At 36.5% G+C, this 1,153,433-nt stretch overlaps 2 protein-coding genes, 2 non-coding genes and 4 pseudogenes across 5 annotated transcripts; 5 read left to right on the top strand and 3 right to left on the bottom strand.

Moving 5' to 3' along the window:
* Positions 1–6,718: 6,718 nt before the first annotated feature.
* LOC127675899 (small Cajal body-specific RNA 6) lies at positions 6,719–6,953 on the bottom strand. Its single transcript, XR_007975580.1, has one exon. It is a non-coding gene; the product is annotated as a small Cajal body-specific RNA 6 (non-coding RNA).
* A 29,143-nt stretch (positions 6,954–36,096) lies between these two features.
* On the top strand, positions 36,097–36,664 carry LOC127674550 (thymidine kinase, cytosolic-like; annotated as a pseudogene).
* Positions 36,665–51,655: 14,991 nt separating this feature from the next.
* LOC127674549 (synaptosomal-associated protein 23-like) lies at positions 51,656–52,334 on the top strand (annotated as a pseudogene).
* Positions 52,335–167,253: 114,919 nt separating this feature from the next.
* Positions 167,254–167,377, top strand: LOC127675949 (uncharacterized; annotated as a pseudogene).
* Positions 167,378–240,884: 73,507 nt separating this feature from the next.
* Positions 240,885–752,905, bottom strand: Dach2 (dachshund family transcription factor 2). The gene is made up of 12 exons (XM_052170278.1): positions 752,400–752,905; positions 598,300–598,338; positions 488,620–488,732; positions 401,499–401,630; positions 348,165–348,323; positions 336,155–336,327; positions 308,941–309,076; positions 306,442–306,525; positions 248,405–248,553; positions 248,132–248,279; positions 245,609–245,755; positions 240,885–240,988 (listed from the first exon to the last, which is right to left on the bottom strand). Exons 1-12 carry the CDS (start codon positions 752,903–752,905, stop codon positions 240,885–240,887), a joined length of 1,890 nt encoding a protein of 629 aa, XP_052026238.1.
* Positions 717,083–717,208, top strand: LOC127675965 (U6atac minor spliceosomal RNA). Its single transcript, XR_007975626.1, has one exon. It is a non-coding gene; the product is annotated as a U6atac minor spliceosomal RNA (small nuclear RNA).
* A 107,359-nt stretch (positions 752,906–860,264) lies between the features above and the next one.
* On the top strand, positions 860,265–1,000,894 carry Chm (CHM Rab escort protein). Of its 2 annotated transcripts, XM_052170923.1 has the most exons (15): positions 860,265–860,323; positions 883,462–883,528; positions 904,387–904,459; positions 905,676–905,809; positions 916,457–916,826; positions 919,105–919,221; positions 919,720–919,840; positions 921,416–921,641; positions 954,226–954,303; positions 962,177–962,281; positions 964,802–964,865; positions 969,050–969,146; positions 980,941–981,039; positions 992,510–992,670; positions 997,849–1,000,894. In XM_052170923.1, exons 1-15 carry the CDS (start codon positions 860,275–860,277, stop codon positions 998,038–998,040), a joined length of 1,953 nt encoding a protein of 650 aa, XP_052026883.1. In that variant the 5' UTR covers positions 860,265–860,274; the 3' UTR covers positions 998,041–1,000,894. The 2 variants fall into 2 exon arrangements, 1 of the variants encoding a protein (XP_052026883.1); XR_007975428.1 differs by lacking the exons at positions 992,510–992,670; positions 997,849–1,000,894 and adding an exon at positions 969,652–969,788 and having other exon boundaries at positions 980,941–981,020.
* A 54,440-nt stretch (positions 1,000,895–1,055,334) lies between these two features.
* Positions 1,055,335–1,055,729, bottom strand: LOC127674345 (ubiquitin-like protein FUBI; annotated as a pseudogene).
* Between the last annotated feature and the right edge of the window lie 97,704 nt (positions 1,055,730–1,153,433).

The following is a 1,153,433-nucleotide window of genomic DNA, read 5'->3' as shown; positions in this document are numbered from 1 at the left end:
AAGCATGAAATATGGGGGTGTAGTGTCAAATGTTCTTCTAATTGGAGGCTTTCATTAAAGGGGATGGAATTAAACTCATTTCTAAGTTTGATTTCTTAGTGAAGAAGCAAACTGCTTTGACAAACTCCTTAAATCATTGCTGTCTCATCACAGACCAGAAGTGACAGAGCAAGTTCATCATAGAACAAACTCTTCAACAAATCCAAGTTGTCTCAAAAGAAGAGGAAACAATGTCAATCACCACAATTTAAGTTTCTTTCAGAAAAAGATACCAATTTGTTTTATTACTTAAGTATGCTAGATAACACGTTTTCTTTTACTTTTTTTGTGCTGTTTGTCATTTATCCTCCACGCAACATCTGTGGTCAACAAATAATTATTCATTAGTCATAACTTTTCCACATTTTATTCAAGTGACAACATATATTACTGAAGTCTTCAATAGCTGGTTTATTTTGTTCAGTATAATAATACTTAAAGAAAAATTGTACAGATTTTCTCAGAATTCATTCATTTGAAAATCACAGGATTAAATTATATAGGTGAAATGAAATAACTGAATGCAGAATTACCTTATTTAAAACTAGTTTACAGCTTCATACATGAGCAGCACTTCCAAAACAAATTTATACTCTCCAATTGTACTTGTGTGTGTGTGTATATATATATATATATATATATATATATATATATATATATATATATATATATATATATAATTTTTTTGGTTCATGGACCAGTAGAGTCTATTTATTTAATTTTTTATTCAATATAATTTTTTTCATTTTTTTCAAGTCCTGATATTTTGACTTTTGTTTTTTATTCGATATAATTTATTTACATTTCAAATGATTTCCCTTTTCTAGCCCCCCCACTCCCCGAAAGTCCCGTAAGCCCCCTTCTATCCCCCTGTCCTCCCACCCACCCCTTCCCACTTCCCCGTTCTGGTTTTGATGAATACTGCTTCACTGAGTCTTTCCAGAACAAGGGGCCACTCCTCCTTTCTTCTTGTACCTCATTTGATGTGTGGATTATGTTTTGGGTATTCCAGTTTTCTAGGTTAATATCCACTTATTAGTGAGTGCATACCATGATTCACCTTTTGAGTCTGGGTTACCTCACTTAGTATGATGTTCTCTAGCTCCATCCATTTGCCTAAGAATTTCATGAATTCATTGTTTCTAATGGCTGAATAGTACTCCATTGTGTAGATATACCACAATTTTTGCATCCACTCTTCTGTTGATGGATACCTGGGTTCTTTCCAGCATATGGCGATTATAAATAGGGCTGCTATGAACATAGTAGAACATGTATCCTTATTACATGCTGGGGAATCCTCTGAGTATATGCCCAGAAGTGGTATAGCAGGATCTTCTGGAAGTGAGGTGCCCAGGTTTCAGAGGAACCGCCAGACTGATTTCCAGAGTGGTTGTACCAATTTGCAACCCCACCAGCAGTGGAAGAGTGTTCCTCTTTCTCCACACCCTCTCCAACACCTGCTGTCTCCTGAATTTTTAATCTTAGCCATTCTGACTGGTGTAAGATGAAATCTCAGGGTTGTTTTGATTTGCATTTCCCTAATGACTAATGAAGTTGAGCATTTTTTAAGATGCTTCTCCGCCATCCGAAGTTCTTCAGGTGAGATTTCTTTGGTTAACTCTGTACTCCATTTTTTAATAGGGTTGTTTGGTTTTCTGGAGTCTAACTTCTTGAGTTCTTTATATATATTGGATATTAGCCCTCTATCTGATGTAGGATTGGTGAAGATCTTTTCCCAATTTGTTGGTTGCCGATTTGTCCTCTTGATGGTGTCCTTTGCCTTACAGAAACTTTGTAGTTTTATGAGGTCCCATTTGTCAATTCTTGATCTTAGAGCATATGCTATTGGTGTTCTGTTCAGAAACTTTCTCCCTGTACTTATGTCCTCAAGGGTCTTCCCCAGTTTCTTTTCTATTAGCTTCAGAGTGTCTAGCTTTATGTGGAAGTCCTTGACCCATTTGGATTTGAACTTAGTACAAGGAGACAAGGATGGATCAATTCGCATTCTTCTGCATGCTGACCTCCAGTTGAACCAGCACCATTTGTTGAAAAGGCTATCTTTTTTCCATTGGATGTTTTCAGCCTCTTTGTCGAGGACCAAGTGGCCATAGGTGTGTGGGTTCATTTCTGGATCTTCAATCCTGTTCCATTGATCCTCCTGCCTGTCACTGTACCAGTACCATGCCGTTTTTAACACTAGTGCTCTGTAGTATTGCTTGAGGTCAGGGATACTGATTCCCCCAGACTTTCTTTTGTTACTGAGAATAGTTTTAGCTATCCTGGGTTTTTTGTTATTCTGGATGAATTTGATAATTGCTCTTTCTAACTCTGTGAAGAATTGAGTTGGGATTTTGATGGGTATTGCATTGAATCTGTATATTGCTTTTGGCAAAATGGCCATTTTAACTATATTGATTCTACCGTTCCATGAGCATGGGAGGTTTTGCCATTTTTTGAGGTCTTCTTCCATTTTCTTCTTCAGAGTCTTGAAGTTCTTGTCATACAGATCTTTCACATGTTTGGTAAGAGTCACCCCAAGATACTTTATACTGTTTGTGGCTATTGTGAAGGGGATCATTTCCCTAATTTCTTTCTCAGCCTGCTTATCCTTTGAGTATAGGAAGGCCACTGATTTGCTTGAGTTGATTTTATAACCTGCCACTTTGCTGAAGTTGTTTATCAGCTGTAGGAGCTCTCTAGTGGAGGTTTTTGGGTCACTTAGGTAGACTATCATGTCGTCTGCAAATAATGATAGTTTGACTTCTTCCTTTCCAATTTGTATCCCTTTGACCTCCTTTTGTTGTCAAATTGCCCGAGCTAGTACCTCAAGTACAATATTGAAAAGATAAGGAGAAAGGGGTCAGCCTTGTCTGGTCCCTGATTTCAGTGGGATTGCTTCAAGTTTCTCTCCAGTTAGTTTGATGCTGGCTACCGGTTTGCTGTATATTGCTTTTACTATGTTTAGGTATGGGCCTTGAATTCCTGTTCTCTCCAAGTCTTTAAGCATGAAAGGATGCTGAATTTTGTCAAATGCTTTTTCAGCATCCAATGAAATGACCATGTGGTGTTTTTCCTTGAGTTTTTTTTTATGTAGTGGATTGCATTGATGGATTTCTGTATATTGAACCAACCCTACATCCCTGGGATGAAGCCTATTTGATCGTGGTGGATGATCGTTGTGATGTGTTCCTGGATTCGGTTGGCAAGAATTTTATTGAGTATTTTTGCATTGATGTTCATAAGGGAAATTGGTCTGAAGTTCTCTTTCTTTGTTGGATCTTTGTGTGGTTTTGGTATCAGCGTAATTGTGGCTTCGTAGAAGGAATAGGGTAGTGTTCCTTCTGTTTCTATTTTGTGGAATAGTTTGAAGAGTATTGGTGTTAACTCTTCTTTGAAGGTCTGATAGAATTCTGCACTGAAACCATCTGGTCCTGTGCTTTTCGTGGTTGGAAGACTTTCTATGATTCCTTCTATTTCTTTAGGCATTATGGGACTGTTTAGATGGTGTAGTTGGTCCTGATTTAATTTTGGTATTTGGTATCTGTCAAGGAAATCGTCCATTTCCTCCAGATTCTCCAGTTGTATTGAGTACAGGCTCTTGTAGTAGGATCTGATGATTTTTTGGATTTCCTCAGTTTCTGTTGTTATATCTCCCTTTTCATTTCTAAGTTTGTTAATTTGGATACTTTCTCTGTGCCCTTTGGTCAGTCTGGCTAAGGGTTTATCTATTTTGTTGATTTTCTCAAAGAAACAGCTCCTGGTTTTGTTGATTCTTTGTATGGTTCTTTTTGTTTCTACTTGATTGATTTCAACCCTGAGTTTGATGATTTCCTGCCTTCTACTCCTCCTGGGTGAAATAGCTTCTTTTTGTTCCAGGGCTTTCAGGTGTGTCATTAAGCTGGTAAAGTATGCTCTCTCCATTTTCTTTTTGGAGGCACTCAGGGCTATGAGTTTTCCTCTTAGCACTGCTTTCATTGTGTCCCATAGATTTGGGTATGTTGTGTCTTCATTTTCATTGTGTTCTAAAAAGTCTTTAGTTTCTTTTACTTATTTCTTCCTTGACCAAGGTATCATTGAGTAGAATATTGTTCAGTTTCCAGGTGTATGTGGGTTTTCTGTTCTTTTTGTTGCTATTGAAGACCACTTTTACTCCATAGTGATCTAATAGGAGGCATGGGATTAGTACGATCTTCTTATATTTGTTGAGGTCTGTCTTGTGACCAATTATATGGTCGATTTTGGAGAAGGTACCATGAGGTGCTGAGAAAAAGGTATATTCTTTTGCTTTAGGATAGAATGTTCTATATATATCTGTTACATCTAATTGGTCCAAAGCTTCAATTAGTTTCATTGTGTCCCTGTTTAGTTTCTGTTTTCCTGATCGGTCCATTGAGGAAAGTGCAGTGTTGAAGTCACCCACAATTATTGTGTTAGGTGCAATGTGTGCTTTGAGTTTTAATAAAGTTTTTTTTTACGAAAGAGAGTGCCCTTGCATTTGGAGCATAGATGTTCAGGGTTGAGAGCTCTTCTTGTTGTATTTTTCCTTTGACCAGCAAGAAGTGTCCCTCAGAGTCTCTTTTGATGACTTTGGGTTGAAAGTCAATTTTATCTGATATTAAAATGGCTACGCCAGCTTGTTTCCTGAGACCATTTGCTTGTAAAATTGTCTTCCAGCCTTTTACTCTAAGGTAGTGTTTGTCTTTGACCCTGAGGTGTGTTTCCTGTAAGCAGCAAAATGTAGGGTCCTGTATACGTATCCAGTCAGTTAGTCTGTGTCTTTTTATTGGGGCATTAAGTCCATTGATGTTAAAAGATATTAAGGAATAGTGATAGTTACTTCCTGTCATTTTTGACGTTATTTTTTAAATTTGAATGCTTAACTTCTTTTGGGTTTCATAAAAGGTTACTATCTTGCTTTTTCCAGGGTGAAGTTTCCCTCCTTGTATTGGTGTTGTCCTCCTATTATCCTTTGTAGGGCTGGGTTTGTGGATAGATATTGGGTAAACTTAGTTTTGGCAAGAAATAGCTTAGTTTCTCCATCTATGGTGACTGAGAGTTTTGCTGGATATAGTAGTTTTGGCTGGCATTTGTGTTCTCTTAGAGTCTGCATGAGATCTTCCCGGGACCTTCTAGCCTTCATAGTCTCAGGTGAAATGTCTGCTGGGATTCTGATAGGTCTTCCTTTACCTGTTACTTGGCCTTTTTCTCTTACTGCCTTTAATATTCTTTCTTTGTTTAGTACATTTGTTGTTTTGATTATTATGTGACGGGAAGTATTTCTGTTCTGGTCCAGTCTGTTTGGAGTTCTGTAGGCTTCTTGTATATTCATGGGCATTTCTCTCTTTACGTTAGGGAAGTTTTCTTCCATAATTTTATTGAAGATATTTGCTGGCCCTTTAAGTTGTAAATCTTCACTCTCATCTATGCCTATAATCCTTAGGTTTGGACTTCTCATTGTGTCCTGGATTTCCTGGATATTTTGGGTTACAAGCTTTTTGCTTTTTGCATTTTCTATAACTGTTAAGTCCATGGTTTCTATGGAATCTTCAGCATCTGAGATTCTTTCTTCTATCTCTTGTATTCTGTTGTTGATATTTGCATCTCTGTCCCCTGATTTCTTCCCAAGGCTTTCTATCTCCAAAGTTGTCTCCCTTTGAGTTTTCTTAGTTGTTTCTACTTCTGATTTTAGATCCTGGATGGTTTTGCTTAGCTCCTTCACTTGCTTGTTTGTGCTTTCCTGTAATTCTTTAAGAGATTTTTGTGTTTCCTCTTTCATGACCTCAGCCTGTTGACCAAAGTTCTCCTGTATTTCTTTAAGTGTTTTTTGTGTTTCCTCATTATTGGCTTTTGTATTCTCCTGGATTTCTTTCAATGGTTTTTGTGTTTCCCTTGCAAGGGCTTCTAACTTTTCATCCATTTTCTCCTGAGTTTCTTTACGTATGTCCTTCATGTGTTCCTGTACCAGCATCATGACCAGTGATTTTAAATCCAAATCTTGTTTTACTGGTGTGATGGGGTATCCGGGGCATGCTGTTAAAGGAGAATTGGGTTCAGATGTTGCCATATTGCCTTGATTTCTGTTAGTGAAGTTCCTGTGTTTGCCTTTTGCCATCTAGTTCTCACTGGTGTTAGTTGGTGTTGTCAATGCTGGACGCACCAGTGCAAGCTGCCCCTTCCCAGGTGGCCTCTGGTGCACAGCTTACCTCCTGCACTGCCTGGAGACAGGGTGCTGTTGCCCAGGCTGTTCAGATCCAGAAGCAGACACCCGAAGGCTCCCGCTGGGGCCCGCTGGATTCATGGAGCACACCGACTTCTCCCAGCTGGCTGCCCCGAAGCCCCTCTTGCCTCTTGCAGGACCTGGAGATGTGGTGTTGCAGCCCAGGTTAATCTGGATCCGGAAGCAGAGAGAGCTGAGGGCTTCCGCCAGAGGCCTCAGGACTGGGACCCAAGCTCTGGGCCACAGGAGCAAGCCGTGCTGAGAGCTCCCAGACTTCCTCTGGGTGCACACTGGGTCTCCTGCACTTCCTGGAGACCGAGCGCTGTGGCCCTGGCAGTTCAGATCCCAAAGCAGGCACCCGAAGGCTCCCGCTGGGACCTGCTGGATTCACTGGAGCACACCGACTTCTCCCCGCTGGCCGCCCGGAAGCCCCTCTTATATATAATTTTTTAAATAAGAGGTCTCAGCTTAAAATGTCAGATCATAGCCAAGGATGCCAGTGCTGCCAACAAACAGATCCCTTGTGACTGAGCTGTCAGATGCCAACCAGTGTCTTATCTGGGCTTGTCAGGGAAGACAGAATGGAGTCATCACTCCATGTCAGCTGCTGCTTTTGCCCATGATAGATAGCACTACTAGAACATGAGAAAATATATTTTTCAATACAGTATGTTTGATTTTATTTTTCTCAACCAACTACTTAAAGCTGTGCCCTGCCTCCTCTCCCATCAGAATCCATATTCTTTCTGTCTCTGTTTAGAAAACTAATGGGGATCTGAACAATAGGGAGAAAGGAAAAAGGAAAAAACCCTGAATATTTCAAAACAAAGGAAAGAAGAGGAGGTGGAGGAGGAGGAGCCAAAGAAAAGGCAAAATAAACGTGGGTGCAGAGACACATACATTTTCATACAGAAGAAACCCATTAAAACACAGAACAGAAAGCAGTGATATACACAAAAAGTATCTGTAAGTTTTAAAAAGTAGGCATGCCTCTGCTCCACAGTTTATCTCCATATTTCCTCTCTTGAGAATTTTGTTCCACCTTCTAAGAATGAACTAAGTATCCACACTTTGGTCTCCGTTTTTCTTGAGCTTCATGTGTTCTGTGATTTGTATCTTGTGTATTCTGAGCTTTTGAGCTAATATCCACTTATAAGTGAGTCCATTCCATTTGTGTTCTTTTGTAACTGGGTTACATCACTCAGGATGATATTTTCTAGGTCCATCCATTTTCCTAAGAATTTCATGAAGTCATTGTTTTTAATAGCTGAGTAGTACTCCTTTGTGTAAATATACCACATTTTCAGTATCAATTCCTGTGTTGATGAATACCTGGGTTCTTTCAAGCTTCTGACTGTTATAAGGCTGCTATTACCATGGTGGAGCATATGTTCTTATTATATGTTGTAGAATCTTTTGGGTACATGTCCAGGAGTGGTATAGCTGGGTTCTCGGGTAGTACTATGACCACTTTTCTGAGGAACAGCCAAACTGATTTCCAAACTGGTTTTACCAGCTTGCAATTCCACCAGCAGTGGAGGAGTGTTCCTCTTTCTCAATATCTTCTACCTCATCTGGTTTCCCTTGAGTTTTTTATTTTAGCCTTTCTGACTGGTGTGAGGTACAATCTCAGGGGTGTTTTGATTTGTATTTCCCTGATGATTAAAAATGTTGAACATTTCTTTAGGTGTTTCTCAGCCATCCAGTATTCCTCGGTTGAGAATTCTTTGTTTAGCTCTGTACCCCCATTTTTTTAATAGAGTTATTTCTTTCTCTGGAGTCTAACTTCTTGATTTCTTTGTGTGCATTGGATGTTAGCCCTCTTTTGGATATAGGGTTGGTAAAGATCTTTTCCCAAAGGGTTGGTTGCAGTTTTGTCTTATTGACAGTGCCCTTTGTTTTACAGAAGCTTCTCAATTTTATGAGGTCCCATTTGTTGATTCTTGAATTTAAAGCTTAAGCCATTGGTGTTCTTTTCTGGAAAATTTACCCTGTGCCCATGTGTTGTTCTTCACTTTCTCTTCTATTAGATTCACTGTATCTGGTTTTATATAAAGGTCCTTGATCCACTTGAACTTGAGCTTTGTACAAGAAGATGAGAATGCATTGATTTGCATTCTACATGCAGACTGCCGGTTGAACCAGCGCCATTTGTTGTAAATGCTGTCTTTTCCACTAGATTGTTTTAGCTTCATTGTCAAAGATCGAGTGATTATAGGTGTTTGGGATAATTTCTGGATTTTCCATTTTATTCCATTGTTCTAACTGCCTGTCTCTATACCAATATCATTCAGTTTTTATCACTATTACTCTGTAGCACAGCTTAAGGATAGGAATGTTGTTCCCCCAGAAATTCTTTTATTGTTGTGAATAGTTTCTGAGAAAACATTTGCCAAAATTCAATACCCCTTCATGGTAAAATCTTGGAAACCTCAGGAATTCAAGGCCCATACCTAAACACAGTAAAAGCAGTATAGAGAAAACTAGTAGCCAACATTATTGTTATAATTAAAGTTTTTGACTAAATTGGGTTCTTACCATCTAACAAGATTGTAAATCAATACAGATCTTTCTTAGTTTGAGTCCAAGATGTCAGACATGGTCAGATGAAGAGACCAAAAGAAACAAGGTGCCTTGAAGCATTAAATAAATGGGATTTTTTTTTATTTACTAATAAACTTCTTAAAATCCATGAGCCATTAGTTGGCCTACAGGGAAAGAATGGTAATGAATTGATCTAAACATATTTCAGTATTGAGAATTGGAAAAAATATGAGTCAAAAACAAGTCTCAGTGAAACATTAAGAAGAGTGATCCTATAAAACTTCTTAACATTTACCAGTTTTCCAAATTTGGCCAGATTTCATGATAGCGTTCTTCATAATTATTTGAGTATGTGTTCAACTCCTAATAACTTTGATACACATTTAATCTTTTTTAATTATTTAGCTCACAGACCATAATTTAATTATTTGAACATGTTTTATTTCTAGAATTTTTGTTGGCTTTCTCAGTTAGTCCATTTATATCAAAATAGTCTCAAGCTGTTACTATATTTTAACATGTAGAACACAAGGCAAAACTGGTTTATTTGTTGTTTATTTCACCAATTGGTGACAAATAGAATTTAAAGTGGTTCAACAACAGTAGAAAAAAAACTCTTTTCCGAGAATGCTAGAAACAAAGCAAAGATTTTCCTCTAGATTCACATGGGACAAATAATTAATTTTCACTTTTCTTTCTCCAAATGAAATTTCAGTTGTGAACAAAGCATGAAAAGCATTTTCACATGTTATTTTATGCATTTAATTTCTATGTTTACAAAACATTTTCTTTTACCTAAATATTCCAATCTCATATTGATTATTTATAGTTTGTTTATTTTGTGGTACTCAAGTATCTGTTGCTCTATTAATCTGCAAAGTTATTAAATCTTTTGCTGCTTTGTTCAATTTCTTTCATTGGTTTGGTTTATACTTTTCATTCAAGAGTTGGTTAGGTTTGTTCCTGGTTATTTTATTTGCTAAGGGTATGATGAATATGATTGTTTTCCACATTTAGTTCTCAGCAGGTTTGTTATTGGCATTCATAAAAGCTACTTATATTCATTTTAAATTATATATCCTCATAGTTTGATAAAATATTAATTAGATTTACAGTATTTCTAGTGACGTCTTTAGGATATGTTTCAATATAGGTGCATACCATCTGCAAATTTCTCTTTTATATTTCTCTCTTCTACTTGCACCCCATTGTTTCTGTCCAGGTCTTATTGACCTGGCTAAAATTTTAACAAATATTTTTACAGTCCTGCATTATTCTTGATTTTTGAAAATTTGGTTTTTCTCATTTACTGTAATGTATACGATGTTGTCATTTGCATATATTTTTATAATTAGGTGTGTTGAATATCTTTATTTTCCTATGAATGGATGTTTAATACTGTCAAAATGTTTTCTACATCTATTAAGATGCTTATGTGAATTTCTGTTCTTGATTCTGTTTCTGTGATGGATTAGATGCATTAGTTAGAATATATTGATCTATTTTTGAATCCTTTAATGGAATCAATTTCAAAATCAAGTTTGATCATTTGAATGTGCTGTCAAAACTGGTTAATGTTTACTTTATTTTCTCTGTCTTTATGAAGGAAATTAGTACATTGCTTTCTTACATTGTTGTTTGAACCTCTCTTAGTACTGTTATGAAGTTCATAGTTTCCTCATATAATGGAACTTGCTAGCACTCTTTATGTTCTATCTTATGGAAAAAAATAGGATACTGACATTAATACTGCTCTAAATTTCTTATAGAATTCAGCAGTGAAAATAAACTTGTATTTGGGCTTCCTGGGTGGTTATTTCTGTTTTATTCTATTTTTCATTTTAGATTCAGTTATATTTGGTTTGCTATACTGGTTCAATGTGGTGATGACATGTGTTTCTAGAATCATCTACATTACTTCCAGATTTCTCAAATTCTTGCAATATAATTTTCTAAAATATTCCACAATGAAATGTTGGAATATATTAATATTTGTAGTAGTATTTTATTTTTACCTCTAATCTTTATTTTTTCAATTTTTTATTAGATATTTTCTTTATTTTCATTTCAAACGTTATCTCCTTTCCTCTTTTCTCTTCCCAAAACCCTGTAAACCATCTTCCTTTCCCCTGCTCAACAACCCACCCATTTCCTTTTCCTGGCATTCTCATATACTGGGGCAACGATCCTTTTCATGACCAAGGGCCTCTCCTCCCTTTGATATCCAACAAGGCCATCCTCTGTTACATATGCACCTGGAGCCATGGTTCCTTCCATATGTACTCTTTGGTTGGTGCTTTAGTCTTTGGAAGCTCTGGGGGTACTGGTTGGTACATGTTATTGTTCTTCCTATGGAGTTGCAAGCTCCTTCATCTCCTTCAGTCCTTTCTCTGGCTCCTTCCTTGGGCATCTTGTGTTCAGTCCAATGGTTGATTGAGAGCATCTACCTCTGTATTTGTCAGGTACTGACATAACTTCTCAGGAGACTGCTAAATCCGGCTCCTGTCAGCAAAAACTTGTTGGCATCTGCAATAGTGTCTAGGTTTGTTGTCTATGTATGGAATGGATCCCCAGGTTGGGCAGTCTCTGGATGGCCTTTCATTTACTCTCCATTACACACTTGATCTCTGTATCTCCTCCTATGTATATTTTGTTCCCCCTTCTAAGAAGGACCAAATTATCCATACTTTGTTCTTCCTTCTTCTTGAGATTCATTTGGTCTGTAAATTGTATCTTATGTATTCTGAACTTCTGGGCTAATATCCACTTATCAGTGAGTGCATACCATATGTGTTCTTTTGTGATTGGGTTACCTCATTCAGGATGATATTTTCTAGTTCCATCCATTTGCTTCAGAATTTCATGAATTCATTGTTTTTAGTGGCTGAATAATATTCCATTGTGTATATATACCACATTTTCTTTATCCATTTCTCTGGTGAGGGACATCTGGGTTCTTTCCAGCTTCTGGCTATTATAAATAAGGCTGCTATGAACATGGTGTAGCATGTGTCCTTATTACATGTTGGAGTATCTTCTGGGTATATGCACAGGAGTAGTATAACTGGGTCCTCAAATAGTACTATGTCCAATTTTCTGAGGAACTGCCAAATGTATTTCCAGAGTAGTTTGTTATACCAGTTTTCAATCCCACCACCAGTGGAGGAGTGTTCGTCTTTCTCCACATCCTCACCAGCACCTGCTGTAACATTTTTTTTTTTTTTTTTTGGTTAGTGTAGCTAGGTGTATACATAACTGTTTTATTTTTATTCTTTATTTTACTTTTGAAGTTATTGTATAGAAGTTATTGAAAATTTTTTTTCATTTTTTCTTTCCTCCTTTCAAATCCTCCTATGTACCCCTCTTTGCTCTCTTTCAAATTAATGGATTCTATTTTCATTGTCATTATATCCATATACATTTATACAAAATCTGTTCGGTCTATACATTTGGTATTGGGTAAATCAACTGGTATACTCTTCCTGGAAGAAAGATGATTTCTCCTACTCTCTGAATTCCCTAGTTGCCTCTAGTTCTTTGTTTAGGCTTGTGAAGTCCTGATTCATTCCCTGTTTTCTTTAGCATAGCTTTAGCTTTAGCATGACATTCAGTTGGGCACCATAGCAACAGGCCTGGAGACATTGCAGAATACAAGATGGAGATGGAGTGTCTACAGTGGTAGCAGGGCCAGAGCCAAAAGTCATTTTCATTGGAACCTGGGACCCACGCCTTCAGGCCCTATTCTTGCTGTCTTCTGACTTTAGGCAGTGTGGCCTCATGAATAACAAAAAGCTGACCAAACTGTAGTGGCATATAGAGTATACAAGGAATGGGAAGGCCAAAGCTGTTGGAAAAGCTTGCAGGAACATGAGGCTTGGATTGCCAGAACCAACTTAAAGTGAATAACCTGACTAAATATCCTGCCTTAGTGAGTAGAAAAAATAAATCTGAGATCTAACCAGGAAAAGAATGCTCAGCAACAAAGGTAAACAAAAGCTTTGTTAAGTCTTGACAGAAATTTGAAAGAAATATATATCACCACCAGTATGCAGAGACACATTTGGAATTAGAATGTAGGTCACCAGGAACTGGAGAATTTATGCAGAAAGCAGAGCTGCACACAGTATTTCCTCAAAAAAGGAAGAAAATACCTACTTGATACGTTTGAACTACTAATGCCAGCTCCTGTGCCTACGTCTCATTCTCCAATGCCTTGAGATTATGCTCCATACAAATAACCAAGAGCATTGGGTAAAACCATATTAATCCAAGGACAAGGAAACCCTGAATGGTGTTTATCATGCCTTCCAACTCATTTTATTCCAAATTTGTTATTTTCATTTTTATGGTAATTATTTTCATTCAGATATAAATTGTCACATTTCTGTATCTGTTCCATACAGTTTTATCTAGCATGTCTCAGACTTCTAACCCATATACTTTTCTAACCATTCTTTATTTCCTCTTCTCCTTTTCACATTCTTTCTCTTCTTGTCTTTTAAACTGTTGTTTGTTTTACTTTATTCAATGTTATACTTGCTTACTTCTTCATTATTATGACTCTTAGTACTTAAATACTTTTACACAATTAGTATCATAGAACACATTTGCATCTTATTATAAGCATAATTTTCTTCTACTGAACATTAACACAAAGACGCTATCAAATCATTTTATTTACTTCTGCTGTTAGTTACCTTATACACAGTAGAGAAGTACATAAATGTAAGTGATGAAATCTCAACAGGTCTGACATAAAATAAAAGAAAAGAAAAGAATCAACACAAGGAAAAATAAAAACCACAGGTTACATTTCTGCTAATAAATATACAAAATAAAAGAAACACAAAGTATGTTAAAACAATGCACTTTGACACATCTAAACTTCACAACTTCTAAATACCAGAAAACAAAGATAATGGTACAGTGAAATGGCAGAAATGTAGAGTACTGCTTTCAAAAAGTATTAAAAACCATACAGAGGACTCATGAACAGATCAAAGAAATAAGGAATCAAATTTAGGAGCTAGATTACAATCTGACCAAAGGAGATGAAATATTTAACAATTTGGAAGACAAACTCAAATCCTAGAGTAAAACTTGAGCAAAGAATATGAGAGCCCAAAAAAGAACAAAATAGATCCTTAGAAATATAAGAATAGTACAAATAAAAGTCACACTAGAATACATAATCAATAGACTAGAAAAGGCAGGAAAAAGCAATAACAGAAATGGAAGACAAGAAGATAACAATGCATTTAGATATATGCGAAGAAAAAATTGAACATGGTCAAAATATGCAATTGATATACATTCAAGTATTCAAAACTCAGAATCTATAGTGTGAAGAAGGAACTGAGATAAATTGCAAATGCATGGACAATGTATTCAATGAAAGAATAACAGAAAATTAGATCCAGAAAAATAAATTGATACACAAATTTACATGGAATTGAAAATCCCAGTTAGATATGAAAAGAGAATTGCCCGGTTAATAGAGCAAGAGTAAGGTTTGAAAAATATGAGACAAGGATACAATATTAAAATAAGCCATACAGGGAAAATTTTAGCTGACCTACAAAGGCAATCACATTTCACTAACATTAGTTTTCTATTTAACCCCCAAATCTAAGAAAGCATATAATAATTTATGTCAAGCCTGAAGGTAATCAACTACTAACAAAAACTGTTCAAAAAGGCAATCTAGCCTGTAAAATTCATGGAGAAATATGACATTTTAGGACAACCCCTGGGTAAGGCAATTAATGATAATCAAGCTAAAATTGTAGAACATACTAAAAGGGATATTCTATGCAGAGGAATTAAAAAATAAACTAATTTATAATAAGTATTACAGTAAATAACAAAATTCATGAGAGAAATAGAAGAGAAAAATCTAAAAAATAATCCAAAATATACAGAAAACTAAAAAAAACAAACCATTAATGTTAACAATAGACAAAGAACTTCCAACCAGCTAAAACAACAAAAATAACTTTAAGTATGCACATTCATAACATCTTAAATGCAAAAAGCTTCATTTCATCAGATAATAGACACAAAAACAAAGATCCAGACTGTAGCAATAGCTCTGGTAAAGAGCACTCGTTGCTCTTGCAGGGGACCAAAATTCAATTTCCAGCAACCACATGATAATTCAAAAACATTTTTTCTCCAGTTCTAGGGGAATCTAAAAAACCTCTACTGGCTTCTGCAGGCACCTGGCATTCAGGGAGTGTACATACATACAGTGCAGGCAAAACATTCATTAAAATAAAATAACATAAAATGAATACCAAAGATGCATATCATAAGCAAAGAACCTCACAAAATGAGGATCAAGAGATGGAAGATGAGCTATATATCAAGGAAACTGGAACACGGGGTGGGATCATGATTCTGATTGTGGCAAAGTAGACATCAAGCCAAAATAGTAAAATGGGAAAAGGAACAACACTATGTATTGACAGTAGGAAAAATTCTTCAGTACTATAAGCCTAATATAATTATATATGAATCATTTTTGATGCTCTCAATGTCAAAAATGAAAAGGCATGAAAGTTCAGGTGGGTCCTGACACTAACAGTAGGTGCCTTAAAAACCCTACATCTTTTATGAAATTTTCTATACAAAAACTTCAATAAAGAAGTGTCAGGCCAAACTCACATCATAGATCAATGGGAATTAACAGTTTTCTAAAAAGAAATATTCCATTGAATAGATACATTGTTTTTGCCCTCAGCAGATCATGGAACTGCTTCTGAAATTGATAGTATATATGTCACAAACACAGTCTTAAGAAGCACAATGTAATTAAAATAATTCAGTTTATCTTATCGGATTACAGTGGAAACAAACTGATAATCCAGAGACTTGAAAACAAAAGACTAAAACATTCAAATATAAAAAATATACTTTTATTATTTTTTAAAATTAAATACCAGACACTCGCGGCGGCGGCGGAGGCAGTGCAGCAGTAGCTGGTCCAGCTGAAGGGCCATCAGCAGTGGAGCCAGGGCAACACAGGGACCAGTTAGGCCCTGCGCCCACGACCACTGAACTTCGCTGACCAGCCGGGCGGCAAGCAGCTGCAGCTGTGCTGCGCCTTTCCTGCACGGAGGCCACTTCAGAACTCGGCCTCCCACCAGTCAGGAGAGGTGCATCCATCTTGGTTCCAGACTCCGGGGATCGGACAGACTGAGGTACACAAACATAATCCGAGGCCAACACCGCGGTGGTCTGAGCCCGACGGGCGTTGGCCTGCACCCAGGCCCTGGGCTGGCCGGGGGGCCATCGGGGTGCCCACCCAGCCAGGGGTTTTTTTTTGCCCAGGCCTGCGCGCGCCTCCGCCATTTTGCCTGCAGAACGACAGAGAGCTCTGGCGGGCAAACCTGTAACAGGCATAGCCTGAGGCTAACAAAGCGGGGGTCTAGGCCCCAAAAGGCACAGGACTGACCCCAAGGACTGGGCGGCTTGGTGGGCCATCTGTGAGTCAACCCGCCCAGGGGATTGTTAGCACAGCAGACTCTCCCGGCGCTTTCAGGGAGCGCGGGCAGGCACGCCCACCATCCTAGTCACCTGGCAGACCCAATTAATAGTCATAGCCCTAGGGGAACTTTGCTCGGACCTTGGCCTCCCAGGCTTTTGCCTGGACTCAGGGACTGGGCGGCCAGACTAACCTTGTGTGCGACAGCCCGGTTGGTGGAACGGCTGCCCAGCAGAGTGAGCGGAACACAGGGGAGGTCACAGCAGCATACACCATCAGCACTCCCTGGGGGGTGCACACGGGCTCCATCTGGTCCACAGACACAATCTGGGGCAAGGCCTCAGGCGGAAGCCCTCAGCTCTACTCCCTCCGCTTCCGGATCCAGATCAGCCTGGGCGGGAGCACCACATCTCCAAGTCCTGCAAGTGGCTAGCTGGGCTTCCGGGAGGCCAGCTGGGAGAAGTCAGTGTGCTCCAGTGAATCCAGCGGGCCCCAGCCGGAGCCTTCAGGTGCCTGCTTTGGGATCTGAACAGCCTGGGCAGCAGCACACTGTCTACAGGCAGTGCAGGGTGTAAGCTGTGCACCAGAGGCCAACTGGGAAGGGTCAGCTTGCACTGGTGAGTCCAGCACTGACAAGACAAACTAACACCAGTGAGACCTAGATGGCAAAAGGCAAACGCAGGAACGTCACTAACAGAAATCAAGGCAATATGGCAACATCTGAACCCAATAATCCTCTACCAACATGTCCTGGATACCCCATCACACCAGTAAAACAAGATTTGGATTTAAAATCACTGGTCATGATGCTGGTACAGGAACACATGAAGGACATACTTAAAGAAATTCAGGAGAAAATGGATCAAAAGTTAGAAGCCCTTGCAAGGGAAACACAAAAATCATTGAAAGAAATCCAGGAGAATACAAAAGCCAACAAGGAGGAAATGCAAAAAACACTTAAAGAAATACAGGAGAACTTTGGTCAACAGGCTGAGGTCATGAAAGACGAAACACAAAAATCTCTTAAAGAAATACAGGAGAACTTTGGTCAACACGCTGAGGTCATGAAAAAGAAAACACAAAAATCTCTTAAAGAATTACAGGAAAACACAAACATGCAAGTGAAGGAGCTAAGCAAAACCATCCAGGATCTAAAATCAGAAGTAGAAACAACTAAGAAAACTCAAAGGGAGACAACTTTGGAGATAGAAAGCCTTGGGAAGAAATCGGGGGACAGAGATGCAAATATCAACAACAGAATACAAGAGATAGAAGAAAGAATCTCAGATGCTGAAGATTCCATAGATACCATGGACTCAACAGTTAAAGAAAATGCAAAATGCAAAAAGCTTATAACCCAAAATATCCAGGAAATCCAGGACACAATGAGAAGACCAAACCTAAGGATTATAGGCATAGATGAGAGTGAAGATTTACAACTTAAAGGGCCAGCAAATATCTTCAATAAAATTATGGAAGAAAACTTCCCTAACCTAAAGAGAGAGATGCCCATGAATATACAAGAAGCGTACAGAATTCCAAACAAACTGGACCAGAACAGAAATACTTCCCGTCACATAATAATCAAAACACCAAATGTTCTAAACAAAGAAAGAATACTAAAGGCAGTAAGAGAAAAAGGCCAAGTAACATATAAAGGAAGACCTATCAGAATCACAGCAGACTTTTCACCTGAGACTATGAAGGCTAGAAGGTCCTGGGCAGATCTCATGCAGACTCTAAGAGAACACAAATGCCAACCAAAACTACTATATCCAGCAAAACTCTCAATCACCATAGATGGAGAAACTAAGATATTTCATGACAAAACCAAGTTTACCCAATATCTATCCACAAACCCAGCCCTACAAAGGATAATAGGAGGATAACACCAATACAAGGAGGGAAACTTCATCCTGGAAAAAGCAAGATAGTAACCTTTCATCAAACCCAAAAGAAGTTAAGCATTCAAATTTAAAAAATAACGTCAAAAATGATAGGAAGTAACAATCTCTATTCCTTAATATCTCTTAACATCAATGGACTTAATGTCCCAATAAAAAGACACAGACTGACTGGATACGTAAACAGGACCCTACATTTTGCTGCTTACAGGAAACACACCTCAGGGTCAAAGACAAACACTACCTTAGTGTTTGAGTAAAAGGCTGGAAGACAATTTTACAAGCAAATGGTCTCACGAAACAAGCTGCAGTAGCCATTTTAATATCAGATAAAATTGACTTTCAACCCAAAGTCATCAAAAGGGACCCTGAGGGACACTTCTTGTTGGTCAAAGGAAAAATACAAAAAGAAGAACTGTCAATCCTGAACATCTATGCCCCAAATGCAAGGGCACCCTCTTTCGTAAAAGAAACTTTATTAAAAGTAAAAGCACACATTGCACCTAACACAATAATTGTGGGTGACTTCAACACTGCACTTTCCTCAATGGACCGATCAGGAAAACAAAAACTAAACAGGGACACAATGAAACTAATTGAAGCTTTGGAGCAATTAGATTTAACAGATATATATAGAACATTCTATCCTAAAACAAAAGAATATACCTTTTTCTCAGCACCTCATGGTACCTTCTCCAAAATCGACCATATAATTGGTCACAAGACAGACCTAAACAAATATAAGAAGATAGAACTAATCCCATGCCTCCTATCTGATCACCATGGAGTAAAAGTGGTCTTCAATAGCAACAGAAACAACAGAAAACCCACATACACATGGAAACTGAACAATACTCTACTCAATGATACATTGGTCAAGGAAGAAATAAAGAAAGAAATTAAAGACTTTTTAGAACATAATGAAAATGAAAACACAACATACCCAAATCTATGGGACACAATGAAAGCAGTGCTAAGAGGAAAACTCATAGCCCTGAGTGCCTCCAAAAAGAAAATGGAGAGAGCATACATTACCAGCTTAATGACACACCTGAAAGCCCTAGAACAAAAAGAAGCTATTTCGCCCAGGAGGAGTAGAAGGCAGGAAATCATCAAACTCAGGGTTGAAATCAATCAAGTAGAAACAAAGAGAACCATACAAAAAATCAACAAAACCAGGAGCTGGTTCTTTGAGAAAATCAACAAGATAGATAAACCCTTAGCCAGACTGATCAAAGGGCACAGAGAAAGTATCCAAATTAACAAACTTAGAAATGAAAAGGGAGATATAACAACGGAAACTGAGGAAATCCAAAAAATCATCAGATCCTACTACAAGAGCCTGTACTCAACACAACTGGAGAATCTGGAGGAAATGGACAATTTCCTTGACAGATACCAAATACCAAAATTAAATCAGGACCAACTAGACCATCTAAACAGTCCCATAATGCCTAAAGAAATAGAAGGAGTCACAGAAAGTCTTCCAACCAAAAAAAGCGCAGGACCAGATGGCTTCAGTGCAGAATTCTACCAGACCTTCAAAGAAGAGTTAACACCAATACTCTTCAAACTATTCCACAAAATAGAAACAGAAGGAACACTACCCAATTCCTTCTACGAAGCCACAATTACGCTGATGCCAAAGCCACACAAAGATCCAACAAAGAAAGAGAACTTCAGACCAATTTCCCTTATGAACATCGATGCAAAAATACTCAATAAAATTCTTGCCAACCGAATCCAAGAACACATCAAAACGATCATCCACCATGATCAAGTAGGCTTTATCCCGGGAATGCAGGGTTGGTTCAATATACGGAAATCCATCAATACAATCCACTACATAAACAAACTCAAAGAACAAAACCACATGGTCATTTCATTGGATGCTGAAAAAGCATTTGACAAAATTCAGCATTCCTTCATGCTTAAAGTCTTGGAGAGAACAGGAATTCAAGGCCCATACCTAAACATAGTAAAAGCAATATACAGCAAACCGGTAGCCAGCATCAAACTAAATGGAGAGAAACTTTAAGCAATCCCACTGAAATCAGGGACCAGACAAGGCTGCCCCCTTTCTCCTTATCTTTTCAATATTGTACTTGAGGTACTAGCTCGGGAAATTCGACAACATAAGGAGGTCAAAGGGATACAAATTGGAAAGGAAGAAGTCAAACTATCATTATTTGCAGACAACATGATCGTCTACCTAAGTGACCCAAAGAACTCCACTAGAGAGCTCCTACAGCTGATAAACAACTTCAGCAAAGTGGCAGGTTATAAAATCAACTCCAGCAAATCAGTGGCCTTCCTATATTCAAACGATAAGGAGGCTGAGAAAGAAATTAGGGAAATGACCCCCTTCACAATAGCCACAAACAGTATAAAATATCTTGGGGTGACTCTTACCAAACATGTGAAAGATCTGTATGACAAGAACTTCAAGACTCTGAAGAAGGAAATGGAAGAAGACCTCAAAAAATGGGAAAACCTCCCATGCTCATGGATCGGTAGAATCAATATAGTTAAAATGGCCATTTTGACTAAAGCACTATACAGATTCAATGCAATACCCATCAAAATCCCAACTCAATTCTTCACAGAGTTAGAAAGAGCAATTATCAAATTCATCTGGAACAACAAAAAACCCAGGATAGCTAAATCTATTCTCAGCAACAAAAGAAAATCTGGGGGAATCAGTATCCCTGACCTCAAGCAATACTACAGAGCAATAGTGTTAAAAACTGCATGGTATCGGTACAGTGACAGGCAGGAGGATCAATGGAACAGGATTGAAGATCCAGAAATGAACCCACACACCTATGGCCACTTGATCCTCGACAAAGAGGCTGAAAACATCCAATGGAAAAAAGATAGCCTTTTCAACAAATGGTGCTGGTTCAACTGGAGGTCAGCATGCAGAAGAATGCGAATTGATCCATCCTTGTCTCCTTGTACTAAGCTCAAATCCAAATGGATCAAGGACCTCCACATAAAGCCAGACACTCTGAAGCTAATAGAAAAGAAACTGGGGAAGACCCTTGAGGACATCGGTACAGGGAGAAAGTTTCTGAACAGAACACCAATAGCATATGCTCTAAGAGCAAGAATTGACAAATGGGACCTCATAAAATTACAAAGTTTCTGTAAGGCAAAGGACACCATCAAGAGGACAAATCGGCAACCAACAAATTGGGAAAAGATCTTCACCAATCCTACATCAGATAGAGGGATAATATCCAATATATAAAAAGAACTCAAGAAGTTAGACTCCAGAAAACCAAACAACCCTATGAAAAAATGGGGTACAGAGTTAAACAAAGAATTCTCACCTGAAGAACTTCGGATGGCGGAGAAGCATCTTAAAAAATGCTCAACTTCATTAGTCATTAGGGAAATGCAAATCAAAACAACCCTAAGATTTCATCTTACACCAGTCAGAATGGCTAAGATTAAAAATTCAGGAGACAGCAGGTGTTGGAGAGGGTGTGGAGAAAGAGGAACACTCCTCTACTGCTGGTGGGGTTGCAAATTGGTACAACCACTCTGGAAAGCAGTCTGGCGGTTCCTCCGAAAACTGGGCACCTCACTTCCAGAAGATCCTGCTATACCACTCCTGGGCATATACCCAGAAGACCCCCCACCATGTAATAAGGATACATGTTCTACTATGTTCATAGCAGCCCTATTTATAATTGCCAGATGCTGGAAAGAACCCAGGTATCCCTCAACAGAAGAGTGGATGCAAAAAATGTGGTATATCTACACAATGGAGTACTATTCAGCCATTAGGAACAATGAATTCATGAAATTCTTAGGCAAATGGATGGAGCTAGAGAATATCATACTAAGTGAGGTAACCCAGACTCAAAAGGTGAATCATGGTATGCACTCACTAATAAGTGGATATTAACCTAGAAAACTGGAATACCCAAAACATAATCCACACATCAAATGAGGTACAAGAAGAAAGGAGGAGTGGCCCCAGGTTCTGGAAAGACTCAGTGAAACAGTACTCAGCAAAACCAGAACGGGGAAGTGGGAAGGGGTGGGTGGGAGGACAGGGGAAGAGAAGGGGGCTTACGGGACTTTCGGGGAGTGGGGGGGCTAGAAAAGGGGAAGTCATTTGAAATGTAAATAAATTATATCGAATAAAAAAAAATTAAATACCTAAGTACTGCATTTACTTAATTTCCATTCCTTTTCTCCTCCCTCCAGCTGCAACCATGTCTCTCCCAAATCCTCTAAAACTCATAACCTCTTTAAGTCTGGCAGTTGTGGCCAAAACTTTAAGCCCAGCAATCAGTAGGCGGAGTCAGGAGGATCTCTGTGAATTTGAGACTAGCTTGGTCTACAGAGAAAATTCCAGGACAGTCAGAGCTACATAAAGAAATCCTCACTCCAAAAACTAGCATAAAGGTGATGATGACAGTAATAATAATAATAATAATAGTAGTAGTAGTAGTAGTAGTAGTAATAGTAGTAGTAGTAATAATCTTAAAAAATGCTCACCATCGTTAGTCATTAGGGAAATGAAAATCAAAAAAACCTTGAGATTTCCTCTTACACCAGTCAGAATGGCTTAGTTTAAAAACTCAGGAGACAGCAGGTGTTGGCAAGGATGTGGAGAAAGAGGAACACTCCTCCACTGCTGGTGGGGTTGCAAATTGGTACAACCACTCTGGAAAGCAGTCTGGCGGTTCCTCAGAAAACTGGGTACCTCACTTCCAGAAGATCCTGCTATACCACTCCTGGGCATATACCCAGAAGACTCCCCACCATGTAATAAGGATACATGCTCTACTATGTTCATAGCAGCCCTATTTATAATATCCAGGAGCTGGAAAGAACCCAGGTATCCCTCAACAGAAGAGTGGATGCAAAAAATGTGGTATATCTACACAATGGAGTACTATTCAGCCATTAGAAACAATGAATTCATGAAATTCTTAGGCAAATGGATGGAGCTAGAGAACATCATACTAAGTGAGGTAACCCAGACTCAAAAGGTGAATCATGGTATGCACTCACTAATAAGTGGATATTAACCTAGAAAACTGGAATACCCAAAACATAATCCACACATCAAATGAGGTACAAGAAGAAAGGAGGAGTGGCCTCTGGTTCTGGAAAGACTCAGTGAAGCAGTATTCGGCAAAACCAGAACAGGGAAAGGGGAAGGGTTGGGTGGGAGGACAGGGGAAGAGAAGGGGGCTTACGGGACTTTTGGGGAGTGGGGAGAAAAGAGGAAATCATTTGAAATATAAATAAAAAATATATCGAATAAAAAAATTCTCAAAAACAAAATCTCAAAAAAAAAAAACCAAAAAACAAACAAACAAAAAACTAAATAATAATAATGATAATAATAGTAGTAGTAGTAGTAGTAGTAGTAGTAGTAGTAGTAGTGTAGTGGTAGTGGTAGTAGTAGTAGTAGTAGTAGTAGTAGTAGTAGTAGTATTTCATGTATGCATTGTCATTTTTGTATATACCTATGAGCATACAACTACAGTCTTGTGAATCCAGTTAGTGTTGCTTCTGTGTATATTTGTTTATCACTGTCAACATGGGATTGGGCAATCTATCCAGGTTTGATCCCAGGAGAACATTCATTCTCCTACTTTAGTAGCAGTTGATTACCTGTAGTTCTTGACTATTTCAGATTTCCTCTACCCATATTGATGTGTCAACTGCTTTTGGCATTGTGCAAGTCTTATTTAGGCAATCTACTTTTGAGATTTTATTTTTCATTTTCTCATATTTACTTAGTTTTTATTAATTGAAAATAGATTTCATTCAATCAGGACATATTGTAAGTGGAGAGCTTTTTGGATGGATTGGCATCCACATTTCTCTTATCAAGAGTCTAGAACATAGGGATGAAGGCTCCATGCCTGTACTAGCTTTACCACTCTAAGTTCAATGAGTTGTGTGGATGTTATTGTTGGCAATGGGGCCCTCTGCCAGTTTTACTATGTTTCCACAGCACATCCCAAATGTCTCCAAATTCCAGCTGCTTCTCTTTCCATTTTCTTTCTCCATCCTTTCCCTGCCTGAACCTTCCTGCTCCTGCCCTACCCACTCTCATTCCGTCCACAAAATTTATTCCATTTTTCCTTCCAAGGGAGGACCATGAACACCCTCTAGAGTCTTTGTCTTTACCTAACTTCTCAGGGACTGTGGATTGTAGCTTGATTATCATTTACTTAACTGCTAATATCCTCTCATAAGTGAATATTATATTTTTCTTTTACATATAGGTTACCTCACTCAGGATGACTTTTTTTCTAGTTCCATTCATTTAGATACAAGTTTCATAAAGTCATTTAAAAAAAAAAAAAAAAACAGGTGAGTAATGCTCCATTGTGTAAATGTACCACATTTTCTTCTTACATTTTTCAGTTGAGGGACATCTAGATTGTTTCCAGTTTCTGTCTATTAGGAACAAAACTATAATAAAATAGTGGAAGAGGAGCCATAGGAATGGCCAAGCAATGTTTGGTGTAACTTGCAGCCCAATGCACTATAACTTAACACTGCTGCATTAAAAAGAAAAATATCAATGAATTGATATCTACACTCACACGTCAGTGCCTTGTCCAGTTGTCATCAGAGAAGTTTCTTCCAACAGCAGATGGGTGCAGATGCAGAGACCCACAATGAGACGTTATGTAAAGAGAGAGTTTAAATTTCAATATGCCATCTGGTCCCTCCCCTCAGAGATCAAGAAACCCCACAGAAGAGAAGGGAAGATTATAGGACTCAGAGGAGACAGATGAAATCAGGAGAACATGGTTCACTGAAACAACAAGGGACCTGCATATATGTTCTTTTTTTAAATATTTTTTATTCAATATATTTTTTATTTACATTTCAAATGATTTCCCCTTTTCTGGCCCCCACTCCCCGAAAGTCCCATCAGCCCCCTTCCCTCCCCCTGTTTTCTCACCCAACCCTTCCCACTTCCCTGTTCTGGTTTTGCCCTATACTGCTAAACTGAGTCTTTCCAGAACAAGGGGCCACTCCTCCGTTCTTCTTGTACCTCATTTGATGTGTGGATTATGTTTTGGGTATTCCAGTTTTCCAGGCTAATATCCACTTATTAGTGAGTGCATACTATGATTGATCACTTGAGACTGGGTTGCCTCACTTAGTATGATGTTCTCCAGCTCCATCCATTTGCCTAAGAATTTTATGAATTCATTGTTTCTAATGGCTGAATAGTACCCCATTGTGTATATATACCACATTTTTTTGCATCCATTCTTCCATTGAGAGATACCCGGGTCCTTTCCAGCTTCTGGCTATTATAAATAGGGCTGCTATGAACATAGTGGAGCATGTATCCTCATTACCTGCTGGGGAATCCTCAGGGTATATGCCCAGGAGAGGTATAGCAGAATCCTCCCGAAGTGATGTGCCCAGTTCTCTGAGGAACCACCAGACTGATTTCCAGAGTGGTTGTACCAATTTGCAACCCCACCAGAAGTGGAGGAGTGTTCTTTCTCAACAACAAAAGAAATTCTGGGGGAATCAGTATCCAGGACCTCAAGCAATACTACAGAGCAATAGTGTTAAAAAACTGCATGGTATTGGTACAGTGACAGGCAGGTGGATCAATAGAATAGAATTGAAGATCCAGAAATGAACCCACACACCTATGGTCACTTGATCCTCGACAAAGAAGCTGAAAACATCCGGTGGAAAAAAGATAGCCTTTTCAACAAATGGTGCTGATTCAACTGGAGGTCAGCATGCAGAAGAATGCGAATTGATCCATCCTAATATCCTTGTACTAAGCTCAACTCCAAATGGATCAAGGACCTCCACATAAAGCCAGACACTCTGAAGCTAATAGAAAAGAAACTGGGGAAGAACCTTGAGGACATCAGTACAGTGAGAAAGTTCCTGAATAGAACACCAATAGTGTATGCTCTAAGATCAAGAATAGACAAATGGGACCTCATAAAATTAAAAAGTTTCTGTAAGGCAAAGGACACCATCAAAAGGACAAATCGGCAACCAACAAATTGGGAATAGATCTTCACCAACCCTACATCTGACAGAGGGCTAATATCCAATATATAAAAAGAACTCAAGAAGTTAGACTCCAGAAAACCAAATAACCCTATTAAAAAATGGAGTACAGAGTTAAACAAAGAATTTTCACCTGAAGAAATTTGGATGGCTGAAAAGCATCTTAAAAAAATGCTCAACTTCATTAGTCATTAGGGAAATGCAAATCAAAACAACCCTGAGATTTCACCTTACACGAGTCAGAATGGCTAAGATTAAAAGCTCAGGAGACAGCAGGTGTTGGCAAGGATCTGCATATATGTTCTTTGCATATATGTTATGACTGTTACCTTGGTGTTTTATGGGAATCCTAACAGTGAAAGCAGCTGTTCCTCTGATTCTTTTGCCTGATCTTGGAACTCTTTTCCTTCTCTGATGTTTCCTTGTCCAAGCTTGATATGAATGAAAGCTTTGAGGTTGTTTTAGTGTATCTTGTTTTGTCATGTATTGCTGTTGCCTCTTGAAAGCTTACTTTTTTCTAAAGAGGAAATGGAGGAGGAGTAGATCTGGGAATGATGGAAGGTAGGAGCCAGGTTGAAAGGAGTGGAGGGAGGGGAAACTCTGGTCAGGATATATTGTATGAAAAAGAACCCATTTTCAATAAAAATTAAAAAGGAAGAAAACAGTATTATGTGTATTATATGCATCACAAGATACAATTTTATTTTATTTTATTTTATTTTCCAGACAGGGTTTCTCCGTGTAGCCCTGGCTGTCCTGGAACTCACTTTGTAGACCGTGCTGACCTTGAAGTCAGAAATCCACCTGCCTCTGCCTCCCAAGTGCTGGGATTAAAGGCGTGCACCACCACAACCGAGCACAATTTTATAATATGTATATATATTTCAGGATGACTAAATCAAGTTAACACATTTTCTATCATCTGTGGCATTAACATTTAAAATTAATTTTTTTATTAATTTTGATCACCAGAGTTGAAATGCAATTTTGGAATATGTGGTATACTATAATTTATTTTAGTTAATGTATGAAATGTTTTGGTAAAGTGCATTTCTCCTGATTGACACTTAGGATTGCTGTGACAACATATACCCATTCTTTATCCATCTCAATAATCAATCCAGTCGTTCTAGGTTTTATTATTATTTTTAATTATATTTCATATATAAATGAGATTTTCAGTGTTTGCTGCTCTGTTCCTGACATATTACACAAAAAACACAGTCCAGCATATTGACCAATATACTCTCACTGTTTCTGTTAGATCACAGAACTTGTAGATTAGAATTCACTAAACATTTTCCATTATTTGACAGATAATTGATATCACTTTATTTATGGTTAGGCTGTCACAGCAGTCTGAAAGAACCATGGAAATTTGAAAATGATTGATCATCTTCCAGAATGTATTATATGTAAATATAAACAAGGTGATGTTTACCTTATAGACTATAATTTTTTGGGAAGAAATGCATGAAAGAATAGGTAGGTCATCATATCAGTAATGTATTAAAGTTTGTCAAACTTTAACTTTAGAATGACTATTTTCATTATTGCATTCTATTATATCCATGGTTTCCTTTTAATTATTTTGAATTTATTTTTTTTTTTACTTATTTATTTTATATCCTGTTCACTGGCCCCCTCCTGGTCACCCCCTCCAACAGTTCTTACCCTATCTCCCCACCGCTTCTCCTCCACACTGGTGAGTGGCCCCTGAGTATCCCCTGTACCTTGGCACTTTAAGTCTGTGCTAAGCTAGGTGCTTCCTCTCCCACTGAGGTCCCATAAGGCAGGCCAGCTAGAAGAACATATCCTACAAACACACAACAGCTTTTGTGATAGCCCCCTCTTCAACTATTCCGGACCCACATGAAGACCAAGCTGCACATATGCTACATAGGTGCAGAGATGCCTAGGTCCAGCCCATGTATGTTGTTTGGGTGATGGTTCAGACTCTGAGAGGCCCAAGGGTCCAGGTGAGTTGACTCTGGTTTTTCTGTGAAGTTCTTATTCCCTTTTGGGGCCAGAAATCATTACTCAGATTCTTCCATAAGAGTCCCCAAGCTTCATCCACTGTTTGGCTGTGGGTGTCTGCATGTGTTTGAGTCAGCTGCTGGGTAGAACCTCTCAGAGGGTAGCATGCTCCTGTCTGCCAGCTTAAAAGCTGATCATTGAATAGTGTTTGAGACTGGTGCTTGCCCATGGGATGGGGGTTCCTATCTCTATTGCTCCACTGAAGTTCCTGCATGGCTACAGGAGGTAGCATATTTAGGTCTCATATTCCCAATGCTGTGAGTCACCACTAATATCATTTCCATTGCTTCTTGGGTGCCTCCTTTATCCCAGTCGCCATCTAGTCCTGGAGATATCTTCCACTTCCTCACCCCCATTAGTTGCAGATTTACATTCATTTTCAAGGCCATCTACCATCTCTCCTGTCCTTTCCCACACCTGTTCCTCATTCCTCTAACCATTCCCCTCCATCCCAGTTTCCTCCCTCCATCTGCCTCTTACGACTATTTTATTTCACTTTAAGTGAGGTTCAAGCTTCCTCACATGGGCCTTCTTGTTTAGCTTCTTTGGGTCCGTGAAATGTAGCATGGTAGCTGTATTGTATGACTAATATCCATGTATAAGTGAGTATATACCATACATGTCCTTTTGTAAATGGGTTACTTCATTTAGGGTGATATTTTCAAGTTCCATCCATTTCGCTTCCAAAATTCATAATGTCTTTGTTTTTAATAGCTGAATAGTATTCCATTGTCTAGATATACTACATTTTCTTTATTTATTCTTCAGTTGAGGGGCATCTAGGTTTTTTCCAGTTTCTATTAGTAAAGATACTATGAACATGGCTGAGCAAGTGCATTTGTCAGATGTTGGGGCATTATTAGGGTATATGCTCAGGATTAATATAGCTGGGTCTGGAAGTAAAATTACTCCCAGTTTTCTATGAAACCACCAAATTGATTTCCAAAGTGGTTATACAAGTTTGCGCTCCCACCAGCAATGAAAAGTGTTCCCGTTGTTCAACCTCCTCCCCAGCAAGTGGTATCTCTTGAGTTTTTCATCTTTCTATTCTGATGGGTGTAAGATGGAACATCAGAGTTGTTTTGATTTGCATTTCCCTAATGACTACGGATTTTGAACATTTCTTTTATATATATGCCCATGAGTGGTATAGCAGTTTCCTCTGGAAGCATCATGCCCAGTTTTCTGAGGAACCGACAGAGTGATTTCCAGAGTGGTTGTACCAGCTTGAAATCCAACCAGCAGTGGAGGAGTGTTCATCTTTCTCCACACCCTCACCAGCACCTGCTGTCTCCTGAGGTTTTTTTTTTTAGTATTTTTATTTTCTATATTCTTTGTTTACATTCCAAATGAATGTAAACAATTCCCTTTCCCAGATCCCCATCCCCATATATGCCATAAACCTTCTTCTCTCCACCCATTCTCCAATCATCTCCCTCCTTTTTCTCTGTCCTTATATTCCCCTCCAACTCTAGATCAATCCTTTCCAGGATCAGGACCCTCTCCATACTTGTTCATGGGAGTCATTTGTTATGTGACTTGTGCCTTCAGTATTGAGAGCTTCTGGGCTAGTTAATATCCACTTATCAGAGATTGCATTCCATGTGTATTCTTTTGTGATTGGGTTACCTCACTTAGGATGATATTTTCCAGATCAAATCATTTGCCTAAAAACTTTGTGATTTCATTGTTTCTAATTGCTAAGTAGTATTCCATTGTGTAAATATACTACATTTTCTGTATCCATTCCTCCTTTGAGGGACATCTGGGTTCTTTCCAGCTTCTGGCTATTATAAATAAGGCTGCTATGAACATAATGGAGCATGTGTCTTTATTGCATGCCTGGGAATCCTTTGGGTATATGCCCAAGAGAGATATAGCAGGGTCCTCCGGAAGTTTCATGACCAGTTTTCTGAGGAACCACCAGACTGATTTCCAAAGTGGTTGTACCGTCTTACAGCCCCCCCCCCCCCAGCAGTGGAGGAGTGTTCCTCTTTCTCCACATCCTCCCCAATACCTGCTGTCTCCTGAGTTTTTGACCTTAGCCATTCTGACTGGTGTGAGGTGAAATCTCAGGGTTGTTTTGATTTGCATTTCACTAATGACTAATGATGTTGAGCATTTCTTAAGGTGCTTCTTAGCCATCTGAATTTATTCAGGTGAAAATTTGTTTAGATCTGTACCCCATTTTTTAATAGGGTTATTTGGTTCCCTGGGGTTTAACTTCTTGAGTTCTTTGTATATATTGGATATTAGCCCTCTATCAGATGTAGGATTGGTGAATATCCTTTCCCAATTTGTAGGTTGCTGTTTTGTCCTTTTAACAGTGTCCTTTGCCTTACAAAAACTTTGTAATTTTATGAGGTCCCATTTGTCAATTCTTGATCTTAGAGCATACACTATTGGTGTTCTGTTCAGGAACTTTTCCCCTGTGCCCATGTCCTCAAGGGTTTTCCCCAGTTCCTTTTCTATTAGTTTCACTGTGTCTGGTTTTACGTGGAGGTCTTTGATCTACTTGGAGTGGAGTTTAGTACATGGAGATAAGAATGGATCGATTCACATTCTTCTGCATGCTGACTTCCAATTGAACCAGCACCATTTGTTGAAAAGGCTATCTTTTTCCACTGGATGCTTTCAGCTCCTTTGTTGAAGATCAAGTGACCATAGGTGTGTGGATTCATTTCTGGATCTTCAATTCTATTCCATTGGTCCACTTGTCTGTCACAGTGCCAATACCATGCAGTTTTTAACACTATTGCTCTGAAGTATTGCTTGAAGTCAGGAATACTGAGTCCCCCAGAATTTCTTTGGTTGTTGAGAATAGTTTTAGCTATACTGGGTTTTTTGTTATTCCAGATGAATATGAGAATTGCTTTCTCTAAGTCTGTGAAGAACTGAGTTGGGATTTTGATGGGGATTGCGTTGAATCTGTAGATTGCTTTTGACAAGATGGCCATTTTAACTAAATTAATCCTGCCAATCCACGAGCCTGGCAGATTTTTCCATTTTCTGAGGTCTTCTTCGATTTCCTTCTTCAGAGAGCTAAACTTCTTGTCATATAGATCTTTTACTTGTTTGGTATCACACCAAGATACTTTATAGGTTTTGTGGCTATTGTGAAGAGTGTCTTTTCCCTAACTTCTTTCATATATATATATATATATATATATATATATATATTTACATTTCCAATGGTTTCCACTTTTCTTGCCCCCCACTCCTAGAAAGTCCCATAAGCCCCCTTTTCTCTGCTTATCCTTTGAGTATAGGAAGGCAACTGATTTGCTTGAGTTGATTTTATAACCAACCATGTTGCTGAAGTTGTTTATCAGCTGTAGGAGTTCTCTGGTGGAGGTTTTGGGGTCACTTAAGTAGATATAGAGAATATTTTATCCGAAAGCAAAAGAATATAACTTTTTCTCAATACCTCATGGTACCTTCTCCAAAAGCAACCATATAATTGGTCACAAGACAGACCTCAACAAATATAAGAAGATCGAACTAATCCCATGCCTCCTATCAGATCACTATGGAGTAAAAGTGGTCTTCAATAGCAACAATAACAACAGAAACCCCACATACACATGGAAACTGAACAATATTCTACTCAATGATACCTTGGTCAAGGAAGAAATAAAGAAAGAAATTAAAGACTTTTTAGAATTTAATGAAAATGAAGACACAACATACCCAAATCTATGGGACACAATGAAAACAGTGCTAAGAGGAAAACTCATAGCCCTGAGTGCCTCCAAAAAGAAAATGGAGAGAGCATACACTAACAGCTTAATGACACACCTGAACAAATCCTGGAACAAAAAGAAGCTATTTCACCCAGGAGGGGTAGAAGGCAGGAAATCATCAAACTCAGGGCCGAAATCAATCAAGTAGAAACAAAGAGAACCATACAAAGAATCAACAAAACCAGGAGCTGGTTCTTTGAGAAAATCAACAAGATAGATAAACCCTTAGCCAGACTAACCAAAGGGCACAGAGACAGTATACAGATTAACAAACATAGAAATGAAAAGGGAGCTATAACAGCAGAAACTGGGGAAATTCAAAAAATCATTAGATCCTACTACAAAAGCCTATACTCAACACAACTGGAGAATCTGGAAATGGACCGTTTCCTAGACAGATATCAGACACCAAAACTAAATCAGGATCAAATAGATCATCTAAACAGTCCCATAACACCTGAAAAAATAAAAAGGGTCATAGAAAATCTCCCAACCAAAAAAAGCACGGGACCAGATGGCTTCAGTGCAGAAATCTATCAGACCTTCATAGAAGACCTAACACCAATACTCTTCAAACTATTCCACAAAATAGAAACAGAAGGAACTCTACCCAACTCGTTCTATGAAGCCACAATTACATTGATACCAAAACCACACAATGATCCAACAAAGAAAGAGAACTTCAGGCCAATTTCGCTTATGAATATTGATGCAAAAATACTTAATAAAATTCTTGCCAACCGAATCCAAGAGAACACATCAAAATGATCATCCACCATGATCAAGTAGGCTTCATCCCAGGGATGCAGGGATGGTTCAATATAAGGAAATCCATCAATGCAATCCACTACATAAACAAACTCAAAGAAAAAAAAATATGATCATCTCATTAGATGCAGAAAAAGCATTTGACAAAATCCAGCATCCTTTCATGCTAAAAGTCTTGGAAAGAACAGGAATTCAAGGTCCATACCTAAGCATTGTTAAAGCAATATACAGCAAACCAGTAGCCAACATCAAACTAAATGGAGAGAAACTTGAAGCAATCCCACTAAAATCAGGGACTAGATAAGGCTGTCCTCTCTCTCCATATCTTTTCAATATAGTACTTGAAGTTCCAACTAGGGCAATTAAACAACATAAGGAGGTCAAGGGGTTACAAATTGGAAAGGAAGAAGTCAAATTATCACTATTTGTAGATGACATGATAGTCTACTTAAGTGACCCAAACACCTCCACCAGTGAACTCCTACAGCTGATAAACACCTTTAGCAAAGTGGCTAGTTGTAAAATCAACTCAAGCAAATCAGTTGCCTTCCTAATCTCAAAGGATAAGCAGGCTGAACATTTTAAGTGCTTCTTGTCCATTTGAGATTCCTCTGTGGAGAGTTCTCTGTTTGGTTCTGTGCCTCATATTTTAATTGGGTTATTTGGGCTGTTGTTGTTCTTGAGTTCTATGTAAATTTTGGATAGTATCACTCTGTCAGATGTAAGTTTGGTAAAGATGTTTTTCCAATCTATAAGCTGCCATTTTGTCCTGTTGCCAATGTCCTTTGCCTTATAGAAGCTTTGCAGTTTTGTGAGGTCCTGTTTATCAATTTTTGGTCATTGGTGTTCTGTTCAGAAAATTATCATGGTTAGTTTTAAACTTCTCTTTATAAAAATATAACTTTATATTATTTTACTTCTACTTAATTTTAATGAAAATGAATTTAATGTATATCTTAGGTGTTTACTGCTGTGACAAACTTCATGACCAAGGCAACTTTTATAAGGACAACATTTAATTGGGGCTTGCTTACAGGCTCAGAGTTTCAGTCCACTATCATCAAGGTGGGAGCATGGCAGCTTCCAGACAGACAATGTGCAGGAGAAGATGAGAGTTCTACATCTTCATCTGAAGGCTGCTAGCAGAATACTGACTTCCCAGCAGCTAGGACAAGGGTATTAAAGCTCATGCGCACAGTGACACATTTACTCAAACAAGGCTACACTTCCTAATAGTGCCACTCCATGTGCCAAACATACAAAAAAAATCACTATGTGCTAAAAACTGTAATATGAAAAAAAAATGTGTATGTCAAAATTCAAATATACTGTATGAATTCATTCAAAAGAGGTAAAATCTATGCTGCAAACATCGATACTATATTAACAGGCTAATTTACATTGTGAGTTCTTCCAAGACAAGTACATAGCATATGCATGCATATATATGTATGGAACACCTTCTACAAAATGTCATAATTATAATAATGTTCTGTTTAGTAGTATGTAAAAATGTAGGAACAAGAAAGATAAAATAAAACATGCCTTAACGTTATAATGAACTTAGAAAGAATAATGTGTAAGTAAAAAAATGAAAACAGAGTAAAAGGAGAAATTAGCTATAACGGCATACAAGTCTACTATGCTATTATGTTAAGTCTACATATCTCTATTATGTTAAGGAAAAATCTACTCCCAAATTACGCTATACAAGTAAATCATTTTGTCTTGGAGAAATAACAGAAATCTATAAAGGAAGAAGGATATGGTTGATCATTAATCCATGCACAAAAGGAACAGGAAAATGGAGATGATAGTTCAAATTTATTGTATTTTTCTTTAATTTAAAATTATTTATTTGGATGGTTTATTATACAGCCAGACATGTTAGCACATACCTATCAAAACAGAACTTATAAAGTTAAGATACAAGTATTAGGAGTTCCAAGCCAGCCAGATCATTGTTCATTGAAGGAGGAATTAGTTACTATTTCATCATCAAAGGAGGAATGGGTCAAACAGGTAAAAGGGTAAAATCATATGTTGCATTCTGTAGCTGCCTGCAGCTACTGTGAACCAGGTTTCTGGAACAGAAGCTGAGAAATGGATGGGGGAAACAGCGAAAAGAAATGGAGCCAGGATGATAGTTTACTAATAGAGACCCCAACTTTAATGGTGACCAGACCATTTAAGAGTTTGGGTAAGCCTCTCCTCCCAGACTCTGGGCTGAGTTCCAGGGATGTCATCTGGAGGTTCTTGGCTCCATTGCTCAGGCAGCTGGGTAGGTCACCTGCTTAATTCACGAATTCTTAGACCTGGAGGAACAATGAACTTCACCTTCACTCTGAGCGCTCCACCCTAGGTAGAGCAGGATCCTGAATAGCACAGGAATCCCTGCTCAACAAAGCCTGGGAGAGGAAGTTCACCTTGATCAGTGCGGAGTTCCTCCCAAGTGGCATGACACCCCAATATGGCTCTGTACAATCATGTCACATTTTTTGCTAGCGAAAACATAAGTGAACTAAACATGTACACATGATACAGAAGCAAACGTTTCTTAATCATCTTTTTTTACTGAGTGAATTGGGAAGATCCTTCTCTAAGATAAACAAGGTTGTTAATAACATAACTGATCAAAAGTGCCAAATTAGATTTTAAATCTTTTTTCAAATGAGCACATCATCTTTTTTTTTTTTTTTCTATTTCAAGTCAAGTTTTAGACTGAGTACACGGGTATCTTTACGCCTGAGTAGAACTACTGGATAAATTTTAGTCAATTTTAGAAATTCATAGTGCTGCATCTTTCACTAATTATGTTAATGTTTCTCTGGTATAACACCTCAAGGTTAAAATAAAAATAAATGATGAAGAGCTTTGCAAATATGTTTTACACAATTTAAAACAATTTATTACTAGATAATTTTCTAAACTAAAATGTGTGGCCTAATATATGTTACAGATAGAAGAAAGAGAACACATGCTTAGACCACCAATGTCTATTTTAATATGCAAGAATGTGATAAAGGATTGTATGCGTCACACTAGTCACCCATATTTTGAAACCTGTAGGATCAATAGTAAAGGCAAAATATTTGGAAATTCTCTTGTTTGCTTTCTTGCTCGTTGGAACAATAAATGAGTACATAAAGTTTAAATTCAATTTAGCAATAGTTACAATTCAGAGAACAAGCTTATTAAGAGGAAAAACATCTAGTATAAATGAAAGATAGAGGACACGTAAATGTCCCAGGAGGCAGATAACTTAGCCAACTCTCCCCATCCACAGTCTCCAGTGCTAAGGCTTGTACAGCAGCCATGAGCTGCATCAGTCTGCCCACCATGCTACCCAGCTCTCCCAACAAGAGCTGGGAGCAGATCCAGGTGATTCTTGGGCCCAAGTTCTCAGGGAAAAGTACTGAGCTGATGAGAAGAATTCAGTGCTTCCATATGCCAGGTACAAGTGCCTGGTCATCAAATATGCCAATATATTGCACAATATAGTGCCATGCACTATAACAGATTCTCCATACATGATCTGAACACTGCCGGCCTGCACACTCCTAGATGTTACACAGGAAGCCTTCAGTGTGGCTCTCATTAGCATCAATGAGGGGCAGTTTTTCCCTGACATTGTGGATTTCTGTGAAATGATGGCCAACGTGGGCAAGACAGTGATTGTGGCAACACTAGATAAAACCTTCCATGGAAGACTTTCTGCAGAATCTTCAACCTGGTGCCCCTGGCTGAGAGTGTAGTGAAGCTCACAGCCTTGTTCATGGAGTGCTTCTGAGAAGCTGCCTACACCATGAGGCCTGGAGAAAAAGGTAGAGGTGATTGGCTGAGCAGACAAGTATCATTCCCTGTGCCTCCAAAGATTCTATAAGGCAAAGGACACTGTCAATAGGACAAAAAACGCCAATCAACAGACTGGGAAAAGAATTTTACCAATCCTACATCTGCTAGAAGACTAATATCCAATATATACAAAGAACTCAAGAACTTAGACTCCAGAGAACCAAATAACGCTTTTAAAAAATGGGGTACAGAGCTAGCCAAAGAATTCTAAACTGAGGAATACCAAATGACTGAGAAACACTTCAAGAAATATTCAACATCCCTAGTCATCAGGGAAATGCAAATCAAAACAACCCTGAGATTTCACCTCACACTGGTCAGAATAGCTAAGATGAAAAACTCAGGTGACAGCAGATACTAGAGAGGACATGAAGAAAGAACAAAACTTGTCCATTGCTGATGGGATTGCAAGGTGGTAAAAACACCCTGAAAATCAGTTTGGCCATTACTCAGAAAATTAGACATAGCACTACTTGACAACCCAGCTATACCACTTCTGGGCATGTACCCAAAAGATGCTCCAACATGTAATAAGAACACATGCTCCACTATGTTCATAACAGCCTTATTTATAATAGTCAGAAGCTGGAAAGAACTCAGATGTCCTTCAACAGAGGAATGAATACAGAAAATGTGGTATATTGACATAATGGAGTACTGCTTAGCTACTAAAAAAAATTATTTCATGAAATTTATAGGCAAAAGGATGGAGCTATAAAATATTATCCTGAGGTAACCCAATCACAAAATAACACACATGGTATGCGTGTATTGTTAAGTGGATATTAGCCCAGAAGCTAAGAATACCCAAGATAAATTTTGTAGAACACATGAAGGTTAAGAATGAACACCAAAATGTGGATACATTTGAGTCTTTTTTTTTAAATTTTTTTATTCGATATATTTTTTATTTACATTTCAAATGATTTCCCCTTTTCTAGCCCCCCACTCCCCAAAAGTCCCACGAGCCCCCTTCTCTCCCCCTGTCCTCCCACCCACCCCTTCCCACTTCCCCGTTCTGGTTTTGCCGAATACTGCTTCACTGAGTCTTTCCAGATCAGGGGGCCACTCTTCCTTTCTTCTTGTACCTCATTTGATGTGTGGATTATGTTTTGGGTATTCCAGGTTTCTAGGTTAATATCCACTTATTAGTGAGTGCATACCATGATTCACCTTTTGAGTCAGGGTTACCTCACTTAGTATGATGTTCTCTAGCTCCATCCATTTGCCTAAGAATTTCATGAATTCATTGTTTCTAATGGCTGAATAGTACTCCATTGTGTAGATATACCACATTTTTTGCATCCACTCTTCTGTTGAGGGATACCTGGGTTCTTTCCAGCATCTGGCAATTATAAATAGGGCTGCTATGAACATAGTAGAGCATGTATCCTTATTACATGGTGGGGAATCCTCTGGGTATATGCCCAGGAGTGGTATAGCAGGATCTTCTGGAAGTGAGGTGCCCAGTTTTCAGAGGAACCACCAGACTGATTTCCAGAGTGATTGTACCAATTTGCAAGCCCACCAGCACTGGAAGAGTGTACCTCTTTCTCCACACCCTCTCCAACACCTGCTGTCTCCTGAATTTTTAATCATAGCCTTTCTGACTGGTGTAAGGTGAAATCTCAGGGTTGTTTTGATTTGCATTTCCCTAATGACTAATGAAGTTGAGCATTTTTTAAGATGCTTCTCTGCCATCCAAAGTTCTTCAGGTGAGAATTCTTTGTTTAACTCTGTACCTCATTTTTTAATAGGGTTGTTTGGTTTTCAGGAGTCTAACTTCTTGAGTTCTTTATATATATTGGATATTAGCCCTCTATCTTATGTAGGCTTGGTGAAGATGCTTTCCCAATTTGTTGGTTGCCAATTTGTCCTCTTGATGGTGTCCTTTGCCTTACAGAAACGTTGTAATTTTATGAGGTCCCATTTGTCAATTCTTGCTCTTAGAGCATACACTATTGGTGTTCTGTTCAGAAACTTTCTCCCTGTACCGATGTCCTCAAGGGTTTTCCCCAGTTTCTTTTCTATTAGATTCAGAGTGTCTGGCTTTATGTGGAGGTCCTTGATCCATTTGGATTTGAGCTTAGTACAAGGAGACAAGGATGGATCAATTCGCATTCTTCTGCATGCTGATCTCCAGTTGAACCAGCACCATTTGTTGAAAAGGCTATCATTTTTTCCATTGGATGTTTTCAGCCACTTTGTCGAGGATCAAGTGGCCATAGGTGTGTGGGTTCATTTCTGGATCTTCAATCCTGTTCCATTGATCCTCCTGCCTGTCACTGTACCAATACCATGAAGTTTTTAACACTATTGCTCTGTAGTATTGCTTGAGGTCAGGGATACTGATTCCCCCAGACTTTCTTTTGTTGCAGAGAATAGTTTTAGCTATCCTGGGTTTTTTGTTATTCCAGATGAATTTGATAATTGCTCTTTCTAACTCTGTGAAGAATTGAGTTGGGATTTTGATGGGTATTGCATTGAATCTGTATAGTGCTTTAGGCAAAATGGCCATTTTAACTATATTGATTCTACTGATCCATGAGCATGGGAGAATTTCCCATTTTTTGAGGTCTTCTTCCATTTCCTTCTTTAGAGTCTTGAAGTTCTTGTCATACAGATCTTTCACATGTCTGGTAAGAGTCACCCCAAGATACTTTATACTGTTTGTGGCTATTGTGAAGGGGGTCATTTCCCTAATTTCTTTCTCAGCCTGCTTATCCTTTGAGTATAGGAAGGCCACTGATTTGCTTGAGTTGATTTTATAACCTGCCACTTTGCTGAAGTTGTTTATCAGCTGTAGGAGTTCTCTAGTGGAGTTTTTTGGGTCACTTAGGTAGACTATCATGTCATCTGCAAATAATGATAGTTTGACTTCTTCCTTTCCAATTTTTATCCCTTTGACCTCCTTATGTTGTCTAATTGCCCGAGCTAGTACCTCAAGTACAATATTGAAAAGATAAGGAGAAATTGGGCAGCCCTGTCTAGTCCCTGATTTTAGTGGAATTGCTTCAAGTTTCTCTCCATTTAGTTTGATGCTGGCTACCGGTTTGCTGTATATTGCTTTTACTATGTTAAGGTATGGGCCTTGAATTCCTGTTCTTTCCAAGACTTTAAGCATGAAAGGATGCTGAATTTTATCAAATGCTTTTTCAGCATCCAATGAAATGACCATGTGGTATTTTTCCTTGAGTTTGTTTATGTAGTGGATTGCATTGATGGATTTCTGTATATTGAACCAACCCTGCATCCCTGGGTTGAAGCCTATTTGATCATGATGGATGATCGTTGTGATGTGTTCTTGGATTTGGTTGGCAAGAATTTTATTGAGTATTTTTGCATCAATGTTCATAAGGGAAATTGGTCTGAAGTTCTCTTTCTTTGTTGGATCTTTGTGTGGCTTTGGTATCAGCGTAATTGTTGCTTCATAGAAGGAATTGGGTAGATTTCCTTCTGTTTCTACTTTGTGGAATAGTTTGAAGAGTAGTGGTGTTAACTCTTCTTTGAAGGTCTGCTGGAATTCTGCACTGAAACCATCTGGTCCTGTGCTTTTTTTGGTTGGAATACTTTCTACGAATCCTTCTATTTCTTTAGGCATTATGGGACTGTTTAGATGATCTATTTGGTCCTGATTTAATTTTGGTATTTGGTATCTGTCAAAGAAATTGTCCATTTCCTCCAGATTCTCCAGTTGTGTTGAGTACAGGCTTTTGTAGTAGGATCTAATGATTTTTTGGGTTTCCTCAGTTTCCGTTGTTATATCTCCCTTTTCATTTCTAAGTTTGTTAATTTGGATACTTTCTCTGTGCCCTTTAACTATCTTGATTTTCTCAAAGAACCATCTCCTGGTTTTGTTGATTCTTTGTATGGTTCTCTTTGTTTCTACTTGATTGATTTCAACCCTGAGTTTGATGATTTCCTGCCTTCTACTCCTCCTGGGTGAAATAGCTTCTTTTTGTTCTAGGGCTTTCAGGGGTGTCATTAAGCTAGTAATGTATGCTCTCTCCATTTTCTTTTTGGAGGCACTCAGGGCTATGAGTTTTCCTCTTAGCACTGCTTTCATTGTGTCCCATAGTTTTGGGTATGTTGTGTCTTCATTTTCATTGTGTTCTAAAAAGTCTTTAATTTCTTTCTTTATTTCTTCCTTGACCAAGGTATCATTGAGTAGAATATTGTTCAGTTTCCATGTCTATGTGGGTTTTCTGTTGTTTTTGTTGCTATTGAAGACCACTTTTACTCCATAGTGATCTGATAGGGGGCATGGGATTATTTCCATCTTCTTATATTTGTTGAGGTCTGTCTTGTGACCAATTATATGGTCGATTTTGGAGAAGGTACCATGAGGTGCTGAGAAAAAGGTATAATCTTTTGCTTTAGGATAGAAGGTTCTATATATATCTGTTAAATCTAATTGGTCCAAGGCTTCAATTAGTTTCATTGTGTCCTTGTTTAGTTTCTGTTTTCCTGATCGGTCCATTGAGGAAAGTGCAGTGTTGAAGTCACCCACAATTATTTTGTTAGGTGCAATGTGTGCTTTGAGCTTTAATAAAGTTTCTTTTATGAAAGAGGGTGCCCTTGCATTTGGAGCATAGATGTTCAGGATTGAGAGTTCTTCTTGTTGTATTTTTCCTTTGACCAGCAGGAAGTGTCCCTCAGAGTTTCTTTTGATGACTTTGGGTTGAAAGTCAATTTTATCTGATATTAAAATGGTTACTCCAGCTTGTTTCCTGAGACCATTTACTTGTAAAATTGTCTTCCAGCCTTTTACTCTAAGGTAGTGTTTGTCTTTGACCCTGAGGTGTGTTTCCTGTAAGCAGCAAAATGTAAGGTCCTGTTTACTTATCCAGTCAGTTAGTCTATGTCTTTTTATTGGGGCATTGAGTCCATTGATGTTAAGAGATATTAAGGAATAGTGATTGTTACTTACTGTCATTTTTGACGTTATTTTTTAAATTTGATTGGTTAACTTCTTTTGGGTTTGATGAAAGGTTACTATCTTGCTTTTTCCAGGGTGAAGTTTCCCTCCTTGTATTGGTGTTTTCCTCGTATTATCCTTTGTAGGACTGGGTTTGTGGATAGATATTGGATAAACTTGGTTTTGTCAGGGAATATCTTAGTTTCTCCATCTACATTGATTGAGAGTTTTGCTGGATATAGTAGTTTTGGCTAGCATTTGTGTTGTCTTAGAGTCTGCATGATATCTGCCCAGGATCTTCTAGCCTTCATAGTCTCAGGTGAAAAGTCTGCTGTGATTCTGATAGGTCTTCCTTTACATGTTACTTGGCCTTTTTCTCTTACTGCCTTAATATTCTTTCTTTGTTTAGTACATTTGGTGTTTTGATTATTTTGTGACAGGAAGTATTTCTGTTCTGGTCCAGTCTGTTTGGAGTTCTGTAGGCTTCTTGTATACTCATGGGAGTCTCTCTCTTTAGGTTAGGGAAGTTTTCTTCCATAATTTTGTTGAAGATATTTGCTGGCCCTTTAAGTTGTAAATCTTCACTCTCATTTATGCCTATAATCCTTAGGTTTGATCTTCTCATTGTGTCCTGGATTTCCTGGATATTTTGGGTTACAAGCTTTTTGCATTTTGCATTTTCTTTAACTGTTGAGTCCATGGTTTCTATGGAATCTTCAGCATCTGAGATTCTTTCTTCTATCTCTTGTATTCTGTTGTTGATATTTGTATCTCTGTCCCCTGATTTCTTCCCAAGGCTTTCTATCTCCAAAGTTGTCTCCCTTTGAGTTTTCTTAGGTGTTTCTACTTCTGATTTTAGATCCTGGATGGTATTGCTTAGCTCCTTCACTTGCTTGTTTGTGCTTTCCTGTAATTCTTTAAGAGATTTTTGTGTTTCCTCTTTCATGATGTCAGCCTGTTGACCAAAGTTCTCCTGTATTTCTTTAAGTGTTTTTTGCATTTCCTCATTATTGGCTTTTGTATTCTCCTGGATTTCTTTCAATTATTTTTGTGTTTCCTTTGCAAGGGCTTCTAACTTTTGATCCATTTTCTCCTGAATTTCTTTAAGTTTGTCCTTCATGTGTTCCTGTACCAGCATCATGACCAGTGATTTTAAATTCAAATCTTGTTTTACTGTTGTGATGGGGTATCCAGGACATGCTTGTAAAGGAGAATTTGGTTCAGATGTTGCCATATTGCCTTTATTTCTGCTAGTGACATTCCTGCATTTGTCTTTTGCCATCTAGTTCTCGCTGGTGTTAGTTGGTCTTGTCAATGCTGGACTCATCAGTGCAAGCTGCCCCTTACCAGGTGGCCTCTGGTGCACAGTTTACCTCCTGCACTGCCTGGAGACAGGGTGCTGTTGCCCAGGCTGTTCAGATCCCGAAGCAGGCACCTGAAGGCTCCTGCTGGGGTCCGCTGGATTCACAGGAGCACACTGACTTCTCCCCGCTGGCCGCCCGGAAGCCCCTCTTGCCTCTTGCAGGACTTGGAGATGTGGTGTTGCTGCCCAGACTGATCTGGATCCGGAAGCCCATTTGAGTCTTCATACAAAAGAACTTCAGTTTTTTTTTTTTTTACAAGAGGGAACAAAATAGCCATGGGAGGAGATACATAGACAAAGTGTTGAACCGAGACTGAAGGAAAGGCCATCCAAAGACTGCCCCACCTGGGGATCCATCCCATATACAGTCACCAAACCCAGACACTATTGTGGATGCAAACAGGTGCTTGCTGACAGGAGCCTGATATAGCTGTCTCCTGAGAGGCTCTGCCAGTGTCTGACAAATACAGAGCGGGATGTTCTCAGCCAATCATTCAACTGAGCACAGGGCCCCCATGGGAGGAGCTAGAGAAAGGACCAAAGAGCTGAAGGGCTTTGCAGCCCCATAGAAGGAACAACAATATGAACCACCCAGTACCCCCAGGACTCCCAGAGGCTAAACCACCAGCCAAAGTGAGTACACATGGAGGGACCCATGGCTCCAGCCAAATATGTAGCAGAGGATGGCCTTGTGGGACATCAATAAGAGGAGAGGCCCTTGGTCTTATCAAGGCTCATTGCTTTACTGTAGGGGAAATGCCAGGACAGGGAAGCAGGAGTGGGTGGGTTAGTGAGTAGGGGGAGGGGGGTGACATAGGGGTTTTTTGGAGGGGAAATGAGGAAAGGGGATAACATTTGAAATGTAAGTAAAGAAAATATCTAATAAAAAGAAGAAGTCTTCAGGTTAGACTCCTGAACCAAACAATAAAGAGAACTGCCTAGTGCTGTAGCAGCCCAGAGAGGCCTCCGCTATCAGGAAACTCTTTGCCCCTCAGCAAGTCCTACAGTACAACTCTTCCAATAGAGGGAACCTGAGGCCTGCCAGCTCCTACCCATGCTTGGACTCTCAGAAATCAAGGGGAGTCTCAGGACCTGTCATTCCTAACAAATATCATGCCGAGGAGGGGTGCATCCTCTTGTTAAAGCCCTTTTTAGTTCTCTTTTTGGTTGTTGAGATGCCTCAGTGAAGACTGGAGCCCAGAACTTGCTTCTTCCTTCTTGGTGGCTTTCACTGCTGGGTTTCAGTCTCAGAGCCCCACCCTTCCCAAGGCTCCAACTCTCTCACATACCACCCCATTTGTGCCTAAATATGATATACACTGCCACTATGTCTTCCAGAATTAGCCGTTGACATGACTATAATCCTTCTCTGCTTAGAACCTCAGCTCTCAGTGAGCCAAGAGAGTATGTTTCTTGTGCTCAGTTGTGCAAAATCAAAAATATTAAAGTTTGCTACTTAATAAGAGAAAAAAGAAAGGTACAGAAAATGTTGAGTATAGCTTTAAATATTTCTCAAAATATGTTTTTATTCATGAAAGAAACAAGAGCTTAAGCATCCCCTGCTGTCTTGTTGTTTGACATCCACTATTGCCCATCTGCCTATTGATTGGTAGGAAACTCCAAATGGGAATTTTCTCTCATTAATCATGTCATATCATAGGGATTAGGACAAAAAAAATCCTTTTATGCTTCACAGTAGACATCCAGTGCCCAGTAAGACAAGTGAACAAATGTAATATGGATAGAGTATCTTCACACTAATTAAAGGTCATCTGCTATAAAATTGTGCACAGAATTGTTTAAATTAGACTACAATCATTAGTTATATAATGAATCACATGAGAAATCTCTAGCTTTTCTATTTCCCATTGTTTTCTTATTACTGTGACAATTAAAACTTCAAGTGAAAAGATATAATCCACACGTGCTTTTAATGCCACATCATTGCATTTAACTTAAAGAATAAATGTTGTTCATTCAAAATGAAAAACAAATTAAAATTTGTACTGACATCATATTTTCCTGTTCGATGTTTTTATGCTTTAAATTGTATTTTAAAACATATTATTCATTTAAGTAGATGAAAACCACACTGAAGTTACGATGATATATTTGTATATTGATCAGTGACACTTAGCATCTTTTTGTATGAATTTTCAATAATCTATATAACTCACTCCAAATTCAAATCTTTGGAAGAGAGCTTCTCAAAAGGCCATTAATCATTTTAGCCACCAGAGGCCATCAGAAATGTGAAAAGAGTTCATAGTTGATAGTTTCATAACTGCTTCACACATTTCTTTTTCCAATACCCTCAATGTCCTATTCAATCAAAACTTCGCCACTAACAACTAAACTTTTGCCCCTCCATGCACAGCAAACATTTTCTATGGGGAATTAAAGAGAAATTATTATGTACAAAATATTGTAACTATAGTTAAAGTCTTCCTGATTAATACTCTCAAAGCATTAATGTATCAAAAATGTTACATGAGTTTTATTATATGCAATATTAAGTTGTATAACGTGCCAATCTGAAATTGTGCATGGAGAAAATAATTGCTGACATGAAAAATTAATTAGTGCCAATAAAGCTCAAATGACCTGACAAAAAACTAGAATATCTGCAAAAAGCAAATGTCAACATAATCAATTGTTTACTATTCCCCACACATTAGTGCCTAACCACCACCCCCACACACCTAAGCACACAGACATGTGCACAAACACAGACACAAATCACATATGCACAAGCACAATCTGATATGCATAATTTAAAGAAAAAGCCATGGATTACTGCCTCGCTCTTATATACCTTGTGCTCAAATATGTACAAGGAATATCATTCCAATAATTAAACAACTTTATATTGAACAGGACATGTTACAGTGATCTCTAATGAGTTAATGTTGATTGAATAAAAAAAAAATCACTCTGAATAGGTCTGGACTAACCAGGTGAATCCATAAAAGACAGAAGGAACAGCAGATGTTTTTGCTAGGCTTTGAAGAACAATGTCATATTTGAGAAAGTCATATGGAAAGGCACAATAGGTACCCCCTAAGTGTTAAGATCATCACAAAGGCCTTAATACTGCTATAAACCAGAGCTCCTTGTAGTTGGATCTAAGATCTTGGTGAAACCAGTTTCTTCTAAAAACTCAGTGACTACTAGTCAGATCAAATAAAGTGTACTTAGAAAATTCATTCATCGACCTACGATTCACAGAAGATAATAATGTACTATGGTAAACAGCTAAAATTTTACTAATTAGTTATATCATAATTAAAAATTAAAATACATGTATACTCATGTGTATACTCTCATATCAGGAAGGACATCTTATATAATTACACATGATCTCATATGACTATGATCTCAACCTTTGGGAGGCTGATTCAGAAAAGTCACTACAACTTCATGAGCTATCAGGGAAATAGTCTATTCAAAGAATATAATGTCATATAAGCAAGAGACTAAATGGAAAGTCAGATTTTTGAAGTTTACATAACATCATAATCTATAAAATTAGAGTTTATAACTACCAGAGGATGGGTTGGTAACAGAAGTTGTGTGACTGTGAAAAGAGAAATATTTGATTAATGAAGGTTCTCTTGTTATGTTTCTTGAAGGCTTATCCAATGTTTCATCTTGCCCAGAAGAGTGGTAACAGTCTCTGGAAGGTATATGAAACTCCAGTTTTCCATCTGTGATCTGTTAATCTTCCCAATTTGATGAGATTTGCTGGGAGGAAATATATGCTAAGTGGGTTCCTCTTGGGTTATTATAATTAGGTAGGTAAATATAACTCAGAGAAACACCCCTGTATCACCATTTCCAAAACAATTTTAGTTCATATGAATCAATGTTTAGGAATTTGCTTCCTAGTCTCCTTAAAAATTGAGTTTCCAATACCCTCTGAGCTTCAATGACTTATCTGGTAGCTGCACAGGACAAAGAGAATGCTTACTTACTTAAACCAGTTCATTATATAATAAAACAAATGATGACCTATCATCTTTCTTTTCATAGATTTTGCCTTAAGTAAAAATTTCCGAACTAGATATACACTAAAATTAATGGAGTCTTTTGAAACTATTCAAAAAAAAAAGTCTAGAGCCAACTGTTTTGAACATCAAAATAGAAAGCCATATACCAATATTCCTGATGAAATTAACTGAAAAACCCTCAATAAATTATAGGCAAAAAATTAACAACTCATTTGAAGTATCATTAACTATGTTCAGCTGAGATATGTTAAAGAATAAAATGTGGTGTAATATATGATACACATTCTATAATCAAATATATAATAAACCACATAAACAGAATAAGGGATAAACTGACCAAATTAGGTAAAGACAAAAAATTCAGAATAATAAGGACTATATATTGAAAGCACCTTGCTAATACCCTAATGAAAAATAAAAGTTAAAATATTTTATCTAAATTCTGGAACAAGGAAACTGTGTCCTTTCACACTGCTACAGTTCATCACAGTAATAATAGCCTCAGTCAGGACAATTGAAAGAGATGAAAGGAATAAAAATATGAAGAAAAATAATAGTATTCTGGTTTATTGAAAAAATAATTGTATATAAAAATAAAAAAGCTAGAATGAAGTCTAATAAAAAAATCTTCATAAAACCATTGAATTACCCTACACAGAGGCAAAATGATCTTCCTAAACAACAAGTTATCAAACAAAAGGTCCACAGGTATAAAATACCTCCCTTCAAGTTGCTGGTCAAAGGACTCTGAAAGTATCCAAAGACAATACAGGCTATCTCACTGAAGACACAACACACATGGGTCAAAGATATGGACAAATCAAGGTGATTCTGACTTACAGTTGTCTCCCATCTAGATATCTCCAGAAGGTATTATGGAGGATTTTATGGGAGAAAAGTCATTAAATTTCTTACTGCATATAAATCCTGTAGGATATGATATTGATGGGCCTGGCAAGAAAGGTCGAATGAGGCAGCAGAATCATGAATGTTAGAAGGTAACTAGCAATTGTCTGATTGATGTTAAGTCCTCTTGCACAAGAAGGAATGCATAGTTGGCACTATAAACCCTGTGCATGAACAAAGGTTGAGGTAATTGGGGAGGCCAGTTGTTTCAGGGATGAAGCTATTACTATTATTTTGCAAAGGGTTTATAGTCAAATGACCTCTAAATTAATAATGCTATACTCACATTATTAGTGCAGCTCCAAAATAAGAAAATCTTCTGATCACAAGTCAGATACTTATATTTTAGGACTATAACAATAAAAATATATGTGGACCAGGCACACTACAAATACACAGGTGCTAAACTTAGCTAGGGTTTCATCTTATAGTGACTCTCTTAATACAGGCCTCTAATTTTGAGGAAAACATAGTAAATGGAATTTACCAATAATTCATTGCTAGCCCAGAATACACATAGGATTCACTTTATTTATTATTTGTAGTAGCCTGAAACTGGAAAATGGAAACAACCTTAACTGGATGGATGAAGAAAATCTGACATATTTACATAATGCAATACTATTCAGCTATTAAAAACAAAGACTTCATGAATTTTGCAGGCAAATGGATAGACCTTGAAAATATCATTTTGAGTGAGGTAACCCAAACCCAAAAGGACATGCATGGTATGTACTCACTTATAAGTGGATATTAGGCTTAAAGTACAGAATAACCATGCTACAATCCACAGACACAAAACAGCTATGTAACAGGGTGGGTCCAAGGTAGGATGCTTGAATCTCACTCTATAAACCATATAAAATAGACATCAGAGGTAGATAGAGGAAGGGAACTAGGTGGGAGAAGATTTGGGGGTGGGGAGGGGAACAGAAGTAGGGATAAGGTGTGGGAAGGGTTAGCGGGAGGGAGATGGAAGAGAAAACAGAAATCATTGGGGTTTTATCTCTGGGATAGTCTATAGAACAAGGGAGGCTCCTGTGAGTTTATAGTTGTGACCCTAGCTAAGTCTCCTAGCAGCTGGAGACATGGAAACTGCACTGGCTACATCTGATATCAAGGAAGGAGGGTGATTTCCAGTGGAGTTAGGGCAACACCAACCCACCCACAAGAATTTCAACCCCAAATTTTCCTACCCATAAGATGTACAGGGATAAAAATGGAGCACTGATTGAGACACACCCCTAGGGAAAGAAATAACCCCTGACACTATTAATGATATTTTGCCATGTTTGCAGACAGAAATCTAGCATAATTGTCTTCTGAGAGCACCTAGAAGCTAATAGAAAAAGATGCAGAAACCCACAGCTAAACATTAAGCAGAGCTTGGGGAGACTTGTGGAAGAGTTGAGGGAAGGAGTGTAAAAGCTGAAGGGGTAAAAGAAATCTCTAGAAGACCTGCAGAGTCAACTAACCTGGGCCCATGGACCCTCACAGACACTAAACTACGAACCAAAGAGCATGCATAGGCTGGACAGAGATGCTTATATATTTATAGCAGATGTGAATCTTGTTCTTGTGGATTCCATAACAGGACTGTCTCTGTCTCTATTGCCTGCCTGTCTGTGGATCCCCTTCCACTAGCTGGGCTGCCTGATTAGGCTTCAATTTGAAATGATGCACTTAGTCATGCTGTGACTTCATATCCCAGGGCTGGTTGGCAGAAGGGGTAATGGGGGATTTATGTGAGGGTGGGACTGGAAGGAGAGGAAGGAGGTGGGCTGAAATTTGGATGTCAAATGAATAAATAAATAAAAATAAATTATTATTTTTAATTTACCCAGTTAATAATTAATTTACTCATAAATATCAGCCACAAAAAAAAAAATAAAAACTTGTAAATATCACTGTGTAAAATGTTTGGCAAGGTACTCAGAATAAAGTGTGTTGATTCTTTAGGCGTTTAGGTGTTGATTCTATAATTATATATTAGTTGGCAAGATAATATAAGTGGTATCAAATTTAATTATTAAATTTATCATACTTAAAAGGAATATAAAATATGTATTTCTCCTTTTAACTGTCATATTTATGTTTAATATTGTTCTGTATAAAGTTCTGGTTTTGTCTAAAACACTTTCATGCTAATGAGCAAAATTAAACCAATTTTAAAATGTTCTGCTATGATTGAACAGGTGAGGTGAGGCTTTCTTATAGTGATGATACCGTGGCAGATGAGAGGGACAAACATATTCTTGGAAGAAGGCCAGGTTCTTAATGGAATTTGACCATGCAAAACTTGTGAAAATCCCAATAGAACACCAAATGCCACATTATAATATCCTTGAAGAAATGTCTAGCTTCCTACTTTCAGGACAGTATTGCCTTCTAATCTTCCTAATCTGATTCACAGTGGAAAAAAGATGTTTGTGTTGGATCACTCCACACAGCATTCTAATGTGGAGTGAAACTTGCATAACTCTAAGGATGAGTGCCTTTTCTGTCACTGAAGCAGCCATCCAACTTGTGCATGAATAACAAGAAATGTTTTTTTTTTTTTTAAGAAATGGATAAAACCTAATTTCACTATTAGTGGATAAATATAAAAAATTTGAAGTAACAAATAAGTGGTATGAATAAGATCTAGGAGCATCAAAAGAAGAATAAGATCAATCAATGGGAAATGTGACTTAAAGAACATGGAAAGGGCAAGGATGCAGAGTGTGTGCTAAAGGTATTAATGGAGAAGATCTAGATAAATAGTGGGTGAGGATTTCTATAATATATTTCAAAGTCATATCATCTCTGAGGCTGTTTTGGTCATCTATCCCCATCTTCCATCAGCCATCCTCCCATCTTCAGTTTTATCTTTACCAAATATATCCCCATTCCTTAATAATGTTCTGCAGAATTTAGACTCCATCTCTATATGAATCTTGTATTTATTCAGGAGCCAAACATTTGCTTACTTTTAACTTACTCATTTCTGTTTGATTCTATGCTTTTCAAGAGACAATAGGATTTTTGATTCTGTTTCCCCTTTACAGGTCTCCCCTTCGTAAAGTCCCTATCCCATTCCCAACTCCCACTGCTTCTATGATGGTGCTCACCCACTCACCCACTCCTATCTTCCATCCCTGGCATTCCCCTACTCTAGGGGCATCAAACCCCCTCAGGACCAAGGATGCCTCCTCCCCCTGAGGTCCAACAAGGCTACTCTCTGCCTCATATGCAGCTGGAACTATGAATCCTTCTATGTGTACTCTTTGAGTACCTAAGAGATCCAGGGAGTCTGGCCTGTCCACACCCCCTCAGCTCCTTTAGTCCCTTCTCCAACTCCTCCATCCAGACCTCCGTGTTCAATCCAATAATTGGCTGTGAGCATCCACCTCTGTATTTGTCAGGCTCTGGCAGAGCTTCTCAGGAGACAGCCATATCAGGCTTCTATCAACAAACACTTCCCAGCATCCACAATATTGTCCAGGTTTGGTGGCCATATATCTCCCTTTAACTTTCCAAACATGGAAATTTTTCCATAGTTCTTTCCTAAAATTGAAACTAATTCTGCTACCTACTGAGAAATTTTTGTATATACATTGGCTTAATTAAGGATGTGACTCTTGGTAGAGGCCCTCAGGGTGCATGTATGCTCATGGGCACCCTGTCAGGTCTAAGAGCTGCGGGAAGGGCGGGGGGAGGGGGGGGGCTGAAAAGGAGTGGCCAGAGAAGCCTGGTGAGGCTTCTAGAAAGTAACTGAGGAAGCTGGTCAGCAGGACAGAGTATCCATATTTTCGTTTCTGTTTCCAGTAGTTTTGATTCATCATGGATAATCTGTCAACAGAAGAAATTCAGCTTTGGGCTCACGAAGTTACTTTTGAAACTCTGGAAAGCTTGCAGAGAATCCTGGATTTAGTCATTGAGTCTCAGGATGCTGGAATCAAGACCATCACTATGTTGGATGAGCAAGGGGAGCAACTAAACCTCATAGAAGAAGGCATGGACCAAATAAATAATGACATGAGAAAGGCAGAGAAAACTTTAACAGAACTCAACAAGTGTTGAGGCCTCTGCTTCTGCCCTTGTAATAGGACAAAGAACTTTGAGTCTGGAAATAACTATAAGGCAACATGGGGAGATGGTGGTGACAACTCACCTAGCAATGTAGTATTTAAACAACCAGCAGATAACAAATGGTCAGCCTTAGCAAACTACAGGAGCAGCCAGCAGTGGATACATTAAACATATAACTAATGATACCAGAAAAGATGAGATGGAAGAGAACCTGACTCAAGTGGGAAGCATCCTAGGCAACCTAAAGAACATGGCTCTGGATATGGGCAGTGAGATTAATGTTCAAAAGCAGCAAATACAGAAGATCACATAAAAGTCTGACACCAACAAGAATCTTACTGACATTGCCAATACAAGAGCAAAGAAACTCATTGATAGCGAAAGCCTTGCTGTACTTTACCTGTTAACTCAGTTCTCTTGCTCCTGCTGAGTCATTTCTTTCTTTTCTTGAAAAAAAATTATTTATTTATTATATGTAAGTACACTGTAGCTGTCTTCAGACTCCCCAGAAGAGGGTATCAGATCTCACTACAGATGGTTGTGAGACACCATGTGGTTGCTGGGATTTGAACTCAGAAACTTTGAAAGAACAGTCAGTGCTCTTAACCACTGAACCATCTCTCCAGCCCAAGTCATTTTGTAAGAGCCCCCAAAACCAAGGGTGCCCCAGCACTCCACGACCCAGAAGGCGGCACCCAAATCACTTGCGAGAAACGGTCTCGATGCAATAACATGAGAATTTCTTTATTCCAGAATTCTGGGTTCCACAGCCTATACACCGTGCAGGACTACAGGACTGTGGACCACAAGTACCGAATTGCGACAGCTTTTATAAGTTAATGACAAAGCCCACGACTCACAAACCAATCATTTCTTAGCATGGAGAGCCCACGAAATGCAAGCCAATTGATTTGTACCACTCCATAGTTTTTAGGCCAATCAGTTTAAATTATCAAAGCCCGCACTCAGTGGACCAATTAATTTCCTATTTTCTTGAATGTCTATAGCTGCGTGAATTCCTGCATAGGGGTAATGGTGTAAGCAGTTTACAGAAGCAAGATAAGCTTAAACCATTTCCAGTTACCTTGTGACCCCAGGATCGAATCACCTATTCAAGGCCTTTCTGCTAGGTCTAAATAAAGGGCAGGCTCTGGAATGTGACCTTTTACCTAGTTTCTAACAAAGCGAGATAGCATTTTAAACTTCTGATTTTTGGGGTCATTAGAGTTAGGCTGTATTATTTTCTATCCTTTCAATCCCCACTTCTTCTCTTGTTAACAGTTCTAATCTTAGACCTATAGAGCTAAATCTCTGACTCTATATATTCTAGATTGTCCTGCCCTAAATCTCTGATATTGTTGGCATAGCATAAGGATCTGCACAGCACTTATTCGTTCCCTAATAAAAACTCTTAACTGGTTAATCACAGAGGTTCCAATTGTAAGCAAAAGGAGTAAAATTACAAGGGGGTCTCATCAAAGCAGAAAGCAGGGTGGTCAAGAGTACAAGATAAGGGTCTTTCCATTAAGTCTCAAGGTATTCTGTGCAGTGGTGTCTAACGCAGACGAAACCTCCAACTTGGAAACGACTTGCAAGTCTCTTTCTCCTGAGTAGGGCTTCCACGCTTGCTGCCTCACCCACTCGAGAGCCTTGAGCCTAGAGAAAAAAGGCCTGAAGAGCACAAAGGGTAGGAGAGCTATCTAATCATTAAACACCAGTTTCTGTGGTCAATTTGGTGAGGGTTTCTTTCATCAGGGTTCCAGCAACAGTTCCTGAAGCCTTCTTATACAGATCCAGTCACCTATCTGGAAGCAGTGAGGAGTCTCTAGCTTGCCTGGAGCATTTAAGGTAAATCTCATATTGTGGGACACCTCCTGGGAGGGCCCAGTGGACACTAAAGGAGTTGGGGTATCAAAGAGGATCTTTAGGGGGGGTCAGGTTAAAATGGTAGGGCTCTTCAGAAACAAGGGGAGAGGCACCACCCAGCCTGAGCCATTCTCCAAGGTCAATTTAGTTAAGGTTTTGTTTATTCTCTCTACCTGCCTTGAGCCCTGGGGACAGTACATCCAATAATGTTTCCAATTAGTCCCCAATATCTCTGTCAATTTCTTACTTACCTTAGAAACAAATACACAACCATTATCTATCCAATGACCTTGGGCACTCTGAAACAGAAAATTTCTTCTAAACTTGGCAGTTGTTTCCTGCTTCAACCCATCTAGAGAAAAGTATCTATAAATGCTGGAAGATATTTTATAACCATATTCTCCTGCCTTAGCTTTATAAAATATCTTAATATATTCTAGGCTGTTCTCTTCTAGGTCTTTTGCCCCGTTTACTCTTTACTGCATAAGCATTTACTTGTTGGCATATCTTACACTGTTCTATTATCTCTATAGCCTAAAACCTGAGTCATAAATATATACATTTGGTCTCTTAACTGCCAGGACAAAGTTTTTTTTTTTTTTTAATCCCCTAAATGAGTCATTCTGTGTATTTGGCCTAGTGAGTCTTTGGCTTACTTTCTGGGGAGTATAGTTCTCCCTTCTTGTGTGCACCTTCTCTTGGTAATAGTTGGTAGGATGGCCAGCAATCTCAGTCCTTTTTTAAGTGAGGCTGTTTCTTAATTTTGTCCCATTTCCCAATGGGTGTCTCAGACAGACCCATAATTAGTATAGGCTCCTGCATATCCATTCCTGGAGTCACTTGCTCTGCCTGGCTATTGCCCATTGAGTCCTTTCCCTTTACACATCCTGGGCAGTGAATACTCACAGTGGCTGACTTCATTAGGACATCTAAGTGGTCCAAGATTTCCTGTTGGTTTCTTCTGATGTGAGCAGTCCTCTTGGCATATATCCCTGTGGATATGGGCTGTGGCAAAGGCATCCCTGTTATCCGTGTGGATGTTGATTTTCTTGCTGGTTCCAAGTTCCAAGGTCTTGGTGAAGGCAACGAGCTCCACTTTCTGCATTGACATGCCAGGGCTTAAAGATTCTTCTACCGAGATGACATTTGTGTCGTCCACCATAGCAGCACCTCCTTATCTCTGTCCATCATGGAGAAAACTGCTCCCGTCTGTAGCAACTTTCAGCAGGGGTCAGTCTCTCTTTTTGGGCCAGTTAGCTTCAGCCTGTTGGGCAGGAAGAATATCTGCCCCCCTCCCCATTTTGGAGAATATGTCTTACTACAACAGAGAATAGGAACAGTCTGGGGTGACCCTAAATGAATGGGCTACCCATCCCATCCCTGGGTCCGCTGTCCTTCTGTGATACAGAGCACGTCTGCTCATCACGGTCCTCTGGTTCTCACAAACCCGAGAGGACAGCTGTCCACCGAAAATGCAAGTTTCCTCAGATACAGAAAACAGACCAGTACAGACATTCAGGACACAGACACCAGCTGGCACACACACATTCCAGAGGGGATCTCCTTTACCTCCGAGTTGGCTCTTGCGTGTGAAGGAAAGTCGCACTTCCCGGACAATGCACCAAAAAATGTAAGACCCCCCCCCAAAAAAAACCGAGGATGCCCCTGCACCCCATGCCCCAGAAGGTGACACCCAAATCACTTGCAAGAAACAGTCTCGATGCAATAACATGAGGATTTCTTTATTCCAGAATTCTGGGTTACACAGCTGTACACCACGCAGGGCTAGAGGACTGTGGACCACAAGTGCCGAATGAATTGCGACAGCTTTTGTAAGTTAATGACAAAGCCGGCGACTCACAAACCAATCATTTCTTAGCATGGAGAGCCCGAGAAATGCAAGCCAATCGTGACAGCTTTTATAAGTTTACGACAAAGCCTGTGACTCACAAACCAATCATTTCTTAGCATGGAGAGCCCGCAAAATGCGAGCGAATTGATTTGTACCACTCCATAGTTTTTAGGCCAATCAGTTTAAATTATCAGAGCCCGCACTCAGTGGACCAATTAGTTTCCTATTTTCATGAATGTCTATAGCTGTGTGAACTCCTGCACAAAGGTAATAGCATAAGCAGTTTATAGAAGCAAGATAAGCTTAGCCCATTTCCAGTTACCTTGTGGGGCCAGGATCACCTATTCAAGGCCTTTCTGCTAGGTCTAAATAAAGGGCAGGCTCTGGAATGTGACCTTTTACCTAGTTTCTAACAAAGCGAGATAGCATTTTAAACTTCTGACTTCTTGGGGTCATTAGTGTTAGGCTGTATTATTTTCTGTCATTTCAATTTCTAATTCAGAGTTTGAAAGACAGTGAGAGAATGATCTGAGGAGGAATGCCTCCCTACTTTCTTACTTTCTGTCTTTTTGGGGTAGGTTCTTGCTCAGTCTTCCTTACAGTCTTTCTCTGTTCACTCTCTTAGGCTTCTTTCCATATGTCACACAGTCTCTTCATCTCTTCATTTAGCTTCTTTTTGCATTCAAGATTTAGAAGCATTGTCCAAGAGCCATGAAGGAGGCAGCTGTATAAGTAGCTTTTGTCATTATTGGTTTATTGGTTTTTTTTTGTTTTTTTTTTTGTTTTTTTTTTTTGGTATTGGTTTTGTGGTAAAGAACGAGAGGAAGGAACAAGAAATGAGCTTCATTTCTGAATCCGGAGTGATGTGTATATAAGTAGATTCTTGTATTCCATTTCATATTGCACATGCAGGAATACTATGTAAATGAGTGCCTTTTGTTCTCATACAGTGAGTCATAACAAGGTCCTGAAAGGATGAAAATTAGAGCCTGAAAATCCCCAGTGCCTAACTCTCAAATGACCCCAAGAAGTCAGAAGTCTAAAATGCTATCTCGCTCCAAAGAAGCTCTAACTCCAGCCTTCTAAGGAGCCCCAAATACCTCAAATTCCAGAGTCCACTCTTTGTTAGAAAGGTAGCATTCCAGAGCCTGCCCTTTGTTAGGAGCTAGGCAAAAGGAACTTGAGTACTGATCCTTGCCCCAGTAAGATAAGGGGAATGAGCTAATTAGTTGCTTATCTTGCTTCTGTAAACTGCTCACACCGTCAACCCTACCCAGGAGCTCACGCAGCTATAGACCTCTTAGAAAATAGGAAACTGATTGGTCCATAGAGCATGGGCGGATAATTTAAACTGATTGGCCTAAAAACTATTGAGTGGTACAAATCGATTGGCTCACACTCTATGACCTCTTGATGCTAAGGAATGATTGGGTGTGATACATGGGGCTTTGTTGTAAACCCATTTCAGCTGTCCTGATTCTGTACTGGGTGTTCCACAGTCCTCTACCCCTGTGTGGTGCATGACTGTGAACCTCAGAGGCTCTGGAATAAAAATCTTCTTGCTGTTGTATCAAGACCATTTCTCACGAGTGATTTGGGTATTGCCTTCTGAGGCATGGGGCACTGGAGCACCCTCTTTGTTCAGGTCTTACAGTCCCACTGTAGGCCTGTTAGCTTCATGGAGTTGTCAGTGGCCTTGAAAATATATATATTTTCATATATATGTGTGTGAGATAGGTGACTTCCTCACTAAAGCAGGGCTTCAAATTTTTTGGCAAATGTTTACAGTATATTATGTGAATTCAGATTTACCTCCATACTAAGAATTATGTTTAGATATGAAAAAAAATTTGTTTTGATCTCAGGTAGAAAAATTGATTGCTTTGAGTTTTGTGTAGTTTTAGACATTTAAAAAGTTGAAATTTTTTACTAAAAGTTGTTTGGAAAATTACTGATGACCACACTGCCATTCTCTCTGCCTTACATACAGGATCAAGTTTGTGTAGATCCTGAAGTGTTAGGAAAGCTGAACTAGTATTTTGTAGAGAGCTGTATTGGGGTTCTATGCCACCTGGCTGGACTTGACATTGACCAAGGTGAAGTTCCTCTTCCAACCTTCAGGCAGGAATTCCTGTGCTAACCATAATCCCCTCCACCTTGGGTGGAGCACTCAGACCAAGTGAAGCTCATTGCTCTCCAAGGATATCTGCTTCCTGAGTGACCCTAGCCTATACCTGACACCAGTCTCTTTTGGAGCAAGCAAACTAGTTCTACAGATCTGTTTCCAGCTTTGGGGGGAAGGGTCTTGCCCCACCTATATATATTTGGAGACCTCCATTAAACTTTGAGTCTTGAGCAGGAAATCTTGTTTTGGTTCCATGTTTCTCTTGCCACCCTTATCCCATCACCAGCTTACCTTCCAGGTCACCTGGTATCCAGTTTGAATGTAGCCGCAGGCGGCTACAGTATTTGTCACCTTTGTTTAAAAATTAGCATCTGTACACTTTAGAGCTACCAAAATAGATTGGTTTGATCAATAACCATTGCTTTATTCTTACAATTAAATTTTGTAATTAAGGTATTGTTCTTTCAAATAGGTAATTTCAAATAGGTTCTTTCAATAGGTTCTTTCAATAGGTTCAATAATTTCAATAGATTCAATAATTTCAAATAGGTTCTTTCAATAGGTTCTTTCAAATAGGACTTAATTGTGGGGACAATCATTTTATCAGCTTTTGTTTACATTAAATAAAGCAAATGTCCATATATCAAACACTGCAATAGAAAGCTGCATTAGCTCATTTTTTGATTTTTACCAGAAGTGTTTACAGGAGTTTCTATGGTTTGTTATGAGTCCATTCTAGACATTACTTGTCTTGTAAGACCCCCCAAAACCGAGGGTGCCCCAGCACCCCACACCTCGGAAGGTGACACCCAAACCACTTGCAAGAAAAGGTCTCCATGCAATAGCATGAGGATTTCTTTATTCCAGAATTCTGGGTTCCACAGTCATACACTGTGCAGGGTTAGAGGACTGAGGACCCCATGCAACTGAAGTCAGGGGTATTTAAAGGGGAAAAATCACAAGCAAGGATTGGAGGACACAATTCACAAGGCAAGGGGTGGAGGTCAAAATATGCTTGGAATGGGGAAGTACAGAATGAGGAAGTAAGGAAGGTTAGAGATTTTCTGGAGCAAACATCCTTGGGACTTTGTATAGTTAAACATTGGAACTAGAACAGGATGGGCTATCTTTCTCAAGCTGAAAGCAGAAAAACAAGTTACTTGGTGCTTGGCTAGTTGTTTAGAAGTCTAAAAACATTGAGTTGGGGGTCTCTCAGTCTTAGCCATTTGAACTTACACTACTGAGTATTCCTAAGCAAGAATTGTAAGCCACTTATTGAAGAAGATAAACCTAGCATAGCAACATTCAAAGGGTGAAGAGGACAGTATTTAAACCAGAAGAAGTGCTCCATGTCAGAGTGAACAGTTGGAAAGATACTAGATATATGAACTATGGCTAAGTAAAAAACATTGGCTCATGCTATACCTAAAAGTGCTTTCCTTAAAAACATTTAAAAACAACATGCTGATTTATCTAAAAGAACGGGTACCAAAAGGTGTTATCCAAGGTATGTTTGGTTAGAATATGCACTAAAGCAACCCTTTGCTCTTGTTAGCTGGTATGAATGTATGACTATTTCTTTACCTTTGTTTCCATACCTGTAAATGGGAATTAATAAATCCTATTTTATAAATTAATTCACAGACCAGTAATACACAGAAATTTCTTAGAATATGCCAGGCTTAGAGGCTACACACTGGCAATCCCAATGTTTGGGAATGTGAGGCACAATGAACCTACCCAGTGAGTTGTGGGCCAGATTAAACTAAATTGTGTCAAAAACAAGCCCCCTCCTCCCAAAAAATTAACCAACAAGACTCTTAGAACAGTTCCTATTATATGTAACCACCATAAATGATAGCTCTTTTCTCTAGAATGGAGGGAGCTCTTTTTTGTCAAAGATCTGTGAATTTGATGAAAGACAACATAGGTTCCTCCTTCCCCAGAGAAGAAAGCAAAGAAGCAGATACCACATACCTTTGCCTGCTGAGCCATCATGCTCACTGTGTCCATTATTTTTGAGATATGGTAACAAGTAAACACAATCTAGAGTCACCTGGGTTCTATTTTTGTTCTATTTTCTATTACAGTGACTACAGATAAGAGCCAGTATCTTGTACCAAACTTTTTTTCCCCCCAAGACAGGGTTTCTCTATGTAGCCTTGGCTGTCCTGGGACTCACATTGTAGACCAGGCTGGCCTCAAACTCACATAGATCAGTCTATTTCTGCCTCTCAAGTGCTGGGATTAAAGGTATGTGCCACCACCACCACCTGGAAAGTTTTTGTTTATTTTAAACTGGGCCTTTACCATGTAAAGCTGGGTGGGTGGCCTCAAACCCAGAGATCTGCTTTCCTCGGTCGATTCTCCACAGATACTGAAATTTCAGGTGCCAGTACACCCAACTTCAAACTTTTAAATTTTTTAAACACTGGAAAGCTCAAATTTCATCCTAGTCTTAACTTATACAGCTGTACCTATTGCATGCCCTCTTCAATTTTTACTTCTTCAGTCTTCACTTCTCAATATTTCCTTATCACATATGGATTATGTCTCTTCTATTAATTTAAATATCTACACACTATATATCCTATAATGAATATTTAAAATTAAGTTTTTAGGATTGGCGATGTAGAACTGCTCAATTTATGAGGTGCTTGTCTAGTATTCAAGAATCCCTAGGTTCAGTTCTGTACTACAATGCAAGCCAGGTGTGGTGGCATGCCCCTCCAAACTCAGCATTAGGTAGTAGAATGCAGGAGGATCAGGAGCTCAGGATCATCTTCAGGTTCAAGTTCAGGACAACCTGGGATATGTGAAAAGCCATTCAAAAAACCCCCAAACAGTCAATAATATGGCTTAGCGGGTAAGGGTACTTGCTGCCAAGCCTAAAAACCCAAGTTTGAACTCTGGGACCTATATGGCAGAAGAAAGTCAACCCCTAAAAGTTTCCTTCTGATTTCCAGGAGATTTTTTTTTACTGTGCTGCAGTATGTGCAAGCTTGTGTACACATTCACATAAAAATGTAATGAAAATAAAAAGCAAAAGCTATTTGAAAAAAAAAAAACAGATGTGACATCTTGAACAGGAAGAGGAATATGTATTAAGTAAAAGTCCAGCCAGGCATAATTGCTTTGAAAGTGTAGTCAAAGTCAACTAAGAGGCATCATTTTCCCCTAAACATTGTTTTACACTGTTTTTCACCCTCAGTCTATGTTGACTTTTCTTCTAAGCAAGTATCTAAAACCTGTTCAGCAAACACTCTGACATCTTTTTCTACATTCTCTTAACTGAGCAAGATGAACTTACAACCCTTATATGTCAAAGAATTCACAGTTTGTCATAATTCCAGCATGTTACTTTCACACAATACTTCTTTAAAAGTGTTGAGGTTCAGAATATCAAACTACAAAAATTTATGGAGAATTTTATTTTTTAGTAGTTCTAGTCAATTTGGTGTTTTGATAAAATTCCCCACAAAAATAAATCAATTAGTATATGATCTAAAATATCTCAGAGCTAAATGTGGTGGCATAAGCCTTTGAATTTGAACTCACGGCTGCAAAATGTCCACAAATTTGAAGCCAGTCTGAGCTCAAAGTAAGGTAAGTTATAGTCATCTTAGAGTACATAATGAGGTCTTGTTTTAGAAGAAAAAGGAATAAAAATATATCTCAGAGGAGAGTAGAGTAAGGAAATTGATTCTGTATCTTCTATTCATGTGCTATATGTGAAGAAACTATTATTGTTTAAGAGTGTCAGAGAGACCATGCTACCCAGTATTTGTCTTAAGCATTTTTCTTTACTTTCTTTCATTTTCTTCATAATTAAAAAAAACTAATGTGTACTGACAACATATAATTGGGAGCATTCTCTCTCTCTCTTTCTCTCTCTCTCTCTCTCTCTCTCTCTCTCTCTGTATATATATATATAATTTAGCCACTATGCACTAAAACAGGCTTTTCTTTATCTACTTGTACCATCCTCTACAACTTTGGGTAATTATACTTCTGCAGATGCAAGTTTGTCTTAATTATCTCCTGTAAAATTGGACACAGCCAATATTTGTCTTGGTAGTAAAACAAATATTTTTCTATAATAATGAATAAGAAGTTATAATCTAAGCAACTTATTTCAATGAAAATCCTATACATTGTTCTCTGATCATCATATGCATTTCTTTGTTACATGTGTACATGCACACAACTAAAATTAGTTAATTAATAAGTAAAATTAATCTAATGTATGTTTTAATTTTACATGAAGATAAATTGTACAAGTCCACTCATGAAAAGCATATGGGTTTACTTCTGCCTAAGGGTATCTAGACAGGGTTACACACCAGGCTAGGCGAGAAGAAATGAAGCTCTTTCAGCCAGGTATGTTAGGCTGAACCTTGATAGGCTAGTAAATGCAGGGGAGAAATAGCTTTCTCTGAGATGTTTTTTAATGAAACAGCTTTCCTTTACTGAAGAGTAATAAGAGCTATATAAATCTTTCAAAGTCATTATACCTTCTTGCCTGGTGCTGAGGTGCTGGGAATGCTTCATTTGCTTAAAGAAGAATTGCAGGTGCTTGCTGGACATGTCCATATAGAGAAAAAGGGAAGTTAAACCTGTAATTTGGTCACCAGGCTATGTGACTACCTCAAGGGTGTTATGTGAGCTGGGACATGCAGGCTCAGAGCAAGGAGGAAACCAGTCCTACTTAGTCCAGTCTCAGCAGGAGATTTTGGAGCCCTGACACTTCTTCTCACTTTACTCTTGCTCTAGACTGGCTGCACTAGTCTCAAGGCTTTCTAGCCCCATCCAACATCACATTAAGATTCCCTGGTCTTGGAAGGAGGCAATGAATATACAGCATTAGCTTATCCAGATTATATTAGAAATACACATTTTAATCTAAAATTTTATATGATTTAATAAATATAAATTAATTTTGCTTGCTAGAATGAATTAAGTAGAGTTTACAAGGTTCAAGTCTGTGGTAATAAGTGATGGTTTTCTTTTCTTGTGGTTTACCATGAGAAACTGATACATTGATATGAAAGCTAAGGTAGTATTACTGTCATCCTGATTTCTGCCTCTTCTCAGAATTCTAACAAATATCTTCATTTTTCATTCTTTTATATAAGTACTACTGTCTATCTAGTTGAGCTATTCTGAGACTCTTTCTTGACTTTGAAACATAAGAGTTAATGTTCTTTATTTTCTTCATGTTATAAATAAGGAAAATGGCACACATTTGCCCATTTGTGTTTCTTTATTTTATGTAATGGTCAGTCTTAAAATATAGTTCCAGAGACTTCATTTAACTAAGTGTATTTCACATTTGTTCACTAGAACAATGTGCTCTGCAATATTCTCAGAACATGGTTTCTTAATACTTTGTCTCCTTTATTTAATGAAGGCTGTTGATAATGAATCAGTGGTCGTTGCAAAGAATGGAAGAGCCAGAGATGGTAGAAGACTACAAAGAAACTGATGTTTTGGATATAGCATGATGACTGCATATATTTTTATTCACAGTGATTGTCTTAGTCAGGGTTTCTATTCCTGCACAAACATCATGACCAAAAAGCAAGTTGGGGAGGAAAGGGTTTATTCAGCATATACTTCCACATTGCAGTTCATCACTAAAGGAAGTCAGGACTGGAACTCAAGCAGGCCAGGAAGCAGGAGCTAATGCAGAGGCCATGGAGGGATGTTTCTTACTGGCTTGCTTCCCCTGGCTTGCTCAGCCTGCTCTCTTATAGAACCCAGGAGCACCAGACCAGAAATGGCACCACACAAAATGGGCCCGTCTGTAGCTGCCAACAGCTACTGTGAACTGGGTTCCTGGAACAGAAGCTGAGGGATAGATGGGGAAGCAGCGAAAAGAAAGAAAGGAGAGCCAGGACTACAGTTTGCTGATCAAGGCCAAAGTTTAATGAAGGTCAGACCATATAACAGCTGGGGCGAGCCCCTCCTCCCAGACTCTAGGGTGAGTTCCAGAGAAGTGGTCTAGCTGTTTGTTGCCTCCACTGTCCACAGGTGGCCTGCTGGGATCAGGAAACTGCAAGTCTGGCAGATTTGTGGATACTCCAGGTGGTGGCTCCCAGGTGAAAGCAGGAAGCTGTATTATTCTGTTAAGAACAAAGGTCCAGGGACTTCATGGGCTAAGAACTAATGATTAAAGCAGAGATTCAAAAGCCCAGCTCAAACGCTGGGGTAGGGAACACCCTTCTACCATCACTAATTTAAGTGCATTTCTCTGTGATAACGCCAGCTTGTATCAAGTCGACACACAAAACCAGCCAGTACAGTGAATGGGACAACATGCATGCAAAATGAAGCCAGACTGAATCATAACATGCAGAGAGATGTTGAATACACAACTCTAACCCTGGCAATGGGCATTGATAATTGCTAGCTGTTAGGATACCCTATTAAGTTACTCATGCTCTGGTGGAAGATCATACATCCAACATCTAGGGACTTAACATTTCTCTTAAATGTTGTTTAAAAAAGAAAAAGAAAAAGAAACCCTTAGGTATATAGGGAAGAGAGGTAGATGTTGGAGGAGCTGGGAACATTTATTTGCTTAAAATATGTTATACAAACTCTCAAAACTAAAAAATAAAAAGAAATAAAGAAAAGAAAAGAAAAGAAAAGAAAAGAAAAGAAAAGGACATCCATTTCTTTTTTGACAAGATACAATAGAAGGTAAAAGCCCCCCATATTGAGGCTGGCCTAGGCAAACCAAAGGGATAAGAGTCCCAAGAGCAGGCAAGAGTCAAAGTCATACCTGTTCCTGTTGAGGTATTCTATCTCTGGTTTTGGCAATCTAGGCATTTTATGGCACAAGTCTCAAGGCAAAGCAGACATTGGTTATCCACCACCAAAAGGTCTGTGCCACCTTTGCCCTATCATCTTTTGCAAGCAGGACCAATTGTAAGCTGGGGATTTTGTGGATGTTTGCTATCCAGGTTACTCTTTTGGTAGACAGTAGAGTACCTTTTTATACCAAAGAGGCTAGAAAGTTGGGATAAAGGCTCCATGTAGGAACCAGCTCAACCTCTCTATATTCAGTGAGCTCTGTGGATATTGTCCTTAGCAATGGGATATCACTGTCGGTTTTCAGAGAGCAACTTTCTGTCATCAGGCCAGAATCTTTGGGGATCTCTACCAGACCACATCAGCAAACAACTTAACATAATGCAACTAGGCCTACTACTGGAAGACTAGTCTGGCTAGAAAAGATGGACATTTTAGAATCCATATCCTTCATTAGTAGGCATCCTCAATAGAGTCAAACTCAAGGATTCTAGGAATTATCTATGGTAGTAGGTTTCCATCTGCCCAAATACCTTTAGATTCTAGTCATCTCTCTCAGCACTCTCTCGCTCTTTCCTTCCCCTGATATTCTCTCCCCCTTCCATCTCTAGTGACCCCAATCCACCTGCAAAATCTATTCCATTTCCTCTACCAGGGAGATCCTTATATGTTCTGTAGTGTTCTTCCATTCTCTTTATATAACCAGTTTGGGTTTGTGGATTGTAGCTTGATTATTATTTTACTATTGGATAATATCCATGTATAAGTAAATACCATATTTGTCCTTTTTTATTGAATATCTTCTTCATTTACATTACCAATGGTAAAACCTTTCCCGATTATTTTCCCTCTCCCCAAATACCCCCAACCCCTCCTCCCACCCCTTGCCTCCATGTATATGCCCCTCCACCTGACACACTCCCACCTTCCCCCCTCTGTTTCCCTTTGTTGGGGCCTCTATTGAGCCTTTACCTGACCAAGGACCACTCCTCCCAGTGATGCCCAACAGGGCCTTCCTCTGCCACATTTTTGGCTGGAACCCTTGGTTGATAGTTCAGTCCCTAGGAGTCCTGGGGCATCTGGGTGGCCAAAATCATTGTTCTTCCCACGGGATTGTAAACCCCTTCAGCTCCTCTGGACCACCCACCAGATCCTCCACTGGGGACCACATGCCCAGTCCAATTGCTAGCATATGCCTCTGTATTTGTAGGGCTCTGGCAGGGCCCCTCCAGAGACAACCATGGCAAGCTCCTTTTGATATACACTTCTTTTCATCCATAGTAGTGTCAGGGTTTGGGGACTGTTTATAGGATGAATACCCAGGTAGGGCAGTTCTCAGTTATCTCACTCAGGATGTTTTTGTCTAGTTCCATCCATTCACTAGTACATTTCATGATATCATTTTTTAACAGCTGAGTAATACTCCATCCTGTAAATATGTCACATTTTATTTATTCATTATTGGTTGAGGGATGTCTAGTACTGGTTTCCAGTTTCTGGCTACCATGAATAAACCTGATAAGCATAGTTGAGCAAGTGTCCTTGTGATAGGATGAAATGTCTTTGAGTATATACCTAGGAATGATCTGGCTGGGTCTTGAGGTAGATCAATTTTCAATTATCTGAGAAATTCCCATATTAATTTCCAAAGTGATTGTATAACTTTGTACCCCCAGTAACAATGAAGGAGTGTTTTCCTTGGCCCACATCCTCATCAACATGAGCTGTCATTTGTGTTACTGATCTTGTCATTCTGACTGGTATAAGAAAGAATCTCACCAGGCCATGGTGGCTCATGCCAGTAATCCCAGCACTCTGGGGGGCAGAAGCAGATGGAATTCTGAGTTCAAGGCCACCCTGGTCTACAGAGAGAGTTCCAGGACAGCCAGGGCTACTCAGAGAAACCCTGTCTCAAAAAAACAAACCAAAAACTAAATAAATAAATAAACAAAAACAAAAAAGAAAGAATCTCAGAATAGTTTTGACTTGAATTCCCCTAATGGATAAGGATGTTGAACATTTTTATATGTGTCTTACATAGTGAATTTTAATGACAGTAATATTGCAGTATATGAAAATACCACATTTTGTTTTTATATTTGCTACTTGATAGACATTTGTATCGTTTCTCTTTCATCTCAAATGTGCTTTTGCATTTCTTTTACTGCCAACATTTTTATTTAATTTATATTTTTCCTTTTTATTAGATATTTTCATGTATATTTCAAATATTATCCCCTCTACTGGTTTTCCCTCCAGATTCCCCTATCCCATTACCCCTTACCCTGATACTATGACAGTGTTTCCCACCCACCCACCCACCCACTCCCACTCCTGGTTCCCTGTCCTGGCATTCCCCTACAATGAGATATCAAGTCTTTACAGGACCAAGGTTATCTCCTCACATAGATGTCTGACAAGGCCATCCTCTGCTACATTTACAGCTGGAGCCATGGGTCCTTCCATGTGTACACTTTGGTTGGTAGATTAGTCGCTGGGAGCTCTCATGTGGGGGATTGGTTGGTTGATATTGTTGTTCTTCCTATGCGGTTGCAAACCCCTGTAGTCCTATCAGTTCTTTCTCTAACTCTTCCATTGGCGACCTTGTGCTCAGTCCAATGGTTGGCTGTGAGCATCCACCTCTGTATTTGTCAGGCTCTGACAGACCCTCTCAGGAGACAGATATATCAGGCTCCTGTCAGCAAGCACTTGTTGACATCCACAAGAGTGTCTAAGTTTGTTGACTGTATATGGGATGGATCCTCAAGTGGGGCAGTCTCTGGATGGCCTTTCCTTTAGTCTCTGCTCCACAGTATTTCTTCCTGTGCATATTTTATTTCCCCTTCTAAGAAAGAAAAAAGTATCCATACTTTGGTCTTCCTTCTTCTTGAACTTCATGTGGTCTGTGAATTGTATCTTGTATACTCAGAGTTTTTAGTCTAATATCTACTTATTAGTGAGTATATATCATGTGTGTTTTTTTGTGATTGGGTTACCTCATTCATGATGATATTTTCTAGTTCCTTCCATTTGCCTAAGAATTTCATGAATTCAATGTTTGAATGAATTAATTGTGTAAATGTACCACATTTTCTGAATCCATTCTTCCTTTGCAGGATATCTGGGCTCTTTCTAGCTCTGGCTATTATAAATAAGGCTGATATAAACATAGTGAAGTCTAACTTCTTAAGGTTTTTTTTTTTTTTTTTTTTTTTGTATCTATTGGATATGAGACCTCTATTGGATGTAGGTTTGGTAAAAATCTTTTCCCAATCTGTCGGTTGTCATTTTATCTTATGCAGTGTCCTTTGCCTTACAGAAGCTTTGCAATTTTATGAGCCATTTGTCAATTCTTGACGTTAGAGTGTATTTTGTTATTCCAAATCAACTTGCAAATTGCTCTTTCTCACTATTTGAAGAACTGAGTGAGAATTTTGATGAGGATTGCATTGAATCTATAGATTACTTTCAGCGAGATGGCCATTTTTACTATATTAATCCTGCTAATCCAAGAGCATAGGAGATCTTTCCATCTTCTGAGATCTTCTTCAATTTCTTTCTTCAGAGGCTGAAGTCTTATCATACAGATCTTTTGCTTGCTTGATTAGAGTCACACCAAGTTATTTTATATTATTTGTGACTATTGTGAAGGGAGTCCTTTCCCTAATTTCTTTCTCAGCCTGTTTATGCTTTGAGTAGAGAAAGGTTACAGATTTGAGTTAATTTTATATCCAGCCACTTTGCTAAAGTTGTTTATCAGGATTAGGAGTTCTATGGTGGAATTTTTGGGGTCACTTAAGGATACTATTATATCATTTGCAAACAGTGATATTTTGACATCTTATTTATCAATTTATATCCATTTGACCTCCTTTTGTTGTCTAATTGCCTTAGCAACAAGTTCAAGTACTATACTGAATAGATAGGAAGAGAGAATGGGCAGCCTTGTCTAGTCCCTGATTTTAGTGGGATTGCTTCAAGTTTCTTTCCATTTAGTTTGATGTTAGCTACTGGTTTATTGCATATTGCATTTACTATGTTTAGGTAAGGGCCTTGAATTCCTGGTATGGGACTTCTATTCCTGTTCTTTCCAAGACTTTTATAATGAAGAGGTATTGAATTTTGTCAAATGCTTTTATAGCATCTGATGAGATAATCATGTGGTTTTTATCTTTGAATTTGTTTATGTAGAGGATTACATTGACAGATTTCCATATATTGAACCATCCCTGCATCCCTGGGATGAAGCCTACTTGATCATGGTGAATAATCCTTTGATGTGTTCCTGGATTCAGCTTGCAAGAATTTTATTGAATATTTTGCATCGATATTCGTACGGGAAATTGGTCTGAAATATCTTTCTTTGTAGAGTCTGTGTGGTTTAGGTATGAATATAATTGTATCTTCATGGAATGAATTGGGTAGTGTTCCTTCTGTTTCTATTTTGTGGAATAGTTCGAAGACTATTGGTACTAGGTCTTCCTTGAATGTCTGATAGAATTCTGCAGTAATCCCATATGGTCTTGGAAGTTTTTGTTTGGGAGTCTTTTGACTGCTTCTATTTTTTTAGGGCTTATGGGGCAATTTATAATGTTAATCTGATTCTGATTTAATATTGGTATCTGGTATCTGTCTAGAAAATTCTCCATTACATCTAGATTATCCAGTTCTGTTGAGTATAGGCTTTTGTAGTAGGTTCTATTGATTTGTTTAAATTTTCTCACTTTTTGTTGTTATATCACCCTTTTCCTATATAGTTTTGTTAATTTGGATACTCTCTCTGTACATCCTGGTCAGTCTGGCTAAGGGTTTATCTATCTTGTTGATTTTCTCCAAGAACTAGCTCCTAGTTTTGTTGATTCATTTGTATAGTTCTTTTTGTTTCTATTTGATTGATTTCAGCCCTGAGTTTAATTACTTCCTGCCTTCTACTCTTCTTGGGGGTATTTGTTTATTTTCTTTTTGTTCTAGAGCCTTTAGATGTGCTGTTAAGCTGCTAGTGTATGTACTTTGCATTTTCTTTTTGGAGGCACTCAGGGCTATGTGTTTTCCTCTTAGCACTGCTTTCGTTGTGTCCCCTGAGTTTGGGTATGTTGTGTCTTCATTTTCATTAAATTCTAAAAAGTCTTTAATTCCTTTCTTTATTAATTCCTTGACCAAGTTATTGAATAGAGCTTTGTTCAGTTTCCATGTCTATGTGGGCTTTCTGTTGCTTTTGTTGTGATTGAAGACTAGCCTTAGTCCCTGGTTATCTGATAGGATGCATTGGAAAATTTCAATTTTCTTGTATCTGTTTAAGCCTGTTTTCCAATCAATTACATGGTCAGTTTTGAAGAAGATACCATGATGTGCTGAGAAGAAGGTATAATCTTTTGTTTTAGAATGAAATGTTCTATAGTTTTCTGTTAAATCCATTTGGTTCATAACTTGTTAGTTTCACTTTTTCTACTTAGTTTCTATTTCCATGATCTTTCCATTGATGAGAGTCAGGTGTTGGTGTTGAAGTCTCCCACTATTATTATATGAGGTACAATTTGTGCTTTGAGTAGTTTCTTTTATGAATGTGGGTGCCCTTGCATTTGGAACATAGATGTTTGCAATTGAGAGTTCATCTTGGTAGATTTTTTTTCCTTTGCTGAAGTGTCCTTCCTTATCTTATTTGATACGTTTTGGTTGAACATCAATTTTATTTGATATTAAAATGACTACTCCAGCTTGTTTCTTGGGACCATTTGCTTGGAAAATTGTTTTCCAGCCTTTTATTCTAAGGTCTTTTTGTTTTTGTCACTGAGGTGCATTTCTTGTATGTAGCAAAATGCTGGGCCCTGTTTAAGTATGCAATCCATTAGTCTATGTCTTTTTATTGGGGAATTGAGTCCATTGAAGTTAAGAGATATTAAGGAATAGTGATTGTTGCTTCTTGTTATTTTTGTTATTAGAGGTGGAATTGTGTTTGTGTGGCTATCTTATTTTAGGTTTGTTTTGTTTTATCTAGGGTGTGGTTTTCCTCCTTATTTGGGAATTTTCTATCTATTATCCTTTGTAGGGCTGGATCTGTGGAAATCTATTTTGTAAATTTGTTTTGTCATGGAATATCTTGCTTTTTCCATCTATGTTAATTGAGAGCTTTACTTGTTATGGTATTTTGGGCTGGCATTTGAGTTCTCTTAGGGTCTGTATGACACCTGCCCAGGATCTTCTGGCTTTCATAGTCTCTGGTTAGAAATTTGGTGTAATTCTGATAGGTCTGCCTTTATATGTTACTTGGTCTTTTTTCCTTACTGAATTTAATATTTTTCTTTGTTTTATTCATCTGGTGTTTTGATTATTGTGAGAGTAGGAATTTCTTTTCTGGTCTAATCTATTTGGAGTTCTGAAGGCTTCTTGTATGTTCATAGACATCTTTCTTTAGGTTATGGAAGTTTTCTTCTAAAATTTTGTTGAAGTTATTTATTGGATCTTAATTTGGGAATTTCTGCTCTCTTCTATACCTACTATCCTGAGATTTGGCCTTCATGTTTTGTCCAGGATTTCCTGGATGTTTTGGGTTAGGATTTTTTTGCGTTTTGCATTTCCTTTGGCTGTTGTGTCAGTGTTTTCTATGGTATCTTCTGCACCTGAGATTCTCTCTTTTATCTCTTGTATTCTGTTGGTGATACTTGTGTCTATTACTCCTGATTTCTTTCCTATGTTTTCTATCTCCAGGGTTGTCTCCCTTTGTAATTACTTTATTGTTTCTATTTACATTTTTACTTACTTTTTTCTCTTTTTTTTCTTTTTTATTATGTATATTATTTATTTACATTTCAAATCCCCTTCCTGGATCCCCCCCTACCAGTAAGTCCCATAAGCCCTCTTCCCTCTCCCTGTTCCCCAATCAATCCCCTCCCACTTCCCTGTCCTTGTATTCACCTACACTATTGTACTGAGCCTTTCCAGTACCAGGGCCCTCTCCTTCCTTCTTTTTGGATATCATTTGATATGTGAATTGTTTCTTGGGTATACCGAGCTTCTGGACTAATATCCATTTATCAGTGAGTGCACAACATATGTGTTCTTTTGTGATTGGGTTACCTCACTCATGATGATATTTTCCAGATCCACCCATTTGCCTAAGAATTTCATGAATTCGTTGTTTTTAATAGCTGAGTAGTATTCCACAGCGAAAATAAACCAAATTTTCTGTGTCCATTCCTCCGTTGAGGGACATCTGGGTTCTTTCCAGCTTCAAGCTATTACAAATAGGGCTGCTATGAACATAGTGGAGCATGTATACATACTACATGCTGGGAAATCCTCTGGGTATATGCCCAGGAGTGGTATAACCCTTACATTTGACAGAGGGCTAATATCCAAGATATACAAAGAACTCAAGAAGTTAGACCCCAGAGAGCCAAATAACCCTACTAAAATATGGGGTACCGAGCTAAACAAAGAATTTTCACCCGAGGAATATGGAATGGCTAAGAAGCACCTAAAGAAATGTTCAACATCCTTAGCCATCAGGGAAATGCAAATCAAAACAACCCTGAAATTTCACCTCATACCAGTCAGAATAGCTAAGATCAAAAACTCAGGAGACAACAGGTGCTGGAGAGGATATGGAGAAAGCGGAACACTCCTCCACTGCTGGTGGGATTGCAAGCTGGTACAACCACTTTGGAAATCAGTCTGACAGTTCCTCAGAAAACTGGGCATGAGTCTATTTACATATTTAGATCCTGGATGGTTTTGGTCTACTCCTTCACCATCTTGTTTGTGTTTTCCTGTAGTTCTTTAAGGGATTTTTGTGTTTTCTCATTAAGGGCTTCTGTTTACCTCTGTTCTCATATATTTCTTTAAAGGAGTTATTTATGTCCTTAAAGTCTTCTATCATCATCATGAGATGTGATTTCAAATCTGAACCTTGTGTTTCCCGTGTGTTGGGGTATCTAGGACGTGCTGGGGTTGGAGAACTGCATTTTGATGATGCCAATGGTCTTGGTTTCTGATCCTATGTTCTTGCCCTTGCCTCTCACTATCTGGTTATCTCTGGCGTTAGCTGGTCTTCCTGTCCCTGAATGTGGCTTTTTACTCTTGTAAGCCTGTGTGTCAGCACTCTTGGGAGACCAGTTCTTTCCTGGCAGGACCAGGGTTTGGAGAGCTGTATCACAGTGTCAGCTCTGGGGCACAGATGGAAACTGGAAATATTCTGACCTGGGCCGTTCCTTGGGGCCCTGTGTCCTGATGGCTCTGGGCGGGTCCCTTTAAAGCCAGGAATTTGAGCAGAAGTGGTGGTCTCACCTCTGCTCTCAGGTATGTCACCAGCTCCCTTCCAGTGGAACCTGGATATGGATAGCTGTGGCACAGGGTCATCTGTGGGAAGAGATGGAAACCAGAAGGATCCAGTCCCAGGTTGCAGTCTGCTTCTTGGTTCCTGTGTCCTGATGGCTCTTGAAGGGTCCGTTTTATGCCAGGTATTTGAGCAGAAATGGTGGTCTTACCTGTGCTCTCAGGTGTGTCAAAAATCCTGGGAGACCTGATCTCTCTCACAGTGGTATCTGGGTACAGAGCTCTGTGCCCAAGCAAACTCTAATATTTAGAGAATTAAAGCTATATATTAAAAGAGGGTAGTAAAGTTATTTAAATAAAATATGTATAATATAGCAAACAGCACCTGTTTGTTGACTAATGTCTCAGTCACTGTTTTATTGCTGTTAAAGGACACTATGACCTTAACAGCACTTATAAAGGAAAGAATTTAATTAGTTTCAAGGGTTTAGTATACTGTCATCTGCTGGGGAACATAGCATGCTTGCAGACAGGTAAACTGAGAGTTCTTCATCTGAATCTGCAGGAAAAAAGTGACAGACACTAGAACTTGCATGGCATGTTGAAACATAAAGACCCATCTCCAGTGACACACTTCTTCCAAGAAGGCCACACCTACTCCAACAAGAACACCCCCCCCCCAATCATTTCAAATAGTGTTTTACCCTAAGTACTCAAATACATGAACCTAGGGGGCATTCTTATTCAAACCACCATAGATAATTTAAAGAATTTTTAGCATTTCTGCTTAGTGCACTTCTTTGAAATAACTGAAGATATTATGAAGCCCTTATATACTTGCCCAGTGGACTTTTGCAATATTCCTGAACATAAGGTTAATAATAATTGTTAACACAGAAAAAGCCACACAATATATTTTTAAAAATATAAATATCCTCTTATGTGTAATACTGTAATTAGTTTATGGAAATATAATAGCTTTAATGAGCTTTCTGGATCTCATATTTGAAAAATGTAATGTAACAATATAAATTTCATTGTTAATTCTTAAAAGTCATAGATAACTTTGACTTAATTGAAAACTATGAAGCAGCCGGGCGGTGGTGGCACACGCCTGTAATCCCAGCACTCTGGGAGGCAGAGGCAGGCAGATTTCTGAGTTCGAGGCCAGCCTGGTCTACAAGGTGAGTTCCAGGACAGCCAGGGCTACACAGAGAAACCCTGTCTCAAAAAAAAAAAAAAAATCCAAAAAAAAAAAAATCACAGTTATAATTCTGAGGAAATATTTAATGGTTAAAACTTGCTGTGTTCTATCTGTACAGGTCTTAACTCCAATTGGCCAGCTCTTACGGCTATATTTTCATGATGCTTTCTCCAAGTCATCTTATCCTCTCTCCCACTTCTCTTTCTCCTCCAGGGAACCAAAAAACCTCTACTTCTGTCTTTTCTGTTGACCTAAAGGCTGTAGGTGTATATATATATATATATATATATATATATATATAATTTTATTTTCTATATTCTTTGTTTACAATCCAAAAGCTTTCCCCTTTCCCAGTTCCCCCCTCCCCATATGTCCTATAAGTCCTCTTCTCTCCATCCATTCTCCTATCTTTCCCCCTCCCTTTTCTCTGTCCTGGTACTCCCCTACAATGCTAGATCAAGCCTTTCCAGGATTAGGGCCCTCTTCTTCCTTCTTCATGGGAATAATTTGATATGCTAATTGTATCTTCAGTATTCAGAACTTCAGGGCTAATTAATATCCACTTGTCAATGATTGCATTCCATGTGTATTCTTTTGTGATTGTGTTACCTCACTTAGGATGATATTTTTCAGTTCCATCAATTTGCCTAAAAAATTCATGAATTCATTTTTTTAAATTGCTGAATAGTACTCCATTGTGTATATATACCACATTTTCTGTATCCATTCCTCCATTGAGGGATAACTGGGTTCTTTCCAGCTTCTGGCTATTATAAATAAGGCTGCTATGAACATAGTGGAGCATGTATCGTTATTGCATGCCGGGGAATTCTTTGGATATATGCCCAGGAGAGATATAGCAGAGTCTTCCGGAAGTGTCATGCCTAGTTTTCTTAGGAACCGTCAGACTGATTTCCATAGTGGTTGTACCATCTTACAATCCCACCAGCAGTAAAGGAGTGTTCTTCTTTCTCCACATCCTCGCCAACAACTGCTGTCTCCTGAGTTTTTAACCTTAGCCATTCTGACTGGTGTGAGATGAAATCTCAGGGTTGTTTTGATTTGCATTTCCCTAATGGCTAATGATGTTGAGTATTTCTTAAGGTGCTTCTCGGCCATCTGAATTTCTTCAGGTGAAAAATCGGTAGCCAATATCAAACTAAGTGGAAAGAAACTTGAAGCAATCCCACTAAAATCAGGGACTAGACAAGGCTGCCCTCTCTCTCCATATCTTTTCAATATAGTACTTGAAGTTCTAGCTAGAGCAATTAGACAACATAAGGAGGTCAAAGGGATACAAATTGAAAAGGAAGAAGTCAAATTATCACTATTTGCAGATGACATGATAGTATACTTAAGTGACCCAAGAAACTCCACCAGAGAACTCCTACAGCTGATAAACAACTTCAGCAAAGTGGCTGGTTATAAAATCAACTCAAGCAAATCAGTAGCCATTATATACTCAAAGGATAAGCAGGATGAGAAAGAAGTTAGGGAAATGATATCCTTCACAATTGCCACAAACAATATGAAGTATCTTGGTGTGACTCTAACCAAACAAGTGAAAGATCTATATGACAAGAACTTCAGGTCACTGAAGAAGGAAATTGAAGAAGACCTCAAAAAATGGAAAAATCTTCCATGTCTTGTGGATTGGCAGAATTAATATAGAAAAATTATATTGCCAAAAGCAATATACAGATTCAATGCAATCCTCATCAAAATCCCAACTCAGTTCTTCACAGAGTTAAAAAAAGCAATTCTCAAATTTATCTGGAATAACAAAAAACCCAGGATAGCTAAAACTATTCTCCACAGTAAAAGAACTTCTTGGGGAATTAGTATCCCAGACCTCAAGCAATACTACAGAGCAATAGTGTTAAGAACTGCATGGTATTGGCACAGGGACAGGCAAGTGGATCAATGGAATAGAATTGAAGATCCAGAAATGAATCCACACACCTATGGTAACTTGATATTCGACAAAGGAGCTGAAAACATCCAGTGGAAAAAAGATATCCTTTTCAACAAATGGTGCAGGTTCAATTGGAGGTCAGCATGCAGAAGAATGTGAATTGATCCCTTCTTGTCTCCTTGTACTAAGTTCAACTCCAAGTGGATCAAGGACCTCCACATAAAACCAGTCACCCTGAAAATAATAGAAAAGAAACTGGGGAAAAACCTTGAGGACATAGGCACAGGGGAAAAGTTCCTGAACAGAAAACCAATAGCTTATGGTCTAAGATCAAGAATTGACAAATGGTATCTCATAAAATTACAAAGTTTCTGTAAGGCAAAGGACACTGTTAAAAGGACAAAATGGCAACCATCAAATTGGGAAAGGATATTCACCAACCCTACATCTGATAGAGGGCTAATATCCAATATATACAAAGAACTCAAGAAGTTAGACCTCAGGGAACCAAATAACCCTGTTAAAAATGGGGTACAGACCTAAACAAAGGCTGTAGGCATTTTTATTTACCAATCAGGGAAAACTTTGGAGGCAAGCTTATATAACATTGTATTGATTCACTTGTATCTATGGGCAATCAGAGCTTGGGGGGCAGTACTTAGAATTACAAATACACAGCCTCCTTCTTTCTCTCTTGCCTCTCTTACACTTGCCTCTCTCTCTTGCCTTTTTCCCACTTGGTCTCTTCTCTCTGCCCCTTCCCTTTCCCCCTCTCTCCAGATGATCATGGCTGGCCACTACTTCTATACTCTCTACTTCTCTCTGCCTTTCTCTGCCCCTACTACCCTCTTAACACCCTTCCCATGCCCTAAACAAACTCTATTCTATGCTATACCATTGTGCAGCTGTTCCCTCAGGGGGAAGAGATGTCTCGCCATGGGCCTGCTGAGAACCTCCCCCCTTTCTCCACACCTCAACATACCACCATAGTACATGTCTTTTACCACTTCATCTTTTTATAATCACAACACACTGTGTGGATTTTTCTAAGAAGTAATGAGCAACAACCATGAACCCCAAACAAGATACCAAAATAAACCAAAAAAACAACGCCATCCACATCAAGCTTCAAGAACTAGTGATTTTATTGGGGTGGCTTATAGGAGAATAGATTAGGGGTGACCTACAGTCTATGGGTGGCTCAAAGACAGCTAAAAGATCAGTGAGCCAACTCTAGCATGAATGCTGACTTGTGAAGGCTGCATTCTTGAGAAAACTGCAGGCAACTCCAAAAATAGATACTTATTTCTCTCTTTGTTTTTGTTCTGTTCTGTTTTTGGTTTTTGTTTTTTTGATTTTGTTTTTTATTTTTTATTCGATATATTCTTTATTTATATTTCGAATGATTTCCCCTATCCTGGGTCCCCCCTCCTCGAAAGTCCCATAAGTCCTCTTCCCTCCTCCTGTTCCCCAATCAACCCCTTCCCACTTCCCTGTCCTGGTATTCCCCTATGCTGCTTCACTGAGCCTTTAATAGCCAGAAGCTGGAAAGAACCCAGATGTCCCTCAACGGAGAGAGAGATATGGAAAATGTGGTATATTTACACTATAGAATACTACTCAGCTATTAAAAACAATGAATTCATGAAATTATTAGGTAAATGGGTGGAACTGGAAAATATCATGAGTGAGGTAACCCAATCACAAAAGAACACACATGATATGCACTCACTGATAAGTGGATATTAGTCCAGAAGCTCGGGATACTCAAGAAAAAATTCACATATCAAATGATGCCTAAGAAGAAGGAAGGAGAGGCCCCTGGTCCTGGAAAGATCCTTCTTTCTCAATTAATTTTTATCTCATTTTATAGCCAAAAAATGGGTCCTTGAGAATCTTGTGACTTAATGAGCACCCTGGATCTTACAGGTTTTATTAGATTCCTATTATCTATGACCTCCTTCCAGGGAGGAATATTTTTATTTAGAGGAAAGAGTTAAACTATATTTTTGAACATTATTGGGATGTGTATCACATTTTGTACAATCTCACTTTGTTCTTCTCTATGTCTAATTATTCTAAGGTTTTAAATATCAACTGAGATTTGGTTTTACAAAATGTAAAACTTGACAATTTCTACACTTCTAGTGAATATGATTATAACACCACAGAAAAGTATAAATAAACAAGATATTGCCATATTGATATTAACTTCTCAAACAAATAGGTAATGATATTTGTTACATGAAGTTTAGGGTATACTGAGCATCACTGACTAAGCCACTGACTATGGCATAGAAACACCCTCGTTGTTACAAACAAGATGTTGTGATAGGAATTATTAGTATATATTTCTATTGTAAACTTTATTCAGATTCTATTAGTAATTTGATGATCAAGTTATATGGAATGATCCACAGGTAATAGTAGTACTTAAGCTATATGTTAATTTAATCTTCTAAATAGTTTGCAGGCTGAGCAATTGAAGCCTATTGCCTAAAATTTTAGCTAATTTATTGTTAGCATTATCTGTATTAAAATTTTTAAAAGATCATGTGTGTGTGAATGGGTGCTGTGTGTATGTGTGCCATGCACTGCATAAGAGCAGGTGCCCACCCATGCTAGAAGAATATGTGTGATTCTCTGGAGCTGAAGTTTTATGGTTCAGAGATGCCTTCTTACAATCAAACTCAGGTCCTCTAGTAGAGCAACAAATGCTCTTCATTTCTAGGCTATGTCTTCACTACCCAGAACACAAAATTTTAATTCATATGCAGTAAATTCAGTATATCTACACACTCCGGAATGACCAATAGGATTAATTTCTAAATTGTGTATATGTCATACAGATTTTGTAAGACAATTAGTATTATAAACATAACAGCTGCTATTTTCTTAAATATGTTGATTTTGTCCAAAATATTAAGCCATTAAATCGCATTTTTGCATTATGTACAGGAATATATGTGAGAAAGTTTGAAATGGCCTTATTATAATTTCAAGTTATCATATATGAATGAAAAACAAACTATAACTTTAATTTCAAAGACTAAAACAGTTTGCATTATATCCATGCTAAAATTATACTAAAACAAATTGTTTTGCTTATATTAATTATTTTCTCTGACTTTCAATCATACATAGACATAATTAAATTATGCATATTTGTACTGTTTTTGCTCTTGTGGCATACATGTAAACTTGTGTATGGATGTGCATGAACATAGATAATTATGTGCATTTAAGTGTATGTGTGGAAGAATTATCTCAGGAATTCACTGGATCACAGGTGTTCTATAGCATAATTTGCAGCTTCTTATGTAACAATGCAGCTACTGTAAACAGAGAACAGGCTGACTAATAAACCACAAATATGTGTTAAGCAAGCAAATTCTACAGATGTCAGACTTTATAGTTTCTCAGATCTAGCACTCCATGTATACATGCACGAGTTATTTATGTGTGTGATTAAAAAGTGCATTTTTCCTGGCAGAAAATGAATTCTTAAATGTTCACACCAGCATTTTCATAATTTGGGTATGAAGAAAAAGATGTATTGGAATGTTCATTACAACTATTTCAGTTTTTAAAAGAATTTTATAGAAATAAATAACAAAAGTATTTGGCTATGAACATGATATATAAATAAATTAGCTATTATTAGCTAGCTTAAAAGATCCCATACTAAATGTGTTATTTAAAATCTTTTTTTAACATGAAAATCCACAATGATATAACAAATGCAGCTCATTGGGTGTTTTTAAAATTAATTCAACTGACCTTTAGAAGTTTGGATGAGTCTTAGAAATTGTCCCTTTTTTCTTAGATTTTTTTTCATCTTTGTAGAATATAGTTTTTTAATGTGTTCCTTTATAGTACTCTGAATTTCTTTTGTGCTTATTATAATGTTTCCCTGTTTATATTGAAATAACCAAAATTAATCTGTTTAACCCACCTTCCCAAGGAGCAGATAACCTCCTGGAATGCAGGTAGTTATACTTTTTAGAATAAAATTAATGCTTCGTGTGAAAGTATAGTGGCCTATATGTTTATCTTTACAAACCAATACAACAGGTGGGTTTTTTTTTTTTTTTGTCACTTATTTTGGAAATTCCATGGAGTAGTTCTCACCAAAGTTCATCTCTTTGTTAATTTTTAATATTTATTTATTTTTCATTCGTTTATTTATTTACTTACTTTATATTCCAATTGCTGGCCCCCTCTCCTAGTCCCCCCTCCAACAGTCCCTCCCTTCATCCCCCATACCCCTTCTCTGAGATAGTAGAGGGCACTAAGTTATCCCCCTACCCTGGCACATTAAGTCTCTGCAGGGCTAGGCACACCCTCTCCCTCAGAGGCCAGACAAGACAGCTCATCTGGAAGAACATATTCTATAGACAGGCAACAGCTTTAGGGATACCTCCTGCTCCACGACTCCAGTTGTTTGGGACCTACCTTAAAGCTGAACTGAACATCTCCTACATAAAGTATTTAATATTGAATAAAAAATGCTTCAAATTTGGCCCAAGATGGTGGTAGTGTTTTTTCTCTGGCATACCTCAGGGTGCCAGGAAGCATTCCTGAACCTCGAAAGACCTCCAAGGAACCGGTTGTGATGTAATCATATTAGAATCTTTTTATTATAAACTCAAGTTTGTGCTCTTCTCTAACCCAACCCTGACATAGCAGTATGGAAAGGCTGAGCATCCTGAAACCCCCAGTAGGACAAGGTTTTTTAGGGAATGGGAGTAATTGAGGGGGTTTCTAAAGCCTCACAAATATCTAATTGAATGGCTATTGTTAGGTGATAGGTGCGTGCTCTGAAGCAAGACTGTATACATATACAAGCCTTCTGAAAGTACATCTGAAATAATCAGATTAATCTTTGATTAACTGTTGCTAGGAAGTAGCTAGGGAGTAACTCTAGCCAAGGACAATGACAAATTACTCTACAAAGCTAGCATCACTTTAATGTGAAAAATCAGATAAAAACACAGAGACACAGAGAGAGAGAGAGAGAGAGAGAGAGAGAGAGAGAGAGAGAGAGAGAGAGAGAGGAGGAAGGGAGGAAGGAAGGAAAGAAGAGAGAGATAAAGAAAAAGAAAGAAAAAACTGCACTAATATTCATGATGAAGATAGATTCAAAATCTTCAATAAAATATTTTTTAATATTTTTATTTTCTATATTCTTTGTTTACATTCCAAATGATTTCCCCTTTCCCGGATTCCCCCCTTCCCATATGTCCCATAAACCTTCTTCTCTCCATCCATTCTCCAATCACTTCCCTCCTTTTTCTCTGTCCTTATATTCTCCTCCAAAGCTAGATCAATCCTTTCCAGGATCAGGACATTCTCCATACTTCTTCCAGGGAGTCATTTGTTATGCTATTTTTGCCTTGGGTATTCAGAGCTTCTGGGCTAATTAATATCCACTTATCAGAGATTGCATTCCATGTGTATTCTTTTGTGATTGGGTTACCACACTTAGGATGATATTTTCCAGATCAAACCATTTGCCTAAAAATTTTGTGAATTCATTGTTTCTAATTGCTGAGTAGTATTCCATTGTGTAAATATACCATATTTTCTGTATCCATTCCTCTTTTGAGGGGCATCTGGGTTCTTTCCAGCTTCTGGTTATTATAAATAAGGCTGCTATGAACATAATGGAGCATGTGTCTTTATTGCATGCTGGGGAATCCTTTGCATTTCCCTAATGACTAATGATGTTGAGCACTTCTTAAGGTGCCTCTCAGCCATCCGAATTTCTTCAGGTGAAAATTCTTTGTTTAGATCTGTACCCCATTTTTAATAAGGTTATTTGGTTCCCTGGAGTCTAACTTCTTGAGTTCTTTGTATATATTGGATATTAGCCCTCTATCAGATATAGGGTTGGTGAATATCCTTTCCCAATATGATGGTTGCTGTTTTGTCCTTTTAACAGGATCCTTTTATAAATTTTGTATGAACATTTGTCAAAATGATCATCTACCACAGTCCAGTTGGATTTACTTGACAGATGTAAGGATGGTTCAAATATGTTGCAGAGCCGGGCATGACCTTTGTAGGGGCAGAGTGACATGGTTCCTGCCTCTGGGATTAGGCCCTAGTGTGAGCCTCCATGGGTGTTGGACACTGCTGTGGACATAATGCTTTTTTGTATAGTAATGTATATATTTTAAGGACCCACTAACAGTAGAGGACCCTTTCCTTCCAAGAATTATCCTCCCTGTTAATTTGAATGACTCCATGATAATTAGAAACAGCTTGAGTCCAGGAGTCAAAGGTGTGACTATGTCTCAGGAAAGTGGTAAACACTGTGACCTTCAAGATAGCTTAAGGCTGTGGGAAAGAATTCTAAATACAAGAGTTCTAAAATATATACTTACTCAAATATGCAAAAAATAAAAGAATGTAATATAAATTATGAGGGACTTCACAAATCTAAAGGAAGAGAGGTAGCTACACTATGAGCCAGCTTGTCAGAAACAAAGACAGGCAGATACAAATGTAGAGAACCATGAATTCATGGTCAGGCTGGGATCAAGTGAGTTCAGGCCCAGGTGTGATGGTAGTGGAAATGGTAATTTCAGGGCACAGTCTCACCCAATTAATTTATCTGTGCTTAACAAAGGCAGACACATCTCCGAAAGCTTTTGCAATGTTCAAATATATATATGCTTGCTGTCTCCTAAGAATCAAGAAGCTGGGGTCATGGGATGCTGATTCACAATGTAATCAAAATGAAAACCTGTAATAAATGACTGGATTGATATGTAAAATAAAAGACTGGACCTGTGTTCTACAGAAGATGAGCTATCCAGAGAATTTGTTAGAATAAAAAGAGAACTGCTCAAAGATCTGACACACAAGCAAGGAAACATGGACAGAAAGATCTCCTACAATATCAAGTATGCCAAGCCCTGTGTAGCCCTGGTGAGGACTGAGTGACATAGTTCCTAGTGATAGGACAAGGACCCTATGTTAGCCTCTAGGAGTATGGATGGCTGCTGTGCGTATAATGCTTGTTTGCATAATAATGTTCATATTTCACATTGACTCCATGATAAACAGGCAGTAGGATCCCAGGTTTGGCTTATGTCTTAGCAAAATGGGAAACACTGAAACCTTCAGGACAGCCCTTAAGGATATGGGAAAGAGCTCTTATTGCATGAGTTTGAAAATATATAATTTCTCAAATATGCAAAAATAAGGCTGAAGTATGAATTATATGAGAGGCTTCATTAATATAAAGCAACAAATGTAGATGCTCTGTGAGCCAACTTCTTAAGAAATTATTAAGGAAGAAGATAAAGAGATTTAGGGAGTGGTGATTGAAGGCAATCCTATCCAGCTAAATTTTGTTTATTTGTTTCATTGTTTGTTTATTTGTGCTTACAAAGGCAGATAGATTTCTGAGTTCAGAAACAGCCTAGGACAGAGCAAGGTTAGGCCCCAGCATAGTGGAAATGGTAATTTCGGGACAGGGTCCCACCCAGTTATCTTAGCATCTGTACTTAACAAAGGCAAACAGATCTCTGAATTCTTTTGCAATGTTATCCTTGTTGTCTCCTAACAATAAAAGGACTTGTGTCACTGGATGCTTGTTCATAAGATAATTAAAAGGAAACCTGGAGTAAATGACTGGATTGATATGTAAAACAAAAGACTAGACCTGTGTTTTGTAATAGATGAGCTATCCAGAGAACTTTTTGGGTTAAAAGAATACACATGGAATGCAATCTCTGATAAGTGGATATTAATTAGTCCAGAAGCCCTGAATACCCAAGGCACAAATTGCATAACAAATGACTCCCATGAAGAAGTATGGAGAGGGTCCTGATCCTGGAAAGCATCGATCTAGCATTGGAAGGGAATATAAGGACAGAGAAAAAGGAGGGAGGTGATTGGAGAAGGGATGGAGAGAAGAAGGTTTATGGGACATATGGGGAGTGGGGATCCTGGAATGGGGAAATCATTTGGAATGTAAACAAAGAATATAGAAAAGAAAAATATTAAAAAAAGAAAAAAAAAGAGAGACCTGCTTGGAGAATAGACACACACTCCAACACACACACACACACACACACAAACACACACAAGCAAGCAGGACATGGACAGAGAGATCTCTTAGAATAGTGAGCAAGCAAAATATATACAGAGAAATCTCCAGAGAGAAAGCAGAACATAGAGAGGTAGACTAGAAAAGCAGATCATTGGTCGTCAGCTTGGATCCATGATTTGACTTTGACTTTGAGTAGTTCTTTCCCTGCTCCCAGGAACCCCTTCTCTCAGAACCCCTTTCCAATCCAAGGCTGGTACTTGGCAACATATAAGAGTAAAAATTCTAATAAAGCAGATGAATGGGCTTAAAGATAAAATTTACATGTTATCTCAATAAATGCAGAGAAGGCCATTAACAAAACCCAGCATACTTTCACAACAATATTCCCAGAGACCATAGGACTGCAGGAAATATGTCTCAATGTAATAATGGATATATATCCATATACATATGAATAAAACACTCTCAATATTCTAAATGAGAAGAGACCTCATTAAAATCAGGAATGAGACAGTTTTCCACTATCCCTACCCATTTTAATATAGTGCTTGAAGCACAATCTAGCTCAGTAAAATAACTGAAGAGAATTAGAGATGCAAACAAGAAAAGAAGAAATCAAATGATCACAATTTGCAGATAACATGGTACTAAATACAAGAATACCAAAAATTTCCACCAAAAGTCAGCCAGAAATAAGTGTTTCAGCAAAGTGTAGGATACAAAAATCTATAAACATCTATAATCTTTTTATATATCACTACACTTGTATTCACAGATGTCTCAAAAAATTAGAATAAACACAAAGGAAGCCAAATGCCTCTACAATAAAAAAATTAAATATCTGATGAAAGAGATTGAAGATGATCTTAGAAAATCCAAAAATTGTAGATTGGTTGGATTGCTATTGTGAAAGTAACTATTCTACCAAAAGCAATTCATAGGTTTAATACAATCTCAATAAAAATTCCTAAGATATTATTTACAAACCTAGAAAAGAATCCTAAAATTCATACAGAACCACAAAATACCACAGAAATCCCAAATAACTCTGAGCAAATAGCACAAATATGAGGGAATTACAATCACAGATTTTAAGTTATATTACAGTACTGGTACAAAACAGATATGCTGACCAATGTAACAAAATAGAAGAACCAAATATAAATATATACATGTAACTACAGAGTTCTCATTTTTGACAAAAGAGCATCTTCAATGCATGGTATATGTCATAACACAGGAACAAATACTGCTCACATTTATCACAATGGAAATTGATCAACCAAAATGAATGAGAGATCTCAGTGTAAATCCTGAAAATGTTAGAAAAATAAACTGTAAATGTAAATGTCACTTTTATTTCCTCCGGATGAAGGGATGCGATGAAAACTATGCCCAAGCTTTACAAATACATGGCTTGGGATGAGCCCAGAGCATTTCTACTATCTCTAGGCCCAGGCTAGAAAGCTTCTAGCCTCCTTACATTGCAATGTTCTGTAAGTCCATACCTTGAAGGCTTCAACTTCCAGTCTTTGTCTGCTAACTTAGGCCTAGGATGTTTTAGCCCCTGAGACTTACTGCTGAATAAACTTATCTTTCTATCTCCTTAAGAAATCTGGATGCATGTATCAACTCAGCTGTTCAGACCCAAACTTCTCTCCAAGCTAACTGATTCAAATTGTCTTATGGTGGCTTCTGCCTGAATATTTAGGCCTGAAACTAACTCTGGAGATTTGTTCTAATCTTCTTGCTCATTCATATTCTCTGGCTTCAACTGCATCTGCTGTTCTGCACTGAATTTCATGAACTCACAAACAACTCCACAGTGTACTCATTGCACTGACTCCCACCTGACTGACTCTCCCTGGGCTGCACTAAAACAGCTTCTCTTTCCTATGTTGTTCTCATGAAAGTTGGATGTATCCTATCTCTGACTCATTGTGTCATATCTTTCTCTGATTTGTCACTTCATCTTCCTCTTAATTACACATCACTTTCCAACATGGCTGCTTCCTTCTAAACACTAAACTTTTCTATATTGTTTAGGATTAAAGATTTGAAGTAAGGTTGTATATAATCTAGCCAGATCACACAGTCTTTGGATATGACCTCTTGCCAGAGCACCCATGTTGCTAAATTAAAATTCCTGTATATCTTCTCCTTTTCTCATTAAGTTAAAAATCATAAACAATTTTATAACAGAAACAATTATCAATCACAAAATCTTAACAGTCTGAAGGACCTTATGAAGATATGGTGATATGATAAGCCTTCATAACTATAGTCCTATCCCTCAGGAAATGTCCATTTTCCAGTCCACCAGTGTGATGGATTACCTGTCCTTTTTCATCCTGTTTGTTGAACTGTCCCAATGCATGGAGTTAAGATTTCTGAATCATCTCTGTTGTTGTTTTTTCTGCATCTTTTCCTTCCTTACATCATACCTTTCATGTGCAAGATTCTCTTATTCAAACAAAATCTTTATTTTGTGGAACCCATAGTCTTTCATCACCTGGGAAAATACAGACAAAACGCCTTCCAGCACAACCCACTCCCTGATTTCACAAATGATATTACACCATCTTTCAAGTATACAGGTTGATCTAATTCAGCAGTTTTTTTCAACAATCCAGTGCCTTTCAACTAATCTTATTCCCCCTTTTAAAAATTAATTAATTAATTAATTAATTAATTTTATTATACACTCCATGTTTTACACCCCCATCTACACACTCAGACTGTTCCATATTCCAAAACTCCTCCCCACTGCCCTATCTCCATGTGGATGTCTCCACCCCCTCCTCATCTAACCTCTAAACTCCCTGGGGCCTCTAGTATCTTGAGGGTTAGGTGCATAATCTTCTACTTAACACAGACCCAGTAGTCCTCTATTGTATGTATGTTGGGGGTCTCATATCAGCTGGTATATGCTGCCTATTTGGTGGTCCAGTGTTTGAGAGGTCTCAGGGGTCCATATTAATTGAGACAGCTGGGCCTCCTCCAGGGTTGCCCTTCTCCTCAGTTTATTTCAGCCTTCCCTTTCCCTTGTGCCTCTAACTCTATGCCTCAGCAGCCTGGCCTGGGCATGCGTTGGCAAGGAATGGCTGACCTGCTTTATCTTGTAGAGATTTACTGGCCCATAGCTCCTGAAATATCTCCTCCCAGATCACTAGGTTCCCAGAAGATCATGTGTGGATCCCAAACACTGGAACAAGAAACTATGAAGTTGAAGTTACCTTGGATATCCCGAGATGTTAGACTTGTCAGAGCTGTGGGATACCTGCCAAGGAAAGCTGTTAACAGAGAATAGAATCAGAAAAAAAAATTGTGTTGTAGTCAGCAAAGATGAAAGGAGATAGATATCTGAAGAGAGCTTTGACATCAGACATGGAGATTTTGAGTTTGGAATTTGCCCAGCTGTTTTTTGGTCTTGTTTTAGTCCAGTATTTCCTCCCTATGATCTTTTGGAATGGTAATGTATATCCTGTCTATTAGAGGTATTTATCTGTTTTTTTAAATTTTTATTTTATAGAGGGTTACAGTTAAGTGATTAGATGAATGTCAGAAGAGATTTTGAACTTTGAACTTTTAACATTGTTGAGACTATTATAGACTATGGGACTTTTGAAGTTGAACTCAATATACTTTGTGTTATAATGCTAAGTATGCTTCCCCCCACTATAGATGTATATGTTTAAACAAGCCTATGTGGGTAGGAAGTGAAATATGATGGGTTTGAATATGCTTGGCCCAGGTTGTGGCACTATTAGGTGTTCTGGCCTTGTTGAAGTGGGTGAAGTCTTATTGGATGAAGTGTGTCACTATGGGGGTGTTTCCCTTCAGAACAAGATGTAGAATTCTCAGAACCGTCTCTAGTGCCATACCTGCATAGATGCTGTCATGCTTCCTGTTTAGATGATAAAAGAGTGAACATCTAAATCCATAAGTCAGTCCTAATTAAATATTGTCTTTAAAAGAGTTACCTTGGTCATGGTGTCTCTTTACAGCAAGAAAACCCCAAGACATATAAAATTTGGCCTTTCATTATATTAAGAATTTTAGGCTTATTAAAATTTTCCATAATTGTAGGTTCTTCTTACCACCTATCAACCATTGTAATTGATAACCAACTTATAGTTGTTTTATTATTGCTAAATCTTTCTCGTATTATTGCTAAATCTTTCTCGACTTAGGGGATAATTCTGTTTTGGGTATCCCAGGAATTTAACATCTGTCTCACATAGGGTGAGTGCATTCCACAGATTATTATTGATTCTTTAAAATGTTTTAGTTCTGTATTTTAACAGAATTCCAAGCTAGTCGTTCAGTTTTTAAATTTTCATCATTTTCTTGCATTTGGTCCTGAGTAACTGAGAAAGCAAGTAGGGATTATTACCTTTTCTCAATTTCAGTAACAGGTCATTCTGTAGGTTCAATGTTTTGTCTGTCTTGATACCCAATTTCATTAGATACCATAGGTTCACTATTAGGCACTTCCTGCTCTCTTACATCCTCTGTTTCTTGGCTTTCAAGCCTTTCTAATATCATAGATTTTGTTTTTGTTTCTGTACAGCTATTTTTCAATCTTTTCAAAAAGAAATATATAAAAATTGACATTGAAAGTAGGGAGGGGCTTATGCAGGTGGTTGGCATTTCAGTGAATAGTGCATTGCCTTTTTAAGTAACATTTCTTTACCCTCATACCTGATTTTTACACTCAAGTGATCTGAAACATATTTTCTTATTTTTAATGCAGGAATAGACTGTTTATATAATTAAAAGTGCCTTTTGGGTGACTTACTCTGATTCTACCTCAGAGACTCTTGCAGCATTCTTGCTCTAAGCTCAAGTCGCCCACTGCTTCAGAGGCTCCCAAGTCTCTCTGGGCAACTGGCCAAACTCAAATAATTTGATGATTCCTCTGGAGACAATACCAGGCAAATGTTACCTAGAGTATTTACATAAATGAGGAAAGAAAAGTGGGGGAAGGGAGAAAGACCTCTAAGAAGATGACAATATGAAACAAGTTTTATGAAAAGAAAAATAGAAATACAAGGGGGATTTTATCTGGAGTAAAGGCAACTGAAAAGGAGGATAGATTACGGATTATGAGAACTAAGGATGGCTCAAAAGGCATGGGGGAACATATGTTATTTTATTTTAATTAAAAGATAAATACAATATATTTAAATGTGTATATTTACATATATAAACATTTTACATTAAGTCATGTTCTTTGGGGTAATAATTTTCTCCACAAGAGCCATAGTCTTACCGAAAATTACAATGCCAGGCATGGAAAACAAAACACAGTTAGCCACCTTTAACCTCAGTTACCTCTCAAAACGTAAAGGTAAGAAAAAGCTATTTGCTAAAGATACCAGATACTTCTGACACAGGACTTGGAGGAATGGAGCTAGAACTAACCTGATGACTTTCCTTGTACTAACTCTCATAGTATCTGAAGGTTTTATTCAAACATCCAAGACAACAAAACAGCTACATGTCCTTAACTATGCATTAAGCCTTCAAACCACAACAGTAGCCATCATAACAAGATATCAATGGTGTGATGGCAGCATTTATATTTAGGAGTTACATGTAATGATGGCATTGGTCTTGAGATCTACTCAATAGGATTAAATTTATACATGGCCCTATAAATTCTCACTGTAAATTCTAAGTATCTACTCTTATATCCATAAATATGTGTAGTTCCTCACCCTTTTCAAAGAATCTTCTTTTTTAGTATTTGAGACCATCACAGAAATTTAGAACTGATCAGAGAACAACTAACCATGGGTACCAAACTAATGATGAGGGTGCCCATCCTTGACTAATGCAGCTAAAATATATACACTAAACTTAAGATTAAAGGATTATAGTTCAAGTGGTGACAGAAAGACTGTAAGGACTAGAGTAGCAGAATATTCACTATGAGGCAGTTTCTTCTACTTATGACCCATAGTTTCATCAATAAAATCATATGATCAGTTAATAAATAACTTCACAATGACAACACCAGTTGACAACCCAAAGTCATCTAATCAAGAGCTTAACAATAACACTACTAGTTGACATCCCAATGTGGATAGGAGAAATCTCATAAGGCTTCATTTCTAGATGAATAGCTCTCTCTCTCTCTCTCTCTCTCTCTCTCTCTCTCTCTCTCTCTCTCTCTCTCCCCTTTTCTCTTCCTTTGCTCCCTTACTTCCCGATTTTCTCTCTATGTATAGGAGTTTGAGGGATTGCTACTACAACCATCACCAAATTAACAGAAATTAAGCAACCATTGGTCATTACTACCTTTCAATATCAATGAACTTAATTCTCCCCCAATAAAAAGACACAGGCTAACAGAGTGGACACAAAAAGGGGATCCATCCTTATACTTCATACAGGAAATATATCTCAACGGCAAAGATAGCCATTATAATATTTAAAAAACAGACTTTCACCCACAAATAATTAATAATGAGAAAGTATACTTTATACTCATCAAAGGAAAAACCTAGCAAGATGACATCTCAAGTCAGAATATCTATGCCCCAAATGCAAGGGCATTCACTTTTGTAAAAGAAACATGACTAAAGCTTATATCACATGTCAAACTCCACTTACTGGGAGAATTTTACATCCTACTTTTATAATGACTAGGCCATCCAGACAGAAACTAAACAGAGAAATAATGGAACTAACAGTTGTTATGCCTCAAATGGACCAAACAGACATCTGCTTGCTCACAGTACCTCAAAGAATGTTGTCAAAAATTGACCACATACTCTGCATTCTTTTAGATGACCAGGACTCAGTTTACATGCAGGTCCTTCAACAACTAGAGATAGGGCTGTCCCTAACGCTGTTGCCTGTCTGTGAAATCCATTGCCCAACTAGGAGGCCTTGTGTGGCCTTAGTGGGAGAAGTTTTACCTAATGTAGTAGAAACTTGATATGCCAGTGTAGGGGCCCACCCTACAGAGGAGATAGGAGGGGTTGGTAGAATGGACATTGTGATAGGAGATGGGAAAGGGGGCAGTGTTCGGGATTTAAAATGAATGAATAAATAAATTAATGGGGGGAAGGTGGATTTCAACAATTTGAATGACAGGGAGTCAACAGACCCATGGGAACTAAACAACTCTTTGCTGAAAGACTACTGGATCAACACAGAAGTGAAGAAATAAATTAAAGTCTTCTTAGAATTCAATGAAAGTGAATGCACAACATACCCAAATTTACAGGACACAATGAAAACAGTGCTAAAAAGAAAGTTCATAACACTAAGCGGCTTTATAAAGAAATTGGACAGATCTCAAAATAGCAACTCATAAGCACTCATAAATGTTTTAGAGCAAAAAGAAGCAAACACACCAAAGATGAGTAGATGACAGAAAATAATCAAACTTTGGGCTCAATTCATTAAAATAGAAAAAAAAAGACAAATAATCAATGAAACAAAGAGTTGGTTCGTTGAGAAAATCAACAAGATACACAGACCTTAATCCAAACTAATTAAAAGACAAGGAATATACAAATTAACAAAATCAGAAAGGAAGGGGTCATAAAAACAGACACCAAGTAACAACCAAAGAACCATTATGTCATACTTCAAAAATCTGTGCGTTATAAAATTGGGACATCTAAAAGAAATGGTTCCTTTTCTTGATAGATACAACTTACCAAAGTTAAATCCCATCCAGATAAACAATTTAACTAGTCCTATAACCACTCTGAAAATACAAGCAGTCATTAAAATTCTTCCAACCAAAAACCCCCCATAGTCAGACAATCTTATTGCAGATTTTGTCCTATTTTCTCCAAGGATTTAATATCAATACTCCACAAATTACTGCACAAAATAGAAACAGAAGAAACACTGTTCAATTAATTTTATGAAACCACAGTGACCATGATGTCAAAACCACACAGAGATTCAACAAAGAAAGAGAAATTCGGGGCAATTTCCCTTACAAACATTGATGCAAAAATACTCAATAAAATATTTGCCAACCTAATTCAGGAACATATCAAAAAACACCACCCACAATAATTAACTAGGCTTTATCCCAAAATTCAGGGATGTTTCAACATTCAAAAGTTGGTCAATGTAATCCATGATATAAATAAACTGGAAGAAAAAGCATGCATGATCATTAGATACTGAAAAAGTGCTTGATAAAATCATTTCATGATAAAAGTCTTGGAGATATCAAGGATACAAGGCACATACCTAAATACAATATAACAATCTAATAGCCAACATCAAATAAAGTGGAAAGAAACATAAGATAATTTCACTAAAATCAGGGAAAAGACAAGTCTGTTTATTCTCTCCCTATTTCATCAACATAGTACTTGAATTTCTAGATAAAGTGATAAGACAACTGAAGCATATCAAAAGGATACAAATTGGAAAGAAAGAATTCAAAGTTTCCACATGACATAAGAATAAAGGTAAGTGACCCTAGAGATTCCACCAGGCAATTGCTACAGATGATAAACACCTTGAGTAAAGCGGCTGGATACATTAACAAGCAAACATACAAAAAAATCAGTTTAGTAGCCTTGGTACACACAAACAACAATCAGGCTGAGAAAGAGGGAAACAACACCCTTTACAATAGCCACAAACAATATAAACTATCTTGATATAACTCTAACCAAGCAAACAAAATTCCTGTATGACAAGAACTTCAAATTTTTGAACAAATAAATCAGAGAAGATATCAGAAGATGGAAAGATCTCCCATGTTCATGGATTAACAGTAAAAATGGCCATATTACCAAAAGCAATCTAAAGATTCAATGCAATCCACATCTAAATTCCAACTCAATTCTTTACAGACCTTAAAAGGAAAACTCGCAAATTTATATGGAAAAAAAAAAAAAAAAACAAGAAAGCATAAACAAAGCTGTACAATAAAAGACCATCTACAGGTATCACCATCCCCTATTTCAAGTTATAACACAGAGCCATAATAATAAAAACCTCATGGTATTGGCATAAAAACAGACAGACAGAACAATGGAAACAAAGACAGAAATAAATCCACACACCTATGAATACTGATTTTAAACAAAAAATCCAGAATTATACAATGAAAAAAGAAAGCATCTTCAACAAATGGTGTTGGTCTAACTGGACATCTGCATGTAGAAGATTGCAAATAGCTGCTTATTAATTTAATCAACTTTCTCAAAACTCAAGTTCACATTGATGAGAGACCTTGCATAAAATGAGATACACTAAATCTGATAGAAGAGAAAGTGGGAATTAGACTTGAACACATTGGCACAAATAATTCAACAATTAAAAAATGGGACTCCATGAACCTAAAAAGTGTCTGTAAGTCAAAGTACACTGTCAATAAAACAAAATAGCAGCCTATAGAATGAGAAAATATTTTCACTTAACTCCTCATCTGACAGATAATTTCCATAATATATAATGAACTCAATCAACTGGACCTCAACAAACCAAATAATCCAATTAAAAATTGGAGTATAGATCTAAACAGAGACTTCTCAACAGATAAATCTTACATGGTAGAAGAGCACTTAGACAAATGTTCATCATCCTTAGTCATCAGGGAAATGAAAAAATGACTTTGAGATTCCATCTTATACCTTTAAGCATGGCTAAGATCAAAAACTCTAGTGACAGCTCATGCTAGGGAGGATGTGTAGTAAGGGAGACATTCCTCCATTACTGGTATGAGTGCTAACTTGTCCAGCTACTTTGGAAATCAATATGGTGGTTTCACAGAAAATTGGAAATCAATCTAAGACCTAGTTATATCTCTCCCGGGGAACATATCAAAAGAATACTTCATCCTCCCACAAAGACACTTGTTCAACTATGTTTATGGCAGCTTTATTTTTATTTTTATGTTTTTTTTAATAGCCAGAAGCAGGAAACAATCTAGATGTTCCTCAACTGAGCAATGAATAAACAGAATGTGGCACATTTACAACATGGTGTAATATTCAGCTGTTTTAAAAAATCATGGAATTTGTGAGCAAATGCAAAGAACTAGAAAAAAATCATCCTGGGTGAGATGACTCAGACAGAAAAATAAACATGGTTTGTATTCACTTATAAATAGATATTACATACAACATAAAGGATAATCATGCCACAATCCACAGACCTAGAGAAGCTAAGTAACAACAGGGATTCAAGTTGAGACACATGAATCTCCCTGGGAAGGGGAAATGGAATAGATATTGAGACTGGACTGATGGTGGGTGGAGATGGGAATATAAGGGATCAGGTAAGGGGAGCATGGGGGAGAGAGAGAGAACTGAAATTGAGCAGTATTTCAGGGGCACAGTAGAAATCTATTACAATGGAAACTCTCAGGAATCTATAAGTATCACCATAGCTAAGATTTTTAGTAAGAAACCTAGTGTGGAACCTAATGTGACATCTGTTACCAGACAAGACTTCCAGTGGAGGGACTGGGAAACCAATCCAGCCATAAAATCTTTGACCTACAATTTTTCCTGCCTGGAAGATGTACTTGGATTAAAGTAGCACAGAAATTATGGGAGTGGCCAACCAATGATTGGTCCATCTTGATATCCATGTCATGAAAGAATGCCTACTCTTGAAAGTACCTGATGGGCCAGGATTCAGAGGCTGGATAGCTCAGAAACCAAAGATAGAACTAAATGCAACCAGTAAAAACATCAGTAGAATGGTTCATAATGATCCTCTTCTTAGACCTGAGACTAGCATGATCATCATCAGAGGGATCACATCTTGAACCATAAGGAGGAAACAAACTGGGAGTGGTTCATAGCTTTGAAACCTCCAAGACTGCCCCTAGTGATATACTTCTTCTAACAAAGTCATACCTCCTAAGCCTACCCAAACTGAGACTTCAACTGAGGACTAAGCAGTTAAAGATAGGAGCCCATGGGGAACATTCCCATTCAAATGACCACAAATATGATATAGATTATAATGTTTTGCCTTAAAATATAGCAGCTTCTGAAGAAACAATTTATCATAAAATATGTGGCCTTGTTCCTGCTCATAATATAACAAAACCTCTCAGAAATATAAACAAACAAACACATAAATAAATAACCAGAGTGGGATAGAGTATTCAGATGTCAGAACCACATGAAAGAGCTGAAGGGCTTTTTTTGTTGTTGCTTAAAAAAATATGTATATTCTTTATTTACATTTCAAATGTTGTACGATTTTCTGGTTCCCCTCTACCCCGAAAATCCCATAGGCCATCTCCCCTTCGCCAATCAACCCTCACCTGCTTCCCTGTCCTAGTATTCCTCTACACTACAACATCAAGTCTTTTCAGGACCAAGGGCCTCTCCTCCCTTGGGTGTCTAACAAGACTGTCCTCCGCTACCTATGCGTCTGGAGCCATGGGCAACTCCATGTATACTCTTTGGTTCATGGTTTTGTCCCTGGGAGCTCAGGGAGTACTGGGTGACTCATATTGTTGTTCCTCCTGTGGTGCTGCAAACCCCTTCAGGTCCTTGGTTCCTTTCTCTGTCTCATCCATTGGGAACCCTGTGCTCAGTTCAATGGCTGGATGAGAGTGTCCCCCTCTGTATTTGTCATGCACTAGGAGAGTCTCCCAGATGACAGCTATATCCGGCTCTGGTCAGCCAACACTTGTGGGCACCCACAATAGTGCCTGTGTTTTGTAACTGTATATGGGAAGCATCCCTAGGTGGCATAGTCACTGGATGGTCTTTCCCTCAGACTCTGCTCAACCTTTTATCTTTGTATCTCCTTCTGTGGGTATTGTTTTCCTTCCTACAAAGGACACAAGGATCCATACTTTGTTCTTCCTCCTTCTGGGGCATCATTTGATATCTAAATTGTGTCTTGGGTATTCCAAGCTTCTAGGATAATATCCATTTCTCAGTGTGTGCATACCATGAGTGTTCTTTTGTGATTGGGTTACCTGACTCAGGATGATATTCTCCAGTTCCATCCATTTGTCTAAGAATTTCATGAATTCATTGTTTTTCATTGCTGAGTAGTATTTCATTGTGTATATATACCACATTTTCTGTATCCATTCCTCCATCGATGGACATCTGGGTTCATTCCAGCTTCTGGCTATTATAAATAGGGTTGCTATGAACATAGTGGAGCATGTGTCTTTATTACATGCTGGGGAATCCTCTGGGTATATGCCCAGGAGTGATATAGCACGGTCCTCTGGTAGTATTATGCCCTGGGTTTTTCAATCAGCTAGGAAGAATAACAATATCAACCAACTGGATCCCCTAAAACTCCCAGGGACTAAACCACCAACCAAAGAGTACACATGGTCAGGGACCCATAGCTCCAGCTGTATATGTAGTAGAGGATTGCTTTATCAATGGAAGGGGAGCCCCTTGGTCCTATGGAGGCAGGTTGAGGAGCACCCTCATAGAGGCATAGGAGAGGGGGAGGGGATGGGGAGCTTGTGGAGGAGCTGGGAAGAGGAAAACATTTGAAATGTAAATAATTTAAATAACCAATAAAATAAAGAAAGAATAGTATTGGAAAACATCAGTAAATATTTTTTTAAAAAAGACCACATGATGCAGTGTTTGTTTTTCAACATTCACATTGCAATTCACAACAGTCCAGAACATTACTTACAGAGGATCCAATACCCTCTTCTGAATTCTGTAGATTCCAAGCACAAATATGGTCATATGCATACAAGCAGATAAAATGCTTGAACCAATAGATTACAAATAAATGGATCTAAGAAACAATAAAAAGAAAACTTACATCAAATAGCTTCCTTTTGCATGATTATAATTTTTCGTATGAGGCATAGGATTGATGAATTATTATATTATATTTTCTTTTGTATTTCACCTGAATTACTGAAAAGTTTCTAAATTGTATTTACTTAATATGCAGCTATAATAGTCCTTTAATGCCTGGGTAAGAAAGTTACATATATATCTTCAGAAGATAGTATAAAATTTTGTGGAAACTTGTGAATGTTTTTTGGCTAAATTTTAAGTATTATTGGGATTTTACCAGGCAAACAAACTTGTTAATTATTTTTATTCTCCTCCATACTCCTTTTCAGCTTATTAGTTACTACTCCTTTCTTTGATTTTTGTGATAAAAGTTAACATAAATAATTCATTTGTTAATATTCTTTTCTGTCTTTTATTCACCTTTTGGAAGATTTTAATTTTCATTATATTGAAGCCTTAAAAAAAGCATTATTACATAGGTATATTAATGATGCAACATATGTAATATGCCATTATTTATTTCTCTTGTGGCATAGGTTTCTTATTTTTAATTTATTTATAATAGGTATTTTCTATTTACATTTTGGCATGAGTCTTCCAATTATTACTTAAATATGCATTCTTCATTAATCTATATAATAGTGTTTATTCAATTACAGTCACATCTTACTTATGTAATCACCTTACATTTAGCCTTAATTTATTATTTTAATTTATACATTTATTAGATACACTTAGATTATCATGATTTCTATTTGTATTTAATTTAAATATTTGCAAAATATATTTCAACATTTTTATTTTTAATTCATATAGTCCGTGCTGGTATATTAATACATTGATTATTGTATCACAGTTTTCATCACTGCAACACAATATTCCTCATATTTTGAGTGAAACAACTCTTTATGACTTAACAGCCTACCTGGGAGCAAGGAAATACTTCTCATTGAAGTTAATCACTCAAAACATTGCCACAGAAATATAGGACTTTGTTAAACTTCTTCATTAGAGAAACGACTGTCTATAACAAATCAGAATGCTAACATTTTGAGAGAAAGACAGATTTAAAGATCCTTTACCACTTTCTCTTTTTATATGTTTTATAATGCAACTATGCATAGCTGTTGCTAATGATTGGTGTTCATGGGAGCTCAGAATTGTGTATATGTATCAATATTTCACATAGGTCAAAACCAGAACAGGGAAGTGGGAAGGGGTGGGTGGGAGTACAGGGGAAGGAAAGGGGGCTTATGGGACTTTCAGGGAGTGGGGGGCCAGAAAAGGGGAAATCATTTGAAATGTAAATAAAAAATATATCAAATAAAAAAATAAAATAAAACAAAATTTGCTTAGAAAATTTACTTGAGTTTTATAAAATCTAGAGAACATCTGATAACTTCAAATAATTCTATCACTCACTCATGGTTAAACATCACATAACAGATTGGATGCATTTTAAATTCATGATCATATCCTTCATATAGCCTTTTAATAAAGCAAACAAATTCATCTCATGTTCATGTCTACATTAAGCATTTATTCTCACTAAGATAGCTAGCTATTTAAAAACTTGTTATTTTGAAACATTAGCATTTTTACTAGTTTCCTGAGAGAATTTTTTATTGCTATTACAATTATTTTTGCCAAATCCGATTCAGAACCTTATATCCAAACAGGTATCCTATAACTTCATATTTTCTATGCCATCTTCTTCAATAATACAATGAACTAATAAAGATTCAATGAATAGAATTATGTAGGTTAAAGAAATTGAGCATTTAATATGCTCAAGTTGCTTCCACATAAAATATGCAGATAATTTTTGCACATATTAAACATCATTGCCAGTGTAATGATAATTTCATTTGCTTGAGAAAATATATAACCTAAAACAAAACCTTACTTTATTTCTCTTTCACAATAATACACCCTTCCTTCTTCATGATGTCTTTACCATTTGCTTACAAAGAGAAATATACTTTAAGTTTCCTTTAAAAATACTTTCCTGTCAATACATTTTCTTCATCAGTGTTGACTTTTCTCCTCTTTATAACTATCTAAAAAACGTATTTAAAATATAGTACCAACATTATTTTGAGAATTAAATTTAGGTCCTGACCCGTCCAGCAGGTCCAGTTATTCAGGGTTCAGAAGGAGTGCTACCTGAGGGTCAAAGGGGGGAGAGAGAAAGGAGACCAGGCAAGGGGGGTTCAATTGTCGAGGTCTTGTTTAATTTTCCGGGGTACACGGGTTTTAAGCTTTCAGAGAAAGAGCTCGCTTAGAGGCAAGAACAAAGGAGGGAGGGTCATTCTTGGCAGTTTCAGCAGGAAAAGATAAGGGCCATCAGGTGGAGACATCTGATGTTTGCACAGTCTGGAACATCCCGGGGTTATCTCAGAACTTCCCTTCAACTGGCAGTTCATGGGGAGAGGCTCTTCTTTGTTTTACTTGGGACCTTTGCCCTGTCAGCCCTCCGGGCTATTAGTGAGGGTCCATTATGGCTTCCCACAAGGTCCTATATTTTGTTTTATATTACCATTTTATATCATCTCTTGAAAAATATCTAGTCACTCTCCCACCTAATATTGGACCATTATGTATATATGCCCCTTGATTCTGGAAATTTCCATGTGACTTTCTGTAACCCGTCCCGCGGGTCAGTTATTCCAGGGTTCCGAAGGGGTGCTACCTGCGGGTCAAAAGGGGGGGGAGAGAGACGGAGGCCAAGCACCAAGAATGAAAAGCCACTCTGAGTTGTGTCAAAGCCTCGTTTAATGTTCTGGGGTACACAGGTTATAAGGCTTTCAGGAGGGGCGTACCCCAAGGTAGGGACAAAGGAAGGAAGGGCAATTAGCAGTTTCAGCAGGAGGAGATAAGGGTCCTCCGGTGGAGACTACAGGTGTTTGCACAGGCCGGAGCCTGCCGCAGTTATCTCAGGACTTCCTTCCACCGCAATTACCGGAGTCAGCGGGAGATGGTGCAGGCAGGATCATTCTGCAGTTATCTTCTAGACAATGGCTAAACCAATGCCCACGGGAGAGGCTCCAGTTAATTGTTCTTGTATTTTAGCAGCCACCACCTTAGGGCCATGAGTAAGCAATAGTCCGAATAGCTCAGGATGGCTTCCCACAACTCCTCCTTTTTTCTTTCTTAAGTTGGGGGGTGGCTATGGAAAGAGGGTCGGTGGAGAGCCTGTCTTAGGCTATGTGGTTTTGCCCCCACGTCCAGCACCGCAGTAACTAGGCCCTTTTAGATCCTAGTAGGGCAGGGCCTCTGTCTTAGGATATGTAAGTTGCATCCATTCCTGGCATCACATCCCACTCCAATGGCTTAATCAGGCCCTTGGTGGGTGTGACGGGCATCCAGGTAGCGGACTCACAATAATCCCGTCATGGAGTCACCCTGCAGCCAATAGGCGGTGTGCATCTGGCTCGTGGCACCACAATATTTCCCGTCATTGGCTACTCCACAGCTTATGGCCCTCAGCCACTATTAGGAGCCAGAGGTCACCCTCACTGGCATTGACGTTTCTACTGCTTAGGAACCAAGAAAGCTCTGTGCCTGCAGCAAGGGTAGAAAACTGAAGGCCGATGGTTGCTACCTCCACGTCTGTCAAGGCAGAATCAATCTGTGATTTAACAAAACTGGTTAATCTGTTAAGGGCCCAGGGGCCAAATGACAAGAGAAACAAAAGACCCAGGAGGGGCCCCAAAAGGCTGGAGAGCAAGGTGGAAAGTCAGGGTGAAATCTCAGCATCAGCATATTCTGGCAGCTAGCATGTTCCTTCAGCATCCTGTAGAAAAAACACAAACATACCTCTTCTCTACACTTAGAGTTCCCTGGCATTAAAATTTTTAAATTTTTGTGGTATATAGAGATATGATTCTCCCCTCTTTTATTATAAAAATATTGTAAAGTTCTATGGGCTTGTTCTATAATATCTTGTCTTTGCGAATTATGAGGAATCTCAGTAATATGACCAATATCAAATTGTTAATAAGACATCTCAAATGACTGATTATAATAATCAGTTATAATATTTGTCTTAATCTGATTTGGAACATTTAGTATTAAAAATAACATATGTAATGACTAATTTTATATTTTGTTTCTTATGTTAAAATAGTTATAACTAGAAAGCTTGAAAAGCTGTCAATAGTCATATCTATATTTTTGATTAATTTTTTGAATTGTATTTGTACAAACAATTGTAAAAGTTAAGAATTAGTATCATTAAAAGGAAACAACTTTAAGCAATTGCAAGCCATGAGCTATATATGTATATTATTAATATAAAAATCAAATTTGATTTTTAACATTTTAAAACAAAATTGTATCTTTTAGATAACAATTATTAATTTTGTCAAAAAGGCTTGTCATGTAATAGATTAACAATTAATAATAATCAATTTGATTGTTGTTTAAAATAAGGAACAAACATTTTATCATGCTCTTAAAACATTCTTTTTAAAATATTTTTTTTATTTTATTTTGTAACATTTTATTATTATATCAAATCTTTATTGGAGGATGTCAAAATCGTATTTGGAGAGATTTTACATTAATGTTCTCTTTGTTAAGGAATGGAAGTGAGCATATATCATAAACTGTTGACAAATACTTATGGTAGCTTTCTCCAAGTTATGTCTCTCAGTATTTGTTTTGCATCTATCTTGAGAACATCAGAGACTTAAATGACAAACTTAAAGCAGTGTCTTAGGCAAAATATTTATCTTAACATCTTTTGAAAATCATTTTCTTAAAAAATTTAAAAGCCCAATGTTAAGAGCAAACCATTTCTTGAGGAATAACCTTCTAATGAAAATCTTAAATCTATAATAATTTTGTATGTAGTAGGCAGGCCAAAATTTTAGATCTAAGTTTGAACTTCATTTTGAACCACATCTGTATGGATCTGTTAAAAATGTTCTTTTGGCCAGAAACTCTCTAAGTGAGGCCTGCAAGACAAAACTGCATCTCTCAAGCCTCTGCAGCTTTGAGCAGCTTTGAGGCAGCTCTGAGCTTTGTATTAACTCAAATGTAAAACTCCTGATTTGAGTTTGTTATCTCTAAGGCCAGACCTACACCCACCAGGTCCTGTAAAGAGTAACCTGTAATCAGACCCTATTGTATAGAGGTCAAATAACAAAAGGAACCTGTAATATCAAAGCATAACTACAATTTGTTGAAAGCAAAACCCAGTTTTAAACAATCTTTTCTCCTTAAAATTAATGGCAAATATATTTTTATATTGTAAAGTTTGTGCATCATCTTGTGTTTGAATGTATGACTTTGTAACTTATTGAAGAGACATTATTTTAAATCGTATTTCTTATAAATCCAATCTCCAGGCCAATATTCACACAAAATACCATGTCAATTTAAAAGCATCTTAGAGGCCTGTATTTCCTGGGTTGCGTCATGTCACGTGTAGCTAGTTAAGATGGCTCTGAATCACCAGTTTTAAACTAACCTTTTCTTAAAAACACTATACCTTTTAAATTATAACCAATTAATTTATAACTCTATAGCCAAGATATGTAAAACATTTATACCTTTAAGACTAATTAGAAATAAAAATGAAGTGATCATATAAATCTCATAAATTTAAACCAAATATATTTTTTTTTTCTAGCTGTAACTTCAGGGGAATAAAGCACTTTGAACACAATCATCATCATGATAGAAATTTTTCTAGGAGAATTAACCATTTCCACTTGTCCGGCACCTGGCCCTTTAAGAAGCAGCTTTTTTCCCCAGCTGTCTTTGACTCCTACCTTAGAAGGTGAGGCACCTCAAATTAGCCTCCTCTGTGTAAACCACAATTGGCAGGACTGCCAGCAAGATAACGCCTTTTTACCATTTTTTTTTTCACATAAAACATAAAAACAACCAATCATTCAGCCAAACAAAACAATAGACAACATGAATTGACACACATATAGACAAGTTTTGGTGCACCAAAGACGTACAATAGACAGCGAGGGAACTTGATGTCCCCAAAAGATCCAAATATCTTAACCTGAACTAAGGAGATCTCCAGTAGGTTTCAGAGAGAAAACAGGACGTCTCCCATTTTCTTCTCCTTTCCAGGAGAGTTTTGAAATAGCTTCTAACCATTATTTTCTTTCTTTCTTTTTTTTTTTTTTTTTTTTGATACCGTGTCCTACACATGGAAAAACTGCTTTTCTGCAACCTGCTTTTTCTCTTGTTTAAGATTTAACAAGGGGGAAGGAGGATTCCTAGTCGAACACACACACCTGTGGAGAGGGGAGGAAAGCCCAGGAATTTCTCTGCAGTCCAGGTCTTACCTGCTGCCCATGAGCAGTTTTTCTCTGGCCGCCTCAGCAGCAGTTTCTGACTTCTACCTGCATGGGTCTCCCCTGTCCATCTTTGCCTAGTCCCTGTCCAGGGAGATAGCCCTGGGAGAGCATTTGTTGAGCAATAACCTCATTGGGACCACACATAAGGACTTTCATTTGAGAGTGAATGTCTCTTCCCCAGAGGTTAACAGGCAGACCAGGGACCATGAAAGGCTGAGTAGAGCCAGTATTTCCTTCTGTCCTCCCAAGTCAGCAACTTTGAGCTCTGGAGAGTATTTTTTGATTGTCCAATCCCCTGCAGATGGGTCAGAGAGGCTTGCAAAAACCAAGCAAGGGGCCAAGCACATTGCGAGATCACAGTAGAATCAGCACCTGAGTCTAAGATGCCCTCAAAGCTTTTACCATTTATTTTAAGGCTGAGTATAGGACGATCTCTAGTGATTGCCTGGACCCAGTTAAGGTCTGAGGGATCTGGCTGAGAGGACCCGCGCTGCATGCCTATCGCAGGGTATAGGGTGATGGGCCACTTGGAGGGGCTTGTTTTGGCTCTGGCTTTTTCTAGGCATTTGACTTTGAAATAAATCTTGAAGTTAGAGTGACCATTTGTCCCGTAGCTCCTTTAAGAGGACTGCTTGCTCTCTGCAGCTTTTCTCCTCCAAGTTGGCTTTCTCCCCAGGGGTTCTCTAAACTTAATGACATATCAGCAAGGGATGGGTCCCTCAGGGGCGGAGGATAAAGAGAAGTTACAGGAGCGGATGGCGGGGACTCAGACCTGTCTATAACGACCAAGGAAGGTTTTGGAGAGTTCTTTTTAGGGGAAAGCGAGGTCACAGAAGCTGCCCGAGACAAAGGGCGGAGGCAATATTCAGCAGGGTCCTCCTTCGCACTCTGAATGAGCCTCCAGTAACTAAAGAATGTATCAGACATTGGTTCACCTGTACCTGTTTTTAAAATCTTATTAATTTCTTTACCAACCTTATCTCAAGTTAACGGGTGAATGTCAGGTCCACTTAAAATTAACCAAGGACATTTCTCATGACAAAACAAAAGTACTTAATTAAATCTTTTTTCTTAACTCTTACTCCTCTCTCCCTGAATGATTGCTTGATTTCTCCTATGAATCAAGCCTCTTTAGCCTCTTTTTTTTTTTCCCCAATGACAATCGGACGACAATGTTTGGCCACTCACCTGCCCCTCCAGCGATGCACGAGCGATGCGGTCTGTGGGGTCCTTGATTCCTTTTCCCGGGATTTCTCCTCCATCGTCCGGTAGTTGACCGTACTTCGGGTCCCTGGTTCGGGCGCCACTGTAACCCGTCCCGCGGGTCAGTTATTCCAGGGTTCCGAAGGGGTGCTACCTGCGGGTCAAAAGGGGGGGGAGAGAGACGGAGGCCAAGCACCAAGAATGAAAAGCCACTCTGAGTTGTGTCAAAGCCTCGTTTAATGTTCTGGGGTACACAGGTTATAAGGCTTTCAGGAGGGGCGTACCCCAAGGTAGGGACAAAGGAAGGAAGGGCAATTAGCAGTTTCAGCAGGAGGAGATAAGGGTCCTCCGGTGGAGACTACAGGTGTTTGCACAGGCCGGAGCCTGCCGCAGTTATCTCAGGACTTCCTTCCACCGCAATTACCGGAGTCAGCGGGAGATGGTGCAGGCAGGATCATTCTGCAGTTATCTTCTAGACAATGGCTAAACCAATGCCCACGGGAGAGGCTCCAGTTAATTGTTCTTGTATTTTAGCAGCCACCACCTTAGGGCCATGAGTAAGCAATAGTCCGAATAGCTCAGGATGGCTTCCCACAACTTTCTTATCTTAATAAGTTGCCATTTGAAATAAGAACCAGATTAAAACATTATTATAGTTGCCCTTGCTGTCTTGACTTTATGCTAAAGAAAATTCCATGAATTGCATAGGTCTCTTGAGCAAGAGATGAAAGGTAGCAGACCTGAAACCAGTACTGACCATGGAGTTATGACGAGAAAAAATACTACATATTCATTGGTACATGGTTTTAATCTCAGAACACAGGAAACATAGTGTTGAGATTTGAATGATAATGGATCCATAGAGCTATATATTTGAATACCTGGTTAACAGTTGTTGGAACTATTTGGAAAAGATTAAGAGCTGTGGCCTCATTAAAGGAGGTATGTCACTAGAGATGGGATTTGAGATTTTAAAAGCCCATGCCACTCCCAGTTAGTTCTCTGCCTCATGTTCAAAGATTAAGATTTAAACTTTCAGATACTGCTCCAGATTCATGGCTGCCTACCTCATACTATGTTACTAACAATAAAGGTCATTGATTCTAATATGTCAAAACTATAAGCCCCTCTAAAATTCTTTCTTATGTGAGTTGTCTTAGTTATGGTGTCTTATCACATAAGTAGACAAATAATGAAGACTTTTTTTTTGTATTAGATATTTTCTTTATTTACATTTCAGATGTTATCCTCTTTCCAAATTTACCATACGAAAACCCCCTGCCCCATCCCCCATCTCCCTGCTCACTAACCCACCCACTCCTGCTTTCTTGTCCTGGCCTTCCCCTACACTGGAGCATCATGCCTTCACAGGATTAAGGGCCTCTCCTCCATTTGATGTCCAACAAGGCCATCCTTTGCCACATATGCAACTGGAGCCATGGGTCCCTCTATGTGTACTCTTTGGTTGATAGTTTAATCCCTGGAAGATCTCGGGGTACTGGCTGGTTCATATTTTTGTTTCTGCTATGGGGCTGCAAACCCCTTCATCTCCTTGGGTCATTTCTCTAGCTCCTCCATTGGGGATACTGTGCTCAGTCCAATGGTTGGATGAAAGCATCCACCTCAGTATTTGTCAGGCACTGGCAGAGCCTCTCAAGAGAAAGCTGTATCAGGCTCCTGTCAGCAAATACTTGTTGACCACAATAGTGGCTAGATATGTATATGCAATGGATCCCCAGGTGGGGCAGTCTCTACTGAATGGTCTTTCATTCAGTCTCTGTTTCACACTTTGTCCCCATATTTCCTCCTGTGAGTATTTTTTTCACCCTTCTAAGAAGGAACAAAGAATCCATACTTTGTTCTTTCTTCTTCTTGAGCTTCATGTGGTCTGTGAATTGTACTTTGGGTATTCTGGGCTTCTGGACTAATATCCACTTATCACTGAGCACATACCATGGGTGTTCTTTTGTGATTAGGTTACCCTACTCAGGATATTTTCTCGTTCCATCCATTTGCCTAAGAATTTCATGAATTCATTGCTTTTAATAGCTGAATAGTACTCCATTGTGTAAAGGTACCATATTTTTTTTATATCCATTCCTCTGCTGAGGGACATCTGGGTTCTTACAGCTTCTGGCTATTATAAATAAGGCTGTTATAAACATAGTAGAACATGTGCCCTTATTACATGTTGGAGCATCTTGTGGGTATATGCCCAGGAGTGGTATAGCTGGGCCCTCAGGTAGTATTATGTCTAATTTTCTGAGTAATCCCCAGACTAATTTTAAGAGTGGTTATATCAGCCTGAAATTATTGTAATCATAAAAAGATAAATAAATAAGGATATGTTCTATGGGGTGTGGTGAGGTATGGGGGAAGGAGGTTCCTCAGTGGCATGACTTTTCCCCCGAGAAACCAGCCAAACAATGGTATGGCATAGAATAGAGTTTATTTGGGGCATGGGGAGAGGAGTTAAGAGAGTAGTAGAGGCCAAGAAAGGCAGAAAGAAGGACAGAGTAGAGAAGCAGTGGCCAGCCATGACCACAAGGAGAGAGATGGGGAAGAGAATTCAGAAGGGAAGAGCCCAAGAGGGCAAAAAGGAGAGAGTTAGAGAGTAAGAGAATAAGAGAGAACAAGAGATGGAGGAGGGTACAAGCATCCCCTTTAATAGTAGGTCAGGCCTACCTGACTATTGCCAGGTAACTATGGGGAAGAACATATTTGACTGTTGCCAGGTAACTGTAGGGTAGAGCTCAGACAGAATGCTAAGGTGGAATCTCAGAATTCTTTTGATTTGCATTTCCCTGATGACTAAGGATGTTAGACTTTTCTTTAGGTGCTTCTCAGCCATTCGGTATTCCTCAGTTGAGGATTCTTACTTTAGCTCTGTAGCCCATTTTTAATAGGGTTATTTGGAAAGAAGACAGCCCCATAAACATAAGTCCACCTCTAACAATCACTTCTCTTTAATATCTCTTAATGTCAATGGACTCAATTCCCCAATAAAAGGACATAGACTAACAGACAGGATTTGTAAATTTTGCTGTATATAGGAAATGCATCTCAGTGTCAAAGGCAGATACTACCTCAGAGGAAAAGACTGAAAAACAATTTTCCAAGCAAGTGGTCCCGAGAAACAAGCTGGAGTAGCCATTCTAATATCAAATAAAATCAACTACCAACCAAAAGTTATCAAAAAAGTCTCAGAAGGTTATTTCAAATTCATCAAAGGAAAAAAATTACCAAGAAGAAATCTGAATTCAGAACATCTATGCCCCAAATACAAGGGCACACACATTCATAAAAGAAACTTTACTAAAGCCCAAAGCACAAATTGCACCTCACACAATAATAGTGAGAATCTTCAACACCCCACTTTCATCAATGGACAGATCATGGAAACACAAACTATACAGAGGCACAGTGAAACTAACAGAACTTATGAACCAAATGGATTTAACAGATATCTATAGAACATTTTATCCTAAAATGAAATAATATACCTTCCCCTTACCACCTCATTGTACATTCTCCAAACTGACCATATGATTTGTCACAAAACAGGCCTCAATAGACTGAAGAAAATTGATACAGTCCCATGCATCCTCTCAGATTGCCATGGACTAAAGCTGCTCTTCAATAATAACAAAAACAATAGAAAGCCCACATACACATGGAAACTGAGTAACACTTTACTCAATGACAACTTGGTCAAGGAAGAAATAAAGAAAGAAATTGAAGACATTTTAGAATTTAATGAAAATGAAGGCACATCATACCAAAAACTCATAGAAAACAATGATAGCATTGATAAGAGGAAAACTCATAGCTCTAAGTCCCTATAAAGAACTTGGAGTGAGCATACAGTAGCAGCTTGACAGCAAACCTGAAAGCTCTAGAACAAAAAGAAGCAAATAGACCCAAGAATAGTAGGCAGCAGGAAGTAATCAAACCAGAGCTGAAATCAACCAAGTAGAAAGAAAAAATACTATACAAAGAAGCAACAAAGCCAGGAAATGGTTCCTTGAGAAAATCAAAAAGATAGATAAACCCTTAACCAGACTAACCAGAGGGCACAGAGCCAATATAAAAATTAACAAAAGCAGAAATGAAAAGCGAGACATAACAACAGAAATAGAGGAAATCTAAAAAAAAAAAAAAAAAAAACCGATATTCAACAAAACTGGAAAATATGGATGAAATGGACAATTTTCTAAACAGATACAAGGTACCAAAGTTAAATCAGGATCAGATAAACTATCTAAATAATCCCTAACACCTAAAGAAACAAAAGCAGGAATTAATTGCCACGGTGGCCCAGTGAAAGTCTATAAAAATGATATTTTACAGACAGAGGCGAAAGAAAAAATGTCTCCTGGGAATAATGGACCTCCCTGTATATTTAGAAGCAGATAAATCTCATTTGGTAATTTCTTAAACTCTCCTTATAGCTGAGACATGGCCTAACCAAGCTAATATAGATATGTTAGAATCCATCTTATAACAAAAAATTCTGCTTTGCTTCAACCATTTACTTTATTATGGTAGAAAAGGCATTCCAGAAATTCCAGAGACAGGTTCTAAGTCAACTACCTTTCAGGGCAGTTGGTTTTCCAAACAATAGCCCAGACTAAGGATATTTACATCTGAAAAATCTTAGGAGGCCCCTGCCAGAAAGATGAGTATTAGGCAAGGTAGAAAGAATTTACATTTGAGTTGGTCCCTAGCTACCTCCCCCCACAAGTTAATCTAGTTCTGCCTGTTGACTCTTGATTTTGCTTGCAGACAGGCTATCTCAGGCCCACCTGAATAGCAAGGGAAGCTTCATGAGGAATTGGCCTTTTGTGTTACAGGCCTCACGCAGGGAGCCTGTAAGGAAAACAACTTTTCTTAGCTTATCCAGGTGTGATTCAGGGATTCAATATACAGTTTATAATTATACTCAGAAAGACTAAAGAGAGAGAGTCAGAGAGAAAGAGAGACAGAGAGGCAGACAGAGAGACAGTAGTAGATACTTTTGATTTACAGAGAGGCAATAGATTTTCTCTGTCTGAGAGAGAGACACTCCGAGGACGAATGAGTTAGTTAATTTATCAAGCTGCAGCCAGTTAGCTTTACCAGGCTGGAGGCTAGAGACTGCTACCAGAGCTAACCATTAGAGCTGATCACCCAGGGCCCACAATGGCTCCAAGCATGACACAGAGAAGAATGCAACCAGCAGACTAGGCAAAAAGACTCTTAAAGGATAGCACGAGCAAGACAGCTTCTCAATTTCTACAATGTCACCATTTTCGCTAGGAGGCTAGGCACGAGAACCATCCTTCAGCTCCCGAGCCAGCGCGACATCGTGAGCAAGATAAAGAAGCAGTTTAGCCGCATGGGCCCTGGACTTTGGGTAAACACCCTGTATTTCCCCCAGAAAGCCTAGCTAGCCTTTTACAGATGTATATGATGCTTAATTTGAGATTTTAACTTGACTGGACTTTGAAAGATACTCGAGAAATATATTTAGACTTTAAACCACCTCTGTGGTCATGTCAGTTTGTCATGTTTCCTCCGGACCTGTGTCTTCTTGGACCAAGGAACCCTGGTTACCCCCACGGCAGACCCCCATGCAGTCGGTAACAATTAATAGTCTCCCAATTAAAAAAAGCACAGGACCAGATGGGTTTAGGGCAGAGTTCTATCAGACCTTCAATGAAGACCTAATATGAATACTCTCCAATCTATTCCACAAAATAGAAACAGAAGGAACACTACACAATTTGTTCCATGAAGCCACAATTATGCTCATACTGAAAGGATAGAAAATAATACAGCCTAATTCTAATGACCCCAAGAAATCAGTAGTTTAAAATGCTATCTCGCTTTGTTAGAAACTAGGTAAAAGGTCACGTTCCAGAGCCTGCCCTTTATTTAGACCTAGCAGAAAAGCCTTGAATAGGTGATCCTGGCCCCACAAGGTAACTGGAAATGGGCTAAGCTTATCTTGCTTCTGTAAACTGCTTACGCTATTACCTCTGTGCAAGAGTTCACACAGCTATAGACATTCAAGTTCTTTGTTATTATTACTGATCTGAGATGTGTTTAAGTCTATGAGTTTAGGGCTAAATAGAAATATAAGGCTCTGAGTTTATTGCTAGGGTGTTTTCTAGGTTTTAATCAGAAATAGCTGAAGATAGTTTAATAGACAACAGTTCACATTGCTTTACATAGTTTGTTTTCAAAAATGTCAAAAATCCATGGTATATGATGTTTATATCTTAAAAGCTATGTAAAGCTTTCTATATGTTTTCAGTTAATATTGGTCACTCTTAGATTTCTGATGGTATTGAAGACTCATAGACATCCCAAGCTGTTTAATCTTGAGAAAGCTGATATAAATTTAAATGATTTTCAGGTGACATGAAATTTAAAGCCAGGACATAAGTCAGTTCTTACAATGTTAATTCTTAAGTTGTATTGCCATATTCTTAAGCCATATTAGAGAGTCATGCCTCATGGTAGGAACTTGACTTTGGTCAGGGACAATCCCTGGTTTCGGGCAGGAATCTGACCTTAGGGCATAATAGGGAAGTAGGTTACAGCAGAAATTTTTATCCTAGGGTGGAGAAGCTCAGTGAAGGTTGAGCTCATTGTTCTTCCTGGTCTACAAATTCCTGAATTAAGCAGGTGACCCACCCAGCGGTAGAGTCAAAAACTACCAGACGACTTCACTGGAACTCAGCCTAGGGTCTGGGGGGAAGGGTGTGCCTAAACTGTTAAAAGTTCTGACTGACATTAAAGTTCCAGCAATCCAGTTCGTAGTAGTGGCAGGCAGCTATGGAATGCAACATTAAGTGTTAATTCTGACAGTCTTTTAAGATAATACAGATGAAAAGGGTTCTGTTTAATTGACAGGGATGATAAAGTAGGTGTTATGTCTATGTTATAGTTTATAATTTGCAAAATGGTAATAATTATGCTCAATTGATATTTAGAGAGTACCTGAGACCACCTATCCTGATACCATGGTAGCTCTCTCACTAAGGGTATATTTCCCAAGAGACTAATTAATCTCTTTGAGACTGTTTTATTTGTAATACAGGAAGCCAAAAAGATTACCATCAGACAAAAGGTAAGAGGCATCTGACAGACCAACACCAGACTCCGTTGGCAGGTCTCAAGGGCATAGCAGCCCACGAATTTGACCAAGGTATACAAGGTTAAGCAGGTACCAGATGAGTCATCTGCAGCTTTTCTAGACCAGCTCATAGAGGCATTCTGCCAATATACATGCTATAAATCCAAGGGCTTGAAATATAAAGCTACTATGACAATGGCTCTTATAGACAGGGCTAGTGGAGATATCAGGAAAGAGCTTCAGAGGCTAGAGGGATTTGGTGCAGGTTGCTGAGAAGGTCTGTAGAAGGATTTAGTAGTGTAGGTTATTGAGAAAGTCTGTAGAGAGATTTAGTAGTTTGCTGAGACAGGGAGACAGAGGAGGAGAAAAAATGGAGAAAAAGAAAGTGACAGAGAAGGAAGGAAGTGACAGAGAATTCTAGATATAATAGTTAGAAAAAGTAGAAAAGGGAGACAGAAAAGGACCAATGTGCTTATTATAAAGAAAGAGGCCACTGGGCCAGAGTGTGCCCTAAGAAATAGAAGCCGGGAGCAGGAATTCCCAGGTCTTGGGAAAAGTGCCCCCAAATGGCAAACCCAGGTGTTAGCCCTGGATGAAGACAGCGACTAGGGGAGATGGGTTTTCTGACCACCTCCCCCAACCAAGGATAACTGTGGGAGTAAAAGAGAAACCCACTCAGTTCTTGGACACAGGGGCTCAACACTCGCTCTTCCAAGCCAATGGCGCTGTTTCCAAGAAAAGATCTTAGATCTAAAAAGCCCCTGGCACCAAACTGGCACGGACTACCCGAAGAACAGCAGACCTAAGGATGGGATGGGTAGCCCATTTAGGGTCACCCCAGGCTGTTCCTACTCTCTGTTGGAGAAAGACATAACGCTCCAAAATGGGGAGGGGGCAGATATGCTTCCTGCCCAACAGACTGCAGCTTACTGGTCCAAAAAGAGAGGCTGACCTCTGCTGAAAGTTGCTACAGACCGGAGCAGTTTTCTCCATGATGGAAGCAGGAGCTGCTATGGTGGACAGCACAAATGTCATCTGGGTAGAAGAATCTTTACCCCCTGGCATGTCAACGCAGAAAGTGGAGCTTGTTGCCTTCACCAAGACCTTGGAACTTGGAACCAGCAAGAAAATCAACATCCACAGGGATAATAGGTATGCCTTTGCCATAGCCCATGTCCACAGGGATATATGCCAAGAGGACTGCTCACATCAGAGGAAACCAACAGGAAATCTTGGACCTCTCAGATGTCCTAATGAAGTCAGCCACTGTGAGTATTCACTGCCCAGGATGTGCAAAGGGAAAAGACTCAATGGGCAATAGCCAGGCAAAGCAAGTGGCTCCAGGAATGGATATGCAGGAGCCTATACTGATTATGGGTCTGTAAGATTGGGAAATGGGACAAAATTAAGGAACAGCCTCACTTAAAAAGGACTGAGATTGCTAGCCACCCTACCAACTATTACCGAGAGGGTGCACACAAGAAGGGAGAACTATACTCCTCAGAAATTAAGCCAAAGACTCACTAGGCCAAATGCACAAATGGACTCATTTAGGGGATTAAAAATTGTCCTGGCAGTCAAGGGACCAAACCTATATATTTATGACTCAGGTTTTATGCTAGAAAGATAATAAAACAGTGTAAGATATGCCAGCAAGTAAATGCTTATGCAGTAAAGAGTAAACAGGGCAAAAGACCTAGAAGAGAACAGCCTAAAATATATTAAGAGATTTTATAAAAAGACAGGAGAATATGGTATAGATACTTTGCTCTAGATGGGTTAAAGCAGGAAACAGCTGCCAAGGTTAGAAAAAAATTTCAGAGTGCCCAAGGTAATTGGATCAGATAATGGTTCTGTTTTTGTTTCTAAGGTAAGTCAGAAATTGACAGAGATATTGGGGACTAATTGGAAACATTATTGGATGTACTGTCCCCAGGGCTCAAGGCAGGTAGAGAGAATAAACAAAACCCTATGAGAGACCTTAACTAAATTGGCCTTGGAGACTGGTTCAGGCTGAGTGGTGCCTCTCCCCTTGTTTCTGAAGAGCCCCTACCATTTTAACCTGACCCCTCTAGATATCTTCTTTGATACCCCAACTCCTTTGGTGTCCACGGGGCCCTCCCAGGAGGTGTCCCACAATATGAGATTTGCCTTAAAAGCTCCAGGCATGCCAGAGACTCCTCACTGCTTCCAGATAGGTGACTGGATCTGTATAAAAAGGCTTCAGGAACTGTTGCTGGTACTCTGATGAAAACAAAAAAAACCCCTCACCATATTAACCACAGAGACTGGTATTAATGATTAGATAGCTGTCCTACCCTTTTTGCTTCAGGCTTTTGTTCTCTAGGCTCAAGGCCCTGGAGTGGGTGAGACAACAAGTGTGGAAGCAGCTCCAGGAGGCCTACTCAAGAGAAAGAGACTTACAAGTTCCACATCGCTTCCAATTTGGAGATTAGGTCTACGTTAGACGCCACTGTGCAGAAAATCTTGAGTCTCGGTGGAAAAGCCCGTATCTTGTACTCTTGACCATCCTGCTTTCTGTTTTGATGAGACCCTTTGTAATTTTACTACTTTTGCTTAAAATTGGAACCTGTGTGACTAACCGGTTAATATCTTTTATTAGAGAAATGTATAAGTGCTGTGCAGATTCTTATGCTATGCCAACTATCAGAGATTAGGGCAAGACAATCCAGAATATATAGTCAGAGATTTAGTTCTATAGTTCTAAGATTAGAACTTACCAAGAAAAGAACTGGGGAATGAAAGGATAGAAAATAATACAGCCTAATCCTAATGACCCCAAGAAATCAGTAGTTTAAAATGCTATCTCGCTTTGTTAGAAACTAGGTAAAAGGTCACATTCCAGAGCCCGTCCTTTGTTTAGACCTAGCAGAAAGGCCTTGAATAGGTAACTGAAAATGGGCTAAGCTTATCTTGCTTCTATAAACTTACGCCATTACCCCTAAGCAGGAGTTCACGCAGCTGTAGACATTATAGGAAACTAATTGGTTCACTGAGCGCGAGCTCTGATAATTTAAACTGATTGGCCTACAAACTATGGAGTGGTACAAATCAATTGGCTCACATTTCGCGGGCTCTTCATGCTAAGAAATGTTTGGTTTGTGATTCGCGGGCTCTGTCATAAACTTATAATAGCTGTCTCAATTCAGCACTCGTGGTCCATAGTCCTCTGACCCTGCGTGGTGCATGGCGGCTATGGAACCCAGAATTCTGGAAATAAAGAAATCCTCATGCTATTGCATCGAGACTGTTTCTCGCGAGTGATTTGGGTGTCGCCTTCCAGGTGGGGTGCTGGGGCACCCTCGGTTTTTGGGGTCTTACAATACCTAAACCACACAAAGATCCAACAAAGAAAGAGAAACTCAGACCAATTTCCCTTATGAATATCAATACAAAATTTCTCAATAAATGTCTTGCAAACTAAATCCAGGAATATATCAAAATTATCATCCATCATGATCAAATAGGGTTCATCCTAGGGATTCAGGGATGGTTCAATACACAGAAATCTATCAATGTAATTCACTATATAAATAAACTCAAAGGAAAAAAACACATGATCATTTGATTAGATGCATAGAAAGCATTTGACAAAATCCAACACCTCTTGATAATAAAAGTCTTAGAAAGAGCAGGAATTCAATGCCAATACCTAGAGTAAAAGCAATATACAGCCAACAAGTAAGGAATATCAAACTAAATGGAGAGAAACTTTAGGCAATCCCTCTAAAATCAGGGACAAGACAAGGCTGTCCATTCTCTCCATACCTACTCAATATAGTACTTGAAGTCCTAGCCAGAAAAATTAGACAACAAAAGGAGTTCAAAGGGATACAAATTGGAAAGGAAGAAGTCAAAATACCACTATTTGCAGAGGATATGATACTATACTTAAGTGACCTCAAAATTTCCACCAGAGAATCCTGATAAACATCTTCAGCAAAGTATATTGATATAAAATTAACTCAAACATCCTCACCAAAACCTGCTGTCTCCTGAGTTTTTAACCTTAGCCATTCTGACTGGATTGAGGTGAAATCTCAGGGTTGTTTTGATTTGCATTTCTCTAATGACTATTGATGTTGAACATTTCTTAAGGTGCTTCTCAGCCACCCAAAGTTCTTCAGGTGAAAATTCTTTGTTTAGCTCTGTACCCCATTTTTAATAGGGTTATTTGGTTTTCTGGGGTCTAACTTCTTGAGTTCTTTGTGTATATTGGATATTAGCCCTCTATCTGATGTAGGGTTGGTGAAGATATTTTCCCAATTTGTTGGTTGCCAATTTGTCTTTTTGGTGGTGCCCTTTGTCTTACAGAAGCTTTGTAATTTTATGAGGTCCCATTTGTCAATTCTTGATCTTAGAGCATAAGCTATTGGTGTTCTGTTCAGGAATTTCTCCCTGTACCGATGTCCTCAAGGGTCTTCCCCAGTTTCTTTTCTATTAGTTTCAGTGTGTCTGGCTTTAAGTGGAGTCCTTGATCCACTTGGAGTTGAGCTTTGTACAAGAAGGTAAGAATGGATCAATTCACATTCTTTTGCATGCTGACCTCCAATTGAACCAGCACCATTTGTTGAAAAGGCTATCTTTTTTCCACTGGATGTTTTTAGCTCCTTTGTCAAAGATCAAGTGACCATAGGTGTGTGGATTCATTTCTGGATCTTCAATCCTATTCCATTGATGTGCCTGCCTGTCACTGTACCAATACCATGCAGTTTTTAACACTAATGCTCTGTAGTACTGCTTGAAGCCCAGGATACTGATTCCCCCAATATTTCTTTTGTTGTTGAGAATAGTTTTAGCTATCCTGTTATTTTTTTTTGTTTTTTTTTTTGTTTTGTTTTGTTTTTTTATTCCAGATGAATTTGAGAATTGCTCTTTCTAACTCTATGAAGAGGAACACTCCTCCACTGCTGGTGGGGTTGCAAATTGGTACTACTACTGTGGAAATCAGTCTGGCGGTTCCTCAGAAAACTGGGCACGTCATTTCTGGAGGACCCGGCTATAACACTCCTAGATATATACCCAGAGGATTCCCCAGCATGTAATAAGGATACATGCTCCACTATTTTTATAGCAGCCCTAATTTTAGTAGCCAGAAGCTGGAAAGAACACAGATGTCCCTCAACAGAGAAATGGATAAAAAAACAAAAAAATGTGGGAGAACTCGGCCTCCCGCCAGTCAGGAGAGGCTCACCTCCATCTTGGTTTCGGACTCCAGAGAGATCGGACAGACTGAGGTACACAAACATAACCCGAGGCCAACATTGCGGGGGTCTGAGCCCGACGAGCATTGGCCTGCACCCAGGCCCTGGGCTGTTCGGGGGGCCATCAGGGTGCCAACCCAGCCAGGAGGTTTTTTCGCCCTGGCCAGCGTGCGCCGCCATTTTGCCAAAAGGACCCAGAGAGCTCGGGAGGGCAGAGACAGCTAACAAGCATAGCCTGAGGCTAACAAAGCGGGGGTCTAGGCCCCAACAGGCCCTGGACTGACACCAAGAACTGGGCGGCTTGGTGAGCCATCTGTGTGTCAACGCGCCCATAGAAAAGAAAAGAAACTGGGGAAGACCCTTGAGGACATCGGTACAGGGAGAAAGTTTATGAACAGAACACCAATAGCATATGCTCTAAGATCAAGAATTGACAAATGGGACCTCAAAAAATTACAAAGTTTTTGTAAGGCAAAGGACACCATCAAGAAGACAAATCGGCAACCAACAAATTGGGAAAAGATCTTCACCAATCCTACATCAGATAGAGGGCTAATATCCAATATATATAAAGAACTCAAGAAGTTAGACTCCAGAAAACCAAACAACCCTATTAAAAAATGGGGTACAGACTTAAACAAAGAATTCTCACCTGAAGAACTTCGGATGGTGGAGAAGCATCTTAAAAAATGCTCAACTTCATTAGTCATTAGGGAAATGCAAATCAAAACAACCCTGAGATTTCATCTTACACCAGTCAGAATGGCTAAGATTAAAAATTCAGGAGACAGCAGGTGTTGGCGAGGATGTGGAGAAAGAGGAACTCTCCTCCACTGCTGGTGGGGTTGCAAATTGGTACAACCACTCTGGAAATCAGTCTGGCGGTTCCTCTGAAAACTGGGCACCTCACTTCCAGAAGATCCTGCTATACCACTCCTGGGCATATACCCAGAGGATTCCCCACCATGTAATAAGGATACATGCTCTACTATGTTCATAGCAGCCCTATTTATAATTGCCAGATGCTGGAAAGAACCCAGGTATCCCTCAACAGAAGAATGGATGCAAAAAATGTGGTATATCTACACAATGGAGTATATTCAGCCATTAGAAACAATGAATTCATGAAATTCTTAGGCAAATGGATGGAGCTAGAGAACATCATACTAAGTGAGGTAACCCAGACTCAAAAGGTGAATCATGGTATGCACTCACTAATAAGTGGATATTAACCTAGAAAACTGGAATACCCAAAACATAATCCACACATCAAATGAGGTACAAGAAGAAAGGAGGAGTGGCCCCTTGTTCTGGAAAGACTCAGTGAAGCAGTATTCAGCAAAACCAGAACGGGGAAGCAGGAAGGGGTGGGTGGGAAGACAGGGGAAGAGAAAGGGGCTTATGGGACTTTCGGGGGGTGGGGAGCTAGAAAAGGAGAAATCATTTGAAATGTAAATAAAAAATTATATCGAATAAAAAAAATACCATAATATTCCAAAAAAAAAAATGTGGTATATATACACAATGGAGTACTATTCAGCCATTAGAAACTATGAATTCATGAAATTCTTAGACAAATAGATGGAGCTGGAGAACATCATACTAAGTGAGGTAACCCAGTCTCAGAAGATCAATCATGGTATGCATTCACTGATATGCGGCTATTAGCCTAGAAACTTGGAATACCCAAGACATAATCCACATATCAACTGATGTCCAAGAAGAACGGAGGAGTGTCCCCTGGTTCTGGAAAGGCTCAATGCAGCAGTATAGGGTAATACCAGAACAGGGAAGTGGCAAGGGGTAGATGGGGGAACAGGGGGAGGGAAGAGAGCTTATTGGGAGTGGGGAGCCAGGAAAGGGAAATCATTTGAAATGTAAGTAAAAAATATATGGAATAATAAAAAAAATTAACTCAAGCAAATCAATGGCCATCCTCTTCACAAAGGATAATCAGGATAAGAAAGAAATTAGGGAAACAACACCCTTCACAATAGTCACAATAATATAAAATACCTTTGTGTGACTTTAAGTAAACAAGTGAAAGATCTGTATGACAAGAACTTCAAATCGCTGAAGAAAGAAATTGAAGATCTCTGAAGCTGGAAAGATCTCCCATGCTCATGCATTGACAAGATTAATAGAGTAAAAATGGCTCTCTTGCCAAAAGCAATCTACAGATTCAGTACAATCCCCATCAGAATTCCAATTCAATTCTTTATAGCATTAGAAGGATCAATTTGCAAATTTATCTAGAATAATAAAAAATCCAGCATAGTGAAAACTATTCTCAACAATAAAAGAACTTCTGTGGGAATAACCATCCCTGATCTCAAGTTGTACTACAGAGCCCTTGTCATAAAAACTGCATGGTATTGGTACAGTGACAAGCTGTTAGATCAATGGAATAGTAATGAAGACCCAGAAATGAACCCACACATCTATGATCACCTGATCTTTGAAAAACTAGCTGATGCCATCCAGGGTTAAAAAAATAGCATTTTCAGCAAATGGTTCTGGTTCAACTGGAGGTGAGCATGTAGAAGAATGCAAATCAATCCATTCTTATCTCCTTGTACAAAGCTCATATCCAAGTGGATCATGGACCTCTACATAATTCAGATAAATTCAAACCAATAGAAAAGAAAGTGGGGAAGATCTTTGAGCACATGAACACAGAGGAAAATTTCCTGAACAGAACACCAATGGCTTTTGCTCTGAGATCAAGAATTGACAAATGGGACCTCATAAAATTGTAAAGCTTCTCTCTGTAAGGCAAAGGACACTGTCAATAGGACAAAATGCAGCCAACAGATTGGGAAAATGTCTTTATCAATCCTACATCTGATAGTGGGCTAATACCCAGTATATACAAAGAACTCAAGAAGGTAGACGCCAGAAGACATCTTTATAGTTAAGCACTACCTTAGAGTGAAGACAGACAAAATACTTCAATTCAGTGGTACCAGGAGCCAAGAAGACTTCCTATCCTTATATATAAGAAAATATATATAAAACTATACATAATCAAAAGAAATTAAGGATACCTGCAATTAAGGAAGGCAAAATTAACCAAGACAATATTACTATCATTCATACACATACACACACACACACACACACACACACGCGCACACACCTATATTCTCTATGGTACCAAATTTCATAAAAAGTATACCACTAAAATTAAAGATGCAAATTAACATTAACCCATTAAAATTAGCTAAGTTCAATACCTTACTTTGTATAGTAGATCATCTAGATAAAAAGAGGCAGAAAATACCCAAAATAAATATGTATAAAACAGACAAGAAATATTTACAGAATGTTGTACTCAAGCATCAAATATATATATATATATATATATATATATATATATATATATATATATATATATATATATATTCATCAGCCTATAGACACTTCTCTGAATTAAATCACATTATGTGTCATAATCAAATATTAATCAATCCAGAAATATTGAAATAACTATCCTATCTGATCATAATGCAAGACAACTTAAAATTGACAGCAAGCAAATCTCTAGTAAGTGCAGGTACTTGTGAGTTAAGTACCTCATTTTTGAATTATTAATTTGTCAAATCAGAACTCAAGGATTCATGTTGGGTGTTACTAGAAAATCCCATTCCTATTGGCTAGCTTCTATGGTACCATAAAATACTATGTACCCTGCCAACAGATAGAAGCAATTAAATTGTCCTACACAGTTACAATATCTATGACCCATGAAAATTATCAGCATGTTAAGATAATTGTAAAAATGCATGAAGTAACAGTCATGCTTCTGGTACTCAACAGCTATCTAATTAGATTTAAAACCCACCCAAGAGGAGATAAAGAATACCTGGTATTTGAAATCTAGCCAGTTTCCCAAAGATGATGAAATCTAGTTTCCCAGAGCTTAGAAAAAAAAATCTACTACTGCTATTTTTTGCTAGACTCAAATAATGCCATATTACATTCAAAAGCTTATCTTTATACTTATAAATATGTATAGCTACAACCTCTTGTCAAACAAGCCTGTCTTTAGAGAAAATAGAGAATACCTCAGATAGTCACAATTAAACACAATCCAGATATCAACAGATTTTGTATAGTCTATCCTCAATGGATAGATGTACAGCAGAGCTCCTTTAGCTATGGCTCAGGGAATTCTGACAGAAGAGAGACTAGAAAGTTTGTAAGAGGAAGAATATCAGGAAGTGCGTCTTGAACTGGTTTCCTATAGAATGGTTGTATAAACAAGATGGACCTATAATAATATCAATGTGCATGGTAATACTGATAGGAGAAAATTTCTCAGGATCACACTTCTGGACAAAGAATTATAGGCAACTAAAGCCTGTGAAAAGAAGAAATATCTTTTTGCAGGAATGATTACCTTATTGGTTGATCAATAGAGTCAAGTCATAAAAATGACACCACATATCTATAGCATTTATGAAGATATATGTAAATATCCTTGCTACCACACCAAAAACTAGCATATAGCATGTATAGAAAAACTATTATTTGTGATCCACAGAGGATTATATTTGGAATATAAGGTCCAGTTCAACAAAAAGTAATTGTAAACATAATTTTGAAAAATGAAATTGAGATTAAGAACTAGATGATCACCCCCAGGAAAATCATTTGACAAAAGTCTAACATATCTTTTAAAACAATCTCAGTGAGCTTATTTAACCTGATAAAGAAAATATATTTTACAAAATAGAGATAATCTAGAAATCCTTTCACTTTTGGTTATAGTATTAGGACTAATAAAATATAATTCTTTTTACCACTTATATTAAATATTATTTAAAAATGAGATGAGACAATTGTAAAAGTTTTCTTTTATGAGCTTAATTCAAATGTCTTATATATGAATCTTCTTTTACAATATAGGCAGACTAGTAGATATTTCTGTGTTTTTATTTAAACTCCCAATGCTCACATTCTAAACATGTTTCCTTTTGTTTAAACTTGCCACGGAAATTGGAAATTGCTTTGGAGGCTCTTGGGCCAATCCCTTTCCCTAAACAGATTCCCAGCTGCTTTCAATAAATTCTGGTGGGAGAAAAGAGCTTTGTTGAAAAATCTACCTTCTTTCATCTTTCAACTTGAGGTTACATTATGATAATTGCTAATAGGCAAATAATTACTGTATTTTTGTTTCTCTTATGGTAAAAATCCCTTCAAGAAATTCTGCTGCATCAGTTATTATCAGCCCCCCTTGGTATGGGGCTAATTAACTACCTGTCATGAGGTTAATAACAATTTCAAGGAAGGCTTGTTAATTTATTTTAAGAAGTGAGCAGAGTGCATTCCCTTTCCATTTAAGCTGAATGACTGATTTCAGTAAATAACTGAAGATAGCTTTAATGTGCTTCTTTTTGTAACCTAGGATTTTTCTATGCCTTTTGGACCATAAATCCAATGCTGAAAGTTTTCAATTGAATCAACCTACCAAAATAATCCTTCAGTACAATATCAGTTGAGTACCACACATTGTTCATTGATTCATGGTGGACTTCATGAAAAAATGACAGTATTCTTGTTTAAAAATAAACTTTTTTAAAATATTCAGTTGGAATAGGATGAATATCTATAGATGTATTTGCTCAAAGTACTGTATAAAGACTTGATCCATAGTAAGTTGGAACTCCTAGACAACTATTTTATTTGTCTACATAATTCATAAGAGATTGACTTATAAGAACTATGTAGTGAATATTGTTATTAAAATTCATCCAAGTGGCTGTGGTTTCTTTCAAGAGAATAAAGACTTAATTCCCATGCTTAAATAAGGTTTATATAGAACTGAATCATGCCTTACATTTTTGTATACCTAATGATTTCATTTTCCATAGTTTTTTCTTTCACAACTTTCTAAATTAGCCAGAAATTATATATAAGAATTGATAAAACATTTAAGTATTTTCTAAGTTGTAGACATTATTCTAATATTTCATTATTACTTGCATACCCCTAATAATGTATTACTTGTTAGCATATATTGTTTCATATATTATCCCTTAGATAAAGACATATAGGGTTGCTATAAGCTGTTCATCAATGTTCACATGCAGAATTAAAAATATATATGTATATATTAAACAAGTTTTAAATCACTGTAGTAAAGTTTCAATCAGAACAGTAAAATCAAGAAAAGTCAAAACAGCCTGATATAGTGAGAAGTTTTCGTTTGAGTTGAACTGGTGTTTTGTTAAAGCAATTCATTAAGTTATCTGTCAAAATTAAATGAAGTGAAACTAGATTCTAAGAGAGACTGTGTTTAAAAATACTGTCAACAGAAACTATGATAGGCAAGACATTAGATAACTCTGTATTTTTTGACAATGTCAGCTCTTGGAGTACTTCATTGCCATTATGGGAAATTGAAGGAAAGTGGGAAACAATAATTAAATTATAAAGAATTTCTGAAGTTCTAGAGACATAATCAGATAATTTTGATTTAAGGAACTGAAGAAATTTTAGATTATATATTAAGCAATATATAAAATAATATACATCAGATTATATGTAAGAAAATATTAGATATATAAAGTGGTATTTATTTACTTTATAGTAAAATAACATGCATTATTAAGTATTACATACTGAGAATGACTAATTTCTAATTAGTACAATAAGGTGAAAGCATCTATAGTCTACTGGTGGTAGAATTGTAAGCCAAAAGGAAAGGACTTGAAAGACTTGCTCAAAAGAGTGTTTTATACAAAAGCTTAATAGAAGACTCTTTATAAGACCTGAGAATGTAACATTCATGCATATAAAAATAATTTATTGGTGAATATAATACAAAATAGTTTCAACTATACTCATTTGTGGCAAAAGTTATATAACAACATTTTGTGGTTCAATAAATAAAATCATTTTGGAAATATTATAAAGCATCATTATAAGAGAATTGAATATTTTATTTATGAAATTTGTAATATTTCAGAGCAAGAACTGTATTTGAATGATGATTTACCAAGTCAAGTAAGATTTTTTATTTACTATTGAGGTTTAAGCCAGACTTGGTAGATTATCTATTTAATCATTTTTTGTTCATTTTCATATACATACATTTCTTCCAATGATTTACATAAATACCATATTGTCCTAGATTTTATAGAGCTTAAAATATTGAGACTTAAAGGTCAAATACAAGAATCAAATTTTCAATGGTCTCACAAAACTGACATTTCTTTTTTTTTTTTTTTTTTTTTTTTTTTCCGCAAGACAGGGATTGTCTGTGTGGCCCTAGCTAACTTGGAACTCACTCTGTATGTAGACCAGCCTGGCCTCGAACTCAGAAATCTGCCTGCCTCTACCTCCCAAGTTCTGGGATTACAGGCATGCACCACCACTGCCTGGCAAAACTGAAATTTCTTTTCTTTTTCTTTTTTTAATATTTTTATTTTCTAAATTCTTTGTTTACATTCCAAATGATTTCCCCTTTCCAAGATTCCCCCTCCCTATATGTCCCATAAACCTTCTTCTCTCCATCCATTCTCCAATAACCTCCCTCCTTTTTCTCTGTCCTTATATTCCTCTCCAATCCTAGATCAATAATTTCCAGTATCAGGACCCTCTCCATACTTCTTCATGGGAGTCATTTGTTATGCGATTTGTGCCTTGGGTATTCAGGGCGTCTGGGCTAATTAATATCCACTTATCAGAGATTGCATTCCATGTGTATTCTTTTGTGATTGGGTTACCTCACTTAGGATGATATTTTCCAGATCAAACCATTTGTCTAAAAATTTTGTGAATTCATTGTTTCTAATTGCTGAGTAGTATTCCATTGTGTAAATATACCACATTTTCTGTATCCATTCTCCTTTGTGGGACATTTGGGTTCTTGCCAGCTTCTGGCTACTATAAATAAGGCTGCTATGAACATAATGGAGCATGTGTCTTTATTGCATGCCGGGGAATCTGTTGGCTATATGCCCAGGAGAGGTATAGCAGGGTCCTCTGGAAGTGTCACGTCCAGTTTTCTGAGGAACCACCAGACTGATTTCCAAAGTGGTTGTATCATCTTACAGCCTCACCAGCAGTGGAGGAGTGTTTCTCTTTCTCCACATCCTCGCCAACACCTGCTGTCTCCTGAGTTTTTGACCTTAGCCATTCTGACTGGTATCAGGTGAAATCTCAGGGTTGTTTTGATCTGCATTTCCCTAATGACTAATGATGTTGAGTACTTCTTCTTTTTTTTTTTAAATTCGATATATTTTTTATTTACATTTCAAATGATTTCCCCTTTTCTAGCACCCCACTCCCCAAAAGTCCCATAAAAACACTTCTCTCCCCCTGTCCTCCCACCCACCCCTTCCCAATTCCCCATTCTGGTTTTGCTAAATACTGCTTCACTGAGTCTTTCCAGAACCAGGGGACACTCCTCCTTTCTTCTTGTACCTCATTTGATGTGTGGATTATGTTTTGGGTATTCCAGTTTTCTAGGTTAATATCCACTTATTAGTGAGTGCATACCATGATTCACCTTTTGAGTCTGGGTTACCTCACGTAGTATGATGTTCTCCAGCTCCATCCATTTGCCTAAGAATTTCATGAATTCATTGTTTCTAATGGCTGAATAGTACTCCATTGTGTAGATATACCACATTTTTTGCATCCACTTTTCTGTTGAGCGATACCTGGGTTCTTTCCAACTTCTGGCAATTATAAATAGGGCTGCGATGAACATAGTAAAGCATGTATCCTTATTAAATGGTGGGGAATCCTCTGGGTATATGTCCAGGAGTGATATAGCAGGATCTTCTGGAAGTGAAGTGCCCAGTTTTCGGACGAACCGCCAGACTGATTTCCAGAGTGGTTGTACCATCTTGCAACCCCACCAGCAGTGGAGGAGTGTTCCTCTTTCTCCACATCCTCTCCAACACCTGCTGTCTCCTGAATTTTTATTCTTAGCCATTCTGACTGGTGTAAGGTGAAATCTCGGGGTTGTTTTGATTTGCATTTCCCTAATGACTAATGAAGTTGAGCATTTTTTAAGATGCTTCTCTGCCATCAGATGTTCTTCAGGTGAGAATTCTTTGTTTAACTCTGTACCCCCATTTTTAATAGGGTTGTTTGGTTTTCTGGAGTCTAACTTCTTGAGTTCTTTATATATATTGGATATTATCCCTCTATCTGATGTAGGATTGGTGAAGATCTTTTCCCAATTTGTTGGTTGCCGATTTGTCCTTTTGAAGGTGTCCTTTGCCATGCAGAAACTTTGTAATTTTATGAGGTCCCATTTGTCAATTTTTCATCATAGAGCATAAGCTATTGGTGTTCTGTTCATAAACTTTCTCCCTGTACCGATGTCCTCAAGGGTCTTCCTCAGTTTATTTTCTATTCGCTTCAGAGTGTCTGGCTTTATGTGGAGGTCCCTTGATCCATTTGGATTTGAGCTTAGTACAAGGAGACAAGGATGGCTCAATTCGCATTTTTCTGCATGCTGACCTCCAGTTGAACCAGCACCATTTGTTGAAAAGGCTATCTTTTTCCATTGGAGGTTTTCAGCCCCTTTGTCCAGGATCAAGTGGCCATAGGTGTGTGGGTTCATTTCTGGATCTTCAATCCTGTTCCATTGATCTGCCTGCCTGTCACTGTACCAATACCATGCAGTTTTTAACACTATTGCTCTGTAGTATTGCTTGAGGTCAAGGATACTGATTCCCCCAGACTTTCTTTTGTTGTTGAAAATAGTTTTAGCTATCCTGGGTTTTTTGTTATTCAAGATGAATTTGATAATTGCTCTTTCTAACTCTGTGAAGAATTGAGTTGGGATTTTGATGGGTATTGCATTGAATCTGTATATTGCTTTTGGCAAAATGGCCATTTTAACTATATTGATCCTGCCGATCCATGAGCATGGGAGGTTTTCCCATTTTTTGAGGTCTTCTTCCATTTCCTTCTTCAGAGTCTTGAAGTTCTTGTCATCAAGATCTTTCACATGTTTGGTAAGAGTCACCCCAAGATACTTTATACTGTTTGTGGCTATTGTGAAGGGGGTCATTTCCCTAATTTCTTTCTCAGCCTGCTTATCCTATGAGTATAGGAAGGCCACTGATTTGCTTGAGTTGATTTTATAACCTGCCACTTTGCTGAAGTTGTTTATCAGCTGTAGGAGTTCTCTAGTGGAGTTTTTTGGGTCACTTAGATAGACTATCATGTCATCTACAAATAATGATAGTTTGACTTCTTCCCTTCCAATTTGTATCCCTTTGACCTCCTTATGTTGTCGAATTGCCTGAGCTAGTACCTCAAGTACAATATTGAAAAGATAAGGAGAAAGTGGGCAGCCCTGTCTAGTCCCTGACTTTAGTGGGATTGCTTCAAGTTTCTCTCCATTTAGTTTGATGCTGGCTACCGGTTTGCTGTATATTGCTTTTACTGTGTTTCGGTATGGGCCTTGACTTCCTGTTCTTTCCAAGATTTTAAGCATGAAAGTATGCTGAATTTTGTTAAATGCTTTTTCAGCATCCAATAAAATGACCATGTGGTTTTTTTCTTTGAGTTTGTTTATGTAGTGGATTGCATTGATGGATTTCCGTATATTGATCCAACCCTGCATTCCTGGGATAAAGCCTACTTGATCATGGTGGATGATTGTTTTGACGTGTTCTTGGATTCCGTTGGCAAGAATTTTATTGAGTATCTTTGCATCGATGTTCATAAGGGAAATTGGCCTGAAGTGTTCTTTCTTTGTTGGATCTTTGTGTGGTTTTGTTATCAGCGTAATTGTGGCTCGTAGAAGGAATTGGGTAGTGTTCCTTCTGTTTCTATTTTGTGGAATAGTTTGAAGAGTATTGGTGTTAACTCTTCTTTGAAGGTCTGATAGAATTCTGCACAGAAACCATCTGGTCCTGTGCTTTTTTTGGTTGGAAGACTTTCTATGACTCCTTCTATTTCATTAGGCATTATGGGACTGTTTAGATGATCTATTTGGTCCTGATTTAATTTTGGTATTTGGTATCTGTCAAGGAAATTGTCCATTTCCTCCAGAATTTCCAGCTATGTTGAGTATAGGCTCTTATAGTAGCATCTGATGATTTTTTGGATTTCCTCATTTTCTGTTGTTATATCCCCCTTTTCATTTTTAAGTTTGTTAATTTGGATACTTTCTCTGTGCCCTTTGGTCAGTCTGGCTAAGGGTTTATCTATCTTGTTGATTTTCTCAAAGAACCAGCTCCTGGATTCATTGATTCTTTGTATGGTTCTCTTTGTTTCCAATTGATTGATTTCAGCCCCGAGCTTGATAATTTCCTGTCTTCTACTCCTTCTCTGTGAATTGGCTTATTTTTGTTCTAGGACTTTCAGGTGTGTCATTAAGCTGCTAGTGTATGCTCTCTCCATTTTCTTTTTGGAGGCACTCAGGGCTATGAGTTTTCCTCTTAGCACTGCTTTCATTGTGCCCAAAGATTTGGGTATATTGTGCTTTCATTTTCATTAAATTCTAAAAAGTCTCTGATTTCTTTCCTTATTTCTTCTTTGGCCAAGGTGCCTTTGAGTAGAGTATTGTTCAGCCTCCATGTGTATGTGGGCTTTCTGTTGTTTTTGTTGCGATTGAAAACCACTCTTATACCATAGTGATCTGTTAAGAGGCATGGGATTAGTTCAATCTTCTTATATATGTTGAGGTCTGTCTTGTGACCAATTATATGGTCGATTTTGGAGAAGGAACCATGAGGTGCTGAGAAAAAGGTATATTCTTTTGCTTAAGGGTGAAATGTTCTATAAATATCAGTCAAATCCAATTGGTCCAAAGCTTCAATTTTTTTTAATGTGTCCATGTTTAGTTTCTGTTTTCTAGATCGGTCCATTGAGGAGAGTGGAGTGTTGAAGTCCCCCACAATTATTGTGTTAGGTGCAATGTGTGCTTTGAGCTTTAGTAAAGTTTCTTTTAATAATGAGGGTGCCCTTGCATTTGGCGCATAGATGTTCAGAATTGAAAGTTCTTCTTGGTGGATTTTTCCTTTGACCAGCAAGAAGTGTCCTTCTGTGTCTTGTTTGATGACTTTAAGTTGAAAGTCAATTTTATCTGATATTAGAATGGCTACTCCAGCTTGTTTCCTGAGATCATTGGCTTGTAATGTTGTCTTCCAGCCTTTTACTCTAAGGTAGTTTTTATCTTTGACACTGAGGTGTGTCTCCTGTATGCAACAAATTGTAGGGTCCTGTTTCCTTATCCAGTCTGTTAGTCTATGTCTTTTTATTGGGGAATTGAGACCATTGATGTTAAGAGATATTAAGCAATAGTGATTATTACTTCCTCTCATTTTTGATGTTCTTTTTATATTTGAGTGGTTATCTTCTTTTGGGTTTGATGAAGGAAGGTAACTATCTTGCCTTTTCCAGGATGTAGTTTCCCTCCTTGTATTGGAGTTTTCCTCCTATTATTCTTTGCAGAGCTGGGTTTGTGGAAAGATATTGTGTAAATTTGGTTTTGTCATGGAATATCTTGGTTTCTCCATCTATGGTGAATGAGAGTTTTGCTGGGTATAGTAGTCTTGGCTGATATTTGTGTTCTCTTAGAGTCTGCATGAGATCTGCCCAGGATCTTCTAGCTTTCATGTTCTCTGGTGAGAAGTCTGGTGTGATTCTGATAGGTCTTCCTTTATATGTTACTTGGACTTTTTCTCTTACTGCCTTCAATATTTTTTCTTTGTTTAGTGCATTTGGGGTTTTGATTATTATGTGACGGGAGGTATTTCTGCTAATGTCCAGTCTGTTTGGAGTTCTGTAGGCTTCTTGTATATTCATAGGCACCTCTCTTTTTAAGTTAGGAAAGATTTCTTCCATAATTTTGTTGAAGATATTTGCTGGCCCTTTCTCTTGTAAATCTTCACTCTCATCTATACCTATAATCCTTAGCTTTGGTCTTCTCATTGTATCCTGGATTTCCTGGATGTTCTGGGATACAAGCTTTTTGCATTTTGCATTTTCTTTGACAGTTGAGTCAATGGTTTCTATGGTATCTTCAGCATCTGAGATTCTTTCTTTCATCTCTTGTATTATGTTGTTTATATTTGCATCTTTGGCCCCTGATTTCTTCTCAAGGTTTTCTATCTCCAAAGTTGTCTCCCTTTGTGATTTCGTAGTTGTTTCTACTTCTGTTTTTAGGTCCAGGATGGTTTTGCTCAGTTCCATCATTTGTTTGTTTGTGTTTTCCTGTAATTCTTTAAGAGATTTTTGTGTTTCCTCTTTCATGACTTCTGCCTGTTGACTCAAGTTCTCCTGCATTTCTTTAAGTTTTTTTTTTTTTTTGCCTTTCTTCTTTATTGGCTTCTATCTCTTGGGCCTTATTCTCCTGCATTTCTTTAAGAGATTTTTGTGTTTCCATTATACGGGTTTCTAGCTTATTCATGTTCCCCTGTATTTCTTTAAGAGATTCATTCATGTCCTTTTTGTGTTCTTCTAGCAGCATCATGAACAGTGATTTTAAATCCAAATCTTGTTTCTCTGGTGTGTTGGCATAACCAGGACTTGCTGATGTTGGAGAGTTTGGTTCAGATGCTGCCATATTGCCTATATTTCTGTTAGTAGCGTTCCTGCGTTTGCCCTTTGCCATCTTATTCTCTGGAGCTAGTTGGTCTTGTCACTGGCTGGTGTTTCACGCTCCTGAGGGGCTCTAGGGCTTTTTCTGCAACACTGGATGGCAGGGTTTCCCCTGTTGCAGATTGCTGATGTGCTGTCCTCCTCTTGGGTGCTTTTGCAGCCCTAGTGTGTTTTGCCCCAGATTGTGTCTGTGAACCAGATGGTGCCCAGGTTTGCTCCTTCAGGGACCGCAGAGAGTGTATGCTGCGGGGACCTTTTCTGCATGCTGATCACTCTGCTGGCTAGCAGAACTCCCAACCGGGTTGGTGCACACAAGGCTAGCCTGCTCGTCTAGGCAACACACTGGCAGGCCAATGTCTGAGCAAAGTTCCCCTCAGCTGTGAGTGTTAATTGGGTCTGTCAGGTGGCTAGGATGGTGGTGTGTGCAAGCTCCCGAGAGTGCTGGGAGAGTCTGCTAGGCTAACAACCTCCTGGCCGGGTCTGCACACAGATGGCCCACAGAGCAGCCCAGAGCCTGGGGGCAGTCCAGGGCCTGACCGTCTGAGACCCCTGCTATGTCTGCCTCGGGCTATACCTGTTAGCTGGTTTGGTTTTGCCTTCTAGGACTCTCTGGCTTCCCATAGGCAAAATGGCTGGGGGTGGGGGTGGGGGCGCCTGTGCCTGCTGGCCAGGGCAAACAACTTCCTGGCCGGGTTTGCACACCAGTGCCCCCCCCCCCACCAGCTCAGTGCATGGGTGCAGGCCAATGCCCTCCGGGCTTAGACCCCCGCGACGTTGGTCTCGGGTTGTATTTGCGTACCTCAGTGTGTCTGATTTCTCTGGCTTCCGAGAACCAATATGGAGGCCTTGTAACTGACTGGCGGGAGGCAGAGTTCTGATGTGGCTTCTGTGTGGTAAAAGGATCCATAAATCCTCCGCTGCTTACAGCCCGGCTGGCCAGCGATGGCCAGCGGTCGTGGCCACAGGGTCTGCCTGGACCCTGTCAGTTTGGTTCTACTGCTGATGGCCCTTCCTCTGGACCAGCTGCTGCTGCTGTTGCTGCTGCCGCCTCTGCTGCTGCTGTTGCTGCTGCGGCCGCCACTCCCGACTCACCTCGCAATTTTCCGAGCACTTCTTAAGGTACTTCTCGACCATCCGAATTTCTTCAGGTGAAAATTCTTTGTTTAGATTTGCACAACATTTTTTAATAGGGTTATTTGGTTCCCTGGGGTCTAACTTCTTGAGTTCTTTGTATATATTGGATATTAGCCCTCTATCAGATGTAGGGTTGGTGAAGATCCTTTCCCAATTTGATGGTTGCCGTTTTGTCCTTTTAACAGTGTTCTTTGCGTTACAGAAACTTTGTAATTTTATGAGGTCCCATTTGTCAATTCTTGATCTTAGAGCAAAAGCTATTGGTGTTCTATTCAGGAATTTTTCCCCTGTGCCCATGTCCCCAAGGCTCTTCCCCAGTTTCTTTTCTATTAGTTTCAGTGTGTCTGGTTTTACATGGAGGTCCTTGATCCACTTGGAGTGAAGTCTAGTACATGGAGATAAGAATGGATCAATTCGCATTCTTCTGCATGCTGACCTCCAATTGAACCAGCACCATTTGTTGAAAAGGCTATCTTTTTTACACTGGGTATTTTCAGCTCCTTTTTCGACGATCAAGTGACCATAGGTGTGTGGATTCATTTCTGGATCATCAATTCTATTCCATTGGTCCACTTGTCTGTTACTGTGACAATATCATGCAGTTTTTAACACTATTTCTCTGTAGTATTGCTTGAAGTCAGGGATACTGATTCTCCCAGAATTTCTTTTGTTGTTGAGAATAGTTTTAGCTATGCTGTGTTTTTGTTATTCCAGATGAATTTGAGAATTGCTTTTTCTAACTCTGTGAAGAACTGAGTTGGGACTTTGATGGGGAATGTGTTGAATCTGTAGATCGCTTTTGGCAAAATGGCCATTTTAACTATATTAATCCTGCCGATCCACGAGCATGGCAGATTTTTCCATTTTCTGAGGTCTTCTTTGATTTCTGTCTTCAGAGACCTGAAGTTCTTGTCATATAGATCTTTCACTTGTTTGGTTAGAGTCACACCAAGATATTTTATATTGTTTGTGGGTATTGTGAAGGGTGTCGTTTCCCTAACTTCGTTCTCAGCCTGCTTATCCTTTGAGTATAGGAAGGCAACTGATTTGCTTGAGTTGATTTTATAACCAGCCACTTTGCTGAAATTGTTTATCAGCTGTAGGAGTTCTCTGGTGGAGGTTTTAGGGTCACTTAAGTAGACTATCATGTCATCTGCAAATAGTAATAATTTGACTTCTTCCTTTCCAATCTGTATCCCCTTGAACTCCTTATGTTATCTAATTGCTCTAGCTAGAAATTCAAGTACTATATTGAAAAGATATGGAGAGCGAGGACAGTCTTGTCTAGTCCCTGATTTTAGTGGGATTGCTTCAAGTTTCTCTCCATTTAGTTTGATGCTGGCTACTGGTTTGCTGTATATTGCTTTAATGATGTTTAGGTATGGGCCTTGAATTCCTGTTCTTTCCAAGACTTTTAGCATGAAAGGATGCTGAATTTTTCATATGCTTTTTCTGCCTCTAATGAGATGATCATATGGTTTTTTTTCTTTGAGTTTGTTTATGTAGTGGATAGCATTGATGGATTTCCTTATATTGAACCATCCCTGCATCCCTGGGATGAAACCTACTTCATCATGGTGAATGATCGTTTTGATGTGTTCTTGGATTTGGTTGGCAAGAATTTTATTAAGTATTTTTGCATCAATATTCATAAGATAAATTGGCCTGAAGTTCTCTTTCTTTGTTGGATCTGTGTGTGATTTTGGTATCAGCGTAGTTGTGGCTTCATAGAACGAGGTGGGTAGAGTTCCTTCTGTTTCTATTTTGTGGAATAGTTTGAAGAGTATTGGTGTTAGGTCTTCTATGAAGGTCTGATAGAATTCTGCACAGAAGCCATCTGGTCCCATGCTTTTTTTGGTTGCGAGACTTTCTGTGACCATTTTTATTTCTTCAGGTGTTATGGGACTGTTTAGTTGATCTATTTGATCCTGATTTAGTTTTGGTGTCTGATATCTGTCTAGGAAACTGTCCATATCTTCCAGATTCTCCAGTTGTGTTGAGTATACGCTTTTGTAATAGGATCTAATGATATTTTGAATTTCCTCAGTTTCTGTTGTTATATCTCCCTTTTCATTTCTAAGTTTGTTAATCTGGACACTGTCTCTGTGCCCTTTGGTTAGTCTGGCTAGGGGTTTATCTATCTTGTTGATTTTCTCAAAGAACCTGGTTTTGTTGATTCTTTGTATGGTTCTCTTGGTTTCTACTTGATTGATTTCAGCCCTGAGTTTGATGATTTCCTGCCTTCTACTCCTAGTTGGTGGAATAGCTTCTTTTTGTTCCAGGGCTTTCAGGTGTGTTATTAAGCTGTTAGTGTATGGTCTCTCCATTTTTTTTTTTGAGGCACTCAGGGCTATGAGTCTTCCTCTTAGCACTGCTTTCATTGTGTCCCAAAGATTTTGGTATGTTATGCCTTCATTTTCATTAAATTCATTGTTTCTAATGGCTGAATAGTACCCCATTGTGTAGATATACCACATTTTTTGCATCCACTCTTCTGTTAAGGGATACCTGGGTTCTTTCCAGCATCTGGCAATTATACATAGGGCTGCTATGAACATAGGAGAGCATGTATCCTTATTACATGGTGGGGAATCCTCTGGGTATATGCCCAGGAGTGGTATAGCAGGATCTTCTGGAAGTGAGGTGCCCATTTTTCGGAGGAACCTCCAGACTGATTTCCAGAGTGGTTGTACCAATATGCAACCCCACCAGCAGTGGAGGAGTGTTCCTCTTTCTCCACACCCTCTCCAACACCTGCTGTCTCCTGAATTTTTAATCTTAGCCATTCTGACTGGTGTAAGGTGAAATCTCAGGGTTGTTTTGATTTGCATTTCCCTAATGACTAATGAAGTTGAGCATTTTTTAAGATGCTTCTCTGCCATCCGAAGTTCTTCAGGTGAGAATTCTTTGTTTAACTCTGTACCCCATTTTTTAATAGGTTTGTTCGGTTTTCTGGAGTCTAACTTCTTGAGTTCTTTATATATATTGGATATTAGCCCTCTATCTGATGTAGGATTGGTGAAGATCTTTTCCCAATTTGTTGGTTGCCAATTTGTCTTCTTGATGGTGTCCTTAGCCTTACAGAAACTTTGTAATTTTATGAGGTCGCATTTGTCAATTCTTGCTCTTAGAGCATACGCTATTGGTGATCTGTTCAGAAACTTTCTCCCTGTACCAATGTCCTCAATGGTCTTCCCCAGTTTCTTTTCTATTAGCTTCAGAGTGTCTGGCTTTATGTGGAGGTCCTTGATCCATTTGGATTTGAGCTTAGTACAAGGAGACAAGGATGGATCAATTCGCATTCTTCTGCATGCTGACCTCCAGTTGAACCAGCACCATTTGTTGAAAAGGCTATTTTTTTTTCCATTGGATGTTTTCAGCCTCTTTGTCGAGGATCAAGTGGCCATGGGTGTGTGGGTTCATTTCTGGATCTTCAATCCTGTTCCATTGATCTGCCTGCCTGTCACTGTACCAATACCATGCAGTCTTTAACACTATTGCTCTGTAGTATTGCTTGAGGTCAGGGATACTGATTCCCCCAGAATGTCTTTTGTTGCTGAGATAATAGCTAAAAATAGATAGCTAAACTATTTTTTGCTATCCTGGGTTTTTTGTTATTCCAGATAAATTTGTTAATTGCTCTTTCTAACTCTGTGAAGAATTGAGTTGGGATTTTGGTGGGTATTGCATTGAATCTGTATATTGCTTTTGGCAAAATGGCCATTTTAACTATATTGATTCTGCCGAACCAGGAGCATGGGAGGTTTTCCCGTTTTTTGAGGTCTTCTTCCATTTCCTTCTTCAGAGTCTTGAAGTTCTTGTCATAAAGATCTTTCACATGTTTGGTAAGAGTCATCCCAAGATACTTTATACTGTTTGTGGCTATTGAAAAAGGGGGTCATTTGCTAATTTCTTTATCAGCCTTCTTATCCTTTGAGTATAGGAAGGCCACTGATTTGCTTGTGTTGATTTTATAGCCTGCCACTTTGCTGAAGTTGTTTATCAGCTGTAGGATTTCTCTAGTGGAGTTTTTTGGGTCACTTAGGTAGACTATCATATCATCTGCAAATAATGATAGTTTGACTTCTTCCCTTCCAATTTGTATCCCTTTGACCTCCTTATGTTGTCGAATTGCCCGACCTAGTACCTCAAGTACAATATTGAAAAGATAAGGAGAGAGGGGGCAGCCCTGTCTAGTCCCTGATTTTAGTGGGATTGCTTCAAGTTTCTCTCCATTGAGTTTGATGCTGGCTACCGGTTTGCTGTATATTGCTTTTACTATGTTTAGGTACGGGCCTTGACTTCCTGTTCTTTCCAAGACTTTAAGCATGAAAGGATGCTGAATTTTGTCAAATGCTTTTTCAGCATCCAATGAAATGACCATGTGGTTTTTTTCTTTGAGTTTGTTTATGTAGTGGATTGCATTGATGGATTTCCGTATATTAAACCAACCCTGCATTCCTGGGATAAAGCCTACTTGATCATGGTGGATGATCGTTTTGATGTGTTCTTGGATTCGGTTGGCAAGAATTTTATTAAATATTTTTGCATAGATGTTTATAAGGGAAATTGGTCTGAAGTTCTCTTTCTTTGTTGGATCTTTGTGTGGTTTTGGTATCAGTGTAATTGTGGCTTCATAGAAGGAATTGGGTAGTGTTCCTTCTGTTTCTATTTTGTGGAATAGTTTGAAGAGTATTGGTGTTAACTCTTCTTTGAAGGTCTGATAGAATTCTAAACTGAAACCATCTGGTCCTGTGCTTTTTTTGGTTGGAAGACTTTCTATGACTCCTTCTATTTCTTTAGGCGTTATGGGACTGTTTAGATGATCTATTTGGTCCTGATTTAATTTTGGAATTGGGTATCTGTCAAGGAAATTGTCCATTTCCTCCAGATTCTCCAGTTGTGTTGAGTACAGGCTCTTGTAGTAGGATCTGATGACTTTTTGGATTTCCTCAGTTTCTGTTGTTATATCTCCCTTTTCATTTCTAATTTTGTTAATTTGGATACTTTCTCTGTGCCCTTTGTTCAGTCTGGCTAAGGGTTTATCCATCTTGTTGATTTTCTCAAAGAACCAGCTCCTGGATTTGTTAATTATTTGTACGGTTCGCTTTGTTTCCAATTGATTGATTTCAGCCCTGTGTTTGATGATTTCCTGCCTTCTACTCCTCCTGGGTGAATTGGCTTCTTTTTGTTCCAGGGCTTTCAGGTGTGTCGTTAAGCTGCTAGTGTATGCTTTCTCCATTTTCTTTTTGGAGGCACTCAGGGCTATGAGTTTACCTCTTAACACTGCTTTCATTGTGTCCCAAAGATTTGGGTATGTTGTGCATTGATTTTCATTAAATTCTAAAAAGTCTCTGATTTCTTTCTTTATTTCTTCTTTGGTCAAGGTGTCATTGAGTAGAGTATTATTCAGCCTCCGTGTGTATGTGGGCTTTCTGTTGTTTTTGTTGCTATTGAAAATCACTCTTACACCATAGTGATCTGATAGGAGGCATGGGATTAGTTCGATCATCTTATATTTGTTGCGGTCTGCCTTGTGTCCAATTATATGGTCGATTTTGGAGAAGGTACCATGAGGTGCTGAGAAAAAGGTATATTCTTTTGCTTTAGGGTGAAATGTTCTATAAATATCAGTCAAATCCAATTGGTCCAAAGCTTCAAATAGTTTTACTGTGTCCCTGTTTAGTTTCTGTTTTCCCGATCGGTCCATTGAGGAAAGTGGAGTGTTGAAATCCCCCACAATTATTGTGTTAGGTGCAATGTGTGCTTTGAGCTTTAGTAAAGTTTCTTTTACGAATGAGGGTGCCATTGCATTTGGCGCATAGATGTTCAGAATTGAAAGTTCTTCTTGGTGGATTTTTTCCTTTGACCAGCAAGAAGTGTCCTTCTGTGTCTCTTTTGATGACTTTAGGTTGAAAGTCAATTTTATCTGATATTAGAATGGCTACTCCTGCTCGTTTCCTGTGACCATTGGCTTGTAAGATTGTCTTCCAGCCTTTTACTCTAAGGTAGTTTTTATCTTTAACACTGAGGTGTGTCTCCTGTATACAGCAAATTGTAGGGTCCTGTTTCCTTATCCAGTCTGTTAGTCTATGTCTTTTTATTGGGGAATTGAGAACATTGATGTTAAGAGATATTATTGAATAGTGATTATTACTTCCTGTCATTTTTGATGTTCTTTTTATATTTGAGTGGTTATCTTCTTTTGGGTTTGATGAAGGAAGGTAACTATCTTGCTTTTTCCAGGGTGTAGTTTCCCTCCTTGTATTGGAGTTTTCCTCCTATTATTCTTTGCAGAGCTGGGTTTGTGGAAAGATATTGTGTAAATTTGGTTTTGTCATGGAATATCTTGGTTTCTCCATCTATGGTGAATGAGAGTTTTGCTGGGTATAGTAGTCTTGGCTGATATTTGTGTTCTCTTAGAGTCTGCATGAGATCTGCCCAGGATCTTCTAGCTTTCATATTCTCTGGTGAGAAGTCTGGTGTGATTCTGATAGGTCTTCCTTTATATGTTACTTGGCCTTTCTCTCTTACTGCCTTTAATATTCTTTCTTTGTTTAGTGCATTTGGGGTTTTGATTATTATGTGACGGGAGTTATTTCTGCTCAGGTCCAGTCTGTTTGGAGTTCTGTAGGCTTCTTGTATATTCATAGGGATCTCTCTCTTTATGTTAGGAAAGTTTTCTTCCATAATTTTGTTGAAGATATTTGCTGTCCCTTTAAGTTGTAAATCTTCACTCTCATCTATACCTATAATCCTTAGCTTTGGTCTTCTCATTGTATCCTGGTTTTCCTGGATGTTCTGGGATACAAGCTTTTTGCATTTTGCATTTTCTTTGACAGTTGAGTCAATGGTTTCTATGGTATCTTCAGCATCTGAGATTCTTTCTTCCATCTCTTGTATTCTGTTGTTTATATTTGCATCTATGGCCCCTGATTTCTTCTCAAGGTTTTCTATCTCCAAAGTTGTCTCCCTTTGTGATTTCTTAGTTGTTTCTACTTCTGTTTTTAGGTCCAGGATGGTTTTGCTCAGTTCCATCATTTGTTTGTTTGTGTTTTCCTGTAATTCTTTAAGAGATATTTGTGTTTCCTCTTTCATGACTTCTGCCTGTTGACTCAAGTTCTCCTGCATTTCTTTAAGTGTTTTTTTTTTTTTTTTTTTTTTTTTTTTTTTTTTTTTTTTTTGCCTTTCTTCTTTATTGGCTTCTATCTCTTGGGCCTTATTCTCCTGCATTTCTTTAAGTGTTTTTTGTGTTTCCATTATACGGGTTTCTAGCTTATTCATGTTCCCCTGTATTTCTTTAAGAGAATCATTCATATCCTTTTTGTGTTCTTCTAGCAGCATCATGAACAGTGATTTTAAATCCAAATCTTGTTTCTCTGGTGTGTTGGCATAACCAGGACTTGCTGATGTTGGAGAGTTTGGTTCAGATGCTGCCATATTGCCTATATTTCTGTTAGTAGCGTTCCTGCGTTTGCCCTTTGCCATCTTGTTCTCTGGAGCTAATTGGTCTTGTCACTGGCTCGTGTTTCAGCCTCCTGAGGGGCTCTGGGGCTATTTCTGCAACACTGGATGGCAGGGTTTCCCCTGTTGCAGATTGCTAATGTGCTTTCCTCCTCTTGGGTGCCCTTGCAGACCTAGTGTTCTTTGCCCCAGATTGTGTCTGTGAGCCAGAAGGTGCCGTTTGCTCCTTCAGGGAGTGCTGAGGCTGTATCACGCTTTTCTGCGTGCTGATCTCTCTGCTGTGCAGTGGAACTCCCAACTGGGTTGGTGCACACAAGGCTAGCCTAGCTGCTCAGGCCCTGAGTCTAGACAAAAGCCTGGCAGGCCAATGTCCGAGCAAAGTTCCCCTCAGCTGTGAGTGTTAATTGGGTCTGTCAGGTGGCTAGGATGGTGGTGTGTGCAAGCTCCCGAGAGTGCTGGGAGAGTCTGCTGGGCTAACAACCTCCTGGCCGGGTCAGCACACAGATGGCCCACCGAGCGGCCCAGGGCCTGGGGGCAGTCCAGGGCCTGACTGTCTGAGACCCCTGCTATGTCTGCCTCAGGCTATGCCTGTTAGCTGGTTTGGTTTTGTCTGCTGGGTCTCTCTGGCTTCCTGTAGGCAAAATGGTGGTGGCGCACGCTGGCCCAGGCAAACAACCTCCTGGCTGGGTCGGCACACAGATGGCCCACCGAGCAGCCCAGGACCTGGGGGCAGTCCAGGGCCTGACCGTCTGAGACCCCTGCTATGTCCGCCTCGGGCTATGCCTGTTAGCTGGTTTGGTTTTGCCTGCTAGGTCTCTCTGGCTTCCCTTAGGCAAAATGGCTGTGGGGCGCATGCTGGCCCGGAGGGAGGGGGGACCTCCTGGCCGGGTTTGCACCCCGGTGGCCCTCCGATCAGCCCAGGGCCTGGGTGCAGGCCAATGCCCGTTGGGCTTAGACCCCCGCGATGTTGGTCTCGGGTTATATTTGCGTACCTCAGTCTGATTTCTCTGGCGACCGAGAACCAATATGGAGGCCTCGTATCTGACTGGTGGGAGGTAGAGTTCTGATGTGGACCAGTGATTTTTAATCCAAATCTTGTTTCACTGGTGTGATGGGGTATCCAGGACATGCTGTTAAAGGAAAATTGGGTTCAGATGTTGCCATACTGCGGCCCAGGCTGTTCAGATCCCAAAGCCGACACCTGAAGGCTCCTGCTGGGGCCTGCTGGATTCACCAGAGCACACTGACTTCTCCCAGCCAGCCTCCCGGGTGCCACTCTTGCCTCTTGCAGAACCTGGTGATGTGGTGTTGCCGCCCAGGCTGTTCTGGATCCCGAAGTGGAGATCTGAAGGCTCCTGCCAGAGGCCTCAGGACTGGAACCTAAGCTCCATGCCGCCGGAGCAAGCTGTGCACTCCCAGTCTGCTCCTGAAATTTCTTAAAATCAAGGTTTATATATTGAGAGTGAATGAAATGACATATTGGTAAAGGTCCCTGCTCTGATCCATTTCTGTTGAATTAAAGATTTTGCATGGTTTGCTAAAAGAAAAATGTAGAATATGAAATGAAAAGAAAATTGAGTGGAAATGATGTAGTTCCTGCAGAGTATCGTTCGGTTTTTCTATATGTGGCCCATGCTTTTTTGGATACAGATTAGTCATGTATGCCTTTCTACTGGTAAAATACTGTGTTATCTCTTTTTAAACTATAAGAAAATTATCTGAAATTAATCTTCAAACAATTGTGCTAACAAATGATGGTGGAGCTGAAATAAAAACAACATTTCTTAGAGATTTTATTACCATTTGAAAACATCCATCACATTAAATTTAGGACTTCTGGTGTGCATGGTTCATGAGTCTTCTGATCTGAACATTTATTTTTCATGTAAAAATAGTGTTGTAATTGGTGTTGACTATTAGTGTTCTGTAGGGACAAGTGGCTATTGGAGATTTACAAATCATTTTATAATATAAGGTATAGATATATACTACTCAATATTTATTTATTTATTGGTTCTGGTTTTTCGAGACAAGATTTCTCTGTGTGGTCCTGGCTGTCCTGGAACTCACTCTGTAGACCAGGCTGGCCTTGAACTCAGAAATCTGCCTGCCTCTGCCTCCCAAGTGCTGGGATTACAGGCGTGTGCCACCACCACCTGGCACTACTCAATATTTAAAATTGAATATATAAGCTAAAAATTAAAGTCATAAGATTATATCAGAAGGCATAGAGAAGGCATTTTATAAAATACTATACCCATAAGTATACCACGTCCAGTAATCAGACAGGACCTCCAGTGGTGGGATAGGGACAACAACCCATCTAAAAACTTTTGACCCAAAATTTGTTCTGTTTAAAAGAAATGCAGGGACACAGAACTGAGGAATAGCCTAACAACAGGCCCATTTTGAGACCCATTCCATTGGCAGACAACAATCCCTGGCACAATTACTGATGCAATGTTGTTCTTGCAATCAGAAGCCTCACATACATGTCCTCTGAGAGGTCCTACCCAGCAGCTGACTGAAACAGATAATAGATACCCACAGGTAATCATTGGACAGAGTTCTGGGATCCCTGTGAAGAGTTGGGGGAAGGACTGAATGAACTGAAGGAGATGGCAACCCCATAGGAAGACTAACAGTGTCAACTAACTGGGAATCCTGGGAGCTTTCAGAGATTAAGCCACCAACCAAAGAGCATACAGCACCCCCCCCCCCACATATGTAACAGAGGGCTGTCTTGTCTGCCCTTAGTGGGAGAGGATGTGCCTAATCCTGAAGAGACTTGATGCTCTGGAGTGAGAGTATATTGGGGGATGCTCTCTCACAGGTGAAGGGGAGGAGGGATGGCAGGAGGAACTCTGAGGAGGGGGGGGGACCTGAAGGAGGCATTTGTAATGTAAATAAATAAAAAATTAAATTATTATTCTTTAACCTTTTTTTACATTCCAGTCTTTATCCTCCCTCCCAGTCAGCCATCCTAGCCCCATTCCTCTTCACACTGTCTCCAAGAGGATACCCACCACCACTCCACCAAACTTCACCATTCCCTGGGGGCTCAAATCTCTATAAATAAATAAATTCTCTATAAATTTCTATGGTTAACAAAAATACAGAAGACCCCATTGACATGGATTTGAGGAAGAAAGAACAGTTTACAGAGTCCTAGCCTTTGTCTCTAAATTAATGTCTATTGATAGTCTAAAGATGGCAAATCCATTCTTAATTGTGTGACCAATATTAAGTCTACCAAGCTCCAATGTACAGATACCTCCAAACTGATGCTCACATAGAATCCCTATTTGATCTTAGTAGATCCCCAAGCAAAATGCATAGAAATGAATATGAGAGTGAGATTTGCAAGAAGAATGGAGAATGAACAACGGAAGTAGAGAAGTAGGGTATGAGAGTGCTTAGTAGGCATAGTACAAATGTGCACAATTTTTCTAAAAATTAAATAACACTAATTAAATACATGAATAAAATCAAAAGAAAATCTTAATAACCAAAGCATTCCTGAGCAAATGGAGCAATAGTTTGTAATTTTACTTGAAAATGTATGTTACACTGCTACAGAAAGGAAAACACCATGATACTGATATAAAAAGAGGCAAATACAAAAATAAGGAGAATTTTTATATTTAAGATATATAGAGATAATACATAGATATAATATAGAGAGACATAATACATTATATATTATCATATATATCTATATGATAATATATAGAGATAAATACAGCTAACTCACTGACAAAAAATATCACAAAGAATAATGAATAATTGACAGGACATTTAGTAAATAATGCAAGGAAATATATATTCTATTACATTGTAATATTGCAGCTAATATAATATGATATATATATATAAATATATATGTGTGTGTGTATATTTGAGAATTTCATATAATCTATTTTGAGATTTCCCCATAAATCATCTCTTCCCACATCCACTTCTTGTCCCTTCGTATCAAATCTTTTCTTTTCACCACTGTTTAAATACTTCAATACCATTGGTGTTGTCCAAATACTTTTGAATGTGTGATCTTTGGTTGGAACACACTTGACTTCCCACAGGCTATAATCTTAAAGGAAACAGTCTCTTTTTCTCTTTGACAATAGGTCCAAAGTCAGAGATGAGATTGTGTGTCTATTTTTATCCATTGTGTATTTGACATGACTTGTACTTGCACAGGATTTGTAAGAACTCTCTTGCAACATTGAGTGAGTTTATGTGCACAGCTGCTTTGGTGTGTTGAGGAGATAATGTTTAATTGTACTCATCTACTGCCTTGCTTTTACACTCTTTCCTCACCATATTTCACAATGATCCATCAGTCTTGAGGGGGAAGCTATGGTGTACATGTCTCCTTAGTGCTGAAAATTCTGCCATCTTTTATTCTCTTGGCCAGTCTGGTTCAATGTGTTAATCACCACTTACTGCACATAGAAGCTTCTAATATGGTAACTGAGGGGTTCATTGATCTGTGGATATTTTGAGAAGTCATTAGAAGTTAGTTTAATGCTATGTCCACTTAACAGTGTAATGATAAGTTCTCCTCTAGGGCAAAACTCATTTATTTTTATTTTGTGTATATTACTTTGACTGCATGTATGTCTGTGTAAAGGTGTTGGACACCCTGAAACAGGAGTTGTAGACAGTTGCAAGCTGCCATGTGGGCATTGGGAATTGAACCTGGGTCCCCTGGAAGAATAGCCATTGCTCTTAACTGTTGAGCCATCTCTCCAGCGACTCCCATGAAGAAGTATGGAGAAGGTCCTGATCCTGGAAAGGATTGATCTAGCATTGGAGGGGAATATAAAGACAGAGAAAAAAAGGAGGGAGGTCATTGGAGAATGGATGGAGAGAAGAAGGTTTATGGGACATATGGGGAGGGGGGATCCTGGAAAGGGGAAATCATTTGGAATGTAAACAACGAATATAGAAAATAAAAATATTTATATAAAAAATGTTGTCCTCTAGGATCTATGACCTGCCTAGTCATAGGTTACAGTCCAATAATTATGCAGGTATTGGTTTTGTCTTTGGTACAGAACTTAAATGCAATTAGAAAGTGGTCAGTTATCCACATTATGTTCAGGTCAATATTACTCGAGTCGGCTAGTTTTGGCAGAGCAATCAGTGCTGAATCATTGTATAATTAATGATTACTTTTCTCTTATGGTATCTTGCATATCCAGCATTATGAAATCTACCCAGTAACAATGAGCCTTCCAGACTTCTAAAAGGTTAATATTTTTCCATGTTCTGTGACTCGAAAATAGGATCTTATCATCAAGTTCTGGAGGGTAACCAAGAGCAAAGATGATGACCTGTGATATTTGGGGAACTATGGGATATCACTTTGGGTATATACATGAGAATGGTATAGCTAGATTCTATGGCAAACATACTTTAAGTTCTTCTGTTGTTCTTCTTTCATTTTTTTGAATGGTAATATAATTATGTCATTGTCTCCTTCCCATTCCTCCTTCCAAATTCTCCCATATATTATCTCTCTTTGCTTTCTTTGACAGTCATGGACTCTTATTTCAATAACTGTTGCTGTATGTATACATATGGTATGTATACAAATAATATAAATATTACCTAAATATGACATTCTCAGTCATATAATGTTACTTGTATGTATGTTTTCAGAGATGAGCATTTGGTATTGGATAATCAATTGGCAAATTCTTCCTTGGAGAAGAGAATTTCTCCCACTCTGAGAATTCCTTAGTTTCCATCCAACTTGACATGTCTATTGTCATTGTTCAGTTTATGTGAAGGCCATCATATGTGATAACATTTAAGGAATTTTCACACTGATTTCCATAGTGATTGTCCAAATTTGTATTGTAGCATTGAGTAAGTTTCCCCCTTCACTCACTTTTACATCAATGTTTCTAGGCATTTGGGGTTTTTTCCTTAAACATTCTGATTAGGGTGATATGAAACAGTAAAAGGAAATTGATTTGCATTTCCATGGTGGTTATATTCATTGAGTATGTTTAAAGATTTATTTAGCCATTTGTATTCCATCTTTTGAGTTCTGTGGATGACATGTTTCTGCTCTCAAGAAGGAAATCTTTTGCTACATCCTCATATGGGAAAAACAGAAAAAGAAAGTGGGTTACTCTAGCCTATAAATTCAAGGTCTCTTTTCTGTAAGCCCAAATCTCATGATTTAGTTATTTTTCAAAGGACCCTTCTCTTAATAATGTCAAAATCATCCAAGTGAAAAGGAAACTCACAGAGTATGACAGAAAGTTTACTAGACTTACATCTGATGGAGTATTAATAACCAGAATATACAAAGAACTAAAAAATAAAAGAATCAAGAAAATAAATGATGCTATTAATAACTAGTCAACAGATCAAACAATTCTCAAATGAAGAAATAAAAATAGCTTAGAACCATCTTAAAATTGTCCAACATCCTTATCAATTAGGATTATATAAATTAAAACTACTTCAAGATTTCATCTTATTCCAGTCATAATGACTAATGTCAAGAAAACATTTGAGGGACTAGAGAGATTGCTTAGTGATTGGAATTGGACCAAAGCAATCAATTGTTTGCAACTAGCAACCAATGTTCAATTCCAATACCTATATAAGAAGAAACATATTTGTTTATTTTACTATATGGAGTGGTAATGCTCATCAACAGTTCTATCAACTGAGGATCAAGTATTCAAACATCTGAGCCCATGTGGGACATTTTGATTCAAATAACCACAACAAGGAAGCTAAACTCATGAAATTCCAACAAAATGATAACTTAAATAAGACTGACAAAACAATAATATCCAGTTTCCATGACAATATTGATAAGGAAAATCTCACAGAACTTTCCCACTAGATAAAGAACTATGGGCAATTAATGGCTTATGAGAGAAGGAGAATTAGTCATCTTGGAGTTAAAAAGAATAAGCAAAAATAGATAATAAATTAGAAAAAAATGACATCAAACCAGAGCTGAAAATTATTTCTGGAGGAAAATAAATCATGATGTTGTAATAATAATTTATGGAACTAGTAAATTATGTAACTTGTGAAAACTGTTGTTAAGTATAAATTTTATTTTAAAATTGTTCATGTTCTAATATAATATCAATAATGATAATAAATGTAAATTTTGCTTATAAGTTATCTTACTATGAAAATATTTGTCTTCACACATAAAAAGCACACATGAAGAAGAATGATTTCATGATTTGGGTTCTAAAATTAACAACCTGTTTCTTTTTCAAATGTTGCATTCTGGATACATATGCAAGATATGACTGAAAATCCAAAGTTTTCTCCTAAAGGTTAGCAGCATTATGAGCTCAAAATATGATGAGTCTATTTCTAAATGTTTTACAGTGTAATATGGTTGAAGTTAAGGCAGTAATTCCAGAGATTCTTCCCTTGAGCCACATAGTTCTTTCATATGTAATTATTCTCTGAGTGCATTAAATAATGCTTTTTCCCACAGCTATATACACATCTATAAATCATTAATGAGGCAGTTAACTGAAACAAAAATATAAAAGATTTGCATTACCCAGCAGAACCAAGCTTTAATTGTCCTTTAGTTATTTACAATTAATTTTTCCTTTTGGAATAATAATTTTAGGTGGTTGAAAGCATGTGTGTGTGTGTGTGTGTGTGCACACACACATTTTTTGAAAATAACAGGATTCTAAGAGATAGTAATAAAATATAACAAAATATAAAAATAAAACAAAAACTATCACATCAAGAAGGTGGAGAATACAAACCAACAGAAGGAAAAGTGCCCAAGAGGAGGCACAAGAATCACAGACCCACTCTCCAGAATCCCATAAAAACATTAAATTGGAATCCAAAAAGATATATGGAAAGGACCTGGCACAAACTCATGTAGACCCTCTGCATGCTGCTTCAGTTTCTTGTGAATTTCTATGAGATCTGCAAATGTTGATTTGGAGGTCCTTATTGTTTTGATGTTCTACATTCTCTCTGGCTCTAAACTATTTCTGCCTCCTATTCCAAGGGGTTCCCTGACCTCTGAGAAGATATCCAATTTAGGGCTGTGTGTTCCAAGGTCTTTGCACAATGTCTGTCTGTGGGTTTCTATACATGTTCCCATCTGCTGCAGGAGGAAATTCTCTGATGAATGAAGAAGTCAGTGAGTATAGCAGAATGTCATTAGGAATCATTTTATCATTTTGGTTTTACTGACCAATATTACATGTTTTTTCCTTTAACCCTTTTTTACAATCTAGAATTCATCTCCCTCCTGGTCTGCACACCCCCAACCACTGCCCATCTCATACCTCCTCGCACTGCCCCAGTCTCCAAGAGGATGTCCCCACCTACTACCCCCACTTCGAAAGACCTCCTCACTCCCTGGGGCCTCAAGTTTCACAAGGGTTAGGTTGATCTTCTATTACTGACTCAAGACCAGGTTGTCCTCTGCTGTATATGTGGTGGGTGTCTCATATCAGCTGGTTTATGCTGCCTGGTCCAAGTTAGTTGAGACTGTTTATCTTCCTACAGGGTAGCCCTTCTTATCAACTTCTTTCAGCTTTTCCCTGACTCAACCACAGGGTTCAGAAGCTTCTGTCCATTGGTTGGATGCAAATATCTGCATTTGACTCTTTCAGGGGCTAATGGGCCTTTCAGAGTGTAGCCAGGCTAGGCTCCTGTCTGCAAGCACACCATAGCATCAGTAACTGTGTCAAGCCCTGGGATTTCCCCTTGAGGTGGATCCCAATTTGGGCCTGTTACTGGACCTCCTTTCTCTCATGTACTTCTTCATTTTTGACTAGACAATTCCTTCAGAAAGGAACAATTCTGGGTCAGAGCTTTATACTGTGGGATGGCAATCCCATCTCTCCACTTGATATCCTGTCCCTCCACAAGAGGTGAACACTAAAAGTTCCCCCTCCCCACTGTAGAGCACTTCATCCAAGGTCCCTCCCTTTTAGTTCTGAGAGTCTCACCTCCCAGATCTCTGGAACATTCTAGAGGATCCCCCCACCTCCTACCTCCTGAGGTCGCCTCTTTCCATTGTTTCTGCTAGGCCTCAGGGTTTTCCGTCTTGTTTCTTGCCCCCAATACCTATTCATGTTTCCTCTTTCCCCTCCTTGTCTCCTCTTCCACTCAGGTCCCTCCCTCCCTCTGCCCCCTTGATTGTTTTCTTCTGCCTCTCAAGTCAGTTTGAGGCATCCTCACTTAGGCCCTTCAGGTTGTTAACATTGTTTTCTGTGGATTGTGTCCTGGGTATTCTGTACATGTTTGGCCTCTAATAAGTGAATATATACCATGCATGTACTTTTATGTCTGAGTTATCTTACTCAGGGTATTTTCTAGTTTCCTTCATTTGCCTGAAAATGTCATGATATTCTTATTCTTAATAGTTGAGTAGTATTCCATTGTTTAAATGAACCATGTTTTCTGTATCCTTTCTTCCATTGTGGGACATCTGGCTTATTTCCAGCTTCTGTCTATCATAAATAAGGCCACTATGAACATACTGGAACATTTGGCATGGTGTGACATCTGAGCCAATCAAGATTCCTCTGTTATGAATTCTCTGTTTAACTCTATACACAACTTTTTAATTGGATTGTTTGGTTTTTTGGTGGTTAGCTTCTTGAGTTCTTTATATATTTTGGATATTAGCACTCTGTTGCATGTGCAGTTAGTGAAGTTTATTTTTCCCAATCTGCAGGTTTCCAGTTTGTGCTATTGACAGTGTCCTTTGCCTTACAGAATCTTTGCAGTTTCATGAGGTCCCATTTATCAATTCTTGCTCTTAGAGCCTGAGCTATTAGAGTTCTGTTTAGGAAATTTCCCCCCTATGACAATGAGTTTTATTCTAGGTCTCTGGCCTATCTAGTCTCAGATTATTGCTTATCCATGCTGTGTCAGGAATAGGTTCTATCTCATGGAGTGTGCCTTAAGTCAAATCAGTTATTGGTTCATTACTCTCATTAACTTTGTGCCACAATTGCCCTAGCATACTTAGAGGCAAGATGCCATCATTGATCAAATGTGGCTGGCTTGGATATTAAATTTCTCTTTTGGCAGTTTGTAGAGTACAAAAGACATTAGAATGCAGAGGTGAAGGATGTATTTGTGTACCAGTTCAACTTTTCAATGTTCAGTGTGTTGCATAGGTATTGTCTTCAGCAATGGGGTTTTGTTGTCAGATTGTGGAGAACAACCTAAAATCTTGGAACAGGATGACTTGTTTGATGATTCCTGTGGGACTCCTTTAGCCAAGAACTCAATTAGATGTAGCCTAATCCCAGCATTGGAATCTTGGTTTGGTTACAAGAGATGACAGATGAAACTACTATTATTTGGCAGTTTCATTTAGATCATTTTCTGTAGCAGTTAATGTTAGAAATAGTACCACACCACCATGCCTCTGCACCAAGTCCCAGCATGTTCTGATCAGGGCAGTTCTCACTGTTACCTCTGCTGAGCCAAACTCTTACAGCTAGCTCTCACAGCATCCCAGGCATGTTTCCTCTCTGCCATATGCTCTGTAAATGGTGAGAATCCCACACTCCCACCTTGTACTGAGTAAAGTATGACTCTTAGTATTAAATAATTAACCAATTATACTTATGTATTTGAAACTCCCAATTACAAGATGCCAATTTACAATGATAAAAGTCTTATCCCAATATTTCTAACCTCTCAAAAACACCAGAAATACATGTGAAGCCATCTGGATACGTGCATCTCTCTCTCTCTCTCTGCCCTGCTCGTGTGGTCCTCCCAGCCTCTCTCTTCCCCCAGCTCCTCCTCCTCTCTCCACTCCAATCACTAGCCTCTCACTGCCTCGATGTGAATGAATAGGAAATATCTTGCAACATTTCACCCTTTCTGTTTAATTTTTTAAAAAAAACTTTCTAAATATAAATTGAGTATAAAATAGACCTAACACCCAGTCCATCATCTCTGTCAAACAAACAGAACTTCTGACTTCTACCCTCTATTCTGTCTTAAAAGTCTATAATAACAGCTGGCTCATGTATTGGCTATAAATTGTATGTTTTCTGAAACCATCTGTTTAAATCTATATCAGTTTTCTCAATGTTAAACAGCATGGGCTGGTTATGAGACTAACAGTCTTCAAGCCCTCCGGAAATACAAAGATGACCAATAATAACTGAAAAGATTTAGGAATCCTAACATATCTTCCAACACTTAGCTAAATGATAGAGACCAGTGAAAACTTGAACAGTCCTTCTCCCAAAACATTGGAGCATCAGTCTTCAGCCCCCAGGGCCAGGGTCATCTGAGAGACTTAGAGAAAGAGGAATTATTAAGGACTAGCCATTCTGTCTCAGCAGAAATCAAGCTGTCCTAACCTATAAAAGTGTCCTTTTTTTTGGACAGAGTTTGTCTGTAGATGAAGAGAGGCAACTTTTTCCTCATGGCTGTTTCGCCACAACAGAAGTAGTACTATTGATGCTCAGTTTCTTCTTTGAGCCCAAGAAAAGGAAGCTGTCAGGAGCAGACTAGTCTCACCAACAACTATATACGTATCATTAAATTCCTCACTCTGTGGATTTCTGATGTTTTTGAAAACCAACTATCTATGTAAAGTAATGTGGACTGTTGTCCATTAACTATATTCAGCTGTTTCTGATTAAAATTTTAATGTACCCTAATAATATACTCAGAGCCTATTTTTCTATTTGACCTAAATATTTGGCTTAAACATCTCAGAACTGTTATAATAACAGCAAAGAAGGACTGGGTCTAAGCCCTGTATTTAGTATCAATAGAAGAAATTTATACCAATGAAAACTTTGATTATTAATTTTGAATCAAAATGAATTCTGTACCAAATAAGAACTTATGACTTGAATTTAGTAACAATTAAAAGAATTTTTACCAAATTAAATTATGTCTGAACTGCCAATTCTATTTCCTCCCTGTTACAAATATGACCATTTATATATTCCCTAGGAAGACAACTTAATAATAATAACCCTCTCCAGCCCCAAATCCTAGGGAACTGGGTTGATAACTCTTTATAACTTCTTTAAGCTGAATATGGCCATTGAGATATTGTGAAGGAGGAGGGTGGGGTAGAGTAGGAAAATTGGTCTCTAATATTTGTATCTTTACTGGATCTAGCTCTAGTCCAGGACCTCAGATGTTCAAGCAGATCAGTTCAGCATGTTTGATGAGGAAATTCAACCTGGCTGTATTTTCTGTAATATATAAATCGCAAAACAAAATTTTAATATCATAGAGATAGATTTTTTGTTTGATATGCTGGAATTTAGTCCTCTGCAAGTCTCCCCCTATCATTTCTGATCCAAATAGCTCTGGAAGATGTCCAGAGCCTAATCAGACTTTCTAAAAACATAAACAAAACCTTCTCCCCAAATCAGCATATCCTTGAGCCAGTAACCAGAAAATCCTTTATTTTGAACTCTCTCCCAAAGGAATAATATAACCACAAAACTCAACATCACACCCATTATGGAAATCAAAACAATCTAAAACAAATAAAATAAGCTAAGATGAGCCTGTATGAGCCTCTACTTAGGCATTTACTATACTGCCAAGCAGGAAAATACAACCAAAATTCCAAGTGTGGGCCATGTTAAAAGGAATATGAGCTTCTTCTGGCTAATGTTCAACATCCTTAGTTGTGACCTCCCCCTGCCCACTGTTCTCAAGAATAGAAAGGAGGAATTGTGACTTCCCCCTGCCCACTTGTCTCAAGAAAAGCAGCCAGCAACCTGACCACCCACCTCCTGAAAAACAAGAAGAACCGGTTTCCAGCCTACAGGGGAGGAGCTTGGTCTGCCTTTGTTTCCTGGTAGAGAGGCATTATGATTAAAGATGGAGGATTGCAGCCTGTACCTTACCCATCTTTCCTTCCAGAGAACCCATGATTAAGATGTGTGAGCTGGCCTCAACATATGGCGCCAACGTGGCATAACTGGAAACAGAGAGGCAAAATGAGGTATGTTTGTCTCAATTTAGGAGCTCCGAGGAAAAAGAAAATGAAAAAGTTTATGTATCGGGCACGGTAAGCAACAGGGTATTAATTTAGCGCTAATAATGTCATTTATTTCTAAAGAATGCTGCTGCAGAAGTGTGTAAAGATACAGGCTAGACTGACTCAGTATGTAGGCCCTACACTGAGATCAGCTAGGATATAGAGACAACATGGAACGGGAAATTGATTTAGGCAGGCATTTGACTGCACCAGGCAAGAGAAATAGAGCATAAAATAATATAAAACAAAATAAAATAAAAACAGTAAAAAAACAAAAAACAAAAAAAACTATTTCTAGAAACATAAAAGAAAAAAGGAAAATGGATTTGGTTACATTGCAGGCACGCTTTAATTTCTATGTTTTTTGTCCCGGTGCACCGATTGCATGTCTACATGTACGTTTATCTTTCTATGTTTTGTGTGAATGAGTGTTTGTTTCATGTTAAAAATAAAAATTGATTAAAATTCCATCTGCTGGGGACTTGAGCCAGCAGGCCACAGGCTAATTCAAAGCTGCGTGCAGCAGCGGCCAATGGTGGCGTGCATGCCTTTAATCCCAGCACTTGGGAGGCAGAGCTCAGTGTGACTTGGCCTTAGTGGGTGGCCCTGGTCATGTGTACTGTGGCCAGGTTTTCAGAGTGTCCTAGTGGCGGAGCAAGCATGCTGCCAGCATCGCAGGCCTGCCGCGGAGGGGAGCGCTCAGGCCGGGACTTTTTCTACGGGACTACCGGAGAGAGGTGTCTTCCCTCCACTTTGTCCCTGCTCGCCGCTGTGCTGTTTTCCAAGTGGCTAGAGGCGGAGAATAAACGCCGCAAAAGGCAGCTGCAACAGCAGAACTTATAGCAGCGTGCTGTCTAGAGCCCGCTCGTCCTGGGCCTAGACGTGCTACTTCTGGACCGCCTGGCACAGGGTTGTGCTGGTCTGCTGGCAGGGGCGTTGTCTCCAGCGCTTCAGCATTTCTCTGCTTGTTGGTCCCCTGGCCCCGGTTTCTAAGCTGGGTGCTAAGTGCTGCTTTAAAAAAAAAATGGCCCCCTTCTCTTCCCCTGTCCTCCCTCCCACCCCTTCCCAGTTCCCCGTTCTGGTTTTGCCAAATACTGTTTCACTGAGTCTTTCCAGGCTAGAAAAGGGGAAATCATTTGAAATGTAAATAAATTATATCGAATAAAAAAAAAAAATTCCCAACTACAAAAAAAAAAAAAAATGGGGATCCGACTACTTAATTAAAACAAAGCATGAGTTTCTGGCCTAGAAAATATTGTGATAGATTCATACAGATACAATTCAAAATACAATTCAAATACAGCCTTGCCTTATGTGAGGAGTGTTTTGTCTTTGCTTCAATAAAAGAAGCTGAGGTCTTACATTTTTAATATATTTTATTTATAGAAATCTCTTTATTTTACAAAAATATTTGTTTATAAAAATGTTTTGTTTATAGAAAAACAGGCCCTTGTTTTGGGTTTTTTTTAAATTTTTAAATAAATAATTTTCAAAGGCTATTAAAGTAAGTTAATTGGCTAAGACATCTCTTTAAGTTTGCCACAGGAGAACTATTCATGTGTTGTTAAAATGTTATAGAGATACTTTAAAAAAATGTTTTAAGTGCCTAATAAAACGTTTATTCCTTGCTTCAAGCAGCAATCAAATTAATTATTATTTATGGTTAATCTATTACATGGCAAGCCTTTTTAGGCAAAATTAATTATTGTTATCCAAAAAATAAGTTGTTGCAATTTACTTTATATTTCTATATGTACATCCCATAAATTATACATCAACTATGGAACTAAAGTTTATATAACGTCTCTTCCTTTAAGTTTTCCCTGCTTCAGCACTTGGGTGCTATAGCAACTATTTTTAAGATGTTAAAAATCAATCTTTTTTTTATTGATATATTTTTATATACATTTCAAATGATTTCCCCTTTTCTGGGTACCCACTCCCCACAAGTCCCATAAGCCCTCTTCCGTCCCCCTGTTCTTCCATCCACCCCTTCCTACTTCCCTGTTCTGGAATTCCCCTATTCTCTTGCACTGAGTCTTTCCAGAACCAGGGTCCACTCCTCCATTCTTTTTGGATATCATTTAATTTGTGCATTATGTCCTGGGTATTCAAAGTTTCTAGGCTAATATCCACTTATCAGTGAGTGCATACCATGATTGATCTTTTGAGACTGGGTTACCTCACTTAGTATGATGTTCTCCAGCTCCATCCATTTGTCTAAGAATTTCATGAATTCATTGTTTCTAATGGCTGAATAGTACTCCATTGTGTATATGTACCACATTTTTTGTATTCATTCCTCTGTTGAAGGACACCTGGGTTCTTTCCAGCTTCTAGCTACTATAAATAAGGTTGCTATGAACATAGTGGAGCAAGTGTCCTTATTGCATGCTGAAGAATCCTCTGGGTATATGCCCAGGAGTGGTATAACAGGGTCCTCAGGAAGTGACATGCCCAGTTTTCTGAGGAACTGCCAGACTGATTTACAAAGTGGTGGCACCATCTTGCAATCCCACCAGCTGTGGAGGAGTGTTCCTCTTTCTCCACATCCTCGCCAACACCTGCTGTCTCCTGAGTTTTTGACCTTAGCCATTCTGACTGGTGTGAGGTGAAATCTCAGGGTTGTTTTGATTTGCATTTCCCTAATGATTAATGATGTTGATTGAACATTTCTTAAGGGGTTTCTCAGCTCTCCGAAATTCTTCATGTGAAAATTCTTTGTTTAGCTCCGTATCCCGCTTTTTAATGGGGTTATTTGTTTCTCTGGGTTCTACTTTCTTGAGTTCTTTGTATATATTAGATATTAGCCCTCTGTCGGATTTAGGGTTGGTGAAGATCCTTTCCCAGTCTGTTGGTTGACATTTTGTCCTTTGATATTGTCCTTTGTCTTACAGAAACTTTGTAGTTTTATGAGGTCCCATTTGTCAATTCTTGATCTTAGAGCATAAGCTATTGGTGTTCTATTCAGGAACTTTTCCCCCGTGCCCATGTCCTCCAGAGTCTTCCCCAGTTTCTTTTTGATTAGTTTCAGAGTGTCAGGTTTTATGTGGATGTCCTTGATCCATTTGGAGTAGAGCTTGGTAAAAGGAGATAAGAATGGATCAATGCGCATTCTTCTGCATGCTGACCTCCAATTGAACCAGCACCATTTGTTGAAAAGACTATCTTTTTTCCACTGGATGCTTTCAGCTCCTTTGTCGAAGACCAAGTGTCCATAGGTGTGTTGGATCATTTCTGGGTCTTCAATCCTATTCCATTGATCCGCTTGCCTGATGTTGTACCAATACCATGCAGTTTTTATCACTATTGCTCAGTAGTAGAGTTTAAAGTCTGGGATACTGAATCCCCCTGAAGTTCTTTTACTGTTGAGAATAGTTTTATCTATCCTGGGTTTTTTGTTATTCCAGATGAATTTGAGAATTGCTCTTTCTAGCTCTATGAAGAACTGGGTTGGGATTTTTTATGGGGATAGCATTGAATCTGTAGATTGCCTTTGGCAAGGTGACCATTTTAACGATATTAATCCTGCCAATCCACGAGCATGGAAGATTTTTCCATGTTCTGAGATCTTCTTCGATTTCCTTCTTAAGAGATCTGAAGTTCTTGTCATATAGGTCTTTCACATGTTTGGTTAGAGTGACCCCAAGATACTTTATGCTCTTTGTAGCTATTGTGAAGGGGGTCATTTCTCTAATTTCTTTCTCAGTCTGCTTAACCTTTGAATATATAACGGCTACTGATTTGCTTGCGTTGATTTTGTAGCCAGCCACTTTGCTGAAGTTGTTTATCAGCTGTAGGAGTTCTCTAGTAGAGTTTTTGGGGTAACTTAAGTATACGATCATATCATCTGCAAATAGTGATAGTTTGACTTCTTCCTTTCCAATTTGTATCCCTTTGACTTCCTTATGTTGTCTAATTGCTCTAGCTAGGACTTCAAGAACTATATTGAAAAGATATGGAGAGAGGGGGCAGCCTTGTCTAGTCCCTGATTTTAGTGGGATTGCTTCAAGTTTCTCTCCATTTAGTTTGATGTTGGCTACCGGTTTGCTGTATATTGCTTTTACTATGTTTAGATATGGGCCTTGGATTCCTGTCCTTTCCAAGACTTTTAGCATGAAAGGATGCTGAATTTTGTCAAATGCTTTTTCAGCATCTAATGAAAAGATCATGTGGTTTTTTTCTTTGAGTTTGTTTATGTAGTGGATAGTATGGATGGATTTCCTTATATTGAACCATCCCTGCATCCCTGGGATGAAGCCTACTTGATCATGGTGGATGATCGTTTTTAAGTGTTCTTGGATTTGGTGGGCAAGAATTTTATTAAGTATTTTTGCATCGATATTCATAAGGGAAATTGGCCTGAAATTCTCTTTCTTAGTTGGATCTTTGTGTGGTTTTGGTATCAGCATAATAGTGGCTTCGAAGAAGGAGTTGGGTAGTGTTCCTTCTGTTTCTATTTGGTGGAAAAGTTTGAAATGTATTGGTGTTAAGTTTTCTTTGAAGGTCTGATAGAATTCTTCACTGAAGCCATCTGGTCCTGTGCTTTTTTTTGTCGGAAGGCTATCTATGAACCCTTCTATTTCTTTAGGGGTTATGGGTCTCTAAAGATGGTCTATTTGATCCTGGTTTAATTTTGGTAATTGGTATCTGTCTAAGAAAATGTCCATTTCCTCCAGATTCTCCAGTTGTGTTGAGTACAGGTTTTTGTAGTAGGATCTGATGATGTTTTGAATTTCCTCGGTTTTTGTAGTAATATCTCCGTTTTCATTTCTAATTTTGTTAATTAGGATACTTTCTCTGTGCCTTTTGGTTAGGCTGGCTAAGGGTTTATCTATCTTGTTGATTTTTTCAAAGAACCAGCTTTTGGACTTGTTGATTCTTTGTATGGTTCTCTTGGTTTCTACTTGATTGATTTCAGCCCTGAGTTTGATGATTTTCTGTCTTCTTCTCCTCCTGGGTTGTGGAAAGCCGCGTGTATTCGCCATTACAAGATGGCGCCGGCTTCCACTGTGCCAGCTTCGCTTTCTTAGTAAACAAGCTATCTGCGCTTGTGCAAGAGTATTTTCGCGCCAAATCTCTGCCCGTCCCGGGGCACTCGAATGAGGTCATGAGTAAACAGCCAATCAGGTGTGTACACGTCACACCAAGGGGTATATAAACCGAGTCCATGCTGGGCGGGGCATCTCCCTCCACAAAAAGCGTCAATAAAGCTTGGCTGCAGAAGGATCCTGAGTGTGCCGCGTCGTTCTTGCTGGCGAGACGAAAGTGCGGGACACTGGGTGAATTAGCTTCTTCTTGTTCCAGGGCTTTCAGTTGTTCCATTAATCTTCTAGTGTATGCTCTCTCGAATTTCTTTTTGGAGGCATTCAAAGCTATGAGTTTTCTTCTTAGCACTGCTTTCATTGTGTCCCATAGATTTGTGTATGTTGTGCCTTCATTTTCATTAAATTCTAAGAAATCTTTGATTTCTTTCTTTATTTCATCCTTGACCAAGGTATCATTGAGTAGAGTATTGTTCAGTTTCCATGTGTATGTGGGCTTTCTGTTGTTTTTACTGTTATAAAGACCACTTTTACTCCATAGTGATCTGATAGGCATGGGATTATTTCAATCTTCTTATATTTGTTGAGGTCTGTCTTGTGACCAACTATATGATCTATTTTGGAGAAGGTACCATGAGGTGCTGAGAAAAAGGTATATTTTTTTTGCATTGGGATGAAAAGTTCTATATATATCTGTTAAATCCAATTGGTTCAAAGCTTCAAATAGTTTCATTGTCTCCCTGTTTATTTTCTGTTTTCCTGATCGGTCCATTGGTGAGCGTGGAGTGTTGAAGTCACCCACAATTATTGTGTTAGGTGCAATGTGTACTTTGAGCTTTAGTAAAGTTTCCTTTATGAATGAGGGTGCCCTTGTATTTGGGGCATATATGTTCAGGATTGAGAGTTCTTCTTGTTGGATTTTTCCTTTGACCAGCAAGTAGTAACCTTCCATGTCTCTTTTGATAACATTAGGTTGGAAGTCAATTTTATCTGAAATTAGAATGACAACTCCGGCTTGTTTCCTGGGACCATTTGCTTGTAGAATTGTCTTCCAGCCTTTTACTTTAAGGTAGTTTTTGTCTTTGACACTGAGGTGTGTTTCCTGTATGCAGCAAAATGTAGGGTCCTGTTTATGTAACCAGTCTGTTAGTCTATGTTTTTTTATTGGGGAATTGAGTCCATTGATGTTAAGAGATATCAAGGAGTAGTGGTTATTGCTTCTTATCATTTTTGATTTTAATTTTACACTTTTGTGATTATCTTTTTTGTGTTTGATGAAAGAAGCTTAATATCCTGCTCTTTCCAGGGTATAGTTTCCCTGGTTGTAATGGTGTTTTCCCCCTATTGTCCTTTGTAGGGCTGGGTTTGTAGAAAGATATTGTGTAAATTTGGTTTTGTCATGGAATATCTTGGTTTCTCTATCTATAGTAATTGAGAGTTTCACTGGGTATAGTAGTCTCGGCTGGCATTTGTGTTCTCTTAGAGTCTGCATGAGCTCTGCCCAGGATCTTCTAGCTTTCATGGTCTCTGGTGAGAAATCTGATGTAATTCTGATAGGTCTTCCTTTATATGTTACTTGCCCTTTTTCTCTTACTGCCCTAAGTCTTCTTTCTTTTTTTAGTACATTTGGGGTTTTGATTATTATGTGACGGGAGGTATTTCTGTTCTGGTCCAGTCTGTTTGGAGTTCTGTAGGCTTCTTGTATATTCATGGGCATCTCTCTCTTTAGGTTAGGGAAGTTTTCTTCCATAATTTTGTTGAAGATATTTGCTGGCCCTTTAAGTTGTAAATCTTCACTCTCATCAATGCCTATAATCCTTAGATTTGGCTTTCTCATTGTGTCCTGGATTTCCTGGATATTTTGGGTTACAAGCTTTTTGCATTTTGGATTTTCTTTAACTCTTGACTCCATGGTTTCTATGGTATCTTCTGCATCTGAGATTCTTTCTTCTATCTCTTGTATTCTGTTGTTGATATTTGTGTCTATGGTCCCTGATTTCTTCCCAAGGTTTTCTATCTCCAAAGTTGTCTCCCTTTGTGATTTCTTAGTTGTTTCTACTTCTGTTTTTAGATCCTGGAAGTTTTTGCTCAGTTCTGTCATTTGCTTGTTTGTGTTTTCCTCTAATTCTTTAAGAGATTTTTGTGTTTCCTCTTTCATGACTTCTGCCTGTTGATCAAGGTTCTCCTGTATTTCTTTAAGTGTTTTTTGCATTTCCTCATTATTGGCTTTTGTATTCTCCTGAATTTCTTTCAATGAATTTTGTGTTTCCCTTGTAAGGGCTTCTAATTTTTGATATATTTTCTCCTGAATTTCTTCAAGTATGTCCTTCATGTGTTCCTGTACCAGCATCATGACCAGTGATTTTAAATCCAAATCTTGTTTTTCTGGTGTGTTGGGGTATCCAGGACTTGCTATTGTTAGAGAATTGGGTTCAGATGCTGCCATAATGCCTTGGTTTCTGTTAGTAACGTTCCTACGTTTGCCTTTAGCCATCTGGTTCTCCCAGGTGTTAGATGGTCTTATTGTCACTGGCTGGTGCTTCAAAGTACTGTGGATCTTTAAGGTTATCTCTGCAACACTGGATGACTGGGTTTCTTCTGGCACAGATTACTGATATGGTCACTTCTTGTTTTGTGCCTTTGGAGACCTTCTCTATTTTGCCTCAAGCAATGTTATACTTAGGTTGTCAAGGTTAACCAGGTGTTCTCTGTCTGCTCTATTATGGAGCAAAGATGTTGTGGTGGGGGTCACTCCCTCTGTTCATTCTCACATAGGACACAGGTCCTGCGCTGGACTGGCTTGCAGATGAACCGCCTATGTGCTTAGTTCCTGAGTGCAGGCAGACCCCTGGTGGTTTGCACCACCAGAAATCTAAAGCTCAGGGTGGTACAGTACCTAGTGATCCTTTTCTGTCCAGGCAGGCAGCAAATATGGTCGCGGGGCTTCTCACCTTCTGCAGCTCCCTGGGCAGGACATGGGCCCCGAGCCAGGCGGGCGGGTAGACAAACCCGCCTATGTGCTCAGTTCCTGAGTACAGGCAGACCCTTGGCGGTTTGCACCACCAGAAATCTAAAGCTCAGGGTGGTACAGTACCTAGTGATCCTTTTCAGTCCCCAGCAGGCAGCAAATATGGCCACGGGGCTTCTCTCCTTCCAAGCTCCCTGGGCAGGACACCGGCCCCAAGCCCGGTGGGCTGGCAGACAAAACCCGCCTATGTGCTTAGTTCCTGAGTGCAGGCAGTCCCCTGGTGGTTTGCACCACCAGAAATCTAAAGCTCAGGGTAGTACAGTACCTAGTGATCCTTTTCAGTCCCTGGCAGGCAGCAAATATGGTCATGGTGCTTCTCCCCTTCTGCAGCTCCCTGGGCAGACAAGAGCCCCGAGCCAGGCGGGCTGGTAGACAAACCCGCCTATGTGCTCAGTTCCTGAGTGCAGGCAGACCCCTGGCAATTTGCACCACCAGAAATCTAAAGCTCAGGGTGGTACAGTACCTAGTGATCCTTTTCCGAACATAAACAATTTTAATCAAAAATCAATCTTTTAATAATAGCAAATATATATAAAGCTCATGGTTTACAATTGCTTAAAATTGTTCTATTTTTAATACTGCTAATTCTTAATTTTTACAATTGTTAATACAAATATAATTCAAATTTCAAAGGATATGTTCTCTAAATTACTATCCTTTAGATATTTATATGCTAACCCAAGGGCTGGAAAGGTGGCTTAGCGGGTAAGAGCACCGACTGCTCTTCCAAAGGTCATGAGTTCTAATTCCAGCAACCACATGGTGGCTAACAACCATCTGTAATGAGATCAGATGCCCTCTTCTGGTGTGTCTGAAGACAACTACAATATACTTATTTATAATTTAATCTTTTAAAAGGTGCCTGGACAGGACCTCTTGGGTCAGGGCACATAAAGTTTGTATCCCAAAGAGGGTATATAGAAACATTCAGATGTATAAGCACATTTATTATTTATATCATCTAAAAGGTAATGGCTTAAAAAATAATTTTATATTTTTATGTACATCAAATTATAAACATTTGTTCTTAATGTCCAAAATTTCTACTTCTACCACATAATGGTGTTGATTCTAGAGGACTTAATTAACTTTTACAGATAATTGATACTCATATTTCTAATTTAAAAAATCAAATAGTTACATAGTTATTGCATATGTTATGGTATATGCTTGGTGTTTCAACTTAGATTGGAACAAACAATAAAACTGGCCATTTAATAAATAAAGGCTATTCATTTGAGAAATCTTTGACAATTTGATTCTTTATTATCTTCAAAATGAGGTAATATAAAACATTTTTTATAAAACAAAACAATATCTTCTTAAAAAGAAAAACAGAGGGGAAATGGTATCCCCGTGCATTTCATTTGAATTATGCATATATATTTTTAAGAAAATTTTAAAATTTGGATGCCAAGGAAATCTTGCTAAATGTATATGGCTTCCTATCACTAGGCATGCTGGTGCCTAAATGAGATAGAAGAATTCACTTATTGGCATTGCTGTTGTCCTCAAGATAGATTAATAATGTTTCTTAGATATGCATGACGTGGTACTTCCTAGTATGATCTTTATAGCCTCTGCATAAAAATACTCTTGATTTTCATAGATGGCTCTTTTGAAGGAAGAGCTAGATATCTTATTTATAATCAACAGGTGGTTATAGAAACACCTGGGCTCAGCTCAGTTCGAGCTGACAATGATATTAAATGTTTTTCAACCTATAAATAATACTTTTAATCCTTTTACAATTAGCTTGTATGTTGCAAAATTTGTCCTTTATTGGAAACCTATGGCATGTTTAATTTTAATACGCCATCAGGATCCTTGTTTTCACTATTGTAAAACAATGCCTTAACGCCTTTCCTTATCTCCAGCTCCCCATTTAGGGGTGTATCTATGTGGCCTTATGCCCTATCATTTTTGACAAATGGATGTAACTCACTATGCAAAAATTGGAAAAAAGATTTCTTTTCACTTCTCTACATTCAAGAGAAGCCTCTAAATGTAATCGATCATTGTTTACAAGCCTTTAATACCACGGGATTACCCCAGGTTATTAAGACAGACAATGGACCAGCCTACTCTGGTAAGAACTTTATCTCGTTTTGTAAAGAATTTGGTATTAAAACATAAAACTGGAATTCCGTATAACCCAATGGGTCAAGGAATTGTTGAGCTTGCTCATCGCACCCTTAAAGACTGGCTTTTTAAAATAAAGAAGGGAAACTATACACCCCCCCCCCCCAGGTCACCCAAAGCACACCTTGCTTTTGTTTTATTCATTTTAAATTTCCTGCAGACTGATGCTAATGATCAATCTGCAGCAGACAGGCACTGGCACCCTACAAATTCTAATTCCTATGCCATGGTTAAATGGCGCAACCCTCTAACTAATACATGGAATAGCCCAGATCCTGTTTTAATCTGGGGCAGAGGGTCGGTTTGTATCTTTTCCTTCAAAAAGAAGATGGAGCCCGATGGCTGCCAGAAAGATTGATATTGTAGGTAAATAGAGACCCTAAATCAGCTGGTAAGTATGACCAATTCAATAATGTTCTTAAGCCTACTTCTCCCATATTGGGAAGGTAGGCTGCTTTTCCTCTAGCCATTAATTTGCAAACCAGGTTTTATTCCTGATTAAATACCAAATTAAATTCCAAATTAAATACCATGGGCCCTCCAGAGAAGCAGTCCAAGCAGTTTTTCCTTTTAATCTCTTATTTTGTGTTTCAAGCAGATATCTTTCAGATACAACACTCGAAAGTGGGCTGCTACAGCAATGACTTCCAGGACTTGAAGATGGGCGGCTATGAAAGCCAGCCAACTCATATTCACAGGGCGTTGACTTTACCAGTGGATCTCCACAAATGGAGCTGCATAGAACTCAAATCTATGCATGTTTGTTAATTAAAACAAACATGGGCACCAGTTATGAGGTGTGAGGCGAGGCACTGCAAGGGAAAAAGGAAATGTCCTGCTTCTGAGTTTCCCTGAAAGTAAGCCTGACTGCATAGGGGTCGATGTTGAGAGACTGTCCTTTAAAATAATAAGGCAGTCTATTTCCCCTCCCCTGAAAAGGACGTCAATTAATATTTAAGGGGGTCCAGGCCTCTGCTTTCCCTCACTGGTCAATGCCCATCGTCTTTTGATGAATATAGTTATCCACTGGTTTTCCTTAAAATAAAAAAAAGGAGGAATTGTGACCTCCCCCTGCCCACTGCTCTCAAGAATAGAAGGGAGGAATTGTGACTTCCCCCTGCCCACTGCTCTCAAGAATAGCAGCCAGCAACCTGACCACCCACCTCCTGAAGAACAAGAAGAACCGGTTTCCAGCCTACAGGGGAGGGGCTTGGTCTGCCTTTGTTTCCCAGGAGAGAGGCATTATGATGAAAGATGGAGACTTGAACCAAAAGCCATGTGTTTTGTGTCTCTCTATTTAATTTCTCTTGCAGCCTGTTTCTTACCCATCTTTCCTTCCAGAGAACCCACGATTAAGATGTGTGAGCTGGACTCAACACTTAGTCATCAGGGAAATGCAAATCAAAACAATCCTAAGATTCCACCTCACAACTGTTAGAATAGCTAAGATGAAAAACTTAGGCAACTCAGATACTGATGAGGATGTGGAGAAAGATGAAAGCTCCTCCATTGTTAGTGGGATTGCAAGGTAGTACAACCACTCTGGAAATCAGTCTGTCAGTTCCTCAGAAAGTTAGACATGATACTACCAGAGGATGTAGCTATGCCACTCCTGGGCATATACCCAGAAGATTTTCTAGCGTATAACAAGGACACATGCTCCACTATGTTCATCGCACCCATATTTACAATAACCAGAAGTTGGAAAGAACCCAGATGTCCTTCAACAGAGGTATGTATACAGAAAATGTGGTATATATACACAATGGAGTACTACTGAGCTATTAAAAACAATGACTTCATGAAATTCAGGCAAATAGATGGAACTTGTAAATAAAATCCTTAGTGAGGTAACTCAGTCACAAAAGAATAAACATAGTTTGTACTCACTGATAAGTAGATATTAGCCCAAAAGTTCAGAATACCCAAGATTCAATTCACAGAACATACGAAGTCCACGAAGAAGGAAGACCAAAATGTGGATGCTTCGATGCTTCTTAGAGGGTGAACAAAATACTCACAGGAGGAAATATGGAGACAAAGTGTAGAGCAGAGACTGAAGAAAAGGTCATCCAGAGACTGCCCCACCTGGGGATCCATACCATATACCGGCACCAAACCTGGATGCTATTGTGGATGCTGAGAAACGCTTGCTGATGGAAGCCTGTAAGGCTGTCTCCTGAGATGCTCTAGCAGAGCCTGGCAAAGACAGAGGCAGAAGCTCACAGGTAACTGTTGGGCTGAGCTTGGCGGTCTTCTATGGAGGAGTTGGAGAAGTGAATGAAGGAGCTGAGGGGCTTTGCAGCCCCATGGGGGGGGAGCAACAGTGTCAACAGGCCAGACCCCCCCCCCAGACCTCCCAGGGAATGCAACACCAACCAAAGAATACACATGGAGGGACCCATGGCTATGGCCACATATGTGGCAGAGGATGGCCTTGTTGGACATCAGTGGGAGGAGAAGCTCTTGGGCCTGAGGGTGTTCAATGTCCCAGTGTAGGGGAATGCCAGTGTGGGAAGACTGGAGTGGGTAGGTACCACCCACATAGAAGCAGGGGCAAGGGGGATGGAATAGAGTGTTTCTGAAGGGGAGTCCTGGAAAGGGGAAAATATTTGTAAAATGTAAATAAAGAAAATATCCAATCAAAAAAAGAAAAAAATTCATTTGAATGATATATAAATAATTTTACAAAGGCATTTCAAATGTCTGCATTTTGTTATTGTTTCTGTTGTTGTTGATGATGATGATGGTGATGATGATGATTTTATAGATATGGATGGCTCACAGAACATAGGATTATTTTGAACTCACTATGTAGCAGATGACATCAGTAAACTGATCACATAGTACTGGAATTCCAAGTATGCTTCACCATGCCTGGATTCTCATATATCATTTTAATATAAATTCTTGGAAAAACATTAAAGTAATTTTCAGAATGAATACAATATTATGCTCATGGTTTTCACATGAGGATAAATTTTAGTAGCTCTCCACTATTATGCATAGAATGTACTAATCATCAGTTTTCAAACCCTAGCAGCCCATAAATTTCTGTTAGGAAATTAGAGAGCAAGTTGAGCTTCACTTATTTAAGAATGATTATTTGCTTAATTTCCTTGAAACTTGAGTGAAATATGGAAATATTTAAAGATTAACTGGAAGCCTTGTTATACAAATAATTTTCTAAGGGGAATTGAGTAGAAGGAAGTGGTGCTTTGTTTCCATTTTTTCTTACTCAACTACCTTCATGAATGCCCAGTCAAACAATGTTTATGTAGTTTCCCTTAGTACAATTTGTAATTCAGTTAATAGAATAATAATATTTAAAATAATACCAATTATCAGTGCCAGGGAAATATTTTAAAATATCATTAGGGGAGTGTAACGATGGCACAGAAATTAAGAACACTTGTTTCTCTTGCAGAGGATCTGGTTTCCATTCCTAACTACAACTGATTGTCACTTTAGTTTTAGGAGATGCAACATCTTCCTCTTGTCTCCAGTAATGCATGAAGCAAGCATATATACATGTGGGTACGCATAAACATAAATTAAATAACTCTTTAAAACATCATTCTACTTGCTGAAGAAAAACATTAACAGAACATATAACAGAACAAATAACAATAACTTTGTTATTGTTACTCAAAAATCTTCTTATTCTGTACTATTTACAGCAACTCAGTAGTGACCATGACTTTATTATCTTATAGTTTGATAACTCATAAGATATTTTCAATGAGAATAAAATTTAAAATTGTTTAGTTTCTTTGTAGATTACGTCTTCATTTCTTATTGATTTCCTGTTGATTTAAAAAAAATTTTTTTTACTTATTCAGCTTATATACTGTTCAATGCCCCCTTTCCTGGTCACCCCCTCCCATGATCCCCCATCCTGTTCTTCTCTGAGTGTGTGTGACCCCCAGCATCCCCCAACTCTGTCACTTAAAGTCTTTGGGAGGCTAAGCACTTCCTCTCCCAGTGAGGTCAGACAAGGCAGCTCAGCTAGAACATATCCCATGGACAGGAAACAGTTATTTTGGGGGATAACCCCTGCTTCAGTTGCTCGGGAACCACATGAAAATCAAATTGCACATCTGCTACAAATGTATGGAGAGGCCTAGGTCCAGCCTGTGAATCTTTAGTTGGTGGTTCATACTTGAGAATCCCAAGGGACTATGTTAGTTGACTCTGCTGGTCATTCTGTGGAGTTCCTATCCCCTTTGGGACCTGAAATCCTTCCTCCTATTAATCTGTAAGAGTCCTCAATAATAAGTACACTGTAGCTCTCTTCAGCCACACTATAAAAGGACATCAGATCTCATTACAGGTGTTTGTGAACCACCATATATTTGCTAGAAATTGAATTGCATTTGACCATCTTTATTATTTTTCTACTACTTTTACTGTTTTTTTTATTTTTAGAATAGTTTAATATTCAAAGCAAATTTGAACAGAAAGGACAGATGCTGTGTAATTCTTGTTCTTACATACCATCACCTCTCTCATGGCATGAGATTAAATAAATATAAAATGACATCAATCAAATGACTAAAATATCATAGAGTATCAACAAAATAGTTTCATTATCTTACAATTCTTTGTGGTTCTGTTTATTTACCCTTCATTTTCTCTTGAACCTGAATAGCCACTGACCTTTTTGCTATTTTTCCAATTTTACTTTTTCTAGAAAGCATATGGTTAAACTCATAGATTCTCCAGCTGTATTCTTTCACTCAGTAATACAGATGTTAAGTTTATTTCATATGTTTCTGTAGCTTGAAAGTTCAGTTCCACAAAATTCCATTTCCTATATTTACTACAAATAAGTTTTTGCCTCAGGCTATACTGCAGAGAGAATACAAGCTAAGAAAAAAAATTCTCTATTTGTATTAATAACTGTGAAATACAAACTTCTTTTTACTTTAATTTTTATATGAAATACAAAGTTAAAAAAAAGTGACTGCCTCTTAATGTTAATCAGCATAAAAACTAAATTATGCTCTTTAAGGATGGAGTACATATCAAATAATTTTAAATCCAAGAAGAAAAAAATATCGATCTTTTGTCCTTGGAAATTGCCAGGTAAAGATTCTTTATTAACAAAACAAACAAATAATAAAGCCTGCTAGGCACTATTCCAAATTGTAAGGATTTCACTCCTCACCAAAGGCTTCTATCTTAATGAAATTTAAGTGTTCTGGAAGTATTCCAAGTGTGTCAGCTTTGTCGATTCAGTAGGTGCCAAAGAAGGGAGAGGTTATGTCTAGCTTAGTGTCCTGATTTATGACAATCTAAATGATTAGTAGCCTATCATTTCCTGGAAATAAAATCCAAGTCTAGAATGGACTACCTGTCCAATGCTGCATATGCTAGAACAGCTCCCAGGACCAGGAACAAGAAAGAGACTGAACCATGGGACTGAAGGTCTTGGGCAGAAGTGAGCCTTAACATGGAGCCATTTGAGTGGGACCAGTGAGAAATAAGAGTGGAAGTCAACTAGATATGCTCTAGCTTGGACAAGGAGATAACTTGAGACAACTATCAGTTGGGGTCAGGGGTAGACCATACAGAGATGACCCCTGCCTGATGCCATAATGCATGAATAAGGCATAGTATTCCTGAGACCACTCCTGAGATGACATCCAAAACTTGAAGGCCCAGAGGGCCTGTAAGAGGAGCAATTAAGTGATGGAGAAATGAAAGAGAAAGAGATAGGATGTGGGTAAAATGAAAAGAGGCAGAACTGGACACTCAAGAACAGTGAGGAACAACCTGATGTGAGTAGTTGGTGATACTACCTGTGAACATGGTGGGGTCCTGGCTGATGTTGCTACAGGGGACCACATCTGGATCTGTGGCCCTGAATCACCTGGGATTTGTTGCCATCAAAGGTCAGGTTGATATCCTTAGTCTAGGCTACAACTGTAAGACTATGAAGAGACTTAACTTACTGGAGAGATGCCCCTGAGTGAACACAATGTGGACATGGGAATTGATGCAAAAAACAAGAGGAATTTTTATTTAATTTTCAACATGCTAGGGTCACCCTGCACATGGAAAGAGAATTACATCCCCCACCCTACCCTGCCACCCTACCCCCTACCCCTACCCTACTCCCCCACTCCCACCCCCCATCACCCACCGCCCACACCCCACACCCCACACCTCACACCCCATAGCCCACAACCCACCAGGCTGCTCATGCCTTTATACAGTTCTCAGGACAGCCTCCATTAGGCACAATATGATTGGCAGAGCAGTGTTACATTTAAACTAATTGGTTGATAGCAGATGAGGTAGGTGGTCAAGGACTCTGGGCCTTTCCTAGCTGCGGGGATCACCCTGTGGTCTGAGGAATGTAATTTAGCCTCCCTCTTCTGGGAGGGGGAACACTTGCCCTTCTTGGAGGGGCCAGTGTTCTATGACCTTTTCAAAGTTTCTGAGTTAACCGTTTCACTACTCAGGGACCTGTTGATGTGTGAGAGCTGTGCAGAACTGGCCCCGCCCCTCACCTGGGCATTGTAAAAGAGCTAGCCCTGGAGGCAGGAGAGCAGGAGACCTGCCCCAATTCTTAGCTAGCTGCAGTACTCTGTAGAGTGGACCTGCACATCAAAGGCGAATTATAGCCTGTTCTCTGTCCTCTGCCCAGATTATAAGCCCGGGAAATCTGGCCTTATCACTTGTTTCATATACAGTGGAGTAGACAAGGGAGAGGTGACCTCCTCCCCATAGGCCCTCTCCACCTGTGTCAATCAGGATAACTGGCTCTGTGGTCATGGGAGCAGGAGAGATATCCCTGTCCTTCTCTAGCTGCAGCACTCAGCGAAGTGGGTCCTGCACTTCACCAGGACAACATAGTAGAGCTAGCCGTGAATATAATTGTGGGTGACACAGCCCCTAAAGCAAGAGTGTGGGAAAGCCAGCCCTGCCTCTTGTCTGCTATGTGGAGGCATCTGGGAAGGTGAAATTCACTCACTTTTGCCCTCAACACCAGTAGCTGGCAAACACGCTGTAACTCTCAGGCCCTGGGCAACACAGTAGAGCTGTCCCTGATGGTAGGGGTGCAAGTGAGCTAGCACTAAGGATATGAATGAACATGGCAGAAATGGCTCCAGCATTTGTCAGCCATGTAGTGATATGGGAGAGAAAGAGAAGCTCTCACCATTTGCCACAAATGTCAGGCAGTAGAGCTGACTCCAAAGTCTTCAGATCAAGAGAGCAGATCATGTCATTCACCACTTCCAAAATTTGTGAGAGCAGGCCATATCTCTCATCTTGACAACAGGATGGGCTGGCCCTGGAAGGGGGGTTTGCTAATGAGCTAGCCTTGAAGACGTGAGAGTAGGAATGCTGGTAAACTGCCCCTGGTTCAGATATCTCTCTCAAGCCCAGAACCATGTCTTTGAATTGGTCCATCCCAACATTTACCACATCTATGAACTGATATAGTGCATGAAAGGAGCCAGTCCTATACATGCAAAAGTACAGGATCACCAAGACACAGCAACAACAGTCTTGGTGAGGTTCCAGTATCAACAGAATGGCAGAAGCCAGAGGCTTCTTGCCAGACAAAGGTGTTGTTATGAACATTTTGCAAGCAGAGAAGTATATACAAAAAGGTATACCATGGGACAGACTATGGATAGTATACTATGGGACACTGCAGTGTCCACAATGAGATCTTTTTTTTTTCTGTTGTAGGGAATATTGCAAGGGTATAGGGTGGTTATGAGAGGAGGGGGAGATGAGTAGGATTGAGGTACATGATGGGAAATTAATGAACATTCAACAAAATGTTCAAAAAAGAAAAAAATAGAAATTTAAATGTTTACATGATTAATAGAAAATACAAGAAAAAGATAGATGATTTGATAGTTTGAATGGGATTAGTCCCACCATAGGCTCTCTCTCTATATTGTTGGTACCCATTTGGTGGAGCTGTTAAAAAAAATTAAGAGGTATGACCTTATTGGAGATGTGTCACTGCATGTCAACTTCGAGGTTCCAAAAGCCTAGTATCTCTCTTTGTGTGTAGCATGCAGACCAGATGTCATCTGCAACTGTGCCAGTGCCATTCCTGCCTGACTATCACCATGTTTCCCACCATGATTATTGACTCACTCTCTGAAACTGTAAGAAAACCCCTAATTGAATATATTTGCTTTACAAGCTTCCTTGATCATGGTGTTCTGTCATAGCAATAGAATAGTAACTAAAAAATAGTAGACATATATAAATTTCATTATCCTAAATAGAGCAACATGACAAACTTGACAGGGAAAATAACAGGAGTCCTCAAGCCTGTTTGTAGAACTACAGGCAACTGAGCAAAGCTGGGAGTGGGAGAAATACGGATTAGTTGTCCAATGTCAAACAATCAGCCCTGAAATAATATATGTAAGTAACATTATATTGACTCAACAAGTCTTCACACAGCCTTCAACAAGTGTGTGTGTGTTTATGTCTATCTGTATATGTATATATATGCACTAACAATCAATGAAGAAAGAAACTATAAATTTAAAGGAGAGTGTGGAGGGTTACATATAAAGGTTTGGAGGAAGGAAAAGGAAGTATGACAATAAATTACAAATAAACAAGACAAAACAGAAGAATGTTCAGGAATGGGTGGAGAGAAGAGGGCTTATGAGATCGATGGGAAAGGGGAACCAGGAAAGGGGAAAGCATTCGGAAAATAAACAAAGAATATAGAAAATTAAATAAATAAAAATAAAAATAAAAAATAAAAAAATGTAACAGATTTGGAGTAGGTGAGGTGGTTTACCAGGTAATCCTGGAAATCTGAGTCCACTCCTCAGTATCCATAATGGATGAAAAGAGAGCTGACTCCTATAAGATATCCTTTGACCATCATTTATGTGCCATTGCACGAGTACTCTCCCTGACATGAGGAGGAAAAAAATAAAACAAAACAATAATTTTTAAGTAATCAAAGTGAAAATGACAAAGAATGTCAAACAATTTACCAGAAAACAAAATGTCAAATAGGTACACAAACACATTGTACAAAATGATAAAAGAATACAGTATGAACAGTTTCATGCATAAATTTAATAGTACCAAATGACAGTATAATCCAGACCCAAAGGGGCATGCATGGTATGTACTCACTGATAAGTGGATATTAGCCATAAAGTACAGGATACCCATGATACACACAATGGACACACAGAAGTTAAAAAGAAGGAAGGCCCAAGCAAGGATGCTTGAATTTCACTTAGAAGAGGTAATAACAGGGTCGTAGGAAGTAGAGGGAGGAAGAAAACTGGGTAGGAGATGGGATGCTTATATGAATGGGGGAGCATCAGTATCAGGTCTGGGGAGATACAGGAGACAGGGACAGAGGGACAGGAGAATTAATAGAAATCTGCAGCCTCCAGGGTGGAGGGTGGCGGAGGAAATCTCTATGAAGCTCCAGAGAGGGGGCTTCCAGGAGAGGGAGGTATCCAGGAGCCAATGTGGGTGACTTTAATTGAGAAGCCTAGCAGTGGGAATATGAAACCAGAAGAGAGCACCTCATTTAGCCAGGCAGGACCCTCAGTAGAGAGATAAGGACTCCAACCCACCAACAAAACGTTCAACACAAAATGTGTCATGCCTAAAAAAATACAGGGACAACAATGAAGCAGAGACTGAAGGAATGACTATCCAATAACTGGCCCATCTTGAGGCCCATCCCAGGAAACACCAAGCCCTGACACTAATAATGATGCTCTCTTATGCTTGTAGACAGGAGTATGCTGTCCTGAGATACTCTATCGAGCAGCTGACTCACACAGATACAGACATACAGCCAAACAGTAGATGGAGCTTGAGGACTCTTATGGAAGAAGAGGAGGAAGAATTGCAGGTCCTGAAAGCAATAGGAACTCTACAAGAAGACCAACAGAGTCAATTAACCTGGACCCTTGGCTACTCTCAGAAACAGAGCCACCAACCAAAGCACATACAAACATAAGACTGCCTTTCCTGGCAGCACTGGGAGAGGACGTACCTAACCCTACAGTCTTGATGAGACAGGGTAAGTGGATATGCAAGGTAAGGGGATGCATAAAGGAGGATGTGGGAAGGACTTTAGGAGGGGGAATAGAAGGGGGTACAGAGTTTGGGATATAAAAAAATAGCTATATCATATGACCTGACAAAAAGAACGGATAATTAAAGTCATATTGAGTAAAGAAATCTATTCTTAAAGGTGATTTACAATATTACTTAAAAGTTTCTTGAACTATTCACAGTGTTAGTCATCTATTAGATATAGAAGATGATGTGTATGTAATATGTGCTCATGACTTATTGTAAAGCATTGACGTCTATTTTTATAGGTATGAAAATTTTTCAAGAAATGGTGAGACATAGCACAAGGGAAATGCAGGGAAATTGACAAGTGTTATATTAGTCCATAGCTCAAGACTGAGAACAAAAATGGGCAAGTAGAATAGTTACTAACTGATGTCTCCATTGGCTCAAGACTCAGGAAGAGTTAATATCCCACTTTGGAGATAATTTTCTTTTTTCTTTCTTTTTTTTTTTTTTTTGGTTTTTTGGATTTGGCTTTTTCGAGACAGGGTTTCTCTGTATAGCCCTGGATGTCCTGGAACTCACTCTGTAGACCAGGCTGGCCTCAAACTCAGAAATCCGCCTGCCTCTGCCTCCCAGAATGCTGGGATTACAGGCGTGCGCCACCACTGCCCGGCTGGTTGGAGACAATCTAATATGGAAGTTCTTATTCAGAATAAAGGAAGTTGTTTTCTATTGATGTCTTCATTTTATTTATTTTTATTTAATCTTTTATTTACTTATTTATTTATTTACTTATTTACACTCCAGCTTTTATTGCCCTCCTGATCCACCCTCTGACTACTGTTCCACATCTCATACCTCCTCCCCTGTGCCATCCTGTTTAGAGGATGTCCATTCCACCATACCTCTTAATTCCCTGGGGCCTCCAGCCTCTTGAGGGTTAGGTACATCTTCTCTGACTGAATCCAGACTCAGTAGTCTTCTGTTGTATATGTGTTGGGGCCTTATATCAGCTGGTGTATGTTGCCTGATTGGAAGTTCAGTGTTTGAGAGATCTTTGGGGTCCAGGTTAATTCAGACTCCTGGTCATCCTACAGGGTCACCCTCCTCCTCAGTTAAATGGCCAGAATAGATGGAATAAAGTTGATTCTATCTCCCAAAGATGCCCTGAATGTTCAAAGATAATCTCATCAAAACCAAACAAAGTCTCATTGTTGAGACCTACATAACTAACTCAACATAGAAAAGTGGATCTGGAGCCTTCCATGGATCCATTACCCTTATGTTCTAGTGTCTTTGCTACAGGAATGTATTATGCAGGCTACCAAAAAGAAAGAAAGAAAGAAACAGTATTTGGCAAAACCAGAACGGGGAACTGGGAAGGGGTGGGAGGGAGGACAGGGGAAGAGAAGGGGGCTTACGGGACTTTCGGGGAGTGGGGGGGGGGCTAGAAAAGGGGAAATCATTTGAAATGTAAATAAATTATATCAAATAAAAAAAAAGAAAGAAAGAAAGAAAGAAAGAAGAAAGAAAGAAAGAAAGAAAGAAAGAAAGAAAGAAAGAAAGAAAGAAAGAAAGAAAGAAAGAAAGAAAGAAAGAAAGAAAGAAAGAAAGAAAGAAAGAAAGAAAGAAATGTAAAGACCAACCAGGCCACAAACCCTTTAATCTACAATAAATTCTGCCTACAATTTATACTGATGTAATAGTGTTATAAACCTGGTTAGAATAACAAACAATTATCTCAGTTAACAGAAGGCCCACTCCATGACTTGGAGCACATACCTGATACAGCTTGAGTGACTAAGAATCTGAGGTTTGATAGCCCAGGGACCTGGGGTAAAACCAAATAATACTAGATTAAAAACAGCAGTGATAACATGACTACTAATGACATTCCCATATATTCATGTATCAGAACCTTGTACATCCATCATTAGAGAACCTTCCTCTTGCATCAGATGGGAACAAATGCAGAGATTTACAGACAGGCATTGAATAGAGAGTGAGTGACTTTGGAACACCCAGCCCTAAATGGCATATCTCCATTAAATCCCTCTCCTCAGAGTTCAGGGAACATCATAGAAGAGTAGACAAAAAAGTTTAAGAGCCAGATGGGATGCAGGACACCAAAACAAGATCCTCAAATACAACATATGCAAATTTTATAGAAATTCATAAACACTAAACATTGAAGCAGCCTGCACATAGTCTGCAAGGTTCTGTACCACATCATCTCTGGATATATCATGGCTTCAAATTTAATTTTTATAGGTTTCCCAAGCATGGGGTGTCTGGTTCTTGTGCTTTCTCTTGGACTTTTTGTTCTGTATGCTTGTTTTGTCCAATTCTGATGAGTTAATTTTTATTGTCTTATATTTTATTTTACCACATTTTGCTATTCTCTCTCAGACTCTTGTTATTTTCTAGTAAGAAACAGGCCTGGATCTATATGGAAGGAGAGGTAAGAGGAAACTGGGAGAGGGATAAAGGAAGAGGAAACAGCGTCAGGAGAAAAAAAATCTATTTTCAATAAAAGGAAACAAAAACAAACAAACCAAAACCACAAATCACTCTCAAAGTATAAATCTTAAATAATATTTGAACAAATATCTGTTATGATCAGTCCAGATGTCTTAAAACTGAGCTTAACTTACTTATCTACATTTGTCCACTTGGCATCCAAAGTCCTCTTAGTAACTCATGTATGTACTCCAAATAAGACAATATATGTATGTCTACTCTATTATATCAGAACGTTGTCAATAGAAAGACAGATTTAGTTTTCCATTGTGTATACTATATAATATAATGGAACACAATTTTTATGTTTTGCCTAATCTATGTAACTTCCTGCTCTGATTGACAGATCACAATGACATCTTCGTTCTCCTGGTATTAATTTCAATTCAGAACCATCGTTTGGTCATTACTGAAAATTCTAATGATCTGCTTTTCCTCAATCTATAATCACATAAAAAGCAATGTGTAATCCTTTAGACAGTCTGAGAAAAGGTTAACTGTTGGCATTGTAGCAGTGTCTATCTGCTAGTGGACTCATCTTTTTCCTTCAATAGATTCTGAGTCTCTAAAGTGGCCTAAGTCTATAAACTTGAAAAACTGTGGTATTCTATTTCTACCCAAATCATAACCTTTGGTCATTTGATTTTTGCCACTCATACTGTAAGTGTCAAGTAAGAAATTAACTGTCACATCTGTTTCTGTGTTAAGGATACCATATTCACCTAGTCATTACTATACTTGGCTCCTTTTATTCTATGCTGATGGCCATTTGGACTTTACTGTCCATTACAGTATGTTGCTTCTACATTTGTCATCATGTGACTGCTACTTCCTTAATATATAATTATTCATTATATTTATGCTTTTTAATTCAGCAGTAACATAGCCCACTTTAACCATGTAAATTACACAGCAACCATAGAAAATCAATTTCTGAAACCCCAGTCCAAGATCAAAGAAACTATTTTTAAGATCAACTTCCTTGCAGCTGCAACAGCACTTGCTTACAGCCCCAGCTACTCAGGAAGTTAGACAGTGGAAGGGCTTGTACTTTCACTTCCTCTAGAACCATTCTCAGTACCAAAATTTATATTTGTGTTAATCATGATTTTCCAAACACTCAGAATAGGAAATTAATATATTTGTGAGTACCTATGTGGAACTATACAAGACCTAGATCTTCTGAGCACGTTATCCAGCTAACAGTTCCAGAAAGAATTTCCTCTGTAGTCTTCATTCTAAAAGATATTAAGATGCAGCTTCTTCTACAAAGACCTCAATGATTTTTCTTAAAGACACCATCTAAATGAATGAAGTCCACAAACAAAATGAAGGATGATCTACTATATCTAAAGTCTACCGAGTTAAATGTTTAGTTGCATGTAAAAAAAATATCTTCATAATAATAACTAAGCAGGAGCTTAAATAAAACATGAATAATATCATGTTTTACATGTAGTTAAATTCCCATGTAAAATTACCACAAATTCTGAAAAACAAATGTACAACATAGAATATTTTTAAGTGAAAAAAGTCATCACTGTCTATAAATTCCTTTAAATCCAAAATTTTCTTTACTCACCTTTTTATAATTTCATAGTTCTCTTTAATCATTACTATAAAGGATCAGTTTCTTTTTTCATATGCATGTCTTTAACATGGGAGGAGCAAACATGTCATAATTATATGTGGAGATCAAAGGTAAGTTCCACAACTTAAAATATTTTAGGATTCAGTTTTTAAACCTAGATCAGAGTGATAATTCTCAATGGAGATAAAGATGGTCATTGAACAACCCTAGCAATTATAAAGTTTTTCTTCCAACTTCTTTCACACATAAGTGTGCACACACATGCACACACACACACATCACTAGATAGAAAATTACACATTATGAAATTGTTTAGTATTGTAAGGATCATAAGGATCATTGTACTTTAAATATGTTACAGACTCTTTGTGTGTGCAATAAAGCTTATAACCTCTCTCTCTCTCTCTCTCTCTCTCTCCCCCTCTCTCTCTCACTCTGTGTGTGTGTGTGTGTGTGTTTGTGTGTGTGTGTGTGTGTGTGTGTTTTAGGCAAGTGTTTGACACTGATATATTTGTCAGTTGCTCATTATCTTAATTTTGAGGCAGGGTCACTCAATTGATCTTAACAATTCAATTAATCATGACAGACAGTGAGCTCTAAGAATCTGTTTTTCTCTGTGACCCACATCCCCAGAGGTTTACTTGACAATCTTTTCACAAGGAAGCTAAGGACTCATATTCATACTTGCCAACTCACACACTTCCATAGCCCCACAGAATTGCTCAATAATGAAAGTATGCATTTTTTAAAACTATCAAAATGGACACAATAAGTTAAGAAAGAAGAGAGCGAACAAAACTAGCCATTTGTGTTGTGTCTTTTTCTGCATAAATACAAACAAATGTCTCCTCAGTCCAGCTAAGGAAGCAATGACAGAAGAAAGTAACAACTCCACCCAAACTGCCCTGGTGAATCAGTGAGTTTATTGGAATTTCTTTTTATGAATATGAGAAAGGTGTTGCTTATAGGTGCATGGGTAACTCAAATTGGACATGTCACCAAAAAATCCATCCCAGCCTGGATGCTGAATCAAAAAACATCAACTAAAAATTACCTATGATTTGGAAAGTCCATCACCTCTCCCTAGAAGACCATAATGTTTTATATAAACCTCAGTAAGGACAGTTTGAAGCTAATAAATTTTAGGAGGTTCCTGTTGTTTATGTTCTGTTTCTCAGGAGCCATTCTCAAGAATGGTCTATCTCAATTCAAAGGAACTTCCTGCAGGACAGCTTTCTTCAACAATTAAAGATTAAATTAAAATATTAAAAATGAACTGTCAGGTCCCAGGCTCCATCCAGCTAAAATCTATCTGCCAACTCTCCAGCAGGGCCAGAGCTCCCAAGTTCCCTTTGCTGTCACGCCAGCCCCACCAATGACCAATGCGGTCAGCTGCCACAGCACCCGACAACCTGGTAGCTTGAAGCTTATAATTAATCAATCAGATTTATGTATCAATAAATTCTCAATTCACAATATGCCAATACAATAATTTTAGAACCAATTGATAATGATAAAAGCTTACCACCTGGATTAGAATTGTCCCAATTATTGTATCCTTTATGATATGATAACTACCTGTGGATATTTAAAGTCATGCTGGTTCAAGATTTTCTTCCTGTCCATACGCCTCCATCCTGGCTTCTTTCCTCCATGTTCTGCCTCTCTCTGTCACTGTAACTCCTAGCTTTGCTTCCCTTTTCCCTGTCCAATCACAGGCCTCCTGCTGCACTAATATAAATGGACACGGAAAATCCTGTGACATTTAGTCATATTTAGTACAATTAAGGTTTATCCTTTGTTTTGTGTTTTTCTGGAATTGTCCATATTTGTGTCTCACCTGGAAAAAAAACCAAGTTTTTTGCTTCTCTCTGTGTTTTAGCTCAGGATGCCTTCTTCAAGTCTGTATCTGAAATATCTAGTAATATTTTCTTTAAATTATTAATTTTTAGTAATAATTTAAGGCTCAATATACATATACACTACCTTTATGAAGCATTACCATTCTTCTGTCAGGGGCAATATCCCATTCTCTATAACTTTGGATATTTTCTTTTTAACTTTTTAACTATGTTTACTAAAACTTCAAGACAAAAGGAAATTTCTTTGTTATCATGGCATGGGGTAAATTATACATTGTAATTAAATGATTTAGAATTGAAAATTATGATACTTTTTACAAATATAGTCTAATATAAATTATTTTCTGGGAAACTAAATGAAGAGACCAAAAATTCCTACCTTTAAGGAATTTATATAAAAGTTACTAGTTAGATATACCTACCAGAACATATGAAAGTGCGTATGTATCACAAATCATTCATGTTCTATTGAGGTAAGTTTGGACAAGCTAGGCAAACAAAACTTATTGACATTTGCTAATCAACTATAAAAGGCAACTTACATAATAAAATGGACATAATTAGGAAGTAAAGGATACATTTTCTTATCAGTTTACTCTGAATTCCAGTTAGTCAACTGCTTATCTGGTAGGTTTCAGAAACACTACAAGCAAGCTTCATATATTCTATGTTTTAGCTCAGGCTAAATCTGGTATGAATAATGATTGAAACAGATTTTTTACCTTGGATTTAATATATTTTAATTCAGATACCCTAAACATAAAACATTATGGCATCATAATATATTTTAAAAAATTAAATTTGAAAAGCACATTTTCTGAGTAACATTATTTTGTAGTTTCCTTTCATGTATAAATTAGACATACACTTGAAAAATCTCAAGAAACTTATTTTAAAATGAATATTTTGATCCTTATATGCAATTCTTTGATAATGCTTTCAAGGATTATTTCTAGTATTACTTCTTATAAAATACATCAGACATAATTTGTTGATTGTCAAATGCCATGAGATTTCTAAAAATATAAAATTGTCTTCTGGACATTTGCCAACTAATATGTACCAAGTAACTGCATTTCTTGTCTACAGGATTGTTAGATATGGTTTATTTAGATTATTTTTATTTTTTCAAGTATATGACAGTGAAATTATCTTGATTCATTAGCATTTCCAAAATAGGTGAAAAATTTAGATTGTTGCAGTTGGAATTTTTATTATTATATGTCATCAGTACATACAAAGTATTTTGGGAGTAACTACCTAGCCAAAAATGTCTTAGAAAGTGTCATGACACCATAATATACAGAAAATAAAATTATAAGTGTAATACAATATTGCTAACATTCCTTCCCTAGGGGACACATGCAATGTCTGCCTTGTCTAATAATGTCCCAATGGCAAATCAAGGCACAATTCTGCCAAAATTTTCTCTATTAAATCAATGAGTTTATTGTGCTTCCTTACAGAGTATAGGAAAGAAGTTACTTAGAGGGGTGTGGGTGCTCCTTTCCAAAAGGCTACACCTGAAAAGCTTAACCTAGCAGAAATAAGGAGTTTTTCCATAGTCACATAAATAAAGTCCCTACTCTTCTGCCAACTATATTCTGTAGCACATTCCTATGGTTATGGGCAGTTGAGGCAGAATTGCATATAACAGGTAGTGGGGGACAGCTGAGATCTTTTACAATGTAGCAGATTAATGTCTCAAGAGTTCAGCTGCTTTGTTCAGAAGACAGCCATGACACTCATTTCCACTTCTCATTCTTAGATTATTCCTGCCCTTCTTTTTCAAAGTTTTTCCCTAGTCTCAGAGAAGGTAATATAGAAAAATGGCTACTTTTCTGCCATTTCAGTGAGGGAGCACATCAACATGATGCTTTATTCGTTCCTCCATTTCTAGAATGTGGCAGTTATTATGTTTTGATGATGTCTCTTTGACTTCACAAACACAAAAGGGGAGAAAACAGGAAACAGAAAATTATCCTCAGGACCCTGACTGAAGTAACATTAAACACAAATTCTTAGGAGCCTTGGTTGGTGAATCACATTCTTCTGCCAAACAACTGCTGTAGATTCCCCAATGGAGTCTATAATTTTTCCTGTTGCTAAGGGGTTGTCATGGCCAACAATTCCAGGGAGGCCTCTCCCACCCCTAGAATGGGCCTTAAATAAAATTGAAAAGCTGTTCATCTATCCTTGAGTTGAGCCTTTAGTGCATAAGCATGGATGTCTTGGTTAGCATGTCTATAGTGTAGCATCCTGGGGACATCACTGAACTGGACTTTTAGCAATAGTTCTGCAGCAGTCTGTGAACCACCTTCAGATACTATGAATATCAGTCAATATGGTATGAATGGGGGTATATTTTCTTCCTCATATATGTTCATAGCACAGAGTCTTCACTGTCTCGTTCTTCACATGTAACTAATATTAGTAGCAACAGAGAATGCAGAGGCTCCCACAACAATAAAGGCCGATGTTCATAGTACCCATTAAACCATCCCAGCCCTGGCATTGGGGTTCTCATTTAGCAACCATATAACTTAATGGAGGCCTTTCTTCTACCCATGTAGTGTTGATTTAACAACACTTTCTTTCTCTCAATTAACCCTGCTACAGTAAGGTTGTAGGGAAAATGTAAGTGCCTTTATATGTGAGTGTCCTCAACCTAGCCTTACAAACAGTACTCTTGATTTTTTTATTTTTTTTATTTTTTTATTCGATATATTCTTTATTTCCATTTCAAACCATTTCTGCTTTCCTTGATCCTCCCCTTCCTCCAAGTCCCATAAGCCCACTTCCACCCTCCTGTTCCCCCATCCACCCCTTCCCACTTCTCTATTCTGGTATTCCCCTACACTGCTGCACTGAGTTTTTCCAGGACCAGGGGCCACTGGTCCTTCTCCTTGTACATCATTTGATATGTAGATTGTGTTTTGGATATTCCATGCTTCTAGGCTAATATCTGTTTATCAGTGAGTACATAACATGAGTGTTCTTTTGAGACTGGGTTACCTCACTTAGGATGATGTTCTCCAGCTCCATCCATTTGTCTAAGAATTTCATGAATTCATTGTTTCTAATGGCTGAATAGAACTCCATTGTGTATATATACCACATTTTCTGTATCCATTCCTCCGTTGAGGGACATCTGGGTTCTTTCTAGCTTCTGGCTATTATAAATAGGGCTGATATGAACATAGTGGAACATGTTTCCTTGTTGCATGCTGGGGAATCCTCTGGGTATATACCCAGATGTGGTACAGCAGGGTCCTCTAGAAATGTCATGCCTAGTTTTCTGAGGAACCACCAGAATGAATTCCAGAGTGGTTGTACCAGCTTGCAATCCCACCAGCAATGGAGGAATGTTTCTCTTTCTCCACATCCTCACCAATACCTGCTGTCTCCTGAGTTTTTAACCTTAGTCATTCTGACTGGTGTGAGGTGAAATCTCAGGGTTGTTTTGATTTGCATTTTCCTAATGACTAATGATGTTGAAAATTTCTTAAGGTGCTTCTCAGCCATCCAAAGTTCAAATGAATGCCTCTGTCACTATATGTTGTATATAGGCACCCACACATAACACTGAAATGTCAGTCTACCTGCCAGTGATATACTTCTTCCAACAAAGACACACCTACTTGGACAAGGCCACACTCCCAATAATACCACTCCCTATGAGGGTATGGGGCCAATTTTTGTTCAAACCATCACAGTATCCAACTTGCAATTCTACTAATTGGATAAACCCAATGGCATTATATAGCAAGGTGCATGAATAGCATACTTTCCTGGAATGCAAGCAACTTTGGCTATTTTCCATCCATGCTCGTCCCTAGGTTATATATGAATCTGGTAATCTGCTTCTAGGGTCACCTGGGGGTAGGTGGGCCTCACCTTGGTAAGGCCATCACGTTCCTGATTCCTTAAAGAACTCATGGGGGGCAGACTAACACATGAAAAAAACACTTATGAACCAGCACCATTTGTTGAAGAGGCTATCTTTTTCCACTGGATGGTTTTATCTCCTTTGTCGAAGATCGAGTGACCATAGGTGTGGGGGTTCATTTCTGGGTCTTCAATTCTATTCCATTGATCTACCTGCCTGTCACTGTACCAAAACCATGCAGTTTTTAACACTATTGCTCTATAGTACTGCTTGAGGTCTGGGATACTGATTCCCCCAGAAGTCCTTTTACTGTTGAGAATAGTTTTAGTTATCCTGAGTTTTTTGTTATTCCTGATGAATTTGAGAATTGTTCTTTGTAACTCTATAAAGAACTGAGTTGGGATTATGATGGTGATTGCATTGAATCTGTATATTGCTTTTATCAAGATGGCCATTTTTACTATATCATTCCTATCAATCCTAGAGCATGGAATATTTTTCCATCATCTGAGGTCTTCTTCGATTTCATTCTTCAAAGACCTGAAGTTCCTGTCATATAGATCTTTCACTTGTTTGGTTAGAGTCACACCAAGATACTTTATATTGTTTGTGGCTATTGTGAAGGGTATCATTTTGCCCTGGCCCATGGGGGTATATGACAGGGGATCCTAGAAGAGAAGGGCAGAGAAACAGAGACAGGAGACACAAAGAATGAGGTCAAGACAAATTAACTGCTCAAGACCTAGTAATCTGTATTTTCCCAGGGAACTTATACAGGCTGGGGGAGAAGTGAGCAAGTGGGATTCTTCACGTAGTCTGGGCATTCAGCCAAGGTGAATCTCTGGCAGCTGCAAGATGTTTTCTTCTTCTGGGAGGGCACAGTGACCATTCGATTTCTCCAAGGTCTGTAGCTGAGGAGAAGTCAAAACCCAAGCCTATCTTTAATAAACTCTAAACAAAAAGTAAAGTCAGTTTGGCTCCTGGCATCTCCTCCCTATTTATTTAGTTTTTGTGAGGCCAGCAAGAAATCAGACATCTATAGGTCTCGTTGATGCATGAGTGAGCATTAACCAAAAAAGGAGAGAAGCAGTGACCCAACCACCTCTCATGGGGAACAGAGGATTGTTCTTCCCACATCTTAGGTGGCTCTTGGTGTCTTTTGGAGAGGAGGGGCAGAGCCTATCTTGGTGGGAGGTCCACACATAATATAAAGTAGTCCTAGGACCAACACCAACCCCTATGCAGATAGAGTGTGCGTCACAGGAGACTCAGAAGCGGACAATTGGGTCCTCCCCCTGCGATGCCTTGCTCTACATCCCTTGCAGGTACCCACACTGAGTTTATGCCATGCTGAACCAGTGTGCATAGTTCTGAGTTGCTATGCATCCCCTGTGGGGGCGATATCATCCCATGCCTCAGCCAGGCCTATGTCAGCCAAATCAAGTTGATGATAAAGTACTTGTATGGTTTTGAATGCCACAGAGTAAATATGCTGTCTAATGAATCCTGTCAATTGATTTAAAATAAAGGGTCCTAAAATAGCTATCAAAAGCACAAAAAGCAAGGGCCCAACAAGGGACATCAGGAGGGAAAACATGGAGGATTCCCACCAATCAGTGGCAGCTCTACAAAATTTCTGTCTCTGTAGATCCTCACTCAGCTTATGGAGTTTATGCAGCTGTAATTCTATCAGGCCAGATTCATTAACATAATAGCAACATTCCTCCTTAAGAAAAAGGCAGGTTCCACCCTTCTCAGCTGTGAGAAGGTCCAAGGCACTGCGATTCTGCAAAGTAACTTGGTCTAGTGAGGTTATCTGCCTTTGCAGGGAAGTCAGAGATTCAGCAGAAACCTCTATAGCTAATTGAAATTGTTCAGCTAACTTATTGGTGACTATAATCGAATGTCCCAATGATTCACCTGCCAATCCAGCGGCCACCGCAAAGGTAGTCAAGGAAAGGCTGACTACAAAGAGCAAAAATAATGCACGTTTCTCTCTTCTGAAATGTTCAGAAGACATAAAATTTTCTGCAGGGGTACGAAAAGTTAGTTGAGGAATCAAGGTAACAGGGAGGCACAACATAGAGGGATCTATATTTATTGAAAAGTATTTAGTGAGGGTGCCATTGCACCAAATAAAATATCCTCTTGGGGCAAAAATATCAGAAGATGGAGTCTGAGAAATAGTGCACCTTCCTTTTCCAGAGTCTGAATAACAAAAAGGAATTTTGGAAAATGGCCAATAGAGTTCAAACTTAGGGATAGGAGAGGTCTTTATTGATTTTACTATTGTAAAATTTAATGCAAAAAAAGAGGGGACAGCTACTAAGGGAGAACGGCTCAACATAGCACACAAAAAATATGAGAGGTTTCCCCATCCTGAAACATTGGCCAACATCATCCTTTCCCTCAAGAGGGAAATCCAAGAAAATGGATGAGTAGCAGGAGAGACAGAAAGCTGGTTATTAAGCTCTCGTTCTGTATTTAAAATATGAGAATATACAGCAGGTTGTACTTGAACAAGAGAGCTCCAAATATAAATCTTGCTACTGGAAGACTTTCTTTCCTGCTCATATGCATGGCTCCTTTTACAGGAGAAGTCCAGCGGCTATCCTAAGGGTCCCAGACAACCAAAGTATATCGTATGGATGACTTAAAGAACTTACCTCGATTATAACGGTACTGGCTGATAAAAGTTTCTTTTTTTCAAAGGAATGGGCAAATGTACGTTGCAGCAACCCCAGGGAAATCCTACATTCTCTTTTATCCAGTTGGTAGAACATGACAAATCGGACTGGTCATAAAGAAAACAAAGGGCAGGCCAGGCTCTACCTGCCCTACACTTGAAATCTGTAAAATTTAAATATATGGCCTTTTGACACCCTGGAGGGGGGCAATCAGCAGTAGCCAATATCTCCCCTTTTATCTGTCCACAATGTTTCCAATTTTCAGCTAAATAAAATCCCCATGCAAAGGGGGATGTTGAGTCTGCAGATGTCTGTAGCATCAGCATTAATAGGAGGCATCCAAAGTTAGCGAGGACTGCAGATGTTTTCAATGATCAGAATCTCTCGTTAACCACTCTAGCAGCTAGCATGCTCCTTTGGCATCCTGTAGAAAAAAACATAAACATGCCCTCTTCCCCACACTCAGAGTGTTTCTTGGCCCTGAACTTTTAAAATTTTTGTGGTGTACGGAGATATGATTCTCTTCTCTTTTATTTATAAGAATATTGTTTTAAAGTTCTATAGGCCTGTTCCACAATATCTTGTCCTTGAGGATCATAAGGAATCTTAGTAATATAACTAATATTAAATTGTTAACAAAACATCTCAAATGACTGACTGTAATAGTCAGTTGTATTTATCTTAATCTTATTTGAAACATCTAGTATAGAAAAACACATAGGCAATGACTAATTTTAGTTTTAGTTGCTTCTCCTGTTATCACAACTATAATTAGAAGGCTTGAAAAGCTGTTAATAGTCATACGTATATTTTTAATTTTTAAATCAGAAATATGAGTTACATCTATTTGTCTTGATAAAGTACAAATCCTCAAGGATTAGCACTATTATGTGGTACATGAAGAACTTGAGGACTCTGAGGACAAGTCTTTATAATCTGATTTGTATTTTTTCTAGAAATATCACATTATTGTCTTAAGCTATTATTATTTTGATGATATAAAGAATGAGACCCGGCACAGCTTGCTCCGGAGGGATGGAGCTTAGGTTCCAGTCCTGAGGCCTCTTGTGGGAGCCCTCAGATCGCTGCTTCGGGATCCAGAACAGCCTGGGCTGCAAAGCCACATCTCCAGGTCCTGCAAGAGGCAAGAGGGGCATCCAGAGGCCGGCTGGGAGGAGTCAGTGTGCTCTGGTGAGTCCAGCAGGTCCCGGTGGCAGGAGCCTTCAGGTGTCTGCTTCTGGATCGGAACAGCCTGGGCCACAGCACTCGGTCTCCAAGAAGTGCAGGAGACCTGGTGTGCACCTGGAAGCAGACTGGGAGCACACAGTTTGCTCCGGTAGCATGGAGCTTAGGTTCCAATCCTGAGGCCTCTGGTGGGAGCCTTCAGGTATCTGCTTCTGGATCTGAACAGCCTGGGCCAAAGCACTTAGTCTCCAGGAAGTGCAGGAGACCTGGTGTGCACCCGGAAGCAGACTGGGAGCTCACAGCTTGCTCCAACAGCATGGAGCTTAGGTTCCAGTCTGGAGGCCTCTGGTGGGAGACCTCAGATTGCCGCTTCGGGATCCAGAACAGCCTGGGCTGCAAAGCCATATCTCCAGGTCCTGCAAGAGGCAAGAGGGGCATATGGAGGCTGGCTGGGAGGAGTCAGTGTGCTCTGGTGAGTCCAGCAGGCCCCGGCATGAGCCTTCAGGTGTCTGCTTCTGGATCTGAACAGCCTGGGCCACAGCACCCTGTCTCCAGGCAGTGTAGGAGGTCAGCTGTGCACCAGAGGCCAGCTGGGAAGAGGCAGCTTGCACTGGTAAGGCCAGCATTGACAAGACCAACTAACACCAGCAAGAACTAGGTGGCAAAAGGCAAACGCAGGAACTTCACTAACAGAAATCAAGGCAATATGGCAACATCTGAACCCAATTATCCTTTACCAGCATGTCCTGAATACCTCATCATACCAGTAAAACAAGATTCAGATTTAAAATCACTGGTCATGATGCTGGTACAGGAACACATGAAGGACATACTTAAAGAAATTCAGGAGAAAATGGATCAAAAGTTAGAAGCCCTTACAAGGGAAACACAAAAATCATTGAAAGAAATCCAGGAGAATACAAAAGCCAATAAGGAGGAAACACAAAAATCACTTAAAGAAATACAGGAGAACTTTGGTCAACAGGCTGAGGTAATGAAAGAGGAAACACAAAAAGCTCTTAAAGAATTACATGAAAGCACAAACAGTCAAGTGAAGGAGCTAAGCAAAACCATCCAGGATCTAAAATCAGAAGTATAAACTACTAAGAAAACTCAAAGGGAGACAACTTTGGAGATAGAAAACCTTGGGAAGAAATCAGGAGACATAGATGCAAATATCAACAACAGAATACAAGGGATAGAAAAAAGAATCTCAGATGCTGAATATACCATAGAAACCATGGACTCAACAGTTAAAGAAAATGCAAAATGCAAAAAGCTTGTAACCCAAAATATCCAGGAAATCCAGGACACAATGAGAAGACTAAACCTAAGGATTATAGGCATAGATGAGAGTGAAGATTTACAACTTAAAGGGCCAGCAAATATCTTCAATAAAATTATGGAAGAAAACTTCCCTAACCTAAAGAGAGAGATGCCCATGAATATACAAGAAGCCTACAAAACTCCAAACAGACTGGACCAGAACAGAAATACCTCCTGTCACATAATAATCAAAACACCAAATGTACTAAACAAAGAAAGAATATTAAAGGCAGTAAGAGAAAAAGGCCAAGTAACATATAAAGGAAGACCTATCAGAATCCCAGCAGACATTTCACCTGAGACTATGAAAGCTAGAAGATCCTGGGCAGATCTCATGCAGACTCTAAGAGAACATAATTGCCAGCCCAGACTACTATACCCAGCAAAACTCTCAATCACCATAGATGGAGAAACCAAGATACTCCATGACAAAACCAAGTTTACCCAATATCTATCCACAAACCCAGCCCTACAAAGGATAATAGGAGGAAAATACCAATACAAGGAGGGAATCTTCACCCTGGAAAAAGCAAGATAGTAAACTTCTCTCATCAAACCCAAAAGAAGTTAACCAATCAAATTTAAAAAATAACGTCAAAAATGACAGGAAGTTACAATCACTATTCCTTAATATCTCTTAACATCAATGGACTCAATGCCCCAATAAAAAGACATAGACTAACCAACTGGATATGTAAACAGGAACCTCCATTTTGCTGCATACAGGAAACACACCTCAGGGTCAAAGACAAACACTACCTTAAAGTAAAAGGCTGGAAGACAATTTTACAAGCAAATGGTCTCAGGAAACAAGCTGGAGTAGCATTCTAATATCAGATAAAATTGACTTTCAAACCAAAGTCATTAAAAGAGACTCTGAGGGACACTTTTTACTGGTCAAAGGAAAAATACAACAAGAAGAACTCTCAATCCTGAACATCTATGCTCCAAATGCCAGGGCACCCTCATTCATAAAAGAAACTTTATTAAAGCTCAAAGCACACATTGCACCTAACACAATTATTGTGGATGACTTCAACACTGCACTTTCCTTAATGGACCAATCAGGAAAACAGAAACTGAACAGGGACACAATGAAACTAATTGAAGCTTTGGACCAATTAGATTTAAGATATATATATATATATATATATATATATATATATATATATATATATATATATATATATATATATATAACATTCTATCCTAAAGCAAAAGAATATACCTTTTTCTCAGCACCTCATGGTACCTTCTCCAAAATCGACCATATAATTGATCACAAGACAGACCTCAACAAATATAAGAAGATCGAACTAATCCCATGCCTCCTATCAGATCACTATGGAGTAAAAGTGGTCTTCAATAGCAACAAAAACAACAGAAAACCCACATACACAAGGAAACTGAACAATATTCTACTAAATGATACCTTGGTCAAGGAAGAAATAAAGAAAGAAATTAAAGACTTTTTAGAACTTAATGAAAATGAAGACACAACATACCCAAATCTATGGGACACAATGAAAGCAGTACTAAGAGGAAAACTAATAGCCCTGAATGCCTCCAAAAAGAAAATGGAGAGAGCATACACTGACAGCTTAATGACACACCTGAAAGCCCTGGAACAAAAAGAAGCTATTTCACCCAGGAGGAGTTGAAGGCAGGAAATCATCAAACTCAGGGCTGAAATCAATCAAGTAGAAACAAAGAGAACCATACAAAGAATCAACAAAACCAGGAGCTGGTTCTTTGAGAAAATCAAGATAGATAAACCCTTAGCCAGACTAACCAAAGGGCACAGAGACAGTATCCAGATTAACAAACTTAGAAATGAAAAGGGAGATATAACAACAGAAACTGAGGAAATTCAAAAAATCATTAGATCCTACTACAAAAGCCTATACTCAACATAACTGGAGAACCTGGAGGGAATGGACAGTTTCCTAGACAGATATCAGACACCAAAACTAAATCAGGATCAAATAGATCAACTAAACAGTCCCATAACACCTGAAGAAATAAAAAGGGTCACAGAAAGTCTCCCAAACAAAAAAAGCACGGGACCAGATGGCTTCAGTGCACAATTCTATCAGACCTTCATAGAAGACCTAACACCAATACTCTTCAAACTATTCGACAAAATAGGAACAGAAGGAACTCTACCCACCTCGTTCTATGAAGCCACAACTACACTGATAACAAAACCATACAAAGATCCAACAAAGAAAGAGAACTTCAGGCCAATTTCTCTTATGAATATTGATGCAAAAATACTTGATAAAATTCTTGCCAACCAAATCCAAGAACCCATCAAAACGATCACCCACCATGATCAAGTAGGCTTCATCCCAGGGATGCAGGGATGGTTCAATATAAGAAAATCCATCAATGCTATCCACTACATAAAGAAAATTAAAAAAAAACATATGATCATCTCATTAGATGCAGAAAAAGCATTTGACAAAATCCAGCATCCTTTCATGCTAAAAGTCTTGGAAAGAACAGGAATTCAAGGCCCATACCTAAACATTGTTGAAGCAATATACAGCAAACCGGTAGCCAACATCAAACTAAATGGAGAGAAACTTGAAGCAATCCCACTAAAATCAGGGACTAGACAAGGCTGTCCTCTCTCTCCATATCTTTTCAATATAGTACTTGAAGTTCTAGCTAGAGCAATTCGACAACATAAGGAGGTCAAGGGGATACAAATTGGAAAGGAAGAAGTGAAATTATCTCTATTTGCAGATGACATGATAGTCTACTTAAGTGACCCTAAAACCTCCACCAGAGAACTCCTACAGCTGATAAACAACTTCAGCAAAGTGGCTGGTTATAAAATCAACTCAGGCAAATCAGTTGCCTTCATATACTCAAAGGATAAGCAGGCTGAGAAAGAAGTTAGGGAAATGACACCCTTCACAAAAGCCACAAACAACATAAAGTATCTTGGTGTGACTCTAACCAAACAAGTGAAAGATCTATATGACAAGAACTTCAGGTCTCTGAAGAAGGAAATCGAAGAAGACCTCAGAAAATGGAAAAATCTGGCATGCTCGTGGATCGGCAGGATTAATGTAGTTAAAATGGCCATCTTGCCAAAAGCAATCTACAGATACAATGCAATCCCCATCAAAATCCCAACTCAGTTCTTCACAGAGTTAGAAAAAGCAATTCTCAAATTCATCTGGAATAGCAAAAACCCAGGATAGCTAAAACTATTCTCAACAACAAAAAAATTCTGGGAGAATCAATATCCCTGACTTCAAGCAATACTACAGAGCAATAGTGTCAAAAACTGCATGGTATTGGTACAGTGACAGACAGGTGGACCAATGGAATAGAATTGAAGATCCAGAAATGAACCCACACACCTAAGGTCACTTAATCTTCCACAAAGGAGCCAAAAACATCCAGTGGAAAAAAGATAGCCTTTTCAACAAATGGTGCTGGTTCAATTGGAGGTCAGCATGCAGAAGAATGCGAATTGATCCATTCTTATCTCCATGTACTAAACTTCACTCCAAGTGGATCAAGGACCTCCATGTAAAACCAGACACACTGAAGCTAATAGAAAAGTAACTGGGGAAGACCCTAGAGGACATTGGCACGGGGGAAAAATTCCTGAACAGATCACCAATAACTTATGCTCTTAGATCAAAAATTGACAAATGGGACCTCATAAAATTACAAAGTTTCTGTAAGGCAAAGGACACTGTTAAAAGGACAAAACGTTAACCGTCAAATTGGGAAGGGATCTTCACCAACCCTACATCTGAGAGAGGGCTAATATCTAATATATACAAAGAACTCAAGAAGTTAGACCCCAGGGAAACAAATAAACGTATTAAAAAATGGGGTACAGATCTAAACAAAGAATTTTCACCTGAAGAAATTCGGATGGCTGAGAGGCACCTTAAGAGTGCTCAACATCATTAGTCATTAGGGAAATGCAAATCAAAACAACTCTGAGATTTCACCTTACACCAGTCAGAATGGCTAAGGTCAAAAACTCAGGAGAGAGCAGGTGTTGGCGAGGATGTGGACAAAGAGGAACACTCCTCCACTGCTGGTGGGGCTGTAATCTGGTACAAGCAGTTTGGAAATCAGTCTGGCGGTTCCTCAGAAAACTGGACATGACACTTCCAGAGGACCCTGCTATACCTCTCCTGGGCATATACCCAAAGATTCCCTGGCATGCAATAAAGACACATCCTCAATTATGTTCATAGCAGCCTTATTTAAAATAACCAGAAGCTGGACAGAACCCAGATGCCCCTCAAAGGAGGAATGGATACAGAAAATGTGGTATATTTACACAATGGAATACTACTTAGCAATTAGAAACTATGAATTCACAAATTTTTTTCTTTCTTTTTTTTATTTTATTTTTTTAAATTTTTTTTATTCGATATATTTTTTATTTACATTGCAAATGATTTCTCCTTTTCTAGCTCCCCACTCCCCGAAAGTCCCGTAAGCCCCCTTCTCTTCCCCTGTCCTCCCACCCACCCCTTCCCACTTCCCCGTTCTGGTTTTGCCGAATACTGTTTCACTGAGTCTTTCCAGAACCAGGGGCCACTCCTCCTTTCTTCTTGTACCTCATTTGATGTGTGGATTATGTTTTGGGTATTCCAGTTTTCTAGGTTAATATCCACTTATTAGTGAGTGCATACCATGATTCACCTTTTGAGTCTGGGTTACCTCACTTAGTATGATATTCTCTAGCTCCATCCATTTGCCTAAGAATTTCATGAATTCATTGTTTCTAATGGCTGAATAGTACTCCATTGTGTAGATATACCACATTTTTTGCATCCACTCTTCTGTTGATGGATACCTGGGTTCTTTCCAGCATCTGGCAATTATAAATAGGGCTGCTATGAACATAGTAGAGCATGTATCCTTATTACATGGTGGGGAATCCTCTGGGTATATGCCCAGGAGTGGTATAGCAGGATCTTCTGGATGTGAGGTGCCCATTTTTCTGAGGAACCGCCAGACTGATTTCCAGAGTGGTTGTACCAATTTGCAACCCCACCAGCAGTGGAGGAGTGTTCCTCTTTCTCCACACCCTCTCCAACACCTGCTGTCTCCTGGAATTCACAAAATTTTTAGGCAAATGGTTTGATCTGGAAAATATCATCCTAAGTGAGGTAACCCAGTCACAAAAGAATACACATGGAATGCAATCTCTGATAAGTGGATATTAATTAGCCCAGAAGCCCTGAATACCCAAGGCACAAATCGCATAACAAATGACTCCCATGAAGAAGTATGGACAAGGTCCTGATTCTGGACAGGATTGATCTAGCATTGGAGGGGAGTATAAAGACAGAGAAAAAAAGGAGGGAGGTCATTGGAGAATGGATGGAGAGAAGAAGTTTTATGGGACATATGGGGAGGGGGGATCCGGGAAAGGGGAAATCATTTGGAATGTAAACAAAGAATATAGAAAATAAAAATATTAAAAAAAAGAGAGAGAGAGAGAAAAAGAATGAGACCTTTGTGTAAAGTCTATAATCTGCCTGATATGTAAATCTGTTGTGGCATTGTCCTCATTAAGAAAATTTGCTTAAAAAGTTTGCTATGCAATAGACCAAATATTCTTGAATAACCAATGTAATTGCTGTTTGGACTAAGGAATAAATATAGTTCTTTTATAAAATATTTTTATGACTCTATCATATAAATTTGTGTTAACATAGCAACAGATTTATAATAGGATGTTCAAACTTTACTTGAAGGTGAAGAAATAAGAATTTACATTAATGGCCCCTTTTGTCCAAGGTCGACTGTGAAACAGCCAACAATTGACTTTTTTGCACTGTTATTTATCCCTCATCAGTTAATTGTCCAGCGGATAAGGATTTGCATTCCCCTTGAGACTACCAAACAGAGGTTACATTCTCCTGTGGCAAGCTTGAGGTGAGGTCTTAACAAATTAACATTTTCTCAAAGCTCTTGAAAATCCTTTAAATTAAATAAACTATCTTTTTTTTTTATTTGAATTTTCTGTGCCACAGTTTGTTTAGGATAACTGATCCACTTGTCTGATATCTTTTTTTAATCACAAATATGGATGAGTTAAAATCCTGAGCTTGTGATTGAATTATAATCTGAAACTAATGGAACATTGGCAGTTTAACTATATTTTAAAATCTCTTTTGTAATATTAGAACATGCCCATGATTTTGAAGAACAAAACCCAGTTTTAAATAATCTATTCATTTTAAAATTAATATCAAGAGCATTACTTTCACATACAAGTTTTGACTGCCAGTTCTTACTATGAATGCATGACAGTGTAACTTCTAATGCATCAGTAAAGCAACGTTGTCTTAAATTCTATCTTTTATAAGTCTAGTTTCTAGGATAAGAATTACATAAATATTGTCTCAATTTAGAAGTATCTTTAGAGACGTGTTTTTCTGGGTTGGCTCATGTCACCTGTTCTTTAGAATGACTCCAACCTTGAGTTACCAATTTTAAGCTAACTTTCTGTTACCAGTGTTATAAATTTTTAAACATACCCAATAACTTATAAGTCAATACTCTATAACTGCGACATGCAGATCATATTTATATCTTAAAAACCAGTCAGGAACAAAAGTGAAGTTGTTATGAACATATACTTATATAAACCAGACAAAAGTTTCTTACATTTTTTAACTGTAATTTCAAGAGAAAAGCACTTTGTCATTTGTTGAACCCAATAAACACAATCATAGAATTTTTTTTTTATTTAGGTAAAAACAGCCATCAGCTCTGTTACCTAAGATGTTGAAAAGTTGTTGGCCCCTTTAAAAATGGCTTGTGTAGATATCCACCCCTGAGCAGAGCTTCTCCAGCTGCACTGGACTCACAGCCATAGTGCAGGGTAACTTGTCAATTCTCTTGTGCAAATTGAGACTGCCTTTTAAACAAGTTAAACTAAATCAAACCATGGACAGACAGCAGATAAAGTTTTAACCATTTTTTTCAACATGAAACACGCAATAATCAATCATTCAAACAACAAAAGCAAACACAAATTGGCATATATAGAGACAGACATGGTACACCAAGGATAGACAATAGACAGAGAGGGAAGAAAACTTTATGTCCCAAAAAGATCCAGATATCATTAACGAGAACTAAGGGTGTCTCCAGTAGGATCCAGGGAGGAACCAGGACGTCTTCTGCTTTCTCCTAGTCCCCAGGAGACACCTGAAATAGCTTATAAACATTTTCCTTCTTTTGATACAACATTACAGACATGGAACAACTGTTTTTCTGAAACCTACTCTCTCTCTCTCTCTCTCTCTCTCTCTCTCTCTCTCTCTCTCTCTCTCTCTCTCTCTTATTCAAGATCTAACTCTTTATCTCCTTCTTCTTCTGGGAATTCTGCCAGAGAAGGGAGAGGAAGCACAGTGGCAGCCACTGATAATTGCTCTCCAGTGCCCTGCATTTCTAACCTCTCCATTTTCTTCTCAACATGTATGAGTTTTTCATTTATATACCTACCATTTCTATTTCTTGTCAGTCATGCACAGTATAAATATATTTGAGCTAAGAATTTTTCTAGCAACTTTTTAATTTTATTTTTGTCATTTATTATAAATTTTTTCATCTTTTTATTTTATTTTCTATAAAAATAAAACATTTGTGAAGATCTTGTTTTTTAACCCTTATTCTTTGTGTCTTGAGGTCATTGAGATCATTAAGAAAAGCTTCACGTTTATCTAATACCTGTCCCATAATATGTCGCCTGGATTACCCCAGATCTCCCACAGATGGGTGTTTCTGTGGAGACCAACTATCCTAGATCTCCCACAAATAATCAGCTCAGTGGTGACCAATTTATCCCAGATCTCCCACAGTCAACCGTTTCTGTAGTGACCAAATATCCTAGATCTCCCACAGACAAGCATTTCTCTGGTGACCAAATATCCTAGATCTCCCACAATCAAGAGTTTCTGTAGTGACCAAATATCCTAGATCTCCCACAGACAAGAGTTTCTGTGGTGACCAAATATCCTAGATCTACCACAGACAAGCATTACTCTGGTGACCAAATATCCTAGATCTCCCACAGACATGCATTTCTGTGGTGACCAAATATCCTAGATCTCCCACAGACAAGAGTTTCTGTGGTTACCAAATATCCTAGATCTCCCACAGATGAGCACTTACAATGGTTCCAGATGATGAGCAGCCGCTCCTTTAAGACGACTTTCTCTGTGATTCTTACTCAGGAAGGAGCCCCACATCGGGTGCCAGTTGCCTCAGCCCACGGGGGTTTTCAACAGGGGACCCTAGAAGAGAAGGGCAGAGAAACAGACAGGGGATGTGAAGAACGAGGTCAAGACAAATTAACTGCTCAAGACCTAGTAAACTGTATTTTCCCAGGGAACTTATACAGGCAGGGGAAGAAGTGAGCAAGTGGGATTCTTCAAGTAGTCAGGGCATTCAGCCAAGGTGAATCTCTGGCAGCTGCAAGATGTTTTCTTCTTCTGGGAGGGCACAATGACCATTCGATTTCTCCAAGGTCTGTAGCTGAGGAGAAGTCAAAACCCAAGCCTATCTTTAATAAACTCTAAACAAAAAGTAAAATCAGTTTGGCTCCTGGCATCATTTCTCTAATTTCTTTCTCAGCCTGCTTATCCGTTCCATATAGGAAGGCTACTGATTTGCTCGAGTTGATTTTATAACCAGCCACTTTGCTGAAGTTGTTTATCAGTAGTTCCTCAGAAAACTGGGCATGACACTTCTGGAGGACCCTGTTATACCACTCCTGGCCATATACCCAGAGGATTCCCTAGCATGCAATAAGGACAGATGCTCCACTATGTTCATAGCAGCCTTATTTATATAATAGCCAAAATCTGGAAAGAACCCAGATGTCTCTCAGTGGAGGAATGCATACAGAAAATGTGGTATATTTACACATTGGAATACTACTCAGCAATTAAAAACAATGAATTCATGACATTCATAGTCAGAGGATTCCCCAGCATGCAATAAGGACACATGCTCCACTATGTTCATAGCAGCCTTATTTATAATATCCAGAAGCTGGAAAGAACCTAGATGTCCCTCAATGGAGGAAAGGATACAGAAAATGTGGTATATTTACACAATGGAATACTACTCAGCAATTAAAAACAATGAATTCATGAAATTCTTAGGCAAATGGTTGGAACTGGAAAATATCATCCTAAATGAGGTAACCCAATCACAAAAGAACACACATGGAATGTAGCCACTGGTAGGTGGATATTAGCCCAGAAGCTCTGAATACCCAAGACACAACTCACATATCAAATCATTCCCAAGAAGAAGGAAGGAGAGGGCCCTGGTCCTGAAAAGGTTTGATGCAGCTTTGTAGGGGATTACTAGGACAGGGAAGTGGGAGGGGATTAATTGGGGAATGTGCAGAGGGAAGAGGGCTTATGGGACTTATGGGGAGGGGGAAACCGGGAAAAGGGAAATCATTTGGAATGTAAACAAAGAATATAGAAAAAACTAAAATGATTCTGTTATATAAAAAAGTGTTATGAGGCTGGAATTGGATAATAGACAATAAAACTAAAGTGTGTGTTTCTAAAAAAAGAAAAAGAAAAAAAAAACACTTATGGCTCCTGTTGTAGTTTTCTGTATATATTTTTCTATTTCTGTTGTCCCCACAGTGGTCTTTCCACTACTTGCATTTTCCCCTGTTACACTGTGCCATCCACATGGTGAAACATTTGAGTACCACAAAATTGTCAACACAGTTGGTCATGGGTTACTGGTCTTATGTTATTACTAGCCATACAGCTCATAGTTAAGCCCACTGACTACTTTCTTAGACACATAGTGTCTGTGTTCACTTATGTCTCTATCACTACTCATTCCTGTTTGAAGTCCTTTCTGGCATTTTTCATGTACAGGATATCAGCAAGGATTAGGAGTATTCCTTCTAGAGCTTGATAGGAGGGTCAGTAATAGGTGGCTTGAAACAATACCGGCTCAGAACTATTCGCATGGCATTATTAGTAGGGGTTTTTGATACCACCTCTTGCTGCTGTAAAAACACATATTACCTTTGTAGTGTATTTTTTCGAGAAGCGACAGAGGTCTTGGATCCATCTCTTTATGGAATATGACGTTTACATGATAATTGAAGCAGGGCCAATAATGGACTTGTCCTGTTGCAGTGCCATATATAATCAACAATTGCTATTCCAAGGCTGTATTCTGAGCTTCTTCACCTTTCTATGCCCAAGACAAAAAATATTTGTGTGTTTTTTTTCCTGATCACTGTTGTCAGGTGCCACAAACAGACCTCTCAGCTACTAGTGATTTCTAGTAGGAAGGGACTTTGCTGGAGAGATGGCTCAGTGGGTAAGAGCACTGACTGCTCTTCCAAAGGTCCTGAGTTCAAATCCCAACAACCACATGGTAGCTTACAACCATCCATAATGAAATCTAATGCCCTCATTTGGTGTGTCTGAAGACAGCTTCAGTTAACTTTTCTCCAAATGTAATCATCAGGTTGTGCCATAATAGTGCATGTGACATCAGAATATTCTCTTGTAGAGGCAAGATACACATTACATTCCTGTTTCTCTCTCTCCCTCTCCCTTCCCCCTCTTTGTAATTACTCACACACAGAATTAGTTCATTCCGAGTAACCTATTTGTGTTTCCCAATACCTATCCATTACCCCCCATTGGCCTAATGGCTTTTGCGGTGACTATCAGGTATCAATATAAAAACTAAGAACCAAGTATTCTGCATAGTAGTAAGGAAGTAACATGTAAATCTATTTTCCCCTTGTATGGCCTTCACCTGTGGGCAACCTTGGCTACTCTATCAAAGGAACTGGTGAGGCCTTACTCCCCAGCAGATCTGGGTAGTATAAATCGCCTATTCCTATTGTTCCTCTTATTCTGGTGGTTATTTGCAGGCTTAGGCTTAAGGATTCCCACAGGCTAATGAATGTTCCATTAGTTTTGTTCCTAGAGACTTGTGAGCAGCCAAAGTCCACCCATATCTACATGTTTGGTTGGTAGGCAAAGGCATTTTTATTTGACCCCCTTCCCCATCATTCACTCTTGGCTTAGCACACTACTCACACATCTTATATGCTAGTACAGATTGGTCAAAGTCTTTCCTAATTCATTTGGGTCTTGTCATGCCATGAGGCTCTGCCTCCAATGTTCCATACAAATTTTGTGGTCCTTACTAAATCAGTTTCTTTCTTAGTACTCCTGTTATCACAATCCTGTCTGGGCCTGAGAACTAAGCACCAAATAGTGATTCCCACATCCACAATCCCCCAAGGATAGACTGCCCTTATCCTATTATTTTCTGTTCCTTAATATTTAGAGATACCTCAGCTGAACATAGCAAGGTTTACATGAGCCAACCATTAGTGACTGAGTCATTTTGTTCTGCCTTATATTATGAAGTCTTTGTCTCAAAGAGGGATGATTGCATTGCTTATTTTTTTCTGCTTCTACATCAGGAGGCTTATTGAGGCTTATTCCATTGGCTGCTATGTCTCATAATCCCCCAAGCCAGGAGCAATCGACTCTCAAGCTCCAACAGTGCTGATTTTCAACATTCTCTAGTTGCCGTGGTTTCCTACACTAACTCATAGTTACAAATTTGGATATTCTCTTACTACCATGCTTTTCTGAACTAGAATAGTATTGAGAGCTCCACCAGCATGCTGGATCATAGGTTTTCTTTTTACTAAGGTTGGACAAGAAAGACATATGCATTCACTTTTAGGTTATATGCTTCTTCTGACTCTCCACAGAAGGTTCAAAATTTGGGAGCCCTGAGAAGGGCTCTGTATTACTGGTATAATCTGGGACCTCTTCTGTTGACCCCAACCTTTAAGAAAAACATGGCAGGCCAACATGTCTATTCTATTGTTGTATACAGTTTACCTGGCAAGTCAGAGGCAAATGCTAAAACTTGTATCCAAATATCCCTTTCCCACTTAAGTTCTTTTATTATACCCACAATTTCCCACTGTAGCCGCCTGCGACCACATGTGAACCGGATACCTGGAAGAGAATTCTGGGGATAAACAGGAAGGGGACGAAAGAGAATTGAGTCAAGATGACAGTTGCCGATAGAGACTGACTTTACTATTATTTAGCCAAAATATAGTCTTTAGAAAACAACCCTGCCCCCACCCCCACATCAAGGAGCAGGCCGAGAACTCCTTGGCTCCACTTCTCAGTGGGTCGCCTGCTTCAATTCTAGCGGGTCTCTGCTGGTCTCCAGGTGAGACTGCCCTGAGGCAGCCTTGGTCGTCAAGGTGAAAGCACCGTATTGTTCCCAAGGAACAAGGGCCAGAGATAACACCAGCGGAAAGGTGGGGGCTGCCAGCCAGATCAATGATGTGGGAGAAGGGACAATTTCCCCTTAATTATTAATTTTTATCAACTCAGTGGATATAAATATATTAGTCCAATGGACGACGGGCTTTTGACCAGTGAGGGAAAACAGAGGTCCGACCCCCTTAAACATTAAACGACATCTTTTTCAGGGGAGGGGAAATAGACTGCCATAATAATTTAAGGACAGTCTCTCAATGTCAACCCCTATGCAGCCGGACGTGCTTTTCAGGGAAATTCGGAAGCAGGATTTTTTCCTTTTCCCTTGCAGTGCCTTGCCTCGCACCTCAAACTGATGCCCATGTTTGCTTTATTAACAAACATGCATAGTTCCGAATACTATGCAGCCTCATTTTTGAGGATCCACTGGTATAGTAAATGCTCTGTGAATATGAGCTGGCTGGCTGGCCTTTATAACCACCCATCCTCATCCTGGCGGCCATTGCAGTAGAGGCTGATCTTCTGAGTGTTGAATCTGAGAAATACCTGTTTGAAGCACAAAAGGAGATTAAGAGAAAAAACCTGTTTGGTCAGTATCAGAAGGCCCAAGGCGTTCAATTTGATTGCAAATTTGTGGTTCAAGCAAGAGGCCTGGCTTGCAAATTAACTGTAAGAACACAAAGGAACCTTTCTTCCCAAGTAAGTGAGAAGCGGCTTAGGGAATGCCTTTGTGAATTAATTATACTTACCAGCAGGTTTACAGTGTGTTTACCTGTCTTATCAATCTCTCTGGCAGCCAACTTGCTCTATCTTCTCCTTGAGAAAAAATACAAACTGACCCTCTCCCCCAAATTAAAACAGGGTCTGGACCATTCCATGTATTAGTTAAAGGGTCCCGCCACTTAACCATGGCGTAGGAATTGGAAGTAACTGGGTGCCAATGTCGGTCTGCTGTAGACTGACCTTTAGCATCAGTTTGCAGAAAATTCAAAACAAATAAGACAAAGGCAAGATGTGCTTTTGGTGATCTTGGAGGGTATAATTCTCCATTTTTGTTTTAAAAAGCCAGTTTTTAAGTGTGCGATGAGCACGCTCGACGATTCCTTGACCCATTGGGTTATAAGGAATTCCAGTTTTATGTTTAATACCAAATTATTTACAAAATGAGATAAAGTTCTTACCAGAATAGGCTGGTCCATTGTCTGTCTTAATGACCTTGGGTAATCCCATGGTATTAAAGACTTGTAAACAATGATCGATTACATTTTTGGAGGCTTCTCCCGAATGTAGGGAGGCAAAAAGGAATCCTGAACAGGTATCAATGCAAACATGTATATATTTTAATTTTCCAAATTTTGCATAGTGAGTTACATCCATTTGCTAAATTTGATTAGGTATAAGGCCTCGTGGGTTAACCCCTAAGTGAGGCACTGATGCTAAAGTAAGACAATTAGGGCATTGTTTTACAATCATTCTTGCTTGCTCCTTTGTGATCTTATGATGGAGTCTTAATGTATGGCTAGAAAGATGAAATTTATCATGATCACGTCTAGACATTTCTACAGGTTCTAAAACTAAAGCCTCTCCTATAAGAGCTCTATTAATGCACTCATTACCCTGAGCCAAAGGTCCAGGAAGACCTGAGTGAGCTCGTATATGGCCAATATAAAAGGGATTTTTTTCTAGCAAGAATGATACTTTGCAATTGTGAAAACAAGGATCCAGCTGGCGTATTAAAATTAAATGTGCCACAGGTTTTTAATAAGGGGAAAGATTCGGCAACATACAAACTGTCTATAAAAAGATTAAAGGTACTATCTACAGATTGAAAGACACTTAATACCGTTGTCAGCTCTGATAACTGAGCAGAAAGCCCAGGGGTCTCTATAACCACCTGTTGATTATTAATAAGATATCCAGCTCTTCCTTTGGAAGAGCCATCTGTGAAAATTAAAAGAACATTATGCAACGGCTGTAAAGATGTCATTTTAGGAAATACAACCTCATGCATATTTAAAAACTTTATCAATTTGTCTTGAGGATAATGGTTATCTATAGTGCCTTCAAAGCCTATTTGAGCAAGCAACCAATCTGTGCTATGCTGTTTTAACCAAGCATCTTGATCTACATTATAAGGCTGAATAATAACATCTGGTTCTCTGCCAAAATAAGTTAGCACCTGCTTTCTTCTAAGCACAATTATTTGGGCTACTGCCTCATAATATGGCAAGATATTATGCCTTGAAGACACCCTCAAATGAATCCACATCAGAGGAGCCTTTTGTCATAATAAACCTGTAGGCGAATGAGTCATATTCAAAATTAGCAGATGCAAAGGTAAAGAGTAATCTATATAGGTAACAAATTGATTTTCAATAGCTTTCTCCACTAGTTGTAAAGCCAAAAGTCCTTCTGGAGTTAATAATCTAGGGGATGTAGGATCAGCATTCCCCTTTAGAATATCAAATAAAGGTCGTAATTCTCTTGTAGTAAGCTTTAAATATGGCCGAAGCCAGTTAATGTCACCCAATAACTTCTGAAAATCATTTAAAGTTTTTTTAAATTGTCCCTGTGAATAATTATCTTCTGGGAAAAACTAGCTTGATCTGTAAGATTGAAACCCAGATAATTATACGGATCTTGGATTTGTACTTTTTCTGGAGCTATTTGAAATCCTTTAGCGGCTAAAGCTTGCTGTAAATCTTTAAAATATAAAAACAAAGTCTGAGGATTTTTTCCTGTAACCAGATTCATCTGTGATAAAGGTCTCTCCCCCACATTTAGGACAGATTTCTGGGGACCAAACTGATTGCCCTCTTATAGCATCCCTGTTATTAGGGCAATCACTTTTAAAATGACCCAGACTACCACATTTAAAACACTTTTTATTTCTTCGCCTCTGCGGAAGTATTCCCTGGATGGTGGTTCCCTGCAACGCTGCGGCCATTGCTAGACCCTGATTATAAGAGGGGCCAATTTCAGAACAGAGACGAATATAACCAGCCAAGTCTGTCTTCCCCCTGTGAGGTCTGATGGCCTCAAGGCAGGCTGCATTAGCATTTTCATAGGCCAGCTGAGTAACCAACAGATTTTCTGCCTGAGAATTTCCAAAAATTCTATTAGCTGTTTATAACAATCTATCCACAACATCCCGAAAAAGCTCATCAGGAGCCTGTTTGACACCTGTTAAGTTTCCACTAAGATCTCCCTTTGATGGTAAAAGATTCCAAGCACCTCGGGCAGCCATCGCAATCTGCGCATACACTGCGATGGGAAACCCAATCTGATTAGTATTTCCTTCATATACACCTTCTCCCAGTAACATATCAGCATTCTATTCTGGATGGCCTTCCTGAGTATTTACGGTGGCAGTTCTTTGCTAGCCTCATGCCATTCAGAACTCCAAAGCAAGAAATCTCCTCCTGATAAAGTAGCCTTACACAAAGTTCTCCAATCCTGTGGAGTTAAATTTGACTCTATCACAGTATCCAATAAAGCTTGTGTAAAAGGGGCTGTAGGGCCATATTGAGCTACAACTGCCTTTAATTCTTTTATCACTTTGAATTCCAATGTCTGATATTGTCTAATCCTATTCTCCTGGTCCACGATCTCAAGGACAGGAAAAGCTAAGAGTTCTGACGTATCCTGCCCTTCTCCACGAGCCTGGCTTATCGCTCTTTCTAGTGGTGATTGGCGCATCTCAGGATCATTGTTCTCTCTAGTATTTGATACCCTTTTTAGCTCTTGTAATCCATTAGTCAATTTCTGCAATTTAATTTCAAACTCCAACTTTTGTAACTGTATATCTCTCTGGATCTCATCTCCTGCCATCAAAGTCATAGGCGGAGCAGATGGCACGATAGGGGCCCATTCTTCACCATGAAATTCAGCTGTTCTCTTTTTGGGATGAGCTGTCTTTTTTATACTTAGCTCATCAGCACTATCTCTGTGTTTTTGTAACTTAGGGTGGGGAGTCAAACCCTTTCTCTTTCGCCTAAAGCAGCCCTAGGATGCTGTGGGGCGCAAGTTTCCGCGCGAACTTTCCTATCCCATTTTTCCCTATCTATCTATCCCAAGCAGCTACTATGTCGGGTCAACACAATTCTGCTTGCCTAACCATATCCATCTGCACCCACAACAATAGTTTCAAAGGATAAAATTTTACACTAGCGCTAGCATTTAACTCCTATAGTTGTTTGTCGTGCAGATACCATCTCCTTTCCACTTTTTCTGCGAAGCTTCGCCACATAGGGTCACCTCAGGAAATTCTCCCGTATCAGGTCTGTCTGTGTTCAAGGCTCCATTATGTAGCCGCCCGCGACCACATGTGAACCGGATACCTGGAAGAGAATTCTGGGGATAAACAGGATGGGGACGAAAGAGAATTGAGTCAAGACGACAGTTGCCGATAGAGACTGACTTTACTATTATTTAGCCAAAATATATAGTCTTTAGAAAACAACTCTGCCTCCCCCCCCCCCCCCCCCCCCCCGACATCAAGGAGCAGGCCGAGAACTCCTTGGCTCCACTTCTCAGTGGGTCGCCTGCTTCAAGTCTAGCAGGACTCTGCTGGTCTCCAGGTGAGACTGCCCTGAGGCAGCCTTGGTCGTCAAGGTGAAAGTGCCATATTGTTCCCAAGGAACAAGGGGCGGAGATAACACCAGCAGAAAGGTGGGGGCTACAAGCCAGATCAATGCTGTGGGGGAAGGGACATCCCACTGTGCTCTTTCATCATTCTCAGAGACTTCTTGTGACACAGCAGCAACCAGAATGCCTCTGAAGTTGCTTGCCAACACCTAAATCCCTGCTGTGTTACCCACTCTGTCTATAATATCTTATGGAGGCTGTTAGCAGTTCTGAAAGCATATACATATTACTAAACCAGATCTTATACATCAAGCATGACTCACCATAATACCTGGGAATTCTCCAATAGTTTCTGCCTCAAAGACTACACCTTAGTTACTTGCCACACTACTTTCTGCACGGCCCATGCCCTGACCACTGCCCCCACAAGCCCTGAAAGAACAAACCACCAGGTCAAATTTCTTCTTCAAGTATCACCCTACCTCAACCAACTTCTCTGCTTCTGCTTATCTCCTTCCCCACATCACGCATACCAAAGTTCTTCCCCAACTGGTCCTCAGTTTTATGAAATCCTCCCAAATATGCCAAGTCCTGCTAAAATTCCATCACATGACTAGGCATGTACCATGTTTGCCCCTTTAGCCAAGATACTAATGACAAATTGAAACATGATTCTGCTAATGATCACGCTGTGAAACCATTGGCTCCCTTATAAGGAATAATTTCCAGGGGTATAGCTATGCCTCCTTGAACAGGATACACCTATAAAAGTTACCCAGGAAAAATGAAGGCTTCTCTCTAGCCACATAGATTAGAACATTGCTCCCTTGGTCTTCCCCTGGACAAATTATTCTATCTCCTCCCCAAGGCAAATGCAGCTAAGGCACAGTTATAAACAAGAGGTCACAGAGCAGCTCAATGCTCAGCCTAGGGTCTTCTGACTCTCTACCCCTCCATGACAATGTACAAATAGTTAACAAACCAAGCTAAAGGATCATTTACTAGGATGTGCAGATGAATGTCCCAAGATACATGTTTGGCTAGTAGGAAACAAAGAGAAAATAAGTAAATAGATATTTAATTATCTCATTATTCAAACATGTTGACATAAAACATAACTGTAACAACATGACTCTTTTATATGTTTTAAGTCATGCATCTCTTTTTTTATTTTTTTATTCGATATATTTTTTTATTTACATTTCAAATGATTTTGCCTGTTCTGGCCCCCACTCCCTGAAAGTCCCATAGACCCTCTTCCCTTCCCCTGTTCTCCCATCCACCCCTTCCCACTTCCCTGTTCTGGTTTTGCCCTGTACTGCTACACTGAGTCTTTCCAGAACCAGGCCACTCCTCCGATCTTCTTGTACCTCATTTGATGTGTGGATTATGTTTTGGGTATTCCAGTTTTCCAGGCTAATATCCACTTATTAGTGGTGCATACCATGATTAATCTTTTGAGACTGGGTTATCTCACTTAGTATGATGTTCTCCAGCTCCATCCATTTGTCTAAGAATTTCATGAATTCATTGTTTCAAATGGCTGACTAGTACTCCATTGTGTATATATACCACATCTTTTGCATCCATTATTTCATTGAGGGATACCTGGGTTCTTTCCAGGTTCTGGCTATTATAAATAGGGCTGTTATGAAAATAGTGGGGCATGTATCCTTATTACCTGCTGGGAAATCCTCTGGGTATATGCCCAGGAGTGGTATAGCAGGATCCTCTGGAAGTAAATTGCCCAGTTTTCTGAGGAACCACCAGACTGATTTCCAGAGTGATTGTACCAATTTGCAACTCCACCAGCAGTGGAGAAGTGTTCCTCTTTCTCCGCATCCTCACCAACCCCTGCTGTCTCCTGAATTTTAAATCTTACCCATTCTGATTGGTGTAAGGTGAAATCGCAGGGTTGTTTTGATTTGCAGTTCTCTAATGACTAATGAAGTTGAGCATTTTTTAAGGTGCTTCTCAGCCATCCGAAGTTCTTCAGGTGAAAATTCTTTGTTTAGCTCTGTACCCCATTTTTTAATAGGGTTATTTGGCTTTCTGGGGTCTAACTTCTTGAGTTCATTGTATATATTGGATATTAGCTCTCTATCTGATGTAGGGTTGGTGAAGATCTTTTCCCAATTTGTTGGTTGCCGATTTGTCCTTTTGATGGTGTCCTTTGCCTTATGGAAACTGTAATTTTATGAGGTCCCATTTGTCTATTCTTGATCTTAGAGTGTACGCTACTGGTATTCTGTTCAGGAAATTTGCACCTGTACTGATGTCCTCAAGGGTCTTCCCCAGTTTCTTTTCTATTAGCTTCAGAGTGTCTGGCCTTACGTGGAGGTCCTTGATCCGTTTGGAGTTGAGCTTAGCACAAGGAGACAAGGATGGATCAATTCGCATTCTTCTGCATGCTGACCTCCAGTTGAACCAGCACCATTTGTTGAAAAGGCTATCTTTTTTCCATTGGATGTTTTCAGCCTCTTTGTCAAGGACCAAGTGGCCATAGGTGTGTGGGTTCATTTCTGGATCTTCAATCCTATTCCATTCGTCTCCCTGCCTGTCACTGTACGAATACCATGCAGTTTTTAACACTATTGCTCTGTAGTATTGCTTGAGGTCAGGGATACTGATTCCCCCAGAATTTCTTTTGTTGTTGAGAATAATTTTAGCTATCCTGAGTTTCTTGTTATTCCAGACAAATTTGAGAATTGCTTTCTAACTATGAAGAACTGAGTTGGGATTTTGATGGGTTTTACATTGAATCTGTATATTGCTTTTGGCAAAATGGCCATTTTAACTATATTACTCCTGCCAATCCATGAACATGGGAGATTTTTCCATTTTCTGAGTTCTTCTTCAGTTTCCTTCTTCAGAGTCTTGAAGTTCTTGTCATACAGATCTTTCACTTCTTTGGTCAGAATCACAGCAAGGTACTTTATACTGTTTGCGGCTATTGTAAAGGGTGTAATTTCCCTAATTTCTTTCTCAGCCTCCTTATCCTTTGAGTATAGGAAAGCTACTGATTTGCTTGAGTTGATTTTATAACCAACCACTTTGCTGAAGTAGTTTATCAGCTGTAGGAGTTTTTTTTGGGTCACTTAGGTAGACTATCATATCATCTGCAAATAGTGATAGTTTGACTTCTTCCTTTCCAATTTGTATCCCTTTGACCTCTTTATGTTGTCTAATTGCCTGAGCTAGTACCTCAAGTTCAATATTGAAAAGATAAGGAGAGAGGAGGCATCCTTGTCTAGTCCCTGATTTTAGTGGGATTGCTTCAAGTTTCTCTATATTTAGTTTGATGTTGGCTACCGGTTCACTGTATATTGCTTTTACTATGTTTAGATATGGGCCTTGAATTCCTGTTCTTTCCAAGACTTTAAGCATGAAAGGATGCTGAATTTTGTCAAATGCTTTTTCAGCATCCAATGAAATGACCATGTGTTTTGTTTTCTTTGAGTTTGTTTATGGCATGGATTGAATTGATTCCGTATATTGAACCATCCCTGCATCCCTGGGATAAAGCCTACTTGATCATGGTGGATGATTGTTTTTATGTGTTCTTGGATTCGGGTGGCAAGAATTTTATTGAGTATTTTTGCATCGATGTTCATAAGGGAAATTGGTCTGAAGTTCTCTTTCGTTGTTGTATCTTTGTGTGGTTTTGGTATCAGCATAATTGTGGCTTCATAGAAGGAGTTCGTTAGTGGTCCTTCTGTTTCTAATTTGTGGAATAGTTTGAAGAGTATTGGTGTTAGGTCTTCTTTGAAGGTAAGGTAGAATTCTGCACTGAAACCATCTGTTCCCATGCTGGTTTTGGTTGGAAGACTTTCTATGACCTTTTCTATTTCTTTAGGGGTTATGGAATGGTTTAGATGATCTATTTGGTCCTGATTTAATTTTGGTATTTGGTATCTGTCTAGGAAATTGTCCATTTCCTCCAGATTCTCCAGTTGTGTTGAGTATAGGCTTTTGTAGTAGGATCTGATGATTTTTTGAGTTTCCCCAGTTTCTGTTGCTATATCCCCCTTTTCATTTCTAATTTTGTTAATTTGCATACTGTCTCTGTGCCCTTTGGTCAGTCTGGGTAAGGGTTTATCTATCTTGTTTATTTTTTCAAAGAACCAGCTTCTGGATTCGTTGATTCTTTGTATGGTTGTCTTTGTTTCCACTTGATTGATTTCAGTCCTGAGTTTGATGATTTCCTGTCTTCTACTCCTCCAGGGTGAATTAGCTTCTTTTTTTTTCCCAGAGCTTTCACGTGTGCCATTAAGCAGCTAGTGTATACTCTCTCCCATTTCTTTTTGGAGGCACTCAGGGCTATGAGTTTTCCTCTTAGCACTGCCTTCATTGTGTCCCAAAGATTTGGGTATGTTGTGCCTTCATTTTCGTCAAATTCTAAAAAGTGTCTGATTCCTTCCTTTATTTCTTCTTTGGCCAAGGTGTCATTGAGTATTGTTCAGCCTCCATGTTTATGTGGGCTTTTTGCTGTTTTTCTTGCTATTGAAAACTGCTCTTACTCCATAGTGATCTGATATGAGACATGGGATTATTTACATCTTCTTATATTTGTTGACGTCTGTCTTGTGACCATGTATATGGTCAAATTTGGAGAAGGTACCATGAGGTGCTGAGAAAAAGGTATATTCTTTTGCTTTACGGTGAAATGTTCTATAAATATCAGTCAAATACAATTGGTCCAAAGTTTCTATTAGTTTTACTGTGTCCCTGTTAAGTTTCTGTTTTCCTGATTGGTCCATTGAGGAGAGTGGAGTGTTGAAGTCCCCCACAATTATTGTGTTAGGTGCATTGTGTGATTTTAGCTGATATAGCTGTCTCCTGAGAGGCTATGCCAGAGTCTGACCAGTACAGATATGGAAGCTTGCAGGCAACCATCAGATTGAGCTCAAACATTGGACTGAGTACAGGGTCCACAATGGAAAAGTTAGAGAAAGAACTGAAAAATCTGAAGGGGTTTGCAACCCCATAGGAAGCACAACAATATCAACCATCCAAACTCCTGCCCCCAGAGCTCCCAGGAACTAAACCATCAACTAAAGAGTACACATGAAGGGATCTATGGCTCCAGCCACATATGTAGCAGAGGATGCCTGACATCAATGGGAGAAGAGGCCCTTGTTCCTGTGATGGCTCAATGCCCCAGTGGAAATAAATGCTAGGGCAATGACACAAGAGTGATTGGGTAGATTGGGGAGCACCCTCATAGAAACAGAGTATACTGGCTGGTTTTGCATGTCAGTTTGACACAGGCTAGTGTTATTACAAAGAAATGAGCTTCAGTTGGGAACATGCCTCCATGAGATCCAGCTGTGGAACATTTTCTAGGTTGGTGATTAAGTTGGGAGGGCCCATTGTGGGTGGTACCATCCCTGGGCTGGTTGGTAGTCTTGGGTTCTATAAGAGAGTCAACTGAGCAGCCCAGGGGAAGCAAGCCAGTAAGAAACATCCCTCCATGGTCTCTGCATCAGCTCCTTCTTCCTGACCTGCTTGAGTTGCAGTCCTGACCTCCTTTGGTGACGAACAGCAATGTGGAAGTGTAAGCTCAATAAAACCTTTCCTCCCCAGTTTGCTTCGTGGTCATGATATTTTGCACGGGAATAGAAACCCTGACTGAGACACAGATGGGAAACCAGGAGAAGGGATAATATTTGAAATGTAAATAAATAAAATAAACTCTGTCTCTAAAAACAATTAATTAATTAATTAATTAATTAACCAATAAAAATAAGATTAAAAAAGAAGAAATTCTGTGAGATCAATTATGGTACTTTTTGCAGAAATAATGGAGTCATATTGTAGTCTGAATGTTTCTTTTAATGAGGTTGAAAATCTAGTTACTTCCATGGTAGAAGTTGTATATGTGTTCAACTTGACACTAATTACCTAACAGGTAATTTTAGAGACTGAAGAAAGTCTCTCTCCTGTTGCTGGCATATTTTATACTCAGGTCTTACCTAGGCTGACCTTTTTTTAATCCTTTACCTCACTCCCATTCATGATATCATGACATCCTTGTTCATAATTCCATTGGATGAAAGAAAGAACGGCTAAAGAAATAGGTCACCTGCCACCAATTAATAGAATGAGTTAATTCTAGTTTTGTACATTATTCTTCTCATATGTTTAGTTTTCTGGCAAAAACATCCACTGGTGTTAATTTTCATAGAACAATGTGATGGTTTTAATAGCCATTGCCCCTATATATTCATGTATTTGAATTCTTGGTCTATAGGGAATGGTACTATTAGGAGGTGTAGACTTTTGGAGTAGGTGTGGCCTTGGTGGAGGAAGTGTGTCACTGTGGGGTAGGCTGAAGCTCCAACCAGGATGGATTTCTAGTTTCCCCCTGGTTGCTTTCAAGTCAAGAACTCTTCGCTCTTCCAGCACCATGTTTGCCTGGATGCTTCCATGGTTCCTGCCATAACAATAATGAACTACATTTCTGAAACAGTAAGCAAACTCCAATAAAGTATTGTCCATTTTAAGCATTGCCTTGGTCACAGGGTCTCATCACAGAAATTGAAACCCTAATGAAGACAAATAGAATTATTTTTATAATGGTTTTTTATTGTTTGCTAAGCTGACCAATACCCTTAGGGGTTGAGGTAACAATGCACAGAGTCAACTGCACAGACTCAGGAGTCAGGCAAGTTGCAAAAGCAGACTCATTTATTGCAGAAACTGGGCAAACATTTATACCCCCTCTTACCATCTCATTGACTCTCAAATAGCCAAGATGGTGGGGTTACCTCTTTGCATAGGCTTGCTCCATTGCCTGATCCAACATCAACAGTCTTTAGCCATGCCAGCAGTTTCTAGGTTGCCTCTGGGAGCAAGTGTTTGCAGTGCATGCACCAACATTGTGGCTAGACCTTCTTGGGTAAGTTCCTCCTATAACTTTTTACACAGAGCGGCTTATCATAAACCTTTTCCTCAAATTTCTTTTCTGCCAATATTCCCATCTCATGCTATCTATGCTCTCAATGATCTGACGAAATTACTGGCTATATGCCATAAATTGATGTATAATTCTATATATGATCACTTTATTTCTATTCAAAGTACAAAACTAAGTACAATTACAAGTTATGCTCATTGGCAAATTTTTTCTGTTTTTATGGAGGTCTGAGAAAACTACTATACTGCCAAGTGGTATTAGAAGTATATGCTATGTTTCTTTATTTTTATTTTATTGAGGGATACAGTTAAGTGAGTGCACAAATCACAGAAGAGACTTTGGGATTTGGAATTTTCAACATTTTTGAGACTCTGATATACTTTTGAAGTAGGACTAAATGTATTTTGCATTATGCTCTGGAATGGTATGGCCTCCATAGGCTCATGTGTTTGAACAAGGCTATGCAGGACAGGAAATGGAATGCAGTGGTTTGAAGAAGCTTTCCCAATGGGTACTGGCACTACTAGGAGGTGGCATTATTACAGGACATGCAGCCTTGTTAGAAGAAGTGTGTCACTGTGGAGGTAGGCTTTGAGGTCCCTATACTCAAGTTCTACTCAGTGTAGAAAGAGAGCATTTCATGGCCTGGTTGACTCCATTCCATTTTTGTTGCTTTTCTTCTTGATCATCCATAGTACTGGCATCTCCAATATGCTGGGGTCTTCTGTTGCAACTAGGCTTCACCAATAGCCTCTCATATAGTAACTACCAAGTGACTTCCAACGCAATATGGACTTTCAATTTAGCTTCTGCTTTTCTCACAGAGATCAAGGGTGAGCCTTTATTGGTAATGACACTGCCTACTTAGTACACAGATGTTGATGATTTGAGCTAGATCTGAACTGACAGACTCCATGGTACCAGAAAATTATATGCAAGCTGTTGCAGGAGAGAAGCAATTAAACAGTACTATCCAGCAGCAATGTCTATGAAGCACAACAATATCCAGCATGGCAAGATACCAGTATAAGTGTAATAAGTGGCATTCACATGTCAGTTGTAAACAACTGATGTATAATTGGACATTAGGCCCATTTAAGAAGATGGAAAGAATGCCTACTACTAGAAATGTAGAAGCTTCCTAAAGACAGTGGTGCCATGAACATTAGAAGTCAGTCTAATTATATTCCTTTGCTAGACCAGCATAATTTATTACTATATTCTAAATCTCATCATCACACTCACAGAATCACACTATTTATGGCAAAGAAAAACACAGTGGAGACAATGCAGAAATCAACAGATCATGGGTTGCCCAGTCCAAGTAGATAGTTCTGTATTAAATCTCCATCTATGACTCAGGGAACATTGCAGGAGAGGAAGACAGAAATGTTGTAACAGTCAGAATACTAGGAATTGTGTACTTGTGTGAGAGAGAAGGGTATAAAAAGAGTTTATTCTAGGAATAGCTTCATAAACAAATTGGAACAATATTAATAACATAAGTAGTTTACATTTCTTGGGTCCCATACTAGATAATGGATTACATGCAAATAATGACTTCCAGAAAAAGGAAAGTAAGCCTATTCCAGGGGAGAGGTCACAGGGATAAACTGTCTGATACAAAATGGTCAGCCCTAAAACCATATACACAGAAACATCAAACACATTCTCATAATAATATATTTATTATTGTATTATTTATAATATTTGTGTGCATTATTATTTGTATTATTTGTGTGTGTACACAGTCTCTTACTCATAATCTCTGAATAATGCCCAACTGTGGGCCTCTGTGCTTTTTCTCACCTGTTGCTAAAGGAATCTTCTTTGATGATGGCTGTGCAAGGTACTGATCTATGAGTATACCTGAATGACATGAGAAGCCATTTTCTTTTTATTATTTTTGTTTAAGAACAGTAGTTTTAAGCGTACTCTAGGTCCCTGGGCTATATATTTTCTAGTTCTTGGTCACTGCAGTGGCAAGTATGGGTTCAATTGTGTAGAGCAGGCATTAAGTCAAATTAGACATTGGATGGGTACTCCTACAAACTATGCACTGCTATTGTTATAACATATCTTACAGGCAGGATATCATCATTCTTTTGAGAAAGAAGTCCTAAAGTGCAATTGGGTTTTTGCAAAAGCTGAATAGTTGACCAGTGGCCAGCTACTCATGAAGTAATGTTACCCATGCTTAAGGAACTGTGTATTAATCTAATTCCTGAAATCATGTTGTTGGAATATATTACAATACCTTACCACCTCATCATCAAATGGAATCCCTGTGTGTGCATGTGCTTGTGTGTGTGTGTGTGTTTGTGTGTGTGTGAGTGTGTGAGTGTGTGTATGTGTGTGTGTGTGTGTGTAATTCACCTGCAGATTGGTTCATAAATATGATAATACTTAGACATGCTAAAATACACACATAAATTACATGAAGAAACTTCACATTTGCATTCCCCCATGATAATTAATTCTAATTGTCAACTTGGAAAAACATGGAATCACCTGAGGAAGGAATCTCAATGAGGTATTGTATAGATTAGGTTGGTCTGTGGGCATGTTTATGGAGTATTTTAGTAGGGTTAATTGTGCTGTAATATCTCACGCTTAATGTAGTCAACACTATTTCAGGGCCTGGGGTCTTGAACTGAACAAACATCAGATCACCTAGTCACACTGTGTGGTAATTTCTGCTTCCTGACTATGGATACAATGTAGCTAACCTTGTATCAGTTCATGCTTCTGTGGCTTCCCTATAAGCATGGACTATAACCTGAGACTGTGAACCCTTTCTCCCATAAATTACTGTTGTTGTAATATTTTATCACAGTGGCATAAAAAGAAACAGACAATTTCTTTTCTCTAACTATGGGAAACAAGAAGAGGTCAAAGAGATACAAATTGGAAAGGAAGAAGTCAAAGTACCACTATTTGCAGATGATATGATAGTATATTTAAGTGACCCCAAAAAGCTAAACAAAGAATTCTCAACTGAGGAATACTGGATGGTTGAGAAACTCCTAAAGAAATGTTCAACATCCTTAATAGTCATAAAAATTCAAATCAAAACAACCCTAAGATTCCACCTCACACCAGTCAGAATGGCCAAGATGAAAAACTCAGGGGACAGCATATGCTGGAGAGGATGTGGAGAAAGAGGAACACTCTCCCATTGCTGGTGGGATTGCAAGAGGGTAAAACCACTCTGGAAATCAGTTTGGCAGGTCCTCAGAAAATTGAACATAGCACTACCTGAAGACCCAGCTATAAAACTCCTGGGCATATACCCAAAAGATGCTCCAACATGTAATAAGGACACATGCTGCACTATTTTCATAGCAGCCTTATTTATAATAGCCAGAAGTTGGAAAGAACCCAGATGTCCTTCAACAGAGGAAAGGATACAGAAAATGTGGAGCATTTACACAAGGGAGTACTACTCACCTATTTAAAATAATGGATTTATGAAATTCTTAGGCAGATGGATAGAGTTAGAAAATATCATCCTGAGTGAGGTAACCCAATCACAAAAGAACACACTTGCCAATAAGTGGATATTACCCCCAAAAGCTTGCAATACCCAAGATAGAACTAACTCAGAGACCACATGAAGCTCAAGAAGAAGGAAGACCAAATTATGTATACATTGATCCTTACTGGAAGGTGGATCAAAATATACATGGCTCATAGCCACGCAATAGACTGAGCATAGGGTTCCCAATGAAATATCTAGCAAAAGAACCCAAGGTGAAGATGTTTTCAGCCCCGCAGAAGGAACAATAATATCTCCCAAGCAGTATTACCGGAGTTCCCAGGAACTAAACCACCCCAAGAGTACACATGGAGGGACCCATTGCTCCAGCATGCTTTCTCCATGTAGCAGAAGATGGCCATTTCAGACATCAATGAGGGGAGAGGTCCTGTGAGTGCTGGATGCCCCAGAGTAGGGGAATGCCAGTCAGGAAAGTGGGGAGAGGGGTTGATGAGCAGGGGCAGTGGGATGGGATACGGGGTTTTTAGAGGGGTAATGAGGAAAAGGGATACTATTTGACATGTAAATAAAACAAAAATCTAATAAAATAATAATAAATTAAAAAAGAAATGGACAATATACATATAATACTTATTACAGGTTTTTGAAATGTGAAGCAGATTTTAGGAAAAAAATAAAGGGAAGGGAAGATAAAAGTTGTGAAATGCAAATAAGATTTAAAACATTTGGGTCTCAAATTTTTTTGTGAATGTTTGTTTTCATGAGTGACTATCATTTTTTATTTTCAAACTACAGTATCTCTAAAGGAGCAAATATGGAGGGTCTCAATGTAGAGATGCTCTTGTGAGTCCATCAAGAGATCCTAATTGGCTTTAAAAATATTCTCTGTTCTGACTTCTTCTGGTTCCCTGCCTAGGATTAATAATTTCAACAACACTTAACTTTACTTCTCCTTCACATCCTTTCCTCTCTCGCAGTTATACAACTAAAATCACTGATGTAGATGTACTTTTGGGTTCTTTTAAGTAGGTCCTCTGGAAGGTACTAAGACTGCCACATCCTATGGACCCATTCAGCTATGAGAAGCCAAAACAATCACGTAGCAATTTGTTTTGAGGTTCACAATGTTACTCTTTATTAGGTACACTGTTGTCTTTAAGTTACATTTTCATTTCTTAATGTTTTATAACATCTTAGTGAGGTAGACTAGTTTTGTAACTTGCACCTTAGAGGAATTTTGCCACTGATAATGAATTTGATTTCATTATATTTAGCCATGCTGCAAATTGTAGGATCTTTTCATCTCTCTCTCTCTCTCTCTCTCTCTCTCTCTCTCTCTCTCTCTCTCTCTCTGTCTCTCTCTCTCTCTCTCTCTCTCTCTCTCTCTCTCTCTCTCTCTCTCTCTCGCATACTCATTTCATTAATTATACCTCAACTGGGGATCAAACTTTGCTTTCCTTTTGGTTTTGCAAAAGCTTTCACAAATAATTTCTGAGTGGCTACCTAGTGTGACCAAATCCAGATAATCCCTTAGCATGTCACAGCAAAAGTGGGTATTGCAGTTGTTTATCCCATGCTTCCCTTTGGCGATAAATATGAAACCACACATAGAAATATTGTATGTGATGATTTATTGCCTCTATTATATATTAACACAGTGTCCTATAACTGTTTGGAACAGTGGCTGCCTATGACTCAGTTGTCTGCTATTGGCTGCCCTTCCCCTAACTGGAATTCTTTGTTGGGCCTCAGTGAGAGAGGAGGTGCTTAGTACTGCTGGGATTTCCTAGGGTGGGGTGGTACCCAAGAGGAGAAAGGGTAGGGTAGTGGGAGAAGGGATTTGTAAGGGCAGGCCTGGGATGAGAGGAGGGAGGAGAAACGAACTGCATTTTTAAGGGTCATAAGGGTCACCTCTTTACTGTAAGGAATAATGAACAATGGAAGCAAATTTTAGGTAGGTAGGTAATCATCCCACAAAAGATTGCTATTTATTTATTTATTTATTTATTTATTTATTTATTTATTTATTTGGCTGAAGGCCACAAGTATCTTTGGGTCTCTTGGCAGCATCTTTACCAGAGGTCAGAGATATCAGAAGTATATGAATGCTCTCATTCCTTATCCACTTCATAAATTATTTGCAGGTTTTCTCTTACATGCGATAATGTTAGAGTAGGAGTAAAGGCTCAGAAGTAGAAATGCCTGGGCGGAGACCTAACACTGATTTTGCATCACTTCAAACATCTGGCCTAGGGATTGCCCTAAAAAGGTAGACTCATCTGAATCCATGCTGAACACTTAGGCAGAATAGTCCTTTATTTTTTTTTTTATTTTAAACTATTCATTTACTATTTTAATACTATATAACATTCCTGACTGATTCATCTTTTTTTTATTCGATATAATTTTTATTTACATTTCAAATGATTTCCCCTTTTCTAGCCCCCCACTCCCCGAAAGTCCCATAAGCCCCTTTCTCTTCCCCTGTCCTCCCACCCACCCCTTCCCACTTCCCCGTTCTGGTTTTGCCGAATACTGCATCACTGAGTCTTTCCAGAACAAGGGGCCACTCCTCCTTTCTTCTTGTACCTCATTTGATGTGTGGGTTATGTTTTGGGTATTCCAGTTTTCTAGGTTAATATCCACTTATTAGTGAGTGCATACCATGATTCACCTTTTGAGTGTGGGTTACCTCACTTAGTATGATGTTCTCTAGGTCCATCCATTTGCCTAAGAATTTCATGAATTCATTGTTTCTAATGGCTGAATAGTACTCCATTGTGTAGATATACCACATTTTTTGCATCCACTCTTCTGTTGAGGGATACCTGGGTTCTTTCCAGCATCTGGCAATTATAAATAGGGCTGCTATGAACATTGTAGAGCATGTATCCTTATTACATGGTGGGGAATCCTCTGGGTATATGCCCAGGAGTGGTATAGCAGGATCTTCTGGAAGTGAGGTGCCCAGTTTTCGGAGGAACCGCCAGACTGATTTCCAGAGTGGTTGTACCAATTTGCAACCCCACCAGCAGTGGAGGAGTGTTCCTCTTTCTCCACACCCTCTCCAACACCTGCTGTCTCCTGACTTTTTAATCTTAGCCATTCTTTAATAAGATAATGTACTTTTTCTTCCCACACTCCCTGTCTCCAGTAGTTCAAGGGACTATAGACATACAGCTTCATCTACCTTCCAAATAATATTCACAAAAGAGTATCTTGTCCTTTATTCTTTTTCTTGTTTTTCTAAACATGTTTCTCCTAATATTTGGTGCTTCATCAATATACTGGGATCCATTATACTTTTCTTAAATCTCCCATCTCTGCCATGTCTATCTTTTTACATCTGACATTTTTTAACCTCTTCCTTCAATTCTCCTTTTGCTCTTAGCTCCTCAGATTGCCAGCTTGTCTACCATAGGTGCTTTCATTTAAATGCTAATAAAAATGTTCTTGTACTTCAAAGAAAAGGTAAGATCTCACAGTGGAGACAGGATGGCTTAGAATACACTATGTAAACCTGGCTGGCCTCCCATTCTTGGCATTCTTATCTCGCCCTGGAATTCTTGGATTATAGTTGTATGTCATTATACCAAGCTTAACTTTTTATTTTAATCTTTTCATTTTAGCAATATTATCTCTCTTACAGTTTAGTCATAAGTTACTAAGGCATTTTTTAAATACCAGCATTGTGAGACTTGATATATTGTTGCCCAGAGGCTCTGACTGTTATAGAAAAATAATGAAGACAGCCTGAACTGGTATTCTAAACCCACTGAAAAGGTGATTATACTGTGGCAGAGCATCAAATGTCATTTCATCAACACTTTCTTTTACTGCAAGGATAGAGCAATGATCCTAATGACTTGGAGTTCAAAATGATTGTTTATATAGTCTATTTTACTGTGGAACTGTGAAGAACCAGCTTCAACAAAAGAACAAACAAAACCTTTCACAGAGCACCTGATTATTTGCTATTTATAAATAATGTTCTAAGTCAGAAATGCTGTATAAAACAAAATAAGAATACCTAGAAACCTTTTTATAGGGAATTGCCTGTCTTCAGTTTTTGTTCATTTAAATAGTGAGATGGGGCATGTGATAGGAAAGTGCAAAGGAGACTACTGTAAGAGAGACAGTATAAGCAGGAGTAGGGAAGGGCAAAGAGGGGGATATGCTGAGTATGGGCAGCAGTTTGGAGAGGAATAGTTAACCAAAACAAAGTTTACACCAAAAATCTCATGTCATCTCAACAAATGAAGAGATAAATGGCAGAAATTAATGAGTAAATAATCAACATTGAGGAATTCTGATGCTGTACAAGTGAGTGTATTAAGGAGTTAATCTTACAGCTTAGAATATGGCATGCCCTGTCTACAATTTATTCCAAAATTGAAATCTATCATTTTGGTATTGGCTACAATGTATTGGTAAATTTTGAGGTGTTCATTGACAGAAACTAATGTCTTTTTCATGAGAGTATATTATCATAAGAAATATTGGTGTGTGAAGTCGTCCTGAGCTATTCAGATTTAGTGCTTACTCATGGCCCTAAGGTGGTGGCTGCTAAAATATGAGAATAATTAACTAGAGCCTTCCCCATGAGCTGTCGGTGCAAGAAGAGTGCGAGTTCCTGCCCTAACCACGGAATGTTCCTGCTGGAGTTAACTCCGGGTGTCCTCACCAGATGACCACCTCGCTTCCTGCTTCAATCCCTAGGGGTGTCTCCACCCTTCTCTCCTTTGTTCTTGTGTGAAGGTGAATTCCTTCTCTGTAAGCCTTAAAACCCACTTATCTCCCCCACATTAAATGAAGCCTTGACACAACCCAGACTGACTTATCTTTCTTAGGGTGCTTGGCCTCCTTCCTTCTCCCCCGCCCCCCCCCCCCCTTTTTGACCCTCAGGTAGTGCCTCTTTGAGACCATGGAATAACCGGACCTGCTGGACAGATCACATTGGATTAGTTAAAATGAAACTAAGTTGATATAAAGCAATTCCAATTGCTGTTCGATAATTTTTTTCTATTGGATTTGGTAAAATGACATGCTTAGCAGAAGTTTCACAACTGCACTATGTTTATGGATCTCCCAGAATTCAGAACTGGGATACAATTTCATTTTAATAGTACCTGGTCTCAGAAACTTTTTCCACAGGTTTTCTGTTATAGCAACAAAAATCTGATTTAGGCAGAGATCTGCTTGATGGGAGGTAGAGGCAGAGAGGGACCTGGGAGGGAGAGGGAAAAAGGGGGAGCAGGATCAGATATAGGAGGAGACAGGGAAGAAGTACTCAGAAAATTGAACAGAGGTGATAGTAGCAGGGAATGGGGAGCTCGGGATAGCCACTAGACAGTACCAGATGCAAGGGAAGCAAGAGGTTCCCAGGATCCGATGGAGATGACTTTAGCTGAAATATCCAACAAAAGGCAAAAAGAACCTATAGAGACAATATCCAGTGGATAGGCATGATCCCCAGTTGAAGGATTGGATTACCCACCCATCTCTTCAGAGACATGCAAGGAGCAAATCTCAAATTCATCTGGAAAGGCAAAAAAAAAAAAAAAAAAAAAAAAGACAAGCCAAAACAATACTTAACAATAAAAGAATGGCTGGGTGAATCACCCTCCCTGACCTCAAGCTTTACTACAGAGCAATAATGATAAAAACTGTATGGTATTGGTACAGAGATAGACATGTTGATCAATGGAATAGAATTGAAATCCCAGAAATAAAACCACATACTTACACACACTTGATCTTTGACAAAGATGCCAAAAATATACAATGGCAAAAAGAAAGCATCTTCAATAAAAGGTGCTGGTCTACCTGGCTGTCTGAATGTAGAAAAATGAAAATAGACCCATATTTGCCACCTTGTACAAAGCTCATATCCAAGTGGATCAAGGACCTCAACATAAAACACTGAATCTAATAGAGAAAGTGGGAAAAAGCCTTGAACTCATTGGCACGGGGAGAAATTTCCTAAACAGAATGGATCATGCTCCAATGGATCATGCTCTAAGATCAAGAATTGATAAATGGGACCTCATGAAATTGGAAAGCTTCTATAAGGCTAAGGACATAGTCAATGAGACAAATCATCCACCTATAGATTGGGAAACATCTTCAGTAACCCCACATCTGTTAGAGGGCTAATATCCAAAATAAAGAACTCAAGAAGCTAACCACCAAAAAAAAAACCAAACAATCCAATCAAAAAATGGGGTAGAGAAGTTAAAACGAGATCTCACAACTGAGGAATTACAAATGGCTGAAAACAAAGAAATGTTCAAAGTCCTAAGTGATCAGAGAAATGCAAATTGAAATGACCCTGAGATTCTACCTTATACAAATCAGAATGGCTAAGATGCAAAACTCAGGTGACAACACATGTTGGAGAAGATGTGGAGAAAGGGGAACACTCCTTCATTGCTGGTGGGATTGAAAACTAGTACAACCACTCTGGAAATCAATCCCGATGTTCCTCGGAAAATTTGAAATAGATCTACCCGAAGATGCAGAAATACCACTCTTGGGAAAATACCCAGAAGATGCCCTACCATGCCACAGGGGCACATGTTCCACTATGTTCATAGCAGTCTTGTTTGTGATAGACAAAAGCTGGAAATAACCCAGTTGTTCCATGACAGAAGAATGGATACAGAAAATGTGGTTCATTTACATAATGGAATACTACTCAGCTATTAATAATGAGGACATCCTGAATTTTGCAGGCAAATGGAAGGAACTAGAGAATATCCTGAATGAGGTAACGCAGATTCTAAAGGACATGTATAGTATATACTCACTAAAAAGTGGACATTAGCCCCACCCCAAACAAAAAAGTACAGAATACAAAGATCTAGCCCACAGAACTTAAGAAGGTCAACAGGATGAAGGGCCAAAGTGAGGATGCCTCAGTCCAACTTGGGAGGGAGAAGAAAGCAACCACAAGTAGAGAGGGAGTGAGGCAGGGAGCTGGGAGGGAAAGTAGATGAATGGGAGGGGAACATGATCTGGTATTGAGTAAGGGAAAAGGACTGAAGCTCTGAGGGCCAGCAGAAAGAATGGAAACAGGCAACCTTGGGAAATAGGTTAGGGGGACCCTCGAGAATGCACCAGAGATGTGGAAGGTGAGAAACTCTCAAGACTCAAAGGGAGGGACCTTAGATGAATTCCTTGACAGTAGGGATAGAGAACTTTTAGTGCCCACCTCCAGGAGGAAGACAGGACATCAAATGAGGGAGGGGGACATCCCATAGGCACAACTCTGACCCATGATAGTTGAAAGAACTGTTTGGATGGAAAGAGAGAGGAGCCTGAAGAAAAGAAGATCCAGTGACAGGCCCAAAGAAGAATCCAGCTCGAGGGCATGTTCCAAGGCCTGACACTATTACTGAGGCTATGGAGCACTCACAAAAAGGGACCTAGCATGACCACACTCCATAAGCTAAAGAGTCAGATGTAGATATTTGCACCCAACCAATGGACAGAAGCTGCTGACCCTTGTGATTGAATTAGGTAAGGCTGAAAGAAGCTGAGGAGGAGGTCGACCCTGTAGGAGGACCAGCAGTCTCAATTAATCTGGACCCCCAAGATCTCTCAAACACTGGACCACCAAATAGGCAGCATACACCAGCTGATATGAGGTCCCCAACTCATATACAACAGAGGAATGCCAGGTTGGTGTTCAGTCAGAGATGATGCACATAACCCTCAAGAAAATGGTGGCTCCAGGGAGTTTAGTGATCAGGTGGAGTTGATGGTGGAGGATGGAGACATCCTCATGGAGACAAGGGGGTATAGAGGAGGTATGGGATGTGAAATACTCAGAGGGTGGACCTGGAGGAAAATTACATCTGGAGTGTAAATAGATAGATAGATAGATAGATAGATAGATAGATAGATAGATAGATAGATAGATAGATTAATACCTTCTAACCCAGAATTTTTCCTGTTTAAAGGAAATGCATGGACAAAGAGTTGGGCAGAGACTGAAGGAAAAACCATCCACAGACTGCCCCACCTATGGATCTATCTCATCTGCAAGCACCAAACCTGATTTTATATCAGCGGGCACTATTGCTGATGCCACGAAATAATTACAGACAGGAACCTGATATAGCTGTCCCCTGAGAGGCTCTGCCAGAGTCTGACCAATACAGATGTGAATGCTTATAGCCAACCATCAGACTGAGCATGGGGACCAAATGGAGGAGTTAGGGAAAGGACTGAAGGAGCTGAAGGGGGTTGCAACCAGACGCCCAAGAGCTCCCACGGACCAATCCACCAACCAAAGGGTACACATAGAGGGAACCAGTCGGTCTAGTTGCATTAGTAGGATGTTAGGGTGGTAAGACAAGAGTGGATGGAGGGGTGGAGGAACACCCTTATAGACACATTTGGAGGGGGGATGGGATAAGAGGGTCTAGGAAGGGAAACCAGAAAGGGGGACATTTGAAATGTAAGTAAACAAAAGAACAAATAAAAAATAATAAAAAGAAAAGAATATTTGAAGTCAATAAGTAAACACAAATAACATAAAAATAGGTGGGGAAGGATAGATATCATTTTAAACAGTCACAAAGATAAAAATGGAGTTTTAGATTAGAAACAGAAAAAGGAATGTGAACAAATTGCTAGTGCATAGGAATAACTACAAAGATCTTCAGTGAGACAATACCAGTCTGGCTAACAGAAATTTATTGGAACTGAACTAAATTTAAGTTTAATATTTTTATATTTGTGAACCAAATATTTTATATATATGTACATACACATATTTTATTTATATATACATACACATATATTTTCAGATAGTTTCTCATAGGAAGTGTGTCTAGAAGAAACTTTTGGAAATAGATATACACAGAAGATTTTCTAGTTCTTCATTAATGAAAAGTTTTGATTACAATCCTCCATCATGGAAGCAGAGCCAGTAAGCACACACACTCTGGAAGAGTTAATCTAGTATAAGTCACTAAAACAATTGAAAACAAGAATATTGGTTATTCTAAACATGTGAAATGGAATGCAATTTCTATTCATATGTTTTGAACAGAACAACACTAAAGAAAGTTATGTAAGCATCATCGTAGTTTCTAGATTTTGATTTGAAATGTTTCTGCTTTGTACTTCAATGATTGTATTTGGGAATATGGAAATAAAAACTCATAGGAATAACTGACAAATTCAAAATGCTTTTATTTATACTGAAATTTAGCAAGTACATTTTAAACAAAGTGTACTTTAACTTAACATGTGGTAGAACAGAGAAAACATACATATAAGTTTCTAGTCTCTAAGATACTACTATATTTTTTTTGAAGGACAAAAAGCCAAGCAGAAATGAGCATATAAAAGCATCAAATATGATCAATATACTTAAGTCATCAGTGTTTAGCTCATGTTCTTAAATTGGTGAATCTAATACAAGGACAAAGATTACATGATTGCTTTTTAAATATACACATATTCCTTTTTTCTGAATGTAACACAGAAAATATGATTTAGTCAAAGAGCTCTGCTGATAAACACAACTGAAATAACTCCACGATGGATATTTTCAGAGATATACTGGAATCACAAGCATCTTCTTTAATGTAAAGCCAGCGAGGACCTTTCAGGCTGAACACAACTGCTGTGCCATTGCTAAACAGTAATAGTTACCTCCTTTAAAAAAAAGAAAACATGTTAGTTCTTCTGTGGAACATAGCTGAAGCACAGGTAAGAAAGGACTAATGTCAGTCTTCAGGAACCTAAGATGTTTTGATGTAACAGGATTGATTCAATATCAGTTTTAATTTAACATGTCTATAGGTAAATGTGTCAAATTTCAAAGTTCTTTCAAGTAAATTTAATGCTACAGCTCCCCTTCTTTAAACAGCATCGAAGACATGGAAACTGATAAAGACTCTTTTCATAAACTATTTTATAATGTCTATAAAGATCTATGTTTTTATTTTTGTACATAATATTACACTTGAAGTTCCTGTGCTTTACCAAAACCAGAAGGAAAGATATTACCTGGTTTGGCTCTAAAATAATGACAACTTTGTACATTTAGAATTTTCATTACCCAGGTTAACCCTAAGACTCTGCACACCATATGAAGGCTAGTTTTAAATATCATTTGAATTTTAAGTGCTAAAAACAATATTTATTTAAACTTTTGTAATATAAACTCCATATCATCTGCTAGTTAGATACCAATTGATCAATATAGTTAAAGTTTATTATTGAAAATGAAAAAGAAATTATATTCTGCCTCTTTGGGCTTAAAATTGCTCTTTTCTATTATAATGTTTTATGACTTGCATGTTTTGTTAGCTAAATAACAAAAATTACCCTTTGGTTACAGAACAGGAAGAAGAAAAGAATGTGTTCATAAATCAGCACAAATCTATTACTTGTGCACAAGAAACACCTAAAATTACAGCTTTGTAAATCAAATTTGCCCTCTTTTTGTATAAGGAATCATGTATTATCATTCTTGACTGCTATTCCTTGTATAAAATATTAATGTATATTGAAAAGGCTTTTGAGTTATTAGGAGGAAAGTATGTAAAATATCTATAATACATTTTTTGGAGAATATTGCATATTAAAAATTAATGGAAGTTCATGGCAATTAATTCAAAACCAAAAATGAAGGAGATATAAAGTAACAGAAGAAAAACTTGTATTCTGTGTTAATCAGAAAAGCTAGAGTAGGGCTTCATTAAAGGTAAACAAACATTTGTCCAAGAAAGCCATGAAGCTAACTTGAATGTTTCAGAAACTAGATCATAAAAATCTTTTTGTTTTTAATAGTTTGGTAATCTTTAACCCTAAAAAACTGTTTAGATTAATCTTTTGGACATGCAGTCTGAGCTCTGTAATGAGGTCCTAGACTCTACATAGTTCAAGTTTCTGTGATGATATCGACCAACTAGGTACTCAGTTTTACAATCCACCCCATTCTCTGTACACACTGTCTCCAAATCAATTAAAAGCTCTTCAACATCAAATGTCATCCACTCTTACTAGGATTTAAATTTATACAATAATAATAAAGCTTGAGTCATGCAGGACAAAATGTGAACATTACAAATTTGAAAGCAAGGGTAAAACAGTGTCACCTAAAAAGTCATATAAACACTGCAATGAATGGAAAACACAATCACTGTCTTTTGTAAAAATGCAGTTTTTGAAAAAAATCTTTCACTTTATTTTGTTTAATTCTTATCTTTCTTACAAGTGACAAACATTTCTGGCCACAACTTTCATTAAATGCGCCCACTTACAAAGCTTATTAGGAATAGTTTGCAGAACAACTTGCAAAGCAAAAGACATACTAGGCCACCAAGAAGACAACATTATGATATAAATCAATTGTTTCACTCAAAATACAATAAGTCGAGATGCCATTAGTAAAGCTTCACCAAATTTTAAAGATAGTAGTAACCAAACAGCATGGCATGTTCTATAATAGTGAAACATCTTCTGTTACTGCTCTGAGTATTCCAATATAGATTATAAGGAAGGAACAAGTAATGACCTAGTAATCAATGCTGTTCCTTGGAACAATCTCAAAATTTGCCATGTTTCAATTTCAAAATGCATTTCAGCTATAATATCAGTGATTTATCATTTAGTAGTAGCTGTCAAAGTAAACTCCTAGATAAAACAAAAACATCTGGAACCATAAACAGAAGAGAGCTGTAGCTGAATTTTAATCCAAATCTGCCATGCTCACATCATTAGGAATAGGAAACAGCTAATTAGTAGTTGACTCCATGGTTTTAAGTGAGTTTATACTTGAACATCAAACAGACATGATCTCATATGTATTCTGTACGTAAACAGATTATAGATTAGGAAAAACAATGAAAAGCTCCTCTCCAGCAAAATGTTAGGCTCTTTGAAACTCATAAGGAGGTACATACTTTGATACTTGTGGAGAGCTGGCAGTTACTTTACTGCTTCAATATTTATCCAAAGAGAAAAATGGGGAATTATGTATCTACATATATGACAGTATTTTAAGTGAAAATATAGGTTGGTGCGATACTTCCCTTAATGCAGAAATGCCTAGCTTGGGATGGCATAGAAGGTTCATGTGGTCTTCGCCATTAGTACACCCCCTGATGACAGGTTGAACCCATCAAGAGCTACAACTGGCTGTTTCAGATGCAGTAAGCATGATACTGGCCTTCTGTATTATACATCTAAAGTTTGTAAAAAAGGAACAACTACCATCAGGTGCCATTAAAAAGGCCAAACAAGTGGGAAAATGCCAGAAAAACAGGTGGGTTCTTACTTTTCAATTAAAATAGTGAAAAAAGACACTATGTTTAAATGACCTGATTTGAAAATTCTATTAAATTTTCTCTATCATTCAGTACATGTTCTTTTTCTACATAATGAAAAGGTGACTATACATGTTGTACCTTTTGCCATAAATCATTGTTAGTTAGTTCATATATTTGATATTGCCAATTTTATTTCATTGTTCATCAATTATTTCTAAGTTCATATTGTTTTGATGCCATCAGGTGAAACATTATAGATTGCATACAAGTAGATCATGTTTGCGTCATAGAAAGTACCAAAAGGAAAATTCTTTATAACTTAGAAAAAAATTTCAGGATGTGAAATAAGTATCATAATCATATAAATTAATGTATTATTTTTAAAATTATTTAAGTTTTGTGGCACTCCAAAGGAAATTACATATATGACCACAAAGAATTAATTATTAAAATAATAAATAAAATATCAGTTGGTATTTTCCATGAGTAGAACTTTTGTCACAACAGAATTTAATACTAGGGCAGATACTGCACAATGAATAAGATTTCGCTGGTGCAATGTGAATGCTTGAGAGGTGTCATTAAATGATTTTGATCACTCAAATACTGATGTATTAGATTCTTAGGAGGTGTAAAAAATGGTCATAATTAATATCAACAGTTTGTGGCCAGGTCTTTAATAAGTAAACTGTTAAAAAACATTCTTAAAACATTTCCTGAGCAATTCAGGCCAAATGAACCATTTATATATCTCTTGAAATGTGTTACCTGATTATTTTTAGACGAGAGGATGAATAGTATAAATGTTCACAATGAAAATGAACTATAATATCTTTCTTTCTTTTTTCTTGTATCTGTTGGTTTTATTCATACAATTATGTTTTTTTTTCCTGTTGGTACCATTATAAAGAAGCAAAGTTTGTGATCAAAAAGGAGAAAAAAAATGAAGAAAGCATATTTATTGGGCTGGGATCAATTTTTATCATTGTCTTCTTTATAGATAAGGAATGTGCTAGTAGGAAGGGAGTAGATAATTTGCCCTATCTCATCAGTTAAAAGGAAAATGTAGGTGTGGCATGATTTAAGTATTAAAGTTCTCTATGATTTTTTTTTTTTAAGAGAACAAATCAGGCACACTTTCTTCTACAAAGTGAGCTCACAGGCCATGACAAAATTTGTACCAATAAATTGCCTACTAGTAAAGGTAATGTTAAATAACATATTGGAGAATTAGAAAGATATTCCATAATAGGCACAGCTCAAAGTAGGTTTTTCTACATTTTATTTTCTTACATACATTCTAGAAATATCATTTAATCCATCTTCAAAATTGTGCCACCTACTTACCCACTACAAACCTGTTGTGTGGATAAATGTGATAAGATTTGTGAAGCGCTAGGAGCTTGTTGGAAGAAACTATAAAATACCATGTTCAGTCATCATAATTGCCCCATAAAATCTTGCAGACCATTCTCTAGTACATTTTTCCTATGTGTTCAAGGTTCTAGTCAACAATTATGAACAAATAGTAATTGAGCGTTCCATATTTTAAAAGAATCTGAGCATGAATTCTAAAGAATCACAACACTAAGTAAGCAGGTAACTGCTACAGCACCCTATCCGTGTCTATGATCACTTGGAGTTCCGGCATCAGTGTTCAGGCTGCACAGAAAAACAATAAGACCTGGTCAAAATGTCATTCCAACAAAGAGAATTCAAATTTTACTAAAAATCCAATTTATATAGTATTCTCTATGATAGACATAAAATAGTCAGCATTTTGATAAATATTTGTATAATTTACATTTTTATTAGCTTTTTTTATTGGAAACTTTCTTTAAAAGTAAAATTTATCAAAATGAGAAAAACATTAGATGTTCAGTAATTTTTTAAACTTAACTTTAGTCTCTATGCATGGTCTTAAGAATATGAAAGTGGTCTAAATGATAGTCCTCAACTACAATGTGCTTATGAGCCCTTTAAGTATGCTCTACTGCTTTACAATCTGAAGTGATGTGCATGGCTAGCTGAATAAACAAAGCATTTAGGATGTTTTCTGTTTTCAGTTCCTGTTGAAAATATCAGTAAAGTTCCATACCATTTTCTATTGTGGCAAAAATCTCTGGTAAAAGTTGCACTATTAATTCTAGATGATATTTCCTTCCCTTGAAGGACATTTATTTAAAAACTGCTCATGCACATTATCAAAGAGGTATCTATAATGTCTTCAAAATTTTAATTTATGTGTTAAGCAAAATGCTGTTATGATTTTTCCCCCACTGTTCTATTGTTTCCTTTTAAGTGATAACTTACCACTAGCTCACATATATAAACAAAAAAGAGTCATTAACCACCAATCAGCTTCATCACAGGAAACCTAGGTTGCCACATCTATTTTCTGTAGTGGCTACATTATTTTGTAACATATTTTTTGAAATTAGTTCACCTAGTAAGTCCAGTGTGTTTTTAAGTTGCTGTATTATTCATATATTTATGAATTTCAAGTAAGCACTATATTATTTGAAATCAGAATTACCACAGATGGTTCATGGTTCCCTAACCTACAGAAAAGAAAGATTAAATAATATGGGATAAAATAAACATAATTTTGTCTTGGAATCATTAAACTCAAATTAAATGTAAAATGAATTGCCTGAACTTTATTTCAACTGTAGAAAAAACCTTGATATCTGTTATTATCACTAAACAACAGTAATGAAGGTAGCTTTGTGTTATAATTAGGTAATACCTTTGTATAAATATGGCCCTACTTATTTGAAAGTAGGGAAAGTATACTACTGCAAGATGATTCAAATAATAAAATGTTATAGGATATGATTGATTTAGTGCCTGTTGAGAAAATGCATATGACATCATCTTTTCAGATATTGCACAGTGCTTGTTAGAATGTTAATTAAAAAACAAAAATTTTAAAAATAATAACCACTTCACATCTTGATTTGTAAAAGTGAGATTTATGTTTGAATCAAACCTAGCACAAGTTACAGGTCACTTTTTTTTTTTTTGTCTTTTGCTATTCTTTACTTTTTCTTTTTTTGGAAATGGTAAGGGAACAGAATTTAAGCAACTCTTGCTCACTTTTGAAAACACTAATTTATTTGTTGAGATTATAATGTAAATATATCATTTCTCCCTTCCTTTTCCTGCCTCTAAACTCTTTCCTATAGCTACCGCTCCTTGGGCTTCTTCAAGTTCATGGCCTCTTTTTCATTGTTGTTGTTATATATAAAAATGTATATGTATATACATATATTCCTGAACACATAAATACTATCTTCCCAGCCTGCTTGTGGTTATTTATATCTCTACTTTTAGTTGTCCTTCTAATTTTGTGAATTAATAATATACTACAGACATTCCCAATTTAAAAAACTATAGTCCTTCTACGATTTATTTTACAAACAGGCTATGAAAAGCTTTCTGCCCACAAGGGCAATGCTCAGGGATATGGGTACTATAACTGGCTGAATGGCATCCTCAAGATGGCACAGGTATTTTTTTGTGTTTTCTGTTTAAAAACAAAATGGTGAGCTGTGGTGATCTGAAAGAGAATGGCTCCCATGGGCTCAATATTTCTGAAATTTGATTCCCTATTGGTGGATATCTTAGAAAGATCAGGTGTGAGCTGGTTAGCGGTGTGTCATGGGAGGGGCGGGAATTTTGAGGTTTCCTGTACCCTCCCTCCTACTCTTGCTTGTTCTTTCACCCCACTGTTACAGACTCTACACCTCTGAAACTGTAACCCTAATTAAACACTCTCACATATAAAAAAAAAAAAAAAAAAGAAAAGTAAAGTGTTGGCATGAGGCTTTAAATGATACTTATATGGCAAATGTTTCAGTTCTACTGAAAACTACCTATGTAAGCCCAAATGCTTGCTTCATGTATATTTAATAGAATATAGCAATAATGACAACTTTATATTGTCATGCATGTCAGAGTTTGGATCAGAAAGTAAGATGGAGGGAGGTGGGAAACTTCTAATAATTAGTATTGGGCTGGCAAGGTATTAAGTAATTCTGTTTTACGTCCTACACAAGACATCTCTTTTAAAATACCAATAAAACGTATGTACTTAGGAGAGAGTGGCATTTTGTTAATCATATCAAGATTTTGAAAGCTCTTCAGTTCTGCTCTCCAACAGGAAAAGGGAAGGTGAACAAGTAAAAGCCAGTTTGTGTGAACTAGATCAGGAGCCTCATGAAACATGCATGTCACTTGCAGGATGTCATATTCTTTTACAATTTTCCTGTAGAGAGCAAGTTTGAAATTGGATGTTTATTTTTCCTAGGATGCTAACCTAAATAATCTAAAGGTATAAGTATATTTAACTTTTTACCAATAGGTAAATTATAAAACATTTCATATATGTTGTATTTTTTTATATAATATTTTATAACAATTAGACTTACCTGCTTTTATATAGAAGACATGAAAACATTTTAATATATTGAAAAGTATGGTTAATTTTGCTATTACTTTTGTTTACTAAAATGATAAGAAAACTTTAAAATAATTGTAAATGAATGGAATCAAAATATGGAAAAGAATGAAAAATTGAAGTAATGGGAAAAGATTAATGTCTACAAAAGGTTTGTAGAAAGATTCCTAATGGAAAATTAGAATGCAGTTAATAGGAGATGGTAAGAGTTGATTATTAGCTCTATTTGAGGTTTTTCACTCATTAAATTCAAAGCTGTTAAGATCGACATCCAATTTAAATATTGTAATAATTTAAGAAAATAAAAACACTTAAATATTTTTTTAAAAAATAGAGATATAAAGAATAAATGTTTTTCCAGAAATTTATGCTTTCTGAAAAGTTGAGAAACTGGAGAAAATATTGCCTTGATAATCATTTACATTGCTGACAAATATCATAGAATTATATAAGGTTGAATGTCAATGCCAATTTTCAAATACTGAAAATGTAAAATACAGGCTTAGTGGACCAAGGAGAATGTGTACCAAATTCTAAACTAGTTTTCTTTAATATCGGTTTCCATTCCAAAATAGATTGTTATGTGACTATTAAAAATGAGAAAAAGCTTACTAGATCAAATAGATACAAATTTTATATTAAAACCATACAGTAAGGAAATCTGAGTCCATGATTACATAACTAATGCTCTGTTGGTAGTGTGAAGTGATTTTGATAATAGAACAATTCTACCACTATTTTTGCCACACTTCACATCCTTAAGCAGAAAAAGATATCATATTGGTCTCTTTCTGCAGGTAGTATATTAGCATTAAAAACATAACTTGCATGTGTTGAGTAAATTATTGTTAGGCTTTTTAGATAATGTAAACTACAAACTAAAGAAAACCCACTATATATTTCTCTGGACAGTTTAATATTGGGGTTCTATTAAATTCTCTGTCTAGCTAACTAATCATTACAAGCATTGATCAATAGTGATATAAAGAGGGAAACTCACAGGGCTAGCGTTTGTTTCCATTGTCTATAGCAAGCAAACTAAGTTCTCTTGGGTTAGCACCATACTTTCAAACTGAGCTAATTACACATTTTAAAACAAAGAAATAAGGATAGGATTGTTAGGGCAAATTGTTGTCAGAAACTGACACAAAATATCACATTGCTGTGCATATATTATGAATTAACTTTTTTTTTACACTATTCATAATTTAAAGTATAAAGTTATTCAATAATAATAAAAATGTCACAGAACTACTGTATATTTAAGTGGCATTTATAAAATAATTTTAATATTTGAAATCAGTAAGAAAATGGTAGTGTGATTAGAACTTGTTATGAAAACATTTATTTATTATTTATTTATTTTTATTACTATTATTTATTATTTAGTGCTGTAAGAATGAAAATGAACATTAAAATCTTTTTATCAAAGGCTATTGTTAATAACTTGTCCAGTTGGTAGAGTGAATACTAGTTTTAAAAAATAGGGATTGAAGACATTAAGTGGTTAAGAACACTTCCCATTTTTTGGAGAACTGAAGTACAGTTCCCAGAACTAAATTTTAGTGGTTTACAGCTGTGGGTAACTCAGGCTCCAAGAGATCTAAACGTTTCTATTCTTTGCAGTCATCTACACTCGTATACATACCCACACAGAAATACACATATACCCACAATTACAAAATAAATAAATAAATAAATCTTTAAAAAATATATTGCATTCATAAAAATGGCTCTTAACATAGTAGCCACTAGAGAGACGCTAATCAAATCTCCCTCCCTGGTAGTGAAAGAAGAAACTGCTTGTGTAGACTCTAAATGCTGAGGAGAATGGGTCTCAGTTTTCAATTCTCATTATATTTCTATCACTATAATTTCATCTGTTATGTAAATAAAATGTAGTTGGAACTATAAGTATGGGAGTCTCAGATCAGTGCAAGAAATGGAATGGTATCATCATTATAAGCACTGACATATTTGGGTCAGGACAAATGATTTTTGTTAGCACAACAATGATAATGGTGGAAGCTACTTATGACAATTAAGCCACAAATAATCAAGCAATTCACATCTTCCTAAGGAAGTATCTACAAATATGATCTGGATCATAGTGTAATAGGTATTTCACAGCAGAGAGTCATGATATAATCTGGAGGGCATGACTGAGCAACATAAAAATCCAGAGGGTTGAAAAATAAGATATAGTCTTCCTGAGGGTAACAACATCAACAAAAGAAAAATGCTTGACATCTAATCAAACTTACAGAAAAAATAAAATACCATTCCTATTTGGCAATGTACCTACTTTATAGGGCCTTTCTCTATCTGTGATGGCAGGTGCAGTAATATTTCAGTAATAATATGCCATCATAGTGGTTTGAAAAAGAAGGGAGCCCATAGGCTTGAATGCTTAATCACCAGGGAGTGCCATTACTTGAGAAAGATATGTACCAAATTCTAAACTAGTTTTCTTTAATATCGGTTTCCTTTCCAAAATAGATTGCTATGTGACTATTAAAAATGAGAAAAAGCTTACTAGATCAAATAGATACAAATTTTATATTAAAACCATACAGTAAGGAAATCTGAGTCCATGATTACATAACTAATGCTCTGTTGGTAGTGTGTGTTGTATACTCTTGGCGTAGGTGTGGTCTTTTTGGAGTAACTGTGTCACTGAAGCTGGATTTGAAGTTTCAAAAAGTCCAGTACCCCCAGAGCTCCCAGAGACTAAACCGCCAACCAAAGAGTACACATGTAGGGACCCATGGCTCCAGTTGCATATATAGCAGAGGATGGCCTTGTTGGACATCAAAGGGAGGAGAGGCCTTTGGTTCTGTGAAGGCTCGATGCCCCAGTGTAGGGGAATGCCAGGCAAGAAGGGAGAAGAGAGGGTTGGTAAATAGGGGGAGGAGGGATGGGCTAGTGTGTTTTTGGAGAGGTAATGAGGAGGAAAGGGGATAACATTTGAAATGTAAATAAAGCAAATATCTAATAAAAAATCTGCACTAGTCCATATCTCTCTCTGTCTCTGTCTCTGTCTTCCTTTCTCACTTTCTCTGTCTCTCTGTCTACCTCCCTACCTTCCTCTCTCTTCATCTGTCTTCCTCTCTCCCTTCTGCTCCTCCTCCTTCTTTCTTCTTCTTCTTCTTCTTCTTCTTCTTCTTCTTCTTCTTCTTCTTCTTCTTCTTCTTCTTCTTCTTCTTCTTCTTCCTCTTCCTCTTCCTCTTCCTCTTCCTCTTCCTCTTCCTCTTCCTCTTCCTCTTCCTCTTCCTCTTCCTCTTCCTCTTCCTCTTCCTCTTCCTCTTCCTCTTCTTCTTCTTCTTCTTCTTCTTCTTCTTCTTCTTCTTCTTCTTCTTCTTCTTCTTCCTCTTCCTCTTCCTCCTCCTCCTCCTCCTCCTCCTCCTCCTCCTCCTCCTCCTCCTCCTCCTCGTCTTCCTCCTCCTCCTTCTTCTCTGTCTCTCTCTCTCTCTGTGTCTCTGTCTCTCTGTCTGTTTTTCTCTGTCTCTGTCTCTCTCTCTCTCTCTCTCTCTCTCTCTCTCTCTCTCTCTCTCTCTCTCCTCTACCCCTGCCTCTCTCTCCTTGCTTGACAATCAGGATGCACCTCTCAGCTACTTCTCCAGCACCTGCCTACCTGCAGACATATATTTCCAGCCATTGAGCATTATGATAATGGCTTTTTTATAAGAGTTGTCTTGCTCATGGTGTCTGTTCATAGGATTGGAACACTGACTGAGATAATAGTGCAGTACTCTAGTATCAAAGAAAACATTTGAGAGGATGTCCATAGGCTGACTCACATTTCACTAACCTCTTTATTCCCTGAGGTGTTAAGCATCTTTATAAAATGATATACATTCACTGTTCAAGAAGAGCATTAGTGAAACTGTGCATACTTTCAAACACAGTAGAAGCATCCCATGAAGGGAATCAATGATTAATTGAGTTAGGTCAAGAAGCAGTCAGTGGAATCTCTAAAGAGCCTGAGAACACACTGTCCCAGGCTTTAAAGTAAAGACCTTTAGTAGAGAAATTCTACTGATTTAAAAAAAAGATCATATATGCATAATGAGAAATGATATGAAATATATCATTTCTTATAATATTATAGTCACACTAGCAATTTTCTTACCATTGTATTAAACTGTGCAAGCACAGTTCTATAATGTGGGTAATTATTCTAGCAATTATCAGATTGATTGTTAACTATTTGGAGGATCTTTGATTCGAGTTAGTACGTGAAGCGAAAACAAAATATATCAAATTTTAGGAAAATGAAATACTGTTTCTGTTGATTTGGGGATTGGACAAATATATATATAATGTATATTTAGAAAAATACATATTTATATACAGTTCATATTGAATATTATGTATTGTATAATGTACATGTACTAAATATATTGTGTACAAAGTATTTTTAATATATAAAGGTTAAAAATTGTATCTTTCGCTTTTTGTCAAATGACATTTTGTTTTCAGTTTTTTCATTGATATATTAAGTTATAGTATTTCACAGAAATCATAAATTTTATATGTTACAGTGATCATTCTCCAGTCCAAAGAAACTTTTAGGTTTCATGTTTTAGAACTGAAACTATTTAGAAAAAGTAAATAATCTAGTAAGCTTATTTTTCTACATTTTTTAACTTTGGTAAATACGCTAAATTTAATCTCTACTGATAGTGTTGGTCAAAAATGAAGGGAAATTATTAGAAATTGCTTTGCTTTTAAAGAAAGAGATCAGAAAAAAGTCAGGGTTCAATTGCTGAATAGTAACCAAAAATATTGAGGAATAAGTAAATATAAAATTATTCATTAACATATTTCACTTGTAACAAGCAAACAAAAACAAAGCCCTAGTTCTTAGTGTTCTTTTGTTGTCTTCTTTTCCTTATATGCAAACCAACAGAGTGTCTTGCACAGACACAGTTGGTCATGATGCCCTTGTAGTTTATGAATTCATTTTTATTGTTTTATTTTATGACTAGATAGTTCATATACACTGCTGGACTTTAAACTTTAGGAGCTACAAATCCCATGTTTGTTTTTATTATTATTATTAAAATTATAGTGATGTCATTTTTTTTAAATTTAAGAAATTTGTACTATCAACTCTACAACACTCTTAACAACAAAATATAGTCATACAAAAGTTAACTAAGGTATAAACATGCAAAAGAAGAACTCTCCCTGCGATCATAAAATGATGTTATTTTCTGTTCAGCAGTTCATGTTACTGCTGTTCATGCTAATTAATTAAAGGAGATGTTGCAGTAATGTGCAAACAGGGAATCTGAGAAACTGAGAGGGCTTTTAGGTCTCCAAGTGAAGTTAAGTCAATCTGGGCATGGGCAATCAAATATAATGAAATCACTTGTCAGTGCTAAGCTTGCAAAAACTGTGAAGTTTGACTGGGGAGTAAAAGGATTATAATTAGATTTCCAATAGGATAATAACTAAATGGCAGAATGCAGTAAAGAGAAAATATTACTTTGTTAGCTAATGGTACTGCTGTTCAGTTTTAGTTTTTATCAGCTCACTTGTAGTTGTACTAATTTAATTTGCTTTTATCAGCAAAAAGGCATCACACATATGCCACTTAAAGGTCATTTGCAAAAATCATTGATCTGAAGGTACACTTAATGACACCTGGTATGTTTATTTTATGTGAAGCAGAGATTGGCTGATAAGATGGTTGATGGTCCTGCAGGTCCCCAGCTGAGTTAGAGGAATTTGAATTGGATCACATTTGTTCATGTGTTCCTTTGAAAAATTCTGCTCCCGAGGCTGTGGACATAATCACCATAGTGAGTACATTGTTGACCACCTTTAGGTGGAGACATAATCATAGACTGCTGAAATATGAAATTATTTTAATTAAAAGTGTCTATGTGTATTATCTTTTTTGTCAAACAACATTCAAAGTACATTAGAAAGAAAACAAATCAATGAGCCTTCTAAAACATATCATAATCGAGAGTAGATTGTATTAAATTTTTGTGGGCATATGATAAAACTGATTATGACTGTTTTGCTTCTAAGAGCAGCAGTACAACATTTTACCAAGTACCCTTTATATCTTTTTAAGATGATGTCACAGTGGAACTAATTGAATTTCAGAGAAAGAGCACTAGGTTAATGATAGATTTCTATCCAGCAGAGCTATCAACAATAGGAAGAGAAAAGACATCAATGAAGCCTGAACTGTATCCTGTGATGCAGATGAGTTTTGGCAATGGCATTGTATTGGCATGCATGAATTGATTCTCACAAAGAAAGAAAGGGAGAAATCTTTCAACCTACAAAAGTGAGCAAGGTAGGGAGTTGATAAATATGTAAACAGTTCAAGGTAAATAAAAAAGAAACTATAGAGTATCAAAACAACTGTTAGCAAGAATAGAAAAATAATAGTTATGCTTGTATTTCACATTTTCAGGCATTATGTGATTTCTAATGAATATGAATGAAGATAAAATTAATCTTTCAATTATGAATATTTAAAATGATATGCTACTATTAAATGTTTAGGTAATTATTAGACTCATCTTATTTGTGGACCATACTTAGAATTAGTTCTGGTCATATTTTCGGATATCTATTCCTCTGACAAAACAAATTATTTTTGCTGACAAAAGTCTTTTGTTTTTGAAGGAAGCTAGCATCTTATTATGTAGTTCTGGATGCCCTGGATCTCAAAATATAGAGTAGGCTGATGTGAAGATCACGAATACCCACCTGCCTTTATCTCCTGCATGGTAGATTTAAAGATGTATGGCACTACACATGCTCTAAAAAATTCTTTTTGATTTGTGATTCTATTATTGTTTTAACATAAGACATTCACTTTAGTTTTCCAAAATGTAATGGTAAGAGCTTTGTTACATATAGTGCTTAAATGTTGAACAAAAAGAGAAAAATGTCTACTTTCCACTGTTTTTCACATTTATTATGAATGTCATGGGATGCAGTAGTTTAAAGGTTTATATTCAAGCCAGAAACTGGAAACAACCTAAATGTTCCTCATTGAAGAGTATATAAAGAAAATGTGGTTCATCTACACAATAGAATACTATTTAGATATTAAAAACAAGGACATCATGAAATCTATAGATAAAATGGATGGAACTAGAAAATATCATCCTGAGTGAGATAATCCAGACCCGGAAAGACACACGTGGTACATAGGAACCTATCAGTGCACATTAGCCATAAAGTACAATATAACCATGCTACAATTCACAGACCCAAAGTAACTAAATAATAAGTACTGCCCAAGGGAAGATCAGAGAATCTCACTCAGAAGGGGAAAGAAAATAGTTATTGGAGATGAATGGAGGGAGGAACTGCATAGGAGAGTGGGGGTAAGGAGGGGTAAGAGGATGTGGATCAGATGTGGAGAGATAGGGCCAGGGAAGGGCTAAGGGTAAGAACAAAAATTGGTGGGGGGTCATCTCTGGGACTAACTGGATGCTTGGTATGGGGATGCTCCCGGAAGTATATGCGGGTAACTCTAACTGGGACTCATACTAGTGGGGGATATGGAGATTGAAGTGACATTTCCTGTAGTCAGGTGGGACTTCCAGTAGTGGGAGGAGGACATCAACCCACCCACAAAACCAACCCCAAATTTGTCCTGACTTCAAGATGTGCAGTCATAAAGATGGAGCAGACATTGAAATCACAATCAAGTTTACAGTGAGTCTTGTGGAAGAGTAGGGGATGGAATTTAGAAAGCCAGAAAGGTTAAGAGCCTCACAAGAAGACCCACAGAGTCAACTAACCTAGGCCCATAGGGTCTCTAAGAGACACCGAACCACCAACCAGTGAGCATTCAGGGGATAGAGCTAGCTGTCTCCCCACATTTTTTCAGATGTACATGTGGGGTTTTCATGTGGGTCCCATTGCCACAGTTGGGACTGGGGAATGGAGGATTGTCTCTGATTCTGGAATGTCTGGTGGGGCTTCAGTTGGAGAGGATGTGCTTAGTCCTGCTGTGACTAGATGTCCCATGGCTGGGTGATACCCAAGTGGGGATTCCCCTTTCTCTGAAGAAGAGGAGGTAATAGGGGGTGGATTTGTAAGGGTGGGCCTTGGAGGAGAGAAGAGAGAGAGGGCTTCGATCTGGAAATAGAGTGAATAAATAAATAAATGAATAAAATTCTACATTCAATGAGAAATTATTAAATTACTGTATTTTATCATGTATGTACAATGTTGACCATATATACTAGGCAAACAACTTTATTTTTATTTTGGAAATAGTCAATACTTATAATTTTGCATCTGATTCAGTAATTTTTAAAGAACTTAGTAAGAATAGTTAGGGAAAACCAAAATTATGCTTCTCTAGACATAAATTAATATACAAAAGTTATTAAGTTAATATGGGATGAATATTAACACTCAAGTAGTATTAACACTACTTTTATACTCAAAATACATATATATATATATACATATATATATATATACATACATATATAATGTGTTACATGAAAATAAAATAAATTTATGACAACACAACATTCATTTACTTTGGAGTTGAGAAAAATGTTATTTCTATCAATTAAAGGCATCATATAAATAAAGTATAATGACTTGTATGAGGATAGGGGAATAAGTTGTAATATAGGTAAAAATCTACTGGTATTGTATTTAGATTCTCCTTTCAGTTCCAACACTAATTTTATACCATATTCAAATTAGGGGCACAACCAAACCTTGGGCTTCTTAATGATTGTGTCTGTATTTGTGTGTAACTGATAGAGAAGTGAGAAAATAAACACTTCAGGCTATTATTCATTCATATAACAGGAACCTTGCTTACCGGGCTCACTAATAGTGGAACTTTATGAATTTAACTGTAGTAAACGGACTGCCTAAACAGTCAATCCTATTTTAATTCACTTTGCATATAATATTATATGTATATTATTTACTTATATATTATATATAATTTATAGAATAAAGAAATAAAATCTACAGTAGTATTGCATGGCAAACTTTCCACTGATTAAATGTTATTCTTACTTTTCAAGGCTTGTGTAGTCTGATACAACTCTATACTGATACTTTTCATCCATTTTAATGTGCTGAATTTTCTACAATATTGCGGATGATATACCTATTTATGTAAATCATGCAAGTTGGAAATTCCAAGTCATCCTCTTATTTCTATGTTTATAAGATTTCTAATATCACTATAAAATTGGAAGATTAATAAGTATGTCTAGAAGATCTTTAAAATACCCAAAGGTTATTATTATTGTATTTTTGCCCTTCACAAACACTAAAAATGTGAAATCTGTAAGTCACATGCACAGTATGCTTTTGAAAGATTTCTTACATATTTCTCCACTTTTAGAAAGTGAATAATATATAAAGATATATTCTTTTAGTAGTTAACCAGGAAATAAACTTTGCTCATATTGTATGTATGAAATAGTTAAGTAATTATATTGTTGGGAGTTTTCAAAGTCATATCATACATTATATATGTTTTTCTCTAGTAAAGATCACTATAGATTGCTTCTTAGGTCAGAGAATGAAAAGTTGACTTTTTCTAAGGGAATAATATCTGGCAATGTAGACCTTTTTTTCCCATGCTCTATCCTGCCTCCATGGATCACACATTACATGCTTATAGGAAGGAGAGTGTTGTTTGTAGTACCTTGCATAGCAGCACTGTCATGAGGCGTTCCACTGTTTTCTATTTCAATATCTGGAATTCCAGAATCTGAAAGAATTGACATTGAAAATTAAGGTACAAATCTGTGTTTCCTGATTCAATCTAAAGAAAAATTGCCAATATGTTGGTATTACACATAAGACAAGATTCTGAGCAGAATTTTATTTTTCTGGCCTGCAAACATCTCTTGCTCCCTAAATTATTTCTTTTATACTTTCTTGATATTATAATAATTAAATCAGTGACCCAAGCTCTCTGCTATTATGTCTCTTGAAATCCTAGAAATTCAGTCTCTTTTCCTTAATTGTGTGTATATTGTGTGAGTTAGTGTGTTATGTGTGTATGTGTGTATATTACACTTATATACATCACATACACATTCCTAAACACATAAATACTTTTAATTTTGTGAAAATTCCCTCTTTATTTCTTTCCTTTTCTTTTGGAATTTCTATTCTTAATGTAAGGAAGTTCATTTACTATGAGTGAATTATACAGTAAAGAAAATATTTCCAGGTACATGGTACATACATTTTTTTCATCATTTGATAACCTAACAATATATTCCAGGTTAAAATAACTATATAAAATAAGAAAACAAAACCTCTACAACTGAGCAGTCAACATGTTCTGATGTCAAAACCACAAAATATGATGGGAACAATTAGGAAAACTAAAGTTACTCATCATTGTAATATATTTTCCCCTCATAACAGATGATAGCAAATGATGCTGATTTATGCTAAGTGGAAGTAAAAGCACTATGCACATGGTGATTTGTTGTTTTATATGAGTGGAGGAACTAATATGTTATGCTTGTGCTCAGATAATTTATACAAGTGAGTGATTATGTTGGAAACAGGTTGTATTGGGAGGGGCTACTTGAAAATTCACTTCACATTGTGTCTGAATCAACTGAAACAATCTTAGGTTGTTACAAGCTTAAAATAAAACTAGAAAACTTTCGAATTCTTATTTCAAATAGAGGGCTAATATCCAATATATACAAAAAACTCAAGAAGGTAGACTCCAGAGAATCAAATAACCTTATAAAAATGGGATACAGTGCTAAACAGATAAATCAAAACTGAGGATACACAAATAGCTGAGAAGCACCTAAAGAAATGTTCAACATCACCAATAGCGTATGCTCTAAGAGCAAGAATTGACAAATGGGACCTCATAAAGTTACAGAGTTTCTGTAAGGCAAAGGACACCATCAAGAGGACAGATCGGCAACCAACAAATTGGGAAAAGATCTTCACCAATCCGACATCAGATAGAGGGCTAATATCCAATATATATAAAGAACTCAAGAAGTTAGACTCCAGAAAACCGAACAACCCTATTAAAAATGGGGTACAGAGTTAAACAAAGAATTCTCACCTGAAGAACTTCGGATGGCGGAGAAGCATCTTAAAAAATGCTCAACTTCATTAGTCATTAGGGAAATGCAAATCAAAACAACCCTAAGATTTCATCTTACACCAGTCAGAATGGCTAAGATTAAAAATTCAGGAGACAGCAGGTGTTGGAGAGGGTGTGGAGAAAGAGGAACACTCCTCCACTGCTGGTGGGGTTGCAAATTGGTACAACCACTCTGGAAAGCAGTCTGGCGGTTCCTCCGAAAACTGGGCACCTCACTTCCAGAAGATCCTGCTATACCACTCCTGGGCATATACCCAGAGGATTCCCCACCATGTAATAAGGATACATGCTCTACTATGTTCATAGCAGCCCTATTTATAATTGCCAGATGCTGGAAAGAACCCAGGTATCCCTCAACAGAAGAGTGGATACAAAAAATGTGGTATATCTACACAATGGAGTACTATTCAGCCATTAGAAACAATGAATTCATGAAATTCTTAGGCAAATGGATGGAGCTAGAGAACATCATACTAAGTGAGGTAACCCAGACTCAAAAGGTGAATCATGGTATGCACTCACTAATAAGTGGTTATTAACCTAGAAAACTGGAATACCCAAAACATAATCCACACATCAAATGAGATACAAGAAGAAAGCAGGAGTGGTCCCTGGTTCTGGAAAGACTCAGTGAAACAGTATTTGGCAAAACCAGAACGGGGAACTGGGAAGGGGTGGGAGGGAGGACAGGGGAAGAGAAGGGGGCTTACGGGACATTCGGGGAGTGGGGGGGGGCTAGAAAAGGGGAAATCATTTGAAATGTAAATAAATTATATCAAATAAAAAAAAAAGACAAAAAAAAAAAAAAAAGAAATGTTCAACATCCTTAGTTATCAGGGAATTGCAAATCAAAACAGCCCTGAGTTTCTACCTTCACACCATTCAGAATGGCTAAGATCAAAAACTCAGGTGACAGCAGGTGCTAGCAAGGACGTAGAGAAAAAGGAACATTCCTCCATTGCTGGTGGGGTTGCAAACTGGTACAACCACCCTGGAAATCAGACTGGTGGTTCTTCAGAAAACTGGACATAGTACTACCTGGGGACCCAGCTATACTACTCCTGAGCATATACCCAAAGATGCTCCAACATGTAATAAGGACACATGCTCCACTATGTTCATAGCAGCCTTATTTATAATAGCCAGAAGCTGAAAAGAACCAAGATGTCCTTCAACAGAGGAATGGATACAGAAAATGTGGCACATTTACACAATGGAGTACTACTCAGCTATTAAAAGCAACGAAGTCATGAAAATTTTAGGCAAATGGATGGAACAAGAAAATTTCATCCTGAGTGAGGTAACCCAATCAGAAAAGAACAATAATACATGGATCTTAGCCCAGAAGCTGGGAATACCCAAGATACAATTCACAGACCACATGAAGCTCAAGAACAAGGAAGACCAAAGTATGGAAACTTTGGTTCTTCTTAGAAGGGGGTTCAAAATACCAACGGGAGGAGATTCAGAGACAAAGTATGGAGCAGAGACTGAAGGAAAGGCCATTTAGCAATTGCCCAACCTGAAGATCCATCCCAGATACAGTTACCAAACCCAGACACTATTGTGGATGTCAACAAGTGATTGCTGATAGGAGCCTGATATAGCTGTCTCCTGAAAGTCTCTGCCAGTGCCTGACAAATACAGAGGTGGGTGCTCACAGCCAACCATTGGACTGAGCACAGGATCTCCAATGGAGGAGCTAGAGAAAGAACCTAAGGAGCTAAAGGGATTTGCAGCTCCATAGGAGGAATAACAATATCAACCAGCCAGGACCGCCAGAGCTCCCAGGGACTAAACCACCAACCAAAGAGTACACATGGAGGAACCCATGGCTCCAGCTGCATAGGTATGAGAAGATGGCCTTGTGGGAGCATCAATGAAAGGAGCATCCCAAGTGTCGGCTATATCCGGCTCCAGTCAGCAAATACTTGTGAGCATCAATGATAGTGTCTGGGTTTTGTAACTGTATATGGGATGGATCACTAGGTGGGGTAGTCTCTGGATGGTCCTTCCCTCAGACTTTGCTCCACACTTTGTCAAATACAGAAGGGGACACTCTCAGCCAACCATTGAACTGAGCACAGGGTCCCCAATGGGGGAGCTAGAGAAAGGATCCAAGGAGCTGAAGGGTTTGCAGTGCCATAGGAGGAACAACAATATGAATCAACCAGTACCCTCGGAGCTCCCAGGGACTAAAACCACCAACCAGAGAGTGCACACGGAGTTACCCATGGCTCCAGACACATGGGCAGCAGAGGATGGCCTTGTTGGACATCAAAGGGAGGAGAGGCCCTTTGTCCTGGAAAGGCTCGATGCTGTAGTGTAGGGGAATACCAGCATAGGGAAGCAGGAGAGGGTTGATTAGGGAACTGGGGGAGGGGAGATGGGTTATTAGGCTTTCTGGGGAGGGGGTGAGCCAGGAAAGGGGACAACATTTGAAATGTAAACAAAGAATATATCTAATAAAAAAAAGAAAGGAGTAGCTCATGGTTCTGTGAAGGCTTGATGCCCCAGAGTAGGGGCATGCCAGGACAGGGAAGTGGGATTGGGTGGGTTGGTGAGCAGGGGGAGGGCAATGGGATAGGGGGTTTTCAGAGGGGAAAGGAGGAAATGTAAATAAAGAAAATATCTAATAAAAAAAGATGGGGGCCGGGCGGTGGTGGCACACACCTGTAATCCCAGCACTCTGGGAGGCAGAGGAAGGCGGATGTCTGAGTTCGAGGCCAGCCTGGTCTACAGAGTGAGTTCCAGGTCAGCCAGGGCTATATAGAGAAACTGTGTCTCAAAAAAACCAAATCCAAAAAAAAAAAAATAAATAAATAAAATAAACCAAAACCAAAAAAAAAAAAAAAAAAAAAAAAAAAAGATGGGGGAACAAAATACTCAGGGGAAGTAGGGGGGGTGGGAGGGATTTTGGCGGAAGAGAGGAGGGGAGGGAGAAAAGGGGGGCAGGATTATGTATGCTACAAGACAGAGATAATATACAGAGGAGTGAACATATTAATTTAAAAACGAATTTATTTAGAGTAACTTTTCAAACCTGTTTTTGTTTGTTTCATGACTTAAAATACTTGACCGAAAATTGAATTATATTCTTTGACCAAACCTCTGTTTTTCTCTCTCCTTCTCTCTCTCTCTCTCTCTCTCTCTCTCTCTCTCTCTCTCTCTCTCTCTCTCTCTCTCTTCAGGTTTTCTTTTGTACTTCACAAATGAAAGTCCTAATTGATTAGACATTACCTTTCAACATTCTCAGACCACTGTCACCAGATGTAGCTTGTTTAAGTGCCTGCTCCACTTGCTCTCGGCGCTTTGATTCAAATTCCAAGGCTTCCTGAAGTTTTCTCTTAGCTTTTTTCTCCTTTTTCAGACGCTTTTGCATTGTGCCTAAGACATGGAGAAGTTGTTTGCAAAATGTAAGCTTAATACATTAATACTGCTGATTTAATGAGTCATGTAGCAGAAAACCATAAATGTTTCATTTTATGTATGATTAGCTTTCTTTGGTCTCAGCTCTCATCCATTTTGTGTTTCGTTGACTGTGGTTAAACAACTTTTTTTTTTTTTTTTTGCTTTCATGTTTCTAAAATGTATGTTCTCTAATACAAATACATTTAATCTCAACAAATGATTCCAAAATCTATAGGAACATCTTCCAAAACAAATTTTATGTTATGGTATAATACTTAGAATTAATATGTTAGTGATTTTTACTGAACTGGAGGCATCCTTTGGTTTTTGGTGAAGTGTGCAGATTCTGGATTTTCTCTCTGATGTGCACACTGCTTTCATACTTCAACCTGACTACTTACTTTAGGCGTTGTGACTCCTCCATAAGAAGGGGAATGAGGGACTAGAAACTGAAATTATCATTACGTATTTTGCTGCTCTTTAGTGTTTTGTGGTAAATATAAAGATGTGAGAATTATTTAAAAAAGTGAATTTGAAAGTTTTGTGAGGTGTTCAAGAGAATTATTTCAGTTTATGTACTATGTTGTGTACACTTGAATTTACACTGTTAGAAATAATTTCACTTTAAACAATTCGGAGTTTCTCTAATTTCTCATAGAGTTTTCTAATGATAACATAATCTGTATTAATACTTTTTGTAATGAGAGCCAGATATCCAATTGGAATCTTTTCCTTGCTCCGAGTCTCACATCAGTCTTAATCAGAGGATCAGGGACTTGCTGTGAGATGTGTCTCACTGTAATATAAGAAGCTGCATCCTTGTCAGAGCAACATGACTGCCTAAAATGACCTGAATGAAGACAATATGAGTGGATATGCTGACGTGAATGTCAAGGGGAGCCTCCAAGGCTTTAAATAATTATGAAACTAAAGAAATCTGAAAGTGGAAAGATAGTCTTCCCTATGAAAGAGCAAATAAATTTGATGTTCAGTGCCTTAAGAAAGCATACCAACAAGTAACATGATATGGGCTGGAAGGCTATATTTAGGAATATATATGTATACACTTATATTTATATGCATATGATAACAATTAGGGAAGTAAGAACCCATGTATTAGAAGAAAAGTCAGGAGGGTTATATCTGAGGTGTGATTTGTATATGCACATCCCAGTGAGTTGCACTATTAGAAGGTGTGGCCTTGTTGGAGGAAGTGTGTCACTGTGTGGTTGGGCTTGGAGATCTTCCTCCTAGATGCCTGAGGATGCCCAGTCTGTTCCTGGCTTCCTTTGGATAAAGATGTAGAAGCCTCCGCTCCTCCTACACCATCCCTGCCTCGATGCTGCCATACTTCTGCCTTGATGACTATAACCTGAACATCTGAACATGTAAATCAGCCCCAATTAAATGTTGTCATTTATAAAACTTGCATTGTTCACAGTAGTAAAACCTTAACTAAGACAGGAGGCTTTAAAGAGATGTAATTATATTCTCAATAAGGAAGTTGAAATAATTACCACCTCATTAACATGAACTATGAAACAAATGAAACCACATTTTCCCTTGGTTAGTTTCTGATATTTTCCATTGTTTACAAGGGCAAATCCAAGCTCATTATTTACAAAAAGTTTTCCTCATAATTTACTTCTACTAACATCTTTTTGTATAATCTTTCACCATACAATTTGATATATTCAAAGCCACTCAAAAATAAAACTGTATACCCTCACCTGTGTATGAAGCTTTTGTTGTTGTTGTGCATTGACTATTGCACAATACTTAAAAATGAATGCTTGCATGCCCTTTTCACTTTTGACTATTGATTATTTAAGGCTCATACTCAGGTATCAACTTCAGAGGATATGCTTTTAACACTGTACAACTTTGATAAGCTAAATTAATCACTTTCATGAAAATCACATATGATTACTCACTTTGTTTCAAAATTTTCTGGTTGTGTTAGGCTTATACAGTGTAAATCCCTCAAGGAGAGAACCTAAGTTTTATTTACTTTATAATTCCAGAATACAGCTCTCGGCCTTTGGAAAAGTAAATATTTTTTTTTTAATGTAAGACCAAGAAACAATTTCCATACCCATACACATTCTGCTGGAATATAAAATGACAATAAAAATGTATGTTTTCAAATACATTACTGCCTCAAAGTACAAATTTTATTCATTATCTCTTAGGGAAAATCTTTCTTCCTACTATGTGACTTAGTTATTATTATTTGTTTATAGTTTGTTATTCACTTTTAGCAGTTATATGCGATCCCTGGAAGTGTTTCTGGTAGCAAGAAAATGATTTGCAAAATAATATTCTCAATTTAATTGAACTTGTTCAACTTACTTCTGCTTTGAAGTTCAACTGCAAGTTGTCTCTCCAGGTTTTCTCTAATTTCTCTTTCTCTGAAGAGCTCTATTCGCAGTTCCTTCTTTTCTTGTTGAATCTGCTTCTCCTGGATGCGAGCATTATCCAAAGCCACTTTCAGTAGACCCTGTCAAAGTACAGCAAATGGCACCCAGTTCATCTTATCTGTTTTAAATTCTCAAATAGGAAATAATTCAGGTAGGTGCTAATGTTTTGTATTACATTTATTTTGTTTATAGAAATATTGTTGACCTGAATGTTGGTCAACAGAGTCTCCACAGAAGACAGACTATCAGCAAAAATGAATGGTCCAGGGAATCCAGGGGGCAATGCATGTCCAGGAGCCAACTGGATCTTGTCCAAGGGTGACTTCATCATTGGGATTTGAGTTGGTACTTCTTCTGTAAGGATAAAATTAATGTCAGAAGCTTCGCAAATTAACAACACAAATGTTTTACCAAGTCATTTGTAACAGACATACATAACATTTTTCTTCTTAAAACTAAGTCATGTGTACTCAAATGAGGTAATATCCATAAACTAGAGAATTCAAGATTGCTACCAAGAGATGTATATATTAGCATCTAGTCTTTCATATGTTTTTGTCTGTGTATGAATCTTATTACCTACTCATTGTCATTATTTTAATGCCTTCATTGATGTTTAATTTACATAAAATAAATTAATATATAAAATATAACATTAATTTTAAATAATTTACATAGTTTTTTAATCATAACAACAAATGCATTTCATAACACCTAAATTTCTCCACATATTCTTCATAAATGTTTGCAAATAGTTATCAATCTCAAATATCAAAATACATGCGAGGCTATTATTTCCTTTCCATTGCTTGGTAAGACTTCTTCAAGTGAATATACTAACTTTTATTTAGACATTATCTACTTGCTCAAAATTTGGGCATTTTAAATTTTAATTCCAATTTTGAAGATTATTTAGTGTGTGTATATATGTATTGTCTCAAATAATCTGTGATGAGACTTGCATAAATTATGTAATAGTTTATTATATATTCTGGAATGAGAGCACTTTATATATCAATGTGGTATATTTACACAATGGAATACTACTCAGCAGTTAGAAACAATGAATTCACAAAATTTTTAGGCAAATGGTTTGATCTGGAAAATATCATCCTAAGTGAGGTAACCCAATCACAAAAGAATACACATGGAATGCAATCTCTGATAAGTGGATATTAATTAGCCCAGAAGCCCTGAATACCCAAGGCACAAATCGCATAACAAATGACTCCCATGAAGAAGTATGGAGAAGGTCCTGATCCTGGAAAGGATTGATCTAGCATTGGAAGGGAATATAAGGACAGAGAAAAAGGAGGGAGGTGATTGGAGAATGGATGGAGAGAAGAAGGTTTATGGGACATATGGGGAGGGGGGATCTGGGAAAGAGGAAATCATTTGGAATGTAAACAAAGAATATAGAAAATAAAAATATTTAAAAAAATTTTCCTAGGGGCATAATCTTGTGATGCAAGCAAATTCAACTACTAATATTTCAGTAGTCATACATTGATGACTCATTACAGTTCAGTTAATTTGTGCACTGTAGTTGCTGAATTTCAGTAATTTAATAACAAAACTTAAAAATATATATTTAACTCTCATCTCTTGGAGTGCAGCTCTTTTCTGAAGAAGAAACTGAGGGGGAGAGGACCTGGGAGATGGGGAAGTGGGAAAGAGCTGAGATGAATGGAGGAAGGGGAAAATGTGGTCAGGATATAGAAGAAGAATCTATTTTCTATGTATATAAAATCAATTGTAACTAAACATATTAAAATTCAAAATTGTTTCTTAAGGTTATAAAAATATAACATGAAAATAAAAAACAAAATTTTAAATTACTTTAATTCTAATAAAAAAAGAAGTCTTAAATGTTTCAATAACCAAAATTGTTATTAATACTATTTTGACAGAAAGTTATAAATATTATTTCCCCAAATAGTATCTTAAAAAACCACTAAAAGGATCATTTTGATTAAAGTTACCTGTTATATATTTTCCTTTTCTTTTTAAATTATTTATTTATTATTTTATGTATATGAGCACACTCTAGCTGTTCTCAGACACACTAGAAGAGGCCATCGGATCCCATTACAGATGGTTGTGAGCCACCATGTGGTTGCTGGGAATTGAACTCAGGACCTCTGGAAGAGCAGTCAGTGCTCTTAGCCACTGAGCCATCTCTCCCACTGCACATATTCTACAGAACATTTTGGTTGTGTTCCCATAGCATTTAATTATTTCATCATGAATATTTAAAATTAACATAATCTCTTACATATTTTTTATACAGGTTTGGCTATGTTACTCAGGATAATCTCTGATACTTCTAATCTCTGATACTCTGAATTTTCCTACTTCTGTCTCATGAGTACTGAAGACTGTGTGACTGTAAACTGCTTGCTGAATCTCAATCTCCCCCCTCCCCTCTACCTGCCTTACTTCTTTCCTTCTCCCCGTCTCTCCCTTCTTAGTCTTTTCCATCCTCTGAATGTAGGCTTGAAACTTGTAAACAATTATTCAGTTAGTCAGAAAATTATGAATTATGCACGTTTTATTCATAAACAATTTTCCATTTTAAATAATGTCTAATAAAAATAAAATGCCTAAACCCTGAAACCTGTTTCAACAGACATTACTAATGATTTTAAATAAACTTCACAACTAGGTAAGAAATGCTTTTCATTGTTTGTTAACTATGTATTTGTCTTCCCCATGGGGCACAATGAAATGAAAAACTTCACAAGAATTGTTCAATATGTACAGCAATTAGAGAAGTGCTATATCTTTACATTGAGGATTACAAATAAAAGTACAAATTTATTTATGTCACATTCATTTTGTTCAGAATCAATTGCTACAAGAAATACATTGACTTCTTGCTGATTGAGACAACATAATATTCCCTGAATAAATATTTTTGTTAGTGATAAAATTTACAATTAATGGATTTCTTATCATGCATCACTCAGTACAAACAAATAACCTCACAAGTGAGTATCTGAGAGGCATTCTTTCTGAAAAGGAAAGCTATATATTCAGCATGCATAAAACAAAATTATAAGTATATTAAAATCACTAGAAGCCTATTTGAAGATGAAAGAAATACCATTAAATTGACTGAAAGGAAAATTGCTATTGATTATGAAGACAGGTTGTGTGGCCTATAGTTTGTAATGTTACTGTACAGTAGATTGAAGTTTCAAAATAGTATTACTCTTCTTTAAAGAGATAGACACAGCTGAATTAGGTGCTGCTTGCTGCAGTGAAGATCAAATGCAAAAGGAATCATATTTCATCAGACCTAGTCAACTCCAGGAAAATAAATAGAAATATAAGAGGTATGCAGGCAATGATTCATTTTGATAATCTGGCCCAAGAGAGACACATAGAGACAGCACACAGATCTAAGCTTCTACCAAAAGACAAATAGGACACAGAGGGTGGGAACTGGGATGACAGTGTAGCAGAGGTCACATCGATTTTCAGCAGCAGTTTTCACACAGATGAGATAACCCTGGACTCTATTTGGACCATTGTTCATATCCTACCTGTCCCATGAGCAATAAATTTTCTAGTCCTAGAAAAAGGGCAGTAAAGAAGAAGGATTCTACTTATGGCTTCTTATGATTAAGTTTCTGGGCTAACCAAACATGCTTTTCAGATCAAGGTCACAATGCATGTTAAGGTCTGTAATAGCCCAAATCTAGTAGAAGTATATTATGTTTTAGTATATGTGAGTGAAAACTGACAAACTATTATTTGTGATTTTTTTAAATTCAATTATATTCTAAAAGAATGATTAAGAAATACATTGCACGTTAGTTTCAGTAATATAATAATTCTTAATGTCTGAATGGCATTTACATTTTGTTCAGAGTTTGAATAAATACACACTTGTATAGAAATTTACTAGGTAAGCTTCAGTCATCGTAATTGGCAATGCAATTAAAAGCAGATAAGTGCTAAAAACATAGAATGGCACTTAAGATCATCTCTCTGTAAGTCCTAGAAAGGGTTGGAATTGAGTATTTTCATTTAAAAAGACTGTCTTCAAAATGTATAGTTTAAAAAGAAAAAACCCTTTATCAGCACACATAACAAAGTGGTAAAAACTGAAAGCATAAAGATAGGACAACAGTTTCTAGTCAAGGACATGGGCAAACTCTCCATTTATTCAAGCAAAGTGGAGACTGCTTTTATTGAGCCTGTTTGTTAAACCTGCAATACTTTGAAATAGCACTTGGGAATCACCTTAGAGAACAAGCTCTTCATTTTAATTTCTTCTTTAGAGCCCAGATGAATAGATGTAAAAGTTGACAAGAAAGTTATTTGTAGAATAAAAAGGAATATATGGTAAATGCTCTGAATGGAAACGTCCCTTTGAAAATTAAAGTCAAGGCTGCTACAGCTGTTTTATATGATGGCAATGTTTAGTCTGTCTTTCATGGAGTTAAGCCTTTCCTCTGGGATTTGAGAATTGTGACACAGGAATAGAAACTGAACACAGCTGACTCACTGAGCACTGGAAAAATGAAGATACCTACCAGGTCATCAGTTTTATTCCTTAACAAATAAATTATACTCCATTATTTGATTTGAGAGCTTTTCCCTAAATACAGCTGGCCCTCGGGACTCTCCTTTGTCGATATCATTAGTGTTGCAATCAGCACAAGCAAGACACCTGCTTCCCTTTTCTAAACTGAAGAAGAATAACAACAATCAAATGACCAAGTGCTGTGTAATGATGGGACCTGCATGAATATAAAGAGGCATTCATATTCTCTGCTGAACAATGACTCAAGTGTTGCCATTATTGAATGGGAGAAAATTGATCTCCAAATTGTTACATTTCTTTATGTATAGCAAAGAAAATATTTCAAACAAGTGAAAACAGGAAATCAGAGGCAAAGGAACGAAGGGACAGCAGTCTATGAATCAGAGAGGTAATAACTGTACAAACCAAGTATGTATAAACCTGGTGTGTTTTAGGTCCTTGGATTAGAAAATTGGCCTTCCAAACAAGGAATTAGAAATAATCTCTTTTGCAGATAAAGCAATATGCCAAGAGCAGATATTATGCCTAATGTAAGTATCAGAAAAAAAAGAATTATGATAGTCAGTCCTTGCCATTAAAGAGCTAACTTATTATTTTGGAATGCAAAGAATGTATGTTGCAGAGTGAAAATTGAGTATGAACTGGGCAATGACTGTCATGAAGAGGGGAGAGGGAGAGGAGAGATTGGTAACGTGAGGCAAGCATGAGGAAAACCATGTCTGTTCTAACTGAAAAGAGTTCATGCTTTCTGTCCTTAGAATTATGCTTCACAGTAGATTAGATGTGGAAACATGAAAATATTCTTTGTGCATATTGGTATTGTAAAAGATTTGGCTAAATGGTGAAAATACAGCTTTTTTAAAATCTTCCTCATCCTTTTCCTTATCAGGGTTGTGAGATGCTCTGCAAGGTTTCTTATAAAATAAGATTTTCATATAATATAATTTAAAAATAGATATGTCTGAAAATGAACTGTGGAAGACCCTTTTACTAAAGCCATGATTCGTTTTTATCCAAAACTCAAATTTCAGAGGGTGAACCATTTTCCTTCTTCATTTATTAAATAATTTAGAACAGGACTATTCATAGCCTTTAAAATACAATTCATCCTACATTGATTGTTACAATTGTACAAAATTTAAAATATCTTAATATGTACTCTGAATATGTATGGTAATTACGTGTCAGGTAAAATTTTTAAAAATGTAATTCTAAATATTAACATATGTTACATGCTGAGATAGGAAAAATACATATTGAAGAAACAAAGATTGAGTAAATAATGTAATCTAGAGTTTCAAAATATATGGACTTGAACCTCACCTTTATCATGTAAAAGATTCTGGGAAATCTTTGTGTGTCCCTGTCACCTCAACTGTAATGTTAGGAGGTAATACTGGTTTCCTATTATAATTGTTCTACAGGCTAATGAAATCCTGCTTATAAGTTTTTTTTTGACAAATGCTTGATTCTAAATAAATGAAATGTGAATTCTTTGAAAAAGGAGAAATAACCATTAAATATTTCCAAAAGTAGTAGAGGAGAATAAACTTTTGTAGATTATGATATGAGACTGCCCTCATGAATGGTTGCACATGCATAGTTCAGTGGTCCTGAACCCACTGTATTTTGTATCCCAGAAATTTGGCAACAATTGCTTGGAGATAAGAGAGTAGCAAGTACTGGAGCCTAGTCTTGTCATCTAGTCATAGAGTGCAAGGATACTGAGAAGTGACTCATAAAGCATTGTGGACAACACTTTCATATCCACACACACACCATCCCAAGCAAAGTGTTATTTAAGTGGGGAAATGAATACAATTCAATGTAATAAAATGTCAGAATGGCAGCCATTTCTTTACATGAAAATTAAAAATAAGAATTATGTGGCCAAATATCAATACTTGTTGAGAATCAATCTTCTAGAATTGTACAGGGAAAATTCAATGAATGAGAGTTATGTACATCTTCTTTGCTTCCTCAAATATCAACTAAAGTTTAATAATCTTAATGGAAAAAAAATTGGGTTGGAGATATGGCTCAGTGGTTAACAGCACTAACTGCTCTTCTGAAGGTCCTGAGTTCAATTCCCAGCAACCACATGGTGGCTCACAACCTTCAGTAAAGAGATCTGACGTCCTCTTCTGGAGTGTCTTAAGTACACTGTACTTACATATAATAAATACATAAATAATGTCAAATAGAAGATGTACCGCTAAGTAGGTTTTGGGATGATTATGCACTTAATTTATGGTAGTAGCCTTCATTATTTGATCAACATTATCTTTCATGTTAAAGGTATTGTTGACACTCTACTCAGCATTGCAAAATGTTCCCTTATTACCATCCCCTTAATGTATTTTTTTCTAGTGCTGTTTTTTGATACTTGTCATAGTGTGGATTTATGTGATTTTTATTTTCTCTCACCAAAATGTAGTGTCTATGAGATCAGAGCTCCTGTAACTTTTATTTATTATTATTTTTAATTTTTATTGTTATTTTATAGTATTATGACTATTGCTTCCCTTAGTATGTAGAATCATGACTATACTGCTTCCTTGTAGAGTCTAAATGTGCACTGGTTATCTTAAAGCTACCATCAGTTCAGATCCACTCAAAAAACATTTGCTTATAAGCATAAAGTTTCAACATTTATAGAACTTATACAACATATTTCTCTCTTTGAATACCAAGCAGAATATGAAGTAAAATATTTTCTGGCCCACAAATGTACTTTACCACTGTTGCTTAGATGATGTGTTATTATTTCATAAGCAAGGAAAATCTGAAAAATGTGTTTTCAAATGCCTATAGATTTTATAAAGCCTAGGGGAAAAACATGTTATAGAACATAAAGAAGTTTCAAATAAAAGCTGGGAATTGAACTGCAGTTTCAGGAAAGACACACATATTAATATACTCAAGAAAAGAGCAAGTTAAAGATATTTAAGTTTCTTTTCCAGAAAAACCAGACTCTTTGCCATGTGAAAAATATTGCAAAGAGGAAGCTATTTCATGACTGAAGAGGTAAAACTATAATGACCTAAACCATAAGCTGGAAAAACTGAGGCAGAGTTAGACTGAAGATAAGTAAGGTACAAATAGTCATTTAAAAAATAACATATCTAGGCTAGATGATGAGCAGGTTAAGCACTCTATCAATGAATTGACCTTACCAGTTATATAGTTGTGCCATACTTGCTTATGTGTAAAATGGCCTAGGGCTACAATCTAGACTTGCTTTTATCCTTAATGGGAGTTTAGTCTGCCTATAGACACTGTAAAGCAGTTTTTTTTAATTACTTATTTATTTTAATTTATTTACATTTCAACTGTTATCCCTTACCTAGTTCCCAGCATCCTGGGAAACTCCTATGCCATCTCCCCTCCCCCTGCTTCTATGCACCCACCCACCCACTCCTGCCTCCCTGGCCTGACATTCCCCTACACTGGAGCATGAAGTCTTCACAGGACCAGGGGCCTCTCCTCTCATTGATGTCTGAAAAGGCCATCCTCTGCTGCATATGTAGCCGGAGCCAGGTACCAGAGTTGTTTAGTTATTTCCTCAATTAGGGAACAATGCGTAGTTCTTAAAGAAACACAAATACACATACACAAATTTAAAAGTAACAAAAATAAATTTAAAAAGTGATTTATATTTTCCCATACACGATTGTCTTTTCAACTATTTGTATTTTAGGTTTGAATACATAATTTAAATGATCATTAACTTTGAGAAGGAATTGTTAATGCTTCAAGAAATTGTGCAAAATTAAAAAGACACACATTAGTACACACTGAGAGAATTTATGTTAACTGTACAATAAATATAAAATGGACTCATTTGTAACACAGATTTATAAAAGTGAACAGTAAAATAGTGGTACACAAATAAAGGAAATGTTTTCTTTATGAAAAAAATGATGATTCAGTAACTGAAATAAGAGTTCTATAGATTTATTGTTAGATGTTATTTACTCTTATCTATGAGGGAAAAAAGAGACTGTTTTAGTGAGTGAGTTTAAAAACCAAAGGGGATTCAAACACAGGAAGACACTGGTACAAGTAAATCTTGGGAGAAACAATGTAGTCAACGAACAAGTTATCATTTGTTGCCTCCTATAAATGCATAGGATAAAGGAAAAGCAAATGCATTTTTATTTTTTATAAATGTTTACCTGTAGTTTTGCAATTACCTATCAGTATAAACACATAATATTTTTATTTTACCATAGTATCAATGATTAAAATGGACCTTTTCTCTTTGTGTTCCTATTTGCAGAACAAGAAGCACTATTTCCGAGTATATATGGAAGATTTTAATGAAAACTCTCAGGATGGGTGGGCACTTCCTATCGCAATTAGGATATAGTAATCCCTCAGCAATGATAGAATTTGAAGCTGTGCTAACTTCCTTGACAGAAGATGTTCAAGAAGACTTGTAATGGATAGGCACCGATTACAGGATTTGCCTATGAAGTCTCAATGTCTAGTAAATTGAGTGCCGATCTTCATTAACATAACAACTCATTGAAGTTTTAGATCATTGTGTTTCATTAACCTCATTAGACAAAATCATATAATTTTAAAATAATATCTTTTAGATGACCATATAAGTAGATGTATGATGTCAGAGTCATAGTATTTGAGCTACATTTTTTATTATACTTTATTTAGATTGTGTTTTGCTGCTCAAGGAGAATTCCAAGTTTGAGATAAGATTATTTCCATTAATAATGTTGGAAAATATACCTTAATTTTTTCTTGGTATATGTGGACATATTAATGTTGAAATTCCTTTACTTGCTATTTGTTACAAATATTTATGCATCCATATGGAACAACAGATGCTGAAGCAAAGATACTGAAGACATATTTTATTTTCACTAACAACCTTTTACTTCAGTTTTTTCTTCCTCATCTTCAATGAGAAGGGTACTATTTTGAAAGAAAACTCTTAAATGTTCAGTGAATATAAAAAGTAGAATTATTATCGAGTCCTGTCTATGCAGAGAGAATAGAATTCATGGTTCATTAGTCTATAAGCATAAGCATATTTATTTCTAATATATTTTAAAGCATACTCAATATATTTCAAAATCTGAAATAAAGGTAAAACTGGACATAGTAGTACACACCTATAATTCCTTCACATGGGAAGATGCTGGTAGTACCTAGGAAGACCATGAATTTTTGTTTGGGGCATATCTGCAGTCAATTGACAATTTGTGTCAGAAAAAAATGGGTCACTGGGGAAATAGAATAGATGTCACAGTCACAGGTGAATAGGAAGGAGGTGGTGTCTGGTTAGGGCTGGGTGAGTATAGAACAGAAGAAAGACAACTTAAATGGGGAGGGTGCATCTCTCGGATGAGTTAGAAAACTTGTGCACCAGAAACTCCCAGGAATCTATGGGGTAACACTAGTTAGGACTTCTAGAAATGGAGGACACTGAGCAGGAAGTGGCCATTTCTTGTAATCAGACCAGGCTTCCAATGGATACCAACTGAGCCACAAAAACTTCAACCCACAACTTTTCCTGTTTGCAAGATATAATGGGGGTAAATGTAGCACAGATATTATGGGAGTGTCAAATAAATTACTGGTCCAGCTTGAGATCGATGTCATGAGAAGGAGACTGGAGACATCCTAAACTCTGACTGGAGTGTCAGAACACAGAGCCTGGGTTACCCAAAGATCTAGAATAGAAAATTATTTGTAATGATATTCTGTTATACCCAAAGGTTGGTGCCAAGTCTAATTGTCATCAGAGAAGCTTCACCCAGCAACCGGTGGAAACAAATGCAGATCCTCAGAGCCAAACATTAGGCAGTTCTCGGTAACCCTTCTGAAGACAGTAAGGAAGGATTGTAGGAGCCAGAGATGTCAAGAACACCACAAGAAAACCCACAGAATCAGCCAACTGGACTGATAGGGACCCAATGGAACTGAACCAATACTCAGACCACCTGTATGGGTCTGACCTAGGACCTCTCCATATATGTTACACTTCTGTATCTTGATCTTCTTGTTGAATTCCTAACAGTGGGAGCAGGGGCTGTCTGCCTCTGACTGTTTTAGGAACACTTTCTTTCTCCTGAGTTGCCTTGTGTGGTTGATATCCATGGAAAGCCGCCTGCCCTTTTCTGAATAGAAATGGAAGAGGTGTGGATTGGGAGTGGGAGTGGGTAGGAGGGACTGAAAGAAGAGACGGTAGGGGAAATTGTAGTCAGGATATATATATATATATATATATATATATATATATATATATATATATATAGAGAGAGAGAGAGAGAGAGAGAGAGATGAGAGAGATGTGTGTAATATGTGTGTGTGAGAGAGTGAATTAAAAGTAAAAATTTGGAAAACTGTATAATCAGTTCACAAATTTGAAGTTGTCACATTTTTGAAAATGTCGTTTTCAGTGACATTTTGTAGTGCAATGAATACATATATATGTATTCCCACAGCCAAAAATATGTTTCTTTTAGAAATTCATGCAAAGTCCTGAACATCATACTAAGTGAGGTAACCCTGACTCAAAAGGTGAATCATGGTATGCACTCACTAATAAGTGGATATTAACCTAGAAAACTGGAATACCCAAAACATAATCCACACATCAAATGAGGTACAAGAAGAAAGGAGGAGTGGCCCCTGGTTCTGGAAAGACTCAGTGAAGCAGTATTCGGCAAAACCAGAACGGGGAAGTGGGAAGGGGTGGGTGGGAGGACAGGGGAAGAGAGGGGGGCTTATGGGACTTTCGGGGAGTGGGGGGCTAGAAAAGGGGAAATCATTTGAAATGTAAATAAGTTATATCGAATAAAAAAAATTAAAAAAAGAAGAAATTCATGCAAAGTCCTATAAAATTCAATGATTAATATTATATCCAGTAGCATAATATTGTCCATTTCTATGTGTCTTTAAATTGGAGGAAAGGAAAATAAACTGAAAATATAGAACTAATAGCTAATACACTTCAACAGTAATATCCTGAGCAGGCTTGAACAAATCACCCAAAACTATTATACTAGATTCCAATGTTTCCACAGGATTTAATCTTTCATTTTATGTGGATAACAGGATTTATCACTCACAATTTAGCACTTTTAGTTATTTTCAGCTAAGAATCATTATGTTATCTATTCCTCCTCATCCTGCAGTAGGGTTATACTTGCTTTGGGTAACCTAAAGGGGATGTCTTCTTCACCCAAGTAGCTATATCTATTTGATTCCCTTAGAGATTGTCACATCCCTACAAATCATGTTTGACTATGAGGGATGATGAGTGCTTATGGCCTTTGTGTTTTGTAACCTCCTATACATTATTCAAGTCCTGTTTGATATTTTTTCATGTAAATGTCTAAATAAATTTTTACATAGCTTTGAAATGATTGCTGTTCTTGGTTCTTCACAATAGATTTCATTTTACTTTCATTCAAAATACCAGTATTAATAGGTTGGCTAAATGAGTCCTAATAATCCTATCATTTTGAAGCACATACGGTATCACAGATTTAGGGAGAATTTGTAAACAACTCATATATAACTGATTTGGTGACAGTATATTTCAAGAAAAAATGTTGGCAAATTAAAGGCCATAAAACATTTTATTCATGCATAAATACTTGGGTATGTTGTTAACTGTATTACTTACATATTCCCATGAGATACTTCCTTTTCTGGTCATCTATGTATTTCTAATAACCTACTCTTTCCTATAAAGTATATTGATAAAAGTCTATTATTGATATCTTACTGCTGCTGAAAGCTTTCCATAATTTGTAGTAAGTACAAATGATTATTTCATGTCTCAATTATTCATTTACTTTCATAAAAAGAAACATGATTTAAGGAAAAATTACTATTATTTCTTCATATGCTTTGACTAACAAATGTTCAATCTTATATCAGTCAAGTGAAAAGTTGTATATACAACAGTGAATAGTGCTTGCATAAATGAAAACTATCCATGATAAATAAGAAATAGGAATAATTCCTTGGATCCATTCTGAAAAAAAGGATGGTATTTAAACTGTATTGCATCTGTAGTAATGATATCCCCTTTGCTATTTTGTGCATCTGTATACCCTGTTCAGATGGAGTAGGGTTTTTTTTTTTTTGCCAGTATTGTTTGTATCCAAGACCATCTAGTGTATGTAAATAATGCATCTAGGGAGTCATAAAACTGCTCTGGAAAAATCAGTTTCAGGATAAAATGTTTTGCCATAAATATCTTACAAGCCTTCTAAAGGCAATAGTTGCATGTAGTAACAATTCAAGCACTTTTAGGTGTGAGAACTACTGTTATATACTAAAGTTCATTTATAAAATTTCTTGAACTTTTGAAGACAATTTAAAACTTTCTACCCCAAATTTGCCCTGTACACAAGAAATTCAGAGACAGGGAATGGAGCAGCGACTGAGAAAATGGCTAACCAATAACCTAACCAACTTGAAACTCATCCCATGGACAAACACAAATCCCTGAATCTATTAATGAAACGCTGTTATACTTACAAATGGGAGTCTAACATGGCTGTCTTCTGAAAGGCCCCATGCAACAGCTGACTCAGAGTGATGCAGACAATGGATGGAGATTGGGGACTTTTATGGAAGAATAGGAGTAAGGGATGCAGCCCTGAAGGGAATAGGAATTCCACAGGAAGACCGAAAGAGTCAACTAATCTGGACCCTTAGGGTTTTCAAAGACTAAACCACCAACCAAAGAATATACACAGGCTGTACCTAGGCCTCACCACACATATGTAGCAGATATGCAGCTTAGTATTAATGTGGGTCCCAAAAAACTGGAGTGGGAGCTCTCCCCAAATCTGTTGTCTAGTTGTGGAATATGTTCTACCGCGGCAGCCTTCTCTGGCCTTAGTGAGAGAGGATGTGCCTAACCCTGCAGAGACTTGATGTACCAGGGTAGGGGGATACACAGGGATACCCCCACCCACTCAGATCAGAAGGGAAGGGAGGATGGGGTAAGGATTGTGGGAGGGGTGAACTAGAGGGTGGCAGTGAGCAGATGTAAAGTTAATAAGTGAAAATAAATAAGCAAATAAATAATACATTTAGCTAACACTGCACCCCCCTTGCTTTCTGTTCCCATTCTTTAAAAATGTCCCTGAAACAGGCTGTCTCCCTGAGCACTCAAAAAAATAAAACTTTCATTAAAAAAAGAAAATTTCTATAAAATGTAAGTGAAATAAAATCTATATATCATGAATATGTTAATGAACATTTTTGGAGAACAAGTTTGATGTAATCCAGGCTGTCCTCAGACTCACTATGAAACCAAACATCACCTAGAATTTCTGATCTTTCTTTCATATCCTGAAGGCTGAAATTACAAGGAATGTACTAACAAACTCAGCTTATATGTTGACCAAGATAGAACTCATGGCATATTGCACGCTAGGCAAGCTCTCTTCTAATTGAGGTATAGCCCCAGCCCTTAACAATGAATAATCTTGCAGTTACAGAGCCTTAAATTGATGTATAAATAAGAGGTATTGTGATAGTGTTTTATATAAATTGTATAGTTGCACAATAATATGCATTTACCTCTCTCACCATTTAAGAAAGTAGAAAATGATAATTTTCAAATATCTTAATTATTCCAAAAGGTAATTTTTGTACTCATAATAGTAAACAGTTTTATTTACTAGATAGTGTCCAGAAAATTTAATAACATTTTTCAATTGTCTTACTAAATAATACAGTTACAATAATTAATGTAACATTTTTAACAAGAGGCTGGAGAGAAGGTTCAGTGGTTAAGAGCACCAGAGGTCCTGATTTCAAATTCTAGCAACCACATGGTGGCTCACAACCATCTGTAATGAGATCAGATGCCCTCTTCTGGTGTATCTGAAGACAGCTACAGTGTACTCACATACATAAAATAATAAAATAAAATCTTAAAAAAAATCTTCTAGGGCTGGAGATATCGTTCAGCCATTTGTTCAGCCCTTTAAAACTTAGGGTACAGACTTTTGCTCCAATAACTGTCCAAAGAACAACCTGCCAGGAGCACACAGGGCACAGGAACAGCAAAGCATCTGGGAACAAATCCTTTGCATCTCAATCTGCACCCAAGAGCTAAGGCTGTCCCATAGCCCTCCACACCCAAATCCAGCCCAGGAGAGAGCTGGTCTCCCTAGGAGCACTGATATACCTAGGATAAGAGGCTCACAAGCCCACAGGAGGGAAAAGCTCCAGTCAGAGACAGCAAGAACAACTAACATTAAAGGTAACCAGATGGCGAGAGGCAAGCACAAGAACATAAGCAGCAGAATCCAGGTCTACTTGGCATCATTAAACACTCAGTTCTCCACCACATCAAGTCCTGTATATTCCAATACACCAGAAAAGCAAGATTCAGATTTAAAATAACATCTCATGATGATGATGGAGGACTTTAAGAAGGACATAAATAACTCCCTTAAAGAAATACACGAGAACACAGGTAAACAGGTAGAAGCCCTTAAAGAAGAAACACAAAAATCCCTTAAATAACTATAGGAAAACACAACCAAACAAGTGAAGGAACTGAACAAAACCATCCATCCGGGATCTAAAAAATGAAAATAGAAATAATTAAAAAAATGACAAAAGAAGACAACCCTAGAGATAGAAAACTAGAAAAGAGATCAGGAGTCATGAATCTAAAAATCACCAACGGAATACAAGAGATAAGAGGAGAGAATCTCAGGTGCAGAAGATTCGATAAAAAACATTGACAGAAGAGTAAAAAAAAAAAAAAAATACAATATGCAAAAAGCTCCTAACCCAAAAAACAAAGGAAATCCAGGACATATTGAGAAAACCAAACCTAAGGATAATAGGTATAGAAGAGAATGAAGATTCCCAACTTAAAAGGCCAGTAAATATCTTGAACAAAATTATAGAAAACTTCACTAACCTAAAGAGATGCCCATGAACAAACAAGAAGCCTACAGAACTCCAAATAGACTAGACCAGAAAATTCCTCCCATCACATACTTTTATTTTATTTTATTTTATTTTATTTTTTATTAGATATAGTCTTTATTTAAATTCCAAATGAGTTCCCATTTTCTGGTCCAACCCCCCCACCGAAAGTCCCATAAGCCCTCTTCCCTCCCCCATCCCCAATCAACCCCCTCCTACTTCCATGCCATACACTGCTGCATCAAGCCTTACCAAATGCACACAAAAAGAAAGAATATTAAAATCAGTAAGGGAAAAGGGTCAGGTAACATACAAAGACAGACTTACAACAGACTTCTCACCAGAGACTATAAAAGCCAGTAGATCCTGGGTAGATCTCATACAGACCCAAAGAGAACACAAATGCCAGCCCAGACTACTATACCCAGCAAAATTCTCAATTACCATAGATGAAGAAACCAAGATATTCCATGACAAAACCAAATTTACACAGTATATTTCTACAAATCCAGCCCTACAAAGCTTAATATATGGAAAACTCTAATGCAAGAAGGGAAATTACACCCTAGAAAAGGAAGAAATGGTTTTTTTCTCAACAAACACAATAGAAGATAGCCACACAAACTTAATTCCACCTCTAAAAACAAAAATACCAGGGAGTAACCATCACTTTTCCTTAATATCTCTTAACATCTATAAATGCAGTTTCCCAATAAAAAGACAAACTAAAAGACTGGATACAAAAGCAGGACCCAGCATTTTCCTCCATACAGGGAATGAACCTCAATGACAAAAACAGACACTACCTCAGAGTAAAAGGCTCAAAAATAAATTACAAGCAAATGGGCTGCATTAGCAATTTTAATATTGAATAAAACTGACATTCAACCAAAAGTTATTCAAAAAAGATAAGGAAGGACACTCCATACTCATCAAAGCAGAAATCTACCAAGAAGAACTCAGGGGGCAGAAATTAAAGTCAAAACAACCCTGAGATTCCACCTCATACCAGTCAGAATGGTTGATATCAAAAACTCAGGGGACAGCATATAGTGGAGAAGACATGGAGAAAGAGGAACACTCCGCTATTGGTGCAATTGCAAGCTGGTACAATCACTGTGGAAATCAATCTGGCAGTATCTCAGAAATTTGAACATTGTGCTTCCTGAGGATCCAGCTATACTACCCCTGAGCATACACCCAAAAATGTTCCAACATACAACAAGGATACATGCTCCACTATGTTCTTAGCAGCCTTATTTATAATAGTCAGAAGCTGGAATTAATGCAGCTGTCCTTCAACAGAGGAATGGATATAGAAAATGTGATATATTTACACAATGGAGTACTACTCAGCTATCAAAAATGATGTCATGGAATTTTTTTTGATATATTTTTATTTACATTTCAAATGATTTCCCCTTTTCTAGCCCCCCCACTCCCCAAAGTCCCGAAAGCCCCCTTCTCTCCCCCTGTCCTCCCACCCACCCCTTCCCACTTCCCCGTTCTGGTTTTGCCGAATACTGCTTCACTGAGTCTTTCCAGAACAAGGGGCCACTCCTCCTTTCTTCTTGTACCTCATTTGATGTGTGGATTATGTTTTGGGTATTCCAGTTTTCTAGGTTAATATCCACTTATTAGTGAGTACATACCATGATTCGTCTTTTGAGTCTGGGTTACCTCACTTAGTATGATGCTCTCTAGCTCCATCCATTTGCCTAAGAATTTCATGAATTCATTGTTTCTAATGGCTGAATAGTACTCCATTGTGTAGATATACCACATTTTTTGCATCCACTCTTCTGTTGAGGGATACCTGGGTTCTTTCCAGCATCTGGCAATTATAAATAGGGCTGCTATGAACATAGTAGAGCATGTATCCTTATTACATGGTGAGGAATCCTCTGGGTATATGCCCAGGAGTGGTATAGCAGGATCTTCTGGAAGTGAGGTGCCCAGTTTTCAGAGGAACCGCCAGACTGATTTCCAGAGTGGTTGTACCAATTTGCAACCCCACCAGCAGTGGAAGAGTGTTCCTCTTTCTCCACACCCTCTCGTCATGGAATTCTTAAGCAAATGGATAGAATTAGATAATATCCTGAGTGAGGTAACCCAGTCACAAGATAACACACATGGTATGCACTCACTGATAAGTAGATATTAGTCCCAAAGCTCCATATACACATGATACAATTCCCAGACTACATGAAGCTCAAGAAGAAGGATGACCTAATTGTCCATGTAGTTGTACAGTTTATTTTTAATGACAAAATGTTGTGTGTGTGTTTCCATAGGTTAAAGTATAAAATTCTCAAGCCAGTTCATATTTTTTACCAAGGCTTAGAGTAAATATGGAACTTTGCCTTTGAAATAAATCAAAGAATGTATAAAACACAGAAGTATTGGTTAAGAACTAACAAATTCAAGTATTTAGGTTTTGCTTCTACCTTTCCATCTTTGTCAATTTTCTTATTATTTACAAAAAATATGATAGCTACTTCTGCTACCTTATGAAAAATATACTTTGAATTTTTCAGCACTGTATATTAGTTGGAATAAAAAAAATCTTACCTGTCTCCATAAACAAGCAATACATTAACACACGACTGGATTGTATGCTACAAAATTTTATATTAGTTCAATGTTGTTATTATAGAAACATCTTGAGCTTCACACCAATTCACATAGACGAAAGATGAAAATAAAGTTTCATATACATGAAATACATTCTTCACCATTTTATAATAGAGTAATTTTAGCATTTAATTGAAAATAATTAAATGTCAAGAATATGTTTTTAAAATTGTGTATAGCAGGGTTGAGAAGGTATCAGAGTCAGTAAAATATCTGCTGCTCAATTATTGATGACCAGGGTTCAAATCCTCATTACACATGTAAATGCCATGCAAAGCAAAACAGGTCTGTAAATCCAGTTCTTGGAAGGTAGGGAAAGGAGAATCCTCGAGCCTTGATGGCCAACCAGCCAAGCTACAAGGATGATTTCAGAATTCTGTGAAGTGCCTTGCCTCAAAAAAGTGTAGAGTGTTTGAAAAATTATATCCAGTGTCAAAAATTAGCTTCTACACCATTTACATATACGTACACATGTACTGACACGCACATGTTCACACACTCATATAAACACACACACATACATAACACACATATACTATATTTCAAATAAGCTCCATCTATTTATGTTATTTGGGTAAAATAGTTATAAAATTCTCAAAATATAAATAAAACAACTAAAAAAGAATTATTAGTACCAAATATAGCATTCTGAGCCTCAGTGGTTTTCAAAAGGTTGTTATACCTTAAAAATTATGCAAATAAAATACCAGAGTCAATCATCTCTTAAAAATCTAACCTGTATCTAAATGTCTAAAACTGAAATCTTAATGGTCACATGAATATATGTCAAAGACAAGTGTAACTCTCCACTTTCATAAGAGAGATGAATAACAGTCAAAAATCTCATGGGATTCATTATCCTTTTTCATAACTAAAACCACAGAGAGTGTCAAAAATTTTATCATGTGAAGTAGCAGTAAGAAATTTGTTGTTTGAATTCATGAAATTCTAAGGCAAATGGATGGAGCTAGAGAATATCATACTCAGTGAGGTAACCCAGACTCAAAAGGTGAATCATGGTATGCACTCACTAATAAGTGGATATTAACCTAGAAAACTGGAATACCCAAAACATAATCCACACATCAAATGAGGTACAAGAAGAAAGGAGGAGTGGCCCCTGGTTCTGGAAAGACTCAGTGAAACAGTATTCAGCAAAACCAGAATGGGGAAGTGGGAAGGGGTGGGTGGGAGGACAGGGGAAGAGAAGGGGGCTTACGGGACTTTCGGGGAGTGGGGGGGCTAGAAAAGGGGAAATCATTTGAAATGTAAATAAATTATATCGAATAAAAAATTTAAAAAAAAAGGAAAAAAAAGAAATTTGTTGTTTCATGAATTATTAATCATAGTTACATTTATTTATATTTATAGTAAAAAGAAGCCCCCAATGCAACCTTATAGGTGACTTCTTAGTAATATGAATATAAATGCTTATCTTAATAGTCATTAAGATATTTTTTTTAATTACTGTTTTTTTCTCTCTCAGATCTTAATTCTAACATGAGTATATGGGGACTTTCCATCAATTACAGAGCAAAGGAATTTACTAAAATTTGAAATATGAGAATCATCAACAACAGAATAAAATTTGCCATGGTTAAGTGTCACATTTATAATGTTTTACATGTCATTGTAGCTGAAAATTTAAGATATACCACATGCAAAAGGAAATTTAATTATATTGACTTGGTTATCAAATATTATTGTATATATCAGAGATATAGGTTGGATCAATAGCACTAACAACAAAACCCCACATGCTTAGTATGTATCTCATTGTATCATATTCAGGTTGCATATATTTTGTTATATAAACATTACAATTTTTCTAGCCTGGACAGAGTGAACTGAATCTTTTAGTTTTCACACAAAACTTTTAGAATACAAAATTACATTTTCTAGTTAAGCCCCTGAAGACAGGTTTATTTCCTAGTACTAGAGTTTGGTGGCATCTTTAGATTTATTTTTCAACGCCTTTTTGAAGGCAACAATGAAAGAAAATTAGTTTTAGAAGAAAATATTGTTTACCTCATTAGTCTTAAATTTATTCAGAACTCCTGTTCATTAGATTAAAAACACCCACTCTAAAATCCCAATGTCATATTAGGAAGTGGCATATGAAATACTAAGTTATAGCATTACTTTAAACCTTTAGTATACAGTACAGTGAATATTCGAGAACTCACCATTTCCTATTTATTTCATTAGAGAATCAGTAATAATTTTCATTATATCAATTTGGACATGGTGTCCAAATCATCCTCATCCATCACTTAAAGTAATTAGTTTGGCTGCCTCCTTATTATGATGATAACCGTGACACTAGCTCTGACTGCTCATGGCTTTGTTCTTACAGGTAGCAGATGCATCAGCTGTGATATAATCATTACCAAGCATTCAAGGCTGAATGGGCAGCACCTTGATCTTTAGGTCATCCGTGCATGTGCATCCCCATTCTCTTACAATTCTAGGATGTCTGATACTGATATCCATGCTCTAGTTTCAGGGGAAAATAATTATGTCCAATATGCATATTGTTTCATTTCAATACTGTCATATTTTTAAAATGTTTGTCTGCCATGTTTCCAGTTTCATTCATGTCTTCCACTTGTCCTCGGGGCATATGTGGTAGAGAAAATGTTAGGAGGTAGACATAGTCTTGATTTGGTATTATGGAAGAAAAGAACAAAGTTTAAATTTATTTTCTTTTTAGATTCATTTGTATTTATTCTGAGAGACACTCCATATTCCTTTTTGTGTTTTCTTTGTTGTGTCAATGTGTTCTATGGTATCTTCTGCACCTGACATTCTATGTGTACTCTTTTGTCTCTTGTATTCTGTGGATGATGTTTGCATCTATGACTCCTGATCTCTTTCCTAGGTTTTCTAGCTCCAGGATTATCTCACTTTGTGATTTCTTCATTGTTTCTAGTTTCATTTTTAGATCCTGGTGGTTTGTTCATTTCCTTCACCTCTTTGACACTCACTATTTCTATAATGATTTGTATCTCTGATATGATTACTAAATTCTGACATAAAAATCATTGTCATACAGGAGAGTTCATTATATTGGCTCTTTTCTCATAAATTTTGAGCTCATTCTCTAAATAATAATTTAAAGAAGTATATATGAAATAAATATTATATATAAATGTTTTATACAGAGAAATTTAGTACATTATTAGTATTCAAAACTCTATTGTCACCATTCTATTTTCCCCATTGTTTTTAATAACGTTTTTGAAATGTTTATATATTAAAAACATCTTTTTATTGAACATAAGTTTCCATTTACTGTGTCATTCTCCTTGCTATCTATGTAGCAAAACATCTTGAAACAGATGTCTATAGTTGCTTAAATTAACTATTACTCAGCAAAACTGTTGGCCCTGTCTTTCAAACAACAACAACAATAAGAACAAAAACTCTTATAAAGGTTGCTAAAGATAAATGAAATGTTAATCCCAATGTCACTAGACTCTCAGCATCTTCAGCATAAAATACTTCCTTCCTTTGATTCTAGGGCATCCCATTTTCTTAGCTTTCTCCTTTATTACTTAACCCTTCTGTATTTTCTTTACAACTTTCTCCTCAGTTTCCAGTTTTATTTTTAAACACATAAGACTCCACTTATGTGGACTCAATAGGGACTCCACTTCATCTTCAATGTTTTGACTCTTTTGTCATTCCAAATCTTCAAGTAACATAAATTATTGATCTTTTCTCACATTTGTATGTCAAGTCAATACATTTCTAGTAATTCCCAGAAAGTTTATCTAATGGTTTCCTCAGTATTTGAATTGAGAATCTAGAGCTTACCTCAAATTATACATGGCCATCACTTTCACCTGAACTTTCAGTATGTACACACTTATAATATTCATTTAAAAATTAAAATGCTTGCATGTTATTCTACTATGATTATAACTGGTACTTAATTTGTATCATTATTCATTAACAGTCATTTTCTTTATTTAAAAAGCTATACATTTAATGGTAAAACATATATTGTACTTTTCTACGTTACACAGTCAGTCATTTTGCATGGTATATATAATGAATATTTGATGCTACATATAATAAACAGTGACTTGAATCCATGTGATTTATATTTATTCTTCTCTTGAGTTTTGAATGCATTTCTATATTCTTCTGAAGGATCTTAAAATATTGTCCATTTACATGCATAGTAAAATAGGCATTATTGTCATTAAAGTTACTACAGAGCAGACTGGCTACTCAAAGGAATGTGGCAAGTGATGACAGCAGAAAGTAGCATTGACAAGCTATTTCTTACAGAAATGAAAATTGTAGATGTTATTATATGCAACTCATTTAGACTCCGCCATCTTTGCACCTGTGACTGAGAAGCAGTCTAGTAAATAGGGTTCACCAGAGTAGAGGATAACTTGGGATACACCCCACCAGGACTCTGCCTGCATCCAGGAGCTCCACAGTGCCATGGCCAGCCAGTTTAGTACCTACCCTGCTGGGGTACCCTGCAGGGAGGCGGTTGAAGGGAGTCCCGAGGTCAGAGGTGAGACACCACCAACTTTGCGCCTGTGACTGTGTAGCAGACTGGTAAGCAGGGATCACCAGAGTAGAGGATCACTTGGGACACACCCCGCCAGGACTCCACATGCACCCAAGAGCTCAGCAGCACTACAACAATTTGTGCCAGGGGAAAGCAGGTCATCTAGTGTTGCTGAGATAGGCCTGCAGACACATAGGGGCAAGCACCAGCCAGTGACAGCAGGACCAACTAACAACAGAGATAACCAGATGGCAAAAGGCAAATGTGGGAACATTGCTAACAGAAATCAAGGCAATATGGCACCATCCAAACCCAATTCTCCCACAGCAACAAGTCCTGGATACCCCAACACCCCAGGAAAGCAAGATTTGGATTTAAAATCACAGGTTATGAGGCTGATGGAAGGCTTCATGGAGGACTTCAAGAAGGACATAAATAACTCCCTAAAGGAAATACAGGAGAACACAAGTAAACAGGGAGAAGCCCTTGAAGAACTAAGGGAAAACAACAAAGCAGGTGAAGGAATTAAACAAAGCTATCCAGGATCTAAAAACATAAGTAGAAACAACTGAGAAATCACAAAGGGCAACACTTTGAGACATAGAAAACCTAAAAAAGAAGTTAGGAGTCATGGATCTAAGCATCAACAACAGAATACAAGAGATAGAAGAGAGAATCTCAGATGCAGAAGATACCATAGAAAGCACTGATACAACAGTCAAAGAAAATGAAAAATGGAAAAAGCTTCTGACCCAAAACATCCAGGAAATCCAGGACAAAATGATAAGACCAAACCAAAGGATTATAGGTAGAGAAGAGAGTTAAGATTTCCAACTTATAGGGCCAGTAAATGTCTTCAACAAAACTATAGAAGAAAACTTCCTTAATCTAAAGAAAGAGATGCCTATGAACATAGAAGAAGCCTATAGAACTCCAAATAGATTTGACAAGAAAAGAAATTCCTCCAATCACATAACAATTAAACACCAAATGTACTAAACAAAGAAAGAATATTAAAGGCAGTAAGGGAAAAAGATCAAGTAACATATAAAGGCAGACCTATCAGAATTACATCAGACTTCTCACCAGAGACTATGAAAGCCAGAAGAGCCTGGAGAGATGTCATGCGCACCCTAAGGGAACACAAATGCCAACCTAGACTGCAATACCCAGCAAATCTCTCAATTACCATAGATGGAGAAACCAAGGTATTTCATGACAAAAACAAATTTACACAGTATCTTTCTACAAATCCATCCCTTCAAAGGTCAATGAATGAAAAACACTAACAAAAGGAGGGAAACTACACACTAGAAAAAGCAAGAAATTAATCTTTCAACAAACCCAAAAGAAGATAAACACAAAAACATAAAAATTACATAAAATAGCAGGAAGCATCAATCACTATTCCTTAATATCTCTTAACATCAATGAACTCAATTCCCCAATTAAAAATAAAAAACATCAACTAACAGACTGGATTCATAAACAAATCCCAAAATTATGCTGCATAGAGGAAACATATCTCAGTATTAAAGACAAACACTACCTCAGAGTAAATGGCTGGAAAACAGTTTTCCAAGCAAATGGTCCCAGGAAAAAGATGGAGTAGCCATTCTAGTATCTAACAAAATAGACTTTCAAACAAAAGTCATCAAAAAAACACAGGACACTTTATACTCATCAAAGGAAAAATCTACCAGGAAGAAATCTCAATTCTGAACATCTATGCTCTAAATACAAGGGCACCCTCATTCTTAAAGGAAACTTTATTAAAGCTTAAAGCACATATCGCACCCTGCACAATAACTGTGGGTGACTTCAACACCCCACTCTCCTCAATGAACAGATCAGGAAAACACAAACTAAACAGAGACACAGTGAAACTAACAGAAGTTTTGGGCCAAATGGATTTAATAGATATCTATAGAACATTTCATCCTAACTCAAAAGAATATACCTTCTTCTCAGGACCTCATGGTACCTTTCCACAATTTGACCATATAATTAGTCACAAAACAGAACTCAACAGATATAAGAAGACCTACCTAATATAAGAAGACCATGCCTCCTATCAGATCACTATGGTATAATGGTGGTCTTCAATAGCAACAAAAACAATAGAAAGCCCACATACACATGGAAACTGAACAATGCTCTCTTGGTCAAGGAAGAAATAAGGAAAGAAATGAAAACCTTTTTAGAATTTACTGAAAATGAAAGCATTACATACCCAAATTTATGGGACACAATGAAAGCAGTGGAAAACTCATAGCTCTGAGTGCCTCCAAAAAGAAGCTGGAGAGAGCATATACTAGCAGCTTAACAGCACACCTGAAAGCTTTAGAACAAAAAGAAGCTAATACACCCAAGAGGACTAGAAGGCAGGAAATCATTAAACTCAGGGCTGAAACCAACCAAGTTGAAACAAAAAGAATAATACAAAGAACCAACAAAACCAGGAGCTGGTTCCTTGAGAAAATCAACAAGACAGATAAACCTTTAGCCAGACTAACCAGAGGGTGCAGAGACAGTACACAAATTAACCAAATCAGAAATGAAAAGGGAGAAATAACAACAGAAACTGAGGGAATTCTAAAAACTTAACATATCCTCCTGCAAAAGCCTGTACTCAACACAACTGGAAAATCTGGATAAAATGGACAATTTTCCTAGACAAATAGATACCAAAGTTTAATCAAGATCAGATAGACCATCTAAGTGGTTCCACAACCCCTAAAGAAATAGAAGTAATCATTTACCATCTCCCAAGCAAAAACAGCACAGGGCCAGTTGGTTTTAGTGTAGATTTACATCAGACCTTCAAAGAGAACCTAACACCAATAGTCTTCAAACTATTCCACAAAAAACAAACAGACGGAACCCTAATTCATTCTATGAAGCCAAAATTTCGCTGATACCAAAACCAAAGATCAACAAGGAAAGAGTACTTTGGACCAATTTCCCCTATGAATATCACTGCAAAAATACTTAATAAAATTCTTGCCAACCAAATCCAAAAACACATCAAAACAATCATTCACCATGATCAAGAAGGCTTCATCCCAGGGAGGCAGGGATGGTTCAACATACAGAAATCCATCAATGTAATCCACTACACAAACAAACTCAAAGAAAATACCACATGGTCATTTCACTAGATGCTGAAAATGCATTTGATAAAATTCAGCATCCTTTCATGTTAAAGGTCTTGGAAAGAACAGGAATTCAAGGTCCATATTTAAACAGAGTAAAAGGCATATACAGCAAACCAGTAGCCAACATCAAACTAAATGGAGAGAAACTTGAAGCAATCCCACTAAAATCAGGGACTAGACAAGGCTGTCCTCTCTCTCCATATTTATTCAATATAGTACTTGAAGATCTAGCTAGAGCAATTAGACAATAAAAAGAGGTTAAATGGATACAAATTGGAAAGGAAGAAGTCAAACTATCACTATTTGCAGATGATGTGATAGTATAATTAAGTGACCCAAAAAACTCCACCAGAGAACTCCTACAGCTAAGAAACAACTTCTGCAAAGTAGCTGGTTATAAAATCAACTCAAGCAAATCAGTAGCCTTCCTATACTCAAAGGATAAACAGGCTGAGAAAGTAATTAAGGAAATGGCACCTTTCACAATAGCCACAAACAATATAAAGTATCTTGGTGTGACTCTAACCAAACAAGTGAAAGATCTGTATGACAAGAACTTCAGTTCTCTGAAGAAGGAAATTGAAGAAGACCTCAGAAAATGGAAAAATCTCCCATGCTTGTGGATTGGCAGGATTAATATAGTAAAAATGGCCATCTTGCCAAAAGCAATATACAGATTTGATGTAATCCCCATCTAAATCCCAACTCAAATCTTCATAGAGTTAGAAAGAGCAATTCTCAAATTCATCTAGAATAACAAAAAACCCAGGATAACTAAAACTATTTTCCACCATAAAAGAACTTCTGGGGGAATCAGTATCCCAGACCTCAAGCAATACCACAGAGCAATTGTGTTAAAAACTGCATGGTATGGTACACTGACAGGCAGGTAGATCAATGGAATAGAATTAAATGAACACGCACACCTATGGCCACTTGATCATTGACAAAGGTGCTACAACCACACAGTGGAAAACAGTCTTTCCAACAAATGATGGTTCAACTGGAGGTCAGCATGCAGAAGAATGTAAATTGATCCATTCATATCTCCTTGTACTAAGCTCAACTCCAAGTGGATCAAGGACCTCCACATAAAACCAGACACACTGAAACTAATAGAAAAGAAACTGGGGAAGACCCTTGAGGACATGGGCACAGGGGAAACGTTCCTGAACAGAACAGCAATAGCTTATGCTCTAAGATCAAGAATTGACAAATGGGACCTCATAAAATTACAAAGTTTCTGTAAGGCAAAGGACACTGTTTAAAGGACAAAATGGCAACCAACAAATTGGGAAAAGATCTTCACCAACCTTATATCTGACAGAGGGATAATAACCAAGATATACAAAGAACTCAAGAAGTTAGACTCCAGAGAGCCAAATAATCCATTAAAATTTGGGGTACAGAGCTAAACAAAGAATTTTTCACCTGAGGAATATCGAATAGCTGAGAAGCACCTAAAGAAGGTTTACCATCTGTAGTCATTAGGAAAATGCAAATCAAAACAACCCTGAGTTTTCACCTCACACCACTCAGAATGGCTAAGATAAAGAACTCAAGAGAAAACAAGTGCTGGCAAGGATGTGGAGAAAGAGGAACACTCCTCCACTGCTGGTAGGGTTGCAAGCTGGTACAACCACTCTGGAAATCAGTCTGGCGGTTCCTCAGAAATCTGGGCATAATTCTCCTGGAGGATCTGGCTCTATCACTCCTGGGCATATACCCAGAGGATTCCCCAGCATGCAATAAGGACACATGCTCCATTATGTTCATAACAGCCCTATTTATAATAGCCAGAAGCTGGAAAGAACCCACATGTCCCTCGATGAATGGATGCAGAAAATGTGGTATATTTAAACTATGGAATACTACTCAGCTACTAAAAACAATGAATTCATGAAATTCCTAGGCAAGTGGGTGGAACTGAAGAATGTCATCCTGAGTGAGGTGACCCAATCACAAAAGAAGACATATGATGTGTACTCACTATTAGCCCAGAAGCTTGGACAACCCAGGATATAATTCTTATATCAAATGATGCCCAAGAAGAAGGAATGAGAGGCCCCTGGTCCTAGAAAGGCTCAGTGCAACTATGTAGGGGAGTACCAGGACAGGGAAGTGTAAAGAGGTTGACTGGGGAACAGGGGGATAGAAGAGGGCTTATAGGACTTTCCGGGAGGGGGATCTAGGAAAGGGGAAGTGATTTGAAATGTAAATAATGAATATTATCTTATTAAATAAGTAGCTCATTTAAATATCCCATTTCTGTTTAGGGACAAGACCCCCAAATCTTCCAAGTTTCTTTTTAAGTTACACATAAGATACAAACACTAATATAAAAAGAAATATAATACATATCTATGTTTTCATTTTTCCATATATTATCTATGTGTTTTAATGAAGTATATATATATATATATGTAAAAGTGATTATTTCAGTTATTTCTGCAAACTTACTATAATGATTATTACCTAGACCACTAACAACATGCTTTTCTACAATTTTTAAAAGGTGAAGTGACTGCTATAAAGTCATTCTTAAGATCTTTTACCAAATCTCCTCTCATATACTTGTTCCTGGTAAAGTAGTCATGCCACCATCTCAGTCATCTTAAGTTATGTGCTGTATTACATACTTACTAAATGGCTTCATCTTACCAAATTCATAGATTGAAGTGTTAGTCACCAATTGATATTCTAATGTGGGTTTCCTAGGAAGTAAATAGGATAAGATGGGATCACCTCTCTAGAGCCCACAAAATAGCACTTTACCCTCTTTCTATCTCCCAGCCTCTGTCCATCTCTCTGTATCTGTCCCTCCTCCACCACTCCTTTGTTATAGTATTGAAAGAGAGTTACTCAAATATCTAGGTTCCAGAACATAAGGTGAATTTAGGAAGTTTTATTTTTATTGTTTTTAATGCGTATGGGAACTTGGCCTACAAGTATATTTGTGAACCACTTGGATGGTTGATACTCATGGTAGCATCGGATATTCCAGAACTGACATCACAGATGGTTGTGACCTGGAATGTGAGAAGAGCAGCCAGTGCTCTTAACTGGTTAACTCTAACACAATCTTGAGAAAAATAATTGATACAGAATTAACTTCTCAAGATGAATTTAAAATATAACATAGTTAATATATACAAAAAAAGTAGAGCGATACTTGTCCTGAGGTAAGATCTTACTACATTATGATTGCTACAAATAATTTTGAAAATATTTGGGATGGAATACTATATAAGTGATAAAATATAATCACAAATCTAACATTTATCAAGTAGCAATGCAAATTAATGTAGACTTAATTTCTAGTTTTCTTTTGTGATCTATAGCAACATGAATAGTATGCAACATTGCTTTTTCATTTATTAATATCATATAGTATACATCAGAATTTCCTTTTAGTTAACCAAAAGATACTTATTTTTTCAGTGATTAATGCTAGTCTATAAAGCATTTGAACACTACACAATCCATTTCAGATACACCAAAACATCCATTGCATATATCAGTCATTATCATACACTTTTTTACAACTTTGTGATTCTCTTTTCTTGAGGCTTTATTGTTCATAAATGAATTATATGTTTCCCAAAAGAAGAGCCAATTTACATTTTAATAGTATCTACAAAATTGCCTTGCAACACAGTAGACTTGCTATGATTACTCATTCATTTTATTTTACTTCATTAACTTTTAATAATAAAAAATAATATGAATTTTATAAGAGACTCACATAAAAAGAAAAAGACAACTGTCTTGGTGAGTTTACATTTATCATAGACAAACATGCTAATAGTTAATGTGTGCCTATCAATATAAAAATACACATACTTCAATGTAGCTGCTTCTCTCAATGAAATTGTATGAATAGAATGCCTCCCACCTAACATTTATGCTCAAAATATATTTTGTAGCTTGTTAGCAGGAAGCACCATATAACAGATTCAAGCCACTGTGTTCAGAAATTCCATTGATTGCTTTTATTACTGGAATAACAATTCCCCCAAATATAATAACAAGTAATATGATCATTGCCCTTGGCAGCACCATTAAACTGGGCACTGAGCTACTTCAAATTGCTGTGGATGTTAAACATTAGTTCAGACTTAAGCAGGCTGATTTTAACAGCCAAATGTGCACTGCAGTCTATCTGAGCATTAAAAGCACCTTTCAAAGTTAATTTTACAGAAATGTTAATGACCAGAACAAACTATTGAAGGCAAAAAGAAATTATTTCAACAGATGAAAGGAAACAATAAATGAGGCTCACGTTTTTAAAGCAGGACTGTAACATATCTCTTTTGAAGGAAATATTCTGAAAATACAACACCATGAAGACATTTAAGCTGTTGTGTATATCGGAATTATATTCATTCTTAAACAGAGGCTCTTAGGGAGGAAATTAACAGCTTTACGAACTTGAGTTTTAAGTAAAGCTTCACGGTCCTACTTGCTTTCAAAATGGAACTTACTTAGTTTCCAAGTGCCTAGTGTAGTTAGCCACTTTCTAAAATGATGAAAAATAGGAACAATGAAAAGAGAAGTGTGTTTGAGAAGAAAGGAAACAGCCAATTACAATTTCTTTCAGGTCTACAGTGTGTTAACATGTGATGACATACATGACATAAAGATGCTATTTGTGAATTGTAGGTACAATTATTTTTATTGTTGATTTCCAACATGAACCAATTGATGCCTCAGATACTGCACCGAAGTATAAATTAGATAGATAATTTAATACTTAAAATTACAGTTTTAGAATTACTCTTATTATTGTACTTTTGATATTAAAAAATCAAGTAGCAAGCTAAAAAAATAAAGGTACTAAATCATCAAATAAAGAACATCTGAAATAGGAAGATGACATGTTCCTAGCCAGCCTGGACTTTGAGAGGTCATTTTGAAAACAGTCCTTCACCAACTAAAACAAACAAACAAACAAAACATAATGAAATCATGATATCGAAAATATTTGAAATGGTAAATAATTTTATGCTAATGAAATGTTGCAAATCAGTTTGGAAGTCACCCAAGCCTAAAGGAAATGTATTATATATACAAATGAAAAAAGTCAGCATTTCATCCTATTAAAAGGTTTTCCCTCCAGTTTGTAAATTTACTTTTATAATTCTATAAAGAATGAAAAACAATGGAAAATTTGCTAACTACTAGAAGTTTCTGTTTCCAGGGGATGTGTATCACTAAATAAATTCAAAATTCTCTTTTAAACACCATAAATAACTGAATAATAGGTTTCTGGCAAAAATTTTAGCTTTCTCAGATATTAATTTAATGGGAAGAATATTGCCACCAAGTGTGTTGAAAAAGAGCCATGATATATTATTAAGGAATTAACAATTGTCATGTTTTATGATATTATATACATATATGATGATAAATTAATATTTTACATTGTGCTTTGGTGGCATCAATGTGTTTATAGTGCTAAATTTAGAGAAAACAATAATAAACTAGGTAAACTTAGCAAAAAATACAAATTTCTAATTTTTTGTTAAAAAATAACTGAAATGGCTTAAAGCAAATGCTGTTTATGCTAATTAAGTCTTCAAGCATCCCTATTTGTTATAGTATGGCGACTGATGTTCATAGGGCAGAGTCATAACAGCAATAGTTAATCAGTTATGGACTCAGTTTTGTGCAAACACTTTTTATTCAGTATGTCATTTAGCTTCCATTGCAAAAGTAGAAGATAGGTATTATGCATCAAACCTGGCTCCCACATTTATTTTCTGATTGAGAAAACATGCTTGATAATATATATGTGTATATATAATATATATGTATATATATATATATGTGTGTGTGTGTGTATATGTATATATATTGTATAGGATATGTACACATACATATACATGCACATATCCTATAAACAAATAATATAAAATATATACAGATATATTAAATATTTTTAAATAAATATATATTGAAATAAAGTTCCATTTAGCCAAAACATCTTTGACCTCTTTATCTTTCTTCTTCCAGATATAAAAATATGCTATAGAGGTTACAAACACTTTCCAAAACCATACTATTAAACTCAGAATAAATCTAATTCAATTTGACTTGAGATTTTGAGTTGCTGACAATTGTCTCTTACCTCGTGGACCATCAAACTAATAAGTAAACATTTTTAGTAATGTTCTGATGGATAATAATCTAATTTTATGATTTTAATGCAGGAAGGATTTTCAGTGAAGTTTTCTAATATAAACACTTCTAAATTATGAGCATAAAGGCATGCATGGATTTCAACAAACCAGGAAGAAAAAAAGAAACTTTATGTTTAGCTGAATTTATCAGTGTATATATTTATTTTAAAATGATAAGAAAAATCGCATTGTTCCACAAAAGCAATGTCATGAGAAAACTTTAGCTTTCGTTTTTTGTAGACACAGCATTTTCAATATCAAGGTGTCAGTCTTCATTCACTCTTTGACAAGCTTGTCAATCAAATAGCAATCTAGTTTTGTTAGACTTTAAACAAAGATCAAAGTGATGATACTGCTGAGTTAACATTATTGTCCCACTTAGACACTTTCATATTTCAACATCAGTATTAACTTCAAAACTTTTTCAAAGCAAACAAAATGTCTGTGCTCACAGAAACTGTAATATCTAGATCTACTTTGAGCATTTTCAAAATTCTCATTTAAATTTATATTTCAATGTAATAATGGGTTAAAATAATTTTTAATGTTGGTCATTAAATATTTTATATATTTTGTTTAACAATTACAGGCAGTGCAGATAAATGTGGGATATTATTAGTGTCATTTTTACTTTTAGAGCCATGGCTAATAAAATTTATAAATAATATTCTTTAGTCAAGACATTCAGCAAATAAAATCAGTGGAAATATAATGTTCAGAGCCATTGTCAAGCTAACTTATAAGCAAAACAATGTCTAAATCATGGGTTCTCTTTAATCACAAACTGCATGTGCCATTTCTTTGATGCTCATATAAAAAGGTTGTGAATTTTTGTTCTGACTGTCCAAACTGTGACCTCCCAAATATAATAAACCCCAAATCTACAAGAAACATGTATAACATATTGAAAGTGAGTAAAGGCTGATGGTATACTACAGGTTTTGTGGGTGTATTATGTACTGGGTACTTTTGAAAAAAGTTTCTCTACATAGTAGCTAGTTTTATGTGGATACAATAGCTGGAGTGATATTATACTGGGGTAATTACATCAACGAAAGATGGGGATATAGCTTCAAGAAACTTGTTACATTTTTACTGTTGGTAGAATATCAAAACATTTAGGAACTTAAAAGGTAATATTAGATTGTTTCCCTACCCCCAGTACACTCAAAATACAGAATATGTTATCTTCCCCTGGAAATAAAGTATATAAGTCTTTTTCAGAGTTTGTTCTTCTCACCTGGTCAACTTTTAGTAGAAACTCACAGTTGAGGCACACACTGTGGATAGCTCTGAATGATGTTATTAATGGACTTATAGTGTATTATTTAAATTTTGAGAATATCATTTGTGCATACTATTGAGCACTGTGCATTCAAGAAGAAGAAATTTCAGAAGTATATTCTATCCTTTCAATTTACATTAAGGAAACAAAGGAAATCCAGGTAAATTGTCTACAAATACCATTAGTCCAAATCAGCGAAGAGCCATGGATGCTTCTTCAAAGGATGTTCAGAAACTCATGGGCTGGAATCGAATACAGTTTACCATCTTGAATTTGCAGCCCTTCTCCAAGTGCCACAGTTCCTTAGCAAAGAATAGCTAACTACAATATTTTTGCTGTGAAAATATAACTGCTTATAGGAACATTTAGATACATCTGTGCCTGAGTGAAAATACAGAAAATAAAAGTGGTCCACATTTAGTCATTGAACATATGTGTTTGAGGGCTTTAAAATGCCTGATAACTTCATGTGGCATTTTCCATATAAAATGAGGGCAGACTAAAGGGTCATTGCAATTATAAATTTCAGCTATCTGAAAAGCATAGGAATCTCACAGAGCTTCTGGTATCATTTTGCATGTCAAAGTCAATAAAAGTATCCTGTCATTAAAATAATAAATATGACCTTTCAGGTGAAATAATTTTGCCTCCATAAATTCTGATACCCCAACAATATGAGACTGCCTATGTCTTTGATTCCCAAATGATTATTAGATTTAAAAACATGCTTCTAGAATTAAAACTATGATAAAGCAATAGTACAACATTACAATTTATTTCGAAAAGGAGTAAAAAAGCTTCTTTCTAAAAGTAGTTGGAAATATTCAAAACAATGATGTGATTTCCAGATTTGCAGGTTATCACCAAGCACATTTTAATAATTAAACTTTTGCATCATCAACATACAATAGTTTCTATATATGAAGCTTGTAGCTTCACAAAGAATACATAGGTAAAAAGTTTTGCAAACTTGACTTAAGTAACTATGAAATTATGCTGCGCAAAAGCTGGCTCTCTTGACTGCTTTGTAGTTCAATTTGGAGTTCTTTAAAGCAGCTATTACTTCTTATTGAAACATTAAATGTGTTTAAAAAATCATATTTATGTTTTACTAGAAACCACCAACTCTCTTACTTAAGAGTACTATTCAACAAGCTAATGTATAGAAACATTTTATTAAAGAAAGCCAATTCTTAATTATCTACATAAATACGCCAAAGGGCAAAGCCAATGTAAGTGTAATCTAAAGCAGTGAACTACTTTGTGAAATATACTAGGTGATTTTAAGATAATCTTTGTCATTTCATTTTTTAAACTATAACATACCTTCAAATCTCCATATTTCAGCAAATATAGACTTATCTTTACCCTTTCTTTATCTAATCCCATAAATGGCCAATAGATTGATAACACAAAAACACTGCTTTAGATACATTTCTCTTAAGATCTATAATGCAGGGTGTTTCATCTAAGGTCCCTCCTTTTAAATCTTGAGAGTCTCTCACCCCCCAGGTCTCTGGTACATTCTAAAGGGTTCCCCCCACATCCTACCTCCTGAGGTTGCCTGTTTTCATTCTTTCTGCTGACCCTCAGGAGTTCAGTCCTTTTCCCCCACCCAATACCCAATCATGTTCCCCCCCCCCTGTGTCTCATTTCGCACCCAGGTCCCTCTTTCTCTCCCTCCCTCCCTCCCTCCCTCCCTCTCTCCCTCCCTCCCTCCCTCCCTCCCTTCATCCCTCCCCCTCCCTCCCCACTCCTGAGATTGCTTTTTCCCCCTCCCAATTGGGATCAAGACATCCTCACTTGGATTCTTCAGCTTGTTAACCTTTTTGAGTTCTGTTTATTGTATCCTGGGTATTCCTATTTATTGTATCCTGGTTAAATAAATAAATAAATAAATGGAAAGATAATTAGAGTTAGAGAACCAGGATGTCTGCTGTGAGAGTGTGCCTCCTAGAAATGACATGGAAGCTCCATCAATGATGCCTCAACAGTAATGTTATCTATAATGGACCAGGACAATGACACCACCAACAGACATGCTATCCTGGAATGACCCAATCTCCTGGCGTCCTACCCTAAAAGAATTTTAGGCAACTAATGACTTCTGAGAGAGAAAAAATTACTCTCTCCCAGGGATGAGTCCAGTAGTTGGTGATTCAATACAAAATAATTAAATGAGAAGTCATATACACACAACTACACTAAATAGATTAAACAGGATATATACATATAATAATCAACAATAAATACATTATTCTTTATATATATGCATCAATAATAAAGAAAAAGAGGCCATATATCTGAGAGGAAATGTGGGAATGGAATGGAAAGAGTTGGAGGGAGGGAAAATGGGAGAAGTGGAGAGAAAAAGGAAGGGGCAATGTGATATAATCACATTTTAATTTCAAAATTCATAGACCCATCGTCAATTTTTAAAGAGCAGCTGACATCAGTGCATTACAGTATAATTCAGTTCACAGTACCTAGAGGAGACAACCATAAAAGTCTATACTCTATTTGCATAAATAGATTATTTTAAAATCTTTATTTTTGTGTGTTTGTGCAGGTGCCTTACATGCATATATGCCTTGCACCATGTGCATGCTTGGTGACAGTGGAGGGTGGTAGAGAGCATCAGATTCTCTACAACTGGAGATAGATGTTGTAAGAAGCAATGTGGTTGAGATTGATTCTGGGAATCAATCTCAGGTCTTCCTGAAAATAAGCTCAGTAGTCTATCTCTGAGCCATCTCTACAGTCCTAACATATAGATTCTTTAAAGCACCTTCTCTCCAATATTTCTATCAAGTACCCATTTCTCTTGTCCCCAGAAGTTCATCTTTCACTTCCATGGCATATGTATTCCACTATCCTTTCTCTCTTTCTTAAAATTCCCCTTTTCTTCTCATATCACCCTATTTTTATGAGCTATTTTCAAATTCACACCCAGCTATCTAAAATTAAAGGACTGGTCTAGGAGGATCAACATGAATCACATGTGTAAAAATTCCATAATAATAACTGTTAACTTGTATCCTAATTAAAAACAAAGAAATACTAGTCTTGGAAAGAAACACAAACACAGAAATTTATTTCAGAGAAAATGGGAGACATTTCGAATCACATAATATTATTGTGTCCATTATGTTAGGAGGAATACCAGAAAAGTCTTCATGTATGTGGATTTTGAAAAACTGATAAATTATCAATAAATGAACAGGGACATGGTTTTCTAATTTAATAATTGTCAGGAAAAAATAAATTGTATAAAACATGTTTAGTGTACATTAAGCAGTTTATATCATGATTTGGATAGAAAAGAAAGATTAATCAGGAGGTACAATTTATAGCCATATAGTAAAGTTGCTACTTTGTCAGAATTTTCTTGAGCCAGTTTACAAGGGTTGACTCTTAGTATATCCCCATGTGTGTGTTTAGTAGCAGTTTGCAATTGGCCATGGTAGGAGGAAATAGATGAAAAGAAAAAGCAAACAAATGCTACACATAGCTTTGTGTTGTTGTTTTTATTCCAAGTGGAGGGGATAATCACTTAGTAAATGTTTCAAGCACACCACTGTCCTTAAAAAGTGTTATGCTGGATAAAAATTTCAATATATTAAAAAAAATACAGCTCATGAAAAAATGAGCCAATGAGGAACTTTTACTAGACAAATTATTTGATTGGGGATAAATCCAGCTAGAGCTAAGAAAAAATGATAGAGTATAAGTAGGATTTGCAAGAGAAAAGGTATTTAAGTACAGAAGAGCTTTGAGGAAATAAATTTCAGTATAAGTAGTTATGGGGGAAATGAAGAAATCAATCCATAAATTAAAATTAAAAAGTAACTATAAAGTAGGATAAAAGTAAAAGGATCCAAGGTTTGTTGTAGTTTTGTTCTGTTTTTGTGATGAAACATGAACAAAGCAGCTTGAGGAGAAGATGTCTTATTTGGCTGACACGCATAGTTTACAATTCATCATGGATAGCAGTCAGGGCTGGAAATGAAGCAGAAACAATGGAGAAATGCTGCTTGCTCAGTCTCTGGCAAACACTTACTTGGCTTTCTTATACATGCCCAGGGCAGTTGCCTAGTGATGGTACCAAATATTGAGGGTTTGGCCATCCTACCTCAATTATCAATCAAGGCAATGCTGCAGAAACTAGACTCATTAAAGCAGTTCTTTAATTGATGTTCCTTCTTTCAAGGTGACTGAGTTGTGTCAAGTTGAAATTAAGAATTAACAGGGACAATTAAATTTACAGAATAAAGTGCTAGTGATAACACATTAGTTTTCAGGAACCAATAAGGTAACTTAGGAAATTATGAACAAATGCTGTGGTATGATCATCTAACTTGCTCGGTTTTGATTGCTGTTTTTGCTGTTTTTATTTTTTAGTACTGGAGTTTGAGCCTAGGGTAACTCACTTGCTAGGTAAGTGTTTTGCCACTCAGCTATATCCCCAGCCTCCCTTTTACATGATGTTTAGGTCTATCTGCTTTAGCATCCACAATAGCTGAGATTGGAGGTCTGTGTAGCCAGATCCAGTTAGCTTACATTTCTTTTTATATAGCTAGTACACATGTAACTATGTATGTATGTATACTGCAAAGCAAAAAGGCTAATATGAAGCAAGTAAACTTTATAGAATAGGTTGTTCTAAAATGTGATTAATTTCATTTTAAATAGCAAATTTTCTTATAAACTATAATAAAAATACTTTAATGTTTTGGTGACATAAAACTATATGACATGCAATAGATTTGGTTCCCACTCTATATTGTTAGGAAGCTTGCAAAATATTTACTATCATTTGAAAATATTATTCTGATTTTATATATTAAAATAAGTTTTTATTTTCTCCCTAGATCTTCCTTATAATCGTTTAAACATAATAATATTTAATTCAAAACATGAAATGCTTTTCATGAAGAGAAGTGCACTCTGTCAAACAGTTCATTTTATTCTTTTTTATTTTTGAGATAGCTTATTGCCATATAGCCCAGACTGGATTTAAAAATAAATTACTATCTTTCCATCTTTGCTTTCTTTACACTGGGATTATACTGTGTGTTACTATGTTTCATTTGTTTATTTTTTATATGTGTAATTTTCTTTTATGGGGAAGACATATGAATATGAAGACATAAAGATCAGAATTACTGAATATTTATACTATGTATCCAAAAATTCATACATATGAAATCTTCCTGGAAATATATTTTTAAATGTTAAATTTTTGAAAGCCATGTTTAAAGTTGTTCATATCTTCAGGAAGCATTCATTTATTAGGCTACTGAGTGCTTTTCATGAAGAGAAGTGCACTCTGTCAAACAGAATATTGATACTTAAATCCTATATAGACTAAAGTAGCAAAAGAAGAAAACAAATTGATAGTGCTTCCATAGCAGCATGCAGTGTACAAATTTGAGCAAAGTGCATGCTAGAGATTACAGAAGTAGGACCTATAACTAGCACTTTAGCCTCTCTTCAGGAAATGTATTTTATTTTGGCCTCTCTCTCTGTATTGATCCACTTTGTGGTGATTTTAAGAAACATTCAACTGAATAGAAGTCTAATAGTCTGTTTTCACAGAGGTACACCATTTGCTATGTTTTTTACAAAATCTATCCACAGCAAGAGTTCCAAATTCATAGCACAGTCAAACTACTGATAAGAAAGTATAGCATTTATATTTTATATAGGCCAATCAAGTTACATTAAAGGAAATTGTTACGCTTATTTTCAATCTACCATCTGAATGCAGCATGCACTTACTGGGAACAAGACTACTCACTAAGTGCCATAGTAGTTTTGCACAATAATTTTTACCTCACAACATAATAAGTTATCTTTTCTACTCAAAAATAAACAAAAAGCATTTTCTGAAGTTTAACAGTGTCTCATGTCTCCTCTTATTTCTTCCCATAAACATCAAACATGCTGTTTCCACTTGCAAATAATACCATAATTTATAAGAGAAACCAAAATTCTAGAAAATTTCAACCATTTTCTCTGTAAGTTTAACTTTTTTCATTAATTTTTTATTTATTCATATATCTCACTTTCAGATATGTTGGAAATTATTGACTCATTCTCATTTATGATTTTTCTCAATTCTTATTGATCTTGCCCCGTCGATTCTAAATATTCCATAGCTTAGATAAATGTTTCAAATTTAAAATCTAATATATTATATCTTTGTATTTCTGCCTAATTGGGGATTTTATGTTTACATCGATCTTTAATTCCCAAAGCTTATGTTGGTTTACTTCTTGGAATTGTACTTAAGAGACCAGGCTGACAATTTTGGTAACGCTTCCCCCACCCTTTTTTTCTCTTCATTTTATATATCCATTTAGTTCATTTAGTTGTTATTGTTGCTGCTGGTGGTGATTTGATTGGTTGAGACGAACTCACACATAAACTACAATGGTATGAAATCCATATGTAACCAAGGATAACCTCAATCTCCCAATCTTCCTGCCCCCACCTTCTTAGTTTTACCTTCTTTGTTCTGGAATGAAGGCATTTGCCATCCTGCTAATCTATACCTTATAAGATATTCAGAAATTCCAATTCTCTAAGCAATCTGTGGAATATATACCATAGTTCTGTATGTAAGGTAGATGAATGACTAAATATGCAGTTGTTTTCTTGACTATCTTGTGGTAGTTTAAGTCCACTCAAGTTCAAAGATTCTTTTCCCTTATAAGATGGGATCATATTAGGCAAAACATAATTTACCTGTGTTCATGATCATACCAAGATTCTAACATGATCATGCTTTTCTTTGAAAAATAATAATAACCGAGAATGTTGAGAAAGAGGAACACTCCTTCACTGCTGGTGGGGTTGCAAGCTGGTACAACCTCTCTGGAAATCAGTCTGGCATTTCCTCAGAAAACTGGAGGACCCTGCTATACCTCTCCTGGGCATATATCCAGAGGATTCACCAGCATGTAATAAGAACACATGCTCCACTGTGTTCATAGCAGCCTTATTTATAATAGCCAGAAGCTGAAAAGAACCCAGATGTCCCTCAGTGGAGGAATGGATACAGAAAATGTGGTATATTTACACAATGGAATAATACTCAGCAATCAAAAACAATGAATTTATAAAATTTATAGGCAAATGTTTGGAACTGGAAAATATCATCCTAAGTGAGATAAATCATTCACAAAAGAACACACATGGAATGCAATCTCTGATAAGTGGGTATTAGCCTAGAAACTTGGAATATCCAAAACACAATTCACTTATCAAATCATTTCCAAAAAGAAGGAAGGAGAGGGCCCTGGTCCTGGGAAGGCTTGATGCAGCATTGTAGGGGATTACCAGGACAGAGAAGTGGGAGGGGGTTGATTGTGGAATGGGTAGAGGAAAGAGGGCTTATGGGACTTATGGGGAGGGGGGTACCAGGAAAGGGGAAATCATTTGGAATGTAAACAAAGAGTATAGAAAATTTTAAAAAAAGAAAAAAAGGAAAATTATACTCCCTTACAATCATGGTCCTATCCTATGTTTCCTAGTTGGCTGACACTATGTCATGTGCTACCACATAATCTGCCAGACACTGTAAACTCTTCTGGTTTTCTCAAATTTTCTTCTGTTATGGCCTGAAATATCCTGTAACTTTGAGCTAAAAAAAAGCCTCACTAAAGCTGTTTCTGTCAGGTATTTTGGTAATGGTGAAAAAAAGGTTATTGATACAGAAACAAAGTAGGATTATCAGAACCCCTGTACACTGCTGATAATAATGTAAAATTATGGAACCACTCTGAGGAATGAGTATTAGTGTTTCTCAATAGAGGAACCATACAATCTAGTACATCTACTTGTAGGCATAGGTTCAAAAGAATCAGAGTTGACACTTATATACCAGTGATCATAGCTATATTATCCAAAATGGCCAAGACAAGGAAACTTTTGAAATGTCTACCAAAGGAAAATATATTAAAAAAGTATAATGCACAACCATATAAATTCCTTTTTTAATTATTAATAATTTTTATTCATTATATTCTTTATTTACATTTCAAATGATTTCCCATTTTCTGGTTCCCCACTCCCCGAAAGTCCCATAAGCCCTCTTCCCTCCCCCTGTTCCCCCATCTACTCCTTCCTACTTCGCTGTTCTGGTATTCTCCCCATATAAATTTCTATCAATTTTAAATAAATAAAATACTCAATAACATTCTATGATATATATGAACCTGGAAGATATAACATTTGAGCAAAGTAAGCTAGACACAGAGGGAAAAGATTATATGCTTCTTTCTCCATATGTATTTAAGGTATTTCTGAAACATATAGTATCAAAGAAAGTAGCTGAATTCAGAGAACAGTTGTATGAGAAATGTGGAGTTGCACCTTCTTGAGTATAAAATTTTAGTTACATAAAAACTAAAAGTTCTAGAAAGCTGCTATATACAATTGTACAGTAGTAAATTGTACAACACAAATAGTTGTAATATTCTCAAAGGTTGTTAGAAGAATATATCTCATTATTTTCTAATGAAATGAATGTATTTCATTATTTCTTATATAAAATATAAGAATGGAGTTTACTTAAAAAATTATCAATAAATCCAGCACAATAATAAATTAAATAGCCAAAACCATAGAAACATCTCCATTGAAGCAAAAATAAAAAAAGAAAAGAAACTGATGAAATCTAACATACTTGTATTACATGAATATAACACAAAGTAGATGAATAAAGAAAACTGCCAACCTAAGAGATAGAATCTATGAAAAACTTTCTGCATAATTGCATAATTAAGGAGGGAATAATTAAAGGTTTCCTTCAGAACATTAAGAATAAAACAAAGTTGGTAATCTCACCACTTCTCTTCATCTAGTGAATTCTCATTCACAGAGGGCAATTAAAAAACAGATATCAATAGACAGATAATCGTGTCTATATTAGTATATAAAATCACACACATACACACACACACACACACACACACACACATATATATATATATATATATATATAAAGTGAGAAAATCACATCAGGTAATCTATTTATGACTGTCAGAGATATAATGTTCAAAAAAGATGAACAAAACAAGATATGTTTGGAAAAAATGTATTTCTACACAGTAACAGTGAACAATCTGAAATTTAAATAAATAAAGCAATCCATTTACAATTGGCTTAAAATCAGTAAAGAATTGAGAATCAACTATAGTTATGTATAAAATATGTACCGAAATCCAGAAAATAGTATTAAGAGGATCTAAGGAGATTCTAAAGAGACATCTTGTGTTCATGAAGCATAATATGCAATGTTAAAATGGCAAAAGCTCACCAAAACTATTTTCATTAACAAAGTCAGCCTTATTGAAATTCTAATGGGCCTTTCAACATAACTTGGTGTTGAAATTGATTCTAGAATTCTCATAGACCTGTATAAGATCCAAAATTATCAAAAACAATCCTGGTTTAAAAATGGACTCACATTTTCCAATTGCGAATCTCTCTATAAAGATACAATGTTCAAAACATGGTAAAACTAGCATGAAAATAGATATAGACCTTAGGATAAAATTCAGTCAAGAAATCAACCCTTACTTTGATGGTGAAGTGATTTTTTTGATAATGGTGCCAACTCAATCCAGTGAAGAAAAGTGTTCACCAAATGGTGCTGGGGCAATTGGATATCTGTATGCAAAAGAATGAAATCAGTAGACTAGCCATCAGCAAATACAATAATCAAAAAGGATCTTAAATCTAAGTGTAAGCCTTAATGTTGTAACACTTAGAGAAAAGGGAGTGAAATATATTTTGGAATGGTTTTTCACAGAAGTAGTGATCTCTAACAGCTTATTTTTTATTTTTTTTCATTAAAGAATATTTTGAAAAAAATAATGTTAGGTGAGATATTTTAAAATTACTTCTGAAGAGCCTTATAACTGGAAATAGTATGTAAATAAATTCAACATCTAAAAATTGAAATAAAACCATTCAAATTTAAAATTAAAAAACTTAAGTAAATATCTCTCTAAAGATGTGTGGGAATACAGAAATACAAGGCATTATACTCCAACCTTGATCAGGGAATCCAAGTCAAAATTCCAAAAACATAAGCTCAAATACACCCATCTGTTATTACTAAAATTGCAAATAATAGGCAATGTAAGAGTGTCAAGAATGGTAAAATTTTAGAATCTGCACAGATTTCTAATAAAAGTGTCAAAAAACTCCAATGTGGTAGTACTTCAGGTAATTATCTTGCTGAGTTTCCATAAGAACCATAAATTCCATTCCCAGTCGTATGTGTACGATATGTTAAAGTATAATTCAACACAAAAGTTCCACACAAATACTAAAAACAACATTACATATAATAACTAATAAGAATGGATAGAGAAGGAAATATTGTACAGCCATGTAATAGATTATCTTTCAGCCAGTGCAAGTTTCAAAACAGCATAGCATTTATACAGTGGCATCAACAGCAGTGTTGGCTGCTGTTAATGAAATGTATGCTGAGAATTTAGAGTAAAAGGCATATTGCAATGATTAATAAATAATTTAAACTTGGCTAGAAAAGACAATTAATAAATACATAATTCAGGCAAAGGGAGGTACAGTTGACAAAGAAATTAGCATTATTGAAAAAAATAAGTTAAATATTACCAGGGAATAGTAAATGTACTTCGATGGTATCTCTTTAAGTGGGACAGCATCATCTATCAAAAGGTCAAATGTTTAAAATTGTGAAATTTTTGAGAATAGAGCCTGCACAGGACAATAAGAAACAGCATCCCCACAAATGTTTTCCTATGTTTACAAAGATAGGAAATAAGAAAATACTATAGCCATGTACTAAGTGAATGCACCTATTAAAGTATCCCATGGTAGATCTTGGCATTGTGTACATAATATTTGGCTTGGAGACATGCAGAATCTAAAATATATACTTATGAAAAATGTCTACTGATCTATTGAAGGAAAAGTTGAGGTGTCAGCCAATGTGTGGTTGTTCCACCTGTTAAGGCAGGCTTGACATGCTAGAACAAAAGCAATCTGTCAAAAATCTGCAGAGAGTATGTTAACCCATATAAGTGGTATGCCAGAAAAGCTGCAGTCAGCATGTAGGCATTGCTATTCCAAAGTTTTTAGTGCTCACATAATTCTATCACATGCTTGGGATACAGATGTGGAGCTATAGGTTTTAGTCATTGCATTGTTGAGTTTGCTCCGTTCTTTCTTTTTAAATTTTGGGTTTTTTTAAATCTTGTATTTATTTACTTTAAACTCCAGATTTTATTCCCCTCCCCAGTACACCCTCACACTGTTCCACATACCATACCTCTTCCCTGCTCCACTGTCTCCACAAGGATTTCCCCACCCTACCAGATCTCTAAACTCCCTGGGGCCTCCAGTCTCCTGAGGGATAGGTGCATCTTCTCTGACTAAACATAGACCCTGCAGTCAAATGCTGTATATTTGTTGGGGGGCCTCATATCAGCTGGTGTATGCTGCCTGGTTGGTGGTCCAGTGTCTGAGAGATCTTGGGAGTCTTCAGCTTCTTCCAGCTTCCCCTTAATTCAACCATAGGGGTCATCAGCTTCTGTCCATTGGTTGGGTGCAGATATTTGCATCTCACTCTTTCATTGAGTCTTTCAGAGGACAGTCATGCTAGGTCCCTTTTTGTGAGTGCTCCAAAACCTCAGTAATAGTGTCAGGTCTTGGAGCCTCCCCTTGAGCTGGATCCTACTTTGAGCCTATGGCTGTACCTTGTTTTCCTCAGGCTCTTATCCATTTCTATCCCTGCAGTTCTTTCAAACAGGAACAATTATGGGTGAGAGATTTGTCTGTGGGATGGCAACTTCAACTGATGCCCTGTCTTTCTTCTGGAGGTGGGCTCTACAAGTTCCCTCTCCTCACTATAGGGCATTTTATCTAAGGTTCCTCCCTTTGAGTCCTGAGATTCTCTCTCTTCCCAGGTCTCTGGTACATTCTGGAGGCTTCCCCCAACTTTCTACCTCCTGAGATTGCCTGCTTCCATTATCTCAGCTGGCCCTCAGGTCTTCAGTCCTTTTTACCCCACTCAATACCAGATCATGTTTTCTTCAACCCCCATCCCCTTTCCCTCTCAGGTCCCTCCCTCCCTGCTTGTGGTTGTGTTTTTTTTTTTCTCCTGCCCAAGTAGGACTGTGGAATCCTCACTTGGGCCCTTCGGATTGTTGACCTTTTTAAATATTTTATTGGTTATTTTAATTATTTACATTTCGAATGTTCTTCCTCTTCCTGGTTTCCCCTCTGAAAAGCTCCATCCCTGCTCAGTCCTGCCTGCTTCTATGAAGTAGTGTTTACCCTTTTTCCTTTGTATCTTTGATTTGTGGCATGATTTTCATTGAATAAAATAAGACTTTGATTGTAGACTGTACAATAAAGCTGAAACAGTTCAGCCTTTTAGAGATGGACTGAATGTATTTTGGCTAAGATAGTAATGTTAGCACCTGAGAGAAAGAACTAAAATATAGTGGTTTAGATCTTAAGTGATGTCTCAAAGCTGATGTGTTAAATACTTGCTCCCTAGCTGATAGCACCATTGAGAAATAATAGAAATCTTTAAGAGGTGATTTCTGATAGAAAGAAGTCAAGATTCCCAGAGGTTTGCTTTTGGAGAGAACATAGGATCTTCAGGCTTTCTTCTATTTGGGCTTCCTGCACTCACATGCTCTTTGTATTAATGTTTTGCATATATATAGACACAGTAACACCATAAACAAGTGACCATGAACTGAAAATTCTTTAACAACAAGCTAAATTAAGTTAATAATTTATGTTTATTGAAGATAGTCTTGTTACATAAAATGGAATTTAATTTATTTAAAATAAATACTAGCTAATACAAAAATACAAGATTGGTGTTTATCTACTTTTCTGCCATAAGTAAGTAAAATAAATATTACTACGAAAACAAATCAATTAGAAAGAAAAATAAGAATAAAGATAGAAATCAATGATATTTTACTCAGGGAAATATTAAATCCAAATAAAGTTACTTCTTCGAAAATAATCAATAAAATTTAAAAGTTCTTTATTAATCAAAAACGAAAAGAAAAACTCAAACAATATCATCCTCTAAACTGGAACACCATTAAAGGTTCTTCATCTACAAGAGCAAGAGGAGAACACTGGAAACCCTGACAAACACATCAGCTCAAGGAGCTTGATATAAGTAGAGTAATTCTTTCAAAGTTGCATGCTATTAAAAATTTTAAAGTATTAAAATTAATCATAATACTTCTATAGTTAGTAAAACATAAACTTAAGCTTTGGAAAATGTCCCTCAATAAAATGTCTATACATGTACTGACATTTGAGTGTCACTTATATACCTTTATGCATACTTGCCATGCCAAAAGTTGTAATTCATAGGTATTGCAGATTGATACAACTATTTAGGACAATTTGCATAGTATTTTTCATAGCTATGAAAGCTAGAACACAGGAGTCTTTCAATCATATCCAGCTCCAGCTATTTGAGTCCTTTGTTCTAAGTGTGTACCCTATTCAGCAAGAGGAGTCAGTGCTCAACCTATAAAAGGCAGTAATGTCTACATCTATATTATCCATTGTTTTGGGAATCATTTTTGATTACCCAAAACAACTCTTTGAATGGAGGTTTATCATGACTGCTACCAAGGGTTTTGATAGTCTATGATTCTTTTCAGGGTGCCTTGATAGCCCAAGTAGCTTAACTTATATTAATACACACATGTACACACAAACACACTCACACACACTTATATGTAGTATGTACAAGTTAGTTAGGTAAATATAAAATGACATAAACTCTTTATAAAATAAAATAACATAACTCTTTATAGATTTATCAAACAACCTTGCTATTATTTGTTCCCCATCCTTCTTACTTCTTTTGTATGGACCTCTCTCTCTCCTTCCTGCTATCCTGATTTCTGCTTCATGTCACTTGTATTCTGCTATTCCCATCCCAAGCCCCCAGCTTTGTCCAACCACTAGGCAAGAAATTAAATGCAACAAATAACTTCTTTAAGGAGAATTGGCCTCGCCTAGGAATGAGAGCCCTTATAAATTGTCCAACGCAGAGTGATCAGACCTGAAGCCATATCTATTCAACATAAAATGGACCCAGCAGGTTATATGTATACATTTGTACATACATAGCTATACACACACACACACACACACACACACACACACACACACATATACACACAATACAATCAAAGAAAAAGAAAAAGAATCTATGAACCTGGGAGTAGGCGAATATGTAAGGGACTTGACAGAGAGAATCTGGGAGGATCTTGATGGATAAAAGGAAAGAAGAAAATAGTATAAATCTATTTCAATTAAAACATATCATCAAAACTTAACTATAAGAAAACCATAGCTGAAAGATATCAAATAGATAATTCCAAAAATTAACAGTTATTAATTAATTATATGCTTTATAGTTTCAATTTGCATTTTTGAACTGCATCTCTTTGTAGTAAATACAAAATTTATGACATATAATATAATACTGCAAACCAACAACCCTACCTCTCATAACTACAAAATTCCAAATGAAATATTAGTAAACCATATATTAAAGAACATAAATAATTTTGTAAACTGTGCTACCACATTCTGTATTTCTCTTTTAAGTTCCATTCATTCACATGTAAAATTCATACTTTCATTTTTTTCTTTAAGTGTAATAGAAGTTGCCTGTGTAGACCTACCACATTTTCATTATCGATTCATCACTTGATGGCTACCACAGCTGATTCTATTTCTAGATATTGTGAATAGATTACCAATACACATGAATCTCTGAGTATTTCAGTAGTTATATAAAGTTCTTTGGTATACTAGGTATGGAAAATCGGTAGTGGTAGTTCCATTTCTAGCTTCAAAAGTATTTGCGTATATCTGATTGCATATGAGGATCATAGATTCAAATATTTAATTTTGTGTGCTCACTCTAGGGTCACTATAATGTCCAGATATATAGAAAGTGGTCATTTAGTAGCTGACTGTCTCAAGGAAGTGGGATATAGTTGAATATTGGTAAGATGAAATTAGAGGAAATAATATAAGCTGAAATTTTTGAGTAGGGAGGGAGTGGGTGAATAGGGAAGATGAAGGGGTTGTAGAAGTTTTCTAAAATAAAAGCAGTACATAAAAGACATAGGGAAACCTGCCACCTTATAATCAAAGTTCAATGGCAATATATGTTTAAAATGAGTAAGATGATACCCTGTGTGCTTGGAAAAATCTCCTCCTATAAATTATGGGTAATTTATATAAAATTTTAATTCTGGATACACATGACTTTATAAGTTGCTAATCAGAAAGTCCCAAGAGGCTCTCTAAACATTAGGTGCTAAAAATCATTCCTCATGGTTGCTAAAAAAAAAGAAAATGTAAAGTTTATGTTGCTTTGGACACTTCATATTTTGCTTGCACGATGTTAAGAAATCAAGCTGGTACCTAGCTGGGATGAAAGCTTCTTGCTGCTAGCTAATTTTATAGAGCTTGAAACTGCTACTCAGATTGCTGGTGAGAAAAGATATCAACAACCTTGCCTTGCCAGGAACGTTATAAACTACAGTACCAATCAGCCACAGAAGCATGCCCATTTATATGCAATAGGGAGATAGCTTTTATGAGAATAGTTATTTGTTCTGTGATTGGATTTAAGACTCATTCCAGAGGTGGGACTCTATATCTAGTACTGTAAATCTGCTCAAAAGAGCATGGTCAGGAGATCCTAGGTCCCAAGTAAGAACTTAATTCTGTTGGTTATGTAAATTGACATAGCATTGAGCTGTTCCCTAAATATATACATTTGCCCATGGGTGAACACCACACTGTATTTTAATGAGAGAACCCTTTCTATCCAGTTAAATACAGTGAATAAAGCAAAATCCTATGCAGTACATTATGAGCATTATGAGCATAAAATAAAGTAGAAACATACAAATCATAAGTCACTAAACATTCTCTCCTTGGTCGATATACCTAATAAGGAAATCTCAGTAAAATAGCAGTTTATAATCTCAATATATTAGCTTAACAGTTTTATATTATAGTAAAGAGTAAAACCCAAGTTTGATGATTGAAAATAAAATAGCATGTTTAACTGTTCAAAACTAATATGAGTGCCAAAACATATTTTTGCTGAATGAAAAAAATCAGTGAAATATTTAATAAAAATGTGTTCATTAATTGTTACATAATATAATATAATATTATATTGATATTATCCCTAAATTTATCCATAGGTAGGATATAATTCTTAACATGCCAGTGAGAAATTTTGTGGCTATGCTATGTTAAAAATACATGAAGGCTTAGTACAAGGAGACAAGGATGGATCAATTCGCATTCTTCTGCATGCTGACCTCCAGTTGAACCAGCACCATTTGTTGAAAAGGCTATCTTTTTTCCATTGGATGTTTTCAGCCTCTTTGTCAAGGATAAAGTGGCCATAGGTGTGTGGGTTCATTTCTGGATCTTCAATCCTGTTCCATTGATCCTCCTGCCTGTCACTGTACCAATACCATGCAGTTTTTAACACTATTGCTCTGTAGTATTGCTTGAGGTCAGGGATACTGATTCCCCCAGATTTTCTTTTGTTGCTGAGAATAGTTTTAGCTATCCTGGGTTTTTTGTTGTTCCAGATGAATTTGATAATTGCTCTTTCTAACTCTGTGAAGAATTGAGTTGGGATTTTGATGGGTATTGCATTGAACCTGTATAGTGCTTTAGGCAAAATGGCCATTTTAACTATACTGATTCTACCGATCCATGAGCATGGGAGGTTTTCCCATTTTTTGAGGTCTTCTTCCATTTCCTTCTTCAGAGTCTTGAAGTTCTTGTCATACAGATCTTTCACATGTTTGGTAAGAGTCACCCCAAGATACTTTATATTGTTTGAGGCTATTGTGAAGGGGGTCATTTCCCTAATTTCTTTCTCAGCCTGCTTATCCTTTGAGTATAGGAAGGCCACTGATTTGCTTGAGTTGATTTTATAACCTGCCACTTTGCTGAAGTTGTTTATCAGCTGTAGGAGCTCTCTAGTGGAGTTCTTTGGGTCACTTAGGTAGACGATCATGTCGTCTGCAAATAATGATAGTTTGACTTCTTCCTTTCCAATTTGTATCCCTTTGACCTCCTTATGTTGTCTAATTGCCCGAGCTAGTACCTCAAGTACAATATTGAAAAGATAAGGAGAAAGGGGGCAGCCTTGTCTGGTCCCTGATTTCAGTGGGATTGCTTCACGTTTCTCTCCATTTAGTTTAATGCTGGCTACCGGTTTGCTGTATATTGCTTTTACTATGTTTAGGTATGGGCCTTGAATTCCTGTTCTCTCCAAGACTTTAAGCATGAAGGGATGCTGAATTTTGTCAAATGATTTTTCAGCATCCAATGAAATGACCATGTGGTTTTGTTCTTTGAGTTTGTTTATGTAGTGGATTGTATTGATGGATTTCCGTATATTGAACCAACCCTGCATTCCCGGGATAAAGCCTACTTGATCATGGTGGATGATCGTTTTGATGTGTTCTTGGATTCGGTTGGCAAGAATTTTATTGAGTATTTTTGCATCGATGTGGACCTCCACATAAAGCCAGACACTCTGAAGCTAATAGAAAAGAAACTGGGGAAGACCCTTGAGGACATCGGTACAGGGAGAAAGTTTCTGAACAGAACACCAATAGCGTATGCTCTAAGAGCAAGAATTGACAAATGGGACCTCTTAAAATTACAAAGTTTCTGTAAGGCAAAGGACACCATCAAGAGGACAAATCGGCAATCAACAAATTGGGAAAAGATCTTCACCAATCCTACATCAGATAGAGGGCTAATATCCAATATATATAAAGAACTCAAGAAGTTAGACTCCAGAAAAAAAAACAACCCTATTAAAAAATGGGGTACAGAGTTAAACAAAGAATTCTTACCTGAAGAACTTCGGATGGCGGAGAAGCATCTTAAAAAAATGCTCAACTTCATTAGTCATTAGGGAAATGCAAATCAAAACAACCCTAAGATTTCATCTTACACCAGTCAGAATGGCTAAGATTAAAAATTCAGGAGACAGCAGGTGTTGGAGAGGGTGTGGAGAAAGAGGAACACTCCTCTACTGCTGGTGGGGTTGCAAATTGGTACAACCACTCTGGAAATCAGTCTGGCGGGTCCTCCGAAAACTGGGCACCTCACTTCCAGAAGATCCTGCTATACCACTCCTGGGCATATACCCAGAAGACTCCCCACCATGTAATAAGGATACATGTTCTACTATGTTCATAGCAGCCCTATTTATAATTGCCAGATGCTGGAAAGAACCCAGGTATCCCTCAACAGAAGAGTGGATGCAAAAAATGTGGTATATCTACACAATGGAGTACTATTCAGCCATTAGAAACAACGAATTCATGAAATTCTTAGGCAAATGGATGGAGCTAGAGAATATCATACTCAGTGAGGTAACCCAGACTCAAAAGGTGAATCATGGTATGCACTCACTAATAAGTGGATATTAACCTAGAAAACTGGAATACCCAAAACATAATCCACACATCAAATGAGGTACAAGAAGAAAGGAGGAGTGGCCCCTGGTTCTGGAAAGACTCAGTGAAACAGTATTCAGCAAAACCAGAACGGGGAAGTGGGAAGGGGTGGATGGGAGGACAGGGGAAGAGAAGGGGGCTTACGGGACTTTCGGGGAGTGCGGGGGCTAGAAAAGGGGAAATCATTTGAAATGTAAATAAATTATATCGAATAAAAAAAATTAAAAAAAAAGATATTGGCCCAATGCAAAAAAAAAAAAAAATACATGAAGGCATTTCTCCCTTGTCTCCATATCTCTGAAAAACAACTATGGTAGAAGCCCCTTAATCTACTGGACATGTTGCCAGTACCCAGAGCCCCAGAATAGTTCTGGCCCACTGCCTGTCAACACACCTTGGAGCTGGGTCAGCTGTGCGCAACAGTAAACTCTCCCCTCATCTTCACATCCCAGACCACAATTCTGTCATAAGCCCCTTGCATTAACAGAAGATACTCAGGTACCCAGAACTCCGGGCCCTCAACTCCAGCAGAAGACAATATGCATCACTGGAGGCTAAACCAGGATTCAGAACCCCAGAGGCCATGCTGGTACTCAGAACCCCAGAAGCCTTCTGTTCTACTAGAGGCCACAGAGGTACCTGGAACTACAGAGGCAACACAAATACTCAGAACCCTAGAGGTCATGCCAGTTTTCAGAACCCAAGAACTCTAGAATGCCAAAGGTAAAATCAGCACCTAAAGCTCCAAAGGTCATTTAGGCCTGCAAAATCCCAGCAGATACACTCTATTTAACCAGAGGAATCATCAGTAACCAAAACCAAGGACCACTCAGGCCAGAAGTTTGGAGAAGAAACAGAAGCAAATGTTAAAAAAAGAAAGAAAAAGAAAAAAATATCCATCCATTGCTAAACTAAGAAATCAGGATGTTAAACCATAATTAGCCCAAACCCAGATGACAAATGGCCAGCATAAAAACATAATTAACAAAACCCAGGTCATTATGGCACAACCAGAGCCCAGTTATCCTACTTCAGCCCTGGATAATCAAGAAGACAACCTTAAAACCAATTTTGTGAAAATGTTAGAGATATTCAAGAAGGAGGTGAATAAATACCTTAAAGAAATCCAGAAAATCACAAATAAACAATAGAAGTAAACGAATAAAAACCTTAAAGAAAGCCAAGAAGAAACAAACCAACAAACAGGGGAAAGAAATGAATAAAACTGTTCAAGATCTAAAAATTGAAAATGTCAAATGAATAAAAAAACAAAAATATTCAGGATAGTTACAATCACCCTTCATATCAAGTTGTACTACAGAGCAAGAGTAATCAAAACTGCATAGTATTGGTATAGCAACAGTCAGGTCAATCAATGGATACAACTGAAGACATATTTCCACACACTTATGGACACCTGATTTTTGGTAAAAAATAAAAAAGTCAAAATTATACAATGGGGAAAAAAGTAACTTCAACAACTGTGCTGGTCTAACTGGCAGTCTACATGTAAAAGAATACAAATAGAAAGATGTCTATTTCCCTATACAAAATTCAAGTCCAAGTGGATAAAACACCTCAAGATAAAACCATATACCCTAAACCGGACAGAAGAGAAAATGGTAACTAGCCTAGAACTCATTTGTACAGGAGATAACTTCCTGAATAGAACATCAATGACTCAGGCACTAAGATCAACAATCAATAAATGGAACCTCTTGAAAATGAAAAGCTTCTATAACGAAAATGACACTTTCAATAGAAAAAAATGTCAGCCTACTGAATGAGAAAATATTTTCACCAATACTACATTTGACATAAGGCTAATTTCTAAAATATAGAAAAAACTCAAGAAACTAGACATCAATAAAACAAATAATCCAATTAAAAATTGAGGTTGAGCTCTAAACAGAGAATTCTCAACAATGTAATATCAAGGAACACATAAAGAAATGTTGAACACCCTTAGCCATAAGGGAAAGGCAAATCAAAATGACTCTGAGATTGCAACTTATGCCAGCCAAAATGGGTAAGATCAAAATCACAAGCGACAGCTCATGTTGTAGAAGATATGTAGTGAGGAGGACACACCTCCATGTTTTAAAGAATGCAAACTTGTACAGCTATTTTGAAAATCAGTATTTTTCAGAAAACTGGGAATCAACCTACCTCAATAACCAGCTATACCAGTCCTGGCCAAGTACTCAAAGAATGGTCCATCCACTACAAGGACACTTGTTCACCTATGTTTATAATATTCAGAAACTGGAAATAACCTAGATATCCTTCCATTGAACACTGGATAAACAGAATATGGTATATTTACAAAATGTAATATTATTCAGCTGCTAAAAAAAGAAGGAAAGAAAGAAAGAAGAAAGAGAATTATGAAATTTGCATGCAAGTACATACACCTAGGGAAAAAAAAAACTGATGTAACTCAGTGATGTAACTCAGACCAAAAAAGACAAATATGGGTTTTACCCACTTATAAGTCAAGATTAGCTGTAAATTTAATCATGCTACAATCCATACACCCTGAGAGGCTAAGTAACAAGGAAGGTTCCAGGAGCGTGGTGCATGCAGCTCCCTGGGAAGGAGAAATAAACAGTTTGGGTGAACAGGGACATGTGAGAATGGGAATAGAATGGAACAGATAGGATAAAGGAGAGCAAGAGAGTACGGAAGAGAAAACTGAATTGAATCGCAATTTGGGGGCAAGGTAGAAACCTAGTTCTTTGAATTGCCCAGACATCTATTATGGTGATTCCTAGTAATGGGGCATATGAAGCCTGAATAGACCATTCCCTGTAACCTTATATCACTTCCAGTGGAACGATTGGAACACCAACCCAGGAATGAAACCTTCAACCTACTATTTGTCCGGCATACAAAAAGTGATGGGGTAAAGGTAGCGCAGAAATTGTGGCAGTGGCCAATCAATGATTGGTCCAGTCTTAGACCCATTCCATGAGAGGGAGCTCAACCCTGAAACTGCCTGGAGGGACAGCTACCAGAGTCTGTAGTTCCCAGAGACCTAGGATGGAACCAAACATACCTCCACAAAAAAATAAGCCAATTAAATGATTCCTCATGAAACTCTGCTATACATGTAGACAGGAGCCGGGGCACAATAACCATCAGAGACGCTTATCTAGAAAGTGATAGAAACAGATGCATAGACCCACAGCCAAACAACTAAATTGAGCCCGACGAATCCTGTTGAAGAGTGGAGGAAAGATTGTAGGAACAAGATGGGTCGAGGACACCACAAGAAAAACCATAGAATCAAGTAATCTGGGCTAATAAGGGCTCACAAAGATTGAACAAATAATCAGAGAGCCTCCCTGGGTCTGACCTTATCCTGTCATATATTTTATGGTTGGGTGGTGTGGTGTTCTTGTGTCATGACTCGCAGTTTAAATGGGGATATCTGACTCTTTTGCTTGATTTTGGGACCCCTTTTTCTCCTACAGGGTTTCATTTTCCAGCCCTACTTAATATGAGGGGAGATGCCTAATCTTACAGCAACATGCCATGCCATGTTTGATTGATATCCATGGGAGACCTAATCTTTTCTGAAAGTAGATTGAGGAGTAGATTGGGGGTGAGAGGATATTGGGAGGAGAAACTAGGAGGAGAGGAGAGGAGGGATGGAAAACTGCAGTTGGAATGGAATGTATGATAACAAATAAAAAATAAAATGTATAAATATTACAATGCCCAAAATATTCACAAGAACAATTCTCCCATTAATTTAAAGCTTTCATCTTAAGCTAGGCACTCTTCCATTCCCATTACCAAGAAGAATCTATATGTTTTTTTGACAATCATTTACTGAAAGCAGCCAAATGTTAGAAGCAACCATATACAACAAATATCCACCATAATTGCTGCAAGCAACATGTGGATATAGCTTATTAACATCTGCTTTCAGTACTAAGGACTTTTTGGTCAGTAAAATGAGTTTTTCCCTTGTAAATCTCTGGCACAATGATCTCTGTAAAGTATTGCTTGCCCCTTTTTCATATCATGTATTTTGGACTGCTCATTCATTTTCCCATTATTTCTACATACGACTAGCCTTGTTATTGGTGTGTTATGAGAATGCTGCTCTACTGCATAGAACCTCAGTTTTCTTTTTGCTTTATATTTAGTAATTTAAATAACCTGAAGAATTTTTATGATGTCAGCACCAAAATGTATCTTCATGAACAATGAACTCTAAACATTATATTGTACAATATAAATTGACAAAATAGAAGTGAATACTACTGCATATTACCAGTTTTTCCAACAGTGTAAGAATATATCAGAGAATTAATGATGTGAAGAAAAATTACTTGAAATTATTTTTAGATTAAAAATCCTCCTGGTTTTCTTTAATGGGGGGGGGGGTCTTAGAAGTGAAAAGACAATGAAGTCACCACCAAAGGGATCATATGACACAATGTTACAATACACAATTGACTTAGTTAATTCATTTGGCAAAGTCTATAGAAAGATAAAATCAAACACCCAACTTCAATGACTAGTCAGTTTAGTTAGAACATTTAATTCAAATAAAAACTGTCATTTGGTGAGTCATTATGGATACAGTCTAAAAGACTTCAGTGTGAATATATCCTAGTACACATGTACTTTACAAGTTCACATATTAAAGTTCAATGCAAAGTTCAAAACTTACTTAAGACATGTATCATAGTTTTGCAAAGACAAGCAAACATTAGGCTATATGAAACATAGCAGCATTTCTCCATTTTCAGAATTTTGTTAATAATGGCAATGTTGGCATTTTATAGTTTGCAAAGATATAAATCATCTTTAAAATTATGATGATATTATTCAAAGCAGATGTGAAAGCATATGTTTGCTCCAGTTGTGTAAACTGCTTATTTGTCATACTTAATAAATATTGAGGCTTACACTGAAACATTGCCTTTCAATAGTTGAAGTCTAGTTGAAAAAATACATTTTTGCCTTACTATCACAAAAAGAATAGGTAGAAGTTGAAATGAACTCATTTTTCTTCAAGAAACCTTTCCATTATAATTTAAGATAGAGTTTAACATGTTTGCTACTATCTATCAATATCTTCCTCAGTATATGGTAAAACTATTTGAGTGAAATGAGTTACTGCACCATTCCTAAGTAATAAACATATACAATCAATTCTGTTTTATCAAGATAAGTTAATGTGCCTATATGCTCATATTCTAGTAATGTTCAAAGAGATCTGATTTTGGTTTTAAAAAAGTTGCCTCAGGAACAAATTGTTGGATTAGGAATGAAGTTTTATTTTTAACTGGAATTTCATTCCCTGCCTAAATGTTAAGCACTCTCTAATATACAGAACCAGATTTGTTTCATTCTGACAACTATTCTGTAATCAATCATTTGCATGGTACAGTCCCAGAGGGTATGATCTATCAGTATCTGGCTAAGAAAATTCTAAACATGTGGCAAGGAAACCAACCATGGATCACTGAAATTAAAATCATACATTTTTCCAAATTACAGCTAAAATGCTCATCTAGGTAATAATGAAGCAAGTTGAGCCTCCAGAAGTAAGAGACAATTCTCCATTAACATTTCAGCATACTGAAACTTGTGTTCTGAATAATGTGAACATTTTATAGAGCTATAAATTGTATCCTTGTATAAAGTAAAAGCAGATCTTTAGTGAATGTGTGCATGTGTGTGTGTGTTTGTACTACTGTACAACACAGTGTAGCAGCAATAATGCACAGCTTATAACAAATTATTCTTGTTATTTTATGTCTTAGCTTTCAGTTCAGGGAAGAATCACTTGAAATTCCTTTACTCTCTATTTTCTACAAAGATATATGCTTCAGCAAACAATAAGTTTGAGGACATTTTTATCTGTACCTCAATGGATTTCTTGGTAAGATATAATTTGAAGTGCCCAAATTAACATATGTCTTTAAAATGTTTGAAATACATAAAAGGCAGCCTTTTGCCATCATAACAACTCAGCTTTTATGAATGTAAATTTTAAAGAGTGAGGCATATAATTATTTTTAAAAATTTTTATATATAATACACACACACACACACACACACACACATATATATATATATATATATATATAATACAAAAATCTTGAGAAGGCATACTGAAAATATATAAAGTGAACCTTTAACCACAAGCATTAACAAATTTAAGGTTATTTTCAAATCTACAACATCAAACAAAAATACGTACAAACTATTTTCACAATCAAAGAATTTATGCCAAGCTAGCATTAATATCCTCTGACATGGATAAACACCAATAAGATATACAAGACTGCAGTACTGAGCTAGTGTCTAATTTTCATACACATATCAAATATGCCAAAATCATTTTACCTTTATTATCCCTCTGGAATTTTTTTATACTTTGTCCATTATCTTGGTCAACAATAAGTTCTTCTCTATTGTTGGGCATCATAACTAAAAATGAAAAAGGGAACTGGGTATAGTTTCATGCAAAATACCCAAGAAAATGCATAAAAGTACATGAATGGCTAACATATTCCAACAACTAATAAACTTCTGTTATATAAGAAAGATTTGCTATGATAGCCAAAATCATGAAAATCACTAAGATGACAAGTCATACAAATTTTAAAGTATCATTCACCCTTATTACTAGCAATGTTTTAATGTTATTTGAATCCTTCCTTAAAATGTATTTCTTCCTTTAAATGATTATACAAATTAGTTTTTAACTATATAAATAAAAACTCAAAATATTTCAAAAAAGAATTTATCATTTAATCATTCATAAGGTTAAAAATTTTGCCTTTAACTTACTGTGGAAACATTCCTAAATACATACAAAATCCAGAGTAGAATATAATTTTCTGGCATTTACTATGAGTCTTTGCAAAACATTTACACTTACAGAAAAAATACACTAATTTACAATTTATGATTTCATTATCTGAAGTTATATTTCATTGAAACATTACAGCTCTCTAGATAAAATACTGTAATTTTACAGCTAAAATCTATTACACCTTTCTGTTCAATTTGAGATAAAATTTCTAGCAAGGTTGGGCAGTTGTGAAATGTGCATATAGTGAAAATCACTCTGGAATTGCATATGCCCTATTTGTCAATAATTTTCTAAGATATTCCATTTTGTATGAAATATTTTGTTTTATGTTGAAATATATTACCCATTCTCTTATGCCATAATATTTGGCAAGTATATTTCCCTATACATTCAACTTTCATCCAGCACTCAATAATCAATTATCTCTCCTCCTTAGATAGATTATATAGAAATAAATAGCTTCCAGGTTTTATTTCAATAACCCAAATACAAAAATTATCCAAACAAAATAATACATGCTTTGTTTAGTTTTTTGATTCATTAAATTTATTTAGTATAGCTTCTTGCCTTGTTCAGATTTTCTTCAACCATTTGTACTCAGGTTTGTAAAAACTAAGTAGTCCCTGTCCATCAACTAGAGGAAAGGTTAAATATTTCTTTCTCGGAATTAAAACTTGGTCACTGAAGAACAAAATCCTCAAGCTGTTGTTTACCATGTCTTTAACATGTGCATTAGGAACTCCCAAGGAGATATTGAAAAGCAAAGCTCAAATATATTCTAGATCAAGTGAATTAAATTCACAGTGGATTTAAAAAAAAACTTCACAGGTTATTATAATGTATGGCTTTGATTAAGAATCACTGAGCTATGTACAAAACTGGGAACATAGACAATATATAATGCTGATAAAGATAGATGTGGATAAACGTCCATGAAGAAGAAATTATCTCTATCTTTCCATAGCACAAATTTAGAACAGAATACAGATCCTAAGCCCCAGAATTCCTCACCTCATTCAACATCCAATTATTTTGGAACCTAAAATAAGCACTACTATGAGCTGTGAAAATCTAAAGCACACAAACCATGTCTGGAGATATATTGCTGGCCAAAAGGAAGAAAGCTTTTTTCTAAAAGAAAATATATACATAGGATACTGGATTGTGTAAACATAGAAGAGTTATGAACATTTTACCAAGTAAAATAATTCATAATTATTTTATATGGAGAATTTATTTTGCTGAGTATTCCTGACAATTTCTGTATAGATGAGTAAGATCATAGAGTATGAAATGTTAAGCAAAGTAAAAAAAAAAAAAAACTGCAAAATACATTTATTGTCTCAAATTTTCTTAGCACTTTGACATTCCAAAATGTTTTTATCACACAGATAGTCAAGGTTTCATCTCACAATATTTCAATACAACAGGAATGAAAGTAGATGTTTCCATATTATAGACAATGAAATTAATAATGATTAAACTGTTTACCTAAACTTTTAAAGACAGCTATAGTAAAAAATAATATGGGCAAATTCAGGTGTCATCTAGGCCCTATTACAATTTATAAGAGGTAAAACTTATGAGACAAAAATGTAGAGAAATGCATTTTCCAACATTGTGGCATAGTGTATGTTGTTTGGCTTTTTAATTATCATTAAATGACTAATTCTCTAAAGTTTATGCTATATCAAATAACCCAGAGATGTGCATGTTATACCTATATAATTTAATAGTAAATGGTACCTACCAATACATTAATCTAAGATATATAGTATACCAATAAGTATCACATGGTATCAGTCCCAAGAGATTAAGAAATAAATTTAAAAAAGGCTTTGGTGGGTATGAAAAGTCTAACACTTCCTATGGTTTCCTGTATTGCTTCACAAACCATGATTACTTCAAAATGCATTTATATTTAAAAAGTACAAGTTCTTCCAGGGTCTTCTTCCTGTCTTAGTTGAGTAATGTGGAATTGCCTAAAAGCTTAGTTTCCAATTATTTCCTTCAGGGCAATCACTCACCCATTCTCTCTGAATGGTGATCCATTTGTGAGGGAGAGCTGGACACACTGCTACTTGGGTGGGAGGAGGTCTGGCTCCCAGGGCGATGACTCTCTTCCAGAGAGGGAGCAGGAGAAGGACTCTCTGGGATCCGTTCCTGACACAAAATGAAACAGAAAATGTTTCGCATGTGTGCTGAAATTTTCATGAAGGTTTTAGCATTGGAAGGATTCACCTTGCACTTATCCTGAAGGTATACACAGATAACTATGTGAACTTGAATACTTAAAAATATCTTTGGAGAAATAAGTGGCATGCCATTACAATTCAATAATAGAAGGTTGCATATGGGTAAAATGAAGTTTAAGTTTACTTTCTTAAAACTGCATAAATTGGAGCATAGAGAGATACCTTAGTTGTTCAAGTGCTGTGTAAATGCATAAGACCTGAGTTCAGGTTCAAAGGCTCCTCATAAAAGTAGTGATTGTGTCATCATGCAACTATAACTTCAGCACTGAGAGGGGCAGCTACAAGAGCATCTCCATACATCAACAGCCACCAGCTAGACTGGCTAAAACACTGAGCTCTAGGTTCAATGAAAGATTCTGAATAAAAGGTGGAGAGTAGTAGTTGAGAAAGTCATGCAATGTTAATAATTGCTCTTGAAATGGGTACATTTGTGGAGAAAGACCAAAAGAGAGACAAAGACAGAGAGATAGAAATCATAAATGATTATAAATATAGGTGTGGAGTAATGGTTATTGATATCGCAAATGTCTAGAGGGATAAAAATCAATGCAGAGTCTGAAGAGCAATATTACAATGTATTTAAGGAGGATTTACAAATGCAGATCCATAAGAGGAATGTAAAACATGTCAAATGTTATATTTCTTAGATGGGTAGTGTTTTTGAATGCAAAAATATTTGAAAACAATAAGCTGTAAAGTATCAGAATTCATAACAAACATATGCTGATTTCTACCAACAAAATATTTTGAAAAAATCATAGACTGCAATACTGCATTATACAACCTGACAATATAGTTTACCATAGTCATTTTTTAGTATTGCATTGCTGTTTTATATTTTAAATAATGAATCTTAATAAAGATCAAATATTTTATGTTTTCAAAGTATCTGACATGACTTTTAGCATTCATCTTTATACAGTTTCATTTTTTATTTATTTATATTTATTTATAGCCCAAATGCTGCTTCCCCTCTCTGTATCTCCCTTGCAGAACCACTTGCCCCATCTCCCATCCCCTTCTCCTCTGAGAGGGTAGGCTCACTCTGGGTATCCTCTGTGACCCTGGCATATCATTTCTCTGCCACATTAGGTGCATCCTTTCCCACAGAGGCCAGACAAGGCAGCCATAGAGACTCAGTTTGATGTCTGCTATATATATTCTGGGGCCTCATTCTTTGGTTGGTAAGTCAGTCTCTGTGAGTTCCCAGGAGTCCAGATTAATTGACTCTGTTGGTCGACCTGTGAGGTTTCTATCCCCTTCAGGAACTTCAATCCTTCCCCCAACTCTTCCACAAGAGTTCTGGACCTATGTCCAATATTTGGCTGTGGGTATCTGCATCTGTTTCAGTCTGCTGCTGAGTAGAGCCTCTCAGAGGACAGTTAGGCTAGGCTCCTGTCTGCAAGCATAACAGGGTATCTTTAATAATGTCTGGGATTGATGCTTGCCCATGGGATGTGTTTCAAGTTGTCCAGTTATTCACTGTCCATTCATTCAGTCTCTGCTCCTTCTATATCCATGCATTTCTTTTATATGGGACAAATTTTTAGAATGGAAGTTTTGTGGGTGGATTAGAGTCCTCATCTCTCCACAGAGGCTCCTGCCTGGCTACAGGAGGTAGCATCCTTTTGAAAAAGAAGTCAAAACCATACAATGGTAAAACAAAAGCATCTTCAACAAATGGGGCTGGTCTAACTGAATGTCTACCTGTAAAGGTATATGAATATATCCATATTTATCACCCTGCACAAAACTCAAGTCCAAGTGGATCAAGGACATCAACACAAAACTGGTTGCACTAGAAACAATGAATTCATGAAATTCTTAGACAAATGGATGGGGCTAGAGAACATCATACTAAGTGAGGTAACCCAGACTCAAAAGGTGAATCATGGTATGCACTCACTAATAAGTGGATATTAACCTAGAAAACTGGAATACCCAAAACATAATCCACACATCAAATGAGGTACAAGAAGAAAGGAGGAGTGGCCCCTGGTTCTGGAAAGACTCAGTGAAACAGTATTCGGCAAAACCAGAACGGGGAAGTGGGAAGGGGTGGGTGGGAGGACAGGGGAAGAGAAGGGGGCTTACGGGACTTTCGGGGAATGGGGGGCTAGAAAAGGGGAAATCATTTGAAATGTAAATAAATTATATCGAATTAAAAAAAAGAAAAAAAAGAAGAGAAAGGGGGAAATAGCTTTGAATGCATTCGTACATGAGACAATTTTCTGAACAGAACACAAGTGGCTTAGGTTATAAGATCAACAATTGCTAAATGTGACCTCATGAAACTGAAAAGCTTCTGTAAGGCAAAGGACACTGTCAACAGGTCAAAATTGCAGCCTACACATTGGAAAAGGTCTTAACTACATCCAACAGAGGGCTAATATCTAAAATATATAAAGAACTCAAGAAGTCAGACTCCAACACAACAAATATCCCAATTAAAAAATGGAGCACAGAACTAAAAAGAAACTCTCAACAGAGTAATATCAAATGGTGAAGAAGCGCTTAAAGAAATGTTCAAAGTCCTCAGTCATCTGGAAAATGCAAATCAAAATAACCCTGAGATTTTTCCTTACACAAATCAGAATGGCTAAGATCAAAAACTCAGGTGACAGCAAACCCTGGAAAGGATGTGGAGAAAAAGGAACACTCTTCCATTGCTGGTGGGATTGCAAACTGGTACAACCACTCTGGAAATCAGTCTGGAGGTTTCTCAGAAAATTGGAAATAGTTCTAACTAAAGACCAAATCATATCACTGCTGTGCACATACCCCAAAGATGCTCCACCATAGGACATGTTCCTTTATGTTCATAACAACCTTAGAAACTGGAAACAACCCAGATGTCTCTCAACAGAGGAATGGATACAGAAAAATGTGATTCATTTACACAATGGAATACTATTCAGTTATTAAAAACAAAGACATTATGAAATTTGCAGGCAAATGGATGGAACTACAAAATACCATCCTGAATGAAGTAACCCATACTCAAAAGGACATATATGGTATGTATTCACTGATAAGTAGATATTAGCCATAAAGGATATCCATGATACACCCCACAGACTTAAAAAAGTTAAACAAGAAGGAAGGTCCAAGTGAGCATAATTGAAACACACTTAGAAGGGGCAACAAAATAGTCATAGGAGTCAGAAGGAGAGAGGGAATTGTGTGCAAGGGGAAAGGACTGGAATTTAAGGTCAGGATCAGATGTGGTGAGATACTGAAGAGAGGTTCAGAGGGCTAGGAGTATGAATGAAAGTCTATAGCTGAAGGGGGTGGTTGATGGGGGAAATCTCTAGGAAGTCCCAGAGATCTGGGACAGGAGCAGCTCTGAGGAGTCAATGATGGTGACCTTAGCTGAGATGCCTAGCAGTGGAGACATAGAAATGTGAAGAGGCCACTTCTTGTAGCCAGGTATAAAATCTATTAAAGACTGAAGATATTCAATATCATTTTGAATTTTATACTTAACAACTAATCTGAATAAATGTAAAAGCTAATTTTTAGTGTTAATACACTTATAGAAGAAATATGTTTCACCAATATAAATCCAGGGATAGTGAATGTTCTATAAAATATTTACTTTATCCATAATAAATTCTTTCCACTAAATGCTGCATCTAATTTTCTGAAATTATATCAACAATCCAATCCTCACAATGTTAAGAATTAATTTATCAAGTTTGTGCTTGTATATTTTCATATTAATTTTGCATGATGACCTCAAAATTTGTAAATCACCTAAAGAAAAGGTTTAATTTAAAATAATGAAATGATAATTAAAAGTTATTACTTCATTTGTGGAAGTTAATATTCTGCTATATCTGTCATTTAAGCAGGCAGAATGTTGCCACTTTCCTGCCAAAGATGTCTATCATATCTCAATTGGCAGAAAACTGAATACATATTACACATTAAATTACATAGCCAAAGGGACTGCCCAGGTGTGACTGAAATATTACGTTAGGCTTATCATATTATTTTCAGTGAGCCCTATTTTATCACAAGGTTTTCTAAAAATTTTAAAGATCAAAAAAGAGTGCAATATTGTTCGAATTGAGGTAAAATGGGCCATGAATCAAGAAGCAAAATGATGTGTAGAAGCTGAAAAAGACAAAGAAACATATTCACTTTTGGACCTAGAAAAAGAAACATGGGCTTGCTAGCACCTGGATTTTGGCCATGTTAATATTCTTTTATTTTTGACCTACAAAAATATAACATGACTCATTTGGAATGTAAACAAAGAATATAGAAAATAATAATAAAAAATATAACATGACAAATTTGCCCTGTTTGAAGCCACTAAATTTATGATAATTGGTTATAACAACATTGGGAACATGTGATGGTTAGTTTTATGTCAACTTGATACAAACTGAGAAACAATTGTGGAATTACACATATTAAATTGGCTTGTCAGCACATCTGTGGGGCATTTTCTCGATTAATGGTTAAAAAGAAATGTCGCCACTCCCAAGTTGCTTTTAGTTATTGTGTTTCCCATAGGGGAAATATGCAAAGCAGGACAAATTCTAATAGAGTTACATGGCACCATGTTCATTTGAAAGTTACATTTTAAATTATAACAGCATTTAGGTAACACTAAATAATTTTACTGAACTGAGTAGTAGACACAGTATATCAGTTATACTTTTTATACTAAAATAGGTTATTGCAAATAGAAAGTACATTTTAATTCTTCACTATTACTTCCAAGTCTTAAAACAATATGATTCTAAGGTGTGTAATATACAACAAAATTTATAGTTTTATCAGTGCACATAAGACACAATCTAAAGAAATGTATAAAGCAAAGCAGATAGAAAAAATTTCAAAACAGCATCATTTTTGTAGTTCGGAGGGATGTATGAGAAAATTCAGAAAGACCTATATAGAGGCTTTAAATCACAAACCCTTTCAAGTCTGGAAGTTTATAAGTAAAAAATCCAACCTGGTTGGTCATCTTTCATATATATATATATATATATATATATATATATATATATATATATATATATATATATATATATTCCACACAGTAAGTTTGCATGAATACACCAATGCACACAAACATATATCTCAAAAATAAGTCCATACATGAAGATAGAGTGATCAATTAGGAGCACAGGCTGCTCCTTCAGAGGTTATAAACTCAATTACCAGCATTCAAATTGTGGTTCACCACTATAACTTCAGGTCGAGGGAGTAATATATACCTTCTTTTGGCCTCCACATAAATAAAAAATATTTAATAATAGCAATGATTCCAAATATGAGACCATTTCTGGTATTATTTTAATATAATGTCAATAGGCTTAGAGCAGAATATATACATAAAATGCAAAAGAATTCCATAATTGTCTTTGAACTCTAATACTGAAAATTTAGTAAAATAATATTATATTAATTATATCTGTCAATGGAATTATAAGTGAATGGATAAAAAGAAAATACAGTAGTGTCTGGGAAAATGATAACTGAAAGAGCAACATCATTGTGTAGTTATATGAGGAATCACACACATACAGGCATACACAGACACAAACCTCTTATATCCTACTATAATATAAGTAGATGGTTTTCGTGATTGATATTGTTGATTTGGGGAAAACAGGGCAACTGACATTGATATTAACATTTTCCACTACCTTGTAAAAAATTAGGACTCAAAATGAATAAAGGAAGATTTGAGTAACAGCCACACAAATAATATAAATAGTGAGAAAATATATAGTACTATAGAAAGCAATGTACCCAACAAATTTAAAAATTAGCATTTGATAAAAATAACTTTCACTTGAATAATTCATCTTCCCAATTCTTGTTTGCTTTATTATTTGAATTATATGAAACAGTTAACAAATTTGGAAAACCTGATTTAAGGGATGAAAACAATAGAAATTACTAAAAAATCCAATGATCTACTACCTCTATACCCTTACTGAATCTCCCTCCAATTGCCCCATTCTAGTTTCCTGGCATCTATTTACCCAAATATTATACATAGAAAGTACTGAAATGAAATCTTAGGGTTGTTTTGATTTGCATTTCTCTAATGACTAATGAAGTTGAGCATTTTTTAAGATGCTTCTCCGCCATCCGATGTTCTTCAGGTGAGAATTCTTTGTTTAACTCTGTACCCCCATTTTTTAATAGGGTTGTTCAGATTTCTGGAGTCTAACTTCTTGAGTTCTTTATATATATTGGATATTAGCCCTCTATCTGATGTAGGATTGGTGAAGATCTTTTCCCAATTTGTTGGTTGCCGATTTGTCCTCTTGATGGTGTCCTTTGCCTTACAGAAACTTTGTAATTTTATGAGGTCCCATTTGTCAATTCTTGCTCTTAAAGCATACACTACTGGTTTTCTGTTCAGAAACTTTCTCCCTGTACCGATGTCCTCAAGGGTCTTCCCCAGTTTCTTTTCTAGTAGCTTCAGAGTGTCTGGCTTACACCAGTCAGAATGGCTAAGATTAAAAATTCAGGAGACAGCAAGTGTTGGAGAGGGTGTGGAGAAAGAGGAACACTCCTCCACTTCTGGTGGGGTTGCAAATTGGTACAACCACTCTGGAAAGCAGTTTGGCGGTTCCTCCGAAAACTGGGCACCTCACTTCCAGAAGATCCTGCTATACCACTCCTGGGCATATACCCAGAAGACTCCCCACCATGTAATAAGGATACATGCTCTACTATGTTCATAGCAGCCCTATTTATAATTGCCAGATGCTGGAAAGAACCCAGGTATCCCTCAACAGAAGAGTGGATGCAAAAAATGTGGTATATCTACACAATGGAGTACTATTCAGCCATTAGAAACAATGAATTCATGAAATTCTTAGGCAAATGGATGGAGCTAGAGAATATCATACTAAGTGAGGTAACCCAGACTCAAAAGGTGAATCATGGTATGCACTCACTAATAAGTGGATATTAACCTAGAAAACTGAATTACCCAAAACATAATCCACACATCAAATGAGGTACAAGAAGAAAGGAGGAGTGGCCCCTGGTTCTGGAAAGACTCAGTGAAACAGTATTCGGCAAAACCAGAACGGGGAAGCGGGAAGGGGTGGGTGGGAGGACAGGGGAAGAGAAGGGGGCTTACGGGACTTTCGGGGAGTGGGGGGACTAGAAAAGGGGAAATCATTTGAAATGTAAATAAATTATATCAAATAAAAATAAATATTAAAAAAAAAGAAAGTACTGAAATTAGGATCCACATGTGGATCCTTAGCTGCTCTGCTGCTTGTAGGAACTGAAACATTGCTGGGGGTGGGGGTGGGGGTGGGGCTTGTTCTATTGCATTATCACTAGCTTCCTTTATTCCAACTCCTTCACTCCCTAATCTTGGCTGTCCTGGATCTTGCTCCATAGACTGACTTTGAACTTAGAGATCTGTATGCCTGTCTACTAAGCACTGGGATTAAAGGTGTGATCCCTGGGATTAAAGGTATGATCTACCAAGCCTGGATTTAAGTTTTGTTCACCTAGAATTTGTTCTGTTCTAGGATGGCCTTGAACTCAGAGATCTGCTTATCTTTGCCTCCTGAGATTAAAGGCTTATACCACCATGCCTGGACCCAAATTTAGCTCAGTGGAGTCTTGCCCCCAAGGTCACCACTCCATTAATTCAATTTAATATCCTTGAATTCACCTCCATTCACTTCCTTGAATACCTTTAATACTCAGACTACATATTTTGTATTTTTTTTCTTTTTCAGCTTGCTATGTTTGTTCAAAATGTCCTTCATCAGACTTAACCAGAGAACAAAGTCTCTGTGGGGCTTTTTTGAGACTTCCTTTGTCAATGCAATCAATATAAATCTCTTTATTTTAGCCTTAGGCAACCTTTTCAGACAATGGCAAAAAGCAGTCATGTTCTTTACTAAAACATCACGAAAAAGTCTCTCGACCATGTATTAAAGTTCTTCTCCACTGAAACCTCTTGGGCCATCAGGCCTACACAATTCAAATGACCCTCAGCACCACTGTCTTCCAAATTCCTACTAGGCTGCTTCATTCAGCAACATTTAAAGCATTCCACTGCTTTCCAAATCCACATTCTTCCAAACAAAAGCATGGTCAGGCCTGTCACAGCAATAACCCAGTCCCTGGTACCAACTTCTGTATTAGTTAGGGTTTTACTGCTGTGAAGAGACACGATGAACAATGCAAGTTTTATAAATGACAACATTTACTTGGGGCTGGCTTACAGGTTCAGAGGTTCAGTCCATTGTCATTAAGGCAGAAGCATGGCAGCATCCAGGCAGGCATGGTGCAGGAGGAGCTGAGGGTTCTACCTCTTTATCCAAAGAAATCCAGGAAAAGACTCAGCATCCTCAGGCATCTAGGAGGGAAATGTCTAAGCCCAACCCTACAGTGACACACTTCCTCCTTCTAATAGTGTCACTCCCTGAGCATATACAAACTATCACAGGTATTCTAAAGGTTGTAGGGGTTCTTTTGTTTTATTTTGTTTGGTTTTCTTGTTTTGTTTTGTTCTGCTTTTTATTTTTGTATTTCAAATCAGTTTAGAGAAATTCAATGGTATATATAAATTTAAGGTTAGGAGTGTTTTAAAAAAAATGCCTTTATGGAACTAGAGGGTTAACCCTCCACCCCCCCCCCCAAATAATGATAGTTCTATGAACAATTTCTTCTTTATAAGTAAACAGGACTATTTTTCAGCCCTGTAATCAGTATGCATCTATTTAGATACTTAACTGCAATGTGCTCTGGTTCATTAGGTGGCTACTGTTGTGTCTCAGTCTACTTAAAATTTCACAGCAAGTTAATCTGTTTTATTACAAATGAGAATGTAAGTGGTAGTGTCCTCACAATTTTCCAAATGCAGGGTTAACAGTATTTGCAACAAATCAATAAGGGAATTTAAAAAGAAAATTGTAAATATAAAACCCCAATCATTTTTACTCATTGATGACTTCATTTTATGTGTCATTTATGACTTTTACTACCCTGTTCCTCTTCATGTGTTTCATTCACACCCCATCAAAAACATCTGTAGCTCCTGCAAAGCATTTCCTAGTTGTCCAGGTTCAAAACAGCAAAGAAGAATATATGGAATCATCATATTAGCACATAATCAAATTCTTTAATTTTCTAAAATTAGTAAATTTATCTTTAACCATACCTGCATTTCTAACATGTACTTATACTCATTTTTTTTGTTTTTTTGTTTTTTTTTTTTTTTTTTTTTTTGAGATAGAGTTTCTCTGTGTAGCCCTGGCTGTCCTGTAACTCACTCTACAGACCAGGCTGGCCTCGAACTTAGAAATCCACCTGCCTCTGCCTCCCAGGTACTGCGATTACAGGCGTGTGCCACCACCACCCGGCTCACACTCTTATGATTAAAAATAAAAAGTTGGAAACCAATTTGGTGGTTTCTCAGAAAACTGGCAATAGTCCTACCTCAGGACTCAGCTATATCACTCCTGGGCATATACCCAAAAGATGCTCCAATATCCTACAAAGTGCGTTCACAGCAGCTTTATTCATAATAGCCCAGAACTGGGAACAACCTAGATGTACCCCAACTGAGGAATGAATAAAGAAAATTTGGTACATTTACACAATGGAATTCTATTCAGCTCTTTAAAAACAAAGACTACATTAATTTTGCAGGCAAATAGATTATCATCTTGAGTGAGTTAACCCATTCCCAAAGGACCTGCACTTATAAGTGGATATAATCCATAAAATGAAGGATATCCATGCTACACTCCACAGACCCAAAGAAGCTAAAAAAGAAGAAAGGCACAAGGGAAGATGCTTGGATATCCCTTAGAAGAGGGAATAAAATAGTCATAAAATGGCAGATGGAGGAAGGACTGGGAGGGAGGTCGTATGGGGAGAGGAATTTGGGTGTCTGGGATCAGGTGTGGGGAAGGACAGCAGAAATAGCTAGATGGCCATGAAAATGAATGGAAATCTGCAACTGAGAGGAATGAGGAGGTGGAGTCATCTCCAGGACTCTACAGAGACCTGGGATAAGAGAGGTCCCCAAGAATCAATGTGGGTGAATTTAGCTGTGATTCATAAGACTGGGGATATTGTACCCAAGGAGGCCACTTCCTGTAGCCAGGTAGAAACCCCAGTGGAGTGAAAGAAACACCAACCTATTCCAACCCCCACCCCCAATTTGTCCTGTCTGCAAGAAATGCAGGCACTAGGGGATTGGAATAGAGACTGAGGGAATGGCCAACCAATAACCCACTCAACTTGATACCATTCACGTGGGCAAGCACAATACTCTTTTTTGTTTGCAGACAGGAGTCTGGCAGCTGTCTTCTGAAAGGATCTACTAGCATCTGACTCAGACAGATGCAAACACCCACAGTTAAATAGTGGTTAGGGCTTTGGGACTCTTATGGAAAAACAGGAGGATGGATTTCATGCCCCGAATGGGGCAGAACTACACAGGAAGATCAACATAGTCAACTAACCTGGACCCTTTGGACTCTTAGAATCTGAACCACCAACAAAAGAACATGCAAGGGCTGGGTCTATCCTACCCCACATATATGTAGCAGCTTGGTCTTCATGTGGGGCTGGAACAACTGGAGTTGGGGCTATCCCAAAAGCCTTTGCCTGAAGGTGGGATATTTTGTAGATGGACTGCCTTATCTGGCCTCAGTACAAATGAAAGTGCCTAGCCTCACAGGGACTTGAAGTGCCAGGCTGGGATACCCAGGGGGCTCAAAGGAGGAGGAGAGAAGGGGACAGAGTAAGAATTGCAGGGAGGATTGACTGGGTGAGGGGCAGTGAAGGTAAGCAAACTGAATAAGTTAAAAAAGAAAGAAAAAAGAACACATCATTATGAAAAATAGCATACCATCTCCTTTTATTTAGCGGTGTATCACAAATGTTCAAACGAAAAATATATCATATTAAACATTTTGAAATTATATTGATTCCTTAGACCAGGAAGGAGAACTACTTAGAAGATTCAGTTTTAAAAGTTTAAATTAAATAGGGCTACTATGAACATAGTGGAGCATATATCCTTATTACATGCTGGGGAATCTTTTGGGTATATTCCCAGGAGTGGTATAGCAGGATCTTCTGGAAGTGACATGCCCAGTTTTCTGAGGAACCACCAGACTGATTTCTAGAGTGGTTGTACCAGTTTGCAACCCTACCAGCAATGGAGGAGTGTTCCTCTTTCTCCACATCCTTGCCAATACCTGCTGTCTCCTGAATTTTTTTTAACTTTTTTTATTAGATATTTTATTTACATTTAAAATGTTATCCCCTTTCCTTGTTCCTCTTCATAAACCCCCTATCCCATCCCTTCTCCCCCTGCTCACTAACCCACCCACGCCAGCTTCCATGTCCTAGCATTTCCCTATACAAGAGCAATGAGTCTTCACAGGTCCAAGAGCCTCTCCTCTCATTGATGTCTGACAAGGTCATCCTCTGCTACACATGTGGCTGGAGCCATGGGCCCTTCCATGTGTACTCTTTGGTTGGTGATTAAGTCCCTGGGAGCTCTGGAGGTATTGGTTGGTTCATATTGGTACTGTGTTCCTCCTGTGGGGCTGCAAATCCCTTCAGCTCCTTGGATCCTTTCTCTAGATCCACCATTGGGGACCCTGTGCTCAGTTCAATGGTTGGCTGAGAGCATTCATCTCTGTATTTGTCTGGCACTGACAGGGCCTCTCAAGAGAAAGATATATCAGGCTCCTGTCAGCAAGCACACAATATTGGTATCCACAATAGTATCTGGGTTTTGTGACTGTATATGGGATGGATACCCAAGTGGGGCAGTCTCTGGATGGCCTTTCCTTCAATCTCTACTCCTTACTTTATCTCTGTATTTCCATACAAGGGTTCTTTCAAGAGTATTTTATGTCTATATGTACATTTTTTTTGTCTTTTTTTTTATTCGATATATTTTTTAGTTACATTTCAAATGATTTCCCCTTTTCTAGTCCCCCACTCCACGAAAGTCCCATAAGCCCCCTTTTCTCCCCCTGTCCTCCCGCCCACCCCTTCCCACTTCCCCGTTCTGGTTTTGCCCTATACTTCTTCACTTAGTCTTTCTAGAACAAGGGGCCACTCCTCCTTTCTTCTTGTACCTCATTTGATGTATGGATTATGTTTGGGGTATTCCAGTTTTCTAGGTTAATATCCACTTATTAGTGAGTGCATACCATGAGTCACCTTTTGAGTCTGGGTTACCTCACTTAGTATGATGTTTTCTAGCTCCATCCATTTGCCTAAGAATTTCATGAATTCATTGTTTCTAATGGCTGAATAGTACTCCATTGTGTAGATATACCACATTTTTTGCATCCACTCTTCTGTTGAGGGACACCTGGGTTCTTTCCAGCATCTGGCAATTATAAATAGGGCTGCTATGAACATAGTAGAGCATGTATCCTTATTACATGGTGGGGAATCCTCTGGGTATATGCCCAGGAGTCACCTTTTGAGTCTGGGTTACCTCACTTAGTATGATGTTTTCTAGCTCCATCCATTTGCCTAAGAATTTCATGAATTCATTGTTTCTAATGGCTGAATAGTACTCCATTGTGTAGATATACCACATTTTTTGCATCCACTCTTCTGTTGAGGGACACCTGGGTTCTTTCCAGCATCTGGCAATTATAAATAGGGCTGCTATGAACATAGTAGAGCATGTATCCTTATTACATGGTGGGGAATCCTCTGGGTATATGCCCAGGAGTCACCTTTTGAGTCTGGGTTACCTCACTTAGTATGATGTTTTCTAGCTCCATCCATTTGCCTAAGAATTTCATGAATTCATTGTTTCTAATGGCTGAATAGTACTCCATTGTGTAGATATACCACATTTTTTGCATCCACTCTTCTGTTGAGGGACACCTGGGTTCTTTCCAGCATCTGGCAATTATAAATAGGGCTGCTATGAACATAGTAGAGCATGTATTCTTATTACATGGTGGGGAATCCTCTGGGTATATGCCCAGGAGTCACCTTTTGAGTCTGGGTTACCTCACTTAGTATGATGTTTTCTAGCTCCATCCATTTGCCTAAGAATTTCATGAATTCATTGTTTCTAATGGCTGAATAGTACTCCATTGTGTAGATATACCACATTTTTTGCATCCACTCTTCTGTTGAGGGATACCTGGGTTCTTTCCAGCATCTGGCAATTATAAATAGGGCTGCTATGAACATAGTAGAGCATGTATCCTTATTACATGGTGGGGAATCCTCTGGGTATATGCCCAGGAGTGGTATAGCAGGATCTTCTGGAAGTGAGGTGCCCAGTTTTCGGAGGAACCGCCAGACTGATTTCCAGAGTGGTTGTACCAATTTGCAACCCCACCAGCAGTGGAGGAGTGTTCCTCTTTCTCCACATCCTCTCCAACACCTGCTGTCTCCTGAATTTTTAATCTTAGCCATTCTGACTGGTGTAAGGTGAAATCTCAGGGTTGTTTTGATTTGCATTTCCCTAATGACTAATGAAGTTGAGCATTTTTTAAGATGCTTCTCCGCCATCCAAAGTTCTTCAGGTGAGAATTCCCTGTTTAACTCTGTACCGCATTTTAAATAGGGTTATTTGGTTTTCGGGGGTCTAACTTCTTGAGTTCTTTGTATATATTGGATATTAGCCCTCTATCTGATGTAGGGTTGGTGAAGATCTTTTCCCAATTTGTTGGTTGCCAATTTGTCCTTTTGTTGGTGTCCTTTGCCTTACAGAAACTTTGTAATTTTATGAGGTCCCATTTGTCAATTCTTGAGCTTAGAGCATATGCTATTGGTGATCTGTTCAGAAACTTCTCTCCTGTACCGATGTCCTCAAGGGTCTTCCCCAGTTTCTTTTCTGTTAGCTTCAGAGTGTTTGGCTTTATGTGGAGGTCCTTGATCCATTTGGAGTTGAGCTTAGTACAAGGATACAAGGATGGATCAATTCGCATTCTTCTGCATGCTGACCTCCAGTTGAACCAGCACCATTTGTTGAAAAGGCTATCTTTTTTTTCCATTGGATGTTTTCAGCCCCTTTGTCAAGGATCAAGTGGCCATAGGTGTGTGCGTTCATTTCTGGATCTTCAATCCTGTTCCATTGATACGCCAGCCTGTCACTGTACCAATACCATGCAGTTTTTAACACTATTGCTCTGTAGTATTGCTTGAGGTCAGGGATACTGATTCCCCCAGAATTTCTTTTGTTGTTGAGAATAGTTTTAGCTATCCTGGGTTTTTTGTTATTCAGATGAATTTGAGAATTCCTCTTTCTAACTCTATGAAGAATTGAGTTGGGATTTTGATGGGTATTGAGTTGAATCTGTATATTGATTTTGGCAAAATGGCCATTTTAACTATATTAATCCTGCTGATCCATGAGCATGGTAGGTTTTTCCATTTTTTGAGGTCTTCTTCCATTTCCTTCTTCAGACTCTTAAAGTTCTTGTCATATAGATCTATCAGCCCTATTTATAATAGCCAGAAGCTGGAAAGAACCTAGGTATCCCTCAACAGAAGAATGGATGCAAAAAATGTGGTATATATATACAATGGAGTACTATTCAGCCATTAGAAACAATGAATTCATGACATTCTTAGGCAAATGGATGGAGCTGGAGAACATCATACTAAGTGAGGTAACCTAGTCTCAAAAGATCAATCATGGTATGCACTCACTAATAAGTGGATATTAACCTAGAAAACTGGAATACCCAAAACCTAATCCACACATCAAATGAGGTACAAGAAGAACGGTGGAGTGGCCCCTTGTTCTGGAGAGACTCAGTGTAGCAGTATAGGGCAAAACCAGAACAGGGAGGTGGGAAAGGCTGGGTGAGAGAACAGGGGGAGGGAAGGGAGCTTATGGGACTTTCGGGGAGTGGGGAGCCAGAAAAGGGGAAATCATTTGAAATATAAATAAAAAATATATCGAATAAAAAAAAAGAAAAAACAATCTTCTCTGACCTACAGCCTCCTCCCCCCCCCCCAAACTACTATAGCCTATTTTGGGCAAGCATTTACATAGCATAAACCTTGTGCTGGCTAACAGGTTACAACACTGAGGTTCTCAGGAAGAGATGTCATTTCCACAAGAAATTTCCAGCGCCTCCGCTTCTCTCCAATCTGGAAGGACACATGGAATCTACTCTCTGATTTTGATTTAGAGTGAGAGCTTCAGGAATGACTTTAAATCTCTCCTATCACTATTTTACTAGCTTCTCTTGTTTTGTTTAAGTGGATGAATTCCTTGGTTAAAAAATTGAGAGAGGAAATCATAAAGACAAGAGAGTCTGCTTTGTTAAGGGGGAAAAATACACACAGTTTTTCCCAACTCATTCGCTTGAAAAACAATATAATGATCATAGATTGTGTCAAGACACAATCCCACACTGTACAGAAGATGTAGTTATTTCCAGCATTAATGTACTTCTTTAAAATACTTTATTTAATATTCTTGCATGCATATTTTATTAAATCCACACACCCTACTCCCTTTTCTCCAATTTCTCCCCTACATTTCTTAAGAAAATGAGGTAGAATGTACATTGAATATGTTGTTCTGATAAATACTCTATATTTGCTTTCTGTAGAAAGCTAAGGATAGTAAGGGATGTTGGCTGACTAGAACTTAGCAGGAAAATTCAATAAAGTTTCATTGTGATATTTCACAAATGTGCACAATGTAATTTGATCATATTCATCCTGTTATTTTGTATAATTCATATAGTGCTAATAAAAGCTATTTCACTATAAAAAAAGAAGTTTAAATTAGTAAAAGTTTGTAATCTTTACTTTATTACCATTAAATTAATCATTTTATGGAGTACTTAGGTAGTACTAATGTGTTTGAATTAGAGACCTCTCTCATTTGGTTATATGCAAATCCACATGTTATTCATTGGAAAAGACATCATAATATGGCACATTAGAAATAATGCCAGATTCGGGGTATAGCTGGAACATACAATCATGAAAAATGTAAAATGTTATGTACAGTCTAAATGTGTAACCTGTGTGATGTTTAGATAAAGGGCCCTCTCACCTCTCTGGTATGATCAACTTATCCTGGAAGAGGATGACAGAGTAAGGGAATCAGCTACAATATCTGTTTATAGCATTTAAATGGACTCAAGTGGCAGAATGCATATTCAGTGGAAAATGCACAGCGTCTAAATTATGTTGTGGGCTTGGAACTTTGCCATCCACCCAAACAAACAAAGACAAACATTCCACCATTTGGGTCCAGTGTATTTCCCTCTCATGCTGTAAAAGATAATAATAGCTTTGTTATACTATAGAACACTTAGAGTAAGATTTAAGTAGTGATTTTCAGTAAATTCAAATAATCAGCAAAAACCCTGTGTTGACTAATTTTAGTGCCAGATGTTCACATGCTAATGCCACTGCCTTGTGACCATTTCCTATCAATTCATTAATTGCCAGCTGCTCAGCCAAACAAGAAACATAGCTAAGCGGATGATATTGGTAAACAGCCAGATAACTGTTTCCTACTTAAATTCCTTAGATTTATCAGAGACAACTATGGCCCAAAGGCATTTTAAAGCTTCTGAAAAATACAGAAAATAATATATAACACATCAGAATCTCAGCATGAAATATACCTATGTATCAGTCCTGGATTTTTCCTTTCAGAATCTTGCCACATATAATGATATGTAATACTTGCCAGTCTAATGATCATAATGCTATTTCCAATTCATGTTATGTTTATATTACTTATTAGCTACAAATGCTAATAGCTGAGCTGACACTAAAAGGATCTGAGCCAGAACTAAGATTTACTATGCGCTTGGCATAGCAACATTGCCAAAGTAAGTTTTGATAAAATAACAAGAACAGGTAAAGCAAACATGTATTCTAAAATATTATCTTTTTGGCTTTTGAAGTTAAAGCTTGTATTTCTGGTTGTTTACATTAAAAACTATTCCCCAATTTAATAAACATTAAATTCTTAACCTTTACACAAATATTTTTATTTCCTAATGACTCATATTATGGATAAATGGAAGGCCAGTGTTTGCTATATGGCATGTAAATGCTTAACCTCCAAGGTAAAGTCTAAATTGTCCAAATGAAAACATTCATTAATTAATTAAGGTAAGTTAGAATTCACATAAATGCTTTCGTTCCTTTTTTGTTGGACATGTCATACTTTTATATAATGGATTTTAGTATTTTTAACCCATATTCTCCTTTCTTATGACTCTTCCTCCCACTGAAAACCCTTCTATCTTTCCTATTTTCATATAGTGTGTGTGTGTGTGTGTGTGTGTGTGTGTGTGTGTGTGTCCCATAAAGTTGAATTAAGCTTTTGTCTAGCCATGGACAAGGTGATTATTTATGGGAACAATATCAACTTTTCAGTGATTATGTCACTGGAGAAATTGCCAGTAGTCTTTCAGGGGAGGGTGGAGATCAACTTTCATATTGGTATGCTTGTGTTTTTATGCTTATGTGTATCTTTGGATGTGTGGGCATATGTGCAGGTGCCTACAGAGAGCAGATACCATAGATATCTCTGAAATTGGAGTGACAGCCAGTGTAGTTGGCCTGGAGAGGTGGCTCAACACTTAATAGCAGCATATACTTTTGCTTTTAGAGGACTCAAGTTTGGATACTAGCTTCTAGGTCAGAATAAATATACAGCCTATAACTTCAATTTCTGAGGTATCTATAACCTCTCCTCTCTGTAGGCACCTGCACATAGACAAACACAGCCACAAATACACATAGGCACACACACACAAAATCAATTAAAAATGAAATCTTAAATATTGTGTACCCTTGTCTAGTTACCACCTAAATAAAACCCACTTCTTTTTGGAATCAAAGCACAAGCAACCACCAAAGCAAGAGAGAGAGAGACCCATTTATGAAAACCAGCCTAGAGTGAGCAACCTGTAGCCATATACTAATAAGTGATCTCTCATAAGAACAAATTTAAAGGAAAGTTCTGCCACAGTCTAGTTATAAATCATATTGGTCATGGCTATTATATGGATCCTGGTTTATAAAACATAATAAATTAACATTATCTAATATATACTAAGCTTCATATAGCAAGCATTGATTCAAGTGTGTTTACATATTTTATGTCATATAGCACTATATTAATGCTCAGAAGCGGGAACAATTATCATACTCATTTTATTGGGAGATGAGGCAAACTAATTCACAAGGAGATTAACTTATTTGTTTCAAGTAACATGGTGACAATGGATGATGGCAGGGTTCCCATCTACAGAAATAGTGTCATACGATTTTCTTAGAAACCTATTCACACTTGAGTCTTATTTAGCTGGTAAAGTATAATGACTAAACTCACAAATGGCAATAAAATATGCAAATCATTTTTAATCTCCTATATCATATTTTTGACAAGTCTTTCCCATGGATTAAAACAGTCTGTCCTGGAGTATTGAGGCTTGGAAGACTCAGAAAGGAAACAAACTTCCTGAAGTTCCTAAAGCAAGATTCGAAAGAGAAGTGGAGCAGCTTGAGCTTTATGAAGAAAGATGAACTAGAGACTTGAGGGTGGAAAGGAGAAACATGCTGTGAGTGGCCATCCCTGCCACCTGGGGCCATGGTGAAGTCCTATCCCAAGGTGCCACTGAGGCCCAGGTCTGAGCAGATGGCTATGCAGCAGCAATGGTCAATGATGATGTCAATGGCTCTTTACCATTATAAAGCATGGGATGTCCCTGGTTGTGGCTGCTTCCAGGGACGACATAGTTATCTAGTGATTGTGCATAACTGGCCTTGCCCCTCTACCCCAACACACACACCTTGCTCCTTAAGACTTGCAACAGTTGTGAGAGTTAGCCTGGGGGTCATGAAAGGAGGATAACTGACGATTCCCTGCTCTAGCTGCAGCACTCAGGAGAGTGGGCCCAACACCCTGCCCAGGCAACACAATAGTGCTGGCCTTGGGCAAGGGATAGTTGGTTAGCCATTCCTGAGGTCACAGCAAGGGCTGAGAGCAGGAACACTGACCCGGACTTCTATCAATTGTAGCCTTCGGTGGTCTAGCTGTAACAGTACTGAAGAGTGCATCCTGGTGGTACAGATGAGGCTGAGCTCTGATGATCCAGAGCTCTGAATTGGGTCTATGTCATAATGCAAATCATCGGAACTTGTGAAAGGATCATTCCCACAGTTCCAAAGCTGCAGGAGCTCCATGACATGGGAAAACAACAGAATAGCCTGCAGAAGTCCCAATGAGGATCCAATATTGATGGCGCCACAGAAGCCAAAGAAGTCAAACCAAGCAAAGGACTCCTTGAAATGATCATTTGAAAGTGAAGATATGTGAACAAAGGAGCACACTCTGACATACTAAAGCTTCTACACTGAGAAATTGTCTATGCTTTGTTTTTGTTGTTGTTTGTTTGCTTATGAGTTTTATTTGAGGAGGGTATTGTAAGAGTGAAGGGCTGATTGAAGGGATGGGGTGATGAGCAGGACTGGGGTGCATTATGTGAAACTCAAAAAGAATCAATAAAAAGTTTAAAAAGAAGGAACTTAATAAACAGGATTCTAGGGACTGCTAGGTGATTAGTGCTGTTCTGGAAACCAATGGTGGGGGCGTGATCATTATTTGGTAGGAGAGCACTCGGCAAATCTGTGTGACATGTAATTTGGCTTCATAGTGTGCTAGGCAATCTGAAAAAAAAAGCAAAAAAGAAATCTAAACATCAAGGATTTTTTTCTGGATCTCTTGAAAGTAAATATGTCATGACTTTTGTTGAGCTGGAATTTGGAAAAGATTACAGAAAGAAAAATTCAGTGATATTAAACTTCAATAAGAATTTATATCTACATAGCAGTTCATAAATGGGGTGAATGATAGAACAGTGGAAAATGTAAAAGATTAATCTTGTCCCACATAAGTTATATACATTCAGAAAAAAAATGTTCATTTCTTTTGTTGAGAAAGTTATACTGGAATTGTTCATTCAGCATATAAAACTCTTAGAAATTGTATATACAGGAAAGGTTCCATTTTGAGCCACTGCAGAATACCACACTGTCAGACCCAAGATTTCTACAGACTGACAGCCACAGCAGGCAAGAGAATTAGCTCATTGTCTTTAGGCCCTGTGCCAAGGCAAGCAGCTTGAGTAGTCCCCACTGAGCCCATCATGATTGGACATAGGCATATGAAAGAGGCCCCAGGTAGCACCCCAGGATAAAGAAACTGGATTGTTCATAAAAAATGATAACAGATTATAGAGAGCTTAATATGATAAGACCTGCCATTCACACTACTATACCTAATATTGTTTTTAATGAACTTTTCATACAAGTCATAGAATCTTTTTATGCTTTATTAGACCAAAATCTATGTGTTTATTTAGTATCTCCTTAGTTGCTGACCACTGGTATCCACTAGAATGTGCTTGGACTGGATGGTGGTTACCCTTGTTAAGGCTTGCCCATACTTCCTATGAAAAGTAAAATGTTGAGTGTGTAAGAGAACTGAAGAATTTAAAGTAATGTATTCTGTAAGGGTGGGAAATCACACTTCCAGAATCTACACAGTTGTTAGATTAAATGAGGGATGAATTTTTAAGAATAACTCTATTTTGTTCAATGGATATACTATCAGATTCTTCTCTGAACATTTATCTTTGCATTCATTAATTGGTATAGCTCTTTCTCCTCACCAGAGAAACTTCCTGGAGTAGAGGGAAGTTAATGACTCACAACTGGTCAAATTGCAGAAAATTTGTGTCTTTGGAGTGCTCAGCCAAAATGGGATTTATATTGTATAAACAGTATCCCCCAAAACTCAGGAATCATCATGGAAGTAGGGGCAGAAAGATGTAAAGAATCAGGTTGGAGAAGGTTGCTGAATAACATTGTCTTCTGGATATGACAGGGCTGTTGCCTTATGGGAACAAAGCAGCTGTATTTGTCTTCAAAAGATAGAGCCTATCAAAATGCAATCATTTTGTGGGTAGGAATATCTCTTGAAGCCCTAATGCCTAGATATTGGGAACTATGGCTGCTGAGGGAAAGAGAGTCAATGTCCTTTAGTGATGTGGTTGCTAGGTTGCTCATGCTCTAGTAGATGATCCTATTCATGAAAATATACAAAGAATAAGATTCTACAGATTTATTTTTAACAAAAAGGGGCATGTAATTGGAAGAGGACATGGTTGAGGTAGTCTTGAAGGAGTATAGAGGACGGACATGACAAACACAAACTATGAATGAAATTCTAAAACACTTAAAAGACAAATTAAAACAAACCTATTGGCTAAGAGTTGAGGCTATTATCACTGTTGTTGGACTCATAACAACATTAAGATGTAAATGTCTACTGCTCATATTCTTTGAATGGAGGACATGGATATATCAACCTTCCTTACTGCTGGCTACCTTACAAAGTACAAGGATATTTCTCCCATGATATCGTTGTAGAATTATTGTGAATAGTGCTAATGGAAACTCTATATGTATGATATGCTGTTAAAATGTTAGACAACACTGCTGTAGGACATTCATAAATTTAGCCAAAACCTTTCCAGTTGGACTCATAGTGCCCTAACGGGGCGCAACTCTAATCTAGTAAGGTGGAGCAAAGGCTGTGAGTAGGGTAGTCATAGATCCCAGTGCAGAAGCAACTATTATTAAATGCAGGTTATATGTCTGTCAAATTTTATTCTAGACATTTGTGTTTATGTCCAAAAACTACAGTTGCTGTCAGCTTCAGTCAGTTATGAGGAACAATTACATTCTTCAGTGAGTTACAGTCATTGCAGTCATTTCTAGTTATACTCCTCAGAAAAAATGACTGTTGCAATCGCATGATAGCCTGATGGGAGAAAATAATCAGACATCTACATAATCCATCTAAGGCTCATCAAACACCACAAAAGAAAGGGAAGGAAGGATTTAAGCTCCAGACGAAGGAGAAGGGTGTTATGTGATTATTTCCCCCAAATTGAAATATCCCACCTAGAGCGAGGATAGGGGCTTATAAAAAAATTCAGGAGGTAAAACCTATAATCCCCAGGAAGTTTCTAAAACCTATAAGCTTGATAAGTCCTCTTCCTAAGGTTCCATAAGTAATGAATTGCAAGGAAAGGAAGGCCATCTAGTCAACTGAGCTGCCAACAAGGAATGCAGGAACCACCAGGAATGAAGCATTTATTATACTTCAACTATGCTGAGTTATGTAAGTAACCTGACCAGTACTCTTGTAAGCAACTCCAATAAATGTTCTGGTTCATTAACTTAGACTTGTGAGGAAAAACTTCTTTGCTAGGACACAGGGGCCCTATATGTATTGAGTAGACATTTGTTCACAGGATCTCAAGATGTATAACAAAACAAGGAAAAATGTGCTGGCTTGTACACATTAAAATTTTTCTAAATCATTAATTTAGTGTTTATATTCAAATTGAAAATAACAAAAATAATAGTAATACATAGCAATGACTATCTTTACTTAACAACCACAAGGCTAATTGAGATACACAGGTTGATATGTACTTTCTTTAAACCATATATTTCTTGACTTATTTGGTGTGTGTTTGTGTGTGTGTGTGTATGCGTCTGTGAGAGAGACAGACAAACAGACACAGAGACTGAGAGACACAGAGACACAGAGACATAGCATGTACAGAGTTTAGAAAATTGGTTCTCTTTACAACATGCAGATCCTGGGCACTGATCTTAGGTTAAGAGACTTGGCAGAAAATATTCTCTCACTGGAAAAATCTCATTAGGCCTCTCGTGTTGATTTTTATATAAACTTACTGTTTATTTTTGAAAGATAACCGATGGTTTTGGACTTTTAAACTACACAGTGAAATGCAGTTCAAGCCAATAAAAGTTACTGCAATGACAGAAATCTTACCTGTTTTTATTGCCTAATATATTAGCCACACATAACATGTTGTTGATGAATAATTGGAATGTGACTAACTACAACTGAAGAATCATGGAATTCATCTTGCTTAATTGATTAAATTTCAAATAATAACATGTAGCAATCACTGACTATTGGAAGCATCTGAGTTACAGTAGGATTATTCTATATAACTAAAATAGATTTAAAGATAAGTAATTCATCTATCACCAAACAATGGATGGAGTTTATAGACTCTTGTGAAAGAATAGGAGGAAGGATTACAGGCCCCGAAGGGGACAGAAACTCAACATAAAAAACAATAGTCAATTAACCTGTATGGACCCTTGGGGATTTTAAAGACTGAACCATCAACCAAAGAACACACTTGGGCTGTACCTAAGTCTCCATGCACGCATGTAGCAGATATACAGCTTAGTCTTCATGTGAGTCCCTGGCAACTAGAGCAGGGTTTTCCTAAAAGCTGTTGCCTGTCTATAGGATATGTTATTTTAGCTTGGCTGGCTTGTCTGGACTCAGTGGGAGAGGAAGTGCCTAGCTTTTCAGAGACTTAAAATAGTACCAAGGTAGGGAGAAAACCTGGAGGCCCCTACCAGCTCAGAAGAGAAGGGGAGGGTTAATGGGTAAATAATTGTTTAAGAAGGTGACAGGGAGGGGACAGTGATCAGGATGTAACATGAATATTAATAATAATAATAATAATAATAATAATAAATCCATGAAACTGAAGAAATCGATCAAAAATACTAAATGTATTCTTAATATATGTAAGGCCTCAAAAATCTATAATTTTCCCTTTGGGGGGAAACAACATTTTAACACTGTGGTGGAAATATTTTTATGATTTGAAGAAAATGGTTCAAATATAATTCTGTCCAGCTATTTTTAATCTTGGGGTCATTGTGTGTTAAAGAACTAGGTATAAATTAAATTGATAATCAAACTGCCTATAACTATTTTGATGATTTTCCAAAGTTTTAGTTTGTTATGTTTTCCTGATACATTGATAGCAAATGGATAAGTAAATTGATAACAAATGAATAAGGTTGGAAAATTTGCTTTTGTTTAGCTTAATGAACATTCAGAAATTTGACATAGAGGTGTTTACTAAAGCTTTCACATTATTTGGAAGGCTTTACTACAAATGTGTTCGGTTGAAACCTACTCCTCCAGGGTTAGTGTGAAATTCATAGCTTACTTCCTGATTTATTTTACTGGACAAACAGACATACTCATTTTAAGAAATTTCCCAGTCAGAATGGCTAAGATTAAAAATTCAGGAGACAGCAGGTGTTGGAGAGGGTGTGGAGAAAGAGGAACACTCCTCCACTGCTGGTGGGGTTGCAAATTGATACAACCACTCTGGAAATCAGTCTGGCGGTTCCTCCGAAAACTGGGCACCTCACTTCCAGAAGATCCTGCTATACCACTCCTGGGCATATACCCAGAGGATGCCCCACCATGTAATAAGGATACATGCTCTACTATGTTCATAGCAGCCCTATTTATAATAGCCAGAAGCTGGAAAGAACCCAGGTATCCCTCAACAGAAGAGTGGATGCAAAAAATGTGGTATATCTACACAATGGAGTACTATTCAGCCATTAGAAACAATGAATTCATGAAATTCTTAGGCCAATGGATGGAGCTGGCGAACATCATACTAAATGAGGTAACCCAGACTCAAAAGGTGAATCATGGTATGCACTCACTAATAAGTGGATATTAACCTAGAAAACTGGAATACCCAAAACATAATCCACACATCAAATGAAGTACAAGAAGAAAGGAGGAGTGGCCCCTGGTTCTGGAACGACTCAGTGAAGCAGTGTTCGGCAAAACCAGAACGGGGAAGTGGGAAAGGGTGGGTGGGAGGACAGGGGAAGAGAAGGAGGCTTACGGGACTTTCGGGGAGTGGGGGGACTAGAAAAGGGGAAATGATTTGAAATGTAAATAAAAATATATCGAATAAAAAAAATTAAAAAAAAAAAGAAATTTCCAAATTGGAGACAGAGAAAAATTTCTAGTGAAACTGTAAGCATAAAGTTGACAATGAACTTTGAGTATTGTACTTTGTGAAATATTTTATGAATTTTAATACAATTAAGCATATTGCATTTTTGTGACTTGTCCTACTCCATTATATTGTATATCAAATTTTTATATTTATCTGTGTTTTAAATTGATTCGGTGGAAGTAGGGGAAGAAGAATTACAGTAGTCAGAGGAGTCAAGGGCGTGATAAGAACAGAAGCCACAGAAGAAGCTAATCAGGGCTTATAGTGGCTCACAGAGGTTAGGGTCCGGAGCCTGTGTGGGTTTGTATTAGGTCCTCTGCACATATCTTATGGTTATATAGCTTGGTGTTTTGGTGGGACTCCTAACAGTGGGAGCAGAAGCTGTCTCTGAATATTTTGCCTGCTTTGGGAAATTTTTTTCTCCTACTGGGTTGCCTTGTCCAGCCTTAATATGATGGGATGTGCTTAATCTTACTGCAACTTGTTATGCCATCTTTGGTTGATCATGCTTGGAGGGATGCCCTTTTCTGAAGGAAAACTGAGAAGCATATCTGGAAGAGAAGAGAGGCAATGAGGGGAGAGGGTTTAGAAGGAGAGGCGGTAGGGAATCTATGGTCAGGGCATAATATATTAGAGAAGGATAGATTTAAAAGGTAGATTCTATTAGTCACTAAACAGGAGGTGTGTATGAAATAAGCCGCTGAGATATTTCCTAATATAATGTAGATTTGTCATAGTGAAGTGACACTTTACAATTAGAAAATTTATTTCTGTAAAAAAATACTAAAATTTGTGATTATATGACTTTGAATAAATAATGGGTTTAATTCAGATGTTCTGTAAAACAATGAGCAATATTTATTTAAATATATTCAGTTTAGCTAGCAAAAATTATTATATGAATGTAAATAAAGAAATGTGACCTTGAACTCAGAGATCCACTTGCCTCTACCTTCCAAACGCTGGGATTAAAGGCACAGACCATCACCACTAAGCTCACAAAGTTAGTACGAACCTGATGTGGGTGCTGGGCCTTCAACCCAGGTCCTCTGCACATCTGCAAGAATTACAAGTGCTCTAAACCATGGAGCTTAGTCCATGGAGCCTATTCCATGGAGCGAATTTCATGTTTTAAGCCATATTTTTGGACAATTTGTTCACAAAAGTGACTATAATTCTTAGTTACATCAGTGTGAAAATATTCAAAGGAGTAGGATATTTTTATAAGAACACTGAAATATATGAGACTGTATTGAAAAAAAAAGATCACTTTTCCAGATGCATTCCATCAACTGTAATGCATTTCCTGATATCAGAAAATGTTTTCTAGTTTGGAAGGCCAGAATGCTTGGGCATTATGCACTATGGATCTGGCTATGTCTACCCTGTCAATCGTAGGGTTACAGAACTGCAAGACAATGGCTAGTTTTTTATGGAGTGTTGGCAATCTAACCAGGCCTTCATGGCTGGGTGATAGTGTTTCAATGACTGACCCATTTTCCTAGCTATGCTCTACAGGTTTTAACCATTTTTTTTTCATATTATCTCTAGTTAGTCTAGTAGAATAGAAAATTAGTGTGATTTTCATTTTAAAATTGAAGAAATACATTCAAGAGAGGAATATATCATATTTCAGGCCATTTAATCAATTGGTGGCAAAGTAAAACTGGGACCAAAGCCTGTCTGAATATAAACACAGCACAGTAAAGAATACCTTACAATTTTCACTTAAATTTCAAAAGAATGCACAATGTTTCATCACCTCATTGCACAAATGGGAATGTGTTTTACATTGTAGTCCTCCCTGTGATTAGTTTGGCTGCATATCCTATATACAGTATACTTAATTTCAAAACACAAGATTTGAGTAAAAGAGAGATCTGTGTCAGTAGAAAGACAACAAACCTGAGCAATAACAAAACCTAGCAGGCCTAGTCAGAAACAAGACTCAAAAACACTGCATAATAATAGAGTCTATGATCTATGTGTTATTACTGAAGATTTAGTGGTACTGCTGATATTTATCAAAATTTATATGCAATTAATATCCTCATCTTCTTCAAAATAGTGATTCCTACCTTTATAACAGAGGCACCAGCTCTGGAGAGTGGACTGTGAATCTGAGCTGCAGCAGCCATGTTGGCAATAGTATTGAGATGATTCATCTGATTCATTGCCATGGCAACTGATGCAGGAGGTAAGCTGACTGGAAGTAGGGGATGAGGCATCATCATAAATGGGAGATCCAGACCTAAAAGAGACAGTGCACATTAAACTATTTACATAATGGCATTATGAAGATTTTCTGAAGCATCCTTGTTCATTATTTTAGCATTTTAAAATTATTTTATTGTACAATAGCAACATTTTGGGCCAACAATACTATCAATAGAATCTTTTGATATTCAGATATTTCTGGTATGTCACTTTCCTTAATGGATTTAAATAGTTAAGTTAGGCAGAATACAAATTGCCTAAGTTTCAAATTATTAAAGAAAATATGTCAATAAAGGGAATGCTCATAACTCCAATTTTATATCTTTGTTAATAAAGAATAAGTATCATGTTAAAGTACTAAACTGCTTTCCATTATAATAGCAAATGTCAATGTTGTGTATATTACCAGGAATTCAATACTATTTTTGCAAGTTAAAATGATTTTCAAGTGTTTTGATATCTTAAGGAATAACTGAACTCTTGTGCATTCTTCTTGTGACAGTCACAGAAATGTCATTAGGTAAAATGTCACAAACTAAAATAATTGCTTACTTACTACTTACTAAGTTGTCAGAATTTAGAAGTATCTTTGAAGAGATATGAGATAAGGTTAGACTAACCATGTGAACATTAGCATTTTAAAGTGTATTTTGAATTTTTCTTCTACTGTATTTTGGACATTTTGGGCAGTGCTAAAAATGTTTTTTTAACCTATGTTCTAAAACAGCATTATGTACTTTTTACAATTTACAAAGGGCTATGGAAATATTATGGACATCACTCATATTGATCCTACCTACAAGAACAAAAAGTAGTCAATTTTCCTCTCTGACATACTTTCAGAGTGTTTTACAACTGTTTTCAGTGTATACTGATATCCAATTTATCAAACCATCAATAGAAATAACACTATCACTCAGCCATATGATATAGATAACACTCTCTGTGAACTTATATGTTTGACATAAAAATTTAAAATGAAATCCAACTTGGTGGCTGAAAGGAAGAAGTAGTTTTATTTGAGGTGTGCCTTCTGAACTCAATTATGATGGTCAATTTAAAGCTGTTGAAAAGCACAATGAGAACACAAAATAATAAAACGCAATTTCAGATTGTAGGGTTTTGCAATATTTAAGTGACCATTGCAGTATAAAAAACTTCCTAAGTAATAAATACACCTGTCCCTAACGTTTGTGTGGGGGACAGCTATGAAATACTGTCATGAGAGTTGCCCAAGTATTAAAAGAAGCATAGACATTTAAATAAAGAAAGCAATGAAAGGCAATGTTTGGTACTCTTTATGGCTATGTGTTGAATAAGATGAATTAAAGGTCACTATCCATATTATAACATTTAACATTTAAGCACATTTAGAAACAATTTATGACATCAATGTACTAGCTATCAAAGGTTTCTCTTGGTATTATTAAGTTATCACCAGCAAAGGCTAGCAACATTGACTTCAAATGGAATTTAGGGTTTTTTTTCTCAAAGGAATATCAAAAGTAAGTCTTAATTTCAATTGACAAGTTTTTCTAATACATTTGTATATAAGCTACAACAATCCATTGGAAGTTATTGTTTATGAAATTCCTTTTAAACATTCAATTATAAATTGATATATAAACATATTTGCATAATTATGAGTACAAAGTGAAATTGTAATGATTCATTGAATGTGGCCAACAAACACAGATGTATGTATTCATCTCAAGTATTTATAATTCTGAAGAGCATTGTTCTAAATGAAATAAACTAAACACACAGAGGTTACATGATCTATCATATATGTAGAAACTTCCAAAGTAGAAATTTCTTGTCTGTCATATCAAATTATTTGCATTTTCATCCATTTATATAACTTACTAATCATGTTTTTCATATGATGGAATAATAAGTAACATAAGATTATTATTAAGATTTATCTTTATCCTAAAAATATCTGCCTATTACTCCATATAATAAGCACTGATAAACTTAAATGGTTGTCTTCCCAAATTCAAAATAATTTTAAACCTTGATTCTTATTTTATTCATAATACTTTAGTCAAAAATTAAACTTTTTATAAAAAGTTACTATCAATGTCTTGTTTTGCTCTCAAAATCTTTAATAGGATTTAGTTCAATTTCTATTTCCCTTAATTGTATAATGATATTTTTTCATTTTCAGATGATATTCAATATCACCTAGACACCATCTGGCCACATCAAGAAATATGCTTACTTAAAATCCAATTGACATGCAAACTAAATGTAAACTACAAACAGAATTTAACAGTCCATTAGTAGTTTTAAAATACAATTCACCAAATACTTCAAATAACCATGAAGGACTTAAAGAGTCACACTTTTAGATCCTGACCTGCAATACCTAATTGTCAATCGGCTAAAATTCCTCAGACTCTAAGCTAATATTTACATTGGAGGCCAGTTTAAAAGTGACCCTGACATCAGTTACATATGCAAAGCATATGCAAATAAATTACTTAAATCAACCTTTTGCTAAAGCTGGAAACATTAAATTAAAACCCATCAACAGTATAAAACATGATAGCAATGTGGTTTATTTAATTCACATGCCAGATATGTATGTAGACTTTTAATAACATGGTGATAAATGTAAACCTGAGTTTTAAAAATTGTCATCAGAATTCGTATTTTCATTCTTGCTAACCACAAGGACCTAACACAAGCTATTATCAGCATCTTTTCTGCTGTACCTTAGCATTCTAGCAACTAATGCATGCACCATCTTTTCCTAACCATGAAGGGTACAAACTTCAGTTAAACTCCAATTGTCCATCTAAATCTAACATCAATTTGTCTAAAGTCATGTTTGTTGATCTCTATAGAATCTTTTCATTTCCATAGTGATATCAGACAGCATTCCCTGCAATAACAATTTCCAATGTTTTTGGCTGCTCTTCTTAAGCCATTTCAGTTACTCCTTCACTCCAATTTGTAAACTATCAGTGATTAATTTCTATACTAGAATGACACACACCTTCCTTGAGTTTGGTAATTGAATTTCTAATTCTTCAGTCTAGCTCTACAGTACTATTTGGATTTTTCTATAGTTGTAACTCATCATAGCATCGCCTCACATGGATGATTTTCTTGGGAACTGCATCTCTAACCCAGCATAACACAATACAACACAACAATTTTTAAAAGATAAAATCTAATTTTATTAAATAATTTTTTTGCTTCTCCCAGTGGTGAACCCTCCTATTGGTTGTCCAATGTAGAGTGGTCATCCATGAAGCCATATGTATGCTAATAACAAAAACAGACTAAGCAGGTTGTATTTATGTTCTCATACATACACATACACACACACAAATACACAGGGGATAGTGATACAATTCTATCTCAATTTAAAACATTAAAGACTATTTGTACTTTTAGGTTTGTAGAATAGAAAAGCCAAAAAATGCTATACAGTATCCCCAATCTCCCTGCACAGCTAAACTTTTTATTAGTATACAAAATTATTGTAGTATATTGTTCTTAATGGGAGTGGGTGGGTTGGTGAGCAGGGGGAGGCAGGGATGGGATAGGGTGTTCTTGGAGAGGAAAACCAGGAAAGGGGATAACATTTGAAATGTGAATAAAGAAAATAATAAAAAACAAGTATATCATTACTTATAAATTATTATTTATCAAATTACTTAGGTTATACTAGAAATCAAATTTTGAATTATAACTCCTTAAGTATTAAAAATGCATAATATCTTGGATCTAAGACTTTAGTATCATACAGAGTGATTTCAGTACATCAAAACACACTGTGTTTTTCTCTTGAGCTTTCTATTCTACTTAACCTCTGGCAACTACTAAACTTTATTTTGTCTTTATAGATTTGCTTTTTTTCTTAATGTCATATAGTCAGATTCATGCATTATTTAGCCTGTTAAGATGCATTATTTTGTACTTATTAATGTGCATATAACACTTATTCAAGTCTATATAAGGAATGACAGGATATATACATATATATATACATATATATATGCATACATACTTTTTATTGTGAAGTTATTGATTTATGAATACAAATTATATATTTAATTCTTATAATGTATTATATATACCATTGAGATTATTCACTACTTCTTGTTATATAATTGCTAAAGTGTGTATTTCAAGAAGTTTTATCTACAATATAAAAATATATGATAGCTCAGAGTATTTTCCTATTACCTAATATACATGAGATCAGTACACTTTTCTGATATTAGAAAAACATATCCCCCCTCTTCTTTTTTAACCTGCTAAGATGTTTATGATCTCATTAAAGGACCAGCTTTCACTTCTATTATTCATTTAAACTGAAGTTCTGTTTTTAATTTCATCAATTGGTACAAAATTATTTATTGATTCTTTTGAAGTTACTTTGGATTCATTTGAATTATCTTTTTGTAGAAGAAAATTCAGGCACAACCTGGTGGTCAGTCTATGTGGCACAGTGTGTTTTTAAATAAGATGACATACCATGCTTCTAAATATTCCCAGAACCCAGAAAAATGAAGTCTGAAGTATAGTGAGTAGCCAGGAGCATACCTGCTGATGTATCTGCACCCTAATGTCTCCATTAATGTGCTTTTCTTTTTTGCAAAGAGACCTTGGTGGTAAGAGCACTAACTGTGTAATCTGAGTAAATGTGCTAACCAATCTGAGTCAATAGGCTTCCACTACAATAAGTAGCTGTTCACGTGCCAGAGTAGACACTGTTTCCTGAACAAGGCATTTTATAAGATTCTATTTCTTTAAAGTTTTTACTATAGATTTTATGGTCCATAATGTGTTTGTCTTGGTGATGTCCCATGTGAATTTAAGAATATATATTATTATGCTATTAGATAAAGTAATTTAAAATGTCTATTAAATTTGGTTTTTTAATTGTGCTGCTCAGTTCAATTATGCCCATCTTCTAGATGTGTCAATTACTTCTAGGTAGGTGATAAAGGATTCAAGAGTAGATTCATTCATTTTCTGTAAATTATATCAGCTTTTCCTCACATAATTTAACACTGTTATCTGGTGCAAGCACTTGAAGTTATGTTATGCCATTTTAAATGAAATTGATAATTTAGTTTTGGTTTCTCTGAAGTTGGCTTTTGGAAATTATATAGTTACCCCAGCTTATTTTAAATGAGTTTCCCTTAGGAGGCATATATTTGTTTCTTCTTTTATCAACATTTTTTATTATTTTTGATTTTATAATGTTGTTTGTGGCTTCTGTTAGTTTTGTTGCATTTTGCTGAGTCAGGAGAGAATTTCAAAGAGAACAAGTTCACCTTCAAGTAAAAGCAAAACAAAAACAAAACAAAACAAAAAAAAAACAAAAAACCCCCTCATTTTTGATGCTATTAGGATACACACACCAGTTGCTATCATTTAATTGGCCAACTGAGATCATTTCCTCGAAAAGTGGTTAATAAAACTAATTTAAGTAGCTTCTGCATTTATTTTTATTTGATGTTTACATGTTTTCTTAATCTTTTTTGCTATCTTCCCACTTTTAATGCCTTCATAGGTTTTAATGTAACAATTTATAACAATTTCACTTCTTACTTTCCCTAGTCTCTCATCTCCCTGTTATGTCACTTATAGATAAGTTTATTGTTTGGTTTGACCGATTTTAAATTTAATGATTTTTTTTTGAGAACTACATATATGAGTTCTGTATTTATAACATTTCCACTCCTCTCTTAACCTTCCAACTCCTCCCATATCCCTCAATTCCCTCTCAAATCCAGGAACTCTATTGCTTTAATTACACACGCACACGCGTGTGCGTGCACACACACACACATATACACACACACAGACACACAGACACACACAGACACACACACACACACACCTCGATGGGTCTATTCTTTACTGTTGCTCACATTGCTCATATGTGTATGAATTTATGGCTAATAGCTTGGGTTTTCATGTAGATTTAGAATTCTTCTGTATGTAGTTAGAAATATTACTTCTTAAATATATGGATAATACAAGTGCCATATAAAAAGAGTATTTTCTTTTTTTATTAATTACTTTATTTACATTCCAAATGGTGCTCCCCTTTCTTGTCCCTCATCCACTAGTTCTTCACTCCATGCTCCCTCCCCTTTGCTTCGGAAAGGATGCTCCCCCATCCACCCACTCTCTCATCTCACCCTGATAGCATTTGCATCCCTCTTTTCTGGGGAAACAAGTTTCTACAGGATTAAGTGTATCCTTTCTAACTGAGGCCTGACAAGGAAGTTGTCTCCTCCATATGTAGCAGGGTGGGGGGCCACAGAACAGCCCATGTATGCTCTTTCTTAGTCCCTGGAAGCTCGGAAGATTCCTAGTTAGTTGATACTGTTGTTCTTCCTATGGGATTGCAAACTCATTCAGCTCCTTCTGTCCCTCTGTCTTTCCTCTAACTCTTCCAAAGGGGTCCCCTGACCTCAGTCCAATGGTTGGCTATAAGTATCTTCATCTGTGTCAGTCAGATGCTAGTACAGCCTCTCAGAGGACAGCCATGCCTGGCTCCTGTCTGCAAGCACAACATGCCATCAGTAATTGTGGTAGGGTTTGGTGCATGCTCTTGGAATGGATCCCAAGTTGGGTTGGTCACTGCAGGTCCTTTATTTCAGTCTCCTCCATTTTTGCCCCTTCATTTCCTTTAGACAGGAATAATTTTCATCAATAATTTTGAAGAGGATTTTCAATTCTTCTCTCCTAGTGGAATTTATTTCACTTATCTACAAGGAATAATCACTCAGTTGGCTACTTTATGAACAGATTATTATGGTAAATTAAGAACAAGAAAAAATTTACATTTTTTTATTGATTTCAGAATTTTCAAGCTGTATCATTTTTTTTTCTTACTGAATTACTGTCGACACCATATTTTCTACATCAGGTCTGTGGCAATAGTGCCACATTCTTTCTTGCATTTTCTCTGCCTTGTTTATTTTTGCCATTTGAATGATAGGCATGCTTGTAGCATGCTATGATATTTAACATATTAGTGTACTTTTGACATGTTTCTTTCTATTTCAATAATTTTAGAAAAAATCCATCGCTTGTTTGAACCTGATCAGTGAATGAAGCTGCATGAGAAGATTTCTGAGTGCTTGGAAGAAAAGTCCAAGTAACCCGTTTGTAACCCATTTCTCCACAACATAGTTTGTTCTTGGAATGTGCTTTTGTGCTGCTTCCAGGTAAAATGAACAGACATGGGCTTACTTAAGATTACTCGTTATCTAACCTATTATTATTCAGAATGATGTTTCTAAGCACAAATTGTCATCTTGAATGTATACAGCCTAAACTCATGTTCTCTGGCATTTTTGAATATATACAACTTGAACCCAAGTGAACTTTGCTCATTCACTTGGCAAAATCTTATCTAACTCTTAGAATATAAATTGCCCTAAATAAAGTTGGTTATTATATAAGAATTTGCTCTGTTTCATTTTAAGGCCTCACTCTTCCAGGTTCACACAGCCAACTAGAGCAACAACAATCACTGATAATTCAAATAGTTTACCATTTGTATTTTTGTTTACTTTTCCTTGTATATTATCATTTCTAGAACACAACATCTCAGGTAAATAAGCTATGATTTTTCTTTTTCAGTTGGATTTTTAATAGTAAAATAAAAATAATTTTATAAGAGAACAAAAACTAACAATAATAATAATAATGAAAGCAAATGGAAAAGAGTCTAAGAAAATGTACAAGAAACAAATTGAGATGCAGAGACCCACTCTTTTGTATACTCTAGGATCCCCCTAGAAACAATAAATTTTAAGGCATAATGAATTCACAAAGGACAATCTTTTTGCTTCCTCTTCCACAGTGTTCCCTGAGCCCTGAAGGGGGAAGGATTGATGGAGATATTAGCTGAGTATTCTAAGTTTTCTCATTATCGTTGCCTGTGAGTCTGTGTTTGTTCCCATCTGCTACATGAGGAGGCTTCTCTGATGATGGATGATCAGCTGATACATGAGTATAGCAGAATGTCAGTAGGAGTCATTTCATTGCTGTAATTTTTTTGTTGTCATTATTTAGACAAGTGGTACTTGGTTTTACCCTAGGTGCAGGCTATCTAGTCTCATGTTCAAGGTTCTATGAGTAGTGTTAAGTATGGGCTCTATCTCATGGAGTGGGCCTTAAGTCAAATTAGTGGTAAGTTGGTGCTTAGTTCCTCCCACAAATTGTATAATACCATTGCCCTAACATATCTGCAGATCACCATTATAAATCAAAGGGTTTATGGCTGCATTGATGGTTACACATCTTCTTTAGTGACTTGTAGAATACCTCCTATATCAAAGATGTAAGCACAGAGGGGTGAAGGCTCTCTGTAGACACCAGCTCAACTTCTTCAAGTTCAATGAGTTGTTTATTTTCTTCAGTAATAGGGCTTTTCCTTTAACTGACAAAGAACAATCTGTGGTCTTGTAAACATCCTTGATTGTTTGGAGATTCTCATGGAAACCTTTCACCAACAACTCAATTAAATATATCGCAATTCTGATTTCCTCTTGTCACCAAATGATGCTTGCAAAACCAGAGACCCTTGTGGCTGATGTTGATTTCTTTAAGTATCCTACAGACATTGATCTTTTTTCTTTGGAGAAGTTTCTGCTTAGGTTTGTACACCAGTTTCAATTTTCTTCGTTGTTTTTATTTGAGTTCTTTGAGTTCTTTCTTTATTTTGGATACTAGATCTCTATCAGACTTGGAGTTTGTAATAAATAATATCTCCTTCTGTAGGCTGCCACCTTGTCTGAATGATAATGTCATTTGTCAATTTCATGAGGACCCATTTATTAGTTGTTAATCACAGTGCCTTGCTAATGTTGTTCTGTTAAGAAAGTGTTCTTTAGTGCCAGTGAGTTTGGAATTATCCTATACTTTTTCTTCTGTTAGATGTAGACTAACTGGTTTTGTGTTTATTAGTTTGTTCAGGATGATAAGTATGGACCTATTTAGATTCTTCGATATGTGGCCATCTAACTTGAGCAGTGCTTATGTTTTGTTTATCAGAAATCAGGTGTCCAAAGGTATGTGGACTAATGTAGGGGACTTTATTTTGATTGCATTGATAAAAGTGTCTGGTTCTGTGCCACTTCCTTGTTGGTTTTATTATTATAGCTCTGTAGTACAATTTGAGGTCAATAATGTTCCAAAATTATTTTTATTATTTATTATTTAGGAATATAGGGGTCATCCTTATATTTATTTATAATATTATATATTATTTAGGAATACAGGTGCATTTACATAGAAAGCTAAATATTATTATCTTAAGATCTACAAATAATTCTGTTAATATTTTGATTGGGCTTACATCTAATGTAAAGATTGCTTTTGCTAGCAGGGCCACTTTTTATGTTAATCTTACCAATTCATGAACATTGGAAATCTTTCCATCTTCTGAGATCTTCTTCAATTCATTCTTCAAAGACTAGACATTCTTATCAAACAGGTTACCACAAGATATTTCATATTATTTGAGGTTATTTTGAAGGTTATTGTTTCCATTATTTCTTGTTCAGTTCATTTGTCATTTGTATAAAGCGAGGCTGTTTTATTTTTTAAAGAAATTAATCATTTGGAGTCATTTAAGTATATTTCATATCGTATACAAATAATGATCCTTCGACTTCTTCCTTTCTAATTCATATCTCCTTAATCTCCTTTAGTTGTCCTATTGCTCTAGGTGAGATTTCAAGTACTATATTGAATAGATAGGGAGAAAGTGGATAGCCTTTTCTTGTTCCTAACTTAACTGAAATTTCTTTGATGTTTCTCTCCATTAAAGGTAATATTGTCTCTGAGCTTGCTATTACTGCTTTTATTATCTCCTTGTATCCTTCATCTCTCCAGGACATTTTTCATGATGGGGTGGTAGATATTGTCAAAGGCTTTTTATGCAAACAATTAGATAATCATGTGGTTTTTGTCTTTCAGTTTGCTTTTATGATTGATTACATTTATTTGCCTCTGGGATGAAGCCTTCATGACCATAATGGATAATCTTTTATATGCATTCTTGGGTTTGATTTGTAAGTATTTATTGGGAATTTTGTATTTTTGTTCATAAGAAAAATGGGCTATGTTTCTTTCTTTGATAGGTATTTATGTTCTTTGAGTATCATGGTCATCAGGGCATCATAAAACAAATTGGGCAATATTCTTTCTGTCTTTTTTGTGAAATTATTTGGAAAGTATTGACATATATTCTTCTTTCATTTGGGAAATTTCTATTGACTAATTTCAGATTCACAAATTACACATTATCCAATAAAAATTATTCATCATAATATAAAAGGGACCTTTTTCTTTTCTAATGTATCTATTGACTCTTTTTGAGTTTTTAATCTCTGTTTACATCATCTGTGTTATTATATATTATACCACATTTCCATTACTTCAGCATTCATCAGGAATTTTATATAGTTAGTAGTTAATTCTAAAATAGCTGCTATATTTGTATCAGTGTTGGTATTTCCTGTGTCTCTTTAGATTTAATCTTATTTTCTGTGTATGTATGTGCAGATGTGCTTATACATGTATATTTCAGACCAGAAGTAAAAGTATATTGCCTTATTCAATATCTCTTCACCTCAGTTTTTGAAGCATGTTTTTTTTTTTTTTTTTTTTTTTTTTTTTTTTTTTTTTTTTTTTTTTTTTTTTTTACTGAACCTAGAGCTCACTGATTTTGTTAGAATGTCTTCAGAAGAGTTTCAGGCATCCAAGTTCCTCTGGCTGCATCCCATATAATGCTCAGATTATAGACTCAATCTTGTGCTCAAGTTTGTCATGTCATCTAGGGATGTAGACATATATTCTCAAGAACTCACAAGATATTGTGTCAATCCTGGGGCTGTATTTGAATCATCTTTTCACGAACTATGTTTTCTGGTGGCTGGTTGAATGCCCCATATGATTTATCAGGTGCATAATGACTGAAAAGACTATGTCTTTAGGTAAATGTTTTAGGTTGAACAAGATTTGAGTTAGATTAAATTAAGTATGTGATAGCTGGTGTTCAATTTTCCTCTTGTTTCCTTCAGTGTTCTTGTTTTTGAACCCCAGATTTTGTTTTTTCTCTTGGAATTCCAAAATGTATGGTGCCTGAAGCTTTGGGTTCTTCCATCTACAACAAACTTCTATTATACAAAGTACTTATTCTGGTGATGTATATTATGAGGGATAACTGTTTCAGAATTCTTCTGTTGTTTCAACCCCAGGGCTCAATGGGGGAATAAAACTCTTAGAAAAGGAGTAATGAACTTCTTTTCTGCCAACTCTTGTTTATAAGAAACGTAATATTTTATCTAAGTAAATTAATGAAAGCTCTATTTTGCAGCAGAAGGCTTTAAGAGTATTTTAACTCCTTATAGAGAAAACTGTTCATATCTATATTCATATCCAAAGCAATATTAATTATTATAATTTACATAACAATTATTCTATCGAATTAATTATTAATGTATTTACCTTTGATAACTTGTAACACTTATAATAACATAAAATTGTTCTATTTCCATTGCTACCTTATAAGTGTAGAAATGGAGACTTATACCCTCTTGATGACTGGAATTTGAAATCCAAGTCGATATGATCTTGTAAATATTCTGTTTAGGCAACTCACGCATACTAACATACTTTTATTCTGTTGTGTTGCCTTCCCAGTTACCTATATGATATAAATTCTATATTTCCAAAGAAGTCACTATTTCTTCCCATGATATTGAACTCTTTATTCCATGTTAAGAGAAATAGAACAAATTTTACCATTCCAAGATAAGTAGAATGTCTTGCCTTTTATTTTTAACAAATCCAATTTTGTTAGCATAGTATACGTACGATTGCTTAGCAAGTGATTCTGTTGGAGTGGATTAAGGGTAGGAGTACCACCAAGGCCTGCCTGGCCAGCAAGTGCTGCATGAGCAATTCCATGTTGAGGTCCAGGAGCAGCAAGTGGAGATTGTATCTTATCTTTATCCCAGGAGGATTCACTTCCACCTAAAAAAATCGAAATGAAAAGTTTTCAGTTAACAGCTTTTCCATGAAAAATTTTAAAATCTTCATTGTAGAACTGTAATAAATAGTACCTCTTTTATTGATCTGCAAACCCACAATCTTAATTTCAGACCCATGAGTGCCCACAAACACTGTTTGTTTAGGAGCTACCCTTCTTGGGTAAGTCATATCTTCCTTTTCTCTTACTTTCTGTCCAACTCTCTGCAATTTGAAAAATCCACAAGCCTTGTTGCAGACCTGTAGCCCGCATAATCCCTGTCATGTAAGCTACCTTAGCTTCTTCCCTTTAAAAGGCCTTTGCATTCTCTAACACATGGTGTATGCATACTCACAAGCCTAGATCCTGGCCTTGAAAGATCTTCATTTGTGATATCCCTATGCTTAACTTAGCATACCCATCAACTTAATCTAACCTACCTCAAGAGACACATTTCTTGCCCCTGGTCCCATCTAAGGAATGGCACATTATTATATCATACATACAACCAAAGAAACAAGTTCACATGCCTAGGTCAAATCAGAACAATAAAAACAGTGACCACAACAACATAACCACCAGCAATAAAAACAAAAAATGGCAACAACAAAATCTTGACCAAAACAGCATGTCTCCCACAAAACTTACTAATATTCTGCAAGTGTTCTCTAGTAGAAACTACCTAAGTTAATGCCAGAACACATAGTATTTATAAAATAATCATAAACTTAATAAAAGAATTCAGGAATTTTAAGAAGACATAAAGAAACATTTCATTTAACTTTATTAGCATAGCAATAAATGCTATAGTAGTGTTCAAGAAAATATAAATCCACCTGAATGAAAAAATAAAGATAAATTGGAATTTAAAAACTGAATTCCAAAAAGATATCAAAATATCAAAGATAAAACAAGCTGAAGTGAAGATGGTTTTGAAAACTTCGTATTCCAGTTAGAAACTTCCGGAGAAAGCTTTACAAGTAGAATGAATAAAGCAGAAAGTAGGATGAGAGAGCCCAAACATAAAATAGACAATATATATGAAATAAGCAAAGATAAAAATTAAAAAAAGTGAAAAGAGGAGGGTAGATTACTTGAGTGAGGAAACCCAGACCTAGAAAGAGAAAGGTTGAATGTTCTCTCTCATCTGAGGCTCCTATCTTCACATCTTCAGATGTGAGTTAATAAGGGAAAACAGCAAAAAAACAAGACAGTAAAAGGAGCCGTGCTGAGCTGTGGCATGGGTGGGAAACAGAGAGGGGAAGAGTATGGAATAGGTTATCTGACTGGGGAAATGTTCGAGGAAGTAGATAAACACAGGAGGATAGAGGATGGTAAAAATTAGGACATCTGAAAAATTCATAAGCAATCACATGATTAAATATATACCTAAAATAAACTACAATACATCTAAGTATGTGTACAAATAAACATATGTAGTTTAAATAAAAAAATCTTAAGCTGAAAATTTTCGTTTCAAAAACAAATCACCATGTATTAAAAATCCAATATGAGTCATGAAAAGCCCTATTTCAAGCTGTTGGTCTTTGTCTAAGAGATTCCCAAAACATTGCAGGCTAGTGTTATTGCTTTTGCTTGTCTCCTAGCAGTGGAAGGTTAATCCCTATTGTGAAGATTCCATGATCTTCTGATACAAGGAATAGGGCTACTTCAGCTGCTGGACTTTAGGTTAGCTTTTGTAAAACCATAAATCATTATTCAAGGTTACAACATATGGAAGAAGCAGAAGTCCTACCCAAGCTTTGATGTCTATGAACCATAACAGTGATCATAGGATTCAATATCCCTAAAGGTTCTGTAGTGGAATGCATACTTGGGTAATAACCAATAGTTCTCTATTTGAACTTAAGACCTCTAGAGGTGAGCATTGGTTACATTGCTTTGTACTCCCCATTCATGGTGCATTTCCAGCCATCCATCCAGGAACTGTTGGGTCCACGAATGAAAGACACACACACACACACACACACACACACACACACACAATTAGATTATTTTTGAAATAGCTAAAGGCTAGGAAGTTCTAATCCTCTGCCTTGCTACCCCAGGTCCAATGACTACTTACTCAAATTATTTCATGGCTACTTGTCTCTCTCCTACAGCACTAAATCTGATCTGTCTCCTACCACATCCTGGTGATCCTCCTATTCCTCCTCCCCTCTGTCCTAGCCCTTGCAAATCTCAAGGTCCCTCCCATTCGGCCTTTGCCCAGCTACTGATGTTGGCTCTTTATTGAACAATCAAAAACCTAGGAGACAAGGACCTTCAGTATTTGGACACAGATTCCTGATTAAATCAAAGCATTTGAACCAATCCCCAACAAAGAACCACTCAACAAGAGGAAATTCTGAACTGGTACTAAAAATCTAGCCAATTCCCCAAAGCTTGTGAAATTATAGATTGTGGAGGACAACCTACAACTACTTCTTTATTAAATCAGCATAATTGATAAATACATTCAAACTATTTATCCTTATACCCACAGAATTTTAGTTCTCACCCTTTATCAATGAGGAGTGGCCCCTGGTTCTGGAAAGACTCAGTGAAACAATATTTAGCAAAACCAGAACGGGGAAGTGGGAAGGGGTGGATGGGAGGACAGGGGAAGAGAAGGGGGCTTACGAGACTTTCGGGGAGTGGGGGGGCTAGAAAAGGGGAAATCATTTGAAATGTAAATAAATTATATCGAATAAAAAAAAAGAAGAAAAAAAAATAAAACTTTTCTTTGCAACAGATGGAGAACATTTATAGAACACAACCAATGAAAATACAGTTGGGGAGCCAGGTCCCAACAGAAGCATCTACAGCATAATTCTTATACTTAGGGTTCAGTCAACACTGTCAAACAAGGAGAAGAAATATTGTAAGAACCAAAGTATTATAGAGTTTCTTTGGGATTATGTTTCCTAGTAATATCAGAAGCAATATCCATAAAGTATCAACAGCATGACTGACTGCCTAAACATGAGCTGAACAAGGACAGCAGGCAGGCTAAAGGGGATGGAGGAAAGCCTGTTCCGCAATGACCTTGTTCCTGTAAAGCCTATGGGCAGCTATAGAATGCAAAGATTGGGAAAAATAGTCTCACTCAGGAATGAGTAAATGTTCAACCTTGAAACTGTATATACAAGTAACATTATATAGAGTGAGCTAGTGTATTTATGCACTTAGTAATATATATGGTTATACATATATGCATATATGTATAGATATACAGATACAAACAGATACATACACATAACAAATAAAGAATAATTGAAACAGCAAGGAGGGATATGTGGGAGAGTTTAGAAGAAGGAAAAGAAGGAAAGGGAAAAATAATGAAATTTTATTATAATCAGAAAAAAATAGAAGTAATATTTTTTTAAATCACAAGATAGTAACATGCAAGCAATGTGAGATGACACTTATCTTGATTAGGGTTTCTATTGCTAGCAAGTTGGGGAGGAAAGAGTTTATTTGGCTTATAAGTCCATGTTACTGTTTTTCACTGAAGGAAATCAGGGCAGGAATCCAAACAGGGCAGGAACCCGGAGGCAGGAGCTGATGTAGGGGCCATGGAGGAATACTTTTTAACTTACTTTCTTGTCCTGCTTTCTTATAGAACCTAGGACCACCAGCCCAGGGATGAACCAATGCCCAAGGGAATGGGTCTTCACCCATCTATCACTAATTAAGAAAATGCTTAGCAGGGCATGGTGGCACATGCCTGTAATCCCAGCACTTGGGAGGCAGAGGCTGGCAGATTTCTGAGTTCAAGGCCAGCCTGGTCTACAGAGTGAGTTCTAGGACAGCCAGGACTACACAGAGAAACACTGTCTCGAAAAAACAACAACAACAAAAAATGCTTCACAGCAAGATCTTATGGAGACATTTTCTCATCTGATATTACCTCCTTTTAGATAAATCTTGTTTTTGTGCCATTTCTACTGATATATGGCTAGCCAGCACACCACCAAATGACCAAATCTTGAAATGGTAACACAGAAGAGGGAGAATAATCCAATGGCACCAACTAGATTTTTAACAAGAAAACTTTCCCAAACTAAGAAAAGACCATGCAGATTTAAAATGCACACAGAAACTCAAATGGACAAGATGAAAAAAAAATGTGTGAGATACCATAGTTGTAACAATAAATATGTAGAACAAATAAAATATTGAAAGTGTCAAGAGAACAGACAGAAATCATATACTAAGCTAAACCATCAACCTTATTTCTCAGTGGAAACTCTGTAAGTCAGAAGAGCCTGGAAGGCAGCTTTGCTCACCACTATATCACCAATGTCACACCAAGAGGATCAAGGACCTCAACATAAAACCAGATACACTGAATCTAATAGAAGAGAAGGTAGGAAAGAGCCTTGAACTCATTGGCACAGAGGGAAATTTCCTAAACAGAACTCCAATGACTCACACTCTAAGATGATAACTGAGACCTCATGAAACTGGAAAGTAAGGCAAAAGACATAGCCAATAAGACAAGTCAGCAACCTACAGAAAGGGAAAAATCATTAAAAATGTTTAGCATTTGCATTTAGTTTTATGACAAAACTGGATGAAGCTTTAATTTTTCTAACAACTTTCATGTTTATTAACTATCATGATAATCATAGTTTAGATTGTAGCTCTTTCTACCCTCTCTGATTATAGATACAAACTTTCCTCTCCTGTACAGATACAATGTCTATGAAGTAGGTGACTGGGGAATACTGGGTAATCTCTGTATGTGGGTTATCTGTTAACAGTTTGGACACAATGACATCTGAACAAAACCTCTTTTCATTTTTAAATAAACATAAATTAGCTTGAGACTCAGTCAAGAGTGCTTGGTGGTCTTAAACTCTGAGTTAGCCATGTCTCTTTGTCAAAATGTAACAATGTCTACTTTCCTTAAAATATTTTAAATTGTATTAATATGATCTATGTTCTGTCATAATATAGCTATTGATTCACCTATTTACCCCTTTAATATTTAGGCCTACCTATTCATTTAAATATAATAGTTTTTTGGAGAGTCCCTAGCTAGATAGCACAGACAGGATTCCATAAGCAACAAAATATTATTTCCTCAGCTATGATCTTGTCATGTTTGTTTTTTCTAGCTACCTCTTTACAGATGCCCATCTTCATCCTTTATGTTGATGAATTCATGTTTCTTTATTAGCTCACCCATGATGCTGATGTGTGCACTAAATTTTTATTTACAGGCTCCAGTCAGAAGGGATAAATTTTATGACTAACCGATGGTCTTCTTTTAACTTAGCATAGCCTCCACTTTAAAGGGTCTATTTACAAATAAACTCATTTGAGAGTTATGATTTTAATCTTTATTAAAATTAAAATGATGATAAACCATAAATGACAAAATTATTAACACATTAATGTTTCACTTGATTGGCTAGTTTAATCATTATCTTACCAGGAGACACCTACTCTAAACATGAATTTTGATAAGCTGATATTTAGCAGAAATTCACATCTTTAGAGTCAGTCTAAATGATAAAGTGATGAACTCTGGAGACATAATTTTTAGAGTGGACTTACAAATTTTTGTTGGATTAGTTGGAACCTTAAGTTTACAAATTTTAAATGTTCATTAAAAATTGTTTTAAAATGTTAGAGCTCCCAGGAGGTCATTTACATTGCTGCTTTCTCTTAGGAAATATAAATGAACAGAAGGATGCATTTAAAGCATAGAGCCTTTTTTACTAGGTGAGTAGCATTTTAGAAATGCAAAGAGTACTTATTTATACCTATTCATATTAAATTTGTCCATCACATTTCTATGCATGAATAAAATGTAGATCCATCTAATTCAATCACACATTGGACATTCTTCCTACCCCATCATTCCCAACACATAGTAACCCCATTTAAAGCTTTCAAGTTGACATTTACATTTTATTTAATCTTTCAGGGGAGGAGGTCATCCCACAACCAATTCTTGAAGTCAGAAAATAAAGTAGAAGAGATCAGTTCTCTCCTTCAAGCATATGGTCCTAGGTATTGAATTCAAATTTGGCAGCAAGTTGCTTTATCTGCTGAGCAATCTCACTGGTCCAAAGTACAAAGATATACAGACATAGCTTAAAATAACAAAAGCAACTATACATAAAGTCCACAGTCAATATCATCCTAAACAGAAAGTCAAATCAGTTGACTAAACTCACACAAATAACTAGAATGCCCACTTTCATCATTCTGATTCAACACAGTGTTTGAAGTCTTAGCTAGAAAAATATAGTAAGTGAAAGTGATAGAGGATAAAAATAATGAAAAAGTCAAAGTATCACTGTTTAAAAATGGTATTATTCTTGAGTTATTTGAATATATTGGATATTAGCCCTCTGTCGGATATAGACAAATAAAGAATATATTGAATAAAAAAAACTAAAAAACAACTTTAAGATATTAAGGAACAAAATTGATGATGAGATCAGAATATGGAAAGGGACTTCATGTTTCCAGAATGGTTGAGTTAATGTTGTGAAATTGATCATACTATCAAGAGCAATCTACAGAGTCAACACAATCTCCTTCAACATCTCAACAAAATTCTTGACAAAATTTGGAAACTCTTAAATTTCATATGGATACACACACACACACACACACACAAAACCTAACAAACCAGAAAGCAAAAGTCTTAAACAGTAAGGATTCCTGGCAGGGCTGCCATTTCTGAGTTTAAGTTATGCTATAGGGTGACACTAATAATATCAACATAGTACTAGTATAAAACAGACACTTTCATCAATAGGATAAAAATGAGGAATTGGTTAAAAGAACACTTACTCACAGTCATGTATATTTTGACAAAGGTCAAAGTTACATACTAGAGAAAGGGCATTCTCTTCAACCAACAGTCCTGGTGAAAGTGGATGACAACATGCAAAAAAATAAAACTAGACCCTTACAGCTCATCCTGTACAAAAGTCAGCTCCAAATACATCAAGGACCATACCCTAAGACAATATAACTTGAAGTCGACAAGGGAAAGTAGGGAATACAGCTGAACCAATGGCACAGGAAAGGATTTTCTGAATAAGATGTTAGTAGCCTAGTCATTAAGACCAACAATTGAAAAATAAGGCTCTCTAATTTTATGCAAGGTCCAATCAAAAAGAGGAACTCCAGGACTGGTAGTAGCAATGCAGCCAACTATCCACAGCTAGTGAGGTCATGGACCTTGGATAAGAATCTACAATAGTCACTTTATTAAGCTAGGATTATATTATATTCAAAATATATTTCCCCATGCACACCGATCAGTTAGTCCTCTTCCCAATTCAAAAACAAACAAACAAACAAGAAAACAAAACTATTTTTTGTGAAACAGATGAGGCAATTACAGAAAACAACTGAACAAAACACAGATTTTATGCTTCTTCAACAGAGCCCACCAAAACTAAGTCTTCATGATCATTGCAAAAGAGGCAGTAGAAAGATTGTAACTGCTAGAAAAACAGGAAGGTTGATGAAAAATTGTTTCCTCGAAACATCAGAAACAGCCAGGCGGTAGTGGCACACGCCTTTAATCCCAGCACTCTGGGAGGCAGAGGCAGGCAGATTTCTGAGTTCGAGGCCAGCCTGGTCTACAGAGTGAGTTCCAGGACTGCCAGGGCTACACAGAGAAACCCTGTCTCGAAAAAAACAAATCCAAAAACCAAAACAAACAAACAACAAAACCAACAACAAAAAATGAAACATCAGAAACTACTCACGAATGTGCATAAATATGGCTAAACAAGCCTAAACATGACTTAACCAAGGTCAACAACAATAGACTTGTTAACACAGAGAAAAGCTCCTGAGGCCTCAGCCCTAGAGAAATAACCATAGGAAACAATGCTGAGGATGAAATAGTCTGTCCCAAAGAAGAGCATAAAAATTTGTTCTCCATTACCAAATGGTCAGTACTGAAATCAAGTAACATTATACAGTTTGAATAGGTTGTATTTATACATGTATTTAGGAATGTGTATATATATGGTTATATATATATATATATATATATATATATATATATATATATATATATATATATATATATATATATATATATATATATATATAACTAATAAATAAATAGAGAAAAAGAGGCCTTGAATTTGAAAGAGAGCAAGGAGGTATATAGGAGAATTTTCAGGGAGGAAGGGGAAAGGAGAAATTATGTAATTTCATTATGGTCTCAATTTAAAAAAAAATAAAAAAAAAAACAAGATTACCCAAAGGTAGATTGTTTTTACTGAAAGCACACTGATTAAATATAGCAGAAAATTAAAAATAAAATGAAAGGAAAAGAAAGCATGCAAAATTATTTTTATTTAATAAAATTAAACAAACAAACAAACAAAAAAAACCAGGACTTTGATCCTTCCAAAGCCCCACTGTTACAGCACACCATCATTCATGTGAAGAGGAGGCCCATTGAATAGGAACATGTCTTTTTCAGTCACATATAAAATAAATTAAAAAAAAAAAACCTAAACGTCAAGAAAGCAAACTACTCAAATTTTAAAATGGACAACAAACTAAAGATATCAAAATATGGAAAAAACAAACTGCTGAGCAATACATCTTAAAATGTTAAATATCCTTAGAAATTGGGAAAATGCAAACATAAAAACAAGTTTAAAGGCAGTTGCCCTGTAATGTGGTGAGTATTTCAGGCCAAATTCCCTTATGAATATCGATGCAAAAATACTAAATAAAATTCTTGCCCACCGAATCCAAGGACACATCAAAATGATCATCCACCATGATCAAGTAGGCTTCATCCCAGGGATGCACAGATGGTTCAATATAAGGAAATCCATAAATGCTATCCACTACATAAACAAACTCAAAGAAAAGAACCACATGATCATTTCATTAGATGCTGAAAAAGCATTTGACAAAATTCAGCATCCTTTCATGCTAAAAGTCTTGGAAAGGACAAGAATCCAAGGCCCATATCTAAACATAGTAAAAGCAATATACAGCAAACCGGTAGCCAACATCAAACTAAATGGAGAGAAACTTGAAGCAATCCCACTAAAATCAGGGAATAGACAAGGCTGCCCCCTCTCTCCATATCTTTTCAATATAGTTCTTGAAGTCCTAGCTAGAGCAATTAGACAACATAAGGAAGTCAAAGGGATACAAATTGGAAAGGAAGAAGTCAAACTATCACTATTTGCAGATGATATGATAATATACTTAAGTGACCCCAAAAACTCTACTAGAGAACTCCTACAACTGATAAACAACTTCAGCAAAGTGGCTGGCTACAAAATCAACGCAAGCAAATAAGTAGCTTTTATATATTCAAAGGATAAGCAGACTGAGAAAGAAATTAGGGAAATGACCTCCTTCACAATAGCTACAAACAGCACAAAGTATCTTGGAGTGACTCTAACCAAAACAAGTGAAAGACCTATATGACAAGAACTTCAGGTCTCTGAAGAAGGAAATCGAAGAAGATCTCAGACAATGGAAAAATCTTCCATGCTCGTGGATTGGCAGGATTAATATAGTTAAAATGGCCATCTTGCCAAAGGCAATCTACAGATTCAATGCTATCCCCATAAAAATCCCAACCCAGTTCTTCATAGAACTGGAAAAAGCAATTCTCAAATTCATCTGGAATAGCAAAAAAACCCAGGATAGCTAAAACTATTCTCAACAGTAAAGAACTTCAGGGGGATTCAGTATCCCAGACATTAAACTCTACTACAGCAATAGTGATAAATACTGCATGGTATTGGTACAATATCAGGCATGCGGATCAATGGAATAGGATTGAAGACCCAGAAATGAACCAACACACCTATGGTCACTTGGTCTTCGACAAAGGAGCTGAAAGCATCCAGTGGAAAAAAGATAGTCTTTTCAACAAATGATGCTGGTTCAATTGGGGGTCAGCATGCAGAAGAATGCGCATCAATCCATTCTTATCTCCTTGTACCAAGCTCAACTCCAAATGTATCAAGGACCTCCACATAAAACCTGACACACTGAAACTAATCGAAAAGAAACTGGGGAAGACCCTGGAGGACATGGGCACAGGGGAAAAGTTCCTGAATAGAACACCAATAGCTTATGCTCTAAGATCAAGAATTGACAAATGGGACCTCATAAAACTACAAAGTTTCTGTAAGGCAAAGGACACTGTCAAAAGGACAAAATGTCAACCAACAGACTGGGAAAGGATCTTCACCAACCCTAAATCTGACAGAGAGCTAATATCTAATATATACAAAGAACTCAAAAAAGTAGAACCCAGAGAAATAACCCCATTAAAAAGTGGGATATGGAGCTAAACAAAGAATTTTCACATGAAGAATTTTGGAGAGCTGAGAAACACCTTAAGAAATGTTCAACATCATTAATCATTAGGGAAATGCAAATCCAAACAACCCTGAGATTTCACCTCACAGCAGTCAGAATGGCTAAGGTCAAAAACTCAGGAGACAGCAGGTGTTGGCGAGGATGTGGAGAAAGAGGAACACTCCTCCACTGCTGGTGGGATTGCAAGATAGTGCAACCACTTTGGAAATCAATCTAGCGGTTCCTCAGAAAACTGGGCATGTCACTTCCTGAGGACCCTGTTATACCACTCCTGGGCATATATCCAGAGGATTCCCCAGCATGCAATAAGGACACATGCTCCACTATGTTCACAGCATCCCTATTTGTAGTAGCCAGAAGCTGGAAAGAATCTAGGTGTCCTTCAATGGAGGAATGGATACAAAAAAATTGGTATATTTACACAATGGAGTACTATTCAGCCATTAGAAACAATGAATTCATGAAATTCTTAGACAAATGGATGGAGATGGAGAACATCATACTAAGTGAGGTAATCCAGTCTCAAAAGATCAATCATGGTATGCATTCACTGATAAGTGGATATTAGTTTAGAAACTTTGAATACCCAGGACATAATCCACAAATTAAATGATGTCCAAAAAGAATGGAGGAGTGGCCCCTGGTTCTGGAAAGACTCAGTGCAAGTGTATAGGGGAATTCCAGAACAGGGAAGTGGGAAGGGGTAGATGGAAGAACAGGGGGACGGAAGAGGGCTTATGGGACTTGCGGGGAGTGGGGACCCAGAAAAGGGGAAATCATTTGAAATGTATATAAAAATATATCAATAAAAAATAAAAATATAAAACAAATTTAAAAAAAGAAAAGGCTGAAATCTCAGCTCTGCCTGCACCACACCTGCCAGGATGCTGCCATGCTCCCACCTTGATGACAATGGACTGAACCTCTGAACCTGTAAGTCAGCCCCAATTAAATGTTGTCCTTATAAGAGTTGCCTTGGTCATGGTGTCTGTTCACAGCAGTAAAACTCTAAGACAGATGATTTGATTTTATGTTGATATAGCTTTTTCCAGATTCTAAAATAAAGGCTTCAATAAAGGAAAAAAAAAAAAAAAAAAAAGGTAAGGTGTGGAGGTGGCCATCTACCTGGGAGGAGTTGAGGGACTTGTATGCAATCAAAAGATATTATTAGAATTGTCAAATATTAACTATATAAAAATCTCTCCCCCCATTTTTTAAAATCTGAAATGAAGTCTTTAAGATTCAAAACCTATTTGATAAGGAAGTTTGTTCCTTGAACAAATAGGAAATCATTGCTTAAAAGTATATATACTATTAAAAATATCATTCAGCCCAGGATTACTACAAAATATGATACTTGACTCAGGCATCCTTCTATGAATTATGCTCATACACTTTACTAAATAAGTCTAAATCCCCAAATCCCAATGCATTTGTTTCTAAATTAAAATACTGCAAGATGTAAATATTCCCTGTGTACCATATGAGGCACCATGGCTAAAATCTTAATATTCAATTACCGAGTTTCAAAGATATTAGATATGTAGTTTACAAAAACATGGAGGCACAGTGACATTCTATATAACCTGCAGAATGTGGTGAAAGGGTTGGAAAGACAATTGCCATTTTGCATAATGTGATGAATATACATAAAATTAATTCTGTACAACCAATTTAAAAAAAAAAAACAGGTTTTGATTGCTATTCCTGGAAAGACTTGATACCATAGTGTAGAGGAATGCCAGGACAGGGAAGCAGGGTGGGTTGATTGGGGAAGGGGAGATGGCTCATGGGAATTCCAGGGGAGGGGGTAACCACGAAAAGGGACAACATTTGAAGTGTAAATAAAGAATATACCTAATAAAAAAAGAAACTGCAAATGACAAATATATCTTAATGCTCTTTTTTGAACCTAACATATTTTAATTACTTTATTTACACATGTCATCTTAAGTGTTTACTACAGCAGAATTAGTTTTTAAGTGCCTTGAAATCTATATAAACTATACGCTGGGGCTAATAGAGAATTTTTCTATAATGCACCATACTTTTTAAAAACATTTACAGCAAATTCTGAGTAATAATTATTGCCCAGATGGTAACTTTTCTTGAGGTTCCTACTTACAGACTAGTCTTTGAATAGAGTTAGGGTGACATTACTTGACTATCACTTGTTAATAAGGTAAAATCTATAAGACAAAGAAACACATAAAGTTAGATAAAATGTGCGGTATGAGTATATTTTCATCAGTTATAACAGCATAATGAAAAGTAGTTAGAAGAACAGTAACAGGCCTGAAGCCTGTTAATATGTGTTGGGCTATTCGTTTAGTATCTATGGGCTTTAGAAAGGGTATGAAATCCTCTGAACCTTATCTTATACATATAAAGACAGTTTACCTATCCTGCTATTATTGGAACAATTAAATAAGATAAAGCATATAAAATATGTAATGCAACAACTAGAGTGGATAAGAGCCAAATACTTTAAAACATAAAAGACAGGTCAAATTGGTTTCATTATTAATCGTAATACGATATCAACACGATTAGCAAAGGATTGAGGCTACAAGAGATACCAAGAATTAAATAAATAATTCACATAAGGCATTTTTTATTTTATTTTACACTTTTACTTGAATGGCCATATATGTATGTTAGCATATTGATCTTAAAGAAAATTATATAATCAAATATGTGAAAGCACTGAAAATTAAGAACATTATCTATGACTTTACAGGGATACTGCCCACAATTTATCAGTTTATTCAGAAGATATAATTACAGCCAAGCATTGCCAAAGATTCAAAACATGGCCATTAAGTCAGCAATTCCCAATCTGTCAGTCACTCAGTTATACTTTAAAAAGTATTCTTCTCATAGTGGATTTAAGAGTGCCTACTGATAATTATATAGTTAAATGGTGTAGAAGGTGTAAATATGTTCTTTAAAAGGGTTTTCAAAAAAAATGCTACCAACTACAACAAAATGTTTCAGAAAATGTATTGTTTTTTTTAAAGAATTTAAGTAATAAAGGATAAACTCTTGATATGTTTGAGGACAATTCATATTTATGCATTGACAGAAATTAGCTAAATTTTGATTTCTAAGAGAGAATAACTACTTTCAATTAAAGCAAGTTTGGAACAAAAGATAAAAAACTATTATTTTCCAGTATTGACCATGGATTCAATTCATACATATTTCCTTCAGTCAAGCATATTTTGTAAAAAAAAAAGTGTCAATTTTTAAAATTATTATAGAAAGTTAGGAAAGAACATTCTAGGGTGTAACTTAGGTATGATTATAGAAGATGGATAATGATATAAGACAAAGTTACCCAGGCATATCCCATGAAGAACATGAGCCTGGACTTCCGGGTGCTAAAAGAACAGAAAAATCTCAAGTGTATCTTCCTTTTCCTTCCTTGTCACTGAGCAGAATCATATAATGTGAAAGAATGCAATTTATTCCACACTAAGTACATATATACAACCCTCAAAGTAGAGTTCGCTCTACTTCAGAAATGGCAAAATATAAAGCTACTAGCTCATTCAAAAATTTCATTTGATAGTAAAATACACTAAGTTGTCTTCCTTATTATTTTGTGTGTCTTTTTAAGTGTTGTTCTTTTATTCAACATATTGTACTTATACAAACACAGCTGTAGACCATATGCCTCTGGAAATAACATTAAATAATATTATACTTAAGGTATTTCTGAAAAAAGTCATCAAATGTTTTAACCAACTAAAATATATTTTATTGTTGATATCTTACAAAACGATACAGAATGATTAATTTTTCTTCCTGTTTCCTTAAGAAAAAACTTAGTATTTTAAAATATTTTCAAAGTATATTTTTTCACTCTTGTTTTCCTTTTGCTATTTTGTTTGTTTTCTAATTTTGAAAAACTTACAATTTGGCATAAAAATAAAAGTATTGCATAATCTGGCATGCGATTAGAGAGAAAAATAATAATATTAGGTCTCTGACCAAAAAACTTGTGTACCTAGCTTTAAATGGAAATAGCCTACTTAATATCATAAAATACAATGGCCTGAAAGATTGCATGCTACAGTGATCACTGAGAATATACCAAATAGAATGTATTAATTTTTACATAGATATGAATAGCTGTAGCTTTGCATATTTTCTTTAAATTATGGGCTACACTTTTACCTTGATTAACAGCTTGCTTCCTCATACCAATGCCCAGTTATGAATTCCAAATGTTTTGTCACATTTCTTGTGAGCAGTGCCATCTGCCAGAGGTGGCATTTCATGGCTGTTTACCCTGACTCCCTCCAAGAATTCATCTGCCACTATCTAATGCTGTCTGAATAAAGGGGATTAAGACTCTGATGCAACAGAGACTATTGATAATTTGGTATAATTGGGAAGAAATGAAGATAAATGAGGTTGAGGATGGAGAGGCAATTAGTTGAGCTGCCTGTACAGCTGTGTTCTCGGCCTAGCTCCCCTGGCCTTTTCTTCAGTGAGATATGTGTAAATTAACCATAATGACAAATACACACTTCCCAAAGCTCTAGTACTTTGTAAAAGTTGAGAATTCACTTTTCATTTCTGATAAGTGACGCACTTGTTTGGTAAAGTGATTCTTTCCCTCATCCTTTCCTAATGGTGCTTATGGCACAGGGTTGCAGCACCTGCTCAATTTCAGGAATAATTCTACCCTTAGCCCTCAACCCGTAGCCCATTGCTGCATTTTCCGTTAACGGCAGGCTACCGTTTGCATGCTGAGGAGCCAAAATCTATTTTTAACCTTAATTGTGGCTCAGTGTCCATGAAAGATGGGCAATGTTTTCATTTTTACAGGATTAGAAGAAAAAGAATCCCACTCAATAAAAAGACCCATTTCTTTTAACTCTGAAACACACACAAATCCTTTATATAGTTTACAATTAATATATAGGGTCACATTTATAAGAAAACTCTTGCTTATCTTTCAAGATTGGCAAAGTCAGTATTATAAAGAAAAATGTACAAAGTCATACTAAGCTCACCATTATTATCATGTTTCCTTAAGGAAAATAGCAGACAAGAAATGTTTATTCTCTACTATGTTTACCTAGCGACTAACTTAAGGCTAAGATTGCTTTTCTAACCTAACATGATTAATCATATTAAGACTTAAAATATTTTTAGGTTCAGTATCTCCAATTGGAAGCTTTTTCTCTAACCATTTGCAAGGTGTTCAGATAAGTGTTGTGTGTGTGTCCTTTACTAAATGCTTGTGAGTAAAGGTAAGTTTTTAAATGCATTTAGAGTATTTAACTGATCTGTTGAGTGAAGAATGTTTTTGGTCTCACCCTGAACATTGGTATGACAAGAAGACAAATGATTTTTTCCAAGTTTTTTTTACTCACATAATTAAGCAAACTAAAAGTAAAGTTCAAAACAAACAGTAAGTTAATTACAAATGCTTTTCAACTTAGGTAAACATGCCCACTACAATGGCTTTATGATTATGCTTTTATTTCTAGAAAATTACCAAATTAAAATTTTAATAGTATTTTATCTGAACTGTGCAGTATAGTAGTAATGAGACATGTGTTATTATCTAAATTTCAACTGAATGAAATTACAAATTCACTTTTCCAATTATACTAGTAACATTGAAATTGCCATATAGACATATGTGGCCAGTGACTACTCTTTTTGAATGTCGTGAAGAAATATTCCTATCATATTAGAATTTTCTGTTAGACAACAAAAATGTATATTGTACAGTTCCTTTTTCTTTTTTCTTTTTAGTACAAATAGATTCCATTTATATTTATTTATTAATCATTTTATTTGTTTACATTTCAAATATTAGTCCCTTCCCAGTCTCCCTTCCATAAATCTTTATTTTACAGTTTATTTTTCTATTCATAGAAATTAATACATTTAAACTGCAAGGAAACTATGAAACTAAGAATATATAGATCAAAGATTGCATCCTCCATCAGCAAATAATTTAACGTTACTTTCATTTTCTCAATGGGAAAGCAATGAATTTTACTTTTAAAAACTCCAGTTGACAAATAACTTCAAAAATATGCATATCATTCACCTGAATCCCTGTCATTTTATGCATGATTACTCTTTTTTTTTTTTTTTTAAAACAAACTTTTTTTTTATTCGATATAATTTATTTACATTTCAAATGATTTCCCCTTTTCTAGCCCCCCCACTCCCCAAAAGTCCCGCAAGCCCCCTTCTCCTCCCCTGTCCTCCCACCCACCCCTTCCCACTTCCCCGTTCTGGTTTTGCTGAATACTGTTTCACTGAGTCTTTCCAGAACCAGGGGCCACTCCTCCTTTCTTCTTGTACCTCATTTGATGTGTGGATTATGTTTTGGGTATTCCAGTTTTCTAGGTTAATATCCACTTATTAGTGAGTGCATACCATGATTCACCTTTTGAGTCTGGGTTACCTCACTTAGTATGATATTCTCTAGCTCCATCCATTTGCCTAAGAATTTCATGAATTCATTGTTTCTAATGGCTGAATAGTACTCCATTGTGTAGATATACCACATTTTTTGCATCCACTCTTCTGTTGAGGGATACCTGGGTTCTTTCCAGCATCTGGCAATTACAAATAGGGCTGCTATGAACATAGTAGAACATGTATCCTTATTACATGGTGGGGAGTCTTCTGGGTATATGCCCAGGAGTGGTATAGCAGGATCTTCTGGAAGTAAGGTGCCCAGTTTTCGGAGGAACCGCCAGACTGATTTCCAGAGTGGTTGTACCAATTTGCAACCCCACCAGCAGTGGAGGAGTGTTCCTCTTTCTCCACACCCTCTCCAGCACCTGCTGTCTCCTGAATTTTTAATCTTAGCCATTCTGACTGGTGTAAGATGAAATCTTAGGGTTGTTTTGATTTGCATTTCCCTAATGACTAATGAAGTTGAGCATTTTTTAAGATGCTTCTCCGCCATCCGAAGTTCTTCAGGTGAGAATTCTTTGTTTAACTCTGTACCCCATTTTTTAATAGGGTTGTTTGGTTTTCTGGAGTCTAACTTCTTGAGTTCTTTATATATATTGGATATTAGCCCTCTATCTGATGTAGGATTGGTGAAGATCTTTTCCCAATTTGTTGGTTGCCGATTTGTCCTCTTGATGGTGTCCTTTGCCTTACAGAAACTTTGTAATTTTATGAGGTCCCATTTGTCAATTCTTGCTCTTAGAGCATACGCTATTGGTGTTCTGTTCAGAAACTTTCTCCCTGTACCGATGTCCTCAAGGGTCTTCCCCAGTTTTTTTTCTATTAGCTTCAGAGTGTCTGGCTTTATGTGGAGGTCCTTGATCCATTTGGATTTGAGCTTAGTACAAGGAGACAAGGATGGATCAATTCGCATTCTTCTGCATGCTGACCTCCAGTTGAACCAGCACCATTTGTTGAAAAGGCTATCTTTTTTCCATTGGATGTTTTCAGCCTCTTTGTCGAGGATCAAGTGGCCATAGGTGTGTGGGTTCATTTCTGGATCTTCAATCCTGTTCCATTGATCCTCCTTTCTGTCACTGTACCAATACCATGCAGTTTTTAACACTATTGCTCTGTAGTATTGCTTGAGGTCAGGGATACTGATTCCCCCAGATTTCCTTTTGTTGCTGAGAATAGTTTTAGCTATCCTGGGTTTTTTGTTGTTCCAGATGAATTTGATAATTGCTCTTTCTAGCTCTGTGAAGAATTGAGTTGGGATTTTGATGGGTATTGCATTGAATCTGTATAGTGCTTTAGGCAAAATGGCCATTTTAACTATATTGATTCTGCCGATCCATGAGCATGGGAGGTTTTCCCATTTTTTGAGGTCTTCTTCCATTTCCTTCTTCAGAGTCTTGAAGTTCTTGTCATACAGATCTTTCACATGTTTGGTAAGAGTCACCCCAAGATACTTTATACTGTTTGTGGCTATTGTGAAGGGGGTCATTTCCCTAATTTCTTTCTCAGCCTGCTTATCCTTTGAGTATAGGAAGGCCACTGATTTGCTTGAGTTGACTTTATAACCTGCCACTTTGCTGAAGTTGTTTATCAGCTGTAGGAGCTCTCTAGTGGAGTTCTTTGGGTCACTTAGGTAGACGATCATGTCGTCTGCAAATAATGATAGTTTGACTTCTTCCTTTCCAATTTGTATCCCTTTGACCTCCTTATGTTGTCGAATTGCCCGAGCTAGTACCTCAAGTACAATATTGAAAAGATAAGGAGAAAGGGGGCAGCCTTGTCTGGTCCCTGATTTCAGTGGGATTGCTTCAAGTTTCTCTCCATTTAGTTTGATGCTGGCTACCGGTTTGCTGTATATTGCTTTTACTATGTTTAGGTATGGGCCTTGAATTCCTGTTCTCTCCAAGACTTTAAGCATGAAGGGATGCTGAATTTTGTCAAATGCTTTTTCAGCATCCAATGAAATGACCATGTGGTTTTGTTCTTTGAGTTTGTTTATGTAGTGGATTGTATTGATGGATTTCCGTATATTGAACCAACCCTGCATTCCTGGGATAAAGCCTACTTGATCATGGTGGATGATCGTTTTGATGTGTTCTTGGATTCGGTTGGCAAGAATTTTATTGAGTATTTTTGCATCGATGTTCATAAGGGAAATTGGTCTGAAGTTCTCTTTCTTTGTTGGATCTTTGTGTGGCTTTGGTATCAGCGTAATTGTGGCTTCGTAGAAGGAATTGGGTAGTGTTCCTTCTGTTTCTATTTTGTGGAATAGTTTGAAGAGTATTGGTGTTAACTCTTCTTTGAAGGTCTGGTAGAATTCTGCACTGAAGCCATCTGGTCCTGTGCTTTTTTTGGTTGGAAGACTTTCTATGACTCCTTCTATTTCTTTAGGCATTATGGGACTGTTTAGATGGTCTAGTTGGTCCTGGTTTAATTTTGGTATTTGGTATCTGTCAAGGAAATTGTCCATGATTACTCTTAAATAAACCAGTACCCAATGTATTGGGTATTGCAATAGCAAGCAATTACAAATATGCCCTGGATTATTGATTATATAAGGGCATAGCATGACTTTCAAACCAAAACAATAACACACTACATTTTTAGGTATTGTTTTTTAATTTAATAGTAATGAAAATATTTCATACACAGATACAAATACTCATGTATACAATACTCTAATTATTACATTAATTCAATAGCTTATCATGCTATTTTATTAAATGAAACATCTGTACAGAAAATAATTTTCATTGATATGATATGATAATATGAATAAATTTATGTTTTCATGTTTGCTCTTTTTCAATGAAATCTTGGCTTAGGATTTCTGCAACAATTGAGAGACTAATATATATTACACACAGGTTTGATAATTCTCTATTTTAAAGTTATTATACAAATATAAATGCTTGATATATATTTTTAAAGTTTTTAATAATATTTCTAAGTCAAAACTATATCTCTTTTATATTTTGACATGTCAATATTATAATTATGCAGCAGTATCACTCCAAGAATCCAGAATCAAGAGATATTGGTAATTTGCCAACCTCTCAAATGATGATTAACTTCTTCATTCTGTCTCTTGTGAGCTTCAGTTTCTTTTCATGTGTCATTATGGAATTTAGCAAGATGAACTAAATGATGACTTCTACTTCTGGCATTCAATGATTCTGCACATTTGTGAAACTATACATAGTTTCTTAAAACAAGCAATGTAAACTGCTAAATGAGATGATAAATGCAAAACTGTACAGGCTGTTTACCTCTGACAAAGAGGCAGACAGATGGGAAAGGGAATAAAATGTAAGTAAACACAAGCGTTGAACAATATTTTTGTTTTTAATTGTGTGCTGAGTTACTAATATTTATACTATGCTCTACAGTATGCATATGTTACATAATGTTTTCTTTCAACTATTTTGAAGGTACTTTGAGGGAATACACATGGTAGCCTTTGGCTATCTCATTTAGGTCTGTAAATGAGATCGTTTCATGTTTGTTTAAGTATTATAGCAAAATGTAAGACAAAACATCTTGTAAGCAAAGACTAATTGAAGAAAATAATTATGTGTCCAGATGCATATTCCTGGGAGCACAAAAATTAACTTGAAATAACTGGCATTCCCTTTTAAAGTACCAATTCTGATTTTATAATTTCTCAAAAATATGAAACAAAATCCAGAGGGTTAACTGATTTCAGTTAGTGCAATAAATCATTTATATGCCAGAAAATATAAAGACAGATACCCAGGAAATTTTTATTCAAAATGATGTTACTTAAATGCAATGAATTCAATAGTTTAATGGGCCACAACTTATATTTAAGTATGATTCTTTTCTTTTGGCCATTCAACAGTAAAGAATCAAAAGCAACTGTATATACATAATGTTAAAACCAAATTCAAGATTTTTAAACTTGACTGTGGAGCCTAAACATATTTATTTGCTGGAAGAATATTTAAGCATACACTGTATCCCAAAGCCTAATCATTGTATCCGTCTTAGAACCAGTGGCAAGTCAATTCAAATAAACTGTGACTTTCAAAAGTTTTAAATATGAGACTACACGGCTATGTGGAATACAGACATTTCTTTTCAGAGAAGCTCTAATTTAAAATAATAAAATTTAGTTTAAAATTGACTTCTGGTACATTTTAACAAATGATATCAATTTTAAATATTTGAAAAATAAAATATACAGAAATGCTATGGGTTTTAGAATTGCTTGACAGCTCTAGTGAGTTATGTAGGGAAAGAAATCATGCACAGGCACTGGCTTTATAATACTTTAGTGTTCAGTTGCGTGACTAAGATGACTTCACTTGTATTAATTGGCATTGTTTTGTGGTATGCTATATAGATTGCAATGGGAGACGATAATGTGGGATATATAAACTCTTAACAGAAATAGAATATCTCCTATGCATAAAAATGATTGATGAATACAGTAGTACTAAAAAATATCTGCCCCCTTTGGTTTAGTTTAGTTCATTTAATACTCATGCAGAAGTTAAAAAATACAGAGTTCTCTTACTACTGCAAATACAATTAACTTGTTTCACCAAGACAAACAATTCAAATTAAAACTAATGTACATAAAGTATTTAGATTGTAAAATATCTCATTAAAAAACCTTGTCCCAGTATTAATCTCACCAACAGTTCTATCTGTACCACATTGGTCCACAGCACTGACACTGATCTAATGTGACTTTGATAGCTATGTCAGCTTTACCTTATTCCTTCATGTATAAATAACTGAAATTATTTATTAACTGAAATTAATAAATTATTAAGTTACACATGTTACTTATAGCACCATAGTATATTTCACATGAAAGGAAAATTTCTATTGCCATTTTAAAGCTAAAACCCCCTGAAAATCACACAGGTGAAAGTCAAAGTCATACTGACAGCTCTTTGAGGAGAAATTATCTCTGAAACATTTTCCTGTTCATAAATGAAAAAGATAGGGAAGTTTAGCCTTTCCTGGACGGACATAGAACCTAAAGGAAAACATGAACAATGAATCTGGATTAGATTCTTTGTGGTCCTCAGTTTTCCTCTAGGCATGAAATATTTAACATTTAAAATGTCATAATGAATACTCACATTAACTATTTAACTTAAAAATTACAGTATATATAATTCTGTTTACAAATACACATACATCTCTTTAAAGAATTTTTCTCATATGGGCTGGTAGGGCTTTCCTAAAGAACCAAAGACCGCCTAACAAAAACAGCAACACCAGGTGTAGAAACCCTCTTTTGGGCGTTTTGTTGGTTGGGAATGCCCAAAAAACTCCCAAAACATACAGCCTATTGCTATTGCATTTGTGTGTCCTCTGTGTTTGGTGATAAGCCCTTAATGTTGAAGCCACTATGCACTGTAGACATAGGGATCCAGGTGCTCCTAACCTGGAAATAACCCAAATGCCTCCTCTCTGGGTACTAGCTTTCACAGACCCCAAGGCACATTGAGCTTCCAAAGCAGGGAGGCCATTAACAGTTCTGTCCAACTATGATGCCTATGAACTACCAGCAATGCACACTAACCCTCTTGAGATATTAGTGGCACGCATAGCTCAGTAGTAACTGAAGGCTCTCTAATTACACATAAGACCCCTCAACAAGAGGATAATCGTGCCCACTAATGGAAACCTAGTTTTAGTGCCAGTGAATTCAGGGAGCTTGGAGGAGAACATCCAACTTCTACTTTACTAAATCTACATAATCCCTAACAACAATCTATTTGTTCTTATACCCACAACTTAGTGTAGTTTTCACCTCTAGTCAAGGTAACTTAACTTTATAGCATATGGAAACCACTACGTAAAAATCACAACCAATTAAAATGTACAGTTTGGAGTCCAGTTTAATAGATAAATTGATAAAATACTTCAGTATCCAAGACTGCAAAAGAGTACAGAATGATTTTAATAGGCACAAGTTTAGCGAGTTTGGTGGGTGATTATGTCTCTCAGCAGCATCACAAGCTACATTTAAAAGTCTCACCAAGATGACCAACTAAACATGAGCTAAACATGGTCAATACTAATATCTATGCCAAATGATTTTGAAAATTCCAAGTAGACCTCAACTCCAAACAGGAAATTGCAGACAACCAAAGAATGCTGAGTGTTGGAAATATAATCTTCCCTAAAGATGGTCATCAAATACCAAATGGTCAGTCCAGAGATCATACATAAAAATGCATCATACACACATACAGACTGAGCAACACACACACATGCACACACACACATGCACACACATGCACACACACACACACACACACATGCACACATACACACACACACACACACACACACACACACACACACACACATATATATATGGCCAGGAAATTTAAAAACTGCGAATACAAGTATAAGAATATGAGGCTTTGTTTTTGCTTTGTTGCATTTACATTTATATCAAGGAGCTATGTGTTACATATTTTTGGGTAATATGAGCAATATAATGATAATGACATATAAAATGATTATTTTTAATGATATTTTAATACCTAAGTTGAAACACAATTCACATTCTTTTTTGGTACTAGAATAGCTTTAGTTCTGATTCATTTCTAACTTATATTACATTATTACTAGTCTATTGTAATTTATGATTTTCATGTACTGAGTTCTATTAATACATACGACTTTCTGGGTGCTTAACCAAGTGGATAGAGAAATATTTATGTCTGCAGTTGTTCATTTCACTTTACCAATTTTGTTGAATATTATAATCAAATGTTTCTTAATTTTATTTTAACTTCTTTTATATTCAGTGTTTTGACTATTGACATATTTGAAACAACAAACAACTTCATTCAGCCATTACTCGACTTTTGTTCTTTGAATTTCTTGATTTGGAATTTATTCCAATTCCTTCTGGCTTTGTACTTATTGACAATGTACCAAATATTACTTTCCAGCCTTGTCCCTGACACTTTCTATGAAAACCATCGGTGGTATAGGAAAGTATTTTACCCTTTAGTGATGTTAGTTGTTTGACATATACTCAAATAATGTATGAAACCATAAGCTTTCTGTGAGTATACAACTTTCTCTATACCACTAGTCTCTTTTTGGACACAGTTTACCATGCAAGTTTAAAGTGTTCACATTTGTAAGGACTATGTCTGACTTTAGAGTAGAATCATACTAATGCACTGACTATTTCCTTTTATTTATAAAGTCAAACTATCAGAGATTTAATTCATTAAATCTCTTTATCACTACATATAATCACCTGTAAATGATATTTAGAAAATAACATATTTTGAACTTTATAAACATATTCAATTTTGTCTTTTAATCTTTGTAAATTGAAAAGGCACAGCAAACATTGTAGTATGTTATGTAATATAATAAATGAAATGCTTCTCAGTATGATACATACAACATCACATATAATACAAATAGCATTCAACAAAATTTTGATGATAGGTATTCTATGCCAGTGCTAAAATTATCTGTTGACATTGATCTATATCATTTACATATTTACTATGATAATTTGATGAAAAACACTCCTCTAGACTAATAATTCTAAGCAAAAAATTTAAAAAATCTCATGATTTCTTAAATTATGTTTTCCTAGCATCATAATGAATCAGCACTTACCTCAGTTCATTCTGTTAGCCCTTACTGCTAAGAAACTGCACATAAAGATTAAAGATATTGAATAGAAAAAAATAAAAGAAATTCTAATGAAATTCTCCACAACAAGCATTTTGATGTTTGAAATACAATGTAACAGGGAAGAAAAATTACATCTGTGATGTTTTAATTTTATGAAACAAAAAGTTTTAAATTTTCCTTTATCACTGATAAGATTTTTGATTTTTTTCAAGGAAAAAGTAGAGAAATTATGGTAGCCTCATTTTTCATGAAGGAGGAAGGGAGGTGAGAGGGAGGAACTGGGAGGAGAGGAGGGAGGGGAGGTTGCTCCTTGGAATGGTAAGTAAATATGTAATTTAATTAATAAAAATTCAATGCAAAAATATAAATGTTAGTTATCACTTCAAATGAAAGAACCCACCAGGCAGTGGTGGTGCACGCCTTTAATCCCAGCACTTGGGAGGCAGAGGCAGGTGGATTTCTGAGTTCGAGGCCAGCCTGGTCTACAGAATGAGTTCCAGGACAGCCAGGGCTACACAGAGAAACCCTGTCTCAAAAAACCAAGAAAACAAATAAGCAAAAACCAAACAAATAAAAAAAAACCAATTCACAATCATCAAATTGAGATCTACCATATGGCTTTGTAAAGTGAACAGTTGCATGAATCCACAAGTGACAACATTTCTATTCCAATTTTGGCATGTTCCAACCACTTAAAATGTCAGCAAAATCCATTAACTTACTTATTGATAGAACCATGTATTCTATATTTAATTTCTTCTCAATGAGTTTTAAGTTATAATGTAAATATGTGGGCTTTGTAGTAAATTGTCATGCACTTGACTACATACTCAGTGTCTTCTACAACTTCATCAATTAAATTTTTCTGCTATTTTTTCTACTACCCAAAGTAGCACTTGCTCTACTTACTATACAGGATCTTAATTAAAGGAAATAAGCATATGTAAAACTGCTTGGAAATCAAAGAAATAAACAAATGTGAAACACCAAGGAAATGAGCAACAAATTATTTTTCTCTTTGGTCAAGGTTTCTATCTATTAAGTCCAGCCAAGCCTGTTGCTTAGAAGATGAAATACTTTCTTAGGCAAATTGATGGAACTAGAAAATATCATCCTGTGTGAGGTAACACAATCACAAAAGAACACACATGGTATGCACTCACTGATAGGTGGCTATTAGCTCAAAAGCTCAGAATACCCAAGATACAACTTACAGACCACATGAAGCTCAAGAAGAAGGAAGAGCAAAGTGTGGGTGCTTTGGTCCTTCTTAGAAGGGGCACAAAATACTCACAGGAGTAAATATGGAGACAAAGTGTGAAGCAGAGACTGAAAGAAAGGTCATCCAGAGACTGCCCCACATGGGGATTCATCCTATAGTACAGTCAACTCTATTGTGGATGCCAAGAAATGCTTACTGAAAGGAAGTTGATATAGCTGTCTCCTGAGAGGCTCTGCCAGAGCCTTATACATACAGAGGTGGATGCTCACAGCCACCCATTGGACGGAGCATGGGGTCCCCCAATGGAGGAGTTAGAGAAAGGACTGAAGGAGCTAAAGGGGTGTGAAACCTCATAGAACTAACAAATATCAACCAACCAGATCTTCACCCACCCACCCCAGAGCTCCCAGAGACTAAGCCACCAACCAAGGAGTACTAAAAGCTCCAGCTGTATATGTAGCAGAGGATTTCCTTGCCAGGCATCAATGGAAGAAGAGGTCTTTTGACCTATGAAGGCTTGATAGATGCCCCAGTGTAGGCAAATCAAGAGCAGGGGTGAGAGTGAGGAGGGTGGACGAATAAGCTCGTAGAAACAGGGAGACAGAGGATGGGATAGAGGATTTCTGGGAGGGGGGAAACAAGAAAAGGATTTACATTTAAAATGTAAATAAAGAAAACATCCAATAAAAAAAGAAAAGGAAATACTGCATTAAATCCCAAATACCAAGCTGGAACGTATATCCCCACATGCTGATCTTCCAGAATATCCAGGTTCAATTCCCAGCATCTATATGGATTCTCATAATGTCCAGTTCCAGGAGATGTGATGACATCTTCTAGCTTCCATGGGTACTAGATATATACATGGTGCATATTCATATACTCAGGTACAACACCCACACACATTAAATTAAAATGTGCATTAACTTAAAATGAAATGCTATTAAGTACATATTATCATAATCTTCACACAGGGACTGTCCAAACATGAAAACATCAGTCCTACTGTTGAAGGTAGCAACACATGTGTTTGAAACAGAGAGTAAAACTTATCCATGAGATAATGATAATATTGAGAGTTCTCTAAACTCCACTTTTTGTGGCCCCTAGAGTTCATCACTCTCCAGTTCGCCAGAATAATGTGTGAAGTATTGTTTATCGATAATGAAGAACATGAAACATGATACTGAACAGCTGCTGCCCTTGTCCACTCTTTGAACTTTTTGAACAGAAACTATTTCTTTAAAAGGCAATATTAATTGTGTATCCATACTAATATCTTTTAATGATATGATCTCTGTCACTTAATTAAACTTCTCAACCTAGTCTTTGCAATAATATCCAAAGATCATTATCAAAATAAAGAAACAATATTAAAATCTTTGTTTCCTAAGATTAAAAAACAAGGTTCATGCTCTTTCTTTTACCACTGCAATATATTGGAAGCAATGCTAAAATATTTGGATTAGTAGTTCTTTTTATTAGATCCTAGTTTCCCTTTTTAAAAAAAATCAATTTCTTTGTTCTTTACACACATCTCCTGTCAATAAAATGAAAAATGATATAGATTTAGGAAGATAGTGGTCTCAGTGTAGCATCTCTCATATTATTATTCCAGTATCATCTGTTACAAAGTAAGACCAATTCCCACATCTAATTACAAACAGGATTTCAGAGTCATTAAACAAAATACATTTCCATTAGTGCTGCTGTAAGAAGATGGGGGGAGGGGATGAAGATTAGTTCATGCTGCCCCTATGTCTTTTAAGCTTTGAAGATTTAGGCCTCTGTACTCAGAGACTATAAATTTTCAAAAGATCAACAAAGTGATACACATGTAATATATGCTTCATTCTAGGTGGTTCAGAGTGTGTTACATTTGCTTTGTCATTTTTTATGTCACACATAGTTCTTGTATAAATATAACTGGAAACTTCAAAGTACCTCTCTATTACTTGGTTGTGCTATACAAAAATATGTTCTTTTAATTAAATTTGGCACAACAAAGCTTACATGCAAAAATAGATCACTTGCAAATAGGTAATTCTGATTCAGTAAGACAATGCTAGGTTTTTGCCATTAAAATATAGTGCTAGTTTTAGAATGCAAGGAAGATTGTAAACTAAATAAATAAATTTGCTCATGTAGTATTTATAGTGGTTGAAGTAAAATTAAGATATCCTTCAATGAATGTGTACAATTAATTTAACATTAGTGCATTTGGACAACACTATACCTTGAAGCACCACTGAATTGCTGAATTACAGAGGTCGTTTCCTTTTGTTGTTTATTTCATATTTATTATTTGTATTTTTCTTATTGAAAGTCAGACTCATGTAATCAAAATGTTTTGCAATTTTTAGTCATTCTACTCTATTCCATATAACATAAAAACAAAAGCACATATAAACTGAAGAAAAATGAATGAAATTCATTCTCATTCCATAACCAAACCAATTAAGTATTAAACTCAATTAAGTTTTTACTATTTCATAAATACTAATATGCTCAATACATTAATGTATCCTGTAGAATGTAGTTTAAAACCAGTACCCATTTCTTTAATGTTTATTCTTAGGAAGCATCACATATCAATTCAGTGTTTCCACTGGAATACCCAAAACATAATCCACACATCAAATGAGGTACAAGAAGAATGGAGGAGTGGCCCCTTGTTCTGGAAAGACCCAGTGAAGAAGCAGTACAGGGCAAAACCAGAACAGGGAAGTGGGAAGGGGTGGGTGGGAGAACAGGGGAAGGGAAGGGGGCTTATGGGACTTTCGGGGAGTGGGGGGCCAGAAAATGGGAAATCATTTGAAATGTAAATAAAAATATATCGAGTAAAAAACAAAAACAAAAACAAAAACAAAAAAAATTCAGTGTTTCCTATTACATGTCGATTTTCAGTATAATCAACTTCTGGAAGAAAATGAATAATTGACAATAAAATCATATCAGCATTGTTACTTCTTAAACTTTAAGAAGTATATTTAAAAAGAATACTTCCTAATAGCTTGTTTCTAAGTATATGGTACAAAAGTAATTCTTTCAACATGGAATTACTTAAGGTACAATACAATATGTAGCCTCACATATATGTATTTGTGAGGTAGTTCTTCATCTCCTACCATCTAGATTCTGTTTTCAGTTTCAACAATTTCCTGATTTACTTGAAAGCACTCCCTTGATATATCTTATCAAAATGTCCAGGAACTTCTTGTTTCTTTATGAAGGCAGTATTTCCATCCATCTAATCAGTTGTCTAAAGCGAGTTATCTATAAGCAGCACACATACTACAGATAGTGAGATGAAGAATACATGATGCCATCTAAAAGAAGAGCTAATCAGGAACACATTACCTAGAAAAAAAGAGAAATATTTCCCTGCCTATATTGTAAAGATTGTTATGGAAATAAAAATGCCTTTGAACTCAAATACCTGTGAGTTCTCTTCCCTACCCAACCCCCCTTATCTGTGTGTCTATTTCTCTCACTCCCTCCTTCCGTCCCTCCCTCCATTCCTCCCCTTCGGAAACATTAAGAATTTTACTGAAGCATATGAAATTAAATACTTAATAATTTATCAGTATTCTTAAATGACATGAGAAGTCTAATAAGGAACATTTGCCATGAAAAAATGAAAGAAACTTGGTAGAAATTCAGAAAACATCATCAAAAGACATTGGATTTGACAAAAGTGAGACTTCAGAATACAGGTCATTTTACATGTAAGGTAAAAATGTAATTTGGGGGAGGTTATTATCAGTTTTTTATTTATTGTGGGTTTTGAAACATATATAGCAAGTAGAAATAGTATAAACTGATGTTACCCCCAGGTAAGTGTTACATGGGATATACAATATACAAGAATTTAACAAAGTGTCCAGGCAGTAGTGGCACACGCCTGTAATCCCAGCACTCTGGGATGCAGAGGCAGGTGGATTTCTGAGCTCGAGGCCAGCCTGGTCTACAGAGTGAGTTCGAGGACAGCCAGGGCTATACAGAGAAACCCCGTCTCAGAAAAAAAAAAAAAAAAAAAAAAAAATCCCAGAACTTAACAAAGGAACCATCAACGCTTTACATGTCAAACTATTTGTCTATTTCTCCAGAGAAAGACAAGGGGCCTACAAATCATAGATGGAATTTATTCTGTAATTTTCTTTTTTTCATTATTTACAATGAGAATCACACAAGAATGTTAAGTTTTCCTTCAAAGCCAGTATTAATTGTATCCAACTCTTCCGCAATTCAACTTCTGCACACCATTCTATGATAGTGATGACATCCCAAATATGATTTTCTGTTTCTATTCTAATTGCTATTGATTTCCCCTGATTGCATGAATATATGACATTTTGTTTATAAGCTATAACATAAATTAAAATGCAGCAAAAGACTTCAGCTAAGTTCTCTGGCAAGTCATATAAATTTAGTGATATTGAAAGTTTGGGGACGCAACAGAGCATAAGATGTTAGTCTCAGTAGTTTACGAAAACCTGCCACATTGAAGCTTAATTTTTTTCTTAATTGCTAACATGATTTAAAATGTTCACATATTTACTCTTATGTATATCTTATATTAGTAATGAAAAACCTTCTATAACAATATACTAAAAGCAATAATACAAAATGCTTGTTGAAGGCTAAGAACAAACTTTGTAGATAGAATTTTAAAAAATAATACAAACTCTAATAACTCCAAAAACTTTCTGAAACATGTATAGCACCATAAAAATGAAAAATAATTCTTTCTCATCTTGTTATCTTTACTCTAAAACTAAAATAACAGATTATTTTTTTTTATTTTCCGTTGTAGGATAAATGATCTATTGCTTTTGAGATTTTATACACTTGAAATTCAAGATGCTGACCATGTAATACCTAAATGTTCATCGTGAGTATAGAATCTGAAAGGTCACGATATGGATTTTTGCCTACAATTTTTCTTTCAACCTGAACAGCATCCTCCTGCTTCTGTTAACTTGGAAGTCATTCAACTGACAAACTCCCCAGTTTCCTAAATAATACATGGATTTTTCTTTTAACATGATAGTCCAAATATTATAAATTCTGCTCCAGTGTTGTTCATGATGGTAATTTTCCTTGACAGTATTACATTAAACCAATGAATTTTTCCCTCCTAATGGCTCCTTAATTATTCATCTGAGTAATATATGTGTGATTTTAAAAACAGATTCTCAAACATGTTTATAAGAAAACTCTATGGTAGCATAGTCAGAAAAATATTGATTCCAGAACAATACAGCTGTACAAAACAAAATATACAAAACAACCACTTTCCTATATGGCCTTGATTCTTTAGTTTCCTTTAATACATTATTCTAACTTACTCTTTAGAAAATGTCTATACTTAAAGCATTTGAATTTGATTAAGAAATAAGACTATAATATTTCAAAGTATTTTATATTCCTACTGAGGAAACAAAAATACTTTCATTAAAGTATGCAAGTTTACTTTAGAATCTGCATAAGGAAATAAGTGATTTTATCTATTTGCTCAGTCTTTTATGGGAGCAGATTTTCTGGCTGTGGTAATGTCCTGATAATCCACTGATTATTTTTTGGCACAGGGAAGAAATCTAGGAGCTAGATAGGGCAGCTATTTTTATAATGAAGTATTTATTTTTCATTGATGCTGTTTAATGCAAACTTTGAGGATCTGGAAAAACAAACAAATTTTCACTCAGTAAAAATGATTTAGATGCAGTTTAGTCTTAAGGAATTTTGGGGGATTTCTTTATTTCTGAAAGCTATGTAAAATAAACATTAGGATATTATGATGATCTTGGAGAGAAGACACTTTCAACTGTTTGTGACTGAACTAGAAAAGTTCAACAATTATGAAAATGCATTAGAAAGGGGGAACTGGACTGAATGAGCATGTAGCCTGTGTGGTGACAATCTCACATTTTTCTTAGAAATGTAAGTGCATTATCTTTTATAAAATTTAATAAAAATATCTTTTTTGTTCCCTTTCTCAGAAAAACGGAAGCACCATTCTTTGGTTTTCCTTCTTCTTGAGCTTCATGTGTTCTGTGAATAGCATTTTGTTTCTTCTGAGCTTTTGGGCTAATACTCACTTATCAGTGAGTGCATACCATGTGTGTTCTTTTGTGATTGGGTTACCTCACTCAGGATGACACTTTCTAGTTCCATCCATTTGCCTGAGAATTTCATGAATTCCTTGTTTTTCATAGCTGAGTAGTACTCCATTTTGTAAATGTGCCACATTTTCTGTATCCATTCCTCTGTTGAAGAACATCTGTTTTTTTCCCAGCGTCTTGCTATTATGAATAAGGCTGCTATGAACATAGTGGAGCATGTGTCCTTGTTATATGTTGGAGCATCTTTTGGGTATATGCCCAGGAGCTGTGTCTTATCAAATCCTTAAGCATTTTAAAACCCCAAACTTTAATGCACTAGCGAAATACATGTTTCCTACAAGTACCAATATTTTGTTTTTGTACATAATTTTTCAGACAGAGAACCAGTGGCCTTAGTAGTAACTTCTATAATGATTATCCAATGATATTCCCAGAACACTGCATAATTTTTTAACTACTATACTACGGCTATTTACCCTCTGTAGCTTATATCTTTTTTTTATTGATTGATATATTTTTTTATTTACATTTCAAATGATTTCCCCTTTTCTGGGTCCCCACTCCCTCAAGTCCCATAAGCCCTCTTCCCTCCCCCTGTTCCTCCATCTACCCCTTCCCGCTTCCCTGTTCTAGAATTCCCCTATACTGTTGCACTGTGTCTTTCCAGAACCAGGGGCCACTCCTCCATTCTATTTGGACAACATTTAATTTGTGGATTATGTCTTGGGTATTCAAAGTTTCTAGGCTAATATCCACTTATCAGTGAGTGCATACCATGATTGATCTTTTGAAACTGTGGTACCTCACTTAGTATGATGTTCTCCAGCTTCATCCATTTGTCTAAGAATTTCATGAATTCATTGTTTCTAATGGCTGAATAGTACTCCATTGTGTAAATATACCACATTTTTTCTATCCATTCCTCTGTTGAAGGGCACGTGGGTTCTTTACAGCTTCTGGCTACTACAAATAGGGCTGCTAAGAACATAGTGGAGCATGTGTCCTTATTGCATGCTGAAGAATCCTCTGGATATATGCCCAGGAGTGCTATAACAGGGTCCTCGGAAGTGTCATGCCCAGTTTTCTGAGGAACCGCCAGACTGATTTCCACAGTGATTGCACCATCTTGTAATCCGCCAGCAGTGGAGGAATGTTCCTCTTTTTCCATCCTCGCCAACAAATGCTGTCTCCTGAGTTTTTGACCTTAGCCATTCTGACTGGTGTGAGGTGAAATCTCAGGGTTTTTTGATTTGCATTTCCCTAATGATTAATGATGTTGAACATTCCTTACGGTGTTTCTCAGCTCTCCGAAGTTCTTCATGTGAAAATTCTTTGTTTAGCTCCATACCCCACTTTTGAATGGGGTTATTTGGTTCTCTGGGTTCTACCTTCTTGAGTTCTTTGTATATATTAGATATTTGCCCTCTGTCGGATTTAGGGTAGGTGAAGATCCTTTCCCAATCTGTTGGTTGACGTTTTGTCCTCTTTACAGTGACCTTTGCCTTACAGAAACTTTGGAGTTTTATGAGGTCCCATTTGTCAATTCTTGATCTTAGAGCATAAGCTATTGGTGTTCTATTCAGGAACTTTTCCCCTGTGCCCATGTCCTCCAGGGTCTTCCCCAGTTTCTTTTCGATTAGTTTCAGTGTGTCACGTTTTATGTGGAGGTCCTTGATCCATTTGGAGTTGAGCTTAGTACAAGAAGATAAGAATGGATCGATTCGCATTCTTCTGCATGCTGACCTTGAGGACATCGGTACAGGGGGAAAGTTCCTGAACAGAACACCAATAGCTTATGCTCTAAGATCAAGAATTGACAAATGGGACCTCATAAAATTACAAAGTTTCTGTAAAGCAAAGGACACCATCAAAAGGACAAATTGGCAACCAACAAATTGGGAAAAGATCTTCACCAACCCTACATCAGATAGAGGGCTAACATCCAGTATATACAAAGAACTCAAGAAGTTAGACCCCCGAAAACCAAATAACCCTATTAAAAATGGGGTACAGAGTTAAACAAAGAATTTTCACCTGAAGAACTTCGGATGGCGGAGAAACATCTTAAAAAATGCTCAACTTCACTAGTCATCAGGGAAATGCAAATCAAAACAACCCTGAGATTTCACCTTACACCAGTCAGAATGGTTAAGATTAAAAACTCAGGAGACAGCAGATGTTGGTGAGGATGTGGAGAAAGAGGAACACTCCTCCACTGCTGGTGGGATTGCAAATTAGTACAACCACTCTGGAAATCAGTCTGGCAGTCTCTCAGAAAACTGGGCATGTCACTTCCTAAAGATCCTGCTATACCACTCCTGGGCATATACCCAGAGGATTCCCCAGCATGTAATAAGGATATTTATTCCACCATGTTCATAGGAGCCCTATTTATAATAGCCAGAAGCTGGAAAGAACACAGATATACCTCAACAGAAGAATGGATGCAAAAAATGTGGTATATCTACACACTGGAGTACTATTCAGCCATTAGAAACAATGATTTCATGAAATTCTTAGGCAAATGGATGGAGCTGGAGAACATCATACTAAGTGAGGTAACCCAGTTTCAAAATATCAATCATGGTATGCACTCACTAATAAGTGAATATTAGCTTGGAAAACTGGAATATGCAAAACATAATCCACACTTCAAATGAGGTACAAGAAGAATGAAGGAGTGGCCCCTAGTTCTGGAAAGACCCAGTGTAGCAGTATAAGACAAAACCAGAACAGGGAAGTGGCTAGGGATGAGTGGGAGAACAGAGGGAGGGAAGGGGGCTTATGTGACTTTCGGGGAGTGGGGAAACAGAAAAGGGGAATAAAATTTAAAAGTAAAAAAAAAAAAAAGAATGAATCGATTTGATCATTTCATTAGATGTTGAAGAAGCATTTGACAAAATTCAGCATCCTTTCATGCTAAAAGTCTTGGAAAGGACAGGAATTCAAGGCCCATATCTAAACATAGTAAAAGCAATATACAGCAAACCGGTAGCCAGCATCAACCTAAATGGAGAGAAACTTGAAGCAATCCCACTAAAATCAGGGACTAGACAAGGCTACCCCCTCTCTCCATATCTTTTCAATATAGTTCTTGAAGTCCTAGCTAGAGCAATTAGACAATGTAAGGAAGTCAAAGGGATACAAATTGGAAAGGAAGAAGTCAAACTATCACTATTTGCAGATGATATGATAATATAGTTAAGTGACCCCAAAAACTCTACTAGAGAACTCCTACAGCTGATAAACAACTTCAGTAAAGTGGCTGGCTACAAAATCAAAGGAAGCAAATCAGTAGCCTTTATATATTCAAAGGATAAGCAGACTGAGAAAGAAATTAGGGAAATGATCCCCTTCACAATAGCTACAAACAACATAAAGTATCTTGGGGTGACTCTAACCAAAAAAGTGAAAGACCTATATGACAAGAACTTCAGATCTCTGAAGAAGGAAATCGAAGATCTCAGAAAATGGAAAAATCTTCTATGCTCTTGGATTGGCAGGATTAATATAGTTAAAATGGCTATCTTGCCAAAGGCAATCTACAGATTCAATGCTATCCCCATAAAAATCCCAACCCAGTTCTTCATAGAGCTAGAAAGAGCAATTCTCAAATTCATCTGGAATAACAAAAAACCCAGGATAGCTAAAGCTATTCTCAACAGTAAAAGAACTTCAGGGGGATTCAGTATCCCACTTTAAACTTTACTACAGAGCAATAGTGATAAAAACTGCATGGTATTTGTACAATATCAGACATGCGGATCAATGGAATAGGATTGAAGACCCAGAAATCAACCAACACACCTGTGGTCACTTGATTTTCGACAAAGGAGCTGAAAGCATCCAGTGGAAAAAAAGATAGTCTTTTCAACAAATGGTGATGGTTCAATTGTAGTTTTTATCTTAATTCATAATTCCTTACTAATACAGCTGAATCAGAATTCAACAATGGTGTAATAAATTAAAACACAGAATGAGTGATAATAAATAGAATTGGAATAACTATTCTTTTACTATTATATGGCATATTGTACAGACCAAATGTATAGTATAAACATGTAAATAATATAAATATGTGTGTAAATATTTCATAAAAATTAATTTAAAGTGTTTCTAATGTAATTAGGAAGAAATAAGAGTCAGCCAAGAAATAATTCTTTTGGTAAGCCAAGAAATAATTATACTAACATGATATGGTAACTTTCGAAAACCTTCCTAAATTAATGGTTCATTCAATGAGAAATTTTCCTGTAATTCAAAAATCCTAGTGTGAGATTCATAATATATCTTCAGAAGAACACTCAATATAAGTTCTAACTCTAACCTATAAGATGTAAATTTGATTGAGCTGATATAATCTTTCTACTTTTCTGTTTTTCCCTCTAAACAATTTAAATCCTGTCCCCCACCCCCGCCGTCGTTATTTGTAACCAGTTAAGGGTTAGAAAGCAAAACTAACTTTATGATAGTTTCATTTAAATTATTGAGTTTGATGATAATACTTTCATGAATAACACATCTATGTGTTATTTTGTCAGTCTTTATGGGTATACTTCAAGCTTTATAAATCAGAGGTCATGTCTCCTCCTCCTACATCAACTCAGTGATCATATTTCAGTTCTTAAGTTTTCTTTAAAATCACAACCATTGTGTGTCTTAATATTACTAAGGTCACTGGAGATGTTTTTGGCAAGGTCAGTTTTCACTTATAAAAGGCAACTATAATATAAACTAAATTGCAAAATTTGAACACCCAAGTTCATAGAATGTGGACTACCTAGGAAATGCATGGTGAATCTAAATCCTTGAAATCAATCTATGAATATATAATCCACAAAAATCAATTTGCAAATATTAAAATAGTGTACCACTTCAGAGATACTACATGGTATTTCTCAGTGCAAATAGAAAGTTAATGGGTAGCCTAGGGATACCTTGGTAAAATTCATAAAACTCTCTAAATGCCAGAACCTTTCACACACACACACACACACACACACATATGTTGGGGTACAAGTATTTATTAAACTTCAGTCTGAATACTAGGATTATTGTATATATAGACCACATACTTTTCTAAATTTTTACTTATTTAATTTTTTACTTATTTTCTTTATATCCCACTCACTGCCCCCCTGGCCACCCCTTCCCACAATCCTTTTTTCCATCCCCCTTCTCCTTCTCCTCTGAGTCCTTGGGAGTCTCCATGGGTATCACTCCACACTTGCATGCCAATATAGATCACATTCTTAAATGCAACACTGACGATACTCAAATAAGATATGTGCTAATAGAGTTAGAATTTTTAAAATGTAACTGTTTTCATATGTCAAACTTACATGTCTACCATAAAGAAAAAGCCACTAAGTGTGGGATAATGATGCTCACACATCTGCCCAACAGCCTTTTCTAAAAGCAATAGGAATGATAATGACATATAGATTTATCATAGGCTTGGTATAATTTAATTGATATGTGTATTAGGAAATAAATCCTCAAAAACCATTATAGTATAGAGCCTAGATACTTAAACTGTGGATTATAGTTTAATATAGAGTCAAATAAGTAAGTGCAGTGGTTACAAAAGTTTTGCTAACAGTAGAGTTTTGTGAATATACACCTACCAATAAAGTAATTCAAATAAAATGTGTATTTCACATAAGTCATTTGTGGCAGCACTAACTTATGCTATATCACCTTACATAAATGAAGCCTCTTTTACTGCAGAACATATGAATAACTCTCCTGTGTATGCTATCATCCCTATCAGTGCTAAAGAACATTGTTTAAAATATATCAGCTAATATGATTTCAGTATATATAATATACAGTTTCATTACAGTGTTTAACTACATATATAGATATATAGAAGCAAAACTAGTTATTGACTACTCTTGATTTGTAATTATCAAAATAATATGATTTTAAATTGTATTGCATGAGAATGATTTAAAATTTTTTATTTGACTTTTCCACTAGGATTTCTTTAAGCAGCATCATGATTATTTAGTTTTATATTTAACAATTGGAGAGGTCACCAGACTCTAATGGATAGTTTCAAAGGCATAGTCTTACAGATTGTCCTGATTCCATGAGTAGTTTGGTTAGTAACTAAACTGAACAAAAAGAACATGAAGAACATGGAAAAGAGATTTCTAGGAAAGAGGAAATGTTAATAGGTTTGGAAGGGTGATGAAAGTACAGAGATATAAGACTAATCAGAATGCATTACATACTTCTAAGAAATTGACAACCCCAGATGGGCAAAACTAATCAATCTTTGTGGGTTATAAAGCTGAAAACAAACAAGGGAGGAAAATGGAAGATACATTGACATGGGGGGGGGGTTGGAGTTAGATAGAGGAATTGGGTATGAATATAACCAAAATACAATACATATATAACATATATAATAGAAGCTCTGAATACCCAAGACACCATTAACATACCAAATGATTCCCAAGAGAAAGGAAGGAGAGGGCCCTGGTCCTAGAAATTATTGATGCAGTAATGTCGGGGATTACCAGGACAGAGAAGTGGGAGGTGGTTGTTTGGGTAAAGGGCAGGGGGAAGAGGGCTTATGGGACTTATGGGGAGGGGGGAACTAGGAAAGGAGAAATCATTTTGAATGTAAACAAAGAATGTAGAAAAAAGAATGATATTCACCTAATAATAATAAAAATGAATTTAAAGAAAACTAATAAAACATTCTGAAATGTATGAATTTCTCAAAACAACACTTAAATTGAAATATTACAAAAATAAATATAATTTTCTTTATATACTAAAAAGGGGGGGTACCAATGGGAAAAGCATTGGAAGTTCTACTCTATGATAGCCCTTGACATTTGAAATTTGTAATAAAATCAGTATTAACTTTTAGTCTAGTGACAATTCAAGAATGTTTTTGAATTGAAAAAACTACATGGTGCTTACTAAAAACTCTATTTATGAAGATAATCTGCAGTTAACACTAATAAAATAACTCAATAGCAATGATGCTCTCATGAGTGTTAGATACAGAATTAAAGTTCTGTACTACTTGCTCCAGGTTTGGTAACTATTACTTAAACTTGAAATTATCATATTTAGACTCCATTTTAGAAAGACAAATAGCATGTTTTCCCTTATTTGTATTTCCTACATGGATTATATATATATATATATATATATATATATATATATATATGCATTAACATATATTCTCTTTCTCTCTCAGTCTTCTCTGTCTATCTGTCTGTCTGTCTGTCTCTTTGTCTATCTCTCTGTCTCTCTCTGTCTCTCTCTGTCTCTCTCTCTCTCATCATGAAAGTAATAGTAAAATTGCTTATAGGGAGTGAAAAGAACCAATAGGTGAAAGGGAAAAATGGAAAGCACAGAGGGATTTGGAGAACACTTTTAAAGTAAAATTTATACTTGTATTAAAATGTTTATTGGAAATTCAGTTCCATGTACAAGGAATATGCACCATTTTAAAAAGAATTATTATATCTGGTATTTATCATAGTTTAAAAATCTAGTGTTTCAGATAGCACAGACATCCTCGCAAACACTACAAACTCAATTGCCAAATGCCCTGAGGAGAATATTATACTAGGCAAAACTCAACCTGGCTTACTAAAGATCAAGTCCTGTCTGGCCAATCTAATCTTGCTTCTGTGACAGAATGACAGTTTGAGAAATAGAAGATCAACATTAGATGCAATTTATGTTGACTCTAGCAAGGTTTTCTGACTAGTCTAAACAATTGGCTCATCAATAAACTGAAAATCCAGGCAGGTCAAATACCTGTAGAAAGTTCAAAAATAGAAATGTGCATTCAAAGGTGATCTCAATGGATCAATGTCTATTTGGGCATATGATTTAAAAAAGACTCTCTTGGCTATCCATAGCAGGCTACACAGGCTACATGTTTCTGTCAGTGTCCCAAACATTGACAGATGTACATTTAAATACAGGAACACAAATATACAACTTGTGAGAATGAGGTCAGAATCTGGTAGCAGCACTAAACATAATATCTTGTACTGAATTAATAATATGGACTAAGGACATCAAATGCAGGATCGTGTTTGGTTACTATGTACAACAAGAGACCTGACCAAGGACCACAGATGTTAAAAATAAAAAAAAATAATTGATATGTATACCTAATATTATAACTATTAAATGCTAAATTGTAACTAATCCAAATGAAAGAGGCAGTTATTGAAAATCACAGAAAAAAATTTTAGAGTTACTTACTTGCATAGTGTTAAATTTCAGGGACACTTAATATATATATAAAAATCTAAGAAGTCAGAGCAGATGCAACAATAACTTTCTCTCCCCTTATAAGAAGAGTTTTGTATTTTGTAATAATATGCAGTTGATTACAAAGAAAAGTAAACAATTGTACAGAAATGATGGGGAAAACATGTAAAGAAAAATTACATTAATTTAAAATAAGCATTCTGATAAAAATGTGATGCTTAGAATTAATTCCCATAAAAATGATCCTTAGCGGAACCTACACAGAAAAGAAGCTCCCAATTCCCTATTGACGTATTAAAAATAGGCACAATTTTATACTGATATAGGGATGTGCCAATAGCATGTTATGCTCTGCATTCCATGATTTCAATACTCTAGGTAGTTGACAAAGTTTATAATACATGCCATGATTCCATCTATCAAGCAGTTCTAAAGTCCAAGAACAAACAAGATAAATGTAGTTTTTACCCTTCATTTTAAAAAAAAAGCTTCTTTTTTACAACAAATAAAAGTTGTAACAGAGATTGATCACTGGTCAAAATGAAGAAAACAGCTAGGATCAAGTTGATACATAAACAATTGAAATAACTGTAACATAATCCCTACACCTTTGGTTTTGGGAACTTGAAGGAGTGAGGGGCAGTAAAATGGAAAGCTAGACCAACAGGCCTACAGGTACAGAATGTCTTCTAAAAATGATAAGAAAGTTATATTTATAAAATATAAATAGTATGGTTGACAAAAAGAACTTTTTAATAACATCAGTTAATGTGCCAAAGTGGATGCTGAAAACATTACAAAGTCATACCACGCCTATATAGAGAGCTATAGGCAATCAACTACTGCTCAAAGAGGTAAAATCAATTGTTTAAGGAACCAGATTTCTGATAGGTTATGCCACCAGTGTTTGGCCTAAACACACACACACACACACACACACACACACACACAGGTGTGCACTTGGGCAAAACTGTGAATGGACAAATTAGGATGTCTATATGTAACAAGACTAAAAGAAAAAAATGGTTATGAAATTGAGGAGTGCAGGAGAAACAGAAGGAGAAGGAGATGGGAGTGGGAGAAGTGATATAAACATATTATTTCTAAAATATTCAAAAGTTTACAAATGTTAAATTAAAAACAAGAATAAATGCTATCCTCGCCAGTAGCAAGAGGTGCTAACCTACATTAGTTTTAAGGTACTATCAGTTTAAAAGAAATTTGTGTACAAAAAAAGAATATAATTCCCGTGAGAGAGCCCTTCCAGAAATAGTGGGGTTTTTGTTTGGTTGGTTGTTTTATTTGTTTTGGGTTTTCTTGTTTTGTTTTTGCTATCACAATCAGTTCAAAGCAACCAGGCTTCTCTTGAATCTCTAGAAACATCATGCCATATCTAATTGAATTGTTTGGAAAGTATGAAGAAAAAAACACAATCATGGGATTTTTCTAATTGGACATTGCAAGTTAATCCGTTCTACATGCTTCAACTTTCCCACTAATACCTTTATTTTCTATAAAGCAAAACATTCAACATCTGCTCTACAGAAGCTAACCCATTACAGAATTCAAAACAAGTAGGATAAAGATTTACATAGTTATGATCTTAGATTCTTTAGAGAAAATCACAGTACATAGAACTTCCTGCAAAAAAGCAACAGAGTTTAAAAATAACAATGTATTTCTACTAGTAAATAGACATATATCAAAGACATTTTATAGTCATTTAGAAAGACCTATTGCTGTGTAGCTACACTTGTTACTTGATAGCTGCAATTATAATCACTCAGGCATCTATTTCCCACAAGCTCTCCACAGCAGCAACCTTTAGTGATTAATTACAAAGCTCCAGGAGCAATAATACACAGACTAATTTCCTAAAACAATAAAAAACAGAATTTCTCATTTGGAGCCAATGAAACAAAAACAGATTGTTATTTATGCTGAAATCTTGATGCAGAGTCATGGTGCTGCCATTACAGAACCTATTAAATAGCATGAACCAGAGAAGCTATGAGCTTATCTTTACAGAAGAAAGTGATATTCTTTCCAGACAATTCTTCCACCATTTACAGTTGCTTTACCTCTCAAAGCCTATTTTTTTCATTAATTTTAATTTTGTCCCTCTTGCCTCTAGTTTTACAGAATGTTTCAAAAGTGTTGACTAACATTAAATAAAAATTTCTCTAATGAAGAATGTCTTTTTCCCACTGTTATTCAAACCTGTCAACTAAATACAGATTGTATATTTTAGATCAATGGTCTCTTTATTTTATGAGTCAAAAGATTTAGAAATTTCTTCATGTTGTGGAGTATGAACTCTGATGCTGCCTAGATGGTTTGTGTGAAGAGAAAAATTCAGAGTCGTTAACCTCAATTTCTTTAGGAAAATAGTAAATTTTCCATATGCTGTTCTGTGTCTGAGTATAGAGAAGATGACATTTCAAACCATATTTTGTTAAAATTATTACAATAAAATATAATCCTAAGTTCCACAATTAAAGGACAAGAGTCATTGCAAAGTGGAAGCTACAAAATTACAAGTATCAACAAAAGATGCTGGTCAATATGGATCACTGTATGTAGATGAATGCAACTATATCCATACTCACCATTCTGCACAATACTCAACTGTAAGTGGATCAAAATATTCAAAATAATACCAGATACACTGACCCCAATATTGGAGAAAGTGAGCAATAGCCTTGAACTCATTACCATAGTTAAGTCTTGCTGAACAGAAACACCTTTAGCACAGGCAATAAGATCAATAATTAATAAATGGGACCTCATGAAACTGAAATTTTCAGTAAGTCAAAGGACATCATTTGAACAAAGTAGCAGGCTATTGATTGGGAAAAATTGTTAATTACACATCTGATAGAGGACCATTATCTAAAATATATAAGGAACTCAAAAAGTGGATATAAATAAAACAACAAAGCAAGTTTAAAAATGATGTGAGGCCATTTGCATCAGGGAGCCAGACAGCTCCACAACCTTCTGTGCACAGCCCTCCAGGAGAGAGAGATCTCCCAGCAGTTCTTTGACTTCTGAGTGCAGAGGTGAGATCTCCACCTTCTCTCTAATATCTCTCTGGAGGGGAACAGATAGGAGTGCACAGGGAAGTAGAGCAGCTGGGACAGGAACCTTCTGATCACCATTAGTACCAGGGAGCCAGGTGGTTCCACAGCCTTCTGTGCACAGAACTTGCCAGAAGAGAGTGATCTCCCAGGAGTAAGGACACAGGCTTACAAGCCCTCAGGAGGGACAAGCTCCAGCCAGAGACAAGACCAACTAACAACAGAGATAACCAGATGGTGAAAGGCAAGCACAAGAATCCTACCAAAACAAACAAACAAACAAACAAACAAACAAACAAACAAAAAACCAGTTCTCTCACCACAGCAAGTCCTGGATACCCCAGCACACTGGAAAAGCAAGAGTTGGAGTTAAAATTGTTTCTCATGATGCTGATTGAGGGCTTCAAGAAGGACTTAAATAACTCCATTAAATAAATACAGAAGAACATGTGTCAACAGGTAAAAGCTCTTTAAGAGGGAACACAAAAAATCCCTTAAAGTAATACAGGAAAACAAGCAAACAAGTGAAGGAAATGAACAAAACCATCCAGGATCTAAAAATGGATATAAAAACAATAAGGAAATCACAAAGGGAATCAACTCTGGAGATAGAAAACCTAAGAAAAAAAATGAGTAATCTTTGTGTTTCTTTACTATGAAAAATTTCTTTTTTTGTTGTTAAAAATTTCTTTTATTGTTAAATATCAGAGATTATCAATCTTAAGTCAATGTAAAAAAGTACTCTAATCTAAATAAGTGAATTAAATAATTAGCATATTTAAAGAGAATTTTCATGTATGAAATGCTTGTTATTAGCTAGGTGCTTCAAGTCATTAGAATTCCATATAACAAACCACAAAATGACTATTAGCTTATAACTTAATGTTCATTTTCATGTCACCATTTAAATGAAAATTCAGTGTGTATCCTTTACTGATAATTCATAACCCAGTTAATTGAATATTATTACTATATTAAGTACAATTTGTTTGCATGATATTATCCAGTATCTACCATGTAAATAAAGTCTTAATTATTCTCTAAGACCAAGCTTTCCTTTGGATTAAACATGCAATTTCTCACTTCTATTTAAACCGTGAAAATTCAGGAAGATCATGTCTATAACTAGTAATTAGGCCATAAATTTTGCTGACTCTGATCTCCCTTGTCAAGATCCTGTACTTCTTTATTTCCCTGGAAGGCACTAAAATAAACTAAAGCTGAAAAATGGGAAATGTGGCCCAGTCTTTGATCTCTTTTTAAATCCTGAGATAGGAAACCTAAGGACATTAAAGACATACTAGTCTCTCCGATTAAGAAAAACATGTCCCATAAAATTCTTAAAATGCGATTACATTTTTAATGTAAACTTTTAAAATAGTAGTTTATTATTTTGTAGTTTACCAAGATTTCAATTATGCAGGTTATTAAAAACTCAGAAACTTAAATAGACTAATACGAGTATGTAGATTCAAGTTTGCTTCCCTTCACTAGACAGGGTGCCAATGATTTCACTCTACATCAAAATGAGGAAATTGTGTTGTTAATGTTGCATGGTCCTTAACAGAAACTACTGTATTCTGTTTCTATAGTACCCCATATAGCAAGAAATACTGGAGGAAGTCTTTTTTATAGCAGTAATTTACCTCTTAAGAAGAAGAATATATATAGAAAATAACAGTAGTAATTATTTACCACCAGAATTTGGGGTACTGGTATGTAATTCAAAATAGTTTGTGATATCATGCAATATATATAACATGGGATATTGAATAAATTATACCTTCATAAAAACATTAAATTTTAAAAGACTTTTGTTTTCTTACACTGGTCACATTTTTAGCATATCAACATGATTTAACAACAACAACAACAACAATAATAATAATGTTGCCATACATCTCAGTTCCCCATTGAAGAGTTCTTCCCCTATTCCCGCTCCCCTTCACCTCTGAGAGGGTAACTTCCCCTTGGGCATCCTGCCTTTCTGGGTCATCAAATCTCTAGAGGATTAGGCACATCCTTTCCCACTGAGGCCAAACAAGGCAGTCCTCTGCTAAATGTGTGACAGGGGCCTTGGAACAGCCCATGGGTGCTCATTGTTTGGTCTCTGGGAGCTCCCAGGGATCCAGGACAATTGACATTGTTGGTCAGGGTTGCCATCTCCTTCAGCTCCTTCATTTCTTCCCCTAACTCTTTCATAGGGGTCCCTGACCTTAGTCCAGTGTTTGGCTGTGAGTATCTGCCTCTGTCTCAGTCAGCTGCTGGCAGAGCTTCTCAGAGGAGAGCCATACCAGGCTCCTGTCTGACCTTGGTTTAATTCTAGGCACATTTAAGACACTCTAAGGCTAAACTTCAGCTTGAGTTGATAGGCATTTAGACATAGAAGCTGGTAGTACTCTTCTTGTATACTCATTTTAGTACTACTTTAGCTCAGTGATTAAATCAAGACAAAATCTTTTTTATAATACAGCATTGGTGACTAGACAGAGGCCAAAAAGATCAACCCTTTAGACAGCGTCAAATATGAGATCAATATTTAAGGCTAGAATTCAATAGCTTTGTGACTTTGACAAAGTATACTACTCTGTGCCTGTTTCTTTTATTTGCAAATCAACAAATATTAGAATAACTCTTTCACTGTATTTTGGTGGGAATTATAGAAGCCAGCAGTCCAGATATTATAAATCCATAAAACATGCATTTTCAACTTATTTCCTGTTAAATTGCACCAAAGTTATACAGAACAAAAATACCACTGGCTCAAAGAAGATATGTCTGTAATTCACCAGGAACATAGCAAGTATACATGGAGAGATCCACAGTGTATTACCATCAGTCATTTTACATTTTGATTTGATTAAATACTTTTCTTCCTTAATTCAGTTTTCCATTTCCCTCCAAAATAAAGTCATAGCATTATTCCATGTCTGGGAGCCTAGATGTAAGGAATAAGCTGAGCATTCTGCTTGTTGCATTGCTTGAGCTTAATTATAGAGTTAGCTTGGAAACTTGGAGAGTCTGCAACCATTGTCTGTTGCTTTGATTGCTATTTTTCTCTTAAATCAAATCTTAATCATTAATTTATTCATCTATTTATATACATATGCTAAGAGTTGTGATCACATACTCCAGAAATGTAAGAACACTATTGAATGATAAAGGTCACGTTACAATTATCATAGAAGAAAAGAAAAGAAAACAATCAGTATGAAGTGAGAAAACATATTACTATAAGCATGTTTCTTTCTCTATCCTGTCTTCCCTTCTTTATAAGCTGTCTTTTGTACTGCTTTTCAACTTAGACACGGCAATAATGGTTTGTATCCAGCAGACCCACCATTTACCTAAACAAGTGTTTCTACAACTGAGAAGATTGGACCAGTCATCCTGGAACATGGACTATGCTTTTCATTTTGAGAATGATGAAGGGGGGCTTACGGGACTTTCGGGGAGTGGGGGGCTAGAAAAGGGGAAATCATTTGAAATGTAAATAAATTATATCGAATAAAAAAAAGAAACATGTCTTTCATCTGGAATAGTACACTGTTTTTCAGATAGGGAGTGCAATAGCTAATATTATAAAATTAGAATGAAATGGGTGCAAACCACCAGGGGTCTGCCTGCACTCAGGAACTGAGCACCTAGGCAGCTTTTGTCTGCCAGCCCGCAAGGCTTGGGAAGCTGTGAAAGGAGAGAAGACCCGCAGCCATATTTGCTGTCTGCAGGGACACAAAAGGATCTCTAGGTACTATAAGACCCAGAGCCTTAGATTTCTGGTGGTGCAAACCGCCAGGGGTCTGCCTGCACTCAGGAACTGAGCACATAGGCAGCTTTTGTCTGCCTGCCCACCTGGCTCAGGGCCCGTGTCCCACCCAGGAAGCTGTGGAAGGAGAGAGGCACTGCGGCCAAACTCTCTGTAGGGACACAAAAGGATCACTAGGTACTGTAACACCCTGAGCTTTAGATTTCTGGTGGTGCAAAACACCAGGGGTCTGCCTGTACTCAGGAACTGAGCACATAGGCGGTTCATCTGCAGGCCAGTCCATCGCAGGACCTGTGTCCTATGTGAGAATCAACAGAGGGAGTGACCCCCACCACAACTTCTTCCCTCCATAATAGAGCAGACAGAGAACACCTGGTTGACCTTGACAACCTAAGTATAGCATTGCTTGAGGCAAGACAGAGAAGGACTCCAAAGGCTCAAAAGAGGAAGCCAGCATATCAGTAATCTGTGCCAGAAGAAATCCAGTCATCCAGTGTTGCAGAAATAACCTTAAAGATCCACAGTAGGTTGAAGCTCCAGCCAGTGACAATAAGACTATCTAACTCCTGGGAGAACCAGATGGCTAAAGGCAAATGTAGGAACATTACTAACAGAAACTAAGGCATTATGGCAGCATCTGAACCCAATTCTCCAACCTTAGCAAGTCCTGGATACCCCAACACACCAGAAAAACAAGATTTGGATTTAAAATCACTGGTCATGATATTAGTACAGGAACACATGAAAGACATACTTAAAGAAATTCAGGAGAAAATGGATCAAAAATTAGAAGCCCTAACAAGGAAAACACAAAAATCATTGAAAGAAATTCAGGAGAATACAAAAGCCAATAAGGAGGAAACACAAAAATCACTTAAAGAAATACAAGAGAACCTTGATCAACAGGCAGAAGTCATGAAAGAGGAAACACAAAAATCGCTTAAAGAATTAGAGGAAAACACAAACAAGAAAATGACAGAACTGAGCAAAAATTTTCAGGATCTAAGAACAGAAGTAGAAACAACTAAGAAAGCAAAAAGGGAGACAACTTTGGAGATAGAAAACCTTGGGAAGAAATCAGGGACCATAGATGCAAATATCAACAACAGAATAAAAGAGATAGAAGAAAGAATCTCAGATGCCGAAGATACCATAGAAACCATGGAATCAACAGTTAAAGAAAATGCAAAATGCAAAAAGCTTGTAACCCAAAATATCCAGGAAATCCAGGACACAATGAGAAAGCCAAATCTAAGGATCATAGGTATTGATGAGAGTGAAGATTTACAACTTAAAGGGCCAGCAAATATCTTCAACACAATTATGGAAGAAAACTTCCCTAACCTAAAGAGAGAGATGCCCATGAATATACAAGAAGCCTACAGAACTCCAAACAGACTGGACCAGAACAGAAATACCTCCCGTCACATAATAATCAAAACCCCAAATGTACTAAACAAAGAAAGAATACTTAGGGCAGTAAGAGAAAAAGGGCAAGTAACATATAAAGGAAGACCTATCAGAATTACACCAGATTTCTCAGCAGAGACCATGAGAGCTAGAAGATCCTGGGCGGAGCTCATGCAGACTCTAAGAGAACACAAATGCCAGCCGAGACTACTATACCCAGAGAAACTCTCAATTACTATAGATGGAGAAACCAATATATTCCACGACAAAACCAAATTTATACAATATCTTTCTACAAACCCAGCCCTACAAAGGTTAATAGGGGGAAAGCACCAGTACAACGAGGGAAACTATACCCTGGCAAGAGCAGGATATTAAGCTTCTTTCATCAAACCCAAAGAGGATAACCACACACATATAAAATTAAAATCAAAAATGTTAGGAAGCAATAACCACTACTCATTGATATCTCTTAACATCAATGGACTCAATTCCCCAATAAAAAGACATAGACTAACAGACTGGTTACGTAAACAGGACCCTACATTTTGCTGCTTACAGGAAACACACCTCAATGTCAAAGACAAAAACTACCATAGAGTAAAAGGCTGGAAGACAATTCTACAAGCAAATGGTCCCAGGAAACAAGCCAGAGTTGCCATTCTAATATCAGATAAAATTGACTTTCAACCTAATGTCATCAAAAGAGACATGGAAGGTCACTACTTGCTGGTCAAAGGAAAAATCCAACAAGAAGAACTCTCAATCCTCAACATCTATGCCCCAAATACAAGGGTGCCCTCATTCATAAAAGAAACTTTACTAAAGCTCAAAGTACACATTGCACCTAACACAATAATTGTGGGTGACTTCAACACTCCACTTTCACCAATGGACCGATCAGGAAAACAGAAACTAAACAGGGAGACAATGAAACTAATTGAAGCTTTGAACCAATTGGAGTTAACAGATATATATAGAACTTTTTATCCCAAAGCAAAAGAATATACCTTTTCCTCAGCACCTCATGGTACCTTCTCCAAAATAGATCATATAGTTGGTCACAAGACAGACCTCAACAAATATAAGAAGATTGAAATAATCCCATGCCTCCTATCAGATCACTATGGAGTAAAAGTGGTCTTTAGTAACAGTAAAAACAACAGAAAGCCCACATACACATGGAAACTGAATAATACTCTACTCAATGATACCTTGGTCAAGGAAGAAATAAAGAAAGAAATCAAAGATTTCTTAGAATTTAATGAAAATGAAGGCACAACATACACAAATCTATGGGACACATTTAAAGCAGTGCTAAGAGGAAAACTCATAGCTTTGAGTGCCTTCAAAAAGAAATTCGAGAGAGCTTACACTAGAAGATTAATGGAACAACTGAAAACCCTGGAACAAGAAGAAGCTAATTCACCCAGGAGGAGGAGAAGACAGGATATCATCAAACTCAGGGCTGAAATCAATCAAGGAGAAACCAAGAGAACCATACAAAGAATCAACAAGACCAAAAGCTGGTTCTTTGAAAAAATCAACAAGATAGAAAAACCCTTAGCCAGACTAACCAAAGGGCACAGAGAAAGTACCCAAATTAACAAAATTAGAAACAAAAACGGAGATATCACAACAGAAACCGAGGAAATTCAAAAAATCATCAGATTCTACTACAAAAACCTGTACTCAACACAACTGGAGAATCTGGAGGAAATGGACATTTTCTTAGACAGATACCAATTACCAAAATTAAACCAGGATCAAATAGACCATCTAAACAGACCCATAACCCCTAAAGAAATAGAAGGGGTCATAGATAGGCTTGAACCAAAAAAAGCACAGGACCTGATGATTTCAGTGCAGAATTCTAATAGACCTTCAAAGAAGACTTAACACCAATACTCTTCAAACTCTTCCACCAAATAGAAACAGAATGAACACTACCCAACTCCTTCTTCGAAGCCCCTATTACCCTGATACCAAAACCACACAAAGACCCAACTAAGAAAGAGAATTTCAGACCAATTTCCCTTATGAATATCGATGCAAAAATACTAAATAAAATTCTTGCCCACCGAATCCAAGAACACATCAAAACGATCATCCACCATGATCAAGTAGGCTTCATCCCAGGGATGCAGGGATGGTTGAATATAAGGAAATCCATAAATGCTATCCACTACATAAACAAACTCAAAGAAAAAAACACATGATCATTTCATTAGATGCTGAAAAAGCATTTGACAAAATTCAGCATCCTTTCATGCTAAAAGTCTTGGAAAGGACAGGAATCCAAGGCCCATATCTAAACATAGTAAAAGCAATATAAAGCAAACCGGTAGCCAACATCAAACTAAATGGAGAGAAACTTGAAGCAATCCCACTAAAATCAGGGACTAGACAAGGCTGCCCACTCTCTCCATATCTTTTCAATATAGTTCTTGAAGTCCTAGCTAGAGCAATTAGACAACAGAAGGAAGTCAAAGGGATACCAATTGGAAAGGAAGAAGTCAAATTATAACTATTTGCAGATGATATGATCGTATACTTAAGTGACCCTAAAAACTCTACTAGAGAACTCCTACAGCTGATAAACAACTTCAGCAAAGTGGCTGGCTACAAAATCAACGCAAGCAAATCAGTAGCCTTTATATATTCAAAGGATAAGCAGACTGAGAAAGAAATTAGGAAAATGACCCCCTTCACAATAGCTACAAACAACATAAAGTATCTTGGGGTGACTCTAACCAAAAAAGTGAAAGACCTATATGACAAGAACTTCAGATCTCTGAAGAAGGAAATCGAAGAAGATCTCAGAAAATGGAAAAAACTTCCATGCTCGTGGATTGGCAGGATTAATATAGTTAAAATGGCCATCTTGCCAAAGGCAATCTACAGATTCAATGCTATTCCCATAAAAATCGCAACCCAGTTCTTCATAGAGCTAGAAAGAGCAATTCTCAAATTCATCTGGAATAACAAAAAACCCAGGATAGCTAAAACTATTCTCAACAGTAAAAGAACTTCAGGGGGATTCAATATCCCAGACTTTAAACTCTACTACAGAGCAATAGTGATAAAAACTGCATGGTATTGGTACAATATCAGGCAAGCGGATCAATGGAATAGGATTGAAGACCCAGAAATGAACCAACACACTTATGGTCACTTGGTCTTCGACAAAGGAGCTGAAAGCATCCAGTGGAAAAACGATAGTCTTTTCAACAAATGGTGCTGGTTCAATTGGAGGTCAGCACGCAGAAGAATGCGCATCGATCCATTCTTATCTCCTTGTACCAAGCTCAATTCCAAATGGATCAAGGACCTCCACATAAAACCTGACACGCTGAAACTAATAGAAAAGCAACTGGGGAAGACCCTGGAGGACATGGGCACAGGGGAAAAGTTCCTGAATAGAACACCAATAGCTTATGCTCTAAGATCAAGAATTGACAAATGGGACCTCATAAAACTACAAAGTTTCTGTAAGGCAAAGGACACTGTCAAAAGGACAAAATGTCAACCAACAGACTGAGAAAGGATCTTCACCAACCCTAAATCCGACAGAGGGCTAATATCTAATATACACAAAGAACTCAAGAAAGTAGAACCCAGAGATCCAAATAACCCTATTAAAAAGTGGGGTACGGAGCTAAACAAAGAATTTTCACATAAAGAACTTCGGAGAGCTGAGAAACACCTTAAGAAATGTTCAACATCATTAATCATTAGGGAAATGCAAATCCAAACAACCCTGAGAGTTCACCTCACTCCAGTCAGAATGGCTAAGGTCAAAAACTCCGGAGACAGCAGGCGAGGATGTGAAGAGGAATACTCCTCCACTGCTGGTGGGATTGCAAGATGGTGCAACCACTTTGGAAATCAGTCTGGCGGTTCCTCAGAAACTGGGCATGTCACTTCCTGAGGACCCTGTTATACCACTACTGGGCATATATCCAGAGGATTCTTCAGCATGCAATTAGGACACATGCTCCACTATGTTCATAGCAGCCCTATTTGTAATAGCCAGAAGCTGGAAAGAACCTAGATGTCCTTCAACGGAGGAATGGATACAAAAAATGTGGTATATTTACACAATGGAGTACTATTCAGCCATTAGAAACAATGAATTCATGAAATTCTTAGACAAATGGATGGAGCTGGAGAACATCATACTAAGTGAGGTAACCCAGTCTCAAAAGATCAATCATGGTATGCACTCACTGATAAGTGGATATTAGCCTAGAAACTTTGAATACCCAGGACATAATCCACAAATTAAATGATGTCCAAAAAGAATGGAGGAGTAGGCCCTGGTTCTGGAAAGACTCAGTGCAAGAGTATAGGGGAATTCCAGGACAGGGAAGTGGGAAGTGGTAGATGGAAGAATAGGGGGACGGAAGAGGGCTTATGGGACTTGCGGGGAGTGGGGACCCAGAAAAGGGGAAATCATTTGCAATGTAAATAAAAAAAATAAATAAAAATATATAAAAAGAAAAAAAGAATGAAATTACACAACAAAGCAATAGAAAGGTGGCAGACATGGTGACTAAGAAGAAAGGTATGAATTTATGATCAATATGTGCTATATAGAGAAACTTCCTGACATGCACACACACACACACACACACACACACACACACACACCAGAGATTTCTAAATGTATATGAAATGGGAATTTGAGGTTATACCTGCAATAGTTTTTTTTTAAGGTGAGTATACCAGCTTTTAAAAAGCTAAAAGCTCCTTCTAGAATAACTATTCTCTGCTCCTTTTTTCTCCTCTCTTCCATTATATAATAAAACAGCAAATGTCACCTTTTGGCAACTGCTGCAGACACTCACCTGCGGTAGAGTTGAGGTCATCTGGCTCTGACTCAGCCCCATTTTGGCTTCCATTCCCCTGAAGAGTGTTCATTGCCATGAGCTTCATCTTCTGGAGCTTCACTGCCTCAGCCATCGCTGCCGCTGTTATACCTACACCAGAATCAATTTACAAACAGGAGTCACTTTTCAGTGACAGAAAAATCTGTGCACTTATTTAAAATGCTGGGTGGACATGCCAAAAGTAAACTGTAAGTCAGCGTTAAAGTAATTAATATTTGAAAAATATATTTTCAGCTCATAATAACTTATAACAGATATCATGAAAATCTCTTTTTAAAAGATTAGACTATGGGTCCTCAATTAAAAGGACAAAGAAACAAGTGAAAAGGTTAAACATCTCAGTTGTTCACTTTACTCATTATTTAAGTAAATGAAGTATTAACAGCAAAAACTTAAAATCTGTGTATGTATAAGCAGAAATCTACAGCTGCCAGGGGTGCGAGGGAAGTGAGAATCTCTAGGAAGTTCAAGAGACCTGGGATAGTGGAGGTTCGCAGGAGTTAATGTGAGTGACTTTAGCCAAGATGCCTAACATTGGGGTCATGGAATCTGAAGAGGTCACCCTTGTAGCCAAGTAGGACCTGAAGTGGAGTGATAAGGACATCAATGCACCCACAAAACTTTTGACCCAAAATTTGTCCGGTCTAAAAGAAATGCAGTGATGAAGCAGAGACTGAAGGAAAGGTCAACTGATTACTGGCCTCACCTGGAAATCCATCCCAATCCAACCCATTACATTATTAATTATATTCTGTCATGCTTGCGGACAGGTAGCATATCTGTTCTCTGACAGGCTCTATGCAGCAGCAGACTGAGACAGATACAGATACTCACAGCCAAATATTGGACAGAATGTCGGGATACCAATGGAGTCGTTGAGAGAAAGATTAAAGGCCCCCAAAAGGAAGGGAACTACATAGGAATACCAAAAGAGTCAACTAACAGGGACACCTAAGAACTCTCAGAGACTGAGGCACCAACCAAAAACATACATGGTCTTCGAAAGAGGCTCCAACACATATGTAGCAGATGTGCAGCTCAGTCTCCATGGCTGCTTACTCTGGTCTCAGTGTAAGAGGATGTACCTAATCTGGCAGAGATTTGATATGCCAAGATGAATGCATATTCAGTGTGGGGCCCACCCTCTCAGAGGAGAAGGGGATGGGGGAAGGGATAGAGAGAGAGAAATAAATAAATTTTAAAAGGAACTATAGGAGGGGCAGCACTAGAAAGATAGAGAGAGCATTTTGCAAGATGCAAGCAATATGAAGGTAGAATTGGAAAAATGGTGGTTGAGGTTTTAGTTGAGGATGGTACCATAAAGAAGGAGGGGGTGGAAGAGAGAAAAATTCTAAGGATGATTGAAAAAGTTGTAAAGAATCATATGCCTAAGAATTTCATGAATTCATTGTTTCTAATGGCTGAATAGTACTCCATTGTGTAGATATACCACATTTTTTGCATCCACTCTTCTGTTGAGGGATACCTGGGTTCTTTCCAGCATCTAGGCAAATGGATGGAGCTAGAGAACATCATACTAAGTGAGGTAACCCAGACTCAAAAGGTGAATCATGGTATGCACTCACTAATAAGTGGATACTAACCTAGAAACCTGGAATACCCAAAACATAATCTACACATCAAATGAGGTACAAGAAGAAAGGAAGAGTGGCCCCTTGTTCTGGAAAGACTCAGTGAAGCAGTATTCAGCAAAACCAGAACGGGGAAGTGGGAAGGGGTGGGTGGGAGGACAGGGGGAGAGAAGGGGGCTTATGGGACTTTCAGGGAGTGGGGGGGCTAGGAAAGGGGAAATCATTTGAAATGTAAATAAAAAAATACATCGAATAAAAAATAAAAAAAAGAATCATATGATTTTTATGTAATATTACACATGTTATATATGAGATACACACACACACATACACACACACACATACACACACAGTTTATGTCACTAAAAAAACCCCTGCTGCTAGGCACGACAAAATTCACTTTAATTTGTTTATTAGGGGATTACAAGGGATTCCAAAATCAATACAAGCTATTCTTATTGCCTTTGGTTGATCCTAGTGTTTGAAGTTCCTATTGTCGAAATTACTATGCATTTTAGACCTAGAACTCAGACAGTTTGACCTGTATCTGTCCTGAAAGCCTTCTCCTTGAGTATTAGCTTTGATAATACCAACAATACCAGAAGACACTAACTATACTGTTGCCAAGAGATCATGCCCATTTGTGAAGCCTATGAATGCCAATAATGATCTGCTTGACAAGATATTCCTACAAACATAATATTATTAGTTATACCTGTTCAGTAAGCAATATAAATTAGACTTAAAGCCTACTCAACAGGATGAAAATCATACCTGGTAATGGAATCTACTAAAGTTTCTAGGGATTCTAATATCTTGGATCTTAGAGAAGATCTTTCTACCATTTTAGTAAACCATCATATTATGCAGAAGAGAGATCTTTACAGAAGTTCACAGCTGGTCAATATGAAGAGAAGAACTGATCTCAGGCCTAGTACCCAGATTCACTGGATATATCTATAGTGTATCATCCAAATCTAATGCTCAAGGAGATAGTGGAAAATGATGTATAATTATAAAAGACATGAGACCAGAAAATCAGATGCAACTTCGTATCCTACAAATAACAAGGAAGCTACTACAAACCTGTGATATCTCAAGAATATGGCTGTTATAATGAGACCTGTCATTTGCAATGACAAATGTTATCATGGAAGGGGTAAATTTCTCAAATTCCAACCTCTAAACTGCCAAGAGAAGGTGGTTTAGTCATCTGCAGGGATGAGAATCCTCAACTGAATTCCATGCCAAGTGGTAAACATTGAAATCATATGCACACTAGTAACAGTGAAGGAGTCAATTTGCTCCATTTCTAAATTGATACATTTATACATATATGCAATAATAACCATTTCTACAAAAAGCAGTGGATTTGAAAGGAAGGAAGTATAAGTTACATGGAAGGGGTTAAAGGGAGAAAATGGAAGGTACAAAATAATGTAATTACATCTAATTTAAATATAAAATATATTAAATACAAAATAATGAAATGTTTATATTTAAGTGACTGAAATAGAAATAGAAAGACATACCCGTGTTATCAAGGAAACATACATATATTACACTTACTTATATTTGAATATTTACTTCTATAACCTTTATTCTTATGTGCCTATTTCATTATCAGACAAATGTTTAGTCACTATAATTTTTAACAAGTATAACATTTTAGATTCATTGCTGAAAATTGCATGTAATCCCGTTAGCTCCTTCTGATTCCTCCCAAATCTTCCCTCCAAAATTTTCCTTCTAACTTTATTTCATAATCATCTAAATGTAATCAGTGCTACCTATCTCTCAATAGTCCTTAGTTGTGTGTAGCTCTTTATCTACAGACAGATACTCATGAGATTTTCCCCTTCCATGTTACATGTATGTTCCAAGATAACCTGTCTATTGGTGTTGTTATTTCTGAGGTCTTGTTAAGGCAGCCATATTAGTGAGGTATCATGTGTGTATTATGAATAGGTATAGGAGCATCAACTGAAGTATGGTCTGCCTACCAGAGGGCATACCTCTGAAAACTGACTCTTACAAATGGCACCCATTAATTATCAAAAAGTCCTCAGCTAGGAGTGCAAGCACTTGAGTCTCTCCCATTTCTATGATAAAATTCTAACTGACTTGATTTTTTGCAGTTCTTCTGTAGGCAACCACAGCTGCAGTGAGTCCAGAAATGCAACAGTCATATCTACAAAATACTGTTTTACCCAACTACTGCTTAACTTCTGCCTCATACAAACTTTGAGTCTCTTCTAGTAAAAAGTTCAATGCCAGAAATGTTATATGTCCCATTAAGCTGCTCACCTGGAAGACTTAAAAACCCCTAAAAACACTCATTGTGTTCAGAGTTTTTGTTCACTGAACAAAAGGTGAGAGTAAGACCCTATGGATGAAAGCCCTACATATTTGAGACATAGGAAATTAAATCAAGCTATTTCTGATCTAGAAGTTTCATCCATTTTGGCAAGCTTCCATAGTGCCAGAAGTTTGATGAGCGAAATGGTAATCAACACTTCTAGCCAGCTGTGAACCCTGGGAGCTGCAATATCAAAGAGTCTAGCAAGAATATAGCTACGAACACAAAGGAGACATAACTGTTATGACGGTAAAAAAATGATGTCTGAATAAAGTTATGACACTCCCCTAAAGAGGAAAATCCTATCTGGTGATGTAAATCTAACAAAAAGCCCTGATATGGAAGCTCAAAGATCTTAGGGAGAGGACTGAGTACTATTACTTTGCTAAACAGATATAGTATAATTCAGGTGTTTCTAAGTATGCATCACTAGAACCAAAGATTAATGTAGCTTTAATTCCTTATCCAAAAAACCTCTTTATGAAGTAGATGATAATGAATGTAGAGACTTACTAATTGTCAAAATATACAGAATAAGTTTCTATGGGATGCTCAGTCATAATTGGGACATCTGCATAAAACACTCTGTCTCCATATAGCAGAATAAACAGAAAGAGTGTAGTTACTCTAACTACTGACTATATGATAGTATGTGGCACATAACAGTCTATACCCATATCCTTTGTAATTATATTTTTAAAATATTTAATTTGCTGTCTACTTCCTTTCAAGTTTCATTAAAGTATTACTCACATATAAAAAGTTATACTCATATAGTGTGAAACTTGATGTCTTTGTAGGTAAAAACACATAAATTAAATCATTACTAAAATCTGTATCATAAATCTTTATTAATATTCCTGCCCTGTAATTTTTTGGGCAGAGGCTATGATAAGAGTAATCAAAATAAGAGCTACACTTCCAGTGTGGGAATGCTTGGTTCTAAACAAGATGTGTCCATTTCCACTCCTGTTATTCTGTCAGACAGGAACAATTATAGGTCACAGTTGTGACTGTGGGATTCGCCCCCCCCCACTCTCTCATTTGACACCCTGTCTTCCTGCTGGAGTTGGACTCTACAAATTCCCTCTCTCTACTGTCAGGCATTTCATCTAAGATCTCTCCCTTTGAGTCCTGAGATTTTCTCATCTCCCAGGTCTCTGGTGCATTCTGGAAGATGCCCCCAACCTCCTACCTCCTGAGGTTGCCTACAATCACGCTGGAAATCAATCTGGAAGGCCCTCGAAAGTTGGTAATAGAATTACATGAAGACCAGCAATATCACTCTTAGGAATCTAACCAAAAGATGGTCCATCATGCCACAGGGGAACATGTTCCACTATGTTCATAGCAGCCTCATTTGTGATAGTTGTGAAGCTGGAAATAACCCGATATCCCACGACAGAAGAATGGATACAGAAAATGTGGTTCATTTACACAATGGAATAATACTCAGCTATTAAGAATGAGGACATCTGGAGTATTGCAGGCAAATGGATGGAACTAGAAAATATCATCCTGCGTGAAGTAACTGAGATCCAAAAATACAGAATACACAGGATACAGTCCACAGAACTCAAAAAGGTTAACGAGCTAAAGGGTGAACGTGAGGACTACTCAGTCCAAATTGGAGTGAGAAGAAAGCAATCATAAGTGGGGAGGGAGGGAGGAACCTAGGAGGAAAAGTGGATGAGGGTGGGGAGGGGGAGGGGGTAAAGTACTGAAGCCCTGCATACAAGACACTCTTAAGGGCAGCTATGCCCTCAGCAGTAGACAGGCAATGCAGAATGTACACAATGGTATCTTTTGGAAGTTTCTTTTTCTCAGAGTGAACATTTTTAGTCTAAATTAGAGTGAAATGTTCAGTCTGAACATCATTATCTTACTGCTCTTCTGTATATTATGTTTTCTGATTTTTGTGTTTTGATGGAATTTATTTCTGTTCATTTGTGTATCCCTCTGTATTTCTCGTGAATTTTCTTTAAGTTTTTAAATTTTTTGTTTGCTTTTTTATCTGCTGATTGTTTCCTAAAGAGAGAGAGAGAGAGAGTGAGAGAGCAAGAGAGAGAGAATGAGAGAGAAAGAGGGAAAGAGAGAGAGAGAATGAGAGAGAGAGAGGGAAAGAGAAAGAGAGAGAGAGAGCGAGAGAGAGAATTAACAGGGTTGAATCATTGTGGAGGATCAGGCAGGAGAAGCACAAGGAGAAACAGTGATCTGTATACAGCATACATTGTATAAAAATATTTCAACAAAATCTTAAATATGCAAACCATTGAACATGCAAACAATGTTATACCCTTTAACTAGTGGGTCCCTGATCCTACATGCAAATTCACTTTGCATCTACAACTCTGAATATATTATATTCATTATGTAACACACTCCATGTACTATTCTAAGTCTAGTTTATTTCCCTTAGATTAACAACCTTGATATTTACCTATATGGCACAAATAATAATAAATAACAAAATCTTTTTTGAAGTTGAGAAATATTCCACTGTATATACTATTAGGAATGAATAATTTTTTCTTTCTGTACTGGCTGGTTTTATGTGTCAACTTGACACAGGCTGGAGTTATCACAGAGAAAGGAGCTTCAGTTGCGGAAGTGCCTCCATGAGATCCAGTTGTGGGGCTTTTTTCTCAATTAGTGATCAAGTGGGGAGGGCCCCTTGTGGGTGGTACCACCTTTGGGCTGGTGTTCTTGTGTTCTATTAGAGAGTAGATTGAGCAAGCCAGTAAGAAACATCTCTCCATGGCCTCTGCATCAGCTCCTGCTTCCTGACCTGCTTGAGTTCCAGTCCTGACTTCCTTTAGAGATGAACAGCAATGCAGAACTGTAAGCTGAATAAACTCTTTCCTCCCCAACTTGCTTCTTGATCATGATGTTTGTGCAGGAATAGAAACCCTGACTAAGACACTTTCCAAAATGATTTTTTATATTTAATTTTTATTAGATATTTATTTGCATTTCAAATGTTATCACCTTTCCTGGTTTCCCCTCAAAGAAACTCCTATCCCTTTCCTCTACCCCCTGCTCACCCACACACCCATTCCTGCTTCCCTTTCCTGGCATTCCCCTACACTGGGACATCAGGCCTTCTCAAAACCAAGGGCCTCTTCTCTCATTGATGTCCTACAAGGCCATCCTCTGCTACATATGCGGCTGGAGACATGGGTCCCTCCATGTGTACTCTTTGGTTGGTGGTAACCTACCAAGCAATAAAAAATTTCTTTATGTACATATCTGTTTATAGAAATGTAAGTTGTATTTTGAATATCATAAGTAGTGAAATTGAAAGGAAAATGAAATAATGATTTGTAATCCTGATTCTGATTTTCCTACATATATCAACTAGTATATATTTATGTTGTTCATGACATTGTTCTTAGTGTTAATGAGCTTTAAATCTTCTGTACCTATGTTGGAATATTAACTTTTTTCTAGGATACATGGTTTGAAAATATTTTTCCATTTTATCAGTTGTTTTTGTTTTTTATATATTTTCTTTCTTTATATGTCAAATGTTATCCCCTTTCCTTGTTTCCCCTACAAACACCCCCATCCTATCCCCTCATCCCCTGCTCACTAACCCACCCACTCCTGCTTCCACGTCCTGGCATCCTCTACACCTGGGAATAGAGTCTTTACAAGACCTAGGGCCTCTCCTCTCATTGATGTCCCACAAGGCCATCTTCTGCCACATATGTAGCTGGAGCCATGGGTCCCTCCATGTGTACTCTTTGGTTGGTGGCTTAGTTCCAGGGAGCTCTGGGGGTATAGGTTGGTTTATATCATTGTTCCTCCTATGGGGCTGCAAACCCCTTCAGCTTTTTGCATCCTTTCTATATTAAATTAAATGGAGATAACCTTAAAGTAATCCTACTAAAATCAGGAACTAGACAGGGTTGTCCACTTTCTCCCTACCTGTTCAATATACTGCTCCAAAACATAGCCAGAGAAATCAGAAAACAAAAGGAGGTCAAAGGGATACAAATTGGAAAGGAAGAAGTCAAAATATCACTATTTGCAGATGATAAGATAGTATACTTTAGTGATCTCAAAAGTTCCACCAGAGAACTCCTAAATCTGATAAACAACTTCAGCAAAGTACTTGGATATAGAATTAACTCAAACAAATCAGTGGTCTTCCTCTACTCAAAGGACAGACAGGCTGAGAAAGAAATTAGGGAAACAACACCTTTCATAATAGTCACAAATAGCAAGATATCTCAGTATAACTCTAAGAAAGTGAAAGTTCTGTATAATAAGAACTTCAAATCTCTGAAGAAAGAAATCAAAAAGATCTCCCATGCTCATGGATTGGTAGGATTAATATAGTAAAAATGGCCATCTTGCTGAAAGCTGTCTATAGATTCAATGTAATCCTCATCAAAATTCCAACTCAATTCTTCATAGAGTTAGAAAGAGCAATTTGCAAATTCATCTGGAATAACAAAAACTGGGATAATGAAAACTATTCACAATAAAAGAACTTCTGGCACAATCACCATCCCTGACCTCAAGCTGTACTACAGAGCAATCTTGATTAAACACACACACACACACACCTGCATGGTATTGATACAGTGACAGGTGGGTAGCTCAATGGAATAGAATTGAAGACCTAGAAATGAACCCACACACCTATGGTCACTTGATCTTTGACAAAGGAGCTAAAACCATTCAGTGGAAAAAAGACAGCATTTTCAACAAATGGTGCTGGTTCAACTGGCGGTTAGCATGTGGAAGAATGCAAATTGATCCATTCTTATACTCTTGTTCAATGCTCAAGGACAAGTGTATCAAGGACCTCCACATAAAACCAGATACACTGAAACTCATAGAAAAGAAACTGGGGAAAAGCCTTGAGCATGTGGGCACAGGGGAAAATTTCCTGAACAGAACACCAATAGCTTATGCTGTAAGATCAAGAATTGACAAATGGGACCTCATAAAATTGTAAAGCTTCTATAAGGCAAAAGATACCATCAAAAGGACAAAACAGCAACCAACAGATTAGGAAAAGATCTTTGCCAACCCTACATCGAACAGAGGGCTAATATCCAATATATACAAAGAACTCAAGAAGTTAGACTCCAGAGAACCAAATAACCCTATTAAAAATGGGGTACAGAGCTAAACAAAGAATTCTCAACTGAGGAATATTGAATGGCTGAGGAGCAACTAAGGAAATGTTCAACATCCTTAGTTATCAGGGAAATGCAAATCAACACAACCCTGAGATTCCAACTCACACCAGTCAGAATGACTAAAATCAAAAACTCAGGTGACAGCAGATGCTGGTGAGGATGTGTCAAAGGAGGAACACAGTTTTATTGCTGTTGTTGTTGTTTTGTTTAGACTATTTTCCTTGCTGTTCAGAAGCTTTTCACTATGATGTAGTCACACGTGTCCATTTTGTGTCATCTTCAAGGAATCACTTCCATGCCAATTGTCAAAAGATTTTTTTCTCTATAATTTGTTCGTGAAGTTTTGTGGTTTCACATCATATGTTTTCAGTTTTTAATTCATTTGCACAACAGCAGAGTCTCCCATTTCTGCTTGTGGATAACTGTTTTTGTTCAAATGCATGTTTATGAGAGAGTCATCATTGCCCTTTTGTATATTTCCCACACATTTCATTTAACCAAAGTTCCACATAATATTCTGAATTCTACATTGCTGTTAAGCGTATGTGATATTATATTAGGATTAAAGTGTCTAGGAATAGTCTTCTCAGGAATAAGTTTAATAAATCCTTAAATTATCATTCCAATTTTATAAATGGAGACTGTATTACGTTTGGAGTCTGCCACTAAGTATTAACATTTTCCTGTCTCTTGAATTTTCATTTAAATGGCCCAACAACTAATCCTATGTTCTTGATTTTTGTTTAAATTCAAACAACTCTACAGTGGATTTTTGTCATTTCAGTCATTGAGCAGATTATGGGGGTAATTGTATCATATATTTTTTCTGTGCTTTAAGTTATTAATGTGCATAAAGGAACAAAAATAATTATAAAAAACTAAACATATGCATACAAATGTGTATGTGTATATGTATGTGTATATGAATATATATTGCAACAGAAATAGATAGATAGATAGATAGATAGATAGTTAAATTTATCTACTTAACAGTAATTATTAAAGTAAGAGTCCAGGAAATTCAGAGTGTAGGTACAAGAAACAAGTTTGAGTAGGGAGAGGAAAGCAAGAAAATGATAGAAATATAGTACTCATGTATGAAATTGTTAAAAATAGTCAAATTAAGTACAAGCAAGCAACAAAATACAATGGCCAATAATGACAGTGGAAAGAAGACATTCGTAAAAAATTATAGGTCAACATTACAGTGACCCTTCTGATCATCATGCAGTAATGAACACAATATTAAAGATAATGCAGATATTTTTCAACGATGAGGGAAACCTTGACAAACTTCATGTTCCCTCAATATCAGATAGATTTTAGATTTAGACATGAAATGGTATAAGCACTAGATATCACTCACACACATACACAAACAAATTTTATTGCAGATTTAGTTGAGTTGAAGATAGATACTAAGAGTGGATACAATCAGTCCATATTCATATCTAACTTACCCTTTAAAATGGGAAGATCTACAATAAGACAGTGAATTTTAATATCAGAATGGAGCCAGAGAGGGAAAAGACAATTAACCATTGGCAAAGCATTGTATATTGCAACCAAAACACAGCTTAGAGGTCTGGCTGCAATTTTGAACAAATTACTGTAGCTTTACATGCCTAACAAAATTCTCAGTTGCTAAGCAACTATGTATTTAATTTGTACAGATTTGTCTAAACAAAGTAATAGGTATTAATCAATCTGAAAGTATAAAAATCTTTTCAAATACTATTTCATCTGCTCCTAAACAATTATAAATAAGAAAGGAGTAACATATCAAGCCTATTTTTACCAACATTTAAAGCTGTGTTATATTGAATACCTATTCTACGGTACAAAATGTATTATCCCATTTTTTCCAAAAGAGGGGAGATTTGGAAAGCTGGAAAAGGTATCTAAAGGCCAAACTTGCCCATACTACATACATAAGAGAAAACTGTGTATGGCATTAAGGAAACAATTATTTGTTTAAATGGTTTCCACTTTTTAACTCTGTATGCACTTTTTTTTTTTAACTCTATAACCTCAAAATTATCATTGATCAAATGAGGAAAGTGAGGCACAGATTTGTGGAATGTTAATGAGTAACTATTATTTCAGTTTGGATTTACATCCTGGTATGCTATATATTAAGAGTGGATGCAATCAGTCCATGTCAGTATTTAATTTGTCCTTTAAAAAGAAAAGCTTGGAAGATTTATAATAGGACAGTGAATTTTAATTTCACAATGGAGCCTGAGAGGGAAATGACAAGGCATGCATCTCATTGCTTCCTTTACTTTTGTGGGTCTTCTGACACAAGGTTTCATACTATACTGTAGGCTAAATTCCCTATGGACTCACAGCAATCCTGCCTCAGCCTCTCAAGTCCCACGCACAACACAACTGCTAGCTGCTATTTCTGTTTTCTTTGTTTCTTACTGCAGATTTTGGCATACACATTTCAGAGAGCAAGAAGTTTAGGATATCATTTAACAATTCTTATTTTAGATATAACATTAATATAAAATGTATATTATATTAATATTAACAATCAGAGGAAAATTCTGTGAAATTTCATTGTCTACACCCCATCCATCTTGCTAAATACACATCAATCTATTTCATTTTTGGAAGATCAGTTCTACTTTTGCTAATATAAACATTAGCTTTCGAAACAAATTAAAATAAAATACATTTTTATTTAGAAAGCAAATATGGGAGGGATACAGGCTATTTCCTGATAGAAACAAAATGAATGGGAAATTACCATCACTTTCAAAATCTGACTATTGTCTACAACTAAACTTCAGTATTAACCATGTAGCATCTAAAGATATTTCAATTATAAATAGGGCTGCTATGAACATAGTGGAACATGTATCCTTATTGCATGCTGGGGAATCTTCTGGGTATATGCCCAGGAGTGGTATAGCAGGATCTTCTGGAAGTGAGGTACCCAGTTTTCTGAGGAACCGCCAGACTGATTTCCAGAGTGGTTGTACCAATTTGCAACCCCACCAGCAGTGGAGGAGTGTTCCTCTTTCTCCACACCCTCTCCAACACCTGCTGTCACCTGAATTTTTAATCTTAGCCATTCTGACTGGTGTGAGGTGAAATCTCAGGGTTGTTTTGATTTGCACTTCCCTAATGACTAATGATGTTGAGCATTTTTTAAGATGCTTCTCCGCCATCCGAAGTTCTTCAGGTGAGAATTCTTTGTTTAACTCTGTACCCCATTTTTTAATAGGGTTGTTCGGTTTTCTGGAGTCTAACTTCTTGAGTTCTTTATATATATTGGATATTAGCCCTCTATCTGATGTAGAGTTGGTGAAGATCTTTTCCCAATTTGTTGGTTGCCGATCCCTCAACAGAAGAATGGATGCAAAAAATGTGGTATATATACACAATGGAGTACTATTCAGCCATTAGAAATGATGAATTCATAAAATTCTTAGGCAAATGGATGGAGCTGGAGAACATCATACTAAGTGAGGTAACCCAGACTCAAAAGATGAATCATGGTATGCACTCACTAATAAGTGGTTATTAACCTAGAAAACTGGAATACCCAAAACATAATCCACACATCAAATGAGGTACAAGAAGAAAGGAGGAGTGGCCCCTGGTTCTGGAAAGACTCAGTGAAGCAGTATAGGGCAAAATCAGAACAGGGAAGTGGGAAGGGTTGGGTGGGAGAACAGAGGGAGGGAAGGGGACTGATGGGACTTTCGGGGAGTGGGGGTCTAGAAAAGGGGGAATCATTTGAAATGTAAATAAAAATATATCGAATAAAAAATTGTGACACATTTAAAAAAAGATATTTCAAATGTGCTTTGTGTTTGTCAACGTGTATCAAACTGCTACTAGTAAAATATGAAAAATCAGTGATGCACCACATTTAGAAAGGCAATTGGCCTCCTTCCCCCTGTTTCTTTTAGGAGCCAGTATTTCCTGGGACATACCATATAAGTACCATAGAATCAAACATGTAGTCTGTTCTTCACTCCTCATGAAGCTTGTTCTCAAAACTATTGAATGTCAGAAAAACCAACTCCCTTGATATTTTACTATTTTCATTAAACACAATAACCCTTGTATTCTAAATATTTATATTCTAACTAAAAGAGAAAAAGAGATTTTGGAGAATGTAATTATGTGGCATACACACATATATTACATAAAGCATAAATATGGATTTGTCAACTATATCCACATTAAATAATATAGTGATGCACAGGAAGATTTCTGAAACAGCCACATAATTAAATGGACATCAATTCTATGGCAAAGTAAACAGATACCATAAAAATATTAACCTGGTTTTTGTGTCATTCATGGATACAAGAGAGATTTTTAAAGCCTATTTTATTTTGACACATAAATTACAATCTATGAGGATCTTTGAAACTCATTTAGTTACTTTAACAGCCAAATATAGCAAACTAATAATGCTACTCTTGTATAAAAACTTTACACTAAGTTTCTGTGACCAGAAAAAAAAATGCTTTGATTTTTGTTATGATGACCAAGAAGTCTGTATCATATTAGCATTTCTTTTCTTTCCTTTTCCAATAATCAATTTATGTATTCAATTTACAGTTCAATGGGAAGCCCCCTCTCTTTCCAGACCCCCAACCATGGCCCTTCTCCATACCACCCCTTCCCATCACCCACTAAAAGGGGAAGGTTCCCTCACCCCTGAGTTCCAAACCACCCTGACACCTAGCCTTAACTAGAGTTACTACTATTACCAGAGCAGTATTATTTCTAAAATACATAGGGTTCAGAGCACTGAGTCATTGCCTCTAAAAAATATGAAACCACAGTGATTTTTTTTACTCAAATTTTTGGAGACTATTCTCATCAACCAGGGCAACAATATTGTGTGTTTAAACTATAGGCACCCAATAAATCCTTGTGCCCTAGTATAATGACTAGGGGCAAAAAATACTGACCTGTTCCTTTGTTGCCCCAAAATATCTAATGACATGAATTTCTTCTTGAGAATAATAGAAAAATAGGTCTAAAATTATGATTAAGCCAAAGAATAGATCAAGGAACCATAAAGTCACACTCACACATGCACATGATTTATAATGTGGCACATTCTTTGACTCCCCACAATTAAGTCTTATTAACAATACATTCAGAAAGAGATACAAACCAGCTTTTCTTCTTGCAAGCAATAGCTTCAGGTGGCTAAGATAAAACAGTAATTCAAACGATCAAGTAAAAGAAAGGCCATAAAGAAATATATCTTTTTTTTTAATCCCATTTCCCAGTCAGAATTCTAAACATTTTGGTAATAATTTATTTCATCTCAAAACTTCTACAGCAGGAAATAAACAAATAACACATAGCTTGGATATAGATGAGGATGAAATGGCTTAATACAATATAAGAAATACTATGCCATTTTGATGTTGAGATAAGGAATTCAGTCTTTTGTGGATTGCTAATTTATATAACTATTTCACATCAATACATTTAAATATATAACCTATATATTAGTGGAAGAAATTAAAATTAATTCAACTTTGTTTTGTTAGTTTCTTTTATTTCATTTGATTTGTGCCTTTTACCATTTTGTGTTGGGTCTTTAATGTTGTTTAAAGGATATGCTTCAAGGAACATTATAGTAACATTTTCAAACAGTTGGCATAAATAATTGGCTGTCTGAAGTCAAATGTACAATTTCAAAGTGAGTTATAGCTTCTTTCCTTCTGTAGAAGATGCCAATAATAAAAAATATATAGCTGTGTCAAATTATGCTTCTTAACCAATTGAGATTTTAATGCATAATCATACTTTACATTTTAAAACAATTGTTAAATGTCATAGATAATGTGAATATATTTTCTAAAATACTTTTTCCATTCTGTCTGCTTTACAGCAATTGATTCCAATATATAGGAACTTTAACAAGGGTACATAAAACAGCAAAGTTACATACAAGATACATTGTGATTTTTCATTTCTGTTGCTTTGGCTATCAATAACTACACTGCAATATTATCTTTCCATGGCTGATTGTAAGTACCTTTACTTCACGGTCATCTATTACAAGTATAAAATAGAACACATTGACTATATAAGAGCCATTTTATTCTAAAAGATCTACATTATTTCTCAAGTAGACTACTGGGAAAAACTTTCTGAATTATCTTTTAGCATCCAATTTTACTTTGGTATAGGTTATGTACTTTAATTAATGTCATTCTCACAATGGAATGTTTTAACATTCCTCAAAGCTATCTAGCACATACTTGCATTGTATACAATGAGTTTGCAAATTAAAATAAGGTAATGATAACCTCACGAAATCTTACTGTGCCCATTTTAATGCAGAATTCCTATTCATTTCTGTCACATAATCAGTATTCTAGATAGAATAAACCCTTTTGGCCACGTGAGCTAGGACTCATCTGTGAATTTGTAGCTTTTATCTCTGAGATGTAATTTTAACCTAACCAATCTTTAAAGTATCACTTTAGATCATAACTTGAAATTTTGCTTTAATCTAATAATCTGAAGCAATGTTTTATTCTTTCAATTTTTCTAGATTGCTCTAAACAGGCATAAGATTATCTATTACTTTTATGACTTTTATTATGATTGCATGTCTGCTTTACCTCACAGAAAACAAAGGTTGTAACAACTATTATTGAATACTTGATAATTGTTGTTCTTTTATTTTTCCTTTGAGAAGGATATAGAGTACCTTTTCAGGGGTATAGCACTGTTGGAATAACAATAATTTACTATTGTATAAAAGAAAATACTCCAAAAGATAAAAATGTTCTCAGTATTCAGCATGTAGACATACAGTGGATAAAATGTACTTACATATGCACATATGCAATTTATTTTTAAATTCAATTAATTATTATTCATTGTCATCTTTCTAGTTTTCTTAATCAAGCATGACAATTGTTTTGTGCCCTAATTATTCAATGGCACAAGGAATAAATTGTATAATCTTTCTAAAATGTATTAAAAGTGTTTTTAAGCAAAATTTTCAGCATTTTAATATACAAGCTTAAAGAACTATTTGCCCCTCACAAACCACAGAATGGATCTAAGTGGTGGGAAGAAAATTACATTACAAATGAGCAGCTACATGTTATCAAATTACAAGGCATTTTCTTCAAAGACCTAAAGAGCAAGCAGAATGGCCAGTTAACATGTTTCCACTGACCTGTGGGAATTTGTTCCCCAGTTAATAGCATCTGAAGAATGCTTCCTTTGATTCTTGTCTCTGACACAAAAATGATTGTCCCATTTAACCAGTCTTCTAGCACATATATCAGAGAATCCTATTTACTCACACACTACTGGAACATTAAAACACAATAGAATGATTGTCTCTAGAAGAAAAATTTAAAGATAGACTTTTTAAAAACCCCGAAAGGGGTTGAGATCAAAAGCTAACTTTAATAGATGTTTGACTAAGGTCATATTCCTAGGAAATGGAACACTGAAGATGAAAGAAAAGAAATAGGTTTGGCTTTTGATCTCAGCCAAATCCATTTGGCATTGTTTAGCTTTTATATAATACTTCAGTTTTAGGTGATATCGTGACTGAAATGAATTGGCTTTCTTCTTGAAACTTTAATAGCTATATATTACTTTGGCAGTTAGCAATTTAGTAAAACAGTTTTTACCCTCTGATCTGAGAGTGCAATGTTAGTAATAAACAGGATTTTTAAAATTGTATTCCAACATTTCAATATGATTCTATTATACAAATATAAAATAAAACATAAAAATTAATTCACAGAAACCCAAGACTGCAGTCACTGATATTTACAATTACAAAGGCCTCAATCTGTCATTTCTTGATCTTAGAGCACAAGCCACTGGTATTCTGTTCAGTAACATTTCCCCTGGGCCCATGCATTCAAGGCTCTTCCCCACTTTCTCTTCTATTAGTTTCAGTGTGTCGGGTTTTATGTGGAGGTCCTTGATTCACTTGGACTTGAACTTTGCACAATGAGATAAAAATAGATCAATTTGCATTCTTCTACACACTAATCTCCAGTTTAACCAGCACTATTTGTTGAAAATGCTTTCTTTTTTCCACTGGATGGTTTTAGATCCTTTGTCAAAGATCAAGTGAACATAGGTGTGTGGGTTCATTTCTGGGTCTTCAATTCTTTTTCATTGATCTTCCTGCCTGTCATACTTATACAGTTCAGTTTTTTATCATGATTGCTCTGTAATACTGACTGAGGTGAAGGAAGGAGATTCCACCAGAAGTTCTTTTACCTTTGAGAATAGTTTTCAATATCCTGGTTTTTCTTATTCCAGATGAATTTGCAAATTGCTCTTTTTAACTATATGAAGAATTGAGTTGGAATTTTGATGGGATTGCATAGAATCTATTGATTGCTTTCAGCAAGAAGGCCATTTTTACTACATTAATCTTGTCAATCCATGAGCATGGGAGATCTTTCCATATTCTGAGATCTTTGATTTCTTTCTTCAGAGACTTGAAGTTTTTGTCATACAGATCTTTCATTTACTTGGTTAGTGTCACATCGAGATATTTTATATTATTTGTGACTATTGTAAAGGGTGTTGTATCCCTAATTTTTTTCTCAGCCTGTTTTATATAGGAAGGCTACTGATTTGTTTGAGTTAATTTTTTACCCAGCCACTTTGATGAAGTTATTTATCAGGTTTAGAAGTTCTCTGGTTGAATTTTTGGCATCACGTGAGTATATTATCATGCCATCTGCCAACAGTGATATCTTGACTTCTTTCTTTCCAATTTGTATCCCTTTGACCTCCTTTTGTTGTCTAATTGCTCTGGATAAGACTTTTTGTACTATATTGAATAGGTACAGAGAGACTGGGCAGCCTTGTCTAGTCCCTGATTTTAGTGGGATTTCTTCAAGTTTCTCTCCATTTAGTTTGATGATAGCTACTGGTTTGCTGTATATTGCTTTTACTATGTTTAGGTATGGGCCTTGAATTCCTGATCTTTCCAAGGCTTTTATCATGAAGGAGTAATGGATTTTGTCAAATGCTTTCTCATCATCTAAAGAAATCATAAAATTGCAAAGCTTCTGTAAGGCAAAGAACACTGTCAATAGGACAAAATAGCAACCAACAGATTGTTAAAATGTCTTTACCAATCCTAAATCCAATAGAGGGATAAAATCCAATATATACAAAGAACTCAAGAAGTTAGACTCCAGAGAACCAAACTTACAAGTGGGTAAATACCTTCGTAATGGGTATTACAAATGGGGTACAGAGCCAAACAAAGAATTCTCAACTGAGGAATACAGAATGGCTGAGAAGTACCTAAAGAAATGTTCAAAATCCTTAGATATCAGGAAAATGCAAATCAAAATAACCCTAAGATTCTACCTCATACCAGTCAGAAAGGCTAAGATAAAAAATTCAGGTGACAGAAGATGCAGGTTGTGGAGAAAGAGGAACATTTCTCCATTGCTGGTGGGATTGCAAGCTGGTACAACCACTCTGGAAAACAGTCTGGCAGTTAGTCAGAAAATTGGACTTTAGCACTACCTGAAGATCCAGCTATACCACTCCTGGGCATATACCCAGAAGATCCTCCTATGTGTAATAAGGACACATGCTACACTGCATTCATAGCAGCCTTATTTATAATAGCCAGAAGCTGGAAAGAACCTAGATATCCCTCAACAGAGGAATGGATACAGAAAATGTGTTACATTTATACAATGGAGTACTACTAAGCTGTTAAAAGCAATGAATTCATAAAATTCTTAGGCAAATGGATGGAACCAGAAAATATCATCGTGAGTGAGGTGACCCAATCACAAAAGAACACATATGGCATACACTCAATGCTAAGTCGATATTAGCCTATTGGCTTAGGATACCAAAGATACAATATATAGACCACATGAAGCTCAAGAAGAAGGAAAACCAAATTGTGGGTAGTTCACCTCTTCTTAGAAGGAGGAACAAAATACCCATGGGGGCAGATAAAGAGACATAGTGTAGAGCAGAGGCTGAAGAAAAGACCATCCAGAGACTGTCCCACCTGGGGATCAATCCCATATTTAGTTACCAAACCCAGACACTATTTGGATGCCAACAAGTACATGCTGACAGGAGCCTGATATAGCTGTCTACTGAGAATCTCTGCCATTACCTGAAAAATACGGAAGTAAATGCTCTCAGCCAAACATTGGTCTGAGCAGAAGGTCCCCAATGGAGGAGCTAGAGAAAGGACTGAAGGAGTTGAAGGAGCTAAGGATCTTGCTGTCCCATAGATGTAACAACAATATAAATGAAACAGTACCCCCAGAGCTCCCTGGGAATAAACCACCAACTAAAGTGTACACATGGAGGGACCAATGGCTCCAGATGCATATGCAGCAGAGGATGGCATGGTTGGACATCAAAGAGAGGAGAGGCCCTTGATCCCAAAAAGGCTAGATGCCCCAGCATAAAGGAATGCCAAGACAAGAAAGCAGGAGTGGGTGGTTTGGGGAGCAGGGTGGTGGGATGGGATGGGATAGGAGTTTTTCGGAGGGGAACTGAGGAAAGGGGATAACATTTGAAATGTAAATAAGAAAAATATCGAATTAAAATAAAGCAAAGTCTTCAATCTAATAGCCATCATTTGGATGTACATTTTCTGTGAGTGAGAAAGATTTCATGGTTATGTTGCATTATTTAGTGAATATTTCTAAACAAAATCATCACCACAAAGTTCAATTTTTTGAAAATATGGAGTTTTCAAATTAATGTATTATCAAAAGTATTCAAAAGGAAATAGGAAAGGTCAAAAGGAATATTATCTTAAATATCACAATTTTATTAAAAGATATATCAACGGTTACTATGTCTCACTGACCTCTATATAATGGGTTGTCAATAAAAATGATTAAGACCTCTCTGGATTGAAAAGTGACAGCTATCCAGAACTGGCAATCAACACAAATCTACTTGTCTTTGAAAGCAAGAGATTAGAAAATCCTCTTTCTCCTCTTTCCCTTACTTTCTGTCCTTGTCAAAAGATTATTTAGTGACATTTACCGCACTTTCATGGTTCCTGCTTTCCAGTCCCCAATTCTAATTCCCAGTAAAGACTTTCTCAATCATAAGCAGAAGGCACGGTAGAGAAAATAAGAGAACTGTGTTAACTCTTCTCTGGAATAAATCAAAATTTAAATGTCCTGAGGATAGAAGGCTCAGATTAGAATAGTATTGAGACCCAAAGGATTTACAATATATTTGGCATTCTAGTTTCAAGGAGAAAACAGACCAATATTTCAGGAGACTGTCTAGGGTGCTTTTTTCTCCTTCAAGATAAAAATCTTTCTGAGGGGAAACAAAATATAGAAAGACTAAAGATTTTCTGAAAAGTTTTTCCCCAGAGTGGGAAAAGGCGGCTTATACCAAAAAAAAAAAAAAAAAAAAAAAAAAAAGAAAGAAAGAAAGAAAGAAAGAATGAGAAAAACAAAAGAAAAGAAATGAAGAAGAACCTCCAGTTGAACCAGCACCATTTGTTGAAAAGGCTATCTTTTTTCCATTGGATGGTTTCAGCCTCTTCGTCGAGGATCAAGTGGCCATAGGTGTGTGGGTTCATTTCTGGATCTTCAATCCTGTTCCATAGATCCTCCTTCCTGTCACTGTACCAATACCATGCAGTTTTTAACACTATTGCTCTGTAGTATTGCTTGAGGTCAGGGATACTGATTCCCCCAGAATTTCTTTTGTTGCTGAGAATAGTTTTAGCTATTCTGGGTTTTTTGTTATTGAGATGAATTTGATAATTGCTTTCTAACTCTGTGAAGAATTGAGTTGGGATTTTGATGGGTATTGCATTGAATCTGTATATTGCTTTTGGCAAAATGGCCATTTTAACTACATTGATTCTACCGATCCATGAGCATGGGAGGTTTTCCCATTTTTTGAGGTCTTCTTCCATTCCCTTCTTCAGAGTCTTGAAGTTCCAATCCTGGGCATATACCCAGAGGATTCCCCACCATGTACTAAGGATACATGCTCTACTATGTTCATAGCAGCCCTATTTATAATTGCCAGATGCTGGAAAGAACCCAGGTATCCCTCAACAGAAGAGTGGATGCAAAAAATGTGGTATATATACACAATGGAGTACTATTCAGCCATTAGAAACAATGAATTCATGAAATTCTTAGGCAAATGGATGGAGCTAGAGAACATCATACTAAGTGAGGTAACCCAGACTCAAAAGGTGAATCATGGTATGCACTCACTAATAAGTGGATATTAACCTAGAAAACTGGAATACCCAAAACAGAATCCACACATCCAATGAGGTACAAGAAGAAAGGAAGAGTGGCCCCCTGTTCTGGAAAGACTCAGTGAAGCAGTATTCAGCAAAACCAGAATGGGGAAGTGGGAAGGGGTGGGTGGGAGGACAGGGGGAGAGAAGGGGGCTTGCGGGACTTTCGGGGAGTGGAGGGCTAGAAAAGGGGAAATCATTTGAAATGTAAATAAAAAATATATCGAATAAAAAATAAAATAAAATAAAATAAAATAAAGAAACGAAGAAGGAAAGAGTTGAAAAAGTATTTTCAGTATTAGAGAAATACTCCATTCCAATTCTGTAAGTATCAGAACTAAATGGAACTGAGTCTCAGTAATTGTTTGATTTAAAAGAAGATGCCCTTGCCCAGAGTCCCAGCCTAATTGTCATCTGAGAGGCTCCATACATCAGCCAATGGAAACAGATGTAGAGAGCCACAATTAAATATCAGCTGAAACTCAGGGAATCTTGTAGAAGAGTTTGGTAAAGGATTGAAAGATAGCAAGAACTTAGGGACTCCACAGGAAGACCAACAGAGTCAACTAACCTTGACACTTTGGGTTGCCCAGAGATTGAACCACCACTCTAAGCAGTGTTATATAGCCCAGACTGGCCTCCAACTGCATATGTTAGTGATGATGTTCTTGAACTGTTGATCTTCCACCCTCCACATCCAAGTGCTGGGCTTACATGGTGAACAGATTCTGAAGATGTATCCTAGAAACCTCTGAAAAGAACACCACACCAAGGAATACAAGCTCCAGGAGCATTTGTACAATGGCCACTAAGATCCAGTAAGAAGTCCTGTGGCCTAGGCAACAACCAACAGACTAAAACCAGGAAGTGTGAGCTGACCCTGTCTTTGGGATCCTGAAGAGACGCTGTGAGAACAAGAGAGTGAGCCAGCAGGACCAAAGGCTTCTTCATAAATATGGCCCTAAATCAAAACACTGAATGTCTGGGCTTGTAGCTGGAAAAGGAGCCAGACAAAAACACTTGATTTGTAAAGAACTAAAGGTCTCAGACCGCTTTCAAATAAATCCCTCTAATCCATAAAATAAAAATTAAGAAAAGAAAAGGAAAGGAAAGGAAAGGAAAGGAAAGGAAAGAATGGAAAAGGAAAAGGGAAAGGGAAAGGGAAAGGGAAAGGGAAAGGGAAAGGGAAAGGAAAGGAAAACAAAAAAGGAAAGGAAAGGAAAAGGAAAGGAAAGGAAAACAAAAAAGGAAAAGAAAGGAAAGGAAAGGAAAGGAAAGGAAAGGAAAGGAAAGGAAAGGAAAGGAAAGGAAAGGAAAGGAAAGGAAAGGAAAGGAAAGGAAAGGAAAGGAAAGGAAAGGAAAGATGCCATTCTATTTTGTTTTTTGTCCATGGGCCACTTAAAGACAAACAGCTTTTCCACTGCAAGTATACCATATAGATTAAGTTCTAATGAACTGGAATTATTCTACCTTTACGATGAAATACTCTATGTAGCCTAAATAGAGTAGTCAGTTAAAGACAGAGGAATCAGCATACTTTGGGTTTGTCAGGTTTCCAATAGATGTTTGGATTAAAAAACTACCATACCCTAATTCCCAGTACCCAAGAGATAGACGCATGCCAATCTCAAAGCAGGCCTAGTTTGCATAATGAGTTCAAGGAAAGCCATGGGTATACAGAGAAACCCTATCTTGAAAAAAGTAAAAAATAAATAAATAAATAAATAAATAAATAAATAAATAAATAAATAAACAAAACCAACAAACTAAACTGTAGTTCAGGAGCTACATAGATAAAACCAGAGTAAATTTTCTTTGGTTTTACTTATTTCTTAACTTTAAGACAGATTTTTTTTTATTAAAACACAGTTACTTAAATGTACATACTGGATTAATGTTTATTTGTTTTATATGTCAACCCCTACAGCCTTAATAAAAGATAAAGTTTGTTCTTGTTTATGTATTACAACTGAATTCTAATTTCTTTGAAATAGTCTTATATTTTCAAATTTCAACACATGAATACACGAGTAAAACTTGTAAGCTGTAGGGGGAGTTTCCCTGATTCTTTTCATAATTATTTTCCTTAATTCTTGATTAGTTAATAAAGAGGGTAGAAGCTAATCACTGGGTGAAGATATGGAGGTGAGATTTTCTGGGCAGGACAGGAAAAGGAGAAAGGATCAATGTGTGACCAGGAAGGTAGTGGAAAAGTAGAAGACATGTAGATTTCTCAGGGCACTGATAATTTTGTGGCCTAAACAGCTTGTAGAGACCAGGGAAGATGAGGTAGGGTTGTCTTTTCCCAGTCTTTAAGTTATCTGCTCAGTTCTAAAATATAAAGGTTTCCCTAATGACTAATGATGCGGAGCACTTCTTAAGGTGCCTCTCAGCCATCAGAATTTCTTCAGGTGAAAATTCTTTGTTTAGATCTATACCCCATTTTTAATAGGGTTATTTGGTTCCCTGGGGTCTAACTTCTTGAGTTCTTTGTATATATTGGATATTAGCCCTCTATCAGATGTAGGGTTGGTGAGTATCTTTTCCCAATTTGATGGTTGCCATTTTATCCTTTTAACAGTGTCCTTTGCCTTAGAGAAACTTTGTAATTTTATGAGGTCCCATTTGTCAATTCTTGATCTTAGAGCATAAGCTATTGGTGATCTGTTCAGGAACTTTTCCCCCATGCTCATGTCCTCAAGGGTCTTCCCCAGTTTCTTTTCTATTAGTTTCAGTGTGTCTGGTTTTACAAGGAGGCCCTTGATCCACTTGGAGTGAAGTTTAGTACATGGAGATAAGAATGGATCAATTCACATTCTTCTGCATGCTGACCTCCAGTTGAACCAGCACCATTTGTTGAAAAGGCTATCTTTTTTCCACTGAATGTTTTTGGCTCCTCTGTCAAAGATCAAGTGACCATAGGTGTGTGGGTTCATTTCTGGATCTTCAATTCTATTCCATTGGTCCACCTGTCTGCCACTGTGCCAAGACCATGCAGTTTTTAACACTATTGCTCTGTAGTATTGCTTGAAGTCAATAAAGGTGTCTTGTGATTTCTGTTTGTAGCATTAAAATGATCTGGTCAGCAGAGCTGAGTCAGACTGGAGCAGACACTGGAAGAACTGGATGCAGGGTGGTTGGCTGGCAAGAGAGCAGCAACCTTGGAGTTCCAGAGAGGTAAAGCCAACATTTGTGGGAGAGGCATGTGTCTAGGGGGAACAGGCGAGTGACTGCTGTTCCCAGAGTCTAGCTGGACAAAGTGTGGGTTTTATAAAATGATACACTACACAATGCAATCTTGGTTTTATATTAGTGGATGAATATGACCAAATACATTATATTTATGTATGAGATTATCTTCTAATGTTTAGCACTACAAAAATACTTTTGCTTATTAAATTGTGAGACAAATCTACAATTTAATTCACTAATTACTCAAAATTGTATAGTATATTTGCAGTGACTCATTAAAATATATTTACCTCAAAAATTATATATGATATCTTCTTTAATGTGCAGTCAGTTCCCCACTAGAAGTAGCAAAAATTCATCATATGTCACAGATTTTAAAAACTTAGTACAAAGAAATATTAGCTACATGTCTCTTTGATATCAGTAAGTGGAGGAGCATCCAGAATTTAATACAATGATTTTGCATTGCAAACAACAGTATTGGCACATGAGTCAGTTGCAGAATATACTAGCCTCAATTTAAAAATGCTGTTTGAAGCTGGGTGGTGGTGGCACATGCCTTTAATCCCAGCACTTGGGAGGCAGAGGAAAGCAGATTTCTGACTTCAAGGCCAGCATGGTCTACAGAGTGAATTCCATGACAGCCAGAGCTATATAGAGAAACCATGTCTCAAAAAATGCTGTTTGAAAAGTTCATATATCTGCCACCTGTCCTCTCTTCTGGGGTAGACTCTTACAGGGTCTGCCACAGTGAAGACAGCACTTCCTTATACATCCTAGAGAATCTGATGCGCTCAGGGCAGTTGGTAAAAACCCCTCCCACCTCTGGAGTCCCAGAGCTGCTGCTGGGGGCCCAGTGGGACTTTCTACCCAGCAGCCTCCCAAACCCCTGCCCTCCCAAATACAATTCCACTTCTGTTCCTTCCCCCATTTCTGCAACAAGTCCCTCTGTAGGAGTGCAGGGAAGCCTGAGAGCACAGGTAAGACCACGCCTGATGCTCAAAGGAATCCATGCAGAAGCCTCAGCAGGGAGCCTTCTGGTTTCTGATCCAGTTGGGGACCATCTTTTGCTACAGTGCACAATATCCATGTGGCACAGGGAGAGAGCTAGCTTCCCAGGGCTGTGGAGAGGCCTGAGAGCACAGAGCTGACCATGGGCAACAGAGCTATATACACAAATACCACCATATTTATTCAATATAGTACTTGAAGTTCTAGCTAGAGCAATTAGACAACAAAGGGATGTCAAAGGGATACAGATTAGAAAGGAAGAAGTCAAATTATCACTATTTGCAGATGATGTGATAGGATACTTAAGTGACCCAAAAAACTCCACCAGAGAACTACCATAGCTGATGAACAACTTCAGCAAAGTGGCTGGATATAAAATTAACTCAAGCAAATCAGTAGCCTTCCTATACTCAAAGAAAAAACAGGCTGAGAAAGAAATTAGGGAAATGACACCCTTCACAATAGTCACAAACAATATAAAGTATCTTGATGTGACTCTATCCAAACAAGCGAAAGATCTGTATGGCAAGAACTTCAAGTCTCTGATGAAAGAAATCATAGAAGACTTCAGAAGATGGAAAGATCTCCCATGTTCATGGATTGGCAGGATTACTATAACAAATATGGCCATCTTGTCAAAAACAATCTACAGATTCAATGCAATCCCCATCAAAATTCCAACTCAATTCTTCATAGGGTTAGAAAGAGCCATTTGAAAATTCATCTGAATAACAAAAAAACTCAGGATAGCAAAAACTATTCTCCACAGTAAAAGAACTTCTTGGGGAATCAGTATCCCAGACCTTAAGCAGTAGACAATATATACCTAGAGAATTCTCCAGTATGTAATAAGGATACATGCTCCACTATGTTCATAGCAGCCTTATTAATAATAGCCAGAAGCTGGAAGGAACCCAGATGTCTCTCAACAGAGGACAGGATAAAGAAAATATAGTACATTTACACAATGGAACATTACACACCTATTAAAACCATTGAATTCATGAAATTCTTAGACAAGTGGATAGAACTGGAAAATATAATGCTGAAGTAACCCAATCACAAAAGAACACACATGGTATGCACAAACTGGTAAGTGGATATTAGCTCAGAAGCTTGGACTACATTTCACAGATCAAATGATGTCCAAAAAGGTGGAAGAAAAAAGTATGGATACTCTGGTCCTTCACAGACATGGTAACAAAATACCCACAAAAGAAATACAGAGACAAAGTGGGGAGCAGAGTCTGAGGGAAAGACCATCCTAAGACCAACCCACCTAGGGAACTATCACATATACAGTTATAAAACCCAGACACTATTATCGATGCCCACAAGTTCTTGCTGACTGGAGCCTGATTTAGCTGTCACCTGGGAGGCCCTGCTAGTGCATGACAAATACAGAGGGGGAAACTCTCAGCCAGCCATTGAACTGAGCACAGGGTTCTCAATGGGGGAGCTAGAGAAAGGACCCAAGGAGCTGAATGGATTTGCAGCCCCATAGGAGGAACAACAATATGAGTCACCCTGTACTCCCAGAGCTCCCAGGGACAAAACCATCAACTAAAGAGTACACGTGATGTTACCCATGGCTTCAGATGCATAGGCAGCAGAGGATAGTCTTGATAGACTCCAAAGGGAGGAAAGGCCCTTGGTCCTGGAAAGGCTTGATGCAGCAGTGTAGAAGAATACCAGGACAGGGAAGTGGGAGAGGGTTTATTGGAGAACAGGGGGAGAGGAGATGGCTTATGGGATTTTTTTTTTTTTTTTTGCGAGGAACCAGGAAAGGGAACAACATTTGAAATGTAAATAAGGAATATAACTAATAAAAAACAAAGAAAAAATAAAAGGAAGGAGGATAGATTACCTTGATGTTTTAAGTAAAAATGTTTTTAACTTGCATTGACAAGTCAAGTCTTTAACTAAAGTAATAGCTTAAATACATATTATGTATAAAGTATAAATTTTCTTTTTTTTATTCGATATAATTTTTTATTTACATTTCAAATGATTTTCCCATGTGGTTACAACATGGATACTTAAAATGTGACACATGAGCGTTCATACAGTTTTCATTGGCATTTTGTGAAAACAAACTTGTGTCAATGCTTGTAGAATCAAATTTTTATTCTAAAGAATTTTAGACATATAGATGGATATGTGTTCTCTGTAATATCAGTGTGCTTATAGAGATCAGTGTAAAGGGTGAAATGGCAGCAATATTTTCTCTAAAATACTGCATATATTGTTGGATCAGTCAGCTTCTGATTAGTGTAACAAAATATCTTAAGAGACTTAACTTATCAAAAGAAAGGTTTATCTATCTTGTTGATTTTCTCAAAGAACCAGCTCCTGGTTTTGTTGATTTTTTGTATGGTTCTCTTTGTTTCTACTTGATTGATTCTTTGGCCATGGTTGGGGGGTCCCAATCTATGATGACTATTCACATTGCTTGGTCATCTGTTAAAGTAACCAATCAAGGCAGGAGCACATGGTGTAGCAAAAGCACTTAAATTATCGACCAGGGAGTCAAAAAGAAATGTCCATGTTCTTCAAATCTCTTTAGAAATTAAATCCCCATTGTCATAATAGCACCACATTTTCAAGGTTCTGATACCTTTCATTACTGCAAAATTTTGGGACCAATTTTTTAACCCATGGACTGTGTTGTTCATGCAATATTAAATTTACAAAGATGATCTTATGTAAGTTTTTATTTTTCTAGTTTGTAAACTAATTGATACTTTAGAGCATATAGTTCTGCTATGAGGCTAAATACAGATCACAAATGAAACTTTTACATATACTGAATAATGAAATATACAATAGAGAGTAGTAGTAGTAGTAAGAGGAGGAGGAAGAGGAGGAGAAATAATAGTAGTAGCAGTAATAGTAATATTTGAGTTATGATTTTTCAATTTTTATAAAGATACCATGGTAATATAGACATGTTAATATGGTTTTATTTTTTCTTTTCCATCTATTTTATACAAAAAAACTTTATCTGTCACAACTCTAGTTCTTTCACATATTAAAAGAAATATCCAATAACAGGGTGAGAAATAAGAAAAGAAGGTAGAGTGATCATATAAGATTTTCTCCAACTAATTTTGTTTCAGAACAAGTTGAAATTTTATTCATTGCATTACATAAGAAATATAAAATCATGGTTGGTTCCTTAATGAAACTCCAGTTCACATTCTCTAAACAATACAGTTCATTTTTCTTCAAGTGCACAGACTTATGATTTGCTTTATGATATTATTAAGAATGTACTAATAGAAGTGGGTGACAACAGGCAAAAATAGAGAATTCGTTGTGATATATTTCATAGACTATTTTATTAGTCTTACAGATAGACCTTTGTCTGTAAGAAGAGTACAATATTGTAAGGAACAGAAAAAATAAAAAACACTTTGAGATTGTTGACCAAAGCTTAAGTCAGAACTTGGATAAACAACATGAAGGTTATTTCTCATATATGGTATTTCCACCTTTTGGGGCTCCAAGTAGTCTTAGTCTTGTGTACTTCATAAGATTATCCTCTTAATTACAGTTCACTATAAAGATGGTAGAAAAGATGTTGCACAAAAATCAAGACAATGTCAATAAGCAATGTTTTAATCTGCTCTCCTGTGAAGCAGGAGAGTCATCTGTATTGAGTTACTATAAGGTGTACCCAAGATAACAGCCATAACTATTAAAGCATTATGCACAAGGGTATTTTCTCTCATCATGATTTTAAAATCATATCAAAATCATGTTCCTATGTTCTATTTTTACAATGACATTTTCAAAATTTTAAGTCAAGGTTGCAAATGAATTCTATTTTTCATAAAATGCTTATTTGTTTAAGACAAAGGTGAAGGGTCTCATGATTTTCAGTCACACTGTCTTGAAGAGGGCCTAAGTACTGTTCCCAGTAACTATATCCAGTGGCTTACAATTCCATTTCAGAGAAGCCAATGTCCTTTTCTGACCTTTGTTCAAGACACATGCCCATATTCATATAGAGATCATCACACATACATAAAATTGAAAATAAGCTTTTTGTAAAAATATTTCCAAAACACTATCAAGTTTGAGTTTTAACAATGAACTTTAACATAATTATATCTTAATAGTGACTGATAAGCACTTAACTATTTGAGTCAGTTTGAAATAAACACTGAAAAAATAAAAAAAATATTTTCTCATGTATCTGGCTTCTCATTTGACTAAATACAGAGATTTAATTTTTTAAATAATTGTTACTCCTGTTCTGGATTTTTTCTGTTAGTAAAGTGATAAACTATATCATACAATTAGTTCATCTTTTATATTTCTACATATGCATAGTGATTTGTCAGTAATAGTAGTAATTTATACCAAAAACGTATTCTGAAATTTTACTTCATGAACTGAGAGTTAGGTAGAATAAGTTCAATAAAGTCTTGGGAACTAGAACAAAGTATGAAAATGGAAGGATTTTCTCCATCTGCTGCAACAGGCCAGAAGACTGATTTATGCCACAGGTCCTGAATTATTGGTACGGATGCATATATATTATATTTTATATGAGGTATCAAGGGATCTCACCATCTGGTGAGAAGCCATCAATGTTAGTACTTTATTCTTAGTAAAACACAGAACTGAAATGACTCACTGATTAAAATATTTTATGAAAATATATGAAGTTCTGCCAAGGTGGTCAAAATAGAAAATTTGATATATTATTTCTAATACTCTCCAGCTAAAAAGTCAGCCACTGGATAATTGATAGTATACTCTATTGAGATATCATTGTCATTGCTGACCACAAACAATATGCTATATTGTCAAGTAAATTTACTGAAAGAAGATACTTATCTAAGTAGACTGATATAATAAAGCAATCAAAAATATATAAACAATGAAACAGAAAGGTAGAAGACACAGTAGTCAGCACAGAAGAATGACAGGAGATATACAGACAAAAAGGAAAAAAAAGTGCTGTCCAGCACTAAGGAAAATTACATGTTTAGAAATACTAGAAAGTCTTTCATCAAAAATAAAAACATGACTTTGTACCACACAGAAAGCATAGATTATTTAACACAAAATAGAGAACCCCTGAACAGAAAATTGGACTTATCATTTTAAATGACAAATTAGTTTAAAACATGGTGTAATAATTGAAAAGTTTACAAAATAAAATGCTTTATATAACAAGTCACATTCCACTCTATATTCATAGTAAAATGCATTTAACCTCTGATATACAAATATCAATATATAACTACAGATAAAACATGATGACAAATTTAGAATGCATTTAGACATGAAATTTTCTTCCCTGACATAAGGCTGAATGTCTATATTTCTCAAATTTTAAAATCTGAGGCAGTTTGCATGAGAATGTCTCTCACAATCTCATGTATTTGAATACCTAAAGCTCAGTTGTTGGCATTATTTGAGGAGAATTATAAGGTATAGCCTTCCTAGAGTAAATAATGTTACTGGTGGCTGGCTTCAGACATTTAAATACTCACACCATTTCCACTACTTTTCTTTCTTTCTCTGCTTCCTCCTTGCAATTAAAGATGTGCGATCTCAATCTTCTGCTCCAGCCACAATGCATGTCTGATGCCTCAACCCTTTTATTATGTACTATACCACCCTGGAATCATTACCCGTCATAATTTGTCATCTACAAATTGCCTTGATTGAGCCTTTTTAAATCACAGCAACAGAAAATTACTAATGCAAAAGTTAGTACCATACATTGGGTTATTGTTGAGAAGATCCTTAGTACTTTTATGAGACTAGCATCTTACTATGGAACTTCTGAATAATAATAATAATAATAATAATAATAATCAATTGAAAACTGTTAATAGAGCTTAATGAGCCTTCTTAGTCGAATTGTGCTGTGATAAAGACTTTCAGAGTTCTGGAAGAGTCTATACATGCTACAGGAAGAGGAAAATATCATTAATTTTACCCAGCAGTAAACACTCTGAACTATAATAACAATGCTTTTACCTATTTCATCTGTTTGTGAACACACGAAAAACATAAGGTTCTTATTTTTAATTAAAGCATAAGAATATATAGTTACATTGTATATCTTGCGTTTTCACTATCTGCGTATTTTTGTTTTTTAATCTGAAGGGTGGATTTTTGTTTTGTTTTGTTTTGTTTTTTGAATCTGAAGAACTTAACCTTCAGTTATCTCATTGATTGAAAGCATGGTTTAGGTCAGATTCCATGAGGACCATGAATAAACAGTATAAAGGATAAAGAATTTAGTTGAAAAGCATCTAAATTATTATTAGAAACTATGAATGCTCAAATTCATGGGAGGAACATCCTCAAAAAACTGAAACAAAATGTCAACATTTTCATATCTAGAGATGTGTGTGTGTGTATATATATATATATATATGTATATATATATATATATATATATCTTGGTTATTAGTCTACTGCTGGAAAGAGATACCATGACTAAAACAACTAGAAGAATAAATTTTTTAATAGGGAGCTTGCTTATAACTTCAGAAGTGTATTCCTCCCAAATCATGGCAGGAACTGTTGCTACAGTCAGCTGTGGCACAGGATTAGTAGTTGAGAGCTCACATCTGATTCCTAAGTTGCAGGCAGAGAGAGATCAAGTCTGGGCCTGGCATGGGATTTTGAAATCACAAAAACCACTCGTAGTTAGACAGTTCTTCCAATAATGCCACACCTTCTTAATCTTTCCTAAACATTTTGCTAACTTGAAATCAAATATTCAAATATCTAAAGACTAAGAGAGTTACTCTCATTCAACCTAAAACACTCTACTCCCTGACCTGAAAGACTTCATAGCATAAAAAAATGTGTATTCTGTACAATTTCAAGTCTTTCCCACTTTCAACAGTTTCATACTTCAAAGTCTATTCTGAGACTCGTTAATCTCTTATCTAAAACCCTTTACAAAATAAAAATTAAAATTACATACTTCTAACATACAATGACACAGAATATGTGTTATCATCCCAAAATGAAAAGGAGCATAAAAAAGACATATTGGATCAAAGAAAGACAATAATCCAGAAGGGCAAACTGCAAATTCTGATTTCGAAAGCTCCTCAGATCCCTCATTCCTTTCTGCTTTGTTGCCTGCAACACATTTTTTCTTCTGGGCTTGTTCCACACCCTATATGCTGCAGCTTCTTCAACAAATTTTTGTCTCCAATACAAGTCTGGCTTTACTATCATGGCTTCATGAAGTGGCCTTTCCAGGACTCCTCTGCCACATACCTGGTCTGTCATCAGCTGCTTTCCTTAACCACAAGATTGTACAGCCCCTTTGCATCTGTTGAACTTTCAACTCAGTTGAATAAACTTGACTCATTAATGGTTTACTTTTCGCAAGTTTTGTTTTTATAAGTTTAGCCTCCTGGAGTCTTTCCATGAAGACACTGCCTCTCTTATTCTGTTTCTCCTTAAACCTTCCCTTAAATGTCTCCTCTCTTTGACCACAGGACTTGGTTTCAACATTATATTTTATGGTTCTCTCTTCCTTTTTAACTCTGCATTTTGCATTTTTATACACTTATTCTTTTTCATTGCAGATTTGTATAAGAGTGATCACTAATAACCACATGACACTGTTAATACTAGGTTGTATGAAATCCCTTATGCCAATGCCATTAATCTAAAAGATTTTTTTCTCTGTATCACTTTCATTTTTTTAATTTGTTATTTTCTATATTCTTTGTTTATATTCCAAATGATTTTCCGTTTCCAGGTTCCCACTTTACCCAAAATCCCATAAGCCCTCTTCCCACCACCCATTCTCCGATCAACCCCCTCTTACTTCTCTGTCCTGGTACTCCTCTACAATGCTGGATAAAGCCTTTCCAGGACCAAGGACCTCTCCTTCCTTTGTTTTGGGAGTCATTTGATATTTCAATTGTGTCTTGGGTACTCAGAGCTTCTGAGCTAATATTCACTTATCAGTGACTGCATTCCATGAGTGTTCTTTTGTGGTTGGGTTACCTCACTTGTACTAAGCTCATCTCCAAGTGGATCAAGGACATCTACATAAAACCAGACACGCTGAGACTAATAGAAAAGAAACTTGGGAAAACCCTTGAGGACATGGGCACAGGGGAAAAGTTCCTGAACAGAACACCAATAGCTTATGCTCTAAGATCAAGAATTGACAAATGGGACCTCATAAAATTACAAAGTTTCTGTAAGGCAAAGGACACTGTCAAGCAGACAAAATGGCAACCAAGAGATTGGGAAAGGATCTACATCCGACAGAGGGCTAATATCCAATATATACAAAGAACTCAAGACGTTAGGCTACAGAGAGCCAAATAACCCTATTAAAAAACATGATATAGAGCTAAACAAAGAATTTTCACCTGAAGAACTTCGAATGCCTGAGAAGCACCTTAAAAAATGTTCAGCATCACTAGTCATTAGGGAAATGCAAATCAAAACAACCCTGAGATTTCACCTCACACCAGTCAGCATGGCTAAGATCAAAAACTCAGGAGACAGCAGGTGTGGCAAGGATGTGGAGAAAGAGGAACACTCCTTCACTGCTGGTGGGAATGCAAACTGGTAAAACCACTCTGGAAATCAGTCTGGTGGTTCCTCAGAAAACTGGACTTAACACTTCCAGAGGACCCTGCTATACCACTCCTGGGCTTATACCCAGAGGATTCCCAGGCATGCAATATGAACACATGCTCCACTATATTCATAGCAGCCTTATTAATAATATCCAGAAGCTGGAAAGAACCCAGATGTCCCTCAATGGAGGAATGGATACAGAAAATGTGGTATATTTACACAATGAAATACTACTCAACAATTAAAAGCAATTAATTCATGAAATTCTTAGACAAATGGTTGGATCTGGAAAATCTAAAATATTTTAAGTGAGCTTCCAGCAAATTTTTGGACAAGGTCCAAAAGCAACCACATACTCTTTGATAAAACATCATAAGAATGGTCTTCTCTTCTGAAAACTCATCAGCTTGGCCTACATAGTCCATATTGCCCTTAGCACTACTACCTTCCATGTTCCTAACAATATGCCCCATGAAATCACCCAACTATCATTAGTCAAGGCTTAAAGTCTTCAGAATAGCCAGGACTATCACAGCAATATGCTGGTATATTATACCAACTTCTATATCAATTACTGTCCTACTGCAGTGAAGAAACATGGAAACAAAGACATCTTATAGAATAAAGAATTTAATAGAGGGCTTGCTTACATAGCTTTATGAAATGACCTTTCCAGACTTGCTTACAGACACATGGGGTTAGTCTATGAACACCAATGGCAGGGAGCATGGAGACAAACACATATGACACTAGGGCAGATTCAGAGACTGATCCACAAATTGTACACAAAGAGAAGGGCACTGGTGCATGAATTCATGAAATTCTTAGGCAAATGGATGGAGCTGGAGAACATCATACTAAGTGAGGTAACCATGACTCAAAAGATCAATCATGGTATGCACTCACTAATAAGTGGATATTAACCTAGAAAACTGGAATACCCAAAACATAATCCACACATAAAATGAGGTTCAAGAAGAGCGGAGGAGTGGCCCCTGGTTCTGAAAGACTCAGTATAGCAGTATAGGGCAAAACCTGAACAGGGAAGTGGGAAGGGGTGGGTGGGAGAATAGGGGGAGGGAAGGGGGCTTATGTGACTTTTGGGGAGTGGGGGACCAGAAAAGGGGAAACAAAAATATATCGAATAAAAAAAAAAAAAAAAAAAAGAGCACTGACTGCTCTTCCAGAGGTCATGAGTTCAAATCCCAGCAACCACATGGTGGCTCACAACCATCTGTAATGAGTTCAGATGCCTTCTTCTGGTGTGTCTGAAGACAACTACAATGTACTTACATAAAATAAATAAATAAATTGTTAAAAATAAAAAAAAATTAAAAAAAAAGATTTTTGAAACTTCAAAGGTCACCTTAAGTGAAACCCTTTCTCCTACTATTCCTTCCTGAACAGTACACCATTTGGGAACCAAACACTCAAATACATGAACCTATGGAGGCAATTCTCTTTCAAACTACCAGTGCGTGTGCATGTGCATGTGTGCGTGCATGTGTGTGTGTGTGTGTGTGTGTGTATGTGTTTTCAAAAACAAAAGAAGCATAAAGATTTTCTTCATACAAGTTAAAACTATGAAAACTAAGCTTTAACATTACAGGAAATATATGTGATTTTAAATGAAGATAAAAAAATCAGATAGCTGTTTATATATGGTAAATAATTTTTAAAATAGAAATAACTAAATTAAAGTATATTAATTTCATACTGTCAATATATCAAGTTGTAACAAATTTAGCACATTAAATGAACTCAGATTCCTTATCTTATGGTTTCTTTTGTTTCAATATTTATCAAAGGATTAAGTGGACTAGAATAAAGGTATGAGAAGTGCCTTACTGATAGACATGGAGGAGCCTATACTTTTGAGATCATTTAACTTAATATTTCAGTAAAATTTCATGTAAACACAAGACTTTTGCCTTTATATTGCAATATTACTTAGAGACAGAAATGAAACTTGCAAACATTACGCTAATTTAAAAAATCCAAAAAAACAAAAACATTGCATTATACCATCCTATGATATACCAGGATACAAAAATATCCAGAATTCAGAGAAAGAAAACAAATTAATGAAAGTAAGGAACTGAAATTATGATTTAAAAAGAAATGATTTTACAATGGACTAGAGGTTTCATTTTGTTTTATAAAAAATGACTGAAATTACATGCTGATGACAATTGTACAACATTATACTTTAATTTATTGATCCTCTATTGTGCATTTAAAACTGAACAAAATGGTCAGTTGTATTTAGGTATACTTTATGACAATAAAAACAGAAAGAAACTAGGGTCAAGTAAACTTCTTGAGCAAGTCTGAGGACAGAATTTTGGATGCAAAAATCCCATTTCAGACACGGATAAGCTGGTGTAACCAAGCACAGTGTCAGCCCTTGGGAAAGAGATATAAAATTCAGACCTTCAATCCACATGTACACATGGAGATGTGCATACATACATGTGAATATAAGACACACATACACACCACAAGAGAATATAAATACATACATACCTACACACACACACACACACACCCTAAAAGACATTTATGGGGAAAATGAATACTCGAACTACCTACCTGATGAGACTAGAAAGTAGAAAGACATAAGATCTAGAGTCAAATATTAGAAATGATAAATTCTGAGCTAAAATAGACTAAATAGAAAAAAATTAGAAATCAAAATAAATCAAAAAATGATTTATGAGCAACCAACACAATTAGCAATGTTTTGGCTAGAATGACAAAATTAAAAAAAGAAAATTAAGATTTACATTAAATCACAATAAAAGAGGAAGTGGCCTCATCAAACCTTGCAGAAAAGGTTAATAAGTGATATTATGATCAATTTTATGACAAAAGTTAAATAGCATATATGAAAATGGACAAACTACTAGAATGACAAAAAGTATCAAATTGGATTAAAAATAAGTTAAAATGTATATAGATTTATTGAAGTCTAATGAAAAACATTGACTTCTTACATGAAAATGTGTAAGAGCATAAATTTCTCTAAAGAAATTTATAGAACTATTTTTATTTTTTAATTCTTCCCTTCATTATTTTGTAATGAAAACATGGTGGTTTGAAAGAAAATGGCCTCCATAAGCTCATAGGGAGTGACACTAGTAGAAGGTGTCGCCTTGTTGAAGTAGGTAGAGCCTTATTGGACAAAGTGTGTCTCAGTCTTCCTCCTGTTGTGTGTGGATAAAGATGTAGAACTCTCAGCTACTTATCTAGCATTGTGTCTGACTTCATGCTGCTATGGTTCTTGGCATTATGACAATGTACTGAACCTCTGAAATGGTAAGACATCCCCAATTAAATATTTCTCATTATGAGTATTGCTGTGGCCATGGTGTCTCTTCACAGAATTAGAAACCCTAAAAGAGAATAATTACATCATTTTTTCCTTCCATATTTCTTCTTCAAAGCATTCCCTTTACCTTGTTCTTTTTCAAATTCATGTCCTCTTTTTTATTCATTATTATTAGACACATGTATGTATACAAACACACATACCTCAATACATAAATTGATCCTGCTCAGTCTATATAATGTTGCTTGTATGCATGTCTGTGGGTAAAACTATTTCACGTAATCTCCATTTCCTCAGTTGCCTGTAGTTCTGTTGGGTAGGGTTGAAGCTTCTGGGCCTTTCCTTCTTCTTTGTTAGCATATCTATTGTTGTCATCTTTCCTCCCCTTAAAATTAAGCAGTCATGCTGGTAAGACTATATGTATAGCTTCTGAGATTCCCAGGATACACAATCTCACAGCAAAATCCAGGATCCTCTGGCTCCTACAATTTTTCCTCCCCCTCTTGGGCACTGAACCATGAACCTTAAGTATAGGAGTCAGTTTATAGTTGCATCCAGCCTGGGCTCCTCAACTCTGCATTTTCATGCTATGGTTACATGCCCTTCAATACTTTCTCCCAAAAAAGAAGGAATAATTTTTAACTCATTCTATGATGTTATTATCCTTTTATCAAAACCATAAATATGGTAAGAAAGTCACAGAATATCATATTTTAAAAATCTGAATACAAAATTCCAAACAAAATAGCAACAAGTAGGAAACAGAATTTTTTTTACATCAACTCAAAAAAATCAACACATAAATAATTATAATATTTCTATAATCTTCAAAAGAATAATCGAAAATGAATGTAGGAGAACAATCCATTTCTAGTACCATGAAAACCAAATTATTTAGGAATAAGTTTAGCAAACTGAGAGATAAACCTAGTATGATGACAGAGTCATGAAAATAATGAAAATTCAATGTCTTACTCTTTCCTCTCTTCCTCTTCTAGCTCCTGCTCTGTTCCCTTGGCCCTTCCCCCCTCCTTTCCCAGACCCTTCACCCCTCTCTCCATGTGCTCATGGCCAGCCTCTATCAATTTACTCTCTCTCTGTCTTTCTCTGCCTCTGCTACCCTCTTGACTCCCCTCCCAATGCCCTGAAAAAATACTATTTAAAAAAAAAGAAAAAGACAAAAACAAAATTAAAACAGTTCAATATAAGAAATGAACCAAGGATCTAAATAAGCTTCACTCAAATGAAGATAAATGGTCAGCAAGTAAATACAAACATTTTTATATTATTAAATGTTAAGGAAATGCAAATCAAAACCATAATGAAAGATTGCTTAATAATTGCAAATTCATCATTCCCTTTTCAAAAACAAGGAAAAGCTTAGCAAGCTTAAAAATTAAGATTTTACTTAGATTTATCAGAGAATTAAAGTAACATGGTGAGTTCCCAAAGTCAACGCTGGAAATAGAAGTAGCTTGAAAATATAGAATCATAACTTAGTGATGTAGAAGCCTAAAAACAGAACCAAGCACTAAAAGATACTATCAACTTAGAAAATTTATAAATGACAGGTGGCCGAATGTTCAGAATGTTACCTTGAAAGTTACATTTTTTATGAGAAAAACATTTTTTGTTAAAGTCCCAGACTTTTAGAGGTTTTGCTTCTAGGAAAGCTAAGAAGGTCACATAATGAAAATAAGATACACTTCCTTCCTGGTGATGGTTCAGGGAAAAAGAATCTGCTGATTGGAAATATATAACAAAAACTATTACGGAAAACTACTAAGCAAAACAACAGCTATGTATTAATTGTTTTCTATTGCTGTGATACAGCATCATTGTACAAAATCAACTTAAAGAGAAAAGATTTTATTTCATCTTACATGTTGAGGTTACAGTCTAACACTGACATGAGGACAGGAACTCCAGAGAGAAACCTGGGACAGGAACTGAAACAGAACTCATGGAATAATGGCTGCCTACTGGCTCGCTCTCCACAGCTTATTCAGTTTGCTTTCTTACACTGCCCAGTACCAACTGCCCAGTCACTAGATAGAGGCCCTCCTGTATCATACATTAGTCAGGGAAATACCCCACAGACATGTCCACAGGACATCAGAGAAACAAAAGTTCAATAGTGTTTCTCTCTTTCCATGTGGCTTTGTGTTGGCAAAACTAATCACCACAATTCACACCTGGTCAACTTGACATACAAATACATAGCAATTGAACTTAACATTTCCTTTCATGATTGTCTCTAAGATGTCATTTTAATAGGAGCGTCACAATATAAATCATATTCCCACTTTAAAAAATCTCAGTCTTCACATGTTCAACAGTTTAAAAGTTCTCTGTAGGTTACTGCAAAAGCAAAAACAAGTTAAATATTGTCTCTACTCTAAAGAAAGAACCAAGGCACAAACACAGTCAAAGAAATTCAAATCTCAAGTCCAGAAGTGAAAATAAATCAGCCTGATGTCCAGCAATCACAATGTTTTGACCTCTAAAATGTTTGCACTGCTCTGCTTCTCAAGCTCTGCCCTCCACAGTACACACACAGCTTGTCTCCTGTAAGGAACCCAGCTTTGATTCATATGTGCTACTGTCCTTGGCAGATATCCCATGGTCCTGGCTTCTACAATATGCTGTGGCTACATTACCACTAGTGACCCCTGGCCTGTCTTAAGAGACCCCAACCTATCACATGGTACTACCGTCCAAATTTCTCCATGAGCCCTTTGAATTTATACTTGCTTCGGAATTCCTAAGATACAATTCACAGACCAAACAGATCTCAAGAAGAAGGAAGACCAAAGTATGAATTCTTTGGTCCTTCTTAGAAAGGGGAACAAAATACCCATAGGCAGAGATACAGAGACAAATTGTGGAGCAGATACTGAAGGAAAGGCTATCCAGAGACTGTCCCACCTGGGGATCGATCCAATACATAGTAGCTAAACTGGGACGCTATAGTGGATACCAAGAAGTCATTGATGACAGGAGCCTGATATAGCTTGTCTCCTGAGAGAATCTGTCAGCGCCTGACAAATACAGAGGTGGATGCTCTCAGCCAACCATTGAACTGAACATACGATCCCCATTGGAGGAGCTAGAGAAGGAACCAAAGGAACATAGGAGGAAGGACAATATGAACCATCCAGGACCTCCATAGCTCCCACGGTCTAAACCAGCAACCAAAGACTACAGAGGCATATGTAGCAGAGGATGGCCTTGCCTGACATTAATGAGAGGAGAGGCCCTTGGTCCTGTGAAGGCTTGATGCCCCAGTGTAAGGGTCAGGGAGGCAGGAGTTGGTGGGTTGGTGAGCAGGGGGAAGGGGGATAAGATAGGGGGTTTTCAGAGGGGAAACCAGGACAGGAGATAACATTTGAGATGTAAACAAAGAGAATATATAATAAAAAATTAAAAAAAAATAAATTTAAGAAAACAAAAAGAAAGATAAAAAGAAAGAATACCCCTTCACCAACAGCTTCCCCTGGCCTATCACAATGCCAGGCCTCAACTGTTTTCCATGACCCCTTTGATCCTGAGGTTTCCATTGTTTTCAAAGGAGATGTGACCCACAACTACCTTTAGATACTAAATTGAGATGTAGTGCCTCTCAAGACCACAAATTCTATATCTTATCCCAGAGGGAATATCACCTAGATTTCACCTCAATAATACTTAAATCATCTTAATCACAGCTAATTTCTCTGACCCAGTTTACCAGCATCAACTGTCACAGTAAAAAAAGTTTCATTTTAGAGGTGCCATTCTCTTGAGAATGACAGGTGATTCTTTAGTCCCAGCTCAACAGAAACCACCGATTCTTAGTTCAAAATATCATATGAATGGCCCTGATAGTCTTAAGTGCTTCCCTCTTTAATTTCAGAAGCCAGGTATCCTATTGTCTTCATGTGTGTTAACCTTCTTGTTAAGCTCCCACAGAGCATTCCATTAAGACCATTTGAGGAATCAATAAATTTCAAAGCCCCAAGTTCCAAACATGTCTACAATTCTCCCAAAGCAGCATTGTCAAGTCTGCTATAGTGATAGCCTAGTTTGCTTTCTCTTATTGTGATATACCACTCTAGGGCATAAACACAAATAATTCTATATCCTAATACAGAAATTATTGCTCATGCCTTTTCATTACTATTCTATTCATGATACCAAGAAATTAGAAACAGCCTAGATTCCATCAACTGATGAATAGATTAAGAAAAAATGGTATATTTACACAATGGAATATTATTTAGTTGTTAGGAAAAATTAAATTCACAGAAAAATTGATGAAACTAGAAATAAATCACCCCAAATGAAGCAACCTAGATGCAAAGAGACAAATACCATATGTCTATTCTTATGTGTGGATGTTAGCTTTCATCTATCTGCATGCTACAACCCACTTGAACAGAAAAGTTAGGTTCTTAGTAAGGGATTAGAGAAGGGGGTGTCCCAATGAAGAGGAAATAGAATATCTCATAATAGAGAACTAGGAGAGAAGACTAGAATGTGGGGATTAAATAGGGGGTGATGGAAAAGAATGGGGAAAGTGACAACTAACACTAAGGGGCATTTAAACCATATACAACCTACCTCAAATAAGGCAAAGGACACTGTCAAAAGGACAAAACATCAACCAACAGATTGGGAAAGGATATTCACCAATCCTAAATCTGACAAAGGGATACTATCTAATATACAAAGAACTCAAAAAGGTAGAACCCAGAGAACCAAATAACCCCATTAAAAAGTGGGGTATGGAGCTAAACAAAGAATTTTCACATGAAGAACTTCGAAGGGCTGAAAAACACCTTAAGAAATGTTCAACATCATTAATCATTAGGGAAATGAAAATCAAAACAACCCTGAGATTTCACCTCACACCAGTCAGAATGGCTAAGGTAAAAAAACTCAGGAGACAGCAGGTGTTGGTGAGTATGTGGAGAAAGAGGAACACTCCTCCACTGCTGGTGGGATTGCAAGATGGTGCATCCACTTTGGAAATAAGTCTGGCGGTTCCTCAGAAAACTGGGCATGACACTAGTTTTGTACCATACATCTCAGAGCTGGCCTCATGCTAAGGAATATTTTTCCTAAACAAAAAAATTCAACAGTATTTTTGTAGACTTTTAGTCTCATTTAGCTTTGTTTGGGCATTTTTAATTGATCTTCTGCTTGTTTATTCTGCTTTCTATTTTTGTGGGGTTTTGTTTGTTTGTAGTAATTTTTGCTTAAATTTGACTTTCCTTTGTTTTTGAGAGAGAGATTGGAGACAGAAAGAGTGAGAAAAAAGTTGAAAAGTGAAAGAAACATAAAGCTGGGTAGGTAGAGAGATGTGGAATCATGATCAAAACATTATATAACATTTCTTAAAGTAGACTCAAAATATGATATATTGAAGATATACAGTGCTCTTGTTCACGTAGATGTATGCATATACCATGTATGCACCAGGTGATTTTACACAACAATAAAGAGTGATTTTTTGGCTATCCATCTTCTAGAATGGAAACAGTAATCTATATCCATGGAAATTTTTACTCTCAATGTCATACAACCTATTTTTATGGCTAGCTGAAACTACTAGCTACTCCATAGTCAAATACAGTGAAGTTTCAATTTCATAATACAATGCATTTACTTTATATGTGTTTTTATGAAGAGTTGTATATTCCTCTTGTATTGTAATGTGAAAATTTTATTATTTTAATCGCTGCTCACTTCTTTCTATATATAATTTATATATTCTTTTATTAACTAAATTTTTCCATGATGAACAATTATGTTATTAAGAATTTCCAGGAAATTTCTGAAAAGACTAAGAGCACCACAGAAATTTTATTTGAAAATTAGAGAATTCTTCAAGGTTAAATCTTCTTTATTATGCCTCTTCTGTTAAATGGTGCACACAATCTAACTAAAACTCTGGACTAATAACTTGCCAACTGTTATTGAAATCATAGTCATTGTTTGGAGGTTTTCTAAGCTCTCAAATTGCAGCTGAACATAATTAACAATTTGTTCCAATTCATGGTAACTCAAAAGCAAGCCAGATCAATTTTTTGGTCATTAAAATTTGTAAAGAAAAATTGCTCTCAAGTGTCAAATCTATGATAGAAAGTGTTTAAAGTTGGCATTTATCTTTATAGGTTATATTTTTAAACTCTCTAAAATGATGTTTATATGGAAACAATTCTTTACACTAAAGTATTCAACATGGGACATCAGCAAACCAATGACCCGCATTTCAATAAAAGCACCCCTTCCTTCCATTAAAATTTTGCTTACCTGAATTGCATGCTGATACACTAATAAATGTGAAGTATTAATCATAAAATATTAGTAGGCAAATATGAATGTGCTTCTATTTTCCCTATCAAAGACATTGTAGAGGAAAATGTCAGTCTTTCCCGCCTCTTGACTTCCTCCACTAATCAGCACAATATATTCCTTAGCATTTCAAAGTAGATTGTTTTCTTTTTTCAAAATTTCTAGAAACTAATACACTTCTAAACATATATTTGATACTTTCATTTAGAAACAGTAAAATTATCAGATTCTAACTGAGCAGAAGAAGACAGGAGGAAGGAAATCATGATTTTGAATGTTTGGTTAAAACTTTTTCCTTGAAACATTTTTGTATTTTTGTGCCCGTGACAAAAAAAAAAAAAAATGAGCAGTATTTCTTAGCATATGCACGAAATTTTCCTTGTTGGGTTCCCCCTAATAACTGACTTTCACAAAGTTAACTATAAGAAAATTGTAGAGGAATTTTAATTCAGCAAGGAATCACAGCTAAAGAATTTCTAGGTCTGTGCGATCCAGATACTAAGCAGACAGAACTCTTAGTTCATGGCCAGTCTGTTACAGAGAAAGTTTCAGGTTAAGAAAAACTTAGGTCTTCAGCCCCTTGGTCAAGGATCAAGTGGCCATAGGTGTGTGGGTTCATTTCTGGATCTTCAATCCTGTTCCATTGATCTGCCTGCCTGTCACTGTACCAATACTATGCAGTTTTTAACACTATTGCTCTGTAGTATTGCTTGAGGTCAGGGATACTGATTCCCCCAGAATTTCTTTTGTTGCTGAGAATAGTTTTAGCTATCCTGGGTTTTTTTTTTTTATTCCAGATGAATTTGTTAATTGTTCTTTCTAACTCTGTGAAGAATTGAGTTGGGATTTTGATGGGTATAGCATTGAATCTGTATATTGCTTTTGGCAAAATGGCCATTTTAACTATATTGATTCTGCCGATCCATGAGCATGGGAGGTTTTCCCATTTTTTGAGGTCTTCTTCCATTTCCTTCTTCAGAGTCTTGAAGTTCTTTTCATAAAGATCTTTCACATGTTTGGTAAGAGTCACCCCAAGATACTTTATACTGTTTGTGGCTATTGTGAAGGGGGTCATTTCCCTAATTTCTTTCTCAGCCTGCTTATCCTTTGAGTAAAGGAAGGCCACTGATTTGCTTGAGTTGATTTTATAACCTGCCACTTTGCTGAAGTTGTTTATCAGCTGTAGGAGTTTTCTAGTGGAGTTTTTTGGGTCACTTAGGTAGACTATCATGTCATCTGGAAATAATGATAGTTTGACTTCTTCCTTTCCAATTTGTATCCCGTTGACCTCCTTATGTTGTCGAATTGCCCGAGCTAGTACCTCAAGTACAATATTGAAAAGATAAGGAGAGAGGAGGCAGCCCTGTCTAGTCCCTGATTTTAGTGGGATTGCTTCAAGTTTCTCTCCATTAAGTTTGATGCTGGCTACCGGTTTGCTGTATATTGCTTTTACTATGTTTAAGTATGGGCCTTGAATTCCTGTTCTTTCCAAGACTTTAAGCATGAAAGGATGCTGAATTTTGTCAAATGCTTTTTCAGCATCCAATGAAATGACTATGTGGTTTTTTTCTTTGAGTTTGTTTATGTAGTGGGTTGCATTGATGGATTTCCGTATATTGAACCAACCCTGCATTCCCGGGATAAAGCCTACTTGATCATGGTGGATGATTATTTTGATGTGTTCTTGGATTCGGTTGGCAATAATTTTATTGAGTATTTTTGCATCGATGTTCATAAGGGAGATTAGTCTGAAGTTCTCTTTCTTTTGGAAAAAAGATAGCCTTTTCAACAAATGGTACTGGTTCAACTGGAGGTCAGAATGCAGAAGATTGAGAATTGATCCATCCTTGTCTCCTTGTACTGAGCTCAAATCCAAATGGATCAAGGACCTCCACATAAAGCCAGACACTCTGAAGCTAGTAGAAAAGAAACTGGGGAAGACCCTTGTGGACATCGGTACAGGGAGAAAGTTTCTGAACAGAACACCAATAGCATATGCTCTAAGATCAAAAATTGACAAATGGGACCTCATAAAATTACAAAGTTTCTGTACGGCAAAGGACACCATCAAAAGGGCAAATTGGCAACCAACAAATTGGGAAAAGATCTTCACCAATCCTACATCAGATAGAGGGCTAATATCCAATATATATAGAGAACTCAAGAAGTTAGACTTCAGAAAACCAAACAACCCTATTAAAAATGGGGTACAGAGTTAAACAAAGAATTCTCACCTGAAGAACTTCAGATGGCAGAGAAGCATCTTAAAAAATGCTCAACTTCATTAGTCATTAGGGAAATGCAAATCAAAACAACCCTGAGATTTCACCTTACACCAGTCAGAATGGCTAAGATTAAAAATTCAGGAGACAGCAGGTGTTGGAGAGGATGTGGAGAAAGAGGAACACTCCTTCACTGCTGGTGGGGTTGCAAATTGGTACAACCACTCTGGAAATCAGTCTGGCGGTTCCTCCGAAAACTGGGCACCTCACTTCCAGAAATCCTGCTATACCACTCCTGGGCATATACCCAGAGGATTCCCCATCATGTAATAAGGATACATGCTCTACTATGTTCATAGCAGCCCTATTTATAATTGCCAGATGCTGGAAAGAACCCAGGTATCCCTCAACCGAAGAGTGGATGCAAAAAAATGTGGTATATCTACACAATGGAGTACTATTCAGCCATTAGAAATAATGAATTCATGAAATTCTTAGGCAAATGGATGGAGGTAGAGAACATCATACTAAGTGAGGTAACCCAGACTCAAAAGGTGAATCATGGTATGCATTCACTAATAAATGGATATTAACCTAGAAAACTGGAATACCCAAAACATAATCCACATATCAAATGAGGTACAAGAAGAAAGGAGGAGTGGCCCCTTGTTCTGGAAAGACTCAGTGAAGCAGTATTCGGCAAAACCAGAACGGGGAAGTGGGAAGGGGTGGGTGGGAGGACAGGGGGAGAGAAGGGGGCTTACGGGACTTTCAGGGAGTGGGGGGCTAGAAAAGGGGAAATCATTTGAAATGTAAATAAAAAATATATCGAAGAAAATAAAAAGAAAAAAAAAGAGAAAAGCTTAGGTCCAGACATGGTCGTACATGCCTTTAATCACACAACTCAGAAGACTGAGGCATACGAATTTCTGAGTTCTAGTCAGTAAGTTCTATTAAGTGAGTGAGTTGAGGCAGTGCAATGGAGTAGAACTGCAGCATTTCGGATCATGGAGTTCAGAGGTAGTGTTTACAGAGACAGTTTTACAACGATAGGTTGCAGAGAGAACAAACTATACAAGGTAAAGAGAGAATGAGCCAAAACTGAGAAGGAGCCAGAAGATTAGACAGAACATATTGTCAAAGTTAGTAAGAGGCCAAGAAGAACAATTCAATAAGAAGTTAAGTCAGATTGAATCAGTCAGTATGGAGAGGAGTTTGAGCCAGAAAAACTGAGTTTTTCTGAGTTTGAGCCAGGCAGCTAGAGTTCAGAAAGAACAAGAAAGTGTTGGCTTATTCAAAAGTAATCCTCCAAAGATGTCAATAACATCGGGTTAATAAAAATGACTTTTACAGAAAGGAAGGTATTATTTTTTTGTCTCAGCTTTGAAAATGAGTAATAGTAGTAGACAACTATTGGATTTAGTTTGTCCCTGTCCTGTCAGGCTGAACATGCACTGTTTATTATATAAGTACTTAAGTGTTTTCAACATTATGTTTGAGAACTGAATCTAACTCTACTTATCTTGTATTATAAAAGCATATTAAAATACATTTCTTAACCTAACAATAAAATTAATTTAATTAAACACAAATTTATTTTTATATCTAAAACATGTGCAATTTTAAAAATGTACAATGTAAATGAATATTTAATGCCCACAAAGGAAAAATAAATATTTTTTACATAAATGAAAATAAGAGAGGGTACAAATTAGAAGCAAATTTAAAGTAGGTGGAAGAAATTGCTCAGTGAATATCGATGCTTATTGCTCCTTCACAGGTTCTGGGTTCAATGCACAGAATCCACTTAATTGCTCGCAACCATCTATAACTCCAATTCTAGGGGAATAATGCCTTCTTCTAACCTGCATGAGTTTTATGAACATTCAAAACATATGAGCTGAAGGAAAATTACGATGACTAAGTTAGCCAGAACTAGGCTGACTCCATAACAGGCTACAAAATGGCATTTTGGGTGACTAGGTATAAGTTTCTGTTTCCTAGAATTGGAAGTGTCCAAACAGTCAATTCTGAATAAACTAACCCTCAGGGGTATCTAATCAGGAAGTTGCACCACCACCTAGTCTGAGATAACACCATGGGCAGCCAACCAGGAGCTGTGGAAGCCACCCTACCACTTAGCTTGAACCAAGTGTGGTTAATCAGCAAAATTTCTCCAAATCTCTCAAAGCCTTAACCAATCTCAAAGGCACCTAGATACCCCTGGAGACAGATCAAACCAATCAAGTGAAAGAAAATTAAAAGTCATCCACTCCTACCCTAACAGGCTTTAAATTGATGCTGCAAACTCTAAGCCTCTGTCTTCCACCCCCATGTATGGCTGACCCCTGCATGCAGGTTCTCTACAGAGTCTACACTCTTTGCTGCTGTGTACTGTTTGAGTCTGGGGTACCATTCTTCAGAAATCAGACTTTTGCAAAATAATAATTTTCATTTTCTCATGCTCATTTTTACTTCTATTTTAAAAATGTTTTACATTTATTCTTTAAAAATCATTTCAAGTATAAAATGAATTTAAGTTTATTTAATTCGTTTTTTGAGATTAACCTTAAATCACTTCCTCCTTCCATTTTCTTCCTCACCATCTCTTTCAAAGCCCATAGCATTTTTCTCATTAACTATTGTTTTATACCATGTTTGCTTTTAAGCTCATCTACTTCTTACTAATTCTCTGCAATTTTCTCCCAGAGTCACCAACCACTTTTCTTCCGACTTCATGTCCTATTTTATACTATTTCAATATACCCTCCTTTGTGGCCTGTTGGGGCCATCAAATGTGTTCTTTGATGATAAGGAGAAGAAATCATTACTGATATTTCCATCATGAAGAGCTTGCTGTTTAAGCATTGAATGACTAAATTTAGAACTAACAAAAGTATTTGAAACATGAATGGAGGACTATGCTGTAATATCAATAGAGTATATGAATAAAGTTGGACAGGAAGCAGTTTAAATACTATCACAAAATCCTCACAAACTAAGCACAAAATAATTGATATAATGTTTTCTTTCTTTTCTTAACATAATGGTTGTTTTTTTTTAAATTACTGTTATAAAGCAAAAGAAGTTAAATGCAGAGTACTTGTCATACATCTACATATATTCTTTACATTAAAAATATATCTTCATATACATACACATTGTCAATTTTGAAAATTTCCAATATGATACCTTTATTCTTCATACCCAATGCTGTGTTTGGTTTTGTATAGACAGGCATTAAGCAATATTGTTTATTTGTATAATCTGCTACTTTTAGGATATGTGAATACAGTTAGGTCCTGAATGGCAGTATCATGGATTGAAAGCAAGTAATGAATTAAATTTTGGAATTTTTAGAACATCTAACCAGCAAATAATCCCATGAACTTGTACAATTACATTTAGTAATGTTTTCAATATATCAGGGAACTCTACAGGGTTGATAAAATGACAGATATTTCAGTTTATGATATGAATAGTAAAAATGAAACAGATCCAATATTATTCTAACAACACATTTCCATCTCTTTTTTATGCAGAGAAATTATCATTATGGGCCTTGAATTGAAAATATCTTGTTTCCACTCACACTTTTGTGTCTCTTGTGTTCTTTTTAATCTGACTCTATTTTTACAGTGTTTTCTTTCTCATTGTTTCCTTCTGACCCTCATTTTTAATGAATGTTAAATGTTAAGTGTTTGACACTAAAAATACAGAATGAAACCCAAGATTCCTGACCCTAATAACTTTAATTCTAGTAACATAGAAAAAAAATATGACCCCAAATCAGAAAGGGCACTTTTACATACTGCTCAGGGAAGACAAAGAAAGATTGTTTAATATGGTTATCAGAGTGTGGGCATAGAGAGATGGCTGAGAAAAGATACTCCCTGAAATAACTAAGGCATACAATGAAAAGAGAAGTTTTGTGAGATTAGAACTAAAAAAAACTGAATTAACTAGATAAGGCTCAGGGATAAGCATTCCAAATGAGCAAACAATGAGTGTGTAAACAATAGGAGCTTGAAGCAGTATGTCAGGTTGAAGACAATGACAAGCTGAAGAGGAAAGTGTGTGAAGATAGGATGTGACCACATCAATTTTCATATACTCCTCTACTAGGAGGCTTAGCTAGAGTCACCCCCCCAAAAAAAAAGTCATGGGTACTCCCAGTATTCTAGGACACTGGTATATCCGAGATGTACCCTTTCAGGCTGTTGATTTTTTCTAGGTCAGAGCCCTTTTCCATAAACCTCAATCTCCCCTCAACTTGTTCTCCTGCCCATCCCTTCTTCCACAAAGGTCTCTGCCTTAATCTACCTCCAATATCTATTTTATTTCCCCTTCTGTGTAAGAGTCAATCATCCTCCCTTGGGTCCTCTTTGTGACTTGGTTTCATTGCATCTGTGGATGGTAGTATGGTTATTTTCTAGTTTATGACTAATATACACTTAAAAGTAAGTGCATACAAATAGTACTGCACTTCAAGCCATGCTTTGGAGTACATGACAAAAAGGACCATTGAATCTGTACAAACTAGGTTCTAATTACATCCATAATTTTTGGTCTTTACCTCTTCATCTGAAAAATAATGATAATATAGGGTTTCATCAAAATATTGTATTTTAGTGATGAAACTAGAAACAAGAAATTCAATGCAAAATGATTTTCAAACATACAGTTATTTTATGAATTGGTGACAAAGTGCACAGTTATATATGAGAACATTTCATAAAGAATATCAAAACTCAACAGGAAACAAAGATAAGCAATGAAATAGTCTTTAACAGAAGAATGAGTCATTTTACTTTAGTTTACAGTTCATAAGAAAGATTTGGGTGGCTTATTATAGCTAGAACATGGAAGGATTTATGTGTTTATTATGCTAAGGAGCTTAAACTTCATACTTCAGATTGTATGTAATAAATAAAAGTTTATATCCATGCAGGTTGTGTATCTGACTACATTTGTGGTCAATTATAGCAAGGAAGGGAGAAAAAAGACATGGTTTTGTGCAATATTCTAAATAGGAAGAGATGATAGCTGATGGATATAACATCTATCTTACCTCTGCTTCCCCATATGAAGCCCATGGAAAGTTTACTTGTCACCTGTCACACCTGTTTTCTAGAATGAGGTAGAGCAATTAAGTGCAGTTTAAATCTAAACTGCATCCCCTGCTTGGGTGGCAATATGCATGGTTTCTGCTGTTAGAAGATTTGTTATTATATCTTTAAGTGTGGGCATTTAACAGACAGCCTCATATTATTAAGATACTGCTGACTTTTATTGTCAATGTGGCCACAGGACAAAGCTAATAATTACTAGCACCAGAAGCAGCTTGTGGTTTTATATTACATTGAGGTAAATTACACTGGAATTAGAGTGGATTACTTTTATCAAATGGGGAATAAGCTGTTAATTAACTCCCCGCTGTAGCAATCTTTTTCTGAGCTTGCAACTGTTATTAGGTCTAGATTAAACTGTTGAATTAATTTCCCACTTACTTACTATTTCAAGAGTTTTTAATTTACCTGGCAGCAGTTTTAATGGGAAATTGTATTAGTGGGCATAAATTGTTTTTGGGAAGGGTAAACAGTTTGTGATAATGTTTATTAAGTCGTTTTGTTTGAGCAAAAATATAATTGGAGTTTTAATTAGTGCATGGTTGTTGAAGTATTAGGTTTGAGATTACATTATGGCTTTCTGAAAAAACAATCATTCAGGTAATCTCAGCATTTATAACTGATAGCAAATAGAAAACTATGTCAATACAACATTGGCTTGGATACTGTGCCACATTTAAGGAAAGAAAGCAGGAAACCACATAAGTTTTCATCAATTTTCTTAGGTTGGCTGGGTATTTCTAAATATCCATGTCTGCCATAACAGGTATGTATTGGCATAATACATAAAGACTATTTGACACAGTTAATTGTAAAGTGGCAAAAATTCATTTTACTTAATAAAAATATGTAAATGGGAAAATTTTATTTCATAATATATTTTGAGGCTTCATGTGAGTTATACTATCAATAGTAGTTTGTCTTATGATACCAATAATAAATATATAACATACTTAAAGAATATTTAACAGAGGTGAGCTCTAGATCGAAGAGGACAGCAAAGAAACCCATTTGAAGTCTCAACAAAATACAGTACTTATACAAGGACTTAGAAAAAAAATTATACAAAACAAGGAACAGAGTATACAACGACATCAAACATATATGCTGAAATGCGTATATATTCATAAATATGCATAAAGTATCTCTTTATATACAGATAAACCTACTTGAGTCATCCACTATGAATATAGTGTATGGTATATATTACATAACTAAATAGGCAGCTTCACATATGAAGTATAAGACATTTTTGTTAGTGAACATCAACAAGATTCACATGGTTATCTTACTGTCGTGCTATAATGAAAAAGGTTTTACTCTACCCACATTTCCTAATGTTTTTTTTGAAAACTATAAATTACTCATAATAATGGCATAACATAGACATACAAGGAACACTAAAGGGCATATAAGGACACACTGTGTTGGACAACTGCACACACAATTACTAAAATGATTTTGTGAATTTTAAGAAATGAGCATAGGAAGAGTTGGAGGGAAGAGTGATAGGGGTAGAAATTATGTAAATATAGTTCTCACTTATAAAATTCTTCAAAAATCCTTATATTAAAAATAAATCACAGCAGAAATCATCCTGAATCCTTTCTAACATAGCAACTGTTTCTTTCAAAGAAATATGTAATTACACTCGCATAGTTCAACTTGAGGTGAAGGATAAGACAAAAAGAAGAATATAAATTCAGAAAATTAAGGGAAGTGTCACTTGAAAATTCAACCAACCTGGCAGGGAGCACTACAATAAATATGATTACATGGTTATTTTTATGTGAGGAAAAGTAATAAAATAATATCTTCTTCCCAAATATTAAAGCATGAGGAAAATTAAGGAAGTACATATTAGTGGGATGGCTTACATTCAGAACATAAATCCATTTGCATTGCATCTTTAAAAGATATTTTCAAACCATACTCACATATTGTAATGGCTAATATTAGGCATTGGCATGGCTATATTCAGGGCCACTCAGATAAATGGGAAAACATTTCTTCTGGGTTGATTTACAAAGATCTCTACAGAGGTGATTAGCATGAGGATTAGTAAAGAGGGTCCACCCTTACCCATAGTGATGGTCATTATCAAACTTGATGAAGGCCCAGATAGAGCAAAATGTCAGAGCACAGCAGAATGTGCTTCTGTTCAAGTTAGAACATATATTTTCTGCGTTAAAATACCCAAGCTCACTGTACCAATACCATGCAGTTGTTTTTTGTTTGTTTGGTTTTGGGTTTTTGGTTTTGCTTTTTGGTTTTTTTGAGACAGGGTTTCTCTGTGTAGCCTTGGCTGTCCTGGAACTCACTCTGTAGACCAGGGTGGCCTCAAACTCAAAAATCCACCTGCCTCTGCCTCCCAAGTTCTGGGATTACAGGCGTGCAACACCACTGCCCGGCTCTACCATGCAATTTTTAATACTATTGCTCGAAGTATAGCTTGAGGTCTGGGATACTGATTCCCCCAGAAGTTCTATTACTGTTGAGAATAGTTTTAGCTATCCTGTTTTTTTTTTGTTGTTGTTATTCCACATGAATTTGAGAATTGCTTTTTATAACTCTCTGAAGAACTGAGTTGGGATTTTGATAGGGATTGCGTTGAATCTGTAGATTGCTTTTGGCAAGATGGCCTTTTTAAATATATTAATCCTGCCAATCCATGAACATGAAAGATTTTTCCATTTTCTGAGGTCTTCGATTTCCTACTTCAGAGACCTGAAGTTCATCTCATACAGATCTTTTATTTGTTTGGTTAGAATCACACCAATATATTTTATATTGTCTGTGGCTATTGTGAAGGGTGTCATTTCTCTAACTTCTTTCTCAGCCTGCTTATCCTTTGAGTATAGGAAGGCTACTGATTTGCTTGAGTTGATTTTATAACCAGCCACTGAAGTTGTTTATCAGCTGTAGGAGTTCTCTGGTGGAGTTTTTTGGGTCACTTATGTATACTATCAAATCATCTGCAAATAGTGATAGTTTGACGTCTTCCTTTCCAATTTGTATCCCTTTGACCTCCTTATGTTGTCTAATTGCTCTAACTAGAACTTCAAGTACTACATTGAAAAGATATGGAGAGAGCAGCCTTGTCTAGTCCCTGATTTTATTGGTATTGTTACAGTAACAGGCAAGTGGACCAATGGAATAGGATTGAAGACCCAGAAATGAACCCACACACCGATGGTCACTTGATCTTCAACAAAGGAGCCAAAAACATCCAGTGGAAAAAAAGATAGCCTTTTCAACAAGTGGGGCTGGTCCAACTGGAGGTCAGCATGCAGAAGAATGCGAATTGATCCTTTCTTATCTCCATGTACTAAACTCCACTCCAAGTGGATCAAGGACCTCCACGTAAAACCAGACACACTGAAACTAATATAAAATAAACTGGGGAAGACACTTGAGGACATGGGCACAGGGGAAGAGTTCCTGGACAGAACACTAATAGCTTATGCTCTAAGATCAAGAATTGACAAATGGGACCTCATATAACTACAAAGTTTCTGTAAGGCAAAGGATACCCTCAAAAGGACAAAACGGCAACCAACAAACTGGGAAAGGATCTTCACCCACTCTTCATCAGAAAGAGGGCTAATATCCAATATATACAAAGAACTCAAGAAGTTTGACCCCAGGGAACTAAATAACCCTCCTTGTACTAAGCTCAAATCCAAACGGATCAAGGACCTCCACATAAAGCCAGACACTCTGAAGCTAATAGAAAAAAAACTGGGGAAGACCCTTGAGGACATCGGTACAGGGAGAAAGTTTCTGAACAGAACACCAATAGCGTATGCTCTAAGATCAAAAATTGACAAATGGGACCTCATAAAATTACAAAGTTTCTGTAAGGCAAAGGACACCATCAAGAGGACAAATCGGCAACCAACAAATTGGGAAAAGATCTTCACCAATCCTACATCAGATAGAGGGCTAATATCCAATATATATAAAGAACTCAAGAAGTTAGACTCCAGAAAACCGAACAACCCTATTAAAAAATGGGGTACAGAGTTAAACAAAAAATTCTCACCTGAAGAACTTCGGATGGCGGAGAAGCATCTTAAAAAATGCTCAACTTCATTAGTCATTAGGGAAATGCAAATCAAAACAACCCTGAGATTTCATCTTAAACCAGTCAGAATGGCTAAGATTAAAAATTCAGGAGACAGCAGGTGTTGGAGAGGGTGTGGAGAAAGAGGAACACTCCTCCACTGCTGGTGGGGTTGCAAATTAGTACAACCACTCTGGAAATCAGTCTGGCGGTTCCTCCGAAAACTGGGCACCTTACTTCCAGAAGATCCTGCTATACCACTCCTGGGCATATACCCAGAGGACTCCCCACCATGTAATAAGGATACATGCTCTACTATGTTCATAGCAGCCCTATTTATAATTGCCAGATGCTGGAAAGAGCCCAGGTATCCCTCAACAGAAGAGTGGATGCAAAAAATGTGGTATATCTACACAATGGAGTACTATTCAGCCATTAGAAACAATGAATTCATGAAATTCTTAGGCAAATGGATGGAGCTAGAGAACATCATACTAAGTGAGGTAACCCAGACTCAAAAGGTGAATCATGGTATGCACTCACTAATAAGTGGATATTAACCTAGAAAACTGGAATACCCAAAACATAATCCTCACATCAAATGAGATACAAGAAGAAAGGAGGAGTGGCCCCTGGTTCTGGAAAGACTCAGTGAAGCAGTATTCGACAAAACCAGAACGGGGAAGTGGGAAGGGGTGGGTGGGAGGACAGGGGAAAAGAAGGGGGCTTACGGGACTTTCGGGAAGTGGGGGGCTAGAAAAGGGGAAATCATTTGAAATGTAAATAAATTATATCGAATAAAAAAAATTAAAAAAAAATGGGGTACAGAGCTAAACAAGGAATTTTTCACCTGAAGAAATTCGGATGGCCGAAGCACCTTAAGAAATGTTCAACATCATTAGTCATTAAGGAAATGCAAACCAAAACAACCCTGAGATTTCACCTCACACCAGTCAGAATGTCTAAGGTCAAAAACTCAGGAGACAGCAGGGTGCTGGCAAGGATGTGGAGAAAGAGGAACACTCCTCCACTGCTAGTGGGATTGCAAGATGGTACAACCACTTTGGAAATCAGTCTGGAGGTTCCTCAGAAAACTGGACATGACACTTCCAGAGGACCCTGCTATACCTCTCCTGGGCATATACCCAAAGGATTCCCCGGCATGCAATAAAGACACATGCTCCATTATGTTCATAGCAGCCTTTTTTATAATAGCCAGAAGCTGGAGAGAACCCAGATGTCCCTCAAAGGAGGAATGGATACAGAAAATGTGGTACATTTACACAATGGAATACTACTCAGTAATTAAAAACAATGAATTCATGAAATTTTAGGCAAATGATTCGAACTGGAAAATATCATCCTAAGTGAGGTAACCCAAACACAAAAGAATACACATGGAATGCAATCACTGATAAATGGATATTAATTAGCCCATAAGTTCTGAATACTCAAGACACAATTAGCATATCAAATGACTCCCATGAAGAAGGAAGGAGAGGGCCCTGATCCTGGCAAGGCTTGATCCAGCATTGTAGGCGAGTACCAGGACAGAGAAATGGGAGGGGAGTGATTGGGGAATGGGTGGAGAGAAGAGGGCTTATGGGACATATGGGGAGGGGGGAACTGGGAAAGGGGAAAACATTTAGAATGTAAACAAAGAATACAGAAAATTTAAAAAAAAGATACCCAAGCTCTTTTAGGCTGTTCAGGCTTCTGAGTATTTTGGATTTGGCTTTGACCATATTCTGAGTTAAACTACATTTGAGTTCCTGGAAATGAAACTAAGTTAGCTCACTGGCACTCTGTTTTCCTTTTTCTTCAGTCCACAGACAGTATTGTGTGTAGTTTCTTGATCACTATACTTCTTTGAGACAGGTCTCAGAATACATTCTCTATAATTTTTACCTATAAAAATTCTTAATTACCCTGATGCTCTAAAAAAAATGAACAAATAGAAATCTATCATCTAATCTATTCTCCCAGTAACCTTTAGACATTGATTGTCATTCTCGGGTGATGAGTAAAACTTGTACAATAAAATTAATCAACTCACTCCAGTTTATTAAGAAAGATCGAATTGGCAGTTTTTTTCACTAGAAGTGTTAGTTCTCTGAACCACAGTTCACTACATCATAAAGACCTGACAGGGTTAAGTAACACATCAGGCATACAGCACCTAGCACACCATTCTTGTCCTATAGTAAGTACATGTTAAACAGTTTATATTATACAATATGAGTATGTTATCATAATTTAAATATTAAAAACAGCCTATTTTAACTCCAGAATAGGTGACAATATTCTTACAAGGCCATAAATGAGAGTTAGCTTTCCCTTCATTATATTTCCCTATTGAGAGAGTTCCTTGTATGTAAAAGTAAGTAGCGCTATTGTAGGCTTCTATCACCTTGTCCTCCACTACTGGCTATGGCTTTCTGTTGAACACTGAAGCCACATGGTACTTGCAAAACCCGTAATTTCTAGAACTATGAAAATTCTATTATTCAAACAAGTAAAGTCATGCTAAACTTAGAAATAAAATGCCATTAAACTGGTAAATACCTCACTGTGTTTTTTATTCATTATCTCGTAAGGTATTTTAGGAGACTGAGACAAAATAGCTACTACACAAATCATGGTTGCTATATTGCCTGGGAAATCACTCTAGTCAAAACTAATTTAGATATCACAGATAGTGGCATTAAAGTGTATGTTAAATTAGTAAACACAGGAGTTTAAAAACAGAAAATAAATGATGCTTCACACGACATCAGCATTATTTTTCCTTGCATTGCACTAAAATCAGTAGGGATTGACATGTTAGCCACCATCTCTAGCACTGAAAAGTTTAAAATGCACTTTTTAAAATGCATATAAAAACAAAAACATTCAAGTTTATTCCATTAATTTTAGTTCCTAATTTAGGAACTAAATAAGTTGAATAGTAAGATTTTTACTATTCAAGCAAAGGAAATGAAGATGAGTGTTTAAATATGCAATGTGCTGACACCCAGCACAATTTTACAGCTTTTTTAAAATACTCAAGTAATTTTAAAAATAATAGGCTTGAAATAGTAAAAAAGAAAAACCCTAAGTTTTGCTAAATTGCACTTTTATTACTTAAATTCAATTACCATTTTCCACTCAATGATACAAATTATGCTTTATGTTTTATTACAGTAAATGATAGGGTGATAGACATAAGGAAGACAGTTTCTTACAATGGGGGCTGCTTGGCCAGCTGATAGCATTTGATGTTCCCTAGTAACTTTCTGTTGTAAATATTGAGAATATTAATTCCTGAGAACACATGTGAGCATTGAAACTTATTTCTTACATAAGGAAAGATATAAAATTTCTATAAAATTCATTACCTTTACATTTAATATATACAAAACCTCAAAACCATAAATAATAAAGTGTTTCAGCATGCATGTGATTTGGGATAGTATTGCTTTTAGAAGTATGCCTCAGTGCACAAAAGATATATGCTTCTAGTATATGGATTTATTTCATGTTATTAACCACTTGAGCTCAAAACAGTGGATAAATAATATTTTTGAGATAATTAAACAGAATTCATAGATCAAAAAATAAATCTCTGATGCCCACAAAGTCAGTTCTCTCATTTTACATATGTTCCAATCCCATAATGTAGCATACATCACTATCAAAGTAGTAACTGACAGAAAAACAAATAAATTCAAATCAAGATAAGAATAGCACCAAGTGTAATATTTTACATTATCAAAGTACATATAATTCACATTTCAACATACTATATACAACAACTTAAGAAAAAAAGGGCAAGCATGACTGAGATGTATTTATTAGAGATGTGAAAAGGGCTTACCAGAAAATCAGAAATGACAATCAATTAAATAAAAAATTCATATTTTATGATATCATGATGGCATCACAGAGTAAAAAAAAAATATTGTCAACCTCAAAAAGTTATAATAGATACTAACTTAATAGCTTTCTTTGGTGCACCTCTATCCTAAGTTGCAATTTCTAAACACTTCTAACTGAATTAATAAAATACATGTTACTACATGCTATATAACACTTCTGTAATAACTTGTATTAGCACACTCTTTTTGACACATTGTTTCTATTTTCATTACATTCATATGCAACAACTTTCTAATGAATTGAATTAAGCATGTAAAACTAAGAATAAGACAAAAAGCATATTTCTAATAAGAGAGAAACTATAACTAATATAATGCAGTTTTTATGAAATACTGTTGCTTTTGTTGTTTGCAAAATGATGACTACAGTGGTAGTGCTGGTGTTTGTGCTGATGATGATGGTGATGATTTCATCTATAAACAGCCTATGAAGGAGACCATTATTGTGCTATACTTCATAGCAATTCAATTGTACTAAGTTCTCACTAATATCTCCATCATCTCTACTTACTACATAATACAGTAGCATTAATGCTTTTCTAAAGTAGCCTAAATAGAAAATAAAACCCCACACATATATTTAGAGACTATTGTTGGCTGGAGATGTAGTTCATTGACAGAATGCCCTATCAGCTTAAACAATGTTCTGTACTCAATTAACAGCACAATAAATGGGGTTTTTGAAAAATCACAATGTCCAAACATGCCCTGCAGAGTCACTAGGGTATCTTTATCAAAGTACTAATATGTATATATGCATGAATCATTTTACTTGATAAAAATGTTTAAAGTTAGTAACTGATATTTAGGGGAAAATATTTCCACCAGGAAAACTTAAGTGATACGGAAATAAGAATAAGTTGTTTAACACATTTGGCCTTATATTAGGCTGTATCAAATCAAAAATATCCAATTCATTTGACCTCTTGATATACCTATTTATATATTAAAATTTCCTACGTACATTTACTCACTAAATGTCTCTACATAGTAAAGTTTCTAACCTACTTACACATACTAAATACCTAAACACACTTCTTTATCTATTATTATGTACATTTTTATGTTGAGTTATGTTCTCAAACTGTAACAGCTGCTTGGACCTTGATTATAAACTACATTGTGTGATAACTGACATAGTTATTTGGTTAGTTAATAAAATGTACATTATTGAAAAAATAAACCTTATTTCTTTGGGGACATTGTTATTTTTCTTTAGACTGAATTCTGTCACTCTACTACCATGTACAAGCTGTAAGTGACTCTTATAAACAATGAACAGGTGAAAATTAATAGATTACATTAGATTCACATTAGTTATAGAATTTTTTGTCTAAGAAATCTTGATGTAAATTCACGAAACACTTTCTCGATCAAATTATAGTACATTTTATTCTATATGCAGCTATACTCAAGCATACTGTGCATTTTCTTAGAATGAATTGCATTGTTACTTACAATTTTTTAAATACCCCAAATTTCTGATTAAAGCAATTCAAAATGTTTTGCATTTCAATCCTTCTTTTTAAAAAGGCACATCTCTAGCTCCCTCATTAGTTGTAATACCTAGGGTGCTTTGAAATAATGTCACTGCCTTATACAGTGGAAAGAAACATATCATTAAATATGTTATAATGTTTTATATTGTGGTGATACAGGGAAAGGAAGGAAAGAGTACATGAAGTACTAGTTTATAACTACCAAAGGAAGGGGTGAATACCAGAGGTTGGTATGATGCTTTAAATTTTTAGATGCAATATAGCACTACAGTTTCTTCCAAATAAGTATGGCTGAAATGAAGAAGATGGCTATATAGTATGCATCTCTTTATTTTTAAGTCAGAAAAGTATTGGGTTGAAAGATCTGGGATATCGAATTATGTGAAAAGTCATGTTTACATGTGTTAAACACAAAAGTACAGTCATACATCAATTTGGAGCCATTAAGATTAGGGGGCTTCAGATTGGAAAAAAATTAGGTGGCAAGATGGCCATTAGAAAGCTGCGACTGACAGGGATGGGAGCAGCGTATCTCCAGAACAAGACCTGGAATAAGGGAAGTAACCCAAGAATTGATTATTGGGCATATGGGACCTGAAGAAGCCACTTCCTATAGCCATACAGGAATCCCAGTGGAGTGATAGGGATATCAACCCACCCACAAAATTTTTAACCCAAAATTTATCCTCTCTATAAGAGATGCAGACACTGAGAATGGAGCAGAGAGTGACAAAATGGCCAACCAACAACTGACTCAACTGCGATCCATCCCATGGACAAGCACCAATCCCTAACACTATTAATGGTACTTTGTTCTGCTTGCAGATAAGAGCATATTGCCCTCTGAGAGGCTTCGTACAGCAGCTGACTGAAACAGGTGCAGATGCCTACAGTCAAATAGTGGATGGAGCTTGGGGACTCTTATGGAAAAATAGGAGGAAGTATTGCATACTTGAAAGAGATAGGAACTCCACAGTAAGACCAACATAGTCAAATAACCTGGACCCTTGGAGCTCTCAGAGACTGAACCACCAACCAAAGAGCATTCACAAGATCAACCCTAGGCCTCCCTGCTCATATGTAGCAAATGTGCAGCTTGCACTTCATGTAGTTCCCAGAAAACTGGAGCGTGGGCTCTCCCAAAACATGTTGCCTGTCTGTGGGATATGTTCCAGCTGGACTTCCTTGTCTGATCTCAGTGTGGGAGGAAGCTTCTAGCTTCTCAGAGACTTGAAGTGCCAGGATGGGGAGATATCCAGTGTGCCCCACCCACTCAGAGGAAAAGTGGAGGGGAAAATGGGGGAAGGATTGTGGGAGGAAGTGACTAGGAGGGGTCCAGTGAGTAGAATGTAAAGTGAATAAGTGAAAATTTAATTAATTAATTGATTAATCAATTAATTAAAAAGAGTAGGTGTTTTGGCAAATAAGGTGATGGTATACTATAATTTCTGAAACAAGACATACTGAAGGATATATACTGGAAGAATAAAACAAGACCTTCGCTATATACAATAAGCACAGGCAAAGAAGTTCATAGGAAAAAGTGTCACCTAAATCTCAAAACATAAAGATACTTCTAAAATTAAACTGTGCTCCGGAAGCAGTTGGAACCGGTCATGCTAGTTGAAAGACTCAAGGTTTCACAACAAAGAGAAAACACATTTTCTACTGAACACTTATTTGAGTCATTCTGAAGTGATATAAAATTAGTAAAGATTTTATTTAACCAATCATAAAAATATTTTAAAATAAAAGGAAATGTCAACAAAAAGCACAAGTAACTTAGGCGTTGAAACAATATAATTGCTTTGTTGCAGAAAAATGTATTTACAGCTACTTTTGTATAAGGTTTGGTATCTCTTAACATCCATCTATAATGTAATTTAAAAGAAGGAAGCAAAGTTGTTACACGCAACTTATAGATGAATACTTCCTCCCCCCACACCAGTTAAATAGAAATGTTATAAATCCGTATAGAGATATCATTCTTATGGATAATTTTTGTCAAAGCAATTCATTATTTATACCTAGTTTCCAAAGTTAGTCACAGAATGACAGTCAATACCAGAGAGCAAAAAGCTGTGACTATATAATTCTGGATCAGCAATATTCTGTATGAGCTAGATACACTGTAACATTTCAATGATGTCTTAAATTCTAATGGTTTCAAGCTGCTCAAAACTCCTGAAGCAATCAAAAATAATCTGTCATGGGACTAGGGCTATGAACATCATGTCATAGCCACTCTGCTATTAGATTTATTGGAGGGTAAAGCATGTCATTTATGCCTCAACTCACAAGAGAAAAAAGCAATCCCTATGAAGTTAATCTAATAATAGACTGGAAAGCAATGATTACCGTTTCATGTACACTAGCTATTTGTAGCAGTGGTTGGCCTAATTCTGCTGGCCGCGCTTGTCAGAGCTTTGGGACTAACAAGTCTTTAGCTGAAAATCTATTGAGAAACATCAAGAAATCATTTAATGAGGAACAAATCTTTCATTTATTGCTACTGAGGGGACACTGAAACCACATTTCTCCCCTTTTCCCTTTCCTTTTTTTTTTTTTTTTTTTTTTTTGAGAGCTTGCTGTATGTCATATTGCACATGTAAAATGTATCTTTAGGCACTGAGTTTAGCAATTGCATAATAACTATACCATTTTATATATTATGCTCAGTAGTTTCTACCACAGTGTTCTAAGTTTTAGTGCATTGTTTGCAGAACCTAAGCATTCGATCAGGACATCCATCATTGACAATTTGTACAAAATTGAATTCCCCTTGCAACTCTGAAAAATTAACAGCATACAGCTATAATCACAGACTAACTTTTATTCATGAAAATGTCTGGAAAGAATAATTTTTACCTCCTGTAAGGTCAACAATATTCATCAGTACAACCTCATATACGTTCATCATAATGTTGAACAACATGAAGAAGAAAAAATAAATGATTGTTCCTGTACTTGTCATTTAATAGAATTTTAAATGCTAAGTTAAACTGCAAAAAAGATCAATTATTGTAGACAATAATTATTTGTGCCTCCCAGGGTACAATTTTGGAGGAAGATGGTACAATATATATATATTCCTCATGGATAATTGTGGAGGAGGGGGTAGAAAGAGTGTAAGAACCAGATAATATATGGCTATATAGGGCTGCTATGTACAAACTAGCAATATGTACTATAATAAATATGGGATGTTTCCTAAATTGATTTCAAATTTTATAATTTTTCAGTACTACATCAAGATGTTTATGCAATTAAACATATTTTATATATGTATAATAATTAAACATTAAAAATATGTTTTCAAATGGATAAGGATTTGGGGATACCGTAGAAGAAACAGAAAGATTGTAAGAGGCTGAGGATCATGCTATCTGCTGATACTGCTACCTTGGACCCATGAAATCATTACATATAGACAAATATAAATGGTTGACACAGTCACAACACCAATTCATATGTCAGTGTGGTTGGGAGAAACTCACATAGTACTTATTGCCCAGAGACAATGAGCTACAGGCCATTAATGGCTACTAAGAGAGGGAGATCAAGGTGGTCTAACTCTAACCCTAACCCTAACCCTAACCCTAACCCTAACCCTAACCCTAACCCTAACCCTAACCCTAACCCTAACCCTAACTGATGGTAACCCTGTCTTAAGTAAACAACCCTAGAAACATTATATATATATATATATATATATATATATATATATATATATATATGTGTGTGTGTGTGTGTGTGTGTGTGTGTGTGTGTGTGTGTGTGTGTGTGTGTATGTATGTATGTATATGCATATGTATGCATATATGTGTTCAACATTAAATAGACCGAGTTGCTTATATATAAAAAACACAAAACCAGATCCCTACGCACCCCCACCCCCCAACACAGATTATCAATTAATAATTATTTTAAAAAGACTAGGTCTTGAATTTGAGGGAAAGTTGGTAGGTATAGAAAGAGGTAGAGGGAGCAGGAGGGACATAAATTATGTAAATACAGAGTTCATATATGAAAGAGCTCTAAAAAAATAATGATGAAATATTTAAGCACTAGTAGATAAAAAGGTTGACTATCTGAAACTATCCAAACACATTCACTATTTCACATATCCTAAGTAGATTAGTTCAAAGAACCATTATGTGAAAGACAATAAAACAAAACGATTTCACACTAAGTGAAGGCTTGACTTACAGGAAGTGGCATTTCTGATGGCCCAAGGCATTGAATAAGTTTTGCTACTCCATAATTTTACTGATTCACTTGAGTGGCAAGAAGAGGACATTTTCTGCCTGACTTCAGTGTAATCAAGTGACCTGCTCAGCAATTACTGTGGCCAAGTTAATTGCACTCTACTTAACACTAAGTGTGTGCAGGGAGGACAAGATCAGCATCGTGCATGTATGTGCAGAAGTACTGAGCATTGGTGATAGCAGGAATCAGCACTTCCCAATACATCTTTGTTCTTTCCTTACCAGGTAAGATGTAATCTCTGAAAATTTGCATCTCTTATTTAAAGGTACTTCCCAGTCTAATATATGGTAATGGTACACTCTCTTCTTTTACTAACAGATTTCAACATATATGGAAAAAATACTAAAACTACACTAACTGTGTATTTTAAAAGAAACTATCCTTAAAAATGGTACCATTTATAAAAGGCTTCATTTTCTGTGTGTGTATATGGGGGGAATCCACATACTACAGTATTGTAAGGATCTTTTAAACTTGACTGAAATGTCATTCAAACACATAGAGATCAAACCAATACAACAACAAATGGCAAGGCTGAAGCAAAGTAACAAAGCAAATAATAATTGCATACAAATCCACATTTTAATGCACAAAAGGACTTTTGAAATTTCTATATAATGTAAATATTTATTAGTTTCTTATAAATAAAATTGCAAATTCTAAATATATGAGCATTGTATATATTTAGTAATTTTATTGCATCTATATAAAGCATATGTTGTATATACACATATGCTATGTAAACATGTATCAAATATGCTACATAGATATATATTATTTATCTCCAATGTGGAACTTATACTTCACATAAGGGAGATATGACAATTATTAATTGGGCAACAGAAAAAATAATTGGGTTGGAACATATGGGAAATTATCATTCTAACTTCTTAAGTAAAACAAGCACATATATTCTGTGGTTCTAGGCACAAAATTTTCTGCACACTTCGTGTACAATGGTTCTAAGTAAACACTTTTAGAAGGTGACAGTCACACAGCAATGATAAATCCAAGCAGAATTAATCATTAAAGAAAGTAGAAAGTGACATTTTCTTCCATTGATTTATAAAGTGCAATGAGTAGACAGCAGACAATAGAAGTCCGGAAACATGGCCCAATGATTCGTTATTTGTAAAGTAGGCAGTAGGGAGACCTGAGCTACAAGAGGAACTGCTCATCAGACTAAACATTGAATATTAGCAGACTTAGGATGAACTGCCTAGTTTGACTTAAAAGTATAGTTACTCAAACTACATATAAAGTATTACCAAATTAATTTAGGTTTTTATAGAAAATGATCTAATGCAAATAGCTAAAGATAGCAAACACTATTACATTCTATACCATTTATAACAGCCCATTTTAAAATATTTTATGCATTCACTGACAAATCCATGTACATATGCAATGTACGTTTTAATATTTTCAGCCCATTTTATTCAAATTTTACAAAATGATTCACCCATTTTACACACACAAATGTTGAAAACATAATTAGGCAAAAATATGCTAGTAAAGTACTAAGTTTACTTTGCTCAATTTAATAAGATGAAGTAGAAATAATCTTTCAATATATGGCCTATAAATGATTATATTTATATTCTTTGCTTTCACAATTCACTTTTAATCAACTTTTCTTTATTATACAGAAACTATTATACAATACGTGCATCTCTTTTTTCATAATGACTGTCTTATTTCTAATTTAAACCATAGATAGAGGACAAACAGAAACATTATGCATAAACTTTCTTAGAATAGACTGAGAGTGGGGAGAAAATCCATTTACCAAAAAGAAGACTCAAAGTCACTTTAAAACCATAGCCTTTAGTCACACTGTAATGATAAATGATGATCATATTAAACTCTAGAGTATCTGTGTTATTTAGTGAAGGTGATTGAATCACCAAGATAAATCTAATACGTTATCCATGCTTCAGGAACATTCAATTCTTTTTTGCTATCTTACCTGTGTGATGAAGAAGCTAACTAGTAAAAAAATAGATAAGGTAAATAAGACAGAAGAGTAACAGAATGTCCTAAAATTGGTTTTTATTTAAGTGTATGTGCTTGAACGAATTTATGTGTTCTGTGTATGCACAGGTACACACAAAAGCAAGAAAGGGTTATTGGTTCCCATAAAACAGGAATTACAAGCAGTTGTGAGCCACCCAATGTGGGTATATTACATACTTGTGCACCACCCAGTGAAGGCATATTATGTACAGTTCTGATACACTCACTGTGGGCATGGGGAACTAAAGTCAGGTCACAAATAAGTGCTTCAAGTGCTCTTAATTATGTTTCTAGTCCCAAAATTTTGTAATGATATAATAGTGTAATAATTAGCTGATAATGAAGAGTTCCTATAAAATATACTCATAAAATTTTCAGATATTGATTTTCTCAAAAAGTTCTTTGTAAATCATTTTTGGGATAATAGTTCAAGTTCTGTTGTTAGAATTCAATTGTAAAGTGATAAGCAAGGTTTATGAAAATAAATTATTAGAAAAAACAATATCATATCCATAGATCCATAATTTGATTTGTTTTATAAACTCAGAAATATAAATGTACTTCATATGGATTTTCTTGGGCATATAGTATGCTTTTGTTAATATTATCTGTGTTAGTTACCAATTTGGGGCTGTTATAAAATATTCAATGAAAAACAGCATAAAAGAAGAATTTACATACAAATTTTAGAATTTATTTCACTATGGTTGGGAAAGCATGGTGGCAGAGCCTGAGACAAACCTGTTGCCTTTGCAGCCAGGAAGAAAGAAGATACTAATGCTTGCACTCAGACACATTTGTCCTTGTTTTTCTTTGTATTCAGTATATGATCCCCAAACATGGATGACACCTCTCTGAAAGATTCTTCCTCCTCAGATAAACATCTCAAGAAACAAGACAAAAGACAGGCAAAACTAGTCATCTCCTAGGTGATCTAAACCCAATTAGGTTACCAATGAAGACTAACCATCAAGTTTCATCCCTGTTAACTTCACTCAAACACATCACATTTAAAATCATTATATATGACACTTTGGCTTCATTTGAAGGCTCATGAACTACTCATAAATACAAAATGTATTCAGCATTTCTCCAAGAGTCTATAGCAGATCCAACACTATGCAGTAGCCCAAGTCTCTTCTGGAAAATATCCTCTGGAAAAATCACAAAATATAATGACAAAGAATAAGTGTTCCTGCTTTAAAAGAGTGAAATGGGGACATCAAGGAAATAGTGGAGGAAAGCAAGACCAAAATCTTAAGACACTACCGACCTAGTTATCCATCCCATTTACAGTTTCAAAACCCAGTTACTATGCCGGATATAGCTGTCACCTGGAAGGCTCTGCTAGTGCATGACAAATACAGAGGGGGGCACTCTCAGCCAGCCATTGAACTGAGCACAGGGTCCCCAATGGGGGAAGCTAGAGAAAGGACTCAAGGAGCTGAAGGGGTTTGAAGCACCATAGGAGGAACAACAATATGAGTCCCCCAGCACAACCAGAGCTCCCAGGGACAAAAATATCAACCAGAGAGTGCACATGGAGGGACCCATGGCTCCAGATGCATAGGCAACAGGACATCAAAGGGAGGAGAAGCCCTTGGCCCTAGAAAAACACTATGCTGCAGTGTGGGGGAATGTTGGGACAGGGAAGTGGGAGAGGGTTGATTGGGGAACAGGGGGAAGGGAGATGGTTTATGGGATTTTGTGTGGGGTAGACCAGGAAAGGGGACAACATTTGAAATATAAATGAAGAATATACCTAATAAAAATATTAAGAAAAATAAATAAATAAAAGTAAAAAAAACTATTAAAGTAAAATCAATCATTGCTATATCCAATTTATGAAACTAATGTGCACAAATGTGAGTCCAAAGAAAACTTTTTATCTCTAAAAAGAAAGTGTTCACAGTTAACTAATTTCTAATTCCTTTTTATATTACCTTACTTGATTGCATACTATTTTATACTCATTTATGTTTAATAGTAACATGTTCAGTACATTTTATTTTATTTTATTTATTTATTTATTGCATTTTTTTAATTTTATATATTCTTTGTTTACACTGCAAATGGTTTTCCGTTTCCCAGCTCCCCCCTCCCCATAGGTCCCATAAGCCCTCTTCCCTCCACCTGTTCCCCAATCAACCCCCTCATACTTCTCTGTCCTGGTAATCTCCTATAATGCTGGATCAAGCCTTTCCAGGACTAAGGCCCTCTCCTTCCTTCTTGGGAAACATTCCTTCCATTTGGGATTTGATATGTGAATTCCGTCTTGGGTATTCAGAGCTTCTGAGCTAATATCCACTTATCAGTGACTGCATTCCATGAGTGTTCTTTTGTGAAGGGGTTACCTCACGTAGGATGATATTTTCCAGTTCCAACCATTTGCCTACAAATTTCATGAATTCATTGTTTTTAATTGCTGAGTAATATTCCATTGTGTAAATATACATTTTCTGTATCCATTCCTCCATTGAGGGACATCTGGGTTCATTCCAGCTTCTGGCTATTATAAATAGGGCTGCTATGAACATAGTGGAACATGTGTCCTTATTACATGCTGGAGAATCCTCTGAGTATATGCCCAGGAGTGGTATAGCAGGGTCCTCTGGCAGTATCATGCCCAGTTTTCTGAGGAACCGCCAGACTGATTTCCAGAGTGGTTGTACCAACTTGCATTCACACCAGAAGTGGAAGAGTGTTCCTCTTTTTCTACATCCTTGCCAGCACTTGCTGTCTCCTGAGTTTTTAATCTTAGCCATTCTGACTGGTAGGAGGTGTGAGGTGAAATCTCATGGTTGTTTTGATTTGCATTTCCCTAATGACTAATGATGTTAAACATTTCTTAAGGTGCTTCTCAGTCATTCGAAGTTCTTCAGGTGAAAATTCGTTGTTTAGCTCTGTACCCCATTTTTAATAGGGTTATTTGGCTCTCTGGAATGTTTGTTTTGAGCTTTAGTAAAGTTTCTTTTACGAATTAGAGTGCTCTTGCATTTCGAGGATAGATTTTCAGCATTGAGAGTTCTTCTCAGTGTATTTTACCCTTGACCAGTAAGACGTGTCCTTCCGTGTCTCTTTTGATGACTTTAGGTTGAAAGTCAATTTATCTGATATTAGAATGGTTACTCTGTCTTGTTTCCTAAGACCATTTGCTTGTAAAATTGTTTTCCAGCCTTTTTCTCTGAAGTAGTGTTTGTCTTTGACACTGAGGTGTGTTTCCTGTATAAAGCAAAATGTAGGGTCCTGTTTATGTATCCAGTCTGTTAGTCTATGTCTTTTTATTGGGGGAATTGAGTCCATTGATGTTAAGAGATATTAAGGAATGGTGATTATTGCTTCCTGTTATTTTTGATGATATTTTTATATTTGAGTGGTTATCTTCTTTTGGGTTTGATGAAAGAAGGTTACTATCTTGCTTTTTCAAGGGTGTAGTTTCTTTCCTTGTATTGGTGTTTCTCACCTATTATCCTTTGTGGGGCTGGGTTTGTGGAAAGATGTTGTGTAAATTTGGTTTTTATCATAGAATATCTTGTTTTCTCCATCTATGGTAACTGAGAGTTTTGCTGGGTATAGTAGTCTTGGCTGGCATTTGCTTTCTGTTAGAGTCTGTGTTAGATCAGCCCAGGATCTTCTAGCTTTCATGGTCTCTGGTGAGAAATCTGGTGTAATTCTGATAGGTCTTCCTTTATATGTTACTTGGCCTTTTTCTCTTACTGCCCTAAGTATTCTTTCTTTGTTTAGTACATTTGGGGTTTTGATTATTATGTGACGGGAGGTATTTCTGTTCTGGTCCAGTCTGTTTGGAGTTCTGTAGGCTTCTTGTATATTCATGGGCATCTCTCTCTTTAGGTTAGGGAAGTTTTCTTCAATAATTTTGTTGAAGATATTTGCTGGCCCTTTAAGTTGTAAATCTTCACTCTCATCAATGCCTATAATCCTTAGATTTGGCTTTCTCATTGTGTCCTGGATTTCCTGGATGTTTTGGGTTACAAACTTTTTGCATTTTGCATTTTCTTTGACTGTTGAATCCATGGTTTCTATGGTATCTTCGGCATCTGAGATTCTTTCTTCTATCTCTTGTATTCTGTTGTTGGTATGTGCATCTATGGCCCGTGATTTCTTCCCAAGGTTTTCTATCTCCAAAGTTGTCTCGCTTGGTGATTTCTTAGTTGTTTCTACTTCTTTTTTTAGATCCTTGATGGCTTTTCTCAGTTTCTTCACTTGTTCATTTGTGTTCTCCTGTATTTCTTTAAGAGATTTTTGTGTTTCCTCTTTCATGACTTCTGCCTGTTGACTCAATTTATCCTGCATTTTTTAAGTGATTTTTGTGTTTCCTCTTTATTGGCTTCTATCTGTTGACCCATATTCTCCTGAATTTCTTTAAGTAATTTTTTTTGTTTCCATTGTAAGGGCTTCTAACTTAGTCATGTTCCCTTGTATTTCTTTAAGAGATTTATTTATGTCCTTTTTGTGTTCCTCTAACAGCATCATGTCCAGTGATTTTAAATACAAATCTTGATTTTATGGTGTGTTGGGGTATCCAGGACTTGCTGTTGTTGGAGAATTTGGGTTCAGATACTGCTATATTGCCTTGATTTCTGTTAGTAATGTTCTTGTATTTGCCTTTTGCCATCTGGTTATCTCTGGCCTTAGTTGGTCCTGCGGTCACTGGCTGGTGCTTGGACCTCCTGTGGGCCTGTAAGGCAATTTCCCCACCCCTGGATGACGAGGTTCCCCCTGGCACAGATTGCTGTAGTGCTTCCCTACTCTTGGGTGCCACTGGAGCCCTAGTGTGCCTTGTCCCAAGCAATACTATATTCAGGTCGTCTCTATGTACCTGGTGCTGCCTGTCTGGTCTGCCCTGTAGTGAAGATGGTGGATGCACTGAGGACCTCCTCCAAGCACTGATCACTCTGCAGAGCAAACTGCCCAGGACAGGGCTTGCTGCAGGATTTCAAATGCTCTGCTGTTGCTGGTTCTCTAATACCCAGCTTCTACAGAATAACCTGTTCATATCTGTTCTGGAGAAAGTATCAGGAAGTAGGATCTTCCCCATGTAAGATGTGGCACAGGTCTACCACACCCAATGGAAAGAGGCAGTGGTGATTAACCTGTTCCTGCCAGTTCTCTAGAGAGTATCAGGAAGTGGGATCTTCCCTGTGTCAGATGTGGCACAGGTCTCTGGCTGAGCTGGCTGCTTGGTCACAGGAGCCAAGATGGTGGTGACCTCAGATTCCCTGCAGGTCAGATGCTCCCCTGCAGAACAAGCACCCAGACAGCTGCAGAGATGCCCAGCTCCTGTGTGCAGAAGGAATCCAGGTAGGCTGTGTCCCAAGGGATCTCTCACTCTGGTGTTCCCTGCGCACCTGGCCGAGCTGGCTGCTTAGCCACAGGAGCCAAGATGGTGGGGACCTCAGACTGCAGGGCTCCCGTTAACTGTGGGATTCCCTGCAGGTCAGATGTTCCCCCACAGGATACATGCCCAGACAGCTGTTGAGCTGCCCAGCTCCTTCATGCAGAATGAATCCAGACAGGCTGTGTCCTAAGCAATCCTTCACTCTGGTGTTCTCTGCAAACCTTGCTGAGCTGGCTGCTTTGACACAGGAGCCAAGATGGTGGCGACCTGACCTTAGCCTTTAGGGCTCCCTCTAACCACCGGACTCCCTGCAGGTCGAGCTGGGCCAGTACATTTTAAAGAAATTGTGCTGTGTTAGAAATGGGACATAACACTAGGAGAAATTCACACTTGGACCACAATGATCATATTAAAGAGGGCAGGAGAAAAGCAACTATCACTTTAGTATAGATGTAGAGAAACAACATTATAGAAAGCAAAGCTGGGTGATACAGAACACATATTCTAAAACTGTCATTTACCATGCATTTTCCTCTAATTTCAAAATTCAAAATAATAGAAAAAAAACATTTAAACTTTAGCAAACACTAATTGTAAAGCAAGACAGAAAATTTGCTTCGTACAACAATGTTTCTGATTTATAGGTTTAACCAAACACTGTAATCATTATATTAGCACCCAGAGTTTTGCAACACACAGCTTTTTCACAGGTAAGCATTTGGTCATGAATATTTCAGTCCCTTAGCTCATAAGGACAAAAAATGAGAAATGATATTCATTATTAGATGGAAACTTTGTTTAGCCTTAGCATCCTTGGATGCCAACCAGGCATCCCATCAGCATTCTTAAACATATGGACTATTATTTTTCTAACACAGTTGTTTCTGTTAATTTATTGCATTTTTATGTAGTGAAGACCCACATGCTTTCAAAGACTGCCATAGAAGCAAAAAATTATAGCTATCATTAGACTAAAAACTACAACATAGAGGAAATATTTGTCTAATCTGGAGTTCATAATTTTAAGACAAATTGAATCAACTCTATGCTGAAAATACATATAAATAACTCTTGCTGTGTTCCAACTGACAGTCAGCTATCAATCCAGGAATTTACTTTTCTGATCAGCAACCAAAAAAATTTGGATATTTACTAAAAGATATGAGTTTCTTAAATGTGCCCATATGAAGGATCACAGCACATGTCTTCATTATTCATAACTGATATTAGACAATGTTCTACATATATAAATGTTGATAAAAAGATGGATCAGGGTGTGATAATGCCTCTAATGTGGGTTATATGAAAAATTCTATTGGATATAATAGTTGTATTAAATTTCATCAAGCTCCTTAATATTTAATGTCTTATCTTTGTAATCTTCCTGGTATTTTATATCTGGTAGTTTGCCTATTATAGACTGGTCACTATACAGATTTTCAGACTCTTCATTATTTTCTTCAAAAATACATAAAGGGCAATGAGAAAGTATTTAAAAACTAATTTAAACAAGGTAGAAAAATAATCAATACCAGGAAAAGTTAATTCAAGTGAATTCTCCATAATTCTCATGAAAATAAATGAAGTAATAGAGCATTGATATGGGTCAGCAGGAAAGGGTAGACATCAAGCATAAATATGTGAGGATGATCCCTGGATAAGACATGATGGAAGGAGGGAGATATGTCCTCTGACATCATGGCACATGCAAGCCCTCCAATGCACATATACATACACAAACATATGAAAAGAAATGTAACTCTAATGAAATTATTCTGCACTCGGATGTAGATAGTCAAAGATCTATTCTATTTGGTTTATTGTAATTAACAATATAATTCATTGAAAACATTTTTACCTAGAGAGAAATAAACTACCTTATAAATATGATTTGAAATTTATTCACAATTTGAATAAATTATGTGTTTTCGAAACTTTTGAAATAAAATAAAAACAGACATTATGAAAAGACTAAACTATCACAAATCATGTATATCATGAATCTACTACTTTAAGGCTTCACAAGTATATAATAATAGGAATAATAAAGGCTGTCTTTTCTAAGCCATACAACATACTATTTAAAGAATACAACTGAATGCTCACTGAAAACCACAAATCTAGGAAAACTGACTTTTGCCATCTTCATTTCACATATGAGCAATGTTAGGAAGAAAATGGAAAGTTAATATGTTCATAACCATGTACTTAGTTGTACAATCATTTTTCTCTCTCATATATAAAGGTACTCACTCAATTGTCAATATAGAAACCTTTTAACATGCTGCTATTAAAAGAACATTTACTTTGAAATCAGAAAAGTCACATATTTATTTTGATTCTATTTCACTACACATTTTTGATAAGACCTTTACAGTTAACTTTTATGTCTCTAGTTTTTCTGCATCCAAACATTAGCTACATTGTTTAGTCTAACTTTACAAATTTCATGTGGTAATATTCACCAGTGTTCATAAAGCTGTATATATTTAAGAGCATAACTATCACCACAAATAGACCAAGTGTCTCAAGTTACATAATGAAAATGAAATGTTCACCCTTCTAAAAAGTACTGAAGCATCCACATTTTAGTCATCCTTCTTAGGATTCATATGGTCTGTGAATTGAATCTTGTGCATTCTGAACTTTTTGATTAATATCCACTTATCAGTGAGTACATACTGTGTTTGTTTCTTTGTGACTGAGTCACCTCACTAAGGATGATATTAAGTTCCATCCATTTGCCTATAAATTTCATGAAGTCATTTTTACTAGATGAGTAGTATTCCATTGTGTAAATGTACCATATTTTCTGTATCCATTTCTCTGTTGAGGGACATCTGAGTTCTTTCCAGCTTCTGGCTATTACAAATAAGGATGCTATGAACATAGTGGAGCATGTGTCCTTATTACATGTTGGAAAATCCTCTGGGTATATGTTTCAGTGCTTTTTAGAAGGGTAAATGAAATACTCACAGGAGGAAATATGGAGACAGTGTGGAGCAGAGACTGAAGGAAATGTCACCCAGAGATTGTCCCACCAGGGGATCCGTCCTATATACAGCCACAAAACCTGGATGATATTGTGGATGCCTGAAAGTGAGGAAAGCCTGATACGGCTGTCTCCTGAGAGTCTCTGTCGGAGCCTGACAAATACAGAGGTGAAAGCTAGCAACAACTATTTGACTGAGCTTAGGGGACAACAGTGGAGGAGTTGTAGAAGGGACTGAAGGAGCTGAGGGGATTTGCAGCCCCATGGAGGGAGTAACAGGCCACATATGTGGCAGAGGATGGCCTTGTTGGACATCAGTGGGAGGAGAGGCCCTCAGGCCTGAGGGTGTTCAATGCCCCAGTGTAGAGGAATTCTAGGGAGGGAAGACAGGAGTGGAGGGGAGGACCCTCATAGAGGCAGGGGGATGGGATAGGAGATTTCTGAAGGGGAGACCTGGAAAGGGGGAAAACCTTTGAAATGTAAATAAATAAAATAGCCAATAAAAAAAAGAAGAAGAAAGAAAAGAAAATGAATAAGTTGGTTCCCTTAAAGTGTAGTTCTAAAATCTATTGTCATACAAATGGCTCTGGTTAATCTTAACCACAATACAAAAGACATGAAATGTTGGAAAGGGACTTATAGAGCAGAGGAAACATTGACAGAGAGTAAGAACAAGATAAATGAGAGTAACACAAGAAATTTTGTACAGGTATGGAACTGTCAACAATTTGAAATATGGCTATTTAAATATACTTGAAAGTTAAGTAATTTACTTAAAAGTGTATTAAAGAAGATATTTGTTACAAAATGGCAAAGCAGTTTAATGAACTATTTGCTTGTTCAAAGGCCCTGGTGGAAGGCAGAATGTAAAAGTGAAGTTCTGAGATACTGACAGTAGAAATATTTAAATGGCAAAGCAGTCAAGGCACTTGTAGGATTTATTTTCTCACATATGTTGAATTGTGAGAAGAGAAAAGTATAGATGAAATGTACCATTGCCTTTGAATGTTCTATCTTGCTTTGGGTCTTTTCTCCCATTGCCATGCTCCATGTTGAACTAGAAATGTTCCACATACTTTCCACCATGATATTCTGCCTCAGCATTCATTGCCTCACATTTAATGATACCAAAGAATCATGGACAGAAGTTTCTGAAACCATGAGTCAAAATATATTCTTTCTTCACATTGCTTGTTCTCTCATATTTTTTTTCAAAAGAACAAAAACTAAATACTTAGTCTTTTTCAAATAATCATATACATTTTCAAATTTCCATATAATTCAAAATGTTATTAAAAACTGCTATTTCTCGTGGTATTGGCAATTGTCTTAATCGGGGTTTTTATTCCTGCAGAAACATCATGACCAAAAGCAGGTTGGGGAGGAAAGGGTTTATTCAGCTTACATTTCCAAATTGCAGTTCATCACTAAAGGAAGTCAGGACTGGAATTCAAGCAGGTCAGGAAGCAGGAGCTGATGCAGAGGCCATGGAGGGATGTTCCTTACTGGCTTGCTTCCCTTGGCTTGCTCAGCCTGCTCTCTTATAGAACCTAAGAATACCAGCCCAGGGATGGTACCACCCACAAGTCAGGAAAGAAAGGGGTTGAAGGTTTTCATAGATTGCTGTGCTGGCTGGTTTTGTGTATCAACTTGACACAGACTGGAGTTATCACAGACAAAGGAGCTTCAGTTGGGAAGTGCCTTCATGAGATCCAGCTGTGGGGCATTTTTTCAATTAGTGATCAAGTGGGAGGACCCCTTGTGGGTGGTGCGGGGTATGGAATGTGGCTCCATGGGAGATGCCTTGCTAAGAATGCTATAGGCCCCGAGTTTAATCTGCAGTAACACAGAAACTAAGTAAACATGGCTGAACAAGGCGGTGCATTCTTGTCATTTAAGCCCTTGTTTGGCTGAGGTTTAAGATGTGCTTTGTGCTTAGGGCTAGCTAGGGCTACATGGTGAGTTCTACTATTCTTTTACTTCATATTATAATGCAAAAGATAAAATTTACTAATCTAGATTAATGAAATAAACACTCATTAGGCATAATCAAATATAAATTGACAGAATACTCAATTAAGAATATTCTCAGAAAAGGGGAAATCATTTGAAATGGAAATAAAAAAATATATATAGAATGAAATAAAATACATAAATTTAAAAAATCCAAAAAAATAAAAAAACAAGCAAATAAAATAAAATAAAGTCGATAAAAAAATAAAAAAGGAGCTTAAAGATAATCATATATTTACTACAAAGCAAATGTTAACTAATGTTATGTTGCTACTAGCTTTGTATTGTGAAGATTTGGTCTCTTTGTTCTATGAAATATATTCTATACTATGAAAAAAAAGAATATTATCAGAAAAAAGGAAGGATGCATTAATAGCACTTGTATGTATGAATGTGTGCTTGTTCATGTGTATAAACTTCTGTGTACACACACATGTAGAATCCAAGCCACTGTTCAATGTTAGATGCCTTGCTCAATCACTTTTGACCCTATTGTTTGAGACATGCTCTCTCCCTTAAGGTGAACCACACCTAGCTAGAAAATCAAAGGCTCTTCCTCTCTCTACTGTACCAGTGCTGAAATTCAAGGAATATATCACCATGCCTGGCTTTTTCTTGAACCTGTATTTAGGGATTGACCTGAGATACTCGTGCTTGAATGGGAAGCAATCTACCATCTCAGTCATAAAATTCTTAATAACAGAATTTAAGCATCATTTTGAATATTTTATAAAATATCAATTTTTATACAATAAGTATTTAGACATAACTCTCAAGAATTTCCCCATACTAGATATAAATGTAAATGAGTTCAAATATTATTCAAAATATATACTTTATGCAAAAAGGCATATCAAATATTTTATCATTACCATGACAATAACCACCACCTGTACCTCTTCCTTTGTATAAATAATAAAGACAGGGTATACTGCATTTTCTGATTTTTTTAGGTGGGATTTTCTATGTATCAAAGATGCTTTTTTGTTAATCATTTTTTCTAATTTTCAAACTATAGCCATAAATGTTAGATATTGTTACCTTTTGCTCTTTTAATATGAAATGATACAATGTATTTTGTTCTGCAAGATTCATTGCATGACTAACAGTGTATTGTGTATAACTCCTATGTAGAATATTATTTAACAAACCCAGTGGCATGTTTTATTATAATGAGTTATTTCAGTGCAGTCATTCTTTATGACCAATAAATCAAAGCAATAACAAGGAAGCTTGTTTTGTCTCAGATGTTTCATACAATAACAACTTTTGCTATCATTCTAAACATCTTACTTATTGAATGGAAAAAAGAAAACCAGCATTAAATAACAGATACCGAAAAAATAACAGAAAAAGTAGAATTGTGTATTGCATTTCATATAAGTTGTGTATGGAAGGAGGGAAGTAGTTAAAATTGGTACTCTGAGATTAAAACATCTTTATATATTCCCATAGACTTGGAACATGACTATGATTTTTTATGTGATCTTTCACTTAGCAGGTAGCTACAGGATCATCCTGATGTAAACCATACATAGTGGGATGTCCAGAACAATGACAGTGTGTAGGCATCAATGACCTTTTTAGTACAGGGAGAAGCAATGGTGTTATAGTATGGCTATGGGAAAACTGTATTTTAGTAATGTTTGTATTTTTCATTAATTGAATGATATTAATCCATTAACCATCTATATTGAGGTAATTCTCCCAAGATACTGTCACATACAACAATTTATAATTTAATTTTCTCTATGTAAAAAAATAGATTTCAGATATTCAGATAACTTTTTAATATCTTGTAAAAAATATATATCTATGCACAGTAGTATTAGTCATCAACTAATTTACAGAAGTTATTAAACACTGTGAATCAATTCAATAATCATCAAAATTCAAATTGACTGTGTTCTAATATAATGAACACATGATCACAAGCAATTAATTAGCTATATTTTTCCAGGATATTAGATCTCTTGTATTGAAGTGCAGAAGAAGAAAGAAGAATAAGAAGGAGGAGGAGAAGGAGGAGGAGGAGGAGAAGGAGGAGGAGGAGGAGGAGGAAGAGGAGGAGGAGGAGGAGGAGGAGGAGGAGAAGAAGAAGAAGAAGAAGAAGAAGAAGAAGAAGAAGAAGAAGAAGAAGAAGAAGAAGAAGAAGAAGAAGAAGAAGAAGAAGAAGAAGAAGAGGAGGAAGAAGAAGAAGTTGTTGTTGTTGAAGAAGTTGTTTCAGTATGACCCTGAGGTTTTTTTTTTTTAATTTATTGATATATTTATTTACATTTCAAATGATTTCCCCTTTTCTGGACCCCCACTCCCCGAAAGTCCCATCAGTCCCCTTCCCTCCCCCTGTTTTCCCACCCAACCCTTCCCACTTCCCTGTTCTGATTTTGCTCTATACTGCTTTACTGAGTCTTTTCAGAACAAGGGGCATAATTGAACTTTTTGAGGTCAAGGATTTTTTAAGAGATCATTCAAGGTATTTGAAAAAGCATCAACTTTATAAAAGAACGGATCTAGACTTTAGTTATTCTGTGTCTTAGAATTTCAGTGATTTAGAGCATGTTATTGAACTTCATAAAAATTCATTTTCTTTATTAATTACAAATAATGATAATGTTAACCACAGAAAAAGGGTGGACATATTGGTAGACTACCTTCTAATCATGTACAAAGTCCTAGACTAGATCTTCAACAACATAGTAATAATAATCAATAATGCTAATATCCTAATATGTCAACGAGTATTAAACAAGAATTTAAAATACTTCTTTTGAAAGATAAAATGTATCTATTTGTTTGTGTTTAAATGGAACATAAAGGTGTGAGGATGTTTATAAAGTACTACACGGATTATTGTTGTATGTTAGCATATAATCATCATAATCTTGTCATAATAATCACCACCTACAATATCACAATCTAAGATGTGCTTAATTTCCATGCTCCTGTTCACTGTACATAAAAAAATGTATGGTTTATATCCTATGAGCCATCCAAGAATAGGCAAAAATATTTCCAAAAGCTTAAAATATCTTATTTTAGGTTAAAATGTTATGCTACCCATTTAAAAAAAAAATCCACCGAACCATTAACAAACAGATAAAATGAAAATTAAGAAACAAAACAGCAAACAGCATATCCCTTACTATCAAGCAAGGATATTTAAGCCAGTCATTGAGTAGAAAAACTAGAAACCCATCCTATTGTCAACATACTACAATAAATTAAAATTCACAATTAAACACAAAACCTGATACCCTGAGTCTACTAAAGACAAAAACAGGGAGTACTTTTGAATTCACTGGTGCAGTAAAGGACTGAACAGGACCCTGAGCACACAGTCACTAAATCAAGAATTGACAAATGGGAATCTGTGAAACTGAAATACATCCATACATTCAAGGACACTCTCATTCTAGTGAAGAGATAGACTGTCGAATATGAAAAAAAAAAAAACAACTGCCAACTATATATCTGACAGAAGGTTAGTCTCTACAATAAAAAGGATTCAACAAAACAATGTCATTAAAAATTGGGCATAGGATTAGAAACAGAGTTCATACAAATGATTGATAAACATTTTTAATGGGTTCAACATCCTTAGTCATCAGGAAAATGCAAATAAAAACTATATTGAAATCTTACTTCAATCAAAATAACCAAAACACACACACACACACACACACACACACACACATAAACAAACACAACATATGTTGGCCTACATGTTGGAAATAAGGAACACTCACTGTTGCTGGGTTTCCAAACTGGAACAGCAACTATGGAAATTGATGTTGGCTGTTCCTCAAAAGGCAGAAAACAGACCTACCATAAGTATCAGCTATATTACCTTTGGATATCTTCCCAAAATACTCTACACAATAATTTAATTAATTTCTTTTCTACAAAGAAAGTAGATTATTTAAGGTTGTTTCTTCACTCTTCACAATATCCACAGAACAGAAATAACCTAATTGTCTGCAAACTAATGAATGTAAAATAAAGACATAGTACATTTATACTATGGAATATTCTTTAGCTATTAAGAGAAAATGAAATTATAAAATTTGGAAACAATTATCCTTAGTGAGGTAACCCAAACCACAGAAGACAAACATTTCATGTTTCTCCTAATTTCTGGAAGATGTATTTTAAACTTTTGGAATACTATAATGAAGGCAATGTCCCCAACTAGATATCATATAGTAGGAAATACAAAACTTCCTACCAGGAATGGTTTAGTTGGTTTTCAGCTTTTGGACAGTAGTATCTCAGAAAATATTACAAATGTTACAGGCTATCAAAAATATGATGAGCTATCCTCTAGAATTTGATGATAATACACTAATACTTAAGATTCCACATACTTGAAATCCTTAAGATTCCACATACTTAAGATTCCACATACTTGAGAGAAATCTGTGTATACTCAACTGGAAGCTTCATCCTTATTAGTTAGATTTCATAGTTCTGGAATGTCCTAGATATATTACAAGAAATGAAAAATGATCATCAGTCTGAATTCCAAATGCTGAAAGCTACACTAATGGACTCTCTCTGCTAGACATATTAGCAAACCAGTGGCACAAAAGTTATGGAAACAGCCATCTATATTTTATTGTATTTAATGCCAATCTACATTCTGGCACCCATACCTGATACTTTCAATGTGGCCAAGAATGGGAAAAGCTTCTATTTTTCTGTTAAACAAACATAGCATTAAAATGATTCTTAATTAACTTCTGTTACATTCATATATCAGTGCATCATTCAGTCCTTATAACAGATGCACATTTTGTATGAGAGACAACAATTAAAGAAGAGATCCACAACTAGTAATGGTACAAAGAAGGATACTTCAGAGTATTCAACTCTGAACCAGATATAACACACTCCTCTCCTCAAAGCTCAAGGATCTAAGAGAAAGAAGAAACAGGAAAATGTGTAGTCTTATAGAATCAGAAGTAGCTGATAACTTCAAGACTATTTTCCTGACAAAACAAGGCATACAGATATATGAATTTACAGTGATTGAGACAGTATACATAAGACCTGCACAAGCTTTAGCAAGAAAAAATCCACAGAATGGAGAATGGAATGTATGCAGAGATTCCCACTCCTAGCTACAAAGTTACTAGCAATTGATTGCTGATAGGAGAAGGAATGTCTCTGTGTCTGATAATTGAAATGATGGGATACTTATTATACTAAGCACATTCCAGGGCATTTCTTATGCCCAGGTTAATATAAATGGACTTGATGAATTTGGAAAAAAGTGGAGGTGACATAGTTTGCTAGGTCAGATGGTGGGAGTCCATCTATATAGATTAATGTATGAAATTACTGCAACCAAAATATATTGTATAAAATTGTCAAAGAATTAATACAATTACTATTTAAAAATTGATAATTGGAAGTATTCCACTTGCCAGGCCAATAGTTATTCCCAAACAGAGAACATGCAAACAAAGAAAATGCATTTAGATAAAGGAAAATCTTTAGTGTTTATGTAACATTTATAATTTATAATATCATTTATTGAAAAATCCAATATAAAAATATACTTTTTTCAAACATATAGTTTTAATAATCAGTCATCACATCACAATCATGAGTTTTGTTTGTCTAGACTGTATTTACACTTTTAGTATGCAGAATACTATGAGATATATCTTTATAACTGATTCTTAGATTCTAAACTTAATTACTGCAAAATTACAACGCCTCATTAAAAGTGAGCAATATTCATCCCAATGATGTAATCAGGCTAAGTAGAGAATGAAAACGACACCATGCAATCAAAACCAGTCATACTTCTTCTGCCTTGAGTGGAGTATACAAATGGCTGGTCCTTTGTGTAATTAATTTCATCTGGATTTGGGTGGCAGGTGATATTCCAAAAATATTTTGTCACAATATAGCAAGATGGAAAACACACAAGCAAACTTTGACCACCATTTCAGGAGTGAAAACTACAAGAATGTCATCAGAATTACTTTATTATTTCCTTGCAATCTACCAGTTTAAAGCTCTCTCAGGCCTGTTTCCACATCTGCGGAGAAGAAAGTAGTCATCTTCCAGGAAATTGAAAGTTACATAGATCAATAGATGCAAAAGAAAGAAGAGATTGGTTTTCTTTTTTGCTCTTGTATATCACAAATCATGTTTACAAAACGAGTTATTTGTATGAATACTCTGTCTGGGGACTAAGAAATTAATTATATAAGAGGAAGATGGAGACACATGCAGAGACCCAGAGCCAAGCATTAGGGAGAGCTCAGGGAGTCTTGTGGAAGAGTAGGGGATAGAAGGAAGCAAGTCACAGGGATCAAGGTCACCACAAGAAGATGCAGAGTCAACTAACCTGGGTCCATGGGGACTCACAGAGATTAGGCCACTAAGTAAAGAGCTTGTAGGAGCTGGACCTAGGCCCCTTACCTATTTGTAACAAATGTGCAGCTTGGTCTTCACTTGGTTTCCCCCAAACAAGTGGAGCAGGGGCTGTCTCAGACTCTGTTCATTGAGATTGGATAACAGGTATTGTATAATGTACAGAGCCATATTGGGGTGTCATGCCACTTGGTAGGAACTCCGCACTGATCAAGGTGAACGTCCTCTCCCAGCCTTTGTTGAGCAGGGATTCCTGTGCTATTCAGGATCCTGCTCCACCTAGGGTGGAGTGCTCAGAGTGAAGGTGAAGTTCTTTGTTCCTCCAGGTCTATGAATTCCTGAATTAAGCAGGTGACCCACCCAGCTGCCTGAGCAGTGGAGCCAAGAACCACCAGATGACTTCTCAGAATTCAGCCCTGAGTCTGGCGGGAGGGGCTTGCCCAAACTGTTAAATGGTCTGACCTCCATTAAAGTTGGGGCCTCAATCAGTAAATTATTGTCCTGGCCCTCATTCTTTTCGCCATTTCCTCGATCCATCCCTCAGTTTCTGTTCCAGGAACCCAGTTCACAGTAGCTACAGAATGCAACAGTATAAAATTGGTCAGTGGGAGAGAAGGTGCCTAGTCCTGCTAAGACTAGATGTCCCAGGGTTGAGTAGTACACAAGGAGGGTTCCCTGTTCTCTGAGGAAAAAGTCAGAGCTACAGGGAGGGATTTGTAAGGGGGAACTGGGAAGAGGGGAGGGAGGGGGCTGTGATCAGAATGTAAAGAATAAGAGAAAAATATTTACAGTGTGATAACATGAGTTCAATTCCACGAATCTAAAGTATAGTCTAACATCAATCGAAGATGACTAGGGAATATATCTAGGAGGAATTTGAGAAAATTACAATTCCCAAAATGAATTTTACTATTATATTATCTTATACTATTTTAGTAAAGAAGAAATTGTTCTATAAGCATATGTTCAATTAAATAAAAGCATATATACTTCTGTATTTCTACTTATCTATCTATATATATAGTGATACTATAGCTGTACTTTTATGTGTGTGTGTGTGTGTGTGTGTGTGTGTGTAAAATAGTTAATAAAAGAAGAGATGGTGATTTTGAAAAAAGCAATATAGATACACACACACACACACACAGATGTAACAAAAACTCACAAAAAGAACAAAAAGAGATGGCATTAATTTGAAAGGGAGCAAGGAGAGTTTGGAAGGAAGAAAATAAAAGGCAAAATGATGTGATTATATTTTATAAAAATAAAATTAAATAAAGTAAAAATGAACATAAAAATAAAAATCGCCTGAATATTTTCAATCATATATATGATATTAAGGCAAGAGAGAATTGGCAAACATGAAATTTACTGATATTTGTTCCTGTCTGAAAGAACTGCAAGGATGGAAACGGAGGGGAGCACCTGAGGAAAAGAAGTTCCAGTGACAGGCCCAAAGTGGGATCCTCCTCAAGGGAGGCCCCAAGGCCTGACACTATTACTGAGGCTATGGAGCACTCACAAAAAGGGACCTAGCATGACTACCTTCTGGAAGACCCAACAAGCAGCTGAAAAGTCAGAAGCAGATATTTGCACCCAAACAATGGACAGAAGCTGCTGACCCCTGTGGCTGAATTAGGGAAAAGCTGGAAGAAGCTGAGGAGAAGCCATAGTAGACCATCATACCCAACTAACCTAAACCCCCAAGATCTCTCAGACACTGGACCACCAACCAAGCAGCATATACAGAAGAGGACTGCTGGGTATGTGTTAATTCAGAGATGATGCACCTAACTCTCAAGCGACTAGAGGCCCCAGAGTGTTTAGAGGTCTGGTGAGGTGTGGGAACATCCTTGTGGAGACCGGGGGGGGGGGGGGGGGGGGGGGGGAGGTGAGGAGGAGGTATGGGATGTGGAACAGTTCAGAGGAATGGACCAGGAGGGCAATAAAATCTTGAATGTATAAATAGAAATAAAGAAAGAAAGAAAGAAAGAAAGAAAGAAAGAAAGAAAGAAAGAAAGAAAGAAAGAAAGAAAGAAAGAAAGAAAGAAAGAAAGAAAGAAAGAAAGAAAATTATAAGATAAAAAAAAAATCAGTTACATGTTTTCAACATTAAATCTCGGCTTTGTCTCTTTAATTTCATTGCTTTTTCCCTGTCACAATAAGCATGTTCTCATCCCTAGAGTGCCTGCAGTATCATTATCCTTTCATTCTCTATATGTGTGACACCAAGCCCATGAAATACAGATAGATCTAAAGAGTCAATCTTTCTGATCATTACCAAATTTACCAAATTCATTTATTTGCTTGCATCTTTGTGTTTTATGACACCATGTGTCTGTTTGCTTTATGGTCTCTGTCATCTCCAATATGACTATTATATCTTTTGTCCTTAATTCTAGGACAACCAAGATGTCTTCTCATATATTTGTTCCTTTTCTAAGGAATTAAAACCCAAACAAGATAAGTACTTTATAAATTTGTGTTATTGATAGGTAATAGATAGTGACTTTTCATTAATTTTTCCTTGATATAATTATTTTAAAGATTTTAGATTCTACTAGAGAATTATTAAGATAATATTTCAAGTGTTTTGTATACCCATGAGCACTTTTAGAGTATTGAAAGAGTTCTATGATAATTTATGAAATGATTATTATTACTAACTTACATCACAGTTCCAAAAAAAAATATTATTCAGGACAATTATCACCCACAAGTTTACTTACTAATATATTGCTGTTCATCAGAGGAGGCATATTTTCTTTCCAGGTTCTTTTTTTTTTTCTTTTTCTTTTAAATTTTCTATATACTTTTGTTACATTCCGAATGCTTTCCCCTTTCCTGGTTTCCCCCCTCCCCATTGGTCTCATAAGTCCTCTTCCCTCTGCCCATTTCCCAATCACCCCCTCCCATTTCCCTGTCCTGGTACTCCCCTACAATGCTGGATACACTCTTTCAGAACCAGGGCTCTCTCTTTCCAGGTTCTTAATCTAGTACAATAACTGACAATATACAGAGATGCTCACAACGGAAAAAAACAAGTATTGGTGAGGTGCATGAGGTAAGCACCTCACAAGAAGCTTTCCAAAGAAGCTTATTTGTTCGTTCCACATCTTTGCTCTCAGCCCTCAATACACACATTGAAAGAGATTTCTCATAAAGATATGACATTTAGAAAATCATATCCATTTAATTTAAGTCATTGCAGTTCAAATAAAATTGTGTTTGCATGAATACTCCAAAAATATTCAATAATGTAACCTCTAGTAGAGCTTGAAAAGCTTTGATGGAAAAGACACTTACATCAATATTAGTTTGTTTCAAACACTTGGCAGTAAGAAGAGACAAGACTAATGGATCGCATTACCTGTTGGAGTGATCAGTCCTGGTGATAAGAGGCCTGGGACTGCATGGGACAGAAGTCTGGCATTATCTTGCAACACTCCCAAAGAACGCTTAGGGGGCCTCCCAGGCCTTGAACTGTTGGAAAACAAAGATAAAACTCAAATACTATTACTAGATACATTTGCTTTCTGAACCTTATGTAATTGTTAAGAATAAATAAAACATTACGCTAGAGACTATGCACTGTCATGGGCAAATAAGGAAAACCAACAGTTTACAATAAATTTTACAACATAATCATGGCTAATATTAATGCTGCCAAGAATCAATTTCCAATTTAGCTTTCATTTGTAAGCAAGTACTTTGCAATACAAACCGCCTGTTGTGAAGAATCCCTAAACGACATCCTGTCCTTAAAACCATGTGATCCCTGGAATTGATATATACTATTAAGGTCTGAGGCAGTGAGTCACGGAATTCAGAGTATACAAAATTGGACAGTTGTAAGCTCTACTTACCATAGCAGAGGAGATGAGTACATAGCTGTCAGTTATGGAATAAAACATAGTGTTCATTAGCACTTCTGCCACTGCTGGAAGCCCTTGAGGAACAACTGAAACTAATTCCTAGCATATTGATTTTGATCTGACTCTTTTGGAGTGACAACATAAAGAAAATTTGCTATGTAGACTGCCTTTTTCTCAGATCAAATATTTCTTTACCCAGTTTTATTACTCCATTGAGAATTTTGTATATGTCTCATATTCACCCTTCCTCCATCTCTCTCCACCTCCATATCCACCCAACTTTCTGTCCTCTTTGGTTTGAAACCATCAAGTCCAACTGGTACTGCCCATATATTCTAGTTGAAAACTGCTGCATTCATACATTCTTAGCTCTAGTACTAAGTTCAGAAATAATATTTTCAGAAACTGTCACTTATAGGTGGGCAGTAGAAAGCCTGCTCTGACTTCATAGAGTCCTGAGTTTAGTCATGAGTTCAAAGGGATGGGGAATAAGTAAATGTCAGTTTCAGTAATAAAATAAAAATGTGTATATCTGTTTTCACCATTTCATGTCCTTAAATAGTATTCTAAAATCATCATTTGGAAGTTGACACAATTTGCAGACATATGAACAATAAAATATCAGAATAAAGATATTCTCAAGTTAGTACATAGTTTATTTTATTACATTTATTTTTTAGTTCTGTGGCAGTAGTCCATGTCACATCATGTTTAAGGATGTTAGAGGAGAACTAGTGGGAGGCACTTCTCTCCATGTATAATGTGGGTCCTGGAGACTGAACTCAGGCCCTTAGGTTTAGCAACAAGTACCTTTATCCATTGACCAATCTGGCAGGCCTGATACTTCACATATTACATTAATCTTGTATAAGATGCAGTCATTTCCTTTTAATAGAAATGCATTTTATAAAAATAATGAAAGGACTTTTGATCAATACAAAAACTGCACGATACTAGGTTAAATACACTGAGTATTAAAAAATTGTATGTGGTTTATTCAGATACGCAATATTTCTAAAACAGTGGCTTCTTGTTCACAAAGAGATAGAAGTTGAACTATATCCTATCAACTTTGCAGTAGTGATGAGCTCCATCATATAAAAAAACTGCAGTTCAATAAGGACAAGGCCTAGAAACTTTTTCCACAGCGGTACTATTACCAAGCTCATTTCTCACAAATTGCGCTAGTGTTATTTTCTTCCACTATATGCCAATATCGTGTATCAATCTAGCAAGAATTTTTTATGATTATTTCATTTACTTTCTATTCAATACTGGGTCATAATTTATTTTATTTAATTCAGTGTAGTTGCCCTGTTTACCTTGGCCCCATATTATGTCTTCTTAGATTTTTTAAGGGTACAGAAAGGGAAACATACTTTTTTCTTTTTACTTCAAATATGCTTTAGGAACCCAAGATCAGTGAAAAAATATTTATCACTTAAAGAAGATAAATTATTTTGTTAAATAATAGTCACTATATCTAAACATTCTAAATGTTTTATTGTGTCTTGTGTTTGTCAGATCTCAATCCTCCTACTCACGCTCACACACTTACTGTCTGTACTTTCCTCCTGCTTCAGTGCTTTGTCCCTGCATCACTTCTCACACCAGCAGCTAAAGTATGCTCCCTGATACCCCTTCAAATTGCATGTGAGAAACCATATCACAGCCAATTGTTAACAGAAGTCTTTAAAAGTTATCTAGCTTAATTAGTTTTCAGTGGGTGTGTTTTGCGTGTGTGTGTGTGTGCATGTGTGTGTGCATGTGCATTGTGTGTGCATGTGTGTGTATTTGTGTGTATGTTTGTATGGAGGTTTGTGTATATGTCTGTCTGTCTCTCTCTTTCTCACTCTCACTCTGCATTTGTGTGTGTGTGTGTGTGTGTGTGTGTGTGTGTGTGTGTGTGTATTCTCCCTATTCGAAACTGTACTCTTCAAACAAATTGAGAGATAATAGAAAGACCTTGGTTTAAAGTTTCCATTTTGACTTCTAAAATTGGATGGATATATATATATATACAGGAGAATCCATGGCTTATGTCATATTTAACACACATGGATATAAACTTCAGGGGATCAATTTCTCCATTCCTTTATGCTTTTATTTTCTAGTTTATCCATTTAGCATAAAGTTGGGAGCCACTCAAACTAGAACATGATCTCCATGAACACATATGCATGGCTACTGGTGTATGTCACCAAATCGTTACGAATTCTTGTGGTTTGTAGCTTGCAGGAAGCCCAGTAAACAGTTAACTAAACCTATTTGTTGACAGATGGGAAATATTTATTTCACTGTTTCTGCAGTTTCCAAATATTCTTAGAATGTCATTTTCTACTTAATAAAATGAACAGAGAGCTATGTTGATCCTGTACTCTACTGCAATTATATAAGCATGAGCCTTTGATTTATGCAAATCTGACTATATATAATGTCAAAAAAGTATATGATACATGTTATTTTATTATGCTTTTAGAGAAACAAGAAGTTTAAAGACCTGATTAATAGCTAACTGCACCTGCAATCACATGTATATGTAACCTTATCACTTGTCCAGTCATCCAGTGAATAAATATGTACTAGGTATCCATTGCCTATGGTAGTGCTATACATAGGTTAAAATGTAAGCTGAATAAAGGTTATTTTGTTAAGATTTTTTATTAGTATAATGAGAAAACACAGAACAAGTTCTGTCTTTGAAAAATGTGTATTCTAATGACAGAAATATATGCTTTCACTATAATTAAATTTTTATTGACTCTTTAATGAGTATGGTGATGTGATTTCTCTTTATAAACATATTTAAAAGTATCTGAAAAGAATTCCAATGCAGATATCATCAACATTAATATATTCTCAAGAATTAAGCTCCAGAATAAAGTTATTGAAATTAATATAGCATTAGTAAAATCCCATTAAATATGCAATCGAATTAATATTACTTATAATTTCAGACTGAATTACAATATATAGTAACACTTTAGTACTACTAAATTTCCTATGTTTCCTTTACAAGCTAATCCTGAGAAAATGATGAAAGACTATGTAGAATTCTATGAAAGCTGAGAAAGATCACACATCTTGATAGATGATCCTGTGATGCTTCTAATCTTAAAAAGCTTTATTATCATCAGGCAGATATTTACATATTAATCAAGACAAATAAACATGTGCTGATTTAACTAGAAAACTGTTATTTGGATGACAATTTAATCAGCATAGGTTGAAAGGTCCATCATTGCAACATCCTGTTTCCACTAAAATATTGATTGCATTACTGATCTCAGTAATGCTTTATGTTACAGGGCACAAATAACCATGTAATTACTCTTTAATTGAATGATAATTGCTTCTTGGCAATTATTTGTTTCACTTTAATTACAAGGTTATTTGTACTGTGTAAAATGAAACACCCCCCTCCTTTAAAGTTCCTACACAAATGGCTCTGCTTGTATGTCAACCATATATACTATATTAAAAAAAAAATTTGCTAAGAAACATGTCAGACAACCCCACAAAATAGCAATGATATTCCTACATTATTTAGCTAAACTATTAAGAGATTTTGTTTTACAGAATTACTGCCACTTATAACATCTAAAGATTATATATATTTAAATTATTTCAGTGTTCTGTTTTTATCTGGATCTATCTTTTTAAGTAATTTATCTAATACAGCATTCTTCTTCATTTTATAAACCTGTTTAGCAGAACTTAATGTGTGAGATTTTTTTTTAAAAATCACATAAATAATAATGACACTTCATACATTTATGATTGAACTAGAGTCAAAATCAACTTATAAACTTTGTAAAGCTGGCAGCTCTTCACTTAAGTCTTCTAGGAGCAACATATGACATTCTGTGCCATGTGTGTCTCCAATTGTAATGGACATTGAAGCTTATTATTTCCCTACTGAGACTATGAAACTTCCCTGTTAAATATTTTTATTTAAAAAAAAAACTATCCATTTATGAATCAAAGAGTAAAGTGAAAGTAAGTGGTTTCTTTGTTTGAAATTTAAAAAAAAAGCAAAACACTATAAATACCTGGTGCCTTAAACCAAACCTTTATATTATTTAATATGAATTTTATACGCAGTAGTTAATTTCATGGTAAATAAGGTCAGACCATCTTTGCCAGTCAACTTTTTGTACTATTCCTCAAAGAAACAGACTACATTCTGTAATGCACTTAAAAAACAGCCAAAGATTTACTTACTGACAGTTAAGGGTATATTTACTAGCAGCATGTGAGAACACTTCAACTGAATCCTTTAAAAGGGAACTGTCCATAATAATGCAAGACTCAGTCTTCACTTTTTAGAATTATTGATTTTTAAAATCCTTTAACATAGTTTCATGAATGTATAATGTTTTATCTTACAGTAAATGTTCAAAATAAAAACTGACAACATCTCTGAAGGTTCAGTTGACCTGCCTATGAAAGCACTCTTAATGATTACCTATGTGCATGTTTAACTAAGTCAGAATATTCCTTGCTGGAACACTAAGAATTTTTATTGCATGATGGGTTAATATTTGGGGTTGACATTTATTACAATGTATCAAAGATCCCAATGGTAGTTAAACTCTATCTGACCTTTCTGTGTTTATGAAGAAAAACAAATTCTGTATAGCAACCTGAATTCATCCTTTGTCACTGACAGCAAACTAATCTGTTTTCTAATCATTCCACTAAATTGTATTCCAGTCTATGCCAATGGCTGCAGCAACCTATTCAGAAACTGAGAAAAAAGTAATCCATGAAAAATGAGCATTTAACATTTACCATAAATGAAATGGCTCAAGTCCATAACTAGAAAGTGATCACTATGGTAACTCTTATAAAATGGTGTTTATGTGAAACTGGACATCAAGCAGTTCTTGATTTGTAGTAGCTTAAGTATCTCTGAGAGCTATTAATACAAGGAGGAGTTACTATTCATTCATTATATTTGTGATAATTTTTAAGCATACCCAAAATGTAAGTGTGAACTTGTGAAAGGGAGGATGTATTTTAGTACAGGAGATTTTGGAAAAAATACTTTTAGCACAAAGATACTGAAAAGATAAAGTATAAGCTCCAGTTTGAAGGGCCAGTGCATATAATATCAAGACTCTTGTGGGAAAATTCATGTTTATACATTCATATTATAAGTAATGAATTGATTTGCTTACAATTACTATTTACTATTGAGATGTTTCATCCCCTTGCTAATGTTAAATATTTGCTTTTAGCCTATCTGAAGAAATCAGATGTCATTAAAACCTCAAAGGTTGGCTAATTACTTCATATAAGGTATAATACCTGTGAAATTATTTTATACTTCATTTACCAGACTTACTCTGTTTAAATGAAATGTATTATAGGCCTAGTGTTACTATCTTTGAAGGACTTTGTTGTTTTACATACATTTACTTAATTATAGTAAAGTTTTAGTATAAAAAAAAGCTATATAGAGAAAATGCAGTTTTCTGACATGAATTATTTAGAGACACTTCTGATTCTGCTTGAATAGCTCCTATTAACATCAATAGACTCAATGTTCTTAGCAAACCTCAGAATGCTTCAAATTAAGAAATGAATTCCCCCACTGTATATCAAATCAGTTTCAGGTAGCTTTGGAAAAATAAAGGCATCACTAACTATGTAACTGTAGAAAACATCTAGTAAGAGTTGAAGATTTACATTTGATGCACACCACACTACCATTTTTAAATCATCATATTCATCTCCAAACCCCACTCTCCAGGATTGTCTTGTTGTCTTTCCTTGCCAGTCTCCAGTATTTCTATTTCACTGTTACATGTGTATCGATACTTTAACTTCTCTTTTCAGTTATCTCCGACACTCTAGGTCAAGTCTCCATTAAGCTCTAACTACATGTGACAAGTTGACTCATTCATTGTTTTTTAATACAATCTACTTACAGTGTTATAAGGATTGTGATGAAATATTTCTTTCATCATGTTTTTGCCTGCTCTACAAGAGATAATTTTTTAGTTACTACATATAAAATAAAGTATAAATATCAGTTCTGCCATTACAAGTATGTGGCACCATGCCAGCTGGACTACTGGATTTACTCTGTTAATTATAGTATTTGATAGAAGAACTCTTTCACTATGAAAAATGTCACAGTATTTTAGTTGCTGAGGCCAAGGTTTTAAAACTCTGCTGCCTTGGGAAGGGTTCACATAATATACTGTGCTGACTGCTATTTTGAGTTTTGTTTAGTTTCATGTTTCCTCTGACTGCTAGCCCATACCAACATATAGACAATATTTAATGGTTATGCGATAGGATACTTTAAAATAAGCATTAAGGAGTCTATTAAAACTAATGAAAAAGTCTTCCATACTGAGCATTTAATATAAAGTCTCTTCAGCAATTGCTAGTCTCCATATAATCCCCTAATAATATAGATATTTAAACTTCAAATATGAAATTTAATCAAAGAAAGCATCCAGTATAGTGTTAATGTCCAACCTAAGGTGATCTTAGGAAGGTAACTTACTTGCTTAGGAAAATGAAAACAATTAAGTTCCTTATATTGATGCCCATAGATAGGAATTCAATTATATTGTTACACTCAAATATAAGTGTATCACTCAATACTCATCCAAAAAGTTTCTTGCAGTAGATAGCAATTGACATGGAGGCCTACAAATGAACAATGTGTTAGCAAGAGACTTTGGAACACTCAGTCCTAAATGAGATGGCTTTACACAACCACTCCTCACAAGGCTCAGAGATCTATACTGAATAGGTAGAAAGACTTTAAGAGTGATTGTAGATGAATGACTACAAGATCCAGTGTCTTCCAGATATAAGACCATGCACAAATTAACCCAAAGAGACTGAGGAAGCATGCACAGGACTTAAAATTTCAAGCCAGACAGACAAAACCCATACTAAAAGGAAGAAGTGAAACGGGCTTGCCATCAATACATGTTTTGTGCTTATGTATACATATTTTTACGGATCATTAACAAAGGCTAATTTCAAATCTGGAAATGATTATGTACTATATTTCAACAAGGAAGTTCTTCAAGTTATGTGTTGAAATAGAAGTAAAATGGAATTATGTTATCTGAATCCATTGCTCAACACTATGATTTTACCCTCTAAAACATGTCAATTTTACTTCATTAAAGATGCCCAGTGCATAAAATTATAAGTAACTCTCTTGACCCATCTCATAGAACAGTACCACCTGTATACAAAGACAAAGACTATCTTCAGAATCCTAGAGATCATAAAAGAGGTTTTATTATCTCAGTGGTATCTATAGCCTAGGATTATCATTTTGAAAGTATTTAGGTGATAGACCTACAAATTATGTCTCAGATATCCAAACCAGAAATAGCCTTTTTCTCCAGTAATAGCTTGACAATAGCCACATTTTACCTTGACCCCAGAAAACATATCATTTACCTAGAAATCACAGAATAGCCTTATATACTGATATCTTAGTACTCAAGTACTTCTTACTGACATGGGTTAAGCAGGTTACTCACAAGTTACCCAAAAACTCAGCTAAAGCGTGTCTCAGCTATGGTCTGGGAACTAGTGTCAGACAAATAAAGACACTATCTCGGGAAGATCCTTAACATCACTTTATTTTTGTTCTGCCTATATTTCCTGGAGCAGGACAATATATCTTCCTACTAGAATCTTGGATGGATGTACTTTCATAAAATACCCTGTAGAGCCTTGACCTCAATCATATTGTAGCTCTTGAAACATTTCTCAAAATAAACTACTATGTTCCACAGCTGCAATGGGAAACTATAATCTAGTCAACCAGAAAACCACTGTGGCTTTGCTTATTTATAACCACAGAGACTGACCTGAGGATGTCAGCCTCAGTAGTGGTTGCAAAACAAGCTTGTTTTTCAGTTTCTGCCCATCATGGTCATGATATATAAGTAATAGAACCAACCCAGAGAAACATCCAATGATTCAGTATGAGAACTCCCTGTCATGTAGGCAACCACAACCACAAACATGGCAAATATTTAGGCTACTATCAGAGAACTCTGAAACAGAGCCTCACCAGAACATAAGACATTCACACAAATATAACAGGATAATATCAGAAACAGAAGACATTATAGTTTGGACCTTAATTGTCTCTTCAAAGAGACTATGATAATGCATTTATTTCCAGCCACTGGCACTATTCAGAAGTTATGAAACAGAGGAGGCAGAATCCTCATGGAAGAGTTATGCCATTGTTAGTTGATCCGGAACAATAGAGTATGTTGTTCACTTATACCTCTCCGTCCCCACCCCACTCTTTTCCTTCTCTACTTTCTGAATCTCATGGGGTGAACACCTCTGCCATGATGCCTTGCCAAACAAACTACAGTGATCTGAGAAGTCACAAACTATGAAACAAATTTTATCTTTTCAAATCTAAGATATTTTTCTCAAATACTTTAATTTTTCTTGGGTGGCCATCCTTTAATAGCCTGCTCTCCACTAATAAGGTTAGGAACTTGAGATCCTCTTCAATTCTTTGGAGGATTTTGACTGGATTCATCTTATGCTGGTAAGCATCACTGCTTTAAGTTGTTTCTTGGAACAGCCATGCTATGTAGGTTCCTTATGGTCAGTAGATGGCTATATATTCATGGTCACATGGGCAGTTCTGCTACACACAGGGAGTTATTAGCAATAAAAGTAAAAGATATGTTGGGTGAGGGAAAAGGACTGGAGCCCTGAGGGCCTGCAGAATGATAGGAAACAGGCAACCTCAGGAGGTAGGAGATTGGGGGACCGTCCAGAAAGTATCAGAGACCTGGGAGGGGAGAGACTGTCAGGACTCAAAGGGCAGGACCTTGGATGAAATGCTCAACAGTGTGGAGAGAGAACTTACAGAGCATTTACAGAACTTACAGAACTTACAGAACTCCAGCAGAAAGACAGAGCATTAAGTGAGTGAGGGGTTGTCATCCCACAGTCAAAACTCTGACCCATATTTATTTCTCTCTGAAAGAACTACAGGGATGGAAATGGAGAGGAGCCTGAGGAAAAGAAGGAACAGCAACAAACCCGAAGTGGGATCCAGCTCAAGGGAAGGTCCCAAGGCCTGACACTATTAGTGAGGCTATGGAGTGCTGACAAAAAGGAACCTATCATGACTGCACTCTGGAAGACCCAACAAGGAGCTGAAAAAGTCAGATACAGATATTTGCGCCCACAATGGACTGCAGCTGACCCCTGTGGTCGAATTGGGGAAAGGGTAGAAGAAGCTGAGGTGGAGGGTGACCCTGTAGGAGGGCCAGCACTCTCAATTAGCCTGAATACTAGAGATCTAACAAACACTGGACCACCAACCAGGTACAATATACCAGCTGATATGAGGCCCCCAACACATATAAAGCAGAAGACTTCAGGGTCTGGTTTCAGTCAGAGATGATGCACCTAACCCTCCAGAGACTAGAGGCCCCAGGAAGTTTAGAGATCTGGTTGGATGGGGGTTGAAAAATGGGAAAATCCTTATAGAGACAGGGGGTCTAGAGGAGGTATGGGATGTGGAACAGTCAGAGGGTGGGCAGGGAGGGGGGAATAAAATCTGGAGTATAAAAAAAAATAAATAAACAAATAAAAGCCAAAAATTCCTTTGCCAAATCTAAATTTCTAAAATTTTGATGATTTTAATGCTTGTAATTATGATGGTACAATATTTAAAGTAAACTTATGTATACGTGTGAATTAGGTAAAAAGTAGGCAGTTTTTGGTTTAGTGTTTGTTTTTCAATATTTTGCTGTTTGTTCTGTCTCCATTTGTTGACAACTTTGTCTAGAGAAGGGGATGCTAATAGAGAAGTGGGTATGATCAAAGTAAATTAATCTATAGAAATTACATAACAAAACAATTTTGTATAATTATTATTTTACCATAAACCCTAAAATGACTATTCCTACATATGTTTGCCTCGCCATCTTTGTTAACATCAAGGACATAGATATGTCATAATCAAAGTTTTTGTTCAGTTCCCCTAACCCTAACTCTAACCCTAACCCTATCCCAAACCCCTAACCCCAAACTCTAACCCTAAGCCTAACCCTAACCCTAACCCTAACCCCAAGCCTAACCCTTCCATTGATCCTCTCTGGTGCTTTTCAAGCAGCTCATTGTTAACTATGATACTAATAATAGACAATTAATTTCTCTTTTGTAGTAGATCCCACTGCTTTACCCTCAAAATTCAAATGCTACAGTCCCAAATCTCCAAACCTCTGTATGTGCACTTGGTTAGAGATGGTGTCTTTACAATGGTGATCGAATCACTAGTGTGGACCCTATGTCAATATGGATGACATCCTTGTAAAAGGAGAAAGACCTGCAACTAATCTTTCCTTACAGCCCTGCAAAGTAATCTAACTATGGTCCCACCCAACATTCAGTTTTCGACTTCTCTGGAGCTGACACAATAAATTCTTATTTCTTAAGCTAAAAATAAAAAGTAAAAGATATGTAGATGTGAGGAAAATGAGGTAGGAGACATTAAGGGAAGTTGGAGAAGGAAGTGTGTGTGTGTGTGTGTACACATATATGTGTGTGTTAAATTTATCAAACATTCAAAAAATAAAACATATTAGTTGAAAATAATTTTAAGATGTTCAAAGTATCTATTGTGATCAAGAAAATCTATCATAATGTCAATGAATTAAAGAAAACAAGTCTTAAGCCCCCCCAAAATGGTGAGAGTTTCACATTATTTTACTTTAAAGTGTGTTGTGAATCTACAGAAGTCAAAGTATTATGGGTATTTTCATAAATACAGACAATTTTACCAATGCATTACAAAAAGAAAGACAAGAAATACATGAACATATTTACACTAACTATATATATATATAGATATAGAAAAATCCCCAAAACACTTATCAGTATTAAAAATTTGTTACTCAGAGAGTTGAATAAATTTTTTTAAAACTATGCATCATATAAATATAATATGATTTATATGGAATTCAAATAATTCAACAACAAGACAACTGTAATAGAAATATGGTTCTGTGCACAAAATTCTTAATGTAAATTTATAAATTGGCTACTAAGTATATGAAAAAATTCTTACAGATCTTGAATCATCAGAGAAAAAAACAGTTTCTATGAGATATTATTTCACTGCAGTTGGCATTATCAAAGAGAAGGGATAATGAGGTGTAGCAAGTGTGTTGAGTAAAAGGCAAAAAGTGTGAAAAAGTAAGCTTATATAACTATAATTAAAAATGCATGAAGTTCCTAAAGTATATTAGAAAAGTATAATATGGATGGTGAAATGACTCCTCCACCTCAGGAAAGATCTTTATGCTAACACTTTCGATCTTCAGTCTCAATTCTAATGTGATTAATTCTTCTCACCATCATAATAGTGAGTAGTTTGTCATACCATATATAGATAGATATAGATATAGATATAGATATAGATATAGATATAGATATAGATATAGATATAGATATAGATATAGATATAGATATAGATATAGATATAGATATAGATATCAGTAGAGTACAGCTATTTATACAGAGGATAAATTTATTGTTGATGGTTTATCTTTGTATTTAAGTATTGCTTATTGTGTAAATACTGTGTGGCTTTACCCAAATTATTGCCTAGAAGAAAGGAAACCTCACCAGGAATGGAGAGAATGGAGAAATGGAGGAAGAGGCTGAGGTAAGGAAGAGGGAGGGAGGGAGGGAGGGAGGGAGGGAGGGAGGGAGGGAGGGAGGATAAGAAAAATATTGAAATTGCCCTTAAAAATGCTTAGTTCTGTTCTAGTTGAAGCACTTTTGTGAATTCCCTTTTGGAGTTTTCTTTTAAAGATTTATTTTATTTTATGTGTATGGGTGTATTGCCTGCATACATCACTGTGTATCACATACATGCAGTTCCCACAGAGGCCAGAAGAAGGTATCATAGGCCCTATTACTCCAGTTACAGGTGTTTATGAGCTGCCTTGTGGCTGCTGGAGATCAAAGCCTGGATCTTCTGGAAGAGCAGCCAGCTCTCTTAACTGAATAGCCTTCTCCCATTTTGGCATTTTAGATGTACAATAAAAGCCAGATTTACTGACTGTTAAGTACTGTCCCCTAACTAACTTAAAAGAGCAGAATAAACAGGTGGCAATGTTGTTAATCAGTACAACAGAAGAGAAGCACACTGAATATTTTTACAATCTAAATTTAGGAAAGGAACATTTATTTTTAATTGACAAGATGCAAAAATTTAAGGATGTTTTCTTTCAGTTTCCTAGTTAGATACTAGGATTCTACACATGCATTTGATTAGGAAAGAATTAAATAAGTACAGCTTGTAAAGAATGGAAAGTAAGGCCTGTTGATGAGCAAGGAAATTCTCAATTTACATTAAGATACATGAAAATTATTTATTTCAAAATCTTCCGAAGTAACAGTCAGAAAGAAAGGGCTTGCTTTTTTGGTAAATTCTTGCTGGCAAGCTACTGTTCCCTTTATCTTCCTGTCTTCTAGAAAGTTATTGGTTGAATTTAACCTAAACTACTCATTTACCCTTTGTATATAACATATTATGAGGTGCTTTTCAATGATTATTCACTGCTAAAGAGTACAAACTCTCTGACAGCTTCCTTTAAATTCTTGTGGTTAAATGAGCATTTCACAAAATCCCTCTTCACATCTGCACACATTATAATTTACACATTAAATACAATAGAGTTTCACCTTAGGCCCACTGCCAAGAACAATCATTTTAAATCTTTTTATCTTTTCACTAAAAGATAATTATAAATGTTAAAATGGCAGGAACGTTACTGTTGTGAGAAAGCGTTCAAAATAGCCTTCTGTAGATAAAGTCAGAATTATTAAAAAAAATAAAACTATGGGCAAGTTTTTTTTTTTGTGAGATGCAACATGTCAAGTAGAAAGGATGATGTAGTCAGCTAAATATGTCATAGATCTATTTAATTGTCCCAAGAACAACCAGACTGCCCTTTGTGCTAATTGGACAGGAAAGCTAACAAACACTTATCATTAGTGATTATTGGTAAAAAGCCAAAAATGAATTATATATGCAAAAGGTTGCTTACTAATTTTACTTCTCATAGTTGATGCTATCTAATAACTTAGTAAGTATATTTTCTCAAAAGATAAGTATGCTCATTTAATTTGTCTTTTGTTGCAACCTGAATGTGTATAGTCTAATCTTAGAGCCTCTTCCTCTACACTACAGGTGCTTCCCTTTCACTAATTAAACATTAACATTGTGCAATTGTTGGTGCACTAAAATTGGTGGTTAATTACCTCTGACTAAAAGTACCAAAGAAAGTCTAAGTAAGTTGTGTTCCAGATAAATTGCAATGAATACAAGGTGTTTCCGTCCTCTATACTCTAAAAATTATGTTGGAAGACTCTAGTTTATTTTCCAAAATTTTGCATAAATCAGCATTGTTTTGTACAGTTTTATTCCTTGAAGGAGTATAGGATGTGGGTAAAAAACATTCATTTAGGAGATATGCTGTATTACTTAGGATGTAAGATCAATGTCCAAGTCACGGGGAATTTTGTCTCAAGCTAGCTAAATGTATAGATATGAAGGTCCTTCTATTCTGTTTTGATTATTTCCCTATTGACTAATGTGTATATATATATATATATATATATATATATGTGTGTGTGTGTGTGTGTATGTATATATATATATATATATATATATATATATATATTCCTTTGAATAAACAAATATAATTCTTTTTTTCCAAATTCTTTTTTTTTTATTTCATTCGATATATTTTTTTATTTACATTTCAAATGATTTCCCCTTTTCTGGTCCCCCACTCCCCGAAAGTCACATCATCCCCCTTCCCTCCCCCTATTCTTCCACCCACCCCTTCCCACTTTCCTGTTCTGGTTTTGCCTTATACTGCTACACTGAGTCTTTCAAGAACAAATATAATTCAAAGTAGCAGTTTAGTGCTTGAAGAAAATAGTTATGTACACAGAAATACACAAATATATTCATTTACTTTTGAGAATTACAAGCGTGTATACAATGAAATAGGACTTTTCTATACCTTATTGATCCCCTATAAATTCCTCCCTATCCTCCCACATGAATATCCCATCTTCTTAACTTCTTTTTGTTTTGATAACTTACCAAGTCCAATAAATGCTCCCTATCACTAAGAGGCTGTCCCCTGGAGCATAGGAAAAACTACAGTTGCCTTCATCTTCCAAAAATCCAAAAAAGTCATTCTTCTTTCCCTAGTAACTATCCACTATCAAAAGGTCCTCTGTAAGAATTAGAACTGTACATCATCTACCTCCTCTAAGCTTGGACTTTGTCTAACTTTATTTTGTGGAGATAATCATGGCTGCCATAATTTCATGTATGCATTATTCTTGTCCTGATCAGAAAAAATAATATATGGTAATTGCAATTTTTTTAGTATATGGTAGATAAATTTTAAGTCCATTATTGCCAGATATATCAACTTTATTAGATTTCAGATTCCTAATCCACAATCTAGAAGTACAGATATCTAAATTGTAAAGGAATAAATATTCAAATGAACATGCACACAAGTATTGTATAATCACGAAGGTGAAAGTGAGAATTAAAGAGGTAAACATAATTACCTAGCATGATATCTGTAATATTGGTGATTAATATTACAATAATTGTTAATAGCATTATAATTACAGAGCAGTTAAACTGAAAGTCTTCATTGTTTTAGGTTTTTTTCTTGCATGTTGGTATGATGCACCATGGGCTTCACATTCTATTGCAATGTCTTATCAATGCAGTTTGGGTAAAACTCCTTAGAAAGCCTAACCCTAACTAAGAATTAGGAACAGTAAGTGAAAGTAGAGGAGAGGAATATTACTTATGTTTGAATTGCCATTTATATTTGCTTTTATTTTTGTCATCCTTAAATTCATGTCAGTCATTCCAGGATTCTTTATTCTTTAGTATGGAATACTGAGACAAGGAAGACTTCAGATGAGTTTTAGAGGTAATTGTACTGTAGTAAGAAAAGTTTGGTTTCATATACAACTGCTAGGAAATATAGATTGCTGGAAATTCTTAACCCAATTTTAGAAAGCTCTTTGTTTCATTTATGTTTTTCACTTCATTTTTAAACAAAGCACAAATAAGAGAATGTGCCACTAATGAAACTAAAAATATGAGTTGATTTTTATCTAGAATAAAAAACAACTTGAATGAACATTAAGCACATTATGAAAGCTTACTCTATTATACCACTTCCATGATATCAAAATAACCAAAGAAATAATTACCAAGTAGAATAGTGATTTCCAAGGCCTATGGATAAGAGGAAATGGAAAGTTATTTAATAGGAAATAGTTTCAGCTATACAAATTAACTAAGCTCTCTGGATATATATGGTTAGCATAATACCTATTTAAAATTCCATGAGAAGGGGTGGGGTATTGCAATCCCATCGTAAACATGAGTATCTACATTTGAGCTATCGCCACATAAACATCTAGTTGTGTTCCTGTAGCATGAAAAGCCAGTGGTGTGTCTTTAACTCCAATATTGGTAAACAGAGACAGATAGAACATGGGAACTTTAGATTTGCCAACCTAGCCAAAATGGCACATTTCAGGTTCAAGGAAAGTCCCTGCCTTAAGAAACAAAATAGTATAGAGAAGACATCTGACAGACTCCTTGGCTACAAGGACAGAGATGTATATATAGTCAGGCATCAGACATAAAACACATAGACCACATAAACACAAATAAAGATTCATGACATTAAGTGTTCTTACCACAATGAGAAGTTAAAGTATAGAGAGTATAAGGGTGCAATGACTCATTCAGTCTAAAATCCCAATATGCAGGAGTTTGATCCAAAAGGACTGCAGTGAGTTTTAGACTGCTCTGTACTACATAGTAATTTTATGTTCCCAAACAAAATCCAATAACAACTATTTGTGTATATTTTGACTATACATCATTGTGTATATGTGGGTATGTCTGTACATGTGTATGCAAGTGTATAAGGCAAGGAGGACATTTTGATGTTAAATGTCATGTACTCATTATATAAGTATTTATATGCAAAGAAAATACAAAATACATTTAGTACAACTACATTTTATTCATTAATACAATAAAAATGTTTTGAAAAGTAAAATTACCATTTAAAATATCGTATACAATCAAGAATAAGACTTAGTTCTGTTGCTTACAGTGTTCTTCAAATTGCACCATGGAGACTCATTTTTGTTTTCTGTTTCTTTAACATTGAAAGTATCCTTCCACGACTTATAAAGGCAACACTTTTAAAAACTATTTTTGCTGTTTTCACGGCCAAATACATTCAAAAAATATTTCTACAAGGTGATAGGTGGGAAAGACAGAGACTTCTGTGTAAAAATAAAGGGTTGGAAACATTTTTAAAATGCTATGAAAACATTTGGCTGCTTTAAGAACCTAAAAGAAAACATTTATTTTGGCCACAGTGATTAAACATTTGTTTCCTTTGGAAATGCTTGCTGAAAAAAATAATGGTTAATTTCTTTTTTATACATAAGCAAATATTTTGTTGAATCAAATATATTTAATTTTATTTCAATATTGATTAAGGTCACTATTACTAATATTGTTGTGAATGGGGGATGATATATAAAAGTATTGGGGGTCTGTTGCATCTGAAAACTCCCTTAAATAAGTAGATTTAGCTTCCCAAGATAGGAAATATGTTATACCTAAACACAACTAAGAACTCACCTACTGTATTGAGAAATTTTTATAGAATGGCTTTGATTGTGCAATTAAATCCTCTATATTAAAAGGCATTATATACAGCAAGTAGCCAGGCGAGATACAGGATTTCTTGTTATAAAGTATAGTTTAATTTTAATGTGCAATTAATTGAAAGAATTCTAATTACTGGGCACATGATATAAAGAAACTCCCTTTGCTTTACCTAGGAGCTTATTTCAGATAATTAGGTAAATTTTCATGTCCTTGGCTAGTGGTCTACTAAATCCAGTCACAGAAAATGACACTGATGAATCCACATGTGCATCTATTGAAAGGAGTTGCCTATTTGCAGAAGAGAACTATAATACTCTTCAAAAGTTTTGAAGCTTAGAGATTTGAAGTTTACAACATATCACCACTCAGTAATCTAACTAGAACATAGCTTGATGAAATCTAGATAATTGAGGAAGAGTAAGATATCTGTTTGGACTGACACTACTCAAAAAGAACAAACTTGAATAGCGTCTGTTTCTACTACCCATAGATGCATTTCTTGCAACTGTTATCCAGATCCTATCAGACGACCTGACTATCATGTTTCTATTTTTGAGTGCTACCTACTAAATTTATTCCAGGTTACAAGAGCAATGACTGTATACAGTTCTAAAATCTCTAATTGCCTGCAGTGAAAAGAACAGTAGCAGAAATTATCCTCATGGCTTCATTCAATTTCATGAAACTGCATGAAATTATCCTGTACTTGCTTTAGTTTTGCAGTGACACATAACATATTTTCCTTATAATTACTTAAAAAGTGTCCCAAAAGGCAAATAAGAGATAACTATAATTAATATTTCTTTTAAAATTGAAGAAAAGGACAAAAGCAACCTTGTTTGCATTTTGCAACATGCAAAGTATAATCTGTTCATTAATTAAATTGTATAGACATGAAGCATATTTTAAAATGAATAAAAACACAAGTGGATGCTTTCAGTACTAAACCCTGGAAGACGAGGTTAGTGTTCACTCTAAAGTACACTGTGACTTCCTGGCTTTTTCTTTTTCTTTTTTTTTTTTCAGAAGATATTATTGGTGGCTTTATTGAAATAGCTAGCATCATCAAGAAGAGGGGAATTAGATCCTGGCTTTTTCTTAAATAAAAATTAGTGACAGTAAATAGTGTTATTGTCCAAGGAGGTTATCTTTCAGTAATTTTCTAGTCTGTTTCCTTTAAGGCTTCATGGTAAGTAAAAATTTAAAATAATTTTAACAGGCTTAGAGAGTCTTGCAAATTCCGTCAACAAAAGCAGCTTTGTTCTGTCAACAACAATGTACTTTTCAAAATTCAAAGTACAAGCAAGGTGCATTTGAAATTTAGAAGATAATAGAAGAAAGTCTATTTATTTTAGGAAATTCAAAGCATGAGAGGAAAATTAGTTTAGGTTAAAATATAACTGGTAAAGTAATATAATCAAAAATATATATCTATTGATTTATTTCCTTGAGCTTGACAGATAGAAATTGTCTAAATTTGTAGGATACAACAAATATTTTTACTTTTTTTAATATTGTAGAATGTTTCAAACAAGCTAATTGATACCTCACCTCAAAAATTAAGAAACTTTTAGACACATAACCCATTCATAACTATATTAACCCCGATCTTCAAAGCATCTTGAACATTATATTTATTATTCCGTTTAATGCAGTACTATCATTTTCTAATCATGATTCTCAATTTACTTTTCCATAAAGTATATCAGTTATAAACTCCATCAACGGAAATTTGAAAAATATTTTTAAAGCACTTCTGTTGTTTAGAACAAAAAAAATAAATATGAATTAGAAAAATAAATTTTAAAAATTAAATTATTTTAAGTTTTATTTCATTTATAATTACTTATTCCATGGAGAAAGGTTTTTTTGTTTCTTTTGCCTTTAAGAATAATGCAATTTTCTGGGATACATACAGTTAATAAATGTGACTACAATTATGAATGTGTTTATTAGTGGTCATTGAATTATTTTGATAAAGTATCACTAAAATGGATATAAAATGTACAATTTTTAAAATATATAGAAATTACTGAAGCCAAAATATTTTGAGTATATGAATACCATCTATAAAAAGGATAATTTTTAAATGAATACAACTTAAAATATGTATATGAATGCAAATTTTGATAAATAGTGAGCCAATTGCTCTGTAATAGCTCCTCTCTGGGTTCAGCCTCATGCCCATTGCTGTGGATGGCTTACTGATTTCACCTTTGATTCCACTGCAGTTTCTGTTATAGCATTTAATACAGTATACTTGCTTCCCTATTTTGAAGAGTAAATGGCTCTTGTCAGATTTATACTTTCCATAGCTAAAAAAAAAAATAAACATTTAAAGTGAATAATCCAATGGATCCAGTTAAATGGAATTTGTGTGCTGTGATCAAAGCTGGAACAACCTAAGTGTTTATGTTCAGCCACTTTCTGTGTTTGAGGGGAAAACAAAACAAAACAATACAGATGTATCCTGATTTCAATTCTTTTCATTTCCTTTAAAATAATATTATATGTTAAAATTAGATGTCTGTATATCCTGGTCCATTCAGAGAAGAAATTAAGAAACTTGGTTCCAAACTGCTTCTGGAAAAACCTTTCATTGTCCCTTAACTTTCAGATCTCAGTTAAGGATGGGTTTGTTGTGGATGGGTCTGGTACTGTTCTTATGAACCAATCCCCTAATAAATAAAGGAGCCAATCATTGGGTGAGTAAGTAGGACTTCCAGGTTGGATGGAAGAAGAGAAGAAGCAGGAGAGAGGTCTTTTTTGGAACTGGGACAGCAGAACGGTAAGATGTAGTTGCCAGAGTTTCCTGGTATCATGGCGGATCTGTAAGGATTTGCCACCTGAGGAATCAGATTTATTTTTTATTTTTTTATTAGATATTTTCATTAGCATGGATGGACCAGTCAGGCAGCACAAGGAATGCTGAGAACATCCTAAGTTTAACATTGCTTGGGAGGAAGCCCGTCAGACTACTTCCAGTGGGCAGGGCCTGGAAGCTCTGCAGGCCATCTGTGTGCCAGCTCTGTCAGTGGATATTTGCCCTGCAGACTGATCAGTGCCTGGAGGAGGTGCCTGAAGCTTCCTAACAGAGACAACAGAGTATAACATTGCTTGGGGCAAGGCACACTAGGGTTCCAAAAGCACCCAAGAGTAGGGCGATCTGTGCCAGGGGAAACCCAGTTATCCAGTGGTGCAGAAATAGCCTTACAGGCTCACAGGAGGTTCAAGCACAAGACAGTGACAACAGGACCAACTAAGCCAGAGATAATCAGATGACAAAAGGCAAAAATAGGAACGTTATTAACAGAAATCAAGGCAATATGGCATCATCTGAACCCAAATCTCCAACAACAGCAAGACTTGGATACCCAAAGAAATCAGAAAAACAGGATTTGGATTTAAAATCACTGCTCATGATGCTGTTAGAGGAACACAAGAAGGACATAAATAAATCTCTTAAAGAAATACAGCAGAAAATGGATCAAAAGATAGAAGCCCTTAGAAGGGAAACACAAAAATCATTTAAAGAAATTCTGGAGAATATAGGTCAACAGATAGAAACAAATAAAGAGAAAATGCAAAAATCACTTAAAGAAATAGAGAAGAACTTGGGTCAACAGGTACAATTATGAAAGAGGAAACACAAAATCTGCTAAAGAATTACAGGAAAACACAAACAATCAACTGAAGGAACTGAGCTAAACCATTCAGAATCTAAAAACAGAAGTAGAAAAAACTAAGAAATAGCAAAGGGAGGCAACTTTGGAGATAGAAAACCTTTGGAAGAAATCAGGGTATTCAAAGTTTCTAGGCTAATATCCACTTATCAGTGAGTGCATACCATGATTGGTCTTTTGAGAATGGGTTATCTCACTTAGTATGATGTTCTCCAGCTCCATACATTTGTCTAAGAATTTCATGAATTCATTGTTTCTAATGGCTGAATAGTACTCCATTGTGTAAATATACCACATTTTTTGTATCCATTCCTCCGTTGAAGGACACCTGGGTTCTTTCCAGCTTCAGGCTACTACAAATAGGGCTGCTATGAACATGGTGGAGCATGTGTCCTTATTGTATGCTGAAGAATCCTCTGGGTACATGCCCAGGAGTGGTATAACAGGGCCTCAGGAAGTGTCATGCCCAGTTTTCTGAGGAACCGCCAGATTGATTTCCAAAGTGGTTGCACCATCTTGTAATTCCACCAGCAGTGGAGTAGTGTTCCTCTTTCTCCACATCCTTACCAACACCTGCTGTCTCCTGAGTGTTTGACCTTAGCCATTCTGACTGGTGTGAGGTAAAATCTCAGGGTTGTTTTGATTTGCATTTCCATAATGATTAATGGTGTTGAACATTTCTTAAGGTGTTCCTCAGCCATCCGAAGTTCTTCAGGTGAAACTTCTTCGTTTAGCTACATACCCCAATTTTAATGGGGATATTTGGTTCTCTGGGTTCTACATTCTTGAGTTCTTTGTATATATTAGATATTAGCCATCTGTCAGATTTAGGGTTGGTGAAGATCCTTTCCCAATCTGTTGGTTGACGTTTTGTCCTTTTGACAGTGTCCTTTGCCTTACAGAAACTTTGTAGTTTTATGAGGTCCCATTTGTCAATACTTGATCTTAGAGCAAAAGCTAGTGCTGTTCTATTCAGGAACTTGTCCCCTGTGCCCATGTCCTCAAGGGTCTTCCCCAGTTTCTTTTCAATTAGTTTCAGTGTGTCAGGTTTTATGTGGAGGTCCTTGATCCATTTGGAGTTGAGCTTGGTACAAGGAGATAAGAATGGATCGATTCTCTCTCCATTTTCTTTTTGGAGGCACTCAGGGCTATGAGTTTTCCTCTTAGCACTGCTGTCATTGTGTCCCATAGATTTGGGTATGTTGTGTCTTCATTTTCATTGTGTTCTAAAAAGTCTTTAATTTCTTTCTTTATTTCTTCCTTGACCAAAGTATCATTGAGTAGAATATTGTTCAATTTCTACGTGTATGTGGGTTTTCTGTTGTTTTTGTTGCTATTGAAGACCACTATTACTCCATAGTGATCTGATAGGAGGCATGGGTTTAGTTCGCTCTTCTTATATTTGTTGAGGTCTGTCTTGTGACCAATTATATGGTAGATTTTGGAGAAGGTACCAGGAGGTGCTGAGAAAAAGGTATATTCTTTTACTTTAGGATAGAATGTTCTCTATATATCTGTTAAATCTAATTGGTCCAAAGCTTCAATTAGTTTCATTGTGTCCCTGTTTAGTTTCTGTTTTCCTGATCGGTCCATTGAGGAAAATGCAGTGTTGAAGTCACCCACAATTATTGTGTTAGGTGCAATGTGTGCTTTGAGCGTTAATAAAGTTTCTTTTTCGAAAGAGGGTGCCCTTGCATTTGGAGCATAGATGTTCAGGATTGAGAGTTCTTCTTGTTGTATTTTTCCTTTGACCAGCAAGAAGTGTCCCTCAGAGTCTCTTTTGATGACTTTGGGTTGAAAGTCAATTTTGTCTGATATTAAAATGGCTACTCCAGCTTGTTTCCTGAGACCATTTGCTTGTAAAATTGTCTTCCAGCCTTTTACTCTAAGGTAGTGTTTGTCTTTGACCCTTAGGTGTGTTTCCTGTAAGCAGCAAAATGTAGGGTCCTGTTTACATATCCAGTCAGTTAGTCTATGTCTTTTTATTGGGGCATTGAGTACATTGATGTTAAGCGATATTAAGGAATAGTGATTGTTATTTCCTGTCATTTTTGACGTTATTTTTTAAATTTGATTGGTTAACTTCTTTTGGGTTTGGTGAAAGGTTACTATCTTGCTTTTTCCAGGGTGAAGTTTCCCTCCTTGTATTGGTGTTTTCCTCCTATTATCTAGGGCTAGGTTTGTGGATAGATATTGGGTAAACTTGGATTTGTCATGGAATATCTTAGTTTCTCCATCTATGGTGATTGAGAGGTTTGCTGGATATAGTAGTTTTGGCTGGCATTTGTGTTCTCTTAGAGTCTGCATGAGATCAGCCCAGGATCTTCTAGCCTTCATAGTCTCAGGTGAAAAATTCTGCTGTGATTCTGATAGGTCTTCCTGAGGAAATCCAAAAAATCATCAGATCCTACTACAAGAGCCTGTACTCAACACAACTGGAGAATCTGGAGGAAATGGACAATTTCCTTGACAGATACCAAATACCAAAATTAAATCAGGACCAAAGAGATCATCTAAACAGTCCCATAATGCCTAAAGAAATAGAAGGAGTCATAGAAAGTCTTCCAACCAAAAAAAGCACAGGAACAGATGGTTTCAGTGCAGAATTCTATCAGACCTTCAAAGAAGACTTAACACCAATACTCTTCAAACTATTCCACAAAATAGAAACAGAAGGAACACTACCCAATTCCTTCTATGAAGCCACAATTATGCTGATACCAAAACCACACAAAGATCCAACAAAAAAAAAGAGAACTTCAGACTAATTTCCCTTATGAACATCGATGCAAAAATACTCAATAAAATTCTTGCCAACCGAATCCAAGAACACATCAAAACGATCATCCACCATGATCAAGTAGGCTTCATCCCGGGAATGCAGGGTTGGTTCAATATACGGAAATCCAACAATGCAATCCACTACATAAACAAACTCAAAGAAAAAAACCACATGGTCATTTCATTGGATGCTGAAAAAGAATTTGACAAAATTCAGCATCCTTTCATGCTTAAAGTCTTGGAAAGAACAGGAATTCAAGGCCCATACCTAAACATAGTAAAAGCAATATACAGCAAACCGGTAGCCAGCATCAAACTAAATAGAGAGAAACTTGAAGCAATCCCACTCAAATCAGGGACTAGAAAGGGCTGCCCCCTCTCTCCTTATCTTTTCAATAATGTACTTGAGGTACTAGCTCGGGCAATTCGATAACATAAGGAGGTCAAAGGCATACAAATTGGAAAGGAAAAAGTCAAACTATCATTATTTGCAGATAACATGATAGTCTACCTAAGTGACCCAAAAAACTCCACTAGAGAACTCCTACAGCTGATAAACAACTTCAGCAAAGTGGCAGGTTATAAAATCAACACAAGCAAATCAGTGGCCTTCCTATACTCAAAGTATAAGCAGGCTGAGAAAGAAATTATGGAATACCCAAACAGTATTCACAATAGCCACAAACAGTATAAAGTATCTTGGGGTGACTCTTACCAAACATGTGAAAGATCTTTATGACAAGAACTTCAAGACTCTGAAGAAGGAAATGAAAGAAGACCTCAAAAAATGGGAAAACCTCCCATGCTCATGGATCGGCACAATCAATATAGTTAAAATGGCCATTTTGCCAAAAGCAATATACAGATTCAATGCAATACCCATCAAAATCCCAACTCAATTCTTCACAGAGTTAGAAAGAGCAATTAACAAATTCATCTGGAATAACAAAAAGACCAGGGTAGCTAAAACTATTCTCAGCAACAAAAGAAAGTCTGGGGGAATCAGTATCCCTGACCTCAAGCAATACTACAGAGCAATAGTGTTAAAAACTGCATGGTATTGGTACAGTGACAGGCAGGAGGATCAATGGAACAGGATTGAAGATCCAAAAATGAACCCACACACCTATGGCCACTTGATCCTCGACAAAGAGGCTGAAAACATCCAATGGAAAAAAGATAGCCTTTTCAACAAATGGTGCTGGTTCAACTGGAGGTCAGCATGCAGAAGAATGCGAATTGATCCATCCTTGTCTCCTTGTGCTAAGCTCAAATCCAAATGGATCAAGGACCTCCATATAAACCAGACACTCTGAAGCTAATAGAAAAGAAACTGGGGAAGACCCTTGAGGACATCGGTACAGGGAGAAAGTTTCTGAACAGAACACCAATAGCGTATGCTCTAAGAGCAAGAATTGACAAATGGGACCTCATAAAATTACAAAGTTTCTGTAAGGCAAAGGACACCATCAAGAGGACAAATTGGTAACCAACACATTGGGAAAAGATCTTCATCAATCCTACATCAGATAGAGGGCTAATATCCAATATATATAAAGAACTCAAGAAGTTAGACTCCAGAAAACCAAACAACCCTATTAAAAAATGGGGTACAGAGTTAAACAAAGAATTCTCACCTGAAGAACTTCGGATGGTGGAGAAGCATCTTAAAAAATGCTCAGCTTCATTAGTCATTAGGGAAATGCAAATCAAAACAACCCTGAGATTTCACCTTACACCAGTCAGAATGGCTAAGATTAAAAATTCAGGAGACAGCAGGTGTTGGAGAGGGTGTGGAGAAAGAGGAACACTCCTCCACTGCTGGTGGGGTTGCAAATTGGTACAACCACTCTGGAAAGCAATCTGGCGGTTCCTCTGAAAACTGGGCACCTCACTTCCAGAAGATCCTGCTATACCACTCCTGGGCATATACCCAGAGGATTCCCCACCATGTAATAAGGATACACGCTCTACTATGTTCATAGCAGCCCTATTTATAATTGCCAGATGCTGGAAAGAACCCAGGTATCCCTCAACAGAAGAGTGGATGCAAAAAATGTGGTATATCTACACAATGGAGTACTATTCAGCCATTAGAAACAATGAATTCATGAAATTCTTAGGCAAATGGATGGAGTTAGAGAACATCATACTAAGTGAGGTAACCCAGACTCAAAAGGTGAATCATGGTATGCACTCACTAATAAGTGGATATTAACCTAGAAAACTGGAATACCCAAAACATAATCCACACATCAAATGAGATACAAGAAGAAAGGAGGAGTGGCCCCTGGTTCTGGAAAGACACAGTGAAGCAGTATTCGACAAAACCAGAACGGGGAAGTGGGAAGGGGTGGGTGGGAGCACAGGGGAAGAGAAGGGGGCTTATGGGACTTGCGGGGAGTGGGGGGCTAGAAAAGGGGAAATCATTTGAAATGTAAATAAATTATATCGAATAAAAAAATTTAAAAAAATGCTCAACTTCATTAGTCATTAGGGAAATGCAAATCAAAACAACCCTAAGATTTCATCTTATACCAGTCAGAATGGCTAAGATTAAAAATTCAGGAGACAGTAGGTGTTGGAGAGGGTGTGGAGAAAGAGGAACACTCCTCCACTGCTGGTGGGGTTGCAAATTGGTACAACCACTCTGGAAATCAGTCTGGCGGTTCCTCCGAAAACTGGGCACCTCACTTCCAGAAGATCCTGCTATACCACTCCTGGGCATATACCCAGAAGACTCCCCACCATGTAATAAGGTTACATGTTCTACTATGTTCATAGCAGCCCTATTTATAATTGCCAGATGCTGGAAAGAACCCAGGTATCCCTCAACAGAAGAGTGGATGCAAAAAATGTGGTACATCTACACAATGGAGTACTAATCAGCCATTAGAAACAATGAATTCATGAAATTCTTAGGCAAATGGATGGAGCTAGAGAATATCATACTAAGTGAGGTAACCCAGACTCAAAAGGTGAATCATGGTATGCACTCACTAATAAGTGGATATTAACCTAGAAAACTGGAATACCCAAAACATAATCCACACATCAAATGAGGTACAAGAAGAAAGGAGGAGTGGCCCCTGGTTCTGGAAAGACTCAGGGAAACAGTATTCGGCAAAACCAGAACGGGGAAGTGGGAAGGGGTGGGTGGGAGGACAGGGGAAGAGAAGGAAGGGGGCTTACGGGACTTTCGGGGAGTGGGGGGGCTAGAAAAGGGAAATCATTTGAAATGTAAATAAATTATATCAAATAAAAAAAAAAGAAAAAAAAGACTGCCAAAAAAAATTAAATAAATAAATAAACAAACACACTAACTAACTAACTTAATTAAATAAAGGTTTAAAAAATGGAAAAAAAAAGAAACAATGAATTCATGAAATTCTTAGGCAAATGGATAGAGCTAGAAAACATCATACTAAATGAGGTAACCCAGACTCAAAAGGTGACTCATGGTATGTACTCACTAATAAGTGGATATTAACCTAGAAAACTGGAATACCCCAAACATAATCCATACATCAAATGAGGTACAAGAAGAAAGGAGGAGTGGCCCCTTGTTCTGGAAAGACTCAGTGAAGCAGTATAGGGCAAAACCAGAACGGGGAAGTGGGAAGGGGTGGGTGGGAGGACAGGGGGAGAGAAGGGGGCTTATGGGACTTTCGGGGAGTGGGGGGCTAGAAAAGGGGAAATCATTTGAAATGTAAATAAAAAATATATCGAATAAAAAATAAAAAAAATGATAACTAAAAAAAAAAGAAAAAGAAGCTTTATCTACAATTTAAAAAAAAAAAAGAAATGTTCATCATCATTAGTCATTAGGGAAATGCAAATCAAAACAACCCTGAGATTTCACCCTACACCAGTCAGAATGGCTAAGATTAAAAACTCAGGAGACAGCAGGTGTTGGCAAGGATGTGGAGAAAGAGGAACACTCCTCCACTGCTGATGGGATTGCAAGTTGGTACAACCACTCTGGAAATCAGTCTGGCTGTTCCTCAGAAAACTGGGCATTACATTTCAGGAGGACCGCCGCTATAGCACTCCTGGCATGCAACAAGGACACATGCTCCACTATGTTCATAGCAGCCCTATTTATAATAGCCAGAGGCTGGAAAGAACCGAGATGTCCCTCAATGGAGGAATGGATAAAGAAAATGTGGTCTATTTACACAATGGAATACTACTCAGCAGTTAAAAATAATGAATTCATGAAATTATTAAGCAAATGGTTGGAACTGGAAAATATCATCCTAAGTGAGATAACCCAATCACAAAAGAACAAACATGGAATGCAGTCACTGATACGTGGATATTAGCTCCGAAGCTCTGAATACCCAAGACACAATTCACATATCAAATGATTCACAAGAAGGAAGGAGAAGGCCCTGGCCCTGGAAAGGCTTGATGCAGCAATGTAGAGGATTATCAGAACAGAGGATTGGGAGGGTATGATTGGGGAATGGGCAGAGGGAAAAGGACTTAAGGGACTTATGGGGAGGGGCAAACGGGGAAAGGGGAAATCATTTGGAATGTAAACAAAGAATATAGAAAATAAATAAATACATACATACACACATACATACATAAATACAGAAATACAGAAATACAGAAATGAATAAAAAGTTATTTTCTTTATTTATATTTCAAATGATATATCCTTTCCTGCCCCTCCCCCGAAAATCCCCTATCTCATCCCCCCTTCCCCTACTCACCAAAGCACCTACTCCAGCTTCCCTGTCCTGGCATTCCCCTACACTGGGGCATTGATCTTTTTCAGGACCAAGGGCCTCTCCTCCCTTTGATATCCAACCAACCAAAGAGCACACATGGAGGGACCCATGGCTCTAGCTGCATATGTAGCAGAGGATGGCCTTGTTGGAATCAGATTTTAATAAGGCTTACAAGATTAGGTTTTAGTTGTTGTGCCCAGAGACTGAGTTACCACAGTTTCTGCTGTGTTTTCCTTCACATAGCAGCTTAACTGAGTTCAAGAGAGAAAGGTATCGTGGCAAAGCATGGGTTTGCCTAAGGTGCTCCTCAAAGGTCATGAGGGATTTGGGTGGAGTTGGTGTGGTAGCAACATGCCAGTAGGAACCGAGCAAGCTACATGGAGAGACTGAGGCGTTCAGAGTCAGAATCTCCACAAGTTAAAAACAGGTTCACCATTGCCTGCCAATGCATGGCAGGCCAGGGTGCCTGGGCAGAGGCACAAGCGCAGGAACATGATGGTTCAACTTTTTTAATATTTTCTGTCACAGATGGCAAACCAACAGGGTGGCTGGGCATGAATCCACTAGAAATTTAATATTCTTAGCCTCTGAGTTAGAGTTTTGTTTTATTTCTTTTCTTTTTTTTTTTAAGTGAGAATCTGTGTAGCATGAAGATGAGTCACTTGGGAATGGAAACATAGAAAGCAGGCTCTGAGGTCCCCTACTGTGAATAATGTTGGCTGCACTAGGCAGAGAGCTTAGCAAGTAAAAACTACCTGCTTTCCATAGGCAGATATTAATAAAAGTTTGAAATGATTATTTTAAAGATGGTATAAAGATATATTGCTCTAATATGTCCTACGGGACACTCAAATTCTGTCTAATGTGTGTTCCATGGGAATTCAGGATGTAAATCCTGCTTTGACTAGCTGTCTGATTATAAGTAGGTATAGATAGAAGTGTGAATCAATTGTGTTAAGATGGTATAAAGATATATTGCTCTAATACACATTGCAGGATACTCATATTCTGTCTAACATGGGATCCTCAGGAATACTGGGTTTTATATTCTCTTGACAACATAGGAAAGGCTTAAGTATAGGCACATAGAGTATTTTAATTTACTTCATTTGTTTTAGATTGTTTTAATTTTCAAAATGGGTATGATGTTGAGTTTTGTGGTTATATTATTACTCTGAGAGAGAGGTCAAAATAAGTTTTTTCTGGTTACTTGCTCAAGGATATATTGAATAGGGCAAAAGGTTTTGTTTTTAGGTTTTTAGAAAAGGAAATTAGTGTCTATACACCTTCCAGAGTAATATGGATCAGATTTCATAGAGGGACATCCCCTGAAGAACTAGATTTCAGAGAATCATACAAAAAATTATCTTGATGATATTAAAATTTTGTTTTGAGTAGATTTGTATATTACAGAATATACAGCCTTGGTGAGTCTCATCTTCAGACATGCTGAACTGACCTGCTAGAACTCCTGTTGTCTTAGACTTTCTGCCAGATCCAGTCAGGACACAGACATCAGAGATTAATGCAATCATTGGTATGGCCTTCTTAAGGCCAACCAATTCCCCCATTTTACCTATACTCCCCCATTTAAAAATATCTCAATGTCCATATTCAGCTTGAAGAAGTTATGAAGAGTCATAGTCCCAGTTTCCTGGGCTTTGGGGCTGGAGTGGTTATTATAGGTTGTTTTTCTAGGGAATGTAGAAATGGTCATAATTGGAATAGGGAGGAATAGCTAGAATTGATTGCATAGCCATAAAATCATTTGGAAGAAATCTTTTTTATTGTTACTAAGCTGAAATCATAATTTCATATTTTTGATACAGAATTTATTTTGATGCAACATCAAGGTTTTCACTGCTATAAATTTCTTCTATTGATACAAAATTTTAAAATTATAGAGCTTAGACCCAGTACTTCTATAAATGTTATTATAAACTCATCTGAGATATTAGCCTGTTAGTTAAGGGCCAAGTAGCAAATTCATGGCTCTGAGTTTATTTTTAGGGTGTTTTCAGAGATTTTAATTAGAAATAGCTGAGAGTAGTTCAGATTACTTTATATAGATAGTTGGTTTTCAAAAACATCAGAAATCCACAGCATGTGACGTTTAATGTTATTTATTCACTTGTTGAGAATAGTCTGCTCCTGACAGAGTTTCCTGTCTTGGATTCAAAGGAGAAATTGAGGATCTATGTGTTACTCCAGTATTGGCATGAGAGCCACTAGGCAGGAATTGCCTCTTTTTATCTACAGTCATAATACTGTCCAAAAAAGGACACAATTACAGGTTTAGGACAGCTTGGTTTTGCGGAGACAGAATAGGCTAGTCCTTAATATCTCTATCTTAGTATCTCTAAGGTCTGTCAGATTATCCTACCCAGAAGACTGAAGACCGATGCACCAATGTTTTGAAGTAAGGGACTGTCCAGGTAATCATTGGTCTCTATGAACTGGCTAAGCCGTGGAAGCTATGTTAGGCTTCTTATATACTTTCAGTTAATAAAAAATCGTTCTTGGATTTCTGACTGGACTGAAGACTGGTAGTCTCATAGCCAACCCAAGCTGTTTGGCATTGAGAAAGATGATATAGATTTGAGAGGATGGTTTTCAGATGGCTTACAATCTAAAGCCAGGACATGAGTCAGGTGTGGAATGATAAGTCTTTTAATTTTGGATAGATGACTATATCTACCTTAATGACAAAATTGATAGACTGGATGTTAGGTTTTTCTATACATTATAAATTACAAAATGGTAATAGTTGTGCTTTATATTGAGAGTAAGGTTTGTTTTTCACTTGAACAGAAGGGGGAAATGTTGTGGATGGGCCTGGTACTGTTCTTGTGAACCAATTCCCTAATGAATAAAGGAGCCAATCATTGGGTGAGCAGGTGGAACTTCTGAGTTGGATGTAAGAAGAGAGAAAGCAGGAGAGAGTTAGGTCTTTTTTGGAACTGGAACAGCAGATGGGTAAGATGTAGATACTAGAGTTTCCCAGTATCATGGTGGATCTGCAAGGATTCGCCACCAGAGGAATGAGATTTTAATAAGGCTTACAAGATTAGATTTTAGTTGTGAGAATTCAACTTTCTTAATATTTCCTGTAACATGGGCTTAATTGTATAGTTTATTATTCTGGCTTTTATTACTGTGGTTGCATGATTAAAGAGAAAGAAATATAGGGGTATATTAACACTATGTGTCAAACACAGTACTAAGTTTACATAATCATCCTATAATTCCCTAAATAGTTCCTTAAGGTGATTATTATAATCCAGTCTTTAAAATGAGAAGATAAGCATGAAAGAAGTTAATTTTCTGAAAGTTAGCCAGCACATCCAGGATTGTAACCCTCTTTTGTTTTATTCTACCAACTCTATCTTCATAATTTATTTGACAAGAAAGACATAATCTTACTGAATTTTCAAAAAACAGAAATGTATCTCCTCAGAATGGAAAAAATAAATCCAGCTATAACAACCAGCATAAACACAGATTTAAAAGGGGCATTTTCATTGGTATCTCACTTGAAGAACTGTTCTTCATCTCTATAATTTAGCAAGCATAGACAAGGTTACAGGTAAGAGATCTAGGGATTCAACACTAGGAGTGATTTTTTTAATCAACATACTTGAAAGAAACCTATTAAGTGAACTATAAATTTTACTTCTTTAAGTGTGAAGTAAAATAAATAAAGTATAAAGTAAACTACCATGAGTTTGTTTTACAAACCTACCCAAAACTATACAGGTGGAAATGAAATTATTCTGAAGCCAGTAAGTAGAGAAATGGGCTTTTAAACAAAACTGAGGCTGTAATAGTAACCTATAGCTATCTTTTTTCTCAATTCAAATATTCCTTCCCAGAAGCTGGAAGCAAGACTTATGAGAAGCAGAGAGCAAAGGAAACTCACAAAGCTCAGCAAGTTGCTGAAACTTATAAGATTGCTAACTACTACTCTAAATGTATGTAAGCAGAAATAATTGCTGGGCAGTGGAGGTTCTCACCAATAAAGCTGCCTGCAAGTCCTGCAGTGAGCTCAAGGGATGCAGTTTTCATGGTACTCATAGGAGAGTATGCTTTTCTGTGACTCTCAGTCACCTGTAAATAACACCAATAAAACCAGAAATTGATAAAGCTAAACTTAAGTGAGTCCATTACTGTTATCAGTGTCCTACTTTGAATTAATAGACTTTCTCTGCATATCTCTAGTATATTGGTTTTTTAAAATGCAAAACAGGAACCTAAGGAATCAAAATTAATTGGAGATATATGGATGCATTTCATTGTCACCACAATGGACACTGAAACCTGTATCTTAGGATGATTTTGTGAGGGTGGCAAGATCATAGGAGCAATCTCTATGTAGCTACCTTTTTCAATGTGATATAGGGTAATACACTTCCTTCCTTAAGTAACTGATACATTCTCTCTGCAATGAGTTATGGGACATGAAACCATAGCAGACCCGTCTGGTAATATAGCACCCTTATGGTGGTCCCAGGGTGACCATTTGTCTTCACCTACTTGCTTTGAGTTGGTGTACCATGCCTCCTCCATAGAGGCTGCCATTAAGAGTATGGATAAGACTCCCAATGATACTAATGCAATAGACAATATGTTCCTTTCCCTGAAAGCAAAACATATCATGGGCTCCTAAATGGGCTGTAACATTACTTACATGATTTTTGCCATAAGCCAGAAAACATACAGCTGAGTTTCTGATGTCACCTCAGAAAGAACTTGATTTACTTACTGGACAATTTTATGATGACATTTTCTTAATGAAGGGTTCTCTTTTCCCAGATAACACAAATTAATGGGAAGTTAACAAAAAATTATCTAGCCCTGACAGATGGACATTAAAAGCCTGATATCTGAATCATAAATGTTATTGGCACTATTGGGGGCTGCATAATCCCTGTTGCTGAAAACAGAACACTTTGGTTATAAGCTTACTTGAAGTGGAAATTCCGTCCTTGTTTGGGTTTGTTTGCTAGTGTGATGTCATGTGACTTGCTAGGGGAAAATTGTCATTAACAGTCCTCCTTGGCTGTGGGAGACACATGCTATAATATTAATTTGACAGGCAAGTTCTGCACACTGGTGCAATAGTGGCATGACTATTATAAGTATACCCAATGGATTTTTAGTAAAATTGAAGGCCCAGTCTACAATAGAGAACTCACATTTGGTACTTTAAGCCACTGGGAATGCCCATAGAGGATATTATTTTTTTGCAATAAATGTAATATGCATGTCAAACTGACTTCTAAACATTTGTGTTTATATGTCTATAAATGACTACTGATGTTTCCCTTATTTCCAGTGGAAGGTGTTCTGAAGCAATGTATAGGAGTTCAATCTCCTCAGGAAAAAATAAAAGATTGTTGCTGTGTCATTTTCTCACATTGGTCAGCCATACATGCAAAAATAATCAGATATCTCCATCACCTGCTCTAGGGATCATGGAACATGATCCAAGAAAAAGTAGAAAAAAATCTAAGACAAAGAGGTAAAGAGCTATTTAGCTATTTCATCTGTACTAAAAAATTTCATTGTGGAGGGAAGAAAAGGGTTATTATGAGACTCAGAAAGTAAAGAAATCTAACAAATCTCAAGAAGTTCCTAAAACTTACAAGACTGACAAGGCCCCTATACATATACATATAAACTAATACTTTCTGAGATGAAAATCTCAGACCAGCTGACCTTCCTGAAACTTGTGCAGGATGCTCCAGTGATGCAGATTTTATGACAGATCATCCATGCTCAAGTAGATATTTCAGCAATTCAGCAGTTTGGGGATCTCCCATGCTTCTGTAAATAATATTAATACACACAAGGCTTCTGGATAATTGCTCCTCTATCCTGACATGGGTCTCTTATATGGGAAAAGCAGACCTTCATTCATTTCTTTCTAGGAAATATCAGCTAACAAATGCAGCAGAGATGAATGAGAACAATGTGGTTCAAGAAAAAGTACTCATTATAGGGGAGTACCAGGACAGAGAAACAGGAGGGGGTGAGTGGGCAATGGGCTGAGGGAAGAGGGTTTATGGGACATATGGGGAGGGGGGAAGCAGGAAAGGGGAAAGCATTTGGAATGTAAACCAAGAATATAGAAAATAAAAGAAAAAGAAAAAGGTACTCTACATAATACTTCATATTAAATCATATAACTCTGATAATCCAGAAATTGGCACATTTAAAATGTTTGTGAGAAGTCACATAGTAAGTAGTTAAAGAGTTGGGATATTGGTGAAGTGCATAAAAGATGAGTCCTGAGTTCAGGCAAAGATCCCCTATAATAATATATCACAGGAGAAACATATTCCATAAAAGGGATATACATAGTTAATTTTGTTGAGGCCAACATTAAAATCTTGAAACAAGAGTAAATGAATGAATATGGAGAGAAAACAAAAGTCTGGCATTAGTCATAATAATAAAGTACCTTTTATATTTACACTTATAGGAAATATGTATATCATACACTGTAGTAGGGTTAAGGATGTTTTAAAAATAACAAGCCACATATATATCATATTTCATATAGTCAATTTGAATTCATTTACATTAAATCTACTATTTGATTACATAGGATGATTAACAGAGTACCTATAAATTTTAAATACCTAAATTTGAAATTTTTTATTCTTAGCTACACATATTTATGTTTTAGATACAATTATACACACAGAGAGCTCCATATATATACAAAATATATCTGAGGGAAAACACTAGGGGAAACAGCTCTATCTCCAGGGACTATTTGAATTCATAGCAAAGAAATAATTTGAAAATTGAAGGCAGTATTAACATACTAACAATGTGTACTAAGAAATAGTTAGAGGAATTACAATTATTTAATTTGACATATTAAAAGTTGGAGTAATTGCTAAAAAATGAAAACTGATACGTAAAATGCAAGTAATCTATTTTCAAACTACATATTTTTCTTATATCCATCTATCATGTATGACAACCTTCAACAATTGTAATTAAAGAGCATTGTTTACATAATTAAATACAAATGTCTTTTCCTTTAAATTCCTTTATTTTCCTATAAAACAACGGCCAGCTTGTAGGAAAAATATGAATAGTGTGTGGAAAATTATGATTTAAACCTTCACATGCTACTTTCTAAAGACAGAAGCCAAAAAACAGAATAAGTCAGGGTGCCTTTGAAGATATTTAATTAAAATCTAATCCCACATTCTTAAAAGCTCACATAAATTAATCTGTCATTCAGGAGATTTATGCATTCACATTTGCATATTACATACAATTCATCAATTATTCCTGTTTGAAAGCATTGCCTTTACCAGGATGCTGAACTTCCAATGGTGCCAGTAGGCACACCACAATACCCAAAACCATATTCACTGGTACCTTGGAGAAAGCCAATTCCATATGTTCTTTCTGTAGCACATCACAGAATTCCAAGCATGCTTAAAAATTGTGACTATACTATAATAGACTCAATTTGGCTTATTCTGCTTAACAAAGATGAGCATTTTATTTAATACTACAAAAAATACACAGGGATAGAAATTTAACTGCTTGTCTCTCACTTGTGGCCAATTGTAAATTTATAATAAACACAAGAAGTTATTGATAAGCCTCAAATTAATAAAGTGGTTAAACTGAAAATATTATCTCTATCTTTCCAAGTTGATTAAAGGTATGATATACAGAAGTTTAAATACATATACAAATGATAGTTTTTCATGTGTAAATATGCTAAAGAAAATCGGTGAGACTAAGCTTCATAAAATGATTGAGATTTATGTGTGTGTACATATATAAAGTCACATTTCTACAAGCAAGCAAAAGCAGGGGTACATTTTCTTCCACATTGAGTTGAGTATTTAGGATTTAATCAGTTATTTTGTACATACATATATATTTCTATATATGCTCTCATTTTTAAGCTTTTATACTCAGTATTCAGGGCAGAATGATAGATTATTGAGGAACATAAAGATCTACTATATCTCATCAGATCTCAGCCAAATTAGAAGATAAACATAGATACTAATGACATTGGAAATGATATAATATTGAGTATGTTAGCCCTTAATAGTACTATAAAGGGAGCTCATTATAGACATTTCAAAAGAAAAGAAGTATTGCTTATAAAAGACCACATATAGCATAAACATAAGAAGGAACCCAAATGAAATAACAAACTAATCTATTGTCTGATACCGAAACAATTACCAAAGAGATTCACACAGAATTCCAAACCAACTACTTGTTGGAATACAGGCCAAAAGAATCAAGGGTATATATCCTTTAATATTCAATACATTCCTAAAATTTTCTATTATTATTTTAACATTTCATATTAAGAAATTGTGCAAAATTTATAAGAAATTGAGTATTGTGTCATTAGTCAGTTATTTTGTGCATACATATATATTTCTATATATGTTCTCATTTTTAAGCTTATATATTCAGTATGCAGAGGCAGAATTATAGATTATTGAGGAACATAAAAATCTACTATATCTCATCAGATCTCAGTCAAATTAAAAGATCAACGTGGATACTAATGACATTAGAAATGATCTGATATGGAGTATGTAGTCAAAGAAAAATATTTAACTGAAGAAACCAAAGAAGGTGACATTGATCACATACATAAAAATGAGTAGGATAAAAATGCAATAATTGAATACATGAACACATTCATTTAATAAATTCTCCATACATGAGTTATGCTCATCTAACTCTGTATTATTGTAATTTTTTCAATAAATATTTTATTATTTTTAAAGATTTTCATGTAAGAGTATTGTGCTGACATCATCTCTACTCCAGACTTTCCCTCATCTAACTCCTCTCCTGTGTCCCTATTCCCTTTCAGTTCCACTCCCAGATGAAGTGCCACAGGAAATAAATGTCTCATAAAAGGAGAGTCAGTCCCTACAGATTCAATCTATACTAAAATCATCAACTCTTAGTGCATATACATATGAGCTATAACACATTGAATAAGCAAGTTGTATTTGTATAGACATAGATTTTTTTGCAATAATTAAATTAGTGGTCAAATGTTAATATAATTTTAGTTTGTTTACAGCTAAACAGTTCTATAATCATGATAACTTTGAAAATTGGCTCATATTTAATTTAGAAAAATGCCAACAACACTGTCATATACTTTCATGTTAAATAAACATTGTATTTCAGATCATGAGTTTTGCAGGCAAATGGATGGAACTTGAAAATATCATCCTGAGTGAGGTAACCTAAAAGGACATCGATGATATGTACTCACAAATAAGTGGATGTTAACACAAAAATTACAGACTGTCCAGGATACAATCCATAGAACTAAAAAAGGATAAAAAGCCAATGGGCCCAAGTGAGGATGCTTCAATCCCACTTGGGAAGAAGAAGAAAGCAATCACAGGGGTCGGGAGCAAAGACAGAGAGGGATGTGGGTGTGAAAGGGGACAGGGAGAGGAAAAGGGGAACATGATCAGATATTGGGAGGTGGGTTAAACAGGACTGAAGCCCTAAGGGCCATCAGAAAGAATGAAAAGAGACAACCTTGGGAGGTAGGAGTTGGTTGTGTGGGGAGGACCCTGTAGAAAATACCAGAGATCTGGGAAGTGAAAGATGCTCAGGAATCAAAGGGAAGGACCTTAGATGAAATGCCCAACAGTAGGTAGAGGGAACCTGTAGAGTCCACCTCCAGTAGAATGACAGGGCATCAAGTGGATAGATGAGGATGCCATCCACAGTCAAAAACTCTGATCCAGCATTGTCCTTGTCTAAAAGAACTGCAGAGACAAAATGGAGAAAAGTCTGAGGGAAAGGAGGTCCAGTGACAGGCCCAAATTGGCATCCATCTTAAGGGGAATCTGCAAGGCCTGATACTATTACTGATGCTGTGGTGTGCTTAAAGACAAGAGCCTAGCTTGGTGGCCCTCTGAAGGGCCCAAAAAGCAGCTGAAAGAGCCAGATGCACATAATTTCACCCAACAAAAGAACAGAAGCTGGGGATCCCTGTGATTGAATTAGGGAAAGGGTAGAAGTAGCTGAGGAGGAGAAGACCTGCAGTCTCAACTAACCTGGATCGCTGAGATCTCTGACACTGAGCCACCAACCAGGCAACATACACCAGCTGATATGCTGCCATGTATACAGCAGAGGACTACCTGGTCTGGCCTCAGTGAGAAAAGATGCACCTAACCCTAGAGAGATGTGAGCCCCCAAGGATTGGAGAAGTCTGGTGGTAGGGGGGACATCCTCTTCGATACGGGAAGAAGGAATGGGATGAGGAACTGTTGGAGGGTGGAAGGGGAGGGGGATAACAAATGGACTGTAAAAGAAGATTAAAGAATAATAAAAAATTATATTTCATTATTAGCTGCCATTTTCTATAATGTACTCAATTTGTTTACTATAAAGCATACACACACACACACACACACACACACATATATATATATATATATATATATATATATATATATATATATATGCGCTCATGTGCCAACATATTAAATACCACGGGAGGATTCTACAAGCTAAACATTAGAAAAACTACAGAGATGACAATAATATTTTTATAAAATTAACATAGTCAATACAGACATCCTGTAATTGTCATTTTGTGATGAGAATGTTTCATTTCTACCCTCAAAATGATTTTCAAAAACACCATACAGTTTATTAACTATAGTACTCAAGGTATAAATAGATCCCTTATATTTATCCCTAATTAAACTTTCTAGTAAACAAATCCCTATTAATTTTTTTCCTTTCAGAAGATTCATCACTAATGTTAAATAATTTGAAAAATTGTTGAAAGAACACATCATATTTTATGTTTATGTGTTAAAAATCAAAGTTTCTGTTTTTAAGTTTTATTATAAAAGATTTGCAAATAAAAAGCATCATGGGCCAAAACTAATCCAACCCAATGCATATGTATTTCAGCGATCTTTCATACAGCTAGAAAAGCTATTCTAAAGATATGAAGCTTTTCCTTAGATTTGTCAACTTTCACTATCAAATATATTTTTTATTTATTCCTCTACCAGCAAACTTCTACATATTCATGACAGGCTCATAACTAGAAAAATAATCATCTTTTTATCCTCTTTCATAGATTGTGTTAATTCCCTGCATTCAGTCATTTCTCATTCTCTAATGTTTGCCCATTTTCTTACTGTTTCTAGGTATTATGATGCACCCACATGTACAATTGTGTGTATATATATATATATATATATATATATATATATGTAATTTATATATAATGCTCTTTTATATATTCAATTGCTTATATATATATGTGTGTGTGTATGTATAAAATAGATTATATATGAGGGATGAGCTTAGAATATATAATACTCAGTCACACAATCTTAGAAAAAAAAAGCCTCTTGTTTTCCATCATATATGGAACCTAGCTGTGATGATTGGCCCAGGTATTAGGAGGTGTGGCCTTGTTGCAGTAAGTGTGTCACTGTGGGTGTGGGCTTAAGACCCTCACACCAGTTGCCTGGAAATCAGTCTTCTACTAGCAGCCTTCAGATGATGATGTAAAACTCTCATCTCCTCCTGCACCATATCTGTCTGGATGCTGCCATATTTCTGCCTTGATGACAATGGACTGAACCTCTGAGCCTATAAGTCCACCCCAATAGAATGTTGTCTTTTATAAAACTTGCATTAGTCATAGTGTCTGTTCACAGCAGTAAAATCTTAACTAAGACAGAACTTGGTACCAAGACTGGGGTATTGCTGTGATAGACATGACCATGCTTTTGTTTGGAAGAATGTGGATTTTGGGACGTTGGATTTGGAAAGCCATGAAATGCTTTAAGTGGGACTTAATGGACCAGCCTAGTAGGAATATAGAAGACAGGGGTGCTAAGAGTCATTTGAACTGTGTAGGCCTGATGGCCCAAGAGTGGAGAACTGTACAAAGCCATATTGGGGAGTCATACCACATGGTAGGAACTTGACATTAGCCAAGGACAATCCCTGGCTTCAGGCAGGAATCTGACTTTAGGACATAATAGGGAAGTAGGTTACAACAGGAATTTTTATCCTAGGGTGGAGAAGCTCAGAGTGAAGGTTAAGTTCATTGTTCCTCCAGGTCTACAAATTCCTGAATTAAGCAGGTGACCCACCCAGCTGCCTGAGAAAAGGAGCACCAGGAGAAGCTAGAAGACTTCTGCTGGAACTCAGCCCAGAGTCTGTGGGTGGGGGAAGAGCTTGTCCAAACTGTTAAAAGGTCTGACCACCATTAATGTTGGGGCCTTGATCAGTAAAATATTGTCCTGGCCTTCTTTCTTTTCACCCCTTCCCCATCTATCCCTCAGCTTCTGTTCCAGCAACCCAGTTCATAGTAGCTGTAGGCAGCTTTGGAATACAACAGAGAACATTTATAAGTGGCCAAGAGACTGTTTTTGTGATGTTTTGGTGAAACACATGGCTGCTTTTTGCTATTGTCTGAAGAGACTGCCTAGGGCTAAGGTAAACAGATTTATACTAATTGTCTTTGCAAAGGCAGTCTCAAAAAAAGCCCAACAAAGACTTTGTTCTCTGGTTAAGTCTGATGAAGAGAATTTTTAACAAACACAGCAAGCCGAGAAAGGAAAAACATAAAATATATAGTTTGAGTATCAAAGGGACTCCAGGAAGTAAAATGGAACTGAATTCAAGGATATTAAATTGAATTAAGGGAGTGGTGACCTGGGGGCAAGATTCCACCGAGCTAAATTTAGGTCCAGGCAAGGTAATACAAGTCTTTAATCCCAGGAGGCGAGGAGAAGCAGATCTCTGAGTTCAAGGACCACAACTTTAGTCCCAGTACTTAGGAGACAGGCATGCAGATCTCTTGAGTTCAAAGTCAATCTATGGAGCAAGATTCAGGACAGCCGATTTAGGCAGTGAAGGAGCTGGGAAAAAGGTAGCTAGTGATAACAAAACAGAACAAGGGGGCCAGTGTTCCAGCTGCTGCAAGCAGCAGAACTCAGCAGCTTCGGCCATGTGTCTCTGGCTTTATATTCAAGAGGAGAAGGAGACTACTGGGATAATTGATGCTGGTTAGCTGGAGCTAAAAAATTAGTGGTGATTAAGAAAAGACCAGCACAACTAAGGTGAAATCTTCTGGGAAATGTTTTCTGAGAGCACAAAGAAGCTGTATTCCAGAGATTAGCCAAGGTTGTACCTTGTGCTGCAGTAGTACTTGGTAATGTATAAGAATCATCCAGCTGGTGCTGGTTTTGAAGGCATGAAGGCATCATGAAGAACAGCTGAGGTTTGGCATTGTGAGAGGCCACAGAAGGAAATTGGTGAAAGTGTACCCTTAGTTGTAATTGACAGCTCAGGACTAAAGGGGTCATATAAAGGAGTTGAGGCTTGGTACAATGAAGAGAGCCTATGAGAGGCTTTGGTGAAGCATAGGTGCAGTGGAAGATGCTAGCATATTGGAGATGCCAGTACCATGGGATGACCACCAAGAACAGCAGTGGCAGTGGAGTGGATCAACCTGAACTTAAGAGTGCTACAGAGGGCTGAGCAGGAGAAGTGACACCAGCTTTTTGGAGATGCACAGAAGATCATGTGTGGATCTCAGACACTGGAACATGAAACTATAAAGCTGAAACTGACTTGGGGGCCCCAAGATGTTAAAGATGTGAGAACCACAGGACACCTGCCAAGGAAAGCTGCTAACAGACAGTGGAACAAGCCCAGGAGACAGAACTTTGTTGCAGTCAACAAAGATGAAAAAGGAGTGGGATATCTGAAGACTGTTTTGCCACCAAACATGGAGATGCAGAGTTTGGACTTTGCCCAGCTGGTTTCCTGTCTTGCTTGGGGGATTACAGTCAAGTGATTGAATGACTCTCAGAAGAGACGTTGAACTTTGAAGTTTTAACACTGTTGAGACTGCTATAGACTGCAGGGACTTTTGAAGTTGGACAAAATGTGTTTTGCATTATGCTATGTTTAAATATGGCCCCCATAGACTCATGTTTGAACAAGTCTATAGGGGCCAGGGAGTGGAATGTGATGGTTTGTTTATGATTGGCCCAGGGAATATTAGGAGGTGTGGCCTTGTTGGAATAGGTGTGTCACTGTGGGTGTGGGCTTAAGACCCTCACCCTAGTTGCCTGGAAGTCAGTCTTCTACTAGCAGCCTTCAGATGAAGATGTAAAACTCTCATCTCCTCCTGCACCAAATCTGCCTTGATGGTGCCATGTTTCTGCCTTGATGACAATGGACTGAACTTCTGAACCTATAAGTCAACCCCAATTGAATGTTGTCTTTTAGAAAACTTGCATTGGTCATGGTGTCTGTTCACAGCAGTAAAACCTTAACTAAGACACTTACACATAGGATAATTTTTAAAAGGAAAAGGTTGAAAACCACAGTATAATTCATACTGAAAATTATCTAAAATATCTTGATACATGAAAGTAAGGGCATACAGATATAACATTTTTAGGAGCTGTAACTAAATATATTATTCTGCTAAACATTAAATAATGTTAAGAGTTAAGAGCTACTATAGGAACTGGTGTTGTGACTCAGGAGTTATGAGAGGCTCTGCTCTTGCAGAGGACTTAGACTTCAATTCTTAATACCCACATTGTGTGGATCATAACCAGTTAAAACTCTAATTGCAGGGAAGACAGACCCCTCTTCTGGCTTCTTCAAGGATGGTCAAGCATATGTTGTATATACAAACACAATAAAAATTTAAAATAATTAAACATGAAATTAAATGACAGCGATAATGAGGGACATAAAAGGCTTCCATGTCAACCCCTGCTTCTACACCAACCAGTTGCAAAACTAACAGCTTAGACATAAAGCTATTGACAGAACTCTGCCTCAGTGAGGATGACTTTAGCTGAATTATGTAGAGAAGGGGAGAGAGAATCTATAGAGACCACCTCCCATAGATAGGCGCAGTCCCCAGTCAAGGGATGGGGCCAACTACCTATCTCAAAGTTTTAACCCAGAAATTTTCCTGTCCAAAGAATATCAGAGGAAAAAAATGGAACAGAGACTAAAGGAAGGGCCATACAGAGACTGACGCACCTGGTGATCCATCCTGTCTGGAGACACCAAATTCTACATTGTTGCTATCCCCAAGGGGTGCTTGCTGACAGGACCCTGATGTGGCTGTTCCTTGGGAGTTTTTTCCAGCAACTGATCAATGCAGATGCTTGGAGCCAACCATCAGACTGAGATCAGGGACCCTGGCTAGGGGAGCTGGTGGAAGGAATGCAGGAGCAGAAGGGGATTGCCACCCCACAGCAACCCCATAGAAAGAACAACATCTAGACCACCAACCAAGAAGTGTACAGGAAGCCATGGCTCCAGATACATATGTAGCAGAGGATAGTCTTATCTGACCTCAGTGGGAGGGGAAGCCTGTAGTCCTGTGGAGGTTTGATGCCCCAGTGTAGGGGGATGCTAGAGCAGTGGGGTAGGAGTGTGTGGGGGTGCAGGGGAACATCCTCATAGAGGCAAAGGGGAGAGAGGGAGAGGGCAATTGTTGGGATGGGGGATTTGTGGAGGGGTAATCAGGAAGTAGGATATCATTCGAGATGTTTAAATGAAATTATTAATAAAAGAATATGATATGGATGCTTAAGTGCAGCTCTCTTCTGTCAGTGGCTTCTGGCAGAGGTAAGAATGGGGAAGGACTCAATTTTCTTAAAGGCACTTTCCAGTGGAAGCTTGATCAAGCTCAAGTGATTGTACAGAATATGCAAACGAGACTTGTATTTTTGGTGGTACTGGTGGTGATGTTACTGCTTTTGGTGGTGGTTTTCTCCTTTTATTTTTGGGAGGCAAGATCACAAGTGTAGGATCAGACCAAGGAGACTTGGAAGTGAGTGTGATCTGAGTGAATGATGTGAAATTCCAAAATAATCAACAAAAATATTATGGAAGAAAAGATGCAAAGAAAAGGCAAAGAAAGAGCCATTGTAATCTGAAGGACAATGGTTTCTATGAAGGGGGAAATAATAAAAATGGTGATAGGAGTCATCTAAAAGGCAGGAGAGTAGAGAGGAGGATTGAGAAGTGATAACACTGTTTGAAAAAGGATAGGTAAATTATATTTTTATGTTTATTTAAAATTACATACATTGTGTGTGTGTGTGTGTGTGTGTGTGAACTTGTGCCACTTGTGTGACAATGTTCCCTCAAAGAGCCATAAATATCTAACAAAGCCTAGAGTGCCAAGCATGGAAAAACTCAGCCAGGGAATCCCAAGAGCTCTTCAAAACAGTATTGTCATTGCCCTTTGCTGACTCTTAGAAACTCTAATTTCTCTTCATGAAAAAAAAAGCACACACTTCAGACAGAAGCCAAGGAAGAAGTTATTTGGATCTGAACTCAAAGCTTCCTAGCTCACAGTGTCCCATGAAATATGTAAGCTGCCAAAGGAGAAAGGCAATCTGTAGTTCTACTGTGTTGCAGTGTCTGTGAACAAGAAAATAGACCAGAACGCTAAGATAACCTCCAAAAGTGCAATAGTGGTAATCTGAGAACAACCAATAGCCACATAACTGGACTGAAGTCCTACTCAAGAGAAGGTAATTTATACCAGGTGCTAACAATGAATGATGATGTCATGGACTCTAGAAGAGAAATCCACTGCTGCCACTTCCTTAAACCAGTAGAATTGTCAATTGCATTCTAAATACTTACCCCTTTACCTACTGATAAATGCAACTCCCACACATCCTCAAGAGACTTTCTTTTGCTGCAATAGACCAGGCATTATAGAATGAAACATTTGATCAAATTCAGAAAACAACTGAGAGTAGGGTTTCCAGGCCCAACTGACACAACTGATACAACCCCTAGAGCTAATCCTCATGAAATATCATGGAAGACAGGGCATACGGATTGTAATATGGTCCAGAAGACAAGGATACCTGCTATAAGATGTCTTCTATATATTACAGTGAGGTTGTGCTCAATAAACTTTGAACAATATGATGGACTAAACAGGATCCCCAAAATGACAATACTAATAGGCAATTAATGGGTATTAAGAGATAGAAAATTGGTCTTCTCTAGGAATGAGTTCCCTAATAAGTTAGCCAATTTCAAAATTTCATCCCTGAACACATATAGGCAACACAATAGACTCAGTCGATCATATTCATAATTGTATATGTATACCTATATATAACTGTAATTATTAAAGAATAAGATACCATACATTTGTCTAACAAGGGGGACACAGAAGGAGTTAGAGGAAAAAAGATAAGGGAATAATCTAACTATAGTATAATATAATAAATTGTCAAAAATAAATAGAATATCAAATTGGGAAAATTAATAAAAGTTTTTTCTGATTCTGCTAAACACATTTTTAAAATATAAAATATTATATCAGAATTGTGTGTACTAAAATATAAATGTCATGTTACAGGATACTTTGACATAATCCCTTTCCTAGTCATATATGTGTAAAATTGGTTACATTCATTTGAAAAGTTGGAGCTTGCTAAGGCTTTAGCTTATTTTATTTATTTTAAATACTTAGATAAAATCCAAGCACTTTACAAGTGACTAAATTATAGCATTGTAAAATGTCATTTATTTTTAACATCTGCTGTATATTTCTTCCTTAGGTATAGCTTCTTCCATACCATATTAATTTTTAAGTTATTCCTGACTTATCCATATCTAACTAAACTTCCTAAAAATTGATTTATATGAGAATTGTCTTTATACACATGACGACATCATTACATGACATAACTGACTTGCTGTTTCTATAATTAAAAAGACCTTGCCTAATAAGAAACATAAATGCCTTGTCCTACATGAAACCCTATCATATGTTACCTGGACAGGAAAAAAAAACATTGAAAATACAATGAGAGATGTCTATCAAAATGTGGACAATAAAGGACTTTAAATAACTAGATCGATAATCTATGTTGTGCTAAAAGAAGCATGATATGTTTAATATTTTCTAAATTATGACTTTAACAAAGGTCATAATTCTTGCCCCAGGCATACGTAAATATGAAGCCCTTTATCACTTTTCTTTGCAACTCTCTCACCATAAAAACATTCATCAATTTTGCTGTCTAGTACCATGTTTCAATCAAAATAAGATCAACAGTACCACACCAGAATATCAATGATATCTGTAACTGACTGAGAGCATCTGTCAGGATAAAAAGAGGCACTTTTAGGTGTTAAATTTCCAGTCTCAAGGTTAAAGGAAAATGTGAAACTAATGCTCTCAGTTCAGTTTGACAGTGATAATATTTACTGAATTACTAATATTTGCTGTTGATAGTCATTAAGTGTAGATCTAGAAGAATTCATAAACTTGATAAACACATCATATATGTGTACAGTACATATTTCCTTATCAGAATAGCCTAGTAGAATACAAGACACACAGCAAATCTCTAATCATTGCTCAATGACTTACTGACATAGTTCAATTTAATTTTCTACCAGTAAGCATAAATTTTTCTCCTCAACTTAGTTTTGTTTTGTGAGATTTATGGAAAAGCAACATTAGAAGTTGAGAATACAGGAAGAATATATGTCTTCCTGTAACCAGTACTCCTTATCACTATACATTCCCTTTTATTCCTCAAAACATGCAGAATAAATGAAATAGTGACTTCTAGATTTCTAATGCATTAGTCAAAATGAAATTACAAGTGGCATTTACTTGTTGTTGAACTTTTTATAGTGACAGGTAAAAATATGTAAAGATATGGCATACCACAGAATATTTTGATATATTTTATACTATGAAATGTCCAAATCAAGTTTCTTAGCATATATGCTTTTCTCAAATACTGTTTTATGTTAAGAACACTTAAGATCAAATGTGTTTACACATCTTATATGTGAAATTCTTTCTAACAGTAATTCTGGGGTCCTGTGAACAGTAATTATTTGTATTCCTAAAACTTACCAACTACTATGAACTAGCATTTTATCTTCTGTTTCTAGAAGTATAACTGCTTGTATAAAGTGAAAGGAAAATCATGTGGTATTTATCTTTTCATGCTTTGCTTATTTCATGTAACATAAAAACCCTCATAGTTAATGATAGACTTTCCTTCTTTTTAAGACTGGATCTATTTTGTAGTTCATATTTATTACATATGTTTTACACATTCATCAATATACAATTGCTGAATTATATGTTAGGTTTAGAGGGGCCCCCATAGTGTTTTCCATAATGATTGTACAAATAGACATTTTCACCATTTGAATACAAGGCTTTAAAATGCTGAGATCTATTCCCTGACTTTGATGGCACATAAACCTTTGACAATAGCACATTTGGACTCATCATATGGAATAATTATCTATGGATGTCTTCATGAAAATGGAACAAGTATATAGTTTTAGCAAGAAGTTACAAAAGTGATTGGAAGTGTGCCCACTTTTTCAACTGATACCAAAATGACAGAGTTCCTAACACCTTAAAAAAAGAACTAGAATGAAATAAATGAATGAGACATGGAAGGACATATATGGAAGCCAGAACAGCAAGAAATAAGAGCAAAATAAAATGATGACATGAGTAAAGTGAAAACTTTCTCCACCATAAATATAATTAAACAAAGATTAGCACTGTTCAGGGAAGAGCAAAGGGTTTTAAACATTACTTTACCAGAACTAATCTAACACCAAATTAAAACCAGTCGTTTTATATTTAACAGTGTTTTACCTTAGCTCTCTTCTGCTTGATTATCCAAAGTTTTCTACATTAAAATACTGTCAAAATTGGCCTTCTCCTGCTACATGGTTATACTTTTTAGATTATTGTCTGAAATTTCCTATAGGGATTTTGGAACAAGTCCACAAAATACATAAAAAGTAACAGGACAATAGTCATGAGTTTGAAGAAGGCATACCGGCTAAGCCCTATCAATGTGGAAATGCCTAGTCCTCTTCTCCCACCCATAATTCAACCATGAAGCCTACTATACATCTTATCTACACGATTATATGTATAGAAAGCACACCTATGGAAATCAGCATAGCATAGTGAAAAATCTCTGAAAACCTCTTGTAGAAAAGTAACAAACTACAATTAGTATGCCAAGCTCTTCAGGGTTGATTTCAGTGGTCATGATATCAATAACATTAGGTCAAAATTAACACCTTATCTTGTGGAAAATCCCATCTGCAAAGTCTTCAATATACCAAAGCAAACATTCTACTAGGTATAAAAGGATGGAATTCTATTTTCTGAAGTAAGAAAAAACATGTTTTATTATGTCTCATAGCTTAAAAGATGACTGTGAGAGAATTGTGTTTGAAGTGTTTCCAGCTGGGCAAGTGTGAGGACCTGAGTTCAAATTATCACAACACACACACGAATCTAAGGCAGTAACACAAGTACTTATAATCTTGTCAGTGTTTCTAAGATATAATGTCCAGTAATAGAAAATAGAATCCTGGGAAGCTTGTCAGCCAGCCACCCTAGAGTACACAGCAGCTAACAAGAAACTTTATTTCAAAGAGTGTAAGTCAAAGACCAACACATCCCCACATATACATTCATGATCTCCCAAATGCATGATCATAATCACACACACACACACACACACACACACACACACACACACACACACATGACATTAACCCTGATAATAGTAGTGCACAGTAAAATTAAAGCCATCAACTTGACATTCCACAGCATTTTGGACATAACTCTTTCACACTCTAAAAATTGTAGAGAGTGATGTTGGATTTGGAGACCTACACTTCAAAGTATCTGACATAAGCTATAGTGTGTAGATAAGATCATCACATCATAGGAATGCCACCACCCTTGTCATGACCAAGTATTTAAATATCACATGTGAATTGTAGCTCCTGTCAAATCAAAGCTAAATAAATCACACAAGTTTGCCACCTGGGATTGTGAATACCTAGGTTTCTTAAAGAAAAAGAATAGTTCAACTCTTTTACTTTTTTCTTTTTCTTTTTCTTTTTTCTTTTTTGTTTTGTTTTTGGTTTGAAGTTTCTATGACCCTGTCTATTCTTCCTTCTTTACATGAAAGTTAACTCAACATACACTAAAAAAGGCAGCATTCTTGGTTTTGATTATTGGAAAATAATGGCATTATCCAATATTGTGCAATTTGTTCTCTCTGAATGTAAAGCTGGCATAGAAAAGTGTAAAGCAAATACATACATATGTGAATACATACATGCATGATTAAAAGAAAAATCTAAAGCAAAGCATTCATGTTGTTTCTTACAAACAAAAAGAGCAAACTAATTTTTGAATAATATTTTGTAGTACTAAGATTTGTAGAAAATAATCACTAATTATGGAGGCAGAGAAAGGTGGGGGAGAGAGGAGGGGAAAAGGAGTGCAGGATCACAAATTGAGGAAACAGGAGAGGATACCAGAGTGACAGGAGAATGAATGGAAATATGCAGCTGTGGGGTGGGGGATCCTCTAGAAAGTTCCAGAGACCTGGGATTTGTGAGGTGCCCAGGACTCAAAGGGGTCCTCCTTGGTGGAAATGCCCAAAGGTGAGAAGATGGAACTTGAAGAGACTACCTCCTGTAGATGAATATGACCCCTAGTAAAGATAAGGGGCCACCTTACCACCTTCAATTATTTTTTTACTTATAATTATTCCTGTTTAAAAGAAATGTGGGGACAAAAATGGAAAAGAAACTCAATGAAAGGCCATCTAGTGACTGGCCCAACTGGGGATCCATCTCATGGATTGTCACTAAAGCCTGACACTATTACTGGTGCTATGTTGTGCTTACAGGAAGGAGCCTAGCATGGCTGTACTCTGAGAGGCTCTAATAGCAGGCTAAGGCAGATATGGATACTTACAGGCAAGCATGAAACTGAGGTCTGGGACCCCTCATAGAAGAATTAAGGGAATGATTGAAGAGCCTGAAGAAAATGGCAACCCCATAGGAAGACCAACAACATCAACTAACCTGGACCCCTTGTAGTTCCCAGAGACTAAGTAACCAACCAAAGAGTATATATGGGCTGGTCCATATCACCCACCCCTCCCCCAGCACATATATAGCCTTGTCTGGCCTAAGTGGGAGAGGATGTGCCTAATCCTGTAGAGACTTTATGTCCCAGGGAAGGAAGATGTTGGGGAAAGTGAGGTGGAAGAGGGTGGGTAGGTGAAGATGGTGGGGAATGGGCCAGTAGGGGATCACCCTCTTAGGGGCAAAGGGGAGGGAGTAAAGAACTCTGTGAGGAAGGAATGAGAAGGAGGCCAACATTAAAAAAAAATAAAGTATTAGGGAAAACAGTATTTTTTTCATAGTCATTCACTAGAAGAAAAGTAAAACATAATCACTTTGTAATTGTAAACTGCTGGAAAGATTTCCTGAGACATCTAAGCTATAGAAGACAAGAATAAAGTATTGTGGCTGAAATATTCTTCTTTCATTCATCACCTATGCGTATATGTGTAAGGTTTGTGTCAATGGGGGTTGGGTCATTGGTCCTTTTGTCCATCAAGTATGTGTGTATATATGTAAAGTTTGTGTGAATGGAGGGTTATAATATCATTTCTTCCATCATTATCTCTGTATATGTATGTGTATGTGTAAGGTTTGTGTGAGAATGTACTGGAGCATTCTTCCATCCATTAACTATGTATATGTATATATCTATGTGTATATGCATAAGATTTATATGAGTGTGAGTTGACACGTTGTTCCTTCCATTATCAACTTGCTCCATTCAACAGCTGTGTGCATATATATATAATTGTGTGTGGGGGGGGGTATGGTGTGTCTTTTCTTTCCTACTGGCCTCAAGGAGTTAAAAGTGTTCATAGTTTTTCTGCTGATCACAAACAGTACCAACCTCAGTTGTTTAGACATTGTTCCCTCAGGAAAAATGTCTGCTGAGTAACTTCTCTGATTGCTGGCTGCCTTTAGCAGCAATCCCTGTAGGGGTCTGTATCCACCCCTGTCAGTGGCTCTACAATCTGACCCTCAATGCTTTCCTGCCTCAGTTTACAGACCACCTGGATGCCAAAGAGAGTCATTGGCAAATAGCTTATTTGATTCTTCTAAAATTGTTTCAAAATTACACATAACATTATACATAACATAATAAATCCCTGTCATGTTTATTGGAAAAAAAGAATGTAAATAAATAAAATAAATTAAAATAAAAAACTAAAATTTAAAATATGTAAAAATAAAAGACTTGTTGAAAAGAGAAAACCAAGAACCAATGCAGTACTGAGTTCCATTCTACTATTTTCATTTATATTGCATTAACTTTGATAATTAATTTTGTGTTCATTAATTTATTCACTTGATATCCAGATCACAGTCCACTCTGCTTCTAGTCCCCTCCTCACACAGCCCCTAATCCCATTTTCCCTCCTTTTTATACTTTCAATAAGGAGATGATCCTTCTTATTTCTTATAAGATTCATTTCCAGTAGCTGAAAGTTTTTCATCTTTATAAGACCTCTCTACCTGTTACTTTGTATTTTTATACCTATCCTAAAAAAATAAACTTATTTTATGTAATAAATTGACACAGAAATATGAGTTATTTGTCTACTTCATATTGTCTTTAAGAATCATACAAGGATTTAGCTTTCCCTATTTACTACATTCTCACAATGGCTCTAAAGTTCTTTGAATGTTATTCTATGTGTTAATATATAATCCTTCTTATAAAATACATTGCAATGGCCATGTTACATAAACTACAATAACTAAGGAACTGGAGGGATAATTCAGCAGAGAGCAGGTCTTGCTGCTCTTCCAGAGGACCTGAGTTCTGTTCCCCCAAATCCAAGTAAGACAACATGAGGAAGTTGACAGCCATTTCTGGATTCTAAAGGTATTCACAAACAGCATACTTACATAGATTTTTTTCTTATTTTTTTTATTCGATATATTCTTTATTTACATTTCAAATAATTTCCCCTTTTTTGGCTCCCCACTCCCCGAAAGTCCCATAAGCTCTCTTCCCTCCCCCTGTTCACCTATCTACCCCTTCCCACTTCTCTGTTCTGTTATTCCCCTATACTGCTGCACTGAGTCTTTCCAGAACCAGGGGCAACTCCTCTGTTCTTCTTGGACATCATTTAATATGTGGATTATGTCTTGGGTATTCAAAGTTTCTAGGCTAATATCCACTTATCAGTGAGTGCATACCATGATTCATCTTTTGAGACTGGGTTACCTCACTTAGTATGATGTTCTCCAGCTCCATCCATTTGTCTAAGAATTTCATGAATTCATTGTTTCTAATGGCTGAATAGTACCCCATTGTGTAAATATAGCACATTTTTTGTATCCATTCCTCCGTTGAAGGACACCTGGGTTCTTTCCAGCTTCTGGCTACTACAAATAGGGTTGCTATGAAGATAGTGGAACATGTGTCCTTATTGCATGCTGAAGAATCCCCTGGGTATATGCCCAGTAGTGGTATAGCAGGGTCCTCAGGAAGTGTCATGCCCAGTTTTCTGAGGAACCGCCAGACTGATTTCCAAAGTGGTTGTACCATCTTGCAAACCTACCAGCAGTGGAGGAGTGTTCCACTTTCTCCACATCCTCAACAACACCTGCTGTCTCCTGAGTGTTTGACCTTAGCCATTCTGACTGGTGTGAGGTGAAATCTCAGGGTTGTTTTGATTTCCATTTCCCTAATGATTAATGATGTTGAACATTTCTTAAGGTGCTTCTCAGCCATCCAAAGTTCTTCATGTGAAAATTCTTTGTTTAGCTCTGTACCCCACTTTTTAATAGGGTTATTTGGTTCTCTGGGTTCTACCTTCTTGAGTTCTTTGTATATATTAGATATTAGCCCTCTGTCGGATTTATGGTTGGTGAAGATCCTTTCCCAATCTGTTGGTTGACGTTTTGTCTTTTTGACAGTGTCCATACATTTTTGAAATAAAATCTTTTAAAACTTTAATATTGAAAGGGGATACTCTCATATACATATTTGTCACTAGAATTGCTTCAGAATGAAAATTTATTCCAAAGTCCCTATAATTCATTATCTTCTCAAACTTCATTATAGTAATTTCCTACTGATGTAAGTCCAAGATTATAAATTAAATGGGAACTATCTCAGATGACAAATCACTCTAATAAAGCAATGTGCCACAATAGAGACACAAAAATAATAAATAAAAGGAAGTATGTTCCAGTCTCAAGATGTTTTTTAAATTGTTTCATCATGTCATATCCTCCCAAAAGCTGAGTACAACTCCTGAGACAAACTTATTTAGTTGGAAGCCTTAATATAGTTTTCTAGTTATTTGTGGCCTTGCTATGCAATTACCAAATATTTTCTACCCATAAGTCCTCAAGACACCATTTAAAAACATTCTTTGTAAGTAAGTATATATAATCATTGGGATGGAAAATAGTATTTGTGAAGTATTAACATTTTGAATTCATTGTAGATACTTGAAGGTCCTTGAAAGTAAAAATGAAGTGTATAGTATTTAAATGAATGATGTTTGTATAAGTACCCATCCTCCACTGAAAATATTTTCATTTGAATAGAATTCCTACTGATTCTCAAGTTTCAAATTTGAATCTTTACTATTTATTGTCCATTCATAAGCTACATTGCTTTCACATTATACATTCTGCTGTAGAGTCAATAAATGCAAACATACACTAAAATATTACCCTGAAGGACAGAATATTTATTTTATGCTAAAGTCAATTAAAGAGAAATTTCAAAAAGAAACATTCAGACTCTAGAATATGTCAGTACTATACTCTCTTGACAAAGTATTTGTGTGTTATTATTTATTTCCCTTTTCCCATTATATATGCTTTTACAAAATTAATGTTTTAAAACTTATAAAGATCAAAAAGGATTTTTGCACACACATATGGATAATATCTGCTCTATAATGATATTTCCTTATTGGTACTTCCTACAGTTCATACATAAAGATTTTTTCAAGGTTTTTCTAATGGTTTAATAAAAATTATCATTTTTAAGAAATTCCATACCTGTATTATGTTCACATAGATGATAGAGAAAACTTATCCAATGAGTATGAACCAGAGCTTTGAGAGAGTAAATGTCAAAATTAAATTAATCCTCTGATGACATGAGTGCCAAGGAAAATCAAATACAATACTACTTCTATGAATTTGTAATTGCATACCAGAAAGCAAAGAATAAGGTAAACATTTTTCTCTTGGTTTTACACTTTCATAGAAACTCCTTATATGCTTTTAGATGGTCACATTTTGCTGACATTTACAAACATTTCATGTTGATCTTACATGGGTCACATCAATCATCTATGCAGTTTCAATGGCACTTTGTTAAATAAACTGTCATGAAAGATTTATAGAGAATTTGATAAAACTAAAGAAGATGTAGTTTAGCTTTTAAAGATGCATTACCCTTTTTCTGAAGTGTAATATCACTTCTAAAACACCATTAAACTTTTTGGGCCATGACTAAAGTAAGAAAAAAAATCCTGTACTCTTCGTGCTTGTATTTACATCACATGTTTCTGCAAACATTAGAGTGGAGTACAATAGGTGAAGCCTTTCCAAGATCAATTTGCTTTGAATTGAATGGTTTCGTATTGATCCCTTTTTAAAAATAATTCTACAGAATGTTAGAATGCATTCAGAATTCAATCAGGAAATACTACCTAAATATTTCTGACGAATGTATTTATGTCAACAGGTACTTTATACACATTCAGTTGTTATATTGTGAATTGGTACAAGTGATTTAAAAAAAGAAAAGATAGTAAGAACTTTTTGTCACACATTTCTTAGTCTATATCAAATTACATCTTTTCTTCAAAGAAAACATGTTTGATTATACTACACAAAAAGTAGCATCTTTAGAAATCTAAAGGTGGGAGAGTACGGGTACTAAATAATAACGATATTTTCTCATTTGATTACATGTATTAAATTAATGTTCCACTATTATTATATTTATCTAATCTCTCTCTCTCTCTCTCTCTCTCTCTCTCTCTCTCTCTCTCTCTCTCTCTCTCTCGTATATCCTAGGAAACTTCTAAGTAGTTCGTTCTCTCCTTCACCATGTGGTTTCTAGAAATTCAACTCAGATTGTTAATTTTGACATCATGCACTCTGTAACTATTAAATCATTGCACTGGCCCTTTAAATATTGGAATGCATTTTATTTAGGACTCTGTCTTTAAGAAAAAAATGTGTTTATCGTGTTTTTGTCTAGTGGTATCAGGCTGAATTTTTCAACATTTGAATGTTTTAATTTTTAGCAATAAATTTTGTTATGAAAGTAAAATGTTGCTAAGAAGTATATTAGTAAAAAATAAGGAAGGAGGAAAATTGAATATCCAAAATAACTCATCATGATCATTTTTATTATAGAAACATTTTTAGAATATCTAGATATGCTTATTGAGATTATATAGCAAGTAAAATTAATTAAGCAAAATGAGGTTCCTGTAGTGACTTAATAAAGTATAAAAGAATTTGAGAAATAAAAATAATGATAGAAATAGTAAGCATTTCACAACAAAATTAAACAAATACTAACATATCTGAGCTGTTTGTGCTGTTTTTAATTATTGTTATATTAATAGAACTAATATATCAAGAAAGCTAAATAATAGTCACTAAAGTTAAAGATTTGACCCTCATAAGCTGAATTTAAGTTATAAGGAAAGTACACTTGCATTTTCCCTAAATTTTAGGAAGCTCTGTGAGTTCAACTCTCCAAACAGTTGAACCCAAGAAAGTGACTCAAGGTATGTAATGAAGTCTCAAATTGAGATGTTTTTGGTCTTTATTTTTCCACCAGGATTCAGACAAAAAATAAAGCATATAAAACAAGACTGCTTTCATTCCACATCCAAAAGCCCCAGATTTGTCTTTGACCTTTACTATAGCTTCAAGAAACATCTCTGTTAAGCTACAATTCATACTTTTCGTGGAAATTCTTAATGTGTAAAGTATATATTATAAAACAATGAATAAGCAAATGATCATTTTCAACTCTGTTGTGAAAACAAAATATTTATTTTTTGAATGGTTAAACAACTTGAAACTAGTCACTTATTATAAAAGCATCCCTGTTGATGATTTTACTTTTATGTAGTTTAATATCTTAAGCTACTACTTGTGTATATTAAAATATTTAAAACTTTCATCTTTAAGAATTTTTTATAAATTTTTCTATTTATATTCTATCTGGCCCTTCTATTACAAATTCTATAAACTATTATGAATCTTATTTAAATAATTGGAGTATTCACTGCAAACAAAATGCTATATTGTTTCATACCATATATTCATTAGCAGAAATTTTAAAATGACCCACTATCATATTTCCCTAATAGGTACTTTTTTAGCTTGCATCAAGAAGCTGCTTAATTCAAGAAAAGAATCTTCTGTTACTCTCTTTCTTCAGTCCATTATCTCCATGAATTACATTCTATCAGGCAATGACACTGAAGATGAAACTTTATTTCCAGATTGTGTGTTACCATTTTCATATTAACAAGAGGTTTTTAATCCTGTACAGTTTTAAAGCTTATCATTCTGATCAGAAGTGACAAATTTAGGAATCAACTTTGGCTTAGACCTCTTATGAACATTTACTCAATAAAATGAGGCTTTATTATATAAAAAGCAATGTGATAGTTTTCCTACAAATAGATATCAAAAACCTAATTTCTGTATTTAGATTTGAAAAAGACAAAACAAACAAAGATAGTCCATGAATAAATGTATCAATCCCATTTCTCAGAATGCTCAAGATTTAACTAAAATAGTCACTAAAAGAACTATATTTAAACTATGTGCTTTTTGTATATCCTAGATGCCATTTGTAAATAATCCTACAAATAAGCCCCATTATGAAATCTGCCCATCAGTATACAAACATCCATAGACAACATTTTTGGTCTCTCACCAGACTTAACATTAAAATGGGAACTTCTAAATCTTAACCCTTGCTATCCCTCAAGTTAAAATACTTACTATTTAGGCTATTTGCCCACTTTATTTATGGTCAAAGTCCATCTTATTAGAGAAGCCTACATTGACCACCCCTATTGAAATGGTCTCCCAAAGTTATTGATATTTATTTTAATGTTTTTGATCATAGAACTTAACTTATATACATATTTTATTAACCCAATAGTCTATCAGTTCTCAGTTACTTAAAATTAGTCATAGTTCCAAAAAATATATTGTTTCATGTCCCTTCCAATTGTGTGACTTATATGTAGATAGATATATAAATGATAGATAGATGATAGATAGATACATAAATACATAGATACATAGATATACAGACATAGATACACATGTGTGTGTACATATGTATTAGAAATGTATAAATATAATCTGATGTGTTCATTTTTTGGTAGTAACTTCTTTTTTATTGATATATTTTTTATTTACATTGCAAATGATTTCCCCTTTTCTGGGTCCCCACTCCCCGCAAGTCCCATATTTATTATTGATTATATGTATGTGTTTTAGGGCCCACAACTTGGTATTAAATAACTAATTAAGAGGCTAATATCTGGGGAAGAGTAATTCTCTCTCTCTCTCTCTCTCTCTCTCTCTCTCTCTCTCTCTCTCTCTCTCTCAGCAATTTTCCTTCTAAGGGCTAGGGCCTGTGAGATTTCCCCCATCCATATTGGCATGTCAACCTGTGTCATTATTCAGGCTTTCTTGGCAGCCATAAAGAATAATAGATAATATTCTGGGAAGGTAACTTCTAGAATTAAGTGATGTGAATCATGTGGAGTCTGTTAGTGACTGTGATTTTGGCCCACAACTCAACATTTGTTAATATATCTGATACTTTGTCAAGTATCTCACCTATATGACAAATATTTATTTTTTTAAACAGGAAAGACTGGATTGTTTAGATTCAACTATATAAACAAGTTTTTGACACCTCAGTCTTCTGAGTCCTGAAATTACAGGTATGTAGCATTTTAACTCTAGCTTTATTTGTATTTGTAAATTTATTTTTAAAGTGTTGGTTTTAGTTTTTGATTTCATGATTTTTTTTCAAATTATGGATAGATATGATAGTCTTGTACTTGGCTTCCTTTAATGTTCTTTATGTCTTCTCTACTGAAGATTGTAATTGCTCTGGATACTGTCTAGTATACATAACATGGATGAGACAAGAAAGAAAAAAAAAGCACCTTGCAAATATTGGGAAATCATCACTATTAGATGGAGAATTTCCTATTCATTTTCTTGCACCAAGATACTGTTTATTTGAAAAGACCCTAATAAATATAAACTAGATAATCTGAAGCTACCAGTGAAATTGACAAAGAATTAATAATACTATAAGCAAGTTTGCACACTTAAACAATTGGACCAACTTGGTTAAGGCTTTTGTAGATAATACTTAGGAAGGATCATCAGGGAAATGTAAATGTAAGAGCAATACCACTCTTAGGCATATACCTAAAAGATGCCCCATCATACCACAGGGGCACACACTCCACTGTGGTCATAGGGGCCTTATCTGTAGTAGCCAGAAGCTGGAAATAGCCTAGATGTCCCACAAAGGAGGGATGAATACAGAAAATGTGGTTCATTTACATAATGCAATACTATTCAGCTATTAAGAATGAAAGCATCATGAGTTTCGCAGGAAAATGGATGGAACTAAAAAATATCATCCTGAGAGAGATAACTCAGACTCAAATTGACATGTATGGTATGTACTTACAAATAAATGGATATTAGCAAAACCAAAATTACAGAATACCTAGGACACAATCCACAGAACTAAAGGTTAACAAGCTGTAGGGCCCAAGTGTAAGTGCTTCAATCCCACTTAGGAGGGAGAACAATGTAATCATTGGAGACAGGGGAGGGAGGGACCTGGTTGGGACAGGGAACAGGAAGAGGAAAGGGGGAACAAGATCAGGTATGTGGGACAGGAAGGAAGCCCTGAGGGCCAGCAGAATGAATGAAAATATGCAACCTCAGAGGGGGAAGCATGGGGGAAGACCCTCAGAAAGTACCAGACCTGGGAGGTAAGATACACTTAGGACTAAAAGGGAGGGACCTTAGATGAAATTCCCAATGTTGAAAGAGGGAACTTATAGAGTCCACCTCCAGCAGAAAGACAGGGCATCAAGTGGAGGGACAGAGGCAAAAACTCTGATGCAGAATTGTCCTTGTCTAAAAGAACTTCAGGGACAAAACTGAAGAAGAGACTGAGGAAAAGGAGGTCCAGTAACAGGCCCAGCTTGAGATCCATCTCAAGGGGAAGTTCCAAGGTCTGACACTATTACTGATGCTATGGTGTGCTTACAGACAGAGACCTATCATGACTGCCCCCTGAGAGGCCCAACAAGCATCTGACAGAGACAGATGCAAATACTTACACCCATCCAATAGATAGAAATCACTGACTCCTGTGGTTAAATTAGGGAAAGGCTGGAAGAAGCTGAGGAGGAGGATGACCCCCTGGGAAGACCAGCAATCTCAACTTACCCAGATCCTTGAGGTCTCTCAGGCACTGAGCCACTAGCAAAGCAGCATATAAGAGCTGATCCCAGGTCCCTGAGACACACATACATACACACACACACACACAAACACACAGGGTGGGAGGAGGAATGGGATGAGGAAGTATAAGAGGGAGAAATGGAAGGGGGTAATGACTGGACTGTAAAAAAATAAAGGTAATAAAAAAAGAAAAATAATGATAAAATAACTACTACACTCATAGATCAGTGACTTCCTCAGCCATCAACAGAAAACCTTCATCCTATAAGAGATAGGAGCAAATAGAAACAACAACTACGAGAGAGAGAGAGAGAGAGAGAGAGAGAGAGAGAGAGAGAGAGAGAGAGAGAGAGAGAGAGAGAGAGAGAGAGAGAGAATAAGTGACCAAATATTCTGACAACAAGCAATATAATCAAGTTTACAGTCTATCATTTACAAGAAGTCAAAGCAGGCGCTCATGCAGCTATGTCACATCCCTAGCCAAGAACTGCAAGAAATGGACATACCTCATTCTGCTTTCTTACTTTGTGCTTACACTCAACTAATCTTGGTTTAGTACTTCTATGGACTCCTGAGTTTGTGGACCACTGTGATTCTGATTTATGTGCTTTCTTTTGGGCTCTTTTTCTTCTTTTGGCTTTCCTTGTCTAATTTTTAGTTTTATCACATTTTACTTTGATATGATTTGTAGTTCTCTCTTATGACTGTTCTTTTCTAATGGGAGATAGAAAGGGACTGGATGTGGAGCGGAGAGGAGGTGGGAAGGAACAGGAAGCAGTAGAGGGAGTATATATGGTATGAGAAAAATATATTTTCAATAAAAAGGAAAGAATAAATAAATGAATAGTCCATATCACAATCAAATGAGCAGTTGTTCTACACAAGCAGGAAGTTCTAACAGAAATGATCACATTTAAATATGTATAGCTAGCAGAAATGTACATGCAAGTATTTGTTGATCGATTAAGTCCAGTAGGCTCAATTTTGAAAAAATGGTTTGAAGAGGACATGATACTTTAGAAAACTTGCTGATCAATCAGTGGCCTTCCTATACTCAAAGGATAAGCAGACTGAGAAAGAAATTAGGGAAATGACCCCCTTCACAATAGACACAAAGAGTATAAAGTATCTTGGGGTGACTCTTATCAAATATGTGAAAGATCTTTATGACAAGAACTTCAAGACTCTGAAGAAGGAAATGGAAGAAGGCCTCAAAAAATGGGAAAACTTCCCATGCTCATGGATCGACAGGATCAATATAGTTAAAATGGACATTTTGCCAAAAGCAATCTACAGATTCAATGCAATACCCATCAAAATCCCAACTCAATTCTTCACAGAGTTAGAAAGAGCAATTAACAAATTCATCTGGAATAACAAAAAACCCAGGATAGCTAAAACTATTCTCAGCAACAAAAGAAATTCTGGGGGAATCAGTATCCCTGACCTCAAGCAATACTACAGAGCAATAGTGTTAAAAACTGCATGGTATTGGTACAGTGACAGGCAGGCAGATCAATGGAACAGGATTGAAGATCCAGAAATGAACCCACACACCTATGGCCACTTGATCCTCAATAAAGGGGCTGAAAACATCCAATGGAAAAAAGATAGCCTTTTCAACAACTGGTGCTGTTTCAACTGGAAGTCAGCATGCAGAAGAATGTGAACTGATCCATCCCTGTCTCCTTGTACTAAGCTCAAATCCAAATGGATCAAGGACCTCCACATAAAGCCAGACACTCTGAAGCTAATAGAAAAGAAACTGGGGAAGACCCTTGAGGACATCGGTACAAGGAGAAAGTTTCTGAACAGAACACCAATAGCGTATGCTCTAAAAGATCAAGGATTGACAAATGGGACCTCATTAAATTACAAAGTTTCTGTACGGCAAAGGACACCATCAAAAGGACAAATCGGCAACCAACAAATTGGGAAAAGATCTTCATCAATCCTACATCAGATAGAGGGCTAATATCCAATATATATAAAGAACTCAAGAAGTTAGACTCCAGAAAACCAAACAACCCTATTAAAAAATGGGGTACAGAGTTAAACAAAGAATTCTCACCTGAAGAACTTCGGATGGAGGAGAAGCATCTTAAAAAATGCTCAACTTCATTAGTCATTAGGGAAATGCAAATCAAAACAACCCTGAGATTTCACCTTACACCAGTCAGAATGGCTAAGATTAAAAATTCAGGAGACAGCAGGTGTTGGAGAGGGTGTGGAGAAAGAGGAACACTCTTCCACTGCTGGTGGGGTTGCAAATTGGTACAACCACTCTGGAAATCAGTCTGGTGGTTCCTCAGAAAACTGGGCACCTCACTTCCAGAAGATCCTGCTATACCACTCCTGGGCATATACCCAGAGGATTCCCCACCATGTAATAAGGATACATGCTCTACTATGTTCATAGCAGCCCTATTTATAATTGCCAGATGCTGGAAAGAACCCAGGTATCCCTCAATAGAAGAGTGGATGCAAAAAATGTGGTATATCTACACAATGGAGTACTATTCAGCCATTAGAAACAATGAATTCATGAAATTCTTAGGCAAATGGATGGAGCTAGAAAACATCATACTAAGTGAGGTAACCCAGACTCAAAAGGTGACTCATGGTATGCACTCACTAATAAGTGCATATTAACCTAGGAAACTGGAATACCCAAAACATAATCCATACATCAAATGAGGTACAAGAAGAAAGGAGGAGTGGTCGCTTGTTCTGGAAAAACTCAGTGAAAAGACTCGGCAAAACTAGAACGGGGAAGTGGGAAGGGGTGGGTGGGAGGACAGGGGGAGATAAGGGGGCTTATGGGACTTTCGGGGAGTGGGGGGCTAGAAAAGGGGAAATCATTTGAAATGTAAATAAAAAATATATCAAATAAAAAAAAAGAAAACTTGCCGATCATTTCCTGTCTTCATTTTCTCATCTGTCAAATAAGGATAATAATATTTAAGGAGTCAATATGACTGCTACAAGTCTGAAATAACTCATGTATGGAGATATTTGTATATTGACAGTTGGTATCCATAGCTCAAAATGTGGAAAATAAGTGTTTTTATATTCTAGATTTTTAATGCTTAACATTGACACAGCTTCTCTCCCTCCTTTATATCTAATCTATATGGTTTATATAATTCTACATAATGTGACACACAGCAACGATTTCTCAAAAATAAACAAAAAATCACCTCCAAGTAGAAGAAATTTCATACATAATAAGTTGGCGAGATGCCTCTTCAATAAAGAATACTGCCTGCTTTTCCAGAAGACCTGGAATTCAATTCCCAGCATCTACATGGCAACTCAAAATAGTTGTAAACTCCAGTCCCAGGAGATCTGAGTCCTTCTTCTGAACTACATGGCACTAGGAACAAACATGCTACACAGACATATGTGCAGGGAAAACATACAAAACATAAAATAAAACAAATAAATATGAGTGCTTTAATTATTGGAAAATCAATTTCATAAAGAAATTAAAATTCAAATATGATTAATAAATGGATTTTTTACATTAATAAATTCATAGTCTGGAACCAAAACAAAACTGCCTTATATTGCATTTCATCCTAGGGCTCAAAAGGCAGCTCAGCAAGTAAAGGCCACCAACCCTGACAGAGTTCAATCCCCAGAACTCACATGGTAGAAGGATAGAACGAACTCCAAGAAGTTATCCTTTGATGTCCACATACATACGATGAATAAATTGGTTTTTAAAAGTAACAATATCCATTCTATAAAAAAAGACATACCACTTTAATTCTATAATGCATAGTATAGTATTCCATGTAACCTGAGCCCTAAAACTAACGTGTTTAACATCAAAAATACCTGCTGTGAATATCTGGAATACCTGAGTGTTCCTCTAAGATTAAGGTGAACCTGTTTCCCGTATAGCATTTCTGAACTTTCCCATTTTTATGAATGTATATTAAAAACTATAGAAAGAATTCTATAACAGGATTAAGCAGTGGTAGTAACCCCCTTTTTGTCAAAAAGGATTAATGTCACTGTGTGCCAGGGAAAATTGAGAATTCTAAGCTCATTTAATGCTATTAATTTGGCATTTTATTCTGCAATCTATTTTTTAAAATGTCAGCACAAATAGGAAAATGTAAATGTGCACTAGATTCCTTTTATTCCTATAAAAAATTTTAAAACCTGCTTTTTTCTGGTACTTCAGTGTTCCAATATTATGATATACTTGCTTAACATTTCAGCTGTGTTTGTAGAATGTGTAGATTTTTCTGAAAGCATGCATGTTATGTGACATAGAAATGTACATACTACTGAATATATATATAAACACACGCACACACACATACACACACACACACATTTTCTCTGGAACTTAAAATTTCCTAATTACAATATTGGCCACCCAGAAAGAAGAAATTTTCTTTTTTCATTGAGGTCATATAGAACTCATACCAACAAAAGTTCAGCTTTAACACTTTCTTCACCGCAGTGTTATATTTCAAGATTTAACATGAATATACCAATCAAAGCTATATTTACAAGTATAAATTAATAAATTAACAGAAGGGCTTAAAATATAAAATAATTCATATTTATATTGCAAATTAGTCAACGATTATTGTCTTAAATAAGTAATATAATCATTCAGAACCATAAGTTTCAAAAAAGTATATAAGAACTGCTTATATGATGCTTGTTACGGGCAGAGCTTCAAGGAGAGGGACAAGACACAGCTCATTGGCTCCAAGACACCAAACAGATCTAACACAGAGTGCCAGGCAGACATAGCCCAAGTCTAACATGGCTTGGGTCTCAGCCTATCAGGGTTTTGCCTGCACCCAGGGCCTGGGCAGCTCTGCGGGCCATCTGTTTGCCAAACCTGCCGAGGGTCATTTGCCCTGCAGAGTGATCAGCACTTGGAAAAGGTCCCTGCAGCATCCACCATCTTTGCTCCCAGACAGAGCAGACGGGCAGCACCAGGTTCACAGAGAAAACCTGAGTATAACATTGCATGGGGCAAGGCACACCAGGGCTCCAATGGCACGCAAGAAGAAGACAGCACATCAGCAATCTGTGCGAGGGGAAACTCAGTCATCCAGTGGTGCAGTAATAGCCTTACAGGAGGTTCAAGCACCAGCCAGTGACAACAAGACCAACTAATGCCAGAGATAACCAGATGGCAATAGGCAAACATAGGAACATTACTAAGAGAAATCAAGGCAATATGGCAGCATGTGAACCCAATTCTCCAACAACAAAATTTGGATTTGAAATCGCTGGTCATGATGCTGTTAGGGGAACACAAGAAGGACATGAATAAATCTTTTAAAGAAATACAGGGAAAAATGTATCAAAAGGTAGAAACCCTTACAAGGGAAGCTCAAAAATCATTTAAAGAAATTCAGGAGAATATGGGTCAAAAGATAGAAGGCAATAAAGAGGAAATGCAAAAATTACTAAAAGAAATACAAGAGAACTTTGGTCAACAGGCAGAAGTCATGAAAGAAGAAACAAAAAAACCTTTTAAAGAATTACAGGAAAAAAACAAACAGGTGAAGGAACTGAGCAAAACCATTCAGGATCTGAAAACAGAAGAAGACATAACTAAGAAATCACAAAGGGAGACAACTTTGGAGATAGAAAACCTTGGGAAAAAATCATGGGCCATAGATACAAATATCAACAACAAGAGATAGAAGAAAGAATCTCAGATTCTGAAGATACCATAGAAACCATGGACTCAACAGTTAAAGAAAAAAAAAATGCAAAAAGCTTGTAACCTAATACATCCAGGAAATCCAGGACAAAATGAGAAGACCAAACCTAAGGATTATAGGTATAGATGAGAGTGAAGATTTACACCTAAAAGGGCCAGCAAATATCTTCAACAAAATTATGGAAGAAAACTTCCCTAACCTAAAGAGAGAGTTGCCCATGAATATACAAGAAGCCTACAGAACTCCAAACAGACTGGACCAGAACAGAAATACCTCTGGTCACAAAATAATCAAAACCCCAAATGTACTAACCAAAGAAAGAATGTTAAAGGCAGTAAGAGAAAAAGGCCAAGCAACATATAAAGGAAGACCTATCAGAATTACACCAGACTTCTCACCAGAGACCATGAAAGCTAGAAGATCCTGGGTGGATCTCATTCAGACTCTAAGAGAACACAAATGCCAGCCCAGAATACAATAGCCAGCAAAACTCTCAATCACCATAGATGGAAAAGCCAAGAAATTCCATAACAAAACCAAATTTACAAAATATCCTTCCACAAACCCAGCCCTACAAAGGATAATTGGTGGAAAATACCAATAGAAGGAGGGAATCTACAACCTTGAAAAAGCAAGATAGTAATCTTTCATCAAACCCAAAAAAAGTTAACCAGAAAATATGAAACTAACATCAAAAATGACAGGAAGTAATAATCACTATTCCTTAACTCTTAACATCAATGAACTCAATTCCCCAATAAAAAGACATAGGCTAACAGACTGGGTACATAAACAGGACGCTACATTTTGCTGCATACAGGAAAAACACCTCAGTGTCAAAGACAAACACTACCTTAGAGTAAAAGGTCAGAAGGCAATTTTACAAGCAAATGGTCTCAGGAAAAAACCCAAAGTAGCCATTCTAAACTAATATCAGATAAAATTGACTTTCAACCTAAAGTCATCAAAAGAGACATGGAAGGACACTTCTTACTGGTCAAGGAAAAATCCACCAAGAAGAACTCTTCATTCTGAAAATCTATGCTCCAAATACAAGGGCACTCTCAGTTGTAAACAAAACTACCAAAGCACAAAGCACACATTGCACCTAACACAATGATTGTGGGCAACTTCAACACTCGACTCTCCTCAATGGACTGATCAGGAAAACAGAAACTTTGCCCAAAATTAGAAAGGAAAAGGGGAATATAAAAATAGAAACTGAGGAAATTCAAAAATCATCAGATCCTACTACAAAAGCCTATACTCAAAACAACTGGAGAATCTGGAGAAAATGGTCAATTTCCTAGACAGATACCAAATACTAAAACTAAATCAGGATCAAATAGATCATCTAAACAGTCCCATAACCCCTAAAGGAATAGATGGGGTCATAGAAATTCTCCTGACCAAAAAAAAAAAAAAAAAAAAAAAAAAAAAAAAAAAAAAAAAAAAAAAAAAGTAAGCAAGGGGCCAGTGGGGAAAGTTTCTAAAGAGATCACCAGATCACTCCTACAGCTGATAAACAACTTCAGCAAAGTGGCTGGTCATAAAATCAATTTAAGCAAATTAGTAGCCTTCTTATACTCAAAGGATAAGCAGGCTGAGAAAGAAATTAGGGAAGTGACACCCTTCCCAATAGCCACAAACAATATAAAGTATCTTGGTGTGACTCTAACAAACAAGTGAAAGATCTGTATGACAAGAACTTCAGGTCTCTGAAAAAGGAAATCGGAGAAGACCTCAGAAAATGGAAAAATCTTCAATGCTTGTGGATTGGCAGGATTAATATCATAAAAATGGCCATCTTGCTAAAAGCAATATATAGATTTAATGCATTCCCCATAAAAATCCCAACTCAGTTCTTCATAGAGTTAGAACGAGCAATTCTCAAATTCATCTGGAATAACAAAAAAACAGGATAGCTAAAACTATTCTCAACAGTAAAAGAACTTCTGTGGGAATCAGTATCCTGGACCTCAAGCAATAATGCAGAGCAATAGTGTTATAAACTGTATGGTATTGGTACAGTGACAGGCAGGTGGATCAATGGAGTAGTATTGAAGACCCAGAAATGAACCCATACAACTATGGTTATTTGATCTTTCACAAAGGAGCTGAAAACATCCAGTGCAAAAAAAGATAGCCTTTTCAACAAATGGTGCTGTTTCAACTGGAGGTCAGCATGCAGAAGAATGCAAATTTATACATTCTTATCTCCTCCTACTAAGCTCAACTCCATGTGGATCAAGAACCTCCACATAAAACCAGACACACTGAAACTAATAGAAAAGAAACTGGGAAAAACCCTTGAGGACATGGGCACAGGGGGAAATTTCCTAAATGAAACACCAATAGCTTATGCTCTAAGATCAAGAATTGGCAAATGGGAACCCATAAAATTACAAAGTTTAAGGCAAAGGACACTGTCAAAAGGACAAAACGGCAACCAACAGATTAGGAAAAGATCTTCACCAACTCTACATCTGACAGAGGGCTAATATCCAATATATACTAAGAACTCAAGAAGATAGAACCCAGAAAACTAAATGACCCTATTTAAAAATGGGGTACAGAGCTAAACAAAGAATTTTTACCTGAAGAACTTTGGGTGGCTGAGAAGCATCTTTTTATTTATTTTTTTTGCCATGTACTTTTTCTTTATTAATATATTTTTTATTTACATTTCAAATGTTTTCCCCTTTTCTGGGTCCCCACTCCCCGCAAGTCCCATAAGCCCTCTTCCCTCCCCCTGTTCCTCCATCTACCCCTTCCCACTTCCCTGTTCTGGTATTCCCCTATACTGTTGTATTGAGCCTTTCCAGAACCAGGGGCCACTCCTCCATTCTTTTTGAACATCATTTAATATGTGGATTATGTCTTCAATATTCAAAGTTTCTAGGCTAATATCCACTTATCAGTGAGTGCATACCAGGATTGATCTTTTGAGACTGTGTTACCTCACTTAGTATGATGTTCTCCAGCTCCATCCATTTGTCTAAGAATTTTATGAATTCATTGTTTCTAATGGCTGAATAGTACCCCATTGTGTAAATATAGCACATTTTTTGTATCCATTCCTCCATTGAAGGACACCTAGGTTCTTTCCAGCTTCTGGCTACTACAAATAGGGCTGCTATGAGCATAGTGGAACATGTGTCCTTATTGCATGCTGAAGAATCCTCTGGGTATATGCCCAGGAGTGGTATAGCAGGGTCCTCAGGAAGTGTCATGCCCAGTTTTCTGAGGAACCGCCAGACTGATTTCCAAAGTGATTGTACCATCTTGCAAACCTACCAGCAGTGGAGGAGTGTTCCACTTTCTCCACATCCTCAACAACACCTGCTGTCTCCTAAATGTTTGACCTTAGCCATTCTGACTGGTGTGAGGTGAAATCTCAGGGTTGTTTTGATTTCCATTTCCCTAATGATTAATGATGTTGAACATTTCTTAAGGTGTTTCTCAGCCCTCCGAAGTTCTTCATGTGAAAATTCTTTGTTTAGCTCTGTACCCCACTTTTTAATAGGGTTATTCGGTTCTCTGGGTTCTACCTTCTTGAGTTCTTTGTATATATTAGATATTAGCCCTCTGTCAGATTTAGGGTTGGTGAAGATCCTTTCCCAATCTGTTGGTTGACGTTTGTCCTTTTTACAGGGTCCTTTGCCTTGCAGAAACTTTGTAGTTTTATGAGGTCCCATTTGTCAATTCTTGATCTTAGAGCATAAGCTATTCGTGTTCTATTCAGGAACTTTTCCCCTGTGCCCATGTCCTCCAGGGTCTTCCCCAGTTTCTTTTCTATTAGTTTCAGTGTGTCTGGTTTTATGTGGAGGTCCTTAATCCATTTGGAGTTGAGTTTGGTACAAGGAGATAAGAATGGATCGATTCACATTCTTCTGCATGCTGACTTCCAATTGAACCAGCACCATTTGTTGAAAAGACTATCTTTTTCCACTGGATGCTTTCAGCTCCTTTGTCGAAGATCAAGTGACCATAGGTGTGTTGGTTCATTTCTGGGTCTTCAATCCTGTTCCATTGATCGGCTTGCCTGACATTGTACCAATACCATGCATTTTTTTTTATCACTATTGCTCTGTAGTAAAGTTTGAGGTCTGGGATACTGAATCCCCTTGAAGATCTTTTACTGTTGAGAATAGTTTTAGTTATCCTGAGTTTTTTGTTATTCCAGATGAATTTGAGAATTGTTCTTTCTAACTCTATGAAGAACTGCATTGGGATTTTTATGGGGATAACATTGAATCTGTAGATTGCCTTTGGCAATATGGCCATTTTAACTATATTAATCCTGCCAGATGGAGAAACCAAGATATTCCATGACAAAACCAAATATACACAATATCTTTCCACAAACCCAGCCCTACCAAGAATAATAGGGGGAAAACACCATTACAAGGGAAATTATACCCTGGAAAAAGCAGGATATTAAACTTCTTTCATCAAACCCAAAAGAAGATAACCACACATGTATAAAATTAAAATCAAAAATGATAGGAAGCAATAAACAATACTCCTTAATATCTCTCAACATCAATGGACTCAATTCCACAATAAAAAGACATAGACTAACAGACTGGTTACATAAACAGGACCCTACATTTTGCTGCATACAGGAAACACACCTCAGTGTCAAAGACAAAAACTACCTTAGAGTAAAAGGCTGGAAGACAATTCTAGAAGCAAATGGTCCCAGGAAACAAGCCGGAGTTGCCATTCTAATATCAGATAAAATTGACTTTCAACCTAATGTCATTAAAAGAGACATGGAAGGTCACTACTTGCTGGTCAAAGGAAAAATCCAACAAGAAGAACCTCCAGTTGAACCAGCACCATTTGTTGAAAAGGCTATCTTTTTTCCACTGGATGTTTTCAGCCTCTTTGTCGAGGATCAAGTGGCCATAGGTGTGTGGATTCATTTCTGGATCTTCAATCCTGTTCCATTGATCCTCCTGCCTGTCACTGTACCAATACCATGCAGTTTTTAACACTATTGCTCTGTAGTATTGCTTGAGGTCAGGGATACTGATTCCCCCAGAATTTCTTTTGTTGCTGAGAATAGTTTTAGCTATCCTGGGTTTTTTGTTATTCCAGATGAATTTGATAATTGCTCTTTCTAACTCTGTGAAGAATTGGGTTGGGATTTTGATGGGTATTGCATTGAATCTGTAGATTACTTTTGGCAAAATGGCCAATTTAACTATATTGATCCTGCAGATCCATGAGCATGGTAGGTTTTCCCATTTTTTGAGGTCTTCTTCCATTTCCTTCTTCAGAGTCTTGAAGTTCTTGTCATACAGATCTTTCACATGTTTCGTAAGAGTCACCCCAAGATACTTTATACTATTTGTGGCTATTGTGAAGGGGGTCATTTCCCTAATTTCTTTCTCAACCTGCTTATCCTTTGAGTATAGGAAGGCCACTGATTTGCTTGAGTTGATTTTACAATCTGCCACTTTGCTGAAGTTGTTTATCAGCTGTAGGAGTTCTCTAGTGGAGTTTTTCGGGTCACTTAGCTAGACTATCATGTCATCTGGAAATAATGATAGTTTGACTTCTTCCTTTCCAATTTGTATCCCTTTGACCTCCTTATGTTGTCGAATTGCCTGAGCTAGTACCTCAAGTACAATATTGAAAAGATAAGGAGAAAGGGGGCAGCCCTGTCTAGTCCCTGATTTTAGTGGGATTGCTTCAAGTTTCTCTCTATTTAGTTTGATGCTGGCTACCGGTTTGCTGTATATTGCTTTTACTATGTTTTTTTCTAATGGATGGTCTTCTGAAACTTCCTTTGACAAATAAATAATCTTGAAAAGTTCTTTCTACAGGCTGGGAGATTGCTCAGCAGCTAAAACTGCATTCTCTTCTTGCAGAGATTCTGATTTCCATTCCCACCATCCATGCTAAGTTGCTCACAGCTGTTTATATCTCTGGTGAACCTAATATCTCAGACCTCTGTGGACATGTGCACAGCCCACAGACACAAACATGTATACCCAATTTGAAATAATAAGAATAAATATTTAAAATTTCTTCTTGTTTGGTAGCATCTAATGGCTATAAAATTGGACTTAAGGTCCACTCAACAGAAGAGAAATCATTCTGAGTACTGAATCCTAGTCAACGTTCAAAAATTAGTGAGTTCATGTACTTCAGAAAAAGAACCTACTTATCTCTCAGTTTGCTACAAACTCATAAATTCTAAGTACATTCGAAATCATATCCTTATATCCACAGATAAGAGTGTGTGTGTATATGTATGTATATATATATATATATATATATATATATATATATATATATATATATATCCCCATATCAGGGAAATCTCTCTATCAAACAAATGGAGATCATCACTTAAATCCAGAATTGGACATAGTCCAGAGAACCAGGGATCATGGGAAATCCAGCAGCAGTGCATACATCTGTATCACATCTCCTAAATCTATGTCTCAGGGAACATTAAGAAAGAAGGAACAGAAAGATTTTTAGAGCTAGAATACCAGGACATGTGTGGTAAAACAGTCTTTCCATGAAATGGCTACATAAAGAAGACTGGAATAATGGCACTATGATAGAAATGACAACATAGAAGAGGGAAAATTTCACAGGGTCCCATCTATACAGAAAGAACTAAAGTCAAGTAAAAACTGATGGGGGAAAGAGAATTAGCCTTTCCCTAGGATGAGCTTCCTTACTGATTATCAAATGCAGAATGGGTCAGTATTGAAACTATACACACACACACACACACACACACACACAAAGGATGTAAATGTGTGTTTATAGCATAGACTATCATTCATATATATTTATGCAACAAAAATAATCAAAGAAAATCGGTCATCAACTTGAGAGTGGGGAGGTATATTAGAGGTTTGATAAAAGGTAGCTCAGAAGGACTGCAAGGAGGAGAAGGAGCGAAGAACGTGCATTTTGAGATCCTGTTTGGTACTCCAACTCTTTGGAGTCCACTGGACCCTCCCAGGAGGTATCCCACAACATGAGATTTAGCCCAACCTGTCTGCATTAAATGTTCCAGGGATGCCAGAGACCGCTCACCGTTTCCAGACTGGTGGCTGGATCTTTGTAGGGAGGCATCAGGGACAGTCGCTACAAACCCCAAATGAATGGACCATTCCTGGCTCTGCTAGCCACTCCCACACCCCTCAAGGCAGCCAGTACTGCGGCCTGGGTATATGCTTTCCATGTAAAACCTACAGATGACCCGCCCTCCAGAGACCCCCTGCTGGAGGGTACAGAAGATAGACAATTTGTCAAGCTCAAGATCACTTCACCTTGATCATGACTGCTTGGTGGTATCCTCGGATTCTGGTTTCTTCCCCCATCCTATGTGCCCATCCACCAAACCTATTACACCACTCACTGTCTCCTTTCTGTTAGGGTTGGGGGTGGCCGGGGCAGCCACTGGGACTTCCTCTCTGGTCTTAAAAGGGGAAAATTATGACAGGCTGAGGGATGCCATTGATTTAGATATAGAAAAAAATAGAAACTTCCATCAGTCACCTTCAAGAATCACTGACTTCATTATTATAAGTAGCACTGTAGGATAGGAGGGCTATGTGCTGCCTTAGCTGCCTTAGAGTGTTGCTCTTATATAGACCATTCAGGGTTGTTAACCCTGTTAGGACCCCTAATTGTTCTCCAGCTATAGTTGAATTTTGGCCCCTACATTTGTGACCACTTGGTCGCTATTGTTAAGAAACACATAGGTACAGTGAAGCTAATGATCTTAAAGCAGAGATACAAAGAACTAGACACAGAAGATGAGGAGCATGAGCTGTTAGAATACCAGCAATTTCTTCAAGATTGAAGCATGCACAAAGTAGAGGGGGAAATGAAAAGAAACTCAGGAACTTTGGAAAGGAAAGGTCAGGGAACACTTGCCTCTCCTGGAAGGGAGAGGCTAATTAACATTCCTCAGACCACAAGGTAGGAAACAACCTGTGAATGGGGATACATTCCAAAGGACTGATCATTGACCACTTACCTCATTCCCTAGAGACCAATTAGTTTAAAAGTCACACTATTCTGCCAATTACATCGTGTCTAATCGCTCCTGGCCTGAGGACTACATAAAGGCCCACTGAGGGGCTGCACAGGGTCATTCTCTCTCCATGTGCAAGACCTGCTGGACTGAATAAAATTCCTCTTGTTTTTACATGAAAACAAATAAAAAATAAAAAATCAACAAGGATAAACCCTGATGATAGGGGATAGAAAAATGGATCAGCAGGTAGGAGTACTTACTGAACAAGTAGTCAAACCTTACGTCAAATCTCTAGCATCTATGCAAAAATATGGGTATGGTCAAGCATATGCTTATAACCTCATATCTATAGGCGCTGAAGATAAGAGGGTCAAGGGGGTTTCCCGGCTGACTATCTAGTTCCAGGTTCAGGAAAGAAACTGAGGAAAGTTATGGAGCAGGACACTGACCATCCTCTGCCTTTTCTGTGTGTATGCAATCATGAATTTAGAACACAGACACAGAGGCGGGGGGGGGGGAGAGAGAGAGAGAGAGAGAGAAGAGAGAGAGAGAGAGAGAGAGAGGCACGTTTTCAAATTTTCTGGTGATAAAAAAATCTAAGAATAACACTAAACAATATAGACATATGTACACTCAATTTTGTTATACTACTAGGTAGGAGAAGCAGCCAAAGTATACATCAGAATTGAAGCAAAAGAGATATCACAAATTGAGTATACAAAAGCTCTGAAAGATATTGGTGGTGGTCTTGTTCATATAAAAAGTCATCTCCAGAAACAGATAAAATTAGCAGAAATTCTAACAACTAAGATATATAACGTGTAAATAGGAGATAAAAATAATTTTTCACAACATTAAATTTCATCTGGTGGGATGGGAGGTGGGGACATCCTTGTGGAGACAGGTATAGGATATGGAAGAGTCAGAGGGTGGATCAGGAGGTGGATAAAATCTTGAATGTAAAAAAGATTAAATAAAATTAAAAAAAATATCATGGCTAAAATATTGACCAGTTTATACCATGGTAGTAAATAATTAAATCAAAATAGAAAAAAATAGGTTTTTAAAACATATGTTTAATTGATTTGTAACAACAAAAACAATGAACAGGGTCTTGAATATGAAGCTTTTGCATCTTGTAGAAGACCTATTTTCCTTATCTCCTAATGTATTCTGTATATAATTCCTTTGGACTCTATGGGAACCTCTGAAACATATAATTAGAAAGATGATATGTTCTTTAGTGCCACCAAACAATGAACTACATTTACATTGTAAGAAGATTTTTGATTGCTATTGTCATTTATACATGCACATTATTGGCTTAAGCATAATTCTTGCAGCTATATTTGGTCTCATGGTCTTTACTCTCCAATGGAATCTTGTCTTATTTGTGCTCTCCATGAAACAACAAACTTATTTTTATGGTGGCAATATCAATGGTAGAAATGTAAGTACTTCTAAATGTATAGTTCATAACAAACCAAGTTTTATTGCTAATAAAAGCAGCAATAACTAACAAAGAATAAGTAAAAATTCTTTCCTTCCATAAATGTCTTCCAAATTTTTTTCAAAACTAGAATGATTTTATAATACATGTAAATTTATCGAGGAACGTTGATACTAATGTTGTTATATTGTAATTTTAGTTAATTTACAAACTAATTACATGAATCAAATAAAATTTCACTATACAAATCTAGCTGTTTAATATAACAGTCAGCATTGGGATGTAGAATTTAAAATTCAGAAAGCAAAAAACAATTCCTTCTATTATTTGTCATTTAAAAATAACTTCATTCCATTTCTTTTATTTCTAGTATAATCTAATTTTACAAAATTCTCAGGCATACCTATGCTTTCTCACTTTTATTTGTGTCATTTCCCCATTGGAATATCCTCAATCCTGGCTGAAACCTAGTCAAATATATCATTCTTCAAGAACCAACTCAAATGAGAAAATACTACTAACTGAAATAATCTTGGTATTCTTGTTTAACCATTCATAAGGGACTCTAGTTCCTAAGGCTGCATGAGATACACATGAGAAACACAATGAGATAACATGAATTAAAGCTCACATTAAAGTATGAAGCAGTGTACAACTGTGAACTGGTATTGTAATCACTTAAAAAGACTTGTTTAGTACAAGAATGGAAGCATTTGCTCATAACCTTTTCATTACTTTAAAGCTTCATAAGTGCCATAAAGTTCACCTTCATAATCTACCATTATTCTAAAAAAATCTGAGTACAAGTATATATTATAAAGTACTATGTACTTTTGTGCATAATAAGTAGAAATAAAAAGAGCAGTCTAGAACAGAAAGATGTTTTATGCTTGTATAAGTACATGAAAATTAGCCTTATACTATCAGTTTCTAAAGCTCCTACATAATATGTAATTATTTACATTTTCCTTTGGGTTTGATTTATTATATAAAAAGTTATTTAAACCCAGTAAAAAGCAGCATTCAATATACTAATCTTTGAAATTTCTCAACATGTTCTCTGGGTAAAGAATAAGTAAAATATGATTAAAATTATTAAAATGTGAGAATTTATATGCACAAACCCTTACTAATTCACCTCTTAATGAAGCAAATAATTTTAAACATTTACAATTCCTTGTGTTCTTTCAATTTTACATAAATGTAAATGAGGCATGTTATTATTATTAACTTCTGACTTTAAGCAATACACTTTAGGTGCATGTGAATATGATTAAGGGTTACACAGAGGGTAAATTTTCTGTAACACAATTATAGCATAAAAATAAGCTGCTGGGAAATGTGACAGGTTCTGTTTTTTGTTCATGTAAATGTGTTCTGCTACAAAAAAGAAAAATGCTTAGGCACAAATACATGTACAGTACTTGAGATTTTATTAGACAAGGATTAAAGTCCATGGAATATTTTAAGGGAGGCCTTGGTAAGGATGTTAATTTATAATTCTGTAAGCAAAAGAAAGTGTGTGTGTCTGTGTCTGTCACACACACACACAAAAAAAATCAACAGTCTGCCTACTCATTTATGCATCACAAGACAATAAAGTCATCAGTGATGTTTATTTCGGTCAAAAGAAAACTATCTTATTCCGAGACCTAGAGCATAATAAAATATAGACAACAGAGAAAGTGCACTTGCTTATTTAATTGGCATATGGTACTGGCACTGTGCCTTTGCTGGCATGCCTTTCCATCACTGAGGGACGTGTGATTCACTAGCCAGATTCCTTTATTCCTTAGCAGGTTTTCTTCTCCATTAGAACCTAAAGCCAAAAGGAAAAATCCCTCAGTGGGGATATTCACTGCAGGTGAGTCTTCCATTCACTGAGCACTGAAATGTGTCAAGTCTCTAATTTCTAAAATGGCCTTCCAAGATAATTTTATTTTAGTTTTGCAGCTAAGAATACTAAGTTCATAAAGTCTCAGTCAGCAGTCCCAGGTCAAAATAGCTTAAAGAAATAATACTTGGATTTGAACAACAGTTTCTCTTATGACAAAGACTAGGACCTTTCTCCTAGACATGCTACCTACTGAAGCTAGTAATTATTTGTGCAGTTTGTGGTAACCTACGCTTAATTCAAGAATCAGGAGATTTCCTACAAAAAACAATCTATCTCATGATGATATAATCCTACATAATTTTCCTCTACAGCTACACTTTCAGGAATTTCCATTTCCTGACACAATGGCTGACAGTGAGAAAATATTCTTTGTAAAGATTAAGTAGATCTACTATGCTCACTCTTAGCAGAAAAGAACCTCTCTCTCTAATTTTGCCAATAAGTATAATCTGAAAGCAACCAATTAAACACATGCATACATGTAGACAGATGAGAGAGAGGGGGGAGAGGTAAGGGAGGGGATGAAGATAATCAACATATATTTTATGAAAATTTTAAAATAATAAAATAAAAGTACTATATAAAATTGTAAGAAAGAACACATTGAATACAGGCATATATTAAACAAAAGCAATTAATGGTACTAAAGGTAGTAAACCATAAGACAAATGACTTGCAGCTATAAAATTCCAAAGTTAATTGACTGAGTTGTATTCATCCACACTACATAATACAAATAAGTTCTTAGAATTTATACTGACCATTCCTTTATTCAAAAAAAAAAGTCTCATTATTTCTATCCCTCTGGATTTTCCTTGTGGATACAAAATATACTTCTCAATACATTCAGTTTAATTGACTTTCTAAACATATGTCTTTCACACATGCTTAGTAATGCAAGGTTCTTTGCACAGACTTAGACACAGAATTCCCTTTTTACCCCTCATTTTTTGTTAGTTTTCAACTTTGTTTTTAAGATTATAATATGATTACAACATTTCTTCTTTAACTTTCTTCCCTCAAAATACTCACAAACACCTCTCCCCAGTCTCTTTCAAATTCATGGTCTCTTCTTTCTGCACTGATTAGTATTATATGCATATGTATGCATGTATGTTATGTATGTATGCATGTATGTGTTCCTAAATAGAGCATTCTCACTTCTTAGAATTTCTGCTGGATTAGCAAATATACTGTAATTTCCCTCTGACTAAAAATCATTAACTGGAGACAATGTACAGCACCATATTTTCTCCATAGGGAGTTCAGTGACAAAAACTATGCAGGTGATATTGCATTTCTTACATGAATATTTAGAGAAATATGTTTAAGATATTTTAAGAAGATCCAAAAGTAAATGTTGGTAAAAGAATAGTGGAAATGGAAAAGAGAGAATGAGGAAAGGCCTCAGGAAAAACTTAACAGCCATCCAGAGCTTTAATGAAGATACATGTTAAAAAATTAGGGGGAGGAGGAATGGGATGACGAACTGTGGGAAGGGGAACTGAAGGACGCAATGACTGGAATGTAAATAAATAAATTTTTAAAATTAAGTCATAATGAAGACCTTACATTATTTGAAACTGAGTTGATGTAGAATGTAAATGGAAAGCTTATTTATCCTTTTCTTACAGGAAAAATATAAAGGATAATGGAATTAAGCAAAGAAAATGAATTAGAATGTGTTGCTTCTGTGAGAGCTGTGTTTCTAGTGACTGATGCACACTACAGAGAACAATGAAGAAAGTAGAAAACCTTGACCAAGTACATCTAACCATTTCTCCAGAAGTGAGCCCTGCACTGAAGAAAAGACAGATAATATCTCAGCTATGAGAAACCAAAATATCTAATCTGCTTTTACGTCCCAGAATTTTTTCATTAATGCTATTTTAGTTTATAAGACACAGGTGCTCAGGGCATATTGGCAATAAATCTACCCAAGAAACTCATCCTGTAGACTAACACTTGATACAGCTGCCAAATATGGGAGCGCTCAGGAAACCATTCTCATGTCTCATGCACAAGTTTGACAATAAACTGCATGATTAATATGGATAGAGAAGATACAGCAAGTGTGGCAGAAAAATGGGCTGGACAATTAATTTAAGATCCTAGAAAGAGAAAAGAACAAGGACAGTAGAAGTCAGAATAGAGGGGATGTTCTTTAGAGAAAATATTGTAAAGGAGATTGTCCCTTGGGAAAGGAGAAAAAACAAAACGACAAACAAAACAAGAACAATCAGGATTGGCTTACTAGCTCCAAAAACATTTAATTTGGGATCTGAGATAAGAATTTCAAGTTGGCACTGGGGATTAATCTATTATGAGTGAACATGACCACGGTAATGAAAAGCAGTCTGCGAAGTAAAAGCAAATTGTTTGAAAAGTTGTCACTAAAACATTAGTTTCTTCTAATTCCCAGACACATTGAAATGGGACTAATTTACTTCCCCCCCCCTTTTTTTTGATGGCTTGTGAAATTCCTGCGGTATTCACAAAAAAGGGAAACTATTAGAAAAGCGAATATTGGATTCTAACCAGAAACAGCTGTTATTTTCCAATTAAAATTCACGAGACCAAAATATTAATTTATTAAGCAGCAATGTTTAATTTGGAAAAAGTAGTACATAATCTAGTGAAGTATTATTTTTTAAAAAGGAAGGTATCATGATTATTTGGCATAAGTAATTTAATGATGTGTCAGTTTACTGTCTGCTGCTGATTTGCAAACAATGTCATCTCATACTGAGAAACAGCTACTGAAGAGGAATCTAAGTGTGAAGGATGGTTCATTACTAAACCCAGATCTTCATTAGTGTTTCCTCAAATCTCTCGCTTAGTAATCTAGGACTCCATTACATAGTAGAAAGGTTGTCTTTTGCTCTCAAAGGAACAACTTAATACACTAACAATAACAAAATCAAGTCTCTGTCAAAATTTATAGATAAGAAAGTCAAGCTATAGGTTATCAGCCTACTGAATTGACACTGTTCATACATCATAGCTGTTCAACACATTCTGTCAGAATTGTTTATTTTGTCAGGAGTTAAATAATGACCAAGTACTACGAATGCCTTTGGGGTACTGCTTTGTCTTACATATAGTTCACCTGTTTGCTTCAAAGCTAGTTTCACTTGCTTTAGTTTAGGCATCATTGTTGTTTGAACAGATGGAAGCTATCATTTTGAAATAGGCTATAGGTCAACTCTGAAAACTATTAGCTTTACTCTTGTTCCATCAATTCCTGTTATCTATTGTATATCATTGTTTAGTGCCACTGTATTCATGCACTACTCCACATATTTAGTAATTAATAAGTGATTCTTAGTAGTGTCTTCAACAGTTGTCCAACACACTAAATTGATTTAACCTGGAAAAAGAGTTTTAGTGCCATTATTAGTATCACAAATTAATCCATGTTCCTAGGAAATTTTGGAGGGATAGACAAAGTTAAACTGCTGAGGGATCAGAAATATTTAATATATTTCTATTTAATATCACTTTGTGTAGTAGTTGAAAATTAGTTATACTTTATCCCTGCTTGTTCATTAATTCACGTGTCTTTTTTATTTTTATTTTTTATATTTTTTGTTTACATGTCTTTTTACAATTATTTGAACACCTAATGATGTGAACAATATTTGATATATAAAAAAGTAAATTAATAACACTATTGGTCCTATTTGTCTAAAAGATTATGTGATTGTTAGGAAAACAAAACATATATGATGCATGTGACTATTGGTTGTACAAGAACTGAACATATTTTCTAGAAAAGATGAATCCTAGAAAGAGGTACTCCTAGATGGTTTTTCCTATATATCATTTCAATTCAAGGTTTAATTCTCAGGTTTTACAATTTTATTGGCACATCACATTATTATGTTGATAAAAATTTCAGGCTAAATCAATAAAGTTAATTTTACATACAGAAATTCTCTCATTTTGTGGGGTTATTGTTACTACTTCCTGAATGAAACATCTGCCCTATTTTTAAAGGACATAGTTGCTATACTTCATATCAAAGCAAACACTTATATAATAATAATGTTTCCATGAAAATTATCAGAATCTTTTATTCAAGTAGTGTTTGAGTTTTTCCTGGCTTTAAGATAGGGATAAACCCTATCATTTGTTTCTATAGTACTAGAACCACACCACTAGCATTTCTAGTTTCTAATAGGTGTAGTTTAGAGTTCATTACAATTTCCTAGTATACACTTCAAATTATATTACTTTTAAACCTAGTGCACTATGGCTACATAGCATTCATCCGTGCAGTGTATTAAAAGAAATACTATACATCCTGTCACATGGTATGCATTGAATTCTCAGACAGGCAATTAGTGAGTTACAAAACTTTCTCTCAACTGTAAGAAAAGCAGGAAAATCACTTCACTCCACTTTTCACTGAGATATATTTAGAAAATAATGGTTTGAGAACAACAAAATGTATTGTAGAAAAGAAATAGAAATAAGTGTAGTACTATTATAAATGGTACAACCCACAAAACATATGGAGCTTAAAAAGAAGGAAGCCCACCAGGCGTTGGTGGCACATGCCTGTAATCCCAGCACTCTGGGGGGCAGAGGCAGGTGGATTTCTGAGTTCGAGGCCAGCCTGGTCTACAAAGTGAGTTCCAGGACAGCCAGGGCCATACAGAGAAACCCTGTCTTGACAAAACCAAAAGAAAAAAAAGAAGACGAAGGAAGCCCAAAGTGTGGAGGTTTTGATCCTACATAGTAGGGGGAACAAAATAACCATAGGAGGTAGAGGGATGGAGGGAACTGGGAGGTTGGGAGGTAGAGAGGAGGGGGAAGGAAAAAGGGGAGCAGGATCAGGTATGGAAAGGGACAGGAGAGAAGTACAGAGGGTCAAGAAATTGAATAGAAATATGTAGCAGCTGGAGATTGGGAACTGGGAGTAGCCACTAGAAATTCCCAGATGCCAGTGAAGTAAGAGATTCCCAGGATCCGACAGGGATGACATTTGCTGAAATACCTAACAAGGGAGGAGATAGAACCTGTAGATAATATATCCAGTAAATCGGCAAGGCCCCAGTTGAGAGATGGGACCATCAACCCATCTCAAAAATGTTAACCCAGGATTATTCCTATTTGAAGGAAATTCAGGGACAAAAACTGGAGCAGAGACTGAAGGAAAAGCCATCCAGAGATGCACCACCCAGAGATCCATACCATCTGCAAACACCAAACCCAACGTAATTACTGATGCCAAGAAACACTTGCTGACATGAGCCTAGTATATCTATACTACCCTGAGAGGTTCTACCAGCATCTGACCAAAACAGATGGAGATACAGCCAACCATCTGACTGAGTCCAGGGGCCCCAGTGGAAGAGACAGTGGAAGGAATGAAGCAACTGAAGGGGATTGCAACCCCACAGGAAGAACAATATCAACTAACTAGACCACCCAGAGCTCCCAGAGACTAAACCACCAACCATGGAGAGACACCCTGGTTCCAGCTGCATATGTAGCAGAGGATGGCTTATCTGACATCAGGGGGAGGGGGGAGGTTTGATGCCCCAGGGTAGAGGGATCCTAGAACAGGTGAATGGGTGGAGGAGCACTCTCACTCATAGAGGCAAAGAGGAGGGGATATGGGGGATGGGATTTGGGTTTGTGGATGGGTAACCTGGAAGAGGGATATCATTTGAAATGTAAAAGAATAAATTGATTAATAGAAAATAATAAACGAACCAACAAATTATCCCACAATGCTCTGAATAACTGTCATAATTTGATGCAAAATAATTGTTAATATTTGAGAGTTAATGTTTTATGTTAAGTTTTTGCCTGTAATTTTTGTGATCCCAAATCAATTTTCCCATAAGTCCCTGAAAAACTTGCCTCGATTTACCTATAAAATTTTGACAACAACATGAGAAGATGATTCAGTAAACAGATTTAAGATCCTTAGAACCTGTGTAAGTGTCAAATAGTATGGTACACCCAACCTATCTCAATACTTGAGAGCATGAGAGAAGGGCATTCCTGGAACAGACCAGAAATGTAGACAAAGCAGAGAGATGGACACAGTGAGAGACCCTACTTCAATCTATTTCATGGAGAATAACCAAGAAAGACATCCAATGACAACGTCAAGAGTCTGCGTGCAAGAGCACTCATATATGCATGCATATTATAGACACATATAAGTATCTCACAAATGCAAAAATCCATATGTTGTGCTTATCTCTGTATCTATACTATTTATTTTGGAAGCTCTTTCCATCACAAGAAACTGATTTCAGTTACACAATCAGGAAAAGCTCAATATCTCTCTATGATCCAAATTAATGTCTTTACTCCAAAAGTTTTAATATCAATCTAATTTATAATAAACAGTATTAGCTTTAAGTTGATATATTTTAGAGGGGTATATACACATTGTTAACCAAGTACAGATAAATATTTTGTATGTCCTATAAGAAAATCAACAATGGTATGTTCTCCTATAAAAGAGAAAATTAAGGCTTAACGAAGATATATAACTAGCAACATGTCACAAAACAAGAAATGGGGCTGGAAATAGAAATCCAGGTATATAATGTTCAATCATTTTTTTCACAATGATGTTTCTCAAACATCCAAGTGTTTTCCTCTTACATTGCAAACCATTGTAGGTATATGTCCTTTCAAAGGAGGCACTAATGGGTTGCATCATTGCTACATTAGTGTCTGGCTTACAATCTAAAAGGCTAAATTCTGTTATTTAAAGTTTTTAAATTTAAGTGACTTTACTGCAGGTGGCTAGTAAATATAATTAACTAACCTAATTCATCCTAACACTCATTCTAAACCTCTTTTATTAATTTGTTATTGCGAATTTACTTCTTTATTTTCCTTCCCGGTCTTCAAAAATGTGTCATAAAATAAAATAAGAAAATAGAGACACACATTTTTATATTTTTAAAATTTATATCTAAACTGCTTTTATGCTTATTTTTATTTATTCTAATAACCATGGCTCCTTACCTATAAGATGAAGTAATTGAATCATTAAAGAAGTCAGATAGTGTAGTGATGTGAATATGTTTGACCCATGGGAAGTGGCATTATTAGGAGGTATGGCCTCGGTGGAATAGGGGAGACCTTGTTGAAGGAAGTGTGTTACTGTAGAGGCAGGTTTTGAGGTCTCATAGTGACCAAGCTTCTCCCAATGTGACAGTGAGCCTCCTTCTGGCTCCCTTTGGATCAAGATGTAGAACTCTTGGCTCCTCCAGCACCATGGCTGCCTACATACTGACATGATTCCCACCAAGATAATAATACACTGAACATCTGAAGCAGCTCCATAAGCATCCCAATTAAATGTTTGCCTTTATAAGAGTTTCATAGGTCATGATGTCTCTTCAGAGCAATGAAACTAAGACAGATAGGATATACAGTTGTATAAATTCATGAATGTTGCTTTATATTTTTAAAATTTCTCTTCCATTTTATGATATATAAAGTAAAATATTTTTCAATTTATAAACAAATGATCTTTCATTATCAGTTAGCATCTTGAAACCACCTAATTTTTAAAAAAATATTATTTAATTCTTATAAAAATATAACTTGGCTAACCATAATTAAATATATTTTAAATTATTCAAATTATTTCATACTTATAAATTACAGTATATTAATTCTCAGAGTTAACATTAGCAACTATGCCAATGATTCCCAATGGAAATAGTAAGAATGATCACTAATTATTATAAATTCATATTAATTAAACTATCAAGTTAACATGTTCAAATTGGCATTCTGCCTTCAAGGAAGCCACATTATAACAGAAATTTTAAAGCTAATTCCTATGTATGTGCAGCACTGCAAAGAATTAGAAAGTACAGGAGAAAGAAATCCAGAGAAAGTTTATCAGGTGTAGGAGCTCTCTAGTGGAGTTTTTTGGGTCACTTAGGTAGACTATCATGTCGTCTGCAAATAATGATAGTTTGAATTCTTCCTTTCCGATTTGTATCCCTTTCACCTCCTTATGTTGTCGAATTGCCTGAGCTAGTACCTCAAGTACAATATTGAAAAGATAAGGAGAAAGGGGGCAGCCTTCTCTGGTCCCTGATTTCAGTGGGATTGCTTCAAGTTTCTCTCCATTTTGTTTGATGCTGGGTACCGGTTTGCTGTATATTGCTTTTACTATGTTTAGGTATGGGCCTTGAATTCCTGTTCTCTCCAAGACTTTAAGCATGAAAGGATGCTGAATTTTGTCAAATGCGTTTTCAGCATCCAATGAAATGACCATGTAGTTTTTTTCTTTGAGTTTGTTTATGTAGTGGATTGCATTGATGGATTTCCGTATATTGAACCAACCCTGCATTCCCGGGATAAAGCCTACTTGATCATGGTAGATGATCGTTTTGATGTGTTCTTGGATTGGGTTGGCAAGAATTTTATTGAGTATTTTTGCATCGATGTTCATAAGGGAAATTGGTCTGAAGTTCTCTTTCTTTGTTGGATCTTTGTGTGGCTTTGGTATCAGCGTAATTGTGGCTTCGTAGAAGGAATTGGGTAGTGTTCCTTCTGTTTCTATTTTGTGGAATAGTTTGAAGAGTATTGGTGTTAAGTCTTCTTTGAAGGAAGGTCTGATAGAATTCTGCACTGAAACCATCCGGTCCTGTGCTTTTTTTGGTTGGAAGACTTTCTATGACTCCTTCTATTTCTTTAGGCATTATGGGACTGTTTAGATGGTCTAGTTGGTCCTGATTTAATTTTGGTATTTGGCATCTGTCAATGAAAAAAACCCAGGATAGTTAAAGCTATTCTCAGCAACAAAAGAAATTCTGGGGGAATCAGTATCCCTGACCTCAAGCAATACTACAGAGCAATAGTGTTAAAAACTGCATGGTATTGGTACAGTGACAGGCAGGAGGATCAATGGAACAGGATTGAAGATCCAGAAATGAACCCACACACCTATGGCCACTTGATCCTCGACAAAGAGGCTGAAAACATCCAATGGAAAAAAGATAGCCTTTTCAACAAATGGTGCTGGTTCAACTGGAAGTCAGCATGCAGAAGAATGCGAATTGATCCATCCTTGTCTCCTTGTACTAAGCTCAAATCCAAATGGATCAAGGACCTCCACATAAAGCCAGACACTCTGAAGCTAATAGAAAAGAAACTGGGGAAGACCCTTGAGGACATCGGTACAGGGAGAAAGTTTCTGAACAGAACACCAATAGCGTATGCTCTAAGATCAAGAATTGACAAATGGGACCTCATAAAATTACAAAGTTTCTGTAAGGCAAAGGACACCATCAAGAAGACAAATCGGCAACCAACAAATTGGGAAAAGATCTTCACCAATCCTACATCAGATAGAGGGCTAATATCCAATATATATAAAGAACTAAAGAAATTAGACTCCAGAAAACCAAACAACCCTATTAAAAAATGGGGTACAGAGTTAAACAAAGAATTCTCACCTGAAGAACTTCGGATGGCGGAGAAGCATCTTAAAAAATGCTCAACTTCATTAGTCATTAGGGAAATGCAAATCAAAACAACCCTGAGATTTCACCTTACACCAGTCAGAATGGCTAAGATTAAAAATTCAGGAGACAGCAGGTGTTGGAGAGGGTGTAGAGAAAGAGGAACACTCCTCCACTGCTGGTGGGGTTTCAAATTGGTACAACCACTCTGGAAATCAGTCTGGCGGTTCCTCCGAAAACTAGGCACCTCACTTCCAGAAGATCCTGCTATACCACTCCTGGGCATATACCCAGAGGATTCCCCACCATGTAATAAGGATACATGCTCTACTATGTTCATAGCAGCCCTATTTATAATTGCCAGATGCTGGAAAGAACCCAGGTATCTCTCAACAGAAGAGTGTATGCAAAAAAATGTGGTATATCTACACAATGGAGTACTATTCAGCCATTAGAAACAATGAATTCATGAAATTCTTAGGAAAATGGATGGAGCTGGAGAACATCATACTAAGTGAGGTAACCCAGACTCAAAAGGTGAATCATGGTATGCATTCACTAATAAGTGGATATTAACCTAGAAAACTGGAATACCCAAAACATAACCCACACATCAAATGAGGTATAAGAAGAAAGGAGGAGTGGCCCCTTGTTCTGGAAAGACTCAGTGAAGCAGTATTCGGCAAAACCAGAACAGGGAAGTGGGAAGGGGTGGGTGGGAAAACAGGGAGAGGGAAGGGGGCTTATGGGACTTTCGGGGAGTGGGGGGCTAGAAAAGGGGAAATCATTTGAAATGTAAATAAAAAATTATATTGTATAAAAAAAACCCAGAGAAAGTAAATGATTATCATTCCTATCAATCATTACAAAAGGCTCCATGGAAGACATAGTGCATGTACTGAATTTTAAAATTTAAATGTTGAGGAACAAAGAATGAAAGTAATTCTAGTCACAGAAATAAGGACGTTAATAGCAATAATAATGTAAGGTAAAAGAGCAGTAAGCACTAAGTTAATGATATGCCTAACACCTGGGTATATGTTGGATATTCATTAAATAACTTAATACTTAAATACCTCATTAGGCAAAAGATCATTCTTTCTCCATGTTCCACTAAGACTGAGCAAAAATGACTTGTCTAGAGTCATAGAGCTAGCAAGTTCATCCAGACTATTTTTAGCTCATGATAGGCCTTACCAAGTCAATGAAAACAATGTTTCTCATTGAAGTCATCAAAATAGAATATCTTTCCCAGCTTTTCAGTATTTTTTTCTGCTACTTTCTCTACTGGGTATGTTGAAATCAATTTAACTCTTCTTTCATTATCTATATCAAATAAGTGACCAACCTTAAACAATGGGAATTCTTAATTTGAACCCTTCTCAAATTACTTCATCTTCTTCAATACTAACTATTCCTATGTATGTGTAGAATAACCATCAAAACCTTTTTTTTCTAGTTTTCTTTTTCTTTTTTTTTTAAATTTTATTCAATATATTTTTATTTACATTTCAAATGATTTCCCCTTTTCTGGTTCCCCACTCCCCAAAAGTCACATAAGCCCCCTTCCCTCCCTCTGTTCTCCCACCCATCCCTTCCTACTTCCCTGTTCTGGTTTTGTCTTATACTACTACACTGGGTCTTTCCAGAACCAGGGGCCACTCCTCCTTTCTTCTTGTACCTCATTTGATGTGTGGATTATGTTTTGAGTAATCCAGTTTTCCAGGCTAATATCCACTTATTAGTGAGTGCATACCATGATTGATCTTTTGAGACTGGGGATACATGTTCTACTATGTTCATAGCAGCCCTATTTATAATAGCCGGAAGCTGGAAAGAACCCAGGTATCCCTCAACAGAAGAGTGGATGCAAAAAATGTGGTATATCTACACAATGGAGTACTATTCAGCCATCAGCATCAAAACCTTTTTCATCTTGGTTTATCATAGCATGTGAGCCTTCCACCAAACTATCGGTTTCTTTAAGAAATGTTCATTGTTCTCAAATAACATTTTAAAGATCACAATGAAGAGTAGATATCTGGGTATCTATTTGTCCAAATAGGGAATGCATTTATGAAATCCTAACAATAGGAGAGAAATGGAATTTTACAGATAAGAAAATGACAGAATTGGGACACAGCCAGCAGAGGTGAGCTGTCGCCCCCCAACCAATTCCATCGCCTTCCCTCCCAAGGAAGATTGCCAGAATTCAGGAACATCCAGGCCCGTAGGGCTCCAGGAACACCCATGTTAGTCCCAGCTTCACCTATCCTATGCCTGCTGGGTCCATCTGGGGTACAGCCAGCAGAGGTGAGCTGCAAATTGTCCCTACTAAGATCCATTGCCTTCCCTCCAAGCCCCAGAATACCAAGTTAGATGTTTGCCTACTAATTTCCTACCTGACTGGCCCACATAGGTCCCAGAAGCAGAGGTGAACTGCACTCTAACTACTAAGCTCCAGCCTTAGGACCATGACTCTTCCTAGCTTCCCGAGGAGGCCTGCGGAATCTAAGAACATTCAGTTCCACCTAGGACATAGTCAGCAGTGATGAGAAGCTTGCTGTTTCCTGAGATGCTCTGTCAGGTTCAAGGTTCTATCTGCCTTCCTCAAGGAGTTCTGTAGGCACCAGAAACATCCAGGCAACATCAAGGACAACCAGATAGCTAAAGGCCACTATAAAAACACAACCAACAAGAGCCTGGGGAATATGGCTATCAGACCACAGAAAGCCCTGGATATCCTAACACAGCTGAAGCACAAGAAGATAGCCTTAAATATAATTTTATAAGATTATAGAAACCCTAAAGAGGAAATGAATAAATAAATTCCTTAAAGAAATACAGGAAAATACAATCAAACAGGTGAATGATATAAAATAAAACTGACCAAGACCTAAAAATGGAAATAGAGTCAATAAAGAAAACACAAACTGAGAGAATCCTAGAGATGGATAAACCTAGCAAAGAGAAGAGGTACTACAGACACAAGAATCACCAACAGAATACAAGATGTGAAAGAGAGAATCTTAGGCAGAGAAGATACTATTGAAGAAATCCATACATCTCTAAAAGAAAATGTTAAATCTGAAAGGTTTCTGACACAATTTATCCACAAAATCCAGAACACCATAAAAGTGTGGTCCCCATTTATGAATAAGATACTTCATATTCATCAAAGAAAAATTCCGGCAGAAGTACAACTCAATTTTGAACAGGTATGCCACAAATATAAGGACATCCATGTTTGCAAAAGAAACATTACTGAAGCCTAAATCACAAATCGAACTTACACATTAATAGTGGGAGACTTCAACACCCAACTCTCACCAATAGACAGATCAAGATAGAAATATTTTTTATTCTTTAATCGTTACTTTACAGTTCAATCATTTTCTCACTCCCAGTCTTCCCTCTGACTGTTCCTCATCCAACATGATCAAATAGGCTTCATCACAGGGATACAGAGATAATTCAACATATGAAAATATGTCAATGTTATCCACCATATAAACAAAGTGAAAGAAAAAAATACATGTTTATCTTGTTAAATGATGAAAAACTTTTGACGAAATTCATCACCCCTTCATGATAAAGACTTGCAGAGATCAGGGATACAAGGCCCAGGCCTAAAAACAATACAGACAATATCCACCAGGCCAATAACAAAAATCAAACTAAATGGAGAGAAACTTAAATCAAATCCACTAAAATTAGGAACAATACAATGCTGTCTATTCTCTCCATATCTATTCAACAATATAGTAATTGAAGTTCTAGCTATAGCAGTAAGACAACTAAAGGAAATCAAGGAGACACAAATTGAAGAAGTCATAGTATCATCAATCACAGATGATATAATAGTATACATAAGTGATACCTAAATTCTACCAGATAACTTCTACAACTGTTAAATATCTTCAGCAAAGTGGCTGGATACAAAATTAACTCAAAAATTAGTACCCTCTCCTTCACATAAATGATAAATTGACTGAGAAATAAATTAAGGAATAAACACCCTTCACAATAGCCACAAATATTATATTTTGGTGTAACTCTAACAAAGAAAGAGAAAGAGCTGTAGGACAAGAATTTCAAGTCTTTGAAGAAAGAAATTGAAGAAGACACCAGAATATGGAAAGATCTCCCATGCTCATTAATTGGCAGGATTAACATAGTAAAAATGGCCATCTTACCAAAAACAATCTACAGATTCAATGCAATTTCCATCAAAATTTAAACACAATTCTTTATAGAACTTGAAAAAGCAATTCTCAACTTCATGTATAAAAATAAAATGTCTATGATAGCAGAAAAATCCTGTACAATAAAAGAACTTCTAAAATGATTACCATGCCTGATTTCAAGGTACATTACAGAGCAATAGTAATTTTAAAATATCATGATATTGACATAAAAACAAACAGGTTGATCAATGGAAGTGAATTGAAGACCCAGAAATAAACACACACACTGAGAGACAACTGATTTTTGACAAAGAAACCAAATATATACAATGGAAATAAGAAAACATCTTCAACAAATGCTGCTGCCTTATCTGGATGTCTGCATGTAGAAGAATGAAAATAAATCCATATTTATCACCCTGCACAAAACTCAAGTCCAAAAGGATCAAAGACCTCAACTTAAAACCAGATATACTAAATGTAATAGAAAAGAAAGTAAAGAATAACTTCAAGCTCTTTGGTACAGGAGATAACTTCCTGAACAGCTCAGGTACATACAGCAACAATTAATACATGGAACCTCATGAAACTTAAAGCCTTCTCTACGGCAAAGGACATTGTCAATAGGACAAATGGCAGCCTACAGATCAGGAAAAGATCTCTACCAACCCTACATATGACTGAGGGCTGAAACACGAAATATATAAAGAACTCAAGAAGTTAGACACCAGTAACCCAAATAAACTATTTTTTTAAAATAGGGTACCAAGCTAAACAGAATACTCAACACCGGAATCTCTAATAGCAGAGAAGCACTTAAATATCCAAAATCCTTAGCTAGCAGAGAAATGCAAATTAACATGACTCTCAAATTCTATCCTATGCCTATCAGAATGGCTAAGATCAAAATCTCAAGTGACAGATCATGATGAATAGGATTTGGAGCAAGGAGAACACTCCTACATTGCTAGTGGTAGTACAAACTTGTATAAACACTTTGGAAATCAATCTGGCAGTTTCTCAGAAAACTGTGATATTTCTACCTCAAGACCTCATTATTACACTCCTGGGCATTTACACAAAAGGTGGTCCACCACCTTCCTAACAAGGATACTTGCTCAACTATGTTCATAGCAGCTTTATTCATAATAGCCAGAAAATGGAAACAGCCCAGATGTCCCTCAACTGAAGAAAGGATTAAAACCAAAGTGGCACATTTACACAATGGAATACTATTCAGCTATAAAAAACAAAGGTATCATGAAATTTTCAGGCAAGTGGATGGAACTAGAAAATGCCATCCTGAGTGAGGTAACCCAGACCCAGAAATACATGCATGGGATCTACTCACTTATAAGTGGATGCTAGCCATGAAATAAAGGATAACTATGCTACAATCCACAAGCACAAAGAAGCTAAGTAACAAAGAGGGTCCACTCAGACGGGGAATTAAAACAGACATTGAAAGTGGGTGGAGAGTGGAAACTGGTAGATGAGGAATGGAGAGAGAAACCAGATTGGGGATCAGGTATGGAGAGAGAAGGGTTGAAGGGTGAGATGGTGGAAAGAGAGAAAAGGAATCGGTTGGGGGAATCTCTGGAACATGCCGGAGACCTGGTATGGGAAAGGTCCCTTGAAGGACATAAGGGCGACCCTAGCTGAGATTTCTAGTAGCTAGGGATATGGATCTTAAAATGACCATCTCCTATAGCCAGGTAGAATTTCTGGTGGAGGGAGGACAACTACACACCGATAAAACCTTTAGCCCCAAATTTGCCCTGCCTATAAAATATGCAGGAATAACGATAGAGCAGAAGTTGAGGGAATGGCCAAACTATGACTGGACCAACTTGAGACTCATCCCATTGGAGAGTATGAATCCATGACACTATTAATGGTAACTCTGATAGTAATCTTAGAGGCTTCATTCAGCAGCCAATGGAAACAGTTGCAGAGTCCCATAGCCAAACATAAGGCAGATCTCAGGGAATCTTGTGGATGAATCAGCAGAAGGATTGAGGGAGCCCAAGGAGTCAAGGAAACAACAAGACCTACAGAGTCAACTAACTTGGGCACATGGGGATCCAGGGAAACTGAACCACCAACAAAAACACATGTATGGAATGGACCTAGGACCCCTACACATTATGTAGCAGATGCAGCTTGGCATTATAGGTTCATATGGGTTCTCCAAAAGTTGGAGTGTGGATTGTCTCTTACTTGGACTCTCTGTCTGCCTTTGGATCTTGTTCCCATAGCTGGACTGCCTTGCTGGGCCTCAGTGGGAGATTAACTCCTAATGAAACTTGATGTGCTGGGACTGGTTGGTACTTGGAGGTACTCTTCTCCGAGAAGTATTGGGGAATGGGGAAAGGGATAGGAGGGTGGGACTATGAGGAAAGGATTGAGGGGGATGTGATTGGAATATAGAGAAAAGAAAGAGAGAAAGAGAGAGAGAAAGAAAGAAAGAGAGAAAGAGAGAGAAAGAAAGAAAGATAGAAAGAGAGAGAAAGAAAGAAAGATAGAAAGAGAGAGAAAGAAAGAAAGAAAAGAAAGAAAGAAAGAAAAGAAAGGAAGAAAGAAAGAAAGAAAAGAAAGGAAGAAAGAAAGAAAATGCACATTACAATTTTTTAAAAAAGAAAATGACAGAATTGGCAGTAAGAAGGTATCTTGGTATGCATTTGACAACATGAGTGATTTGGATGGTACAGAATAATACCTTTTCTCAATATTATCACTACTGACACCTTAAGTGCTAGTTTTTTGTTAGGGGTTGGGGATGTAGTGTTTGTAGAATACAGGATGTTCTGTAGCATTATTGCCACATATCTAATGATTGGCACCTCTACCACTTTGAAAACAAAATCTTAACTAGATGAGGACCACTGGCATAGGACCTGAAAACTTCATTAAAATATATGAACTTCACTTTAAGAAAAAGAAGGGTAAATATGGATAGTAATGTGAAGAAGGACTAAGAGTCAAGGTTGGTCAAGAACAGTCAGGGAATCAAAAATACTATAACATTCTAAATGTTATTTTTGATGTTCCTAATGGTTACCACTTCAGTGCAAACTAGATTCTTTCTCAGTAATCTGTCATGATTATTTATAACTCAATGTTCACAATAAAACCTACAGGAACATTTTATTTCTTATCAATTATAATTTCAAAAGTTCACTTACATACGTGATTCCAATGGTCTGCCTTCTGTCACACTATCCTCTAAAAACCACATTTTGATTATTATTCCTTTACAATAGACAGGATTAGTTCTATACTTGCATCCTCTATAATAATATACGATTCTTTCTTAATGTGAACTTCAAATTTATTTTGGGTTGACTCATGTTTACAATGGATACTTCTGCCAAGTAATCATAAACACCTTGAAAATTGAAACAATTTTCCATTTCTTATATATTTTTTGCCTTACCATGCAAAATATTTGGTGAAGAACTATTGTAGTCTTGGCAAAATTAAAACTTGAATGTTATTTATGATATGGAATAATGTTTGTAATCTTCAACTAAACAATTTTTCTAATGAAAATTGACTATACACTATAACAGGAAAATGTATATAAGACTGATTTCAGTTTTTACTACAGCAAGATTGGGGAAAATGTTACATACATATATGTATGGATTGAAGATTATAATCTCCAGTGAAAGAAAGAAATAATAAATAGCATATTTTCCCTCAAGAAAATCATATTTTAATGTGGTTCCTCTACCATCAAGGAAAATATTCAGAATGAGAATTAACATATATTTTCATATTAGCTGGGATAAGTCATTATGTTCATGGGTAAATTCCATTTTCTTACATTTTAGTTGGGAAAAAAATCACAAACCTCTCAGAATCATGTCACCTCAAGTTGAGTAGGCTTGCACAGCCTTTGCAACAAATATATAAATAAAAACATTAACCAAAAATCCTATTTTATATTAATTGGCTTCTGTAATTTTTCTGAAGGATATATGTATTGCAGAATTTTATTCTGTAAAACTCTTGACATATAAAAGTAATAAAGTCTGAAAATGTTTTACATATTTATGAAAATGACATACACAAACCTATATTTATTTTTATATGTATGCTTCTATTATATTCTTGGCTTTAAATCTGACACCTTTGGTGTATTATATTATCTTCAATTGTTGCTAATTCTGTAACTCTTTACTAATCTTTGTCATGATTCACTGAAAAGGACTTAAAAACATTGGCTAATATTTTCTTTCAATTACTCAAGTAGCTAAATAATTCAGGAATCCTTATTAATATAAAAATATTAAAGATCTCATTTTATGAACTATCATTAAAATTAATATGGAAACTTCACAGTTTTCCAATAAGATTAGCAATGTGTAACAGAGTATTACAGATTAATACTGATGCATAATCACCTCTAAAAAAGCCAAACAAATTATTTCTAGATCTACCAAAATACTAAAGCCATTCTAAAATATTCAGTAAAACATTTATTCCAGATTAATAAAAACATTAAAGTCAAGCATTAAAACGTTATTTCATATAAATTCAAAGTAAGAGCCCTCTCCTCCCATCTATAATAAAAGGTTATTACCAGACAACATAACTTTAAAATAGAGTAACAGCTTGCTCTCCAACTTTAGGTGAGGCAGTAAGGACTTGCTTGAAAGGTTAAGTAACAGAGTCAAGTCTGTGCATTTTCAGCTACTAAACATATTTACTAATCTATTGGAGTTTTTATTAATAAGCCACTTTCAGCTTTTATGTTGTTGATTCTCAGATTGTCAACACCTCCTCTGCGTTGTAAATTAGATCTAAAAGATTCAGATATGACTAGATCTTTTTGTATGTCATAGTGAAAACTTTTCGGAGACACTCACAAGCAACTCATAAAAAAGAGTAACCAAGGGGTGCCAATGATGAAAGACTTTGTTGCCATGGTATCATCTCATAAATCATCAATTATCATCTCTCATTATAATTGTGACAACCACATACTGTCATAAAGAGATTTGCATTTTCTTGAGTTTTAAGACTTTTTTGGAAGACATCATTTCCTTTCTAAAAGAAATATGACAACCACAGAACACTTAAGCTTGTTAATAAGTAGTCAGGTGTTCACCTGAACTTTGTTAGCCATTTTAGTAACCTAAATTCTTTGCATTATGGAATAGTTTATTTTTTCAGTTAATAAAAACATTTCTAAGCATAGATACATAATATGATAGATTAAGCCCAACACAAGCAATGGAACTACTTTTGGTTTCTATGGCAACCTAAACTGATCAATTTCCTGTCTTTCTTTTTAAGAGAGGTACTCTCCTGTGGCCATAAATACTAATTACAAAAACAAGCCATTTGCTAACATGTTCAGCTTACAGATTCAAGTAGTTCGTGCTTAATTTATCACTTAAAATATCCTCCCACTTTTGTAGTTTGGTACAGAATGAGTAATAACTTTATTTGTTTACATTTTCAACTTAATTTCACTATTTTGCAGTGCTGGAATTTATTGGTTAAAGTCTGGTAAACTCAGTATGTTTATACAAGAAAAGAGTCTTAAATGTAATTTACAGAATAAAGTTGAAAGGTCTGTTTAAAGTTTACTGTAATCGCTCATTTAAAAAAATTGATTAGATTCTACATAGCAAATTAGCTTCATTTTCTGCAAAATACATGAGTCTTCTTCTCATGCCACCTATCCATTTCAATTAAATAACAATCCTATATAGTTGAGCAAAAGCTGAAATATCTAATACAGTAAAATCACAAATTGATAATTCTAAATGGGCACTTCAAGTTTCAAGAGAAAGTAGTGGTTTCTGGGAGAAAAATAGTAAGCCTACAAGTATTCAGTCATAATACATATAATCTAATATTAAACCCTCCTCTCTTTCCCACCCACTACATATATTTTACAATTATTAAATTCTACACTTTATTTTGAACAGAAAAACAAAGAGGTAAGAGAATTCCTTACTATTTCATAGTGTAAATAAAAACAACACTATAGATGTGATTGAACTGCCATGAGAAAAATTCTGATCAAGTTCTTTTAGAAATAAACAGGACAACTTTAATCCACAGAAATTTTTGTTTAACTAAAGTATTCTTTCTGAATTTTAGAGTTCACGAATTACCAGATGGACCAAATTATGCATCATTATCATTGCATATTAAAAAAAAGACCCCAAAACTGATATTGCTCACTCTCTCACAAACCCTAAAGCCTAGATTTGGCTTAAGTGTTTTTCCAATATCCGAAGGTGGATAGATACCTTGTAGATTTCAGATATTCCCCTAGCATTTCTAGGAACTCTGGAAACATGACCAATTTTCATAATAACTCCAGATGATTTTCAGAAAAGCTTCAACCTAGTCCCATTTCCTTCTGGGAATCCTTCCTGAAAACATTATTGAATGGAGATTTAGACAAAACAGAAGCTGTGAGGTCACACTACTCTTCTCATCAAAACTATTTTCACTTAACTGGGTCTGCCATGCTTCTTCCCTCTCAGATCCAGTTAGTCTTCAGTAGTACCAAATGGACCCCTCTCTTAACCATTGTTAACCAATGAGCATTAAACATCAAAAGAAAATGGAGATCCTTTAGCCAGTCTCCTGTGGTTGCAGAAGATATGGCAAAATGCATCCAACCACTTGTCAGCTTAGCATCAGCTTAGCATATGTCAGTACACTAAACACACCAAGGCTCTGAGGCCCTTCTGACAGCCAGCGTTCACAGGTGCTCTTCTTCTAGCACTAGCTCAGTGACTCTGCAACAGGGATTTCACATCACCATAGTGGCAAGGTGAAAGCTCCTGTGCCCTTATTTCAAAGGAGAATATGGTCAGTTTAACGCAATTGAAATCTAATCAGAAGGCAGTCAGCCATTGAATAGAAGCATAGCCCAGCAAAACAAAAGCTAGAATTGAAAAAAGTAGCTACTTTTTGCAGATAAATAACAGCCAGTTTGGCTACATGTTTGTTCCTACCTTTGGACAATTTTGATATATGATTTCAAAAATAACTTATGAGTTATCATAAGCTACCATATGATGATTGGGGAGAAAAGAAAAGAATGTGATAATATACTCAATTTGTCAGTAAGTATTTATTGATTATTGAATATAAACACCATGAAATACACTAAATTCTGGAAATGCACTAACAAAATCATTACCACATTGAAGGTGGTTCTAAAACAATCACTGAATATTTTCATAGGAATTTATAAAGTTATGAATTTGCTTGTTTGTCTCTTTACAACACCCCTTCCAAGAATTAGGTCTCTTACATGGAGTAGAGACTTGTGGATGTCAAGTATCCTGTCTATGATCATAGAACCAGTTAATGGCAAAATAACGGATTGAACACATAGTTTCTAACTACAAATTCATGACTATTAACACTATAAAAAGTATTTTTAAAAATGTTCATTGATTAAAAAATAGTAATTAAAAACTGCATCAAGGGCCTCAATATTAAACCAGATACACTGAATATAATAGAAGAGAAAGTAGGAAAGAACCTCAAGCCCATTGTCACAGGGGGAAATTTCCTAAACAGAACTCCAAAGGCTCAGGCTCTAAGATCAAGAATTGATAAAAAGAGACCTTATGAAACTGAAAAGCTGCTGTAAGGTAAAGGACATAGTCAATAGCACAAATTGACAACCTACAATTAGTAGTGAAAAAAATCTTCACTAACCCCACATCTGATAGAGGGCTAATATCCAAAATATATAAAGAACTCAAGAAGCTAACCTCCAAAAAGCAAAGAAACCCAATAAAAAACTGGAGTATAGAACTAAACAGAGAATTCATAACAAAGGCATCTCCAATGGCTGAGAAGCACATGTTAGAGAGCATGTAGAGAAAGAGGAACATTCCTTCATTGTTGGTGGGATAGCAAACTGGTACAACCACTCCAGAAATCTATCTGGAGGTTCCTCAGAAAATTGGAAATAGATAAACCCGAAGACCCAGCTATACTGCCCTTGGGCATATACCCCAAAGATGCCCCACCATACCACAAGGACACATGCTTCACCATTGTTATAGAAGCCTTATTTGTAATAGCCAGAACCTGGAAACAAACCAGATGACCCTCAAACAAAGAATGGATACAGGTATATTTACACAAAGGAATACTATTCAGTCATTAAGAACTGGGACATCTCTGCTCCACACTTTGGCTGAGTATTTCATCTGGTGAGTATTTCCTTCCCCTTTTTAAGAAAGACTGAAGCATCCATACTTTGGTATTCCTTCTTCTTGACCTTCATGTGATCTATGAATTGTATCTTGGATATTCAGAGCTTTTGGGCTAATAATCACATATCAGTGATTGTATACCATGTGTATTCTTTTGTGACCGGGTTACACCACTCAGAATGATATTTTCAAGTTCCATCCATATGCTTAGAATTTCATGAAGTCACTGTTTTTAATAGCTGAGTAGTAAGCCATTGTGTAAATGTACCACATTTTTTATCCATTCCTCTGTTAAAGGACATCTGGGGTTCCAGCATCTGCTGTCACCTGAGTTTTTGATCTTAGCCATTCTGACTGGTATGAGGTGGAATCTCAGGGTTGTTTGGTTTGCATTTCACTGATGACAACAGATATTTGAACAGTTCTTAAGTGCGTCTCAGCCATTCAAGATTCCTCAGTTGAGAATTCTTTGTTTAGCTCTGTACCCCATTTTTTAAATAGAGTTACAGAACATAGATCAAAGACTGAAGGAAAGGCCATACAATGACTCCTCTACCTGGGGATCCATCACATATACAGTCACCAAAACCAGACACTATTGTGGATGCCAAGAAGGGCTTGCTGACAGGAGCCTGATAAGCTAGTTCCTGAGAGGCTCTGCCAGAACCTGACAAATACAGAGGTAGATGCTCACAGCCAACCATTGGACTGAGTATGGGGTCTCCAATGGAGAAGTTAGAGAAAGGACTGAAAGAGTTGAAGGGATTTGCAACCCAAAGGATGAACCATATCAACCAACAAGACCCCCAAGTGCTCCTAGGGCTAACCACCAACCAAAGAGTACACATGGAGAGACCTATAGCTCCAACTGCACATGTAACAGAGGATGGCCCTTTCAGAAATCAATGAGAGGAGAGGTCCTTGGTCCTGTGAAAGCTGGATGCCCCAGTGTAGGAGAATGCCAGGGTGGGGAAGAGGGAGTGGGTGGGGATGTAGGGGAGCATCTTCATAGAAGCTGGGGAGGGGAATGGAATAGGGGGTTTCCTGAGGTGGGGGTCAGATCAGGAAAGGGGATAATACTTGAAGTGTAAATAGAGAAAAATATCCAATAAAAATTAAAGTTAAAAAAAAAGAACTAGGACATTATGAGTTTTGCAGGCAAATGGATAGAACTATCATTTATAAATGGATAGAAATATCATCCTGAATGAGGTAACTCAGACCTAAAAGGACATGACTCTATGTACTCACTAATAAATGGATATTAGGCAAAAAAAAAAGAAGTACAGAATACACAGGATAAAATTCTCAGAACTCAGGAAGGTTAAGGAGCCGAGGGCCCAAGTAAGGATGCCTCGGTCCTACTTGGGAGGGAGAAGAAAGCAATCATGAGGAGCAGAAGGAGGGAGGGACATGGGTGGGAGAGGAGACAGGGAGGTGGGGGTGGGCGGGGCGGAAAGGAAACATAATTAGGTATTAGGGGAAAACAGGACTGAAGCCCTGAGGACCAGCATAAAGAATGGAAACAGGCAACTTGGGGTGGTAGGAGGAGTTCATTGATGGTGGGGTGGGTGAACAGGTAGGGAAGCACCCTTTCAGTGGCGAGGTGAGGAGGGGAAATGGGGTGAAGAACTCAGGGAGGGGGGACCAGGAAGGAAGGAAACATTTGGAAAGTAAATAAAAAACAATTTGATGAAGATTTAAAAAAAAAGAGTTCTATTTCATTTGGTACTAACTGAAAATTTGTAAAACAAATTATGTATTTACAAAAATCTGCAGTATAGAAACATGTATTTATTTATTTTTAAATGAATTACCTATTTTTTAAATTTCACTTAACTTCCAGAATCCTTTCAAAAGGGGAAAAAACAATGTATCTATAATGGCTCATGAATATATAATAATGTAGTTTATTGTGATCAGTTTAAGTGAGCAAGTTGCTAAAAGGACATGTGTGGCAGATTACTACACACATTGCTTCAGTACATTTTTAAATTGATGAATAACAGTGTGTGCATCCTAAAAAGTCTATCTTGTTGCTGGATACCATGAGGAAACTGAAACCATTTCTCTTGCCATTTTTCTTAGCCATCTTCTATACTTGCTTAGGATTGAGAGGATCAAAATTTATCAATCCACACTTTGGTGAAACTGGTAATGGTACACATGGGAAATCTCTTAGTTTAAGAAACAAGTGACTTTGAAGTGAGGAAACCAAGCAGTTAGTGAGCAAGAAGATCAAAGTCAATCTCAGGAATAGTGAAATGATATGGTAAAACTTGCATTTTGGGGGCTGGAGAGATGGTTCAGCAGTTAAGAGCACTAATTGTTCTTCCAGAGGTCCTGAGTTCAATTCCCAGCAACCATGGTGGCTCACAACCATCTGTAATGAAATTGGATACCCTCTTCTGGTGCGTCTGAAGACAGCCACAGTGTACATGCATATAATAAATAAATAAATCATTAAAAATTGCATTTTACTTCTATGTTCTCCCTCCATCAAATACAATAATCCCAGATTAATTACAGGAAAAGTGGTCCAGCTGTGGTAGCACATGCCTTTAATCCCAGCACTTAGGAGACATAGGCAGACAGATATATGTGCATTCAAAGCCAGCTTGGTCTACAAAACAAGGTCCAGGACAGCCAGAGTTGTTACAGAGAAACCCTGTCCGAAAACAAACAAACTAAACAAAAGCATCATGGGAAACCTGATGTGGGAAATCAAAACTATGCAAAACTGTCAAGTTCATTAAAAATAGAAAATTAGTTGCAATCAAAAGCAGTTTAAGGAGACATGTCAACTAATTGTGTGGTTTCCTGTGTCTTAGCAAACAGAATAGGGCACTAGGGAAATAATTAGGGAGTTTGAATTAACTAGAAGCATAAGTTAACAATAGTGTCACAAATTGATTTATTAATTCTAAGATATTTGCAAGGAAGGAATATGAGGAAGGAGTATGAGTATGAGGAAACAGGGTAAAATCATTGAAAGTTGTTTCTAAATTTATAACTATCATAATATTTACTTTAAACAAAACCAAGCTGGAGTTATAGCTCCATAGTAGACCTCAGGCTTAGCATGCATGAGGCCATGTGTATACAGACACACACACACACACACACACACACATTCAGAGGGGGTAATGGAGGGAGGGAGAAGGATAGGACAAGGGAGAAGAGAGCAAGACCATTCTGACAAGTTCACTTTATCAAAATGTATTTGACCCCTCTATTAATTGCTCTTTAATTCAGTCCCCAAAATTATGCTGACAATTTTTTTTAAAAATAAGAAAATTTAACAATCACAAATTAAGGAACAATTTGCTTTTATTGTTACTAAAATTTTATATTTATAAAGAATATGTTAAGTGGACTATTTTAATAAAATTTCTTACATCGCTTTAAATAATGTTTGGGGGGCTTGTTTATTTGTTGTTTGTCTATGGCAGGGTCTTGCTATACAGCCCAGGCTGGCCAAATATTCACTTTATATAGCATCCTGAACTAGAACTTGTTACAATCTTCCTGACTCGCCATCTTGAGCACCACCATATCAGCTACGATAATGTTTTGCAAATACAGTATGCTTTATCAGCAGGTATCCTAATACAAAATGTTCAAGTATTATTTGTTAATTTATTATTTTATTATTATTTATTAACGTATTATTATTAATTAATTTATTAAAGTATTATTTATTATAAAGTGTGGTTTATTAATTATTTAAATATCATGCTAAATAAAGCAATATACAACTGAGTGGGAACTTGTAAAATCATGAATAAAACGAACATTGTAATTTAAAATAAATTTTTCTTAAAACATCATAAAAACCCAGATCTGTTGGCCTACTATCTCACTACAGTAACATGCTGCTTATCTAAGCCTAAGTGAAGGGAATCCTAAATAAAATGAAAATAACTAGATGAAGATCAAACAGTAACTATATATTTATATATAATATATTGTATTTTTATAATAAATTTCAGGGGCATTTCATATTCTCCCAATTATAAAACAAGGCTGATATTCACAAGATACAATATATTTGCATTTATGGTTCTACATGTATATTTTACAAATGCAGGAACCTACTACTACATATTAGTTTATCTAGTATGATGTTTGGTGAATTGTTGATAATACACCAGTAGCATGAATCTATTGATTGAGTGATACATTTATAATGTATCAGTTTTCTAAGACCTTTAAATCTTTTACATTTTACTGCTGATTGGTTTTATACTTTTCTTATTGCAAACAATAAATTAGTTAAGAACAATTAACTCCACATAATAATCTATAGTAATTGCATATTTTATAGTTACAATTCACTGAAGAATATTACAGAGAATGAATCCCTTGTATTGAAAACGGGATGTTATCAAAGACAGAAAACAGGACACGTCTTCGGGACACTTCATGTTTATCTGTAGGACTTTAGAGCACGTTGCCATGGAACATAATTCCTTCAAAAAGCACAAACCAATGAACGACCATTTACCATAATAGTCCCATTTCTTAACACTATTTCTCACCATTCATCAAGATGTATTACACACCATACCAATTTATGGACAATGCCCTCCCTTTCTAAATGAATTCATGCTGAGTCTTAGAATTACCTCCATTTTAGCAACTAATTAGTTACACTGACAAACTTTTAAGAATAGGGCTATACAATTTTAGAAAATGTCACCACTCTCTTTGTAAATTAATGATTATGTTCCCCATTGCACAATAATAGGTGGTTATCAGACTTTCCTCTTTATCCTGTCTTAGTCATTTAGTTAACACAACCCTGCACCCCCAGGAAATTCACCCTCCTCACTGGTATCTAGATTTATGGATATTTTAGAAGTCCTTTCATTTTCCTATCACTAGGCAACACTTCAGGGTTTGAAAGAAAGAAAAGCTTCACCTGAATATTAGGACAAGCATCCTACTTCAAAATTCTACTGTCTTTCTATAATTCCACTCTGTTCTCTTTTAAAGAATCACAGTCTGTGGCCTAATGTGCCTTTTCCCTTCACATTATTAAATATACCACGCAGAACATTACATTATTATGCTACACATGGCAAAGAAATTTTAGTATTCACAGGATTATGGTAATTAAGCCTTCCTTCACTTTGGGTGATGTGACACTTGCTTGACTATAATGTCACTCCACTTAAAGTCTGTGTAAACAACATTATCTTAGTCACTCTGCATTACATTTCCAACTGTGAGCAAAATTACAAGGTCAGAGTGGACAAGAATGTAGGTAATCCCAAGGAAACAACTTGTAAATGACTTACTTGTTCAAGGTTCAGACTGAGGTTTTAATAAAAGAAAAGAAATCCAATGTTTTTGGTACTAATATTAAAATGTTACTGTCTAAATACTGTCTGTACCAAAGAACATAAATATTTTTAAACTACTGTTAAAAATGGAATTGTAAACGATTTTGATGTTATGCAGTAAAGAAGAGAATAAATGTTGCTTGTCAAAGTTTTTTGACTTACAAATGTGAATGCAATGTAATGATTGCAATTGGTTTTGCAAATAAGGAAACAATATCTGAAATTATTGTTTTGGAAATATGCTTGATAAATATAACACAACACAGTTTATACTTTCTGGTTTTCTGGTTTTATGACAAATACGAGCAACTACAATATTTTTAAATGAAAGAACATATATATTTTTAATTGTCTTTTCTGCATATTAGTGAACTGTATGTTTAATAAGTGAAATATTTAATATCTTCTGACCTATGTGACAGTAACCTTTCAATTTTGAAATACATCTTGTTTTTAGTAATTGTTCTACTGCTTAATTTACAAGTTGGGTAATTTGTTTAAAATACCATGTAGTGTAAAAAACGAGCTGAGCAAAAATAGTCGAGATTCATCTAGCATAAGTTCTCTTTACTAAATTAGTGCAAATGGTATACTAAAAACTAATGGTTGCTAGATTGATTTTAGCTGAAAACAGGGTGAACATTCTTAAATCCGAGCCCTTCAATTAGGTCACAATCAAGCCAAAATGAGTAAAAACCCTCAAAAGGATTCTCTGGGATTCTTGTCACATTTAGACAATGAGGTCATTTAAAATAATAGGCACTTTGTTCTACAAGAGGATGTATTTGTGGGAGAATAGCTACTGGTTGTGGACATTTGCTGCATTTGCAACTCTGGCAAATTAAATAAAATCAATTTTAACTGTTTCCCTTTTCTAGTTTGGCCTCTTACCATATTATACACTTTCACATGGATTTTTTCTAGGACATTGAATATAGGAAACCATGATAGTTCTGCACTAATTCTTAAGGTAAAGATCCAGATCACCCTAATCAAGTCTTTGCAGAATGCAAAATCCAATTACCACCTTAACTTAAAAGAAACGGTGAATTAATTTATTGAGCAATCAACCTGAATTCTCTTAAAATAACTGCCAGAATAAAAAAAATTGAGTGATTTCTTCTCCAAATGTAAACATGCAATAAAGCAGACACATCCATACATAAAAAGGGTAATATGTTTTAGAGTGGTAAAACCTGAACATAGTCTCAAAATGTTATAGTACCACTTTCTTTCCCTTATAACACTGATATCTTCACATTCCTTCCATTACCCACAAAATATTTTATATGCACAAATACCAATAATAGTTTTAAATGAAAAGCAGGGACACATATAAACTTTAGGAAAACTTTGATTTTGATGAACTATAGAAAGGAGATTCTTGATAGTTATACATTAATGTTCAACAAATGGACGTTTTCTAAAATTAGAGGTCTCAATTAGTATTTATCATTTTTCATTCTCTATTTGAACTGTATTATAATTATTCTTCTTAATTTTACACAAAATGATATTACAAAACCTGATTTCTAAATAGACATACTATTTTCTGTGGGTAACAAATATGAGCCTATATGTATAGTCATATAGATGCACATATAGATAGAATGTTGTAATTAGACTAATTTCAAAAGTCACAGGTTACAAAATATAGGTCAAAGCACATTTACTTTAAAAATCAACACCATTTACATACTGGCCCTGAAAAGTATGGGTGGTATATTTTTAAACAAGTTTTATATATATAAAACTATATAACTGTAACTATTTCCGGACCTAAGCATCATCACTGTAAAATAAAGATTTTAATATCACCTACTTCCCAGCCTGGTAAGATGAACTAACAATAATACCTAGTAAGTATCCAATGATACTTACTAGGTATTATTATTTTATGACAAATGAATCCATTACTTATCAAAATTTTGTTTTGAATTATCTTGTTTATGTCAAATATGATAAAACATTAGTTGATAATTAGTGGCTAATTAGTTGATATATTTAGGTAAATTGAATCCTACCATACAACACCTTATGTGTAGTCCAATAGTCTGATGTTTGATACAAACTTAAATAAGCATTTTTGAATATTATCCTATATATTGATCCTATACATCTAAAAGGTGTTTATCTTTCATTTGTGACTATGTTACATCTTCATTTCTATCACCAAAATGATGTTATCTCATGCACTAATGACTTAAATTGTACATTATTATTCTTCCTCTTTCTGCTTTGTAGAGTACTCATGAGAAGTGATACTATTAAATTAATAACTTAATTGGGGATTTATGGTACAGCTCGTAAGGGCTAGCAAAGTAGGTATACCAGTAAGGAACTTTGATATTTTTCTTATTCGTTTTTGTTGTTGTTGTTGTTGTTGTTTTTGTTTGTTTGTTTGTTTGTTTGTTTTTTTAAGAAAGAATGGGATTTGATTGTTTCCTTTTAAAACAAATATGAGTTTGGATGACCAATGATGAAAGAAATGTACGATGTCAAAAGCACTAGCACACAGTGGGATCATGTGCTCAGGTCTAGGGCAGGGCAGACAAACAAGCAAACCCTCCCAGTAGTCAGCTGCCATCAAATAAAATCTCCAAAGACTTACTTTTGCTTTTTTCTCTTTCAGTACCAAGCAAGAGGTCAAATCAAGAGTTTTGTTGTGTTAAATACTTAAATTTCTTGTATTTCTTTTTTCAAATATTTGTAAAACAAAGCTACTTTACTAGATGAGATTGGGAATTTATTTAAAGACCAGCCAGTTTTCAATAAAACTGCATGTTATACAAATGTCTGTCTTCCCATTAAAGAAAAAAATAAATGGGCTTCAAATAGAAACCTCGATTGTATTAGGTAACTGAACAATGCTTAAATATTCTCTTTTGGAATTAGGTAAATGAACAATGCTTAAATATTCTCTTTTGGAAATGGTAGTGCTAAGCCAAAAGTGCATTTGACTGATTAGCATGAAAGTGAGAAAATTATAATTTTATTTTAATTTTCAAGCTATTTGAAGAAAAACTATATTGACCACATTTATAAAGTGAAAATATCATGAAGTACGTAGCTGCTACATTGAAAATATGACAAATACTCTTCTTATTTACATCAATTTTCTTTCATCACTACTGGGACATAGTGTAAAACTATGATTTCTTCAGTAAATGAAGTAATTGAGGATTTAAAATTAGAGAACAACTAGCAAAAGCCAAGGGAAACATCCTAATTTTTCACTTATTTAAACAAAATTTGTAAGCACATTTTTAAAATTGGAAAATGTCACATAAAATTATAGGCACCCTCTGTCTCTTAAAAACTAACACCTTAAAAATAAAAGCTTATATGTAGTCTTATATGGTAGCAATCTGCTGGGGTAAATAGTATCCACTGCCATTAGTAAAATTGTACATTTTCTAGGTCACCATACTCCTTACTATTCCATATTGATTATGCTCTTTCATTTATATTCCCATCTTCATCTCCATAAGCATTTTAGTTTTCCATCCTATTAGTTTCTCTATAGTTTATACAGCTGAACCAATACATACACTTTCAAAAATCAGTTGAAGATATTTCTCAGATATCTCTCAGTAAATGTAAAATTTTATCACAAACAGACAAAATTGGATAATTTTTAAATCCAGAAATAAGTTGATAAAGTTATAAACCATCACTAGTTTAATTAAGAGATTTTAGAATAATTCACATGTCATTATACTGGAAAAATAAAAATAAAAGTGACTTTCATGCCTAAGGTCTATCCTGGTAATTTAAAGTCAGAACTTTCAAGAAACAAACCCAAATGAAAAAAAAATTAATCCATTTTTTTCAGTTAAAATTATTTCTTTTTTATATGTCCTTACTTCCACATATTTTCACAAAAAAATTTCACATTGCACAATATAATTCATTATCGCTGACAGAAAAGTACTTTAACAAAAACACTATTGAAATCACAGTACAATGTGCATGCCTGTGTGTTACTCTCTGTGCTAATAACCTGAAAACTGTTACTTTTACTTTTCCCATTTAGCTTTGAATCCCTTAGGTGGTAAACGTGTCTTTATTGGACAGTTTCTTACAATAAACAGCACCTACAAAACATATTAAGTAACTTCTGATTTTTTCTGTTGGATATTATCTTTATTTACATTTCATATGTTATCCCCTTTCCCTGTTTCCCCTTCAGAAACCCTCTATCCCATCTTCCCCTCCCCCAAATTATTCATTTTTAAAGTCTGTTTGGAACTAGTCTGTTTTGCATGGGTGTCATAGTCAAAAACAAACAAAGCTTAGCACTTAAGGAGGTACATACACTGCTTCAGGTCATGAGGATATTATTTTATGTGTATGACATTTAAAACTAATTTTAGTACAGAAATAATCAAAGTAATTTTCATTTTCTGTATTGAAAATATAGGGCATATTACACAGTGTCTTCTATATCTCCCTCAATGTCCTAGGATGCTTTTTCTTATAAAATACATAGAGGAAACAAAGCCAACAAGGAAGAAGGGAAACCTCATCAAAAAAGAGATGTAACTTGAACAGTTCTCATGTAAGTAAAGATAAGACAATGCTGCGAGGCAATATCAAAACAGACTTTGCCATTGTTACTCTTTTCTCCATAAAACCCTAAACCATGGGAGACTCAAAGCACCATGCTATAGATGATTTCAACTTAAAGGAAACTGTCATGACTGCTTTAGGGAATGTCAGATAAATCTTGTCAATTAAATGTTTTTAAATTTCTTATCAGACAGGAAGGATTTTGAAACACTTAAGGACTGTTAATCATACCAACATATTCCCATGCTTGCTAGAATAATTCAGGTTATCTTCTAATATTGCTGTAGCACACTTGATAACCTGTATGGCCCTGCCAAAGTGAGTGTGCCTTCCTAAGAAATCCACAGTCAAAATATAAGTAGGCATTTCAATTACCTTCCTATTATTTTGCATGAATGTTACACATAGATTTTATGGCACTGACTCTCACTCAATCTCCATCCCTTGTGGCTTTTCTCTAACTTCTACTTTCAGACACAGGAAGGACATTTCTTACATTGTATTCTATCACTCTTCTGTGCAATCCCAATTAATAAATATAAATGAAATAGGAAATAGTAAAATCATGGAAACCCCAATTGATATGAAACTTCATATGGATAGATCAGTTCTAATAAGCCATCCAGATTTCACTTTTTCTTATCACTAAATATTAAGCAAAATTACAAGTTTGATGCTGAGATCTTTAATGGATTCCCTTTCCTGTCTTCACAAGTATAATATAAAGAACAAGATTATGAAAATGGGGCTGAATCTGTAAGGGCCCCATGACATTCCCAGGGAGTTGATTTTTAAAAAAATAAACACATAAATACCTGTTAACAGCTTGTTTCCTTGTCATTTGCCTCTTCCTTCTAAAAGGAGAGTATAGCAAAAAATAAATAAATAAAAGTGGTTAATTGAGAATTTTAGTTAGTTTGCTTCCAATTATTCAAGGCTTTATTATATTTCACAAAATATCTATTAAATTGTGCAGAAATTTTTGTTTACACACAATAAAACACAAGAAGGGAAGACCACAAAGAAGATAGGAAAGCCTTAATTACTTCTAGATAGTGCTTTAAGTATATGGAAATTTTGTTATGTTTCTGATTTAATTCCCACCATGTATGATGTGAACATATCACATGGTTTAGGGCTCTGCTCTATTACTTGAAGGAAAGGAAATCAAGTTACAGATTTCTACTAAAGAAAATGGCCTTGGGTCGTAACAATTCAAAAAATAAAAATAAAAAGATTCAGCAATGTGATATCTTTTCCCTTTCTCTAAAAAGCTTTCTTTCCCATCCCATTGGGTACTCCACCACTTTTCTCGTGGTGGGGGAGACTTATGATTTTTCATATTTTATATGGCCAACATGAATAGGAAAGTAAGCCAGTATCAATATTTTACTTATTTTCTAAACATGGAGCCATTAACCATATCATTGTCTGTATAATTATTTCTGGAGTAAGACTGAACTTGTTTATATCATGCACACAAGGGTGACATTCATGCACACACATGTGCATACATACGTACACAATCATACCAAACAGCCTTGAAAAAATACATACAAGTAACATTATATGGATTCACCAGGGTATATTGGGGGGTGGGTTATATTACTCTATATAATTCACATATGATAAAAATTGGAAAAAAGAGTGTCCATGAATTTGAAGACTACAGGGAATGGGTACATGGAAGCATTTGAAGGGGAAAATAAGTAAAGGAGAAAAGTGATAAAAATACATCTCAAAAATAAAATAAAATAAAATAAATTAAAATAAAATAAAATAAAATAAAATAAAATAAAATAGAACCCGTGTTTGTGTTGCCACATTTTTTCTTCTTATGACCTTCTTACTTAATACATTTCAGTTTTTGTTTGTTTTTTTAGCAACTGCTTCCTTATTTCAAAGATCTGTGCAAGGGTGTATAAATAAAAAACAAATGCAAATATATATCTAGGGTTATTAGGGTAAAGACAAAGAAAGAAAGTACAATCTTTTCATCTTTCTATCCTGTCACATAAGTTTTTGAAAAAGATGTTCTCTTAAATAGAATACACTAAGTATCAAATGAGTATTACTGTATACTTTCATAAACCAATTGGCAGTCTCTCACTAGATTTGGGGGCTTTTCTTCATATAATGAATTATCCCTCTTTCTTTTGTGTACAAAACTAAGTGTTCTACTATAGAGGCCTCCTTATATTTAAAAAATCACTTCTTAAAAGATTGTGGTTATTTCTATGTATTAAATATATACAAGTGCATGATTCAATTGTCATTCCATTAAATAACTAAAATTGAGCTTTAACTTTAATATTTGAAATTTCCTCATTTTCTAAATATAAAAGACATTTTAAATTAATGCATAATCCTGGCTCTAGTGCTAAATATTTAAGGTCTACAAATTAAATCACATATCTAGAAATGTTTCAGTATCTACAATGAATTCATTCTGGAATACCCACACATCAAAATCTGTGAATGTATAAATCCTTTAAATTGTTTCATTTGTCTTTGTATATAACATGCATAAATACCCTGTCATGTGCATTAAATTGTTTCTGGATAACTTAAAATACACAATACAAAACAATGCCTGAAAGAGAGATTCTGCTATTTTATTAACAAAAAATATTTGGAAAGGTGTATATGTTTAATATGTATACACAACATTCCCAAATACTTTTAAATTATGGTTTAGTAAATCAATACATGTAGAACTCACAGAATAAAAAGATCATTATTATTCTTGGCATTCTAAATAATATTTGGTTTTTACAAACTGAATTTTTAAATAAGTATTATGTTATGTATCATAACTTTTGATGTTTCTGCCTGTACTCCACAAGAGCTATCATGCCTTACTTTAATTTTCTCCTATTGTGATATCAAACAATTCACTGTAGATTTACTTAATGTTAAAAGTAATAAAATGCTAAAACATTTTATTGATTAAACATTATGATGCTACTAATATAACCAGCACAGTATAGGATAATGCATAATAAAAATAAAATCATCTATATTCCTTGAAGATGTCCTAGAATATTTAATAAAGCCCCATTCATCTTTTCTATGGAAACCTTCAATTTCTTGTACTTCTACATATCTGAAATTGAGCAACTAAATTAAAGTCATGAACAAATTCCTAGAATACACATTTAGAAATATATGTGAAATTATAGTCTTTAGAATCCTCTATCAGGAAGGACATGGTGGTCCACAATTGTTGTCATGGGTATAACAAGCAGGAGACTAGGGAGCTAGTTACTATGAGTTAAAGATTATCAGGGATTACACAAATTCTAACTCTTAAAAAAAAGAACAAACCCCTAAGCCAAACAAAATACTTTATATATACATAATACATGCACACAAATATTTTTAAAATAAAGGTCTCTAACATGTGGTGGAAATAATAATAATGGATAATCTCTAACCATCACCATTGCTGCACTTCATTACAACAATGTATAATCAATTTTAGCATATCAATCAGAGAAAATATAATAATAATAATAACAATAAAAATAAGCACAATTTCATGGCAATTGAGACCATTTATTAATCAATATACTTTATTGATTAATAAATTTTCATACATTTATTCTTCCAGCTTTGGGGTTGGGAATTCAAAGCTCAACAAAATTAAAGCCATTGATTGTTGTGAAATATCCAAATTTAACTAGACTGAGTTTCATAGAACTATCAAAGATATGAAATTCTCATTCTTGAAACCTAATACTTAGACCATACTAATCATTTGCCTGATTCTGTAAGTCTGGAAAAGAACCCATGGTTAGGGAGTTCAAAAGTCCCAATGCTAAACCAACTACTATTCTGCTAAAAAGACATAGTAGCGAACATCCCTCTAAATTTTTAATCTCTCTATCCATGCCTCTCATACCTTGTCAGAGAAGGTTTGTGCAGCGGGCAGTAGTTAAAGCAGAAATTCAGAATGTACTAACCTGCAATGACTAAGTGCTACTAAAATAATACTTGGCCACAAATGGGACATCTATAGCACTTCACTCCAAGGCTCAGACCATCACAAAAGAAGGAGTGAAAAATTGTATGAGCTGGAAGACAGAGGGTACTGAAACAAATCAGTGTCTTCTGATTGTAATAGGAATTGCTACCCTCCTGAACTCAAAAAATCTGTGGTTATCTACATTAACATGATCAAGACAGGCAATACTCTAGTATAGAAGAACTAGTGCTTTACTTCCCATGCCTAACTGAGGAGCTCTGGATAGTTGATAGCTGGAAGAGGAACCAATTTTTTATAATAATTTTATGTGGTCCCTAGTAGGTTGACCGTGTTCTAAAGGAGAAAATGGACTCTATGGATTAGAATGGATACAAAAAAATGTGGTATATTTACACAATGGAGTACTATTCAGCCATTAGAAACAATGAATTCATGAAATTCTTAGACAAATGGATGGAGCTGGAGAACATCATACTAAGTGAGGTAACCCAGTCTCAAAAGATGAATCATGGTATGCACTCACTGATAAGTGGATATTAGCCTAGAAACTTTGAATACCCAAGATATAATCCACATATAAAATGATGTCCAAAAAGAATGGAGGAGTGGCCCCTGGTTCTGGAAAGACTCAGTGCAAGAGTATAGGGGAATTCCAGAACAGGGAAGTGGGAAGGGGTGGATGGAGGAACAGGGGGAGGGAAGAGGGTTTATGGGACTTGTTGGGAGTCGGGACCCAGAAAAGGGGAAATCATTTGAAATGTAAATAAAAAAATATATCACTAAAGAAAAAAACGTAAAAAAAAAAGAAAGAAAAGAAAAAAGAGTATATGAGGTTGAAGAATAGGGAAGTAGGGTAGATCTGAGAACCAGTGGGAAGAGTGATGAATACAATTAAAAATATTACTTATAATATATGTCTTAATTAACATTAATTAATTAACAAAGAAATACTTTAAAAACTTAATCTTATTGAGCTAAAGTATCTTAATCATATTGAGGAAAAACTGAAGATATTAAATATAAATTCAGAGGTGTAATTAAGGAAACTATTCCTTTCTAATACTTCAAAGAGTGAAAAGTACCTAACAATATCTTAAAGGTAAAATTAAACTTTTTGAGATTATCTACTCCAGGGTTCTAAAGTTTAGTGAAAGTTTTGGTGGGCTGTGAAATGAAAGACAAAAAGATACCGTTGCATCCATTTCTTTGATTAATGTAGGTCTTCCTTCCTATACAATATATTTGGATAAGTAGGGTAACTTTAGTGCGTGAAGTACCGCACTACCATCATAATGTAAGTCATGGAGAAATTAGTCTCCCAGATTATTTGGACTAGGTCAGAGAATAAGTCAGTATTAGAAGTCTGCTGATCTAATACATAATGACTGATAATTCTAAATTTTTTGTGTTTAAATTTTTCTTGCTTAAAACTATGAAATGTATTTTATCTTTAAGTCATATAATTAACAGACAATACATGAACAAGTAAACAGTAGAAGAGACCAGATTTGGGATTCTCTTGGGGATTCTCTTGTTATTTCTGCACTGTCTGTAAAGTGGCAAACCCAGTTTGGAAAATATATTTTGACTATATTATAAAGAGCTGTGAAAATATAAAAGTTATATAAGATTTGAATTTTAAGGGTATGTTTTAACAAGTATTTTTTCATTTAAAAGTTCTAGATTGATTATCTACTAAAGAAAAAGGTCTATGATATTTATGTAATAAAGGAAGATACCCCTTTGACCCTTGAAGTTGCCACTGCAATTTACAGAAGTGTACTTAATGCAGGTTGTTTAGATGAAGACAGTTTCCATAAACCATAATTAGATTATGTCAATGTTTAACAAACTTACACACATCTGGGGAAAGGAATCACAATTAAAGAATTGCTTTCATAAGATTGGCCAGTGAGCATCCAACAAATTGGGAAAAGATCTTTACTAACCCTACGTCCGATAGACGGTTAATATCCAATGTATACAAAGCACTCAAGAAGTTAGTCTCCAGAGAATCAAATAACCCTATTAAAAATGGGGTACAGAGCTAAACAGGGAATTCTCAACTGAGGAAACTCAAATGGCTCTAAACCACCTAAAGAAATGTTCAGCATCCTTAGTTATCAGGGAAATGCAAATCCAAACAACACTGACATTCCACTTTACACCAGTCAGAATGGCTAAGATGAAAAACTCAGGGGACAGCAGATACTGGAGAGGATGTGGAGAAAGACGACCACTTCTCCATTGTTGTTGGGATTGCAAGCTTGTAATAACACTCTGGAAATCAGTTTGGTGACTCCTCAGAAAATTAGACATAGTATTATATGTAGATACAGCTATACCACTCCTGGGCATATACCCAGAAGATACTCCTACATGTAATAAGGACACATGCTCCACTATGTTCATAGCTGCCTTATTTATAATAGCCAGAAGCTGGAAAGAACCCAGATGTCCCTCAATAGAGGAATGGATACAGAAACTGTAGTATATATACACAATGAAGTACTGTTCAGCTATTAAAAACAATGATTTCATGAAATTCTTAGGCAAATGGATGGAACTAGAAAGTGTCATCTTGAGCGAGATAATCCAGTCACAAAAGAACGCACATGGTATGCAGTCACTAATAAGCAGATGCTAGTCAAAAAGCTCAAAATAAACAAGTTACAATTCACCCAGCACAGGAAGCTCAAGAAGGAGGACTTAAGTGAGGGTGCTAAGGTTCCTCTAAGAAAGGGAACAAAATACTCACAGGAGCAATAAGGGAGGTAATGTGTGGAGCAGAGTCTGAAGTTAAGGCCAGCCAAAGGCTGCCCTACCTGGGGATTCATCCTATAAACAGTCACCAAACCCCAACACTACAAGGAGCGTGTACCAAAAGGAGCATGCCATGGCTGTCTCCAGAGCGGCCCTGCCAGAGTCCTACAAATACAGAGGCAGAAAATAGCAACCAACTATTGGACTGGGCTTGGGGTTCCCAATGGAGAATCTGGAGGGTGGTCCGGAGGAGCTGAAGGGGTTTATAGCCCCATGGAAAGAACAATGACTCAGACACCCAGACGCCCCAAGACTCCCAGGGACTGAACCATCAACCAAGGGGTACACATAGTTCCAGCTAAAAATGTGGGAGAGGAATGCCTTGTTGAGCATCAGTGGGAGGCATGGTCTTTGGTCAGGGAAAGGCTCAATAGAAGCCCCAACAAAGGGAAGCGGACAGGGAGGTCCTGGGGGGAGGTGGGAGTGTGTCTGGTAGAGGGGCATATACATGGAGGCAGGGGGTGGGAGGAGGGGTAGGGAATCATTGGGGAGGGAGGCTTTTGGGGGGGGGAAATTGGGAAAGGTTTTACCATTGGCAATGTAAATGAAGAAGATATTCAATAAAAAAAAAAGAAAAGAAAAAGAAAAAATAAAGATTGGCTGGTGAGAATGTTTCCAGGGTATTTACTTGATTTCTTTTGTTTTTCCTTTATTGAATATTTTCTTTATTTACATTTCAAATGTTATCCCCTTCTAGGTCTCCCTGGAATCCCCCTCTCACATCCACCTCCCCTGCTTATATAAGGGCACTCTGTTGGCATAGGAGGGCCAAGAACACTGCAACTGGTGCTGGGATGTACAGCACTGAGAATACCAGCTTAGCAAGCCAGTAAACATTGCTTCTCTATGATCTCTGTTCCAGTTTCTGCATCCAGATTCCGGCATTTAGTTACCACTTTAGCATCCTTCCGCGAAAGATGCTAACCATTGAGCCACATCAACCATTTCCTCCCACAAGTTGTTTTAGTTAGCATTTTATCATACCAGTCAAGAAACAAATTCGGACACTAAAACGAACTTTGGTTATGATCACAGAAATTATAATACTGAATTAAAATAGTAAGTATATATTTAAATTCCAATGAAAATGGTCATTTGCTTTTAAAGGGGATACAGTTATCAACTTTGAATAAATTTATATTTTGATGGAACTGCTTAAATAGGCTGCTTCTTAATTGTCTTACAATTGTGTCATTTGTGTCTCTAACACAATATATTAATTAATCTTTTACTCAAAAATACAGTAAATAAATAGAATGAAGTAATTTCTTCCCATCTCAACCATTGTTATGATAGAGGAGATAGCTTTATAGGAACCATATATTAAAGTTGTCTGTGGAGATCAGGTCGCATTAGCTATTGTATTCCATTGTTTGAATTTTATATGGGATTTTCTTTATTCTTGGTTCATAAATTCATTCATGCACTTGATATCTCAATAAGTTCTGTAGCAGCTGATTTAAAGATAATCAATTCCTTTAGGTATTTGGATAAAATGTGGCTTTATTGACTTTTAGTTAGTGCTAAAATCATGATAAGATATGAAATTGAAACAATAGAAAACTGGTCTGCTTTGTAAACATTATAGTGTCTATATGAAGACTATAACACCAAACTTAACTTTGAATTTGATAACTAAAATGTATCCTTCATAACATCATGATGTGCAATTATTTTTATTTTCATATATTTTCCTATTGAAAAAAACTATCAATTAATGAAGGAACAAATTTTGCTTTTTATTCACTATTAATCATCACGTAATACCTAACACCTAAGGCAGATGTAGCATTGTAACAATCATCAAGAAATACTTATCAAATAAAGTAAATTAATATTTTTCATGTGGAGGAGCAGTTTAAATTTTACTAAAGATAATCATTATATCACCTTCAATGTCATTTTCATAAAACATTTTTATAATCTATTTTTGTTATCCAGTACCCACATCAATTGTTACAGAACATGATTTGAATAAAAAACCATCACACTTTGCAAGTCAATTGAATGTTCTTTGAAATCAAAGCCCATCTAAGACTCTTAAGTCTAAATGTATTCAATAGAATAATATATACTGATTATTGATGAGTACAAGAATTATTTCATTATAGGACTTTCTTCTCACATTTGGCTTATTCATCTAATGAAGCTTCAATTAGATTTGAAAAGCTGATAGTTCTATAAGCAAAACTCAGCTGAGTTCTTCCTGAGTAAATAAATTCATTTGCCAATTAATTATTCTGGTAATCCTCTCTGGGTTAGTCAGGCTGCAGATAAAGAAAATCAAGCAGGGTCAAAGCAACGGAATCCTGGACAGGATTGTAAGTGTATTGCTGGGGGTGGGGGCTCAGTACCAATAAAGAGGATTACTGTTTTGAACGTCTGTTAAATCCTTTATGCTCATCCCCTAACTTAATCCTTTCCAAGGACCACTCTACTATTTAAAGATAAATAAAATGCATATTTGTTACTAATTAAAAAAATAGGCTCTTAAAATTGCAAAGTATTAACTTTTAAGAAACTAGACATAGCTACTTTACACTTTACTAGTCTCATATCTCAATCATATTGGTTCTTCCTTTTACATTTATAAGAGCATTATAAGAGCATTACCTAAACATCTGATAATGCAACTGTAGTACATTGCATGTGTGAGTATGAATCATCATTGAGCTTTAATACACAAAACTTGAGTGTATAATGTGCTCTTTTACTTCTAATTGACATTTACCTATGTGAATACAACTAAAACACTATTTTCCTTTATAAAGTTTGTAAATTTCCTTAAGAAATGAGAAAAATGCTTCTAACATATTTGATACACCACAGTTTGAATATGGATAGCATAGAGGCCTCACACTGACACAGCTGATTCTGGAGTCAATATTTATTGTACAAATACTTACTGATCATCAGCTATGTTAAAATGGCTATGTGCTTTGGACTATGAAGAAAAAAATATCTTCAAACACAGTATCTACCATCAAGATATTATAATCTAGAAAGAGACAGAAACAAAGGTCACAACTGTTACTTGATTTCTTGACATACGTTATTTACTCAAAGATATGCTATTAACATTGAATAGATTAGTGAAATAAATTCTGTAAGAATTTTCTGATGGAGTGGTCAGTAAAATCTTAATGGTCAAGTGTAAATTTGATTTGGACATTCAAAGTTAAGTTTTGAAGAAAAAAGACTAGGAATTAACCATGTTTTAGGGAACAAAACTGACAGGGTATAGAGAATGCATTGAAAGACTATATGATGAGGAAAAGATGGCCAGGGCGGTTTTCACAAGCAAGTAAAGATAAAAAAAAAAATAGGAAAAAAAAAACCCAACTGACAGGCTCAAATTAGCATCACCCTAAGTAAAAACATATCATGGAAACAGTGAAGAATGGAATGGATCATTGTGATAATGTGAATTTTTTACCAATAAATATTATATTTGAAGTTCATAAAATTATGTTACAATTCTATTTTAGCAACATCTAACAATGGTAAAGGAAAAAGATGTTGATCAAGGCATGCAACTTTGAATTAGTTGTTCAAAGGGGACAAGTACCTGCCTATGTGACTATATGCAAATTGCTTTCCTTCTGTAGAACATTGAATGTTTATTTTTAAAACCAAGCTACATAAACTGAACACTTTAACCACAAAATATGTCAATTGCCTTCTTCTTAAATTGTTGCAACCTACCTAAAATTCATGTATATCAAATTCGAATTCCTCTGGGAAGTTGTTAGCATTTGGCAGGAGTTAGCACTCCTGAGGCATAGTCTTTTTCTGCTCATACATGAACAGTTATAACAATAGCTGTTAGAAACATTTAGCTAAGAGGAACATCCTTTCTACCTTTCAGAAAACACTGACCAAAACAACTCAAATATTTTTCCCAACTAAGAAAATGGTAGAGCTTCAATCTCTTTGCATACTACGGAAAAATTAAGTAGAAAACCTAAGAAATTCAGATACTGATTTTAGCAGGTTTCTCCTCTCATGAAATGTGTGTGTCTCTTCCACAATATTTGTATTATAAGAAATGTGATTGATATCCTGTCTTCATATGGATACTGAATTGGTCTCATTATTTTCTATGATGTTCTTCAACCTTTACAGTTTAAAAATTATAGAAACTCAGAAATCTATCCTGTCTTCTTTATAGTTCATGCATTATAATGTTGAGATCAATCCATCCTCCCTTTTAAATGGTACATTCAAATATTATATGTATGTAGATATATCAATATAAAATATGTCATATATATAAAGGTAATACTTTGTATACACATATGTATGCATATATACTAGAGCTAAATTAAACATAATAATCTAAGTGGAATCATATATATATCCTATCATATAATATTTTTAATAGCCACATGTGTGGGTAAACATAAGGCTAATTATTATTCTTAAAACATTCTTAGTTTCATTTCTCCAATTAGCTTTATTTTGAACTTTCAGATTTCTATAAATAAAGAAATTGTTATAGCTTTAACAATTGTCTAGGGAAAACTGTTGTCTTCCAACTACTTTATTCTCCTCTAGATTCTTTTATAATAATTATTGTATTAATATTAACCATGGTCACTTTAAAAAAAAAAAAGCATAAAGCCCGAATTCTACCTTCTTACTCTCGGTTCAATAGGTACTTTTTGTGTGCCTTTAGGGCACTATTATGGGCTTCTTGTAATCACTAGGCTGACATTCTTTACAAGCAACAAAACCTAACTGCTAAAACATCCCATAGACAATGAGGCCAGTCCAACTTTATAGGACAGTCTAAAAGTCTTTAGAAGCTATGTGTTGGCTAACAAGTCTTTGGAGTAATTGTATTAATTTCAAAGGAAACTTTCAAAATGAAACCACATGAGTTCCAGGTCTTCTCTCAAAGTTTTAATAAAATAAAATATTTTATAACAGTCCTTTATTTTTCAGTTACCCCCTTATACTCTAAATACATAAATACAACTTCAGTGTGCATTGTTTGATGTTTATGTATGTATTTTAGTAAATGTTTAAAGTCAGTATTAACTTTATTTGCATTATCTCCCACAGACTGATGCTTGATATTTGAATATCATCAGAGTTTTGATTTTTTTACAATTTCTTATTTAAATACTGATATTTCATTGCAGGGTTAAAATTTGGGAATTAGAGAACTGACTGAAACTGAAATTCTCTGTGTTAAAGAACATTGTGGTCCTTTCATTCCCATTGTTGCTTTCTGATGTCTCAAACATTGTAAACAATCTCTTTTGTGCATCTAAAATTTTATTCTTGCCTTTATCTCTTGATCCCAATCAAATTCAAAGTAATTTCCTCTTGGTGAAGTTAAATAAATATTGTGTCCTACCTTAGATATCTACAATAATGTTTTAGTAAAATCACAAAAGTCCAATTACAATTTCAAATATTATATGGGTATCCAGAAGCTAATCCAAAGTTCTAGCTAAAACTTTTACAAAATTATGATTACTACTGAATGAGCAGATCTGGAGACTGATTTCTTCTTGGCCATTCTGTCAACACTTCTACGGTCTTTCTCCTTTGCAGATGTTGTCTATATTTTTCTACTGTGTTGCTTTTCTTTTCTCTTTATCTCCAAATAATGCCTATTCCTGTAGATTACTTCTCAACTTATATATAAGTATTTCTTTATTTCAAAACTGGCCCTGTGTGTCACATCAGCTAATGTATGTCATTTTCACCCAAAAATACTATCATCAAAGATTTTTTCCTAAAAGTTCCCCAAAGTCATCTCAAAATTTTTTGGTGAAAATACTTCCCACCCTTTAGTTTTTTAATTCATCCAATTGTGGAAAGAATTCTTTGTAAATTGAAAGAACAATAAAAGGGAAAGAGAAAGAACTCCTCACCTGTGACCATAATGTGAAAGTAAATTCTTGTTAATAAAGATAACTGCATTTTTCTCCAGGTATGACTTATTGATTCTTCATACCCATCACATCATGCTTTTCTTACGTCTCTCTAACCTTACTACTTTTTTCGACTCTTTGATATTGCATTATTTGTCTTCCACACAGAATATATTACAACAATCTTCACACTGAAAATCTGTCCAAGGGAACTAGGCCTTCTTCCCCCACCCCCTTTCTTGCCTATTGTTCCAAACTAATATGAGATTCTTGGTCTTTTACTCTGCTTATTTGTGAGGCTGTTGGTGTATAATGATCACATCTTAAGGAATGTCTTTGTATCTTTGAATGCCTTCCCTTTAAACACACACACACACACACACAGATACACACACACCGAGTGTCAGTGAAAGACCACCCACTTCTTTCTGAAGGTGCATTTGTAGTAGGAAACAATACGTTTTGGCTATACTCACAAATAACATGGCCCCATTACCTCACACTCCCCATTTACCCACCACAATCATAACAAGTGAAAATGAAAAAAATCAATAGCAACAAGACACTAAATAGGTCTTAAATTCTTTAGATACAAATCACAGAGCATTTAGTGAATAGGAACAAATAACTTAAAAAGATGTTGAAAGCCTTGACTTTATTATTGAAATCATCTTTGCCTTTATAAAATTTAAGTAGAAAAGTAATTTGTATCCTATTTCAATAGTCTCTGGGTACTGAAACTAAAAACAATTAATAAATAGAATAGAATAGAATCACAGCAGTAGCATGAGAACAATTGTTATACATAAGAAAATTATTCTGTAAATTATATAAGACTTCAAATCAAATAGCATTTCTGTTTTCTTGCAATTACTCTGTGGTATAGACTTTTCATGTACTGAACACAATATGCAAATCTAAATATAAGTAAGTGTCAATGTGTTCTCTGTAAAGAAGCAAATGGTTGAAAATAGACCCCTTGATTTTGCTCAACTGTTTTTCAGAGGTAAATGCAATTTTATTATTCATTGTAAACATTAGGTTTTTAGCTTTAATTTGTTCACAATACATGCTACAAGGAAAATAAAGAAACAAATGAGGAAAAGTATGTATACTTACACATGAGTGTAAGCAAGCAGCTTTATAGATAACATGTTGAAAATGCAATATAATAAATATTCAACAATGGATTAAAAGTCAAATTCATGAGGATATTGTTCAGTGGAGGATGAACAAGACCCTAAGTTCAGTTCAATATCACCAAAACATTAGGCTTATGTGACTTATTTCTTTCTGTTGTCATACAGTATTTTGTGAAATCATCAATGATAGTAGGTTGTGAAAAATATGATTTTACTTATACTTGAATTATCAAATACACCTTTTAAGAAGAACATTGCTTAAGGATATTTTCTTTTAAACTATCTATATAACTTGTGACCATCTGATCCTAAATAAAGCAAGTAAATTTGAAATCTAAACTCTAAATTATTTTATTTAATCTATTTTTAGTTTCTTAAAATGTAACATTTAATGTATATATAACTAAAGTAAAAATGTAAGATGCAGTATGCTACTAATAGGAATGAATTCTATGTAATCTAAATCATCTGCCATATATTTCTTTTACCTTTAAACCTATTTTAATTGAGTAAAATTTGGTCAATATTATAGTTTACATTCTAGGATTGTGTCCCTATATTGGAAGTAGTCAAATTACCAGAAAGAGAGAAGCATTAGTGCTGATGTTCTAGTCTGTGCTATCTGGAACAGAAGTATTATCATCATTAAAATAAGCATAATTATTAAAATTAGAATATGTAATTGATAAATTCTCAATTTTTAAACTGTTATGTAACATGTAAATTGTAATAATTTCTAATGTAAAAAGGAATTGCAAGGGAACATTCCTAATTCTTTTGGAATTCATACTTCTAAGCATAATATGAATTCTGAATTCCAAACTCCACATGCATCTTTTCACAGAGATATACTGAGTTCTATACAATATATCTAACTGGCATTTTATTTGATTACTGTTCTAAAGCTAAGCATGTCTTTTTTTTCTTTTATTCAATATATTTTTATTTACATTTCAAATGATTTCCCCTTCTCTGGTCCCCTACTCCCCGAAAGCCACATAAGCCCCCTTCCCTCCCCTTGTTCTCCCACCCACCCCTTCCCACTTCCCTGTTCTGGTTTTGCCTTATACTGCTACACTGAGTGCTAAGCATGTCTTAAAGCACCTTAATATACACATTTTCCTACTCCAAAGCAAAAATAAACCCAGGATTATTTCTGACATAGTCTCGGTATGATTTCCTATAGATATGATCAATTATAGACTTTAAAGATTTACTAGTATGGATTTGATATTTGCTTAGTCTTTCAAAATTATCACAAGCTGTAACCTTTAAGATAATGTGTAATAAGGTAATTTTCTTATTTTGAACTTAAAATGAGTTATGTTGGTCTCAAATTGCTATATTTACATTCTGCATATTATAAGTAACATAATTTCTAAACAAGAATTACATATATTTTTATAAATATAAGTACATATATACATATAAATTGTTTTCCTCCAGTTCAACTGAATCATTGAATCATTTTAAAATATTTGCCACATAGTCAAATATGTTCAGCACAAGTTACATATTGCATTAAATGATTTTCAACCAGAAATATTTTATTACAATTATATCAATGTAATATTTCGAATGTTTTTCCTTTTATTAAACTTTTAAAGTCTTAGCAAAACCTATTTAGTTAAACTTATCTTTCCTTAACTAAGACATTATTTGCAATTGATCCCCTCTGACAAAGGAAAAATCAGTTTTCTCCAATAAAGTTTCAACCACACTCCTGGGCAGGCCTGATGCCCAGAAATGTTTAGCCAACGCAAAATGTACTTCATGTCTTTTGACACTTTTGTATGTTTGTTACTTTTGTTTGTTTGCTTGTTGTTGCTTGGGGGCAGATGATGGTGGGGATGGGTTTTGCTTGGTTTGGTTATGTTTTTTGAAAAATAGATAAGGAACATAATGTTGGATTGCCAGGAAGGTGAGAAGATCTTGGAAGAGTTTAGGAATGGGAAAGAAAATGGCCAAAATATACTGCATAAAAATTGAAAAAATCTCAATAACACAATTTATTATAAAATTTTCTTATTTTTCCACCACTAAAGCCATTAAAAGAGCACTAAATCATATAAAATAACAAGAAGATTATGGTCTTGACTTTTTGAAAGTGTAAAATAAAGACTCATACAGTAGCAAAAAACCTATAAATAGGTTATAGATGTTATAAATAGGTTATAAATGTAAGTAGAGAATTACATTTTAAACTAAGAATATTAAATAATATTTCTATATTTAATCTCTGTCAATTTTAATTATATTAATCAAAATGACAAAGGTAGCATGTCATATGGAAATCAAAATCCCTGTGTAATTTTACATTGTAACATTTACTAAAAATTGCTTAAAATTTGTAACAGTTAAATAATTTCCAAATTTTAGCTAGTAGTTATATGTGACAGAATAAAAGAAAAGCCATTCATTTATTTCTAAAAGATTATTTAAGGTTTTCTACGTGTTAAACCTCAATAATGTTTGTGTTGCCAAGATTAGAAGATTCCACCAGAAGAATAAGTAAAATAAATACCATCACCCATATATGCTCAGGAGCAATAATTGTACATTCTTCATCATTACTCAAAGCTAAGTATTAAAATTCTTCAAAGCTATTACTTAAGTCAGGTTTGATTCCTTGGTATCATTAGAGTGAAAAATCTTAAGTTATTTATTCATTGAATTTCTAAATTTTAAATTTCTGTTTAAATTATTTAGGATTTGGCTTATAGAAATTATTTCTTATCAAAGAGATAATAAAGATGCAATCTTTTCTGAGGAAATTATAGGAAATATACTTAGATCAACAATAATGTACATATTACCTATAAGACTTCAGATAACTGATATAACACTATAAAACTTTAAATGTTGGATAAAATCATACATTGTATTGTTATGACGAATACTACAGTTGTACTTTGCCCATAAATATTTTTCTGTTCTTCAAACACTTATATCCTTGTTTTGTAGGAGAGAAAAGAAGTCAATAATAAATTTCTATTTTAGGTTATAAACTTGAACGTGTGGGTATATTTACTTTAATGGTCCATATATAACTCTTAATGTATTTCTCAGAAATGTGATCAGCAGAATGGAACTTTGTGACACAATGAACAAAACTGCAAAACCATTTCATTCAGTAATAATAATGTAGAATTGTACTATTTCACATAATACAAAGATTTATACGGTCTAGAAGAACAAAAGATAAATCTATAGCACACTGTTTTTAAGGTTGATTATTTAATTTGAGAAAAAATATCTTAAGCAAGCAACAGTTATAAACTAAAAAAGAAGACCCAAATGAGTCCACATTAATGGGCAGAAGAACACTTCTGGTAAGCTCAAACCAGAATTTAACATTTCTCAATCTTGGTTTCATTGTTCTATATGACAATACAACAATATGCTTTCTTTCTCTGTTCTGCATTATGAATGCTATTAGAAAACAATGCATTTACTCTATAATAACATAAATGTCAAAGATTTCATACTACAGATTATTTTATTTTGAAGTACTGAACTGTATCATCTGACCCAGGCAGCAGGTGATACATTTACCCAGGTAAACCAATATTGCAATACTTTTCAAGAACTTATAATGAAAGGTTATATGTTTTTTTGCTTTGAGAATTTTTCAAGTATTATTATAATTTTAGTTATGATAATAACATTCACATTTAGCATAAAAATAAAAATTGATCCCAACTATATAGAAATAACCCCTAAGAAGCTAAATGCATAATTTTTATTCAATACATACAAACACACCACACAACTTGTTCCGTTCTCAGAGTGACCTGTTTTTTGATCAACATAAAACATGCATTAACACATTTCAATTTCCAATAGCCATGCTTGTTTAAGTAACACTAGACCATTACTGTAGAATCGCAATTAAATTTTTAATGAAAACTTCAATTTTACAGGTCTATTTTATCAGAGCACTTCAATATCTGTTAACTTCCATTAATTAGAATATTATCAGAATATGTTATCTATAAAACAATAAAAAGGACTCTTCCTATATAAACTGGTGTCAATGGGCTATTACAAAAATGAACAAGATGTTAGAAAGAGGTAGGAAACTGAGGGTGTATCTCAGAGGAATTATGGAGAGTTGTAAGAGTAAATATGATCAAAGCATACTGTATAAAATTCTCAAAAATTGTTTAAAAATATAATACTGAAAAGCTAGCCTTCTATAGAAATTTCATCAGAAAATAAGCCTAAGAGCAGTTCGGCTGATGTTCCTGGGACTCCTGCTCTTTTCTGAAGGGAAACAGAGGAGTGGATCTTGGGGAGAAGAAAGGTGGGCTGGGAATGGGGAAGTGAAGAGAGAAGCAAAACTGCTGAGACAGAGACAGAAAGATAGAGAGAGAAACAGACAGACAGACGGACAGAGACACAGAGACACAGAGACACAGAAAGAGACAGAGAGACAGAGAGAGACAGAGAGAGAACACAGAGGAAAAAAATCATTCTAAGCATCACATCTATAGCATCCCTTCACTTACAAATCCAACTTGTATTTTTCCCTCTTATCAATCAAGAATATTCAAAGATGAGAGTTTTCATATGTTTTCTTTTTACCCTGGATATTCATTCTAGCTGAGATTCTCATTTGAGCCTGCATAGTGGCATTTGCAGAATTGCCCAATTGTAATCAGACTGTAAGAGGATGATCAGTGGGCAACAAGGTAAGAATAACATTATTGCTGCCAAGCTCTGTGGTGTGAGGAGTTGGGAGTGGTGTGTGTACAAGAATATTGAAAGGTATAATTTGGAAAACACATTTTTATCTCAATATCTTTGAACAATATTACAAAATAATGAGCAAAACTCATTTTAACATGATGTCTGCCCAGTTTCAAACTGTACAAATTCAGCTCATATGCTAACTTGCTACTTGGTCTTTCAATTGCTAAAAGTAAAATACTGTCTTTAAAATAAAATACAATTTTCATCCTATACAAATATAATATTATAGGGCACTCTTACTGTATCCTTGAAATAACAGGTAATTTATTTTATTTTTAAATGTATTTTCAAAAGAATACTATAAGTATTGCAAAACCACTGACTTATTTAAGTTCAATCAGAGAAATAAGCTTTAAGTTTGACAAACATTCCAAAGTATTAGAAAGCTAACCCTAGTTTGCTTATCATAATACAAATTGAATGACTCACAATTGCCTCTACCATGTCCAGGGTATCTGGAACACTCTTCCTGGTCTTTACTGGCACTCACAGACATTGGGATAGATACACACACACACACACACACACACACACACACACACACACACACACACACACACACATATATATATATATATATATATATATATATATATATATATATATATATATTACTTGTTACTTTTATTTTGAGATTGTACTACAATTATAACATTTCTCCTTTCCCTTTTCTCCCTCCAAATACTCCCCTCCTCATTCTCTTTCATAATCATGGCTTTTGTCATTGTCATTACATGAATCTATAGTATATTATATATTTCTAAATACAGCCTGCTTAGTCTACATACGTTTCCTGTATGTATATTTTTAGTATATCCATTTGTAATGGATAACCAATTGGTGTAATCTTTCTTTCTCCCATGCTCAGCTTTCCTTAGTTGCCTGTGGTCTCTAAGTAGGGTTGAAACCTGTGTACTACTCCTATTCACTTTTGGCATGTCTATTAGAGCCATACTTGTTCATCTCTTGTGTTAGGCATTCATGTTGGTGAGACTTTATGCACATAGCTTCTGACATTATTAATGTTGTTGCTTTTGTGAAAGTAATATTTTAGATAATGAAGAGTCTGAGCCAAAAGTTTAAAGCATGATGTTGTTGTACATGAGTGATATCGACTTATTTTCAGCTTTTCTACATTGAATACACGAGTTTGAATCTTTCTGGAAATATGTCTACATTCATTATAATGAGTCATCTTGTGCATGCATGCAGATAATGTGTGTTATACAAAACCAGTTGTGTTTTTATAAAACACACAACTAGCTTTCATCAAGCTTAAATATCAATTCTTGTGAACTGAAGGAAAATATAAAGAGATGGAATAGGAATATATCAAGCAAAAATATTGTAGGTTTTTGGACTTTTTTTACATTAATATTGTACACAGAGAAGGATAGAAAAAGACCACACAAAAAAACTAATGTCTCAAAGTGTTCAATGCCAACATACAGAATGAAAGCTGTCTCTGTCTTTGAATTCAGCATGCTGATATCTTAGCTTCAATAGCAACATTTATGTTTCTTTGAAAGGGCAGGGTGAGTCTTTAATTATTAAACCAATCATATTTAGCAGATGGTCAAAAAAAGTACTTTAAGAAGTTGCCCAGAGGGTTATAGAAATGAACAAGCTAAAACAGCTGGCAGCTGGTGCATGAAATCAATAATGAGAAAATGAGCACTACTGTATCTTTGTTTTCATTGTCTGGTTTAAGACATTGAAGACAAGAGAAAAAGTGAGAGGGAATCAACTTATAAACTTCACAATAAGACTGAATGGATTATGTGTTTCTAATTAGAAGGGAAAACATCTCCTGGAGTGAAACTGTGCCCAAAGAGATAATGTGTGTGTGTGTGTGTGTGTGTGTGTGTGTGTGTGCACGCATGTACATGTGCAAATATAGCCATGTAGATTAGGGCATGATATGGAGGTGATTTTGTCTTTTATGACTAATTCCACTGTTCTATTATAGGCAAGAGAATTTAAAATCAATTAAATCAGATAAAAATCCTTCGCAAAACAGTCAACAAAAATATTATAGAGCGATGATGATGTGCATGTTGGTGGTTTTCCCCACCCTCAATTCTTTTATTTTTAATCAGTTTTAGTAGCTAGAATGTCTTGAGCAAGAATAAAATTATCATAGGTATAGCCACCTTCAACAAAAAGCCCAGCACTAAGGATACTAACACAGAAGAACTGAAGAATTGAAATGAGTCAGGAGACAGTTGGGGCTACACTGTTCAGCCAGAAATACAGGGCTAGACTGTTATAAAAAATAGTTAAATTATATAATCATACTATATCTCAAACATCATAATAATGGATAAGGAAATTTGCTTATATATAAACAATGGTATTATTTTCACCAAGAAATGTCATTTGTAGAAAAATTGATGTGGCTAATGATAACATTAAGTAAATTAAGCCAATCTCAGATGTATTATAAAAACACTATAACTGGACAGCAGTAAACTTTTAATACTGAAAGCAAAATAGAAAATATAGCATATAAAGTTATTTTCTCTTTGATAATTTTAAATTATGTTGTGAAAATGACACAATTGTTTATTTAAAAAGAAACAATAGGCAGCCTTGATTCTCAAATGAAATAGTCTGTGTTCTGGGAGATTTTATGTGCTTAAATTTTTCCCATAAGGGCTCAGAGCAGAAAACCACCAACAAATATGTATGTTGCACATTAGAAATACAAATATTAATTCATTTTGAGCAAAGAAATGTTATTTTAGTGGAAGAGGAAAGAAATTTTTAAACAACTTTCATGAACTAAGCTTTCACATGTAACTAAAATAGAAGAAACAAAATTGTAAGACAGAGAGCAAAATATCCTACAAGAAGTCAGACATAGATTTTAGTAGAAGTTTATCTTAAGAAGAAAAAAATGCACACTTTTCCTAACCACATGGTTAGAAGCAGTCTTTCTAAATTTTACTTTAGCAAAATGGTACTCACATATGTGATTTGCATATGGTGGTGAAATAAAGGATTCTGATTTTTGTTCTGGGATGTAGAAATGAATTCTTCTGTGGGTATCGGGAATATAGAAACACAACCAAACTTACAAAATTTTTGCCAATAAGTATTTATTATAACAAACAATGCTCTGACCCTTAGCCTATGCCAAAACAGAAACAGAAACAGAAAATATTTAGACCATGTCTAGGATTTGGACACATTATTATGCAGTGTGTTAGCACTCATGTACATCTATTTAATGAGCCCACCCACCTGATGGCAATTCCTTGCTCAGTGTGTATCACCTATGTAGCACCTCTCTCCTCCCACTCCTACCATGATTCCACCACCTGGATGACAGAATTACAGGCAACTTCCACAGGTAGCACCACTTAATCACATGAGGACCTCAGTCCTTCCAACTGGGTTATGCATATCTTCCCCAAGTAGCACCACCTACTTCCTGGTCCTCAACAACCCCAACACTTAAGAACCTCTCAAGAGTCTCATGGATTACCCACAGGTAATACCACCCTTCCCACAGAGATCCCAACACCACCACTATGAAAACTGCAGTACCTTCCATGGTCTTCTAGTAATCTGTAACAATAACCAGCTCTACGAAAGATTTATTCTTGTGCTCAAATGTGGCACTTAATATTTGTAGAGCAAAGACTACTTCTAATTCACATCTTAACACTGAGAGGTCCCAAGACTAAATCTGAAACAATATTTAGCGAGTTCAAGACATAATAAATTGTGGTAGCAGCAAATAACAAAACATTCAATAAAGGTGGGACAGAAAGCCATATTAAAAAATGCCAATAAGAGTTAATTCTTGATGTCTCGGTGCCATCACAAAAATCCATAAAACAGGAACAACCATTAAATGTGTCTCCACCAAAAAACAGAAATCTCAGAGATAATGTGCCTGAGAAAATCCACTTAGATGACACACCAGAAAATGATTTCAAAATAGCAATAATAAATGTATTTGAAAGTCACAGAGAATAAAAACAAATGCTGAAAAGCAAAAACCCACAAAAAACAACTGAATGAAATAAATTTAAAAAACAATAACAATTCAAGATCTGAAAATGGAATTGAATAGACAGGATTTCTAAAGTAAACCCAAAATAACACTTAAAATGAAATATTCAATAAAATGAAAGAAAATAAGCTCAGATGAAAGCCTCAACAATATAATGTATCAAGTGAAAGAAACAATATCAGGAGGCCTTGAAGATGAGGCAGAAGAACTGGATCACTTAGGCAAAGAAAATAAAACATCTAAATAATGCAGACAAGCAAAAGAAACAAAAATAACATAGGAACATGCAGCAACCCTGAGAAAACTTAAAAAGACAAAACCTACTAATAGGTACAGAAGAGGAAATGCAAGTCAGAAATACAGAAAATATTTTCAACAAATTCATAGAAGAGAAATTACCCAGTCTAAGGAATGGGATGCCTAGTACAATTCAAGAGGAATATGAGATACCACGGAGAGGGGACTAGAAGAAAAATTCCCCATTCCACATAATAATTTACACAGTAAATGTACAAAACGAAAAAAAGTATGTAAAACTGAAAGATGCAATGATCCATAGACATATAAATGTAGGCTTGTCAGAAATAAAAACTAATTTCTAAATAGAGACTTAAGTGGAAAAAATGGCTTGACGGTTGTTCTGTAAGTCCTTAAATATTATATACGTCACGCCTCAAAATTATCAGTCATAATTAAAATAGAAAAATTTACACTACAAAGTTAGCTTAGAGCTGGTTGTGGTGGCATATACCATTAAGATTTTGCTGAAGGAGCCAGAGGCAGGAGGATTAAGAGTTGAACATCAGCCATGGTTACACATTTTTTAAAAATGTAGTTTATAGGACTATATAACAGCCTTACATTTGCTTTGGGCTGAGGAAAGGGTTAAGTTTATCCAAGAAGTGAGACTGAAACAATAAGTATGTTAGCAACAAATTGATCCCAACACATTAAGACTTCATGACTTCTTACCTCACTTTCACCAATGGACAGATTATTCAGACCCCAAAAACGGAACATAGAAATAAAGAGCTAAATAGAGTTGTAGGTCATTTTAAAAGGATCTGATAGACATTCTATTTCTAGACGACATTTCAATTTCTGGAAGACATTTCTATTTCTAGAGGACATTCCATTTGAAACTTCACTAAAATAGACCATATACTTGGAAACAAAGCATTTCTCAACAAATACAGGAAATTTGAAATAATTCTTTGTATCTCATCTGACTGTAGTGGAACAAAATTAGATATAAACAGCAACAGAAATCACATGAGTTACATTAAACATGGGAATTAAACAATACAATATTAAATTATGCATAGATTAAAGAAATTAATTAAATTGTGTGCTTTAAGGAACAGTAAGAGAAAAAATATATCCTAATACAAGCAAAAGTGATAAATAATCAAAATTGGAGGAGAAATTAATAAAAATAAAAATGAAAAATGAAATGAAAAATAAATGAAAAATACAATGAATAAATGAAATAAAGAGAGAGTACTTTGACAAGATTAATGAGTTTGATAAACATTCAACCAAATTATACAAGAAAAAAAGACAGAAAATTAATAAAATCAAAAATAAAGAGGAGATTTCACAAAAGGTATCAGTGGAATGCAGAAAAATTTAAAGATATACTTCCAAAACCTTTATTCCACCAATTTAGAAACATGTAAAGACACATATGACATACCATCTGCCACAAGCAATAAGATTGAATCAGCAATAAAACAATTACTAAGTTAAAAAAAAAAAAAACAGTACCAGATGGACTTACTGCAAAATTCTGCCATGCCTTAAAGGAATAATTTTGACCGATTCTTATCAAACATTCGATAAAATAGAACAGAAAAGCATACTTTTAAAATACCTTTATCAAGCTAGCTCTATCCTGCTCTCTGAACCAAATAAAGAGAGCAAGAAAAGTATAGACTCTGCTCATGGCTTAGTGGGATTAATATGGAAAAAAAAGCATCCTATCAAAATCAGCTCCAGATTCAATGAAATCCCATCAAAATTCCAATATGACTCTTCATGGAAATCCAGGGAAAATGGTATTTAAACTCATGTGCAGATAAAGAGATACAGGATATCCAAAACAAAGAGCAAAACCACAACCAGATGTATCACCAAAATGAGTCATGGAAAAGAAAACCAGAGATTTCTCAAAGGAAGATGCACAATGGCTAAGAAATAGTTTGAATGCTTATCAGAGAAATGCACATTCCTACTACATTGAGATTTGCTAATGCCTCAGTCAGAATGGCTAGGCCTCAATAACTGATGACAGCAAATACTGTCATTAATGTAAAGAAGGGGACATTGACTTTCTATTGGTGGGAGAGAAAATTGATGCAATATTAAAACTGATTGAAAATCAAAATTGATTTCAATTAGTATGAAAAAATGTGGAGAAGTTCCAACTCCTGAGCATATTCCCAAGGATCTCTACATCACACTACAGAGATAATTGATCACAATGCTTACCGATATATTAATAGCCAGGAAATGGAAACCAAGTAGACCTCAGTCAACAGAGGATAGCAAAAATGCTACATTCACACAATGGAATATTATTCAGCTGTTAAGATACATAAAATAATTAGATTTGCAAGTAAATGCATTGAGCTGGAAATCATCATTCTTAGGTAAGCAAGACCCAGAAAAACAAATGCCACATTTTTTTTATCATACCTGCATGCTGTCTTTAAATTTGCAAATTTATGTGATTAAGTTTGATAAAGCATGCAATAAAGGAAACTAGAAAGGATTCAAAGGAGAGGGCCTTTCACAGGTGGGGAGATACCATTGATAGGAAGTGGCAATATGATTAATCAGACAAGGAAAGTTAAGTGGAAGAAGAAAGAAGTCAGGTAGAGGAAGAGGTATCAGGAAAGATAACTAATGTTGAAGAGCTTCAAAAAGTCCATATGGAAATTTACTACTCTAGAAGCTTTGTAAAATATATACATGTATAAAAAGAAATTGAATAGATTCACCCTATAACAGATGGACAGTGCATCTCCCAGACCATGTAGGCTATCAAATAAAAAGTCCAGTGCCAGGAAAGGATTACTGGCTTTTGAGTTGTTGGTTAGTCATGTCTCCTCAACCCCAAGCATTAGAACCTATTGTAATTTCTCCTCATTACTTGCCAAAATTGATTTAAGATTTTATTTCCAAGATACCACAAGGTCAAGTAATAGAATAATGTTGTGACCTAGTTTATTGGTATATAAAATGGTCATGGAGGTAATAGTAGTAACTATCAGTATATAATAATAATAATTAATGTTTTATGGTATTGTAGGTATAATAATATGTATAATATTATTTATCTAAATAATATGTAGGTATTATATCTAAATACTTAGGTCTTATACCTAAATAAAATTTAGGTATAATTAAGGACACAAATATTTTTATCATTAAGAATTTGATAAATCAAGTAAGTATCATTACAATAACATGAAAGTGAATTTGCTTCATTCGCCACATAGACATAAAAGATATACAATCTCTTGTGAAATTAAATCTGCTGTACAAAATTTTCTTGATCTGATCTTTCTTAAATGGTGATCAGCATTAGAAGAATGCAAATTAATCCATTCTTATCTCCTTGTACAAAGCTCAAGTCCAAGTGGATCCACAAAAAAAAAAAAAAAAAAAAAAAAAAAAAAAAAAAAAAAAAAAAAAACATGTACACTCAGTCTAATAGAAGAGAACGTGGGAAAGACCCTCAAACACATGGGTACAGGGGAAAATATCCTGATCAGAATACCAATGACTTATGCTCTAAGATCAACAATAGACAAATGGAACCTTATAAAATTGCAAAGCTTTGGTAAGGCAAAGGACACTGTTAAAGGGACAAAATGGCAACCAACAGATTGGAAAAAGACCTTTTCAACCCTACATTCCAATAGAGGGCTAATATCCAATATGTACAAAGAACTCAAGAAATGAGACTCCAGAAAAACAAATAACCCTACTAAAAAATGGGGTAAAGAGCTAAACAGAGAAGGATCTGGGTTTAATCAGGGATGATGCACCTAACCCTCAAGAGACTGGAGGCCCCAGAGAGTGTAGAGGTCATGTGGGGTGGGGGATGGGGAATGGGAGCAGAGACATCCTCCTGGAGACAGGGGGATGGGGAAGAGGTATAGGAGGCAGAATAGTGGGTAGGAGTACACATGGACAGAGAGTACACATGGCTCAGGCTGCATATGTAGCAGAAGATTGCCTTGTCAGACATCAATGGGAGGAGAGGTCCTTGGTCCTAGGAATGTTCAATAGATGCCCCCATTATAGGGGACTTGAGATCATGGAGTCAGGAGTGGGTGGGTAGGTGGAGAAACACCCTCATAGAAGCAGGAGGGGTGATGGGATAGGGGTTTTCCAGGAGGTGGGGAAACCCGGTAAGTGGAGAACATTTGACATGTAAATAAATAAATAATAAATAATAAATACATTTTTCTCAGCACCTCATGGTACCTTCTCAAAAATTGACTTTATAATTGGTCACAAAACAGGCCTCAACAGATACAGAAATAGTGAAATTATTCCATGTATCTTATCAGATCACCACGGCCTAAGGCTGGTCTTAAGGTCAAACAAAAGCAATGGAAAACACACACATGGACTTTGAACAATGCTCTCCTCAACGATAGCTTGGTCAAGGAAGAAATAAAGAAAGAAATTAAAGACATTTTAGAATTGCTAGTTTGACCTATTGATTTTCATTTTACCTTAAAAACATGCAATGTTTCATTTTGAAAATGCCTCAATTAATACAAATTTATGTATTTATTTTTGGGTATATGTGTATCTTCATTGTGTGTGAGGCATGTATTAATCTTGGAATGTGTGAGGGAGATTTATTACTATTTATTCCCTACTGGCATAGTACTTCATATTTAGATATATTAATACTGTTTATGGTTCATTTTACATTATTTTAAAAGAAACTTTTCTTAAAATATTTATTTATTTTAAAAAATTAAGGCATAAATCATTGTGATTTAATTTTAGATGCAGACTTCTTCAGTTTTCAATTTTATTGCTTTATATATCTTAATTTACATTTGTGAAGTATTTGTTCTCAGCAATAACCATTTAATGCTATTTCCTGAATTCCCAAATAAATCAAAACTTTAAAAAGATGTGAGAGCATATTTATAAAATCATGTGTAGATCTGGTCTGCCAAATTCTTTTGCTCTGATCACTTTTAAGAATCAGTACTATAAATAAAAATTTCTTGATTACTAAGTATTGTAACTGATCTTTAAAAAAACAGTACCAGTTTTAAAGATATACCCTGTTTAATGCTGTCATAAACTTAAAAAGGATGCTCGTGCTGGGTAATTTCTTAAGGCTGTGTCATTGAACACCTCCGTTAAATGGCAGGGAAGATGCAATAGAAGCTTACCCCCAATCTTTGTCTGAATTCTCCAGTGAGTCTGTCTAAAGAAATGACCTTGCTGACCTTTTCACACTCCTGACAGTAGCAAGGGTGGTCATTTAGTCTGAACTGGAAGCAAGGGGGTTGTAAAGAGAGACTGAAAACTAACAATGAGAATTAGTAACTACTGGACAAGCCTAAACATAGGAGAAACAGTGCCCTTGATTTACATCAAACAAGCTTGACACTTCTTTATGTAGCACTGTTTCAGCACTACTGATCAAAGAGCAATAGATAATTGGGAGAAAGCATGGAGATGGAGATTTCATAGGATTAATCTAGATAAAAGTGGTAGCATTTTGATAATTAGTTCAAAATTAAATTGAAAGGAATATTAATCGATTAATCAATTAATATTGTATTAGAGACATCATAAAACAGGGAATGTCTTTAAAGCTGAAACTATTTCTCAAAGATCAGTTATACTTAGTAACCAAGAAATTATTCTTTATACTAGTTTTTTAAGGTTTTTTTTTCAGTCTCTGCTCTACTCTGTCCCTGTATTTCAGGGTTAAAAGTATTGAGAAGGGTTGGTGGCCACATCCCTCAACAGGAGGCTGTGCCTAACCTCTGAATATGGTCCTGACAGGTTCTCTCTCCCCTTTGTTGGACATTTCAGAGAATATCATCCCTGTCGGGTCCTGGGAGCTTCTTGCTTTCCTGGCATCTGGGACTTTCTGATGGCTACCCTAAGTTCCCTATCCCCCATTGCTATACACCTCTGTTCAGTTTTCTGACCCTCTAAAACAATTCCTCTGTCTCCTCCCACATCTGGCCCCCTCCTTTTTCTTCTTTTCCTTCTGTCTTCCTCCCAAGTCCTTCTCACCCTATACCTCCCTTGATTATTTTGTTCCCCCTTCTAAGTCGGACTGAAGTATCCACACTTTGGTCTTCCTTCTTCTTGAACATTTTGTGGTCTGTGAGTTTTACTGTGGGTATTTCAAGCATTTTTTTCTAATCCATTTATCAGTTAGTACATGCCATGTGTGCTCTTTGGGATTGGGTTACCCCATCCAGAATGATATTTTCTAGTTCCATCCAGTTGCCTGCAAATTTCATGAGTTCGTTGTTTTTAGTACCTGAGTAGTATTCCATTGTGTAAATGTACCACATTTTCTATAACCTTTCCTCTTTTGTGGGACATCTGGGTTCTTTCCAGTTTCTGGATATTATAAATAAGGCAGCTATGAACATAGTAGAACATGTGTCCTTATTACATGTTAGAGCATCTTCTGGGTATATGCCCAGGAGTGGTATAGCTGGATCCTCAGGTAATACTATGTCCAGTTTTCTGAGGAACTGCCAGACCGATTTCCAGAGTTGTACCACCTCACATAACCTCTAAACTTTCTGAGGCCTCCAGTCTCTTGAGGGTTAGGTGCATCATCCCTGATTGAACCCAGACCCGGCTGGCTCTGTTTAACTCTGTACCCCATTTTCTTATTAGAGCTATTTGGTTCTCTGAAGTCTAACTTCTTGAGTTCTTTGTACATATTGGATATTAGCCCTTTATTGGATATAGGGTTGGTAAAGATTTTTTTCCCAATCTGTTGGTTGAGATTTTGTCCTAAAGACAATGTCCTTTGTCTTACCAAAGCTTTGCAATTTTATGAGGTCCCACTTGTTGATTATTGATCTTATTAGTGACTCTAATGCCATAAGTATAAAACACTATCTACAGATTAAGTGAAAACTAACTCTTTCCCATTTTTTATAAACTCCATCACACAAGCTTTTTGTGGTCATAAAAAGAGAAAGAGGTTGGAGAATGTGATGTATGGCGGTGTGGGGAAAGGGGTGCCTCAGCGGGCCCATGCAGAGACATCCCCCCCCCCCCACTGAGGGACCAAAGACACACTAGCATAGAATAGAGTAGTGTTTATTCAGGGCATAGGATGGGAGTTAAGGAGGTAGCAGAGGCAGAGAAAGGCAGAGAGAGAGAGAGAGAGAGAGAGAGAGAGAGAGTAGAGAAGCAGAGGCAGGTCTTGACCAAGTGGAGAAACTGAAGGAAAGGAGATCCCAAGAGGGGCAAGAGAGAAGCTGAGAGTGAGAGAGGTAAGAGAGAGATAAGTGAGGGATAAGAGAGAGTGGAGGAGTGAGAAGCCCCCTTTATAGTAGGCCAGGCCTACCTGGTTGTTGCCAGGTAACTGTAGAGAGGGGCAAACCTGGCTGGTGGAGCTTAGACAGAACCCTAACACAGCTCCCTTCCAAGCCTGCAAAACTGCAAACAAGTGACCTCCTTCTGCTTCCTCCTCTGCAGGAGCTCTGACTCTATTCTATTCAGGAAAATTCAATTCTTTACTTACCTTGATGTATAACTTAACCAATCATTAAAATAAAAATTTCTATATTGCTAAAAAGCCTTTCAAACTGAGACTTGTAAGCTCAGATAAAAACGATTCAAATCTTTTCTTTAATTTTGCTTTGTTTACATATCTACCACTATTATTACAAGCATCTGCCTGTTATAGAAAGTAAGGCCCTAGAATTGTCCCATGTCTCTTCTCCTTCTCTGTAACTATAACTACCACATGCACCCACTGCAAATCAAGTGTTTATATCAAAAATAGTACATTCTTAATAATCTATGATTTTTTTAATTGTAAATGAAAGTAGATATTTCACAGCATAACACCATGTTCAATAAGTAGAATTATTAAGACTTTCATAATAATGGTATGATATGCACATTTTCTGTTACTTACTCATAAACTGAAGTGGAATTAACAATACCTCCATAACATTAATGTAATACTGAAAGACGAGCACCTATCTATGATTAGACAGGCAAACTCATGTTTATATCTTCATGGATTTATATTGCAATTTAAAATATTTGTTATTCTAAGACAAAAGGTAGCAAAGTATGAGAATCTAGATCTTCTGTCATATGCTCTGTAAGGAATTTTATATTCTTTTAAATTTTATTTATTTGTGTGTGTGTGTGTGTGTGTGTGTGTGTGTTTGCCTACATGTGTTGGATATGTGTCACAGTGCACATATAGAGGTCAGAGTACAACTAGCTGAAGTTGATTCTCTATTTCTACCATGTAGGTACCAAAGATCTAAGTCAGGTTGGCAGCAATCCCGTTGCACAGAGACCTATCACTCTGACAAACTTATTATTTTGAAGCCCAATTGGCATCAAACAGTATGACTGTATTTGGTTAATTTTTATTGATGAGGGTTCATATTTATTGACATAAAAAATCTCCACTTTCTACAACTGTCTCAACTGTAGAAACTTGCTAAACATCTCATTCAGTGAGACATGACACCAAAAGCCACTTGTTTTGACATTTGCACACTCCATAGTGCCATGTGAAGGCTTTGAATATAGTTTCCAAATTCACTTTCAAAGTCAATGTTTTAGTCTTTATAGTCTAATTTGGTGAAATCATATTTCTGTAGTAAAAAATTTATTTTTCCTTGGTTATTCTCTGTATACCATTAAATTTTTGGTTATGAAAGCAAAATTTCAAGCATTAAATATACATATAATTGAAATAGACTCTTTAAACAGAAATCATGTTCTCTGTTAGTGCTGAAATATTGTAAGAGACATTAAACTCACTTGGTCGTGGATGAATTTAAATGATCTGCTTTCATTTAAAACATTTCCACCTCAAGGGAAAGTGCTTTCAATTTCAATGTTTCTTCAATTTCCATAAGTTATCATCTAACAGGACTGTAACAATGTTTTGTACTTCACAAAAACAGGAATAAACCGTATTTTATAAACAGCCATCCAAAGAATGCTAAACTTAAAAAGTCTTCATGATCTATAATTATAATTCATGTAATTATCGTTCATTACATTACCACACCCAGTCAACAGCATTTATTTAACTACGTACTGTTAGCAGAAACAAAAACTTCAGTTTTTACTATTATAATTTTTGGAACACATTACTGACTTCCAAGTAGGAAAACCGTGCTTTCACATGACCTATAATTTTATTCACTTTGCTATAAAATCAAAAATGACAAAATTATAACTCAGATAATCTAAGATCATCACCAGAATAAATCTTTTGCTTAGTTTTATGGTTTCGGGTTTTTTGTTTGTTTAGATTTATTTTTTTTAACCATGGTCACAAAGTCAGGCTATCAAATAAGTCAGCAGTAGTGAAATGATTTTTTAATACAAATGACCAACACAAGCATCTGTTGAAAGTCAGTTAGATTACCCTTACTTTACAATTGTTATTTAATTAAGATTTCTGTTGTAAACCAGCCTTAAAAATGCATACCTGTAATCCCAGTTCTTGGGAAGCAAGGAAGTTTAAGGCCGGATTGCTCTACATAGTGAGTTCCATCCAGGACAGCCAGAGCTACATAGTGAATCCCTGTTTCAAAAAACAAAAGCAAAAACCAAAGGGGGAAAAGGAAAGAGGGCTTCCTCCATTGTAAACAAAAGCATTATTATTGTAGTAACAAAAATGATTTTGATGCTCTAGAATCAATTATATATCCTTGTAATTACACTCCTATGAAGAAAATAGCTATGTAACTGTATCCAATTTGCCCTCTTTCTTAAAGGAAAGTTAATGAAAAAGTATATGACCATAAGCAAATTTAATAGAATGTCACATGCCTGACCATGAAAATTCTAATTTTCCTTGTTTTATGTGAGTCACCAGGGAACACTATTCTAGTGATTCTCAAAACATGTAGTTTTCTTCATTTTCCTGAAAAATAACTTGAAAATATTTCTTTTTTTCTTTCTTCAACTCTTTAATAATATTTACAATTAATATTTAAAGTAACATTTTCCTTGTATCATTTTCATATACACTTGGTCTTTATTAATAGTTCTTCCCCATCACATTCCCTGTTTATATGTTGCTGTGGTTAGGTGGTTACTATTTCTGTAATGAATCACATCTCCAAAAGGAAGCCGAGGAGGAAAGAATTTATTTCTTACATGGTAGTTCATCACTGAAGGAATTGCATGCCTAAGAAAGCATTTTTAAAACACTAGCTCAAAATAAAGCCAATCTAAGAGATTTCCTAAAATATAGCAATCTCATACCAACTGCAATGTTATAAATATCTGAACACTCAGACCAGTGTCAACAGTGGTCTGTAATAAACGAGTCCTCATGAATTCTAATGGAACTCAAATTTCCTCTAGCTGTTGATAAGTTATCAGCAAATTAAAATCCCATAACCCAATCTAAAATAAGGTTAGAACTATTATGCTAGAAGACTGTCACCTCTTACTGTTCTTTTTCTGTAAACCCAAATGTTCACAAACTGAGACAGTCTTCTGTTCGACAACGACCAAATTCAGTGTTCACTAGTACTCATCTAGAACAAGGTCAGAGTATTTTTTTTTAAGTAAGAAAAAAATCTTTGATTAATGCTGAGAGCTGCACCATGTTTAGACAGGGTCCTGACCTCAGGCATCCATTTAATCAAATCTCTCTGCTGCCTGTCCCAGTGGAGCCATCACAACAAGAAACTCTCTCAATGAAAAGTGGGGGAGGGGGAAGCATACTTCACATCTCACATTGTTTACACGCTGTTAAGTAATTATTTCACTCTCGTACCCCCACTGGCCATCAACAGACAAGTCACCTCCTTGGAGATTCTAAAAAGCCTATTCAGCTGTATATAGCTTATTTCTGGTTTTTTCCTCTACATAGTGAAGGTAACTGCTTAAAGACTTCTTTGTGATTACTAAAGAATATTCTGCCCATACTAATGATCTTGCTAATTATAAGAGCATTTATCTTATAGATGCTCAGCTTCTCTTCCTGCTTCTCAACTGTGCTATAGCAGTAATTTATGCATAATTCTTTTACCCCATCATGCCATTTTAATCTTCCAAGACAAATAATCCTCCCCATTCACATAAACCGAAAAACCTGTTTTGTGAAGGAATTGTATCACTGTGGACTAGTCAAAGCAATTCTTATTCTTTCAGTGATTTGAAAAAACACTCTGACATTGAATGAAGCTCTTCTACAGGACAAACAGCATAAATAGGGCCTCAGATATAAAAAGAAAATTACACTTTTTCTTTATTGACTATCAGCCAGAGTAACAGAGGTAGATAAAATAGTAACCTATGTACATAACGTTTTTAATTGCTGTCCTAAGATGGAAGAAGAAAAATGAGAGCAAGTAAGAAAGGGTTGTTTCAAATTGCAGCTCAAGAATAAAAACCAAATTGAAAGCCAAATAAATATAGGCAGAATCTTTCCAAGTCCATTGGACAAATCCTACTGGTTAGTGAATCAAAAGAAAGGGCAAGTTCCAAGTCCCAATATCAAATACATTTTTCTCTCTTATTTTCATTTCTCAATTTCTGCAAATATTTAGATGATTTTGCTCATTATGGAAATAAAAGTCCAAAAATATTTATGGTACAAATTAAAAAGAAAAAATACCACAAAATGAAGAATTAATTAACTGGATTTTGGGGATTCTTTATTATTATTATAAATCATTTTATTTGTTTACATTTCAAATGATATCCCCCTTTCTGGCTTCCCCTCCACAAACCCCACATCCTATCCCCCATCTCCCCCCTCCCTTTTGCAACTATGAGGGTACACCTCTACACACTCACCTACTTCTGCCTTTCCACCCAACACTGGAATATATATATTATACATATATAATCTGGAGCCATGGATTCCTCCAAGTATAGTCTTTGGTTGATGGTTTAGTACCTATGAGCTCTTGCGTGGTTACAGTTAGCTGATATTGTTCTTCCTATGGGGTTGCAATCCCCTTCAACTCCTTCAGTCCTTCCCCTACCTCTTCCATTGGGGTCCCGAGGCTTAATCCGATGGGTGGCTGTAAGTATCTGCATCTGTATTGGTCAGGTGCTAGTAGAACCTCTCAGGGGACAGTCACACCAGGCCCCTGTCAGCAAGTATTTCTTGGCATCACCAATAGTGTCTAAGTTTGGTGTCTGCAGATAGGATGGATCCCTAAGTGGGATAATCCCTGGATGCCCTTTCTTTCAGACTCTGTTCTGATTTTTGTCCCAGTCTTTCATTTAGACAGAAACATCTCTGGGTTAAAAATTGTGAAATGGTTGGGTAGCCCCATTCATCAACTGGGGACTGTGCTTATATACTGGAGGATCTCCTCTTTGATGGGTATTTTGGCTAAAGGCATCCCAGTTGGTTCCTGGGAGCCTCTTGCTTCCCTGGCTTCTGGGCCATCCTAGTAGCTACCCCCATTTCCCCATCCCCATTGCTACATATTTCTATTCAATTTCCTGACCCTCTGTACTCTCTTGTCTCTTCCAATACCTGAATCTGCTCCCTTCTTTTTCCTTCTCCCTCCCCTCTCTCCTGTGTTCCTCCATCCCTCTATCTCTTACGATTATTTTGTTCTTCCTTCTATGTAGGATTGAAGCATCGACACTTTGGTCTTCCTTCTTCTTAAGCACCATACAGTTTATGGGTTGTTTTGTGGGTATTCTGAGATTTTGAGCTCAGAATTCTGATTTGAAAATCTGATATTAAGTGAGTGGCTTCACATATTTTACCTCCAATTTTGACTTTATGGCTGATGGTGAATGAAACTCTTCAAGTCAATGGCTTTCAACATAGTATGCAATTATCTGATTTAAATCTTCTGTAGAGAAATATATTTAAGATAAAACTGTCCCAGGAGCTGGTGAGATGGCTTCATTATTAAGAGCACTTTTGCTCTTATAAAGAATCTGGGATCAATTCTTATCACCTACATAGCAGCTCAAAATCCTCTGTAACACCACTTCCAAGGTATAATGTCTTTGTCTGGCCTCTGTGGGCACTAAGAATAAATATAGTGCACAGACATATATGCAAGATAAACAACTGTATACATTAAATAAATAAATAAATAAATAAATAAATAAATAAATACTCCGATTGTCTCAAGGGTGCAATAGTAGCTCTTATCCTGAGCTTAATGAAAGTATTTAAGTACTTTCATTCCTAGTCCTAGAAAGCCAGTTAACTACCAGGATGTGGTGAATCCAGGGAATCTACAGGAGAGCCTACTACTTCGACTTACCTAAGCCAATATAATGCCTAACTTCAATCATAATGCTTATACTTGTACCTACAGAAAAAAATATAATTTTGTGAGGTCCCATTTGTCAATTCTTGATCCTAGAACATAAGCTATTAGTGTTCTGTTCAGGAACTTTTCGCCTATGCCCGTGTCCTTAAGGGCCATCCCCAGTTTCTTTTTTATTAGTTTCAGTGTGTCTGGTTTTATGTGGAGGTCGTTGATCCACTTGGACTTGAGCTTAGTACAAGGAGATAAGAATGGATCTATTTGCATTCTTCTGCATGCTGACCTCCAGTTGAACCAGCACCATTTGTTGAAAATGCTGTCTTTTTCCCACTGCATGGTTGTAGCCCATTTGTCGAAGATCGGGTGATCAAAGCTTATGCTCTAAGATCAAGGATTGACAAATGGGACCTCATAAAATTACAAAGTTTCTGTAAAGCAAAGGACACTGTCAATCTGACAAAATGGCAACCAACAAATTGGGAAAAGATCTTCACCAACACTACATACGACAGAGGGCTAATATCCAATATATAGAAAGAACGCAAGACGTTAGACTCCAGAGAGTCAAATAACCTTATTAAAAAATGGGGTAGAGAGCTAAACAAAGAATTTTCACCTGAAGAATTTCGAATGGCTGAGAAATGTTCAACATCATTAATCATTAGGGAAATACAAATCAAAACAACCCTGAGATTTCACTTCACACCAGTCAGAATGGCTAAGATTAAAAACTCAGGAGACAGCAGGTGCTGGGGAGGCTGTGGACAAAGAGGAACACTCCTCCACTGCTGGTGAGATTGCAACTGGTACAACCACTCTGGAAATCAGTCTGGCAGTTCCTTCAGAGAACTGGATATGACACTTCCAGAGGACCCCGTTATACCACTCCTGTGCATATACCCAGAGGATTCCCCTGCATGCAATAAGGATATATGCTCTACTATGTTCATAGCAGCCTTATTTATAATAGCCAGAAGCTGGAAAGAACCCAGATGTCCTTCAATGGAGGAATGCATACAGAAAATGTATCCATTTTTATTCAAATTTGTATTCCATATTTATACAATGGAATACTACTTAGCAATTAAAAATGATGAATTCATGAAATTCTTAGGCAAATGATTGGAACTGGAAAATATCATCCTAAGTGACGTTACCCAAACACAAAAGAACACACATGAAATGCAGTCACTGATAAGTGAATATTAGTCCAGAATCTCTGAATACCCAAGACACAATTAACATATCAAATGATTCCCAAGAAGAAGGAAGGAGAGGGCCCTGGTCCTGGAAAGGCTTGATCCAGCTTTGTAGGGATTACCAGGACAAAGAAGGGGGAGGGGGTTGATCTGGGAATGGGTGGAGGGAAGAGGGCTAACATTTGGAATGTAAACAAAGAATGTAGAAAATAAAAAGAAAAGAAAAATGTAGCTCTTCCCCCTCATCAATGTAGCTTCCATTTGCAGCAGACAGAGATCATTACACAAAGCCACAACTGGTCAGACTACAGTGAACAATTGATTCCTTGGGGATGGTCCCCAACCTCAACAGATAAATACATGTTACAACTTATAAACCTAATGCTCAGAGTACATAAGACATGAGGCAATCTAGACAGGAAGATTGTGAGAGCCCTAAAACCCAGACATCTGTTTCAAAACGTGTGTTCTATATATGATATCAATGAAATCCATGAAATCTTAACAATATCTTTGCATAAACAAGACCTAAATAATGATAGTACCAGTTGATGTGCCAGTGTAGATGGGGAAGATCTCACAAGTCCTATCACTGGATGAAGAACTACTGGAAATTAAGGACCATCAAGAGAAGGAGAATAAGGCCTTCCCAGGGGTGAGTCCTCTGATAGGTTATCCAGTCCCAAGTAGTCACCCACTTACATTTATGCACATGAACAACATTAAATGAAATCAGAAACTATAACTATACATACATATACATGTGTGTATGTAACAAGAACAATTAAAGAAGAACAGGTCCTGAATTTGAAAGGGAGTGATAAGACATGTGAGGACTTGAACAGAGGACAGAGGACAGCAGATATGGTGCAAATATAGTACTCATGCATGGAATCTTCAAAAACATTAAGTGTAAAAATAAAATTGTGTCATTTCATTCCTGTATAGGCTTACTTATACTTATTTTTTAAACATATGTTCTATTTGAATCCACTTAACACAGAGATGATTGACTATGATGATACACACAGCCCATTTCTGAAAACTCTTGGTAAAGGAATGAATGAGTGAATGATAGATAAATTGATGGTTGTTTCCTTCTTGTTATTCACAGAAAATAGTGGTATTTGGAATTGTCCTATACATATTCAATCTAAAATTCAACGTTATTTTTCTCTAAAAAATAAAGGAAATAGAATGTTTAAATGCTAACAGGGGCCACAAATTTCACAATTCTGAGATGCCCCATTCGTGCTACATTGTGGTTAAATGACTCTGAAAAATCTTTAGAGGAACATCCTGGCACAGAAACAAGTTGAAACTCTTCACAAATAGATAGATAAATGAATAAAATGATTAAAATAATAAATAGATAGGTATTTGTATGCAAACACGATAACTTATATGCAGTATTCAGATAACTCATTTAGAGAGAGAATATCAATGCAGGTGAAGAATTAAAAAAAAAACATATAACTTACAGAAACAAAGTAATTTACCTGAAAGCATATCTAGGGAGTTTCAAATCAAGGATTATACCTATGCCAAATCTATTTCCAAGGTTTCACTAAGGTATTAATATAATAATATAATATAATATAATATAAAATAATATAATATAATAAATATAATATACAAATACAATCCCCAAACTGTCTACTGTTGAAACTGATGTAACTTATCCAAATGCATTCTATGTCTTTATCACTAAACTCTGCTCCCAAATCAGATCATTATATTATTTCCAAAGTTTAAAATGTAAAAAGAAAAAAATTATTTCAATTTAAAAATAAAAATCTGGATATAAGGAGCAATTAACTGTCAAAAATGACAATAATTTGACTAAACAACATTCTTATATGAAATAGTATAGATACAAATTAAATAATAATGTAATAAAATTATGATGATAAAATAAATTTAATTGTAAAACAGTTTAATTAAAATGAATTCAAATTGACTATTCATACTACTAAAACTAGTCCACTTTTCAATAAACCTGACCTCACCAAAATTCAATCACAAATCTGTGATAGAATATGCAAGGATAATCAGATACTTTATTGTAGCTATGTTTTGAGTTATATAACTTATTGTTATGGTATTAAAAGACCATAACTAATAGATGTTCTATTTTTCTGCTATCTCAGTCATTTTTGAACTTTGTATAGGAATGGCAAAATATTCAGTTATGAATGAGGTCACTGACAAATACTTAGAATATAGATACCTAGTGTATACTGAAACCATGTGCTTTATATAAAAGTCAAATAATAATATTCATTTTATAAACACTAAATATACTATTGACCTTTTCCTTCAATTGTTCACAGATATTTAAATGTCCTCCAAATGGTCATGTGTAGTAATAATAAAGCCAGTACTGCCTTACTGCTTTTGCTTTCTCTTGAGTCTGTATTTGATTGCACCTAATTGTTTGAGGAATGCAGCTTCTCTATGCTACCATTCCTCATGTAGTTTCATCTAGTGGGATTTACTACATTCTAAAACATCTGCCTAGCATAGATCAAAACCCTCTTGAACAAGAATGTTATAAATCATATTCTTTCTAACCAGAAACTATGTAACCATATCTGTTTAAAATATTTACAAGTGTCTCCTGTAGCCACAAGCTTTTTAATAGAAAATAAAATATGTGGAATACTCAATCTAAACTCAATCTCCCTCTCTCTCTCTCTCTCTCTCTCTCTCTCTCTCTCTCTCTCTCTGTGTGTGTGTGTGTGTGTGTGTGTGTGTGTGTGTCTGTGTTTACACATTGTTGAAGTATACTCTATTAAATAAATTTAAAAATTCTGCTGATATTTGTAGAAGCATAATATCTCAAGGTATAATGGAAAATAAAAATTACCTAGTCCTTTCATTGCCAGCTGACACTAAGTCCTGCTGCTCTAAGTACTTCACTGAGTAGACCATTAATCTGTACTTAAGACCTTTTCACTTGATGCTCAGTAAGTAGAAACTATGTAAATCAGTCTTTTCAACCTCAGATACCTCAAAGTAAGAAGCTCTATTTGATCAAAATATATTTTTCTTTACCTTGTCAAATTAAAATTGCAATATATTCATGCAGAAAACTATACGGTTAAAAAAGTAGAAGCTAAGATAATTAGTTTGCTTTTGAAATTCCCACAAATCCAGATTAGAAATTTACCTGATTTTCAAATGAAGAAGCACGAAGCAAGAAATAACATTTTTCCCTGTCACAGGACAAGTTTGGTAACAATAATATGGGATTTTGGCCAAGTTTTTATCTTAATGCTATAGTACATGCTAGTATGAGTTAGGCCATACATTCTCTCTATGTCCTGTGTGACCAAAAATGGAAAAGCCTAAATTAGAATTCACATGCCCTATTTCCTAACAGAGATCTCTCTATAGTAGTCATAAAATGAACTTGGCAGTTTAAGAAAAAAAAATCTTGAGCCAGATTGCCTTTTAATTCCATCTCTACAGTTTAATGAATGATTTCTGCCATCCATCCCATCACCTTAATGTCATCATTTCAAAGTGTCTCTCTCATGTATTTTAGGAAGGTTTTATGTGCTACCATGTGTCACCCCCTCAAAAAAAAAAAGAAAAAAAGAAAAACAGTGCAAGAAACATAGGAAATTCTACCAAATAAAATACTGTTATTGTAATCAGTATTATTGTTCAAAAATTTGCAACTACACATTAAAGAAATAAAACTATGTAAGCCTCCCAGTTTGTATACCTAATGGGTATTAAACAAGATTTGTAACCTTTTGCATACTACTCTCGTTTCCCCCTTTAAACAGTTTATTTAAATTTTTAACTCTAAAGAGGCTTGAGCAAATTTTATACCATTAATTATGAAAGGGCAAGCATTCAGTTCTGTCAAAAGCCAAAAATTTTTCAGTATACTCAGGAGGATATATAAAGAGTTGCAATCACAAATTTAAAGGAGAAAATCACCATACAAGCTTTCATCCTCCTGAGAAGAAAATCTGCTTAGCATTAGACCAACTCTCTGTAAAGAAGCAGCAACTATATTGAATAGATATGGGGAGACTGGGCATCCTTGCCTTGGCCCCGATTTTAGTGGGATTGCTTCAACAATAAGAAAACAAAAAGAGATTAAGGGGATACAAACTGGAAAAGAATAAATAAATCTATCACTACTTGCAGATGATATGATAGTATACATAAGCAACCCCAAAAATTTTACCAGGGAACATCTTCAGCCGATAAACAACTTAGGAAAAGTGACCAGATATAAAATTAACTCAAATAAATCACTAGCTTTCCATTAGACTAATGATAAACAGACTGAGAAAGAAATTAGGGAAACAACTCCCTTCACAATATCCACAAATACTACAAAATATCTTGGGGTAACTCTAATGACCAAACAAGTGAAAGACCTGTATGACAATAACTTCAAGTCTCTCAAGAAAGAAAGTGAAGATCTCAGAAAATGGAGAGATTCCCCCAAGCTCATGGACTGGCAGATTAATATAGTAAAAATGTCCATCCTACCAAAGGCAATCTACAGATTCAATGCATTTGCCATCAAAATCCCAACACAATTCTGCAAAGACATGGAAAGAACAAATCTCTAATTCATCTGGAAAGGCAAAAAATAAATACCAGAATAGCAAAAACAATAATTACCAATAAAAGAATGACTGGGGAAATCATCATCCCTGACCTCAAGCTTTACTACAGAGCCATTGTGATAAAAACTGCATTGTACTGATACAGAGACAGACATGTTAATCAATGGAATAGAATTGAAGACCCAGAAATGAAACCACACTTAAGGGCACTTGATCTTTGACAAAGAAGCCAAACACATACAATGGAAGAAAGAAATCATTGTCAACAAATGTTGCTGGTGTAACTAGCTATTGATATGCAGAAAAATGAAAATAGACCCATATTTGTCACCTTGCGCAAAGCTCAAGTCCAAGTGTATCAAAGACTTCAACATAAAACCTAATACACTGAATCTAATAGAAGAGAAAGTGGAAAAGAACCTTGAGTTCATTGGCACAGAGGGAAATTTCCAAAACACAACTCCAGTGGCTCATGCTCTAAGATCAAGAATTGATAAATGGGACTTCATGAGACTGGAAAGCTTCTGTAAGGCAAAGGACATAGTCAATAAGGCAAATCAGCAACCTACAGACTGGGAAAAAAAATCTTCACTAACCCCACATCTGATACAGGGCTAATATCCAAAATATGTAAAGAACTTGAGGAGCTAATCACAAAAAATCCAAACAACCCAATAAAAAAAAGTTATAAAACTAATTAGAGAATTCACAATGGAAGAATCTTGAATGGCTGAGAAGCACCTAAAGAAATGTTCAAAGTCCTTAGTGATCAGAGAAATACACATCAAAACAACCCTGAGATTCCACCACCTTACACCAATCAAAATGGCTAAGATCAAAACCTAAGGTGACAACAGATGTTAGCAAGGATGTGGAGAAAGAGGAACACTCCTCCATTGCTGGTAGGATTGTAAACTGGTACAACCACTCTAGAAATCAATCTGGAGTTTCCTCAGAAAATTGGAAATAAATCTATCTGAAAACACAGCAACACCACTCTTGGGAATATACCCAAAAGATGCTGCATCATGTCACAGGGGCACATGTTCCACTATGTTCATAGTGGCCTTGTTTGTGATAGACAGAAGGTGGAAACAACCCAGTTGTCCCAAGACAAAAGAATGGATACAGAAAATGTGGTTCATTTATACAATGGAATACTACTCGGCTATTAAGAATGAGGACATCCTGAGTTTTGCAGCCAAATGGATGCAACTAGAAAAATATCATCCTACCACTCTGGAAATCAGTCTGGCGGTTCCTCCGAAAACTGGGCACCTTACTTCCAGAAGATCCTGCTATACCACTCCTGGGCATATACCCAGAAGACTCCCCACCATGTAATAAGGATACATGTTCTACTATGTTCATAGCAGCCCTATTTGTAATTGCCAGATGCTGGAAAGAACCCAGGTATCCCTCAACAGAAGAGTGGATGCAAAAAATGTGGTATATCTACACAATGGAGTACTATTCAGCCATTAGAAACAATGAATTCATGAAATTCTTAGGCAAATGGATGGAGCTAGAGAATATCATACTAAGTGAGGTAACCCAGACTCAAAAGGTGAATCATGGTATGCACTCACTAATAAGTGGATATTAACCTAGAAAACTGGAATACCCAAAACATAATCCACACATCAAATGAGGTACAAGAAGAAAGGAGGAGTGGCCCCTGGTTCTGGAAAGACTCAGTGAAACGGTATTCAGCAAAACCAGAACGGGGAAGTGGGAAGGGGTGGGTGGGAGGACAGGGGAAGAGAAGGGGGCTTGCGGGACTTTCGGGGAGTGGGGGGGCTAGAAAAGGGGAAATCATTTGAAATGTAAATAAATTATATTGAATAATAAAAAAAAAGAAAAGAAAAGAAAAATATCATCCTGAATGAGGTAACTAAGACCCAAAAGGACATGCATTGTATGTACTCACATATAAATGGATATTAGCAAAAAATAAAATAAAATAAAATAAAATATAGAATACCCAAGATACAATCCACAGAACTCAAAAAAAGGTCAACAATCTGAAGGGCCCAAGTGAGGACACCTCAGTCTCACTTGGGCGGGAGAAGAAAGCAATCACAAGGGGGGAGGGAGAAAGAAACCTGGGAGGGAAAGTGGACTGGGGGTCGAGGAAGAGGGGAGCATGTTCTAGTTCTAGAGTGGAGGGAAAAAGACTGAAACCCTGGGGGCCTGCAGAAAGAATGGAAACAGGCAACCTCAGGAGGTAGGAGGTTGAAGGAACCCTCCAGAATGTACCAGAGACCTAGGAGGTAAGAGACTCTCAGGACTCAAAGGGAGGGACCCTAGATGAAATGTCTGACAGTAGGGACAGGGAACTTACAGAGCCCACCTCCAGCAGGAAAACAGGGCATCACGTGAGGGAGGTGGGTTGCCATCCCACAGTCAAATCTCTGAACCACAGTAGTTACTGTCTGAAAGAATTGCAGGGATGGAGGTGGAGATGAGCCGGAGGAATAGAAGGTCCAGTGCAAGGCCCTAATTGGGATCCAGTTCAAGGGGAGGCCCCAAGGCCTTACACTATTACTGAAGCTACGAAGTACTCACAAAAAGGGATCTATCATGACTGCCCTCCGAAAGACACAATAAGCAGCTGAAAGAGTCAAATGCAGATATTTACACCCAACCAATGGACAGAAGCTGGGGATGAATTAGGGAAAGCTGGAAGAAGCCAAAGAGGAGGACGACCCTGTAGGAGGACCAGCAGTCTCAATTAGCCTGGACTCCTGAGTTTTCTCAAACACTGGACCACCAACCAAGCAGCATACACCAGCTGATATGAGGCCCCCTCACACACATACAGTAGAGGACTGCAGGGTCTGGGTTAAATCAGAGAAGATGAACCTAAACTTTGAGGGACTGGAGGCTCCAGGGAGTTTAGAGGTTTAGTGGGGGTCGGGGCATCCTAGTGGACACAGGAGGTCGGGGAGGAGGTGTGGGATGTGAAACAGTTGGAGAGTAGACAGGGAGGAGAATAACATTTGGAGTATGTATGTATGTATGTATGTATGAATAATTAATTAATTAAAATTAATTAATTAAAAAAAGAAGCAGCAGCTATCTAACCATTTGCTTCACAGATTCTCTGCAAACTCAGGCCTACAACACTCCACTCATAAATCTGTTATTAACAAATTCCTAAAGGTGCCTATTCATTCCTTTTTTATTAGAAAATTTCTTTATTTACATTTCAGTGGTTATCCCCTTATCTCTTTTATCCTCCAAACTCCCCTAACCCCTCCTTTTCCCCCTACTCACTAACCCACCCACTCCTGCTTACCTGCCCTGGCAATCCCCTGTACTGAGGCATCCAGCCTTCACAGGACTAAGAGCCTCTCGTCCCTTAAGTTAGGGCTACTTTGTGAATTTCACATTAGAATATGACATATATATGAGATCTATTTTTTATTCATCCTAAGAAATCAGATAATGTCAACACATTTATATTCTTCTAAATATTGAAATAATGTCTATAGATAATTGAAAGAAATTGCTAACATTTCTTTTACAGTAAGTGCATCCATTCTATAAATTATATGTATAAATTATTTGACTATACATACACACACACATATATATATGTGTGTGTATGTGTGTGTGTTTGTATGTATGTATGTATGTATGTATGTATAGTGTTTGCCATGTCCCTCAATGTGAAAGAGATGGTGAAATAAAAGTAAAACATATATAAAGCCCTGGTATTTTTTTCTTTTATATTTTTCTGGATTCATTAAGAAAATAGATGTAATAAAGCAATTTTTTTCTTAGTAGAGAAAAGCAAGATTCATGTAGTAATAAAGATGTTAATTACACATTAACACTAAGTTAATCAGGTGATAATTACTATTTCTCTCCATTTAAGGCACTGTAAGGCAGCAAAGAGAAACTAGAAGAAAGAAAAGTGCGATCAAAATATCGATACACTAGCATCCCATATGTGCAGAGAAGTCCTTTGAAAAATCCTTCTGTCTGTGCATTAACATAATGCACATATACTAAGATAAAAATTCCAACCATGTAACAAATCTGCAGTTGACAACTTGTATATTATGCAATTATGACTGTCATTTTATTACTGTTATTAATTTATTAGTATAATTGCAATTTTTTCAATGTCATAACGTGATAATAAAGGACTTGTCATTACTAAGTTAACCTCAGAACATCTCTGACCTCAAGGGAGGTAGTAGCATGCTTTCAGACCAAAATGAGCTGTCAGTTACCACAACGACAGTTTGATGACTACATTATCTTGTAATTAAATGTCTCAACAAACTTCTGCCTTTGATTGACAAGTAGTTAAGACTATCATTGACCACAAAATAGTTTCTTTATATTTCCAGACTAATTTTCTTTATATTTCAAAAACAATTTTTAGCACTGAAGCATAAAGACAAGGTTTACAAAAATTAAAATGCTTTCAGTGTCATTTATTAACCCATATTTGACACATCTATAACAAAAAATATTCTGGCAAATTAATTGCATCTATTGCATATCCTATTGTGTTACAGTAAAAATATTAACAAATTTTATCATGTTCTTTATTAACCTTCTACAACATATAGAATAATCCTATCTCTTCTCTCTGCCAAGTCTAATTTTCTATGACTGAAATAATTGGAAGGTACAAATAATAGATGCTTGCACATGTCTTGTGATCATTATTCCTCTTTCCATCATTCAATCCAACATGTTAGTTCAATATTGTAAGGGCAATATAGGTCACATAAGACACACACACATTGAGTTTCTTCTTATTATTCCTGTCCATAACAAATGGGCCACTAAAAGCAAGGACTTCGTACTACATCTCTAATACTTATATGAGCATTTTCATTGTTTGAGCTTGAAAGAAAACTTTTGTTAGCTGAGTCTAAATATCTGTCCAATTTTAATAAATAAATATATCACAGGAGAGTGAATAAACACCAAGATAGCAAAATATAAATTTCATGTGTCACATCATAAGATTCCTATAAGCTGTAGAGTTAAACTTAATTGTAAAGCTACTAAATTACTCAGTTTTATTTTTATTTTAATTTGTTTATTCTTATTGATGCTGGCAAAAGTATTTTTTTAAGTTAAGATATTACACTTGTAAAAGATACATTTTAAAACTGTAGAGTTTCCAGGATCAAAATAAACCTTTCATAAAGTGAACATTTCTGCCAGTAAAATAAAATCCCATCGAAATCTATAGAATCATACTAAATTCAAGATATATTTTTCACAGATAACTTTTTTTATCATTTCACAATCTTTTTTCATTAAGTACTCAGTTTATGGCATCTTTATATATAAAATATACAAGATTATATTTTTAAAAACACATAATTTTTGCTGAGAAAACTGAATTTGGGGTCGGTAACATAGCTCAGCAAGTGCAGGAACTTGCTGCTGAACCTGGAAACCTGAATGATCCCCATAATCTATATTGTAGAATTGAAAATGGACTCCCTTTCAAAGCCATCCTCTTACCTCCAAAACACACACACACACACACACACACACACACAAACATACATGTACACACAGACACACCACAACCACCACCACCAAACAAATAATTTCTTAATAATAGAGTTTTTTAAAAGAAAAATGAACCTTACAGAAAGCATACTTCCATCCACATACATACATACATCCCCAAAAGCTGACCAATAAAAAAGTCAAAAGGGAGAAATTGAACAAATGCTCATTACTATAATCTGACCTCTCTGTGTTGCATGCTATTTGGGAAATGCTTGCATCCCTATTTGAATTAGCATTGCCACTCACTTTTTGTGTTGTGGAACAGCCTGATTCTCAAAATACAAAATAAATTTCTAGGAGGTAGCTTACCTTTTCTCTCACTACAAGTAAAAAATCTTGATCTAAAGCAACCATCAAAATTCCCAGTTGTCCGAAACATTTCTTAAGTAATCATATCTCAAGACCATTTTTTTTCAGAAACAAACATAAATTATATACCCTGGTTGTACTGATAAACGAAGTGCCACATGTCTACTTAATCCTGATCACTTTTGCTGTCCCTTCAGCTCAAATGACATTTACATACACATCACTAGATATAAGAAAGGAGACTTAGAAAAAATCCCCATGTTGGGTCATGAGAAATACAGAGAAGTTCTTTACAGCTTGACATAAGTATGTAAATCAACTCTTATATTTATCACATAAAGGTTCATCCATAGTAACCTAATTATGAAAGGTAACCATAAATTCTTATTTTCCTTGAAAATATACAATCCATAGATAAATTCGGTGTGCTTTAGCAAAATAAAGCTTAAAGCCACTAAAATCACACACAAAAAAGAAAGGAAGCAAAGAAAGGAGTTCAAAGTAAGCTCTGAGAACACCAAACAGAAGAGTCACTGGTATCTCTCAAACTTCAACTTAAACAGCAATATTTGTATTGTTTGGCTATAAAAACAAAACCCAGGCTTGAAGAAGCAAAAAGCAAAATAGATCATGTTTCCTAGATTAAAAATTATTTGGCATAAGTTTGAAAGAGGAAACTGAAAAAAAAAGAATGGTCAAAATACATGTACAAATTATGAATTACTTCATTGTATCATTTTGAATGTCAACTCCTGTACCTAGCACTTCCATCAAGCAAACTGGGAACCACAGTAACTTTCTCAAGTTTGGGGGAGTCAAATGGAAAATCTGTATAAATACTCTGCAAGGAACTGTACTCTATAATCCTACCACAAAAGTGATATTATAGTAAAATAGATTCATTCATATAATTGTTAACTCACTCCTTGTGAGAAGATATCAAGAATCATTATTATCAGCTAAGTCCGTGTTCTCTGAGAACACTCACTTCCTCTTCCATGTCCTGGCATTCCCCTACACTGGGGCATCGAGACTCCACAGGACCAAGGTCCTCTCCTCCCATTGATGTCCGACAAGGCCATCCTCTGCTACATATGCAGCTGGCCATTGATCCCTCCATGTGTACTCTTTGGTTGGTGGTTTAGTCCCTGGGAGCTCTGGGGGGGGGGGGGGAGTCTGGTTGGTTGCTATTGTTGTTCTTCCTATGGGGCTGCAAACCCCTTCAGTTCCTTCAGTCCTTCCCCTAACTCCTCCATTGCTCAGTCCGATGGTTGACTGCAAGCATCCACATCTCTATCAATCAGGCTTTAGAAGAGCCTCTCAGGAGACATCCATATCAGGCTCCAGTCAGCAAGCACTTCTTGGCATCAGCAATAGTTTCCACTCTTCTCAAAATTTTACCCCAGAATTGTTCCTGTCTAAAGGAAATACAGGGACAAAGAGTGGAGCAGGGACTGAAAGAAAGGCCATCCAGAGACTGCCCCACCCGGGGATCCATCACATATGAAACTTAAATTTTTTAAGTGATATATTTTATATAAATTTATTTAAGACACTAGTTAAATAAATTCAGACATGGGACCTACTGAGAATAAAGATTAAATTTGACATATACTTTGAAGTGATATACATGTCACAAGTTTTATATACATATATGTGTGTGTGTGTGTGTGTGTGTGTGTGTTGTAAATAATTTCATGTACTTCACATATACCTTTAACAAATAACTTGGGTAGAAGGGGCAGCTCAGTGGTACAGTCATATTTTCAAACTCTAGTACCTTAAATTATTATTCCATATAAAATGTTGTTTATTGTGCATTAATATAGTACCACAATTGGAATTTAAGTCCTTACATATGAAATAATTTTGAAAGACTAAGATAAGAACACAGTTATCATTTTAATATTGTATTTTCGAGTATTAAATTCCACAATGAAGTCTGGAATTATAAACTCATATTATATTTTTATTAAATGTATATCAGAGGGGGAAGAAATTAAGTAACTTCTCAAATACAATCTTTTGTGTCCTGCTTTAGATTTTTCAGCCCTGACTTGCAGTGGTCATGTGCTCTAACATGTGCTAGGAGATACATACAAAATCAAGTGGCTCATTCAGTGTATTTTACTATTCTTCTGTGAAGCCTTCAGCACTTTGCATCACTAAGGTTTCAAATACTTTTGTATTCATTGAAGATGAGGCTCTTTTGTTTTTATCTATTTTAGCAAGTGTCACAACCTTATCAATACTGTATTCCTCCAGTACCTACATAGCTGAAATGTTAAAATGATTTATAATGTAAAGTGTCAGCTCATTCTAAATCGATCTTTAGACAATGTTACAATTCAGGTTGGGGTGGGGGAGAATGGTGCCCTTAAATCTTATTGGCAAGTACATTTAGCCCAAGTGGTCAGTTTTATTGTCATTTCCATAAAGTTTTGGAATGGGGCCTGGATTGAAATTGCTTCCCATCTCTTTCAAAATTATGTCAGTCGGAAGGCAAACTACACTGGGATGCTTCCCAGCACAGGGTAGGTTTCTTCCATTTAGAAAAGTGCAGTGATTCATCAGTAATTTAGCCTATAGACATCTGAAGGTTAGAAAGAACCTCTGAGGGGCTGCTGACCTTCAGCAACAGAAAGAACTGGAACTCCAGCCTCAGTCAATATATATCTATCTTTCTGTTGGGAACATTACAACTGTGCAAGAAATACTAACCTTGAACCATCTATCCCAGTATACATAAAAATAATATTCCCTAAAGGAAAAATATGAATATAGATACCTGAATACTCAGATCTAAATTACTCATTCTGTAATGATCAAAATAATACAATACATCTTTGCTCCTGAAATTGTTAAAAACAAATACACATATTATTTCTAGAATCCACTATATCACTTTTAAATATTTCTCTCAGTATAACCTCAATAAACAAGACTCCTAAAATTTAGGAATGTTACCTTTTTCTGATTTTCTAGAATGTTGTTGATACAAAAGGCTAAGCTTGCTTTCAGGTGAGCTAATCCACTCTATTCTGCACAGTCTTGGCATTATAGATCTCCTAAAATTCATCTTAACTTTCATTTGTTGAAATTGTCTCACAATATACTTTGCTTATAATCTGGAGAAAAAAACTAAGTAATGACATGCAAAAAATTTTTAAAACTGCCCATTGAATCTTATGAAATATTTGCTTCAAATCAGACACATTTCTCTTTATTGTCCACAAACTGTAGTTATTAGTGGCCAACAAGAAACAGATATCACTAAATATGTAACAAATCAAGTGTCTTAAAGAGACACCTTTAAGTGTTACTAGATATATAAGAACCAATAAGTCATGAATAACCTAGAATTATCTGGGTAGTCTATTAAATTAAAATTGGAGACTTCAGCAAAGAATAAGTACCATGTTTTGCGTAACAATTAGGATATTGATATATAGTTTAATCTAAAGGTAAAGACAAGTAAAATCGTCTGGAAGCAGATACGCTCTATATTATTGATAAAACTCTTTTATTTCTATAATTTGTTCTGAAATATACATATGGATAACTAGAGTACTACAGAAAACTCCATGAATGGTAACCCAAAGATGAATGCATAGATTTTTTTTTTTACAAAAGCAAAACCTTCCTATTGTCAAATAATTGGTTTCTTGAGTGGCATGGGGTCATTTGCATGTCTCATTTGGATGTCATCTTTGTTACAAAGAGAGACAATCAAGTGGGAAGGAGGAGAAGCTCTTTTGTGGGCCTGTCAGCATTAAAAATCTTTAGACCTCTCTCCCCCTGAAAAAAATGATTACAATGCAGTCAACAGATACAACAGAAACCAAGAGAGCTTCAGACTTGCTGATATATTGATTGAAAACAAAAGAAGCCATTATCCCATTGTAAAAATCTGGCAGTATTTACAATGTTAGGAAAATTTTACTTTATTTCAAATAAGGTTTTCAATTTATGGTGTAGAATCATCCAGTACACCTTTACAGAGACTTGTTCTTTCAACATATGTCACTTTATTTAGATTGACTTCCATGCTGATTTATACAGTTTAACAGAAGCCTAAACATAGTTACTTATCAATGGCACTGTTGTACTCTCTGTTCCCCTGCATGAGGGAAAACTAAGGGCCTGTCTCTTCCTTTTACTGAATCTCTAAACTATATTATCTACAATTATCTTAGTAGAACATGCACATTTGGGTTGTCATAGTTCTTTTGTGTTGCTGCTGTTGTGGCTGTTATTTCACTTTAAACTCACAAAAACTTTAGGTGTTTCAGTCAGTCCTATACAGGTTTATCTGATCTAAATATTGTCATCCTATTTGCTTTGGATTTTCAAACTTTTATCTTCTGGATAAACAGCATATTTAATATATTGGGCATTATTTTAAGAAGAAATATGTAAAATTCAGTCTGTCTTTTGATAAAACCATCTTAGTAAGATCATGACAAAAGGTATAGTAGAACCTTTCAGTTACTGAATTAAAATCTGTTGGTTGTTGGGCTAAAAGTTTGAAACTACTTAAATTCAAATCAAATGTACATTTCATTGTGGTTTTCATATCATTTCACACATCTCTTCAAGGTTATGCTTCGCACTTCTCTGGTACCTGATAAAAACCCTATTCATCTTTCATAAATATTTTTTTAAATTTTCATTCTTAATAATAGTGCCTAAATTAAACATTTATTGAGAGTCTGCATAAAGAAAGCAAAGTACTGTAATGGACACAAAAGACAAAATGACAGAACTAGCATATTATAATATTCTGTGTACTGAAAAGAAAAATCCAATTATGAAAATGTTTGAATTAGGTAAAAAATTACAAATAGAAATTTAAGCAGGAAATACTAAAGGAAGAAATATTCCTATAAAGAAATAACTTAAAATGAAAATAAATAATTGCAACTTGCTCAGAGGATCAAACAAGCATATCTTTATTGCATCCAATTTATATTGATTAGCTGTATGGTTCTTCTGGACTCTAAATTTTATCTTTGCTCCTATAAGAGAATGTGAACTTTCTAGGCACAACAAATTATATATTTCTTATAAATCTCCCATAAAATGCAAATATATACAGTCTATATTATCATTGGCACATAAGAAGCCATGATAAAAATCTGTTCATAGATTCAAATGGAAGATTTTATAATCCAAATTTCTGTAAACTTGAAAACTGAAGGACCCCAAATTTATTTCTGAACCTTTTTCATAGGGATAAAATTCAGCACAGTGATAAATAAAATGAGGAGGTATATTTTAAATACTGCTGTTTTTGATATGCTATAACCTGTTTTTCTATTATCTGTATATAATAGCTTGGAATGACTGAAATCAATGACTAATGAAGAATTAACAAATATAAATGATAGAAAATCAGATATAAAACTAATCCCATTTCTCATTAATTGTGTCTTTTTATCCAAGTGACTTCAAGAGGAGCTGGCATATCGTCATTGGCTCACTGGCATTTCATAAAAAGCAAGAGATTCACAAGTGAATATGTAGAGAACTGTGAGTAATGGCTACTGTCTCATTTGTTATTAGTTATATTATTTATTTACATTTCTCATTTTTCTTTCCAGTTTGCTCCATTCTTAGAGTTGCCTTGCAAGAGTCTCAAAAAAGTAGTGTGCTGTTTTCTTTCTTTACTTTTTAAAAATGTACACATGTACATAAATTAAAAAACTTTAAAACATTAGCTGCATTTATGCTTGCATACAACATGTGGGCCTAGTATCTGTAAGGGACAGAAGAAAGTGTCAGAGTCCATGGAACTAGAGTTAAAGACAGTTGTGAGCCAATATATGGGTGCTGGAAATCAAACACAGATTTTTTTGGAAAAACAGCCAGTGCTTTTAATAGCTGAGCCATCTTTCTAGCCTTTCATTTCCTTTCTATATTCTGTGTAAAAGTTGAAGTACAAGCTTTATCATGTAAAAATTTATTTGTGTGTCAAAGTCTAAGGAGAAAATTATATTAGTAATCATAATTAAGTTTTGGTAGTATCCCATAAAACTTCAGTAATTCATCTGCCTTTATTAAGACCAAATTATAGCCATGTAGAAAATATGAATTTCTACAAGTTACATATATCATCCATCTAAAGCTAACACAATCCAACTGATGAATCTCTGGATTTTTTTCAAAAGGCATGATGGTAGTTAACTATTTTAAAATTTTTATCTTGATTCATCAATGTAAAGAGTAAAAAGAAAACTGATCCACTTTCTCCTGTCCCTTACAGATACTAGGCACACAAGTCATATGTGAACATACATGCAGGTAATATACATGTACATAAGTTAAATGCAAATAAACACTTTTAAACAGTAAAGAAAAAATGACATACTATCCTTTCCTAAAAACCATATATTTTTCTACCAGATTCCCCATTAATTAAATATGTTTGGCATATTAGTCAATAATAATGATTTATTTCTTGAATGATTTTTTTCATTGTGGATTTAATTTCATTTACAATCCTTACATAATTTAAAATCACTTAAATTATATAAACCAAGTTTATATAAGTTATCAAATTATTATAAAACCAAGAAATTCTAAACATTTCAGAATAAATTTTAACTCAAAATAAGAAACGGAGTGCTACTCAGCTATTAAAAACAACTTCATGAAATTCTTAGGCAAATGGATAGAACTCGGTAATCTGCATCTTCATGGAAAAGAACCAATCTCTGACACTATTAATGATACTTTGTCATGCTTGCAGACAGGATCCTAGCATAACTGTCCTCTGAGAGGTTCTACCCAGTAGGCAATGGAAAGAGATGGAGAAATCCAGAATCAAACATTACATGGAGCTTGAGAATCTTATGGACAAGTTAGGAGAGGGCCTGAGGGAAGCGAAGAGGACAGGTCCTGCACAGGAAGATCAAGAGAGTCAACTAACATGGACCCTTCGGGGTTTCCAGAGATTGAACCACCAACTAAAGGGTGAGCATGGGCTGGACCTAGGCACCCTGAAACATATGTAGCAGACTAACAGTTTCATTCCCAACAATAGGAGCTGGGGATCTCCCTGACTCTTTGCCTGCATGTCTGTGAACCCCATTCCCCTAAGTGGACTGATTTGGCCTCAGTGAGAGAGGATGTGCCTAGCCCTGTAGTTACCTGATAGTTAGGGGGCAGGTGATAGTGGAGAGTAGTGCGGGGGTGGGGGGAGGTTAACAGGAGAGTAGTGGGGGGAGCAGTGAGACCTAGAGGGGGGCTCCCATTCTTTTTTTTAATTACTTAATGGCAAACTGTAGCCATGAGAGAATGACTAAATGTGGGAGCTGAGTATGAAGGTAAAGATGTCCTCTCTTCTTTCAAGTTTATTGTGCCTACTGCGATTGTTATGGGGTTTTTTTTTAATATTTTTATTTTCAATATTCTTTGTTTACATTCCAAATGATTTCCCTTTTCCTGGATCCCCCCTCCCCATATGTCCCATAAACCTTCTTCTCTCCATCCCTTCTCCAATCACCTCCCTCCTTTTTCTCTGTCCTTATATTCCCTTCCAATGCTAGATCAATCCTTTCCAGGATCAGGACCCTCTCCATACTTCTTCATGGGAGTCATTTGTTATGAAATTTGTGCCTTGGGTATTCAGGGCTTCTGGGCTAATTAATATCCACTTATCAGAGATTGCATTCCATGTGTGTTCTTTTGTGATTGGGTTACCTCACTTAGAATGATATTTTCCAGATCAAACCATTTGCCTAAAAATTTTGTGAATTCATTGTTTCTAATTGCTGAGTAGTATTCCATTGTGTAAATATACCACATTTTCTGTATCCATTCCTCCTTTGAGGGACACCTGGGTTCTTTCCAGCTTCTGGCTATTATAAATAAGGCTGCTATGAACATAATGGAGCATGTGTCTTTATTGCATGCCGGGGAATCCTTTGGGTATGAGGGGGGGCTCCCATTCTTAAAGAAGAGGAGTGAGGAATGGGGAGAGGTTCTGCATGAGGAAGGAAAGATGATACAAAGTAAAATAAAACAAAAAACTTTTAAGAAATGAATCTCTACGAGACATTCTGGCACACAATAAAGTTTGAAATCCAGTAGTCTAGGATTTATCTAAACTAAAATAATAGTATTTGGAAGACTTTGTTTTGTTAACACAAAGCTCTTGTATTTTAAGTAGAGAGAACATAGCCCTCATGTCCATTCCCCAACATATATCCAAAAAATAAATAAATAATATATACACCTTACCACAATGATAAATATTATCACTTATAAATACAATTAAACCTAATGAGTGATGATACTTAGGTAGCATACCTTAATTGATTTTGCTATCTGTGTATATTATTCAATAGCTCTGCCATCCTCCAGTAATGCTCCATTCCAACCTACAACTTTGCTGCACTTTAAAAAGAAATCTTTCTACTACAATAGTTGCTCTTTAAGAAATTGGCACCACCTTGTTCATAGAATGAAAATTTATGAAAAAGCCTGAGACCTCTAAGAATGCTAAGTAAAAAACAAAATGGCAATTTTTAATCAAAATTACTCATTTCTTCTTGCACGTGCCTCTCATCATCTGGCTGTCTCTGGTGTTAACAGGCCTGGCTGGCTGACTTGAGCCTGCTTCCTGTATCCCTGGTTGCTGCAGATCTCCTGGAATACATGCAGACCAAGTGGATCAAGGACCTTCACATAAAACCAAATAAGGTGAATCTAATAGAAGAGAAAGTGGGAAAGAACTTCAAACACATTGGCATGGTGGCAGGGGGAGAGGGATTTCCTGAACAGAGCACCAATAGCTCATGCTCTAAGATCAACAATTGATAAAAGAGATCTCATGAAACTGAAAATCTTCTGTTAGGCAAAGGACATTATCATTAACCCAATCAAAAAATGGGATATAGAACTAAACAGAAAATTTTCAACAGAGGAATCTTGAATGGCCAAGAAGCACTTAAAGAAATGTTCAACATACTTAATCATCCAGAAAATGCAAATCAAAATGACCCTAAGATTTTCACCTCACACCAATCAGAATGACTAAGATCAAAAAGCCTAGCAACAGCACGTGCTGGAGAGGATGTGGAGAAAGAGGAACACTCCTCCATTGCTAGTGGAATTGCAAACTGGTAAAACCACTCTGGAAATCAATTCTGGCACTTCCTCAGAAAATTGGATATAAATCTTCCTGAAGACCCAGCTATACCACTCATACCACTCCTGCAAATATAGCCAAAAGATACTCCAACATATATCAAGGACACATGTTCCACTATGTTCATAGAAGCCCTATTTGTAATAGCCAGAAGCTGGGGGAAAAAACCCAGATGTCCCATGACAGAAGAATGGATACAGAAAACCTTCATTTACACAATGGAATACTATTCAGCTATTAAATATGAGGACATCACAAAATTTTCAGGTAAATGAATGAAACTAGAAAATATCATCCTGATTTGGGTAACCCAGACCCAAAAGGACATGCATGGTATGCACTCAGTGATAAGGGGATAAGAGCCAAAAATTTCAGAATAGCCATAATACATACAACTCATGGATTGTGGGAAGATTTACAAGAGGGAATGTCCAAGTGAGGATACATGAACACACTTGGAAGGGGAACAAAATAATCACAGGAGGCAGAAGGAGAGAGGAAACTGGGTGGGAGAAAGAAATGGATAAGGTATGGGGAGAGACAGAAAAGATACTGAGATAGTTTGCATATGTTTGGTCCAGAGAATGGCACTATTAGAAGTTGTGGCCCTCTTGGAATAGGTGTGTCACTGTGGGTGTGGGCTATAAGACCCTCACCATAGCTGCCTGAAAGCCAGTCTTCCACTAGCAGCCTTCAGATGAAGATGTAGACCTCTCAGCTCTGCCTTTACCATGCCTGCCTCGATGCTGCCTTACTCCCTCTTTGATGATGATGGACTGAACCTCGGAACCTGTAAGCCAGCACCAATTAAATGTTGTCCTATATAAGACTTGCCTCATTCATGGTGTCTGTTCACAGCAGTAAAACCCTGAAACAGGTATCCAGAAGGCCAGGAGAATGAATCAAAATATGCAGCAATGGGAATTATATAAATGGAGGACATCTAGAAAGTTCCAGAGACCTGAAATGTGAGAGGTTCCCAGGACTCAACGAAGATGACCTTACATGAGATGCCCAACAGTGGGGAAATAGAACCTGAAAATACTATCTCTAGTTGATAGGGTCCCCAGTAGAGGGATGCTGTCAGCAACCTACCTTCAAAATTTTTGACCCAGTTCCGATGTAAGGAAAATGCAGGGATGAAAAATGGAGCAGAGACAGAAAGGCCACCCAGTGACTGACCCATGTTGGGATCCATCCTATGTGCAATCACCAAATCCTGACATTATTACTGAGGCCATAATGTACATGCAGACAGGAGCCTGGCATGACTGTCCTTGGAAAGGCTTTACCAGCAGCTGACAGAGACAAATGCAGATACTTACAGCCAACCATTGGACTGAGGCTGAGGACCAATATTAAAGAGTTAGGGGAGGGACTAAAGGAGCTGAAGGGGATTGCAAACCCATAGGAAGAACAACAGTATCAACTAACTTGGACCACACAGTGTTCACAGAGTCTAAACCAAAATCCAAGGAACATACACATAGGCTGGTTTGTGCCCCGCCTGGCAAATGTGCAGCAATAGACTGCCTTGTGTGGCTCAGTGGAAGAGGATGCACTTAATCTTGTAGAAACTTGTGTTTCAGGGAAGAGAGATACTAGCAGGGTGAGGTGGGCATGGGTGGGCATGTGAGGAATCACCATCTCAGAGGTGAGGAGGAAACAAAAAGGGCGACAACATTTGGAATGTAAATAAATAAAATAATTTAATAAAGATTTTCTAAAAGGACTTGATAGCAAAGATTTAAAAAAATACTCATGTTTTTTATCTGTTTTCACAATACAGTCAGCATTCAAAATTTACTTTAAGATGTTTCAATCATATCATTCTATTTTATTTTTTTTTTAGGTTTTTAATGTGCATTTGTTTTCTGTCTGTGTATATTTGCACATGTATGGACACACGTACCACAGGGTATATAGAAAAGTCAGAGGACTACCCATGGAAGTTTGTTGTCTCTTTCCATGTGGGTTGCTAAGGTAGAAATAAGGTTGTAGATTCACCTCTATCAAATGAATTGAAATTTTGAGCCATCTTGATGACACCCGCTACTGAAAATAAGATGTATATCAAATGGAAATAAAAAATAATGTTTTCTAATTTTTGATTATATTCCCCTTTCACCTGTACTCTATGAGAAATGATATAACTAAAAGGTAAAAACTGGGCACATTTTTTAATATAAACCATGGCATTAGTCTTCTAGTCAGTTAATATACTATGTATTCAAGGTAAATAAACCTGTGTTGTTAAAAGGAGAACTCCTCAGCTCTAAGAAAACTGGAAGAATCTTCTAACAGCATTACCTGTTTGCACACATAAATAAATGCAACCATATCTATTAAAAACCTGGTAACATAGGGGCTAGAGACATAGATCACTGATAGATTGCTTAACTCAACTTTGTTTCAATTCGGAAGTCAGCTTAATAATTAACTCAATTGAGAGAACTTGCCTAAAATAAGTGGATGTAAATATGACTACCAGAAAAGTTCAATTTAAGCTAATGAAAGTGGGTAAAAATTTTCCATTAAAATGTACTGTAACTCAAACAATTTTGTCTTTAAATACATTTGTTTGCATTTAGTAATTGTATATATATATATATATATATATATATATATATATTATATATATATAATATATATATATATATATATATATATATATATATATATATATATATATAGTACTCATTGTGGCATTTGCATTCAGAATATGAAAATCAAATCCAACCTCCCTTTTTATACTAGGTTGTATGGCTTATCCCTCTTACATATTAGTAATCTGATGATTACCTGTTGGTTTGGTTTTCTGAAAATTTGATAGTTTTCTTCAAACCTGGATATATCCTTTGAGATGTATCTCTTGTTTTCTATTTCATTGTATCTAAAACAAGTATTTTAAGCACATGTTATATACTTAAATATTATTCACAAAATAACTTTGTGTCTTTATGACTAAAAACCAAGGAAGAAAATTATTTCTATTTTTTAAGTACTCAATGGTCTATAATGTCTTTATAAAATGACACTAAGTTGAATAGCCCGTTGTCTCCTGAATTTTATGTCCCATAGAACTAAAAGAAATGGAAGATTGGGGAGCACTTGGGGAAGAACATCAAGGTCCTTTTATTCAAACCAAAAGAAGTTGTATTCAATTGTTTTGTTGTTAAAAGGACTCAGCTTGGATTACTACCTGTTATAAACTCATTTGATTGGAACTCAGTGAGTTGTCATGGGTGAGAGCAACATGCTTTCCAATTCACACAGGGAATGAACAGCAAAGACAATGACATACTACTGGAACCTGAAAGAAGCTAACATTCTTATTCAACAGCATGTGTGGTTATATACCATTCTTAGCAGATTGAATTATCAAATGAAGAAGTTGTCCGAAACTGATTCATTTTCACTGTTTTCTTTTAAGATAACAATATTAAATTCAATAGAATTGGAAAAAGCACATTGAACTGCTTATAAGGGGTTTTTATGTTTATGGTTTTTAACCCTACTTGGTTGCTACAAGGTGAATATACACACATGATGAGTTTAATACAAATCACCCTCAAATTACAATAATTAAGATAAGATACTTCTGCAATACATATTATTCCAATATCTTTCTTCAATGCTATTTTAGACAAGTGAGCTAGAGCCCATTTGAAGAGCACTGGCTACTTAGGTGTTAAATACAGACAGTAAATTCACTTTTCTAAATTGCCCCATTTATTATATTTAATTCTCCTTCTGTAATCAGGAGCACTGAAGTACACATTCATAGTTGCTTTCCTTTGACAGGGTTCTTTTATTACTGTCTCTATTCTCTACATAATGTCTTGCAGCAGCTGGCCTATTTTTATGATGCTTTTTTCCAGTCTTTGTTCTAGTAATTTTCATAGCACAAATAGTTAAAACATACTTACCTTCCACTTCTTTTGCTGAAACTAAGAATGCTCTGGGTGCACATGTAAGTGGGTGGGACGGAGAAAGTGCTGCTTGGGGGGGGGGAGAAGGGTTGTTTGTTTATTTTCGTTTTTTTTCTGAACAGTGACATATTGATGTTTCAGATAATAAATCATTCCAATTTGCTCATGCCCACAAGCAATGGTTTTAATCTTCATTTACGACTTGCAAAGTCCGTTTTGTAAGAAGCATTTGATAAAATACTCAATTACCATTTTTTACACTGTAGTTCAACTGCTGTGCTGATAAAAGGCTCTAGCTCAGAAGATAAACTGCAAATAATTCCTGAAGAACAAATGTCAGAGGCGGTATACAATAAAGGAGATTTTTTGATATTTTATCACCAGTGTGACAGGGTGGTTCAATATTTATTTTGTTGAGGATGTCATTTGAATATTGCTTGACACCTGCTCCTTATATTCACATACTCATCATACTAAAATTGTAGGGGGTTTAAAAGTGAGATGTGACTCTATGTCCAATAATAAGAGAAAAACTCATGTACAAATCAAAAGGTGAATATGTGGCTGATATGACCAAATTATTTAAGTAAGTGAAAGTATAAGTGACTCAGTTCCGTGAGTTTTATGGTAGTAAAAATACATAAATTTCAGCATCTCCTCTTGCTCTATGTTTCATGAATTTATTTTTGAAACATTTGCTAATAAGTAGCAAGCAAATACCTGCCTCTTAATTCACTGAATTGCCCTTTTCTAGATAATCTACTGTTGAAATCATTTTTTAAAACTTTTCCCTCTATATGCAGATAGCATTATCTGATAATACAGTTCACATTGCAGAAAGCTATAATATGCTCTTTTCTTAATGTGAGTGGGCTTATTAGATATACCCTCATTAACTCAAGTTTAAAAGTTCCTGCTAAATGTTCAAAAAGAGATGGCTAACATTTCAAGTATGCGCCCCTCAATACAATGTACTCCACTAACTATTTTCCTCCCAGGAATTCCTCTCCATTCTCTACTCTCCAATCACTTTCAACATTTTTATAGGCAAAGACTTTTTTGTGGGTGAGTTTAAAAGTCACATATCTTCTCTCAATTGTATCAAGTCATAGTCTCTAATTTCTTCTTTAAAAAGCAGCAAAATGGGAAATGGGATGAAGAAGTAAAAACGTTAGAACCATTATCAGAAGAAAAACTAAGGGATTCAGCAACAGAATATGGTTTGCATTTACGATGCTTAAATGCTATGGCTTTGTTTTCCACTAAATCCCCTTAGATGTGTTATCATATTGTCTCTTATCTCAGAGATTCAGTACACATCACATATTTACATATTACCTTAATTAGACAAAAGATGCCATCTCCTTTAAAATCATAAGAAAGTTTGTGATTCAAGAAAACCAGTGTAAAGATGTCTAAACATTTATTTAGTAGTATTTAATTTCTTGGCTAGAAGAACTTTACTGAAGTACAAGAGCTCTGAATATAAAGAACATCTGGAATTTGAAATGATGACAAAGTGTAATAAGACAATGGCTCTAATCAATTTTGACAATAAAGTACAGCAAGTAATATCAACTGAATTCTAGATGATGATAAATAGGGTATCATTAAATAAGAGTTAAACTAATCTTGTAAAAGATAAAGCTTGATTGCCCTGTAGTAGATCGTTAGCCATTCCTTTTTTCATAAAATATACATTATAACACATTTTGCCTTTTAATTACAATACCTCAATCCCTAAACCAAAGAGGTCATGAAATGAAGGGTAAGTCTTTGGAGTCAGAAATCTTTGGGCTCAAATCTTCATAAACAGACTCTAAGGCTAGCTCATATTTTCATTCCCAAAATGGTTAAAACAATATTGAGGAAGTAAATATGGTATAAAGGATATCTTTAGGGTATCAAAAAGGTACTTGGACTAGGTACATGATTTGATGGGTGAAGGTACCAGATGCATGAGCAGAATGATAATTCCTTCCCTACATCACACGTAAAAACATTGGTAGTTGACAAATGAATCCAACTTTCAAGACTTTCTTTTCATTTTGCTTTGTTTGGGCTTTTTCTGTTTTGTCTTCTTGGTGTTTTGCTTGTTTTTGCATTTGTTTGTTTGTTTTAGAGAATGAGAATGAAGGTAAAATTGGGTGGATATGGAAGTATAGGAGATCTGCTAGGACTAGTGGGGAGGAGAAAACACAATAAATATATATTTTTAAGAAAGTCATTTTCAATTTTAAAACATCAATATATTGTCATACATCAACAATCCCAGTACTCCTACTGAGAGACAGGAGATGGAGACAAAGCAATCACATGGAGCCTCAGAGTTCAGCTACCTCAATTATATAGCACAACAGAAAAAAAATACAGAGATCAACAAAAAAGAAGGAAAAACAGCCCCTGGTAGTTGTCCTTGACTTTCCACTTACATTTGTGCATACAAATACCACACAAACACAAAGACCACAAACAGAGATCACACAACACACACACACACACACTGACTGCACACACAGAGAGACCACACACACACAGACACACACACAGACCACACACACAGAGCACACACACACACACACACACACACACACACACAGACCACACACAGAGACCACACACACACAGAGAAAGACCACACACACACACACACACATAGACCACACACACACACACACATAGACCACATGCACACACACACACACACACACACACACACAGAGAGAGAGAGAGAGAGAGAGAGAGAGAAGAAGAGACAGAGACGGAGAATTTTTAAATTTGCCTTGCAAATGAGGATATGGTCTCCATCCCCAAAACACATACACACACATACAAGCACACACCCACACATATACACACACATACAAACACACACACACACACACACACACACACATATACTCACAGGTGAGTGAATATACTCATATACTTGCAATCCCAGACAGTGAAGGAAAAAACACTTATTTCAGGGGCTCGCTGATCTGGAGGATGTTTGTAATCAAAAATGCATTATATGCATATATAAAATTCTTAAATAAGATTTTGTAGATGCTATTTGAGCTTCTAGAATAGGAGTTGGATGATGTAATTTGCTTAAAACTTCTCAAATTTTACATACTCTTAAAATTTTATTATGATCCTTAACTTTAAGCCATTACAATTTCCCAAATATTTTAGTAGCAGTGTACCACATGGAAGTCACTGTGCTAGCTGGTTAATGTCTCTCATTCACTCTCAGATACCAAATGTGATCATTTTGGAGCTCCTACTATTGCTTTTCCCTTGCATTTCTGAATATTACACATAAGAAATCACTGTGTTTCTAAATTTTTTAAAAATAATTTCTCCCTCAAGATCCTATAGCCCAATACAGACATCATTACTTCTCTGCTAGCATAGTGATTCCTTTCGTCATGCCTGAAACAGCTACAATACAGAGATTAAATACAATCTATATCCACATAAATCATTGAATAAATGAATCATGAAATTAATATGTAAATTGTGTGTTTAACCTCTATTTATACAGCAGTGTCTGTCATCATGTTGTAAATCTAAAACTAATTGCAAATTCACAACTCTGCAAAAAGAACAGCATGGTAAAAGCTTGACATATTTATTAACTAAATGTTGAACTACATTGAATAAATAATTAACAGCCAAGCCAGAGCAGGGACAGAAAGTTATATTTAAACACAGATGTCACCTGTTGTATGAAGCATCTTAAACTACTTTAGATCAGATTTTTATATTAATCAAAGAATACTGCTGTTTAATTTTAACAGACAAATCTGTTTCCATTTATTCACGATTTCATTAAGCATTTCCTTTTAAAAAGGTTTCTGTCATGATGAGCCACAGAAGTACTGTTCTCTTTGATGTGCCTCCACGAAATAAAAAGTGAAAGATTCCCTAAAGGTGAAATTACAACAAACTCATTCAAAGACTACACAAAAGGCTTCTCAATGCACTCGACATACCATAGCTTCATAAGAAGAAGCAAATTCTGTGAGTATTTGATATGCAGATTAAAACTATTTGATGTTTAATGAGACATTCCACCAACAATATGGTTGTCTATTAAAAATTATTTTTCTATAAATAACAAGTTATTCAAATAACTACTTTGGACATAAAGGTGACCTTTAAAAATATACAGAGTCAAGTATGTTGACTAATAATGTCCATTCATATATATATATATATATATATATGGAGAGAGAGACAGAGAAAGACAGAGACAGAGAGAGACAGAGACAGAGACAGAGACAGAGAGCGCATTCCTTTTAAGATGGGACACCACCCAGCCACAAAAACCTGTGATCTACAATTTGTCCTGCCTACAAGATGTGCTGGGGTAAAGGTGACACAGAAATTGTGGAAGTAGCCAGCCAATGACTGGTCCAGCCTAAGAACTATGCCACCTCTGACAATGCCTGAAGGACCAGGACCCATAGACCGAGGACAGAACCAAACACAACTGGCAAAAAAAAAAAAAATCAATGAAATGATTCCTTATGATAATCTCCTATACTCATAGAATGGTGCCTAACCCAATTGCTATCAGAGAGGGTTTTCATCCAGCAACTGTTGGAAACATGCAGAGACCCACAGCCAAACATCAGACAGAGTTCAGGAACAGAAGGATTGTTAAGATCCGGAGGGCTCAAAGACACCACAAGGAAACCCACAAAATCAATCAACCTTGATTCATAGGCGCTAAGAGACTGAACTGACAAGAGGAGGCCACCCCACATGGGACTGACTTAGGCCCTCTGCATATATGTTACAGTTATGTAGCTTAGAGTTCTTGTGGAACTCCTGACAGTAGGAACATGGGCTGCCTCTGATTCTTTTTGAGTACTCAGTTGCCTCATCACAGTCTTTTTTTTAAATTTATTTTCTATATTCATTGTTTACATTCTAAAAGCTTTCCCCTTTCCCAGTCCCCTCCCATATGTCCCATAAGTCCTCTTCTCTCCATCCATTCTCCTATCTTTCCCCCTCCCTTTTCTCTGTCCTGGTACTCCTCTACAATGCTGGATCAAGCCTTTCCAGGATTAGGGCCCTCTTCTTCCTTCTTCATGGGAATCATTTGATATGCTAATTGTATCTTCAGTATTCAGAGCTTCAGGGCTAATTAATATCCACTTATCAATGATTGCATTCCGTGTGTGTTCTTTTGTGATTGGGTTACCTCACTTAGGATGTTATTTTCCAGTTCCAACCGTTTGCCTAAGAATTTCATGAGTTCATTGTTTTTAATTGCTGAATAGTACTCCATTGTGTAAATATACCAAATTTTCTGTATCCATTCCTCCATTGAGGGATATCTGGGTTCTTTCCAGGTTCTGGCTATTATAAATAAGGCTGCTATGAACATAGTGGAGCATGTGTCCTTATTGCATGCAGGGGAATCCTCTGGGTATATGCCCAGGAGAGGTATAGCAGGGTCCTCCGGAAGTGTCATGTCCAGTTTTCTTAGGAACTGCCAGACTGATTTCCAAAGTGGTTGTAGCAGCTTGCAATCCCACCAGCAGAGAAGGAGTGTTCCTCTTTCTCCACATCCTCGCCAACACCTGCTGTCTCCTGAGTTTTTAACCTTAGCCATTCTGACTGGTGTGAGGTGAAATCTCAGGATTGTTTTCATTTACATTTCCCTAATGGCTAATGATGTTGAGCATTTCTTAAGGTGCTTCTCGGCCATCCAAATTTCTTCAGGCGAAAATTCTTTTTTTTTGGTCTGTACCCCATTTTTAATAGGGTTATTTGGTTCCCTTGGGTCTAACTTCTTGAGTTCTTTGTATATATTGGATATTAGCCCTCTATCTGATGTAGGGTTGGTGAATATCCTTTCCCAGTCTGTTGGTTGCTGATTTGTCCTTTTGATGGTGTCCTTTGCCTTACAGAATCTTTGTAATTTTATGAGATCCCATTTGTCAATTCTTGATCTTAGAGTATAAGTTATTGGTGTTCTGTTCAGGAACTTTCCCCCTGTACGGATGTCCTCAAGTTTCTGGATTTCCCCAGTTTCTTTTCTATTAGTTTCAGTGTAATATGTGGAGAGGTGCCTCATCTTCCTGAAGCCATGTTTGGTTGATATTCGTGGGAGACCTGCCCACTTTGGAAAGGCAGCTGAGGAGGGGTGGATGGGTGATGCAGAGGGGAAGTAGGGGAAGCGACTGGGTAGAGAACAGAAAAGAGAAACTACTGTGGTGGGGATGTAAAAAAAAATCATAAAAAATTAAGACTAGAACTGTTTCTACATTAGCTGCTCTATTTACAACACCAGATTAAAACACTAGATTTTTAAATGTTTACTATATAATTCAACAATATGAAATAGTTAATATAGGTTAATAACCTACTTACAGTTGATGACCAAGATTGCAATGAACATTCCGTCATTCATTTCAAGTGAAATTACTCTTACAGATGAGAAGTAAAACATATATCTGGAATTCTCTAACCCATTCAATTTAGGTGACCAGTACCACACAATGTGTGAAATAAGACATTTTAAATTCATGGACAGAGTACTGTCTCACAGAGATTCACACTTAAATTAATACACTTATACTTTCGGTTACCTCTTATTTGGTCCTTTTATAATGTGCCTATATACCTTCAAAATTTTTAGCCTGAAAATATAAGTTAACCAATTTGAATGAAATTCTAATTGTGATAATGGTTTGAAAATATGTAATCAATATTCATAATCTCTTACCCTGGAAAAGTTTTAATTTTGCTCACTAAGTATAAGTGCCACTAACAGCTAGGCATCCCCATGGATTGTTTATATCAAATTATTCATATTGTCCTATATAATTTTCCTAATAACAAGTGTTACATGTTCTTAAAACTGCTGGCTGCATCAGTACCTTGCTCATTTGTAGGATTTTATATATTTAAAAGCATCTGGACCCTATCAGATCTGCATCTGTATCTATGGAATTTCTAAACAAACTACAGACCATTCCAAAATCCCAAGAATCCTGAATAGAAATCATGGGGAACAAGAAAAAGAAGTACAGGAACAGAAATCAGAACATAAAACTAGGACCTCAATGCTTTACAGAGGTATTGCACATTATACTGTGTTATAGTACAGTAATTAGAATGCTTGGTTTGCCTTTTATTTCTTACATGTCAAGAGCAAGAAAAGGACCATTGTATGTTGTTCCCTTTTACACATGTTAAGTCAATGAGAGCCAGTGACAAGAAAAGAAAGATAGGGGAAAAGGAGGAAGAATCTTTACAGAAGAAATACTTAGAAATTCCAAATGTAATGAAGCATAAAGAATTTAGCACAGTGAGTACAGCGCAGTCAGAGTCTTCAGAAACTTTTAACTGCAATGTAAGTGGTGATGCTTAAAATAAAAACAACAATCCTAAATTTGAATGATATATGCAAATCAGTACAATAACTAAGTCTTTTATAAACATTTTGTGTGGAGAAACTCTTGTGACCTGACAATTGTTTACAACATTGAATAAGTATTCATAATGTCAAATTAAAAAAAGAAAAAATAAGAAAAATTTCATACCTTATGATATTTTTATGAGCATATTTGAGACCAACTGAAGGAACATAAAAGAATAACTGTAGATTGAATGTGAGAATATGGTGAATTTAGAATTGAGGTTAGACAATTTCCAAAATGTTTTCTAAAATGTTTATTACTTCATTTATATGCTGAATAGCACCCCCCCTCTCTCTCTCTCAAAAAAAAAACACACAAACATTCTTCAACTTTTCGCTTTCATTACTATTATCAAAGATTTGACTTAGGCTATTTTTCTACCATATTTATTAATACTTTAAAATCACAACACAAAACTCATTATATGTTAACACAGTTATTAAAATGTCACAACTTTAGAAAACAAGTAACAACACTGCTTAGCAAGATAAATATTAATATTTTATATTTGGACCTCTTTAAGTTGTGAGTCTAATATTTAATGGCTGCACCACCTACACAGGCAGGTATTATATATAAATTATATTACTATATATAAATCCAGAAGACACCTAGATTTTAGCAATTGTTTTTACATTCAATCTGATAGATTATTTTGTTCTTTTTGTTGTATATACACTGAAAAAGCTATCCTTACACACATGTGTACATAAAAAAGTGTTCTGGGTTATCATTGGATGCATTAAAGGGGACTCCAAGAACACCTTAAATGATATTTTGGAAATTACTACCTAAATTCAATTCATTATCTTATTAGGATTTTCCATATAATTATATTATGATGGAGATCAGTAGTTTCTCTCTGTCTCTGTTTCTCTCTGTGTGTCTCTGTGTGTCTCTCTGTCTCTGTCTCTGTCTCTGTCTCTGTCTCTCTCTCTCTCTCTCTCTCTCTCTCTCTCTCTCTCTCCATAAAATAAGCTATGTTCTGCATTCTTGTCAAAAAATAGAATAGGCAAAAGAACACCATGCTGCTCTTTAGAAAGTCATAATTTGGCATTAGTTGTTGACAAGTATGTTGATAAATTGGATCAATCAATATTTTCACTGATGTTCTCAACTTTCCCTACAAACACATCTCAGTTGATATTACATGCTTTTCCTGACAAATTATACATACTGTTATATTATACACTTTTCCCCTTAAAGTACATTTATATGTGAGTGCAATCCTCCCAGAAACAAATAATATAAAATAAAATCTTGGATGCTTAACAGAACAATTTTACTGATCATTTCTATCTCTACTAATGAACTCCCCTGGGCCTTTAGGCAGGTCATGCAATTGATCTGTGACTTAAGAGAGGATGATAAGCTTGGAATCATCCCAACAGGATTGATTTAACATAGATTCTTAACTGGAGTTTTTGCTTTTATAAATTAGGTATGCTTCCTTGTATTTTGTTATTTTACATGGAATTCATGTGATTATTCATAATGCCTGAAAAAGAGGTTCATTGATATAAAAATGTAATCAAATATATTTTAAAAAAATTTTATTTTAAAAGTTCTACTATTTTAAATTGACTTTAAGAAAAGGCAAGTACTGGATACATAGAGTAACACAGACTGGTTTGGAAGGAGGGTAAAGTGTGTTACATTCAAATCATAGTGCTAGGTTCTCCTGGCTCACTTGCAAGATAAGTATTTATTTTTCTAAGCCTATTCATTAGAACTATCCTCAAAGATGTTGTCTAATCATAAAATAAAGCTTTATTTATATGGAACACCCAGTTCTCCATATACCAAAACTTGGGCTCTCCATAACTTGCTACATACTCTAATACCTGTAAATGAATAATAAGACAGTTCAACTTGTTTTTTCATCAGAAACCCAGAGTATGAATTTGGGTTTATGTTAAGCTTTATAGTACCAATTTAGAAAAAAAATAGGAACCAAGGTAGATCAAAAGATGCAAATAATTATCATAATCTACCTGTTCTATTTGCTGAGTTGGGAAAGAATTATTTAAAGGGAGCATTTTCCTCATCTCATGTTTAAGCCAGAGATTGGCACTATACTATCTGTCTGTTTCCAGTGGAGATTTATGTTGAAGAGATAAAACTTTCTCTCCCCCCTTTTTTTTGTGTTTTCATCCGTTCCTTGTCTCTTCCGACATTTCATCCTGGAAAGGAGAAAGAGCTGCTCATCTCAGTGGCAGGAAAGAACAATCTTCGATTTATAACATGCAGGAGCCCATCACTGTGATAGAGCAATCTTTCCCCTAGACAACTCTCCATTACTGAGGCTGATGCCTCCTTGCCCTGATGTTGCTTCAGCACTGATCTGTCAGACAGAACAGCAGGGCAAATGGCAACACCTGCCCCGATGGACGTTTTTCATCTTTATCTCAGAAAAACTTGTTTTGTCAGTTCCTTAAGCAGACTGCAAAAGAATACTTCCAACAGTTTTCTGTTTTACAGACCTTCTCTTTCGTTACACATATGCACATACTGCACATATGTGTGTTTATATGTTAATATAAATTTCAGTGACATATTATATATTTTGCAGACTATCTTAGATTGTGTTCACTCTCTTCCTTCCCTTTTTAAAAACTGGTTCTTCAGTCCTGATGAAGTATAACAAAAAGCTACTAGAGAAGCATCATTTTTCAAATATTTTAGGAATAGCAAAGCAGACATGGCTTAATTATCTTGAGGAGTCACTGACATAAACACAAGTCTGTTTTGTTACACAAGCCTATGTGCCAGAGCTGAATTCATTTAGATGTCATGTTTGATTTTGGAATATAATGTAAATTATTTAATGATATAGACTTTTTTATTTCAAATAATATGAAGGGTAGCAAAAGAAAAAAGCGAGCAGCAGATGAGAAACCTAAGACAGTAATAAATAATACAAAGGGTGATTGATTAATAGTAACTCCCAGGCAGCTGAAAACAATCCTGGAGACTGTTTTTACTTTTCTATGGAAAAAAACAAGAATATTAAAATTAATAAAGTGACACTGTTGCACTTCTTTCTAGGGCGAACTATAACATGATCAAATTCATTGAAACGTGAGATTGAAATAGCCAATTATGAGAAAAGCCAATTTATTCTTGTTCTGAAAGGTAAATACTATAGTGAAAATCAAAGACATTTTAGTAAAAGCATTACAAAAAGGATTGACACCCCCACCCCATAGCAAGTGTGTCTTAGGATCTGATCCCTTTTAACACTAAGTCCCCTGTTTCACAATATTTAAAAACTCAATAAGATCAATCTTATAAAACGTTTCTCAGGATTTGTAACATTTTTCCTACAAATGTGGGAAGCATAGTGAACACAACATCAAAAGAACAAATAGCATAATATGCAGTTGGCTTTGTCAATTTCTTTCCAGTTTCATTCAGCTAACATGTAGTAAACTTGTAGAATCCAATCAGATCTCCAGGTGGCTTATACAGCATTTGTGGATTTAGCTTATCTTCAACTTTCCCGTCCATCCCACAACTATCTGGTTTTCAAAGTTCCATCTGGTTCTTAAGTTAAAGACAAATACAAATAGAGTGTAAAGCAAAAAAAAAAAAAAATGCAGACAAGTAGCACATCTGTCAGTGAGTAGCATGTTTATACTAAGCTCCCTAAAGAATTTCTGAACTTAAGCCATGAAAGTATTATTTACCTCTTCTGTCAAAAATGGCTTAGAATTCTATATGCCACAGCTAGTTAGATGTTATATTTGAACCTCACCAAAGTTTGAAAGGGGTTTTAAGATATTGGATACATGCATTAACATATATAAATGCAAGATAGTTAGGTAGATAGATAGATAGATAGATAGATAGATAGATAGATAGATAGATAGATAGATATAGATGATGGATGGATGGATGGATAGTTAGATAGATGGATAGATGGATGGATAGATAGATAGATAGATAGATAGATAGATAGATAGATAGATAGATAGATAGATGATAGATAGATAGATAGATAGATAGATAGATAGATAGATAGATATAGATGATGGATGGATAGTTAGATAGATGGATAGATGGATAGATAGATAGATAGATAGATAGATAGATAGATAGATAGATAGATAGATATAGATATATAGATGATGGATGGATGGATAGTTAGATAGATGGATGGATAGATAGATAGATAGATAGATAGATAGATAGATAGATAGATAGATAGATAGATAGATAGAGATGATGGATGGATGGATGGATGGATGGATGGATGGATGGATAGTTAGATAGATGGATAGATAGATAGATAGATAGATAGATAGATAGATAGATAGATAGATTATAGATACAGACTTGAACAATAGCACTGAGAGTTCAGACCTAGGAGAAATGGAGAATGAGTGTGATGGTAGCACATTGTGTGAAATTTCAAAAAAAAATAAAAAATTATGTTGTTAAAAAAGAAATCAATCTTTTAACAATTGAGAGAATTGTCAATAAATGACAGAGAAGATTCCCAACATGATGAAACACTTCTTAATATAATGAACTAAAGAGTACTAAACTAAAAGTACTTTTGTACCTTTGATATTTCCATGAGGCAGACCACTTCAAAAGTATCATCTAAAGTATTCTCACATTTTGACACACAATCATGACTTCCCTAAATGTTTACTACATAGAGGAGATATGGCCATATTGCAGTGCTGGGAAGTAACTCAAACCAGCATGTGATGACTGTAGTGTCTAGCAAAGTGAGGAGTCGGGTATGCCTACGGGGAAATGTGCTTTGTGAAAAATAAATGAAACCTGACACTTTAGTGCCAGTACTTAGATCCACTGACTTAAAAGTAGACCAAACTTTTTTCTTTTTAATCTTAGAAGTAAACTGATGGCAGCACTGTTTTTGATCAATTCTTTGGTCTCAGATGTTGCTGCTTTATTTACCTTTAAGGGTAGCTGTAATAAACTAGAAATATAAAAATTTTAAGTTTTATGCATTTGTGGTAAAATAATTATGGATCCACTGAATTATTGTATTGTCGGGTTTTATCAATGATATTAACTTAAAAACAAAATAAACATTATTTAGAATGATATATCCCATTTCTCTACCCTTGGAAGTTTGTAGCAATCTACAAAGGCAATTTATAATAGGAAAGTAAAGAACTCATACAGCATTCCAAGAATTTATAATCCATTTAATGAAGACAATAAGAAGATACATAAACAGAACTATGAAGTACTATTAAATATCATGAAATATGTGGTATTAGTGCTTGTTTTTATAACTCAAATTAATTTTATGTACAACCATATAATAATATGGACAAATTGTCCAAATATAAAGCAGTTCTCTGAGTTAGAAATCTTCAAGTTGTTGGCACATATTTATAATTGCCTTGTTATACCGGAATAATTGACTGAATACTCAACTATGCACACCTACTGTATATAAAATGGCCCCACTAATGGAAATTTTAATTAGCTTTCATTTTTTTCTTCAGTTTTCACTCAAAATAAGAACATGTAAACAGTGTATTAAGCTGGCTGTTATGGACACATATTTCTATCCCCAAGAGTCTGGGGGCTGAAGTAGGAGAATCATGAGTTTGAGATCAAGATTAGTTCCACAGTGGTACTCTGCTAAAAAGAATATCCACAGAATACACAGAGTGATTATTAAAAACACTCACACAGGGGTTTTACTTTTATAGTATATATATATTTCATTATACTCCCTTTTATTCTCTATGAGTTGTAATTATTTTTATTTTAAAGTCTAATTTTAATCAAAGTATATATTAGGAGAACAAAAAATCTTATGAAATAAGACAGTGTAATCTACACATAATACAAGTTGATGACTGAATTTTTCTATGTTAATAATTTTGTCAGAGATTATATATGGCATATATTTTTAGAGTCATATTTTTGTTTCTTCCTGTTATAAGCTTTGGTGGTAACTTCTCTTAGATATGTGAAATCCTAATAATATTTATTATTTTTAGAACATTTACATTTATAGAACACCACAAATTTTCAAAACAGATTAATGCTTGTTTTTGACATAGAAAATGGTAAATGTGAAGTGATTTTAAATAGACAAAACCACAGTCTCACAGGATCACAATCAAACAGGGCAACCTGAAACCCATAAAGCTAGTCCCAAACTCACACATACCATCTTACCCCAGCTTCCAAATTGATAGGGTCACAAGTACTACCCACACCTGGAAAAAGTGAGTATTTCTACATGTTTTAAACATGAGGAAGGTAAGCTCTAGAGAAGTTCATTGATTTGTATGATAACAGAAAGGACTTGTTCAATTCAACACAGAACTAAAATTTTTCTGTTGCCCAATCCATTGTTACAAAACACTGCTTCAACCTCCATTCAGTCAAACACTATGCCTTATTCCAGCAGTTTATTATTGTTTTTCCCCAAGATTTTTAACCAGAATGGGAATAACAGAAAAATAGACTGAGGCTGGAGAGACGGATCACTGTTGAGCATTGGCAAATCTACCAGATGTCCAGAGTTTAATTCCCAGCATCACATGGTGGCTTACAACCATCTATAATGGGATCTGATGTCCTCTTCTGGCATGCAGGAGTATAGGCAGATAGAGCACTCATATATATAAAACAAATACATCTTTTAAAATCTAGCTTTAAAAAGAGAAAAAAAAAGAAGAAACCAATTCAGAGTTTTATTACACAATAATATTATTTCTATAATATATTCAAAATCATTGCTGAAATTTAATAAACATGCTATCAATGTTCTTGTCTGACTTTACAATGTAGCCTCACTTAGAACCCTAAAACACATAAAAAGCCTTTTTATCATAAGCCCACATATTAATGTAGAATGAGCAACTTTCTGTCATTTTTCAGGAACTATAGCTAAGGCAAACTTAAAAGTAGCAGCAATCCTATTGCTTCAGCATCCCACAAAATAATCAGTATTTTAAAGCATTGTCCTATTAATAGTGTCCTTTACCTTACAGAAGCTTTTCAACTTTTATGAGGTCCCATTTGTCAATTCTTGATCTTAGAGTATAAGCCATTAGTGTTCTGTTCAGGAACTTTCCCCCTGTGCCCATGTATTCACAGCTCTTCCCCACTTTCTCTTCTACTACATTCAGTATATCTGGTTTTATATGGAGGTCCTCTTGGACTTGAGCTTTGTAAGAGGACATAAGAATAGGTTTGTCTCCTTGTACTAAGCTGAACTCCAAATGGATCAAGGACCTCCACATAAAGCCAGACACTCTGAACCTAATAGAAAAGAAACTGGGGAAACCTTTGAGGACATCAGTACAGGGGGAAAGTTCCTGAACAGAACACCAATAGCGTATGCTCTAAGATCAAGAATTGACAAATGGGACCTCATAAAATTACAAAGTTTCTGTAAAGCAAAGGACACCATCAAAAGGACAGATCGGCAACCAACAAATTGGGAAAAGATCTTCACCAATCCTACATCAGATAGAGGGCTAATATCCAATATATACAAAGAACTCAAGAAGTTAGACCCCAGAAAACCAAATAACCCTATTAAAAATGGGGTACAGAGTTAAACAAAGAATTCTCACTTGAAGAACTTCAGATGTAGGAGAAACATCTTAAAAAATTCTCAACTTCATTAGTCATCAGGGAAATGCAAATCAAAACAACCCTGAGATTTCACCTTACACCAGTCAGAGCTAAGATTAAAAACTCAGGAGACAGCAGGTGTTGGAGAGGATGTGGAGAAAGAGGAACACTCCTCCACTGCTGGTGGGGTTGCAAATTGGTACAACCACTCTGGAAATCAGTTTGGCGGTTCCTCAGAAAACTGGGCACCTCGCTTCCGAAAGATCCTGCTATACCACTCCTGGGCATATACCCAGAGGATTCCCCACCATGTAATAAGGATACTCTACTATGTTCATAGCAGCCCTATTTATAATTGCCAGATGCTGGAAAGAACCCAGGTATCCCTCAACAGAAGAGTGGATGCAAAAAATGTGGTATATCTACACAATGGAGTACTATTCAGCCATTAGAAACAATGAATTCATGAAATTCTTAGGCAAATGGATGGAGCTAGAGAACATCATACTAAGTGAGGTAACCCAGTCTCAAAAGATGAATCATGGTATGCACTCACTAATAAGTGGATATTAACCTTGAAAACTGGAATACCCAAAACATAATCCACACATCAAATGAGGTACAAGAAGAACGGAGGAGTGGCCCCTGGTTCTGGAAAGACTCAGTGAAACGTATTCGGCAAAACCAGAACAGGGAAGTGGGAAGGGGTGGGTGGGAGAACAGAGGGAGGGAAGGGGGCTTATGTGACTTTCGGGGAGTGGGGAAACAGAAAAGGGGAAATCATTTGAAATGGAAATAAAAAATATATCGAATAATAATAATTAAAAATGAATGGGTTTGACAAAGGAGCTAAAATCACCCAGTGGTAAAAAGACAGCATATTCAACAAATGATGCAGGCCTAAGTGGAGGTCAGCATGTAGAAGAATGCAAATTGACCCATTTGTATCTCCTAGTACAAAGCTCAAACAATTTTTGATCTCTCAAAATCAACTCAATTGTCTGGTGCTATGCAAGTATGTTTACAATTATGAACTGGGTTAGGCAAGGTTAATTTTAAATGCTGTTTAAACTTGGATGTTTCTTATCAATTTAGTAGGCTGGCTTTGAATAAGGGTCTAAGTATAATCAGTTTTAAAGTGTATTGATTTTTAATTTTAATGGACAATATAAAAATATTAGTGCACTGTAAGTGGTCAAAGAGACACCTTGTTGGTGGTAGTGTTCTCACATCAGTCAGGAGCAGAGCAGATCCCAATCCCTTGTTCATATAGGTTGATACCTGGCTTAGTGGCCAAAGCTGCCTAATGCCTAAGACTCATCAAGTAAATTCAAATCAAAGTTTCATTTTGATGATATCCATAGTGTTCTAATTCTTGATTTGGTTGATAACAAGTCAGGGACGTTACGAAAAATTATCAGGTAGGATACTTATGATCTATGCACTCTTAGGTGTATATAATTTTGCTAAAAAATTAAAAAGAAAATGAATTGTCTAAATTAGTTACCTCAAACCTAACACTAGGAGTTGTGATTATATATGTTTACCATTATCTTCTAGAGACCTTCATCAAGGATGATGTAAACCACAATGGACAAGGTTTGGCAGTATGACCTTACTGTTTCCTCTGTTAGGAGAGAAGTGGTTCAGTAGCTAAAAACAAATCTTTCATTTACTATGACCTTTAGTATGTCTCATTTTTAGCAGTTACTGTATTAATACTCATAAATATACTAACACTAAAGCCATCCTGTTAATCATAACAAGATTTCCATTTATTTGCTTTGTTTAAAAATGATGTGGATATTTTTACATACAAACACTTTTTATTTAATTAAAGAGTGGATTAGTGTTAGTCATCCCACTAAGCAATTAAAACCAAAGAAGAAATTATACAACCAATATTGGAAAGAAAGAAATACACAGGAAAAATTCCATGGTTTGTTTTAAATAATTCTACATTTTTGATGGAGCCACGCATCCCTTCACTGTCTTGCACATTACAGTGGTGTCTGACTCCCTCTTGAATCTGAATAGACATAATCAGAGAGAAGCAATGAACAATTTTCCTATAGGAAATCTAATCTAAATATCAAATTTTCATTACATAAAGTGAGTATCATAATAGAAGTTTAATAAGGAGGCAATGGCTTTTACTGGAACATTGTAAATATTACTAAGATGACATACTCAAAGTTTAAGAATAGGTTTGAAAACCATAAAAAATAACTTCTTAGTTTAGAATTTGCTTCTGGGCTACAGAGATGGCTCAGTGTTTATGAGTACTGACTGCTATTCCTGAGTTCAATTCCCAGCAAACACATGGTAGCTCACAACTATCTGTAATGGGATCTGATGCCCTCTTCTGGAGTGTAGCATTTACTTCTTTGTGTAGTATTTGTTAATGCTATGAAAATATTTTTTTTTATTGAGTATCTTCTTCATTTACATTGCCAATGGTAAAACCTTTGCCAATTTCCCCCCTCCAAAAAGCCCCCACTCCCCAATGATTCCCTATCCCTCCTCCCACCCCCTGCCTCCATGTATATGCCCCTCTACCAGACACACTCCCACCTTCCCCCAGACCCCCTGTCTGTTTCCCTTTGTTGGGGCCTCTATTGAGCCTTTACCCAACCAAAGACCACTCCTCCCATTGATGCCCAACAAGGCATTCCTCTGCCACATTTTTGGCTGGAACGATGTGTGCCCCTTGGTTAATGGCTCAGTCCCTGGGAGTCTTGGGGTGTCTGGGTGTCTGAAGTCATTGTTCTTCCCATGGGGCTATAAACCCCTTCAGCTCTTCCAGACCATCCTCCAGATCCTCTGTTGGGGACCCCAAGCCCAGTCCAATAGTTGGTTGCTAGTTTCTGCTTCTGTATTTGTAAGGCTCTGGCAGGGCCCCTCTGGAGACAGCCATGGCATGCACCTTTTGGTACTCGTAGTGCCGGGGTTTGGTGACTGTTTATAGGATGAACCCCCAAGTAGGGCAATTGCTGGGTGGCCTTTACTTCAGACTCTGCTCCACACATTGCCTCCCTTATTGCTCCTGTGAGTATTATGTTCTCTTTCTCAGAGGAACCATAGCACCCTCACTTAAGTCCTCCTTCTTGAGTTTCCTGTGCTGGGTGAATTGTAAATTGTTTATTTTGAGCCTTTGGACTAACATCCACTTATTAGTGAGTGCATACCATGTGGGTTCTTTTGTGACTGGGTTACCTTGCTCAGGATGACGCTTTCTAGTTCCATCCATTTGCCTAAGAATTTCATGAATTCATTGTTTTTAATAGCTGAATAGTACTCCATTGTGTATCTATACCACAGTTTCTGTATCCATTCCTCTGTTGAGGGACATCTGGGTTCTTTCCAGCTTCTGGCTATTATAAATAAGGCAGCTATGAACATAGTGGAGCATGTGTCCTTATTGCATGCCGGGGAATCTTCTGGGTATATGCCCAGGAGTGGTATAGCTGGGTCCTCAGGTAGTACTATGTCTAATTTTCTGAGGAACCACCAAACTGATTTCCAGAGTGGTTTTACCAGCTTGTAATCCCACCAACAATGGAGAAGTGTTCCTCTTTCCCCACATCCTCTCCAGCACCTGCTGTCCCCTGAGTATATTTAAAGAACTTCAAAAGGATAAATAAAGCTACATTTAAAAGTTAGCCAGGCCAGAAAAGACAGTGTTAAATGAAGAACAATGTCAAATTTATACTCTGATTACTATAAACACACAATTAATGTATGTTTCTCATAGCAAGAAAACCATGATGACATTTAAGAAAGAAACCTTGTCAAGTTATACATAAAGATAGACAACAATAAGGTCAATAAGGCTAAAATACTCACTAGAAATAGTTAAGACTGAAAACTATATTTTCTGAGATCACTGAAGTTTTTGTCAAATAGTATGTAATAAAATTTCATAATCAGATTGATGACAAGGTAGGCTATTGTGATTAAGCAAAATATGAATACCTCATGATTAAGCTTTTGTTTCAAATTTTTATCCAAATTAATTTAAATTAACCCAGGATCCCAAAGAATCACAAGGTCACATTTCTACTTATAAATAGAAATGAGAGAAAAATAGAAGGATGTGCACCCTAAAGAAATGTCATCAAAGTTACTTTCTCCAGTTTTCACCAAAGGTCTAAATATATCTTGCTAATATGCTTTATGACTATGTTTAAACATGATATGAATGGAACCAAGGACGTAATTCTATTTTTCTTCTTTTATTGGATATTTTCTTTATTTACATTTCAAAACTTAGCCCCTTTCCTGGTTCCTCTCCCCCCCCCCAAATCATTATCCCATCCCCATCCCCCTGCTTCTATAAGGGTATTCCCCATACTCAGCTATTAAAAACAATGAATTCATGAAATTTGTAGCAAATGGATGGAACTAGAAAATATCATCCCGAGTGAGGTAACCTAGTCACAAAAGAACACACATGGTATGCACTCACTAATAAGCAGAAGTTAGCCCAAAAGCTTAGAATACCCAAGATCTAATTCACAGACCATATGAAAGCTCAAGAAGAAGGAATACCAAAGTGTGGGTGCTTCAGTCCTTAGAAAGGGGAGCAAATTTGGAGAAAAAACGTGGAGCTGAGACTGAAGGAAAGGCCATCCAGAGACTGCCCCACCTGGGGATCCATCCCATACACAGCCACCAAACCTGGATGCTATGGCAGATGCTGGGAAGTGCTTGCTGATGAAAGCCTGATATAGCTGTCTCCTGAGAGACTATGCCTGAGCCTGACAAATACAGAGGTGGTGGCTCATAGCCAATCATTGGACTGAGCTTGGAGGGTCCCTGATAGAGGAGCTGGAGAAGGGACAGAAGGAGCTGAGGGGTTTACAACCCCATAGGAAGAACAATATCAACCAACCAGACTCCCCCACCCCCAGATGCCCCAGGGATTAAACTACCAACCAAAGAGTGACCCATGGTTACAGCTGCATATATAGCAGAGGATGGCCTTGTAGAGCATCAGTGGGAGAAGAGGCCCTTGGTACTGTGAAGACTAGATGTCCCACTGTAGGGGAATGTCAAGGCAGGGAGGTGAGAGTGGGTGCATTGGGGCTAGCACCCTCATCAAAGCAGGGAGAGGGGGAGGGGATAGAGAGTTTCTGGAAGGGAAACTTGGAAAAGGGATAATGTTTGAAATGCAAATAAAGAGGAGTGGGAGGGGGTGATTGGGGAACTGGTGGAGGGAAGAGGGCTTATGGGACTTAGGGGGAGGGAGGAACTGGGAAAGGGAAAATCATTTGGAATGTAAACAAAGAATATAGAAAATTTTAAAAAAAGAGTAAAATTAAAAAAAAGAAAATATCCAAAAAAAGCAGTTCAACAAACATATGAATAGATATGAGAGAAATATGTTAATAAAGGCAGGAAGCTAAATCTTAAAAATGAATATGTGATTTTTCATGCATACAAACTATATATTATAAAATTCAAGAGGTTAATAATAGATGTGGCCAAATAAAAATACTGGAAAGATAATTCCATATCCTACATTATGAAATGATTTTCATATAATTGGGCTTGCATTTAAACTAAACATTGTGTCTTAGAAAATAAGTATGTCTAATAAATTAAAACTGTTATATTTAAATATCCAATCATTTTACTCATTAAACTATTCCTTGGTGGTACACAGAAAAAAAAGAGTACTGATGCCAATATATTAAAGATTAGGTGGGATGTTTTCCTGCCAAAGAACTACAATAAAAACATTAATGACAATTTCCCAAAAGTTCAGAAAATGATTTATGTATATTTAAACTTAAAATTATTCCCTCACATATCATATTATGAATAAAGACATATTAGAAGCATATATTATACATATACACAAATTATTAAAAAACTTGACTTTTCTTTTTTGTATATGTGCATTTCTATGAAAGAAAAATATAGAATTATAAATGGGCCTGTGATTCCATAAGAAAATACATGTAATTCCTATTGCCAGAATTTTTCTCTTTAAAAAATTCCTTTATTTGAAAAATTTATAAAATTAATGTGATTCCAGAGTGAAGCTTTAATCTCCAGTCACTTCCATGAGAGAAGGGTAGATCAGAGAGTATAATTTGCCTTTATCATACAGCTCATCTCCTATGTTGACAAAAGAAATCCTTATGTTAGTTTTTCTTGGACAAATGTGACCCCATACTGATATGACACTTTATTTTTTCAGCTGTGTAACAACAGCATAAAAGCAAATGTTTTATAAGCTATATAACAGTCCATGAAATTTTTGCAATGATACATGCAAGTCAGCAGTTATTTAACAGCCAAATTTGAGTTCATTGAAAAATATATATATGAATACCTTTATTTGATTCATAAGACCTATTTTTATTTATTTCATACATTTAGGGTCGCCTTCATCTTTTTAGAGTTCACAGCAAAACTTTTTAACAGTCTAGAAAGAAAAGACTTGTGAATTCTATAGTCCTTTGTCTTATATCCATCTTTACTATGTTTTTAGTAAGATTTCTTTCTTTTCCATATGACATTTACCTAAGTGGGGGAAAATTTGTGGATTTTTTGTTTCATCATTTATAATATTTATCAGTTAAAATAATACGAGAAATAGAGTCATCGGCATACTGCTTTAATAGGTGCTAGTTGTAGAAGTTTGCCCTATTGCTTTGGATTTACAGCCTCCATTTAGCTAGTATGGTATTCAGCATACTGGCTTTAAATATCTTCTACACAAAAAGAGAGAGAGTACAGCTATGTGTCGTCAAAGGAAAGCAATAAAACATCCTGCTTGCTCTCCTTCGTGTTCTTTAATTCATCTTATTTCATTTCAACTACTCTGAACAATTTCAGCAGCTGTTACCCTGGAATGAAACCCTTAAAAGGGATGTTTGTTGTTTTTGTTAGCCATAGTTATAAAACCATTTTCCTCCTTTGCCTATGTTTTGGTAAAAACTGGCTAGTTTATAGCTAGATACTTGTTTGTTTTTTTTTTTTTTTTAGATAAACTTTGTGACTAAAAGACTTAGCAGATAATAGTCAGACTTAAAAGTAATATCCACCTAGAAGAATGTTGCAGAATATTTTATACTTTGAGATCAGTTTATGTTTCCAAAACAGTAATGAGAAATAACTCCTTGGTAAATTCTAAAACTAGGTAATTCCTAGGATGAAGTTGAATTAAAAGCATGCCAATATTTTAATCTTAAGATTCATGAGAAAAAACTAGTTCAAGCTTTTTTTCCCCCAAAAGTCCTAGTTCCTAGTGGTAAGACTGAATCTTTTACCATTTTAAAATGAAACAAAAATCACAATAAAATTGTAATGGAACTTGAATCCAGAATATATTTAAGCTAACTAAACTTCTCAAGGCAGGTGATCAGTGTATTCAAAAGTGCAAAGTCATTTTAAGATGCTCATGAATTTTAAGAATGTGAATGTAACTACAGGGATGGAAATGGAGAGGAGCCTGAGGAAAAGAAGGTCCAGTGATAAGCCCAAAGTGGGATCCAGCTCAAGGGGAGGTCCCAAGGCCTGACACTGTTACTGAGGCTATGGAGTGCTCACAAAAAGGGACCTAGCATGACTGCCTTCTAAAAGATCTAACAAGCAGCTGAAAGAGTCAGATGCAAATATTTGTACCCAACCAATGGACAGAAGCTGTTGACCCCTGTTGTTGAATTAGGAGAAAGCTGGATGAAGCTGAGGAGGAGGGTGACTCTGTAGGAGGACCAGCAGTCTCAACTAACCTGAACCACCGAGATCTCTGACACTGGACCACCAACCAGGCAGCATATACCAGCTGATATAAGGCCCCCAACACACATACATCAGAGGACTGTCTGGTCTGTGTTCAATCAGAGAAGATGCACCTAACCCTCAAGAGACTAGAGGCATTAGGGAGTTTAGAGGTCTGGTGGGGTGGAGGAGGGGCGGTGTGGGGTGGGGACATTCTCATGGAAATGGGCTGGGGAGGAAGTCTTGGATGTGGAACAGTTGGAAGGTGGACTGGGAGGGGAATAATAGAAAAAACAAAAACAAAAAAAGACAGAAAAAAGGAAAAACAAAAAAAGAAAGAAAAAAACTTAAAATGAAAAATAAAACTTTAAAGGCAGTATGGATATACTGAACATATGAAAAAAAACTGAAAAGAATGTGAATGTAAAATGTTTTGAATAGAGAACTAGCAAGCCAAAGAAATAAGAAATCATTTAACTTTGACTTTAATTACAAAGAACAACACACTTATCAAGATTATCAGCATTCCTGCTCTAAGCAATTGCTTAGGACTCTCTGAAGACTACTGCTATAGGCAGAAACATACTCTCCAAGTAGTTTGGGTGGTAATGGGCCAAAAAAAATAATTAACCAGTTGAAAATCCTTTCTTCTCCGCATCTGAAATGTTTCTTTGTACTTTGTTGATATTCTATAAATTATATTTTCAAATATTATTTCCAAGAAATATTACAATGTTGTACTACTAAAAAGCCATGTACAATATTAATGTTTAAGTGATAAAAGCCATTTTAAAAGAATAAGAATTGTTAGTTAAACATGATATTTCTACGTAATCTGGATCATATGCTATCATTGTTGAAATTCAGTATGGAAGGTGATTAATAATTTACAGACTATATATGCATCATTAATAATCATCATATATATATGAGCATTATCAGCAAGGAAACAGTGAGCAATCAAATACATACAAACACAATAAACAAATAACATCTTAATATACTTCTCAAGATTTTGTTTATTATGAGAGTTAAATACAGTTTAGAAATACATATGTTCTTGACTAAATTATTAAAATTTAACTCACTTCTACATAAATGTGAACATCTCTGTCCATGTTCACTCTTTAAGTGTAAAAGGTGGCTCACTTACAATAACACATTATTTCTGAGTGACAGCTTTCCTTCCTCTGGGAAAGGGCAAAGATCAGGTCAATAGCCCAAATACAAAATATAAATGACATTCCAAACTCAGGAAAGAGCCTAGTCAAGAAAGGTCTGCAAATAGAATTTCAAAGAAAATGCACTTGATGAATGAAGAACCACCTTTGTTTGTCATTAAGACATACAAGCTACACAGGAGTACACTTCTTTCAAGGCCTTACTCCTAGGCATGTCAAAATGGGAACATTAGTCTGGCATTCAATACTTTAGAAGGTGTACACAAAAGATGATAAATAACTACAACTTCAACAGTCCAATGAACAGCAAAGGGCTATTTTTCCGAGGTCTGTATGTCCCTTTGGCAGAGAGACAAACTGTGATGTCCCTTACAGTTTGCATGTTTCTTGGAAAACAAAAGTTGTCAGGATGATCTATGAACTGATAGGAAGCTGCTCATTATAAAGACATCTCCCAATTCTATTTTCAAGTACAAGAAAAATAGGAATTTATTTCATCTAACATCAAATAAATGATGGAAAGTTTAAAGGGGTTGCTTTTCACTATGGATACATACGAAAGGAACATCCATTTATTTAATACAGATAATTATGTAAGGTTAATTTTTAGCACCAGAATCTAAAGATTCCTTGAACTCAATGATTGAAATCCATTCATTGCAGGATCTCAAACTCTTTCAGGAGTATTAACCCAAAAAAAGTGTTTTATAAAAATAAGAAAATAAGAGAAATGAAAAATTATAGATTAAAAAGAAGAAAGAAATTCTCCTTTGATATTTCACATTTGAAAAAGGAACAAATGTGAAGTACTTGGTGTTCATGGTGTGGCCATACTTCAGTCCTCTACTGCTCACTGTAAAATGTCCTTTGATTGAGTAGCATTTTGTCCTTTGATTGAGTAATACTGAATTTTTATTTTTATTACTATCTTTTCCATGAGTTACATTTCAAACAATAATGCACATTTGGGAGCACAGCCATCAATTCATAAGAAAAACTATAGAGATATGGATTATAAATTTTTGTGGCAAGTTTACATTATATCATAATTTGATGTTTATACCATCTTCTCTGAATATTCTTCAAAATATCACCTTTTTATCATTTGGGGGAATTTTCTCCATCAGTCATTTTCAGCTCCGGTCCCTCTTAGTTGGTCTCCTTTCAGACAGGGTTGTTAAAATTTCTCCTTTTATTCTTTTGACAGTTTTCACATTTTTCCTCTTCTCCCAAGAATATCTTGGTAGATGTTCTTTCCTTTGAGTTAACTCTACTGGATAAGCAACTTTTTTGTCCAATTGACTAGTGATGTCTTCTCTTCACTGGACTTCTTTTTAACACCACTGAATACAATGTGAAAATGAATCTTCCTTTTGAGGTTCTTCAGCCACTGTTAGCAGAACACTCTCTGGGCTATGGTCACTGTTCTTCTAGATCCTTAATTATCTAATAAATACCATCTAGAAGCAAGTCCATGGACCTGTATCTCTCAATATCTAGGCTCAGTAGGGTTATTATATATGAAATTTCTGAAAATATGTAATCACAGCCTATCTGAACCATCATCTTGTACTGGAGGCCCAGTCCATGTGGTAATGTTAAGCTAGATCTTGCTTATTCTGGACTTCTAGACTGCTCTACTATGTTGCTTAAAATTCATAACTTTATGAATCATGTTATCTTTTAGAATTAATCCATTATGTCAGGCTATATAAATCTGAAGGAATAAATTCTCAGGGATACAAATCTTGTTCATATTTTAGAAAACTCATCTTGGCATGTTTTAACTGAAGTTAATATACTACTACCACACAAAAATGATATTGTTACAAGTTTATTAAAGTGAATTGTGTCTACCCCAAATTGATATGCTGATTTGTTAATCTCTTACACGTGGAGATATTATATTTAAGGAACTAATTAAAGTTAAATATGGTCATAAGGATAATTCTCTAATCAACATGGTCAATGCCTATATAAGAAAAGGAGACTACAAATCTCTGTCCATTCAGGAGCACAGGAGGAGTTAAAGTAAGAAGAGGTGGTAGAAATTATATAAATGCATAAAATTCTCAAAATAATGAAAAATAAGCTAATAGTACAAAAATGAAGATATCATATGATGTAGTCACCACTTAGCTATTATATATTGAGAAGTACAGACTCATTTTGAAGAGTTATCTACATACCTATGTGCATGGAAAAATTATTCACATTAGCCAAACCATGAAGATGATCCAAATGTTCATCAGTGGGTACATCAATATAAAAACTGTGGGACATACATATACATACAATGGAATAATATTCAGACAAAAGTTCTGTCATTTATCAAAAAATAGAGAAAACTTGAAGACATTAGTAAAGTAAAATAAACTAGCCAGAAAACATCACACATTCCATGTATATGATAACCCAGTGAAATTCACACAAGTAGTAAGGGAAATGTTAGTTGCTGTGTTCTGAGCAGAAAGAAAAATGAGCAGCTTTTCAGTGGGCTGTGTTTTGGTTGCACAAAATGATCAAGAGTTCTGCTGTACAACAAAGTAGCCATAATAAGCATCATGTACTATGTCCTTAATTTTTCTGAAGGAGTGTGACTTCTAGTTAAATTTTCAAACATGCACAAAACAGGAAGAGGAAATTTGTTATAGATATGATTGGGGTTATGATTTCATGTATTTATGCAGATTTTCAGATCTTTCCAGTATTATGCAAATAGTGTATAGATTTTATATGAGAAATAGACTTTGGAAAACTATTATGTATTCCCATGCATAAATACAAATGTCTTTTTACTATAAGCATTTTACTTGTAATTTTAACTAAAAATCATAATGATAAATCACATATATACTTTTGTCAGGAAAACTTAAAAAGCAAAACTGAAATTCACTACAGTACTGAATTCTTATTTTTATTTTAATGTATTATATAATTCTAAATCTTAACTACTATTACATCAATACAAATAATTTAGAGAGAATAACGCCTCTTTTCAACAGTTGAGAACACAAGAATACTTTTCCTACAAAATGTTCCTATTAAAAAAACAAACCATCCTGAAGAGTGATCAGCATTTAGAGGGGGTCTCCAACATCTTGCCTCCCAGATGGACAGGATGGGCAGCGCCAGGTACACAGAGATATTCCGAATATAACATTGCTTGGGGCAAGGCACAGTAGGGCTCCAACGGCACCCAAGAGCAGGGCAGCACATCAGCAATCTGTGCCAGGGGAAACCCAGTCATCCAGTGGTGCGGAAATAGCCTTACAGACTCACAGGAGGTTCAAGCACCAGCCAGTGACAGCAGGACCAACTAAGTCCAGAGATAACCAGATGGCAAAAGGCAAATGTAGGAACATTACTAACAAAAATCAAGGCAATATGGCAGCATCTGAAACGAATTGTCCAACAACGGCAAGTCCTGGATACCCCAAAACACCAGAAAAACAAGATTTGGATTTAAAATCACTGGTCATGATGCTATTAGATGAAAACAAGAAGGACATAAATAAATCTGTTAAAGAAATACAGAGGAACATGAATAAGTTAGAAGCACTTACAATCGAAACACAAAAATCACTTAAAGAAATTCAGGAGAACATGAGTCAACAGATAGAAGCCAATAAAGAGAAAATGCAAAAATCACTTAAAGACATGCAGGAGAAATTGAGTCAACAGGCAGAACTCATGAAAGTGGAAACACAAAAATCTCTTAAAGAATTAAAGAAAACATAAACAAACAAATGAAGGAACTGAGCAAAACCATCCTGGACCTAAAAACAAGGGTAGAAACAACTAAGAAATCACAAAGGGACACAACTTTGGAGATAGAAAACCTTGGGAAGAAATCAGGGGCCATAGATGCAAATATAAACAAAAGAATACAAGAGATGGAAGAAAGAATCTCAGATGCAGAAGTAACCATAGAAACCATTAACTCAACAGTCAAAGAAAATGCAAAATGCAAAAAACTTGTAACCCAAAATATCCAGGAAATCCAGGACACAATGAGAAGAACAAATCTAAGGATTATAGGCATAGATGAGAGTGAAGATTTACAACTTAAAGGGCCAGCAAATATCTTCAATAAAATTATGGAAGAAAACTTCCCTAACCTAAAGAGAGAGATGCCCATGATTATACAAGAAGCCTACAGAACTCCAAACAGACTGGACCGGAGCAGAAATACCTCCTGACACATAATAATCAAAACCCCAAGTGTACTAAACAAAGAAAGAATATTAAAGGCAGTAAGAGAAAAAGGCCAAGTAACATATAAAGGAAGACCTATCAGAACTACACCAGACTTCTCACCAGAGACCATGAAAGCTGGAAGATACTGGGAAGATCTCATGCAGACTCTAAGCGAACACAAATGTCAGTCAAGACTACTATACCCAGCAAAACTCTCAATCACCATAGATGGAGAAACTAAGATATTCCATGACAAAACAAAGTTTACCCAATATCTATCCACAAACCCAGCCCTACAAAGGATAATAGGGGGAAAACACCAATACAAGGAGGGAAACTTCACCCTGGAAAAAGCAAGATAGTAACCTTCCTTCATCAAACCCAAACGAAGGTAACCAATCAAATATAAAAGATAACATCAAAAATGACAGGAAGTAATAATCACTATTCCTTAATATCTCTTTAACATCAATGGACTCAATTCCCCCCCCCCCAAAAAAAAGACATAGACTAACTGACTGGATACTTAAACAGGACCCTACATTTTGCTGCATACAGGAAACACACCTCAGTGTCAAAGACAAAGACTACATTGGAGTAAAAAGCTGGAAGACAATTTTACAAGCCAATAGTCTCAGGAAACAAGCTGGAGTAGCCATTCTAATATCAGATCAAATTGACTTTCAACATAAAGTCATCAAAAGGAACAAAAAGGGCACAAAAAAATCCAACAAGAAGAATTCTCAATTCTGACCACCTATGCTCCAACTTTAAGGGCACCCTCATTCATAAAAGAAACTTTACTAAACCTCAAAGCACATATTGCACAAACACAATAATTGTGGATGACTTCAACACTCCACTCTCCTCAATGGACAGATCAGGAAAACAGAAACTAAACAGGGAGACCTGAAAACTAATTGAAGCTTTGGACCAATTGGATTTAACAGATATTTATAGAAAATTTCATCCTTTAGGAAAAGAATATACTTTAGCAAAAGAATATGCTTTAGCAAAAGAATATACTTTAGCAAAAGAATATACTATTTTCTCAGCACCTAATCGTACCTTCTCAAAATCGAACATCTGTCACAAGACAGAACTCAACAAATATAAGAAGATCGAACTAATCCCATGCCTCCTATCAGATCACTATGGAGTAAGAGTGGTCTTCAATAGCAACAAAAACAACAGAAAGCCCACATACACAGGGAGGCTGAACAATACTCTACTCGGTGATACCTTGGCCAAGGAAGAAATAAAGAAAGAAGTCAAAGAATTTTTAGAATTTAATGAAAATGAAGGCACAACATACCCAAATCTATGGGACACAATGAAAGCAGTGCTAAAAGGAAAACTCATAGCCCTGAGTGCCTCCAAAAAGAAAATGGAGAGAGCATACACTAGCAGCTTAGTGACAGACCTGAAAGCCCTGGAACAAAAAGAAGCTAATTCACCCAGGAGGCGTAGAAGACAGGAAGTCATCAAATTCAGGGCTGAAATCAATCAAGTGGAAACAAAGAGAACCATACAAAGAATCAACAAAACCAGGAGCTTGTTCTTTGAGAAAATCAACAAGATAGAAAAACCCTTAGCCAGACTGACCAAAGGGCACAGAGACAGTATCCAAATCAACAAAATTAGAAAGGAAAAGGGGGATATAAAAATAGAAACTGAGGAAATTCAAAAATCATCAGATTCTACTACAAAAGCCTATACTCAATACAACTGGAGAATCTGGAGAAAATGGTCAATTTCCTAGAGAGATACCAAATACCAAAACTAAATCAGGATCAAATAGATCATCTAAACAGTCCCATAACCCCTAAAGAAATAGATGGGACCATAGAAATTCTCCCAACCAAAAAAAAAAAAAAAACAAACAAACAAACAAAAAAAACAAAAACAAAAAACAACAACAACAACAACAAACAAACAAACAAAAAAAAGAAACAGGGGACCAGATGGTTTCAGTGCAGAATTCTGTCAGACCTACAAAGACATAACACCAATACTCTTCAAACAATTCCACAAAATAGAAACAGAAGGAACACTACCCAACTCATTCTACGAAGCCACAATTACGCTGATACCAAAACCACACAAAGATCCAACAAAAAAAGAGAACTTCAGACCAATTTCCCTTATGAATATCAATGCAAAAATACTCAATAAAATTCTTGTCAACAGAATCCAAGAACACAACAAAAGGATAATTAAACATGGTCAAATAGGCTTCATCCCAGGGATTAAGGGATGGTTCAATATAAGGAAATCCATCAATGCAATCCACTACACAAAAAAAACTCAAAGAAAAAACCCACATGGTCATTTCATTAGATGCTGAAAAAGCACTTGACAAAATTCAACATCCTTTCATTCTAAAAGTCTTGGAAAGAACAGGAATTCAAGGCCCATACCAAAAGACAGTAAAAGCAATATACAGCAAACCGTTAGCCAACATCAAACTAAATGGAGAGAAACTTGAAGCAATCCCCCACTAAAATCAGGGACTAGACAAGGCAACCCCCCTCTCTCAATATCTTTTCAATACAGTACTTGAGGTACTAGCTAGAGCAATTAGACAACATAAGGAGGTCAAAGGAATACAAATTGGAAAGGAGGAAGTCAAACTATCACAATTTGCAGATAATATGATAGTCTACTTAAGCGACCCAAAAAACTCCACCAGAGAACTCCTACAGCTGATAAACAACTTCAGCAAAGTGGCAGGTTATAAAATCAACTCAAGGAAATCAGTAGCCTTCCCCTATACTCAAAGGATAAGCAGGCTGAGAAAGAAATTAGGGAACTGACACCCTTCACAATAGCCACACATGGTATAAAGTATCTTGGTGTAACTATAACCAAACAATGACAAGAACTTCAGGTCTTTGAAGAAGGAAATAGAAGAAGACGTCAGAAAGTGGAAAACTCTTCCAAGCTCGTCGATTGGCAGAATTAATATAGTTAAAATGGCCATCTTGCCAAAAGCAATATACAGATTCAATGCAATCCCCCTCAAATTCTTAACTCAGTTCTTCATAGAGTTAGAAAGAGCAATTCTCAAATTCATCTGGAATTACAAAAAAACCCAGGATAGTTAAAACTATTCTCAACAGTAAAAGCACTTCTGGGGAAATCAGTATCCCAGACCTCAAGCACTACTACAGAGCAATAGTGTTAAAACTGCATGGTATTGGTACAGTGACAGGCAGGAGGATCAATGGAATAGAATTGAAGACCCAGAAATGTACCCACACACCTATGGTCACTTGATCTTCAATTAAGGAGCTGAAAACATCCACTGGAAAAAAGATAGTCTTTTCAAAAAATGGTGCTGGTTCAACTGGAGGTCAGCATGCAGAAGAATGTGAATTGAGCCATTCTTTTTTTTTTTTCTTTTTTTTTCTTCGATATATTTTTATTTACATTTCAAATGATTTCCCCTTTTCTAGACCCCCACTCCCCGAAAGTCCCATCAGCTCCCTTCTGTCCCCCTGTTTTCCCACCCAACCCTTCCCACTTCCCTGTTCTGGTTTTGCCCTATACTGCTTCACTGAGTCTTTCCAGAACAAGGGGCCACTCCTCCATTCTTCTTGTACCTCATTTGATGTGTGGATTATGTTTTGGGTATTCCAGTTTTCTAGGTTAACACCCACTTATTAGTGAGTGCATACCATGATTCATCTTTTTAGTCTGGGTTACCTCACTTAGTATGATGTTCTCCAGCTCCATCCATTTGCCTAAGAATTTCATGAATTCATTGTTTCTAATGGCTGAATAGTACTCCATTGTGTATATATACCACATTTTTTTGTATCCACTCTTCTGTTGAGGGATACCTGGGTTCTTTCCAGGATCTGGCAATTATAAATAGGGCTGCTATGAACATAGTGGAACATGTATCCTTATTAAATGCTGGGGAATCTTCTGGGTATATGCTCAGGGGTGGTATAGCAGGATCTTCTGGAAGTGAGGTGCCCAGTTTTCAGAGGACCTGCCAGACTGATTTCCAGAGTGGTTGTACCAATTGGAAAGGAAGAAGTCAAACTATCATTATTTGCAGATGATATGTTAGTCTACCTAAGTGACCCAAAAAACTCCACTAGAGAACTCCTACAGCTGATATATTGAGTCATTCTTATCTCCTTGTACTAAGCTCAACTCCAAGTGGATCAAAGACGTCCACATAAAACCAGACACACTGAAACTAAAAGAAAAGAAACTGGGGAAGACCCTTGAGGACATGGGCACAGGGGACAATTTCCTGAACAGAACACCAATAGCTTTTGCCCTAAGATCAAGAATTGACAAATGGGACCTCATAAAATTACAAAGTTTCTGTAAGGCAAAGGACAATGTAAAAAGGACAAAATGGCAACCAACTAATTGGGAAAAGATCTTCACCAACACTACATCTGACAGAGAGCTAATATCCAATATATACAAAGAACTCAAGAAGTTAGACTCCAGAGAACCAAATAACCCTATTAAAAATGGGGTACAGAGCTAAACAAAGAATTTTCACCTGAAGAATTTTGAATGGCTGAGAAGCACCAAAAGAAATGTTCAGCATCATTAGTCATTAGGGAAATGCAAATCAAAACAACCCTGAGATTTCACCTCACACCAGTCAGAATGGCTAAGATTAAAAACTCAAGAGACAGCAGGTGTTGGCAAGGATGTGAAGAAAGAGGAACACTTCTCCACTGCTGTTTGGAATGCAATCTGGTACAACCACTCTGGAAATCCGTCTGGAGGTTCCTCAGAAATATGTGCGTGATACTTCCAGAGCACACTGCTAATCACTCCTGGGCATATACCCGGCATGCAATAAGGACACATTCTCCACTATGTTCATAGCAGCCTTATTTATAATAGCCAGAAGCTGGAAAGAACCAAGATGTCCCTCAGTGGAGGAATGGATACAGAAAATGTGGTATAGTTACACAATGGAATACTATTCAGCAAGTAAAAACAATGAATTCATGAAATTCTTTGGAAAATGTTGGAACTAGAAAATACCATCTTAAGTGAGGTGACCCATTAACAAAAGAGCACACATGGAATGCAGTCACTGATAAGTGGATATTAGCCCAGAAGCTCTGAATACCCAAGACACAACTCATATATCAAATCATTCCCAAGAAGAAGGAAGGAGAGGGCCCTGGTCCTGGAAAGGCTTTATACAGCAATGTAGGGGATTGCCAGGACAGAGAAGTGGGAGGGGGTCGATTGGGAAATGGGCAGAGGGAAGAGGGCTTATGGGACTTATGGGAGGGTGGAACCTGGAAAGGGAAAATCATTTGGAATGTAAACAAAGAATATAGAAAATAATGAAGCTAGGCCTAACATTCTGTATACATCAACTCAGAGTTTTTGTGCATTGAATTTTGTAAAACATAAATATAATATTTATTCATTTTGTAATAGTTGTAGTTATTGCTAAAATCACATTTTGAAAGAAAAGATTAAAATCAGAAATCTTAATTCTATTACCATGCATTTGATGAATATTGAAATTAATTCATACAATGTTAGTATATCACAGAAAATTGAAAACAGCTTAGCCTTGTTGATTTTTCTTTAAATAACTTTTTATCACATTGCATTAATTATATTATTGGCAAAATCTTGGATTAATACCATTGAAGAACCACAGAACTGATTCCCCTTAAAACAAATATTGGCTCTAATTAGTAAATGGAATTTTTATTCACAGTATGTAGAAGTCAAATCATAAAAATACATGATTAATCAATTGTCATTAATTTAAGTTTTTTTTTCAAACTGTACTAATCAGAAGAAAAAACCAATGGGGTGGTGGAGGACTTTAACATCAAATTTCACAACTCAAATGCAGTTTTTGATTCATTAAATTGTGATATATCATCTATTGATGCAGTTGTATACTCCATCTGGAACATCTACCCACAATCAATAATTGGAAAAACTTCACCCTACAATAAATATGATATTGCTGATAAGTTACTTAAAAATCAACTAATGCAATAACCTATGGCAGGGAATGTTTTACTCTTGATCAATCTAAAATGAATATTTCCAAAAATAGTGAAATTCATACTTAATTCATTTTGTGGAAAGCATTAAAGTAGTAATTGTGAAAGACTATTTAATCAGCAGTATTTATCGATAACTTCTCTTTTATGAAATCATCAAAGACTTATAACAAAAAAGTTGATATTTAAATAATTTTGGGGTATCGTAACCTCATCATTCTCACCCCGTTTGTTTTACACACTATCATAGCTGTAATAGTACATATATATATATATATGTATAATAATAGCATCATTCATGGCTCTTCCTATGATTCCAGAGGCAATCACTAATCTTTGTGCTTTTTTGTTTTGTTTTAATAAGTTTACGCATCTAGAAAGTGAGGTAAAATATAAAGGTATCCAAATAAAGTATGAAAAGAAGAAACAGAGAGGTGCCATGTAAGCATTTCTCCCTGGAAAAGCAGAATGTAAAGGACTGCTATACATGGCGAGCCTCACAAACCACGCACCTAGTTCTAGATGTGTAATAAGAATGCACCAGTGGAATTAGATTTTCAATTTGTATTCATTCTGCTAGCATTTTACACTTGATTAACTTTTATGCTTTTATTGAGAGCTTTTCTTCTTCATCTTTATCATTTCTTCTATAAATGTATTAATCTTAAACATATTTCTTTTTTTTAGAGTATAGGTATCTTTAAGACTTTTCCATCACCCAAGGCTCTCTTTATTATTAATGCTGCAGTTCTGATTTCTCTGCTCTTCTCAAATTCAGGCTCATCTATTTCACAGACAGATTTAATTAATGGTTTAACAAATATTTATGCATTTTGTATGTGTCTTAATATGTTCAGTGAACCATTCCTGTAATCTTTAAATAATTTCACCTTTCATTCTCTAAATACTTAACACTTTAAGCCATCACTGTAAATATTTACATTGATAAATGACATTTTCTGTAGTTTTCTTTTTCAAAACCTTTTTTTCCTTGTTCTTTTTTTAGATTAGTACACAAATTAATAAACCTCGGCATAACATTTTTAAATTTATGTGTACTTTGTTCTTTCTTATTCTTCTTTTGCAATGACCTCTTCTAAGTTTTCTCCAGCTGATTCCCTTCCTTCCACCAGCTGGTCTTCCACTACTGCTTTCCTATCACATTTAGCCCCTTGTACTTCGCATTTCCCATCTCCTATAAGATCCTTCCCTCCTCCCTTGTTATCCCCTTTCTTGTTTTCTAACACACACACACGCACACACACACACACAATCCAACAAAGGCACACACACACAATCCCACTAAGGCACACACAAGTTTTTAAAACTAGGCACTAAGTATAACAAAAATATGGGCATTTTCTTATTAATAATGAATCTACAACTTACTAATGGTTCTTATAGTAGATAGTCATGTTATTTGAAATAATTTGATTCTGATATTAAAGACTAGTGAAAATTATCTTTGAAACAGGATATTTACAATACATATATGGCATATAGTTAACTTTTTCGATTTTTTACTTCTTTGCTAATTCTACTACTTTTTGCTTCATTCACTGTTAAATTGTTCATAAGCAAATTCTTGCATTTTAAGAATATGCTGAAGTTAATAGTTCAAGTCTATTTATTTTCCTCTTGTTACTTTAAACCCTTTTTAGCTATGACTACTCATTTTGCTATTTCTGCCTCTTTTCTCTTTTTTATTTATTTATTTATTTATTTATTTATTTATTTATTTATTATTCGATATATTTTTTATTTAAGTTTCAAATGATTTCCCCCTTTCTAGACCCCCACTCCCCGAAAGTCCCATCAGCCCCCTTCCCTCCCCCTGTTTTCCCACCCAACCCTTCCTACTTCCCTGTTCTGATTTTGCCCTATACTGCTTCACTGATTCTTTCCAGAACAAGGGGCCACTCCTCCGTTCTTCTTGTACCTCATTTGATGTGTGGATTATGTTTTTGGTATTCCAGTTTTCTAGGTTAACACCCACTTATTAGTGAGTGCATATCATGATTCATCTTTTGAGTCTGGGTTACCTCACTTAGTATGATGTTCTCTAGCTCCATCCATTTGCCTAAGAATTTCATGAATTCATTGTTTCTAATGGCTGAATAGTACCCCATTGTGTAGATATACCACATTTTTTGCATCCACTCTTTTCAACCATTTCTGTTTTCCAAATAATTTTGAAAAGCCCTTGAAGCAGCATATGTTCAATCCAGCAATAATGCCAATCAATATTATCATAAATCAAACCACCACTGCTGAAAACAACACGAAAACCATTTTCCTTCCTCCCAGAGTTAGAAGGAGTTGTATATGTTTATATCATCTTATGCCATGCTTTTTACATTCAAAATTAAGTGGTCATAATCTGTCCATATATGCTAATCCAAATATGTATCATATTCACAATGAACAATACACTTAAATGTTTTTGTAGTAAAATATTTTTCCTATTGCTAACACTAGAATTTACTTTAAATATTTATATATTGTTCCAAAACTGTCTATACATGCTGAATTCATGCTGCCATGGCCCTACTAGTGGCCATCCACAGTGCCTCCCAGAAGAACACTTGCACACGAAGGACAAGGACATTTGGAATTCCTGTGTGCTCATCTACAGTTTGAGACATAGATTGTGAACATGATTGCCATTGCAATTTGTCTATAAATAGTTCTATGGATTTCATTGAGAGGAAGCTTATTAAAATTTCTCTCAAAGAACATACTTTCTAACTTGCATGAAGCTGCTTTATGTAATTAGGCTGCATTAATCTCTAACCATTCGTGAACCTGTAATGACCAGCTTTAACACCCCAAGCCCAGGTTTCATCAACTTAAATCTGGAGTAATAATATTCTGGCCTCTGCCTCAACAAAATTGAATTTTACTTTTGGTTGAGTAACATATCATCACCTTCATTAAACAGTTGACATGGCATTTAAAACAATTGTCCCTCTAACTACTGACCCTGAGAATTCCTTGTTATTGTTTTATTTATGAAAGTACTAAAAGAGTTTTGTACTATCATATGTTATCAGTTGATTTTATCTGAAAATAGGTGTATATGAGAGTATTTTTGCTGAGCTACAAACAAAAACAGAGACTAAAGCAACATAGGTAACAATAGTGTAGAATGCATTTAACATTTTTTAAAAAAATAGAATTCATTATTCCTACTTCAAAAATAATTTAGTAAGATTATAGCATGATTGAAGCTTCAATAAACACATATTTCAAGCATCACATTATAACTAATAAGTACGTGTAATTATTATTTGTCAAATGAAATGAGAAAGGATAAATCAAGAATATGATTTTAAAGAAACGAAGATAATGTCTAGAAATATATAAACCTTTAACTATAAGACTTGATCTTAACAAACAACTTTTGGATAAAGGAAGAGCACATTATATTATAGATAGTTAACAATAAGCACGGTATGTAAATGTTTGGAATGTTTATCCAGAAGTAATGTGAGTAATAAATCATAATAATACATGGAAAGGAGCTAGAAAGCTATTAAAACATGCTAAGGGTGTGATGGGAACTGGTCAGAAATAGAAACTGGGAAAAGGGAAGGAAAAACGGAAAACATAGTTTTTCCAATATTGGAAGGAAAACCTTAGTAAAATAGAGTACATAATTATAAATGGAATCAAAATTCAACTAAATTAAAACTGAAAATTTTTCAAATGGGAATCACAAACATATTATACACAAATTTGAAAGGATATATTTATTTTATGTGAAGTTAAAATGAACAAGTATGGACTCTGAATTAAAGAATACTCTTGAGTTCAGTGTATGAACTGAGGAAATGCTAATGAAACAGTGAGCAAGCCAAAGAAAAAAGTCATTCTTCCTGGGGTTTGTATTCCATTTCTGAAGTGGTGATGCTTAATAGCAAACTTTTCAGGATAGTGAATTGAAAAAGAATAGAAAAAGGACAAACTTTTGTTTTGACTTAGGTTTGGAATACAGCAGATCCCACGGATGATTAAGGAAGTAAAAGAAATAGAAAATTAAAATGACACAAAAGGTGATGCTAAAAAAAAGGATTCTGAATCTTTTCAAAGGCTATAGCAAATTCAAAACAATCAAAGAATTAAATCAAAGAATTAAAATCAAATTTTCACCAACTTTTGATGTTAGGATGAAACTAGCCCAACATAAGGAAGATAGTCTGCAACTACCACTGAATATGTTAGGAAACCAAATGAAAAGAAGCTGGCCATGGGGGCACCTGTCTGCAATAGTAGCACAGAGGGTAGGAGTAGGGATACAGAGAAAGGGGAATCAAAAGTTCCAGATGCATCTTGGCTATATAAAGACATAACAAAACATAGAAAGAGGGCAAAACAGAGAGAGGGATTGAGAGAATGAAAGGAAAGAAGAAAGGGAGAGAAGGGAAGTCAGAAGGAACGAGAAAGGAAGGGCGATGAAAGGAAGGGAAAAAGAAAAGAGGAAAGTCAAATGCTTAGAAAATCTTTCAGTTGGACCTCATGAAACTGAAAAGCAACTTTATTCATACTAATTATGAGCCTATAGAATTGGCAAATGTTTTAGCAACTACACAGCCGATAGAAGACTAATATCCAAAGTATTTAAAGAACACATGACACTAAATATCAAGAAAAGTTTATGGGATGGAATACAGGGTATGACAGCTAAAACCAAGGGGCATTTAAGGGGTAATATGGAAACCTAATACTGTAGAAATCGCCTAAAATATATACATATACATTAAGGTGATCTGAATGAAATCTCTAAATGATGGGGGAGACAGAGTCCCAACTGTACATTTCTTGTAACCAAATAAAGTTTCCAATATGGGGATTGGGTTACATGTAATTGAGTTATTGGTAAAAGTGGTCACATGTAAATCTCTGAACAACTCAACATGTTGCCAAGTCTATAGTTTTCTCTCCAAAAACTGACAGCAAGTCATTACTTAAGGCAGCACCCACACAACTCATTGAACTTGGAGAAGTAGAGCTAGTGCCTAGAAAGAGCCTTCACCCCTGTGTTCTAGCATCTTTGATATAGGAAGGAAGGTACTCTATTTGCTATGAAAAGAGAAATGTAAATGCCAAGCCAGCCACAAACCCTTTGATCTACAATGGTTTCCTGCCTGTAAGATATGCTAGAGAGTGATGTCATAAAGCTTATGGGAGTAACTAATCAATATCTGATTTGACTTAAGGCCCACTACATGAAATTGAATCCATACCTGACACTGCAGAGGTGACCAAGAACCTAAGACTAAATAGCGCATGGAAGTAGGATAAAACCAAATACTAAAACATGTGGTGATAAAAAGACTCCTAATGATATTCTGCTGTACTCATAGATCAGTGCCTTGTTCAGCCATCACCAGAGAAGCTTTCTTCTGAAGTACATGGGAAACACATAGCCAGACATTACACAGAGATGTTGGAACATTGGGCCTTAAATAGGACATCTCTATCAAATCCTTCCCCTCAGGGCTCAGGGAACCCCTACCCTATGGAAGAGGAACCAGAGAGAGTGTAAGAGCCAGAGGTGATGAAGAATATCAAGAAAACGAGGTCCTCTAAATAAAGCTCAGCAAAGCTCATATGAACTCACAAAGACTGAGGCAGCATGCACAGGGCCTGCCTGGGGCTTGCACCAGATCCTCTGCACTTATATTATGGCTTCCAATGTAGTGTTTCTATTGGATTCCTGAGTACATGAACAAGTAGGACTGTGATCTTGTGCCTTCTCTTAGAGTGACTGTTACCATGTAACTTCTCATGTGTTTATGTATCAATTAAAAACTAAACGTATTTTAAAATGCTAAAATGCACTGAGTAAATTTGTCATTGAAAATGTTGATATAAGTAGATTCTATAAATAAATTTGATTATTACTAAATGTTATATGGTAGACATATTTCACAAGCAAGTATGGCCATTATTTTTATCCCTTTTTCAAAGCTATTTATTTATTCCACGTGTGATATACCTATGTGTACTATTTTACTTATGTGCACAATGTATGTGGGGTATATTTGTGTGTGTATGTGTGTGTGTGTATGTGTGTTTTTTGTGTATGTACTGTGTGTGTACATGTGCATGTGCATACACGACTCACACACACATACACACACACACACACACATGCATGCATGCTTATGGAAGCCAGGCATCAATATCAAATCATTTCCCCTATCAATTTCCACCTCAATTTTTGAAGCAGATTTCTCAATGAACCTGGAGCTCACTATTTTGGCAAGACTAGTCTGTCAGTAAATACCAAGGATGATCCTCTCACATTCCCCTCCCCTATCATTTCCAATACATGGCACTGTTCTTCTTATATTTTATTTATTTATTTATTTATAATGTGTCATACATAGGTTCTGATGCATGTGTGGAATGCTTATTGCCAAGTGAGCTCACTATTTAATTTATTCACCTTTATTTTTTAACTACCAATGGACTTTCATTTGCGTCAATACCTTTGCAAGACAAACTTTAGTTTTCAATTTTTGAAATCAAATTTATTTTTACTGATGGATACAACCATATGAATATTAGTGGGGTCATGGAATATTTGCTACACAAAATATATAATTTTGGTCCCTCCATATCATTACAAGAAAAGAACTGGTGTGTATAACACTGTTACTACTTTATTTGGTAAACGTAGGACATTAAGTAAGTTGGAAGGATTATATTATACATTTTTGTACTAAATTTTCCTCTTGTACTTTTTCTTAGAAATCAGTGATAGAAACAAATAGAATACTATTAGGAGATGGTCCTCAAACATCTAAAGGATGTATTAATGTAAATAAGCCACATGCCTTGACAGCAGTACTGCTTCTATGTCTGCTAGGTAAAAGTTTTGATATCAAAATTAATTTCAGTGACTGCATTCCATTAGCCCAGAATCTCTGAATACCCAAGACACAATTCACATATCAAATGATTCCCAAGAAGAAGGAAGGAGAGGGCCCTGGTCCTGAAAAGGCTTGATGCAGCAATGAAGGGGAATATCAGGACAGAGAAATGGGAGGCGGTTGAATGGGGAATGGGCAGAGGGAAGAAGGTTTATGGGACATATAGGGAGGGGGAACTAGGAAAGGGGAAATCATTTGGAATGTAAACAAAGAGTATAGAGGATAAATAAAATAAAAGAAAATTAATTTCACCTATGATCTCTCAAGTAACATGATTTGAGGCTGGTAAAATAAATATCTTTGAACTGTGATTGATAGAAGTTTTCTACTGTATTAGAAACATATTTGACAGTAGTTTATTGGATCATAATTTATTCAAGGTCAGTCAGATGAGAAGTAAAACTTCCAGTTAATAAGACTATATAAGAATCTATACATTTAGTTTACATTTGTAAACAATCAGGAAAAACCTGAGAAAGGAAAAGAGTATTTTCCCACTAAAACTATAAAATCATACAAAGAAAATAAGTTTTATTATAGAATGATTTTTTTGTTTTGTTTTGCCAAAGAGCACATGAACCAGTATATTTAGATACATTCACACACTGGAATAAAATGCAGTCATTAAAACTGATTGTAATAAGGACTATAATATCAAGGATCAGATATATGCATAAACATATATGCAAATATATAGTATTTGTTAAATTATAAGAAGAGCACACACATCTGACAGTGATTGCTTTCAGATGTATTAAGAGTGGTGCTTGTTCTTTTCAGTTTTTTTTTGTTTAAAATTTTTTTTATTCGATATAATTTTTATTTACATTTCAAATGATTTCCCCTTTTCTAGCCCCCCCACTCCCCGAAAGTCCCGTAAGCCCCCTTCTCTCCCCCTGTCCTCCCACCCACCCTTTCCCACTTCCCCGTTCTGGTTTTGCTGAATACTGCTTCACCGAGTCTTTCCAGAACAAGGGGCCACTCTTCCTTTCTTCTTGTACCTCATTTGATGTGTAGATTATGTTTTGGGTATTCCAGTTTTCTAGGTTAATATCCACTTATTAGTGAGTGCATACCATGATTCACCTTTTGAGTCTGGGTTACCTCACTTAGTATGATGTTCTCTAGCTCCATCCATTTGCCTAAGAATTTCATGAATTCATTGTTTCTAATGGCTGAATAGTACTCCATTGTGTAGATATACCACATTTTTTTGCATCCACTCTTCTGTTGAGGGATACCTGGGTTCTTTCCAGCATCTGGCAATTATAAATAGGGCTGCTATGAACATAGTAGAGCATGTATCCTTATTACATGGTGGGGAATCCTCTGGGTATATGCCCAGGAGTGGTATAGCAGGATCTTCTGGAAGTGAGGTGCCCAGTTTTCGGAGGAACTGCCAGACTGATTTCCAGAGTGGTTGTACCAATTTGCAACCCACCACCAGTGGAAGAGTGTTCCTCTTTCTCCACACCCTCTCCAACACCTGCTGTCTCATGAATTTTTAATCTTAGCCATTCTGACTGGTGTAAGGTGACATCTCAGGGTTGTTTTGATTTGCATTTCCCTAATGACTAATGAAGTTGAGCATTTTTTAAGATGCTTCTCCGCCATTCAAAGTTCTTCAGGTGAGAATTCTTTGTTTAACTCTGTACCCCATTTTTTAATAGGGTTGTTTGGTTTTCTGGAGTCTAACTTCTTGAGTTCTTTATATATATTGGATATTAGCCCTCTATCTGATGTAGGATTGGGGAAGATCTTTTCCCAATTTGTTGGTTGCCGATTTGTCCTCTTGATGGTGTCCTTTGCCTTACAGAAACTTTGTAATTTTATGAGGTCCCATTTGTCAATTCTTTCTCTTAGAGCATACACTATGGGCTGCCCCCTTTCTCCTTATCTTTTCAATATTGTACTTGAGGTACTAGCTCAGGCAATTCGACAACATAAGGAGGTCAAAGGGATACAAATTGGAAAGGAAGAAGTCAAACTATCATTATTTGCAGATGATATGATAGTCTACCTAAGTGAACCAAAAAACTCCACTAAAGAACTCCTACAGCTGATAAACAACTTCAGCAAAGTGGCAGGTTATAAAATCAACTCAAGCAAATCAGTGGCCTTCCTATACTCAAAGGATAAGCAGGCTGAGAAAGAAATTAGGGAAATGACACCCTTCACAATAGCCACAAACAGTATAAAGTATCTTGGGGTGATTCTTACCAAACATGTGAAAGATCTGTATGACAAGAACTTCAAGACTCTGAAGAAGGACATAGAAGAAGACCTCAAAAAATGGGAAAACCTCCCATGCTCATGGATCGGTAGAATCAATATAGTTAAAATGGCCATTTTGCGAAAAGCAATCAACAGATTCAATGCAATACCCATCAAAATCTCAACTCAATTCTTCACAGAGTTAGAAAGAGCAATTCTCAAATTCATCTGGAATAACAAAAAACCCAGGATAGCTAAAACTATTCTCAGCAACAAAAGAAAGTCTGGGGGAATCAGTATCCCTGACCTCAAGTAATACTACAGAGCAATAGTGTTAAAAACTGCATGGTATTGGTACAGTGACAGGCAGGAGGATCAATGGAACAGGATTGAAGATCCAGAAATGAACCCACACACCTATGGTCACTTGATCCTCGACAAAGAGGCTGAAAACATCCAATGGAAAAAAGATAGCCTTTTCAACAAATGGTGCTGGTTCAACTGGAGGTCAGCATGCAGAAGAATGTGAATTGATCCATCCTTGTCTCCTTGTACTAAGCTCAAATCCAAATGGATCAAGGACCTCCACATAAAGCCAGACACTCTGAAGCTAATAGAAAAGAAACTGGGGAAGACCCTTGAGGACATCTGTACAGGGAGAAAGTTTCTGAACAGAACACCTATAGAATGATTTTTAAGCTTCAACTTTAAAAAGAGTCAACTAGTTTGATGCATCAAAAATACCACAACTTATAAATATCTATTAGGTACATCTTGAAATAATATGATTAAAGATAATTAAATTATAAATTCATTATAAAAACATTCATATTTGTTAAATGATTTTCTCAGTCTAAACTACTCACGATACAAATCAATAAAATATTACTGCAAATAAAATAATTATTATGTGCATGAAAGGAAAAAAATATTTTTGTTATACTTGGTTTTATGGCTTCCAGCATACTAGATTATATAATTTTGCAGAAAAAAAATACAGTTCTCACAAAGAAAGTGCAGGGTCACTGCTTGGTAGCTCCATAGAAACAAAAGCAACATAGGAAAGAATTACTAGAAAGTGTAAGACCTACAAAAGGAAATCTATTCACTCTCTCAAAACCGACTAGATCCCTGGATTTTGCCAAATAAACATGTAGCAATTCAGTGCACATTAATACCATCCAATGCAATGCATGTATTTTTTCACAACTTTTGAAGTCCAGATGTTTTCTTACTTTAGTGACTTTAATAGCTTGTAAATATAAACTGTATTCATAAACTGGACAGGGTCAATTCTTTTTGCCAATAACTCTTAACAGTGTGCACACACAGATGTTAGTGTGGTTGCCACAAAAGTCTGCATCACTTGTGTCAACAGCCAATTGAAATAAAATAGGCAACTGTTAATTGGAAACTCTTTTTTGAATTTACATTGCAAAACAAAGTCTACATGTATTATTTAAATTTTTTTTTAAAAAAAAAGGCCTTGCCTTACCAACTCTACTCAGTCATGATAAAAGCTGTCTTAATGAAATTACAAATATTCAAAATTATCATTTTGTTAACTTGAGGCAAATTCCTAAACATAAAGGAGTTACACAATAAATACCAATGAATGCAAATGAACACTGGTCTTTTGATGCTGTGTTCTTTGATTTAGATATGCTATATCATTCATAAAAACCAGAAAAGGCTAAGTCGTCATCAGAGATGTGTTTGAGCCACAAAGTCTCCTATGATGCCCAATTCATATCATACAAATTAGCTATAACTTAATGAAGCAACAGTGTTCGTTAGCCCAAATTTCCATCCAAATCTGCCCCAACAGTCCATACAGTTCACAAAAGGAGACTGATAAATGACACATGTAGTCAGAGAAGTAAGGCTGGCTTAAGAGGAAAAATATAACCTATACTTCAGAGTACAAATCAGCATTCATTTGCAAGCAGAAAACAACCAAAGCAGCACCCCTTTTAATGTGAGCAAGAATGTAGCTTCAACTCTAACAATGTCTCTCGAATGACTTCATTGTATTCTAAGTAAAGATAAAATACTTTTTGTTTGATTATTTCTTTTAAAAGCTCCTTTTTGGGGATTCATCAGCAGAGGAAAACTCCAAGGTCACCTGTCAATAACAGAACAAACCCTCAGTAAATCACAGTGCTTCACAAATAAATTCCTCATCAGTAATTAAAACCAGGCCTCTCTGGCCCTGTGTTATCAGCTCATCAAATTCATTGCTCATCTAGAATAACAGATCCACATCTGCAGTCATTACAGCACGCCAGATAAATCAATCCTCTCAATGATGCTTTGAGCCATCTCTGCTCCCTTTTAACCAGCCTGATATTTATTTCCCCCTGACACTTCTGACATTCTATTTACTGTAGGCAAATGGAACTCATACGGCACCTTGTAATGGCTTTACCAAATCCCATTGTGGGGCATATCTTAGAAGACTAATGGTTGCAATAAACAAGGTTTTATGGTGTAAGTGTGAGCTTCCAACTTTTTCCCTAGAATTTGACTTCTGCAGTGAAGTTTTATTACACTTGATTGCAGGTGGAATACTAGTAGCCATTTAAAGCTTTGTTAATTAAGTCAGGAAAAAAACTTTTGAGCTGATGTCAGGATTTCTTGTCTTTTATATACTTTTAACTCAATTCTCTATTGATGTATTGTTAGATGTTAACAGAACACAAGTCTTTACATGAATCTACTAGTAATACATTTCTTTGATTTTTTTTCCATGATACATTTATTGCTGGTCAAAAAAGAAGTGTGAAACATATACTTGAAGGTAGCATATATGGTAACTGAAAAATCTAAGCATTCAGAGTTTGGAATGGTTCTATCAGTAAGGTTCCTTCCTGCCTTGTAAGCAGAAGAACCTGATATTAAGGCCAGGACCCATGTAGAATGCCAGGCAGAGTGGAGGACACTTGTCATCATTCCAACACTAGGGAGAGAGAGGAGACAGAGAGAGAGAGAGAGGAGAGAGAGAGAGAGAGAGAGAGAGAGAGAGAGAGAGAGAGAGAGAGAGAGAGTAAGAGAGACAGAGAGACAGAGACAGACAGAGAGACAGAGACAGAGACAGAGGCAGAGACAGAGACAGAGACAGAGGCAGAGAAACCCTGGGGCTCACAGGTCAGCCACTCTACTAAATTGTAGAGCTCCAGGCCAATAACAGACACTATCTTAAAGGTAAACAGCATTCCTCAGATTAAGGCTGCCACTTGTCCTTCAGGTTTCATGTACATATACAAGGGAAGAGGAGACACAGGAGGGGAGCAGTTAAAGTGCTTGCATTTTAATCCAAAATAGCTTTTGTAACTAAAGCTTAATATGCAATTCAAAAATGTTAATGATGGACTGGGTGAGGGCTCCCTGGGTAAAGCTCCTGCCATCCAACAAGAGGGACCTGAATTCAAGTGCAGTAGTATGCATGTACTACACAGAGTTCCTATGGTAAGACAGGAGGCAGAAACAGAACATTCCCTTGAAAGTGCACTCAGCTGCTAACAAGGAAGATACACTTGTCTAGCTAGCCCCAGAGGCTGTCCTTCACACGTGTACCCTTAAATGCACACACCAATACTTAATACTCACTTATGCAGAAACACACCTACACAAACATTTTTAAATGACTATTTATTTACATTTCAAATGTTGTCACCCTCCCTGGTCTCCCCTCCATGAGAACCCCACCCCATACCTCTCAGCTTTGCCTCTAAGAGGGTGCTCCCCCACCCACCCACTACACCCACATAAAACCTGAGATATCATACATATATACATATATTATATACGTATGATTTTAAAAAGTTAATAGTAAGCACAATTTTTCTTAACAAAATTGATACTTATTAGGGTTTTCGTGTTCACAGTGAAGTAATAGTGTGAAGAAAAACAAAACTAGGAAGTTTAAAGGCTGTATTCATCCATTCAGTAAAATTTTGGGTGGTTCTGTGCAGTGTTCACCACTAAGGTGTACTACCTACCATGAGGATAACTGTGTGGATTCAGGAGAGATTTATTAAATCAATGCCACAATTTTAGTGGAACTCAATTCTAGCATGTAGTAAGTGTGTTTACTTATGTCACAATAACCTTTGCATTAAATACTGCCAACTTGTATTGTTTTCTTTTTTCTTCATAACCATAAAACTAAAAAGCATGCAATAGGTCATGAATGCTGAGATCATTTTCTGAACATTCATTCAACGTTGCAATAATTTTTGCCTCAATGAAAATTCTTGAATTATCCCTCTGTCATTATTGTATACTGATTCTCCTGCTCTCAGAGGCCAACATTTCAGTAAATTGGATTTTGGAATAGTAGCCTAAAAAATTGAGTTGTTGGTCCACAATGCCCAGAGGGTGAAATATCTGGCCTGTCCCCAAGTCTCTTGCCACATATTCAGGTAGAAAAGAGAAAGCAAAACCATATTCAAAGTTCAGATTTTAAGGATGCCTGTGTAATCTGCTTTATTTGGAAATTATGCATGTATTTCTGAGGACTCTGTGGCAGAACAAAAGTAAGAATATTCTGAGTAACATAAATATGCCTATGAAAGATGTACTAGATCACAAGAAGCCAGATATTTGGAAATGAAAGCTTTACTTTTGCCTTCACTTAACAATCTAGATGATCATATAATAAAATCCACTTTGGTTGACCTCTTTTATTTAAAAGAAAAATCCAAGAAGAAAACACATTTGGTATAAAGGGTTTTTTTTTCCAGTAGGCTGGATGAGATCACCAAGTTCACTATCTATTTGTACATGTTATGAAAGTTGTTGTTTATTAAAGGTCATATTAGGGAATTTTTCCTCCAAAACATATCTTCTCAATTTTACCTGTCTAATGAGTACAATCAAAATAAACAAATCTTCACATCCTATATGACAGCCTCACATTTATAAAAGTAAACACCTCAAGATTCCTTCCTGTGAAATAGGAGGAAAAGGCAGGCAAAATGATGTGACTACACACTGCAGAAAAGAAGAAACTGAACTGCCCTCATTTATTGATACATTCTATGCTAAAATTTGGCCTCAAATATGCCAGTTAGAATAGAGTAATGCTAATAACCATTATTGTGCTTTATATTTGAAACTCTCAAAAATGGAAAGCTAAGCTTCATAACATTCCATACGAGGTAGTTAAATATTATTACACTTTACAGAAGGTAAATTCACTAACAATAGGTATGAAGTTGGATGGTAAAAGTCAAATAGAAAGTTTATGATGAAACTAATAATATAATTCATGAACCCTGATCCTTCATTCTTAACACAAGCAATTTTGCCAGTTTTATTGGTCATGCCAAAAAAACAAACTATATTCTCTGATAGCAGTTCAAAATTCTGTACAAATATACCCCTTGGCCAGGAATACCAACCCACAAGTAGATACAGATATGAAACAATATTATCAAAACCCAACAAAAGTACCTGAAGTTTTAAAAAAAAATAGGCCTATTTGTAAGCAAGAAACAGGACAAAATATTCAAATCTAGTATAAAGGGGGATGACCTTATTTTTCTTTTCATTTTTTATTGATACATTTTTTATTTACATTTCAAATGATTTCCCCTTTTCTGGGTCCCCATTCCCCATAAGTCCCATAAGCCCACTTCTCTCCCCCGTTCCTCCATCTACCCCTTCCCACTTCCCTGTTGTGGAATTCCCCGTATACTCTTGCACTGAGTCTTTCCAGAACCAGGGGCCATTCCTCCATTCTTTTTGGACATCATTTAATTTGTGGATTATGTCTTGGGTATTCAAAGTTTCTAGGCTAATATCCACTTATCAGTGAGTGTATACCATGATTGATCTTTTGAGACTGGGTTACATCATTTAGTATGATGTTCTCCAGCTCCATCCATTTGTCTAAGAATTTCATGAATTCATTGTTTCTAATGACTGAATAGTACTTCATTGTGTAAATATACCACATTTTTTGTATCCATTCCTCCGTTGAAGGACACCTAGGCTCTTTCCAGCTTCTGGCTACTACAAATAGGGCTGCTAGAGCAATTAGACAACAAAAGGAACTCAAAGGGATACAAATTGGAAAGGAAGAAGTCAAACTATCACTATTTGCAGATGATATGATAATATACTTAAGTGATCCTAAAAACTCTACTAGAGAACTCCTCCAGCTGATAAAAAACTTCAGCAAAGTGGCTGGCTACAAAATCAATGCAAGCAAATCAGTAGCCTTTATATATTCAAAGGATAAGCAGACCGAGAAAGAAATTAGGGAAATGACTCCCTTCACAATAGCCACAAACAGCATAAAGTATCTTGGGATGACTCTAAACAAATAAGTGAAAGACCTATATGACAAGAACTTCAGATCTCTGAAGAAGGAAATCGAAGAAGATCTCAGAAAATGGAAAAATCTTCCATGCTCGTGGATTGGCAGGATTAAAATAGTTAAAATGGCCATCTTGCCAAAGGCAATCTACAGATTCAGTGCTATCCCCATAAAAATCCCAACGCAGTTCTTCATAGAGCTAGAAAGAGCAATTCTCAAATTCACCTGGAATAACAAAAAACCCAGGATAGCTAAAACTATTCTCAACAGTAAAAGAAATTCAGGGGGATTCAGTATCCCAGAACTTAAACTTTACTACATAGCAATAGTGATAAAAACTGCATGGTATTGGTACAATATCAGGCAAGCGGATCAATGGAATAGGATTGAAGACCCAGAAATGAACCAACAAACCTATGGTCACTTGATCTTCGACAAAGGAGCTGAAATCATCCAGTGGAAAAAAGATAGTCTTTTCAACAAGTGGTGCTGTTTCAATTGGAGGTCAGCATGCAGAAAAATATGAATCGATCCATTCTTATCTCCTTGTACTAAGCTCAACTTCAAATGGATCAAGGACCTCACACTGAAACTAATCGAAAAGAAACTGGGGAAGACCCTGGAGGACATGGGCACAGGGGGAAAGTTCCTGAATAGAACACCATTAGCTTATGCTCTAAGATCAAGAATTGGCAAGTGGGACCTCATAAAACTACAAAGTTTCTGTAAGGCAAAGGACACTGTCAAAAGGACAAAACGTCAACCAATAGATTGGGAAAGGATCTTCACCAACCCTAAATCCAACAGAGGGATAATATCTAATATATACAAAGAACTCAAGAAAGTAGAACCCAGAGAACCAAATAACCCGATTAAAAAGTGGGGTACAGAGCTAAACAAAGAATTTTCACATGAAGAACTTTGGAGAGCTGAGAAACACCTTAAGAAATGTTCAACATCATTAATCATTAGGGAAATGCAAATCAAAACAACCCTGAGATTTCACCTCACACCAGTCAGAATGGCTAAGGTCAAAAACTCAGGAGACAACAGGTGTTGGCGAGAATGTGCAGAAAGAGGAACACTCCTCCACTGCTGGTGGGGTTACAAGATGGTGCAACCACTTTGGAAATCAGTCTGGTGGTTCCTCAGAAAACTGGGCATGACACTTCCTGAGGACCCTGTTATACCACTCCTGGGCATATATCCAGAGGATTCTTCAGCATGCAATAGGGAGATGACCTTTTAATCGTAAATATTTTTACCACACTTGAAATAAAGACAAAGAAAGTGTCCTGGTTAGTTTTATGTAACTTGACACTGGAGGATTTTTCAGGGTGGGAACGTCAATTGAGAAAATGGCCCTAGTGAGGTTCCTGTAGACAAGCTTGAGGTGTGTATGCTTCTTTACCTGGAAGCAAACACAGTAAGTTATAAAACTTCTACAGAAAAATCAAAAGTGCTTTATATGAACACAAAATAAAATCTTGAATTGATCATTTTATCTAAAAACTATATGTCTTATGAAATGAATATTTTTGTTTATTTTCAAAGTTTGTAAGAAAATCATTAAAGGAAAAATATAGTTGTTTTAGGTCACATATCTATCTTCAATATACCCCCTTCTTTAACATTTGCAAAGCCAAATCATATGGTTTATCATTATATTTACACAGCCACACAACGAAAAGTAGCATTATTTGTAAATACTGACATTTGATATTTCCATATTCCTTACTGTCCCCTGTCATGATCATGTGGTAATAAAACCAAAACCCTAAGAATCAATTTTTTAGTATTCAAATATTTTAGAATACACTTATCCAATGCAGCAGCCAAGCCAGATTTGTTACTATTAAACTGGCAACTTATAGATGGAATACACCTACTGAAAAGATTCTGCCATCAGTACTAGATAATATGATACAAAGAATTATGCAAAGGCTGAGCGCTCCTTCTTGGTAACAAAAACAGAAGTATAGATGAGAAGCAATGTAGAGTTGAGCATCTGGGTGCAAACCTCGATTCCCAGCTACTGGCGCTCATCTCAGCTACACAGAGGCCTAAGTGATAGAGTTCAAGAGCACAGGATACCAACCTGAGCAACAAAGAAAAGCCCAGTACAGAAAGAAGTATAAACTGAAAAGAAAATTCCCATTGGTTAGATTAAGAGGGGTAAACTCTATTGAATTCAGTATATACAGACTGAAAGTGGAATGTCTCTCATTTTAAAGAAGGGAAGAAATCTTGTAAAACTCTCAAAACTCATTTTCTATGGTGTGTGCTTGAAGACATATACTTTACAGAAATAGAACACAACTCTTACCACTATGTAGCCCTGGACAACTCAACTTATTTTATTCAGCCTCAACTACTTTCTTACCCATAAAAAATGTATTGTTTCAAAAATCCAATAGAATAAAGAATGAGGATATATTTTCTAAGTATATTTAATAATTTTGCTGTTATCAATTATTAGAATGAGGATATGATTAAGATTACCACCCCACCCCCATTAATAGTATTCTGTCTTGATTCAATGTGAGAAATGTTTCTGGATTTATTTTGCTTTAAAATTTTACTTCATAGAGATAAAGTCTTGCTCAGAAGATAAATACTTAGCCTTTGCAAGGCCCTTGATTTGGTCCAAACAAGCAACAAACAACAATCATATGAAAATTTCCATAAATTAAACATTGTCAAAATGGAAACATATTTAAGATAGTATAATTAGCCTCCGGGTGTCATTTTGCTGTTTTTTAATCCTTTAAGTCTATTGAAACAACTAAATGCATTATTAGTCTTCTGCCACTCTAAAAAAGTATATTTAGTATGAAATATACTTCAAATAATTACTTGATTTCAAAAATACATCCATCTAAATGAAATAGGTAGAACAAGAGAAGAATTGAATACTTGATTTTACTCATATAAAACATAAAAAATATTTCATACAAGTTGATAATGAAATAGTATTTCTCAGATGCTAAGTACAAAGGATGGAGAAAGATGTCAGGAAAGGCTTGTGGACTGACTCCCAGCACTCAGTTTTTATGAGGTTCTAGAAACAAGATTTACTACCCTATTGCACAAAATGATCAACACAGATAACAATAATATACTTCCAATTTCAGAAAAGCTGCAACCAAGGTTTATATTCAAAATGGGTCAACCTTGGAAGAATGAATTCAACAGAGACTTTTGTAGTATCTGTTGCAGACATGCTTCTAGGTTCATAAAATAAAACAGTGAATGCAGCAGGTGCTCTTTCCTTTGCTGAAATGTATGCATTTGACTTTAAGCATGTAGTTAATACATGAGTCAACTTAAAAATAAAATAAGAAAACCCAGCAGCTTCATTCATAACCACTACAATGAAATTGGTGCTTCATGTCTGTGAAGTGGGTAAGCATTTACAACTTTCCTGAACTCTGTCCCATCCTCCTTCACAGTCCCATCACAACCTTTTAGACACTTCTATTTTAGATTAACCCCCTCTCTGACTTCCATCCTCTTTCACACTCCAAACTGGCCTACAAACATTAATGACTCTCAGTTGCTATCTGCTGAAGAATAACTTGGGAAGTTAGTTAAAAAAAAAAAAAAGAAAAAAGAAAAAAAGCTACTTCCAGGTCTGAGGGATGAAAATCAGAAGATTAAGGCAATTCTTGATACAAAGATTTACCACCTGTTATCTTTAAAAGGAGTTATTTCAAACATTAGTTTCTTCTACTACAATATGGGTGTATTATTTTCTGCTAATTTAAAAAAGATTACACAATTGTTACACAAGAAACTGTTGTATAAACAGAATCATTCATTAAGAATATAAATCTGGGACCACTGGCCATCACTGGCCAGCCGGGCTGCAAGCAGCAGTGGCTTTATGGCACCTTTCACCTCACAGAAGCCACTTCAGAACTCTGCCTCCCGTCAGTCAGTTACCAGTGACTCGACTCCATCTTAGTTCTCGGATGCCAGAGATATCAGACAGCCTGAGGTACGCAAACATAACCCAAGGCCAACATCGCAGAGGTCTAAGCCTGACAGGCATTGGCCTGCACCCAGGCCCTGGATTGTTCGAGGGGCCATCAGTGTGCCAACCCAGCCAGGAGGTTGTTTGCCAGGCGCGGCACACGCACCGCCATTTTGACTACAGATGCCAGAGAATTCTCGCAGGCAAAGTCAGCTAAGAGTCATAGCCTGAGGCTAACATAGCGGGGGTCTATGCCCCAACAGGCCCTGGACTGCCCCTAATACCTGGGCTGCTCAGTGGGCCATCTTTGTGCCAACCCGGCCAGGAGGTTGTTAGCCCAGCAGACTCTCCCAGCACTTTCAGGTAGCTCGTGCACAGCCACCATCCTGGCCACCTGACAGACCCAATTAACACTCATAGCCCGAGGGGAACTTTGCTCAGACTTTGGCCTGCAAGGCTTTTGCCTAGACTCAGGGCCTGAGCAGCTATGCTAGCCTTGTGTGCACCAACCCGGTTGGGAGTTAGGCTGCCCAGCAGAGTGATCAGTACTCGGAAAAGGTCCCACAGCATAGACCATCAGCACTCACTGAAGGAGCAAACAAGCACCATCTGGTTCACAGACACAATCTGGGGCAAAGCACACTAGGGCTGCAAGGGCACCCAAGAGGAGGACAGCACATCAGCAATCTGCTACAGGGGAAACTCAGCCATATAGTGTTGCAGAAATATCCCTAGAGCCTCTTAGGAGGCTGAAATACCAGCCAGAGACAAGACCAACTAACTCCAGAGAACAAGATGGCAAAGGGCAAACTTAGGAACGCTACTAACAGAAATCTAGGCAATATGGCAGCATCTGAACCAAACTCTCCAACATCAACAAGTCCTGGTTATGCCAACACACCAGAGAAACAAGATTTGGATTTAAAATCACTGGTCATGATGCTGCTAGAAGAACACAAAAAGGACATAAATGAATCTCTTAAAGAAATACAGGGGAATATGAATAAGCTAGAAACCCGTATAATGGAAACACAAAAATCACTTAAAGAAATGCAGGAGAATAAGGCTCAAGAAATAGAAGTCAATAAAGAAGAAACGCAAAAAAAAATTTAAAGAAATGCAGGAGAACTTGAGTCAAGAGGCAGAAGTCATGAAAGAGGAAACACAAAAATCTCTTAAAGAATTACAGGAAAACACAAACAAATGATGGAACTGAGCAAAACCATCCTGGATTTAAAAACAGAAGTAGAAACAACTAAGAAATCACAAAGGGAGACAACTTTGGAGATAGAAAACCTTGAGAGGAAATCAGGGGCCATAGATGCAAATATAAACAACAGAATACAAGAGATGGAAGAAAGAATCTCAGATGCTGAAGATACCATAGAAACCATTGAATCAACTGTCAAAGAAAATGCAAAATGCAAAAAGCTTGTATCCCAGAACATCCAGGAAATCTAGGATACAATGAGAAGACCAAACCTAAGGATTATAGGTATAGATGAGAGTGAAGATTTACAACTGAAAGGGCCAGCAAATATCTTCAACAAAATTATGGAAGAAAATTTTCCCAACTTAAAAGAGAGAGATGCCCATGAATATACAAGAAGCCTATAGAACTCCAAACAGACTGGACTTGAGCAGAAATACCTCCTGTCACATAATAATCAAAACCCCAAATGTACTAAACAAAGAAAGAATATTAAAGGCACCCTCATTCGTAAAAGAAACTTTACTAAAGCTCAAAGCACACATTGCACCTAACACAATAATTGTGGGTGACTTCAACACTGCAGTTTCCTCAATGGACCCATCAGGAAAACAGAAACCAAACAGGGACACAATAAAACTAATTGAAGCATTGGACCAATTGGACTTGACTGATATTTATAGATCACTTCACCCTAAAACAAAAGAATATACCTTTTTCTCAGCACCTCGTGGTACCTTCTCTGAAATTGACCATATAATTGGTCACAAGACAGACCTCAACAAATATAAGAAGATCGAACTAATCCCATGCCTCCTATCAGATCACTATGGTGTAAGAGTGGTTTTCAATAGCAACAAAAACAACAGAAAGCCCACATACACATGGAGGCTGAACAATACTCTACTCAATGACACCTTGGCCAAAGAAGAAATAAAGAAAGAAATCAGAGACTTTTTAGAATTTAATGAAAACGAAGGCACAACATACCCAACTCTTTGGGACACAATGAAAGCAGTGCTAAGAGGAAAACTCATAGCCCTGAGTGCCTCCAAAAAGAAAATGGAGAAAGCATACACTAGCAGCTTAAGGACACACCTGAAAGCCCTGGAACAAAAAGAAGCCAATTCACCCAGGAAGAGTAGAAGACAGGAAATCTCAAACTCGGGGCTGAAATCAGTCAAGTGGAAACAAAGAGAACCATACAAAGAATCATTGTATCCAGAAGCTGGTTTTTTGAGAAAATCAACAAGATAGATAAACCCTTAGCCAGACTGACCAAAGGGCACAGAGAAAGTATCCAAATTAACAAAATTAGAAATGAAAAGGGGGATATAACAACAGAAACTGAGGAAATCCAAAAAATCATCAGATCTTACTACAAAAGCCTATACTCAACACAACTGGAGAATCTGGATGAAATTGACAATTTCCTAGACAGATACAAAATACCAAAATTAAATCAAGACCAAACAGTCCCATAACTACTAAAGAATTAGAAGGGGTCATAGAAAGCCTTCCAACAAAATAAAAGCACAGTGCAGTGGCTTCAGTGCAGAATTCTATCAGACCTTCAAAGAAGACCTAACACCAATACTCTTCAAATTATTCCACAAAATAGAAACAGAAGGAACACTACCTAATTCCTTCTATGAAGCCACAATTATGCTGATACCAAAACCACACAAAGATCCAACAAAGAAAGAGAACTTCAGACCAATTTCCCTTATGAATATCGATGCAAAAATACTCAATAAAATTCTTGCCAACCAAATTCAAGAACACATAAAAAATGACCATCCACCATGATCAAGCAGGCTTTATTCCAGGGATGCAGGATTGGTTCAGTATACAGAAATCAATCCATGCAATCCACTACATAAACCAACTCAAAGAAAAAATTCACATGGTCATTTCATTGGATTCTGAAAAAGCATTTGACAAAATTCAGCATCCTTACATGCTTAATGTCTTGGAAAGAACAGGAATTCAAGGCTCATACCTAAACATAGTAAAAGCAATATACAGCAAACTGGTGGCCAGCATCAAACTAAATGGAGAGAAACTTGAAACAATCCCACTAAAATCAGGGACTAGACAGGGCTGCCCCCTTTCTCCTTATATTTTCAATATTGTACTTGAGGTACTAGCTCAGGCAATTAGACAACATAAGGAGGTCAAAGGGATACAAATTGGAAAGGAAGAAGTCAAACTATCATTATTTGCAGATGATATGATAGTATGCCTAAGTGACCCAAAAAACTCCACTAGAGAATTCCTGCAGCTGATAAAAAAACTTCAGCAAAGTGGCAGGTTATGAAATCAACTCAAGCAAATCAGTAGCCTTCCTATACTCAAAGAATAAGCAAAAACCCAGGATAGCTAAAACTATTCTCAGCAACAAAAGAAAGTCAGGGGTAATCAGTATCCCTGACCTCAAGCAATACTACAGAGCAATAGTGTTAAAAACTGCATGGTATTGGTACAGTGAGAGGCAGGAGGATCAATGGAACAGGATTGAAGATCCAGAAATGAACCCACACACCTATGGCCACTTGATCCTGGACAAAGGGGCTGAAAACATCCAATGGAAAAAAGATAGCCTTTTCAACAAATGGTGCTGGTTCAACTGGAGGTCAGCATGCAGAAGAATGCGAATTGATCCATTCTTGTCTCCTTGTACTAAGCTCAACTCCAAATGGATCAAGGACCTCCACATAAAGCCAGACACTCTGAAGCTAATAGAAAAGAAACTCGGGAAGACCCTTGAGAACATGAGTACAGGGGGAAAGTTTCTGAACAGATCACCAATAGCGTATGCTCTAAGAGCAAGAATTGACAAATGGGACCTCATAAAATTACAAAGTTTCTGTAAGGCAAAGGACACCATCAAAAGGACAAATCGGCAACCAACAAATTGGGAAAAGATCTCCACAAACCCAACATCAGATAGAGGGCTAATATCCAGTATATACAAAGAACTCAAGAAGTTAGACTCCAGAAAACCAAACAACCCTATTAAAAAATGGGGTACAGAGTTAAACAAAGAATTTTTACCTGAAGAACGTGGGATGGTGGAGAAGCATCTTAAAAAATGCTCAACTTCATTAGTCATTAGGGAAATGCAAATCAAAGCAACCCTGAGATTTCACCTTACACCAGTCAGAATGGCTAAGATTAAAAATTCAGGAGACAGCAGGTGTTGGCGAGGATGTGGAGAAAGAGGAACACTCCTCCACTGCTGGTAGGGTTGCAAATTGGTACAACCACTCTGGATATCAGTCTGGCGATTCCTCAGAAAACTGGGCATGTCACATCCAGAGGGTCCTGCTATACCACTCCTGGGCATATACTCAGAGGATTCCCCAGCATGTATTAAGGATACATGCTCCACTATGTTCATAGCAGCCCTATTTATAATAGCCAGAAGCTGGAAAGAACCCAGGTATCCCTCAATGGAAGAATGGATGCAAAAAATGTAGTATATATACACAATGGAATACTATTCAGCCATTAGAAACAATGAATTCATGAAATTCTTAGACAAATGGATGGAACTGGAGAACATCATACTAAGTGAGGTAACCCAGTCTCAAAAGATTAATCATGGTATGCACTCACTAATAAGTGGGTGTTAACCTAGAAAACTGGAATACCCAAAACATAATCCACACATCAAATGAAGTACAAGAAGAATGGAGGAGTGGCCCCTTGTTCTGGAAAGACTCAGTGAAGCAGTATAGGGCAAAACCAGAACAGGGAAGTGGGAAGGGGTGGGTGGGAGAACAGGGAGAGGGAAGGGGGCTTATGGGACTTTCGGGGAGTGGGGGTATAGAAAAGGGGAAATCATTTGAAATGTAAATAAAAAAATATATCAAATAAAAAATACTATCCTTTAAAAAAAAAGAATATAAATCTGGTGTTGTATGAAAGGAGAAAAGGTTAGCACTCACCTTGACAAAGATGGAAGAGGGTCTTGGGCCTAATCACACACATATGGTTAGGACCTTGCCTCCTACTTCATGGCATCTAACCACTGTTTTTAAGGTCAGATAACATATAAAGTCAGAACAAAGAGTGGATGTTTCAGTCCTACTTAGAAGGAAGACCAATACAACCAAGGGAAGTAGAGGGTGGGAGAGACTTTGGAAGAAGAAAGGAGGGGAGGGGGAAGAGGGCAGAATCAGGTATGGGAGGAGATTCAGGAGATGTACAGAGGGTCAGGAAATTGAACAGAGGTGTGTAACAATGGGGGATGGGGAACTGGGGGTAGCAACCAGAAAGTCCCAGATACCAGGAAGACAAGAGCCTCCCAGGACTTCATAGGAATGACATTGGCTGAAATACCCCCGCAAAGGGGAGGGAGAACCTGTCAAGACCATATCCAGTGCTTAGGCATGGCCCTTCCCCCAGCTGAAAAATATGAGGGCAAAATTGTAACCCAGAGTTGCTCCTCTCTAAAGGAAATACAGGGACAAATAGTAGAACAGAGACTGAAGGAAAGGTCATCCAAAGACTGCCCCACCTGGGGATCCATCGCATATACACTCACCAAATCCAGATGCTACTACTGATGCCAAGAAGTGCTTGCTGACAGGAGCCTGAAACAACTGTCTCCTGAGAGGCTGTGCCAGTACCTGACAAATAGAGGTGGATGCTTGCAGCCAACCATCGGACTGAGCACAGGGACTCCACCATAGGAGTTAGGGGAAGGACTGAAGGAGCTGAGCATCAGTGGGGGGAAGGGGCCCTTGGTCCTGTGGTGACTTGATGAGTCAATGGAGAGAAATACTAGGGCAGTGAAGCAGGAGTAAGTGGGTGGGTAGTGGAGCACCCTCATAGAAGCAGGGTAAGGGGGGATGGATTAGGGGGTTTTCAGAGGGGAAACCTGGAAAGGGGATAACATTTGAAATGTAAACAAAGAAAATATCCAGTTAAAAAATATAAATCTGTTTCCCAGTCTCTCTAGTGGGCTATATTGAAAGGTTGACTATATTTAAATGATGATAGCAGTAGTTTTACATAGCAAAACCTATTTTCTTCTGTCCTCAGTAACAAAAAAGCCAGTCCAAAAAATTGCTATGCTTTTTCTTGAAAATTGTTTCTGGGCACAGTGGTGGTGCATACCTTTAATCCCAGCACTTTGGAGGCAGGGGCAGTGGCAGGGGCAGGGGCAGGGGCAGGGGCAGGGGCAGGGGCAGGGGCAGGGGCAGGGGCAGGGGCAGGGGCAGGGGCAGGGGCAGAGGCAGAGGCAGAGGCAGAGGCAGAGGCAGAGGCAGAGGCAGAGGCAGAGGCAGAGGCAGAGGCAGAGGCAGAGGCAGAGGCAGAGGCAGGCAAATTTCTGTGTCTGCATCCAGACTAGTCTATAAACCAAGTTCCAGAATAGCCAGGGTTACACACATAAACCATGTCTTGAAACTATCTCCAAAACATAAAAATAAAAAGTAAAGTAAAGAAAAGAAAAATAGAATTGTTTGCTTGCCCTTAGAAATTTTTTTTGTTAATTTACATTTCAAATGGCATCTCCCCTTGCCAGTTTTCCCTCCAAAATTCCCCATCCCATACCCTACCCTTGACCTCTGTGAGGGAGCTCGCTCCTCCACCCACTCACCTACTCCCGCCTTCATTTCACAGTGAATTTACCACGCTTAAAATGAAATGAAGTGACAAACTAGAGAAAAGAGAAAACCTTATTTTCATGATAATAATATGAATATCTTTCACTAGTGAAAAGCTTTAATCAATCCAAAAATCCAATTACACAAAAATTAAATGACTTCCTAGCAGGCACAAGGCACTAGAAACACTAAAAATGTTCCTTTTCCTAACCCCTCCTCTTAAATTATGCCTTCAATCATTGAATCATTTCAATACCGCTGTAACAAACTTTTATTCATTCTACTGGTATTGTCAAGTTCCAGACATTATTTCCCTCAGAGATCACATTAGCCTTTTAGATAATCTAGTCTCCTTTTTCTTCCAATATTTCTTCAGAGAATATTTTCTCAACGTTCTTTTCTAGGCAGTTCACCCTGCACCTAAATTATATCACAATAATGGCAACTTGCACAGTCTCTTCAGAACACGAACAGAACATCCATGCTTCTGATTTTCTTTAGGCTCTTTATGCCTATTCAGGAGTCCCTGTCATCCTAACTTTGGTTCAAAAGCACATTCTAAAGTGATCACCTCTGGTAAATTGTGGAAGTTCATTAACTTCATCCTCTCCATTCCCATGACACTCTCTGTATTGTTCCTATGCCTCTAGCTCTTCAATAAATACCCCTGTGTTAACTACTTGTCTCATTTTGCGACAAAACACCCTGAGAAAAGCAACAAGAGAAAAAGAGGTAAATTTAAGATCCCTGTTTAAGTGAATAGTTCATAGTTGTAAAGTCTTTGCTGCAGTAGAAGCCTGAGGCACCTGGTCACATAGTATCCAAAGTCAGAAAGCAGAGAATGGTAAATGCTGGTGTTCAGCTAGCTTTCTTTAAATGCAGTGCAGTATCGAAGCCTAGAGAATGCTGGCCCCCACTCTTACAGCAGATGTTCCTACCTCATTTAATATAATAGAAATCACCATCCTCATACACTTTCCCAAAGACTAACTTAATCTAAATAATTTCTCACAAGCATGGGCATGCCTGGAAGCTTGTCTCCTAGTTGTTTATAGAACCTATCAAGTTAACAATCACTATTAATCATCACAACTTCTGCTCTGTCAATCCCCTATTCCTATATCAGAAATACTACATTCTTGAAATTTTTGAGACTGTTTTCTGATACAGGATTTAGCTATATAATTCTGACTAAACTGAAATTCACTAAATTAAACCACCTAGTTATGAACTTTTGGCATGTTACTGCCTCTATCCCAAAGAACTGTTCCTAGTCACTTTGACTTCATGTAGCTGCATCATGATCTACCATATCATTCATATTTAGTACATGAAAATTAGGATAATAGAGGAAGATGCAATTTCTAACCCTAAGCAGCCTATATAGCCTGGTGGAAGGAGGAGTAAAAATACCATATTGATGTTTTGAAAACATTGTCACATTTCAATTCAAATTTTCAACTAATCAGGAAGATATGTAAAGTGGTTTTAACCATTTATACATAAAAAGGAGATGAGAAAATAAGAATGACTTGTCTTAGGTCACACAAAATATTAGCTGGAAAGAAACAAGTAATGATTTGAGGTTACACTGCATTTCATAGGGATCATGAACAATGATATATAAAGCATACACAAATAAAAGATATCTAGTAAAGCAAAATTTTACTAAGTTTAATATATATACACTGTTACCACAGAACTTCTCATTTTCAGCCTATATCTACTTTTTGTTGAAAAGTAGCATAAGAGATTAAATAACAAAGTATCTAAGAATGAACACCAAAGTTAAACAACTGATTTTAGCTAAATCAATAAAATGACAGTTGTGACTCTTTTCTACTTAGTTAATCCTGTGAATTTTCTCAAGAAAAATTTGCAAGTGATTTTTCAAGATCTAGCACATGTGTACATATGAGTATTACTGTGGATCAAATTCTACATCATTTTGATACCTAGGCAAAGTATATCTTGATGAAACTTATTCTCCTTCAGTCAAATTATCTTCATTGGAATAGCCTGCTTTATTTCTACATCATACAGAATTTTCAACATGCTTTTTCAAAATGACAATTCAGAAAGTGTTTCAAGAGATAAGCAAAGAGGGAACAAGTAGGGCAGAAAGATGACGTCACAATGATGTGAAAAGAAAGCTGGCTTAAAAAGACACAGCAAAATGCACAATATAATTTCTTAAGCAGGTTTTTACTTAGAAAGAAGATAAAAATCTTTTCAGTGACACAATCATGTCTCTTTGATAACAAAAGTGTGATACCAAATGTGAATGGAGCCCACAGTTATCTGAACATATGTCATCATATTTTAAAAAGTGAAAGATACATTTGTTATTAGAATTTGAAGGGAATAATGGTAAGAAGCCAATGAAATTCCCAGTGCCTGTGCCTAAGATACTAAGGAGGTTGAGGCATGAGTCTTCCTTGAGCCTAAAGGTTCCAGGCAAGTCTGAACAACATAATGAAATCTACCCTCTCAAAATTGTGAGAATTACTGTTTAATAAAGATAGCTGCATTTTTGTTTGAACTAACAAAATGGTTTCACTTGGAAAGAAAGGTCAAGAATTAAACTGAGAGGTAATTGTCTCTATCCAGAATTGCTTAAATATATTTAGCTGACATATATTTAAGTCTGACTTGTTATACTGTTTCTGGACCATTTTAAACACAAACTAGTTGCCTGTCATGTCCAGAGAAGAATGAACTAAATGTTCCTTTGCAAGCATGTTTTTATAAAGGTTTAACATAACAGATGGTTTTAAAGGTGGTAAATTGAACAACCCAGTTTGACACATGATGTTTGACACTATAAATCAAATGTTTTCTCATGTAGAATAATACTGTCCTTTACTTGCATGTACTTCACTAATGTATCATCATTAAAACAACTTCTGTGTCTTTAAAAAGGCAAACAGCACCACATAACCTTTACAATATAAAAATAGTTTAATTCTCACCTATGAGGATAATTGAAGGAAGAGGACAGATGAATTTTTATGTGTGTAGTGATTAAAAGAAATTTACACAGACTTAAAATTTTAATTAAATACAAGATTTTTTTTCTTTTATGGAACATGCCATAATTTTACAAAGTTAATGGGTAAATAGAATTTATTTTATTGCAATATTTTACAAAATAAAAACAGTTTTTAACAAGCCAGTAGAACAAAATTCTTATACTAGGATGTACATTTACCAGATGGCACCATAATGTGTAGAAAAAGAATATCAAAATTGTTATGAATGATATATATGCTGTGACAAAGGAAGCTGTGATTCTCCCTATGGTACCAAGTTCCATAAAAAATATCAAGATAACTTCCATCTCTAACCTTTTATACAACTGAAAACTCTACAGTATATCCTTAAATTTTTTAATTTTTTTTTTAGAAGTATACGTTTCTGTTTCTCTCATATGCACGTTTTGTTAGGTTTCCTTAAAGATAGGAAACAGGAAAATACATTTTTTCCCTTGGGAGGCTTATCCCTGCCCTAATAATAAATATAGTCTTAGTAGTGAATGTTGTATAAGAAGATTGCATAATTAACAAAGGTATAGTTCATAACAGTGCACCAAATATCAGCTCTATTACCAATAATGGAAGAGTAGATCTTTTGCAAATATGGCTAATGTTATGTACCATTGCTATACACACACACACACACACACACACACACACACACACACACACATGCACACACACACACTTTGCAAAAGACATCAAAATTTTACTATGCCATGTATCTGTAAAGTTTTTTCCACTATTAATATCAAGCTTGTAAGAAATAGATTAAGTAGTAATAATTAAAACCACTTATGTGTATGGTTTAATAACTAATAAAGTTTTCTATTTAATGTCTTAATTATGTTGAATACTTATTTCAGACCTAGTATTTATTAGTAAGTCATTACTTTGTGAAAGAATCAAAATACTTAATACTTATGAGTTTTTTATTTATTTTTTGTGAATAAGACTTTTGCTTGCATTCATGTATGTATAACCGCCATATTCATACCTGCTGCTCACAGAGGCCAGAGGAGATTGGCAGATAGCTTGCGAATAGAGTCAAAGATGGATGTGAGTCCCCATTTAGGTACTAGGAATCAAACCTGGGTCCTATTGAAGAACAAGCAGTGCATTTAATTACTGAGCCTTCTTGTGGTTATTAATTTTGTCTTGCAAATTTGTCTTGAATAATTTTGAAACTTTTTTTCAGAACAGAAAACCAAGAGGGCATAAACCAGTACATGTGGCAAGATGGTAGAGGATGGGCTAACACTGCCTCATGTACAAAGTAGAGACTAGGAAGTAAGATTTTTAAAAGCTAAACTAAGAATTTAAAGAATACAGATTGTCATGTCTTTTACTATTTACATTGATCCTCCATGTTGATCTTAATAAGGATATTTATGGTTATATGTGACGACAATGGTAACCTATGCTAATTGCTTCATCTTAGAAAAGTCCTTAACATTAATTAGATCAAAAAGATGCTTGTTGCAAAGTAAAATTATACTAACAGGATCTAGAGTTTAGGATACAACATCTGTGAACAGCAAATACTCAATTAATAGGACATGTATTCAAAAGATAAGATTGGTAATACTGTATCAGATCATCTCAATTACCATTCATAATATTCCACCAAAAACTTCATAAAAGAAAGCAGGGGGAGGAAGGAGGGGCTGGGGGCTTGTGGAGGAGAAACTGGGAAGAGGGATAACATTTGAAATTAAAATAAATAAAATAACCAATAAAAATGAAAAAGAGAAAAAAAGACGAATTCTTTAATTATAAGTAGAGTCATTGTTAAGAATGGGGTGATACAAGGATGAGCAATACGGCTCATCAGGTAGAACACTTGGCTTGCAGGTGTAATCACCCAGGTTTGATCCTTGGATCCCACAAGATGGAAGGAAAGAACCAACTCCCAAACACTGAACTAGACCACAAAAAGTGTGCCCTGGTACACATGTGTCAACACTCATATACAGATACACGTGCGCGCACACACACACACACACACACACACACACAAAACTTAAAAACAATAGAATGCAATAATTATGAGCATAGCAAGATGTGACCATTAGAGCAATAGTTTCACATATTTTGTGAGGTAACCAATGACTGGATTTGAGACTCATTATAACAAGTGAGAACTCAATCATGGTCATGAAAATCTGGTTAAAAATCACAGTTGGGATGTTGATGGTCCCTCAGTTTACTGCTTTCAATTTACAAAATTGGCATATGGTCAAACTGTCTTCCATGAAAGGTGGTGGGGAGAGATTAGTGCTACTCTCAGCAGCAGCAGCAAAGAAGCTTCCTCCTAAAGTAATAGTAGGTAACATAAAAATTCATCACTGGTCAAAGTGCTGTAAATAAAGGGCAGTGGACTCCTTGACACTAAATAGGTCTCTATGTCCTTCAAAGTTTCAGTAAACACTCCAGATGGTGGGATAAATAGAATGGAAAAGTCAAAGGATATGACAGTATGCTGCAAAAAGATGTCTTCTGGATATGGCATAGGTGTTACTCTCATAAACTCACTGAAGCTGTGATTATGCATCCAAGACTCTAATACAATGGGGCTTGTCAGCATTTCATTAATAGAAAGGGAAAAGACTCAAGAGGCCCTTTCCTTTTATTAGTTATACAGATAAAATGTATAAAATATACCAGCCAACATAAAATTTGCAAGCTCGTATTTTTTATGTTGGGTATGTTATCTAATAAGTAGACTAGCTCCCTTCATTACATAGACACCATGTCTTATCTACTTATCCCTGGAATATACAGCAATATTTCTCTGTAAAGTGTAATAGTAATAGGTGATAATAACTCAAATATAAGGTTCAGTGGGTTCTCCACCTTCTGTTCTTGACCTATTTTGCTCTAAAGATTATAACCAGACTTGATATTATATGTCCTAAAACTTCCATCCCAATACCTTTGTTGTCTCAAATTAAAAGGAAGGCTTTATGAATGTGTTTCTCATATTCCATCCAAATTTGATAAGAAGACATATTATTGGTTATTAATAAAAGTGGCTCTATGTCAACTAAATATTTTACTTTTTCCATTACATGATAGCATATAAAAATATGTGTCATATATGAACCCTTTCTGTGCATTCTAATAGTAGTGCATGTCATACAAAAAATATTGCAGAAGAATTTCCTTTTAATTCAATACATTATAAGATTCAGGTAGCTGGGACTTCTGACTGTGTTTTACAACACACAGTTAAATATCTCACTCAGCTCATGAAATTTTATTGTCATCCTGTATAAATACAACACTTCATTAACTATCGTTAATAAGCAAATTCAGGGCCCCCCAAATGGATTAGATGACAATAAAATGTTATAAAAAACAGTATCCAATGAATACCAGACTCAAAGTACAATTTAAACAAATCCCTCTTCATTTCCACCATTATTGTTTATCGTAGATAAGTCATAATTCTTCTTAAATTATGTTCTTTTTTGTCATTGTTGTTTGTTGCGGTGGTAGAGGTGGTGGTAATAGTGTGTGTGTGTGTGTGTGTGTGTGTGTGTGTGTGTGTGTGTGTGTGTGTGCACAGGAGAGAGAGAAAAGTATCATTAGAAGAAATATTAAATGACTAAAATATTCTATGCCTTTGTATGTTTGCCTGGTGTATAAACCAGAATTTGTGCTGATTCTGATTACCATTTTCCTCAATATTCTTCTCTTCTGATATTATATGAAACCAGATCTCATTGTCCTTAGAGTCATGGCAAATTGCATAATTAAATCCTATGATGCAGAGATATAAGACTTTTTCTACTTTATAGCTCTCCATAAACATCATAGTTAACATTCAACAGCCTAAATTGTTTTTAATGCATTGTTATTACCTATCTTCAAAATACAATTTTATCATTTAAAAGGTAATATACAAAAGAAAAAGAACAATGGTAGCTTCAATAATTTTGCTTTCACCTGAAATATATTCTTTTTATTATTATTATTTTATTATTAATTCAGTGGAAACATTGCTTGTCAAAATAAATTGATACTCATTATTCAAGGTGAAAATTGTTGTTCCATCTTATAATCATAGCTTTTGTTGGCATTGTTTTGCCACTTCTCTGAAAACATGTTCATATATACAATGTTCAAAATATGTTTTCTGTCTTACCAAGAAAAATATAAGACATAATTGAAATTTTGTGTTCTTAATTCGAATACCCATACCTGAAGCCCAATTCCATGATGCCTCAATTTACCAATTTTTACTTAATATATTGTTTTGGATAGTTCAGAATTGTATAGTAGAATTATAAATTTGGTGTCAAAGAACTCCTGTGTCGCCACTGATGAACAGTTATTATTGACAACTTAAATAAGTAATTTGAGCATTGATTCTATCCACTACAAAAATGGACTGACAATGATTAACTTCTAATGTAGTTATAGGAATCAAAATAAATAATGAAAGAAAATCATGATCATAGTATCTGGATCATATATGATGATCAAAGCACAAAGCACAGAAACTAATACTATGACTTTCTAGATTTTAATTTCATTATTATACTAGTAATGTGTATGTGTGTGTGTGTAGTGCACAGTAATGGATGTACTTAATGTATCAAGTCTTGACAATAAATACAGTTATATTTAGGTTATTGAAATTTTATTTAGTGATAATAATACATGGAACATGTATGAAAGAAGCCTAGATAATCTATAGTTAATAATGTCACTCTAAGTACTCTAATGGAGTTGGGAAATGAATAAACTTCAAAGACCCTTACTGAGAAGACAGAAATTAATTACTACGAGTGAACTAGTATCAACTAAGGGAAAGATGCTTGAAAACTGAGCATGCCAGAAGGCAAAGCATGTATTAGGGAAAGAATCAGGCCCTTTAGCAAACTAAAAACCATGTTCTTCTGCTGCCTCTGCTTCTTGAACTAATTACCTAGAAATTATGGCCCCAGGTTAGACCCTGTCCTGTCTCATTAAGATTCTCTATCACCACACTAAATAAATAAATGGAAAAAAAGGAAATGAAAATCACAGAGCTGACAGGAGCACCAAAGAAAGGTATTGACTTTCCTTCCCTACAGTTTGAAGAAACTGGAATTGCCTATACAGGTAGTGTTTACCAGAGGGTAATAGCCCTTTTGGCCCTAAATGGTTTATCCAGCTTTTACATGTATCAATTTGCCATATATGCACAGCAATTTGGAGTTTTTCTGAAGATCACTATTTCGAATTGGTGGATATGGAGAAAAAAAATAAGATAGTGGAACTTTGATCTTGTATATTTTCTTTTCTCTGGGTGATTAAAACCACAGCAGTTTAGCTTAGAATTGTAAGAAAACAACATCACAATTCTGGTTATGAAGAGAAAACAGATACTAAACTTTTTTGAGTTGTCTTCAATTTTCAGTATAGAGGATGCCTCAATCCCCACCTGATAGATAATCATCTTGTTTTCTATAACTCTCATTTTAGTACCTGAATGAAGAAAAATACTGGAACTTTAGGTTCAATCTTTTTCTCAGTATTGCTGAAGACAGACATAAAGTACTTAATTGCTCCATACTGTGATTGAAAATTTGTTTTTCATAATCCTAGCATTCTATAAAAATTCTTTAAGAGCACGAAAGATGTGGAAAGCACTTGATAGTGTGTCTCCATCTTAGGAGATCTGGGAGCTCCCACAGCCAAGGAAAGCAGATATGCTTAAATTATTTATATAACCAATAAAAACATTAATTTTATTATAATAAGATAATAAGAATTTGTTCCATTTCATTTACAAATGTCATGTGGAAAACTTATTAGAACCTGGGGATTAAAAATCACATACTGTTATTTTCAAATACTGAAATCATTCTTCATTGACTCCTTTAATACCAAAGGAATGTATCTTTAACTTATTTAGACTGCAAAACCACAGCAATTTCTCTGAGAATATATTCAATCCTCTAAAATTAAATGTATTAACAGGGGTTCAGCCAGTTATTTTAAGCATATTCTTAATCATATAATACAGTAATATTATGCTTTTGTTTGGAAAAATTTAACTCACCAAAAGAAAAAGAGAAAGCAATAGAATAAATTCTCAGAACCCAAACTTTACATCCAAAAATTAACTTGGAACTTATGAATTTTGTATAACATCAAGGTTGTGTTCTCGAAATTTATAAATAAACAATCTGCAGGAATACACAATTCAGAATAATGTTCAAAACAGTCAACACAAAAAGCTTTAATAACTGGCTTCAATTGTCTGAATAAAGAACTTAATCATTTTTTACATCAAAAGCAGAGAAACTATAGTTTGATACCTTTTCTTAACAAGCAAAGATGATGAATAAACATGCAAATCCAGTAGAATCTGATATATTGCAATAGGAAATAGGGGCTAGGCATGATCAGTGACCTGAACTATGAATGAAGGAAAATAAACTAAACTGAAAATAGCAACAGAAGTGTAGTATTGTTTGTATTACATTTGGGATAGATTTCTTGTGCATTTGTCTTCAAATGCTTGAGGAAATTCTTTGGATTACATAGAGCAAATATCCTGAAGATGACTGTAAAAAAAATAGTTAAAGCATAGCAGTGCAAGCAATGAAATACAAACATTATTGTCTCTGTCTTACGAAACTATATGTAAAAGAAGGATGATTAGGATATTCCATATTATCCATAATAAACGTAATTCAATGGCTTTCATTATTTGTTTTCATATTATTATAATAACCATGTTCATTCACAAATTATGACAAAGGTTCTAAGAAATAATAATGTTATTTATTGATATTTTATACCCACTCATAATTGTTATTTAATAATAATGTCTATATTACATGGACTGGTGTGTTAACAAAAACATATATGACCCTCTTGTTGAAAGCTCTTTGGTGTCATTTGATCCACTTGGATTTCATTTATTAGCATCAGTGTCCTGCCACGTTGCTAGGCTGACCAAGAGCATTCTATATTGCCTAGATTGCCCACAAATCCATTGCAGTCCTCCTTTCTCAGCCTTGCCAGTGCTGAGGGTCCAAGCAACTCTCACCATGCCTAATTTCTTAAAAGGTTTGACAATTATTTCTGAAGGTAGAAGTACAAAATCATGCCAAGATTTTTTAAATGTGGTTTATAATTTAATACTGAGTTGTCAACTGAGAATTGGGAAAAGTACGTTTATTATAGGCTTGTATGTCTAGACCTCACATTTTCAGGAAAAAAAAAATGCATTGCTTTTATGAAAGGAGGAATCTGAAAACCTTAGTTTACATCATGGTGGTGTTTTTAACTCCTTTGATATAGATTACCTTACAAGGATTCAAATCTCAAAATAGCTCTTTACTGGGTATGATGGTAACCCCTTACTGATAACTTAAAGTTAATGTCAGAGAATATTCCACCAAAACTTGAGAATATTTTTTTCTGCCAACAGAGCAAACCTATCAGGTAAACAAAAGGTATGCAATGTCTTCCTGTTCCTTTCCATGTGAACTATACAGATTTCCTCCACTACATATTCCTCTATATTCAGTGGTTTCACTGTCAGTTCCCATTCTGTTCCCTACATTTGTCCCTCTCTTGATTCAAAACCGTCCCTTTAACACATCATTCCTAATTAGATGATTAGTGCTTGGAAGGGCAGGAGATAAGTCATTTGCATAATTTAATCATAAAAAGAAGTTAAAGATACAGATTTTGCTGTTCGTTTGTACAATTATCTTCTTCAGCCTGGGGGGCTGAGATATTAATGTGATTAAACAGTATTTCTGCAAACAGGCAACTGTGTGTCCTCTATTAAAGCAAGACTGGAGGCAAATGAAAAATTAATTTTAGAAGACAATCAATTTTATTCTACATGACTGTAATAAATAACAGCCCATCTGCAGACAACTCATTAAGCCTTGGGAGGGTACATGTGTCACAAACTCTAAATGACACACAAGGCTGAATTTTCCACCAAAATAGAACTAGTAATAAATGGCCTACCAGCTGCTGTATCAGCCTAAGAAGTCAGCATGCAGGAATTTCTTAGAAACTGAATTGCGTAAAATGTCAGTCACAGTCAACCAGTTAATTGAGACCTCATTACAAAAGTCACTGGAAACTGCTTCACCTTATTCTGAATTTTTATCTTTTGCATCTACTCAGAAAGTATGTATATACATATGTTAGCATATATACATTTATTAATATGAACACCACTTTAATACTGTCAAGGGCTAACATCTACAAAGCTATTTAATGCACCAAGAACTTGGGATTAATGTTATAAATTAATGTTAGAAATCCTGGGAGTTCTGTGACTAACATTTCACATATTCTTAGATGAAAACCTGAGGCTTGCTTAGTCGTTCATCTAGATAAAGTACTCAAAAGAGGAAGAAGTGTCCATGACAATTAAACCTAATTCCCTGAGTTTCCATTTTTCAACAGTAGCTGTCAATCAGAATCATAATATTATAATCCTAAAGTAAAACAATAAGTCTCTCTAAAATCAAATACTTCCCAAAGTAAATGCATTAATAACTCATAGTTGCACCGAGGAAACAACAAACGGAAAACATTTTGAGTACTTACAACAACATAATGTGCTTGGTACTCTGAGTCATAAAACAACACCTCAGAATGTTCCTAAAGCTGAGTGTCTTACAAGCTACTGCTACATAAGGGGAAAAAAAAACATGAACACCGCAAAACGTGAACATTTGTATATACCCCTATACACACACACATGCATGCACACATGCACATACACATACATTCATGTAAGAAGACAGATGTCTTACAAATAAAAATTTAGAAAGATCACTGAATATGAGTGAGGGAATTATCTCTCCAGAAGTAATTCTTCAAGTAGCTCTTTAAATATCACTGCTTTCAACAAAACCTTGAAGAGGGCAAGTATTCTTAGGAAGGAATCTCAATGATATTGTTTTCTGATATCAGTTTCCTTGAATAGTTTATATTATATCACTGAACTTCCACTCAGTTTTTTCATTTCATTTTTTTATTTTTGGTAATTATAATATAAATATATCATTTCTTCCTTACCTTTCCTCCCTCCAAACACTCTCATATCCCCTCCTTGCTCTTTCTCAAATTCATGACCTCTTTTTGTTGCTATTATATATATATGTGCATATATATTTCTAAACATAACCTGTTCAGTCTGTATGCTCCTTGTACAATTTAAGGACTAGTCTTTTTGAACTGTACAAGCAATTTGTGATCTCTTCCATAGAAAAAGACTGTTTCTCCAACTCTTAGCATTCCTTAGTTGCCTGTAGTTCTTTGTATAGAGTTAAGTCCTCTCGGACTTTTCCCCTATCCACTTTGACATGTCTATTGGTGTCATCCTATCAATGATTCATGTTGAATAAAATCTTTATTTGAAGTTCTTATCTCTTTTGATTTGAAATATTAGCTGTGCATAAGCACATTTCTCTCCTTATTTTTCTTGTAGTAGATATTAATGTCCATGTACCTGAAATAGTCTCGCTATGATGTTTTGGATTATTTTTCCTATTTGAGATAGCCCAATTTTAGTGTATTCATGTCTCTTTCCAGTGTTAAATAAAGAGGGGAAACAAGATTTTTTGAAACCAATCCAACAGAACTAAAATAAAATTCTAACAATGGAATTGCCTTTTCACCCTTAAACAAGAGTCTTAATAGCAGATGTTACTACATCTGGCTTCCCTTGTTATTCTCCATCTGCAGAAATTAAAACTCACTCAGAATCCATGACAGGACCTAATGGGAGTTCGCAAATGCTGACCAAATCCTTCTTCCCAACTACTCTATTAGGATGCCAGGTGAACGGCTGGGCAAGCCCCACCAGAGCAAATTTTTTTCCTAGGTAATTAGCAAGGAATTAAGATCGAGGTCACCAACTTCTTAGCTTTCCTCAGCAATGAATTTACCTGAGAGCTTGATTGAAAGCTTAACTATTTGCTCATCATCAAACATTCAAGGTCACAGAGCCCCTGAAAGGACATTGGGTAGAGTTTTGAGAAATGGGAACTAGAGCAGGGGATTCTTAGTAGCATCCATACAAGGTTGCTAATGCATAAGTCTAAAACAGCAGGTATTAAGTAGATATCTATCTGGCTCATGCCACTTTGACTACATTTTGACCTAACCATAGGTAAGGAATGGTGGCTACCTTGTAGTTATTTACTGTAATAGGCATATATCATAAAAAACAAAACAAAACAAAGACAAATAAAAAACAGTGATGTGCTCATTGAAAATATTAATTTAATCTTCATGAATAGACAGCCCCCTAGTAGCTTCAATAAATACATACCATGGAACATAGTATTTCTGGTAGAGAAACAGTTTGTCAGATAATATTAACACTATACAGTATAAAACAAATACCATGTCAGTTACTTAGAAAATGTCACATTTCACAATATTCTTTAAATGTGCCTATATAAAGCATGGCACATACATGACAAAACATGGGTTATTTGTTTCAGTATCCAAACCTCTATGATATAGCATATGGCTTTCTTTTAAAACACTATTTGATCAGGTTGAATTCAAAGGCTTTTAAATTCCAAGAACTTTAAGATTTTAGGAAATAAGAATGATTTAACAAAACTAACCCAAATAGCACAACAGTACATAATAGAAAACTATAAATAATATATATTGATTCCTTTCTTAATACTTACCAATTTTAGTAAAAATGCACGTGGACATGGTACAAAGCATCACGCCAGTATCCGTGCCCCTCAACATCTTCTCCAGCAACCTTGTCACCTTCATCCACTTAAGCCACAGCCTTCAAAACTGTGACAACCATGACTGCATCTGCTGTCTCTAACTCCATGGCCATTGCATTTCACTCATTCTAGTACTCCAAAGCTGAAAACACTTTGAACTTTTCTGCAATTTCCAATTTTTCACTGTCTCTCATCTTACTATCCAACAACTTACACCGCATTGTCCTATGTTATAATTATCTATTACAAAGACACTCAACTCTCTTGCCTTTTACTTTGTAATGAAAGCACCCCGATGACAAAACAACAGTTCTTGTAAAATTGGATTATCTAATGATTCTGCATCAGTTTTCAGGCAGTTCTACCTGGTAAAATAGAAACACAAAATCTCATTGATCTTTTAAAACTTATGAGCACAAACATCAATGGGCATGTAATGACGCCTGTCTTTTTTCAGTAGTAGATTTTCCTAGTTACTCCAATGGCTATCTCAAACTTTCCATGCAAATCCTTCCTTCTGTTACCACCTTTCCAGACCTCTTCTCTAATCCTTACTTTCAAGTGATGATCTAACTCCACTTCACTAAGACAAACAAAATAATTTCCTTGGAGCTGCAATAAGTTAATTTAAATCTATATTTATATACCTAGCTTCCCCACCAATGAACATACATGTACTAACCTTGGTGCTGTCTAATGCTATTTGTTCCCCATGTCCTATCTCTCTGACCATACAATATCACTTAAGCAATAGTTTGTCCCTTGCCTACAATATCAGTTTGCTTTCCTTTGTTTATGCTGAATTCTTATCTTTCATAACAGCAAATGCTGCTATGCCTTCGAAGAGAATACAAAACAAGTTCCTGATCCATTCACTCCTAAAATTTCAGCCTGATTTTTTCCAAATGTTTATTCTGTATTTTTATTTTTTCCATTAATTTATTTATTTGCTTTACATCCTGTTTGCAGCACCCCTCCCAGTCCCCATTTACACAGTCCCTCCCCCTCCACACTATTCTTCTCTAAGATGGGGAGGCCTCTCTCAGCCTGATTTTTCTTTTAAATCACTTCTTCATTTCTGTCTCAAATGTATTGTCTCATGCTCAAATGTCTCTCTCAAACACACACACACACACACACACACATTTGTATTTCTGTATTATGTATGTATGTATGCATGTATTACATAGGTATGTTTGTATCCCACTTGAACTTTATTCTCAATCTAGCCACCAAAGTGAGTTTTAAAAATTTACGTCTGAGGTGGGCATTGGTAGTACATGTCTTTAATCCCAGCACTTGGTAGGCAGAGGCAGGGGGATCTTTACGATTTCAAGGTAACCCTGGTTTACAGAGAAAGTTTCAGGACAGCCAATGCTACACAGAAAGAACTTGTCTCACTAAAACAAAAAGCAAACAAACAAACAAAAAACTCCAATCAGATCCTCTTATACCCCTTCGTAAAACCTGTATGTGAATCTCCTTCCATTATATAAGTTCATGGTAAAATATTTAAAATGACTCTAATGGTATATGTAAACAAATTCCTTCATTACCATTATGTTCATTTTCCAGTTCTCTTCCCTTACTCCACTATAGTCATACTAGTATTTTTAATGTTCTTCAGATATGCTAGAAATACTGCTGTTTTAAGACTTTGGGCCAAATGTTTCTTCAGACTTTGGCACACTTTCCCTGAATCCTTTGGGCTAACTCTCCTTTCTCAGGTTGGTTTTTACTACCTTCTAACATGTAATATAATATGCTTCAATGTGGTCCACTCCATTTGTTTAATTTTTAAATGTATACAAGGAAGAATGCTTAACAGAAGAGAATACCTCATGCCTATCTGGTAAAGAGGAATGGAGAGAAAAAAGGAAGGGAGCGAATGAGGAGAGGAAAGAAGGAAGCAAGAGAGGGAAGGGGTCTCTTTTAATTTCATTTGCTATGCAAAACACTGACCAAAAGCAACTTAGGTTTATACATCCAGGTTTTAGCCTATCATTGAGGGAAGTCAACTCAAAAACTCAAGCAGAAAATCAAATTCAAAACCAGAGAGGAACACTGCCTATCTGGCTCAGTATCAGGCTCATAACATTCTTGTACAGCCCAGACCCACCTGCCTAGGGATAGTACAGCCTATAGAGGCTATTCCCTCTTATATCAACCTTCAGTCAAAACAACTCCCCAAAGACATGGCTGCAAGCTAATCTTATCTAGGCAACAGTAGGTTCCCCTCTCAATTGTCTCTAGAACTTGTCAAGTTGACAGTGAAAGGTAACTAGGACAGAAATAATTTCTGTATATTTTCATATAGTCTATCCATAGTAGAATTCAAAGCTCTCTGAAGGTACTCATACATCACAGAATAGCATTTAAACAGAAAATATAATTGTTATGTTTCAGAAATTTAATGTTATGATTGAATGAATTGTTGCAAATTCTACATAATTTCTTGGGTTATTGCTCCTATTTTCAATTCAGAATTCAATCTTTTGATGCTTCTCCAACCTTTTTGTGCATGCATAAATAAATAAGTCTTGCCAGGCATGTGTCTCATTCTTTTAATTCCAGTACTCAGAAGACAGAGCCAGGCTGATCTCTATGATTTCAAAGCTTCCCTGATTTATATAGCAAAGTCCCATGCCTGTCCAGGCTACATAATGTGATCCTTTTAAAAGAAAGAACGAAAGAATGAAAGAACTAAGAAAGGATGCAAGGGCAAAGGAAGGAAAGGAGTGAGGGAGGAAGAGAGGGAGGGAGGGAGAAAGAGAGGGAGGGAAAGATGGAAGGAGGATCCATCCCAAGGAGTTTTGTTACTGCATTTCTGAAAACAGCATAATTAAATGTAAGTGTTTCTTTAAGTGCAAGCACCTTAAAGATATTATAGTAAATTTTTGAGTAGTGACTCTCCTTCTAGTTTGTTTAGCTCCATTTGTCTCAACTACATATCCCATCATTCCCTAACTACCTGGAACAATTCACCACTAATGAATCTTGTTTACTCAATCTAACTATTTAAGACATTATAAAGAGTAGCACCTGAGCAGGCACGAAAGAAGACTTGGGTTCCAGATGTAGTCATCTTTACCAGACTGTTTGTCCTTAAGGAATTCGCTTAACCCACTTACATTTTGATCTTCTCACCTAAATGCGAGTTCAAACAACCTGTTTCATAGAATTTTACTGAGACATAAGTACAAATGTTGAAGATTTTTATAACCTGTGAACTTCTCCACAGATATAGTATTCCTTAGTAGAGGTGCAAGTTTTATTATTGTCATGGATAATGCAGATTAGCTTTGAGTGGAAATAGTATAAATGAGTCTAAGCATTCATCAAACATACCATGTTGCAAAGTGACCAGAAATCTTGTTAATAATTTTAACTATCAGATATATTTCCAGACTCAAATACATGTATTACATATCTAAACTTTACTATTATCTTTGTCATTCCTTAATTCAAATTTTAATGTTAAGTAATTTTAGTTCAGTAGTTCCAATTATTCCTTAAAATAAACTCATTAACCATTGAATTCAAAATAAACTGCACAAACACCCCCAAAGATAAAATTAAATCCCTTGCAGAAATTTCCCACTAAAATGTTTCAAATCATACGATAGGAATCTATAGTCAAGCTAATAGTGGTAAGATAACTTCTCAAAGATATGCAAATCAATATTGTTTAATTTCTTTAAAGTGACATTTTCAAGAATGTTAAGCTGTTTTTCTTAAGGTTTGGGGTGATTATTTCTTTGAAACAAGGTTTCACTATGTATACCTGGTTAGCCAGGAATTCTTTATACAGACCCAAACAGTGGGTTTTAAACTCACAAATATCTGCCTGCTTCTGCATGCATAAAGTAGTATTAAAGGTGTAAAACACTTCCACCAAATAGAAACAGAAGGAACACTACCCAACTCCTTCTTCGAAGCCACTATTATGCTGATACCAAAACCACACAAAGACCCAACTAAGAAAGAGAATTTCAGGCCAATTTCCCTTATGAATATCAATGCAAAAATACTAAATAAAATTCTTGCCCACTGAATCCAAGAACACATCAAAACAATCATCCACCATGATCAAGTAGGCTTCATCCCAGGGATGCAGGGATGGTTCAATATATGGAAATCCATAAATGCTATCCACTACATAAACAAACTCAAAGAAAAAAACCACATGATCATTTCATTAGATGATGAAAAAGCATTTGACAAAATTCAGCATCCTTTCATGCTAAAAGTCTTGGAAAGGACAGGAATTCAAGGCCCATATCTAAACATAGTAAAAGCAATATACAGCAAACCGGTAGCCAACATCAAATTAAATGGAGAGAAACTTGAAGCAATCCCACTAAAATCAGGGACTAGACAAGGCTGCCTCCTCTCTCCATATCTTTTCAATATAGTTCTTGAAGTCCTAGCTAGAGCAATTAGACAACAGAAGGAAGTCAAAGGGATACAAATTGGAAAGGAAGAAGTCAAATTATCACTATTTGCAGATGATATGATAATATACTTAAGTGACCCTAAAAACTCTACTAGAGAACTCCTACAGGGGATAAACAACTTCAGCAAAGTGGCTGGCTACAAAATCAACGCAAGCAAATCAGTAGCCTTTATATATTCAAAGGATAAGCAGACTGAGAAAGAAATTAGGGAAATGACCCCCTTCACAATAGCTACAAACAGCATAAAGTATCTTGGGGTGACTCTAACCAAACAAGTGAAAGACCTATATGACAAGAACTTCAGATCTCTGAAGAAGGAAATAGAAGAAGATCTCAGAAAATGGAAAAACCTTCCATGCTAGTGGATTGGCAGGATTAATATAGTTAAAATGCCCATCTTGCCAAAGGCAATCTACAGATTCAATGCTATCCCCATAAAAATCCCAACCCAGTTCTTCATAGAGCTAGAAAGAGCAATTCTCAAATTCATCTGGAATAACAAAAAACCCAGGATAGCTAAAACTATTCTCAACAGTAAAAGAACTTCAGGGGGATTCAATATCCCAGACTTTAAACTCTACTACAGAGCAATAGTGATAAAAACTGCATGGTATTGGTACAATATCAGGCAAGCGGATCAATGGAATAGGATTGAAGACCCAGAAATGAACCAACAAACCTATGGTCACTTGGTCTTTGACAAAGGGGCTGAAAGCATCCAGTGGAAAAAAGATAGTCTTTTCAACAAATAGTGCTGGTTCAATTGGAGGTCAGCATGCAGAAGAATGCGCATCGATCCATTCTTATCTCCTTGTACCAAGCTCAACTCCAAATGGATCAAGGACCTCCACATAAAACCTGACACACTGAAACTAATAGAAAAGAAACTGGGGAAGACTCTTGAGGACATGGGCACAGGGGAAAATTTCCTGAATAGAACACGAATAGCTTATGCTCTAAGATCAAGAATTGACAAATGGGACCTCATAAAACTACAAAGTTTCTGTAAGGCAAAGGATACCGTCAAAAGGACAAAACATCAACCAACAGACTGGCAAAGAATCTTCACCAACCCTAAATGCGACAGAGGGCTAATATCTAATATATACAAAGAACTCAAGAAAGTAGAACACAGAGATCCAAATAACCCCATTAAAAAGTGGGGTACGGAGCTAAACAAAGAATTTTCACATGAAGGACTTCGGAGAGCTGAGAAACACCTTAAGAAATGTTCAACATCATTAATCATTAGGGAAATGCAAATCAAAACAACCCTGAGATTTCACCTCACACCAGTCAGAATGGCTAAGGTCAAAAACTCAGGAGACAGCAGGTGCTGGCGAGGATGTGGAGAAAGAGGAACACTCCTCCACTGCTGGTGGGATTGCAAGATGGTGCAACCACTTTGGAAATCAGTCTGACGGTTCCTCAGAAAACTAGGAATGTCACTTCCTGAGGACCCTGTTATACCACTACTGGGCATATATCCAGAGGATTCTTCAGCATGCAATAAGGACACATGCTCCACTATGTTCATAGCAGCCCTATTTGTAGTAGCCAGAAGCAGGAAAGAACCTAGATGTCCTTGAATGGATACAAAATTTTGGTATATTTACACAATGGAGTACTATTCAGCCATTAGAAACAATGAATTCATGAAATTCTTAGACAAATGGATGGAGCTGGAGAACATCATACTAAGTGAGGTAACCCAGTCTCAAAAGATCAATCATGGTATGCACTCACTGATAAGTGGATATTAGCCTAGAAACTTTGAATACCCAGGACATAATCCACAAATTAAATGATGTCCAAAAAGAATGGAGGAGTGGGCCCTGGTTCTGGAAAGACTCAGTGCAAGAGTATAGGGGAATTCCAGAACAGGGAAGTGGGAAGGGGTGGATGAAAGAATAGGGGGACGGACGGAAGAGGACTTATGGGACTTGTGGGGAGTGGGGACCCAGAAAAGGGGAAATCATTTGCAATGTAAATAAATAAATAAATAAAATAAAGTAAAAAATGCAAAAAAGGTGTAAAACAGCCACTATACATGGCAAGAATAGTAGATTTTTATAATGACACCCATACAAATGTTCTAATCTCGTTCCTTTACTACCAATTGGATTCAGATATAATATTTGAATATTTTGCCATTAGAATTATACATATATACACACATATATATATAAATCAATATATTCTTTGTTTACATTTCTAATGATTTCCCCTTTCCTGGATCTCCCCTCCCCCCCAAAAAAGTCCCATAAGCACTCTTCCCTCTCCCTGTTCCCCAATCAACCTCTTCCCTGTCTTGGTATTCCCCTACACTGCTGCACTGAGCCTTTCCAGGACCAAGGGCCACTCCTACCTTTTTCTTGGGCTTCATTTGATATGTGAATTGTGTCTTGGGTATTCCAAGCTTCTAGGCTAATATTCACTTATCAGTGACTGTATTCCATGTATGTTCTTTTGTGATTGGGTTACCTCACTTAGGATGATATTTTCCAGTTCCATCCACTTGTCTAAGAATTTCATGAATTCATTGTTTTTAATAGCTGAGTAGTACTCCATTGTGCAAATGTAGCACATTTTCTGTATCCATTCCTCTCTTGAGGGACATCTGGGTCCTTTCTAGCTTCTGGCTATTATAAATAGGGCTGCTATGAACATAGTGGAGCATGTGTCCTTATTACATGCTGGGGAATCCTTTAGATTCATTCATAGTTAGCCTTTTTATGCCTATAGTTCTAGCATATGAATCTGTTTAAGCTCATCACTACAAAAAATGACAAAGCTAAAAAGATATTCAGGGTCAATATATAGTTCAGTGTTAAAGCATTTTCTCAGCAATTCTCAGCATGTCTAAGGCACTGGGAATGATCCACAGACATGAGAGATTCATTCAGAAACACTATGGAAAGCCCCCATCAATACATTTATACTGTCTGTACCTTATTTTACGCTATTTTTGCATGAGAATTGTATCAACTTCTCTATGCTCTTATTTATTAATAGCTCAATTCCTTTGCCTGTGTCCAATTAAACCTATGACAATAATAGCATGAGCCAAATACAGTCCAGCCCTCTTTAAGATCATGAGGCTTATTGGAATAAAAATGTTGAATTCTACTGCTTGTTCTTGGATCTGTTTATGTCAAAGATTTTACCTTTTTCTCACTAATATAAAAGAGACCTAAACAGAGAAATTTATTTTTTTAAATGTGCATTTAGAAACTAACAGTGCACTTAATAATAAACAAAACTCCAAAGAACAAGATAAAACAAAAATACCAAACTGAGTACACAGCAAAGCAGTCATTTGATTTAAAATAACTGCAAAGAAAATAGAACCATAGACTCTGGGACAATTACCATTCTGCCATTACAGAAACATACAAACTCATGAAAAAGAGAATGTTCCTAAAATAACAAAAACCCACCAGTCCTCTAGTGTGACAAGGGCCATTCCAAACAACTACAAATATGAGAATTAATCTATATAAAAAAGCACTTACAGAAATAAAGCTCTGTAACACTTACTATAATCTTCAGAGGTCACAATATTTAACTTAAACTCATGTTAAAATGATTGATCTTTCTGGCCATAAGCAACATTGTGATCACATTGCTTCTTTCCTGAACTACAAATTGAGAATTAATTATTCTTTTCATAGAGTGAAAATACTTTGATTTGCATTTCCCTAATGACTAATGAAGTTGAGCATTTTCTAAGATGCTTCTCAGCCATCTGAAGTTCTTCAGGTGAAAAATCTTTGTTTATCTCTGTATCCCATTTTTTAATAGGGTTGAGATTTCACCTTGCACCAGTCAAAATGGCTAAGATTAAAAATTCAGGAGACAGCAGATGTTGGCGAGGATGTGCAGAAAGAGGAACACTCCTCCACTGCTGGTGGGGTTGCAAACTGGTACAACCACTCTGGAAATCAGTCTGGTGATTCCTCAGAAAACTGGGCACCTCACTTCCAGAAGATCCTGCTATACCACTCCTGGGCATATACTCAGAGGATTCCCCAGAATGTAATAAGGACACATGCTCCACTATGTTCATAGCAGCCCTATTTATAATTGCCAGAAGCTGGAAAGAACCCAGGTATCCCTCAACAGAAGAATGGATGCAAAAAATGTGGTATATATACACAATGGAGTACAATTCAACCATTAGAAACAATGAATTCATGAAATTCTTAGGCAAATGGATGGAGCTGGAGAACATCATACTAAGCGAGGTAACCCAGACTCAAAAGGTGAATCATGGTATGCACTCACTAATAAGTGGATATTAGCCTAGAAAACTGGAAGACCCAAAACATAATCCACACATCAAATGAGGTACAAGAAGAATGGAGGAGTGGCCCCTTGTTCTGGAAAGACTCAGTGAAGCAGTATTCGGCAAAACCAAAACAGGGGTGGGGTGGATGGGAGAACAGGGGAGGGAAGGGGGCTTATGTGGCTTTCGGGGAGTGGGGGGGCCTGAAAATGGGAAATAATTTGAAATGTAAATAAAAAATATATCGAATAAAAAAAAAAAAGAAAAGACTTCCCAAAACTCTGATTTCAGGTTATACTCATCTACTGTGTTTTGACCTGTAAGTCATAGTAATCTCAAATATTTAACATATAGAAGATTGTCATTTAGCATTTCTCAGCTCAGGACATGTTAAAATTAACAATGAGCATCATTGTATTTGCGAAATTTATGACATGCTACCAGCCTATGATGAATACTATATTGATCATAGATCTTTCCACAGACAACATAAGGGTAAATTCAAGAAAAATATACTGTTAGTAGTCACTAAACAATTTGAACAGTCCCCTTTTGTTAGCTGTGACATAGATGCTACATGCATATTTGTGCTTTGTTCGAAGTAGGTATTTTTCTAATAATAATATAATTTTAAATTGAATTCAACATCTACATCTTTCTACACTACTCCTCCATCACTTAATGTGCATAAAATAAAATAAAAAATAAAATATAATAATAAAATATGCAAAGTACATTGGGGGCAAATCATTATTTTTATTTTTTATCATTTTTTCTACTTTTAAGTTTTATTGATCATCTTTTACTCCTTCCTACATTGCAGGTTAGCTGAGAATTAACTATGTAATAAGAATATTCTACGTAGGTTATTTGCAAATGAGAAAAACAAGAATATATATGATACTTATGTATACTACTTTCCATTTCATAAGTAACCTCGTACATAATAGTACTTAATGAACGTATGCCAAAATAAATAAGCAAATTAACTTAATGGGAAAATATCATGTGCTATAGATATCTTATTGCTCAAAGTTCATGTTGTAATTGGCTTATAAACTAAGACCAAAACCCAGTGAACTATGCATCAAAGGTACTATGCAGTAAACATTTTCTATGAATGAACTTTTATGTCTTCCTCAAATCAAAATCTAGAAAATACTCATAAGTTTTTCCACAAAATAAATTTTAAAGTTTAGTAGATTATAGGCTGTTTACAAAGTGTTAAGATTCACATTAACATGAATGTCTATACATTTGTACAATGAATAAATGTGTTATCCAGTTACTTATATTTAAGGGTGAATTGCTTAATAAACACCAAAATGTTTTATTATTGCATTTTAATTTTTGAAATATAATCTTATACAAGACAATGTGCCAAAAATAAAGGTCTGAACTAGATCCGACCAGTGTAAAACTTTTAACACAAATAAAATGAAGTTTCTTCACATAAAAGCAAAAAGTTCATCTATAATTGCATGTTTAGTAACTCCCACTATCTTAGCTTGATCTCTCTAATATAAATCTAAATAGTGCAAAGAATCACAGCATTTGCTTATATACATATGACTCAGATATGGCTATGAAATTTTGGGATTAATTGACAACTGATATTGCAAAACACTTATCACAAATATTAAATTAGTAAATACAATGAAGCATAATGTGATTACATCTTATATACCTGAGATGAAGATATGATGAGTACAAAATATATCTACAAGAATGGTGACTCTTGCTTATATATCACATGGTATACATACCTTAAAATCACATGGCACATAATTAATAAGTGCTGAATACACACCATAATAAATCTGATCAATGATGAGGGATCAAAATGATTGAGAAAGCATTTTTACTTATTGGAAACACAAAATTTTAATAAGGAATTTATTTTACAAATGCCTTCAAGTTAAAGGCAATAATTCAAAAGCAAGAGTCCCTGAGGTCTGACATATGTCCTCAAAAGAACTTTCAAGGAATAACAACTGAGTGGAACTAAACTTCTTGGACCTGAATATACAGGGAAATTGTATAGAAGCCAGATTTCCTTAATATTCATAGTGTTATTCAGAATGAAGATTCAGTGTATATACTTTCAGATAGATCACGATACAGCATACATACAAAATAACATTGAATGGGTGGTTACTTAAGCTTTCTTATGAATGACCTAATATGGCATTAAACTCCAGTTTCTTCCAGTGAGGGTGTAGCTCAGAGGTAGAGTATGGGCCTTGCAAGTATGAGACTCTAATGTCAATCCACAGTACCACTGGGGAGGGGGGGAAATAAACTGACTCAAGATTCTTAACTAAGTATTATTTGAATTGCATTTATTAATGTACTACTGAAGACCAGGAAGAGCTGATGATACAGTTCTGCTCAATAATTGTGGGGTACTTTTAATGTTTATATTTTAGTACAACAGAGTATCACACAAAAAAGGAATATAAATGATGCACTAGTGCTATAGTAACCCAAATTTATCCACAGTTTGCAATGACAATATGATGTTATTTAGACAAATGTGGAAAACAGAATTCTTCCAAAATAACTGAAAGCTCTGAATCTAGCATATTGCTGTAAGCTATAATAGTTATAACTGTTAATCCAATACACCTTTTAAACAAACCCATAAACACATGAGTAGAAAAATAGCACAGATGTTCATCTCTAATGCAATTTCCATTCAATTTCCTAAGTGCGGTCCCTGTGTGCAAACTAGCTTAACGTTATGTTTAGCTTGCAAATTCTTTTAATAAATAATGAATGCAATAAAACTAGAAGATCAATGGCAAGCTGAGAAATCATAAAAAAAAAAAAAGCCCTTTGTGTTCAGGCTGTTGCCCGTTTCAAACTTTAATCCAGAGACAGATCAATATTACTTTTTTTTTTTCTTTTTAACCCATCACACAAATAGCAGATAGACTAAATGTAGCCTAAATACTGTTACCAGCTAACAGTTGCCAGCAACCTGATAAGATCGGACACAATTACAATTGAATGTTTAATACTTTAACATACTCAATACATTATACACTAAGCAACAAATGTGTGAAAAAACAAAAGGTCATACAGCAATTAAAACACTGTATGTCATGAATTTTCAAACTTTCCAAAGTTATATATTTTTCTTGTATTGTCATTAAAATGTTTTCATTGCAATTTTCACTAATATACTAAATAAACACAATGGCTCAATAATAGAATAGATAGAAATAATTTCAACCTCAAGGTTCCTAGATAAAAGTAATTTTTACTTTTGAAAATTAATTATACGTGATAAAATACATTATTCTTTTAATTAGGTATTGTGGAAGATACATCATATAAATTTGGGTTTGAATATTAATGAAACTTCAAATTACTCAGAAAAATAATGAATTATGCTTCTTAGTGTAGTTTTATTTCTATTCTAGAGGCTCTTGTCTTCATATCAAGTCCTTTTACACAAGATTTTCTGTTTGAAAAAAACATCCCAAGTCACATACCACATGCATTATGCTGATGTACCAGTCTAAATAACTAAGAATAATTTTATGCCATTAGTCTTCTTTCACTTATTAATTCTTGCCTATTTAGAACATTAGAACATCTCCCCTGGGCTTTCAGGAAAAGTAAACACTAAGAAGTCATAATTTATATGAGAACATAATTCATGTCAAATAATCTAATTCAGCATATTAGGTTTTGATACCTTTGTATATGTATTTCTGAAAGGTTTATGGCATGATTACAAACAATTTTACAACAGAGTTAAAATTTCAGGATTAATTCTAATAACTGCACACTTCATGTAACTATTATGTAGCAGTTATGTAAAGAGCAAAAACCAATGTAAATAATTATGTAAAAACAATAAATGTGTGTAAGATTGTATTCATTCAGCCAATGTCAATTTTATGCCTAACATATAAAAAGTATTAGATTTATGATGTTTTATAATGAATATTACTGATGTTAAAATTGGTTTCTAAGACAATATCACAAATATACATATATTTTACATATATCCAAGTTTTTATTGTATGTAATAAGGTTAATTACTCTAAATATGTCATATCCAATTTTATATGAAATAATTTGTATTGCATTTTATAATATCAGCCTTGTTATAATAATTTCACTTATTATAATATATAAATTTAGCATTGCAAAAGAGATGAGACCTCACTGTGAAGATATGCATATATTTTAAACAAAATTTTAAAAACCTAGTTAACTATACTTAATTTAGTCAAGTTCATAATAACTTTCTGTTCATACTTGACTACATATAATAAGCCAAATCCTGAGTTTCTGAAATGACTACCTGAAGATATTTTTTTCTGAAATATTGACAGTCTGAACCTTGTCATTTAAGAGTGTTTCGTGATGTCTTAATCTAAGTAATGATACAATTGTGCTTAAAGAATATTGTAAATTTCTATAAAGAGACACTACTTGTAAAAATTTATTCATTTTATATGCTTTGGAAGGAAAATGGGACCTTGCACATGCTTGAGAAGTGGTATCCCATCAAACTGCATCAAGCCATAAATGCTGTTGTCTTAAAACATATGTTCTTCAAAATAAGTAAAACAAACAAATTCAAATTAAATATTGAATCTACTTTGATTGTTTTCATTTCCATGTATCTGATATTAACTTAAAACTCTAGCTATTGAAATATTAGACCAAACATATTTCATGTCAATTGATATTGTTGTTTTTCAAGAGGCATGAGATTAAATGTAAAAGTATGGGATGTCTACTATTTAATGAAGGTAAGTAATTTCACTATATTTATATGAACATCCTATAGGTTTACATATATGTTCTTCTCCAGTTTAAAAAAATTATGCTATAGAAATAACAATTATGGTTATAAAATATTTTATGGTTTGCAAGTAATTAGAATATAAATAAATTATATATGCTAATATGAAATAGATTTTTCTAATATTTTCAGTATCACAAACTAAGGACATGATTAATATACAATAGACAGACTTTCTCCTTGCTACTTAAAAAATGTTAAATACTGAAAGGTTCCAAATCCCTTGGTAAAACTATATTGCAGCTGCATTAAGCCAACAAAAAGCTTATTAGTAAGGCTTTAAAAACTGACACCCTTCTATAATCAATTTGGATATAGTATTATTCTATTTATAATGGCATTTTCAAAGTATCCCAATCATATATTGCTAATTCTCATTTTTGTTTCATGATTAAATATTAATAGACTGGCATTATTAAGCAGCTTCCCTTTATTTAGGTTTTATATTGGATATCACCATTACAGAATTATTAAAATATAATATAAAATTAAAAATCTTTTCACCAAAATCATATGACTGCTGTGTTGTTTTACTCTGACTTCTAAGTAAAATAATATAAATGCAGTTGTTCTAGCAGAAAATGGGAAAAGGGATGCCGCCACTTTAAAAGCTTCAATCTCTTTGACATTGCTGGCAGTGTATGGGAACATTAATGCATCTGTCATGATAACAAGCTAAGAATAACATCTAGACATCAAACCGAGCAGAGAATCCATCTGAAGTGATTCATTCAGATCTGTCTCATTGATTTATTAAACACGGGGCAACATCTGCAGCCTCACAGAGCCGCTTGGTGAAATTAATGCAAGATCAATTCAAATGGAAAAAAGTGTAAAAGAGATAAATCAAAACACAATTTGCATTCAGTTCCACAATCAGGCTTATTGGGTGCAAATGTTCAATTTCCCTTCCAAAGCAAATGTGTTTAAATGTTGTTTTATCTTCATAGAATTGTGTGATCTGAAGTGACAGTGAAGAGTTTTGCAGGTTGAGCTGGTAAAATGGGAAAAAAAAGAAGGAAAAATGCTACTAGAGACCTCTTGAATATGCAACAAGAATATCATTAATACCTAATTGTTTTGCTTTTGGGGCTACTTTTAGCCGTAAACACAATATAGTCAGTTTTAGGTCAACTGGATTGGTTTTAAAGATATTTGAAATATGTAGAGTGAATAAATCCAATCATATGTATCTTTGCAAACAAGATAAAGTGCAACTGGAGATGTATATTGCCTACTGAAATTTATTGTGATTAGGAATACTCAGAATTATACTCATCTGCAAGAAGATTTTTTTGTAAGCATCTACACAAAATAAGAGAACTTTAAATAGTACTCTTTAAATAACTCAAATTTGATATCTTCTTCTTCAAGTATTAAGAATTTTTTACCTAAAAGCATATAAAACATTAATGTCAGAAGACAACAATATTCTAATAATCTATTAACAATCATATGTGTACTAAGAATAATATCATACATAAAATCTCCAAATATGTACTAGTATATATCACAAGCATCACCTAAGATAAAGAAAGGCATTTGAGGTAAACACGAGCAGTCAGTCAGTAACTGAAGAATCTACCTAAATAAAATATGTAGGCAGAAGTGTATGGTTAAAATGAAGGTAATCATTAAAGTTTAGTACACTCATATATGACTGCATTGCTATAATTGTTATATTAGCACCATTCTTCTAACACAAAGCTAAGGATTTTTGGTTATCTGGCTGCTTTTAAGAGACAATAACTGCCTCATCACCACTCTATGAAATAAGAGATAAGTATGTATTCACTGTCCAAATTTATTTCTATAACATTTTTATTATCTGTGAAGTGTCTGTAATACAGAGTACCAGCCCAGAAAAGTTATACAAGCTCTTTAATGATGATGATTAATTTTATTATAAATACAAAGCAACAGTTCCAAGTAAACTGTGTTAGACTATACGGATAATGAACTCTAAGGAATACGACAAGCTTGAGTGCAATGCCAAATTCATTGAGTGCTTATAATAAACATCTTTCTCATGTTTGAGAATAATTTAAATACGTTAAGTGTCAGTAAATTCACATAAAATTATTCCACATCAAAGCACATATTTGTTCAGTTTATATACTGTCAAATGAAATATAAGTGACATTGTGAATTTTAATTGCAAAAGCAAACTTGTATTTGAATAATGTTAAATCATGTCTCTAAATAATTATTACAATGTTGCCTTAATCATACACTCTTATTTCTACAATCATCTATTTAACTATGCTTGAGACTGCTGAATAACAAGTAATTAATTGCTTCCGCAATGAAACAAACTGCTGATCCTAAAACCTGACAATATAACTTCTATGTAAGTAAGTAGATTAAAAAGAAATATCACTAAAATATGTTGGTTGATTAGCATATTTACTAAGAATGACTTGTCATTTAGTGTATGACTGCTGGTATACTTGTGACAATGTGGTAAGAAAGATCTGGTCACAGAATGAACATTTTACACAAATACTATCTGAATTTGCCTTTCTCTGGCATTAAAATTTCCAAGTTTTCCTGTAAAGTAATGAAACAAAAAAATTTCTTTAAATCTAAAAGAAGATATTTTCCATTTGGTTTGGGGACCTTTAAAATCATCATTCTCTTAATAATCATCCAAATATTATCTTCACTATTCAGTTTCAGGTAAAACAGCCTGAAGAGAAATGTTGTACAGCCCTTTGCAAAGGCATCATTGCAAAGATATCGGGCTTACCTAATAGAATCATATATGATCAGGAGTTTTGTTGTATTACTCTCTAGTAGTTGAAGTATACATTATTTCACTACTTTTCTGAGAAGACAACTTGGAATTCTTCAGTAATTAAAACAAATGACACTAATAGAGTTCTTATCATTCTTATCATGACTCAGTATTATGAAGGAAATGATTATATATATATATATCACTCATGTTTCTTTGGTATGAATTGCACTAAACTATATCAAAAAGCTACCTCAAGCAATATATTGGTGTTTATAAAAATAAGAAATTTGAAAATGATCCATTTTTATGAGATAACATAGAAAACAGTACAAACTAAAAACACTCTAATCAGGACACATACTTTTCATCATGCATTTGACAAAGATGTAGAAACATGTTTAAAAATCAGAAAAAGATAATTGCCAACAGTACCACTACAAGAATAGGTCTTCAATAGTAACTCATAAAATTTTATCCATTAAAATGAGTTTCGACTCAACTGAATGTGGACTCTTTTTATTTTACTTTTCTCCTCCCTCACCTTTAGCTCAAAGAGGTAAGTCCTGCATCTTTACAAACAATCCTCTTTAGGCGAGTCTACATTGAGAACATCACTTATCTTCTTGGGTATGATTATAGGATCTTTCCCTTCATCTTCCTCTCCTTTGACATAATTCTGCTCTTTACTGCATTTCTCTTTTCTTACCATATGTCTTACCTACTTTATGCTTTCATCCTGAGCCTACGCCTTTGTATACCTCTCACTTACCTTTTTACTGAATTAATAGGTGACAAAAATAGTGTTGACCTAAACACTAACTTCAGATTGCATTTAAAACCATAGATTTTGTAAACAATGTTACCTAGAGTAATGAAGCATTTTTCATAAGAATAATATTTTGTAATTTTATTAACATATTTATGAGAGCATTTGCAGCAGAAGAATTTGCTAATGTTATATCATTAATTAGATTTTTCAAGTAATTGTACTTTTTCCTTATTTAAAAATTATTATATATGTATTATGTGTATCTCTGTCTGTGTAGTGGCTTTCCCTTCTTTTTTATATGTTGTAACCATAAAATAGGTTCCACAATTTTTACAATTATATATTTCAATACTTACAAGACAATTATCCAAAACATATATTATAAAATGTAATAGAATATACAACCTATTGTATCATAAATATATTTTCCATATTTAATACTTTTCTAACACAATTTTACAAAAAAAAAACAAGTAGAAATGTTAGCTATGAAAATGATAAGGAATTAATAAAGCTTAATCAGACTGAAACAGGAACCTAAAATACATTATAACAGGATCCCAAAATAGTATAAACAACCTGTCTCAGTATAACTAAGAAACTTATCATTTATCTCTTTGGTATGACTTGTTAACATTTTAAAAAGTTCTTATTTATAGAAAAAAACATCAAAGTCATAATAAAATAATAACCTGTTTATTTTGAAAGTGAAACTCATAAATATTTCTCAAGAATGAGAATATTAATTATTGAAAAGGGGGGAAAGGGTCCCTGTATAAAATTTTCACTCTACAAATAACAATTTGGGGGAGGAGAATGATGAAGAACAGGGAAGGAACAAAACGGAAGAGAGGGAAATGAAGAAAGAGAAAGAGAAAAGATGAATATGGCTTTTTCACTCTGCAATTATTTTTCAAGTGAGTGTATCGGAATATCAGTAAATACATCACATGGCCTCCATTAAAGTTCTGGTAACTCACTGAGTTCATGTATTAGGGATATTCTTTGTAATCAAAATGAAAAATTTCTCTTTTCTATAGAATATTTCTACTTTTTAAACCCATAATTTTGTCTTGTATTGAGAGAGGCTTTTAACCTTTGTGCTTTACAGTCATCTACCTTTTAAAAAGTACACTTTATAAAGCCAGGATATTAAGCTTTACATGGGAATCAGGTAGGAGTATCCCTCTGAACTGGGTTCTGTTTAGTTGCTTGAACACAGAAGTTGCTCAGAAAGAACAAGAAAAGGTTCTCTTGTAAGTTCTACAGCAATATTTTGCTTCTTGCACTAGCAAGCAACAGTTTGCCTATTAGTTATCATCAGTCCATCTCTGCTAAAGACAGCAATTTAGATTTTACAGTATACATGACAATGTAGTTGCAGTTTCATTCCTCAGGCCCAGAAATGTCATCATTTAAAGTTGTATTGTAAGATTAGTCCTCAGATATTCTTTATAAACTGACCAACTGTGCTGCTGCTTTACAGCAGAGCTCTTTGCTCCTTTTTCATTGTAATTTCCTGATTTGTATACTAGCCTCATGTGTAACATGTTTACTTTCTTGAGACATTACCAGACTGGAGATGAAATAAACACTAAGATTACTAATTCATATTTTTGAATGTCAAATAACTTTTAACAGTTTCCTTTCCTAAAATTTTATTCAAAACATCAAACATAAATTGCTTCTAAGTGCACATGAACCCAGTCTCTCATGCACTTTTAAACTGTGATATCAAGGAGATACACTTAGGACTTGAGAAGTTGGCTATTAGTATTTAAACAATCTGCTCTTGGGGCGAATGGGATCCTTCCAACTAACTCGTTTGTCTGAGGTGGGGGAGCTGTTTCGTCCTCTAGACAACAACAACAACAACAAAGCCTACTAACTTCTACACCAAGCCTCAGCCTAGCCTGAACCCCAGCATTCTGTACCCCCACATTAACCTCTGCAAGTGGCCCAAGAAGGAGGATTCCAGGAAAGTGGAATTTGTCCTCATTGGGTTTTTTTTGTTTGTTTGTTTGTTTTGTTTTTTAAATAGGACTCATCTACTTTACCATACACCAGGGAGCTTTGCGAAGCAGGCATAAGCATATGTCCTTGCAGACACTTCTACAAGCATACAAACGAACGCACACACACACACACACACACACACAAGCGCGCCCGCACATGCAAATGCACACACACACCACCTCCACCATCACAGCACACACACATCCCATACACTCTCACAACAAGCATACAGGATGGTGATAGAATCACCCTCTGGGATGGATTCTAGACTTCCGTTCCCCTGCACCCCCTAAGTGCCTTTTTCTTGGTTGCCAGCTTAGGAGCCCAGGTTACAGCTCAGCCAGCCCCCACTCCCAAGAATGCCCTTGGTATCCCTGTTCAGAAGAAAAACTATCCGACCCGTATGGCCACAAAAGAGCATGAAAGAAAAGCAAATAAAGAAAATAACTACCACGAGCAGCCAAAAAGCCATGCAAAATGTAGGCAAAAGGCTGTAAAGTTTCAGTGGAGGATTGCTACTGAAGTTTGTGTGGGACTTTTTCAAATTGAAGCCCTACCACTGAGAACCGCCTAGAAAGGACTAGCAATTAATTTATGAGCCTTTCTAGTTCTTTCAACCCCGCAGATTACAGTGCAAAGGAGCAGAACTCAATCTCTACGGACCAAGTTGGATGAGGCTGATTTAAGACATGCAGAAGAAGGCAAAGGGGTAAGGAGAGAAAGAGGCAAGCAAGAAATGAGTGTCTCACCTGGCATTGGTGCAATCCGTGAACAAAGTTTCAAAGTCTTTCCTGGTGATGAGCTTGCAACGATTCACCCCCGGCTGGATGGCCCCCAGCCCGCGGAGGATTCGAACTTGCTCCACAGTGCACACCACCGGAGATATGTCCAGTCTCTTCAGCTTAGTGTACACTGTGTGCAACCCTCCCACCAGGTGCTTGAGGAAAAGGTCAAAGACTTGCGGCAGGCAGATCAGTTCCTGGCCGTCCATCAGGAATGAAGCTACCTTCACCCCGTGCATGTCGACCATCCGGCACTCGTTTGTGTTGGTGTTGCTGCCACCGCTACCACCACCAATCCCACCACCCACGACACTGCCGTTGTGGTTATTGGCCATGAAACTGTTGATCATATTAGGGGTTAGACGAGGGGGCTCTCCTGGAGACGAATACAGGGGTTCAGCCCGGAATAAACCCCCCGGGACGCCGGCGCTGCTGGAAGTTGCAGAAATCACCGGAGGTGCGGAGACAGCCATGGTCACTCTGTCTTGAGCCTAGCTCTTAGAGCCCTTGCTTTCTTGCCCTGACTCCTTTAGGTCCCCTTGCACTCACTCGCTGACTCTTCTTTCTCTCTCTCTCTCTCTTTCAGGCACGTTCTGACTCTCTGAACTATTCTCAAGTCTGAAGCGCGCTGGCTCAGGCTCCAGCTCATCCACCACCCTACACACACAGTGAGCAGCCTCGACCCGCAGCGGCCCAAGAGCCCACCCCCACCACACCCCCTCCCGAGACTGGCAGCGCCCCCCAGCCAATGGGCCCCACCCCCTCAGAGCCCGAGCGCGCAGAATGGCTGCCGCCAGCTAGGGGTGGAGACTCCCTAGCCAGCCTCTGCCTACCTGAGGCCGTTTGGGACTTTCGGTGAATGGAGGTGGAGCAGGAGAAGGGAGAAGGGGGCGGTGTGCAGCCTTGCTCACTGCCCGGAGATTAGAGCAGAGAGTCCAATTGTCAGGTCTCTGAGAGGGACTCTGCTTCCAGCCTGTCTCCTCTGAAGTGGAGGATTAGAGGGTCACAAACGGGACTGGCAAATGTGTCTCCTTCACCACACACCCGGAGCCATCTCACAGAGGAAAGTGACTTAGCTCTAATTGAACTTGCACATTACCTCCAAACTCAGCGGAAAGAAGAGGGGGCTTCGCGCAGCATCCTGGAGAAAGAGTCCAATGAGTTCACAAGTGAACAACTCAGCCTTTCTCTTACCCACTTAGCTCACTTGATGTAATATTTTCCTTATCCAGCGCCCATAGGGCCAATCCCCAGAATTCTCGCATTCATATCAGAGTTGCTGGTTTTGTGACTCTACTACTACTCAAGGAGGTTCAGGAAGCGCGGTGGGGAGCCTCTGTAGCTGATGGGTGCATTGTTTTACAACACTTCCGCCACTCTCCTGAAACAGACTAGGGTTTTGTTTTTTAGTGTGTGTGTGTGTGTGTGTGTGTGTGTGTGTGTGTACACGTGCACGAGAGTGCACCAGACCTTAGCCTTGCCCTAACATTACCAAAAGGCTTAAAACAGTATAGAGTTTATAAGGATAGGGTTTAACATTCTGAACTTGGATTTTTTTTTCTCCCGAACAATGGGCTCCGAAAACCCCAGCATTCCAAAGGTTCTATATCCTAATGGTACCTCATGAGTCTTCTTCCCCTACCTACCAAACCTCCCACACTTAGTACAAGAATACACTGTGAAGGAAATATCTGAGTAGGATGCCTGCCTGAAGAAAAGCATACTCATTTCCATACAACATATCATAGTTAAGTCACCTTAGCCAAATAGTTTCAAATTCTTTGTCAAGGTTTGAATGAGCTGCAAGGTATTTCCTTTACTATCCACTTCTAGAGGAACTGGTAGTTATTCAGTGCCTTAAATTCAGGTTTCATTTATTTACAAAAGTTACCACCCACATAGCTACATAACTTCTCTGATATTCTTCTATTCTTCTGGAACATAAATACTTTTAGAAACCTGCTGAGTTTTATTAGTGCCAGTTGTATTTAGCATTATCCAACAGAGGAAGTGAGTTTTTCCCCCCAAGTCCTAAGTTGAAAATGCCCTAGGTAAGATATTTCTCTCTTTCTACAGCTTGTTTTTTTTTTCCTTCTGTTATTTCATTAACCAAGTATTACAAATTTCCTTTTGAGTCTCTTCATAGTGTTCTATTTCAAATTGAATGAGGTCAAAATGTGAAGAGCTCACGATGACAGTGGCTTTTGGAACACAGGAATAAGCAACTCTAACATAATAGATTGGAATACATTCAATCACAAATCATTTTTAAAGGCATGAAATTGTTTCTACTTACTTGCTACAATCTTAGGAGAAAAATGTGAAGATATAAAGGCACCAATAAGATAGACAGAGAAAGAAAAGGTTCCGAGAGAATGCAGTGGTTTGCAAAAACAATATAACAGCACCACCATGCTTTTTAGTATTTACTAATTGTTCCTTTTTAAAAAAGAAACTTCAAGTCTGTACAAAAGGTATTTGAATGGTATGTCTATTAAACAATGTGTTGAAATATACCTCTGGTATTGTTGCAATAAAATCTTCCAAGAGAATACATTTTATACAGAGTTTTATTTGAGAAAACTCTACACTGGTAATCCTAAAATCAAGCAGTTAGTTCCATGTGTATGGCTGCAATTACATTATAAAGGTCTTTCTTTTATATTAATTGTAGGTTTTCAGCAACCAGACAATATAAGGATGTGTGTATAGGTACATGAGAGCCCATCATGCACCTTGCCCTAACATTACCAAAAGACTCAAAGCAGTAAAGAGTTTGTGAGGACAGAGTTTAACACTCTGAACTTGGTGGCTTTTTTCTCCCTCACAAATGGGCTCAGATGTTTGGCTATTTCATGTTTTAAAAATATGATATAAAATGAAAAATGTAGAACATTCACTAAGGCAGTAATCATTTCTTATATTAGAAAACAAATGCATTTTGCAGTTAGAGAAGACATGAATTAAATGTTATTTATTTAAAGTATCTATCAAATTTGTAGCAATGTTTTAACTATCAAATATTAATGCTAGAATTCAAGTAGAATTGATAGAGCCTCAAATCACTGACAGACCAGTAATTACTGAAGGATTAACAGCTCTCTCATAAGCCTTCAATGTAGAAAATGCTTTTGGTTTCATTAAGTGAATTCCTTCCCATTTTGGTCCTGTAAAAAATTAACATGTGAATTAATTAATTAATTTTAAGTGATACTTGTAATTTAAAGACATCTACATAAAGACTTCAGATACTGTGTCCTTGGGTTTCTTGATGCTTTGATGACTTTATTTCTGTTACTACTATCTATGGCTTGAGACTGACACTATCAGATTCCACATACAGAGTTGTATTTTATTCATTTTTCATTTGAATATCTTCCATCAGACAAACATGTTTCTAAAGAAGCCTGGCTTTCTACAAGATTGGAGGAAACTTTACATGTCAATACTCTCTAACTTGGGAACTAAATGAAGTAGTATAAAATTGTAATGGCTGTAGTAAACAGAGTGCCCTTATGTACTGGGTCAGTCTGATGTTGTTTGTATCCTATAGCTAAAACTGGTTCCTCAAAATGTGGTTGCCCCCTATGAGCAAATGCTCAAGTACTCAAGTGATGCCATGTGAACCTTCTTTCCAATTTAACTGGTCAATAAAAGGCCAGAGCTCAATATTGGGTAGTGGAGGGAGTAAGGTGGGCCTAGATGTTTAAGAGGAGATTGCAGGTGGGTGAGAAAGGAGGACTGACAGAGAAGAGACTTCTATGGTGCAAGTTTCCTGAGTGGCCAGGAGGAACAGAAAGTAACAAGGGACTTCGTAGTTAGAACTTATTCCTTGCTAGGTTGAGCAGATCTAGCCATAGTCACTTGGGTTATAAATAAAATATCTGGATTGTGTGTCTTTTATATGGGCTTATTGGAACACTAATTTCAACAACACCTTTGGGAGAAGAGATGTACTGCATGAACAATAGGGAAATAGGCAGGTTTGTGAATTAATACCAGATAGGAATTAGCCACTGGAGTAAATATGAATAAAATTAATGTAAAAAGATAGCATATCTTATAAGAAAAAGTTGTAGATGGCACCAGTTCAAATAAAATGATTCAATAATTTGAGTCTTAAAACAGAACTTCCTGACCTTAATTAGAAATTTACATTTTATCCTAATTCACATTCAATTAGAAGAGGAGAGTGCTCATTTATAAACATAGGCAAATGTTCCACTTTTTGCCACAGCCTATAAAAAGATACCTCAATGAATATAAATTCTTTAAAAAGATTTATTGATTTATTTTATGTGTGTGTCTGCATGTATGTACACCATATGCATAGTCCTGGAAGCCAGAAGATGGCATTAGATTACCCAGAAACAAGAGTTACAGACAGTAGTAAGCAGCCATGTGGGTTCTGGAAATCAAACATGGGACCTTTGCAAGTGCTTTTAACTGTCAATCCATTTATGCAGCCCTAATTTTCTTAATTCATTACATGCTATTTCTTGTGTGTATGTGTGTGTGTGCGTTTGTATGCGTGCATGTATTCAGAATTAGTTCTTCCTTCTACCATGTGAGTCCCAGAAATACAGCTCAAGTCCTCAGACACAAGTGCTTTTACCTGCTGAGCCATCTATATTTTTAATACATTTTTATTTTAATAATTATCCTTTGAAACTTGGATACATATGTACAATGTATTTTGATCTAGCTTCCCATACAAGTCCTCCCAGACTACCGCCACCACATCCTTCTGCCAATTTCATATCTTCTTTTTAAAGCCATTAAGTCCAATTACTATTATCACTATAAATCCATGGACATAGAGTTGTTGACTGAAGAATAAAGCCCTATATCCTATAAAAAGATTTTTTTACATACAAACATACATACACACATGAATATACACATATATGCACACATGTATATACATAAACACATACACCACACACATACACACACACACACACACACACACACACGCTAGGTTGACTAGAACTTCAAAATATCCAAAAATATTTGAAGGGAATGTTTTATTAGGAGAGACACTTAAGAGCATCCTAGGGTAATGGATTGTTTGAAACCCACAGAGAAACCCTGAAAGTGTACCTCCCTCCAGCAAACACACACATGATTAATCTATTCCCAGAAAACTGGCTACATAGTGATTATATATAATATACCTTTTTTCCATCCAAGATGAATTCTAAGGAATGTAAAAATGGAAAATATGAGCTTTTAGGACAAGAAAAGAATTTGTCAACTGAAAGAATTAACAGGGCTGGAAAGAAGGCTCAGTGGTTAAGAGCACTGACTGCTCTTCCAGAGGTCCTGAGTTCAATTCTCAGCAACCACATGGTGGCTCACAAGCATCTGCATTGGGGTTGATGCCCTCTTCTGGTGTGTGTCTGAAGAGAGCAATGGTGAATACATGAAATAAAAAAATAATTTAAAAAAATAAAGAAAAAAAGAATCAACAGCTAAAAATTAGAGGTTGAAGGAAAAATAATTGTTTACTAACTGAAATTCAAAAAGTAAACTTTTAAAGTACTCATAAAATACATGTCTAATTCCATCCTTTTAATATATGATACCCCATATTACACCATCTAGGAGAAGATATATGTCTTTAAATTTAAATTCCTTTCACACCTCACAATATATTTTTACTTTAAAACTTCAGGGGTTTTTTTTTTTTTTGATTGTTCAGGTTGGAGCCATTTGAACTTCAGCTGGACTCCTACCAGTACTAGATAAGATTTAATTCATTTTGCTAACTCCCTGTAGAATTCACTGAAGTGTCTGCTCCAACATTTATAAGGTACAGTCCCCTACACTCTCATCAGTTGCTGCCTTCCATTGTTATATAATTTTACCACAAAGAAATAGAGAGTTTTTCAAACCTCCCTTCTTTATTCTGAAACAGATTTTCTCCCTAATGTCTCTGATCTTCTTATATTCCCAGGGTCCTTCAGAAAATATAAAACTATTTCCACTGCCTTCCTTGACATTGTTGACCCATTTGTGTCCCTCAGGCCATGAATCACTTTTATTCCCTAGTCTCGTCTCTTTGGCATCTGCAGTGTATCCCTCTCTGCTTACTCTTATTTCTTTTATTATTAAAATAAACCACAAGGCTTTGAATGAAAACAAACAGAAACAGTCTCCAAACGTTCAATAATAATTGCAGAGTACTGTCCCCTGATTCCTGGCATCGGCATCTTCGGGGTACCTTGCAGAAATATAAACTGTTTTTCCATAGCCAACACCTACAAAACAGAATCTCTAACAGATAGTACCCAGAAATTTGAGTTTTAACAAACCTATAGTTGATTCTGATGAAGGCAAACTATTGAAATCCACTGCTGATTTTTCAAACTTTTTGAAAATCTTAGCTTCTTACAATTGTTTTCCACTTTACTACACTTTTGACCTTAACCTTTTGCAATCTAATTCTTAACACACAGTTGAGATTACTATACCAAGCATGATCATTGTGCTGTTAAATAACAATCCAAATTTGTTTTTCTAAATCTTCATCCTTTAACATACTGGATCTGTCTGTACTATATTTTTAATTGTTGATATTTCTTTTATTTTCTGCGATTAACATCATTTCCCCCTTCCCTATACTCCTTCCAAACCATCTGATATATCCATCTTTGCTCTCTTTAAATAGCAATCATTCTTATCTCTTGGCTTTCTTACTTTGCAACAACCAAATATTTCTCTTCTATATACCTTTCCCACTTCGATGTCCTTGTTCTTGACACTGAAGATGTAAAGCTCTTGATGTGTACACTATCATTACTGATCATAATTTCAATTTTCTTGTAGCTTCAACACCACCAACACAGTGAACTTCTCCAATTCTTATTTTTAGTTTTTTTAAAGAAGAACTCTCCTCTAAAATGGAATGTCTCTGGGGCTTAAGAACGATTAATTATAGCTCTTCTAATAGAGCAGTCCTCTAATACAATGGAGCTAATGAAAGACTGCAACTTCAGCTACTGTGGACCTGATGCCCTCTCATGGCTGCTGTATGCATCTGCACTTATATGTGAATATTCACTCAGAGATGCACATAATTAAAAAACTAAAATAATATTTTAAATATGAAAAAAGAATATAATGTTTCCAATAGGATACCCTATGGTATTCTCAAATTTAAAATACCCAAAAGTGAATTAGTTACTCTAGCCTCTGTGAATCTGATCTTTGTTTCTGATATTTACCTGTCTGTCTAATAATCTGTCTAATAACTTTTGCCTCAAATTAGTGATTTCCTTGCCTTCGCCTCATGAGTAAAGCTACAGGTGTATGCCATTGTGTCTAACTTCATTTATCTTTCTGTTGTAGAATACATTAATACATGCATCTGTGTTTAATGTGTATCAGTGCACATATGTATGGGGCATGTGTGAATGTGTGTCTGTGTGTGTGCATGTGTGTGCAAGCACATGCAGAAGTGCTTTTACCCAGTGAGCCACCTCCACAGCCCCATTGACTTCATTTCTAGTAAATTAAAAGGCTTTCATAGTCACTGGAGAGAATCCTTTGATTTCTCTCTGCCCATTCATTATACATTGCTTCATCAGTCACTGTGAAGTTATACTTAGCATTTTTCTCTTCCACACCTTTCTATGTTCAGTGTCAACAATTTTGCATAGCCATGGTATTTTTGTATTATTACGATAATTACCTCTCAATCTTATTACTTTCAGTGCTTCCTTTTCCAGTTTGCAAAGGACACAAGATGACTTTATTTTTCTTTTGCCTACATTCTTTACTTCCCTATGTCATATTCTTTTCAGACAAGATCTCCCACCATTTTTCAGGTGATTTCAGTTTCTATTCCTCCTGCCTCAGTCTCCCAAATACTAGGGTTACAGAAACAGGCCTCCATACCAGACCACACTATTTGTTAATGAAATGTTACTGTAATCTTATTTAAAATCTTCATTATTACTCCGTTTGAATATCAGATAAATGTCCTGTTCTTTAGAATTATGTTACATCTTTAATCAGTCATTTCCTCAAATAGTCAGTAACATGTTGCTTGAACATAAATAGATTGGTATCACACGTCATGATTATTAAGCTTCTTTCAATGCTTCCAACCTAATGCTAATGCTCGGGGTCATCATCTTTCTATATTGAGTGCATTGTTGCACACTTCCCCAATTCTATTTATATCAAACTTATCCATACTTTAAAACTAAATTCCAGTGCACTGCCATGAAATACTATCTCATTCCTTTGATTCCCAGTCAGAAATAGGATGCCTCCCCCCTCTCTCTCTAAACTTTCATGGTACTTTATGACTCTTTTAAAGCATGTGGAATTGTGACTTAGTCTTAGGTCATGACCTAGAATTAGGTTACACCAGATTAGGGATCATTTTTATATTCATTTATATGATACTTTAAGGGCCAACTACTGTGCCTGGCCTACAGCCTACAGTTGCTTTTCATAGATGTTTCTTAAATACATGCATACAAACATAGGTTAATATTATACAATAGAATCTCATTTTAGTGAATTTGCTTTATCCTGTGATTTTTAGAAACTAAAGGTTTGTGGGAACCTTGCATCAGGTAAATCTTGTGTAGTTATTGTTTTCCTAACTACATGCTTACCTTATGTATTACTTTTTTAAAAATATAATACTATACACTTGATTGTGTGTTATAGCATAAAGATAACTTTTACGTGTATTGGGAAATGAAAATTATTTCTATGACTCTTTTAATCACAAGATTTGTTTTATTGTGGTGGTCTGGAACCAATTCTGCTGTCTTTATAAATTTTGCCTTATATGAATGATTGTTATTGCTAATTCAAAAGCAGAGTCTATATGTTTATCATAATCAAAGATTTAATTTTCATGATTAGGAAGATGATTATTTTAATCATCAGTATTTTCAGGATCTTTTGGTAATAACTATTCTTTCAGATTATTAAAAAATTATTTCAGTTTTCTTTACCTAAACATTAATTTTCTCAAAATGGCTATTTTAAGCATGATATGTTTATATAGCACTCCTCCTCCCCTCTGATTTTGCTTCTTGCAGTCTCAGCTACCCACAGTCAATTGGGATCCAAAAATATTAATGGAAAATTTCAGAAACATGGAATTCATAAGTATTAAATTGCTTGTAGTTCTCAGTAAAATGATGGAATCTCCTGACATTCTGCTCGATCCAATGTGATCCCACATAGGATTTGAATCATGCAGGCTTTATGCTAGGCTAGTAACTCATTAGTCACTTAACATCTATCTTGCTTATCATATTGACTGCCGAAATATTGCAGTCCTTGTGTTCAAATAACCCTGATTTTCCTTAATGATAGTCCCAAGGTACAAACACAATAATGTTGCCAAATTGGGTATGCCAAAGATAAGACCTTTAAGAGGAAAGGTGAAAATTTTTAATAAAGAAAAAAGATGTCAGCTGATATAGTTAAGATAAACAGTCCAGTATTTTAAGTCTGAAAAATATGAAAGAAATCACACTCACCTGGAATTTAGTATGGTACATTGTTATAAATTGTTCTATTTTATTATTGTAGCTATTCATCTGTTACTGAGTGTAATTGATAAACTCATGCATGCATGATAAACTAATCTTATAATGTAGTATTACATTGTGCCACATATGTTTCAAAAGTTTACAGGAATGTTACACCCTATCACCATGAATAAAGGAAGATTAACTGGTTGCATTGCAGTTTTTGCCTGAGCCTTATGGAATTTATTTGTTATATCACTGAAATGAGTATATTATAAAATTATAATTTTTTTTACTTTTCCCCAAAGAAAAACACTTAGTTGGTTATTTGGTACATTTTTAATAAAAGATATTTTAATCTGTCTGAAATGTATTAAATATATCTATTTTCATGTTTTATGATAGAGTACACTAATTTGGGAAGTTTGTAGATGTGATGTCAATGGAATAAGTATATAACATCACTGCAGAAAAATGTTAAAAATGCACAACGCAAAAGTAGAACTTCGTATTTACCTTTTGTAAAATACCCAGCTCAGATCTAAGAAAAGAGAAAAAGATTATTTATCTTCTTTGTAACTGGGTGAGACAAAAGGTCCATATATCTGATTGGGAGAACAGAGGAATGAAGGCGGAGATACTCTACAGATCAGAGTAGTTACAGTATTTAATTTTTGTTGCTTTTCTTCTGCAAATGGAGACAAGAAAGATAAGTTCACACCTGCATGGAGAATCATTAAAAGGGAATAACTGCAGCATTTTTGTTTAAATTCACTCAGATAGTTCTGGGAGCTGTGCCTCCTACCTGATCTAACCAGAAAGCTGGGTGAACTGCTTAAAAATGTCATGGAGTTGCTTTCTTAACTAGCTTTTACTGAAAGGCTGCATCTTTGTGCATGTGCTAAGAACTTTGTATGAAAACGATTATGAAATTGATTCTATTATTTCCCCATATCTCTGATGAACAATGATTACTTTGCCCATGATCACTCAATTTTAAGTTCGATGACCTATAGTCAAATTACAGAGATATCTTAAGACATCAATCTTAACCATTCCAATATACTTCCTCATTTCAAAAAATTGTTCTGTAGTAAAGTTCTAAAATACATTTAAGTTGAAATGTATTAAATAAGATAGAAAAAATGTGTTAATAAATGAAGTGCTGAAGCATTAGAGATGTATTCCAAATCTGCATTCCAGATTTTATTCTTCAATTTTAAGCCATTATAGACTCATTTTACATAATGTGTTACAAAGTATAAATTACAGGCTTAAGCTCTTTTGAAATATTAACACAACAAATTTAAGTGTTTACATTTTTAACCCTTAGGATTTGAAAAGAAAATAGTACCAAACTGTATCTACACATTCCAAAGTACTGAGAACTTGTGTGTGTGTGTGTGTGTGTATGTTAGAAACAATTTTATTGGTTATTTTATTTTCTTTTCACAAATTCAAAGCTTGCTTTTCATTTACCAGTGAAGAGGAACACTTTATGAAAATGAACACAAACACAAGCTATCTCACTTGTGGCTTGAGCAGTACTTGTACATCATGTTTCTTTACAGTTCACTGGCTTCTTCATTGAGCACAGTAATCTCTTCAGTACTACAAGGTTCCTTCAGGTCAAATTTAGCTATTTCTGTCTGAGAATGCAGACTAGCAGATTGCTTCCAGGAGTCAAATCTGCAACCAGACTTCAGGGATCCAGAGCCTGCTTCTCCAATTTAGTACATGAGTGCTTGTAAGTAAAATACTTAGCTATTTTGTGCCTCAGTTTTCTGATCTGTAATCTAACACAACTGTGTCTTGCTCAGAGATGTCTGAGAGATTGTGTAAATTGGGCCTAGAATAGTGCCTTTCATAGTGATAGTGTTACTTCTGTTACATTTTATCATTTATCTGTAAAGATTATTTTTCAAATATTTATTACACACACACACACACACACACACACACACACACACATATATATATATATATATATATATATATATATATATATATATATATATATATATATATATATTCTGGCTTTCCCAAATGAAAATATTAGTAACAATGTGAAGAAGAAATAAGAACTGTAAGAAAGGGAATGGTAAAATATAATAAAAGAAAATGAGAATGGCAAGGAGATAAAGTGGGAAAATATATATTTGGGAATGCAGGATGGAGCAGGGAAGGCAAGGAGCAATGCTAAAATTACATCTTTGCATCTGGGATTAGAAAAGAAATCCAGATATACACAAAGGGATCTGACAGCATGGGTCAGAACATAGATAAATAAGATCACTGCTGAAAGATCAGCACAAAAATCTCTCTTGAAAAATAACTCTTAGTCCTAATACCTGAACAGTCTTGGGGACAGAAGGGAGCTAAACAAAGAGAAGCACTGTTAACCACCTTCTTGTGTGCAAGCTATCATCACTAAAGTGAAGCAAAGTGATTAGCTTCTCCTTAAAACAGCAGGTGGAAACAGAAAAAGAAACCTTAGCACATTTTTTCCAGTAGAGTTTAACAATTGGATACTTCTCTGTGGGTACAAAAAGAATAGTGTGTTTCAAGCAATGTGTCAGAGTCATCTCAGTTTAATGCACATAAAATGTTTTTAATTATTTATTAGCCTGTTTTTTAATCTTTTGTTTTATTTTTGAGCTATAATAAAATTACTTAATTTCCATCTTCCCTTCCTTCCCTCAAATCTTTCCATACACCCCTTTTTGCTCTCTTTGCATTTCATAGCCTTTATTTTCATTTATTGTTGTTACATATGGAAATTTCTCTCTTTGTAACATACCTAGAACAGTTACAAAAATGACAACTAATCAGAATGCAAAAGTGTGGAGTCTAGTCCCAATTGAAACATCTACAATGCAACTCCCATCTAAGGCTTAGGAATTCATGATGAAGAGGAGATGAAAAGAGATCACCAGAGAAACAGGAAGTTTGCTGTCAAATTGTGTCTAGTAGAAATGTCAAATGTCATAGTCATATCCATTGCAAATAGCAAAAGTCATGGAGCCAGCACAGCTGTTTCGCACAGTTCCAGCAAGGCTGAGCTTAATGCTGTGATCACTGTCATTCTGTCTCTCACTTTTAGCTTTTGGTCTCTGTATGTTGCATTATTGGAGACTTTCTGCATTATGACTCATTTTAAGTCTTTTCCTGAGAAAACTGTGTCTGAGTCTTCTTAGGAAAGTCCTAAATGTACTATTCCTTCTGCTTTGAGGGAAATAACTTTATCTGGCCCTACTTGGAAGTCTTCCTTGTTCACCGGAAATTGTGATAAGCACAAAGAGACTAGAAATTTTCTTTGGGTATCTGTCTCTAAGAAAATTCAAACAATATAATTGAAGCATAGTAAACTTAGAAATGGTTGACAAATACTGCCTATCCAGGAAAATTGGTAATAGATCAAAAGCTTCTTTTTACAATACACTTAGAACTTTCTAAAAATGTAGTTTAAAGAGAGGGGGTTGTACAGGGTACACTCTGCAATCAGAAGCTACACCCCGCCCCAAGTCTTTAAGAGATTTGTAGGTATGTGCATGAAATCAGTCCTTCTAACTCTGGATATCTAACACTGTACGTTACACAAAAATGACTTCTATTAAAAATGCTGGAGAACTTTGGTCTCACCAGTGAATAAGGATCCATGTATTTAACTTCTTGTCTGCTATAATTCCATGTCTATAATTTTAAAGAATATAAAATGACAGTGGAAGTCACTACTCATACTCACATAATGAAGTATATTTGCTTCTTGAAATTTGCTTCATAACAAAAAGTTTGAAAAATAACTCTCCAGAAAAATATCCCATAAAAAAGGAACACTACATAGATCCTGTGCCTGACTGCCTGGCCTCATCTTAACCATTTAGGCTTTAACTTCTTAATCTTGTGTTTTAAAACTGGCACTTAAACCCAGTGTTTTATGTAAGTAAGCACTCTACCCCTGAGCTACATCCTTAACCAATTTGTTTACATTCGTTACTATGTAGGAAACCTTAGAGCATATTGTCTGTGCCTTAGAATAATGTTGACTTTATACAGTAGAAAAACAGTGTATAGGTTCCAGTTACACAGAAGTTTTCACTGCCCCAGTTCACTAGTACTCCACTCAGTATCCTCCATGAGAACCTGATGTGTGTGCATTTTCTCTAGGAAGTACTGTATGTATGTTTGTTTCTGTACATAATGATTTATACCAGGTCATTGACACATTGTAAAGCATATAGGAAAAAAGAAAAAGGTTACTAAAATAATTATGCTTGATTCTCGTAGTTTTACCCTTATATGAGACATAAATACACACAAGTGAAAGTTCAAGCGAGTATATAATTCTCCTCTTCCATTTTTCCAAGTAGAATGTAGATTTCTGCCTTCTTTATACCTAGAAATAATCCACTGTTTATTACTAAAAGAAAGTATGGAAAAAATTACCTCCCAGAACTAAAAAGAAAACTGGCTTTTCTGTTATTTTAAAAGCAATTTGATAGTAGTATCGTGCCCAGTTTAATTGAAACCATTAACATAGGAGAAATAGCTTCTTACATTGTAAGAAAAGAACAGTCATAGCTACATTAAACAGAATTATTTGATTTTAAAATTTCATTTATATGTAACAATTTGATCACTACTCTAGGCCTATCTGAAGTTTGAGGGTTGTTTATATAGAATATTATGCTAAAGAATAGAATTTGTTTTATTTAAAACAACCTTCTTCCAGATATTTGATTGATTCCAGTGTGCACCTCCATCAGGTTCAGTGAATTATCATGTTTTTTTCACGACTCTCCTGATCCTTTGCATATGCTGTTCCCCGGCCTATGATCCTCTCTCTAAAGTTCTATCCCTCTCATTCTATTTCTAATTCTATCTCATCTTACAAAATCTGTCTTGCAGAATTATTAGTATGCCTTAAATCTTTGCTGACTGTTATAAGCAAGCAAAAAGACAACCTTTGCAAAAAACAAAGCAAACAAAACAAGCAAAAAAACTAGCTAATGCATTCCCATCATTAAAATGCTATCTGTTTGGGAGTTGAGATTTTCAGCAGCAAATATTTGTTACATTCACACTACATAGAAGTCATTTGATGTAATGTTGCAGAAGGTGTGCATTCATTTTGGATGACATGGACTACTTACCATTCCAGAGATGTAGTTAAGTCCAGAAGCATATTTAAATGAAAAAAGCCTTACAAGGTACAACAATGAACACCTGGATGACCAGCACTCAGGAGGTTTGGGTTGATCCTGTCTCAAAAACATTAATGAATACGATTTTACTCAGGAGCTCATGTTTAGTAGTCTTTTAAAGGGGACTCCAAATCAGTTCCATATAAATATTGAAAATATATCCTATTTTCGTTTGGATCAATACTTATTGGTCAAACACTTCATTTGATTTTTTTAAGGAAAACTAAAAATCCAAATGTCCATGTATCAACAAAAATGATCTATTTTTCTGCATAATTAAATGTGTTGTTTTAATGTATATATAATATGAAATCGAGAAATAATAATTACCACTGATTATAATTGAATGTTTTCATAATTTTATTGTCAGCCATAATAAATAATCAGTACACTTATACTGCACCAAATTAATTAGTAATTTCTATTGCATACATCACCAGTGTAGTAATGTGGTATCTGTTTTTAATGTTTTAAAGATAAAATGTCTTTTATTAAGTAAAATAAGGAATTTCTAGAGATATTTTCAATGATTAGCAAGCATAGTTGTATCTTCAAAGTGCCCTAATGGAAGTATTGATTACATGTTACTTCTTACATTTACTTCACATTCAATTTTCAATAACAATATTAAGGTAAAAATCCTTCTCCACAAATAAATTAAATAATTCTTAGATATTTTTATCACATCAATAGGTTACTAATCAGAAGTTGTAGTGACTAAGGAAGTAAAAATAGATTTAGCAAATAAAAATCCAAGGTACAATATTTAAGACACAAATATTGTTCACTGTTAATTTGAAATACAATAGTTAACTATGACCAATCCAGAGTCCTGTGAGCCTTTCAGCTTATTTTCTAGTATCATTTCTCAAAATGATAATCAGACAGAGGTGTGCTGTTACTTGAGTCTTCAACCTTTGTCTCCAAGTTCACAATAATTTCTAACAAGAAAAAAAAAACAGCAGTAATTGTCCAAAACTTTTCTCTAAAAAAACATAGAAAGCTCAGTTCTACACTAGATTCAAAATTCTCCCTCATTTCTCAGTATGTCCAAAAGATGGCCCCTTGCATGGTAAAAGCTAATGCACCTTTATATTTCTTTTTTTTTTAACTTAAGGAATTATTTCACTTTTTTTCCTTCGAAAGCACCACATTCTTCATTCTATACAATTGTTTACATGCTTCAGGATGTAATTTTTCTTAATGTAATTTTATGACTATCAAATAGAAATTTTGAGTGTGGTAACTGGTTCACTGATGAATGTTTCACTGATAGCTGATGAGGGAATAAAATGTATTTTAATGTAAATTGGTATTTTTATCTTGTTTCATTCTTGACAGCTGAAATGTTTCATTTTAAACATAAATTGTTTATTGTGCTATTGACTAAAATCTCTTACTATATACCTTTTATTTTGGTACATCATTCTTCTCTATGTTGTCTTATAAGGAATATTCATACAAACTATGCCTCAAGGTTTACTCATATTCAGTTAAGAATATACTTTCCTATCCCCACCAGGGCCTTCATTCCTCCCCCCCCCCCAACTCTTCCATAAAAGTCCATGAGCTCTATCTGATGTGGGTGTCTACATCTGTCTAAGTCAGCTGCTAGATGCAGACTCTCAAAGGACAGTCATGTTAGACTCCTGTCTGTATGTGTAAAAAGAATATCATTAATAGGGTCAGAGATTGATGCTTATCAAATGAATGGGTCTTCCATACCCCAACTACTAGGAGTCTGAGCTAAAGTCATCCCATAGAACTCCACAGGAAGACCAACAGAGTCAACTACCTGGACCTCTGGGGGCTCTCAGAGTCTGAATAACCAACCAAAGAGCATACATGGGCTGAACCTAGCACCCCAGCACATATGTAGCAGATGTGAATCTTGGTCTTTATGTGGGCCCCCAAACAACTGGAGTAGGTGCTCTTCCTAAAACTGTTGCCTGTCTGTAAATTCCATTCCCCTAACTGGGCTGATTAATCTGACCGCAAAGAAGAGGATGTGCCTAGCATGCAGATACTTAATGTACCAGGTTGGGGGAATACCCAAGAGGGAGTATCCACCCTCTCAGAGGACATACAAGCAGACACACATTTTTTTTAATAGACAGGTACTTCATTTAGTATCACCAGCAAAATCTCAATCAACAAGTAAGAACCCCCATTTTACTACTTCTCTGCATGTAACCTATCCAGAAATTATCACCACCTAGTAATATATATTTAATCATTCTATTTTTCAAAACTAAATTGCATACAATTTTGAAAAGTAAATATCAGAAGATAAAACTGTTAGAGATTATCAATCTAATATATCTGTTAGGCCATTGACTATAACTTAAAATTTTCTGATTTCAAAAAATTGGAGTTCTAGGTTTCTTACATGTTAAGATTTTGTTTATGGATGAACATACAAGCCATGAACATTATGTATTCCTTTGTATTTGAAACCTACTGAAACTCTTTGCTAAAACAATATTTCTTTTTATGACTTACCAATTGTTTCCAATAATAATAATTTTCTATTTTTATAAACTGTACTGACATCTGCAGCTCTTATGTTGAGTTTCCATGTGTGCAGGTTCCTGAGATGTTGTCACTAATGATTTCCTTGTATTCATGACTACATAAATATTGTCTTGATGGAAAAAATGTTAATATTTGATCAAATATTTTACATTCTTTTATAAATCATGTATTCAGTTATCTGTCTCTGTGGTGTGTGTGTGTGTGTGTGTGTGTGTGTGTGTCCCAGTTATGTAGGAGCTAGAAATTGTTTATATTTTTTAACAGTGAACTGCTATCGTCTTTCAGAGTTACATACATAGTAACCTCTGTGTGGAAGGAAAGTGAACTTTTGTTTAAACTAGGAAGCAGAAATTGCAAATTTTTACTTTAGCTTTCTCAAGACTCAAATGCAGCCCTACTGACCACAAAGGAAAACATCCACATGAATATTTGCAGTTTCATCTGTTAAAGAACTACTATTTAGTAACAGATAGTACTTATTTGAAATTATCTAAGGGCTAGAGATGTACCAAAGTGGTAAGATATTTGTCTAGCATGTGTGAAACTCTGGATTCAATCCCTAGTACTGCCAAAAATATCACCTGTTTTGCAACTTAAAAATACAATGAGTTATATATAATGTTTGGATTTCATTCAAGTTTCCCAGAGGAACAGTATGAAAATATCTACCATGGACACTGAACATGCCAGACAATTTAATCATCCATCTAGTTAAAGAACTGCTGGGATGCTTGGGCTAATTCTTTTGTGTCTACAAGTGAGAAAAATATTTAAATATGAATAGGTAAGTTCTGGGTCTCTAGGTTAGCAGTCACTTATCATTCCCAGAGTCACTGGAACTAAATCTCATATCTATGTCTTGTAAAAAGTTATAGGGGTCACATTGAATTGTGTGTCAAACAACAGTTTCTTCATCTGGGCTAGAAATAAAAAACAAACCTAACAGTAGATTTCTGAGGTTTAGATTTTGCCTAATTGAATATCAGACTTAAATTCGAAAAGTGTCTTTGTGATATTTTAGTCATAATACCAGGAACATTAGGATTCAATTCAGCTGACTGGACTATTTGGTCTATGGTTAGATTATGTTTTAAATGACTTGTAATTAAACATATATATATATATATATATATATATATATATATATATATATATATATATAAACATCATGTAAACTATTTAAAGTAATATATATATAAACATATATACATATTAACATCATGTAAAGTATTTAAAGCAATATAAAATACTTTTTGTTCTAGATCATATTGCTAATTCTCTTGTATATTATTTAGTTCTGGAAGTGAAATCTAAGTTAAAAGTAGTTAAGTATCAGTGACATACCATTAGTGTGTAATATTCCTCTCATGTACATACATTTTAAAACATGAGTTATGAACTTGCCTAAATATTTAAAAAGTTAAAAGTTTTATGGTAACTGTAAAAATTGAAATAGCATTAATTTTAATGTAACCAAGATGCCTCAAACACTAATACACTTCATTCTTTTTGCACATTTCTTCATCTGTATTACCAGAATATGAAGTTTCAGAAGAGTAATGAAGTCAGTAATAGAGTCCTTGTTTAGTAGGTACTAGTCCCTGAGGTAAATTCCCAGCCACACACACACACACACACACACACACACACAAACACACACACCACACTTACATTTACCAACCTAAGTAAATCATTTGTTTAGAGGTCTTTAATGGTCATCAATGAGAATTTTATGATAAAAAATTAAAGGAATAGTAATTAAATTATTTATTTCTCAAAAAAGTCAAGGAAAGATGTTCCATCTGAGACTATGGATTAATTCAAAATATCTTATTTAATATCAGTTTGTAGGCCAAAAGTTTGGTTACAGTAATCCATTAGGTGGAAACCTCTCATGAGAAAACCCTGAAGAGGAGAGTATTATTATGGATTCCTAGACAGGCTAAGAGACCCTGCATTATTATATTCTATGTCATCATAAGAATGAGAGATAAAAATCAAGAATGAGAGAAAATTTTCACATTTAAGGCAAAGACAAAATTTAAAACCAAAGTGATATTAAGCAAGTAAGTGCAAAGAAAACATTTTAAACCCATCTCCTAATGGAAAGTAGTTCTCAAAAATGGATTTCCCAATATATAACTCAAAAGAATTTGTAAGTTCAGAGGGTGGTGGTGCACACCAGTAATCCCAGCACTTAGAGGCTGGAGCCAAGGATTGCAAATTCTAGAGCAACCTAAAATAGTAAATAAATGAATGAATCATACGTAAATAAATAAACTCTAAGAAACAACATGGAAAATATAGCTGAAGAAGATGTGGCTAGATAGGCAATCCATGGATTAGCTTAAATTGTAAAAGGAGTTTCATAGACAATGAAAATATTAACATTGTAAAAACAAATGTTTTTATGGCTCAGATACACATATTTATGTACTATAAGAAAACTTATGACAAGGAAATGATGTGATGTAAAAAAATTTCAATGCCTTTTTCAATGTAAAAAAAAATGCCTTTGAAAATCTGTGCATAAAGCAAGCCTCCCTGGGCTTGTTGAATACCTGTTGTGCTGGTAATTTCCTGTACTGTTTCTCCTGTTCTTTAATCTGTTTTTACTGGTTTACTGTTTTGTATTGGTGAGGACATATCCTCCAGTCCCTTTCTGGATAATGAATAAAAGACACTTTTAAATGAATGCAAAAGCAAATATTTAAGGAAGGTCTCTGATATAAGAAAAACAGAGGCCAAATTAAACATTAAGAATTCAAAGTAAAAAAAAAAATAGGTAAGTATTAAGCTTTGAAAATTAATACATACTATGATGAGACAATTAACATCTGTGAAACAATGACATAGTATGTTGAAAATAGTTTGCAGAGCACAAAACAGATTTCTCAAATTTAAACATAAAAATAGCAAGTCAATCCTATATTGTCTTGATGTCTATCCCACACTGGAAGACATAGGTCAGCATTCTCAAGGTTTAGTGTAACCAACCACAACAGGACCTTGCAGATTACAGAATGAATAGAAAGGATTATGCACAGAAAGGGGTTAAAGACATGTGCCACCACTACCTGAATCCTTTTGAGTGTTGCATGAGGAAATGTTACTTATCCAAATTATCACAAAAATATTTCTTATATTACATTCTATCAGAATGGCTGTTTTCTCACACACAAATTTCCATTCACTTAGAACCACAGTTTGTTTTTAGTTTTGTTTTACATTTTTATGTCTATGAGTATTTTCCTTATATATGTGCAGGTCTGGTTTCAGAGGATCTCAGAAGAAGGTGTCAGATTCCCTGGGATTAAATTTATGGTTGGTTGTGAGACACAATGTGGATGCTGGAAAATAAACTCACATCCTCTGGAAAAACAGCAAATACTCTAATTGCTAAACACTTTTTTCTAGCACTGGAGAATTGGTTTCTTTTGATAGTACTATTATAAATGTCTTTAAGAATAGATATTAAGGTTGCTGGGTGGGCGGCGGCGGGGGCGGCAGTAGCAGTGGCTGCTCCAGCTGAAGGGCCATCAGCGGTGGAACCAAGGCAACACAGGGTCCAGTTAGGCCCTGCGCCCACGACCACTGACCTTCGCTGACCAGCCGGGCGGCAAGCAACTGCGGTTCTGCGGAGCCTTTCGCTGCACGGAAGCCACTTCAGAACTCGGCTTCCCGCCAGTCAGGAGAGACTCACCTCCATCTTGATCCCGGGCTCCAGAGATCGGTCAGACTGAGGTACACAAACATAATCCTAGGCCCAACACCGCAGGGGTCTGAGCCAGACGGGCGTTGGCCTGCACCCAGGCCCTGGGCTGTTCGAGTGGCCATCGGAGCGCCAACCCAGCCAGGAGTTTTTTTTGCCCCGGCCGGCGCACGCGCCGCCATTTTGCCTACAGGAGCCAGAGAGCTCGGGAGGGCAGAGACTGCTAACAAGCGTAGCCTGAGGCTAACAAAACGGGGGTCTAGGCCCCAAAAGGCACAGGACTGACCCCAAGAACTGGGCGGCTTGGTGGGCCATCTGTGTGTCAACCCGCCCAGGAGGTTATTAGCACAACAGACTCTCCCGGTGCTTTCGGGGAGCGCACGCCCGCCATCCGGGTCACCTGGCGGACCCAAATAACAGTCATAGCCCTAGGGGAACTTTGCTCGGACCTTGGCCTCCCAGGCGTTTGCCTGGACTCAGGGCCCGGGCGACAAGGCTAACCTAGTGTGCGCCAGCCCGGTTGGGGAAATCGGCTGCCCAGCGGAGTGAGCAGAGCCCAGGGGAGGTCACAGCAACATTCACCTTCGGAGCTCCCTGGGGGTGCACACGGGTTCCACCTGGTCCACAGACACAATCTGGGGCAAGGCCTCAGGCAGAAGCCCCCAGCTCAACTCTCTCCGCTTCAGATCAGCCTGGGTGGCCGCCACATCTCCAGGTCCCTCAAGAGGCTAGTGGGGGCTTCCGGGCGGCCAGCTGGGAGAAGTCGGTGTGCTCCAATAAATCCTGCGGGCCCCAGCGGGAGCCTTCAGGTGCCTGCTTCGGGATCTGAACAGCCTGGACAACAGCACCCTGTCTACAGGCAGTGCAGAGTGTAAGCTGTGCACCAGAGGCCAACGGGGAAGGGGCAGCTTGCACTGGTGAGTCCAGCACTGACAAGACCAAGTAACACCAGTGAGAGCTAGATGGCAAAAGGCAAACGCAGGAACGTCACTAACGGAAATCAAGGCAATATGGCAACATCTGAACCAAATTCTCCTCTACCAGCAAGTCCTGGATACCCCATCACACCAGTAAAACAAGATTTGGATTTAAAATCACTGGTCATGATGCTGGTACAGGAACACATGAAGGACATTCAGGAGAAAATGGATCAAAAGTTAGAAGCCCTTGCAAGGGAAACACAAAAATCATTGAAAGAAATCCAGGAGAATACAAAAGCCAACAAGGAGGAAATGCAAAAAACACTTAAAGAAATACAGGAGAACTTTGGTCAACAGGCTGAGGTCATGAAAGACGAAACACAAAAATCTCTTAAAGAAATACAGGAGAACTTTGGTCAACAGGCTGAGGTCATGAAAGAAAAAACACAAAAATCTCTTAAAGAATTACAGGAAAGCACAAACAAGCAAGTGAAGGAGCTAAGCAAAACCATCCAGGATCTAAAAACAGAAGTAGAAACAACTAAGAAAACTCAAAAGGAGACAACTTTGGAGATAGAAAGCCTTGGGAAGAAATCAGGGGACAGAGATGCAAATATCAACAACAGAATACAAGAAATAGAAGAAAGAATCTCAGATGCTGAAGATTCCATAGAAACCATGGACTCAACAGTTAAAGAAAATGCAAAATGCAAAAAGCTTGTAACCCAAAATATCCAGGAAATCCAGGACACAATGAGAAGACCAAACCTAAGGATTATAGGCATAGATGAGAGTGAAGATTTACAACTTAAAGGGCCAGCAAATATCTTCAATAAAATTATGGAAGAAAACTTCCCTAACCTAAAGAGAGAGATGCCCATGAATATACAAGAAGCCTACAGAACTCCAAACACACTGGACCAGAACAGAAATACTTCCCGTCACATAATAATCAAAACACCAAATGTTCTAAACAAAGAAAGAATATTAAAGGCAATAAGAGAAAAAGGCCAAGTAACATATAAAGGAAGACCTATCAGAATCACAGCAGACTTTTCACCTGAGACTATGAAGGCTAGAAGGTCCTGGGCAGATCTCATGCAGACTCTAAGAGAACACAAATGCCAACCAAAACTACTATATCCAGCAAAACTCTCAATCACCATAGATGGAGAAACTAAGATATTTCACGACAAAACCAAGTTTACCCAATATCTATCCACAAACCCAGTCCTAAAAAGGATAATAGGAGGACAACACCAATACAAGGAGGGAAACTTCACCCTGAAAAAAGCAAGATAGTAACCTTTCATCAAACCCAAAAGAAGTTAAGCATTCAAATTTAAAAAATAACGTCAAAAATGATAGGAAGTAACAATCACTATTCCTTAATATCTCTTAACATCAATGGACTTAATGCCCCAATAAAAAGACACAGACTAACTGAATGGATACGTAAATAGGACCCTACATTTTGCTGCTTACAGGAAACACACCTCAGGGTCAAAGACAAACACTACCTTAGAGTAAAAGACTGGAAGACAATTTTACAAGCAAATGGTGTCAAGAAACAAGCTGGAGTAGCCATTTTAATATCAGATAAAATTGACTTTCAACCCAAAGTCATCAAAAGAGACCCTGAGGGACACTTCTTGCTGGTCAAAGGAAAAATACAAAAAGAAGAACTGTCAATCCTGAACATCTATGCCCCAAATGCAAGGGCACCCTCTTTCGTAAAAGAAACTTTATTAAAACTAAAAGCACACATTGTACCTAACACAATAATTGTGGGTGACTTCAACACTGCACTTTCCTCAATGGACCGATCAGGAAAACAGAAACTAAACAGGGACACAATGAAACTAATTGAAGCTTTGGACCAATTAGATTTAACAGATATATATAGAACATTCTATCCTAAAACAAAAGAATATACCTTTTTCTCAGCACCTCATGGTACCTTCTCCAAAATCGACCATATAATTGGTCACAGGACAGACCTCAACAAATATAAGAAGATAGAACTAATCCCATGCCTTCTATCTGATCACTATGGAATAAAAGTGGTCTTCAATAGCAACAGAAACAACAGAAAACCCACATACACGTGGAAATTGAACAATACTCTACTCAATAACACCTTGGTCAAGGAAGAAATAAAGAAAGAAATTAAAGACTTTTTAGAACACAATGAAAATGAAAACACAACATACCCAAATCTATGGGACACAATGAAAGCAGTGCTAAGAGGAAAACTCATAGCCCTGAGTGCCTCCAAAAAGAAAATGGAGAGAGCATACATTACCAGCTTAATGACACACCTGAAAGCCCTAGAACAAAAAGAAGCTATTTCACCCAGGAGGAGTAGAAGGCAGGAAATCATCAAACTCAGGGCCGAAATCAATCAAGTAGAAACAAAGAGAACCATACAAAAAATCAACAAAACCAGGAGCTGGTTCTTTGAGAAAATCAACAAGATAGATAAACCCTTAGCCAGACTGACCAAAGGGCACAGAGAAAGTATCCAAATTAACAAACTTAGAAATGAAAAGGGAGACATAACAACGGAAACTGAGGAAATCCAAAAAATCATCAGATCCTACTACAAGAGCCTGTACTCAACACAACTGGAGAATCTGGAGGAAATGGACAATTTCCTTGACAGATACCAAATACCAAAATTAAATCAGGACCAACTAGACCATCTAAACAGTCCCATAAAGCCTAAAGAAATAGAAGGAGTCATAGAAAGTCTTCCAACCAAAAAAAGCACAGGACCAGATGGTTTCAGTGCAGAATTCTACCAGACCTTCAAAGAAGAGTTAACACCAATACTCTTCAAACTATTCCACAAAATAGAAACAGAAGGAACACTACCCAATTCCTTCTACGAAGCCACAATTACGCTGATACCAAAGCCACACAAAGATCCAACAAAGAAAGAGAACTTCAGACCAATTTCCCTTATGAACATCGATGCAAAAATACTCAATAAAATTCTTGCCAACCGAATCCAAGAACACATCAAAACGATCATCCACCATGATCAAGTAGGCTTTATCCCGGGAATGCAGGGTTGGTACAATATACGGAAATCCATCAATACAATCCACTACATAAACAAACTCAAAGAACAAAACCACATGGTCATTTCATTGGATGCTGAAAAAGCATTTGACAAAATTCAGCATCCTTTCATGCTTAAAGTCTTGGAGAGAACAGGAATTCAAGGCCCATACCTAAACATAGTAAAAGCAATATACAGCAAACCGGTAGCCAGCATCAAACTAAACGGAGAGAAACTTGAAGCAATCCCACTGAAATCAGGGACCAGACAAGGCTGCCCCCTTTCTCCTTATCTTTTCAATATTGTACTTGAGGTACTAGCTCGGGCAATTCGACAACATAAGGAGGTCAAAGGGATACAAATTGGAAAGGAGGAAGTCAAACTATCATTATTTGCAGACGACATGATCGTCTACCTAAGTGACCCAAAGAACTCCACTAGAGAGCTCCTACAGCTGATAAACAACTTCAGCAAAGTGGCAGGTTACAAAATCAACTCAAGCAAATCAGTGGCCTTCCTATACTCAAAGGATAAGCAGGCTGAGAAAGAAATTAGGGAAATGACCCCCTTCACAATAGCCACAAACAGTATAAAGTATCTTGGGGTGACTCTTACCAAACATGCGAAAGATCTGTATGACAAGAACTTCAAGACTCTGAAGAAGGAAATGGAAGAAGACCTCAAAAAATGGGAAAACCTCCCATGCTCATGGATCGGTAGAATCAATATAGTTAAAATGGCCATTTTGCCTAAAGCACTATACAGATTCAATGCAATACCCATCAAAATCCCAACTCAATTCTTCACAGAGTTAGAAAGAGCAATTATCAAATTCATCTGGAACAACAAAAAACCCAGGAGAGCTAAAACTATTCTCAGCAACAAAAGAAAATCTGGGGGAATCAGTATCCCTGACCTCAAGCAATATTACAGAGCAATAGTGTTAAAAACTGCATGGTATTGGTACAGTGACAGGCAGGAGGATCAATGGAACAGGATTGATGATCCAGAAATGAACCCACACACCTATGGCCACTTGATCCTCGACAAAGAGGCTGAAAACATCCAATGGAAAAAAGATAGCCTTTTCAACAAATGGTGCTGGTTCAACTGGAGGTCAGCATGCAGAAGAATGCGAATTGATCCATCCTTGTCTCCTTGTACTAAGCTCAAATCCAAATGGATCAAGGACCTCCACATAAAGCCAGACACTCTGAAGCTAATAGAAAAGAAACTGGGGAAGACTCTTGAGGACATCGGTACAGGGAGAAAGTTTCTGAACAGAACACCAATAGTGTATGCTCTAAGAGCAAGAATTGACAAATGGGACCTCATAAGGTTACAGAGTTTCTGTAAGGCAAAGGACACCATCAAGAGGACAGATCGGCAACCAACAAATTGGGAAAAGATCTTCACCAATCCTACATCAGATAGAGGGCTAATATCCAATATATATAAAGAACTCAAGAAGTTAGACTCCAGAAAACCGAACAACCCTATTAAAAAATGGGGTACAGAGTTAAACAAAGAATTCTCACCTGAAGAACTTCGGATGGCGGAGAAGCATCTTAAAAAATGCTCAACTTCATTAGTCATTAGGGAAATGCAAATCAAAACAACCCTAAGATTTCATCTTACACCAGTCAGAATGGCTAAGATTAAAAATTCAGGAGACAGCAGGTGTTGGAGAGGGTGCGGAGAAAGAGGAACACTCCTCCACTGCTGGTGGGGTTGCAAATTGGTACAACCACTCTGGAAATCAGTCTGGCGGTTCCTCCGAAAACTGGGCACCTCACTTCCAGAAGATCCTGCTATACCACTCCTGGGCATATACCCAGAGGATTCCCCACCATGTAATAAGGATACATGCTCTACTATGTTCATAGCAGCCCTATTTATAATTGCCAGATGCTGGACAGAACCCAGGTATCCCTCAACAGAAGAGTGGATACAAAAAATGTGGTATATCTACACAATGGAGTACTATTCAGCCATTAGAAACAATGAATTCATGAAATTCTTAGGCAAATGGATGGAGCTAGAGAACATCATACTAAGTGAGGTAACCCAGACTCAAAAGGTGAATCATGGTATGCACTCACTAATAAGTGGTTATTAACCTAGAAAACTGGAATACCCAAAACATAATCCACACATCAAATGAGATATAAGAAGAAGGCAGGAGTGGTCCCTGGTTCTGGAAAGACTCAGTGAAACAGTATTTGGCAAAACCAGAACGGGGAACTGGGAAGGGGTGGGAGGGAGGACAGGGGAAGAGAAGGGGGCTTACGGGACTTTCGGGGAGTGGGAGGGGGCGGCTAGAAAGGGGGAAATCATTTGAAATGTAAATAAATTATATCGAATAAAAAAAAAGAATAGATATTAAAATGATTCATTTCAGGGGGCTTTACTGCTATGAATAGACACCATGAAAAAGGCAACTCTTATAAGGACAACATTTAATTGGGGCTGTCTTACAGGTTCAGAGGTTCAGTCCATATCATCAAGGCAGGAACATGGCAGCATCCAGGCAAGCATGGTGCAGGAGGAGCTGAGAGTTCTACATCTTCACCTGAAGGCTGCTAACAGAATACTGGCTTCTAAGCAGCTAGGATAGGGGGCTTAAAGCCCACACCCACAGTGACACACCTACTCCAACAAGGCCATACCTACAAATAGTGCCACTCCCTGGGCCAAGCATATACAAACCATCACAGGGGTAAAACGTATCTTCCTCCTTTGTGTAGTTCTTCTTCATAAATTATGTGACCTTGCATATGTGGATCTATTTCTAAATTCTATATTATACTTCTTTAATCTACTTCTCAGTTTCTCTGTAATTACTATTGGGTTCCTGTGAGTATATGTAATTTTGGAATCTTTATTTATCGTACTTTAGTTTTAGTATTTTCTACACAGTTTGTTTGGGCTATTCTTGAGCTTTATCACTTCTAAAAATATCAATTTACAGGCAGACAGATAGAACTTGAGAAAATCATCCTGAGTGAGATAACCCAGACCCAAAAGAACATACATATAAGTACTCACTTAAAAGTGAAATAATAGTCATAGAATACAGGATCCTCCATAGAAACCAAATAGCTAAACAAGAAGGAAGGCCCAAGGAAGAATGCTTGATTCTCACTTAGAAGGGGGTCATAGGAGGCAGGTGGAGAGAAGAAACTGAGCGGGAGAAGGGATGGGAGGGGTAATGGGGGAGAGGGGCTTCCAGATAAGGTATGGGGAGAGACAATGGAGATAGCCACATGGCCATGAGAACAGAGGGAATCTTGGGCTGGCAAGGGTGGACCATAGGGGGAGGGAATCTTGAATTCTTACCAGAGACATGGGGTAGAGGAATTTCCCAAGAATCAATGGGGGTGACATTAGCAGAGCCTCATAGCAGTGGGGATATGGAACGTGAAGAGGCCACCTTCTGTAGCCAGCAGGAACCCCAGTGCAGTGATTGGGACACCAATCCATCCATATAACTTTTGACTCAAAATTTATCCTGTCTATAAGAAATGCAGTAACAGTGGATAGAGCAGAGACTGAGGGGATGGACAAGCAGCAACAAGCCCAACCAGAGACCCATCTCATCATCCAATCACTGCCATTACTAATGAGTCTAGCATTGCTGTCCTTTGAGAGGCTCAACTCAGGAGCTGACTCAGAGGAATGCAAAGACCTGCACCCAAACATTGTTCTGAGCTTGGGGACTCTTAATGAAGAGTTGGGGGAAGAACTGAGGGCCCAAAGGGATAGGAACTCCACAGGAAGACCAACTGAATTAACTAAGCTGAAGTCTTAGGGGCTCTCAGAGACTGAATAAAAGAGTATACATGGTCTGGATATGGGCTTCCCAAACATATGGAACAGATGTAAAGCTTGGTCTTCATGTGGGCCATAAACATCTGGAAAGAGGGCTATCCCTAAAGCTTTTGCTTGTCTGTGGAATCTGACCTCACAAATCGACCATCTTGTCTGGCTTTGGTGGAAGAAGGAACACCTAGCCATCAAAGACTTGATGTACCAGGATGTGTGGATATGCAGGGAGGATCTCCATTCTCTCAAGGGAGAAGGAGAGGGAAGATAACAAGGAAGGACTGTGGGAGGAGGTGAACAGCATGGAGAACAATGATTGGGATGTAAAGTTAATTTTTAAAAAAAGACATGCTTAGAAAGAAACAAGAATCATAGAAAACACCAACTATATTGGAGCAGAAAGAAGTTTCCCCAACAAATAATAGCCAAACACCAAATGTACAAAGAGGGGATATTAAAAGCTTCAAAGAAAAAAGGCCAAGTAGCAATTGAAGCCAGGCCTTTCAGAACAACAACCCAGATGTCCCTCAACCAAAGAATGGATAAAGAAAATGTAGTACATTTACAGGATGGAGTATTAATTGACTGGCGCTGGGGTGTGAAAAGGGAGGGGGAAGGGGCTAGGAGGAAAGTAAGGGGGAATGCTGTAAGGATATACAAAATAAAAAAAAACAGAGAAAGAAATTATTTTTTAAATAACAACAACAACAAAAGACTCACTGTAACAAAGTCATCATAAAGAAGGAATGGGTTCATATTGACTTATGGTTCCAAAAAATTCGAGTAATAGTGGGAACACCATGGTAGTATCAACAGGCAGCTGGGAATTCACCTTTTGAACAAAACACAAAACAGAGAAAGCAAACTAGAAATGGGAAGAGGCTTTTAATATCAAAGTCTATCTAACCCCAGTGACATATTTCTTCCAGCACATTAGCACAACCAAAACATTCCAAAACAGTACCACCAACTAGGTACAAATTTTTCAAATTTCTAATACGATGGAGTACATTTCTATCTCAAACCACCACAGTCAGCAACTGAAATCCCATTAGGCCTGACTACTTGAAGGCCTCTTCTCACTTCTTTTTTTCCCCAATTATTTTATTGGATAGTTTATTCATTTACATTTGAAATGTTATCCTCTTCCCTGGCTTCCCCTTCAGAAACACCCTGTCCCATCCCCCCTCCCTGCTTCTATCACCCACCCACCTACCTACTCCTGCCTCCCCTCCCTGGCATTCCCCTACACTGGGGTATCAAGCCCTCACAGGAGCAAGGACTCCTTCTCCCATTGATATCTCAAAAGGCCATCCTCTGCTACATATGCAGCTGGAGCCATGGGTGATTCCGTGTGTACTGTTTGGTTGGTGGTTTAGTCCCAAGGACCTCTGGGGAAGGAGTCTTGTTGGTTGATATTGTTGTACTTTCTATGAGGTTGCAAACCCCTTCAGCTTCTGGGCTAATATACACTTATCAATGAGCACATGACATGTGTGTTCTTTTATGACTGTGTTACCTCACTCTGGATGACACTTTCTTTTTATTTTTTTTATATTCTATTGATTATTTTTTATTCGATATAATTTATTTACATTTCAAATGATTTCCCCTTTTCTAGCCCCCCCACTCCCCGAAAGTCCCGTAAGCCCCCTTCTCTTCCCCTGTCCTCCCACCCACCCCTTCCCACTTCCCCATTCTGGTTTTGCTGAATACTGTTTCACTGAGTCTTTCCAGAACAAGGGGCCACTCCTCCTTTCTTCTTGTACCTCATTTGATGTGTGGATTATGTTTTGGGTATTCCAGTTTTCTAGGTTAATATCCACTGATTAGTGAGTGCATACCATGATTCACCTTTTGAGTCTGGGTTACCTCACTTAGTATGATATTCCCTAGCTCCATCCATTTGCATAAGAATTTCATGAATTCATTGTTTCTAATGGCTGAATAGTACTCCATTGTGTAGATATACCACATTTTTTGCATCCACTCTTCTGTTGAGGGATACCTGGGTTCTTTCCAGCATCTGGCAATTATAAAGAGGGCTGCTATGAACATAGTAGAACATGTATCCTTATTACATGGTAGGGAGTCTTCTGGGTATATGCCCAGGAGTGGTATAGCAGGATCTTCTGGAAGTGAGGTGCCCAGTTTTCGGAGGAACCGCCAGACTGATTTCCAGAGTGGTTGTACCAATTTGCAACCCCACCAGCAGTGGAGGAGTGTTCCTCTTTCTCCACACCCTCTCCAACACCTGCTGTCTCCCGAATTTTTAATCTTAGCCATTCTGACTGGTGTAAGATGAAATCTTAGGGTTGTTTAGATTTGCATTTCCCTAATGACTAATGAAGTTGAGCATTTTTTAAGATGCTTCTCCGCCATCCGAAGTTCTTCAGGTGAGAATTCTTTGTTTAACTCTGTACCCCATTTTTTAATAGGGTTGTTTGGTTTTCTGGAGTCTAACTTCTTGAGTTCTTTATATATATTGGATATTAGCCCTCTATCTGATGTAGGATTGGTGAAGATCTTTTGCCAATTTGTTGTTGCCGATTTGTCCTCTTGATGGTGTCCTTTGCCTTACAGAAACTTTGTAATTTTATGAGGTCCCATTTGTTAATTATTGATCTTAGAGCATACGCTATTGGTGTTCTGTTCAGAAACTTTCTCCCTGTACCGATGTCCTCAAGGGTCTTCCCCAGTTTCTTTTCTATTAGCTTCACAGTGTCTGGCTTTATGTGGAGGTCCTTGATCCATTTGGATTTGAGCTTAGTACAAGGAGACAAGGATGGATCAATTCGCATTCTTCTGCATGCTGACCTCCAGTTGAACCAGCACCATTTGTTGAAAAGGCTATCTTTTTTCCATTGGATGTTTTCAGCCTCTTTGTCGAGGATCAAGTGGCCATAGGTGTGTGGGTTCATTTCTGGATCATCAATCCTGTTCCATTGATCCTCCTGCCTGTCACTGTACCAATACCATGCAGTTTTTAACACTATTGCTCTGTAGTATTGCTTGAGGTCAGGGATACTGATTCCCCCAGATTTTCTTTTGTTGCTGAGAATAGTTTTAGCTATCCTGGGTTTTTTGTTGTTCCAGATGAATTTGATAATTGCTCTTTCTAACTCTGTGAAGAATTGAGTTGGGATTTTGATGGGTATTGCATTGAATCTGTATAGTGCTTTAGGCAAAACGGCCATTTTAACTATATTGATTCTACCAATTCATGAGCATGGGAGGTTTTCCCATTTTTTGAGGTCTTCCTCCATTTCCTTCTTCAGAGTCTTGAAGTTCTTGTCATACAGATCTTTCACATGTTTGGTAAGAGTCACCCCAAGATACTTTATACTGTTTGTGGCTATTGTGAAGGGGGTCATTTCCCTAATTTCTTTCTCAGCCTGCTTATCCTTTGAGTATAGGAAGGCCACTGATTTGCTGGAGTTGATTTTATAACCTGCCACTTTGCTGAAGTTGTTTATCAGCTGTAGGAGCTCTCTAGTGGAGTTCTTTGGGTCACTTAGGTAGACGATCATGTCGTCTGCAAATAATGATAGTTTGACTTCTTCCTTTCCAATTTGTATCCCTTTGACCTCCTTATGTTGTCGAATTGCCCGAGCTAGTACCTCAAGTACAATATTGAAAAGATAAGGAGAAAGGGGCAGCCTTGTCTTGTCCCTGATTTCAGTGGGATTGCTTCAAGTTTCTCTCCATTTAGTTTGATGCTGGCTACCGGTTTGCTGTATATTGCTTTTACTATGTTTAGGTATGGGCTTTGAATTCCTGTTCTCTCCAAGACTTTAAGCATGAAGGGATGCTGAATTTTGTCAAATGCTTTTTCAGCATCCAATGAAATGACCATGTGGTTTTGTTCCTTGAGTTTGTTTATGTAGTGGATTGTATTGATGGATTTCCGTATATTGAACCAACCCTGCATTCCCGGGATAAAGCCTACTTGATCATGGTGGATGATCATTTTGATGTGTTCTTGGATTCGGTTGGCAAGAATTTTATTGAGTATTTTTGCATCGATGTTCATAAGGGAAATTGGTCTGAAGTTCTCTTTCTTTGTTGGATCTTTTTGTGGCTTTGGTATCAGCGTAATTGTGGCTTCGTAGAAGGAATTGGGTAGTGTTCCTTCTGTTTCTATTTTGTGGAATAGTTTGAAGAGTATTGGTGTTAACTCTTCTTTGAAGGTCTGGTAGAATTTTGCACTGAAGCCATCTGGTCCTGTGCTTTTTTTGGTTGGAAGACTTTCTATGACTCCTTCTATTTCTTTAGGCATTATGAGACTGTTTAGATGGTCTAGTTGGTCCTGATTTAATTTTGGTATTTGGTATCTGCCAAGGAAATTGTCCATTTCCTCCAGATTCTCCAGTTGTGTTGAGTACAGGCTCTTGTAGTAGGATCTGCTGATTTTTTGGATTTCCTCAGTTTCCGTTGTTATATCTCCCTTTTCATTTCTAAGTTTGTTAATTTGGATACTTTCTCTGTGCCCTTTGGTCAGTCTGGCTAAGGGTTTATCTATCTTGTTGATTTTCTCAAAGAACCAGCTCCTGGTTTTGTTGATTTTTTGTATGGTTCTCTTTGTTTCTACTTGATTGATTTCAGCCCTGAGTTTGATGATTTCCTGCCTTCTACTCCTCCTGGGTGAAATAGCTTCTTTTTGTTCTAGGGCTTTCAGGTGTGTCATTAAGCTGGTAATGTATGCTCTCTCCATTTTCTTTTTGGAGGCACTCAGGGCTATGAGTTTTCCTCTTAGCACTGCTTTCATTGTGTCCCATAGATTTGGGTATGTTGTGTTTTCATTTTCATTGTGTTCTAAAAAGTCTTTAATTTCTTTCTTTATTTCTTCCTTGACCAAGGTATCATTGAGTAGAGTATTGTTCAGTTTCCACGTGTATGTGGGTTTTCTGTTGTTTCTGTTGCTATTGAAGACCACTTTTACTCCATAGTGATCAGATAGAAGGCATGGGATTAGTTCTATCTTCTTATATTTGTTGAGGTCTGTCCTGTGACCAATTATATGGTCGATTTTGGAGAAGGTACCATGAGGTGCTGAGAAAAAGGTATATTCTTTTGTTTTAGGATAGAATGTTCTATATATATCTGTTAAATCTAATTGGTCCAAAGCTTCAATTAGTTTCATTGTGTCCCTGTTTAGTTTCTGTTTTCCTGTTCGGTCCATTGAGGAAAGTGCAGTGTTGAAGTCACCCACAATTATTGTGTTAGGTACAATGTGTGCTTTTAGTTTTAATAGTTTCTTTTACGAAAGAGGGTGCCCTTGCATTTGGGGCATAGATGTTCAGGATTGACAGTTCTTCTTTTTGTATTTTTCCTTTGACCAGCAAGAAGTGTCCCTCAGGGTCTCTTTTGATGACTTTGGGTTGAAAGTCAATTTTATCTGATATTAAAATAGCTACTCCAGCTTGTTTCTTGACACCATTTGCTTGTAAAATTATCTTCCAGTCTTTTACTCTAAGGTAGTGTTTGTCTTTGACCCTGAGGTGTGTTTCCTGTAAGCAGCAAAATGTAGGGTCCTATTTACGTATCCATTCAGTTAGTCTGTGTCTTTTTATTGGGGCATTAAGTCCATTGATGTTAAGAGATATTAAGGAATAGTGATTGTTACTTCCTATCATTTTTGACGTTATTTTTTAAATTTGAATGCTTAACTTCTTTTGGGTTTGATGAAAGGTTACTATCTTGCTTTTTTCAGGGTGAAGTTTCCCTCCTTGTATTGGTGTTGTCCTCCTATTATCCTTTTTAGGGCCGGGTTTGTGGATAGATATTGGGTAAACTTGGTTTTGTCATGAAATATCTTAGTTTCTCCATCTATGGTGATTGAGAGTTTTGCTGGATATAGTAGTTTTGGTTGGCATTTGTGTTCTCTTAGAGTCTGCATGAGATCTGCCCAGGACCTTCTAGCCTTCATAGTCTCAGGTGAAAAGTCTGCTGTGATTCTGACAGGTCTTCCTTTATATGTTACTTGGCCTTTTTCTCTTATTGCCTTTAATATTCTTTCTTTGTTTAGAACATTTGGTGTTTTGATTATTATGTGACGGGAAGTATTTCTGTTCTGGTCCAGTCTGTTTGGAGTTCTGTAGGCTTCTTGTATATTCATGGGCATCTCTCTCTTTAGGTTAGGGAAGTTTTCTTCCATAATTTTATTGAAGATGTTTGCTGGCCCTTTAAGTTGTAAATCTTCACTCTCATCTATGCCTATAATCCTTAGGTTTGGTCTTCTCATTGTGTCCTGGATTTCCTGGATATTTTGGGTTACAAGCTTTTTGCATTTTGCATTTTCTTTAACTGTTGAGTCCATGGTTTCTATGGAATCTTCAGCATCTGAGATTCTTTCTTCTATCTCTTGTATTCTGTTTTTGATATTTGCATCTCTGTCCCCTGATTTCTTCCCAAGGTTTTCTATCTCCAAAGTTGTCTCCCTTTGAGTTTTCTTCGTTGTTTCTACTTCTGATTTTAGATCCTGGATGGTTTTGCTTAGCTCCTTCACTTGCATGTTTGTGTTTTCCTGTAATTCTTTAAGTGATTTTTGTGTTTTCTCTTTCATGACCTCAGCCTGTTGACCAAAGTTCTCCTGTATTTCTTTAAGAGATTTTTGTGTTTCGTCTTTCATGACCTCAGCCTGTTGACCAAAGTTCTCCTGTATTTCTTTAAGTGTTTTTTGCATTTCCTCCTTGTTGGCTTTTGTATTCTCCTGGATTTCTTTCAATGATTTTTGTGTTTCCCTTGCAAGGGCTTCTAACTTTTGATCCATTTTCTCCTGAATTTCTTTAAGTATGTCCTTCATGTGTTCCTGTACCAGCATCATGACCAGTGATTTTAAATCCAAATCTTGTTTTACTGGTGTGATGGGGTATCCAGGACATGTTGGTAGAGGAGAATTGGGTTCAGATATTGCCATATTGCCTTGATTTCTGTTAGTGACATTCCTGCGTTTGCCTTTTGCCATCTAGTTCTGACTGGTGTTAGTTTGTCTTGTCAGTGCTGGACTCACCAATGCAAGCTGCCCCTTCCCAGTTGGCCTCTGGTGCACAGCTTACCTCCTGCACTGCTTGTAGACAGGGTGCTGCTGCCCAGGCTGTTCAGATCCCAAAGCAGGCACCCGAAGGCTCCCGCTGGGGCCCGCTGGATTCACTGGAGCACACTGACTTCTCCCAGCTGGCCGTCCGGAAGCCCAGCTAGCCACTTGCAGGACTTGGAGATGTGGTGCTGCCGCCCAGGCTGATCTGGGTCCGGAAGCGGAGAGAGTAGAGCTAAGGGCTTCCGCCTGTGTCTGTGGACTAGATGGAGCCCGTGTGCACCCCCAGGGAGTGCCGATGGTGTATGCTGCTGTGACCTCCCCTGTGTTCCCCTCACTCCACTGGGCAGCCCATCCGCCAACCGGGCTGTTGCACACAAGGTTAGCCTGGCCGCCCAGTCCCTGAGTCCAGGCAAAAGCCTGGGAGGCCAAGGTCCGAGCAAAGTTCCCCTAGGGCTATGACTGTTAATTGGGTCCGCCAGGTGACTACGATGGCAGGCGTGCGCACCTGCGCTCCCTGAAAGCGCCGGGAGAGTCTGCTGTGCTAACAATCACCTGGGCGGGTTGACTCACAGATGGCCCACCAAGCCGCCCAGTTCTTGGGGTCAGTCCTGTGCCTTTTGGGGCCTAGACCCCCGCTTTGTTAGCCTCAGGCTATGCCTGTTACAGGTCTGCCCTCCAGAGCTCTCTGTCGTCCTGCAGGCAAAATGGCAGCGGCGCGCACGCGGCCTGGGCAAAAAACCTCCTGGCTGGGTTGGCACCCCGATGGCCCCCCGACCAGCCCAGGGCCTGGGTGCAGGCCAACGCCCGTCGGGCTCAGACCACCGCGGTGTTGGCCTCAGATTATGTTTGTGTACCTCAGTCTGTCCGATCCCTGGAGTACGGAACCAAGATGGATGCACCTCTCCTGACTGGTGGGAGGCCGAGTTCTGAAGTGGCTTCCATGCAGGAAAGGCGCCGCACAACTGCAGCTGCTTATTACATGTAGGAGCATCTTCTGGGTATATGCCCAGGAGTGGTATAGCTGGGTCCTCAGCTATGGCCAATTTTCTGAGGAACTGCCAGAATTGATTTCCAGAGTGGCTGCACCAGCTTGCAATCCCACCAGCAATGGAAGAGTGTTCCACTTTCTCCACATCCTCTCCAGCATCTGCTGTCATCTGGGTTTTTGATCGTAGCCATTCTGACTGGTGTGAGGTGGAATCTCAGGGTTGTTTTGATTTGCATTTCTGTGATAACTGAGGATGCTGAACATTTCTTTAGGTGCTTCCCAGCCATTCTCATTTCCTCTGTTTAGAATTCTCTGTGAAGCTCTGTTCCCCATTTTTTAATAGGGTTATTTGGTTCTCTGGAATCTAACTTCTAGAGTTCTTTGTATATGTTGGATATTAGCCCTCTATTGGATGTAGGATTGGTAAAGATCTTTTCCAAATCTATTGGTTGCCTTACAGAGCTTTGCAATTTTATGAGGTTCCATTTGTTGATTCTTGACCTTAGAGCATAAGCCATTGGTCATCTGTGCAGGAAAATTTTCCCCTGTGCCTATGTGTTCGAGGTTCTTCTCTACTTCTATTAGTTTCAGTGTATCTGCTTTTATCTGGAGGTCCTTGATTACCTTGGACTTAAGGTTTTCACAAGGAGATAAGAATGGATTGATTTGCGTTCTTCTATATTTTAATGGCCAGCACCTTTTGTTGAAAATGCTGTCTTTTTCTACTGGATGGTTTTAGCTCCTTTGTCAAAGATAAAGTGACTATAGGTGTGTGCATTCATTTCTCAGTCTTCAATTTTTTTAAATCTGTAAACATCTTTTATTTTTCTAATTATATTGTATATACTTTTTATCTAAGAGAAAAATCTAAGTATAAATTTTCTTTTAAAAAGAAAGAAGAAAAGGGGAATATGGTTGAAGCACTACATGATGCTTACAGGAACAGCATACTCTTCTAAAAGAAAAATCAGATTATTAACATCAGCAGGAATAAACTACTTAAAGGCCTATTGTCTAAGAGAAATTTAATCTTTAGTAGTTTTTATCGTTCCGGTTTAATTTAGTAAAATAAAAAATGTTTCTACTGCTTTTTGAACTACACTCTGTAATCCAGGTACAATTTCACATCTAGTGAACACTTCCTTTCTCTGCCCATGACTGCGGTATATGGTTTTCTTGTTAGAGATAAGCATTGCTGAATTCATAATTATTCTGAGTCTTAATGGTCACATTTGTCTGGGGCCCCCATGACTGTACTTTTATAATTTTACCATATCTTTTTTTCAGAATATTTTATAGAACACTAATGTATGAGAAGATATTTTATAAAAATCATTTAAAGTTATAGCACATCAGAATAAGTGTAAAATATTCTGTTTCTTCTCAAAAACATAGCTGATTATACAGATAAATCTTAAAATCATTCCAGGTTAAGCAGTGGAGACTTAAAGTTAAGACTTATTTACCTGATAGAAACATTAATCCACTCCCCCCTTCTCAGCCTATGATTTTTATTTTATTCATTTATTTATTTTAATTTATTTACATTTCAAGTATTATCCCCTTAAATGGTTTCCCCCCTCTCCCAGAAACCCCCATCCCATCCCTAATCCCCCTTCTTCTATGAGGGTGTTCCTCTATCCACCCACCCACTCCTGCCTCCCTGGCCTCAATTCCCCTACACTAGGGCATCTATTGAACCTTCATAGGACCAATGACCTCTTCTCTAATTGATGCCTGACAAGGGAGTCCTCTGCTATATATGCAGCCTGAGCCATTTGTACTCCTTGGACAGTGCTTTAGTCCCTGGGAGTTCTGGGGTGGTTGGTTGATATTGTTGTTCTTCCTATGGGGTTGAAATTCCTTCAGCTCCTTCAGTCCTTTATCTAATTCCTCCATTGTATACCCGCCCTCAGTGCAATGTCTGGCTGAGAGCATCCTACTCTGTATTTGAAAGGCTCTGGCCACTTGTCTCAGGAGACTGCTCTGCACTTTGTCTCCATATTTGCTCCTGTGAGAATGTTGTTACCCTTTCTAAGAAGGACTGAAGTACCCACACTTTGGTCTTCCTTCTTCTAGAGCTTCATATGGTCTATGAATTGTATCTTGGATATTCTGAGCTTCTGGGCTAATATCCACTTATCAGTGAGTACATACCATGTGCGTTCTTTTGTGATTGGGTTACCTCACTCAGGATGATCTTTTCTAGGTCCATCCATTTGCCCAAGAATTTCATGAGTTCATTGTTTCTAATGGCTGAATAGTAGTCCATTGTGTAAATGTACCACATTTTCTCTATCCATTCCTCTGTTGAGGGACATCTGGGTTCTTTCCAGCTTCTGGCTATTACAATTAAGGCTGCTATGAACATAGTGGAACATGTGTCCTTGTCATATGTTGGAGAATCTTTTGGGTATATGCCCAGGAGTGGTATAGCTGGATCCTCAGGTAATTCTATGTTTAATTTTCAGACAAACCACTAGACTGATTTCCAGAGTGGTTCTACCTGCTTGCAATCCCACCAACTATGGCGGAGTGTTCATCTTTCTCCACATGCTCTCCAACATGTGCTTCTTACCCACTTGAGATTCTTCTGTTGTGAATTCTCTGTTTACTCCTATACCCCATTTGGGTTTTTTGTTATTCCAAATAAATTTGCAATTTGCTCTTTATAACTCTATGAAGAATTGAGTTGGAATTTTGATGGGGATTGTATTAAATCTGTAGATTGCTTTTGTCAAGATGGCCAATTTTTATTATGTTAAATCCTACCTATCCACGAGCATGGGAGATCATTCCATCTTCAGATATCTTCTTCAATTTCTTTCTTCATAGACTTGAAGTCCTTGTCATACAGATCTTTCACTTTCTTGGTTAGAGTCACACCAAGGTGTTTTATATTATTTGTGACTATTGTGAAGGGTGTCGTTTTCCTAATTTCTTTCTCAGTCTGTTTTTCCTTTGAGATTTGTTTGAGTTAATTTATATCCAGCCACTTTGCTGAAGTTTTTTCTCAGGTTTAGGAGTTCTCTGGTGGAATTTTTGGGGTCACTTAAATATACTATCATACCATCTGCAAATAATGATATTTTGAATCCTTTCTCATTTGTATCCCTCTGTTTTCTTTTTGTTTTCTAATTGTTCTAGCTACAACTTCAAATGCTATATTGAAATAGGTAGGAAGAGAGAGGGCAGCCTTGTCTAATCCCTAGTTTTAGTGGGATTGCTTCAATTTTCTCTCCATTTAGTTTGATGTTGGCTACTGGTTTGTTGTATATTGTTTTTACTACATTTAGTTATGGGCCTTGAATTTCCGTTCTTTTTAAGACTTTTATCATTAAGGGAGGTTGAATTTTATCAAATGCTTCTCAGCATCTAATGAAATGGTCATGTGTTTTTTCTTTGAGTTTGTATATATAGTATATTACATTGATGGATTTCCATACACTGAACCATCCCTGCATCGCTGGGATAAAACATACTTAATCCTGATTGTGGGAGACCAAACTCTAGAAAGCCAGACACTCAACAGCTCTCACCTTGAGATTTCACTGACCTTGCAGTTTATAGCTGAACCACCCCCTTCTTCACACAAGGCTGATCAACTGGTTCTCATCCTGGCCAAATACCTGGGGTTGTCTAGGTGGAACCAGCATTCCAGAAAAGCTTCTGGATGCCACAGCCAGCATCCATCCAGGATGACCTTGCCTCCTTCTGTGCTTTTGTATCCCCCTCAGCCCCTACCTACTTCCTCTTACGGAGTGTTCAAAACCAGGTGTTTTGCTTTTCATTAAAGAGGCTTTGGTAAAGTTTCTTTTATGAATGAGGGTGCCCTTGTATTTGGAGCCTAGATGTTCAGGATTGAGAGTTCTTCTTGTTGGATTTTTCCTTTGACCAGCAAGAAGTGTCCCTCAGTGTCTCTTTTGATGACTTTGGGTTGAAAGTCAATTTTTTTTTGATATTAGAATGGCTACTCCAGCTTGTTTCCTGAGACCATTGGCTTGTAAAATTGTCTTCCAGCCTTTTACTCTAAGGTAGTGTTTGTCTTTGACACTGAGGTGTGTTTCCTGTATGCAGCAAAATGTAGGGTCCTGTTTACTTATCCAGTCGGACCCCCTTTTGCTTGGCCTCGCTCCCTTTTCCTGCCCATTTCTCTCTTTCAGGCTTGGGTTCCCCTCAGCTCCCCTAATAACTAGGTCCCGCTGGTTGGGACACCTGATGATTGCTTTGATGTGTTCTTGGTTTCAGTTTGTGAGAATTAAATTGAGTAATTTTACATCAATCTTCATGAGGGAAATTGGTCAGAAGTTCTCTTTGTTGGGTTTTGTGTGATTTACATGTGAGCATAATTGTGGCTTCATGGAACAAATTGGGTAGTGCTCCTTTTGTTTCTATTTTGTGGAATAGTTTGAAGAGTATTGGTTTTAGGTCTTTTTTGAAGGTCTGATAGAGTTCTTCACTAAACCCATCTGGTTTGGGGCTTTTTTGGGTTGCTTTTAATGACTGCTTCTATTCCTTTGGGGGTTATGGGACTGTTTTGATGGTTCATCTGATCCTGATTTAACTTTGGTACCTGGTATCTTTCTAGAAAATCATCCATTTAGTAGCTAGAGCAATAAGACAGTTAAAGTAGCTCAAGGGACATCATACTAGAAAGGAAGAAGTCAACGTATCACTGTTCATGGATGATAATTTGGTATACAAAAGTGATCCCCAAAACTATATTAGAGAACTCTTACAGCTGATAAACACCTTGAGCAAAGTATCTGGATATAAAATTAACTAAAAAAAAAATCAGTAGTCTTTCCTTATACGAATGATAAACAGGAAGAGGAAAAGGATTAGAAAAATGATATCCACTACACTAGACACAAATACTACGAAATATAAGGTATAGCCCTAAGCAAGCAAGTGAAAAATCTAGGCGACAAGAACTTCAAGCACTGATTAAAGAAATTTAAGAAAATATCTGAAGATGGAATGATCTCCCATGCATGGATAGGTAGTATTTAATCTAATAAAAAATGGCAGACCTGCACAAGGGGCAGCTGCGATGGCAGCAGTGCAGCAGTGGCTGGTCCAGCCGAAGGGCCATCAGCAGTGGAACCAAGGCGACACAGGGTCCAGTTAGGCCCTGCGCCCACGACCACTGACCTTCGCTGGCCAGCCGAACTGCAAACACCTGTGGATTTACGGTGCCTTTCACCGCACAGAAGCCACATCAGAACTCTGCCTCCCTCCAGTCACAAGAAACTCTCCTCCATCTTGGTTTCGGACTCCAGAGAGATCGGACAGACTGAGGTACAAAAACATAACCCAAGGCTAACATCGCGGGGGTCTAATCCCTACGGGCGTTGGCCTGCACCCAGGCCCTGGGCTGTTCAGGGGGCATCGGTGTGCCAACCCAGCCAGGAGGTTTTTTGCCCAGGCCAGGCTCGCGTGCTGCCATTTGGCCTACAGGACGCCTGAGAGCTCTAGCAGGCAAGGAGGTAACAGGCATAGCCTGAGGCTAACAAAGCGGGGGTCTAGGCCCCAACAGGCCCTGGACTGACCCCAAGAACTGGGCGGCTTGGTGGGCCATCTGTGTGTCAACCCGCCCAGGAGGTTGTTAGCCCAGCAGACTCTCCCAGCACTTTCAGGGAGCACGAGCACACATGCCCACCATCCTGGCCACCTGACAGACCCAATTAACAGTCATAGACCGAGGGGAACTTTGCTCGGACCTTGGCCTCCCAGGCTTTTACCTGGACCCAGGGCCTGAGCAGCCAGGCTAGCCTTGTGTGCACCAACCCGGTTGGGAGTTAGGCTGCCCAGCAGAATGATCAGCAGGCAGAAAAGGTCCCGGCAGCATACACCATCGGCACTCCCTGAAGGTGCAAACGGGCTCCATCTGGTTCGCAGACACAATCTGGGGCAAAGCACACTAGGGCTGCAAGGGCACCCAAGAGGAGGACAGCATATCAACAATCTGCAACAGGGGAAACCCTGCCATCCAGTGTTACAGAAATAGCCCCAGAGGCCCTCAGGAGGCCCAAACACCAGCCAGGGACAAGACCAACTAACTCCAGAGAACAAGATGGCAAAGGGCAAATGCAGGAACGCTACTAACAGAAATCTAGGCAATATGGCAGCATCTGAACCAAACTCTCCAACATCAGCAAGTCCTGGTTATGCCAACACACAAGAGAAACAAGATTTGGATTTAAAATCACTGATCATGATGCTGCTAGAAGAACACAAAAAGGACATAAATGAATCTCTTAAAGAAATACAGGGGAACATGAATAAGCTAGAAACCCGTATAATGGAAATGCAAAAATCACTTAAAGAAATGCAGGACAATAAGGCTCAAGAGATAGAAGCCAATAAAGAAGAAACGCAAAAAAAAAAAAAAAAAAAAAAAAAAAAAAAAAAAAAAAAAACCTTAAAGAAATGCAGGAGAACTTGAGTCAAGAGACAGAAGTCATGAAAGAGGAAACACAAAAATCTCTTAAAGAATTACAGGAAAACACAAACAAACAAATGATGGAACTGAGAAAAACCATCCTTCTAAAAACAGAAGTAGAAACAACTAAGAAATCAAAAAGGGAGACAACTTTGGAGATAGAAAACCTTGAGAAGAAATCAGGGGCCATAGATGCAAATATAAACAACAGAATACAAGAGACAGAAGAAAGAATTTCAGATGCCGAAGATACCATAGAAACCATTGACTCAACAGTCAAAGAAAATGCAAAATGCAAAAAGCTTGTATCCCAGAACATCCAGGAAATCCAGGATACAATGAGAAGACCAAACCTAAGGATTATATGTATAGATGAGAGTGAAGATTTACAACTGAAAGGGCCAGCAAATATCTTTAACAAAATTATGGAAGAAAACTTTCCCAACTTAAAGAGGGAGATACCTATGAATATACAAGAAGCCTACAGAACTCCAAACAGACTGGATCTGAACAGAAATACCTCTTGCCACATAATAATTAAAACCCCAAATGCACTAAACAAAGAAAGAATATTAAAGGCAGTAAGAGAAAAAGGCCAAGTAACATATAAAGGAAGACCTATCAGAATCACACCAGACTTCTCACCAGAGACCATGAAAGCTAGAAGATAATGGGCAGATCTCATGCAGATTCTAAGAGAACACAAATGTCAGCCAAGACTACTATACCCAGCAAAACTCTCAATCACAATAGATGGAGAAACCAAGACATTCCATGACAAAACCAAATTTACACAATATCTTTCCACAAACCCAGCTCTACAAAGAATAATAGGAGGAAAACTCCAATACAAGGAGGGAAACTACACCCTGGAAAAAGTAAGATAGTAACCTTCCTTCATCAAACCCAAAAGAAGATAATCACTCAAATATAAAAATAACATCAAAAATGACAGGAAGTAATAATCTCTATTCCTTAATATCTCTTAGCATCAATGGACTCAATTCCCCAATAAAAAGACATAGACTAACAGACTGGATAAGGAAACAGGACCCTACATTTTGCTGCATACAGGAAACACACCTAAATGTCAAAGACAAAAACTACCTTAGAGTAAAAGGCTGGAAGAAAATTTTACAAGCCAATGGTCTCGGGAAACGAGCCGGAATAGCCATTCTAATATCAGATAAAATCGAGTTTGAACCTAAAATCATCAAAAGAGACACTGAGGGACACTTCTTGCTAGTCAAAGGAAAAATCCACCAAGAAGAACTTTCAATTCTGAACAGCTATGCTCCAAATACAAGAGCACCCTCATTCGTAAAAGAAACTTTACTAAAGCTCAAAGCACACATTGCACCTAACACAATAATTGTGGGGGACTTCAACACTCCACTCTCCTCAATGGACCGATCAGGAAAACAGAAACTAAACAGGGACACAGTAAAACTAATTGAAGCTTTGGATTAATTGGATTTGACTGATATTTATAGAACATTTCACCCTAAAGCAAAAGAATATACCTTTTTCTCAGCACCTCATGGTACCTTCTCCAAAATCGACCATATAATTGGACACAAGAAAGACCTCAACAAATAAAAGAAGATCGAACTAATCCCATGCCTCCTATCAGATCACTATGGTGTAAGAGTGGTTTTCAATAGCAACAAAAACAACAGAAAGCCCACATACACATGGAGGCTGAACAATACTCTACTCAATGACACCTTGGCCAAAGAAGAAAAAAAGAAAGAAAGAAAGAAGAGACTTTTTAGAATTTAATGAAAATGAAGGCACAACATACCCAAATCTTTGGGACACAATGAACGCAGTGCTAAGAGGAAAATTCATAGCCCTGAGTGCCTCCAAAAGGAAAATGGAGAGGCCATATACTAGCAGCTTAACGACACACCTGAAAGCCCTGGAACAAAAAGAAGCTATTTCACCCAAGAGGAGTAGAAGCCAGGAAATCATCAAACTCAGGGCTGAAATCAATCAAGTGGAAACAAAGAGAACCATACAAAGAATCAACGAGTCCAGGAGCTGGTTCTTTGAGAAAATCAACAAGATAGATAAACCCTTAGCCAGACTGACCAAAGGGCACAGAGAAAGTATCCAAATCAACGCAATTAGAAATGAAAAGGGAGATATTACATCAAAAACTGAGGAAATCCGAAAAAATCATCAGATCCTACCACAAAAGCCTATACTCAACACAACTGGAGAATCTGGAGGAAATGGACAATTTCCTAGACAGATACCAAATACCAAAATTAAATCAGGACCAAATAGATCATCTAAACAGTCCCATAACCCCTAAAGAAATAGAAGGGGTCATAGAAAGTCTCCCAACCAAAAAAAGCACAGGACCAGATGGTTTTAGTGCAGAATTCTATCAGACCTTCAAAGAAGACCTAACACCAATACTCTTCAAACTATTCCACAAAACAGAAACAGAAGGAACACTACCCAATTCCTTCTACAAAGCCACAATTACGCTGATACCAAAACCACATAAAGATACAACAAAGAAAGAGAACTTCAGACCAATCTCCCTTATGAATATCGATGCAAAAATACTCAATAAAATTCTTGCCAACCGAATCCAAGAACACATCAAAATGATCATCCACCATGAGCAAGTAGGCTTTATCCCAGGGATGCAGGGTTGGTTCAATATACGGAAATCCATCAATGCAATCCACTACATAAAAAACTCAAAGAAAAAAGCCACATGGTCATTTCATTGGATGCTGAAAAAGCATTTGACAAAATTCAGCATCCTTTCATGCTTAAAGTCTTGGAAAGGACAGGAATTCAAGGCCCATACCTAAACATAGTAAAAGCAATATACAGCAAACCGGTAGCCAGCATCAAACTAAATGGGGAGAAACTTGAAGCAATCCCACTAAAATCAGGGACTAGACAGGGCTTCCCCTTTTCTCCTTATCTTTTCAATATTGTACTTGAGGTACTAGCTCGGGCAATTTGACAACATAAGGAGGTCAAAGGGATACAAACTGGAAAGGAAGAAATCAAACTATCATTATTTGCAGATGACATGATAGTCTACCTAAGTGACCCAAAAAACTTCACTAGAGAGCTCATACAGCTGATAAACAACTTCAGCAAAGTGGCAGGTTATAAAATCAACTCAAGCAAATCAGTGGCCTTCCTATACTCAAAGGATAAGCAGGCTGAGAAAGAAATTAGGGAAATGACCCCCTTCACAATAGCCACAAACAGTAAAAAGTATCTTGGGGTGACTCTTACCAAACATGTGAAAGATCTGTATGACAAGAACTTCAAGACCCTGAAGAAGGAAATGGAAGAAGACCTCAAAAAATGGGAAAACCTCCCATGCTCATGGATCAGCAGGATCATTATAGTTAAAATGGCCATTTTGCTAAAAGCTATATACAGATTCAATGCAATACCCATCAAAATCCCAACTCAATTCTTCACAGAGTTAGAAAGAGCAATTATCAAATTCATCTGGAATAACAAAAAAACCCAGGATAGCTAAAACTATTCTCAGCAACAAAAGAAAGTCTGGGGGAATCAGTATCCCTGACCTCAAGCAATACTACAGAGCAATAGTGTTAAAAACTGCATGGTATTGGTACAGTGACAGGCAGGCAGATCAATGGAACAGGATTGAAGATCCAGAAATGAACCCACACACCTATGGCCACTTGATCCTCGACAAAGAGGCTGAAAACATTCAATGGAAAAAGATAGCCTTTTCAACAAATGGTGCTGGTTCAACTGGAGGTCAGCATGCAGAAGAATGCGAATTGATCCATCCTTGTCTCCTTGTACTAAGCTCAAATCCAAATGGATCAAGGACCTCCACATAAAGCCAGACACTGTGAAGCTAATAGAAAAGAAACTGGGGAAGACCCTTGAGGACATCGGTACAGGGAGAAAGTTTCTGAACAGAACACCAATAGCGTATGCTCTAAGATCAAAAATTGACAAATGGGACCTCATAATGTTCTGGAAAGACTCAATGAAGCAGTATTCAGCAAAACCAGAACGGGGAAGTGGGAAGGGGTGGGTGGGAGGACAGGGGGAGAGAAGGGGGCTTACTGGACTTTCTGGGAGTGGGGGGGCTAGGAAAGGGGAAATCATTTGAAATGTAAATAAAAATATATCGAATAAAAAAAATAAGTTAAAAAAATTACAAAGTTTCTGTACGGCAAAAGACAACATCAAAAGGATAAATCGGCAACCAACAAATTTGGAAAAGATCTTTACCAATCCTATATCAGATAGAGGGCTAATATCCAAAATATATAAAGAACTCAAGAAGTTAGACTCCAGAAAACCAAACAACCCTATTAAAAAATGGGGTACAGAGTTAAACAAAGAATTCTCACCTGAAGAACTTCGGATGGCGGAGAAACATCTTAAAAAATGCTCAACTTCATTAGTCATTAGGGAAATGCAAATCAAAACAACCCTGAGATTTCACCTTACACCAGTCAGAATGGCTAAGATTAAAAATTCAGGAGACAGCAGGTGTTGCCTAGGATGTGGAGAAAGAGGAAAACTCCTCCACTGCTGGTGGGGTTGCAAATTGGTACAACCACTCTGGAAATCAGTCTGGCTGTTCCTCCGAAATCTGGGCACCTCACTTCCAGAAGATCCTGCTATACCACTCCTGGGCATATACCCAGAGGATTTTTTGTTTTATTTTTTATTCGATATATTTTTTGTTTACATTTCAAATGATTTCCCCTTTTCTGGTTCTCCACTCCCCGAAAGTCCCATTAGCCCCCTTCCCTCCCCCTGTTCTCCCACCCACCCCTTCCCATTTCCTTGTTCTTGTTTTGCCCTATACTGCTTCACTGAGTCTTTCCAGAACAAGGGGCAACTCCATTATTCTTCTTGTACCTCATTTGATGTGTGAATTATGTTTTGATGTATTCCGGTTTTCTAGGTTACTATCCACTTATCAGTGAGTGCATACCATGATTGATCTTTTGAGACTGGGTTACCTCACTTAGTATGATGTTCTCCAGCTCCATCCATTTGCCTAAGAATTTCATGAATTCATTGTTTCTAATGGCTGAATAGTACTCCATTGTGTATATATACCACATTTTTTGCATCCATTCTTCTGTTGAGGGATACCTGGGTTCTTTCCAGCTTCTGGCAATTATAAATAGGGCTGCTATGAACATAGTAGAGCATGTATCCTTATTACATGGTGGGGAATCCTCTGGGTATATGCCCAGGAGTGGTATAGCAGGATCTTTTTGAAGTGAAGTGACCAGTTTTCTGTGGAAACACCAGACTGATTTCCAGAGTGGTTGTACCAATTTGCAACCCCACCAGCAGTAGAGGAGTGTTCCTCTTTCTCCACATCCTCACCAACACCTGCTGTCACCTGAATTTTTAATCTTAGCCATTCTGACTGGTGTACGGTGAAATCTCAGGGTTGTTTTGATTTGCATTTCCCTAATGACTAATGAAGTTGAGCATTATTTAAGATGCTTTTCCACCATCCAAAGTTCTTCAGGTGAAAATTCTTTGTTTAACTCTGTACCCCATTTTTAATAGGGTTATTTGGTTTTCTGAGGTCTAACTTCTTGAGTTCTTTGTATATATTGGATATTAACCCTCTATCTGATGTAGGGTTGGTGAAGATCTTTTCCCAATTTGTTGGTTACTGATTTGTCCTTTTGATGGTTTCCTTTGCCTTACAGAAACTTTATAATTTTATGAGGTCCCATTTGTCAATTCTTGATCTTAGAGCATACTCTATTGGTGATCTGTTCAGAAACTTTCCCCCTGTACGGATGTCCTCATGGATCTTCCCCAGTTTCTTTTCTATTAGCTTCAGAGTGTCTGGCTTTATGTGGAGGTCCTTGATCCATTTGGATTTGAGCTTAGTACAAGGAGACAAGGATGGATCAATTCGCATTCTTCTGCATGCTGACCTCCAGTTGAACCAGCACCATTTGTTGAAAAGTCTATCTTTTTTTCCATTGGATGTTTTCAGCCCCTTTGTTGAGGATCAAGTGACCATATGTGTGTGGGTTCATTTGTGGATCTTCAATCCTGTTCCATTGATCTGCCTGCCTATCACTGTACCAATACCATGCAGGCTATCCCAGGGATGCAAATGTTGGTTCAATATATGGAAATCCTTCAATGCAATCCACTACATAAACAAACTCAACGAAAAAAACTACAGGGTCATTTCATTGGATGCTGAAAAGGCATTTGACAAAATTCAGCATCTTTTCATGCTTAAAGTCTTGGAAAGAACAGGAATTCAAGGTGCATACCAAAACATAGTAAAAGCAATATACAGCAAACCGGTAGCCAGCATCAAACTAAATGGAGAGAAACTTGAAGCAATCCCACTAAAACCAGGGACTAGACAGGGCTGCCCCCCTTTCTCCTTATCTTTTCAATATTGTACTTGAGGTACTAGCTCAGGCAATTAGACAACATAAGGAGGTCAAAGGGATACAAATTAGAAAGGAAGAAGTCAAACTATCATTATTTGCAGATGATATGATACTCTCCCTAAGTGACCCTAAAAACTCCACTAGAGAACTCCTACAGCTGATAAACAACTTCAGCAAAGTGGCAGGTTATACAATCACCTCAAGCAAATCAGTAGCCTTCCTATACTCAAAGGATAAGCAGGCTGAGAAAGAAATTAGGGAAATGACACCCTTCACAATAGCCACAAACAATATAAAGTATCTTGGGGTGACTTTTACCAAACATGTGAAAGATCTGTATGACAAGAACTTCAAGACTCTGAAGAAGGAAATGGAAGAAGACCTCAAAAAATGGAAAAACCTCCCATGTTCGTGGATCGGCAGGTTTAATATAGTTAAAATGGCCATTTTGCCAAAAGCAATATACAGATTCAATGCAATAGCATCAAAATACCAACTCAATTCTTCACAGAGTTAGAAAGAGCAATTATCAAATTCATCTGGAATAACAAAAAACCCAGGATAGCTAAAACTATTCTCAACACCAAAGAAATTCTGGGGGAATCAGTATCCCTGATCTCAAGCAATACTACAGAGCAATAGTGTTAAAACCTACATGGTATTGGTCCAAGAAAACTCTTTACAGACATTGACAGAACAATTCTCAACTCCATATACAAAAAAAGCCCAAACAAACAAAACACAGTAGCTAAAATGATCCTGAAGAATAACGAAACATCTGGAGATACCACCTTCCCTGACCTCAAGCTGTACTACAGAGCAATATTAATACAAACTGTATGGTATAGGTATAGGGGCAGACAAGTTTATCAATGGAATAAAATTAGAGAGCCTGAAATAAACACACATACCTATAGACACTTGAATTTTGACAAAAAAAAAAGCCAAAACCATATGTGATGGTTTATATAGGCTGGTCCCAGGACTGGCACTATTAGAAGGAGTGGCCTTATTGGAGTAAGTGTGTCACTGTGGGGATGTGGATCTTCCTCCTAGATGCCTGAGGATTCCAGGTCTGTTCCTGACTTCCTTCAGATGAAGATGTAGAACTCTCAGCTTCTCCTGCACCATGTCTGCTTGGATGCTGCCATACTTCTGCCTTGATGACAATGGACTGAACCTCTGAACCTGTAAGCCAGCCCCAGTTAAATGTTGTCATTTATAAGACTTGTCTTGGTCATGGTGTCTGTTCACAGGAGTAAAATCCTAATAAGATACCACACAATGGATAAAAAGAAAGTAAATCTGCAGCTTCTGGGGATATGAGGGTGGGTAGGCAGAATCTTTAGGAATTCCTAGAGATCTGAGATTAGGGAGGCACTCGGGAGTCAATACAGATGACCTTAGCCAAGATGCCTAACATTAGGGACATGGAATCTGAAAAGGACACCTCTTGTAGCCAGGTAGGTCCCTCAGTGGAGAAATAACAACATCAATCCATCCACAAAACTTTCAATCCAAAATTTTTCCTGTCTAAAAAAAAAATTCAGGGAAACAGATGGAGCAGAGACTGAAGTAATGGCCAACCAATAAGTGGCCCAACTTGAAATCCATCCCATGGGCAAGGCAATCTCTGACATTATTAATGACACTCTGTTATACTTGCAAACTGTAGCCTAGCATACTGTCCTTGGGTGGTTCTACCTAGCAGCTGACTGAAACAGAGGAACCTACCCATAGCCAAACAATGGATGGAGGTCAGAGTCTCTTAAGGAAGAGTTGGGGGAAGACTTAAAGGCCCTGAAAGTGATGGGAATCCAACAGGAGAACCAACAGAACCAAATAACCTAGACCTCTGTGAGTTCTCAAAGACTAAGCCACCAACCAAAGAACTGACTTGAAGGAGGCCCCTGACACATATGTAGCAGACATGCAGCTCAGTCTCCATGTGGGCTCCACAACAACTGGAGGCTCTCCTTAAAGTTGTAGTCTGACTGTGGTATCCGTTCCTCAACAGGGCTGGCTTGTTTGGCCTCAGTGAGAGAAGATGAACCTACCCTAGCAAAAATTTGGTGCGCCAAGGTAGGGGGATACCCAGGGAGAGCCTCACCTTCTCATAAAAGGGGAAGGAGGATGGGAAGTGGGTCTCTGTGAGGGGAGAACCAGAACAGGGGTAAATGTTTGATGTAAATTTTTTAAAAATGGAAAAGAAAAAATATTTATTGTCCCTCAATTCTTTCATATGTAATATGTTTTAATTTCTACATAATAGCCATATAGGGTTATGAGGTCAAGGTGACAATACAATAAAAGTGCAGTGAGGATTTATTGTACTAGGGTGATCAGCATAACCCCTAGTTGAACTTTTTGTCATTTGTTTGTGTTAGAATCATTCAAAAAACCTTTTTACTAGTTATTTTGAAGTATGCAACTAATTATTACTACATAAATGTTTGTCTTTTGTATCTTCTTGTAAGTAAGGACATTTAGAATTTTTTATTATAAAATTTATAATAAATAAAGACATCTTTTAGAATATTTAAGAAGTTATAACACATTCTTATATATATATATATATATATATGTATATATATATATACATATATATATATATATATATTCTATATTCTTTGTTTACAATCCAAAAGCTTTCCCCTTTCCCAGTTGCCTCCTCCCCATATGTCCCATAAGTCCTCTTCTCTCCATCCATTCTCCTATCTTTGCCTCTCCCTTTTCTCTGTCCTGGTACTCCCCTACAATGCTGGATCAAGCCTTTCCAGGATTAGGGCCCTCTTCTTCCTTCTTCATGGGAATCATTTGATATGCTAATTGTATCTTCAGTATTCAGAGCTTCAGGGCTAATTAATATCCACTTATCAATGATTACATTCCATGTGTATTCTTTTGTGATTGCTTTACCTTGCTTAGGATGATATTTTCCAGTTCCATCCATTTGCCTAAAAAAATCATGAATTCATTGTTTCTAATTGTTGAACCGTACTCCATTGTGTATATATACCACATTTTCTGTATCCATTCCTCCATTGAGGGATATCTGGGTTAAATGCAAATCAAAACAATCTTGAGATTTCACCTCACACCAGTCAGAATGGCTAAGGTTAAAAACTCAGTAGACAGCAGGTGTTGGTGAGGATGTGGAGAAAGAGGAACACTCCTCCACTCCTGGTGGGGCTGGAAGATGGTACAACCACTGTGGAAATCAGTCTGGTGGTTCCTCGGGAAACTGGGCATGACACTACCAGAGGACCCTGCTATACCTCTCCTGGGCATATACCCAGAGGATTCCCCATCATGCAATAAGGACACATGCTCCACTATGTTCATAGCAGCCTTATATATAATAGCCAGAAGTTATAATACATTCTTAAAAATCATAACTGACCAATAAATACAGAGATTTGTTGGACCACAAAAACAATGGTATGTATATCCTTCATTGACCACAGCAAGCAATTTTACAAACATTCACCTATAACTCTCTTTTGACCTTATGAGAAATCATATTGAGGTGAGGAAAATCAGCAAAAGCTATCTTATTTCAAATCTAATAATTCTTAGAATAGCCTCATATGTATTCAACACATAGCTAAGTAGAATCTTGCTAGTTGGCAGTCCAAACTCTTATCAGTAATAACTGTTTATCAATGCAAACTCTTAGTAGAGGAGAAGCAATAGCCTTCTTGCATGAAGGAATTATTTATTGTTCCCTTGTGGTAGCATCAAAAGCAATTTAGGCAGATAACACTCAGAAAATGAATCTTGGTATAAGGTTATTTGTCTCAAAGGAGTATCTACTGGTTATCATAAAATTATTTCATTTACATGGGGCTTTCCATGCCATTTCCCTCTCCCACTAGACCATTTAAGTATATTTTCCTAATATAACCTTTCTTGGGTTTTGGCCACTTGTTAAATAGCCATCAAAATGTTTCCAGGAATTATGCACAAGAAGAAATGACTGATAAAGCATCCAAATTACATTCTGTACCTGTTATGTAGTGGGTATGGTCTATTCTTAGGGGGCAGGGCAGGGGCAGAGTTAAAAGTGTGAAGTAAATGTATAGAAGGGAATAAATCCAAAATACTGCCTTTTGGGAAGTATGAAAATTTGTTTAATGTTTGAATCTAATAGGAAGATCTAAGATCTAAATAATTATTTTAAACCTATGATAAATGCCAACAGTGTCAAGTACTAAACTGCAAAGACATGTTGTCAGCCCTCAAGCAATATTTGATAGATCACTGAGATGTATTTTGATCTAATTTGGAGCATCTAGCTGTGATGTTATCTATAGGAAGAAGTTATATTGCATTTGTTTAGACAAAGATATTGGACTTGTAAATTAAAATTCCAGGTGAAAGAGTGCTGTGTTGCCTTCTTAGGAGTACATGCCAAGGGCATTTTTTCTCATCACAGTGATTTCAAGTTCTTAATATTGTTGACAAATTTAATTAAAAATATCTTAAACATGCTTTAATGATAAAGGTACTACATACAAATCAACTTCCCAAAATGTTTACAAAGGGACTTATGATTTTATAAATGATTCAGATATGTAATATGCTATCAAGCTTAGCCCTCGAGTCATAATTAAAAGCAATCCTTTAAATTATCCTTGGGATAAAATATTACTAGGGATGATAACTGCACCCATGTTACCTGGTTCTCAAGTAAAGGGAATGTTTTTGTTTGCTTGATATGTTTACTCAGCTCCCACTAATGTGAACAGGCAATCCCCAAGGATGAAAAAATAGAAATTATAGATCCGGCAAAAGAAATACAAGCTCAGTAAGTTTCATTCTGCAAAGGGATGTGAAATTCCTCCTGACACCACAAGAACAGCAAGTAAACTAAACATAGGGGGAAAGAGCTTGAGATGAGAAGCAATTTCCTTATCAAATCATGCCAATAAAAGTCACCAAGATTTTGATAATCTGGTTTGAAAGCTTTGGTTGATTTCAGTGCCTCTCAGTTTAACTACAATGCCAAAGACCAATGAAGCATGATTTTTTTAGGTCATAATCACTATAAAAGTTTAATAAATATTAATTAAATCATGTACAGGAATATTTGAAGTTGGAAAAAATTTGTACGTTTTTTTTTACTACCAATACCAATTTTTTTAAAATAAAAAATTCCTTCAGAGAATAGTTGAGATTCATTTTTCAAACTCCTACAGGAATTGGATTCTCTATTTATTCTAGAGACAGGATGAGGAGGATTAAACTGAAACAGTGTCTTTAGGAAATAACAGAATCAGTACACTCCTGAATTCACTGCATTGTGGTTTCCTGTCCTGTACTTGTACAAGGTCAAGGGATTCAACATTCGAGTATGGAGGCATGAGTTACTCAAGGACCCACCCTAACCCAGGAGCCATTGATACTATATAGTTTCTTACAGAGATGATCAGAATTTCTTTTCTTTTCTCTTTTCTTTTCTCTTTTTATTTACATATTTTTGCATGTTTCCAATTCCCAACCCACTCCCCTCATGGGATGGGGGCAGAAAAAGACAGACAACAAAAGGCCAAAACCAAACAAAACAGAATTTTTTAAGGGTGTAACACCTGGTAGGTTAACCATGCTCTAGTGGGTAATCCCCAACACATGAGTATTTGGGCAGCATGAATAGGGCTCGGTAGGTTATTTTTTAAAAGGCAGATATTTTCAAGTGTACAAAAGTAGCATATATATCTTAGGGCTAACTTACAACTGTCAAACTGGAGAAGCCTCACTCAATAGGCTCGAATTCATACTCAGTACTGTAATAGCCCTAGCCTCATACCTGTGACTGTTTATGGACCAACAGGAGAACCTACTACTGCCAGATTCTTAAATTAGGATGATTCTCAATTGCATTCTAAATACCTGTGTTTATACTCACAGTTGTTTATAGCTTGAAGTATTTTTCTTTTATTAAAAATAGATATTTTTCATACAATATATCCTGATTATGCTTTTCTCTCTTTTTTTTTATTCGATATATTTTTGATTTGCATTTCAAATGATTTCCCCTTTTCTAGCCCCCCACTCCCCGAAAGTCCCATCAGTCCCCTTCTCTCCCCCTGTTCTCCCACCCAACCCTTCCCACTTCCCTGTTCCGGTTTTGCCCTATACTGCTTCACTGAGTCTTTCCAGAACAAGGGGCCACTCCTCCTTTCTTCTTGTACCTCATTTGATGTGTGGATTATGTTTGGAGTATTCCAGTTTTCTAGGTTAATATCCACTTATTAGTGAGTGCATACCATGATTGATCTTTTGAGACTGGGTTACCTCACTTAGTATGATGTTCTCTAGCTCCATCCATTTGCCTAAGAATTTCATGAATTCATTGTTTCTAATGGCTGAATAGTAGTTCCTCACCCAGCCACATCCACCCACTTTCTGTCTCTCATTAGAAAAGAAACAGGAATCTAAGGGACAATAATAAAGTATAATAAAATAAAACAAAGACAGACATAATTGAATAAAAATTGAAACCTAAAAAGCAGAAGGAAAAGAGCCCAAGAAAAGTCACAAGAAACAGACACAGAGCCCCACTTGTTTGCACACTTAGGGACCCGTAATATATACATCAAAGATCTGTAGGATAAGAAAAGAAAAATTAAAATAATATAACAATAAAAGTTAATTTTTAAAAGTCATGATTTAATATTCCGAAAGAGAAACATCCAAATATGTGACTGAGTTCATTTTCTATTGGCCATCTACTGTTGAGCGTACAGCCTAATCCTTAAGAGCAGTTCATTTCCTCAGTGAGACTCCCTAGAAGAAATCTAAATTTTCATTTGTAGATAGTTATCAATTGGAGATAACTTCTGGGTGAGGAATAGGAGCATGTGTTCACTTTTGCCTTTAGCTCTAGGACCCAATCTGGGTCCTGTGCAGACCTGTGCAGGCCCCTGAGCATGCTACCTCAGTCTTTGCGGGTTCATATGTTCATCTGTCATCTTGAGTTTAGAAGTCCTTATTTTCTTTGTGTCCTCCAACCCCTCTGGCTCTTATTCTCTGTGCCTCCCCTTCAACAGTCTTTATTCGCTGATCCCTGAGAGGAGGGATTTGGTGAAGACATCACATTTTAGGGATGAGTGTTTCAAGGTCTCTCATTCTCTATATAATGTCTGGTTGTGGGTTTCTGCATCTGTTCCCATCTGCTGAAGGAGGATGATTCTCTGATGATGGCTGAGAAAGGCAATGATCTACAAGTACAGCAGAACATCATTAGAAGTTGATGTTCAGGCTACAGTTCCCTACCTATAACATCCTAATTAGCCCAAGATCACAACTGTTAGATCCTGATAGAGGAAGCAAGGCAGGACTTCCAGGAGCTAAGAGAACTCTGGTGGATCTCAGGAAGCAGCTTCAGCTAAATAACTCCTTTAATGAGAGTGACAAAGGCTATTTAAACCTTTGGGGGAGGCGCGTTGGAGCTTTCTAAGTAAGTATACATCATTAGCCAGGGCCAGGGTCTGAACAGATAGATGTGCTGCAGAGGCTAAGAGACCACAGATACCAGCCTAGACTACTATACCCAGCAAAACTTTCAATAACAGTAGATGGAAAAAATATATACTAGCATCTATCTACAAATCTAACCCAATAGAAAGTACTAGAAAGAAATCTCTAACCTAAAAAGTTTAACCACACCCAGAAAAATACAAGGAATACACAATTCCAGTCTGGAAAATCTAAAGAGGATCAAAAACATAATAAATACACACATATATCACTATGCATACACACACATAAAATAACAGTGGTCAACGGTAGCAATGAATTAGTTAACTGCTTTGGCTCCAGGTGGGTCCTGTACATTGCACCTGCCCAAGAGCTCTAGATTTGCAAATGAAACAGAAGCCCTCTCTCTCTCTCTCTCTCTCTCTCTCTCTCTCCTCTCTCTCTCTCTCTCTCTCTCACACACACACACACACACACACACACACACACACACACACTGGGCACTTCTAAACCTCAGTATGGCCAACACACATTCCCCTCTGGTATTCCTGAGTTAACATGTTTTAAAATCTGTATTTCATCTCTGTTACCCTCTTACCCTCTGTAAAGCTCCCCCACCAGGACCACATTTTCTCTCCACTTACATTGCTGGATGGGTTCCCTTTGCTTTGGAGTCATGGTGATTCTCCCTCTCCTTCCCTCCCTCTCAGTCCCTTGCTGCTCACTCTAAAAGTCCCACCACATCTCCTTGCCCAGCCTTTGGCTATATGACAATATTTTATCATCCCTCCAAAGGCAGCAGGGGGCAGGGACCCTCAGGTCTGGATGCACAGCTTTGGGGAGCCGAAATAAGACAAAGCATTAGAACCAATTCCCAACAACTAGCAACCATTGTTTATTGATAACTGTCAATATTAATGGTCTCAATTTGCCAATAAAAAGACTAACAAAATGGATGCAAAATAGATTCCATCCTTCTGCTTTATCCATAAAACACATCTTATCATCAAGGACAGGCTTCACCTCAGGGTAAAAGGATAGAAAAAAAATATTCCATGCAAATGGACCTAAGAAGTAAGTTCCTGTAGCCATCTTAATACATGACAAAATAGTCTACAAACCAAAACGAATCAGAAAAGAGAAATATACTACATATTCATCAAAGGAAAAGTCCAGCAAGATGATAGTGCAGTTCTTAACATCTATGCACCAAACACAAGAGAATTCAAGCTAGTAAGAAACATTCTACAGTTTAAATCACATAGCATCACATAGTGATAGTGGGAGATTTCTGGAGGTAACTGATGTTATGAATCAAATGAACTGAACAAATATTTACAGAACAATTCACCCAAATACAAAATAATATGCTTTCTTCTCAGAACATCAAGGAAATTCCTCCTAAATTGATCACATATTTGGATCATATCAAGATTCAACAACTGCCAGAAAATTGAAATAACAGCCTGAATCCCATCTGACCAGAACAGATAAAAACTGGATGTCAGAAACAACAGAAAACAAACAAGCAAACAACAACAAAACATAAAGCTTATGAATATTGAAACTCAGCTCTGAGATCAATAAAATTCACACGTCCCTTGCAAAAGCTTTTAAGTTTCATGAGTTTTCCATTCATTGTTGATCATAGTCCCCGAGCTATTGGTGTTCTGTTCAGGAAATTTTTTCCTGTACCAATGAGTTCAAGGCAGTCCCCCACTTTCTCTTCTCTTAGATTTAGTGTGACTGGCTTTAGATTGAGGTCTCTGATCTACTTGTACTTGAGTTTTGTGCAGGGTGACAGATATGGGTATATTTGCATTTTTCTACATGCAGACATCCAGTTTAGACCAGCATTATTTGTTGAAGATGTTTTCATTTTTTCATTGCATAGTTTTGGCTTCTTTGTCAAATAACGAGTGCTCATAGTTGTGTGAGTTTATTTCAGGGTCTTCAATTCTGTTTTTCAACCTGTCTGTTCCTTTACCAATACAATGCAGTTTTTAATTAATATTGCTCTGTTGTACAACTTGAGATCAGGAATGGTGAGACCTCCAAAATTTCAGAATTTTTTTTAGCTATTCTGTTTTTTTCCAGCCCTGGCTGTTCTGCAACTCACTCTGGTAGACCAGGCTAGCCTCGAACTCAAATATTTGCCTGCCTCTGCCTCCCATCTCCTGGGTTAAAAGGCATGCACCACCACCACCCAGTTTCTTTGCACCTTCTAATATTGTTTCTTTCTTTTAGTGTTTGAATAGTATATTTCAAGGCAAATTTCTTTTCTGATCCAGTCTCATTGGTGTTCTGTATGCTTCTTGCAGCTTGATAGTTACCCCCTTCTTTAGATTAGAAAATTTTCTTCTATGATTTTGTTGAAAATACTTTCTGTGACTTTTATCTGGGTCTCTTATACTATCCCTGTTATTCTTTAATTTTGTCTTTTTATGGTTTTCTAAACTTTTGGATATTCTGTGCTTGGATTTTTTTAAAAAAAGTTAACATTTTCATTGACCAAGGAATAAATTTCTTCTATCTTATCTTCAATGTCTGAGATTATTTCTTCCATCCCTCCTTGCATTATATTTCTGAGGCTTGTCTCAGCAGTTCCTTATTGAGTTCCTAAAGTTTTCATTACCAGATGTCCCTTGGTTTCTGTTTTTTTTTTTTAATAGATTCGTTTTCAGGTCTTGCACTGTTTTATTCATTTCCTTCCACTGCTTGTTTGTGCTTCCATAGAATTCTTTAAGGAATTTACTAATTTCCTCTTTAAGGACCTTTATCATATTCATAAAAGTTATTTTAAGGTCCCTGTCTTGGGCTTCAGCTATGCTGTATTTCTTGGGTCTGCTCTTTAGGGTTGCCTGTCTGTAGTGGAGACATATTGTACTGCCTCTTTTGATTATGTTTTTAATATTGACAGCCAGGCATTGGATTTGGGATGATTGTAATTATAGGTTGATATCCTGTGCTTTCTTTGTTGTTTTTTTTTTCCTACCATGCTTTCTATTCTCCTCTCAAGTTCTTAAGATGGCTGTATGTTGCCTGATAGGGAATTCTTTTGGTATACTGCCAGATTTTTACCACTGTGGATTTAGTGTAGAATATACTTTTAGGTATTTGGTGATGACACTTAGGAATGGAATAGAAGTAAAGAAAAATGGGGATGTCCATAGGAAAAAAGGAAAGTACCACCAGGATCTGCTTAGTCCCCTGGAAAAGGAGTGGAAAGTCTGGAAGGGCTGCAGCATGTGGTTTTCTGCAGGGATCAGATGACAGGATTGGATTTTTATTAGAGGAGTGAGAGTAAAGATCTAAAACTCAGCTGCCTGCTTAGCTAGACTTCCAGCTTCTCTCATAGGTTTAGGTGTTGGTTCCAGGAAATGCCTGCTAGTTGGGGACTGAGAAAATGGAATGAGTGGGAAGAACATTTGGAGGATAAGTTCTGCTTGATTTATTGGAAGTGGGGCCAGAGAGAAAGGGGAGGCCACAGCAAGTAATATGCTTCAGAACTAGTGGTAAAACTGCCCCAAGTTGTATTTGTAGAAGTTAAGAGAAAGCTGAGGATCTGAAGTGGTCCTACCTGCTTTCCTGGCCAGCATGACTTGCAGGTTGCTATGGAAACCAACTTGAAATACTTCAACCCATGCTTTTCTGGGTTTTATGGTTGCTGATGAAAGGTCTGAGATAATTCTGATATTTCTGTCTTTTTATTTGAGTTGTAATTTTTCTCATTCTGCTTTTAGGGTTATTCCTTTACTTTGTAGTTTTGACATCCTAATCATAATACATGTGGAGACTCTCTTCTATGATCATGTCTATTCTGAGTAATAAAATTTGTAATAAAATAGACTTAGAACATCTAATGTGAAGCAAGGTCACACAACCTCAGAAAGTAAAAAGATGAACATTCTGTTGTACATGGAATCTAGACAGTAATATGTGTATATGTGTAAACAAATGTACATATGGGTACCACATAACAAGAAGAAACTATAACACAGAAGATTAAATGTTATGGAATGATAAAAGATGGAAAACAGGTAATGGACATAAGTTATGAAAGAAAATACAACGCTAATTTTTATAGTTCTAATTCTTTGATGGAATTGTTTGTTTTAGTGGTATAAAGGTGAATAAAATATATTCAATAATTAAAATGTAAAACTTAATGTGAAACATCAGTTCTAAGATTTATTTATTTATTATACATAAATACACTATAGCTATCTTCCGACACACCAGAAAAGGGTGTCAGATCCCATTACAAATGATTGTGAGTCACCATGTGATTGCTGGGAATTGAACTCAGGACCTCTGGAAGAGCAGTCAGTGCTCTTAATTGCTGAGCCATCTCTCCAGCTGAAACGTCAGTTCTCAATGCATATTCTAACTGTATATAATTTGTTTTAGTTATATAGACATTGGATCTGATTGATTTTAGTGTGCGATGTTTTTGAAAATATAACTTTTTATTAACTTATTTATTTACTTTCCAAAAGTCTCCCCCTTCCTGGTCTCCCTTGAGTTCTTCACCCCATCCCCCCATCTTTGAGAGATGATCCCCCACCTGCCTATCCCCCTCCCACTCACTCCCATCAGCATCCCTCTTCCATGGGGCAACAAGTTTCCACAGGATTAAGTGGATTCTCTCCCATTGAGGCCATACAAGGCAGTCCTTTGCTATACGTGTGCCTGGGGCCATTTACCAGCCCATATATGCTCCTCGGTTTTTGTCTTAGTCTCTGGGAGCTCTGAGGGGTGCAGGTTAGTTGACATTGTTGTTCTTCCTATGGGGTCACAATCCCCTTCAGCTCCTTCACGCCTTCTTCTAACTCTTCGATATTTGGTCCCTGACCTCAGTCTAATGGTTGGCTGTAAGTATTTGCATCTGTCTCAGTCAGCTGCTGGTAGAGCCTCTCAGAGGACAGCCATGCTAGGCTCCTGTCTGCAGGCACACTTTGACCTTAGTAATAGTGTCAGGATTTGGTGATTGCACATAGGATGAATCCCAAGTTGGGCAAGTCACTTGGTGGTCTTTCCATTTTTGTCTCTGCATGTTCTCACTGATAAGTGGATATTAGCCAAAAAGTTCAGAATACCCATGACTGTAGGAAGCTTAACAGGAAAGCCCAAGTGTGGATACCTGAGATGGAGAAGAACATAATCATGGGAGGGAGAGGGAGGGAAGAAACTGTGTGGGTGAGGGGAGAAGGGAGGGAAATGGAGGGGCAGAATTAAGTATGGAGAAAGACAGGATAGACACCCAGAAGGCTAGAAGAATGAATACGGAGCACTGGAGGTTAGGGGGAATGGGAACCTCCAGAGATCTGGGATTCAATGGGAATGACATTAGCCAAAATGCCCAACAGTGGGGAGATGGAACTGGAAGAGACCACCTCCAGTAGATAGACATGGCCCCCAGAATTGTTCCGGTCTAAAGAAAATATAATGTTTGTTCAGCAGATGTAGTTATTGTTCTGAAGGCTTACTACTCACTCTTTTTAGTTTACTCTGACGATGGCTGGCTGGTTCAACTCAGCTGTTCTGGCCCAAACTCCTCTCTAAGATGACTGATTCAATCTAGCTTTTCTCAGCTTCTTACTGGATAGCTCTGCTTAGCCTCAGACTAACCCTGGCTCCTTCTTAAACCCTGCCTACAATTGCCTCTGCTGACCCTTACGGAACTGCACCAACTCAACTCTGCTGCACTAACTCACTGAACTCAACTCCATTGTTTCAACTGACTGAGCTCCACTGCTTTCACCTGAAATGTGACCAGCTTAACTAAACTCCACTCCACTTCCCTCTCTCTGCACTGCTCTTAAATAGCATTTCTTTCCTGTCATGGTGAGACTTGGGCATATTTTTGCTCTGACTCATCTGTCAAGTGTTTATCTGATTCATCACTTTGCCTGCCCCTCAATTAAATGTCATTTTTGGGGATTAAAGGTGTGTATTAAGGGCATATCTGTATTACAGGTGGATGTCTTCACATGTGATCCCTTACCAGAGTAGCCATGTTTCCGGATTAAAATTCTATTTGTTTTGCTTTGCTTTGTTTTTCGAGACAGGGTTTCTCTGTGTAGCCCTGGCTGTCCTGGAACTCACTCTGTAGACCAGGCTGGCCTCGAACTCAGAAATCTGCCTGCCTCTGCCTCCCAAGTGCTGGGATTATAGGGGTTTGCCACCACGCCTGGCTGGATTAAAATTCTTCTATGTGTTTTTATTTATTTGAAAGGGCTTTTCTTTTTCTTTTCTCTTTTCTTTCTTTTTTTGAGACAGGGTTTCTCTGTGTAGCTCTGGTTGTCCTGGAACTCACTCTGTAGACCAGGCTGTCCTCGAACTCAGAAATCTGCCTGCCTCTGCCTCCCAAGTGCTGGGATTAAAAGCATGTGCCTCCACTACCCAGCTGAAAGGACTTTTTATTATAATAAAGTTGAGCAAAAGGAAAATAAAATTCAAAACTAGTCAAAATGCAGAGAGCAACCCACCATGGGGTGCCCATCTCTAATTTATATTTCTAAGACACAACTCTTACACATAAAGTTCAGAGAACATCACAAAAGAACAGGCAGAAAGAATGTGGAATATAGATTGTGAAAAACACAGGACAAAGACATCTGCTTAAAGATAGTGTCTTCTATTTATATCATGGAGATGTACTCATTAAATCTTAACAACATGGTCACCTAAATCAGACCTGCTCGATATCAGTTGACATTGCAAGGTGAGTGGAAGAATTCTCCCATGGCCCTACCTCTAAATTAAGTCTGGTAGAGAATCAATGGTTGAGAAGAGAGGGAGAATTAAGATTCTCTAGGGTTGTGCCTTCTTATAAGTTAGTCTGCACCAAGTTGCCATCCTTAACACTAAACGTACTCAGCAGTTCGTGTTTCAAGTACTCATATATGTAATTTTCAAAAAAGATCATCTAAATAAAAACAAGACACAAAGCTGTGAGGAGGTAGAAAGATAGTGATAAGTCTCAAAGGGGTTGGGGAAAGAATAGGGGTTAAATTTACAGAATGATGTTTAATGAAATTTGCAAAAAAGTTAAAGATACTATGTACAAAAGAATGATTTAGGTAGATGGATAAAATTGATGGATATTTCTGTCTCAAATCAAATGATTAAATGACTCTGAAAACACAATGTATTAGTTTCTGGATAGGCTACAATTAAATGTATTAGAGTAGCTATAGCCATTAATAACACCTCTCAATAGTAAAATGAGTAAAATTTTCTTCTCATGAAATAATCACTTCTCTTACACTAATTCCTCTTTTTCCTCATGTGTAGGAAAAAGTGTAAATTATGCCTTAAAATACTTAGAATATAGACACTTGTCTGGTGTGTATCAAGAAGATATACAACATGAATTTTGAAATTTCTTTCTCTTTTTACTACATTCTATTTTTCTTCCAAACATCTGGATTCCTGAAATTTTCAACTTTGTCTTAATCTTCCTCAGTTCTCATAAGAGAAACATCAATATTTACAAACTTATAGAATATGACTTTATCCTCTTTGATAGTATATTCTAAATGGAAAAAACTATAGATGTGATGGTTTGAATGAGATGTTCCCTGTGAACTTGAGCATTTGGGGAGATCCAAGGAGATGTAGAAAGGCATCATGGGAAGGGGTAAGCTTTGAAGCTTCAAAGCTTCATGTCATTGTTCACTTTTTCTAGTTTCAGCTTGTGGTTCTAGATGTGGGTCCTCTGCTTCCTCCTCATTAAATTTCCTGCTTCCTGCTCCATGTCCTCTCTCTGCCATCATAGACTGTTAACCTTCTGGGGCTATAATACCAAAAGTCTTTCTTCTGTAAGTTGTTTCAGCCATGGTGTTTTAATACAGTAATAATGAAGTAAGCAATATAGAAATGAATAAAAGACAAGACACACTACAGAAGTGAAAAAATGTTTGCATGTCATGTATTTCCAGTATCAATTATATGCATGTAACTCACATAACTCTAAAAATCTATAAACACAGCCATATAATCAAAGTTAGAAACATAAAAAGATCAAACTCTAAAGGTCATAAAGAGCACAGACAAATAGATAACAGGTGTATTATAATGTGTTAAACATTGCTAGTCATTGTAAATAGAAAACAACAACAATATTTTACAATTGCTAGTATGGTTATTATCTAAAGAACCAGAAATAAATGTCGACAAGGGTTTAGAGGGGAAAAAACAATCCTATACACACAGTTGCTAAGAATATAAACTGGTACATCCATTATGGAAAACAGCATGGTATTCCACTAAAATCAAGAATACTACAGAATTCAGAAATTCTACTTTGCATATAGATAAATTAAATCAGTAGATTGAATAGATATTTGCATTTCCATGCTCAGTAATACACTATCCACAATAACCAAGACATTGAATCTAAGCATCCACCTATGGCTATATGGATAAATTATGATATGTACATATGTGTAAATATAATTTCCACATAAAAAGAGAGGAAACATTTAATTTATAATAATATCTATGCTGTCAACATCAGGATATATGAAATATCTAGACATGAAAAGACAAATATATTCTATTATATGTGGATCAGGCTAGATGAAACATCTCAACACACAATTACAAATATTGTTTGTTGTTATATGTAGAGTTTAAGACAGATGAAATTATTTTTGAATTTTATGTGTAGACCAGGCTAGCTTTGAACCCAGTGCTCTGCCTAGTTCTGCCTTCCAAGTAGTAGGATTAAAACTGTATGACCCAGCTATATTACTCCTGGGCATATACCCAAAAGATGCTCCCCATATCACAAGAACACACATTCTGTATGTTCATAGCACCCTTACTTCTAATAGTCAGAAGCTGGAAACAACCCTATATGTTCCTCAACTGAAGAATGGATACAGAAAGTGTGGTACATTTACTCAGTGGAACACTGCTTAGCTATTAAAAACTGGGATATCACAAATTTTGCATGCAAATGGATGGAACCAGAAAAAAATCATCCCGAGTAAGGTTATCCAAATCTAAAACGACATATATGGTATGTACTCACTAATAAATGTTTATTAGTCAAAACACTCAGAATGCCCATGATACAACTCACAGATCATATGAAGCTTAATGAGAAGGAAGGCCTATGTGTGACTGCTTCAATCTCATTTAGAAGGGGGAACAATGTAATCATGGGAGGCAGAGGGAGGGAGGGACCTGGATGGGAAAGGAGAGGGGAGGGGAAAGGAAGGCAGGATCAGGTATGGGGGAAGACAGGAGAGAAGCCTAAAGGGCCAGGAGAATGAATGGAAATATGCAGCAGTGTGACGTGTGGGGGAGAACCATCAGAAAATCCCAGACACCAGGGACATGAAAGACTCTGAGGACCCAATTAGTATGACAATAACTGAAATGCCCAACAATGGGGAGATGGAACTTGAAGAGACCACCTCCAGTAGATAGACATGGTTCTCAGTTGAGGGATTGTTTCACCCACCAATCTCAAAATTTTTGAACCAGAATTGTTCTTGTCTAAAGGTAATGCAGGGACAAAAATGGAGCAGAGACTGAAGGAACGGACATCAGAAGAACAAAAGTATCAACTAACTGAACCTCTCAGAGCTCCCAGGGACTAAACTACCAACCAAAGAACATAATTGTGCTCCTCCATAGCCCCTACTACATATGCATAGGACTACCTTGTCTGGCCTAAGTGGGAAGGGATGTGCTTGGTCCTGTGGAGGCTTGATGGCCCAGAAAAGACGGATACTAGATGGGTGAGGTGGAAGTTGGCAGGTGACTGGGGATGCACCCTCTTAAAAGTGATGGGGAAGGGGAAGGTGGTGGGAGGTTGTGGAGGGGATCAAGGGGGACAACATTTGAAATGTAAATAAATGAAATATTTTTTAAAGATGAAATTAAGAGGCAAAAGAGTAGAATGATAGCTGCCATCGACTAGAGTGATGTTCCTGTGACGAAAAGGTAGAGATATTGCCCTGAGCATATAAACTTCCAGTAAAAGGATAAATAAATTTTGTGGCTATAATTTACAACATGAGTAGTGATGAATGTACTAATTAATCTGATTATTGTAAACATCACACACACTATAAACAATATATTCACATGCACATGTCAAATACTCATATTACTTTATTTTTCAATAATTTTCATTAAAATTACGATTACTATGTTATTATATATATTTGAGAAACATGACATAGTCTAGGCATAGTATTTTATGGATGTGTAGATTAAGCTTTAGGAAAGGTTTTCTTTTTTTAAAGTAGATCTTGACCTAGGCATTAAAGTATAATCAAGAGTCAGCTAGATGAAAATAGACAGCAAGAAACTTTCTAGTTTTAATTTTTTATTTTAAACTTTATTATTTAAAAAGTTTCAAATGAAGAAATAGCACAAATGGAAACCTTATCCAATTTCTATGCAACCCAGTTGAGTTCTATATAGTTACAGTATCCATTCAACACAGTAGCTATGGGTCTGTACATTGAATTTGATACTGTTACTACCAAATATGTTTTTATATACTTATATGACACTAAAACCAAAAATCCATGATAGGGTTAGAATTAGAAAAAAATATACGCTTAGCTTTATATTCCCTTTTATAACTCATGTTCTTTGCCTGCACTTAATCCTTCCTCATCCCCTAATACTTAGCATTGTTCTGTTTTCTTCATATTATACTGTGCACATGTATGGGTTTTGTGTATATGATCATTGGCTAGTTTACACATATGGAGGAATAGGAGAAAATATTTCTTTTTTCTTTCTGAGATTGTGTGGCCTCACTTAATATTTCATATTCTAAGTCCATTAATTTTCCTATTAAAATGTGTTTTCATTTTTCTTTTGATCTAAATAGGATTCCATTGTATTTATATTCGAAATTCATTATCCATTCAGTTATTGATGGACAAATATTTTCTTTTTTGTTGTTTTTGTTTGGTTGGTTTTGTTTTTACTTTTTTTTAATTTTTTTTATTCGATATAATTTATTTACATTTCAAATGATTTCCCCTTTTCTAGCCCCCCCACTCCCCGAAAGTCCCCTAAGCCCCCTTCTCTTCCCCTGTCCTCCCATCCACCCCTTCCCACTTCCCCGTTCTGGTTTTGCTGAATACTGTTTCACTGAGTCTTTCCAGAACCAGGGGCCACTCCTCCTTTCTTCTTGTACCTCATTTGATGTGTGGATTATGTTTTGGGTATTCCAGTTTTCTAGGTTAATATCCACTTATTAGTGAGTGCATACCATGATTCACCTTTTGAGTCTGGGTTACCTCACTGAGTATGATATTCTCTAGCTCCATCCATTTGCCTAAGAATTTCATGAATTCATTGTTTCTAATGGCTGAATAGTACTCCATTGTGTAGATATACCACATTTTTTGCATCCACTCTTCTGTTGAGGGATACCTGGGTTCTTTCCAGCATCTGGCAATTATAAATAGGGCTGCTATGAACATAGTAGAGCATGTATCCTTATTACATGGTGGGGAATCTTCTGGGTATATGCCCAGGAGTGGTATAGCAGGATCTTCTGGAAGTGAGGTGCCCAGTTTTCAGAGGAACCGCCAGACTGATTTCCAGAGTGGTTGTACCAATTTGCAACCCCACCAGCAGTGGAGGAGTGTTCCTCTTTCTCCACACCCTCTCCAACACCTGCTGTCTCCTGAATTTTTAATCTTAGCCATTCTGACTGGTGTAAGATTGTTTTTACTTTTAGAGATAGATTTTTCTTTATAGCCTTCACTTTCCAGGAAATCACTCTGTAGACTAGACTGGCCTTAAACTCAACATTTATCTGTCTACCTCTGCCTCCTGAATTTTGGTATTAAAGGCATGAATGACAATTGACTGTTCCAAATCTTTTATATAGTGAGGTAAACAGTAGTTAATATGGAAGAGTAAATATCTCTATGGTAGGATCCAGCACTCTCTGAGTATATTCACAGAAGTGAAATAGAGTGGTCAATATGCTAGTTATATTTTTAATTTTTAAAGATATCGCTTAGCTGATTTTCACAGTGGTTATATTAATTTGCACCCCCACTAAATGTGAAAAAATGGTTCATTTTCTCTACATCCTCTCTAACTCATGTCATATTTATTGATGACTGACATTCTAACTGGAGTATCTATATCAACGTCATTTTAATGTGCATTTCCATGAGGCTAGAGACAATAAATATTTTTAAAATAATTTTGGAAGTTCTTGTTCCTTTTAAAAAAAACTGTCTATGCTTTTATTTTGTTCAGTTGTTGATTCACAGTTTTATTTCATTTGGTAGTTAATTTCTGAAATTCTTTGTAAATTCTAGATATTAGTTCCTTGACTGCTTTATCAGAAAATGATGCAATAAAACTAGAAACCAATAAAGAGAAACTACAGAAAAAACACAAAATAATTGAAGATGAATCAAATCATTTTATATAAATGCATCAAAGAGAATATATTTAAAAATGCCTAAAGATAAATGATAATGAAAGAGTATCTTGTCAGGCTGTTGAGGTGGCACACACCTTTAATCACAGCACTTGGGAGACAGAGGCAGGCAGATTTCTGAGTTTGAGGCCAGCCTGGTCTACAGATCGAGATCCAGCTACACAGAGAAACCCTGTCTCGAAAAACCAAAAAGAAAAAGAAAAAAGAAAGAATATCTTATGAGAATTTCTGGGATGTAACCAAGACCATGTTAATAAAAAAAGTGTACAGGATATTTCATTCATTTCCCTTTTCAAGATCCTTGAACTATGGAGAAAAACCCAATTGTATTAAAAGGGGACACATCAGAAAAATTTCATTTTGTGTCTTTTCTGCTTGTATGATATTCTTCCTCAGGATTTCCTAGAAAATGTAGGATTTTTATTCACATATGCCTAAATTCAATTATGTATTCTATTGAAATTAAAGTGGAAATACAGTTAAAGCTACAAATTTCTAGTTTCTGAATTATTACCTAATCATTTTAAGTATTAATTTAAACCTTGTGAATGGGGCTAGAGCAAGTTTTCACTCATATTCTAGGAATATAATTTCTTTTGTTTTGGAAAACTTCTATGTATGATTTTGTTTTTCTTCATATTGATTTATTTATTATAGTTTGAATCACTATACAAATATTCTTTCATAAGTTTCAAGAGAGGTCTGAAATCTCATATTCATATGTATTCATACATTCTAGTATGTCACTTCGTGTAGAAGTAATATTTCATATGCTATAGCATCAATCGACATTTCAGTATACCATGTTTGTATCTCTAAGAAGATAATTTTACTGGCAAAAGCGATGAAACCTGTGGCTGGAAAAACATCTCAGTGGTGAAGTATGGTATGTGGTTTTGTGTCCAGCTGTGGTTTTGCGTCCTCTGCTTCTTCCTTTTCAGGGTGTCCAGATGCTGCTGCACACTGTGCAGGAAGGATGAAGTAGAGTCTGTGAAGAGTAGGGTTTCGCATTATCTTGGACTGGCTGTGGGGTGGGGAGCTGGGGGTGGAAGTAGAGGTGGGGAGTGTGGCCTCCAAATGTCTTCAATGAAACAGTTCTCTTACATGATCTTTTTCCCCCTTTGGAAAGCGAAGCAAAGGGGTTTAATAAGGAGGGAGGCAAGAGAAAGGGTAAAAAAAACCACATAATGTGTGGAATCTAAGTTGCCTACACTCGTTCTTTGATATCGTACTTTGATATTGCAAGCAAAGTGCAAAGACATGCTCAAAACTAAGGCTGCAGTAAAATCCCACATTGCAGTATGTGAGTAAGTGCTGCCCCAAACCTTTTCAGTGTAGCATGCATCTCATTTTCAACTGATTTTTGGAGATTGCAAATCCAGAAACCTTCTACAATTGCTAAGCATTTCTTACATGTGTGCATACCTTTATTCAGGTTAGCCTTGTATTCACACACTTTATTCATGGTAAAAGGGTATATGTGGACCTTGGAGACTGGGAAGGAGTTTTCAGGATAAAGGAAAATCATCTGATAGTTTAAAGTTTTGAGAATGCCTCATTTGCATGAAGAGGTATTCCAGGAATCCCAGGTACTTGTGTGGGGGTGGGGGTCTTAAGTTGAGGAGAGGAAGTTTGTAGGTCTGACAAGGACTACTCAAGCTTCCCCAGGTATAGAGTGTGGGGAGATGGATTCCACAGACAAGGTCAGAGAAGGGAAGTCCTGCCAGTAAAGGGAATCCTCTATTTTGGGTTGAACTCAAACTCCTCTATTTTGTGCTTAGCCTGGTTTCCCCACAGTTGAGGGCATTTTTCTTGAATAGGACCCAGGTTTGGTTGCCAGCACCCACATGAGACCATATTTAACCTCAGTGCCCCAGTTAACAGAGCACAGCCCATGAATGGAGTTTTGTGAGGAGAATTCTAAGTGGTTATAAGAAAAATACCAAGAAAATCAGACAAGAGTCTTGTAACCTCAGTTTCTTCAAAAAAAAAAAAAAGTTCTTGGATTAAGCTTTTGTGTACCTCCCAGCTGTAGTGGATAGGGGACTATTCACTCCAGACTATTCACTATATTGGCTATAGCTATTTGTTTATATGCCTCTATAGAAAAACATTTTTTCGAGGCCTGTGGTTTGCCTGCCACATGCAGCTCACCCTTTGTTCTTTTCGTGACTCTTCTTAACCATCAGAATGTAAATGGTCTGAGGCTTTGAATAAAGTTGACTATTGCATAGGCTTTAACCTGCTTCATTTATCAGTCGCACTGTTGCAGACCCCACTAGCAACTAGAGCAGTAAATACTGGGGATTTGATGCTTTCTTCTAACCTTGGCTAGCAGTAGACACACTCACGTTACATATACATCCATGTAGTCAAAATGCTTATATATCTAAAATAAAACAAATACTTTTTTTAATTAAATAGCTGCCTCAATTTTATATTTAAATAGTGAATAATATAGGCATATGAATTAAAAAGGATGACAATCTTTGAATAGTTCAGAGGTTAAGCAATTTCTTAAAGAAAAGTATGATGGTAAAGAATTAAAGAAATACAAAATTAATTTACACTACATTACAAATTGGTCACTAACGCTTCCAAGAAATGATTAGTGTGATAAAAGTAATCAAGCTGAAATAGCATTCTAACTTACTGATTTTTTTTATCAATATAGAAACACATTTCTCTTCCTAATAGAGATATAACCATTGCAATGTAGGACTTTTTATTAGCTTTCTCCTAAATACCTCTGTCAAAATGAGGAATGAAAGAGTCATTCATTCTGTGCCAAAGTTTTCAGTAGATGCTTTGATTTCGGAGGAAGATAAGAAATTTTATCTGTATAATTTTTCATCCTTGGAACCACTAGAATAAAGCTTATAGTTTATTTTAATACATAGTTTAAATGTAGCCCCAAAATGTATTTTCTTTACTTCATTAGGATTTTAGCATATTATAATAACTTGGCTCTGGTTTTTGACAAACTGCTCATTGGAAAGAGATAGAGTATGAAAATAGACAAACTCTGATGCTTGGTACCTTCTAGACTCTTTTCTATATCCTAATAACAAAATAAAGTCTTTTACCAATCTGGTTATGGAATACAGATTTAATCTATAAAATAAAATAATGCAAGTAAGATTATAACTTATTTTATTTGATATATTCTTTATTTACCTTTCAAATGATTTCCCCTTTCCTGGATCCCCCCTCTCCAAAAGTCCCATAAGCCCTCTTCCCTCCCCCTGTTCCCCAATCCACCCCTTCCCACTTCCCTGTCCTGGTATTCCCCTATACTGCTGCACTGAGCCTTTCCAGGACCAGGGGCCACTCCTTCCTTCTTCTTGGGCATCATTTGATATGTGCATTGTGTCTTGGGTATTCCAAGCTTCTGGGCTAATATCCACTTATCAGTGAATGCATACCATGCGTGTTCTTTTGTGATTGGGTTACCTCACTTAGGATGATGTTCTCCAGTTCCATCCATTTGCCTAAGAAATTCATGAATTCATTGTTTCTAATGTCTGAATAGTATTTCATTGTGTAAATATAACACATTTTCTGTATCCATTCCACCATTGAGGGACATCTGGGTTCTTTCCAGCTTCTGGCTATTATAAATAGGGCTGCTATGTACATAGTGGAGCATGTATCCTTATTACATGCTGGGGAATTCTCTGGGTATATGCCCAGGAGTGGTATAGCAGGGTCCTCCGGAAGTGTCATGTCCAGTTTCTTAGGAACCATCAGACTGATTTCCAGAGTGGTAGTACCAGCTTGCAATCCTACCAGGAGTGGAGGAGTGTTCCTCTTTCTCTACATCCTGGATAGTACCTACTGTCTTGTGAGTTTTTGATTTTAGTCATTCTGATTGGTGTGAGGTAAAATCTCAGGGTTGTTTTGATTTGCATTTCCCTGATGACTAAGGATGTTGAACATTTATTTAGGTGTTTCTCAGACATTCAATATTCCTCAGGTGAAAATTCTTTGTTTAGCTCTGTACTCCATTTTTTAATAGAATTATTTGGCTCTCAAAGAACTTTTTGAGTTCTTTGTATATATTGGATATTAGCCCTCTGTCAGATGTAGGGTTCTTAAAGATCTTTTCCCAAATTGTTGGTTGCCATAGTGTCCTATTGACAATGTCCTTTGCCTTACAGAAAGTCTAATTTTATGAGGTTCTATTTGTCAGTTCTTGATCTTAGAGCATAAGCTATTGGTGCTCTGTTCAGGAACTTTCCCCCTGTAATCATATGCTCAAGTCTCATCCCAGTTTGTTTTCTATTAGTTTCAGTGTGTCTGGTTTTATGTGGAGGTCCTTGATCCACTTGGACTTGATCTTTATAAAAGGAGATAAGAATGGATCGTTTTTGCATTCTTCTGCATGCTGACCTCCAATTGAACCAGCACCATTTTTGAAAAGGCTGCTAGTGTGTGCTCTCTCCAGCTTCTTTTTGGAGGCACTCAGAGCTATGAGGTTTCCTCTTAGCACTGCTTTCATTGTGTACCATAAATTTGGGTATGTTGTGTTTTCATTTTCATTAAATTCTAAAAAGGTTTTGATTTTTTTCCTTATTTCTTCCTTGACCAAGGTATCATTGAGTAGAGCATTGTTCAGCTTCTATGTGTATGTGGGCTTTCTGTTGTTTTTGTCGTTATTGAAGACCATCCTTACTCCATAGTGATCTGATAGGAGGCATGGAATTAGTTCATTCTTCTTATATCTGTTGAGGTCTGTTTTGTGGCCAGTTATATGGTCAGTTTTAGAGAAAATACAATGAGGTGCTGGGAAGAAGGTATATTCTTTTGATTTAGGATGAAATGTTCTATAGATATCTATTAAATCCATTGGTCCAAAACTTCTGTTAGTTTCACTGTAACTCTGTTTAGTTTGTGTTTCCCTGATCTATCCATTGAGGAGAGTTGGGTGTTGAACTCACACACAATTATTGTGTGGGATGCAATGTGTGCTTTAAGCTTTAGTAAAGTTTCCTTTACGAATGAGGGTGCCCTTGTATTTGGGGCATAGATGTTCAAAATTGAGAGTTCTTCCTGATAGATTTTTCCTTTGATGAGTATAAAGTGTCCTTCTGTGTCTTTTTTGGTGACTTTTGGTTGAAAGTCAATTTTTATCTGATATTAGAATTGCTACTCCAGCTTGTTTCCTGGGACCATTTGCTTGGAAAACTGTTTTCCATCCTGAGGTATTGTTTGCCTTTGACACTGAGATGAGTTTCCTGTATGCAGCAAAATGTTGGGTCTTGTTTACAAATCCAGTCTGTTAGTCTATGTCTTTTTATTGGGGAATTGAGTCCACTGATGTTAAGGGATATTAAGGAATAGTGATTGTTGCTTCCTGCTATTTTTGATGTAATTTTTATGTTTGTATGGTTATCTTCTTTTGGGTTTGTTGAAAGAAGATTAATTTCTTGCTTTTTCTAGTGTGTAGTTTCCCTCCTTTAGTTGGTGTTTTCCATTCATTATCCCTTTGAAGGGCTGGGTTTGTGGAAAGATGCTGTGTAAATTTGTTTTTTTCATGAAATAACTTGGTTTCTCCATCTATGGTAATGGAGAGATTTGCTGGATATAGCAGTCTGGCTTGGTGTTTGTGTTCCCTTAGGGTCTGTATGAGGTCTGCCTAGAATCTTCTAGCTTTCATAGTCTCTGGTGAGAAGTCTGGTGTAATTCTGATAGGTCTGCCTTTATATGTTACTTGACTTTTTTCCCTTACTGCTTTTAATATTCTTTCTTTGTTTGGTACATTTGGTGTTTTATTATGTGATGGGAGGAATTTCTTTTCTGGTCAAATCTATTTGGAGTTCTGTAGGCTTCTTGCATGTTCATGGGCATCTTTTTCTTTATGTTAGGGAAGTTTTCTTCTATAATTTTGTTGAAGACATTTACTGGCCCTTTAAGTTGGAAATCTTCACTCTCTTCTATACCTATAATCCTTAGGTTTGATCTTGTCATTTTGTCCTGGATTTCCTGGATGGTTTAGGTCAGAAGCTTTTTGCATTTTTCATTTTCTTTGACTGTTGTATCAATGCTTTCTATGGTATCTTCTGCATCTGGGATTCTCTCTTCTATCTCTTGTATTCCGTTGTTGATGCTTGGATCCATGACTCCTGACTTCTATCCTAGGTTTTCCATGTCCTGAATTGTTTCCCTTTGTGATTTCTTAGTTGTTTCTACTTCTGTTTTTAGATCCTGGATGGCTTTGTTTAATTCCTTCACCTGTTTTGTTGTGTTTTCCCTTAGTTCTTCAAGGGCTTCTTCCTGTTTACTTGTGTTCTCCTGTATTTCTTTAAGGGAGTTATTTATGTCCTTATTCAAGCCATTCATGAATCCCTCCATCAGCATCATAACCTGTGATTTTAAATCCAAATTTTGCTTTCCTGGAGTGTTGGGGTATCCAGGACTTGCTGTTGTGGGAGAATTGGGTTTGGATGGTGCCATATTGCCTTGATTTCTGTTAGCATTGTTTCCATGTTTGCCTTTTGCCATCTGGTTATCTCTAGTGTTAGTTGGGCCTGCTGTCACTGGCTGGTGCTTGCTGCTCCTGTGTGCCTGCAGGCCTATCTCAGCAATTCTCGGTGACCTGCTTTCCCCTGGCAAAAATTGCTGTGGTGCTGCTGAGTTCCTGGGTGAAGGTGGAGTCCTGGTGCGGTGTGTCCCAAGGGATCCTCTACTCTGGTGATCCCTGCCTAGCAATCTGTTATACAGTCACAGGAACAAAGATGGTGGCCGAGATCCACTCTCTTGTAGTTGTATTTGGGCATATAACTCTGTGGCCCTGATCAACTCTGGATGCAGGTTGTGCTGGCTGTCTCCTTCCTGCAGCTGGGTATAAAGCTGGTTTCCTGAGCCTCTTGGAGATGGTGTACTGTGGTGGGGATGTTCCTGATCCAGAGGTGGAATCTCAGAACTCTTCTGCCAGAGGCATCCAGTCAGGATCCTCGGATCTGCCGTGCAGGTCTCACCTGTGCAGGCTACCTCCTCCACGCTGGCTGTTTGAAAGTAAGATTATAATTCATGCTAAATTGTGTTAAAGAATATTACTCATTAGAACATCTCACTTAATAATTCAAGTGACTAGAAAAAAAGACTTGAAAGGCAAATATACATAGAGATAGAGATAGAGATAGAGATAGACAGAATGGGAGAAAGAGAGAAAGAGAAAGAGAGAATGAGAAAACGAGAAAAAGAAAAAGAAAAAAGAGAAGGGGAATAATTCAAATCAGAGAATGCAATATCCTTTTTGTGGAAAAAAATGTTGCATTCTATTAAAAAGCTAAAAGCACTTCTCCAAACCACAAAAAAAAAAAAAAAAAAAAAAGAAAAGAAAAGAAAAGAAAAAAAGAAACAAACTTGTTTTCCTAGATAAGTTGGAATTTTAGAATGATAATCCAAAATAGTGAGCTTTATCTTGCTGTTTATTATGGAAAGAAGAAACACAAACACATGGAGTAAAAAGAAAACTTGTTTCTGTCAACTGCATTCTGTTCAACAAGAGTGCATCCATGTAAAAATATGACCCATATAAAGCTGCCAAGTTTAGGAAAAGCTAAGGTGATTTTTTTTTCAAGGAAGTGCTAAAAGCAACTTTAACTTACAAACCCAGTTTTAAAAGCTTTGAAACAGTCTCAAAGAGGATACTTATAACAAGTTCTTCTGGTTATTCTCCTCTCCTCTGACTTCCTCTGTCTCAATTTAGACACTACAAAAATAAATTGTTTCTGAAAGACCTGGAAACATGAAATTTAACCTGGAACTTATGTTTCTCATCATTACGGCACTAAAGTTTCATATTTGTTTTTTATCCCTTGTGAATTTGGAGTGTCTTCCTCAACAAATCTGAGTTTTCAAGACCTCATTTCATGTGATGTCTTTATGGTCATTTGTTTATGGATTCCCTTTAAAATGTCCAAGTTAAAATATGGCACATGGGAGCTATCAAGGCTTTAGGTTTTATGGACCACCTTAAACTCTTTTAGATTTGTGATGAAATGTAAAGTTTCTAAAATGAAATTTTCAGCTCCAAATTTTACAAAATGCCAAACATTTTGTCATGGTTACATTTCAGAATGGTTATATGGGGCTATTTGGACCTTGGCTAAATTCTATCTTTGCTGTGTTCTGATGTAGAACTTTCAGAACAACAGAACACATTGTGTATGGGTTCAGGCTATGTGAGCTGACTACACAGAGCCAGTTTGACAGTAGAGATTTTGTAGATCTGCTTATAAGGAATTATAAAATAATGCTTACATATATGTACATTTTCAGGGCTGATCATTTAGTATTTATGTATTTAGGAATGCACGTGCCTATATATATATATATGAATTACATCCCTATGTATGTATGCAATACACATTCAACAATTAGTGAAAAAGGGGGCTTTGAATTTATAAGAGAGTAAGGAAGTGTATGAGGAAGGGGATTGGAATGAGGAAAGGGAAAAGGGAAATTACACAATTATATTTTATTTCAAAAATAATGTGTTTAAAATTTCTTTTACAGGGACAAAATGTGTAATATAAATGAGTAAAGGTATCTTTTTTTTTATTCGATATAATTTTTTTATTTACATTTCCAATGATTTCCCCTTTTCTAGCCCCCCACTCCCCGAAAGTCCCATAAGCCCCTTTCTCTTCCCCTGTCCTCCCACCCACCCCTTCCCACTTCCCCGTTCTGGTTTTGCCGAATACTGCTTCACTGAGTCTTTCCAGAACAAGGAAATATGCCTTAAAACAGGATTCATTTTTATCTCCTATTTTTCAACTTCTGATATATAATAGTCCTGGAACATTTTCCCCATTCAGATACTAAAGGAAATATTACTGTTTAAGAAAACAAGAAATAGTAATTCACCTTTAAATTCATATGGGTCTATGTGAAAGATTTGGCTATGTGTTTTAAGGGTAAGACTTCTGGTTTAAAGAAAATACCAAAATTGTTAGGTTATCTAGACACTGATATCAGAGTAAATTTTATTAACAGAAATATGAAGGAATGGAAGACAAGTGCATTGGTATTTCTAGGAAGGAAGAAAGAATGACTTTAACATAGTAACATAGTCCATAGGAGCAATTAATGTGGCATCTCCATAAAGACAGTGGGGGAGAAAACAAAGGTTTCAATAATATAGTACTGTAGTTTCAGAGAACAAGAAGCAAATCCATCAAATGTATTTTATGGACCTTGGCTAAATGCTTATCTAAACACACATTTTTAACCTCAAGAAATACCTTATATAAGACATTTGATACTACATAAATTATTTTTCACTTGTATAGACATAATATAAGCACTTTGATTATATAGAATAGCTTTGTTTTTAGAGATGAATATATAAATATGAAGACATGAAAAATTATGATGTTTAGAGGACTTATGTTTTTCCTCCTTGGGAATATCTAGGTTTATTATTAATGTGCCATTGATAAACATAAAAACCCAACACTCCCTGTCCCAACAAGAAAGTTGAAAGAACATTAACAAAAAAAAGCCTATTCTAGGGAGTCAGAAATCCTGTGACATGCCCTCTCTGCTTTAGTACCCAGAAGACAGTGTGAAATTCTTAAAGGTTTCCAAAGCTTCAGGGAGTTCAGGGTCATTATGGGAGGACTCCTTGGGGTTCTGCTCGGCAGTCAACAAGCATGTGGAGTATTTTTGCCAAGTCTTGTACTAAAGGTATATTAAATTAACTCCAAAAAGAAAAGCTCGGTGGTAGGAGGGTCTGAAAGGGGTGTTGTGAGGAGAAAAACAAATATTAAAGATACTATACTACCTGAAGTATATGAAATGAAACCCACTGCATGATTTCACTTATATGTGTAATATAAAATAAACTCAGCTTATCTTGTCTAATATATCACAAGAATATAGAATACATATTAGCAGAATTCATGAATACTGAGTACTGAAGAAAATAAATCTAAACTATAAAGCTCTAGAAATTCCCCCAAATTAATGCTAATTAGATTAGTATAGTACATAAATTCTGAAGTGTGAGGCTATCAGGGCTTTAAAGAAAATAAATTAAATGTCAATTTTAAATGTCAACAAAATAGAAAATATAACCCAGTACAGGAACATTCAATCACCGCTAGTTTTATGACCAAATATACTATAATAGTTTTGTAATGACTGGTCTCTCTTCTGCTTTTAGTTCCACACTCTAGAAGACATACATATCACTTGATTCTTTCCATACAGAACTTCAATTTTACACAAATAATGTGAATCGGAAGAAGTTAAGGACATGGCCTCACTTGAAATAGACTCAAAACAGTCAACAAGCTGAAGTATGCAAGTGAGGATGCCTTATTCCCACTAGGGAGGGAGAACAAAGCAATCACAAGTTGGGGGAGGGAGGAACCTGGGAGGCAAAGTGGACAGGCTGGAAGTGTGGAGTAGAGGGGGGAGGGGAACCTGATCTGGTATTGGGTGAGGGAAAAGGACTGAAGCCCTGAGGGCCAGCAGAAAGAATGGAAACAGGCAACCTCAGGAGGTAGGAGGTTGGGTGGGGCGGGCACTCCAGAATGCACCAGAGACTTGGGAGGTGAGAGACTCTCAGGACTCAAAGGGAGGGACCTTAGAAAAAAATGCCTGACAGTAGGGAGAGGGAATTTATAGAGCCCACCTCCAGCAGGAAGACAGGGCATCAAATGAGGGAGAGGGGGGCATCCCACAGTCATAACTCTGACCCATAATTGTTCCTGTCTAAAAGATCTACAGGGATGGAAATGGAGAGGATGAGGGAAAGAAGGTCCAGTGACAGGCCCAAAGTGGGATCCAGCTTAAGGGGAGGTCCCAAGGCTTGACACTATTACTGAGGCTATGGTGTGCTCCCAAAAAGGAACCTAGCATGACTACACTGCAGAAGACCCAATGAGCAGCTGAAAGAATCAGATGCAGATAATTGCCCCCAATCAATGGACAGAATCATATGACACCTGTTGTTGAATTATGGAAGGCTGAAAGAAGCTGAGGAGAAGGGTGACTCTGTAGGAGGACCAGCAGTCTCAATTAATCTGGACCCCGGAGATCTCTCAGACACTGGACCACCAACCAGGCAGCATACACCAGCTGATATGAGGCTCCCAACAAATATACAGCAGAGGACTGCAGGGTCTGTGTTCATTCGGAGATAATGCATCTAACCCTCAAGAGACTGGAGGCCCCAGGGAGTTTAGCGTTCAGGTGGGGTGGGGGTGGGGATTTCCACCTGAGATTAATTTTGAAAGGTAGGGTTTTTTGTTCAATTTCTATTCCTATGATAAACACCATAACCAAAATGAAAATGAGGGGGGGAATTATTTATTTGTCTTACCCATCTGAGTCACAATCCGACTTGATGGAAAATCAGGAACCTGGAGGCAAGAATGGAAGCAGAAGCCGTGAAGGAATGCTGCTTATTGGTTTGCTTCTCATGGTTTGCTCAGCTTGCTCTTTCATACTGCCCAGGGCCTCTTGCTTAGAGATAGCACTGCTCTTCACCAGCTCAGCCAGCTCGGCCTTGACCACATCAATCACATCAAGATAGTACCATACAGACTTGCCATTGTTTTAATGGAGGTATTTTCTCATCTGAGGTACCTCTTTCCAGAGAACTCCTCATGAAAAACTGGCCCACATGCATGTGCAGGAACACACACACACACACACACACACAGAGAGAGAGAGAGAGAGAGACAGAGACAGAGACAGAGACAGAGAAGAGAGGTTAGTAATCTTTTCTACTGAAAGTTATCTTCTCGGGAGAAAGCAAAATCCTAGAGTAACTGAGAGCCACCGCATTCTGAGAAAGTGAGTAACATTCTAAAATTCAGAGCTGAAGATGGAATGCACACTCTACAGGCATTTCAGAGCCATACTCCTTAATATTCATTTACACAAGGCAATAAAGTCTCCTTCTGACTTCAAGGAGTTTGATTTTTCTGTCTGATAAAACGCATTACCATTAAGTTTCTGAAGAATAATAAGTTGTGAGCTTTGTGCACTTGTATCTTACCCTAGTCACCATAATGTTCTGAAGGAAACATTCTGGAAAACTTCAAAGGCATATAAGTACTTAGAGCAAAGTAGGATGCTCACCCAGGACAAGTTGAACATATCAGTTGACAGAATTAGGAGCTAGAAGACACTAAGAGCAGGATAAAAAAAATAAAAATAAAAATAAAAATAAAAACTACTTGTCTGGGAGAAAATGTGGGAGAGCTATGCATATAATGTTCTCTTTGAACAGCAAATCATTTGAAAGGATTTAAAATGAGTAAGAAATCCTAGTAGTAAATAATGAGGAATGTTTCTGTGAATAAAAAATATTACTTAGGAAGTCTACTTTTACTTTTTAGAACCAATCATTATGCTTTGAAGTTGTAGTTTTGTTTTGTCTTTATTTCTGTGTGTGCATGTGCATATGTGTGCATGTTGCTGTATAGGTCTGTGCACTTGGGTGTGAGGATGCAAAAGTGAAGGAGTATGTATGTGCACACCACTCTGCAGGTGTCTTCTCCCTTTTGTTTGAGACAAGATCTTTCCTTGGCTCAGAACTTAACCATATATGCTAGACTACCTGTCTACCAAGCTCCTGAGGATTCACCCAACTCCACTTTCCAGCCCACCACCACTGTAAGTACAGGTGCTAACCACCACACTTTTCCTTTTTGTGAGTTCTGGGCATCTGAATTCAGGTCTTTATGCTTAAAAGTCAGGTGCTTTAAGGGCTGAGTCATCTCTCTAATACCATGCATTTTAATTACTTTAAAATATGCACTTTAATATTTAACATAGGCATTTTATCACTTTAATATATGCATTTTAAAGTAATAAATCAGAACATGGACAGAATTTATATTTACTTATATGCTGTTTCATTCTATCAAAAAGTATACAGTTCTCTCACTTTAAATTCACTGCAGTAGGAACTGAATAAATGAATTTAAGAGGAATCATATGCTCATATATAGAGATTATACATATAAGTACAAGTGATTAAAGTGAGCTTTTTGAAAAAAAAATGTCAATGGGGACTAAGATGTCCTGGAAAACATAGGAAACTCAACACATGGAGGTAACTTGAACTTTTTCAAAACCTATTTTTAATGATGACTCTTAAATGTTTAAACCTCCCTTCTAGCCCACCACACACTAGAGGTATTGGGAAAGAAAGGATATGGGGACACAAACCTGTTTAGAAATGGTTCTTTGGAGTAACTTCCATCTGTGTTGCCTGGAATTCAGCAGTTCAGTTCAGAGGTTAGCAGCAGCAGCTTGACCCACTCCCAAACATTTCACAGATATGTCAGCAGTCCAATTCGGTAGAATTGGGATAGCAAACACAAATCAGCAGCAGTGGCACTACTTAGCAAAGACAGCCAGGCCTCAGCCTCAGCACAAGTCATCAGGAGGAACCAGGAGGAAAGCCAGGAGTTCCCAACTGTGTCTCTCTCAGCAAAGCAAACATCAGCAAAGATGCAAGATCAACAAGCAATGCACAGATAGCTCTATAAGCAAGCCTTATTCAGTCTCCATGACTGTCCCTCTAGTCCTTTTTATACTCCCTTTCTCCACGGGTCTTTCCTCAGCATGTGTATCTGTCTCAGCTGACATCACTGACAGTCAGCTCTAGTCAGCAGAAACAGCAAGAAGCTACAGCCAGAAGTTTTCTGGTACATTTAGACTCTATGGAGTCTGGACAAATGCAGCTCAACTAGGCAATGTAAGGCAGGACAATATATATATATATATATATATATATATATATATATATATATATATATATATAGTTAGCAAGGAATAATAAGGAATAATACTTCATCACATGCTCTTTCAAGTCCTTGATTTAGCATAACATCCTTTCTCTTGTGTCTGCTTCAGCAAAATGTTCCTTCACAAGTCTGCCTCAGCCTTTCACTGGTGTCCACTTAAGGAAAAGACTCCTTCATGTGTTTGCCCGAGCAAAACACCATCCAACACAACTGACTTTCCAAAGAACCTTTTAAGTTTCCACTTCATACGGACATACATACTCAGTGTTGCTACAATCCTGAGTTGTCAAAAAAGCTCCCAAATGGGCTAGAGAGATGGCTCAGTGGTTAAGAGCACTGACTGCTGTTCCAGAGTTCCTGAGTTCAATTGCCAGCAGCCATATGGTGGCTCACAACCTTCTGTAATGAGATCTGATGCCCTCTTCTGGTGTGTCTGAAGACAGCTGCCGTATACTCACATACATAAAAGTAAATATATCTTTAAAAACGACCCAGAAGCTCTATTTATTTTTACAATTTAAATATGTCAATTACTATTTTTGTTGGTGATTCTGCTGCTATTTTTGTTATAAGTGTTGGAACAAAGTAAAATCTGTTATTAGCCATAATGTTAAATCCCAACATCCATATAACAGATATATTTATCATTTCTAATATGCTCCAGACTTTATTGGGACCATTTTAAATAGAAAGAGTTAACAAAGAAGGCAAAAACATGTGCTCCATGAAGCTTATATTCTAGAAATACAGAATAGGCAATAAAATTTACAATAATATTATTTTTTTGGTGCTGCTGGGCCAAAATGCTTGATATTTACAAAGACGTGCATTTAGCTAATAGTCCAAAATGTTCAAGAATATGAAGCTGGCATTTTTTGGCTCTGATAAAATCTTTATGGCACGTGGTATTACATTGGAAAGAGTATGTAAAAGAGTGGTCAGTGGCATATATCAAAACTACAATCAAGGGAGGTACCACAAAAACCTAACCCTTAAAGCACCTCCCTCAGGAGTAAAAATGCATTCCTGTAGCTGAAGGGGTTTGCAACCTCATATAAAGAACAACAATATCAACCAACCAGATAGCCCCTGCCCCTGAGCTCCCAGGGCCTAAACCACCAACCAAAAAGTACACATGGAGGGACCAATGGCTCCAGCCGCATATGTAGCAGAGGATGGCCTTGTTGGGCATCAATGGGAAGAGAGGCCCTTGGTCCTGTGAAGGCTCAATAGATGCCCCAGCATAGGGGAATTGAGAGCAAGGAGGTGGGAGTGAGGTGGTTGTAGGAACACCTTCATAGAAGTAGGGGGAGGGGGCGGCAGCAGTGGCTGGTCCAGCTGAAGGGCCATCAGCAGTGGAACCAAGGTGACAGGGACCAGGAAGGCCCTGCGCCCACGACCGACCTTCGCTGGCCAGCTGGACTGCAAGCAGCCTCGGATTTACAGTGCCTTTCACTGCACAGAAGCCACTTCAGAACTCTGCCTCTCGCCAGTCACAAGAGACTCACCTCCATCTTGGTTCTCGGATGCTAGAGAGATCAGACAGCCTGAGGTACGCAAACATAACCCAAGGCCAACATCTCGGAGGTCTAAACCCTATGGGCGTTGGCCTGCACCCAGGCCCTGGGCTGTTCGGGGGGCATCGGGGTGCCAACCCAGCCAGGAGGTGTTTTGCCCAGGCCAGGCTTGCATGCTGCCATTTTGCCTAAAGGACACCAGAGAGCTCTAGCAGGCAAAGCCGGCTAACAGGCATAGCCCTAGGCTAACATAGCGGGGGTCTAGGCCCCAACAGGCCCTGGATTGACCCCAAGAAATGGGGTGCTCGGTGGGTCATCTGTGTGTCAACCCCACCAGGAGGTTGTTAGCCGAGCAGACTCTTCCAGCACTTTCAGGGAGCTGTCACGCACACGCCCTGCCATCCTGGCCACCTGACAGACCCAATTAGCAGTCATAGCCCGAGGGGAACTTTGCTCAGTTCTTGGCCTCCCAGGCTTTTGCCTAGACCTGAACAGCTAGTCTAGCCTTGTGTGCACCAACCCGGTTGGGAGTTAGGCTGCCCAGCAGAGTGATCAGCACTCTGAAAAGGTACCACAGCATACACCCTCAGCACTCCCTGAAGGAGCAAACAGGCACCATCTGCTTCACAGACACAATCTGGGGCAAAGCACACTAGGGCTGAAAGGGCACCCAAGAGGAGGACAGCATATCAACAATCTGCAACAGGGGAAACCCTGCCATCCAGTGTTGCAGAAATAGCCCTAGAGCCTCTGAGGAGGCTGAAACACCAGCCAGAGACAAGACCAACTAACTCCAGAGAAAAAGATGGCAAAGGGCAAACTTAGGAACACTAATAACAGAAATCTAGGCAATATGGCAGCATCTGAACCAAACTCTCCAACATCAGCAAGTCCTGGTTATGCCAACAAACCAGAGAAACAAGATTTGGATTTAAAATCACTGGTCATGATGCTACTAGAAGAAGACAAAAAGGACATAAATGAATCTCTTAAAGAAATACAGGGGAACATGCATAAGCTAGAAACCCGTATAATGGAAACACAAAAATCACTTAAAGAAATGCAGGAGAATAAGGCTCAAGAGAAAGAAGCCAATAAAGAAGAAACGAAAAAAAAAAAAAAAAAAAAAAAAAAAAAAAAAAAAAAAACCCGTAAAAATGCAGGAGAACTTGAGTCAAGAGGCAGAAGTCATGAAAGAGGAAACACAAAAATCTCTTAAAGAATTACAGGAAAACACAAACAAACAAATGATAGAACTGAGCAAAACTATCCTGGATCTAAAAACAGAAGTAGAAACAACTAAGAAATCACAAAGGGAGACAACTTTGGAGATAGAAAACCTTGAGAAGAAAACAGGGGCCATAGATGCAAATATAAACAACAGAATACAAGAGATGGAAGAAAGAATCTCAGATGTCGAAGATACCATAGAAACCATTGACTCAACAGTCAAAGAAAATGCAAAATGCAAAATGCAAAAAGCTTCTATCCCAGAACATCCAGGAAATCCAGGATACAATGAGAAGACCAAACCTAAGGATTATAGGTATAGATGAGAGTGAAGATTTACAACTGAAAGGGCCAGCAAATATCTTCAACAAAATTATGGAAGAAAACTTTCCCAAATTAAAGAGAGAGAGATGCCTATGAATATACAAGAAGCCTACAGAACTCCAAACAGACTGGATCTGAACAGAAATACCTCTCGCCACATAATAATTAAAACCCCAAATGCACTAAACAAAGAAAGAATATTAAAGGCAGTAAGAGAAAAAGGCCAAGTAACATATAAAGGAAGACCTATCAGAATCACACCAGACTTCTCACAAGAGACCATGAAAGCTAGAAGATCCTGGGCAGATCTCATGCAGACTCTAAGAGAACACAAATGTCAGTCAAGACTACTATACCCAGCAAAACTCTCAATCACAATAGATGGAGAAACCAAGACATTCCATGACAAAACCAAATTTACACAATATCTTTCCACAAACCCAGCTCTGCAAAAAATAATAGGAGAAAAACTCCAATACAAGGAGGGAAACTACACTCTGGAAAAAGCAAGATAGTAACATTCCTTCATCAAACCCAAAAGAAGATAACCACTCAAATATAAAAATAACATCAAAAATGACAGGAAGTAATAATCACTATTGCTTAAAAACTCTTAACATCAATGGACTCAATTTATTTATTCCCCAATAAAAAGACATAGACTAACAAACTGGATAAGGAAACAGGACCCTACATTTTGCTGCATACAGGAAACACACCTAAATGTCAAAGACAAAAACTACCTTAGAGTAAAAGGCTGGAAGACAATTTTACAAGCCAATGGTCTCAGGAAACGAGCCGGAGTAGCCATTCTAATATCAGATAAAATTGACTTTCAACCTAAAGTCATCAAAAGAGACACTGAGGGACACTTCTTGCTAGTCAAAGGAAAAATCCACCAAGAAGAACTTTCAATTCTGAAAATCTATGTGCCAAATGCAAGGGCACCCTCATTCATAAAAGAAACTTTATTAAAGATCAAAGCACACATTTCACCTAACACAATAATTGTGGGTGACTTCAACACTCCAATCTCCTCAATGGACCGATCAGGAAAATAGAAACTAAACAGGGACACAGTAAAACTAATTGAAGCTTTGGACCAGTTGGATTTGACTGATATTTATAGAACATTTCACCCTAAAGCAAAAGAATATACCTTTTTCTCAGCACCTCATGGTACCTTCTCCAAAATCGACCATATAATTGGTAGCAAGACAGACCTCAACAAATACAAGACGATCGAACTAATCCCATGCCTCCTATCAGATCACTATGGTGTAAGAGTGGTTTTCAATAGCAACAAAAACAACAGAAAGCCCACATACACATGGAGGCTGAACAATACTCTACTCAATGACACCTTGGCCAAAGAAGAAATAAAGAAAGAAATCAGAGACTTTTTAGAATTTAATGAAAATGAAGGCACAACATACCCAAATTTTTGGGACACAATGAAAGCAGTGCTAAGAGGAAAACTCATAGCCCTGAGTGCCTCCAAAAAGAAAATGGAGAGAGCATACTCTAGCAGCTTAACGACACACCTGAAAGCCCAGGAACAAAAAGAAGCCAATTCCCCCAGAAGTAGAAGACAGGAAATCATCAAACTCAGGGCTGAATCAATCAAGTGGAAACAAAGAGAACCATACAAAGAATCAACGAATCCAGGAGCTGGTTCTTTGAGAAAATCAACAAGATAAATAAACCCTTAGCCAGACTGACCAAAGGGCACAGAGAAAGTATCCAAATTAACAAAATTAGAAATGAAAAAGGGGGATATAACAACAGAAACCGAGGAAATCCAAAAAATCATCAGATCCTACTACAAAAACCTATACTCAACACAACTGGAGAATCTCAAGGAAATGGACAATTTCCTTGACAGGTACCAAATACCAAAATTAAATCAGGACCAAATAGATCATCTAAACAGTCCCATAACCCCTAAAGAAATAGAAGGGGTCATAGAAAGCCTTCCAACCAAAAAAAAGCACAGGACCAGATGGTTTCAGTGCAGAATTCTATCAGATCTTCAAAGAAGACCTAACACCAATACTCTTCAAACTATTCCACAAAATAGAAACAGAAGGAACACTACCCAATTCCTTCTATGAAGCCACAATTACACTGATACCAAAACCACACAAAGATCCAACAAAGAAAGAGAACTTCAGACCTATTTCCCTTATGAACATCGATGCAAAAATACTCAATAAAATTCTTGCCAACCGAATCCAAGAACACATCAAAACGAGCATCCACCATGATCAAGTAGGCTTTATCCCAGGGATGCAGGGTTGGTTCAATACATGGAAATCCATCAATGCAATCCACTACATAAACAAACTCAAAGAAAAAAACCACATGGTCATTTCACTGGATGCTGAAAAAGCATTTGACAAAATTCAGCATCCTTTCATGCTTAAACTCTTTGAAAGAACAGGAATTCAAGGCCCATACCTAAACATAGTAAAGGCAATATACAGCAAACCGGTAGCCAGCATCAAACTAAATGGAGAGAAACTTGAAGCAATCCCACTAAAATCAGGGACTAGACAGGGCTCACCCTTTTCTCCTTATCTTTTCAATATTGTACTTGAGGTACTAGCTCAGGCAATTAGACAACATAAGGAGGTCAAAGGGATACAAATTGGAAAGGAAGAAGTCAAACTATCATTATTTGCAGATGATATGATAGTCTACCTAAGTGACCCAAAAAACTCCACTAGAGAACTCCTAAAGCTGATAAACAACTTCAGCAAAGTGACAGGTTATACAATCACCTCAAGCAAATCAGTAGCCTTCCTATACTCAAAGGATAAGCAGGCTGAGAAAGAAATTAGGGAAATGACCCCCTTCACAATAGCCACAAACAGTATAAAGTGCCTTGGGGTGACTCTTACCAAACATGTGAAAGATCTGTATGACAAGACCTTCAAGACTATGAAGAAGGAAATGGAAGACGACCTCACAAAATGGAAAAACCTCCCATGTTCATGGATCTGCAGGATTAATATAATTAAAATGGCCATTTTGCCAAAAGCAATATACAGATTCAACTCAATACCCATCAAAATCCCAACTGAATTCTTCACAGAGTTAGAAAGAGCAATCCTCAAATTCATCTTGAATAACAAAATAGCCAGGATAGCTAAAACTATTCTCAACAATAAAAGAAAGTCTGGGGGTATAAGTATCCCTGACCTCAAGCAATACTACAGAGCAATAGTGTTAAAAACTTCATGGTATTGTTACAGTGACAGGCAGGCGGATCAATGGAACAGGATTGAAGATCCAGAAATAAACCCACACACCTATGGCCACTTGATCCTCGACAAAGGAGCAGAAAACATCCAGTGGAAAAAAAGATAGCCTTTTCAACAAATGGTGCTGGTTCAACTGGAGGTCAGCATGCAGAAGAATGCGAATTGATCCATCCTTGTCTCCTTGTACTAAGCTCAACTCCAAATGGATCAAGGACCTCCACATAAAGCCAGACACTCTGAAGCTAATAGAAAAGAAACTGGGGAAGACCCTTGAGGACATCAGTACAGGGGGAAAGTTCCTGAACAGAGTACCAATAGCTTATGCTCTAAGATCAATAATTAACAAATGGGACCTCATAAAATTACAAAGTTTCTGTAAGGCAAGGGACACCATCAAAAGGACAAATCGGCAACCATCAAATTGGGAAAAGATCTTCACCAACCCTATACAGATAGAGGGCTAATATCCAATATATATAAAGAACTCAAGAAGTTAGACTCCAGAAAACCAAATAACCCTATTAAAAAATGGGGTATAGAGTTAGTTAAACAAAGAATTTTCACCTGAAGAACTTCGGATGGTGGAGAAGCTTCTTAAAAAATGCGCAACTTCATTAGTCATTAGGGAAATGCAAATCAAAACAACCCTGAGATTTCACCTTACACCAGTCAGAATGGCTAAGATTAAAAATTCAGGAGACAGCAGGTGTTGGAGAGGGTGTGGAGAAAGAGGAACACTCCTCCACTGCTGGTGGGGTTGCAAATTGGTACAACCACTCTGGAAATCAGTCTGGCGGTTCCTCCGAAAACTGGGCACCTCACTTCCAGAAGATCCTGCTATACCACTCCTGGGCATATGCCCAGAAGATTCCCCAGCATGTAATAAAGATACATGTTCCACTATGTTCATAGCATCCCTATTTATAATTGCCAGAAGCTGGAAAGAACCCAGGTTTCCCTCAACAGAAGAGTGGATGCAAAAAATGTGGTATATATACACAATGGAATACTATTCAGCCATTAGAAACAATGAATTCATGAAATTCTTAGGCAAATGGATGGAGCTGGAGAACATCATACTAAGTGAGGTAACCCAGACTCAAAAGATGAATCATGGTATACACTCACTAATAAGTGGATATTAACCTAGAAAACTGGAATACCAAAAACATAATCCACACATCAAATGAGGTACAAGAAGAACGGAGGAGTGGCTCCTTGTTCTCGAAAGACTCAGTGAAGCAGTATAGGGCAAAACCAGAATAGGGAAGTGGGAAGTGTTGGGAGGGAAAACGGGGAGGGAAGGGGGCTGATGGGACTTTCGTGGAGTGGGGGTCTAGAAAAGGGGAAATTATTTGAAATGTAAATAAAAATATATCGAATAAAAAAAAAGAAGTAGGGGGAGGGAGGATTGGATAGGGGCTATCTGGGAGGGAGAACTCGTGAAGGGGATAACATTTGAAATGTAAATAAAGAATATATCCAATAACTTTTTTTTTGAAACGACAAAGGTTAGTATTTAAAGTTGGAGTAAAAGACACAACTTTGAAATAAAATCATTCAAATTGAAAAAAAAATGCATTACCGTGAGAAAAATCACAAACCTTCCTAGTCATGATTCACTAATTCAACCTCTTAGATGTTCTACTAAATCCCAGTATGTCCACACTAATGACCAGGGTTTAACAAATTAATCTTTGGAGCGTCAAACAAGATCCACACTTAAATGATAAATTTTTCTTATACCCTTCTTCAAAATAATTGTTAGAGTTTCAATGGAACGTATGTTTGGAATTTTCTCTGGTATTTTAATGTCAATTCAAGTTATAATTTGAATTTTTATTATGTAATTTTGAAGCAGTTGCAAATATAATTATTTACAGTGTTCTATTTCTCTTTAGGTAGGTTGGGTCTTTAGTTTAAAACTTAAGTGCCTGCATTTGTTAACATTAACTAAATAACATATGTCTGAAACACTGTAAGATAATGCTTTGAGATGTTTATTTTCAATATACTTCTTCCTTGTATCGATTCCTTTTCCTTACTAATTTTCCAGATACAATTTTTCATGTGTCTTGACATTAGTTGGGAGATGGTCCCACCTACAAACGAAGAAGATAACTGGGTTGTTGAATGCATTTTAAAATACAGAAGACATGATAATCTAAAATTCAAAGAATTTTGCATTGTGAAAGTTAGGAATTACTTTTTAATGGTTTCTTTTCTCAAACAATATATAATGATTATAGCTTTCCCTCCATCTACTCCTCCAAGCTCCTCGTCACTTCACCTCCCCTTCAGATCTACTTACTTTCTATCTCTCATGAGAAAAGAACAGGCTTCTAAGAGGTAACAACCAAACATGACAAAATAAAGTATAAAAGATGAAACAAAAGCTATCACTTCAAAGTAGGACATGGCAACCCAACAGGAGGAAAAGAGTCCCAAGACGAGGCAAGAAAAAGCAGTTCTCATAACCAGGCATCCCATAAAACATTAAGCTGATAATATATATATATATATATATATATATATATATATATATATATATATATATATATATATATATACAGAGGATCTGGTATAGACCCATACAGCCTCTGTGCTTGCTGCCTCAGTCTCTGTGAGCTCATATGCACCTTGCTTAGTTGATTCAGAGGGCCTTGTTCTTCTGGTATCCTCCATCTTCTCTGATGTAATTTTCTACCTCCTCATCTGCAGTGTTCCCTGAACTCAGAGCAGAGGAGTTTGATGGAGATGTCCAATTTAGACTCTCAATCCATATAGTGTCTGGCTGTGGGACTGCATCTGTTCCCTTCTGCTGCCACAGGAATTATGTCTCTCTGATGACGACTGCATAAGACACTAATCTATGGATTTAGTTGAATATCATTGGGAATCATTTTATTGAAGTTTTTTTAGGCCAGTAGTACTTGATTTTATCTTATATCTCTAGGGTATCCAGTGTTTGGTTCTTGGTTACCCAAGCAGTGTCAGGTATGGGTTCCTTCTAATGGAGTAGGTCTTAGGTCAAATCAGATATTGATTGGCTACTACTACACGTTCTGTGTCAACATTATCCTAGTATAATTTTCAGGCAGAACAGAATGTAGGTCAAACGTTTTATGGCTGGGTTGGAGTACACATTTTTCTTTCAGTAACCTACAAAGTACCTCCTTGTACCAAAGAGGCTAGAACATATGGGTGAAAGCTCCTTGTAGTTATCAGCTCATCTTCTCTGTGTTCAATGATTTGTTTATATATTACCCTCAGCAATTGGGTCCCCTTCTGTCAATTTGCAGAGAGCAGCCCTTTGTCATAGCATCAGGTTGGGACACCCTCAACCAATAACTCAACTGATTGACACTGAGTCCTGACACTGGGAGCCTTGCATAGTTACAAGAGATGGTCAGTTAAGACTCCATATCTGCCAGTACTAAGAGCCCCCACTAGGACAATCTTCAGAGATTCCAGGAAGATTTCACTGTACTAGGTTTCTACAACACCCCTCAAATGCCCTGAATTGTAGCCTTCTCTCCATGCACTCTCTCCTTCAATCCCAAACCCCCAACTCAATCCTTCCTACTCCTGTCCCCACCATCCCTAGTCCAGCAATAACATCTATTCTGTTTTCCCTTCCATATGTCCTACAAACCTCCTTTCTTTACATAGCCTCTCTGCGTCTACAGAATACCATTTGGTTATCATTTATTTAAAGACTAATATTTACTTATGAGTTATAAATACCATATTTATCTTTCTGTGTCCGTGTTACTTCACTCAGAATCTTTTTTAGGTCTATACATTTGCCTACAGATTACATGATGCCATTGTTTTTAACAGCTGAGTAATAATCCATTGTCCAAATGTACCACATTTGCTTTGTCCAGTTTTGACTGGGGGCATGTAGGTTTTGTGGTTATTATGAATAGAGCCACAGTGAAAATGGTTGAGCAAGTGTCCTTTTAGTGGAATAGAATGTCCTTTGGGTATATGTCCGAGAGGGGTTGGTGTATAAGGGTCTTGAGATAGTTTAATTCCCAACTCTCTGAGGAACCACCCTATTGGTTTCCATAGTGACTGTAGAGCTTTGCACTCTGCCCAGCAATGGAGCAGTGTTTTCCTTACTCAACACCCTTACTACCATGAGCTATCACTTGTGGTTTCAATCTTAGCCATTCTGACAGGTGTAAGATGAAATTTCAAAGTAGTTTTATATCTGTTGCCTTGATTTGTTTCTTAGCCATTTGAAATTCTGCTATTGAGAATTCCCTGTTTAGATTTGAACTCAAAACTTGATTTCTTGGTTTTTTTTATTTTGTTTTCCTTTTGTTTTGCTTTTTGATATCTAGTTTCTTGAATTCTTTATACTTTTGGATATTAGTCCTATATTGGATGTGAAGTTGCTAAAAATATTTTCCAGTTCTCTAGGCTACTGCTTTGTCCATTTGACAGCATCCTTTGCCTTGTAAAAGCTTTTCAGTTTCATGAGGTTCCATTTATTAACTATTGATCTTAGTGAGTGCACTGTCAGTGTTCTGTTCTCAAAGACTAATCCTGTGCCTATGCATTCAAGGTTATTTTCCCAGTTTCTTTTATATCAGGTTTAATGTATCTAGTTTTATGTTAAAGTCTTTGACTTAACTTGGACTTAAGTTTTGGGCAGGGCAAACATGGATATTTGTTTCCTTCTACATGCAGACATCCATTTTTGCAGGACCATTTGAGGAAGATGCTATTTTTCCCAGTGTGTATTTCTGGATTCTTCTTAAAAATCAGGTGCCAATATGTGTTTGAATTTATGTCTGTGGTCTTCAATTTGATTCCATTGTTTGATTGCCTGTTTTATGCCAATACCACATAGTTTTTATTACTATAGCACTGTAGCACAACTTGAAATGAGGGATACTGAGACCTTCAGAAGTTATTTCAGTTATCCGGAACATTTTGTTTTTTCCATATCAAATTGAGAATTGTCCTTCCAAGTTCTATAAAGAATTGTGGTAGAATTTAGATGGGAATTGCATGGAACCTGTAAATTGCTTTTGGTAAGATGGCCATTTTTACTATGTTAATGATACTGATCCATGAGCATGGTAAATCTTTCCATCTTCTGACATCTTCTTAATTATCCTTCTTCAAATCCTTGGAATTTTTGTCATACAAGTCTCTCAATTGCTTGGTTAGAGATGCCCCAAGATATTTTATAATATTTTGAGGCTATTTTGAAAGGTGTTATTTTCCTGATTCCTTTCTCAGCTTCTTTGTCATTTATATACAGAAGAGCTACTGATTTTTGTTTGAGTTAAAATTGTATTCAGACACTTTATCAGCTGTAAGAGTTCCCTGGTGAAATATTAGGGTCATTTATTTATATTACCAGATCATCTGCAAATGCATCATTCCCAATTTGTATCCCATTGATCTCTTTCAGTTGTGTTATTTCACTAGTAAAACTACAAGTACTCTATTGAATAGATATCTAAAGAAATGGACAATTTTCTCGATAGATACCACTTAACAAAATTAAATCAAGATCAGGTAAGTACTTTAATCTACAACCACTACTGAAATAAAAGTAGTTATTAAAGTCTACCAACCAAAAAACTGAAGGAGGGAAGGAAGGAAGGAAGGAAGGAAGGAAGGAAGGAAGGAAGGAAGGAAGGAAGGAAGGAAGGAGGAGGAAGAAATGAAGGAAAACAGACAGACAGACAGACAGACAGGCAGACAGACAGACAGAAAGGCACATGGTTTTAAGGCAGAACTTTATCATAATTTTAAAGGAGAGTCCATGTCAATACTCCTCAAATTATTACCCAAAATTAAACCAGAAGGAATATTGTCCAAGTCATTTTATGAGGGCACAGTCATCATGATATCCAAACCACGTAAGTGTTCAACAAAAAAGAGAATTACAGATTATTTTCCCTATGAACATAGATACAAAAATAAATAAAATATTTGCAAACAATCTAAGAACACATCAAAAATCTCATCTACCATGTTTAAGTAGGTTTTATTCCAGAGATTCAAGATGGTATAACATACAAAATCAGTAAATATAATCTGCCATATGAACCAACCCAGTGAAACTCATTAGGAGCCCAAAAATCCTTTGACAAATTCTAACACCCCTCCATGATAAAAGTCTTAGAGAGATTAGGGACACAAAGGACGTAACTAAATATAATAAGGCAATTTACAGCAAGCCCATAGTAAGCATGGAATTAAATAAAGAAGAACTCAACAAAATTCCACTAAAATCAGGAGAAAGACAAGACTTAAAGATAAAACACAGCAGCATCAACAACGAAAATTCCCAATTTTGAAAACTTACTTCAAAAACTAGTCATTAGGAGTATGCAGTGCAATAGTACAGGAGATGTTGCTTCATACCACAAGGATCATCAGAATTAAAACATCAGGTATGAAAAATCATAACTCTCACACAATTCTTATGAGGCTGATAAATAGTAACATCACTTAGTAGAAAATTCTGACAGTTTTTGAAGAAAGTAAAAAAATTTAATACATAACCAACCCATTTTGATTGCTGATACATACCCAATAATAATGAAAATGGGCCTTCTGAAAGATTTTTTTTCAGAAAATTTTGTAGTTCTAACATTCCTAATAGCCCAAAGATGACACAATTCAAAGTACATTAATTAATAAATGGATAAACAAACTATGGTATATCAACACAATAAAAGAGTGGCTAAACCTTAAATACACAATGCTACTGTAAAAGAAGCCAATACAAAATGTCTAGAAGAGCATCCAGTCAGCATGCACTTCTTGGTATCCACAATAGTGTCTGTGTTTGGTGACTGTTTATGGGATTGATCCCCAGGAAGGACAGTCTTTGGATGGCCTTTCCTTCTGTCTCTGCTCTACACTTTGTCTCCATATTTGTTCCTGTGAGTATTTTGTTCCCCCTTCTAAGAAGGACCAAAGCATTCACACTTGGTCTTCCTTCTTCTTGAGCTTCATGTGGTCTGTGAATTGTATCTTGGGTATTCCAAAATTTGGGGCTAATATACACTTATGGTGTGTGAGTACATACCATGTGTGTTCTATTGTGATTGGGTTACCCCACTCAGGATGATATTTTCTAGTTCCATCCATTTGCTTAAGAATTTTATGAGTTCACTGTTTTTAATAGCTGAGCAGTACTCATTTCTGTAAGTATACCACAATTTCTGTATCCATTCCTCTGTTGAAGGACATCTGGGTTCTTTCCAGCTTCTGGCTATTATACATAAGGCTTGCAGCCAACCACTGGACTGAACCTCCAATGAAGGGTTTAGAGAAAAGACTGAAGGAGCTGAAGTGGTTTGCAACCCTCTAGGATATACAACAATATCAACCAACCAGAGCCCTGAGAGCTCCCAGGGACCACCAACCAAGGAGTACACATGGAGGGACCCATGGCTTCAGCTGCATATGTAGCAGAGGATAGCCTTATTGGACATTAATGGGAGGAGAGGCCCTTGGTCCTGTGAAGGCTTGATGCCCCAGTGTAGGGGAATTCAAGGGTGGGGAGAATGGAGTGGGTGACTGTGTGGGTGGGGGGGCACCCTCATAGAAGCAGTAGGGGGGGATGGGATAGTTGGTTTCAGAGGGGACAATGAAAGGGGGATAACTTTGGAAATGTAAATAAAGAAAATATTCAATAAAAAATGGAAAAAAGTAGAGAAAAACGTCCCGAAGAGAAAACCTATACAGACAAAAAGTAAGCTAGTAATTGTCTGGGACTGGAAGACAGTAACAGAAGAAAGAGGATGATAGCTAAAGGGGATGTGGTTTGTTTAAGAGATTATGCAAATTTTCTAAAATTGTATTAGTAGTTGCACTAAAATTAAAAAACATTGTTTATGTAAATGAGTAAATTTTATGTTTTGTTTGAGCTTTCAATGTAAAAATAGAATTTGTGCAGTTAGAACTAAATATATTTTCAGTTTCAATTCAGGAAATGCTCCCAAGAATCTAGTGTATCACTGTGATTGAATTGGACATATTCATATATAATATCATTTTTTTGCTGTGCTACATTCATGAGAATTTTCAGTCATGAGGGCTTTATTATTGTGGGGCATTCCATCCACTTTAACTCCATTCCTTCAGTGATCTCATCACCTAAGCTAGACAATCATCCTATCATGTTCTGAACCACAGAGCTTGGTCTACATTTGTACACTGGGCCCAAGTTAATGACCTGAATATTCCTTCATTTTTATGTTTAGGACCATTAAGTATTCTTTTAACTCTGTAATACCGTTCTGTCTTCTGTGGAATTCATAAAAATGGGATCACGGAGAAAGAATGAAGGAGAGAAGGAACAAGAGGCAAGTATATTTGCTCTTGTAGTTCTATCCTATGCATGATCACTATGAATTTGGCTGTAACTAAATCCTGAAGTCATTGCCCTTCTCCTTATGGCTGTCCTCTCTGGGAGCAAATTGCCCTTCTTCATTTTCATTTTGTATAAATCTTCATTTTCCTTCAACTCCGTCAAACTACAGATATTGAGGAAGAAAGAGATGGAGACAAATTGATTTAAAAGTATGTGTGTGGGGGTGTGCTTGTGGGTGTGTATTCCTACCCTATATTGTATGTAGAGGTCAGGGACAACTTTTGGGAGCTAATTCTCTCACTTTGGGATCTGAAAATTAAACTCAGATTTTTAGGTTTTGTGTGAGAAGTGTGTTTTGTTATGTATGTATGTATGTATGTATGCATGTATGTATGTATATATGTATGTATGTATGTGTGTGTATGTGTGTGTGTGTTTGTGTTTGTTTGTTTATCTGAGTCATCTCTCTGTTCCCACACATGTGATTTTCTACAGCAAGGTCATGGTAAAAAAGGAAAGAAAACAATTAATGCTTTTTAGTCAGAGAAAACAATTTGAACAAAGGCACGAAGACATATAAGCATTTAGGTATTAGTGAAGAGAGCACCTTTGATGAACCATACTGTAAAGGTGCAGAAGTATCAAAACTAAGTAAAGCTAGAAACTTGAAAGTAAGCTTTACTAAAACACTCATGTTCTTTATTGATTTTTAAAGGTGTGTACTGCTAAACAGAAATCATCTAAAATTTAGCACTACAAAATCATGCATTTTTATCTTAACATTTCTTTGAGGAAATGTAGAATAATTTAATTGCATTTCTGAAAATTCCTCTGAAGGCAGCTCACACCAACTTCTATTAGTAAGAGACCTTTTTTCCATGCTTCTTCTAAATATAGAACCTTGGTCACATAAAACTCTTCATAAAGTTGTTTTTGCATTTTCATGAACTGGGATTTGGCTTTCCAAGAGCCAGCTGATTAGTAATTGTAGGAGCTATCCAGTAGAAATTTTGGGGTTGCTTATGTATACTACGTATCATCTGTAAATAGTGATAATTTGACTTCTTGTTTTCCAGTTTGTATCCCCTTGATTTCCTTTAGTTGTCTGATTGCTCTAGCCAAAACTTCAAGTACTATACTGATGAAATATGAAGAGAGTGCACGACCTTGTCTTGTCCTCAATTTTAGTGGAAATGATTTAAAGTTCCTCTTTATTTAATTTGATATTGGCTATGGGCTTGCTGTATATTGTCTTTATTATGTTTAAGTATGCCCCTTGTTTCTCTGCTCTCTCCAAGACTTTTATCACAAAGGAATGTTGAGGGGAGGGCTAGAAGAATAGGGGATAGAATCAGGCATGAGGAAAGACAGGAGAGAGTTCCAGAAGGCCAGGAGAATAAATGAAAATATGCAGCTGCTAGGGATTTGGGATGAGGTATCTAGGATGTCCCAGAGACCTGAGATGAGGGAGGCTCCCAGCAGTCAGTGCATGTAACCTTAGCAGAAAGGCCCAACAGTTGGTATATGAAACTTAAAAAGAGTACCTCCAGTAGCCTGAAAGGACTCCCCAGTTGAGGGATAGGGACACCAACCTACAAAACATTGACAGCAAATTAGCCCTGTCTAAAAGAAATGCAGGGACAAACATGAGGCAGAAACTGACAGAATGGCTGACGAGTGACAGGCCCATTTTGAGACCTATACCACAGGCAGGCAGGCACCATTGTCTTACATTAATAATGATTCTATGCTGTGCTCGAAGACAGGAGCTTAGCACAGCAGTCCTCTTAGAGGCTCTATCTAGCAGCTAACTGAGACAGGTGCAGATACCAACAGACAAATATTGGTTGGAATTTGGGGACTTCTATGGAAGAGTTAGGGGAAGAATTGAAGTCCCTCAAGGAGATGACAACCTCATAGGAAGACCAACATTGTCAACTAACCTAGATCCCTAAGAAGTCCTAGAGACCGAGCCACCAGCCAAAAAGGGCTGGTTTGAGGCTCCTAGCACATATGTAGTAGAGGGCTGCCTTGTCTTGCCTCAGTGGGAGAGGATGTGCCTAATCCTGCAGAGGCTTGATACAACAGGGTAGGGGTATACTGGGGGTGGCAGGGGGAGGAAGCTTCCCTCTCAGAGGAGAAGGTGAAGGGGGATGGGAGGAGGAACTCTGTGAGGAAGGTTGGGGAGGAGGACAACATTTAGGAAATAAATAAATAAATAAATAAGAGTCAGGAAAAATATAGTAATATGGATGACCTTTCTCATGCAGTCACATTCTGCTCTTGTCACAAAATCTTATCTGAAGAATAGTCATCTGGGTTAATGTGTTAAGGTACTGCATAAGGGTATCAACCCCATGATAGGAAGACCATGAGGACCATTTTGGAAGTTGGCTGCTGTAGGTTTTACATATATTTTTGATGAAATTTTTTTATTTGTAATTTGTACTTTGAGGAAGGGCAGTTAGAAATGTATTTGAAGTTTCCATTACTGGGTTTTTATGGCTTTATAACACTGTATGCATTGGATAATTCCATAGTATTTTTCTACATTAGCATTTTGTTTCCTTCTTCAAAAAAACCAAGGAAACACCTTATGTTTATACCATTATTTGTAGATGGTAGATTGAATTGTATTTAGTTGATATATTTCCATAATTTTGAATGTGATATTAATATAATATAAATATATCACTTTAATTCCAAAGCTAATGCTAAAAATTAGAGAAGCTACAGTTGTAGTTTGAGAATGCATTTTCAGTAAGCATGAGACAGTGGATTTGATTCCCAGCATCATAAACAAAAATTATGGAGAACTACCATGTGTTTGAACTTTTTTATTTTGTGAAACCAAATATAGAAAACTACATGGTTTAAACATTGAGACTAAAATAGAATGGAACAATTTATGGAACAATGAAATGAAAATGAATAATGTTTATATTTAATTTTCCAGTGTATTCTCTTGAATATATTTAGGAAATTCTGATTAAATAAATGTTAATTCGATAAAATATCAGGAACTTTGCAATTGGGCCACTGAATATTCAGTTTAATTATGTTGGTATGCACTTTTTTTTGCTTCTAATGCCAAGGATCCACTGGTAAATGAATGCCCATTTTATGGTCTGTTATGCAGAAAACGTTTAATCCAGTGTTTGATGTACTGTGCTAAATCCTTCCTTATTGAATGTGCTTATTCATCCATGAAGAATCAGGTATGCTGCTTTCTGTTAATATGACATTATAATTAAATAGCTAAAATAAGAACAGCCAGCTTTTCAGTAAAAGTTCATGAAATTCCCACAAAATTATTTGCAGTTTTCTGTTTTGTTTGTTTTGCAAGGACTATGAAAATGCAAATGTGTTCTGAATACTTCTGTATTGAGTAAGCTGACAAATATGACAGTACAAATAATCATTTTGTTACTAAAACTGGCACTTATAACATATTTCTCATATGGTGTAATGATTGCTGCCTTGACATTGATTATCTTGTAAAAACAGCAATGAGTGTGCACTTGAAGAATGAGGTTTATAAATAGAAGACAGATAATGGCTTAGTATTTCTATGTATTTGAAATGAAAAGATTGAAGCTGATTCAAGTTACACAAACTTTATTCTACAGTAGACAGAACTTTCTCTATTTTTAGCTATGTTCAGTCACCCAAAACATTTGTGTTTGAAGATTTTTATCACCACTACAAACAATGGCTTCACAGCACAAAGATTTCAATTCAAAGAAGCCATGACAGTAGTTGTGCATTAACTGTAATTTCCTTTCTACATATGTAACTTCCAATATTATGTTGAATACGCTTCTTTTTGTATTGCCAGCATTTATTGTTCATAGTGTTAAGAGACTTGCATTGCTACACATATAACCAATTTTGAATATGTTTTCTTTAACGTAAAACCTCAAAGAGATAGTGATTCATCTGACACTGGTGCTTTTGTTTATGCGGAAAGAAGTGTTTTGTTAGCTTAGTAGTTTTAATATGTCACCAATGGGGTTCTGTGGTGGTGGGGTTAATAAGTGTGTGCAAATGGAAGGAAAACCATATTATCTGGAGCATAAACTGTACCACTCTGCTAATGCTGTCATCTGAGAAAAGTATGCAGTCATTCTGGTCCACCTGGTTTAGTGCCACTCACAAGAAACATCTTTGTGTCTGCCTTACTGATATGACAATGACATCATTTATTAAAAATCAAGAAATGTCATTCCTGAGCATCCCCATAGGCCAGCCTCTTGTATTGTACAGTTAGCAGTTATGAAACCCTCATGGCTCATATGTAGACTCATTTTAAAACACTTTAAGAGAAATCCTTTTTTTTTAAAGATTTATTTATTTATTATAAACAAATACACTGTAGTGTATTATAAACCACTCAAGAAGAGGGTGTCAGATCTCATTACGGATGTTTGTGAGCCACCATATGGTTTCTGGGCTTTGAACTCAGGACCTTCAGAACAGCAGGCAGTACTCTTAATCTCTGAGCCATCTCTTTAGGCCAGAAAACCTGTTCTTTCTTTGCTGCAAAAATGTACTTGATCATGAAAGACCTACTAATATCCTGTAGTATTATTTTCTTGTAGTCTAGTCATTTAGAAAATGGCTTGGAGGAAAAGTGACCACAGTGGTAAGAAAAGGTTTCACAAAAGTGTACTCTGTATCTCTGTCTTTCAACATTCAAGAAATACTTACTATTATATTCTATTATAGGCACTCTCTCAGATGCCTATGTTAATATAAGACTTTCTAAAATGTGCTTAACAGATAAGATATGTTTATATGCTTAAATCTAGGCCATCTTGTGTGTAAAGCACTCATATTTGATTTAAACAAAGATTGTCTACATTGTGGTACTAAATGTCAAAATAACTACCAGTATGAAAAATTATTTCTTGATTGCAAGGATTTAAAACCCTGTAAATATTGAAATGATAAACAGTGTTGTATCTATCTTTACAAATACCAGTAAACCACATTTGTGAGTCTGTAGGATAAATTTCAAATATGAAGTGGTAAATTGTCATGTACATAAATTTAACGTTGACACCTATTGCCAAACTACCATCTAATGGCAGTATATGCATGGGCCTGCTTGCATGTTCTTTTATTTATACTGTACTTTTTATTCATAGTATGTGTTCTCAAATACTTGCAACCTTTATAATCTGATAGATTACAATTGTTATATCCTATATGCTCATGAAAACTGCCACTTATAATAACAACAGTATTACTGAATATGTATGCTAGTAGAAATATAATCTAAGTCGCTTATTTAACTTTTTTTTTTTTTTTGCTTCTTATATTGTCATTGCTAAGTTAAGGACTAAGGAAATGAAGTTCCAAAAAGTTGTAAGAACTTTCTCAAAGCCACTCAGTTGATAGTAATGGAACTGGAATGAAGTTTTGGTAAACTTCACATGAGTCTTAATGTATAATACCTATCTTATATTGCCTTTATACAAAAAATGTTCACTGCAGTATAATTTTCATAGAAATAGACCATAAAAATATTGAATATCAATTAATAAATGAATTTAAAATCAATCATGATACACCTATACAACAGTATTGTGGGAAATTATTGTAAAGAAATGAGAATCCTTTTATACAAGACCATATCTCCAAGTTATAGCAATAAATAAAGTAAATAAATAAGTGAATAAAGGTGCAAAGTATGAATGATTATATATGGTATCATTTATAATAGACATAAAATCTCTATCACAGTTCACAAGAAGCTACATGCATTAGTGTTTATGTATAGAGAAAAAGGGAGGAACAGAAGGGTAGAAAGAATTAATAGCATATCAGTCATTGTAAAATCCTTGGTGTTTCTTGAATTTTGTATTATTTATCTATTTGATATTTGCTCAATAACACACAGAAACCCAAAATTTAAGTAAATTACTGAGTAAAAAATATATTTTCCTTAACTAATATTAATTATTACAACTTATGTTGTTTCTCAAGCCTTCATATACATTATTATTCATCTGTTCAAGCAGCAGATGCTGTTGTATCACTGTGTGCTAGGCACTGGAGCATGTACTGGAAATGAAAGATTATAACGTACACACCATGTTGCTGAAGATCTTACCTTCTAAGCATATAAAACAAGTTATTCAGCAAATAATTAGCCATTTCCAATGATGTTCAACAGCGGGGGGGGGGGGGGGGGAACGGGACTAAAAGGTGATAGAATTTAATCCTGAAAGTGTCCTCAACAACGACTTGTCAGAATGCATGATTTTTTTTAAAAAAAAAATAACATAAAGGATGGGTAGAATTATGAGAGAAGAAAGTGAGAGGAAAAAGGCAGTGGTACACTTCAGTCATACATAAGACTGACTATGTGTGAAAGCCCTGAAGCAAGGAGGAACACAACCAACTTGGGAAATGAAGAAAGTGTACTGTAGCCTAGAGAGGGAAAGCAAAAACAGTGATCTGAGACTAAAAATTGTATTTTGAGAACAATGCAAACAATGCAAACCATGTGTGGTTTAAGATAAATGAAGACAGTAATATTTAAGTTAAGATGCTTACTAATATTGGGAACAGTGGACTGGAGAGAAACAAGCATGAATAATGTATTTAAATAGGATTTACTGCAGTTGTCCAGGAAAAATTTATGGTGGCAACCCAGATTAAGAGAAATAAATACATGTATTTAGTTTTTAATTGAGAATCTTATGCATGTACACAATATGTTACGTTCAAATCCACCTCGGTCCTTTACTTTCAATTCCTCCCCATCCACAATTATTTTTATTTTTATTTTTGAACTCTATATGCTCATTCTCTTTCTCAATCCCCCCTCTCTCTGTCCCTCCCTCTTTCCTCCCTCCCACTTCCACGGTTTCTCAAACCTACTGAATGAACATTGTTCTTCCTCTATGTGCATGGATATAGGACCATTTACTGAAGCGTGGGTAACCTCTTAGTGAAGAAACTGACTCCCTTCTTTTAGCATCTATCAGCTGTCAACAGATTCTCAGCTAAGAGTAGTACTTCATAAGCACCTAGGCGTCCATTCTGGAATTTTGGCTGGCTTAATCTCGTGCATGTAGTCACAGGCATTATGAGTTCATATGTGCAGTGGCCTGTGATATCAAGCAAATAATACTGGCTGTTGATCTGGCCTTTATAATCTTTCTGTTCTTTCTTCTACAAGGATTGAGCCTGCGGTCAGGGAGGATTACATATATTTCACATTTATAGTTGAACATTCCATGTACTCTTTTTTCTGCATACCGATCAGTTGTGTGTCTCTGTATTAATTGCTATATAATACAAAAAGAAGTTTCTCTGAAGAGAGTTGAGAGGTGCACCAATCCAGAACTTATGGGAAAGTTTAATATTATGTCACTTAGTATGACAATGGAATTGGGTTCTTCCCCAAGGCCTTTGTCACATCTTTAGTTATAGGACACAGAGAAATAAAGATATTTACATGGAAGCCTTATCTCCTCTGAGTAGGTTTCCCAGTGCCTAAGGGCTCTATTTCTGCTACCAGAGGAGCAACAGTCATAAAACAAATAAACAAACAAAAAACCAAAACAACTTACCCTGTTGTTACCCTGTGAACTACAATCATGCGTGTCTTGTCAAGATATGGCATCTGGTGCAAGAGTGACATGAATGTTATGGGAGTAACCAACCACTTTCTAATTGGATTTAGGCACTGGTCCATAAGATGGAACTAATGTCTGGTACAGTAAAGTGTCCTCTAAACCCTTGTAGTATATTTAAAGACAAATATGTTATGAGTTGTTGACATGGTTTAAGAGTAAAAGAAAAAGTTGCGTTCAGGATGATTCTTGACATTTTGACTTAAGTGAGTAGAAGGTGGACCTATATCTAAGATAGAGATTATCATTCGTGGACAGTCTGAAAGGAGAGTAAGGAGTTAAATATATCTCTAGAGCTAAGAAGAAAGATCCTAAAGATAAAACCCCATTAAATTATTAAAGCAGAAAGACAGTCTTTTCATAGTAGAATGTACTTTTAAACACAATAAATATATAAGAAATTATTGCTTTCAATTCAGAAAACTTTTATGAACAAAATTAGTGTTATGATGATTTAATAGGTACTTATTTCTTAGATACAATTCATTGTACTGTTACTTATCAAATATTTCAGCTCTCAAAAATAGATGTCCTTGGAACAACAGCCAGTGATTTCTACTTGTTTTATTTTATGCCATTTCCTGACATTGTCAAGTCCTGTATTGTTTATTTGCATAAAATATAAACAATATTTATTTTAAAAGTTATTGTAACATTTTTCACTAAAAATATTAATTTTTTAATACAGTGATTATTTTTATGTGTCTGTGTGCGTGCATGCGTGCATGCGTGCGTGCGTGTGTGTGTGTGTGTGTGTGTGTGTGTGTGGTCTGCATTCCAGTCTGATCACATAGCCTTAAATCTTTGGAAGTGATCCCTTGCCAGAGTAGCCCTGTTGCTGGATTAAAATTCCTCTACACTATAACCATCTCATTAGGAGGCCTACACTGTTATCAAGAACATGTTGGATGGTGCTGACTGACAGTTTCTGTCTATATAAGAAAGGAAATATACATGAAGTGGCATAATATCTTGGCATTGATTATTGTAAACACACACACACATACACAATTAATATTTGAGATACTTGACTGCTATCAAGTACCTACTCGTGTTGTGGTTGTAATATTTAACATATTGTCTTTTCTTAGGAACTTTTTGGACTTCAGAGTTAAAATTCTTTACTTTTCCTTGGATTAAAAAAAGTACTTTACTTACTCCAGTGAACCCCTCTGCCTATTTTTGCTTTACTATTTTCAGATAAACATGCGTTTTAAATAAAGTAGAGTGGGAGCTGACAAACCTTGAAAATACTCATGAGAGTTATATTAACTTCTTGGCATAGACAGTCTTAAGCTCCCTTGTCAAATATATCCATTCTATGTTAAGTCTATTTTATTTTAATCATTTCTCCATAACATCGTAGGAGAAAGTTGTATGGGCTCTTCTTATTTCGTCAGAAAGTCAGATTCTTAAACAGAAGATTTATTAACCATCTACTATTCTTTAATATTCTTTCACACTCCCCGGTACCCCACTCTCTCTCTCCTCCATTTATAAAGCAAAGTTAATGTTGCAACTTACATTGCTAGCTAGCCCTTTGGAATTCTGTGAGAAATTTCACTCTGTGGAAACTAGGCAAACAGTTTTTTGTTTGGTTCTATTTTCACTGGGAAGCCACAATGACAAAAAAGACAAAAAAGACACAGAGTGTAGTTGGACAGTATTGGTATAAAATGAAAAGAGAGACCTCAGGTTCTAAAAGTACAAATACAGACAGGCTAGGGCAACAGTTCTCCTGGCTTGAATGACTCCTTTGTTCAAAGTGAGCCCTTTTGAATTTTACTACTGCCTGAGTATTTCGTACCAATTTTTGCTTGGTAATTGTCAAAGGGGTATACAGACTTTCCTCATTCATCCTTGCTTGAGGAGTCGAGTACTTAAATTTCTTTTCCCTATCAAACCTCTAGGATAGGTAAGGTATTTCACTGAAGTCTGTGAAACAAATGGCCCTTTTACCCTTCGCATTAACATTTTAAATACTACTCTGTGGTCGCCTGCCTGCACCTTCCTCTCTAGAACTACAACACCCAGAATGCACTGTTTTCCCTTCCGCTTTCTACCTAGGGACTGCCTTAGAAATTCACTTCTACAAACTACAGTCACATGACACATTTCCTGTCAAGATGGCGGACAATCTCCCTTCGGACTTTGATGTGATCGTAATAGGGACGGGTATGTGTGGCCCCGGTTTTTCCTGTACAAGATATAGGAGATCATCCTCGCTTTTTATTTTCTTTGTCAGTGGTGAGGGTTGGCGAGAAACGGCGGGGGTCGAGCCTGGGAGGGAGAACAGAAAGGAAGTGAGGTAGTCTGTAGTCAGCGCGGAACTTGGCAGCTCCAGGGAGGGGCTTGGACCCGCGGTGTTTTGCGCCTTTTGAGTAGGGGTCGATCTGGTCGATGCCGATTGCTGAGGTTGGTTGCTGCGGTGATTCCTGTTAATTTCCTTAGAGAAGGGTGGGTTTGCAGTGTCATGAGAATGGAGGGTCGGGATTTGATCAATGGAGACGCCATTGGCACAAATAATTGCCACCTTCCCTCCTTGATTTCAAGGTTATATTCCCCATCGTCTCGTGTCGCCATTTCATAGGACACCCCCGCCCCCCAAATACTTACATGATTCTAGGGTACTTTGCAGCTCAGATGAATCCTAATTTGCAGTTTTATAAGAATGATGCTCAGTCGTTACCCGTGATTATTTTTACTAAAGGAAAGTATTCTTTCTGTTGTATTGAGTAGCTTAAGGAATTTATTCTTGAGGTAGCCACTATTCCTGCATTACGAAGTTTAAAGCATCCTAGTTTCTGATGCAGAAAGGAAGATTCTTGTTTTCTATCACCCATCCATACACCACAGCAAGATGTGCTGAGAGTAAGCTCCAGTGTTCCACATCCTGGGTCTGACCTCAGCTTCTCCTTGCTTTTCCATCAATAGTTCTCCATGTTTTGGGTGGAGCCAGAAATCCTTTTCAGCTTCTAGTTGATTAGTTATCCTAACAACACTTGGCAACAATTAGCAATTCTTTTCTTAACTATAAGGCATGTAGTTTGCATAGGCTAGAACAGATAGTTTTGGAGAAGGCGGGGATTCTACTGTCTTAGAAAGTGGTAGGCCACCGAAGCTTTGGTGAATGGGATCCTGCCCATTGTGTTAATGAATTCTGTTTGCTTTCTTACCAAACAGTAAGAACAGCCATATTTTCAGGTTTAGAGTAAAAATAATAGTAACCCATTTTCAAATGCTTACCATTCCCTACTCAATGGACAAATCACATCATATAATTCAGACAACAACCTTGCTAAAATTAGTATTCTTTTCAGTACACAGAAGAAGAGAAGCAGCCTGGAAATCTAACTTGCCAAAAATCACACAGCTAGTAAATGTCCAAAGGCCAATACCATCAAAGAAATATTTTTTTTTGTTGACTCAAAATTGAACTGTTATTACAAATACCAGGAAAACAAATACCAGGGATCATGCAATGGGAGAGTTAGACACTCTCAGCGCTTAAGTTTTCACAATCTGGAATATAAGGAAGATAAATCAGATAGCCTTTAAGGTGTTATCTAGAATACAAATTCTCATATTCTAGATTTACATGGGCAATTGTTCTAAAAACAGTAGGGGTATGTTTACTCCCAGGCTGAAGATAGCTGCAGTGTCCCAGCTAACCTGGTTGTACCTGCAGTGAGGAGAGATGGTAAAGGAGAGCTTGAAAGGTTCAGTAGAATGTTCACTTTCCCCAGTCTGCCTGCCCCAAACTGAAAACGCCATTCATTTTAGAAGTCTTTTCAAAATTATACTTGAAGTCTATATATACTTGGGTGATGTGTGTTATTTTTATTAAATATTTTGATTCTTTTAGATACATTAAAAGCAGAAACATTTGTTGCAAGTCATTTTTTTTAAATAAAATTCATTCTTATAATTTCAATCATTGCTTTTGATTGGCTTCATTTTTAAAGCATGGTGAATTCCTTCTCAAATACATCACTAAGGACAGTCATTAAATGTATTAGCTTTATTAAATTAGTACTTAGGTAATTTATAGGAAAAACAGTGTTTTATAACATCAGTTCTGTTATCAAAAACAGAATGAAGCATGTCATAAGAAACAGTGAAGACATAGGCTGTGAGTTGTATCTCCCTGTTAACAACTTTTTAGTTAAAATGTCATCCAAGACAATTGATTCATCCAGTAGAGTCATCCAAGAATATTTTAAAAGTTTGTCAACCTTATTGTATATTTACTTTTTGCATGGCATGGTTTAAAGCTTCCCTTTAAGGTCATATTTTCAAGATATTATGGGAAAATGATATCAGAATACCTAAAGGAAGAGAATTAAGATACAGTACTTGAATTGTGGGGGAAAGATAAAAAGAAAATAGGTTAAAGGAAAACCAATTGGAATCTCAATGGGGAGGAAAATGGGTATAAATTCTTAGAATATGATCTTTGGCTTAGGTACACAGTTGTCATTTCAGAATAGTTTGGCATTTAAAGTGAAATTTTAGTGACAATTTTGTGGGGTGTGGAAAAGGTATCATGGTACAGGTCCTGAAGGTGATTTTTCTGGTAACTTCAGCAAAGCCAAGAAGTTATATGTGCAGAAGAAATCTAAGTTATAAGGGTGATATGATAATGTTGATATATGCCATCTACAGGGGCATTCGTCAGTTCTTCACTTGGAATATATTGTTATTTTAGAAAAAAATTCTACTATGCTTAGAATACTCTATGACCACTTCATTTGGAGGCATATACTGTTATCAAGAATATGTTTGGGTGGTGCTGTTAGATGTACAACTGATTGACAGTTTCTATCTAAGAAAGGGAAGATACATGAAGTAGCATAATAGCTTGGCATTAATTAGTGTGAACACACATACACATGATAAATATTTGTGATACTTGACTGCTATCAAGTACCTACTACTGCTGTGGTTGTAATATTTGATATATTGTCTATTCTTAGGAACTTTTTGGGCTCCCTCAGAGTTAAAATTCTACATTTTTTTCTTAAAACCATGGAAAATTTTCATGTTATTAATTATTTATGCTTTTAGAGCACCATGTAGGAATTTAGTCTTGCATGCTATTCTTTCTTAACTACAATGCTTTATCTTTGGGTAGAAGTTCCTACTGTAAGATACTGTAAGCCACCTTATTTAGTTTCTTAGGTATTTTCTTAAAGAAGATAGATCTGTCTTCTTCTTCTACTTCCTCCCTCCAGTCTTGTGCTGGTGGTCTTTTACATATGCTATGGACGTCCTGTACTGAGCCACATCCCCAGCCCTATTCATTGTTTCTTTTAAGACCCATGTAGCTAATGCTTCTCTAAAGGATTTAGCATTGTATGTAAGTAAATACACACACACACACACACACACACACACACACACACACACTTATAAATGGTAAGCTGCCTTTTTTGGAATATTCATGTAAATAGTTTAAGACCATTCTTTTTATATTGGATATTTTCTTTATTTACATTTCAATTGTTTTCCCCTTTGGAAACCCCCATCCCATCCCCCCTTCCCCTGCCTCTATGAGGGTGCTTCCTCCCAAAAACCAACTCTAGTCTTCCCTCTGTGGCATTCCCCTACACTGGGGCATTGAACACCCTTAGGCCCAATGGCTGCTCCTCCCACCGATGCCCAACAAGGCAGCCCTCTGCCACTTATGCAGCCAGATCCATGGGTCCGACCATGTGTTGGTGGTCCAGTCCCTGGGAGCTCCTGGGGGTCTGGCCAGTTGACAGTGCAGTACCATTCTTGATGTTTCAAATTGCAACATTGGTGAAGTTAATTTGGCTGGTTTCTCATTCAAGGATATCAATACGTCTGATAGCAGTACGGTGCCATTTCTAAACTGGGGGATAATAATGCTGCAGCAAGTGCTGTAAAAACTAATATTTGCTAAATTGCATGGAAGTTACTCTCAGTACAAGTGACTTCCTGTGCTTACATCTTAGGATGTTTGTATGTGCTTCTGTTATCACAATGGGCACATATTCCTTCCCTATATATCTCCACTCTTATATCTGCTGAGTGGCTTTCTTTTTTTAATTGCAAGTTGGCATTTCTCTGTAATTTATGAAATGGATGCTAGCCCCTAAATTGAGTAGAGTATATCATAATACATATAATAATGAAATACATATAATAAAGATATCTTTATACTCATAAAAATAATGCCTAGAAAACAGTAAGCAACTTAATAGTAAATAAAATTGAAAATAGTATTTCACAAGTCCTTTAGATTCATCAGTGTTAGACCTTCTGTCGTGGTTTGAATATGTTTGGCCCAGGGAATGGCACTATTATTAGGAGGCCTGGCCTTGTGGGAGTAGGTGTAGCCTTGTTGGAGGAAGTGTAGCTTTAAGAGCCTTGTCCTAGCTGCCTGGAAGCCAGTATTCTGCTAGCTGCCTTCAGATGAAGATGTAGATCCTTCAGCTCCTCCTGCACCAAGCCTGCCTGGATGTTGCCATGTTTCCACCTTGATGACAATGGACTGAACCTCTGTACCTGTAAGCCAGCCACAATTAAATGCTGCCTTTATAAGAGTTGCCTTGGTCATGGTGTCTGTTCACAGCAGTAAAACCCTAACTAAGACACCTTCCATGTTTTTTTGCATACTTTTACATGCATGTATCTCATTTGATCAGTATAATAAGGTGACTGGTAGAATTTGAATTTCTCATATGTTTCGTGTGACACGTTAGGTACATCCGCAGCCCTTCTTATGTTTCACCTTATTTCTAAATAGGATGAGCTGTTAAATATTGAAGAAATAATTCCTCTAAAATGCTTACATAATATAGGTGATTTATTTATGGCCTGAAAAGCCATACTGAGGTGCTTTTATTATCATTAGTATTGCATGAATGGCATCAAGGAAGAGCTCATGATTTTCATGGAGTGTCCAGGAAAGATGGTAATGTCAGGTCCATTATCTTCCTCTTCCTACTGGCTGCTTGTTTGGAAAGACCTTTGTTTATTACCACTTTCTTCTAAATCATATTTTTTATCTGGTAGTTTACAGATAGTCCTCTTTTTTTATTTTTGAGTTTGTTTCACCAGTTTCAATTATTTATCATCTATTTTGAGTAGATTTATTTTATTTATTCATTTTAATTGGGAACATAGTGTGATGTGCTTTATCATTAGGTAGAGATGCTGTAGGAGTGAAAGAAAGCCTACAGAGCTTGCTGGTTTAGTTTTGTACTTCTTTGAGCTTTTTTTTTTTTTTTAAAGGAAAATCATCTTTTCTTCTTCTGAGACCTAACAAAGTAAGGAGGATTTATTTAATTCTGAGGATTCTCTGAGCTGCACTGTAAATCATAAATTTGAGCCGGTCCCTCAGAGAGAGAGCCACATCTGTTACCAGAGTTCCCTGGACAGCATCATTTTCATCTCCCGTGCTGCTTGTCATTTTCTCATTTTCTCCAGTGTTCTCATGATGTTTTGGATAACTCAAGCTACAGCAATTAAAATCAAATGTGGTTGCTCAACCTCACATTCTCATGTTTAACATAAAATCCCAATGCACAGAAACAATTATAATTCCATATAATTGACCTGTAACTCATGTGAAATCATCTGCCATTCAGTTTCAGTACAAACTGAAAAGTTAGGCTGTGCCAGTTATATGTGTAAAGCCTTAAAGTTGATACTTCGTGTATAATCTGTAGTAAAGAAAGATTTGGAATTTGGGAGACATGTAGTTGTTGCTAGTAAAATAGGGATACTTTTCTAAAGATTTACTTTTTATTTTTCTAATAATTTAATTAAAGAACAGTATACAGAGACAATAATTTGCCAATGTTAGTGATTTATTGCAACATGATTATAAGAGTTGGCATGTTTTCATATTGAGGCAGCTAGGGAAGACAAATAAGCAAAACAAACAACAATATCTAAATAAAACCAAACCAAACCAAACCAAACCAAAACCCTAAACAGATTACAAATAGTTGAGGAGTCAGAGGCAACTTAATTTATTTCATCTCAAACTAGATTTTGCAAAGCGCTTAGGCTTGTTTGATTTTCTAGCATCTATTTTCCCCTCTCACTAGTGTTTTCTAGTACTATGATTATCTACATCAATTCGGTATAATATTTGATTTCTTAGTACTACCCTGTCTGGAGTAAATATATCACTTCAAGTAAGTGTAAAACCTTAGATTTAACCAACTTTGATCTAGGTTGGATACGTTAGACAGGTCTTTGTCAATTAAAGCTGAGATACTGAATTGAGCTTGTTGAAATATTTTAAATGAAAAGAAACACCATATACTCTGAAGATTAGCTTGTTCTAGGTTTGGGGTTGACATTTTTTTTTAAGTGATGCCAATAGCTTCATGTCTGGTCATTAATTATTGACAACATTGTGACATTGGAGTCAGCTTGCAAACCTTTACATGGATGCAAACAGGATGACCTAATTATGTTTATTCCCCTTCCTTCAAAAAGAACACAAAACAAAACAAAAAACAGAGAATTACAGTCAACTAAAGCAATGAGATCAGAAATTTTAGTCATGTTTTACGATACAGGTTGTTTCAGTTGAATTTCATTCATTCCAAGATTTGCAATCACATAATAATGATATGGTTCTGAGAATGATTCATCTTTCAGTATTGGCATTCATGTCTTATTTTTCATTATTGTCAACGTATTTTGTGGTTGTGGTCATTGCAGCAAATGCTAAAACTTGATGTTCTTGGAAAAGAGCTACGATGCATGCAGAGACACACACGGACTCTCTGAGTTTTTTTTTTTTTTTTTTTTTTTTTTACTAGAGAAAAGAACTTTATTTTACAGTTTGGTATAATGAAAGGACAGAGCAGGGTTACTGGTAGTGAGGCCTTAACTAGAGGTCATAAGGGCTCTGAACAGACTTCTCCAAAATGGTTCCCCTAAAGGCATTTTCCTTGGATTATCAGATGGCAATGCAGTTTTCTGCAAAGACATGTGATCGCCCATAGGGAGGATTAACTGCTTCCCTGGTTACCCTTGAATTTACGTTTGTCCTTGATGAAAGCCTTACAGGCCATCTTTCTAGCAACAGACTTGCTAAACAAATATTACTTTTTGGCCACATACTTGACACAATTGTTATTTTGATTAGGATATACTTGTATAATGTACATACTTGTTATAATTCCCATCACTTTAGACTTTTATTATTTATTATCCATATTCTTGAAATCACTTCTAATTATTGCTAAGTGTACAATGTGGTATATTCATTATGGTATATCATAGGTCACCAGAACTGACTCTTCTTGATGATCAACCTCTCTGCATTCCTCTTTCCCCAGTTTCTGTTATCTCACTGTTCTCTTTAACTTCTGTGAGATGATGTCCTGGATTCCATAAAGAGCACATGGTGTGTTTATGTTTCTGTATTGACTTGTTTCACTTCACACACTATGTTGTTCCAGGTGGCAAGATTTCATTCTTTTTTTTTTTTAAGTACTTATTTTATGTATGAGTATTTTGCTTACATACACGCTTGTGCACCAGGTGCAAACTCAAGGATATTAGAGAGGGGATTAGAACTGGCATTATGGCTGTGAATCACCATGTAGGTGCTGGAAATTGAACATGGTTCCTCCGGAAGAGCAACAAGTGCTCTTAACCCCTGAGCTATATCTCCAAGCCCCGATTTCATTCTTCTTCTTTTTTTAATGGCATAATACTGTTCCATTGTGCCTACGTACTACCTTCTGTTTATTCATTTATCACATCGTGACAGACATTTTAGGTTCCGTACCTTGGCCATTGTGAATTAAAGTGCATTTAAGGATGTACTTGCTCCTTGGTTGATGTCCCTGGGAGGCCTTCTTTTTCTGAGGGGAGATGGGGAGGAGGTTGATCTGGGGGACAGGGGAGGTGGGGAGGACTGGGATGAGGTGAGGAGGGGAAACTGTGGTGAGGAGGTAATATACGAAAGAAGAATTAAAAAAGAAGAAAAGACAAAAAAGAATGTACTTGTCTCTTTAACATGAAGATTGGTTCTCTTTGGTATATCCCCAGTAGTGGGAAGACTAGAAATAGCAGTAGTTCTATTGTTAGTATCTTGAGAAACCCTTATGCCTTTTTTAAAAAGATTTTATTTATTTATTTGATTTATATGATGAGTACACTGTAGTTGTCTTGAGACACCCCAGAAGAGGCCATCGGATCTCATTATGTATGATTGTGAGCCATGGTGTGGCTGCTGGGAATTGAACTCGGGATCTCTGGAAGAGTACTCAGTGCTCTTAACCTCTAAGCCATCTCTTCAGCCTCCCTTATACCTTTTTCCCCCCCACTGGCTATATAAATTTATATTTTTACTAACTGTGTAAGTTTCTTTTTCTCTGTATCCTCACTTTTTTTTTTTTGTTCCTTTAGTTATTGTGATAAAGTTATAACAATCTTTTTTTTTTTTTACTTTACATTTCCTAGTTGAGAGATTTCTCATGTATCTGTTGGCTGCTTGTTTTAACAAATGCCTAGTCTGAAACTGGGCTGCGGTGGTGCACACCTTTAATCCCAGTACTCAAAAGCCAGAGGCAGGCGGATCGCCTCACTTTCAGGACTCCCTGGACTACAGAGTGAGTTCCAGGACAGCCAGGGCTACACAGAGAAAACGCTGTCTTGAAAAGCAAGCAAGCAAGCAAGCAAGCAAGCAAGCAAACAAACAAACAAATGCCTAATCTGTTCTTTAGTCCCTTTTTAATTTGCTTTTCTTTGTTACTATTAATTAGATTCAGTTCTTTGTGTGTTCTGTATATAGAATACTGCTTGTCAGATGTATAGTTTGCAAATACTTTCTCCTGTCCTATTAGTTGTACTATCGGTCTCTTCATCCACACTGACGACCAACTGATCCCATGCTATCGTGTGTGCTGTGCAAGCACTCTATAACCAAGCCTAACTCTTCAGTTTTGATTGTGTCTTTTGTTGTGTAGAAGCTTTCTAAGTTGAAAGGAGCTCATTTTTCAGTTTCAGGATTTTTTGTTGCTTGCACAGTTGCAGTCATTTCTAAAATACTCTTTACTGATACCAATTCCTGTGAGTATTTTTCATGTTTGCTTTCATGAGACTCATAGATTTGGGCCTTTCGGATGTCTTTAGTTTCCTTTGGGTTGATAGCTGTAAGTAGTGAGAGATAGGTTTGCTTTCATTGATACTATTTTCCCAGTGAAACTTAGTGAGAAGACTGTCCCTTTCCTGCTGTGTTCTTGGTTCTTTTTGTCAAAGTCAGTTAGCTGTAAATGGAGAGGGTAGTTTGAATTTTGTGTTCTCACTTCTGTTCCATTGGTTTGTCTAGTTTTGGTTTTTGCTAACATCATACAGTTTTAGTTAATATTAGTTATCATTGGTTTGTGGTGTTAAAGTAAGGCAAAACTTCATTTTTTTTTTTTTTTTTTGCCTTATTAGGCTTTGGATATTTGAGGTCTTTTATGGGTCTGTTTCTGATTCTGTGAAAAATATTGAAATTTTGATAGAGATTGTATTGAATCTGTAGATGTTATCGGATAGTATTTTAACAAGATTAAGTCTTCTAATAAACGTGTGAGATCTTTTTTTTCTCTTTTCCTTTTCTGTCCTTTCCATTGTGTTCTGTTACTTTCTTTTTCTTCCTTGACTTAGCTCTGGCTGGCATGAAACTCACTTTGTAGGTCAGGCTGGTCTTCAGTTCACAGAGGTATGCCTATTTGTGCCTCTGCCTCCCAAGTCCTAGAATTAATGGTGTTTGCCAACCACATCCACCATCTGCCCATGGCCTCTTTTGATGCTCTCTTCGGTTTCTTTTATCTTTTTTATGATGTTTGTAGAGATCTTTCACATATTTTTCTTTTGTTCTTTAGGGATATTAACTTTTTTGTGTGTGTTCTTATTGTTATATTCAATTTCTAAGTGTGCCTTGTATTTTTATGGTGACATATCAAAATGTTATGAATTTCCTTACTCCTTGATGTGTTATTTTTATAGGCATTGTAACTGGGATTGTTAGTTCTTTTTTCAGATAATTCACAATTAGTGTCAGAATACTAACTGATACTTGTCTGTTGTTTTTGTATCTTGAGTTTTGCTGAGTTTCCTAATTAATTACTTCCAGCTGTTAAATGGTGAGTAATGACTCTATAGTTTTACCTATTGGGTCCTTGAATTTGGTTTGTTGGAATATTGGCATTTTGTATGTGTGTTTTTATTGCTATATTTGATTTTTGATTGTGCCTTATGCTTAAGGTGATATTCCATGTGGAGATGTATAACTTTCACATTTCTAGTCTATCAGAGGTTTTCTTCTTTGGTTTCTGGCATTTTCAGACTAGGTAAAAATATTAGTTTGATTTATCATTCTTGAAAATGTATAAAATTGTTAATGCACTTAAGCAAATTTTAATTAGACAAAATTTTATCATTTAATGGTTTTAAAAATCAGTTGAAGTGATGGAGGTCAAAACTGGGTATTGCATTTGTTGGACAAGTATAGGCAGATTAGGTGGGTCTGGTGGTTCACACTTAACACTAGCACTTTGGAACCTAAGGCAGGAGGATTGCCATGAGTTCAAGGCCAGGCTAGTTTCTAAGGTGAGACATTGTCTCAAAAACAAAAATGAAATTGCCTGTAGATTATGGGTATATAGGATATGCAGAACCTGATTTCTTTTATATTTGTATTTGGCTTTTGTATCCATAGATATCATATTACAGATAACCTGTATTCCCAAATCTGAAAAAAAAAGTCATACCTGATCTTAAACATTTCTATTCCCAAGCATTTTGGATAATGGGTATTCAATCTGGACTTTCATTTCATTTTAAAAAACATTATTTTGTATATTTATATGGGCACACATGTGCTACAACACATACAGAAGAAGACTTTCACAAGTCCAATCTCTGATTTCAACATAGTTTCCAGAAATCAAACTCAAATTGTCAGGTCTGTATCTTTCCCCACTGAGCCATCTCTCTGGCTCAACCTGCACTTAAAAAAGAAAGTTTATAAGGAGAGTTATATATTTAGCTATTTATTTGTTCTTCCTTCCTTCCTTCCTTCCTTCCTTCCTTCCTTCCTTCCTTCCTTCCTTCCTTCCTTCCTTTCTTTCTTTCTTTCATTCTTTCTTTCTGGTACTTTGCTATATCTCTGTGTACAATCCTATCTCCTACGAAGAGCACACCATTTTGTTTTCCAGTGCCAGTCAGCCTTGAAAAAGTACACATAAATAACATTATATGGACTGTACTTGTTATAGGAATATATATGCACATTACATACATATAATAAATATTAGTGAAAATAGAAAGCATGCTCTTAGAAGGAGAGTAGGGAGGGGTGTATGGGGAGAGTTTAGAGAGAGGAAAGTGAAGAAAGAAATGTAATTATAATCTCAAAAATAAAGTAAAAAACAAAAATAAATTTTTATTTTGTAAGTCTTGAAATGAGCACTCAGTCTATTTCATCACTATTGTAGACTCAGGTTTATTATCAAAAATTATAAAAATAAGGAAGCAATATAAGTATCTCCCAAGGTATCAGATTTCCAGTTTGATCAGATATCAAGCCATCATAGCCACTTTTGTTTTCTGTATTCTCTACCTTCTCTCTCATGTCTCCATCAACTCCAGATGACTTAGAAAGTACAGTTTTAACAAGTGTCTGAAAGATTAATGGCTCTCTTTATAAAAGTAGTACTGTCACCTCATATTCTTACATTATCAGTTTTTTCATTGATTTTCTTTGCTTGTGTAATATCTAGCTTTGGCTTCATTTCTGGAATTAGTTTTTTTTTTTCTTTAAAAAAAAAAACTTCCTTTCTAACTGATTTCAGTCTTAGGATTTCTGTTGTGATAAAGTAAATTGGAGAGGAAAGGGTTTATTTGCTCTTATAACTTATAGGTCACACTCTATCATTGTGGCAAGTCAGGGCCAGAACTCAGGTCAGGAACCTGAGGACAGGAACTGATAAAGAGGTCATTTAGAAGTGCTGCTTACTGGTTTGTTCCCCATTTGTTCCTTGTTATTTGTTCTGCCTGAATTCTTTTCTGTTTTCATACAGTGAGCAAAACATACTGGGATGTGAGATCTGTTGACTATTTCCCTTGGCAAGTTTTGTCTTTCCCTTTTTTGTCCCCTGTTTTATCTGTTTTGATGGATTTGGAAGATGCTCACAGCAGTCACTTCTTCCTTTTAATCTAGTATTTTTTTATTCTTTGGAAATGTACTCTGTGTACAGTATTTGACTACACACTCCACTTCCCTCTTCAACTTCTCAGGTTACTTCCTCCATATATATGGGGGAAGCGAGGACACACAATTTGAAGCTATAGTGATTTAGTACAATGAAAGTTGTTTCATCCCTAAGACCCAAGTTCCAGCCACTGTTTTCTTGGCCAGCTTTACAGTACCGGGCATGAGTTTCCTTCTCTGTGGTGGGCTTTAAAGCCATCCTGAGAGTGGTTGGCTATTCCAAATAACATTCACCCCACTGTTGCATATCTTGTTGCATATCTTGACATATCAGCCATTATTGTAGCTCACAGGGTTCATACCTTGGTAAAAGTGCTGATTTTTTTTCTCTCCTAGCAGTCTGTATAGCACGTTCTGGTACTATGAAAAATAGCAAGGAGGATCAGTATCAATGTGATTTCTCCAAGTCCTGACTCAGAAATGCTTAGTAAGGAAGGCCTTAACATGAATTTCTGTTAGACTGTCAAGAGCAGTGGCAATAGCCTGCATTCTGTTTTAGGTTGGGAGTCTCTGAGATTCTCTTCTGATTAACAACTTGAGAGGAGGTGTTGCAGGAAATATTAAAAATGACCAGCAGGCTTCCTGTGCTACTGTCGGCCACTCTCTGTCCTGGTGTTATCCCTCAGGGCTACTCTGCCTGCCTACTCTCCAGTGGGTCAGAGCTCCCAAGTTCCCTTTACTGCCACGCCAGCCTCACACAATGACCATTCACCGTTCACCCCGTGGTCAGCTGCTGGTAGAAACAAAACTCTAGAAGCTTATAATTAACAAGTCAGATTTATATATCAACAAATTCTCCTATGGGGCTGCAAGCTCCTTTAGCTCCTTCTGTCCTTTTTCTATCTCTTCCATTGGGGACCTTGTACTCAGTCCAGTGGTTGGCTGTGAGCATCCACCTCTGTATTTGTCATGCACTGGCAGAGCTTCTCAGGAGACAGCTATACCAGAATTCTGTCAGCAAACACTTCTTGACATCCACAATAGTGTCTGGGTTTGGTGACAGTATATGGATGGATCCCCAGGTGGGGCAGTGTCTAATGGCCTTTCTTTCAGTCTCTGCTCTATACTTTGTTTCTATACCTCATCCCATGGCTGTTTTGTTCCCCCTTCTAAGAAGGACCAGAGTATCCATACTTTGGTCTTCCTTCTTCTTGAGCTTCATTTGGTCAGTGAATTGTGTCTTGGGTATTCCAAGATTCTGGGCTAATATCCACTTATCAGTGAGTGCATTCCATGTGTGTTCTTTTGTGATTGGGTTACCTCACTCAGGAGAGGCCCTTTGTCCTGAGAGGCTTGATGCCCCAGTGTAGGGGAATGCCAGGACAGGGAAGAGGGAGTGGGAGAATTGGTGAGCAGTAGGAGGGGGATGCGATAGGGGATTTTCAGAGGGGAAATCAGGAAACAGGATACCATTTGAAATGTAAATAAAGAAAATATCTAATAAAAAATCTAATAAAAAAGACAAAAATATATTTCTCAATTCACAAGATGTAAATACAGTAATTTCAGAACCAATCGATAATGATAAAAGCTGCCCACTTAGATTAGACAAATTACCCCAACTATTCTAACCTTAATGATATCTTAACTACCTGTGACTAATTTAAGCCCTGCTGGTTCAGGTTCTTCTTCCTGTCTGTCCGCCTAGATTGTGGCCTTTTTTTTTTCTTAACTTCTCTCTAAAGACACTCTCTGTCTCTGCAACTCTTAGCTCTGCCTCCCTTTCCCTGTCCAATCACAGGCCTCCTGCTGCACTAATATTTTAATCTGATTGGACAGGGAAAATCTTGTCACAGGGAGGTTTTCCATACCTCCAAAGTCTAGTATTAGACTTTTAATTTGACAGCTTTTGGCTTCTGGAAGGAATGTTTTCCATGTTTTTTTTTTTTTTCAAACATCTTAGTGTTAGTTACCTTGCCCTACCTACTCCTTTTTCCTACTCTCTCATCCCTCTTTCTATGTCTACTTTGCTCCCTAGCACACAATTCAGTAGAGTTTGCATTATCAGTTTCTCAGGATTCTGACCCATTCTTATATAGCCATTTTATTTTACTCATTAAAACCTTAAGCATCTCCTGCTTTACCCCCCATTCTCATAATACCCTGACAACCTTCTAGCCAGTACATGATGTCAATTTGGAGGTTTTCTAGTTCTTAAGGTGGTGGATTTGCCTTACCCTCTTTTTCTTCGAGCTATTGTCTATTGGAATTGGCCCACTTTTGAGGTTTAGGATGGTAATATATTGCCAGGTTTTGTTGTAGGGTTTGATACTTTTAAGGACTTCAGGGAGATTCATCAACTCTTTTGCTCCTTTGGTCCTCCAAGAATTTTATTTTTTCCATTTCAAATCAGTTGTCTAAAAATATTGGCCTATGTAGTATTAACATTCATGTTTTTTACAGTCTGAAATAAAACTTTGCATCATTTATTCTAAGACCTTCATTTTCTTCTAATAAGAGTATGTGTAGGAGGTAATTCCAGGGAGGGAATGGCAATTGCTTTCCCAATGTCAAAGCTATTTAATATGAACCTAAAAAGAACAAACCAGTTCTTTTGGTGCTTTGTTTAGCATTCAGCACTCTGAGTCCTGGTACAGTGTTCTCATTATTAGCCATTCCTAAACCCTTTCATTATATGGGATTTGCATTAATATTTTAATAGGTGGCATAATTTTTAAATACTAGAAAAATTATGCACACAACACACACACACACACATATATATATACACTTTTATAAGGTAGACATTCATTAGATTTTAAACATAATTTATTAATAATGTACTTGATATTTTGTAAGGAATTAATGTGAATTAATTTTGAATTTATGAATACTGTTTTATCTGTTGTTGTGGTTCTGTGGGTTGCTTCCCTGGCATTCTTCTCTTTTCATTTTAAAGTATCCACTAAAAGTATTCTGAATGTGAAACTTAAATTAGGAATAAACAAAATGACTTGAGCCTCGGTTGAAATTGAGTTTCTGCTTAATTTAGGTCATCTGTTTTTGAGTGGCTGTAACCACTCAAGTGTAGAGTCTGACCCTTGCATTGCTCTCTAGTCATTTCTGTACTTAATGTTGCTTCTGTTTTGTTTCTGATGGTGCAGGGCTCTGCATAAGGTTGTTTAAGTAGTAAAGTAAGAGCCATGGCCCACTAAAAGCTTGTTGTGGTCACAAGTTGCTTCTTGCCATTCATTCTGTTTCTCTTCCTCAAAAAAAAAAAAAAAAAAAAGAAAGAAAGAAAAGAAAAAAAAAGAAAGAAATTGTTCTTCATAAAAGCAGTCACAGTAAATTTTCTAGTTCTATGTAATTTTCTTTCCATTCTGGTCTTCACTAGTTATAAATAACACATGAAATGACTTTCAAGGTAGAAAGCAAGAATCCATTTTGAAATGTTCTATAAAATAAAGAGTGATTTATGGTTTCATATGATTTGGGCTGAAAGCACTCGGGCTTTGCCAGGTCATCAAAGTCCTGTCAGGGGAATCTATTATTTATTGTTTGATTCACTAGGAGTGGTGTAAGTACTTTATTTTATGTTTTCCTTATGTAACGGTACTGTTAGGAAAATCAGTTACAAATACAAATACTGTTTTAAGAATTTATCATAGAGAACTAACCTAAATATTATAGTTGTAAAGGATGAGTTTCAACATCGATGATTTGGATTAAAGGTGATTTTAACAGCAAATAAATATAACTCTCTCATTCCTATAAATATTTAGGATAATATTTTTGAAAATATTCACTTTATAACTGTGACCTTAATTTTAATCTTGAGTCTTCATTTGATTATTAAATATCTTTATTTTATATTATTGGGTTTGAAACTCAGAAAAGATAAGACTGTTCATAATAGTATATGATCATAAAACAATCCAGAAGTTCCTCATATATATTTTTTTTAGCTAACAGCTATGTAGTGGAATGTTAACTCTGAAGATCTGATGATCAACACTCCAGATTCTCCATTACAACTTAAGAAAAGTCATTTTCTTATTTATTTTTATCTGTTTTTAATGTCTTTCCAGTCAAAGTTGTTCTTGTATAAGAATTATGCATATTACCTATAATTAAATGGCAGAGCAGATTCTTTGTGACAGCCTCAACTAATCAATAATTATAGGTAATGAGAAATATTTAAATTATACTTGAGGAACTCCTGTAGAATGTATAAAATTATTTATTTGCTTTTTATAAACAAGATTAACTTAAATAATAACTAATAAAACATTGTACAAGCATCAAATACATACATTTACAATTTTTAATATATATAAAGATTTTAAGTTTATACTTATATCTTATATGTAATAAGTATAACTGTATATTATATAATATATTATTTATATTCTCAATACATTTATAAATATATATTTAAATATGTTTATAAATGTATATTTAGATATTTATATATTTGCATATAACATTTTTATATAATTTTAAAACATTTATTAACATTTAAAATTTATTCACTTTATGTACATCCCACTTACTGCCCCCCCCAGTCACCCCCTCCCACACTCCTTTCCCCACTCCCTCTCCCCTTCTCCTCTGAGTGGGTGTGGGCTCCTCTGGGTATTACATCAAGTTTCTGTAAGGCTAGGTGCTGCCTTTCCCACTGAGGCCAGATAAGGCAGCCCATCTAGAAGAACACATCCCACAGAAGGCAATAGCTTTTGGGATAGTGCCCCCGCCCCCAATTTGTTCAGGATCCACATGAAGACCAAGCTGCACATCTGCTACATATGTAGTGGGAAACCTAGGTCAGGATATTCTGTAGTTCTATCCATTTGCCTGAAAATTGCATGATGTCTTTGTTTTTTAATTGTGGATTATTCCATTTTTCTTTATCCATTTTTTTCATTTGAGGAACATCCAGGTTGTTTTCCAGTTTATGGCTAGCTATTATGAATAAAGCAGGTGTCCCTGTGGTATGGTTGAGCAGTTTGGATATACGCCCAGGAGTGGTATAGCTGGGTCTTGAGATAGAACTCTTCCCAGTTTTGTGAAAAACCACCAAATTGGTTTCCAGAGTGGTTTTACTAGTTTGCACTCCCACCAGCAGGGGAGGATTGTGGTATTAAGGCTGAATACATACACACACACACACACACACATACACAGATCCATATTTAAACAAAATAAGAAAAACAAAAGGGCTGGAGAGGTAGTTTGGTGGGTAAAGGTGCTTACTGCTACGTCTGATGACCTGAGTTCGATTCCCAGGACCCACAAGGTTGGAAGGAGAGAACTTACTCCTGCAAGTTGTCCTCCTACCTTCACATGTAGCTCATGGCACATATTTTCCTGCCAAGGACTACTAGTCTTGGCTTGGAGAGGATTCTGACAGAAGGGTTGTCTGGGAACAGATAAAGAACCCATCTCCCAAAGAGGAACACTCCTCCACTGCTGGTGGGGTTGCAAATTGGGACAACCACTCTGGAAATCAGTCTGGCGGTTCCTCAGAAAACTGGGCACCTCACTTCCAGAAGATCCTGCTATACCACTCCTGGGCATATACCTAGAGGATTCCCCACCATGTAATAAGGATACATGCTCCACTGTGTTCATAGCAGCCCTATTTCTAATAGCCAGAAGCTAGAAAGAACCCAGGTATCCCTCAACAGAAGAGTGGATGCAAAAAAATATGGTATATATACACAATGGAGTACTATTCAGCCATTAGAAACAATGAATTAATGAAATTCTTAAGCAAATGGATGGAGCTGGAGAACATCATACTAGTGAGGGAACCCAGTGTCAAATGATCAATCATGGTATGCACTCACTGATAAGTGGATATTAGCCTGGTAAACTGGAATACCCAAAACAATCCACACATCAAATGAGGTACAAGAAGAACAGAGGAGTGGCCCCTGGTTCTGGAAATAATCAGCATAGCAGTATAAGGTAAAACCAGAACAGGGAAGTGGGAAGGGGTGGGTGGGAGAACAGGGGGAGGGAAGGGGGCTGATGGGACTTTCAGGGAGTAGGGGCCCAGAAAAGGGGAAATCATTTGAAATGTAAATAAAAATATATCGAATAAAATAAAAATACATTGAAAAAAACCCATCTCCCCCCACACCCACACCCATTGCCTCTAGGAGGGTGCTTCTTCACCCACTCACCCACTCGCGCCTCACTACTCTAGCATCCCCTACACTGGGATATCAGGTCTCCACAAGTCTCTCCCATTGATGCCAGATTAGGCCATCCTCTGCTACATATGTATCTGGAGCCATGGGGCCCTCCATGTTTTGGTGGCTTAGTTTCTGGGAGCTCTTGGGGGTCCGGTTAGTTGATATTGTTCTTCTTATGGAGTTTAAATTTAAAACCCTTGCAGCTCCTCTAGTTCTTGCCCTAACTTCTCCATTAGGTTCCCTGGGCTCTGTTCTATGGTTGGCTGTATCTGTATCTGTATTTGTCAGGCACTGGCAGAGCCTCTCAGGAGACAGATATACCAGGCTCCTGTCAGCAAGCACATCTTGGCATCAGCAATAGTGTCTGGATTTGGTGTCTGCAGATGGGATATATCTCTAGGTGGGGTGGTCTCTGGATGGACTTCCCTTATCCTACTCTCTTTTTATCCTAAAAAATTCTCTGGATAGCTCATCTCCTGCAGAACACATGTCCAGTCTTTTATTTTACATATCAATCCAGTCATGTATTACAGGTTTCTTTTTGATTATCTTATGAATCATCATCCCATGACACAAGCCCCTTAATTCTTAGGAGACAGCAAGCCTACATTTTTTCTTAATATTGCAAAAGAATTCAGAGATCTGTCTGCCTTTGATAAGCTCAGAAGATAAACTAGTTTTGTGAGACCCTGTCCTAAAATTACCATTTCCTCCACACCTGGGCCTGCACTGGTTTTGTCTCAGGCTGATCTTGAACTCAGTAATCTGCCTGCATTTGTATCTGCCTGTCTTTGTATCTTTCTGACAAGCTGGCTCATAGTGTAGCTACCTCTGTTTCTTTAGACTCATGATGCCCCCCCCCATTTTCCATATTGCATCCTTATATTTTTGCATAGTTGAGAAATTATATATTTTCGAACTCATGTTGGAGTTCTTTCCCACAATCTAAAGGGCAGTCCTGAAGGACCCAGTGTTTTTGCCAAGACACAGCCATACCCCTGACTTCTGAACTCATGCTGTTTCTAGTCTCATGGAATCATTAACTTTAATGGCGGTGGGAGGGTGGGGGGCATTCTTCAGAAGGAAAGAGCTCTCCACTGATAGTGGGTCTAGAAAATATGAACATTATTCCACAAACAAACCTTACACCCATAGCAATCAACAATTCTTGGACAGGGCCCCAGGGGCAGGAACCTTGTAACTCTGTCCCTACCAAGGGTCTTTTTCCTACCCCCTACAAGCAGTGATTTTATTAAGTGACTGAGAACAAAGTTTTAATCATGTTACCTTTTCTTTTAAGTCTTTTAAAACTTAAAGCTCCCACTTTATAAAAGTGTATTTTCTGCTATGAGTAGAGCAATAGTTAATTTTGTTCTTAGATTCATTTATTTTATTTTATTCATATGAACATTTTGTCTGTATGCATGTATATGTACCACCTGTACGCCTGGTGCCTATGAAAGTCAGAGAAGGCATCAGATCCATTGGAACTGGGACTCGGAGGTTGTGAGCTTCCATGTGGGTGCCAGGAACTGAACCTGGGTCCACCACAAGAACAAGTACCCTTAACCATCTCTCCATCCTTGAATTGAAGTATTGTTTTAAATACTAATTTAGAACGGCTTTTCTCACTGAAATCATTTTCAAACTCCGTGTTGCTCAAAGAATGACATTCAGATTTGCCGATTTGGCTCTAACTACACTTTCTGAAAAAGTAATGTTTTATTGTAAAAGTATTTAAAATAATATATATCCTCCTAACATTTTCTTTGTGCTTTGCCCTTTCCTCAGAAACTATTTATTGACTGGGTGGAACAAAAAATGTAACCTTAGCCACAAAGACATTGCTGACTGTATTTGTAGCTTGTTATTTTAATAATTTTAAGCATAAAATAATGGACCCTTGGCATTTAACACTGGAATAGCCTATGGATTTCACAAACTTGTGGTGATATCTGGATAGAAGAATTAAGGAAAGTCATAAATAATAGCTATTTTGGTTTTATGTAGTTTGGGCTCAGATCACATTCCATATTGAAAACCATTTTGGCTTTGCATTGTCAGCAGTCTTGACTGATTTCAGGCATAGTCATTTCCACACACATATCTGCCTACCCAAAGAAATTGCTAATTTGGATGAAATAGAGGAAAGTGATATTGTCTGCGATTGGTATTGGCATTTTGTGTAAAGAAGTATGTTTAGTGCGCTATCAAACGAAAGCTCTTGATACTTCTAAGCAATCCTCAAGGATGCTAAGAATATTTTATTCCAGGCTATATATTATGTATTTAGGAATATTTATGAGTATATATATGAGCACATACTTGTATGTGTGTATATGTGTGTGTATAATATCAATTAATGAAAAAAATAGAGGCAACGAATTTGAAAGAGTGTAATGAAGGGCTACTTTTAGAGGGAGGAAAGGAAAGGGGGAAATGATTTAGTTATCATAATCTCAAAAAATAAATAATTAAAAGAAGAATATTCCCAACCCAGGTAGTCTTGCTAATAAGTAAATCATATGAATATTGCCATTGATAGAAGGAAAAAGAAGCACAGGCATTCTGACTTGTCTGAAGTTGCGCTGTAAGTGAAACAATGAAACATGTCTAGGTCTCAGTGATCAAGATGGTAGTCATTTCATTGCATTACCCATATTGTCCTTTAGCCTATTCTCCAACTTACATCAAGTTGGAGGTAGTGAACATCTGCTGTTACTCGATTTAGAGATATGAAACTCCCTTGTATTTGGCTTGTTTTGTCCCTTAGATAGTCCATGATGACAGTGAGAAATAAATGAGATAATAAGTATAAGCATGGTACAGAGCATAAAACTGTCCACATACCATTTTAATACTATCACTATTATATAGAAAACTACTTTTAAACACAATAGTTTTATTTTGGAATACTTTGCTTATCAACTTTTAAAATATATTGATTACATTTCTTTAGCAAGGAAAGTTTTTTAGGTATAGCAAAAAATCAGATCATTGTAAGAGACATTAGAATAATAGTTTTAACAGAAGAATATAGTATGTGTAGTTATTTGAAACTTATTTCCCTCTTTTCAAAAAAAAAAGTTTCATTCTTTCTCTGGTTATATTCGAAGTTAAGGTTAAAACTTTTTGATGGCATGATTCCTATAATTGCTATTTAATGGTAATATTCTGTACATTTGGTTACAACTTCTTTTTCTGAACCAGACATTATATACCCACAAAATGTTCAACAGTGGAAAAATAGTTCTTTATGAAGGTGGTTGGTGCTTGTGTTTAATGTGGATTTTAGCTGAAGACTGATTATATCAACTGCTTCCATGTGTGCATTACTTTAAAATTGCTTTTAAAATCTATTGTCGTCAGGCTAGCAGCAGGGACCTTTACCCCCTAGTTCTGTGTTCCATTTTTATATAAGGAAGTTAACCAGTCCACCACCCTGTTTTTTTTTTTTAAATCTTGGATTCTTGGTGAGTACTTTAAATGCTCGTCAAAGAAAGGTGCTTATCTATTTTACTAGGTAAAACTGCAGAACAACCATGATTTGTCATGGTGGTGGTGGTAGTTGTATAAGCATGTACTAAACTTTTCTTTTTTTAATATTTTTATTTTCTATATTCTTTGTTTACATTCCAAATGATTTCCCCTTTCCCGGATTCCCCCTCCCCATGTGTGCCATAAACCTTCTTCTCTCCATCCATTCTCCAATCACCTCCCCACTTTTTCTCTGTCCTTGTATTCCCCTCCAATGCTAGATCAATCCTTTCCAGGATCAGGACCTTCTCCATACTTCTTCATGGGAGTCATTTGTTATGCGATTTGTGCCTTGGGTATTCAGGGCTTCTGGGCTAATTAATATCCACTTATAGGAGATTGCATTCCATGTGTATTCTTTTGTGATTGGGTTACCTCGCTTAGGATGATATTTTCCAGATCAAACCATTTGCCTAAAAATTTTGTGAATTCATTGTTTCTAATTGCTGAGTAGTATTCCATTGTGTAAATATACCACATTTTCTGTATCCATTCCTCCTTTGAGGGACATCTGGGTTCTTTCCAGCTTCTGGCTATTATAAATAAGGATAGGACCTATAGACCTCTACTGAAATGATAAATCCAATGATGAAAATTGTAGAAGTCTGGAACTTATAACAAGACATTTTATTAATGTAACAGAAAACCCGGTCTTTAGTATAACAATTGAATTTGGTAATTCAAAGTTTTTATTTATATTATTAGTAGTAAATTATATTTCATTTTAAGATAATCAGCTTTATGATGTGATTACATTTGATTCCAAAGCAATAATGTATTCTTTGCAATCTGCTATAGTGATCAACAAGTGAGATAGTTAAATAATATAACTTTTAACTTAAAAAAATGTCTTTCATTCTCCCTTAGAGGTTTTGTGGCTTTGGAGTTAGAGCTGCATTTAAATATCAGCTCTGGAGCTCTTTAGCTGTGAGTTAACTTCCTGAGCAGCAGTGAGTGGCTCTGTTGTTTCACAGGTGCAGATTCTTATCTCTCAGGGCCTTTGGGAAGATCAGATAAGCTTGTGTGCTATCTTGGTTTCTAAGTAACAAAGCCCCCCCTTTTAAATTGTTGTCCTTTTATGATAATTTACAGATGAAAAGACTACTTGGACTTGTCTTATTAAAAAGTATCTCTTCTACTTAAACCAAATCTGTTTTAGTTTTGCATGTTTAGGAAATGTCTATAATTAAAATAAGGTTTGTAATTTTGAACTTTGTAAATTTTCTTTATTGAAAATACAGCACTAGTATGAATTAAACATTTTCTATAACATATATATATATATGTATATATATATGTGTGTATATATATATATATATATATATATATATATATATAATCTACATTCTAAATGATAAAGGTGTGTGTTTTTGTAGGTCTGCCTGAATCCATCATTGCAGCTGCATGTTCAAGGAGTGGCCAGAGGGTTCTGCATGTTGATTCGTAAGTTTTAACCCTGGTAGTATTTAACACACATATATGTCTGTGTGTTTATGTATGTGCCATGTGATATTTCATATCATAGAGGAAGCACTGGAATTACTTTCATTTTCATCAATAATGTATAAAACATAAAATACAAGGTTTCTTAGTCTATTCTTTGAAATAAGGATATTTGTCCTTTAAGAGTAAACTAAATGAATTTAATTCCGCCCACCCTCCCAGGAGTGAGCTTGTTCTTAAAATAAGTAATTCTTTAATAGGCTTGAAAACCTCACATGCATCTTTTGTTATGTAAATGTTTACGACATTTATTTGGTACTGTATTTTAGGCTTCATGTTTTATTATAAAATATAGTTAGTAGATTTGAATTCATGGATATCAACATTTGAACTTAACAGCTTTAATTAGGAAAAATATCTAGAATACTTTTCTCTTAAAAGCATGAATAAGATGGAAATAAAATAAAACTATTTGATGTATATCTTAAATCTTAATTCCTATGCCCCTTGAAAGCAGACCTTAAGCATGCCACCAATGCGTTTACTCATTTTCCATAGTAACTCCATGACTCAGAAGAGAGAAAAAGGGGACATTCTGTCTTCTATAAGATATTAACTACAGTGTTTTCCAGAGTGCTAGAGAACAAAGAAGCCCTAGATATAATGTAAAGTGGTTTCCTATTTCTTCTTCCTTCCTTCCTTCATACTGTAAAAAGTTGCATTCATTAATTTATACTTAACATTTTATAAATTTATTTATTTTTAAATCTCACATGAATATGATTTGTTTGCATTTTCATATATGTATGTATGTCATTATACCTTGTTCTTATTCATGCCCCCTTTCCTTCCCTGACCCATTTATCTGCTTTTTACTGATCCCCTCCCTCCAGTGATCCCTTTCTGTGTTCCTGTCTTGTTTTTGTCATTGCAGCTATCTTCTTTACCTGCTCTGACACCTCCCTTCAGATCATTCCTTATCCCTTTATGCGTTCCTTTCTAGTTTATGACATTCTGTCTCTCTGTATCTCTTTCTCTCCACAGACCATCTTTGTTTTAAGATTGTGTGTTGGTTAGTTTTTGTCAACTTAATATACACAAGAGTTGTCTAGAGAGAGGGAACATCAATTGAGAAAATGCCCATATCAGATTGTAATGTGTAGGCAAGTCTGTGAGGCATTTTTTTGATTACTAATTGAAGAGGTAGCTCACAGCGGGTGGTCCGAGTTGGATAATATGGAGACAAGCAAGCAGTGGGCAGCAAGCCAGTAAGCAGTATTCATTCCTACAATGGTCTCTGCTCCAGTTTCTGTCTTTCAGATTCCTGCCCTGATTTCTTTAATGATGGACAGTAAGTATACCTTAAAACGAAATAGACTCTTTCCTTCCTAGATGGTTTTGTCCAGGCAATAGAAAAAAAAACTAAAACAAATTTATTTGCCTGTTTTGGGTCGTTTTGGCTTTCATGTGAAATTTTGTATGTTTTTAAAATATGTTCTTCACAATGTAACTGAGACTTTTGTGTGAAATGTGTTTTATTTATTACATATCATTTTCAGTAGTATAACTATTTTTACAATATGAATGTTGCCATTCCATGTGTATGGGACATCTTTTTACCTTCTCTTTTTCAAATTTATTTTTCTGTTAAAATGTATATTTATACTTAATTTCTTGAGATACTGTCTCATAGCACAAGTTAAACTTCTGATTTTCCTCCCTCTGCTCCCCAAGGGCTGGGAATAGCAGATAGGAGCCATCTGACACCCAGTTTTAAATTTTAGTTTTCAGGTTAATCATTGTGATCTTTCACCTCTTTTTAAAAGTATTATTCCTGCCTGGGTGGTGGCAGGTCATACCATTAATCCTAGCACTTCGGAGGTAGAGGCAGGGAGGTCTCTGTGATTTTGAGGCCAGCCTGGTCTACAGAGTGAGTGCCAGGATAGCCAGGGCTATACAAAGAAACCCTGTCTCAAAAAACAAATAAAACAAAAAAGTTATATTCCTAAGTATTGTATTCTGTTTTGAACCTATTTTGAATTTTTTTTACCTCTAATTTCTTTCTCTACAAGTCTGTTAGTGTCGTATAGAAAGGGTGATGGCTTTCATATGTTGACTTTTGTATCCTAATATACTCTTAAGTGTTCATTGGCTCTGAGAGTTTTTGCTGAAGTCTTCTGATCTTTTAAATATAAGATAATATTATCACGAAGTAGGAATAATTTGACATTTTCCCAATTTGTGTCCATTTCATTTCATGCTTTTATTGATATAGCTAAGATTTTGAGCTCTACATTGATAAGAGTGGAAAAAAAGATGTACCATTTTCTCATTCCAGATTTTAGAGAACATGTCATTTTTCCATTTAGTATATATAATATTGACTCTAGGTTTCCTTTATGTTGAGATATGTTTCCAGTAGTTACAGTTTCCACAAAACTTTCATCATGAAGGGATGTTAAACTCTGTCAAACCTCTATTCTCAGTGTACTGAAGGTGTCATGTGGTTTTTGGCCTTAAATTTGTTTTATATGGTACATTTATTGATTTGTCGATGTTGATCCTGTTTTACATCACTGGGATGAAACTAGCTTGGTCATGGTATAATATCTTTTTAGTTGTTGTACTTAATTTTGGTTTACATGTATTTTATTGAGATTTATATATAACCTAGTTTATTTTCAAAATTAGGTTATGGTTTTATTACTATATTTGTAAAACAAATTTGATCCTATTTTTTTAAAGATTTATTTATTTATTTATTTATTTATTTATTTATTTAATGGATGTAACTATGCTGTTGCTGTCTTCAGACACACTAGAAGAGGGCATCATATTCTGTTACAGATGGTTGTGAGCCACCATGTCTTTGCCAGGAATTAAACTCAGGACCTTTTGAAGAATACTCAGTATTCTTAACCACCGAGCCATCTTTCCAGCCCCATTGATCCTATTCTGTCTTTCTATTTTGTTCTATTTTTTGATTATTAATGTTACCTCTTTGTATCAGTCAGAGTTTTCTAAAGGAACAGGATGGATACAATGAATATAAGTAGTTTAAAAAGGGATTTATAAGTTTGAATTATGAGATATGGCCTGTGTAGTCCAGCAATGGCTGCCTTACACTCTAGAGGTCTAGAATCTGATAGATGTCTAAACCATGAGGCAGGATGTCTCAGCAGAGAAAGATGTGACTTTTGTATTTATTGGCAGGAATATCCTAGAGGTATCTTTAAAGTCTAATAGACTCATGTTGTAATTTAACTTTGAAGTTGGTTGGTGTTGTCGTCGATGTGTACTTTGGATGATCTTTGTAAATTTGAGAGTAGGGTAATAAACTCACCCATTATTGTTTTAGAATCTGTTTATTCAGTGATTTTTATTGTGAGTGAATTATTCAGAGAATCACTACCACATCTTTAGTGAAGTTTATCTTTCTATAGTTTACACTTTTCTCTGGAATAAATTTTCTGAAACCCAATCAGAGCAATTAGTTATGTACAGAAATAGTTCAGTTGGTTTGTTTCCTTAGTGTGCTGAGCAATTTTAATATCTGGGACATTTCTGTAACTTTAGGGATAATCAATGGGAAAAAAATAAAGTTTCCTACATATATGATTTCTTCACACATTCTCAGCCCCTGAAATTATACAGAAAGAAATAAAAAAAGAGAAATTTCAAATAAACACTTTTAGGTGTAAAGTAAGTCGTATGTTTGCATGTTTGCTTTTTTATTAGGTATTTGCTTTATTTACATTTCAATTGTTATCCCCTTTCCTCACTTCCCCTCCGAAAAGAAAACCAGCTATCCCATCCCCTCTCTCCCTGCTACATCCCCTCCCCCACTTCCCTGACCTGGCATTCACCTACATTGAGGCATCAAGCCTTCACAGGACTAAGGGCCTCTCCTCCCATTGATGTCCAACAAGGCCATCCTCTGCTACATATGTGGCTGGGGCCTCTTTGTTTGATGGCTTAGTCCCTGGGAGCTCTGGGAGTACTGGGTGGTTCATATTGTTCTTGTTATGTCTTCTTAATGAATTGTATTTTTAAAATATATACTGGTCTTCTTTAAATCTGACTAATCTTGGTTTGCAGACTTATCATGTACCAAAATAACTACATCAGCTTGCTTCAGCTTCCATTTCCTTTGTAAGTTGATTTCTAGCCATTCAGTTTATAGGTCTCTATAAGTAACTTAGTTTTCTTGGAGAAAACAAATAGTTTGTTCTTATATTTTAATCAGTTCATCTGGTGATTTGAGGATATATCCATTTGAAGTTATTAAATTTTAATTAAATAGTTGTTTAAAATTACTCTCTGAGAAATTAGGAAATAGATTCTCTCCTAATATTTCTTTCTTTGTTTCTTTCTTTGTTTCTTTGTTTCTTTCTTTGTTTCTTTCTTTCTTTCTTTCTTTCTTTCTTTCTTTCTTTCTTTCTTTCTTTCTTTTGTTCTTTCTTTTGTTCTTTCTTTGTGTGTGTGTCTGTCTGTCTGTCAGTCTGTACATGAGTATATGTGCCATGGTGTGCATATTAGAGGATAACTCATGGAAATTAGTTTCATTTCCACCATAGGGGTCTCTGAGATTGAATTGATATTATTTGCCCTATATTCATTTTTCTTCAAAAACAGAACAACCTTTTCTTTGTTCAGTGATACTCTCTTCTATAAAATATCTACTTTTATCTTTATATTTTCTGTCCTTGACTTTTTTTTTTTTTTTGGAATCGGTGTTTTTTCTAACTTCTTGATTTAAATACTTAACTTTAATTTACACCATGCTTTTTCCTTAGTGCAATTATTCATATTAACTGTGGACAGAAATTCTAAATGTTCTGTTAATACCTGTTATGGGCTTTCTTTATATTGATTACTTAAAGGTGTGGTTTAAGAAACACACACACACACACACACACACACATTTTGTTTACCATGTTGAGTTAGTTTTTATTACAACCTTCCTGACTAAAGATCAAAGAAAAGTAAAGGAAGTATTCATGTATCTTTCTGTTTTTCCTCTCTGTATCCCACCTGTCTCACCTTTCAGAAGCAGTTACCATTACCTTTTCTTTATTTAATTTTTGTTCTGTTTTAACTTGAGACAGCATCTTGCTATATAGTCAGATGTGCCTCAAACTTGGATTTTACTCCTCTCATTCTAAGCAGTGCTAAGATTTCAAATATATGACATTAAAGCTGGATTACTGATGTTACCTGCTGTATGTTCTTACATAGACTATCTATTAAATGAACTTTATTGAATAAAACTGTATTTATTTATGTATTGTGGTTATAGAGCACTAATCTGGTTTTGGCAGTAAATTTGGGATGTTGCCCCTTTTCAATCAGCATAATTCCCTGTATCTTATCATGTTGTATGTTTCCAATAGTTTGTTTTTAGTAATCTCTTAGGCTCATCTGTTTCAATGCTTAGTGCTCAAGTAGTGAAGTTGTTCGGGAATGGCTAGGATGTTTGGCCTTGTTGGAGTCAGTGTAGCCCTGGAGGAGGTGTGTTATTGGGCTTGGACTTATTAAAGTCCAAGCTTCAAAAGCTTAGATCAGGCCCAGTGGTAATCTTTTTGCCTACCTGCCTGCCTCTCTGCCTCTCTGTAGAACTGCATATGTAAGCTCTCAGCCTGTAGCCTGCTAGCCTGTTATTATGCTTCCTGCCTTGTTGATCGTGGACTAACCCTTTGAAACTGTAAACCAGCCTCAACTAAATTATTTCTTTTATAAGAGTTGCCTTGGTCCAACCAACAAATTGGGAAAAGATCTTCACCAATCCTACATCAGATAGAGGGCTAATATCCAATATATATAAAGAACTCAAGAAGTTAGACTCCAGAAAACCGAAAAACCCTATTAAAAAATGGGGTACAGAGTTAAACAAAGAATTCTCACCTGAAGAACTTCGGATGGCAGAGAAACACCTTAAAAAATGCTCAACTTCATTAGTCATTAGGGAAATGCAAATCAACACCAGTCAGAATGGGTAAGATTAAAAATTCAGGGACAGCAGGTGTTGGAGAGGGTATGGAGAAAGAGGAACACTCCTCCACTGCTGGTGGGGTTGCAAATTGGTACAACCACTCTGGAAATCAGTCTGGCGGTTCCTCCGAAAACTGGGCACCTCACTTCCAAAAGATCCTGCTATACCACTGCTGGGCATATACCCAAAAGATTCCCCAGCATATAATAAGGATACATGTTCCACTATGTTCATAGCAGCCCTATTTATAACTGCCAGAAGTTGGAAAGAACCCAGGTATCCCTCAACAGAAGAGTGGATGCGAAAAATGTGGTATATCTACACAATGGAGTACTATTCAGCCATTAGAAACAATGAATTCATGAAATTCTTAGGCAAATGAATGGAGCTGGAGAATATCATACTAAGTGAGGTAACCCAGACACAAAAGATGAATCATGGTATGTACTTACTAATAAGTGGATATTAACCTAGAAAACTGGAATACCCAAAACATAATCCACACATCAAATGAGGTACAAGAAGAACGGAGGAGTGGACCCTTGTTCTGAAAAGACTCAGTGAAGCAGTATAGAGCAAAATCAGAACAGGGAAGTGGGAAGGGTTGGGTGGGAAAACAGGGGGAGGGAAGGGGACTGATGGGACTTTCAGGGAGTGGGGGTCCAGAAAAGGGGAAATCATTTGAAATGTAAATAAATATATCAATAAATTAAAAAAAAAGAGTTGCCTTGGTCACAGTGTTTCTTCACAGCACTTGAACAGTGACTAAGAGAGTATTCTTTGTTATATGTGTGTAATCGCTTGCTTAAACATATACTTAGTGATGGGCATCTGAGCTGATTCCAGAGATCAGATAAAATTGCTGTGTGAACACACATGCACACACACATACACACACAGAGGTACAGACAGAGGAAGACACAGAGAGAATGTGAATATGCGCTCTTTTCTCAGGATTGCTTTTTCTAGGCCATATATTAATTTTATGTTTACTTTCTAAAAATATTGAGAAACTACTTCTGTGTACCTATACCATTTTAGATTTTTTTCCTCACAATGACTAAATGATCCAATTTGTGTCTTTAGGTATTGTAACTGGCTTTTTAATTTCAATGATTCTTATAGGTATATAGTGACAACTCATAGCTTTAATTCATATTTCTGTAATGGCTAGTGATCAGATCAGCTTTGGGGGATTGCTTTGATAGGAGCACCAGACTACTCTAGACAGAACTATTTCCTGGGCAGGTTGTTCAGGGTTGTATAAGAAAGCTAGCTAAACATGGGTCTGTGGTTGAGTCAACAAGTAACATTCCTCTATAGTTTGTGGTATACTGCCTTGTCTGTGAGTGACTTTGCTTTTACCAGGTAATGCATGTACTCATAAGCTAGCCTTGTGTCCCTGTCCTAACTTCCCTATCTGATGGACTATGACCTGGAAATATGAGCCGAATAAACCTTTTCCTCCCTTAAGTTACTTTTGGTCAGAGTTTTATCACAGTAGAAAAGAAAGTACAACAGTGTACTACCTTTTTAAAAAACAGTATAACAGTATATGACACACAGTGTGCACATGTCTCTTCCTCCCTCCCTCCGTCCCTCCCTCCTTAGCCTGTGTGTGTGTGTGTGTCTGTGTGTGTGTGTGAGTGTGTGTGAGGGGAATTGCTTTGTATCTAATTAAGGGATTTATGTATACTAGGCACATGGTTAACTGGTAATCTACATCTTTTGTCCTGAAGTTTGTTGCCTTCATTTGGCAATTTGTCTTTTAACTGCATCTTGTCTTTTTTTAGCTTTGCCATTGTTTTTTTATCTTTTATCATTTCAGCCTTTTAGTGAATATATTCAGTGTTGACCTCTTTCTGTTTGGGGCCAGGCCTCACCATTGACAGAGCCAGTGGAGATAAGCAGTCAAAGAGGGAGAAGTGAGTCAGTTGCTGTGTCAGGGGAGTCTTGCAGCTCTGTCTGACTAGTAGTCAGCTTGCTTCTTTATTTATACCAGTTTCACAGAGCAAAGATAGACTAATGATTATCCAAGAAGTACAGAGTATATCATTTTGTCTCTGGACATGTGTTTGTTTTTTTTTTCATTGCATGTCCAGATTTACAAGTTCAGTCACAAATAGAAAGTATAAATAGAACAGATTTTATTTTTAATGACAGCTCTATAACTCCAATTCAGAGAATCTAACCAAAGCAAACACATTTATTACATGACATCCTGCTTTTAGGCTGGCAGTATTTGTAGTTTTAAAGCACTCCCGGCAAACAGACAGTATCTAAACTGGTCTTGTTTATGAATAGCAAATATTAATATCTAACTTGTTTTATTTATATTTTATTTACTGAGTTCTGTTCCTCCAGGGATGTACCCTGTATGGTCCACTATCTTTAAACTACATTTCAGAGAGCTCTAAGCATATTGTCAGAACACTGCATGCTTTCTTTCCATCTTGTGTTGCCTGGTGGTAGGTTATTTTTCTACTTGGAACAAGGCAAATAGTAATAGGTATTAGAAGCAGTTGCCTGTGGCTTAGAGAGCAAAGAGCAGGTAATCTTGATGTCTTTTTTGATATTTGCTCCCTGGATAGGAAAGAATTCAAAGTTACTTCTGTTCATCTTTCTAGTTGCCTAGTTTGTGGGGTAGACAGGGAGGGGTATGGCTGAGCTATATCCCTATATGCCTGTCAGCTGGTATCCTGGGGTTGGTTATGGCCAGTCAGTTAAAGATGGAGGCCTGGCATTGGATTTGCCAGGCTGACTAACTGGTTGCTTCCTGAGTCCAGTGACTGCTGGTCATTCTGCTGGTGGTATGGGGAATGTTATTGCAGCCTCTTGTATTGCTCTGGGAGTGGAATATTTCATATTGCTATAAAGGACGAATAGATTGTCTGGGAAATAAATTCACTTCTCAGTGACCATGGAGGCTGTGAGAAAATCCATCTGGTAGCAGATGGCTTCACCCCAGATCTTAGTACTTCTACTACACTACTTTAGTACACTACTGTTGGAAGTGGAAGCCAAGTGATAGTTTATCTGTGAAATGCCATGTGGTAGCTTCATGATCTTGCTTGAAGGTTGCTGAGAAGCTCTGTGGTAAGTAGGGACAGGGTACAGCTAGCACATTTGCAGAGGAGGCCATAGGCCTGGGACCATGAACTGATTTCACATACAGATTCATTCTGTCTTTTTCACTACTCTTTTTTATTAAAAGATTTATTTATTATTATATGTAAGTACACTGTAGCTGTCTTCAGACACACCAGAAGAGGGAGTCAGATCTTGTTACTGATGGTTGTGAGCCACCATGTAGTTGCTGGGATTTGAACTCAGGACCTTTGGAAGAGCAGTTGTTGCTCTTAACTGCTGAGCCATCTCCCCAGCCCTCTTTTTCACTACTCTTAAAGTACCTTTCTATTTTCATTTTTATGCTTTTAATGCTATATTTTGGGTAATTTCTTCCCCATTTTTATGTTTGTAGTTACGAGCTAGCTGTGGCCTATAAGTCGGCTGCTTTTAAGTGTTATTATTGTATACGTAACCATTTTTGTATATACTTATACATGTTTACACATTTCATAATAGAAGTGGCTGCAGCAGGGATCACATGGCCTGCAAAGCCAATAATAATCAGTGTCTAGCACTTCATAAATAATGCTTACAGATGTCTTTTTTAATTTAATAGGTTTTCAGATGCATCTTTATAGATAATATAGCTTTAAGTTTTTATAAAGTGACATTCACTTCTGGAGATGATTCTGCTTGTTTATTTTTGAAACCAGGTCTTGCTAGATAGCCCATTGCTTGGCTCAGGGTCACTGAGTAGCCCAGTCTGGCTTTGAACTTGGTACTTCTCTTGTGTCAGCCTTAGTGCTTGCAGTTTGGTTCTTCTTTAAAAAAGCTTTTGTTTTCTTTCCTTGATTCTGAGAGAGAAGTGGGGCAGAGAGACACAGACACACAGACAAAGAGAGAATATGTATATGTATTATAATATATTTGTGTGCATTTGTCTGCACATATGTAGAGGTCATAGATGCATAGAGGTAGTCATCGGATGTCACTCTTCTTAGTCTCTGCCTTATTGCTTGGAGGTAGGCTCTTTCCAGTGAGAGAAAGCTCTCCTTTCTCTGTCCCTTATGGTACTGGGGTCATAATTTCGATTGTATATACTTGTGTGCTGTATACCTGTTTGTGTATGAATTCCCCGGGATTCAAACTCAAGTTCTCATATTTGTACTCTGAGCATTCTTACCTACTGAACCATCTCTCCAGTTCCAATTCTTTCATTAAAACAAATGCATATTATAAAAAGTTTATAGAGAGTTTAATGTCTCTTTCATTTTGGGGTCAGTGTCACATGCCTTCATTTATCAGAAATGTTGAATTTTGCGTACTTTTTTAATTGAAAAAATTTTATGCAATATATTTTAATTATATTTTTCTGTCCCCCAATTCTTCCCATATCCTTCTCACCCCCCACCAAACATCTTGTTATTTTTCTGTATTTCAAGAAACAAAAATGGACATAACACATGCACACATCAAGAAATACATAAACTCCCACAAAATGGAAATTAAAAATAGTAATAATAATAATAAAAAGAACGCCTAAAGAAAGCCAAATGAAACGATGTCCACACAAATGCCATTGAATTCGTTTTGTGTTAGCCAACTGTTCTGGTTGTGGGGCCTGCCCTGAAGTCTGGCACCATTGGAGAAAACTCAATTTCCCTTTGCCTTCAAGTATCAGCTACAGATAGCTTCTTGGTTAGTGGTTAAATTCCACTGATTGCAATTAATGTATTTTTCTGGGTATAATAGTCTAGGCTGGTATCTGTGATTTTCCATAGCTTATAGAATATCTATTCAGGTTCTTCTGACTTTTAAAAGTCTCCTTTGAGAAATCAAGTTTTACTCTAATGTAGTGGTTCTCAGCATTCCTAATGTTGTAACCTGATAATACAGTTCTTCAGCATGTTGGGACCTCTAACCATAACATTATCTTTGTTGCCACTTTAAAATTGTAATTTACTAGTTTTATGAATTGTAATGTAAATATCTGTATTTTCCGATGTTAGACCACAGATTGAGAAGTGCTGTTTTAATGCCTCTGCCTTTATGTTACTTGGTCTTTTCCCTCTGTCCTTGTAATATCTTTCCTTTGCTCTGTACATTTAATGTTTTGAATATTATGTGTCATAGGGGTTTTCTTTTTTTTTAACATGTTATTCCTGCCTTGTGAATTTCACATCATGTATCCTAATCCCACTCATCTCCCTGTCCCTCCATATCTGCCCTCCACTTTTACAACCTCCCCCCAGAAGGAAAAAGTATCTTGTTGTGGAAGCTGTAGTGTCACACAGTATATACATTTTTGTCCACACATCTTTACTTACAAATATTCATTTCTAGGAGTTGTTGGTCTAGTTCAAGTTTGTTTTTTTCGAGACAGGGTTTCTCTGTAAAGCCCTGGCTGCCCTGGAACTCATTCTGTAGACCAGGCTGGCCTCGAACTCAGAAATCCGCCTGCCTCTGCCTCCCAAGTGCTGGCATTAAAGGCATGCACCACCACCGCCCAACATCAATACTGGATCTTTACCAGGACTTCTCTTGGATAACCTCTTGTTGCCCGGTGTTATGGAGATCTGGCAGCTTTGGATCTGCAGGCCTAGCATCTTCATGCACTCCAGCAGTTCATTGATGATCTAGATATTAGGGTGGGCCAATTCAAAGTCTTGGATCTGGGTCTGGTTGGTAACTGAGCTGGTCAGCCCATTAGCTGTCCCATACCCACACCCCCAGGGTGAGCTCTCAAGCTCTGCCCTGGCTAGCTCATCTAGTGTCACAACTGGCACTTTCCAACTCTCATGCCCTTAAGAGCCTGCTCACCAACCCCTAGACCACCAGGGTCAACTCTACTATGCTGCCCAGGCAAGGTACAGGGACCACTCTCTTGAGACAGCAAGGGCCAGAGCCAGCTCTCCTGACTGAAGTATTATGGTGGGTGGGGTAGGGGAGAGCAGCTCTCCTTCACCCCACACCACCACATGACATATGATGAGTTGTGTCAGCTCTTCCACACTGATCAGGGCCATCTCTCTGGAACCTCTTTACCCACTGTCTTGGCTGGTTGGGATAGTTCAGGGGCCATGGGATTTTTTTTTCTTGGTCCAGTCTATTTGGTGTTCTGTATTCTTTCATCTTATACCTTGATAGAGATCTCCTTTTGGGGGGCTAGGGAAATTATCTTCTATGACTTTGTTGAAAATATTTTCAGTCTCTTTTAGCTGGGCTACTTCTGTTCTTTCTATTATTCATAGGTTTTGTGTTTTCATAGTGTGCCAGATTTCCTAGATGTTGTATGCTTAGATTGTTTTTTTTTCTTAGATTTAAGTTCTTTCCTTGACTGATATGTCCAGTTCTATTACCTTGTATTCTAGACCTGACATTTTATCTTTTGTGTCTTGTAATCTGTTTGGTGATGCTTACTTTTGAGGTTTTAAATTGGCATCCTAAGTTTATCATTTCTAGCTATATTTCTGTTTGGGCATTCGTCAGTCATTGTATTTCCACTTTGATGTCTTAAGATATTATTATTATTTAATTTAACTGTTTTTGTTTTCATTAAAGTATTTAATTATTATCCACTTTAAGGTTCTTGAGCATATTTATAATTGGTATTTTGAGGTTCTTGTGCTTTAGGTATCTTGCATTTCTCAGTTCATAGCACATTTGGTTGTGGGCTTCTGAAGAAGGCATATTGTCTTGACTGTTCATGTTTGTGGTTTTACACTGTCATCGGGAGTTAAGATGTTTGAGGTATTTCTTGTGGTACATACCTGATCTTATGCTTGATGGGTACTATGTGTTCTTTTCTTTGATTGCTGTTTCCTTCTCTGGATCCTAGGCAAGAGTGTGGTTGTGGGGTCCGTGGTAAAGAGTGTTGTGGTAGTTCCCACAAAGGGATGGAGATGGCCTAGAGCTAAAGACTAAGTTTTTTCCATATAATATATTCTGATTATAGTTTCCTTTCCCCAGTTCCTTCCACACCCTCCCCCATTTTTCCGGTTACCCAAATTCATACCCTTTGCTGTCTCTGAAACAGGCATCTTTTAATGTTAATAATAAAATAAAATGAAACTGAAATAGGAAAAAACAAACAAACTGAAAATAAAGTCAAAGAAAACACATAGATGCAGAGACACACATTCACACATACAGAAATCCCATGAAACCACAAAACCGGAAACAATAATAATAAGCAAGACCTGTAAGGCTAAGAAAAAATGCCCAGATAAAGCATTATAAGACAAAAAAACCTTCCATAATTCTTATTCCTTTCCCAAGAACAGATAAAGTATAGTTTTCCAGTGAAACTTTCCTTAATATTTCTAGTACCATCAAATTTGCATTTGTACTTTCAAATTTATATAGCATTTCTAATATAAAAATTTCACATTGTATTAATATTTGTAGATATTCAGGGATCATTCTTTGTTCATTTATATATCCTCACAGCCTAAGGGTATCTAGAATATAGCAATTCTTCAGTGACTGTTTGATAAATGAATAAAATTTAATAGTGTTACAGTATATATAGTGCTATATTGCAGAATTCTGTTATTCTGTTATGTTATTCTGGAACCCTGATACTGACCAAACAATAAAAAGGAGCTTTTAAAATAGGTAAATATTTGACCCAAACTATACAACTAAATGAGAGCATATGGGGATTTATAAGGAAAATTGATCTCTGTTGATGTCTTAGAAGTTAATACAATGTTGGCCATTTGCTGTTTCAGAGTTGGGCTTCATACATGGGCTGGTTCATGGCTCTGGGTACATGTGTAGTAGAGGACTGCCTCGTCTGGCCTCAGTGGGAGAGGATGCCCTTAATCCTGTGGAAATTTGATGCCTCAGGGAAGAAGGATGCTGGTGGGATTGGGTGGGCAAAAGTGGGGAGGGAGGGGAGGGTGGGGGTTACAGTGAAGAACTCGGGGAGGGGGGACCAGGAAGGGAGGTAACTTTTAGAATATAAATAAATAAAATAATTTAATTTTAAAAAAGAAAGAAAAAGCAAGCGAGCAAGCAAACAAATAAAAAATCCAGAGTTGGGTTTCAATCGCCATTTTACCATGTAAGATCATCAGGATTTCTGATAACTTCTCCCCCTCTTGAGTTAGAATACTTACCTCCAGACCTTTCTAAGGCCTGGAGAGATAGATACTAGTGTGGAGCCATTTGTGTTCACTCTTTCCTTACCATTAAATCGGCATGCCTTCTCAGTGTAGTTATAAGGAGGTGTGGCACCACTGTGACAAAGTACCTCTGCTTTATCAAGAAATACATAGAAGAAGCTGGCTGTAAAACCAACTTAACTCATCATGTAGATTTCCAGTCCTTGGAAACCATGATGGGAACTCTTGCCTTCGTTATTGGCTTTTAATCCTAATAGGGGATATGGATTTTAAACATCTTAAATTTTATATAAATTACACCATGAAGAAGAAATCAGAGTTACTGCAGAATAATAAAATGTAACATCATTTAGAGTTTGTGGTTGGAGAGCCCAATGAGTAGATGTGGTCATGGAGAATCCCCACTGACTTTATCTTGGATATAATACACTGTAGATGGCATTGTCAGGTAGCATCACTTTCTGCCTTACTCCTTTCTTGGAAAACGGTGGATTTCTTAACTAAAGGCAGGTTTTGTAGCTTAATATACTTTTACTTCATTTAATCACCTCAGATATTGCATCTGCAATTGTCTGTCAAATCAATTTTGTGCTTTTTTTCTGTCTTGGAATTAAATTGTACATGAGCAGAGTTGAATAAAATAATGTGTTACTCCTCTAATGAAAGAAAAACAATACTCTAGGTGTTAAATGATTATTGACTCATCAAAAAGGAAACCAGTATTGATTCAAAATTACTCCTTCAGTGAAGTTTCATTGTAGTAGCATTCCTCTGTGGAAATCAAGGTTAGGTTGTCTGCTTTTGTGTCCTATCCCTAATTTAGAAGGTATCTCTTATTGATAAGCACTTACAAAGGAAAATAAATTTCTTTAAGGAGTCTCACTGGGGTATGCAAAACACACTTAAGGGCAGACCCCAGCAGTAGAAACATATTATGGTTTCCAATTTTGTGTCTCTATGGGCTTTCTCTCTGTGAATGTGTGTGTCCCAGTGTCTATGTTTTTCTTGTGTTTTTTCTTTGGCTTTTTTTTCCTATTCCTTTGTTTTGTTTTTTCCTATGCATGTTCGTTGTTTTTATTTTATTTTATCTTATTATTTTATTTTCCTTATTTAAAAGATGCCTGTTTTTTTTCAAATGAGAAAGAGTAAAAAAGGGCATGGATTTGGATGGTAGGGAGGTGACAGAGTCTCGGAGGACTTGGAGGAGGGGAACTGCAATCAGAATAAATTGTATGAAAATCTATTTTCAAAAGGGGAAATCATTTGGAATATAAACAAAGAATATAGAATATAAAAAAAGAAAAAATAAATAAAAGACAGAGATAACAGTGAGAACCACTGTTTATAAGTGACTACTGAATGAGAGCGATCTTATTAGTTTCTTAGTATTAGTATAAATGAATTAGTGTAGAAAAATATAAGTCATTCTCCTCTACCAAAATAGAGATATTTGAGTAAGATACCACACATTTATATATTTTGAAGGTTTTGTGAATAAGACTATACCATAAATGGCCAGGAAAATAGAGAAACTTTACCTCATTAAGAAAACTGTTTATATATATATATATATATATATATATATATATATATATATATATATATATATAGTTATGGGAGCACACAGTTCTTTTGATTATTTATCCTGGAGAACTTCTGGCTGCACAGAAGAGATGAGAATTCTGAATGGTTTGGCTAGTACTATTAGTTTTGTGATGGATTAGAATGTTGGCATAGTATGGGCAACCAATATTACAAATAAAAGCAGCATGGAAGCACTTGGCTCAGTCAGGTATACTCAGTCAACTTGAGAAAGACATAATGGGGTCTCTCCAGACAGTTTCCAGGGTCCTTAGTGTTGAGGTTGGATTGAAAAGGGAAGAAGCTAGAGGTAGGAAACCTTTGGTGAGACTAATACATTAAGACAGGTAAGCACATATCCGGAGTATCAGAGTCAGGCACTAGAAGAGAGGGTTGGGAGGGACAGAAGAGGTTTGACAAACTAATTACAGTTGATAGTTGAAGAAATATTTTGGAAGTTCAAATTTATTTTTTCCATCATCGGTAACTATAATAGTGCCATTGTTCATGTTGCTTTTCTGTTTGTTTGTTGAAATGAGGAAAGAGAAAAGACTCAGTTGGGGCTTATTGACAAATAATATTTTTTGCCCTTTGGATATATCGAATTGAAGTACATGTTTTCTGTTTAAGAAATGGAAATGCCTAATAAGCTGGTGGCTCATAGGTTGCATTTTCCAATCTGAGTTTGGAGAGAAGCAGAAGGGCCCAGATCGGAGTACCAATTTATGAGTCATCAGCAGAGGAGTGATGTAGAGGATATGATAAGTATATAAAATTTTTGCTGCTTAATACACAAACAAGGAAGAAAGGACCTGGTCATCTTCTAATATTAGAATTAATCTACAGTTTTATCATGGAGGTCCAACCTAATTGTCTAAGAATGTAGGTGATGGTAGAAGGAGTACAACTTCCTTGTATGGCATGTATGTTGAACTTTTGCTAAATGAAGCATTGTGTTATTAGGGATCATGTTCAATATATTTTCTATGTCCTAGAATTATGGCATATTGTTTGCTAACAGGATGATATCGGCATGTCATGATGTTGTAGGATTCTATCAAATTTAAATGGAAATGACCTCAGTTTTTTTTTGCTGAGATTGACACTGCCTTCTGTACTAAGGAGAGCAGGTTTGATCTATTGTTTAATTTACAAGGCACATTGTACTCATTAATAGCTAGCAACCAATACTAGCTGACAAAAATTGTTTTCTTTTTTCTGTTTGTACATTCTGAATTTGAGAGACACAATCAAATTTTGGGTCTTAGAAGTAATTAGTCCTCCCTGCTCTGACATTAGAATAGACAGTGTTGAGATTATTATACTGTTTTTATGAACCAAAGCAAAACAAAACTACACTTTATGCCATCTAGAAGTTTGTAAACAGATACCATTGCTTTTGCTTATAAGTCAAATTAGGGTTTACTTATGTTTGTAATTTTAAAGATGTGAAACCCATAAATTATAGTAGATGATATTTATGGGGCAGGGATAGGCTTGGGATAGTTATACCATGGGCTAAAGTTCCAACTTTACTGCTTCTTAGCTGAATGAACTAGGCAAGGCACTTAAATGAAAGAGTGAATATGAAATGTGAAGCGTAATGCATGTGGGTTTTCCTTCCCTTTAGTATGAATTCAGCTAACATTTCTCAAAATGTGTTGTTAAATGCCCTTCCTTAAAAATTCTCAAAAACATGTATTCATGGGTCATTTTACGTTTGAAATGCTATGTAGAGCTGTATTCTCTGTTGGAAAGCTACAACAGACATTGTAATAGTTAATGATGCTGAGAAACTGTGGTGCTCGAAAACCATTTCTTGTTAACTTTTTGAAACCTAGTGTTTTCCATTTTCATTTTGTCATTAGGCCTTTTCCTTTGAGACAACTATTAGTAGTCAGTCTGTGGTTTCATTTTGGAGAAGTAGCAGTTAGGATTAGAGGGAAGCTGCATTTCAGTCTGCAAGTATTAGTCTTTATTTTACCATAGCTACCATTAGCTTGAGTACTAACTAATACTTCCTAGTCTAAAAGCTGCAGATTTGTGCGTTGATACAAAATCCAAATACAGGATTAGTATTTGGGAGAACTGAGTTGGAATGTCAGTTCTGTCATTTGGGGCTGTGCTGCCTTGAGTGGCAGCAAGTCTTTTTGGGCTCACCTATAAGATGAAGAAGCATTTTGTATCTTTCTCATAAAAGTGCTGGAGATCCGAGAGAGAATACTTCTGAAAACAAACTTGGAAAGATAAAATGCTGTCAAAGGAAAGTCTTGCCCTAGGAAAAGGGATTGTGAGAGATTGGGATATAGAGGAATATTATTAGAGTTGAGCTAGGCTGGCTCCCTTTCTCACTCAGCAATCTTAAAACCTATTGCATACCTGTCTGAATGTATTTCCCACTATGAGTTTCTTAAGTAAAATGATTCCCAGATGACTGTGTCTGACAGCCAGTAGCTCCGTCTTTTGTCCGTGTTTGGGGGCTTGTTTATAGAAGCTGTTTCACAATACAGTACGTAATATAGCATCCTGTGGTTGCCTCTGCTACTGAATACTCAGTAAAGAATTATAATTATGGGAAATAGAAAGGAGTTGGTGCTTAATTAATGAAGTCTAACTAATGTATTTAATGGTTATCATCTCTGCTTTTTATATGTTTTCTGTTGGATTAAATGAAGCAAAGTGATATAAAATCTGTGGAAAGTCAAAGAAATATCTAGAATTACTGTATCATCAGTATTCTTATTTATTGATTGGTATTGATAGAGTTGTTGAGATCTTTGCTTTATTTTATCTAGAAAAACTTAGCTGCTATTTGAAGTAGGTTGTATGAAAGTAGAAAATTAAAATATTTTTTACAGTTTTACTATTAATGTTTCATATAATATGGTACTAGAACACAGGGGTTGTCTTAAAAAATGCCCCATTATACCATTTTGTCTATTTATTTTTGCAAAGACTTTAGGACACCTAATTATATTGGGACATTAGAGGACTTTAGATTCTAGTTTTATGTTTCCTGTTTAAATATAATGCATATTTATTTTCCGATTTCCCAGAGACTCTAGTTTTTAGGAAGTCTTTTTCATCATCAGAAACTGTTCCTAACAGGAGAAATGTTCTTTGTTTTCCCTCATCAAGTGCTTCTTTCTTTACTTGATGTAAAGAGGCAGTAGTGATACAGAATTGGCAGAAACATGCTATACTATTTTTCCATTTCCCCCCACATCCTTACTTTGTCTTTAAATCATGTCTCTGAGGCATACAAATCTAAACTAGTAACCTAGTCTTATTTCCCCCTGCAGAATCGGTTTTAAGCATAATGGAAAAACATTTTATAAATTGGATTTAAATGTCACAGTTCTAAAGCCATATCTTTAAAGATAAAACAAAACATCCCGTGGCCTTAATTTCCATCATATCTATTGTAGTTTGCTCCAGAGATCATATTGGAATGTCATATTGATTTTTTTCTATTTCTTTCGGTTCTCTTGATATTGATATGTAATATCTTTAAGAGATGTCATAAATCATATTTAAAACCATAGAGATATCAAAATGAGTTTTGTCAGAATATTCTGGTTTTATAGTGAGTTTACTAAGATTTGTCTTGCCATGTTTTGTCAGAGAGACCACAGTAATGGAAACAATGCTTCACCTTTTACATACATAATTGGATGAGATCAGCACATGTTGATGTTAGGAACAAATCAACAGGAAACTTTGAAAATGGGAGCTGCATGGAAAAATACAAGGGCCAATTAGCTCTGTCAAAAATCATTTAAGCAAGTGTGGGGGAGAAAAATAGGTTTTGACCCAGAACTGACCTCAAGTCACTTAATAGTGCCACCAGAATGGCTCTACTGAGTTTTCTTAGTCTCTTCATCATTAGGTGAAAATACCTTCAAAATTGACACGTTGGAGTCTGTGCTCAAAAACTCAGATTGCTTCTATTTTTCCTGTATTTTATCCTGATAATCTTCAAGTGTAAAGAAAACTTGAAAAGCAAAGCCAGTGCACTGTGAGCACCTATGAGTTCATTACAGAGGCTCTGTGGTCGCCATTTGCATGTAGTTGCTGTGTATCATGGTAATGATCTACATACTCATTCTGGGGTCCATACATCTCTCAGTCTTAGTGATTTGTACACTTTAGTAATTTCTGTCACTCAGGATTTTAGCATTCACATTATTAGTAAATACTTAGTATTTGCTTATGGTTCTTTTGAAAGTTAAATTCTATATAGTGTAAAATTAATCTATGATTAAAAAAATAGAGTATTTGCCTCAGAGTGGGAGTTTGAAGCTTTAAATTACATAAATATTTACATTTTAAGAACATATCTAAATGATATACTTAAAATCTGTAATCATAGATTAATTTAGCTTGTTCTTGAATACAACATTAATGGAATTATGGAATATACTTTCCTGGTGGCTTAAGATTTCATTCAGAATAAAAATTGTGAGATTGACCTATGTTATGTGTATCAATATTTTAACTTTCTACGTTGGTAAAAAGTATATGTTCTGTGGATATAGCTTGTTTACACATTTTCCTGTTAATGATATTATCATTTTGGGTCTAATAATTTGATGAAAAGACAGTTCTTTAAAAATATATTTTTCTCTTGTTTAATTGCTTAGGAATACAGTTGCAGAATCATAGGGAAATTGTATCAATTTAAAAGAAGCTGACATAGATTTTTGAGAGTTTATCAACTTCCAATGATGACGCCAACCCATCAGTCCCTAGCATTGTGATTCTTAATTATTCTGATGAATCAATACTGGAACTCATTCTTCTGGTGATCTGAAACTGAGTTTCCCTATGATCCCTGAAGAAAACAATTTTCTTTTCTTTGGAAGGCAAAGAATTTTTAAGCTCAGGAAAAGTTGCCTTTGAGATCTGAGAATAACCATTTCCTCCTATTTACTATTTCTTCTTTTTTTTTAACAACTCAGTCCTGTGCTTTGGAATACTTGGGATAGCAATATTGGAAAATAATATGAGGTTAAAGGTCAATGATGGTTTAGTTTATGGAGATCAGTGACTTGATTTTATGTTTTTTTTTATGTTCATTGCTACAGAAAAAGCTACTATGGAGGAAACTGGGCCAGTTTCAGCTTTTCAGGACTGTTGTCCTGGCTAAAGGAATACCAGGTAAAGTTGTGATCTGATATTGCAAGTTGCTATGTTATGTCTTGTGTCATATAATGTCCATTCATTGATGAAATATTTTCTGTTTCTGTCATGTGAGATAGATACCTTATTTTCCTTCACCTATTTGACAAAAATACATTCAATTACTTCTTAAGCTAATGTTATATAAGGAAAGACTTTCTACAGAATCCTTCACAGAAATTTTACCAGCCATTCTAAAATCTCACCTTTCATTAGTTGCTCTTTGCATTATGATATTTTTATGATGTTACATGTAGTTTCATTTATTTGAAGAATAAAACTGTGTAACATTCTCTGCTTTGCATATTTACTTCTATCCTCTGGCAGAATCACTTATTAGAAAAAGTAAGAGAAAAAAGTTGACTTTCAGAAATTGTTTTTTCTAAAGTGCCTTCTTAATACTACAGCTGAGTCCCCACTATCAAGATTTCTAGAGAGTGTAGATATTTAGTTGTGCTATTACATAGTTTAACATTTTCTGTAAGACTTGTTTTATGTATATGGGTATATGTGGCTTGAAATGAAGCTTTTCCACAGAATATCTTACATGAACTCAGAACCTGCTGTCTCTCAAATAAGCTGAGAAGGTTGGGAAGAGAGATGCTGATATTCTAGGAAACTATTCAGTTAGCTAAGAATTGTTGCTTACAGCATTCAATTAGGCTACTAAGCATGGGGCTTTCTTTCATTGATTTAATAGAGTACATCAGCAGTGGCTCCCCTGGAGACAAAAGCATGGATGATAAAGTTGCAGTGAGGTTATAGGGTAAATACCATTGCACGAAATGGGTGTGGCCGACTGGACAACATTCAGAGAGTTAGAGACTAAATGGGATGTCTTTATCATATTCACATCCCTCCCATCAAAGCTCAGGGATCTCTGCAGAAGAGGGTACAGAAAGAATATAAGAGCCAGAGATAGTGGATAACTTGAGGAGAACAACATTTTCCAGACCCAACAGGGCCTCATACAGCTATATATACCAGAGCTGGCTTTTGATACATTTGATGTATCATTTTCTCCTGCCTCCTTTGAAGATGGCACACTGTTGGAGTTAGTTCAGTTATAAGCCATTAAATTGTGCTATGATTACAAATGAAAGCATGAATTTAAGACAAGATACAATTTGTCTTGGGAATTTTTTAGTTCATACCTTTCAATTTAATTAAAACTCCTTTTCTGTGTTTTGTTTAGGAAACTAATGTCACAACTGATGTTGTGACTGAAAATTCCATGTGGCAAGAACAGATACTTGAAAATGAAGAAGCTATTGTTCTTAGTAGCAAGGACCAAACAATTCAACATGTAGAAGTATTTTGTTATGCCAGGTATGAACATCATTTACATAGCATTTCTCTCCTTTTCACCTCTCTTCAGGAGACCTGAGTAATAAGGAAACCACTATGGTGAAATTGATACATTGGTGTTCTCTCCTTTTTCAGCCGCAGCCCTCAGTGTTCTGGTTTTGGTATAATGACATCTAACATGAGTGCCATGCACTTCATTTTCTCTTTGTAACAATCCTGTGTTACAGTAGGGCTGTGTTAGTTAGTTTGTCTATAGGAAAGCTATAGGAATCTGCAGCTGGGTAACTTTAATAGAGAAAATGCCTCTAGTCCTGTAGGCAACTCTGTGCAGGCCTTTTGTTAAGTAATGATTGATACAGGAGGGAGCAGCTTACAGGGGCCAGTGCCACCCTTGGCCAGGTGGTCCTGAGTGGTATAAGAAAGTAGGCTGACTGCTGAAGAGGTATCTTACTTGCTGAGAGCACTTGCTACTCTTACGAGGACCCAGGGTTTATTCCCACCATTAACATGGTGGCGTACAACCATCCCTAACTCCAGTTATAAGATCTCTGATGTCCTCTTCTTACCTGCTTGGACACCAGGTCTGCATGTGTCCATATACATGCAGGCAGAACACTCATACACATACAATAAATAAGTTCTTAAGAAAAATACAAAGGATGTAGACAAAAGGCAATTTTTTATATACTGTTGTATAAGTGTGGCCTAGCCACTATGGAAGTCAGTCTGGATGCTTCGCAGATAAAGTAACAGTAGATCTTTAATTTTAAAATTAGGTTTGTTTTCTTGATGTGAAATTGTTTGAGTCTGTTGTGTATACTCTCCTAATACTGTCAGAAATATATGTGACTAAGGTTTTCTTCTATTCTATGGGCTGCCTCTTCACTAGATTAACAGTTTTCGTTGCTATACACAGGCTTTTTAGCTTTTGAAGTTCCCACTATCCATTGCAAGGGGCAAATGGCCTTCTTGCGAAAACCAATATACAGACTCAATGCAATCCCCATCAAAATCCCAACTCAGTTCTTCATAGAGTTAGAAGAGCAATTGCCCCTTTTCTCTTACTCTGATGGGACATGAGGGAGAGCAATAGGACAGCACCATTGATTTTTATTTAACTTATTTGTAAATATTTGGCACTGGATCTGTCTCTGTTGCTTAGGCTAGCCATGTGCTCCTGTCAGCCCCCTGCCTCATCCTTGCAGAGTGCTGGGGTTTCAGGTGCGCCTCCCCTTCCCATGTTTATGCAGTGCCAGGGATGTCACTGTGCCTGTGGAGCTGTATGTATCTCAGCCCACTTTTTTGATGTCAGGATGATTTTCACTGATGGCTTCTTTTGTATAGCATTTTCTGTAGTTATTTGGCATTCATATGCATTTTGGGTGACCTGCCTGTCTTTTGCCTTTTACATATTTTTTAAGTGAATTGATTTTTTTTCTTGTTGGTTACAGAATTCTTTTTGTAGATATTTGTTGTTTGGTAACTATAGTTTAAGAATACTTTCCCTGATCTGTAACTTGTCTTTTCTTCCTCTTTATACAGGATATTTTGCCTAGCAGGTTTGCCAGATATTACTGAGGTGCCATTTATTCATTTTCCCTTTTGTGGCTTATGTTCTTGCATTGAATGTGAGATATCTTCATTTGGATGTACTTCCAGGAGACTTTTCTGGTTGAAAGTGCTTCCTATAGTTACTTCTCATGTATATTTTTCCACGACCCATTTTGAGTTCTTTTCTATGTGTGGTATGAGGGTTAGGTTGATATTCTCCCACTCCTCAGAACATCATTTATGTCAACATAGGACTCTAGGGAAGTTTGGAGATTGCTTTGTCAGAGTTTTGTTTTGCATCCTGCCTCTTGGAACCTTCTCATGCTTTTGCTATTCAAAGGTTGTCTCTCCTTTAAGTAATCTTTTGAAGTTAAACAATTGACAAATGAAAAAAAGGGAAGGAAGAAAACATCCGTGCAGTTGTTGGCTATTATTTTTGTAGCAGTCGCTATAACCTTTCTTTATATATTTTACTACATTGGATTGCAACTCACGTGCATGGGTTGTTACAAGAGGATAAACTAAAGTTTAGTGAGCGGCAGAGATCATAGTGCGGGTGAGTGAACTCATAGCTAGCTCTCTAAGGCTGAGTCTTCTACCCTGCTCACTATACCTCTTTTCAGTTTTTGTCTTGGCTTTGTGAGACGAGATCATGCTGTGCCACCCAGCTCTGCATCTTGAACTCATGAGAACATATGAGATTCCAGGGATCAAACTCAGGTTGTAGTATTGGCAGCAAGTGAGTGGCCTTCACTCACTGAGTCTAGTAAGAAGGAATTTTATTATTGTAAACATATGCCACCAACGTATGTTATTTTCTTCGCTATTTTTGAATGTTAATGACTATTATGTCCCCTTTTTGATATACAGTTAAACTAGAATGAAATTGTTTCTTAAATTTAAATGAACCAACCTTTTAGTAGGTTGATGATATCAAAACTGAATATTCTATTGTGATAGGAATCTGAAGTTCCACTTCTTCATTTTGAACTCTTAAAAACAAACAGTAAACTCGTTGAACAATATTATCAGTGGCATTAGTCCTTTAGGAAGGAAGAAATAAAAAAATACATCTGATACATTTCTTCCATTTACAGCAAGTTGTTTATCATGGTGTAGAGTAGGTTCGTTTTAGGCGTGAAAGCATGCCAGTTAAAAGTTGTCGAAACGAGTCTGTAGATAGGAGTGAATTGGGCAGGTCGACAGGGGACTTGTAGCTTGCTTAGCTCATGCATATTGAAATATGTTAGTTTTCTATCCAGGGTCCCTAGATGGTTAATATCTAGATAGTTGTCATAATTCCAGACAAGTTCACACTTGTGCCAAAAACCTCTGTACAGAAAAGGAATTGGGATATCATTATTATTATCATTATTATAATAGAAAGTGTTTACCAAGAGCCTTCAAAGGAGTCTGCCTTAACTGGGTAAAACTGAAGTACATTCACACTTTTAAAACCAGCACACCAAATATGAAATACAGTTACAACAAAAAATTTTGATCAGTTGTGATTCATTCCTAGGGCTGGGAACCTTCTGTCTGATAAATTGTGATAAACTCAGTTTATCTCATAGGAAGGAAGAAGGGCCTTATGGTTGAGTAGGGAGCTGAGGTGACCTGCTGCTAACCATGTGAGGTTTTGTTCTGGGATAGATGTAAGGAAAGGCTGATACTTCAGCTATATTCTATAATGTATAAAAAAAAAATTAAATTGGACACAACTGAAGACATTTCCACAATATATTACATGGCAGAATTCAAGATTAATATAATTTTCTGGAATAGTTTGTGTAGTCTGATCTGTAATTCTTTTGAGTAGTCGTGGAATATTTATTTATTTTAGGAATAAATAAACACTAGAAAGTATAATATATTATGCAAACCAAAATGGATGGCCTTAGAACAAAAATGTATATGTAAAGATACAAGAACACCCTTCCTACAATTTTCTATATTAGGAAAAAAATGTTCAAAAGGTGAGAAATAGTGAACACTTGTGCTGAATAACTTAACCAGATGTTTGCAGTTGTTGTTGTTTTTTTGTTAACTTATGTAAAGGATTACAGGGTATTAATATGGCATATTCATTTGGAAGTGCTCCCTGTTTATTATCATTAATTAATGAGTGATATTAGATAATAATAGAATTAACATCTCCAAGCTCTTTATGTTATAGATACATTTTGTCAATTATTAAAGCAAATGCATTTATACAAAGCAGTCACCTTTTTTTTTTTTTTAGTTAGGATAAATTTTTTAAAAGTACAGTCCATCTATAATGGTACTTGAGATTCAAATTAGCATTATAAGTGATATTAGGCTTAGTTTGTGTAATGCACTTGATAGTAAAAATTTTATAATATTTAATGGTGCTGATTTTTTCTTTTATATGTTAAAATCATTTTAGTATTTTATAATTAAAAACTTCTTTTGAGGGCTTACAATCCACTAATGTCTTTTATCGAGCAGATATGTTTTTATAGTTTTCAAATACATTTGAATTACTAAAATTGAACTGTTATTCTAAAGCTTTTTTTGGCAGTGGAATATCTTTTTTTCAAAATGCTGCTTATATATGAACCACAATATAAGGTTTTAAATTCATGGAAATATTGTCCTTTTGGTGAAAAGAATTTTCTTTACAGAGTAATTATGTGGGTATTTAGGAGTTTCTCGTTCTTGATTATTTTCAGATATCAGCTTTACACTTGGTAGAACTCCAAAAATACTTTGGTTTTTAGCAAAAATTGGGAGTAGTAGTATGTTTTTATGCTTCTATAAAGCTAGGAATTTCACCAACTAGCTAGAACTATGCTTCTATGTTTCCTGTAGAACTAGGAACTTCACCAACTTGTGATGTTGAAAACATTGTAACTTAGTACTTTGTCAAAGTAGGATAAATTCCAAAATTGTAGTTCTTTCCTTACACATTCCACACAGTATTAGATTTATTTAATCATCGATTATACCTTTAATGAAATGTTTTGGTTTTCAGGTTTCAGATTGTCCAGCACTGGATAATGATTTTCGTTTACTACATAATACTCTTTTACTTAATGTAGGCGATAGCTACGGAGTAAATCAGTTGCTATGCTCAATTTTCATGCTATTCTCATCATAGTCTGTAATTAAAGAAGTTGCCTTATTCTATCTTATCTGTGCAGTGTAATTAATTATCCTGTCACTTCTTAGCTTACTCTTTAGGCATGGAACTTTTGCTGAAAGTTGTCATCTTTGATTTCATTGATTTTCAGAATGAAAACAAATTCAGACATGTGAACATTACTGTGGAAAACATACAAATCACATTTTATATCATAACTTTTAAATTTTAAAGAATTAATCATTAATCTTTATTTATGTGTATGATATTGAGAATGTATGCTAACATGTATGGGTTCTTTCAGAAGACAGCATTGAATCCTCTAGAGCTGGAATTGCAGGCAGTTTTGAGCTGCTGGACATGGCAATTGGAACCCTGGTTTTGTTTTGGTTTTGGTTTTGGTTTTCTTTCAACTGTAGTGTGGTGGTTACTTTTCATTAGCTTGACAAAAACTTGACTCATTTGAGGACAGGTTGTAACACTGAGAACCTGACTCAGTAGGTTGGCCTGTGGGTGTGTCTATGGGTCATTTTCATAACTAAAATGATATAAAAAGGACCCAGCTGACTGTGGGCAGTGCAGTCCTTATGCAGGTTTTCTGAGCTACATAAGAAAGATAGCTGAGATCACCAGAGAAAATAATCCAGTAAGCAGTAGTGCTTTAAGGTCTCTGCTTCAGTTCCTACCTCCAGGCTCCTGCCTTGAGTTGCTGGCTTCCCGCCATGATGGGCTGTTGCATCTAAACCAAATAGATCCTTTCTCCAGAATTGATTGCTGATCAGTATTTTCTCATAGCAACAGCAATGAAAATAGGACATCTTAACTGCTAAACCATCTTTCTAGCTCTGACTTTGTTTCTAATGTTAACTGTAATGGTATTTTTGTGCAGTTTATGGCCAGACTTTCCATCATGTGAGACAATGTAGGTACAAGTTTGGAGGCTTTTCTTTTGACCTAAAGGCAGTTTAAGAAAACTTTGCATTTTATCTCTGGGTTATATTTGATTAATGTTTTTGAGTTTTCTTAAATACTTTTCACATAAGTTAGTACATCTTGTAACTCTATTAGGAAAGGCACCATAAATAGACTTATACCTATTTTATAGGTGAGCAGTTTATGTGATATTAAGTGTCTTGCCTAGAATCTCTTTTCTTTTCTTTTCTCTCCTCTCCTCTCCTCTCCTCTCCTCTTTTCTCTTTTCTTTTCTTTTCTTTTCTTGTTTTCTTTTTTGGTTTTTTGGAGACATGGTTTCTCTGTGTTGCCCTGGCTGTCCTGGAACTCACTCTGTAGACCAGCCTGGCCTCGAACTCAGAAATCTGCCTGCCTCTGCATCCCAGAGTGCTAGGATTAAAGGTGTGCGCCACCACCTCCTGGCGCCTAGGATCTTTCAAGTGATGACATATGAGGTAATGGAACTTAGTTCCTTTGTCCACTATTGTTACCTACTTAGGAAAAGTTTTGCTGTATCGTTAATGATGTCAGTCACTATATAAATAAATTTCATTGAAGTTACTACATTTTGACAATAAATTTGATGGCATTTTATTTTTTTATTGAAAATAGATTCTCCTCTCATTTACTATATCCTGACTAGTTGCCCTTCTCTCCACTCCTCCCAATCCCCCCACCCTCTCTCCTCTCCCCCACATCCACCCCTCCTCTATTTCTCATTAAAGCCTCAGCAAGCTTCTAAGAGACAACAGCTAAACATGATAAAACAGAATACAACAAGACAAGGCAAAGTCCCTCACACTGAAGGTGGACAAGGTAACCCCACAGAAGGAAAAAGAGTCCCATGGATAGGCAAAAGAGTTGGAGATATACTCACTCCCAATATTAAGAGTCCTACAAAAAACAAGTTAACATCCATAGCATATATGTAGAGGACCTGCTATAGGCCCACGGAGGCCCCATGCTTGCTGTTTCAGTCTGTGTGAGCCAAGTGAGACCTGCTTAGTTAACTCAGTGGGGCACGTTCTCCTGGTATCACTCCTACAGTCATTCTTCCCCATCTTCTGGTGGTTCCCTAAGCTCCAAGGAGAAGGACCTAATGGAGCCCTTCAACTTAGACCCAGCCTAGTATCAGGCTGTGATTCTCTCCATCCACTCCCATCTGCTGCTCAAGAAAGCATTTCTGACAAGACACTGATCCATGTGTATAGCAGAATATCAGGAATCATTTTATTATTAGTCATGTTTGGTCTCTCTGCCATCCAGTCTCTGATTCCTCACTATCCAAGTAGTGTCAAGCATGGGTTCCCTCTTATGGAGTGAGCCTTAAGTTAAATTAGATACTGATTACTCCTACAAGCTTTGTGCAACAATTTCTCCAGTATATCTAGCAGGCAGAACAAATTGTAGGTTGGAGGTTTTGTAGCTGGGTTGGTGTCCACATTTCTTTTTCAGTAACCTGCAGAGTACTTTCCCACACCAGAGAGATTAGAATACAGTAGTGAAGGCTCTACTCAGTGATCATGTCACTACTCCACAAAGAACTATGTGGATGTTGTCCTTAGCAATAGGCCCTGCTGTCAGTTTGCAGAAAGAAACCTCTGTCTAAACCTCTGTCCCTGGGCTTTGGGGGATCTCCACAGGACTACCTCAATGAACAACTCAATCAAATACCACACAGTCCAGTGACTGGAAGCTTTGTCTGACTACAATAGATTAGCCAGTTCAGACTCCATTTTTTCCATTACCAGAAGTCCTCTTAGATTCTAGGAAGTTTCCACTATACTAGGTTTCCACATTGCCTCCAAGTTATCCACCCAAGTCTAGCCATCTTTCTCCACATTATCTTTCCTTCCAATCTCCTACACACATATCCTTCCCACTCTTGTCCTCACCCAACCCCAATCCACCCGAAAAATCTATTCTATTTCCCCTTCCCTGAGAGATCCATGCATCCTCACTAGAGCCCTCAGGTTCTATAGATTATAGCTTGATTATCATTTACTTAATGGCTAATGTTGTCTTATAAGTGAATATATTCCATGTTTGTCTTTCTGGGTTTGAGTTACCTCATTCAGGATGGTTTTTTTTTTTTTTTTTTTTTTTTTTTTTTTTTTTTTTTTTTTTTTTAAGTTCCATCCCTTTGTCTGCAAATTTCATGATGCCATTTTTAACAGCTGAGTAATACTCCATTGTGTAAATGTACCACATTTTGTTTATCCATTCTTCTCTTGATGGGTATTTAGGTTGTTTCCAGTTTCTGGATATTATGAATAACACCATAAAGAACATGGTTGAGCCAGGCAGTTGTGGCACACGCCTGTAATCCCAGCACTCTAGGAGGCAGAGGCAGGCGGATTTCTGAGTTCAAGGCCAGCCTGATCTACAGAGGGCATTCCAGGACAGCCATGGCTACACAGAGAAACCCTGTCTTGGAAAAACCAAATCCAAAAAACTAAAAAAAAAAAAAAAAAAAAAAAAAAGAACATGGTTGAGCTATTATCCTTGTTGTAAGAAGGAATGTCCTTTGAGTATATATCCAAGGGTGGTATAGCTGGATCTTGAGGTAGATTGATTTTCAATTTTCTGAAGAATCACCATATTGATTTCCATAGTGACTATAAAAGTTTGTAGTCCCACTAGGAATGGACAAGTGTTGTTTCCCTTGCTCCACATCTTCACCAACATGAACTGTCACTTGTGTTACTGATATTAGCCATTCTAGCAAGTATAAGATCAAACTCAGTATAGTGTTGATTTTAATTTCCCTGATTTCTAAGGATGTAGAATATTTTAGTATTTCTTAGCCACTTGCAATTCCTCTATTGAGAATTCTGTTTCAATATGTTATCCATTTTTAATTGGATTTTAAAATATCTAGTCTTGAGTTATTTATATATTTTGGATATCAGTCCTCTATTGGATGTGAAGTTAGTAAAAAACCTTTTCTTACTCTGTAAGTAAAAAACTTACTTTCTTACTCTGTTAGTAAAAAACTTTTTCTTACCCTTTTTCTGAATGAAGGTCATTAGTCTTCTGGATGCTTTTTAGTTTTATGAGGCCTCTCCCATTAATAATGTTGTATTTCTTTTTACCCTATTTGTTCTTCTTTATTGTGGACATATTTAACAGCAATTACCAATAACCACATGTTGGTCAATATTAGGCTGCCTTGAAATCTCCTTTGCCAAAGAAATTCATCCATCTTTTTAAAATTTAGTCACAGGAATATTCTAAGGTTAAAGAGAGCAGCCATATTTTTTTGCTATCTTATTACATGAATGGTCTCTAGCCCCTTTAATACTGCTTCTCTCCAAAACCTTTTTAGCTGAACCTCCACAGCCTACCCTCTAATACCAACATCTATATTACTTGCTCTTCTACTGTTCTCATAAACTACTATGATCAAGGCAATTTACAGCACAAAGAGTTAACTTGAGTTTGCATTTCTGGGTGGATAAGAGTTTGTCATGGCATGGAAGAGTGGCTGTAAACAGTGGTTTAGTGATCTGGAACAGAGTGTTGTGAGCTCATCTCTTGAATCACAAACATGTAGCAGACAGAGCAAGCAGGGAGTGGGACCTGAGGCATTCAATTCTGAAAGCCCACTGTCAGTGACAGTAAGGACACCCCTCCTAAACTTCCCAGAAGGCAATAACAGATCATCAGATACCTGAGACTATGGGGAATTATTTCTCATTCAGACCTCCATACTTGGAAGCAGTAGGGCCTCAGGATTGTTCCAGAGTTTAGGGTTTTGGATTTGATAACGTTTAGGGTATAGCTTAGGTGTGATCAATCTTACTAAACAACCAATACATAATTAGGTATTCATAAATTCATGAAAGATAAACTGTATCCATACATTAAAGTATATGTAGTAACTGATAAATATGGTTATTTTTGAAATTTAACATTTTCTAGACTACATGGATTGTTACTGTGGATTATGTATGGAGCTAGGGTTATTGTAATATTATGAAGAGTGGGAAGAATAGCTCATAGGACAAAACATGGTAAGGGATAGAATATGAGGACTTGAGTTGATTAATTGGATGATAGAGATGCCAGGTGTGAAAGCATGTTAAGTAAGTTGAAAATATTAGTAAAGAGGGTGGATATTTGTTTTGGAAGGAAGAATTTTTGGAGTTTAGGTTTGCTAGTGGAAGGGCCACTGTTAGTTTTAACACTCAGTTAGCATATACTTACTTAACACACAGATCAAATACAAAGCAGTGGGACCAGGTGCTGAACAAGAAGGCAGCTCAGGGAGAAGGGTGAAGTTTCTGGAAGAGAAATGTACAATATAGGCAAGCCAAATGTGAGTCTATTGCATCAAGACAACATTAGAATAAAAAATGCTTACTATAGTAATAACTTTGGAAATGAAATTTTCAGTGGAGTAATAAATATCAAGAGTAAATAGAAAACTGTAAAAAGATCATAGTAGGCACCAAAGGATAATAGGAAAACTGCATTTTTTTTTTCATGTGTTAGATTTTCCCCACTGGACTCAAGGTACTCTGCCATGCTATTAAGTCCAAAGAACTTCATGTTACTCCTCTTTGATAATCACCACTAGTGAGCATTTGTTCTGCCCCAGGTACACAATGCTGGGCTCTTTGCATACAGCGTGTTAGTTTAGGTTTAGACCAAATTGATGGTAGCTTCTATTATCCCTGGATATTATACGGCTAAAAATTGGAGAGTTAATCAGCAATGGTGTGGTTTATAGTTCTACTTGTTCATTTTAAAGATTCCATTGTATTGGTTTGCTTTTAAATTAAGATTCCTCTGTCTGCTGTAAATGCTTTAAAAAGTTCATGTTTATGGTCTCTTTAATGTTAAAATATTTTTTTATGGATTTCATATCTTAATGTTTCATATTGCATTGAAACTTTAACAAATGCTGGTTTAACATATGGGTTACATACATACCCTGAACTTAAGACAAAAAGGATACAGGAATAAAACTTGCTGAGAAAATTATAAAACAGTAAATTGCAGCAAATTCTCAAACTTTTGGAAGCATGATATTAATTACTATTATAATTTCTTATTAGTCAGGATTTGCACAAAGATGTTGAAGAAGCTGGTGCACTGCAGAAAAATCATGCTTCTGTGACATCCGCACACTCCACAGAGGCTGCAGAGCCTGCTTGCCTTCCTACTGCAGAGGAGTCATTAAGCATGGGGAGCTGTGAAATATTCGCAGAACAAAGTCAGTGCGGTGGTCCAGGGAGCTCTCCAGAAGTAAATGATGCTGAAGCAGGAGAGAAAGAAACTCAGAGTGATGCTAAAAGTTCAATAGAAGAATCAAGTGAAAATTTGCCTAAAGTACAAGACAACTCAGAGACACCAAAGAAAAATAGAATTACTTACTCGCAGATTATTAAAGAAGGCAGAAGATTTAACATTGATTTAGTTTCAAAAGTAAGTACCAATTTTATGCATCTTTTCTGGACCTCAAGTATACTTTTCTTCCTTTTAGCTTCTGAATTGTAGAGCATTTGCTTTATATAATGGTAGTAAACTTTATAATTTGGTGACAACATACTTTCTTTTAATATAAGTTAAATAAAGATGTTAGTATACATTTTGTGATTTCAAACTTTACTAAATATTTTTTTGTGTCTGAAGATAAGCTCTTATAAAATTTAACCTTTATAAGTAACCTACATAAACTAATGCATTTTTGAAAATCTTACGGTCAGGTTTGAGGACATTGAAGTATAACTTCTTACTGGTGGTAGAGTACAGGAAGAATTCTGTTGTCTTTGCTGGAGTTTCCATAACTAACTTTAACATTAGCTCATTGTAATTTCTGATGCTGGACCATGGGAAGCTTCACAATTGAATTGGGTTCATAAGAAATAAGTATATTTTTGTTCAGAACAATAATAAAATATCCAATCAGACATTGCCTTATAAGATGTGATAAAAGAAAGGGAAGGATTCATGTGGGTTACATTTTGTTGATGCAGTCTGGTATGTGTGGTCCCCTATTTGCTTTGAGTTTAGTGTGTGAAAATATGAATATTTTTCTACACAAAGGATTATGCTATTCAGAAAACTAGAGAAAAATCAGCATAAAGAGTATTTTAAGTAAATTTATATACTGCAACTATGGAGCCAGTATGCCACATATACAAAAAATGTTTAAAACATTTGATTATTTTAATGTAATTACAGATTTGTTTCAACTCTCATCAGCATGACATTGCTATGGTAGATCACTTAGGTGACGCTGAAAAAAGGGCTTGTGATTAAATATGGTACATGTATTACTTCCATGCTTTCAAAATTTAAGTCTAAGATAATTTTAAGTGGTTTATTTTTGCTTTATAGTGGTAACTGAAACTAACTTGCTTTAAGATTTATTTGACTTTATAAGAAATAATTTGGGGTATAAATATATTAGTATTTATAAAATTGTGTCTGTTGGTAGAGTATTAAATCAGAAATGATTACATTTTAAACAAATAAAATAGCACTTTATTTTATAGAGTTAAGACTTGTAAATATAAAATTAAGGTAGGGTCAATCAGTTTTATACTGTGTTAGAAATGAAGTAACCAAATAGCGTAGCATGCTTATTTAGTCAGAGTATTTAGATTAATTTCTAAAAATGTGTTAACTCCAGTTGACCCAATCTGGTAAACTAATCTGATAGGTTATAAAATTGCAAATAATTTCTATTGACTTAAAGATCTACTTCTTGCATGTTCAAACTAATAATTGAGAAAAAATTTAGGGATGCCATTTTTTATAGTCAAATATTTTAATTAATTTTTTCTAGTTATTATAGATACAGTTTTATATTTTTAGTATTTTGAGTTATAGATTATAACTATTTTGATCATAGGAAATAGTAAAATATATAATATTTATCCATATGGTTAAATTTCAAACATCCTAGATAAGTATTTTAATTTTTATTATTTTCATGTCTGCTATTAATTTTGAGATATGCAGGAAGATTAAATCAGGCCTTCACTCATGTCAGTAATAAAATTGTTCACTTCTTGAAAAGGTCATATGTCATATAAACTTAGATTATGAGAACTTAGAATTTGATCCTGTGATGGCAAATGTATCACAAATTCACGAGTGGTTATTTTGTTTGATTTTGGTTTGTTCATCAGTATTGGTGGCATGGGGTTGGCCACTGTACTTATCTCTTCTTATAACCAACTGTCTCTGTTTCCAGTTCAAAATCTTGTATCAACGTTAGACATTTAGATCCTGGGGTATCAGATCTTTCAGATAACAAGGATATTTTAGAAGGAAATACAAAGGAATTGTTAATGTACTGTATGCAGTGTAGCATTCTTACCAGAGCTGAGAAGAAGCTTTATAATTAAATGCATTAACATTTCTTTAATGAAATTCATACATGTTCATATGTCCAGGCAAGAGTAGGAGAATCATGGAGGAGTTTAGATCTGTTTTTACTGCCAAAATGAGTTACAAAGAAACCTATTAGATATTATAAAATTTTTTGGTTTGAATTTTCATAATTAATTGTGAAGATTTAATGAATTGTCTTATGTAATATTTATAGATTTTCATATGTATATATAACTTAAATTATAACAGGCGTGTGTGTGTGTGTGTGTGTGTGTGTGTGCGTGTGTGTGCGTGCATGGTAGTTACCATTTTTGTTTGTTTTGCCTTTGATGATCTCGTCTAAAATGCTTTCTGTCTACAGCTTCTTTATTCTCGGGGATTACTAATTGATCTTCTAATCAAATCGAATGTTAGTCGATATGCAGAGTTTAAAAATATTACAAGGATCCTTGCATTTCGAGAAGGAACTGTGGAACAGGTAATATGCAGCTCAACTCTGAGCCAAGTTGCTATTACTCATTTTGGAAGGATAAGCCACACTGATTATTTCCTAGTAAGACTGTAAGTTTTAACTTTGCATGGTGGTTTATAAATCTAAATACAAAATTAGCTTCATTAATATTTCTGTTTTATTTTTGAACATTTATTCCCCAGGTTGATTTTAATGCTGAGGAAATTCTAGTTTCAGTTGCAGTACTATATTTGAATTGTCATTTGTTCGCTATTGGGGGTGACATGTCATTGGCCTTATAAAGGCATGAAGAACAACTTGGCAGAATTAAGTAACAGAGCTCTCAAGTTAATTATCTCTGTAGTTAACAGAGATGCTATTAGAAGTGATGAAAGGTGACATGAAGCAGCAAGAATGGAATGGAAATGATAACCTTGTAATGAGCAAAGGACTAAAAAAGTGAATCCTGAAATACTTGTGTCAATAGGAAGTACTTTGAAATCTTCACTTTCAAATGCCTTTCAGGTTCCCTGTTCCAGAGCAGATGTCTTCAATAGCAAACAACTTACTATGGTAGAAAAGCGAATGCTTATGAAATTTCTTACATTTTGTATGGAATATGAAGACCATCCTGACGAGTACAAAGGTATTGCTTTCCATTAACTTGTATTTTCTGATTATTAGAGATTTTTATTTTAATATGCTTCCTCAGTTTGGGAAACAATTGATGATTATTCTAAAATGCATTCTAACTGATAGATCTAGTAAGCTATAGAAACAGGCTACTATTTGAATTCATTTAATTGAAATACTGAAGAAGTTTGTTCCTTAGTCATGCTAGATATATTTCAAGTGCTTAGTACCTATATGCAGCTAGTGGCTACAATGCAAATATTTTCAACATTGCAAGAATGTCATGCCAGCTCCCTTTTTAATTTTTTAAAATTAAATACTGTTAACTGATTATTTAATCATTATATGTATGACACAAGGGATTGAATTTAAGACTTGGCTCATGATATAGTATATTACTTGATTCTTGATATATGACATGTACTTTTTGTTATTTCACCTGTAATTTGTTGTTGTTATTGTTACTACTACTACTACTATTAATAATAATAATAATAATAATAATGATATAATAATAACTTGCTAGATGTCATTTTTCTGGACTGTGTTTACTTGGAAAACTGAGCTATTCATTTAATTGACATAGTGCTGTGTCATATATAGGGGCAACCTCCAGATCTAGAGAAGCTGAGGTTTAGTCCTGTTACTGTATTCATAAGGCCAGTCATTTTAGCTTGTTCAAAATGATTTCATTATTTTAATGTCAGCTATTTTTATGTACATTGGGATGGAAATATTGTGTGAACTTAAAATACTTTGTTGATAATATATGAAATTACATTGAGAATTACATCATGATTTATTTTGTTGGAATTCTGAGAACCTAATTCTTGCTATTAAAGCCTCAAGGCAATGAATACCAGGTTGTTCTTTCCAGTACCTAGACTTCCAGCCTTTAAGGAAGTTCATTTCTATCATTTAATTGCCTTAGATTATCTCCATAAAGCCCTTGTCTTCTGTCACAGGATAGGGTCCTCCAACTAGTTGTACATTTACATGTTCTCTCTTAGTAACAGAAAGGATTAATTAGTTTTATAGGTCTTTCTTATTATATGATGTGTGATTGTCACTGTGTTGGATTCCAGCAGCCACAGACATTTTAGTTTCATTATTTTTTAGTAAACGTTTTTATTTTAGGTTTGATGGAGAAGTATATTTTTAACGAAAGTATGTAACAAGTGACATTTTTATTAATGCATTTTATCAGTTCATTCCATTTTATCTTTAATATTTTTAGATATATAAATGTTGACATTATTATATAGTTTAAATGCTAATAAATTGAGGTTATTGACATCCACAGGAACACATTGAGTTATTTAATATCTCCCTGGATTTTTCACATCAATAAATTACTAAATAAACATTCATTGTTTTAAGGTTAAAAAAATTATTGATTTAGAATGGTGATGTTATTCCATATTTTGTTCTTAAGGCCAATAAATAGTTCATTTCCAAACTGTAGTAATAAGGACCATTTGTGTCCTATTTGAAATCTTTAACAGGCCTGGCTATATTAATGACAGGTGGTTTTAAATAGATATTAAACCTGATTTTAATTGATAAATTTTCATCTTTCTTTTCCTAGAATATGAGGAAACTACATTTTCTGAGTACTTAAAAACTCAAAAATTAACCCCCAACCTACAATATTTTGTCCTGCACTCAATAGCAATGACATCAGAGACAACAAGCTATACTGTTGAAGGTCTCAAAGCGACCAAAAAGTTTCTACAGTGCCTTGGGCGATATGGCAATACTCCATTTCTGTTTCCTTTATATGGCCAAGGAGAACTTCCACAGTGTTTTTGCAGGTAAGTTATGATTTATATCTTCTAAAAGAGTTGTATGGATAACATGAAAATAAGACAAAAGTGAGCTGGGGGATGCATCCCTGTAATCCTACCATGTGGCTGTGAAGACCAGTCTTGGCTACCTAACATGTTGAGGCTAGGCTGAGTTATTGATGCTCCTATCTTAAAATAAATTCAGTGAAGAGTTAGTATATGCAAACATAGTTCATTTTATTTTTTATAAGTGATTTAATGTTTATTTCTCTTTCTAAGTGGTAATTCAATTTGGCCTGATTTTGAACCTAAAATATCATGTGTGTGTATGTGTGTGTGTGTATGATATCTATACATGTTTTCATATATACATGATGTAAATGATGACACACACACTATATATATATATATACACACACACACATATATATGTATATATATATGTAATATATATATGTATATATATGTACTATATATACATATATATATATTACACAATTTTTCTTGTTATGTAAGTTGATTGTGAATTTACCCTAAGCCATTTTGCATTTTTCTGCTGATGTTTTCTATTAACATCTTTTTGTGTTTTAGTTAGGATTTCTATTGCTCTGATGAAACATGTCGGGAGGAAAGGGTTTATTCACCTTACACTTCCACATTGCTGTTCAATACCAAAGGAAGTCAGGACAGGAACTCAAGCCACACAAGAACCTGGAGGCAGGGGCTGATGTAGATGCCATAGAGGAGGGTGATGCTTGCTGGTTGGTACCCTATGGCTTGCTCAGCCTGTTTTATAAAACCTATGACCACCAGCTCAGGGATAGCACCACTCACAATGGATTGGGCTTTCACCTACCAATCACTAATGAAGAAAACAGCATATATCTGGATCTTATAGGGTCATCTTCCCAATTGAGGTTCCCTCCTTTCAGATAACTCTAGTTTGTGTGTCAAGTTGACATAAGATTAGCCAGCACAGTATGTCTTATGATGTATGTGTTCAAGACTTTCTTTAGAAGCTTAGAGAGATGAGTAAGTAGAGAGGATCTGAGTTCCTATCCTCAGGATCCACATAAAAAAGTCAGTGTAGTTTTGTGTGTGCCTGTAACCCTCTAGCTTCGTTCGGGGACGAAGTCTGAGAATAGAGGATCTTTGTGGCTTGCTACTATAAACCTAGGTCCTGGTTTAGTGAGAAACCCTGTCTTAATTTTTCTATTACAATGATAAAACAACATAACTAAGGCAACTTATAGAAGGAAGGGTTTATGTGGGGGAGCACCATGGTGCAGAGCCATAGCAGCAAGTGGCAGTTATGGTGGCAGAGAAAGGTATCTCATCTCCCATCTTTATTTGAAAGCAAGAGGCAGAGTGAACTTGATGTAAAGTTAACTTGCAGTAATATACTTCCCTGGCAAGGCCACACCTGCTAAACCTCTCCAAACAAGGCTAACTACTATTGAGCTTAGGAGGATTATTTTCATTCAATTATCCTGTTGCAAGGGAATAAAGTGAAATGTGATAGAGCAGGATACATATGTGCATGTACACACACACACACACACACACACACACACATACTTGCACACGCGCATGCTCTCACACACTAATGTAAACACATACAAGGACTTTCCAAGAATGAATTTTTTTATAATTTCGTTTGTATTAGTGTTTGCCTCTATGTATATATGTGTGTTGTATGTATGCCTGATGTCATGGAAGCCACACAAGGGCGTAGGATCCACTGGAACTGGAGTTACAGATGGTTGGAAGCTGCCGTGTGGTAGCTGAGAATCAAACCTGGGCCCTCTGCAATAGTAGCCAGTTCTTTTAACCACTGAGTCATCTCTCCAGGCCTGAATGAATTTTTTTTTAACTATAGAAGATGTGTTATTCATTTTGATTATTTTATTACATACACCTTAGGACCAGCGAATAGAAGTATGTTAGCTTTATACATTTCTCAACATTTAAACAATTTTGTTACTCTTTACTCACAAAAAGTTCAATGCACTGCATCTTCATTTTGAGTTTCCTTGATTTCCTTGAGGTTGAACCTCATATATATTGCTATTGGTTTCTATTCTGAGGAATACATGTTCATCTTTTGCCCATTTGTCTAATGAGTTATTGCCTCTTTCTTTTTTCTTTTCATTCTTTCTTTTGTTAATTCATTCATTTGGTTGGTTGATTGGTTTTGGGTTTTTCCCCCTTTAAAGATTTATTTATTTGTTATGTACAGACTTATGCTTGTATGTATGACTGCACACCAGAAGAGGGCACCAGATCTCATAATAGGTGATTATGAGCCACTATGTGGTTGCTGGTAATTGAACTTGGGACTGTTGGAAGAGCAGCCAGAGTCCCTAATCTCTGAGCCATCTCTCTGGCCTGATTTTTTTTTTCAGACAGTGTTTCTCTGCATAACAACCCTCACTGTCCTAGACCTCACTTTGTAACCAGGTTGGCCTGCTTCTGCTTCCCAAACACCAGGACTAAAGGCATGCGTCACCACATTCCGGCTTGTTGCCCTTTTCTTATTGATATCTACAATTTTAAGTGTATTCTGATAATTGATCAGAGTTAAAATTTTAAGTGTTTTGTTTGTAATTTTGCACTACAAGAAGATCATTAAAATTAATATAGTTCGATCCAGGAAGCTTTTCTGCTTAGTCTTTTAACAAGTAGTATCGAATATGAACTTTGGAGATAAAATGCTTCTGTTTATGGCAAAGTTTCTCCATTCACTACCATTGTCACCTTGGATAACTTTTCTTTAGATGAATTAGCTTTCTAAGAATTAAGTTGGGTGTTTGCATTGTCTCTGTTTTTTTTTTGGGGGGGGGTGGATTTTTTTTTTCGAGACAGGGTTTCTCTGTGTAGCCCTGGCTGTCCTGGAACTCACTCTGTAGACCAAGCTGGCCTCAAACTCAGAAATCCGCCTGCCTCTGTCTCCCAGAGTGCTGGGATTACAGGCGTGCGCCACCACCGCCCGGCTGCATTGTCTCTGTTAAAGCTTTGTATCCTAGTTTATTTATCTCTGTTATGTACCATAGTCTGATTTTACCTTTAAGAGACAATTTTTTTTTAAGTTTCTTTTTTTTATTCGATATATTTTTTATTTACATTTCAAATGATTTCCCCTTTTCTAGCCCCCCACTCCCCAAAAGTCCCATAAGCCCCCTTCCCTCCCCCTGTTCTCCCACCCATCCCTTCCCACTTCCCTGTTCTGGTTTTGTCCTATACTGCTTCACTGAGTCTTTCCAGAACCAGGGGTCACTCTGTTCTTCTTGTACCTCATTTGATGTGTGGATTATGTTTTCGGTATTCCAGTTTTCTAGGTTAATATCCACTTATTAGTGAGTGCATACCATGATTCACCTTTTGAGTCTGGGTTACCTCACTTAGTATGATGTTCTCTAGCTCCATCCATTTGCCTAAGAATTTCATGAATTCATTGTTTCTAATGGCTGAATAGTACTCCATTGTGTAGATATACCACATTTTTTTTTGCATCCACTCTTCTGTTGAGGGATACCTAGGTTCTTTCCAGCTTCTGGCTATTATAAATAGGGCTGCTATGAACATAGTAGAGCACGTATCCTTATTACATGGTGGGGAGTCTTCTGGGTATATGCCCAGGAGTGGTATAGCAGGATCTTCTGGAAATGAGGTGCCCAGTTTTTGGAGGAACCGCCAGACTGATTTCCAGAGTGGCTGTACCAATTTGCAACCCCACCAGCAGTGGAGGAGTGTTCCTCTTTCTCCACACCCTCTCCAACATCTTCTGTCTCCTGAATTTTTAATCTTAGCCATTCTGACTGGTGTAAGGTGAAATCTCAGGGTTGTTTTGATTTGCATTTCCTTAATGACTAATGAAGTTGAGCATTTTTTAAGATGCTTCTCCGCCATCCAAAGTTCTTCAGGTGAGAATTCTTTGTTTAACTCTGTACCCCATTTTTTAGTAGGGTTATTTGGTTTTTCTGGAGTCTAACTTCTTGAGTTCTTTATATATATTGGATATTAGCCCTCTATCTGATGTAGGATTGGTGAAGATCTTTTCCCACTTTGTTGGTTGCCGATTTGACCTTTTGATGATTTAGCTCTTTTGTATTCTTCCTTCCCTTCCCAGTTATTAGGCTGAAACTTGAAACTTCAATGATGGAACAGTTAGTTGTGCTGAACAAGGTCTTCGCAATCAGATCTACTCACCCCACAGTCTAAAATTGCTAGCCTGTGTATGACTTCAGTTTGAGAACTTACCTATAGAACATTGTTGATTAGGACATATTTTGCAAGTATAGCTTGTGACAAAAAAAGATATGTAAGAAAAGATCACTTTTACCACAACACTGAATTTCTTAGAGAGATAAACTTCTCTTGTGATGATTGATACTACTCAGAATTTTAAGTGGACATGCATAATACTTGAATTTCTTGAATGTAACATGAGGTAGCTATGAAATTCAGTAACATGGCATGGACTGCATTTACCTTTGTGTTGCTTACATTTCTCTCCACTGTGAATGATACCATGTATAGTTATTGTGTCTTGAGTGTCTAAAATTTTAATTAATAGTAACTCTTCATAATACTGTAGTTTTTATAAGTCCATAATGTACGATTGTGATTATTTTGTCATAGAAAATGAAAAATAAAGTATTATTTATATTTCATATATTGGAATGTCAGCTCTAGTAGTCTCTTTGTATGTGTTCAAAGCATCTCATTATGTAGCTCAGGCTGGCCTCAAACTCACCACGCTCCTGCTTCAGTCTCTGATGTACTTAGATTATAAAGGCATGTTCCACCATGCTCCGTTTATCTTTCTACTTACTAAAACCAGTTAAATTATAAAGCTATTTGAGTTATTTTGTATCTATGAGTTATTTTGTGTCTTACTAGTTGTTATGTTTTACTTTTATTAGAAATTCTAAGTTTTAATTTTATTAAGGTTTCTTTATTGAATTATCAGTTATTATGAAGTACTCAAGACTAATTGGGATAATTCTTTCAGTATTAAATTAAATTGCATTATGAGGGTAAAAGTATTTTGGAAGTTTTGATGCTTTAAGCTTTTGTGAACTAGTATATCCTTTTTTTTTTTTTTTTTTTTTTTTTTTTTTTGGTTTTTTCGAGACAGGGTTTCTCTGTGTAGCCCTGGCTGTCCTGGAACTCACTCTATAGAGCAGGCTGGCCTTGAACTCAGAAATCTGCCTGCCTCTGCCTCCCAAGTGCTGGGATTAAAAATGTGCGCCACCACCGCCCAGCCATTTTTTTTTATTTCTCTGTATCTGCTCAAAAATATTTATGCAGGTAAAAGATACAGAGTCCTTTAAGAATTATTTCCAGAGTCCAATAAATTAACCTTAAGTTATAATTTTCAAACTTTATTGTATTTTATTCCTGTTGATCTACTGATATTGAGAGGTATGCTTTGAAAATCTTCAGGATACTATTGGTTTTTTTCAATTTCTCCCTATAATTTTATAGAAGATTGCTTTATGTTTATTCTGATACAGAAATTTGTCAGTAGTTTGTAATAAGTTTAATATTTTAATTATCTGTTGATCTTTTGCTTTCTTTATTTTTTATTTCTTTCTTCAAATTCTACTTTTGTGCTAGTCGAATATTTATGCCAAGTTTTGTAATGTAGTTGGCGGCCCATCTCTCCGTACCTATACTGTGCAGTGTTGTGAAGTTGCTGGGGGCTCTATTTGCGTGCTTTTGCCTGTGTGTAGTACATTTGCTGAGCTGGCTTGAGACTGGTTAGCTGCAGTCTGCTCTTCTCCTCCTTTACACCTTTCCGTGCTAGACTCTGTATCTGAAAAGAACCAGCTATTGGCTTCCTTTTATGTTTTGATGGAGTAGAATTCAGTTACGGAACCAAGCCTAGGCTGTCAGTTCCTTTCAGGTTTTTTAATGTGTATTCTGTTATTTATAGCTCATTTATGCTCTTGATATTTTGAAGTCAACCTAATTTGTGATTTCTATTTAAGTTGTATCTCTTTTCTTTGGAGAGTTTTTAACAGTGTTTTTGATGTCCTACATTTTTACTCTACTAAAATTTTCTTATAAAAGATTTTTTTAAAGATTTATTTATTTATTATATGTAAGTACACTGTAGCAGTCTTCAGACACTCCAGAAGAGGGTGTCAGATCTCATTTGGATGGTTGTGAACCACCATGTGGTTGCTGGGATTTGAACTCAGGACCTCTGGAGGAGCAGTTAGTGCTCTTAACCACTGAGCCCCCTTATAAAAGATTTATTGCTTTTGTATGTTGTGCATGTGCGTGTGTGTGTGTGTGTGTGTGTGTGTGTGTGCGCGCACAGAATCCCTCCAGAGGCTAAAAAAAGGCATTTTGCATTCGATTTCTGTTTACTCTAATATTTAGCTTTCATATGGTTGATTAATGACATGTGTTAGTTCTGCTGGTTCATTTTAGCGTCTTATTTTCTTTTGCAGTTTTTCCTGTGATTTGAGGACTCAGAATTTTAGATATTTTATATTGCTGGAATTGGTTTTGTCAAGGTCCTACACACTTGAGGTGTTACTATTTCCTTTCCAGTACCTTCACTTAGGTATAGAACCCATTATACATTATACATGATATTGGCACAAAACTTTCTAACACATTAGTTTTTGTCCAAATGCTTATTGCTTAAGGCTTTGATCTCAACCTTAGTCTTGTATTGTGTACATGTATGTGTTTGAGGGGCTGTGGCATTTATCATATGCAGTTCCTTTCCTGCAGTTTCAGTGGAGGCATGTATTCTCACATTTATATTTCCTAAATACTTGATTATAAGAATGGGAGTGACTAATTTCTGAATATTATAGGTCTCTTCCTTCTGAATAGGGAAAAAAAGGTAGAGATCAATGTCAGAGTGTTGGATCCTTAGGACCATAGTTTGTCCCATCAATTGAACTTACATAGGGACTTGTGGTCCTCCTTAGTTTGCCTCTTTAGCATATCCTACTGGCATGTGTCCTCCAAATTATATTTAGGAATATATGTATATACAAACACTTACATGCATGCAATGACAATTAGTAAAATATGAGGCCATGAATTTGAAGGAGAATGTGGAGTGGTGTATGGGAGGGCTTGGAGAGAGGAAAAGGAGAAGAGAAACATTAAATATAATCTGAAAAATAAAAATGAATGATTAAAAACTAAAGAAGAGAGTTTTAAGAGTTTTCACCTTTAGTTGCTGTTTTGTTTTTGTTTTTTCAGAAACTACACTGTCTTTTCCAATATTGCCACACTCACTCCTCCCAAACTAGGTGAAGACCAGAGATAGAATGAGAAGTTGCCTGTGAAGTGATCTGCAGCACACTGACTTCCTTATCGATACTTTATACAAATAGAAAGCAGCAACCTAGTGTCAGCTCACACACTTCAAATCCTGGGTGCCTTAAGTTTGAGGTCAGACTGGGCTACATAGTGAGACTCTATCTAAAAATAATCATACAAAAAGTCTTTTCCTAAAAATTTGAAATCCTTAATATGCCTATGGCTGAAATTTGTGAGGGCTGACACAATCCCACAATTAGGGATTTTTACATGTGACCTTTTGTAGGTCATAGTCAAAAAACTCATGCAGCAAACCTATTTTATAAAGTTACCTTCAGATGTTTTATTAGGTGTATGTTAAACACAAATGAAGTTAATGTTTAAATTTGGATCTCATCATTAAGATACCTTGTCACTTTTTATGTATTACAAATGTTCCAAAATATGAAAGTATTTCAGAATGAGATTTATTTATAATGTCCTAGACAAATAAGAGCTTTTCTGTATGTTGGTGGTTTATCTTTTTAAGGCTAAAATGTCATCAGAACGTTTTTTTTTTTTTTTTTTTTATTCTTGTACTGAGTTATCAGTATTGTGTCTATGGTTCAACTTTGATGGTTTTTATGTAAATTATACCTGATCTCCACCTTGAATTAGTTTCTCCAGGAATGGTACAATGAAAGTATATATTCTGGAAACAGCAAACAACCCTTTCCCTGTAATGCTTGAAGTATTATATCAAACTTCTAAGTACTCCTTTGGTAATTATCACAACTGAGTCCTTATTGTATTTTATATACACGGGACTGTGAATTATGGTAAAAATGTATTAACTTGGCTTGGGGATACTATTTTCTAAGTTTTTAATGGATTTACTGCATCGTGCACTATAATTTCATGTAAGTATTGATCTGTTTATATCCTAAACTACTAACACTACCACTATCTATACATCATAGCCTATGCTTTTTATCACCAGGTTATCAGAATAAGGTGTCACCTGTTCTGTGATTTCTAACCACCAATCTGTATTCTGTTTTAATATGAGCCTCTTAAGCATTTCTCACAGCCAGTTACAACGTGTTCTCATCAAGGCTACTGTTATAAATGGTGTGCATGCATATTTATGTGAAGGATTCAAAGACATTTGTAAGTCATATCCTTGCATCCTAAATGAATTCTGTGTAAGCACTATAACATTTTAACTACTAGAGATAACTTCCATGAATAAATGCCATTTGAGGCTTTTATCATTTTAAATAGGTATAATTTTTTAGCAGTGAAAATGAAGCTTATTTATTGTGCTACCTAGTAGATATTAATATGTCAGAGCTTATAATTGGGACCATATTGGAAAGAAAATCATCAAAACCTATGTATCTTTTGAGTCTTGCGAGCCTTACAATTTTTTTTTACTATGAATTAATCGGTTAATATTTTTTTCCTGACAAAATGGACAGAATATACGTGTAGTATGTAGATTTTTAAACACAGTTTATTTTCTTAATGTAAATTCTTTTTCTGCTCCTAACTTTTGGAATTTATTACTGCCCTCTGTGTGGTTGGTGATATACTAAGTTTTGGAACAACTTTCTACTTTAGAATCAATTTTATAAACTCTGTTATGTCTTCTACAATCTGAGAAATGGAGCAGCACAGTGTGAACAGATTTTAATTTTGTAAAAAGTTCATTCATTCATTCATTCATTCATTCATTGTATGTGTATGTGCACATATCATGCAAGTCCTACAGCCTGCAGGTCCATGTCAAAGAACAATGTTCAAGGATCTGTACTTTCCTTTCTCCGTGAGGTTTTAGGAATTAAAATTCCTGTGTATCATGCTTGGCAGCAAGTGACTTACTTGTTGAGCCCTCTCACCAGCATGAACAAGCAGATTTCACAGTTTTCATAACATTTCTAGGATTTCCCAGAGAGTTTTGTTTGAGGGGAAAATGGAAATAAGGAGAGGTTAATGAGCTCTTAGTTTATCCAGTAATGTAGTGCTTCCAATATGAAAAATGATTTAAAGATGAATAAGAATGTTTCAGTTTTAGCACATATAATCAGACACACTCAAATAAACTATCACCAGCAAACATTTTTTGCTGAGTGTTCAGACTCAGCATTCCCCTGCTTGTTATATGTAAAAAAAAAAAAAAGTAATTTCAATATAATATGTATGGAAAGTTGCCTGTTATTGCAGGAAATTTGTAGACTTGAAGCTGATCTCTGAATTAATGATTTTTAAAACAAAGCATGAGTGAGATTCAAATGTACAAAATATATGAATGGATATATGCATATTTAAGAACTTTACTTGAGATTATTGGAATGACAGGAACAGAAAGGAAAGGGATGTTTCCATTGAATGCATTCAATTAGTAGTGTCAAAACTCAACCCAAATGAGGCACACAGATGCTGCTATGATTTGATGGTAACCATTGGTTTGAAGTTTTAATATAGACTGTGAGATATTTGCTGTTGCTGTGTATTTTATCTCTTAAAGCCTTCTTCAGTCTGAAGTTCAGTGTTTCATCAGTACATGAATACTTTTTGTTTAATGTTTTGTAGGTCCTTTTGGACAAATCATGGTCGAAAACATTTTTTGGGCCAAAGTAATCTACTCATGTCATTCTCTAATAGCCAGGACTTCTTTTTTTCCTCTAGGTAATTTTTAGAATCATAGGAGCCACTTGTTAATTTGGATGACTCTATCTGAAAATCAAGGAAAAGTCTTAAATGACCAGAGATTAAATTTTTGAGAAAGTGAACATATACTTCAATTGCATAAGAAATCAGAAAGAATGAAATAAGGGTTTTTGATATCTGCCTCATTGTTATTGCTAGTGACAAATAAACCTTAGATTTTCCTTTTTATCCAAAATCCCTTTGATCTCTTTTTATATAATAAAATCAAACTATAATTCTGGGGAAAATAGACCTGGGGGAAATGTTCATAGAAATTGTTTTGATTGGTTGTCTGATTTTACAAATGAGGAGAATTCAAGTGAAAGGATATGGGGCTAGAATACAGATTTCCTAATGTGTTCTTTGTGGCTCATTGACTAGACAATAGTTACAATAACTTTTTCTGAAAAAAGGAGATATATAAGAGCTTCTTAATCTACAGTACATTAATCCTTGGAATTTGTATGTATGAAATATTATACATGTGTTTTCTTATAAAGAATCCCATAGTTTTATCAGATTTTCAAAGGCAGCTATAATTTAAAAGAATTGAGCCACCGATACAGATTTTCATAATTTAATATTTGTTAAGAGATCATGAAAGTGAAAGGTCATAAGGAGTGAATTATAAGAGTGCTTCCAGGATTTATTAAGATATATGATGTGGGTCAGGACACAGAAAACTTGGAATGTGTTACTACTGGAAGAGTAATTGGAATGTGCTTCTCCAGTTGGATACAAATGGCTACTTAATGCCCTGGTCATGTGGACAAGAAGTAATTATAGTGAATTGGGTGACAAGGACTCATGAGATCAAATAGTGGCCCTGCTATTTACTTAGTATGAATATTTGTACTGGTATTTAGTTAGAATAATAATGGTATCTACCTCACGGGTTATATTATAATGGCTAATATCTGGGAAATTCTTATAGTACTGTATATCCATGTGTTATGGAAATATTAGCTGTTGTTACTCTTGTTGTTATTGTTACTATGATTGTGAATGACCATTTCTACTGCTTTTATAGAATGACCCCAGAGCAAATGTGAGGTAGATTTGGAAGTGAGACTGACTCATCACTTGTCTGAGCCTCCTTTAATTTACTGTGGTATATAAATGTAAAATACATAGTCTTTGATAGAACAGGTTTTCAGGTTCATAATTATAGACATTGATGTGAGTATGATCCTTTTCGGTTTGGAGAGCAGCTGCCCTTTGTATTGCAGAAGATTTAACATTATCATTGATCTCTACCCGATAAACACCACTGCTACTTTTCTCTACTGATATGTAGCAGACAAAATCCATTTTTGAAAAAAGACTTGAAACATTTTTGGATGTTCTATTTAGGCAAATGCATCCAATTTAGGGTGTATTAAATTTTCTGAGTAGCACAATAATACAACATGATGAGCATATGGACTAATGAGCCCCTGCACTCCTTACATGCTAAAAGAGTGAGATTAAAAGTTACAGTCCAGTCTTAAAATCGTTTTGTACTGTTTTTATTCTGTAATTTGGAACAACGTAAAGATTCTTTAAGGAATAGAGCAGTCTAACATACTTAACATTTAAATCAATAGAACAGTTTAAGTAGGACATTTAGGATAGGAGATTCTAAATATATATTAAAAAGTGAATTATTGGGCAGCAAAAGATCTTCATATTTAGGGGGGGAAATAAAAATCCTGGGGCTACAAAAGGAAGAAAAACCTATAACTTCATAAAGAAGTATAATCCCCATTCTCCATTCTTGAATTTCATTTCTTCTATAGACTAAGTTGATTTTGTATTCTCTCACCTATTCTATGCTTGTATGGATACCCATGAGTAAATGAGTGCACTTTAATTTTTAAATGGTGAAATAACCTAGTATATTGGTATACACACTAATATTTACCCTATGTAAACACAAACAAATGAATCTTAACATGGTCTTTACTATGTAAGAAACATAATTTTGTGGGCAAATTTTTTCATAAATGATAACAAACCCATTATTTATTATTAAGAGAATTAGAACCCTCTGGTTGTAGCTACATAGTATTTTTATACACAATTTTGGGTTCCATTACCAGTACCACAAAAATAAATAAGAAAGAAAGGAAATAATCAAATCACATTACTTTTTTTGTGTTTCTTTATAGCCTGGGTTTTGCTGTGTAGCCCAGACTTGCTTTAAACTTACTCTGTAGCCAAAGCTGACCTCAAACTCTTAAGGATACTTCTGCCAGAATCTCTTAAGTGCTAGGATTATAATCATGGACTACGATGCCTGGCTTCTGTAACCTATTATCATTATCACATTGAATGTTTTGGTATATTTTCTTTTCTATCTGTTCAGTCTATAAATCTAAAAGAATATATATGATTATACTTTTCTTAATCTTTTATATTTGACTTTCAATTATACCACAAACTAAAGCCATCATTTAAAAAGCAACTCTCAGTTTAAAATAAAAATTAACAAAAGCCTTGATAGAGCAAAGGAATTTGTTAAATCCCTGACCCATATCTTCAAATCCAGTTTGTCATCATTTGCTTAAGTTTTGCAAATTTTGGGATAATGGGAAATCACATGTCTAATTTTATCTGAATAATATGTGTAACTGTATTTATTTACAAAATCTCTGAGTACCTTAAAAATCTTTATGATTGCCAGTCTTTACCCTGTGCAAATGATAAAAACTACTGAGATACACTCAATTGAGAATTATCATTAAATTACAAGAGCAATGTGGAATAGATTGTTTAAAAAATCTTTCTGGAAGGTTAAGTAGCTGTAGCTCAAGAATTAGTATAGACTGTAGAATTCTGGAAGAGAAAATAAATGCAGCAATATACCTAATTTTCTGAATCAGTTGTATATTATTTTAAGAACAGTTTTCTTCCTAGTTACTAGTTTAAATTGTCAAAGGAGTGATGTAGGGTAAGCATGGTTATGTTTGGATGATTGTGTGTTTCTCCCTTGAGGAGACAATGTTGTGTGGGATCAACAGCAGGGTGGTGAGATAATCCATCATTCTGAAACCTGTTCTGTGGTGATGGATGGATAGATTGGTAAAGTAACTCAATAATCTTCATTCTTTTTTCCAGGTTATTCACAGATCAGTGAGCATTACCATTAATAAAGCAATGGAATGCTTTGTATTCTTGCCTATATTACTCCTCAGATTTTGACAGGGAAAAAATTAATGTGAATAACCTCTTACTAATATTTAAGTGTATTGTGGGAAGATTCCATTTTAATCCTTAAGAGTTTATTGGCACTTCATTGGCTAACTAAGTAATACAGTGTGCTTCTAACTTTAGAAATAGCCCATTTCAATTCTGATTCAGGTAATAGGTTATCCTGATAGTAGGTATGAGAACTTATCCAATTTCATTTCCTTTCATTAGATAGGTATAATATTGCAGATCTTAATATACTTCTAGGAATATATATTAGGATCAAATATAACTGTTTCCTTCCTGAGTAAGGGTGATATTTCAAAGAAGGCCAGTATTTAAAACTAAAATTTTAGTTTGATTGAACTGGAAGGTAAACACAGAATTAATGTACAAATCTTTTAAAAATAACCAAAGCCACATTTTACCATCTCTTTGGAATAAGTCTATTTCCCTATAAGTATGATAGAAATACTATATAAAGTGTGATTATTTTAAATATAAATTAAAGGTTATCATTCAGCATGAAACAAAATACAAGTAAAACAAGAAACCAAAAACAAAGACAGTTGCCAAAATCAGTTCTCTCAAATTATTTGTAGTTGTTTATTGCTGAACATTTCTTTTAAATTCAAAGTTCTTTTGTAGTCTTATCTTATGGGAAAGATAAAGGTGATAATGTAATCTTATCTACAATGCTTAGATGTTTTTAAAATTATAAACAAATAAAAACAATATGTGTATGGTTGTTCTGCTTGCATGAATACCTACACTATGTTTGCTTGGTGCCCATGGAGTCCATGGAGAGGGCATTGGATTTCCTAGAACTGGAGTTACAGAGAGTTGTGAACTGCCATGTGGGTGCTGTGAGTGGAACCCTGGTCCTTAAGAACACTTAAGAATAGCCAGTGTTCTTAATGAATGAATCATCTCTCTAGCTCTTACCCTTGGACATATTAAAACTCAATGTAATGACATAAAAGAACATAACTCTATTATCTAAAGCAAATGTAGAATATTGTTATATCAGAGTTGTATAAATTTATAATCCTGGTACTTATGAATGTTTTGGTGACTACTGTGCAATTGATTTAGATAATGTAAGCTTCAGCTTATATAAACTGGATCTGGCATTAAAATTCAATAACATAATAACCCAGTAATTTTTATCTGTTGATAGCTATGCTTGGCATGTTAAAACTCAGTCATCTTTGACTCTCTGTAGTTCCTATCACAAAATGAATGTCCTATCAGTTTTTACTGTTGATGAATTTTTATGTCATTACAGTTAGAACTCTGGTTAGTAATGTTGTGAGACAAAACTTTTCCTATGGAGACACAAAACACATGTCTACTTGCCCCAGATAGTGATTCTACAACACACCAAAGCACAAATGACACCAAAGTCCAACCTGGTAACCCAATGTGTTTGGTTGGGTTCACTTATGGGAATATGGTTGCCAGGTTGCTTATAAGAGCAGAAATGGCTTAAAGCCACCAAGATTCCTTTCCCCCAGGATGGGCAACATCTCATAAAAGCTGGGAACCTGGAGTACACAGCACAGCCTGCAAGCAGCACAACAGGTTGGGAAGTATCCCTTACAATTCTGGTCTAAACTTCCAGGCAGCTGTTCTGGTCTGAGTCTTTGTAGATTTTCTCATTTGAGAGTCTTTGCAGCTTGGCTAGTCTGAGAGTCCTTTTTGTAGCTTTTCTTCTTTGAGTGAGACTGTCAGCTTTTATTGTTTACTCTGGCAGGGAGGCACCTAAAGAATCTGCTTAGTTTCAGGAATTTCCTAAAGCTATCTTGAGTTGTTTACCTATTTAGGAGCTTCTCTCAGAATAGAATGATTTGATCTTTGAAAAAACTGGTACACAATGGATATATATTTAACAAATTAAATAGTTTAATTAAAATAGAAATTATATATAAAAAAACAAATACTGCAGTACAAAAACTATTTTACTTTTATTCGCTAGATAGATATAAGACACCTAACTTGAGACTAAGATAGTTAATGTAGCTTTTAGCTCGTTCTTATTTCTTTAAGCTATTTTCCTTCCCACAAATTGAATGATAATGAAGAAATAGAGTAAAAACGTGTGCTTGACTGGTAAGATACTTCAGTTAGTAGAATGGTTTCCATGCAAATATTAGGCTCTGCGTTTGATCCCCAGAACCCACATGTAAAAGCTGTTTGTAGGGTTTGAGAGATAGCTTAAGTATCAAGACGATCAAGGTAATAAGCAAGTAAAGTCAAGTGTGAAGACTCAAGTTCAGGTCCCCAATATCCCTGTAAAAATATGGACATAGTTTCCTGTACCTGTAACTTTAGTGGGGAGGGGCAGAGGTAGGGGGATCACCAGAGTTCATTGGCAGGTCAGTGTAGCCAGCAAATCTCAGTGGGAGACACTATATCAAAAAATAAAGAAAAACACCCACGATTGACCTCTGGCCTCCACATATATACAAGTAGTTCTGTGCACACACAAAATCCCCAAATACTTTTATCTCATAAAATTTGTCTGATTTGAATTTTATAATTAACTGCTCATTCATAAAAGTTTAAATGGTATTGTTTTATACTGTGTATGTAAACCATTTGCTAAACAAATAAAAGACATGAGCAGGGAGGCGTATAACCTTCTACTATCTTAACCTATTAAGAAATCAGACTACTTTGAATTACTTCTAAGTGATCCCTGTCATCTTGAGTTATGTTCTCTGTGGTAACACAAACCACATGGAAGTTGTTAGCCAGGATTTTATAATGTGTGCTTAACTGGTCTTGAGTGACTTTGTGGAAATTAGATTTACTCTACTGATGCACAAATGTCTGTAAACACCTGTACCTTACAAGCTTTTTGCATTGCCATTTTAAGGTGTTTTTGTTGTTGTTTTAAATGATAGTGTCACTGTTTTAAAATAAATTTGTAGAATTTTAAAATAATCTTTTCTTAACCTACAGTAATCTTGGTCTTTTATGCATATACTGATATTCTTAAGGTTCATCTAGAGGAAATTATCTCTAAAATAACCTTGTTTGTTTAGTGAATGATTAACCTTGTTTCTAATCTTATGTTTTAAATTATGTACTTAACAGAGTTGTTTAAAGGATTAAGGAAACAGATATTTGCAAAGCTCTTAGAATGTACCTGACGCATAAATCAACAGTATCTGAACTACTTTTAATACAAATAATCTCCAAGTTACGTCGTGGTAATAATGTGTGAATTTTGATTTGTTTTTTTAATAGAAAGGCCCAATGTGCCTAATGTTTCAAGGACCAACATTCTGACTGCAGTGTTTCTGCCCTTCCTGATATTTCATAATGAATATTTAATAGTCATACTGCAGGATCGGAGCTGCTGCTGTCTCATATCTCCTTATAGTACTTCTTCCTCTCATTAGAATGAAATCCTTGCTTATCACTATTTGTGAAGTTGGACTTTATTCTTCCCCATATTTTTATCATATATATAGCATTGTGTACTTCTTTTGACCTGAAAATATATATTACCTTTTTGGCATGCCAAAAGTAAAAGTATTATTTTTGTTTTGTTTTATTTTTTATTGAATTTTAATTTTTTACCTATTCACTTTACATCCCACTCACTGGCTCTCCATTTACCTCCCCCACCCCCCCCACACAATCCTTCCCCCTCCTCCTCTCCCCTCCCCGCACTTAATCTCTGTGAGGCTGGGCCCTTCCTCTCCCACTGATGTCAGACAGGGTAGGCCAGGTGGTAGAATATATCCCACCTATAAGCAACCGCTTTGGGGATACACCCGTTCCAGTTGTTTGGAACCCTCATGAAGGCCAAGCTACATATGTATGTGGAGGCCTAGGTCCAGCCCTTATATGTTCTTTGGTTGGTGGTCAGACTCTGAGAGACCCAAGGATCCAGGTTAGTTGGCTCTGTTGATCTTCCTGTGGAGTTCTATCCTTTTCAGGGCCTGCAATCCTTCCTCTTTACATAAGAGTCCCGAAGCTTCATCCACTGTTTGGCTGTCTGCATCTGTCTGAGTCAGCTGCTCGGTGGAGCCTCTCAGAGGACAGCATGTTCCCATCTGCAAGCATAACAGTATCATTAATAGTATCAGAGATTGGTGCTTGCCCATGGAATGGGTCACAAGTGGGGCAGGTGATTGGTTGGCCATTCCCCCAGTCTCTACCTCATCCACTATGCCTATAGTTTTCAAAGACAGGATATATTTTGGGTTAAAAGTTTTGTGGGTGATCACTCCACTGTGGTACATCTACACAAACATGCATTTTGCAGGCACATGGATAGAACTTGAGCATATCATCTTGAGTGAGATAATCCAGTCCCAAAAGGACATGCATGATATATACTTACTGATACTTAGCCATAAAATAGAGGTACCATATTACAATCCACAGACCTACAAAAGTTGAACAAGAAGGAAGGCCCAAGCAAGGAAGCTTCAATCTTACTTAGAAGAGGGAATAAAATAGTCATAAGAGGCAGAAGGCATGGAGGAAGGGAAATGGGAGGGAGGGAGATGGGAAAGGGAATGGGGTGAGTTCAGTATAAGGTGTGTGGAAGGTCAGGAGAAATGGTTAGATTGCCATGAAAATGAATGGAAATCTGTGACTTACAGGGGTGAGTAGGTGGGGGTCATCTCCAGGAGGAGATAGAGACCTGGGATAAGGGAGGCGCCCAAGAATCAATAGGGGTGACCTTATCTGTGACTTACTACATTGGGGACATGGTACCTGAAGAGGCCACCTCCTATAGCCAGGCAGGAATCCCAGTGGAGCAGTAAAGTAGTATTTACTGTATTTTTTTGGCATAGTTGTGCTGGTGCTTGAAACCAGCAAACTAAGGGAAGGCCTATAGCATACAGAGTAATCAAGTATGGTCAGAAGCTCTTGATCTTTTTATATTTTACTGTAAAAGATAATTCACCTATCTGTGCTATTGTATAGTAGAAGTCAAATAACACCATGAATTATACAGAAATCTTGTTTTATTTCTGGAATAGTTACTTGAGTCAATAGTATTTTCCCTGGGACATGTAAATTTGGAACTGTGGTTTTCTTTTTTGCTTCAATAAATGCACTGAACACTTGAGTATTCAGAGGCAATAGAAGTAAAACAAGTTCTTATGCTTTTCAGTCCAGCCTCCCTCATGCGCATGCTCTTAATCACACACACACACCAAAAAGAATGTGCTAGTAAAATCATTCTGACCATTGCATTTGGAAAGATTTAAAAGTTTCCTTAGATGTCAAGATGAAAAGACATCATGTTTGAATCTCAACAGCTTATGTTTGAGATTCTAAGAAACACCCACTCTCCGAAACTTAAAGTACTATAATGTATTGATATTAACCTAAGTTTGTATGCCTTATGTATCTGTCAGAAATCACAGCAACAAAAAACAGCCAAAATTGAAAGCTCAATGCAAGTGTGAAGTAGCTCTGAAGTTTTCTGGCACAATTCCTTTTTGTTTTACTGATGGGGTTAAATAATGAGTAGCTCTTAACCCCTCTCTATCCCAACACAGAGTTCCATGACTCACTCATTCCCAGACATGTACCCAGACATTTTATCAGTTTTAACGCAGATAAGAAAAGCTAGAGGCTCTGCCATGCCACTTGTTTGCCATGCCACTTGGTTTCTTCCTTCGGTAAACACAAGGCTCTCCACCTCTTGGCATTAAGGTATTAATCTAAGAATGAAGTTCTTAATCCTTTACTCAGATAGAGATGGTAAGTTATTGGTCTTGTTAGATAAAAATTGCCTTGTTAACAACTGATATGTGTTTCTTTATACTTTAATGAAAAATAAAAACCAGAGTTTAGATGTTGGAAAAAACTGGTAGTTCTATAAATATCTTGATAAAATGGACGTGAGGGCGATCTAGCTGCACCATCTAATCACCATTGTTGATGGTGATCTTGTTGGCTGATTAGGAAGGTTCACGTTCTGCTTCACCACTATATCGCCATCTTTCCCAAAGCTGTGCATTCAGTGGAAGAGGATAATTTCTCTTCCATTACAGAGGACGGGTCTTCATTCACTTAAGTGTATAGTGCATTTCCTTCCTAGAATGTCTAAACAGGCCCCCAGATAACTCAGTAAGAATTTGAATGTCCTTTTAGGGAAAACATAACACTAGGAAATTAATTTGTCCATCCATATAGCTTGGAAATTATTCTAGTTTTTTTCCTAGAATTTATTGTTTACTGCAATAAAACATCATACTAATAACAACTTGGGGATGAAGGAGTTTGTTTGGCTAACATTCTCATATCCTAGTCCATCACTGAAGGGAGTCAGGTCAGGCACTTATAGACTGGAAGAGAGTCAGGAATTGAAGCAGAGAGCGTGGAGGAACATTTCTTGCTCTTGCTTTCTGTGGCTTACTCAGCTTACTTTTTTATATAACCCAAGACCATGTGCTCAGGAGTGGCATCACCCACTGTAGGTTGAACCCTCTCTCATAAGCCATTAACCAAGAGAATTCCCCACAGATTTGCATTCAATCTGATGGAAGTGTTTTCTCAATTGAGACTACACTAGGTAACTATAGTTTATGTCAAGTTGAGAGAAAACTAACTAGCATAGAAATTCCCTTGGACAAAAGGGTGATTTTATTCCCTTCCTCTCTTTTTCCCACAGTCTCTCTCTTCCTGCAACTTCCCTGGCCACAGACTCTGATTAGATGGGTTCCCATTCTGTGTCACCATTACATCTCCATTCTATCCCAAGCTGAATATTCAGTGGAAGAGGACCATTTTCCTTCCATTATAGGAGGACTGGTCTTCACTAAGTGTGTAGTGCATTTTCTTCCTTTTCTGTCTTGAAAATGTGTTCTTTTAGTCAGGAGAAGGACCTAGTAGTAAGAGTATGGTTCGTTCGTTCGTTGTTTCCTATGACCAATATAGTTTTTTTTTTTTTTTTTTTTTGAGGCCTATGATTCCTCCCTTCAACCAAATGAGTTAGGTGAACTATAAACTCGGGCTTCTTGCTTTATCCTATGCAAATGTAGACTAAAAATTTTGATTTGCTATATACTCCAGTGTTTTGATAGATGTTCAAGATAAACTGTTGAAAGCACATTTTATTTGAGAAAATATTGAGAGACTTAAAATAATAGGAGTGAATGTGCTGTGAGAAACTTTATTCATGTGGCATTTGTTGGAAAGGACATACAGTAGGTGATCGTGGGTAGCAGGTATATTCAGGAAGGTTACATTTGAGGGTAGTGCCAGAGTATGGTGGAACAACATCTCGCTAAATGTGAAGAAGCAAGAAGCAGGAGTTACAGAGTTGGAATGTAGAATCTTTTCATATGTACAAGGGTGGGGTCAGAGCACATCAAAGGAGTTAAACACTAGTGTAATACTGTGGTAAAAACCCAATTGAGGCTGCATCAAGGTTGTTGTTGCCTATTTCTTTGTGGTATCACTGCACTTCTATAATATATCATATTTAAACTTTCAGTCTTTTGAAATATTATTTCCTGAGTTTGAGGATTGCTCTTTACTTTTGTGGGAAAATATGCATCATTTAATTTGCTTTATTGGTTTGATGCGGTTGTATGATTCATCAGCTTTGATGATCAGAGCTCAAACTGAAGGGCTAGGGAACTTTAAAAAATAATAAAATGAAGCATTAAATCTAGGACACAGAATGTTCTGTGTGTAAAAATAGATTAAATAAGAATAATGTATTAATATGAGCCCTGACCATTTTTCCTCTGATCTCCCTCCAACCTCTCAGGGCACTGTGCCCATTACTTAGCTTATGGAGCATAGACAGTCTCTTTCTACCTCCAGGAAAGATCTGGGTAAAGGAGTGACCCATTGTTCCTTTTCTATGTGCAGAACCGCATATACATATTTTTAGAAGTGAAAATACTGCTTTACATTTTATAATATGTGTTTAGGGACTCTTCAGATATTGTTTATTTTTAATTTTAAAACACTAATACAGTTGAGTTTTGTAATTTTAGTATTAGTACAAATAAATATAATACTTTTAATTAAGGTATTAGATGCAGGGATACTTTGTATTACACTGGACTTGTCTTGTGTATATTATACCCACACAGTACAACAGATGAATGACCCTGAAGCCTATCTTCTTTCTTGTTACATTAGTTTTTAATTAAAGAAAACAACTAGTTGGAGGCAGTTACTTTCTGTGAAATGTAATGAAGATTTATTTTGGAAGTGACCTTCACTTTATTAGCTGAGGCAGTAATCAGCAGAATTAATAGAATAATCAAATTATATACAAACTCATAAATCATCTTGAATAGTGCTGTCAAAAGTTCAGCTATTAATGGGTCCTATTGTTTTGCAGCTGTATTAAAAAATTACAACTGCTGATTCCTACCTTGATAGGAACTGAAATTGCTTTTTTAAAGGCTATGTACGATGAGGGCTACAAGCCAAAATGTTTCATGACTCTTAATTGATCTATAATGTTATTTGATGTCACCAGGGCAAAGTTGAAATTCAGTCCAGTGTTGGTAGGCAGTTTCAGTAAAATCTGACTCATTGTTGGAACTGTACTAATTAGGCTTATATTGCTTTACTGTCTGTTCTTTGGGGTTAATAACATCAAAGGGTTCTAATGTTCTCCAAATCATCTGAATAATATATTGTACACACAATCATCTGAATAATATATTGTATGGATATTACATTGTTTTTTGAATTTTCTTTCGACTTCTTATTGTAGGGGAACTTTAATAACTGAAACAATCTCTAGGAGTTTTTCATGTTTTCCTGAAAAATGTCTGCGTTCTTAACTTATATTAAAATGAGAGAAGTGAGAAATTCTTGGGGCTGAGCTGTGTCTGTTTCATGTATGGTAACAGGAGGTGTTGACCATACTTGTCATATACTTGATTATACTGAAAAATTAGCCCTAGCAGTGTTTCTGTACAGTCAAGCATTGCATTCTGCCAGAATCTATTAAAATGAAGTGAATTTGGTTTTGAAAAAAGGCCAAGGCTTGGGAAACTAGAAAACAAATGATTTTTTGGAATTAATGTGTGATATGATTATTCTATATGCTTGAAATGGCATTTTTAAATGGAAATTTTTGCAAAGAAAGCCCTGGCTACAAGTGAAGATTTTCTGTACTTTGTTGTCCTTAGTGAGAAACATACATTAGTGTCAGAGAGATCAGTAATCTGCTCTCTGCGTTTCAGTTTTTTTTGTGCTAGTTTGAGAACTGCAAACCTTCTGTAAAGTGTGAAGATTATTTTGATATTAATTGGCAGGTAACTAAAAAAGTAACTTTAAGGTAATTTGAAGTGTGTGAACATTTTAAATAGATATAGATTCATAATAAAGTTTAAATTTTAATTAATCTTAGATTTTTTAATCTAAAGGAAAAATGATTTAAGTCTGAAATTATAGACATTTCTAAAAGTCCTTTATTGCTAGAATAAAATGGGTATGAAAACCTCCTATTGATTTTTCATTAACGAAAAAAGGAAAATGGCCATCTCAGAGCACAAAATACATTTTTCTCTTTCCATATATTTTAAGTTTATTTGTGTCACATGTATGTTGGTGGTCAGGTGGGAGCCAAGGTGTCTTTCTGCATCCCTGCTCACCTTATTTTTTTGAGACAAGTCTCAAACTTGGCACATGGAGTTAACCTAGCCACAAAGTTGTTGGGACCATCCTCCCAGCCCCTTCCAAGTCTTCCAGAGATAGTTTAGTGAATACACACTTCACCTCTTTGATTTTTCCCAGTTCATGTGTCATTCAAGTATCCATAACTTTCGCCTTTTCTTAGGTTTTTCTGCTTTTTATTTTATTTTACCTTATTTCTTTAGTTTTGAGTTTGAGGTAGGGCCTCTATTAATGCAGACCTAGTTGTCCTGGAACTCTATGTAGACCAGGCTGTCCTCCTACTCATAGAGATCCTTCTATCTCTGCTTCCTGAGTGTTGGGATTAAGGCATGCACTGTGCGTGGCCTTTTCCTGCTTTCTAAAATCTGCCCCCCTCTTGAAACAATTGAGTGTTGAATTACTCCACTTCTTAGCTCTTCAACAATCTCTGACCATTAGAAACAAACTACTTTTTAGGTAAGCAGATTAAGCTCTTGCAGGCTCTGTAATAGAGAACCTTTTCAAAAGGTTCCCTTACTTCTAAAATTCTGTAACTCCTCTACTGAATGCATACTGACTTCCTTTGCTTCTAAACTGCCTTATTGTATCAGGACTGTATAGATTCATCTTAGTATTCCTACAAGTATTACATGAACATCACCTTTCTTATGCTTACCAGAAGGCTAAATCGATGAATTATTCTTTCATACTCATTCTAAAGTTAGAACAGTTGAGAAACTGTGGCAGGGTAGTAAGGAGGAACTGGTTGATTTGTTTTCAGACAAAATGTCCACCTGTAGGTGAATAGCAGCTGACCTTTATCCTTTCAGTCCCTGGCTAGGACCATTAGCAGTTATACTAAGAAGGCCTGAAGGCCTTAGCAAGGATTTGCCAAACACAGCTGGGTACCCTTTGTTTTTCTTTGACTATATAACTTCATGTATGCTAACAAAGGATAAAACATGAAAATACTGTGTCTGGGGTCACAAACAAACAGCTGGATCCTGATGGATTTTTGAACCATCTCAGTTTAATATGGTAACATTGTCTTGAACTCCTGTTTTGAGGGGGGGCGGCAGCTAAAGGAAATGACTTGCCTTTGAATATAGAATCCACAGGAGGAAAGGTATTTGTGAGAATTGTACCTCGACATTCCAAAAGTTCTTTGACACAGGTAAATAAGGTGTGATGAACAGGGAGCCAGCGAACATTTGAATTTTCAAAACACCTTTGATAACATTTTATATCAAAGACTGCATTAAAAAATAAATGCTCTCTCACTATGGGGTTGGGGGTAATATTCATGCGTATAGATCTGGTTTAAACATAGGAAGGAAGGAAGGAAGGAAGGAAGGAAGGAAGGAAGGAAGGAAGGAAGGAAGGAAGGAAGGAAGGAAGGAAGGGGTTTAATTGAACTATTACTTGCACGGTGAGCTTTTTATAGAAACAATGTTTAGTTTTTTGTTATCCACTTCACTGGTTACTGCTTTCCAGTTTATAGTTGAAACATAGGGATTTATTATATACATAGTAAATTTCTAAGTTGAGGAAAATTAACTGAAGGACAGTTTCACAAGTACCATGTGGAATAAGTACGAAAATGACAAGAACAGCTCTTTGCACACTCTTCAAATAGTGAGAGGGAGCTGGGAGTTAGTGTACAGAATATAGAATCCACAGGAGGAAAGGTTTTTGTGAGAATTATACCTTGACATTCCAAAAGTTCTTTGACACAGGTAAATAAGGTGTGACGAACAGGGAGCCAGCGAACATCAGAAGATTGGCATTTCAGCTTATCACTGCATTTTTTACTTAATTTGTATTTACCAAGAGTTTAAACTTAACATACAAAAATCATGACTTTGTTATGGCATTTTAAGAAAAATATGACCTTATACATTATACTTTCTTTTCTCCATGCCCCACTTCCTCCCCTCCTGCCTTCTGTTGCTGCTAATTCCTTGTCACCCATAGAATCCCCTTTTGGCTCTCCTGTTGCATGGATTCTCTTACCCTGGCTTTTCCCTCCCACTTTTGTTAGCTCTTTTCTGCTCTCGTAGCCTCCTTTTTACTTTTATGTCCTGCACATGTATACACACAATTGCATGCATGCACAATATTACATTTATATTTATCTAAGGAAAGGTATGTGATATTTATCTTTCTGCTTCTGGCCAAGTACACTTAACAAAATGATCTAAAGCTGCCCATTTTCCTGCTGTCATAGAAGGAAAGGTATGTGATATTTATCTTTCTGCTTCTGGCCAAGTACACTTAACAAAATGATCTAAAGCTGCCCATTTTCCTGCTGTCATAGGCGAGCACATAAGAAACAATGTCTGGGAGGATGTAGAATAGCCTATATGCATTGCTACTGGAAATGTATATGTATATGTACTGTGACTGTGGACGTCAGTATGGAGGTTCCTTAAGAAACTGAACATAAAAGAACATGTGGCAATGAGTGACTGCTGAGAAAGAGACAACCAGTCTTCTCTAGGAAGAGCCCCCTAATTGGTTAGCCATTACCAAGTGGTCATCTATGAAATCATAAGCATATGAGTAACAGGAAACAGATTTGTGTGGGGGTGCATGCATGTGTGCAGGCACACTCATACACATGTAGGCATACATGCAATAATCATTAGAGAAAGTACCATAAGCGAAAATATGGACATCACAGTAATAAGAGGTAATGAAACTGAGAAGGAGTCAGAGGGGGGATAAAGGAGGAGGCAGAGGGTAGAAGAGGGATGATGTTAATAGTATTCAAGTATGAAGTTCTCCACAAAATTTTAAAAAATTAATAAAAAACTGAAAATAGAACTATCATTCAACTCTAACACTCTTGCATATATACTTGAAGGACTGTTAACCTAAAATATCACAGAACTACCTACATAAGGCTGTTTTTATTGTGCTACTCACAACAGGAAATAAATAGGCTTAGATGTCCAGTAGGAGATAAGTATTATATATGATGCATATATATGTGGTGCATAATATACAGGGAAATTTAACTGTCATATAGTTTAGGTCATTTTTGTTTCTGCACTTAAGAATACCCATATGATACTGGAAATAACCATGCGGTGTCTTAGAAATTAAAGAGACAAGCATATTCTTTTTTTTTCATTTTTATTTTTATTTATTTTTTTATTTACATTGCAAATGATTTCCCCTTGCAAATGATTTCCCCTTTTCTGGGTCCCCACTCCCCGCAAGTCCCATAAGCCCTCTTCCGTCCCCCTATTCTTCCATCTACCCCTTCCCACTTCCCTGTTCTGGAATTCCCCTATACTCTTGCCCTGAGTCTTTCCAGAATATTCTTATCTTTGTTTAGAATAGATTTATTTTTATCTCTGTGTTGTAAAATTTGGATCAATTTCACATAAGGATTACTCAAACCAAAAATGTACTGGTTTATCATGTACATTGTTATACCTGAGATAGATGCTGAGAGAAGATACTGACCAAAGGAAATTGAATAGTCTACAGAGGTTTTTAGATATATTTGAATTTAAATGAATTTCTTTAAAATAATTTTAGTAGATCTGCCATTATAAAAAGATGCTGCTGTTAGTGATGGTGTTTTGACTGAAAAGCTAAATATTACTAAGAAAAAATTTTAAGTTATCTTTTAAGACTAGTTATGAAACCCTCATGCTTTCCATTTCTAGTTTTCTTGGTATCATGATGATAAACTATATTAAGGAGTTTACTAAGTTGTAAGAGTTGGAGCCCTTGTACAAGCATCTGAACTGCAGATCTGTAGCTTAGCTTGTGATCGAAGCATACAAACTGACCCCCAATTTTTTGAAAGGCTTTATTTTTTAAAGCTTGAATGATGACTAGTATCCTATAATTTATGCTAAGTTATTCTGAACCCCTGGTGCAGTTATTAATAGAGATCTGTTTCTGTCATCCAATGCATAGTTTTATTGTGACTTTCCTATAGAAGGTTAAATTTAAGGACAGCTGGAAAAGCTGGGGAAAAAGTGAATATATCATCTACAGAATGGCACCAAGAACAGAAGAGGCAAGATATATGGCTAAGATGTATGAAATAAAGGCAGTTTCTGGGAGTGAGCTTTTGGAAGGCTATGTATTCTCTTTGGACAGCTCTTTCTAATTTATGCATGATGATTATGCCTTGTAAGAGTGACTGCAGTGCCTAAAGGGCAGCCTGTTTGCCCACCGCCTAATTTCCTTGGGGCTAAACTCTGCCTGAGTAGCCCCACTGGATTCAGATACATGTACCTGATAATTCATTAAGTTATCAAGAATGCGGTGTCTTTCCTAACCCATGATGACTTCTTCAAAGAGCAGAAACTAATCTGTATATACCCTATCTGGAAATGAGTGTAAGTACAGTGTTAAGTACTGATGTTGACAAATGGCCAAGAGACAGTGCTTACTAGTAATGGTAGCAGTTAACTTTCTCTAGTAATCTCTCATCTCTGAGTAGAAGGTTAGAGTAAGGTGTCCCTAGATGCTCCTTCACAGCAATGCCTGTGCTGGAGGGTGATCAGGCTTGAGAAGTGCATTTAATTATTGCATGTTTCAAGGGAGACACTATACTTAGAACTTCATTAGTTTCTTTGAACTCTTCTTGGGGAATCTGCATTCCATATCCATTTATTCAGCACAGTTGTGTTTTAATTGTGGCCCCAGACCCCCGACTTCCTTGCCTCCATCATCACTACTGTGCTTCAGGTTGCTGTCGTCACTCATTCCATCAATGGATGATGACATCAGTAGCATCCTTTTGATGGTTTTTTTTTTTTATTATTATTAAGTAGCAAAGACCATCTTTAAAAAGCAAATAAACTAACTAGAATTTTTTTTTTCCTGAGAAGAAATAAACAACTGTCTGTTCACCCCAGAAAGGATACCAATATCAGACTAAAATATGGATTCCTCCCAAGGTTAACACAATGGAATCAATAGACTGAATTGGTTTTGCTTTTAAGAACATTAATGATGGGTTAATCTGTAGAGACATGGACAACTTTTGGGTGGCTATAACAAGGAAGGAACAAAAATGTCCCAATTTTGGCCTTACATTATCAGATCACTTGCTTCTTTGTGATATTGTTTTATATGATATTTATCCCCTATATTGTAGCCCTATTAGTCATTTTTTGCTTTCTCAAATACACTGAGCCATGTTTACCTCAAGTGTTGCTGGCTATTTGCTCTGGTTGAACTATTCTTTTTCCACATCTTCACATGGTCACATGTTTCTGTTTACTTGATTCTTTGCTCAAATATCAGTTCAGTTTGTCTTATGCTCTCATTCCCAAATCACATTCATCTTAAACTGTTTTAATGCTGTCAAGAATCTTTTAATTATATTGTTTCATTGTGTATGTTTTACATTTGAAAAGTCAACATACCACAGGGACAGCCTTTGTCTTTCTTTTTGTATCCTAATTGACTAGGACAACATCTACTTGACAATAGGCCTAATTCTATAACTATGTGGGAATAAAGAGACAAATGACAGTGATGAACACAAACAGTTCTCATAGACCCATCACATATCTCTTTGTGGAAGATGGCTGCGTTGAGCAGATGCCTATGTTGTTTAAATGCTAATAGGAGAGAAAATACAGACAGACCATGAACAAGCATATTGCTACACACTTTGATCAATGTAGGCCAACAATTTTCCATAGGCAATGGAATCTGAAAGCCTTGTCCCTTCACTTCAGGAGGTGGTAGCTAACAAGGAGCAATAGAGTGACCACTTAAGATTTTCAGCTCCCCTTACATTGCCTTAATTCACTCAACTTAGTAACCAACTCTATGTGATAAGTTATGATCCCCATTTTATTGTCTCAAGAACTGAAACATAGTCCCAGAACTAGTAAATGAAAGAAACAAAAAGGACATAGACACTGTAACTCCATGGCTGATGTCCATATTGATTCCATACACATCTCCAAAAGCTGATCTCTGTGTGATTTGCATATTGTGACTACAGTTGGACACTTAATTCCTAATGACCTAAAAGTTTTGATGGTGATGACTATTGCTTGACAAACCAGCTGCCTTCAGGTTCTGTCACTTTGATCAATATTGTGAGCGGCTTGTCAGTTTTGCTGTACTACATCACTGTGACTAGAACACATATTTGAGTATTTTTGTTGGTAATATCGTTATTTATTTTTGGTTTCATTTTTGATCCTGCTAAATTCAGTCAATAATGGACAGTAAAAGATGAAGACTAGCTTAGGATTGTAGAGACATTGTTTTTCCTTTTTTTTTCTTTACAGATATAGGTTATTTATTAAGTTCAATAGAACCCCCTCACAACATTACAGGCAACATTAATGGTTTTAGTTACCCCCCAGAACTACATGGTAAGACTCCATTGCTGAATGTATCATACATTTTGAGTCATAGGACGTGAAGAAATGAAGCTGTTATGTAGATGCTTTTTTACTACTGCATAACATTCACAGTATTTCCCTATACAATGTTGTTGGAAATGTGTCATTATTAGTTTTATCTATCTGTGAACTCTGGAGTTACAATAATGATAAGGCTGCAATAGTGGTACAAATGCTAAGTGAGTAACAAACCACGCCCCCTCCACCGGATTTACAGATAATTCACATAATGGAAATCACAGCTGGTAATATTAGCTAGGCCAAAAGCTTGTGCTTGACAAGGTAATGGACTCTAGGAAAGATCTGTTAATGGAAATAATAATCAAATGTTCAATGGGCATAACAAACTGCCCTCTAGGTTTTTCTTTCTACCCATAGATTAGTTTATCTCTTTTTTTTTTACCCATTTATTTTTTTTTAATTCGGTATATTCTTTTTTTATTTTTTTTTTATTTATTTTTCTTGAGGTAACACAGTCTCAAAAGATCAATCATGGTATGCACTCACTAATAAGTGGGTGTTAACCTAGAAAACTGGAATACCCAAAACATAATCCACACATCAAATGATGTATAAGAAGAACGGAGGAGTGGCCCCTTGTTCTGGAAAGACACAGTGAAGCAGTATAGGACAAAACCAGAACGGGGAAGTGGGAAGGGGTGGGTGGGAGAATAGGGGGAGGGAAGGGGACTGATGGGACTTTCGGGGAGTGGGGGGCCAGAAAAGGGGAAATCATTTGAAATGTAAATAAAAAGTATATCAAATGAATAAAAAAAAAGACATTGTTTTTCTTGAGAGGATACATTTGATTCTAGAGCAATAGGAAGCCCAAAGCTGTGCTGGGTGAAAAAGGGGCTTGAATATTAGGTGAAATTTGGGGGAGAAATGGTGCTGTGACTCTGATCTTACCCATTTTTACCTTTCTGGAAGATAGACCCACAGCAACAAAAAATTGTAGCATTCATTTGTGACACTTGCTGTCCTTCCAGCTGGAGGGACACTAAATGCCAGGAAAGGGGGAAAATTAAGAACCATAGTGTAATTGAGATTGCAACAAGTCATATAACTTAAATCAGTAAGGATGATGTAGTTGTATACATACATACACATTGTTGGATATAATTCATATATGTGCCAAGTGGTGTGTCATATATAGTAAGACTAAAAGTGTGTAAATATAAGAAGCAATGAGACTTTTGCTCCCTCGTGTACATGTATAGAAAGTAGATACATATCCATGCGGTTCTCTTTTGCACTCAGGTTTTAGACCAACATGTACTTGGTGAACATGATAGATAGCTCAGTGTGTTGTTTTAAATATAGTGCTCTAATACATGTTTACCTATGCATGTAGTTAGAAGAAACACTGTCAAATGTTGTGCAGAGGGAGTGTTGAGTTACATGATATTTAGGAGATATACTTAGCAGAACTATGGTTTTATCAATGCACTGTGCAATCTGGGTGTAGCTAAGGGACACTGACAGTGATCCATGGTTATGTTTTTCTCTTCTATCCTTTTTGAAAATGGTATGATACGTGTTCAACTAAAACAGTTTAATCTTTTTGGAGGAGCAAAAAGATCCAATATTTATAGTATGCCAGTAGATTTTTCTTTAGTTCCTCAATATCTATAACACTTATTATTCTAATAATGTCTACTACACTACAGAAAGTAGGTATAGCAGAGCCACACATTATTTTAGACCTCACAATGTTCTATATTTTGTTGATTTTAGACTGAGTTTTATGTCTAATTGGAGAATCTATTTCTGACTAATCTTCCTATATTCTTGTCTAGTGTTGCTTCTCAGACTTACACTTGTACTTTTCCTGGAATTGATTCTGAACACAGTGTGAATCAGAGATGACTCTTTTGATAAATATGACCTGTTGTCCGCAAATCTTTTTTGCCACAGCCCATTTTACCCCGATTCATAGTGCCATTACTTTCATAATCATTTCCATGTATACATATACCTATATGTTAATTTTCTATTTCTGCTCTAACTGACTCAGTAGGATAAAACCACATAAATGTATTATCTTACGTTCCTGAAGGTCAGCAGTCTGAAAGAGACCAGCAGGACTGCATTCCTTCTTAGGGCATGAAGGAAGGCTCTGTTCCTTTCCTTTTCTAGTTTAAAAAGGCCACCTGCATTCTTTGGCATGTGTCCACCTTATACAAACACCATCACAGTGACCTCTATGGTCCTCTGCACGTCCATGTTTCTGACTTTAACCTTCCAGTTTCTTCTTTTGATGACCCTTGTAATTGTGTTGTGCTCACCAGGATTATCTGAGTGCCCGGACCTAATGTATGTACTTGAAAAGTCCTTCACACCATGCAGTGTAACATGTCTGTAGATCTCTACAGTTAGGGTGTGGACATGGACCGGTGTGAATATTCAGTCTACCATGGTCATCTTTCTGATAGCCCATTGTTCTTTTTTCACATTTTTGATTAATTCATTTTAAGCATACCTATAACCTCTCTTCTATCTAAATAAGGATTTACAACTTGAGCCCAGCTTTAACTTGTGTCTACAAATTCTCACTCAAGACTTGGTATGTTTCTTTCTGTGCTGTGTAATTGTAGGTTTTAAAAATCATCACTGTGGGACTCTAAACTGTGAAAGTAGTTGAAATTCAGAGTTATCGTTTACCCAGAGACATTTTTCTTGATATTTCCTTGGTAATGGGTGAGGATAGAACCCTGATTCTAATACAGAGGTATAACTTCCTCTACCCTGAGCCTAGACAAATCAGCATTCTGTTTTGCCCTCTGCCCCAGGTAATGAGTTCATTTCTTTCCTAGGTCATTTTACAGAGGTGTACAGAGGTTCCTTAACTAATCAGATGTCATGAAAGATGATTTCCTTTTCTGCTCTGTGTCCTGGCCAGATCTTAAAGCTTGTTCTCTCTACATGGGGCTGAATTGTTAGTACTTAGCCAACTGACCCAGCGTGCTCCTTACAGCATCTGCTGCACTAACTCATGCTGTGTTCTGAGGTTTTAGTTTCTAGTTAGCCTTGGCTCCTAGAGATTTGCTTACCACTATAGTAACTGACATCTTTAAAAATCTCTTTGCTCAGTCTTTCTTTACCCTTCTCTGAGTATGTGTCTCCTCTGGAGGATATTTGTGCTTTATGCACCTTAGAAATGCAGGAACTCATTTTAGGGGGACATTTAATTCTTGCTTAAGAACACTTTTGACTCGGTTACATACAATTTTAGATATCAATAATTATATTATTAATCGTGATTTCTTTGTTGCATAAAGAAACTGCTAATATTACATCTGTGAAATTTTAATATAGATAGTGAAAATTACATATTCTCAGATTTCTTTTTTGTAATGCCAATTACTATGTGTTAGATACATAAATATTTTTACCTTAGTTTCAATCTAATTATCCTAATTCTCATTTTTCTATTCTCTTTCCAGAATGTGTGCTGTATTTGGTGGAATCTATTGTCTTCGCCATTCTGTACAGTGCCTTGTAGTGGACAAAGAATCCAGAAAGTAAGTCTGCTATAAGTAACCTTCCTATACACCAGACAGGGGTGAAAAATATAGAAGTTGCTTTTTAAAAAGTGATTCTTGAAAGAACCTCCTTGGTATTAATAACATATCAACCTTGATTAAAAGTAATTTGTGTTTAGGTCTTCCAGAACAAGGAAAGTGAGTTCAGAATATAGAAACTAAATTAATTCCCCTGCAGTATGACTATAGCTCCTGATCATTCAAGCTTGGAAGACAAATCATTTCAGCTGCCGGGGGTAGGTGATGAGTGATGTTAGTTTTCCTTGTGGCCTTACCTCCTCTAATTGATTTTCATCAGATGACAACAAAGCCCTCTGTTATTGCATTTTTAAAAATGGAGCTCACCTAAAGACTCATCAGATTAATCTCTGCTGATAATGCATGTCACTTCAAGAGAAAAGACTTTAATGAGTTTTTAGGTAGATTGTTGTCATAAACTATGCTGCCCTGTTATCTGAGGATAAATTCTTTTACAACAGAATCACGCTACACGCTGGATGAGGATTAAAGTATGAGTTTACCCACTTTCTTACAATAGCCGAGCACCATCTATTTACCTCGGTTTTGTATTTTAATTATTTTTTTCTAGAATTTATTATTATTTACTAACACATACTCTTGTCTGAATTCAATTTAGGTAAAACACCATTGTACAATTTCTAAAGTATTACCTTGAAAAAGAAATGGCTCAATTGAATAGCGTTTTAGGAGTGTTAAAACTGTTGGTTTTCTTCTTTCTTAGATGTTCTCACGTACCTATTGACCTATATTATATAGATGATTATTTTAGGACTATCTTAAAAGTGTTGTTGAAATTATAATACTTAGTAACTGAAATCTTAAATGGCTTGTTTATGTAGTAATTTTGTATAGTCTAAATGGAGTAACTTGGCCATTAATTTCTCCTACGTGAATTATAATGTTATAAGTAGTTAATTTAGGTAAGATTTAGCTCTAGAAATAAGTAATCCAGAGGAGCCTTGCAGCTTTATGCTGTAAAAATTGACACATGATTTTAAGTTCTTATAAAGTATCATTAACAACAGTACAGAATCATACTCTCTAAATAAAAGAGGTGACAGTATACAAGAGACTATCACTAAAGTCTTTGGATATTCAGATTTTGGCATGAGGAACTCTATGTAAGGTAATGAAGGAGTGGTTGTCCTTATGCCTCACAGTTTGTTTTTCCTTATACAGTGATTTTGAAACAAGAAGGCTTTCCTGTGACAGAAAGCCAGATAACAAATTGCTTGTTTGGTGTTTATTTGCTTAGATCATTTTTATCATCTTTGGGCACAATTCCAGTACCACATGTTAGTCTCAGTGACAAGAAGAATTTGCATGGCTCATATTTCTTGTTGGCTCTTTCTTGCTTGCTTGTTTCTTAAAATAGGTATGCTAGTACCATAATAGCATTTGTTGAAATAAAGGATACATTTACCTTACCTCTGACTTACATTTATGCAATATTCTGAACAAACTGTCTACTTTCATGAACTTATACTGATTCTAGTTAGAACAAATAGGTGAAGACTAAATGTCTTAGATAACATAAGAACCTCCATACTGGCAATTTTAAAACTGTAAAGTGACCAAGGAAATTGACTATTCTTTTAGGTAGATATCACCAGAAATTAATCTTTTGTTGGGTTGGTTTGTTTGCTATTTTGATATAGGTTTTCACAGTGTACCCCAGATGACAGATGATTGTTACTACTTTTGGATGGGAAACTAGTTATAAGCAATATCATAGTAGAATCTAATATAGACTGTTGTTAGATGACATTGAGAAACAGTGCTCTGTAAGGTGAATTTAAAGATTTTGACAAGAGTACTGTATTCCATGATGAACTTAGGAATACTAGATATTAATTTATTCTAAGGCTTTGTCTAAATGTACTTGCCTGATATACTGGCAGTATGAACTTTAGGCAGTAGCAAGCTTGCTTCTAGTTTAAAGTCTTTTGTATCATCATACAAGTCCCAAAGCATCATATTTATTAACAAAACCCAATCCTGCAATAAGAGGGGCTATTGAATAATATTAGTGCTGTGAATGATAGCATGTCCTTTTGATGGCAAATTCCCTTATTTGTAAGATAGCTTAGAAGAATTCAGAAATAGTCATTGACTCTTCTTTTAGATTTGACCTATTATTTGGTGATGTTAAATAATATTGGAAAATACTTAGCTAGCTCTTCTTTAACATTTAGGAATAAGAGTTCTTAAAATGTTTCATATGCCAAAGTGTGGGCCAGTTGTCACATTTTTGAGTAATGAGAAATTAGAAACAAATTGAACACTTTATTGTGTCTATTTTTTAAGCAACTAACACATGCCTCTTTTACGCTTGCCCTTTACCAACTCCCATGCTAGTTGTATGGTGTGATAGGATATGGCAAACAAAGTAAATAAAATATAGGTCCTCTGTTTGTAATTTGGGATTCAAGGGAACAGTGCAGCCTTCAATGTCACATAGACTGTATTTGAATTCTGACATTGATATTTTCAATCTCTGTGAACCTAAGCAAGAGGTTTAACCCCACTGTGCCTTAATGTTATTATAAAAGGTGGAATGGCTGACAAGACATACCTTGTATGGTTGTTGTAATATTACCAGAGCAGATAAACATCATAAAACCATAGATTACACATACAGGTAGTTCAGTAGTATATGTAATTGGAACCTTGGCAAGCCATAAAGGAAGAAGGCCCATTGTGTTCTCTGTGTTTTGCCAAGAAGTATGACTTGGAATTTTTAAACAGTGTTAAGTAATTTCAGCAGTGATTTGGAAGGAACATAATGAAAAGAGACTCTTTACCTCCAGAATCACAATTGCTTACCCTTTCCTGTCTTCATACTGTTCATTCTTACTGAATACTTCAGTCATCCATCTTTTGCCCAATTCATGCAAGCATTAGTTGTTTTCTATGCACCACACACTGGGAATGCAGATGAGAACAAGACAATCAGGATTTTTGTTTTCATGAAGTTTACAAAGTCCACTGGAAGACATTATAAAACAATTAAATTAGCCAAGTAATTATATATTGCGAATTATTTGGTCCGCAGATCAAGCTGTCCTCTATGAGAAGGAAATGCAGGCAGCCTTCATGGCTTTGTATCATCTCCAGATAAACTTGGAGACCTTCTAGGAGACACTTGACCACTGTCCTTTCCCCCTCTTTTGTTTCTCACCTTGACATATAACACTGAAGTGATTATGCATTTCTGTTCCTGAGACATTCTCGTATTTATTTGCTTAACTTTGTTTGATCCATAAAAACATTGTGAATGTAGCACTGCCACCAACTAAGTTCCCTGATACTCCGCCAATTTATTCAAAGCTGACGTAGATACCCCACTTAATACTCTGCAATGACCTTTCCTCACCTTACCACTGAGCAGTGGTATTATTTTAAAATTGCCTGTGTCTGCATCTTCATTATTACCTATAGGAACAATACTTGGCACAGGTACTTGCCATATTTCTGTATTGACTAAATGAAGTATCAGCTTCTTAGTGTTCCACTGCCTTATTAAATGCAACCAGAGTCTAAGGTAGTAGCAATGGCGTGAGAGAGAAGAGGCTAGTTACAAGAAATATTTTAAGATGGAATCTACAATAGTAGCAGATTAGATATGAAGAGAGATTTGCGTGGGTAAGTTATAACTGCTAGTTAAAGCTGTACTTGAGATAGAGATTACAAGGGAGGAAAAACAGGTGTAGGGCTCTGATACAGTCAGTCAGGAGCATACCATACTGAATATATAAAGGAAGTACCTAATGATAACTTAATTGTGTACTTGAAATGTGATATGACCAGATTTTAACCATCTTTGCTCCACAGTGGTTACTGTGCATGGTAACTGGGTGTGTTAATGTGATTCTGTTATTCGTTATACAGTGTATAATACACCAAATTATCACATTGTACTCCTTGAGTATATATGGTTTTTATTTACCAATTAGATATTCTTAAAAGATTAAGTAGACTCTATAAAGAAAGAATAAATTAGTACATAATTTAAAAGATGATACGCATCTTATGAAAAGGACAGAGCAACAACTAAAAACCCAATCTTGTTAATGGGTTGAAATGACTGTAGTAGATGATCAGCCCAGAAATATTGTGAATATTTTTGAAACCGTTTTCTGAAAAATGTAAAATTGGAACGTAACACCCTTGAGAAAACTCCCAAGCTGGGTCCAATAGAAACACCTGTTTTGTTTCCTTCCATGATTAGAAATCTTATCATTTCCTTAATTAACATTTTTCTTTTTTATTATTTCACTTCTAATTTCCATACTGTGTAATTACCTGGGGCTTCTGAAGATCAAAGGGATTGCATACCTGTTAATACTGTTGGTTTTCTCTTCTTGACTGAGTTCCAGATGTTTTGTTTTAGACTTGCTGAGGTATTTTTGGCCTCCTTCATTGTCAGTTTGCTATGGATGCTCTCTTATCAGTGAACCAAGAGCCGAGTAAGTGCTGTGCTTTGTTGATTTAGAAAGCCTTGCCCATGAAATGTTCTGTCTGGCTTCACTGATTCTTATGATCAGCTTGGTCACTGTGTCCCTGTAACTAGAAACTCCTATCATGTTCCTTCTCAATTTACTATTTATGAGGCTCAGCAAGGCCCTCTGAGTCCGCAGTGCTGTTAATCTTAATGGCTTCCCGGGGTTTATGTGGGAGGAGCAGGCAGGAGGGTATTTTAATGTGTCTGGCAGCACTGTTTCATTTTGTTGTTTTCCATTAAGCGAATGTCATCTAATTTTTATATTAATCTTTATAATACAGATTAAGAGTAGGTCCCAAATCAATATCCGTTCTTCATTGTTCTCCCAATTAGGCTGAATATATGGCAATAAGTCAAGTATCTGAGGGAAAACAAATCTTACCACTTGCTTAACATGCCTTGGTTTGCAGAGCTTTGCTTAGGCCTACTGCCTCAGTTCTTCAGGGCAAGAATGAGGCTAACAGGTGAGTCTTGTTGTTGCCATCTACCAGACTGACTGAGACTGGGCCTCCATAACACTCACCTCCCTCTGTACAGATGTGCATCTTTTCTACCTGTAGCTCTTTACTTTTCTCAAACAACATAAAGATGCAGGAGTAGCAGAGGCTTCGCTCTGATTCTTTCTTGGGACTCGGAAGCTTATCAGAATCTCCAGGGGTACTTATTATTTGAAAAGTCCCCCAGGTGTGATTCTGATTTGTTTCCCTCTCCTGCTCGTCCTCCTCCCTTGGAAATCAGTTTCATCTGAAGCTTCTGCATAAACAGGCACATTCATTAGCATCTTATCCCTGCATAGTTGAGCTTGCATTATTTACTCTCTGCATTATCTGCATTAATTCTTTCTAATGCTGTAACACCTGAAACCAGGGTCTGCCAGTCACCAAGGGATCTCTATTAGACTTGGGAAGCAAACAAAGCAGCAAGACTTCATAAACTTGACTTGAAGGCTAGGTTTATTTCTGGGTTGCTTTGTTTGTTTGTTTGATAGTGGGAGCGCTTTGAAAAGGCAGTAAGGTTCAAGATTTATATGCAAAACATTCTTTTCTCAGTTCTAGTCCAACATTATACATGAAAAGTTTCAAGCCTTTACCACCGTTGAATTTACAGGAAACACCTGTTATATCTTCTGCTCAATTTCTATAATGAATGTCACAGTTTACATGCTTCCTCACATATCTTCACAGATATTTACCTCTTGAGCCATCTATTGATTCATCTTTTATGCATTCCATAGTAACTGTCAGATATCAGTAAATGTCACCCAAACATTTCAATATGAACATCCTGATCTACAGTTCGACATTTTCCATTGTCTTTTGAAATATAATTATGGTTGTGTCCCATTTTAAGTACTCACCAGTTTAGTATGAATAAAAGACAATATGTATATCCAAGTCCTATCAACACACTAGGGACTTTATGTTCCCTTTTATTTTTTTGCCTGCATTATTCCCCCTTCAATTTCTATAACTTCTTACTTAAAAGCAAGAAATGCTTGCCAGTGCTTACATAACAAATGTAATCAATGTATCATAACAATTCAGCAGATATACCTTCTCCATTTCTTCAAGTACTATGATTTTAAAAATGTCTATGAATGCTTAAGAAACAAACTTATTTTTCCACTTTTCAAAAGTTATCTTGGCCAGTATTTAATGAAAGTCCTTTGTCCTAATTTAGTGAAGTATTTTGTAAATATGATGAGTTCTAGTTTAAGGAAATGCAGGACAGTCCAAGTATAGGCAAATGGAGAGATCATGTAAGTATCAATACAACAGATTTATATTAAAATTGCTTAAATGTTTAGATGTATGTATACATACAATTACTAAACATAATAGTCTAACCTGCCAGCAGTGGTATGCCATTTACTCAATAATATCAGCAAAATACAAATTCAGTTCCTTCATTTTAATTTTAATTCTGTGTTATAAATCCCTTATTTGGCATGTTTAGAACAATTGAGGATACTTCAATTTATAGCACAGTATTTTATTTAGTTAGTTTTAAATTTATTTATTTGTTCACTTTACAACCCAATATCAGTCCCTCCTCTCCTCCCAGTACCACACAAATTCTTCCCCCATTCTACCAAAAGTAAAGACTTCTCCCCTCCCACCAAACAACTCCCTATACCAAGTTGCTACAGGATTAAGCTCATCATCTCCCAGTGAGGCCAGACAAGGTGGTCCATTTAGGGATGTGGGATGCACAGGCAGGCGGGCAGGCAGCAGGCTCAGGGACAGCCTCAGCTCTACTAGTTGGGGGACCCACATGAAGACCAAGCTTACAGCAGAATAGTTTATATATGATATGAATGTGAAATCATTTGCTTACATTTTTATAAGGACCAGCATATAAGCTTATTCCTGATAAAGTAATTCTGGTACCAAAAGAAGCTGTGACAAAAGCAAATTGATATTTCCATAATAAAAAGATATAGCAAACATAACAGTCATTTGCATATAGTTACTGAAATATTGCATAGAGGCTTTGTCAGTGCTGGTAAGTCCGTTTCAAGGATGTCGCCCTTAGTCCATTAGTTTGGATAATGAGCCCTATAAAGTACATTTATAACTTGTGGCACTGCAAGGAGATGGATTCTAATTTTCATCCTTTTATCTAGACACATTGAAAGAAGGTCAATGGAGGGTTCTATATGATTCATTGTCCCAACACATATCAGATGACAGAGACCTGAGAATGTCTGTGCATAAGTGTTTTCCTTATTTGGAAAGACCACTTGAAAGAAATCTTTCCATGATTATCCTTTGAAGTAAAGTGGAAACAGATATTAAAAGAAGCTCTATCCCTTTTTTTCTGTTTAAAACATTATCAAACGCATGACCAGATAGCTATTCTTGAACAAAAGAGAAAGCAACACTTAACAGAAAAATAAAAAGCCTTTAGTGGCTTTTACAGGCTGTGAAAGATACAACACGATATTTAATCAGCTTTCTTGTCCTCTTAGAACTGTTAAAGGTGGTAAAAAAGAAAGCCGATTTTCTAAACAAAGAAACAGCTTCTGTGATTCTAAATGGGAGGCAAGCTTGGAATTATGTAATGATGCTTTACTAATCTTACACTTACAGACTAATGACAATCAAAATAAATGTTGAAGTAACAGTCTACATGTATTTACAGTTTAAAAGATATCAGAACAACAGCCAAAATATATGTCTACTTCAGTGTCAGAAATTGTAGAGTACTTGGGAATTTCTTTAAGCTTTACAAGATTTCCAATTCAGAATCAACAGTTCATTATTTAATTTTCTCAATTACTTCATCATTAATATGATCTTTTCTCTATCCTTATCTTCTTTATAGATGTAAAGCAATGATAGATCAGTTTGGTCAAAGGATAATCTCTAAACATTTCATTATTGAAGACAGTTACCTTTCTGAGAATACATGTTCCCGTGTACAGTACAGGTAAGCTGTCCTCCACCCCATTACACAAAGGAAGGGAAAATCACGGTTCTGTTTTCCTTTTTCTTTTTTAATTGCATATTTTCTTTATTTACATTTCACAGTTTACCCTGAAATCCCCTATCCCATTCCCCCTCCCCCTGCTTCTATGAGGGTGCTCACCCACCCACTCCCACCTTCCTGACCTCAAATTCCCCTACACTGGGACATCCATCCAGCCTTCACAGGACCAAGGGCCTCTCCTACCATTGATGCCAGATAAGGCCATCCTCTGCTACATATGCAACTGGAGCCATGGGTCCCTCCATGTACTCGTTGGTTGGTGGTTTAGTCCCTGGGAGCTTGCAGGGAAGGGAGGTCTGGTTGGTTGATATTGTTGTTCTTCCTATGGGATTGCAAAGCCCTTCAGCCCTTTTTCTAACTCTTCCATTGGGGACCCCTTGCTTCGTCCAATGGTTGTCTGAGAACATCCACCTCTGTGTTTGTCAGGCACTGGCAGGGCCTCTCAGGAAACAGCTATATCAAGCTCCTGTCAGTAAGCCCTTTTTGGCATCCACAATAGTGTCTGGGTTTGGTAACTGTATATGGGATAGATCCCCAGGTGGGGCAGTCTCTGAATGACCTTTCCTTCAATCTGTGCTCTATACTTTGTATCCATATTTGCTCCCATGACTATTTTGTTCCATTTTCTAAGAAGGATCGAAGCACCCACACTTTGTTCTTCTTTCTTCTTGAGCTTCATGTCATCTGTGAATTTTTTATCTTGGGAATTCTGAGCTTCTGGACTAATGTCCACTTATCAGTGAGTGCAGACCATGTGTGTTCTTTTGTGACTGGGTTACCTCACTCAGAATGATAGTTCCATCCATTTGCCTAAGAATCTCATGAATTCATTGTTTTTAATAACTGAGTAGTACTCCATTGTGTAAATATACCACATATTTTTGTATCCATTCCTCTGTTGAAGGACATCTGGGTTCTTTCCAACTTCTGGCTATTATATATAAGACTGCTATAAACATAGTAGAGCATGTGTCCTTGCTATCTTTTGGAGAATCTTTTGGGTATATACCCAGGAGTGGCATAGCTGGGTCCTCATGCAATACTATGTCCAATTTTTGAGAAAATGCCAGACTGATTTCCAGATTGGTTGTGCCAGCTTGCAGTCCCACCAACAATGAAGGAGTGTTCCTCTTTCTCCACATCCTTGCCAGCATCTGCTGTCACCTGAGTTTTTGATGTTAGCCATTCTGACTGGTGTGAGGTGAAATCTCAGGGTTGTTTTGATTTGCATTTCCATAATAACTAAGGATGTTGAACATTTCTTTAGGTGCTTCATGGACATTCAAGTTTCCACAGTTGAGAATTCTTTGTTTAGCTCTGTACCCCATTTTTAATAGAGGTATTTGGTTCTCTGGAGTCTACCTTCTTGAGTTCTTTATTTTTAATAATGGACTTATTTCTGTCATACTGCATTTTTAAAAGATTTTTGTTTATTGTTATATATACGTATAATGTAACTGTCTTCAGAAACACCAGAAGAGGGCTTCAGATCTTATTACAGATGGTTGTGAGCCACCATGTGGTTCCCGAGATTTGAACTCAAGACCTTCCGAAGAGCAGTCAGTGCTCTTATATACTAAGCCATCCATCTCTCCAGCCCTCTTGAATCCTTTGTATATATTGGATGTTAGCCCTCTATGTGATGTAAAATGGTAAAGATCTTTTCCCTATTTGTGGCTTGCCATTTTGTCCTATTGACAGTGTCCTTTGCCTTACAGCAGCTTTGCAATTTTATAAGGTCCCATTTGTCGATTCTTGATCTTAGAGCATAAGCCATTGGTGTTCTGTTCAGGAACTTTTCCCCTGTATCCACATGTTCGAGGCTTTTTCCCCACTTTCTCCTCTAAGTTTCAGCTGTATTACAGAGCAACAGTGATAACTACTATATGCTACTGGTACAGTGACAGGCAGGAAGATCAATGGAATAGAATTAAAGACCCAGAGATGAACCCACACACCTATGGTCACTTGATCTTTGATAAAGGAGCTACAACCATCCAGTGGAAAAAAGACAGCATTTTCAACAAATGGTGCTGGTTGAACTGGAGGTCAGCATGTAGAAGAATGTAAAAATGATCCATTCTTATCTCCTTGTATAAAGCTCAACTCCAAGTAGATCAAGGACCTCCACATAAAACCAGATACTCTGTTTTTAAAGTACCATACAGAGGTATACCAAACCAAAGGTATACTCTTATTTCTTACCATTCTTCCCTACTTGGTTCTGTTTTGAGGGAAGTCCAGCAGAATTTCTTCTCCTTTGCCTCAGCTGGAGTTTGTCTGTAGGTCATGCATCCTTCTTTCTTGAGCCAAGAAAAGATTAAAGCAGAACTTGACTGGGATTTTGACACTTTTATCCTTACTTAAATCTTTGAAACATGCCTTCTGCTGGTTACATAACAATAAATGAAACTTATCCGTGGAATCTGAATCACTGTTTTCCTCTTTTGTGCATTACAGGCAAATTTCCAGGGCAGTCCTGATTACAGATGGATCTGTACTGAAAACGGATTCTGATCAACAGGTGATTCAGTCCTCTGTTTTTTTCTTAGAATAAAAGCTATGTATTTTAATAAATACATGGACATGGTGAGTTTATTCCTGCACTGATTAACATGCTGTTTTTACATAATACTTTTATGGCAAAAACAGTGAAAGTCTACTCTTAGTAGATTTTAAGTTTATATTTTTAGCGTTTGTAACCATGGCTCCTATGCTGTGTATTAAATCTGTTAAGAGTGAGCTTTCATTTAATTACTTGGCAAATAGGCCTTTTACTCAGCAGCCCAAGTCCTGGTCTCCTAGAAGACCTTGATAACTATGATAGCATGTCTTCCTTCCAATACCACACAGCCTAGGGGTTTACAGATACAGACAAATAGGAAGTGTGGTTCAGTATGACAAGGATTAGTGTGGTATAGTTTAAGGAAATAATGTACCAATTGATGTTTCACTGGGCACATTGGTCTGCCACTGTTGGTTGATAGGTCTGGGTCTTACATTTAACTGTAGGGTTTGTGAATACATCTCAAGGTGACAGGAAGACAGAACTGCAAGAGAGCAAGTAGAGGCAATTCATGGAAGAAGCTAAGCTGTGAAATGTAGCCCCTGAAGAGTAATGTGGAAGTGAAGAGGGCTATCTTTTAAAAGGTTCCTATATATTTTCTCTGTTTAAACAGTCAGCAAAGGAGTTGAGATACTTTAATTGATGAGTTGAAGTCCAACCAAATTCAGAGATGAACCAGGCAAAGAACTGCCCTTAGAAATGTGACTTATATTAAAATAAGATGATGAAAATGGGACTCTTTGTAAGTTTGGGAGTTGATAACTTCTGATCTCTAAATTACAAGTGAAGTCCTCTTTCAAGTATGAGGTTTACAAGCAAGCCAAACCTCAAAGAAAAACATACAATAATCACTTCGTGGAGTGCCCTGTTCTCTGTATGTTTTCTTAATCAGCATCAATGGTCCAGTCAAGTCTGAAGATTGTAGACTTACAGGATCATAAATCTGCTCCAGCCCTCCCGTCTCTAAAGTCTTTTATTACCATCCTGTCTGTTCATAGACATATAAACTATTATCCTGCTGTATCTTCTGATTATTATCATCTTTCTATTTTCTTCCCTTCCTTTGCCATAGATGCAACAGTGGGTATCCTAACACCTGCAGTCCCCATTTTGCTAGGGCCTTCCACTGCAGCAACAGAGGAACTTCTCTTTCCCATGTCTGGTTATTAATTCTATCTGTATCAGTGAGGGCCACTTGAGAAAACGATGAAATAACCAAACAGATTGGCCCTCCCACATAGTCATTGTTTCAGCTGCACTCAGCTGTATCCTGTTCACATTGCAAATTCTCCCACTGTTTTTTTTTTTTTTTGATCATTTGCTCATTCACCTCGATGTCTAGTACCAGTCTTCACTTTCTAACCTACTCTGTTTATTTTCTCTTTCTCTGGGTAAAAGAAAATATCCAGCATGCACAAAAGAACTTGAATTTCTCCCCTACCACTCATGATATATGTGTAACATGACTGAGGAGTCTGTCTCTCCCTTGTCCATTGGTTACCTCCTTCACAGAAGGTAACCTTTGATACATACATGAACACTTGAGTGAACACACATACATAAAACTCACTCTTTGATACACACATACAAACACATGCCCTGGGTTTTTTAATTAAAAACAATACAACCCATTCTCTTGACTCTGTCTCCATCTCTACTGAGTATTCATTCTATCCCCTTTTAATAGTATTTTCTGTACAAGATTCTTCCTGCTTTCAGCTACTGAACTCACCGTCATTTCTAAACCACAATGAGGTTTCTGCCCATGCGCTTCTACTACAATTTATCTTACTGAGTATATTAAAAACCATGATATTCAGAGTCGGTGGCACTTTTCTTCCCCTTTCAAATAAATCTTTTTTTGTATATGTATGTATGTGTGTGTGTGTGTATATATATATATATATATATATATATATATATATATATAGTTTATTGGATATTTTCTTTATTTACATTTCAATTGCTTTCTCTTTCCAGGTCTCCGTTTTGAAGCCCCCTATTTCATCCCCACTCTCCTTGCCTCTTTGTGCTTCCCCCATCTATCTACCCTCTCCAGTCCTACCGCCCTGGCATTCCCCTACATGTGGGCATCACATCCCCTCAGGTCCAAGGGCCTCTCTTCCCACTGAAGTCCAACAAGGCCATCTTCTGCCACATATGCTGGAGCCATGGGTCCCTCCATGTGTACTCTTTGGTTGGTAGTCCAGTCCCTGGGAGCTCTGGGGAGTCTGGCCTGTTGACATTGTTGTTCCTCCTATGAGGCTTCAAACCCCCTCAGCTTCTTCAGTCCCTTCTCCAACTCCTCCATCAGGGACCCTGTGCTCAGTCTAATGGTTCGCTGTGAGCTTCCGCCTCTGTATTTGTCAGGCTCTGGCAGAGCAGGGGGCACTTTTTAAATATTTTCTGCCAGAACTTTCCTGATGGTTTTGACAATATTTTTGCTGTCTTTGGCTTCCATGCCCTGTGCCTTCCTCATAACACCTCTGCATATCTGAAGCTCTTTTTTATCCTATCATTTAATATAAAAATTCTTCCTTCATCCAACTACATTATACTTCTCTTTCTCCACACAACAAATGATTTCGTATATCCCCATAGTCTCAACTCCCCATTAATGCTGGAGGTCACCTCTTGGAAGCCCAAGGGTGCCAGAACCGTATGTCAAGGGTCTTTTGGGTGTCTGTCAAGACTTAAAGCTGAAGCCAGTGTCCTCTGTTGTCCCACTGCTTGTTATCTTGTGGTCACTGTTGCTCAGAACAGAACTGATACTGTTCGAACCATACAAACTCCCTTCTCTCTTACATCTTCTCAACCTTTAGGTACTACCCATGTACTTCATCAATGTGGTCTGAGTTCTTTACTTTCTCATGGTTTATTTACTCTTCCCATGTATATCATTTCTTCCTTGTAACTGGTTACCCTGCTTCACATCAGTCTTTTTCAGATCCATCTTTCCTCCATGTATCTGAGAAAGTTACAGTCCTTTATTACCCCCAGCCCCTTCCTCTCTTCCTCCCTTCCTCCCTTCCTCTCTTTCCCTTTCTCTCTTCCCACCTCTCTTTATATCTTCACTTTGAATTGTAGGTAGAACAGAAGTGTAGAGAACAGAGAAAAACAGGAAGACAGGCCAGGCACACTCCATGGTGATAGTAGAGGGCTGACTAGATTCTCCCTTAACATCAGGCAGTTAACTTCAGGTGAAGGAGGTGCTCCAGTAGAACAATACTGATTGTATCTCAGTAATAAATCATGATAATTGCAGGAGCCAAAAGAAATTCTTCTATGTTGGTAGAGTAATTAAAGCAACGTTTTCAGTTATGGCCATATTTTTAGTCCTAGTCATTTCATTATTTCACTGTGTTCAGTGTCTTGGTGGTTTCTCTCTCTTTGATGCTAAAGTACATTTTCTATCCTTAATAGCAGCAGAGGGAGTTAAAAGGAACATGGAGACCTGTTTTTTGAGATATCATAAGCCCCAAAATAGATGGCAAATAGGACAGTATTGCTATCAAAACAATTTCTATTTTAAAAATTGTGTTGTAGTTGCTTCCTTTTTGGGGTATGAATATGGCCTTCTTGGTCAAAATGTAACCACAGCACAGGTAGGGAAAAGGGAAGGTGGTGTTTTCTCTTTTGCTAACATTTCTTTAAGGGTATAATTTTCTCAGATTGAAGATTCCCTAGACGAATAACACTGAAATCTTAACTCTACAAAGAAGCATTGGTCTGGTCATCATGTCAAGGCTTTAAAATACGAGCCATATAAACTATTTATATGTATAAAATATATATAAGTAGTAGATAAGACCACTTGTTGATATAATCTGATTTCAAGGAGCAGAGTGCTTATATTTTAACAGTCATATTACAGTTGTATTCCTTTCTGAATAGTATGTGATATGCAATCAGTGTTAAAATTTTGAATTATTCATGGTTGATGAGAATCATAAAAACAATAAATAATGAAGAAATTAGATATTGAGACATGTGTATTGCGTATTTTATATTTTACTCCCAAATAAATTCAATATAAGCCAAATTTGTTTTCAAATATCAAAGGATATTTGGGAACTTGGAAGTTAGCTCTATCAAGATAAATGAGACCTAACTTATTTCTATTATCTATTCTTGGCTTTCAGATCTCCATTTTGACAGTGCCAGCAGAAGAGCCAGGAAGTTTTGCTGTTCGAGTCATTGAGTTATGCTCTTCAACAATGACATGCATGAAAGGCACATGTAAGCACAGTAATGTCTCTCTATCTATCTATCTATCTATCTATCTATCTATCTATCTGTCTCTTCTAAGTGCTTCTCATAAAACTTAGTCATTCAAATTTTTAATGATTGTATAATACAAAAAAATCTATATTAGACACAATGCTGGTTTTGATAAATATATATACATATATACATTGTATAATGTATTACTTAATGTTGGAAGATTCTATGCACAAAATCTTGTCATCTGTAAACAGTGATGGACTCCAGTTTTTACCAGTGTGGGTATCTTTTATTAAAATCGTGTCTTGTCCAATTGTTCTAGCTAGGACTTCTACCAGTGTGGTGAATAGAAGCATGAATGCAGATGTGCTTCTCTTTAAAGATATATCCCTTTCTTCTTTCTATCATACTGGGAACTGAACATGCAGCCTCTTATATGCTAGGTGATCTAGTGCAAAGCCACAACTTCAGCCTTAGTATTCATTGTTGACTTTAACACAATTTCTTTGCTTATTTGCAGAAATGAACATCAAGAGTGATAACCGTATGGACTTAAAGAACTTGACATTAATCTTAATAGTGATTTTTACAGTGCTTAATATTTGCCCAGTACCCTAGGGAGAAGTGGGTTTCCCCTCTGTGTCTCACTTCCTCTAGGTAGGTGCGAGTTCAAGTTTCCAGAACATAGCAAAATAGTGCCGCAGCTGGGAAGCAAGTGTTCAGTACACAGAACTGTGGCAAATACTTCCTGTCCAAACGATAACAATATGTAATTCAATTTACCATATGGGATAGTTATTTTTAAATCACTGTGTTATATAAATGTTTTACTTGATTGTGACATGTGGCTATTTTTTTTTCTTTGTTATATTTTAACAAATACAGATCAGAGAGAACTATGACATTTGTCTTTCTGAGCCTGGGTTACCTCATTCAATATGATCTTTTTTGGTTCTATCAGAGTTCATGATTTCAATTTTCTTTTCAACTGAATAGTATTTCATAGTTCATATAAACTATATTTTTATTGTTAGTTAAAGAACATTTAGGTATTATTTGCGTCTCATGGAATAGACCTCAAATTCAATCAAAAGGTGGTTGCTCACTCCCATAAATGTTTGTGCCACGATAATATCAGTATTCTTGCAGTCCGGTCTCTATTCTAGGCCACAGGGGGCCACAGGGTGTGTAGAGAGATGATATTGATTGTTAATTCTATCCTCCAGTACTCTACAGACTACCTCCTTCCTGGCCCCGTGAACATTCATCAGTTAGGGTGCAGCTTCTAGTTGGGTACCAGATTAACAGCTCAGTGTTCAATAACACAGGTGTTGCTTTCAGAAATAGAACTTTTCTATCAGGTTGTGGAGAACAACCAGTAACCATGGCAATAACCTTTGATGTTTGGTGGTAGCATCTGTGGAACCCCTTTGGCAAACAGTTCAGTTAGCTGTAACTCATTCCTGTCGCTTAGAGCTTTTACTCGGCAGCATAAGGTGTCTAGCTGAGATGCTGTCTCCTCCATTATCTTCGCAAGTCTCTACAGTAGTATAGCTTTCCATATGCTTTTTCAAAAGGCCTTTAGTGTTAGCTGTCCCCTCCCATATTCCCTCCTTTACCATGATCTCCCATCCCCTTCTCTTTACCCTCCTAGAGATGTTTCCCATTTATTGTTCCGTAACTGGTTTTTTCCTCTTTGATACACTTCCTCCTATCCCCTTCTCACTTAGAAGTTACCTAACTACTCTGATTATTTTGTCTTGTGCTTTTGTGTATATGATTCCTTTCAATTAGAGGGACCTTGACAACTGTTTAAATCCTTCATCCTTCAAATTGTAATTCAGATGTTCCTCTCTTTCTTTTAGTGGCTCATTCCTACAGTGACACTTTTGTACCATTGTTTAGATAGAGCCCTGTATTTTTTCTATAGATTAACAATTCCATATTATTTACTATTTATTCCATGTTAATGATTATAGTAATAGATGATAAGTACCAAGTATATGCTTCTACCATGATTATAACAATTCTAAGATAGCTACAGATTATTGTGCATTCTATCGTTTTTAGCTAGAGAAAGGAAGTATCAAAAGCAAAATACTCTTCAGGGTGACAGAAAGGATAAGCAGGATTTTAACCTAGAATTTGAACAACATTTTAAACTTACATTTTAATCACTGTGCTATACTGCTTCTCAGAGCAGTGTATGCGCTATGACTATATGCTCTCATGACTATAGATGGAATGTTTTTCTTCAAAATATAGATTCCTTAAGCATGTAATTACTCTTGCTTAGCCCCATTAAAATTAAAATAAACAGATGTACTTTTATAAACATAACAGCATGTGATAAAGGGTTTGTTAATTACCTTTATTAAATGATTCTAATGCAGTAAGCAGGTATCATTCTTGTTTTAAAAATGACATTCTCTAAGTAAAGTTCTAACCTAATGTTTTTGAGTAGTGTACCCATCAGGTACAAATGAAAACTGAAAAGTTTTAAAGAACTGTGTCTTCATAAGTAATGAAGCTGGAAAATGTATTTAAGTAAGTTATTTTTATCTCATATACCTGAAGTTGTGGAGATGGGTTTCTCTCAACTTCATAGGAAATATAAAAGAACGTTGGTTCAAGAGTCTACAGAATTACCACAATTTAGTTACTTCAATATAGTTCAGTTTTTTAGCTTGCTGTGTCTTGTTTCTTCACTAGAAGATTCTGCTGTTTAATTTTGTTTGTGGCTGTGCGTGTGTGGTAATAGGAATGCATATGTAAAACAGTTGATCTGCTTCCTAGCCATATCCCCTACCTATCCTGGGAATTTCCAGATCTTCCTTAGGAATTAGCCTAAATGAGATTTAGAGAAATGGAGCAGCACAAGCCTCCAGAAGCCACCAGGATTGTTTGGCTTCTGATTCCCTTGCTGCCTCATTTGTTTCTACTTTGATGCAATTTTCTCTGTAGTCTTTACTATAGCTTAATCACTTTATATCAATTTAATACCAGGAATGTAGACAAACTGGCTGTTTTTCTCTTTTTCATAGCCTGAAAGAGGTAAGTTTGAGTTCATTACTTATACTTTACCTTGTTCCAGAGAAAGAGAAGTTTTTGATCATTTTAAATCTTTTCATTCATTATGCAGTGTGTATTATTTATTAAAGTTAATAGAGTTAATAGCTTGACATAATATATAGCAAGACTTAAGAAAGATACTGAGATAGAAACTGACATATTTATCATTTACTTACTATTGCTTAATTGATATTTGGCTTCTGACTTTTCTTCTTCCTTTTCTTAAGCTTTAAGCCTGTTCACAGATATTTAGGAGCAATTTATAACTCAGATATTAAAGTCTTTAACCACATATTTTCCTGTTGCTCCTTTACTTCAGTCATTGATGCACTGATGTCATATATAGTTTCAAGTTGTTCTGTTCTTTATAAGTCTTCTAAAACAGAATTAGTCTGATTATATCCATATGTCTGATACTCTCCTCCTCCTCCTCCTCCTCCTCCTCCTCCTCCTCCTCCTCCTCCTCCTCCTCCTCCTCCTCCTCCTCCTCCTCCTCCTCTTCTCCTCCTCCTCCTCCTTCTTCTTCTTCTTCTTCTTCTTCTTCTTCTTCTTCTTCTTCTTCTTCTTCTTCTTCTTCTCTCTCTCTCTCTCTCTCTCTCTCTCTCTCTCTCTCTCTCAAGTCAGGGAAAAATACAGGCAAATATACTGTGCTTTTATTTTGTGTATGCAAACCTGCTTCTACCTCAGTTATTTTTCTCATTTGAAGCTCCCAGATGATAAACATATTACTTCATTCTGAATGTTCCACCATCACTCTCTTCCAAACTACTGCTCAGTGTCTTTTGAGGGTTTTCTCTTTTCTCCTGAAGGTTTGAATAAAGCATATAATGGACATAATAGAACGTGTACCTAAAATTAACATAATTATTTCCTCATTCTAATTCAGAAACATTTTAATTCTTTCTCCTGTCAAGCATTCTGGAAAATGCTAAGTAGAACTAAGTTATGTGTTAAGAGTCCACATTTTGGATTCTGTTTTCTGGATTTCCCATATTCATTCTAATTATGATAAACTATGAATGATAATTCAGTTTGCTTGTGATGTATAAATTTCAAAAACTAAAATAGTACCCAAAAATAATTTTCAGGCATTTAACTATAAAGGGATTTTAAAGTGTCTTGTTTTTCCTGTGCATAATTAGTAGAAAAGCCCATTTCTAGATGATTGCATTATAATCTATCTATACACACACACACACACACACACACAGCCAGATAAATGGAACAAAGCACCCGTACTTGCCCTGAAACCAGTCTGTAATGATGAAATCCTGAGTGAAACTCATCATTCTTCTTATTGGAAGAATCACTTGACAAATGTTGGCAAGCACTGTAACTAATGTAGTTATACCAGAGTAAATCAGATGTAATCCACATATATTCCAGTGAGGCTGACTGTATCCATTCCTCAAAGGAAACAAAATGAGATTTATAGAAAGTAAATTATGTGAACTTTGGTGACTTAAGGTATGATTGTTAAAGAAATGCATCTTAAAAATTCCAGAGATTACCCAAGAGCCAATCAACTTGTTTGTAAGTTGCCCTTAATACAAAATTATGACTTTTATTGTAAAGATGGAGAAAGATTTAAGTGCTGAAAGATTTTGAGGTGTTAAAATCTGTTAGTTTGTTCTTCTAACATATGCCTGATATAAGGTCTACTGCTTTCAGAAAAAGCTGATAACTTTATTAAAGATATCTTTTTATACTTTAATGGTAGTCTTTACCTTTTAAAATTTGGAGAATAATTATATACATTAAGAACAAAATGTGGTATTATGATCCAAATACATTGTCAAATCTGTAGCTGAAATGATTAACATATCTATCACTACATATACATTCATATATATATGAATACATATTCATATATATATATACACTCATATATATGTATACACACACACACACACACACTTTGAGAAATCTCTTGTTCATGCAGTTCATTCTAGTGCCACAAATGTAAACTAATCATTAAGCTTGCCACTCCTGTTCAACCAAAACTTTGCATACTTTGATGATTGGGTGTTTTTCCTCTTCTATTCTCGGCTATAACTTTTCTAGTGTTCCTATAATGCTTGATGATTTTAAAAAGTGGTGTGTGTGTGTGTGTGTAGTTAGGGAGAGAATATATATGTTACTAATCATACTTTAATCTTTATTTGTTTCACATGTATTGAAATACTATTGTATCCCATAAATATATAAAATTATCATGTATTAATCGCATAAATAAAGCCATGATGAAGTAGATAGAAATTCCAACTATCTCGGTTTTATCTTTATTGAATTACTCTATTATTAATCCACAAAAATATGTAAAATTAAAGTAACTTTTATAAAACAGGACTATAGCAGACTTGGCTCCTAAGGAAACTAGAGATCCCTTCATTCAAAAGAAAAATGTTTTTGATATTTTGTTAACTTCATTTTCAGTACTTTAGAAGGGAGTCTCATAGGGAGAGGTTAACCACTGCTTGGAAATGTCTTTTGTGCATACATAGTCTTTAGTCACATATCCTTTATTCAGCACACTCTACCATGCAGTGATATCCTCAGGTACTTTCTTTTAGAACTGCTATAAAAATCTTTTATCTATTAAACACATATCTCCCATTTTCTTGCTATTCTATATTATAATTTGCAGGTATCATGATCATTATTTATTACAGTCCATTGTAACTCGGTGCCCTTGAAGGCCACTGAGGCGGTTAGGCCTAGGCTCCTAAGCACATGACTGGGCTGCTGTCATTCCTTCTTTCTTCTTGTCAGGCTGTTTGCCTCTGTCTGCCAGCATGCTTTTACTGTAGGCATAATGTACTAGAAAAACAAAACAAAACAAAAACGTAACATTTAGAAGTCAAAATTTTCTCAGCCCAAGCCAGAAATAACAGTTCTCAAAACTTGTTTGAAAGACTATTATCTCTCCCAAAATATCTGCTATTCATAATAAACAAAGGGTCAGAAAACAAGATAAATAAGTTTGCCTCTAATACCTGTATTATTAGCATAAGAAAGCCTTTAGCAAGAAATTGGGCAGTAAATTTTGTAATGCCTTTTAATGTATACTTCCTGGTTTTCGGCTATGTGAAAAAATCCCTTGGATAAGTGGCATATTACTGTACTTGCAGTGATAACGAGAGCCCAGTGCTTCTGAAGCTGTCCATTCCATAGCCCTAATTAGTTACGTTAATGTATTATTTGTAAAGGAATAATACTACATTTCTAAAAATACTTACATTAACTCAACTTCATGTTTCCATGGCTGATTTTGTTTTGTGCTACTGGGATGGTTAAGAATTTGACATTGTGTTTTGTGTTTTGTAAAACTATTATATTAAGTTATATTATATTATATTATAAAACTATTATATTAAGTTATATTATATTATATACTAAATGAAGGATTTTTCCCCTTGAGATCACTTATGAATGAGCAAACATCATCTCTGTAACCTTTCCGTTTGACATTCAAGTTCATGTTTTTTTATAGTTGTTATTCATATACTATGCAGTTTGAAATTTTTCCATACATAATAATCAGGCAGCAACAGCTGTTTTATTCTGGGATTTTATGTTACAGGAAGTTATTTATCTGTGATATGATTATAGATTTTGTGAATATCATATATAATAATGAATCGTCTAAAGTTTTATGTAGGATCTTGTTTGTATACTCCTTTCTGCTTTTACAACCCTAATGAGAAAATGTTACATACCTTTTATAAAATGAGTTTAGATAATTTAAAAGTTTTTGGTATCTTCTTTCATTTTAAAATTACTGCTTAAAATATGATATTTCAAATTATTTTTATTAGTATTGTTACAAAGCACAGATTTTATTTTACAAGCAAGCCTAACTTTTTTTTCTCCTTGATCTTAAGTTAACATTCTGGAATTTTTTTTTTTTTTTACCTGAAATCTTTCTCTGAAAGTGTAAGTTGGGTCAAGTTTTTCAAGGTTGCATTTTGAAACTAAATTGTGTGATATATGTCAAACTCAGTTCCCCATTTGGCACTATAAAGGAAATATGTTTTCTGACCCTTTCCTTTTTATGGACACAGCCATGTATTCTCATTTGTGTTATATTACATAAATTACAGTTAGCTTTATGACTACATGTGAAAGATAAGTTATGAGCCACATCAGTCCCTATACATATAAATCATGATTTCTTTGGTTATACAACAAAACACACTTTGTTGACTAGCCTATGTTGCAAAATCCCTTAAAATCCTGTGGAACAGATTTGTGGGCTTGCAGGTAGTGAATTCTGCCTAATTCTACCTTCAGTGCATACTAACTTCAGAACCCTTTTCAATAGCCATTTACTTACTTATGGTTTATATTCAGGTTTTAATGCTATCCATTTTTGGTTTAAAATTCTATTATCATTTTTCAATTATTGTTTTAAGTAGGAAGTTGGCTTCATAAGACTTTAGCAGTGGTCGTGCAGATGACCTAATACCACTCCACTGCTTAGTCGTAAGGAGTAAGGACACTGAGGCCTGAGAAACTGCCTTAGCATTACACTTAAGGAAAGCAAAAGAAAAATGAAAGAGTCCAGGAACATATAGTCATGGGATACTGTCTTATCCAGCTATCAGCTATTAGACTTGTCTATTCTGTTGTGCTCCTATGTCTTTCTTTGTATTTCTTGGTGGGAATCCTATATGTTCCTAAATACCTTGTAAGAGATAGCAGTGTTCCAAAATACATTTTATGAGTTACTTCTAGTTTTGCATTTAAAGAACTTAGATTTTAAACGTTAAGTTTTTGTTTTGGTTTGTTTTTTTTTTTTTCAGTAATAACTTGTGATTTGTAACCAGATTTGGAAGGGTTATTGCATTCTGAGAATTAAATGTTATTTTAAAGTTTGATTTCTTAATGTCAGTACAAGTCTATATGTATTGTTATCACAAGAATGAAATACATTGAGCTATCTTTTTAGCCCAGTAAGCTTTCAAGCAGTTTCTGAATGAAGTAAAGGTAATATAGCTTACAAATCTCACAGTTAGGATTTGTATTTTATTTTTGTCAGTCATAATTTCACATGATGTCTGTGGGGAATATCGCAACATATATTGCATATTATATAATGTTACCAGCAGTTGTCAGTAGGTGCTAGTTAAATATAATGCTTTTAGGAAAATGTTTACCCTGTCTGATCTAATTTGTATGACTCATTCACATTTATTGAATGAAATAATTCCTTGGAGAAAAATTAAACTTGTAAAATGTGAATGTTTTATAGAGAAGAGGAGAAATACGACACTATATTGTACAGGTTAATGTCACATATTTTTCATTATGTATCCTTTGAACACAGCTATGTTTACAAATATAATTTTTCATAAGGCTCAAATAATTTCAAATATTATTATTTCTAACATTATTAATATTCATACTAGCAAAACTATAATATCCCTATAAATGTATTCATTTGAATATAATTAGTACGCATATATTATTAAGAGCATATGGAATAGAATTTTTGAGGATTTCACAGGGCTGTAAACTTTTAACTATTTAAACTATTAAATTTCTTTTGGGTTGAATAGATAATATAATTTTACATATTAATCCAAATGGCTTTAATATAGGATGCTTTTAAACAGAAAAGTAAATTTTATTTATTGAAATCTCTCAGTTGGTGTTTTAGAAGAAGCAAGGGTTGAACATCTGTCTAGTTCCTTCCGTGTAGTTCCCATACTGTATAAAGTGCTTCTTGTTATCAGGTGTTCCACTGATCATAATGAGTAGAGGAGAAAGCACACAACCTGCTAATACCGAGCACAGTGCTAGGTCTTCCTTTTACTATCTTTGGTAAACCTGCTTCATTTCACCATCTACGTTTTTTCTCAATTAGAAAATGATGATGTCCCTGATTTTAGTGGGATTGCTTCAAGTTTCTCTCCATTTAGTTTGATGTTGGCTACCGGCTTGCTCTATATTGCTTTTACTATGTTTAGGTATGGGCCTTGAATTCCTGTCCTTTCCAAGACTTTTAGCATGAAAGGATGCTGAATTTTATCAAATGCTTTTCAGCATCCAATGAAATGATCATGTGATTTTTTTTTCTTTGAGTTTGTTTATGTAGTGGATTGCATTGATGGATTTCCGTATATTGAACCTATCCCTGCATGTTATATGAGTGGTATAAAATATTACTTATAACATACATACAGTAATGGTATAATAATAATAATATATGTATTATAGACAATTCAAGGATTTTTAAAATTCATTAGGAATGCTATCATGGTAGATCACTTTCCTGCATTTCACATAGAAGCGATTTATATTTTAGTCATAAGTGTATATGCAGGTGCATTGGTGTGTACACATGTCTCTTCAACAGTGGCAAAGATTAATGCCTGCTCATGACAAGAAAATTTTACTAGCAATAAATGTTCATGAAACATTGACAAATTAAAAGTTTTAAGAAATATAGAAAAGTGGTTTTTAAAGCTTGGCCCTGCAAAGGATTCATGAGGTACAAAATTGATAGTTCAGTTTCAAAAATAATCCTAATTTAAAATAACAATCAAAATCTCTAATACAAAGAAACAGAGAAACTTATAATTCATAAACTAACCTATAATATGACTTTCTTTGGTAGACCAGAAAGGCTATAAAACTTAGGTTTTGATCAGGTATAAAACGTCCCAGGTGCTTGGGAGAGACCCTGAAGGTAAAGTTCTTGTTTAAAATGAGGATTTAAATTTGCATCCCCACAACCCATGTGAAAATGAAAAGCTCAGCAGGGCCCCAAACGGGTGCTGAGAGCCAGAGCCAGATCCCTAGGGCTGGCTGGCAATCCATTCTAGATGAAACTGAGAGCCCCCAGCTTCAATAAAAGACTGTCTCAGAAAATCCTTTGGAGGAAGAAAGACATCTGGATGTCAGCCTCTGGCCTCAACCCATCCTCACAGGGGAAGTCACTCCCCTCTCCACACATATACATCATACATTCTCTACTAGAAAGATACACACAGAGTTTCCCTTTTTATTCATAGATATTTTATATCATTTGCATGTGGAACTGATTGTTATTATATATCATTATACAAGGGAACAGATTTCATTGTGACATATGCATATATTCATGTAATGTGCTTTGGTAACACACACACACGCAGAGACCGCTTTTTAGTGTTCCTCTCTCCCTTTCCTTCTTATAGACTAATACTCCCACTTTAGTTTTCATGTCCTTTCCCTGAAATTCCACTTATGAAAAAAAGAGATATTTATCTTTATTATTATTATATTTATTTATATTCCAGCCATTGTCTCCCCTGGCAGTCCTCCCTCCCAGGTCCTTATTCCATTCCTCCTCCCCTTACCTTTGAGAGGATGCCCCTCCCCTACAAGGCCTCCTCTGAGAGGTCCTTCCAGCAGCTAAGACAGAAGCAGATACTTACAACCATTGGACTGAAGTTGGGGACTCCTATGGTTGAATTAGGGGAAGGACTGACAAAGCTGAAGGGAAGAGTGATGTCAAGACCAGCAGTCTCAACTAACCCGGATCCCAGGGAGCTCCCAGAGACTTAGCCAGCAACCAGGAGCATACATGGGCTGGTCCCAGGCCCCCAGCACATATATAGCAGAAGAATGCCTGGTCCAGCCTTAGTAGGAGAAGATACACTTAATCCTTTAATCCTTGAGATGTTTGCCTTTTAAGTGTGACTTACTTTGTTTGGCATAGAAAACTCCACCCATTTTCCTATAGATCCCATGATTTGTTTCTTTTTGTGGCTGGATAAAGTTCTAGTGTGCATCTATGCTATGTTTTCTGTATCTATGGATAGAGAGTGAATTTTAACGATGAGTTTTGATTTGGGCTTTCAATATAAAATTTGAAATTATCTTTCCAGGGCTTTTAAAAAATTCTATTTTGAAATAAACTCTTAGAAATAGATATACATTTTAATGGGATATTACAAAAAGTTTCTTGGTACTCTCTTTTCTCTATTAGATGATTTTTGTGTGTATATGTGTGCGTGTGCGTGTGTGTGTGTTGCTGTTATTTTATCCCTGTACACATTTCTATCTTCCAGTACATAAGACTTTCTCTTTGTGCATATGCCTTCAGATGTGCTATCATACCACACTATTTTACCTTTTTTCAAAGGTATTTTTGTACATATTACATTCTTTAACCTAAATATTACCAAGTCTAAGCAACATGAATTTGTACATGCAAAAATAAGTAATTTAGAATATCTGCAAATATACACTTTTGATGTCATTTTATGATCTTTGAAGATTTGTATGATTCAAACTAAGGCACCAGTATTCCCAAAAAAAGGTTTATGAAATCACTATAATTAATAGATGATTATCGACCAAGTGTATATAATGGATTCTTCTTTTGGAGCTAAGAAATGCTGTACTTTACTCCTTCCCTCTGGGGTGTGTGTGTGTGTGTGTGTGTGTGTGTGTGTGTATACATGGGCATGCATGTACAAATGTTTTCTTAAGCTTCAAAATTAGCTTTGACTGCTACTTGCGTCTTAGTGTGACTTTTTCTTATAACTATCATTCATACACAGATGATTTTTGTATAACATAATATAATAGTGGTTTTACTTGTCCCCTCATTACTAGATTGTAAATTCACTGAACAGAGGAACCATGATTTCCCTAATTACTACTACCCATGATAGTACTTTGAATATGAGTAAAACAGTTACAATGCACAGGAAATCAGCAGGTTTTGTTTTGTATTTTCCAGATTTGGTACATTTGACTTGCATGTCTTCCAAAACAGCAAGAGAAGATTTAGAACGAGTAGTCCAGAAATTGTTTACTCCATATACAGAAATAGAAGCAGGTAAGAAAATGGATTATTTGTGATGCGAAATTAATCTAACATGATATTCCCCTTAGATATCACATAAACAGAACTTAAGGTGAACTAAAAATACTACTCAGCAATAAGTTTCACATACTAAAAATGAGTTTAAACACAGTCACTGCATAAATAAGAGAAATGTTTATTCTTTTTTTCTTTTTTTTCTTTTATATATATTTTTTTAATTCGATATATTCCTTATTTACATTTCAAATGATTTCCCTGTTCCTGGCTCCCCACTCCCCAAAAGTCCCATAACCCCTCTTCCCTCCCCCTGTTCCCCCATCTACTCCTTCCCACTTCCCTGTTCTGTTATTTGCCTATACTGCTGCACTGAGTCTTTCCAGAACCAGAGGCCACTCATCCGTTCTTCTTGGACCTCATTTAATATGTGGATTGTCTTGGATATTCCAAGTTTCTAGGCTAATATCCACTTATCAGTGAGTGCTTACCATGATTGATCTTTTGAGACTGGGTTACCTCACTTAGTATGATGTTCTCCCGTTCCATCCATTTTTCTATGAATTTCATGAATTCATTGTTTCTAATGGGTGAATAGTACTCCGTTGTGTAAATATACCACATTTTTTGTATTCATTCCTCTGTTGAGGGACATCTGGGTTCTTTCCAGCTTCTGGCTACTACAAATAGGGCTGCAATGAACATAGTGGAGCATGTGTCCTTATTGCATGCGGGGGGATCCTCTGGGTATATGCCCAGGAATGGTATAGCAGGATCCTCAGTGTCATGCCCAGGTTTCTGAGGAAGCACCAGACTGATTTCCAAAGTGATTGCACCATCTTGCAATCCCACCAGCAGTGGAGGAGTGTTCCTCTTTCTCCACATCCTCGCCAACACCTGTTGTCTCCTGATTTTTTGACCTTAGCCATTCTGACTGGTGTGAGGTGAAATCTCAGGGTTTTTTTGATGTGCATTTCCCTATTGATTAATGATGTTGAACATTTCTTAAGGTGCTTCTCAGCCATCTGAAGTTCTTCAGGTGAAAATTCTTTGTTTAGCTCTGTACCCCACTTTTTAATTGGGTTATTTGGTTCTCTGGGTTCTACCTTCTTGAGTTCTTTGTATATATTAGATATTAGCCCTCTGTCGGATTTAGGGTTGGTGAAGATCCTTTCCCAGTCTGTTGGTTGACATTTTCTCCTTTTGACAGTGTCTTTTGCCTTACTGAAACTTTGTAGTTTTATGAGGTCCCATTTGTCAATTCTTGATCTTAGAGCATAAGCTATTGGTGTTCTATTCAGGAACTTTTCCCCTGTGCCCATGTACTCAAGGGTCTTCCCCAGTTTCTTTTCTATTAATTCCAGTGTGTCAGGTTTTATGGAGAGGTCCTTGATCTATTTGGAGTTGAGCGTAGTACAAGGAGATAAGAATGGATTGATTCCCATTCTTCTGCATGCTAACCTCCAGTTGAACCAGCACCATTTGTTGAAAAGGCTATCTTTTTTCCACGGATGCTTTCAGCTCCTTTGTTGAAGATCAAGTGACCATAGGTGTGGGGGTTAATTTCTGGGTCTTCAATCCTATTCCATTGATCTGCTTGCCTGACATTGCTCTGTAGTAAAATTTGAGGTCTGGGATACTGAATCCCCCAGAAGTTCTTTTACCGTTGAGAATAGTTTTAGCTATCCTGGGTTATTTGTTATTCTAGATGAATTTGAGAATTGCTCTTTCTAGCTCTATGAAGAACAGAGTTGTAATTTTGATGGGGATTGCATTGAATCTGTAGATTGCCTTTGGCAAGATGGCCATTTTAACTATATTAATCCTGCCAATCCAGGAGCATGGCAGATTTTTCCATTTTCTGAGATCTTCGATTTCCTTCTTTAGAGATCTGAAGTCTTCTCATATAGGTCTTTTACTTGTTTGGTTAGAGTCACCCCAAGATACTTTATGCTGTTTGTGGCTATTATGAAGGGTGTCATTTCCCTAATTTCTTTCTCAGTCTGCTTATCCTTTGAGTATATAATGGCTACTGATTTGCTTGAGTTGATTTTGTAGCCAGCCACTTTGATGAAGTTGTTCCTCAGCTGTAGGAGATCTCTAGTAGAGTTTTTTGGGTCACTTAAGTATACGATCATCTGCAAATAGTGATAGTTTGACTTCTTCCTTTCCAATTTGTATCCCCTTGACCTCCTTATGTTTGTCTAATTGCTCTAGCTAGGACTTCAAGAACTATATTGAAAAGAAATGGAGAGAGAAGAGAGCTTTGTCTAGTCCCTGATTTTAGTGGGATTGTTTCAAGTTTCTCTCCATTTAGTTTGATGTTGGCTACCAGTTTGCTGTATATTGCTTTTACTATGTTTAGGTATGGGCCTTGAATTCCTGTCCTTTCCAAGACTTTTAGCATGAAAGGATGCTGAATTTTGTCAAATGCTTTTTCAGCATCTAATGAAATGATCATGTGGTCTTTTCTTTGAGTTTGTTTATGTAGTGGATAACATTGATGGATTTCCACCTATTGAACCATTCCTGCATCCTTGGGGTGAAGACTACTTGATCATGGTGGATGATGTTTTGATATGTTCTTGGATTCAGTTGGCAAGAATTTTATTGAGTATTTTTGCATAGATATTCATAAGGAAAATTGGCCTGAAATTCTCTTTCTTAGTTGGATCTTTGTGTGGCTTTGGTATCAGTGTAATTGTGGCTTTGTAGAAGGAGTTGGATAGTGTTCCTTCTGTTCCTATTTGGTGGAATAGTTTGAAGAGTATTGGTATTAAGTGTTCTTTGAAGGTCTGATAGAATTCTGCACTAAAATCATCTGGTCCTGTGCTTTTTTTGGTTGGAAGGCTATCTATGACCCCTTCTATTTCTTTAGGGGTTATGGGTCTGTTTAGATGGTCTATTTGATCCTGATTTAATTTTGGTATTTGGTATCTGTCTAAGAAATTGTCCATTTCCTCCAGATTCTCCAGTTGTGTTGAGTACAGGCTTTTGTAGTAGGATCTGATGATTTTATGAATTTCCTCGGTTTCTGTTGTAATATCTCCCTTTCCATTTCTAATTTTGTTAATTTGGATACTGTCTCTGTGCCCTTTGGTTAGTCTGGCTAAGGGTTTATCTGTCTTGTTGATTTTTTTTCAAAGAACCAGCTCCGGGTTTTGTTGATTCTTTGTATGGTTCTCTTAGTTTCTATTTGATTGATTTCAGCCCTGAGTTTGATGATTTCCTGTCTTCTTCGCCTCCTGGGTGAATTAGCTTCTTTTTGTTCCAGTGCTTTCAGTTGTTCCATTAATCTTCTAGTGTATGCTCTCTCCAATTTCTTTTTGGAGGCACTCAAAGCTATGAGGTTTCCTCTTAGCACTGCTTTCATTGTGTCCCATACATTTGGATATGATGTGCCTTCATTTTCGTTAAATTCTAAAAAATCTTTGATTTCTTTCTTTATTTCTTCCTTGACCAAGGTATCATTGAGTAGAGTATTGTTCAGTTTCCATGTGTATGTGGGTTTCCTTTGTTTTTATTGTTATTAATGACCACTTTTACTGATAGGAGGCATAGGATTATTTCAGTCTTCTTACATTTGTTGAGGTCTGTCTTGTGACCAACTATATGATCTATTTTGGAGAAGGTACCATGAGATACTGAGAAAAAGGTATATTCTTTTGCTTTGGGATGAAAAGTTTTTATATATATATATATATATATATGTTAAATCCAATTGATCCAAAGCATCATTTAGTTTCACTGTCTCCCTGTTTAGTTTCTGTTTTCCTGATCGGTCCATTGAGGAGAGTGGAGTGTTGAACTCACCCACAATTATTGTGTTAGGTGCAATGTGTTCTTTGAGCTTTAGTAAAGTTTCTTTTATGAACAAAGGAGCTCTTGTATTTGGAGCATAGATGTTCAGGATTGAGAGTTCTTACTGTTGAATTTTTCCTTTGACCAGCAAGAAGTGTCCTTCCATGTCTCTTTTGATGACATTAGGTTGAAAGTCAATTTTATCTGATATTAGAATGGCAACTCAGGCTTGTTTCCTGAGACCATTTGCTTGTAGAATTGTCTTCCAGCCTTTTACTCTAAGGTAGTTTTTGTCTCTGACACTGAGGTATGTTTCCTGTATGCAGCAAAATGTAGGGTCCTATTTATGTAACCAGTCTGTTAGTCTATGTCTTTTTATTGGGGTATTGAGTCCATTGATGTTAAGATTTATTAAGGAGTAGTGGTTATTGCTTCCTATCATTTTTGATGTTAATATTATACTTGTGTGGTTATCTTCTTTTGAGTTGGGTGAAAGAAGGTAACTATCTTGCTTTTTCCAGGGTGTTGTTTCCCTCGTTATAATGGTGTTTTCCCCCTATTATCCTTTGTAGGGCTGGGTTTGTGGAAAGATATTGTATAAATTTGGTTTTGTCATGGAATATCTTGGTTTCTCCATCTATAGTGATTGAGAGTTTTGCTGGGTATAGTAGTCTCGGCTGGCATTTGTGTTTTCTTAGAGTCTGCATGAGATCTGCCCAGGATTTTCTAGCTTTCATGGTCTCTAATGAGAAGTCTGGTGTAATTCTGTTATTCCTTTATATATTCCTTTATATGTTACTTGACCTTTTTCTCTTACTGCCCTAAGTATCCTTTCTTTGTTTAGTACATTTGTGGTTTTGATTATTATGTGTCAGGAGGTATTTCTGTTCTGGTCCTGTCTGTTTGGAGTTCTGTAGGCTTCTTGTATATTCATGGGCATCTCTCTCTTTAGGTTAGGGAAGTTTTCTTCCATAATTTTGTGGAAGATATTTGCTGGCCCTTTAAGATGTAAATCTTCACTTTCATCTATACCTATAATCCTTAGGTTTGGCTTTCTTATTGTGTCCTGGATTTCCTGGATGTTTGGGGTTTCAAGGTTTTTGCATTTTGCATTTTCTTTCACTGTTGAGTCTATGGTTTCAATGGATTCTTTCTTTTATCTCTTGTATTCTGTTGTTGATATTTGCATCTATGGCCCGTGATTTCTTCCCAAGGTTTTCTATCTCCAAAGTTGTCTCCCTTTGTGCTTTCTTAGTTGTTTCTACTTCTATTTTTAGATCCTGGAAGTTTTTGCTGAGTTCCTTCACTTGCTTGTTTATGGTTTCCTGTAATTCTTTGAGAGATTTTTGTGTTTCCTTTTTCATGACTTCTGTCTGTTGATCAAAGTTCTCCTGTATGTCTTTAAGTGATTTTTACGTTTCTTCCTTATTGGCTACAAACTTCTGACCCATATTCTCCTGAATTTCTTTAAGTTATTTTTGTGTTTCCCTTGTAAGGGCTTCTAGTTTTCTTTAAGAGATTTATTTATGTCCTTCATGTGATCCTCTAACAGCAGCCTTACCAGTGCTTTTAAATCAAAATCTTGTTTTTCTGGTGTGTTGGGGTATCCAGGACTTGCTAATGTTGGAGAATTGGGTTCAGATGCTGCCATAAAGCCTTGGTTTCTGTTAGTAACTGTTCCTAAGTTTACCTTTAGCCATCTGGTTCTCACTGTGTTAGATGGTCTTATTGTCACAGGCTGGTGCTTTAACTTCCTGTGGACCTTTAAGGCTATTTCCGTGACAGTGGATGACTGGGTTTCCTCTGGCAGATTGCTGATATGCTGCCTTCCTCTTTTGTGCCTTTGGAGCCCTGCTCAGCCTTGCCTCAAGCAATGTTATACTTGGTTTGTCATGGTGAACCATGTGTTCCTGGACTGCTCTGTCATGGAGTGAAGATAGTCGTGGTGGTGGTGGTGGGGGGGGGCACTCCCTCTATTGATTCCCACATAGGACACAGGCCCCAAGACAGACCGGCTGGCACATAACTTCTTGCTCAGGTCCTGGGCGCAGGCAGACCCCTGGCAGTTTGCACCCCCAGAGATCTTAAGCTCGGGGTAATACAGTACCTAGTGATCCTTTTCTGCCCCGGCAGGCAGCAAAAATGGCTGCTCTCTGCACAGGACACAGGCCCCATGCCAGACCAGCTGGCAGATAAACTGCCTATGAAATGTTTATTCCTTAATGTTCTTAGTTTTAATGAAAATAAGCACAGATATAGACAATACCCCCATAATTATCAAAATATGCTTTTGTATGCATGTGCACTTACATACCCCAGGGAAAAAAGGAAAGACTTGGAGAATTTCTCAATTTTGGTAAGATTACAGGTTCATTTTTATAATTGTATTTATTTTACAAGATTTTTTTATGAAAAAGTCCTATTTATCAAATTTTATTTATAAAATAATTTTATTTAAATTTCAGAAGATATCAATATTGTCAGTATTAATTAGCAGATATGTGTCCTGATGAGTAAATAATTATCTTTAAATGCTACTTATGTTCCAAATACTTAGCTGTACAAATTATATCTGTTTCTTTCTAAAAGTTAAAGAATGCTTTACCACTTTTAAATTTTAAAAATCATCCCCTTCCCACATAAAGAGGGTACAACTAACTAGTAGCTCTGAAACAGATATCATATATATAGTATATGAGCAATCAAGAATATAACCTGACAGGTCTTCTTCATGTATGTGATCAAAACTACAGCCTGAGAGACCCTCTTCACATGTGGGAAGCAAAGGTAACTTTCATTTGAAACATTTTCAAGTTCACTTGAATCCTTTCACTGTCTTGTAGTCTTAAATCAACATTTTTTTTTTTTTTTGGTTTTTTCGAGACAGGGTTTCTCTGTGTAGCCCTGGCTGTCCTGGAACTCACTCTGTAGACCAGGCTGGCCTGGAACTCAGAAATCCGCCTACCTCTGCCTCCCAGAGTGCTGGGATTACAGGCGCACGCGCCACCACCGCCTGGCTGACATTTTCTTTAAATGATCTTTTATTCAGATAGCCAGCCATTGGTATTTACCCCTAATGGTTCTATTTATTTTAATTTCCTGTGTTTTCTCTACTTTCTTAATGCTGAGAAGTTACAGAGTGAGACATAAACATTTCCATATAAGGCAAAATCTTCCACTTATAGCTGTTAATGTAAATGTAATTTCTTCATGAAATCCCCAGGTGAATAAATTACTTCAATCTAAAAAAACTTCACTTTGGTTTAGATTTAGTTTTTTGTTTACATTTTTTATTTGAAAGTATCATGTAAATGTTTGTATTACTGTTAAAAATTTGATTGCAGTGTTATAATAAATATACAGCCATATTCCTCAATCTGATATAAAGTCATCGTTTTATGTTTAGATGTTAATTGAGTCTGTAACTTGTTCGTAAGAACCATGAATCCTGTTCTTATTTCTGAAATACTTCATAGTGTCTCTGTTGTAATTTCTGTTTGTAACTGTGCCAGATAATACACTAAACATATAATTATTCTTTACTTTCTAAATGCATTTAATTTTCTGGTTTGCAAAATCAAGCTGACGGAAATTACATGTTCGCTAACTGGCATCCACTAGCCATTTTAGATTTTTAAGATTAATCTTAATGTTTAAAGTGATCTGAGTTTGAAATGATGTATTGTTTGGAACCCGAGTGAAATCCTTTAGCAAGAACTATGCCAGAGGGGTCCTCAGGTGCACCGAGGCACTCCAAAGCTAGTTTTCACTGACACATGGGCCTTTTTATCATCAGGATGAGGTAGTGGTCATATTTTAATTAAAATGTCAGAACAAATACTGTTGGAGTTATTGAAAATGAATCACCAGATAAACTGAGCACTGGGCCATGGCAGGTCAAAGAGGCAAAGTCACCTGCAGAAGAGAACTCAATTCATCTTCCTGCCTAAATGAGGGAGAAGGAACTTTATGAGCAATATGAACTTTTAATACATTAAAACACAATCTTCTCTAACAAAAGCTTCAATTTTCACAGGCTTTTATTTTGTTTTGATTATTTAACAGTCATCTGAAACTTTGTGGTTTAAATTATTATAAATATTTTTGCTGAAATACACAATAATGCTGTGTGGCCTTGGTTTTTTTGTTGTTGGGTTTTTTTTTTTTTTCCATTTTAGTCCTATGTTCTACATGGCGTTATACATCATCAGCCTTTATGAAAATCAGCCTAGTCATCTTACAAGGAAGTTCATTTTGTGCAAAGGATGATATTCTCCTTACCACTATGACTGATTGAGCATGTATGTGGAGAATGCAGTAAGCTTCTAGACAGGGAAAATGCAGACTCCCTGTCTTTCTTAACCTGGTCAGTTGATGGGTATCAGCCAGAGCTCTTCAGAACGGCCCTCTCCAAAGAAATAACAGTATGCTTACCCACCCACTAGGCTCCTTTAAGTACCTCTAAATTCTTCTCTGTTTCTTAGTCTAAGTAAATATCAGATGTTTTATGCTTAATGAGCCTCATTCTGTACATTAGAAAATGAGATGATTGCTTACAATTCATTTCCTTATATAGAATCTAGAATACCCTTGCAAACACTGAGAGGTGTTTATGGAAGTGGAATGTGAGTCTCCATGGCAGATTACTTATTTTACCCAGAAATAGAAGAATTTTCGATACAAGGTGAAACAGCATTTTGTTAGTACAGTATTTTTAAATGTCCAGAATGTAGCATTATCACAGCATCGTCTGTGTTGCCTTTCATTCTATCTCTAATAGCAGTGCTTTCCTAAAAACAAATTTCCTTCATAATATGTACGTTTGGTAGCTTTTAGGGGTATTAAATACTTGTTGTATCAGGAAATTAAATGCCATATCTTAATTTCTTATTTTTTTTTATTTCCCATTTATGTGTTCCAGGGCTGGAACTAAATCACCTTATTTGTCCCCTACACTTGGCATGTACCTATAGACATTCCTTGCTACTATTTAATTTGCCTTCGGTACTTTTGCTATGCAGTTTATTCAGTGCATAATCTTGTTTAATTAACAAAATCGTACTTTGCTTCCCCCATTACTTTTTTGTCTATCATTTCATCCAATAGAAATGAGCTATTGCTGGGCAGCTTTAATAGTCTTGACAATTATTTGCTTCAAAGTGCATATTATTTTCGAGCTCTTTGTCTCTCTCTGCCTCTAGCTGACCCCCAAGAAAGATGAAGCAATTACTTGTATCTTGGAAGGTTCTAAGGTCAAAGCTTGATGGCTCTCTTGTATCCAGACCATTGATCTGCCGGCTGTGGCAATTTTCAGTTTCCTCATAGTTTTTGTTAAAGCTTTAACCTTTGTGAAATCTCTTTCCTAAACTCTGTTGGACTATTCATTTGCCCCATCTTTTATTGAATGAAAGCTGTCATCTGAGACAGAGAACAGTTATGAACTACAAGATAGGCTCACCTAATATATACCTTGACATGCCCTGGGCCCCAATAAGACCTTCCATACCTCAGCTCTCGTCCTTGCCGCAGAGTTGGATGCCTTCACATTTAGGTGCCATTTCCCTGTGATATTTGAGGCATGTCTTGTAGGTGGTGTTTACAAGTAAATTCTCACAGTTTAATGAAGCTAAACACACTGGTCAGTTAATAAGAACCATGTGATTTTACCTGCAACATACCAGTCTCATGCATTCTTTTGTCACTAAATAGTTTTTGCCACTTACATGAATTACTGCTACATCAGACTCCAATCTTAGCATCAGAAAGAGATCCCTTGGAGCTGGAGAGAAGGCTCAGTGGTAAAGAGTGGCCTCTCTTCCTAAGAACCTAGCTTCAATTCCTAGCACCCACATGTCAGCTCACAATTGTCTGTAACTCAGTTCTTGGGAGATTGCATGCCCTCCTTTAGGGTCCTAAGGCACCATGCATGTACATGGTACACAGACATATATGCAGCCAAACCACCAACCTATCTATATAAAATCAATAATTAATCTTTAAAAAGTTAAATAAAAATAAAACATCTTAGAAGATCACTTCTTTCCCTCAGTCTCTTATCTTTTCCCACTAACAATTATCAATTGTCCAGGACAAACAAGATAAATGGCATATATGCTCTTCCTATAGTAGAGATATTTAAATTAAATAAAACTTATTTATTGTGGAGACTAGGGAATTCTGATTAACTGAATAACATATTAACTAAAACTCATTCTACATCATTTATTAATTCGATACAAACAGTAGTTGGATAATTATACCTTTAGTATTTTCTTTATGGTTCAGACTATGTCTTACAGACTTGGACTATTGTCATAAACATTTTTGTATGATTTGAATTTGGGGCAGGGTTGGGCTGGAAAAAAACTATAATCAATACATATATTAACAGCAATATTTTCTTCTTTAATGAATGATAATTTAATTATAACATTGTAAAAGAAAAGAGGCAGAGAAATGATCATCACTATAATCAGAAATAGACTGTAAGAATATGCTAACAAGACTGGACCTTTCTATAAACACTTGATATTTTGATTATTGACAGTTAGGACTAAAATCAATTCATTAGTGAATTCAATTACTTAATCTATTGCGTACCAAGCCCTGTATTAGGGGGAAAGTTTTAAAACAAGAGAATCAGAACTAACTGTACTCCACCTGTATGTCCCCCAGATCCTCTGTCATTACCTACCATACATAATGGATTCTGTTGTTAAATGACAGAGCTTGTCCTCAAAATGACAATCTACCAGCCTCATTTTTAATTGTTTTTTGTTTGTTGGTTCCCATTAATTTTATGATCTAATAACATACAGCTTTAGAGTGAGAGTTAGAATCTATCATTTTACATTCTGTGTATGCTATCTTAAACACTATTTTAGAGACAACATTCCTATAGGATAAAATTTTCACATTTCAGGTGAAAACTCCAAATTTTAAAACGTATATTCACAAAACTGTCTAAACATCTCTAGAAAGAAATATAAAATGTTTCTACTTCTGGCCTCTGCCAAAGAAATTCCATACCATCAATAGCCACCTGACCTTTATCCCCAACCCCTCTTCCTAACCTCTGAGTAACCATTAATTCCCTCTATTCACTGTGTTTTTGCTTATTCTAAATAATGTCTTTTTAATATAAGTAACATTTCATATTAAGTTACCATATTAGTATTAAGTTACTATATATTGAAGTGGTTTTCTATGTGAAACATGACTTATACTATCATTTCACCTTGGGATATAATTTAAGGGTGAGTATGCTTGTAGGAACTTTAATGTGTTATTGCATTTACTTATTTGTTTGTGTGTGTGTACATGTGCATGCAACACTGCATGTTTGGTCAGAGGACAATTCAGCAGTTGTTTCTCTCTGTCCATCATGTGACTCCCAGCAATTGCATACCAGTCTGCAAGCATGGTAACCAATGTCTTAACCTGCTGAGCCATCTTGCCAATGTTTCATAATAATTTTTAAAACCCAACTGGTGCTCGATTGAAAAGCTGTCATTGTTTGAAATACCATATACTTACCTTAGAGTTTGTATTTTCACAGTCACTAAGTGCTTGTATATAAATGTCTTATTTATTTACTATAAACTCTAATTATTGTTTTATTGGTATTTGGTCACATAGTGTAGTAAATTATGTTTTTCAATTTAATAAAATTTATTTCTCTCATTAGAAAATGAACAGGTTGAAAAGCCACGAATTCTATGGGCACTCTACTTTAATATGAGAGACTCTTCGGATATCAGCAGAGATTGTTATAATGATTTACCGCCCAATGTCTATGTGTGCTCTGGCCCTGACTGTGGTCTAGGAAATGATAATGCAGTCAAACAGGTAAGGAATTGGTGTTCCTCAGTTTTTTATTAAAAAACTGGTGTGCTCTGGGATACATGGGGCTTGGGGGAGGAGGTTCTCCTCCTAGGAGGAGAGAAAAGAACTACTGTAAATTGCAGTGGTACCATAAATATACTTTATCAGATATTTCACTTCCTTGAATTATAGAAGGAATTGTAAAGACTTATTGATGAGTAGTACTGTGAGAATAAAGAATGAAGTTGATAGAAATATATATACATATATATATTCTTAAAATGAATTTAAAGTGCTAGTATTTTTAAATATTCTAATATAAACTGTTGGATTATTGGTGCATTTTTTGAAAACATAGATGTTATCCTCTAACAACCTTAGCCATTTCTAGAAGGATATAACTAGTAAAGCATATAAGATATAATTTTACAGTGGTGTGATGCATTTCTTAATTTTAATTAACATAACACCATCAGTGTTTTGACTCAAGCCAGTGCTAGTTTGAAACTCAAAGCTGCCATTATAGTTGCCAAGAAGTATGTTAAATCCAAGTGGGCTAGTCTTAGAGCTGTGAAGAACTACATGCTTATTCTAGGTTCCGAAAGCATGCTGTGATTCCATTAAGCAGAAGATTATTGGGGCTCATTAGAATACACATTTTTTACCTGGATAGGTAGAGAAGAAGAGAAGGTGTGTTTTGAGACAGACATGTATACTTTTCTCAGATGTTTGTGGCACATCCATGTTTGAATCAACAAGTAGATAATTTAACACTGTTTTTATATTTTTAGTAAGTTTTATTCATGTATATACATTGTGTATTCTGATTACTCTTCATCTGTTCATTGCAGTTTCCTTGCCAACCCTATCAGTAATCGCGCGCACACACACACTATAAATCCCATCCCCCTACTTACTAGTTTTGATTTGGTTTAATGTCCTCACATAGTTTTATTAGGGCCAAATATGTGACTCTAAGTTTGAAACTAATGTTGAGAGCATGGACTACTGGATATACAAACAGATACTCTGCCTCTGGTAGCTCAGCACTATGGTAGACCACCTTGAGTCCCATCTCCTTCCATACCTGACAGTAATGAAGACCCAACTTCTGTGAACACGACTGCTGTGAGTTCATGTTTGTCATGACTATGTCTTTCTTACTTGCAAGATAGTATTTCACAGCCATTTGCTTCATCTTTCTACCCTGTCTTCTGCAGTTCTCTGAGGTTTATTGGGAGGGGATGACTGTAACACTACAAGTGGCGTGGATTCAGTTATATTCCCACCAGAAGCTAGAATCTTTTTGTACCGAATAACTTTATTTGGTTTTTTAGTGTTTTGTAGTCACAGCAGCAATGCGATGAACAATGGTCCAGACTTTTGTCAAATTTTATATTTCATCCTTAGAGTCTAATATTGGTCCTAGAAAATCATTCTAGGCCCTAAATGATGTCAAATAAGCAGGGATTTACAACTACTGCCCATAGCTGGAGATTTACATTTACAAATTAAGTTAATAACTTCATTTATACTTTGGTTACCCAGTTTTCTTAGAAGATGAAATTTTCAAATGATACTTTTAGCCAATTAGCTTAGGTTGAAATTTTTTCCTGGATAGACAAAAGGAGTTGTATTGCAAGTGCTTTTGTGATCTATACCCTTCTTATTAGAAGATTATAATTAAAAGGCAAACATAAGCAGTAATTTGCATGACCAAAGATAACTTTCATAGGTTACATGAAATATAATAAAGAAAACAGTATTAATGTTCATTTGTGCTCATTAACATGTTGCATCATATAATCACTTGAAGAAAAATTTGCTTTCTTTAAAGAACATCAATAATATTTGCAAGTTGCCATTTTGTTCAGATAAATTGAGCTAATTCCAGTATATCATCATGTGGTTATCTCAATCAACTATTGACAACTGCTTTCTGAATGAGGATATTCATGAAAGCTCTCAAAATATTATTGTGTAGAAAATAAAGGCCACTGCAGAGTTATTTTTCTTTTTTCAAATAAAATTCTACAATTTAGCATTTGGAAATTTTGCACCTTCTCTTTCTTGTTAGTGCATATAGAGACTGAGTATGTAGTTTGACTTTCTTGTTTGCATATGTGACAGCTTATGATTTTAAGATGTGCAGAAGACCTACACATTGATTTGGCTACCTACCTGATCTGTCCTTAGAAGCCACCAGTTCAAATACATGTAGTGCTAATGAAAACCTTCTATGGTGAAACACGATAGATAAGGAACATGCCCCATTCAAATCAAAGACAGACGGTACGGATGGAGAGAATAGCATCTTGACCTGCATAGGATATAAACATTATAAAGGCCTAATAACTACTTCTTAGTGAAACAAAACATGGGAGAGCTAGAGCTTGAAAGATGTGACAAAAGGTAAGAGCAGAGAAGGCAGGACTGGCGGATTTTATAATGGAACAGTTAGAACTGCGGATTTTCTCCTATTGGTTAAGGTGGTTTTAAGCTAGGAAGTGGTATAAAGAAAGTTTTGTTTTCCATAAACCCTACTGAGAGTAGGATTATGGTATGAGGCAGAAGAGTACACAGATAGTGCATGCTGGAACTTTGTCAGTGGGAAAAGAATGGAGTTTAAGAAACAGAAAATGACACTCCCATGATTTGGCAACTGTTTCTATGAGGGAGTAAAGAGAAGGGAGAACTCCTGCAAGCAGAATGGATGTCCTGGACAGAAAAGCCTTTTGAGCTGGATTTGTCACCCTCTTCTATTCCATTAGTCTCAGGTTTGATCTTTTCATTGTATCCTTAATTTCCTGGATATTTTGGGTTAGGAGCTTTTTACACTTTGTATTTTCTTTGACTGAAGTGTCAATTTTTTTCTATGGTAGCCTCTGCACCTGAGATTTTCTCTTCTATTTCTTGTGTTCTGTTGGTGAGGCTTGCATCCATCTATAGCTCCTTATCTCTTCCCTAAGGTATCGATCTCCAGGGTTGTGTATTCTTTATTGTTTCCTCTTTCTATTTTTAGTTCTTGGACCTTTTTGTTCAATTCCTCCACCTGCTTGATTGTACTTTCCTGTATGTATTTGTTTCTTCCTTAAGGGCTTCTACCAGTTTGCTTGTGTTTTGCCTGTATTTCTCTAAGGGAGTTCTTTATATCTTCTTTAAAGGCCTCTGTCATCTCCATAAAATGGGATTTTTAGATCATTATCTTGCTTTTCATGCATGTTAGGCTAAACAAGTCTTGCTGTGGTGGGAGAACTGAGTTCTGATGATGCCAAGTAGCCTTGGTTTCTGTTGCTTATGATCTTGTGCTTGCTTGCGTTTGCCTCTAACCATCTGGGTCTCTCTGGTGTTAACTGGCCTAAGTGTCTCTGACTGGAACTGGCATCCTTGTTGCCAGGTACAGCTCTGTGACATGAGTTAGAGCTGGTCTCCTTGGAAGCAGGCAGTTATTGTATCTGGTTAGTGTGTGCCTCTTGTGTCTCTGGTTAGAGCAGGCCTCTGGTGTCCCTGGTTACTGTGAAACTCCTTAAAGACTCACAGGCTGTAGCATTTTGGCAGGATTCAGGGCAGTGCTGTGGCCCTGGTGGGGAATTGGGAGAAAAGGAAAGGTGGAATTCAGGGGTTGGGGGTGGGGCAGTGTGGATGTCCCAGCTGGCATGGGTATTTGGGCAAAATTCTCACTTGTGCCCTTGGTTAGTGCAGACCTCCTGGGAGGCTCACAGGCTGTAGTGTTGAGGTGGGTATTGGCCAGGCTGCTGACCTAGCCCCACATGGGCAAATGGGCCAGAAGGAAAGGTGAACATAGGCCCTGTTTGTGATCTTCAGCATTATCAGGTGGGTTAATTGTTGGATAATTATGTGCAAGTGGGAGCTCTAGGTAGAAGAGGACCACAGAGGGACATTTTGAAATCAGGTGTAAGACCTGATAAATATTATCCCAGCTACAGACCTGGGAAGTATCCTGTATTCATCTAAATGTGCATCTAATCCTCTTTGACTTCTTTGACACCAGCTCTGTCTATCATCCAGTACCCAAAGCAATTCATAGCCCTCCATGACTTGGGTTAAGACACATTGACTTTATTTCCAATTATGGATCCCAAAGTATTCTGTTACTGGAATTGAGCTTTTCTTGTGGTTTGTCATCTGTCTTATATGTCCTGGAAAACATTAAATGCAAAAAATAGGCTAAGTCTGACAACCTGAGCTTGAATCCTAGAAGCCAAGTCAGGAGTTGTTTTCTAGGCTCTCCACGTATACTGTGGCACTTGTATACACACACATTATATACAGACAAAGTTTCTGTAATTATCCTTCCACTAAACTCATCTGGTAGAGGTGTCCAGATGCTGCATATTTTAGGTTGTAAAGCTTGTGCACTCTTTATTGCAGGTTTTCAACTGTGCCATTAAAGAGGAAAAAGCAGCTATAGGTATAGGTAAACCAGTGTCAGCTGCGTTCCAATAATCCTTTATTTACAAAAGCAAGAGATTGTCTAGGTTGGACCTTTGGGCTATAGATGGTCAAGTTCTAGCCAAATAGAGGACCTTGTATGTGTATTATGAAGAAAGTTAAGCAGTATAGGAAACCATTATGTTCTTTACCACCTTATAATTTCACTTTCTCACCAGTTGCCAAGACTAGAAGAGTAGAAGTTCCCTATTGTGACACAGATATTTATCTAACTGTGAGGTAGTCACTCACCACATTTACTATCTATTTGCTTATTATTAGCATAATGTTTGCTTTTTTTCTTTTTTTTATTCGATATATTTTTTTATTTACATTTCAAATGATTTCCCCTTTTCTAGCCCCCCACTCCCCGAAAGTCCGTAAGCCCCCTTCTCTTCCCCTGTCCTCCCACCCACCCCTTCCCACTTCCCCGTTCTGGCTTTGTCGAATACTGTTTCACTGAGTCTTTCCAGAACCAGGGGCCACTCTTCCTTTCTTCTTGTACCTCATTTGATGTGTGGATTATGTTTTGGGTATTCCAGTTTTCTAGGTTAACACCCACTTATTAGTGAGAATGTTTGCTTTTTTATTCTCTTATGTAGTCCTGCTAAGCTCAGTTACATGTTCTTGTTAAAGCCTGATTACATTAATTTTTAAGGATACTAATTTTATTTTAGATAGCACCACAGATGCACGTATATTTAAGCTGCTGATGTCCAAAAATTAATTTGTCCTTACATCCTTGTCTAGGCAGAAACACTTTTCCAGCAAATCTGCCCAAATGAAGACTTCTGTCCAGCCCCGCCAAATCCTGAAGATATTATCCTTGATGGAGAGAGCTCACAACATGAAGTTTCAGAATCCACTGTCATACCAGAAACCAACTCAGAGACTCCCAAGGAAAGTACAGTCCTGGGAGACCCAGAAGAGCCCTCTGAATAGTGGATGTGCATCAGACTTAACATCCTACTTTGGAAATTCCTCTTGCCTTCACAGTCTTCTTGGTAGAAGGAATATTTGAAATCTTTTAAAAAAGCAACAACCAATTTATTAGGGAAAGTTAGAAGAAACGAGTCCCAGAAATCCAAAAAGGAATTTTCTTCGAAGAGGACATTTCCAGAAACATAAAACACTTATAAAGCACATTAACTTGCCTGTTTTAACATACCAAACCTGTGAGATTAGCAGGTGAAAAATATAAATGGATAGATTCCCAGAAATACAGTTATGATGTGAAAGAGATCCTATGCATTTGTTTGCCAATTGCAATCTTTTTTGTTGAAAGACACATCTAGAGAGTCTGCTCACATACTTATTTTGGTTATTTGAATTATATTTTCAATCTGGGCATGAAATAACAGATAGAAACACATGTAAATATGGTAGAGTAAAGCTAAACTATCATGAACTGGCCAGGAGCCTATATTTGGTGTAAAAGTTGTTTTTATTTTCCATGTTAAAAACTGAATTTGTTAATACTGAGGTGTTTAGACATTTTGCTAATTGTAATTTCTTAGTAATTAGTGATTTCGATGTAAATCATATTATACACATTGGCCAAAATTCAAAAATGAGGAAATGAAAGAATATAAGCAAACATTTGATAGGATGATTCTACTAAGTAAACTGAAGCACTAACTTCTTATCCACAGAACTAATTTGCCATAGCTATGTTACTCAAAATATTAGGCAAATTGTTTAACTTCTTATCTTCAGTGTCATCATATATCAGGTGAAACATTATGCCTAGTATAACAGAGCAGTCATGAAAATCAATGTAGCACTATCCCTAGAATGATATGTCTGGAAAATACTGTTTTGGAATTTCCTGTTAATTTGTGTGTGGATAAATATCAAACCAACCTCATGATCACAGTGTTATATTTATTGCAGTAAATTTTTAATACCAGTCGGTTTCCTCAACTCATTAATAACAGGTGGAATGGTGGTTTTTGAAGACTTAGGAATACTTTATAAATTAATGTTCCTCTTCTGGCAACTAAATCATCAAGAACTGAACAGAGTGTAACAGTTAATAACTTGTAATATACACTTTACATGAAATAATGAAGGCTATCCATTGACAGCAAACCTGTTTGCAATGCCTACCTTTAAATGTCTCTAACCTCTGATGGTCTACTTTCTTTGAGCAATAGTCTGGACCTAGTACTGCCTATAAATAAATAAACATTAAATAAACCCAATGCTTCCTGTCAGGGAGCCATGGCTCCAATGAAAAGCACAGAATTCTCCATGTGCAGCTGATTCCTGACCTGGCTAGGTTTCAGAGATGATGTTAAAGCTCCCAGCACAGATTCCTAAGAAATGTAAAACTCCAAGGAATGTAGCTCTTGCTCACCCCTGCAGAATAAGTTGGATTGAAAAAAAATGGGAAAATTTTCCCAGACTCCCCAGCTGCTCCTCTCAGGCTTCACCTCCACTGTACAGTACAGCCCTCTCCTCTGGAGTAGCCTTTCCTTTTTATAATGTCACACAAATCAGGGACAGAATCACTTTATAACCTACTTTGTTACAAAGCTTCAGCTCTTCCGTCAGCTGTTGTTTCCTGAAGCCCACCTAGGGCATGCACTAAATGCCAAGTATGCACCTGTAATGCACCAGGTACTGGTCCTGCCTCTCCATACCAGCAATACGAAAGTTTCTCTTAGATGGGAACATTAAGTTGGGATACAATCACAGCTATGTCGCACCAGTAAAAATGTTATACTTTGTTATAATCTTAGAGTTAAGGCCTCCTAAACGCAGCATGCACATTTATCTAAGGAGACTATTAGGCTAGATAGGGTTAGAATAATTAGAATAACTAGACACCTTTGGACACTACAGTTCTGTACATTGTAGAACAGCACAGAAACTATTTTATATTTCATGACCCAGCGCATACTGTATCTTTTTTCATCCTTTTGATGCGATTAGGGGAAAAAAAGTCTCACTTCCAGGTCATTTACTGAATAATATATTGTTAAAATGCTCCTGAATATGATTAATGATGGCTGAAATACCACAAAATTGTTTTCAAAATTGTTGACAATTAGACCTATTTCTTGTTGCCTCAGAGTGTCATACTAAATACTTGAAGAGTATTTTATATTGTTTTCTTAATTATTGCTTAATACTTGTTTTTACTGTATTAAGTTCAAAACTTTAAGGTTGTGTTTAAAACCATGTCTAAAGTCATATGAATAAAATTTCTGTTTTACATAATGCAAACATTTCAGGAATTTTAAAAATTGAAGTTGATGGTATCAAAAATTTTTTACTTGTTTGTTGAAAGTATCTAAATATGCATGCCTGTTTCTGGAAACCAAAAATGGTATCATTAATTTAAGTGATATGATCCAATAACTAATCCTGTGTTGCTTTTGTATATTTTTTCCTAGTTGGTATGCCTGTCCAAGAAAGCATATATAATAAATGTCAGTTTCTATTTTTATATAATAAAATGGCCATGGTCATGGGTGGCTTCTAGAATACTGGACATTTCTAAAATAATATCCACAGTTATGATGTTAATTGTTGATAATTATTAACTTCTGGCAAGATTGTTTCTAGAATTTTCTGCCCTAGTATTGTTATCTAGTTCTTAATAGTAGCAATCATTTAAATGAATTTAAAAAACATTTTCTTGCAAATACTTATGTACTGCTACTGGTATTGAATACCTTCTTTTGCTTAGTAAAAGTTCTTAATGTATTTAAAAAGGCATGAATATATAATAATCTGCATACTGCAACAGGGAATTTTCAGAGGAAATAAAGACTTTTCAATGCCTTTCCACTGTAGTGGCCTATTTTTTTTTTTTATAATTGAATTTTGCGTATAGGGCTAGAGATACAGCTCAGTGGTAGAGACTTGGCTTAGCAGTGTGCCTGCTAGAACGTTAAGTGGAGGTAGCCTACTGTCTAGCACTTCCATTCCTTGTAGAAGCTTCCCTTTGTTTATAGTCATCTCTGGATGTGCATATGTACTGATCGTAACTTAGTAAGTATCCTTTCATAGGAGAGTGACTTAATGCATATTGGTTATTATAAAGTAGTAATGCCAGGCACCACTTAAAAAAGTATAAATACCAAGAACTGAAAGACAGCCTTGAATCTGAATTAGTTTTCTGCTTTTATACTGATATTTAAATAGCTGTCAGCTGTGTGTTTTAATTTCAAGGCATCTACCTACCCAACTGTGGTAAATTTGTAAGGAAAGCTATCAAATTTTGCATAGCTTTGATTTGCATAGTAAAATGTTCTAGATGCCAGTATTAATGTCACTATCAAGCAAAAGCAGATGGTACTTTATCCTGAGATTAGTGGTACAGAGGCTGTAAGGCATAAGCAATGACTTTACAATACATTGATCTCCTACACCTTGCTTCCACATGTTAGACATAGTGAATTCAAAATGGTTTTCCATGTTTGGTGATGAAAACTAAAAAGGGTTTACTCATAGGTGTTTGAGTCTCTAACAGATTATTCGCAGTAAGAAAGATAATTGTTTCTGTTCTTTGTATGCAGAAATAATTCATTAAGTTATGGTTTTCCTTAAATGAAATAATTAAGGAATACTGATATTTTCTTCAAACTCCAGGTAGTACATGAAACTGCTGAAATAGAACATTCAGAAGCTACCAGAACTCTTGTGAAACTGGCAATTTATCTGTGAGATTATTAATAAATCAAGTTTTCAAAAGCTAAGGTTAACTGAATTTTTAAACAAGTAGCTGTAGTATCCTTTGAGCACCTTGCAGCTCATAGAATATTCACATGCTTTGATATGTTTGAGTTGTCTTTAAGGATAGCAGTTTAAAACACCACAAAGTTTAACACTTGGCATCCCAAGTCACATTCCAAAGGCTATATTTTCCATTAATGCAGTTTGGCTGTGGGCATCATTGAGAAGTCCTTGCCCTGCAAGCTGCCCTGTCCTTTCTCGTGATGATGACTCTGACCATTTGACAGGCATTCGTGCTTTAATCTTAGTAGATAGACTGTAGTAGAGTCTTTTTTGTCTATCAATGCTAATAGGACTTGCTTGTGTAAATCCCCTTTCTACGATGTAGACAGTTGAACCCTAAAAGAAAATTAACTAATGATGTACACTCTTGCTGATGGAACAGCAGCACTAGTTAGCTGTATTCTGGATTTTCCTGTATGGTTGAAAAGCAGCAGTATATCGGGTCAGCAGAAGATTGCTGATAGAGCTTGAAATTAATATCAGCTCTTATTTTCTATTCCCATTTTAATACATATGAGAAACTTGCATTTTTAAGACCTACTAATATAGGTTTCTCTTGAGTAGAAGGAAACTTTCTGTTGGTTGGTTGGTTTGTTGGGTTTTTTGTTTGTTTGTTTGTTTGTTTGTTGTTTTTTAGGCAAAATTTCACTATGTATCCCTACCTAGCCTGGAAGTTGTAAATATCTGTAATAGTCTTTGCATGTTGCAAAAGGATGCTTCTTTGATGAGTCAAAACTATATTTACTAGAAGGTATAAGGATAAGTCAACTATGTTAGCATTGTTATTCATACGCCACTAATACTTGAGTTCTGACCCACATACATGAGTAGATAAGACTAATTGGACACAGGGTTATTGAATTTTAAAAAAAGAGGATGTTACATAAAAATGGGCATAAGATGGAGTGTGGAAACTAGTGAGAAGTTAGGGGGAGGTGTCACTGATCTGGATGTGGTGAGACCTGGGAGAATGGAAGGGATAAGTAAGGTAAACTAAAGCCTCATGCATCAAGCATGAGACAGTTTATACTCTGAGAATAAAGAGAAATCACACGAGTAAAACCCATGAGTTCAAGATGTATACAACTCCAAATTTAAGCCACATGTGTCAAAAACATGTTTTCCCGTAAAGGCATATAAAGGATGGTTTTATCATTAAATTGAATAACAGCAGCAAACAGCAAGGAGTGATCAGAAGTGAACATACTCCTGATACATAGCACCGGGGAAGAGCCTGAAAATAGCTTGAGGACAATTCTGTGTTTTCAGAACACTGAGGACACTACGCCTATTTGCTTTCTTCTCACCAGCTCTCAGAATTCTCACATGATTACATTCCTGGAACATACCCACGTTCCAACAGGGTAGAAGGATATGATCATAATGCATTGCTTAAATCTATGGGGTTTTCAAAGAATAAAAATATTTTTGCAAATGTTGAACATTTTAAACCCATACAATAATAGTGCTACCTACTCCTCACCTCAGTAGACATGGGAAGCTATACCATCATCAGTGTAGACTTGGCAGAGTTTATAACACTGATAGTAGATGAAAATGGTGAATATGAGGAAAACCACTCACATATCAGTATATAAATTGCAAAGGCTTTTTCATATGAGGGGTAGTTTGTCAGTACCTACCAGGACATTAAGTGAAGCTAGGCTGTTATCCAGCACTTCTCATGGTTGGTTTACCTAGCTTATAGAAGGTTCTATATGTGTAGGTGATAAAGCTACAGAATTGAAAATGCCTTAAGGATATTTTAGATTGTGGAAAACAGATGTATAGTGATGTCTGGAAAAACTGCCTAAATAAGTCAGTATCTGAAATGAAGAAAGGAATATCCTCTGGAAATGTGAAATATATGAATGTTTAATACGTGTTAGAGTTAGAATTGAGGTTGACAAATAAAACTATGAGCTATATGGTTCCTGATAAAGGATTGTAAATGCCCTCTCTTCATAGAATGCTGGGGTGTTCATAGTTGTCTTACAACATCCCTCCCTTTGTGGCCTTCCCATTCTTGATAGTCAGTAGTAATATTAAGCCGTAGTAACAAGATCAAGGAGACACACATACATATAAAAATAAAATGTTGAAAGAACATATTGACAGAAAAAAATGCCAAAGCATTTGTTCAAAACCATATCACAAATCATCTGTGATAGAAAGCCAAAGGAAATGAAGTGTGATTTACTATTCTAAAAACTGCACTCATCTAACTCAGAGCAGCTGTAGATGTCTGCGCTCCATCAAGACAGTCTAGAATGGACAGTGAATGCACTCATTAGTCCAAGAGGCCTAACTGAAGAGCTGTTGAAAGTTGATGGCTTCAGGGAATGGGAAGACAGGTTTTTCTTTTTTTATCTTTTTTTTCAAGCTTTATTAATTTATTTTATGTATGTGAATACACTGTAGCTGTCTTCAGACACACCAGAAGAGGACATAAGATCCCATTGCAGATGGTTGTGAGTCACCATGTGGTTGCTGGGAATTGAACTCAGAACCTCTGGAAGACTCAGTCAGTGTTCTTAACCACTGAGCCATCTTTCCACCAGCTTTTCTTTTTTAAGCGTATGGCTGTTGGTAGGCCAACCACACTCTGTTGGATGGCCCCATTCCCATGAATATATAGACTTCACAAATTAGAACTGGTAGATTATTAAGAAAAAATGGCATGAAGTTAGGAGAGAGTACAAGGTAGGGGAGAGTACAAGGTAGGGGTAGATCTGGGTGTAGTTAAGGGGGATTGGCTGATTAATATGATCAAAATACATTGTATGAAATTCTTAAAGAATTAATTTTTTTAAATAACTAAAAATTGTGAAAATGAAAAGATGGAGGAAATCTTAACACACAAAATATCTTGCTTTTGTATTTGGGGAAACTGAGAGCCTAAGACTTTGAAGTCGAATCTGAATTTGAATCCTGATGCTGTCACTTGTTCGCTGTAACTCTTAGCAAGTCTGTTTCTTTGTATGTTGCATGGGAATCATGGTAGTACTTGCTGTGGATGATATTTGTATGGTCGTATCTGATTTAAAAAATCCCTGGGAAATATTCAGGAAAGTTCCTGGTACATAAAAAGACACTGGCGAAAAGTTGCATTGGTGTCCTATGAGCCAACGTTAGACTCGTGTTTCCTAATTAGCAGGTCACTATTCTCTTTAAAAGGGCTCCCATAGCACTTGTGCTAGAGAATTGACAATGAACCAAACATATTTCCTAATTACTTGATGTTAGTGGTTTATTTCAACTTGCTAGGTGAAAAGTGGTAACTATAAGATTCCATCAACAGAGGCAGTAAGTATAAATATTCAGGTTCTCCTTTAAAGTAAGTAGAATTGCACAGTCTCCACATATTTTATGAAGTAAATGGTATAAAAACACACCAAAAAAATTGGCTGTGAGACAAGAAAATTAGCAGATGTGTGTGGAATTCAAGCTTTTGCTGTGAAAAAGTATTTGTTACACATTCCACAATTATGCATATTTACAGAATTTTCCCTCTCCGCTAACAGTAACTGATGCAATGCAGGTTAAAATACATGGAAGTACCCTAAGTGTCTGTGGTGTTTGGTACTTCAGACTTAACAAGGCAGATCCAAGGAAATTAGAATACTTAGAGCTGTTTGCACTATAACTGGAACAGGTAAGAAATACTAGGGTAAAACTTCTATGTATCAAAAACATATCATGTGCTACTTTCCATGATACTTCCTAGATGTTCAGCTGTGTCGACATGAAGCTGAGTATCTCCTTTCTAGCCACCAGCTGTCAGAAACTCACTGACTTGGACAATGAACACAAACTTTGTAATTTCTATGAGAAATGAATGGCTGTAGTTATTGGGTGCTCTAGGTGAAGAACGGAAAGGTCATGTGGTCCAACTTAGTGATAATCATACAATTTTCCCATGACACAAGGCATCTTGACCCATGACATAGTGCACTTACTATTAAATAAGAATCATTCTTACTATAGACAAGAGAACTGAAGTACAGTTATTCTACATGAAAGTATGTGCATGGATGCATTGTGGAGGGCATTGTGAAGTGTCCTCAAACAGGTTATTGTAAAACAAGGGAGGAATGGGGGTGGCTTGTGGAGAGAAAGGTAATGCTGAACCAATAGATACTACTGTGCTTTGGCTGTTGGGGCCTCACAGAGCTAGCAGAATCCAAAATCTTTCAAGCTCTCTAAAGAAATGATATCTGTAATTATGTTATCAGAAAGCCCTTAATCAAAGAATTTAAGAAGCCCAAGACCAAATCACCTAAGAATCAGCATCTTGTTATTCCATGTGACAGGAACACTGATGTACTCTATAAAGAAATGAAAATATTCTAAGGAAAACAAAGAGGAGGCTGTAGAATATGCTGAACACTGAGCCAAAAGAATTAAGGAAGCCAAAGAAAACACCAGGAACAAATTGCTTCTATTTCTGTGACAGTTTCAAGCAATTATTAAGTCAATGTCTCATGGATATCTGTTCATACATACATCTGAGAAATGGTGAATACACACACACACACACACACACACACACACACACATATATATTTCACTAGTCACAACAGTACTTCCAACAGACTGATTTGAATTTATTAAAAGCTTGATAGTATTATTCTTTCAGGCTTTACATATCATTCTGATATATGATGAATCAAAATTATATCATATTTCTTTAACTTCCATTTCCCTGTTTCCTACACATCTAGGCTTGTGTTTATTGGAAACTTTGACTTAGTTCCTTGGTAGAGTCTCATTTAATTTTTCACTATATTATGACTGAGTACTTTTTTATACTCAGCATGTTATATTTCTATTATGTTTGTTGCAAATAGATTTTCCTGTCTGAATTTTAACTTGCTTGCCATGTGGTTTATTAACCCAAGATTTTTATTTTTATGTAGCCAAGCTGTTTACTGTTTTTCTTTATAGCTTTTCAACTTTGCACATTGTTTCAGAAGGTCATCCCCACTTACTATCATGAAGATAATGATCTATGTTTTCCCAATGTCATTTAGGTTTTGTTTTGAATGTCTAATTCTTTGAACTTCCTGAAATTTATTTTTAAGTATTATATAAGATCTAAAATTATCATGGCCTTTTAAAAAAATTTGAGACAGGGTCTCACTACCCATTCCTGGCTGACATGAAATTCACTGTGTAGATCAAGTTGAATTAAACTCACAGAGACTTGTTAGTCTCTGCCTCCTGGGTGCTGAGATTAATATCTATCTATCATAATGTTTTCTATGTGTATATTACATTTCCCCATTTTTTAACTAATTTAATTTTCACAGCAATCTGAAGTACTTCCATTATTAAAAACTGAATGCCTATATGGATAAAACACTGCTTCTTGACTTTATATTCAATGTTATTGTGTGTTTTTTATTCTTATACACTTAAAACATTTCATTATTATAACTTTTATAACATGGTTTGAAACCTGGGAAGAGCAGCAACTTCCGTTTTCTCAAAGTTGTCTCTGTCATTCTTTTTCTCTTTTGACATTTATTCTTCTCTCATACAAACATCTTTGCTGCAGTTTCCCCTCCCTGCACTCCCCCCTGCACTCCTCCCTGCCCTCCCTCAACTTCTATCTGCACCAGATCTACTCCTCCTCTCTTTCCAATCAACCTAACAAGATGCAATAAGATTAGGCATAAATCCTCATATCACCCCTGGATGTGGGAACCCAGTAAGAGGAAAAGTGCCCCAAGAGCAGGCAAAAGAGTCAGACATTTCACACACACAAAGTTGGGTGCCCCACAAGAACATCAAGCTACACAACCATAAGGTATATACAGAAGACAAAGTGTAGACCCACCCAGGGTCTGTGTTGTCATTTCAGTTTCTGTGAGCTGTTATGAGACCGGCTTAGTTGATTTTTACAGGTCATGTTCTCCTAGTATCATTGACCCGTCTGGTTCCTATACTTCTTCCTTCCCAGTCTTCTGTGGGCTTCACCTGATTCCACCTGGTGTTTGACTATTATGCTCGGCACTGATCTGAGAGTATATGTGAGTATAACAGAATATCATTAAGGATCATTTCATTAACTTTTTTTTTTTTTTTGCCAGTTGTGTTGGTTCTACCCTGGCTCTCTGGGCTATCCATCCTCTGGTTCCTGGCCATACAGGCAGTTCAGGGGTAGGCTCCCTCTTGTGACATGGATATCAAGATGAACCAGTAGTGAGTTGACCACACCCACAATTTCAGGGCCCCCATTGCCCTGGCTCATTACAGGCAGGACAGATTATAGGTCAAAGGTTTTGAGGCTGCGTTGCTGTTCTACTCTCCTTGTTAGGAGCTTTGCCTTGTTTTAGAAGATGGCCAGTTTGGGCTTTGAATCTCCCATTACTAGGAGACTTTGCTCTGGACATTCTCATTGATTCCAGAGTTTCAAATGCACTAGGTTTTAACATCACACCCCAAATGCACCCCAATTCCAGTTATCTCTTCCATTACTTTCTCCCTTCATCTTTCCCGTGCACTCCCACCTAGTCATTCCTGTTTTCATCTGCACCTGCCCACAGTTCAACCTTGAAATCTATTCTATTTTCTCTTCTCAGGAAGATCTATGCCTCCCTCCTTAAGCCCCCCCCCCCCACCGTTGTTACTTAAACTCTCAAGACTTGTGGATTGTAGCATAATTGTTCTTTACTTAACAGCTAATGTCCATCTATTAGTGAGTACATACCATTTTTTTTCTGGGTCTTGGTTACCTCATTCAGGATGCATCGTCTTTTCTGGTTCTATCTATTTGCCTGAAAATTTCACAATGTCATTGTTTTTAATACTGAATAGTATTCCATTATGTAAATGCATCACTTTTTCTGTATCCATTCTTTGGTTGAGGGACATCTGGGTTGTTTCTAGTTTCTGACTATTGCTAATAAAGCTATTATGAACAGAATTGAGCAAATGTCCTTCTGGTAGAATGGAACATCCTTTGGGTATATGTCCAAGAGTGGTATAACTGGCTCTTGAGGTAAATTGATCCTCAGCTTTCCGAGGAACCACCATATTGATTTCCAAAGTGGTTGTACTAGTTTGCACTCCTACCAGCAATGGAGGGGTGTTCCCCCTCCCTCCACATCCTTACCAGCATGAACTGTCACTTGTGTTTTTGATCTTAGCAATTCTGACAGGTGTAAGATGGAATCTCAAGTCATTTTGACTTGCATTTCCCTGGTGGCTATAGATATAGAACATTTCTTTAAGTGTTTCTCAGCCATTTGAGATTCCTCTAATGAGAATTATCTGCTTAGGTCTGTACATCATTTTAATTAGATTATTTGGTGTATTGGTGTCTAGTTTCTTGAGTTGTTATGTATTTGGATATTAGGTCTCTGTCAGATATGGGGTTGGTAAGCTTTTTTTTTTTTTTTCCTATTCTGAGGCTGTTGTTTTGTCCTATTGATGGTATCCTCTGTCTTACTGAACCCTCTCAGTTTCATGAGGTTCCATTTGTTAATTGTCAGTCATAGTGCTGGAGTTGTTGATGTTCTGTTCAGGAAGTTGACTCCTGTATCAATGTGTTCAAGGCTATTCTCCACTTTCTCTTCTATTAAGTTCAGTATATCTTGTTTTATGTTGAGCTCTTTGATACATTTGAACTTGGATTTTTGTACAGTGTGGTAAATACATATCAGTTTGCATTCTTTTTCAGCCATTTTCAATGGTTTGTTCTGTAATATAAGGATCAACTTGTCAAATTGCATATATCATGTACAAAATTCCTTGAGATTTTCCAGAAAGATCAACAGTGTCAACTAATCTTGTCCTAATCTGGATCTAATCTTTACATAATCCTGCAGATACTTGATGCACCATAGTGGAGGAATTCCGGGGTGGGTGGGGATTGGGTGTGGGTCACTCCTCAAAGTCAAAGGTGAGAGTGGATTGGGAGGTTAGGCAGAATTTAGGATATAAATAAACAATTAAAAATATAAATAAATAAAATTCCTTGTGTTCTTTCATTGAAATTTCACCTACTTGTATGTATCCTATTATCTTTCCCATGAACATGGAATATCATGCTTTTTATTGATATTTTTATTATGTTTCTTAAACATGTCTTTTTGGGGTGTTTTGTTTTGTTTGCTTGTTTTTCTTTTTTGGTCAGAGACTGGTAATATCCATCAAATGCCCATGTTCAGCTCTACATTTCCCATGCTCTTTTGAAAACAAATTAGGGTGGTTAAGTAGTTATGAGCCAATTTTTTTTGCCTCTATTCATTTTACCCCTTCCATAACTATTTTCATATTCCAGATGTCCTTACCACAAACTTAAAACTTACAGAAATCTTGAATCATGACACTGCTATGCCAGGAAAAGTTCATGAACCCCCAAAAGACCACTGACAAGCCGAGGGAGCATTAAGGTCTCTGTTCAAGTTAGAGCTTGGGCTTCCCACTAACTAGTACACAGCCAAAGGGTGAAGCCCTGAGCCTAGTTTTAGGCAAGCATTATACACACAAGAAGGCTGATGATACAACTCTGATTGGGATGCCTTATGGCCTTTGACATAATTGGTTGTTGCTGGGAGCCAAGCCATAAACTTAACTTATGTTTTCCTCTTGATTGGTGGTGGTTAGCAAGTAAAGTGCCAGGGGTGGGCTTGTAACCTAGAGGTGCAGATTTGTTGGGAATAACCTGGAAACTAGTGTTAGGCAAAGGTTTTGTTGTGGGTTTTTGTTGTGGGTTATTTCCAGGAATAACCTGGAAACTGGTGTTAGACCCAGGTCTATTTGAAGGGTAGCTTGGGAACTGATACTAGGTACTGCCCTGTTGGTAAACTTGAGTTCAACTTTAGAACTCAGATTCTCTAAGATAGAGTCTGAACCCCAAATTTTGGTCTGTTGACACAGGGTTGACTTATAAGCTATGGCAGAAAGCCAGAAGGCTGATACTACCTGAAATCAGAACAAGATATTAATCCATATTGTGTTATTGGGTGGAGATTTTAGATATTATATGTTCACTATAGCATACTGTAGCATTTCATTTATCTAAAATTATTGAGTATGCTCAATTCATTAATCAGTTTTGTTAATTTCTCATTAGATTATAACTTGTGGTTGTACAAGCCCAAAACAATTTTTATGTATTGATCTTCCAAATAACACCCTTGCTCAACTGCCATATTATTTATCCAAGATAATTATAAAATCCATGATCAGTGATATCTTTATACCTTTCTTTTTAATCCTATTTACTTTTAGTTTTTCTTACTAGTATGCCCAGGACTATTAAGGCATAAGAACTGACAACTGAAATGATGGTATCAAGACAGGTTCATTGTATCCTAGCTATGAAAAAGAGTAGATGAACTCATTCTATTACTAGGTTTAAATTTTTAGTGCAAATTATATTAGACACACTTCTATAAAGTAAAGATGTTCATTTCTGTCCTTATCTTACTAAAAGATTGCCTTAAAAATTGTTGAGAACTTTGGCTAGAGTTTTTTTTCCTGTATATGTTTATTGGTTTTAAATTACAGACATGTACTGATTCCATTTAGTTCATTCACCTGATGATATAGTAAAGTATGTTACGATTTTTTAAATATTTTATTAATTATTTTTATACAATCCATATTTTATTCCCCACCCCACCAACCCCTGTCAACCCTCTGACTGTTTTACATCCCATACTTCCTCCCCACCTCCTGTGGTGGATGTCCTCACCCCTCACCGACCTGACCTCTAAACTTCCTGGGGCCTCTATTCTCTTGATGATTAGCTGCATCTTCTTTGAATGAACACAGACCAGACAGTCCTCTGCTGTATTATGTTGAGGGCCTCATATGAGCTGGTGTATGCTGCCTGTTTGGTGGGTCAGTGCCTGAGAGATCCTGAGGGGGTATACAGATTAATTGAGACTGCTGGTCCTCCTACAGGGTCTCCCTTCTCATCAGCTTCTTCTTCTTCTTCAGATTTCCCTAATTCAACCACAGGGGTCAGAAGCTTCTGTCCATTGGTTGGGTGCAAATATCTGTATCTGACTCTTTCAGATGCTTGTTGGGTCTCCGGAGTGTGGTCATGCTAGGTCCCTTTTTGTAAGTGCTCCATAGCCTTAGTAATAGTGTCAGGACTTGGGACCTCCCCTTGAGCTGAATTCCACTTGAGACTGTTACTGGACTCGGGCTCCTCTCCATTTCTATCCTTATAATTCTTTCAGGGAGGAACAATTATGGGTCATAGTTCAGACTGGAATGGCCCCCATCTCGCTCATTTGAAGTTCTGTCTGGAGGTGGGCTCCATAAGTTCCCTCTCCCTACTGTCAAGCATTTCATCTAAGGTCCCTCCCTTTTAGTCCACCATGTGCCCCTGTGACATGATGCAGCATCTTTTGGGTATATTCCCAAGAGTGGTATTGCTGTGTCTTCAGATAGATCTATTTTCAATTTTCTGAGGAACTTCCAGATTGATTTCCAGAGTGGTTGTACCAGTTTTCATTCCCTTTAGCAACTGAGGAGTGTTCCTCTTTCTCCACATCCTCTCAAACATGTGTTGTCACCTGAGGTTTTGACTTTAGCCATTCTGACTGGTGTAAGGTGGTGAAATCTCAGGATCATTTTAATTTGCATTTCTCTGATCACTAAGGACTTTGAACATTTTTTTAGGTACTTATCAGTCATTTGAGATTCCTCAGTTGTATATCCCATATTTTGATTGGGTTGTTTGGTTTTTTGGTGATTAGCTTCTTGAGTTCTTTATAAATTTTGGATATTAGCCCTCTATCAGATGTGGAGTTAGTGAAGATTGTTTCCCATTGACTAGTCCTTTGCCTTACAGAAGCTTTCCAGTTTCATGAGATCCCATTTATCAATTATTGATCTTAGAGCATGAGCCACTGGAATTCTGTTTAGGAAATTTTCCCCTGTGACAATGAGTTCAAGGCTCTTTCCCACCTTCTCTTCCATTAGATTTAGTGTATCTGGTTTTATATTGAGGTCCTTAATCCACTTGGACTTGAGCTTTGTGCAAGGTGACAAATATGGGTCTATTTTCATTTTTCTCCATACAGATAGCTGGTTAAACCAGCACCATTTATTGAAGATTCTTTTTCCCCCATTCTATATATATATATTGGCTTCTTTGGAGGTTGTCCTTTGGATTTTCATCTTGAATTGATCCAATATTTCCACACTACACCCCCATTCTTCTCTTTTGGAATGATAATATATTTTCTGTGCCATTGTATGTAGGAATTATGTAATTTGCTCTTTGATTTTATAGGTAGTTACACTTAAGAGATTATCTTGAGTCTCAGAGAAAAGTTTAGACTTTTAACTAGTCTTAAGACTGTGAAAGACAGTACCGAACACATTTTTCATTCTGAGATGGCTACAACCCCATGGAAGTCAGGGAGTAGGATGGGATGGTCTGAATGAGAATGGCTCCATAGCTCATACGCTTGAATACTTAGTTCCCAGTTGGTGTAACTGTTTGGGAAGGATGAGGAGGTGTGGCCTCACCAAAGAAAATGTGTCACTGGAGATGAGTAGGTTTCAAAAGCTTATGCCTCCTAGTTAGTACTGTTTGTGTTTATGAATAATGATATAGCTCTTAATAACTGCTCTAGCAACAGGCCAGTTTGCCTGTTGCTGTGATCGCTGCCATGGTGGTTACAGGCTCTCCCTCTGAAACTGTAGGCCCAATAAACTTTTCATGTATACTTAACCTTGCTCATGGTGTCTCTTCACAACAATAGGAAGGTGACCAAGACAAAATAAGTAATTTCCTAACATACTGTCTATCAGTTGGTAGAGATCCAGTATTTATTGACTTTAATTGATGAAGATAGACTTATTAAACTTTTAAATTCCACATAGCACACTCACCATTGGGAAATTTGATGTCATTCTGTATCCCCAAATAATTTTTAAAAGAAAGCAATAAACTGAAATCATCACTGAAATGAGACTGTTACTAAAGGTAAGAGAAGTTTAATTGAAAATGTTCCCAAATGATAACACAAAACATGTTTATTTAAAAAAAATCAGAAATGGTGGCATAAACAATCTGTCTTCAAGGAGCTCAGCAATATTTTGGAGATAGAAACATACAAAAGTAAGAAATGATACCACTAGCATTGTGATTAATAAGTAAAGACAATGAGGTGACTTGTGATTTTACAGAGACTGCATCTTAGTTACCTCATGATTTCTGATGTGTTTTCTTAAACATTGAGTTTGGATGCATTTTAGAATAAAATATCTACACTTGTCAGGATAGCATCAATTCCAGATATACCCTGCATCTTATATTGTAGTTTGTTCTTCTATGATAATACAAAATCAATTAACTTCTATCCTCTAAATAAATGTTATTCATAATAAAAATATAAAAATTGTTCTTCTTGGAATTCAAAAGATAAATATGTACAAGCCGTGAGATCAAATCCAAATTAAAATCTCAATACATTTTAAAAAATGAAACAAGATATGGTTTGAGGAAAATAAAGCACTACTGGGAATGGTCTGAGTATTTTCATATTCTCAAAACTCTTCCTTTGCTTTTTTTTTCTCTCTAAATTACAAGACACATTGATAGTGATTTCAATACATTGCACATTCTAAACTCACTTTAATATTTATTAAGCAATTATAAAAAGTGTTTTGTTAAATAAAATGACAGAGAAATAAACTAGACACAGTTCATTTATAGTATATTCTAGCATAGTAATTTTGCTAGATAATCATATGTCTAACAAATTCCTTTTTCAGATATGGAATTGAGTCAGCATTAGGACAGCTGCAATTGCTATGTATAACTATAATTTGTGAAGAATAAATTCAGGATGCTTTTTACACTTTCTATCTAGGAAACTTCTATTTGTTCTATTTCCTGTATCTATCATGGATTTGACACTGGTTGGCTTTTAGCAGATGACGACCTCTTAAAATTGATCTTTGCCAAAAGTGCTTCCAAATTCCGACCAAAGTTTTCATTCATAACCTAAGTTAAATTGGGTGAAGGAGTCAAGGGCAGTAGATTACAAATGTGACTCGTTTTGCATTAACATGCTGAGAAATAGATAAGATTTGCCTGCTGAAATGGAAGTTTTGATTTCTGGATATTCTCAGTCTAAGAACAGGGGAGAATCAGAGGAAATAGCAAACAAAAATAAATAACATCAATAAGACATACCCAGCAAACAAAACAATGCCTTTAGAGTAGAAAGTCTATGCATTGCTTTTAAAATATGGGTTTAACTTCTTAAAAGTAGATTCTATAGCTTATTAAGGCTAATATTTAATAGCTAACACACTACACACAAGCTGCACTTTATATTCTTATATAGCCAGTGTACTGGCTAGTTTTGTGTGTCAACTTGACATAGGCTGGAGTTATCACAGAGAAAGGAGTTTTAGTTGGGGAAGTGCCTCCATGAGATCCAGCTGTGGGGCATTTTCTCAATTAGTGATCAGGTGGGGAGGGCCCCTTGTGGGTGGTACCACCTTTGGGCTGGTGCTCTTAGGTTCTATAAGAGAGCAGGCTGAGCAAGCCAGAGGAAGCAAGTCAGTAAGGAACATCCCTCCATGGTCTCTGCATCAGCTCCTGCTTCCTGACCTGCTTGAGTTCCAGTCCTGACTTCCTTTAGTGATGAACTGCAATGTGAAAGTGTAAGCTGAATAAACCCTTTCCTCCCCAACTTGCTTCTTGGTCATGATGTTTGTGCAGGAATAGAAACCCTGACTAAGACAAATTGGTAACAGCATAGTGGGGGTATTCCTGTGACAACCTGACCATGTTTTGGGGAGGACAGTGGAAGGACTTTGGAACTTTGAGCTAGAAAAGCCATTAGAATATTAAGAGCTTGGTGGAAAGTTCTGTAGGAGCTTGGAAGACATGTTAAGAACAGTGCAAAAGATGGAGGCCTGGCTTGTGAAATTTCAGAGGGAAGATTAAAGACTCTTACAGTGGTCGTGTTTTGATTGTGAAGATTCTGTGGTTTTGGTTAGCTGGAGCTGAAGAATCGGCTGTGAGTAACAAGATACCAGAACCACTAAAGCAAACCTTTGTGCTACTGGGACTATTGATGCTGGTTAGCTGGAGCTAAGAAATTAGCAGTGATTAAGAAGAGACCAGTATCACTGAGATGAAATCTTCTTGGAAGTGTTTTCTGAGAGCACAGAGTGTGTTCCAGAGATAGCCACAGTTGTATTTTGTGCTGTGGCTGGACTTGGTACTGTGTAAGAGTCACCCAGATGGTACTTGTTTTGAAGGCATGAAGGGGTCATGAAGAGCAGCTGAGGCTCTTGGCACAGTGAGAGGCCACGGAAGGCCATTGGTGAAGGTGCAGCCTCAGTTGCAATTGATGGCCCAGGACTTGAAGGGGTCATTCATAGGAGCAGAGGCTTGTCACCCTGATGAGAGCCTATAAGAGGCTATTGGTGAAGCCTAATTACAGTGGAAGACAGCAGTGTTTTGGAGATGCCAGTACCATGTGATGACCACCAAGAACAGCAGCAGCAGTGGAGTACAGGCAGCTGGAGCCTAGAAGACAAGCTGTGTGCTACAAAGGGCAGGGCTGGAGAAGTGACCCAAGCCCTTGGAGGAGCCCTGAAGATCGTGAGTTGGATCCCAGACATTGAACCATTGGAGTTTGAGTTTTGCTTTTGGTTGTGACTGTGCCCTGATATATTTCCCTCTTAAAGGAAGAAAGTATTTTAGTGGAGCCCACAGTTAAAAGATTTTGAATTTTAAAGATATTGGACATTTTAAGGTGATTGAACTTTTAATATGTAAAGACTGTGGGACTTTTAAAGTAATTTAGATCTTGGGGATGAATAAGAAAGTAAGGGTTGAGGCTTAATAGTGATGTGTTTGTGTGTCAAGTTGACAAGGTGTCAATTGTACTGGCTTGTTTTGTGTGTCAACTTGACACAGGCTGGAGTTATCACAGAGAAAGGAGCTTCAGTTGGGGAAGTGCCTCCATGAGATCCAGCTGTGGGGCATTTTCTCAATTAGTGATCAAGTGGTGAGGGCCCCTTGTGGGTGGTTCCACCTTTGGGCTGGTATTCTTGGGTTCTATAAGAGAGCAGGCTGAGCAAGCCAGTGGAAGCAAGCCAGTAAGAAACATCCCTCCATGGCCTCTGCATCAGCTCCTGCTTCCTGACCTGCTTGAGTTCCAGTCCTGACTTCCTTTAGTGATGAACTGCAACGTGGAAGTGTAAACTCAATAAACCCTTTCCTCCCCAACTTGCTTCTTGGTCATGATGTTTGTGCAGGAATAGAAACCCTGACTAAGACAGCCAGGGATGCAGGTACTATTATATTACCTATACTCAGAGATTAAAAAATAAAAATAAAAATAAAACCTAAAAGAAAAAGAAAAGAAAAAAAAACTGAGGCATGATTTTCCATATTACATTGTAAAGCCAAAGTATAAGCTGAAGCACTCAAACCCAGAGTAGTTAATTTTTTTTTTTTAATCTAAAGGTGACTGGTGACAATCTTTGCATCCTTTCTGCTGTTACTCTTGAATTGTCTCCTTCACTTGACAGTAGTTTGAGGCTTAAACTAAAAGGGAGAGCAGCATGGAAATGCTCGGTTTTGATGTAAATCTGACTCACTTCCTTAAAGCACAACATATTGGACAATTTTGATGAGCTCAATTTCTATAGAATGTTTTGCTCAACAACTTTAGAGTAGAAATGCCATGATAAACCATCTGTAATTTCTCCATGGCAGAATTTTCTCATTTGACTTCCATTAAGTGAAAGTAACATATTTCAGATTTAGAACCTTCCTGACTAATAATGGAGGCTCCTGCGAGAGCACTTTATAGGCCAAAGTTTTCACTGGCACAGAGAAGTGAGTAGGCAACACCATTAGATAAATGAGTGTCTTGTCTAATATTTCAACAAAATCAGACAAGCCCCATCCTAAGCAGGCAGCCTTGCCCATGAAAGCTGAGCTTTAACAGGAAAACTGGATCTATCAGGCCCAAGTTGTTTGCTAAGGAGACTGCATTATATCCAGGAAGTGAGTGGCTTCCCATTCTTCTCCACCTCATACAAGAGTTATGACCCTGTTCGCTTTGTGAATGATACAAGGGAGTAAGGAAAATAATGAAATCTGAGCTAAGTGGCTTTACTCCAGTCTAATTGGTTATATCAAAACAATCAGATGAAGATCACATTTTCCAAATGGCTCTATAAACTGTAATCCTATACAGTGTGACGAAGGGATAAAAATCAATGGCTCCATTGTATCTTTGAAAGCATATAATCTCTGCATGCAATCCAAATTATTTATCCTGCTTGATTTAATTATACAAAGCTAGTTGACAACACGTTGTGCAAACAGCCCTTCTAATATCTTCTTAGGAGACTATCTGAGTTTGAGTATCTAAATGCTGCCAGAACAGTAACAAATGTTCACCTTTTTTTCTCCTGACATACATAACAGCACTGATTCAGCAGTGCGAAATGTTGTATAGCAGAGGAAACAGTGAGTGTTAATATAGTGATATGCTGTAGATATGTGCTGGAAAAATGCTGAGAGCAGTTGCAAACAATTTTCTGTATGGAAATCAAGTATAGCTGTAATGTAATAGAACAACAGATGTTTTCCAGACCAAGTACCACTTCCATCACTAATGTTTTTCTATTTTTCAAATGCCACTTTCATTGATGCACAGAAGCACTGCTTTGTTTGGGCATTAATAAAAACAGAGGCAATTAAAGTAAAACAGAAAATGACAATTTATTGAAATATGTTTTACTTCTATATAAGATTTGCAGCAGAATGAAAACTGCTTCCTTGTTTAATTAGGTCCAAATGATAATGTTATTGTATTCTTATTTGGCACTGGAAGCTTTCTTTTTTATGACTAAGTGATGAAAAATATCATCGTGTTTTGATAAAATTATTCAATGAAATTCAGGTTTTAACTTTATCAAAAATTATTTTTGTGCACTTACAGATTGAACAGAAATGCTTATGACAATGAATGCTAGTTAATCTTACATTTCTATTAATGGAAACATGGAAAATGATCTTATCTCAGACATAAATAAATGTTTTTGTAAAATTTGTGTCTATAAGTTGGGGAATGAAGAAATGTGAAGAGAGGCATTCAGACATGTAAATGAATAACTGCATAGTAGTAATTCCACCGGTGCAATCACCAATCAGCACACCACCAAAAAACATCTTTTATGGCTCATCAGCTGAGGAAGACCTTTCCAGGTTGCTAAAAGTTGGAACTTAGGGAAGAGTCTTGCCATTTAGAAAATGAAGCTATACAGGGAGAAAAATACAAAGTTTCTGGTTTCTTCTCTTGTAGGGTTGGAATAGTCTGAGCAGGATGTTGTATAAATATAGATAAGGCTGTAGGACAATACCAGAAGACATTCTGAAGTCTGCAATGGCTCAAGGAGATAAAACCACCAAAGCTTTAAGAAACATCAGAGAACTGGAGTAGTATTTCAATTAAAATGGAGAATTAAATTAATTTTAATTTTCATATATCATCATCTATAAACATTAATAAATGGATTTCTCTCTCCCTTGGTGATACAGATATAGGCCAGATTAGACCAGATTAAAAGTAGACAAAGGCTGGTTTATTAGGAGGCAGCTCTCAGAGGGGGTTCAGAGATCTCACAGGAGGAGGTCAGTGGAGTCCAGCACCCAGGCTCAAACGGGGAGGGGGGGGAGTTGTAGAGTTTAGGCAAGAAGTAATTGCATATCAGGTAGGAACAGGGATTATGCCCATACATGGTCAAAACCTGAGCCCCTGGGCAAGCACTCTTGGGTGTGTTGCCTGAAAAACAGACTAGCAGTGATAATGTGTTAGCTTGGAGTTATTTTCCCTGGGGCCACATTTGGTGAAAGGGGAGAAGACAAGATTTTCCATATTGTGCAGAGGCTAGCAGGGGTTCCAGCCTAACAGGTTACTTGCTATAGTTTACATTTTGTTAAATTATAGTCTTCATAAATTTTTATTAAGATCTAAGAAAATGAGATACACTATGGCTTTTTAATCTGGAAGGTATTCTGAGAATTGCTATAAGAGCATACTGTATACATGTTCATGTAACTGCAGGACCAAGAGACTTGTGTGAATACAGCAGAGAGCGCATACACAGTATGTCATTATTTCAGTTCTATGTGAATAATAATGCATCTTTAACTGGGTGAAATGAGAGAAATATAAACTGAGTGTGATAGTTCATGCCTCTAATTCTAGCACTCAGGAAGCTGAAACATGGGGGTAATGAATTCAATGCTACCCTGGCTTTCACAGGTACACCTTGTTCAAAAAAGAAAACAAGACAGAATTAGAGAAGTCTCTCTGTCTCTGTCTCTCTCTCGGTGTATGTGTGTGCCTGTGTGTAAGAAAGTCCACAATACCTTCTAACAATTTTTTCTCTTGCTAACTTTAATTTCCTCTGTGTGTTTCTTAGCTTCTCAATTTTTTTCCTGCAGTAGTATCTGATCTTAGCTTAAATATTATGTTTATATTTCTTTAAAATGTATTACTTGAGTTCCAATTAGACTCCTAGAAATGTCTTTAATGACTAGTTTGGACTGTTTGCTTATTCCCAAATAATACATTTAGGCAATGGGAGTGGATAATCTGACTGGAAAAATCTAAATCCCTCATCATGCCTGTACTCAAACAGAGGAATCAACTTGTTAGAAAAAGGTTCAAGTGCCAGAAGTCATAATTATGTTTGACTGACAATACTATGACTGACACAATAGAATAACAACAGTATTTTCAAATTTGTAATGTTATGCAGCACTATATGACAAAACTCAAAAAATGACTTGACTCTCAACTATCTGAATATCCTTGATAAAACATTGCCAGATTTTTTTTCAGATAGTAATCTTCATAATATTTTAAATATATATTTATTTTGTGTGTATATACAGTCTGCATGTGTATGCATTGATGTGTGAGAGGATGTGCCTCCCACAGCATACTTGTAGAAACCAAAGTACATTATCTGGTGTTATACTTGCCTTATACCATGTTTGAAGGCAGAGTCTTTCTTCTGGTTTGTCTCTACGGGACACACTCCATTCTACCTGATCATTATCCTCTTTCCACCTCTTATCTGAAGGAGTTCTGAGTTTACAAACATGTCACCCTGTAAGGATCTCACATGGATGGATGAATTCTAGGGTTGCAAACTCAGGCTTGAAAAACAAAGGCTTAAACCAGCTGAGCCATCCCCCAGGTTCAAATACTATATTCCATTCTTATAGAAAGGTTTCTCTAGTTCTCTCTCGGGTTACTTACATCAGAATTATTTGATGATATGTGTTTAAAATGTAGTTTCCTGGACTCCAAATGTATTGAGTCAGAACCTAGAGTCTGAGTTTTTTTATTAAGCACTCTGAGTGATTCTTTGATACATTGATATAGCTGATTCCTCGCCATTTGTTATTTAGATGCTCTGATATAGATAGATAATTCTGGGTGAACATAGAGTTTGAGTTTGTGATTAGGTATTTACATCCAGTCAAATTTGCTGTTGGTACTCAAATAATATGTGCTGTTGACTAACCATGCTCTGTTCAGAATACTCAAGTAAGAACCCAAAGGAAAATTGAAAAATCCAAAAATTCAAGTTATTTGTATATTTTAAATGTAGTAACTTCATTTTACATTGTAATCAAAAGTATAGAAAATATTCTCTGCCTTTCCCTTCACAACTATAAAATGACACAATATTGGAGATTTAGGGTGATTCTTTGGTTTTCGTATTTGAGATGAAGTCTTGCTATGTGGAGACTATGGAATGTACTATGTGTAAGACAAGGTTGTCTTCACAGAGATCCACCTACCCCTCCCTCCCCAGTCCTAAGATTAAACGCATGTACCACCATAGCCACCAACAGCTATAATATTGTTTTTTTTATATGCTCTACCATAATTTCTGAGATCTGACAATGAGTAAGCGTAATCAAAAAATAGAACAGTGTTTACTCATGAAAAATTGATTTTCAGGAAAAAGCAATAAAATGCATAAGGTTCTGTCTTCTCCAATGTTAACACCATATTAGTAGTTAAGCTAGTCCTACCCCCACCAAACAGGCAGTAAAATCATATAATGACTGTCAGAGAAAGATAACGTGATGTGATATAGAAGATGAAAATACTATGCTCAGTGGCACTGGTAGTAAAAGTAGAAACTATGGTAGCATATGAGCAGAGCTACAGCCAAGAGCAAAGCCATTAAAACAGTTGAAATATCACATGAGCATCATGTATATCAGAGAACCATAAGAAAATATCCTTGGCTAACCAGAAAACTATGTGAACTATGTAAATGTAATTAGAAAGCTTAAAGGACCCAGTGTCTGGAGGGTAAAGAGTGAAGCCAATTTGTATAAATACACAAAACCATGCACAAGGGTCCCACTGGCTAAAGTTGTTTGAGCACAACCTTTGATCATTCACTGACCATTAAATTATATAAACACAGAGTGACCCCTAGGAAGCCAGGCTAGAAAGCAAAACTAAGAATTTAAAGAAACGAGCTAAGCTAGCAGAGGCCACCCAGTATGGGAAAGAAAACTTAGAGATTAACTCCAGAACAGTGACTAAGAAATGAAGCAAACAAAAATACCACCACCAAGTACCTTTAGGGGGACTCTTCAAAAACCCACCCCTTGTTACATAAAACATGCAGTTTTAAAATTCTAGACATAAAAAGGAGAGTGATACAAACTCTGTTAAGAAAAAGGGAAAAATGCAAACTGCTTCTGAGTGATTCTAGCTATTGACTTTAGCAAACTAATAACTTCAAAGTAGATACTAAAGTAAATAAATGGTAGCACTGTTTAAGATATTAAGGGAAAGTATGAAGACAATGACCTATAAGTATTGAACTTTAAAGAAGACTTACGGTCCAGTAGATGTCCCCACACACTTGTATATATGAACGGCACTAGCTTGACTTAGTGCGCTATTCTTTTGAAAGAAGTCATGAAGTTGGGAGGAGGACGTGGCAGTGAACTACAGAGTTGAATGGTAGAGCTGGGGAGGAAATACTATCAAATACATGGTATGCATGTGTGAATTTCTGAAAGATTTATCACACGTGTATTTTAAATATTACTTTAAAATTGAAGATATGATAACTAAAGCAAAGTCTTCCTTTTATTTATTCAACACCTTATTTGAAAATAATGTAAGTCAATGAACTTGACACATTGTTTGAAATCATCTAATCTAAAAAAGAAAAAGATTGCTTATCAGTAATCAGAGTCTCCATGACCTGTAGGACAGCATCAAACATTCCAATGTTTCTCTAACAGATGTTCAAAAAGCCAAAGAAAGAAGAAACAGGACTGAACAGATAGTTCATGAAGTAATGACTAAAACATTTCTAATTTGGGCAGAAACATTAATATATAGATCAGTAAACACAAAGTGATTGACATCTAGCCACATCACCTTCAAATTTTAGAAAGGAAAAAGCAGAAATTCTTAAAATTAGCAAAATAAATTTATTCTCTAAGTACACTGGAACTCTCATATGATTCTCTTATTGATGATATCACATTTATTGGCAAAATACGTGTCCTTACTATTTAATATAAGGACAAAACATAGTGATATAAGTTATCACCACTTCTATTTAATATTTCCTGGAAATTCTATTCGGTGCAATAAGGCTGGCAAAAGAAGCAAAGGACATCCAAATTTGCCATGAAGTAAATAGGTAAATCTAACTCTGTGGATGATATATTGTTGGAGTAGTCTATAAGAAAAACTGTAATCAACTCAAACAAATACAGAAAAAAATTGGGATACAAAGTGGAAGTTCCATTCTATTTCCATGTATGGTATAATAATAATAATAATAATAATAATAATAATAATAATTGTCCAAAAATGAAATTAAGAATATTTTCCAATGTATTCTAGTATTCAAAAAATAATAAAGTACTAGTTTATCCATGGAAAACTAAAACACATTACCAAGAAAACTTAAGATTAACTTTTTTTATTAAAAATAAATTCTTCTATATACAGTATAACCCAGATTCACCTCCCTACACTCTTCCCAACTTTCCCATCCTTCTTCCAGAATCACTCCCCACTCTGTTTCCTCTTGAGAGGAATCAAAGCGACTATAGCCAAACAGAATACAGCAAAATACAGCACAAGGCAAATGCCTTAATATCAAGGCAGGGCAAGGCAACACAACAGGAAGAAGAGTCTCAAGAGCAAGCAAGCAAAAGAGTCAGAGATCTGTTCATAGTCCTGCCAAAAACACCAAGCTAATAGTCATAACATATATGCAGAGGACCTGATACAGACCTATGCAGGTCCCACTCTTGCCACTTCAGTCTCTGTGAGGCCATATGAGCCCTGCTTAGTTGAATCTGTGGATCATGTTCTCCTAGTGACCTCCATCTACTATGACTCCTACAATCATGGGATTCCCTAATAACTTAGGGGAGGGAACAGATGGAGAACTCTGCTTTAGATTCTTTCTCAACATAAGGTCTGGCTGTGGGTCTCTTTATCTGTTCCCATCTATCAGAGGAAGCCTCTTCAATCTATGAGCATAGCAGAACACCACTGTTTTTTTATCCCAGTGGTATTCCATACTAATAGGTCTCTGGGATGTCTAGTTCCCTAGTTCCTGGGCATTGAGGAAGTGTAGGCATGGGCTCCTTCTCATGCCATGGGCTGCTTCTCATGCTATGAGCCTCAAGTTAAACCAAACATTGGTTGGCCACTCCTACAAGTTCTGAGCCATTATTGTTCCAGTACATCTTTCAGACAAGAGAGATTATATGTGAAGAAAAATAATATTTAAATAAGTAGACAATCCATGTTCATGACTTAGAAGACTCAATATTATAAAGACATAACCTATGTATTAAATACAATTCTCCTAAAACTCTCAACAGGGTTTTAAAACGAAATTGACAGAAATTCTACTGTCTTATATATATATATATAAATTAATTGGTATATATGAGGGCATGTACTTGAAAGGAGGTTAAAAGGAAGAGCCTTAGAAGGGATGGAGGGATGAAAAGGGAATGACATAATACAGTGCACACATGCAAACATTTGAAAATTACAATATGATCCTAAAATTTATGTGGAAATGAAGAGTCAAGTCCCAAATGGCAGAGTTGCTACATTCATGCACTCAGCCTCAAAACTATAGACCTGTAGTAACCAAGATAGTATATAAAAGACTAAAAATTCAGTATAGATATTGCGGTGGTGTGAATATGCTTGGCCCAGGGAGTGGCACTATTTGGAGGTGTGACCTTGTTGGAGTAGGAGTAGCCTTGTTGGAGGAAGTGTGTCACTGTGGGTGTGGGCTTTGAGACCCTCCTCCTACCCTCATGGGAACCACTCTTCTCCTGGCTTCCTTTGGATAAAGATGTAAACCTTTTGGTTCCTCCAGCATTATGCCTTCCTGGACACTGCTATGCTTTCTACCATGATGATAACAGACTAAACCTCTGAAACTGTAAGCCAACCTCAATGAAACATTGCCCTTTATAAGAGTTGCCTTGATCATGTCTCTTCACAATATTGAAACCCTAACTAAAACAGACATAAACCCTTAAAATGAGGAAAAAATAGTCTTTTAATCAGCTGTAATTGACTACGTGCAAAATGAACAAATATAGAATCTTACCTTATATAATATTTAAAATTAACATAAAATATTATCAAAATTAACAATTAAAATTATGAAACTTTTGAGGAAACACTAGGATACATTTTAAGGCATTTAAATTAAGTATCAATCTTTACTGTGCTGTCTTATGACTGACATTAACATTTCTTAACAAAATGTCTACTTGAATACTTAGTTGTGGTCTCCCATGGTATGAGACTGCATACAACATGATGTGTTTAACTTTACATTTTGTTGGTTATTTTGGCTCATGTCATCCCTGTTGGTTCCTGGGAACCTCTCACTTCCAGTGCCTGGGACTTTCTAGTGGCTACCACCAGTTCCCGACACCCCACTGCTACCTATTTCTATTCATTTTTAGACCTTCTATAGCAGCCTTATTTATAATAGTAAGAGGCTGGAAAGAACTCAGATGTCCATCAATAGAAGAATGGATACAGAAAATGTGGTATATTTACACAATGGAATACTACTCAGCTATTAAAATCAATGAATTCATGAAATTCTTAGGAAGTGGATTGGACAAGAAAATATCATCCTGAATGAAGTAACCCAATCACAAAAGAACACACATGGTATGCACTCACTGTTAAGTGGATATTAGCCCAAAAGCTCGGAATACCCAAGATTCAATTCACAGACCACATGAAGCTCAAGAAGGAAGACCAAAATATGCAAGCTGCAATCCTACTTAAAAGGGGGAACAAAATAATCATGGGAGGTAGATGAAGGGGGAGAACTTGGAGGGAGAGAGGAAGGGGAGGAAAAAAAGGGGGACAGGGTCAGGTATGGGAATTGTAGCCTTAAATGGTGATCAATCTGACGCCCACTTCATCACCTATTTGCTTATTTAGTTCAATCCAGAATTCTTACCTATTTTTATTTTTACCATTCTTAGTTCTCAATTCAGCAATGGGACTATATCAACAAATTCCTACGTTCCATAACATAAATTGACTTGATAATAAGCATTTTAAGTTCTTAGCATTCTAGTTTCAATCTGCACCAGGAGCTGATCCTCTGCCCCAGGGCTGCATACCCAAATAGCACAGGGAGAGAGCTATCCTCCAATATCCTCCTCAGGGAGTGCTGACAAGATTGTGAGCACAGGTAAAACCACCACTGCTGCTCAGAGGGACCTGCCTGAACCCTCAGGACACAGGGACCAAGGAGCAGCCTGGGACAGGAGACTTCTGGTTTCTGTCTGTGCCCAAAGCTGATCCTGTGCCACAGCACTACATACATAAATACCACCAGGAGAGAGCTTGTCTCCCAGGAGAGCCATCACACCTGCAAGCACAGATTAAGACCACCACTAATATTCAAATTCTTGGCCCAAGAGGGACCCTCCCAGAGCCATTAGGGCACAGGAACCAAGGAAAAGCTGGGGACAGGATCCTTCTGGTTTCCATCTGCATCCCAGAGCTGACCCAGCACCACAGCTCTTGATACCCAAATTCCTCCCAGAGAGAACTGGTCTCCCAGGAGTACTGACACACAGACTGGCAGAAGGGACACACCACAGACAGAGACAGCAAGAACAGCTGAGATAACCAGATGGTGAGAGGCAAAGGCAAGAACATAAAAAACAGAAACCAACGCTACTTGGAATCATCAGAACCAAGTTCTTCTACCACAGCAAGCCGTGGATACCCCAACACACCAGAAGAGCAAGACTCTGATTTAAAATCACATCTCACGAAACTGATAGAGGACTTTAAGATGGACATAAATAACTCCCTTAAAGAAATACAGGAGGACACAGGTAAACAGGTAGAAGCCCTCAAAGAGGAAACACAAAAATCCCTTAAATTATTATAAGAAAACACAATGAAACAGGTGAAAGAATTAAACAAAACCATCCAGGATCTAAAAATGGAAATAGAATCAATAAAGAAATCACAAAGGGAGGCAACCTTGGAGACAGAAAACCTAGGAAAGGGATCAGGAATTACAGATGCAAGGATTACCAACAGAATACAAGAGATAGAAGAGAGAATCTCGGGTGCAGAAGATACATAGAAAACATTGACACAACAGTCAGAGAAAATGCGAAATGCAAAAAGCCCCAACCCAAAACATCCAGGAAATCCAAGACATAATGAGAAGACCAAACCTAAGAATAATAGGAATATAAGAGAGTGAAGATTCCCAAATTAAAGGGCCAGTAAATACCTTCAACAAAATTATTGAAGAAAAGGTCCCTAACCTAAAGAGATGCACATAAACACACAAGAAGCCTACAGAACTCCAAATAGATTGGACCAGAAAAATTCTTCATGTCACATAATAGTCAAAACACCAAATGCACAAAACAAAGAAAAAAAATCTACCAAGAAGAACTCTCGGTTCTAAACATCTATGCTCCAAATACAAGAGTACCCACATTCCTAAAAGAAACTTTACTAAAGCTCAAAGCACACATTGCACCTCACACAATAATAGTGGAAGACTTCAACATCCCACTTTTAGCAATGCACAGATCATGGAAACAGAAACTAAACAGAGACACAGTGAAAATAACAGAAGTTATGGGCCAAATGGATTTAACAGATATCTATATAATATTCACCCTAAATCAAAAGAACATACCTTCTTCTTAGCACCTCATGGTACCTTCTCCAAAATTGACCAAATATTAAGTCACAAATCAGAACTCAACAAATATAAGAAGATTGGAATAACCCATGCCTCCTAACAGATCACTCCAGATTAAGGGTGGTCTTCAATAGGTACAAAAGCAACAGAAAGTCCACATACACATGGAAACTGAACAATGCTCTACTTGATATCTTGGTCAAGAAAGAAATAAAGAAAGAAATCAAAGACTTCACAATATACCCAATATAGCCAAACATATGGGACACAATGAAAGCAATGCTAAGAGGAAAACTCATAGCTCTGAGTGCCTCTAAAAAGAAACTGGAGAGAGCATACATTAGCAGCTAAACAGCACACCTGAAAGCTCTAGAACAAAAGGAAGGAAATATTCCCAATAGGAGTAGACTGAAGGAAATTATCAAACTCAGGGCTGAAATCAATCAAGTAGAAACACAAAGAACCAAACAAAAATTTGACAAAACCAGGAGCTGGTTCTTTGAGAAAATCAACAAAATAGATAAACCCTTAGCCAGACAAACCAGACGGCACAGAGACACTATCCAAATTATCAAAATCAGAAATGAAAAGGGAGATATAACAACAGAAAGTGAGGAAATTCAAAAAATTATGAGATCCTACTACAAAAGCCTATATTCAACAAAACTGGAAAATCAGGACAATTTTCTAGATAGATGTCAAATACCAAAAATAAATCAGGACCAAATAGATCATCTAAACAGTCCCATAACCTCTAAAGTAATAGAAGCAGTCATTAAAAGTCTCCCAACCAAAAAAGCCCAGGACCAGATGGGTTTAGTGCAGAATTCTATCAGATCTCCAAAGAAGACCTAATACCAATAATCTTCAAAGTATTCCATAAAATAGAAATGGAAGGAACACTACCCAATTCGTTCTATGAAGCAACAGTTATGCTGATACTAAAACCTCACAAAGACCCAACAAAGAAAGAGAATTTCAGAACAATTTCCCATTATGAATATCATTGCAAAAATACTCAATAAAATTCTTGCAAACTGAATCCAAGAACACATCAAAATGATCATTCACCATGTTCAAGTAGGCTTCATCCCAGGGACGCAGGGATGGTTCAATATACAGAAATCCAACAATGCTCTCCACTATAATCCACTACATAAACACACTCAGTGAAAAAAAAAAACACTTGATCATTTCATTAGATGCTGAGAAAGCATTTAAAAAAGTCAACATCCTTTTACTGAATTTATCCAACCCAAGGAATTTATTTGCTTCCCCAAAACAATAAAGATAAAACCTGCTGCAAATGTGATTCGCTGGAACCAGGGTCCTTCATAAGTGGGCAGCCAAAGTTAGCACCATTGTGCTCATGGCTTTAGCTTTAGAATCATGAAGGAAACACAACTGTGGAATCCATATCTAAGGTTAGGAGAACAATGGATGGTAGACATGTGATTGAGGGTCGGGGTTGTCTTTACATGGACGCAATGAGAGGTCATTGCCTGAAGCTGTGAAAGTGAAGTCTGGATTATGTTGAAGATGTTGGAGATACAAGAGCCATGGGATATTTGCCAAGGAGAGAAGCATACAGGACATGGAACCAGTACAAGAGAAAGGGTATATATTGCAGTCAGGAAAGCCAGTAGGGCAGGACTATCTAAATTTTTGATATCAGACATGGAACAACAAGAGCTTGTCTTGCTGTGATTTGTGAACAGCTTGGTTCAGTATGTCCACCTCCCTTTTGGAACGGTAATGTGTATTCTGTGCCACTGCATGTTGTATGTGTGTAATTCACTTTCTGATTTAAAGGAGTTACAATTCAGAGATTGTCTCGAGGCTCAGAAGAGATTTTTGACTTGGGATTTTTAAACAGTGTCAAGACAGAAAGACTTTAGACTAGTGATTAAATGCATTTTGTGTTTTGGTGTAGCCATGAACCCATGGGAGTGGAGTGTGGTGACCCGAATGAGAATGGCCCCCATAGACTACTGTTTGAATACTTGGTTCTTGTTTGGGAAGGATTAGGAGGTTGTAGGAAGTATGCAACTGGGGCCAGACACCTTTCTTGGTCTATCTACTACCTAGTTGCAAATCAAGATATAAATTTCCAGCTCTTTGTGATACCAAGCTTTGCTCCACTATCATGAACTCTCACCTTCCAAAACCATAAGCCCAATTAAATGGTTTATTTTATCAGTTTCCTTGTCCATGAAAAAAATGGGGAACAAAGCTAAACAGAGGATTCTCAACTGAGGAAACTCTAAGGGATGAGAAGCACCTAAAGAAATGTTGAACATCTTTAGTTATCAGGGAACTGCAAATCAAAACAACCCTGAGATTCCACCTCACACTAGTCAGAATGGCTAAAATCAAAAACTCAGGTGACAGTAGATGCTGTTAAGGATGTGGAGAAAGAGGAGCATTCCTCCATTGTTGGTGGGATTGCAAGCTGGTACAACCACTCTGGAAATCACTCTGGTAGTTCCTCAGAAATTTGGACACAGTACTACCTGAGGACCCTGTTATACCACTCTTGGGCATATACCCAAAGATTCTCTAACATGTAATAAGGACACATGCTCTACTACATTCATAGCAGCCTTATTTATAATGGCCAGAAGCTGGAAACAACCCAAATGTCCTTCAACAGAAGAATGGATACAGAAAATGTGGTACATTTATACAATGGAGTACTACTCAGCTATTAAAAACAATGAATTCATCAAATTCTTATGCAAATGGATGGAACTAGAAAATATCATCCTTAGTGAGGTAACTCAATCACAAAACAACACACGTGGTATGTTCTCACTGATAAGTGAATATTAGCCCCAAATCTCCGAATACCCAAGATTCAGTTCACAGACCAAAGGAAGCCTAAGAAGGAATACCAAAATGTGGATGCTTCAGTGCTTCTTTGAAGGGTGAACAAAATACTCACATGAGGAAATATGGAGACAAAGTGCAGAGGCTGAAGGAAAGGCCATCTGGAGACTGTCCCACCTGGGGATTCCTCCTAGATATAGTCACCAAACCCAGACACTGTTGTAGATACTAAAAAGTGCTTGCTGACAGAAGCCTGTTATAGCTGTCTCCTGAGAGACCCTGTCAGAGCCTGACAAATAAATAGGCAGATGTCACAGTCATCCATTGCATCCATGAGTGCGGGGTCCTCAGTGGAGGAGTCAAAGAAAGGACTGAAGGAGCTCTTCGAAGGGGTTTGCAACCCCATAAGAGGAACAACAATATTAATCAACAAGATTTCCCCCTCCAGATCTCCCAGGGACTAAGCCACCAACCAAAGAGTACACATGGCACTGGGTGCATATGTAGGAGAGCACAGCCTTGTCAGGTATCAATGGGAAGAGAGGTCATTGGTCCTGTGAAAGTTTGATAGATGCTCCAGTGTAGAGGAATACCCTCATAGAAGCACGGGGGAGGGGAATAAGAGAGGGGGTTTCCAGGAGAGTGCAAAACCAGATAAGGGGATAACACCTGAAATGTAAATAAATTAAAATTTAAAAAATGAAAAAAAGTTCTTAACATAGTATTCAGACACCTAAGAGAAAAAAGATACATAGTTGTTTTACATATTTTTCTCTTGATTATTTCTCTGTACATTATTAAATTATTTCAAATATATACAAATAAAATTTACCTTTTAAATCATTTTAGGTACATAAATTAGTGGCATTATACTATATTCATGGTATTGTGAAAATCTATTCGTCAGACTTTTCTCCACCCTTAGCTTATAACTAAACGCACTTGCTAGCTGCTAGAAAAGGGAGAGACAGTAAGTCCTGAGAGTTTATGCCCTGGTAATTTCACCACTCTCCACTGGAAAACTATGGATCTAAGTATATTTGAGCTACATATTCAAAAACTAACAATGACTGAAGAAATATCTTGGTGGGCAAAAGAAACTTTCTCAAAAGCCTAATGAGCTGAGTTTGACCTTCCATGGTGCAAGGAGAGACTCAACTCTTGAAAACTTTGCCTCTACAGATATGCATACATCACATACACATAAATACAGTAATAAACAAATAAACAGATTTTAAAATTGAAATAAATTAAAACCATAGTTAATGAACCAAATAATGCCACAAGAAACGTTATAATGAAACCATGAGTTTTCAGAAAATCTCTTTTCAATGCTAGAACACTGTTATTATCTTCATGCCAGTTATCTTCTCTATATACCCAAATTATATATCTTTACTGGGTTACTTTTATTTTAAATGAGGTTTTTATAATGCAATCATATTTAATCCTAAAATATATTGGAAATCCCAATGTAGCAATTTTTTAGTCATAGAAGACGATGTCTGGTTGCAGAGCTACATGAATTACATTTTTGTCTTAAACAGAGGTTTTAGTAAAATTGGGGAATGTCTTCTTTCTGTCCATTTTTCAAATTTCAGTTGATCAGTGATAAAATAATAGTTTTAGTATATATTTTAAAAACACCTTTATTTTAAGTGTATGAGGCTTTTGTCTGCATGTATCTTAATACCATTTCTGTGCCATGTGCTCACAGACACCAGAAGAGGGTGTTGAATCCCCTGCAACTGGAGTTATGGGCAGTTATTGCCCTCCATGTGAGTTTTGAAAAATCAAACCCAGGTCCTCTGGAATAAAGCACCTTCTGCTCCTAACATACCCTAGTATGCATTTTCATATAATTACTATCTTAGTCAGGGTTTCTATTCCTGCACAAACCTCATGACCAAGAAGCAAGTTGGGGAGGAAAGGGTTTATTGAGCTTACACTTCCACGTTGCAGTTCATCACTAAAGGAAGTCACTAAAGTTCCAGTCACCAGGACTGGAACTCAAGCAGGTCAGGAAGCAGGAGCTGATGCAGAGGCCATGGATGAATGTTCCTTCCTGGCTTGCTTCCCCTGGCTTGCTCAGCCTGCTCTCTTATAGAACCCAAGAATACCAGCCCAGGGATTGTACCACCCACAAGGGGCCCTCACCACTTGATCACTAATTGAGAAAATGCCCCACAGCTGGATCTCATGGAGGCACTTCCCCAACTGAAGCTCCTTTCTCTGTGGTAACTCCAGCCTGTGTCAAGTTGACACACAAAACTAGCCAGTACAATTACAAACACTGCTTTGAAAATATTTAATATTGTTTAGATACATATTTAATTTAAATTTCTCTAAAAAGAGGAATTTCTTCTTTTTTTCCCCTTCAAAATGACTATGAATGCCAGATCTGAATCAAAGCCAGGAACTTTAAAATTCAATAGATATATTTTAGCAATTTATTTTCATGTTTCATACACTATTATATAGATGTTCCACCTCTTGTTGTATAGCTTACTATCCTGTCTTTATATGAGTTTTCTTAACCATATACTGAATAATTTATCCCACTAATAATTCTTCAAAGAAATCTGACATCGATTTTATTGAATTGAAAGGTACTATATTATAAAGATGTTTACTTAATAGTTGTTGTTTTTCAATTTTATTATTTTATTTATTTACATTTCTATTTTTCCCACCCTATCAGTCCTCAGTTCCTCATCCCATTCCTCCTCCCATTGCCTCCAAGAGGGTGTTCTCCCATTCCCCAGCCTCCCTCTTCCATGGTGCCTCAAGTCTCTCAAGGGTTAAGCACATCTCCTGCTAAGGCCTGATCAGGAAGACCCCTGCTATATTTGTGCTAAGGGCCTCTGACTGGCCCATGTATGCTCTTGGTTGATGGCTCAGTCTCTGGGAGTTCCCTGGGGTCTGGATAAGTTGGGACTGCTAGTTTTCATACAGGGTCACTCTCCCTTTCAGCTTCTTCAATCTTTCCCTTAATTCAACCATAGGGGTCCTTGACTTCAGTCCAATGGTTGGGTGTAAGTATCTGCTTCTGTCTCAGTCAGCTGCTTGTTGGGCCTCTCAGAGGACAGCCATGCTAGGCTCCTGTCTATAAGCACAACATAGCAACAGTAATAGTGTCAGGCCTTGGTGCCCATCCCCTACCCCCATGAGATGGATCCCAAGTTGGGCAGGTCATTGGACCTCCTTTCCTTCAGTCTCCATTTTTTTTGTCCTAGCAGTTCTTTTAGACAGAAATAGTTTTGTGTCAGAAATTTTGACTGTGTGTTAGTAATCCTCTACCTCCGCTTGAAGCCCTGTCTATCTACAGGAGGTGGGCTCTTCAAGTTCCTTCTCTCCAATGTTGGGCATTTTGGCTAAGGTCACCCACATTGAGTCCTTAGAGTCTCATCTCTCTGGTCTCTGGTACATTCTAGAGGGTCTCCACCCCATGCTGCTTACCTCCATTCGTTCTCTTGCTCCTCTGGACTACTCTCCTGTCCCCCACCCCATACCTGATCCTGTTCCCCTTCCCAGGCTGCCTATCCCACATAGGTCCTAACCTCCCTCTGCCTCCCATAATTACTTCCTTCCCCTTTCTAAGTGGAATTGAAGAGATCTTCACTTGGGCCTTTCTACTTGTTACACTTCTTACCGTTCTATGGGTTGTATAATGGGTATTCTATACTTTTTGGCTAATATCCACTAATCAGTGAGTATGTCCTTACATGTGCTTTTGCATCTGAGTTACCTCATTCAGGAGATGTTTTCTAGTTTCATCCATTTCCCTGTAAAATTCATGTTGTACTCATTTTTAATAGCTGAATAGTATTCCATTGTGTAAATGAATCACATTCTCTGTATCCATTCTTTGGTCCAGATACATCTGGGTTGTTCCCAGATTCTGGCTGTTACAAATACGGCTGCTATGAACATGATGGAGCATGTATCCTTGTGGTATGGTGGGACATCTTTTGGATATATGCTCAAGAGTGGTATGGTTTGGTCTTCAGGTAAAACTATTTCCAATTTTCTGAGGAACTGCAGATTGATTTCCAGAGTGGTTGTACCAGCTTGTTATCCCATGGCAGTGGAGGAGCGTTCCTCTTTCTCCACATCCTCGCCAACATGTGCTGTCACTTGAGTTCTGATCTTAGCCATTTTGATTGGGATGAGGTGAAATATCAAGGTTGTTTTTATAAACGACCTTGCTTTTGGTAAGATGGCCATTTTCACTATGTTAAACCCACCAATCCATAAACATAAAAGATCTTTCCATCTTCTGAGGTCTCCTTTGATTTCTGTTTGTATTTCTCTGATGACTAAGGACTTTGAACACATCTTTAAGTGCATCTCGACCCCTCAAGATTCTTCTGTTGTGAATTCTTTGTTTAGCTCTGTACTCCATTTTTAATTGGGTTGTTTGGGATTTTGGAGGTTAACTTCTTGAGTTCTTTATATATTTTGGATATTAGCACTTTATCAGATGTAGAATTAGTGAAGGTTTTTTTTCCCCAAATCTGTAGGTTGCCGATTTGTCCTATGGATGTTGTCTTTTGCCTTACAAAAGCCTTTCAGTTTCATGAGGTCCCATTTACCAATTGTTAATCTTAGATCATGAGACACTGTTGTTCTGTTTAGGAAATTTCCTCCTGTGCCAATGTGTTTGAGGTTCTTTCCCACTTTCTTTTCTATTAGATTCAATGTATCTGGTTTTATTTTTTATTAGATATATTCTTTATTTACAGTTCAAATGATTTCCCCTTTCCTGCATTCCCCCTCTCTGAATGTCCCATAAGCCCTCTGCCCTTCCCCTGTTTCCCAATAAGCCCCCTCCCACTTCCCTGTCCTGGTATTCCCCTATACTGCTGCACTGAGCCTTTCCAGGACCAGGGGCCACTCCTTCTTTCTTCTTGGGCATCATTTGACATGTGAATTGTGTCTTGGGTATTCCAAGCTTCTGGGCTAATAGCCACTTATCAGTGAGTGCATACCATGTGTGTACTTCTGAGACTGGGTTACCTCACTTAGGATGATATTTTCCAGATCCAATCATTTGCCTAAGAATTCATTATTTCTAATGGCTGAATAGTACTCCATTGTGTAAATATACCACATTTTCTGTATCCCTTCCTCCATTGAGGGATATCTGGGTTCTTTCCAGATTCTGGCTATTATAAATAGGGCTGCTATGAACATAGTAGAGTATGTGTCCTTATTACATGCTGGGAAATCTTCTGGGTATAGGCCCAGGAGTTGTATAACAGGGTCCTCCAGTAGTATCATGACCAGTTCTCTGAGGAACCGCCAGACTGATTTCCAGAGTGGTTGTACCAGCTTGCAATCCCACCAGCAGTGGAGGAGTGTTCCTCTTTCTCCACAACCTCTCCAGTACCTGCTGTCTCCTGAGTGTTTGATCTTAGCCATTCTGACTGGTGTGAGGTGAAATCTCAGGGTTGTTTTGATTTGCATTTCCCTGATGACTGAGGATGTTGAACATTTTTTAAGGTGCTTCTTAGCCATTCAAAATTCTTCAGGTGAAAATTCTTTGTTTAGCTCCGTACCCCATTTTTAAAAGGGTTATTTGGCTCTCTGGAGTCTACCTTCTTGAGTTCTTGATATATATTGGATATTAGCCCTCTGTAGGATGTAGGGTTGGTGAAGATCTTTTCCCAACTTATTCATTGCCATTTTGTCTGATTTACAGTTTCCATTGACTTACAGAAACTTTGTAGTTTTATGAGGTCCCATATGTCAATTCTTGATCTTAGAGCATAAGCTATTGGTGATCTGTTCAGTAACTTTCCCCCCGTGTCCATGTGCTCAAGGCTCTTCCCCAGTTTCTTTTCTATTAGTTTCAGTGTGTCTGGTTTTATGTGGAGGTCCTTGATCTGCTTGGAGTTGAGCTTAGTACAAGGACATAAGAATGGATCGATTTGCATTCTTCTGCATGCTAGTCGCCAGTTGAACCAACACCATTTGTTGAAAATGCTCTATTTTTCCCCCACTGGATGGTTTTAGCTCAAGTGACCATAGGTGTGTGGGTTCATTTCTGGGTCTTCAATTCCATTCCATTAATTTACCTGCCTGTCACTGTACCAATACTATGCAGTTTTTAACACTATTGCTCTGTAGTACTGCGTGAGGTCTGGGATACTGATTCTCCCAGAAGTTCTTTTACTGTTGAGAATAGTTTTAGCTATCCTGAGTTTTTGTTATTTCAGATGAAGCTGAGAATTTCGCTTTCTATCTCTGTGAAGAATTGTGTTGGAATTTTTGATGTGGATTGCACTGAATCTGTAGATTGCTTTTGGTAAGAGGGCCATTTTCACTATGTTAAATCCACCAATCCATGAACATAAAAGATCTTTCCAGCTTCTGATGTCTCCTTTGATTTCTGTTTTCAGGGATTTTGTAGTTCTTGCCTTACAGATCTTTCACATGCTTGGTAAGAGTTACACCAAGATATTTTATACTATTTTTAGCTATTGTGAAGGCTGTTGTTTCTCTAATTTCTTTCTCATCACACTTATCATTTGTGTAAAGGAAGGCTACAGATTTGCTTGAGTTAATTTTATATACTGCCACCTTGCTGAACTTGTTTATCAGCTGTAGGAGTTTTCTGGTAGAATTTTGGGGGTCACTTAGATATACTCTCATATCATCTGCAAATAGTGATACTATTTGCAGGGCTTCTTCCTATCCACATTTTATACCCTTGATCTCCTTTTGTTGTCTAATTGCTCTGTCTAGAACTTCAAGTATTATATTGAATAGATAGGGAGAGAGTGGGCAACCTTGTTTTGTCAGAGTAACTGTGGCTTCATAGAATGAATTAGGTAGTATTTATTCTGTTTCTATTTCATGAACTAGTTTCAGAAGTATTGGTATTAGCTCTTATTTAAAGGTATGGTAGAATTCTGCAATAAAACCACTTGGTCCTGGGCTTTTTTTTTTTTTTTTTTTTTTTGGTTGAGAGGTTTTTGATGAGTATTTCTATTTCCATAGGGGTCATGGGACTGTTTAGATAGTTTATCTAATCTTGATTTAGCTTTGGTATGTGGTATTGAAAGGATAGAAAATAATACAGCCTAATTCTAACGACCCCAAGAAATCAGTAGTTTAAAATGCTATCTCGCTTTGTTAGAAACTAGGTAAAAGGTCACATTCCAGAGCCTGCCCTTTGTTTAGACCTAGCAGAAAGGCCTTGAATAGGTGATCCTGGCCCCATAGGGTAACTGGAAATGGGCTAAGCTTATCTTGCTTCTGTAAACTTACGCCATTACCCCTAAACAGGAGTTCACGCAGCTGTAGACACTATAGGAAACTAATTGGTTCACTGAGCGCGGGCTCCGATAATTTAAACTGATTGGCCTACAAACTATGGAGTGGTACAAATCAATTGGCTCACATTTCGCGGGCTCTCCATGCTAAGAAATGATTGGTTTGTGATTCGCGGGCTTTGTTGTAAACTTATAAAAGCTGTCTCAATTCGGCACTCGTGGTCCATAGTCATCTGACCCTGCGTGGCGCATGGCTATGGAACCCAGAATTCTGGAAATAAAGAAATCCTCATGCCATTGCCTCGAGACCATTTCTCGCGAGTGATTTGGGTGTCGCCTTCTGGGGTGTGGGGTGCTGAGGCACCCTCGGTTTTTGGGGTCTTATAGTATCTGTCTATAAAATCATCCATTTCATCTAGATTTTCCAGTTTTGTAGAGCATAGGCTTTTTATTTTTTATTTTTTTTAATTTCCTGTTTCTATTGCTATGTTTCCATTTTCATTTCTGATTGTTTTATTTTGAATACTATCTCTGTGCTCTTTAGTTAGCTTGGCTAAGTGTTTATCTGTCTTGTTGATTTTCTCAAAGAACCATGTTTTGGTTCTGTTGATTCTTTGTATTGTTCTTTTTGTTTCTAATTAGTTGATTTCAGCCCTGAGTTTGACTATTTCCTGCTGTCTACTCCTCTCAGGTGTGTTTGCTTCTTTCTGTTCTAGAGCTTTCAGGTGTGATGTTAAGTTGCTTATACGGGATCTCTACAAATTCTTTATGAAAGCACTTAATGTTATGAACTTTCCTCTTAGCACTTTTTTTGTGTGTCCCATAAATTTGGGTATGATGTGTCTTCATTTTCATTGAATTCTACAAATCCCTTGATTTATTTAATTATTTCTTCCTTGACCAAGTTCTCATTGAGCAGAGAGTTGTTTCATTTCCATGAATATGTGGACTTTCTGTTGATTTTGTGGTCATCTGATAGAATGCATGGAATTATTTCAATCTTCTTGTATCTGTTAAGGCTTGTTTTATATCTTGGTGAAGAGAGTGCAAAGAAAGTGATATTTTTTTCTTTGCAAACCATGTTTGGTGACTAGCATCTAGTCACCAATTGTTGGAGCAGCCTATTATACAGCAAATTCATTCAGCAGGGAGATGGTCATAATTCAAAACAAATACTGACAACAATTTTGTGACTTGTAAGGCTTATGCTGCATGAAAGATCACTGAAATGTTTGCATTCTTTATTATAATTAATCTTTATATCATCTTAGTTATGTGATTGTTGGTTCTATTTTCATCACACATGCTTTTGTCTTTGTTCATTGTAAGCAGCTGTGGCACTTTATGAATGCATATAAGAGCATGCTCCAATTTTTAAGACAGCCATTTCTAAAACGTCATTCCAGTACATGTGTCAGGATCTTAACTCTAGTTCGTCATTGAACTTCAACCTCCAATATCTGAAAATGCTCCATATCTATTAGGTTGATAGTTTTTTTTTGACGGTTTATAAGTAATTTAATGTTTCTCAGCATTTTCATCACCACCAGTTTTGGAAGTTGAAGGCTACTCACCTAGCTAGGCATCAGCATCAATTTCCGACTTTCTTCCTTTGTGATTTCTCACTTAATATTATTGATTCTGCAAGCTGACCTCTTTTAACTTTTGTTTTAAGGTTCTTGTTTCCATAAAGGCGTTTTGTGTTTTTCATCAACTACACTTTATTTTTTTAGGTGTTAAGTTTATGTTGAATATTCAGGAAAGATTTTCGCATCTCATGAAGTTTCAAACTGCTGGACAATTCTCTTTTCTTTTTGACATTTGTAATGAGCATTTAAAGCAAAGGACAATTTTCATTCTTAGTACTGCTGTGGGATTATATGACATACAGACAACAGATACACATCTGCCTTAATGAATCGAGATGTGACTGTGGAAATTTACATCTTTCTTTGTTTGCTCCAAATAAATAACCCAATATAAAGGTTGCTTTCTCATTCCTAACCAACAAACAGCTGTTCCAGCAGTAGTTGGCACGAATTGGTATCCTTGCTGACATTTTTAGAGGCATAGCCAAAGGGTAAACGAACCTACAATTTAGCATAGACAATTTCCACGACAGGTGTGCCTACAAAAGAAGTTCAGGATCATTTGAGAGGATTTGTATAGGAAACACAACACAGCTGCTGAGACTTGTTAGCGTTGAGGAAAGGTTCTTCTCTATCCTAAACACTCAAATTGATAATTTTTAAGAGTCATAATCTATATTGAATGAATGGCAGCTCCTTTTAGAGAGAATAAAATAATAATACAATTAATAAATGTAGTGTAATATAAAATGGGCTTGTGTTGCTACTACAAAATAGAAAAGTTCTTTCACTGCAGTGAGGTGAATTACCATGCTATACCTGTACCAGGAATATGAATGGAGCAATTCATGTGTAAAGATCCCTTTAAAACATGAAGCTCTCTTTTGAAGGGAATATCATTTTTACAGTATAAGCAGAAAGGATTTTTCAACGATGAGTCTTTTTCTCAGAGTAATGTTGCATACAAACTGAAGATTGCCTCTTCTATTGAATTGTATAATGAAAAATCAATCAGTTTAATGGTTGACAAACTTTGACATTCCAATAAAAATGTTGCTGGTATTTTCATAAAGACCTGTAGGCAAAACGAGATTCCATGACTTTAATTTATGCAACAGCAAATGTCTGCCAAAACATTGTACAAATGACTGTATAATGAGGCAATAATAACTAAAGGAATCAAGGGAAAGGAAACAGGGGCCAAAATTCCTCTGAATTTATAAATTACAAAAATATATCAACAAAACTGACCAGGATAAAGAAAAAAGTTCCCCTACTCTTGTGCCAGTTGATATATATATATATATATCAGGATATATATATATATATATGAACATAATTTTAGAAGTAATTTCCTACATTGCCTTGACTTTTACACATCTCTCCAATAGAATTTATGACTTATTTACTTTTGTTTTTTATTCTTGACTATCTTGTATCTTAGATCTTAGATAAATGAGTTCTTGTTTTATTTTTATGAACAAAGCCTCAATACAGCAAGAGAATTAGCAGGACTGTCAGTATTATTGGTCTCATGTAAAACCAATCACTTTAATACTGACAGTATGAACAAACTTATTGCTGATTGTTTTTATTACGGAATTTGGTAGCAGTAGTGATTTTTTTTTTTTTTTTTTGAGACAGGGTTTCTCTGTGTAGCCCTGGCTGTCCTGGAACTCACTTTGTAGACCAGGCTGGCCTCAAACTCAGAAATCTGCCTGCCTCTGCCTCCCAAGTGCTGGGATTACAGGCATGAGTCACCACCACCCAGCTAGAAGGGGTGATCTTTACCTTGCACAAAACATACAAACTGACTAGGGGCCAGAAGTATTCATGATATAGAACTTAAATAGTTGAAGTGGAAGCAAAGAAGAATTATAAGTTGCAAGGTTGAACTCAAGATCTGGGAGGTATTTTAGTAAAAGTTACTGTATAGAATATAGCCTTTAGAGTGAGTAGAGGAAGGAAGAAAGGAAGAAATCTTAAGGGAACGAGAAGACCCTGTTGCTGAAGACATCACATACTTTAGTCACAGGACTTGGAGTAATTAAAATGAAACTGTTCTAGAAGCCTCTTCCCTGAGGACAGATCTTGTAATATTGGAAGGTGCTCTACAAGTTGCCAGTGGATAAATACAATCAATAGCCAACTGTAATAACTGAATAAAGCTGTGAACAACAATGACTAGCCTGGCAAGATAGCCTCAGTGGTACAATGCACATTTATCTTGAGGATAACCAACAGATATTTAATTTCATCTCAGTCACTGAAAGGAAATTCATGCTTGGTACCATAAACCTAGCCAAACCTATGGGAATAAAACTAAATATTTAGAGTAAAATCAGACATCATATTAGAAAAGGGGTTGTAGAACATTCTACCCCACTGTTTGTAGTATATTCAGCTATGGGTGATAGGCTAGGTTTGTGGTACCAGAAGTGAATTGATTCCTATTGAGTGAGATGTAAGCACAACAGTGTAAAGTTTTAACTACCAATAAAAACATCCTGAACTTTCATAATGGTTGTATTAATTTTTACTCCCACAAGCAATGTATAAGGATCCCCCTACCTCAGCATCCCCTCTAACATTTATTGATGTTAGATTCATTGATAACAAATTTATTGATGATAGCTATTCTGACAAGTGTGAGGTGGTGTCTAGAATTAGTTTCAATTTTCATTTCACTGATGATAAGCGATGCTGAACATTAAAAATTTAGTATCCATTTGTGTATCTTCTTTTGAAAGATGTCTGTTCATTCATTACCCCCACTTGGTGATTGCTAGAGATTGTATTGATAATTAATTGTTTTCAGTTCTTAATAAAATTTAGATATTAGTACCTGTCAGAGATATAGCTGGCAAATATTTTCTTAGGCATATAACCACAGAACTCCATATCGTACCAAAGAGATGTTTGTATAAACATGTTTGTTGTTGCTCTACTTAGTAGAAAATGGAATCAACACAAATATCTAGCTGAAGAATGGCTTAAGATAATGCACTATATGAAAACATTGAAATTTTATTCAGCTGTTAAAAAATAAAATGTCAGAGAAATGGATTGGGCAGGAAAATATAATAACAGATCACTCAAATCTAGAAAGGCAAAAACACATTTTCTGTTTCATATGTAGGATGTAGTGTGTGTGTGTGTGTTTGTGTATGTGTGCGTGTGTGTTTGTGTGTGTGTGTGTGTGTGTGTGTGTGTGTGTAAGAGAGAGAGAGAGAGAGAGAGAGAGAGAGAGAGAGAGAGAGAGAGAGAGAGAGATATGGGTACAGATATGGTTAAAGCCTAAAGGAAACCAAGAGATGGTAAAAAAAAAATAGGTGCTAAAAAGGCAGATAGGTTACTAAGAGACACATGTCACATAGTAGAGACTCAAGAGAGATTACAGGGGTGGGGACAGGAGGGCACAGAGGTGAGGGGCATGAGAGGGACAAAAAGAATCTACTAAACACACTCTGCTCAAAAATGTCACGATGATATTTTCTTGTCTACTAATTTAAAAGTAAAAATAAACTAATCATTACTTTCATGATCTCACGGGCAAAAAAAAAATCTCAAATGGATAGTACTAATTGTTGTATAGCACTGTGAAAATACTACCACTGAAATGCAGTGGTTAAAAAGGTAGATGAGTTATATATATTTTTCCACAATGTTTTTGAAAGCAAAATTAATTTTAATTTAAAATAAATATGTAATGATCATAGATGATAATTTGCTAGAGATATGAAATTAGCAACATATGGATGTGAGATAACTTACTAAAAAAATTGCACCTATAAATCTAGATTTCCTGATTCTTTACTGAAATATAGGAAGATGTAGGCAACTCTGAGTGGTTAGATGATCCAGGGAGAGAGAGGGCTTTTTTTTTTTTTTTTTTTGAGGAAACACTGAAATTTCTTGGGGTATCTGCTTTTATTGGATTGTGATTTTCAAATAAGGACAGTATAGAAATTTTGTTGTCTTTTATGGATTTTCCTTCCCACTAAGATAGGTTTTTGTTGCTGCTGCTGCTGTTGTTGTTGTTGTTGTTTTTCGAGACAGGGTTTCTCTGTGTAGCCCTGGCTGTCCTGGAACTCACTCTATAGACCAGGCTGGCCTCAAACTCAGAAATCCACCTGCCTCTGCCTCCCAAGTGCTGGGATTACAGGCGTGTGCCACCACCGCCCAGCAAGGTAGGTTTTAATCATATCTCTTCTACATAACATCTGTGTAGTCCCAAGGGTATACTTTTTTCCCACTTTCTTTGCCTTTGAGGAGTAGTAGCACATATTAATTCACACTTTACTGAATACACTGAGAACTTTTATACATGCACACATCATGCACTGATCATATGCATCCACCCAGGTCCTAAACTTTAGCCTCTTCTAAACTGCTGAAACATAGTTTCTGAACTGTGACATTATAGCAATGAGACCTATCTGAAGAAACCGTGTGAATCAACAATTACATGGTTCCGTGCCTAGTACATTGCTATAGCCTTGACTGCTGTAATTACTCTTGTGTCAGTAATTATTATTATCCTTGTTTCCTACATAAAAACTTCAATAGTTAGAAATGTCTGGAGATTGTGAAGTTAAAAAGTAGAGGGCATTGGAAATAAATTGCTCCAAGTTTTGATTTGGCCCATTTTGATCTATAATTTGTGGAGATACATAATTTGTGGAAAAAGAATCCTCTAGAGAAAGTTTAGAAGATATTAAGTAAAGTTAAAGGCTTGTGATTTCCTTTAATTGAAGATTCTATTATGGGAAAATAGATAAACAGTATTTATGAATATTAATTACATCAAATCTGAGTAGACATTATAAAATTCTTTGAAAGAACAGAAATTTCATGGGTGAAAAGTATAAATTTTAAGTAAACACATTTTATAAAAATAATTGACACATGATTTTAAATCCTAGTAATAACAATAGCTATTATTTTTTATGCCTTCTAATTTTAAGCATACATGAAAACCTTTTAATAAGAATTAAGCTGCCAGGCAGTGGTGGCACACGCCTGTAATCCCAGCACTCTGGGAGGCAGAGGCAGGTGGATTTCTGAATTCGAGGCCAGCCTGGTCTACAGAGTGAGTTCCCTTGCAAGGGCTTCTAACTTTTGATCCATTTTCTCCTGAATTTCTTTAAGTATGTCCTTCATGTGTTCCTGTACCAGCATCATGACCAGTGATTTTAAATCCAAATCTTGTTTTACTGGTGTGATGGGGTATCCAGGACATGCTGGTAGAGGAGAATTGGGTTCAGATGTTGCCATATTGCCTTGATTTCTGTTAGTAACGTTCCTGCGTTTGCCTTTTGCCATCTAGTTTTCACTGGTGTTAGTTGGTCTTGTCAATGCTGGACTCACCAGTGCAAGCTGCCCCTTCCCAGGTGGCCTCTGGTTCACAGCTTACCTCCTGCACTGCCTGGAGACAGGGTGCTGTTGCCCAGGCTGCTCAGATCCCGAAGCAGACACCTGAAGGCTCCCGCTGGGGCCTGCTGGATTCACCGGAGCACACCGACTTCTCCCCGCTGGTCGCCCGGAAGCCCCTCTTTCCTCTTGTAGGACCTGGAGATGTGGTGTTACCGCCCAGGCTGATCTGGATCTGGAAGCGGAGAGGTCTGAGTGCTCCCGCCAGAGGCCTCAGGACTGGGACCTAAGCTCTGTGCCACAGGACCAAGCTGTGCTGTGAGCTCCCAGACTGCCTCTGGGTGCACACCAGGTCTCCCTCACTTCCAGAGTGAGTTCCAAAACAGCCAGGGCTACACAGAGAAACCCTGTCTCAAAAAACCAAAATAAATAAATAAATAACATAACATAAATAACATAAATAAATAAATAAATATAAAATAAAATAAAAATTAAGCCAAAACTCCTATACTAATTTTGGCGATTACAAATAGAAATGTCTCCTATACTCTTATGTATTTGAACAGTTAGTCCCCAGTTGGTGGTGCTGTTTGGAAAGGATACAAAATCTTTAGGAAGTGGAGCCCTGCTGCATAGAGGGTGTATGTCAGTGGGTTGGACTTTGATTGTTTCTTCTGTTTCTGCTTCCTGTGTTTTGATGAAAATTACAAGCCAGTTTCCTGTTCCTGCCACTATTTTTTCCTGAGTGCCGTCATACCTTCTCCACCACAATGGTCTCTATCCTAGTGGAGGTACAAGCTAAAATAAACCTGTTCTTCCCTGAGTTGCAATTTGTCAGAGAATTTTATCACAGTGACAGATAAGTAACTAATATACTGACATAAAAGTGTATTGTTTTCATTTGACAAAAATTTTAAGAATATTTTCATGACAATAAGATTCAGGTTATATTGTTACTTTAAAAGAATATAGAACTCTTGTATGATGCAGTATATTTATTCAATCTTCATTATTATTGTACATTTAGTTTATTTTCTTATTACACTATCAAAATAGCAAGTGTCTTCAATATCTCCACCAGAAATTCTTTGTGTTATGGATAAAATTTTAGAACAAGTTACTTGAATCAAAGGCTTTGTAAACTGTTAAGAGAAATATATGCATAAATACATGTATACACACAAACACATAGGAAAAGGAGAGGAAGATAATTAGAATGCTTGGATTTAAGAATGAATGAGTTAGAATTCAAGCACCTAGAATTTGTAGTTAAGGTTTTTATTTTCATGGACAGATGAAGCTTTATTTAAAAAATAGCACTTCAAATAAATTAGAAGGGACAACCGTCAATAACAAAAAACCCAGGATAGCTAAAACTATTCGCAAAAACAAAAGAAATTCTGGGGGAATCAGTATCCCTGACTTCAAGCAATACTACAGAGCAATAGTGTTAAAAACTGCATGGTATTGGCACAGTGACAGACAAATGGACCAATGGAATAGAATCGAAGATCTAGAAATGAGTCCACACACCTATGGTCACTTGATCTTTGACAAAGGAGCCGAAAACATCCAGTGGAAAAAAGATAGCCTTTTCAACAAATGGTGCTGGTTCAATTGGAGGTCAGCATGCAGAAGAATGTGAATTGATCCATTCTTATCTCCATGTACTAAACTTCACTCCAAGTAGATCAAGGACCTCCATGTAAAACCAGACACACTGAAACTAATAGAAAAGAAACTGGGGAAGACCCTTGAGGACATGGGCACGGGGGAAAAGTTCCTGAATAGAACACCAATAGCTTATGCTCTAAGATCAAGAATTGACAAATGGGACCTTATAAAATTACAAAGTTTCTGTAAGGCAAAGGACACTGTTAAAAGGACAAAACAGCAACCATCAAATTGAGAAAGGATATTCACCAACCCCACATCTGATAGAGGGCTAATATCCAATATATACAAAGAACTCAAGAAGTTAGACCCCAGGGAACCAAATAACCCTATTAAAAAATGGGGTACAGATCTAAACAAAGAATTTTCACCTGAAGAAATTCGGATGGCTGAGAGGCACCTTAAGAAGTGCTCAACATCATTAGCCATTAGGGAAAGGCAGATCAAAACAACCCTGAGATTTCACCTCACACCAGTCAGAATGGCTAAGGTCAAAAACTCAGGAGACAACAGGTGTTGGCAAGGATGTGGAGAAAGAGGAATACTCCTCCACTTCTGGTGGGGCTGTAAGATGGTACAACCACTTTGGAAATCAGTCTGGCGGTTCCTCAGAAAACTGGACATGACACTTCCGGAGGACCCTGCTATACCTCTCCTGGGCATATACCCAAAGGATTCCCCGGCATGCAGTAAGGACACATGCTCCATTATGTTCATAGCAGCCTTATTTATAATAGCCAGAAGCTGGAAAGAACCCAGATGTCCCTCAACAGAGGAATGGATACAGAAAATGTGGTATATTTAGACAATGGAGTACTACTCAGCAATTAGAAACAACGAATTCACAAAATTTTTAGGCAAATGGTTTGATCTGGAAAATATCATCCTATGTGAGGTAACCCAATCACAAAAGAATACGCATGGAATGCAATCTCTGATAAGTGGATATTAATTAGCCCAGAAGCCCTGAATAGCTAAGGCACAAATTGTATAACAAATGACTCCCATGAAGAAGTATGGAGAAGGTCCTGATCTTGGAAAGGATTGATCTAGCATTGGAGGGGAATATAAGGACAGAGAAAAAGGAGGGAGGTGATTGGAGAATGGGTGGAGAGAAGAAGGTTTATGGGACATATGGGGAGGGGAAATCATTTGGAATGTAAACAAAGAATATAGAAAATAAAAATATTTAAAAAAATTTTCAAAAAAAAGGGACAACCGTCAAGTGTTCAAAATATGAAGAAATATCTGAAAGTCTAGAGAGATTCCAAACTGAAGTCTTCTAACCTCATTCTTTGTTGGATGACAAAGCCACCCAAGCATCTCAGTATCCCCACTGTTTTTCCCTCTTGAGGTGAGGGAAGCACTCACAAGCGGGAGACCAGATGAACAAGAAAGCTGCATCTGACCGGAATGAACATTGCAATATACTGGCTAATACAGGTTTCACTTTATGACCACATGTATTCTTTCAAAATAAAAAGGGCTGAGGGAAGCTGCACGTTTTAGAAATTGAAACTGAGATTACTCAGGGCTAGCACACTAACTAGTGCCTTCAATGGCAGTAGCAACTTTTTCCTCCGAAGTCAAACCACCATCCTCAGCCGAGCCTTGTGCTACCAGCTTTTCAGGAGATGTTACCTAAACTTTATTACAAGAAAAGAAGAAGTTTAAATATAGACACTGAACTAGCCCAGTCTGTATTTTCAAGTTCACATTCTTCATCTGAAATACTGCGTCACAGAACCCCCTGAGTCTGCATGTTTCCAAGTTCACAGTACATGGAACCAGATTTTTCTTTTTTAATTTTTTCCTCACTCAGAGCAGCCACCCGCGGTGATGCTGAGGCTGGAACCTTGGGCAGGGCCTTTTCCTAAGAGGCCTGGCCAGAGCTGCCCAAGGCTTCTCGTCAATGAGAATCGATGTTGTCATGCTCTATGGATAGGGAAAAAAAAAAAACAAGAAAATAAAAGCACCTGGTATAGGTTTCATGGGATCCATTCAGATTCACTATGTTCCAAACCTACTGCTGAACTCCATGGTCTACTTTGTGTGCTGAACAGTTTCTGACTTTAGCTCCATGGAGCTTTGCTAACACCACTGATATGAGGGTTGGCAGGGCAGACTGCTCCTCTGAGGCCTCCTTTTCAGCACTGCCATCTAAACCATTGAGAGGCTGTTCTCTAGATGCGGTAAGAGGCTGTTCTCTAGATGCATAAGGAATGTTGTGGTGAGGAGGATCATGCAACTGGTGGAACACTTCTGCCAGGGCTAGTTCCTGGCCCACTTCCCCCAGCAAACTCAAAGTAATCACTAAATTTATGTCCTCTAGGAGTGCTTTTCCCTTGGCTAGTTTCATCTGGTTCATCTTTCTTTCCTGATTCTGCTGGCCATTCTGCTTTTTGTCAGGAGTCTCTACTTCTTTATCACTCAAGGACCTTACGCTGCATAAACACCGGTTGGAAGACTCACTGTTGAGTGTTCCCTTATTTATGCCAACTATAGTGACCCTGGCCTCCAGTAATTCCTGCCTTTGTGGGTCCAGGCTATGCAGTTCTTCCATCATTTCTGTCATGGACAGATCATGGGACACCTCTGGGTGGGGCACCCTGGGGGAGGCCTCCAGCTCCCAGGAGTCACTTCTCTCAGCAGGCCAACTGCCACACTACTAGGCCTGGGCCTGGTCCATCTTGGGCCCAGCCCCTCAGCGACCCACAGACCTCAGGGAGCACCTCGCACCTGGACTTGTGTGGCTATAGCCTCATCTATCCTAATAAGAATAAATAACATTGTATTACATAATTTTGTACAAAAATACATTTGAACCATTCAAAAGAGTGTGAAGACATATTTAAGTTTTTATTGACATATTTTAATTTTAATATATTCAAACTATTCCTGGATAAAAGCTATAAAAACTACTGCCATCTAAGTGATTTTAGAAGTTAGGGTGAGGTTCCTTCCTAACTGTGAATTGTGGTAACATAGCAACATATAATGGACAATCTCAGATAAGTGCAAACATAACAAAAAAGAGTATTTTATGGAACAAATGTGGAAGAGAGCATTAGACTAAGTTTAATCCATGATGTTTATAAAGTTAAAGGTTCTGATAAAAGAAATTGATTGGTCACTTCTTGAATAATGTTGGACAAATGTTACCAATGAAGGTTTTTCTCAATAGTTTTATCCTTTAATTAAAATCGGTGCCTTATTATCCTCTTTTGTTGGCAATAACAATGAAAACCATAGAGAAAACCTTCTTGATTTACTCCTAGGTTTATTTTTTTTTATCACTTTCTGATTATAATCTGAGTTTTCACAATGTCTTAATACCTATACCTTTGCTGTGAAGAGATACCATGACCAAAGAAACTCTTATAAAAGGAAAGCATTTTACTGAAGTTTTGCTTGTTTATAGTTTCAGAGGTTTAGTCCATTATCATCATAAAAGAGAGCATGATGACACACAGGAAGATGTGGTGTTGAAAAAATAACTGAGATATACATCCTGATCTACGAACTCAGAGAGAGAGAGAGAGAGAGAGAGAGAGAGAGAGAGAGAGAGAGAGAGAGAGAGAGAGAGAGAGAGCATGAGCACCTGGGGCTGGCATGGACTTTTGAAGCCTCAGAGTCCATTATCAGTGATACACATTCCTCAATCAAGGCCACACCTACTCCAACAAGGACATACCTCCTAGTCATTCAAATCATATCAGTTTACTTCCTTGTGATTAAGCATTAAAATATGTGAGCCTATGGAGGCTCATTCTTATTTAAACTACCATACCGTGTAAAATTTTTCTATAATACTCTTGTTCCAATGAATAACTCTCTATCCACAGTCATGAAAAAAACCTTCCCTAAACTCAGTGGGACACACACACACAGGAAACTTGTTGGGAAAACAAAGAGGTCAACAGGAATGAGAGGGGGATAATAGAGGATAATGACAGTATTTCTGACTAAAAACATATTATATACATATGTGATATCATCAAAGAGTAAAACAGAATATACCAATAAATGGATTTAATTATCGTAGCCCTTGTTACAGATTATTTTAGGTAAAAATTAGTATTTTGTATTTTGTTTTGTAGGTAAGCATTTTTTTTTTTAAATTTAATGAGCATTCCAAGATCTTTGAATTACTGTCAAGACTGAGTTTCTGGGCCTGAAATGCAATGTGAACTTAACAAAGATTTTCCTCATTGTCCTCTCCATTTCTAAGGCCATGTTCTAAAGAAAGGATTTTCCAGAAATTAGTATTATAAAAGTATCAAAGAAAACATGTTTCTAATTTATTGTTTATTATATCTATGTTCTGAGTTCCTAAGCTTCCAAAATCTAAAAATATCTTTTCATCAAAAATTTTAATTGGCCCTACGTTTGAAAACTCTATATTCAAACATAAAAAACAATTCTCCTTTCTCTTTCAAATTTTATTTCAATGACACTTTCTTGCTGGGCTTGTAATTCTATAAAGCTACTGAGGTCCCCAGTGTCCTGGGAAGTGACATTGCATAGCATTTGAGCTGCTGCATGTCACTTGGACAAGAACAAAGAGAAATGCTCTTCACTGAACTCGGATATTACTTTAGATCACTGGAGGAATGCCTGTTTCTCATATAATGCATATTGACTTTGCTGACATTTCTATGACATTCATATAATTCATTTTTCCTATGTCATATTTCAGTATTTACCAGTATCATATTTTGACTTCTATCACATTTTGATTAAATGCTCTCTATTAAGAAAAATATAAGTGCTAATTTCATAGAGATCATATAGACTTATCCAATGTTCTAGCACAGAAAGTGGAGCTGTATCAATACCCCTAGTTATACTAATACCACTGCTAATTTTCTGGAAGAAAGGCATCTTCTTCGGGTGAAAATGGCTTTAGGAGAAGAGACAGCATGAAGAAAAGGGTTTAATAAATCCATCCTGTTAATCAGTGAAATGAAATATGTGATAATAAGCTGATCCTTCAATTCAAATGAAGCTTTACATGTGAAAAATATTTGAGATGATGACCTCAGTAAAAATTAAAACATTTTATTCCTACTCAAAATGACACATGCATAGGTTAACACACCTAAACACACACACACACACACACACACACACACACACACGCATGCATACATGCATATCATAGAAACACATACATACACACCACAAGCTGGGGATATATTTCTGATAATCAATTGCTTTTCTAAGCACAAAAGCTCTAAATTCAATTCTCAAGCCAACATGAAAGAAATGAGAGGGTGGAGAGATGACTTGCTGGATAAACTTTTTTTCTAAACAATCATGGTGACCCATGCTTGAATCATAGCACCAAGATAAAATTCTAGCACAACAGTGAACATTTTAAATACCAGCATGGGAGGGGCGGAGAAGGTTGGATCCTGTAAACTTGGTGGCCAACAATTGTAACTGAAATGGTGAACTACATGTTCAGTGAGAGACTATCTCAAGAATTATGATGGGTGGATGGACTGATGAGGTGGCTCATTAGGTTCAGGCACTTGTTACCAAGCCTGATGACTTGAGTATGAGCCCCAGACTTATAAGGTAGAAGGAGAGAAACAACATCCATTAGCTCTCTTCTAACTCCCACAAGTTCATTGTAGACTGTGGTGTACGTGCCCTCAACCCCCATTGGAGCGTTAATGGAGTGGCACATACCTGTAATCACAGCATTTCAGATAAAGCAGGCTAATCAGAATGTTGAGGTCATCCTGCACTATAGAATAACTTTATGAATAGCTTGGGCTACATAAGATTATCTCTCAACAGACAAAAAGCAATAGCTGTAGTTTACTCTGGAATATATTTTTAAAACTAAATTTCATTAATTTAAATAGGTTATGTATACCCGTGGCATATTATCCAAAATGAAGTGTCTCTTTTACCTAGATACTCAGATTTTTTTTTTTTTTGCAGAGGTAACTAGGATGTAGTCTCCATGTATTCACTGACATATTTCATATATATACATGTATATATATATGCTTTCATTCAAATTGTGAGAATACACAGTATATCACTTAAAACTACGAAAAGTTTTGAATATTAGTAGGGATGTGTATATGTTTGTGGCTGCATTATAATCTTTCCACACACACAAACACAAATATATAATTAACATATTTAACAAATATTTAACTGATTCAATTATGATTTTTTTTTAAAACCAGACAGGAAGGAAGTATGTACATTTATATGTATGTTTATAGATTGACTATTTGGTTAAGTAACTTTATATTCATTTAAAATTACCCTAGCATCTTTTGTTCAAAAATACTCTGATTTCCTCTAAACAAGTCACTTAATAGTTCCTTTAACTGTGATAGTACCATACCATTATTTGCTCCATATATAGTTCTAATGAGACGGCTAGGCTGATTCCATGACAGGCTTCAAACTGTTAGTTAAGGAGACTAGGCCTAAATCTGTTTCCAAGAACGGTGTACTTCCAGGCAAGTCTCGGCCTCAGAAACTGCCCCACCACCTGGCCAGAGGCAAAGACAATGGGTCAGCCACACTTTCCCGACTTCCTCAGCTACTTCCTCAGCCTACAGCTTCCATACCTCCTCCCCAGCAACTTTCTAGCCCCCACATGAAATGTTCCTAGAGATGGACACAATAGATAACCTAGAGGTCTGCTACCCTGGAATCCTCAAATGTGCCTTAAACCAGGCCTGCAAGCTGGGTGTCTCTCTGTCTTGGTCATGGGAGACCCCATCATGCTGGACTTCTCCAGAACAAAACACTATTTGCATTTACATACTATTTGAGTCTGGGGTGTCATTTTTCTGCAAATTATGGACCCTTACACTGATATACCAAAACATATGCATCATGTACAAGAGAATTTTTTCTGAAGAAGAATACCGAAAGAGAAGAAGAAACATTTCAAACCATAATCTGTGTTCGATACTTCGAGAAGAATGATAAGGAAGATAGTTTGGGTGATAAGACTTCTAGTGCAGCTCATTTCTAAGAATGCTACAACCTAACCAAGGCATGGTCTTCATGCCACAGTCTGCTACGGATAGTGTCTTGGACATCTTAAGAACTTTTGTACTTCTGCAATGCTTAGTTTGGGGGCTGAGGGCCACTCACGAATTCTTGGCCTCATGAAGAATGCACTAGTGCAATCCATAGAAACACACAGCTTGGGCCATAAGCTAACCATGCTTTTCATACCAAATTATCTGAGTTGACTATTTCTATTGGGTTTGGCTCCTTACTAATATTCCAAACTGCACCACTGCAAGATGCTTTAAACAATTCATTTTCATTTGACAGTCTAGTAAGGTTTGCCACTTACTAGCTGATCTAAAACAAAAAACAATGAAACTTCCTGGTACTCTTCTTCATAATTGGTAAAATAAGAGAAATAATAACTAGCCTACCAATTTAAATACATTCAAAAGCATCAAATGATGTTATACAAGACAAATAAAGGATTTTTTTGTCTGACCATACCAATATCCCCCTCCAAACTTCCCTCCCCCAACTCATTGCTTTAGCCCATCCCCCAACCCAAGCAAGCATTCCTGGGAATCCACAGGCCACTCCAGCCAGGAAAGCAGGTAGGCTAACAGCAGATCTTGACTCCTCTCTCCTCTGCAGATCTTGACTCCTCCTCATTCCAGGCAAGATAGCAGACCACCTGCTGTGGCCTCTCTTTCCTCTATCTCCCATTTCCAGTAGGTCACACTGATCTTACTCCCCTAAATGTGCTACCCCTACTTACTGCTTTAATCCCATTCCCCCAACTCCAGTAGACACTCCTTAGGAATTTATTGAATGCTCTGATCGGGGAAGCAGTAAGCAGGTAGGTTAATTGGTAATCTTTACCTCTCAGTCACCTCTTCCAAATCCAATACACAAGCGAGACTCTAGCTCTGTAGCAGACCACCTGCTGTGCCCTCTTCCTTTCTGACCTAACTCCAGTAAATCCCACAGATCTTTCCCACCCCATCCCCAATACACACAGATTGCTCTAGCCAGTTCACTGCTCCAGCAGACACTGCCTACAAAATCTCAGGATACTCCTGCCAGCTACGCAGATAGGCTAACTGCAGATGTCATCTCTCCCTCCATCCCTTTAATTCCAATCACCAGTCTGATCCCTAGCTCTGTAGCAGACCTTCTGCTGCGGCCTCTCCTTGCCTTCTGCCCTAAAAATCTCGAAAACAAAAGGAAAAAAATCACACCCAAATGGAGTAGACAGCAAAAAATAATCAAACTTAAGGCTAAAATCAATAAAATAGAAACAAACAAATAACAAAAAAGAAAAAGAATCAATAAAACAAAGGGTTAGTTCTTTGACAAAATCAATAGGATTTACAAACTATTCTCTGAATTAACTAAAAGGTTGAGAGAGATGTTTCTTTTTTTTTTCTGGGTGCAGTGACTTTGTTAGTGTAGCAGGATGGCAGTGGGACTTAGGAATTAGCATTGGAGCCCTTCTTCTTGCCAAAGGTGGGCACAACATTGACAGAGCACCAGCTGTACTGCATTCGCCTCTTGGCCCAGTCTGTCTTCTTCTTTTCCTGTTTGGCCACCATGGAAGTCTGACCTCTCACTTTTCTACCACCAGCCAGGGAACCATGAACTTTACCTCCCAGCATGCAACCAGCTACTCCCAGAGTGGTCGGGGCCTGTATACCACACTGGCCTAGGGTGGCCTCACCCTCCAGTGGCGAGCCTGCCAGAAGCACATCTTGATCTTCAGGGCAATGCCTTCCAGTGAGGCCACATGAGCTTTGATCTGGACGACTGTATCCTGGCATGTCGCCTTGAGGGTGTGCAGTTCCTGGGTGTGAATAAAGAGCTGCATGTTGGCTACTGACCGGCGGATGCCACTGCTGCTGCTGCTGCTGCTGCTGCTGCTGCTGCTGCTGCTGCTGCTACTGTGAAGATGGAGTCAAGAAAGAGCAAGAGAGATGTTTCAAATTAGCAAAATTAGAAATCAAAGTAGGGTTGTAACAAAAGATACTGAGGAAATTCAGAGAATCATAAGAATATACTTTAAAAACACATTCAGCATAGCAGCTGGTGCATAATTAACTGATACAAAATGATAACTCTTCTAAATACAAATGACAAAGTTATCATTTGGTATCAGGGTCAGTCTCTAATTCTTCTGACTGCTCTTAGGGCTCTTTTTCTTCTCTTGGTTTGCATTGTCCTTTGGATAGATTTTTTTTTCATTTTATTGTATTTAATTTTGTTATATTTAAAATATATATAAGAGAATTAATGAGTAAAAACCTAGCTTCTAGGGTACATGTTAACAACTGAACTGTAATTTATACCTGCTGGGAAAAGGAAAATTAACTGTCTCCAGTAGAGTAATACTGGGCATACCAACCACTCTAGGACAAGCCTTGTATTCAGGAGTAGTTCACTAACATATATTCGACCTCACAGTCTTTGTGTGTGTGTGATTTTATTTAGTTACAGTTTGATATATATATATTTTTGGATATGGTTTTATTTTGTTTTCATGGTTGGTTTGGGGGAGGTTTTCTTTTTTATTGAAATTTTGTTATTTGAAAAAATTTAAAGTCAGGTGTGTAGGGATGGGGACAGTATCTGAAAGGACTTGTGGGAGGAAAAGTATTATCAAGATATATTTAAATTTAAAAATTGTTTGAATGTAGATAGTTAATGAATAAGCCTTTAGGCTTGTTTAAGAAATGAATTTCCAGCCGCAGAACCAACTGAGACTAAACTGACAGTCAGGAAGCCTGTTTGGATCTAACATAGGCCCTCTGTATATATGTTATAGTTATGGATGTAGCATGGAGTTTTTTGTGGGATTCCTTACAGTGGGAGTGCAGCTATCTCTGAGCCTTTGCCTACTTTTGGGACCCTTGTTCTCCTATTGTATTGTCTCACCCAGCCTTATATGCTGCCTAATCTTATTGCAACTTGGTATATCCCATTTGGTTGAAGTCCCTGAAAGGCCTGCCCTTTCTGAAGCAAAAAGAAGGAGTAGATTGGGGATAGAGGAGGTGGGAGAGATGGAGGAGGTGGAAGGAAGATGGAGAGAGGGAGGAAAAACTGTGGTTAGGATGTAATTGTAGTGTGAAATTTTTAAAACAAAAAAATCAATCCACACTCACAAATGAAAGCAAACACACATTCACCTTCCTGAAATGTGCTTATTGTGCTTAAAGTGATTGCCAATAAATCTTTTCATGTCTTTAGTTTTGTGTAAGCCATCCTATTACCCTGTCCCTACTCCAGCTTAATTCTTCAATCTTAAATATACCTGTCTCTTATATATGTATTTATATATGTATAAAATTCTCAAGAACAAACAGAACTGTGATTAAAATTTTGTCTCCTGTCTATTCTGTTTTCCTGCAAGCAACATAACTTCATTCTTAACATTCCATTCCCACACATACTTTTATAAATGTCAAAAATTATGGGAGGCACTCATTAAATCTGTCATTATAGGAGTTGTTACTGGAAACTACATTATGATGGGATACATGAAGGTGGCTATAATCTTCATTAAAGAAAAGAGATATGTGCATTTAAATTAAATATTTGAACAGAAGTCTACATCATTCACTACATAAATAACATTACATGTGTATGTCCCCAAGCTCCCCCATATTCATGAAATTATTGTTCCTTTCATCAAACATCTCATGGCATAATGCAGAAGGTTTTTTATTAGTTCATTTTTACATGTTCCAGAAGTCTGACTTTTGTTCTTAGGTTTGTTAGTATTCTTAGTTATTTTTTGTTGACAGATAATGATTGTATAATTTTATGGAATGATGTTTTGGTACATTTCTACATCCATAAATACTAAAATAGGACCTTAGGCTATCATAAATCTCTAACATTTTGTTTTTGTTTGTGATTAAGATACTAAAGGTATTCTCCTCTGATCATTTTGACTTAAATGATGCAACATTTTTAACTAAAATAACCATCAGATTAGAACACCAGAAAGTATTCCTTCTGTTTGATAGTAACTATTTACCCATTAACCAATATCTTCTCACTCCACTACAGATGCCAGCTTTCTTTTCAGCCTCTTGCAACCACTATTTTGCCATCGATCACAATTTTTTTTTAATAGTCACCAAATCCATTGCTTCAGATGGCTTGCCTTGGGATGTTTGTTCATAGCTATATCTTCACTAAGATGCTGCTCACCCCAAGTGTGAGCCATATTTTAATTCCTAAGTACAACCAGGCTGTGGTGTTAACATTAGTAGAAACATATAGGTAACATGAGGAAACAGGAAAACAGGAAAGAAGATATAAAATAACATCTCTTTCATAAGAGACTTTTCCTTTTTTTACCCCTCTTTCAGTTGCAACATATCGTCCCTCTCACAAACAGGAGTCTCTTTTTAAGAATGTTGCCTCTTAGGTCTCCAAGCTTAGTTGTCCCTGGTTATATCAACGGGAGATGTATTTGCACTCTATGTTTTTAGCTTCTTCCCAAGTTGATTGACAGTAGTAATATTGACTTTCATCAATTGACCTGTCCCCTTGGTCCAAGCAAAGCAATAAAAATAGTCATCTTAAATAATATTATGTGCAAGACATAGACAGGCCAGATCTGGATATGCAACACTAAACAATCCAATTCTTTCTTAGCATTTTCTTCAATATTAGATCAAGAAAATATAAGACTTGAACAACTTTGCTCGGGGTGGTGTGTGTGTGTGTGTGTGTGTGTGTGTGTGTGTGTGTGTGTTAAGGTCAGGTTTTCCTACCTTTTATTAGCAAATAACTGTTTAAGAAAAATAACCCACCTCTTAAGGAAAAAGAATTCTTATATGCAATTATGACTAAATATATATTTAGAAAATAAAGAAAGATCTTTACAAGGCAGCAGTCTCCTTCAAACACACACACACACACACACACACACACATACACACACACACACACACATATATATATATATATATTTCATAATACATAAAATATATAAAGCAGAATAATCACATGAAGTGCCTCTATTTGGTTTTAATGTTTTAGTCCAGAGCATCCTTGAGAAAAATAGAGAAGCTTTACAGTGCTGTGAATGAAACTGTTCAATAAAGAAATCTCCATCCTAGAACAAAGAACAATTCCAATAGCCTGAATAAGCCCTACCTTCCTCAAGCATACAGAAAATATTTATGTTCAACCAAGCTGGCGAGACCTCCACTAAAAGTTCATCAACAGCCAATAACCCAATTCATGCTGAATAATTAATAGGAATGCACTCATCCCTAATAAGTAACTGAAACTGAAATTTAAAATGAAGACTGTTCCCTCCATGAATGAGATATAAGCTGGGCAAAGGGTTAATCATGTAATAGAATTGCATGGTCCACCCATATTTTAGGTCATTCTTTTGATGAAAATATAGAAAAAGTTGTTATGCTAGATGTCTAGTTTAGAGATCACAGTCATATACTTTCAGAATAAGAGGATGTACCTGAATCTTAATATATATTATGAATCTCTCAGTATGAGTATACAGAAGGAATCTTAAAATTTTAATATGTACAGAGATCTGGAAGAAATATGTCATGTGAAATCCCACATAATATACCTTAATTTCAATTAATAACCTTTAAAATTCTGTAATATGAAAAGACACCTAAGAAACTTAGACTTTTATATTTATTCTTTTTTATTGTTGTCATTGTTTTAGTTTTGCGAGACAGAGTATGGTTTATAGGCTTAGGCTATTTAGGATGGAATTACTGAGGTTCACCCTTGTATTAGTTTGGGTTCTCTAGAGTCACAGAACGTATGGATAGTCTTTATATAGTTAGGGAATTTGTCAATGACTTACAGTCTATAGTCCAACTCCCCAACAATGATCAGCAGCAGCTGTGGATGGAAGTCCAAGGATCTAGTAGTTTCTCAGTCCCACGAAGCAAGCAGGCAAGGAAGAGTGAGAGAGAGAAAATCTTCTTTCTTCCAATGTCCTTATATATCTCCAGCAGAGGGTGTAGTCCAGATTAAAGGCTGCAGGTCTCCAGCAGAGGGTGTGGCCCAGATTAAAGGTGTGTGCATCCATGACTTTACTCCAAAATGATCTTGAACTCGGAGATCTCCTTGTCTTAGCCACTATGCTTCAAGGTCACCATGCCAAGATCCAGGTCAGAAACTTATATCTCTGAGCCTCCAAATTAGGATCATAGGTGAGCCTTCCAATTCTAGACTGTAGTTCATTCCAGATATAGTCAAGTTGATAACCAGGAATAGCCACTACAACCCTTAAATTTAAAGATGGTTTATTATTAAATACATGTACTTGAGAAATGACAAAATTAAGTTTTTTTCTTCTATTTCAAGACTATATCTCACAATGTTTTCAGAATTTCAGTAATTTTCAAGCACTAATATAAAGAGTAATTATGGCCAGGAAATTGTGGCACATGCCTTTAATCCCAGCACTTGGGAAGAAAAGGCAAGTAGATCTCTGAGTTTGAGGTCAACCTAGTCTACAGAGCTAGTCTAGGACAGTCAGTACTACACTATAAACTATACTCTGTCTCACAAAACCAAAGCGACAACAATAAAAAAGGAGAATAAAAGTCTCTTAGGTGTCTTGTTCATATGACAGAATTTCAAAGGTCATTAAAGAAGAAATAAAATTGAATCCTTAAGTTGCATTTTTGATTCTGAAAAATAAAACTGCATTTTTAAAAATGCTGAAAAAATATTGTTGAGCTTTTGACTCAAGGTTATTAGATTAAAACCACAATTCCATTAGTGAGCTGATGAACTGGATTATCCATAGACACTAACCAAAGGCTAATGCCTGATCTTTGGGTCCCATATCAACGTTTACTGGTTCTTAGTATGCTTAGTTTCATCCTGACTCTCATTTGGAAAGCGAATGATATCAAAATTTTAAAAAATAGCATATTGTCTTTTCTGTTTCTACTTATTCTTGTATATCCTTATTAGAACTTATTTAGCTCTCTGGAGGGGCCCAACTAGGAGCACACAGGGCATAAGATATGTGGAGCAGCTGGGACTGAAGTCTTCCAGCTGCCATTTGCACCAGGGAGCCAGGAAACTCCAAGCCTTCTGTGCATAGCCCGCTGAGAGAGAGAGAGAGAGAGAGAGAGAGAGAGAGAGAGAGAGAGAGAGAGAGAAGAGAGAGAGAGACAGAGACAGAAAGACAGAGAGACAGAGACAGAGAGACAGAGACAGAGAGACAGAGACAGAGAGACAGAGACAGAGAAACAGAGACAGAAAGACAGAGAGACAGAGACAGAGAGACAGAGAGACAGAGACAGAGAGACAGAGACAGAGAAACAGCGACAGAGACAGAGAGACAGAGAGAGACAGAGAGAGAGAGAGATGGAGAGATCTCCCAGTAGTGCTTTCACTTCTGAGTTCAGAGGAGTAAGGATATAGGCTTACAGGTCCACAGGAGGAACAAACTCTAGCCAGAGACAATAATACCAACTAGCACCAGAGATAACCAGATGGTGAAAGGCAAGCACAAGAACCCTACCAACAGAAACCAAGGCCACATGGCAACATCAGAACCCAGTTCTCCCACCACAGCAAGTCCCGGATACCACAACACACTGGAAAAGCAAGAGTTGGATTTAAAATCGTATCTCCTGATCCTGATAGAGGGCTTCAAGAAAAATTTAAATAAATAACTTCCTTAAAGAAATACAGGAGAACATCGGTCAACAGGCAGAATCCCTTAAAGAAGAAATACAAAAATCCCTTAAAGAATTACAGGAAAACACAAATAATCAAGTGAAGGAATTGAACAAAACCATCCAGGATCTAAAAGCGGAAGTAGAAACAATAAAGAAATCACAAAGTGAGACGTCTCTGGACATAGAAAAACTTGGAAAGAATTCAGGAGTCATAGATGCAAGCATAAACAACAGAATACAAGAGATAGAAGAAAGAATCTCAGGTGCTGAAGATACCATGGAAAGCATTGATTCAATAGTCAAAGAAAATGCAAAATGCAAAAAGCTTTTAACCCAAACCATACAGGAACTCCAGGACACAATGAAAAGACCAAACCTAAGGATTATAGGTATAGACAAGAGCGAAGATTTACATCTTAAAGGCCCAGTAAATATCTTCATCAAAATTGTAGAAGAAAACTTCCCTAACCTAAAGAAAGAGATGCACGTGAACATACAAGAAGCCTTCAGAACTCCAAACAGACTGGACCAGAACAGAAAATCCTCCAGGCACATAATAATCAAAAAAAAAAAAAACAAATTCACTAAACAAAAAAATAATATTAAAAGCAGTAAGGGAAAAAGGGCAAGTAACTTATAAAGGCAGACCTATCAGAATTACACCAGACTTCTCATGAGAGACAATGAAAGCTAGAAGATCCTGGGCAGATCACATGCAGACTCTAAGAGACCACAAATGCCAGCCCAGACTACTATACCCAGCAAAATTCTCAATCACAATAGATGGAGAAAACAAGATATTCCATGACAAAACCAAATTTACATAATATCTGTCTATAAATCCAGCCCTACAAAGGATAATTGATGGAAAATGTCAACAAAAGGAGGGAAACTACACCTTTTATATTAATTTTTATATTAATCTTTTTACTTTTGAAATTATAATTTAACTATACCATTTGCTCCCTTTGTTTCTTTCTATATATTGGCATTGTTCTCTCTCTCTCTCTCTCTCTCTCTCTCTCTCTCTCCCTCCCTCCCTCCCCCCCTCTCTCTTTCATGGCCTATTTTTCATTAATTGTTGTGACATATATACCATATATTATTAAGTGCATAAATACAACCTTCTCAGTTCATGCTTTTTGAATAAAATAAAAGTCTCATTCAGCAATTTGTCTATTTTACATACATTCAGGAAACACGAAGTCAGTATCTACATTGAGCAAGAGGCACCTGCTGACTTCCAAGTCACATGTAGCACAAGGCAGAAAAAACTCATGTTTCAAGGCTATAAGGCTTTGTGATTGTTACTAGAGTATACAGACTCACTTGTTCCTCTAAATATCACTGCCCATGATACAGAGAGTAATGACCTGAGCAGTTTGAGGACAGAATGAGTTATAGAGTAAATTCTCTAAGCCAGTATGAATAAAGAACCCAGATAAAAATGTTATGTGTTATTGTCACACTTTTAATAAGAAACAGTCTGTGTAGAAATTATTTTCAGTAGCAACTACATAAAACTGACCTTTTTATCTTGTAATTGATAATTAGAACCAAAAGCAACATATTTGAAGTTAGTGCTCTTTCATTCAATTTGTTCAATGCAAAAGGAAGATTTCAAATTCCCATGTAGCTTATCTGAATCAAGCTTATGCTACTTTGGTTTATTTTAGATGTATTTGTAAATGCTCTGGAGATCGTGTGCATATGTGTGTGTGAACTTACTCATCATCTGGCTCTGATCCCTGACATTTTGTATGTGTGACTCTGGGAGACAGAAAAAGTTAGCCTGTCTCTGTATATATATGTGTATGTGTATGTATATGTATTTAACACTGGTGTATATTAGTCACACATGCTTATACCTGTATTTTCTTCTTTACAGTTATCCCTAATTCCTACCTTAAAAGAGATTTCATAGTCTAGTGCTTTGTGCACAGAATTTGCTTAATATAATTTATATTTGCTCTTGAAACAACAGCCAAGATTTTCAAAAGATAGTGCACTCGAAAAACATCTATATATGTCACTTGTGTAGGCAGAGCAGGCTAAAGGAGAGAATATGGGAGAAAGGAAATGATGCTTTTATGACCTAGTGGCCGTATGTCAGAGCAGATAGTACATTGCTTTTGGAGTTCAAATCTTGGCTCTGTCAATTGTTAAGAATAAAGCTTTAGGAAATATTATAATACCGAGAAAGGGAAAACCATTTGGAATGTAAAGAAAGAATATAGAAAATAAAAAATAAAATAAAAGTTTATTATTCATTATGAATAAAATGTATCAGAGTTTAACACTGAAAAATAAAGATATTTTGTTAATAAAAAAGGGAAATATAATTTAATAATTCTCAATATTTTAACACTGTGGGGGTATTATACCAACATTTGATAAGCTGCAGATTGATAGATCCATGGCATGGATAATGAACTTTGCTAGTTACTAGTATTAACTGTGACTAAGGTACTGCTTGCTGTTTTCATAAACACTTGAGATGATAATCAGTGTACCATGGTTACTAAAACCATGCTACTGAGGTTGTGAAATCATATTATTATCCAATCTTTTAAGCAAGTTCCTCAATATCTCTAAATACCTGCAAAATTAGAGACAATAATGATTGATACCTCACAGTAGCTTGGAAGACAAACAGGAGAGCACAATGTTTGGTATTTGGGAGCCATTCAGTACATGTAAAAGACTGTACATTCCATTTCAAGAATTTTCTTTTCCAAATCTTACACTCAACTTAGAGATCAAAATCAATGTAAAGGGGAAGAAAACCACAAACTAAAAGAATAAACTTCTTCACTCACATTTCACTTGTATTTATTTCCATCCGATTGTTTTTCATGCCACCTTACCGTCATTTGAACATAAAGTACAGATTATAGGTAAGTAGGTCAATATCACCTTTTCTCTGGAAGGCAGGTTGCTTACTCAGCAGTAAAATGGAAACTGCTTCTTGTGCCTCAGTATTTGTGTCAGCAGCAAAATTGAAAATATTCCTTGTCACCCATACTGCTGTCAGCAGGGGGAAAAAAGCAGAGGAGCATCGTTTCAGCACTAACACAAATATCAGGATGATTTAGCTATCTGTTCTGCCTCACTTTCATCTCAGCTCTCAGAGATTCATTCATCAATATTCTATTTACACACACATATCTCATTTTTACACCATTTTTCTCCCCACTGCCAGATGTCTCTGTTGTGTACCTCCTGTTCATCAAGGAAAACAAGAAAGAGACACAGGCACTTAGCATTGGTCTTTGGGTAAGGCTCCTGCAAATAATGGGTCAGACTAAAGTAAATGTTTGTCTTCCCTTGAAGAAATACTAGGCCGTGACCAAACAAATGAGTAAATGATTAAAGTCAAAAACTTTGCTCCTATCATGCCACAAAGTTTAATGCAGTGTATTGTGTACTCAAAATACTTAGTGAATGAACTTGCTACCACTTCCAAAGATGAATCATTTCATAGTCTAATATTTCTTTCAACTGTATCATTCACTCTAACATCCAGTTTACAAAAGAAAACAGCACAATTAGTCAGAACATATCTAGCTATTTTATTATTTAATAATAATGAATCTGCTTTAAAAACACAATTCTGTTATAAAGGCCATTTGGAAGTGGTTAAGGACTCGAAATTTTGAATTAGAATTTCAAGACTTTCATTTTCCAGTTGAGAAGATGTTAATAATTACCTTAAGTTTTAATGCCTCATTTTGTTTACCTGTAACTGTTAAACAGCTACAAGATAAAAAATGTCACCTATTGGAGAGATCTATTATTAAAATAAAGTGATTATTTAGAAAAAATTTCTCAGCACAGTGCCAAACATAAACTCCAAATTAAAGTGAGTTATTTTTGTTGTAAAATCAAAGTTTGAGATGCTATAGAAGTATTCTAATTTCTTGTACTTTTCTGCTTCTGGGAGAGCCTCTACTATATTACTTTGGTTTTTATAAAGGAAACATGACATTGCTCAATGGATAAAGGTGCTTTCATGATGTCCTGGTTTCAACTCATATGGTGCAAAGAGAGGACTGACCCCACAACTTGTTCTCTGACCTCCATATATGGACATAATGGCAAGAAAAAATGCACACAGGAGGGGGAATGGGATAGGGAGATTTCAGAGGGGTAATATGAAAAGGGGATAGCATTTGAAATGTAAATAAAGTAAATATCTAATTAAAAAAGAAAAATGAATACATACACATACAAACAAACAAACAAAAGAAATATTTTCTTAAATAAACCAAAACTAACTGGTGAAGGGGAAACAGAATTGAGAAAGTAGACAAATTGTCAGTCTTGTCCTCAGGCTACTACAACAAAGTACCCATAAACCATCTGACTTCAGAGAAATTTATTTTCTTAAATATGGAGACTGTAAAGGTCTAAGATCAACTTTCTAATGGGTTTAGTTTCTCTTAAAATATAGCTTCTTGGTTTATACAGAATGATTTTGTCCTCGTGTTCTTTTCTCTGAACACTCACAGAGAGAAAACATGACTTCTCCCACTTTTCTTCTTAGGATAATGATCCTGTCAGCTTATTATTAATTATTGTTAATTCATTTGATCATAATTATTCCACAAAGCCTATCTTCAAATATAGTTACATTGGAGGTTAAGATTTCTGTATAAAAACTTTGGGTGACGGAGTCACAAATTTTCAGTTCACAATATATTAACAAATCAATCATTTACTAAGTCTCTTTCTGTTTCTGTCTCTGTCTCTTTGTTTTTTGCATCATTAGGGACTGAAGGCTTTTCAAATTATCAATAATTTACAGCCCCATATAATTATGGAGAGAAGACTTCTTTTTGTAGCCCTGGGTGGCCTTGACCTCTCTATGTAGACAAGACTGGCCTTGAATTCACAGAGACCCTCCTATGTCTACCTCTCAAATTCTGGGATCTATTTTTACTTTTAAAAATCTGAGACAAGGTTGCACTAAGTTGTCTGGATTGACAACAAACTTCTACTGCAGACTAGGCAGACCTTAAGCTTGAAATCCTCGTGATAAAGCATTCACAGATGTTGAGATTACAGACACAGCCCTATGTACATCTGGATTGACTGGGTCTGTTACAAGAGTTTCTATACCTTATCTTTGTATCTGGGTGAAAACACAGAGGACAGGTAAGAGATCAGTTGTAGTGCTGGAGTAGTCAAACAAAAATATTCCTGAAGAAATGAAAATCAGGTAAAGTCAAATGATTCTCCGCAGGGTATGATTTGAAGGAGTGAAGTTCTGTAGAGACCACAGATGAAAAATGGGAGACAATTAGAATTATAACTTGAAGTATTTTAGCAGATTGGTCTAGAAACATTTAACTTTTTTTTTAGTGTATGCCAACTGTATATTAGGATGCTTCATTATTTTTCATACATATGTGCCATTTCTTCACATTTGCCTATTATCCTCTCTTGTCCTTTACTCACTCTTGAAGATTTCTTCCTTCTTTCCACTTCCCAACATTCTTAAAATTTTACTTTCACATCTTTATGGTGTATTTGTGTGTGTGTGTGTGTGTGTGCGCGCGCGCGCATGTGTGTGTGTGTGTGTGTGTGTGTGTGTGTGTGTGCGTGTCCCAGTAAGTTTCATCAGGGACATTTATAGAATCATGAGTGAGGACTTGTTTATCAAAGCATGGTACATTACCAGTGGCAACAACCACAATCTAAAATTGCTATCCCTCCCCATCAATCACTATGTGTATATAAATCTTCATAGAGATTTGTACCTCCAAGTGGCCCTATACCTTCTAGGAGAAAATGATGACAGGGCCAATCTTGTACAGGTATTATGCAGGTGATTTCAACTGAAATGAATTTAGGAGTACAGCAGTCACCTTATGCCCAGAACTTAGACTCAGATTTCCATTCCTCTCCTTTATCCAGCCCTTATATTTATTCTACCATGCTTTCCACGGTGTTCCTTGAAACTTCATTGGGGTCATTTAGATGTCCCTTTTATGTTCGAGCATTGGTCACTTACTCTCAGCACTTTGCTTCCACAGTTACTGCTGGCCAGCTTCTCTGACTCCAGTGGACAGCATCACTAATCTATGAGCCCAAATGTAGGTATTTCAAAGGCAATTTGATGGGTACACCATGTTCATTTAGCAAAAGGAGTTTGCCCTCTAGGCCTGATGCCTTCATCAGTCACTGAGTTTTGACCAGGTTTACAGTAGCAGATGTAAATTCTTTCTTGAGTAAAGAGAAGCAAGCTACATTTGTTTATTGGGCTTTCCATTTAGGGTCTACTTTTAAACAAATATTTCTGAAAGTAAATTTATACTTAAAAATAAATGAAAACAAAAGTTATACAAATAACTGCTGTATACTAATTCTGTTGTGTCTAATGGCATTTTTTTTTTTTTTGTTCTCTGTCACATACAGGCACAGAAACAGACATTGCTTTATTTAGACAAATTAGTGATAAGTCATATAAAACATAGTCCTAGAATATGACACAATGCTTTTACAATAATATTTTTTTCACATTTAATTCCTTTCATTTGGCCCAATGTGTTCTTTGTAGAACAACACCCTCCAACTGAGACGCTAGTCTAGACTTGTTGCCATGTAAGTTGACGCACCTCATTAAATTCCTTTATGCTAAAGCAGTTCTACGGGGTCTTCTTGTCCCTTGATCAAAATTGTGAATAAATTATCTAATGTATTTTTTTCTTTTTGCCTTAGTAATTAGAATGTTTTTGTTGGTGAGTCACTTTGAGACTAGGTGAATTTGAATGGTTCTCATTGTAATTTACCCCAAGAGCAAGATTCTATTGGTGATTCTTAAACGTTATGGTTTTGTTATAATTGTAAACTGTAGAGACTGCAATTATGCCACTTTATGCACACATATCATCATTCTATTTTAAACAGAAGTCCTTCCATGTTCACATATACATTTTCTACTACTGCCAGCAGGGGTTCATGAATTCTTTTTCTGTGACTTACTTATTTTGGTGTTCCCATTGTTGTACTTTTCCTGTGAAATGTGTGTTTTCTTAACAAGCAGCCAATAAAAATTTTAAAGAATCATAGTTAGATTATAGAAAATATTCCATACTTATTTTGTATCTGTCCTATTCTGGTCTTAGAACAAGGCATTTCTCCAAATATTCTTTAGAAATATCATTTTGCAATTTTTCTCCTTGCTATAGTTATTGTTATGTTTTGGGCAAGCTTGAGGTATAAAGTTCAGTTGTATTGTCATTTCGTTTTCCTCCATAATTTGATGTTTCAATGATATTTGAAAAGAAAACTCTGACCCCCCCAAAATTTGGAAAGAATGCTACGTTTTCATTTTGCTATCAAATCTGTCTTTCTACTGTTTTACAAATATTTGTGTTGTTGCTATTGCTAATTTGTTGTGTGTTATAAAATAAGTAATTCTATAGCACTTTATAAACTTGTGTGACATAAATATATTATACATAATATGTTGGCATACTTAGTACAACAAAAAAGTGCATAAATGAAGGCATGTCATAGATCTTTTTGATTGTATCAGATGGATTTCATATACTTGGAAAGAGACCTATGACAAAAAGCAAAGAAAAGAATAATTGCCAATGTTTAAGAATATCTGTTCAATAAAACTCCTATGTTAATAAATACATAACTTGGATGCTTTGTGATATTGCTTAGGATTCACAGAATATTGTATATGAACATATTAGGAGAGAAAGACTTGATACAAACCAAAGCCCCAGACAAGGAAAAAAACCTAGCTCTGTATGAAACCATCTAGATGTAGCAGAGTCTTTTTCCTGGAGCAATCTAATAGGAAGTGAGGACAGGAGTGCATCACTTATGAGAGAGCAGAGCAAGTGTGATTTTGTTGATGAAGTGCCCTAACCACAACATTTCTGGCTCTAAGAATAGTCCATGCTAACAATAACTATCTTTTCTGAAGCTATGAGGAGCTAAGAAAATGAATATGAGCTCATTCCCGCATAGAGATGAGGAAGTTCCATTTCTGGGGCATCATTTTTCTCTGCACGAGAAGAGAATAGCCAGGCAATTCAGAAAGCAATGAAAAGGGGAGGTTGGAAAGTTGCACGCACACTGACATGTGTCCTGGCTTCAGCCAGCCTTCTAATCTTTGGGAGGAGTTCAGTGACATTCACAGGAAATTAAAATTTCAAAGAATAAATTTAGTTATATAATAGAGAATATGCTACAATCAAAACTGACTATTGCCATCTGATTGAAAATATCATTACTAATTTCAGTTTCTTGGTTTGTGATTTCTTGTGAAAAATAATATAAATGAAATTCATAAAAATACAACATTTGCTTTTTCCTTTTCTCCTAGTTTTGAGCTATTAAAAACACAGCAGCATCTATCTAAGAAACTTGCATCTTGAGAATTATGCCACGTGATTAAACAATGCTTTAGTTGCCATGTCAGATATGACAGTTCACCTAGTGAGAAACTTAGAGAGTATTCATGGGATCCTTTTATCTGGTTATCTATAGGTCTGCATAACAGATATAGCCCACATTAATTTCCAGAATAAGTAAATACATCTTTTATTTCAGAACAGCAGATTTTTCATTCTCATCATTTTCTTCATTGAAAGATTAGTTAAGTACCTATGTGCTAGCGTAGTATGTGACAAGTTTCCTTGGTAGGATTTATGGAACAACTACTACATTATAGTTACTTTACATAGCTCTAGAGCATGTTTTCAGGCCCTACTGCACTTACTACTGGAACTCTGAATCAAATATGTTTCTGATTGTCCACAATTATAAAAACCAATCATATACTCATCTGCCATGACTCATAAAGTCAGGTTCTCCTGCCATCTAATTGGAACTGAAAACATCAACATCTCAGTGTTTGTGATTTTTGTAAATAAAAATTTAACTGAAATACACAATTTGAGATATTTTCTTCTGCAGTATCCTTATCTCATAAATCCATTTGCACTGATTCAGTTCATGTCATTGCTAATTTATCAAAGAATATCAACCAATCTCAAACAAAGATTTTGCAACCATTCACTCTTATGCTCCACATAGAAATCAAGTTCTCAAGTGTGAACCACATACCTGTTTCATATCCTACTTGATGGAAGAATTAAATACTATTAAAAACCTCAAAAAAATGATAAGCCATGTTGCTTAGATTACAGAGTGATGTTAGTATGTTTCCCAGGAACTTTATAGGAGAACCTTAGTAATGTTCAGAACAAAATCTTTTGTTTTCATTCATTTATCTACTTTTCATTCTTATTACTAGGTCAAGAATGAGTTTATTATGATTCTAGACTTGGTCAATGTTAAAGAAGAGATGTTGTGCATTAAGGATGGTAAACTCTGGACACTATGAAAGATGCAAGTCTACTCTCTGAAAGGATAATAAGGAGCCACTGTTACTGTGCAGGAAGTCGGACTCTGTCAGTTATATTTAGGTACCGAGCGTCCCCTGCTGGATCTGAGTAGTACTAAGTACAAGAAATTTTGAGTGTTGGGACTAATGGCACCTAGTCACCCATTAATGGCTATAAAATAAAGTTTATCGCTCATACAGTAAAAACTAAATGTGTTCCTTCAAAAAACAAGAAGACACAAGGCTTAGCTTATTCAATGTGGCTAGTGTGTGTGACCAGGGTAAGGCAAAGTAAATTTGCTAATGTGAAGGAACAGGACTGTGAGCCATTTTATTGGTTTTCCCTAAGTGTGAGAAAGATAAAAAGGTTTAGGGACTTGAAAACTTTCTCTGGTCAAAACAAATAAAAAGGTAATTTTTAATTTATCATAATTAATCCACATAGGTATCTCATGCCTAATGGCTTCCATTTTGAATTTGAATTTGCTATTTTGTCCTTAACCCCTAAATCGCACAGTATAATTAATATTAATAAACTTTAAATCAGTATTGAATCAAATAGTTTCAGAAGGAAAGGGACAACTGAGGAAAAAAGACAGGATTGCATCATGGGAAGTGTTGAAATATTCTATAAAGATTTCTGATTAATATAATTTTTGTCAGATTTCTTAGTTTGAGTATTATATTTTATGTCTTGATTGACTTTTATAGCCATATTTTATTGTAGACTGACTATGGACATCTTTCTTTGTTTTAGAGTATTTAGTAATATAGGCTAAAAAACAAATGTCTATATAACAGACTTTCATGAATAATACATAAGTAATTTGAATAATAAATAAATAATAAATCCAGTAAATAATTAGGATACAAAACCAAAACACAAAACTCCATTGGACTTCTTTCTTATTTGTTTGTTTGGTTATTTATTTATTTATTTATTTATTTATTTATTTATTTATTTATACATTCAATTTATACCCCAACATCAGCCCCCACCTCTTCTCTCAGTAGCTCCTTGCACAGATCCCCTCAATTACCCTTGCCCTTCTTGGAAAATGGTGAGTTCCACCCAGTGTGTCACCAGCCCACCATGCTCCACTTTATGAAGTGACATCAAGTCACTTCAGGACATTCTCTCCCACTGAGATCAGACAAGACAGCTCAGTTAGTGGAACTGGATTCACTGACAAGCAACAGATTCAGGGAGAAAACAGCTTCAGTTGTAGTGTATCTGGTATCTGGAGGTCTTTGATTTATCTGGAATTGAGTTTTGTTCAGGGTGATAAATATGAATCTAATTGCATTCTTCTACATGTAGACATCCAGTTAGACCAGCACCATTTGTTGAAGATATTCTCTTTTTTCCATTGTATGGTTTTGGCTTCTTTCTCAAAAATCAAGTGTAGGTAGTATATAGGTTTATTTCTGTGTCTTTGATTAGATTCCATTGATTAACCTGTATGTTTCTATACTAATACCATGCAGTTTTTTAATACTATTGCTCTGTAGTACAGCTTGAAGTCAGAGATAGTGATACCTCCAGAAGTTCTTTTATTATTATTGAGAATTTCTTTAGCTATCATGGATTTTTTTTTAATTTTTCTTACGAAGTTGAAAATTATCCTTTCAAGGTTTGTAAAGAATTGTGTTGGAATTTTGATGGAAATTTCATTGAATCTGTAGATCCCTTTTGGTAAGATGTCCATTTTTACTATATTAGTTCTGCCAGTGCATGAGCAGGGAGATCTTTCCATCTTCTGATAGCTTCTTCAATTTCTTTCTTCAAAAATTTGAAGTTCTTGTCATTTAGGTCTTCACTTGTTTGGTTACACAGAGATATTTTATATTATTTGTGGCTACTGTAAAGGGTACTATTTTCCTAACTTGTGTCTAAAGGAAGAGGCTGGCACTACATGAGAAGATGCAGCTGTCTCTGAAACAGGGAGGAGCAGAGAGCTGGAGTGTTTCTCTCTACAAAATTATGTCAACTGAAGATCAGAGAAGAAACTAAGTTGAACCAATGCTAGAGTGTTGTCAGCGAAGCCCAAGGAATATCAGCAAGGTGAACCAATGCCAGAATATCATCCACTGTCTCTTGGGTTATACTTACAATCTTTCCAAAGCATCACATGTCTAACATTAGAAAAGAACAGGGTTTTAAGAGATAACAACAAAACATAACAAAATAAAATATAACAACACAAAACAAAACCATCACATAGAAGTTGGACAAGGCAAACCAACCAAAGAAAAGGGTCTCAAAGAAGTTACAAGAGTCAGAGACCCACATAATCACACACTCAGGTATTCCATGAAAACACTAAACTGAAAGCATAAATATGTATATATCTATGTATATGTCTATGTGTATGCACATGTTTATGTATATACACATATACATATATACACATATATACTTATACACAAATGTTGTGGGAAATATTAAAAAAAGCTACACACCAACTCTCCTGTCTCCACTGGGCCATCTCTCTGGAGGTCCTGTTGGCCTGCCAACTCTCCAGCCTCTGCCAGGCCATTTCTTCAGTGTGGATCCTGAATACCTCTCACTTCCACACAACATCCCACACATCCTACAATCTGTCACCTCATCACCTAATTACCTCATAGAATCAAGACTCTTAAGGCTTAATTAACCAATCATGTACAAATGATAAATACAATAATTTTAGCACCAATTGATAATGATAAATCTTAATCCCAAAGTTTCTAACCTTGTGAAATTTTAGCTACTTGTGGCTGGTAATTGCCAATCATGGGTTCATGTCCTCAGCCATGGTTCTTCTCCTCCCCTCTGGGATGCTACCATTCTCTACAACTCTTAGCTCCACCCCCCTTTCCTTATTCAATCACAGACCTTCTCTGCACTAATGTAATTGAACAGGAAAAATTCTGAGACAATATACACATATACATACATACATATATGTATATATGTACACACACACACACACACACACACACACACACACACACACACACATATATTTGGTGCACATCTGTGCAGGTCCTGTGCTTGCTGCTTCAGTCTTTGTAAGTTCCCAATGAACTTTCCTCAGTTGATTTAGAGGGACTTGTTTGCCTGGTGTCCTTCATCTTCTCTGACTGTACACTCTTTCAACTTCATCCATGGAATTTCCTCAGATCTGAGGTGAAGGATTTAATGAATTTATCCCAGTTAGTGTTGAATATTCCACGATCTTTCTCCTTGTGCAGTGTGGGTCTCTGTATTTGTTCTCATTTGTTACCAGAAGGAAGTTCTCTAATGATGGCAAAATAAGGCACTGATCTATAGTAGAATATCATCACAAGTCATTTCATTACTACTTTTTAAAAAAGTATGAGTAGTATTTGGTCTTACCTTATTCCTTTGGACTATCTAATTTCCAGTTCTTAGTCATAGAAGTAGTGTCAGGTATGAGTTCTAGCTCATGGACTGAACCTTAAGTCAAAAAAAGACATTACCTGGTTATTCTCACAAACTTTATGGTACCATTTCCCTAGCATATTTTGCAGGTAGGAAAGCATTTTAGATCAAATGGTTTGTGGCTAGATTTATGCCCCACTCCTCTTTTATTTTTTCTCTTGGTAGCCTACAAAGTACCTTCCTGTACCAACAACACTAGAATGTAGGGGCAAAGGTTCTATGTAGGCACCATTTGACATCTCCATGTTCAATGATTTGTGTGGGAGTGGTTATCAGCAATTTAAAGATGGTTGTGAGAAATTTTAAGAATGAATATATATATGTTAATAGGTGTAAATTAGAACATGGGTGGGGAAACAGCTACAATAGTTTAAAATGGTGGTTTTATTGACATGAATTGCTTTCTGTTTTATTCTTCTCTTATATATTATATCCCAACCATAGTTTCCACTCCCTCTTTTCTTCCCAGTCCCCACCGACCCACCAACCTTCCCTTCTCCCAGATCTACTCCTCCATTTCCTTTCAAAAACTAACAAACATCCAAGGGGTATCCATCAAACATGGCATATCAAGCTACAATAAGACTAGGCACCTCCCCTCATCTTAAGACTGGACAAGACTACTCAATAGGAGGAAAATGGTCACAAAATCAGGCAAAAGAGTCAGAAACATCGATACTCCCACTGTTAGGAGTACCACAATAACACGAAATTACACATATGCAGAGTACCCAGGTCAGACTCATATAGGCTCCCTGATTGTCAGTTAAGTCTCTGAGCCCTTATGAGCCCTAGCTAGTTGTTTTTGTGGGCAATGGTCTTGTGATATCCTTGACCCATCTGGATTCTACAATCCTTTCTTCCCCTTTTCTGCAGAGTTCCACATGTTCTGTCTAATGCTTGGCTAAGAGGCTTGCATCCACTCCCATCAGTTGCTGGATGAACCCTATCTGATGATGTTAGGCTTTGGTCTATGAGTATGGCAGTATATTGAATATCATTAGGAATCATTTCATTGATTTTTTTTTTTATGTTTTTGCCAGTCATGTTTGGTTTCATTCTAGGTCTCTGGGTTATCAATCTCTGACTCCTAACTCTCAAAGCAGTGTATCTAAACAGAGAATTATCAAATGCCCAATACACACTTAAAGAAATATACAACCTCCTTAGCCATTGGGTAAGTGCAAATCAAAATGACTCTGAGATTCCATCTTACACCTATCAGAATGGCTAAGATAAAAACACAAGTGACAGCTCATGCTGGCGAAGATGTGGAGCAAGTGGAACACTCTGTCATTGTTGTTCAGTGTACAAATCGTACAGCCACATTTGAAATCAATATGGCAGTTTCTCAGAAAATTAGAGATCTATCTACCTCAAGAACCAGCTATACTACTCCTTGACCTATACCCAAAAGATGCACCATCCTACCACAAGGAAACTTGCTCAACTATGTTCTTAGCAGCTTTATTTGTAATAGCCAGAAACTGGTAACAACGTAGATATCCTTCAAGAGAAAACTAGATAAAGAAGATGTGGTACATTTTCACAATGTAGTATTATTCAGCTGTTAAAAAATATCATGGTATATGAATGGAAATAGATGAAACTAGAAACATAATCATTCTGAGTCAGAAAGGCAAGACCATCCAGAGGAGACAGGGAAGAAGTACAGAGGGTCAGGAATTTGAAAGGAGGTGTGTAGCAGTGGGGGAGGGGAACTGGGGTAGACACTAGAAAGTCCCAGATGCCAAGTAACTAAGAGGTTCCCAGGACCCAATAGGGATTACATTAGCAGAAATACCCAACAACGGGGAGAGAGAACCCATGGAGACCATATCCAGTGGTTAGGCATGGGTCCTGGATGAGGGATGGGGCCACCCACCCATCTTAAAAATATTAACCCAGAATGCTCCTTTCTAAAGGAAATGCCGGGCCAAAGAGTGGAGCAGACTCAAGGTCATCCAGAGACTGCCCCACCTAGAGACCCATTCCATCTGCAGACACCAAATGCAGACGCTATTGCTGATGCCAAGAAGTGCTTGCTGACAGGAGCCTGGTATGGCTGTCTTCTGAGAGGCTCTGCCAGTTCCTGACCAATACAGATGTAGATGCTCACAGCCAACCATTGAACTGAGCATGGGGTCCCTTTTGGAGGAGTTAGGGGAAGGACTGAAGGAGCTTGTAGTGGCTATTCCTGGTTGTCACCTTGACTATATCCGGAATGAACTACAGTCAAGAATTGGAAGGCTCACCTATGATCCTAATTTGGAGGCTCAGAGATATAATTTTCTGACCTGGATCTTGGCATGGAGACCTTGAAGCATAGTGGCTAAGACAAGGAGATCTCCGAGTTCAAGATCATTTGGGATTAAAGGCATGGAGGCACACGCCTTTAATCTGGGCCACACCCTCTGCTGGAGACCTACAGCCTTTAATCTGGGCTACACCCTCTGCTGGAGATATATAAGGACATTGGAAGAAGGAAGATTTTTTCTCACACTTCCTTGCCTGCTTGCTTCGTGGGACTGAGAAACTGCTAGATCCTTGGACTTCCATCCACAGCTGCTGCTGATCATTGTTGGAGAGTTGGACTATATAGACTGTAAGTCATTGACAAATTCCCTAACTATATAAAGACTATCCATACGTCCTGTAACTCTAGAGAACCCAAACTAATACAGAGCTTAAGAGGATTAAAACTCCATGGGGAGAATAATATCAACCAACTCGACCACCCAGAGCTCCCAGGGACTAATCCACCAACCAAAGAGTACACATGGAGGGATCCATGGTTCCAGCTGCATGCGTAGCAGAGGAAGGCCTTATTTGGCATTAATGGGAGAGCTGGCCTTTGGTCCTGTGGTTGTTCTATGTAGGGTAATGCTTCCAGAGTAGGGGAATGCTTTAGAGTAGTGAGTTGGAAATGGGTGGGTGGGTGGAGGAGCACCCTTATAGAAGCAGGGGGAGGGGAAACTGGGAAGGATATTTGAAATGTCAATGGGTAAAGCAACCAATTTTTAAAGAAAAAAATGAAAAAAGAAAATTCATATAGTTACAAGGTACTGTGATTTGAATATGCTTTGTCCTTTCAAATACTCATGAAAATTGATTCTCAATGCTCTGATGAGAATATGGGCAACACAAATTGGACTTAGTGTATTTTTGGTGGGGTTAGTACACAAGAGTGGGAGGTTAGATCTGAGAGGAATGTGAAGCAAGTGAGATCGACTGTATTATGTGAAACTCTCAAACAATCAAAAATATTATTTTGTGGGAAAAATAATTTAACATGAGGCCTCTACCAGATGTGGCTCCCTGATCTTCAATGCCCAGCCTCCGGAGCCAAGAACTAAATATTTTTCCTTTAAGAATTACTTAGAAGCAAATAGTGATAGTTTGACTTCTTCCTTTCCAATTTGTGTCCCTTTAACCTCCTTATGTTGTGTAATTGCTCTAGCTAGTACCTCAAGTACAATAATGAAAAGATATGGAGAGAGAGGGCAGCCTTGTCTAGTCCCTGATTTTAGTGGGATTGCTTCAAGTTTCTCTCCATTTAGTTTGATGTTGGCTACCGGTTTGCTGTATATTGCTTTTACTATGTTTAAATATGGGCCTTGAATTCCTGTCCTTTCCAAGACTTTTAACATGAAAGGATGCTAAATATTAAAGGAACCATAAAATTATTATGTAAGAAAATTTGTGTCTACATTGGACACTTTTGAAGTTGCTGGGGAGGGGAGTAACATGCATGATTGTTATTTTCAATAACGTCCCATCAGTCACCCTGTGGGTAAAACAGGAGGCAGACACAAGATGGGAAAGCAGTTGGTGAGACCACCCTGTAGAGTCAGGAAGAACAGCTCTATTCAAGTTGGACTTAGACATAGATTTTATAAACTTCTCATCAATGATTATCAAGGAGTGGGTGACTGAGATGTGAACAAACTCAAAACTAGACTCCTGTGTCTTCCTCACATATGGCAGAGTTGGAGGCATGGTAAACAACACATTGCACACCTCAAAAAATTGTGTCTCTTATGAATAAAAGCTTTCCTTTTAAAATCTTTGGAATTTATGTGATAAGTAAATATACAATTTGGACTATTTATTGTATTGTTTTAAAATAAATGATAAAGGAAAGTATGATTCTTTTGAACTAGAGTTTTATTTCCAGCATCCAGGATTTAAACTTTGAGTATTTTATTAATGATTAAGACAAAATATGTATTTAGCACATTACCTAACACAGATGAGAACTTACTCAATACCAGCATTTTTAAAGAACACATTGTACAGTTTTTAACTTTATTCATATGTGATATAATAGATTCCTTATATTTATCCTCCATGAATAATAAAGTTGTATTTCCTTTGACCAGCATCTCTCCTAGATTCTAAATGGCTCAGATGTCTCAAGTATTGTTTAACTTTTGAAGTTCATGAACTATTTTGGATTCTAGCAGTGTGTCCAAGAGAGATATTGCCACGAGTTCCACCAGGTTTTAGATTGTTTCCATTAGCCTGATGTTATTTAGTGGTAAGGAATTATAAGCTCCAGCAATGAAATATCCTGAAAATATCATAAGTAATGTGTCTTTTTCTTCACTACATTACTGTAGAAAAACTAACAAAATCTTATACTAGCCAAGAAAAATTGGGCCTGTCCATTTCTTGCCCCAGCAATAGAAGTAATCTTGAAAAGTGAAGGTTTGGGGTCTCCTTGATGGATCACTTGGCAGAACACAAATATTAAACCAGTGAGTTCAAATTCTCAAAATACATCATCTCTATTTTCAACATTAAGAATCCATGTCTCTAAGCTTTCCCATGATAGTACATAACAAACCAACTTAACAAAAGTTGCTTTAAGATTTCACTTTCAATTTTATCTAACAGCTTTGCAATGTCCTTTCAAATGACAAGAAACACGTTTAAATAGGTAAAGGCAGAAAAATATGTTTCTTTTGCATTTCATGCAATCATGAAACTTCATCATATATATGTTTGTACCAAAATGCAGGAAATGGTTCATTCTCACTTAGCTTTAGAAAAGTTATTATCCATAAGAACCAACAGCATAATTAATATTCATATATGGATCTTCATGTGAACAGGATAAAACTAAGTAAAACTTTGCCCCAATCATCTCCAATTCAAATATATGAAAGTATAGCTGTTTCTAGTTAATTTGTTTTTTTTTGCACAAATCCCCATAAAATTCTTAACAGTATTGTCATATACATGAGAAAGTTTTTATTCTTGATTACAGAAAAAGGGAAATTTTAACTTGAGAATCTAGCACATTTTGCTATTTATGTTTTCTATAAAAGCCAGACTAATTCTTCCTTTACTCTCAATACAGGTTGGTCATAAAATAAAAGTATTTGATGCAACCTAGAGTGAATAGACTAGTTGAATACTGTAGTCATATTATTAGACTTGACTAAATTTAGAAATATAAAATGTTTTACAATCTTCTTACAACAAATTGATATGTATTCATTAAGCCAATACATTTTAAGTACAGAACATATCATTTAGTAGACTTTAATGTAAAATTACCAGTTTAGGTAACTTATTCCAAATTCAATATTAATATGATGAGCAAATGTGAAATGGTATTTTCAGCTTTCTCTCAATACCAACTAGGCAGAACAGCTTTCCTCTTGACCCAAAGCTCCACCAATGCGTAGGTATGATTCTCCTTTGAAGTTGCATGTTCATTGTTCCTTTTCTAAAATGCTTAAGCATTAGTTTTGTGTAGATGAAAATATGAATATAAAACAGGCAAAGATCCAAGATGAGATAAAAAATGAAGTGAATTTGTTAAAAGCTTTATAGAGAAGGGTCTGTTTCACATATAGTCAGAAAGCACATTATCAGTAAATGTAGTGCCATTATGATTGTAATTTTTCTAATACTTTTGTGAAGTCAGAGTAGAATTTATTGTCATTACTCTCAGCTTATAGATAAAGAAATTTTAGTTATTTCTATGTAGTTCTTTTCTACACAAAGTTTAAAACTCATTTAATTCAATCCCAGAGAGAGCCATATACAAATTATAAAAGGATATCAACTAAAATTCAAAAATAATTAACTTGTTATTTCTACTACAGAGTACTACTACATAAAGATGTACATATAGACGTATTATGTGAAATCTGAGAGAAATTGAAGAATGAAATAAATTCAAAGATATATCATTTAAATTGATCACAAAAATAGATACTGTCTATCTGATCTATTTTGATTGTAAAATCTCCATTAGGCTCATGTGTCCAAACACTTCATCCAGAGATAGTGACATTATTTTAGAAGTCTGTGAAACCTATAGGATGTGATACTTAACCAGATTAAATGGGCACTGATGGAGAGTCTTGAATTTTATAGTTTGACCTCAATTCTTGTTCTCCCTCTACTTCCTGACTACTGACACATTGTGATTCTGGTTTTCCAAACATGCTGCTATGCCTTCACATTCATGACAGAATGTTTTTCTTTGAAATGTAAAATGCAATAAAATCTTTTCTCTAAAAAATTCCTTTTTGTCATGTATCTGGTTATAACCATAAGAAATATAACTAATATACTATCTAAAATTATCAATAAATTTAATGTAGTCATAACCAAAAACCTAGTGAAATTCTTCATAAAAACAAAACAATCCCAAGAATAAAAATTAGAGCAACAAAAGGCTTACAATTGTAAAATCAATTTTGAGAAAGAAAGATAAAGGTGCTGGTATCACATTTACTAATTTCAAGCTGTAATATAAGACAAAATAATAAAATATGGTTATAGTGCATAAAAGAGACACAGACTAATGGATGGGATAAAAATCACAGTAATAAACCCATTAATTTATGCTCAACAGATCTTTGAAAAATGTGTTAAAATATAAAATGGCTAAAAGATAGTTTCATCTTGTAAGTCATAGGGAAATGCAAAAACAAAAAAAATAGGACCTTTTATGTAATTTTCGAAATGTTATAAAAATTAATTAATGAAAAGCTTTAATGTAAGACCTTGAAGAAATGAAACTCTAAGAAGAAAATATAGGAATTGGTATTAACAATGATTTCTTGGGTATAACACTAAAAGCACAGGTAATAAAAGCAAAATTAGACAAACCAGATTATATCAAATAAAAAGGGGTTTACATAGAATAGCAAGGAAGCAAGAAGGTAAAATAAAGCCTTTTTAAATTATATATCCAGCAAATGGTTAGCATTCAAAATATTTAAGGAAGATTTAAAACTCAGTAGAGCAAAGAACAAAGCAAGAAGTCCAAACCTGTTAAATAGGGATGAAAAACCTGAATAGACATTGTTCCTAAGTAGGCATACAAATGATAAAGGCATATAAAGAGGAACTCTACAAAATGCAAATAAATCCATATTAAGATATTCACTCACATCTGTTGAAATGACTATGATCAAAAGATGAAAGATTATTACTGACAATGTGTGATAAATCATTATACAGTATTAGTGATGTTGCAAATTAATGCAACAATTGTGGGGGAAAATGTGGTTCTTAAAATCTCAGTACTTGAATTACCATAACACACAGCAAGTTTTTTTTTACATGTATCAATACTTTTAATCTTTTTTAACATAATTTTTTATTTCCTATATTCTTTGTTTACATTCCAAATGATTTTCCCTTTCCTGGTTTCCTCCTCCCCATAAGTCCCATAAGCCCCCTTCCTCTGCCCTTTCCCCAATCAACCCCTTCCTACTTCTCTGTCCTGGTAATCCCCTACAATGCTGCATCAAGCCTTTCCAGGACTTGGGTAGGTACGTCAAAGGAAAGCTGTTACATCAATGTGATAACTCAACTTCCATATTCATTGCATGATAATAATAGTCAAGATCTGAAAACAGTCAAAACATGTTAATGGGTGAACAGTTTAAGAAAATGTATCTGTACTCAGTGATACCTTATTCTGCCTTTAGCAATCTTACTACCCATAACATTAGATGAATCTAGAGACCATCAAATTAGCTAAAATTAGCCAGGCAGAAAAGTAATCAAGTGGGCCTCCTCTTCAAGAGTCAAAAGTCACCTTCACAGTACCTGAGATTCCATTTTGTCCCAAGAGACAAGAGACACTGAAGAAGACATCATCATTGATTCCATAGAGAACTTTAATCATGGCAGAAATGGGATGGGCCTGCCTATGATTCTTCATTATGCTTTATGCCAAATCTGACACAGAGAGGCAAGTGACCCAGGATGTATAACCTCTCAATTTGATCATATCATAGGCACTCTAACACATATTACACTAATTTATCTATTTCAACAGAAAAATCTCTTTACAGGTTGACATGTGTACAGAAATTTCTTTCATAAATTATTTTCAAATAAACTATAAAGAGAAATTCAGTCTCAGGAACCAGTCAAGTCAGAATTATTGACAGAATTGTTTTGATCTGATATTCTTAAATTTAAGTATGTTTGTCCTCTGCTATTATATGATACACCTTTATTTATTCTTTCTTTTTCATAAAAATTATTACCTTTGTGTGTGTATGTATGTGTGTGTGTGTGTGTGTGTGTGTGTGTGTGTGTGTGTATGCATGCTATGAGAAGAGGTCACAGGATAACTAACTTTGGGGAACCAGGTTTCTTATTTTATCTTATAGTTCCAGTTTATGAACACAGGTCATCAGACTTAGCAACAAACATATTTACTCCCACTGTTCAACCTCACAAGTCTTATTTATTTTTTTCTTCACATTATAGAACACCTGTTTATTTTTCAAATTATTTAAAGACCACAAATAAATGGCTGCAATGGCTAATCTTGGATGTCATCTTGACTACATTTGAAAGCAACAAAACCCCAAGAAGCTGACCATGCCTTTGACTGGGATTTTCTTGACTGAATCATTTGAAGTGGGAAGACATAACATTAAACTGGCCCACACCTTCTGATGTCAGCCCACATGAATGGATATGGGAGAAAAAGCTGTTGCTATTTGCCTGCTTGCCCTATTCTCACCAGCAATTTCATCTGTCTTGTTGCTCAGGCATTGAAGAATCTACTTCAGGATGCCAGAGTAGACTGAAAGATCAAGTAAGACATTCTGCCTTGTGAATTAAACAACACCTGGGTCCTTGCCTTTATTTGAGAGAAAGCCATTTTTGGAGTAGCCAGACCAGAGCTTGTGAGCTGCTTTAGTAGACTCACTCTTTAATAGAGGTTTATTCTAACAGTTCTAATTCAGTGCATTTGTTGTTGTTTTAAAATTGGAGTATAATCAAAAGGGAATTATTTGTGAGCCACAGGAAGGGAATCAAGAAGGTTTGCTCAAGAAAGTAAAGTTGGGAATAAATTTGAATAGATCAAAGAGATCCAGCTGGTTTCTAAAGTCAACCTGATTATGAATTGATGATATTAGTATAAGAAATTTGCTAAGCAGATAGCTTTAAAATGGAAGTATTAAAGTTGGTTACAATTTTAAGATTCCAAATGACAACTGGTATGTTATATCTGCACAGCAGATGTTTTTAAATTTTTTATTGGTCATTTTAATGCCCTATCTGAGCCTCCCCCTGCTTCTATGAGGATGCTCTCCGACCTACCACTCCTGCTTCCCTGTCCTGGCATCCCCCTACACTGGGGCATCTAGCCTTCACCGGACCAAGGGCCTCCCTTCCCATTGATGCCTACGAGGCCATCCTCTGCTACATATGTAGCTGGAGCCATGGGTCCCTCCATATGTACTCTTTGGTTGGTGGTTTAGTCCCTGGAAGCTGTGGGGGGTGCTACTTGGTTGACATTGTTCTTCTTCCTATGGTGTTGCAAACCCCTTCAGCTCCTTCAGTCCTTCCCCTAACTCCTCCATAGAGGTCCCCGTGCTCAGTCCAATGGTTGACTACAAGCATCCACATCTGTATTGGTAAGGCTCTGGCAGAGCCTCTCAGGAGGCATCCATATTAGGCTCCTGTCAGCATGCACTTCTTGGCATCTGCAATAGTGTCTGGGTTTGGTAACTGGAATCCTTCCAATTCTCTCTAGAACAGAGACACTCCAGGGACCCCTGTTATTGGGGATTTCCAAGTGACAAAGAATATTTAAAATCTGTCAGGCACACCATAATGTTGGTGGCTTATTCTTACCATCTAGAGTTGCCAAACCACCCCTCAACACAATACTTCATACTGTATCCATTTCATCACCAACACTGGCATTGGCAGGTGAGGATTGAGCAGTGAGAAGGAGGGCTCTGTCACCATCCTTGAGGTCCAGAATTCCATAGATTATACAGAGTTGCATCTGGAAAAATCACCAGGCAAGGCTTTCTCCCAGTTTCTGTGATTGCTGGAGTAGTGGGTGCTGGAGAAGTGAAAAAAAGAATCCTGTAAAAGCTCTTCTTGTTGTGCTGCGGAGGCCTCCAAGAAGAGGTTACATTTCTAAGATGAAGCCTGACAGGCAGAGCAAGAACAATCTCAGCAGGTGAATTGTTATCTTGCCTGGCACCACAATTCCACAACTAGATTCAGAGGAAAGAGCTTATGAAGTTCAAGAACAAATCCATGTGAGAAAGAATAAGGAATGAACCCAGAGACACATGAGGCTCCTGAGCAAGCAACCCCTCCCCGGTGACATGTAACGAAAGCACCACAGAGATACAGTGTGGTCATCATTCCTTATTCTTTCTCACATTGATTTGTTCTTTCTGTTTTCTAGGGCCAAGATACTGAACAAGGCTCAGAGCTAATCTAAGACCAGAGCCTCTGGTAAGGTCATGCAGCATATTTGGCTTCTGCTGCTACAATCATGACCTTCTTAGGTAGTAGTTATTATGTCTTTGCTGAGGAAGGGGAATTCAGGAGGAACAGTACTGGGGTGTGGAAGGGAGTCTCAGAATAGGGAGTAAAGGCCATTTACCAAGGAGTATGTAAAAAGATGAAGTAAGTTTCTGTAAATACCATTTGGTTCATCCCTTCATTTTTGTATTTAAAGTTCTTGTGAAAGAAACTGTTTCTTTCTTCCCATCTCTTCCCTGTGTAGAACTGGGACCTGCTGAGAAGGCTGGAATAGGACTTAACATTGCTACCCATGAGAGGTGATTCAACACAAGACCTGAGGCTATAGAAGAGTATTTACAGCAATGGTGAAAATGGGGTTTCATTGCCAACTGGTTATGAGTTTCAAAGCTCTAATGGAGAAGCAAGACTCCTTGATGTGTTTCTGACCCTTGATTCCAACGGTGGTGATTAAACAAATCAAACACAGAAGTGGGTACAACATATCAGCAGTCCAGAGGTGCTGCTGTAGATGTAAACAGGTCCTGTATTAGGCATTCATGAACCAGAACATGATCACTAGGTCTACAGATAGGAAGAGGAGTGACAGGAGACAGCTATATCAGGTTCTGTCAGCAAGCTCTTGTTGGCATCCACAATAGTGTCTGGGTTTGGTGACTGTAAGTGGGATGGATCCCCAGGAGGGGCAGTCTTTGGATGCCTTTCATTCAGTCTCTGCTCTACACTTTATCTATGTATTTCCTCCTGTGCATATTTTGTTCCCCTTTCTAAGAAAGACATAAGTATCCACACTTTGGTCTACCTTTTTCTTGAGCTTCATTTGGTCTGTGAATTGAATCTTGGGTATTTGGAGCTTTTGAGCTAATATCCACTTATCAGTAAGAACATACCACGTGTGTTGTTTTGTGATTGAGTTACCTCACTCAGGATGAAATTTTCTAGTTCCATTCATTTGCCTAAGAATTCTGTGAATTTACTGTTTTTAAGAGCTGAGTAATACTCCATTGTGTAAATGTAACACATTTGCTGTATCGATTCTTCTGTTGAAGAACATCTGGGTTCTTTCTAGCTTCTGGCTATTATAAGTAAGGCTTCTATAAACATAGTGGAGCATGTGTTTTTGTTACACATTGTCACATCTCTTGGTTATATGGCCAGGAGTGGTATAACAGGGTCCTCAGGTAATACTATGTCGAAATTTCTGAGGAACCACCAGACTGATTTCCAGAGTGGTTGCACCAGCTTGCAATCCCACCAATAGTGGAGGAATGCTCCTCTTTCTCCACATCCTTGATAGCATCTGTTGTCACCTTAGTTTTTGATCTTAGTCATTCTGATTGGTGAGAGGTGGAATCTGAAGGTTTTGATTTGCATTTCCCTGGTGACTAAGGATGTTGAACACTTCTTTAGGTGCTTCTCAGCCATTCAGTATTCCTCAGCTGAGAATTCCTCAGCTGAGAATTCAAATTTAGCTTTGTAGTCCATTTTTAATATTTGGTTCTCTAGAGTCTACCTATTTGAATTCTTTTTATATATTGGATTTAACCCTCTATCAGATGTAAGATTGATAAAGATTTTTTCCAAATCTGTTGGTTGCCATTTTGTCCTATTGACAGTGTCCTTTGCCTTATAAAAGCTTTGCAATTTTATGAAGTCTCATTTGGCAATTCTTGATCTTAGAGCAGAAGATATTGGTGTTCTATTCAGGAAATTTTCCCCTGTGCCCATGTGCTAAAGAGTCTTCCCCACTTTCTTTTCTATTAGTTTTAGGTTATCTAGTTTTATGTATCTGGTTCCTTAATCCACTTGGATTTGAGCTTTGTACAAGGGGATAAGAATGGAATTATTCACATTCTTCTACATGCTAACAGCCAGTTGAACCAGCACCATTTGTTGAAAATGCTGTCTTTTTTTCCCCACTGGATAGTTTTAGTTTCTTTGTCAAATATCAAGTGACCATAGGTGTGTGGGTTCATTTCTGGGTCTTCAATTCTAATTCATTGATCTACCTGCCTGTTACTGTACCAATACCACACAATTTTTATCACTATTGCTCTGTAATACAGCTTGAGGTCAGGGATGATGATTCCGCCCAAAGTTCTTTTATTGTGGAGATTAGTGTTTGAAATCCTGGGTTTGTTGTTATTCAGGTGAATTTTCAAATGCTCTTTCTAACTCTATGAAGAATTGAGTTGGAATTTTGATGGGGATTGAATTGAATCTGTAGATTGCTTTTGACAATGTGGCCATTTTTACTATATTAATCCTGCCAATCCATGAGCATGGGAGATATTTCCATCTTCTGAGATGTTCTTTGATTTCTTTCTTCAGAGACTTGAAGTTTGTGTCATACAGATCTTTCACTTGTTTAGTTAGTGTCACAGCAAGGTGTTTTCTATTATTTGTGACTATTGTGAAGGAAGTTGTTTCTCTAATTTCTTTGTCAGCTCATTTATCATTTGAGTAGAAGAAGGCCACTGATTTGTCTGTCTTAACAAAAATCTAGTGCAGTAGTAGGCACTTGTTGCTATCCTCATTTCATGGAGTGTAGTGCTGAATAATGAATCATGCTCATTTGCATTTTGTGAGCTGGCAAAGTGTAGACACAGTTTGAGATTGTTAGTCAGCCAAATCACACAGATCACTGTACTTTGTCTGAACTTACCAGACAAATTCTGATCATGTTTTCATTTGCCTGTAAGGAGAGAGTGGGTTGAATAGATTAGTAAGTGATTGTGCTCTATTTGTGAAGTGTAGCTATCATTATAGAGTAATGAAGTGAGCCAATATTTTGGTGTACAAGGTAGTCTTTGCTGAAGTGGGTGAAAGTAAGCCATTTTGGAATGCCAAGACAACCTTTTTTTCTTTTTTTAATGAAGTTGGTGAAGGAAATATGGTTTTACTTTCTGCATATGGAACCCACTAAATACGGTGATTCTGGTCACAAGCTTCCACAGAAGGTAAGAAAAACTAAGACTTTTGATCCAGTAGATAAAACTAATTGTCTAACATGGTATTACTGGAAATACTGCTTTTACAGCCAACTCTGTGTGTTGACAAAGAACAATCCCAGTGTGGGCAGTTTGCATGTGCTTCTTCGCATGCGTCAATCATACTATTTCTCACCTGCCTTTGTCCCCAATAGCAAGGAGCCAAGATCAGAGAAAAATCAACCACAGAAAGATAGAAATTCACAATGTCTTTTTTCGCAAGGCTTGGACAGGATAGTTTTCCTTTAACACTGCAACAGAATCCTTTACCATCTCTATTATAATTCTTAAATAAAAATAACTTTTAGTAATCAAATATCAAACAAATACCAAGATATCAAGAGTCAAGAGAGGTATAAAATTATGAAAAAACATTAAAATATATTGAATATGATTTTGTATTTTGTGTAAATATTGACAGCTAACAACATTGCCTTCCACTGCAATGCCATAATCGCCAAAACCTGGATAACAATAAGTGATTAATGAAAATTATTTGTATATATAAGTGTATAGGACAGGATACAGAAATCATGCTAGACAGTAAAAGCAATTATACTCAAAGAGTTTTTGCAAGTATGTTTGCTTGGCTTTGAAAATCTAAATCACCTTACTGCCAAGCATACAATGTTGAGTTCTGGGAATGATTTGGAGCGAAATGATCAAGGTGTATTTGATCTTACTATCTTTAGATGCTATGTGGTCAGGCCTGGAAAAAGTTCATATTGTTATGTATATGATCTTCTCATACAAGTGTATATTATTTTATACTGGTTTTAGTTAATGGCATGGCCCTGTATTAAAAATACCATGTAAGGAAGATTCCAATTTTCATGTCTCCTTAAATTCATGCCTGCCTTATACTGCCACCTCCTGGAAATGCCTGGTCTTGAAAAATGTTTGATTTATTTAGGCTACCTTACTGTCCTATAGCTGTCAGAAATGTATGTCTAAATGTGATTTCTACCTTTGCAAATGTACCTTATTTTAGAATCATCATGAGTAATTATTATTCAATAAATGTGTAGATTTTCTAGAGTGTCTTGTAACTTCATTCTTGGGCAATGCAGTTAAAGAGACATTACAAAGAACATAGCTAAATACTTCATGTATTAGCAGTTTTGTCTTATAACATGCTTGAGTAAAATAAGCACAATTTTATATATTATCAAACCTAACATATCAGATAAATTCCGTGGATCACAGGAAAAAACTTTTTTATTACTGTACAAAATAATGTGTTTTATTATGCTGTGTGTGTGTGTGTGTGTGTGTGTGTGTGTATCATTGTATTTTGCTCATGGTCACGCACTGTCACCAGTTTTTGTCATATAAGTCTCTCATTTGCTTGGTTAGAGTTACTCCAATATATTTTCTATTAATTCAATAGAAATTATACCTTTTGTGAAAGGTGTTGTTTCCCTGATTTCTTTCTCAGTCAGTTTGTCATTTGTATATAGTAGTGCTACTGATTTTCGTGAGTTAAATTTGATATTTAGGATCTGCTTAGCTCCCTGGGGATGGAGGCAGAAAGTAAGGAGAAACTGCACAAGTAGTCTGCTACAGAGCTGAGTGTGAAACTGGGAATAGGGAGCAGAAGGAGAGTAAAGACGTGAAGCTGGCCAATCTGCTTGCTTCTTTGATGGGCTTTCCTGACAGGTTCCCAGAAAAAGCCTGCTTCAGTTAGGGTCTGGGATGATAACATTATGTATGGGGAGGAGGATTGGAGGAGATCTGCTTGCAGAAATTGGAAGGGAAGGCTGCAACGCGTGGTCTGTTACAGAGCTGGGGATGAGAATGAGGAATTGGATTGATTTGGAGAAGAGTAGGAATAAGTGAAGATCAGCAGTTGGACTCCCTTTTTCCCCAGGCCTGTGGGGCCTACAGATTCCCAAGGAGTACTTACAAGAGTTGGCGTCTGGGATAAAGTAATGAATAAGAGGAAAGAAGTTTGGAAGGGAAGATCCGTGTGATCTACTGGAGATGGGCATGAGGGGAAAAGGTACAATTGGCAAGTAGTGGTTTGAATTGGTTTGGGCCCCAAAGTATTTGAATATCTTTGGTCCAGGGAGTCGCACTATTAGGAGGTGTGGCCTTGTTGGAGTAAGTGTAGCCTTATTGAAGGAAGTATGTCACTGTGGGGTAGTCTTTGAGACCCTTCTCCTAGTTGCCTGTGAATCATTCTTTTTCTTTCTGACTTCAGATCAAGATGGAGAACTCTCAGCTCCTTCAACATCATGTCTACCTGGATGCTGCCACTTTTCCTGCCTTGATGATAATAGACTGAATCTCTGAAACTATAAGCCAGCTCCAATTAAATGTTGTCCTTTATAAGAGTTGCCTTTGTCATGGTGTCTCCTCATAGCCATGGAAACCCTAACTAAGGCAGGTGGTTTGCTACGGAGCTGAGTATAAGCTTGAGGGATTGCACTTGAAGGAACACAGAGAGAGGTGAAGATCTGCAGTTATCCTACCTGCTTCACTGGCCAATGCAGATTCTTAAAAAACTCAGAACCAAATTCCTGAGTGTAATACCACCTACGGTGGGCTAGGCATCAATAATTAATAAATAAAATGCCCACAGAAAAATCTGTTCCAGGAAACTCTTCACCTAAGGTTGGTGATCCCAGGTAATGTCATGTTGACAATAGAAATTAACAGGAGAGATATGTTTGCGCAGAAAACATTCTAATAGTTTTCTATTCATAAACACATAGAATAGTTTTCTATTCATGAAATATATCATAAATAAATAACCATGAGCAGCAGAAAAAAAAACCCAACATAAAATCATAGCATGACAAGAACTACTAGAAAGAATGACTCAATTATGCCACTGTTTTTCTCCTACATGGCCTTATCCTGTTCCAGGAAATGCTGTCATTAACCTTCAACCTCACAAGTCAGTATTTCCTACTTTTGTAGCAACATGCTTAAGTTGACTATTTGTCACAGAAGTTTTTTTAATTTCATTTTCTCCAATTTTTCTGATTGAGAATTTTTAAAGTCACTGAGACAAAAAATTGAGTCACATTGAAGACAAAAATTCTCCATAGAAACACTACTTTGGAAGAATTATTGAGTATTCCACGAGGATGATGTTTCAACAAAAGGAACAGATAGTTCAAATGTGTTGAAATTGTTCAGATAGTGAAAAGAAAGTGGTGTAAGTAAAGGAGAATGTGGTTGGGAAGGTTTTAAACATATGATGACACAATACAGCAGGTAACTAGGAACTTTCTTGTACATAGAAGGTAAGGAGAGGGAGAAGAAAGACAGAAGGGTGTAATGGAGGGAGAGTGGGCCAGCATAACAAAGTTGAGGATGGGAATGGAGGAAAATAAGAGGGGAAGAAATGGAGGGAGAGAGAGAAAGAGAGAAATGGAGGGAAAGAGCACCAGAGAGAGAGAGAGAGAGATAGAGAGACAGAGACAGAGACAGAGAGAGGAGAGACAGAGAGAAACAGAGAGACAGAGACAGAGAGACAGAGAAAAGAGAGAATATGATTTGAAGAGTAAGAAAAAGTAGATAAGAATATTAAAACTTTTAGTCTACAATAAAAATAACAGAGGACTCAGAGGGTAAAGCACCTCCTGTGAGGTCTGAGGACCAGAGCTTTATGCCAGATCTTATGCGGTTGGAAGAGAATCAAGCCCTATTAGTTATCCTCTTGTCTCCTGTTGTAGAACCAATTTAATACTATCCTCAACTAGCTTACAAATAAATAAGACTCAAACTATGTTTATTTTCTTTGGCTTTGACAATTACTGGGGGCTAACCCCTAAGCTACTCTGCTAACTACTGGCCTGGATACCTCTCCAGTGCTGTACCCCATTACTTGTTGTTTCTCCTGGGCACATACTCACGGTCCATCTCCTCTCATGGCAGTTTCTTCCTCTCCTTTCATTCTTGCTTCTTCTCCTCATGCTCTCTCCTCACTCCTCACCTTTATCCACCCACAACCAGGTAACTTAAAACCCACCTACCTCTTATCCCTCCAGTAATTGGCTGTAACCAATTTTTTAAAAAAGATTTATTTATATATTTTATGTATCTGAGTACACTGTACACTGCTGCTGTCTTCAGACACACCAGAAGATGGCATTGGATCCCATTACAGATGGTTGTGAGCCACCATGTGGTTGCTGGGATTTGAACTCAGGACCTCTGGAAGAGCAGTCAGTGCTCTTATCTACTGAGCCAGCTCTCCAGCCCCATGTAACCAATTTTTATTTAACCAATAGTTTTAAATCAATGAACAAGGTTTGCACAACACAAGTGTGTAAATGTGAGAATTCTTTCCTAGGCCTACACCTTCTGGTACAGAATTTAGCATTACAATACATAGAAAAAGACCAAACCTCAATACCTCCACATACATGCAATCCTACCTTGCCTCGATACATGCAAATAAATGCATTTAAAAAGAGAATACAATTGCCATGATCAAGTTACATTGTATGAAAAATTAAATAAGATATTATGTGGGCTGGAGAGACAGCTCAGAGTTCAACAGCACTGGCTGTTCTTCCAGAGGTCCTGAATTCAATTCCCAGCCACATGGTGGCTCACAACCGTCGACAATGAGATCTGATGCACTCTTCTGGCTTGCAGGCATGCATACATGCAGGCAGAACACTGTTTACATAATAAATAAATACATCTTTAAAAATATTGTGGAAGAAGCAGCACCTTAAGGCTTTGTAAAACAAACAGAGGTTTTAGAGTTACTTAAGACATATTATTTTAAAGATATAATTTAAAGGTATCAAAGTAAAGATACTAATTTTAAACTGAACATTTAAAATCTAGAATTCAGAGACGTGTATGTATTAGGTATTAATTTGAGGCTCCCAAGAGGACACGATTTTTAAGGCCCCTAAACTATTTGAAATTTACAGGCCATTAACTATAGACAGAAAAGAAGTGTCCAGGGACCATTTCCTAGTATTTTGCAAAATTCAAAGAATCATGTTACAAACAAGAGATGCTAGAAAAGCAAGAAAAAACACAGTGGTAGGGACTACCTAGAAACCACAGGAAGAAAGGCTTCTTTTCCTTAAGGAGGGATTTAACTCACGCATTAAAGAATGCCAATTTGTCAGGAGATTTGAGAACTGAAAATTCATAATTAGGCCTATCAATATGGTAGTTTTTGACAAGAGCTGTTTTGTTAATGGATGGGGCAAAAGCTTCATTGAAGAAGGTTTTGTGAAATATTTTAATAAAATAAAGGGAAACAGTAAGGATAGATGATTTATTCAAAGATATATATATATTTTTTACTATAAAAGGAAACAGAGAAATGGGAGTCATTCCCTTATAATTTGACATGCACTCCAGAACTAAAACACTGGAATAATTCATCTGTTTAAACTCTGTTCTTTGATCTGGGCTGTAAGACCTCACTGCAGAAAGCCATCCATGTTTATTGATATTATCATATATCTGTATCCTTTAACTTTAGCTGGCTTCAAAGGCCTCAAGGGCTTTTTTTTTCCTGTCTTAATAGCTCATTCTCCTATCATGAAATTTTGATTTCTCTTTCTCAAATTTTCCTAATCCATATTAAGCATTCTCACTGAATCTTCATAGTAAACAGATGCCAAATATTAAATGAACCACCACAGTTCATTGTCACCTCCTTAATATTTGAGTTCACTTCAGTTTTGCTTCTGGATTCTAAGAATAGTCTACCTGTTTTCAGCCAGTTTCCTCTATATTTGCCCCACTGCTGCTAGAGCAACTTTTTGAAACATAAATGTTATCATGTCACTTAATTTGCAATAACTCAATGGTCTCTCATCAATAATTTGAGTTCAAACTCAAGTTCAACATGCCTTTATATTTTGACACAGACTGTTCCTTAACTTGTCCCTTTAAAAATATTTCCTAGGGGCCTATTTTGTTTGAGGATGCTTTATCTTTGGAGATTTCATCACTCAGCAATAATAACTCTTCATTCTGTCCAGTGAGAATACACTGCTTAGGGATCTTAAAATATACATTTTCAAAGCCCTTAACTTCTTTTCATCAAAATACTGTTTCTTTTTTTCTTTTCTTTTCTTTCTTTTCTTTCTTTTTTTTTTAGACCTTAGTTTTTCCTCTTAAAATTGAACTCAAGTTTTCAATAATACTTCCCTAAGTTGATCACCTTTTCTTTGTTTCTATGATTCTGTTTTGTAAAGTGTACATTATACTGCTCTGGAAAAAATTCCTTTATCTGCTTTAAACCCATGAATTGTGAAAAAGAAAGCAAGGAAACAACATATTCTACAGTAGCTTCAAATAATATAATAATACTTTGGCATAACTCTAACCAAGGAAGTGAAATACTTGTATGATAAAAACTTGAAGACATTGAAGAAACATATTGATTAAGAAATCAGAAACTGAAAAGATCCCTTACCCTATTGGTTTGGTAGAATTAATGTACTAAAAATGGTAATTACCAAGAGCAAAAGCAATCTACATATTCCACACATCTTGAATCAAAATACCAACACAATTCTTTATAGAATTCAAAGGATGATTTTCAGCTTTTTATGGAAACACACACATACACACACACACACATACACACACACACACACACACACACACACACACAGAGAGAGAGAGAGAGCATTCCTGAATGATACAAGAACTATTGGAAGTATTGTCATTCCTCATCTTAAATAGTACTTCAGAGCTATAGTATTAAAAACAGCATGGTATTGACACAAAGACATACACATTGATCAATTGAACAGAAGTAAAGACTCAGAAATAAATCTAAACTCCTATGAACACCTTATATTTAATAAAGAAACCAGAAATGCACACTGGAAGAAAGACAACATCTTCAACAAATGGTTCTGGTCAAACTGGACCCAGCTATACCATTCTTGGGTGCATACCAAAAAGACTCTTCATCCTACTATAGACACACTCATTCACCTATGTTCATTGGTTTTCTCTAATAGCCAGAGAATGAAAACACAGAGAAGTTATGGTACTGGCTATCTAGAACCTTTAGTCTAACAGACTATTCATGGTAATGGAAGGTATACTACGTACTACCAAAGGAGAAAGGTAAGTATTAGCCCAGTTATAAATCTTTTAGTCTATTAGAGTACCCTGCATGTTAGATACACGGGCACAATAGAGGCCCAAAGTTTGTGGTAGTAACCAACCAAAATATCCATCAATGAATGAATGGATTTAATAAGGAAAGAATGCATCTTTTATCCAATGTAGAGATCTTGCTATCTAGAAAGTGGAAATAGAATAGTTAAGGATGGAAGTGGGTGGAGACTGGGAAGGGAGGATCAAACAGGGAAGAATAGCTAAAACTAAGGGCCATTTGAAGAGTCACATGGAAACATAATATAGTAGAAGCTTCCTATAATATATACAACTATAAAGAAAATCTTGCCTACTAGCAGAGGAGACAAAAAAACCAACTTGAAATCTCTCATTTTTTTTTATTTTCTATATTCTTTGTTTACAATCCAAAAGCTTTCCCCTTTCCCAGTCCCCCCTCCCCATATGTCCCATAAGTCCTCTTTTCTCCATCTGTTCTTCTATCTTTCCCACTCCCTTTTCTCTGTCCTGGTGCTTCCCTACAATGCTGGATCAAGCCTTTACAGGATAAGGGCCCTCTTCTTCCTTCTTCATGGGAATCATTTGATATGCTAATTGTATCTTCAGTATTCAGAGTTCCAGGGCTAATTAATATCCACTTATCAATGATTGCATTCCATGTGTATTCTTTTGTGATTGCGTTACCTCACTTAGGATGATATTTTCCAGTTCCATCCATTTGCCTAAAAAAAATTCATGAATTCAATATAGTTCTTGAAGTCCTAGCTTGAGCAATTAGACAAGATAAGGAGGTCAAAGGGATACAAATTGGAAAGGAAGAAGTAAAATTATCACTATTTGCAGGTGATATGATAGTATACTTAAGTGACCCAAAAACTCCATCAGAGAACTCCTACAACTGATAAACAACTTCAGCAAAGTGGCTGGTTATAAAATCAACTCAAGCAAATCAGTTGCCTTCTTATACTCAAAGGATAAGCAGGCTGAGAAAGAAGTTAGGGAAATGACACCCTTCACAATAGACACAAACTGTTGGATTCCATAGCTGCCTGCAGCTATTACGAGCTGGGTTGCTGGAACAGAAGCTGAGGAATAGCTAGGGAAGGGGTGAAAAGAAAAAAGGCCAGAACAATATTTCACTGATCAAGGCCGGAACTTTAATGTCGGTCAGACCTTTAAACAGTTTGGGCAAACCCTTCCCCCCAGACTCAAGGAGATATCTGAGAAATCGTTGACTCCTCTTCTCAGAGGGCCGCCTGCTGGGATTAAAGGACTTCATGTCCCAGGATGTTTCCAGGTGAGATTGCCCTGAGGCAGCCTTGATTTCCAGGTGAAAGCAGCTGTATGGTTCTCAGAAGAACAAAGGCCAGGGATAACACAAGCAGAAGGCTGGGGGTGGCAGCCAGGAATGTCACAGACTGATCGAATGGGCTGAGAAGCCCAGCTCAATGCTGTGGGGGAACGGACAACAGACAATATAAAGTATCTTGGTGTGACTCTAACCAAACAAGTGAGAGATCTTTATGACAAGAACTTCAGGTCTCTGAAGAAGGAAATCGAAGAAGACCTCAGAAAATGGAAAAATCTGCCATGCTCGTGGATTGGCAGGATTGATATAGTTAAAATGGCCATCTTGCCAAAAGCAATATACAGATTCAATGCAATCTCCATCAAAATCCCAACTCAGTTCTTCACAGAGTTAGAAAAAGCAATTCTCAAATTTATCTGGAAAGCAAAAAACCCAGGATAGCTAAAACTATTCTCAACAGTAAAAGAACTTCTGGGGGAATTAGTATCCCAGACCTCAAGCAATACTACAGAGCAATAATGTTAAAAACTGCATGGTATTGGCACAGTGACAGGCAAGTGGACCAATGGAATAGAATTGAAGACCCAGAAATGAATCCACACACCTATGGTCACTTGATCTTCGGCAAAGGAGCAGAAAACATCCAGTGGAAAAAGAAAGCCTTTTCAACAAATGGTGCTGGTTCAACTGGAGGTCAGTATGTAGGAGAATGTGAATTGATCCATTCTTATCTCCATGTACTAAGCTCAACTCCAAGTGGATCAAGGACCTCCACATAAAACCAGACACTCTGAAGCTAATCGAAAAGAAACTGGGGAAGACCCTTGAGGACATCGGTACAGGGGAAAAGTTCCTGAACAGAACACCAATAGCTTATGCTCAAAGATCAAGAATTGACAAATGGAATCTCATAAAATTACAAAGCTTCTGTAGGGCAAAGGACACCGTCAAAAGGACAAAACAGCGACCAACAAATTGGGAAAAGATCTTCACCAACCCTACATCCGATAGAGGGATATTTTATTTGTTTACATTCCAAATGTTATCTCCTTTCCTAGTTTCCATTCTGCAAATCCCCTATTCCCCCTCCCCGCTGCCCCTCTTACCCTACTTCTATAAGGGTGCACTCACACACCCACAGAGACCCACACCATATTAGCATTCCTCTATACTGGGCCATCAAGGCTTCACAGGACCAAGGACTTTTCCCTCATATTGATGCCTGATGAGGTGCCATCAGCTCATTCAGTCCTTCCACTAACTCCTCCATTGGGGTCCCTGTGTTCAATCTAATGGTTTGCTGTGAGCACTCCACAGCTGTTTGTCAGACTCTGGCAGAGCCTCTCAAGAGACAACTGTATCAGGCTCCTGTCTGCAAGTGCTTCTTGGCATCAGTAATAGTGTCTAGGTTTGGTGTCTGCATGTGGGATGGATCCCCGGGTGGGGCAGTCTCCGGATAGACTTTCCTTCAGTCTCTGTTGGGTTAAAATTTTGTAGCTGGGTAAGTGACCCCATCCATCAACTGGGGAGCCATGCCTAATCCATGGATATGCTATCAACAGGTTCTCCCGCGCTTTGTGGTATATTTCAGCCAGTGCCATCCCCATGGGTCCTGGGAGGCTCTTGCTTTCCTGGCATCTGGGACTTTCTGGTTGCTAATCCCAGTTAACCATCCCCCATTGCTACACCCCTCTGTTCAATTTCGTGAACCACTCTACATCTCTTCCATCTCTTCCCATACCTGATTCTGCCCCTCTATTTCTCCTCCCCATCCTCTCTTCCCCCAAAGTCCTTCTCACCCACCCTCCACTTTCCTTGATTATATTGTTCCCCCTTCTAAGTAGGACTGAAGCATTCACTCTTTGGTTTTCCTTCCTCTTGAGCTTCATGTGCTCAATGAGGTATATCGTGGGTATTCCATGCTCTTTACCTAATATCTACTTATAAGTGAGTACATACTATATGTGTTCTTTTGTGACTGAGTTACCTCACTCATGATGATACTTTATAGATCCATACATTTGTTTGCAAATTTTGTGAAGTCATTGTTTTAAACAACTGAGTAGTACTCCATTATGTAAAAGTACCTCGTTTTCTTTATCCATTCCTTTGTTGAGGGACATCTGGGTTCTTTCCAGCTTTTGGCTATTATAAATAAAGCTGTGTCCTGTGACTGTGTAGCAGACTGGTAGGCAGAGATCACCAGAGTAGAGGATCACTTGGGACACACCATACCAGGACTCTGCCTGCACTCAGGAGATCCACAGTGCCACAGCCAGCCAGCTGGGCACCTACCCTACTGGAGGTCATCTGCTCTGCAGGGAGGTTTTTAGAAGGAGCCCCGTGCTTGGAGGTGAGGAGCTGCTATTTGTGCTCTTGTGACTGTGTAGAGGGACAGACTGGTAAGCAGGGATCACCAGAGAAGAGGATCGCTGGGGGCACACCCCGCCAGGATTCCACCTGCTCCCAGGAACTCAACAGCACCACAGCAATATGTGCCAGGGGAAAACAGGTTGCTGAGATAGGCTTGCAGGCACACAGGAGGGGCAAGCACCAGTTAGTGACTGCAGGACCAACTAACACCAGAGATAACCAGATGCAAAAAGGCAAACATAGGAACATTGCTAACAGAAATCAAGGTGATATGGCACCATCTGAACCCAATTCTTCCACAACAGCAAGTCCTGGGTACCCCAACATACCAGGAAAGCAAGATTTGGATTTAAAATCACAGGTCATGATGCTGATGGAGGATATCATGGAGGGCTTCAAGAAGGACATAAATAACTCCCTTAAAGGAATACAGGAGAACACAAGTAAACAGGGAGAAGCCCTTGAAGAAATAAGAGAAATACAACAAAAATGGTGAAGGAATTAAACAAAGCCATCCAGGATCTAAAGATGGAGGTAGAAACAATAATGAAATCACAAAGGGAAACAACTCGGGACATAGAAAACCTAGGAAAGAAGACAGGGGTCATGGATCCAAGCATCAACAACAGAGTACAATAGATAGAAGAGAGAATCTCAGATGTAGAAAATACCATAGAAAGCATTGATACAACAGTCAAAGAAAATGAAAAATGCAAAAAGCTCCTGACCCAAAGCATCCAGGAAATCCAGGACAAAATGAGAAGATCAAACCTAAGGATTATAGGTAAAGAACAGAGTGAAAATTTCCAACTTAAAGGACTAGTAAATGTCTTCAACAAAATTATAGAAGAAAACTTCCCTAACCTAAAAAAAGAGATGCCCATGAACATACAAGAAGCCTACAGAGCTCCAAATATATTTGACCAGAAAAGAAATTCCTCCCATCACATAATAATTAAAACATCAAACATACTAAACAAAGAAAGAATATTAAAAGCAGTAAGGGATAAAGGTCAAGTAACATATAAAGGTAGATGTATTAGAATTACACCGGACTTCTCATCAGAGACTATGAAAGCCAGAAGAGCCTGGTCAGATGTCATAGAGACCCTAAGGGTACACAAATGTCAACCCAGGCTGCGATATCCAGCAAGTCCCTCAATTACTATAGATGGAGAAACCAAGGTGTTTCATGACAGAAAACAAATTTGCAAAGTATCTTTCCACAAATCCAGCCCTTAAAAGGATAATGAATGGAAAAATCAACTAAAGGAGGGAAACTACACACTAGTAAAAGCAAGAAATTAATCTTCTTTCAACAAACCCAAAAGAAGATAACCACACAAGCATAAAAATTACATCAAAAAATAGCGGGAAGCAAAAATCAGTATTCCTTAATATCTCTTAACATCAATGGACTCATTTCTCCCCCCTCAAAAAAGACATAGACTAACAGACTGGATAAGTAAACAAGACCCAGCATTTTGCTGCATACAGGAAATGCATCTCAGTGTCAAAGACAAACACTACCTCAGAGTAAAAGGCTGGAAAACAGTTTTCCAAACAAAGTCCCAAGAAACAAGCTGGAGTAGTCATTCGAATATACAATAAAATAGACTTTCAACCAAAACTCATCAAAAGAGACACAGAAGGACACTTTATACTGATCAAGGGAAAAATCTCCCATGAAGAACTCTCAATTCTGAACATCTATGCTCCAAGTACAAGGGCATCCTCATTTATAAAGCAAACTTTACTAAAGCTTAAAACACACATTAATTGTGGTTGACTTCAACACTCCACTCTTCTCAGGGAAACACAAACTAAACACAGTGAAACTAACAGAAGTTTTGGACCAAATGCATTTAATAGATATCTATAGAACATTTCATGCTAAATCCATGGTACCTTCTCCAAAATGACCATATAATTGGTAACCAAACTGACCTCAACAGATATAAGAAGAGTGAACTAATTCCATGCCTCCTGTCAGATCACTATGGAATAAGGTTGGTCTTCAATATCAACAAAAACAACAGAAAGCCCACATGTACTGGCTAGTTTTGTGTGTCAACTTGACACAGGCTGGAGTTATCACAGAGAAAGGAGTTCAGTTGGGGAAGTGTCTCCATGAGATCCAGCTGTGGGGCATTTTCTCAAATAGTGATCAAGGGGGGGGGCCCTTATGGGTGGTACCACCTTTGCGCTGGTGCTCTTGGGTTCTATAAGAGAGCAGGCTGAGCAAGCCAGGGGAAGCAAGCCAGTAAGAAACATCCCTCCATGGCCTCTGCATCAGCTCCTGCTTCCTGACCTGCTTGAGTTCCAGTCCTGACTTCCTTTAGTCATGAACTGCAACGTGGAAGTGTAAGCTCAATAAACCCTTTCCTCCCCAACTTGCTTCTTGGTCATGATGTTTGTGCAGGAATAGAAACCCTGATTAAGATACCCATATACACTTGGAAGCTGAACAATGATACCTTGGTCAAGGAAGAAATAAGCAAAAAAATCAAAACCTTTTTAGAATTTAATAAAAATGAAAGCACAACATACTGAAATTTATAGGACACAATGAAAGCAGTGCTAAGAGGAAAACTCATAGCACTGAGTGCCTCCAAAAAGAAACTGGAGAGAGCATACGCTAGCAGCTTAATGGCACACCTGAAAACCCTGGAACAAAAAGAAGCTATTTCACCCAGGAGGAGTAGAAGACAGGAAATCATCAAACTCAGGGCTGAAATCAGTCAAGTAGAAACAAAGAGAACCCTACAAAGAATCAACAAAACCAGGAGCTGGTTCTTTGAGAAAATCAACAACATAGATAAACATTTAACCAGACAAACCAGAGAGCACAGAGACAGTATCCAAATTAACAAAATCAGAAATGAAAAGGGAGAAATAAGAACAGAAACTGAGGAAATTAAAAAAAATTATCAGATTCTACTACAACAGTCTATACTCAACACAACTGGAGAATCTGGAGGAAATGGACAGTTTCCTAGACAGATACCACATACCAAAGTTTAATCAGGATCATATAGAACATCTAAACAGTCCCATAACCCCTAAAGAAATAGAAGTGGTCATCAACAGTCTCCCAACCAAAAAAAGCACAAGACCAGATGGTTTCAGTGCAGAATTCTATCAGACCTTCATAGAAGACCTAACACCAATACTCTTCAAAGTATTCCACAAAATAGAAACAGACGGAACACTACCCAACTCGTTCTTTGAAGCCACAATTTCACTGATATCAAAACCACAGAAAGATCCAACAAAGAAAGAGAACTTTAGACCAATTTCCCTTATGAATATGGATGCAAAAATACTCAATAAAATTCTTGCCAACCGAATCCAAGAACACATCAAAATGATCATTCAACATGGTCAAGTAGGCTTCATCCCAGGGATGAAGGGATGGTTCAATATAAGGAAATCCATCAATGTAATCCACTACATCAACAAACTCAAAGAAAACCACATGGTGGTTTCATTAGATGCTAAAAAAGAATTTGAAAAAAATTCAGCATCCTTTCATGTTAAAGGTATTGGAAAGAACAGGAATTCAAGGCCCATACCTAAACATAGTAAAAGCAATATACAGCAAGCCAGTAGCCAACATCAAACTAAATGAAGAGAAACTTGAAGCAATCCCACTAAAATCAGGGGCTAGACAAAGCTGCCCTCTCTCTCCATATTTATTCAATATAGTACTTGAATTTCTAGCTAGAGCAATTAGACAACAAAAGGAGGTCAAAGGGATACAAATTGGAAAGGAAGAAGTCAAATTATCACCATTTGCAGATGATATGATAGTATACTTAAGTGACCCAAAAAACTCCACCAGAGAATTCCTACAGCTGATAAACAACTTCAGCCAAGTGGCTGGATACAAAATTAACTCAAGCACATCAGTAGCCTTCCTATACTCAAAGGACAAACAGGCTGAGAAGGAAATTAGAGAAATGACACCCTTCACAATAGCCACAAGCAATATAAAGTATCTTGGTGTGACTCTAACCAAACAAGTGAAATATCTGTATGACAAGAACTTCAAGTCTTTAAGGAAAGAAATCGAAGAAGAGCTCAGAAGATGGAAAAATATTCCATGCTCTAGGATTAGCAGAAATGATATAGTAAAAATTGCCATTTTGCCAAAAGCAATATACAGATTCAATGCAATCCCCATCAAAAGCTCAACTCAATTCTTCATAGAGTTAGGAAGAACAATTCTCAAATTCATCTGGAATAACAAAAAACCAAGGATAGCTAAAAGTATCCTCACCAGTAAAAGAACTTCTTGAAGAATCAGTATCCCTGACCTCAAGCAATACTACAGAGCAATAGTGTTAAAACTTCATGGTATTGGTACAGTGACAGGCAAGTAGATCAATGGAATAGAATTGAAGACCCAGAAATGAACCCACACATCTGTGCTTACTTTATCTCTGACAAAGGAGCTACAGCCATCCAGTCGAAAAAAGATAACCTTTTCAACAAATGGTGCTGATTCAACTGGAGGTCAGCATGCAGAAGAATGCAAATCGATCCATTCTTGTCTCCTTCTACAAAGCTCAAGTTCAACTGGATCAAGGACTTCTGTATGAAACCAGATACTCTGAATCTAATAGAAGAGATAGTGGGAAAGAGACTTCCACACATGGGCACAGGGGACATGTGTACTCTTTGGTTGATCGTTTAGTCCCTGGGAGCTCTAGGAGTACTGGGTGGTTCATATTGTTGTTCCTCCTATGGCACTGCAAACCCCTTCAGCTCTTTCATTTCTTTCTCTAGCTCCCTCATTGGGGACCCTGTGCTCAGGTCAATGGCTGTCTGAGAGTGTCCCCCTCTGTATTTCTCATGCACTAGCAGAGCCTTCCAGGTGACAGCTATATCCGGCTCTGGTCAGCAAGTACTTGTGGGCAAAGATAATAGTGTGTGGGTTTTATAACTGTATGTGGGATGGATGGTGGGGTAGTCTCCGGATGGTCTTTCCCTCAGTCTCTGCTCCACACTTTGTCTCTGTATCTCCTTCTGTGGGTGTTTTGTCCCCCCTTCTAGAAAAGACCACTGTATCCATACTTTCTTCTTCCTTCTTCTTGGTCATCATTTGATATGTGAATTGTGCCTTGGTTACTCCAAGCTTCTAAGCTAATATCCACTTATCAGTGAGTGCATTCCATGTGTGTTTCTTTGTGATTGGGCTACCTCACTCAGGATAATATTTTCTAGTTCCACCCATTTGCCTAAGAATCTCACGAATTCATTGTTTTTAATAGCTGAGTAGTATTCCATTGTATAAATATACCACATTTTCTGTATTCATTCATTTGTTGAGGGACATCTGGGTCCTTTCCAGCTTCTGGCTATTATAAATAAAGCTTCTATGAACATAATGGAGCATGTGTCCTTATTATATGCTGGGAAACCCTCTGGGCATATGCCCAGGAGTGGTATAACAAGGTCCCCCGGCAGTATTATGCTCAGTTTTCTGAGGAAGCGCCAAACTAATTTCCATAGTGGTTGTACCAGCTTGCAATTCCACCAGCAGGGGAGAAGTGTTCTTCTTTCTCCACATTCTTGCCAGCATTGGCTGTCCCCTGAGATTTTGATGTTAGCCATTTTGACTGGTGTGAGGTGAAATCTCAGGATTGCATTGATTTGCATTTCCCTGATGACTAATGATGTTGAACATTTCTTTAAGTGCTTCTCAGCTATTCAATATTCCCCAGGTGAAAATTCTTTGTTTAGCTCTGTACCCCATGTTTTAATAGGGTTATTTGGCTCTCAGTGACTTGGCTGAGTATGTGTTAAAAAAAAAAATACAGAGCAACAGTGAGATTAGTCATGCAGAGGCTTATAGCCAGTTGTGTTATTGAAACCACATTTTCCTGGAGATTCACAGATTAAAACAGAACATTGAATTTCTCCATAATATGCTAGAGAACTTGTGACAGACCTATGTAAGTATCACAGTGTAGGGTAATCTCAGCTGAATGCTGATACTATATACATATTGCCCAGTTTGTTCAATATTCATTCAGAAATTATTGTGTTTATATTTACTGTTCATCTACTGGCAAAATGGACACATTTAAAAATAAAATGCATATTTTATCATGGTTTTCTTAATCTTCAGCTCATCCTTTATAGAACATCAAATACTCTAATGTGTAAAAAGAAAACAGAGTATTATATAAAATAATAAGGCATAGAAGAAAGTCCTGGAAAGAGCAGAGTGTAACCAGAATAGAAAACCTTCTGTAGAGCTTTAGGAACAAAGCAGATGAGTAACGCCCTTCTTCCTGGCTTGTAAATTTAGCAGTTACCTAAAGACTAAAATAAGTCTTTGCCCCTGGAACGGTCTCTAGATTTCATTTTCAATAGCACAATTCTGTACTGTAGGAGAAACAACAGGAATGTGCCTTTTCTTAATTTGTCAGAACGTGAAGCACATTCAAATATTAATTTAAATTAGGCATAGCATCAGACTCTTTGAAGTTTAGCAGAGCAGGAAAGCATCACAATTTTATAGGCTGAATGTTTCTAACAGATGTTAGAATTTTTCTAGCTTTCTATAGAATTCTCTCTACTAAGAAGGTATTTGCATTGTCTCCCATAAAGAATGACAGTCTAGGATTTAGAGCTTGGTTTTGCTAACTTTAGCTTGGAGAATCATAGGCAGCATGCCCAGAATCACAGTACATGCCAGTACAGGTAATGAATTCCTCTGTGTGAGCATAAGTTCTCTTTGAGCAGTCACATGGATGTCACTCAACACCTTTACAATTTCTAAGACTCTGCCTTCTCCCCACCCCCATGGCAACAAAGGTGGAAATCCTTCTAGCTATTCCAAACTCAAGTTTTATTACATAGAAGTAAATTATGATGAGCACTTCTAACATAACCACTGATGAGAGAGATGTTTCTTAACTGAGTCTTTTCCCCCTGAAGGGGTGAACCAAATTCTATTTCTTTATGCTTACTTTTGAAAATTATTCCAGGACTGCTGAAGGCAGCAGAAAGACCACTTGCACTTGGGGAGCTCATACTTCCCCAATACTTAGATTTTCCATTTGACCAAAATCAACTCTCTGGTGGACCTCTAGTTAAGCAGCATAATTGGCTGATTGCAGATATTATAGCTGACACAAGTTTCCAGTAGGCATTAGGGACAGATTTTCACACTAAAACACTGTATGAGAAAAATCCATTCAAAAACAAACTTCATAATAGTAAGTTTTAAAGATGCTTAGAATTTTATAATGGAAATACACTCAAGATGTAAATGAAAAATAACAGAAAATATATTCTATTTTGTAAAAATAAATGTCTATTTATACCTGAGTGTACAACAAAGCATAAAAGTATACAAAAGGGCTCTTGATTAATGACTTTCTTTTTGCTTATTCATTGCTTATATGCTATCTATTTTCACTAATGAATATGGACTATAAATGTAACAACACAATATTAATGCTATCAAGAAAAACAGAGGAACTCATCCATTCAAATTAATTGTAAACATGAAGTATTTCTCCTTACATTATTGGACTGCCTTTAAAATGGATGCTTCTGCTCAGTAGGAGAGGGTTGTACAACAAATAACTTGATTTCTATTGTCTCAGTCTCTAGATGAAATTTTTTGAATAATGTTTTGAAGTAAAAATGAATCATTGAGTGTAGTGGATGAAACCATCTCTCTGCATGATAGTAGCACTGTAGCAAGAATTTGGTATGCTTCATTTCATGTAATCTGTATAGTTATGCTTTTCTTTGATATCATTTATTCTTGTTCTGCGGGTTAGGCATTGTTAAGTGAGATGTAAGCAACATTTTTAAGGTTATAAGACTAACAAGTGGTCAAAACTATGGCTCCAAATCATGACTATCTTGATCTTATTACTATGTTCCTTTATTTAACAAAAGTGTGCCTAGAGAAGGTTTATATATTTTGAAAGTATAAAAATAAAATAAACCGATTATAGTGGTTTAAAGAAAAAAGGTCCCCATAGGTTTATGTTTGAATACATGGTCCCCAGTTCATAGAACTTATTGGGAAGCTGTGGCCTTGTTGGAAGAGTCCTGTCATTGAGGTCAGGCTTTGTGGTTTCAAACCTTAATTCCTTTCCCAGTTAGCTCACTCTGTCTCATGCTTGTGTCTCAAAATGTATGCTATTGCTTTTGAAGTCAGGCTTGCTTCCCATGCTCCCTGCCTTGATGGTTATAGAGTATAACCTTCTGAAACTGTAAGCCCCAAATAAACTCTATGTTCTATGAGTTGCCTATCATGATGTACTAGAGTACATTATCTAAGAAACTAGTCATTATATACATCACATATATCATTAAATTTTGTCCTTTCCATAAGCCTATAAGGGTGTGGTGGCTCATGCTTGGTACCTCAGCAGTCAGAAATAGAGATGAAGAAATATTGCCATGAGCTTGTGTCTACAATATGCTACATAGTGAGTTAGACAAGAAAAAAAAGTTGAAAAGAGAGACTCTACAGTATTATCTTTCCTTTCGCTCTCTTTCTCAGTTTCTCTCTCTCTCTCTCTCTCTCTCTCTCTCTCTCTCTCTCTCTCTCTCACACACACACACACACACACACACATCAGCTGATTACACAGTGATAAGATGGCTTTATTAGTCTGCTTCTTCTATAAAACACCTGCACCTGAATTTTTCCGTAGGTATATACTGCTATGGCATGCCACTGTTCATACATCTTTAGTCTTTCTCCTGAATATTACAAGGAATCAATAAACCATTTAAAGTGTACCAGAATATCTGTATAGGTTTTCACAAATATCCATTTTTACATAAGAACTTTGAGCACCAGAAGAATTCAGTATCCAAGAAAAAGTTGTTCTGGGACCAATATTTCATTAGTATCAATGGGTAGCTGAATAAATAATTTTGATATGTTACTTACACATTTTATTGAACCCTCACATCAAATGAGGCATTTTTATTATTTCCATTTTATAGTTGGGGTAACTGGGGTCTAAGTATATCAAGTAACATGTCAAAAGTTATATTCTGGTTTGCTTTCCATTGCTAGAAAAAAAACATCATGATCAAAAACAACTTGGGGAGATGCGGTAGATTAAATAAAAATGTCCTTTATAGTCTCATATGTTTAAATTGTTTACTCACCAGGGAGTGGCTCTATTTGAAATGATAAGAAAAATTAGGGGTGGGGCCTCATGGCAGGAAGTGTGTCACAGGATAGTGGACTTTGAGGTTTCAAACACCTGTGCTAGGAGTAGTCTCTCTTTCTCTTCTTACATCTCAGCTGCTGCTCCAGATGCCTATCTACATGCCACCATGATCTCTGCCTTGAAAAACTATAAGCAAATCTGCAATGAAATGCTTTCTTTCATAAGAGCTGCCTTGGTCATGGCATCTCTTTACAGAAATTGAACATTGAAAAGGCAGGAAAGAAAGACTTATTGGATCTTACAGGTTGTAGTTCACTATTGAGTGAAGTTAGGGCTGGAACTCAGGTAGGATCATGAGTCAGAGACCACAGCGAGCCACTGCTTACTAGCTTACTTTTTATGTGTGTTCATTTGACCAGCTGGATTTTATATACAACCCAGGCCAACCTTCACAGAATTGTATTGTCTATCATGGTCCGGGCCATCCTACATCAATTGACAATCAAGAAAACACTTAATGGACATTTCCATAAGTCAATCTGATGGAACCATTTTTTCACATGAAATTACCTCTTCTGAAATGTGTCAAACTGAAACCAAAGATTAGCAATCACAAATTATAACACCAGTTAAGTGTATACTCATAAATAAATCTATAATTTTTATTGTAAAATCATGAATAAAATCATAGGTAGTGTAAATGGTGACTAAGTAAATAATGTCAGATGGGGCTAAAATCTTTTCTCTGTATGTAATGGCTGTGTGATGCTGAGAAATTTGTGAAATTTGTTTACCATCTCTGAGCCTTTTGTCTTTTCTATGAAATGAAGAAGATGGATTTTAACATGTTGTCATAGGTAAAGGTCTGAGAATAATGCCTGATAATAATAAAAACCACATTGCAGTACATCATGCTGAAATGTGATAAGCCAAGCACAAAGAGACATCTATATATTCTCACTCATATATGGAAACTATAAAGCAAGTTTATTTCATAGAAATAAAAGTATGATAGCTGTCATTGGCTAGTTAGAAAAGAGTAAGGGGTGAGAGTAGGTCCCACAGTTGTATATAAGGATAAGTTAGAATACTCTGCAATCCAATAGGTTGATTTCAGTTTACATCAGTTAATATATATTACCAACATGACTGCCTAAACATGAGCTGAACAAGGGATATGAACATGTCATAATAAATGAGAAAAGCCCATGACCTCAATCCCATGAAAAATTACAGGTAATTAAGAAATGCTGAGATCAGGAGAAATAATCTCTCCCAGGATAGACCACACCAATTGGTTATCCAATGCCAAAGGGTCAGCCCTGAAAACATACACGCAAGTACTGTTGAACAAGATATTGTTATATTCAGGAATATATATATATATATATATATATATATATATATATATATATATATATGTATATCCATGCAATAAAAATGAAAAGTAAGGCCATAAATTTTAAGTAGAAGAGGAAGAGGCATATGGGAGACTTTGGGGTGAGGAAATAGAAGAGTGCATGTGGCTCCTAGGGTTTTACCCAAGTTAAACTGGTGAACGTCAGGCTTAGAAACAAGGTGGATTATGATAGAAGAAGACACTGGCCATCAACCTCCAGCTTGTGCATGCTCATTCACATGCATATGCATTTATACACACACTATACACAAAATTAAAAACTAAACAATAAAATAAAACAAATTTGCATATGAAACTGAAACAGAGCAAAACATGTTCAAATAAAAATTAAAAACATCAAAAGCAATAACAAATACAGAGTTTTATAATTTCAGATTACAACAAATTCTTCTGCCTCAAATAATTCACTTCCTTCTAAGCAAAATGTTTAACAAATAAACACCTCTTCCCAGCTGTGTCAAACTGAAACCAAAGATTAGCTGTCACAAATTATATCACCAATTAAATGATGTAGTCAGAAATCAATCTCTATAATTTTTTTTTACAAAATCATGAATAAAATCAGAGGCAGTATGGACAGTAGTGAATACAACCATACTTTATTCTTACAAAACACTCTGAGTCTTTGATTATCTTTAATTCCTTCACTTCCTCTCATTCTATAATCTGAGAAGTGAGTATATATTTTTAAGAAATGGTAAAGAAAACTGAACAATTTTGAAAAGTTAATCCAAAGTAAGTAGTATTGATTCATTTCAAAATCAAGAAGCCCATTTGAACTTTTGCCATAAAGTTTACCAAAGAACAATAGTTGCCCACCCTTAATTTTACCCATAATTATAACTTGTCATTTGTGAGACTTACAAGGTAATAGCTTTGGATTGTAATTATTAACCTGTATAGGACAAGCAAGTAAAGTCAGAAGTTGTTATATCCAGTAGTATTGAATAGTAATGAAAGGATATTATAAGTTACAAATGTAAAGAACTTCTGAAATTTCAATTTATTCATTTGGTTAAATCTAAAAGTAACCACATTCATAATGGATTTTGCATATTAGGGATAGTCTAATTTTGTTCAACATTCCCCTCTAAACAAAATACACTTAATCAATCTTTGGCCTCCTTAGCAATTCTCTAGTGAATTTAGATAAATTTAATATATTGGTTTCTTTTCTGTTAAAATACATTTCCTCCTGACCTCAGTCCCTGATTTTCACCTCTAGCTAACCAAACACAAAAGCTGTGTAAACATATTTCTTTTAGTTTAAAAAGTAGTGTTTGGCTTTTGTCACTAACAGCCTTTGTTTCAAGATGATTTTTTGTTTTGCAAATCATTGGACAATGTTAAAGGTTGGGGAAGCATGCCGCTTAGAAATCCAAGTATATTACAATTGGAATAAGACTGAGACTGCACACAGCATAATTTCTGCAGGGTTAATCTAGATCACTTACTGCATCTAAGCAGCATGGTCAGTGCTTGCAGCAGAGTTGAGATATATTTATAATTTATGTAGATCTATGCAAATGAGTATGTGATAGTTGTGCCAAGCATATCAAATGAAATGCTTCAAAGGTTAGAATGTGCTTCGAGAGAGCATCTAGCTCACCTCCTCGGTCTTGCTGGGATTACAGCAAAATTATCTCACAAAGCTAAAGAGACATATTTTAAAAAATCTATTAAGAGAAGCCCCAGACACTTGGTGATACATTCTAACCTTATTTCTTATGCAAATGGCTCAGGCCTAATGGAGACAAGGTTACCATAGTAAATAATTCTCATTTCCATCACTTTGTGAAGTGAATGCGACAACAAATCCACCAATTAGAGTTGTCCAGCTGTTAACCATTACATGCATATTTAATATGTAAAACATTCTAAAACAAAACGATCTATAGCAATCATGTGGGTTATGCTGGAGTTGTCTATATTTATAATGTTTAACAATATATTCTTTGTCTCAGGAAATGGTATTGGATTTATAACTAGAATTGTATCCCTATTTATTCTTGCAACACAATACAGATCTCCCTAGAAGGAAACAGTTCATATCAACCCACATCTTGATTCATTGTAAAAGAGAATTTGAAAGACATTTCCCTTAATGTATCTACAAACATTAACAGCTACTCTAACAGCCATGAAGAAAGGGGCTTGCTCCTGAATCAACACAACCAATATCACTGCCAAAGCATGATTTATGGTCACCATTGATTCAGTGTATGCAAGTGGGACTAACATTCCCTATGGCTCTGGGGCAATAGTCAACTTCTTCACTGATCATGTTTCTTCTTGCCAATGCAGTTTATAAGCCTCAATAACTCCATAAAAGCTTTTGAAGTATTTGGTCCTAGGTCCTATTGTACCAGATATCTTTCAGCTTGAATTTGATCTTTATTAGGCAGAGCAATAAATTTTACCCTTAAACTGGCAGACAGAGGTTTTCATCTCCCAGAAATCCTTTTGTTAATCTAAGATACATTAGGTTCTTTTCTGGCATGAGAGCTTCACAACATCATCTGTTGTCTCAATACAAGTCACTGTTTCATACATGCTGTAGCAGAGATTTGTGAAAGGCCAGATTTCAAATGCTCTCCATTTCATGTTCTTAGATTGAGCCTGGTAGTCTTAAATCCGCATAAGGGCTATAGCTATCACTTGATCTTGGACTGATATTATATTGTTCTAGTGGGTGTCTGCTCTCTGTGACACAGGTTTTTAATTTGGTTACATATGAAAAATTCCAAGAAATAATGACAATATGTATTTCTAGTTCATAACTAAGACCAGTTATTATGATATACATGGATAGCTATTGACATTTGGTGACTACAAGGCAAGAGAGAGGCAATTTTCTTCAGAGATGACGCTCTTGTCAGGTTTCATATTCTCCAATGGGTGACTTTACACCAATGTGTATATAGTAACAATAAATAAACCCAGTGTTTTTTTTTTTTTAAAAGAGTACATGGATTCAGGGTATATGGTAAGGGTAGGAGAGGAAGTGTCTGTGGGTATATTTTATCAAAACAAGCATATGCATGTTTGACATTATTAAACAACAAATAATTTTAAAATGTTTATTTGTGTATCTGTGTGTCTATATTTGCATGTGCACACATGCAAGCAGTAAAGCACCAGGAACATGGAGGTCAGAGAACAACTTGAGAAAGTCGGTTCTCTTCTTCCAACATGTGGGTCCCAGGGCCCAAACCCAGATTGTCGGACTTGCAGGCAGGAACATTTACCTGATGAGCTATGTCTACCCCAGAATCTGCATTTTAAAATATAACTGGGCTAGATTTCTACAGCTCCACATATCTTTAGAAAATATGATCATTTTTGTAATCTGAAGGAAGTAATTTGCTGTATTAGATTAACTGTATATAGAAAAATCTATGAGAGCTTGACTCCTTTACATAAAATGACAATTTTCTGACTCAAAAACTCTTCCTCACATACTTTGAATCATATCTAAATTGGTTCTAACACAAAGCAGTGAAAATATTATGGAAATAATGATTATGTACTCCATTTTCAATCAGGATTGTCTAAGCTATTTCTGTTTGTAAGTGAATTTTAAGATTTTTTTCCTATTTATTTAAAATGGCCTTGAGCAACCTTATTTATAATAGCCAGAAGCTGGAAAGAACCCAGATGTCCCTCAGTGGAGGAATGGATACAGAAACTGTGGTATATTTACACAATGGAATTCTATTCAGCAATTAAAAACAATGAATTCATGAAATTCTTAGGCAAATGTTTGGAACTGGAAAATATCATCCTAAGTGAGGTAACCTAATCACAAAAGAATACACATGGAATGCAATCACTGGTAAGTGGATATTAGCCCAGAAGCTCTGAACACCCAAGACACAATTCACATAACAAATGATTCCCAAGAAGAAGGAAGGAGAGGGCCCTGGTCCTGAAAAGGCTTGATGCAGCAATGTAGGGGATTACCAGGACAGAGAAATGGGAGGGGACTGATTGGGGAATGGGCAGAAGGAAGAGGGCTTATGGGACTTATGGGGAGGGAGGAACCTGGAAAGGGGAAATCATTTGGAGTGTAAATGAAGAATATAGAAAAGAATGGCCTTGAAATTTTTATGAGGATTTCATTTATTCTTCAGATTGCTCCTGGTAAAATGCATTTTCACAATATTGATTCTTCTAGTCCATGATATTTGTATGACTTTCCATCTTCTATTACTGTCTTCAGTTTCTCTCTTTCGTGTTTTAAAGTTTTCATTATAGAGCTCGTTTACATCTTTGGTTAGATATACTCCAAGGTAATTTTTGAGGCAACTTCAAATGGGATTATTCATTCCTTAGCTGAATCATTACTGGCATATAAAAAGGTTACTAATTTGGGTATGCTTATTGTATATACTTTGACTTTGCTGAAATTATTTATGAATTTTAAGATTTTTCTATTGGAGTTTTTACATGTTCTTATCTTATTATTATATAATCTTCAAATAGAGATGTTTTGACCTCTTTCGGTCATATTATATATATATATATATATATATATATATATATATATATATATATATATATATATATATCTTTTATTTGCTTTTCATGTCTTATCCCTCTGGTAAAGTCTCCCAGGACTATATTGACCACAAATATAGAAAGACTTATTTTGTCTCCCTGATTTCATTTGCAGTATTTTCAGTCTTTTTCCCATGTAATATATCACTGGCAATACGTTTGTCATAGATAAACTTTATTGTGTTGAAATGTCCTCATTTAAATCTGAGTTTCTTCAGAAATTTTTTATTATGAAGGGTTGTTGTATTTTGTCCAAAGCCTTTTCTGTGGCAATTGAAATGGTTATGTGATTTCTGTTCTTTGAGTACATTTATATATTATATTTCATTTTCATAATTTGAATCATGACTGTATTGTTTTATTGTTGACTTTATTATAAAAAAAGCCAACTTAATTCTTCTGAGTGACCTGTTTGATCTTTTCTTTTTAAATTTGGTTTTCAAGTATTTTGCAGGTGTATCATTGAGACTGGCCTATAATTTCTGTTGTATTTTTATATGGTTTTGATATCAAGATAATGATCATTTTATAGAAAGAATTTGAAATGTCCTTTCCTTTCCAGTTCTATGGAATAGTTTGAGATGTGTTAGTGTTAGTTTTTCTGGTAATGTCTGGTAGAGTTCAGCATTGAATCTGTTCAGACCTAGATGTTTTATTTAATTGAGGAAGATATTGTCTTATATTATTATTTAAATTTTAATGGTTGTTATAGATATGTTTTTATATTGATCTCATCTTTGATTAATTTTTGTAGGTCATAGGAAGGCATCTGGAGACTCACTTATTTTAGGTTTTTTAGTTTAGTGAAACATGATTTAAAGGTATGTTCAAGTGAGTATCTGAATATCATTACTATCTCCCATTGTCACAAGTGTGCCATATAGAAACATAGGTAAACATATTTGAGTCTTTCTACAACATCAGAATTTATTGAATTGCAATGAATTCTCAAAATGCTATAGTTTCAAACATGGCAACTTGTCCCATTATCCTAGCTACCTTGGATTATGGCCCTGTTAAGTGTAGGCTATATTATTTTAATTTTAGTTGTAATTGATTTTCCTTTCAGATATCACAGAATACACAATAAATCTCTCTCTTTTTCTGTCCCTCTCATGTATGTTCCCATGTGCTCATGCACTTATATGTGCTTGATATTCTATAGAATGTACAAGTTAAAGAGGCTAAGGCAGAATTCGAGAGGTTTTAGAAGTGGGCTGATAGAGATGTAAACTATACATACACATACATATATGTGTGAGTATGAATATATGAATCATAAGGAACCTAATGCAGCTGCAGGGGTCAGGCTGCAAGAGAGTCAGAATTGAGAGCAAAGATAGCCATCTGCAAAGTCGAAGGGCTAGGAACAGGTCTGGAGTAGAAATGGCATCTCCATGTCCAAACTGTCTAGCAGGTAGAAGACAAGCAAGTGGTAACTGAGTAGGATAGATAAAGAGCAGGAATGTATGTTTAAGGAAAAATGAAACAAGCACAAAGAATATATAGTGGTGAATGTTGTTATACTTTTAAAACAACAACAGTAGACAATGAGTTGAGTTGAATCCCCAGAGACAATAAAGAATTAATTGCTTTATAGACACACTGAATCTTAGATGTCAAGTCAGTTTAACTGTGCCATCACAATCCTAGGTATATACCACTTTACAGGGTATAGGTGAGAAAGTTATATCCTTTTATCAGTCTGGCATGTCTACTGAATTCCTAGGACCGATTTTCATCATATGATTTCAATATGCCCAAGTACTGCTACAGCCTCAATTCATCCCAATAAATTTATAGGGTGACACTCCTCTTTCTACTCCCAGAAATAATTTGTTTACCAGCCTGTGTGTGGTGCTCTTTGGAGAGCCACCTAAGAATATAATCATCCTCTGCCCTTAAAAATAGAGTCAAAAGCTGATTATAAAAAATGGAGTTTGTCCTACTGTCAGCATGAGTTGCTTAGGGATTTCCACAAGACCTCCAAGGCAATGCATAGCTTGGAAGATCACTGTTCTACAAATTATGGAATAACGTAGAGTGGGGCATATATCAATAATGCTGCCTCCCTGTGGATTCCTCATTTTCCTAATATGAGTGATCTCTTGTTTTATTAATTAATTTCTTAACTTAATATCCCAATATCAGCCCCTCCACCTTTACCCTACCACACATATTCTCCCCCAGTCTCCCTCCCATTCTCCTCTGAGAAGGGGGAGGCCCCCCACATATGTCAAGTCACTGAAGGACTAGGCACATCCTCTCCCACTGAGACCCAACAAGGCAGCTTAGCAAGGGGAAAGGATCAATTGATTTTAGAATAATGTCTAGAAAAATTTGATGTTGTATGACATTTATCCTCTGGGCATTAACAAGATTTCATCTTGCACTTTTTTTTCAATGCACATAGCAACTAGAATACCAAAATACAGTGTTTTGTGGAATGGTAACTGAGTGATTAACATTCATTTGTAGATTGAAGAAGATAGAAATAAGGGTAGCCTACTCTTGAGGTTCCAGATATTGTTTTTGTGCTCCCTCGATTAGCTACTAGTGATGCAGGACTAGTGGGGCAGGACTTTATAAGAAGTACAATGTTAGTTGAGAGACTATCATCAGTTTCCAGGAACTTGCCATTCAGATTATAGTGTGTGGGTGCTTTGCAGTGATAAATATATTTGGGGGTCATCAAACTCTTGTAAGCAGCCCCTTATCAGTATTTTGTAGGAAACAACAATAAACTAATTTGTCTCATCTAGTTGGACATAATGAGAATATGTTTTGGTCTGACATAGTGAACATCTATGTTTAATAGACATTTGTGTTTGCGTGTTTCCCCAGAAAACCTTAATGCAACATTAGAAGGATGGGTATTCTGCATTGTGGAGTGAATATTCTGCAGATATATTATAAGTCCAATTAATCTGTGATGTCATTTAATTCAGATGTTTATTTTCTGACTGGATGTCCTACTAATTAGTGAGAGTGCAATAGTGAAGTCACCAACTCTTGTTATGTTAAGATTAATCTAATCTTAGCATCTAGTAATATTTGATTTATGAAATCTGGTACAAATAGGTTTGGTGTGTATATGGACAGAGTTGTAAAGTCTTTTGGATGCATTATTTATTCAAATATGAAATGTCCTTTTTTGCCTCTTCTGACTAATTTTGAGCCAAAGTTTATGTGGTTAGTTTTCCAATTAAAGAAATTCAGGAGACTATGGGTCAACAGACAGAAGCCAATAAAGAGGAAATGCAAAAATCACTTAAAGAAATGCAGGAGAAATTGAGTCAACAGGAAGAAGTCATGAAAGGGGAAACATAAAAATACATTAAAGAAATACAAGAAAATACAAACAAGTGAAGGAACTGAGCAAAAACCATCCAGGATCTAAAAACAGAAGTAGAAACAACTAAGAAATCACAAAGGGAGACAACTTTGGAGATAGAAAACCTTGGGAAGAAACCGGGGGTCATAGATGCAAATATCAAAAACAGAATACAAGAGATAGAAGAAAGAATCTCAGATGCAGAAGATACCATAGAAACCATCGACTCAACAGTGTAAGAAAATGCAAAAAGCCAAAAGCTTGTAAGTCAAAACACCTAGAAAATCCAGGACACAATTAGAACACCAAACCTAAGGATTATAGGTATAGATGAGAGTGAAGATTTACAACTTAAAGGGCCAGCAAATATCTTCAACAAAATTATGGAAGAAAACTTCCCTAACCTAAAGAGAGAGCCCATGAACATACAAGAAGCCTACAGAACCCCAAACAGACTGGACCAGAACAGAAATACCTCCCATCACATAATAATCAAAACCTCAAATGTACTAAACAAAAAAAGATAATTAAAAGCAGTAAGAGAAAAAGGCCAAGTAACATATAAAGGAAGACCAATTAGAATTACACCAGACTTCTCACCAGAAACCATGAAAGCTAGAAGATCCAGGGCAGACCACATGCAGACTCTAAGAGAACACAAATGCCAGCCAAGATTACTATACCCAGCAAAACTCTCAATCACCATAGATGGAGAAAACAAGATATTCCATGACAAAACCAAATTTACACAATATCTTTTCACAAACACAGCCCTACAAAGGATAATAGGTGAAAAACACCAATACAAGGAGGGAAACTACACCCTGGAAAAAGCAAGATAGTAACCTTCTTTCATCAAACCCAAAAGAAGATAATCACTCAAATATGAAATTAACATAAAAAATAACAGTAAGTAATAATCCCTACTCCTTTATATCTCTTAACATCAATGGACTCAATTCCCCAATAAAAAGACATAGACTAACAGACTAGATACATAAACAGGACCCTACATTTTGCTGCTTACAGGAAACACACCTCAGTGTCAAAGAGAAACACTACCTCAGAGTAAAAGTCTGGAAAACAATTTTACAAGGAAATGTAAATGTCTTAGGAAACAAGCCGGAGTAGCCATTCTAATATCAGATAAAATTGACTTTCAACTTAAACTCATCAAAAGAGACTCTGAGGGACACTTCATACTGGTCAAAGGAAAAATCCACCAAGAAGAACTCTCCATTTTGAACATCTATGCTCCAAATGCAAGGGCACCCTCATTCATAAAAGAAACTTTACTAAAGCTCAAAGCACACATTGCACCTAACACAATAATTGTGGGTGACTTCAACAGTCCATTCTCCTCAATGGACCGATCAGAAAAACAGAAACTAAACAGGGAGACAATGAAACTAATAGAAGGATTGGACCAATTGGATTTAGCAGATATATATAGAACATTTCATTTTAAAGCAAAAGAATATACATTTTTCTCAGCACCTCACGGTACCTTCTCCAAAACTGACCATATAATTGGTCACAAGACAGACCTCAACAAATATAAGATCCAAATAATCCCATGCCTCCTATCAGATCACTATCGAATAAGAGTGGTCTTCAATAGCAACAAAAACATCAGAAAGCCCACATACACATGGAGGCTGAATGACACTGTACTCAATGATATCTTGGCCAAAGAAGAAATAAAGAAAGAAATCAAAGACCTTTTAGAATTTAATGAGAATGAAGACACAACATACCCAAATTTATGGGACACAATGAAAGCAGTGCAAAGAGAAAAACTCATAGCCCTGAGTGCCTCCAAAAAGAAACTGGAGAGAGCATACACTAGCAGCTTAACAGCACACCTGAAAGCCCTGGAGCAAAAAGAAACCAATTCACCCAGGAGGAGTAGAAGACAGGAAATCATCAAACTCAGGGCTGAAATCAATCAAGTGGAAACAAAGAGAACCATACAAAGAATCAACAAATCCAGGAGCTGGTTCTTTGAGAAAATCAACAAGATAGATAAACCCTTAGCCAGACTGACCAAAGGACACAAGAGACAGTATCCAAATTAACAAAATTAGAAATGAAAAGGGAGATATAACAACAGAAACTGATGAAATTAAAAATATCATCAGATCCTACTACAAAAGTCTATATACTAACACAACTGGAAAATCTGGAGGAAATGGACAATTTCCTAGATAGATACCAAATACCAAAATTAAATCAGGATCAAATAGATCAACTAAACTCTTCCATAACCTCTAAAGAAATAAAAGGAGTCATAGAAAGTCTTCCAACCAAAAAAAAAAAAAAAAAAGCATAGGACCAGATGGTTTTAGTGCAGAATTCTATCAGACCTTCAAAGAAGACCTAACACCAATACTCTAAAAATTATTCCACAAAATAGAAACAGAAGGAACACTATCCAACTCGTTCTACAAAGCCTGGGAATCTTGCCTGGCTATAGGAAGTGTCCACTTCAGGATCCATATCACTGCTAGAAGTTTCAGCAAGTCACCCCCATAGGCACCCTGGGTCCACAACATGTTCTGGCCTCTGACAAGTCTTAGAGATGCCCTGTTTTGCCCATTCATTATTGAGTTCCATTCTCTTTCCTCTCTTCTCCCTGCACCTAATCTCCCACCCCATTCCAATCCCTTCTTTCTACCCACTTTCCTCGCTCCATCCACCTCTGATACTTATTTAACCATCTTCCCTTGGGCCATCTGTTATTTGGGTTCTTTGGGTCTGTGAATTATGGCATGATTATACAGTACTTTATGGCTAAAATCCACTTATAAGCGAGTACATAGCATGAATGTCCTTTTGGGTCTGGGTTAACTCACTCAGGATATTTTCTAGTTCCATTAATTTGCCCACAACATTCATTATGTCCTGGTTATTAATAGCTGAGTATAATTGAACCATATTTCCTTTATCCATTCTTCAGTTGAGGGTTTTCTAGGTTGTTTCCAGTTACTGGCTATTATGAATAAAGCTACTATGAACATAATTGAGCAAGTATCCTTGTAGTATGGGGGAGCATCTTTTGGGTATATGCCCAAGAGTGGTATAACTGGGTCTTGAGTTAGAAATTTCCCTAATTATATGAGAAAATTGATTTCCAGAGTGTTTGTATATGTTTGCACTCCTGGGAACAATGTAGGAATGTTCACCTTGCTCCATATCCTCTCCAGCATGAGCTATCCCTTGAGATGATGATGATTGATTACTATTATTACTATTTCTATTTCTATTATTATTATTATTATTCATTTAATCTTTTTTACAGTTCAGATTTTATCCCCTTTCACTCTTCCACATCCCATACCTCCTTCCCCCATCTCCAAGAGGATGTCCCCACATCTCTACCCACCAAACCTCCCCACTCCCTGGTACCTTGAGGGACCAGTCTCTTGAGGGTTAGGTGCATTGCCATGGTGGCCCAGTGAAAGTCTGTAAACATGATATTTTACAGACAGAGGCGAAAGAAAAAATGTCTCCTGGGAATAATGGACCTCCCCGTATATTTAGAAGCAGATAAATCTCACTTGGCAATTTCTTAAACTCTCCTATTTGCTTATAGCTGAGACATGGCCTAACCAAGCAAATATAGATATGTTAGAATCTATCTTATAACAAAAAAATTCTGCTTTGCTTCAACCATTTATGTTATTATGGTAAAAAATGTATTCCAGAAATTCCAGTCACAGGTTCTAGTCTACTACCTTTCAGGGCAGATAGTTTCCAAACAATAGCCCAGACTAAGGATATTTACATCTGAAAAATCTTATGAGGTCCCTGCTTACAGATGAGTATTGGGCAAGGTAGAAAGAATTTACATTTGAGTTGGTCCCTTCCCCCACAAGTTAATCTAGTTCCACCTTTAACTCTTGATTTTGCTTGCAGACAGGCTATCTCAGGCCCACCTGAATAGCAAGGGAAGCTTTATGAGGAATTGGCCTTTTGTGTTACAGGCCTCACGCAGGGAGCCCTTAAGGAAAACAACTTTTCTTGCAGGGAGCCCTTAAGGAAAACAACTTTTCTTAGCTTATCCAGGTGTGATTCAGGGATTCAGGATACAGTTTATACTTACTAACTCAGAGAGACTAAATTGAGTCACAGAGAGAGAGAGAGAGAGAGAGAGAGAGAGAGAGAGAGAGAGAGACAGAGACAAGAGAGAATGTCAGAGAGACAGACAGAGAGACAGTAGATACTTTTGATTTACAGAGAAAGACAACAGATTCTCTCTACCGGAGAGAGAGTCACTTGGAGGAGGAATGAGTTAGTTAATTCATCAAGCTACAGCCAGTTAGCTTTACCAGGCTAGAGGCTAGAGACTGCTAGCTGATCGCCCAGGGCCTATGATGGCCCTGGGCTCTGGCCTATGATGGCCCTGGGCTCTGGGCCTACGATGGCCCCAAGCATGGCACAGAGAAGAATGCAACCAGCTGACTAGGCAAAAGGACTCTTAAAAGACAGCAGGAGCCAGGCAGCTTCTCAAGTTGTACAGTGTTGCCATTTTTGCCAGGAGGCTAAGCATGAGAACCGTCCTTCTTCAGCTCCCAAGCTGGCAGGACATCGAGACCAAGATGAAGAAGGAGTTTAGCCACATGGGCCCTGGACTTTGGTTAAACACCCTGTATTGCCCGAGAAAGCCTCCCTAACCCTTTACAGATGTATGTGATGCTTAATTCGAGATGTTAACTTGACTAGACTTTGAGAGATACCCGAGAAATACACCCAGATTTTAAACCACCTCTGTGGTCATGTCAGTTTGTCATGTTTCCACCAGACCTGTGTCTTCCTGGGCCAAGGAACCCTGGTTTACCCCCCCCCCGCCCGCCCCCGCCCCCCGCGGCAGACCCCCACGTAGTCGGTAACAGTGCATCTTCTCTAACTGAGTCCAGATCCAGAAGTCTTCTGTTGTATATGTGTTGGGGGCCTCCTATCAACTGGTGTATGCTGCCTACTTGGTAATTCAGTGTCTGAGAAATCCCCCAGGGTCCTGGTTAGTTGCTGGTCTTCCTCTAGGGTTGCCCTCCTCCTCATCTTCTTCCAGCCTTTCCTTAATTCAACCACAGGGTTCCCCATTTTCTGTTCATTGGTTGGGTATTTAAGTATCTATGTCTTTGCAGTCAGCTGCTTGCTGGGCCTCACTGAGGGCAACCACACTAGGCTCCTGTCTGTAAGTATAACTTATCATCAGTAATAGTGTCAGGCCTTAAAGCCTCCCCTTGAGATGAATCCCACTTTGGACCTGTCACTGGACCTTCTTTTCCTCAGGCTTTTCTCTATTTCTGTCCCTGTAGTTCTGTCAGACAGGAACAATTCTGGGTCAGAAGTTTTGACTGTGGAATGGCAACCCCTATCCCTCTTCTTGATGCCCTGTCCTTATACTGGAGGTGAACTCCAGTTGGGCATTTCATCTAAGGTCCCTTCTGAGAGTCTCTCACCTCCCAGGTCTCTGGTATCTTCTGGAGGGTACCCCCCATCTCCAACCTACTGAGGTTGCCTGTTTCCATTCTCCCTTACCACCCGCTTGAATTTTTTATCTTGGTCATTCTGATGGATATGAGGTAGAATCTCAGAGTTGTTTTGATTTGCATTTCCCTGGTGACTGAGGACAATAACATTTATTTAAGTGCTTCTGAGCCATTAGAGATTCCTTTGTTGAGAATTCTGTTTTGCTCAGTACCTCATTCTTTAATTGTGTTATTTAGATTGTTGGTATCTAACTTCTTGAGTTCTTTATGTATTATCCCTCTGTCAAATGATGAGTTGGTCAAGATGTTTTCCCAATTTTAGGCAATCATTTTGTACTATTGTTGTACCTTTTGCCTTACAGAAGCTTTTCAGTTTCAAGAGGTCTCATTTATCAATTATTGATCTCGAGACTGGGCCATTGGTGTAGGGTTCTGGAACTTGTTTCCAATGAGTTCAAGGTTATTCCCCATTTTCTGTTCTAATAGATTTAGTGTATCTGGTTTCATGTTGAGGTTTTTGATACACTTAACTTGAGTTTTGTGCAGGGTGATAAATATAGATATATTTGCATTCTTCTACATGCAGAGATCCAGTTAGTATAGCACTATTTCTTGAAGATGCTTTCTTTTTTTCATTGTATGGTTTTGGCTCCTTTATCAAATATGAAATGTTCATATGAATGTGGGTTTATTTCAGGGGCTTTAAATAGAATGCATTAATCATCCACTTGGTTCCTATATGGATATCATGTAGTATTTTATTACTATTGTTCTGTAGTACAGCTTGAGGTTGGGGATGGTGATACCTTCAGAAGTTCTGTTCCGTTTATTTATTTATTTATAGATGTATTTGTTTATTTATTTATTTTCTACATTCTTTGTTTACATGCCAAATGATTTCCCCTTTCCTGGTTCCACCCTTCCCATATGTCCCATAAGCCCTCTACCCTCCACCTGTTCCCCAATCAACCCCCCTTCCACTCCTCTGTCCTGGTAATCCCCTACATTGCTACATCAAGCCTTTCCAGGACCAGGGCCCTCTCCATTCTTCTTCTTGGGAATGATTTGATATGTGAGTTGTGTCTTGGGTATTCAGAGCTTCTGGGCTTATCAGTGACTGCATTCCATGTGTGTTCTTTTGTGATTGGGTTACCTCACTTAGGATGATATTTTCCTTCTGACCATTTGCCTAAGAATTTCATGAATTCATTGTTTTTAATTGCTGAGTAGTATACCATTGAATAAATAAACTACATTTTCTGTATCCATTCCTCCATTGAGGGACATCTGGGTTCTTTTCAGCTTCTGGCTATTATAAATAAGGCTGCTATGAACACAGTGGAGCATGTGTCCTTATTACATGCTGGGGAATCCTCTGGATATATTTCCAGGAGTGGTATAGCTGGGTCCTCAGGTAGTGCTAAGTCCAATTTTCTGATGAAACTCCATACTGATTTCCAGAGTGGTTTATGTAGTAGATTGCATTGATGGATTTCCGCATATTGAACCATCCCTGCATCCCTGGGATGAAGCCTACTTGACCATGGTGAATGACCGTTTTGATGTGTTCTTGGATTTGGTTGGCAAGAATTTTATAGAGTATCATTGAATTGATATTCATAAGGGAAATTGGCCGGAAGTTCTCTTTCTTTGTTGGATCTTTGTGTGGTTTTGGTATCAGTGTAATTTTGGCTTCATAGAATGAGTTGGTTAATGCTCCATCTGTTTCTATTTTGTGGAATAGTTTGAAGACTATTGGTGTTGGGTCTTCTTTGAAGGTCTAATAGAATTCTGCACTAAAACCATCTGGTCCTGTGCTTTTTTGATTGGAAAACTTACAATGACCACTTCTATTTCTTTAGGGGTTATGGGACTGTTTAGTTGATCTATTTGATCCTGATTTAATTTTGGTATTTGGTATCTGTCTAGGATATTGTCCATTTCCTCTAGATTTTCCAGTTGTGTTGAGTATAGGCTTTTGTAGTAGGATCTAATGATTTCTGTGAATTTCATCAGTTTCTGTTGTTCTATCCCCCTTTTCATTTTTAATTTTGTTAATTTGGATACTGTCTCTGTGCCCTTTGGTTAGTCTGGCTAAGGGTTTATCTATCTTGTTGATTTTCTCAAAGAACCAGCTCCTGGTTTTGTTGATTCTTTGTATGGTTCTCTTTGTTTCCACTTGATTGATTTCAGCCCTGGGTTTGATAATTTCCTGTCTTTTACTCCTCCTGGGTGAATTAGCTTCTTTTTGTTCCAGGGCTTTCAGGTGTGTCATTAAGCTGTTAGTGTATGCTCTCTCCAGTTTTTTTGGAGGCACTTATGGCTATATGAGTTTTCCTCTTAGCACTGCTTTCATTGTGTCCCAAAGATTTGGGTATGTTGTGCCTTCATTTTCATTAAATTCTAAAAAGTCTTTGATTTCTTTCTTTATTTCTTTCTTGACCAAGGTATCATTGAGTAGAGCATTGTTCAGCTTCCATGTGTATGTGGGCTTTCTGTTGTTTCTGTCACTATTGAAGATCATTCTTACTCCATAGTGATCTGATAGGAGGCATTACCTTCTTATAGTCCCACCTTCTTATATCTGTTGAGGTCTGTTTTGTGGCCAATTATATGGTCAACTTTGGAGAAGGTACCATGAGGTGCTGCGAAAAATGTATATTCTTTTGCTTTATCATGAAATGTTCTGTATATATGTGTTAAATCCAATTGGTCCAAAACTTCAATTAATTTCACTGTGTCCCTGTTTAGTTTCTGTTCTCCTGATTGGTCCATGGAGGAGAGTGGGAGTATTGAAGTCACCCACAATTATTGTGTTAGGTGCAATGTGTACTTTTAGCTTTAGTAAAGTTTCTTTTATGAATAAGGTTGCCCTTGCATTTGGAGCATAGATGTTCAGAATTGACAGTCCTTCTTGGTGGATTTTTCCTTTGACCAATAAGTAGTGTCCTTCCATGTCTCTTTTGATGACTTTAGGTTGGAAGTCAATTTTATCTGATATTAGAATGGCTACTCCGGCTTCTTTCCTGAGACTGCTTACTGTTAAAATTGTTTTCCAGCCGTTTACTCTGAGGTTGTGTTTGTGTTTGACACTGAGGTGTGTTTCCTGTATGCAGCAAAATGTAGGGTCCTGTTTAAGTAATCAGTCTGTTAGTGTATGTCTTTTTTGGGGGGAATTGAGTCCATTGATGTTAAGAGATATTAAGGAATGGTGATTATTACTTCCTGTTATTTTGATGTTATTTTTATGTTTGAGTGGTTATCTTCTTTTGGGATTGATGAGAGGTTACTATCTTGCTTTTTCCAGGGTGTAGTTTTCCTCCTTGTATTGGCATTTTCCATCTATTATCCTTTGTAGGGCTGTGTTTGTGAAAAGATATTGTGTAAATTTGGTTTTGTCATGGAATATCGTGGTTTTTCCATCTATGATGATTGAGAGTTTTGCTGGGTATAGTAGTCTTGGCTGGCATTTGTGTTCCCTTAGAGTCTGCATGAAATCTGCCCATGGTCTCTGGTGAGAAGTCTGGTGTAATTCTAATTGGTCTTCCTTTATATGTTACTTGGCCTTTTTCTCTTACTGCCTTTAATATTCTTTCTTTGTTTAGTACATTTGGGGTTTTGATTATTATGTGATGGGAGGTATTTCTGTTCTGGTCCAGTCTGTTTGGGGTTCTGTAGGCTTCTTGTATATTCATGGGCATCTCTCTCTTTAGGTTAGAGAAGTTTTCTTCCATAATTTTATTAAAGACATTTGCTGGCCCTTTAAGTTGTAAATCTTCACTCTCACCTATACCTGTAATCCTTAGGTTTGGTCTTCTCATTGTGTCCTGGATTTCCTGGATGTTTTGGGTTACAATCTTTTTGCTTTTTGCATTTTCTTTGACAATTGAGTCAATGGTTTCTATGGTATCTTCAGCATCTGAGATTCTTTCTTCTATCTCTTGTATTCTGTTGTTATATTTGCATCTATGACCCCTGATTTCTTCCCAAGGTTGTCTATCTCCAAATTTGTCTCCCTTTGTGATTTCTTAGTTGTTTCTACTTCTGTTTTTAGATCCTGGATGGTTCCTTCACTTGTTTGTGTTTTCCTGTAATTCTTTAAGAGATTTTTGCGTTTCCTCTTTCATGACTTCTCCCTGCTGACCTAAGTTCTCCTGCATTTCTTTAAGTGATTTTTGCGTTTCCTTTGTAAGGGCTTCTACCTTATTCATGTTCTCCTGTATTTCTTTAAGAAATTTATTTATTTCCTTCTTGTAATCCTCTAACAGCATCATGACCAGTGATTTTAAATTTATATCTTGTTTTTCTGTTGTTTTGGGATATCCAGGAGTTGCTGTTGTTGGAGAATTGGGTTCAGATGCTGCCATATTGCCTTGATTTCTGTTAGTAACATTCCTATGTTTGCCTTTTGTCATCTATTTATCTCTGGCGTTAGTTGGTCCTGTTGTCACTGGTTGGTGCTTGAACCTCCTGTGAGTCTGTAAGGCTATTTCTGCACCACTGGATGAATGGGTTTCCCCTGGCACAGATTGCTGATGGGCTGCCCTCCTCTTGGGTGCTGTTGGAGCTCTGGTGTGCCTTGCCCGAAGCAATGTTATACTGGCGTTGTCTCTGTGTACCTGGTGTTGCCCGTCTGGTCTTTTCAGGAGCGACAATGGTTGAGTCTTCGGGGTCCCCTTCCAAGTGCTGCTCACTCTGCAGGGCAAATGTCCCAGGACAGGGCTGGCACAGTTGACCCGCAGAGCTTCCCAGGCCTTGGATACAGGCAGAAGCCTGGTGGGCTGAGTCCCGAATGATGTTAAACTAGGGATATCTCTTTGTACCTGGTGTTGCCTGTCTGGTCTGTCTGGAAGAGAAGATTTATTTATTTATTTATTTATTTATTTATTTATTTATTTATTTATTTGTTTGTTTGTTTATTGGTTTGTCTATCTATGTATCTATGTATCTATCTATCTATGGATCTATCTATCTATCTATCTATCTATGGATCTATCCATCTATATTTTTCTATGTATGTATCTATGTATCTATGTATCTATCTATCTAGTTGTTCAGGATTGTTTTAGCTATCCTGTGTTTTTGTTTTTCCATATGTGGTTGAGAATTGTTCTTTCAAGGTCTGTAACGAATTTTGTTGGAAGTTTAATAGCAAGTTCATTTCATCTTTAGATTACTTTTTTAAGATAGCCATTTTCCCTATGTTGATCCTCCCTACCCATACGCATCAGAGATCCCATTTTCAGATATCTTCTTCAATTTCTTTCTTCAGAGACTTGACGTTCTTACCATATAGTTCTTTCTCTAGCTTGGTTAGAGTTATACAAAGATGTTTTATATTATTTGTGGCTATTGTAATATGTGTTATTTCCCTAATTTTTTCTTAGTTCATTCATCATTTGTATAAAGGAGAGCTACTGATTAATTTTGCATCCAGCCACTTTGATCAAGGAGTTTATCAGCCCTAAGAGATCCCTGGTAGAATTTTGGGGTTACTTACGTATACTATCATATCATTTCTGAATAGCAGTACTTTGACTCTTCCTTTCTTATGTGTATCCCCTTGATCTCACTTAGTTGTCTTATTGCTCTGACTAGAACTAGAGATAGGGAAAGAGTGGGCAGCCTTGTGTTGTCCCTGATTTTAGTGTAGTCGCTTTAAGATTTTCTTTCTTCATTTATAGTTTGGGTAGTTTAGGTATCAGGATAATTGTGCCTTCGTGGGATGAATTTGGCAATGCTCCTTCTGTTTCTTTTCTTTAAAAAAAAACAATTTTAGGAGTATTATTATTAGTTCTTCTTTGAACTTCTGATTCTTTTTTAAAACTATCTGGCTCTGGTGTTTTTGTGGTGGGGGAGACTTTTAATGACTGCTTCTATTGCCTTAGGGGTTATAGGACTATTTAGTTTATCTGATATTGATTAACTTTGGTAGGTGGTATCTGTATAGATAATCATCCATTTAATTTATATTTTCTAATTTTGTGGAGTACAGGCCTTTGGTGTGAGATTTAATGATTCTTTGAATTTCTTTAGTGTCTGTTATCATCTTCCTTTTTATTTCTGATTTTATTAATTTGTGTATTGTCTCTCTGCCTTTTAGTTTGTTTGACTAAGGGTTCATCTATGTTGTTGATTTCATCAAAGAACCAGTTCTTGGTTTTGTTGATTCTTTGTATTGTTCTGTTTGTTTCTAACTGATTTCAGCCCCAAGTTTGACTATGTCCAGCCATCAACTCCTCTTGGGTGTGTTTGCTTCTTTTTTTCTAGAGCTTTCAGGTGTTATTTTAAATTGTTATTATGAGAACTCTTCAATTTCTTAATGAAGACACTTAGAGCTATGAACTTTCCTCTTAGCACTGCTTTAATTGTATCCCATAAGTTTAGGTGTATTAGGCCTTCATTTTCATTGATTTCTACAAAGTCTTCAACTTCTTTTTTTTCCATCCCTGACCCAGTGATCACTGAGTAGAGAGTTGTTCAATTTCCATGAGTATGTAAGATTTCTGTTTCTGTTATTATTGAAGTACACCCAAGTACAAGGGGTTATTTCAATTTCCTTGTATCTGTTGAGGCTTGCTTTGTGACTGAGTATGTGGTCAGTTTTGGAGAAGGTTCCATGGGGTGCTAAGAAGGTATATACTTTTGGGTTTGGGTGAAATGTTCTGTAGATATCTGTTAGGTCCATTTGACTCATAACATATGATAGTTTCACGATTTCTGTTTAATTTCTTTATCAATGACCTATCCAGATGTAAGAGTGAGGTGTTGAGGTCTCCCACTATTAATGTGTGAGGTTCAATGTGTGATATAAGTTTTAGTAATATAACATTTAAGTTTTGATTGTTATGTGGAAGATTTTTCTTTTTGTTGGTGTTCTGTATTCTTCTTGCTCTTTTATAAGCATTTCAATCTTTAGGTTAGGGAATTTTTCTTCTATGATTTTGTTGAAGATATTTTCTGGGCTCTTCTTTGAGTTGGGAGTCATCCTGTTCCTCTTCCTCCTCTTTTCTTCTTTTATTCCTATTATTAGGAACTTTCCTCTTAGTACTGCTTTCTCCTCTTCCTGTTTTTCCTCCTCCTCCTCTTTCTCTTCTTCTATTCCTATTATTCTTAGCTTTGGTATTTTTATAGTGGCCAAAATTACCTGGATGTTTTGTGTTAGAAATTTTCTAGCTCTAGAAATTTCTTTGACTGGTGTATCAATTTCTTCTATGGTATATTCTACACATGAGATTCTCTTTTCTGACTCTAGTATTCTTTTGGTGAGGTTTATGTCTATAGTTTCTGCTCTCTTTCTTAGGTTTTCCATCTCCAGGATTGTCTGAGATTGTGTTTTTTTTATTTCTTCTAATTCCATTTTTAGGTCTTGAACAGTTTTATATATTTCTTTCACCTGTTTGTATTTTCCTGCATTCCTTTATATTTATTCATTTCCCCCTTAAGAACATCTACCCGCTCCTGGTTTTGTTGATTCTTTGTATAGTTCTTTTTGTTTCTATTTGGTTGATTTCAGTTCTGAGTTTCAATATTTCCTGCTGTCTACTCTTCTTGGGTGTATTTGCTTCTTTTTGTTCTATAACTTTCAGATGTGCTGTCAAATTGCTAGTGTATGCTCTCTCCCATTTCTTTTTGGAGGCACATGGAGCTATATGAGTTTTCTTCCTAGCACTCATTTCATTGTGTCCCATAACTTTTGGTATGATATGTCTTCATTTTTATTACATTCTAAAAAGTCTTTAATTTCTTTGTTACTTGACCAAGTTATCATTGAGAAGAGCATTGTTCAGCTTCCATGTATATGTGTGTTTTGTGTTTTTGTTGTTGTTGTTGTTGTTGTTGTTTTATTGAAGATCAACCTTTGTCTGTAGTGATCTGATAGGATGAATGGGATTGTTTCAATTGCATTGATTCTGTTAAGGCCTGTTTTGTGACCAATTATATGGTCAGTTTTGGAGAAACTACCTTGAGGTGCTGCAAAGAAGGTATATTCTTTTGTTTTAGGATGAACTGTTCTATAAATATCTGGTAAGTTCCTTTGGTTCATAACTTCTGTTAGTTTCACTGTGTTTCTATTTAGTTTCTGTTTCTGTGATCTGTCCATTGCTGAGAGTGAGGTGTTGAAGTCACCCAATATTATTGTATGAGGTAAAATGTGTGCTTTGAGCTTTAGTAAAATTTCTTTTATGAATGTGGCTGCCCTTGCAATTTGGAGCATTAATGTTCAGAATTGAGAGTTCTCCTTGTTGGATTTTTTCGGGGGTATGGGTCTCACCTCTTCATCACTGAAGGATGTTCATATCTGGGGTTGTTGTTACAGGTGTGGAACAGGAAAATAGAGCACAAAGGTGTCATGGCAAACCTCAAGGCAGCTGGGCTTGCTGGGGAACCAGCAGGCAGGAGTTGGGGGCTTGGGGACCTCACCTGGCTGGCTCTGACAGCAGCAGGTCTCCAGGGATGCCAGAGGAGCTGTGTCCAGGGAAATGTGATTTTTAAATTTCTGCTGAGAAATCCACCATTTGTTTCTATGGACCTGCCTTTGTATGTGACTTTGTGCTATTGACAATATACTTTCTTTGTTCTGTATATCTAATTGTTAATTAGATGATGAGTTGGAGTTAATTTCTGATCATGTCTGTTAGTTTTTCTAAAAGTTGACTGTATTAGGGTTCTTTAGAGAACTGAGATTATTCTCTCTATTTGTATAGTACAAGTGTGTTTCCTTGTCAGCAGGGGCTAGACTGTCCTGGGATCTGCTAGGTTGAAAGGCTAGGCACAAGGCTGCATTCCAGTACTCTACAAGTTTACTTTTTACCAGCCCTATTTTTTCCTGTGAAATTTTCAATGCCATTCCTGCATGCTTATCCTGGTTATGTTTTTGTCAATTGTGCATGAGCTAGAACCATTTAAGAAGGAGAGATCTCAATTGGAAACATGCCCCAATCAGATTATTGTGTTGACTACTGGATGATTTGTTTGGAATGGTCCAGTCCACTCTGTCCTTCTCTGAGCAGGTAGGCCTGTGGTATATTAAGAAATCAGACTGAGCAAGCCAGAAGGAGCAAGCCACTAAATACTGTTCCTCTATGGCCTCTGCTCCAGGTTCTGCCTTCAGGGCTTCACTTGAGTTCCAGCCCTAAAATTTCTTCTTGATGAACTGGTGACTTGAAATCTGTCATTCCTACATCTCCTAGATTTTTAAGCTCCTATTGACAAATCTATCATTATTTTTTTAAAGTCTTACATTGTGTGTTGTGACCTCCCCCTGCCCACTGCTCTCAAGAATAAAAGGGAGGAATTGTGACCTCGACCTGTCCACTGCCCTCAAGAATAGCAGCCAGCAACCTAACCACCCACCTCCTGAAGAACAAGAAGAACCGGTTTCCAGCCTTCAGGGGAGAGGCTTGATCTGCCTTTGTTGGCTGGGAAAGAAAGCATTAAAGATGGAGACTTGAACCAGAAGCTATGTGTTTTTGTGTCTCTCCATGTGTTTTCTCTTGCAACCCGTTCCTTACCCATCTCTCCTTCCAGGAAACCTGCTGTTAGAATGTGTGAGTTGGACTCTACAGTGTGTAAAGCAAATAAACTCTTTTCTCCATGAGTTGCTTTTGATCATGGTGTTTTATTACAACAATAGAAAGCCAAATAAGACAATATTCGTTCATCCCAGAGATAACACTAATTCGCAGATTGGTAGGCTATCTGGTGTAGCCATTTACCAAGTAGTGGCAGGCTCAGTGACCAGTTTGGTTCCATGCACGTTTAGGTATGGTGGAAACCTTGGCAGGTGTGCTCTTGTAACTAGGGGACAGAATGGCTGGTTGCAGAAGATAGAATGGAAACACTATCCTCATTCAAGTTATCAGGTAGGGCTAGAGACCCTTAGTTGAGCTTGCACAACTGGAGAGTGCTGAGATCAAAAATTCTGTGGTTGGATCAGACTTAGGACATAGGCTGGAGCCCTGTGGATGCCTTAAACCACCCAGAGTGATGGAAGAGACAGAGCCTCATGGGTATATGTGCATAGTGCTTACAGAAGGGCTGAAATCTTGAAGAATGCAGTCTTTACTGAGGCATAAGCAGGGCTGAGGGCCAGGGAAATGGACATTCCACACAGAACAGGTAGGAAGGCTCATTTCTTCACCTGGGTGAAGAATTGGTCAGGCATGCAATCCTCTAAGGGGTTATGGGTGGAGTTGAAGGCCCTGTTGTGTTGATTTTACTAGTGAACAGGACAGGTTGAAGCCTCAACAGCACTGTGCTTTTTGAGATAATTTGCAGGAACTAAACAAACATTTTAAAATAGCTGTCCTAAGCATACTGAAAAATCAAAAGGAAAATATGTGCAGAGGACAAAAATAAGACAGGACTATAATCCATGAACAACATAAAACAATTCAATCCATAAAGAAAAAATACACAATTATTATTATTTTCAAAATGAGAGTGAACATGATACTTGAAACTGACTAAACTGCAATAATAGGGTTCAATTCACTAGAGGTGTTCAGCAGCATTAGACATAATTAGGGAGAAAAAGGAATCAGTGCGTGAGATTACATTCATGTTGAGATTATGACTCTAAAGAGCAAAATGACAAAGAAAAGAAAGCACACCATACCTAAGGATCTCCATCATACAGAGAAGCAAGCCAAGCACATGTTATAGGGGTCTGGAAAGGGGAAGGAGAAAAAGGCAGAGAACTTGTTCAAAGGCATAATAGCAGGAAAAATTCAAAATTAAAGACTTGAATATATAAATTCAAATGCCTTCATAAAATCTAAATAGGATAGAATCAAAGTGATACACAATGAGATGCATTGTAAATAAGTTGTAAATTCAAAACAAGTAAAACATTTGAAAGCATCAACAGAAAAGCAACATCTGTCAATTGGTTGGGTACAAATATCTGCATCTGACTCAGCTGCTTGATGGGTCTTCTGGAGTACAGTCATGCTAGGTGCCTTTTTTGTGAGTGCTCCATAACCTCAGTAATAGTGTCAGGCCTTGGGACCTCCCCTTGAGCTGATCCCACTTTGGGCCTGTCACTGGACCTTCTTTTCCTCAGACTCCTCTCCATTTCCATCCCTGTAATTCTTTCAGAAAGGAACAATTATAGGTCAGAGCTGTGACTGTGGGATGGCAACTCCATCCCTCACTTGATGCCCTATCTTCCTGCTGGAGGTGGGCTCTATAAATTCCCTTTCTCTACTGTCAGGCATTTCATCTAAGGTCCCTCCTTTTGAATCCTGAGAGTCTCTCACCTCCCAGGTGTCTGGTGTATTCTGGAGGGTCCCCCCCCCAACCTCCTACCTCCTGAGGTTGCCTGTTTCCATTCTTTCTGCTGGCCCTCAGGGTTTCAGTCGTTTAAACTCACCCAATACCAGATCAGGTTCCCTTCTTTCCTCCACTGCTCCCCCCAGCCCACTTTCACTCCCAGGTCCCTCTTTCCTCACTTGTGATTGCTTTGTTCTCCCTCTCAATTGGGACTGAGGTATCCTCAGTTGGGCCCTTCAGCTTATTGACCTTTTTGAGTTCTGTGGCTAATATCCACTTATTAGTGAGTACATAACATGCAGGTCCTTTTGGGTTTGAGTTACCTCACTCAGGATGGTATTTTCTATTTCCATCCATTCTTTGCATCCGACCAATGGACAGAAGGACCTGACCCCCGTTGTTGAATTAGAGAAGGCTGAAACAAGCTGAGGAGAAAGGCAACCCTGTTGGAGGACCAGCAGTCTCAATTAAACTGGACCCCCAAGATCTCTCAAACACTGGACCACCAAACAGGTAGCATAGACCAGCTGATATGAGGCCCCTGTACAGTAGAGGACTGCCAGGTCTGTGTTCATTCAGAGATGAATGAACAGTCTCTGAGGGAAGCCTCAGGGAGTTTAGAGTTTAGGTGAGGTGGGGGGTGGGGATATCCACGTGGAGACAGAGGGGGAGGGGAAGAGGTATGTGATGTGGAACAGTTAGAGGGTGGACAGAGGTAGGGTGGGGGGAATAAAATATAGAGTGTACAAAAATAAATTTAAAAATTAATTAAAAAAAAGAAAAGCAATGTATCAACTCAAATACAACATAAATAAGATTATCAGGATGGGGTATATCAGTCAAAACCTTTCAGACATTAGAACAATGTATTTAAAGTACTGAAAGAAGATAACTAACAAAAGAGAATTCCATATTCAACAACTTTATAATTCAAAAATGAGAAGAAATTAAGCCATGGTTAGAGTTAATAGATATTTTGTACAATTATGAAGTTTTTCTTTCTACTTGAAATTAAAGAAAGCCAAACAGTAACTAAAATATAGTAAAATGCAATTCTTCAATAAAAGGTAAATATATGAGAAAATATAAAAATATATTGTAATTTTTATTTAATGCACCATTTTTAAAAGCATTAAAACTATAAATCAAATAATTATAAATATAGGTCAATAAGGAACAATGTATGAAATGTGATGTGTGACATCACTAACATGAAGTGAGACTGATAGAACTGTAAAGTGTCCATTTACATGTGCTTGACGTTGATACTACATTTAAGTAGATTAAACTTTAGGTTTTTAGATGTATTCTCCATGATAACTCCAGAGAAAATGTCTATAAAACATTCAAGAAAAGTATATGAGAAAGGGATAAAAAATGGCATGGTAAAAATAGGCCGAATATTAACAAATAAACTAAGGAGCAGAAAGTGGAGATAAATCTATTTCATACACATACAAACACACATTGAACAAGATGACAGCAGTATGTCTTTTCCTATAGGTAATTGCTTTAAAGTATAAATGGATTAATCTTTTAAATCAAAGGTGTAGATGAGCAAAATGAATTTTTCAAGTTCAGTTTAAACTCCAAAACATGAATAAATTAAAAGTGAATGGATGAGAAAATATATTCCATGGAAGTAGTGGCAAAACAGATTAAGAGTTGATGTCCTAATGCAAAATATGGTATGTTTTTAGCAAAAATTCATTATAGAAGACAAGTGATAGTATTATTTAGTGTTAAATTCATAACGGAAAATGTCTAAGCGTCTATGTACCATTCATTAGAAGTCCTCAATGTACAAGGAAAACATTGAACAATTGATGGAAGCCCTACAATCATAGTTGCTAACTTTGACACCTTTAAGGAGCATCACCTTCAATGATGCACAGAAAAATCAAGGACAAAAATCCATTGAGAACTTAATACCAATCAGACCTAAAGCACTTATGCAAAGTGATCTTTGCAACTCTAATGGAGAACAATGCCTATGAAATATTTTCCAAGGAACACCATATGTTAGGCCATGAAACAAGTTTTAATAAGTGAAAAAAATTAAAATATTACAAAGTATCTCTTCTGATTACAGTGGAATGAAGTTATAAATCAAGAATAGAAGGAACATTCAGAAATGCACAGATGAGAAATTACACAGGGACTAATGAACATAAAAGCACAGCATGCCAAAATTTATGGTATGCAGCACAGTACTGAAAAGTATTTATGTTTATAAAAGTTTTGTTAAATTAGGAGTGAAGAAAAATCTTAAACAACCTCACATTTTGGTTAGGAAACTCCATATAAAAAAGACTGACTGCAAAGCTAGAAGAAGGAACTAATAAAGAGAGTGTCAAGTTAAGCATTAACAATTACAGAAAGATAATATAGAAATTCAATGAAATCAGAAACAATGCTTTGAAACAATAAGCAAAAGAACAAACCTTTGTTTAGGTTGTCAAAAAAGCTGGGCAGTGATGTTGCACACCTTTATTCACAGGATTTGGGAAGCAGGCAGGCCGATATCTAAGCTTGAAGCCAACCTGGTTTACAGATGGAGCTCTATGACAGCCCTGTCTTGAAAAACAAACAAGCAAACCAGCCAACAAAGAAACAAATAACATAAAAAAGTCAGATGTGGTACACAAGCCTTTAATCTCAGCACTGGGGATACAGAACCAAGTAGATAGATCTCTGTGAGTTTGAGACAAGCTTGGTCTACAGAGTAAGTTCCTGGACAGTGGGGCTATACAAACTGTCTCCAAAAATCAAAAATAGATAGGTAAGTAGGTACATGGATGGATGGATGGATGGATGGATGTATGGATGGGTGGATGGATGGATGAGCAGGCAGTTGGGCCAGCATATGGACAGACAGACAGGCAGATAGACAGGCAAACAGATAGAGATAAAAAAAACTCCACCAGAAAACTCCTACAGCTGATAAACAACTTCAGCAAAGTGGCCAGTTATAAAATCAACTCAAGCAAATCAGTGGCCTTCCTATACTCAAAAGATAAGCAGGCTTATAAAGAAATTAGGGAAATGACACCCTTCACAATAGCCACAAACAATATAAAGTATCTTGGTGTGACTTTAGCCAAACAAGTGAAAGATCTGTATGACAAGAACTTCAGGTCTCTGAAGAAGGAAATTGAAAAGACCTCAGAAAATAGAAAAAATTTTCCATGCTCATGGATTGGCAGGATTAATATAGTAAAAATGGTCATCTTGTGAAAAGCAATATACAGATTCAATGCAATCCTCATCAAAATTCCAACTCAGTTCTTTATAGAGTTAGAAAGAGCAATTCTCAAATTCATCTGGAATAACAAAAAACCCAGAATAGCTAAAACTATTCTCAACAGTAAAAGAACTTCTGGGGGAATCAGTATCCGAGACCTCAAGCAGTGCTACAGAGCAATAGTGATAAAAAACTGCATGGTATTGGTACAATGTCAGGCAAGTGGATCAATGGAGTAGGATTGAAGACCCAGAAATGAACCCAAACACCCATGGTCACTTGATCTTTGACAAATGAGCTAAAAATATCCAGTGGAAAAAAAGATACCCTTTTTAACAATGGTGCTGGTTCAATTGGAGATCAGCATGCACAAGAATGCAAATTGATCCACTCTTATCTCCTTGTACTAAGCTCAAGTCCAAGTGGATCAAGGACCTCCATATAAAACCAAATACACTGAAACTAATAGAAAAGAAACTGGGGATGGGCCTTGAGCACATGGACACAGGGGAATATTTCCTGAACAGAATACCAATAGCTTATGCTCTAAGATCAAGAATTGACATATGGGACCTCATAAAACTACAAAGTTTCTGTAAGTCAAAGGAAACTGTCAATTAGACAAAATGGCAACGAATAAGTTGGGGAAAGATCTTCACCAACCCTACATCCTACAGAGGACTAATATCCAATATATACCAAGAACTTAAGAAGGTAGACTCCAGAGAGCCAAATAAACCTATTAAAAATGGGGTACAGACCTAGACACAGAATTTTCACCTGAGGAATATTGAATGACTGAGAAGCACCTTAAGAAATGTTCAACATCATTAGTCATTAAGGAAGTGCAAAGCAAGACAACCCTGAGATTTCACTTCACACCAGTTAGAATGGCTAAGATTAAAAACTCAGGAGACAGCAGGTGCTGGTGAGGATGTGGAGAAAGAGGAACATTCCTCCACTGCTGGTGGGATTGCAAGATGGTACAACAACTCTGGAAATCAGTTTGGCTGTTCCTCAGAAAACTGGGCATGATACTACTGGAGGACCCTGCTATACATCTCCTGGGCATATACCCAGAGAATTTCCTGGCATGCAATAAGGGCACATGCTCCACTATGTTCATAGCAGCCCTATTTATAATAGCCAGAAGCTGTAAAGAACCCAGATGTCCCTCAATGGAGGAATGGATACAGAAAATGTGGTATATTACACAATGGAGTACTACTCAGCAATTAAAAACAATGAATTCATGAAATGCTTAGGCAAACGGCTGGAACTGGAAAATATCATCCTATGTGAGGTAACCCAATCACAAAAGAACACACATGGAATGCAGTCACTGATAAGTGTATATTAGCCCAGAAGCTCTGACTATCTAAGACACAATTCACATATCAAATGATTCCCAAGAAGAAGGAGAGGGCCCTGGTCCTGGAAAGGCTTGATGTAGGGGAATACCAGGATAGAGAAGTGGGAGGGGTTTGATGGGGAATGGACAGAGCAAAGAGGGCTTATGGGACTTATGGGTGGGACAGGGAAAGGGTAAATCATACAGAATGTAAACAAAGAATGTAGGAAAAGAAGAAAAGAAACCAAGAAATAGATTGTAAACAAAAGGTCAGGTGCAGTGGTACACATCTGCAATCCAGCAGATTGTACACCATATATACATACCATATACACATACCATACACACAGACATACACACACAGACACACACATACCATACACACAGACACACACACAGGTATACTACATATACATACTACATATACATACCATACACACTCAGGAAGCAGAGGCAGGCAGATCTCTAACATTACTCTTTGCAATGGTTTACTTTCAGTGTTCATTCCTATTTTCGTCATGAAGCTTGTCAGTAGTTGCATAGCAAATATACTTGGATCATATGCCATGCAATTTATTTATCTTTATAGTCAAACAAAATAGGCACAAAGACAGAGTCTACAGAGTCAGGAATATAGTTAACAATGTTTGGTTTAATGGGAAATTCCTATCCTATCCTGGACTCATGAACTTCTGTAAAAACAAATCTTTCTATACCATGATTATTCTTTGAAATTCTGTGTTCTGGAGTTCATCTAGGTAATAATTCTCATTGGCAAGCATTTCTATAGAAATTGTGCATTTTGGAAAGAAGAGACTAGCTTGAACTTTTACAAGACTGGAATTCTGGTGATGAGTTTGTCATAGATAGGTCAGTTTGGAGATGAAGACAAGGTGTGGGAGTGGAGGGGTCTAGAGGTTGGAAATGGTTTGATTGGGATCAAGTCAGGAGGAAAGATGGTACTGGGCAGGTATACAGGATATACAGATGTTAAATGAGGGTTATAAAAGTGGGAAACAAAACCAAATGGATATAAATAAACACCTAAATGAATTCACAGACAACCCAAATAAACAACTGAATGAAATAAGTCAAGAGAAGATATAAGTTAGCAAAACAAATTCAGTAAAAAAGGAAACATAATATTTACACTTAATAAATGAAACACACTTTAAAACAAATACAAAACTCAAGTAAAAAAGCCTTAATCAACTGGAAAACAGAATATCAGATATTGAAAACAAGATCAGGATAGGAGGTTCATCTGCCAGCCCACAGGTCGGTTGTGGGGCTTGTGTCCTGCAAGGAGAACAGCAAAGGGAGAGACTCCCCAAGCCCATCTTCGCTACCTGCCAAGGCAGAAAAACATCAATAGGTACTGTATTATCCTGCGCTTAAGATCTCTGGCAGTGCAAACCGCCAGGGGTCTGCCTGCGCTCAGGACCTGAGCACATAGGCGGTTCAACTGCCAGCTGGTCTGTTGTGGGGCCTGTGTCATACGTGAGAATCAACAGAGGGAGTGACCCCCACCACCATCTTCGCTCCATGACAGAGCAGTCCGGGAACACTTGGTTCACTGTGACAAACCAAGTATAACATTGCTTGAGGCAAGACTGAGCAGGGCTCCAAAGGCACAAAAGAGGAAGGCAGCATATCAGCAATTTGCGCCAGAGGTAACCCATTCATTCAGTGTTGCAGAGATAACCTTAAAGATCCACAGTAGGTTGAAGCACCAGCCAGTGACAATAAGACCATCTAACACCAGTGAGAACTAGATGGCTAAAGGCAAAGGTAGGAAAGTTACTAACAGAAACCAAGGCATTATGGCAGCATCTGAACCCAATTCTCCAACATTAGCAAGTCCTGGATACCCCAACACACCAGAAAAACAAGATTTTGATTTAAAATCACTGGTAAGGATGCTGTTAGAGTAACACATGAAGGACATAAATAAATCTCTTAAAGAAATTCAGAGGATTCTTCAGCATGCAATAAGGACACATGCTCCACTATGTTCATAGCAGCCCTATTTGTAGTAGCCAGAAGCTGGAAAGAACCCAGGTGTCCTTCAACGGAGGAATGGATACAAAAAATGTGGTATATTTACACAATGGAGTACTATTCAGCCACTAGAAACAATAAATTCATGAAATGCTTAGACAAATGGATGGAGCTGGAGAACATCATACCAAGTGAGGTAACCCAGTCTCAAAAGATCAATCATGGTATGCACTCTCTGATAAGTAGTTATTAGCCTAGAAACTTTGAATACCCAAGGCATAATCCGCAAATCAAATGATGTCCAAAAAGAATGGAGGAGTGGCCCCTGGTTCTGGAAAGACTCAGTGCAAGAGTATAGGGAAATTCCAGAACAGGGAAGTAGGAAAGCGTGGATGGAGGAACAGGGGGAGGGAAGAGGGCTTATGGGACTTGCGAGGAGTGGGGACCCAGAAAATGGGAAATCATTTGAAATGTAAATAAAAAATATATCAATAAAAAAAGAAATACAGGAGAAAAATGACCAAAAGCTAGAAGCTCTTATAAGGGAAACACAAAAATCACTTAAAGAAATTCAGGAGAATATGGGTCAGAAGTTAGTAGCCAATAAGGAGGAAATGAAAAAATAGAGGAGAACTTTGATCAACAGGCAGATGTCATGAAAGAGGAAACACAAAAATCTCTCAAAGAATTACAGGAAAATACAAACAAGCAAGTGAAGGAACTGAACAAAAACGTCCAGGATCTAAAAACAGACTTAGAAACAACAAAGAAAGCACAAAGGGAGACAACTTTGGAGATAGAAAACCTTGGGAGGAAATCAGGGGACATAGATGCAAATATCAACAACAGAATACAAGAGATGGAAGAAAGAATCTCAGATGCCGAAGATACCATAGAAACCATTGACTCAACAATCAAAGAAAATGCAAAATGCAAAAAGCTTGTAACCCAAAACATCCAGGAAATCCAGGACACAATGAGAAAGCCAAATCTAAGGATTATAGGCATTGATGAGAGTGAAGATTTACATCTTAAAGAGCCAGAAAATATATTCAACAAAATTATGGAAGAAAATTTCCCTAACCTAAAGAGAGAGATGCCCATGAATATACAAGAAGTTTGTTTATGTAGTGGATAGCATGTATGGATTTCCTTATATTGAACCATCCCTGCATCCCTGGGATGAAGCCTACTTGATCATGGTGGATGATCATTTTGATGTGTTCTTGGATTCCGTGGGCAAGAATTTTATTGAGTATTTTTGCATCGAATTCATAAGGCAAATTGGCCTGAAAATCTCTTTCTTAGTTGTATCTTTGTGTGGTTTTGGTGTCAGTGTAATAGTGGCTTTGTAGAAGGAGTTGGATAGTGTTCCTTCTGTTTCTATTTGGTGGAATAGTTTGAAGAGTATTGGTATTAAGTCTTCTTTGAAGGTCTGATAGAATTCTGCACTGAAACCATCTGGTCCTGTGCTTTTTTTGGTCGGAAACCTATCTATGACCCCTTCTATTTCTTTAGGGGTTATGGGTCTGTTTAGATGGTCTATTTGATCCTGGTTTAATTTTCGTAATTGGTATCTGTCTAAGAAAATGTCCATTTCCTCCAGATTCTCCAGTTGTGTTGAGTAAAGGCTTTTGTAGTAGGATCTTATGATTTTTTGAATTTCCTTGGTTTCTGTTGTAATATCTCCCTTTCCATTTCTAATTTTGTTAATTTGGATACTTTCTCTGTGCCCTTTGGTTAGTCTGGCTAAGGGTTTATCTAGCTTGTTGATTTTTTCAAAGAACCAGCTTTTGGTTTTGTTGATTCTTTGTATGGTTCTCTTGGTTTCTACTTGATTGATTTCAGCCCTGAATTTGATGATTTCCTGTCTTCTTCTCCTCCTGGGTGAATTAGCTTCTTTTTGTTCCAGGACTTTTAGTTGTTCAGTTAATCTTCTAGTGTATGCTCTCTCGAATTTCTTTTTGGAGGCACTCAAAGCTATGAGTTTTCCTCTTAGCACTGCTTTCATTGTGTCCCATAGATTTGTGTATGTTGTGCCTTCATTTTCATTAAATTCTAAGAAATCTTTGATTTCGTTCTTTCTTCCTTGACCAAGGTATCATTGAGTAGAGTATTGTTTAGTTTCCATGTGTATGTGGGCTTTCTGTTGTTTTTATTGTTATTAAAGACTCCTTTTACTCCATAGTGATCTATAGGAGGCATGGGATTATTTGAGTCTTATATTTGTTGAGGTCTGTCTTGTGACCAACTATATGATCTATTTTGGAGAAGGTACCATGAGGTGCTGAGAAAAAGGTATATTCTTTTGCTTTGGGATGAAAAGTTCTATATATATCTGTTAACTCCAATTGGTCCAAAGCTTCAATTAGTTTCATTGTGTCCCTGTTTAGTTTCTGTTTTCCTGATCAGTCCATTGGTGAGAGTGGAGTGTTGAAGTCACCCACAATTATTGTGTTAGGTGCAATGTGTGCTTTGAGCTTTAGTAAAGTTTCTTTTATGAATGAGGGCGCCCTTGTATTTAGGGCATAGATGTTCAGGATTGAGAGTTCTTCTTGTTGGATTTTTCCTTTGACCAGCAAGGAGTGTCTTTCCATGTCTCTTTTGATGACATTAGGTTGAAAGTCAATTTTACCTGATATTAGAATGGCAACTCAGGCTTGTTTCCTGGGACCATTTGCTTGTAGAATTGTCTTCTAGCCTTTTACTCTAAGGTAGTTTTTGTCTTTGACACTGAGATGTGTTTCCTGTATGCAGCAAAATGTAGGGTCCTGTTTACCTAACCAGTCTCTTAGTCTATGTCTTTTTATTGGGGAATTGAGTCCATTGATATTAAGAGATATTAAGGAGTAGTGGTTATTGCTTCCTATCATTTTTGATTTTAATTTTATATGAGTATGGTTATCTTCTTTGGGTTTGATGAAAGAAGCTTAATATCCTGCTTTTTCCAGGGTATAGTTTCCCTCGTTGTAATGGTGTTTTCCCCCTATTATCCTTTGTAGGGCTGGGTTTGTGGAAAGATATTGTGTAAATTTGATTTTGTCATGGAATATCTTGGTTTCTCTATCTATAGTAATTGAGAGTTTCACTGGGTATAGTAGTCTCGGCTGGCATTTGTGTTCTCTTAGAGTCTGCATGAACTCTGCCCAGGATCTTTTAGCTTTCATGGTCTTTGGTGAGAAATCTGGTGTAATTCTGATAGGTCTTCCTTTATATGTTACTTGGCCTTTTTCTCTTACTGCCCTAAGTACTCTTTCTTTGTTTAGTACATTTGGGGTTTTGATTATTATGTGACGGGAAGTATTTCTGTTCTGGTCCAGTCTGTTTGGAGTTCTGTAGGCTTCTTGTATATTCATGGGCATCTCTCTCTTTAGGTTAGGGAAGTTTTCTTCCATAATTTTATTGAAGACATTTGCTGACCCTTTAAGTTGTAAATCTTCACTCTCATCAATGCCTATAATCCTTAGGTTTGGTCTTCTCATTGTGTCCTGGATTTCCTGGGTATTTTGGGTTACAAGCTCTTTGCATTTTGCATTTTCTTTCACTGTTGCGTCCATGGTTTCTATGGTATCTTTGGCATCTGAGATTCTTTCTTCTATCTCTTGTATTCTGTTGTTGATATTTGTGTCTATGGTCCCTGATTTCTTCCCAAGGTTTTCTATCTCCAAAATTGTCTCCCTTTGTGCTTTCTTAGTTGTTTCTACTTCTGTTTTTAGATCGTGGAAGTTTTTGCTCAGTTCTGTCATTTGCTTGTTTGTGTTTTCCTCTAATTCTTTAAGAGATTTTTGTGTTTCCTCTTTCATGACTTCTGCCTGTTGATCAAGGTTCTCCTGTATTTCTTTAAGCGATTTTTGCATTTCCTCCTTATTGGCTTTTATATTCTCCTGAATTTCTTTCAATGATTTTTGTGTTTCCCTTGTAAGGGCTTCTAATTTTTGATCCATTTTCTCCTGAATTTCTTTAAGTATGTCCTTCATGTGTTCCTATACCAGCATCATGACCAGTGATTTTAAATCCAAATCTTGTTTTTCTGGTGTGTTGGGGTATACAGGACTTGCTATTGTTGGAGAATTGGGTTCAGATGCTGGCATAATGCCTTGGTTTCTGTTAGTAACATTCCTACCTTTGCCTTTAGCCATCTAGTTCTCCCAGGTGTTAGATGGTCTTATTGTCACTGGCTAGTGCTTCAACCTACTGTGGATCTTTAAGGTTATTTCTGCAACACTGGATGACTGGGTTTCCTCTGGCACAGATTACTGACATGCTGCCTTCCTCTTTTGTGCCTTTGGAGCCCTGCTCAGTCTTGCCTCAAGCAATGTTATACTTAGGTTGTCAAGGTCAACCAGATGTTCTCTGTCTGCTCTATTATGGAGCAAAGATGGTGTGGTGGGGGTCACTCCCTCTGTTGATTCTCACCTAGGACACAGGTACCACGATGGACTGGCTTGCAGACATACTGCCTATGTGCTCAGTTCCTGAGTGCAGGCAGACCCCTGGAGGTTTGCACCACCAGAGATCTAAAGCTCAGGGTGATACAGTACCTAGTGACCCTTTTCTGTCCTGGCAGGCAGCGAATATGGCCGCGGGACTTCTCTCCTTCTGCAGCTCTCTGGGCAGGACACAGGCCCCACTCCCGGCGGGCTGGCAGACAAACTGCCTATGTGCTCAGTTCCTGAGTGCAGGCAGACCCCTGGCAGTTTGCACCACCAGAGATCTAAAGCTCAGGGATTGAAAAATGGTGCAACCACTTTGGAAATCTGTCTGGCAGTTCCTCAGACATGTGGGCATGACACTTCCGGAGGATCCTGCTATGCTACTCCTGGGCATGTACCCAGAGGATTCCTTTGCATGCAATAAGGACACATGCTCCACTATGTTCATAGCAGCCTTATTTGTAGTAGCCAGAAGCTGGAAAGAACCCAGGTGTCCCTCAACAGAAGAGTGGATGCAAAAAATGTGGTATATTTACACAATGGAGTACTATTCAGCCATTAGAAATAATAAATTCATGAAATTCTTAGACAAATGGATGGAACTGGAGAACATCATACTAAGTGAGGTAACTCAGTCTCAAAAGATCAATCATGGTATGCACTCACAGATAAGTGGATATTAGCCTAGAAACTTGGAATACCCAAGGCATAATCCACATATTAAATGATGTCCAAGAAGAATGGAGGAGTGGCCCTGGTTCTAGAAAGACTCAGTGTAGTAGTATAGGGGAATACCAGAACAGGGAAGTAGGAAGGGGTGGATGGGGGAATAGGGGGAGGGAAGAGGGCTTATGGGACATTCAGGGACTGGGGAGCCAGAAAAGGGGAAATCATTTGAAATGTAAATCAAGACTATATCGAATAAAAAAAATAATTACACACATACACACACAAAAATAAAGGATCAAAAGTGAGAAGCAAACAAAAAAAAACAAAACAAAACAAAAAAAAAGAAAACAAGATCAGACATTTGCAAATGTAAATAGCAATAAGTACAGATATAACAAATGAGATATATGGAAATCATTACATTATCAAATGTATGATCTGTAACAAAAGCAGCAAATCACATCAGAGTCAAAAAAACCCCCAAATATAAGGGAACAAATGATCATCCAGATTCAGAAGACATTTAGAATATCAAAAATAGAAGGTCATGGGGATGGAAGATAAGGCTCAGTTGTTAAAAGCCTGTATGTAACACTCTTGCAGAGAACGCAAGATCCCTGCCTAGTATCAATGTTGAACAGCTCAAAACTAATGGTAACTCTAGCTCTGGATGATCTCATGTATTTGGCAACTTCATCCATTAATGCACATGCGCATGCACACACACACAAACACAAACACATACACACAGGAATACTACATATACACACCACATATACATACCATACCCACATACCATACCCACATACCATACACACAGGCATACACACACAGGCATACACACACAGGCATACTACATATACACACTACATATACATACCATACACACACAGGCATACTACATACACACACCACATATAGATACCACACACACACACACACACACACACACACACACACCATACAACCCCCCCACACACACTTAAAAAAACAAAGATAATACCAGAAAAGGACTTGGCCATACCAAGTTATAGTTAAACATAAAATACGAAGACAAAGAAAACATACTGAAAGTTACATTAAAGAAGCAGATAAGTCATGTGCAAACACAAACACATTCAAATGACAGCTGAATTTTTTTAAAGAGATTGTTAAGAGCCAGGAGAACATGAAATGCTGCTCTGAAAGACAAAATATGGCAACCTAAGTTACTATGTCCAGTAAAGCTATCCACCATAATTGAAATAGAAAAATCAACTTCCCATTATATAGACAAACTAAAGGAATAGAAAACATACGAAAAGTAGTCCTCTGCATTGAAGAGAACTGCAGACACATGTATGAGGCCACATGAAAAATTAAACTATGCTAGAATAATCATTAAGCAGATGAACAGGAACGCATTAACTATTAAAAAAACTAAAAAGTGATAAGAAATATTATGCATTATTCAATAATAAATTGGGTAGGAATGGCCCCATCTCTCCTACCAAAAGATGTGGGCTACCATATTGGACTAAAAAAAATATGGTTCAGAAAATTGTTTCCAGAAAATATACTTTACTATGATATAACTTTTAAAACTTGCATTCTAATAAAATGGAAACAATAAAATAAATGCATAGATTTAAAGACACATATGACCCACAAAGTTAAATGGAAAGGAAATAAACAATTTAAATGGATTGAAATGAACAATGAGATTCAAGCAGTAAGAAAATGTTCTAACTTAAAAAAAAAAATACCACCAACAACCCAGGCTCACAAGGATTCACTGCTAAAGCCAGGCCTAGCTTTAGGACAGAATTAATGTCACTAGTATGTTCAAATTGTTTCCTAACATAGAAGGTGAAAGGATACTTGCTTTGTACCAATCTCTTCATAAAGTATTTTACCCAGATATACACACTAGATAAACAACCAAAAAGAAGGAAAATTTAAGTCAATCTCTCTGACTCATAGTTCCTCAAATAATACCTTGGAGTAAACTTGGCCATAGAAATTTAAGATATCTATACTGAAAACTTTAAAACACTGAAAAAAATAAATTGGATAAGAAAATAGAAGATGGAGCAACCTTCTATGCTCATAGATTGAAGGAATTAATATTCTAAGAATTACCAGTATATACCAAAGCATTCCCCATGTAATTCCAAAACAAAATTCTAATGTAATTTTTTCACAGAATAGGAAAAACACACACACAAAACAAGCAAAGATATAAAATAAGGAAGCAGAAAATATCCAAGTGAAAAGAACAGTGTTGGAGATACTGTCATACCTGATTTCAAGTTATTCCACAGAGCCATTGTCTGGGCTTATGCTGGTTTAGTAAGTGGTGGTTATAAGTTCTCCTCTAAGATCTGTGACTTGAGTAGTTGGCTAGGTTTCCAGTACCAGGCATGGTTTCCTCTTGTTGAGCAGATCTTAAGTCCATTTAGAAAACAGTTGGTTACCACCAAGGTGTGCATGCACCCTTAGGGTTTTCATACCAAGCTGGTTGTTTTGGACCAAATCTTTCCTGCCTGGGTAGGACTGTTGGTTACCTCCCTCCTTTGTAACTTACACTGCATCTCCTGGTACCATGAAAGGTAGTCCTCAGCAGCCTCTGAACACTTATGAAGCACATGGTGTCTTAATCCATAACTACATTCTAAATATTTGTCCTTATACCCACAGAAAATTGTACTCCTCGCCCCTTATCAAGGAACTTCTGCTTGCAGCAGTTGGAGACCAATATAGAAAATCACAACCAATTAAAGTGCAGAGTTGTAGAGTCCAGTCCAAATGAATATATCTACAATAGAGATTCCACACCACAGGCATCATTGCAGAAGACTGGGTGGAAATATTGTAAAATGCAGAGAGTGGGGGGAGTTTGCTGTGAGAATGAGTCTCCTAGAAATGTCAGAAGCTGCACACATAAAGACTCACCAACATGACTACCCAAACAGGCTGAACAAGGGCAACAACAATAGACATGCTACTGTGGATGGGAGTAGAGAATCCAGGAGGCCTCAACCCAACACAAAGAACTATAGGCAGTTAGGGGATGCTGAGGAGAATGGGGGAAATAGTCCTCCCATGTGAAGAGCACTCCAGTTGGTTTTCCAATACCAAATGGTCAGCCCTGAAAATGTATATACTAGTAACATTATCCACACTGAGCAAAGTACTTAAGTATTATGTATGTATGCTACATACATATGTTTCCCTGAATTAAGCCATAAAACCTAGAGCTACTATTTTAACCTTCTCCTACTTCTCTGTTGTAAAGAAATTCCCTGAGCAACTTTCTCTGACTCAGAGATCATGAGGCCCTCATTCCAGAAAGGATCCTATGTACCTAGAGAAAGGAACAATGCACAGGTCACAAGGAAGCTAACAACGCCCCCTCTAAGCTTCCTCCTTTCAGTCTATTATGCCAGATGTAACAGCAGCAATTAATGAGAAAAGGGGCCATGAATATAGAAAGAGAGCAAGGAATATTATATGAGAGGGTTTAGAAGGAATAATGAGGGGGTAAATGACAAAATTGTAATCTCAAAAATAAAACTACAGCATCTTTGTGTGACACTGTAGTGTTAAAACTTCATTTCAAATTGGAAGTGAAATTATTAGTATTATTTTTCAAATTTTACATATGAATATGTATTAACGTGTAGCTATGCACTTCAAATTTTAAAACATTGTTTTAAAATAATTTTATCGAATTTGTTCTTTGAAAATTTTAAACATGTGTATAGATAGGTCTTTCTGATGAAGGTACACTTCCCCAAATGAAGTGTGGTCATTTCAAGTATTTGGCTGTAGTTCCAAATACAGACACTAGATGGTGGAAGTGGATTTCTTAAAAAAAAAAAAAATGGCTTTCGCCCTTCCAGGCACTGCAAAATAAGAAAACAAGTGGATGCAAGACAGCTTTAACAAATGTGCAAAGGTTTAGGATTTTCTTATGGAGTTAAGGACAAAATATTAAACTAATTGCTTGCAATGCACCAAGAGTTCACATTATGATAGTTTTGTCTGAAGACAGTGCCAAATTTTTAGACCTAGAAATGTCACTTTTGAAATTAAAACATGGATTTATATAAAAATTACTGGTTCTTTCACAGAGAAAAGAAGATTTAGACATTGTCAAGATAATTCCTTGACAGAACTCTGTGGCCTACTGGAAGTCATGTGTTGATCGCTTTTGTGAATGGAAGTGCCATCATGAGTCACCTTTGCCCTGGAGCCCGGCTCTGGAGCAACCAGCACGGTGCTTTTTCTCTTTAAATCAGTGACAAAGAGGAAGCCTTATATTAGCAGCCTTAGAACTGACTGCTTAAAATATGTGAGATTTTCATAGAAAATTACCATTTATAAAGGAAATTCTTTTGGATTTTGAATTCATTTAATTTAATAATGTGAAAATAGACATGATGTTAGCCCGCAGTGACTGTGTTTCTGAAGATATTTTTGGCTGAGAAGTATTGTCTTGTAGGCTCATAACGTTTAATTTATCTTGTCTAGTTCTTGTCATTTCATTTTCTCATTCAGGGAAACAGGATTCCCCAAAGCATTTCCAACCATCTACACCCTTGTTCTTGGAAGAGTGAGACAAGCTAAGAGAGGAGTGGAAAGGCCTTACTGCCTTAGTATTTTGTTCCACTGGAATGTTGAGCTGTTTAGTCTCTACTGCAGAAACTAGCATATCGTGTAAAAAGAATAATAGAAGTGATATAATGGAGCCTTTGAAGAGCAAAGCCCTTAACATATAGCTTTAAAATAAAATCAAACTCTAATGTGTCTATGTGTGAATGTCTCTGTGTCAAACATATAAATAAAATTGAAAATTGAATATATAAATAAAGTGCACTTATGGAACATTTTATACATTAATTTCTGCCAAATACATAACTATACGCTCATTTTTGAAAGAAAAATAACAATAAATTTGGTTTGCTTATTTATTCATTTTTATTATTATTCATTAATCTTTTTTTACAGTTCAGTCATTATACCTCTCCCAGTCCACCCTGCGACTGTTCCTTATCCCATTCCTCCTCTCCCCTGCCCCACCTATCCCCCTGTCTCCAAGAGAATGCCCCCATTACTTCCCCTACCATCTGCAGGAGCATATCCCCACCGCCACCCCCACCTCCACCTCATCAGACCTCCCCACTCCCTGGGGCCTCAAGTCTCTTGAGGGTTAGATGCATCTTCTCTCACTGAGGCCAGACCAGGCATTCCTCTGCTGTATGTGTGTCTAGGGCCTTAGACCAGCTCATTTATGCTGCCTGGTTGGTGGCTCAGTGTCTGAGACATTTTGGGGGTCCAGGTTAGTTGAGACTGATGGTCTTCCTATGGGGTCACCCTCTTCCTCAGCTTCTTCCAGCTTTTCCCTAATTCAATGACAGGAATCCCTAGCTTAAGTTCATTGGTTGGGTATAAGTATCTGAGTCTGTCTCAGTCAGTTGCTTGTTGGGCCTCTCAGACAGAGGACAGCCATGCTAAGATTCTGTCTGTAAGCACAACACAGTATCAGCAATAGTGTCAGAGTTTGGAGCCTCCCCTTGGGATGGATCCCAATTTGGGCAGGTTATTAGACCTTTTCCTCAGTCTCTTCTCCATTTTGTGTCCCTGCAGTTCTTTCAGACAGGAACAATTGTGGGTCAGAGTTTTTGACTGTGGGATGGCAACCTCATCGTTCCACTTGATGCCCTGTCATCTTTCTGCTGGAGGTGGGCACTACAAGTTCCCTCTCCCCACTGTAGGGCATTTCACCTAAGGTCCCTCCCTTTGAGTCCTGAGAGTCTCCTACCTCCCAGATATCTGGTGCATTTGAGAGGATCTCCCTACCTCCTACCTCGTGAGGTTGTCTGTTTCCATTCTTTCTGTTAGTCCTCAGGGCTTCACTCCTGTTTCCCATACCCCTAATACTTGATCATGTTCCCCTTTTCTTCTCCTCCTACCCTCTCCTACCCAAGTCAATTTCTCCATCTGCCCCCTGTGATTACTTTCTTCTCCCTCCCAAGTGGGATTGAGGCATCCTCACATGGGCCCTTCAGCATGTTGACCTTGATTTCTGTAAATTGTATCCTGGGTATTCTGTACTTTTTTGGCTAATATCCACTTATTAGTGAATACGTACCATTCATGTCCTTTTGGGTCTGGGTTACCTCACTCAGGATGATATTTTCTAGTTCTCACCTGGAAGCTCTACAACAAAAAGAAGGAAACACATCCAAGAGGAATAGAAGGCAGAAAACAGTCAAACTCAGAGATGAAATCAACCAAAGAGAAACAAAGAGAACTACATAAAGAATCAAGAAAACCAAAAGCTGTTTCTTTGAGAAAATCAGCAAGATAGATAAACCCCTAGCCAAATTAACTAAAGGGCCCAGAGACATTATCCAAATTAACAAAATCAGATATGAGAAGGGGGATTCAACAGAAACTTAAGAAATTCACAAAAATCATCAGATCCTAAAGCCTGTACTCAACAAAACTGGAAAATCTAGATGAAATGGATGATTTTCTAGACAAATACCATGTAACCAAAGTCAAATCAAGAGCAGGTAAGTATTTAAACAGGACCACATCACCTAAGGAAATAAAAGCAATCATTAAAAACTTTCCAACCAAAAAATGCACAGGGCCACATGGCTTTAGTGCAGAATTCTACCAGACCTTAAACTTTCAATTACTCTGATACCTAAACCACACAAGGACCCAACAATAAAAGAGAACTTCAGGTCATAATAAATTTATAAAAGTGAAAGTAAGTAGCCATTTCTCTAAATTTGAAGTTTAGTCAAACAAATCCATATATTGTAGTTCATTTTATTTTGGTAAGTAATGGTTTTTACAGCTTTTCCCCTTGCAATAAGATGAATTCCAACAGAATAATTTGATATTGTACATATATTCCTGAGAGTCTATTTATTCTCACAAAGTGAAACAAATAAAATCGCTAAATAGAAACAAAAATAGTGGGGAGGTGGTCTTCATTTTTTTCTCCCTAAGAATTTTTGATTATTGATTATTTGCAAGAGACTAAAAGATAATTCACAGAGCCCATATGAAAAGTGTTGTCTGTTTTAGAAGTATTACATATTTGCCCATTTAGCTCCCCATCACAGAAATTGCCACCACTTCCTTAAAATACACTTTTGTTTATTATTTTGTGTTCCTACACCTGCTTATAAGAAATCCATAATGCTGTATTTGAAACTTCTATAAAAGATGGAACTTTTACTTATTGAAATTTGGAAAACTTTTGTGTTCAAAGTAGTCAGGCTTTGTTTAGTTCATATTGTTATCAATTTGATTGTTCTCTAAAACTCCACACTATAAAAGTAACCTAGAGGGAATAAGATTTGATCCAATTACTGCTGTGTGACTCTGCATGCAGATGCTATGCTTTTTGCTCTTAGGTAGTTAGAGCCATGAAGATTTCCAGACCTTAGGATTAGTTAAAATGTTAAGCATAATAATGGCACTAATTTATATTCTCGATCCTGTGTATTTTAAAGCAGGAAACACTAGCAAAATTGCATGTCATTATTTTTAATGAA

Source organism: Apodemus sylvaticus, chromosome X (assembly GCF_947179515.1).
Source record: "Apodemus sylvaticus chromosome X, mApoSyl1.1, whole genome shotgun sequence".
NCBI lineage: Eukaryota > Metazoa > Chordata > Mammalia > Rodentia > Muridae > Apodemus > Apodemus sylvaticus.
Note: the sequence above shows the minus strand (reverse complement) of the source record. Positions and strands in the feature narration are given on the sequence as shown.

What these genes read in the sequence shown, in the direction of transcription:
- Dach2 (XM_052170278.1), bottom strand. Translation starts at nt 752,905, where the DNA reads ATGGCTGTCTCCGCACCTCCGGTGATTTCTGCAACTTCCAGCAGCGCC. An exon ending in TCACCATTCAGAGAGAATGG is followed by an intron (nt 306,526 to 308,940) that starts GTGAGTGATTGC and finishes TTTCATTTTTAG; the next exon opens with TTATGATGCCCAACAATAGA. An exon ending in TGGTCTGAGAATGTTGAAAG is followed by an intron (nt 240,989 to 245,608) that starts GTAATGTCTAAT and finishes CAATTCTTTCAG; the next exon opens with ATTCTGGAATTCCAGATATT.
- Chm (XM_052170923.1), top strand. Translation starts at nt 860,275, where the DNA reads ATGGCGGACAATCTCCCTTCGGACTTTGATGTGATCGTAATAGGGACG. An exon ending in GAAGTATTTTGTTATGCCAG is followed by an intron (nt 905,810 to 916,456) that starts GTATGAACATCA and finishes ATTTCTTATTAG; the next exon opens with TCAGGATTTGCACAAAGATG. An exon ending in ATATACAGAAATAGAAGCAG is followed by an intron (nt 981,040 to 992,509) that starts GTAAGAAAATGG and finishes TTCTCTCATTAG; the next exon opens with AAAATGAACAGGTTGAAAAG.